General features: G+C 38.3%; 6 protein-coding genes, 2 long non-coding RNA genes, 2 other non-coding genes and 2 pseudogenes across 26 annotated transcripts; 6 read left to right on the forward strand and 6 right to left on the reverse strand.

Annotated features, from left to right (window-relative positions):
• Positions 1–381,052: 381,052 nt before the first annotated feature.
• Positions 381,053–394,287, reverse strand: LOC104007830 (uncharacterized). The gene is made up of 5 exons (XR_010148749.1): positions 393,336–394,287; positions 392,885–393,034; positions 390,556–390,678; positions 383,382–383,517; positions 381,053–381,481 (listed from the first exon to the last, which is right to left on the reverse strand). It is a non-coding gene; the product is annotated as an uncharacterized LOC104007830 (long non-coding RNA).
• A 32,844-nt stretch (positions 394,288–427,131) lies between these two features.
• Positions 427,132–444,682, reverse strand: LOC129135376 (ubiquitin-like). Its single transcript, XM_063787939.1, is given in 2 exon segments — positions 427,132–427,649; positions 444,614–444,682. A coding segment is annotated over 1 exon segment (384 nt). The 5' UTR covers positions 427,623–427,649; positions 444,614–444,682; the 3' UTR covers positions 427,132–427,238.
• Positions 429,706–436,878, forward strand: CDKN2B (cyclin dependent kinase inhibitor 2B). Its single transcript, XM_009456385.5, has 2 exons — positions 429,706–430,979; positions 433,529–436,878. The coding sequence occupies exons 1-2, from the start codon at positions 430,824–430,826 to the stop codon at positions 433,787–433,789; spliced, it is 417 nt and encodes a 138-aa protein (XP_009454660.2). The 5' UTR covers positions 429,706–430,823; the 3' UTR covers positions 433,790–436,878.
• Positions 444,683–445,320: 638 nt separating the features above from the next.
• Positions 445,321–471,992, forward strand: CDKN2A (cyclin dependent kinase inhibitor 2A). Of its 5 annotated transcripts, none has more exons than XR_008536979.1 (3): positions 445,321–445,636; positions 468,509–469,507; positions 469,951–470,158. XR_008536979.1 is itself a non-coding variant. In XM_054657805.2 (3 exons), exons 2-3 carry the CDS (start codon positions 468,512–468,514, stop codon positions 471,513–471,515), a joined length of 318 nt encoding a protein of 105 aa, XP_054513780.1. In that variant the 5' UTR covers positions 445,503–445,636; positions 468,509–468,511; the 3' UTR covers positions 471,516–471,751. The 5 variants fall into 5 exon arrangements, 3 of the variants coding, with proteins under 3 accessions (XP_054513780.1, NP_001139762.1, XP_054513779.1); XM_054657805.2 differs by lacking the exon at positions 469,951–470,158 and adding an exon at positions 471,502–471,751 and having other exon boundaries at positions 445,503–445,636; positions 468,509–468,815; NM_001146290.1 differs by lacking the exons at positions 445,321–445,636; positions 469,951–470,158 and adding exons at positions 464,695–465,056; positions 471,502–471,992 and having other exon boundaries at positions 468,509–468,815.
• Positions 471,993–499,341: 27,349 nt separating this feature from the next.
• MTAP (methylthioadenosine phosphorylase) lies at positions 499,342–854,524 on the reverse strand. Of its 11 annotated transcripts, none has more exons than XM_054657987.2 (10): positions 637,697–638,032; positions 625,133–625,219; positions 623,876–623,934; positions 622,445–622,612; positions 602,620–602,722; positions 585,795–586,034; positions 581,233–581,355; positions 509,347–509,455; positions 501,240–501,298; positions 499,342–499,485 (listed from the first exon to the last, which is right to left on the reverse strand). In XM_054657987.2, the coding sequence occupies exons 1-10, from the start codon at positions 637,778–637,780 to the stop codon at positions 499,426–499,428; spliced, it is 1,092 nt and encodes a 363-aa protein (XP_054513962.1). In that variant the 5' UTR covers positions 637,781–638,032; the 3' UTR covers positions 499,342–499,425. The 11 variants fall into 11 exon arrangements, 9 of the variants coding, with proteins under 9 accessions (XP_054513962.1, XP_054513959.1, XP_016816171.1 ...); XM_054657984.2 differs by lacking the exons at positions 499,342–499,485; positions 501,240–501,298; positions 637,697–638,032 and adding exons at positions 729,896–729,943; positions 843,415–843,476; positions 854,064–854,524 and having other exon boundaries at positions 502,848–509,455; XM_016960682.4 differs by lacking the exons at positions 499,342–499,485; positions 501,240–501,298 and having other exon boundaries at positions 502,848–509,455; positions 637,697–638,031.
• Positions 740,262–745,565, reverse strand: LOC129136089 (far upstream element-binding protein 2-like; annotated as a pseudogene).
• Positions 854,525–854,779: 255 nt separating the features above from the next.
• MIR31HG (MIR31 host gene) lies at positions 854,780–960,533 on the forward strand. The gene is given in 4 exon segments (NR_132736.1): positions 854,780–854,989; positions 937,536–937,659; positions 937,793–937,930; positions 958,851–960,533. It is a non-coding gene; the product is annotated as an MIR31 host gene (long non-coding RNA).
• On the forward strand, positions 890,199–890,274 carry LOC112204465 (small nucleolar RNA SNORD55/SNORD39). Its single transcript, XR_002938110.1, has one exon. It is a non-coding gene; the product is annotated as a small nucleolar RNA SNORD55/SNORD39 (small nucleolar RNA).
• Positions 902,402–902,472, forward strand: MIR31 (microRNA mir-31). Its single transcript, NR_032004.1, has one exon. It is a non-coding gene; the product is annotated as a microRNA mir-31 (primary transcript).
• On the forward strand, positions 927,943–959,055 carry IFNE (interferon epsilon). Of its 3 annotated transcripts, XM_054657982.2 has the most exons (4): positions 927,943–937,659; positions 937,793–937,930; positions 938,772–938,894; positions 958,851–959,055. In XM_054657982.2, exon 1 carries the CDS (start codon positions 933,117–933,119, stop codon positions 933,741–933,743), a length of 627 nt encoding a protein of 208 aa, XP_054513957.1. In that variant the 5' UTR covers positions 927,943–933,116; the 3' UTR covers positions 933,744–937,659; positions 937,793–937,930; positions 938,772–938,894; positions 958,851–959,055. The 3 variants fall into 3 exon arrangements, with proteins under 3 accessions (XP_054513957.1, XP_054513956.1, XP_054513958.1); XM_054657981.2 differs by lacking the exon at positions 958,851–959,055 and having other exon boundaries at positions 938,772–940,161; XM_054657983.2 differs by lacking the exons at positions 937,793–937,930; positions 958,851–959,055 and having other exon boundaries at positions 938,772–940,161.
• On the reverse strand, positions 958,727–959,311 carry LOC100615035 (interferon omega-1-like; annotated as a pseudogene).
• Positions 960,534–973,505: 12,972 nt separating the features above from the next.
• Positions 973,506–974,594, reverse strand: LOC742651 (interferon alpha-1/13). The gene has a single exon (XM_001152509.6). It carries the CDS (start codon positions 974,462–974,464, stop codon positions 973,745–973,747), a length of 720 nt encoding a protein of 239 aa, XP_001152509.2. The 5' UTR covers positions 974,465–974,594; the 3' UTR covers positions 973,506–973,744.
• Positions 974,595–988,092: the final 13,498 nt, after the last annotated feature.

Genomic DNA, 988,092 nt, shown 5'->3' on the forward strand with positions numbered 1-988,092 from the left:
GAGAACCACACATAAACATACAGCTCATTCCAGACAAAAGTGGAAAGACAACTTAGTGAAGAAAGGATAATTTTTTCCCAACAAATGTTGCTAGAACAATTGGATTTCTGTATGCAAAACAAACTAAATAAAAAAAACTTTGATCCATACTTCTCACCACATAAAAATTAGCTCAAAATGGTTTATAGACCTAAATATAAGTAATAAAACCATAAAACATAGAACACTTTTGTGACATTGGGTTATGCAAAGATTTCTTAGATACAACACCAAAAGTATGGTCCATACGTGTCCAGAATTGGTGGGTTCTTGGTCTCGCTGACTTCAAGAATGAAGTTGCGGACCCTCGTGGTGAGTGTTACAGTTCTTAAAGATGGTGTGTCCAGAGTTTATTCCTTCAGATGTTCAGATGTGTCCAGAGTTTCTTCCTTCTGGTGGGTTCATAGTCTCACTGACTTCAGGATTGAAGCTGCAGACCTTCACTGTGAGTGTTACAGCTCTTAAAGGTGGCGTGGACCCAAAGAGTGAGCAGCAGCAAGATTTATTGCAAAGAGTGAAAGAACAAAGCTTCCACAGCGTGGAAGGGGACCTGAATGGGTTGCCACTACTGGCTCGCATGGCCTGCTTTTATTCCCTTATCTGGCCCCACCCACATCCTACTGATTGGTCCATTTTACAGAGAGCTGATTCGTCCATTTTACAGAGAGCTGATAGATCCATTTTACAGAGAGCTGATTGGTCCGTTTTGACAGAGTGCTGATTGGTGCATTTACAATCCTTTAGTTAGACACAAAAGTTCTCCAAGTCCCTTACCCGATTAGCTAGACACAGAGTGCTGATTGGTGCATTTACAACCTTTAGCTAGACAGAAAAGTTCTCCAAATCCCCACCCGACCCAGAAGCCCAGCTGGCTTCACCTCTCAATGGCACTCGCCACGGGACTTTGTGGCACCTAGCCTGGACACTCCAGCACCCCAGAGGGAGCTCATCCCCCAATCAAGCCCAGCAGGTGCCAGTTGGCCATGCCAAGTGCAGGGCCTGCCCAGCCTGCACCCACCCAAAACCTGCGCTGGCCAGCGAGCACCACACACGCAGCCCCGGCTCCCGCTCGCACCTCTCCCTCCACACCTCCTCGTGAACAGAGGGAGCCAGCTCCAGCCTCGGCCAGCCCCAGAGAGGGGCTCCCACAGTGCAGCGCAGGCTGAAGGGCTCGTTGAGCATGGCCAGAGCAGACGCCAAGGCCAAGGAGGTGCTGAGAGCAAGTGAGGGCTGCTAGTACGTTGTCACCTCTCAATCCCCCCTGTAAATAGAACACCCCAACTGCTGTTGGGAATTTGGCCAATGACTGCTCTAGCTACTTCCTGCTGGATAGAGGCGATGAAGGGGCCCTGCAGTTGTAGTGTCCTCCAGAGGGGAACTCTTTAGGCCAGTGCAAGGACCAGTGGGTCGGTCCAGGGGTCCTTGATAGAAGTTGTTAGCTGAGCTCATTTGGGGTTCCATTTGTAAGACCATCTGTAGCTTGATGGCCTCGATTCTGGATGAAACAAATTTGACAAGAAGGTTAAAAATACAGGGTCCAAAGCTGAGCAACAGCAAGATGGCTGCCACAGGACCTAGAAAGGGGAGAAGCCATGTTGCCCAAATCCAGAGTTTGGTATAAGAGTTTGAAAGGCATTGACCAATTTGAGAAGCCTTTTCCTGTAGGAAACCTGATGGGTTAAGGATTTTTGATAGGAAGGCTACGGGTTGTCAGTGGCCTCAGTGCTTTTGGGCTATGCCCTTGTTTGCACTGACAACAAGGTGGTATTGGAGTGTTATAGGGTCATGGAGAAGACCTCTGATTATCAATTATAGGTTTTAAATTTACCCTGGCTTCTAAAGGAATAGGGTACACTGTTTTTTCTTTACTACTTCCATCTCTCTTTCTTTCTCTTCAACTTCTCCTTTGTCTCTCTCTTTCTCTCTTTCTGACTCCCTCTTTGTCTGTCTTTTACTCTTTCTCCTTTCTTTTTTTTGTCTCTGTCACTCTTTCCTTTCTGTCTCCTTCTCTTTGACTTTCTATCTCTTTCTCTTTCTCTCTCGCTTCCTCTCTCTCTGACTTTCTGTCTCTTTCTCTCTTTCCTTCTTTGACTTTGTCTCCTCTTTCTCTCTGCTGGTCTTTCTCTGCCTCTGCCAGCTGCTTATGCTGCTGTTCTCCCCTCTCCTTCCCCTTTTTGATGGCTTCGGTAGTGTAAGACTGCCACTTCTTTGGGTTTTTGCACTGCATGCAATAACTCCATGATTTCCTTGTGGCATTTAATGGGGATTCCCCCAGAGGTTAGGAACTCCCTTTCTTTCCATATTGCAGCATGGGCATGTAGGATTAGATAAGCATACTTGCTATCTGTATACACATTTATTCTTTTTACCTTTCCCAGTTCTAAGGCTCAGGTAAGTACCACTAGTTCTGCTAACTGGGCACTGGTCCCTCGGGGAAGAGGCTTACTTTCAAGTACGGTTACATCACTAACTATGGCATAACTGCCCTTTGTATCCCATTCTCCACAAATGAACTTCCATTGGTATATAGGTTAAGGTCAGGATTAGCTAAGGTGACTTCTAAGAGATCATCTCGGGTGGCATAAGTCTGGACTATAATTTGTTGTCAGTCATGCTTAATTGGTTCCCCATTCTCTGGGAGAAAAATGGCAGGGTTGAGGGCCACACACATACGTATTTGAAGCACCAGTCCCTCAAGGAGTAGCTCCTGGTATCTAAGTAGTCGGTTATCTGATAGCCATAAACTTCCTTTGGCACCTAATATGCCATTTACATCATGAGTAGTCCAGACAGTGAGATCCTTTCCTTGTATTATCTTGATAGCCTCTGACACTAAGACGGCCACCACCGCAACTACCCATAAACAGTGAGGCCAGCCTTTTGCTACTACATTAATTTCCTTACTTAGGTATGCTACTGGTTGTGGGGTTGTCCCATGAGTCTGAATAAGGACTCCAAGAGCTATCCCTGCTTTCTCTGTGACTTATAAAGAGAAGTTTTGTCCTGTGGGAAGGCTTAAATCTGGAGCTTGTACTAGGGCCTGCTTTAAGGTTTTGAAGGCTGTTTCTGCCTCTCATTCCCATTCTACTAGATGAGTATTTGCTCTCTGGGTCTCCTTGATTAGAGTATAGAGGGGCCTGGCTATCTTGCTGTATCTGGGGATCCATAGTCAGCAAAAGCCCATGATTCCAAGGAACTCCCGCAACTGTTTTAACGTCTTAGGGCAAGGATAAGCCAGTATGGGCTGTATTTGTTCCTTGCTAAGGGCACTGGTCCCTCTGGCTAAGATTAGGCCTAGATATTTGACCTTCTATAGGCAAAGCCGGGCCTTCCACCTAGACACTTTGTACTCTTGATTAGCTAGAAAGCTCAAGAGATTTAGTGTAGCCGGCTGGTACAAGGCTTCCAAACTGGTAGCCAAAAGTAAATCATCCACATACTGAAGGACCAGAGTGCCTGGACATGAGAAGTGGCCTAGATCTTGGGCCAGTGCCTGACCAAACAGGTGAGGGCTATCCCTAAATGCTTGGGGCAAGACCGTCCACATAAGTTGGGAGGTGTGGTCTGTGGGATCCTCAAAGGCAAAGAGAAACTGGGAGTCAGAGTGCAGGGGAATACAGAAGGAGGCATCCTTGAGGTCCAGAAGAGTGAACCATTCTGCTTCCTCTGGTAGTTGAGAGAGCAAGGTATAGGGGTTGGGTACAACTGGATATAGAGGAATTACTGCCTCATTGATGAGTCTAAGATCTTGCACTAGACTCCAATGACCATTCAGTTTTTGTACCTCTAGAATTGGGGTGTTGCAGGGACTGCTGCATTTCCTTACTAAGCCTTGAACTTTTAAATGTTTAACAATATCCTGTAATCCTTTATGAGCTTCAAGCCTTAAGAGATATTACCTTTGATAAGGAAAAGTAGTGGGGTCTTTTAGCCTGATTTGGACTGGGCAGGCATTTTTTGCCCTTCCAAATTGTCCTTCCAATGCCCAGACTTCAGGGTTGATTCCCTCTTCAAGTAGGGGACAAAAAATGGGTAACTTGTTCCCCATATTCATGTAGATAATAGCTCCAGCCTTGGCTAATACATCTCTCCCTAATAAGGGTGTGGGACTTTCAGGCATAACAAGAAAGGCACGTGAAAAGAGCAAAGTCTTGCAATTACGACTGAGGAGGTGGGAGAAATACCTGGTTACAGGCTGTCCCAGAATTCCTCGGATGGTAACAGACCTTGAGGACAGTCGTCCAGGACAGGAGATTAACACTGAGAAGGCCACACCAGTGTCCAGGAGGAAGTCAATTTCCTGGCCGTCAATGGTTAAACGTACCTGGGGCTCAGTGAGGGTGATGACATGACCTGGCACTTTCCCTGGGCACCCTCAATCCTGTTGTTGGATCATCTGGTTGGGGATTTCTGACCCAGAGAACCTTTGTCCTCTGGGGCAGTGCACCTTCCAGTGATTGCCTCAGCATAGTGGACATGAACGAGGGGGCAGCTTGTTTCTCATTGGACAATCTTTTTTAAAGTGTCCTTGTAAACCACACTGATAACAAGCCCTGCCGGGTGATGGGCCTGCTCCATTTTCTGTCCTCTCTGAACTACCAAGGTTTGTTTGTCTGAGGGCCATGAGTAAAGCTGCGGCCTTTCTCTGATCTTGCTTTTCCTTTTGGGCCTGTTCCTCTTCATCCGTATTATAGAACACCAAGGTTGCCAGGTTTAATAATGCCTCCAAATTTTGTTCAGGGCCCAGGGCTTGCTTTTGGAGCTTTCTCCTGATATCTGCAACTGATTGGGTAATAAACTTATCTTTTAGAATCAATTGACCCTCGAGTGATTCAGGTGACAGGGGAGTATATTCTCTTAAGGCCTCCCCATAGCCGCTCAAGGAAGGCAGAAGGATTTTCTTCCTTTCCCTGAGTTATGGTGGACATCATTGAATAATTCATGGACTTTTTCCTAATTCTCCTTAGTTCTTCTAGAACACAGGTCAACAGATGTTTATGACTCCAGTCCCCATGATCTGAGTCAAGGTCCCAGTGGGGATCCATACTGGGGACGGCTTGCTGACCAGTGGGGAATTTGTCCCTTTCTTCGGCTGTCATTCTATCATTTACTTGACTAAGATAACAGGTATCTCCAAACTCTCGGGCTGCAGCTAAAGCCGCATTCTTTTCATTAAAGGCCAGGATTTGATCTAACAGTAGTATGACATCTCTCCAAGTGAGGTCAAAGGTTTGCCCTAGACCCTGTAGGACATCTATGTACCTATCAGGATCATCTGAAAACTTCCCCAGGTCTGCCTTGATCTGCTTTAAATCTGAGAGGGAGAAGGGGACATGTATCCGGGTTGGGCCAAATTCCCCTCCCCCTACAACTTGAAGGGGACATAACCAATAGCCTGGGGGGTTTTGTGGTCCTTTGGAGATTTCTTTGCTTATTTCCTTCTGGGCAGGGGAGATTAGAGGAGGCTTAAGATTAATAGGAAGGGGACCTATAGGGAGGCTAGGATATGGGGGTAAGCTGAAATATCCTCCTGTGGGATGTAAATTGCAAGCTTTGCATAGTTGTGTATTCTCCTTCAATGAAAAGAAAGCTTGGACATAAGGTATTTCACTCCATTTGCCTTCCCTCTTACAGAAAAGGTCAAGCTGCAGGATAGTATTGTAATTTGTACTTCCCTCAGGTGGCCATTTTTCCCCATCAGAGACAGAATATTGGGGCCAGGCCATAGCGCATAAAAAATGAGCTGCCTCTTTTTGAGGGTTTATGGGTCAAATTGGTCCCAAAGGCTTAGGATGCATTTCAAGGGTGAGCCTGTTGATACCTGAGTGTTTCCCATCTGAAAGACAAAACCGTCCACGGTTTTGGTTTGTTTTTTTCTCCCTCTGCCCAAGAACCCGTAACAGTCCCTGGACCCTGCTGGTCGGAAGAGTCGCGTTCACTGACACAGCAGCAGAAACACTAGTTTTCCTCCCAGACCACAAGGAGGACAGAGGAAGGTCGGATTTAGTGGCCCTTACCGATGCATTCTCAGAAACCTGCACCCTTGCCTGTCCTCCTAGACCACAAAGAGGACCGAGAAAAATCAGATTTAGTGGCCCTTACCGACGCATTCTCGAAAACCTGTTAGAGTCCTAAGCATTCTCCTGTTAGTATTGGGACCTTACCCATGCCCTATAAACATGTTATGCCCCAAAAATGAAGTGGAGGGCCATACCCTGAGAGAGGGAAGGGATGTCCAGAGTTGGAAGAGTGATGCCTTTTGTCCTCACTTATATGAATAGAAAGGATACAATTTCTGAGGCTCCCCCTATCCTAGCTTCAGGAATAGTTTTGTTAGGCCTGCTAGTCTGAGGAGGGATCCTAAAATTCCAGATAGTCCCCCCTACAATGGGGCTTTGGGCAAAAGTTATGTCTTTCTGATTGGTGAGCCTGGGTGCCTAAAGAAGGTAACAGAGTCCTGAAGTTTATACTAGAAATCATTCTTATAGGAGAAACTAAAAAAGCACCAGAGACAGGAGTGGTTTTTAGAAGCAGGGCTAGCCTCAGAGAAGAGAGGCAAGAGGCTGGCATTAGGACCCAGGGGGCAAGGGCCAGGATAGATAGGATAGATGGGCAACTCTCACTTGGGCGACATGCCTTTGAGAGTTCTGCTCATGGCCACAGGGTCAACCAACTTGTTGTCGGGAGCCCGGAGCTGAATGGCTTTCCTCTCTGTCAACCCTCGGCTCAGCCCAGAAGTACAGGAAAAGTGGAAGCTGGTTCCAGGCAAACCAATACTCCCAACTCCGAAGACTTAGGGGTTGTTAGAGAACCCTTTCCCAGAAAGCCTCACACCCGTGTGTTTATTCCGGCAGCAGTGCTAGTTGCTTTTAACTGGCCAACAGGTGCCCGGTATTTAGCCCCCGAATTCTAAGGAAAAATAGGACAGAATAGCAAGCAAAAGGGATCTGATGGTACTCATCGCTTGGCAATAGGCGATGGTCTCACCGACAAGCAATAGGCGATAGTCTCACCACTTGGCGATAGGCAATAATCCTTTCGTGGTTGCCAAAATGTGTCCAGAATTGGTGGGTTCTTGGTGTCGCTGACTTCAAGAATGAAGCCACGGACCCTCGTGGTGACTCTTACAGTTCTTAAAGATGGTGTGTGCGGAGTTTGTTTCTTCAGAAGTTCAGATGTGTCTGGAGTTTCTTCCTTCTGGTGGGTTCGTGGTCTCACTGACTTCAGGAGTGAAGCCACAGACCTTTGCGGTAAGTGTTACAGCTCTTAGAGGCGGCACGTCCAGAGTTGTTCATTCTTCCTACTGCGTTCGAGGTCTCACTGGCTTCAGGAGTGAAGCTGCAGACCTTTGAGGTGAGTGTTACAGTTCATAAAGGTGGCATGTCCGGAATTGTTCCTTCCTCCCATCCAGTGTTGTTCATTCCTGCTGGTGTGTTCACAGTCTTGCTGGCTTCAGGAGTGAAGCTGCAGACCTTCACAGTGAGTGTTACAGTGCTTAAAGGCAGCAGGGACCCAAAGAGTGAGCAGCAGCAAGATTTATTGTGAAGAGCGAAAGAACAAAGCTTCCACAGTGTGGAAGGGGACCCAAGCAGGTTGCTGCTGCTGGCTCTGGTGGCCTGTTTTTATTCCCTTATCTGGCCTCACCCACATCCTGCTGATTGGTCCATTTTACAGAGAGCTGATTGGTCCATTTTACAGAGAGCTGATTGGTCTGTGCGTTTACAAACCTTTAGCTAGACACAGAGTGCTAACTGGTGCGTTTACAAACCTTTAGCTAGACACAGAGTGCTGATTGGTGTGTTTACAATCTTTTAGTTAGACACAAAAGTTCTCCAAATCCCCTACCCAATTAGCTAGACACAGAGTGCTGATTGGTGTGTTTACAAACTTTTAGCTAGACACAGAGTGCTGACTGGTGCATTTACAATCCTTTAGCTAGACAGAAAAGTTCTCCAAGTCCCCACCCAACCCAGAAGCCCAGCCAGCTTCACCTCTCAATGGCACTTGCAGCGGGACTTTGCAGCACCTAGCCGGGGCACTCCGGCAGCCCAGAGGGAGCTCATCCCCCAATCAAGCCCAGCAGGCACTGGCCGGCCACGCCAAGTGTGGGGCCACTGAGCCCGCACCCACCGGAATCCCGCGCACGCAGCCCCACCTCCCGCCCATGCCTCTCCCCCCACACCTCCCCGCGAATACAGGGAGCTGGCTTCGGCCTGGGCCAGCCCCAGAGAGGGGCCCCCACAGCGCAGCAGCAGGCTGAAGGGCTCCTTGAGCATGGCCAGAGCAGATGCCAAGGCCAAGGAGGCGCCGAGAGTGAATAAGGGCTGCTAGGACACTGTCACCTCTCACATAATTTTGGAGTATATAAAAGAACAACTAATAAATTGTGCTTCATCAAAATTAAATATTTTTCTTCTTCAAAAGACTCTGTTAAGATAATTAAAAGTCATGCCATAGACCGGAAGAAAATAGAGGAAACACATATATCTGATAAAGAACTTATATACAGAATATATAAAGAACATTCAAAACTTGATAGGAAAAGCAATCCTTTCAGTGGGCAAAATATTTGGATAAACATGTCATCAGGGAAGATATATGGATAGACAATAAGCACAAGAAAATATTCTACACACCATTAGTAATGAGGGAAATGCACATTAAACCAACCATGAAATACTACCATATACATATCACAATGACTACAATTAAAAAGATTGATCATACCAAGTATTGACAAGGACATGAAGCAGCTGGGACTTTTATACACTGCTGGTAGAAATGTAAAATAGTACAACCACCTTGAAAAATAGATTAACAGTTTCTTAAAAAGTTAAATATCATCTACCATACGATCCAACCATTACATTCCTAGTTATCTACCCAAAAGAAACAGTCAAATGTCCATACAAAGACATTGACATTTTAAAGTAGTTTTATTTGTACAGCTGCAAATTGGAAAACATCAATCATCAACACATGAATAGACTAACAAACTGTGATGTATCCATATTATAGAAAACCTTGAGAAGACGAACATGAACCTAGTCAGAAAGAAAGTATACCTGTGTTACATAATTGAGTGTGAAAAAACACAATATATCACAAGAAATTAGCCAAGAAGGCAAGTGACAGAAGATGAAAAGAAAAAAGATCATAGAATATCCTCAGCTAAACTATTGGTAAAAGAAAGGTAAAGCGTATATGCAGTTTTGGAGGGAATTTTGAATTCTATTTCTCTTTTCCTGGGATACTTTAATGCATTTGAGAATTATCATGGATGGGAGGCCACAGTCTGCTGGACGACAGGAATTTCAGCCCTTGGACTGTAGGTCATTAAATGGCTAGGCACCTCAGGTCTGAGCAGAAATTGGCCTCCTCTGGGATATTATTCTTTCCTGGAGTATTGTTGAGAAAAGCATGGACATGTTTGGTGATATATATATAACTGGCCAAGAAATGTCACTCGGAGAACTGATTCCTACCGGTACATATATCCCCCTGGGGATACCATGAGGCTGGGGAGAGATAATTCATTACACCAAAGCTACAACTAACCACAGTATTGTGGCTCTTAGGAAATAGACATCCTGAGAGGACATAATCTCTGATTCCTTGCTCTGGGATGGCTGGAAATCAGTTGGATGCTATAGACATTGTTCACCCACTTTCAGGGGGATAGAAATTGTGAAACAGAATAGAATGTGTTCTGTTTTGTTGCTTTACAAGCTCTTTCACACAAGTTGAAGATGCTTACTTGGAATCATAAATAACTAAGAAATACATAAGTGGAGATGTATCCTTTTTTATATGTTTTTTTCTAAATTCCTAGTACATAGTAAATGCTCAATATGTCTTTGAAAATAAAGAATGGATGTCACAGGACTTACATTTAAGTTGGCTGAATAGGCATTAACATCACATTGCTTTGCCTTTATGTTATAAAAACGGTTGAGAAGTAATTTTCAGCACACTAAAAACTAATCTTTTCCTGTTTTTCAACCTTGAGTTTTATATAAGTTGGAGTGTAATTTGTTTTTTAAGCATGGTTTATTGTTTATTTTACAACTTTCATTAATGTTAAATCAAAGTATTTTATGTTTTTCTTATAGGAAAAATCTTATAAAACTCCACAGTTCATGCCAATGAATGCATTTCAGTATTTTTCAAAATGTTTAGATAAAAACACATATAGTTGCTTATGAATATGATGGATTAATGTGTTAGTATATTTACTTCTACATTTTATCTTCATATAAAAAGTTATGATAATATTGTTTATATATAATACATTTAACTTAATTTTGTGACACAAAGATTTCTCATTTTAACAGATTTTGCAAATGTCAACTTTAATAGCTATGTAATTTTCCATTATTTCGTCATAGGACAATTACTTAATTCTTCTAGTTTTAAACATTCATAGTTTCATCTTCTCTCAGTTTTAAATAAGGAGATGAACATATAAGCATAAAGCACTTTCTGTATTTCACATTACCTCCTTAGAATAAATCGCTATACATACAAGTACTGAATTAAATGTTGTAAATATTTTTAAAACTTTTGATTATGTTCTTGGCTTTTTTTTTCTAACAAGGCTGTATGAATTTGAATTCTAATATACAGCTCATTTCATCATCATCCCACGTATTTTTTCTTTTTCTCTTAAGTGGCAGTGTTTTTTCTTAGTAGGAAACCAATTCTGCCGTCTAAAATAACAGCGATAACCCAAAATTCCATAAGGAAAATAATTCTGTAACACCTCAGTTCATAGAAAGACAATCACCATTTTGCAAATTTCTGGTTAAGTATGACTGGGGGGAATTGAAGCAAAGCATAGCAAAAGCTCCAATCATTGTAATGTACCCTGCCTGATCCTTCTTTGAGTAAATTACACAGACTATTGTGAATGTGATGATTTAAGCAGTTCTTTATAAAGGAGTGTTGCTGATTTAAAGACTATAACAAGAAACCTTGGTGCCATTGTGGTTAATTGTATATCTACATGTTCAAAAGCTATGCTCTTTATTTAGCTTCTTTGACCTAGTGGGGCTAACTCTACCATGTAAATAGGGCTCAGAACTTTGAAACTCTTGTTTTTTGTTTTTGTTTTTTTTTAACTCATAGGCTATTTAAAGTAAATCCATGCTTAGGGATTGAGATAATCATTGTGATTTGTCTTACACTGAGTAGAACCCACCTTCATAAATTAATGTATGTGAAACATTTCCTCATAATTCAGTCCTTAGACAGCAATACAGTTTCATTCAGAAAGTATGTGAAAGCTCTTTATGTTGCTATTAAAAGTTATAGCAGAATAAATAAGCACATATTAAATATTGAAGCATGTTAGTAAGAAATTTAATTAAACATTGCATCCTAGGTGAATTAGTTAAGAAAAAAACTATAGACAACCAAAAAACTTCTCTCATAAAATGTTACCATCCTAAAGAATCTTCTGAATATGACAGACATCTCTTTCTAATTATTATAGCTACTTTTTAAGAGCTGCTTATTATGTTTCATGCTCTGTGGTTAGGGCTTTAGATATATTATGTCATTTAATCTTCACAGTCACCTTATTGAAGCCAATTATATTATCCTAATTTTACAAATAAGAAAACAGATTTTCAGAGTACAAATCCCCAAGGTAGTCTAATATTAAAACTCTTACTAAACTTCTGATTCTCCCCAGAAATCAGGGCAACTACCTCTGTAATACAGACTCACAAAGAAATCTGTTAGGTAGAGTTCTTCATAGCAGAGTTATGCAGAAAAGGCACTTACTGGCTGACTCATTAGCAACCCAAAAATGCATCTATTCTTTCAGCTAACAACAGTCTCAATTTAAAAAGAATGTATGAAGTTTTAAAAAGGATTTAAAAACTTCAAAACTCCATACTTTACATGTCTCATCTTAGCAAACTTTAATGATGGCATTCTTATTCCATCTTTCTCTTTCTTTCCCACACACCCCTATAAATAGAAGTAAAACAGAAGTGAAACTTCTTGTTGATACTTTTACCACTGGAAATTTGAAACATGTTTTCCTTTTACTCTCCAGAGTAACCAAACTCAGGTTAGATACCTTTCACTCCCTTCAAAACCTGATATTGGATTCAATGGTTGTTTTTCCCTCTCAAGGTAATTGTGGTGAGACCCTCCCATTAGGCATTAGAAAAATACTTAAAGGCTTTCGTAAAATAAATAATTGCAAAAAAAAAGTTCATAAATGCCCATTTTGGAAACCAAATTGGTTAGCTTAAAGCAAAAGATATATTTTAATATGTTAGGTCCTACTATATTCCACTGACTGAACACAAACAAGCTATACAAATCAATTCCTTAAATATCTCCAATCCCTATTTCTTCGGAAGGAATTGCTATAGGAACTAAAAAGATAATTTTGCTCATTTTTGTTGTAAAATATGATGAAACTGACTTTCAAAGATATTATACATTTCTGTCATTTGTTTTTATCTTTTGCCCTGCCAGAGTCTGTCTTCTGGAGCTTTTCTTAGAAGTGTCCCAATTAAAAATCCATGTGAGTAAAAAATGGCTTTCATTCACAACAAGGATTCTAAATAAGAGGTAAATTTGGTAAACCAGTTCCTTCCTGGCTCCTTGCCATTCACATCTTTTGGTTTTGAAATTCATTTCTTTGTGAGCATAAGGTGGTTGTTATGAGGTGTTGTCAAGCCTCTGACAGGGTTATTGTGCATGGTAGAAGGTGGTAGTTTTTGATCAATGTCTTCAAAGTCAAAGCTTGGAAAATAATAGCTGCACATCAAAACCCAGTGCCATAATGCAGTTAACATTGGACTCTTTCAGGTGGCCCCAGGGAATGATTTAATTCTCATGTTGAGCTTTACCATAATTAGTCATTTATAATGGTGTAATAAGATTTATGTGAAGACATATAACTTGAATTCCATTATCAAATGAGGGTCAGAAAAAATATTACCAATAAATAAATAAATAAGCCTATTTGTTGATGTTTCTCTTCCTAATTTTTTTCTGAAACCCTAATTAACTGCATTTCTACTCTTTAAAAATCCTTTATTGGTTCAATATCTTTAAATTATAATTATGCCTAATTCCTTAGGCCATTCATGCAATTATTTCATGATACTCTAATAAATAAAATCACTGACCCAAACTTTCTTGTTGCACCTTTTTCTATATTGTTAGTACTTTTCCAAAAAGTCTTAAACATTTACAAATGCTTTAAAATTAGGTTGTCTTTTATGTTGTTTATTTAGCCTTTTCCTCTAGAACACAAGGTTATTGGCAATTTCTAAGAAGATAGAGCCATTTCATTCATATATTCATGCAAATAGCACAACTGGCATATATATCATATATATTAACATACCATATTTTATATATATATATATATAATTTCTTAAAGACACTATAAAATCACAGGAGAAAATTACACAATAAAACATTTAATAAATTCATACTTAAAAGTTAAATGTGCCATATGTTTCTCTAATACTCAGACACAATGGAGTGCATTAAGAAACTCATTAAGTCAATGAAAATGGCAGCTGAGCTCTATCGAGATATCTATTCACTTCACTTTTGAGATAGAAAAACAGAAAAATAGTGGACACATTCCATTTATTCTCAGGTTTGAACTAATCATGTTAGCAAAGGGTCAGTGCAATGCAAGATGAGAATGTATATTTCTTCTCAGCATCTACTTTGATAAACTTCACTTTAATAGTTTCTGTTTATTTTTTGCATCAAATGCAAATATTTCTATTTCCTCTAACATTTTAAGTTTTTCTCATAAAAAAATTAAAGCTTTGCGAAAGTACCTAACAGTCGAGTACAGCATGCAACAAATTTAACCTAACAAATCACTTGAGCAGTAAAGAAGATATTAATATGTTTGGTTTGATTTCATGGATTTCAGAGTAACAAGCATGCCATAATAATGTAAATCATCCTACTAGAGCTTTGTGTGATTTGGGGAAAGGCCTTGATTCTCAAGGCATTAGTTTACTCTTCTGTAAAATGTAATTTTAGATTTTTTTTAAATTTTAGTCACTTTAAGAATCTGATTAAAGCTATGAGAATCTGAACAAATGCAAATATGAACAAAATTTTACATAGTATTTCAAGCCCACATTGAGATTGAGAGCCATAAAGTATCGAGAGCCATAAAGTATAGGATTCCTGAAGTCTCTTCCTGGTTTAAATTTCCATAATTCTATCAATACAACACCTCCTAATTCATAAAGCACATATGCAAAACTGAAACCATGTCTCTAAAGGTTATTATAGATGGAATTCAACACAGCATCATAGAGGGTTAGAGTTCAAAGTACCCTTAGTATTGATTGGTTTTCTATGTTGATAGAGTACAATTAATAATATCTATATTTGCGTTTTAACAAAAAACAATGATCTGAAACAGAGTGAGAAAATAAGCCTGAAAAAACATAACACCTAGTATTTTGGTTCAGTAACAACAATTTGTAATCTTTAATTTACAGTCTTCTGATATATTCAAAATTCTCATTGAGTGGAGAAATATTTAACAACTAAAGGGACAAAACAAATAGATTTTCCCAGCTCGGTCATCACCACACTGCAAATGTTGAAATCCCCAGAGATCACTCAAGTTTTCATGCCTCAATAATGAATCCAAAAGCAAAAAAGCTTCAATTCTAAATGCAAAATTTACACTATAATCAATAATGTCTACAAGCATTTAAAATATACAATGATATCCTACAGTCTTTCAAATTCTAAACTTCTGAGGGGTTGATTCCCTCTTAATGTTTTCTATGGGTATCTCTGGAGTTTTAAGAAATCAGTTGAATGGTATGAACTTTTAGACATGAATTGCTTCCAGATTATTTGAGCTTGTATAGTTTTTTAAATATACACAATTTTGCTTACCTGAGGTCAGTTTCTGCCCTGCTCAAATACCTGCTCTCCTCTTTAACTACATGTAGTCTATCAGGTTTCACACACTGGCAGATGGAGAGATGTGTCTTTATGTCAATAGTTTCTGAGATTGTCAGGTTCTCAACAGTGCTATGGACATTTGAAATTTGATTTTAGGTTAAAAGTAAGAGAATGAGTTATGATGGAAAAAAACCAGGTATCCTCATTCTTTGCTATCTTCTTAGTTTCTGGTTGTTGACCAATTCCTTGTCATAGGCCACCAACATGCTCTTCTTGTACATTGCAGATTCCTCCTTCAACTCTGCTAATATGCCATTTCTTTTTACCTCTCTCCTTCACAGCCAAATCCCAGAAAATTTTCTGCATATTCTATCTCCACTTCTTCATCTCATATTAAATCAAATCACACATACATCAAACCTTTCTCTAATCCCACATTTACACTCATTTCATAAGGTCACCAATGATTCTCATGCTGCCAAGTCAAAAGACTCTTTTCAGTATTCACCTTGTACAACACACTTGAGCTCAGAGTACTTAGAATTCTCTTCTTTTGACTTGCATGATACCATAACTTCTTGTTGTTCTTCCCCTCCTACTTCTCTACTTCTCAATCTTATTCACTCACTCCTCCTCTTTTCCTTTTTCACTTATAAGCTTGTCATGGTTGATTTTTCTTGTTATGATTATTTAATGTCTACCTCCTCTCCTAAGAATAGGAAACTATTCTTATAAAACTAATGACTGTTTCTTTGGTATGTTGATCACCTAATTGATAATCAATAAGCACGTATCAGTGACATGAATTAGAAATGCATGGAAAAGATCAAGGTGTGACAGTTCTTACGGGCATCTGGAATCACTATAGGAAACTCTGACAAAATAACTCATTTCACTACAGAGTGCTTCAAGTGTATGACATAGAAAAAAGAGCCTTAGTTTATTAATTATAGAGATTGTTGAAATAAAAAGGAATTGCCAGATATATGAAAAATTTAATAACATAATGTTAATTAGTATGTAATAATTAATTATTTGGTTAGCAGTCTATCTGTGGTCAATTCAGGTTCTCTGGGAAGGAGACATTAAGATAGAATTAGAAGAGCAAGACATTATTCTTTGGAGGAACAGCTGTGAAGGATAAAGGAGAGTAGGAACAATAGTAGGTATTAGAGCCTCAGACCATAATGCATGTCGGAACACCAGCGAACAGAGAGGAGGAAGAAGGATTAGGTAGGAAGAACTTCAAGCTGTAGTGTACCTCTGAGAAAGTCTCAGTCAGGCCAGTAGGGATCCACATAGCAAAGGCTGTCTCTTAGAGGAATTCTGAGTCAGGCAGAAATGGCCTGAATCTAGGCAAGTTGAGAAGCCTGGGGAGAGTGTGAAGTCAGTGTGAATGCTGTGGTGCAGCCTTGCTTGCAGCAGATTACCTCTCAAAGGGAGAGCTGAGTGGTGCATTCGCATGGCTTCCACAGTCTGAAGATTTTTGTGAGTCACATGTAAATATGTGAAATGGGATAGCTTGTAACAATATTATATGGAGAAGAGACACATTCTTAGAATTGACTTCATAATTATAAGACAAAATAATTTATAATTTTTTTCAAAAATAGCAAATACATACAAAAGTTATAGTTAAATACTGCCATAACTTCTGAGTTCAGTTGAAGGTTTCTGGAGTATCAACGTGTTGAAAATTGGGCTAAGAACTGGGGCCATAGACAAAATCTCTGCCATGTTTGACTAGGTTTTTTTCTCAAAGAATTATTTTACTCTAGATTGAAATAGCAAGCAACCTATTCCATGAATTTGACAGTGAGTGTTTCCAGGCACTATTTTTTTGTAGTAAATATATTTTTTATTTTCTTTCTCAAACTACTGTTTTATTTTTTACATTGCTACCTAACTCTACATTCTGTTTACATCTTCTCTCTGCTAAAAGCAGAAAGCAAGATAGCTGAATTACTTTTTACATAAATTTCTCATGTGTTTGTTTAAGCCACAAATATTTATCAATGTCTACTATATGCCAAAAACCATACTAGATGTTACTTAGTAACATCATCTCATTCAATCCCCATACCATTCCAATGAAATTATCATGCCCACTCTTTTAAGGTGACAAAACAGGTGCAGAAAGTTGATGTATTTGTGCAGATTTGCCTCATGTCAAAGCTCATGTTCTTTCTACTGGACCTGCATACTTGTTTAAGGTTACTATGGAAGGAGGGCCACTTGAGTTGTTGTCCCATGTATCAGCAAATATAGTATCAAATATGCTAGAAAGGCACATTTCTTTCCAGTTCAGAGCCTATGAGAAATTCTAGAACTAGAAAGGTGTCACTACTTCAAGTATTTTGGCTTTCGGCCATTTGATTCCAAAATCAAAAGAATCTCACTTTAAAAAGTTTCCTGAACGAGGCTCATGAAAACTTCAACAAAGTGTGATGAAAGTGTTCTGATGGCAGAATTAAGATGCCTACCTGAATCTTTGGCTTTAGAACAATGAAATTTATCCTTATATAATTCTATAGGAAGTATATTAACATCAGATTAAAAGTAAGAGCAGTAGTCTCTTTCAACTATTACCACTTTGTAGATTTACTTAGAGTGGTTTCAAGTTAAACCCTAATTTTATACTCTATTAGTTACAAAATGACTTATATTTTGGTCTGGACAAGTTCAAATGAGATCTGGCTGCCCAAATCTCAACCCACATTTATATATATCTCTTATAATACAAAAATATCTATCAAAAATATTTCTACATCTATTAATATAATTTATATTATTTTAATTGAAAAGTGGTGTATGATTCCTGAAAACCTATCATCACATTTCTTGTCCACTTTGGCTACTAACCTCCTCAAAGTAAAATTACTTCAGTCTACAATACAATACCTAACAATACACAGAAGATTTATAAAACAGAGAAATACCAATTAGAAAACAAAAACCCAGTATTTTATCTTTTAATGATTAAATATAATAAATAGAAGCAGAGTAGCTACATAAATTGGGGGTCAATAAATGCAGAATAATGTTGATAATTGTCTCTCAAGGTGCTCTGGCCATTAATATAATTTTAGGGAAATAACTTTTACCACTTGTTTTAAAAAAAAAACCACTGTAATTCCTCACTCTAATAAACATAACAAAATGTAAAAAATTTGTAACAAAGAATCCTCTCTCCTTTTTTTTTTTTTTTTCAGTACACTTAAGATTCTCAGGATAATTTTTTTTCCTCTGGAATGTCAATGATAACTGTGACTATTTCAGCAAATGGAGAACAAAGAATACTCAGATGGGAAGCATGGTTAGTTATCAATTGGAAATGACATGAGTCAGAAAAACCAAGTTCAAACTCAACTGTCATCCATCAATAGCATAAACTTAGCAAGACTCTTAACTTCTCTCAATCTATTTCCTTCCCATGTAAAAATAGGGAGTGTACATGGGAATTAAATGACATAATACATACCAAAATACCTAGAGAAGTGCCTGACACATTTAGGCATTCAGAACATAGAGTTGGCTTAATTATATCAGCAGTGCTAGTTATTCTGTTTCTTCTGCAAAACTGTCAAAACACAGGGAATTCATTGCCGTATTTCTTAAGATGCTGTATTACTCCATCCTTGCACTGCTATAAAGAAATACCTGAGGCTGCGTAATTTATTTAAAAAAGAAGCTTAATTGGCTCATGATTCTGCAGGTTGTACAGGAAGCATGGTGCTGGCATCTGCTTCTGGTGAGGCCTTACGAAGCTTACAATTATGGTGGAAGAGAGCCAGCATGTCACATGGTGAGAGCAAGAACAGGGATGGGGGTGAGGAGAGTGCCACACACTTTTAAATACCCAAATTTTGCATGGACTCACTCACTATCATGGAGACGGCAATAAGCCATTCATGAAGGATATGCCGCCATGATCAAAACACCTCCCACCAGGCCCTACCTCTAACTCTGGGGATTATATTTCACCATGAAATTTGGAGGGGACAAATATCTAAACCATATCAGACGCTAAAAGTCTAATAAAACTAGAAATACCAGCATCAGAGAAAATCATTAAATGTGAATAAATAAATACTTTTAGAGATACCAGTTTCCACTCTGACCTGTAAAACTCTTGGAAGTCATAATTCCATTCTAATAAATAAAAAACTGAACAAACTGAAAAATCAGCACCTTCTTATATCCATTAGGGAAGTGAAATCACAGGGCACACTGCTGCCCCCAAAATTGAAGAAACAGGCAAGCAGACACTGAGAATCATATATATTGGAGAAGAAACCCAGAAGCAGAAACCTCTGTAGGAACCAGTACCAGTAGAGAAAAACCTAAATTCTAATTGATGAATTGCTGGAGGCTCAATGTGCACAAGTCTGAAAATTAAAAACTCTAAAAGGCAACCACATTTTTTGTGAGCTTCACCTCCAAGATCTCTACCAAGTTCTCACATGTAATGCTGGAGAAAAACCCTCTTTCACTTTTGGTGGGGGCAGGGAGAAATAACCATTTTGAAACATGACAAAGCATCCTGTTCTTATTAACAAAGCCTACTCTCAAGAGAAACTGCTTTACCAGAGCCTAATCTGCTGGAGTTTTATCAAAGCCTAACCAACATGGGGAAGAGAAACATGCAACTCCAGCTTCCTCTAGCCATCCTAGTCTACCTAAGGGAGAAGTAGAGAAAGGACTGAGAAGTACTGGTACAATTTCCAGCCCAGAGACATAGGCTCACCAAAAGTTGACCTAATTTTAAAAAAACAATGGGGCCGGGTACAGTGGCTCACGCCTGTAATCCCAGCACTTCGGGAGGCTGGGTCAGGTGAATCACTTGAGGTCAGACATTAGAGACCAGGCTGACCAACATGGTCAAACTCCATCTCTAATAAAAACATAAAATTAGCCAGGCATGGTGATGCATGCCTGTAATCCCAGCTACTTGGGAGGCTGAGGCAGGAGAATTCCTTGAACCCGAGAGGTGGAGGTTGAAATGAGCCGAGATCACGCCATTGCACTCCAGCCTGGGCAATGAGAGTGAAACTTCATCTCAAAACAAACAACAACAACAACAACAACAACAAAAATGGAACACTTTTTCTCCCCCCACTTATTACTATCACATTATGAAAGGTCTATATATCAAAGTTCCTCCTACCCAGTACGTCATGTCTGACTTGCATACAAGGCAAAAACACAGCTTGAAGAAACAGAGAAAACACAAGAACCAAATGGAGAAATGGCTGGAATGCTGGAATTATGAGATTGGAAATTTAAAACAACTCTGGTTAATATGCTAAGGGCTCTAATGAAGGAAATAGAAAATATGCAAGAATACAATGTAATGTAAGCAGAAAGATGAAAATTCTAAGAAAGAATAAAAAAGAAATGCTAGAGATTTAAAAAACTGTAACAGAAATGAAGAATGCCTTTGATGGACTCATTAGCAGACTGGACATGGCTAGAAAATAATCTCTGAGCTAAAGGATACATCAATAGAAACTTCCAAAACTAAAAAAGAGAAAAATGACAAAACAAAACACTACTAAGAAAAAACCAAAGGACAGGAAATCCAGAATATCCAAGAACTGTGAGACAAATATGAAGGGTGTAACATAAGAGGTAATGGCAATACCAGAAGGAAAAGACAAAAGGAAGAAAATAAATATTTGAAGAAATAATAACTCAGAATTTTTCCAAATTAATGTGAAACACCAAGCCACAGATCCAGGAAAGTCAAAGAACACCAAGCAGGATACATTCCCAACCCTCCTACAGTCCCCGCAATATCACCCATAACCACAAAAATACAAACCAGGAAAACTAAAGCAACATCAACAACAAAAGCTGCACCTAGGCATATCATTTTAAAACTTCAGAAAACTAAAGATAGGGAAAAATCTTAGAATAAGCCAAAGTGAAATAATATTATTTTTTACCTATTGAGGAACAAAGACAAAAATTACATTCCACTTCTCAGAAACCATGCAAGCAAAAAGAGAATATAATTAAATATTTAAAATGTTAAGAGAGAGAGAAAAAAGTCACCAACCTAGAATTCTATACCTTATTATATTAATCCTCAAAAACAATGGAGAAATAAAACTTAGATAAAAATTAAGACAATGTGTTGCCAGTAAACTTGACTTGAATGAAATGTTAAAGGAAGTTTTTCAGAGAGAAAGAGAATGATATACATCAGAAACTCATATCTACATTAAGAAAAGAAGAGTATTAAATAAGGAATAAGTGAAGAGAAAAGCTTTTTTTCCATTCTTATTTATTCTAATAGATACTAGTTTGTTCAAAGTAATAATAGCAGCCATGTATTTGATGGTTATGGCTCATGTATAAGTGAACTGAATAACAGCAATGATGCAAAGGGCAGGAAGTAGTTAGAAATATTTTGTTACAAGGTACTTGCACTACCAATGAAATAGTATAGTATTACTTGAAAAAGTACTTAGATGAGTTGTAATTGTATGTGCAAACTCTAAGAAGATCGCTAAAGTAAGCATAAAAAAGTAGCATTAAGATGCTAAGAAAGAAAAGAAAATGGAATTATATAAAATTTTCAAATAAACCACAAAAGGCAGAAAAAGATTGAAAGACTAAAATAGGATCCATGAACAAAGATAATGGATAGAAAACAGTAGTACATATCATAGATATTAATCTAATGATATCAATAATTACATAAATGTTAATGATTTAAATACACAATTAAAACAGAGATGGTCAGAGTGGATCAGAAAACAAGACTGATAAGTTGTCTACAAAAAAACCCACTTTAAATGTAAAGACACATATTGATTAAAAGTAAGAGGAAAGAAAAAGATCTACCATTATAACACTAATCAAAAAAAAGTAGAAGTACAATAATAACAATGTTCATGCTGAATGTTCCTCCAATACCAAGAAAATTGTTTTTAATACTTTAAAAGAATACTCAAACATCTACTTCCCACCTTCATGAAGTGACAGAAACTAGATTTACACTCCCTCCTGACACAATTTTAAAAGCAGACAAAAATATACTCAACAATAGTTTTTAAATGCCACACATTAAAAATAGTACACAGAAGGCAGTTTTTTTAATGAAGAAATTGAAAGTTCATAAAAGCTAAGGAAAAAATTGTGTGAAAAACAACATAGTTAACAATGTCAACATTCAAAGAAGTCAAGCAAATTTAAAAAAATGTGTTCATTGGTTTTATTTCTTTAAAAAGTGAGGTGCATTCTTGAAAAATCAGGAATGGTTTAGGCAAAACATCACAAAATACTTTTTGTTCATAGTTTTAGTCCTGACCATAAATGCTACCATATCATTAGATCGAATAAAAAGGAAGAAAAAAGTGCTGTAATCATTTGTTGGAATGATGTGAAAGCATCACATGAGATATGGATAGATTAGGTCCTCAGCAATATGGTAACATCACATAATTTTCAACATACCCAGTTTCCATCAAAAGCCCAGGAGCTATACAACTCCGATTCTGTGGTCACATCATTTCATACTACCATGTAAAAAAAAATTCTCATTTATGGACTATATTCCTGTGACTGGGAGAAACTATAAGCTCTTTCAAGGATCTCCTCTATTTCATTCTTCAATTATTTATGACATCGAACACAGGTTCTGATATAAGTATGTGCTCATTAAATGTGTGTTGAGTAATGAATGAATATATAAAAGAATAAATGAAGTAGATATTGATATTAAAATATTTATTAACATGTTCAACTATGCTTTATTGATTATAATCTGCAGATATATTATTTTCTTCATATTTAATAATACTTTAAGACGTTCTTCTGAATCAACAGTTTGGTTCCATAAAAAATACACTAGTATTTCATTAAAACTACACTAGGGGCTGGGCGTGATGGCCCATGCCTGTAATCCCAGCACTTTGGGAGGCTGAGGCAGGTGGATCGCCTGAGCCCAGGAGCGTGAGACCAGCCTGGCCAATATAGCAAAACCTTGTCTCTATAAAATATACAAAAATTAGCCTGGTGTGGTGGCGTGTACCTGTAGTCCCAGCTGCTTGGGAGGCTGAGGGAGGCCTGGGCTTTAAAAAATAATAATAATAATAATAATAATAATAACAATAATAATAATAAAAACCACTAGGGTTTGTTTATGAAAAATGTCCATTTTCCTTACACCAGTCACAAAAGATAAAAGTTTCTCCTTTTTTCTGTAATGGAACAATACAATACTTCATTATGTTTGTATTTCATTATGTATATGACTCTTATTTTGTGATACCAGTTGCTTCCACATACTTCAGAGTACATCTCCCAGGCAATATGAACAATTAGAATGACCTGACAAATTTATCGCAGCCTCCAGTACAATTGTTAAAATGTACTTTACAAAAATAATGTTAGTTTAGCTTAAAATTAATAATACCATACTGAAATTTAGGAAAGAAATCAAAAATAATAAATATAGTATCCACTGTGAGAGGTGAGAAAGCCTCTAAACATAGGTACAGAGTCGTGAATGACTTTTTGCTTTGAATATCTTATCTCTTGACAGTTTTATTACTTTTGCCGCTATCATGCAGCAGTAATACTTTATCCATTGACTAGTGTAATACTTAGTAATGGCATTATTGATATTAATCATCAATGTAACTACACCATGTCCCTTAGCTACTGATGTTATTTGAGGTTTTACACTCCCTTCTTTCTCAATATTATAATGAGACAACTGAGTTTCATTCCTGGCTCCATTATTTATGATGGAACTTCTGTCAAGTTGCCTAATCTATTCAGTTATCAACTTCCTCAACTTTAAAATAGGGAAAAAATGGTATTTTCTTCAGTATATATTTGTGAAGATTAAACAAGATAATTTAATATATATCTTCTATTACTTTCTCTTAAGGCTAAAAAAATGCAGATTTCTACACTTAGTGACTAAATTCTTAAAGAAATATTCTTTGCCAAAATCACAATGTAGGAATTAACTTTTTTGCTTGTTCAAGAGTAATAAACTGACATACAATTTGCCTTGCAGGAACTTTTGTAAGTCATCCTATATTTTATCAGCCCTCAAACTATTTTTTTGCCTAATGCAACAGATTTTTTTCATAAATTCCCCCAAAGTCTCCAGAGGCCTTTTCAACTGGCTAGCTTTTTATTCCATTTGTTTTTATATGACTTAGCTCCAATCAGTTTCTTCCAGTACCTGAAAACTGATAATTCAATGTTAAATTTTTTGAAATCAAAGAGGAGCCAAACAGTAAGAGATTCTGAAAAAAAAAGTGCTAGATGGAAACTATAGGGAATATTCCAACTTGATATTTTACAATTAGTTTACTGCTACTGATTTGCTGGTTATGGTGATTCAAAGAATAAAAGTAGATCCAATCGGAGGACAGCACCTGTCTACTAAACATCAGACATCCAAATCTTATTAAGGTCAGTCAGTTTTTATCTTACTGAATTCTATAACATAAAATGGTAGACATTTCAGGGGTCAGTGATGCTGTATAGCAGTCTCTTATCCCAAAGTCATAAGGTTTAGTACAATTCCCAGGATCCCAGGTATTCCTATTACATTTCCATGAAGCATTCTCCTTGGAGTCTCGTGCTCCTACACTAACCCCAAAATATGTTGTTAGTAATAATCCCAACTACCAAGAAGACACACCAGCAACACTAATGAATGCTATATTTCTTATGCATTTTATACACTTAATTTCTAGTTCTTACAACAAGGTATGTATTATTGTCACCATTTTACAGATGTGGAAATCAGACTTCAGAAATACTGAATTGTTTGCCCAGTACCAAACACCAAACACATAATTTCCACTGCAAAACAGCCAAACAAACAAACAAAAATAGCTTCTTAGAAAAATTCTTCTCTGGATATGGCCTACAAAAACTTACATAACCAGACCAAATGTGCTTAGTGCCCACCAAAGTAATGAATATAAGAGATAGTATAAAATGTGTTCTCTCTGTCTGCTTAACTAGCACTGGCCTAGTCTTTTTCTCTAGACATCTTTCAAAATCAGTAAGTTAACAGCTATTGTCTCAGACTGCAACAATGTCTCAGGCTGCCACATTGTTATTTTAAGTCTTAGCCTCTATTTCGGCACATCAATTGCTCATGCACTCATGTGTAACAGGACTCTTTACTTCCTCTCCCTCATCTGTTCTTCCTTCCCACTGCACCTCCACCCCTTCACTAAATGACAGACTGACAGACATGGCTAAGTGTATCTTGTTTAAACAACTTCTTTATTACTGATGAGTGACTGGCTTATGGGTAGGCAAGGTTTTTTTCTTATCTTTCACTCAGGAATTCAGATGGCCTGATTAGGAAGTTGAACTGTTTGGAGGATCCTGACAGATGCCTCTTACTTTCTCTTCAGACTACTGTGAATGCTTTAGGCATTTCACTCAGACCATTTTCAGTGGTGAAACAACTGTCTGTTTAGGTACCTGGCAGTGTCAAACATATATTTAACTGAGGAATCCCACTTACATACACAAGGATTAGTTTTCTCTTGGGAAATAATTGCATGAAGAACCATTTATTCTGTAAACGTTATAAGTGTGCTAAGGGTCACTTGCTGCAATTGTATAATGGTGTGACTGCCGAGAAGAATGCCTACTGAAAGAACAAAAATAAAACCCAGAGAAACCTAAAGACAGGCAAAAAGTAAGAAAGGAAGCTTATAATATTATTTTTAATAGGAAGTACAAGAAAGAGCATGAGTTTCATAAAATAACCCATCCGTCTTTTAAGATGTGTAACTGTTTTAAAGCACCTTTGTGAAAATGAAGAATATTTTGGGTTCAAATATCAGGAATAATAATTTTTGATTCAGCGATACAGATGAAAATAAATACAGAATTCAAAAAAATACAGATTATTACACTCTAAAAATATTTCAGGGAAGAAAAATACGACTCATTCTGACTTTACGTGCAAAGGTTACATTCTATAAAAATTAGTTATATCAGGGAGTTCTATAATACATTGTGAAAAAATTGAGGCTCAGGAGAAAGAAATCAGTTGTGGAAGGCACTAATAGAAAATTAGTACAGGAGGGAAACAAAAAGGGGAGTCAGCAGTGCTACTACAAATTACTTTAGAGGATGCCCTTTATCTCTTACCTCTTCCTCAGCTAACCACTCACTGGTCTCCCTTCTGCTGTATTAAGCTCTTGGGCTTCTATAGAGGCTGTTTTCTCCACCAGTGTCACTCTCCAGATCTTCCCTTATGTGTTTCCTTCATATTTAGTTGCTCCCTCACATTAAACTGTATCATTTAAGATGAAGCTTAAACAGCACCTCTTAGAAAGGGCTTCCCTATATATGCAATAGAAAGAGCTCTACAGTCAATCTCTATCACATGACCCTATTGTATTTTTATATTCTTGGGTTTTTAAATTTTTTAATGTTTCAGAAAACTTTTCCATTCACCATTATATTTTCAGCACTTAGCACAAAATAGATGTTCAATAAATGTTTGTTGAATGAATCAAATAAAAACAAAAGTAACAAGGAATCAAATAAAGGAAAAGTATTTATTTTAATAATTTTGGGACAATTATCCTCAAAACACAAGGCCCACCAAAAGAGCTAAATTTGGTGAATGCATCATCACTTCTTGAATTGAAGAGAATTAGGCTGTAGGGAAAGTATGAGCTAACATGCTTTTCCAGTTCCTGGAAGAGATTATGGAGAGCAGTGCTTTTCTAACACAGAGGGCCCAGATCTAGAGTACTTAGTATGTAGTTGGTTGAAGTAGAAGTGCCTACCTCATCTGGTGCAACTAGAGCTAATAAAGTCAGAGATAAGAAATAGAGTATCTACTCTATATTGTCTTTCAAAGAACTAACTCTGCCTAAAATACATTGCCCAAGAGATCTCAAATTCTCACCAATTTAACAAGAACAGTTACTCATATTTCTAATGAGTGAATAGATACTTCGAAAGATTTCATTCCAGTACTTCCACCTATGGGAATTAGATATAAATTACCTTCCCTCAGTGGAAATGTGAAGACAAGGAATAAGGTTATCTTCGATGGAATGCTGACACATGGAATATAGTCTGTAAGTTATTAATATTTTATTGAAAAATAGAAACAATATCTAGGAAAGTTAAGGAAGGGGATCAAAGATGGAATGGAAAAAATGTTTGTGGTCTCTGTTCTCTTATCCATAAGTACAAGAGAAAACAAAAGAATAGAGGCAAAACAAAATTTTGTCCCATATATGATCATAAACATATAGAAGACATCAAATTATCTCATTATTTCCTTTAAGAAATATTAATAACTGTGAGCTTCTTGAGGATATAGACCCAAGTCTTTTACTTTTTGAACCCTAGCCCTTTATTTGCTATCGTCTGGAACATCATAAGGGCTCAATAAGTAATTGTTGAATTGAAATTATTATATTTGAGACAGAGATGATGAAGACTTGCTTGAGACTTACCGGTTTCTTCAGAGAGCCAGAAAATATATCAGATGTATTCTGTACCACTTTGGGGGACATTTGCAAAGTGGAAAATTTAACATAGTATATAGAAACATTCTCTTAACAAATTCAGGCTAATCACAACACAATTGGTTGCTTATTTATTGCACTCTACAGATGTGTGGACTAGGAAATATGACTGGAATTGTATCTATCTACACCGGGGCAGAGCTAGCTCTCCTTACTCTAGATGCCTTGGAGAAAAAATATAATACATTTCTCTCTGAAGCCCAGGAAGTAAAAACCCTCAGATGTGGCAACTCCTTTCCTCCAGGACATGAGGCTTTTGGAGAAAGAACCAAGACACTGCTTGACATTCAGTACTTCTTCCGATTGGAATGGAGACTGTCTCCTGTGATTACCTTTGTGGTACCATCCCCCTGAACGGGGATTTTGGACATGAAATATACAAGGTGTGGCATTTTTTGTGCTTCTCAGTTTGGCGACTCCTTCAGCTGTTGGTCTTATGTTGGCAACTTCCCTCGCAAATCATATAAATCTGGTCACTACATGAGAGTACAACACCGTATGAGTCATGCAGTCCCCTGACTATGCATCAGAAAATTACTTGGGACATTGAAGTGAAAATTTATGATTATATTAGAACAAGTGAGAAGAAAAAGTGGTAGCACCTTCTTCTTTTTTTTTTTTTTTTTTTTTTTTTTTTGACTGAGTTTCGCTCTTGTTGCCCAGGCTGGAGTTCAATGGCACAATCTTGGCTCACTGCAACCTCTGCCTCCTGGGTTCAGGCGATTCTCCTGCCTCAGCCTCCCAAGTAGCTGGGATTACAGGCATATGCCATCACGCCCGGCTAATTTTGTAGTTTTAGTAGAGACAGGGTTTCTCCATTTTGGTCAGCCTGGTCTCGAACTCTCGACCACAGGTGATCTGCCTGCCTTGGCCTCCCGAAGTGCTGGGATTACAGGCGTGAGCCTCCGCGCCCAGCCAGCACCTTCTTGATATTTATTTTGTTTGTCAAACTTATTAAGGTATAAAAAAATACACCAACATGTCTGATAATTTTCTTCCCTGCATATAAGTGAGCTGTTAACTTCTCACAAATAAAGATAACGTAAAATGCACCCTTAATTAGAGTACAATTCAATACGTTTTGACAAATGTGTATAGTCGTGGAATCACCACCAGAATCCAAATATAAAACATTTTAGTCACCTTAAAAATTCTGTTGTGAAAAAATAAAATAAGATAAAATTCTGTTATGACCCTTTCCAGTCAACCCCCTACTCCCATCCCCAACTTCTACCAATAAATTATCTGGTTAAAGTCCCTGCAGGATAGGGACCTTTTTTTAGCATGTCTTCTAAATGGACATAGAATATGTAGCCTTTGTATCTGGTGTCTGTTTTATGTTTTGTTTTGTTTTGTTTTGTTTTTAATTTCAACTTTTATTTTAGATTCAGGGGCTGCACGTGCAGGTTTGTTACATGAGTATATTGCATGATGCCAAGGTTTGGGGTACAGATCCTGTCACCCAGGTAGTAAGCATAGCATCCAATAGGTAGTTTTTCTACCTACGCTCCCCTCCTTCCCTCTCCCATCTAATCAGCAGTGTCTATTGTTCCCATCTTTATATCCATATGTTCTGAATTTTTAGCTGCCACTTGTAAATGAGAACATGCAATATTTTGTGTTCTATTCCCGCATAAATTTGCTTAGGATTATGGCCTCCAGCTGCATCCATGTTACTGTAAAGGACATGATTTAGCTCTTTTTAATGGCTGCATAGTATTCTATGGTGTATATGTACCATATGTTCTTTATCCAGTCCACTATGGATGGGCACCTAGGTTGGTTCCATGTCTTTGCTATGCAGTGATGAATGTATAAGTGGGTTTGTCTTTTTGGTAGAATAATGTAGTTTCCCTTGGATACATACCAAGTAATAGGATTGCCAGGTCGAATGGTAGCTCTGATGCAAGTTCTTTGAGAAATGTTCAAATTGCTTTCCATAGTGGCTGAACTATTTATTTTCCCACCAATAGTGTATAAGTATTCCCTATTCTCTATAGCCTCACCAGCATCTGTTGTTTTTGATGTTTTAGTAGTAGCCATTCTGACTGGTGCGCGATGGTTTTTCATTGTGGTTTCAATTTGCACTTCTGTGATGATAAGTGATAATTAGTATTTTTTTGTATGTGTGTTAGCCACTTGTATGGCTTCTTTGGGGAAGTGTCCATTCATGTCCTTTGCCCATTTTTAATGGGATTTTTTTTTTTGCTGTTGATTTGTTTAAGTTATAGATGCTGGATATTAGACCTTTGTTAGATGCATCATTTACAAATATTTTCTTCTATTCTTTGGGTTATCTGTTTACTCTGTTGATAGTTTCTTTTGCTGTGCAGAATCTCTTTAGTTTAACCAGGTCCATTTGTCAATTCTTGTTTTGTTGCAATTGCTTTTGGAAACTTAGTCAAAAATTCTTTGCCAAGGTTATGTCAAGAAGGGTATTTCCTAGGTTTTCTCCTAGGATTTTAGTAATCTGAAGTCTTACATTTAAATCATATATATATATATCTCATATGTTATGAGAGATATGAGAGATACGAGATATATATCTCATATGATATAATCTGAAGTCTTACATTTAAATCATATATATATCTCATATCATATGAGATATATATCTCATATCATATGCAGTAATATGATCATATATATCATATGATATGTATATCATATGAGATATATATCATATATATCTCATATGATATATATCTCATATCATATGAGATATATATGTATATATATACACATATATGTGTGTGTGTGTGTATGTGTATATATATATATACATATATATATATGGTGAGAGACAGAGTCTCACTCTGTTGCCCAGGCTGAAGCGAGGTGGCACAATCAGCTCACAGCAGCCTTGAACTCCTGGGCTCAAGTGATCTTCCCCCAACAGCCTCCCGAGTAGCTGGGACAACAGGCACATTGCACCATGCCCAGCTAACTTTTTTTATATAGAGAGATGAGGTCTCCCTATATTGCTCAGGCTGGTATCAAACTCGTAAACTTGAGTGATTCTCCCACCTTAGCCTCCCAAAGTGCTGGGAGTACAGGCATGAGCCACCATGACTAGACACATTTAAATATTAAATCCATCTTGAGTTAATTTTTGGATATGGTGAAAGGTAAGGGTCCAGTTTCATTTTTCAGCATATGGCTACCCAATTATCCCTGTACCACTTATTGAATAGGGAGTGCTTTCCCCATTGCTTGTTTTTGTCATCTTTGTCAAAGATCAGATTATTATAGGTGTGTGGCTTTAATTCTGAGTTTTCTATGCTGTTCCATTGGCCTATGTGTCTGTTTTTGTACCAGAACCATGATGTTTTGGTTACTGTAGCCTTATGGTATTATCTGAAACTGGATAGTGTGATAACTTTGGCTTTTTTCTTTTTGCTTAGAATTGCTTTGGCTATTCCGGCCAGGCGCGGTGGCTCACGCCTGTAATCCCAGCACTTTGGGAGGCCGAGGGCAGATCACGAGGTCAGGAGATCAAGACCATCCTGGCTAACGTGGTGAAACCATGTCTCTACTAAAAATACAAAAAAATTAGCCGGGCGTGGTGGCGGAGCTTGCAGTGAGCCGAGATCGCACGACTGCACTCCAGCCTGGGCGACACAGTGAGACTCCGCCTCAAAAAAAAAAAAAAAAAATTGATTTGGCTATTCCACCTCTTGTTTGATTCCATATAAATTTTAGAATAGCTTTTTTCTAATTCTATGAAGAATGACATTGGTAGTTTGATAGGAATAGCACTGAATCTGTAAATTGCTTTGGGCAATGTGGCCATTTCAATCATATTGATTTTTCCAATCTATGAGCATGGAATGTTTTTCCATTTATTTGTGTCCTTTATGATTTCTTTCAACAGTGTTTTGTAGTTCTTCTTGCAGAGATCCTTCACCTTTTTGGTTAGTTGTATTAGAGGCATTTCATTTTCTTTGTGGGTATTGTAAATGAGATTGTGTTCTGGATTTGACTCTCAGCCTGAACTTTATTGGTGTATATTAATGCTACTGATATTGGTATATTGATTTTGTATCCTGAAACATTACTAAAGTTGATGATCAGTTCTAGGAGCCTTTTGTCAGTATTTAGGGTTTTCTAGGTATAAAATATACATATTGTCAGTGAAGAGAGACAGTTTGACTCATTGTTTTTTTATTTGGATGCCATTTCTTTATTTCTCTTGCCTGATTGATCTGGCTAGGACTTCCAATACTAAGTTGAATAGGAGTGGTGAAAGTGGGCATCCTTGTCTTCTTCTGATTCTCAAGGGGAATGATTCCAGCTTTTGCCCATGATGTTGGCTATGGATGTGTCATAGATGGCTCTTATTATTTTGAGGTATGTTCGTTTGATGCCTAGTTTGCTGAAGGTTTTTATCTTGAAAGGGTGCTAAATTTTATCAAAAGCTTTTTCTTTATCTATTGGGATGATTACATGGTTTTGCTATTAATTCTGTTTATGTGGTGAATCACATATATTGATTTGCTTATGTTGAACCAGCTTTGCATCCCAGGAATAAAGCCTACTTGATTTTGGTGAATTAACTTTTTGATGTGCTGCTGGATTCAGTTTGGTAGTGTTTTGTTGAGGATTTTTTAACCTATGTTTATCAGGGTTATTGGCCTAAAGTTTTCGTGTGTGTGTGTGTGTGTGTGTGTGTGTGTGTGTGTGTCTGACAGATTTTGGTGTCTGAGTGATACTGACTTCATAGAATGCGTGAAGCAGAAGACCCTCCTCCTTTTTTTCTTTTTGGAATAATTTCAGTAGGATTGGTACGGTTCTTCTCTGTATGTCTAGTAGAATTTGGCTGTGAAACAATATGTTCCAGAGCTTTCTATAGTTGGTATGCTTTTTGTTACTAATTCAATTTCAGAGCTCTATATTAACCTATTCAGGGTTTCAGTCTCTTCTTGATTCAATCTTCGGGGAGTGTGTGTTTCCAGGAATTTAATCACTTCCTCTAGATTTTCTAATTTGTGTGGATAGCATTGTTTATAGTACTCTCTGATGATCTTTTGTATTTCTGTGGGGTCATTTGTAATATTATCTTTGTCATTTCTGATTATACTTAGTTGGATCTTCTCTGTTTTTTTTCCTTGACAATATAGTTAGTGGTCTATCAATATTGTTTATTTTTTCAAACAACTAACTCTTGGTTTAATTGATCTTTTGTATGAATGTTTGCACTCAATTTTACTCAGTTTTTCTCTAATTTTAGTTATTTATTTTCCTCTGCTAGCTTTAGCGTTGGTTTGTTCTTTTTCTTCTACTTCTTGTAGGTGTAATATTAAGTTGCTAATTTGAGATGTTTCTAACTTCTTGATGAAGGTATTAGTGTGGTAAACTTTCCTCTTCACACTGCTTTAGTTGCATCCCAGATATTTTGGTAACTTGTATCTCTATATTCATTAATTTCAAAGATTTTTTAAAATTTCTGCCTCAATTTTGATGTTCACCAAGGAGTTATTCATGAGCAAGTTGTTTAATTTCCATATATTTGTGTAGTTTTGAGAGACCTTCTGATATTAATTTCTATTTTTATTGCACCATAGTCTGAGACAGTGCTTGATATGATTTCAATTTTTAAAAAATTTATTGAGACTTGCCTTATGACTGAGCATGTGGTCATATTACAATATGTTCCACATGCAGATGAGAAGAGTTTACATTCTATAGTTGTTGGGTGGAGTGTTCTGTGGATGTCTCTTAGGTCCAACTGGTCAAATATAGAGTTTAAAAGTTCAGAGTTTCTTCGTTTTCTGCTTCGATTATCTGTCTAACACTGTTAGAGGGGTGTTGAAGTCTCCCACTATTGCCATGTGGTTGTCTAAGTCCTTTCATAGGCCAAGAAGAACTTGTTTTATTGATCTAGGTGCTAAAATGATGGGTGTATATTTAGGATTGTTATGTCTTCTTGTGGGATTGTACCCTTTGTTATTATGTAATGCACTTCTTTGTCCTTAATTTGTATTGGTTTATAGTGTTTTATGTTTGTTTCTTTGTTTTTGTTTTGTTTTGTTTTTTTAGATGGAGTTTTGCTCTTGTCACCCAGGCTGGAGTGCAATGGTGCAATCTTGGCTCGCTGCAACCTCCGCCTCCCGGGTTCAAGTGATTCTCCTGCCTCAGCCTCCCCAGTAGCTGGGATTACAGGCACCCGCCACCATGCCCAGCTAATTTTTGTATTTTTAGTAGAGATGGGGTTTCACCATGTTGGCCAGCTGGTCTCAAACTCCTGACCTTAAGTGATCCACCCGCCTCGGCCTCCCAAACTGCTAGGATTACAGGCCTGAGCCACCATGCCCAGTCTGATTATAGTCTGTTTTATCAGATATAAGGGTAGCAAGACTTGGTCTTTTTTGTCTTCTGTTTGCATGGCATATCTTTCCCCATACCTTTACTTTGAGTCTGTAGGTGTTGTTACATGTGAAATGGCACTCCTGAAGACAGCACATGGTTGGGTCTTGTCTTTTTATCCTTGTTGCCACTCTGTATCTTTTAAATGGGGCATTTAGTCCATTTACATTCAAGGCTAGTACTCATATGTGAGACTTTAATTCTGTCTTCATGTTGCTAGTTGGTTGTTTTGTAGATTTGATTGTTTAGTTGCTTTATAGTGCCCATAGGCTATGTGCTTAAGTGTGTTTTTGTGGTAGCAGGTGTTGTTCTTTTGATTCCATGTTTATTGTTCCCTTAAAGACCTCTTATAAGACTGGTCTAGTTAAAATGAATCCCTCAGCATTTGCTTGTCTGAGGAGGATCTTATTTCTCCTTCACTTATGAAGCTTAGTTTGGCAGAATATGAAATTCTTCACTGGAATTTCTTTGCTTTAAGGATGCTGAAAATAGGTCCCCAGTGTCTTCCGGTTTATATGGTTTCTGCTGAGAGGTCTGCTGGTAGCCTAATGGGGTTCCCTCTGTACATGACTTCCCCCTGCTTTCTAGCTGCCTTTAAGATGCTTGCTTTTGTGTTGTCCTTGGTAAATCTGATGACCATATGCCTTGGGGATGATTGTCTTATATAGTACATAGTCAGGGTTCTCTGTATTTCTTGAATTTGCATGTCAAGTTCTCTAGTGATATTAGGGACATTTTCATGGACTATATCCTCAAATATATTTTCCAAATTGCTTATTCTCTCTTTCTCAAGAATGCCAAAGAATTGAAGACTTGGTCTCTTTACATAATCTCATATTTCCTGAGTTTTTGTTCATTTTTTTAAAATTATTTTTTCTTCATTTTTATCTAAGTTGATTCAAAGGACAGGTCTTCAAGCTCTGAGATTCTTTCCTCAGCTTGGTCTATTCTTCTGTCAATACTTCTGATTGAGTGTATTATGAAATTCTTGTAGTGAATTTTTCAGCTCTAGAAATTCAGTTTGGTTCTTTCTTAAAATAGCTATTTTGTCTTGGATTGTTTTAGTAGATTCCATGGATTGAATTTCAACTTTCTCCTAAATCTCAATGAGCTTCCTTGTCATTTAGATTCTGAATTCTATATGTCTCATTTCAGTCACCTCAGACTGGTTATATACCATTGCTTGGGAGGTAGTGGATTCATTTGGAGGTAAAAGGACACTGGCTTTTTAGCTCAATCAGATGAGATCGGCACATTTTAGGTGATATAGCCATAGACATGAAATTGCCAGAGTTCTTGCTGATTCTTTCACATCTGAATTATTGCCCTTGGTTTCACAAAGGAATATGTTATCAAAATATTTTTAGTGTTGTATTATAGTTTGGGCTGTGATCCAGTAGATGGTGCTTAACAGTAATGGGCAGTAAACAGGCTTTTAGCCACAGAGCTCCTCTATATTTCCTTGCATTTGCAGCCATGTTAATTGCTAGAGGGAGGCAAAGAGGTGACTCCTTCACCAGGTCCATTCCTGGGCCTCATGGAAGCCTTCTCTGATCACTGGCACTGACCTGCATTTCTTCTGTTAGGTGTTCCAGGCCATGGGGCTCCCTGGGCAGAGGTCAGTTCCAGGTCAATCCTGCAGAAGGAGGCACAACCTAGTCTTGCTCTAGCCCATGAACTTATGCATCTCAATCCCCTCAGTTTTCTGAGAGTGTAGACTCCCACTTGAGTGCTGGCCACAAATCTCAGCTTGGCACTCCCAAGCTGTGCACTGCAACCCTGAAGTGCTAGGATCAGCTTGTGACTTTGAACTCTGGACCCTTGGATTCGAGTTCTGGGTGCCCTAGGGAATCCAAAGTGTTCTCAGCCTGCTGGAAAAGTGAATGGGTGGAGCGAAGCAACCAGACCAGGTAGCAGAGGCTGTGCTGTGCACATATTCCTGCATGGCAGCCAGACAGGGGCCCTGGGAGGAGCTGGCAGGCAGGAGGGCCTGCTGAACAGATGTGCCCCAGTCCCACAGGGAAATGCCCCACTTTCTCCTTGCCTGTCAGTCAGCAGGGGCTAGAGCTTCTCGGAGGGAGATGGGGAGCTCTGAGGGATGAGCGCCTGTGGCCATGCTCACCAAAGCTGCACTGTGCACAAAGACCCGTGGGTTCCTCAACTGCTAAAGCTCCTCTCTGTCTACTCTCTAGGAAGAACCTCCTGTCAACTTAAATGTCCATGGGGGATATGGGACTCGCTGTAGCCTGGATCCCAGGGGTCCATGGCAAAGCTGGGGAGTCCCACAGTCCCTTAACTCACCCATTCCCAAGGAGCCATTTAGGGCAAGGATTTGGGCTTCAGCATTTGGGCACCCAACAAAGGGTCCTCTTCCCTCTTCAGCCTCAGTGCCTGCATCTCATCTTTATCCATTCTTAGCATTTTCTCTTTGAAGATCAGTCCAATATGTTGGTATACTTAAAACCTTGGTTTCTCTTGGTAGGGGCAGTGCTTTCTGGTTGTGTCTAGTCAGCCATCTTGTCCCCAGGGTCCTGTTTGGTTTCTATACCTAATAGAGTTCTTTTACAGTTCTCTCACATTACTGCTTATAAGAGTGGTTCATTCCTTTTTAATGCTGAGTAATATTCCATTACATTGATATTTTTGATTTGTCTTTTTGCTCATCAGATAATGGATATTTAGGTTATTTCTAATTTAGGGCTATAAAGAATAAAGCTTCTATAAATATTCTATACAGATCTTTGTGCAGACATCTGTTTTTATTTCTCTAGGGTAACAACTTAGGAGTGGATTTTTGCCTTATTGTGGTAAGCGAATGTTTACCCATCCTTTGAATCAACTTAGATAAAATATGAAGAAAAAAGAATTTTAAAAAATGAACAAAAATTCAGGAAATATGAGATTATGTAAAGAGACCAAATCTTCAATTCTTTGGCATTCTTGAGAAAGAAAGAGAGAATTAACAATTTGGAAAATACATTTAAAAGAAATTTTTGAACTGTTTAATAAAAGGCCTGAACCATTCAACATTTCTGCTAGCAATATATGAGAGTTGCATTTGCTTTGTGTCTTCACCAGCAACTGGTATTACAAGTCTTAAATTTTAGCTATCCTAACAGGTGTTTGGTGATATCTGATATGATTTTAATCTACATTTCTCTAATTTATAATGTTGAGCATCTTTTCATGTGCTTGTCATTTATATATCTTTGAGGAATTATCGTTAAATTTTTTGCCTATTCTTGAATGGATCATTCTATTGACTTGAAAGAGTCCTTTGTTCTAGACACAAGTCCTTATCAAATAAAAATTTTTCAAGGTTTCCTACCATTTCCTAACTTGGCTTTAAATGTTCTTAATAGTTTCTTTTGGAGAACAGAGGATTTTAATTTTAATGATGTTTAACATATCAATTTTCTATCGCTTTAGCTTTTTGTGACCCATCCATAAAATCTTTGCCTAATTCAGGCTCACAAAGATTTTTATCTTATGTTTTCTTCAAACTGTTCAGAATTTTAGCTTGTAAATTTAGATCCATGACCCATATCAAGTTGTTTTATTGTATGGTGCAAGGGAAAAGTCATTATTCCTCATATGGATGCCTGATTGTTCCTGCACTACATTTTTGGAAAATATAATCCTTTCCCCTTCAATTACCTTTGCTTCTTGCTGAAAGTCAATTGATGCTTGTGTATGATCTATTCATGAGCTATCTATTCCATTGATTTATACGTATATCTGTACACCATACCATACTTTATTGATTAGTGTAGCTTTATAGTAGATCTCAAAATCAAGTTGTGAGATTTTTCTAAATTCCATCTTCTTTTACAAAATTCTTTTGCTATTTAGATTGTTTTTCTTATACATTTTGGAATATGCTTGTGGATTTTTATGTATATTTGTAAAAGCCTGCTGAAATTTGATTGCATTTTTTAAATTGAATCCAAATATCAGTTCAGAAAGAATGAACATCTACCTTTAAAATTGTGGCTTTTAGAATTTGTAAGTCAGTCTAAATTATCTAATGTATATCTTAATTTTATAGTTTCCAGTATATGCATTTTGCATATACTTATATTTAGCCCTAAATAGTCAAAGCTTTCTAAAACTTTTTAAAATAATATTTTTAAATTTTTATTTGCATGTTTTCTTATCATTATATGAATTAAAATTGATTTTTTACATTGAATTTGTAGCATTCTACCTTGCATTATTTACTCAGTTGTAGTAATGTATTTGTAAACACTTTGCGACTTTCTATGTAGGAAATTATATCATCTTCAATAGTGATAATTTTATTTCTTACTTTTAAAATGTTTTTGCCTTTAATTTATTTATTTAGGCCTTATTACTTTACCTTGCTCTCCAATATTGAATGTAAGTGATGATAACAGACATCTTTGCCTTCTTCTCAATCTTATGGGGAAAAAATTCTCAATCATTGTCAAGTATAATGTTACTTACAGGTTTTTTGGAGGCACACTTCATTGAGTTCAGGAAGTTCCCATTGCTGAAGTTTTTTTTTTTTTAATAAATATACCTTGATTTTTGTAAAATGCTTTTCCTTAACTATGGGAAGATGACTATATGGTTCTTGTTTTCTAGTCTGTTGATAAGATGAATTATTAATTGATTTTAAAATGTTGAGCCAAACTTTAATTCCTATGGCAACACCCATTTGGCCATAACTTATTATTCATGAATTAATTTAATTTGATAATATTTTGTTAAGGATTATCATGACTATATTAATGAGAAATTTTTTGTAATATCTTTGGTTTGTTATGAGTTGGGAAGAGCTCTCTATTCTTCTATTTTATGGAAGAGTATACAAAGAATAGGTATTAGTATATCCTTAAGTCATGGAATTCAATAAGGAATCCGCAGAGGAATTGGATTTCATATATATAAGACTATATATATATATGAGACAGGTTCACATACATAAGACAGGTTATTTGTCTCTTCTTGAATGAGCTCTTATAGTCTGTATCATTCAAGGAATTTGTCCATTGTGTCTACATAGTGAATTTATGATCATTAAGTTGTTTATAACATTCCTTTATCATCTTTTCGTGTATGACAGATCTGTAATTATTTCCTCTTTTTCATTTCTGGTATTGGTAATTTCTCTCTTCTTCTTTGTTTTTTGGTTTGTTTGTTTGTTTTTTGTTTTTTGTTTTTTTTGACAGGGTCTTGCTCTGTTGCCCAGACTGGAGGGCAGTGGCAAGATCATGGCTCACTGCAGCCTGGAACTCCTGGGCTTAGGAGATCCACCTACCTCAGCCTCCCAAGTAACTAGGACTAGAAGTATGTGCCACCACACTGAGCTAGTTTTATTTTTTTAAATTTTTTGTAAAGATGGGGTCTCGTTATGTTGCCCAGGTGGTCTTGAACTCCTGGCCTTAAGCAATTATCCTGCCTCAGCCTCCCAAAGTGCTAGGATTACAAGCATGAGCTACTGTGCCTGGCTTCTATCTTGCTAGTTTTATCAACTTCCTATATTGAATGTATTCCATTTTTAAAGGTATGCCTCAAATACTAACCACATATCTATTTATGGAATTATTATAATCTGCTTATATTTTAGCTGGTTTATACAAATTTATCTTCTCCACTGGACTGTGAGTTTCCTGAGTGCCATGACAATGTTATTAGATAGTGCCTATTATATAGTTAACAATTCCTAGAGAACAACAGGATTCTATTTTGGATAGCTTATGTTCTTAAAATATCGTGTGGTTATTCCCCAAATGATATTTACAACCTTAGTATGTTATTTTAAATAAGAACATCCTTCCTCTTAAGAAACTTGGTTAATTGGCATCATCATTAACTGGCACAGTTAGTTTTCAAATGTTCCATCTTTAAATTTTGTTTTCCTTAAGGCTATTTTTATCAATATATTCAGCTTCATTTTTTGGTGGTGACCCTTGTTAGGTGTTGATATCTTAAGTCAGTTTATTACTCTGCAGGCATCTTAGTCTGTAGCCATAGAGAAACCATAGCCTATCCAGACATTATAAATGTGGCATCTATGTTCTATAACTTAATTTAGATAAAGTAGTCTAAGACATGTTATGATCTAGCTCCTGTGGATCCATAGAAGATACACAGGGCCATGCTTCCTTTCCTGCATAATAATAAAGTTTCTTTTCTCAGAACAGAGTCAGGTGGATTATTCGATGTGCTTGTTTGTTAATGTTTTTCTAGCAAGATCCTTGGAATCTATCCTAGAAAGTAAATTTCCACGTTTACAAATTGGAGATTCTTTTTCTTTCCACGGACTTTTGGGAGATTCCTGTGGTAATGTTTTCATGGTGTTTTAATCTTGGTCAGTCAGCACACTCCCATCATTGTACTGCAGACTCATGCAATGAGAATCTCTTTCTCTATATTACCTAGGTGCTACAGATATGGAGAGAAATTAGATATAACTCATGAATTATAAATTTCTAGGTTCTATCCCTGAGCACATCTGATTAGGTAGGTGTGAAGTGGGGGCTAAATATTTCTTCTCTGTTCTTTTTTTTCCTTAGTGAATCCAGATGATTCTAATGCAAGTTCCTGAAAAACATTTCTAGAAAAAAATATTCAGATTTATACTTAAGTAGAGAAATCCCTAGTTGTAAATTAATAGGTGTAATTGCATTTGATAAGTACCACAAAGAAGACAAATTATGCAATACAGTGGAGGCCCAAAATTCAGAACTGACATTGTCCTTGATTGGCATGGACAATGAGATCCAAAAAGCCTTCATTCAAAAGGCGACACCTAAAATAAGTCCTGGAAGATGAGTTTGACAACTGGAAAGGAAGAAGAGTAGGAGAGGAAGGGGCTTCCTCAGTGTCTGCAAAACTTGCCTGATAATTAGACTTATTTTTTTGTTCATGCAACTTTTCAGATTCTTCTCTGATTCTTACTAGAGGCCAGTTATGTTCAATATGCATCGCATGTGACTCTTATCATCAGAAATGTTTAGGAAAAATTTATATAGAGTAGAAAGAGAGCAAAGTAACTGAAACATAAAATAGTGTTGTATGATTATAAAACTGCAGATAGTTCAGTGGAGTGAGAACATAGGATTCATGGCAAGCTGTGGCTAGATAGCTTAGGCAGCAATGTGAAAGGTGTATGAAAAGGAGAAAAGGCTGAAGGCAAACAGAAAAAAACAATAATTCAGGCAGAGTAAAATGGGATGTATATTAGCTAAGATATCATTGAAGTAGCACAGTAGGGTAGGCAGAATAATTCCCCCACTACCAACATCACAACCAAAGATGTTCAGGTTCTAATCCCCAGAATCTGTGGATGTTACCTTACCTGCAAAAATTATAATTTTCGCAGGTGTGACTAAGGTTTAGGACCTTGGGATAGGGAAATCAATCAGATTATCTGTACTAATTACATGAGCCCTTAAAAATAAGTAGAGGAAGAAGGTAAAACAGTGGTTTCTGAGTTCTGCAATGTGAGAGGAATTCAGTCCACTATTGCTGGCTTTCAAAGTAGATGAAAAGAAAACATTGGACAAGGAATGTGGTAAAGAATCTGGGAAAAGTCCTCAGTCTACAGACAGCAAGAAAAAGGACCTCAGTTCTACAAGTACAAGGAATTGAGTTCTTCCAGCACAAATAAGCAAGGAGTCCTCTTCTAGGGACTACAAAAAGTAATACAGCTTTGCCAAGACCTTGATTTCAGGCCTGTGAGACCTGTGAGACTGTATTCTCACCTACAACAGTATAAGACAGTAAATTCGTGTTGTTTAAGCTGCTTAAATTTGTCGTAATTTACTATTGGAGAACTATAAAACTAATACACTCAATAGAGATATTAAGACTCCAACAGGTAATAGCATACTATATATGGGTTACAAATTCACAAAGTATTCCTTATAATTTTTAAATCCACAAATGGAGGACATTCCAAGGCCAAGATGAAGTAACAGAAACCAGATATAGTGCCACCTGAAACAATCAAAAAACCAAATGATCCCAGGCAGAGTGGCTCACACCTGTAATCCCAACACTTTAGGAGGCCGAGGCGAGTGAATCACTTGAGGTCAGGTGTTCGACGCCACCCTGGTGAGCACGGTGAAACTCTATCTCTACTAAAAATACAAAAATTTGCTAGGCATGGTGCAGGTGCCTGTAATCCCAGCTACTTGGAAGGCTGAGGCAGGAGAATCACTTGAACCTAGGAGGTGGAGGTTGCAGTGAGCCAAGATTGTGTCATTGCACTCCAGCCTGGGCAATGGAGTGAGACTCCCTCTCAAAAAATAAATAAATAAATAAATAAATTCAAAAAAATTTTAAATGACAGTTTTGCAGACATTGGACAGTAGGTAACAAAAGACAGTGATGACTGAAAGATGGAAAGGAAGACCTATGACTGCCCCAACATTCTCCTGTGGGAACTTCCAGGCCCTGGAGCAAGGATGGGAAATGCAGGCCAACAAGGAAGGAAAATGAAGGCCGACTCTTTGAGTTGAGAAAAAGCTGAGAATTGGGAAAGAATATCGTGACTAGAGTTCTCAGGGCTGAATGCCAGAGAGGAGAAAGAGGAACACAGAGAGAACCCCGGAGATGTACAAAGGGTCTCCCTCAGCTATTTAACAGAGTATTGATCAGTGCATGTGTGTGAGGAAACTGCACAAGAAATTGTATATTTACAACGCTTGGACTTATCTAATTCTGTAGGCTCATTTTATTTCTCCTAAAAATGTTATTACTAATAATGATTTATGGAACAAAGATATCATAAGAATGTGTCCCCTTGTTTAAGAGTTGCTATATATTTTCTTTCAGAAATAATCAATATACTTTCCAGACTCTATCCAATATACCTTCTAAAAATCTTTACAAATGTTTCTAAGTGGAGAGAAAATGTCCAGAGAAATGAGATACATGAACAAAGGCATTTTGGAAAAAGAGGCTTTTTCCATTATTTATTAAAGTACATATTGAACTGTTCTCAGCTCGCCCTAAAACTACTATCCCAAGAGACTTCTAAAGATTCCTTATCAGTAAAATGCCCTAAATACAATGACAAAGTTAGAATATCCTGGCCTTGAGTTCAAGTACCTGGTAATCCCAAAGGGTCCACTAAACTTGTCCCCAGAATGCCCCAGACAAGACTTCAGCAAAATTACATTCAGGAATAATTTCCTACCACACCAAAGAGTTATAGAGGAGATTGTAAATGATCTGGCCTTTGCTTTTGGCTTTCCCAAACCAGATCTGAATTCTGTGCTTTCATATAAAAGAAAAAAAAACCTTCAAAAGGGACTTTATATACATATAACTGTGACTGTTCTCTAGTGTTTTATTTTTGTTTATATTTATAGTAAAATATATCTCAAAATGTGGGTCTTTCTGGGAATCTTAATTTTATTAGCCCTTACTGGTTTATGAGAAAAATAAACACATAGATCCTAACACTCATATTTGCAGAGCAAAGCCATGGTAGCTTGCCTGAGATTTGATGAATACATACACTGTACCTCTTTGTTTCCGAAGAGCTGAGAGGTCTGAAAAGTCATTCAATCTTCTCAACAGCAAGACGGATTGGAAATCAGGAAAGCTCATCTCATCACAATTTTAGAGCCACTTAATTATTAGGATGGTCACATATATATATCCCTAGCAACTATGAATGCCGACCAAGTTCAGATTGTTTATTGATAACAAGAAGAACCCAGATAAGGCTTTAGGTGCAGAGGAAACAAAGCTGCCCTTCTGGGCATAATGGCCTGTGTGAGACTTTCCCACTGGTGACACCAAGCATTATCTTAAGAAGCACATTTTGTTTTCTCAAATAAATATAGATCTCTTTATGCAATCTTGCCTCTATTTTTTGTTCATTGCATAATACTGAGATGCCTTGGGTTTAAAATTTGATATAGCACTTATCGCATCTTAATTTTCAGTAAAAGGAAATGAGAAGAAGAAGGTCTTTATGTAAAATATTCCTGCTTATTTACCTTTTTAATGCCAGTACCATGTTTCAAAAGAGGTCTTATTAAAAGAATTATTTGTTTCTCAATCTCAGTTTGTTCTAATCCTTAAAAAAGCCCAACTATACTATATAATAGTATGTTTGTAACAAATAATAAAATAAAACAAAAATAAATTCAGTTCTTTTTGTGGATCATGTGGACTCAGTAGATTTGATGTTTGCATTCAATGTTATATTAATTCATTCGTGCATGCTTTCAACAAATGCATGCCTGAACTGTGTTGGGTGTTAAAGATAAAAACATTTCCAGCCTCAAGGACCTTGTAATTTAGGGAGAGACATAGGCAAGTAGAACAACAATTCCCAAAAATAAAATATAACATGATAATTTCTAAGACAAAAATATCATTGGGATTCTAACAGGACAGAAAAGGGTGGTTAATGAGCCCGGAAAATGTTAAAGAAGGCTTAGCACAAGGGTTAGCACTTGAGAAGGAGTTTTAAATTTGTAGTACTATCTGGAGTATAGCTCAGCTACTACAGCTCCCCTCGAGGTGTTTGCGATATGTGTGCAGTTTAGAGTTGTCACAATAATTGGGGAGAGTGTTACACGCATTTGAAGAACAAGGGCGAGGGATACAAGGTGTACTGCCATGAGAGGAAATTCTTCCATGATGAAGACGTGTCCTGTAATTCACATGGTTTTTTAATATCTGGAAATTCTTACAGATAAAAACTCAATGTATAATTATCTGACATTTAAATTCAACTGTTTTATTTATAAATATAAAATATGTTTTTCATAGCTTATTCACTAAATTTTCCAGAATTAAAACTACTGTGTAAATTGAGGGAAAAAAATTGCAAAAATTTTAGTGAACTTTTCCAAGAGTAGTCCATCAATTCAACAACAGTAGTCATGATATTAGTGAACCCAATATGATACGTTGTACCTGTCTGCATTTACAGCTGACCCATTCTAAATGAGTCCCTATGTATACATGTGTGAATCATTTCTTCAAAATGTGATATAAAAAGAACATTTTGACAATATTAAATTACCAATTGAAAATCCAAATTTATTAATAACAGATGGAAGTATTTGACTATTTTATTTCGTCTTCAAGTATACATCAGCCTAAACATTAATATATATATACCATGTTAAAATCCTTTTATTTCTCCTGTAAATTAATTAGTTTTACATTGGCTTTTATTTTATGAGTTATAATTACAAACAGTAAAATGCAAATTTTGAGTGCACATCTTGATGAACTTTGACACATATATACATCATACACGTAAAACTCCATCAAGATATGGAATATTTCTGTCATTCTACTCACCTCATGCCTCTTTATTGTCAATCCTCTCCCTTCTCCCCTCTTAAAGACAACCAGTGTTCTGATTTATAATCCCATCGATTGATTTTGCCTACTCTTAAATATCATACAAACGGAAACACAAAGAATGCACTCTTGTGTTTGAATTTACGTAACACAGTGTTTTTGGGATGTATCCATATTTTTTTGAGTGTCAGTAGTTTTCTCCTTTTTATTGCCAAACAGTAACCCATTGTACAACTTTTAAAGTTTTGTGTGTAGATAAATGACATTTTTGATATATTTTATTTCCAGATAGTAAAGAGAGTCTTAAATATTTGTTTTAAAGGGGTTGGGAGTATGGGGCCTGATACATTGGGAACTGCTGATACCATGGTTAATAGCACAGTTTTTAAAAGAATGGTCTGATATGGTTTGGCAGTGTCCCAATGAAATCTCATCTTGAATTGTAGCTCCCATAATTCCCATGTGTTGTGGGGGCAACCCAGTGGGAGATAATTGAATCATGGGGCCAGTTTCCTTCCTATTATTCTCATGGTAGTGAATAAATCTCATGAGATCTGATGGTTTTATAAGGGGTTTTCCCTTTCACTTGTCTCTCATTCCCTCTTGCCTGCCACCATGTAAGATGTGCCTTTCCCCTTCCACCATGATTGTAAAGCCTCCCCAGCCACGTAGAACTATGAGTCCATTAAACCTCTTTTTCTTTGTAATTTACTGAATCTTGGGTATGTCTTTATCAATAGCATGAAAACAGACTAATACATGGTCCAAGGTTAGAATGCGGTTCTCATTTTACTCGTTCTTTGACAGTGAGTCACCTAACCTCTGTAAGCTTTGTTTACTCATCCTGCAAACTAAGGGATCATAAGAATCCCTACCTCGTTAGGTTGACGCAAGGATTAAATTAAATAACTCAAGTAATGTATAAATGCCTGACATTAAATTCTTTGAGCATATTTTATGGTAGAAAATGCCTCATTAAGTATTTGGATGACTTTGTTGATCTGCCTCTCTCTGAGCATATTCATCTCCAATGAAATATGCTTACTGAGTAGATTCTACTGAAGTTGGCCACTAGTATGATTTGGCTTCTTTCCCAGCAGGAGATTTATCTCTATCATATGCTTACCTCCTACCAGTATCACTTTGTGACTGATGGTCAGATTGCATTTTTGAAAGAAGATGCCTCACCTCTTACAAGCTGAAATGGAGGGCAACATGCAGCTCAGAGAACAGAAGATAAGCCTAAGCTAGAAGTAACAAAGGGATCCCTGGCGCTCACAGGTGGCATAGCCTCAGCTCCCCAGTCATATGACCACATAGGGATTTTTAACTAAGGCCCAATTAGCCATAAAAAATTCATTTGCGGCCAGGCGCGGTGGCTCACGCCTGTAATCCCAGCACTTTGGGAGGCCGAGGCGGGCAGATCACGAGGTCAGAAGATTGAGACCATCCTGGCTAACACGGTGAAACCCCGTCTCTACTAAAAATACAAAAAATTAGCCGGTGCGTTGGCGGGCGCGTTGGCGGGCGCCTGTAGTCCCAGCTACCGGGAGGCTGAGGCAGGAGAATGGTGCGAACCTGGGAGGCGGAGCTTGCAGTGAGCCGAGATGGCGCCACTACACTCCAGCCTGGGTGACAGTGCGAGACTCCATCTCAAAAAAAAAAAAAAAAAATCATTTGCCTGGAGTGTGACCTCTGAAGAATATGTGTCCATCGGGGTCAAAGTTAGGACTCACTTTCTGATGCCAGAGTAGGAGCAAGAATAGTTTTGCGTCTTTTTAGATGAGTGGCTTTTGTATAAATATATGGATTCACAGAACATGTACAAGAAGGTTTGAAGCCACTTTCTATTAAGCAGAAACAAATAAAATTCCGGTGAAATTTTACTAAAAGGGAAATTTAAAGTTTAAAAAATATTTCAGAAAGATTACCATATAATCTTGTAGTGGAGAAGGGTCAGAGCTTTATCCCAAGAGCTTTGAGCTTCTGGAAATCTGGATTCTTTCTTATCAGGCCCAAGGCAGAATCAGAATTTCCACTGAGGTCCAAAAAGGTACCACTGGAGCAGCAGCACAAATACATGACCTATTGCTTCAGAACTTCCTAGAAAGAGACTGTCAGGCACCCTTTCCATACTGGGCCACCTAAATCTAGCTTGACTCTTCTGGGGAGTGTTATTAGGCAAGATCCAAGCAGCCAAATCACAGATGATAACCACTGTTTGAAAGTTGTGCTGACCACAGTGACCAGGGAGTTAGAGATTGAAACACCCGGGACAAAGTAAACCATTATCCCTTTAAAACATGCAGTTAATAGCTAATTGTCCACATAGAACATGTGCCTAAATTCATAGAAATGTGCATAAATTCAAGAACTATAGTATAGTATTGCAGAGTTTTACACCAAAGGTCTGAAAATGTCAACTGCTTTAGACCAATGATTGTCAAATTCCAGCACGCACTGGAATTACTTGGATGGCTTGTTAAAACGTGGGTTGTTGATCCCCACTCCCAGAGTTTATGATTATTTCTTGGATGAAATCTGAAAATGTGCATTTTTAACAACCCTTTAGGTAATGCTGATGGTGCTGGCTGGGAAACCACACTTTGAGAACCACTACTTAGGGAAGTATCTGTGGCCAAATAAAGAGTTATTACAATGTGACTTTTGCTTGGATGCTTCTAGGACCTGGAAGGAGGAAACTATCCTGCAGACTTCTTACAAGGGAAAGTGGGCTTTCGGACCATGTCTAAGCTCCAACCAGAAAGAAGACCTACTTACTCTATGCTCAAGTTCTCATGATACTAAACAACTTGCATCCTAACTTCATCTTGTCCAGGACTCCTCCTTTAACTAAGTGTCATAAGTCACCTCCAGAAAGTCACTACATTTTGTACCTATCTCTCTGCGCCAAGTTATCAACCCAGCTCTGGGTCTGAATAGCTTGGTTTTCAATATTCCCACCACTCCTGGGAACCTGTATTTAGGCCAAGGACAGTCAATCTAAAGAGAGCAGTTTTCCACAGATAAATCTTTGGCTAAATTAGCTAAAGACAGAAAATTAGAATAGTTCCAAGCATCAAATATTTATAGTAAATTAGAAATAGCAGTGCATATGCTCTGTGAAGACATATTTTTCTTGAATTAATCAATTTAGAAGATAGTGTAAGGTAGTTTTGTATTTCAAGATAATATAAAAGTATAGTCTTTTGTTCCACAAAATTTTCTTTTTTCTTTTCTTTTCTTTCTCTTTTTTTTTTTTTTTTTTTTTTTTTTTTTTTTTTTTTTTTGAGACAGTCTTGCTCTGTCGCCCAGGCTGGAGTACAGTGGTGCAATCTCCACTCACTGCAACCTCTGCCTCCCAGGTTCAAGCGATTCTCCTTCCTCAGCCTCCCAAGTAGCTGGGATTACAGGCTCCTGTCACCACACCTGGCTAATTTTTTTGTATTTTTAGTAGAGACGGGGTTTCACCATTTTGGCTGGGCTGGTCTCGAACTCTGGTCCTCAAGTGATCTGCCTGCCTTGGCCTTCCAAAATGCTGGGATTACAGGCATGAGCCAACTCGCCTGGCCAACTTTCCTATTTTGTATGAAAAATATACACCAAAACAGTGAGCCTGCTCAAGATAAACAGCGAGCCTGCTCAAGATAAACAGCATGCATTCATAATTTTTACTTTGAAAGGCACAAAATCAAATATGTTATATTATTATTTTTCTTTTTACACTAAGATTTTAGCATGTATAGCTGGACTTGCTTGAACAATTTGTACTATCAACTACACATGTGAGAATCTGCATTAAAGAACAAATTACATTGGCTTTGGGACAAATTGAAACAATCAGTAATTCTTAGAATGTGCACAGCCTTCTCCGCCCTTCTTATCTTGGAAGACACCAGTAATGTTTATCTTTCTTTTGTTATTACCTGGAACCTATGTTCTTCCTTTCAGAGTGGAAGCTACATTTGCCAAGATTAAAATTCACTTGCTCTTTAGGCCTTTTGTAATGTTAGCAAAAGTAATTTCCTGATTCCTAGCAAGAAGAGCCAACAAGTCCACTGAGGCAGATACATATGGGTTGAATTTCCTCTCAAAAATAAATATTGGTTTAAGCCTTAAATGAGAAAGGGCTCAGCCAAATGCATTACACTAGAGTTCTGTAATATGTGGTGAAACCACCCAACACTTCCCGGTTCTCCTTTCACACTCACAACTAACAAATCACTCTTGAACAAAGACAGATATATTTTATTCTTTCACAAAGAATCTGGAATATGTAACTGTTCTTTTAATGGAGAACAAACTCTTTTATGGCCAAAAGAAGCTACTGAGCACACAATAGACAGATTTAAACTTGAGTTATCTCACATGGGCAGGACAGGGTCAATCTGAGAAGAAGTTATTAATCTTGACATGAAAAAAAATAGTAAGTCCCTAGCCCTGTATCTCAAGGGACTATATAAGTTAATCTTTGAACAAACCCTAGAATGGATTTTTAAATAAGGAATGTTTTCATTTTAGGGGAAATACCATTCAGAAAACATAGAAAATTCCCTAAGCTGCTGTGGTTGCTTGCACTGCATTTTTTAGTGTTAGGTTCTTTAACAGTAAAATTTAGAAATTTCAAGTTGAAATTAAGTTTTCTGTTTCACTCCCAGCACACTGTCTTTCTCTGATGTTGTCCTACAGATGTTTAGGGAAAACGGTAAGGCCTGAAACAATAATTAATTAGGAAATTTTTTTGTCTTTTTGAAAAATTAATACTATCATTTCTATTGTTAAATTTTCTACTCTCAGTCCCAAACTACCAATTCATTCCCCCAGCACAGTTCACATAGAGACACAATACAAAAAACTTTTTGATCTTTCTCTCTCCATGCCTCAGCCAGTTTACCTTACTCTACTGAGGTGTAGAGCAAAGAATGCAAGATTCAGAACGGAGAAATGGGGAGGATCATATTCAGGTCCTGGCCCTGCTACTGACTAGCTAGGTGACCTGGCCCAAGCCACTGTGTTCGAAGGAACAAGTGACAATGATGTCTGCACACTAATCTTATGAATAGAAAATGCCATATATACATATTATTATTGCTACCAACTCTCTCCTTGAATAAGAGACTGTACTTCCAATGGGGGTCATGGCACAAAAACTGCATCTATGGCCTTTTGAGCTATGGTAAAGAAATAATCATCGAAAGTTACAAGTGGATTTTTTTTTACTGATGAGGAAAATGAGGCATGGAGATGTTAAATTACTTACCAAGGCCACCCAGCAAGAAGTAGAACCTTTATGTATACCCCTATACCCAGATACTCTATTGAATTCTCTCCCAGCTAACTCTGGTTTCATGGAAGAAAGATAAAAGGTAGAGGAGGAAGAAGTGCTTTTGAAGGATAAGGAAGAGGATAATGACAAAAAGTAATAGAGCATAACCAGCAACACAGCGCTATCAGTCCCACAGAGGCAGAAGAACACCAAGGCACCCATGGGTGAATGAAGAGAAAGGAGATTTGAGCTGGAATATGGTGAAGGCAAGAATAAATGATTACCTTTGGAATGCAAAGATAGGATAAAGAAGAGAAAATAAAATGTGGTATATGAGAGATAGATCTCATCTGCATCACAGAAATAACCATTAGCCATTGCTGAGTTTGCACAAGTATTAAAAAAGATTACACTGTGATAGAGGTGTCTAGAGAAAATCATCTTGGTACAGAGGAAGTACTTGAATCTATCCAATAATATCAAGACTAAGTCTGGTATATTTAATATATATATCACATATTCACCCTAGGAATTAATCAGTCAGGCAAAGTTGGTAACTCTTCTCTTGTACTAATAAGTCTACTAACCTTCTGAATCAGAAGATTTTGTTGCACAATTTCTGAGGATATAACTATCTCAAAGCAGACTTAGGTGAATAAGATATACCATAATTCTCAGTTGTATTATACACTTTTGAGACTTGACAAACCGTTATTTGTATACCTGCTTCATCACTTCCTTTGAAACCTTGAGCAACTTACGTAACCTCTCTGAGCCTCCATTTTCTCATCTTCAAGATGGGAATAATATTATGCCTTTGCAGAGTGTGTACAAATATAAACTCCGCCCAGCAGAGGGCTAGGTATGTAGCAAAAATGCCAGGTCCCCTTTCAAGCTAAAGAAAGAAATGGTCCCAGAGAGAGAAGAGATCTGAACTCATATTTTCGAGCTATGAAGTCAAAACCTTCCAAGCTTTGATTTAGTTTATTATAAGGGAATTAAGAACTGTGGCCATTTTAAAATATAATTTATCTAAATTGTAATGGGCACTGCATTAAGCACTTTTAATATATCTTTTCATCCTTACCACATACCTGTAAGGTTGATATTATTTCTATTTAAGACGAAGAAACCAAGGCTCAGAAGGGCTAAGCAATAGTAGGTTACCAGGGTTAAACTAGGGATTCTAACCCAGATCTGAACAAAGAAAGCTACTTCAGTATTTTCTTTTTACCTCATTTTTTAAGTCCAACTGGATATAATATCACATGAGTGGTACATAAAACTTTTGATAGAACAGGATGCTAAAGTTTTAATTATAATTTTATACGAACACTCTCACAGTTTTCATTCAAAAACTAGTTTCCCATCTTTTCTCTGAGTTTGAGCTGCTTACATCTGGCCTTGACAAGGGAAAGCCTGCAACTAAATCTCAGCTCCTTCTACTTTTCAGCTAGATTCCTCCTTGGATTGATGTGGGATCATTATGAGGCAATCAATGCCAAAGATTTTTGTCAATTTTCCAGAGCCTTGGCTTAAATAAACACTTAATGTAAACGAGGGGCACGGGTAGGGAGCACACTCACTCACACAGATGCACTGTTGCACAGACACACACCTCACAAAGACACACTTTGTCATGGTTCACTTGGAAAAATCCAAATGAAAAAGGAGGAGGTGGATGAATAATAAACCAAAGGAGAAAGGGGAACTAATTTAGAGATAATGAGTGCAAGACTGCCTCAATAAAGAACAACCGTGTGTCATTAGGTGGCAAGCTTAGCCTTTGGGCAAGATTACACTTCGAAGCCCTGCTCCAATTACCTGTTTTTAAGCATAAGTGAAGGGGAAATATAAAGGAGAGGGAAAAATACTTATTCTCCCTAAACTGTAGTAACATTCACAGAGAATTAACTATTGCTCTCACAAAGAGACTCTTTTTGCAATTCCAATTGTGGAAGGTAAGACTCAACCATGCCCCTATGAAACTGCATTCGGTCACCAAATTGAATCCCATTTTGAGCGGAGGAGCAGTGAAAGCCTTTCTCCATATTTGCATCTTGCCACAACATCTGGGAATCTCAGAAGCCTCTGAATAAAGCAGCAAGCCTCCATCTGAGGTGACCTGCTCGCAGCATGGGTCAGTTCATGAGAAAGAGCCTCTTTTGCCACCAGGCCTAATGACAGGGCAGGAAAGCCTGCTGATAAGAAAGCTGTGAGCCTCGGACAATGCACACAAAAGCCTGGTTAAGGAGCACTTCCAAAGTCATTCCTTCCTCACCCCACCAATGACCACTATGCATAAAGGTAGGCGTGGGGTAGAAGGATAAAGATGATCAAGGAAAAGAAACCATAATAAGAGGTTTATCTCTGAATGACTCAAACTTCCCCTTCCCAGATATCAACTCTATTACAACTGATTGCCTTATCTAATCCTAACCCAATTTGGGGGGTAATTGTTGGCTTGTACAAAGGTAAGCAGGTATTCTTTTCACAGTTGCTTGCTTTTCTCAAGTGTCCAGCTTCTTAAAATCCCCTTTAATAAGTATTATTCACATGTAAGTCAGCTTCTTTTTTTGATGGCATAACAACAGTGTTTTTTGTAATCTGGCCAAGTACAGCCTGTTTCAAAAAACATGTAGCTAACAGGTGTGTTCTCCCTGCCCACAGGTGAAATTGGCCGCTGATCCTCTGATTCCAAAATATGTGTAAGCATTGCCTCCAGGGAGGATTGGGACTCATTTTCTTTTCCTCACTCTGTTTCCCACAGGAAAAGCCAAGTTTGAGAAGGAGAATTTCTTAGATGTCCTGGACGTGCTCATCCTCACCCTCTCTAGAAGATTCAAGGTAGAATCATTTTAGAAAGATTTCATTGTGTGCATGTATTTGTCAGCCTAAGTAATCATAAAAAACATAAAAGAAATTTTAATTCAAGTTTCGAATTAGCAGCAGATTCTCCCAAGTTATATAAAAGGACATATAATTATTACTATAGTTACTACTTAGCTATGTAGTGATATGGTTAAAATATGGTTTAGCCTAGTGTTTCTCAAATAAAATATGGTTTAGCCTAGTGTTTCTCAAATTTGAGGATCTGTCAGAATTTTTTCCAGAGCTTGGTTAATAAAAAACAACAACAAAAAACACAGAGGTCCAGATTTTACCCTACTGGGCCTCTATTCTCTATTAACTCTCCAGGTGATTCTGACACACACCAAAGCTTGAGAATTTCTGGTTTAGATAATCTTGAGGAACACAGGCTGACTTCTACCCACATCTCCTAATGGCATGGCATCTTCTATGTCGTAGCTACATCTGTCTTCTTTAGAGCAGAACCTCCCACATGTCAAATTTGTCCTTTCTTAGTTCCATAACCCCAACAATCACTCTGAGAATGGGGAAAACAGGCCAAAGAAGGCCAAAATTTGCAACTATTGTTACGTGTTCCCAAACTTCTATCTCCAGTCCTAGTCACTCTTTCTGGCAATTAGGTTCCAGATATTCGATTTCACCTGGTTGTATGACAGACACTTGAAAAGCTTGTTAAAAACCAAGCTCTTCATCTCTCCCATCAAAAGCCTGCTCTTCCACCTCTAGTCCCTATTTTGGGATATAAAAGAAGAATGAATCATTATCCTTACATAATCTTTTAATCATAAAAATAGTCATGTAAGAACTCTAGCAAATCAATGTAAAACTCCAATATCCTACCAGATTGGAAAGAATTAATGTTTATAGCTAGGCAGACCCAGGTTATAATTTCAACTCACTTACTCATAAAATAAGAATATAGAAAAATTTATCAAAACTTTCTGAGCCTCCTTTTTTCTAAGCTCTAAAATGACGACAATCAAACCCATACCATTTAAGTAATTAAATGAGATTTCTATAAAGTACATAAATGGACATAGTTGACTCACAAACATTATATTTTTTCCCTAAACAGAAAACAAAATCAGAGGTTAAGAAAGTTCAGCTAATCACTAAATTCTTCCTAGACAGATAAAGTTATGACCAGAACATATAGGTAAAGGAAATAGAAAACCCCTATCTCCACAGCCTAGGAAAGAAGGGAAAATAATTTGTGGAGAATGTTTTATTACTGAAGAAAAGGGGTATTGCCTCTTTTCATTCAAGGCCACATCTAAAGAGAATATAAAAGAGACTGGAATCAGACTCCTTAACTAACAATTTTAGTGACAAATTAGCAATGTAAGCACTCCACTATGCACTAAACAGACTGACGCAAATGTGATATATAATGCCTTATTCGTCCTAAAATACAGCATTTTTTATTAGAAAACAAAAAGAACTAAAAAAATTGCTGGGTTATAATTATTAGTATTTTTTTACCCTAGATATATTATTCTGTACTACTATATTTAATCACTAATAATATTCCCATATAGTTGCTATAAATGTGCTGCTTATTTTTAAAATTTCAAATTGTTTGTTTTATTGCCAGCATCTGCCCTCCCAGACTATTAAAAAAACATTTAACTTAAATACTCTCAGTGGGAAAAAACTTCCCAGGAATATACAGTACTTCATTTTACAGCTCACAAAATTTACAAAGCAGGCCTGATAACAACTATGATAACCTCCCCTAAAACAAAGAAATTAGCACACAATGTTTTCAGTCTTCACCGTAGCAAAATAGTGGCTATGTGCCTGTAAGACAAACTGAGATGATTAACTGAATATGCATGGAGATTTAAACCATGTGCCATAAGACATGCATGAATCCAAAAATCCTTTGGTAAACATGAAGATCAAGTTGAATGCATTTTTTAAAGTGGGATCTATTCTCCCTGGAGTCTAAGTCACTCACTGGTAGTTGGTTGGGCGCTTAGGAAATCATATTCATGTCAAATATCTAAATATCAAAAGGTATTATTATGAATCAGGCTGATGGTCTATTCTAAGATGAAAGAAAAGAATCAAAACGGAAGTATTTTTCAAATATCAGCTATGTGCCATATTAACTTTTCTCTGTTTTCTTACCTCTATGGACTTATGCTGAATCATTACAGTCAAACATTATTTCCATTCAATTTGTCATTAAGGAAAACTGAAAGTAATTTACACTTAAACAAATAACCAAAATTTAAATTAATAGTACTTTATGATATTAAAAAGCATCCCAATTGCAAGACATTTTCACAGATATTGCCACATTTCTACTTCACTAAAGAAGGGGCCAAGGGTGCGAAGTATCCCTCAACAAGAGCAGAATTAAGTAGTAATAAGGAAATGGAATCAATATGCTGATCACTTTACAAGCATGGATTTTTATCTTACCAGCAACCTCGTAAGTAGTCATATCTATTTTATAGATGAGGAATACAGACTTAGAGCGACATAAGTGATTGATATTGTCAGGATGTAAATCTTCATTTGTCTTCAGATTTCTTCTCCTATGTCATGTTACTTTGCCTCTAAGCCATGTTCAAGCCAAAAGAGATAAAAACAAAGGAAAAAAAGAAAAAGAGAATCTTGCAAATACTTTAGACTTACCAGGTTAAACTCAAAAGATAACTCCTCTCAAAACTTCTCTGATTATCTCTCTTTACCTCTCTTAACCTGAGGATTGTATCTTACACACTTGCTACATGCTGCAGAGTCTAAGAAAACAAGGAGCACATTGTTCCTGCCCTCAGGAGTTTACAATCTAGGAAGGAGGAAAAAGACTACCATTGAATGGACTCTAATATTGAAGCATACATTTATTTATTTATTTATTTATTTATTTATTTATTTATTTATTTGAGACAGAGTCTCGCTCAGTTGCCCAGGCTGGAGTGCAGTGGCACGATCTCAGCTCACTGCAAGCTCCACCTCCTGGGTTCACGCCATTCTCCTGCCTCAGTGAAGCATACATTTAAATAAATGCTAAGTGAATTAAAATATTAAAGGCAAAACAAAATATAAACTAGAAAAAAAATAACCTTGAAAGGAGGATCTATTTTACAAGCAGAAAACAGTGAAGAACACATAGAGAAAAAAATGCAATAGATCTGTGACTTTCTTTTCATGTTATGGGTCATTCTTTACAAATTCCCTTTCCATAATCTGTGTCAAGTTTTCTATTGGGCTGTTCCTTTCTCTGCTGATTTGTAAGAGATTTTTATATTTTAACGACACTCTCACTTTGTATACCATTTACCTTGGAAATATTTTTTCCTAGATGGCTCTTTGCTTTTGAATTTTGATCACAGGTTTTGTGATTTTATTTTTAATATTTATGTTATGTTTAATCTTTTACATTATCCTTTATTCCTTTCCTTTATTATTTTCACTTAAACCTTTTTCATTTTAATATTACATAATTATTTCAGACATTTCTCAAGTATTTTTAAGAACTTTTTTACATTTAACATTTGAATTAATCTGAAAGTTATTTTGATATTTGTTGGAAGGTAAAAATTCAACTTAAATATTTTCCAGCATTGTATTCACAACTATTACATGAAATATAATTTATGTGTTGATTTGAATTGCCGTCAATACTTTATGTTCAATTCTTGTATATAGTAAAATTTCTTAGCCTTCTATTCTCTTCCACTCCAGCTCTTCGTTCTCCTCCTACTCTTCTCCTTCTTTCTTTACCTTCTTTTCCTGTCCTTTTTCTCCTTTCCTTCCTTATAGTTACCTCACACCATGGAAAGTTTGTGAGCTATAGAATAATACAATTAGTCCTGATCTCCAGAATTAAGACTTGTGCCGGTAACAGGAAAGAGAAAACTAACAACAGTCTGGTTGAGGGTAGCAGTGAAAGAGAAAGGAGAGGGACATAGGAGACACTGTGGAAAGAGAACCTGCCTGATGAAGCAATCATCTAATGGTAGGACACAGCCAGAATACCTCACAGACATAGAATACAGTTGTCAGCATGGGTGGTAGTATTCATACGAAATAGGGGATCCCAGAAGAAGAAGGTGAGTAGGAGGAAGACAGAGATGCTGAGATTTGGAAGGGACTGATAATTGGCCCCTCACCTTACAATCCTAAATGAATAAATCCTCACCTGTGCCTATGACTTTGAGAATGGTGCCATGTCAACAGATAAAGTAGCATTTAATATGGAAAAGAAAAGCTTGCTGTGCCTATGATTTAACTGAAAAATCCATTAAATTAGTAAGAAAATAAATATCCACACACTTTGGGAAAATCCCAGTGTCATTTTACTTACTAGACAACTTGGAAAAATATACAAAGAGACAATATGTGTATTATCAATAATGATATTACAGATTTTAGTTTAGTTTTTCCTTCTTTCTATGAAATACAAAATACTATGAAACAAACAAACAAAGCAGCATCCTGTTTTGAACACCACTGAGCTTTTGAAAACTAGTTGTTTCTCTTATTTAATGATATGCTATAGACTCTACAGGAATTATTTCTCTTGGGAGGTTGTTGAATCTGTTAAGATTATCAGGACGCTGTATAGAAAAGGAGCATCTAGAGCCCTTTTTAGTCTTCCAAACCATTCACTTCCATTGGCACTCTACTTCCCCGGTCTCTTACACATCACCAAATTCAATACTCTTCAACGAAGTCTCTCCTTCACTGAGCAGCTGCAAAGCAAAAGGAAGGATAAAGTGGGATCAGCAGACAACAGGGAGGGATAAAGGCTTGACTAACTAAGGCTTTGGGCTGGATGAAACTGTTATCTCTATTTGGTGAACCAGATGTTAACATTCCATGCTCATTTGGAGAGAGTTCTTTGACTGATCTGACAAAGGTTTTTGAGGAATGTAATTCATTAGTATGAAGACTTTGTCATGGTTCAGTACCTACAAAGCTCTCTTCATTGTGTAATCCTGACTGCACCTATGCAATAGTCCCTGATTTATTACAGTAAATTGTTTTGCCTCTAAAAGGGAATTCTTCATTTACACACAGGCTCATGGATGAAAGCAGAAGTTTGTTTTTTTTTTTTTTCCTTTCTTCATCTTCATTCTCTGGTATTGACAAATTTCTCTATTTTTGCATGGATTTCTTTCTCTTTTTAAAGTTTTTTTAACTTTTCTTTTAGTTTCAGGGGTACATGTGCAGGTTTATTTATTTTAGTTTCAGGGTTACATGTGCATGTTTATTATTATATTTTAGTTTCAGAAGTACATGTGCAGGGATTTAGGTAAACTGCATATCAGAGGGGTTTGGTATATAGATTATTTCATAACCCAGGTAATAACCATAATACCTGACAGATTTTTTTCCTGATTCTCACCCTCCTCTCACCCTCAACCCTCAAGTAGGCCCTGGTATCTGTTGTTTTCTTCTTTGTGTCCATACATTCTCATAGTTTAGCTTTCACTTATAAGTGAGAACGTATAGTATTTGGTTTTCTGTTTCTCAGTTTGTTTGCTTAGGATAATGTCCCCCAGCTGCAAAGGACATTATCTCATCTTTTTTATGGTTGCATAGTATTCTATGTTGTATAGATACCACATTTTCTTTATCCAGTCAACCACTGATAGGCATTTAGGATGATTCCATGTTTCTTTTCTTCTTCCTTCTGTACAATTTCTACAATTCTCATATATATATATATATGGAGAGACAGAGAGAATGAATGAGAATTGTAGAAATGAGAATATACATATGTGAGTATGTACATAAAAGTATGTATATATGGTTTTTGCTTGGTTTTCCTTTCCACTTACTACCTGATTCATCCTCCCACTTTCCCTGAAGCATTATGACAAACAAAAATATAACTTAACTATAGCCAGGCCTGGGCCCTGGTGCCAGTTTTGTCCCTAATTAACCATGTGACCTTGAGCCAGTGCTCTCATTATTAATTAAGGTGATGAGACTTTGCCCCTTTCATCTGTAGACCTCTATTATACTGTCAAAAAATATTTTAAAAATCAACAAATGTACTCAAATTTTTATCAATTTGATGTGAATCACGAAATGAGTGAGAGCTGCACCATTCAATATACTAATCACTAGCAATATATGGCTATTTAAATTTAAATAATTTAATGGTAGTTAAGGTAAGGTAAATAAAATGAAACAACTTTAAAAATCCAACTCCTCAGTTACACTAACCACATTTCAAATGCTCAACAGCTGTATTTGGCTACTGATTAACATCCTAGACAGCTCAGAATGTAAAAAATTTACTCCACCATAGAAAGTTCTAATGGGCAGAACTTAGTTAGAACAACCTTGTATATATAAACCACCATGCAAAATACAGACACAGAAATCACAATCCTTGCCTTCCAGAGCTTACAACTGTGATAATCAGACATATTTGCAGTATTAAACAAATATATTGTTCAAGACTGCATTAGAGAGGATGTCAAAATGTAGAGTATAACCTGCTTTCTTATCTGAGACCTCCTTTATCTTCAGTTCCCACATCTATAAAATGAGGAGACTATACTAAAAGACCTCTACATTTACTTCTGGTTTTAACTGATTAAGATTGTATAAGTGTCTGAATTTATAGGCTTACATGATTGCCTTTAGTTTAAGAAAATGGTAGAATTTAAACTGGATCTTGGACAATGTTTAAGGTTGGGATAAGTGGAGAAATGAGGACAGGGCATAAGTAGAGGATGGTGAATAAAAGACAGAGTGTACCAAAACAGGTTTAAGGTCACCCAAGAATGTCCCCTGATGATGAGGGTTTTAAGTAAGATGTAAATGATTGTCAGTCAGGAATGGAGCTTTCTCCTTAGGTTGGAAAGTTGACTACTAAAGTCTTCAACTCTAAGTATCTTCAATCATGAAAGCATGAATTGGTATATATGAATGCTGTTAGAGTTGAGGGCATATGAAAAAAAGAGGTGGCAGAAATTATTACTTAGGTTATGGTATCCAAATCAATACAAAGTGAGCTTGGATCTTTCACCCAATTAAGGGTGGGCAAGTGAGGAGGGGAGAACCATGGCAAAATACAATTGGAGCAATCTCAAGAACAAACAATGTAAGAAAATCATTAAAGTCTCTTTATCATGTTGAAGAATTTTATGAAGATAAGAATGCAACAATTTTGACTATCTGAAATTATTACAACTTCCCCAGATAAACCTAAACTTCATCTTAGACTAGATTGGCTCAGAATCTCCTGCAGCATAGCTCTGGTCTCAGGGCTGAAACCATGATCAAGTCATTCCAGAGAGCAAAATAGTGTACTTTCCCAAGGACAAAGAATGTGTTCCCTGCCTACTTAGAAGGATGTTCTTTCAACATGTCTACCTTCCTGGTGGGAACCAGTTTCAGAAGTCTGTAATCTCATCAAAGGAAGCCAAGTGGCAGAGACATTCTCCACAGGGGAAGCTAATCAGCAAGGCTTCCTTTCTTTCTTCCAGGCCCTTTTCATTTGTTTTCCTGGGGGCTAGCTTCCAACCTATTGAAATTTCCCTTGATCCCTCTCAACCTTCAATTAGATTTGAGGAAATGGCAGTTTCCCTTGGTTTCTTTCTTTTAAACTCATCCTTTTGAATCAAAGAGTTTAGCTAGGTCTTAGCACAATGCAACGTCAGTCTGACATTTGGCATTTTGCAGTCTTGGACATTGGTTTGAAACGGGTCTGGTTGCAGAGGCCTCCAAAATGGTTACCTTCATTAAGAAAATTTTCCTTCGGGTCCTGCAAAACAGTCTGGACACACGGTAATCTGATGCCCTCAGGATGTATCAAGAATCTTCAAGAGTGACAGCCACATAGAGTTGGTTATACCCCAGCTAAATGAGTCAAAGCTGAAACTCTCCATCTCATAAGGAAAGGGCACTGCGGCAAACCTCAGGAGTTTAAGCAAGTTTTTTAGCGAGGTAATTGAGTCTGTAAACTTTTAGTCCCAAATCCACAGGGAAGTTCTAACAATCCATTTTCTTATACTAAAGAATGTGGCAATCCTGACTTCTGTTTTCATTCTTTCTTTTTCTGAAACATGGCCTTGCTCTATCACCCAGGCTGGAGTGCAGTGGTGTGATCATGGCTCACTGCAGCCTTGACCTCCCAAGCTCATGTGATCCTCCTTCTTCAGCCTCCCAAGTAGCTGGGACCATAGGCACATGCCACCATGCCCAGCTAACTGTTTGTACTTTTTTCATAGAGAAGAACTTTCACCATTTTGCCCAGTTTGGTCTCAAACTCCTCATGTCAAGTGATTTGCCCAGCTCGGCCTACCAAAGCGCTGAGATTACAGGCGTGAGCCACCATGCTCAACCAGTCTTTTTTCTTTTCTTTCCTTACCTTCCCAACTGATCAGAGAGGCACAGAAATACTCCTCTCCAAAGAAAATGGGAGATCAATGGCTTCTCAACTAAACACAGATACATGCTTAGTAGGTGAGCCATAATTTCCCTACCCCTACCTTGACGATTACTAAGCTTTGGCTTCCATTTGCACACATGTTGGAGAACCAAGCTGGATGTCATTTTAGAAGCCATGAGACAGATTGCTAGGAGCTTAGTAAAGGAAAAGAGGAACTTCTGAGCTTGTCCTTTCGAATTTAAAGGCTCAGGTTTTAAAATATTACTTTGATAAACTGGTGCTGCACAATAGCCATTTTGATACTACTTTCAGGTCAACAATTGACCAAGTCATCGCTTTCTTTAGTCAGGGAGGAAGTGGTTGCACAGAATTATGGCAATGCACATTTTGTTCCTTGTTATAAATAAAACATGGAATTGTACTGTTTCTGACATGAATTATCCTGCTACCTGCTATAATGTCAGTTATATTACAATGCAGTTAGCCAAAACAGACCAGACATTGTGTGGCTTCAAAGATCTTATTTTGCTTTTCCAGCTCCTATTTAAGTAAGGCACTAGCTAAAACCTGAGAAGGAGAAGCACTTCTGAGTTGGTCTACAGAGACCGCCCACTTAATTATAATCTTTATAACCAGCACTGAGGGAATGTAACACTATCCCAGTCACACAATAAATGTTAGCAATAGCCAAATGATAAAGTTTCCTTTCCTTCTTCTTACAGTTTTCCCAATGCTAGAAAGGCATCCTGTTTTGTGTACATTTTTTAAACAATGTGTTTAAGACATTTAAATAGTCCTATTTACAAGCACCAGAAAACAGCTGTTCAGCTCGAAGTTATAGATCTTGGAGGGTGCCAGGGAAATAAACACTGAACCTCATAATGATTCTTATAAACAGTTGAATTTATCTCTTGGCAACTTTTCACAACACCTTTAGCAAACAGGGCACCCATGCGTGAAACAGAAATAATTAGGCACATGCCCCTAAGTGACAGGCTTTCGCATGCACAAGAAAGGCAGTCTTTTTATTCACCCACTCCCTGCTGTCCACCAACGCCTCCACCTTCAATGCCATTTGAGAAATCAATCATTATACAGGTTCAAACAAATCTCACTCCCTCCAGAAACTCTTTTTTGCACCTCAGGATAAAGTTTTTCTCCTGGCAAATTCTCTAAAGATTCACTCCAAATGCATGTGGGCTGTGTCAGCAAAAACACCACGTCATTCTCTTGTTTGTTCAAACAAAAGATGTGGTCTTCTAGGGTTCTTCTTCCTAGCACTGCATGGGAGTGGTCCATAATACCTTCTGAATTTAAAAATTTCTTGAGGCCCTGTACATGTCAGTAGATATTGTTTGTGGAGAATCAGTAGCTAGGCTGAAACTCTCAGCTCCAGATGGTGGCCTCACTTCCTAGACAACATCCAACTTCAAACTGGACAAGTAGTTCTCCAATCATTCTAATTTCTGGACTAATATAGAAGAGTTGACATAAAATTCATAGGACAGGAGTTCTCCCATTTAAGTGGAGCTTATTATACTGGAAGTATCAAATGACATCAAAATTCTAGACGAGTGCTACAGCAGGAAATATCAGGCTTTCCATCACCCAAATTAGTACTAATGTCAGTGAGTGATAATATAGGTAGGGGGCGTGTGGGGTAGCGCTCCAGCTGAACCATGCTCACTTTTTTAAGAAGAAGAGTCAGCTTTTAGGGGACTTAAGATTTTCCAAGAAAATTTGTGAATTATCTTGAATGTACATATACTACTCCAAACCCCTAGACCTAGTGTTAAACATTTTGTGAAGAGTGTTTTCTACCATTCCATTGGTATTTTAAGAGTCTCCCGTCTGGGCTAACATGGATGGCCCTAATATATGCAATGATGACCATCTTATTGATGAGATGGGCAATAGCAAGTATTTGGGCTTTCTGTCACAACATAGTTTGGGGAAATCTCTGAATCCCAGCCCGGATATCATTTAGCTAAAAATGAGTCTCTGTTGCTCATGCAAAATGCTTTGTCCTTTTCGTGTTTTCATCATGAACATACAAAGTGAGGTAAGTGATATTATCCAATTTTTCTGAAGAATGTGCTAAGACTTATAAAGGCTAAGTGATATATCTGAGGTTGCATAATTACTAAGTGTCACAGCTCAGTGTGTTCTTCCACTTTGGTACTGCTTCAGTAGCTCACACAGGCTTCAATATATTACACTTGAAGGTTCAGATTGCTCCTGGCACACGATAAGTACATAATGAATAACTAGCACATATTCTTTCACATGCACTTAACATTAATGTTTCTTATTCTTTCTCTGTTTACCTCCCTGCCTTGATGTTTTTTACATCCTTTAATTACATCAGCTTTTAGATGATAAATAAAACTATTCTATATAAAACTGTTAACCTTATTGTTAACAATAAAGCCGTGCTATTTGGCATTTATTAAAGCCCTAGTAGGTGTGTCATTCACTTGACATATATTATTTCTCTGCCTCATAACTACACTTATATATGTAAAAATGGGCTCAGAGAGCTGACTCAGCCACAATAAATGGTGAAATACGGACTCAGGTTCACCAGAGTGGCATTGCTTAAGGTGCTATATGTACTTACGTTTCAGAAGTTTATGTGGCTGTGCAAGTAATTCTGTTTTTTTAAACTATAGAATTAGAAAAGAAAGTGTTTCTGAGTAAGTAAAATTGTGAGTTTGTTTAGCAATGTTTATTTTAACATAGATGATTAGACAATCTAATAGAGATGTCTTGTAGGTCATTGAGAAGACGTCAAAGAGAGAGTGACAGGACGTCTTTGAGACCCATACTAACATGAAGTTGAAGCTTTAAGATGCTATTAATTTTTATTGAGCAACATTTATTGAAAATGAAGGCTGAAAATACAGAGTTGGGAACTATCCAAAGTTATGAAAATGTTGGAAAGGAAAACATTTCTTGAGTGCCAACAATCTACTACATATTAACCCTTTCTTTCCACACAAAACACGTGTAGGCTGATATAATTTTCCCATTTTACAGATTGGAGCAAAATTGAGACCATTATATGCACCTTAACATAATAATATAGGTTATTGTATAGGTTATTAAACAATAATATATAATATATGGCTGACTCCAAAACACAGTATCTTTCTCCTAAATCCCTTTATTCCAAAGGATGAAGGAAAGACAACAAAGGAGGCAGAAAAGAATGATGACAAATGTAAGAAAACACCCAAAATAATACAAGATCATGAAATTCAGGGATGAGATTCTGAGGGAGGAAATGATAACAGTGTTGAATGCTGCAGAGATGTTACAAAATTAAGATAATGAGCTAAAGCCACACTTTAGTAGTTTGATTTGTCTACAGTTGGAATACCTCCTCTGATTAATATATCACACAATAATACTAAGTTCCAGGGTTTTGTTTTTATTTATGGCAGTTAAACTTTGCTGAGTGCATCAGGCAGACTGTAATCCTCCTGAGGCTCACCATCAAGACCATGTTTGCTCTTGCTTAAAGGGTGAAGCAAGACATTTTGGATAGGTAAGCAGAAATCCATCACCAATTCTGGAAAATATATACAAATAGTACATCTTGCTAAATCTTTGTGTAGAAATGGCTAAAAATATAGTTTTAACTTAAACATGTAGACAAATTTAAAAAGCAACCTGTTGCATCCACCCTCTTAGGATATATGTCATTTAGAACACTCTTGGCTGCAACGAGAATATTCAAATTAAATTTGGCTTAATAACAGCATTTATCACCTCCCATAAGAAGAAGTCTAGATATGAGACAGTTACTGGGTTAGTTCAGTTGCTTGACAATGCAATCAAGGACACAAATATTTCTATTTTCCCAGTCTGCCGTCCTTGGTATGATGGCGGTCTCTCCCCTCAGGATGGCAAAATGGCTGTGGTAGTTCTAAGCAGACACAATCTCTTCTAGAAAAAATAAAACGAGAACTTACCTCTCATAAGGTTCTTTTCAGTAAAGATGTATGCTTTTTCCAGAAAGTTTTCAGTTAACATCCCTTCCAGTCTCCTAGACCATGTCATGTGGCCATACTCTAGCTCTATAACTCATCGACTATCAAACAGCAGTGATTCTGCCATCCCCACCCCCAGGAACACTTATCATGTCTGGAGATACTTTTTTCACAACTAAAGGAGTGCTACTGGCATGTAGGTGCATAGAGGCTAAGGATGCTGCTAAAACATACTAAAATGCACAGGGCAGCTCTCCACAACAAAGAATTATCTGGCCCAAAATGTCAACAGTTCTAACATGGAGAAATCTCATTTCCGGATATTAAAAAAAAGACTGAAATAAACAGAAGCCTTCATCTGGCATTTTGGAGGCAAGTTGTCAAAACAAGGAAGACCTTTTGGGAAGAACAGCTTTAGGGTAAGCAAGCAACACTGTCCACTACAGTATAACAAGAGCCTTCTCCAAGGAGTTAGAAGAGGAAATGGAAAGTGCCAAGCAAAGATAATTTGCATAGAAAGAACTAAAGTTTGGTGGGTTTGGTGGGATGGAAGATGACAAAGTAAGAGAGTGAAAGCAATAAAGAAATGGTCTTTAGGTTAAATATTGAGACTTACTGTGTTCTTCAGTCTAGTTCAACTCATACATTAAACTTGCCAACAAACAAGGCATATTCCCACTAATAAGTCTGTTATAAATTGAACTGTGTCCCCAACAAATTCATATGAAGTGCTAACCTCTGGTAGCTTAGAATGTAACTTTATTTGGAGGATAGCATTTTTACAGAGGTAATCAGGTTAAAGTATGATAATTAGACTGTGTTCCATATCCAATATGACTAGTGTTCTTATAAAAACAGAACATTTGGACACAGGGATATGCAAAATGGAAAACAACGTGAAGAGACACCCGGAGAAGACGGACATCTACAAGACAAAGAAATTGGTGTGGAACAGATCCTTCCCTTGAAGCCCTCAGAAAGAGCCAACCCTACCAACACTTTGATTTCAGATTTCTAGCCTGGAACTGTAAAGCAACAAATTTCTGTTAAGCCACTACTTTGTGGTTCTTTGTTACAACAGTCTTAGAAAATGAATACAGAATTGTAGAATAGAACAGCTTTTGACTTTGACAGCAAATCTCTTTTGTGGAATAGCTGAAGGAAACTGGTTTCTTTGGCACTAGACATGGATAAAGATGCTCAGCACACATATTAAGTGAAAAAAAGGAATGGCATTGGCTAAATTATCTGTGGCTATTGTTCTATGAAGACTCTAAGAAATAGTTTGAAATTACTGTCACTATTGAAATACTAATGCAATTGAGTGCAGTTTTATATTTTTTCCTGTAGTCAGGAGTTTACCAATTTGGTAAAAACAAAGTCTGAACACCCAGGTTTAATCCTGGCTCCACAAGTGAATTTGGGAATACTAGTTAACCTCTCTGAATTTCAATAATTCTTATATCATAGAATTAGTAGCTATGAAGTCCTTAGCCTAGTTCCTGGCACAGAATATATCTTTAAGGAGTAAGTGTAATTATCAGATTAAAAACCTACCACAGAGTATGGTAGTATGTGGTATAAACCTAACAAATGTAAATTTGGCCTACTTAATTTTATTTTTAAAATTAAAATTAATTGAGTACTTTTGCCAATGCTAACTGACTTATGTTAGCACTTTTACATGCCTACATAATTTCATGTAATTATCATAAACCTTTAGAAATGAATGCATGATTATTAGCTATATTATCTTCATTATACAAATGTAAAACATTGAGGCTTACGGTAAGGTAATTCAGCCGAGACAACTTAGCTAATAAGTAGAAGAATCAGGCCAGGAATCCAGATCTATTTGACCCCTTCACCCATGTTTTAAACCACAACTAGAATGGCCCTCTAGTTGTTTTCTTATCAAAGAAAGGGCGGAATGATTCCACAGCTATACTTGGACCTGTAACAAATGCAAATTATCAGGAACTGCGGTGTTTATCTGAGCACATGGGGTTTTAATGTTGGCTTGTCGAGCTGTATTTCTTACATGCTGAGATGTAACAAAGACGACCTGGTATTTAGACTTTGGGGAAAACTTACAATTAGATTTAGGAAAACATGAGAATTGTCTCCTGTGACATTTCCCAAACAACCAGGCTAGTAACTTGGTGGGTTGAGGAGGTGGGGGAGGAAAGCATTATGAGCTGAGCCAGAAAGGTCTCCTCCTTCCACCCCCTCACCCTCTGGTGCAAAAGCACAGCTGGTGCATCCGCCTGCCTTCCAGGCAATATGCTTTTTTCTGACCTCAGGCTTTGGTCCATATGGCATTGCCTCCCTGAGTAGAAAAGGAAAGCTGTTTTGTTTTATTGAAAATTAGGTTCATATATACAAAGTGTTGACAAAGGCATTACAGGAGTAAGAACCATTTGTTAACTTGTAACTTAGCAAGATACCCTAAGAGAAGGAAAGAGGGCTTCAAGGAGGCAGGAAAGCGCCTGCTTGCTGTTTGCTCAATACAAATCCCCAAAAATCCACTGCCTGAAACCAGACAAAAGACAAATTACATGGCTGTTGAGTTTATTTTTCCAGATGGCCAACCTGAAGCCATAGTTCACTGGCAAATTAAGTCTCCTACTACAGAGAAATCCAGCCCGATCATGTGTTTAATAAAAAGTGCAAAGTGTGCCTCTCAAATGAATAATTTAGAAATGTGGAATATGCCAAAGAGAGTGTAAAAAGGGGAGCCCTTGGCACATATTGGGTTTTATCTTTCATGTTTGGTCAGCTGGTAAGTAAACAAAGCTGTGAAAACAACATCCCAATTGTCCCAGGGACTCCTGCTTATATTGGTCTAATTCTTTAAAGACAGCTCTTGCCCTACGACCTCATGAAGATCAAGCTGTTTCTATTTCTGGATACCCAATGAGCTGATCTTTCTTAATATTTCCCTATGGCAAGGAAATATACATGGATATACGATATATAGGATAGATTATATATATATATATCCTATATATGATACATATTTATAAATATATATTATAAATATAAATACATATAATTATTACATATATATATATAATCTGTCATTCTTATGCCTTTGCATCCTCATAGCTTAGCCCCCACTTATGAGCGAGAACATACAATGTTTGGTTTTCCATTCATGAGTTACTTCACTTAGAATAATAGTCTTCAATTCCATCCAGGTTGTTGCGAATGCCATTATTTCATTCCATTTTATGGCTGAGTAGTGTTCCATGGTGTATATACATATGTATACACATATACATACACACATATATGTATACACATATACATACACACATATATGTATACACATATACATACACACATATATGTATACACATATACATACACACATATATGTATACACATATGTACACACATATATGTATACACATATGTACACACATATATGTATACACATATGTACACACATATATGTATACACATATGTACACACATATATGTATACACATATGTACACACATATATGTATACACATATGTACACACATATATGTATACACATATGTACACACATGTATACACATATGTACACACATATGTATACACATGTACACACACATATGTATACACACATGTACACACACATATGTATACACACATGTACACACACATATGTATACACACATGTACACACACATATGTATACACACATGTACACACACATATGTATACACACATGTACACACGTATGTATACACATGTACACACACATATGTATACACATGTGTATACACACATATGTATACACATATGTATACACACATATGTATACACATATATGTATACACACATGTATACACATATGTATACACATATATGTATACACATATATGTATACACATATGTATACACATATATGTATACACATATATGTATACACATATGTATACACATATATGTATACACGTATGTACACATATGTATACACATATATGTATACACGTATGTACACATATATGTATACACGTATGTACACATATATGTATACACGTATGTATACACATATATATACACCACATTTTCTTTATCCACTCATTGATTGATGGCCATTTGGGCTGGTTCTGTATTTTTGCAATTGCAAATTTTAATGCTATAAACATACATGTGCAAATATCTTTTTTGTATAATGACTTCTTTTCCTCTGGGTAGATACTCAGGAGTGAGATTGCTGAATTAAACGGTAGACCTACTTTTAGTTTTGTTTGTTTGTTTTTGAGATGGAGTCTCGCTCTGTTGCCTAGGCATGATCTCTGCTCACTGCAAACTCCACCTTCCCGGATTCAAGCCATTCTCCTGCCTCAGCCTCCCGATTAGCTGGGACTACAGGTACCTGCCACCATGCCTGGCTAATTTTTTGTATTTTTAGTAGAGACGGGATTTCACCTTGTTAGCCAGGATGGTCTCAATCTCCTGACCTCATGATCTGCCCACTTCGGCCTCCCAAAGTGCTGGGATTACAGGTGTGAGCCACCAAGCCCAGCCGACTTTTAGTTATTTAAGAAATCTCCACACTGTTTTCCATAGAGGTTATACCAGTTTACATTCCCACCAACAGTATAAAAGTGTTCCCTTTTCCCCATATCCATGACAAAATCTATTATTTTTTTATTATGGCTATTATTTCAGGAGTAAGGTGGTATCACATCATGATTTTGATTTGATAATTGGTGATGTTGAGCATTTTCCCACATGCTTGTCATTTGTATAACTTCTTTTGAGAACTGTCTATTCATGTTCTTAGCCCACTTTTTGATGGGATTGTTTGTTTTTTTCTTGCCGATTTGTTTGAGTTCTTTGTAGATTCTGGATATTAGTCCTTTGTCAGATGTATAGATTTTGAAGATTTTCTCCCACTCTGTGGGCTCTCAGTTAATGCTGCTGACTGTTTCTTTTGCTGTGCAGATGCTTTTAATTAACTCCCATCAATTTATCTTTGTTTTTGTTGCATTTGCTTTTGGGTTCTTGGTCATAAAGTCTTTGCCTAACCCAATGTCTAGAAAGGTTTTTCTGATGTTGTCTTCTAACATTTTTATGGTTTCAGGTTTTAGATTTAAGTCTTTGATCCATCTTGAGTTGATTTTTGTATAAGGTGAGAGATGGGGATCCAGTTTCATTCTTCTACATGTGGCTTGCAAATTATCCAGAACCATTTGTTGAATAGGGTGTCCTTTCCCTACTTTTTGTTTTTGTTTGCTTTGTTGAAGATCAGTTGAATGTAAGTATTTGGCTTTATTTCTGCATTCTTCATTCCACTTCATTGGTCTATGTGCCTATCTTTATACTAGCGTCACGTTGTTTTGGCTACTGTGGCGTTGTAGTATACTTTGAAGTTGGGTAATGTGATGTCTCCAGATTTCTTCTTTTTGCTTCATCTTGTCATGGCAGTGTGGGCCCTTTTTGGGTTCCATATGAATTCTAGGATACTTTTTTCTAGTTCTGTGAAGAATGATAATGGTATTTTGATGAGAATTGCATTGAATTTGTAGATTGCTTTTGGCAGTGTGGTCACTTTCACGATATTGATTCTACACATCCATCAGCATGGGATATGTTTCCATTTGTTTGTGTCATTTATGATTTTTTCAGCAGTGCTTTGTAGTTTTTCTTGTAGCGGTCTTTCACATCCTTGGTTAGGTATATTCCTACATTTTTTGTTTGTTTGTTTTGCAGTTATTGTGAAATGGGTTGAGTTCTTAATTTGATTCTCAGCTTGGTTACTGTTAGTGTATAGCATAGCTACTGATTTGTGTACATTAATTTTATATCTTGAAACTTTGCTGAATTCATTTACCAGTTCTAGGGCTTTTTGAATGCGTCTTTAGGGTTTTCTAGCTATACGATCATATCATTAGCAAACAGCGACAGTTTGACTTCCTCTTACCAATTTGGATGCCCTTTATGTCCTTCTCTTGTCTGAGTGCTCTGGCCAGGACTTCCAGTAATATATTGAATAGAAGTGGTGAAAGTGGGCACCCTTGTTTTGTTCCAGTTCTCCGGGGAATGCTTCCAACTTTTCCCCATTCAGTATAATGTTGGCTGTGGATTTGTCGTTGATGGCTTCTGTTACCTTAAGGTATTTCCCTTCTATGCTGATTTTGCTGAGGATTTTAATCATAAAGGAATGCAGGATTTTGTTAAATGCTTTTTCTGCATCTATTGAGATGATCATGTGATTTTTGTTTTTAATTCTTTTTATGTGGTGTATCACATGTGTTGACTTATGTATGTTAAACCATCCCTGTATCCCTAGAGTGAAACCCACTTGATCATGGTGGATTATCTTTTTGATATGCTGTTGGATTCAGTTCGCTAGTATTTTGTTGAGGATTTTTGCATCTATATTCATCAAGGATATTGGTCTGTAGTTTTCTCTTTTTGTTATGTCCCTCCTTGGTTTGGATATTAGGGTGATACTGGTTTCATAGAATGATTTAAGGAGGATTCCTTCTTTCTCTATCCTGCGGAATAGTGTCAACAAAATTGGTACCAACTCTTCTTTCAATGTCTAATAAAATTCAGCTATGAATCCGTCTGGTACAAGACTTTTTGTTGTTGTTGGCAGTTTTTAAACTACCATTTCAATCTTGCTGCTTGTTATTGGTCTGTTCAGAGATTCAATATCTTCCTGGTTTAATCTGGGAGAGTTGTATATTTCCAGGAATTTATCCATCTCCTCTAGCTTTTCTAGTTTATGTGTGTGAAGGTGTTCATAATAGCCTTGAATTATCTTTTGTATTTCTGTTGTATCAGTTGTAATATCTCCCGTTTTGTTTCCAGTTGAGTTTATTTGGATCTTCTCTCTTATTTTCTTGGTTAATCTCACTAATGGTCTCACAATTTTATTTATCTTTTCAAAGCACCAGCTTTTTTTTCTCATTTACCTTTTATTTTTTTTGTTTCAATTTCATTTAGTTGTACTCTGATCTTAATTATTTTTTTTCTTCTGCTGGGTTTGGGTTTGGATTGTTCTTGCTTCTCCAGTTCCATGAGGTGTGACTTTAGATTGTCTATTTGTGCTCTTTCAGACTTTTTGCTTCAGTTCCATGAGGTGTGACTTTAGATTGTCTATTTGTGCTCTTTCAGACATTAATGCTATGAACTTTCCTCTTAGCACCACTTTTGCTGTATTCCAGAGGCTTTGATAGGTTGTGTCACTATTATCATTCAGTTCAAATAATTTTTTTAAATTTCCATCTTGATTTCATTGTTGGCCCAATGATCATTCAGGAGCAGGTTATTTAATTTCCATGTACATTGTTTTGAGGACTTCTTTTGGAGTTGATTTGCAATTTTATTCCACTGTGGTCTGAGAGAGTACTTGATGCAATTTTGAATTTTTAAAATTTATTGGGACTTGTTTTGTGGCCTGTTATATGATCTGTCTTGGAGAATGTTCCATGTGCTGATGAATAGAATGTATATTCTGCAATTGTTGGGTAGAATGTTCTGTAAATATCTGATTAGTTCATTTGTTGTAGTGTATAGTTTAAGTCCATTGTTTGTTTGTTGACTTTCTGTCTTGATGATCTGTCTAGTGCTGCCGGTGGAGTATTAAAGTCCCCACTATTACTGTGTTGCCATCTATATCATTTCTCAGGTCTAGTAGTAACTGTTTTATAAATTTGGAAGCTCCAGTGTTGGGGACACATATATTTAGGATTGTGATATTTTCTTGTTGAACTAGTCCTTTTATCATTATAAAATGTCCCTCTTTTATCATTATAATCTCCCTCTTTTATCATTATAATGTACCTCTTTGTCTTTTTTAACTGCTGTTGCTTTAAAGTTTGTTTTGTCTAATAAGATTACTCTTGATCACTTTTGGTATCCATTTGCACAGAATTTCTTTTTCCACCCCTTTACCTTAACTTTGTATGGGTTCTTACGTGTTAGACAAGTCTCTTGAAGACAGCAGATACTTGGTTGGTGAATTCTTATCCATTCTGCCATTTTATATCTTTTAAATGTAGGATTTAGGCCGTTTACATTCAATATTAGTATTGAGATGTGAGGTGCTATTCTATTCATCATATTATTTGTTGCCTGAATGCCTTGTTTTGTTTTTTCATTGTGTTATTGTTATATAGGTCCTGTGAGATTTATGCTTTAAGGAGGTTCGATCTAGTTTGTTTCCAGGATTTGATTCAAGATTTAGAGCTCCTTTTAGCAGTTCTCGTAGTGCTGGCTTGGTGGTGGCAAATTCTGTCAGCATTTGTTTGTCTGGAAAAGACTGTATCTGTCCTTCATTTATGAAGTTTAGTTTTGCTGAATAGAAAATTCTTAGTTGATAATTGTTTTGTTTAAGGAGGCTAAAAACAGGACCCCAATCCCTTCTAGCTTGTCATGTTTCTGCTGAGAAATCTGCTGCTAATCTGATAGGTTTTCTTCTATAGGTTACCTGATGTTTTTGCCTCACAGCTCAGAAGATTCTTTCCTTTGTCTTGACTTTAGATAAACTGATGACAATGTGCCTAGGCAATGATCTTTTTGCAATGAATTTCCCAGGTGTTCTTTCAGCTACCTGTATTGGGATGTCTAGATCTCTAGCAAGGCCAGGGAAGTTTTCCTCAATTATTCCCTCAAACATATTTTCCAAATTTTTAGATGTCTCTTCTTCCTCTGGAAAACCAATCATTCTTAGGTTTGGACATTCAGCATAGTCCCAAACTTCTTGGAGGCTTTGTTCATTTTTTAAAAATCTTTATTGTTTGTCTTCGATGGATTTGATTAATTCAAAAGCCTTGTCTTTGAGCTCTGAAGTTCTTTCTTTTGCTTGTGCAATTCTGTTGCTTGTTCAACTCTTTTGCTGAGATGTTCCTGTGCAGTTTGCATTTCTCTAAGTGTGTCCTTGATTTCCAGAGGTTGTGACTGTTTTTTATTAATGCTATCAACTTAACTGAAAATTTTTCCTTTCATATCCTGTATCATGTTTTTGATTTGCTTAATTTGGGCTTCACCTTTCTCTGGTACTTTTTTAATTAGCTTAATAATCAACCTTTTGAATTCTTTTCCTGGCAATTCAGAGATTTCATCTTGGTTTGGATCCATTGCTGGTGAGCTGATGTGATCTTTTGGGGGTGTGAAGAAACCTTGTTTTGTCATATTACCAGAATTGTTTCCTGGTTCCTTCTCATTTGAGTAGACTATGTCAAAGGGAAGATCTGGGATTCCAGGGCTGCTGTTCAGATTATTTTGCCCCATGGGATGCTCCCTTGATGTGGTATTCTCCCTCTTCCCCTAGGAATGGGGCTTCCTGAGAGCCTAACTGCAGTGATTGTTTTTTCTCTTCTGGGTCTAGCCATCTAGTGGAATTACTGGGCTCCAGACTGGTACTGGGAAATGTCTGCAAAGAGTCCTCTGATGTGATCCATCTTCAGGTCTTTCAGCCTGAATACTAGCACCTATTCTGGTGAAGGTAGCAGGGTAGAAAAGTGGACTCTGTGAGGGTGTTTGGTTGTATTTTTGTTTAGTGCACTGGTTTTGTGTTGGTTTACCTCCAGCCAGGAGGTGGTGCTTTCAAGAGCGCATCAGCTGGGTGCAGTGGCTCACACCTGTAATCCCACCACTTTGGGAGGCCAAAGTGGGTGGATCACAAGGTCAGGAGATCGAGACCATCCTGGCTAACACGGTGAAACCCCATCTCTACTAAAAATACAAAAAAATTAGCCAGGTGTGGTGGTGGGCACTTGTAGTCCCAGCTACCCGGGAGGCTGAGGCAGGAGAATGGTGTGAACCTGGGAGGTGGAACTTGCAGTGAGCCGAGATCACACCATGCAGTGAGCCAAGATCGCACCACTGCACTCCAGCCTGGGTGAAAGCGAGACTCTGTTTCAAAAAAAAGAAAAAAAAAAAAGAATGCATTAGCTGTGGTCCTACAAGAATGATGCAAACTTGTCCTAGGGATGCCTGGTTAAGTATTCAGGTTTCTTAGGTGATGGGTAGGGTCATAGAGCTCCAGAGAGATTGTGACATTTGTTTTTGGCTACCAGGGTGGATAGAGAAAGACCACCAGGTGGGGGCAGGGATAGGCATGTCTGAGCTCAGACTCTCCTTGGGTGGGGCTTGCTGAGGTGGCTGTGGGGGATATGGGCATGGTTCCCAGGCCAATGGAGTTATGTTTCCAGGGGGATTATCACTGCCTTTGCTGAGTTATACAGATTCCCAGGGAACTGGTGGAAAGCCAGCAGTTACAGGCCTCACCCTGCTCCCACACAGCTGGCAGTCCTAAAGGCTTGTCTCATTCCCACTGTGATCCCCCAACAGCAGCAAGTCTATTTCCAGGCAGCTGGAGACCAGGGCTAAGAACTTTCCTCAGACCATGGGACCCCTGCTGAGAAAGCAAGCAGTCACCTTTTTTTGACAACTCAGGGAGCCTCAGAAGTGATCCAGTTCCTTCAAAGGGTCTGTGCATTCTTTTAGCTTTCCTGGTATGTTCTGGCAGTGGTTCTTGGAGCAAAAGTTCAGGATGTGAGTCCCCACATGCTGCTGTCTCTATCTGAGTGGGAGTGGCAAGTTAGCCCTGCCTCCTATCTACCATCTTAACCCTAAATAACTAAAATGTGTATATTCTAAGATTCATTGATTGCATGGAGACAGATAATGACAGAGTAAGCTATAAAAATAAAGAAAATAAAAATCCATCCTACTGTTCATCAAGTTTAGTTATGATAATCATTGATTCCATCAAAGCAATTTTCCAAAGCAGAATTATATTGGGCAGCAGAAAGTAGAAGGTGGAGGGAAAATGGTTCCTCAGAAATTAAGAGTCCAGTGTCTTTATGATAATAATATTGATAGTAATAGAGGCAGCTCTCATTTAATAAAATAAATGCTGATTGTGTGTCAGGGAGAAGGCTAAGGACTTAGCATATATTTGTGTCATTTAACTTCACTGCAACTCTATAATATTGTAATTTCCACTTCATAGATGAGGAAATAGGCCTAGAGGTTTGTTATTCTGCTAGTAATTGATGGTGGAATCAGGACTCAAAACCTGTCAGTCTTACTTCAGGGATCTCATGATTAACTCCTATGCTCTCATTTGTTTATTTATTTATGAAACAAGCATTTACTGAATTCCATGCATCATATAAATATTTGGGATTCAGAAAAAGACAATCTTCATTCAATGAACTCTCCATTTATTGGGGGATACATAAATGAAAAAAAAGTGTAACAAGGTGAGGTATGTGCTAGAAATAAGTTGTGGAAAGATGTCCAATGGCCCAAAATAAAGTGACTTATACTGACTCTCAGGAATGGGGAATGGAGAGAGCTCAAACGCAGGAAGTTAACGTCTAGAATACCTACCTTTTGGCTGCCCCAAACCTAAGAGAAATGTTCTAAATAGGATTTGTTCACTAAGAATGCTTAGTTGTGTTCTTGATTTTTCCTAAGATTCTGTTTTTAAATCCCATGAAATAGCCCTGTTTAAGATATGGTTAAAGTAGAAAAATGTATTCTATATTGAAAATTTTTCTTGTTTCTGTTCCGTGTCCACAACCCCTCTTGGCCTTATCAGCCTTCTTCCTCTACTTAATAATTCCTAATAGATACACTATCTTTCATTTAGTTCCCTTGAAGCCCAGTCTCCATCCTACTACCAAGATAAACTTTCTAATATGAAAACCTGATATCACATATCCCTGTTAAATATCCTTTATTGTTTCCTCTTATCCTTTTTTTGAGTGTGTAAATTACTTTTGTAACTTCAACTTCCTCCACACACCACCTTCATAACAACCACTTTATTCAGCGAGAATTTCTTTCAAGCATTTTATGCAGCCCTTCTCTAAATAATCACAGAAACCTTGTAATGTAGGAGATTTTATCCTTATTTATAAGCGAGGGAATAGAGGAGCTCAGCAATTGAGTGATTCACTCAAGTTCATGCCACAGACTTCAGGATGACAAGCAATACTGTCTTCACCAGTAAACAGGGTGCACTTTTAGGCAATGAACTGTCTTATTCATCTATTGACAATAATTAACAAAATGTCCGATAGTGAAAGAATCAATGAATGAATAAATGAGTATGTTTCCAGTTCTGCTGTATATAAAATTTGGATTTTTATTCCACATTCGTTGCATCTTATTCTCTGGTTGACTGCATTTCATAGACCTCTTCAAATCCCTATTACAAAAGAAATCCAGCCTTTGGTTTTATTGGTTCTTTCCTTTATTGGATTCCATGTGAAATCACCAATCCACCTAGACTCCTCTTCCTTGTAGGTAGAAAGCCTAAGTGTGCATGATCATGCAAGTTCTCTGTTATTCCCTGTTTGTAAAGGGTTGTCAAAATCTGTGAGACGTCAGTGTTTTGTGGATCAAAACTACCTCAATCCATATTACAGCTCTATCATTAAGTTATAAATGGCCAAACATGGAGAATTATTGTTGGGAAATATAGGACAAATGAGAAAAAACAGGTGTTGCCATTGCCCCATTGAGATGTAGTGTCCATCTTAATAGGAGTTTTGGAGAATAGATAGGTTAATACGTGTAGAACACTCAGAACAGTGACTGGCATAAAGGAAACATTCCAACTGTTTGCTGTCATGAATATAATCCCATCTTACCCTTATGTTCATGCTGCAGTAGGTGGTGTAGATGTTATTATTACCTTGATTTTACTAATAGTGGCATAAAGAAATTAAATTCCAAAGTTGCTTAATTCTAATAAGTAGAAAGCCATTTCCACAAGCTTTTGGACACATGACACACAGGAGTAAAGGGGGAACATGCAGCAATGAAGGAATTTCTCTCCTGTCGGTATGGTAAAGAAGCCCCAGATGGAAACACCCAGGTAGGGTCCTTAATAGGATTTTATATTAAGAGTTTTTCCAATTGCATTTCCACTCTGTTCATTGAGTACAGACCCTGAAGATGAAACGAATAAACCAGTTTTTTGAAAAAGTATGTTATTTCATAAATGGTTGCCCTTAAATCACAAAATAAATTATAAAGATGTAGACAGAGGCCACTATATATTGACCCCCACTTCACCTCCACTGACTAATTCTACTTACTAAGCACTTTATGCACATTGTCTTATTTCATCTTATTTTTCAGATGAAGAAACTGGGAGACTACAGCTCAGTATAAGTAGAAATAGTGAGAGGTGACCACGGGCTAGCAGCCCTAGCTCGCTCTCAGCACCTCCTCGGTCTTGTCGTCTGCTCTGGCCATGCTCGAGGAGCCCTTTAGCCCACCACTGCACTGTTGGAGCCCCTTTCTGGGCTAGCTGAGGCTGGAGCCGGCTCCCTCTGCTTGCGGGAAGGAGTGGAGGGAGAGGCACAGGCGGGAACCGGGGCTGCGCGCCACGTTTGCAGACCAGGGCAAGTTCCGGGTGGGCGTGGGCCTGGTGGGCCTCACACTCACAGCTGCTGGCCAGCGCCTTGGGCCCTGTGCAGTGAGGATCTTAGCACCCAGGCCAGCAGCTGCGGAGGGGGCGCTGGGTCCCCCAACACTGCCAGCCCACCCCCACCAGGCTTGAATTCTCGCCGGGCCTCAGCCGCCTCCCCGCAGGGCGGGGCTTGGGACTGCAGCCATGCCCCAGCCTCCCCCCTCCCCGGGTGGGCTCCCAAGCAGCCCAGGCAGCCCAAGACTCCCTGACAGCCACAGCCCCCTGCTCCACGGCGCCTAGTCCCATCAACCGCCCAAGGGCTGAGGAGTGCAGGCATGTGGCATGGGATTGGCGGGCAGCTCCCCGGCCCTGGCGTGGGATCCACTAGGCAAAGCTAGCTGGACTCCTGAGTGGGGTGGGGACTTGGAGAACTTTTATATCTAGCCATAGGATTGTGTATGCACCAATCAGCATTCTGTGTCTAGCTCGTGGTTCGTGGATGCACCAATCAGCACTCTGTATCTAGGCAATCTGGTGGGGACCTAGAGAACTTTTATGTCTAGCTAAATGCACCAATCAGCACTCTGTGTCTAGCTCAAGGTTTGTAAACGCACCAATCAGCACCCTGTGTCTAGCTCAAGGTTTGTAAATGCAACAATCAGTGCTCTGTGTCTGGCTAATCTAGTGGGGACTTGGAGAACTTTTGTGTCTAGCTAAAGGATTGTAAATGCACCAATCAGCACTCTGTGTCTAGCTCAGGGATTGTAAACGCACCAATCAGTTTTCTGTGTCTAGCTAATCTAGTGGGGACTTGGAGAACTTTTACCTTTTGCTAGAGGATTGTAAATACACCAATCAGCCCTCTGTGTCTAGCTCAGGGATTGTAAACGCACCAATCAGCACCCTGTCAAGATGGACCAATCAGCTCTCTGTAAAATGAGCCAATCAGCAGGATGTGGGTGGGGTCAGATAAGGGAATAAAAGCAGGCTGCCTGAGCCAGCAGCGGCAACCTGCTCAGGTACCCTTCCACACTGTGGAAGCTTTGTTCTCTTGCTCTTTGCAATAAATCTTGTTGCTGCTCACACTTTGGGTCTGCACTGCCTTTATGAGCTGTAACACCGTGAAGGTCTGCAGCTTCACTCCTGAGGCCAGCGAGACAACGAACCCACTGGGAGGAATGAGCGACTCCGGACGGGAGGAACAAACAACTCCAGACGTGCCGCTTTAAGAGCTGTAACACTCACCATGAAGGTCTGCAGCTTCACTCCTGAAGCCAGCGAGCCCAAGAACCCAACAGAAGGAAGAAACTCCAAACATGTCCGAATATCAGAAGGAACAAACTCCGGACACACCATCTTTAAGAACTGTAACACTCACTGCAAGGGTCCGCGGCTTCATTCTTGAAGTCAGTGAGACCAAGAACCCACCAATTTTGGACATAATAGGACTCAAACCCAGGGCTGTCCGACTTGCAAACCAGTGTCCTCAAATAGTTTTCTGTCATATATATGTAATCATAAAAACAGCTCAAACTTAATATTTTTAAATATTATCTTTATATTCTTTCTTGTAAGTTAAAGATTGTGACATGCTTCTTTTTGATAGTGGGCCACATGCCTTGTCCTGCTTTATCTCACTGGTAATACTCATACTACAATAGATTTTTCAGATGCCTAATATAAGGCTATCCGTTTATGCTAATTCCAAAACTAATAAGAATGTTTAAAGGAAATCAGAATGTCATTTGAAATAAAAAATATGATGCAATGTGATTTTGTCATTACACTATCAAAGACATTCCCTACATTGATGAGAGAAATTGTCTACTATAAACAGAATCACATATGAGGCCCAAATCCTGGAAGACCTAGATGCTTCTTTCATTCATTAATATATCTTGAAAATCAAACTTTTCAAGGAATATTGATGGATACGTAGGGCATTTCCTGATGTTTAAAGGACTTCCAGGAGCTACAGACATGCAAAAGCCTACTCACATTAGTTGTTTAAAAGTAATTCTTTAGAAATAAATGCTAATTTCCAGAGTTGTTTTGCACTCATAGATTATCCTTAGGAGATGAGGAAGGTAAAAGTCCTAACAAAGAACACATGAAGACCCTTTTGAACTAGTATGCAAAAATGCAATCTATGTCCAGAGAAATCACAGCGTAGTACTGTAAACCTTTATTATCAGACAATCATCATTTCAGAGTTGGAAGGGGCCTCTGAAGAGAAATTACAGAAACTCCATCCCTCTTCTCCTAACTACTCTATCCACCAACCACAAAACATGAATGCATGCTCTGTATAATATTCTTTGCATGAAGTTTGCCACTCTTTGTAGTCCCACTGTGGTAACTACCATTTGATATGTGAAGGCAATAGGTAGATAAGCAATGGTATTTCACCCTAAAACTTTTGAATGAGACATAGGAACTGCAATGTACCCTCAGAGATTCTATTAGCAGCAGTGCTCATACATTTAATAGACAAATACCTACAATCTATTCTGCGTCTTTTCTTTTATCTGTGTCTCTTTTCAATCCATCCTAACTCTATCTATTAGTAATAGTTCTCTTTTAACATGCCTCATCCAAAAAGGTTTTAATGACTATCCCAAACTATGTGACCTTTCTGAGTTTCTACAGTATTTAAAGGCCAACCTTCCATAACCTTTCGTATTGTTTGTTAGATTAAAAATTGTTTGTACTATGTTTAGTAGGATCTTATCTTTCTTCTTCTATTCTTTCTTTTAGCCCTCAGTACCTACCTTCATCTAGAGCAAAGAGAGAATCTTCAGAAAATGCTTAAAGTTGGAAATTGTGATTTTATGGGAAAAGACTCATTCAGTAAGCTCACCTAAAAACCTTTATAGTGCTCAAAATTCCCACAAATTAACTGTATCTTTGGCATGTCTCATTAAAACAATTCAAATGCAAACATCATGAAGAAAGAGAAAATATCATATTCTCAGTCATGAAGATCTCAATAGGAGTGCATTTGTAAAACTAACTAGTCACTGATCAACAAATCCCTGGGTAACTGAGACCCAGAACTAATAATTAAAATGGCTAAAAATTGCTGAAATGTATTAAGGACATGCCAGGCACAATTCTGGCTGCTTCATATGCATTGACTCATTTAATTTTTAATCACAATTGTATGATATTGGTTATGTAATCAAACATACTACAGATGAGTAAACTAAGGCACAAAAATGTTAAATAACTTAAACAGAGTTACACAGCTTGTAAAAAACTGGGGGCAGGATTTGATTGCAGTAAGTTGGATCCCCAAGCTTTTAACTACATTTCACTGCAATTAAGTTTGAGAGAAATAAGAGGAATCAAAGTCCTGGACTCGTGAGTTCTCCATTAAGAAAGAGAGGCTTGGGTAGCACCAAGGGTAGTTAGAAGACAGCATGAAACTGCTATGTGGATGACCAGGAGTGTAGCATCAGCTGCTTACTTTATAGTTTTTTTATTTTTATTTTATTTTTTGGATGGATTCTCGCTCTGTCACCCAGGCTGGAGGGCAATGGCATGATCTCGGCTCACTGTAACCTCTGCCTCCCAGGTTCTAGTGATTCTCCTGCCTCAGCCTCTGGAGCAGCTGGGATTATAGGTACCCACCACTGCGCCCAGCTAACTTTTGTATTTTTAGTAGAGGTGGAGTTTCACCATGTTGGTCAGGCTGGTCTCGAATTCCTGACCTCAGGTGATCCGCCCACCTCGGCCTCCCAAAGTGCTGGGATTAAGGTGTGTAATTTTATTTAGTGTAGAATGATTCTAGTTGCTTTTAATTTATCCGTCCATTCTACAAATGATTACTGAGCATTCAATATGTGCTAGGCTCTAAGCTAGGTAATGGAACATAAAAATAAATAAAACTCAGTTTCTTCTCTCAAGGAGCTCATTCTTATGATGTAGCAAATGCTAAAAAATAATACTAAATCTTATAGTATAGGTATATAATTTTAACCCATGAGACCAGTTGATTGCCTTTCTATCTGAGGGAATCAAGGAAGATAATTTATATGGAAGTTATATTTTGGAAGACTTTGAAGGATGAATCTGAATTCTCTGTGTAAAGGAGAGAAAAGTCAATCCAGAAAGAATAAAAGGCAAATCTAAGGCTCAAAGATAAGAAAGTATAAAATATGTTGAGAGAAATACAACAGAAGTGTAGGGTTTGTGGAGGGGGAAGGTGGTTCATGATCCTGGAAGGCAGCCTTGGTCCTGATGCAGGATCTTTGTGACTCATTAAGGAGTTTGTACCTGATTCTATACACAATGGGGAGACATCAAGATTTATAATTAAGGAAATAACTTCTGTATTTTTGGAAGGCTTATTCTAGGAGCAGTGTTCACTATAGGATTGAGATTACTAGAATGGAGACAGGAGGCTAGTTAAAAGGCCATTGCACTGAGATAAGACACTGAACTGAGTGTGAGTGGGAAGAGGAAAAATACATTTTGAATTAAAACTGGAAGAACTAGATGACAAACTAGGAATGGTGGCTTGAGAATGGGAAGTAGGCAACATAATTCTTAGATTTCTAGCATTTATGACCAAGTAAATGATAACAACATACACTGACATGTAAAATACACTTCAAGTAAGCTGAGGGGTATCAGTCATAATTACACCAAAATTGTTATGGTATCTTTTTATTTTATTTCAGATGTCAACTCAAGCTGTTATTTTCATCTTGATGAATATCTAACTGATTCTTATCATTTGGATTTGGAGTATTGGCCATAAACAGCATGTTGAATTATTTAACGACAAAACACATGTGACTACATCTGTTCCTTATGCAGTTTTCTAGGAACAGCAACACGCAGAGTAGAATCCAGCTTTATCATGAATGGACCATATCTAAAAGATGGGGCCAATTCTACTTTCCCAAGTATTTATTGCACACCTACTCCCTAAAAGAAACAACAGGTTTGAAACCTTACCCAACACTTCAGATCAACTTGCTATACAAACTTTCAGCTGTCTGCATGAAAAATTATCTTGGCAACTTTAGTCTAACATATATATTTTGATATTTAAAACAGCTCATTGGGATTTAAAAGCATATCCTAATGTTTTCAAGTATTTTGGATCATTTGTTTTGGTGGCTATATTAATATTCTATCCCCACTATTCCGTTTGTTTATTATTAAGATGTCAATTATCATCATCAGTTATAGACAAACTGAATATCACAATCACGTAGATAAAGCAAACTATTTTTGAGAATATCTATATGCTTATCTTCCAACACAACAGCTATAAAATTTGTGAGACTATTATCCTGTTAACCAATCATATTTAAAAGAGTTGTTCCTAATCAATGAAATTATTACCTACCTTCATAATACCTTCCATAAATCTCAAAAATACAGTCTCAAAAATAAAACCTACTAAGATTTTTCCCCAAAATTCAGAAACTTGACTTTTTGAGGCTCTTATTTATTACCAATATGTAATAATTGTACATATGACTTTGTCCAGCAAACATGATGAAATAAGCACACTGAAGAAGAACAAAAGGAAGAATGAAATAATCTTCATTGTGAACAATAAAAATCATTTTACAAAGCAAGCTTAAGCAAATGCTTAAGGATATTTTATCTTGTCTCTAAAAACATAACACTTTTAGAATTTCTTGTGGTTCATAATTGTCTTTTAACAGCAAACAAGACAAAACAAAAAACTAAACAAGACAGCTATAATCTATGCTTTGATTTGGAGGGAGATAGATAGAATAGGATAAATCATCTTTCACGCAGATATTTTACTGTGAAAGATAACATTTTGATGTATTTATTCAAATTGAATCTATTTTCTGAAAACAGCTTTATTATCACCTGGTGTTAGTATCTCACTATGCTTTTAATTACATATAACTGAGTAGTATTCACTATCATTTGCCAGCCAACAAACACAGGCACTATGTTTTTTGAAGAACAACACATGCTCTGCTAGTCTTTACACTGAATTGTTCACCTAATAGAAAATGAAAATACATACCTGTATCTTTTTGTGAGTTTCCTGTTGCTATTTCTGCTCTGAAGAAAGTGTCCTAAGTTAACCAATAAATTGGCAACCCCACTAGCTCAAAAATACTTCCCTGGGGAGAATTGTGTTAAATTAGCATTGCTGGTAAATGCTTTCAAGAAGACTATACAATTATGGCCAGATGAACACATTCCTCATACAATTTCAGGATTAATATTAGTCTCCTAACAACCTAGAAACCAAGATCATAATTACGGACTGCCATTTCCCCCCATTGTCCAGGTAACTGGCCCTCAGTATATGACCAATTTGAAACCTGGGAATCTTGAGAGAAAGCATCAGTCTGCTGTTGGAAAATTGAATTCAAGTGCAGCCCTGCTCCCTGAACACTCATATTCTTCCTTTCTTTTTGTGCTATTTGTTCGTCCCTATTGTGCAGAGCTATCGTTTGTGCACACATTCTGTGTTAGATTTTCTACCCGATTGAGCTTGAAAAACCAAAGCCTAAGTACTAAATGTTTCCCTAAGGCCTGAATGGACTTAAAAGGACATAGGTGCAAAAAGAAAAGAAAGGAAAATAGGGGGAGAAAACACGGCTTGTTAAGTTGTTGCAATAATCTCATGCTGAGAATAAAGACCTTCAGAGTTAAGAGAATGAAAAACACTCTTCTAAATAGATTGCTTGCTTTTGTTGCACAGGTGGCAAGGCCTGGAAATATAAGATACGGGAACAGCAGGGCAGCCTGCTAGCATTTCATTAAGCTTAGAGAATAGCAGAATTGTGGAGTGGTTTCTTCCCACTTTACAAGAGACACAGGCTTCCTGACAACTTGGACTTCAGAGGGCTGATTTGCTGGTAGAAAACCAGGAAATACTCTGGGGAAAGGGTATAACTTCTAACATTTTGCAGAGACTTACCCCTTTTCCCCTTTACTAAAACAAAGTCCTTTCACATGAAACATGAATTTGTGATCATCACTGTTTTGGACTTTCCATCATTAAGTAACTCTCATACCCTTAATATAAAGTCAGTGTCAAATAACATGACTTCAGAGAAAATGCTGTCTCTAAACATTGCCACTTAAAATTATATAAGGTTAATGTACCATGGCATTGGGCAATCCCATTGATTCAGGTACTAAATCACCCTACTCAATAAATGAACAATAAAACAAAACAAAAGAATGCTGAATATTGGTGACCGTGAAATTCAAATTAAAGCATACATGTTGGTTGGCTGCTTTCATCTGTCTCCAGTACAATGTAAAAAATAAAATTAGTTGGCCTCAACTCATAAGTTCTTTCCCTACCCAAATTTAAAGAGTTTAGGATCCTTAATCTCATGCTCCACTGATTTTAATTGGTGGTTATTTCCAATCAGATTGAGTATTTGCGTTTTGATGTTATTTTATTTTCGAAACAACCATTTTTAACTTTGGGAATTCAATCTGAATATGAAAATTCAACTGGGGAAAGAGCAGTAGCAATTAATATTTATTGAAGGCTTAACTAAGTTCCAAGCCCTTTGTGAAATTATTTTCAATGCTGCATTTTGTTTAATCCTCACAAGAAATGGCTTTCTTATTTTCTGTATTTCAGGAGGAGAACGTTAATGATGTGAAAGGTTGTCACTGGCCCAGTGTCACAATGTGTTTGGGACTTCACAATACAACTCTACCACTGTCCCCATGCTCACCCATAATGTTAACACTTCCCTCAAATTCAAAATGCTTATGACCTCTGCATATCAGAAAGTCACAAATACTTCTCTTTTAAAGTCACAAAGTGTCTACAAAGCAAAAGTTTTAGTACACAATGAAGGGAGGGGACAAAAGAGAGAAAATTAATTCATGTTTACTGAATATTACAATGTGCTAAATTCTGTGGCATGTGCTTTCTATTTGCTAACTTATTTCATCTTCACCATACAAAAGGGGTGTCATCTCTACAATGAAAACCGAACAAAACAAAAACCTAAGGCTTTAAAGTTGTGAGGTTAAGTAAACTGCATGAGTTCTCACATTTCATAGAGAACCAGAATGTGAAACCAGGTCTCTCTACTCCTGTCTTTTCCACTTACCAACCTCTTTTTCCAACTAAACTAATTCTATCTACACCATTTTGCTTCCTCCCCTCAGCTATCAGTCTTCTCCCTACAGCAGAATCACTTCACTGGCATGTTCAGCGAGATATTTGCAGTAATTCTTTGAACCAGAGAAATTCCTCACTCAGCTATTCATTCACCCAATCGTTCATTCAGGAGTATTTATCAAGGACTTACCATCTTCGAGGTACCAGATAATGAGATTCATCTATATTATCTTCTTAAGCTTCAGAAGGACGTTATTTTATTTATGTAAAACAGAGGCTTCGAAAACTGATTACCTGTCCTAAGGTCACATAAGTAGTACCAAGTCCCATCCACCATAATCCACTGCTTACGTTGAGAAAATGGCCAGAACAACACAAAAGAAATTATGTATTAAATACAGTGTCTCCATGTGGTAAGCTATTTCAGCATTATTTTATAGATAAGAAAGAAAAGCATGACTCAGAGAAAATAAACGTGTGTGTTTAAACAGATAGTTTAATGACCTTGTGGGAATGAGAACATTATTGTTCTTGAGTTTCTGGCTAGCAGTTAAATTCATGTTCTTCAATATTTACTGTCTTACATAGCTCTTTAGGCTGTCATAAAAATAATTCAAGGAAATGCAAAGGAACACATAAGAAATAATTTCAACTTATTCCAAAGAATGATTAAATATATGATTCAAGGTACAATGAAAGTTTAGGTGAAATAAAGCAGAGGATTGTGGCTTTACATAAGACATATTAGTGTAACCTTCTTGTCTATACTAATAGACAAGGTGAGAGGTCACTCTCTGTCAAAGAAATCTGATTCATCTCAAAATATCTGAAGCTGGCCCCACTTGAAGTTTCTATCTCCTACCCTATTTCTCATTTACCTAATCAAAATTAGTCATTAATCACTTAACAGGTGCAAATCACGAATAACCCTAAATATTTTCTTGCACTAAATGCCCCAAACAGATTATGGTGATAGTGGCCCAACTCTGTAAATACACTTTTAAAAACTTCTTGAACTGCACATTTACAATAAGTGAATTTTATGGTATATAAATTAAACTTTGATAAATGTTATCCCTTTGAATTAGGCATATAAGGATGGAAAACTTTAGAAAGACATTGTCACATAGTGAAAAGAACATAAGCTTTGGAATCAGACGTAGTTTACATCTTCTCTCAATTTGGTCATCTTGAAAAATTTAATTCACCTCAGAGTTTTATTTTTCTCATAGGTAAAATGAGAAAGACAACGTGTGCCATCACAGAATAATTATGAAGATAAAAAGAAGTAATACATTAATAAGTGCCCAGTAGAACATAAAACCTTAAAACTCAGCAAGTCCTTATTTTAAGAATTGATAATGGACCTTTTGGAATGGAACTATAAAGGGATAGAGACTTTAAAGTCTTCCATCCTCTTCACTACTCCAATGTTGGCTCAAGACAATACCAGCCTCAGCCTTCATAGTGGTGGTATTCCTCACCTCCTTTAACTATTCATGTCATCCAAGCCAGCAGTTCCATATATCTCCTTTTTCTCACCCTTTAATAAGTGCTCACAGCTGGGCGTGGTGGCTCACGCCTGTAATCCCAGCGCTTTGGGAGACTGAGGCAGGCAGATCACAAGGTCAGAAGTTAGAGACCAGCCTGGCCAACATAGTGAAACCCTGTCTCTACTACAAATACAAAAATTAGCTGGGTGTGGTGGTGGGTGCCTGTAATCCCAGCTACTTGGGAGGCTGAGGCAGAAGAATCGCTTGAACCCAGGAGGCAGAGGTTGCAGTGAGCCAAGATTGCGCCACTGCACTCCAGCCTGGGTGACAGCCTTGGGGACAGACCGAGACTCTGTCTCAAAAAAAAAAAATAAGTGTTCACAGCAATGTCCCTGGTGAGCCTTCTAGTTGTTGTCATACAACTTCCTAAAGTTGGGTCAGGGAAGTTAGTCTATGTCGCACCATCCTTTGACAATAGACCTGATGTCCAGACACTTCCAGTCATTCCCCATAGCAAGGCATAGATTCTGACTCGAATTCAAAGTGAGCTTTATACTTAGTAAGGATAACTCCCAGTGGTATAGGATTGAGAGATTCTCTTGAAAGTGGTTTACATGCAGATTTACTTGCCAGCTTACAGCTGATATTCTTATTTCTATGACTCTGCGGCTCACAGGGAACCAAATGGGAATCATCTCTCTGCATTCCACAAGAAATATGCAAAGAAAACACTAAAAGGAATTTTAAGATGCCTTCATTATTAATATTCAAAGTCAATATTTAAATTCCCAATAATGTATGCTCCAAGAATTATGGAACAGTTTAGACAAAGCTTTTAAATTAAGTAAGGATATTTTTTCTGAATTTTTGACTGAGAGCAATTTACTTACTTTGTTAGGTCTAAAGATGAGATGTGACTTCATAGCCAAATATCAGTGATTCTGATTGCTAAAAAATAAAGGAACTTTTTAAGGAAGATGGCTATTCTAAAAGGTTTAAACTGCACAGATCTTATTTGAAGAAACATCAGACTCTATTTCCTTTCTGAAAGCTATTGCAGCTTTAGAACAATACTAACTTTTTTAAAGTCCCTGCATTTTCAACCGTGGAATACCCCTTTTTGTAAAACTGCTGCATGTGTACAATGTTGGGAAAGCTAAGACAAGTTGTACGCCTACAAGTTGTATGCCTCATTTGTGCATGTTTCAATAAACATATGGATCATAAAAAGTAGTTTGGGAAACAATATATTGTTAGCCCAACCTTCTCTGTGACAAATATATGGCATTTGCTCATTGTCATTAGTGGGATCAATAAGGCAATGTTCCTACTTTGGACTATGCTTTCTCCATTTCTTTCAGTCTTGTTATCATTATGCTTAAATTTTTTTGTTCCCCAGGCTCTATCTCCAGTTTCTTCTCGTCTTAAAAAATAGTCTCTTTTGTTGATCTTGTTTATTCCTCTAGTTTTGACTACTACTTAGAATTTGATAACTACAAATTTAAGTGTTTCATACTTGAACTTTCTTTTGAATTTATTATTCATATAACCACTTGTTTATTAAAATTTGTAGCCTAATAATTCCATATGTATCTCAAATAAAGTGTGTCCTAAACCAAACCAATCATCTTTTTATTCTTTTCCCAATCATGATTTTCTTTCTGTGTTCCATACTTTTTCCCACTTTTTAAGCTGAAAACTTCAGGGCCACCTGGTTCTTTCTTATCTCTTAACTACACTTTCATTTGCACAACCAGGTCCTTCTAAATCTATATCTAAAATTTCACTGGAATCCATCTTTGTTTTCTATCCCCTTTCTCTTATTGCTGCCCAAGTTCATCATGTTTCTCGTAAACTGTTACAAGAACTCCTTCCCATTCATGCTATTTCCAATGCAACCTACCTCTAGTTGATCCTTCACATTGCTACTCTATTGATCTTTCTAAATACAGAAATAATCAGGTCAATTATCTGGAGGTAAAAAATTGCAAAACTCAGGATATGGTGTTAAAAGCTCTTCATAACTTGCCTAAATGTGCCCCTCCCAAAATCATCTCCACACATTCCGTATCATAACCTTTTGTGTTCCGCTGCTTGCCACAGCTGATGTCTCAATATTCTCTGACCAAATTGTGCATTTAGCGGGTAATGAATAACAGTATTTTCTCTGAATATGTGGTATATTAAGGAAGGCCACCAATATTCTGGGAGTCTTTTTCCCATTTTCTTAATTTTGGGCAAACACACAGAAATGATACTGTCTTTCTAAGTGCTAGCCTTAAGAGGCTCACAGCTTCTGCTTCCTGTCTCCTGGAATACATGGTCTTGAAACCCTCTGCCATGCTGTGAGAAAGCCCAGGTAGTTTCATAGAAAGGACCCCAGATGGCAGCCCTAGTTGATCTGCCAACCAACAACTGGCCAACAACTTACTAAGCCAGCCACTCCAGCTGAAGCCACACTGAGTAGAAACAAGCTGTGACTGTCAAGTCCTGCTCAAATTGAAGATTTATGAGCAAAATAAATAACTGTTGTGGTAAGATACTATGTTTTGGGGGGTTGATATTGCAGCAATAGATACCTGAAATAGCACTGAATGAATACTTTTCCATCTTTCCCTGCCTGATTAATTTTTTCTTGTTCTTAAAGATACAGTTCAAATGCCATCTTACTTCACAGTGCAAAGCCTTCCCCAATCTGTTGAGGCAAGGTTAATTACCCTATTTTGTGCTTCTCCACTACTTAGTACATTCCCCTCTACAGTGTTGAATGTCCACCCTCCAAAAAACGGTGTAAATTTATTTTTTCTTTTTCTTTCTTTTTTTCTTTTCTTTTTTTTTTTTTTTGAGATACAGTCACACTCTGGTGTCACCCAGGTTGGAGTGTGGTGCTGCTATCTCAGCTCGCTGCAACCTCGCCTCCTGGATTCAAGCAATTCTCGTGCCTCAACCTCTCAATCCTGAGTAGCTGGAATTACAGGCTTGTGCCACCATGCCCAGCTAACTTTTGTATTTTTAGTAGAGACGGGGATTTGCCATGCTGGCCAGGCTCGAACTTCTGACCTCATAAGATCTGCCTGCCTTGGCCTCCCAAAGTACCGGGATTACAGGCATGAACCACTGCACCCAGACTGTAAATTTCTTATGAGCAAGATTTGTATTTGTACGGTAATGATTGAAACAATTGAATTACTTGAACATTTAATGTGGTAAATCCTATACTGTGCTAACTTCTATTTTTAACTTTATTCTGCTATCCACAAACATTTATTGAGCTCTGTATACCAGGCAGTATATTATGTGATAAAAATGCAGCATGAATAAGGTATGGCCTCCTGACCTTAATAATCATGTCACCACATTATCCCAAATCACTTTTTCTGTGCTATATGGCACAGATTTCTGGGAAGTCAACCAAGCGCATGTCCAAGGGCTCAAGTACATTCAGAGATCTTACTGGGGAAAAATATTGTCCTTTCTATGGATCCTCATGAGTTCCAGGAAGAACAGATGGTGACTGTTCCAATGTCTTGGCAGAAAAACCCAAAAAACTCCACAAGAACTCTTCAAAGTTTCGCAAGAAAATTGAAAGTCAACTTTCTAAATGTGTACTAAAGTCTTCAGTCACCAACACATAATATTCAAGACCTAGGAACATGCCTCAAAAATAAGTCATTACTAGCCTGGGATACAAATTTTACCAAAAACTTGTTTTACATATTTGATATATAAGAAAAACAGTGCAATGAACATTGAAACTATTGTTTCCAACTCTCCATGCTCTAGGCTGAATGTGTGGTCCTCAAACTACTGTCTTAAATGTCCAAGGAATAACGTTCATAAATTCAGATTTAATGTAATCTCCCCAGGTTTATACAGAAAAAGAAAAATACTATTTGAATTAAGTTGCACTTTTATAAAATCATTATGCATTGTTTTATTTATATAGACTGTTAGCTTTCTGAGGATATGTACTTTGTCTTATTAGTCTATAAACCCCAATATCTAGCACAATGCCTAGCCATATACTGGATGCTCAATAAAATAAGAGAATTAATTAACTGACTTGAACTAGTAAATATATAAACAGCCATAACTTTACCTTCAGTACACTGTCAGTAAAGTGTCCCTGCTCAGAAAATTGTGTGTTTCCTCTTATTTGACAATGAGCAATACATATTCTAAGAGTTTTCCCTTTTTGTCTTAGCTGTCAGGAAACTCTGGGCTAAATTTTATGTTCCACCATAACTTTTGTGGAGATGTCAAATTTTGAGGAAATTACAGTGCATTCTTGTTCATTCAACTAAAAGATTATTAGCTTGATTCTCATTGCCAAATGTACTTCAATGCAGTAAAGCTGCATTTCACTTAAAATAATCCATACTTCTCAGTGACATTCCCCTTCTCTCCCTTTTCCATAAATTTAAGCCAGTGAGATTCTATCATATGTATATTCTAACTTAATCTGACTTTAGGAATAGAGTCCAGAACAAAACGAAGAACACAAAAAGCCAATGTGCTGAATATTTCTAGAAAGAAAGGAAAGTATTAATTCAAAATGAAAAAATTTCTTTTGAGGACCAGATGGACTACATGAAACAAAGTTTCACATCTGTGTAGCTTACCTGTGCTCCACATTTATAGGCACATGGGATGGGTTGTAACAGAGTGGGTTCCCTAATACAATTTAAAAACCTGACATCGGCAGTTTCTCCTACAGTACTAGCATGCTGGTTTTCAAGAAGAAAGAACTGTATCAACAGAATCAAGTAAGACCATGGTCTCCAAGAGGCAGACAGATGGTCCTCAAAACATTAGACTCACAAAAGCAGACGGCTCAAAACAATTCTGAAGTTACCAACTGAATATAATTCAGTACTTACGGTAGCTCACTAATAAAGAATGATAATCTCTTCTCCCTTATAAAAGGGATAAAACTGAGTTTGTTTGCACAGACTAGGGTTACAGAGAAGGCCTAAAGTATGGAGGGCTCATAAGCCTATTTGGTTACAGATATGATCTTTAACTTTCCCTAGATGAAAAAGCCAAAAATAAACATTTCATAACTTTTAATGTGTGGTTAGCAAATATAGTTGGCCCATGGTCATGTTCCCCGTAGCCCAGAATCCTGGACAGAGTCAGCTTAGCTGGATCACTGTGGCTGCTGGCTTAAAGACTTACCCTGTAGTTTCAAAAGAACAGGGTCTTTTTTATCCACTTAGCTCAGTTGCTATAAACACTTGCTGTATGTTAAATGACTTCTCAGGTCCATCCAATCTTATTTGCACATCATTAGTCTGTGAAGGATGAAATGAATGCCTTAGGATAGCTAAGTTTGCTAAATACTGAGACCTTTGTAAATGAAAAGCCATTCATATAAAATATTACATCAGGGTTGGCTAACATTCCTGTTTCATGAGTCACTGAGATCTCCAAGTCATCCTTGAAATTTCAGATTCACTGAAGACGCTTCCAGACACGTACAGCCCTTCATTTTTCTTTTTACTGTATTTATTTATGTTTTGATTTGGGTGCCAACTCTGCTAGGGGAGAATGTGCAATATTTAGCATCACAGCAAATGACCTTCATGAACATCAAAAAGGGAAAAGAAAAGCAGCAGTACAGATCAGAGGGGGAAAAAATGCTAGTCTAAAAGCCAAAAAAAATCCATCATAGATCTATGCTTTACCCTGACTTACCATGCTCTTATTCAAGGACCATCACTCAACTTCTCTATTTCTCATTGGTAATGGCCATATTAAAATGTGCTACAAGCCTTCACTTTTTATGTACATCCAAGTCTGAGTTTAAAAAAAACTGAAAAATTAAAATTATATGTAGTTGTAAAATTTTCATTTTGAAAAGCTCATGCAATAACTTGATTATGATTACAAACAGGACAGATGATCACTTTTTAAATTTTAATTAAAATAACCACCATTGCTTTAAAAGACGCTATATGATATTATCACATTGAGGTGACTGTTGTTTCATGGCCTTTATTGTGATGATGTGTTAATTGTTGTTCTGGGACCTACCTTCACTGAGATGTCATTGAGGTAAGGAATTGCAACTGCAGCAGCTACACAACAGAGAAGAAGCTCGATAGTACAAACACTGTCACTATTGTTTCTTGGGAATACCCTAATATCATTTTTCTCTTGAAGTTTTCCTGCTATTAGATTATAGCCAAGGGGTCAAACCAATCTGGAATACTTACATTCTGCCTGCAGTGTTTCTGGTAGTAGATTTTACCTGAGAAAAATCACATACTGCAGATGCTTTCAAAATATGATCTACTCTATACCAATAATACTCACCCCAATCCTTGGATTGGAATTTTTTTAAATGAGGTTGAGTTTTTGTTAAGATTGAGGGGAAAGCAGGTTATTTAATATTTACAGAGTGCATTTTATGCCTCAGTATATTTATGATAAGATACATGTTTGTCTCATTTAATTAAACTCCAAACAGCCTTGTTAAAAAGTATATCATCATCCTTGCTTTACAGCTACTGAACCTAACAGGGAGGGGTCTTACTAAATCTTTATTCTAGAAACTATTTTAAGTGACTTTCTGAAAATATTACCCACCATTCTATAGAAAATTACCAAAAAAATGGCAGAATTTTTTTAATTCAAGAAATTGTTGGGAAGCAAACAATTTCCTGAATGATAAAACATTGATGGAGTTATGTCTCAGAAAATCAAAAACATAAGAAAGCATAGCTCAAAATACACAGATGTGAAAATGAAAATCGTTGCAGACAGAGATAGAAATGGTTGAAAAACCTTCAAAGCCAGAGTCAGTAGATGCAGGACATCACATTTGCTCTGGGGAAAGCATCAGGTGAATCTTTGGAGAACTGCATAAGTCAGTGACATTTATACCCAGGTGAAAGCCAGGATTATGAGCACTGAGGCAAAAATAGTGAGAACATTGTTCCAGATAGCTGTGACTATAAGACGTCCCCATTCCTGGCAGATCACTAGTGGCAAAACCAGCAGCATGTTCTACACCTTCCCCATAAACTGGTAGCAACCTAAACAGAAATATCATCCATACACAGATGAACAGGGAATCTCAAGCATAATGATGATTGCACATCCAAGAGTCACTATGCTCAACATTGAAGAGACAAACATTCTCCATAAAATAATTATAAATTCAATATGATCCCAAACCAATTCACATTAGGATTTTTATGCAACTAGACAAGGTTATTTGGGAGGGACAATTGGGGTGACTAGCCATAACGGATATCAAAACATACCATAAAGGTATGAAAATGCAAACAATGTATTAGCACAGGAATACAGGAATAGATGAATAGATCCCTGGAACAAACTGAAGACTTGAAAACAAAAAAGGTAGGTGTGTGTGTATGTGTATGTGTGTGTGTGTGTGTGTGTGTGTGTAATACATGAAAAAATGGAAATTTAAATTAGCAGAGAAAGACTGGTTTAGTAAATAAGTCCAGTTCATCCCATACATTAATATTAGATTAGAACCCTACTGAAATACACAAAATAAATTACAGAATGATTGAATAACAAACTACAATTTTTTTTCATGGACTACTGACTTTTAATATTGAGGATTGGGAAAGGGTTTCCTAAGAAATATATACCAAACACAAATTAAAGAAAATAATTAACAGATTGACTACATAAAAATCTTAAAACTTCTTTTTGACAAAAGTTATTAATAACAATAATGATTATGATAAACAGTAATATGGAGAGATATTTGCAAAATCTTTAAGAGACAATGTAGTAATTATCACCGTATGTATATACTCCCTATGTTAAGAAAAACATAGTAAAAATTGATAAAAGATGCAAATAAATAATTTATAGAAAACTTTATAATAAATATATGAAATTACACTAAACCTTAATAGTAATCAGAGAAATTGAAACTAAAACAAAATTGCTATGTAGTTTTACTCAGCAGATTACATAAAAATTTAAATTTTGAAAATATTCATTTTAAGGAGAGTATGGAGAAACAGCCACTTTTTTTAAAATTTTATTTTATTATTATTATACTTTAAGTTCTAGGGTACATGTGCACAATGTGCAGGTTTGTTACATATGTATACATGTGCCATGTTGGTGTGCTGCACCCATTAACTCATCATTTAGCATTAGGTATCTCGCCTAATGCTATCTCTTCCCCCTCCCCCCACCCCACAGCAGTCCCCTTCCTGTGTCCATGTGTTCTCATTATTCAATTCCCACCTATGAGTGAGAACATGCAGCGTTTGGTTTTTTGTCCTTGCCATAGTTTGCTGAGAATGATGGTTTCCAGTTTCATCCATGTCCCTACAAAGGACATGAACTCATCCTTTTTTATGGCTGCATAGTATTCCATGGTGTATATGTGCCACATTTTCTTAATCCAGTCTATTGTTGTTGGACATTTGGGTGGGTTCCAAGTCTTTGCTATTGTGAATAGTGCCACAATAAACATATGTGTGCATGTGTCTTTATAGCAGCATGATTTATAATCCTTTGGGTATATACCCAGTAATGGGATGGCTGGGTCAAATGGTATTTCTAGTTCTAGATCCCTGAGGAATCGCCACACTGACTTCCACAATGGTTGAACTAGTTTACAGTCCCACCAACAGTGTAAAAGTGTTCCTATTTCTCCACATCCTCTCTAGCACCTGTTGTTTCCTGACTTTTTAATGATCGCCATTCTAACTGGTGTGAGATGGTATCTCATTGTGGTTTTGATTTGCATTTCTCTGATGGCCAGTGATGATCAGCATTTTTTCATGTGTTTTTTTGGTGAAACAGCCACTTTCATAACACACTGGTGTGAGTTTAAGGGCACACCATTTTCAGAGGGTACTTTTGTCAATATCTATCAAAATTTAACATCTTTGTAAACCACATGCATGAATGTGGTTTACATTCTCTTAAGAGTAAATAAATCAAATCAATCTATTTTGCTGTATACATTTATAACAGGTATTTCGATTATCTAATAATAGCTTCTTACACATCCTTTTATTAAGGTAACCAGTGGTGTTTGTAATGTTTCACAGAATGGATAGTATTTTAAATCCTTAGCAGACACTATAATTATTGGTCCTGATTTTAATTAATAATTTCTATTGATCAGAGAGTAGATAAATCACGGCATGACAGTTCTATGGAATAAAATGCACGTAGTATAATGATGTATATCTATATAGACTGACAAATACTAAAGAGTCATCAAGACAAACTAATAACCCATTTCATAATTTGTGTGGTAGTATCTCATTTATATTTTACTTTTCAAATGTATATGAGTGTGCATGTATATGTGAAAGAGAATGTCTGTAAATGCATAGGTAATGATGAATAAAAATACCTGTTTATACCATTTCAAGAAGAGTATTATAGATCACTTTGGACTAAATTTTTGATGGTAGAGAAATGGCTGGATTTGTGAGATAACTAGGAGGTTAAATCAACAGGACACAGTGAGGAGTTGAATATAGAGGTGAGGAAGTGGGCAATGTAAGACTGACCACTGGGTCTATAGGAGACAGAAGAAGTTGAATAGTGGTGACATCCACTGATATTGAAAGATGATAAAATCTTGGGGAGGGTTTATGATTTTTGTTGTGAACATGCTTATTTTCAGATGTCTGTGAGGTATCCATGAAGTGATGACAAGGAGGCTGATGAAGTTCAGGCCTGGAATTGAAAGGAAAAATCAGGCCTGGTGATCGATAAATACATATCACCTGCACAAAGATAACTGAAGATGTAAAGAAGGTCCCATAGGAAATGAGGAAAGAAGAGAACCTTGAGGTATGTCAACGTTAATGGACAGACAGAAGATGAACTTGAAAGGACGCAGAGAACAGGTGGCCAGATGATAGAAAAATCAGAAAGAACTTAATGGTATAGGATCCAAAAGAACAGAAAAGTTCAAGAAGAGACGGATCAAGGATTTTAATGTCTGCTGAGGACTTAATGCCTATTGTTTTGAACATTACAAACATCACTGGTTACCTTAGTGAAAGGATGTGTAGGAAGCTATTATTTGATAAGGAAATATCTCTTATAATGCATACAGCAAATTTTAAGTTATCATCTCTCTATGTGCAGTTACCAGCTAAGATACATAAGCTTTGTCTTATAGGCATCCAAAGGCCAAAAATAAGCCTTTGAATATTAGCTAATAAAAGTTCTCTGACTTTATAAGCTTCACCTAGCAAATAAAATTTATTTCTCCATTCCTCATAGAAATTTTCTTAAAAGAAATTGTAACATAGATAAAGCTTAGGTGATCAATGATTTTCTTTAAAACATAATACTTGCACTTCAACAGTAATTCAATTATGTAGAATCACTTTTCTTTTTTTGCTTTCAAAATTAAGAAAGCAAAATATTTAAATAAAAAATAAAACATTGGAAAAAACATTGGCCAAAAACTTAGCCATCTCTTTTTAAATTTTACCCCAGCTTTTCACTAGACCTTAAATCATTTTAGCACTTATTCCATGAATAGAAGTTCTCATTTAGCTTCAATAACTTGGATATTTGTGACCAAATGAATTTGAAGTATGAATAACAAAAATAATTGCTGTAAACCTTCCCTCTACTTTGGCCTGGAAAACCATCAAGCTCATACTTGGCAAGATTTTCTAACATAATCTAATACACAAACCAGCTAATGCACTTGGCATTCTTCTGTGGACCCAATTTATTCACTGGTGTCATAAAATAACATTCCAGATGGGGTAATCTTATGATTTTTCTTAAAAAATTAAAGATGGGGTAATCTCTTACTTTATTTTGTTGTAAATCTTCGGAACAAAAATAGTTGAAAATAAGTATTTGTATGATTTCAGTATCAGTACTCAATGTTACATAATACCTGGGAAATGAAACAAAAAAGGATATCATTCTTTTTTATTATAAAATCTCTTTAAGAAAGATTTTTCTTTCTTAGTTCTAATAGAATTCATAAAATCCTCTTTTGTATGTGTGTATTAGCTTTAAGGCCTTTCACCATGCTTATATAATGCCTAGAATTAGGAGACATCTGGGAACTTAGATAGAATTTGTCAAATTATTTCTCTCCTTGCATTTTGATTTTGAGCTCCTTCTTAAGGATAAAGTTGATTTCCACATTATTTACTGAGTACTGGTCTTTGGTGATGAATGGGCCAAAAGCAATATATGGGGACCAGAGTAAAGGTACAGGTTTGTGTGCAGAAGGCACAAGTGAGGAGATTTTGAATTTAAATTTAAGCTATTGATGAGGAGTTTGGAGTGAGGCTAACTGATCTCTGAGAAGATGTGAACAAACCTCACTGCATTTAGACTATATAATTAAGACTTATTGGTCTAAAGTTTTAATAGTTATTTTGCAAGAGCATATTTTAAATGTGACTTTTGTAATAGTCAAGTAATAATTTAGATTCCGAAATGCACATAATTGTTTTGCTTTGTAGATCTCTTAGATCCCTCTCCCTTACAAGACTCTGAGTTCCATGGGAATGGTGATAAGATTTTGGAATTTTCTGCATCCCCAGGGCCTAGTACAGTAACCGTTAGACAATGATTGTTCAACAAAAGCCTGGGTAAATATATTAATGTATTAATCAATCAATCAATTAGAAGTCAATTCAATATACCCCTTCCAAATTCTGAACAATTATTCTGCTTTATAAAAATTGGTAGATAAAACATATTTTAAGGGCTTACCATTTATTTAGTCAATGCTTAACTATATTTAAAAAATTTTTAAGTATATAAACAATGGAGTTCAAGACCAGCCTGGGCAACATAATGAGACCCCATTTCTACCAAAAAAAAATTTTTTAATTAGCCGGGTATGATGGTGAGTGTTTGTATTCTCAGCTACTCAGAAGGCTGAGGTAGGAAGATCTCTTGAACCCAGGAGTTTGAGGCTGCAGTGAGCTGTGATGGTGCCATCACCCCACTGCCCTCCAGCCTGGACAACAGAGAACCTGTATCTAAAAAAAATGGAGTGGGGGGTTGATAAATACTGATTTATATTTTCAATAAACTACAATCTAGTCAATGAAAAGATAAAGGATAGCACTATGAACAACAATAGCAGCAACAATAACAAAAACCTACCATGTGATAAGTAAAATTGTATAACAATTCAGAATAAGAAAGGCATGTGGCACAGCTGCTAGCTGAGCCCAGCGTAGACAGCCAGCTCACAGATGTGATAACTAAATAAATGTTCATGGTTATATGCCATTGAGATTTTATAGGTGTTTATTGTGCAGCAATGGTTTATTTAAGCACCTCCAACTTCCAATTTACCATGAAATTCTGCAGCTTATTTCCAAAGGTCCTTTACCATCCTAGTCTAAGTCATCTTCATCACTCACCTGAACAATTGCTACCACATTGCAGTTAGTCTCCCTATGTCCATTTTTCTCTCTCTGGTTCTTTGCCCACTGCACCCAGAGTGATCTTTTACAATGCTAATTGGAATATAATTCCATGTGCTTAAAATATTTTAACAGCTTCCCATTGAACTTAAGATAGAGTCTCACATTTTTACATGGTCTACAAGATCCTGTATAATATGTGTCCTGCCTATGGGTCCAGCCATGTCGCAGGTCTCTGTTTCTCACTGGACATTGTCTAGCCACCCTGGCTTTTTTTTTTTAAGAACACACAATGTGTCTTCCTTCTTCTGAACCTTTGCACAGATTACTCCTTAGTTTGCAATGCACTTCTCTAAAGCCCACTATTCTACCCTAATTAAATCCTACTTACCTTTCAAATTTTGCTAAAAGGTCATTTCAATGCCCTTTCTGTCTATACTCTATAAGAATGCTCCATCCTACAAAGTTCCATGGCATTTTATATTTTTCCTTATGTCACTTACCAAAATCAGTCATTATGTATTTATTAGTGCATTTACAGATTAATATCAGTGTTTTCCACCAAACTCGGATGGCAGGAATCATGTGTCTCTTGTCAATCACTATATGTCCAGTTTCTCTTTTATATTCTGGCCCATAATACATGCTCAATAAATATTAGTTTAATTAATTTTGAGATATAAGGGATGTGTCCAGGTTACCTTCTACACCACGAAGCACATCAAGACTATCTGAAATATTAAATAAAAATGTTGCCTCTATTCCTTGTTGCTTTGACATTAGAAGTTATCTTTATAAAAGAAGATGTATATTTATGTTCTTTTAGATTACTGTACAATTTTATGCCTTCTTTCTTTTCACAGTCCACAGGACAGTGTTAGATAAATAACCTCTTACTCGCCTGTAAGGAATCCAGATTCATAAAAATTTTAAGCTTTAACCCACAACAAATTTGGGAGAAGATAGATACATAAAGAAATAGGTAGCTAGCTAGATAGATAGGCAGTGTATTTAGTTAGATTGGCTTGCTCATACATTTGTGGACCCATTGGAAATCAGCTGATCAGAGTTGGGCATGCTTGGGGCAGCCACCAAGTTCACTGATAGCCTAGGCTCTGAGCTGATACACTGTTATGCCTTACTTTTTCTATTGGCCAAAGCAAGTCACATGGCCAAACCAAAACTCAAGGGCCAGAGAAATATGCCCTGCTTCTTTAATATGAGGAAACACAGTCAAATATAAGGAGCATGGGAAGGAAAAGGTTAAGGTTTAAGGCCAATATGCAATGTACCACAAGAGGCGAGGAAATAACAACATCAAGTACAAAATATACATACTACCAGTTAGACACAAAAGTAGTCTAGCTAAGATGTAGGGTTTTCACGGCACTTGTAAAGAATGTGTTCCCTATGTTATCTTATTTTACGTTGATCTGAAAAAATAATTACGACATTTTGTGTTGATTCTCTTTTTTGTTTTGCACTTAGGTATTATGAAATGTATGCTGAGCACTCTTATTCTAGTCTTCAACTTCAAATGGGATAACATTTTCATCTATTTAGCATAAATCATAGCACTAAAATCTACCCAAAATGTAAATGCTTCTCCATCTTATGTCACTTTATTTACCATAAAATACACATATAATAAAAGTTTGAATGTAAATATGATTCATCTTGTTTGGGAAAAAGAATTTTTCATTCCCATGATGATAAGACTCAATTTTCACTATGACTGGGGTCCATAAGATGGGAAAGGTTGAGAGCTTCTGAACTCAATGCCTCCACAAAGTCCTGTATAGCTATTTGGATTTCAATTTGTAATTCACAGTGATTCATATATTTTATAATTTCCACATCAATATCATGTTGGCCAACTATACTGTATCTGTAAGCCTGGGCTGTATAAAAATAGTCCTTCTTAACTATTTTCAGTCCCAATAATCATTTTTTAAATTTATTTATTCTGTTAGTGTCGCAAATTATTACATGCTCCAGAGAAAACAAGGAAATCTAAGCAATCTGCATTATATTACTTACAGTAGGAAACACCATATATTGAGCAACAAAAATTTAAAAATTGGACCCTATATGGTATATTTAAAAGACAAATCAATATAGGAGAAACTGAGTGAATCAAATCTTTAAAAGATTTAAGAATTGTAACCTGTGGGAGTGTCAATGAAAGTTCAGAGAAAAGTGAATGGCTATAATTAATACCTGTTAACTGCTTTTGGCCTTCAGGCTCACCCTGCCCAATGATGCATAATAATTAGAAAACATTTCATTACCAGCTGGCATCAAAGGATTAAATGTGTGTGAAAGAGCTTTGAAAACTATAAGTTATAAAACAGGACAGCTGTTATTTTCATTATTACTGTGAAATGATGCACCAAGTGGGCAGGCCATTTGAAACTTCACCAATAAATATTAGTGATCAGTAAACTTTCAATAATGTGCACACACCATAGCTAAGGGAATGTATAGGTTATCCTTCCCATTTATTATAAAAGCGCATGTCAAATTTGAGATTTGACTAAGAGTTTTCTAATTTTGTGAAAATAATGACACTAGTTTATTTTCAAATATAAATTTCTCACAAAATTAATATGAATAAAAGAATATACTTTCCTTATATTTTTACAGAGGAGAAAGGAATCTTCAAAACAATACCATATATCTATCATGTTTATGCCTACTTGCAGATTTAAAAACAAAGTGAAACAATTAATTATCAGAGAGGCTCAAATATTGCCTACTGTCATGTTACCAATAAATATTGGATGTGAGATTTCAACACAGATCCATCATATATTTTAGTCCCATTTAGATATGAGGCCTCTGACAGATGTAAAAGAGGTGTGAGGCTGTAAACTACTAAATCTTTACATCTCCAGCATTAATTCTTTAAAGAGTAGATCAATAACCATTAGGTTTGCAATCAATTGTTGCATTTACTTCTTGAGATGCTTTCCCATGTGACCTGATGACCACAGTACACCATTCTATACTCAGTAGTTAAACATAATCTGTTGACTTGCTTGTCCAAAGTGCTTATGACAGGCTTGTTCCATTCAATCATCCACCCACCCATCCATCCATTCATTCAAATGCCTTCCATGTGCCAAGTATATAAACAATGACTAAGCAATAGGATAATTATTTTAGTGAAGAATAGATCTACCTAGGAAAACATGAAAAGTCATTTATCTGAAAATCTGTGGATGCAAATTTTCAGGAGTGTTCCAGGCACATTTAAGGCAGAGATATAATAGAATGGTGGTTTGGGAGGAAACAGTTGGTGGTTCTTTATGGCTGGACAGTAAAGTACAAAGATTACAGCATATGAGAAACTGACAGACCAGATAGTCAGAGGCCAGTTAGCTGTTTATTCTACTCAAATGTAAAAAGTAAAGAGTAATTCGTCTATAGAAAATACTGGATACTTCTAGATAATATAATAATACACAAAGGCATCTTACTAGACCTCCCTACTGAAGCATGGGGGCCACAGAATAAAAAAATAAGCAATAATTTTTATCAGCTGTGAAAACAAGAGTTGTATCCATCTGTCTGAAATATAATGGTTTTCTGCCAGGCAAAATGTAGCCTGAATGAGACAGAATTCTATATAGAAATCAATAAGTAGAGGAAACTGTAACTGAAACCAGGACTGAGAGGGCTTAGAAAATGTCAGGCCAAGGCCAGTAGGGTGGAGCTTCCTTCAGGGTCAATGACCAGGAGAAGGCCAAAGGAGTGTTGGAATGGCAGCTATCTCCATTCATCAAGATAGACAAACAGCAGAAAAGGAAAATGGTATAAAAAAATCAAAGGAAATGCTTTTAATAAAATCAATGAACAGCAAGAAGCAGGAGGCTAATGCAAGAAAAGTTTCAATTCATGTTCTCAATAATCAAGAAAATATTGTACTTTCTGATATCAAAGTAGGCAGTCATGAAAATAGGTGAGATTAGCATGGAAGCTAAAAACTCAGTTGTTAAATTAATAAATACAATGGAAACAGTATATAACTACAACACATACGAGAACATAGATAATGCAATTAAATGTTACAAGACAAACTTCTGAAATTTTCTCAGAATTCAAAATTAATAGGTAAATAAACATGATGAAAGAAAAGAGATTTGGGTGACAACAATGTGTATGGATAGTAAGACAGCATGCTCAGTAGTTAAAAAATAAAACAATATTTACTGGAATAAAGTGAGACACGACTCTTCAGTTAAAAATGGTTTCCTAAGTACCAAGTACTAGTAAGAAGAATGTTGTATTTTTAATACAGAAATTATTCCTATTGATAGGTTATGATTTGGGAAGGAAGAAAAATAGATGCCACATGATATACTGAATTCTTTAAGATTTATTCATGCAGTAATCAGTAACATGGAAGCAAGTGTATATCAATTTTTAGGTATACAGTGAATGGGAACAATGTTTTAAATATTGTTTAAAAAGTATTGCATTTTAAAAGACTTACTGTAAGCTACTTTCTTCACAGAATTAGAAAACTCTGCTTTAAATTTCATATGGAACCAAAAAAGAGCCCACATAGCCAAGACAATCCTAACCAAAAAGAACAAAGCTGGAGTCATCACGCTACCTGACTTCAAACTATACTACAAGGCTACAGTAACCAAAACAGCATGGGACTGGTACCAAAAGAGATATAAAGACCAACAGAACAGAACAGAGGCCTCAGAAATAACACCACACATCTACAACCATCTGATCTTTGACAAACCTGACAAAAACAAGCAATGGGGAAAGGATTCCCTATTTAATAAATGGTGCTGGGAAAACTGCCTAGCCATATGCAGAAAACTGAAACTGGACCCCTTTCTTACACCTTATACAAAAATTAACTCAAGATGGATTAAAGACTTAAACATAAAACCTAAAACCATAAAAACCTTAGAAGAACACCTAGGCAATACCATTCAGGACATAGGCATGGGCAAAAACTTCATGTCTAAAACACCAAAAGCAATGGCAACAAAAGCCAAAATTGACAAATAATATCTAACTAAACTAAAGAGCTTCTGCCCAGCAAAATAAACTATCATCATCAGAGTGAACAGGCAACCTATAGAATAGGAGAATATTTTTGGAATCTATCCATCTGACAAAGGGCTAATATCCAGAATCTGCAAGGAACTTCAACAAATTTACAAGAAAAAAACCACCCCATCAAAAAGTGGGCAAAGGATATGAACAGACACTCCTCAAAAGACGACATTTATGCGGCCAACAGACATATGAAAAAATGCTCATTATCACTGATCATTAGAGAAATACAAGTCAAAACCACAATGAGATACCATCTCACCCCAGTTAGAATGATGATCATTAAAAAGTCAGGAAACAACAGATTCTGGAGAGGATGTGGAGAAATAGGAACACTTTTACACTGTTGGTGGGAGTGTAAATTAGTTCAGCCAATGTGGAAGATAGTGTGACAATTCCTCAAGGATCTAGAACCAGAAATACCTTTTGACCTAGCAATCCCATTACTGGGTATATACCCAAAGGATAATAAATCATTCTGCTATAAAGACACATGCACAGATATGTTTATTGCAGCACTGTTCACAATAGCAAAGACTTGGAACAACCCAAATGCCCATCAATGATATACTGGATAAAGAAAATGTGGCACATATACACCATGGAATACTATGCAGCCATAAAAAAGGATGAGCTCACTTCCTTTGCAGGGACATGGATGAAGCTGGTAACCATCATTCTCAGCAAAATAACACAGAAACACGAAACCAAACACCACATGTTCTCACTCATAAGTGGAAGTTGAACAATGAGAATACATAGACACAGGGAGGGGAACATCACACACCGGGTCCTGTTGGGGGCTAGGGGAGGGACAACATTAGGAGAAATACCTAATGTAGGTGATGGGTTGATGGATGCAGCAAACCACCATGGCACCTGTGTACCTATGTAACAAACCTGCACGTTCTGCCTATGTATCCCAGAAATTAAAGTACAATTAAAAAAAAAATCACTTTTAAAAAAGGCTTAAAATTGCAGCAAATAAATGAAAAAAATTACTTTAAAAAGATACAAAATCAATTGGTTTGGAATAAGACTGTTCTTCTATGGGATAAAATAACAGGAATCAATGATTTGTGTAGGAAATGGTTCTGAAACAAGAATTGTATGTCCAATCAATTTATCTCACATGTTCAAAAGTTGCTAAAACTTTTCTTAGACAAGCAAGAACTCAGAGAGTGTGACATCTATATGCTGTTGCTGAGAAATTTCTCAGACATAATCTAGCTAAGAGGTGAACCCAAATGAAGAATTCAACTATAAAGATTTCAGTATTAAAGAATTAATACTGATAAAATAATCAATACTCTTTGCAATTATAAATATGATAAATCTTGTGATTAAAATGTATTAATAAAGTTCTTAAACTTCAAAATAAATATCAGAATTATATCTAAACATGAATCACAAGAAATATTACTACTCTGGATCTAAATCCCAGATAACATAAAAAAATTGAGATAAGTCCATCAATGATAGACTGGATTAAGAAAATATGGCACATATACACCATGGAATACTATGCAGCCATAAAAAAGGATGAGTTCATGTCCTTTGCAGGGACATGGATGAAGCTGGAAACCATCATTCTGAGCAAGCTATCACAAGGACAGAAAACCAAACACCGCATGTTCTCACTCACAGGTGGGAATTGAACAATGAGAACACTTGGACACAGGTGGGGAACATCACACCCCAGGGCCTGTTGTGGGGTGAGGGGCAGGGGGAGGGATAGCATTAGGAGAAATACCTAATATAAATGACGAGTTAGTGGGTGCAGCACACCAACATGGCACATGTATACCTATGTAACAAACCTGCAAGTTGTGCACATGTACCCTAGAACTTAAAGTATAATAAAAAAAAGTTGAGATGGGAGAAAAGGAAGGAATAATTACACACCAAAGTTTCCATCATATTCAAGATAAATTATTGTCATGTTTTCATCATATTCAAGATAAATCATTGCCATCATATTCAAGATAAATCGTCATATTTTATTCTTTATATTTATAATTACAGAAATATATTCAATTATATTTTGTATTTCCCAAACTTTCTCACAACAAAATGCCCTGTTTATAACATTAGGAAAATAGAAAATATCTGCAAATGTAAATGAATTAAAGAAAAAATAAAAAATCAAATTATTACTCTTGTGTTTTTTACATCTGCATCATTTATCTAAGTGCCGAAAATCTACTGGAGCTTTTGTAAATCCTAAGATCTCCTTCCTTGCTTCCATATTGACAAACACTAAATGAATAAATCTTAAAGAATTTAGTATATCATGTGGCCTCTCTCTATTTTTCTTCTTTCCCAAATCATAACCTTTCCATAAGAATAATTTCTGTATTAAAAAACACAACATTCTGATTGCATTAAACAATGCTGGACTTGAAAGAATTACTTTGAAATTTTTGAAATTTTATCATGTATTCTTAAGGAAACAGTGCTTGATCTAAAAAGAATACTAAAAAGTAAATTATAGCATTCAAAGATTTATGAGAAGCTATAGAGCTTTAAGCAGGTAAAGCAATGAAACGAAAGAATGAGAAAGCATGATACAAGAGTATAGTTAATGTTTATCCATACTGCAATATACTGCTGTGCGGAATATACAGCTTGAGATCCTAGGTATCATTTTTGAAAACCGATTACAGTTACTTAGGAAATGACAATTCTTTCTCTGAGACTTAGAAATCATTTCCTACAGTAATGTTACTGCATGTCTTGTGGCATTGGGACATTAATGTGCTCTGTATCATAACTCTTACCATGCCTCTATTTTCATTTGTTCAGAATGCTAAATGCAATGCCATAACAAATCAGTTTTCTCTATTAATCATAGACTCAATGGTCTGTCTATAGCTCTTTCATAAAGAAAGAAACTGATGTTTTACAAATATAAGCCACAGTTCTGAGGCTTACTTTTTACCTGTGTAAAGTTAAGATGTTAAATTAAGTGACCTCTTTGAGTCTCTAAGTCTCTCTGAGCTCCAAATTCTGTAATTCTACCATCCGGTTGCCTCAGGCTTTAGAGTACAGTGAAGTACTTATCATGCAGACTAATTGAAAAGTATTTATGAATAGTAAAATAAAAGCACTTAAATATCTAGATTTTTTAATTAGTATAATCTTAACTAATACAGGCTTAACTTTTAAACAGCAATATGATTTCCCATTCTTCTTCTTTTCCTATTCCATAAAACAAAGCATATTTCAAGTTAAGTAAACACATAATCTTTTCAATAAACTTGTTTAAATTTGTAGCTTGGCAATTTGTCAAAATAGTGAATCTAAGGCATGAAGAAAGAACTCAAGTTTTCTGTAGAAACTATAGAAAAATAATTATAACTATAAATACTACATGTAATCTGCAGATAATACAGTTGATTAGATCAGTTATCATTGTAAAAAATGTGTCAAAACATGACAATCCATCAAATTAGATTGTGCTCTATCATACGTGATGTCAAACATGTTTCAAGTTTTTGAAGATCATTTACATAGTAATTTATCTAAACAACTACACCTAGAGATTCTATTACATTCATAACTCTGTACTGTGCTCAGTAAATGTAACGAATATTTTATTTAAAGTAACATGTCAAATGACATAAAAATTTGACTCTTTATACCCACCTCCACCACCTTACTGGCACCCACATTAACTCAGATCATCCAAGCACCATATGTTATAAAGCAAGTGTTAATGAGATGTCAAGTTATACAGTTGAGACTTGTTACTTTGATGATCCCATGTTAGGCTTTTAAAAATGAAGCTAATTAAGCAGACCCTGAGTGTGAATTTCACTAGTATAAGGGGGAAAATTTACATATTGAAACCAAGTTAGACTTTAATGTCCAGAGCTCTTGAAGGCTATAACCTAACTTGTGCAAATTTAAAATGCTTCACCAAGGATGAGTTAAAAAGCAAGAACAAGATTAGAAACCTCGCAGCTCAGGCTTCTTTGTGTCCCCAAAATGCATAGAATTTGCAACTGCAAGGAAATCATGGAACTTTGGAAGTTGGAATTATTTTATAGCATTCATCTGTAGAAATCTGGAAATAATAGAAATAGAAAAAACAAATTTCTTTCCTCCTGTTGGTCTAGGATTCATCACTGTGGCTTTTTCTCATGGTTTTGCCGAAGGATCAAAGTATTTTAAGGAGCAAGAGAAAAAGGAATGTGTCTTTCAAAGTTTACTAAGATTAACAATATTATAAATTAGTATTTGTATAACACTTTAAAGTTTACAAATTATTTTTTGAAGGCTAGACAATATTGAGGAGAAATGGTCAAAAACAAACACTCTGAGCTGAGAATGTTTAATGATTTTTCATAGGATTTTCCCCCCGATTAGAGAGAAATAAATTATCAGGTTGATTCCTGCACAAGTAAGTTATTGTGCTTGCTAAATAGAATAAAATATATAGACTTTCCAATAACTGCAGTGAGAAAGCCAATATTAAAAAAAAAATAAACTTAGGAGAAAGAATGTCACTTCGTGTTAAAAAAAAACATAGTGTTAGTAACTATACAGATTTTAATGAAAGAATCACACATCAAAAACAAATAACAAAGAGTTGAACTTCAAACAATAACTTAGGCACAGTCTAAGAATAATCTACAAGAATATTATAAAACAATTAAGCAATGAGTCATCAGACCTCATTGGAAAAAAAAATTTTTATTAGCACCCAGGGAAAAGATGAACCCACACCAAAACAGAAGCACGACCTTAGTCTCAATCACCAACTTTTCTCACCAACTTTTTCATTTTCTTTGTGAAAAAGAAAAACTAGAAAATACCAAAACTCTACTTCATAGGATAATGTATTTATGTATTGCCTAGCTGTGTCACAAATGTAGTTCCTGCTGTGCAGTTTGTCTTTCCTTAGTCTCAATAGACCCTTTTGTTGTCATGAGAGGGTTTTGACTGAAAGAACTCCTTCAATTACTTTTATAGATGGATGTGAACTGGGTAGGACCTTGGAGATTGTTAACAGTTAAGATTTGGTGTCCTTAGTGGATAAAGCATCTTAATCAAGTTTAATTCTTTCCAAATATTTTTAAATTATCACTAATATAATTACATTTTCTGTTCACAAAAGTCATGTGGAATAGGTTTGTCAGACATTAATTCTACTTTACAATAATGCTCTTAAGTGACTTATTCAAGCTCATTCAATTTGTTATAACTTATTCTATATTAAATACTATACACCTAGAACTAGTTTCAAATCTAGAACATTTTGCTTTAGTTTATACCACACTGAAGGACTAAAAATTGTTCAGGTGAAAGCAACTTAATAGCTTTCACTCTTTCATTTAATTTTAAATGTCACTGTTCTCAATACCAGGCCAAATTCTAGTAATTTTTTTTAATTCCAGTGCCTAAATCTTCTGAATTTCATTTCAGATCATATTTTGCATAAAATAATACAAACCCAAGAATAATCAATGTAATTTATATGTTCAAATGTCAGTATGCACCCCTGATTTTCCCAGTTGACTTATCAGAAAAAGGTTTAGGGAAATACCATTATGTACCCACCAAAATGCCTAAAATGTTATTAAACGTAATGGCCAAAACCACAATTACTTTTGCACCAACCTAATATTAACTGTAAAATTCAAGTGTTGATAAAAATATCGAGCATCTACACTGTTCCTAAGTCATTTTGGATAACTGGATAGCATTTGTTAAAGCTGAAAAAGCAATTTACTTCTTGCTGCATATGTAATAGAAACATACACAGGAGCACCAAGAGACATGTACAAGAAACTTCATAGTTCTGCTCATGATAGCCTCACACTAGAAGCAACCCAAATATTTAAGGGTGACTCACAAGCCAAATCCACCCACTGCTTATTTTGTAAATTTTCTTGACACAGTCACACCTCTTCACTTACACATTGTCTATGGTTGCTGTCGTTCTACAATGTTAAAGTCGAGTAATTGCAGGAAAACAAATGTCGTGTAATGCCTAAAATGCTTCCTATCTTGCTATTTACAGAAGAAGTCTGATAACCCCTGATATTAGCTTAAACATTTTTTGGCATAGTCATACAGTGAATACTATACAGCAGTGAAAACAAATGAACTACAACCACATGCAATAATATTGATAAATCTCACACAGATAACGTTGAGTGAAGACAGAAGATAGAAACAATACATACTGTATAATTCCATTTATGTAAATTTCAGAACATGGAAAAACTTATCTTTGGTGACATTGAATACCTCTGGGGAAAGAAAGGCAATAGTGATTGAAAGGGATGTGAAGGAATTTCTGGATGATGAAAATATTGTTAATTTAAGTGTTGTTAGAAACATTTTTAAATAATTCATTTAGATGTTCATTTATATTTTGTGTACTTTTTTCAATCTATATTATACTTTGCTATGAAAGCATAAAATTTTAAATACAAATTTTACACAAATGTAACCAAATGGAGAAAAATGTATCAGCCTTTTTTTGTAGGAGAAGTAATTGCTCGGCTACCTGGGGTAGGAAATGGGAATCAGCTCCCCACTTCCACAGGAATGTGGTAGGCAGAATAATGAAATCACTTCCCTAATGATGTTCACATCCTAAAACCTGGAACCTATAAATATGCTAGCTTACAGGGAAAAGGGGACTTTGCAGATATTATTAAGGATAAGGACCCAATGTAATCATGCAAACCTTTAAGTGAAGAACACTTCCCAGCTACAGTCAAAAACCCACAGGGGTGGCAAGGAAAGAAGTCAATCTACTGTTTCTGCCTTTGAAGGTGGAGGAAGGGGACCTTAAGTCAACAAATGGGAGTGGCCTCAAGAGGCTGGAAAAGGTAAGGAAACATCTTCTATTACAGCCTCGAGAAAGAAATTCAGCCCTACTGACATCGTAGTTTTATTTCAGGGAGAACCATGTTGGGATTATAACATGCAAAACTGTAAGATAATAAATGTATATAATTTAAACCATGAAGTTTGCAGTAAATTCTTAGAGGAATGATAGAAAATTAGGTCTTGAGGCTAATAGGGGTGGTAGGAGAAGGGTCTGAGGAGAACAGCAGTGCCATTATAGGTTTTTCATGAAAAAAGAGAACTAATCTTTCCAAGCAGCAGTTGCGGGGCTACTTCCACTGATTGAAAAGACTTGACAGGATTTAGAGGTTAAAAATCCCCAGCCTCATTGTGATCTGTATGAATGTCTCCAGCCTAATTTTCAGGATCTCATTTCTTCCCAATAAATGCCTTAACTTTTTTTATTATTATTATACTTTAAGTTTTAGGGTACATGTGCACAACGTGCAGGTTAGTTACATATGTATACATGTGCCATGTTGGTGTGCTGCACCCAGTAACTGGTCATTTAACATTAGATATATCTCCAAATGGTATCCTTCCCCCTTCCCCCCACCCCACAACAGACCCTGGTGTGTGATGTTCCCCTCCTTTGTCCATGTGTTCTCATTGTTCAATTCCCACCTATGAGTGAGAACGTGCGGTGTTTTGTTTTTTGTCCTTGCAATAGTTTGCTGAGAATGATGGATTATAAATCATGCTGCTATAAAGACACATGCACACGTATGTTCATTGCGGCACTATTCACAATAGCAAGGACTTGGAACCAACCCACATGTCCAACAATGATAGACTGGATTAAGAAAATATGGCACATATACACCATGGAATACTATGCAGCCATAAAAAATGATGAGTTCATGTCCTTTGTAGGGACATGGATGAAGCTGGAAATGCCTTAACTTTAATAGAAGACAACCTGAAAGGTTGAGAGTTCAACTGGTGTTGTAATACAGTTACTTGCAGAATGAGATTCTAGGTTTGGTTTTCAGAAATCTCAGCCCTGTAGCTTCAGAAGAGAAGAATTTCACTTAGGACAGATACAGAAGTTTTTATATCATTTATGTGGAACTTGAGCTAAAACTTTGAAGCCCTAATCTCATCCTTCTCTTTCCCCACTTTCTCTAGAGCAGTTAGAAGCAACCAGTTATCCCATCATACTTCTTAGTTCGGATAAAATCTTCTAAGGTAGCCAATACATGATCACCCAGAAACTCCCCTTCTCTAGGCACTTGATTTGGAGTATCAAATGGCAATATTTTGCATATGTCTTTTGCCACATTATGTCATAAACAGCAAATGCCCTCTATACCACTGAAAACAGTGTCATAAATACAAATCTAATTAGATTAGAGAACCAATTCCAAAAAATCAGGGGCAAATTCAGAAACCTCATCCTTAAGGTACTATCCTCTAGAATCACTTGTGGTACCAAAATTTATATCAGTAATTGTTCAGTGAGAAAAGCAGAACCAGTAGAAAATGTACATTAAGAGACTCATTACAAGAAACTGGATTACACATTGGTGAGGGATAATGAGGCAAGTCCAAAATCTATAGAGAAGGCCCATCAGGAAGGACATGCTGGAACTGACAGCCATGGGCTGAAGCTGCTGTCCAAAACTGAATTTCTTTTTCTTTTGGGGAAAACTTAGCTCTGGTTTTAAAGACTTTCAATGAATTGAATCAGGCCCATCTACATTATCTGGCATAATTCCCCTTAATTGAAGTCAATAGATAATGCACTTTATTCACATCTTCAAAATACCGTGACAGCAACATCTAGATGAGTGTTTGATTGAATTCACTATAGCTTAGCCAAGTTGACACATCAAAAAGGCCATCACAAGGCATATGCTCAAGTAATAGTAGCAGATTGCCAAACTGCCTTCTTGGGATAGAGCAACAAACTGTAAACCCTTTATATACTACTTCATTCTTGAGTGCTCCATTACAGTTCAGAGTCAGGGATAGATCTCTAGGTAGTAGAGGGTTGACTGAAAACCATCATGTTCACTCTTTCTTCTCTTCCTTTGTCCCTCAAATGGTCAGCCTTCCCGCAAATATATGTTGAAGAAATACTTTTAAAATATGGATTTGAAGGGACACCGAGTTACTAGACTTTCCAAAATGTACACATGTCTCAATCTGGCCATGATTCTAACTGACAGATGCTCCCTTAATTGGTCACACAGAAAGCAAAGCTACTTGTAAAACAACTGGCCAAAACTTAGGTAAATGATTTGTGTTAGTCATCTCAGATTGCCATAACAGAAAATCATAGACTAGGTTGATTTAAAAACAGGAATTAATTTTTACACACTTCTGGAGGCTGGAAGTTTCAGAACAAAACTGTCTGCAGTTTTGGTGTCTCCTGAGGTTCCCTTCTTAGTTTGTGGATGGCCACCTTATTTCTGCCTCCTCATATGGCCTTTTCTCTGTGTGTATGCACATCTGGTATCAATCTGTGTGTCTAAATTTCCTCTTATAAGAAAACCATCTGAATGCATTGGTTCACACTTGTAATCCCATCACTTTGGGAGGTGAAGGCAGGAAAATCACTTTAGCCCAGGATTTTGAGACTAGCCTGGGCAATATAGAGAGATCCCCATCTCTACAAAATATAAAAATAATTTGGCTGTGCATGGTGGCATGTGCTTGGGTCCCAGCTACTCAAGAGGCTGAGGCAGGAGAATCACTTGAGTCTGGAGGGTTGATGCTGCAGTGAGCTGTGGTCATGCCACCGCACTCCAGCCTGGACCCTTTTTAAAAACAAGAAGAAAAAGAAAGAAGAAAGAAGAAGAAGAAGCAGAAGCAGCAGAGCAGCAGCAGCAAGAAGCAGAAAAAAGAAAATCAGATTGAATTAGTGCCCACCCTCCTATCTGCCTCACCCCTTTAAAGCTAATATCTCCAAATACAATCATATTTTGAGGTACTGGGTATTAGGCCTTAAATATATATGAATTTTGGGGGTGGACACAGTTTAGCCTATAATCTGATTCTTAAATTTATGATTTATCATTCATAAATCAGCAGGTTAGGCATTTAGGGTGTTGATATATGTCCATCCACTTACTTGAAGGGAAAGAAAGTATTTACAATCTAGGGTAAAATGTGTAACATTCATGGTACCATTATAGTTCAAATAAAATTTAAGAACTAATTCCTAGAACTAGTTCATAAATATGAATTCTTTGAATCTAAATGGGAACTTCAAAACAAAATCCAAAACAGATTTCTTGTTTCGACTCAAAATTCTGAAATGTACCTCATTTACTCTTATCATTATGCAAAGCACACACTCATTACAAATTATGCATATACCGTTATTCAAGAAGAAAGCAATAAGACCACCCAGAAAGGATCAAAACCAAAAGCTCATTTTAATCATTCTTGGTCACATACCAGTACCACTGTTTATACTGATCAATAAATATGAGGATGCTGGGTAATACCTTCTGTATAAACAAAGTGAACTGTAAATAGTGTCAATGTGATCTGAGGCCTATTGTAAACAGATTATCATTCAGCAGTTAAATCCAGGATTTCTGTGATTCCTATTTTGTCTAACTTTTCTCTTTTAGTAAGAATTCACAATATATTTAGTGAGCACTCAAATGCATTGAAGTGAATTCAAATATTTATTGGAAATGTAAAAATTTTCCTTGTTCCATAATGTATTTAATACAGTGTTTATTTACTTGATGTAATTAAATATAAAATAAGTTAAAGCCCTCATTAAAACTCAGGTTGAAACTGAGCCACCCCTTCTTTGAGAAAAATCTCCTTCCTAAACCTTTGTGAATATATGTTAGGCTTAGAGGCAGCAATAGGCAAAGGCAGGGCATAGCCACAGAGGACAAGAGCTCAGATCACTTAGCAATAAGGGCTAACCTAATTCCATTGTTAGGCAATATCTGCAATTTATGAAATCTTTTCAAAAAGTCTGTGGGTGAATTCTAGCTCTTGTTTTATCCCATTTCTGAACCATGATAATAAATTATTTATGTTTACATTGAGTATACATTTCTTAAAAACCTGATCTTTTTCTAATATACTTCAGGGTGCTAGGAATGCAAAATCAAATATGGATCTTACTCCATAGATTTTACTGCCTACCAGGCAGGGTCCCAGCATTTTCACTTTTAACAATAAAAATTCTGCATCTTGGGAAGACCCTCTGCAGGAAAACCAAGATAATTGGTTATATTGCTAACAGGAAATACAGGATTTCAAAAAAATTATCCTTCAGATGCCAAGTGTTTATTATATTATGTGTTATTGAGTTATTTCAATGTCCATTATCCCACTGATACCTGTGGGATAAAGTGGCTTTTGGCACAGATGTAGTTTTGCTTGAATATGAGATGAACATCTTAAAGTCAATTAACAGGAGAGGAAAGTTGTATCATTTCAGTCAGAAATCAGAGACAGATCTTAGTAGGCATAGAAACAATTTGGTTTTTATTGGTTTCTTTGAACTCGTTCTGAAGGAAAGTAGCAGCAGGCCTTGTAAATGGAGTAAGGAGCACATGGAGGAGATCTAAAACTGAGTAGGAAGGTTTTCTCAGGGTAGATGCAAGCTGCAAGCTATCTTGTACATCATGTTATATGATGTAAAGACTGGTGCAGGCTCACTAAAATATAGCAGCCTTGTACTTGGTGCTATGGAAAGTCAGCGGTTCTGGCCCTTGCTTTTCTTATGTGACTTTTCTTAAGAAACTAAAAAATATATTTTAGAAAGCTAGGTACCTTCTCCTACTCCTAAAATATCACACAATACACAATTTTAAACCTTTTTTTATTATGTTCAGACAACCATGAAAGTAGAAAAGAACAGTAGCAAGAAACCTGATGCTAATGGTTCATTCATTACTTCTATTTATCAATGATTAACATTTTGCCATATTTGTTCAAGTATTCTAAAATAAATTAGAAACATCATGGCATTTTTCTTCCTAAATACTTCAGTATTCATCACTTAGTAGTTAAGGGCATTTTCCACCATATTCTAATACCTAATAGCACTGCCATAAAAATTAACAAGTGAAATTCTTAAATATCATCTAATATATATCTAATATAACTCCATATCAGATTTCCATAACTGCACTAAGAAGATTTTTTATAATTATTTTGTTTAACGCAGAAGTCAAATAATATCCATACACAGCATTTGGTAGAAAAGAAAATTTGCATATTATTTCAGGAAATTTTATTACTACATAAAGCTCACATATTGTCCTAATTTTAAGAACCTGCATACTAAATCAAGGGCCTGATGAGGTATTTAGCAATCTTGCTAAAAGGAAGAGACTCTTTCCTTCGAGGCCAGCAAAGTGGGATAACAGTAACAGTAAAATATTCCCAACTAAAGATTAATCTCTTATAATAGTCCATTTTCACATTGCTATGAAGGGTAATTTATAACGAAAAGAGGTTTAATTGCTCAAGTTCTGCAGGCTGTACAGAAAGCATGGCTGGGGAGGCCTCAGGAAACTTACAAACATGGCAGAAGGGGAAGTGGAAGCTGGCATGTCCTACATGGCTGGAGCAGGAAAAAGGGAAAAAGAGTGGGGAGGTGCTGCAAACGTTTAAAGAAGCAGCACTAGGGGGATGGTGCTAAAACAATAGAAACCTCCCCAGTGATCCAATCACTTCCTACCAAGACCCTCCTCCAACAATGGGAATTACAATTTGACATGAGATCTGGGTGGGGACACAGAGCCAAACAGTATCATTCTGCCCCTAGCTCCTCCCAAATCTCATGTTATTCTCACATTGCAAAATACAATCATTCCTTCTCAACAGTTCCCTGAGACTTAACTCATTCAGCATTAACTCAAAAGTTCAAGTCCAAAGTCTCATCTGAGGCAAGTCAGGTCCCTTCCACCAATGAGCCTGTAAAATCAAAACAAGTCAGTTACTTCCAAGATACAATGGGGTACAGGCATTGGGTAAATTCTCCCTTTCCAAAAGGGAGAAATCAGCCAAAACAAAGTGCTGCACGCCCCATGCAAGTCTGAAACCCAGAAGGGCAGTCATTAAATCTTAAGGCTCCAAAATAACCTTCTTTGAATCCATGTCTCACACTGAAGCCACACTGAAGCAAGGGGTGGACTCCCAAGACCTTGGGCAGCTCTGTGTCTGTGGCTCTGCAGGATACAGCCCCAATGGCTGCTTTCATGAGCTGGCATTGAGTGCCTGCAGCTTTTCCAGGTACACAGTGCAAGATGTCGGTAGACCTATCACTCTGGGTCTGAAAGACAGTAGCCCTCTTCTCACAGCTCCACTATGCAGTGCCCCAGTGGGGAATCTGTCTGGGGGCTCCAGTCCCACATTTTCTGTCTGCACTGCCCTAGTAGAAGTTCTCCATGAGGACTCTTCCCCTTCCGCAGACTTCTGCCTAGACATCCAGGCATTTGCATACATCATCTGAAATCTAGGCAGAGGCTCCCAAGCCTCAACTCTAATCCTGTGCACACCCACAGGTCCAACACCACATGGAAGCTGCCAAGGTTTGGGGCTTGAACCCTCTGAAGTCACAGCCCAAGATGTACCTTGGCCCCTTTAAGCCACAGCTGGAGCTGGAGCTGCTGTGATGCAGGGCACCATGTCCCAAGGCTTCACAGAGCAACAAGGCCCTGGGTCTGGCCCAAGAAACCATTTTTTCCTCCTAGGCCTCCAGGCCTGTGACAGGAGGGGCTGCTGTGAAGGTCTCTGAAATGCCTTGGAGGCATTTTCCCCATTGTCTTGGCTAGTAACATTCAGCTCCTCTTTACTTATGCAAATTTCTATAGCCAGCTTGAATTTCTTCACAGAAAATGGGTTTTTCTTTTCTACTACATGGTCAGGCTGCAAATTTTCCAAACTTTTATGCTTGGCTTCCTTTTTAAATATAAGCTCCAGTTTCAGATCATCTCTTTGTGCTTGCATTTGAGATTATGCTCTTAGAAGCAGACAGACCACATCTTGAATGCTTTGCTTATTATAAATTTCTTCTGCCAGATACTGTAAATCATTTCTCTCAAGTTCTAAGTTCACCAGATCCCTAGAGCAGGGGCACAATGCGGTCAGTCTCTTGGCTAAAGCATAGCAAGAGTGACCTTTACTCCAGTTCCTGGTAAGTTCCTCATCTCCATCTAAGACCTCAGCCCGGACTTCACTGTCCATATCACTATTGGCATTTTGGTTGAAACCATTCAACAAGTCTCTAGCAAGTTTCAAACTTTTCCTCACCTTCCTTTCTTCTTCTGAGCCCTCTAAAATGTTTCAACATCTGCCCTTTTACCGAGTTCTAAAGTGACTTTCACATTTTCAGGTATCTTTATAGCAATGGCCTGCCTCTCTAGTACCAATTTTCTGTATTAGCCAATTTTCAAGTTGTTATAAATAACTACCTGAGAGTGGGCAATTTATATTTAAAAAAGAGGTTTAATTGGCCCACAGTTCTGCAGGCTGTCCAGGAAGCATGGTTGGGGAGGCCTCAGGAAACTTACAGTTATGACAGAAGGTGAAGGGGAAGCCAGTATGTTCTACATTGCTGAAGAAGAAGGAAGGGAGAGGAGGTAGGTGCTACACACTTTTAAACAAGCAACATTAGGAGAATGGCGATAAAACAATAGAGAGTACCCCCATGATCTAATCACCTCCAACCAGTCTTCTCCTGCAACACTGAGAATTACAATTCAATGTGAGATTTGGGGAAGGTCAAGACTGGGGTATGATGGTCCAGCTGATCTTTCTACATGAAGTCTTTCCCTCTCACTATAACACTCAAGGACAAAGTTTTATTTTATTAAGGGAAGTGGGCATTGCCTTTCAAAAGGTATGTCACAGATAATCTAACCCAAGACAGAAAGTACCAGATAAAGTAAAATGAGAAGAATTTTGGGTAGTTAAGGCAATGGTGGCCATGTAAAAGCAATATTCTCCATTTCTTCCCAAATAGAATAAACAATACCATAAAGCTACAGAAAACATACTCCCTCAATACAATTAGAAGACAAGGAATATCAAATTTCAAATGACCTGTGAGTAGAAGAATAAATACCAAATGTCCTTTTTCCTCCTCTACTGTCTCAAAAACGTCCAATTAAAAATAAAATAAACCAACTTTCCTACAGTTAGAAGAGTGATATCTTGAAATAGAAATCTTGTAACCTACTCAAACTCTTAACTTTGTTATATAAATTTAGAAGCACACACAAAAAAGTCCTTATCTATAAAAATACTACAATAAGTAAAACAGAAAATGAGAATTAAACAAAGTTAGTTGATAAAAGTTTCTCCTCACTCTTTCCCCCAAAATGCTGAAGAAGAGATGTGTAATACAACACTTCAAACTGAATTAAATATATTCAAATAAGTATTGGGGGGTACGAGAGAACACTTTGAATCGGCAATTCAAAAACTAAGAGCAGAAATGGACAAAAAAGAGAAGATCATAAAATAAGAGTTTATTTTACTGAGAAAATCAATAAAAAGAAAAAAATTACATTAGAAAAATGTCTACATTATCCTGTGTCCAAAGAAGAACAGATTTGAATGAAAACATTATAAGGCAAATAGAAGAAAAGGAGAGAAAAGGCCAAGAGAATTTTTAAAAAAGTAAGCAAAAATTTCAAAGAGAAAACGAAAGACAGGCAAATAAGAAATAATATATACACAGTTGAAGTTTCTGATGCAGAAAAATAATGTAACAAAACTACTATTTTAAACTATAATGAAAGAAAATTTTCTAAGAATTAAAAATAAAATACCTGACTGACAAAACTATACACACAGTAAGCAGATCAGTAGTTGCTATGGTTTGGAAGTTGGAGGGATGAGCTGGTGGAGCTCAGACCATTTTCAGGGCAATGAAACTATTTTATGTGATACTGTAGTGGTGGTTACATTAGTCAAAACCCATAGATATACAAAACACAAAAAGTTAACTCTATTGTAAATTATGAACTTTAGTTAATATGTCATTATTGGTTATCAACTGTGACAAATGTATCACACTAAAACAATATATTAATAATAGAAAAAAAACTGTGAGAAGAGGGGAGAAGAGAAGAAGAGAAAATATATGGCAACTCTATACCCTTTTTACTCAATTCTTCCAGAAACCTAAAACTGTTCTTAAGAAGTTTATTAATATATATTTAAATATCAGATTCTATTTATTGCAAGGACTCACTGATGACAAGGGAATGCTGACATACAATGATAAATTCTAAGATATATTCTAGTAAGACTATAGATTTAAACATAAATAAAAAATCTTAGGGCCCCAATTTTAAAAGAATGATCAAATACTCACACAAGGGACCATGAATTAGACTGCCATCATATTTCCCAAAAGCAACATACAAAGCAAAGTAATAATAAAAAGGCATTTTTGACAAACTCAAGGTATAAAAGTATGAATAAAATATTTTATACCCTTCAAGTATCAAGCTATAGAAAACAGATTTTAAATTGCAAGAGTTTTAAAAATTCTGTACCCATAAGCCATTCTTTAGGAATCTACTGGAAGCTAAACCTCAATAACCAAAGGATGACTGACATACAAATTCAAGAGATATATATAAAGCAAAATAATGTTGGAAAGCTAAAAGATGGGCAATAATATAGCAAATAAATAAAAACAATAAGAAATCAGTGATAATAATACTGATAACAAAGTAGAAATTAAACCAAAAATAAAATCATTAAATGCAAAAAGTACTGTTAGCACTAAAAATCACAATTCAAAATATGGTGTAACAACACTGAATATCTATGCAAATATTGATGCAATGTCTACACAACATTACATAATATACCAATCTTTAAAGAGCAAAAAGTTACAAAGCATAAAGAAGATATAAATACAAACACATTAATAATAGGAAAATGTAATATGTCACACTCATTAACAAAGAGATCAAGGGGAAGGGTTGGATATGAATAATATAAACAATATAAAAATGAATACTTAAAAATTTTTATATGTTCATAAAAGAAAATGTACTGTTGTTTCAAGCACTTATGGAACATTTACAAAAGATTATACATTAAGTCACAAAGAAGATATTAGTAAGTTCTATAAAATAAAAATATTAACGTAAAATTCACAGATCCCCAAACAAACATATGATAAATTCTTTCAAAAAATAAGTGAAACCATCTTATCAGCCAGAAATTATTTTTATTTAAAAATCTTCCCTGAGCAAAGAGAATTATATACCAAAATAACATATTTTTTCCCAAAATATCATAGTTAAAACATTGGAAATGAGGATCTGTGAGACATTTAAAGCAATGATGAGAAGAAAATCTACAGCCTTTATTACTTTGACCAATAAAAATGAAAGATAAAAGTAAATCAGGTAAATTTGAAGCTCACAGAGGTAGAATAAAAACAAGAAAATAAACCAAATGAAGACATGAGATGAGATATATATAGATAAAATCAGAAATTAATAAGGCAGAGAATAGAAAATTGACTTCAAATAATCATTTTTAGAAAAAATGGGTGAACCAAAATAAAATGAGAAATCATAAATATTAAAATGAGAAATTATAACAAGAAACAATAATTTAAACATAATATTTTTATAAGAAGCCACTTTGTAACCTTGACATAATTAATTTGAATATATAAAGCAAAAAGATAAATTCTTGAAGAACTAGCATTTACTAAACTTGACCACATCAGAAAAAGAAGGCAAAACTTGGATATTTTCCCAGGAAGAAACAGTAAGTTTTCAAAGAACTACCTGACCATACAGTACCAAAAAAGATGACTCAAAAGTAAACTTCCACAAACTTTCAAAAATTAGATGGTCTCAATGCTACATAAATTGTTCCAGAACATTTAAATTACAGAAAATCAAGTAAAATATTGATAAAATACTATAAAAAACAAAATTGCAGATCGATATAATGTATGGATATTGATGTAAAATTCTAACTAAAATATTAGCAAACAAAATACAATATGACTTTAAGAAAGTAAAATTTAATCCAGAAATGCAAACTGACTCAATATTGAATATCATTAATAATGACAGACCATTAATATACTACAGTATCTTAAAGATCTAAGGGAGAATGTGATTTAATCTTCTGTAGAGATGCTTTAAAGCCTTTGACAAAATTCTACACCAGTGTCTGATAAAATATTCAACAAAATAACACTAAAAGTATGCTTTATTCACATGATAAAATACATCAAAAGCCAGCATCTTACTAAGACAAAACCCTAGAAGCATTTCCATTAACACAAAAAACAAGATAACGGTTGACCACTGTCTCCACTACTATGCAACATTGAAATGTATGTGTTAACCAAGGCAATTAAGCAAAAGAAGTCAATTAAAGGCATAAAAAATGGTAAAGACGAAGTAAAACTATCTCTGTTAGCAGAGGGTATGATTACAAAAGCCTTTAGAGAATCATTAACAATAGTAACTCAAACTATAAAAGAATTTGATAAACTAGCAGGCTTTAAAATTGTCATAAAGAAATCAACAGCAGCCAGGTCACAACAGCCAAGTGAAAATAGAATAAGAACCTCCAAAATTTATCTCCTCATAAAAACAAAATGTTGGACCAAAAAATGTCAAAATACACCTTTTCAGAACTCTGGGCATTAAAGTTTTGAGGCAATCTATGAAATATGTACTCAAGAAAAACAACTCACCGGTGACATCTGTGGTGTTTTAACTTAACCCAATCCTATCCCCTGCTCTTCAATTCCACAGTAGCATTGAAAAATTACAATCTGCATTTTTTGTACTTTAAAGATAGAACACAGCTGGACCTTTCAAAACCCCATTAACAGAGAACTTTTATTATTTGACCTATCTGGACCTGGTTTGGACTTCCCCCAGTACAAAAAGCTCTTTTTCCACAGATGAGAAGGTGTTCCTGAAAACAATTTCAGGCAAGTGATTAACTTTGCAGCTGTCTAAAGTAGTTGATAACAATTGAGAGAAATAATAGACTAACCAAAAAGCTTGAACAGGAAACGGCTGGGGATTAAAATCTCCATAGGGGTTTTGAAAGCTCTGACATGTCCCTGGCAATCTAGAAGTCCACATCCATGTCCAGAGCTGTGCACACTTTTGCATATGCTCAGTCAGGAAAGACATGCAGAGACTGCTCAAGACGCTGCATGCAAGCAGCAAATGTGGATTAAACAAGATACCAAGAGTTTCACTGAGTGTTAAATTCATGCCCTAAAGTGCACAGACAGCCACTTGGCAAAGACTGGGAGACTTGCTGGTTTCAGGAACTCAAAAAATTTTCTTTCCAATTACCAACTCACAACTAAGCTAACAAAGCAGAGACTTCAGGTTTACACATGACAAAGAACACAGACTTTATACAATCAATTTAGAAAAGTCACACACACACACAAGAACTACTGCTGAAATTGTCTTTGCAGAATTACGACAGTAAGGGAAACTTGACATACTTGATTCCATCTTGCTTCTGACTTCCAAGCTGTTCTTGGTCATTCCTGAGCGTAGACCAAGCTAACATGGGGAGGAATTTAGTTCATAGTTTTACCTTAAAGCAAAGATGATAACAGCCCTTCCCAAAACTAAACTGCCTTTGTAAAACTAACAAAAGCCTACAATGTTTGGATTATAACAGTGGCTTGAATTCTGATAAAATAGCTATAGTTTCTATAATGTCTTACTGCTCAGAGATCATGTGGCCAGTAAGCACAAGATTTGTGACTTTCTGAATTTCTCCTATAGATAGCATCACTATTGAAGAATCTAAGATTGGTTTTCTGACATATCTTTCAGAATGACCCCACCCAGACTCATGACTTATGACTCCACTGATCCTGTGGCTCCACCCAAAGGTGGAACCAGCACAGGAGGAACATTTTCAACACCCCTATAGTTTTACCCCGCAACCAATCAGCAGCAACCATTCTGTTTTCCACACCCCTATAATTTCATTCCTTAACCAATAAGCAGCACCCATTTCCTAGCTCCCTGTCCACCAAATTGTCCATAAAAACTTTAAGCTCCAATCCTTCAGGAAGACTAATTTGAGTCATAACTCCAATTCTCCCATATGGGCCCACAATATGTCAATTAAACTCTCTACTGCAATGCCATAGCCTCAGTGGACTGATTTTTGTATGTGCCGTGAGCAGGAAGAAACTGCTAGGCAATTACACTACAACAAACAATAACAAAAAAACCTTGGGAGAGGTGAAATCTGATTTTCAGAACTCTTACATTATATTATTTATAATATCAATTTTTCAACAAATTATGAGAAATGCAAAGAAATAAGAAACAACAGTCCATACTCAGGAAAATAGTTATTTGAAATTGTTCCTGAAACCCAGACATTGAATTTAGTCTAAGGGACATTTGGAATCTTTCAGGCTGAAATTAAAGGCCATTAGGCAGTAACTCAAATCCTCATGAAGAAATAGAGTCCCAGTAAAAGTAACAAGATGAGCATGGAAATTAAGAACGTAAAAACATTATAAATCCAATTAGACTTGATGTAAATCTACAGAGCACTCTGATACACCCTACAGATTAGGGTGGCTGTTGTGAGTGGTGAGAAGTGAGGTCTGAGAGACAGCAGGGCCCACATCCAGATGAGGTCTTATAGGCCAAGGTAAAGATTGGACTTTATTCTGAACAGAATGGAATGAAATTATGTAGGATCTTTCTGCCTATTGTATGTAAGTGCATCAGGACAGGGTATGTAGGGTGAGAGGGACACTGGAAGAAAAGATACCAACTGGTTGCAGAGGTCTGGATGAAAACTGATGGTGGCTTGGACCAAAGTTTTAGCAATAGAGATCAGAAGAAGTGGCAGGATTTGGGACATATTTTCGAGGTATAGCCAACAGGATTTGCTGAGAAATTAGACATAAATTATGTAGGAAGAAAAGAATCATAAATAACTCCTAGGATTTTGGCCTGAGCAATTGAATGGATGATGATTATGCCCCTGGTGGAGCTTGTGGGGGAACATATTTGCAGACAGATATATTGATAGTTCAGTTTTGATTACATGTGTTTGATATGGCACTTGAAGGTAAGTGTTTTGTAATTCGCTTACCTTATTAGTCATATATTATTTTGTCTCCTGATGAACAGGTTCCCTTGGCAAACCATTAACCAAACTAGTAATACCTATCAATAGTAAGCTAATACACAAAATAATGACTGTGCAGTAAGCTGAATCCTACATCAACAAAAGCCAGAAGTTCAAGTTGAAATATGAACCACATCCAATTGTCAGGAGGCCATGTTCAACAAATGCTGTTGAGGTGAATTATTGAATAATATTAAGAGAAAGATCTCATGAATTGCAAATAATCTGATCTTGCCCAAGTGGCTGAATAATTGCTCACACCCTCAATCATATGGAATATGGAATTTATTGCCAACTATGTTTGAAACATTCTTGAAGACAGATATCTATTGTTCCTGCAAAATTTTCCAGATAAAAATGAAATTGGTTCACATGGTTTCCTTTGAAGGTATTCCTTGACCCTTTCCCACTACACAAGTTGGGTGAAACGCCCTTTTCTTATATGATCCATAGCACTCTCACCATCACATTTAGTTCACTTACTGTTTACTGTCTGCTGTCCCACTAGATTGGAAATCAGTTGAGAGCAAGAGTTGTGCCTACTCTCTACCACACCCCAGGGCCATCCAAACAGCATCCAAGGAAGAGGATGTTGGCTCCCAGGTATTAAACATTTCTATCCCATGGGAAAAGCTATCCCTGCAGTAGAAAACAGTCTTTCAAATCACTTAGCTGGGGGGGAAAAGCAAAAACCCTTTTAGCTAACCAAATCAGCCCTTTTATTCTGATTGTATAGATATATAAAACAATTTGATTAAACATAACATACCTGGGAGGTTTTCCTATTATGAAACAATTCACTGGTCATATTGATTTCAAAATTCAAGGTATATTTCTCATTGTATTTAATTAATATATCGATTATTCCCTGAAAGATTAATTCATTTTGAAAGAGTTGACAAACCCAGGTTCTGATTTCACAGGCAATAGTGAATACTCCTTTGTGTAGACACTTTGGGAGGTAGCCAGTTGCCCTCTCCTGGTAACAAACTTGAACTCATTGCATTTCATTTAATTCAAACTTCAACCCTATGACTTGGCATTTTGTGGTTTGTTTCATTACTGATTTACTAATAGCAAAATATGTCCTTGTTAATGGTTGGTCAAAAACAACCATTATTTTCCTTTAATTATTTGTTTTTAAAAGATGTATTGCCTTAGTAATTTCAATATGAATTGAGCCAAAAATGTATACTTTGAAACGCATTTTCAATTTTATTATAAAATTTAATGAGAAAATTCTATTTTATATGATACCAACTCAATTTACAAAAAACTTTTCTGGAAAATAAGCATTCCATGAAATAATTAATACTTACAATACATTGACTGGATTTATAATTGTATCTACTTTTCAACTGTAATATAATATTTATAATAAAATACTAGTAGCCAAAGTTTGTCTCTTCTATTGACTATGTTGCTTTACATGCAGATGGGTTTGTTCTTTTTAGACATCTCCTTTTGGATCATGTTTGTAGACCTTAGAAGTATGCCACTTCATAAAATGAATAACATCAAAACTGAGGACCTCTCCCTCTGCCACTGTTTCATGCTGCATTCTACCCATCCCAATTCTCCACCATACACACGTTCAGTCAGACACACACACACAAACACACACACACAACTGGTTTCTTCATCTCTGACAGTCTACAAAATTACATCAGATAATAAGCATGTTGTTAAATGTGTAAGCATATACCTCTACTCTACTCTTGCTCTCTGGATGATTAACTGAATTCAACTGTGATCACAAATGCCTAAACTGTGATATTCCTAGCTATCTCACAAAGCAGCCTGGGCTAAGTGGAGCTGGATGACATTAGTGGATAATCATCTCTCAATGTTCTTTTCTAAGAAGAGAATATTTGGAATGGGTGTTAAGCCAGAAAGATTAATCTGGAAATGATTGCAGCAGTTACTTTTCCTTTAAGGGAGCTGGTTAAAAGGGATTCTAGCCAGAATTTTCTCAGACACTTTCAACCACACTAAAGGAGTTAACTTTGTATTCCCCAGTGATTTTTCTTGAAGGAGTTCGTTTCCCTTAATCCATTTTCTTCATCACACCTCACCTCCCAAACTACTGCCTGTTTTGAATAAGGTATTAAAAAGCTAACCAGTAGCGCCTAAGAAGTGCATGAGCTCCCTCTCGTGGGTCTTGGAAGTTACTTCTGAAACGTGAAGCTCCCACAACTGAAAGTCCAGGTGGAAGAATTTGTAATTTAGTCTTTGTCTCCAAGAGAAGGTGTGATGTCTTGGCCCATCTTCAATTCATATTTCAAGCTACTAACCAACTAACTAACCAACTAACAATTCATATTTCAAGCTATGCTTATTTTCACCAGCTACTTCTCTTGACTCTTCAAATTGATAGAAGCATTATTAGTATGAAAAATAAAAGTTGTATTGAAGATTTATTTATATAGCCTCAACATTAGTAATTCGGTTGCAACAATAAATGCCTGCCATTTGCTTTACTAAATTTACATTTTATAAAGTATATTTTGTGTAACACTATTTCATTTAAATTACACAATAACTCTGAAAATGTGGTATTATCATTGTCAGTTTCAGGTTTGGATTTAGCAGGAAACAAAAATAAACCTGCATCTTCTGGTACCAAATCCAAAATTCTTTCCATCCAATCCTTTCCCTTCCACATTCTCAGTCTTGCAATTCCTCCCCACAGGGTGAGATTCTTTCTCAAGTTTTAAAGTCTTGGATCACTGTCCTAATGTCTCATTTTTCAAAACTTTTATGCCAGATATAAGATAGTAAAACTTTTTTTAAAGCCTGGCTTAGAAGGCAGATGTTTCTAATTTTTAAAAGTAAAACAGTTAAAACTAGTATCCTTCTCTAAAGTGAAAATATTTTTAAACAACAATTTAAGATAGTTTTGGTAAGTATGGGACTATGTTTGGGAACGTGTTTGAAAACAGTCTCTCAAAAATTGGAGACTTAAGATTTTCACTCCTATACTCCTTTTCGTTTGATTATGCAGAAGCAACTACCAGATTTTCAGGAAATTAGGTTGAAATCTCATTTATGCAAACAAGGTCATTGACTGAGTCTTGATCAAATGATAAATGATACCCGTTACACACCAAGAAATGCACTGCAAGGCTTATTACAGGGAGCTAAGTGACATTTTACTTATCCCCTGACTCCCCCAGTCCAATTTATATATTCCTACAACCAGAAGCCATTATTGAGTCTGAAAATCAACTCTTTCAATTGCTGAATGTGTCCTTGCATAGGTTATTTGACCTCTCTGAGACTTTGTTTCCTTGTTTGTAAAATTAAGGTAAATGTAGGACTTACCTCATAGGGTTATAGTAAGGATTGAATGACCCAATGTATGGAAAGTACTTAACAGTATCCAGTACAAATTAAGAAATCTTTTTTTTTTTTTTTTTTTTTTTTTGAGATGGAGTCTCGCCTCTTGTTGCCCAGGCTGGAGTGCAGTGGTGCGATCTGGGCTCACTGCTACCTCTGTCTCCCGGGTTCAAGCAATTCTCCTGCCTCAGCCTCCTGAGTAGCTGAAATTACAGGCACCCGCCACCACACCTGGCTAATTTTTGTAGTTTTGGTAGAGACGGGTTTTCACCATGTTGGCCAGGCTGGTCTTGAACTACTGACCTCAAGTGATCCGCCTGCCTTGGCCTCCCAAAGTGCTGGGATTACAGGCATGAGCCACCGTGCCCGGCTTGTAATTCTTAATAGTAATATTAATGTTATTAATCCATGAATTCTACACATGACTCAGTTTTTGCTGCTTGTGTCTCAGTCCTGATACCCAAACATCTTACCTGATTTTTGACCTCTCTTGGTACATATCTATTTGTCCTGGTCTCCTATTATTTGTTCTTTCTTGGTTGCCTTTTGTCATACACTGTGGCACTTAATAGTGACTTATAGTGCCTCGCTGAGCTTCCCTGCCAAGCTGACTTCCATTGCCTTAGTCACTGGCCCTGCCACCTCCTCACTGGTACAGAAGAAACTCCTAATCCTGACTCTACATAATCAAACTTACATTGCTGCTTCAACCTTTTTGTCTTGTATGAAATCAAGACAAGGATATGGGTACCAACTCTTGAATTACATGTCTCTTTTGATAAACAACTTTTTCCCATACTTTTCTAATATTAGCCATCCAATTTAAAAGTCAGATTAACAGAAACCCAGCAAGACAATATGTCATTTAGTCATTCATTCACTCATTACTTATCTATTTAGACACACTGAAGACGAAAGAGCTTACTGCAACCAGAGTAAAGATTACTCCTCAACCCCAACTACTTTCTTCTTTCTTATCTCTACAACTATGACTCAAAAGAGCATAAACATGTACAGGAGTGACACATGTAGAGTATTAGAACACTCATGGGAATATTGAAAATCTCAAAAATATAAGAGAATGCCATGAACTTGCCTAATACAAAAGGAAAGATCAAACCCCAGGAAAAGGGGGGACATAAAGCAGGAACTTTAGAAGTACCAAAATAATAAGAGCTGAGATACAGGAAAATGGGTTTAGGTGGTATGAGAAACAAAGAAAAGGCATTTCTGCATAATATATAAACATTCATTTAGGGATCACACAGAGATTTTGGCAGTGAGGCCCCACACTCTTTGGTAGTGAATAGAAAGGAATTCACTAGATTAAAACAAACATTGATGACTTTTTCATGATATTCCCCATTCCATTCTGGTTTGAATTTATTCACCAGGAATATTGAATAAAGAGCTGCTTAGACATGATCTCAAAGACATGTGCACACCCACATTAATTGCAGCATTTCATACAGTAGCCAATCGATGCAACCCAATGTCCATCAACAAATAAATGGATAAAGAAAATGTGGTATATATATACAATGGAATATTATTGGCCTTAAAAAAGAAGGAAATCCTGTTACATACTACAACACTGGTGAACCTTGAGGACATTAGGCTAAATGAAATAGGCCAGTCATAGAAGACAAATACTGTATGATTCCATTTATATGAAGTATTTAAAGGAATCCAATTCATAGAAACAAAAAGTAGAATGGTAGTTTCCAGGAACTGGAGGGGAGGGGGAAATGGGGAGTTGTTCAATGGATACAGAGTTGCCGTTTTACAAGATAAAAAGTTCTGGAGATCTGTTGCAAAACAATGTGAAAATGCTTAACACCACTGAGCTGCACACTTAAAATGGTTAAGATGGTAAATTTTAGGTCATGTGTTTCTTACCAGCATTTTTTAGAAAATTGTTGATTAAACCTTTTTCAGCAGTGTGTGTGTGTGTGTGTGTGTGTGTGTGTGTGTACGTGCATGCATGTTTTCTTTTGGTTGAGATGAGTACATTGCAGTAAACAACCTCCACAACTACCCCCAGCAATAGTAGTCTATCACGACCCTTTAATGTGGATGATGCAGTGGCTAGGGAATCCACCCATGGAGACAACCCAGCGGGAAGAAATAAAGCACAATCTCCTCTTTCTCCCTCCATAGAGAAGAACGTATAGGTACAACTTACAGACCAAAGATAGCAAGCCTGCTGCTATGTTACAAGGATTCAAAGCAAATTCGATATAAGGTTGCATCTGTCATTCGCTGTTGATTTATAAGTGGTAAAGAGCATTCCTATCGTACTATATTAATCAGGTCAAAGCTCCATTTTTTTCAGTATGCCCAAAAAAGTCTTTAGCCACTCATCCTCCAAAGTCTCAGTGCCTCCTCCACACCCTGCCACACACATACATGCTATTCTAAAACATCTCAGGATTCTCTTAAATAAAACTCTATTTCACCATGGTGATTACACTTCTGATCATTTTATAACTTTTGGACATTTAATCCATATAATGGCTGTATTCATTTTTGTTGATGTTCTTGCTATTTTTTATAATGTCATATATGTACCTATTTATATTATGAGGCATATCCAACTTGGTCAAATTTTGTGTTTTTTTCTTTAGTAAAGACAGCAGGCATGAAGGTAACTCATTATCAATACATATCACAGGCTAAAATCTTTGAAAATGCAAAAGTTATTTTATAAATTTCTACTAGTTAAATTTTTCTGCCTTTCTAAAGCCTCAACTGTAGATGCTGGTATTTTCTGACTCTCTTTTGAGACAAAATTTCATTTTAGGATTAATCGCCTCATAGCAGACAGCAGCTTCATAAATTCTTACAGCCAAGTAGCAGGCACTCTGCTAAGCACTTTACAAACATTATCTTTTTCATTCCTCACAGTAAGCCTATGAGAAAGGTATTATCATTAACCCTAATTTATGAATAAGAAAATTGAGATTAGAGAGATTAAATAGATTACCCATGCTCTGGTTTCTCTTCAGATCATATGAATCCTCCACCTTTTACTAAATAGACTACCCAAAGTTACATAATAAGTAAAAGAGCAAAGATTGTAACTCATTCACCATAAACTTTCTGCTTAGTCCAAACTTTTGCAGAAAACTCGGGTTTAATTCATTATTCATTTCACCAAACAAGACTATAACTTTCTCAGTAGCTATCAAAATGTCTTGGTACATTCATCATTTGTTCAGTCATTGCCTTATTCATTCAATAAGCATTGTTCTAGGTACTAGGTACAGCTATGAACACACATCCTACTCTCATGGAACTCATGGTCTAGTCCATATTGAAGGGGCTCCAGTATCTGCACTAATAAGAAGAATTCTCATAGAGGGACAGCGCTCTTTGTCTTCCACGCTAGGATCAGAGAGCCAGTGCAAGACAGAAGGTTTTATGTTGTGTGGTGTAAGTAAAAAGCAATCACTCCTTGTGAAGAATAGTGTTTCCTCTTTTCCATTTGTATCAAAGTTTACAGACACAACTTACCTAAGTTACATGAATTTTCACAAATATGCCCTATGATATTGATTTAGTTGTGTATGAGGTGACTTTTTGAAAAGAAGCATATATTCCGACTCTTCACATATCTTCTTTAGCTGTTATTAAAATCTTAAAGATAAATATACTAGGAGTATAGTTGGTACTCTTTTCCCCTAAACTTCTTGCTTTTCACTTGCCCATTTACGAGTTCAAAGAAGTTCCTTATCCAACAAATGGGCTTTCACAAAACATGCAATGATAAGAGACAAAGCCAGTATCTTGACAAATGGAGATTCATTTTTCTCAGCACAACATATTAAAAAAAAAAAAAAGGGTTAGAGCCTCCAAGTGAAAAACCCTGAAGGGGAACAACTCATATGTTCACAAGTCTTAAAACTTCAGAATTGCTAAATCGTCAACTTTCATGTCCCATTAAATGTGCAGACTCAAAAATCCTGGATTTACTCTTGTTTTATTTAATAAGGGCTGATTAGCTTTGCAATTAAGCCATATAGTTCTTAGGCTTTGCTCTGAAAGAATACCCATCTACTTACTGCCACTTAAAAAGTCTTACTTTCTTTATAATAGCCTTTTTGGTTAGTTTCAATTGGGAAGAACAGACAATATCTCACAGCACCATTTAACACAAACTCAGTCTACAAGTACACTAAGGAACAAGCAATCGTCTCAGCTTGCAGTTAATGAATCAAAGTTTAAGACGACAAATTGGCTTGCTGAGGCAAAATAGTTAATTAACTTTTAGTCAGAAATATTCATCTTGCTTTCCTGGCATAAACAAGTCTCATAAACTCTGTTTACTTACTCAAGTGTTTTTCTCCTCTTCTACATCCCTAGGCATCATTCAGAGCTCTTAATATATCATGTCAGACTATCTTCATAATTTTCATCCAATTTTTTAAGTTTTCAGCCTCTAAGACAAAAAAAAATACATCCCCTCATTAATCTGGGTTCTGTAAACAGTGGAGTACACATTAAAACAAAAAAGAAAAGAAAACCTCCAACATTAAATTCTGTAGGCTCCATGACTTTGGAGGCTAATTGAATCAGACTTCGTGTTCCTTAAAGTAAACACATTAATTTCAGATGTTCAGTTAACTCGGTTTGTTTAGCCTGTCAGGTAAGACTGTAGACTAATGTAGCAGTGGCTAGCGTGTCCAATTAGCAAAGAGGTTTAATGGCAACTACTCCAGACCCTCTTGCCTCTGGTACTTTACAGATGTACCATTTCCTTAAAACAAAATTTTAAATATTAGCTAATAAGAGAACTATGTCAACAGCTTTGATGAATATATACCTGAACAGCGATTACATTATATACTCCTTAACCAATCTTCCAAACTGGCCTTTTGCTAATTTTTCCCCCAATTTTCATGTTTCTTCTGGAGAAACACTCATACTTTCACTGAAAACAACATCTATTTGTTATCCTCTGTCATTGCCTATGTTTTCTAAAGGAAGACTGTCTGCTACAGTGAATGCTTACATTTAACAGCTACTAACAACAAATGCTGCTTAAATTTTTTTCTTTGCTGTGTTGCCACAACGTTTACATTTTTTTCCTAGCTCTGTGCCAGTTTTCTTAAACCTCAAGTCAACATCATTTTATGAGATGGTTTTTCCAAAAGCAAATTATAGGTTCATAAATTAAGTAAGTGTGGGACCAGAAATGGTGCTTATTTTTGAAATGACTCATTTGTGTGTCTGTATGAAAAGTCAGGTAAATGCCTTCCTACATACATTTAGAGACAAACATAGTGTGCTAGAGAAAGCAACCCTCGACTAAAAAATAAATTATGCTCCCACAAAGTTTATTTGTATGTTGTCATATTTTCCCATAAGTTAAACATATTTTAGCTTACGTAAGTATTTAACTTATGGGAGTTAAACATACTTTCCCATAAAACCAATCCAAAATAAGGTTGATATTGTTTAAGTCAACAAACATTTATCTGACTCCTACAATGCACCAGGTGAAGTTCTAAGAGCCAGGAGTACTAAGATGAATAAGACAGGGTGCTGTCCTCAAGATTTACAAGGTAATAGGACAGAATTTATTTTTATGGGAAATGTATTCAAAGCTTTTCCTTAGGAGTCTAAGCATGTATTTTTTTCACTCTACTGATGGATACTCATATACCTCTAGCTACCACCTTCCTAACACCTAACACCTGGAGCAGACTCTCCAATGTGGAATGATAAGTGTATGAGTTATTAAGTGAAATAAAAAAGGTACTCACCCAAGGAAAGGACAAGGGGAGTATGAATGGATAGAAAGCCTTTCTGAAGAAGACGATAGATCAGTTGAATCATGAGGGAAGGGTGAAATTCATTACACCACTGAGTCTCAAAGAGTGTGAATTCAGACCATCAGCATCAACCTGACTTAAGAACTTGTTAGAAATCTAAACTAGGAGGTGGAACAAGATGGAAGAATAGAAAGCTACACCAATGGTTCCGCCAAACAAGGATATCGATTTAACTACTATTTACACAGAAAGAGCACCTTCATAAGGACCAAAAACCAGGTGAGTACTCACAGTACCTAATTTTAACTTCACATCTCAGAAAGAAACACTGAAGAGACAGAAAAAACAGTACTGAATTGTGGATGCCATCTGTCTCCCACCACAGACAGAAACAGCATGGTTCAGAGAGCATCTCTGGGCACTGGAAGAGGGAGAACTCAGAAATTGTGAGGCACTGAACTCAGTTCTCTCCTGTTACAACAGAAAGGAAAAGCAAATCAAACTTAGCAGATGCCCACACACAGATGGTGCCTTTAATCCATCCCTTGCCAGAGGGGAATTGCTAATCCCAGCAGCCCAAACTTGAGTGCCCACAAACCTCCCCACCAAGGGGCAAAAAGCCTTTTGTCTCTAAGTAAACTTAAAAGGCAGTCTAGGCCATAAGGACTGCAACTTCTAGGTGGATCCTAGGGCTGAACCAGGCCCAGAGACAATGAACTGAGGGGACATGTGACACACTGAGACACCAGCTGGGACAGCCAAGAGAGTTCTGGCATCACCCCTTCCCATTCCCAGACTGAACAGCCTATGGGTCCAAAAGAGACCCCTTTCTTCTGCTTGAGGAGAGGAGAGGAAACAAAGGGGAGAACTTTGTCTTCCATCTGGGATGCCAGCTCAGACACAGCAGGATAGGACACTGGTCAGAGTCATGGGGTCTCTGTTCCAGACCCAAGCTCTCAGACAACATTTCTACACACACCTTGGGCCAGGAGGGAACTGGCTGTCTTAAAGGAAATGACCCAGTTCTGGAAGTATTAATCACCTGCTAACTAAAGAGCCCTTGGGACCTGAATAACAAGCAGCAATACCCAGGTATGACATCGAAGGCCTTAGTGAGCTTCTGAGACTTACTGGTTTCAGATGAGACTCAGCACATTACCAGCTGTGGTGGCTAAAGGGAAAAATTCCTTTCCTTCTGCTTGAGAAAACCAGAGGGAAAAGTAAAGGGGACTCTGTCTTGCACCTTAGGTACTAACATGGCCACAAGGGAGGTAGAGCACCAAGTGGACTCTTAGGGTACCCAATTCCAGGACTTCATTCTTTGATGGTATTTGTGGACCTGCCCTGGGCCAGAGAAAAGCCACTGCCATGAAGGGTAAGTACTAGGCCAGACAGCTTTCACCACAAGCTGACTTAAGAGACCTTGGGCATTAAGGGAACACTGGTGGTAGTCTATCATTATCCCACATGGCCAGGGGTGTTGGTGGCTACGAGGTGAGGCCTTTCTGCCTTTGGAAAGGCAAGGGAAGAGTGGGAAGAACTGCGTCATAGTTTGAGTACCAACTCAGCTGCAATAAAAGGAATGCCAGGTAGACTTCTAAGCTTTATGACTCTAGTCCCTGACTCCCAGATGACACTGTAGTACCCACCCGGGGCCTGGGGGAACCTACTGACTTGTAAAGAAGGACACGGGCCTGGCTGGCTTAGCCACTGCCTGACTATAGAGCCCCGGGGCCTTGAGCGAACACAGGCAGTAGCCAGGGAGTGGTTACAGCAGGCCTTGGGCGAGACCCAGTACTGTGCTGGCTTCAGGTCTGACCCACTGCATTCATAATGGTGGTGGTTACAGGAGCACTTGTATCACTCCACCTCTGCTCCAGGTGTCTCAAAACAGAGAGAGAGTCTCAGTATGTTTAGGGGAAAGTAAGGGAAGAGAACAAGAATATCTGCCTGGTAATCCAGAGAATTCTCCTGGATGTTGTTCAAGACCATCAAGGTGATACCTCTGTGAGTCTGCAAGAACTACAGTGTTACTGGGCTTGAGGTGCCCCCTAAAGCATATACAGCCTTAGATCACAACACCCAAGTCCTTTCAAATATCTGGAAAGCCTTCCCAAGAAGGATGGCTACATATAAGCTCAGACAGTGAAGACTACAATAAGTACCTAACTTTTCAATGCCCAGACACCCAAGAACATCGACTAGCATCAACACCATCCAGCAAAACATGACCTCACCAAATGAACTAAATAAGGCACCAGAGATCAATCCTAGAGAAACAGAGATAAGTGACCTTTCAGAAGGAGAATTCAAAACAGCTGTATTGAGGAAACTCAAAGAAATTCAAGATAACACAGAGAAAAAAATCAGAATTCTATCAGATAAAGTTAACAAAGAGATTGAAATAATTAAAGGAATCATGAAGAAATTCTGGAGCTGAGAAATGCAGTTGGCACACTGAAGAATCCATCAGAGTCCTTTAATAGCAAAATGGATCAAGAAGAAGAAAGAATTAGTGAGCTTGAAGACAGACTATTTGTAAACACACAGTCAGAGGAGACAAAAGAAAAAGGAATAAAAAACAATGAAGCAAGTCTACAGGATCTAAAGAATAGCCTCAAAAGGGCAAATCTAAGAGTTATTGACCTTAAAGAGGAGGTAGAGAAAGGAATCAGAGTACAAAGTTTATTCGAAGGAATAAAAATATGGGACTTCCCAAATCTAGAGAAAGATATCCATATGGAAGTACAAGAAGGTCATAGAACTCCAAGCAGATTTAACCCAAAGAAGATGACCTCAGGGTATTTAATAATCAAAATCCCAAAAGTTAAGAACAAAGAAATGATCCTAAAAGCAGCAAGAGAAAAGAAACAAATAGCATAAAATAGAGCCCCAATGTATCTAGCAGCAGACTTTTCAGAGAAAATGTTACAGGGCAGGAGAGAGTGGCATGACATATTTAAAGTGCTGAAGGAAAAAAAAAAAAGCCTTTTAACCCTTTTAACCTAGAATCCAGTGAAAATACCTTTCAAACAGGAAGGAGAAATAAAGACTTTCCCAAACAAAAGTTAGGGGAATTCATCAATACCAGACCCATTCTACAAGAAATATTAAAGGCAATATTTAAATCGGAAAGAAAAGGACATTAATGAGGAATAAATTATTACCTGAAGGTACAAAACCCACTGGTAATAGTAAGTACACAGAAAGACACAGAATATTATTATTGTAACTGTGGTATGTAAACTGCTCTTATCCTAAGTAGAAAGACTAAACAATAAACCAATTAAAAAATAATAACTACAACTTTTCAAGACATAGTACAATAAGATTTAAATAGAAACAAGAAAAATTAAAAAGTGGAAGGATGAAATTAAGGTGTAGGGTATTATTAGTTTTCTTTTTGCTTGTTTGTTTATACAAATAGTAAGTTGTTAACAGTTTAAAATGAATTATAAGACAGTATTTGCAAACCTCGTAGTAACCTCAAACCAAAAAACAACAGAGACACACAAAAAAGCAATAAACTATATTGTATTTAAAGAGAAAATTACTTTCACTAAACGGAAGACAGGGAGGAAAGAAAAAAAGGAAGAGAAGACCACAAAATAACCAGAAAATGAGTAACAAAATGGCAAGAGTAAGTCTTACTTATCAATAATAACAATAAATTTAATGGACTGAACTGTCCAATAAAAAGACATAGACTGATGGAATGAATGAAAAAACGAGACCCATTGTTCTTTTGCCTACAAGTAACACACTTCACCTATAAAGGCACATATAAACTTAAAATAAAGAGATGGAAAAAGATAATCCATGCCAATGGAAACATAAAAAAGTGTAGGAATTGCTATACTCACATCACACAAAATTGATTTCAAGACAAAAACTGTAAGAAGAGGCTAAGAAGGTCACTATATAGTGATAAAGGGGTCAATTCAGCAAGAGAATGTAACAACTTTAAATATAAATGCACCCAATACTGGAACATTCAGTTATATAAACCCAATACTATTAGAGCTAATGAGAGAGATAGGCCTCAATACAATAATAGCTGGAGACATCAACATCTCATTTTCAACATTGGAGAGATCTTCCAGACAGAAAATCAACAAACATCATACTTAATCTGCACTGTAGACCAAATGAATCTAATAGATATTTACAGAACACTTCATCCAATAGCTGCAGAATACACATCTTTTTTTTTTTTTTTTTTTTTTTTTTTTGAGACTGAGTCTCACTCTGTCGCCCAGGCTGGAGTGCAGTGGCGCGATCTCGGCTCACTGCAAGCTCCGCCTCCCGGATTCACGCCATTCTCCTGCCTCCGCCTCCTGAGTAGCTGGGACTACAGGCGCCCACCACCACGTCCAGCTAATTTTTTGTATTTTTAGTGGAGTCGGGGTTTTGCCGTGTTAGCCAGTATGATCTCGATCTCCTGACTTTGTGATCTGCCCGCCTCGGCCTCCCAAAGTGCTGGGATTACAGGAGTGAGCCACCACGCCCAGCCATAATACACATCTTTTTCCTCAGCACATGGATCATTCTCAAGGACAGACCATATGTTAGGTAACAAAACAAGCCTTAAAACATTCAAAAAATTTAAAAAATATCAAGCATCTTCTCTGACCACAATGGAATAAAACTAGAAATTAATAACAAGAGGAATTTTGGAAACTATACAAATAGATGGAAATTAAACAATATGCTCCTGAACAACCAGTGGGTCAATAAAGAAATTAGGAAGGCAATTACAAAATTTATTGAAACAAATAATAATGGAAACACAACATATCAAAACCGATGGGATACAGCAAAAGTAATACCAAGAGGGAACTTTATAGCTATAAGTGCCTACATCAAGAAAAAGAGGAAAAACTTCAAATGATCTGACAACACATTGTAGAGAACTAGAAAAGCAAGAGCAAATAAATTTGAAATGAAGAAAACAATATGAAAGATCAATGAAATGAAACAAGTTGTTTTTTAAAAACTTAAGCAAAATTGACCAACCCTTAGCCAGACTAAGAAAAAAACAGAGAAGATTCAAATAAATAAAATCAGAGATGAAAAAGGAGACATTACAACTTACATTGCAGAAACTCAAAGGTTCATTAGTGGCTACTATGAACAAATACATGCCAATAAATTGGAAAATTTAGAAGAAATGGACAAATTCTTAGATGCAAACAACCTACCAAGACTGAACCAGGAAGAAATCCAAAATCTGAATAGACCAATAACAAGTAACAAGATTGAAGACATCAGGAAAAGTCTTCTAGTAAAGAAAATCCCAGGACCTGAAGGCTTCACTGCTGAATTCTAACAAACATTTAAAGATGATACCAATTCTACTTGAACGATTCTGAAAAATAGAGAAGGAAGGAGTACTTCCAAACTCAATCTACGAGGCCAGTATTACTCTGAAACCAAAACCAGACAAAGACACATTAAAAAAATACAGGCCAATGTTTCTAATGAATATTGATGCAAAAATTCTCAACAAAATCCTGGCAAACAAAATTTAACAATACATTACAAAGGTCATTTATTATGGCCAAGTGGGATTTATCCCTGGGATCCAAGGAAGGTTCAACAAATGCAAATCAATCAACATGATACATCACAGCAACAGAATGAAGAATATAATTATATGATCATTTCAATTGATAGATAACTAAAATTGATAAAATTCAACATTTCTTCATGATAAAAATCCTCAAAAAACTGGGGATAGAAGAAACATACCTCAACTTAATAAAAGCCATATATGACAGACCCACAGCTAGTATCACACTGAATGGGGAAAATATAAAAGCCTTTCCTCTAAAATCTGGAACACAACAAGGATGTCCACTTTTAATACTGTTATTCAACATAGCACTGGAAGTCCCAGCAAGAACAATCAGACAAGAGAAAGATATAAAGGGGATCCAAATTGGAAAGGAAAAAGTCAAATTATTCTTGTCGGCTGATATGATCTCATACTTGGAACAATCTAAAGACTCCACAAGAAAACTATTAGAACTGAGAAACAAATACAGTAAAGTTGCAGGGTATAAAATTAACACACAAAAATTAGTAGCATTTCTATATGTCAACAGTGAACAATCTGAAAAAAAGAATTAAAAAGTAATCCCATTTACAATAGCCACACATAAAATTAAATACCTAGTAATTAACTAAAGAAGTGAAAGATATATATAATAAAAACTACAAAACACTGATTAAACAAATTGAAGAGGACACCAAAAATGGAAAAATATTGCATGTTCATGGATTGGAAGAATCAATATTGTTAAAAATGTCCATACTACCCAAAGCAACATACAGATTCAATGCAATTCCTATCAAAATACCAGACATTCTTCATAGAAATAGAAAAAAAAATCCTAAAATTTATATGGAGCCACAAAAGACGCAGAATAGCCATGCTGTCATGAGCAAAAAGAACAAAACTGGAGGAATCACACTACCTAACTTCAAATCATACTACAGAAATATAGTAACTAAAACAGCATAGTACCAGCATAAAAACAGACATATATACCAACGGAGCAAAATAAAGAACCCAGAAATAAATTCACACACCTACAGTTAACTCATTTTCAAGAAAGGTGCCAATAACTTACACTGGAGAAAAGACAATCTCTTCAATATATGGTACTGGGAAACTGGATATCCATATGCAAAAGAATAAAACAAGGCCCCTGTCTTTTACCATATACAAAAATCAAATGAAAATGGATTAAAGACTTAAATCTAAGACATTAAACTATGAAAGTAATACAAGAAAACATTAAGGAAAATCTTCAGGACACTGGTCTGGGCAGATTTCTTCAGCAATACCACACATGCTCAAGCAACCAGAACACACATGGACAAATGGGATCACATCAAGTTAAAAAGCTTCTGCATAGCAAAGAATACAATCAAGAAAATGAAGAGACAACCCACAGAATGGGAAAAAAATATTTGCAAACTACCCCTCTGACAAGGGATTAATAACCAGAATATATAAAGATCTAAAACAGCTATATAGGAAAAAAATCTAAGAATCTGATTAAGGAACGAGCAAAGATTTGAACAGATATTTCTCAAAAGAAGACATACAAATGGCAATGAGATATATGAAAAAGTGCTAAATATCATTGATCATCAGAGAAATGCAAATCAAAACTACAATGAGATATCTCACCCCAGTTAAAATGGTTCATATCCAAAAGACAGGCAGTAACAAATGTTGGTGAGGATGTGGACAAAAGGAAACCCTTGTACACTGATGGTGGGAATGTAAATTAGTTCAACCATGCTGGGAAACTGTTTGGAAGTTGCCCCAAAAAACTAAAAACTGAGCTACCATATGATCCAGGAATCTCACTACTGGGTATACACCCAAAAGAAAGGAAATCATTATATCAAAGAGATATCTGCACTCCTATGTTTGTTGTGGCACTGTAAAAATAACTAAGATTTGGAAGCAACCTAAGAGTCCATCAACAGATGAATGCATAAAGCAAACGTGGTACATATGCACAATGGAGCCCTATTTAGCCACGAAAAAAGAATGAGATCCAGTCATCTGCAACAACATTGAAGGAACTGAAGATAATTATGTTAAGTAAAATAAGCCAAGCACAGAAAGACAAACATTGCATGTTCTCACTTATTGTGGGATCCAAAAATCAAAGCAATTGAACTCATGGACATAGAGCATAGAAGGATAGTTACTAGAGGCTGGAAAGGTAATGGGGATGGGGTAGGAGATGGAGATAGTTAATTGGTACAACAAAAGTGGAAATAATGAATAAGACAGCCTGTTTGATAACACAATAGGGTGGCTATAATCTATAATAACTTAATTGTATATTTTAAAATAACTTGGAGTATAATTGCATTGTTTGTAACTCAAAAAATAAATGCTTGAGGGGATGGATATCCCATTCTTCACTATGTGATTATTTCACATTATCAAAACATTTTATGTACCCCATAAATATACACACCTACAATGTACCTACAAACGTGTTTTAAAATAACGTTTAAGTATGAAAAAATTTGAGAAATAAAAATTACACCAAAAGAAAGAAAGAAGTATAAATTACTAGGCCCAGTCTAAGAGCTACTGAATCAGAAGCTCTGAGGGCAAGAGTAAGCAGTCTGAGTTTTAACGAACGCTCAAGGCAATTCTGATGCACACTAAAGTTTGAAAAGCACAGTATAGGTCAATTTTTAAGCAATAAAGCATGAGGAAGGGCTGAGGAATTTTCAGGGAGTGAATTCTGTAATTAAGCACTTAGGAAAGTTGTTAATAGATCTTCCAGTCGCTCTCAGTATTGGTTCTTAACAGTTCAGAGCTGCACTCTGCTCCTGAGACTCATTCTCAGCTCATGAGAGGTGGCTTATCTAGGAATGGCAGGGTATGCCCTTTTCAAAAATAATCCTCAACCAATGACTGAATGATATGGAGAAATAAAAGGCTAGTCCAATTACCTTAAGACAGAAAAACTTTGTGGTATTCTTCATGTTCCAGAGCTCCCCACAGGGTCAGTTGAACCCACATGTTTGCCTGATGTCTTTCTCTGTTCTATCCTGCTTCCCTCAATCCTTTCCAGGTTTCTCCTAAGAGCACTCCCTCAATAAATTACTGGCACAGGCTGTATTGAGGAAACCTCAACCAAAGACAGTGGTACATAGTAAGAGAATGCATGTGGAAATACAGGAGGCTTGCACTGATGAAGCAAAAAGTGTAAGTAAGGGAGTGGTGAGAGAGGAGGCTAGAAGGATGAGAGGAGCCAATCTATGAGGTACTTTGGGAAACAACACATAAAATTATCAAGATATACACACACATAGACACAGATTGAACTTCAATACATATAAAGTATTCACACAGGTGGGGAGAAGGGAAATTTCTCAGACTGCTATGTTGCATTGCCAGGAAAATATCTTTTCTATTTACAATAAACAATAATTTACATTCCATTTCTCACCATACACCAGAAATAAGGAGACTCCAAACCCAAGCCACAAGTCAGGGGCTATGTAATCATTTGCAAGGACAGATAGATATTCTTGGAGTTTTGGAAGGGAAAGCAAGACTGGCAAGGTGAAGAACTGGAATAACCCTCCAAGTGATGGAGAATTGTGAGGAAATAGACGCTGGAAAGAGGAGAAATCATAGAAGTCAAAGGCAGGAGATTCTGTAAGGGTCAACCATGGGCTTCCCTTCTTCCTTCTCTATCTTCATCCTCTTCTTTCTGTGGCTCTGGGGGCTCCTGCTAATGCAAATTACTAAGGCCATATTACGGCATTTGATGGTCAATACAATTTTTTTTCTAAGAGCTTCTGCTTTCCTTTCCACTTGTGATACTTAATTTTATCTCTCAATTTGAATGGGTTAAAGGGATGCCCAGACAACTGGTAAAACGTTATTTCCAGGTGTATTTCTAAAAGAGATTAGCATTTGAATCAATAGACTGAGTGAAGAAGGTCCTCTCTCCAACGTGGGTGAGCATTATCCAATCCACTGGGGATCCAGAGAGAACAAAAAGATGAAGGAACAGCAAATTTTTTTCTCCTTGAGTTGGGACATCTATCTTCTCCAGCTGTCTGATAAAGGAGTGCCTTGTTCTTGGAATTTTGGGCTCACACTGAATTACTCCACAGGCTTTCCTGGTTCTCCACCTTGCAGATGGCATATTAAAGGATTTCTCAGCCTTCATCATCATGTGGGCCAATTCCCATAATATACCTTCATATATATATATACACACACACATATATATATATAAATATGTATACATATATATATATATATATATATATATATACACACACATATATATATATCTGTTTCTCTGGATAACCCTGACTAACACACTGCTCCATTGATGGGTTATCCAGAGAAACAGATTGCTTTTCTCTGGATAAAAGCAATGATTGCTTCTAACCAGGATCTCTTTCCAGTTTGTCGGGATGCAGTATGGGAATCCAGTCAACCAAGCTTATCCCTTTCTCCTGATGCTCAAGTAAGCACATGTAACTTTGAAAATGTTTTGGATATTTTTTCCTGTTAGCACAATATAAAAATAGACCAGGGAAATGTACTCAATTTGAATGTGTCTCCACCACTAGCTCCAGCTAGTGTGGAGGGAAAGAGAGGGTCTCTTTCCCACTACGCTAGATCCTGAAAATATAAATGACTGAAGATTTTACAGCTGTCATGCTGCCACATATGGATAAGATGGGTTTCCAGAGACTATACGAGGATTCTGAGAATAATGGTAGAACTAAAAGTAAAACATTTCTTTATTTTAGAATTTAGCAGTGTCTGAAGCGAAGTCTACCCTGAATTTTTCAATGTGAAACACTAAATTAACATTTTTGCTTTAAACCACTTTGAAACAGTTTTTCTGTCACTTTCAACAGAGACATCTAACTGATATAAAATACCATATATTTTTCAGAAAGTAAATATTTATTAGAATCTCATCTTCTCTACGCTTTACTCTTTTGCTGAAGGACCTTTAAATATCTTTACCTACTTCCTTTTATTCATATACAGTATTGCCAAAAAATGTGTTCCAACAACTATTAGTTTGGGGTGTTGATCATACAAAATGTAAAAGATGAGAGGCTCTATGATCATATAAATGTGGAAGTTACTACTTCCACAAATTTAAACCAGTTTCTTTACTGCAGGAGTTCTCAGAGCCTTTAACTTGTGTTTTACAAGCTAAACCTCCAGGAAATAGTGATAGTATGCCTAACTGTCCCAATTTGTTTGGCTTTGAAAATCTTGTTTTTGTCGAGCAACTGTGGGACGATATTATATTAAGTACATTTCAGAAAACTGAGATTTAGTTGGAATTCTAGACGTTCACTATTTCAAATTGTTTAGGACGTAGGGGCCTTTTGACTCTACCACATGGGCCTTTCGGCCATTCCATCTAGTGAACTGCCGAAGAGCTCTATGGGAGACCAGGGTGAAGGAAAATGTTAAACATAGGAGAGGTACAAATAATTGTGCTTTCCCCTGTGCCAGCATGGAAAAAGGTTTCATCATTTTTGGACTTATTGTAGGTCTCCATTGTATCACGGTCATTTTTATTTTTATCACTGCATGTGGTGTCCATTTGTTAAATTTAAGGTAATATGTCTATGAGAACATCTGAAACACATTTATCAACTTAAAAAAAAATACTCAGAACATGAAAAGTACTATGCCAATTAATTATCTTGAATACATCAGAGCAGAACAGATTTTAGAAAGTCATTTGTAAGGTTTTGGCTGTATTTCCTGAAATGTTTTTGATGGGATTTTAATGTTTTAAATCTGACAGCTGCTCCCGAAAATGGAATACTGTTTGTCAGCAAGCTACAGTTAACTCATTTCGATAAATAGGTAATTTGTTCCCTTAGAAAACAGTTGAAAGCATTCACTGACATTTGAGTAGAAAGGAAACACAGGCAATCTGTGGTGGGGGGAAGATCAAATCTTGCACACCATCTCATCCCAAACTCTAGGAAGGTGAAAAAGATATTGGACACATAAGGGAAGATTGCTCTTGCGTCTCTAGTGAAAGGGATTAAATTGCAAGTAATTCTCTTTTACCACCTGAGATAGTAAAAATATGCTATAATATGGAAATCTGGTTCCTGTGTGCCATGATTTAAATGTTTTTGACTCCTTTAAAATTCAGGTTGAAACTTAATTTCCAATGCAACATTATTTAGAGGTGTGACCTTTAGGGGTGATTGAGTCATGAGGGCTATGCCCTCATGAATGAGATTAGGTACCCTTATAAAAGGGCTTGATGGAGGAAATTCACCCCTTTTTGCCCTTCCATCCCTTCTGCCATGTGATGATACAGTGCTCTCCCCCTCCAGAGGATGCAGCATCAAGGTGCCATCCTAGAAGCAGAGAGCAGCCCTCACCAGACATGATGCTGGTGGCTTGATCTTGGACGTCCCAGGCTCCAGAACTGGGAAAAAATAACTTTCTCTGCTTTATAAATTACCCAGTCTAAGGTATTTTGTCATACCTGCATAAATGGACTAAGACACTGTGTGTGACTTTTTGCATTTACTTTAAAGAGACATAATATTCAGAGCCTCTTTCTAGATCTCATGCCTTCATGCATTAAGAAACGTTCTTACTGTGGATGACATGAAATTCAGACATTTTCTTCCAAAGGCCTCTCAGTCAAGACAACTCCTCTTCTAACAATCCATTGATGCAGCTAGAAGTTTGCTGGGCCAAATTAAAGACTTATTTTTCTCAAGCCTTTGGTACTCCCAATTGTCTATCTACTCTCCATGTTAGCCATACAAACACACACCATCAATTTCTGGTCAGGAAAACAAAAACCATCATAACATTTCAAAAACAGAGGTTTTCATACAAGGAATTGGGTGCAAAGGGCATTGTACAACTGAAAGAACAAAAAAGGGAACACTGAGGTAGCCCATGGAGGAAGCTGCTGCCACTCTAAGGCTAGAAGAAAGGGAAGAAGTGGGGCTACAACAACTTAGGAGCTTGGACCGGGAGCCCCATGGAGTTGGTTTGCAGGCTTCTGAGGAGGCAGCACACCATTCCCTGCAGGTGATTCCTATGAGGGAATATGAAGACACTGGTTCTTAAAGTATTGGAAATCCTCAGATGTTGCAGCCAACAACTGCTGCTAGGGCTGACACTGTTTCTGGTCCCACAGTGTAGGAACAGGCAAAAAGATAAAGTGCCTCCTCCCCTGCACCCACTTTCCTGTCTCTCTACGGTACCCCCTATTGGCTGGTTCTACTAAAAAAACCACCTAGACAAAGGAGGCTAGAAAATACAGTTTGCGGGGCCCCGCAGCAGTATCAAACAATGGAGCATAAGAGAGTTGACTTGGAGCTAAAGAAATTATTAAATAACAAGTCCTACATCAAACTTTCTTTCTCCTTCGTAGCTAGTTTTACTCTCTTCCCTCCTGGTCCAAATCTAAACAAAAGGATAGAGGTAAAGGGCTTCCCTAAGTACCAAACATTTAAGTGAATCATCCTGGGTCACAGTGCCGCTGTCACAGTGATAACAAAATCCCCTAAGGAAAAAAGTGACTGACTTTGGGCAAGTTGCGTAAACTCACTGGGCATTAGTTTTTTCTTCTGGGATAAGTATAACTACCTTGGAAAGTAGAATCAAGTGCACAAATAAGTCATCTGAACATGGGGCTTAGCATAGTGCCAGAGCCATGATGGATGCACAGCAAACATTAGGTGACTTCCTTCTTTTCCTTCCCTATTCTGCATCTTTCCTTGTTGAATAAAAGGCTTTGTATATTGTTGCTGGAATTTCAGGCATCAGTAAACACCTATGAGATCACTGGCAGGGAAATGTTCCCTTTTAGCTAGAGAAGTTTTACTAGTCCAGCAGGCCAGACTCTTGTGAGTTCTAAAGAAGAGATACGCAAATTGCCTATAAGGATAAATCTATTGTAAGGATATATGGGAAACAGAAAAAGAGGACTTAGCAGAACAATTTCCTGCTCAGGAATATGTAGCAAATTTCATAAGACACTGGGAAATTCTACCTAACTTTACTAGGAACAAGAACCTGTGCATTCATGTTCTTTTCTTTGCTCACCTGGCATTTGTGTTTTCCAAAACTTGTGAATTTGAATGGGCCCTTTTGTCCAACTAAATATAAAGCATTGCTACTGAGCAGAGTTCACATAATCACTTCAAAGATTATTGGCCTCCCAAACCCAGCCTACCTGTGGTTGATTCCAACACATATACCTTCCCCTTCATAATCGCCATGCTACAGCTAACACAGCAAAATTTAGACTGGTCTGTGAAAGGCCATCTAATCCATTCACCAAAAAAAAAAAAAAAAAGTTATCTAAGCATCATCTCATAAACCAGGTCTCACTGGCTCTTTCCTTCTATCCTTGGACTTCCCAGGATTAGGTATCCTTCTAAAGAAAAATTTTCTACTACTCTTCCTTTATAATTATCATGTCCCAAAACCACTTTATCATTGAATGGGGCTTCATAAAACATTCTGAGCAGTGATATACCAAAAGAACACCAAGGTAAGTAAGATTTATAAAATGGAAGATACTTTGTCTTTCAGCCATGTCATCACATGGATCTCAGATGTGGAAAACAAAGAAGATGAGAAGGGACTAATGCTTCCATTTCTGAACTGAACAATTTAAATGAATGTGATATGACTTACGGAAATAGAGAAAATAGTGATAGAGTTCACTTGTGATGAATTAGTCGTTTAAAGTGGAATAAGGTGCTTGTGGAGTGTCCAAATACATGTTTAGGCATAGAAAGATGATAGCTTAAAATCGGAAAATAAATGAGTCTTTTTCGTTTTAATATAATAATTCCTAAACTTTTGTTGTCATAGATCACTTTGAGCATCTAATGATAGCTGTGGACAATTTCCTCTGGAAAAAGAAAAGAAAAGAAAGAAAAATGTACGAATGTATGTGTATCCAAAATTATGTATACACTTTTATGTGATTTCCACAACTCCCAGGTAAAATTTTGCCCCTCTCCACCTCCCCGGTCCATCTAGTGAAAAAACTTTAATAAAAAAGTCTGAGTGCTGAGTCTGTAAGGCATTAGGACTTAACACTTCTTCATCTTGTAGTTCACCTTCCTCAACCCAAACAAGCTAAAACTCTTTGTGTACCAAATAGCTTATTTCCTAGCAATATTTATGAGAGAAAACAAGAAACAAAGCAGGGCAATTCAATGATAAGAGTTTCTAACCATTGCCAGCAAGAGAAAGACCCAAGGTGCTCATTTTCTCAATTATTGCAATGCTCATTTTCTTGTTGGATGGGCAAAGGCTCCTAAGCAAACCTTGGGGGTAATTGTGTATATCCTGGCATCTACAGTGTGCCCCAAGCCTAGAGGCAGCAACTAGCAATTATATTCCACGGATTAATGTGCAATTGTCAATTTATAAGCTTGATGGTCCAAAGAGGCTCCCTGCTATGTGAGATAATGAATAGGAAATTGTCAGAATAATGAGCCAAGTCAGACCTCACAAGCCTACCTGTGAGTTGAGAGTAATGAAAGAAACACACACACACACACACACACACACACAAATGTCTGTCATTTAACAGAATTCGAGTTTGAAAGATGGAGTGTTGGAATGGAACAGCACAGTGAAAATATTCCTTGTTATTTTTGTTTCATTTCACTCACCGGCCACAGTGTTTGTAGTGGATATGAATACAGTGCTACTTCTCTCAGATCCCACGTCAGGATACCAAGACTTATTCCACCAGCTGCTGGAAGTAATGCTATCTCTGTGGTCAGCCCTATCAGAATTTGCCATCAGCTGGAGAAAGTTGCCTTGTCCATGGTCAGGCCACCTTCCCAGGGAGGGAAGGGAGCAGCCAATATTCGGTGACTAATCAATGACAGATTACAAAGACCTGAGGCCTCTCATCGTAACAGGACACAAACCGGAAGGGCCAACTCAGCCTCAGAGCCCCTCATGTTGTTGGCTAAAACTTTGGGTGACACTGTGTTGCCAACCAGCTTCTCCCTCTGCCCAGCCCTAGAAGACATCCTACTAAATCTCCTGTACTTTGCTTCCTATCTGAGTCTGTTTTCCAGAGAGTTCAACTTGCAAAAATGTCAAAGATTACTGCAAAGAAATGTTCTTGACACAAGAAATAGCCCATATAATTCAGTTTAACAAATATTTTTTGTTTGCCTACTCTGTGTAAGGCAAGTCTGAAACTACACTGAAGTAAGTTTTTTGTTGTTGTTGTTTGTTTGTTTTGTTTTCTTTCTAAGAATCTGTTTTGTTGTTTCTTCGATTGGTTGGCTGATTCTTCTGACTAAACACCTCCTTTTGGATTTTCTCTAAACTAAAAAAAAAAAAAAATTATAGGCTTTAAAAAAATTTCCCCAAAGGAAAAACTGTTAATGATAAAAGTCAATAGTATTTCTATGTTGCATTTGAACTGCATAATTATAAGTACAGTTTGGCTACAGGTTCTAAAAGATCAGAGGAAGGCATAAAAGGACATTACAGATTAATATAGTTTGGATATTATGCCCCCGCTTCCACATCTCATGTTGTATGGTAACCCCCAGTGCTGGAGGTGGGGCCGGGTGGAAGGCATTTGAATAATGGTGGCGAATCCTTCTTGGCTGGGTGCTGTCTTTGTGATACTGAGTTCTCACAAGGTCTGGTCATTTAACAGTGTGTAGCACCTCCCATCTCCACTTTCTCCCTCTCTTGCTCCTGCTTCTGCCATGTTATGTGCTCTGCTCCCCTTTTACCGTCCACCATAATTGGAAGACTCCTGAGACCTCCCCAGAACAGATGCTGCTATGCTTCCTGTACAGCCTGCAGAACCATGAGTCAATTAAAACCTCTTTTCTTATAAATTTCTCCATAGCCATATGAGAATGACCTAACGTAGAGGTCAACTTGGTTTGATGTAAATACCATTATAAGTTATCAATACAATAAAGACAACCATAATCTTCATTAACTATAAAGACAGAGAGTGGTGAAATGTATGAATTATATACAGTAAAGGATGGCTCACTTTTCAAGTGTTATATGGATATAGTTCCAAATGGTGAAGATGGACCCCACCTTAAGCAGACCTGATATCTGAAAACCCAGATTATTATGAAGGATAAATTAGAGACTTTTAAAAGAATTCGTTATGGGCTTTAAAAAAGTATTTTATTAAAAACATGTTCCAAATTTTAAAATATATTATATTCAGTTTTTTTCAGTGTATTGTTAAGATCTGTGTTTTAGTATTTGGTGCTTTATTTTTTTGTTTCTATCTTCTGGAAATATTATAATTTGTACCATGGTTTTCAGTTTTTTAAGCTATACTTAATATTCTCCTGCCACTTATCAGCAATGTGATCCTAGGTGGGTTATTTACCCACCGAAAGCCTCAATTTCCTCTTCTGTAAAAGGAAGTTGGGAATAGCTGAGAGCTGTCGAGAAGACTAATGAGAACTATGTGAGAAAATGGAGAAAATGCCTAACACAGTCCACAATGGTTATTATTTGTTGTCAGTAACGCAAAGGATTGACAAAATATCCCAAACAGAAATTTAAAAAGGGGTATGCCCAAATAATGGAATAAGTTAGAACACATTCAAATCCCTTAGAGTTTACATGGCTATATATATTTGAACAAAAAGAGAGGTTTTTTTAAATAAACCTTTTAACTCTATATTTACAAATAATGCTCTGATGCAGAACAACTCTTTATCCCTTCTTCAAAATAGCCTAAGAAAAAGAAAACTGTTTTTCAGGTTAAGAATATTTGCATGAGTCCCCTCTACCCAAATACATAATACTCCTTTTACATTTTGGTGCTGAATATAAAAAGGCTTTATGAAAAGAGGCAACAGTCTCACTAAATACCCAAGTATTTTGTACTATAAGGATCTAGCAAGCGCAATAGGCCTTAAATAATCTATCTAGAAGAAACTGTGCTGTGTTTAGTAAATAATTTTGACTACTGGGATCATTTGCTTTAAAGCTGAATTTGCTTAAAAGCTTCAGGCACAATTTTAGCAGTGTCCCAAAGCTCTGTAATTGGGCAATTAGTGCTTAATGATATAGAAGAAGGGTGTAGCACTATCCTACATAAAATTGAAAGGAAGGTGCTGGTTGAGCTGTTAAAACCATGGAAGCATGAATTTTCTGCTGTCAGCATTGCGGGGTGTGTGTGTGTGTGTGTGTGCGCGCGTGCGCGTGCATGTGTGTGTTTTAACATACAGCAATGAAAATATATTTCATCTAAAAGTAATCAGTCAGCATTTAGAAGCAAAGATGTAAAAAATGAGAAAAGAGAAACTTCAGTTTTCACATTCAATGAGAAATCGAGTTGAATGTGTAGCAGATTTAAGTGTTTGGTGAGCTTTCCTTCACTATTTCCTAATCGTGTTTTATGTGTGATATTAGAATTAAGTATGTTTTCGAGTTTTATAGTTTTAAAACTCTTCCAGTTTAGGACTTTTCTCCTTTATGAAGGTTAAGCGTTCTGTAAAGTTTTGAAACTTTAGGAAATTGTTTCTTTATTCAAACTCTACTTCCACAAGGCCTATGTTGTGACATTGTGAAATAATTCAATTAAACCAGCATTTCAGTGCCATGCTCTCTGCTAGGCACTAGGAACATAGAAATGACATCATGTGCAAAGTAGAGACATTCACTGTGGCATTCCTGGCAATGGGTTTTTATTATAACTATAACCCTTTATGCAACTAGTTTATGGAAAATTAGGTAATTCTTTTTCAAGGCTAATGTGAAATGACCTCTCATACATGAATTGTTCTGAAAAGTGACATCAAACAGAAGCACTAATTTATATGAACTTTATTTAAAAAAATAAAACAACTACTTTTCTCATGAGAGCAAACTGGTTCTCAGGCATAATTCAGACTAATCCTGGTTTAGAATCCATAGCAGAGATAGGTAGTAGGACTGAAATAAGGCCAGGAATAGACCTTTGGCAATATTAAATCATGATGATATATATTGTTGTTAAATAGTTGTATGCTTCAAGTAATTATTCAATTTACCTACATAAGTATAAAGGAATAAAATGGACTTCTAAAATACATTTGGAAACTTATGCATCACATAAAGATTGGGAGACCTGAGGTGGAATCTCAGCTCTGTCATTTATCAACAGTATGTTGCAATTCTTTTAGCCTCAGTTTCCTCACCTGTGAGTTTGGCATAGCAATGTTTGCCTTTTATTCAAACTGCAGGTCATTAATATGAAAACCTTTCATGAATTAAAACGTTATACAAATATGAGGAGGTAAACTGGCAGCCACTCTGGGTATTTCCTTTTAAGAACACATATATTTACTTTAAAATAGTTTTTAGACACAGAACTCATTTTAGAAATGTACTCACTCTCAATTCTGCTGAACCAACCTCAGGTGGTGCTATGTCTGATGAAAAACACAAATGTGTTAAATTGTAAAAATCAAATCAATAATTAAATGTCTGGATAATAAAAAAAAGTCTATTTTGAGGCAAAAAGTGGAAACTAAATTTCCAAATTAAGGGAAAAATTAAGGACATGTGATATGGTTAGCTTTGTGCCCTTACCCAAATATCAACTTGAGTGGTAATCCCCAGGTGTTGAGGGAGAGGCCTGGTAGGAGGTGACTGGATCATGGAGACAGTTTCCCCCATGCTTATTCGTGATAGTTAGGGAGTCCTCTCAAGATCTGATGGTTTTATAAATGACAGTTTTTCTTGGACTTTTCACGTGCTCTCTCTCGTGCCTGCTTCCCCTTCTGCCATGATTGTAAGTTTCCAGTGGGCTCCCCAGCCATGCAGATCTGTGAGTCAATTACACCTTTTTTCTTTATGAATTCCTCAGTCTTGGGTATTTCTTTATAACAGTGTGAAAACGAACTAATACAACATGCATTTAGAAACAGAAAATATATGTCAGAGACCAAACACAGTGCTTCCTTCCCTAACCCTTTCCACCTGTTGCTCTTCAGGTATAGGGTTAAGATGTTGATCATCCATCCTTCCAAGAGCTAGAAGGACTCTCTGGATAATGGTGATTTACATATATTCCATGGCCTTATGCTTCTTTTAAATTTTTTTAAAATTTTTAAAATTTTAAATTCAGGAGGGACATGTGCAGGTTTGTTACATGGGTAAATTGTGTAATGCTGAAGTTTGGGCTTTAATTGAACCTGTTACCCAAATGGTGAACATAATACTCAGTAGATAGTTTTTCAACACTTTCCCCACCCCACTTTCCCCTTCTGAAGTTCCTAGTGTCTACTGTTCCCATCTTTATGTCCATGTACCCAATGTTTAGTCCTACTTATAAGTGAGAACAAGTGATATTTGGTTTTCTGTCTCTGCATCAAATCACTTAGGATTATGGCCTCCAGCTGCATCCATGTTGCAGCAAAAGACATAATTTTGTTATTTTATGGCTATATCAATTCCATAGTGTCTATGTACCACATATTCTTTATCCAGTTCACTGTTGATGGGTACCTAGGTTGATTCCCTGCCTTTGCTACTGTGAAAGTGCTATAATAAAGATGAGAGAGCAAGTGTCTTTTGATACAATGATTTATTTTCCTTTGGGTATATACCCAGTAATGGGATTGCTGAGTCAAATGGTAGTTCTATTTTTAGTTCTTGAAGAAATCTCCAAACTGCTTTCCACAGTGGCTGAACTAATTTACATTCTCACCAAGAGTGTGCGTAAGCATTCTCATTTACTTGCAACCTTGCCAACATCTGTTATTTTTTTACTTTATTTAATAATAGCCATTATGATGCGTGTGAGGTGGTATCTCATTGTGGTTTTGATTTTCCATTTCTCTAATGATTAGTGACAATGAGCATTTTTTCATGTTTACTGGTAGCTTGTGTGTCTTTTGAGAAGCATTTGTTCATGTTCTTTGCCTACTTCTTAATGGGGCTGCTTGTTTTTTTCTTGTTGATTTTCTAAGTTCCTTATAGATTTTGGATAATAGTCCTTTGTCAGATGCACAGATTGCAGATATTTTCTCCAAATCTGTAGGTTGTCTGTTTACTCTGTGAATAGTTTCATTTTTTGTACAGAAGCTCATTAGTTTAATTAGGTTTTAATTGTCAATTTTTGTTTCTGTTGTGTTTGCTTTTGAGGACTTAGTCATAAATTCTTTGCCTAGGCTAATGCCCAGAAAAGTATTTCCTAGGTTTTCTTCTAGAATTTTTATAGTTTGAGGCCCTACTTTTAAATCTTTAATCCATCTTGAATTAGTTTTGTCTGTAGTGAGAGGTAGGGGTTGACCATGTTTCTTAAACATCATTCTAGTTCCAATGTCCAACTTCCTAGATAGTCTGATTTTATTTCATTAATTAGGTTTTTTCAAACAAATTTGTAATAAAAAGATTGTTTCCTTTTTCTGAGTGACTAGGCCAAGTAAGTACATATAAAGAGTGGATATATTCCAGTAGAAAAGCTAATGTATAGCTCATACCATCCCTTGAGATTCAGATCTCTTTCAAACAAAGGTGTAATACAGTTTTGTGTTAATGTCAAGGCTCAAGGTCAAGATTAAAAGTTGAATTGTCCTTCAAACGACTATCTCAGAGGATTCAATATCTCAACCAGCAGTTTATTATCTGAAATCTCTGGACTTCAGGGAAAATGATATGTCAAGAATGCCCCAAAATAGTGTGAAAAATATTGTAAATACGAGCATTTTTCTCAGAAGAGAATCCACTTCTGTCATCAGGCTCTCAAAATGCTCTAAGACACACACCAAAAAAAATGTAAGAATTATCGCCTTAGGCTAAATAAGAATGAGAATTTCAGACCTGTTAAAAATCTTGTAAAAATTGCGTTTTTAATATGCCTTTATCCTGTAAAGGACAAATTGGCAAACAATCAGCAAAGGCTGCTTTTCTCTTATGTATTTTTTTAACTTAGGCTTGGCTCTGCAATTTTGAGTGGTGATGAAAAATTATGCATTGAATTGAATCAGTGAGTAGCTCTTCAGCCACTCTGTACAATCCGGACTCTAACTCATGCCATTGCTCAATTGAGCTTTTATTTCTTGGCACAAAAATAAATGAGTGTGAAGGTTTTTTTCACCCTACATTTAAGATTAAAATGTTTTTAAAATGATTTCTCTGACTGATGCACACTGGCATTTTAATGAATTTTTTAAAACATAAGCTCCTGACTTCCTAGCAAAGAAAGCGTGACAGTATTGAAAGATTCGAATTAATAAAGCTGTCTTCATTGCTTCAGTTTAACCTTGTTAAAGCATTTGTGAATGAAAGTTAAAATAAAATTCTCTGGAACTGCTGCAAATGAAGTCATTTTGGATTAGGAAAAATATTTCTTTCCCTTTTGACAGCATTTCCTTCTTTGCTCACACATGAAGCTTCACAGAGCCTGAAAATTATCATTCTACCCCAAGCTTATGCATTTTAGAAAGTAAATATTTTCAAATTAAATATAAGGAAGAATAACTCTACAATGTAATATTTGTCTTCAAAATAACGACTGCTGTGGTGATGGCAACAATAACTAACATTGGTATAGGAATTTTCCAATGAAAAGATTTTTGATGACAAAAAGACCAAATCTTTATTTCTGCCTCCAATCTTCCTCCTGAATTTTTACACATAATGACAGCTATTGATTATACATTTTCACCCTGTGTGTTCCATAATCACCTCAACCTCAGTATGTACAAAGCCAAGCCAAGATATTTTTCTAATCAGGCTTTCTACTTTTCCCGCATTCCTAATTTTAGGAAGGGCACCATCTATCCAACCATTCGTACCAGTGGGAAAAGATCCTGGACTTCTCTTCTCCCTCACCTCCACATTTTATCAGTCATTCAGTCCTGTCAGTCATTCAGTCCTGTCAAGTCTGTCTTCTGAAACATATAACTTATCTTTCCCCTCTCCTAATATCTTTATCTATGGTGACATCTTCCTGACTGTTCTCCCTACCTCTTCTCTCATGAATGTCCAATCTATTTTTCACAATATTGACAAAGTGATTCTTCCAAAACATATGTTGTGATGACCAATGCTCCTATGTTTAAAATCCGTCAGTGGCTCCCATTAATTTTAGAACAAAATCTTAAGCCTATAAAATTATAAAAGACTCTTGCCTACCTTTTCAAATTCATCTCTCACTGTTCCTAAACACACCTTGCAAACTAAGTATACTTTATTTTCCTATTATATTATACTTGGTCTCACCTCTTTGTCTTTGTATATGGTGATTCCTCTGCCTAGAACATTCTTCTCCATATCCAACACTTTTCTAAAGTGATTTTCAGATAGGATTTGAGCTTCTTCCTCTCTATCTCTCAGAAGGAAAAGTCATGGCAGTAGTAATTGCTACTGATTAATACTAACAAAAATATTCATTGCTAATCTATGTTGATATTGGTTATAGATGAAGCCCCATGATAATTGTTTTATATGGATTAATTAATTTATTACCAACCTAACTTTGAGATAAGTAATATTTGTATCCTCATATTATAAACGTTGAATCTGTGGCTTAAAGTGATTAAGAAATTTATCAGAGTTCACCAAGCTTGGAAGCTGAGGAGAATGAGATTTGAATCCAGTTAGCAGATTCCAGAACTTCAGTTCTTAACCTCTTCACACAAAGCTTCATATAGTTATAGCAGTTGCCCCAGCCTCACCACTCACCACTCCTCAGATCTACCACACCACACACTCCAATTACATTAACCTTGTGATTCACTAAATGATATCTTTTAGGGTTCAGCAGCTTGCATATATAAGGTAGAATGCCCTTGTATTGCTTTTCTATATTTGTCTTATTTTTCAGGCAATCCCCTCCTAATTATTCGTGATCTAATTGGGAAGTGGGGTGGAAAGAACAGGTTACAAACTAACATCATCATTTTTCATGGTAAGGAATTTTAATAGACCGTATCTAATAAACGAAGAGACTGAAGATAAAATACAACAAAAACTAAAACTTACTAAATAACAAAAAAATGCTAAAAATAATAGAGAGAAAGCAAATGAAAAGACCTATTGGTGAAAAAATACACATGTATATAATAGCATATCATAATATAATGGAATCTAATTTAAACATATTGCTTATATCCATAAATGTAAACAGTTTAACATCATCTATTAAAAAAGAAAACTTTTTAAATTGTTAAATAAAGCAAAACCCAACTCTATGCTGCATGTGAGAGATAAATCTAAAACAAGATAATTCAGCAAGATTAAAAAATAAGGGAAGTTTGGTAAACATATACACATTCCAGGAAAATACAAATAAAAATCAGGTATTATCATCTTCATATCAGGTACAATTCAGGCCAAAAATCATTAAATGATGGTAACTTTCATACCAAAAGCTATAATTTACAATGACAACAAAACTTGTTAACATTTATAAAGCAAATGTAAAGTTAAAACTTTTATAAGGCAGAACTACAAGGGAGGCAAGAAGAAAACAGACAGAAACCACTAATAATGAAGGCTTTAACACACCTTCCTGTCCAAGACAAATGAAGAGAACAAAACAATAATGAGTATAAACAAAACCTAAAAACTTAATCAGCAAGATAATTCTACATGAATGGATATATGTTAAACTCTGAATTCCAGAAATAGACAACACACATTCTTTCTAAAAATTTACCATATATTAGATCTCAGAAAATCACTGAATTTCAAAAAGATAATTAATAGAAGTAGTAATCTTCGTCACAATACAACAAAGTTATAAATTAATGACAAAATCAAAAACCAAAACAGTCCCCTCTACCTAGAAACTAAAACCACCTCCTGTTAAGCTACTTAGGTGAAGGAAAAATACTATTGAAAATCACAAAATGGCCAGGGGCGGTGGCTCATGTTTGTTAATCCCACCACTTTTGGTGACTGAGGCAGGAGGATTGCCGAGGTGAGGAGTTTAAGAGCAGCCTGGGCAATGTGGCCAATTAAAAAATTATCTGGGCATGGTGGCTTATGCCTGCAGTCCTAGCTACTAGCAGGGTTAAGGTGGGAGGGTTCATTTAGCCTGGGAGGTCAGGACTACAAAGAGCTGTGGTCATGCCACTACATTTCAGCCTGGGTGGCAGAGCAAGGCTCTGTTTCAAAAAATAATAAATAAATAAATAACAAAACATAAAAAATAAGGACTACTGCCTATGTTCCCTCAAGACCCAGGGCTCTATGATCAGGCAATGGCAAAACCAGCCAGGCCTGTGTCCTTCCCTTCAGGGCAATGCAGTTCCCCAGGTCCCTGGGGGGTCCACAGTTACCGTCAGGAGTCAAGGACTATAGTCAAAAACCTTAGAAGTCTACCTGGTATTCTATTGTATTGCAGCTGACATGGCACTCAAACCACAAGATGCAGTCCTTCCTACTCTTCCCTCCCCTTTCCACAGGCAGAGGAGCCTCACTCTGTAGCTGCTGCCACCCTCGGTTATGAGGAATACTGCCAGATGACCACAGAGGTTCCTTTAAGGCCCAAGGCTCTCCTAAGTCAACTTGCGGTGGATGCTTCTTGGGCCTAAGACTCATTTTTCAGGGTAGTGGGCTCCCCTCTTGCCCAGGGCAGGTCCAGAAATGCCAACCAAGAGTCAAGTTCTGGAAATCAGTGACCCCAAAATCCCGCTTGGTGCTCTAACCTCTTGTGGTCGTGCTGGTACCAGAAGCCAGCAAGTCTCAGAGACTCACCCAAGGCCTTCAACATAGCACCTGGATATCATTGCTTGTTATTCAAGCTCGAGAGCTCTTCACTTAGCTGGTGATGATGCATGTCGCCAAGACTGGGTAATTTCCTTCAAGGCAGTAGGTTCCCTTCTGGCTCAGGATGTGTCTAGAAATGTTGTCAGGGAGCTGGGGTCTAGGATGGTGGACTCATGACTCTGACTGGTGCCCTATTCTGCTGTGGCTGAGCTGGTGTCCAAGTTGCAAGATAAAGTCCCCCCAACTCTTCCCTTTCCTCTCGTCAAGGACAAGGAAGGCATCTCTTATGGAACCACAAACTGTGCAGCCTGGGGTTAGGGGAACGGTGATGCCAGTACTCACTTGGCTGCCCAGCTGGTGTCTCAGTAGTTGTGTGCTCCCCCACACTCTACTGTCTCTGGGCCCAGTTTAGCACTAAGACTCTCCTAAGCATTACACTCTTCATGGCCTAGTCTGCTTTTCAAGTTTATTTAGAAACACAGAGCACTGTAGCCCTCAGTAGCCATGTTTGTGGGAACTCAAGTTCAGACCACTGGGACTGACGATTTCTCCTCTGGCTAGGGCTGGTTTAAATGTACCCTCCATGTGTGAGTGTCAGCTTAGTTTGGTCTGGTTTTCCTTTCTTCTCTAACAGAACAGCATTGAGTTTAATGCCTCATAATTGCCTCACAGTCTCCCTTCCCCAGTGCCCAGAGAGGCTCTCTGTGCTAAGCTGCTGCTGCAGGGGTGTGGGGGAGGGGTGGCACCAGTCATTCAGGACTGTTATTTTTTCTGTCTCTGCTTATTCTATCTTCTCTGTTTTTTTTTCTACTACTATCTCTTCAACGCTGCTTTCAGTGACATAAAATTAAAACTAGGTACTATGAGTGCTCATCTGATTTTTGGTTCTTATGAAGGTGTTTTTTCTGTGTAGCTAGTTGTTAAATTGGTTTCCTTGCGTGGAGTTTTCTTAATGGAGTTTTCTATTCTACCATCTTGCTCTGCCTCCCAGGCCCTCCCATATGCATTATATTATCTCTAGATTACTTATAATACCTAATCAATGTAAGTGCTATATACATTGTTGTTACATCATATTTATTATTTGTATTTTTCGATTTTATTTTTTAAATTTTTTTATAATTTCAAATTTTATTATACATTAAAAGGTACACATGTAGGTTTGTTACATGTGTAAATTGTGTGATGTGGAGGCTTGAGGGCCCAACCATCTGTCATCCAGGCAGTAAGTATCCTACCCACAGGTGGTTGTTCACACCATGCCCCCATCACTCCCTCCCTCATGTAGTGGTCCCTAGTGTCTTTTGTCCCATCTTTATGTTCATGTGTTTTCAGTCTTTAGCTCCCACTTATAAATGAGAATATGTAGTATTTGCTTTTCTATTCTTGTGTTAGCTCACTTAGGATAATGGCCTCGAGCTCCATCTGTGTTACTGCAAAGGACATGATTTTCTTCTTTTTTAAGGCTGCATAGTACTCCATCTTTTTTATGTTTTTTCCTGAATCTCTTTTCTCCACAGTTGGTTGAGTATGCACATATGGAAACTGCAGATACAGAGAGCTGACTATATAACCATTTTAATAGAAGTAAAGAAATTTGTGAAGAGTTTCCAAGGAGAAACCAAACCACCAGACTTAGATAGCTTTTTCTAGACAATTCTAAGAAGCTTCAAAATCAGATAGTCCTAATACTACTTAAATTTGTCTGTTGTATAGGCAAAGAGTAAAACATAATAAATCTTTATGAAGATAGTATAGATTAATATAAAAACCTTAAGAGCGATAATAAAAAGTCAAATAAAATCTCAGCAAACAGAATGTAATATACTATTAAAAATGCATTGTGGGGCTCATTTCTGAAAAGGCTCGTTATTAACAAATATAGCAATATAATTTATTGTATGAATAGAACCTAAGAAAGAAAAAGATTATCTTTGTGTCACAAACATTTTAATTTTACACTATTCATGATTCAAAATAAAATACTTAATACAATTTAAATTATTGTTTTTGTTTTTATATTCTCTCAACATCACACAATGAAGAGAAAGAGAGCAAGAGGAAGGCCTTGCTTTTCAGGTAAGATGACATTAAACATTTACGATAAATTATTTATAATTAAAAGTTAAATAGCCTTTGAATAGGCAAGTAGGTGAATGGAACATAATAGAAAAAATAAAAATAGATCCAAGTACATATAGAAATTTAATATGTAATAAAGGTGGCAAATAAAAATAGTGAGAAAAGTAAACTTTAAAAAATGATCTCCAGACAATTGCATAAAACTTCGTGGGAAAATCTAATCTAATCTATAATTTATACTAGGCACTGTATAAAATACAAATGGATTAGAGATTTAAATATTAAAAAATAAAACTTTATGAGTTCTGTGAGAAAATATAGGTTTCCTTTACAAACAAGGAAAGCTTTAAATCTAGAAGAAATAAAAGGGAAGACTAACACACTCAATAAAATATCATTTTAAAAACTTTAGTATGGTAAAATATAATATGAGCAAAGACTGAAAAAAATTATTAACTATGAAAAAATATTTGCAATCCCAGCACTTTGGGAGGCCGAGGCAGGTGTATCATGAGGTCAAGAGATCGAGACCATCCTGGCTAACACAGTGAAACACCATCTCTACTAAAAAAATACAAAAAATTAGCTGGGCATGGTGGCGCATGCCTGTGGTCCCAGCTACTTGGGAGGCTGAGGCAGAAGAATTGCTTAAATCCAGGAGGCGGAGGTTGCAGTGAGATCACACCACTGCACTCTAGCCTGGGTCATAGAGTGAGATTTCATCTCAAAAAAAAAGAAAAAAAAAAAAGAAAGAAAGAAAGAAAAAATATTTGCAACCTTTATTTCAAAAGGTTGTATTAGTCCATTCTCACAATGCTGTAAAGGACTACCTGAAACTGGGTAATTTATGAAGAAAAAATGTTAATTGACTTATGGTTCTGCAGGCTGTAAAGGAAGCACAGCTGAGGAGGCCTCAGGATACTTACAATCATGGCAGAAGGCAAACGAGAAACTAGCATGCACTACACTACATGGCTGGAGCAGGAGGAAGAAAGGGGGAAGTGCTACACACTTTCAAACAACCAGATCTCATAAGAACTCACTCACTATTATGAGAACAGCAAGGATGTAATCCACCCCCACGATCCAATTACCTCTCACTAGGTCCCTACCCCAACACTAGGGATTCAAATTCAACATGAGATTTGCACAGGGACACAGAGCCAAACCATATCAGGGGTAATATCCTTAATATATTAAAAATTTTGACAATCTTCAAAACAAAGAGAAACAAATCCTTTTCAGATTCAATATATTCATTGTGGTGGTAGTTAGATGATAATGCATGACCATACACATTTGTGAAAATTTATGAAAGTATACATCTATAAAGGATGAAGCTTACTGTAAATATATTATAACTCAATAAACTTATTTCAAAAAAGAGAAAATCTAACAGAAATATAGATACTATATATGAATAGACATTTGAAGATGAAGAAATACAAAAGCTGCAACATTTGAAAGACATTCAACTGCACTCATACGTGAAGTAAAACATCAAAACTATACTGTAATATAATTTTTAACTTATCAGATAGGCAAAATTCCAAATGTTTGTCAACATACTCTGTTAGCAAGACTGAGGGAAGACAGGTACTGTCATACACTGTTGGAGGAAATGCAACTGTTATGGCTCCTTTGAATAGAATTTAGTGATATTTAGTGGTATGGTCTGAAGACATACCACATACGAATGTGTCCTACAAGATTTTTATGTTGAAATACTAACTCCTCAGTTGATGGTATTCAGAGGTGGGGCCTTTGGGAGGTGATTAGGTCATGGGGATAGACCTCCTGAATGGGATTAATACCTTCATAGAAAGAGATGCCAGAGAGGTTACTTGCTCCTTCTACCATGTGAGGAGATGGAAGGAAGACACCATCTATCAACCAGGAAGCAGGCCCTCACCAGATACCAAATCTGGTGACACCTTGATCTTGGACTTCTCAGCCTTCAGAACTACAAAAAATAAATATCAGTTGTGTATAAGCTGCCCAGTCAACAGTATTTTGTTATAGCAGCCCAACTGAACTAAGATACCCAATGAAAGTAAATATGCATTTACCCTTTTGCACATCAACCTCACTTTTAGGAATCTGTCCTGAAAATACACTTGCAAAGCTATGTATGTTATTCTTTCTGACGTTTTTAAATAGCAAAGGATAAGAAATAAACCAAATGTTAAATAACTGGAGCATTCACATGATAGAAGACTATGCAGCTGTAAAATGTAAAAAGAGCAATGTACAGAACAATGTACATGACCTACCTTTTGTAAAGAAAGGAGAGGAATACAGATTACAGTTAGAGATAGATGATGATAGATGATAGATAGATAGATAGATAGATAGATAACAGATAGATATAGATATAATTGCTTCATTGTTTAAAAAAAAAACAAAGAAAATCCTGGAAGAATAAAGCAAAACAAATAGAAAGGATTAACTACTTTCTATCTATAGGAGAAAGGTAGAGGAAATTAGGATGAAGGTAAAAATTATCTGACATACTTTGTAATATACTTTTTGTGTTACACTCATGTAATTGTTTTTAATAATCAAGGAAACAAAAAGAAGTTAAAATCCCCCAAAAGTAAATAAAAATAATAAAACAAATAAATGTAACTATATGTTAAGATCATGGCATAAACACATAGAGAAAATAATTATTCCAGCTAACACCAGTATTTTCCCTATGCATTTTCAATGAGATATATTCTATGGACAAAAGAACAAGAAAAAAAACCTTTATTCAGCAGTCTTTTATTAATAAATTTTTTGTAAAATAATGAAAAATAATTTTGTAAAAGTTGTTAGAATCTAATGTAAATTATATTTAACTATAAAATCAAATATTTTAAGTAAAATCTCTTAAATTTGAATCAGAAAATATCACTGTAAAATAATGATTTTCCCTCTTTATGGAAACATTGTTTCCTTGCCCTATTCATTAAAAAATGCTAGAAGCAGTGGACAAATGGTATCAATACACAGTCCTATTTCTAAGATTATAATTTCTAAATAAGTTCTAATAAAGGGAATCTTCTTTCAAAACATCTGATTGTAAGCTTAGGAAAGAAATGTTCACAAGGAGCCTGAAATATCTCTAGGTGCCAGTAAGCAAAGATATTGTCTTAGTCTATTCAAGCTTCTATAACAAAATACCATAAACTGATGGATTATAAAACACAGAAAGGTATTTCTCACAGTTCTGGAGACTAGGGGGTCCCAGATTAAGGCATTGGCAGATTCGGTGCCTGCTGAAGTCTATCTTCCTGGTTTATAGACAATGTCAAGGCTCTGTCTCATCACATGATGGAAGAGGCAAGGGATCTCTCTGGGATCTCTTGACAAGCACACTATCCCAGTCATTTAGCTTCCACCCTCATGACCTAATTACCACTCAAAGACCTTACCTTCAAATATCATCACGCTGGGGATGAGGTTTCAATATATGAATTTTGGGGAACATAAAAATATAGTCTATTGCAGATACTATCAAAGTAAAACAAGATCATGCCAAAAGAACAGGAGAGTAATAGGGCCCTCACTGGCCAAATATGGGCCAATATTAACATCCAAAAATGATTTTAAAATGTTGATTATGTAAAAGACATGGTTTATAATAATATAAAGGAGAAGGAATAGAAAAGTACAAGGAGAAAAAGCAGGATTAGAATGTAGAGAGGAGAAAGAAGAGAAAGAAAGACAAGTAGGAATGGAGGAAAGTGAAGAAGGAAAAAGAAATAAAATTTATTGGACAAGATTTTAAGTTGTTAGGGTATAAACTTTTACTCAGATAAGTAGATAATTCCAGCATTTATCCTACCTTTTGGTGTAAAATGTATTATAAGATAAAATGTCACCAGTAGATGAGAGAAAACTTAAAATTCAATGCAGAAGAATTTCAGGTAATATATGCTGAAGAAATAATAGAATTAAGAAAATAATCAGTTTACAATCCTTAATGAAATAACTGATTCTGGCAATGGTCATTAATGAATCTTAACACCTTTAGGCATAAGGCTAGTAGGGAATCACACACTCCCGCCATCTTAATTTACTAATGTATTAAAAGTGAGACAACCAGCATTGTTTGATTCCTGGTGTGATGCAATGTGAGATACTCAGCACCAACTACAAAAAATTTTTGACCCTTCCCCCTAAAAAAACACTGAATCTAAAAAAGGCTTTATTCTAGCTTTCAGTCTATAGAAGCAGACTAATATAATAAATGATATTAAGAGAATTACTTATTTCACCAAATTTAGATCAGTGGTATCTTAGGTCGGATTCCCTCAAAATAAAACCTTGAGAAAAGGTTGATAGGTTATTCGTGGGATATCACTGGCAGAGAACTGAGGGAGCAACATAAGCATGGAAAAACAATGAAGCCACTAAAAGAGTATTATTGAGCATGTGTACTACTCCAAGTCACTTGGGTTAAGTCCCACTAAGGGACTCTGAAATACAGAGTAGAATATATCTCAGAGTTATCCCAAATGAAAATGAGAGATCTAGATTATTTACTCTTATCAGCCACTGGTTGAAGACTGTTGAGGATGGGTGAAGACAGAGGGAAGTGTTAACTAAGGCATGAATGTTGGCATGGCTGATGGTGAGGAAAGGCAAGGAAGCTCAAAGGCAAAGTGACAGTTGCGATTTTTTTGGAAGCCACTAAGTTATTATTCATGGGAACAGTGAATGCCACAGGAATATGATAGAACAAAATAGTATTTGCTACAGTGAAATAATCTATACAAAAACTGACATTTCAATCAAACTATGGGAAAAGGGAGTGAGATAAAGGCCCTATACCAGATTAAAGGAGACTTTTAACATACTTCAGTGAAATAACCAAATCAGCAACTGGCTTGATTGAATCCTGATTTAAATAAAACAAAATATAGGAAGACAATTTGGAGAATTTACATATGGAAACCCATACCCAGGAAGATTCTAAGGATTAAAAAATAACTTAATTGGACAAGCTTTATATCATTTTTAAACCCCAAATGTATTTTAACCTTCTAATATATTGTTATTTTCTAGTATTAAAATATACTTCAATATACCTACTAATCCAGATCTATCAGGTAGAACTTTTTGATTTATTGTGAATTGTTTTTCTCTCCTAACTAGAAAATAAGCTATACGGAAATAGATGTTATTGACATTTTTATTCACAGATGTATCCTAAGCACCAGAACAATGCCTAGCACATAGAAAGTACTCATTACATATGTATTGAAAGAATAAATGCATTTGGGGATTATAATATCATTCATAGCTATAGCAGCCAATATTTTGTTTAATGAAAATAAACTGGCACTGTTACAATGAAGTGACCCTTTACAATTTAGGTTTAATTGGAAAATCACTCTTCCTTCTAAAACCCAAAATAAAATATACAACTTTTCCACCATCATTGCATGATTTAAAAAATAATGCAGAACAAACCAAGAAAAAGACACCTAGAGAGTGGGGTCATAGCACCATAAGAATCGAGCAGGAGTCATTCTCCAGGAGGTTGCAGTTATGAGCAGATGTTTTGCAGGACATATTCAGAAAGTGTATGTCCAATTTTACAGTATAACAAAGACTCACTACTTAAACAGAATGTGGTGCTATGGCACAATTATCTGGAAAAAGTTAAGATTGATAATACAAGCAAGAACATTTTAGAATAAAATAACATGATAAAAGAGGAAGCTCTACAATAATGTTCCAGGAAAAGAACTAAGATTAATTGTTACTTTTATTTTGACTATATTTCCCATAGTATGATTGTACACCATGGTCAGGAGACACTTGGGCTTTATTATGAATTGATCTTCTGCAACAGTTAAAATAAAGTAAGCACATTTGTTGCAAATGACTAAATTTAGGACTAAGGTGTTTGTTTTAAAAAATAACTTAGGCATGCAGCCATCTTGAAGCAGGACCCACAGCTAGAGAGGGTCCAGTCTTGCAGCCAGTAGCCTCTGACTGCCTGTATACCTGAGTCCCTGCCATTATGGTACCTGCAGCACCAATAATCCAGCTATCTAGATCCTAGGCCTAAAGAGATGACCACATCACCTGAACCCAATGGGCATCCTATCCTTCAGAGAAACAGGCAGATCTGCATAGGAAACTGTACCATTGTCATTACAAATTCCCACAGCCTAGACCAGTGAGACAATCACAGTCATTGCAGATACAAATTATAGCTGAAGAATCTATAGAAAGTCCACACTACTGAGTCCACCCAGAACCAAAGCCAACACACCATTCTTACCCAAAATCGTCGGACACACCTACACAAAAAGTATTTTTCTATGAAAACGACTCCAAAAAATTAGATAAACTGACTGTTTGAGTAGATGTGCAAATATCAATGTAGAAAGACCAAAAAAACATTAAAAATCAAGAAAATGTGACAATCCCAAAAGAAGAAAGTAAGTCTTCACTAACAGAAAAGGCTATTTATGAAATGTCTGGAAAGGAGTTCAAAACAATGATGTTAAGAAAACTCAGTAAGATACAAGGGAATAAAGAAAAACAGTTCTATAAATTGGGAAAACAATTCATAATCTGAATGAGATTTCAACCAAGAAACAGATATCATAAAAAATAACCAAATAGAATTCTTGAAGCTAAAGAATTCAAGAACAAAATAAAAATACAATTTAACACTTCAACAGCAGACTAAACAGAAGAAAGAATTTCTGAACTTGAAGACAGTATTTTGAAATATCCTCTTCAGAGGGAAAAAAATAAGAAGAAGAAAGAATAAAGATTACAGGACTTATGGGACGTCAAATTATGTAGAAAACTGTTTGCATTATAGGTGTACAAGAGGAAGAAGAAATGGAAAAGACACATAAAACCTATGTAGCAAAATAATAGTTGAAAAATTACCAAGCCTTGGGAGAGAAATGGATATTCAGATCCAGGAAGTTCAAATATTCCCAATGAGACTCACCTCCCCGCAGAAAATCTCTCTGAAGCACATTGTAATCAAACTGTCAAAAGTCAAAGATAAAGAGACAAACTTTAAAGTTATAAGAGAATAATGTCATCACATAGGAATCATGATTAGACTGTCAGCATATTTCTCAGCAGAAACTTTATATGCCAGGAGAGAGTGGAATGATATATTCAAAGTGCTGTGAGAAAAAAAAAAATGGCAGCCAAGAATACTATATCCAGCAAAGCTCTCCTTCAGTAATGGAGAATTAAAGGCCTTCTCAGACAAGCAAAACTGAGGAAATTTGTCACTACTAGACTGGTCTTAAGAGAAATGCTTAAGAAAATGCTACAACTAGAAACAAAAAGCCATAATTACTATTATGAAAGTATACAGCTAACTATTGCAGGTAAATACATAATCATAATCAGAATATCCCAGTGCTAAAATCCTTTCAATCCTCTAGTATAAAAGTTTAAAATCAAAAAGGAAAAAAAAAGAACAACCCCAATTAGTGACTAAGCAACACACACAACATAAAGTAAATTAAGGCAACCCAAATCAGAAAGTAGAGGTAAGGGAGAAAAGTCCTGAGTATTTTTATGCAACCAAAGTTTATTATCAGCCTAAAATAATGTCTTAACAGCTACAAGATTTTTATATTAGCCACATAGTAACCATGAAGAAAGAAATTACAGCAGATACACAAATGAGGAACAGAGAGGAAACAAAGATTAGCACCACAGAAAACCACCAAACCTCAGAGTTAAACAAGAAAGGAAAAAAAGAGCAAATGATCTACAAAAGAGCACCCCAAAAAAACTAACAAAATGGTAGGAGTAAGTCATTACCTATCAATAAGAACCTTGAATATAAATGAACTAAATTTTCAATTAAAAGATATAGAATTGCTGAATGGATTAAAAAAATAAGACCCAACTCTATGTTGTCTACAAGAGACTCACCTCACCATTGAAGACAAACAGATTGAAAGTGAATGGACTGAAGAAGATATTTCATGAAAATGGAAATAAAAAATGAGGAGTAGCCATATTTATACTAGGTAAAACTTTAAGGCAAAAATTGTAAAAAAAAAAAAAAAAAAAGACAAGGTTATTATATAATTCAGTAAGATAAAATATCAGTTGCGAATATATATACACACCAAACATCAGGCATCCTAATATATGAAGAAAATATTAAATCTAAAGTGAGAGATAGACTGCAATATAATAATAGCAGAGGACTTCAACAGTTCGCTTTCCACTATGGAAGATAGTCTAGACAGAAAATCAACAAAGAAACATTGCACTTAACCCATACCATAGACCTAATTGACCTAACATACATTTACAGAACATTCCATGTAACAGCTGCAGGATACCCATTCTTCTTAAGTGCACATGAAATAGTCTCCAAGATATATCATATGTTAGACTAAAAAACAAATTTTAACAAATTTAAGAAGATATAGATCATATCAAGTATTTTTTTCAAACCATAATGGCATAAAACTAGAAACCAATAGCAAGAAATATTCACAATACTCAAAAGACAAAAAATAGAAATATCAAATAATCCAGAAATCCCACTACTGGATATATATCCAAAAAGAAGAAAATCGGTATGTTGAACAGATATCTGCATTCCCATGTTCATTACAGCACTATTCACAATGGCCAAGACACGGAATCAACTTAAGTGTGTATCAAAGGATGAATAAAGAAAATGTGGTATATATGTGAAATAGAACATTATTTATTCATAAATAGAATAAAATTCTTTCACTTTCAGCAACATGAATAAGTCTAGAGGACATTGCAAGTAAAATAAGCCAGGAAAAACAAGACAAATATTGTATGTTCTCACTAATATATTGGAGCTTAAAACGTTTATCTCATTAAGGCAGGTGGTAGAATGGTGACTGCAAGTCTGGGAAAGGTAGGAGGATGAAGGATAAACAGAGGTCAGTTAGGGGGTGCAAAAATACAAACAGATAAAAGAAATAAGTTCTAGTGTTCAATAGCAGAGTATGGTAACTGTAATAACAATAACATTGAATATTTCAAAATAGCATAAAAAAGATTTGGAAGACTTTAAACATAAATAAATAAATAAATATTTAAGGTGGTGGAAATCCCAATTACCCGGATTTAATCACTGCACATTGTATGCACATATCAAAATATCATACATCCCCATAAATCATTATTATACATCAATAAAATAAAAATTTTTGAAACCTTACAAAAGTTTTCATGGAAATTATACAACATAATTCTGAATGAACAGTACATCAATAAATAAATTTAAAATAAGTTTAAAAAAGTTTTTGAGACAAGGATGAAAAGACATTATGCCAAAACCTATGGGACATAACAAAAGCAATTTTAAAAGGGAAATTCATAGCAATATTGATGCAAAAAGAAGAAAGATTTCTAATAAACAACCTAACTTTGCAAATCAAGAAACTAAGAAGTCAAGCACAAATTAAATGCAAAATTGTTTGAAGAAAGAAAACAATACAGCACAAAAGGAAATACATAAAATAGGAACCAAAAAAGAAACTCAACAAAGAGTGGTCTTTTTGAAAAGATGAACACGATAGAACTTTAGATACAGTAACTTTAAATAAAAGGAAGAGAAGACCCAAATAAATAAAATCAGAGATGAAATAGAAAACATTAAAACCGGCATCACAGAAATACAAAGGATCATAGAAGACTAATATAAACTATATACCAATAAATTTGAAAGCATAGAAGAAATGGATAAATTCCTAGAGACACACAACCTATCAAAATTGAATTATTTAAAAAATTGAAAATCTGAACAAATGAGTATTATGTGAGGAAATTTAATCAATAACAAAAAGTCTTCCATCTCCCCTACAAAAAAAAAAAAAAATTAGGAATTGACAGCTTCACTGCTGAATTCTACCAAATGTTTAAAGAAGATCTAATACCAATTATTTCAATAATATTTCAGTAATAATCCAATAATTCTTCTCAAATTATTTCAGAAAAAAAATTGAAGAAGAAATACTTCCAAACTAATGTTACAAGGCAAGCAATATCCTGATTCCAAAAATAAATCAGAACACAACAACACAAGAAAAAGCTGCAGGCCAATATCCCTGACAAACAGATGCAAACATTCTCAACAATATACCAGCAAACTGAATTCAACCACTCATTAAAAAGATCATTTACCATGATCAAATGGAATTCATCTAGGAATGCAAAGATGGTTCAACATAAACACACAAAAAATGTGATACATCACATTAAAAAGAAGAAAGACAAAGACCATATGATCATTTCAATACATATATAAAAAGCATTTGACAAAATTTAACACTGCTTTATCATTTAAAAATTCTCAATAAGGTATAGAAGGTATTATCTCAATAAAGTAATGACTGTATATGACAAACCCGCAGATAATATCACACTGAATGGAAAAAGCTGAAGTTTTCTCTCTAAGATCATGAATAAGAAAATGATGCCCACTATTACCACTTCTATTCAGTATAGTAGAGGAAGTCCTCGCCAGAGCAATTAGACAAGGGGAGAAATAGAAGAAATCCTAATTGGAAAAAAAGGAAGTCAAATTGTTCCTGTTTGCAGATAGCATGATCTTATAGAGATAATACCCTAAAGATTTCAACAAATATCTATCAGAACTAATAAACAAAGTCAGTAAAGTTGCAGAATATTAAATCAACATAAAAATATCAGAATCATTTCTGTACACTAGTAGCAAACAATCTGAAAAAAAATCAAGAAAATAATTCCAATTTCAATAGGAAATCTATTTCTATTTGAAATAGATTTCAAAATAAATAAGTAAATAAGATACCTAGGAATAAACTCAAACAAGGAGGTGAAAGATCTTTACACTGCATACTATAAAATATTGATGAAAGAAATTGAAGACAGAGAAATGAAAAGATATCTTACATTCATGAATGGGAAGAATTAATATTCTTAGAATGACCATACTACCCAAAGCAATTTACAGATTTCATGGAATCCCTATTTGATTTGATATCAAAATATAAATGAAATTCTTCACAGAAATAGAAAAAAATCCTAAAATGACAACAACAACAACAACAAAAAAGCTGGTGACATCACATTACTATACTACAAAGGTATAATAATCCAAACAGCATAGTACCAACATAAAATTGGACACATGGACCATGGAACAAAAGAGAGACCAGAAATAAAAATCACATACCTACAGTGAAATTATTTTTTACAAAGATTCCAAGAACATATACTGAAGGAAATACAGTCTCTTCAATAAATGATTCAAAAATTGGATATCCACATTCATAGAATAAAACGAAACCTCTATTTCTGAACATATTTGAAAACTGACTTAAAGAGTTAAATGTAAAATCCCAAACTGACAATACTAAAAGAAATCATATCTTAAATGCCTTAAATGACAAGAAAGTGAGCAAAAGTTTTTTAAAATAATACTTCAAACATTCAAGAAAAATAAGCAAAAGTGAACAAGTAAGTTTATCAGGTCATTCTTGCACTGCTATAAAAAAAAACTTGAGACTAGGCAATTTATAAGAAAAGAGATACAATTGGCTCATGGTTCTGCAGGCAGTACAGGAAGCTTAATGCCATCTGCTTCTGGGGAGTCCTCAGGAAGCTTCCAATTATGATGAGAGGCATAGGTGAGCAGTCACATCACATGGCAATAACAGGAGTAAGAGTGAAAAAGAGTCATGGAAGGAGATGCCACACACTTTTTAATGACCAGATCTCATGAGAACTTACTATCACAAATAAAGCACCAAGCCATGAGGGATCTGTTCCCATGATCCAAACATCTCCCACCAGGCCCCACCTCCGGCACCGGGGATTACAATTTGACATGAGATTTGGGTGTGGACAAATATCCAAACTACATCATTCTGCCCCTGGCCCCTCCCAAATCTCATGACCTTCTTACATTGCAAAATACAATCATGCCTTTCCAACAGTCCCCAAAGTCTTCACTCACCCCTGCATTAACTTAAAAGTCCAAAGTTCAAAGTCTCATCTGAGTTAAGTCCCTTCCAGCTATAAGCCTGTGAAATAAAACAAGTTATTTACTTAAAATATACATTGGGAGTAGGCATTGAGTAAATATTCCCATTCCAAAAGGAAGAAATCAGCCAAAAGAAAGGGGCTACAGGCCCTATGAAATTTCAAAACTCAGCAGGGAAATTATTCATTCTTAAAGCTCCAAAATAATCTCATTTTGTTCAATGTCCCATATCCAGGGCATACTGATGCAAAGGGTGGGTTCCCAAGGATTTGGGCAGCTCCATTCCTGGGGCTTTTCAGGGTTCAGCCCCTAGGCCTGCTCCAGTGGGTTGAAGTTGAATGCTGGTTGCTTTTCCAGGTTGAGGGTGCAAGCCACCGGTGGATCTACCATTCTGGGGTCTGAAGGATAGTGGCTTTCTTCTCACAATTCCACTAGGCAGTGCCCCAGTGAGGACTCTGTATGTGAGCTCAAACCCAAAGTTTCCCTTGGCAATGCCTTAGTAGAGGTTCTCTGTGGGGGCTCCAATCTTGCAATAGCCTTCTGCCTGGTCACCCAGGCTTTTCCATACATCCTCTGAAATCTAGGCAGAGGCTCCCAAGCCTCAACTCTTGCACATTGTGCACTCACAGGCTTAACACCATGTGGAAGCTGCCAAGGCTTATAGCTTGCACCTTCTGGAACTGTGTCCAGAGCTGTACCTGGGCCCCTTTGAGATGAGGCTGGAGACTGAGTAGCTAAGATGTGGTGAGCTGTGTCTTGATGCTGTAAAGGGAAGCAGGGTCCTGAGCCAGGCGCATGAAGCCATTCTTCTCTTCTAGGCCTCTGGACCTGTGATGGGAGGGGCTGCTGCAAAGACCTCTAAAATATCTTCAAGGTCTTCTCCCACTGTCTTGGATATTAGCACTTGGCTCCCATTTAGTTGTGCAAATTCTCTAGCAAGAAATTGCTCCACAGCCTGCTTGAATTAAAAGCTTTTTCTTTCTCTGCCCCATGGACAGGCTGTAAATTTTCCAAATATTTTTGCTCTGCTTCTTTTTAAAATATAACTTCCAAATGTAAGTCATTCCTTTGCTCATGTGTCTGTGTACAGGCTGTTAGGAGCAGCCAGGACACATCATAAACAATTTGTTGCTTAGAAATTTCTTCTGCCACATACTCTGTCACTATGAAGTTCACACTTCCACAGATCCCTAGGGCATGAACAGAATGCAGCCAAACTATTTGCTAAAACATAACATGCATGACCTGAGCTTCAGTTCCCAATAAGTTCCTCATTTCCATCTGAGACCTCGGCAACCTGGAATTCACTGTTCATATCACTATCAGCATTTTGGTCATAACCATTTAACCAGTCTCTAAGAAGTTTTAAACGTTCCCTGACCTTTGTGTCTTCTTTTGAGCCCTCCAAACTCTTACAACTTCTGCCTGTTACCCAGTTCCAAACCTGCTTCCACATTTTCAAGCATCTTTGTAGTGATTCCCCACTGTTAGTACCAATTTTATGCTAGGCTATTCTTGCACTGCTACAAAAAGTACCTGAGACTGGGTAATTTATAAGAAAAGAGGTTTAATTGGCTCATGGTTCTCCAGGCTGTACAGTAAGCATAGCAACCTCTACTTCTCAGAGGCCTCAAGAAGCATCCAATTATGGTGGTAGACAAAGGGGCTCTGCTTGCTATGGCTGTTGGCAGGGGTGAGGGGATGTGCTTCATCCTATTGTAGCAGTGGCAAGGCAGGGTGCACAAACAGTCACATGCTGGCAGAGCAAGGAAAGCAAAAGTCACCCACGCAGACACGTGCCAGCAAAGTGATGTGGAGTTGCCATGGGCCCAGAAGAAGCTGCAGTGGGGTGAAGAAGTGTGTGGGCTGGTGCATAGCCATGGGGGACACCCTGCTGAAGTTCTTCACTGTTCAGGCACAGTCCATCAGTGCAGAAGCTATGATGCAGGCCCCCAGGGCTTCTGAGGCTGCCTTGAAGGCAAGCATGGTCAGACTTTGTTCCTAGGACAGGCCAGAAGACCAAGGGGTGCTCAGGTCAGACCAAGTTATCTGATGGGTCATACCACCCTGCAGAGTTCAGGACCAACAGTTCTCCTAGGGCTTAAGTCTCCTATGTGAGCAAGTTGAGCAGAGTAGGGTAGAAGTGGGAGTGATTTTTAATGGATACAGAGTTTCAGTTTTACAAGATGAGTTATCACATGGATGGTAGTAATTATTATACAACACTGTGGGTGTATTTAGTACCACTAAACTGTAGACTTAAAATGATTAAGATGGTAAATTTTATGCTATGTGTACTTTACTACAAAAAAAATTGGAAAAAAATTGTCTTCAAAATGTTGCATCCTTCTGCCTTAAAAGTATTCTGATGAGAATCTCCTGCCTGGCCATGAATACATAACAGTTGTCAGATGATCACTTTACCTATAGTTCACTAAAGGCCTAATTAATGTGAAAAATTGTATATCTAGCTTTATTCTTATCACACACACATTACTTTCAAACTTACATTATATCTTTAGGATATGTAGAATTTCTCTCAATTCTTTGAACATGACTTATTTCTTCTCATTCAGATCCCAGAGAGCAGAACACCAGCAAACGGCCTCTGTGGTGTTCAGTTGATAAAAGTGAGTTAAGCTCCAGCATGTGAGAGAGGAAGACAGCCTCCCTCTGGAACTCACCTTTCCACTGTGGATCTGAGCAACCCAGGCTGAGGGAAAGCACTTTGTGTCTCCCACACCCTGGAGCTAACTTGGGAAGAGGCTGAGAGGCTTAGAGATGCTGTAAAGAAAGATACCATGGAAACTTGCATACACTTTCAGTCCAGGGTCTCAGTCCAGACCCAGAAGTGAGAGCAGGATGCCATTTTTAATCTGAATGCGTACAAAGTCAGCCATTCTTTGTCGACATAGCAGTGTGGCTACACAGGCATTTTAGTCTCAGGCCAGGGATTGGAGCACCTGCTCTCAGTGTGGTAAGGGCCTCCACAGCCAGAACTCTGGAAAATGCCTCAGCAGTAAGGCAAAAATTGTGTTTTTCCCCTATCACAACCCTGGGGCAGGAGGAGAGCTGCTACAGCTGTAATTTCTCCTAAGTGGCAAGATTTGCTGCCAGGGCCAGCTTGACAACCTGGAACTGATTGATATGTGCCATTGCTGGATTCCCTACCCTGCTCTCCGGAGATTGTAGCTCATTGGGGGCCCTCTCTGTTCCACTCCTAGGCTGAAATCCAGGCATTTGGAGCATTCACTTCCCTGGACCAGCAGCTTGAGCTGCCCCACCCTTCCTGGAAATAGATCATGTTGCAGAGAGGCTCTGTCTTCTCCACACCCAAGCAGATATTTAAGAATTCAGAGCACCTGTTTGACTTGTTCAGCAGACTGACCCACCCTACCCTTCCTGGACATAGACTGCAATGAAGTGGAGGTTTCTCTTCTCCATGCCCAGGCAGGTATCTGTCTCCAGGCATTTAAAGCACTCATTTACTTGGTTCAGCAGCCTGAACTGCCTCACCCTTCCTGGACCTAGATCTTGGTACAGTAGGGCTTTCTCTGTGCCCCACCCTCACAGATCTCCAGGTGTTCAGAGCACCAACTCACCTGGATTAGCAGGCTAAGCTGTCCCACTTTTCCTGTGCAGATATCCTGGCACACCTCTCTACTACATGCTCAGGCAGATCTCTAGGCATTAGGAGCACCTGCACAAGCAGATATCCAGGCATTCAGGGCACCATTCATCTGGATCAGCAACCTGACCTGCCCCACCCTTCCTGTGCAGAGATCCTGGTACAGGGAGAATCTCTCTGCTTCATACCCAGGCAGAATGCCAGGCATTTGGAACAACCACTCATCTGGTTCAACAGCCTGAGCCACCCCACCCTCCTTGGACATAGATCATGGTGCAGCAAGTCCCTCTCTGCTTCAGGCCCAAACAGATCTCCAGAAATTCAAAGCACATGCATGCCTGGTTAATCAGTCTGTCACCCAACCCTCCTGTTTAGAGATCTTGGTTCAGGGGATCCTCTCTGCTCCATGCCTATACAGAGCTCCAGGCACTTAGAGTGCTTACCCTTCTGGATTAGAAGCTTAGGCCATCCTCCAATTTTGTGCAGAGAACCTGGAGCTGAAGCACTGTTCCAGCTCCATCCCTAGGCACACCTGTGAGTATTTGGTGGCTGCTCACAGGACTCTCCCTTGGTGCTGGTGCCTTCGCCTGCCATCAGGGGACCAATAGGTGGACCTGCCCAGTCATCCCCTGACCCTTTATGGTCTTTGCTGCTCTGGGGCTGGTCAGGGAGCTCAGACCACTGTACATGCCATGAATCAGCCTATTGTCTTAGGCAATAGGGAGTTTCTGCCAGTAAATAAGAATCAAGTATATACCCAGACACGTTGGCCACAGCCAGCTCTTACCTGTAAATGCCATCAATAGCTTGTAGGTTGAACTCCACAGCCCAATATAAAATCAGCCAAAGTAAATGAATAAGGCTATGAAAGCAAAGCCAGAAGACCCTATCCAACATTCTCTACAGTCACATCCCCCCAAAATGGAGGGAAAAGGGAAAAGGAAAGAATAAAAATTACAATAATATTAACATTATAGAGAAAGCAAGAAGAAGAAAAAACTCTACCCACACAAAAATATTACAAAAATTTAAAGAGCTAATGTCTCCATATGAGAAGGAACCAGCATAAGAATTCTGCCAGCATGAAAAATATGAAAGGAGTGACACCACAAAAAGACCACTTCAGCTCTCCAGCAATGGTCCCTAACCAAAATGGAAATTCAGAAATGACACATAAAGAATTCAAAGCATGGATTGCAAGGAAGGTTAATGAGATCCAAGACAAGGTTGAAAATCAACACAGAGAAATTTCTAAAGCAATCTAGAAAATGAAGGAAGAGATAAAGAAGTCAATTAGAGATTCTGGAATTGAAAAACTCACCTAAGAAACTTCAAAATACAACTGAAAGCGGTATCAACAGACTGTATCAAGCAGAAGAAAAAAAATTTAGAGCTTGAAGACTGTTTTTCTGAGCTGACACAGTGAGACAAGAATTAAAAAAAGAAGAATTTTTTAAAAATGAACAAAGTACTTGAGAAATATGTAATCATTCAAAGCAAACAAACATACAAATTATTTGGCATTCAATAATAGGAAATATATTTGAGGGAATAATTCAAGAAACTTTCTTAACCTTGCTAGACAGGTAAAAATCCAGATACAAGAAACTGATAGAACATCTGTAAGATACTATGCAAAATGAACATCACCAAGGCATACAGCCACCAGTCTGTCCAAGATCAACACTGAAGAAAAAATCTTAAAGGCAGCTAGAGAAAAAGGGAAGATCATGCACAAAGGGAACCCTGTTGGGCTAACAGCAGACTTCTCAGCAGAAACATTACAAGCCAGGAAACATTGGGGGCCTGTTTTCAGCATTCTTAAAGAAAAAATAATTCCAACTAAGAATTTCACATTCTGCCTAACTAAGCTTCGTAAGAGAAGGAGAAATAAGATATTTTCCAGACAAGCAAGGACTAAGGGAATTCATTAGCACTACACCAGCAATACAAGAGATTTTTAAGAGAAGTCTAAATATGGAAATGAAATAACAATATCTGCTACCACAAAAATACACATAAATACATAGTCTGCAAACCCTATAAAATGATCACACAATAAGTGACCCTATAAAGCAACCAGGTAACAACTTCATGATAAGATCAAAACCTCACATACCAATATTAACCTTGAATGTAAATGGCCTAAACACCTGACTTAAAAGACACAGAGTAGCAAGTTGAATTAAAAAAAATCCATTAATCTGCTGTATTCAAGAGACCCATCTCACACATAACACCCATACGCTCAAAGTAAACGGCTGGAGAAAGATTGGCTGCACAAATAGAAAACAAAAAATAGCAGAGGTTGCTATTCTTATAGTAAAAAACAGACTTTCAACCAACAACTGTAAAGAAGAACAAAGAAGGGCATTCCATAAAGATAAAAGGATTTAATTCAATGAGAACACATAACTATACTAAATATATAGGCATCCAATATTTGAGCATCCATATTTATAAACTTAATAGACATCTACAGTATACTACACCTATCAGCCCCAGAATATATTCATTAGCACACAGAATATACTCTAAGACTGACTACATGCTCTACCATAAGGCAAATCTCAATAAATTCAAAAAAATTAAAATTATACTATCAGACCACAGTGGAATGAAAATAGAAATTAATACTAGGATGTCTCAAAAACCACATAATTTCTTGGAAATTAAACAACTTGTTCCTGAATAACTTTTGGGTAGACAATGAAATCAAGAAAGAAATTTAAAAATTCTTTGTAATAGAGAAAAACAGAGACACAACATACAAAAATTTCTGGGATACAGCAAAAGCAGTGTTAAGAGGAAAGTTCATAACACTAAATGTCAACCTCAAGAAGTTAGAAAGATCACAAATTAATGATGTAACACTGCACCCAGAGTAACGAGGAAAACAAGAACAAACTAACCCCAAAGACAGCAGAAGAAAATAAACAACTAAAATCAGAGCTGAACTGAATAAAATAGAGACCCAAAAACTCCATATAAAAAAATCAATAAAACCAAAAGTTGATGATTTGACAGGATAAACAAGATTGATTGACAGCTAGCTAGATTAACAAAGAAAGACACTATTTAATTTTTTTTCTTAGGGATACACCAGGCAGAATGGAGCAACTGAGATATCCTGGCAAATTTGATGAGGTCCCCAAGGTCTCTGATTTGGAAAACCTCCTCTAGCAATTACCTGAGGCTTAACATCTGCTAATTCTGTGCTACTGTAAGATAGTTCTTAGTTTACTGGGTCTGAAAAGCAGGATTTTTTTTTTTAGCCTCTGGTATTTCTTAACAGTTGATGGCTGTGTTATGATTACCTGATGATGTAATTTTAACCAACTGTATGTCATCCCAGGGGTTTGTCTGTCTTAAAGAACATTCAAAGAAAAGGAATGGATAATCATATATAGGAGATCTTGTTAGCTGAGATTTAAGGGAGACTTAGAGAAAAGCTAACAGGAAAAGGATGTGCATTGTGGAGGAAGGGGTGGCAGCTGTAACAATACAAAAAACCATTATAAATAATAAAACTAGAAAAAAGATTTATGAAAACAGGTAAATGGCCATTTTAGCTAGTGGCCAAATCCTTGGGATTTGGAGCGACAAGGATAATTATGTGGATCTGCAAGCACTCTTAGTCAGAAACAGCAAAGGGTGTTTGTCTAACAGGCTGCAGGGGCAGAGAAGTGGTAGTGATAGCCACGGAAACACCATCACTGGGACAACTGGGTGCGACGAGGGGCAGCTGGATGGCCTGTGCACGCAGTGGAAGTGGGCAGGAATTTTAACATAACCGGTCACATCCATGGCTCTCTGCAGCTAGTTGTAAATTGAATTTTGTTTCTTTGGTATGTTTTTCACTGGGAAATTCAAAAAAAGATTAGCAAAGGAACTCACAGCACTGACATGTTTTGGATGCTATGTAAAATGGATAAAAGGGTCATCAAGATTCAGGCATTTAAACTAATTCACCTGCTTTACTCCTTGGGATCTTTTATTATTATTATACTTTAAGTTCTGGGGTACATGTGCAGAATGTGCAGTATTGTTACATAGGTATACACGTAGCAGAGTTTAGTTTTGGAACTAAAATATTTCTATATTCACAATGCTTTCCCTGTGTCTAATAGCCTTAAGAGGTAAGTTTTTTTCCAAACATTATTATTGTGGATGTTCAACAAGGCTAAATATGTTTTTTTAATCAGATTTTCTTTTAAAAAGTACAACATGAAGTCTATGGATTATCAGAGTACTTTTTAAAATTAAAGTTTTTCTTCTTTTTCTATATTTTAAGTATAAAAAAGCAAACGATTTTTAATTTGTGCCTTCAGCTACTCCTGATGCATTAATTTAAACTGTATTAAAAATCCATTTCTACTTTCCAGGTATTATAAATTGTCATGCTCCTAATAAATAATTTTATATCACAAAAAAAGAAAGAAGATACAAATAAGCATAATCAAAAATAACAAAAGTGATATTACTACCAATCTCACAGAAATACAAAAGATCCTCAGTGATTGATATGGCTTATATATCTGTCCCAGCACAAAACTCGTGTTGAATTATGATCTTCAAGTTTGAAGGTGGGCCTGGTGGGAGGTGATTTGATCATGGGGTCAAAGTTCTAATGAATACTTTGGTATCATTTCCTGGTGCTGTTCTCATGATAGTGAGTGAGTTATTGTAAGATCTGGTTATTTAAAAGTGTGTGGCACCTCCCCCATCTCTCTCTTTCTCCTGCTCCAGCCATTTGAAGTGCTGGCTCCCCCTTCACCTTCCACCATGAGTAAAGGTTTCCAGAGGTCTCCCCAGAAGCTGAGAAGATGCCAGCATCATGCTTCCTGTACAGCCTGAAGAACTATGAACCAATTAAACCTCTTTTCTTTATAAATTACCCACTTTCAGGCATTTATTTATAGCAAGGCAAGAATGGACTAATACAAAAAATTAGTACCAAGTAGTGGGGCATTGCCATAAAGATACCTGAAAATGTGGATGCACCTTTGGAATTGAGTAACTGGCAAAGGTTGGAAGACTGTGGAGGGCTCAGAAGAAGACAGGAAGATGAGAGAAAGTTTGAAACTTACTAGAGACTTATTAAATTGTTGTGACCAAAATGCTGATGGTGATATGGACAATGAAGTCCAGGCTGAGGATCTCTTAGAGGGAGATGAGGCACTTATTGGGAACTGGAGCAAAGGTCACTTCTGTTATGTAGTAGCAAAGAGATTGGCTGTATTGTGCCCCTGATCTAGGGATATGTGGAACTTTGACAGATGATGATTCATGGAATATGGCAGAATAAATTTCTAAGGAGAAAAGCTTTCAAAATGTGACCTGGCTGCTTCTAACAGCCTATGCTTATATGCATGAGTAAAGAAGTGTCATAAAACTGGAACTTATATTTAAAAGGGAAGCAGAGCATAAAATTTGGAAAATTTGTAGCCCAGCCATGTGATAGAGAAGAAGAGCCCATTTTCAGGGGAGGAATTCAAGCAGGCTGAAGAAAGTTGCATAAGTAAAAAGGAGCCAAGTACTAATAGTCAAGACAATGAAGAAAGGGCCCAGAAGGCATTTCAGAGACTTTAACAGTAGCCCCTCCTACTACAGTTGCAGAGGCCCCACAGGGAAAAATGGTTCTGTGGGCCAAGCCCAGAGCCATGCTGCCCTGCACAGCCTTCGGACACTGAGCCCTGCATCCCAGACACTTCAGCTCCAGCGATGGCTCAAAGGGGCCCATGTACAGCTAAGATCGCTGCTCCAGAGGGTACAAGACATAAGCCTTGGTGGTTTCCATGTGGTGTTAAACCTGCAGGTACACAGAATGCAAGAGTTGAGGCTTAGAAGCCACTGCCTAGATTTCAGAGGGTGTATGGAAAAGCCTGAAGTTCCAGACAGAAGCCTGCTGCAGGGTTGGATCCCTCATAGAGAGCCTCTACTGGGGCAATGAGGAGAAGAAATCTGTGTTGAAGCCCTCGGAGAATCTCCACTAGGGCACTGCCTAGTGGAGCTATGAGAAGACAGCCATTGTCCTCCAGATTTACAAATGGTAGATCCACTGGCAGCTTGTATCCCCAATCTGGAAGAGCCACAGGCACTCAACACCAGCCCATGAGAGCAGCTGTGAGGACTGAACCCTGCAAAGCCACAGGGATGGACCTGAGTAGGCTTTGAGAGCCTACCCCTTGCACCAATATGTCCTGGATGTGAGACATGGATTCAAAGGAGATTATTTTGAAGGTTTAAAATTTAATGAATGCCCTGCTGGGTTTTAGACTTGCTCGGTGCCTGGAGACCCTTTCTTTTGGCCAATTTCTCCCTTTTGGAACAGGATTATTTACCCAATGCATGTAGCCCCATTGTATCTTGGAGAAATTAACTTGTTCTTTGATTTTACAGTCTTATAGGTAGAAGGGACTTGCCTTGTCTCAGATTAGACTTGGAACTTTGGACTTTTGGGTTAATGCTGGAATGACTTAAGACTTTGGAGGACTGTTAGAAAGGCATGATTGTATTTTGCAATGTGAGAAGAACATTAGATTTGGGAGGTGCCAGGGGCAGAATGATACAGTTTGGATCTGTGTCCCCATTCAAATCTTATGTCGAATTATAATCCCCAGTGTTGGAGGTGGAGCCTGCTGGGAGGTGATTGGATCATGGGGGTGGAGTTCCCATGAAATATTAGCCCTATCTCCTGGTCCTGTTCTCATGAAAGTGATTGAGTGAGTTTACATGAGATCTGGTTATTTAAAACTTTGTGGCACCTTCCCCTCTTTCTCTTTCTCCTGCTCTGGCCATGTGAAGTGCTGGATCTCCGTGTGCCTTCCACTATGAGTAAAGGTTTCCTGAGGTTTCCCCAGAAACCAAGCAGATGCTAGCATCATGCTTCCTTTTCAGCCTGTGGAACCATGAGCCAATTAAACCTCCTTTTTTAAATAAATTACATAGTTTTAGGTATTTATAGCAATGTGAGAATGAACTAATACAGGGACTATGAGGATACATACTAGAAAATTTACAGGAAATGGATAAACTCCTGGAAACACAAAACCTTCCAAGATTTAATCAGGAAACAGTTGAAATACTGAATCGACTAATATCAAGTTTTGATATTGAATTAGTAATAAAACCTACCAATCACAGAAATCCCCAAAGCAGATGACTTTATAGCCAAATTCTACCAGATGTACAAAGAAAAGCTAGTACCAATTCTACTGGAACTATCCCAAAAAATTAAAGAGAAAGGACTTCTCCGTAAGTCATGCTATGAAACCAGTATCACTCTGATACCAAAACCTGGCAAGGACACAACTAAAAAAGAAAACTACAGGCCAATACCCCTGAGAAAAATAGACACAAGAATCCTCAACAAAATCATAGCAAACCAAATTCAACAATATATCAGAAAGTTAATCCACGATGATCAAGTAGGCTTCATTCCTAGAATGCAAAGTTGTTTCAACATGTGCAAATCAATAAATGAGATTCACCAAATTAACAGAAGTTAACATACACACACACAAAGATCATCTCAATGAACTTGGAAAAAGCTTACATAAAATTCAACATACATTCATTATAATAACTCTCAAGAAGTTAGGCACTGAAGGAACATACCTCAAAAATAACGAGAGCCATCTATGACAAACCAACAGCCAACATCATACTGAATGAGCAAAAGCTGGAAGCATCCTCCTTGAGAACTGGAACAAGACAAGAATGCCCAGTGTCACCATTCCTATTCAACATAGTACTGAAAATGCTAGCCAGTGCAATCATGCAAGAGAAATAAATAAAAGGCATTCAAATAGGAAAAGAAAAAAGTCAAACTATCTCTCTTTGTTGATGATGTGATTCTACTCTCAGAAAACCCTAATACTCTGCCAAAAGGCTGTTAAAACTGATAAGCAATTTTAAGGTTTCAGGAAACAAACTCAGTGTACAAAAATCAGTAGCATTCTATACACCAATAATCTTCAAGCTGAGAGCCAAATCAAGAATAAAATCCCATTTACAATAGTCAAAAAATGATAAAATACTTAGGAACACATCTAACTAAGGAGAGCCATAAAACACTGCTAAAAGAAATAATAGATGACACAAACAAATGGAAAAACATTTCATGCTCATGGATTGGAGGAACCAATATCATAAAAATGGTCATATTGCCCAAAGCAATCTACAAATTTAATGCTTTTCCTATTAAACTACCAACATCATTTTTTCACAGAATTGGGGGAAAAAATGCCAGAATTCATATGGAACCAAAAAAGAGCCTGAATAGTTAAAGCAATCCTAAGCAAAAAGAACAAAGCCAGAGGCATTACATTATCCAACTTAACTATACTATAGGGTTACAATAAACAAAGTAGCAAGGTACTAGTACAAAAACAGACATGTAGACCAATGGAACAGACAGAGAACCTAGAAATAAAGCCACATACCTACAACCATCTAATCGCTGACGAAGTTGACAGAAATAAGCAATACAGAAAATACTCTCTATTCAATAGATGGTGCTGAGATAGCTGGTGAGCCATGTGAAGAAGAATGAAACTGCATCCCTACCTTCTGCATATGCAAAAATTAACTCAAGATGGATTAAAGATTTAAATGTAAGATATCAAACTGTAATAATCCTAGAAGAAAACCTAGAAAACACCATTCTGGACATCTACTTTGGAAAGTAATTTATGACTAAATCCTCAAAAACAAATGCAAAAAAAATAGACAATTGGGACCTAATTAAATGAAAGATCTTCTGCACTGCAAAAGAAACTATCAACGGAGTAAGCAGACAACCTACAGAATGGTAGAAAATATTTGCTGTGCATCCAGAAAAAGGTCTGATAGCCACAATCTATAAAAAATCTAAGCAATTCAACAAGCAAAAAGCAAATAACTCCATTAAAAATGGGCAAAGCATATGAACAGACACTTCCCAAAAGAAGACATACAAGTGGCCAAACAAGCATGAAAAAGTGCTCCACATCAGTAATCATCAGAGAAATGAAAAATCAAAACCACAATGAGATACCATCGCACACCACTAAGAATGACTATTATTAGAAAGTCAGAAAACAACAGAGGCTGGAGAAAAGGGAATGCTTATACACTGTTGGTGGCAATATAAATTAGCTCAGCCACTATGGAAAACAGTTTGGAGATTTCTCAAAGAACTTAGAATTACCATTCAATCCAGCAATCCCATTGCTGGGTATATACTCAAAAGAAAACAAGTTATTTTGCCAAAAGACCTATGCACTTGCATGTTCATCACAGCACTATTCACAGTAAAAAAAAAAAAAAAAAAGACATGGAATCAACCTAGGTGTCCATCAATGGCAGATTGGATAAAGCAAATGTGGTACATATACATCATGGTATACTATGCAACCATAAAAAAAAATTAAATCATGTCCTTTGCAGCAACATGAATACAGCTGGGGCCATTATCCTAAGCAAATTAACACAGTAACAAAAACCCAAATACCACACATTCTCACTTATAAGTGGGAACTAAACATTGGGTACTCATAGACATAAAGATGGCAACAACAGACATTGGAGACTACTAGAGGGGGAACAGAGGGAGAGGGGTAAATATTGCTCAATATCTGGGTAATGGGATAATTTGTACCCCAAATGTCACACCACATACCCAGGTAACAAACCTGCACATGTAGCCCTTGAATCTAAAATAGAAGTTGAAAATAAGTAAGTAAATATGAAGAAATGAAGGCATTAAAAAGAAAAAAGACTTCAACCTTAATGTTATTTTTCTCCACAAAAATTCCATAATTCCCTATTTGGAGGTGGCTAACTCTGTCTACTCTCATCAATTCCTCTCTCACAGTACCCAGTATGCTCTTTGCGAGTCCCTCTATAACTCTGAGGTCTACAAGGAGAGGAGCCATATCTAACTTGTCCAATATCATTACTACAAAATTAGCCCAGTGCCTATAAAACAACATGCACTCAGTTAATATATATGAGATCAACAAATGGATAACTAATTGACTAATGTTAAGGATATAGATGGAAGGCAAAATAGAATTTTGATCAAATAACACAATATGACCTGGAAATTCTTGCCTTGGCAAAACGGAGCTCAAGTTTTATCTACTTCTTTAAAAATTTTACATTCTATTGATGAGGGCGTTGGGGAAAGGCTAATGCATGACATTCTCCGTCGCCACCTAGGCATAGCACCACAAGCATTAACCATAATAGCTGACATGATGAAAGGCTTTCCAATCAGTGCTCCAAGTGCACTGTGAGTGTTCACTTACCTGGTCCTCACAACAACCTCTTAACATAGATACTAATATGTCCATTTTACAGATGAGGAAAACGAGGCACAGATTGGTTAGTAAGCTTGCAAAAAGGCGCACAGCAGAAAGTCAGTATTTGAATTCAAGAGATCTTAGCTAGTAATAAGACCCATTTCAACTGATATAAAGAGAACAGTTTTAGCATCAGGGAAATGAGAAATATGGGGAAATTATATCATGGTTTTGGTCCAAAATTGTGCACCTTCCTCCATCATGTTTAGACTAAAAAACACATCTACCTGGTCCACTGTTAGTAAAGGACTATGGGCAGGAAAATCTCCTTCAAAATGGAAGAAACTCCAATTTCAAAGTACAATTTCCAACTATAATTTCACTTTTATTTACTACTAAGTAAAGAAAATCAAAGTTATTAAATTTTGAATGCTCTTTTTTTGTTCCAGAGGTAAAATATTGATGCTAGCTAATATAGTAATTTAATATAAATGACTGCCTTGAAAAAATTTTAAGAATAAGAGAAAATATGTATCAGATATTGCTCATGGATATCAAGCTCTGCACAATATTATAGAGAAAAGGTCATAAAAATTTGAGAATACAAGGTGAAAGTTAAAAAAGAATCATAACTGCAGGCCTTCTCATAGCCTTTACTATGCCATTCATTGTGAACCCCTATATATAATATGCAATGTTACCTAAGCTATTTAATCATAAAATAATTTCCTTAGGGAGTTTTTTTAGGATTTGCATGCTACTGAATTTATTGGGGGAATTACTGGTCTAGCAAATGATAATACTCTTATTTTAAAATACCTACAGTTTAGCCATTGGAAAATCATCATCTGGTTTTTACCAACTAAATATAGTACCATATGAAAATGGTACAGAACCATCTATTAATTGCTATGAACACTGATATTTGGAAAAGTTATTAAAACTGATTTATTCCAACATCCCACCCAGGGTGAAGGATAAAATGAAGATCAAGATTTAGTTTAACTTTCTCAGTTAAGATTTGGTTCAACTTAACTATTACATGGTACTAGAGTAAAATACCCCTCTGGAAAGAAATCAACACTACTTTACAGAAATAGAGCTACCTCACTAAGCTAATTATAAAGGGAAAAACCTAAGGTAACACTATAATAAAACATGAATTTCTATTATTGTTTTCCTTTAATTGAACTAAATACAATTAACAGTAACTCGGCATCCTGTAAGAAATTATGTCAGGAAATTAACAATGAACTTGAGCCTATGTAGAGGACACATTTCAGGTCTCCAGTAGTCTGTAATTAATGAACATCTAGTAATAGTCCATAATTAGCCAAAATCTATAGAATTCAAAAACACATGCTGGACAAAAGCATAGAGAACCAGTCAATGACACAGATCAGAATAATTCAGGGGCCAAAATTATGAAAAATTCAAATGAAAATGTGTCTTTCAAGTTGGTGCCTGTTCCTTCCATTTAATGGATGAAGAAAATGAGACCCAAAGAAGACAGGTGACCTACCAAGGTCATAAGGAAAGTCAAAAGCAGAGTCAAAACTATTATGGTTATGATTCTGCTTTTGACTTTCATGTGAACTTGGTAAGTGTAAAATTGGTTATGTTGAACCAATTGCAGTTGCTGATATTCACTGTTTTAATGTACAAAAATTATTTTTAAAAGAAAAAAAGAAAAAGGAAAGAGAAGAAAAAGAAAACTTCCTCACTGCTAGTCCAGGACCTTTTTTCACAGAATGCCAGATCTTCGGTGTCTGCAACCACACTGCACTTAAAAGAAAGGAGGGTGAGGGTGGGAGGGTGAAGAAAGATTTGGGGTTTTGAGTCTCAACTACCAAATAGAGATTTCACTTAAATATTTAAAATTGTTTCTAAGTATTGGGAAACTGAAAGAAATAAAGTATAAAACCTTTCCACTTCAAAAATAATAAGGTAACCAGTAGAGCAAATAATTCATTGGAGAATGAATGTAATTAAATGATTGATGCGAATAATGCACCAGTTTGCAATCTTTAAAAAAAAAAAAAAAAAAAACTTCAAATTATTTTGAGTACGATCAGAGGGTTGGTAACAGTAGTTCCTGCTTCTTTGGAGTTTCCCTGCAAGGCTTCTTGGCTCCACCTAGTGTCAAACAATCAAAAAACACACCATTAAATGGCAGAAATCAGCATAATTGTACTGCTGGTTTCTTCTTTTCCTTAGAAAAGCAAGCTACCACCTGTAGAATTATTAGCCTCTTCTGCCTAACTAGAAGCTGTGAACGCATTTAAATTTATTGCAAACTTCAAAGTTTATGGCAACCTTCTATAGTTGGACCTGTCTATACAATCGTATTCTGAAAAAATGAATTCAAAAATGAATAAATTGTATATTCAACCCAATATATAATTTTTTTATTTCATTCCATAGACCTTACTGAGCACCTCCTTTGTACCAGGCAATGTACAATGGACTAAGGACAGGAAATAAAACATAACATTATTGTGGAGAAGAGAAATAAGGAATCAAATAAAATGGAATATATTAGGTGCTTATTGACTGAAATGATTTTTAGTAATAATAGGTGTCCAAGTGAAGATTAAAGAGAAAAAGCATGGCTTGCAGAATAAACAATCTTGTGATAGCTTTTAAGCACAGAATGAGAGCCTTTGAAGAGCTGAATACGGCAGGGGGCGCTGAGAGATGGCAATAGTTCAGAGGTACGTTCTGAAGTCAGATGGGCCTAGTCCTGACTCTGCTATTTCACTTCTCTGTGATTTGGTTTTCACATTTGTTAAACTGGGATAATAATAGTATCTCTCACATTTGGTAGTTGTAAGGATAAACGAAATTAATACACAGAATGCACTTAGAACAGTGCCTGGCACATTGTGAGCTCAACATCACCGGTTGCATCTATTTTCGCTGGAGTTTAAATGCTGTGGACTGAAATAGGAGGCAGTCACCAAAGATGCATAAATTCTCAATTTGTGGACAAATGGGAACTGACACCCTTCTCTCTCCATATACATGTTCTATAGTGGAGCAAGCTCACTAATGCTTACAACCAGAAGTTTATTTACGGTGGGGAAGTCTAGAGAACCAGCTGCCTCAGAGGTAATCACTTTCATCTTTCAGCCCTAGTACGAGAAAAATATCTGCCAGAACTTCTCTGTATACCTTAAAGTGACCAAGGACTCAGTGGTTACTTGAGGCCAAGAGTCTCAGAGTGGAGAACTCTATGGTTCTCGCAGCCTCCTCTTTGCCAGGACAGAGGGCGATTGACAGGGCAGACACAGAAGTATGACAAAAGACCACAGTTCCAGAGGAATTATCTCTTGTATCTGCCAGAGTTTACTTTCTGATGTTTCTTGCATCTTCTGGTACAGTCTTGTATTCCTTCTACCAGGAAACAAAGAAAGAACCAAAAGAAGGGGAGAAAAAGAAGAGAAAAAGGAAGAAGAGAAAGAAGAGGAGGACAGAAGCTAATATATATTGAGTGCTTATGTCCTAAGCATTTTATATGTATCAATCTCCTTTAATTAACACAACAACCCTATGAGATAGGCCTATTATTATTTACATCTTACAAATGAGAAAACTGAAATTGAGGCCCAGGGAGATTAAACAACTTACCCAAAGTCACACAGCTGGTAAGTGCAGCAGTGTATTTCTAATACTTTTTAACTACTACACTTACTGTTTTTCATGAACCTTCCATCCTCAAAGGCCCTCAGAATGATGGACCACCCAGTCAGGCTTGCCTTCCTCATTATCCTTCCCATCCGCCACCCAGACCTCCAGCCTAAATAGCCGTTCTTTCAAACTGGCTAAATTCAGCTAGGTAATAAAAACGATACATGCACATGTATATATGTGTGTTTGTGTTTGAGCAAATTGGCATTAAAATAAAGAAGAGTTCTAATTCAGCCAAACCACACTCATATGTACATGCACGCACACACACACACACACACACATACACACACCCCTACCTTAACACCTAATTCTCCCAGAAATATTTGACTTTTAAAAAATTGTTAATTCGAATTATTCCTGTGTAAAATTTCTCAAAATTTCTCATAAAGTCTAACTTTCCCTTGAGAACACCTTACTTCATTTCTGCAGCCTTATCTTCACTACCCATAGACATCCATAATTGGTTTTTCTCTAAGGACTGAAGAAGGCAGACTAAAGTGAGAGTAAAGTCTCAGATTTTGAAAAAAATAGAATGGGTCAAAACCCAAGAGAATGATTATTTTTACACTAAGAATTTAGTGTTTGACCCTAAGAATCTCTGGATATTGCTTTTTTCAATAGACATGTATGTTTATATTGTAAGAGCATTTCAGATCCCACCAAAGGTGGGCTATAAAAATAACAAAGAAACATGGAAATAAATAATAAGGATTATGTGAAAACATAACAAGATTTACAAAAGTTATTATAATGTAATCAGCTCAAAATCTCCTTTTTGCAATATGTGAGGTTACTTTCTTACATCAACCAAACACACATCAAGATATCTTTGTTTTGTGGATACTACTACACACAATAGAAGAAATACTAGACAGGCAATGACTACAGGGGCTTTCAAAACTAGTTTCTCATTCTAAATCTAATTAGATTCATCTAGTGCACCACCTGCATTTTCTCATTTCTCATTTCTGTTGAGACAGCCCAAGTCACTATTTTGATTTAAAATTTACAAAAGGAACATTCTCTGAACATACCTGGCAAATGGGCTCACTGATACTTCTATACCTAGAGTTTCTTAAATAGAAATGCAACCTGCAGATGCCCACCAACTTGAGTTAGAGATGTATTTATAGTCCCATTATCTTAGAGACAAGAGGAGAGTGTAGGGGTTTTCCCTTAGAGTTACACAAAAGTTTTGAAAGCATGTACTATACAAGACATTATAGTAGACAATGAAATATAAGACTGAATAAAACATAATCTCTAAACTTAAGGACCTTCATGTCTACTTGAGGAAATAAAACATATTAATTTTATTAAACATGTATTGTGTTAAGGCAATGATACTGAGTGCTAATAAAATGTGGGCTACTTTCCCTTGAGAAGCATGGTCTGGTGGGGAGAAATAAATGGACAGTTTAGCATGGTAAGTGTTACAACAGAGTCATACATAGAGTAATATAAGTGTGCAATGAAGAAGAGGATGAGGAAGTGAGAGAGACTTAGGCAACTGGTGGGTTGCCTAAGCTAAACCTTAAAGGATAAGTGAGAATTAGAGGTTTGCAGAGTAAAGCAGTTAGGAATTAACTAGATTGTTTTTTTAATGGAGAAAGACAATCCAGAAAGCAGAAGAGGTCCAAAAATGGGAGCTGAATGACATAGCCAAATATCTGAAAGACAGGTTTTGATAAAGGCTACTAAAATGGTATTACAAAGAACTATAAGAGTTCAGAAATAAGAGAAATTACTTCTGACTGGAAGGATCTGGGAAAGGTTAACCAAACAATTCACTAGTTAAATTGAAAAGAATCAAGCTAAATGAACAGCAATTCCAATTTTGAAAAAGCAATATTAATCACATATAAAATACAAAACCAATTTTAAAACCATGCTATAATGATTATCAAATAGGTAGCCCTGGAAATTTCAATTACCTGGGAGTTTTACAATTGCCAAGACTTTGTGCCAGCCTAATACGGTAAAAGAAGGAGAAATTCAAATCCTCATGAAGCTTGATTAATACTCTGGTGCTTACGAATACCACATTTTAGCACTCCTTAATACCTTCCTTAATAGTTCACTAGTAGGTAAGGCTTAGTCACATGTCAAGAGAAAGGTCTATGGAACTGCACATTATTCACTGACAAGAATCTAGAGAACAGACTTCAACTTTTTAGTAGTTCTCAGCCCACAAACTGAGGGCTTGAAAAAATCTTTTCATTGTGCAAAGATATCTGTTGTGAGGGAATTTGTACCAATGGGATTTGAACTATTATAAGTTTGCACAAAAGATATGTTAAAAACCTACACTGAATTGCCTGTTTAAGAAGAAAAATAATTTTTTGAATGGAGAAAAATGAAGATTATTTTAAGAAATCTTTATTATAAATCAAGATTTGCTGAATTGAAACCGTCAGTAACCAAAAATAATCTGAGGCAAGGGGATTCCCCAGAGGGCTACTAAGCAAAACAAAAGTTTTGTCAAGGGAAATGTGGAGTATGTTAAAGTGTAGAAATGAGTCATAGGGCCATTGACTTTTATTAGAAGGGTTGAGTTTCAGCCATTTGATACTGAATGCCCTGCATGAACCAGGCACCTTGCTAGACATTGGAAATAAAGCAGATATATCCCTATTCTCATTGAGTATACATTTCTAGTGAGGACACAGACAATAAATGAACAAATAAAACCACAAACACATGTTTAGAAATTATAATAGGAAGGAGTATAAGGAGAGAGAATAAAGGAAGAGACCAAATTTAGATTAGGGTCAGAAATAATCTCTCTGATAAAGCAATATTTATGCTGATGCCAAAGGATGAATAGGAAGGAATTAGCCAGATGAAGAATAAAACATGGAGTCCAAAAAGAAGAAAACTTATGTCTAGTGTCAAAAGGTAGCAAAGAGCTCAGTGAGTTCAAAAAGAGTTTTTTAAATGAATGGGTAGGAATATAATGAGCAAGGCAACAGTGACCCAAGATAAATCTAAAGAAGTGAGTAGACTAGAGTGGCTCTTTGAGACTGAATTAAAATGTTTGAACTTTGTTACATGCAGTGAGGATCTTAGAAATCACCTTGTCTAAATTTACATTAAATGAAAAATATAGATATCAACAGCTCCCATGTCAACAAGCTGAACATGTCACTTCTTGAACGCATGATTATCAGGGAATTTACTGCTAAAATAGCCAGTTTTGATGCTGCTTATCATAACTATCAGAAACTCTGCCTAACAAGTTATTTTGTGTCATTTACCTTGATCTTATAGAACAGGTTTGTATGAAAGATCCAGGGCAAGTCAGTAGATCAGAATCACAAAGCTGTGAGATGTGGTTAGCTCCAAAGACTCAGATGAAGATGGATCAGAGTGGCATTTGCAGGGCTCTGGGTGAGGCAGTGAACACTTGCCCAGAAGACCACTACAGCAAGGACCATGTCGAAGGCATGGGGTGAAGTGAGGGGAGTAGACAAGGGGTTTTAAAAATTTTTTAGTGTCTTCCAGATACTAGACACTATGTGAGTTGTCTTCAGGTTTCATGTCATCATCACAACCACCTTATGAACTAAGTATAATCACCTTCATTTACAAATGGGGAAAGGAAAACTCAGATTATTAGGCCCTCGTCTCTGAGGACAGAACTGAAGTCTTTCACCACCAGGATTTGAAAAAGACCTGCCGTCTTTCCACCGATGAAGATGCTACCCAATAAAATTCAAGCCCAAACAGAATAAAGAGGTCAAAAATTCCCTTTCATGTAAACCTTTGTCTTATCTTAGTATGACCCTCAAAATATCCACCCAAAGCAGGCTATCAATATCTGTTAATTAGTTGATGAATTGACATGATTGTGGCCATTCTGTAGTCTTTAAAAGGAGATCTATTTGTGTCAATAAACAATGAGCTCATTAAAAACTACCCATAAAACAATTAGGCCAAGGGAATTTTGTCTGATAACAGTGAAAGTAGGAAGTGAGGATTTAGCTGCAGATTCTGGAATGAGCCTGTTTATCCTCCAGGACCACAGCAGTTTTGTCTTCAGGCTTAAGATAAATCACTGTAAGTGTGAAGGTGTTCAGAAAAATAGGCTCTGCCATTGCTACTATGTCCTGAAGTTTCTTCCAGTTTGCCTTTGAAGAACACAGCCACTAAACCACCGCTAGATGTCCTCAAAGTAAAAAAAAAAAAAAAAAAAAAAAAAAAAAAAAAAATTATGGCAGAAAAGTACTTCGGCACTTTTAGGAACTACATTGACTTATTTGTCTAGATTATTTGACTCCTGAGCTCTAAGTGAGATAGAGGGATTTGGTAGTTAAACACGAACATCCGACCTCTGTAAATGAAATAGAGTTCTGTAAAGGAAAGGGCATTTTAGTAACTTCTCATTTTCATTTTAATTAGGATTTGTATTACTCTCCTTCAGGAAAGCAGGCCAAAGAGACTGAAGGAGCAATGGAAACATTATCCTCACCAACACTGACCAGTCACCTGAAGAGCACTGTGAGTGAAGAACCCGTGGGGCCAGCTACTTAGCAATTTCAAATGCACAAAACCTGTGCTCTGGCCTATCTTTAACATCAAAACAGCTGAAAAAAAAATTGAATAGTTGGATTGCGATTTCCTGAAATAGAAGCTGCAATACCTTTGGTTTTTCAGTTATGATATTAGCTAGTGAAAAAGCACAACTTAGCAAAGTATGTTCCCCAGTTAGTCTTTTAAATAAACTCAGACTTCCGTAGTCCCCATTGGTCTCTACAGGCTCAGAGGCCCATTTCCTCCTCGCCCCTTACCTTCCTTTTAGTCTCTTTTTCTTTTCCAGTCCTTTTCCCATCTTTAGTTCTTCTGTCTCTCCTCTTCATTTTTTCCACTCTTTTAACAGTATCTTAGTTCACCATTTTTATACACAAAAAATCAACTTCCTGATAACGATTTTTAACATATTCAACTGAAATAATAAGCACTTGCCACGGTTTTCAAGAGTCAGGAAAAGGAAACAAAAAGAGGGGGGAAAAGAAGAATAAAGAAAGAAGAGGAATGAGAAAAAGAGAAAAAGATTAGAAAACAAGTTGTTCTATCTGTACTTGTTCGAAACTTGAGAAGAAAAATTAACTTACAGAGAGATGGGGGTTGCGGGGGTAAGAGCTGTAGAAAGCTGTTTTCCTTCATTTTCTCTGCCTCCTGGAGCACTGGCCTCCTATATCATGTGTTAGGAATTTCTAATCTTACCACAGCCAGATGACTCATGCCCACTGACTGAGTCTTTAGACTTCTACAAAACACCTGAAAAGATAAATTTTAATTGAGAAAACAATCTCTCACTCCAGGGTATGCTTTCAAGATAGGTAGGGGGATTTTCAGCATTTATTTCCATTTTGTTCACTGAAGACTCATAGGGCTTAATCTTAATTTCAGACATAGTTGTGTCTGACAGCCAGAGACTATTTTCAGATCAAGGGATAAACTGGCATGGACTAAGACTTGCTTCTGCCTAGGAATAAAGACTGAAATGAGTAAATGAGTCAAAGTTGTCCTGATTTGGGACCCAAAGCATGAGGTTAATGTGGGGGGATACCTTGTCTCCTTGCGGGAGCTAGCTCGTCAAACTACCCCTCCCCTCACTCACTTCACTAACTGATGTGGTTAACTATCACATCAAAGGGCAGCTATCACATTAAAGGGCAACTCCAGGTTGCCCTTTGGGGATGGGCTGTTTATCTCCCTCAAGACTAAAGTGACTTTCTAACCAAACTCTCTGAGTGCAAGTCACTAAAAAAAAAAGAAATGTGGGGTCCACAACATCTAATTCAAAGTGTGTTAACTAAACCCATAGTAATAATCATATACCAGCGTACCTCTTCTTTTTTGTGTAAAAAACAAATAGAGAAAAAGAATCAAGGAAGTATTTTCTGAATGTATACATGGAAGCCTGGACATAGAAGTAAACCATACATACAAACAAGTAACCACCTATCCAACTTTCCCTTCCAAGGTAAAAACTAACATTAAGGGAGCACTTAGAATATTACTGAACCTGTGCTAAGAGGATCTATAAGCATTAGTTCTAAAACTCTAAACAGCTGTAAAAGGTGTAGACAATTATTTATATCTACGATCAGAAAAACTAATGCTTAGAGAAGTTTGAACTTTCTTTGAAGTGAATAGCGATTTCTTCTGACATAACTTGAACGAGGCCCTGTGCATGCCTGAGAGCCTGAGAGACCTGGGAATTAGGAAAAAACTGAACTTGAACTTAAGATGGGAAATTAGGCCTTTTATTATTTCTTGGATCTTCAGAAACTGAAATTCCCAATATGTCTCAGTGTATAGAGAAAGGAAACACTCTGTGATCATCCCTGCTTTTGTCTCTTTCTTTCTTTTAGAAGATTATCCATATTCTGTTCCAGTAAACTCCATTTCCCATGGAATGAAGTCTTCCCAAAGCATCCATTAGCACAGAGCTAGTGGGCAGAGCTTCAAGGTTTGACAAAGAATGGTCAAGTCTGAAGTCTGAACTCCTTCTCTTCTGCAAGACTAACTTGCCACTGCTGGTGCCCCTTATTCTGCTGCCATAGAGACCAATTTTTAAGAGAGAAAGGCTGAAATGTTTAAGAGTAGAAAGGCTGAAACTTTTAAAAATTGGAGTGCTCTTGTATGAATGGAGGAGAGCAATGATGAAATGCCAATAGAATGAAGGAAAATTGATTCCCAGAGCTAACTCCCTTTCAAAAGTAGCTTGTCTGTAGCACTATATCCCATTGCTGAGATTGTCCCTGAGATTATTTATTTCAATGTTACTTAAAGTGTAGTCCAAGGACCTACCAATCACAAATTGTTAATTAGCAGTCAGCAATGAGATAAGAACAAAAATTGAGTGTGTGTAGAAACTTTGATATTGCCACATCATCCAAGCAAAAGATTTCATATGTTCAAAAATATCTGTGTGCCTGTATTAGAAAGTAAAACAATTAGGCCTTCATGACCAACAGTTTATAAAGCACTAGTTTACTACATTAGGGTCTTGATAGGTGTCTCCAGGTTTCCCTTATAAGTATTAAGAATTAGTCGACAAAATTCAAGTTTATTGTCTTCCTTCCCAAATAGAACCAGTCCCAATAGAACAAATAGTCCCAGGGTGGGACTTTGTTTTGTTCACTGTTCCATCTCCACTTCCTAGAATCATGCTTAATGCTTAAAGAGTATTTGTTGAATGACTGAAATATACTCATCCACCTTAGTGGGAAATGCCCAAGTGTTGTCAGAAGTTTCCCTGGACCACTTTGAAAACTCAGAGACTACAAGACTCCAGTGGTGGCCCATCCTCTGCCACGAGCCTGTGTACTTACCTTACTGCCATCTATAGCCTCCTTACCCAGCCCAGTCCTGCATCTCCCCAGGAGGACAGGCAGGAATTATCTCTATTTATTTTTCCAGATAAGCTTCAAAATAATTTGGGCACATCTCCTAAAAGAGGTCCATTGAGATTTTGATTGACATTACTTTAAATAAATATATCATCTTTCCTTTGAAAAGAAACATATCCTAATAACACAGAGTAATCTCAGTTGTGAGCATGATATGTCTGTATTTCTTGTGTTCATTTATTTATAACTCACAGTAAAATTTTATAGTTTTTCATATAGTTTCCATACATGTATTGTTAAGCTAATTTCTGGGCTGCTTTATTTTCACAGTTGCTATTGTGTTTGGGGATCTTTCCATGCCCTCTTCTTTTCTTTTTTTTTCAACTTTTATTTTATGTCCCAAGGTACACATGCAGGATGTGTAGGTTTGTTACACAGGAAAACATGTATCATCATGGTTTGCTGCACAGATCAACCCATGACCTAGGTATTAAGCCCAGCTTCCATTAGCTATCTTCTATCCCACCCTCCATCCTCCAAAAGACCCCAATGTGTGTTGTTCTCCCCTACGTGTCCATGTGTTCTCATCAATCAACTCCCAGTTATAAGTGAGAACATGCAGTGTTCGATTTTTGGTTCCTGTGTTAGTTTGCTGAGGATAACGGCTTCCAGTACCATCCATGTCCCTGCCAAGGACATGATCTCATTCCTTTTCATGGCTGCAGAGTATTCCATGGTATATATGTACCACATTTTATCAAGCCTATAATTGATGGGCATTTGGGTTGATTTCACATCTTTGCTATTGTGAATAGTGCTGCAATGAACATACTCTTGCATGTATCTTTATAATAGAATGATTTATATTCCTTTGGGTATCTACCCAGTAATGGGGATTGCTGAGTTTAACGGTATTCGGTCAATAGTCTATGTGTCTATTCCATTGGTCTATGTGTCAAATGATATTTGACCTAGCAATCCCATTACTGGGTATATACTGAAGGAATATACCTCTAGCTCTTCGAGGAATCACCACACTGTCTTCCACCGTGGTTGAACTAATTTATATTCCCACTGACAGTATAAAAGCATTTCTTTTTCTCCACAACCTCACCAGCATTTGTTGTTTCCTGACTTTTTAATAAGTGCCATTTTGACTGGCCTGAGATGGTAACTCACTGTGGTTTTGATTTGCATTTTTCTAGTGATCAGCGATGTTGAGCTTTTTTTCATATGTTTGTTGGCCACATGAATGTCTTCTTTTCAGAAGTGTCTGTTCATGTCCTCTGCCCACTTTTTAATGGGGTCATTTCTTTTTTTCCTTCTAAATTTGTTTAAGGTCCTTGTAGACTCTGGATATTAGACCTTTGTCAGATGGATATATTGCACATTTTTTCCCATTCTGTAGGTTGTCTGTTCACTCTGGTAATAGTTTATTTTGCTGTGCAGAGGCTCTTTAATTATATCCCATTTGTCAATTTTTGCTTTTGTTGCTATTGCTTTTGGCATTTTCATCATGAAATCTTTGCCCATTCCTGTGTCCTGAATGGTATTGCCTAGACTTTCTTCTAGGGTTTTTATAGTTTGGGGTTTTACATTTAAGTCTTTAATCCATCTTGACCATCTTGAGTTCATTGTTGTATAAGGTGTAAGTAAGGGGTCCAGTTTTAATTTTCTGCATATGGCTAGACAGTTATCACAGCACCATTTACTAAATAGGAAATCCTTTCCCCATTGCCTGTTTTTGTCAGCTTTGTCAAAGATCAGATGGCTGTAGGTGTGCAGTCTTATTTCTGAGGTCTATGTGCCTGTTTTTGTACCAGTACCATATCACCTTGGTTACTGTAGCTTTGTAGTATAGTTTGAAGTTGGGTAGCATGATGCACCAAGCTTTGTTCTTTTTGCTTAGAATTGGTGTGGATATGCAGGCTCTTTCTGGGTTCAATAAGAATTTTAAAATAGTTTCATCTAATTCTGTGAAGAATATCAATGTTAGTTTAATGGGAATAGCATTGAATCTGTAAATTACTTTGAGCAGTATGACTATTTTCATGACATTGATTCTCCCTATCCATGAGCATGGAATGTTTTTTCCATTTGTTGGTGTCCTCTCTGATTTCTTGGAGGGGTGGTTTGTAGTTCTTGAAGGGGTCCTTCATTTCCATTGTTAGCTCTATTCTCAGGTATTTTATTCTCTTTGTAGCAATTGTGAATGGTAGTTCATTCAAGATTGGGCTCTCTCCTTGTCTATTGTTAGTGTATAAGGAATGCTAGCAAATTTTGTACATTGATTTTTGTATTCTGAGACTGCTGAAGTTGCTTATCAGCTTATGAAGCTTTTGGGCTAAGACTATGGGGTTTTCTTGATATAGGATCATGTCATCTGCAAACAAAGATAATCTGACTTCCTTTCTTCCTATTTGAATACACTTTATTTCTTTCTCTTGCCTATTGCCTGGCCAAAACTTATCATATTATGTTGAATAGGAGTGGTGAGAGAGTGCATTCTTGTTTTGTGCCAGTTTTCAAGGAGAATGCTTCCAGTTTTTGCCAGTTCAGTATGATATTGGCTGTGGGTTTGTCATAGATGGCTCTTATCATTTTGAGGTATGTTTCTTCAATAGCTGGTTTATTGAGAGTTTTTAATATGAAATGGTGTTGAATTTTGTCAAACTTTTCTAAGTGTATTGAGATAATCATGTGGTTTTTGTCTTTCATTCTGCTTATGTGATAAATCACATTTATTGATTTGTGTATGTTTAACCAATCTTGCATTCCAGTGTTAAAGCCAACTTGATCCCCATAAAGTTAATTCCAGGGTTGAAGCCAACTTCATCCCCATAAAGTTTATTCCAGGGTTGAAGCCAAGTTTATCCCCATAAACTTTTTGATGTGCTGCTGTATTCAGTTGGTTGCCAGTATTTTCGTGAGGATTTTTGCACTAATGTTCATCAGGGATATTGGCCTGAAGTTTTCATTTTTTGCTGTATCTGTGCCAGGTTTTGGTATCAGGATAATGCTGGCCTCTAAAATGAGTTAGGGAGGAGTCCCTCCTTTTCAATTGTTTGGAATAGTTTCAGTAAAAATGATATGAGCTCTTCTTTTCACATGTGGTAAAATTCAACTTTGAATCCATCTGGTCCTGGGCTTTTTGGTGGTGGTGGTGGTGCTGGTGGTAGGCTATATATTTGAGAACTTGTTATTGGTCTAGTCAGGGATTCAATTTCTTCCTTGTTCAGTCTTGGAAGGTGTATGTGTCCAGGAATTTATCCATTTCTTCTAGATTTTCTAGTTTATGTGAATAGAGATGTTTAAAGTATTCTCTGATGGTTGGTTGTATTTCTGTGGTGTCAGTGGTAATATCCCCCTTATCATTTCTGATTGTGTTTATTTGAAACTTTTTTCTTCTTTATTAGTCTAGCTAGTGGTCTATCTATTTTATTACTTTTTTCACAAAACCACCTTCTGAATCCATTGATTTTTTGAAGGGTTTTTGTGTCTCTGTCTCCTTCAGTCCCACTATGATCTTCATTATTTCTTGTCTTCTGCTACCTTTGGCATTTGTTTGCTCTGGGTTCTCTAGTTCTTTTAGTTGTAATGATATGGTGTCAACTTGAGATCTTTCGAGCTTTGTGATGTGGGCATTTAGTGCTATAAATTTCGCTCTTACACACGTTAGCTGTGTCCCAGAGATTCTGGTATGTTGTGACTTTGTTCTCACTACTTTCAAAGAAACTCTTGATTTCTGGCTTAATTATTTACCCAAAAGTAATTCAAGAGCAGACGTTCAATTTCCATGAAATTGTATGGTTTTGACTGAATTTCTTAATCTTGAGTTCTTATTTGTTTGTGCTGTGGTCTGGGGGACCATTTGGTATGGTTTCAGTTCTTTTGCACTTGCTGAGGAGGCTTTTACTTCTGATTATGTGATCAATTTTAGAGTAAATAACATGTGGTAATGAGAAGAATGTATATTCTGTTGGTTTTGGGTGCAAAATTCTGTAGATATTTATCAGATCCATGTGATCCAGAGCTGAGTTTAAGTCCCGAATATCTTTGTTAATTTTCTGTCTCAATAATCTGTCTAATATTGTTAATGGGGTGTTAAAGTCTTCTACTATTATTGTGTGGGAGTCTAAGTCTCTTTGAGTGTCTCTATGAACTTGTTTTATGAATCTGGGTGCTCCTGTATTGTGTGTATATATCTTTAGAATAATTAGCTCTTCTTGTTGAATTGAACCCTTTACCATTATGTATATCCTTCTTTGTCTTTTTTCATCTTTGTTGGTTTAAAGTCTGTCTTCCCAGAAACTAGGATGGTGACCCCTGCTTTTTTCTAATTTCCATTTGCTTGGTAAATTTTCCTCCATCACTTTATTTTGAGTCTATGTGTGTCTTTGCACATGAGATGAGTCTCTTGAAGACAGCATAGTGAAGGGTCTTGACTCTTTATCCAGCTTGCCATTCTGTGTCCTTTAATTGGGGCATTTAGCCCATTTACATTTAAAGTTAATATTGTTATATGTGAATTTGATTCTCTTGTCATGATGCTTGCTGGTTATTTTGCAATCTTGTTTATGTGGTTGCTTCACAGTGTCACTGGTGTTTGTACTTCAGTGTGTTTTTGTAGTGGTTGGTAATGGTCTTTACTTTCCATATTTTGTGCTTCCTTCAGGAGCTCTTGCAAGGCAGGCCTGGTGGTGATGGATTCCCTAGGGATTTGCTTGTCTGAAAATAATCGTATTTCTCCTTTGCTCATCTGTTGGGAAAAAGCTGAGTGTTGGGGAAAAAAACTGAGGCAGGGTGGGCATGTCTGACATAATGTCCCCGGGAATGTGTCTAGACTTGCTGGCTCCTTGCTTCTAGCCCTCCGAGGCTCCTAGATTGATTGTATTCCCATTATCTCAAGTAGCAGAACATCTTCCTTATAAATGCTAAACCATCACAGCTGTAGATCATGTGCCTGCCCTTTTGACCCCCACATTCTCACCACTTGTTTCTTTGTTGGATTACCAATAAATAGCATGGGCTCCCAGAGCTCAGGGCCTTTGCAGCCTCCACAATCGCAATGGCCCCCTGGTCCCACTTTACTTCTCAAACTGTCTTTTTCTCAATCCTTTGACTCCACCGGACTTCGTCGCCCCCACAACCTGGTGTTGGGTCTGATCACCCCAACATTATCAAACTTAGTTTGGCCAGATATGAAATTCTGGGTTTGAAATTCTTTTCTTTAAAAATGTTGAATATCTTCTGGCTTGTAGGGTTTCCACTGAGAGGTCCGCTGTTTGTCTGAAGGCTCCTGTAGGGGGTGTCTGGAGACCCCTGTTGAGAGGTCTCACCCAGAGAGGAGAAATGGGATCAGTAACTCGCTTAAGAAAGCAGTCCATTTGCCCCTTGGCAGATCAAGTATGCTGCGCTGACCACCTGGCCTCTCCAGAGCCAGCAGCCTGGAAAAAATAAGTTGGCTGAACCACAGAGACAGCTGGCTGCCCCTCCCACCAGGGACTCCATCCCAGGGAGAAATCCGAGTTCAGTTCATATAACCCTGGCTGGAGTTGCTGAAATTTGGCAAGGAGGCCCTGCCCAGTGGGGAGGGATGGATGCAGGTCCCACTTAAAGAAGCAGACTGGGGCCATGCACGGTGGCTCACACCTGTAATGCCAGCACTTTGGGAGGCCAAGGTGAGCGGATCACAAGGTCAGGAGTTCAAGACCAGCCTGGCCAACATGGTGAAACCCTGTCTCTACTAAAAATACAAAAATTGGCCAGGTGTGGTGGCTCATGCCTGTAATCCCAGCACTTTCAGAGGCCAAGGCAGGCAGATCACCTGAGGTCAGGAGTTTGAGGCCAGCCTGGCCAATAAGGTGAAACCCCATCTCCACTAAAAATACAAAAATTAGCCAGGTGTGGTGGTGCACACCTGTAATCCCAGCTACTCAGGAGGCTGAGGCAGAAGAATCGCTTGAACCCAGGAGGCAGAGTTTGCAGTGAGCCAAGATTGTGCCACTGCACTCCAGCCTGGGTGATAGAGCCAGACTCCATCAAAAAAAAAAAAAAAAAAAAAACTAGCTGGGCATGGTGGCGGGCACCTTTAATCCCAGCTACTCCGGAGGTTGAGGCAGGAGACTCATTTTACCCCAAGAGGCTGAGGCTGCAGTGAGCCGAGTTCAGGCCATTAACTCCAGCCTGGGTGACCAGGCGAGACTCCATTCTCAAAAAAAAAAAAAAAAAAAAAAAAAAGCCGGGCGGCTGTTGCCTGTAATCCCAGCACTTTGGGAGGCAGAGGCTGGCAGATCATGAGGTCAAGAGATCGACACATCCTGGCTAACACGGTGAAACCTCGTCTCTACTAAAAAATACAAAAAAATTAGCCAGGCGAGGTGGCAGGCGCCTGTAACCCCAGCTACTTGGGAGGCTGAGGCGGCAGAATGATGTGAACCTGGGGGGCAGAGCTTGCAGTGAGCCGAGATTCTGCCACTGCAATGCAGCCTGGGCGACAACAACAACAACAACAACAAAAACACAGAAGAAGCAGACAAGTCATGTTCAGGAACAACAGCTGTGCTGCATTGTGGGCAATTTCTTCTGGTCCCAGTGCCAGCAGGCTAGAGCATCAGACTGGAACCACAGATATGGCGGCTGCCCCTCCCCCAAAAAACTCCGTGGTCTCAGGCCCTTTCCAGCCTACTGCTGCTGGCCAGCTGGAATTCCAAGCCAGTGCTTCTTAACTTGTGAGGTGACATGGGAATGGGGCCTGCAGAACAATGTCACTGGGCTCACTGGATTCAGCCCCCTTCCTAGGGGAATGCACAGGATTCTTGGCTGGAATTCCTAGGGCTAGAGTATGCAAAACCCCGAGTTTCCCTGCATGCCAAAGTGAGGGAGCAGCCACTCTGCTGAGACTCTGCACAACTCTTTGCTTCATACCCAAGGCTCTCATGTGAGAATCTGGATACCTCAGTTGAAGGTGCAGAATTTTCTTGCCATTTTGTGAGAGCCGCAGACCACAACTGCTTCTAATCGGCCATCTTGGTCCCTCCCCGCCTTTTTATCTTCTAATTGTTGGTATAGAAGAATGAAATCAATCTGCAAATGTTTATTTTTTTAGTCATTCAATTCAACTAATTCTAAGAATTTTTTATTTGAATAATTTGGGCATAATATCACATTATCAACAACTGAAATTGTATCTTCTGTTGTCATCCTCTAGGTGCCCCTCTTTCTGAGTTCTGTTTCTTATCGCGTTCAGCAGAGTGAATTCTTCTTTAAATATACTATTGTTAAGGAAGATAACTTAGGATGCAATAGACTATCTAAAGAACAAAATCATGAAAGTGCCACATCTCAATCTGGGATGCTGCCAATGCCATACTTAAAGTTCTCAATGCTTGTATCAGGGATGGACAAAAAGATAAACAATCATTGTCAACACTTTATGAGCCAAGAGAAACAAGAAAAAGCTGAAGTATAAATTTAAACAAAACGGAAGAAGAGAATTGATAAATAATAAAAATAAATTCGTCACCACAAATAATTTAAGAAGCGCTAGTTTACTTCCCAAGAGTCTTAATATCACTGGGTCTCCTTTATAAAGCCTAAGAATCATGAAGAAAAAGACACTTGTAAGGAGATATTTTCCATCCGCCAACAGAATACTTCCTGAAGTTCATGAACCCTATAGACCCTAAAATAAACTAACTGATATTAAATAATATTTATATTATAACCTAATATAATATATAAATATAAATAATATATAAATATAATATATAAATATAAATAATATTTAAATATAATATATAAATATAAATAATATTTACATTATAACCTAATATTAATATTATTTAATATTAGACCAACTGCAAGAACTGCCTTTCCTCTCTGGCCTGGGTGAAAAAGGGTTGACACAGTCTTCTTAGAGATACAGAGGCTGTGGAAACAATTCCACCTTCACATCTCTGCTACCAGTATGCACCTAACCCTGACTAGAGTGTGAGCAAATGTAATTTGTAACTTGTCTGTATTAAGCCTTTACTCAGTGAAGAATAATACTCCCTTAAGAATTTTGAAATTCTAAGCTTCCCGTCAAGAAGGTTGGGAGGTAGAGGGTTCATTTCTATGTCTGAAAAGTCCTGGAACTCTGAAGCCAATGTAATAAATTGAATGCCCTTCTAGGTTGATAACACCCCGGATCTTGTCAAAAAGAAACACAAATCCTTCTGGAACTTAGGGCATTCTTATCATCATCCATTTAGTAGTAAAACAAAATTATGATCAGCCAAATATGAGGAATTAGAATTTGTCAAAAATGAGAAAAGGATGTGAGAAAGTAAATAAACAGAATTTCAGTTATAAATAGATAATAATAAATACATAATCTAAATACCAGGTTATAATGAAACAAAGAAGAATTGGTAAACTATGAGCAAGATCTGAATAAATTATGCTTACTAATTCACAGACAGAAAAAGCATTGGGAATGATATGTTTAAAGACAAGGGGGATAGACTGAAAAAAGTCTAATAATTGTACAATTAGAGTTCCAAAAAGATAAAATAGAGAAAATGAGATTGTGTTAGTTATCTACTGCCATGTAACAAATTACCCCAAAATTTAGCTGCTTAAAACAACAAGCATAAGTTGTTTCTCATGGTTTCAGAGTGTGAAGAATCTAGAAGGAGCTTATCTGAGTAGTTTTAATGCAGGCTCTCACATGAGGTTGTCATGCTGTCAGCCAATGCTGCAGTTATCTAGAACTTGACCAGTTCAATTCACCAGGATCATATACAAATTTTAAATATGTATATACATATCAACATAGCCTCATAATATATACAGCAAAAAAAATTAACAAAGCTGCCAGGAAAAGATGATAAAATTCACCATCAATAAGCCGAATTTTAACATGCTTTCTACAAGATGAACAGATAAAACAAATCAAAATTATGATAGGAATAAAGAATATTTGAACAGCTTAATTAATAATTCATCTAATGGGCACAAATCAAACCCTACATTTCTAATGATAAGAGAATATACGTTCTTTTCCAGCATAAATGAAACCTTTATAAAAATTGGTCACACATCAGTCCATAAAAAAACTCTCAGTAAATTTCAGTAAGCATCATTCAGACCATGTTGTATGTCCTTAGTGCCATTATATTTGAAATCAGTAAAAATAATTATTACAAGAAAATAGATTTGGGGAAAATCATAAACCTACTTTGTTAAATAATTAAAGGATCAAATTAAAAGTCCTAATGAAAGTTAGAATATACCTAGGACTGGACTACAACACTTACAAGAGCAAGGGCCATGTCTATTTCTTTAATAAATATACACTCTAGCACTTAGCTGGGATTTCATGGATAGTTGCCGAGTAAATATATGAATGGATTTAAAACATTATTTAAAATATTTTATGTAAATTTTTAAACACCATAAAAAGTTGAAGTAACTATTTTTATGAATTATGTTTGTAATTAGAAAAAAGAAAAAGGGGGAGGAGCCAAGAAGGCCAAATAGGAACAGCTCTGGTCTACAGCTCTCAGCGTGAGTGACGCAGAAGACGGGTGATTTCTGCATTTCCAGGTGAGGTACCGGGTTCATCTCAGTGGGGAGTGCCAGACAGTAGGTGCAGGACAGTGGGTGCAGTGCACCGTGCATGAGCTGAAGCAGGGCCAGGCATCGCCTCACTCAGGAAGTACAAGAGGTCAAAGAATTCCCTTTCCTAGTCAAAGAAAGCGGTGACAGACAGCACCTGGAAAATCGGGTCACTCCCACCCTAATACTGCGCTTTTCCAACAGGCTTAAAAAACGGCACACCAGGAGATTATATCCCGCAACTGACTCAGAGGGTCCTATGCCCACGGAGTCTCACTCATTGCTAGCAAAGCAGTCAGGGATCAAACTGAAAGGCTGCAGCAAGGCTGGGGGAGGGGCGCCTGCCATTGCCAAGTTAGTTGTTTGATTAGGTAAAAAAAAGCGGCCAGGAAGCTTGAACTGGGTGGAGCCCACCACAGCTCAAGGAGGCCTGCTTGCCTCTGTAGGCTCCACCTCTGGGGGCAGGGCACACAGAAACAAAAAGACAGCAGTAACCCCTGCAGACTTAAATGTCCCTCTCTGACAGCTTTGAAGAGAGTAGTGGTTCTCCCAGCACGCAGCCTGAGATCTGAGAACAGGCAGACTGCCTCCTCAAGTGGGTTCCTGACCCCCGAGTAGCCTAACTGGGAGGCACCCCCCAGTAGGGGCAGACTGATACCTCACATGGCCAGGTACTCCTCTGAGACAAAACTTCCAGAGGAACGATCAGGCAGCAGCATCTGCAGTTCACCAATATCCGCTGTTCTGCAGCCGCCGCTGCTGATACCCAGGCAAACAGGGTCTGCAGTGCACCTCTAGCAAACTCCAATAGACCTGCAGCTGAGGGTCCTGTCTGTTAGAAGGAAAACTAACAAACAGAAAGGACATCCACACCAAAAACCCATCTGTACGTCACCATCATCAAAGACCAAAGGTAGATAAAACCACAAAGATGGGAAAAAACAGAGCAGAAAAACTGGAAACTCTAAAAATCAGAGCACCTCTCCTCCTCCAAAGGAATGCAGCTCCTCACCTGCAATGGAACAAAGCTGGACAGAGAATGACTTTGACAAGTTGAGATAAGAATGCTTCAGATTATCAAACTACTCCGAGCTACAGGAGGAAATTCGAACCAATGGCAAAGAAGTTAAAAGCTTTGAAAAAAAATTAGACGAATGGCTAACTAGAATAACCAATGCAGAGAAGTCCTTAAAGGACCCAATGCAGCTGAAAACCAAGACACAAGAGCTCCATGACAAATGCAGAAGCCTCAGTAGCCAATGCAATCAAATGGAAGAAAGGGTATCGGTGATGGAACACGAAATGAATGAAATGAAGCGAGAAGAGAAGTTTAGGGAAAAAAGAATTAAAAAGAAATGAACAAAGCCTCCAAGAAATATGGGACTATGTGAAAAGACCAAATCTACATCTGATTGGTGTACCTGAAAGTGACAGGGAGAATGGAACCAAGATGGAAAACACTCTGCAGGATATTATCCAGGAGAACTTCCCCAATCTAGCAAGGCAGGCCAACATTCAAATTCAGGAAATACAGAGAACGCCACGAAGATACTCCTCGAGAAGAGCAACTCCAAGACACATAATTATCAGATTCACCAAAGTAGAAATGAAGGAAAAAATGTGAAGCGCAGCCAGAGAAAAAGGTCGGGTTACCCACAAAGGGAAGCCCATCAGACTAACAGCTGATCTCTCAGCAGAAACGCTACGAGCCAGAAGAGAGTGGGGGCCAATATTCAACATTCTTAAAGGAAAGAATTGTCAACCTAGAATCTCATATCCAGCCAAACTGAGCTTCATAAGTGAAGGAGAAATAAAATCCTTTACAGACAAGCAAATGCTGAGAGATTTTGTCACCACCAGGACTGCCCTAAAAGAGCTCCTGAAGAAAGCACTAAACATGGAAAGGAACAACCACTACCAGCCACTGCAAAAACATGCCAAATTGTAAAGACCATCCAGGCTAGGAAGAAACTTCATCAACTAACGACCAAAATAACCAGCTAACATCATAATGACAGGATCAAATTCACACATAACAATATTAACTTTAAATGTAAATGGGCTAAATGCTCCAATTAAAAGATACAGACTGGCAAATTGGATAAACAGTCAAGACCCATCAGTGTGCTGTATTCAGGAAACCCATCTCACGTGCAGAGACACACATAGGGTCAAAATAAAGGGATGGAGGAAGATCTACCAAGAAAATGGAAAACAAAAAAAAGGCAGGGGTTGCAATCTTAGTCTCTCATAAAACAGACTTTAAACCAACAAAGATCCAAAGAGACAAAGAAGGCCATTACATAATGGTAAAGGGATCAATTCAACAAGAAGAGCTAACTAACCTAAATCTATATGCACCCAATACAGGAGCACCCAGATTCATAAAGCAAGTCCTTAGAGACCTACAAAGAGACTTAGACTCCCACACAATAATAATGGGAGACTTTAACACCCCACTGTCAACATTAGACAGATCAACGAGACAGAAAGTTAACAAGGATACCCAGGAATTGAACTCAGCTCTGCACCAAGTGGACCTAATAGACATATACAAAACTCTCCACCCCAAAGAAACAGAATATACACTCTTTTCAGCACCACACCACACCTATTCCAAAATTGACCACATAGTTGGAAGTAAAGCAATCCTAAGCAAATGTAAAAGAACAGAAATTACAACAAACTATCTCTCAGACCACAGTGCAATCAAACTAGAACTCAGGATTAAGAAACTCACTCAAAACCGCTCAACTACATGGAAACTGAACAACCTGCTCCTGAATGACTACTGGGTAAATAATGAAATGAAGGCAGAAATAAAGATGTTCTTTGAAACCAAAAAGAACAAAGACACAACATACCAGAATCTCTGGGACACATTCAAAGCAGTGTGTAGAGGGAAATTTATAGCACTAAATGCCCACAAGAGAAAGCAGCAAAGATCTAAAATTGACACCCTAACATCACAATTAAAAGAACTAGAGAAGCAAGAGCAAACAGATTCAAAAGCTAGCAGAAGGGAAGAAATAACTAAGATCAGAGCAGAACTGAAGGAAATAGAGACACAAAAAAACCCTTCAAAAAATCAATGAATCCAGGAGCTGGTTTTTTTAAAAGATCAGCAAAATTGATAGACCACTAGCAAGATTAATAAAGAAGAAAAGAGAGAAGAATCAAATAGACACAATAAAAAATTATAAAGGGGACATCACCACCGATCCCACAGAAATACAAACTACCGTCAGAGAATACTATAAACACCTCTATGCAAATAAACTAGAAAATCTAGAAGAAATGGATAAATTCCTCGACACATACATCCTCCCAAGACTAAACCAGGAAGAAGTTGAATCTCTGAATAGACCAATAACAGGCTCTGAAATTGAGGCAATAATCAGTAGATTACCAACCAAAAAAAGTCTGGGACCAGGTGCATTCACAGCCGAATTCTACCAGAGGTACAAAGAAGAGCTGGTACCATTCCTTCTGAAACTATTCCAATCAATAGAAAAAGAAGGAATCCTCCCTAACTCATTTTTATGAGGCCAGCATCATCCTCATACCAAAGCCTGGCAGAGACACAGCAAAAAAAGAGAATTTTAGACCAATACCCTGATGAACATCGATGCTAAAATCCTCAATAAAATACTGGCAAACCGAATCCAGCAGCACATCAAAAAGCTCATCCACCATGATCAGGTGGGCTTCATCCCTGGGATTCAAGGCTGGTTCAACATATGCAAATCAATAAATGTAAACCAACATATAAACAGAACCAACAACAAAAACCACATGATTATCTCAATAGATGCAGAAAAGTCCTTTGACAAAATTCAACAACCCTTCATGCTAAAAACTCTCAATAAATTAGGTATTGATGGGATGTATCTCAAAATAATAAGAGCTATCTATGACAAACCCACAGCCAATATCATACTGAATGGGCAAAAACTGGAAGCATTCCCTTTGAAAACTGGCACAAGACAGGGATGCCCTCTATCACCACTCCTATTCAACATAGTGTTGGAAGTTCTGGCCAGGGCAATCAGGCAGGAGAAGGAAATAAATGGTATTCAATTAGGAAAAGAGGAAGTCAAATTACCCCTCTTTGCAGATGACATGATTGTATATCTAGAAAACCCCATCATCTCAGCCCAAAATCTCCTCAAGCTGATAAGCAACTTCAGCAAAGTCTCAGGATACAAAATCAATGTACAAAAATCACAAGCATTCTTATTCACCAATAACAGACAAACAGAGAGCCAAATCATGAGTGAACTCCCATTCACAATTGCTTCAAAGAGAATCAAATACCTAGGAATCCAACTTACAAGGGATGTGAAGGGCCTCTACAAGGAGAACTACAAACCACTGCTCAATGAAATAAAAGAGGATACAAACAAATGGAAGAACATCCCATGCTCATGGGTAGGAAGAATCAATATCCTGAAAATGGCCATACTGCCAAAGGTAATTTACAGATTCAATGCCATCCCCATCAAGCTACCAATGACTTTCTTCACAGAATTGGGAAAAACTACTTTAAAGTTCATATGGAACCAAAAAAGAGCCTGCATCACCAAGTCAATCCTAAGCCAAAAGAACAAAGCTGGAGGCATCATGCTACCTGACTTCAAACTATACTACAAGGCTACAGTAACCAAAACAGCATGGTACTGGTACCAAAACAGAGATATAGACCAAGGGAACAGAACTGAGCCCTCAGAAATAATGCCACATATCTACAACTATCTGATCTTTGACAAACCTGACAAAAACAAGAAATGGGGAATGGATTCCCTATTTAATAAATGGTGCTGGGAAAACTGGCTAGCCATGTGTAAAAAGCTGAAACTGGATCCCTTCCTTACACCTTATATAAAAATTAATTCTAGATGGATTAAAGACTTAAATGTTAGACCTAAAACCATAAAAACCCTAGAAGAAAACCTAGGCAATACCATTCAGTACATAGGCATGGGCAAGGACTTCATGTCTAAAGCACCAAAAGCAATGGCAACAAAAGCCAAAATTGACAAATGGGATCTAATTAAACTAAGGAGCTTCTGCACAGCAAAAGAAACTGCCATCAGAGTGAACAAGCAACCTACAGAACGGGATAAAATTTTTGCAACCTACTCATCTGACAAAGGGCTAATATCCAGAATCTACAATGAACCCCAACAAATTTACGAGAAAAAACAAACAATCCCATCAAAAAGTGGGCGAAGGATATGAACAGACACTTCTCAAAAGAAGATATTTATGCAGCCAAAAAACACATGAAAAAATGCTCATCATCACTGGCCATCAGAGAAATGCAAATCAAAACCACAATGAGATACCATCTCACACCAGTTAGAATGGCGATCATTAAAAAGTCAGGAAACAACAGGTGCTGGAGAGGATGTGGAGAAATAGGAACACTTTTACACTGTTGGTGGGACTGTAAACTAGTTCAACCATTGTGGAATTCAGTGCGTTGATTGCTCAGGGATCTAGAACTAGAAATACCATTTGACCCAGCCATCCCATTACTGGGTATATACCCAAAGGATTATAAATCATGCTGCTATAAAGACACATGCACACGTATGATTATAGTGGCACTATTCACAATAGCAAAGACTTGGAACCAACCTAAATGTCCAACAACAATAGACTGGATTAAGAAAATGTGGCACATATACACCATGGAATACTATGCAGCCATAAAAAATGGTGAGTTCATGTCCTTTGTAGGGACATGGATGAAACTGGAAACCATCATTCTCAGCAAACTATCGCAAGGACAAAAAACCAAACACCGCATATACTCACGCATAGGTGGGAATTGAACAATGAGAACACATGGACACAGGAAGGGGAACATCACACACTGGGGACTGTTGTGGGGTGGGGGGAGGGGAGAGGGATAGCATTAGGAGAGATACCTAATGCTAAATGACGAGTAAATGGGTGCAGCACACCAACATGGCACATGTATACATATGTAACAAACCTGCACGTTGTGCACATGTACCCTAAAAGTTAAAGTATAATAATAATAAAATTTAAAAAAAAGAAAACAGAAAAAATATTAGTTATAAAATAAAAGTAGGAAGTAATCAGTTTTCACCAGCATAACCTACACACATATGAATGCTATTGTCCAGAAAATGAATCATATATCACAACAAGTTAAATGGCATGGAAATGTTATATTCCGTCAAATCTCCACGCCACTCCTAAAACAAATGGAGGCCAGACAGAATAACTGTCTTTCTCAGGATCTGATGACTATTTAATGCAAAGGACACATCTCTCGATTCCACTAATTTATCACTGTCTCATGTCTACATAATGTGTCTTCCAGACCTATAAGATTCCTGCTTTCACGCTTCGTGATCTCTCCCTGCACACACCTGGCAAGGGGGTGAGGAGTTCTGAAGAACTTGACATGAGAGTAATAATCACAGCCATTTACAGGAGTGGCTTGCTATGTGAGCCTAATTAAATTATAACAAAATCATGTATGCTACTAGGAAAATCTCAGCTGAAAACAAATATAAATTGTATTTATTCACAAAATGATATTACCCTGGTGTACTTATTCTTCATAATTTCTACCATTTTTATATGTTCCCAAGGAAACATTGGCATAAATATTTCTGAACTGCCTATGTGAGTGTTCCAAAGAGGAAATAGGATACCAGAGCTGGATAATAAGTATTTATTCTAATTGAGGATTATTAAAATCCTAGGCACTGGGTTTACTAGCATGTTTTTTCAAATTTCTTTCCATAGATTTGTTTTTTCACTGTGAGATGTGAAAAGACATCTTCCAAGCTCAGATCCAAAACTGTCTACCATGCTCTCCTGCCCAAGTGCTTCTGTGAACATGCTGTTGGAATTCAGAAAGACTGTTTATGAGTCCATTTTTTTTACTGAAAAGGAATTTTCTAAGAAGCAGTGGTGGGGGGTGCAGTCTTTTGCGATTCTCAGCTCTCAGCATGTTAGAAAAGTTCTTTGCGGATGAAATATAATAATGGATTTCTTAATTTAAACATCCTTGCATTTTTAAAATAAACCCTATTTGGTTATTATTTGATTAATACAGTGCTAAATTAAAACTGTAGAGCCTTGGGGGGAAAAGAAAAGCTCTTTCAGAATTGGAAAAGAGATTTCATTTTCAAATTTCCACATTATTTTAAAAATATATCCTTTTGTCATGAGTTCCTAAAGACTACATACATGCAAAGAATATACAAATTTTAGAACTTTGAGAGAATTTTTAGCTCGCACCAATTAACTACGTCTAAAAGGCCTCATCTTTGTTATTTTAAAAGCTAACATTTTCTCACTACAAACTGAAGAGAGGTAGCATTTGCTCTCAGAATTTACCTCATTATTCTAAGGCCCTAATTTCCCACAAATAAAACCTGTTTAATCCACTTTAGTTCAAATTTGGATACAGCACACTGAGAAAAAAGAACTAAATGATTATCTTCATAAAAGAATAAGCCTATATTATATAACTATTGTCACAAGATAGATCACAAAAAGTTATATTAAGATCTGATTTTACTACATATTAACTAAGTTTAGAGAAAAAAAACAATATGCTCCTGGGAGCCAGAGAAATTTTCCAGTCTTATGGATTAATCAACTTATTCATTCATTTATCCATTCTTTCATTCTTTTTATTTTATTTTTAATTTTTATGGGTACACAGTAGGTGTATATATTTATGGAACATGAGATGTTTTCATACAGGCATACAATGCATAATAATCACGTCATGGAAGATGGGGTATTCATCCCCTCAAGCATTTTTGCTTTGTGTTACAAAAAATTCAACTATGCTCGTTTAGTTATTTTTAAATGTAGCATTAAATTATTATTGACTAGAGTCACCCTGTTGCGCTATCAAATACTAGATCTTATTCATTTATTCTAACTATTTCTTGGTACCAGTTAACCACCCCTTCTCCCTCAACCCACCACTACCTTTCGCATCCTCTGGTAATGATCTGTCTACTCTCTTACTCTCTATCTCCATGGGTTCAATTGTTTTGATTTTTCGATCCCACAAGTAAGTGGAAACGTGATGTTTGTCTTTCTGTACCTGGCTTATTTCACTTAACATAATGACATCCAATTACATCCATGTGGTTGCAAATGACTGAATCTTGTTCTTTTTATGGCTGAATTTTATTTCATTGTGTATAAGTACCACATTTTCTTTACCATTCATCTGTTGAAAGACATGCAGTTTGCTTCCACATCATAGCTGTTGTAAACAGAGCTGCAACAGCTAATTTCCTTTCTTTGGGTTATATACCCAGCAGTGGGATGGCTGGCTCATATGGTAGCTCTATTTTTAGGTTTTTTGACAAACCTCCAAACTGTTCTCCGTAGTGCTTGTATTAATGTATTAATTTACATTACCACCAACACTGTACGAGGATTCTCTTTTGCTTGTGGCTGAGTTGACACTCGAACTACAAGACCCAGTCCTTCTCACTCTTCCCTCCCCTTTCCAAAGGCAGAGGAGCCTCACCCAGTGGATATCACTACCTCAGACCCTTGGGGACTGCTACTAGACTACCTCTGATGTTCCCTTAAGGCTTAAAGGCTCTTCAGTCAGCTTGTAGTGAATATTACCTGGCTAGGACTCACCCTTCAAGGGAGTGAGCTCCTCTCTGGCAATGGGAAGTACCAGAAATGTCATCCACAAGTCAAGTCCTGCAACTGGGGTCCCTAAGAGCCCACTTGGTACTCTATTCCATTGTGGCTGAGCTGATACTTAAAGTGAAAAGCAAAGTTTCCTTTACTTTTCTGTTCACTTTTCCCAAGCAGGAGTCTCACCCTAATCAGCTACAACAACTGGAAATGTGCCGAGTCTCTCCTAAGTCCAGCAAGTCTCAGCATCTCACCTAAGACCTTTGATGTAGTACCTGGATATCCCTGTTGGTTATTCACAGCTCAGGGTCCCTTCAGGCAGCAAGTGATGAATCCTTCCAGGACTGAGCCCTTCTCTTCAAGGCAATGAATTCCCTTCTTGCCTAGGGTGTGTCCAGAAATGTCCAGGAGCTAGGGCCTGAAATGAGGGTCTCACAACTCTGACTGGTGCTCTATCCTGCTGTGGCTGAGCTGGTATCCAAGATGCAAGACAAAGTCTTCCCCACTATTCCATCTCCTCTCCTCAAGCAGAAGCAAGGGGTCTCTTTTACAGCCAGGATTTTTGCAGCCTGGGCTTCGGGGATGAGTGAGGCCAGCACTCCCTTAGCTGCCCCAGCTGGTGTCGCAGTAGGTCGCATGCAACCACAGTCTACTGTCCTCTTGGTCCAATTCAGCCTATGACTCACCTTGGTGTTGCAGTCCTTGAGGCCTAAATTGCGTTTCAAATTTATCTGAAGCCCCAAAGCACTTTTGCCCACAGTGGTGAGGCTTGTAGGAACTCAAGTTCCAACCGCTGGGATCAGCAATTCCCCTCTGGCTCCGGCTGGTTTAAATGCTCTCTTTGCGGGAGGGTGCCAGCTGAGTTTGGTCCGGCTCTGCTTTCAGCTATAACAAGGTCAGCACTGAGTTCAATGCCTCACAGTTGCTGGCTCTCCCTCTCCCCAGGGTGCAGAAAAGCTCTCTGCACCACATTGCCACTGCCAAGGGATGGGGGAGGGATGGCATAGGCAATTCAAGTCTGTTTTTTCTACTTCTTCAGTGCCTCTTTCAGCGATATGAATTTAAAACCAGGTACTATGAGTGCTCACCTGATTTTTGGTTCTCATGAAAGTGTTTTGTTGTGTGTGGATATTTGTTAAATTGGTGTCCTTGCGGAGGTAGGTTGGGGGATGATCGGTGGGGCCTTCTATTTCTCCACCTTGCTCCAACCCCCTTTCATTCTTTTATTAAAAGTATTAAGTGCTCAGCAGGTAAGATGTAAGCATTAATCTAGGCACTATAGAAACAGTTATAAACAATATGAAGTACTTCCCACACTACTACCACTCCATCTCATGGAGTTTACGTTCTAATAAAGAAGAAAGATAAGTAGATAGACAAATTAATGTGTTAGTAGAGTTCGGTTTTATGAAGAAAATAACAGCACGGCTAGAAAGTGAGTGAGGTGATACTATAGAAAATGTGGCCAGCTGTGGTCTTTCTAAGAAGGCAAGATTTTAACAAAGACTTGGAAGACATAAAGGAATAAGCCACAAAATATCTCAGAGAAGGGTGTTCTGGCTACAAGGAGTGACAAATGCAAAGGTCCTGAAACAAGAACATGAAGGATGTGTTAGATTTTTTTAAAAGGACAATATTTTATGATTTGAGTAATATTTTACCTATAGAATCTTAAATTTTTAACACAGGATTGATGCACTACACACCAGAATATACTAACAGAGCACCTGCTCTGCCAATGCCAGGCTGATTGCTCTGGAGACACAGACTGTTTCAAAAAACTTAGTGAGTAGGCTCTGGAAATTGGAAGTGATCTTAGTATTTAAGTTCAGTCACTTAACTACAATCTCTGTAACTGGGGGAAATATGTTCTGTCTGCATCACGTAATCAAAGTTTAATTTTTTTAAGGAACAATAGGAATGTCACTTGCAAAACAGAAATGGAGGTTTATCTTTCAGAGACTAAAATATTTAAGTAGTCATAAATCAACTGCTTATTTCTCTACTTAATGATTTACTGCCTTATCAAAGGCATCTCCTTGTTAGCTTTTTATGAGGATTATCGTCTAAAGCCAGCTTCCAAAATTAGAGGCTAATAAATGATTAGTTACATGTCTAGATGTGCCACAGCTGATGTAGGAGTAATAAAAAATCCTCCCCCATTCCCCCATAATTCAGCGGGTGATTAGTCTGTGTCCACTGGCACAATCTTGTAAAGATCTGGAAATCATTCTGTTAATATGTTCAATACAGACAGCTTGGGGAAAAGCCTCTTCAAAGTGGCTTTTAAGAAATTTAGTAATCTAATTTGACTGTTAATACTAATCATATTTTGAAGTCTCAAACGTCTGCCTCCTTCTGTCATCTGTTTGTAGACAGACGCAGATATTGAGGTTTTGATATTTATTTATAATTTTGAAAATCATGGGTTTCTCTAGTGTGACGTTAGATTTCACCCATCTGGATTCAGATTCCACTAATTTTGGAAGTCCACATAATGCTGACAGTATCGTTAAAAAAAGTGATGTCTTTAAGGTAAATCTTTTTTTCTGGAAAATTTTTAAGTACTTTATTCAAAACTATTAGCAAGGGGTGGAGATATTTTATATTGCATTACAGAGCAAAAATGTTTATGTACCTCAGAAGTATCCTTTCCAGCCCACTTTAGACATGTTGGTATGTCCTGTGTTGGAAGACATTTAGAAAATAAGTAGGTTAGAGAGACAGACAGACAGACAGACAGAAACTGTTGAACACTCATAGCATGAATACTATAGATCACTAGGACCTCAGGCCTCTTTCTCAAGTTTGCAAGTCTAGAAATTTCATATGTTCAATTTTCTCAGGCTTGATCAGCTTCCTGGAACCTGACTCATTCCAACAATCTCACACAAGAATATTTACAGAAAGTTTACATTTGCAGCCACTTAAAAAATTCATTAGAAGAAATCTCTCAGGGCAAGATCTAAGGCCAATCACCTTCCTTCTCATGGGAGGAAATATTCAGTTGTAATGTTTAGTTGGTAGAGAGAGAATTCAAACCAGAGAAGTTGGTATTCTGTAGCAGATGTCACTATTGATATTAGAAAGAATGGAAAACAGAGCTGCTGCTAAAGTAAGCAAGCTGACAGCTGAGGCAGAAGTGTATCAACAGCAGTATGTTCACGGGATCACCACATTGACGATTCAGCCCAGTTATCTGGCAGTGCATAAACTCAATGCTGTTGGTACAATCACAGAAGATCAACCAGAGGTAGAATAATTATTGTTAATCTAATTCATATGGGTGTATATGCTGGTTAGTAGTGTTCTTCAAGAAATTTTTCTGGCTTTCCACTTTCCTGGTACATAGTAGGACTGCATTTCCCTACCTTGCTGATATTAGATGTGAACTCATTGCTTTTGCCAAAAAAAAAAAAAAGTGAATAGAAGTAAAATGTGTCACTTCCAGGCAGAAGCTCTAAGAGGCAGTGTGTTATTTGCTACATCTTTTGTTATGGTTATCATGGAAACACAGGTTGAGATGACTGTAATAAGCAAAGCCCTATGTCAGCCTTTGTTAGACATGTATGTGAGAAAGAAATAAGTGATTGTTGGATTAAGCCATTGAGATAGTGAGGTTTTTCCTACTGAAACACAATCCAGTCTATGCTTCCTGTTGTAGTATTCAACCCAATATTTAAAAGTATTTATTTTAAATTGAGGCACCACATTTTTGGAATCTAGATTCACTGACAAGCTAATTAATACATACTTGGAAGTTGACTTGATATTTATATATCTAGAAAAAAAGGGAATTAGACAATGTTATAAATGGAAAAGCATGATGAACTATTACTGCAATATAATAGAGCATTTTCTCTGGCGATTACATTAGACCTACTTGCCAAGCACCATAGCTCATTCACTGATTCATTTACTTCTTCATTCACTCCACAGATATTTATCAAATGCTGATTATATGACAAGACCTACACTGGATCCTTGGGATACAATCATAAGATAATTGTGACAGTCCCAATCCTTACAAAGGTACCATCTTAGTCTCTTTATTCCTATTTTTTAGATCCTGTGATGATTGCATACTTTCTGCCAATGCATATTCTTTTTCCATAACTGCTTAGATTACCACTTTTCTTAGTTTTGTTCTTGTTCTAAATATATGTTTTAGATCAATCCCTCTCAAATGATTAGGTTTTCCCCTAATTTATCACAGAATGACACTTTTGTAAAATACCAAAAACAATTACTAGAAAAATATATTGTGCAATTGGATATGAAAGCAATAAGCTATAAGCTATAAAAGCTATAAAAGTTTCTAAATGGTTACTCACGAGTTCTATATTTATTTTTTTCCAGACAGGCAAAAAGTTCATAGACCATCATTTGTCTATGGACCACACTTTGAACACAACTGCTCTGGACAAGCAGGTAGATCTTAAACAAACTATATTTTTTGTTTTCATTTATGAAACCATCTGCCTCTTAATCACTAAAATTGTGAATTTTTACACAGTGGATCATTTCTTCAGGGTGGTGTCCCATTGCCCATTCAGCTCACTACATGTATTATTTAGTTAATATTTTTAAATCAATTAATATTTCATATGAATACATTTTTAATATCTACTCCATATAAATGGAAACCAATTTCACTTGCCAGAAATAAAGCATAATAAAATGTAACTCTAAAAAGGAGTGTTATGAAGGGAGATGTTGCCTGCCCTGAGAAGAGCTAACATTTCACTAACACCACACTGAAACTTCCTGCTTGACATACTCAGAAAACTGAAAGGGAATTAAAAAGAGAGCATTTTCTCATTATGTGTTTTAATGCTATTTAATGCCTAATTCATGATCCACCTAACATCATTTCAAGGACCAAACAGTAGTCACTCTTTATTTTTTAAAAATAATTTAACTCTCCCATTTTGAAGATTAACTTGAAATTGTCCTCTACGAATATGTCTGTTGACAGTCACAAATCAGTCAGTCATATCATATGGATAACTGTAATTGAACAGGGGTGTTAAATACCACCATTTCTTTTCTTAAATCTCTGTCTTATGGACTACTGATGCTGTAGACCACAAACTTGCTTCAGTTTCTGAAAGCAGTATGTTCGCCAGATGTAAATGGTCTCTATGGAATTTTTTTTGAGCCCTAGTACAGCGTCTGGTATATACTAAATACCCAACAAACTTGTATTTCTTCCTCCTTCCAATAACAATCAGCTCCTTTTCCTGATGAGATAGGAAAATATGTATTAATTACTGGAATTCCCTCTTAGGCTCTCTTGTTGTTACAAAGAAAAAGACTGTCAATTTTCACCCACTTCTTTTTTTACCATTACAAATATTTAATCATAATCCACAATTACAGTATTAGTTATATTACCTAACAGGCCTCAAAAGGTTTGGCTTGGTCTTTGTGTTTTCATAAATGTCCACAACTCTATCCAGCTTAGAGCATTGATTTGACATTAGGGAGCAGACTCCAAGGACAGAAGAAGACTCGTTTAGCCAGTTGTTTATTCCCCATGAATTGCCTCAGCTAAACACCAGACCAGAGCTTCTGTGTGCACTAGGTCAAGCCATGAATATGCACAGGTCAAATAATTAAACTTGTATAATATTCCCAGAGATGTGAACATGAGAGGAATATTTATCACAATGGAAAGATCCTGCCGCAGATATTTCTTACCTAATGTTGAACTTTTATCAAAGAATTTTTTTTTCAACTAGCTGTTTAAAAAAAAAAAAAAAAGGCTAAACATACAGTGTCTCCTCTCCCCCTTCAGGATACAAACCACAGAATTCCGATGACTCACCCAAAAATAGCTTATGAATATGCCACAGGCGGAAGGGCATGCTGTTTAGTTCTTTAAAACTTCCTGCCAAACTGAAGAAACTGAACATACACAGATATTTGGGGACTAACTCTGAGGAATAATGAGAATTTAATCCCTTGTAGTCTTCAGGGTTAGCAACAGCTTGCCTGACATGTCCGGTTACATCCTGTTTGCTACACATGTGACTCCTCAAAAAAATAATAATATAATATTAATAGCACAATGTTTCATTGTTAAGATTGCTGTCACTGTGCTAATGGCTCCCCAATATTTGCAGCCATAAGTAGACTAAGTCACTTCTTGGATGAATTCTAAATGAAAGGTTTTATGAAACAAACATATTGCCATTATGACTCTAAAATAAAAAGCCAGGATTCAATGTATAGAATTTGAAGGCAGCATAAGCCCCTAAAAAGGAAAGACAGTAAAGCATAGTGATTGAAATCTTGGCGGTGATTCCCAGTTCTTACACCAATTATGTCACCTTTAGCAGTTACTTGAACTCTCTAAGTTCTAATTTTCCCATATGTAACATAAGGATGATAATAATTCTATCTATGTCTAGGGTTCTTGTGAGGATTAAATAAAGGCATGTATGCATACAAGGAATACTGCTCAGAAAATAAATTATCCCATGCATTCTCCTTCTCATAAATGAATCTGAAAACCAAAACCATTGGGTGACCTAAGAAAGATCACACACCTCATCAGTGCAGTTTCAAGACGGGTCAGTATAATGCTGTGGTTAAAAACATGGGCTCTGGAACAAGTCCATCCCGAGTTTAAATCTCAGTTTTTCTACTTGCTAGCTGTATAAACTTGGGCAAGTCACTTAACTTTTCTGTCTCTCAATTTTCTTATCTACAAAAGTCAAATAATAATAGTACTTCTCTCACCAGGTTATTATGACAACTTAAAAACGTAATACATGCAACTGCCACATAACAATCAAAAAAATACGATTACACTAACATTGGGAATATCTGGTTCTTCCAAAAGCAAAGGTTAATGTAAAATATATGTTAACAATGCCAGACTTTTTAAACTTTATCTATAAAAACAGCCCTCACTTAAAAATAAACAACTTAAAAATTGGATATAGTTTAATAGTGACCAGAATATTTGCAGATGTCTTCTCAGATGAAGGTACACGTCTTCAACCATGGCTATGTGTCGTATTTTTCTTTTCCTATGAGGGAAAGATAGAAGACAAGCCATTCAAAAACATTTCAAACAACAACCCCAACTGCTGAAAAGTCACTTTGCAGTTTGAAAAGAATACTAACATTCAGCTGCTCTTGACATTTACAAGCAAATGTAAAGCAATGGAAAGGGCACCACACTCCCCTTTCCAGTTCAGGTTCTGCCACTTGGCCAGTCATAATGAAATTACTTGACCTCTGAGTCACCATCTACAAAATAGGGCATTTAGCGATGTCTGCCTTATTACAGTTACTACACAGAACAAGTGTGTGCCATGTTTCATGAAATTTAAGATATTGTATTCATGTTGAAGACATAATATTATGCTACTTTAACTAATATATTCAAAACTATTCTGAAACAGTTAAAGGTCAGAAAACTACTTTTGTTCTTTGCTTATTACATATTCACAGGACATAGAGACTCTCATCTTAAGAAATAGTGAAGAAAAGAAACAGGAGAAAATCTTCAAATCCCAGAGGAAAAAAATTGTTTTAAACTTATCACCCTTGACAGGTGATAAAGAGGCATGCAAGACTACACTTTTTTTTTTTCTTTTTTTGAGATGGAGTCTCATTTTGTCACCCAGGCTGGAGTGCAGTGGCACAGTCTAGGCTCACTGCAAGCTCCGCCTCCCAGGTTCACACCATTCTCCTGCCTCAGCCTCCCGAGTAGCTGGGACTACAGGTGCCCACCACCATGCCCGGCTAATTTTTTGTATTTTTAGTAGAGACGGGGTTTCACCGTGTTAGCCAGGATGGTTTTGATCTCCTGACCTCGTGACCCACCCACCTTGGCCTACCAAAGTGCTGGGATTACAGGCGTGAGCCACCTCGCCGGCCAAGACTATACATTTTTATATCTCTTGACAAGAATTAACACAGAGTCCCTCACATAGTAAGTGCTTAAGGCATATTTGTTAAAGGAGTAGATGGGACATAAATAAAATTTTAGGAACCAATTTACAATGGACACCACTATAACCCTATTCCAACCCTATTAGGACCTAATTTGAAAGTCACAGATCTAGACCCAGCCATCGATGGCCTAATAGAATTATGTGGCTATAACTGCCAGTACCTCCAAAAAAAAGGTTAAAAAGTGGCATAGATAAAAAAGGTCTCTTCATCCCATGATTTTTCTTCCAGGAATAGACTAGACTTTGCCTTTGCATTGTCTGAAATCCTGCAAGTCAGTTGCAATCCCAAATTGTAACCAAATGGTCAACAAACCCTAGAAACCACATTTCCTACCCTCAATAGATAGGATTTCCAAAATGAAAGTGAAAGTATTCAATGGTCTTTGTACTTCATATGTAACATGAAGCACCAGAAGACACAAATGGGAATGTTTCGTGATGTGGGGGTTGGATGGGGGCTTGAATAGATCATGACCCCTCAGGACCCCTCCCACCTTCCAGGAGAGAACTTGCTGACCAGAACCCTGCTTGAAGACTTCAGGGAGCCCCACAATTCAGACTACTCCCTCCTAATCATATCACAACCAAAGATCATATGAAGACTATTCTTCAGAGTTTCATATATCTGCTGGCAGAGCACTTTGGGTGTGTCAGAACCTCACCAGACAGACACTGACTCATTATTGGATGAGAAGCAAAGTGATAATTAGGTTGGTCATATGTAACTTGCCATTGCCAGCCAAGTATTCAAAGCCCTTTCAGAAATTATTCATTAGCTTACTTCCTTGATACCCTGAAATATTCCTAAGACCACAGCCACCACAGACTCCTGCATCCTCTTACCACCATGAGTTTGCTTCTGTCTCCTCTGATGGCTCTCCTAGCATGTTACAGCGACTTCTGTACAAATCTAATGCAGAATCTTGGAGGCTCTTCTTAGTAGACTCTCAGTAAATATTTATTCAATGCAATTCAGTCACATTTAGAGATAGCAGATAGTAAAGATCACTAGATTTCCTAAGTGCATCTGTAAATCTGTTGCCTAGGTCAGAGTGATAGCAAGTTGTTTCCTTACAGAAAAAACAATGTTCTCAAAGGCACTGCACTGAGCCTCAACACTGATATTCTATTCACGCATTATAAAAATTTCAACATGTCTGTCACAGCAGCTTAAGGCCTCTAGGCAGAAAATTTGACTCAGTAAACAAAATTCTCACAAAGTAATAGAAGCTTCACAGACATCAAAGAAATAGTAAAACCTATCATTAAATACATACTGAACAAAAACAGCATGAAACTATTTCTTATTTATTGATGTATTCAAACAGCATGTCCTCCCATCTTCCGTGGCAGAGTCCATATCTTATGAGTTTGTGTATACCCTGTGTCTGCAAAGTGCTAAGAACAAAGATATTTTGGAACTTTTTGTTACAGAAATAAAGAATGAATGAATATACAATAAAGGAAATTTTAAAAGGAAAGGACAAAAAGACACAAACTCCGGGAAATTAATATTTATTTTATGAGCCTAAGCATTTTAGTATTATTTTTGTGTATATTAACATGTTAAATCTAAAAACAAACCCACGAAGCACAATAAATAACATCTAACCCTTGAACTCCAAAGAATTAATTGGGAAAAATATCACACACATTGTTAAAAGAAAAAAGTTCAAGATAAAAATACTGGATTTGTAGCGGGATCAAACAGCTAATTTAGTAAGAATGATATATTCAAGACTCCTACAATTTGAGAGGCAAGAGAGACCATGGTGAGCAAGAGTACAAATAAGTAAGTACATAAATTTTAAAAAGCAAATAAACAAGGGTAGGTGAGCATCAAAGAATTGTTGCTCCTTGAATACAGGAAATAGAAACAAGAGCATTTCAGGGACAAACTGGGAAAAGTGTTTGCTAGGTGCATGCATATTAAAGGACTTAATTAATACAAGTAATTATCAGGGGTGAGGAGGAGTTAGAACCATAGCTGTTCCTCTCTCTTCCTGGAGAAATCAATTACACCTTAATTGTAAACAATAAATCATCATATCTATTAGTAATTAATAGATACAAATCCAAGCTGGGAGGAAAAGGATGAAAAAAGAGAAAAATGTTGAGGAACAATGAACCTGGTAAGGCTATTTGTGAATAACTGGAGAAGGTAAGAGAAGGTAAAAGACCCCCTAAAGCTAGGATTTCCAAGAAGCCACACCTTCGAAGGAACATTGATATACTTTCCTGACTCCTCTCTGTGGAGCCATCCCTGCCCACACCAAAGGGAGCAGTTCTCCGGTGGATGCTCCCATGGCTGCATATATATCAGTCATAGCAAGTATTCTATACATTACTAATTTCTTTGCTGTCCCCTGTGAATTTTACCTCTTCCTCGCATAGCATTAGTTTATAGTAGGTACGTTACTTAACAGTTTTTGACTGGAAAAACATCAACTGATAATAGAGACATTGACTGACAGATTTCTCAAGGCAGTTTAGGTGGGATTAAGTTCAGCCACTGGGACATGCTTTTTAAAAAGCTCGAGACCTGCCTGTAAATGTGAGCCTATGCTACAATAGCCCAAACAAGGAAATTCAGTAAGAATAGTCTCCCAACCTGGACAAAGCTAAATACTTATCTATTCTCTGCACCTGTAACCGCTTGACTTATAAATAGTTTGCCCTTTTACTTTGCTTCACGGTCAGCTGCACAGGAGAAGAAATGCCTAGGATCACGTTGTTGTTGTGACTAATCTCTACAAAGAATAGTACAGAAGATGAAAGGGAGCCACCTCCGAAGCTCTCAAAACCAGGAGCGGGGAACCCATCAGACCAATGTGACAAGTTGAAATGCAGGAACTTCATGATGTGATTTGATTTGATTTAAAAACAAAACAAAACAACACTGAAAAGGATTTAGGCAATGTGGGACAGAGACACAGCAAGAAAGAAAAATAATTGACTGGTTCCTGAGTATTGTTTGTCCTTATAAGATAGCTCTTACAATGACATCTTAGTACATATAGATTTTTTTCTTAGACTAAGTTAAAAACACAATGATCTTCAAAAAAGAGATTCTTAATTAATCAACTCAAATGGCTTGTTAAGCAGCCTCAAAATTTATCGTTTTGAAGATTATGTGGTAGCGTAAAAATTCACTTATTTGTTGATCAAATGAATACTTACTGACCTTCTCTTGTGAGTCGGCTCTGCTCTAGATGCTGGTTGTATGTGAGAGGGCAAAATAGACAAAACTCTCTGCTAGAACAGACCTAACATTCTGGTATAATGTACATGGTATAACGCTGTGTTAAAGCCCAGAATGAAAACCAGGGGAGCAAAAGGCAAAGAACATGAGTTCTTCTGCCAGTGGCCTAGCAGACATTCTTTTAAATCCCACCGTTGCCACTGATTTGCTATATAATGTTGAGCAGTTTAGCTGCTCTTGCTGACTCTCTTTTCAACATTTATAGCTAAAGGGGACATGAGAGATACCTCACAGGATTATTGTAAAGATTAAACAAAATTAAACAAGATAGAATGTCAATCAGAACCAAATCTTACAAATGGTGTTCTAGCTATCCAAAGAATTCCTCCCAGTAGAGAATATAACCAAATTTTTAAAAAGCTGTATAAAGTAACTTTTTATGAACTAATGCAAGCCTGAGTAGGCAGGAAAGTTAGAGAAATTCTCAGAGGCCAAAAACAATGAAAAACAGACATGACTAGAGAGTTAAGCAAGTACTTGGGCCTGCATTTGCCTGGTGAGCATCTGCTGGACCCACTATGGGACCCAGGGAGTCAATAAGATGGGAAAAGACACCTAAATCTGGGATTTCTAAAAGGCCACACCTTCAAGGAGACATAAAGATACTTTCTTGATTCATCCTTAGATCTGGGTCAAAAAAAAGGAATCTATCCAGAAAATTACTAACTATAATCCTGCACTCACACACAGATTTAGGACCTTCTGGTCACAATACCTTTGTGGATCTTAAAAACAAAAATAAAGCTGAAATTTTGGTTTAAACAGTTCCTGGGTTGGTAGTGTCTCCAGGCACCTGAAAGAAGTAAACATAAATCCTTTCTAGAGAAAAATCACATAAAATCAGGCCTCAAAGAATTCCCACAGGTAAAGTGGGAATTACCTTATTACTTTTGACCATGCAAGGCACATGGTCAAATGTAATAAATTTATAAAATGTATAACACAAAATTAATAAAACATGCAATGAAATCAGTCACTATGGATAAAAGTCAGTAGAAATAATACATTTAAATAAATATTCAAATTAATAAATGTGATAAATATTTTTAACAAAATATATAGGTATAAAAGTATATGACAAGAAATTAGATATAAAAATTATCAGTTTAATAAAATTCCTAAAAATGAAATCATTGAAATTAGAAATCACTAAGGTGGTGGGCGACCAACACAGGAGGACATATTTATTTTTGTATACTTATATCTTTGTTTCATACTTATATATTAAGATACCATAAAATATAATAATTCCTTAGAGCAGAGTTTCCTAAATGGGGTCCATAATCCCTAGAAATCAGGGAATCTGAGAACTAGGAAAAATTTAAATATTGATTTTGACTAACTGGAAGCTATCATTTCATTTAATTATGAGCATTAAAAAAAACCATAGAAGTGATAACAATAACTTTGACTTTTTCACCAATGTAAATTTAAGATATTTTTATAGCATATAACTATTGTCACAAAATAATATTGTTTATATTCACCAGTATCATATTACTCATTATAATAGACCTAAAGTTATTTCCCTGTTATTTATTCTGTTAGAGTGTATATATTACCATATTACAATTTTTTAAAATTTTTTGGTAGCTATATTTCAATTTAATTGACTTCTTTAGTAATTTTGTGTATTTTGTTACATCCATTTACAAATCACTATTTGAAGGCATCCCTAGGCTTCATCTGACAGCCAAAAATAATACTACAGGACAAACTCAGGGATGAATACATATATCAAAACACTGCGCTGTTGCCCATAAGTAGATACAATTATTTGTTTATTTAAAAAAAAATTTTAACTCAGAAAAAATGTTATGACTATCTAAAAATTTAAATCAAATTTAATTTCCCTTTTATTTTTTAATTCTAAGAAAACCCTTAAATACAGCCCATTCAACAAATTTCACCAAGTATATTTTTCTCTTGGCCTTCAGGTTTTATTATAGATGTTTGTCACAAATTCAATAATGAAAGAGGAAAGGAGTAAACAGAGAAAGAAGAAGTGGGAAAGGTGTTTTGCAATTGATCACACTATAAGCTCTTACATCCTGTCTTACCAAAAAGAAAAATAATTACTTGAATGTGTCTACTTTCTTTCAGTTAATTCTAAATTACTCACCTAAGAATTTATACTGGCGGCAAGGCATATTCTCAGCCTAGTAAGGAAGTAAATTACTTATATTTACTACCTGATTTTAAAATATAACTTAATTTTCAGACATATCTACTCAAGAACTTGAGTTTGGGTATTCTAGGATTTGTTTAATAAGGCTCCTTCATTACATCTCATCCTAGATCTCTTTCCAAAATATAGAAGTGAAATTCAAATATGTTCCCTTCATGCTTATATTTTACTCACTTTAACTCCTTCTCTGGACCTTTTCTATGCCATTCTATTCCAGGCCTTGGATTTCTACGTGTTTGTGTCTTAGATCTGTTAAACTCAGCTGACCCACCACACCCAAGCAGAACTTCAAAAGAAGCTGTGAAAAGCGTGCTTGTTCTAGCTGGAAGATCATCCTGAGTCCCTCCCTGTTTATTCTTGAAATGTTTGGGCCTCCTTTCATCTCCAGTTCTCAGATTTGGGCACAATAACCCAGCTCTGATGTCTACATCTAACCCTGTGGATCCCAGGCTATCAATGAAATGTTTATTTCATGCGGATTCCGTGGCTCTGCTGACTCAGCTTATTTTGCAGTCTCTATTACCCTATGTGCGAAATCTCCCTGTCTATGACTAGCCTCGAAATCCCAATTTCCAGAGGACAAGGATCTGGACATCCACTGCCCCTCTTCTTGCAGCACAGCCAGCCCTGGAAGGACCCTCTAACTTTAGCTACACTTGAAACAGAAATTTTACATGACTCACCATATGATAGCACTGATGCTCTCCCATAATTCAAATTCAACCTTCATGTTTCACTTTCAAACCTGCTTCATCAAAGTGACATATTCAATAGAACAGAAGAGTGGCCTTTTCTGAGATTTTTATTAGGGGATAAGGATGTACAGTGAATTACACCTCACACCTCACACCTCAAAGAAAACTTCCAAAATATGTTTTTTACCTATCTTCTTTCCCCAGATTCCCACATCATACAACAGTAGCTTTATCTCTGTCTCTTTCTCTCTCTCTCTCTGTCTCTCTCTCTCTCTGAATCGCTAGCTTATTGTTGCTCTCTAAGTTCCATGAAGCTGTAAAAAAAAAAGAATAAGATACTTATGAACTAATGTGCAGCAATTTCCCAGACATATTGTTAAATGACCAAAAGCACAGTGCAGAAGAATACATATAGTATGCCACCTTTTGTGTAAAAAAGATTAGGAAGTAAGAAATCATGCATATCTTTACAAAAAGAAAGAGGAAAAGTGAAAACTATGAAGTTTTCAGGGGAAGCGTATGGAACATATATGCAAAGTGTGACACTTCCCTGAGAATTCCTGTTTTTACGGTTTGACATGAAGTTATCTTAATATTCTACATACTCAAAGAATAAACATAATTTGAAAAAGGATAAGAAAGGAAAGAAAATGAAAGCAAACACAAACATGAACCCAATGTTATTTCTAAAGAAAAATGTAGCATATTACAGGGATGGTGTGGCAATGAAAGGACAACCCTGAGTATCTTATGATCACAGTATTTGACCATAAACCCTTAGCTTTGGGCAAGTTACATGTGCAGGGTAGAGAACACCAGACAAATCCTGAAGGGTTTCAGAGGTATGGGCAAAGCAATTCTGAAATTATTTTAGATCTATTATAAGAGTAAACAAATTAGTAAATGTATCGAAGTTGTTGGGAGCTACTTTTCTTGCTGTGGAAAAGGGGGCTAATGAACATGAAACAGAGAAAGCAAGCACTTAGTGAGGCTGGATCAGAATCAGTGGTATCAGCATGGACTCAAGATTTCTAAATAGATATATATATACACACACACGTATACATTTATATGCATGTATATATGTGTACATGTATATGTATCTAATTTATGTGTATATAAAAATACATGTAGTAAGTATATATTTAGGTGTTTGTATGTCTATATACCTGTATATATTTCTTATCTCAGACCACAAAAAGACCTGGAGGCAGAAATACCACAGTAGCATTGAACACACTTGGTGCCCAGATTTTAGCCCCTAATTTCAGTCCCCACTAAAGAGAACAAGGGGTCTCGTTTTCTTGCTGCTGGTATTCACTCAACTGCTCAAACTAAAACTTTGTCATTCGTTTTTAAAAATTAATATTACTATTAATCTTTAAAGATTACTAAGTGTTCTCCAAATTATTTTGCATGGTATATAAGGACCCTCAAACTTTTAAACTTTTAAATCAAATTAAATTTCTAGAGTACTTTAGCAAACGACTTGCTAAAGTCTCTAAAGAGCCCTATTTTATAATTCAAACAGGAATAAGCTGTTAATTTGGGCTTATTGGGTTTTACAATACCAAAAATGTCAATATGCTTAGCGACAGACTACTCTATTATATCTATGTCATTGAAGAAACTCTTTAGGAAATGATTTTAACTTGCAAATCGAGTAGTCTTTATGAAAAAAATACATCTCTTTTGCTTCAGTTGGCTTTTTCTAGATGAGGTAGAAGTTATTGAGGAAGATCTCTAAGCTATAGGTTAATTCCAAGGTTTATCATTAATGCTTATGCTGACCTTTTTGAGAATAACTAAGTGAATTTTTTTAAAATCCGAGAAAGTTGACTATAAAAGGATTCCAGGTATAAACATTTTTCCATTCCAGGTGACCTCCTGTTTTTCATTCTATTTCATTTGATTTAACTTTTTGGCACAAAACTTACAGGTTCTTTGTCAACAATACTTAACAGACTCAGTAAATTAGTAGATTTTGAAGAGTGGTTTAATCATAAAGGAAAGAAAGTACATGGTCCTAACATCCTCTCTTGTAATGGGGTAGGATCATGGATTTCTTCTTGGGAATCAGGCAGGAGCACTGCAAACTCCCATGGACTAGCAAGTAACTCACCCTAAGGTCACTGAAGAAAGGAGTGGCCAAGGTCCAAGGGTGGGAAAAAAACCTTCTAATTAATTAAACTTACACTTGACCTAGTGTGACTAGCATTGGAGCATTACCTGCTTCAGCGATTTTACAAGGCTGTTGGGAAGATGGGGCTGTTTTGTTTTTTATTTTGTTTTGTTTGTTTACAACAGTGCCCCCCAAAGTGCCTCTTTATTCCTAAGGACTTTAATCACAATTTGAAAACCACTCATCTATTCAGCCTCTTGGTTTTATTTAATGGGAACTAAGAACCAGATACTGTGGACTTCCAGTATGAGACAAAGGTGTTATTTAAGCAAGTAATGAAACAAAAATACTTGTTGAATACTCTCTTTCAACACTTCAAAGAAGCCAGGAAGGGAGAAGAAAGAGTTTTGGAGGGGATTCACCACCACACCTCTCTGCTGAGTGGGTTGGGGCATTCAACACTGAAGCAGAGGCAAAGGAGCCCCGGGCAAGCCTGGCCATCCCCCTAGGCTCGATTTGCACCCATAGGAGACTTTAGCCATAGGGGAACTGTCAGTTCTGAATTCTGTAGGGTGGTCTTGTCCATCAGATGGGACCAGTACAACCTGAGCACCCCTTGGTCTGCTAGACTCTCCTGGGGCCACAGCCTGGCCACACATAGTTGCAGGGCAGCCTTTGGTGCCCTGAGGGCCCACACCATAGCTTTTGCAATGGTGGATCACGCCTGACAGATGGAGAGCTCCAGTGGGCAGTGCCTATGGACACACACCAGTCCACACATTCCCTTCCAATACTGCGGCTTCCTCTGGGCCCCTGGCAACTCCTCACATTGTTTTGCTGGCATGTGGCTGCACAGGGCAGGTTTTGCTTTTGTTGCCTCACCAGCATGCAGGAGTGCAGTCAGCCCCTCTGCCGCCTGCTGATTGCTATTGCAGATGGAGCATTGATGGGCACAGAGCAAACCAGCCCTCCCCCCTGCAAGCACCCTGCCTTACGCAAACACTATACAGAGAAAAGTGGATCCACCCCTGCCCTGAGGGACCACTCCTGCCTGTAGGGCACAAAGAAGGCACCCAGACCAGTGCCTGCCAACATCTTGCTCCCAAGCCAACACCACCTTGAGTGCGACTGCACAGTCACAGGCAACACACACCCCTCTAGCTGCATTGCCTCCACCACTGCGATGAATGCTCACAGGGAGGCAGGACCCCCAGCACCCACTAGCACTCTGCCACAGCTGCTGCTACCAATGCTGCTGATATGCAGACAAGAAGGATCCCACTGTCACTACACCACGAAACATTTTGGCTGACATCACCCATCAGAGTGCAGTAAACAGTGGTCCAGGAGCACCTCAGCACCCCCAGGATAGCAGATTCCTAATCTCAAGGAGACAGAGAACAAAGTGGGGCCCAATACAAGTCCTCCAAAGTTAGAGAACTCAGCCCAGGAGTTGAGAGCTGAGGACCGAATCTCTAAAATCTTCCAGAAATGAAGCCAGATAGCTGACTGCACCTTATACCACAATCAAATCCTCAAGGTCATTAAATAGGATAAAAGAAAAAACACTCATCCAAAGGTAAGCAACCTCAAAGATTGAAGGAAGATAAGCCCAGAAGATGAGAAACAATCAGTGCAAGAACCCTGATAACTCACAAAGCCAGAGTACCTTTTTACCTCCAAAAACACACATCACCTCTCCAGCAAGGTTCTGAACTGGCTGAGATGGCTGAAATGACAGAAATGTAACTCAGAATATGGATAGAAATGATTGAGCTATAGGAATAGGGTGAAATCCAATGCAAGGAAGCTAAAAAATCATAAACAATGCAGGAACTTACAGACAAAATAGTCAGTATAGAAAAGAACCTAACCAACCTGATAGAGCTAAAAAATACACTGCAAGAAATTTTACAATGCAATCACAAGTATTAGTAGCAGACTAGGCCAAGTGGAGGAAAGAATCTCAGAGCTTGAAGACTGTCTTTCTGAAATAAGACTGTAATAAAGAAATAGAGAAAAAAGAATAAAAAGAAATAAACAAAATCCCTGAGAGATGTGGGATTACATAAAGAAGAAATCTATGACTCCTGGGTGTCCCTAAAAGAGATGGGGAGAAGGGAACTATATAATCTATTCTCATGCTGCAAATAAAACATGTCTGAGACTGGGTACTTTATAAAGGGAAGAGGTTTAATGGACTCACAGTTCAGCATGACCGGGAGGATTCACAATCATGGTTGAAGGTACAGGAAAAGCAAAGGGAAGTCTTACATGGTGGCAGACAAGAGAATGTGTTCAGGGAAACTCTCCTTTATAAAATCATCAGATTTCATGAGACTTATTCACTATTGTGAGAACAGTATGGGGGAAACCACTCCCATGATTCAATTATCTCTACCAGGTCCCTCCCATGACACGTGGGGATTATTAAACTTCAAGGTGAGACTTGGGTGGGGAAACAGCCAAACCATATTATTCCACACCTAGCCCCTCCCAAATCTCATGTTCTCACATTTCAAAAACAATCATGCTTTCCCAACAGCTCCCTGAAATCTTAACTCATTTCAGCATTAACTCAAAAGTCCACAGTCCAAATTCTCATCTGACAAGGCAAGTTCTTTCCACCTATGATCCTGCAAAATCAAAAGCAAGTTAGTTACTTCCTAGATACAATGGGGATACAAGCATTGGGTAAATACACCCATTCCAAATGGGAGAAGTCAGCCAAAAGGAGGGGACTACAGGCTTCATGCAAGTCCAAAATCCAGCAGGGCAGCCAAATTTTAAAGTTCTGAAATGATCCCCTTTTACTCCACGTCTCATATCTAGGTCCTGCTGATGCAAGAGGTGAGCTCCCATGCCCTCTTGGGCAGTTCCACCCCTGTGGCTTTGCAGGGTACAGCCCACCTCTCAGCTGCTTTCACAGGCTGGCATTGAGTGTCTGTGGCTTTTCCAGGTACGTGGTGTAAGGTGTTGGTGGATCTACCGTTCTGGGGTCTGGAGGACGGTGGCCCTTTTCTCACAGCTCCACTAGGCAGTGTCCCAGTGGGGAATCTGTGTAGGGGTGCCAGCTCCACATTTCCCTTCCACACTGTCCTAGCAGAGGTTCTCCATGAGGGCCCAACCCCTGCAGCAAACTTCTGCCTGTTCATCCAGACGTTTCCATACTGCCTCTGGAACCTGTGTGTTCCAGGTCCATACATCCTCTGAAATCTATGTGGAGGTTCCCAAATCTCAGTTCTTGACTTCTGTGCACCCACAGCCCAATACCAAATGGAGGCCACCAAGGCTTGGGTCATGCACTCTTTCTGAATCAATGGCCTGAGTTCTAGCCATGGCTAGGGCACAGGGCACCAAGTCATGAGAATGCACAGTGTAGCAAGGTCCTGGGCCCAGCCCACAAGACCACTTTTTTCTCCTAGGCCTCCAGGCCTGTGATGGGAGGGGCTTCTGGAAGACCTCTGGCAGGCCCTAGAGACATTTTCCCTATTGTCTTGGTGATTAACATTTGGCTTCTCATTACTTATGCAAACTTCTGAAGCCAGCTTGAATTTATCCTCAGCAACTGGGTTTTTCTTTTCTATTGCATCATCAGGCTGTACATTTTCTGAATTTTCATGCTCTGCTTCCCTTTTAAACATGTTTCAGTTCTAAAGCATAAATTTGCAAATACATAAAACTGAATGCATTTAACAGCACCGAAGTCACCTCTTGAATGCTTTGCTGCTTAGAAAATTCTTCTACCAGATACCCTAAATCATTTCTCTCAAGTTCAAAGTTCCACAAATCTCTAAGGCAGGGGCAAAATGCCAGTCTCTTTGCTAAAACATAGCAAGAGTCACTTTTATTCCAGTTTCCAACAAGGTCTTCATCTCCATGTGAGACCACCTCAACCTGAACTTTATTGTCCACATATCAATGTCAGCATTTTGGTCAAAGCCATTCATCAAGTTTCTAGGAAGATCCAAACTTTCCCTTCAAACTTCTTCCTGTCCTCTTCTGAGCCCTCCAAACTGACCCAACCTCTGCCTGTTTCTCAGTTCCAAAGTCATTTCCACATTTTTGGGTATCTTTACAGCAGCACCCCACTCTACCAGTACCGATTTACTGTATTAGTCAGTTCTCATGCTGTATAAGACATACTTCAGACAGGGGAATTTATAGAGAAAAAGAGGTTAAATAGACTCACAGTTCCACATGGCTGGGGAGGCCTCACAGTCATGGCAGAAGGCAAAGGAGAAGCGAAAGCTTGTCTTAAATGGTGGCAGGCAACAGAGGATGTACAGGGGAACTCCCTTTTATAAAACCATCAGATCTTATGAGACTTATTTACTACCATGAGAACAATAGGAGGGAAACTACCCCCCTAATGCAATTTCCTCCACCTGGCCCCACCCTTGACACATGGGAATTATTACAATTCAAGGTGAGATTTGGGTGGGGACACAACCAAACTATATCAGGAACCAATCATGGAAAGAATATTTCAGGACATTATACATAATTTCTCCAACCTTGCTAGAGAGGCCAACATTCAAATTCAGGAAATGCAGAGAACCCCATTGACAAAGAGACATATACTCCCACACAATAATAGTAAGAGACTTTAACACTGTACTGACATTATTAGATAGATTATCCAGACAAAAAAATTAACAAAAATATTCAGGACATGAACTCAGCACTAGATCAAATAGACCTGATACACATCTGGAGTACTCTCCACCCAAAAACAATAGATTATAAGTTTTTCTTATTGTCACATGGCACAGACTCTAAAATCAATCACATAATTGCACATAAAACACTCCTGAGCAAATGCAAACTACTAAAATCTTTAAAAAGTCTCTCAGACCATAGCATAATCAAATTAAAAATCAAGACTAAGAAATTCACTCAAAACAATACAATTACATGGAAATTAAATAATATGCTCCTGAATGCCTGTTGGGTACATAATGAAATTAAGGCAGAAATGAAGAAGTTCTTTGTAAGTAATGAGAACAAAGATAAAACATACCAGAATAACTGGGACATAGCTAAGAGAGTGTAAGTGGGAAATTATAGCGCTACATCCCTACATCAAAAAAGTTAGAAAGACCTTAAGTTAACAACCTAATATCACAACTAAAAGAATCTCAAATCTAGCTGAAGATAAGAAAAAAAAAAACAAAATTAGGGATAAACTGAAGGAGACTGAGACAAGAAAAACTATTCAAAACATCAACAAATCTTTAAAAAATAATAATAAAATAGACCACTAGCTAGACTAATATGGAAGAAAAGAGAGAAGGTTCAAATAAACACAATCAGAAATAACAAGGGAGATATTACCATTGACCCCACAGAAATACAAATAATCATCAGAGAATATTATCAACATGTATATGCATGTAAACTAGAAAATCTAGAAGAAATGCATAAATATCTTGACATATACACCCTCCAAAGACTCAACCAAGGAGAAATTAAATTCCTGAACAGACAAATAATGATCTCTGAAATTCAGTAGTAATAAATAGCCTACCAACTAACAAAAGCTCGGGAAAAGCCAGATACACAGCTGAATTCTACCTGTTGTACAAAGAAGAGCTGGTACCATTCCTACTGAAACTATTCCAAAGAATTAATGAAGAAGGTCTCCTCCCTAACTCGTTCAATGAGGCCAGCATCTTCCTGATACCAAAATGTAGCAGAGACACAATGAAAAAAGAAAATGTCAAGCCAATGTCTATGATGACTATTGATGTGAAAATCCTCAGCAATATACTAGCAAACCTAATTCAGCAGCACATCAAAAAGCTTATCCGCTACAACCAAGTAGACTTTTTCTCTGGTGTGCAAGCTTCATTCAACATATGCAAATCAATAAATTTGTCTCATTACATAAACAGAACTAAAGACAAAAACCACATGATTCTCTCAATAGATGCAGAAAAGACTTTCAATAAAATTCAATACCTCTTCATGTTAAAACTCTCAATAAACTAGGTATTGAAGGAACATACCTCAAAATGATAAGAGCCATCTATGACAAACCATGACCAACATCACACTAAGTGGGCAAAAGCTGGAAGTATCCCTCATGAAAACCAGCTCAAGAAAAGGATGCCCTCTCTCACCACTTCTATTCAATATAGCATTGGAAGCCCTGGTCAGGGCAATCAGGGAAAGTAAAAAGATAAAGGCATTGAAATAGGAACAGAGGAATTCAAACTGTCCCTGTTTGCAGATAATATAATCCTATATCTAGAAAACCCCATAACCTCAATCCAAAAGCTCCTTAAGTTGATAAACTTCAACAAAGTCTCAGGATACAAAAATCAATTTGTCTTCTGAGATAGAAAAATGTTAGTAATGCAAAAATCACAAACATTCCTATACACCAACAACAGTCATGCTGAGGGCCAGATCAGGAACGCAATCTCATTCACAATTGCAACAACAAAAAATTAAATATCTAGGAATATAGCTAACCACAGAAGTGAATGATTTCTACAAGAAGTAAAAAACACTGCTCAAAGAAATCAAAGATGACACAAACAAATGGAAAAACATTCCTTGCTCGTGAATAGAACCAATATTGTGAAAATGGCCATACTGCCCAAAGCAATTTATAGATGCAATGCTATTACCATTAAAATGCTATTGACATTCTTCACAGAATTAGAAAAAAACTATTTTAAAACTCATATGGAACCAAAAAAGAGCCCAAATAGCTAAGGCAGTCCTAAGCAAAAAAAACAAAACTGGAGACATCATGCTACATGGCTTCAACTATGCTACAGGGCTACAGTAACCAAAACAGCAGCATGATACTGGTACTAGAACAGATGCATAGACCAAGGAACATAACAGAGAACCCAGAAATAAGACTGCAAGCCTACAACTATCTAATCTTCAATAAACCTAGCAAAAACAAGCAATTGGGAAAGGATTTCCTATTCAACAATGGTGCTGGGATAACTGGCTAGCCATATACAGAAAATTAAAACTAGACCCCTTCCTTATACCATACACAAAAATCAACTCAAGTTGGATTGCAGACTTAAAATGCAAAACCCAAAAATAATCAAAACCCTAGAATAAAACCTAGGCAATACCAAACAGGATATAGGAATGGGGAAAGATTTCATTCGAAGATGCTAAAAGCAATTGCAACAAAAGCAAAAGTTAACATATGGGATCTAATTAAGCTAAATAGTTTCTACACAAGGAAGAAACCATCAACAGAGTGAACAAACAACCTATAGAATGGGAGAATATTTTTGCAAACTACATACCTGAAAAAGGTCTAATATCCAGCATCTATAAGGAACTTAAACAAATTTACAAGAAAAAAATAACCTCATTAAAAAGTGGGCAAAGGACAAGAACAGACACTTCCCAAAAGACATACATGAGGCCAACAATCATAGGAAAAAAAACTCAACATCACTCATTATTAGAAAAATTCAAATAAAAATCACAATAAGATATCATCTCACACCAGTCAGAATGGCTATTAAAAAGTCAAAAAACAACAGACGCTGGTAAGGCTGCAGAGAAAAAGGACACTTATACAAAGTTGGTGGGAATGTAAATAGTTCAACCATTGAGGAAGACAATGTGGTGATTCCTCAAAGACCTGGAGGCTGAAATACCATTTGTCTCACCTATCCCATTACTAGGTATATACCCAAATGAATATAAACCATTCTATTATAAAGACACATGTATGCATATGTTCACTGCAGCACTATTCACAATAGAAAAGACAGGAATCAATCTAAATACCCATCAATGGTAGACTTGATAAAGAAAATATGACACAGATACACCATGAAATACTATGCAGCCATAAAAAGGAATGAGATCATGTCATTTCCAGGGACATGGATGGAGCTGGAGGTCATTATCCTTAGTGAACTAATACAGGAAAAGAAAACAAAATACCACATGTTCTCACTTATAAGTGGGAGCTGAATGATGAGAACACATGGACACATACAGGGAAACAACACCTACTGGGGCCTCTCAGAGGATGGAGATTGTGAGGAGGGAGAGGATTAGGAAAAATAATTACTGGGTATGGGGCTTAATACCTGGGTGATGAAATAATCTGTACAACAAACCCACATGGCACAAGTTTATTTATATAACAAACCTGCATTTATCTATATAATAACCTACCCCTGAACTTAAAAGAACAGTTAAATTAAAAATCAAAAAAAAAACTTTCCCAGGCATATCTATGACTCATTAATCATTCATGTCATACGAGAAGTTTTTATTGGCTGCCACATTCAAAATACTATAGGAGATACAAAAGAAGTCTACACAAGGCATCTTCAAACAATCTACTGAGGAAAGAGTATGTTTTTGTACTATCTTCATAACCCATTTATGTGCAAATCATTGCAGTGTTATATGCCAAAGTGAACATAAACGTTTATATGTAATAAAGTTGCTATTAAAAAATAGTAGGGAAAGAAAATATTATTCATTATACAACATGGAAATAAAATAACTGGAAAATGTTTTCAGTGCCTCCCCTCATACGATCTTTCCAGAAGGAATAAAAACTTAAGTACTTTTTTAATCATAAATCAACATGAAGCAAATTTAAGTATATGTTTATTGTCTTAAAATGAGAAGGACTTTCTTTTTTTTTTTTTTTTGAGATGGAGTTTCGCTCTGTCGTCCAGGCTGGAGTGCAGTGGCGCAATCTCGGCTCACTGCAAGCTCTGCCTCCTGGGTTCATGCCATTTTCCTGCCTCAGCCTCCCGAGTAGCTGGGACTACAGGCGCCCACCACCATGCCCAGCTAATTTTTTTTGTATTTGTCAGTAGAGACTGGGTTTCACCATGTTAGCCAGGATGGTTTTGATCTCCTGACCTCGTGATCCACCTGCCTCGGCCTCCCAAAGTGCTGGGATTACAGGTGTGAGCCACCGCACCCGGCCTAAATGAGAAGGACGTTCTAAGTATAATCTTTGAAAGTAATAATAATAAAAACCACTGTAAAAACTCTTCAGGAAAAAATAAAATTAAAAGAAAAGGCTGGAAAAATATTTAATGAGAGAAGATACAGTATTTGTATCTTTACTATAGACAAAGACTTTACAAATCCATAAAATGAGTCCTAAAATAGAAAGCTAGGCAAACATTATGAATAAATAGGCAAACAATTATGATTATAGATAGAAAATGTACTTTTTTTTTTTTTTGAGACAGAGTCGCGCTCTGTCACCCAGGCTAGAGCGCAGTGGTGCAATCTCGGCTCACTACAACCTCCACCTCCTGGGTTCAAGTGGTTCTCCTGTCTCAGCCTCCCAAGTAGCTGGGATTACAGGGGCATTCCATCATGCCTGGCTAATTTTTGTATTTTTAGTAGAGACAGGGTTTCATCATATCGGCCAGGCTGGTCTTGAATTCCTGACCTCAAGTGATCTGCACCCCTAGGCCTCCCAAAGTGCTGAGATTACAGATGCGAGCCACTGCACCTGGGCAAGATACAAACATTTTTAAAAGAATTTTTTTAAAAACATCAAAAAAGAATTAATTCTCACAAAAAAATAAAGAAAATAAAAACAGATGTAATATTTCATACAATAATTAATCAAAAAGTAACATGTTAATATTTTATACTCATGCAGTTGAATTAAAATGGGTAGTCATTTTCTGGAAAAGGAATTAGAAGACAATTTCTGGGGGATAATCAGGCTATAGATACTAAAAATCTTAAAAGTATGTATACTCTAATATAGTAATCCCATTTTAGATAGTTATGCTATTGAATAATCATAGATTAACACAAAGATATGTGAATACATTAATCGCTGTCACCAATGACTTGGAAAATGCATAAAATAAAATGTAAACTGAAATGAGTAGGTTACAAAGAAATCCTTTTTTGGAATATAAATCATTCTATTATAAAGATACATGCATGTGTATGTTCATTGCAGCACTATACACAATAGCAGAAACATGGAATCAAACAAAAAGCCCATCAATGATAGACTGGATAAAGAAAATGTGGTACGTATACACCATGGAATACTATGCAGCCATCAAAAGAAATGAGATCATGTCCTTTGCAGGAACATGGATGGAGCTGGGAGCCATTATACTCAGCATACTAACACAGGAACAAAAACCAAACACTGCATGTTCTCACTTATAAGTGGGAGTGAAACAATGTGAACACAAAAGCCCAGGGAGAGGAACAACACAACTGGGATTGGGGAGGTGGGCATAGGGAGGGAGGGCATCAGGAAAAATAGCTAATGTGTGCTGGGCTTTGAACTTAGATGATGGGTTGATATGTGCCGCAATTTTTTTTTATTTCAAATTTTTATTTTAAGTTCCAGGTTACATGGGCAGGATGTGCATGTTTGTTACATAGGTAAATGTGTCCTATTGTGGTTTGCTGCACAGATCATCCCAACATCCAGGTATTAAGCCCAGCATCCATTAGCTCTGCATCCTGATGCTCTCCCTCCACCCACCTCAGTGTGTGTTGTTCATCCCAATGTGTCTATGTGTTCTCATCATTCAGCTCCCATTTATAAGTGAGAACACGTGGCATTTGGTATTTCTGTTCCTGTGTTAGTTCTCTAAGGATAATGGCATCCAGCTCCATCCATGTCCCTAAAAATGACATGATCTCATTCCTTTTTATGGTGGCATAGTATTCCATGGTGTATATGTATATATGTACCACATTCTCTTTATTGAGTCTATCACAGATGGGCATTTAGATTGATTCCATGTCTTTGCTATTGTGAATAGAGCTGCAATGAACATATGTGTGCATGTATCTTTATAATAGAATGATTTATATTCCCTTGCATACATACTCAGTAATGGGATTGCTGGGTCAAACGGTATTTGGTATTTGTGCCTCTAGGTCTTTGAGGAATCGCCAGACTGTCTTCCACAATGGTTGAACTAATTTATACTCTCACCAACAGTGTAAAAGCATTTTTTTCTCCAGAATGTCACAAGCATCTTCTTGACTTTTTAATAATAGCCATTCTGACAGGTGTGAGATTGTATCTCATTGTGGTTTTGATTTGCATTTCTCTAATGATCAGTGATGTTGAGCTTTTTTCATATGTTTGTTGGCCACATGTGTGTCTTCTTTTGAAAAGTGTCCGTTCATGTCCTTTGCCCACTTTTTAATGGGGTTGTTTGTTTTTTCCTTGTAAATTTGTTTAAGTTCTTTATAGGTGCTGAATATTAAACTTTGTCAGTTTCATAGATTGCAAAAATGTCCTCCCATTCTGTAGGTTGTCTGTTTACTCAGTTGATAGTTTCTTTTGCTGTGCAGAAGCTTTTTAGTTTAATTAGATCTCATTTGTCAATTTTTGCTTTTGTTGCATTTGCTTTTGGCATCTTTGTCGTGAAATCTTTGCCCATTCCTACGTCCTGTTTGTTGTTGTCTACGTTTTCTTCTAGGGTTTTGATAGGTTTGGGTTTTACATTTGAGTATTCCATCCATCTTGAGTTGATTTTTGTTGATGGTGTAAGAAAGTATACCATCTGTATATGGCTAGCCAGTTATCCCAGCACCATTTATTGAACAGGAAATCTTGTCCCCATTGTTTGCTTTTGTCAGCTTTGTCAAAGATCAGATGGTTATAGGTGTACAGTCTTATTTCTGGGTTCTATTATGTTCCTTGGTCTATGTATCTGTTCTTGGAGCAGTACCATGCTGTTTTGGTTACTGTAGCCCTGTAATACAGTTTAAAATAAGGTAGTGTGATGACTCTAGCTTTATTTATTTATTTATTTATTTATTTATTTTTTGCTTAGGATTGCCTTGGCTATTCGGGCTCTTTTTTGGTTCCATATGAATTTGTTAAAGAGTTTTTTTCTAATTCTATGAAGAATGTCAGTGGCATTTTAATGGGAATAGCATTGAATCTATACATTGCTTTGGGCAGTATAGCCATGCTCACAATAGTGATTCTTCCTATCCACAAGCATGGAATGGTTTTTCATTTGTTTGCATCATCTCTGATTTCTTTGAGCAGTGGTTTGTAGTTTCCCTTGAAGAGGCCCTTCACTTCCCTTATTAGCTGTATTCCTAGGTATTTTACTCTTTTGTGGCAATTATAAATGGGAGTTCATTCACAATTTTGCTCTCAGCTTGACTGTTGTTTGTGTATAGGAATGCTAGCAATTTTTTCACATTGGTTTTGTATCCTGAGACTTTGCAGAAGTTGCTTATCAGCATAAGGAACTTTTTGGCTGAGACTATGGGGTTTTCCATATATAGAATCATGTCATCTGAAATCAGAGATAGTTTTACTTTCTCTCTTCCTATTTGAATACCTTTATTTATTTCTCTTGCATAATTGCCCTGGCCAGAACTTCTAATGCTGTGTTGAATAGGAGTGGTGAAAGAGGGCAACCTTGTCTTGTGCTAATTTTCAGGGTAATGCTTCCAGCTTTTGCTCATTCAGTATTGGCAAAATTGATATTGTCTGTGGGTTTTCCATATTTGGCTCCTAATATTTTGAGGTATGTTCCTTCAATACCTAGTTTATTGAGAGCTTTTAACAGGTAGGGATGTTGAATTTTATTGAAGCCCTTTGCTATATCTATTGAGATAACTATGTGGTTTTGTCTTTACTTCTGTTTATGTGATGAATCACATTTATTGATTTGTGTCTGTTGAACCAGGCTTGCATCCCAGGATGAAGCCAACTTGATTGTGATGGATAAGCTTTTTGATGCTCTGCTGGATTTGGTTTGCCAGTATTTTGTTGAGGATTTGTGTATCAAATTTTATCAAGGATATTGGCCTAAAGATTTTTTCTTGTTGTTATATCTGTGCCAGGTTTTGGTATCAGGATGATGCTGGCCTCATAGATTGAGTTAGGGAGGAGTCCCTCCTTTTCAATTTTCTAGAAATTTTCAGTAGAAATGGCACCAGGGCTTTTTTGTACCTCTTGTAGAATTCAGCTGTAAATCTGTCTGGTCCTGGGCTTTTTTTGGTTGGTAGACTATTTATTACTGCCTCAATTTCAGAACTCATTATTGGTCTTTCGGGGATTCAGTTGCTTCCTGATTCAGTCTTGGGAGGGTATACGTGTCCAGGAATTGATACATTTCTTCTAGATTTTCTAGTTTATGTTATTAGAGGTGTTTACAGTGTTCTTTGATGGTGCTTGTATTTTTGTGGTGTCAGTGGTGATATCTCCCTTATTGTTTCCAATTGTGTTTATTTGAATCTTCTCTCTTTTCTTATTAGTCTAGCTAGCAGTCTATTTTATTAATTTTGTCAAAACACTAGCTCCTCGATTTGCTGATTTTGTGAAGGGTTTTTCATGTCTCTACCTCCTTCAGTTTAGCTCTGATCATGGTTATTTATTGTCTTCTGCTAGCTTTTGGGTTTGTTTACTCTTGGTTCTCTAGTTATTTTAATTGTGATGTTAGGTTCGTAACTTGAGATCTTTCTAGCGTTTTGATGTGGGCATTTAGTGCTATATATTTCCCTCTTACATTGCCTTAGCTCTGTCCCAGAGATTCTGGTACATTGTATCTTTGTTCTCATTACTTTCAAATAACTTCTTGATTTCTGGCTTAATGTAATTATTTACCCAAAAGTAATTCAGGAGCAGGTTGTCCATGTAGTTGTTTGTTTTTGAGTAAATTTCTTAATCTTGAGTTCTAATTTGATTGTACTGTTGTCTGAAATATTGTTTGGTATGATTTCAGTTCTTTTGCACTTGCTAGGAGTGTTTTACTTCCAATTATGTGATCAGTTTTGCAGCAAATATCGTGTGGTATTGAGAAAAATGCATATTCTCTCATTTTTGGTTGAAGAATTCTGTTGGTATCTATAAGGTCCACTTGATCTTGAGCAGAGTTTAGGTCTAAAATAGCTTCATTAATTTTCTCTCATGATGATCTGTCTAATATTGTCAATGAGGTGTTAAAGTCTTCTATTATTACTGTGCAGGAGTCTATGTCTCTTTGAAGGTCTCTAAGAACTTGCTTTATGAATCTGGGAGCTCCTGTGTTGGCTGCACATATATTTAGAATAGTTAGATATTTTTGTTGAATTCTATCCTTTATCATTATGTAATGTCCTTCTTGGTGTTTTTTTTAAACTTTGTTTGTTTAAAATATGTTTTGTCAGAAACTAGGATTGCAACTCCTGCTTTTTTCTGTTTTCCATTTGCTTGGTAAATTTTCCTTCATTTCTTTATTTTTGAGCCTATGTTGCTAATTTACATTTAAAGTTAGTATTGTTATGTGTGGATTTGATCCTGTCATAATGATGACAGCTCCTTATTTTGCAGAGTTGTTTGTGTGGTTTTTTCATCGTGTCACTGGTTTGTGTATTTCAGTGTGTCTTTGTACTTGCTGGTAATGGTTTTTCCTTTCCATATTTAGTGCTTCCTTCAGGAACTCTTGTAAGGCAGGTCTGGTGGTAACTAATTCCCTCGGCATTTGCTTGTCCGAAAAGGATCTTATTTCTTTTTTGCTTATGAAGCTTAGTTTGGCCAGATATAAAATTCTGGGATGGAATTTCTTTTCTTTAAAAATGTTTAATATTGGCCCCCAAACTCTTCTGGTTTGTAGGATTTACACTGAGAGGTTCACTGTTAGTCTGATGGGCTTCTCTTTGTAAGTGACCTGGCCTTTCTCTCTTCTGGCCCTTAACAATTTTCTTTCGTTTCAACTTTGGAGAATCGGATGATTGTGTGTCTTGTGGATAATCTTCTCATAGAGTATCTTATTGGAATTCTCTGAATTTTCTGAATTTGAATGTTGGCCTGTCTTGCTAGGATGAGCAAGTTTTCCTGGATGATATCCTGAAGTATATTTTCCAAATTGGCTCCATTCTCCCTGTCTCTTTCAGGTACCCTGATGATTCGTAGATTTGGTCTCTTTACACAATCCCATATTTCTTGGGGGTTTTGTTTATTCCTTTTTATTATTTTTTCTCTCTTCTTGTCTGCCTGTCTTATTTTAAAAAGGTAGTCTTCAAATTCTGAGATTCTTGCCTCCACCTGGTCTATTCTGCTATTAATACTTGTGATTGCATTGTGGGGTTCTTGTAGTATGTTTTTCAGCTCTATTAGATCAATTATGTTCCTCTCCATACTGGTTACTTTTTTTTGTTACCTCTTGCATTGTTTTATTATGATTCTTAGTTTCTTTGCATTGAGTAACAACATACTCCTTTAGCTCAGTGAGGTCGCTTTTTATTCATATTCTGAAACCTACTTCTGTCATTCCAGCCATCTCGGCCTCAGCCCAGTCCTGAGCACTTGCTGGAGAGGTGTTACACTTATTTGAAGAAAAGGGGACACTCTGGCTTTTTGAGATTTTAGCATTTCTGTGCTCATTCTTTCTCATCTTTATGGGCTTATCTACCCTGAAGCTTTTAGATTGCTGACCTTTGGATGGGCTTTTTGTCGTTTGTTATTGTTGTTCTTGTTGGTGTTGGTGGTGGTGGTGGTAGTGGTGGAGGTGGAGGTGGTTTGTTTGTTTCTCTTTTGACAGTCTGGCCACTTTTCTATAGGGCTGCTGTAGTTTGCTTAGGGTCCACTCCTGACCCTAATTGCCTCAGCTTTTCCCATACCTGGAGGTATCACCAGTGAAGGCAGCAAAACAGCAAAGATGCCAACCTGCCCCTTCCTCTGAAAGTTCCATCCCAGGGGGTTACTGACATGTTGCCAGCCCAAACACACCTGTAGGAGGTGTCTGCTGTGACCCCAGTTGGGAGGTCTTACCCAGTCAGGAGGAACGAGATCAGGGATCTGCTTAAAGCAGCAGTCTGGCTGCTTTTTGATAGAGCAGCTGTGTGGTGTTAGGGATCCCTTCAGCCACCAGTTGGTTTGGGCTCACCAAGGCACACAGGCTGGACTGGCTGAAGCAGACAAACAACCAAGGTGGCGGCCTGCCCTGCCCCCCAAGCATTCCAACCCAAGGAGAAATTAAAACTCTGCAGGCTATACAACACGAGCAGGTGTGGCCAAAGGCTCTAAGAGGATCTTCCCCTGGAGGAAGAGTGAATCAGGGTCCCACTTAAGGACGCAGTCTGTCCTTGACAAAACAGTTGTTGTTCCCGGGAGCTGCCCCTGCCTCTGTTGGCTTGGACTCTCTGAAGCCTGCAGGCTGAGTTGTCCAAACAACCAAGGTGGCGGCCCTTTCCCCATGGAGAGGGCCATGGGCAGCACTCTGTCCCATTGAGAGATCAGAGCTCTGTCTGTAGAATATATGTGGCCAGGGGTAGCTGGAGGCCTCAGCTGGGAGGTCCCTCCCAGTGAGGAGGAATGTATCTGGGTCCCGCTTAAAATAGCAGTCTGGCCACATTCTGGCAAAGCAGCTATGCTATGCTGGGGGGACCCTTCCTCGTCTGAAAAGTTTGGACTCTCCGAAGCCTGCAGACCGGAATGGCTGAGTTAACCAAACAGCAGAGATAGTGGCCTGCCTCTCTTCCCAGGGGCTGCCTCTCATCTCAGGCAGGCCCTACCCTGCTGCTAGTGGCTGGCTGGAATTCCAAGCCAGTGGGTCTTATTTTGTGAGGTGCCATGGAAGTGGGGCCTGCACGCTGATGCTATTTGGCTCCCTGGGTTCAGCCCCCTTCCTAGGGTTATGTACAGACATCCTGCCTTGTCTGAGTTGCAGACACCTTTGCTGGGGATCCTGGGGCCGGAGTATGCAAAGCTCCTGGGTCTCTGTGCATGCCTGAGCAGCTGCTCTGCTGAGACTCCATACAGCTCTGTGTGTTGGAATCAAGGCCCTCGTGGCATGGGCTCAGGCGGGGATCTCCTGAACCACGAGTTGCAAAGATCCATGGGAGAAGCATGGTTACCTGGGATCACACATTCACTCACTGCTTCCCTTGGCTGGGAGTGGGAGTTCCCTTGGCTCCGTGTCACTCCTGGGTGGGCTGTCACCCTGCCCTGCTTTTTTCATGGGGTCGAGTTGTTTCTCTAGTCAGTCCCAATGCAAGTACTTGGATATTTCAGTTAAAGGTGGTATATTTTTTCACCCCTTTCATTCCTCTCTGTGAGTGCCATGGACCATAGCTGCTTCTAGGTCCGCCATCTTGGCCTCCTCGGAAATCCTAGTTTTATGCACATTACACACACTTGCATATATCATATGCATATATCCACAAAGAAGACTGTGGGAAATATCCCAGGATGTTGAGTGCTTACCATTGGGTGATGAAATTATGATTTATTTCCCAAGATTCTTAGATTTTTTTTTAGGAAATCAAAGTTTTACTAAAAACTAAAAAGCTAAAACTTTTAAATTGACTTTCTAAAGAATGTAATTTAAGACCAAAGATTTTTGCAGCTTAATACCAAGGACAATAATTATTTTTGCTACAATAATCACAAGCCTATCATTATCCTCATTATCATTTTCATCACATTACCATTAGTATAAATGTTTCTTCAAGTGTCTTTTATGATTTCCAATCTTCACATTGACTTTGCTTAATTCTAATAAATGGGATATATGGTTAAAAATATGTGAGACGATCCAGTAAATTTAAATATGGATTCAATATTACATTAGATTAAAATATTGTTAATTTTGTAAGTTATGGTGATAACAGTTCATACATAAAATATGTTCTTTCAGTTAGAAATGCACAGTGAAGTATTTATGGGTGAAATTATGCAGTGTTTAGAATCTGCCTAAATACTTCAAAAAAAAAGTGGGAAACTAAATGAAATAAGATTGTCAAAATGCTGATAATTCTTGCAGCTGATTGAGAATGTCCATGATAATTTAACATATTTTTCCTCTATAATATAACTATAAATTTAACTATAATCTATAAATCTAAATTTATAATTTTTCTCTATAACCTAATCTAAATGTACAGATTTTTTTCTGAAAAATGTAACATATTTTTGGTATATGTTAGATTTTCACAATAAAGTTTTTAAAATGTCAAAGGAATAATTTTAGTATTTACTAATAAATATATTTAATAAATACAAAAACATTGTTCTAAAGAATTCAGACAGAATTATATCTTCAAAGGGAGGAAAATTTTTCTCACTACTCATATTGTTAAACTGCAAAATATCACTGGCTTTTGAGTTATCTCCCTTCCTCTGGACCCCGCACACATTCTCTTCCTTTTTTATTAACATTAGATGTGACTACATGAATTCTAGAAATAGGTTAACAGCTGTGATTAAAATCAAGATTTTTAAAAATCTCAACAAATTTTAATGCTTTTTATCACATTTTAAAGGAAGCACTTTGTTCTTGTTAAACAAGTCAATGCATCCATCAGTGATAAATGGGAACAAAAAAATTTTTTTATTATACTTTAAGTTCTAGGGTACATGTGCACAACGTGCAGGTCTGTTACATATGTATACATATGCCATGTTGGTGTGCTGCACCCATTAACTCATCATTTACATTAGGTATATCTCCTAATGCTATCCCTCCCCCCTCAACCCACCCCACAACAGGCCCCGGAATGTGATGTTCCCCTTCCTGTGTCCAAGTGTTCTCACTGTTCAATTCCTACCTATGAGTGAGAACATGCGGTGTTTGGTTTTTTGTCCTTGCAATAGTTTGCTGAGAATGATGGTTTCCAGCTTCATTCATGGCCCTACAAAGGACATGAACTCATCCTTTTTTATGGCTGCATAGTATTCCATGGTGTACATGTGCCACATTTTCTTAATCCACTCTATCATTGATGGACATTTGGGTTGGTTCCAAGTCTTTGCTATTGTGAATAGTGCCGCAATAAACATAACGTGTGCATGTGTCTTTAAAGCAGCATGATTTATAATCCTTTGGGTATAGACCCATTAATGGGATGGCTGGGTCAAATGGTATTTCTAGTTCTAGATCTTTGAGGAATCGCCACACTGTCTTCCACAATGGTTGAACTAGTTTACAGTCCCACCAACAGTGTAAAAGTGTTCCTATTTCTCCACATCCTCTCCAGCACCTGTTGTTTCCTGCCTTTTTAATGATTGCCATTCTAACTGGTGTGAGATGGTATCTCATTGTGATTTTGATTTGCATTTCTCTGATGGCCAGTGATGATGAACATTTTTTCATGTGTCTGTTGGCTGCATAAATGTCTTCTTTTGAGAAGTGTCTGTTCATATCCTTCACCCACTTTTTGATGGGGTTGTTTGTTTTTATCTTGAAAATTTGTTTGAGTTCTTTGTAGATTCTGGATATTAGGCCATTGTCAGATGAGTAGATAGCAAAAATTTTCTCCCATTCCATAGATTGCCTGTTCACTCTGATAGTAGTTTCTTTTGCTATGCAGAAGCTCTTTAGTTTAATTAGATCCCATTTGTCAATTTTGGCTTTTGTTGCCGTCGCTTTTGGTGTTTTAGACATGGAATCCTTGCCCGTGCCTATGTCCTGAATGGTATTGCCTAGGTTTTCTTCCAGGGTTTTTATGGTTTTAGGTCTAACATTTAAGTCTTTAATCCATCTTTAATTAATTTTTGTAAAGGTGTAAGGAAGGGATCCATTTTCAGCTTTCTACATACGACTAGCCAGTTTTCCCAGCACCATTTATTAAATAGGGAATCCTTTCCCCATTTCTTGTTTTTGTCAGGTTTATCAAAGATCAGATGGGTGTAGATGTGTGATATTATTTCTGAGGGCTCTGCTCTGTTCCATTGGTCTATATGTCTGTTTTGGTACCAGTACCATGCTGTTTTGGTGACTGTAGCCTTGTAGCATACTTTGAAGTCAGGTAGCATGATGCCTCCAGCTTTGTTCTTTTGGCTTAGGATTGACATGGAGATGCAGGCTCTTTTTTGGTTCCATATGAACTTTAAAGTAGTTTTTTCCAAATCTGTGAGGAAAGTCATTGGTAGCTTGATGGGGATGGCATTGAATCTATAAATTACCTTGGGATGTATGGCGATTTTCATGATACTGATTCTTCCTATCCATGAGCATGGAGTGTTCTTCCATTTGTTTGTGTCCTCTTTTATTTCGTTGAGCAGTGGTTTGTAGTTCTCCTTGAAGAGGTCCTTCACATCCCTTATAAGTTGTATTCCTAGGTATTTTATTCTATTTGAAGCAATTGTGAATGGGATTTCTCTCATGATTTGGCTCTCTGTGTGACTGTTATTGGTGTATAAGAATGTTTGTGATTTTTGCACACTGATTTTGTGTCCTGAGACTTTGCTGAAGTTGCTTATCAGCTTAAGGAGGTTTGGGGCTGAGACGATGGGACTTTCCAGATATACAATCATGTCACCTGCAAACAGGGACAATTTGACTTCCTCTTTTCCTATTTGAATACCCTTTATTTCTTTCTCTTGCCTGATTGCCCTGTCCAGAACTTCCAACACTATGTTGAATAGGAGTGGTGAGAGAGGGCATTCCTGTCGTATGCCAGGTTTCAAAGGGAATGCTTCCAGTTTTTTCCCATTCAGTATGATATTGGCTGTGGGTTTGTCATAAATAGCTCTTATTATTTTGAGATACATCCCATCAATACCTAATTTATTGAGAGTTTTTAGCATAAAGGGCTACTGAATTTTGTCAAAGGCCTTTTCTACATCTCTTGAGATAATCATGTGGTTTTTGTCTTTGGTTCTGTTTATATGCCGGATTACATTTATCGATTTGCATATGTTGAATCAGCCTTGCATCCCATGGATGAAGCCCACTTGATTATGGTGGATGAGCTTTTTGATGTGCTGCTGGATTCGGTTTGCCAGTATTTTATTGAGGATTTTTGCATCAATGTTCATCAGGGATATTGGTGTAAAATTCTCTTTTTTTGTTGTGTCTCTGCCAGGCTTTGGTATCCGGATGATTCTGGCCTCATAAAATGAGTTAGGGAGGATTCCCTCTTTTTCTATTGATTGGAATAGTTTCAGAAGGAATGGTACCAGCTCTTCCTTGTATCTCTGGTAGAATTTGGCTGTGAATCCATCTGGTCCTGGACTTTTTTTGGTTGGTAAGCTATTAATTATTGCCTCAATTTCAGAGCCTGTTATTGGTCAATTCAGAAATTCAACTTCTTCCTGGTTTAGTCTTGGGAAGGGGTATGTGTCCAGGAATTTATCCATTTCTTCTAGATTTTCTAGTTTATTTGCACAGAGGTGTTTATAGTATTCTCTGATGGTAGTTTGTATTTCTGTGGGATCAGTGGTGATATCCCCTTTATCATTTTTTATTGAGTCTATTTGATTCTTCTCTCTTTTCTTCTTTATTAATCTTGCTAGCAGTCTATCAATTTTGTTGATCTTTTTAAAAAACCAGCTCCTGCATTCATTGATTTTTTTGAAGGGTTTTTTATGTCTCTATTTCCTTCAGTTCTGCTCTGATCTTAGTTATTTCTTGCCTTCTGCTAGCTTTTGAATGTGTTTGCTGTTGCTTCTCTAGTTCTTTTAATTGTGATGTTAGGGTGTCAATTTTAGATCTTTGCTGCTTTCTCTTGTGGGCATTTAGTGCTATAAATTTCCCTCTACACACTGCTTTGAATGTGTCCCAGAGATTCTTGTATGTTGTGTCTTTGTTCTCATTGGTTTCAAAGAACATCTTTATTTCTGCCTTCATTTCATTATGTACACAGTAGTCATTCAGGAGCAGGTTGTTCAGTTTCCATGTAGTTGAATTTCTTAATCCTGAGTTCTAGTTTGATTGCACTGTGGTCTGAGAGTTTATTATAATTTCTGTTCTTTTACATTTGCTTTACTTCCCAACTATGTGGTCAATTTTGGAATAAGTGTGATGTGGTGCTGAGAAGAATGTATATTCTGTTGAGTTAGAGTGGATAGTTCTGTAGATGTCTATTAGGTCTGCATGGTACAGAGCTGAGTTCAATTCCTGGGTATCTTGTTAACTTTCTGCCTCGTTGATCTAATATTTGACAATGGGGTGTTAAAGTCTCCCATTATTATTGTGTTGGAGTCTAAGTCTCTTTGTAGGTCTCTAAGGACTTGCTTTATGAATCTGGGTGCTCCTGTATTGGGTGCATATAGATTTAGGATAGTTAGCTCATCTTGTTGAATTGATCCCTTTACCATTATGTAATGGCCTTCTTTGTCTCTTTGGATCTTTGTTGGTTTAAAGTCTGTTCTAAGAGAGACTAAGATTGCAACCCCTGCCTTTTTTTGTTTTCCATTTGCTTGGTAGATCTTCCTCCATCCCTTTATTTTGAGCCTATGTGTGTCTCTGCATGTGTGATGTGTCTCCTGAATACAGCACACTGACTGGTCTTGACTCTATCGAATTTGCCAGTCTGTGTCTTTTAATTGGAGCATTTAGCCCATTTACATTTAAAGTTAATATTGTTATGTGTGAATTTGATCCTGTCATTATGATGTTAGCTGGTTATTTTGCTCATTAGTTGATGCAGTTCCTTCCTAGCATTGAAGGTCTTTACAATTTGGCATGTTTTTGCAGTGGCTGGTACCGGTTGTTCCTTTCCATGTTTAGTGCTTCCTTTAGGAGCTCTTGTAGGGCAGGTCTGGTGGTGACAAAATCTCTCAGCATTTGCTTGCCTGTAAAGGATTTTATTTCTCCTTCACTTACGAACCTTAGTTTGGCTGGATATGAAATTCTGGGTTGAAAATTGTTTTCTTTAAGAATGTTGAATATTGGCCCCCGCTCTCTTCTGGCTTGTAGAGTTTCTGCTGAGAGATGTGCTGTTAGTCTGATGGGCTTCACTTTGTGGGTAACCCAACCTTTCTCTCTGGCTGCCCTTAACATTTTTTCCTTCATTTCAACTTTGGTGAATCTGACAATTATGTGTCTTGGAGTTGCTCTTCTCAAGGAATATCTTTATGGCATTCTCTGTATTTCCTGAATTTGAATGTTGGCCTGCCTTGCTAGGTTGGGGAAGTTCTCCTGGATAATATCCTGCAGAGTGTTTTCCAACTTGGTTCTCTTCTCCCTGTCACTTTCAGGTACACCAATCAGATGTAGATTTGGTCTTTTCACATAGTGCCATATTTCTTGGAGGCTTTGTTCGTTTCTTTTTACTCTTTTTTCTCTAAACTTCTCTTCTCGCTTCATTTCATTCATTTGATCTTCAATCACTGATACCCTTTCTTCCAGTTGATTGAATCAGCTACTGAAGCTTGTGCATTCATCACATATTTCTCATGCCATGGTTTTCAGCTCCATCAGGTCCTCTAAGGACTTCTCTACACTGGTTATTCTAGTTAGTCATTCGTCTAATCTTTTTTCAAGATTTTTAGCTTCTTTGCAATGGGTTTGAACTTCCTCCTTTAGCTCGGAGAAGTTTGATTATCTGAAGCCTACTTCTCTCAACTTGTCAAAGTCATTCTCCATCCAGCTTTGTTCCATTGCTGGTGAGGAGCTGCGTTCCTTTGGAGGGGGAGAGGTGCTCTGATTTGGAGAATTTTCAGCTTTTCTGCTCTGTTTTTTCCCCATCTTTGTGGTTTTACCTACGTTTGGTCTTTGATGATGGTGACGTACAGATGGGGTTTTGGTGTGGATGTCCTTTCTGTTTGTTAGTTTTCCTTCTAACAGTCAGGACCCTCAGCTGCAGGTCTGTTGGAGTTTGCTGGAGGTCCACTCCAGACCCTGTTTGCCTAGGTATCAGCAGCGGAGGCTGCAGAACAGCGAATATTGCTGAACAGCAAATGTTGCTGCCTTGTCGTTCCTCCGGAAGTTCCATCTCAGAGGGGTACCTGGCCATGTGAGGTGTCAGTCTGCCCCTACTGGGGGGGTGCCTCCCAGTTAGGCTACTCGTGGTCAGGGACCCACATGAGGAGGCAGTCTGCCCATTCTCAGATCTCCAGCTGCATGCTGGGAGAACCACTACTCTCTTCAAAGCTGTCAGACAGGGACATTTAAGTCTGCAGAGGTTTCTGCTGCCTTTTGTTTGGCTATGCCCTGCCCCCAGAGGTGGACTCTACAGAGGCAGGCAGGCCTCCTTGAGCTGCGGTGGGCTTCACCCAGTTCAAGCTTCCTGGCTGCTTTATTTACCTACTCAAGCCTCAGCAATGCCGGGCGCCCCTCCCCTAGCCTCACTGCCACCTTGCAGTTCGATCTCAGACTGCTGTGCTAGCAATGAGTGAAACTCCATGGGCGTGGGACCCTCCAAGCTACACGCAGGATATAATCTCCTGGTGTGCCGTTTGCTAAGACCACTGGAAAAGCGCAGTATTAGGGTAGGAGTGACCCAATTTTCCAGGTGCCATCTGTCACAGCTTTGCTTGGCTAGGAAAGGGAATTCCCTGACCCCTTGTGCTTCCCTGGTGAGGCAATGCCTCACCCTGCTTCGGCTCACACTCGGTGCACTGCACCCACTGTCCTGCACCCACTGTTCAACAAGCCCCAGTGAGATGAACCCAATACCTCAGTTGTAAATGCAGAAATCAATTATTTGTATAACTTGTGTCAACATCAATCTACAAAAACTTGCCATCTAAAATACTGCTCCTACCATTGATATATCCTGTAACATGTTCCTCATCATAGTTGGGGACAGAGGTGGAGAAGACAATTATGATGGGATACGATGATACTTCTCTTGTTTAGTTTCACTTTTGGTCTCTTATTCTGCTATATATTTGAGTAGACAGTAGTACATAAATATCTTATTATAGAAGATGAAGCCTGTTGTTTATGAGAATTTCTCATGCCTTCCAAACTGATATGAGTCTTCTGCTTACATATAGCAAGACTTGCCTCAGGAATTAATGTTTCCTGCCTCAGAGCATTAAGCTGCTTGGTCTGCTTTAGCAGTGGACTTGCCATGCATGATCTGCACACATAAAGAGAGTTAGGCCATCAGGTGTGTGCTGTCACATCCTCATGTTCTTTACTCAGCTCTGAACTCTTAACTCTGACCCAGTCTCCAGTATCCTTGCCAGTATCACCACAAGTATTGTGTATAAGTTCTTTCCCTGATGTGTAAACCTTAAATTTACTCCAATAGACCATGATTTATCATGCTTTCAGTTATTCCTACTGCCTTTACCTTGGTTCCATTGAATTCCTCACATCTCTCCTTCCCCAGCCTTTCTAGCCTTCCTACTCTACCCCCTCCTCAGACTCCCCATTCACAAATAGATAGAGCTCCGCATTGGTATCTGATGCTACTAAAGCTGTAGTTCTTCTGCCTCATCCACCCACTCTAAACATGTGATTCTCACAACAATGTCCCTTTGACCAAAGTGTATAAAATACATGCCTACAAAACGTATTTTCTGCGGTGTTTTTACCATTACCTTGGCCAGAAGAAAAGGATGTGGGTTTCATTTACAGTTGTGAGGATAATGAACTACCTTTAGAATGTGGTGCATTTCAAAAGTATGACTTCCCTCTCAAACTATCAGTACAGGCATTACTTCCTGGCAGCAAGGAAAATGAGCGAAACTCACACCTGAAGCTAAAACCGAAAGCTTCATTTGAGTCAATAATAATCACATCTCACACCAGAAAAGTTTGCTAGATTTAAAAGAAACAAAACCTTTAAATTGAATTCTACTCCTCTTCCACACTTTGCATTTAAACATTGTAAAATGTAAAATATTTTCTTTTCAACTACTAACCTATCTCATGAAACCTTTTCTTGTGACTGTTAACTATTCAACAAAAAATTTCTAGGCATCAATTATGTTCAAAATGCTGGAAATATAACTGTCCTAATAATCATAGCTAGCAATTACTGAGCACTTACTCTGCACTAAGCACTATTATCACATATTATTTATTTATGCCTCACAACAACACTGTGAGGAAGAACTGCTATTATTTCCACTGCTATACTGAAAATTCCCTCTAAACTTATAGGACTATATATATACATACACACACACACACACATACACATATATATACACACACACACATAAATATACACACATATATATACCACACACATATATAAGAATGTCTGAATATATATAAATTCTAAAATATTATAAAAATTAGTTAAATTTTTTAAGCTGATAAATGACATGTGAAACACAATAAGCAAATATGTAATCCCAGGGGCAAATATGCAAAGAGGAATTTCCACTTACTAAGAGTTTGAATTTATGAATGGCCTTTGTCATTGACGTTCTACTACAGATGTTTTATTGTTTGTTAGCATTTTTCCCAGTAGTTGGGAAGGTATAGGGATAGAGGGAATGGGGAGACCATAATGGAATTTAATGTTTTTTGGCTGCTAGATGTTCTGGTGAAAATTTTGCTAAAGTATGCTATAACTAGAAATGACTAGTTCAATCAAGATTTTAAATTCACCGTAATTCAAAAGAATTCACCAGTCTTATAAATCAAATTTGGTAACATGTGAAGTAGAAAGCATCCACATTTTTGACCACCTACAAAGGTTAAGGGCTGTCTGTATATTTTCCAATTTAATCATCAACTATATGTCATAGGTATTCATACTCCCATTTTATGGACAATGAAACTAAGATTCACAGAGGTAAGGAAAGTGATGTTTTCAAAATAACAAAGTTGTGATGTCAGATGGCAGGGAATCCCCAAGAAAAGTCTGAGTTTTGAAGTCAGATAGATGTGTGTTCAAATTAAGCTTCTGACACATTCCTGGTAGATAAACTTGAACCATTTCCTTAACCTATCTGAACTACTGTTTCCTTAACTATAAAATTGAGATAATTATCCATAGATTTATTGTAATAGTTAAATGAGATAGAATATGTACAATTGACTCTCAAAAATAATCATTCTAATTCCCACCCAATAAGATTAATATAAGAGTAAATCCAAATCTGCCTCAATTGGGCTAAGAATCTTCCTCAAATGGCAATCGCTATACTCTAGAGGCAAAATGTAGACAATGGAAGAAAAATGAATGCAATTTTCATGAGGACAGGATGAAGGTATAGGCGGAAAAAGGAGAATTAGAGAGAGCTTTGCTATTGAATCTCCGATCATATCAGGGATCCTTTGTTTTAAAATAATGTAAACTAAAATTTTTAAGGAATTTATGGAAAGATATGGGATGAAGTAGCTTGTTCACAAAATCAAAGTAAACTTTAACAACTAGGTTTCATGCAGGACTAGGAAGTACCGGTTGTCAAGGCAGGTTGGATAATCTCTTTAGGATGTGACCATGGGAATTAAGCCTCCAACCACTCTCACTTCTTAAGTCACTGACTAAGACTCAAGTTGGTGGAAGAGATGTAGGTTAGCCTCTCTTGGGTCAAATATCTGTCCCTTGGTTAAAGGAATACAGTCAACCTTGAATGACAGCCTGGTATACTTCAAATGACAGATCATAATTGGAAAGGTATGATTCACAAAGGAAAATTGGGGTCCTGGTAGAGAAGATGCAAGGAACGCTGAGCAGGCAAAAATAATAGGGCCTATGACAAAGCATTTGTGGGTGGTGTGAGAAAAGCTAGAAGAGGAAGCATAATTCTGTGCAAAACCCTTTTATATCATTGTTTAAAATATATTACAAGTGTTCCTTTTCCTGGGTCCCCCATGAGATTGTAAACTCCTAGAGGGCAGAGGACTGCTTTAAATATTTCTTTTTTTATTATTTTTTATTTTTGAGATGAAGTCTCACTTTGTCGCCCAGGCTGGAGTGCAGTGGCGTGATCTCGGCTCCCTGCAACCTCTGCCTCCCGGGTTCAAACGGTTCTCCTGCTTCAGCATCCCGAGTGGCTGGGATTACAGGCATGTGCCACCACGCCCAGCTACTTTCTTATATTTTTAGTAGAGACAGGGTTTCACCATGTTGACCAGGCTGGTCTCTAATTCCTGACCTCAGTGATCCACCTGCCTCGGCCTCCCAAAGCGCTGGGATTACAGGCGTCAGCCACCGTGCCTGACCTAAATATTTCTACATCAGTGCCTGGCCTATGGGAGGCCCTCAGCAAATCTTAGACTCACAGAAACTTCCATTTCACTGCACAAGAGTGTCACAATGGAACCATTATTTAAGTTAGGTCCCATAAACAAAGAAAAAACATTCATTTACACAAATCCTGCATATGGATGAGTAATGTTCAAGATCAGATAATGAATAGAATTAGTTAGAAGTTCAGTTTTCAGTCTCAACAATTTGTAAGTAATATAGATGAGAGAGAAAAAAGATCTTAAACATCTAATAAACAATAGTAGCAACCTTTATTGTATACTTTGATACACACAAATAAATGCATTACTTGCTAGCTGATTTCAAAAGAAAGTTAAAATGTCATTTTTTTAATGACAGAAAGGATGATGCTACCTCTTCATATTCATCCATGACATAGCAATGACATAATTTACCCACCACTACATCTCAACTGCCTGTAAGTCTGAGTTGTTTTCTCACAGGAGCATTTGCACATATTCATTTACCCATAACCTCTTGCTACGTTCCCTTAGTGGCTAAGGATATATTTCAGAGGGGTAGAAACATAGGCTAAAACCTTGGAATGTAACCTAAAGCATAGGCCTTGAAACCAAATGGCTCATGTCAGACTCAAACTCATGTTTATTAGCACTGGACACTATCAATTGATAATATACCATTTGCTCTTGATGCTATTTATTTTATTGAAACTTGATCTGAATGAATTTGAGTCAGAGTTTAAATTAAAATTTATGGAAAATTATTAGAAATCGTTATGATTATTTTTGTTTGAAATAATGCATCACAAAGTGACCTTTAACTGTCTTATAATTAAATAATGAGCCAGCTGGGGCAACATAACAAGACCCCACCTCCAAACAAATTTTAAAATTTAGCTGGGCATGGTGGCAAACACTTGTAGTCCCAGCTACTTGGAAGGCTGAGGTGGGAGGATCGCTTGAGCCCAGGAGTTCAAGCCCAGCCTGGGCAACATAGTGAGACTCCACCTTTACAAAAAATAAAAAAAATAGCTGGATATGGTGGCACACAGCTGTAGTCCCAGCAACTCAGGAGGCTGAGGTGAGAGGATCATTTGAGCCAAGGAGTTGGAGGCTACAGTGAGCTATGATCATTTCACTATACTCCAGCCCGGACAATAGAACAAGATCTTGTCTCTTTAAAAGAAAAAAAAAAGTAATAAATAAGTAAATAAATACCATTTTTTTCTAAGAAACTAGTTTTTTTCTTGTCAATCTTAGGTGATATTTAATAAGCTTGGGGCTGTATATATATTAGGTTTCTCTGTTGTTTGGTATGTTTATCACCAACCATGGTATATTTATCACCATGACTCCACAATGTACAGGGAAAGACTTCTAAAACTAGAAAGTAAGAAGGAAACGCTCCCTTTTCTGTCCTCAAACAAAATTGTTAACGACCTTCCAAAATTCATTCCAATATTCTTTTTCATCTTCTTTAAACATGGTCACATGGGTTTTGTAAATATTGCCTTCTAAGAAGAAAAGATTGTTCACTAGCAATGAAGGCATTCATTTTTTAATTAGCAAATTAATAAAAACATCAATTAGTAAGTTTCTTTAATGTCAATAATGAAGTTAGGGGACATCAGCCCTTATCACTGACTTATCACACAATAAAAAGGTTGCATGATAATAGGACAAAAAGGGTTGTGTTCAAATAATCATGCTTATCACCTTAGACTTCCAAGGGGCTATAAAGTGCTCTAGCTATCTTATGCCTCCCCTTCCAAGTGTGAAGCTGATAAGAAGAGCGGTCCTCTCTCTTACTGATTGCAGGCCTAAAACAAAAACAGTCAATTGCCTTTCCTGGCTAACAAAGTCACCTCTAAACTGAGGGTGATATCATAAATTCTTTATTATCTGGACTGGTTAATTTTCTGTGTCAATTTGGCTAGTTGACGGTGCCAAGTGTTTTGTCAAACACCAGGCTAGATGTTGCTGTGATGCTATTTTTTAGATACAATTAACATTTAATTAGTAGACTTTGAGTAAAGCAGGTTGCCTTCCATAATGTGGGTGGGCCTCATCCAATCAGTGGGAGGCTGTAACAGCACAGACTGAGGTTTCCTGAACAGGGAGAAATTCACCTTAAGATTGCAACACAGAAACCCTGGCTGAGTCTCCAGCCTCTTGCCCTGTGGAATTCAGGCTCAATACTACAGTATCAACTGTTATCTGAATTTCCAGGCTTCGGTCACATGAGCCAATTCATGTATATTCACACACTATTTTAGGGTGTTTCCAAAGTTTTGGTGAATGAAAAACAAATGACTCTTTTTAAAATTTAAAATAGTTCAAGCAGATGATGTTTCCAATTTCACATTTTATACATCTATAAATAGCACCACATTTTTCTCTCACTTCCTCCTTTGAAATACACAAATGGCTTCCCAACCCTCCAAATCGCTACTGTGGCCTACTAGGCCCTGTGTGATCTGCCCCAGATAGAAAGTTCAACTAACAGTACCACTATCAACAGACATTTGCACAAATGACTTTCTCCTGCTGGGTATGAACAATCAGTAGAACAAACAGCACCTCAGTCTGTGCCCTTGTGAGCACAGAATTAAAACAGCTGGACATGCATGCTCTTAATCAATCGTTTCCATAGAGTAGAGTATCTGAATGGATTGTCCTTTTCCTAGATAGTTATTTCTATGCAGTCAACTGGGGCCTGTCCTCAGAATCAAATTACCTTGAATTCTGAGAACTTCTGGCTGCCTGATGAAAAGGCTTTATTTATCGGCATTCACTTTTCCAGACTCCATTTCTATAACTGGATCTGTTTCAACCACATGACATTATCATATGAGTGTTAAACTATGACTGTTCTGTTTTTCTAAGGCACACACCCTGATCACTTTGGGGGAACTTGAGAAACACCTTGGTGCCTATGACTAATTAGGATGGCCATGTTGGTCTCATCAGCAGCACATTTTGAAAATTTACTTTATGGTATCATTTTAATTTACTGCCCTAGAGGGTATATTATATCCACTTTTGATCTATTTATTTATTTCACTGTGAGCAGGAAATGTTTTCTGATACAGTCCCTATACTTGGAAAGTAATGCTTCCATTAGGACCTCATGCTCCTCATATACTAACTAAGCATTATTTTCCTTGAATCCATGTGGATTGTCCCTATCTCTGAGCCATCCAGCAGCCTCTCCTAAACTCATCTAATAATCCTTCTATTGTAAACACATTTGGAAGAGGTTAGGTCATCCCATTCCCACCCATTACCAGGAACAGTGCCATGTTTACCTTTTGAGCAATATACTAGTAAAATTTCACATGACAGAAGCAAAAATCTGTAGAAATTATCCAAAAAGAAAGATTAGTCAGAAAATAAATGTCTGGAAAGTTGCAACTGCACCTAAGTTATCAGGGAGACTGTAATACCACATTTCAGGACCTCAACTCACACATGCAGGCACCCACAGACACTTAGGCACACACATGACCACTACAACGACAACAAGAAAAGGGGACAAACTTCACATAATCCTAATCACTTAATAATGCAGGAGAAAACATTTATCTAATTTATCAAAATCTAAATTTGTGGCTATAAGAATTAAATACATCAACAGAAAGAAGAAGGTTTATATAGGACCCAGAAAAAGAGAAGTAAAAAACAAGAAGTGGTCAGAGTACATCTCCTACATCATCCAAGCAGGGGGTGCCTTGAACCTTGAGCTTGGAAATGTTTTTCCACTAGGCAGATAAAAAAGATAATAGTTTACACTCTTATAGTTCCTATTTTATGCCAGGAAAAAGTTTTAATACTATACATTCACTAACTCATTTAATATGCATAACAGTCTATAAGTAGGCACTATTAGTATCCCAATTTTCAGATTTAAAAGCTGAGTCACAAAGAGTTTACTTATATCACTTGCCCAAATCCAAGAGCAGAGCCGGATTTGAATCTAGGCAGTCTGATGCCAGAATTGGCTCTCTAACATTAGAATATAGTAAAACTGGAAAAGACTGCTTCCTTTTATTTTTGGGAAGAGAGAAGAGAAAACAAGCATTTTTTGCAAACTTTTTGATTGCTAAATATCGTGGCAGAAATTTTACATACATTGTGCTGGCAACAGCCCTATGAGTCGTATCATCTGATCCTTATTTTACACAGATAGAAACTAGGCCACTGGGATTTCCTGGAGGATCCAGTTACTTTCTTGGGGATCACTGGGAATTTATACAAGTAAAAACCAGTGTGTTTGTTCCCTTCATTCATCATAAAACTAAGCAACAAGCAAAGTTCCTTTCATTCATTGCATCAGCAACAAGCAAACTGGCCCTAGCAGGAAGACGGAATCTTGAGACTGTGGTTCATTTCTTCATCTGATATGGATCAATGGATCAGCTGATAAAATACACACACACACACACACACACACACACACACACACACACACACAAAGACACAAAGGTAATTCAGTTATCTGTTTTCTGAACTGGTCAAATTGAGATGAGTATGACTCAATAAGACCCTATTCTTATTATGTAAGTCAACAGAAAGGGTTCTGTTTAACTAAAAAGATGTCTCAGAATCTACAGAATCGAGCATGTTTTCAATCCATCCAGTTGCTCGGTTAGCACCATGAAGACTGGTTTAGATGTAGGAGATAATGTTCAAGGTTATAATAAAAATTAAAAACTAAGCGGGAGCAAAGATCAACACCCATGAATCTCTCCATGTATGATGATCCATCCAGAGACCTTTCTTTTAAACAAATTTACATTTTCTTTTAATGACAAAAATCATGTATTCTATAAAAGGTCCTATAGAAAACAAAGATTCAAGTTGGAAGACCCTAAAACTTACAAACCTATGATAATCATGTTAGTGTCTGAGGCTAAGACAGTATTCTACAATGCATATATTTTAGATAACATTTGAATCACACTATGTACATATTCTGGGGTTTTTTTACTTCCACTTTATCCTGAATATTTTTCTGTGTTATTAAATATTCTTTGAAACTTAAAGACTGCACAATATTTACAACATGGCTCTCCAGCATGGGCATACCACAATATATCTCCTATTTTTGGACATTTATGTTATTAACCAGTTTTCTCTATCATAAACCAACAAGATGGAGGTTGTAAGGTCACCAACTCATTATTCTGAAAATTGATTAATAGAGGGGAAAAACAAGTGTATACATGCTTTTTCAGCGTGAACTGTTTTAGGGTAAAAAAATTGTTGGAGAGAGAAAGATTTTCTTTACAGAAAATTACTATCTAATTAATGTGAAATAATCAACAGAGTTAGAAAAATACCATTTTATAAATCTTAATGAAATTATAGATCTAGGCAACAGTCACTAATGAATGTTATAACCATTAGGTAAAATTTCAGTGAGGACCTCAATAATGGAGGACTCACCAGAACCTACTAATAAATCTTAACATCACTAAAAGTGGAGTAACCAGAAGTTACATGCTTTCTGGTGTCGTACAACAGGAGTACAGAATCTCAGATATAAAGTATTCTTGCCAAAAAATAAAAATAAAAATGAGCCTGACTCTAATCAATCCTTCCACTTTAAATACTAGCTGATGGAAAATAAGAGTGATACAGGAGGAAAAAAACAAATGATACCATAAAGTAGCCATCAACTAGATCTAGAATGCGAGACATTCTACAGGACAAAATACTTAATTTATTTATCAAATAAGTAACAGGAGAAAGAGGGAAGGGGAAACTGTTATACATGTAAAGAAACTTAAGAGGCCATATGAATACCACATGCAATATGTAGACCTTGTTTGGATTCTAATGTGAACAAAACAGTTGTAAAAAAAGACATTCTTGAGACAATTGAGAAATTTGAGCCTAAACTTGTTCAATTCTCTTAAACTTAATAATAGCCTTTGGTTACTTTTTAAAGCTTTTATTATACAGAGAGCTTACAAATATAATAATAATAAGACTAGAAAAATATTAACAATTTTCAAAACTGGGTAGTGAGTACATAGAGATTTATTATAATACTCTTTCTACTTTTATGTTGATGGAAAATGTCAATAATAAAAAGCTTTTTTAAAATATCAAAATACAAATATATGTATATTATATATTTATATTTTGTTGTTTGTTTGAAATTTCAACTAAAATCATAGAGTATATTTAAGGAAGGAGCATTATAAGTCAAAGACATGAAGTTCTTTGAGGTTTTTATTTTTTTGTTTTGGGGTTTTGTGGTTTTTGGGGGTGGAATTTTTTTTTTTTTTTTTTTTTTTTTTGAGACAGATTCTCCCTCTTTTTTCCAGGCTGGAGTACAGCGGTGCCATCACAGCTCAGTGCAGCCTCGGCCTGCCACCAGGCTCAACAGATCCTCTGACCTCAGCCTTCCACGTAGTCTGGAGTACAGGCACATACCTCTACATCCAGCTAATTTTTGTATTTTTTGTAGAGACAGGGTTTCACTATGTTGCCCAGGCTGGTCTCAAACTCCTGGGCTCAAGCAATCCACCCACCTCTGCCTCCCAAAGTGCTGGAATTACAGTCATGAGCCACAGCTCCCGGCCTCTTTGAGGTTCTTAAAAACTATTTTAAAAATACATTCCAGAAAGTTTGCACAAAATTATAGTCCCACCAATATATATGTGTCCATTTCACTATACCATGACCAAAATTACATATATGTATCTTGAAACATCCATTCTATTTTTATAAAGTACAGCTTATTGTAATTAATGTTTTCTTTACAAAATGGGTTTAAATATTTTAATAAAAAGCCATTTGTATGTCTTCTGCATTAAATTGTCTGATTATATTTTTTACCCATGTTTTAATTGTAGTCTTGGTATTATATTTTTTTGTCTTTGATTTGTAAGGGCTTTTGATATTTTAAAAATAATCTTTTATCTGATGCCAAATAGTTTCCCATTTGTGCTTGATTTTTATTTTGTTTATTATAAATGTACAGAATTAAATGTTTTATGTGATCATATCTATAGATTTGTCTATAGGCAGAACTTCCCTTTGTTACATTTATGCTTAAAAAATCCTGCCATCTCCTGAGATGAGCTAAATATTTATGTTCTCATAGGATTTTTTTAATGACTCACTTTTTACTTTTACACTTTTTATCCGTCTGGAATTCATTTTGTTGTATGGCTTATGGTGTCAGTTGGGATCTTACTTTATTATTTTCTAAATAGTAAGCCAATCATTTTTTTCTTTTTCTTACTGATTTAAGATATCACCTGACCTAATAGATCTCTATATATATACTCTGGCATGTTTCTTACCTTCCTGATAACATGACTTCCTCTTACTGTTGAATGTTGTGCCTGTACCACATTACTATGATTTTGTAACTGGTGAATAGACTTGTTAAATGAACTGGGAAAAAATGAGAGATAAAAGGTAAAGGCAAGAGACTATTATTGCAAAGATAATAAATTCATTTCCATGAACATCATCTATATCACCCCATATTTTGTCAGCATCTATACAAAAGCTGTATGCTCTAGGAGAGAGAGGAGAGATTCTGGGGTAAGTGTACAAAGATTCAAAAGCTGGTTTTATTTCTTTACTGACTCTGTGTTCTTAGAAAAAGTACTTAACTTCTCTGATTCTGTCTTCTCCACCACAAAATGGAGATAATAATATCTATATCATGAGTTTCCTGTAAGGTACAAATGTAGGTGAGAGGTAGCTGAGGAATTCTTGTAAGGTATAAAGCAGTGTATTTTTAATTTTTAAAAAACTAATGTTGATAATGTCTGATAACTGTGGGAAAATTAAAAATAAATTCATATTCACTGGGAAAGTGCTGAAAATGTTTGCCATGTCTTTTTCAGTAATTTCCGGAGTAAAGATGCCAACTTTTAGAAAAAATGGGTATTATGTAACCTGTCAAATACACCAAAGAGGCTTAAGAAACACACGAAAGATCTTTTTAGCTTTTGAGCACTCTGCATTAAACGTTTTTGCAATTAACTTCAATTCTAGGTGATCAATTTGACTGAAGCAAGGAATAGAGTAAAACCTAACATTATTACTCTGTGCCTTTCATCAATGACCACCTCTGAGTCACTTGTATAATGAGGAATCGTAAGCAGAAGACATAAAAATCCTCACCATAGTCATAAACAAATAGGGCAAATATCATGCCTACAGTCATCCTTAAAAGCACATTCAACAAGTGAACTTTGCATAAACTCTCTTCTCTGTTAATTCCAACAAATCTGTAGATTGCTGACATATGGTATCTTAAGCTGTGATCTGTGCCTTTTAAAAAGTGGAAGGATCACACACTAGGGCTGCCAGGATTAATGAAATGGCTATGCTCTGGGGAAGCAGCCAAGCTTCCAGCAGTAATTTGAAGTGTTGCCCTCCCTCCTCCTGCTTTAACAATTTTGCAGCTACCTACAGCTGAGCATCCTGCTTTCATAATCATCAATCCTCATTTTTACCCATGCTGGCTTCTCTTCTTTCCTACCTGACCAGGCACTGACTCCTTGATGGTTTCCAAAATTTCTATGTCCTCACTTGGTGTGCTAGGCTTTATTCCTCTTGTCAGCAAGTCCCAGCATGTGAGTTGCTGGAAACAAACTTTCAATAAGTATTTTTGATGAGTGGTACTGAATTTCAAGAGCATAGCAAAAAAAAAAAGGGGGGGGGGAAGATATCAGTCTCAAAATGCAGTAATGCAGCCACAGCCCACAAATTATGTTACAGTTAAATTCTAACGAATCATGAATTCCCTGACTGCTCATATTTGCATTTTCCTCAGATCAGAAAGAAGTGGTTTAAGAAAAAAGAACAAGTGCTAAATAAAGAAAATACAAATAATGTCTGAACCTAACTTGGCTTTTTTTACTTTTTGTAAGAAAATCTCAGAGAAATGTATTCATCTTAAATTGAGAGGAATTAAGATGGGAATAGAATAAAAAGCATATTATTTTGGTGAAAACTATCATGGACAAAAACAATTCTTTATACATCTCATACTTAAATTTAATTTATCCAGTGTAGTGTATTCCCCGTTGATCTAACTAGATTCATACTTACACGCATGAGACGGAATTGAAGGTAAATGAAATACTGACATGTGCATCCTCCTTCTCTAAAACCACATTTGTTTATTATGTTATAAATATTCAGAAGTAAATGTTTTATGTAATCATATCTATAGATTTGCCTACAGACAAATCTTTCGTTACCTTTATGCTTAAAAAAAATATATCCTGTGCGTCCTCCTCTAAAACCACCGAGCACAAACCAGAACCCCAAATTAACTAGTCTAAATAAATAAATAAAGCCACACCCTTTTTTCTTATACTTAAGTCTCGAAACATGCTTCTTAATTATATTTTCTTCTAATTTCTCAAACTCCATTAAATATCTACCATGTGATAAGCATAGCTACACATTTGCCTATAATTTTTCTCATTTAAACCACGTAATAACTCATAATATTAACAAATATTATCATTTCAAATTTACCAGAGAACACAAGCTGAGAAAGGCCAAGCAGCTATAATGAGCAGAACTGAAATTTTGACTTAGGCCTTCTAATTCTAAGATTTTTCCATAGCTTTACCTTTTTCCTAAATTCCTTGCTAAGTTCAGTTAGTAACAATAAAAGACACAAGGAGAAAGTATCATTATAGAATATACTTTAAAATTTGAGACACTGTTTTCCATCATTTTAAATTGGATCATAGATTTTAAAATAGAAAGAAGACTCAAAACCCTACATTCTTACCACCATGTAAAAGCAGAGAAAACAGCAAAAGCCCAGCAAAGAGAAGAGCGTAGGCTCAGAAGATGAACGGACATTTCTGAGAACAAATTCTGTCTCTGCCTGCTTTTATGATCTGCACGTCTCTGGGTACCTCATTTCACTTCTCAGAACCTCAGTTTCCTCATCTATGAAATGGAAAAAATTTCTCCCGAAGAGTTTTCTCTCAAGTATTAAATAATAATTATAATTGCAATCAAATTGTTACTTACAATTGTAATACTTGTAAATAACAGTTTGCAATTGCAAAGATATTTAACCAACCTAGGTGCCCATCAACCAACTAGTGGATAAAGAAAATTTGATATATATACACACCAAGGAATACTACTCAGCCATAAAAAAAGAACAAAATAAAGTGTTTTGCAGCAACTTGGATGGAACCGGAGGCCATTATTCTAAGTGAAGTAACTCAGAAATGAAAAACCAAATACCGTGTGTTCTCACTTTTTTTTTTTCTTGAGATGGAGTCTCGCTCTGTTGCCCAGGCTGGAGTGCAGTGGTGGCATCTCGGCTCACTGCAAGCTCCGCCTCCTGGGTTCAGGCCATTCTCCTGCCTCAGCCTCCTGAGTAGCTGGGACTACAAGTGCCCGCCACCACGCCTGGCTAATTTTTTGTATTTTTAGTGGAGACGGGGTTTCACAGTGTTAGCCAGGATGGTCTCGATCCCCTGACCTCGTGATCTGTCCGCCTCGGCCTCCCAAAGTGAGGGATTACAGGCATGAGCCACCACGCCCGGCCATGTTCTCACTTATAAGCAGGAGCTAAGCTATGAGAATGTAAAGACATGCAGAGAGATATAACGGACTTTGGAGATTTGGCGGGTAGGGGAAGAGGTTGGTAGAGGAATGAGGGATAAAAGACTGCATATTGGGTACAGCGTACACTATAATCTCAGAATTTACCACTAAAGAATTTATCCATGTAACCAAAAACCACCAGTACCCCCAAAACTATTGAAATTTTTTTTTAAATAAGAAAAAATCAAATAGCATATACATTACCCTAGTACATGCCTAGAAAATCGTGGCTGATACGGTAAACTCTAAATTTTTCAGGAGCAAGTTAACTGATTTGCAAATTTAAGATGGGTTGAGTTAAAAACACATCTATACATCTAATATCACATTTTAGTATACATGTATATACACAAATAAATTAGGAAACTATGCAGTAAAAATCATAATAATTATTTCTTTATTAAGGATCAAATATGCAGTGTTTTTGTTTTGACATACAACTCCTCCCCAGTTGCAGCTTTATCTAGGCAGCCACCCCCTCAGCTCCTTCCCTTACTTCACTTCTCACCCTCTCCCATGCCATTATTCTCCCGGTCCTGGAGAAGACATGGTCTCTCTTCCCCCTTTCATAATAGCTGCTTCTTAACCTCCCTACTCATGTAGTTCATTGGGAGATGATTAGGGTCTAAGTCTTCTCCAAGACCCCCAACAGTAGCTAACTTGCCCCCAGATGATACTAAGCTACTCTGGTTATGTTTATGGGTTATTTGGGATTATTGGTGACCTTCCAACACTTTGCCCCCACTCCACCCGCAGCACACACACACCACACACCACCATTATCAACACTTAATTTATATTTGACTTTCTAGAATCAAATATATATCATTTAATTTATATTTGGCTCTCTACAATTTTTCTGCATTTCACATTCCAAGTGGCTCTTTAGCTTATATTTCATTGTCCTTAATGACAAGAAAGTAATTTCCTCTTGAAGATACAACCTATTTGATAGTTTGAAATGCTGAAAAAAAAATTCTCATACAAATCCAAACTCTCCTTTTGGATGATATTAATCTGAGTTTTATTTTTCTTCCCCTTGATCAAAAATTAAAAATAAAAATAAACACCTCCTCTAATTCCTTTTCCGTGAAATCAGCTCTTCAGATAAGAGCCTAAGAAAATCAGGTTGTACTTCAAAGACATTATACTAGGTCTCAAAAGATTACATATGGTATGATTCCATTTCTATGGCAGTCTCAAGAAGCAAAACTATAGGAACAGAAAATACATCAGTTGTAGCGAGGATTTGGTGGAATGGAAGGGAGGTGATATGTCTGAAGATAAAGAGGCAAAAAGAATTTTGGGGAGTGTGGAAATTTTTCTGTATCCTATTGTGTTGATGTTTTGGTGGTTACAATAAGCTTTGCATGTATTAAAACTCAGAACTGTAAACCAAAAAAGGCAAATACTACTATATATATAATTTAAATGTTTTAAAATTTGTATTTTGATCTCTTATTATATGCCAGATCCTTACATAATTTTTCATCTTAATCATCATAAGAACCCAGTGAAATAAGTAACAGTATTATCTCCATTTTTCAGATAAAGAAACTGAGACACAGGTTTACTAACTTGCCCAAGGTTACAAAGCTTAATGGAGGTGACCTTGGATTTTAATCCAAGCAGACTGACTCCAAAACGAAATATCCTTACCACTACCCTATGCTATCTCTGAAAAGAATGAAAAAGAACTTCATTTGCCCTCTATCAATGAAACTAAATGACTTATTTAAGGAGCAGAATACCAGATATAACTATATGGGCATAATTTAATGTGCAAATGGAGCAGAGCACATGCCACCAAGGCAAACACACACATATATCTAAGCCCACAAAATGTCTTAATTGCTGTTTTAATAACTAATTAAACTTTCCAATTTCCAATTGTCTTTGCAATAAAATATCTTCCTGTTTACATAATAAATGAATTTCAAAGTCAATTTCTAATTGCCTTTTTTTTTTTTTTTTTGAGACAGAGTCTCGCTCTGTTGCCCAGGCTGGAGTGCAGTGGCGCAGTCTCAGCTCACTGCAAGCTCCGCCTCCCTGTTCACGCCATTCTCCTGCCTCAGCCTCCCAAGTAGCTGGGACTACAGGCACCCACCACCATGCCCGGCTAATTTTTTGTATTTTTAGAAGAGACAGGGTTCCACCGTGTTAGCCAGGATGGTCTCAATCTCCTGACCTTGTGATCCACTGGTCTTGGCCTCCCGAAGTGCTGGGATTACAGGCATGAGCCACCACACCTGGCTGTCAATTTCTAATTTCTAAAGAAAATCTTTCTGCAACTACTCCTTAAGAAATCATTATTCCAATGCAAAGAAATTACAATATATCAATTGGAAGCTCAAATTACTTGTTTAAAAATTCAAAAAATTTAATTCCACTCCCCCTGCCTCTCTACTTCCCCAAAACTAAATTCTTCTGGATATTTTTTGGAACTAAAACCTTTTAGTAATGAGGCAAACGGATAAATACACCCACGTCTGGTGCCTTGTGGTCATTCTTACATATTCATCTAGGTCTTTCAGTGCCTGCAATCAATATACCCACAAACTCCATTCCAGGCACTTTACAAAAACAAAGCTGTCTTCTGCAAAAATGATACATGGTATACCTTATATTTTAGCAGCAACAGCAGCAGCAGCAGCTCAGGAGAGAAAACAGAGGGAAACAATTATTATGGTTTTTAAAACTAAGAGTTACAAAGAGTGACTATATTTAGTAAGCACTATTTTGAGATGATAAAGTCTACTTAGTTTTGGTGCAAAGAGTTGGTTGAAGGATATTTGCATTTGGATTTTAACACTCAACACTCAATCATGATTAATTTAATTACCTTAGTACTGTGTCCAAGATGGATTACACCCATAATTATGTATATATTCTTTTCCTCCAGGCAAGAATTATCTGGGGTCCGTGTGACATTTCTGCCTTGAATCTGCCTTTCCTGACACATTCAAGTGTTTGATGAAGCTATTCGCAGCCCACCATGAAGCTCTTCGCAGCCGCTATCATCAGCCTCCAAACACCTTTAGTCTGAACCCTAAGATTCAGAAATAGTTTTCTAATGAACTCTACTGTACTTTATGTAAATACAATTATATTTCATACAGTCATATCAAAAAAGGGAACCAAAGAGAGATATGTGGAAAGAACCTAGTTGATCTTTAGAGTCAAAGGACCCTATTCATCACTCATTTACCATCTGTGCAATGCAGAACATGTTTGAATTCTCCAGTCTTTCTTCTGAAAAAGTATTATACCTATATTTATCTTTTAAGGTTACTACTACAATCAAGTAAGATGTTGTTGGCCTAAAAAAGTTCTTGGTACAGACTGGGCAATATAAGAATCATAATTATATTTATAACCAGGAAAAGAATTTATAATTATAATCAAGAAAAGAAATCCTATAGATAGAAAAGCATTCATCTATAGCCATTTGCAACTTTATTTCACAATATTTCCTTGGGCAAATTTCTCTACACCCTGCCCCAATATCAGGTTTTATCTTGTTATAAACCCATAGGATTTTTAGTGTTTGTCATGAGTTACCAGCATGTCCCCCATGGAATACAATGATTTTGGTTTATCAAGTCAGGCTGGCTAGAGGAATATTTTAGAGAAGTAAATGACTTTGCAACCTGATGCAGCTAGCAGGGAGATTGCACAACCTTAATTCACAAGCACAAGCACACACACCCACACACCCAGGAAGCGTGGGGGTCTTGTGGAAGTCAGTAGCTTATCTATTATGTACACTCCGGAGCTGTAAACAAGACCATGTGAGGACTCAGCTAGAATGCTTCCTCTGAGTCAGTATTAAACAAACTTCCGAACTATTAGGGAAGGAAATAAAGCCACTGTACCCCCAAAGACACCCAGGACAGAGTGCCAGGGATTATGGGAGTTGTTTTTAATATTCTGCCAGAGACTGATGCAATGATTAAAGGAGGTTTTGTAATAAAAACAACATACTGCTTAACAATAAATAGCTAGCATAAATTAGAATGGGTTGTAATCTCATAAGGAGTGTCCTATCAGAAATTTACATGACAAATTATGTAAAACTAACAAAATGTTTTGAAAATCTTTAGTGCTGTACTTCATAAGAATGCTAGCACAACTTTTTGTTTGGTAACAATTACTTTAGTATCACAGTATCTATTTTGATTCAGGATAAATCACAGGCAAAAATCTCATCAATGGTAAAAATAATACAACACCAGGAAATCACAAATTCTCAAAAACAGTATAGTATGGTGCAGTGGAGAAGACCCTGGCTTTGAAATCAGAAGTGTTCAAACTACATTTTCTAGTTTTGTGATCTTGAGCAAATTGTATCTTAAGAAGATATCATTTTTTCATCTACAAGATAATGAATTCACAAGGTTCTTAATAAGATCATATTAGATATTAGATGAGTAAGCACTTTGACAAATATGTAGAGCTGTATGAATGTGAGATATAGTGACTCACTGCTTTAACCTGTAAAAGTCCTCAGGTCAACTCAAACAGAGAAAGAAATCAGGTTTAGAATGCTCTGGAATTGTTTTTCTTGAAGGCTAATGAGTTCTAAAGCTTGCCTCTCCTTTGGCCTGAAGTAAGTACATTTTTATTTTTAGGAAGGAAAAAAAAGATGGATATCACCTGTAACTGAAAATCTGCAGTTATAACTTAATCCTGAGAATGCAGATGCTCTTACTTACACATAGTCTTGTTTCTGAGTTTTAGAAGACTGAATACAGAAATCACCAATCATAAAAAGGAGGAAACAAAGCATTTTAATTTCTTTCAATGTCCACAAAGTAGAATGTTTCATTAAGTGTTGTCTGGGTGTTCAGACAGTAAAGGACATTACCATTTCCGGCAACCCAAAACTTGACCTCACATTTGGACTTCTGACGGTAAACTTCCTGAGAGGAAATTAAATACAGAGAACCTCTTCCAGTTTGGGATACCGGTTCTGCCAAAAACACCGTGAGAAACACTTACACTAAATTAACTTTTTGAAATTTACCCTTAAAATCCTAAAGCTAACAGAAAGGGCAGTGTATTTTTTTTTATTTAGAATAGGGAGTGAAATCAAAATCAAATATGTCCAATATATCCTTTTCTCCTTTTATTCCTCTAAAAATTTGTTCTACAGTAAGATAAAAGAGTTCTTCCTTGCTTTCCTATAATATCTTTACTTGAACTCTAATCTCTAGGCCTTAAAAATGAAAACATTCAATTGAAAGAAAAAAAGGAATTATAGCAGGCATAATTTACATATATGACATATATAAATCAAAATAAATATGACTTATTCACCCTACTTTTATTACTCAAGCTACCCAGGATCATTCAGGCTCTCTTTCTTATGTAAGGTGTGGTACACCTTCTCAGTTCAGTAGACACTTTGAGAGGTCAAATAGAGTCCATCCTTCAGGCAGATGAGACGCTGCCCTATTTTTAAAAGACTTCTAGAGAAGGAAATTCCACAAGCTTCCTCAGTTACACATTCCAGTATCTATGAACCTCACTGTCTGAAAATTTTTCCTTTTCTCTTATCTAAATCCCTCATACTGCAGCTTAAGCCTATTGCCTCCTGTCTGGTCCTTAATGGAGATCATCATCATCCTTCACAGATCAACCTCCTCACTCTAGGCTCCTTTCAGATTCTGCAAGCCTGGAACCACTTGATTTCTAACTCTCCTTATTCGCAACCCTTCAGTCATTATTGTTATTTGCCTATGATTTTCTTCCAAGTTGTTTTTCTCCAATCTTGTATTCATTTCAAATACCCTTTACAAATAATTCTTTAAAGAGCAAAGGAAATGAAAATTATCCAGTAATTTTACTACACTAAAACAGTCTTCTTTCAATTTTCTTTGTTCTTGCCCTGACTCTGTAGACAGACATTGTAACCATACTATGTCATTTTATTGAATTTATTCCAAGTTTTAAAATTGTGAAGTTTCCCAACCCAGGACACACTTAAAATGAGCTACTTTATCATTATAATTTTGACAACGCTGGTATAAGGTTTGTGATCAGAAGAATTTTCTCTATCATTCAATGTATTTAAATGATGACTAGCAAGTACTGTGCTGGGTTCTAAGAATTTAGAGTATTTAACAAATAGTTCTTGTCCACAATCAGGTCTTAACAAAACACTCAGCCAATTAATTCGAATTTTAAAACGATTCTGTATTGGTGATTTCAGCATGTACCTAAACTGTGCAACCTTAGATGGGGGGCTGAGAGAGCTGGATCTTGGGGAGAGCAGAGGCTGCAGAAGCCAGGAGTGAAGAGTCACCTGGCAGGTAATCGGAGGGGTAGAGGGTTGTGATAAATTACCACAGCATCCGCTATCTGCTGGGAGGCCAGAGCACCTAAGGACAGAATGCTCAGTGCAATCCACAGTTTAACTGGGCCTCTGTGGGAGGATGTTTTGTCAAAGTCTGGGCTCAGTGGCAGCTGCCTCCCAAATATTTTCTGAATTGTAGTAAGAGAGCTTTGTTACCAGAATGAAATGGCAAATTGGTACAACTGGAGAATAAGTTAATAGGGTAATGTGACTTTGAGGTAAATCTTGGGAATTTACTTAGTAATTGATGAAACCATCTAATATCATCAAGAGAGCAACAACATTAAAGTAAAAATTGGTTCCACTACCATAACGTCTTCAGATAAATCGCTCTTCAGTTCTCACCCTCAGTTTCTTCACCTATAAAAGCAGACATTTATGGTGTATCCTAGAACTCAGATTCCAGGAAATAGCAAATATTAAAAATGACACATGATCCTTTCAAAAACTGAACATATAATCCCTTCCTTAATGTTGGGATTTTCACTAATTCTTAGGCCTAAATTTTTTTTCCCAGAAATCTCTTTTACTTCTTTAGATATATAAAACACTGTTACTTTATATTCTCTCTGATAATTCCAGTATCTGGGTCTACAGAGTCAATCTGTTGCTTCTGCTGGATCTCACAGTGTATTGTTTCCTTGTGGTGTTTATGAATTTTTAAACCTGGAGATCTCATTTTCTTTTCTTTCTTTCTTTTTTTTTTTTTCTTTTTTTTTTTTGTAGAGATGGGGGTCTCTCACTGCGTTGCCCAGGCTGGTCTCGAACTCCTGGCCTCAAGTGCTGGGATTCCAGGCGTGAGCCACCACGCCTGGCCGAGATGTTCCTTTTCCTTGGAACTTGATCAACACAAAATCCTGAGGCCTGTTGTGGTCGTGTTCCTCTGGGGCAGATTCTCAACCGGGGACACTTCTGCTCCCAAGGACACATTTCGACGTCCTGAGACATTTCTGGGTGTCATAACAGTGTGCACGCGTGTCTATGTACCTGCACACGCTACTGGCACCTCGCGGATAGAGCCCAGGGACGCTGCTCACATCCTGCACGGAGACTGACCTGCCCAGCGTCCCTAGGGCGGGCTCCAGGAAGGGTCTGCATGTGCCTCTGCCAGCCACCTAGACCCTGCCAGCAGGGGCCACTTTAAATTCTCCCCTCGTGGTCTCCAGGGCCACACACTAGCCTGACTTCAAGCTGTAAACTTGGAGGACCTATTTTTTTTCACCTTGCACGGAACACCAAGGCTGAAAGGCAGTTTTTCTGGAGGTGCCAGCCTGTCTCACATTTCCGCTTCAGCTGCGGGGTCCAGCTCTATGTGGGCGGTCTCCTGATGAAGTCACCCCGGGACAGACACTGTTCTGTCTCCTGCTTCCAGTCCAGTAAAGATGCCAGGATCCCCCAGGGCATGGCAGGCACCCTCAAAGGCAGACGTGGGGAGGCCCTGGTGGGCAGACCCCAGCCTGCTGACGGGGGGCTTCTCCCCAGCTGCCACTGGCCCACCCACTGCGCTGCAGTCCACCTGGTGCTGGGGCTGTGGGGCACAGGCCCTCAGGACCTGCTCCCTTTCCTGCCCAGGAGGTCCAGGCCTGGCATCCTTATGTCCCCTGGAAAGCCCACTCCCTTCTTCAGGGTAGGAGGGCAGCTGCATGCTGGGCTGACTTGGGCCTGTCCTGGGACACGCCTGCAGGCCAGGTGCAGCAGGGGATGTGGCTCTGTGGGGTTGCTGTGGGCAGGTTAGCATGGAGCTGGGCTCTGGAAGGGAGTTGCCACACTGCCTGCCAGGACCCCTCCTCTGAGACAGGTGCCTTGTGGGACAGTGTACCAAAGTGCCCTGGACACGAGGGGGCCCTGCGCTCCACACACTCTGACCCCGCATCGGGGGCCCTGCGCGCCACACGCACTGACCCCGCATCGGGGGCCCTGTGTCCCACACACTCTGACCCCGCATCGGGGGCCCTGCGCCCCACCCCCACTGACCCCGCATCGGGGGCCCTGCACCCCCACACACTGACCCCGCATCGGGGGCCCTGTGTCCCACACACTCTGACCCCGCATCGGGGGCCCTGTGCCCCACACACTCTGACCCCGCATCGGGGGCCCTGCGCCCCACACGCACTGAACCCGCATCGGGGGCCCTGGGCTGCAGAACCCATCAATGATGTTGCCGTGCCCCTGGTTGTGGTGACACTGGGGCCCTCCAGGCTGCGCTGAGCAGGGTCCCCCCACCAGTGCGTACTCCAGCACCAGTGGGAGTGGGCCTGGGCAGGGGGTGAGGGAGTGACACCCAAGGGGACCTGTCCCAGCTTCCTCCTGTACCCTGGGGGTTCTCGTTTTCCTTGGCTAAGGGAAGTGGCCTCTCCCAGCTGAAACCTGGGGTCAGGCTGGGCATGAGAGGAAAGCGGGGTGAGTGGGACCCCAGACCTTGGGAATCCTGAGTGGGGTACAGGCTTTGCCTATGAAGTGCCTGGGAGCTGTCTGGGGGCCCTCCTGGGGAGCCAGGCTCACAGGTTGTTGTGTGGGACTCAATATGGGGCAGTGTCCTGTCTTAGGCCTAAATTTTAAAGAGATATAGATAGACTATGCTCTCAAGAAGTTTAGTTTTTAAAAATTGAATTTTGAGTTTAAAATACTGAGGGAGTGTATAGCTTAATAGATTCTGAATGAAGAGCAAAAGAGCCGATTAATTCATCCATTCATTCAACAAATATGTGTTGAACATCACCATATAACAGGTTCTGTGCTAAGTGCTGGTAATATTTTGAAGAATAAAATTCAAGGTCCCAGAAAGACAGATATGTCATACTTGAAACAAATCATTAAAGAGAATTTAATGAAGAGTCTGTTTTTAAAAGATGTGAACTGCGTTAAGGGAAACTGAAGCACCCTAAGGCTAGCAACAGTGAGGAGGACAGAAAGAGAAAACAAGGAGCCAAGTTGAATTACCGGAGATCATCAAGGAGAAGAAATAGTTATGGAACCCAAAAGCTGTAGAAGAGGACTGCCTGAAAGGAGCTATAACCCTCAGTAGAAACACACAGTAGCCTTCTTTCTTATCCTCTGGTCTTTACTTAACTGAACTCAACTGGAGGGCAGAGGCAGGGGACCCCAACTGATGCAGCTCCTAGAGGTCAACAAAATGAAGAATATACAGCCCATTCCTGCTTTTAAAAAAATGTATTGCTTTGTGACAGAAACATTAAACAACAAAGAAAGAAATATAATAAGATAATTTCAGATAATCATGAGGATCTGAGGAATTTAAAACAAGGTTGTGACTGAGGGGGTGAAGGTCCCTCTAAGGAGATGATATTTTTACTAAGAACTTAAAAGAAGGAGCCATCTATAAAGACAAGGAGGGCATTCGAGGAAGAAGATAGAGCAACTGTAAAGTAGTAGGCCTTTGGAGGGTTTTTTGCAGTGTTTGAGAATTGGGGGAAAGGTCGAATACTTTTGGCATATGTTAAGGCAGGGAAGAGTGTAATAAATGAGGTCAGAGTAGTAGGCAGTGCCCATACCTTGTAGGAGAGGAGACCTTATTGATCATTGCAAGGACTCTAAAGAAAGGGTTCCACTTTAGTGCAATGGGAAGCTATTGAATGATTAGATGCAGGAAATTAACGTCATTTTGTTTATATACCCTAAGACCTCTTAGGCTACTGTGGAATACTAAGGTTTAAAGGTACAAGAATGGAAGCAGGGAGACCAGTTACAAGAATATTTCAGAAGTCCAGAGAGAGTTGGTGGTCATTTGAGAAAAGGTGGTAACTTGAGAATCAAAAAGAAGATAATGTACTTTCACATTGTGTCTTAGTCCATTCAGGCAGCTATAACAAAGTACCATAGACTGGGTGGCTTATAAACAACAGAAATTTCTTTCTTTTTTTTTGAGACGGAGTCTCGCTCTGTCACCCAGGCTGGAGTGCACTGGTGAGATCTTGGCTCACTGCAAGCTCCACCTTTCAGGTTCACACCATTCTCCTGCCTCAGCCTCCCGAGTAGCTGGGACTACAGGCACCTGCCACCACGCCCAGCTAATTTTTTGTATTTTTAGTAGAGACAGGGTTTCACCATGTTAGCCAGGATGGTCTCAATCTCCTGACCTCGTGATTCGCCTACCTCGGCCTCCCAAGTGCTGGGAATACAGGCGTGAGCCACCACGCCCAGCCATCAACAACAGAAATTTATTTCTTACAGTTTTGGAGACTGGAAAGTCCAAGATCAGTGTACCAGCATGCTCAAGGTTTGATGAGGCCCTGCTTCCAGGCTCATAGTTGGCTGTCTTCTTGCTGTGTCCTCACATAGTAGAAGGGGCAAGGAAGCTTTGTGGGGTCTCTTTTATAAGGGCACTAATCTCTTATTGTCCTTATAAAACATAAGTAAAGCAATGAAATATAAACAGATAATTTAGTCAAAACTGAAACTGGAGAGAGAAGAATAGCTTTCGTGGAGGAGGTGACATTTTAGCTAGATCTTAGAGAATAGGCAGGATTTGGGCATTCAAATATAGGGGGGAAAATGTATTCTGGATGGAAAATGGTATGAGCAAAAGAACATGGTGAAACATAATATTTGAAGGCATGCTCAATATTTCAATATTTCAATGAAATAATATTTCTTTGTTATGGGAAACAATGAAAAAATAGAGTACATGCAGTTTAAGGAATATTTTCTATTTGATAAACAATAAAGAACCACTAAAATGTTTTAAAGAAATGCATGACAATGTCACAGCTACATAAGAGTGGAGTAGTCTTGTTCTAGAAATGACAAAATATCTTGTGTTAGACTAACACTCCTCATAGATAACAATTATAAACTCTGGACCAGTATTAAAAATAATTATTTAAGGTACAAAATAACAACCAACAGGGATTCAAAAAGAAGGTGATTCAACCTTTGAAAGAAGGTAACTGCACTGAGTGACATGTTTTAATGTAGATTTTCTCTGGAGGGCATCTTGCAGCCCAAGTGATGCAGGGTAGCTAAAATTCATAAAGAAAGTCATTGTCTTTCTGAGTTGTGGAGTCAGAGAGTGAGCTCAGGGATTCCAGGGTGACTGAATTTAAACAGAAAAATTGCTGAAAGGAGAGACTCACAGAGGAGGAAGCCACAAAATCTGTGTATCAACTCCCTTCAAATCCTTGACTAACTACTGAACTATGCGTGCATGGTAGAGACTCCAAAAAGCCCAGCAGATAGCAATAGTTAAAAGACTAGGCCGGGCGCCATGGCTCACGTCTGTAATCCCAGCAGTTTGGGAGGCTGAGATGGGCGGATCACCTAAGGTCAGGAGTTCGAGACCAGCCTGACCAACATGGAGAAACCACGTCTCTACTAAAAATACAAAATTAGCCAGGTGTGGTGGCGCCTGCCTGTAATCCCAACTACTCAGGAGGCTGAGGCAAGAGACTCTCTTGAACCCGGGAGGTGGAGGTCGCGGTGAGCCAAGATCACGCCATTGCACTCCAGCCTGGACAACAAGACAACAAGAGCGAAACTCCATCTCAAAAGAAAAGAAAAGAAAAGAAAAAAAGACTTGTAAACCGAGCAGAGATTTCACTGATGCCCTGCTGCTACAACAAAAATCAACATTCTTCAGAGAAAGGTAACAGACTGCAAAATCTCTACAAGTTATCTTTTTTTTTTTTTTTTTTGAGACAGTCTCGCTCTGTCACCCAGGCTGGAGTGTAGTGGCGCGATCTCGGCTCACTACAAGCTCCGCCTCCCAGGTTCACGCCATTCTCCTGCCTCAGCCTCCCAAGTAGCTGGGACTACAGGCGCCCGCCACCATGCCCGGCTAATTTTTTCTTTTTTTTGTATTTTTAGTAGAGACAGGGTTTCACAGTGATAGCCAGGATGATCTCAATCTCCTGACTTCGTGATCTGTCCGCCTCAGCCTCCCAAAGTGCTGGGATTACAGGCGTGAACCACCGCTCCCGGCCAACAAATTATCTTTAATGCTTTGTGTATAATTTAAAAATTATTAGAAACTGGAAGAAAAAGCATACTCAAGAGACAAAGTAGTCAAGAGAAACTGAACTCTGAAATACCCCAGATGTATAATTAGTAGAAAAGGACTTTAAAGCAGTTATTATAAATATGCTCAAAAATGTATAGAAATTATGGTCCTAATCAGTGAACGGATATGGGATAGCAGCAGAAAAATGGAAATTTTAGAACTACAGCATATAATATCTGAAGTGGAGAAATCCTGAATGAGCTTAACAATGAATTGGAGACTTCACGGGGGGAAAAGGAGGTGCAGAGTGCAGTGAATTTTAAGTTCAAGCTGCAAAAAGAAAAAACTATTGAAAGAAATTAATAAAGGCTTTGTGACAATGGAACAATATCAAGGAGTCTCCATGTATATCATTGAAGTCTTAGATGAAGAGAAGAAGAAAATATCTGAAGAAATAATGGTCTAAGGTTTAAAAATTTATTTAAAACATCAACCTACATATCCAAGAATTTCAGGGAAACTGAAGCAGGATAAACATAAAGAAAACGAAGTACATCACAATCAAACTGAAAAAACAAAGACAAGGGGAAACTCTTGAAAATAGCTGGAGGGAAAAGAACATATTATATACAAAGGAACACTGATACCAATAATGACTTCTCATCAGAAACAGTGGAGACAGAAGAAACTAGAATATATGTAAGTACTGAAGTAAATTAACAACAACAACAACAACAAAATACTGTCAACCATAAATCTATATCCAGTGAAAAGATCCTTTGAAAATAAAGGTAAAATAGACTTTATGGGATAAATGGAAACTGAGAGAATTTATAAGCAGAAAATCTGCAGTAAAAGAAGTTATTCAGGTGAAGAAAATGACATTAAATGGGAACTAAGAATTACAGGAAAGAATGAAGAGCAACGGAAATGGGAAATACATGAGTAAACAAAAAAACTACCTTTTTAAAGTTTTTTCTTCTCTTAACTTACTTAAAAGATAACTGAAAATTTAAACACTTCCAAGGATTACCAAACATGTGTGCAAAGTTTTAACATGGAGAATAGAAACCAAGCAGCAGACCTTAATAAGGGTATTTCTGTTGAAATTTCAGAACACAGGGGACTAAAGAAGACTCCACATGCTTCCAGAGAAGAAAAAAAATCACATACATTGTATACAGAATGATAACAAGAGTTGCATTAGGACTTTTTAATAGCAACACAGAAAATAAGACATTCCCTTCATGTATTTGAAAGAAATAGTTTCTAACCTATAAATCCATAATCATTCAATCAGTTCAAAGGAAATAAAATAGAGACTTCATTAGATGTTTGAGGCCTCAAAAAAGTTACCTCCCATGCATCCTTTCTAAGACTATTTAGGAGGTGCTCCAAGAAAGAAAACATTACAGGGATAAGAAATAGAAGTTTTGGCACAAGAGAATAATAGTAACAAGGCATCTCATGAGGACAGCTGTACACCAGATGTAGAGATTAAAACAAACTAGGGAGAAAAAAACTTCAAAACAACCAACTTTTAAACTATTTTCTGGGCTACTTAGTGGATCCTTTCAATCTGACAGCTTAAGTCCTTCTGGAAATTCTATTAAAGTATTTGTTGACAGTCCCACCCTTCTATTTCTCCATTTATTTTCTTGGCATATATCAGGGAAACAGCCAAAAGAAACAACACAAAATTGGGTAGAAAGTGGAGGACAGAGGCATACTGAATTTAAGGACTTTTGTTTTAGCAGGGAGCAGGAGTGAGAGACAGAAGAGTGAGAGAATGTGAAAAGGCATATATATAGATGCATTATTAATATCACCATTGTAGGCAACTTGTGCTCAGCCCTGCCTGGAATCTTCTAAGGAGTGTTTAGAATACCTTTTGGAATTATGTACTTAAGGTTTGACTATTTTTATCCATCAACTTGTATCCTCCATTAGTTAAGGTTTGCTTTGGGGATGTAAACCCCTGTTGGCTTCTCGACTGAGCATGCCTGCTTGAACAGAGGGCTTCCCAATGGCAATTGTGGCATTGGAAAAACCCAAGGGCAAAAGTGCAAAACATCCAGTGCTTGAGGAAAGATGTCAGCCTGACGTAAGCCAAACTACCCACTGCATCTACACTGTAATCAGAGATGAAGCCAAGAGGATATGAGTCAGAAAGCCAAAAACAACCCATACAGTCTATCCTTTGTACCACACAGATACACCTACGCCCTAGAATAAGTTCCAGCAACCTCTAAGTCTTCAAGGTGGTAGTTAGCCACAATCTCTACATGTGACTTAACACACAAATATTAATGGAATAAGTTACAGCCCTCACTGCTACAACTGCAGGTCCTGCAGTCATGTTTTATATGTATCATCTCCTTCCTCCACAATCCATATTAGATTTTCCTCACCCTCCATCAGCACTTCTACTTTTCTAGGTTTTTAGCCTAATGGGGTGACTCAGACCTTCAGCTCCAAACAATCTAAGCTCTTGATGACCTTGCTCTTGTCAGGCCATGGTTGCCGCAATTGCCATTCACCACTACATTATGAGCACATAAATGCCAGAAATTGCAAGTGCTTTAACTATCTGAGATGTCCAAAGCTTCAGTTTTCAACGTCTCCTCGTCCTAAATCACTCCTGGTGAGAGAGTCTAGTACTATATGTCATAGCTTAGGTTCTACTAGAAAGCAAAGCCCAGTCAATGAGATAATCCTATGGAGTACAAAAGGAGACCAAAGAGAGTAAGGGAAGGGGGGAAAGTCTATACCAAGGTGCATTTTTATTATATAGCTTTGGGACACTGGAACTCAACCCTGACATCTAGGGAGAATAAACATACAGAACGTACCTTAGAGCTGTTTGTTAGAAGAATAACTTGGGAAAGCATGTTTTCCTATGTTTCCATCCCTCATTGGTTGGACATTGCTCTCAAAATTTAAACTTCCTTGCATTTTGGAGCTCCATAGGTAAGCTTAACAAGTAAAACCCCATTCCCAGGTGTGGCACTGAAGAAGCCCAGTGGAAAAAAAGTAAAAAGTGCATGGTATTCACCTGAGATTATTCTGTTGTTGTAATATGAGTCAAATCCAGAATGCCCATTGCATCCAGGCTGGAATCAAGAGATGAAGCTGTGAAGATGTGGGTTAGCGTTTCAGAGGCTCTGATACAACCTTGTATGAACTTCTCAAGGAGTTTGGATTTAATTTGGTAAAACATTTAAAGACTGTAAATAGAGAAGTAACATAATTAGGTTTGTATTTTAGCAAGATTACACTTGAGACACTGGAGAAGATGAATTAAGGCAGAAAATGGGATAGTAAAGTACAGGAGACCAGTTTAGAGTTTTCACCTACAACTGATTGGCAGTGTCAGTGGAAACAAGGAAGGAATGAATTAATAAGCTATTTCAGACACCGAATCAACAAGAAAAAGTTGAGAAAAGCTTCACTTTGAAAATTGGCTCAAAGCTATCACTGTAACAAAGTATTAACAAAACTAGTCATTACCTATCAATTAGTAGGTGGTATAGAGTTTGTTGACTGAATCAATGTGGTTTCAAACTTAGGCGAATAGGTGGATCATAAGGCCGGTCACAGTAGATTCATTTAAAAAAAATAAATCAACTCATGTTAACTGTGGTTATGAACGAAAAACAATGGTAGAGGAGAAATTAATGTAATTTTTCATTTTCACTTTCTAAATTATTATTTTGTGGATTTTTATCTTTCAAAATGAGCTGTTAGTCAATATTAGGCTCTAAAGTCAGGGGAAAAAATAAAGACATAGGAAATTTAAAGATTAGAATTGCATACATGCATGCAAAAAGCAACCTTGTCTCTTATGCCCAGAAAAATGTGGTGTTCTTGCTTTTTAAAAGTATTTTTTAAATGACATACAATAAAATTTTAAAATACTGTATTAATAGAACCCTGCAGGAAAAAAATCAAATGCCACTGAAATACTGCAGGTACCAATGTCTATCACTTGATATGATGATGATTTAAGATGGAAACAAGTCTAATAAATCTTTTAATTTCAGCTTCTCAATTCTGAAAGAGCTCTGCAGTATCCTATGCATCTCTTTAACTATTATTTGAATACTTACCAAATGAATATGTATATACACCTTTATTCTCCTTCTTAGAATTCTTATTCTTCCAAGTGTCTAGCACCACTCTTTTCATTTCTTTTACTAAATAATATTCAATGAGCAACTACTATGTACCACTGTGCTACCATGTTAATACTATCATGAGTAACATAGGTGGAGGTAGTAGTTGCCCTTCTGATGATTAAGTTCTAGATTCGTGTTCTGGCTTCAGTAGTTTAATTAATAATATAACTTCAAGTAATTCACTTAATCCTTCTGAGCTCAAATTCCTCATTGTTAAAGGTAGGGAAGAGGAAGAATATTACATATACTACAGGATTGTGTTGAAGTAGATATTACTAATCCTTTGATGCATTCATTGATTAAATAAATACTTAATAAGTGGCTTCCATGTCTAATAGATGCCAGGCTCTATATGTGTTTTGTGAATCAAAAATAATATGCCAGTGCTGTGAGTTACTATTGTGTCTATGCAACAAACTAATTGAGATTTTTTGTTTGTTGATTTGTTTGTTTGAAATGCTTTTTCAGTCATTATATTCAGTAAATTCAAGTACCAAAAGGACATTTTCCAGTTCAACCACAGCGACAATTTTAATTGCTAAATTCAATAAATAATTTGCAAACCTGATAAAGAGGATAGCATCTTACTTCTAAGCAGTTAAAAAGGCACTCAGCCAAGAAAACCAGAAAGTAAACTGAGGTAAAAAGAAAAATAATGGGTAAAAAGGGAAGAAACTGCAGCAGGACATTTGGGAAGGTGGTTTGAAATGTACTTTCTCATGATTATGTGAGCTCAAACTCTTTTTCATTAGCTTTCTTAGTGTGAGGACTACCTGAAAATATGAGATACTTCACTGATAATCAACCTGTTTGTTGGCTGGAGTTCTGCAGAGCACTTTATCTGACTGACTTATCATTAGGTGTTTGAGAGATCACCTGTTTTTTGATATTTGCATTACCTGACTTTTGAAACCAAGTTCCACACATATCTTTATATTATAATATAGCATTTGTTCCCAAGTACAAGCAGTAGACATGGCAGAAAATTAATTGTACAGAGTTGAACTTATTTTACTGAGAACAGGTAAGGAGTGAATATAAAGGGAGAGAAATATTTTATTATAATGCCCACAACTTTTATCGAACCTTACTTCTTTACATATTTTGATGGGACTAATTCTACATAAGTGTTTTATGCCATTTGTTATCTACAATGCAATATCAGTTTTTCTGCCTGTTCAAGGCTTTATTTTAAATATATGCACATACATATATATTTTATGACCTCAAGGAATTTGAAAGCCTCTCACGTATACCACCTGTTTCCTTTATTACCACTTTAGTTTCAGGACTGACAACCAGGAACAATAAATAAATCTGGATTAAAATGCAGTGAAATAAGAGTTAAAAATCAGGAGAGGAACCTAAATAACTTTGGAAACAAGTGGAATCTCTAAGATTAAAAGTAAAAGGAACTCTACATAAGCATTGTACTCTAGTTAACAAAGTTATTTCTTGGTTAAAATAACTAGAGTACAAGTTAAAAATTCTGATATTCCAATACCTGTATACTGGAATTGACAGATGGCAGGAGCCAGGATTATCACTGTTGGGATGGGAGTGTACAGATAAACAAGGGGATAAGGCTAAAATGATACATGTGATACTGGATTAGAGTTGGAGACACCAGTATGAACACTCATGTTTAGCTCAAAATTGATACAGATGGCTATGTATAGAAATATATGTGTGTGCATATATATATTTTTTTTCTGTGTGTGTATACACAGCTTAGCATACACACACATAGCATAGTATGGTTCCTTGCTCTGTAAGCTGAGAGGGCCCAGAAGTAACTACATGCTTGTACCAATAAGCATAACCAGTGTCCAGATATTGGTTCCTAATAAAAGGAAACTGACTAAAGGAATCAGGGCACATTGTAGAAATGACTAATCCTAGGACTGGCACAGGAAATAAACAAGATGAGCCTGGAGGATCTTGTAGTGCCAGAAATGAAAAATGTGCTAATAAACACACACACACACACACACACACACACACACACAAATCCTACATGTCAAAGAAATACAGAAGTCAACTGAAAGAGCTCCCAGTGGCCAAATCTGGAACTATGTAAGCAACAAAATAATAAAAAAGTATTAGATTATAACCCAAAGTATAAAATTAATATCTACGAGCTCATACTAAATGACTGAATAAATAAATAAAAGGAGAAGTAGAAAAAATCTCCCATGCAGAAGAATCCCCAAAAGTTTATGCAACAACTTCACCCTCAAGATGGGGAAATAAAACTTCCTATTCCTAAAATGTGGACTGCTCACAGTGACCAATTCTAATAGAAAGGAGTTTTACAAAATGCCTAGTCAATACTCCTTAAAATTGTCAAGGTCATCAAAAACCAAAAAACTATGAGAAAATATAACAAGCCAAGAAAAACGTAAGGAGACATAACAACTAAATGAATGGTTGAATGGTGGTATCTAGGACAAGATACCAGAACAAAAAGTATATTAGGTAAAAACTTAAACAATTCTAATAAAATATGGACTTTAGGTAATGACAATGCATCAATCTTAGTTAATTGATTGTAACAAACATACAATACTAATGAAAGATACTAATGATAAAATGCTAATGAATGATGTTAATGACAGGGAAAAATCACTGTGGAGTTTATGAGAACCCTTTGTACTATCTTCTCAATTTTTCTGTAAGTCCAAAACTATTCTAAGAACAAAGTATGTTTTTAAAAATAGACACTCAAGAGGACTTTCATAAAATATTAATCCTTATAAATTTTTAAAAAATTAAAAATGATAAGATACTTCCTCAGCATGATATATTGGAGAAATTTCTAAACTTAGAAGTTTGGAAAGGAATCACAGAGGAAATTTTACACTGATTAAACAACTTTCAAGTTTCAAAAAAATCTCTCAAATTAAAGGATTAAAAAACTGAGAAAATATAGTCAAAGTAAAAACAATAAGAGTTGGTATTCTGCATCTATATAGAGCCCTTACAAATTTATTTTTTTAAAAAACCCTCTATTTAAAAAGGGGCAAACGTCATAAGAAGGCAGTTGAAGATACAGAAAATTAAAGAACTAAAAAAATGGAAAATCATTTTGTCTAACTGCTACTCAAAGAAATAAATATTAAAGCAAAAAAGAGATACACTAACATTCTATGTCTATTAAAATCCAAAACTGTATACATATAAAATTATACATATATATAGCTGGCTATTACATATATATGGTTATATATGTATAACCATATATATTTAACCATATATATTGTTATAGGAAATAAGACAGTTTCATCAGACAATGCTAGTTAAAGTATCAATGGCTGTATAAACTTTTGGTATATTTTTGTAAAATTCTATTGTGTTCATATGACTCTAATAATCTATCTCACAAACTGGAAAACTGTTTCTATAAAGGGCCAGAGAGCAAATATTTTAGGCTTTGTGAGTCACATAAGCTCTGTAGCCACCCTCAATTCTATTATGGTACAGAGACAGCAGTCATACACAATATGTAAATGAATGCATGTGGCTGTGTTCCACGTGTAGCAGTAGTCCAGATTTGGCCTATAAACCATAGTTTTCCAATCACTGAATAAGGAACAACAAGAGTGAAAGAAAATGAATGAAACAAGATTACATATACCATATGATCTCAACTACATAGAAAGTATTTGTAGAGAAAAATGCCAGCAGAAACAGCATTAAAATGTTGACCAGCTTTTCGTCTGGATAATAGAATAAAGACTTTTTCCCCATTATTCCGGCACTTGCAACTTTTTAATGTTTCAAAAATAAGAAAAAGAAGTCCTAAAGGTAGTTTCTTTGATTTGTTTTTATCAGCAAGCTGGAGATCCCCGGGCCAATTTAAGACTTGAAAGTATTCTTATATGTAATATTTATACACATTCAAGAAAATATCTAAGTTAATCCTCATCCAATTCTCTATAAAAATGGGCTCCTTTCAACATTCAAAAATTACATTTTAAATATTACTTTTTTTCGTCAATTCAGATTTTGAGTCTGTGTCTATTGTTAGTTATTAATGAGATGCTTTACTTCTTCCGGAGCTTCTGATACTTTCCAAAGATCCCCTAAAGCCACTGTATTGGAAAATGTTGCCTGCTTTTCTAAAGCTCTTTTTAATGACTCATATTCTTAATAACCTCTGTTTAAGTGACAAAAGAACCACTGTTGTTAGGAGTGGTGTACAGTGCATTACACAAGTTTACCCTGGCAAGCCACAGGGGCTAATCTGCAATCCTGTGTCAGCACTTTTCTGCCCCACCAGTATGGACACAGATGGGTGTGCAAACTGCTCGAGGCTTCTCACTGGGCCAATCAAAACATGGAAAACAAAGGTCTTTATCAGCTCAATGCTGACCACAGTTCCCTACTGGATTGCTAAAAAAAAAAAAAACAAAAAACATTGCATTTTTTCCCTTAGCTTTCCATACACAAAATACCTCTCACCTGAGAGAAATCAGATTTCATTCACAGCCTAGGACTTAAGTTTATTATTCCAGTGACAGTATATAATTGCTCCCTTTGGAAAAAGGGAAAATGAAGCCTTTTTCAGTCTTTCTTTAAGAACTTACAAAACAATCCAATAGCTTTCTGAATACACAGGATGCAAACCAAGGACAACTAGTTACCCTGGAGCTAAAGTACACTGTTGGCCTGACACTACATAAATAAAGGAATATGGAAAACGGAAACCATTATCTGAGACCACTGAGACCATTCCAGGGAGAGAAAGGTGTACTTCTTTTTCTTGAAGCATCTTCTCTGCTTTGCGGTCTCTCAGAGCTCTACCCCTGCCACCTTAAAGGTATTCATCTCCTTTCCTTCCCCTCATCCATTATTCTCTCTCAAAAGACATTTGTGCTATAGAGTTTGCCATTTTCTATAGTTTAGATTTATGAATTTGTATCTATTTCCCTCACTAGAAACATATTCTCCTTGGGGGCAGAGACCACAGTCTGTCTGTTTAATGATGTGCTGTTTTCTACAGTAAATATATGATTAAATACTTGTTGAATGTGCAGATGAATAACAGAATAATTTATTTAAAAGACACTGTATTGCTAATCAGATAACGTGTATTCTAGTTCTGCCTTTATTATCAACCATCTAGGTGTATTAGTGAGGTTTCAACTATGCTAATGCTGGGTAACCACCACCCCAAATCTTGGTAACTGACATCAGCAAGCATTCACTTCAGGTTTGCTGTGATCCTGCTATGCTTGTTGGCATTCAGCCTTCAAGTTGGGTTCAGGTTGGCTCCATCTGTCTCTTCATTCTGGGACCAACAGCTACTCAGGGAATGTTTTCATGGTGAATGTCAGAAGCACAAAGAAGAAAGCAGAAATATGTGAACTTCTTATAGCCTCAGTTTGGAACTGACACATTGTCACTTCCACCTGCATTCCACTGGCCTAAGCAAACCACACGGCCAAGCCCAACATCAGGAGGGCAAGGAAGTAAACTTCACCAACAGTGACAAACAATAATCGACCACATTAAACACGTAAAATTCATAAAGTTGCCATTTCTGGAATAAAGAATGACAATTCTAGTCCTGACTCTTAGGGATCTTTTGAAGGTCAAATTGTTCGATGTAAACACTATTATATTAAAATTCAGTTTAACCCAGAGTTAGATATTGCATAGGCACTAGATGATTAAAAATGACCAAGTCATTTTTTTCTTATAGAGAAAAAGTGACTACAATTAAAATACAATATGGTCATTCCTATAATATAATTTGTGTATAAAATATTGTGGGAATAGGTGATAGAGTTAAGTAAATCTGAGTGATAATGGGAAGGCTTTACTAACAAAGTGATGCCACTTTAAAAATAAATAAGAATTGGAGTGGGGCATGGTGGCATGTACCTGTAGTCCCAGCTACTCAGGAGGCTGAGACATGAGGATTGCTTGAGCCAAGGTGTTTGAGGCTGCAGTGAGCTATGATTGTGCCACTGCACTCTAGCCTGGACAACAAAAAGAGACCCTGTCTCTAAAAAAAAAATTAAAAATAAATAAATAAAAATTAAGGATGCGAACAGTGAAGTGAAAGAAAGTATGAAGAGAGGAGACTTTCTCTCTCTCAGTAATATTTTCTTTTTAGGGTGAAAAGGAGGGATTTGAAGCAAATATGGCAAAAAGTTGTAATCTGATGAATGTAGATTTTAGAAGAATACATGTCATATTATTTTCTGCGTTTGCTTGAAATATTTCATAATCAATCAAAAAAGTTATGGGGAAGGGGTGGGTGTGGGTGAAGATCAAAAAACTATCAGGTACTATGTTTAAAAACTTTTTTCTTATTTTAAAAGAGGTCCCTGGAGACAAAAAAAAAGAGGAGGCTATTCTGGGTTGAAAGAGTACAAGTGGTAGAAAAAGCATTTTGGTTTTCATCGATTGTAGTGTGTGAGACAAAACGGTGGAAAAGAATACGACAAGAGGAATGGGAAGGGGTAGTTTTCATTTTCTACGGCTGCCCTAATGAGTACCACACACTGGGTGGCTTTAAACAGAAATTTATTATATCACAGTTCTGGAGGCTAAAATTCTGAGGTCAAGGTGTGGCAGTGGTGGTTCCTTTGGAAGGCCCTAAGGAAGAATCTGTTCCATGCCATCTCCCAGCTTGTGATGACAGGCATCATGCCCTAGCATTTCCTAGATAATAGATACATCACTTCAATCTTTGTCTCCATCTTCACATAATATTCTCCTTCTGCAGCTCTGTATCTGTCTTTTTTCTTTTTGTTTTCTTTTTCTCTTTCTTTCTTTCTCCTTTCTTTCTTTTTTTGACAGGGTCTTGCTCTTTTGCCCAGGCTGGATTGCAGTGGTGACATCACTGGTCACTGCAACCTTGACCTGCTGGGCTTAGGCAATCCTCCCACCTCAGCCACCTCAGTAGCTGGGACTACAGGCATGCACCACAACACCTGGCTAGTTTTATTTTTTGTGAAGACGGGGTCTTGCTATGTTGCCCATGCTTGTCTCAAACTCCTAAGCTCAAGTGATCCTCCAACTTTAACCTCCCAAAGTGCTAGGGTTACAGGCATGAACCACTATGCCTAGCTTTTTTTTCTTTTTCTTTTCCTTTGAGACAAATTCTCACTCTGTCGTCCAGTCTGGAGTGCAGTAGCATGACCATGACTCACTGCAGCCATCTTTGCGTCTTTATACAGCCATCTTCCCACTGTGTTCAAATTTCCTCTTCTTGTAAAGACACCAGTCGTGTTAGATAAATGGCCCATGCTATTCCAGTATGACCTCATCTTCATTTAACTAATGTCATCTGCAATGACTCTGTTTCCAAATAAGACCACATTCTGAGCTACTGGGGATTAGGACTCAACTGATGTTTTGGTTTGGTGGGGGACATCATTCAATCCAAAGAGTGGTAAGGATATCATTACTATTGTTTGGCTATTAACAAATTTTCAAACTAAAAATTCAAAGGAAGAGCATAATATACTGTTAACCATTTGAAAGACCTCCTCAGGGCACCTGTAACTTAGCTCACTCTGTGGAAGAAAGGAAATCCTAAGAAGGATGATGCTTTATGTTTCTTCCATCTTGTCATTCATGTGCATCCCAGGTTCACTCACATTATGCTCTGTTTCAAACCAGCCCACCCTGGGTGACTCACTACCCTGCTTCACTGTCATTTGCCAACCAGTTTCTTCATCCAAAGGCAAAACTCTCTGGCTATTACCACCACTCTCTTGAACTGCAATGCTTTGCCCTGAAGCTACATTTTTTAACCCTGGACTCCCCAGAACTAATATCACCACCATGATCTAGCACTAATGGTCTGCCTCATGTTTCCATCTCTAAGAAGATTTCATTAGTAAACCCTTCACAATGCACGGAGTACTTAAGCAGAATTTTAAGTCCCTGTAATCTATTTTCCAGTTTACAGCTATAAAAACGCTGAATAATTTCATATCTGTTCTACAGAGTACTTGGTCCATCCCTTACTCTAGCTAAGTGGCTTTTCCCCTCCCACTGCTTGATCTGGCTCTTACCAATTTCTCTATGCCCCAAGTCACACCCTCTCTTTTCTGCTTGCTAGCATCTAAATCCACTTCCTTCCGAGCCTTGAACATACAAGGCCTTTCTCCCCTCCAAGCCTTTCCACTTGGCCTAGACTTTGGAGTGTCCTCCTTCCAGCTCCTCACGTATCTGCTCATTCTCAAACTTAATTCTCATTCTCAAACATCACTTCTTTGGATAGGCTTTCCCTGATCATTCTATCTAAAACACCCTCCCCTAGATTATCTGATTTATTGCCCTTTTTATTTCCTTCTAGTGCTATTTGTTCACTTCTTTATTTACTGGTCCATGATACATCTCCTTTATAAAAACAGATAATATGTCCATTGAGTTCACCAATAGTTCATGCTCCTAATACAGTGCCTGGCACATATAGGTGCCTAATAAATATGAATTGATGAAAAAATAAATCTGTGGGCTCAGGCCTTCTAAAAATTTTCACAAGTTTGGACTCAAAGCAGGAAATGTAGAAGTACTTGCCTTGGCCACCAGTTAGTGCTAGTGCCCTAGGAGATCCCTGGTTCTGTTACCCAGATTCTTGGCCTGGGTTAGACTTTGTTCTAAAGCCTCTTACCTTGGGCTCTTGAAACAGATCCAAAGTTCTGGTTTCCAAACTTTGCTTACAAGAAACATGGACCTAGAATATCAACTGGTCTCCTCCTTGGCTCTTCCTGAACTTGACCACTTGTATATTGAGTTTTATAATATCTGCTGCTCCTACTTAATTAACAACCACAGAATTAATCACAGACTTTCCAGAATCTTTGTTTGACTCAATTCCTGTCCTCCCTATCTCTTGTCTCTATCTTCTCACTCTAAATTTTCCTTCTGCTTCTACCCCTATCTTGGCATAACTGTAAGTATTAGGTTGGTGCACAAGTAATTGTGGCTTTTGCCATTGAAAGCACAATTACTTGTGCACCAACTTAATATAAAAGGGTGGTTAACATGTGTACATCTTTAAAAGCTAATCATTCCAATTCACAATAGACTCTTATTGGTGGTTTGTGGGAAACTCCAAGTATATCTGTCTCATTGAATACAATAAACCTCCATGTCAATGATTAAGATTTATGCATTTATCAACTTCAATACAGATAGGAGCTAAATCTACACTGTTTCAGCCATGGGTACTTTTGAACAATGTTCAACATACAATTGAGGCCATTTACGACACTGACAATGGGTATGCCTTAAAGACTCTCTTCTTGTTCACCTAGTTCTATCACTTTCCTTACATTCCAGTGTCCATAATGCATTTAAGAAAAGCTACTGTGGGTTGCCTGGATATTTTCCAAGCTCTGGATACCATGGTTAGTCACATGGAATGCGGAATGGGCTAGACATCTTGGAACTGCTCTTGTTAAATTAGTGTAAGAGACTGACCCAATTGCTTTAACAATCATTATTTATTTAACAAGTTCCTGTGAAGAAAGCTATGCAGTTGTCTTGTAAAGTAGCTTCTTAAAAGGTTTTTATTTTTGTCTGGATATGATAAAGATCATTACATGGTATGTCTAACTGATGACTTAGTGCTCTTCTAGTACATAGACACTTCTATGGGAAAAAGAACTAGACAATAAGTAGTAATGACTTAATACATGCTATGTTTCCAATTCAATTTGCTTTGATAATAATCAGATAATCCCCAGGAACACAAATATTTATCTACGGTGATTGGACAATCTGTTAAAATTGGCATTCTCAGTCCATCCAAACATTCATTTGTCCTTTATACGACCCACATATTGTCAAGAGGTTAAAAATGTTGAAAAATTCCTGTGGCGTCCTTAGTTTTTGTCCTATCTGGCAGAGAAACATCAGGATCCTTAATTTTCTTTTCAACATAGCATGCTATTTATTCACAAGCAATGCTTCTCTGTCTTAATCAACAAAATAGGAAACAGATTTTTAAATTCTAAAAGCATTATAAATTCATAACATTTTTCCTTTGAAGTAAAATGTTTTATATAATTTCAATGAAATATGAAAAGAATTCATATGATCAGAAGGCTTAACAATTAAAAATATAATAACTTGTCCTCTGTGGGAAAGACCAAGATTTTAAAGGTAAACAGGTATTATTAGAGAGTTTGGTAAAGTAATTTTAAAATATAGTAGTTTTTATATTCTAGAATATATTTCAAAATATGAATCAACCCTAAATATAATTATATATGACAGTTCCTATTTAGGCATTTTTTAAAGTATTACATTTTACCTTGGTCTCAAGTTTCCTGGTACCAAGGTAAAATATACTTTAAGAAAAGATAAGTTATCTATTCCAATAAAACCACAGTAGGCAAAGCCTTTATCAAATGTGTCAAGTACCTGTTAAATTTTAAATTATCATAGGACTAACTATAGAGGACACCTTCATACTTTCAAGTAGTATGCTGCTGCTCCTACTTAATTAACAACCATAAATAAAACCATAGTAGACAAAGCCTTTATCAAATGTGTCAAGCACATGTTAAATTTTAAATTATCATAGGACTAATTATAGAAAACAGCTTCATACTTTCAAGGTTAATATCTTTATATACACACCTAATGTGCTTTCCAACAAGACTTTAAAAATGCAGATTCACTATTAGTAATACATGACAATTAATATTAGTCACCAAAATCAAAAGCATAGGTGGGTTTCACTTCTTTCCATCAGTGTCAAGTCTTCAGAAAAAAAAGTGCAACATGAAGGAAATTTCTCAGATCATTATCATTGGAAAAGGAAGTTAGAACTCAGCTCTAATCCGGGAGATGGGAGCCCTTAAAACAGTGTATTGGATAGAATCTTATTAAATTGTATAATAAACATGTTGCTACTAAAGGGCAAAGCAACAGACCACCACTTCTCCTAAAGTGATTTGAAGCCTAAAGTGGATGTCTGAATTACCACCTTTATTTACCTAGTCCACTACCTTTATCTACCTAGTCCACCCTTCTTCTCTTCACACAATTTTCCATCTCCTTTGCCCCCCACAACCTGGTCTTGCCCAGTGAGCCCATCCTGATTAACCCAAACCAGCACTACAGCTTCACTCTCACACTGTTCCTCTACTCAAGGATATTTTGCCTTGGGTCTATGTTCAGCAGTTGTCTCTCTCTCTCTCTTTGCGTGTGTGTGAGTGTGTGTGTGTGGGTGGGTGGGTGTGTGTGTGTAAGTTCTGGAGTCATTCATGCTGTGCTCAAATCCAAGCTCTGCTTTTACTACCATGAAGCAGGTTAACTAACCTCATCAAGCCTCAATGCCCCCATCTGTAAAATGGGAATTATAACTGAATTTACCTAATAGGGATATTGTGAGGAGAAAATGAAGCAATGCAGGTAAAGCACTCAATACAGTGCTAGTAGATAGTGAACACACAATAAGTATCACTAATTATTATTTTTGTCTATATGTATTATTTCACCAACAGAGAGGCACTTCTGTTTAGTACAAAGGCAATATATTTTATATTATTTTTTATCATTCTGCAAGTATGATGACTGCACTGTTTGAACTAAAATCAGGACAAATGACCTGGCAAATCACAGGCATTTACATGGCAAAGAAACAGAAGCACTGAAATAAAAAACAGTGCCAGGTAATCAGGATGGGAAAATCACCGTGCTTTGCTTTTCTAATAGAGTGAGTTTTCAGATAACAGTATGCCAGAAACCTGGCATACAAGTTAAGGGGCAGGATTCTGAATTTATGGACAAGTTCAGACAAGTATTTTCTCTTCCTGTGTGGGATGCATGAATACAGGCACCTGTGCAGTATACTAGGTTAGTGCTCTTAAGGAAAACCTCATCTTTTTTTTTTTTTTGAGATGGAGCTTCACTCTTGTTGCCCAGGCTAGAATGCAGTGGCGCAATCTCAGTTCACTTCAACCTCCGGCTCCCAGATTCAAGCAATTCTCTTGCCTCAGCCTCCCGAGTAGCTGGATTTACAGGTGCCGCCACCACGCCCAACTAATTTTTGTAGAGATGGGGTTTCACCTTATGGGCCAAGCTGGTCTCAAACTCCTGACCTCAGGTGATCCACCCACCTTGGTTTCCCAAAGTGCTGGGATCATAGGCGTGAGCCACCGCACCCGGCTGGAAAACCTTATATTTACTTCCCAAAATTTGTTCTGAGAATATCAATAAAGTCAAAAACCTTCCCCATCCTGGGTAGGAGGAGCCAGAAGACAGATCAGGCGGGTAATAGACTTACTGTCATGGGAAAACTAAAGCTGGAGGTGAGCTGTTGACAGGGCAAGAACGCTTATTGACAAAGAAAATGGGCCGGAAAGGTTATGGTGTTCTAATGTCTTCATTAGACAGAACTGATGAGTGCTTTCAAGTCTGTTAACAGGATTATTTTGGAAAATTCCAGCTTAACTCTTAGAATTTCATCTGCTTAACTGCAACTTTGTCAATATTGTACATTTTTGTTTATATTAAGTAAGGACTAAAACCTTTTGAAACCCTGCCAATAAGTAATATGAAAGACAGAGAGGTGGCTGAAGGTTGGTAGAACAAGAAAACAGCTCCAACAGGATCTGTTCACGATAGAATGGCTCCTTTAAAGAGAATAGCCAGAATAGACACACCTCTAGACAAATGTAAGTACAATACATTCCAAAGTCAAATACAAATGCTTTTTATTATCTTACATCTTTTATAATCCATGCCCCTGTTCCAAAGAATTTATGTGGATAATTGAAAAATAACAAATTTCTTTCCTTGAACCTCTGTTTCTCACAGAGCTGTAATACCTAGGCCAGATGCTCCATGTGGCAAAGGACAACTGTGGCTCTCAGGTAATCCAGTGGTCTTATCCTTATGGTTATTCCCTTTTACTGCTCTTCCCTACATTGAATGGAACCAATACACATTCACTCATGGGAATAGAATGGCTCTCAATAGTTGTTTATTTTCATGCTCCTAATCTTCACAGTCTTCACACTCTTCCACTGACTTTGCTTTATTTCCAAGGTGAAATATTTATATACCTACTTTATCTTATTTTAATAACTGATTTATTGTTGTGTCTCATATTGTGTTTTTAAAAATGTCACTGCTGACAACCCTTTAGATTTTGTATTGGAAGAAAAAAACAACCATCTTATACTGATGTAGAACTACAGCCTAAAAGGTAAAAATCATGTGGCCCATTATGTACTCACCACCAAATACATACAAACTATACTTTATGTCAACATTAGACAGAACATAAAATCAGAAATTATTGAAGCCAGATTTAATTATTCAGTTGTTCATTATACTATTTTCTCTACTTAATGTATGCTTGAAATTTTCCATCATAAAAAATTAAGAAAAAAAAGTGCTCTGGCCGGGCGTGGTGGCTCACGCCTGTAATCCCAGCACTTCAGGAGGCCAAGGTGGGCGGATCACGAGGTCAGGAGTTCGAGACCAGCCTGACCAACATGGTGAAACCCCATCTCTACTAAAAATACAAAAATTAGCCGGCCATGGTGGCATGCACCTGTAATCCCAGAGGCTGAGGCAGGAGAATGGCTTGAACCTGGGAGGCGGAGGTTGCAGTGAGCCGAGATCATGCCATTGCACTCCAGCCTGGGTGATACAGCTAGACTCCATCTCAAAAATAAATAAATAAATAAATAAGTGCTCTAGGTGATATATTTTGATTTTAGATAACACCAGAGAGCATCTTAGGCATATTAGAGCTTCAGGGTTCCTCTCTTCAACCTTGGGAAGCTCATGGGAGGAAGAAGGTGTTTGTTTTTAGTATGAGTTACATCAGAGAGAAAGTGCCCAATTTTCTCATACGGGTGGTCCAGACATGAAATGCAATACATTCGATTTTTCTTTTATTTTCTCTCTCTCTCTTTTTTTTTTTTTTTTTTTTTTTTTGAGATGGGGTCTGTCTATCACCCAGGCTGGAGTGCAGTTGTGTGCTCATAACTCACTGCAGCCTTGAACTTCTGGGCTCAAGTGATCCTCTGGCCTCAACCTCCCAAGCAGCTGGGATTGCAGGTGCAAGCCACTATGCCTAGTACATTTATTTTTTAAACTAGATGGATGCAGGGTAATGAAAAGTATGGAGGCTTTGGTGTTGGACAGACTAAATTCAAATCCTGCTGTCTGCACCACTGGAGGTAAATTACTAATTCATCTATCTTTTTATCCATTGTAAAGTTAATATCAGCTTCACAAAGTTATTATAAGTAATGTGCATAATGATAAATCTTGAAACTAGTAGATGCTCAATTCATGCGGACTTCCTTCCTGTCACAGTTTTAGTTGCTAATCACATAACATTAAGAAACCCCAAAGACTTTCTAGATATAACTCTGGAAGCTTTTTTAGTTCCCCGCCAGTAACAGCTTGGCATATCTAAAGCTACTTTACATTATTAATAGGACTATTAATAGATAAGAAACATGTCTTTAGACAGATTAGCTACTAGATAGTACAGTATACTAGGAAAGACAATAAACTCTTTGTTATGAATGTGAATTCTCATCTCTACTCTCTCATTAAGAAACTGTTGCCTTGGCCGGGCGCGGTGGCTCACGCCTGTTATCCCAGCACTTTGGGAGGCCAAGGCGGGCGGATCACGAGGTCAGGAGATCCAGACCATCCTGGCTAACACGGTGAAACCTGTCTCTACTAAAAATACAAAAAATTAGCCAGGCGTAGTGGCGGGCGCCTGCAGTCCCAGCTACTCGGGAGGCTGAGGCAGGAGAATGGCTTAAACCCGGGAGGCGGAGCTTGCAGTGAGCCGAGATGGCGCCACTGCACTCCAGCCTGGGCGGCAGAGCCAGACTCCGTCTCAAAAAAAAAAAAAAAAAAGAAAAGAAAAAAGAAAAAGAAGAAGCTGTTGCCTTTAAAAGGGACATCTAATCATTTTATGTTTATGAAGAAGAAATCTTTCTGAAGTAATTTTAAATTCTTTACTTTCTAAAACATAGAGAATGATAAACATAGAGGTTGACTAAGATATATGAAAGTAACAATATGATATGTCACTATATCAAATGGAGACGGATCAGTTTGGTTTACGTCAGATATGAAAACTATCCTTATTAGATTTTGACAATATAAAATACTATACAAATAGAAGGTTTTGATTCTGAATCAAATGGCCTTAGCCAGAGCTCACTGAAAATAGTTGTGTTGTATGATTATTATTGTTTTTATTATGATGAAAGCAAGGATTGTGAATTTAATGCAACAAGTAGCTGCAAATTAATTGAAGCCCAGCATACAGTGTGTGATCTCAGGTGTGAGAGACACTAGACACGTGGCTGGCCCTGCCCTTAACCATAGCCTTTGCAAGTTATTTCACATTTCAGAACCCCAGTTGCCTCATCTATAAAATAAGACATCTCTATCTCTCAAACTTGTTTAAAAATTAAATGACAATATGCTGGTAAAATATTCCTGGCATTTAGTAAGTGCTTAAGAATCAATTTTCTGCATGAATTTCCACTTTTAGAATATCTTACCAGCTTTTTATGAATAATGCTGATTTTTCTTCAGTTAAAATTCAAATTTTTACTTTTCATGTTTATGAGTTACACATCATTGTCTGTGTATGTGTATGTGATCACACATTTATATTCAAAAAACAACAACAGCAGCAGTCAAATCTTAACAAAATAGCAAGAGGATGGTGTTGAATATGGCTAAATAGTCTGTATGGATGCAACATGAGACGCAGGAATAGCCTAAAAGGCTTCAAGGACTGTATAAGTCTTAGGAGGACACTGATTGTTGTTGTTTTTTTTCCATCAAAAGCCACAAATGTGGCTCTAAAGCATTTCCCATTACACCCTGAGTTACAAACAACTTGTGCAGGCACATTGGCTGAGGCAATTTGGAAATCACTCTTGAATAACAGAGGAATCACACCTCTGGAATATTTCTAGAGAATTCAAAGCTAAGAAGATAGATAGCCTGCACAATACATATACATACAGTTTAGAGTCTGCACTTGAGATGCTAGACTTTGAACAATTGCAGAAGGAGACAGAATTCTCTTTAAGTGGAAAATCAGCTTTAATTTAAGAAAGGGACCAATAAAACCTGGACAATGCAGGATGTGACCCAGTGCTCTGACACTGACACAGACAAACAGGTGACTCAACACCCGAATGATAGAAAGAAACAAAAACACAAAGTGAACAACCTAGATCGAGCACTTCCCCAGACCACATTTATCATAATACTAATGGGTTGGAGTAAAGTACAGGCTGCTGTTACTATCTAAAGCATCCTTTGGCTTTGTTACATGCAAATTACATGTGCAGCTACACATTTTTTTCATTGTTTATACTGAGTTTTTCTCAAAGATGACCTGCAGTTTTGTCTAACGTTATACCAAACAATATTTACAGAGAAACAACACCAATAACAGAAGATGCCAAGAGTAGGCCTTAATCCTATTTGAGACACCACCTCTTATGCATATACTCCAAGTATTGACTCTAGCTATTGCAATTTTCAGGACTCTCACTACGAGATGGAATTTAGAACACTTGTGGATGTTGACTTTCTTTATTTAGAGGCTCAATATAATTGGTGCTCCCAGAGCAGAAGAAATACATGGGCTTTATTTGTTTAGTAAGAAAAAAATTGTTACTGTCCCCATGCCAAATTGAAAGAACAAATTACCTGCCTTTATACTTTATCTGTCTCATAATTCTTCCTCAATGTTCAACCCCTTATTTTTCTTCTTCCCTTGTATTCTCACAGTTACTTTTCCCAAAAGTTATTCTTCTTTTCCTCACCTTATGTCAACAAGGAAATCATTTAACTGATGAGACTACTTGCCCAGTTTACATTTCTTTTCTAAAGACAGACTTTCCCCCACAATGAAATCCCTGCCAGGAAGACAACTCCACAACTACCACCACCACTCCATCACCCCCACCTTCTTATCCTTGGAGTGAGAAAACCCAGACATTTATCTGGAGTTAAAAGTGTCCTTGCCTGAGAAAGTATGAACCTCCGAGACAAGAGAGGAAATGCTGTAGACAATAGCAGAAGCTGCAAAATCCACAAATGCTAAACTTCACACCACACCCATTGGTGGAATCTGTTACCAGCAACACTCATTGCTGTAAGCACCATTATTTATTAGGGATAAAAAAGAAAAATTATCCGTTTTTAAAGTCAGTTCAGCTCCAATTATGATACATATGAAAGTAGAATATCTTTGCTTTTCTGAGCTAGAAACTAGACAGGGAAGCCCTTCGCTTTCTAAACTTTCTCTTCTCATGTACCCTGAGCACAATTTCTCTCCTGAAACCCCAAGATTAACTGGAGTAATTCCAGACCAAACTGTGAACTAATAACAGCAGGGAACACGATGATAAACAGAGGGAACACTGCTTGGAAATTTTATCAAAATTCTCTAATAATTATATCTGCAAATGAAATCTTAGTGTTTAGTCTTATAATTAGAAAAGGAAGCCTGACTAAACAACAGGAAGTGTTCAACATCTAACCTAGGTAAAATAATGAAAAGAATAAAGAAGAATAAGGAAAAAGAACAATGAAAGTACCAGGCATACTCCACATCCTCTGGAGATCCCTGCTTCCCTACTTGTCTCCCCATAAGTGAAGCTTATCTCCCCATTAGTGAAGTGAAGCTTATCTCCACATAAGCTTCTCTCCCCATGAGTGAAGCTGCTCTCTCAGGCTCTTCTTCCTCCTTTCCATGGCATCTCTCAAATCAGTCCAGTAACCATACATCTGCCTCTCTCCACCTCATGTCTAACGATGCCGTAGCCATATGGTCTGCCACTTTCCCAAACATAATTCACCACTGGAATATATAGGGCTCTGTGGTCACAGGCTCTGCAGCCTATGGGCCAAACTAATGTCCCTCCCTGTCACTTTGGAACCTGGTCCATTGCTTTATGCTTCTAGTTGTTTGGAAGACAAAGTCAAATCTCAACTTTACTCATTATTTGTAACATAACATTACTCAACTCTCTTGGCTTCAGTCTTCATCTATAAAATGGGCTAGACTGAGCCATCTTAGATAGTTTTCAGGTTTAGAAATACTTCATATACAACACCTAGAGCAAGGCTTAGAGCATATTAGGTACTTCATAAGGAGTTAGTAGCAACAGCAGTAGCAGTATAACAGCAACAGTAATAATGACAATACTAGTAAATTAGAAGTAAACAATCTCATGTTATGAAATAAGTACTAACTTCATTAATAAAAAGTTGATCATTTATTGCAAATATATAGATCCAATATAATGCATAGGTATCAGAGATGTTTTAATATTATATCTAGTCTGTACACACATCTCATAAGTTAGTATGATCAGCATTTTCCAGATGAGGGGAATGAGACATGGAAGGATTAAATAATTCTCACAGGGCTTACCAGTTGTAGCATCCTTACCCTTTTTATGCACCCAGTTGTCTGACCCTGGAACCCACACTCTTATTTCACCACTCTACTTTTCTTACATTGAGAAATTTGCATTCACTTCAATACTAGAGAAGTAGACAAAGGGCTTCTGCTACTGAAAGCCAACTCAATTCAGTCTGAGGTGAGTTCTACAATTAGAGTTTTCATGGTTCAACATCTCATCAATGAATCCACAATCTTTCCCTTCTAGTAATCACCCTCGTTAAGTCAAAGTTCGTATTTGGGACCCTCCTGTCTCCCTTCCTCACTCTCATCCCTGTCTTCCTTTTATCCTGCCCAGAGATCCTCAGTGGACACAGGTACAACACTGATTGCCCTCAAAGTTCCCCTCCAAAAACACAAAAATGCTCACCCAAACCATCCTTCTCTGTTAAACAATGACCATCTTTTCCTCGTTAAAGCTCTTGTAAGCTCACTATCATTCTAATTCACCAGCTGTGAGAAAGGGAAGCAATTTAATGAATAATCCATCCTCAAAAATTACTAAGAGGCAGTGCATCTAGGCATACTTACCTTGCTTTTAAAGAAAACATTTAGGCCGGGCACAGTGGCTCATGCCTGTAATACCAGCACTTTGGGAGGCGAAGGCAGGTGGATCACAAGGTCAGGAGTTTAAGACCAGCCTGGCCAAAATGGTGAAACACCATCTCTACCAAAACTACAAAAATTAGCTGGGCGTGGTGGCAGGTGCCTGCAATCCCAGCTACTTGGGAGGCTGAGGCAGGAGAATCGCTTGAACCTGGGTAGCAGAGGTTGCAGTGAGCCGAGATCACGCCACTGCACTCCAGCCTGGGCGACAGAGTGACACTACATCTAAAAAAAGAAAAGAAAAGAAAGAGAAAAAAGAAAACATTTAGCTCCAACTGGCTGCTAATTGGTCATATGTCAAACAACAAAAAAGTATCTTGTTTTGTTTTTAAGTAAAAGAGATCAAACAATGTAAAAGATTTGATGCATAATGTCATTCTTCTAGTCTTAATACTTCACCTACAAATAAGCTTATGACACCTCCCCACCTTCTGTTTTAATCACTGTTCTCGATACTCCTTAGAATTCACTCACTTCTCACGCCTGTAATCCCAGCACTTTGGGACGCCGAGGCGGGCTGATCACGAGGTCAGGAGATCCAGACCATCCTGGCTAACATGGTGAAACCCCGTCTCTACTAAAAATACAAAAAATTAGCCGGGCGCAGTGGCGGGCGCCTGTAGTCCCAGCTACTCGGGAGGCTGAGGCAGGAGAATGGCGTGAACTCGGGAGGCGGAGCTTGCAGTGAGCCGAGATAGCGCCACTGCAGTCGGCCTGGGCGAGCGAGACTCCGTCTCAAAAAGAAAAAAAAAAAACGAATTCACTTACTCCATCCCCATTCAAGTATACCCAAAGAGAAAAAGAAAAAGCTTAGTTCACCTCTTTCGAAAGATAAGCAAACTTTGCTCTCAACTAAACCTTGGCCAATGCATTTCCCCTTGTATATTTTAATCGTTTTTATTGTTTTTATTATTTTGAAAAGAATACATATACATGACAAAAAATAAACCTACAAAAGAATATATAATAAAAAATTATTTTCTCACCTATAATAGACCTCTCATTTTATTCTCCAGAGGAAACGACTATCACATTTTCTTATGTACCCTTTCACATATTCATCATGAATATGCACATAGATGTATGGTTGCCCTGGAAAAACAGAGGTTGGAACTTCAAGGGTTCACTTATAGGTGGCTTTTCTTCCGCCTTTGCCACCCTTGAGACAGTAAGACCAACCCCTCCTTTTCCAGTGTTAATCAACTGTTTATGTTGTTGATAAGGCTTCCAGTCAACAGTAGGCTATTAGTAAAGTTTTGGGGGAGTCAAAAGTTATATGCAATTCTTGACTGCGCAGGAAGCTGGTGCCCCTACCTGCTGCATTATTCAAGGATCAACTGTAAGTAGTTTTTTCTGAATTTTCTTTGGCTATAGTATGAAAGAGAACTATAAACAATTTTATATCTAGATTTTTCATTTAACAATATGTCTGGCAGATCTTGGAATATCTGCTTATATCAACTATTTTATTTTTTCAGTTGTTATATATTATTCTTTTTTTAGATATACTGTAATTTGTTGAACAATTTCCCTATTGATGAACATTTGGTTTGTTTTTAGTATTTTTATAGCACAATACCACAGTGAACATAATTGTGCATACATGTTTGTATATATTTGTGAACATAGCTGTAAAACAAAGGGCTCATAATTGCTGAATAAAACAGAAAGTGTGTTTTGATTTTTGACATTCTCAACTTATCTTCCAAAAAGTTTGTCCAATTTACATTTCCCTCACTACTGTATAAATGTGACTGCTTCTGCATACTTTCGTCAACACAGTATTTACCATATATCTTGCTTACCTCTGCGAGTGGCTGCTTTTGAACTGTTGATCATATGGTTAGTATGAGGAATGACAGTAGGGTAGTGACCATAAATTTGGAATGAAATGATAGCCTAAGAAGTGTCATACACAAGTTGGAATATGAAGCAGAGTTAGTTTATTTGTATTTTATAAATATTTCAATAATTCGACATTTAAACATCTCCTCAAAATAGCATGAAGGTCATTCTTTATTGGATATTACCAAGATTCCAAATATCTTTGCAGCTCTACTTCGGGTATGATCTTCAGAGTCAGCAGCCCATTCTTTTTTTACTTCTTCAGTAGTAACAGTGTCTTTTAATGATAGATTTGATTTTCCTGATAGCCAAAGGCATTTATAGCCAAGTCGTCTAACAAATAAAATTGGTTATCAAGCAAGATAAAATGGTTTTGGTTAAAAATGAGACGTATCTTAAAATGATGTGAGCATATGTGTGTGTGCACGCGTGTACATGCATACACGTACATGTGAGAGAGAAACATAGAGAGAGACTGAGAGAGAAACTAGGTCTGAATAATATTTTCCGTGAAGAGTTTAAATATGTTTTATGCTAGTGTGTGTGAAGAGTTTCCCAAGGTCACAGCCCTGAAGGACAATTCTCATTTGCATGTAGACATTGTGGTGTGTTTGCTTTAAAAGATTGATTGTTTTATAGCTATAACTCATAAAGCCTGTGGTCATAAAACACCTCACCCTATCTTGAAGGCAGGCCACACTTGTGTAAATAATGGTATCACATTCTAACTTAGCTGAGACCACTTCTGGCCCTGACATGGCTAGACTCCACTCTGTTCCCAAGTAGCCAGGACTACCTCTAGTTCCACATAATAAATATGAATGATAGCTCAACTAGAAAAACAAGAGAAAAGTTAGTTTTTTAAAAAATAGAGGTTAAGTGATGAGAAATTACTAAAAAAATTTAAAGACATAAATAAGCTTAATATTTGTTTGTTATAAAAGGCGTTACAATTAAAGAGAGAGAGAGAAGGAGAAACAACTCTGTCTTGATTCTGCATCGCTGCTTACCAGAATGACCACACCCTGACTTGTCCCACAGCCCTGTCTGGCCTCAGTTCAGTTCCAACTAACTTAACTGTCCTCTTTGTCACTTTCCAGTGACACTCCACAAATTGGCTGTTGTTAGTTTAGAAGCTTCTAATCTCTTGAAACTTTGTATTCTGTACCTACTACCTCTACATTTTGTCTACCCATCCCTTTCTTAATGCCCTTAAAATGTGGGATTGTGGTTTGCTGAAAAAAGACCAGACTTTACATCAAATAGAAATGGATTAAAATCTTGGCTTTTAGTTGTGACCTCAGAAAGTGTAATGAATCTTCCTAACCTTTTACAAATTAAAAAAATATATATTGCCGATTGTTCTAAATTGTTTGAGTAATATATGTTCATTAAAAAACTGAAAAAAGATTATACAAGGCAAATGTTCATCAGTTTGGTGTATTTGTCTATGCATATGATACCTGTATAAGTTTCACAAAATGAGAACTAATACAATATTTATTGCCTGCAATTTGCTTTGTTTTTATTTATATTTTCAGTAAATGGTTATTCAGCATCTGCTTACACATCTATCTATAGAGAACAAGAGCTACATAATTGCAAAAACAGTCCTTTCCCTTGTCATTGTTTACGCTCATTGTAGTTGATTTTAGAATGTCTTCTCCATTTGTTTTAAATCTTCCTCACTCTATTTGCATCCATTTGTCCTATTTCTGTCCCCTGGAACAACACAGATAAATCTAATCCCTTTACCACATAACAGCCTTTAAACATGAAAAGTAAGCCCTCACTTCTCTCTGACTGTCTTCTTCTTCAAGTTAAACAATGTCAGGGTTTTTTTAATCCATCTTCTCATTCATCATTACTTGTGGATCATTGGCCATTCTAATAGCAGCACCTGCCAGCTCTTTGGCCTCTCTTACCCCTTGAGACCTCCCTCAGTTCCATCCCTCACCTCTTTTGGTGCAAACTCATTTCTCCCCAACTTCTACTGAAGTTTTTATTCTGTTTTCATTTCTCTCCTCAGCTACACTAGCATTTCCTCTAAGACCTGAAACAAGACAAGGATGCCCACTCTTAACATTCTTATTCAACACAGTATTGGAAGTCCTAGCCCAAGCAACTAGGCAAGACAAAGAAATAAAGGACATCCAAATTGGAAAGGAGGAAGTCAAATTGTTCCTGTTTGCAGATGACATGATTTTATATACAGAAATATCTAATGACTCTACCAAAAAACTCAGAGCTAATAACAAATTCTGTAAAGTTGCAGAATACAATATCAATATACAAAAATCAGTAGTATTTCTATACATGAACAAAGAACTAGCTGAAAAAGCAATCAAGAAGGCAATCCCATTTACAATAGCTACGAAAACAATAAAATACCAAGGAATAAATGTAACCAAGGAGGTGAAAGACCTCTGCAACTAAAACTACAAAATACTGATGAAAGAAATGGAAAAGGACATAAACAAATGGAAAGATATCTGCTGCCCAAAGCAACCTATAGATTCAATGCAATCCCTATCAAAATACTAATGACGTTCTTCAAAGAAATAGAAAAAAAATTCTAAAATTTATATGGAACCACAAAAGACCCCAAACAGCCAAAGCAATCCTAAGCAAAAAGAACAAAGCTGGAGTTATCACACTACCAGACATCAAAGTATACTACAAAGCTATAGTAAACAAAATAGCATGGTACTGGTATAAAAACAGACACATAGATCAATAGAACAGAATAGAGAACTCAGAAATTAATCCACATATCTACAACCACCTGATTTTTAACAAAGATATCAAGAACACTCAGTGGGTAAAGGACAGTCTCCTCAATGAATGGTGCTGGGAAAACTGGATATCTATATGCAGAAGAATTAAACTAGATTCCCATTTCTCACCCTATATAAATATCATTGCAAAATGGATCAAAAACATAAATGTAAGACATGAAAAATAGAATTACTAGAAGAAAACATAGAAGAAATGCTTCAGGACCTCGGTCTGGGCAAAAATCTTCTGAATAATACCTTAAAAACATAGGCAACACAAACAAAATACACAAATGGGATTATATCAATCCAAAAAGCTTTTGTACAGCAAAGGAAGTAATCAACAGAGTGAATATACAAACTACAGAATGGAAGAAAATATTTGCAAACTACTCATCTGACAAGAGATTAATATCTAGAATATATAACGTACTCAAACATCTCAACAGTAAAAACAATCTAATTAAAGAGTAGGAAAATGATCTGAACAGACATTTCTCAAAAGAACACATACAAATGGCCAATAAATATATGAAAAAATGCTCAACATCCCTAATCATCAGGGAGATGTGAATTGAAGCCGCATTGAGGTATCATCTCACCCTAGTTAGGATGACTATTGTCAAAAAGACAAAAAAAAAATAACAAATGCTGGCAGGGATTTGGAGAAAAGGGAATTCTTATACACTGTTGGTGGGAACGTAAACTAGTACAACCACTATGGAGGACAGAATGGAGGTTCCTCAAAAAACTACGAATAGAACTATGGTATGATCGAGCAATCCCATTACTAGCAATTTATCCAAAGGAAAGAAAATCATTATATCAAAGAGACATCTACAGACCATGTTTATTGCAGTACTATTCACAATAGCCAAGTTATAGAATCAACCCAGGCATCCAAAAACAAAGGAATGGACAAAGAAAATATGGTATATATACACAATGAAATACTATTAAGCCATAAAAAGCAATAAAATCCTGGATGGATGCTCTTGGAGGACATTGTGTTAAGTGAAATAAGCCAGGAACAGAAATTTCCTACTAAACACCGCATGTTCTCCCTCATATACAGAAGCTGAAAAAGTTGATTTCATAGAAGTAAAAAGTAGAACAGAGGATACTAGAAGCTAAGAAAAGTAGGGGGAAGGGAGGGATAGGGAGAGAATTGTTAAAGGATACAAAATTATAGCTACATAGAAAGAATAAGTTCTGGTGTTCTATACCCACTATAGGATGACTGGGTATGCGAATTACCCTGATCTGATCACTATACATTATATATATCAAAGCACCACTATGTACCCTATGAATTTTGTACAGTTTTTTTTTTTTAGTTTTAAAAGAATAAAAATAACTTTGAGCAAAGCATCAGGATCCTTAAAAGAGGATATATCTTGTGTTTCTTTTTGAGCAACCTCTACCCATCTACCCATCACCCTTGCCATTATCAAGCTAATCTATCTCCAAGTTAGTTTGGTTGAGGTAAGTGGCTATTTCCTCTTTTTTTAAAACCAGTACATTTTATGTGCATTGTTTTGATCTTTAAAACATTAGTGATTATGTGTTATGAGGTGAAAAAGTATTATAACATGAAAAGAGCTGTTTTTATTGTCTGAGCCCAGTTTTATTTTGTAAATTTGTATGTATATAGCATAGTTGTTAAAATCATTACTCTAAGGTTAGACTGCTTAAGTTCACATCCCAGCCAATTACCAGCTGTACAACTTCTTTATGCTTCTGTCTCTTCATATGTAACATGGGGATAATAGCAACCACCTTATAAGGTTGTTATGAGGATTACATGAGTTACCAGTAACACATGTAAAATGCCTAGACAGCATCTGGCACTAGGTAAGCATTATGTGTTCGCTATGGTGATGATAATGATGATGATGATGGTGATGATGATGATGATGATGATAATGATGGATATAATGATGATGGAGATGATAATGATGACAACACAGGAAAATATACCAGAAAGACATATGCCAATATGTTATTACTGGATAATTTTTATTTTCTTCATTTTGTTTATTCACATGTTTACCTTTCTTGTGACTTTTTAATATTTTTGAAACAAGGTTTTTTTTAAAAAAAACCGTTAGTAGAGAGATATAGGTTCCAGTCCTGGTTCTGCCACAGTTTTGATCTATATACTTGGGCAAATCACTTTTCATCTTTCTGTATTTCAATTTCCTAACCTGTAAAAGGAGGAAAAAAAGGTAGAAGTGCTTACAATAGTGACAGTAATACCATATAATCCTGGAGCCCCTGACATTTTACAAAGCACTTACTTATGCAGTAGCTCACAAGGAAACACACATTAGTATCTCCCATGCTCTCAGCCTCATTTAAAAATTATTTAATCTGATTTGCAAAAACAGCTGACCAGTGTGCTGCAAAGCATAAATGTTGACTCTGGCCGTAGCCTCCATGTAGCAGAAAGCTGCAAAGGCCTCAATAGCTTATGCATCCCACAATGTTCAACTTGCTGTCTGTAAGATACTGGGAAAGAATAAAATGAAGGCAATCATATTTATGAAACATCTATAATATAGATCATTATAGTGTATACAATCGTTACAACTCATTGAATCTTCACAACAACCTAAGTGGAAGGTTTATTTCCCATATTTCAGACATAACTTTCTCATAAAGGTTTAATATCAGTGCCCAAGATCACACAGCTACTAACTTCAAACAAGGATTTATATGAAAGTCTAGCTGAACCCAAGCTCAAGTTCATGCTAAAGTTCTATGCCACCTCACTGAAATTTGACAGCCACTGGGTTTGGGATGTTGGTTATTGTTTTAACTTGACTGCTAAGCCTCAAGCCCACTGAAGAACTCTGCTAGATAAATGGTACCAAGAACCTAATGCAGTGAGGGAAAGTATTTTACTACAAACAACTAGCCTATAGATGGCGACAGCTTTCAACCCTTTTGGACCCAGACTGGCACTCATCATGAAAGCTTTAATCCAAAAATGTCACTGTATGTCAAATGCGCCCTGAAATAGCCAGACCTCCCAAGTCTATCAGGTAGTGACTGAGACAGCTATTGAGCAATGATAATTCTTCCACACCTACAGTACAATAGAGAACAAACACTTCTGAAGGATGGTCATTGTTCCATACAATAAATATTGGCAGTGAATAAGCTCATGACCCTTTTTTTCTTCCTTGTTCTTCCTCATTTCTCTTTCACCAACACACTTCTTTGCTCGCCTAACTTGATGAATTATAGCCCCGAGAGCACGTAAGAGTGAAGTCAGCATAATATACATTGCTAAAAAGTTCCGAATCAGTCAAATGGAACTTGACTGCCTCTTCAAAGGAAGTAGCATAAAAAGGAAAGAGCAATGAATTTACTGTGTTTGCCTAACTCCATTAAATTGGAATGCTTGGCCTTGAATAAGCAAAATCATAATTACATGTTAAGATATATCTGTGTTATCTTCATGTCATCTTAATGAATGCTTACTAGATGCCAGGCACAGTGTACTATATATTATTGCACTTGGGCCTCACAATAATCCTACAAGACAGGCACAGTTATTATACCCATATTGAATGAGGAAACTGAGGCACAAAATTCTACATAACTTTCCTAATGTCACAGAGCAAAAACAAATGAAAAATGATAGCATAGTGATTCATACTCCAGCAGCCTGACTCCAATGCCTACCTTTTCTTAAAGCAAGATCCCGATTGCCTAAGGACAATGGTCAGATAGGCAGGTATGCACCCCTAAATAAGAACTTTCTTCTTTAATCATTTTCATGATAACTCCCCATCCATTCAACAATCCTATATTCAGCAGTTCGTGTGATGAAAATGGACAAAAGGATTAGAGCATGCTACAAAGCAAAGGCCACTGTGAAATTCACATACATGTGAATTTCAGCAGCAGAGTCACTCACCTATTGGATCACAGACCATACTTGCACTGGAATTGCTCTGAGCTAACTTATGGTGAATCTACTTGAGGGATTAAGTTTTATTCTTCTTATTACTTGTACTCCAAGTCTGGACTGTGAGACACATAGCTGTTAAAAAAAGAAAGGTAAAGGGAAAACCATCAGCCTGTGGAACAGCTGTCACTGATTTGTTGCAGGGAAAAAAGTTCATAAACCTTTTAACTCCACAGAGGTTCTTCTCTCTCCATAGTTACCCTTCCCAAAGCCAAGGACTGAGAAGGAATGATGACAGGAAAACAGGTTCCTTGTTGTCTCGAGTGGCTTATTGACATCTTTGAGATTTTTCAGACTAAGTGACACCCATTTAGCTGGCTATGCCCTTCATAGCAATAATTTTCTTCAGGTACTTTCTCCCTGTTGAGAGGGAGTGGAGTGGGGTGGGGCAGGGAACATACCATAATATGAGTCTCTCTCTCTCTGTGTCTCTCTTTCTCTCTCTCTCTCCCCATTTTCACTTTCAGTACATGTTAGCATAAGAGTGAGCCTATTCGCACAGCTAATTGAAGGTGACTATGTGGTGCAACTAAAAGGCAATGTGGAGAGAATGGCTCATGACAAGGGAGCTAGCAGAGCCCCACCCTGGGCAACTCTCTCCTTTGTTAGAAACATCTGCCAAGATGGCATGTGATCATCTGAAGACAGCACAGTCCTAGGAGTCAGAAAGTCAGGATCCAAGTGCTACCCATCCTGCAGTTTTAGGCAAGTTCCTTTCCCTGCTGAGACTCCAATTGCCTCACTGTTACAGGACGTAAAATCTCATTAGATTGGCAGGAGGAACTAATGAAATCACACACAGGCAGATACATTCTGTAAACTCCAGAGGCCTGTGCCAAATGCTGGTTGTGAGTTTATTTTTCAAAGGTTTGAACTTGCCTCTCACTCTAACCGGGAGCTTGTCCTTGATCCTTGAACCTCTTCCCAGGCCTGGGAGAGGTAAAAACCTGATATTGCCTTGGGTGTGACCCCAGTCAGTCTTGCTAATAAACATTCCTTCCTGTTTCTCCACAGTGACAAAGGAGGAGGGCAGCAAGGTCCGAGGAGAGCGGCAGGGGCCACAGCAAGTGCGGACCTCAGCAGGGGATAGCAAGAGTTTGCTCAAGCTGAGTCAGCCCCCTGTTTTTTCCTATTTAAATGATTCACTTGCTAAGGCAAACCAGTCCGAGATGTATGAATCCTCCTCTCCTCTCCCATGAGCTTCCAAATGAGTTGCTGCTTTTTGTTTTTGTTTTTCCTATTTTCCTTCTCTTTCCTTGGAAACATGATTTCAGGGTTTTCAATTTCAGGTTAAGACTCCCCCCCCACCAACCCTTCATTTAAGTGCCCTGGGAGGAGGGGTTGTCATATCAAAGAAACACTATGCTGATATTCTTTACTTTGAATCTATTTAAATGGCCATGTTAAATAGTTGTTTATATTCCTTAAGCTTCCTTATTGATTTTGCACACAAGTAGGTTAAATTAAAAATAAACAAAATTTCATAGCATATAATAAACTGAGAAGTCTGAGCTCTTTAGAAATTAAGCTCTAAATATGTGAATTTTCTATATCTTAAATATAGTAAACACCCAAGACTTTTTCAAGTCTTTTGAATGGGAATTTCTTCTGCATGCATAAGATGCATAACATTTTTCTTCATAATAAAATAACAGCTTTTTGTTCATTATTAGAATTCATTCCCCTTACATTCTTTCAACACTCCCAGCTTCCATTTGATCTTCCTCCCATATTTATGTGAGGTCAAGTTTACTTGAGGCCTTTCTTCCATGTTCTGCTTAATCTTCATGTACATCTGTAGTCATAATATTCCTTTTAGCCAAGTTATTCAGGAAGAATGGTTTTACTATTTGGTTACATCTGGACAGTTATGACATTCCCCAGTTTAAAACTCCCCAGTAACATCTCACTGTCATTAGAATGTTAACCAAATGTCTTTCCATGACCTATAGGACCTTTTATGGCCTCAGCACTGCCTATTTCTCCAATCAGCCTCCCTTTCATCCCCTGTGGTCCCACATTGGCTTTGTCTCTGTCCCTCCAATGGGCCAAGTTGTCTCAAGTTCTCTGTATTTGCCATTGCTGCTTCCCTCATTTTCATCTCACTGTTTCCTTCTCCTCATTTAGGACTTGGGTCAAATGTCACCTCCTCAGAGAGGCTATCCCTGTCTTCCACATCAAGCCGGCTATATTTTCCTTCCTGCTCGATTTTCATCCCAGTAGTTATAGCACTATCTGAATACTTTTATTTGTTTTCTTATTTACTAGTTTGTATGTACATTCATACTCTGTCAGGTCTGTTGTGCATTGTGAGGGAAAGGCTTTATCTGTTAATTAATGTATCACAGTTTCCAGAACAGTTGTGGCACATAAGACCATTCAGTAAATACTAGTTGAAGAAATAAACCCTGGCTCATCTCCATACCTACTCAAACTTATATCCGTTTGATATACACCGTTTGAGTATATCAAACAGATATACATATCATGGGGAGTACAGACTACCTCGTGTCTCATCACACATTGCATAATCTAGTCCAAATTATCAATTATAAAAGTATCCTCAGATGTTTGTCAAAACCGTAAGAAGTTGATCATGTCCAATGTCATTTGATCCAATTTTGGAAAGAGATAAAGAAGCTAAGAGAATGTTGAGCACACACTCTAATTTATTGGGCAGCTCTTTTCATACTTTTTCAACAAGACATAACTAATAGCTGAAAATAGTAAATAATCATGCTTAGCCGAAGGGATCTGAACAGGAGTAAAAAGTGGTCCCAAGGGCTAAGTATCTTTGAGTTCTCATGATTCACTTATAAAATTCAGATGAATATGAATTTTTCATCCTAATTCATTACATATGTCAGTTTTATTTAATATAAAAGAAAATTTCCCCAAATTGTTACAGATAAAATATGTCCTCCAGCACAATATGCCCTGTTTACCCTAGAAAACCACCAATAATCCCCAAGTCCATGTGATCCAAGCTGATAATCATGTAGAAATGATTCTGGAAGAACCTTAATGGGAGCACAGGTCCCACCCACCCCTTGCTGCCCCATGTACTTGTTCCCATCTTCACCCAAGAGAGGAAACACTCTGGAACTAGGGCAGCATAAGTGAAGCAGAGTGAAAAGGAATGTGAAGTTTTGAGAAGAAAGAAAAGGCTAAAGTGTCTATCTTTCCACATTGCTTTTTTCAGGTTTCTCTTCGGAATCACCTCCCTGTTGTCTTTCCTTCCATGTACTTGGTGATGTAAAAGGTTTAAGTCTCCCTTGCTTCTGAGAGGGGAGACCCTGGAGTGATCACATATTGCAGTTTTCTCAGAACCATCCTAGTTTATGCATGCGTCCTGGCATAAGTGTTAGTACCCTGTTTTCATTTGTACAAAATATGCTCACTAAGGGACACCTTCCCCACTCTTCCCTCCTTGAAAGTATAAGTAGAACCAAACTAAAGAGGTCATGCACAACATAATGTAAATCTTCTTCAGCCTAACTTTAAGCCACCAAGGAAGAGTAGTCCTTGTGACTCAGACACAAAAGCATTTGGAGTCCAAACATTGGTACATACTAATGAAGTTTCCTTTGTCTGACATATCTCTACAGTTGGGAATCTATAATTACCATTTGGTGCTTATTGAAGATGGGGGGTTCAGGATTCAGGCCATCTTGCAAATATTACAATAACATTTCTAAAGAAAAGACAGAAGGGGCAACCAGGATAGTAAGGGAGAATTTGGTTAACTGAAAATCATCAGGCCATGAGTTAAAGTATTTTAAAATAAAATATGATAAATGAAAGTATTTAGTCAGTAATGCAGCATAAATTTGAATGATTAGCTCTTTCAATGACATGGCTCTTGAAAGCAGGAAAGAAAAAACCATTATCTCATGAATTCACACACAGAAAATTGTTTGCTCTGATAGTAATTATGACAGCTATTGCAAGGATAATGATAGACTGATGGTCTTAGCCGCTGCCTCTGAAATTCATCACCAAGTTTGTACTGAGTCCACGTTTTCTATGGCTGCTCCCAGCCAATTACTAAGCACAGCAGATGTACTAAAGCAAGTCCGTTCCTGAAAGATGCAGTACTCTTCTGGTGGGCAGCTTTGCCTTAAATACTCCCAATCAGCTTTGTCAAAACGTTCTTAGAATTGAAATCTTAAGGTTTTTCTTCTTTGCCTTCCTCTCCTTTCTCCTTCATGGGGATGAGTCTTACATAGTAGCCAGACAGTCTGCCCAGGCTCCTCTAGGTACCTCTCCATTTTCTCCCACAAGGTTTACCTCAGCGAATCTCTTGCACATCTAATTTCATCTTAACATCTTTCTCTCAGAGGACCTGAACTAACACAGTGATTCAAGTAGAGATATATTTAAGGGACAGGAAGAATCAGGACTTTTAATGTATTTAGGATGATTTGATCCAAGACCAAGAGGGAAAGTCACAGGTGACTGTAAGAGAAGTTTGACCAGGTATAAGAGGGAACTTTCTGAGAACAACTAGGTCATGACAGAAGTGGCTGTGACAGTGGGAGAGGAGGTTGGAGTAATCAAGGTCTGAAGTTGTTCATTTGCATACCTCATGCTACATAAGTTCCAAAGGCCAATTAGAGAATCTGAAAAGGTTCCATTGTTTTTGGTACAATGTATAGTTCAGTTGATATATGTGGTTGGATCCTTTTAAAAGGACTCGATGTATTTTCATTTGGACTCTATAGAGTCTTTTTAAGAGAATTTTATAAATTTTTATTTGGCCTTAGGGGCATGTGGCTTGCAATTTTTACATTTGTGATTACAAGGTCTTGCATAATTAGAAAAAGTAAAATAGAAAGTTGACTATTTGTATCAGATATTGAAATTTTCAGCCAATAGGAACACATTTATTATAAAAGCAATAACTTACATTTTTATATTCCTTCACCATCTTCAAGTGTGTAGAGCTTCGTATCCCCAATGAGATACAGTAATGTTTGTATAACTGGAGTTACACATTGTTTGACATGCTATTACATTTGATCTTACGTCTATGTTAAGATCCTGTGAGGCAAGCAGGGCAAAGAGCATTAAAACTCACTTTTGCAAATAGTGAGACTGAGGCTTGGGAGATTTAGCAAATATATACTAGAGTCCAAGCAAGAAACCAGGCTGCAGCAGGCAGAATTTCTAGGAACGACCCCGAAGATTTTATACCCTAGTCTCTGCAATGTGCGAAGGTGATTGGCTATGTTATATAGCACAGTTGACCTTTAAGTAAAAGATTATCTAGACGGATGTAATCTAATCCCATAAACTCTTAAAAGCCTCTTCTGCTGGTGGCAGAAGAGAAAAGAAGTTACAGAGCTGTGACAGAAAGGGAAGTCAGAGATTTTCAAAGAATGAGAAGGATTTGACAGGCCATTGCTGGCCTGAAGATGGAGGGGATCATATGGATGGCTTGATAAGGAAATAAATTATGCCAGCAGCCTGAGAGTTTAAAAGGGACACAGGCTCCAGCTTGGGAGAACTGCAGCTCCCATTGATATTTGATTTTGACCTGTGAGATTCTAAGCAGAGAACCCAGCAGAGCCACGCAGTGCCTGGAGGTCTGACACACAGGAACTGCGAGATAATACATGGGCGTTATTTCAAACCTCTAAGTTTGTGGTGACTTGTTATAATGCAATAGAAAACTAATACGTCAGTTTTCTCACTTCGTCACTATTTTTATCACATCACCCCTCCTCTTAACCAAACAGCAAGCCGTAAACTGAAGCACAGTACCAACCTTCTAGTTTTGCCGATGTGACTTTGTCTAGAATTTTAGCTTTCTTAGCACAATTTATTTTAGGCCTTACCTCATTTTCTTTTGTTCTGAACTTGTGGACTTTTATTCATTTTTTTAAGAAGACAGGGCTCTCATTTTCTCACATTGATTGCTTTTTGGAAAATATTTCAGGTAAATTATACATAGTTCAAGAAGAAATTATTATAAGATTAAATTTTGCTATAATAGTTTGGAAACACTTTAGAACTCTCTTTATAATATACCAAAAATGTCATGGGGATTATTTGAGCAATATAGTGAAAAATTATTGTTTTATCTGCCTATTCTACTACCTTCTATAAATTGCACTTCCTTTGTTTTGAGAATGGTCTTCTCCCAGTCAAACCAAGTGATTCCAAGAAAATATCCATGTTTTTATATAGTCAGCCACACATAATAGTATATTGGTCCAGAGATGGGCAACATCTCCAATCTGAGACAATCAGACTTTTCCCAGGTAATTTTTGACTTTTCAACAGAAAAACCGTAAGTTAATCTATCACCAGTGGTGGATGTTGTAGAACATAGAACTCGGGAAGTGCTAGCAGCAATGTTTCTTGCCATGTGAGAGAAGCCAATCTACAGTGAAAGAGAAGAAAGTCAAGCCAGGGAGAAAAGCCTGAGCAAAAGTTGGAGAGAGATCCCTCGCAGAGGTTGAACCCCTTGTTTTGGTTGTTCTACAGTCCAGCTCTATGCTGTCCTTCAAAATGGTTTGATTGTTCAGTCCTTTCTGGAATTCCATTAACCAGTATGTTTCTTCTCTTACCTTGGTAGTTCAAGATGAGTTTCAGCCACTTACAACCAACAGAGATATGACTCATACAAGAGAAAAATTTTACTTTGCTTTCCTTTGAAAATACTTACTGTGGTGGGAAAAACCTCTAGCCAAGAAACTCACCCAAGTTTCTCCAGGACACTTGTGATTTAGCTGGACTTCCATTTTTATTCCTTTCATGTCAAAATCAGAGCTTTAACACTAACTGCCATAGTTACTGGGTTGTTTTGCTCACTGCCACACCAAACTCTCCTTCCAAAATTGTTTGTTCATACAAACACTTTAAAATTTTTAATGCTATCTTGATTATAGCAGCCCATAATTTGTCAGTGTCACATCATAAACATTTACTGGGCGCTTGTCTCACTTATTATCTACTTTTGAATTTCTTTAATTGGCACTGAAATGAAATGCATTTATAAGTGTTAGGTATTGCGAAAGAGATTTGGTAGGCTAAAGAGAGAGAAAAAAAATCTATTTCACTGTAAAAACCTGTCTTTCTATTTCTACTCATATTCCTAAAGGAAAAATGTTACATCAAATATATATGGATAATATGAAATGTACAGTTTTCACATTTTGACATCTGATCACTTGTAAGAAAGAGATAGTAGTGCCAAGTAAGAACTCATTCTCTTGTAATTAGCTAATACTTCACAAATAGAATCATAATATGTGCTTTGGGTGATTTTTTAAAAATGGAAGGCATTAGTCAGACTGAGCTTTGTTGAATCCCTGCTCTTTAGGAAGTTATTTTAAATTCTCCAGACCTTCCTTTTTAAAATAAGGATTCATAGAGTATTGTGGTTAAGGATGAAAACTATGGTAACAGACTGCTGAATTCAGACTTTGGCCTCACCACCAACTCACTCTGACATTAAACAAGTTGCTTGGTGACTCTAGGCCTCAGTTTTCTAGTACATCTTAAGAAGAACAGACAGACAGATACATACATATACACGCCAGGTAGTATAAGAATGTTCAAAGCCACATTGTTCATAACAGCAAAAAAATAAAATAAATAAATAAAATGGGAACAACGCAAATATCCAACAATGGTAGAATAAATTGTAGCAAAGTCATCCAATAGAATATTTTTCAGCAACGGCAATGAATAAACTATAGCTACACACATCAATATTGATGAATCTCAAAATAAAATGTTCATAGATTAATCAAGTCTTAGAAAATTCATACTATAGGATTACATTTACATCAAATTTAAAAACAAGTGTAACTAAGCCACGTATTACCTAGGGATACATACACAGATGGCAAAGCTAAAGAAAACAAGTTAATGTTTGGCACAAAATTTGGATAGTGATCACTTTCAAGAGCAGGAGGCGGATGAGATTGGGGAGGAAATACAGGGCATCTAAAGACAGGTAAAATGGTATTTTTTAAAAATGAGAGATGAGTATAGAGTTTTTGAATTTTAATTATTCTATAAACTCTAGATACATGGTTTACGCACTTATACACAATGATTTCAAGACACAAAAAATAATCATAGTAACTACAACATTTTGAGAAAACTAAACAATATCCTACATGTTTAGTGACAGTGTCTAGCATATACTAAGCTCTCATTAAAAGATGGGATCCATAGTGATGATGTTATGACATGCAGATATTTGTACCACTTGCAAAAAGAAAATACCAAAAAGTACTGTATCTTCATCTGTGTACACTGTTGTATTCCAAGACTTCTGGGAATCTATGTTAAATCCACAGTCCTATTAGAAATGTCAACTTAATGGTTTTCAAACTTTACTCATCCAAGTGATAGTACCAGAAGAGATACCTAGATTTTCAATCACAGCTAAGAATTCTACCTGGTTAAATAACAGGCACCCAGTGGATGTTCATACTGACAAATATGAGATGTTTAGTTGCTGATATCAGAGAATTCAGTTCAGCCTTTAAGGAAAAGTATGATCAACTAGTTACTATATCTTAGAAGAGAGAATAATAGTGGATTAAGTATCTATTTCAAGCTATCCTAACTAGGGTCTATTCATAAAATAATAGAATTGTAAAATTAGTAAATCACCTTAACCATCACCTCATACAACTACTTATTTACAGCTAAAGAAGCTAACATTCAGGGAAGTCAATTGACTTCTAGGTAACAGTTGAGTTTGTTGCAGTGTTAAGGCTAGAATACAAGTTAGGATGGAAGCTGCAGAAAGGATCCTATTGTTGGTGTTTATCAGACCAAATAGAAGGAAAGATGGGAGGTCATTGGGAGAGCAAGGGAAAATGAGTGTGATTAGGCATGGAAAATCTTGCACCAGCTCCCTTCAAAGGGACCATAGCAGTTGCAATCCACTATAGGTTCCCCACAATAAAGCCTGATAAATCACTATTTGGGAAATACTTTTGAATGATCTCTTTTAAGGCCAAATTCCTGGAAAAAAGACACAGCTAATACTAAATGGCAGATGACATCTCATATGTAATTTCAGAGAACTCAGCCTCTATCACACTCTTACCTCCATCACCAGCATCAAATACATTTGATGGGCATGCAATAAAATACTTGCTCTTACTCATTCAGCTATTGAACCATGTTTCTCCCTAGCCAGTCACCAATCTAACGCAGAGTTTGTCATTATTCCTTCAATAAGTACACGCAGGAAACTTATTAGGGTTAAAAGCTCTGTACTAGGCACTAGGAATTTGATGAAAACTGTTTAAACAAACTCTATTTACTCTATCCAGTCAGGGGAGACAGCGATTTATTCCAAAGAAAAAATAGACCAACAAGAAGTAACTCTGTACAGACGAATCCCCTCAACCCTTATGTGGCAAGGACAATTAAACAAAAGCTCGTAAAGAAGCTTTGCTTGCTTCAGGACCTTATCAGCTTGAGCCAGCTGATAGGGAAAGTAGGTATTATGGCTGAACTCTTGAACCAGGAAAGGACCAGTCCAAAGTTTCTGTCAGGTGACATGACCTGCAAAACACTTTCATTCCTTGGCTTATCTTTATGACTGAAGAATGATCGCCTCTTATTTGCTGTAATGCTTAGAAAATGTTAAATTGCTGAAAGTGTCCCGAGAGAATTTTTCTTCTGGGGAAAAAAATAATCTCATAAATTCAAGGTTAAATAAAGGAAGAGCAGCTTAGATTATCAAACTATGTTTTCATCTTTCAGTTTTGGGGGTTTTTTTATTTTGTTTTGTTTTGTTTTTGGTTTGGTCTGATGTTCAAAGGTTTGGTAGCCTTTGTAACAAGCAAAACGGCTTTTGAACAAAAACTAAACCCTTGTTTAACCTTTATATTCTAATCTGTTGTTGCTCCGTGGTGTTTGTAGTAGTCCAAAACAAGAAAGTATGACCTCATCAGTAATTCACTCACTGCTATTTACCAATTTAGTGAGTTTCATTGGAAATGGACAATTAAATACAATCCATTTGGGAGACTTTTTAAATTGTGAAACTGCTCAAATTTGTTTCTTTGTAAATGAAAAGGATGAGTTGTACACCACGTATTTTTCTAAAGGAATAATTCAGTGTGCAAAGCCAAGTTTAAGCCTCCATGTTTGTTAAGGGGAGCTAGGTTTGAGATCCTCAAGTAGGACTGTGACCAAACTGTATGATTTTGCACTGGTGTAGCTTAACTACCTTATAACTTAAATACTGGTACAGCTGAAGGCAGAGTCGTAACCATTTATTGTCTATGGCCATACCACCCTGAACATGCCCGATCTCACCAGTAACTATTTATTGAATGACCAAGCAATGTGCATAGACAAGTGTTCAAACCGTTAGAGTAATACTCCCTTCTCGACTGATTTATTGTCAGAAATACTGAGTTAAACGGAGTACCCAGTCTACCTAAAACAATCAATACACAAAAGCTGTTCAGTCAAATGCCAATCTCCAGAGCCCATTCGGAGAAGAACTGACTTATTCAAAATGGAGCATCAGAATACAGTAAAGTTACTTTTCAGAGATTAATTCTATTATAAAGAAAACAAAGTAGGAGAGATAGAAGGCCCAAACAAATATATAACAAAAAATACATCTATCAGACAAAGTCACAGCAACTTCTTTTTAATCTCAGAAATTATTTCAGTTTAAGAAAACATAGTCAGAAAAACTAGGATTTGGGGTTGTATGTTGGGTTCTTCATTTTAGTTAACTTTCCCATTGACGGCTGGTTTGTTTCTTAGACCTTGACCCAACAATTCATTGAAGTTCTTTATCTGAGATGTAGAATGCCTTACCTAATACATTCCTTCTCTGTCCTTCTAAGCACATATTGTCCCTCCACAGGAAATTCACCTAAAACTAGGTGATACAGTCAACAAGTACCTCATATGGAGATTCCCCCTGGCTGCCTGAAGGCCACATCATGACACCAATCTCTTATCCTTTTGGAAGACTACAATGACCAGTCAGTCATTCTCTACAAGACCAGAAAATTGTATGTATGGTTGCAGTGCTGGGTGGAGAAAGTCAGGACAGGAGAAAGCAGCTTTAGGTCATCCGCTCCAAGGCCCCTGATGTGGAAGGAACAATCACCTAGTACATACAAATGATCATTGCAATCCCCAGTACAAGGACTCGGGGTGTGGGAAAGGAAGCTCAGCTTGGAATTTGAAAGCTAGAATTGCAAGGTAAGAGATCTGAGAGTTTCAAGTGGGGAGGGTTTCCAGCATTTCAGAGGAGGCTGCTTTGTTTGTTTTTAGTCTAGACTGAGAGTGCAAAGGCTTAGGAAATATGCTTTAGGTTTGAAGACACCCTGGGGTTGTTTTCTTTCTCCACTTAGAGCCCTGGGTAATAACGCACATGCCAGTGCCTGCACTCAGAGTTGACTAACGGCTACCAATGTTACCTCTCTTTCTCTCCACACCCAATCAGTAATGAAGGATGATTGCCACTAGTTTCTTAGAACCACTTTCACATCACCCACACTACTGATGTCTTCAATATTTCAGATGTCTCAGTATTTCTCAACTGAATTAGAGCAACCATCTTCTAACTGATCTCCCTGCTGCCAGCATCTGATCTGCACTCCATACTGCCTTCTAAAGAGCAAATTTGACCACAAGACTTCCCATTTTAAAAAGTTTTAGTGGCATCTGATAGTCTTTACCATGAAATGCAGACTATCCTAGTACAGTTTCTGATAAGACAATTACCTTGGTTCGAATCCTGTCTTTGCTACTTATCAACTTGGGAAAGTTTCTTAACCTGTTTGATCTTACATTTCCTCATTTATAAAACGAGATAACATTAGTCCTGCTTCATAGCTTTGTTGTTAAGATCCAATTAGATACTCCTTTTAAAGAGTTTAGCACTGTATTTAGTTTTCAGTAACTTTTGGTTATTATTACTATTATTATTTTACCACCTTACTATTAATAGCTAAAAAAGCTTTCCCACAAACTGGCCCCTTCTCCTTCCCCAGTTATGTACCTTACTACTGGTTCATCAATAATCACAGCTTTTATATATGAAGTGCCTACTTTGTGCCAGTCCCTTATGCCAAGGTATTTACATATATTATTTAATCTTTAACAACTCTCCAAATTAGTACTAGTACCTTCATTTTACAAATAAGAAAGCTGAGAATTAAGAGTCAAACAACTTGGGCTGGGCACGGTAGCGCATGCCTATAATCCGAGCACTTTGGGAAGCCAAGGTGGGCAGATCACCTGAGGTCAGGAGTTCCAGACCAGCCTGGTCAACATGGTGAAATCCCGTCTCTACTAAAAATACAAAAATTAGGCCGGGCACAGTGGCTCATGCCTGTAATCCCAGCACTTTGAGAGGCTGAGGCGGGCGGATCATGAGGTCAAGAGTTTGAGACCAACTTGGCCAACATGGTGAAACCCCATCTTTACTAAGAATACAAAAATTAGCCTGGCATGGTGGCGTGTGCCTGTACTCCCAGCTACTCGGGAGGCTGAGGCAGGAGAATGGCTTGAACCCAGGAGGTGGAAGTTGCAGTGAGCCGAGTTCATGCCACTGCACTCCAGCCTGGGTGACAGAGCGAGACACGGTCTCGAAAAAGAAAAAAAGTACAAAAATTATCCAGATGTGGTGGCAGGTGCCTGTAATCCCAGCTACTCGGGAGGCTAAGGCAAGAGAATCGCTTGTATCCGGGAGGCAGAGGTTGCAGTGAGCCAAGATCGTGCCATTGCACTCCAGCCTGGGCGACACAGCTGGAGTCGCCCAGGCTGACTCCATCTCAAAAAACAAGAGTCAAACAACTTAACCAAAGTAACCCAGTTAGTAAGTAATAAAGCCCATAGTTGAAATCAAAGCACATCATGCTCCTAATCTGTTTTTTATGACTACACTATGCTGTCTTTATCACACTTGATTTTCAAAAAATTGCCACAACAGTATTTCTGGGCCCACATGCTTTTTCAGGACATTGGCACTTCTCCATTCAGAGGTGAAATTTATGCTCCCTCCTGAACCTGGACAGGATCTTATAACCACCTCAACACAGGAGAGACTAGTGATTTCCAAGGCTTGGTCACAAAAGGCAATATAGCATCTGCCTGATTCTCTCTTTTCAGACATACACTTTCAAAGGACTAAGCTGCCCTGTCAGAAGTTCTGCTACCTGAAGCTCCCATGCTTGAGAGACCTTGTGAAAATATCATGCAAAAATAGAGATTCATGAAGAGCTCCAGCTGCCCAGCCCCCCTTCATGCAATCACGCAGTCCCAGCAGACACTGCATGGAAGAAAGGTGAGCTATCCCAGCCAAGTGCTGCACAACTTGCAAATTCATGAGCTAAATAAATGATCATGTTTATTTAAGTCACTAAATTTTAGGGTGATTTGTTATGCAGTAATAGAAAACCATAATATGCACTGAAACCTCCAACACTAATCACTTTCATTTCCGCTGATGATATACCCTCCATGGTCTTCATATGTGAAGCTGCCTCTGCCTACAAGTCATCATGAGCCCACAATATCCCAGCCAGTATACACATACCCTCATTTAATGAGTTACTTTGCTTTCAAGAGTCAGTGTAGCTGTTGCAGTTTCAATCATCTTTCTTCAAATTGGTGAGTAGGTGGTTAAGGACCCAAGCTTCTAGTCAGAATACCTAAGGCTGAGTATTTTTTTGTTCACTCCTTCCAGGCTGTGAGACTTAACCTCTATAGACCCCTATTTCCTCCTAAAGAGAGTAATTATAAAACTTCTATCTTAGATGTACTGTGGAGATTAATTTATAGCTCCTAGCAAAGTCCCTGGTATTTAATATTCAGTGGTATTCAATATATGTTGCTCTTATTAGAGCACTATTATATTGCATCACAAGTGTCTATTTATTCTTCCATTTTCTCCTCTAAACTGTCAGTCATTTGAGAACAATAACAGTGGTTCTTCAATGCCTGGCACCTAGGATATGCAAAACACAATTTTTATTAAATAAGTAAATGAACAAAAAACAAACAAATGGTAAATGGATGAATAAATGAATGAGTGAATTAATGAATGAAAGAGTAGGTAAATATAATCTGGCTTCCCTTTAACTTCTTATACCCAGCATGTAGGAGAGGTACGGTGGTAGAGATTTCCGGTCCTGTGGGAAGTAGTCTTAGTGGCTGGCTGCATGCTTTTCTTCATGTCAGGTCCAATTTTTCTCTTTTCCTAGTGGTCCTACAGTACCACAAACATTATTTCTGAGTCTCCCTCATCCCCAAAACCATGTAGAGAGCATCCTCACTTGGGCAAGTGAAATGTTTTGATCCTGACAATCCAAACCAGATGGCAGGATTGTAAGAAAAGTCACTTCCATAATCTCACATGGCCTCTAGCTACAGGTTTCCTTTCTGCTTCTAACCATTTTATAGCACGCCATCTAGGTGCCTGACCTTGCCAAGTAAAATCCAGTTAATCTTTACAATGTCATTCCTCTTTATGGCCTCCATGATATGGCAATGCCATATGGTGGCAATGCTATGGAAGGGACTCTGCTCTTACCTGATAAGCAAGTTTGCATTGCACTAAGCAAATAATTTGCCTTCTGCCTCATGTATATTTCCCTACTAATATCTGCTTAATGAAAAAATTGAGAGAAATTATTAAAGAGTAGCACAATATTGACTAATAAGAAAGATGAGAAGATTCTACATTTTATTTTTATTTCACAATAGAATTTATGTATATGTATATTTATAGATAAAATTCTGATAAGAAAAGCTCACAAGCTACAGATATGCTGGCTGAGTTGCAATAACCATCACTGGAACGCAGTGCTATTCCAGTACATCAGTGTTATGTCAGGACATTTTTATTTCAATAGCCAGAAAACCCCAATGTGCCTGTTAGTGTTTGGTATGTCCCCTTGCCTCAGCATTTAAAAAGCCTAAAATATTTTTTAAAGGAGTACAATACAGGGGGTTGGCTGTCTACTCACATAAATTGTTTTAAAAGCAAATGCGGAGTTTATCTTATTGCTGTTATTATTATAGGCTCTATGCTTTTTATAACTTTAATCTTATAAATTTAATTATTTCTACATTCTTTCTCAGGAGGAGTTGTTTGAAGTCTACAGAATGCTGAGGTTTAGAAAGATTTCTGAGGTGTGGCATCACATCTTCTGATTGGGCAGCATTCTCGAACGATGTGGGCCTTTGCTGCTGACTCACCAGAGGGCAGCAACTTCGAAGCTTGATGTCAGCATGCAGGAATGCCAGGCACTTCTCTCTGGCAACCCCCAGCTGTAGCCCAGAGTTAAGCAAAGCTTTTTGGGTTAGCCTCTGACCAACCTCCTGGCTGGACTTCTCAATGCCCTGGTAGCCAAGCTCCAGAAAAGAAAATCCAGATCTTAGCAGGGCAACACTAAACTCTTCCAGCTATATATCAGTGGTGATAATGACATAATTGCCCAGTCATAGTTGGGATATGTGGGAAAGTGGGTATGGTTTTCTGGGCACCCCTCCCCTCTCTTCACGCACCACACACACACACACACACACACACACACACACACACACACACACCTGTTATAGAATGAAAACCCCAGAATGCAGAAAGTAACCTGTGAATGGTCACTAGTAAGATTTCTAGTTTTCTGGATAGATTGTGTTTGTTTGTACTCCTGGTTATTTGACTTTCCTCAATTTTCCCACATTTCTGACTGGCCCAACTGAAGCCTCAGATGAGAGCAAGGACCATCTCTGAGGTCCATTCCACCTTAATAGTCTATAATCTCACGAATTTAGCTAACTGGGCACTTTCTGAGAGGACTGGCTTTCTAATGCTGATAAAGCAGGGCAGAGTTGCTGGCCACACCCTTGCTAGGCCCAGATCTATGAGCACCTATTTTTGTATGCTATCTAGTTTCACATCTCTCCTGCTCTCTGCACCATGCCCTCACTTAGCAGAAAAGAAAATTTTAACTCTAAGGTAATTAGAATGTTCATATTTGCAAAATCTTTTAGATTGTTTTTGGGTTTTAGGTGAGTGTCTTATAAGAAACAGCCTAAAGGAGAGACTAAGGGAGCAGAGTAGAAGGCCATACGAAAATAGAGGCAGAAATTGGAGTGATACAGCCACAAGCCACAAAACACCTGAAGCCACCAGAAGGTGGAAGAGGCAAGGAACAGATTCTCCCCAAGAGCCTCTGCTGAGAGCATGGCCCTACCAGCAGAGGCTCTTGGACAGACTAAAATCAGAAGTCTTGATTTTAGACTTTCTGCCTCCAAACTGTAAATACATTTCTGTTGTTATAAAGCCATCAAGTTTGTGATAGTTATGGCAACCATAGAAAACTTACACAATCCCTTACACAGAATCATGTAGGTAATGTAATGAGCAAGCCATCTAGCAGGGAAATTCTGGTTTTAGTATCCTAGATAATTTTTCAGTACTAAAACTGATCGTTTCACAGCCGGGGAAAAAAACAGAAAGTGAGAGTGGCCTATAGTAAAAACAAGAGCAAATGTGCAATTCAAAGGAATGCCTATCATTCAGATGCATCTCAGTTACCATGAGCCCAATATGGCCAAATCTTCCCATTTTTATCAAATTTTTATCTTAAATTCCCTGCATTTTAAGTGTTGGTTTAAAAACCAAACAGGCAAACAGCACTCTGTGGGCACAACAAAATGTGTCTGAGAGCTGAGTTATGACCATATGCAGTTGGTTGCAGTCTCTGGAGCTAACAGATCCTTCCAACAGTATTTAAGGTATGTGCCATAGACAGTTCATGACCGAACCAAGAACATGGCCATGTTGTCCTCCTTCAAAACCCAGTCTGCTAGCCCAAGCCACTTACATGCAAGCTCTCCCCATCCTTGGTATAGTCAGAGATAAATATTTTGTTGAAGCCTGAGATAGTGTATCAGCCTCTTGCTTCTAGGCCTCTCTTCTTAGTTTTTCTATGGTAGTTTGATTTGCACTCTTGTACATGTAGAATCTAGAAGCCGTGTGTGTGTGTGTGTGTGTGTGTGTGTGTATGTGTGTTGAAGAGGGTTAGGGTTGCAATGAAACGTATGATTATTTTAGAAGGAAAAATAAAAGAAAACAAATTATTCACCAGAGAAAGCTGAAAATCAAAAACCATTTTTCTGTTCTTATTTTGCCACAAAGCATTAATAGATATTTTACTAAAGGGAATGATATTTAGGTCAGGTAACAAGATATAAAACTGAGACATTACTTAAAATTGACATAACATCCATAATTTAATTTATTAAAAGTTGTTACTTCTGTGGCCATTAATCACATTTCTAGAGCTACCTATCTTTCAGTTTCAGACTGAGTATCTTATAAAAGCATTATAAAGTAAAACAATTCAACTAGATTGACTTTTTCAGTCTGCTTATGGTGGTTAAGAAGATTGTTATGAGCATTGAAAGTAATACACAGATTTATAACTCTTGGTTGAGTCTGCAGTGAGGAGGGAAAGTTGTAATTAATATTTATAATTGATACTTGTGTTATCATGGAAATACATACTCTGAAAGTAAGAAGCGCAGTCTGTTGAAGGGTGTCTCTGAAAGGTAGAGGAATTTTAAAGATTTTCATAAATACAGAAATAAATGCATCTCTTTACTGGTGGATCATTATCCTCAGTCAAATTAAAGTTAAAAATACAAAGAATCCTAACAAGTCAAGAATAGGAAGGTAAGCAACCCCGTTTTAAATCGGGCAAAATATCCAAATAGACATTTCATCACAGAAGACATGTGAATGGTTAATAAGCACTTGAAAGATGTCCGACATCATTGGTCATTAGGGGAATGGAAGTACTACTGAACTATCAGCAAGAACTACTGTACTACTGTACTACTTCACACCCACTAGGCTTAAGTCTGTCAAAAAGACAGGCAATAATAAGTGTAAGCAAAGATGTGGAGAAGTGGGAACCTCCATACATTGTTGGTAGAAGTGTAAACCGTTACAGCCACTTTGGAAAACAGTTTCTTAAAAAGTCAAACGTTAATTTTCCATACAACAACCTACTTCTAGGTGTCTACCCAAGGAAATGAAAAAATACTTCCACACAAAGACTTCAACATAAATGTTTATAACAGCATTATTCATAAGAGTCAAAAAGCAAAAACGGCTGCAATGTTCTTCAACTGATGAACAGAAAAACAAAAGGTGGTATATACATAAAATAGAGTATTTTGTAGACACAAATAAAAAGGAATGAAGTATCATACTGACATTTGCAACATTTATAAACCAGAAAACATTATCCTAAGGGAAAGAAGCTAGACACAGAACACCACCTTTTGTATGATTCCATTTGTATGAAACATCCAAAAATAGGCAAAGCTATTTAAAAAACATGGAAGATTATGGTTGCCTGGGGATGGAGATGGGAATGGAGATTAAATAAATGAGCATGAAGGATCTCATTAGGATGATAAAAATGTGCTATAACCATTGTAGGAATGGTTACACTACTCAATGACTCTACTAAACATCACTGAATTCATGCACTTAAAATGGGTGAAATTATAGCATGGAAGTTATACCTCAATAAAGTTGTTTTAAGAAATTAGAGGAATAATTAAAAGAATAAAATATAGTCAATAAAATACTATCGCCTTTATCCCATAACCAATCTGTCAACAAATGTGTCAATGGTCCTTTCTAAATATCTCTTACTTTTTATCTTTTTACATATTTCAAGTGCATAATACAACTAGTTCAAACTATTAAATGTGCAAAATAGAACACAATGAAAAATTTTCCTACCACTGTTCTCCTTCAGCCACCCAATGCCCCCCACTAAAAGCCACCGGTGTTATTAGTTTCTTGTGTATCATTCTAGAGACGCTTTATGCATCCACATTAACTTTATGAATACATACATGTGCATCTATACATGCACACCTTTTTTCCTCAACTTGTGGCATACTGAATATGTACTGCACATTCCTTTTTTTTTACTTAATAATTAATACCACATCAGGATCTAAATGTGGCTCAAATCTTTTCCCTCTTTACCACCCCACCACCTCGGTATTTCTTGCCTGGACTATTGTATTTCATCTAATTTGAGATGCTATCAGTTATATGACACACTATTATTTGGGGACCCTTAAGAGACAAAATAATGCTGCCAATTAAATTATAACATGCCATTGATTGTAAGATTCATTCCAATTTCAGAAAGAAATGACAAGTTAAAAAAGTACGTATATGTGCATCTAAAAACAAGAAAATATGTAATTAGAACAGTCTCCCAAACAGTTTCTTGCTATCAAACCCAGCTCCCCATCAATTCATTGTCTCTTATCCTGCCAAAGTAATTTTTATAAGTTTTAGATGGAATCTTTTTATTCCTCTACTTAAAATTTTGTAGGCTCCCATTGCTACAAGATGAAGTCCAAATAACTGAATGTGGCATTCAAGTCTCTTCCCATTTCCGGCCTCCTTTCTCTCTACTACCCTATGCTCTAGACATGCTCAGCTATTGGCTATTCCTCAAAAATGGAGTGTTCTTTCAAAACTGTGCTTTTGTACATGTTGTTCCCTCTCCCTGGAATACACTTGACCCCCTTTCCTCCTGGCTAAATACCATTTGTCCTTCAAGACTCATCTCTGGGAAAACTGCCATGAACTTTCCCAGTTCAATTAAATGTCCTTTCTGTACTAACACCCTCATTGTGCTTAATTCCATCAAAAGCACTTCTTGCCTAGTATTAGGCTTCTTTGTTTCCTTGACTGTCTTCACTACTCTTATTTTTCTTGCATTACAAAAGATTGCCACAGTGCCCTGAACACGGTAAGCATTCAGTAAGCATTTATTGGATGAATGTGTACTTTGGCCCCTAGATGTAATCAACACATCTGCAGTAATGGAGGTGTGGTCAGCACAGTGTAGGGGAAAGTACACGGGATCTGAAGTCAGAAGATGCCAGTTCTGGGCTCTGACATTTCTAACTCTCTGATCTTAGTTTGGCCAGTTAATGTTTCTAAGACTTGGTTTCCTCATCTAAGAACATAAACCTAAAAGGGCTTGCTGAAGGGACTCAATGAGAGAAAGTGTCTGAAGTAACTGATACAGAGTTGGTGTTTCAAACAGGACATCTTTTGTTAGAGTGACTGGAACATCCTGTGCTATAGAATGCATTTGATGTACCCTGAAAGCAAACATGCTACTGACATGTGGTTACAAGTGGACTTTGTTTTTCATTTTTTATTTTATTTTATTTTTATAAAGGTGATACATATCGTGTTGTTTCAGAAAGCATGGTGATAAGAAAAAAAAAAACAATTCTTGCCCATGGCATTTCCCATAACCCCTATAAGTAATAGTTTCTTTTAGATATTTCCTGTGTTTTCTTTTTAAAATAAATGCTAACATATAAAGATATATTATAGTCCCCTCTTTTTTACTATATATAAATACATGTGATATATTTACTATAAATATATATACACATATAAAGGTATACACACACATATATAAATACACACATATATAATATAAATACACACATATATAAATACACACACACACACACACACACACAGAGAGAGAGAGAGAAAGATATTCCATCTACATTATCAACATTCTGTTCTGAGTGCTGGTGTTTTTTCACTAAATATTTAAATGGACTTTATGAGCCTCTAAATTTGCCCAGAATGATTCTAATCAAGGAGACAAGTATGTGGAAGGAGGGATTTTATTTATTGCTTCACATCACAACTCTGAACTATCAGCAAGACGTAAAAGCTTTGACTCATAGCCTCAAGTCTTTCTAAAGGGAACCACAAAGAAACTGCATGACTACAACAGTGAAAAACTAAGTTTGCCTTTTATATCAGGCCAGGGTCAAAGAAATTGCAACAGGGCTGAAAGGGCTGTGAAGATGTTATCTCCTTATACTGCCTTGAGATTAGAGGAATGCAGCAGAAAGCACAAACATGCAGACTAGTAAGTCTTTAGCACTACCTGCTACCTGCTTTTTATCACATGAATGGCATGTTTTCCAGCGAGCCTTCACCTTTAAAGAACAATATTATTCTTAGAATTGTAAACAAGTTCCCTTTTAGGGTTGTGGCTCAGGTACAGAATAGGATTTGCACTTTTTAAAGCTATGTCTGTATGGAAAGCAAAAGCTAGTGGTATAAGGAGGTGATGTGGGCTTTGTAAGTAGTTATTATTCTTTCAACTTTGTTAATCACAGCAAATGATAAAGTTATAAGCACAAACGTTTGGCAAAATGTAGGCATTAGAATAACAGACCTTCATTTCATTGACAAGTTTAATTATGGCCCAAGTTGCTCTTATCCTCTTTCCCTTTTTCTGATATTTTTACTCACCTAAGTCACTGGTCTGAGTTCTTAAACTCTCATATGAATGGCCCCAGTTTAATCACTGTGCTCCTCATTCCCAAATTCCTGCCACTTCCTCAACTGAAGTTCTCCACCTGGGTAGGGAAACAGACTACTTAGGGGAAATCCAATGGGCTCATCAGCACAGGCAGCAAGTTCACCATCTCATGCTGTAAATTACCATCACCTTGACCCAATTTGTCACGCGCACACAGTGCAGAAAATTTATCAGAAAGATTAAGAATGGGCTGGTGAAGAGGACAAAAGAAACTCCCTGATGGCCTTTGGTATGAATGGAAGACAGGTCTGCATCTGACCACATAAGCCCAGAGAAGTGGGAGCCTGAGCTGGTTTTCTACACCATAGAGGACACAACACTGCAAATCCAGCAGGCAAAGAAAAATAAGGGCAGGGATCTCTGGGAACCAGCAAGCAAAGGCACAGAATCCAGCAAGGTGAGGCGGGTGGGGAGGGTTACGAAGGCAAGCAGATGATGCCTGAGTCTAATAGACTGAAGAGTGAGCTGGAGAAGGCCAGGTGGAGGAGGAGAGAGGGAACAAAACATGCTGAGGCACTAAATCTCTGAGTCTTGATATAACATAGGGCATTTTAATAACTCCACATAGTTCCGTGTGATTGGAGATGGAATGCCAGTGGGACAGGGCCAGGGTCATGGTGAAAAATTGGAGAGGTGGCCAGAGACAAATAACAAAGGACCTTGAGAGGTCATACTATATATCTTGTATTTTAACCAGAAGGCACTACTGGGAGCTACTGCAGGATTTTAAGCAGGGAATAACAAGATCAGATTTAAGTTGTAGAAAAGTCACTCTCATACCTATGTAGATCATGGATTTGAGCACTGTGTCCATAGCACCTTCCATACCATAGTGCGTTAGGCATCTGTGTGTCTCCACACTAAGCTGTAACCTCAATGAGGGGAGGGAGCATGTCTGTTTCTCATTATTATATCTCTGGTACCTAGAACAATGCCAAGTTCATAGTCAGGAATGAACGAATGGTGTCCAATCTCATTCATCTTTTTCTCTCTAATGCTCACACAGTACTTACTGCAATGTAGGTAATAGATAAAGGTCTGCTGAATAAATGAATAAATGCTAACTTCTGCCTCACTCTCCAGTTCCATCTCTCAACATTCCCCAACATTTGTCCTATAACAATAAAATTGTATAGCTTTCCCAGATGCACTGTATTGTTTGCCTTACATGTGCTATTCCCTCTGATTAGAATTCCCTACCCCTATCTCCTATCTATCTAGTGAATTTCAATTATGTCTCAACACTCAGCTTAGATTTGACCCAGAGGGGAGAAGCTTTTTGTAATACCAGTACCTCCCACCACCATGCTGACCCACAAAAGGCTCCTCTTCATCTACTTGCTGCTTGGTTCTGGCTGTGTACTTTATCATTTATATGGTTTTTATTGCATTCATCACTTTGCACTATAATTTATTTGTGTATAGCTCTAGATTTTGAGCTTCTAGAAGGCAAAGACTGTCCTATTTTGCTTCCTCAACACAGTTCCCAGCCTAAGCCTCAATCATAAAGAAGATTCAAATAATGTCTTTGTGGAATTTAATTGTCAATTTCTTGAAGTTAATTATATTCCATCACCTCTGAATTTGATTCATGGTTTAATCTTCAATATATAAATCAGTTTTTTCTTTTCATATTCTAAAGTCATCTCAGGCTACCATTAGCAAGAATGCTTGGAGTTGGAAAATATTTCTTTGGTTCACATAATCTATTGCCTTTCTGATTTCCTATCTGTCCTCTCAACTTTCGTGTCTGAGTCTCATAAAATAGCCCATTCATCTTTCGTTTTATTTGCCTTTCACAGTCCTTATCCAAACTATCTTGTAAGAAGCTTAAAGGGGTCACAACTGTACATAGCATTCTAGGGACAAACACAAGCTTCCTATCATTGTACAAATGAAGAGTAATGTGTTTTTGTCTCATTTTCAAAATTTTTCCAGTGACAATCATGATTTTGTTGGCTTTTGAATTAGAAACAATAGTTTGAATCAGAATCTTTGCAATAACTGGTCAGTCTCCTTTTCATAAACAAGAGCTCAATGTGCAGTGCAGAGGTCTCTTTTCCCTTAAGTATCTCTTTTCCTTAGTGTGATCATGGGCACTCTCCACTATTTGCAAGAGTTTCTTCCAACTCTGGTTACCAGGATCCGTCCTACATGACACAGTGTGCAACTCACTCCCTCCAACTAAAATATATGAAAAAAACTAGAAATTGATTCTCTTTCAGTTTTTTCTAAAATTAATCATTTTACATTTTGTATCTAATTTCCACCCTCAAGGTAAAATAATTATCATTAGCATGTGCAGAGTGCTAGATTTGTGAAACACTGTTTTAAGTCATTTATACTATGTAAATGACACAGTCATTTTAATCCTCACAAAATCTCTCTGATAGCCACAATATTTTATCCCTATTTTACAAATGAATAAACTGAGGCACAGAGCAATTGAGTAATTTGCCATAAGTCACAAAACTAGCATGTGGCAGAATGGAAATTTTAACCCATATAGCCTGACTCTGCATAAAGCTGGAGTTTGGTGGAGACAGAAGGAAAGAGAAAAGAGAGTTTTATCTGAGCCTTTCCAATATCAGTGTCACTTAGGGTGGGTATCTAAACTTGCTGAGCCTCAATGTTGACATCTGTAATGTAAAGATAGAAATAGACACCTCATGGTTTGTTGACTGTAGTAAATATAACCTCACATGTAAAGTATCTGGCTGACTAAAAGTGCATAACAAATGTTGCTTCTTACCCTATTTTTAGGTCATGACAACCACTTTAAAGTCACTATTGAAAACCATAAAGTTTCCCTTCCCAGCCCTATCCTGTACTAACTGCATGAACTGAAGCTCCTGTTTCCTTTCTTGTAATCTGGCAGTCATAAAACCCATTACGAGGATTAAATGAGATCATGTTTGAAAGGCAATTAGCACAGTGCCTGGCATATGGTAAATGCTCAATAAATGGCAGCAACTATAGCAGTAGTGATGATAAGGAAGAGGACAGGATTAGGAAGGATTATGTTGATAATGTCTTCAGCTTGATTCTCCCTTCTTACCTAAAAAAAACTACCATCTGTCCTCTAGAGCTATAAGAAATGCAAATGCTGTTCACAGTTAACTTCTTCAGGGAGGGAAATGACTTGAATCCTCAGAGACTAACTCTCTAGGACAACAGTTTTAACCTTCTAGCACATAAAATAATCTGTGGCATTTAATAAGATGTCAAATAGCAGGGAACCATTCAGAAATTCTGGCCAATAGAAAAGTTCTATGGCCTAGAAACCCAGACATTTAGAGTCTGAAACAGCTCTTGGCAATTTTGAGTTGGTAGCTCTGGGACCACACTAAAAACACTGCCCTAGGATTAAATCAGTGTATTTATTTCTTTAAACCAACATCATTTTTAAGAATCTAAATGGGATTTTCAGTAAGATTTAAGACTAACTTTTGTTTTAAGAGGGATTATTTATAAGGAAACATTTATCATCATTCACCAACTTAAAGTATTTGCAAATATAACACACTTTATTGACAATAAAATCAATAACAAAATAGACACTCCTTTGACAAATGCGTGTGTGTGTTCACATGACAGCCTTAAAAGAACTTTTAGTCTATTTTTATTATCCCATACAATCTAGTCTTAGATTTCAGTCCCTGCTAGAATATATATAGTCACATCAAATATATACCAATTGTTACATAAAGGATGATGGGTTGATGTTTTCTGTAAACCACAAAGGGCTAATCATGTTTCATTTAAACTACATTTCTCACACATTCATCAGAAATGTTTTAATGCACTTCAGAAAGTTCACCCAATGAACACCTCCAATATTAGTAAAAAAAAAATTAAAAATGTATGCATGGAGAGTATCACTTCATAGATTCAGAAGTTGAGGAAGGGAGAGTTTACATTTTCAGAGCCCACAAAGAAAGTAAGCATTATAATTTAATTGTCATCAAACTGATTCTGTGCTCAAATCCCTGGAACACGTTTGCCATCAACTAAATTTAGTCAATCTTTGTTTGCTTTGGAAAAATAAATTTTGAATAAACAGAATTTTCATATTTCATTTGTGGCTACTACTACAGTTTCATGATATTATTAAGAAATTAAATCTGAAGCTGGCGTGGTAGCTCACGCCTGTAATCCCCGCACTTTAGGAGGCCGAGGTGGATGGATCAACTGAGGTCAGGAGTTAGAGACCAGCCTGGACAACATGGCAAAACCAAAAAAAGAACACAAAACAAAACAAAAAATACCACAAAAATTAACCAGATGTGGTGGCCTGCACCCGTAGTCCCACCTACTTGGGAGGTGGAGGCTGCAGTGAGCTGAGATCATGCCACTGCACTCCAGCCTGGGCAACAGAATGAGACTCTGTCTCAAAAAAAAAAAAAAAAAAAAAAAAAGAAATTAAATCTGAAATCCTTCTAGAGACAAATTTAAGCTCACAAGCCACTGCGGCAGATAACTTCTTCTTTACTGACCTGAAATAAAGACATTTGATACTTGAGACACTTGATAACTTTTAGATGTCTCTAGCCAAGCCATGAGTAAACTAAAAACTAAAGGAAACTGGTGGGTGTTTTGTAATACAAAACAAGTAACTTCACTTGCAGATACCGAACATCTAAGCTTTTATGAAGTTTTTCTAACATTTCTCTAATATTTTTTATGTAAATAATTGTATCAGGTGAATATCACCAATTCAAGATTTTTTTCTCTTCAACATTACGTTGATCAAGTACTTTTAAGTCAAACATTCCTTTCAATGGTTGGAAGCAACATGTTAGAATTTAGTCATTTATAGGGGGGTGGAGCCAAGATGGCCGAATAGGAACAGCTCCAGTCTACAGCTCCCAGTGTGAGCGACACAGAAGATGGGTGATTTCTGCATTTCCAACTAAGGTACCAGGTTCATTTCACTTGGGAATGTTGGAAAGTGGGTGCAGGACAGAGGGTGCAGTGCACCGAGGGTGAGCCAAAGCAGGGCAAGGCATTGCCTCACCCGGGAAGCGCAAGGGATCAGGGAATTCCCTTTCCTAGTCAAAGAAAGGGGTGACAGACAGCACCTGGAAAATTGGGTCACTCCCACACTAATACTGTGCTTTTCCAGTGGTCTTAGCAAACAGCAAACCAGGAGATTATATCCCACACATAGCTTGGAGGGTCCCACGCCCATGGAGCCTAGCTTATTGCTAACACAGCAGTCTGAGATCGAACTGCAAGGCAGCAGCGAGGCTAGGGGAGGGGTGCCCGCCATTGCTGAGGCTTCAGTAGGTAAACAAAGCGGCCAGGAAGCTCGAACTGGGTGAAGCCCACTGCAGCTCAAGGAGGCCTGCCTGCCTCTGTAGACTCCACCTCTGGGGGCAGGGCATTGCCAAACAAAAGGCAGCAGAATCCTCTGCAGACTTAAATGTCCCTGTCTGACAGCTTTGAAGAGAGTAGTGGTTCTCCCAGCACGCAGTTGGAGATCTGAGAACAGACAGACTGCCTCCTCAAGTGGGTCGCTGACCCCCAAGTAGCCTAACTGGGAGGCACCCCCCAGTAGGGCAGACTGACACCTCACACAGCCAGGTACTCGTCTGAGACAAAACTTCCAGAGGAATGACCAGGCAGCAATATTTGCTGTTCAACAATATCCGCTGTTCTGCAGCCTCCGCTCCTGATACCCAGGCAAACAGCATCTGGAGTGGACCTCCAGCAAACTCCAACAGACCTGCAGCTGAGGGTCCTGACTGTTAGAAGGAAAACTAACAAGCAGAAAGGACTTCCACACCAAAACCCCATCTGTACGTCACCATCATCAAACACCAAAGGTAGATAAAACCACAAAGATGCGAAAAAACAGAGCAGAAAAACTGGAAACTCTAAAAATCAGAGTGCCTCTCCTCCTCCAAAGGAATGCAGCTCCTCACCAGCAGTGGAACAAAGCTGGATGGAGAATGACTTTGACGAGTTGAGAGAAGAAGGCTTCAGATGATCAAACTACTCCAAGCTAAAGGAGGAAGTTCGAACCCATGGCAAAGAAGTTAAAAACCTTGAAAAAAAATTAGACGAATGGCTAACTAGAATAACCAACGCAGAGAAGTCTTTAAAGGACCTGATGGAGCTGAAAACCAAGGCACGAGAACTACATGACGAATGCACAAGCCTCAGTAGCCGATTCGATCAACTGGAAGAAAGGGTATCAGTGATGGAAGATCAAATGAATGAAATGAAGCAAGAAGTTTAGAGGAAAAAGAATAAAAAGAAACAAACAAAGCCTCCAAGAAATATGGGACTATGTGAAAAGACCAAATCTACGTCTGATTGGAGTACCTGAAAGTGACGGGCAGAATGGAACCAAGTTGGAAAACACTCTGCAGGATATTATCCAGGAGAACTTCCCCAATCTAGCAAGGCAGGCCAACATTCAAATTCAGGAAATACAGAGAACGCCACAAAGATATTCCTCGAGAAGAGCAACTCCAAGACACATAATTGTCAGATTCACCAAAGTTGAAATGAAGGAAAAAATGTTAAGGGCAGCCAGAGAGAAAGGTCGGGTTACCCACAAAGGGAAGCCCATCAGACTAACAGCTGATCTCTTGGTAGAAACTCTACAAGCCAGAAGAGAGTGGGGGCCAATATTCAACATTCTTAAAGAAAAGAATTTTCAACCCAGAATTTCATATCCAGCCAAACTAAGCTTCATAAGTGAAGGAGAAATAAAATACTTCACAGAAAAGCAAATGCTGAGAGATTTTGTCACCACCAGGCCTGCCCTAAAAGAGCTCCTGAAGAAAGCACTGAACATGGAAAGCAACAACCACTACCAGCCACTGCAAAAACATGCCAAATTGTAAAGACCATCAAGGCTAGGAAGAAACTTCATCAACTAATGAGCAAAATAACCAGCTAACATCATAATGACAGGATCAAATTCACACATAACATATTAACCTTAAATGTAAATGGGCTAAATGCTCCACTTAAAAGACACAGACTGGCAAATTGGATAAAGAGTCAAGACCCATCAGTGTGCTGTATTCAGGAATCCCATCTCATGTGCAGAAACACACATAGGCTCAAAATAAAGGGATGGAGGAAGATCTACCAAGCAAATGGAAAACAAAAAAAGGCAGGGGTTGCAATCCTAGTCTCTGATAAAACAGACTTTAAACCAACAAAATCAAAAGAGACAAAGAAGGCCACTACATAATGGTAAGGGATCAATTCAACAAGAAGAGCTAACTATCCTAAATCTGTATGCACCCAATACAGGAGCACCCAGATTCATAAAGCAAGTCCTTAGAAACCTACAAGGAGACTTAGACTCCCACACAATAATAATGGGAGACTTTAACACCCCACTGTCAACATTAGACAGATCAACGAGACAGAAAGTTAACAAGGATATCCAGGAATTGAAGTCAGCTCTGCACCAAGCGGACCTAATAAACATCTACAGAACTCTCCACCCCAAAACAACAGAATATACATTCTTCTCAGAACCACACTGCACTTATTCCAAAATTGACCACATAGTTGGAAGTAAAGCACTCCTCAGCAAATGTAAAAGAACAGAAATTATAACAAACTGTCTCTCAGACCACAGTGCAATCAAACTAGAACTCAAGATTAAGAAACCCACTCAAAACCGCTCACCTACATGGAAACTGAACTACCTGCTCCTGAATGACTACCGGGTACATAACAAAATGAAGGCAGAAATAAAGATGTTCTTTGAAACCAAAGACAACAAAGACACAACATACCAGAATCTCTGGGACACATTCAAAGCACTGTGTAGAGGGAAATTTATAGCACTAAATGCCCACAAGAGAAACCAGCAAAAATCTAAAATTGACACCCTAACATCACAATTAAAAGAACTATAGAAGCAAGAGTAAACAGATTCAAAAGCTAGCAGAAGGCAAGAAACAACTAAGATCAGAGCAGAACTGAAGGAAATAGAGACACAAAAAACCCTCCAGAAAATCAATGAATCCAGGAGCTGGTTTTTTGAAAAGATCAACAAAATTGATAGACCACTAGCAAGATTAATAAAGAAGAAAAGAGAGAAGAATCAAATAGACACAATAAAAAATTAAAAGGGGATATCACCACCAATCCCACAGAAATACAAACTACCATCAGAGAATACTATAAACACCTCTACGCAAATAAACTAGAAAATCTAGAAGAAATGGATAAATTCCTCAACACATACATCCTCTCAAGACTAAACCATGAAGAAGTTGAATCTCTGAATAAACCAATAACAGGCTCTAAAATTGAGGCAATAATTAATAGCTTACCAACCAAAAAAAGTCCAGGACCAGATGGATTCACAGCCAAATTCTAACAGAGGTACAAAGAGGAGCTGGTACCATTCCTTCTGAAACTATTCCATTCAATAGAAACAGAGGGAATTCTCCCTAACTCATTTTATGAGGCCAGAATCATCCTGATACCAAAGCCTGGCAGAGACACACACACAAAAAAGAGAATTTTAGACCAATATCCCTGATGAACATCGATGCAAAAATCTTCAATAAAATACTGGCAAACTGAATCCAGTAGCACACCAAAAGGCTTATCCACCATGATCAAGTGGGCTTCATCCCTGGGATGCAAGGCTTGTTCAACATACGCAAATCAATAAACATAATCCAGCATATAAACAGAACCAACAACAAAAACCATATGATAATCTCAATGGATGCAGAAAAGGCCTTTGACAAAATTCAACAACCTTCATGCTAAAAACTCTCAATAAATTAGGTATTGATGGGATGTATCTCAAAATAATAAGAGCTATCTATAACAAAACCACAGCCAATATCATACTGAATGGGCAAAAACTGGAAGCATTCCCTTTGAAAACTGGCACAAGACAGGGATGCCCTCTCTCACCACTCCTATTCAACATAGTGTTGGAAGTTCTGGCCAGGGCAATCAGGCAGGAGAAGGAAATAAAGGGTACTCAATTAGGAAAAGAGGAAGTCAAATTGTCCCTGTTTGCAGATGACATGATTGTATATCTAGAAAACCCCATCATCTCAGCCAAAATCTCCTCAAGCTGATAAGCAACTTCAGCAAAGTCTCAGGATAAAAAATCAATGTGCGAAAATCACAAGCATTCTTATACACCAATAACAGACAGAGAGCCAAATCATGAGTGAACTCCCATTCACAATTCCTTCAAAGACAATAAAATACCTAGAAATCCAACTTGCAAGGGATGTGAAGGACCTCTTCAAGGAGAACTACAAACCACTGCTCAATGAAATAAAAGAGGATACAAACAAATGGAAGAACATTCCATGCTCATGGGTAGGAAGAATCAATAACATGAAAATGGCCATACTGCCCACAGTAATTTATAGATTCAATGCCATCCCCATCAAGCTACCAATGACTTTCTTCACAGAACTGGAAAAAACTACTTTAAAGTTCATATGGAACGAAAAAAGAGCCCGCATTGCCAAGTCAATCCTAAGCCAAAAGAACAAAGCTGGAGGCATCACGCTACCTGACTTCAAACTATACTACAAAACTACAGTAAACAAAACAGCATGGTACTGGTACCAAAACAGAGATATAGACCAATGGAACAGAACAAAGCCCTCAGAAATAATGCCACATATCTACAACAATCTAATCTTTGACAAACCTGATAAAAACAAGCAATGGGGAAAGGACTCCCTATTTAATAAATGGTGCTGGGAAAACTGGCTAGCCATATGTAGAAAGCTGAAACTGGTTCCTTTCCTTACACCTTATACAAAAATTAGTTCAAGATGGATTAAAGACTTAAATGTTAGACCTAAAACCATAAAAACCCTAGACAAAAACCTAGGCAATACCATTCAGGACATAGGCATGGGCAAGGACTTCATGTCTAAAACACCAAAAGCAATGGCAACAAAAGCCAAAATTGACAAATGGGATCTAATTAAACTAAAGAACTTCTGCACAGCAAAAGAAACTACCATCAGAGTGAACAGCCAACCTACAGAATGGGAGAAAATATTTGCAATCTACTCATCCAACAAAGGGCTAATATCCAGAATCTACAATGAATTCAAACAAATTTACAAGAAAAAAAAACAGCCCCATCAAAAGGTGGGCGAAGGATATGAACAGACAGTTCTCAAAAGAAGACATTTATGCAGCCAAAAGACACATGAAAAAATGGTCATCATCACTGGCCATCAGAGAAATGCAAATCAAAACCACAATGAGATACCATCTGACACCAGTTAGAATGGCAATCATTAAAAAGTCAAGAAACAACAGGTGCTGGAGAGGATGTGGAGAAATAGGAACACTTTTACACTGCTGGTGGGACTGTAAACTAGTTCAACCATTGTGGAAATCTGTGTGATGATTCCTCAGGGATCTAGAACTAGAAATACCATTTGACCCAGCCATCCCATTACTGGGTATATACCCAAAGGATTATAAATCATGCTGCTATAAATACACATGCACACGTATGTTTATTGTGGCACTATTGACCATAGCAAAGACTTGGAACCAAGCCAAATGTCCAACAATGATAGAGTGGATTAAGAAAATGTGGCACATACACACCATGGAGTACTATGCAGCCATAAAAAAGCATGAGTTCATGTCCTTTGTGGGGACATGGATGAAGCTGGAAATCATCATTCTCAGCAAACTATCACAAGGACAGAAAACCAAACACCGCATGTTCTCACTCATAGGTGGGAATTGAACAATGAGAACAAATGGACACAGGAAGGGGAACATCACACACCGGGGCCTGTTGTGGGGTGGGGGGAGGGGGGAGGGATAGCATTAGGAGAGATACCTAATATTAAATGACGAGTTACTGGGTGCAGCACACCAACATGGCACATGTATACATATGTAACAAAACTGCACGTTGTGCACACGTACCCTAAAACTTAAAGTATAATTAAAAAAAAGAATTTAGTAATTTATAAATGTTTGAAATTAATCATTGGCTCAATCTAATACCAAATTAAAAAGAAAAGTAAGACGTCTGCTGGGGGGCAAAGTAGCTCATGCCTATAACTCCAGCACTTTGGGAGGCTGAGGTAGGAGGATCACTGGAGCCCAGGAGTTCAAGACCAGCCTCAGCAACATGGAGAAAACTTGTCCCTACAAAATAAGGGGAAAAAAAGGAAAAGAAAGAAATTAGCCAGGCATGGTGGCATGTGCCTATAGTCCCAGTTACTTGGGAGGCAGAGGTGGGAAGATCACTTGAATCTGGGTAGATCAAGGCTGCAGTGAGCTGTGATTGAGCCACTCCGCTCCAGCCTGGGTGACAGAGTGAGACCCTTTAAAAAAAAAAAAGTTTAGTAAGTTTTTGTGGTTCTTAATATAAAGCAAGTAACTTCACTTGAAGATAATGAATATCTTACCTATGAAATTTTTCTAATTTTTTTAACATTTGTTATGTAAATAATTGTATCAGATAAATATCATCAATTCAAGATTTTGTCTTCAACATTACTTTGATCAAGTATCCACTGAAATTTGCTCCAAAGACTATTCTGGGTCTTATTACATAGTTAATGTGTTAGTCCTACAGTTGAATTTTTAACTATTATCTTTTGAAATTAGAGATTGAAGTGATCTACCTAATCTTGTTGCTCATCCTGTGCCTTTTAAAGGAAAAATTATTTGGCTAGAAAAATGTCAGGGGGTGTTTTTAAAACTCATGGACCCTCATAAATTAGAATCATGTGATATTTTTGCACAGTTGACAATGTGAAAAACAAATGCCAAGTCTTTGGGTTTCTCTTTGGCTGGACAAGCAGGTGTGTGGTATGCTGCTGATGCTGATCCATCCAGACACTCAAGTTCAGACAAAGGCAATCCAAAGTTCCCAGTCACTTCTGTTTATTTTAGCAAAGGGACTCATGTGAACTCCACCCAGGCCTGGGAGTCTGCTTACCCAGGAATAATTTTTACTAGGTACATACAGTGGTGTTTCAAAGTTCATAAGGTTGACTTTATAGGGTTGGGTGATTTTCTTTTATAGAGCCTGACCTCATTTCTTGAAGCCTCCTGGAAGGCAATATCACTGTAACTTATGTCTATTTAAAGTAGCTATTGAGAGGACAGTAATTCTCCACTTTGGTGTATTTAAATTAACATACCACTCTTACTAATTGATAGAAATATTCAAAACCATGTTTTGCACTTAACCGCAGTTGGGAGTGAAGTGAATCACACGGTAACTTGTAAGAGAACACATGTAAAATATACAGAATGCTGGTTCTTAGCCTAGGGCCTGTGAACCTACTGACCTTCTGTGGCAATTCTGTGTGTGTGTGTGTGTGTGTGTGCTTGCACATTTGTGTATGTGTGCAATTGTGCATTCTCCTGAGTAGAAGAACCATGGTTTTCCAGAAATTCTCAATGGGGCACATGATTCCAAAAAGGTAAATACCACTGACATGGAGAGAATAATAAATTATTACTTGTCCTTGCTTCAATATCAAGTATAATAAAACATTGCAACATTCGCTTCTTACGACCTTTCATAATCCCAGCAATCGAAGGCTGATTGCTCTTTAAGCCCTTCTCTTCTCCTCAGGGTTTCCTGGAGCTTCACTCCAGTATGTATTGTTTGGGATGCCAGGCCTAAGTCACCTCCAAGGGGAAACAGAGCACACCAGATGATTTTAGAAGTCACAGCATGACATTTAGATAAATTCATATATTAACAGATATCCTCCTTTCTTTTAGTTCTTCTGATTGTGGCAAGGAAATAGTCTCAGTCAGTGGAAGGATTATTTTACCACTTCTATAACACTCCCTAGTCTCTCCTTTCAACAGAGACAGCAAGCCACAAGCTCAGAGTCTTCATAGGAAACTATATCTGGCAAATATTTAATAACATTATTTCACTCATGGCATTTCTTTTTATGACAATCTTCTATTTAAGGCAAATGATATCGGTTTTCAATTTATAGTTAGTGAAAAAGTTTCTCTTCAAAATAAATGGATGTAATTTTTTAAAGGAGAGACAACTTAAGGAAAAATATTTCTATTAGTGCAGATGATACAAGGATATGACAAAATCAAAGAAGTGGTATGCAAATGACAGAAATTAGGTAAACATCAGACTAAACAATTGCTAATCAAGTCATGCTTTTATTTTCAAAAGATTGACAGTCTATTCAATTTATTTAGGACAAATATTATAATCAGCAATAGAAATTTCCACTAGGCATTTCTGAAAAATAAGCATAAACTGTGAGAGATGCATTTAGCATTGATTAGTTAGGATGTTTTCAGGTACTTGTAATAGAAAACACAACTAAAAGCATCTTTAAAAAACTAAGGATTATTTCCTGATGGTTCCAGGGTAGATTCAGTCAATGGTTCAATGTCATCAGGGATCCAGTTTCTTGCTATACTGTCCTCTGCCACCGGTAGCATGTAATTGTGTCCTCAGACTTGTCCCCTCATGGTCTGAAGATGGCTTCCATAGCACCAACTCTTCACCCAACAGTGACCAGAGTCAAGAAAGTATAAACCACAACTTTTTGGTCCCCTTCAAGGGGAAAGTTTACCCTTACCTCAAAGTTTCCCATATTTGCCCTCCCATTTCATAAGCAAAGTTGCACCTCTTCTCCATATCTAAATCAAACATTTCCAAGAAAAAGGGGAGTTACCACCATGGCCTTAGGCTACTCCTGATTCACTACAGGGGCTCAGGAGGGGCCAAAGATCATGTGACTAGTAACTGACCAATAATGGGGTTCTCTTGGCAAGGAAGTATGAAGAAAACTTCCCTGCGTAGGCAATTCACATGGCTTGCCATAGCGTGCATTAACATAGGTTGTAACAATTCTGGGGGGGCACAGAGAGGCTGATAATTAATGTTGGAAAAAATATTATTCAGAATCACAAATAAGTAATACAAATCTGGGCCATATTGATAAAATACACACAGTAGATAGAGTTTGGAAACTAATCATTTAAGGTTCCAGATAAAATATGATCTCAAAATAAATAAATGGATAGATAAATAAATAATCTCTGGGGTTCAAAAAATATTGATTGGCTGGTAATCATTCTCCCCTATCCCAGCTGCCTCAGACCCTATGAGCAGGAGAAAGATAAGATAGGGCAAACCAGGACAATAAAAATGTGGGTTACTGTTATTGTTTTTAAGAATTTCATATTTTCTAAAAGCTTCAGAGAAGTCATGGGAAAAAAAGAAGAATATTATTGAACTCTAGTAGACATTTTCACTTTTTAACTTTCAACTTACATGTGAGATAAGTGAGGGGCATCTTCATCTCAAGTGTGCTTGGGACTTGTAAATGTTTTAATCTGGCCCTGACGGGTAAATTTCTCTCCAAAAAAAACTGAGGTTAGATATAAACTTCCAACTCACCTTTCTCAAGTTACTTGTGTTTTAAATACTTTTAATTATTCTACTTTTTAAGCATAATTCTTGGCTTTATTCTCTACTCCAAAAGGAGCAGAATAAAATAAATGGCTGAGTAGGATCTGAACTGAGATATGAGAAGAGAGGAAGGGCCATTAAACAAACACTGATCAAGCTCCTTGGGGCTATCAAGTTCTTTGTATCTATTCTGATTTTCATCTCAGTAATAACTCTACCACATTGAGATTTTTATTCCAATTTTAAATATGTAGAATTAAGGGATAGAGTAGGAGAGTGATTTGATAAAGTTTATAAATCTAGCAATAGCAGAATGAAGATTTAAATTCTGGAAGTTTGAATCTTCTGACCCTCAAGGTTCATCTTCTTTCTATTGAACTATCCTGCCCCTCGAGGGTTTGTGTTGCCAAATACTTAAGGACAAAATCAAGAGATTGTGAAATTGAATCAAAGAAATGGGCTACGAGATGCAAAGAAATAGAAAAACAAGTCAAAACCTAATCCAGGCAACAAACAGACATTTGGCACAGGAGACCTGGACACTTGTCTAGACATGGTCAGAGAAAGGAGGGAGGTCAAGGATCAGTAGTGACTCCAAGATACCCTGAGATATAAAGAGAGGGACTTTTTTTTTTTTGAGACGGAGTCTCGCTCTGTCGCCCCGGCTGGAGTGCAGTGGCACGATCTCGGCTCACTGCAAGCTCCTCCTCCAGGATTCACGCCATTCTCCTGCCTCAGCTTCCCGAGTACCTGGGACTACAGGGGCCCGCCACCACACCTGGCTAATTTTTTGTATTTTTTAGTAGAGACGGGGTTTCACCGTGTTAGCCAGGGTGGTCTTGATCTCCTGACCTCGTGATCCGCCCGCCTCGGCCTCCCAAAGTGCTGGGAATTACAGGCGTGAGCCACCGCGCCCGGCCAGAGAGGGAACTTTTATATATTCCTTGGTGTGGGGCCAGAACAAGATGTAGGTGTGGCTAGGTCCTTGGGATAAACAGGCACACCTGAGGAATAAGGAATGCACTTGGCAGGGTGGGGTTGGGATAAGCATACCTTGAGGGTGAGCTTGCTTTTTCCCAGTTAGGTGAGATTTCCTTTACCTCATACAAATTAATCTGTGGGCAAACTAGCTACCTAACTCTTAATTAACTGATAAACTTTTTTCTCCTTGATCATAACCCAAGTATTGGAAATGTATAAAGAAGTTCTTTATAGATAGAAGTTCTTTTTGTCATGCATTTTAGTAACCACAGTTTATTGGGGATTATCAAAGCTATGAGAATGTTACCATATTTGAGTTCTCTGTGGAAAAATGTTCACTCTACTAACATTTCTCCTGTTCTCATACCAAAACACTGTGCTGGGGTTGCCTGAGTTGTCGTCTGGGTGTTCGTGTTATCTTAGATATCTGTCACTTATGGAGATTAAGTATCATATTACAGCTGCTGGCTCAGATGATTCCACAATTTCAGCTGTATGACTCAGCTTGTGGAAAAGAATGCAATTTCTTTAGTGTATCAGTTTTAACCAGCCAGTCTTCATAATGAATGCCCTGTGCATTTTTCACAGCCCTACTCATTCTTACAGTGCTACCAAGAAGACATGGCAAATGTCTGTATTTACCTAAACCTAAAGATAAACAATGTTACTGCTGAGACATATTTTCAATCTGGGATTACCAAGAACCCATTTTAGTTTCAACCCAAAGTTGGATATGCCCCACAAAACAATTTGGGAGGTCAAATCATGCAACAGAACTCCCAGAGACAAAAACCAATATCACACCCCTGCCCACCCCCTTTCTCTGAGAGTAAAAAAAATGTAGCCTACCCACATGCTGTTAGACAAAGGCTGAAAGGTTCTTTGATCAGGCCAATACTCTGCTCCCTGGGAAGTACACAAACTCTTCTATTAAATATAATTTACTACATGGCCAATTTCTCAAGAGAAATTCAACTGCGTTTTAAATAAAGTTTTCTGTATTTAAACATAATATAAAATTAACCTGCAAAATTTAATAGTGGTAGATTATATTGCTTCTTTTACAAAGGTAATATAGAAGTTGTCATGCCTGACCTAGGAACAGCCCTTTTGTGAAATAGCCCTAAAGCTCTAAGCCTACAGTCAGAAAGAGACTTGGGCTCAAATTCTGGCTCAATTATTTGACTATATTACCTTGGGTGTGTTACATAACCTGCCTAAATCTCTTCATCTAAAACACAGGAAAAATAAATTTTACTTTAACAATTGTTGGTGTGAATCCAATGAAATGGTGCAAGTAACTACTTACAACAATGCATGAATCTTAAGGAACTGTTAAGAAAGGTAATGTAAATTTTAAAAGCAAAAGTTTCAATCAATGGTCAGAAAGAGATTTAAGATCACAAAGATGTAAAGTGATTAATTATTGAGGGAAAACTGATGTTTTGAGTATTTTGAAAATTCCATGTAATATATAGCGCCATCACCACCCAAACACCAGTGTCCTCCATATCTAAATCTACAGCCTTGACCTCTGTTCTAAGCGTTAGACTCTAATATCCAACTAAATCCACAGGACCAGTCCATCTCAACACATCCAAAACTGAACTCAACATCTTACCTACCCTCCAAAAACTTCACTGAGTCACAAAATTCAGAAACCTGGATGCCACCCTAAAATCTTTTCTTTCTCTCATGCTCCACCCCAAACATCTAACTATAGGCTGATCGAGCTGTGGTTCTTGAACCTGGCAGAGCTTCAGCATCACCTAGGGTGCTTTATAAGAATACCAAGTTGTATTCCAGAGATTCTGATTCAGAATATTCAAGGTATGCCATGGGAATCTTCATTCAAAAATAAAAACAAAACCTCCATGAGAACTGGCTACTCACTGAGATTTGGGAGCCACTGTTGTAGTATACCTTCTTACCATATCTCATATCTGTACCTTCCTCTCTGTCCCAGCGGCAGCATTCTTACCTCTGACCCTCCTGTCTCTCTTGAATGAAATCATTCCATAAGTGGGCACTCTGCATCCCCTACACTCCATCCCATTAATTCATCCTTCCCAGTGCTTCCAGATCCATTTATCTAAACCCAGCCTTCAGAGAAAAATACATCTAAATTCAAATCCCTGCTTTGCTCATTACCAGGTCTATAGCCTTGAGCAAGTTAGTTCATCTCTGTATGATGCAATTTTCTCATGAGAAAAATGGGAATCTATTAAATGTGATTTAGATGGGATAACATATGTATAGTTCTTAGTACAGGGCATGGCATATAACAAGCTATTAGTGTTATTATCATTATTGTTTTTGTTATTATGACACAAATCTAATCATGTAATTCATGTTACATGTCCTCTTCCTGCTACCAGCCTTCTTTTCTGTGACAGAACCCCAGGATTAGGCCTTCTTGATTCCAATTGGCTTTCTCAAGCCTGAACCTCTAATGATCACTGTCATGAGCCATCTTCTAATATTGCACCTGTCTTTCCAGATTTCTTTCCATGGCTTACACCTGATTATATGGCTTAGTCAAATGGAAATAGTCTAATTTGGTTTATCCCCTGCCCATGTCTGACTTACCTAACTACCAGCAAGCTAGAGTCGGGTATCCTCACTCTACATGAAGTTGGTAAACACAATCCTCTACATGTTTTCTATAGTTCCCAATTTACTACAGGTATAAAATATACATAATTATATGCTCCTCCTTAAAAATAAAGTTCTGACTAATTCCTAGCCAGTACTTAAAGCTTAAGCTCCGATAGCAGTAAAGTACTGGCTACGAATTAGTCAGAACATCAAAATCATGATACTTTTATCTATTCCTTCATTCAACAAATTTTGGAGTGCAGTGGGATTAAGATATAATGGACTCAGTTCCAAGTCTGGCTCTGTAGCTTTCCACATGTGTGATCTTGGGCAAGTTACCTAATGTCACTGGGCCTCTATATCATGATCAATAAAAGGAGGAAATAACATTTTCTGATGAAATTGATGTGAATAGTGAGCCACTAGCACACTTCATGCCTTGTACAAGAAATCAAAACACAGTTATGCTGCTACTGTTATATAAAGAGCAATAATGAGGGTGATGACAATGTCATAACATATCACTGCTTTCAAGACCCGCTATAACTAGCAGACCAGCAGAAAGAGAAAAGTACAACCAGACCAACAGGTGCAAAATTATAAAAATCAACTCTGCAGTAAGACTGGCCTGTAAGGGAAGTGATTAATCTTGTGAATTAAAATGTTAGGGAAAACAAGTGAACTGGGGACCAGTTTAAAGAGATGTCATTTTCTTAAGTATAGGTAGGTCTGGAGGATGAGACCAACAAGAGGTCAATACCTTTATCAGGGAGTAAAACTTGGGTTTCAGAAAGGTGCATGGTGGTTGAAGCAAGACCCCAGCCACAGGCTGGGGGTATATGAAGGAAAGAGGAGACAGAGTAAAAAAAACTCCTGGGAAAATACATTTGTAGAACACAACAACCCCAAAAATGATGATGATAGCCAACTTTCACTGAGTGTCCATTATGGATTGGGTGCCATGTTCTTCCTTTCTACATTTTCCCTATTTTTCATAACACTGTAAAAGATTGGGTGCCAGATGGGGAAACTGAGTCAGAGGGAAAAGTGTCAGAGATTTTTTCAAGATTACACAACTCATAGACAAGCTTCCTAGGCAGGAGTCTAATCATGAAAGCACTTGAAGGGGGAGTTTCCGCTCACTGATCATGGGCCTGTCCCAGGGGCTGTGTTGAATTAATTTGCATGCTGTGCTCAGACCCACAACTTGTTCCCATTTCTGTAATCCCTAAAATCTCTTTTCCTGGGATCAGGCCAGGCAGGGCCAAGTCTCTGGAGTAGAGAAGAACTTAGGTGACTCAAGTGTCAACTTTGGGTTGGTAATACCTAGCCTAAACAACTCTATATTTCCAAATCAGACAAGAGTTCACTCATAAATCTACTACACTCTGTCCATCACTTCAAAGTAAATAACCTCCCCAAGAATCGATTCTAGAGAGTTAATTCAAAATACTCAAGACACATTGCCTCATTAGTTAGAATGTAAAAAAAAAAAAAAAAAAAAAAGCTAAAGAACAAAATATCTGATAACATGGGAATGAATAAGTAACTTGGGGCACAACCCCATAAAAACAGTCATTAAAAACTTGTATGACAAAATGTACATGACAACTTCAAAACAACATCAAATAGACTTATGATATAAGCTACAGTTTTAAAATGAGTCAAAATTATATTGCCATATGGACATAATTATATTTTTATTTAAAGCATAGAAAAGAACTAAAAGAAAAAAATGTACTGCAGTATGAACAAGGGTTGACTCTAGGTAGTCGGAGTGGAGATTAAACTCTTTATTTTTCTACTAGCTGACATTTTATGATATTTTTAAGAAGCATAGGCTAATTCTCATGCAAAAAAACACAAAATATTTCAAATAAAAAGAACTAGCTTCCTAAAAAGTCATAGTACTTTTGGAATAGTTTCTGAGTCTGGCTCAGCCCACCCTCCTATTTTCTTTGTCATGTAGCTATAATTCCATGACCCAGCAGTCTGGTGGCCTGTGGTCATCAGAACTATCAAGTAATTTCCCTTAAGTTTTAAAGGTTTTGCCATTTTCTCCACTACCTTACAAAAAGCCTTCAACAGGTTTTTGGCTCTGCAAACTGTCAGAAATACAGTCTTCCTTCCAACAGCCCATTTCCATAGAGTGATGTGGTAAAACACAGGACCACACAGGCAAAGCCTGGTTTTAATTGTTAAACATTTCCCATTGTGTTTGATTTTCTTCTCCCTGATGGGCTCCACTAGAACTCATCTGTAAAGCTCTCCTTAAAGACTCTCAACCCAAATAGGGCTGCCCCCGCTGCCCCTCCACAGTGTATTCTGAACAGAAGTAGCTAGGTCACAAGCTCACATCAGCCAATGATAGCTCAGAATCTTTAGCTCAGAAGGAAACGATGCCAGCTTGATCATAGTGAACACGGAAAATATCAAAGGACCCTTGTTACTCTCTTCTAGTGGTCGGTACATTTCTAAGTTTCTGTTCCAAAATACTTTGGCAGCCATTTTACTCCAGGGAGCCAGGGAGGGGAAAGTCTGTTCTTGCAACATTACCAAACAGCTTGGGGAAAACCCAATCCTTTCACACATAAACAGGGCTGGCTACATCTGACTGCACAGAGCCAGCCAAACTGGGATTCCTTAACAGCTCACGCCTTTGGTGATTATTCATTCAGTACCATCTGAGATTTAGTCAAGAGCACAAGACACCCCAAAAGGCTTCATTGAGACTGGTGTGGGACACACCTGGTTTTTCTCACCTCCTGTCTGGCCTCCTTTGATGAACAGGCAGATTCTGTAAAATTCGTTTTCATAAGGCATTGCTGCTCTGTATGACTCTACCGAAACCACACCAAAGGCATGGGGGAAGAGATATCTGGATTACTAGAAAGACACTTTGACAAACAGTAGGTTTTCAAAGAAGTGTGACAAATGCAATGTGAGGCTAGATGAACACAAGAAGATTAAGAAGAAAACAAGCTATGCCGGTGAAGAAGGGACATGTGCATCCGAGGTGAATGTCGATCAAGGATGGTGAAGGAATCAAGAGAAGAGTAAGAAAATCTGGAGTAAAGTCCTATTCTGAAAAAAAGGAAACGCTCGCTTTTTACCTCACTTTTGGTCTGTATCTCAGAGTGCAGACATTATTGAGGAGCCCCAAACATTCCGATAAGCCTCAATTCACTTTTCCACAAGTTGTTCCCTCACCCAGGACAGGACCCAGCACACCCTTCAGCTTTTCTTTTTTTTTTCTTTCCCTTTTTTTTTTAGATGGTGTTTTGCTCTGTCACACTCTGTCTTGCTCTGTCACCCAAGCTGGAGTACAGAGGCACAGTCTCGGCTTACTGTAACCTCCACTTCCTGCATTCAAGCAAGTCTCCTGCCTCAGCCTCCCAAGTAGCCGGAACTACAGGCAACTGCCACCACACCCAACTAATTTTTGTATTTATTTTTAGTAGAGATGGGTTTTCACCATGTTGGCCAGGCTGGTCTCGAACTCCTGACCTCAGGTGATCCACCCGCCTCGGCTTCCCAAAGTGCTGGGATTACAGGCGTGAGCCACTGCACCCGGCCACTTTTCAGCCTTTCTATCCTTTCCAGCCTCCAATGAAATCAAATGATCTCCAATATTCATGTTTTTCATTGGTTTCTTTTTAATTGTGATAAACTGAATTAGAACCGAGGAAAATAGAAATGAAATATAAGGCCAACTAGAAAAATATTTTCCAGATATTGACAACGGCTTTGGGGTGAGTTGTCCCCATCTCTCTGATAAGGCTTCCATAATGGTGACGTTTTTCAGTTCTCTGGGGGATCCAAACAAACTCAGGAAAAGTGAGCGCCGTTTAGTAATGCTCCTCATTTTACCAGACAATGGGGAAACCCAAAAGAAGATCATACATGGCTCCTCTCTTAAGCAAATAAGAGTTTCAAAACTCTGCATACCCAAACCTCAGCTAAGATTATAGAAGATCTCAGAGCTGATTTACAGAGTGAGAAGATGTATATTTTACTCCTAATGAAGAAGATGTTGAAGGGAAATCAGTTATTTTAAAAACCTTTCAGACACTCTAAGAATTTGTTGCTCAAAACATAATCCATAGAAACTTACTAGAAATGTAAAATCTTGGACCCTACTCCAGACCTGCTGAATCAGAATTTAGCATTTTAACAAGATCTCCTGCAGATCTGTTGTTTGTTTGCTAAAGCTTGAGACACACTTCCCTAAGATTTCTCAAGCCTTTTTATTCCTCTTGTTCAAATTGAATGCAACACTGCTTAAAATGTTGGAAGGAGTAAGTAAAGGCCTAACTGCCTCAAATAGTATAGACACAGAATCAATGGCATTTGTTATTTTTATTTTTTTGGTCAAAAACAAGTGAGAAACATTTCAGAAAGCGCAACAAAACTAGTCAAATAAGTACAGGAAGAGGGAAAATGGGGGTTTTAGCTACTGATAAGTTTGATACGAGTCAAGTAACAGTGGTTACCAAAATCTGAAAAAAAAAAATTGAAAGCAAGCAAATACAAAACTAGCAACTGCATTAATAGAAGGATAGCATCTAGTCTAGATCAAAAAAGATGACTGCCCTATTCTATCTTATGCTAGTCAAGTTATATCGTAAGTACAATCAGTTCAAGACATTATAAGAAATATAGACACAAACAAAACATATTCAATAGAAAGGGACCAGGATAGTAAAGTTGAAGTCATGTTTGAGGGAGAAAAAAAGTTTCAGGGCTTGGAGATGGTAAAACAAAATATTTGGTGAAAAAAAACTTAAAAATATGAAGCAGTGTCATGTGGGGAAAAATAACGGTCTATGGTAAGCATTTGAGAATCATTGGTCAAGATATCTGAGGACCATTCAAGCCACAGAGATCTATTGTTTATAGATTTTATTGAACTTTCAATACATCATCTGTAAAACCCAACAAGATAGAGAAGCAGGTATCATTCTCCTCAAATTACAGTAGAGACAAATATAATACAGCTAATCAGTGATGGATCCTGGTATAGAATGAAGCTATCTGTGTTTTTGTCCAATGTCCTTTTATCACCCAGCTTTGTAGGAAATTCCTAGCTCCGTAATCATCCTGGAAGAAAAGGAGCTAAACGTGACCAAGAAAAATTATTTTGATTTTTTTTCTTCTTTCCTGTGATCCAAAAGGGTTGTCACTAGCCTCAGGTGACTATTCTGCTCCTGAACCATGGCTAATGGAACCAAAGAACTGAAATTTTATTTTCATTTACCCTAATTGTTTATATTAAACTGATAAACTGATATTTAATTCAGTTATTGGAAAACTTTAAGTATGTTGAGAGCAACTTGGATACATGTATCTACTTTTTCAACTGCAAATGTTATAAAATCTGAATATTACTTCCATTGGCAATTTAATGTCCTAAATGGCATGTACTATAACATATACCCCAAATTTTCAATATTTACATGAAAAAAGTGCAAAACATTTCAATATTTTTACATTCATTGTATGTTAAAATACTTTAAATATATTGAGTTAAATGAAGTATATTATTTAAATTATATTAAGTAAAATATGCCAGATACAAAAAGAAAACTATTGCATTATTTTACATATATGTAGAATTTTTTTAAAAGTCAAATATACAGAAATAGAGAATAAAATAGTGATTACCAGAGGTAGGGTGGGTGGAGGAAATGGGGAGATGTACCTCAAAGGATACAAAGTAGCAAATATGTAAGATGAACAAGTCTGAAGATCTAATGCCCAACCTACCAACTATAGTTAATATTAGTGCATTGTAAGCCAGGCATGAGGGCTCATGCCTGTAATCCCAGCACTTTGGGAGGCTGAGGTGGGCAGATCACTTAAGCCCAAGGAGTTCGAGATCAGCCTGAGCAACATGGTGAAACCCTGTCTCTACAAAAATTAGCCAAATGTGGTGGCCCGTGCCTGTAGTCCCAGCTACTCCCAAGGCTCAGGTGAGAGGATCGCTTGAGCCTGGGAGGTGGAGGTTGCAGTGAGCCAAGATCGCGCCACTGCACTCCAGCCTGGGTGACAGAGTGAGACCTTGTCTCAAAAAAATAAATTTAAAAAATAATAAAAATGGTGTATTGTGTTCAGGATTTTTGCTAAATTAGTAAATTATAGCTGCTCTTGCAATGAGGGGTTTGGAGAGGGAAGGGAAGCAGGTAACTATGTGAGATGATGGAGATGTTAATTTGTTTCATTGTAATAACCATTTTACTCATAGCACCATGTTGTATACCTTAAAATATATTTTTAAAATTAAACTAAATTAATTTTACCTGTTTCTTTTTACTTTTGTAATGTGGCTATTAAAAATAAGTAGTTATATATTTTGATCAGACAACCCTGTTCTTTCCTATTTTGAGAGATTATATTATTTTTATTTCTTTGTTTATGTTAAACTCAGGCCAGGTGTGGTGGCTAACACCTGTAATCCCACACTTTGGGAGGCCCAGGCGGGTGGATCACCTGAGGTCAGGAGTTCAAGACCAGCCGGGCCAACATGGTGAAACCCTGTCTCTACTAAAAATACAAAAATTAAGATGGGCATGGTGGCAGGTGCCTGTAATCCAACTACTTGGGAGGTTGAGACAGGAGAATTGCTTGAACCCAAGAGGCAGAGGTTGGAGTGAGCTGAAATCGTGGCATTGCACTCCAGCCTGGATGACAAGAGCAAGACTCCATTAAAAACAATTAAAAAAAATAAAAAAAAAACCTCTCCAATCTGAGGATGCCAGTACTTGACTTTCCTATCAATCATACCTGACTTTAAAAGGACAGACATAAACTCTTCCAAAAAGAGCAAGATCACCACTGCTTCCTGCCCTCACCCTTCTTCGTACTGTAGTACAAAGATTTGAGCACAGCCCCCATTCTTAGAAATATATAGTTTCTCTGCTCTAACAGTCCCAGAAAATAAAGGGGTTCATTTCTGGGATGTATTAAATACAAACGGTCATTTCTTCTCATCCCTGCTTCATTTCACGTGAACGGCTGTCCCTTAGGTGTCCCACCTCCTTTGCTGTTGCACCCATAAATGCAACTGATCACAGAGGCACCATCACCCTGTTCCTTTCTTCTTTTGCAGAGGAAATCATAAATGTCAAGTTACATGCACTTGAAAGCCCGTGTCAGGAAAGAAGTCACAGATAGACTGGCGCTTCCCATCCCCACCAAATTAAGACCCAGAGCTCACAATTTGGGGGTTGTGGTTTTAAGAAACAAACTTGGCATATGTCATTCTTCTCCTCCTTTTCTCCACAGGATAATTCCTGTTCATCCTTTGAAGCCCAGTTAAGAATTTCTTTTTACAGGAAACCTTCCTACATCCCAATCGCTGAGTCTCAAAGTCCTCTCTGCTTTGGTCGTATACTATGACTCTTTCTTTCATATTCATCACCACTCTTTAAGTTAAAGGTCTCCTACAATCTCCTGAGGTATGATTCCTCATCATTGCCTGACTTTCTTAAGGTAAAGGCCAACAGGCAAAGACATCCTGACTCTTGAGAGAATTCAACTAGTTAATTGGCCTGGGGATAGGCAGGGAGCTAGCCTAGAGTCTATAACATTGCAGTGCTTTCTAAACCTCAACTACTCACATGTCGCCTTCACGTATTTTGTCATGCCTGAGTTTCCCCAGAAGTCTTATTAATATTTCTCTTTAAATCAACTCGCTTTTTTAAGTAAATGTATTTAAAAAAGAAACTGTATATTGCTACCATGAATGGAAAACATTTTTCTCATATGAATTAAAAATACATAACAATCACAATAAAAACATTTGTCTATGTACCACCTAAAATTCTCTCTTCCACCACCAATGGTATACTCATTCATTACTTGGAGAAACAATAGCCTAGAATGTCAGTAGCAGACCAGTTGGAAGTCTAAAGTGTGGACCAGAGCCTATGAAAGCCTTCATGACAAGCTGGTCTGTCTGGCTTAAGAGAAACCAGATAGAGCTTTCCAGGACAAAGGCTTTCACTTAACCATAGTCCACAGATATGCATCTCACTTGCCTGGAATCAGTGCCCAGGAGAGGTAGTGGGTGGGGAAGAACAGGAATCTAGTAAAGTGCAAGAAAAGCATAATAGTCCCAAGAAAGTCGCTCCCCAGCCCACTCTACTCTCAGCTTCCAGCTCTCAGCAGTGGAATCTACATGAGCAGTGTACTGTGATTGTCAGCTTGGATAAAGATTTTCAACAAGGAAACAAAAGGAAACAAATATGTGAAGTCTGAAGTTTACTTGGATATATACATTTATGTAAATGTGTTATGTATTCGAGAGTGACCAGATGCATCTCTGAAGTACTCCCTACATCCCCCTATGTCCTCTTCATCAAAGACTTTATGTGGTGATAGTTTTATAATCCCCCTAAAACCAAGTCCTGCAGATAAAATAAATTGGGCTTGACTTTTTCTTCTAGTCAAGGGACTAGACTACTAGGGACTAGTAGGACCTCTTTCTTATTTGGGACTACTAGTTTTACCAAAACAATATAGTTGCTCATTGTCCATGCATTTGAAAAGAAGCAAAACTCCTTCCTTTGGAAATGTGATCTTAAAATTATAGGACCTCAAATTTTATTGAAATCCTCTAGGTGCCAAGCACAGTGGTTCACACCTGTAATCCTTCTCATTTGGGAGGCCAAGGTGAGCAGATCACTTGAGCCTAGGAGTTCGAGACCAGCCTGGGCAACATGGCAAAACCCCATTTCTACAAAAATACAAAAATTAGCCAGGTGTGGTGGCACACACCTGTAGTCCCAACTATTAGGGAGGCTGAGGTGGGAGAATCACCTGAATCTGGGAGCCAGAGGTTGCAGTAAGCTGTGATCATAACACTGTTCTCCAGCCTGGGAGACAGAGCAAGATCCTGTCTCAAAAAAAAAAAAATTATCTAGGTATGCACAGTGACTTTAGATCTAGACTGCATTGTATTTTTATTTACATGATCTTATTTCAACCAACTCTCAAATAGAAATAGTAAGAACAGTCAAAGGAACACTGGTTTTAAAATAAATCTAAACTAAAATAAACAGATACTGCCTAATTTATCCATAGGGATTTAGGCAGTTAGGGTAGTAAATAGAGTTCCTAGTAGCTAAATGGGTCAAAACAGCGGCAGTTTCTTCATATCAAATAAAACTAAGGGTGCTGCAAAACAGGTTATTTTGGAGGGCAGATTTCCACGAACTGTCAATCACTCTCAGTTAACAGAAAACTACACCCATATATTCTTAGAAATTTCTCTGTCTCACCTCACTCATAGTGCTAGGGTGGTAATGTTTCTCTTTGAGGTGGTGTATATTAAATACACATGGCTTGGTGTGAAAATGCTAGGGGATTTTTGCTAATTTTGCATACTTCCCAGCCTAGATGCACACTGCTTTTAGAAATATTTTGCAGGGGTCAGTTATGGTTGGACACATGCTCAGATAATCTTTTTGAATTGTGAAAATATTGCTCTAAACAGTAACAGTTCTTTACAGAGAAGGAATTATTTTCTTGGTAGAAAAATATTGACAATAGCCATCTATTTTCAAGAGTATACCTATTCCTTTTTATTCTTTAGCCTGAAACATTAGACAAATATTGGTTTCCTAGGTCCCTTTATAAAAGTATGAAGGCAGTATTATTCTCATAGAAATTAATAAGAGAAAATAATATTTTAATATGTGACAGGGGCCAATATGGATATAAAACAATTTTCACTGTGCAAAAAAGGAATGGTCTGTAATATTAACTTTCAACATCAATTGTGCCATAATAGCATGAACTTTCACACTCATGATTTCTACTCTCATAAACGCTTTCATACTTATCTCCTTTCAATTTCTACGAAATGAGAAAGGAATATTATTCCTGATTTAACCATGAAGAAATAGAAGTCTGGAGAGCTTAAATATTTCCCCAAAGACACAAAGTTAAGACAGTAGTCAACCAGGGACAAATTCTACCACTTATTCTTCTAGTCAACTGAAATTCTAAATCTGTGCTGCATCTTCACACTGTACATCAACTCACAAGTTAGGCTGTCTTGTGCTCCTAGCATTTTGCTTCTTTGGAGTCTAATATGTCACTAAAACATGGTCCAAGGAAAACCTGACTGGGACTATATTATCTAATAACATTTATTCTGGCTGTGCTATAAATAACCACCAGGTTGTACAACCCTTGGAGGGAGATATCACTATTCCCCTTTGACTGATGACAAAACTAACTAAGGCTTAGAAAGCTTAAGCTACATGTGCAGGCGCACACAGGCAAAAATTATTAGAGATGAAATGGAACCTGGCTCTAGTAAACTGCATAACTAGTGTCTCTGTCTGTCCCCTGGACTCTTCAAATGAGATTGAAAAGCTCCAGGGTCATTTTCCAGCAATGGAACTACTCAAATGTAGACAAGCTAAGAAATAGGCCAGATCTGGTCTTTATATAAACTAGAAACTTACTTTGGTGAATCAAATTAATTGCTTCATTATAAAAAAATTATCTAAAAGAACCTATCAAGGAATTAAGTGCTTATGATAATGTCATTTAGAGAAAATTGCCAGCAAATTTTTATTTCCCTCAGAGGCAAGTACTCTAAATGGGCCCAAGTTACCCACAGTGATGGTACAGAACTTCTCAAGGCCTATGATCCAAATGCAATGACATTTAGGCATGAATGTGCTTTTGTAGGCATATTTAGTTCTTAATCCACCTGCACTGCTCAGGACTTTCCTCTGTCCCTTCTTCTGACTGCTGAACACTTATGGTATTGCCTCTCAGAATGATGCAAAGTGGCAGTCTAAAACTCTTTGTAATTCTGCTCTTATTTGAAGATTCCACATGTCCTAGATTAAAAGGCATTGTTTAATGCTTTGGAACTACAAACAATATCAAACTGCACTGTGGAATACAACAGTAAGTAAGTAATACTGACTAGAAGTAACTATTCACTTTTACATCACCTAGCTCATAGTTGGTGTTCAGTAAATATTTGTGAAGTTGAACTCATTAATATAAAAAATAATTCAAAAGGAAGATTTTCTCAGGATACATAGCAGTATATAAAATCCACAATGGATACTTGAAAATTGAATGTACTTCTATTTAGAATCATAGAAGTTGAAGAAGATTTAGAGATACTCATATCCAATGAAAACAGTCCCAGAAAGAAATACCCAGGGTCACAAAAATAATTAGTGGCAAAAGTGAACTATGAACACAGAATGCCAGATTCTTGATTCAATGCAATTCTCTTTTGACAGCACTACCACTTAGAAATGTCATCTTTAAACTAAACTCAATCACGCTATCAAATATATAGTTGCTGCAAAATAGATTTCTAGGTACTCGTATACTTAGGCCCTCACATGTAGATGCTTTAAAAATTTGCAGTGAGCCAAGATCGTGCCACTGCACTCCAGCCTGGTCAACAGAGCAAGACTCCATCTCTAAAAAAAAAAAAAAAAAAAAAAAAAAAAAAAAAAAAAAGCTAGATATTTCTAAGCCTGGCCTCTGAGTCATTAGATCTGGGTCCTAGTATCAGTTTTTAACCAGCCATTTGGTGGCAAGTCACTTTGTCATACTAGATATTAGTCTCCTAAGTTGTAAAATGAAGAGGCCAGATGTATCTCCTAAGTTGCAATTGAATTTTTTAAAAACTGACTTAAGCAAATAATTCAAACTAACATCTCTTGTAACTGAAGAGTACAGAAATAGACGTTTCAGATGTGGCTTAATCCAGTGGCTTGAATCACATCACCAGGACCTAATCTTCCCCCACTGGTCCACTGTGTCCCTGTACCTTGCTTCCAAGGCCCATGTATCACAAGATAACTGACAGCTACTCTAGGCTTACATCTTCCCAAATTCAAATCCTTTGGGTCAGGCAAAATCAATAACTATGCTGAACAAAATGCCTCTTAGGTCACTTACATTTGCATTAATTGATTCTATCAGCTTCTGTTAATGTCTATCTTAATTTATAAAATATATGAACTGTTTTGAGGAATCTTAATATCTTGCTGTGCACCAGAGGCAGGCATTTGTTACACTACTGTCATGGCTGGGACCGGTAACTAGCACTTCACCATGTGCCAACATTTCAGCTCTGCCTGATGGTAGTTTCCTTCATGTACAATGTTGTCATATGTCACTTGGCCTTTGTACACACTCCTTCTTCTGCCCAGGACGCCCTATCCTTCCTTGTCTCTTTGTAAAATGCTTACTTATTTGCCCAAGCATCACTTTCCCTGGGAAATCTTCCCTGATCATTGCCCTTCCCTGAGGTGAAATTGACCACTCAATTGTACTTAGACCTTCCTATCTTGACTGGACTATGTGTCACTTGATATTCATTGTTTACATGTCCTTTCCAAGGACTACTGACATTTGGAGGGAAAAAACCATTTTATTAATTTATAATAAAATTATATATTATTTATCTGTGTTTTCCCAGGACCAAATACAGTGTCTGAAACAGCAGTCATTCAATAAACTTGACTGAATCGAATCAATCAATTAACCAATTAACTCTAATTCCTCCAAACTGGAACATTACTGACTCCTGTTCTGTCATCTAAAACACAATTTAAAATAATGCATCTTTCTGTCAACTCCACTCCAACCACTTGGCAATAATAAATGGTTTTATAGTCATATTTTCATGAAGTTGAGCTGATCTTGCTTTCTAACCATTGTGAGGATAGTGTTCATTTGGTTTTCATAAAATGAGTGAGATTTACCACCATTAAATCTGAGGCACCTAAGTATTAGATAACGCACATTCCCAAAAAATAGAAAGAATCACTTGAACCTGGGAGGCGGAGGTAGCAGTGAGCCAAGACTGTGCACTGCACTCCAGTCTGGGCGGCAGAGCGAACTCCGCAAAAAGAAAACACAAAAAAAGGAATAGAACAGTGGTTACCAGAGACTGGGGAAGCAAGAAGGAAGGGGAAGAAGATGGGGAGAGGTTGGTCGACAGGTACAAAGTTACAATTCAATAGGAGGAATAAATTCTAGCATTCTATTGCACAGTAGAGTGACTATGATTAACAGTAAGGTCTTGATATTATAAAAGAGCTAGAAGAGAGGCTTTTGAATGTTCTCATCAAAAAGGAATAATAAATGCATGAAGTGATGAGTACACTAAATATACCTTAATTGGATTATTATACAACATAAAAATGTATCGAACCATCAAATTGTATCCCATAATTATGTATAACTATAATGTCTATTAAATAAACAAATAAAAAGCAAAAAAGAAAGACTGTTTCTCAATAATTATACAATCATATATCTCTCAGTGAATCATTTTCCTAGGAGTTTTTTCACAGGAATAATGAAATACTTTTAATAGAGTTTGTTGAGTGCACAATTTTGTCACTAATCTATATTCCTCAGCTATAGTGGTTAATTCGAGAAAAAAATTTCTATGTACTTTGTGAATTTGTTAGCTAATCATAATATTCCTGCTACTCCTCCATTACCCATGGGTTTTGCTACTCCTCTATTACCCAAGGGTTTGCCAGAGGTTACTATGCCAGAGGAGTGCCAGGTGCAAAACTTTACTTAGGGAGCTGCAAGACAGGGGCCCAGGAATGAAATTATCGCTCTGTATGACCTACCCATTTCCCACGCATTATTTTCACACAGGAAAAGTAATAATGTAAAAGAGGCATCTGAAAAAGCCTAGAAAAGGGAAAGAAAGCTAACATGCAATGACAGGGGACTAACCATTGCCCTTATCTTGGTTATAAGAGTGTGCAAATGAGTTTCTGATGGCATCTATAGCTGCCAGGAAGGACGAGTCCCCAAAGCATAGGTCCCTGGGGTAATTCCCATGATTCACTGTAGGCCAGGGGCCCTGATTGCCTGTACTGTTTGTTGACTTGGATGTGGCTACTACTTGTTAAAGCCCATTGAATAGGTTGACCATCAGTTTACTGTCAGTCTTATTTAAGACCAAGGAAATTAGTGGAAGATACTATCCAAGCTTGATTATGTTTCATTTGCTTGATTCAATGTTTATGACTTGGGAAAAACAAACAAACAAATAGATTCAGAAAGCACATATCCACGTTTACTAAAGGAGCTCGTTCAGTAATGCAATGCTGATCTTATTATCATTGAAAAGCCACTTAAAGACCACACACTACGTCACTGGAAAAGAGTTCAATAGAGGCCTCCTACGAGTAACACCCTTACACTTCTGCTACGGAAACTACACCTTTTAGATTCCTTCTGTAAACCACGCTCTCTGTCAAACTCGGGCTTGGTACATAGTGTCTCATCTGCCGGTACACTCTTCTCCGCCTGACTCCCTGATCCTTCAATTTCCCCTAATCAAATCTTATTTTTCTTTCAGTTCCAAATTCCCCAGTGATATTTCCCACGATCTCCTAGATTAGATTATATTCCCTTGCATTCTGAGTTCTCCTTCCCTAACACTTATCAGACTGGACATTATATGTTCAATGTTTGCCTTCTCAGATTGATTGTAAAGTCCTTGAGGTCCAGGACCTTTTCTGTCTTGTTCATAGTTGTGAACAAAGATGTATGTATGTGGAGTTGTCTGATTAAACTTGGAGAGAATGAAAAGAAAGCTTTCTTCATGCTTATACAAGTAGTGGAAAAGGGAGATCTCTGAGAAAGAGAAAAAAGTGAGGACAAAACTAACATTTAAGTGTAGAGTAAGCCCCTCTTATGTGTCAGATATTGAACTATGAAGCTTGGGGGCTACACAGACCAAAAAGTCATGGTTTTTGCTCAATAAACTATTGTTGTTATCTTGAGTCAGAAAACAAAAGATTGATGAAACAGGATATTTGCATTCCTGAAATAGGGAGAAGAGAATGAGAGAAAGACAATTTTAAGAGAAAAGGCAAATTTGGAAAGCTTTTACAATTTCATTGATTCCTTTGCCTTCCTCACCTGAACCCTAATGTACAGATTGCCTTCAAATTTGTGTTTTGCTGAATTGGAACATAAAGCTACCACTTAAGATTTATGAAAACACTTTAGGCTCTTTGCTTCTACGTTATCGTTTTCAAAAAAAAAAAGAGTTTAATCAACAAGCATTTATGAAACCCCTGCTATGTGGCCAGCTCTGTGCTAACCACTGTAGGCTGTATACTTTGAAAGAGATGTTTTATTTTGCCTTCATATTTCAACTCTCCACATCCTTCCTAGACATGTAGCTACACGTGTGTGTGTGTGCGCGCATGTGTGTGTGCACGTGTGTGTGTGTGTTCTTTTAATTTTTCTTTAAATCAGCACTCTGTAATGACAATAACACATTTTGGTGCTAAGTTAGGTGAGGAAGCTGAAACAGTTGCTTACATGACTCAACCCTGCTCTTGTTCTATGAAGCTTCATTTATTTGACATCCTATCCTCATTCTGAACACACAGCCTTGGCAGCACTAAGTACTAAAGATAACAGTGATTAAGTCCAGTCTTCTGAATAAAAGATACAACATTCTGATCTGCTCTTTTATAAGAAAAATCATGCTTAGTCTCCATCTGAATACTAGAGATTGTGCAGTGGTTTTTTTTGTTTATTATTATACTTTAAGTTCTAGGGTACATGTGCACAATGTGCAGGTTTATTACATATGTATACATGTGCCATGTTGGTGTGCTGCACCCATTAACTCGTCATTTACATTAGGTATTTTTCCTAATGCTATCCCTCCCTCCTCTCCCCACCCCACAACAGGCCCTGGTGTGTGATGTTCCCCACCCTGTGTCCAAGTGTTCTCATTGTTCAATTCCCACCTATGAGTGAGAACATCAGTGTTTGGTTTTCTGTCCTTGCGATAGTTTGCTCAGAATGATGGTTTCCAGCTTCATCCGTGTCCCTACAAAAGACAAGAACTCATCCTTTTTTATGGCTGCATAGTATTCCATGGTGTATATATGCCACATTTTCTTAATCCAGTCTATCACTGATGGACATTTGGGTTGGTTCCAAGTCTTTGCTATTGTGAATACATTTTCTGCCTTAGTAACGCTGCTTTCCCAGCTTCTGAGAATTTCTAAGACCCGATGGTAACTCTATGCTAAAATTAAAATACAAATGTTCTTTTTAAAACTGCACAATCTCTTTGCTATTGTATGTTTATTGAGGCACTATTGACAATAGCAAAGAGACTGTGCAGTTTTGAAAAGGACATTCGTATTTTAATTTTAGCATAGAGTTACCATCGGGTCTTAGAAATTCTCAGAAGCTAGGAAAGCAGCATTACTAAGGCAGAAAATGTAATGTGAACAAGAGTTTTTGGCTTAGTGCAGTGGCTCATGTCTGTAATCCCAGCACTTTGGAAGGCTGAGGCAGGTGGATCTCTGGAGGCCATGAATTTGAGATGAGCCTGGGCAACAGTGAGACCCTCTATCTACAAAAAAAAAATTAAAAAACTAACCATGCATGGTGGTGCACCTGTAGTCCCAGCTGCTCAGGTTTGAGCCTGGGAGTTCAAGGTCACAGTGAGCTGTAATCATGCCAATACACTCCAGCCTGGGTGACAGAGTGAGACTCTGTCTTAAAAATTAAAAAAAAATAGAATTTTTAAAAATCTAATGTTTACCTAGAAGATTTCAGCTCTTCATCACCCACATTGTCCTCACTCTAGACATGTAAAAGAAACTTGCAGGTGATTCAAATGGATATAATCAGACAGAGGGAGATAATTCAATATGAGCTATTACAGAAAGAAGGCACTAAGGTTAATCAGCCTTCCAGGGGAACATGAAGGCTTAAACAAAATCAATGCTATTTCAAAGAACTTCTGTGTCCAGGGAGTGCTCCTGAGGCAGAGTTTCTACCTGAAGCCAAAAGGTCACATTTATGCTCAGAACAAAGAGCTAAGGGTACAAAAAGATGCTGAATAGAAAAAGAATACATCACAGTATGTTGTAAATCAAGTGAGTAAAAAGAACATATAGCATAGATTTGTTTTCCCCAAGACTGACTCACATTTTCTAAAAATAATGTGTGCACCTCTTAATAGCTGACCTGGAGTGTTGTACTGCACTGAATAATTGAGGTAGGTGTAGCTCATTACTCCAAGGGATGTGGTTTCTGCAGAAAAGCAGTCTCCATGTCCCAGGCCTTGAAAGGAAAAAAATCACTGTCAGTAGAAAAGTGATAATAGAACAAAGCTACTGAACCTGCTTGGGAGCTACCTTAACAAAAAGTTCGTTCAATAGCAGAAGCTTCCTTTCCCCTTCCAAGAAATTGTAACGTCTCAAGTACAGTCTCAGTTACATTTCAAAGGAAGTAGGAGGTATTAATACATCTTGGTTAGAATCATATTTGCCTATCTTCATGAAAGTCTAGAAGACTCTAGACAATGTAAAACTGCAATTCTCAAAGTCTAGTGGTTACTTTATTGTCGAGTCAAGGGGGACCTGGAAAACTAGACCAGGCTGGCAATCTTTGCTTAGGGCATGTCAGTCCACTGCATCTCACAAATGAGCCAGGAGCTGAAGATGTCCTTAAGACTGGAAAGAGGAACCTGGTGGGTGGCCTAGATGGGTGTCTGGGCTTTGTAATAGAAAAACACAGAGATGGAACTTCTGGACGGGAGAAGCGCTGAGGGAGGTACTCAAACTCCAGGGAAGAATGCCAGTCCACATCAAAACTACATAATCACTAGAGAGAATCAGCCCAGGTGCCAGCTTACCACTATAAATAGAGTCTTGGCTTTGTTAAAGGGTAGCCCTAATTATCCTAGGGAATGTGTTACAGATACAGTGAAGAGTACAAAGAGAAATACATCAAAGGTGTGGGTAACAATAAAACCTAGCATATATATCGTAATTCAGAGTTGTTAAAGTGCTTTCCCACAAACAATTGCATTAAATCCTCACAACTCCAAAGATGGGAGAAATGCAGATGTTTTATTAACATTATTGTTATGCCCACCTTTTAGGTTTGTCGTTAGGCTAGAAATGAGATGTTAAATGAAAACCATTGTGTGTTTGGCCACTCAGCTCATCATGAGTCCACCCCAGGGAGAACAGGCCAGATGCCTCCACCGTGCACATAGGAGGCAGCCCATGTTCAGATCCTCAAGACCCCAGGCTCCACACAGTGAACCCACCCACACACGACTGGGACAAATCCTACTTCAGACCCTCAGACCCTCAGATATCTCTGTCTCTAACTGATTCACTCCATCTTTGGAATATTTGTGGTCAATTAATTCCAATTAAGGTTTCCATTCCTATAATCCTCATATGCTGAAAGAAAGTCAATTCGCCTCCCCTCATTCTTAACCCTTTATTGACCTTCCTCCCTTTGGCCTCTCCTCTTTTCACACCACTATGCCTTCTGAAATCTTCTTCCTTTATGTGAAAGACCCTATCCCCAATAAGCTCAACATTTTCTCTCCACAATATGCTGTGTATTTCATCTGACACAGAGCTAAGGTAGGAATGACAATTTATTGGCTCCTTAATGCCACTTTAGGACCACCACACTTCCACCTTGGTACTCATGCCATCTGACTATACCAGTGTGTATACTTCTATGTTTGTGTCATTAGAAATACCTCCTGATCACATTCTTCAAGACACAATAGAACTCTTCTCCCCCCAACTCCAATTTCTGTCATCATGCTAGAAAACCCAGTGTCTTAGTGGGCAATCCACCCAACACCCTCAATCTGTTCCTAGACCTTAAATACTCAATAACAAATCTCCTACTAAACTTATACCCCCTGCCACTTCCAGGGATACATCCTGTGTACCTCCAGTGTCTTCTCCAAGGTGGCCACAGGCAACGTCACCAGTGGTTTTGTGGCAAAATAAAAAGCCTCCATCACCTATGGGAATAATAAAAAAATACATCCTGAGCTTCGCTGCCACCAAAAATAGCTCCACACCAAATATCATAACTGCAAATAACACCCTCTCTGCCCCAGCTGCCTGTCCTCCAGTGCTCACAAAACCCTCACTTGCACACGTCTGCTCTCCAAACTCTTTGAGTCCTCCAGCTCTGGGGTCTTCGTTTCCTCACAGGCCACTAGCCTTTCCCAAAATGGACAGTTGAAGTTGAAGAAAGAGTTGAAGAAACAGTAGTTGTCATCTGAACTGGTCACTCATCAGCAACCTCAAATCCCTTCATGTCTTTCTCACTATTGCACACACCTGGCAAACTCCTAACACAGGATCAATGCAATCTTGGTACCTACAAGGCTAAATACTCCTAAACACATTATTACAATAATTTGGATTATTGTCACAACAAACATATGGTCTCTGATGTTAAGTCCTCAATTAATCTCTTCAATTTTTTTACTTGATCAATTCTATCTCCTACTCTTGTAGGTATTTTAAACCTCTATATTTCTATTAAGGAATCCCACCAACACCTGCTTTCCTTACTTTAAGCAGGCAACATAATTTTCTTCTTCATTAAAAAATTGGTGTCTCAAGAGGTAAGAGTAAAATCAGGGGAATGTGGTGTCACAAAACTGAACTTTTTGTGAAGAATCCTCCATCCCCTCTATGAGGACACTAAATAGCAAAGTTCTCAGAGCTACCCTAGGCTTTCTTCTTTTCTCATCTTTACAGGTGTGCCTCATCTGCTCCTATAGCTTCAGTTATCCTCTTGACGTAAAGGCCTTTGGAATCTCTATTATCGTTCACATCTCTCTCCTAAGCACCATTAAAACTTCAACTGAACATTTACACTTATGCATCCAGAAAAGTGCCTTGAAACCATATATCCAAAATTTATAAGTCTCTCTCTCTCTATATATATATATATATATGTGTGTGTGTGTGTGTGTGTGTGTCTGTCTTTCACACACACACACGTCACTTTTCTTATCTCCTCAAAGGCATCACCACCTACTTGTTTGAGACAGAAACAAAGGTAGTCAACCTTGCCCCCTCCCTCTGCTTCGCCCAATTCATCAACAATATCTACTAATATTATCTCTAATCCTTCTCTCAAGCCCAATTTTTAACCCTGTTCAAATAAGGAAACTAAAGCTGAGAAAGGTTTAAAAAAAAACTACACAATATTACCCAACTGGTAGGTGGTGGAGCCAACCCAGACACCCCTCAGCCTCCAAAACCCATGCATGAGATGACAGAATATCACCTCACTTAGGGGAAATTTTAGAGCCAACGATATCTCCAAGAAACACAGAGACTACCTCAGAACTCCAGAGAAAGACTCTTGGAATCATGTAAGGAAATGTCTTCCTCATGTAGCCCCATTAAGGGCTGCCAAGTCACAAGTGACACAGCCCACAGCCCTGGCTCTAAAAGAAAAGAGAATAATGTTTCCAGCAGAGCTAGCCCAAAACATAACACCAACCTAAATTTTCCTCAGATAAAACACAAACTATACCTCCATATCAAGCTGTGCCCAGAAATGAGGTATTAGTGCCAGGGACCTGTATGCTGTAAAGATTTCCTTTTCAAGAATGTAGTATCTTCAATTGTATACATAAAGACCCTTTTGAAAACTATTAACTTTCTGTAAGCTAAACAAAAATAAATTCATTCATCATGCTAACAATAGCATGGTGCATTTTTATTGTCCAGAGGTTATGGAGGCTTCACTTGAACTAGCTCTAGAACTGATAGGGAGCCAGCAGAGATATAGAAATATCATGGTCCTCTGCAAACACTGGCCCAGTTCCACCTGTATCTTCCCTTCACAGACCCATTTCACTCACAACGTCAGTAACAGATGTCTAGAGACTCTAAAAAATTGTTCCAAAATTTGTTACCTTGTGAAAAGATTATCTTCTTTCAATTTATGAGTTCTTTGTAGGCTTCTGTTTAAATTACGAATGTGTCATATCTGATAATATGAGGATAAAAATAATAGCTAGTATTTTTTAGTATTTAATGTCAGGCACAAGCCTAGATATTTTACATACATATATAAGTGTATATATAGATATATATATGTACAAATTTAATCTTCACAACAAAAGTAAAATCAGGTGCTATTATTCCCTCCCCCCTTTTATAAAGAAGAAAACTCAGGCATATAGAGGAGAAATACCTTAACCATTACCACACACCTTGTAAGGGCTGGGACAAATAAACACAAGTAATTTTCAAATATATTAATAATAATATTCTGAGTATTAATTCCTGTTTCCAAATAGATTACTCTTTTAAACACAGCACTACTACTTACCTAATGAAATTTAGTTGCTATTAATGGATGAATTTTGTATCTAACAGGCTTGATTTTGATTATGCATTTTAAATGTCAGTCAGACACATATTAATAATGATCCATGTTTGTAGCTAATAGGCCCAATATATACTTTTTAAAGATCTTTATATTTTTCTTCATGATGCTCAACCCTCACTTTCTTATAAACACACAATTCGTTCTCAAATTTAAAAGTATAAATGGGAGAAAATTGAATTTATTTGCTTATTGTTCTCCCTTTTGGCTAGTAAAGGAAAAAATGTCATCAGATTTTGGCTAGTAAAGGAAAAGATGTCATCAGATTCCTGGATTGTTGTTCTCAGAGTTCCAGAAATGGGAGGCCTGGGGAAGGAGTTCCAGACTGAGAACTTCCAGCTGTGATGGTCATGGTTGCTGTTTGCCAAATATTTCAGTTCTCCCCCAATGTTGGCTTGGTGGGGCCATCTAGCTGGTTCTGGCCAATCAGTTGCAAGAAAAAGAAATGTGCTTCACTTCCAGACCAGATATTAATTATCAGTACAAGATTCTCAAAAGTTTGTTTTTTTAAAAAAACTTGTGGTATAGTGATATGGTTTGCCTGTGTCCCTACCAAATCTCAACTTGAATTGTATCTCCCAGAATTCCCACGTTTTGTGGGAGGGACCCAGGGTGAGGTAACTGAATCCCGAGGGCTGATCTTTCTCGTGCTATTCTCCTGATAGTGAAATAAGTCTCACGAGATCTGATGGGTTTATCAGGGGTTTCCACTTTTGCTTCCTCCTCATTTTACTCTTGCCACTGCCACATGAGAAGTGCCTTTCACCTCCTCCCATGATTCTAAGGCCTCTCCAGCCATGTGGAACTCACTGTAAGTCCAATGAAACCTCTTTTTTTCCTAGTTTCAGGTATGTCTTTATCAGCAGCATGAAAACAGACTAATACAGTAAATTGGTACCAGTAGAGTGGGGCTTTGCTGAATAGATACCCAAAAATGTGGAAGTGACTTTGGAACTGGGTAACAGGCAGGGACTGGAACAGTTTGAAAGGCTCAGAAGAAGAAAGGAAAATGTGGGAATGCTTAGAATTTCCTAGAGATCTGTTTAATGGCTTTGTCCAAAATGCCAACTGCGATATGGACAATAAAATCCAGGCTGAGGTGGTCTCAGATGGAGATGAGGAATTTGTTGGGAACTGGAGCAAAGGTGACTCTTGTTAGGTTTTAGCAAAGAGACTGGTGGCATTTTGCCTCTGCCCTAGAGATTTGTGGAACTTTGAACTTGAGAGAGATGATTTAGGGTATTTGGCGGAAGAAATTTCTAAGCAGCAAAGCATTCAAGATGTGACTTGGGTACTGTTAAAGGCATTCAGTTTTAAAAGGGAAACAGAGTTCAGAAAATTTGCAGCCTGACTATGCAATAGAAAAGAAAAACCCATTTTCTGGGAAGAAATTCAAGCTAGCTGCAGAAATTTGCATAAGTAGCATGGGGCCTAATGTTAATCCCCGAGACCATGGGGAAAATGTCTCCAGGCCTTGTCAGAGACCTTCATGGCAGCCCCTCCCATCACAGGCCCAGAGGCCCAAGAGGAAAAAGTGGTTTCATGGACTGGACCCAGGGTCCCTGTGCCATGGGCAGCCTAGGGATTTAGTGCCCTGTGTCCCAGCTGCTCCAGCTGTGGCTGAAAGAGGCCAATGTATAGCTCAGGCTGTGGCTTCAGAGGGTGGAAGCCCCAAGCCTTGGCAGCTTCCACGTGGTGTTGACCCTGTGGGTGCCCAGAAGTCAAGAATTGAGGTTTGGAAACCTCCACTTAGATTTCAGAAGATGTATGGAAATGCCTGAATGCCCAGGCAAAAGTTTGCTGCTGGGGCGGGGCTCTCATGGAGAACCTCTGCTAGGGCAGTGCAGAAGAGAAATGTGGGGTTAGAGCCCCCACACACAGTCCCTAGGCACTGCCTAGTGGAGCTGTGAGAAGAGGGCCACCGTCCTTCAGACCTCAGAGTGGTAGATCCACCAATAGCTTACACTATTCATCTGGAAAAGCCACAGACACTCAACACCAGCTGGTGAAAACAGATTGGAGAGAGGCTGTACCCTGCAAAGCCACAGGGACGGAGCTGCCCAAGACCATGGCAACCCACCTCCTGCATCAGCATAACCTGGATATGAGACCTGGAGTCACATGAGATCATTTTGGAGCTTCAAAGTTTGACTGCCTCGCTGGATTTTGGACTTGCATGGGCCCTGTAACCCTTTTGCTTCGGCCAATTTCTCCCATGTGGAACAGCTGTATTTACCCAATACTGGTACCACCATTGTATCTAGGAAGTAACTAGCTTGCTTTGATTTTACAGGCTCATAGGCAGAAGGGACTAGCCTTGTCTCCGATGAGAATTTGGACTGTGGACTTTTGGATTAATGCTGAAATGAGTTAAGACTTTGGGTGACTATTGGGAAGGCATGGTTGGTTTTGAAATGTGAGGACATGAGATTTGGAGGGGCCAGGGGTGAAATAACGTGGTTTGGCTGCATCCCCACCAAATCTCAACTTGAATTATTTCTCCCAGAATTCCCACATGTTGAGGGAGGGACCCAGAGGGAGGTAAATTATGGGGGCCAGTCTTTCCCATGCTATTCTCTTGATAGTGGAATAAGTCTCATGAGATCTGATGGGTTTATCAGAGGTTTCCGCTTTTGCTTCTTCCTCATTTTTCTCTTGCTGCCACCATGTAAGAAGTGCCTTTCGCCTCCCACCATGATTCTGAGGCCTCCTCAGCCATGCGGAACTGTAAGTCTAGTTAAACTTCTTTTTGTTCCCAATTTTGGGTCTTTATCAGCAGGATTAAAACAGATTAATACATATAGTGACCAAAAAGTGGCCGTTCCATCAGTCCAAGTTCCTAAGTGACTTCAGTGAGCAGATCCCCTGCAGATGATAGATGGATATGTGCCATGAGTAAGAATAATTCTGTATATTTTAAGCCAATGAGATTTTGAGGTTGTTTGTTACCACAGCATAATTGGGCTTATCGTGACTGATTCAACCTCTTTCTGTTTACATTTGGGCTTATATGATAGGCTCATTGTCAAACGTAGAAAGAAGCAAAGATTCAAACGGCAACAGAATATTGTTCTTCTGCTAGAAAATGTTTCTAATAATTCCATTTGTCCTGTGTTAGGTCTATGTTTTTCCCTGGTGTGTCCTTCATGCTTTGGATATCAGTGAAGGCGTTCATTGGAGAGACTGAGAAGAAATGAATGTAAGGGAAAAAAGTAAATAAATGGAAATTTGTCAGTACCCGCCAAAATGAACTTATCTTGAAAATTACATAAGAATAGACCATGAAGCAAGGGAGAGGCAATCTATTTTCAGTACTGGTTTTCACTGGGTTTGTTTGTTTTGTTTCATTTTTGAGATGGAGTTTCGCTCTTGCTACCCAGGCTGAAGTGCAATGGCGCAATCTCGGCTCACTGTAGCCTCTGCCTCTCGGATTCAAGCAAATCTCCTGCCTCAGCCTCCCCAGTAGCTGGGATTACAGGTGCCCACCACCACACCTGGCTAATTTTTTATATTTTTAGTAGAGACAGGGTTTCACCATGTTGGCAAGGCTGGTTGCAAACTCCTGACCTCAGGTGATCCACCCGCCTTGGCCTCTCAAACTGCTAGAAATATAGGCATGAGCCACCTTGCCCAGCCTATCACTGGGTTGCTTTTTTTTTTTCTCAAGACAGGGTCTCACTCTATTGCCCAGGCTGGAGTGCAGTGGCACTATCTCAGCTCACTGCAACCTCCACCTCGCAGGCTCAAGCAATCCTCCACCTCTGCCTCCTGAGTAGCTGAGACTCCAGGTGCCCACCACCACACCTGGCTAATTTTTGTATTTTGTAGAGATGGGGTTTACACCATGTTGCCCAAGCTGGCCTTGAACTCCTGAGCTCAAGCAATCAGCCCACCTTGGCCTCCCAAAGTGCTGGGATTACAGGTGTGAGCCACCACACCTGGCCAATACTATATCACTTTCTACAACTATATCTTTATGTCTTCCTGAGTGTGGCCAGCAGAAATATCCTTTTGACTAGATGCTGCATCTACCTTTATTCTTTGGCTTAAAATATTTAATTAATTTTGATTAAAAATATGAGCTTTGGAAGATCACAATCATAATTGTTATGTTCACTATATAATAGATATACAGGAACATGTACTTGTGTATCTAATCCATAGCATCTGAGTCTGTAAGCCAAGAGAATGTGAAGGCCTTTTGGAAGATGGAACGAAATTATAACATACTGAAGAATACATAGCTCTGCTGAACAACTTATGAGTTAACTTTTGGAAAGAAATCAAGAGACAATCCCTGTAAAATTAATATTTTAAAAATAATATTTATTTTTATCAAAATAATTCACATACACTCAGAGGCAAATATTACTATCTTATAACAAAAACAGCAGTTACCTATTTGGGGTCGGGTAAAGGTAAACTCAGAATAATATGTTATTATATGGCAAGAGTAAGAAAAATGACTAAATCTAGATTAATCCCTAGTTTTGAGGACTAAGCTACTAGGTGAATGTCAGGTTCATTAATTAAGATGGGGAAGACTGGTAAGAGCAGGATTTCCAGGAGGGAGGGAAAGCAAAGAATCAAGAATTCTAAATTGGACATAGAGATTTAGACATCAAAAGTGAAGATGTTGAGTAGACAGTTTTATATACAATCCGGAGTTGAGGAGATGGGTCATGGGTAAAATTACTGGTTTAGAGGTCACTTGGATGTAGATGATATTTAAAGATATTTAAATGATAGCAACTTAAGAGAAGAGAGGTTAAGAAAACTGAAGCTGACATCACTTAACATGTAGCATTCAGGCCAAGGAAGAGAAGCCAGAAAAGAAGACTGAGAAACTGTGGCCAAGAAGATTGGCAGAAAGCCAGGAGAGGTGGTGACTCTGGAGTAAGCAGGGGTTCAAAAAGGAGAAAACAGTCACCTGTGTCCATGCGGCTCACTGTTCACTATATAAACTTAGCCGTCCTTTATTTTCCTGCCTCTAATCTATGTGGCAATTTTCACAGTTCCCCTCCAATTTCTCACCACTGTGCTTTTGCTCCTATTATTCTTCTGCATTGGAATACCTCCTCACCTGTCAAAATTCTCTCTATCCGCCGGGCATGGTGTCTCACACCTGTAATCCCAGCACTTTGGGAGGCCAAGGCGGGCGAATCACGAGGTCGGGAGTTCAAGACCAGTCTGGCCAACATGGTGAAACCCCGTCTCTACTGAAAAAAAAAAAAAAAAAAAAAAAAATATATATATATATATATATATATATACACACACACACACATATATAAATTAGCTGGATGTGGTGGCAGGAGCCTCTAATCCGAGCTACTCAGGAGGCTGAGGCAGGAGAGTCAATTGAACCCGGGAGGTGAGATTGCACCACTGCACTCCAGCCCGGATGACACTGCAAGACTCCATCTCAAAAAAAAAAAAGAAAAAAAAATCTATGTAACCTTCAAGACCCATCAAGAATGCTATCAACTTTGTAATGTATTTCCTAGCTCCACTAATAAAATACGCTTTCTTCCTCCATACTATCTGATAGCCCGTTGCATGCCAAATTTTATTCTGATTTGTACGATAATTGTTTGTATTCTTTATTCATCCTCCCTATATGCCAATATAGGCCCCCCAAACCTCTCATAATGTAGCTGAATGTCTGGTATGCAGTAGGTCCTCAATAAAAATTTTCACTAAATCAAATCCAAAAATATAAAACCCAAGCCAGGAAAAGTATCTTCAAAGGACAGCCTCTTTTGTCCCTTTAGATTTCTGTCTGCCAGCACGTGGATCATCTGCACCCAAGCCCAAGAATTATTTACTCATATTCCTGGCCCTCTATAAAAAATAGTGGAAAAGATCAATCACAGAAAACCAAGGTTTTTTTAAATTTATATTTTTTAAAAAGACTGTGGCAAAAAAACAAAAAACAACCAACCTACCTACAGAAGAATGCTGGCAAAACTACTTATCCTGCCTTGGCTGAGTATGTCCTGAGCTAATGGCTATTTTAAAAACCATTTAAACTAATTTTTCTCCCAGATCTTCATTAAAAAAATGGCAAGTTGCAAAAGCCCAAAGGATAAAACAACTTTTGTTATCCCTGAACCTAAAACTAAGCTACAAAGACTGTCCTAATCCAAGCCTTGGTTTAAAAGTCAAAAGCAGAATATTAAAAATTGCTAAGAGAGTAGATCATAAATGTTCTCACCACAAAAATATGGCATGCATATGAGATGACAGATATCTTAGTTTGATTTAACCATTTCACAATGTATACATATATCAAAACATTCCACAGTACACAATAAATATATAGAATTTTTACTTATTAACTATACCTTAATAAAAATAAATTTTTAAAAAATAAAGTGGCAGAGGCATCTGATAAATAACAAATATGAATTTAATAATTTTAAAAATCAGGCAGGCCGGGCGTGGTGGCTCATGCCTGTAAATCCCAGCACTTTGGGAGGCCAAGGCAGGCAGATCACTTGAGGTCAGGAGTTCGAGACCAGCCTGGCCAACATGGTGAAACCCCATCTCTACTAAAAATACAAAAGTGAGCCAGGCATGGTGGCAGGTGCCTGTAATCCCAGCTCCTTGGGAGGCAGAGGCAGGAGAATTGCTTGAACCCGGGAGGCAGAAGTTACAGTGAGCTGAGACAGAGTGAGACTCTGTCTCAAGAAAAAAACACCAGCAACAACAAATAAAGTAAAATAAATAAAAATAAAAAGGCATAGAAAATAAAAAAAATAAAATAAATAAAAATTTAAAAAATAAATAAATAATAAAAAAATAAAAATAAAAAAAGCTGAAAGAACACAGGTTTTCACATAGGAAGGATATGGATTTGATTTTCAGTCCTATCATTTGATATTTTTGTAATCCTAAACAAATTTGTCGGCATTTTTGAGCCTCAGTTTTCTCACTAGAAAAATAAAAATAAGAATAAATCTCTTAAATAATGACTGAAATACTATGAAAAGAAGTGCCTGACACAAGGTATGCTCATAATCAGTTATAATTATTAGTATTGTCACAAATCCTAAGAAATTGTTTGTGGCCTTTCAAGTATTGCCTGGTGATTATTTATAGTCTGATTTAATAATAGATACCACTAACTGAGCACCTCCTATGTGTCTTATGTGTTTTAGATTTGTAGACAAATGTAGTGACTAAGAGCATGCACTCTGGCGTCAAACTGCAGAGATTCACATTCCAGCTCCATCATATGGTAGCTGTGCGACCTTGAGAAAGTTACTTAACTTCACGTCTTATGTCTGGATTCTTCATCTGTAAAATAGAAATGATAATAGTACCTATCTCACAGGATTGTTGTGAGGATTAAATGAGATAGTGTGTATAAATTGTTTATCACCAGCTTATAGTATGTGCACAAGAAATGCTAGCTAAGGTTATTATTATAATTTCCGTTTTACAGATTAGGACCCTAAGCCCTAAAGAGGGTCAGTAACTTATCCCAGGTCACACAGTTAGTTATGAGTTAACTTTTTTTTTTTTAATTTAAGGCTGCCTTATTGCAAAGCCTGTGCTTCTTTGCTAAACCATCTCTTTTTCTGTTACGTATGTCCTAATCCTTATTTTTTCCTTCGATGGCTGTAACAATTAGCTAGTGACGGTCTACAAGACATCAAGGAGGACCTAAGGAATAAAATACAGCAATCAGGTCTAAAACAAATATATGTTGCTATTTCTTCTTTGTATGCACCATAGTAGCATACTGGATTTCCATTAGAAGTTAGGTTAATAAGAAAATTTTTGAATGTTCTTGCTCCAAACATCAGCATATACTTGCATTCTCTTACACTGGGAAGAAAGAAAGTGGTAGAAAGAAGTCATCTGGAAGGTAGCTCTGGCTACGAGTTGGAGGAAAAGGGAAGAGAGAGAAAAACAAGTTATCAGTGGTACACATAGTCAGGGCCAAAACTTTATAAACCAAACAGAATTTCCACAGACCTAATGATCACTGAGAATTATCTGCCAAGCTGCTAGGTGAAACATGCTGAAAAACAGCCTGGGCCTATGGCAAACATGTTCAGCTTTATGATTTTCTTCATCCCCTCTTCTGACTTGCACAATGTTGCCCCCAACTGTCTTCTAAAACTAATCACTCTTTCACGGTCAATGGAAACTTAGAAACCTAGATTCTCAAACTTTTGCTTAAAAAGCCCAGGTCTTTCTAGACATCTGTAGATAGACAAATGACCTAGTGATAAAGAATATACATTCTGTTCAGGTCCATACTCCAGCTCCGTCCCATATTAATTGTGTGATAATCCAAACTGGTTGTTTTGTGCTAAGATTCCTACTTCCTGCACTTTCAGATTCACATACTCAGAGCTAGAAAACTTTTGAGAGTACAAGGTGATAACTACTGCAAATTCACAGAAGATTACATAAGTATAAATAGTCAACCTAACCTCCCTCTTCCTCTAAGATTTTCTCACAAAACTAAAAAGTTTGGAAACTCCTTTTCTTAATGCTGGCGCCAGTTCAGCCACACTCTAGAAGGTATTGGTTTCATGAACTACAATGTGGAATCATCAAAATAAAGGGGCAGGATGAGAAAAAATGACAGCATGGGGCTTTGTGGTGTATAGATTTAGTTGCTCATACAAGAACCTGGGAGGGGGAACCCCCCAAAAGATTAGTCACTTCATTTTATGTTGCAGAACTCAATTCAGGTTAACAAAGTGTTGCCAACAAAGGAGATGAGAGAATGGCAGTATTCACTTGCTCTGGACTGAATAAACAAATGCGGGATTTGTGGGCTGACTAATGTCCTGGGATAAACCAGGCAGTCAGCCAAATTCTACGAGTTTTGATGAAAAGACAGCAAGCCCACACTTTTCTTCATGAAGAGTGCTCTGTGGGAGTATTGATGTCCACATGGGCAGCCTGGGTCTTCAACTTGCCTTAAAGATTCGCCCTTATCCAGCCACAGGAAATTCTCAATGCTTCTGTAATTGAAAACCTAGATCAAATGACAGAAGCTAAATTCCTTCTTCTTGAGAAGTGTTATCTGTCATGCATCTCTTTGTAGAAACGTGTTATCATTGTCCTTTTTTAAGCACTACATTACTCTGAAAATATACAGTTAGGTCACTAAAATGTGACTCCAGCTTTTCATTCATTCATTTCATTCACTGAATGCCTACTATGCTCCAGGGACCATGTAGGGCTTTGTATATAGAACACTTAATGAGTCAGACATTGAAGCCCCCCATCCAGCCTCGAAATTCCAAGGGCACTGAAAAAAGTAAAATAGTGCTTATAATTTCATTGGGGGAAACTATTAAAATTTGAAATATTTTGGTGAGAGAGGCAATAAGTTTTTCAATTAAGGTCTTAATACAAGGTTGTAGGGAAGTCAGAAATGAGAATGTGGAGTTTCCTTTAATCTGGCCACCAGGATCCCCCACCATGATGTGAGGACCACAGTCATGATTTAACCTCAGGCTAAACTGGATTTTATTACAAACTGTGCAGCTAGTGAAATGTCAAGGGTTGTTTCACAGGATCTTAACTAACACAAGAAAAACTTCCTAGCAGCAGCTGATGCAAACTCCTTTAAATGTATACGTCTAGTTTATCTATCCAGATAATAAATACACGTGGTATATGCAGGCTGAAAACAAAATCCCTGGAGTGTTTCGATGTGAGTATAATATACCTAGAAGCAAAAACTTCACTGATATAAAGGATGCATTTTATGAGTCTCCACAAAAATCTCCAACTTTTTATGAAATGTAAGGCCTTCTTAAGTAGTGTTTACTACATAGAGCTTTCATAGTTCCTATATGAATACCTACTCTCCATGATTTATCAGCCTTCTAGAGTCCCAGTAGGATGCTGCCAAATTGCAAATTTGGAGAATTAGTTTTAAGAAACATTGTATATAACTGCCTTTGGAAGAAAATTCAGGTAGATTAGCAAAGATTTTAAGCAAGTCCTTTCACAAAAACCTGCAGAATTTCAAGGAGTCTGGGGTTTATGAAATCATCAAATCAATACCAAGTTTAACACATTTATGTTATTCTTATAAGCATAACTCTTTGGGAATAAAGGTATTACAAAAACAAGATTTGGAAAAGGAGGCTAGCTCTTGTTTAATTACTGTGAAGAGCAGAGAATTGAAAGAAAAACTACACACTAGTTGGAAAAGTGCTACTCGGGTTTAAAAAATAGAAAAAGAAAATCTGAGATTGGGATTGGACGATAAGCAGGTAGCAGAAGCAACAAAATGTCTCTTTCATTTTCAGCTCAGGGGGCCCCTTAAAGGAGCAGGCTGAAATGTACAGCCCACAAACCAGAGGAAGGCCTGCACAGGAAGTAGAGTGGAAATTACAGTTGAATGGACTCTGAAACAGGATGAAGCCAGTCCATGTGAGGTTCATGAAAACCAAGTAGACAATATGAACATCCAAGTGTTTCCTTGTGTCATTAACTCAATATTACATTCTGATTTCAAACACCATGGAACCACAGTGAAAAAGCTGCAAAAACGGTAGCCGTTTTTTCAAAACTTCTTTCTGCTGTTTGCTTGTCAGAGCCGATCAGACTCTTCCTTGAGCACTTTGCAGGTCACACACTGGATCCCACTGAGGTGAACTATTTGAAGGGTGATATCAGATTTCCCAGCAAAATTAGATAAGCAGATTGACATGGCAAGAAGCATGAGTTAGCATAAGGAGCTTCCCTAGACAGTGCCAGCGAATTAGGTGCCAAAAGCCTGAGGTGGTTATTAGAAAATGATTACCACCTCCAATTGTCTTAGTACAGACTTTTCACCGCCAGAAAACTGCTACAGAAGAAGCTAGCCAAAGCAATCACTGCTCCCCTAGGAAGCATTCACTGGGAGCTCTTGCTAACATCCCCACTGTTTGAAAGTGGCTAGACAGGACAGTGACAGCAATTCCTGTTGTCAATTAACGAGAAATTGCCCAACGGGATTTTAACTGTTAACTGGATTTCAGCCATGCTGCTCCCAAATACTCCTTTCCTTTGGTTACCTTTCAGCTGGGACTTCCTTGGCAGCCAAAGAAGTATTTCACTTCCACAGTCATCACAGCAGTACAGAGGAAGAAAAACTGAAAAGGGGTCAGGACTCCCTGGCTCTATACGTAATCAATTGCAAGGCCTCTGGCCAAGCCAGGCTGCTTTTCTGTCTTCCCTTTTCCTTTAATCATAAAATAGGATAATATAAAACCTACTTCACAGGATTATAGAAAAGGTCATAGGAAAGAACAGATGAGCTAAGTGCTATAGAAGGTACATACACATTTATGTACTTAAGTCTATGTGTGTGCATGTATGTGTACAGTATATACATTCAACTTTTTAATGTTTCCCAATTGCATAAAAGAGAAATACAGACTTAGCAATCAACTGGTTAAGTGATATGGACAATCTGGATATTTTAGAATAAAAATTCACCCCTTGGTTTGAGGACAAAAAGGCAATGTCTAAATTGTTCAGACCATTTTTAATTCTGCAAGTCCTAGCCACGGAGTCTACACAAGACTAAATTTTATGATTGCTAGGAAGCCAGAAAAAAAATATTTTAAGGAAAAATAATAATAGCTACTAATTATTAAATGTTTACTATATGCTGGCCAATCTATGAAACGCTTTACAGATATTATTTTGCTTCCTCTTAGTTACAATCTTGTAAAGTATCTATTTAACAATACTATACATGATGCCTTAAGTGTATAAACAAATTTATTGTTGGAATTGAGATTCAGACTCAGGTCTGTCTTACTTCAGGGCCCTTGATCTTAATGTGAGTCATCCTAGCTCTCTGAAGAATGCCATTTTTCTCATCTGCCCTACTCTAGGATTTAGCATTTCCTTTTGCTGTTAAAAGTTGGCCCATGTGCCCTGGCTGGTGTGTGGGCCAGTCCCTGTGGGGCCCCTTGTGTAAGAGCAGAGGTACTGGAGGGTGACATAGAGGATGCAGTGTGCAGAAAGAGTCCTAAAAGCAGAGGACAAAAGAAGCTTCACAAGGAAAGCACCTTTGGGACTTATACCCAGATTTAAAGGGCTGCATTTCTTTGAAAAATGTCACAGAGGCTTGTGTTTAGACAGAGTAGGAAAGAACTCTTCCCATACTCTCCAGCCATTCCACTTAGACTAAAACTCTTCTTTAGATGTTTGGGAACAGCTGTTTGGCAACTTTTATTCAATTAGGGTTCATATCTAAAAGGTCGTTTCATATCCCCTACCTGTTACCTCTGATGGTTCCTTTGGAGTTAGATACATTCCAAATAGATCTCCCCGGTTTTCTTCTAGAAAGCAGTACTGACTCGGGAAAGGATTCCAGCACACCTAACAGTGATGCTTGAACCCTAGAAGAACCACATAGTGTATTAGCCTAGTCATTAGATATTATTTAGAAACACCACTGGAAAATATTTAAATAATAGAATTTTAGAATTAAGATTGATACTAATAGGTAAAAAGTGAATATTTGTTGAGCTCTTAAAGAATGGCAAGCATAGTACTATACCTCTTACATGGATTATTTCACTTGTCTCACACTATCCCTAAGAGGCAAGAACTGTTATGATTTCCATTTTCAAATCAGAAGACTAAGTTTGCCATTAAATATTTCTCATTGTCAAAACAGCCACCAACATGACAAGGAAGAGTAGACCTCAGGCAAGAGTAATGCAAAATTTTCACAGAGCCATCCCTCCTTAACCTCCCCACTTCTCCTGTGTTCTCCCAAATGTCTTATTCCATCATCCAAGGTGGTTACAAATTTCATTCATTTGTTGTACTTTTCCCCTGACATGGATTGGATTGGTGACTGGTTATCTCCCATGAAACTCGAAAAACAAGAAATTAAGACCTTAAAAGAAGAAATGAGAGATATTTAACTCTAAAAGACCTGAGAATGAACTATGACTCCAAGAAAAGTATGTACATATATGTATGAAACTGATTGCAAAATGAAAAAATCCAGTGGAGACCTCTTATCTGCCAGACTAACCCCATGAACAGCCTCTTCCATGCAATTCAATGGAAATTATTCCGCGGGAGTTATATGAAAGACAAGAATAAAAAGTTTTGTTGAGAAATGCAGGATTGGGAGAGTTAGGCCAGCATGATGAGGAGCTTTGTTTGGTATGAGCACTTTAACCAGATCTCTCCCTTTCAGAGCCTGCCCCAGCTGAGATATTTCATACCAGCATCCACCTTAGAGGCACACACTTCTGCTGAGTGCATGGGCAATGGGATTAGGACGGAAAGACATTTACAGGATGACAGTGTTGAAAAGTTGTTGAAATCCAGCTGTAAAATATGCCAATTATTTATGTCATATTTTGGGTTTCCAACTCAATATTTTCTCATCCAGGTCAGGCGCACTGACTCACGCCTGTAATCCCAGCACTTTGAGAGGCTGAGGCAGGTGGATACCTTGAGCCTAGGAGCTCGAGACCAGCCTAGGCAACATGTTGAAAACCCATCTCTACAAAAAAAAAAAAAAAAAAAATTAGCCACGCATGGGAGTGCACACCAAATAGTCCCAGCTACTCAGAAGACTGAGGCAGGAGGACAACTATAGCCCAAGAGGTTGACGCTGCAATGAACCATGATTGTGCCACTGCATTACAGCCTGGGCAACAGAATGATTCCCTGTCTAAAAAAAAAAAAGAAAGAAAAAAAAAGTTTTCTCATCAACAGTGTCTAACCACAGCAAAGCTGGATTGCAAAACCTCCTTAAAGGGAAAATATTTAGAAAAGAGTTATTTGGTTCTATATTCTTTGTATATAGTTAGCTAAGTTTTGTTATGTATATGTGTAACATCTTCATAAAATGACAGATGGAATTTTGTACAGTATAAATGAGCTATAAGAATCATAATAAACAATAACTAATATATTTCAGCATTTGTAATGTACTATAATGTTATAGATTACTCGCTTCATAATTTTTGCTTGACTAATCCATCACAAGTGCTAAGTTCTTCAGCTCATTAGTTCTTGGAAGCATGGAGTTACCACTAGTAGTGAAAGGGTGCCTCTTTAATGCTCAGGTTGAAATTAAATCACAGAAATAGTTGCTTCTTTCTCACCAAATCACCAGCATCTGGTCTTTCCCTCTGAAACTTGTGAGGATGAAATATTTATATCAGCATATAAATGGATGCAAATAATGAGTGTCTCCTTTATACATTTTGCTGCAACAATATACCCATACATAGTTTTAAGGCTTGGGAAAAGCTATTGGGTACAGACAAAATAAAGAGGAGAAAAGAAAAAGGAAGGGAAAGGAGGTGAGAAGAGCAGAGCAATGCTTGAGCAAAGGAGGGAGATGAAAGACTATTTGTTTCATGTCTATTATTGTCATGAGTTTACCTGTATCACATGGATTTAATCTTTATTACTATTCCAGACGTAATTTAGATCACCCTCATTTTCAGAAAAATAAACTAGGGCTCAAAGAAATGAAGTAGGCTACATTACTAAAAAGTGCTAATCACAGGATTTGATCCTAGGTCTCTGTGATTTAAAGAATCTCCATTCTCTTTCACTGTATCTCATTACCTCTCTTTCCAAGAGAATTCTCCTTTGATGTGTGTTTTTCAATTCTTTAAGCACAGATAACATATATCTGGTGGCCAGAAAACAGAAGTCTTTTCTTTGATCTCTGCTGTTGAATCACAATGAGGCTTATTCTTCTCATCAAAAGGGACACTGGATGTAGGAGAAAAAAGAGGCAAACGTTAATTAATCCTTTGGTTGGTCTATGACCTAAACACAGCAGATATTTCCTAATCCCTCTTCATAAACACTTTTATCATCTTGGATAGTGTATGAAGCAGAGAAATACATTGAATATGGTATACCTATACTCAATAAATAGAACACAATAATAGTTCCACCTTTCAATTCTAGTACAGATGCCAATGCCTGATTTAAACATATGCCCCAGATCCTCCTGCCTTTTTTCTCTCTTCAAACAACTATCTATACACAGTCAAGACTCTATGACAACCTTAGCAGTTCCTCGACAGGGCAGGCAGGTAGTCCAGTGGTTAAGTAAATGAGCTCAAATTCTGGCTTCATCATTGATGTGGTCTTTGACAGGAAAATTATTTAACTTCTCTCTTTCTGTGGTTTCTCAATATCTGAAATAGTCATTTATTATGATGATTTATTTCATGAAGTTGCTATTAAAATCAAACAAAATGATATGCATAAACTTCCTAGCATAGTGCCTAAGACATAATGGGAGTTGCTGCATTTTTCTTGAATTATTGCTAGATATAGCCCTCTACTTTGTGAAGTAGACAAATTACAGTACTTTGAGGTAGCTAGGGAATCATTTGGATGGCTTCCATTTGCTACAGAGAAATTTATTTGGAGGAAAAGAAGCTGAAGGGTTTCTCAAGAGACCTCAACTATTCAGGTTGTCCCAAATTTTCTTCTTATATTCTAAGTCCAGTGCAAACAAAATTTCTGCCTATTTAATGTTTAATATTTAATATAGCAAGTGAATTCATTTTAGGTCCAATCTGTGTAGTATAGTATTGTATTATTATAGGTACATATAAAATATTGTTTAATAAATACACCTTCTGATTTATGAGCATTTTGAAGAGCTTGGACCACAATCTTGAACAATTTACTTTATGATGGAATTTTATAGTGCTATATCTTCACTTTTATAGCATACTGCTAAGTCTATATGTATAAACATAGTTTTTGGTGAAGAATATGACCCCCAAGGTTAACTTTAGACTTTAAGTGATCTACTTTTTGACCTTCATTGTGGCAAAAAGCATGAGCAGCCTATGCATTCCACCACTTCCTCCATCAGCACCACAGCTGCCACCAGTACAACTACTGTTCTCCCAGCCTGTTTTGCTTCCTAAGCATTGATGTTTAGAAAAAAAAAATTGACTAGTTTAGTGAAGCTAAACTATTTGTACATTTGCTGAGATAATACTATGCATTTCCATTAATAATGAATACTTGTGCCAAAAGCAAACTATAAGGGTTATAGTGATGATGTGTTGGATGAGAAAACCAGAGGATTCAAATTCTACTTTCACCAGTAATTAGCAGTGTGGAGTTGAGTAAATAAACCTCCCTAAGTCTCAGTTTCTACATCTACTAAATCTAAACAAATTCAAAACAGTGATTATTTCATTAGATTAGATATTTTGATTAGTCTTAAATGTCTAATATATAATAAACACTCAACAGGTAGTAGCTATTCTATGTTAGAATACAAGCAATTCATTTTTACCTTATCATGATACTCATATTTCCCCTTCTCCTATTTTTCCTTTATCCTCTTAATCCTATTGCTTCTGTTTATAAAATCAAATCCTTTGCATAGGGAGACCACATATTAAAAGAAAATAAATACACACACACACACACACAAACACACACAAATAAATAATATTTTTCCAAAAGAAAAATACTTCTCCTCAAAGAAAAAAGTTACAAAATAAGTATTGATCATGTGAAATGTATACATGGTGGAAATAGATCATTTAGCACTTTATAACTTGAATATAGAGTAGTATTCTTACGAGAGAGTCAAAAAGGTTGTGTCAGCATCCTAGTGAAACATATTCAGGCACCTTTTGCCTTCAAACTTCTTTCCCAGCCAAGATGACAAATGTGGGTTAAACATTTCCTCTCTTACTGACTCATTTGGCAGAAAAAGAAGTCCAGATACCAAGAGGAATAGAAAAAAAAATGGTGGGGATACAGGCACAGGAAGGAGGGGGAGGGAGGAGAAGCAAGTCATACTTCATCAAGCTATGCAGAGGATTAAAAGAAGGATGCATTGACTTTCACAGGTAAAAACCAGGTTCTGGAAATATAACAATTTTTAATGTGAACTTCACACCAAAGAATATTAATAACTAAAGTGTTTTTTACAGAATCACTGTACTATAATTCAGTTATTTACAGGATAATAACAAAAATATATATGAACTTACGCAGGAAAGCCAAAGATCAAATCTCCAGAGCATTCACACTCATGTATACTAACAGACCCAAAGTTACACTTTGATTGAACTACTGTGAAAAATAATCAGAGTAATTGTTTGATAACTTAATTATAGGATATTCTAGGATATCCTACTAGGATATTCTACTCTGTTTCTAGGCATTTTACAATCTTTAACTAATTTGTCCCATAATAATTGCTAAAAGTAATTATGTTAATCTGCCACCATCACATCCAAATTTTCCTAAAATAGTCAGGTGTGAAATCTGAGCTGACTAAAAATAAAGTACAAATACTAAAACATCTTGTCGTGTTAGTTATAGCTGATCTAGGCAAAAAAAAGCTTGACTTCCACTGTTCCTTCTTTCCTGCCCTTTTGCCTAATATTTATCTGATATTCATGCCTAAAATTTGTTGTGAAGAAAAAATAAGATAAAATTAAATGACATACGTAAAGTCCTCAATAAATAATAGCTCTTATTACCATTGCTATGGTTACTATCATTATTTCTGTATTTTCTTTTGCCATTCCTCATGTTTGAATATGAATCTCATGGATAGAGTTTCCCAAAGCATGATATGTGTAGTACTACTAAAGGCAAGATTTTGGGTGCAGACAAAAAAATAATTTGGTGGTAACATATTTATATTAAAGTACATTTAAAAATTTTTAACTAGCACATCAACCTAGTGATGTAACAGCTACTGTTATTATTAAACAAATTTAATTAAGTTGAAAATCATAGTATATTTTCAGAAGCATAATAGTATAGGTGGTATGTGAATAGCATAATCATGAAGATGGTTCATAAATAACTAAAGTTTGGAAAACAATGAAATAAAGCGTAAACAACTGCTTTCACAACCTAAGGAGTGGGGAAGTAGAGTCACATTTTGAAAGAAGCAAATCTTTCACCTGCTAGATTATAAATTCCTGAGGATACATAGTCTTCATCTAGGCAAGTATATTAATATGTGCCCAAGAACTGAACACTGGATATATTTGAAGAAAATCAAAACAGCACATGTGTGTCTGGGTGTGTGTGAATAGATTTTGATGAAGAAAAAAAAAATCTTATAAAGGCAGCGAATGTGGAAAAGCCTTAATTTGTAATGCGTACCTTATTCAACATCATATGTTTCTTACTGTAGAAAAAAATCTATGAATATGAAACAGCCTTTACCAGTGACTAAAATCCATGGAGAAAAAAACTCTCAAATTACTAATAAAAGTGGAAAAGTTTTAGCCAATTATCCTTCACAACATTGGAAAAATCTAAGCACATAGTAGCACTCAATACATGTTTGCTAAATGAATAATTGATATGGCTATTATAACTACAAATAACCTAAAACTTCAAAACCAAATAAAATACAGACCTGATAGCTCCTTAAAATTTGGGGGATGGAGAGAAAAGACGCTAAAAATAAAAACAGATAGAATTACAATTCCTGCATAAACAGTGTTACAATGACAGCCTGTTAACAGGAATATCATAAAACTCTATTGTGAATAGATTTTCCAAACATGTATACATTTCATAGTCATGAAAACACATCACTCAGTCATACATATTAAGGATATAATCGATTAGAAGGGTTTAAGTATAGCCATTCTTGTGTGATTGTGTGACAAGAGTCAGAATTCAAGAAACTTTTGCAGGAACGCAAGGTTTTTTTTGAGAAGTAAACTCAGTGATATCTGTTTTGCTTTCTTTAACATAATAATGCCAAGGTTAATATTATGGACAATTTTTAAAATCTTACTGTTGGGTCTGAGTACTTGTGAAACAACATTCTGAAGACATCCAAAGACAGCATGAATGGAGACCCCCTGGACTGGTGCTTCCATTGGGCCACAGTGGTGGCCATGGGGCAAGGTAGAGTCTGAGTACTTCAGGGAGGGTGGGATTTATTCTTGACTCACAACCACACAGATGAACCAGTCTTCATGCATTCTTTATCTGTTGCAATGCATAAATACATTTCTATGCCATCCTCTTTTAAGAGCATTTTTCACTTTCTGCTTTTTAAAGACAGAAATAATAAGGATTCGGATTACTGAGCTGTGAATTGTAATATTTTTCAGAATATTATAATTGTTCATAGACCCTTGAAGGCAGAAAATGTCTAGTTCACTATTATATTTCTAGTGTCCAGTGCCTGAAACATGGTTGGTAAATATTTGTTGAATTAGTTAATAAACGTATGAACAAATGTTTTAGCCCCTAGACAGCTGGTAGAAGAAAGGGTTTAGGAAAGAAAATAGGAAAGAGAACTTCTGAAGCCCAAATTCACATTATTTATTTCTTGGCCTCTTGTGCCTACCAGGCCCAGCAGTGAATGAGCTAGCAGTGATCTCACCCGTAGAACCTGCTGGGCTAGTCCTTCAGCAAGTGAGGTGAGTCTGTCAACTCATGTAAAACATAGTAAACTTGGCTAACATATTCCCAGAACAGTGTGACTGCTCTCACCATCCAAATCTGCCCTGGTAAGCTAGATCTAATTATCCACCATGGAATTTGGCCAATTACACAGAGATTATGGTATGTTGAGAAATATGAACTTTAGCTACCCATAAATACAAGAACAGGAATCAAGGCCACTCCCTATTGCTTCTGGTGATTTCTGAAATTTTTTTCAAAACAGACAACAGTTGCTTTGGAGTCTGTGAGTTTCCTTCTCAAGTAGATGAAAACATAAGTCAAAATGCTTTAGATTTTTATGTAAAGTATCCTCAAATGTAAAGAAAATAGAGTCTGTAGTGTTTTTTCAGTAAGATTTCAACTGAAGTTCAAAGCCCTAAGAAAGTGTTTTCACCTTTCAGTAGTAGATTCAGAGAGCTTAACTCTTTCCATTTACAACAGAAGGTCACCATGCACATTATCACATGTTTTTGCAGTAGAACTAGACAAAGTTTAATGTTCCCTTTTATATGTTTTCCTGGTAAACAAAAATTGTCTCAGGGCTATTATGCATATGTGATATTGTCAAGAAACTTTCTGGGTACTGTGGGGCAAAGTCTTCTCCATAAATAAGCTAGGGTTGATTGGAGTTTTCACTTTGAAAAATATCGCACAGGAGGATCTCAACAGCTAGACAATTTCCACAGTACATTTGATTTTTGTTCATTGTTGTTATACACAACTCTTCAGGATCACACCTACTGAAGAGGTTCAGGTACATCTGTAGCATTTGCTCTTCTCACCACTTCAGATTGTCTATTTTTCTCTCTTTTCTTTTTCTCCCAATATACTTTTCTGTTGCATTAAAGGACACCACTTTCCAACACATTTTCTCTTTATCCCAGTTTTATCTCTTATACCATCAACATTTCTGGTACATTTGTTTTCTGTTTTCATGGAAATTTTTACTTTTGCAGGCAGTTATTTAGTGAGAGAGGGAGTGGTACAAAACCACAGAAGTGACTAAGAAAAGTCAGAGAAATCAAATCTGATTCTACACACAGTGAGCAATAGTATAATGAATGCTGGGTTGAGATGAGAAAGCCTAGAGACACATTCTGGCACCAAAGCTTACTGTGTGGCCTGGGAAGTCAGGGAACCTCTTGAGTATTTCAGTTTCCACATTCATATAATTAAGATGCTAACACTAACTGACAGAAATGTCAATAAGATGAAATCAGACTGCATGGGAGTTTTATGTTACATTAATTTGTAAATTGTATATCTCTGTATTCATGTGAGTGTGGCTATCATGATGTTAGACATCCAGCTACAAAGGAGGCATTCGTGCACACACACAGTCTCCAATCTTCTGTTTACTTTCTGTTTACTCTTGCCTAAAGTGGACTAACTCAGGAATATCAAGGAGTTCATTCCTCAGAAGATGGAATCCATATACATGAACAATCTGACCATCTCTACTGTACCTTGCACAGCTGCTTGGCTTCATAAAACTTCTCCCAGTCTGCTTCACTGACAGCCTGATGTTGGTTATGATCTCCTTCTCAACCCACCACCCACATCTCCACTACAGTCTGGTTGTTTGTGAACACCTGGATTGAACTAGAATTGAGTAGAGTAATGATGTTTTGGAGTCAAATTGATTTGTGTTCAAACACTGGCACTATAATGAAATAGACATGACACCTTGAACTTGTCATTTAATTTCCATGAGGCTCCATTTCCTAATTTGTATATAGATGGCACTAATATCTATACCATAGAATGCTGATAAGGAATAAGCAAGATAATACATGATCACAGGCTCTTGCCTTGATCAACAGTTAGAGTGGTGTGTTAGTCGGCTAGGACTGCTGTACAAAGTGCCACAAACTGAGTGGCCTAAAAAGAGAAATTGTCTCACAGCTCTGGAAGCTAGACGTCTGAGATTAGCAGTTGGCTGGGCCATCCTCTCCCTCAAGGCTACAGGGAAGAATTTATTCAAGGTCTCTTCCCTAGCTTCTGTTAATTTTGTGACTTTTAGCAGCATAATTCCAGTCTTCAGACAGCATTCTCCCAGTGCATGTCTCTATGGCCAAAATTCTCCTTTTTATAAGGACACCATGATTAGGAGCTTCTCCTATGTCAGTAAGATCGCATCTTAACTAATTATATTTGCAATGACCCTGTTTCCAAATAAGGTCACATTCTGAAGCACTAGGAGTTAGGACTTCAGCATAGTCATTTCAGGGGAACACAATTCAGCCCATAACAAATGGAATGAAAAAATTTTGAGGGCCTGAAGATTTGGCAAAGTTTATTTAGGAGCTGAGAGGTCAGAAAAACCGTGCAGTGTGCCATAGCTAATTGCTCAGCCACTTCTTACTATAATCTGTTTTTTTAAGAGACTATATAAATTATCCAAATACCTACTATAAGCTGCCATTCTACTTTGATTGTGGTAATCTGTATTTTCTCATTCCAAAAATGGAGAAAATAATGCTGGCCTCTACCTCCTAGAAGCTTACAGTCAAAATATTACAACAACAATGCTATCCACACAGATGTTAAAACACAGAGTAAACAGATGTTGCGCAATTAAGACACAGCTAAAACAGGGGCCGAGTATTTATATATGGAGAATTGACTCTTGTTGCCACAGGAAGGTGAAGGACAAGAGCGAAAAGAAAAATTATACCGGTTTCATAAAGACAGGACTATTGAGGGATTTGAGGTGGTCCTTGCAGGGACAGAACATGGGAAGCTCACAGGAAATTAAACCAGTAAGTTGACATGGCTTCCCATGACTGAGATATTAATGATTCTAGTTCCACCGAGCAACAAAGTCTAAAGATTTGGATCCCTTTTTAATGATTCTTGGCCTTAAAAAAATAGATGTCATTTTAAGTTTTTGTCATTTTGAATATTTTTAAGGTACTGTTCCCTAGAGTTATTTAGTAAAGAAATTTCTAAATCCCTAAACCCATTTTCTAAAATTCTAAACCCATTAAGAATAAATATTGACAAGGAAAAAATTTCCATGTCCTAATTGGAAATTTTCTCAGATAAATGAAAGTTAGGATCTCTTCCAGAGTAAGTTCCACTCCAACATAATCAAGTCAACAATGAAATTACTATTTCTAGAATACTTACTATGCATACACTATACCAGATATTGCTTGTAGTACAAAAGGAGATAAGTAATTGTTTTTTAACTTTAAAAATAATTGAAACAAAGGAATACATATGCATACTTTGTCTTTACCAAATAATGGATTTTTTTCTAGACATTATCTCCATCATTAAAAATGCATCAGCATTGTTGGTCTCTATCATTAACCTATTATCCTGTGGGTTCCTTGACAGAAGAAATTACATTTTGTCCATATCCAACTTGTTTCTTAAACATTAAAAAAGAAAAAGTAAAAGGACTGAATTAGTACAAAAGAATAAAGTTTTATTATAGTGCAAGAGCTCAAAGTAATATCCATCCCAAGTATGGATATTTAGAGTTGTTCAGATATTTGTGCTATACTCTCTTAAAAGTAAAAGATTTTTAAAAGAGGCAGCTGAGCAATTAAAGTAAGATGCACTTTGTGGTTTCTTTGAGCTCATAAATCTTGAACAGATTTATCAAATCCGCGCTGGCAAAATAGTTAAGCTTGGTAGATAATTATTTTTGAATAATTAAATGAGTAAATAATTAAATAAATTAATGAATTATACTAAAGAAATTGGAGAAAAGTTGAATTTCACCTCTCTCCTCTAGGTGGCAAACTCATACCTCCTACAGTGTTTCACATTTCCTGTCTCCTACAACTGACATATGAAAATTGCACTGAAAAAAAAATCCATAATTTTATGTCTGTTGTAGTGTAGAAGTAAGCAAATATAAAAGTATTTTCTCCCAAAAGTGCTTCCTTCAGTTTTGTATCTTTAAGCTTCTTGTCAAGAACATTGTTTATAGCAAGTCATTATGAAATATGATTGTGTAAGTACTATAAAGAAATAAAATTGTGCAAGAGGCTTTTCAAAGCACTTGTGCAAGACTGCTTTGAGTACCTTCAGATTTTCATTGCCTACTCTTAGGAAAACATTATTTTCCCTAACTTTTATTATTATTCTCTAGGATATTCATTTTCCCCTAAATATGAAAACTAAGCCCCAGATATATTTTTTTCCAGATTCACTGTGACCATAACAGATAAAATTGAATAAAAGCTTAATGTGTTATCCTCTAAATTGAATATAGAACCAAATGAGGTAAATTAATCCAAATACCTTGCTTTAATTTCCATTCACACCAAAATATGAGTTCCCTGAATGAATTAAATTATGCCCCCCAATCTCCACTTCCCTTTGTGGTGACATAGTCTGTATTTTCTTATACAGGAAATATGACTGGAAAATGTCTTGAAGTGTCATGAAAGCTGAAGAGGAAAGTTAAAATTAATCTAAGAGCACACCAAACAGGAACAGCAAGTATTGAAGATGCCTGCCCTGTTTCCAAAAGTAAGAGGAGATAAGTAAAAAGAACAATGACATGTTATAGCCCAAGAGCTAAAATTAAATGCATATAAACAATTCTTGTGGAAACTAGAAGCCGATGTAGATTACGCAAACCAGGTAGAGTCTTGCCAGAACATGCCAGGAGAGAGTCACCCAGCATTGAGACATGGCTAGAGATAGAAGTGAGGTTAACACTGGGAAACTACAGAGGATTCTGCACTTGGATGGCAGCTGTTAAATTCTACATTAATACTGAATAGTATGTACTTTAAACCCCATTTTTCTTCTTTATCCCACTGAAGAAGCTGAAAGTTAGTTGTTCAGATACAGGAATCCAAATGAGAATTGCTAGTTTATGTATGATTTCTCTAACACACATTTCTTGAACAACCACTTTAGGCCAGGCCCCATAATAGAACCCAGAGTAGAATCCTTGAATAACACAAATATGAATAAGGCATGCATGATCCTTGCCATCAGCGTAGTGATGAAACCAGACATGTACACAAACAATTATATGAGGGTGGTAAAGGGAGAAGGGGAGAAAGAATGCACAGAGCCAAACTGGTACATTGATGTCAGGGTGTGGAAGAGACACCTTTCAATCCCATTCTACATCTGGATTAATGGCAACTTGTTTGACCAGAATCTAACCACAGTATTAGTTTTGGTGGATTTTGAGTTACACCTACACAGCTGGGCCTCAAATGCAGCTAAGTAATGGAAAGAGGCACAAAGTAGATATGATCATCAATAATACCTCTCCAAAGGCATTTTAGCCTTGTTTCAAGAGATTGTTCTCAAAGGTTTGCATGAAGGCAGAGGAGTTACACAAGAAAACACCACCTGTTAAATGGACAGATGACTCCTAACTTTGACATTAGAAGGCAAACATAAATCTTTTTAAGTAAACTAATAAGCTAAAAATATATTAATAGGGGAATACAAATAAATTATAGAATATCTCACAATTTTAAAAGAATGAGGTAGCTCTAGCATGGAAGTATAAAAATATGCATACAAGTGAAAAAAGCAGGATGAAACAATTTAGGCTGTAGACTAACTTTGTTATTTGATGCAACTTACACATTGTTGTTATACCTCTAGAATTAAAATGACAATTTTTAAAATAATTTTGGGGGGCCTAGATTTGCTATTTAACCTATCAAAAAATTGTGTCTTACAGTATTATTCAAATGTAGTGTGTAAAGACTTATACTATTGGTCCTAAGCACTACTGGTTGTTTTAGGCTTTTTCTCTTTCTCTGTAGCTACTTTGCAAGCATTATCTTCATGTTTACAGCATTCAATCTAATTAGCCCATGCACAATATAATTTCAATTCAAAAGGAGAAAAGTGAATTTTGACCCACGTTTTATTATTAAATGGATTCCCTGCCCTGTATCAGCCTAAGGTAGATCTGTTATCATTTGTCTTTACTCTTCATGATAAGAAAGGAGAGAGAAAAAGAAAGGTGAAAAACGGGGCTCAAGAAAATAGAGGAGGGAAGGACTGATCATCCCTTCCAATAGTGGAAACTGAAAGTTGTCTGTTAACTGTAGCCCTTACATCTGTGGCTAAGCCAACACCTCAGGCCCTGCCCTGTGGCATCTCCTTCACTGTGATTGATGCAATTCTCCTTTAGTCAAAAAATTCTCTTTAATTCAGTACATGTCTACAATGATTCAGGATCCTCAGATGTCATCATGGCCTCTTCTCCTTCTAGAAAAATCTATAATGATAAAAAGCCACACAGTCTGACTTCTATCAGGCAAACTTATCTCTGGAAACACCACAGAAAGAAAGCCAGTGTGGCATGCACAGGATGTGGCATAAACAGCCCAATAGCTCAAACCAGCCAGTGACCTTTCACAAAGAAGACAAAGGCAAATACTCGGAGAAGCAGCCACTATATTGGTGCCAACATTCCACAAGTAGAACAGATGCATCCAACCCCTCCTGGAACCACAGACCAAGCTAGACACACCTAGACTTTCCCACTCACAGGGCCACCAGGGCTAGTCTGAATTCAAATCAATAGAAGCTTATTGCCATGGGGATAGGTGAGACCCATGTTTGACGCCAATCAACATATTCACGATTACCCAACAAGGAAAATAAACAAACACATGCACCCATATCTATGTAATTCTTTTCAAAAGAACTTGAAGTAGAGCAATAAGAACTGAGAGAGAATGGTATTAGTTCTATCTTAGTTCTTGTTGCTCTACTTCAAGTTCTTTTCAAAAGAATTAGTTTCATAATTATGAAATAAGCACCAACAAGAACTAGAATTTCAGTGATGAACCAGCAAAACAGTTCCAGCTGCCCTCAGCAGCACTTATTTTCTCTAAATACCTTAGTTAGACAACAACCTAAAAAAAATAAAATAAATGTTTAAAATAATACAGTAATGATAAGAATCATTATAGTCACCATTTATTAGGCATCTATTAGATGCCAGATATTTTGGTATATTTAGCTACATAGCTTACTCTTCATAGTAGTCTTGTGAAGCAGGTTTTATTATCCTCATTTTACATATGAGAAAACTACATCAAATCTAAATTAAATAACTTTCCTAAAACTACCCAACTAGAATGGCACAGCCATAATCAAACTCTAGTTGAACTCCTTTCACTATACCACAGGTTAGCAAATTATGACCCTTATGTCAAATCAGTCTTGCTGCCTAATTTTATTTTTAAAAGTCTTATTGGAACATAGATACTCCTTCATTCATGTATTGTCTATGGGTGAGTCTTTATTACAACAGCAGAGATGAGTAGTTGTGACAGAAACTGGATGGCCCTCAAAAGCGAAACAAGCTACTATCAGGACCTCTATAGAAAAAGTTTGCCAACCTCTACACTGTAGTATGCCTTAAGAATTTTTAGAAGATTGAGTATGATAAACACTTTCAAAGAATGATGAAATTCTGAGAAATGGGAGTTAATTGTCATCAATTTCTTTGTTAACAGCTACCCTAAGACATTCTGTCCAAAACCAAGTTGGAGAAAGGATAGTTGCGTTTCAGAATACAAGAATTTGAATTTTATTGACTACTTCATCTCTTCCCCAATCCTAACTCGGGCTTCTTTTCACCTCAGTTTCTCCCAGGATATCTCACCAAAGTAAACACCTAAGGCAGAAAGTCAGGGAGGAAAACAATGAAAAAGTAGTGCTATAGCTTCACAAAACTTTTAATTCCATTTTCATTTCCACCACCTATCATAGAGGCACCCCAAAAAAAGACATGCCAAATTTCAGGGTTTAATTAGTTTAGGCAAGCCTGGGTGGGTGAATTTATAGACCAGAATAATAGAATTTTAATATGGAAAGCACATAAATAATAACCAATTGAGAACCAGGTAACAACAAAGAAGAACTTTCTCTTATCTATCCCACCACATGTTCAACATGATCTGGCCTAAGGCCACATTGTATCTATTCACCATCTTTCATATATTCATTAACTTCATGTCTTTTATCGAAGTTACACCTTTGATTTTTTAAAAAGCATGGTTTGGGGAATCAAGCATACTTGGGTTCAAACCCCGCTGTAGCCACCTACTACTTGTATAATCTTAAGCAAGTCAGTAAACCACTTTAAGCCTCAGTGCAATATAAATGTAGTTGGTTTTTCATTGAGTATAAAGAAACTGGAATGAGATAGCACATTCAGTGCCAACAAAGCATCTGGCACATAGTAGGCACTCTGTCAGTAGATGGCAAACACCAGTGTTATTCTTACAAAACAGGTGAAACTGCATCACCGCAGTCTCTTCTTGGACCAACGTCAGCAGGTGTTGATTGTTGGAGCAAGTGGCATCTCACTACTCAAACTATGGATGATAATCTGCTGACTGCATACTGTATAGGAAAAGCATTTTTACCTGAGAAAGATAACTTTCAACTTTCTAATCTAGCCTTGTACCAGTTGCAAATAATTGTTATTATATGTTATGCTTTATAGACAGCCTTGTTTTTAATTATGAGGTTTTTATTGGAGTGGCAGGTTTCAGGGTAAGTCTGCCATCTGACTTGCCAGTACTTGTTAAAAGTTTTTATAGTGTGACTCATTTGCATATGCATGTGTATGTTTAGGTGCTATTATTAAATTTTGCTGGCATACAGTGAGGAAATTATGATTCAAATTCGTCCGTATGTACTCCTCCCCCATCATCTGCTCTGCCCCTCCATTTACCAGAAGGCTAGCTTTAGCTACTTGTGCATGTAAAACAGAAGCAAGCAACACTGTGAAAGTGAAAATCTTTTAGGTAGTGTAGTGCAGCAGTGGTCCCCAACCTTTTTGGCACCAGGGACTGGTTTCGTAAAAGTCAATTCTTCTGCAGGTGGGTGGGGGGTGCTCTGGGTTGAAACTGTTCCACGTCAGATCATCAGCCATTAGTTAGATTCTCATAAGGTGCGCACAACCTAGATCCCTTGCGTGTGCAGTTCACAATAGGGTTTGTGCTCCTATGAGAATCTAATGCCACTGCTGATCTGACAGGAGGTAGAACTCAAGCAGTAATGCTTGCTCACCTGCTGCCCACCTTCTGCTGTGCAGCCTGGTTTCTAACAAGCCACAGACCAGTACAAAATTAAAAACACTGGGCACGAGGAAATAATATTCATGCTTTAAATTGTCTTTTCTATTCACTACACTAGGGCCACAGTCTGTGGCATAGGGGCTGGGGACCCCTGGTGTAGTGAAGAGAAAAGACAATTTAAAGCATGAATATTATTTCCTCATGCCCAGTGTTTTTAATTTTGTAGAGGGAATCCCTGCAGGAAAAATCATCTTCACATCCAAGACAGCAAGTGGTATTGATGACAGATCAGTGCTATAAATTGCCTGTGGAGGAAAAGAGAGAGAGAGAGAAAATGAGTGTACAAACAAAGCTCTTTAAAAGAATAAAGACACTCCCATAAATAAAAAAATGAAAACTCAAAATGGCATGGACAACAATGAATAAACTCCACAGTGATTCAATAATACCAACAGCCAAGCCTTTGTTGAGCACCTTCTACAGATGCACCTCAGGCATGAAGCCCTAGGCAGTGCACTGTGGATACAAAGTATAAATAATGACATTTTGTAGATACAGACATTGCTTTTGTGTTTCCAACTGCTCTATTAATTAAAAGTACAGGAAAAAGTAGAAGGAATGAAGGGAAGGAAGGGAGGAAAAGGGGAAAGGAGAAAAATGGGAGAATAAGAGAGAAAGAAAAGGTGTCCAGTGTTAGAAGTCACAATTCTATCAGAACTCCAAGTGCCTGGGGCTCACAGCCACATGATTCTACCTCCACTGAATCACTTCTGGAATGACTTTTGTAGACTTATGTATAGCTGAATCACAAATGACCATTCTCCCCCGAAAAAAAACCTCATAGCTTAAAACACCTGTGAATTCTGAGAATAGCTCTGCTTCACAATCTCTCACAAGACTGCAATCAAGGTGTCTACCAAGGCTGGGGGCCTCATCTGAAATCTCCCTTAGGGAAAGATTTGCTTCCCAGCTAACACAACTGACTGTTGGTAAGATTCATTTCTTTGAGGGATATTGAACTGAGGGCATCTGTTTACTGCTTGCTGTTGGCCAGAGGCTGCCCTCAGGTCCCTGCCATGTGAGCCTCTCTTCTATGGCAGCCTGCTTCATCAAAACCAGCAAGAGAGGAAGTACTCTGGCAAGACGGAGGTCGCAATCTTCTGTAAACTTATCAGAGAGGTGACCTCTACTCTACTACCATATTCTATTGGTAGGAGCAAGTTACTCAAGTGGAGGGGATTACACAAAGCTGTGAATAGTAGAAGGCTGAGAAAACCAAAAGCTATCTTAGGCTAACCTACCGCAACTTGGTGATCTGCTCTCAGTTTCTTTGTTTCCTCTTTTATTTTTTTTTCATATTGACCTATATTCAAATTACCACAAAATAATCAGGTCTAAATACAAAAAATTTTACTTTTAGCTCTAAGTTTCCTTAAAGAATTTGGTATTAATTACAGTAAGAGCACTGGGTTGATCTAAAGAAAGCATGAGTATCAGGACCAATTCTAGCAATTTACTATGAGATTTTATCTATGAACCTGCTTTTCTCATCTTTAAAATGGGTATAGTTATGCCTTCTCTATTCACCTCATATAACTATTATAAAAACTAATGAGAATAATGTATGTTAATGTTTTCCAAAGTGCAGTAACAAGCACTGGAGGTACTTGAGATGATTATGGGTGGTATATGGACTGTAGGTGTAACTCTTTTAAGGTATTTGTTTTAGAGTGTATTAGAAAAACAAAACTTGCACAACAAACCCATGATTTTACAAATTATGTGCTTAAGTGAGACTTCAGTAAAGTTTTTAAAAAGGTGAGTGAATTTGAAGAAAAATGTTAAGAAAATAACATAATAGGTGGTCTGAGAATGTGGCATGCATTGTGAAGGTGATATATACAAATGATTGCATAAAAAATAAAATGCCCCACAAATACATTGAATTCTGTTTATTAATTAACGTTCCATGATGCTGGTTTAAGAAGCTAAACAAACATATTCATTGTTACCATAAGAGCAAACCTAACTACACCTGGTGAAAGAAATGACCCCTTGAAAATCCAATTCTAAATTTTTTTGTCCACAAGAATCCATCCCCTGTTATCAATAAGACAGTTATATCTTTTGTTCCCTGATGTGTTTTTCTTTTCCTAGCAATGTATTAATGATAAGTTCCATTTATTAGGGGATCACTGTATGCTAGAATGTACATATACTATTTCAATTAATACTTACCTCATAAGAAAAACAGTATTATTATATCCTGTAATGAGGAAACTAAATCTTAAAGAGGACTAAAGTCACTTACCTAGTAAGTTGCAGAGCTAGACCTGAATTTACATTCAGGTCTACTTAATTGAAGCCTGAGTAAAATCTACTCTGCCAGTAGTTTTAAAGGGCTGAACTTCCATTCACTATGTCCATACCTCATCTTTTTCCACCTCTTACAGTTTTACATTGTGTCACTGTAACATTTTTTCTCTGGCATATGGGAAAATTTTTCAACACCAGGGCAAACAAAGAGAATGAGTCATTTATTGCCAAATACCCAGATAGGAAGTACAAACTAAATAGAGTAAAAGAAGCAACCTCTTCCTTGCCCAAACTCTTACACTGACCCCCTAAGGGCAAAGGAACACAGAAAAGATGAAGTTCAGACACTTCCTAAGGTTCCTGGTATTGGCTACATTTTTCACTACTTCCCCTGTATAACCTCCACGGCAATGATAATTCTACAAGCAAAAAGCTGAAATCTACATTACAAAAGAGGAAGTGTATTGTCTATGTACTCTAAACATGTGGTGAGCTGTTTAACTGCAGAGAAGTCTCTCCTCAAGAAAAGACAACATCTCCCTTCTGTTTTTCAGTATGACATGTGAGTTTTGAGTAAAACCAGATATTTCAAGTTATAAACGTAACTGAAATGTGCTTCTCTTCAAGAAGAACTTTTGGCTTTATGTCTTTAGATCTAACAAAATAGACTTAAAATCGATTGTAAGAAAACTTATTAGTAAAGTTATAGCTCACTACAGTGGGAATTAGAATTCAGGAGATTACAGAGGGTGAAATAGTCCCATATAGAAAATATTACTTTCTATACTTAAATTATCCACTATCCATTTTGTAATAGAAAACACATTTTTCCTAATTTAAATCATGTAATATTAATATTACAATACTAACATCTTAGTGATTATAAATACAAGATAAAATAAACTGTCAGAATAAACACATGAAAATGGAAAGTTATAAGAAAATATTTGAAAACAGGTCATCAAAATATTTTCTAATAATGTAAAGATTAAATGTGGAAGAGAACATTTCCCCAAGGCTCTTCTTTTATCACACAGACCTGAAAGATGATGGTTTCCCAAACAGCACTTACAGCAATAGGTGTGGGCCTCAGTGGCACATACCACACCCTAACTACCACAAAGAAAATCATGGGGGCCAGGACGGAGATCAGATGAGAGGAGCTGAGGAATCATCATAGCATGGACACCAATATTCTCTCTTGGAATCCTTTGAAATGTCATGGCAAATAGTCCTGCAAAACATCCAAAAAATCTGGATTTGTCAGACAAGTCTCTATGTGATTAGATTCAGACTAAACATTCCATCAGGAATCCCATTAGATAAACTTCAGACCACACATGATCAGGCTCTCCTATTTGATAAAGATGGTAATAGCTTTCTCTCTCTCAAAGCACATTTTCTCTTTTTAATTAATGAATAAATCTACGGAGTGATATCCTGAGACTATTCTGTTTCTCAACCACTGTCTACCAATGGTTTTGTCACCCTTTGGGGAAGGGGATCAAAATATAGTGATTTTCTAATTCTAAGATTCGTTCTATGTATATTAGCTGCTATTCTTCTAGAAAGAAGACTTTCACTACCATCCCTTGGATTATTTTTTTTTAATTTTTGTATGGTTTAAATTGCATCATCATTCTTTTTGATGTCCAAATTTTCCCAAATTAAGCCAGGTAGAGAAACAAGTTCATTTTCAAAAATATGGAGATGCTAAATTGTATTATACCATAATCAATCTGTGTTTCATAGTAATATGGTGGTATTGTCACTTATATTTATCATTGTTACAATTATACTTTAGTAATTTATTTGTATCATGCCAAGGAAAGGAGTGGATATCCTTAATCAATTCAAATCTATAATGGCAGAGTTTTCTGAAGTGACACTGCATAAATGTTTCACAAACCATACATAAAGATCAGTCACATTGTTTTATAAATGAATCTGATACTTTGCTGTTAAGTTTCAGGTACTATTTTGAAACTACAGTGCCAAATTAAACACCTTAAAATTGCCTTCATATTTTTTTCTTAACTTTTGATTTTAATTTGTTTTGAAACTTTCACTTCAGCACTGCCTAGCTATATAACCACATTAAGTACAAATTTGAGACTAGGGTGTCAACATTAAAATCCTAAAACTGCCATCATGATGATACTGAAGTTTATGATTCTTTTTTTAAACTTTCATTTTAACTATGTCTTGTTTAAAACCCTAGCTAGTATTAGCTACTGAATTTTGAAAATTCATTTAACATGTGAATAGCAAAATTAGAAACCTAACACTGCCTTAATTTTGGTACTAAGTTCTGTATTTTGAAACTTGTATCTTAACTCTGCCAAGGTTTTTCTGAGATGAACAATCAGTTTGCAATCAGTTGATGATTATTGAGATAGTGGTTTTATTATTGATTCACTCATATAACAAAAAATATTTTAAATATTTTTATATGTTTTATATGTATAAGAAATCAATATTTTATCAGATGGGAGGAGCTGAGGAATCATTATAGCATGGACACCAATATTATTTCTTGGAATCCTGTGAAATATCCTGACAAATAGTCCTGCAGAACGTCCAAAAAATCTGGATTTGTCAGACAAGTCTCTATGTGATTAGATTCAGAGTAATCTAATCTAGATGAGTCTGAATGAAGATATTGATGAAGATATTGATTTCTTAAAAGCCAGATCTTGTATGTTTTATGATATAGTATAAAACATGGAGCATATTCAATAAAACATAGCCTCTTTTATTTTTATTCAATAAAATATAGCCTCTTTTAATTATTCCTTCACATTTCTTTTTTAATTTATTTCATTTATTTTTCCTTTCCTTACAGCATCAATATTATTTCACATTTCTGTTGTGTGATTAACTTTACAAAAGAAATTGCTATCCCTCCTGGAATGTAAGAGCCATGAACAGGAATCTTTTACTCTTTGTCTCGGATGTATTTTAAGGACCAAAAAGAGTGCCTGTGACATAACAGACACTCAATAAATATTTGCTGAATGGCTATTTGATAAATTGGATAAATCAACATAGAACTGTACCCCAAAAAGAGTAACCATGAAAAAAGCAGTCTTCATTCAGAAAGGTCATTATTTTTAGATGTTTTTTCTAATACTAATATTGTTTTGTTCACTTTCTATATTTGGTAAGAATGAATAGAGAAAAAAATTTTCGAGAGACTCTTATCAGCGATATTATGTGATAAACGCCTTCTCCTGGCATTTTTTCTGAGTGCTTTTATCCTGTCCTCTGAGTTTTTTCCAATAGATTCTTCTGCATTTGAATGTGAATTTTATTTATTTCATGAGATATGTTCCTTATATAAAAGCAATCCAGGAAGAGCTGGACCTAGAATTTTTAAAATAAAACAGCTTAACAATGTAAAGAAATGTAAAAAAAAATCATAATGATTAAATAAATTTAAAGAGGGAGAAGCGGTAGATCAACATGTTATTAATTTTTTTTTTTTTTTTTTTTTTTTTGCTAGAAAGGTTTAGGGCAGGAGTGGCCAAGATGGCCAACTAGAAGCAGTTAATGTGTGTGACTCTCACAGGGAGGAAAGAAAGGGGTGACTAAATATAGCACCTTCAAATGAAACATTAAGGTACTCTCATTGGAAGTAATCAAGGAAACAACTCGACCCACGGAGACCAGAGCAAATCAAGGCAGGAAGACAGCCCACTTGGGAAAGACGTGGAGTCAAGGGAAGCTCCCCTTCCCAGGGAAGTGGTAAGTGAATGCGCAACTCTGGGAACCCACACTGCTCTCACAGATCTTTGCAAACCTCAGATCAGGAGACCCCCTTGTGAACTCACTCCATTAGGGCCTTCACACACAGCCACGTGGAGTCTCAGCAGAGCAGCCACTCAGGCATGCATGGAGACCCAAGAGCTTTAGATACTCCAGCTTTCTGGGTGTCTGGGCAAAAGTAGCTGCGACTTTGGCAAAGCTGGAGGTTAGACCCCCAAACATACCCCAGGAGGTTAGACTCCCATACATACCCCAGAAAAGAGGCTGAATCCAGCGAGATCAGCAGAGAAGGTCTACAGGCCCCACTTCCACAGCACCTCACAGGATAAGACCCACTGGCTTGGAATTCCAGCTAGCCACCAGTAGCAACATTGTGCCTCCCTGGTACAAAGCTCCCAGGAGGAGGGGCAGGCCCCCATCTCTGCTGTTTGGGCAACTTAGCCATTATGGCCTTTGGGCTTTGGAGAGTCCAAACTAACCAGGGGCAAAAGAGATCCCCCAGCACAGCATAGTTGCTATATTAAAATGTGGCCAGACTGCTGCTTTAAGTGGGTCCCCGATCCCATTCATCCTTACAGGCGGGACCTCCCAACTGGGGCCTCCAGCCACACCTGCCAGTGTTCTCCAGCTGACAGAGATCTGAAAACTCCCCGGGACAGAGCTCCCAGAGGGAGGGGCAGGCTGCCATCTTTGCTGTTTGGGCAACTTACCCATTCCAGCCTTCAGGCTTTGGAGAGCTTAAGCAGGGGTGGAAGGGGAACCCCAGCACAGAACTGCTGCCCGACAAAAATGTGGCCACACTGCTTTTTTTTTTTTTTTAGCAGGTCCCCAATCCCGTTCCTCATCACTGGGTAGAGTCTCCCATCTGGGGTCTCCGGCTACCCCAACTGGTGTTCTCTGACTGACAGAGGTTTCAGACTTCCATGGGACCTTTGTCCCAGGGAGAGGAGCAGCCCACCATATTTGCTGTTAGAACAACTTAGCCATTCCAGCCTTTGGGCTTCAGAGTGTCTGAGGCGATCAGGGGCTAAAGCATACCCCCAGTATGGCACAACTCCTCTATGAAAATGGGGCAAGACTACTTTTGAAAGCAGGTCCCTGATCCTATTCCTCCTGGCTGGGTGAGGTCTCCCAATTAGCGTCATCAGCCATGTCCTACCAGTGTGTTCGGGCCAGCAACAGGCCTGTATTTCCCAGGGATGGAGCTCCCAGAGAGAAAGGAAGGCCACCATCTTTGCTGTTTCGCAGCTTTCACTGGTGACACCTCCAGGTACTGGAAAATCTAAAGTGATCAGGGACTGGAGCTGGCCCCCAGCATACTACAGCAGCCCTATGGAAAAGTGAACACACTGTTATGTGGGTGCCCATTCCCATATCTCTTCAACGAGCAGGTCCTCCAGGCCTGGACCTCTAGCCACACCCCCCCAGAGATATCAAGCCAATAGCAACTCAGCAACTCCCTGGACAGAGCCGCCACGGACAACTGAAAGCCTCTCTGCCACTACCTCTGCAATGGAACTGTCCTTGCTACCCTCTGACTAATAAAGGAGCAAAGACCCTAAGTGTCTCATCCACACCTCCAATAAGCAGCAGTTGACTCAAGGAGAGGAGGCCAGTCCATCTCCCACAGGTCCCACCCCACCCCCCAACTGCTCGTCACCAGACAGAGAGCCCCTGGCTTGGGCCCATAGCACAGACTCTCCATCCTGGGCTGATTGAACTGAATGATTGCTGACCCACATCTCTCTGGGGTGGAGCCCCCAAGAGACAAGCAAAGTGGTAGAGCAGCAAGCCAGCTGATGTGGAGCCCAGAGGGTTTAGTGCAGGAGTGTCTACAGCAGAGCATGGACAGGGATGGCGATCCCTCTAGGCTCAACTTGCTCCCATAATAGACTTTGGCCCTAGGGGAGTTTTCAGACCTGATCTCTGCAGAGTGGTCTTGTACATCAGTCAGGGCTGGTGCAACCTGAGCACTCCTTGGTCTGCTGGCCTCTTCTAGGGCCATCTTGGGTGCTGTGGTGGCCCACAGAATAGCTTCTGCACCAGTGGGCCATGCCTGACCAGTGGAGAACTCCAGCAAGACAGCCCTTACTGCCGCACACCAGCCCGGGTGTTCGCTACCCATACTGCAACTTCCCCTGAGCCCATGGCAACTCCCCACATCACTTTGCAGGCACATGTCTGCACAGGTGGAATTTGCTTTAGTTGCCCCACCAGCATACAGGAGGGAAGTATGCCCCTTGACCTCTGTCAACCAGCATTGCAGACAGAACCTTAGCGGCACACAGCCAGCAAGCCCTGCAGCTGCCAGTGCCTCACTCTTGTGGTAATGCTGCATGGAGAACAGAGGATCCTCCCACACCCTGAGCAATCCCTCCTGCTTGCAGGTGACCAAGAAGGCACTCAGATCTGCACTGGTCAGTGCCTCTCACCAAACCAACACCATCACCAGTGCAAAAGCACAGAGAGTCTATAGCAGGAGCCTCCTGTTCCCCACAAAAATGCCTTGCCTTCACTAGCATGGTGAATGCCTGCAGGGAGGCAGGCACCCCTGAATCCGCTAGCACTCAGCTGGAGCTGCCACACCTTGGTCCTCCAGCAAAGTAGAATCCAAACCTCGAGGAACCAGAGAACAAAGTTGGGGCCCAATACAAGTCATCCAGAGTTAGAACATGCAGTCCAGGAGTTGGGAGGTGAACGATGGCCCCCTAAAGTCTTCCAGATACAAAGCTAGTTGGTTGAATTGACCTTATAACACAATTGAACCCTCAAGGTCATCAAATAGGATAAAAGAAAAAATAATCCAAATGTCAGCAACCTCAAAGATTGAAGGTAGATAAGCCCACAAAGATAAGAAATAATCAGCACAAGAACACTGAAAACTCAAAAAGCAAGAGTACCTTCTTTCCTCCAAAGGACCACATCACCTCTCTGGCAAGGGTTCAGTACCAGGCTGAGGCTGAGATGGCTGAAATGATAGAAGCAGAATTCAGAATATGGATAGGAATGAAGTTCGCAGAGTTATAGGAGTATGTTGTAACGAAATGCAAAGGAACTAAAAATTCTAATAATGCATTGGAGGAGCTTACAGATAAAAAAGCTAGAATACAGAAGAATGTAACTGACTTGATAGAGCTAAAAACATGCCACAAAAATGTGTAGGTTTGCTTTTGATACGGACTCTCAACTCACCCAGGCTGGAGTGCAGTGGCACGATCTCAGCTCACCGCAACCTTCATCTCCCAGGTTCAAGCAATTCTTCTGCCTCAGTCTCCCCAGTAGCTGAGATTATAAGCATGTTCCCCCATGCCCAGCTATGATTTTTTTTTTTTGGTATTTTTAGTAGAGGTGGGGTTTCACCACATTATCCAGGCTGGTCTCAAACTCCTGACCTCAAATGATCCACCCGCCTCAGCCTCCCAAAGTGCTGGAATTACAGGTGTGAGCCACCACTCCCAACCCCCAAAATTTCATAATGCAATCACAAGTATTAATGACAGAATAGACTAAGTGAAGGAGAGAATTTCCAAGCTTGAAGACTACCTTTCCAAAATTAGACAAGCAGACAAGAATAGAGAAAAAAGAATAAAAATGAATAAACAAAACCTCCTAGAAATATAGGATTATATAGAGACCACATCTACAATTCATTAGTTTACCTGAAAAAAATGGAAGATAGTGGAACCAACTTGGAAAACATATTTTAAAATATCCATGAGAACTTCCCCATCCTAGCCAGAGAGGCCAACATTCAAGTTCAGGAAATGCAGAGAACCCCAGTAAGATACCCCATAATAAGTTCATCCCCAAGACACATAATCATCATATTCTCTAAGGTCAAAATGAAAGAACAAATGTTAAAGGCAGCCAGAGAGAAAGCCCAGGTTACAAAGGGAACCCCATCAGACTAACAACAGACCTCTCAGCTGAAACCCTACAAGCCAGAAGTGATTGGAGGCCAATATTCAACGTTTTTAAAGAAAAGAAACTCCAACCCACAATTTTATATCTGGTCAAACTAAGTTTCATAAGAGAAGGAAAAATAAGATCCTTTGCAGACAAGCAAATGCTGAAGGAATTAGTTACCACCAGACCTGCCTTACAAGAGCTCCTGAAGGAAGCACTGAATGTGGAAAGGAAAGACCATTACCAGTCACTATAAAAACACACTGAAGTACACAAATTTGTAACACTATAAAGCAACCACAAAAACAAGTCTGCAAAGCAACCAGCTAGCATTATGATGACAGGATCATAACCTTAAATGTAAATGGGCTAAATGCACCAATTAGAAGACAGAGCGGCAAGCCGAGTAAAGAGCCAAGACCCATCGGTATGCTGTCTTCAAGAGATCCATCTTACATGCAATGAGATAGGCTCAAAATAAAAGGATGGAGAAAAATACATCAAGCAAATGCAAATCAGAAAAAAGCAGGGTTCCAATCGTAGTTTCTGATAAAACAGACTTTAAACCAACAAGAACAAAAAAGACAAAGAAACGCATTACATAATGGTAAAGGGTTCAATTCAACGAGAAAATCTAACTATCCTAAATATATATGCACCCAACACAGGAACACCCAGATTCATAATCATGTTCTTACAGACCTTCAAAGAGACTGACTCCCACACAATAATAGTGGGAGACTTTAACACCCCAGTGACAATATTAGACAGATCACCGAGACAGAAAATTAACAAAGATATTCAGGACCTGAACTCAACACTGGATCAAATGAACCTGATAGATATATACAAAACTCTCCAGTGAAAAACAACAGAATCTACATTCTTCTCATTACCACATGGCACATACTCTAAAATTGATCACATAATTGGAAGTAAAACACTCCTCAGCAAATGCAAAAGAACTGAAATCATAACAAACTGTCTCCCAGACCACAGCACAATTAAATTAGAGATGAATACTAAGAAATTCACTCAAAACCATACAATTACACGGAAAGTGAAACGCCTGCTCCTGAATGACTTTTGGGTAAACAATCAAATTAAGGCAGAAATCAAGAAGTTCTTTGAAACTAATGCTTGCAGCATTAGTTTCTATTCAACACTTCTATTCAACATAGTATTGAATATTCTGGCAAGGGCAATCAGGGAAGAGAAAGAAATAAAGGCATCCAAATAAGAAGAGAGGAAGTCAAACTATCTTTGTTTGCAGGTGACATGATCTTATATCTAGAAGACCCCATTGTCTCAGCCCAAAAGCTTCTTAAGCTGATAAACAACTTCAGCAAAGTCTCAGGATACAAAAAAAAATCTCTACAAGGAGAACTATAAACTACTGCTCAAGGAAATCAGAGATAACATAAACAAATGGAAAAGCATTCTATGCTCATGTATAGGAAGAATCAGTATCATGAAAATGGCCATACTGGCCAAAGCAATTTATAGATTCAGTGCTATACCTATGAAACTACCATTGAATCTCTTCATAGAACTAGAAAAAACTATTTTAAAAGTCATATGGAACCAAAAAAGTGCCCTAATTTTCCAAACCAATCCTAAGCAGAAAGAACAAAGCTGGAGGCATCACATTACCTGACTTCAAACTATACTACAGGGCTACAGCAACCAAAACAACATGGCACTGGTAAAAATAAATGAATACATGAATAAATAAATAAATAAAAGTTAAGAAAATTTAAAAAAAGCAGACACAGACTAATGGAACAGAACAAAGAACCCAGAAATGAGACTACACACCTCCAACTATCTGATCTTCAACAAACCTGACAAAAACAAGCAATGGAGAACAGATTCCCTATTCAATAAATGGTGCTGGGATAACTGGCTAGCCATATGCAGAAGATTAAATCTGGACCCCTTCCTTACACCATATACAAAAATTAACTCAAGATAGAGTAAAGACTTAAATGTAAAACCCAAAACTATCAAAACCCTGGAAGACAGTCTAGGCAGTACCATTCAGAACGTAGGCACAGGCAAAGATTTCATGAGGAAGACACAGAGCAATTGCATCAAAAGAAAAAATTGACAAATGGAATCTAATTAAACTAAAAAGCTTCTGCACAGTAAAAGAAACTATCAACAGAGTAAACAGACAACCTACAGAATGGGAGAACATTTCTTTAAACTATGCATCTGACAAAGGTCTAATATCCAGCATCTATAAAGACCTTAAACAAATCTACAAGAATAAAACACCCCTATTAAAAAATGGGCAAAGGACATGAACAGACACTGTTCAAAAGAAGACATACATGTGGCTAACAATCATATGAAGACAAGCTCAACATCACTGATCATTAGAAAAATGCAAATCAAAACCACAATGAGATACTATCTCACACAAGTCAGAATGGCTATTATTAAAAAGTCAAAAAAAATAACAGATGCTGTTGAGGTAGTGGAGAAAAAGGAACACTTAGACTCTGTTGGTGGGAGTGTAAATTGGTTCAACCATTGTGGGGGACTGTGTGATGATTCCTCAAAGACCTAAAGACAGAAATACCATTCAACCCAGCAATCCTATTACTGGGTATATACCCAAAGGAATATAAATCATTCTATTATGAAGACACTTGCATGTGTATGTTTATTGCCATAGTATTCACAATAGCCAAAAAAAATTGAATCAACATAAATGCCCATCAGTGATAGACTGGATAAAGAAAATGTGGTACATATACACCATGGAGTACTATGCAGCCATTAAAAAAGAACAATAGCATGTCCTTTTGCAGGGACACGGATGGAGCTGGAAGCCATTATCCTTAGCAAACTAATGCAGGAACAGAAAACCAAATACCACATGTTCTCACTTATAAGTGGAAGATAAATGATGAGAACACATGAACACACAGAGGGGAACAACACACACCGGGGCCTACCAGAAGGTGGAAGATGGGTGGAGGGAGAAAATAAGGAAAAATAACTAACTAACGAGTACTAGACTTAATACCTGGGTGATGAAACAATCTGTACAACAAACCCTCATGACAGAAGTTTAACCTATGTAACAAACCTGCACATGTACCCCTGAACTTAAAAGTTTTTTTTAAAGGGTTTGGAATTAATTCCTAGGATTAAATATTATTCTTTATACTCTACTATTCTTTTTCTGAAGAAAAGTAAATCTTTCTTCTATATGCAAATGTCTGCTAATTTTCTATACTCAAATGTCTGCATTTCAGTATAGAGAAAATTGCATTACTACAGCTGTTAATGTAAATTAGTCTAAATTAGGGATACACACTCCTCCCTGAGCTCTAGACCCCTCTCTATAACTTTCATTGGATATCTCCACCTTGATAGTTCACCATGTCTCAAGTTCAGTTTTGCTGAACCTGAACTCATAATCTTCACCTTAAACTGCATCCTCATCCAGCATTCCCTACCTTGGTGACCATGATCACCAACCTCTCTCATTGTAAAAACCTGCCTAACACCTTCCCTTCCCTCATCTTCCATCTCCAGTTCATTGCTAAGTGCTGTTGTTATTATTTAAATATGTCTTAAAGCAGTCTACTTCTCTCCATCTTGGCTCAGGCACTTTAGTCCAAGCTAACATAACCTATCCTCTGAACTACTGGCCCACAGAATCCACTCTTGCCTCTCCCCTAAACCATTCTCCAAAATGCATTCCAAGTATTTTTTAAATTTAACTGAAAATCTGATCACATCATGTGTCTTTATAAACACATCAATGGCTTATTCTTAAGATAAAGACAAAAGTCCTAACATGGCCTACACAGCTCTACAACATTTTTCCATGCTTATTTCTCAGCTAGCTACAATGTCTTCCTCCATCCCTATGCTCCAGTCACAATTCCTTCAATGTGTCCTTGCTTTGTCCCACCTCAGAGCTTGCCACATGCAGTTTCTTCTGACTCACATCCCCTTCCTTGGAATGACTGCCTCTCTTTTGATTAGTTAATTTTCTATAATACTGCAGACCTCAACTCAAACATCTCTTGATTCCCTCAACCACCAGACCAGATCAGCTCTCTCACTATGCACTTACCATGTTTTGAAATTAATACTCTCTGAATTGTTTATCACCTGTACCTAGAATATAGTGTATGATATTTATTGGGGGGGCTCAATATTTTGAGTGGATGAGTAAATATATTACAGATAGCTAATTATTCAAGATTTCATGTTCACATTATTGCTAAAAATGTAGACGAAGTAAAAGTAGATTGAAATAGGAGGATATAAACATGTTGGCGCTCTTTACATCACATACATGGATTATGTTTTTCTTTGTTTGTTTTTAGATGAAGTCTTGCGCTGTCACCCAGGCTGGACTGCAGTGGCCTGAGTGCACAGGCAACCTCTGCCTCCCAGGTTCAAGCGATTCTCCTCCCTCAGCCTCCCGAGTAGCTGGGATTACAGGCGCCCACCACCAAGCCCAGCTAATTTTTGTATTTTTAGTAGAGACGGGGTTTCGCCATGTTGGCCATGCTGGTCTGAACTGCTGACCTCAGGTGATCCGCCCACCTCGGCCTCCCAAAGTGCTGGGATTACAGGCGTGAGCCACCACGCCCAGCCCATGGCATATGTTATCAGTAATATGTAAGTATGGCTTCAGTCAAGGCAAGGAAGTTGAAAGTAACAATTAAAAAAAAAAAAGTCATCAGGATCCAAAGCTGTGGAGAAAACTCAACCTCTGCCTCCTGGGTTCAAGCAATTCTCCTGCCTCAGCCTCCCCAGTAGCTGGGATTACAGGTGCCTGACACCACCCCCAACTAATTTTTGTATTTTTAGTAGAGACAGGGTTTCACCATGTTGGTCAGGCTGGTCTTGAACTCCTGACCTCAGGTGATCCACCCACCTCAGCCTCCCAAAGTGCTGGGATTACAGGCGTGAGCCACTTTTAGAAAATGTTTTCATCTATCTCAATACCTCACTACCCCTCCTGATATTCCATCTATAATAGCAACAGTTGTGAAATGCACTAGATTCTAACATTAACACTAGATCCATTAAAAACAGAGCAGAAGAGAGTCTGGATACACAAATTTCACAATTATTGGCTCCCATCAACATACCTAACTCAAGCATAAAGTTGTTTCAGCAGTAGCTTAAGTTTGGTTACTAATGCAACACCTCTTTGCATGCAATGGCCCATTAAACTATCTTCAACTTTAAAAGGTTCCTTTGTTTTTAAATGCTTATAATAAACAAATATATACCAATACCTTGGCAGAATTCGTTAACTTAATAACTTCAATACGTTGTTCATATAAAAATTTCTGGTAAATGAGAACTGTACATTACTGATGTGACAAGGTACACAAGCCAATGTTGACATAATGTTTTCAAAATGGGGTGTCTGCTGTAACTGAACTAAATATAATAACTTTATTCAAGAATGATTTTCAATGATAGGACAAAACTTGATAAAATGAATAAATAAACAATTATATGCCAGAGTTCAGTAAACCCTGTGTGTACACCTGAAAAAGCTCAAACTTGCCTAGCACATATAGAGTCCGAATTCAGTTGGGTTTGTGTGAAAGGGGTAGGTTGAGCCCTAAAAAAGAGGTAGATAACCCATATAGGCAGACTTCCTTATTTTATTTATTTTTTTCTGCTTCAGCCTCCCGAGTAGCTGGGACTACAGGTGTGTGCCACCACGTCCAGCTAATTTTGTTTGGTTTTAGTAGAGATGGGGTTTCACCATATTGGCCAGGCTGGTCTCGAACTCCTGACCTTGTGATCTGCCCGCCTCGCCCTCCCAAAGTGCTGGGATTACAGGCGTGAGCCACTGCACCTGGCCGACTTCCTTATTTTAAATGCCATTTCCCACTAAAAATAAAACCAGTAATCTTTGAAAAAAAGTTAATATTATGTATAGGACTGGAAGTATATAAGATAAAACTGGAATATATTGTCATACCAGAAATCAAAGATTTTGTCAAAGACTAATAGTTCCATGTCAAAAAGATTCAGTAATCAATTTGCAGAGGCTCCCACTGGCCAAAGATAGAGCTTGATCATCAACAGGAATAATAACTATAATGGGTTAAAACATAGCAATTATGTTTAAATCTATAGGTTTATAGTAATAATGTTACAATCATTAGTCACCTTTGAAAGATGCTACGACTCTTTAATCCATCTTGAATTAATTTTTGTATAAGGTGTAAGGAAGGGATCCAGTTTCAGCTTTCTACATATGGCTAGCCAGTTTTCCCAGCACCATTTATTAAATAGGGAATCCTTTCCCCATTGCTTGTTTTTCTCAGGTTTGTCAAAGATCAGATAGTTGTAGATATGCGGCGTTATTTCTGAGGGCTCTGTTCTGTTCCATTGATCTATATCTCTGTTTTGGTACCAGTAGCATGCTGTTTTGGTTACTGTAGCCTTGTAGTATAGTTTGAAGTCAGGTTGCATGATGCCTCCAGCTTTGCTCTTTTGGCTAAGGATTGACTTGGCGATGCGGGCTCCTTTTTGGTTCCATATGAACTTTAAAGTAGTTTTTTCCAATTCTGTGAAGGAAGTCATTGGTAGCTTGATGGGGATGGCATTGAATCTATAAATTACCTTGGGCAGTACGGCCATTTCCACGATATTGATTCTTCCTACCCATGAGCATGGAATGTTCTTCCATTTGTTTGTATCCTCTTTTATTTCATTGAGCAGTGGTTTGTAGTTCTCCTTGAAGAGGTCCTTCACGTCCCTTGTATTAGACCTAAAACCATAAAAACCCTAGAAGAAAACCTAGGCATTACCATTCAGGACATAGGCATGGGCAAGGACTTGATGTCTAAAACACCAAAAGCAATGGCAACAAAAGCCAAAATTGACAAATGGGATCTAATTAAACTAAAGAGCTTCTGCACAGCAAAAGAAACTATCATCAGAGTGAACAGGCAACCTACAAAATGGGAGAAAATTTTCGCAACCTACTCATCTGACAAAGGGCTGATATCCAGAATCTACAATGAACTCAAACAAATTTACAAGAAAAAAACAAACAACCCCATCAAAAAGTGGGCAAAGGATATGAACAGACACTTCTCAAAAGAAGACATTTATGCAGCCAAAAGACACATGAAAAAATGCTCATCATCACTGGCCATCAGAGAAATGCAAATCAAAACCACAATGAGATACCATCTCACACCAGTTAGAATGGCAATCATTAAACAGTCAGGAAACTAATGCTAGATGACGAGTTAGTGGGTGCAGCACACCAGCATGGCACATGTATACATATGTAACTAACCTGCACATTGTGCACATGTACCCCAAAACTTAAAGTATAATAATAATAAAAATGAATAAATAAATAAATAAACAAACATAAATGGGGGAATAAATTCATGTTAATGAATTGAAGATTCAATATTTTTAGATGACAGTCTTCCCCAAATTGATCTATAAATTCCACACAATCCCAATTAAAATTCAAAGAAGATTATTTGGCAAGATAATTTTTAAATTTATATTAAAAAGTAAAGGATTCAGAATGACCAAACAATTTCGAAAAGGGAGGATGAATTTGGAGGGGTTACATTACCTGATTTAAAAACTTCCTATAAAGCTACCTTAATCAAGACAGTGTAGAACTGACTAAAGAATGGACTTTTTCATAGGAAAATGAATCTTAATAAAGAGTCTAGAAATAGAAAAAAAAAGTCAGGAAACAACAGGTGCTGGAGAGGATGTGGAGAAATAGGAACACTTTTACACTGTTGGTGGGACTGTAAACTAGTTCAACCATTGTGGAAGTCAGTGTGGCGATTCCTCAGGGATCTAGAACTAGAAATACCATTTGACCCAGCAATCCCATTACTGGGTATATACCCAAAGGACTATAAGTCATGCTGCTATAAAGGCACATGCACACGTATGTTTATTGCAGCACTATTGACAATAGCAAAGACTTGGAACCAACCCAAATGTCCAACGATGATAGACTGGATTAAGAAAATGTGGCACATATACACCACGGAATACTATGCAGTCATAAAAATGATGAGTTCATGTCCTTTGTAGGGACATGGATGAAACTGGAAATCATTATTCTCAGTAAACTATCGCAAGGACAAAAAACCAAACACCGCCATGTTCTCACTCATAGATGGGAATTGAACAATGAGAACACATGGACACAGGAAGGGGAACATCACACTCTGGGGACTGTTGTGGGGTGGGGGGAGGGGGGAGGGATAGCATTAGGAGATATATCTAATGCTAAATGACGAGTTAATGGGTGCAGCACACCAGCATGGCACATGTATACATATGTAACTAACCTGCACATTGTGCACATGTACCCTAAAACTTAAAGTATAATAATAATAATAAAAAAAAAGAAAGATGCTAGGACTCAACTCATTCTTTTGAAAATTTATAAATACATTTCAAAATCTAGTGGTTTATCCTGTCTTTCTTACATATACCTGAAAGCAATGAAGTAGATAATGAAGAGAACTTTCTATATAGAAATATTCCAGGCCAGGCACAGTGGCTTATGTCTGTAATCCCAACACTTTGGGAGGCTGAAGCAGGAGGAGCTTAGGAGGCTGAGCCCAGGAGTTAGAGACCAGCCTGGGCAAAAAAGCAAGACCCTCATCTCTACAAAAAATTTAAAAATTAGCCAGGTGATGTGTGCCTGTAGTCCTAGCTATTGGGGAAGCTGAGGTGGGAGGATCACTTGAGCCTGGGAGTTGCAGGTTGCAGTGAGCTATGATCACACCACTGCACTCCAGCCTGGGTGACAGTGCAAGACTCTGTCTCAAATAATAAATAAATAAATAAATAAATAATTTAAAAAGACATTCCAGCTAGTAAATGAAGGAATAGTAAAATTAGAATATCACCATTTTGCCATCCCCAAGAAAATAATAATCTATGAAATAATTATCCATGGCTGCTAGAATCATAGAAAGAGACAACCATATTATGTGTCTCTTGGTGAAAGTACGTAATCCCACTTATTAAATACTTTTGCCCAAATATCAAACCTGAATCACATACAGACTCTAGGCCTAAATAATAAATTATGAGAAATACAAATGACAAAGAAAAATGTTGAGTGTCATTATAAAGAAGCATTCAGCAAAATCCAAGCTTTAGAAAACTACAGATAAAGCCAATTTCTGCAACAGATAAATTGAAAGAAAAAAAAAGGCAAAAGGGGGAAACTGTAGATAAGAGGAAACAAGAGGTCAGGTGCAGTGGTTCACTCTTGCAATCCAGCACTTTGGGAGGCCGAGGTGAAAGAATTGTGTGAGCCCAGGAGTTCGGGACCAGCCTGGGCCAGATGGCAAGACTTCATCTCTTCAAAAAAGCAAAAATATTAGCCAGTCATGGTGGCCAACACCTGTAGTCCCAGCTACTCTGGAGGATGAGGCAGCAGCATCCCTTAAGCCCAGGAATTCGAGGCAGCAGTGACCCTTGCTCACAGCATTGCACTCCAGCCTGGTCGACAAGGTGAATGAAACCTGTCCCTTATAAGAAAAAAAAGAGAGAGAGAGATACAAGAGACTGTAGCAATTTCAACCAATTTCAATATCCTAGCCTTATTTTAATCCTTATTCAAATGAATAAATTATTAATAACAGTTTAAAAAGAAATGAAAAGTAAAATGTGTAAAAATTAAGATGCTGTTGTTATGGGTTAAATTCTGTCACCTCTAAATTTTTATATTAAAGTCCTAAGCCCAATACCTCACAATTTGACCGTATTTGGAAATAGAGCCCTTAAAGAAGTGACTAAGTTAAAATAAGGCCATTGGGGTGGGCCCTAATCCAATCTGACTGGTGTCCTCAAAAGAGGAGGAAATTTGGACACACACAAGAGATCCAGGGGCACGTGTGCACAGAGGGATGACTATGTGAAGAGGCAGCAGTAGGATGGCCACGTGCAAGTCAAGAAGAGAGGCCTCAGGAGAAGTTAAAACTCTGAGAAAATAAATATTTGTTGTTTAAGCTACTCAGTCTGTGGTATTCTGTTATGGCAGCCCTAGCAAACTAATACGGATACTAAAATGATGAACAAGTCCACCATTTAATTAATCTTGAAAAACACATGGGAATATAGAAGTGGATATACTGTGGATCACGGAGCAATAAACCCAACTCATAAAATGGAGAAAATCAAACCTCCTGGTGGGAAGGTGTGTCATAAAAAATTTGAAAAAGCCCCAGAAGTGATTATGAATTTCCTTCTCTTCTCACTTATAAACACTATCTTAGTCCTAATCATATGCAAAAGTGTGCATAAATGAGGGCAAGGTTAGGTCGCTGTTTCTCTTGGCCAGTCAACCAGTTCTATTCATACTTTTTTTTTTTTCCAGTCAATGAAAGGGACACTTTATTGAGGCTCCAGGGCCACGGGGCCTGGGCAGGAGGCTGCCCTCCGAGGAAGGAAGAGCCTTATTTGACCTTCTTGGGGCGCAGGTTGTTGGTGTGGCCACAATTCTTCTTGCGGCAATTGACAGCATAGGGGTGCAGGAGAGCATAGCGCTTATGGCAGATCATCTTGTTTCAGTTGTATTTCTAGGCGAGCTGGAAGAGTGAAGGCTCAATAATGACACCTCGCAGGTGCAGCACCAGGTGCGGGGTGGGCTGTTTCTGGACGTTGTAGTCTGAGAGAGTGCGGCCATCCTCCAGCTGTTTGCTGGCAAATATCAGACGCTGCTTGTCAGGGGGGATACCCTCCTTGTCTTGAATTTTCGCACTGACATTCTCAATGGTGTCACTGGGCTCGACCTCAAGGGTGATGGTCTTGCCCGTGAGGGTCTTCACAAAGATCTGCATCTCTGTGTCTGCAGCTCGGCTGCCTCGCTGAAGAAAAAAAGGATGGCAGATCTATTCATACTTCTATATCAAGGTCATATACAGACAATTTCACCAACTAGAATATAAAAATATTATTACTAGTGATCTGAGTTATGTGCAACATTGGAATGGATACCACTCATTCCCTTCTACTGACCTCCAAAATTCTATGCCAATTTACCATTAACTTTCTCTTTCTTTCTTCTCAATTATAAATTCTCCACCTTATTAAAAGACATGGCTCTGACAATTCCAAGTTTCAGCTGCCCACTATGTTCCCATCCACTTCATCTTTTAAATGTGTTTAAAGCATTAACAACAGATTGTGTTTCACCCTAGAGACAGCTGGGTTTCAAGGAGAGGTAAAATGTTTCATAATCTCACTCTATTGTCCAAGACAAATGTGCTATTGTATTACATGTGAAATGTCATCTTTGAAGTCTGGTAAGGGTGTGCTGTGAGGTGAGCCATCTGGAAAACACAGTGTAGACTGAAAAATAATTATAAGCCAGTTTATTACTTTTTTCCAGTTAAGCCTACCATGACAGCTGCTAAAAAAAAACACTATGTAGTATAAAGGGTAAAAAGACTCTGAAGTCGCAAAAGTTATACCCACCTCCAACAATGATTAGCTAGTATACAAGTCACTCAAATTCTCTGATCCTTTTGGCTTGTCTGTAAAATTGAAATATGGACACATGCCACAGAGGAGTTTTATGAGTATTAAATGAAACAACAGCTGTAAAGCACTTGGTACAGAGTACACAATAAGTTTGATTTCTCTTCTCGTCTTCTAAATATAGACTATATAATATTCTTTATACAGAGAATATTAGATAAAATCCAATCATATTTGAAAACCAGGTTGAGCAGGTTGGTTTTTCAAAGAAATTCATTGAGCTTCCATAATGTCCTTTCTATTTGACGGGAGAAAAGGGGCTTTGGAAGATCAAGTGTGAAGCTTTAGAATTCTGTCTGGAGCTGGTTAGGACCACCCAGGCCTGAGTATAAGCAAAGCGCTGTCCGTGGTGCTAGTAAGCGCGAATGCCCCCGGCAACATTTTCCCTACCCAAAGTTGTTTTTCATTCAGTCAACTTGCTTCGCGAAGCTCACACATCTGCCTCGTGCAAGATTCTCAGTCATTCTACTTAGTCATTGGTTCTTTCCCTATCACCATTCTTTATGTCCCCCTCAGAGAAAAACATTATCTTCCATTTCCTTATCAACTCCAAACAGCTTTCATTTTTCTGACATATTTACTACCTCAGAAAATGGCTCAGGAATTGGGTCAGACTATCTTGTCCTAACTTTTCTGATAAGTTTCAGAGAAACTCAAAGGTCAAAGCAAGAGCATAAGAGTAAAAGGTAGAGAAATTAAGAAACTGAAGACTAGGAAATGGGGGTTGGATGGGAAAGAAAAAGAAATTGTTATTAATGCTACCCGGTTCCCTTCCCTGTCCAGGTGGATTTCAGCTCTGTTGAGGCTCTGTCAGTAGATTTTCAGCCCTAACCACCACTTCCATGGTGGTGGCACTTCCACTGCCTTTAAAAGAAAGAGCTTTTTTTAATTCTACAGGGATTTGGGGGATGAGGAGTCAGAGCTAAGGTATCCTAAAAAAAACATGTGAAGACTCTCATTTTGCAATACACAAGCAATTGCCCTCCTGTTAAGACTTTGTCTTCCTCAGCACTCCGAACCAAAATGATTCTGTAAACAAAAATTGTTCACTTTTAGGAGAGGTCCACTTATGCATTTCCTCACCAAAGTTTTTAGGCAACAAATCCATAACTTGCGGTTCTCTTCCTATCCAATGTAGCATCCGCTGAAATGTTTTAAATATTTTAAGTAATAAATGTTGATTCAAACTCACCTAGGAAGATTAGGAAGGGAAAAAAAAGCACTTGGCATTTAAATCTTCAGAACAGAATTTAATGACAGGTTCAGCCTGTTTAATGACAAGCCCAGCACCACACCCCTCTCTTATGATGTTTCATTATTACTGCATAAATTTCCTTTATTACTCATGATAAATAAAAATAAGATACCTGACAAAGTGGGTTTAAATAGGTAAGAGTGCAAACAAAGATTTACTGTACAAATATGATGAAACTGGGATCTCAGATTCTTAAAGTATAATTTTTTTTGTCTTATGTGTGCCAGGTTGCCACTCTCAATCTCGAACTAGTTTTTTTCTCTTTTAAGGGTTGTATCCATAATGCAAAAATGGAAAGAATTAAAAAGCACACGCAAAACATGATTCTCGGGATTTTTCTCTATTTTTATGGTTGACTAATTCAAACAGAAAGACACATCCAAGAGAAAATTGCTAAGTTTGATACAAGTTATGAAACTTGTGAAGCCCAAGTACTGCCTGGGGATGAATTTAACTTGTATGACAGGTGCAGAGCTGTCGCTTTCAGACATCTTAAGAAAGACGGAGTTATTTTGAATGCCTTTCTCTCGGTCACAAGGGAGCCACCAACGTCTCCACAGTGAAACCAACTGGCTGGCTGAAGGAACAGAAATCCTCTGCTCCGCCTACTGGGGATTAGGAGCTGAGGGCAGTGGTGAACATTCCCAAAATATTAGCCTTGGCTTTACTGGACATCCAGCGAGCAGTGCAGCCAGCATTCCTGGCGGCTCCCTGGCCCAGTCTCTGGCGCATGCGTCCTAGCATCTTTGGGCAGGCTTCCCCGCCCTCGTGACGCGTCGGCCCGGGCCTGGCCTCCCGGCGATCACAGCGGACAGGGGGCGGAGCCTAAGGGGGTGGGGAGACGCCGGCCCCTTGGCCCAGCTGAAAACGGAATTCTTTGCCGGCTGGCTCCCCACTCTGCCAGAGCGAGGCGGGGCAGTGAGGACTCCGCGACGCGTCCGCACCCTGCGGCCAGAGCGGCTTTGAGCTCGGCTGCGTCCGCGCTAGGCGCTTTTTCCCAGAAGCAATCCAGGCGCGCCCGCTGGTTCTTGAGCGCCAGGAAAAGCCCGGAGCTAACGACCGGCCGCTCGGCCACTGCACGGGGCCCCAAGCCGCAGAAGGACGACGGGAGGGTAATGAATCTGAGCCCAGCTCTCCTAGGAAGGAGAGAGTGCGCCGGAGCAGCGTGGGAAAGAAGGGAAGAGTGTCGTTAAGTTTACGGCCAACGGTGGATTATCCGGGCCGCTGCGCGTCTGGGGGCTGCGGAATGCGCGAGGAGAACAAGGGCATGCCCAGTGGGGGCGGCAGCGATGAGGGTCTGGCCAGCGCCGCGGCGCGGGGACTAGTGGAGAAGGTGCGACAGCTCCTGGAAGCCGGCGCGGATCCCAACGGAGTCAACCGCTTCGGGAGGCGCGCGATCCAGGTAGCTGGGGCCCCAGGGCCTCGCCGGCAGGGGGCGCGCGAACGCGGGGCGCGGCCTCGGCGGATCGGGGCTGGAACCTAGATCGCCGATGTAGATTTGTACAGGAGTCTCCGTTGGCCGGAGGTGTGCATTCCACGCGTAAAACAGGCTTTTACCCAGCAAAAATCCTAAAGAGAGACATTGAAAAACCCACTGTTTAAGCTTTTTTTAGTGGTTTTTGTTCTGCCATCTCATGATCAGAGATGCAAGGAATAGACTGAATTGGGGAGAAAAGGAGAAAAGGAAAGCTTTTTTAGGGAAGAAGATTATCTTGTCTGTCTGCTTTCAACGATAAAGATAAGTAAACTATAAGTTACACATTCTAGATTGGATTTAAGGAATTCTACAAAATCATAGTACATGGAAAAAATCAATGTAAACTTCTAAGCTACTATATGAAATCTGTTGTATTGTTTTCTCATAGAGGTTAATTGAGAATGAGACGGGATTCCTCAACCACAGTACTTAGTTCCTTTTATGTTAGCAGTGTCTTATGAGTGATGCATAAGAGAAAAAATATATAGTTCTATAGGTTTCTCATTCTTTAATTATCATACTCAGTGCCCAGATTACAAAAATATTCCTGCAGCAACTGTTAGGTCCTTTTTGAATGGCAAAGGATCTTCATAAATAATGCATCTTTATCTTCATTGTTAAAATACACTTATTCAATGTTTAAGTACGAATCCTGCTTTAATTAATACTGATATTTTTTATTTCTTTTACAATCTAGGACAACTCTTTTGTACTTTACCGTTGGCTAGTGGTCATATTCAGTACTCACCTCACTATCACCCTCTAAAACTAAGCTAATATTAAGGGATCTTGTTAATAGTATAGATTTTAAAGAAGTGTTCATTTCTTTTGAATTCTTAGAATAATGGTATAACAAATGAGGGATTTTTAAAGGAGCAAAAATATTGTAAAGTGCGTCTTAAAAACTTAAAATTTTATTAATAATTATAAAAACAAGTTATATATGTAATTCACCATTTTCTGAAATACTAACAGCAGCTATTTTCCCCTTTTTTTCTATGTAAAATATCCTTACATCACTAGTAGATATAACTTATCACGGTTTTTAAGAGATGAAATGAACATTTCTAATATTAATGAAACAAGCCAACAAACATGAGAAGTATACTGCCTTTCAGTTAAATGGTATATTTTAAAGTGCATAAACCCATAACAACTCGATTTGAGACATTTAGTTACCAAAAATTGTCTTATAATTGACTTTAAATATGACAGCAAATGTTTTCATAATGTTCATGTACACAAATGGCTGCTACAGGATTACTCCTGCAAAACATCATTTTTTCTAAGTTATGCATCATCCTGATTGACTGCTAACATCCAAGCTCTATTTATTTATTTATTTATTTAATTTTTTTGAGATGAGGCCTCACTCTGTCGGACAGGCTGGAGTGCAGTGGCACAATCTCAGCTCACTGCAACCTCTTCCAGGATGCAAGCGATTCTCCTGCCTCAGCCTCCTGAGTTGCTGGGACTACAGGCACGCCCCACCATGCCCAGCTAATTTTTTATTTTTTGTAGTAGAGACGGGATTTCACCATGTTGGCCAGGCTGGTCTCGAACTCCTGACCTCAGGTGATCTGCCTGCTATGGCCTCCCAAAGTGCTGGGATTACAGGCATAAGCCACTGGGCCTGGCCCAAGCTCTTTTTATATAGCAAAATATTTACTGTTTAACATTTTAAAATCTTAGCTATTATAAAATCCTGTAGTATACAAATATAGTTAGTTTTATGTTACATTAAAAATATTATAGTCTAAATTTAAAATGATGAACTGTTAAGGAAAAATCATTTATTATAATTTTATAAGATTTTGCATGATTTAATTTACTTTTCCCTTCTAATCTCCAACTTTGGCTCAAATTATCACACTACAAGCCAGTTATGAGCTCAGACACATGACAAACAAAAGCCTTCCGCACGGGATTTGCTATGAGAACTAAATAAATTAAAAAAAAAAAAAAGAAGAAAACTTAGTTGTTTATTTTCTCCCCTAAACCATTACTCCCAACTTCTAACAAACAGTAGTTGACTACCTAATAAATATTTGTAGACCTGGATTATGGAGGAGGGGTCAGCAAGGCAAATAATTTAAAACTTTAAAAGCCGAATAAATTTAACTCTGCCCATAAATCATTTAACAAAATAGATTCCCATGTTCCAATGGAAATCAAGATTTGTTTTTCCATAATGATGATCATCACTTTACCATCAACTTTCTTGTCTCTGCACGTTTAGAGAATAAAATGGCATTTAATTTGTACTGAGTAGAGTATAACCTGAAGGTGGGGTGGGAAAGCGGATTGCATCAGCAAATGAAGAAACACCAGACATCAGAGACCTGAACACCTCTGCACTGGGTGAAAACTTTACAATTAGGTGTTTCTTTAAATGGCTCCACCTGCCTTGCCCCGGCCGGCATCTCCCATACCTGCCCCCACCCTGGCTCTGACCACTCTGCTCTCTCTGGCAGGTCATGATGATGGGCAGCGCCCGCGTGGCGGAGCTGCTGCTGCTCCACGGCGCGGAGCCCAACTGCGCAGACCCCGCCACTCTCACCCGACCGGTGCATGATGCTGCCCGGGAGGGCTTCCTGGACACGCTGGTGGTGCTGCACCGGGCCGGGGCGCGGCTGGACGTGCGCGATGCCTGGGGTCGTCTGCCCGTTGACTTGGCCGAGGAGCGGGGCCACCGCGACGTTGCAGGGTACCTGCGCACAGCCACGGGGGACTGACGCCAGGTTCCCCAGCCGCCCACAACGACTTTATTTTCTTACCCAATTTCCCACCCCCACCCACCTAATTCGATGAAGGCTGCCAACGGGGAGCGGCGGAAAGCCTGTAAGCCTGCAAGCCTGTCTGAGACTCACAGGAAGGAGGAGCCGACCGGGAATAACCTTCCATACATTTTTTTCTTTGTCTTATCTGGCCCTCGACACTCACCATGAAGCGAAACACAGAGAAGCGGATTTCCAGGGATATTTAGGAGTGTGTGACATTCCAGGGGTCGTTTGCTTTTCAGGGTTTTCTGAGGGAAAGTGCATATGAAATACTTGACTGGACCTGGTGGCTACGAATATTCCGATGGATGAATCTCCCACTCCAGCGCTGAGTGGGAGAAGGCAGTGATTAGCACTTGGGTGACGGCAGTCGATGCGTTCACTCCAATGTCTGCTGAGGAGTTATGGTGAACCCACAACTTAGGCCCTAGCGGCAGAAAGGAAAACCTGAAGACTGAGGACAAAGTGGACGAGGGCCGAGGTGGGCTTCAGTAAGTCCCCGGCGGCGCTTTAGTTTGAGCGCATGGCAAGTCACATGCGGAAACGACACTCTCTGGAAGCCCTGGAGACCCTCGCCCAACTCCACCAGATAGCAGAGGGGTAAGAGAGGATGTGCAAGCGACGACAGATGCTAAAATCCCTGGATCACGACGCTGCAGAGCACCTTTGCACAGGGTGCTGGCCTTTGCTCTTACTACACTGAGGAGAGATTCCCGCGGGTTCCGCAGGCAGACTACACAGGATGAGGTGGTGGAGTGGAGAGAGAGCAATTGTAACGGTTAACTGTAACGTTTTCTTTCATTCATACACACACACACACATACATACACATGCTAGGATGCGGAAATCCCCTTATGACTTGCTACTTTTTGATTTTGTGATATTTTGTACTTTTTAGTTGTTCAGCAACTGTCTTATTTAATGGGGAGATTTTAAGTAACATAACTAGTGGCTCTCAGTTAAAATGTGAGGAAGAACTACAGCTCTTAAATGTAGCAATGGCACTGTTGCAAACTCAGTGCAAACGCCTAGATTGCTTTCTTCTTAACCTATTTATTTCTTTGTTAAATTTTTCTGATTGTTTCCTTTATAGAGTGTCTCAGGGTGCAGAGGTCAGACTAAGAAATATTCCAAATGTTTTTTAGAAGATAGATGCACTTATGCAGTAAATTATCTTGGGATAGTTCCCAAAAGATTGCTGAAAAAATAGATTGAGTATAAAAACTTGAAAATATATGATGGCTCGTGGGATGTCCTACTATCACTGAACAAACTAAAGGTGCACTGCTTTGGGATTTAATTTCCAGGATTGCTTGATCATTATATCATTGGAACAACTGATACTTCACTACTTTAATAAAGAATTAACAGAGATTGAACTCCAAGAGGTGGGTAATTTGGTTTAAAAATACATGTTCATGGATTTACCACTAACTCCTGAGAAATGTTAAAGGTTCACAGGGGTTCCCTTCTCTCAATGTTTGTAATAATTGCTCATAAGCAATACCAGCAATTCATAAAAACTGCTTACTTATGCCATAGAAAATTAAACACAAAATGTATACATGTATTATGCTTCTAAATGCTCATTCTACCAGATACACATTTAAAAGAGAAAAAAGGAACAGAAACAAGTAATTTGAGAGTGGAGACTTATAAGAAGGAGTACATTTGAGTTGAATACACAAATCTTTACTTCTCTACCAATTCCTATTCCCAAAATGAACATATTACTGGGGAAAGTTAGTTGAGAATCAGAGCATATGTTATTGGGGAAAGGATATGTTTATTGACACATAATCTGTACCAGGTATGCATTAAAATATATTTGTTAATTTAATATTTAAACCTGAGAGATAGGTATTGTTTCCCAGATGAGGACAATGAGGCAAAGAAATATCAAGTAACTTGCCAAAGGTTACAAGATATTCATTCCATGGATGCACAAAGAAGTGCATCTAGTTCCACAGCTGATTATGGTTGTCTTGCTTTTCTTCCCATTGCACCAGCTTGTCCTCCAAAATCATGAATGATACACATGAAGATAACTTTTTTAAAAAAAAAAAGCAGAAATACACAATGATCTCCCTTGTAAGCTCCTAAGGTGGCTTTTCTTTCTCTAACTTCTAGTAAATATAAACGGTTTGTTTGAAAACTATTTTAAAATGTCAACAATATGGAGAATAACCCCCCCCAACACACCTATAAAAACCCAAATTTCTGGAACAAAGATAATGGAACCTCCATTTTCAAACTGAAGCACAGGGACAGAAAATATATTTCTAGTTATCACTTAAGCACTCAATCATTAGAGGCTACAAGAATAATATTTTTAAAGTTACAGTATTTTACAATTATTAGAAAACATTCTATATAAAAGAAGTCAGTTGATACTTTAAAATCTCCTATTTGGTTTATAAAATCCCTTAATTTGACCTCTATATCTTAAATTCCAAGATGTTTAAATTTGCTAGTTGCATTATACTGGGTCATGAAAAATTATCCCTTGAAATAGATATGAAACATGTTACTTCATTTCTGGTTTAAATAACTTGTGGAATCTTTCCTAATGACAACTTGATATTAAGGGAAACTAAAGAAAATGTTATTGTGGATCCCACAGTACTATATTACACTGTTTTTTTTTGTTTGTTTTGTTAGTTTTTTTTATTTAAAGCAAACCTCAAACATTATTGGGTATCAATTACCACCTGGTTGTATTGAAATAGTAACTTATCAATGCCATGTAAAAATTAATTCCATTTTTGAAGCCACCTGGCAGACAGGTTTAGCTGTTTCATCAGCAGCCTAATATATACTGTAAAATTTGTTAAGGATTTCACTTTGAAGGATACATGCAAAACATATAGTTACTATTTTCATGAGTCCTGCTTCTGGCTCCACTATGGAATACAGAAAATTAAATATACCTGTTAAGTTCGTATCTAAACCTAAGACATTACCAAGGTTTGTGCAAATTCTACTACCTGACATTTATTCCAAGAAGATCTGGAAAGTTAAATAAATTTATAAATTTAATAACATTCATTTGGCTTCATTTTTATCTTTTATTTTTCACCTAAGTGGATGAATTTTTTAAAGGGTGTTTTGCTGTTAAAGCAAAATCTATGTAAAATTTCCTATGCCTTAAATGGTTAAAATTAGTAATTTCATAACTAAGGAATGAAACAGTTTCAAGAGGAGAGCTCGAGACTGATAAAACCCCAGACGCCTCTGGGAAAATGTATACTTAGGAATACTTTCATGATATTTTATTTCCCTAATATGGCAAGCACAATATTGTGACCAGCACCAAATAATTTATCATGTGAAGCTAGGTAACTGACCTTCAGCAAATATATACAAAAACTAATTTCATTTACACTTACACTGAGATTGCCCTCCCTTTTTTGAAAATATTAACACACTGTGTGCATTGATATGTAATAGTCAGTAGGGTTTTTTTTCTTTTTGCTGATTCTATAATTACCCCTCAATTATTTTAAACAGTAAAACATATACTCATTTTCTTTTTATGCTTTACCAGAGATGGATTTTTTAAATCATAGAGCATAATTTTTACAATGTTCAATACATTGCCACTCTATCAAAAGTGGAGCAAGTAGAACTAATGATATGCAAAACTTAGAGACATTATCTGAAGAAGCACTCATGTGAACTACCTACTGGGGCAAATGTGAAAGCCAGTATCTTCTAAAGTACAGTGAGGTCTGCCCTCATGTTTTATGTCAGCAACTAATCATAACCAAATTCTGACACGTTTACTAGATTTTCAGTATTAACAGAAACTGTCTAGTTATTTGATGAAAACTTGGAGAATAATGCTTAGGTTGGTGTAGTTCACAGTGTTCAATTGCTAAGCTACAAAGAGATACCTAGATGCACAATCACACATATATGAAAATAAGACAATTTTAATTTTAGAAATTACTTAAAGGGGCAACAACAGTTGAGCCTCAATACTTTCAATATCTTCCTATTCTACTTATAACGACAGGAAAGAAAGAGGGAATGAAGAAAAGTGAAACAAGGACTTGACTGGAAGATAGAAGACCTAGATTCCCACATTGGTTCCTTAACTAATTCAATATATGAGTGCTAACTCATGTAACATCTCTACTACTATCCTTCATACCTGAAAAGTTTCTATAAAACGTTTCTCAATTTCAGCTATCCAAATGAAATTACTCCTTTCTTGCCTCTTAAATTCCCTACTCAGAAGATTTTTATGTCATTCCTTGCATAAGGAAAAAGAATACTTCATTTTACAGAAACACAGTAACTTTCACATATAGGCCCTATTAATTACATAATAAAAGAAAATATGAACAAATACTAGTGCCACTAATAATATGTAATTGGCATGGATTGTACATTAAGCACAGTAATGAAAATTAATGTATGGGTCAAAAAGCACCAAGCCTGACTTACTAATTTGTGGTGTGAACTAAATGTAAAACAAAGAGTTTGCTGGAAAAAGAACTAAGAACAATGTATTAAGATGACACACTGACTACCTCACAGCTATTCACATTACACTAGAAGTTTACAAAGGACCCCAAACACCTATTAATCCACTTCACACTCAGAAGCCCCTGGCATTAGACTTCCAGTAGATATATGGAGTCAGCTCTGGCACAGAAAATATTTTACAACAGAGTTCCACTCAAAACTTTAAGACCAATTACAGTAAGTAAACCATGTCTTATTTCTCATATTTGGCCTCCTCCCCAAATGCATAATCTATCTATCCTCTCATTATCAATGTTCTCTATTATGATGTTGTTGGGGCTACTTCCTCTGAACCCTGTCTTATGTGACCTCTGGGTCTCCATTCCATTTTAAATGAATTCCCATCTGCCGTCTATCTATGCACAAATTCTTCCATCCCCTTGGCTAAAACCTTTTAGTCTTGGCTAAAAACTGGGTCTCCCTGATAATTCCATTCCACTTCTTTCTGCGCCAGATACTAGGTACTGAGCTATGGATAACAGAGTAGGAGTCAGGACCAAGAATGAGTGTCTGGTATTTAGGTAGCTCTCAATGTAATCCCAAACCAAATATGTAAGGATAATCCATTGCTCTTCGGGTTTCTCTCTTCTCTTAGTATAAATAAGATACTTGCATTTTTTCTTTAATTAAGCTGCAAGTACTGTTATTGTTTGTTATTATATATTTTAGAATATATTTATAAGCAATAATACACAAACATAAAAGAAGAAACAGTTTATTCTGTTCACAAACCCACAGACAAGTCAGCAGATTATTGTCAACACAGAGTTTTCTTCTAGAGGGTGACTGTTGGAAAGATGTATATGGCATGGCTCCTCATTCCATCTGAGTTCTGAGTTTCTAAGCTCTATCACCTTTCCTAGGGCACAGAGGTACCCTCTCACCATTCTCAGAATCTCCTGCCAAAGTGCCACCTATAATATTTTCTGAAAAACATTTTATCATCCTCTATTATTTGCTAATCTCTGGACTGCCTTTGATAGTTAGACTTATCACAGTAAGACTATTCCAAAATGAGTAGTTTTTAATATGTTTAAATACCACCATAAACAGAAAGATTTAAGGTCGTCCCCTTTCTAGGGAAGCATACCACTTTATTATACATTTGCTCCCAAGTATGTCTTATGTCTATAAGAATGGTGTTTGCCTCAGTAGTCATTTGAGGGCAACAAGTTTAAAACCCCTTCCATTTCAGAAAATTGTTTCTCAATCCTGGCTCCATGTCAGAATCACCCGTGAGGATGTTTTAACATTTAGACTTGTTGATCAGCTCCAGGTCTACAAAATTAGAATCTCTAGGTTTGAGCCCCAATATTCCTGTGGTTGTTATTTAATAATTCTTGCTCATGGTAAACTTTCAAACAGTCCAGAAAGCAAAAAGTAGTAAGCAAAAATCTGAAATTTTTCCCACCCTCATTCTTACTACCCAAAGGTAACCACTATTACAAATATTTAATTATCCTTCCAGAAATATAAGTACATATAATTGCAAACATCTCTCCCCCAGCATGCATATTTGGAAAACATGAATGGGATCATACTATTCTGTCACTTGCTTTCTTTAATTAGCAATAGATCTTTGACAACTTCCATTGTCAGTGCATATAGATGTACTTCATTATTGTTTATGGCTGCACAGTTTTATATTTTATGAATGAGCCCTAACAACAACAACAACAAAAAAACAGTCTCCTCACAAGCATGTCAATCGTTTTTCTCTTTCTTGCACTTTGTTTGCTAATACACACTGCTATAAAGAAACATTTCTGCATACTTATACAAGTTATCTGTAGCAATTTATATAGGAGTGAATTGCTTTAGCTGAAGTTACATATCTAAATGTGTCTGTGGGTGTAAAATCTATCCATATATACATATGTATCCATACATAAAATACATATATACATATGTATGTATATATATATGTGTACATGTGTGTACATCTTCCCATACTTACAGATATGTGTGTACATATGTGTATATAAAGATATGTATTATATATGTTCCATACATGAGTTATAGGAATAGAATTGCTGAGTCAAAGGGTGTATATAAGTATATAGATATATACACAAACATATAACATACATATGAACTATATATACTATATAGTATATATGTGTATATATATTTCCATACATTATTTGTGTGTGTCTTTACATACTTAAAATAGTGGAATAGCTGAGTCAAAGGGTACATATATTCTCATAAAGTTTTGACTAGATATTGTAATGCTGCCTTTCAAAACAATTACACCAAGTTGTAATAGTAAGAGTGATTGTTTCCTGACAACTTTGTCAAAGTAGTCTTTTTTCTTTTTGCCACACTTGTGGTTATATGACATTGTTTCTGTTTACATTTGTTTATTAATGAGTAAGATTATCTTTTTATTTTTTACTATTTGCACATATTCTACTATAAACTATTATATCCTTTGCCTTTTTTATTGGATTGTTGTTTTACTGGATTATGTATTTATTTATATAGTCTAGTAATTAATCTTTTGACATATATGATCAAATAATTGTTTTTTATTCTTGCTTATGTTATCTTTTTTCTTATGACTTTGGGGTTTTGAGTTTGAGCATGTGCAATGTTAGGAAAGTTTCTCATGAAATTTGGATAATCAAGAGTTACCTAAGGGATAAAGCTAGTGTCATAGGACATTAAGTTGGGGGAGGAGGAGAACAAGACAAGGGATATTCAGTAAGATTTTTCTCTCCTATCCCTGCCTATGGAATGAATTTGCTGATCTAAAACAGAAAATTATTCACCCCTATTTAAAAAAACTCAATTAACTCAGGTTTTTAGGCCAGTGGAAGAGAACCCCAAAAACTTCCAATATTCAGTGATTCTGTCTGCATAAGTGACCCACAGATAACTTACTCCCTATTGACCCTGGCCTTTGGGACAACAGAAAAGGCACAAGGCTTGTAACCCAAAGGCCTGCCTGATGATTCCAGCCCTGGCTCTTGCTGGCCATGAAGTGTTCAAGATTTGAGCCTTTCTAGGCCTCATTCTTTCCACCTGTAAAACAGGAGTAATAATCCCAATTTTGAAAGGCCACTGTGAGGATAAAATAAGTAATATAAGTGAAATTACATGCTCAGTTCTTCGTTATTAATTTTTTGGAGAGCACATAGCCAAAAGTCACTCCGCATTCCAAAAGTATTTGGAATACCACATACCCATTGTTATGCTAGAGAGAGTCATCTTCACCATTGTATTTTGCTGAGACTAATATTAAACTTAGAATTCCCCTGCATACTGCAACTGAAAGAGAACAGGTATTGGGCAGCGGCAGTGGGGGAAACCAAGATGGAATTTAGATGTTCAAATTTTAATATTTACATATTTTGAACAGAGAGCTTACTATATAATTATCCTTTTATTCAGATGGCATTCCTCTGAAATAAGCAATTACCCTTATCCCTAGGTCTAGTTCCTGTGGAGAGAAAATGATTATACTTTCAGCTATATGGTCCAATAAATAAAGATAGATCCCTCAATTTAAATTTGATCCTCAGAAAACTGAGGGTCAGAGAACCCCTCAGGCATGATGGGATAATGTGACGGTTAATTTGGTATGTCACCTTGGCTAGGCTGTGGTACCCAGTGTTTGAGTCAAACACTAGTCTAAATATTGCTGTGGAGGTATTTTTTAGATGTGATTAACATTTAAGTCAGTAGACTTGAAAAAGCAGATTATCCTCAATAATATGGGTGGTCCTCATCCAAGCAGTTGAAGAGCTTAAGAGAAATGACTGAGGTCCCTCAAGGAAGAAGAAATTCTGCTTCCAGATTGCCTTTGGATTCAAGTCTTGCAACAACTCTTCCCTGGGTCTCCAATTTGTCAACCCCCACCATTTTCTAAGACAATTCCTTCAAATAAGTATTTTCTCTCTCTTTCTCTTTCTCTCTCCCTCCCTCTCTTTCTCTCCCCCACATATGTGTGTGTAGACATATAATGTATGTATATATAAAATTGTATACACACACACAGTCATGTGCTGGATAACGATGCTTCAGTCAACCACAGTCACATATTGGTGGTGTCCCATAAGATTATAATGGATGTGAAAAATTCCTATCCCCTAGTGATGTCATAGCTATCCTAAAGTTGTAGCACAACATACTACCTTTTCTATGTTTAGATATGTTAAGATATAAAACTACATTTTGTTACAATTATCTACAGTATTCAGTATAGTAACATGTTGTAAAGGTTTGCAGCCTAGGAGCAATAGCCCATACCATACAGCCTAGATGTATAATAGACTATACCATCTAGATTTGTATATGATGTTTGCACAACAATGAAATCGCCTAAAGATACATGTCTGAGAATGTATCCCTGTTGTTAAGCAACCCCATGACGGTGTGTATATACATATACATATGTGTGGTACTGGCACGCACACACACACACACAATTGGTTCTGTTTCCCTGGAGAACTGACTGATATAGATAGCGACTTCAAAAGATGTTTAATAAGTGCCTTTTCTCCTTTCCCCACCAGGCTTTATTGCAACAACTAGTTACATTGTCTAGGCCCAAGAAACCCTCACCGCTCCCACTCCATTCCTCCAGTATCTTTAAATGACACTATGCTGGCATCCGACATCGTTTTTCTTCCAGGATGAACTAACCCTTTCTAAAGCGCCCTTCCTCTGTGGGACAGAAAACCTAATGCCCCCCTACAGAGGCGGAGGCCGGGTGAAGGTGGTGGTACGAGGGGAATGCTGGGGGCGTGGCATAGGTGCACAGGAAGACTCATAAAAGGATCTGGTTCCCATAGAGCTGACATTCTACACAACAAACAAGTAAACAAATACATAAATAAAATAATCTCTTCGTCCTAAGTGCTATAAAGAAAAAAATCACGGTGGTATCAGGGTGCCTGAAAAGGGAAGCATTTCTGAGGAAGGGCTACCTACTTCAGAAGAGACCTGAAGGAAAAAGAGCTAGATTTGCGAAGAGGGAGAAAGAGCAGCCATACTAGACAGACAGGTGGCATGTGGCCCCAGCACAAAGCACGCTGTTGGGTAAATTCTGAGTGAACTCTACCTACCGGGGAGGTGCATTTGTAAATATCTAGATAGATATTTAGAGTGGCTACGTAAGAGCGATCGCTAAATCTCACTTTTTCCAAAGGGCCCCGTTTTGTCTTGGGTTTGTACCGAGGTCCAGCAGCAACGTCAAGTGACGGGGCGGGGGATGGGGAAAGAGAAGTCGGCCGCTCCTCTAGGCTACCGCACCGCCTTAAGTGGGTGGCTCGGCCAGTGCAGGCCTCACTTTCCTCCCCTGTAAGGTCTGGGGGGCTTGACGTCTGATCTGTAAGGCCCTGTCGGCTCACGCTGTGGTTCCACTTCTTCAACTAGGCCACTAGGCCCAAGCGCATGAACAGGAAGCCACTGAGAAGCGGGCCACATTTCCAGGTTCCCGGAGCTGGGCCTAGTCCCGTATCCTCTGGCACACACCCAGCCACTCAGGCCGCGGGTCCAGCCCGCGAGGTTTAGGACAGATCCAGGCAGACCGCAGGCTCCGGGTCGGGGCACCGGGTCAGCGCGCCGGCCTGAAGGCGGCGTGCTGGGCTCGACTTCCCGCGCGCGGAGAGCCGGCGAGCCCGCGTCCGAGTTCCTGGACGAGAGCCGAGCCTCGCTTAGACCGCGCTCAGGACCCGGCTCCTCCGCATTCTCGGGCTGCCCCTGTGTCCTCGACTCACCCCTCCTTTCTGCCGCTCCTTCCTTTCCTTGCCCTGCTTTTACTGTTCCCAAACAGGACCGCTGTTCCTGTCTCCCAGCTGGAAAGGAGGAAGGGAGAGAGTCCAGAAAGGATCGGTGATGTGGAAGAAAAGGGGAGGAGGGGACATGGAGGGGGAGACCGGAGAGAGAACGTACGCCGAGGAGTCAGGCGGCGGGATCAAGGGGTGTCGGGGTGTCTGGGCGCGGGGCAGAGCGTGGAGGCGGCAGCGGCCAACGGTCGCCAAGACAACCATTCTACGCGAGGACGCGGCGACAGGAGGGGAGCGGCCCGCGGGGGAGGGGAGCGCGGGGGGAAGAGGAAAGAGGAAGAAGCGCTCAGATGCTCCGCGGCTGTCGTGAAGGTTAAAACCGAAAATAAAAATGGGCTAGACACAAAGGACTCGGTGCTTGTCCCAGCCAGGCGCCCTCGGCGACGCGGGCAGCTGGGAGGGGAATGGGCGCCCGGACCCAGCTGGGACCCCCGGGTGCGACTCCACCTACCTAGTCCGGCGCCAGGCCGGGCCGACAGCTCCGGCAGCGCCAGCGCCGCGCCGTGTCCAGATGTCGCGTCAGAGGCGTGCAGCGGTTTAGTTTAATTTCGCTTGTTTTCCAAATCTAGAAGAGGAGCGGAGCGGCTTTTAGTTCAAAACTGACATTCAGCCTCCTGATTGGCGGATAGAGCAATGAGATGACCTCGCTTTCCTTTCTTCCTTTTTCATTTTTAAATAATCTAGTTTGAAGAATGGAAGACTTTCGAAGAGGGGAGCCAGGAATAAAATAAGGGGAATAGGGGAGCGGGGACGCGAGCAGCACCAGAATCCGCGGGAGCGCGGCTGTTCCTGGTAGGGCCGTGTCAGGTGACGGATGTAGCTAGGGGGCGAGCTGCCTGGAGTTGCGTTCCAGGCGTCCGGCCCCTGGGCCGTCACCGCGGGGCGCCCGCGCTGAGGGTGGGAAGATGGTGGTGGGGGTGGGGGCGCACACAGGGCGGGAAAGTGGCGGTAGGCGGGAGGGAGAGGAACGCGGGCCCTGAGCCGCCCGCGCGCGCGCCTCCCTACGGGCGCCTCCGGCAGCCCTTCCCGCGTGCGCAGGGCTCAGAGCCGTTCCGAGATCTTGGAGGTCCGGGTGGGAGTGGGGGTGGGGTGGGGGTGGGGGTGAAGGTGGGGGGCGGGCGCGCTCAGGGAAGGCGGGTGCGCGCCTGCGGGGCGGAGATGGGCAGGGGGCGGTGCGTGGGTCCCAGTCTGCAGTTAAGGGGGCAGGAGTGGCGCTGCTCACCTCTGGTGCCAAAGGGCGGCGCAGCGGCTGCCGAGCTCGGCAGTGGAGGCGGCGAGAACATGGTGCGCAGGTTCTTGGTGACCCTCCGGATTCGGCGCGCGTGCGGCCCGCCGCGAGTGAGGGTTTTCGTGGTTCACATCCCGCGGCTCGCGGGGGAGTGGGCAGCGCCAGGGGCGCCCGCCGCTGTGGCCCTCGTGCTGATGCTACTGAGGAGCCAGCGTCTAGGGCAGCAGCCGCTTCCTAGAAGACCAGGTAGGAAAGGCCCTCGAAAAGTCCGGGGCGCATTCAGCACTTGTTTTGTTTGGTGTGATTTCGTAAACAGATAATTCGTCTCTAGCCCAGGCTAGGAGGAGGAGGAGATAACCGGCGGTGGAGGCTTCCCCATTCGGGTTACAACGACTTAGACATGTGGTTCTCGCAGTACCATTGAACCTGGACCTCCCTTCACACAACCCCTCAATCGTGGGAAACTGAGGCGAACAGAGCTTCTAAACCCACCTCAGAAGTCAGTGAGTCCCGAATATCCTGGGTGGGAATGACTAAGACACACACACACACACACACACACACACACACACAGTAGGAAAGGTGTATTTCAAGCACACTTTCTTTCTCCTTGGGGAGAATTATTGCTAACCATCTAAGTTTTCTGGAGGCGGCCTTTTTTCTCCCCAGCCTCCCGGCGGGGTCACCCTCTCCCACCTTCCAGGAGAGTGGAGGACCCGCGAGATACGGGGCACGCAGGCAGCGACTTCCTGAAATGCTAACAAGGATCGTAGGATCAGTTACTGCTGCGAGGAGCAAGCACTTGCTTCTTGGGGGAGTTTTGCAGCCAACAGGGAAATGGGCTTTCTTTGTGAGTTAGAGGTAGAGGTCCGGCGGCCTGAGTGATTGAAACTGCTCGGGACAATGCTCGTATGTTTAGCAAACGACAGAACTGTAGAACTGTTCCTGAGAAATCCCAACTGATAGTATTTTAGTCATCTCAGACGACAGTTAGCACAGTTTAAAAATGAGGCCTACTTCTTGAAAAACAGAATCCAAGGTAGTTTTGTCCTCACATTGACAAATGTTGACACAGCCAGTGTAATTTCCTATAACCAGGAAAACTGAAAGAATATATGTACAGTTAAAATATGTACAATGCTAATTAAAACTTGTATAATAAGTCTAAAAGTAATTTAATGAGGCTTCACTTTTATGACCGTCCTTGTGGTATGCTTCGCCAGGAATATATAGCTTCAAAAAGCAAAGGCTAGTGGAGGGGTACTTATTTTTTTACGGCAATGTTAATTGTCTCTTTGACATGGAAATATAAACCTGTTAAAACTATCAGTGTTTAATTTAGTGTCTCAATTTCTATTAGCAAAAATTTATAATCTATAGGATAAATGCACATTTTATTTTTTACTTTTCATATTATGCAAGTTAATTTTTTTAATTTAGTCAAAGGAGCTTATAAAGGATTTCAGGGCCTGTTGCCGGATTTGATTTTAATTCATTTTGAAACATTGACAAGACCCTGGTTGTTGTTTTTTTTTAACAGTGGTTTATCCGTATCAGCAAAAGTTTAGCCACTGTGATCCGTAACTGTATGAATATAGTTCTTAATATTATTGTCTATATAAAAAATATTTATTACTCTAGTTAATATTATTCTATATAAAATCATTTTGTTTAAATTATTAAGTTGCCTCTGAAAATCTATAGTAACAAAGTAGAACATGTCAATGTATATAAATGCCATAATTATGTATTTTTTAGTTTAGGCCTATAAAACATAACAATGTGGTGATTTTAAGTTAGAGAAAATATTTTATAGTATGTTAATATATATGCATGAAATGCAAAAATATTTAAATGATAGGTTCATTGAAATAGATCATTTTTTGTTATTTAGGTATAAATCAATTTTCAGGACGTATGTGAAAAGTGCAATCTTCAGGAAGTTTCTCAAGATAGAACGCAGCTTGGATAGAATGTCTTGAAATATATGCGATTTTCCAATTTCATATGTAAAATGATATACATAATATAAAATCTAGCGGTGTTAATTATAATGATATGTAATTATATATTTCACATTAATATATTTTATGCCCATGGCTATATTGATTTGGGAATATATATGGATACTAATTATGTTAGGATTCATACAATTCCTTGAGAGGCACAAGTGCTAAAAATTACTTGTATGAATTATTTAATATCATTGCAAATAAGATGTTATTTTAACTTTTTTTAAGTTTCTGCAAATATGTTTATTATGATTTTTTATTTTTATATGATTGGAAATACATATACTAAAATTCCACGTTACCAGTTTCTTAACCACAGAAACCTGATAAATTGCCATAGTTGATTTGTTACTTCTACCTTGGTGCATTTACAAAATAGTCATATTTTTATTATGAAGTTAAATATTCATTTGTTTATAGCTACTTCAGAAGGCTCAGATTATTTTTTTCTTTAATAGCACAGAGTCCTCTCAAGGTAAGCACTGTGCAGTTAGTATAAACCATTACTCCCCATGTGTACATGATTCACAGTTTGTATTGTGTTCCAAGTGAACCATAGCCCTTTCAGAAATCAAGACTTATATTCATTTTACTTCTTTGAGTACTCTTGAATTTTAGAAAGTCCATTATGATCCTAAGGTAGCAACAACATAGCCTATTACCGTCTATGATGGTTTACAGATCTATTATTCCATGTTAGTTCATCACTATCAACTACCGTGATAGAGTTAAGCTAAACCGTTTTCCCAACATATGAAAAACTCCTATTACTAAAGTGATACAAATGGTATCAAAAATACTTTTTTATAGCAAGGTTCAACAGTGGGCCCAGTGCTTTTACACTTTTTCAAAAGTCCTTGGAGAAACAGAGAAAATCTCACTTGCCTTCTGTACTAAAACATTCTAGGCCGAACTAAAACTGAAACTTCATAGTAGAACACTGTAGGCCAGGGGTGTTCAATCTTTTACCTTCCCTGGGCCACATAGGAAGAAGAAGAATTGTCTTGGGACACACATTAAATACACTAACACTAACAATAGATGATGAGCTTAAAAAAAAACAAAACTCATGATACTTTAAGAAAGTGTATGAATTTGTGTTGGGCAGCATTCAAAACCATCCTGGGCTGCATGTGACCCTCGGGCCCACAGGTTGGACAAGCTTGCCCTAGCTCCTCCATCTGCTGCAAAGCCCAGCCTGATACAAAAACCAACGTGATAAAAAGTTTTTGTGGTGCTTTATTTTGGCAGTTTAAGTTATATAAACAATGGGTACAGTTTCATTTTCTAAATATAAAATTATTACATTGAACATGAATTTTTAAGACAAATTATCTGAATTCTGATTCTCATATACCTAACTACTAATATCTTCTCTATTTGTTGCCCAATGAGATTAATCCACCTCTTAAACACTTCACCATCAAGAAAAACAATTTTGTATTTTAAAACGAACCCATCCACTTTCATTCAGCTATTTTATATTCAGGCATCATCCTAAGGAAAGAAAGGTTCTGACAAAGATTAATACAGATGGATAAGTAGTAGCAAGAAATCAAAAACTGCATAAAATTCTAGCAATAAAGTGTTAAATTATGGTACAGTTACATTCTGGATCATCAGGTATCTGAAGAATATTTCATAGACTGTTAAATGATTGCATTATAAAGTCAGGTTTTTTTAAAGCAAGATTCAAAACAGTAAACAGTTTCTCTCTCTCTCTCTCTCTCTCTCTCTCTCTCTCTCTCTCTCTCTCTCTCTTTCTCTCTCTTTACCAAATTAGTTATAATGGTTTCCGCAGGATGAGAGGGGTTGGGGAAAAGGTTGGTGATATTTATTTTCTTCGTTTCACTTTTGAGTTTTCCAAAGTGCTATGACCATCATCAGTAAAATATACATTTCTAAAGCCTTTGACACGGAAACAGTCCTACACAGTGGATGAACTAAGAGCTTCTCTAGCCTTAGGTGGGTAGGGAGGGAGGAAAGACAAGGAAACTGAGTTGTTTAAGTGTCATACACGAGAACGTGGCTTTAAGGTCTGGGAAAACCTGCGAGGGCTGTGACGTCAGACTGTGTAATGCTCGCTATGTCCATTCACCAAGACGTTCCATTTTAAAACTCATAAATCCGTAGCTATACCTGTTTCCAAGGTGCCTCGTGTTAGGCCTCTGGTCACAGCACTTGGCGCCCTTCTTGGGATCTCTTCTCTCCGCCCCCACTACCCCACCCCACAAGCACACTCTAGTCCCCTCCAATCAATTTCAGGCAGGTCTCGCCGCCTCCGGAGCCACGCTGGGGGTGCAAGGGCCCTGGACCCCAAAGAGCGCCCGACGACAAGAGATGAGATGCACGCTGCTCCTTCACTCCTCAGCCCCCACCATCCTCCTCCTGGATCCTAACTTCCCCACTCTCTCAATTCCTAGAGACGCTGCGGATCCCAGAGGCTTAACTGGCAGCTGGAACGAGGTCCTCCAACAAGAATTTAGACTCTTGGTCCAATTATCACTCCACCGCGCGCACTTTCCGCAGGAGCGATGTGATCCGTTATCATAACTGCGGACCTGGGGTTCCACGTGGAAGACGATTGGGATTTCACTGGCCGCGGTGGGGGTGGGAGCAGACAGAGTCTGAGTGGGGTTAGTGGACTCGAGACGAAAGGCAGGACATGACAGAAGGCAACTCTGGGTCACCTCTCCAGCTTGGAACTGGCTAGGCCTTGTTTTGGAGGGGATGGGTAGATGAGAAGTGAGTCAGGGTTACCCGGAGGAACCACGGGGAAAGTGCGCTTCTGAGACTCTTGACAGCCATTTCGTTCCCTTCCAAGCCACATGGAGACCTAAGAGTGTTGAAAGGCCACGACTTCCCTCAGTTTCTCCATCTGGGGGTGCAGGATGGTATAGAGAGTGGCCGGTAGTATTTTTCCAGTGACGATGTCTCTCCATTGTTTTCTTCTTATATTGCAGCTTTCCCCATGTTTGAAAATTTTCTTTTCAAATGAAATCATTGATTAGAATAAAAAAAAGTAAGTAGCTATTAAAACAAGATCAATTTCCATGACAGTAAGCCAACCGATGGAGAAAACCTTGGGAATTAATAAATGAAGGATTTGTTTGGTAGATGATAAAAGGTCCTTTTAAAGGGTCTGACTCTTCCTAGAAAAACCCACCAACTTGGGACCGCAACAGATTTACCATATCCTAATTCATGCTATTTTAATGTGTATTCAGCAAACCCACATGTGTTTACAATTGTCGAAGCTACCAAATGTCAACAGCGTTTTTTTTCTATTTGTTGAATGTGAATCTCATGTACGAAGCCATCTAAACAGAAGAAATTACAGGAATGATTTTAAATCACATACAAAACCAATAGTATTGCTAGAGGAGAATTAGTCAAGGACGGCATTATGAAGAAAGTGAGGGAGAATTTCCAAAGAGCAGAAAGATAGGGCTTGGTGGACCAAAGAACGTTTCCATCTAAAAGGAATAGCAAATACTTAGAGTCTCTGAACCCACTGAGTCTTGGACTATTTAACTAATATTTGTAGTTCCAGATATAGCACAGTGCCTTGTACATAGTTGTATTTTTAAAAATATAGTGCCTCGTAGATTTTTTTTCCACTTTTATTTAGGAGGAGAGGGCACATGTGCAGGTTAATTACAAAGGTATATTGCACCATGCTGAGGTTTCGAGTACGACTGAATCTGTCACTCAAGTAGTGAGCACAGTACCCACAGTAGGTAGTATTTCAGCCCTCGCTCATTCCCTTTCTCCTCCATCTAGTAGTCCCCAATGTCTATTGTTCTCATCTTTATGTCCAATTAGCATTTGTTTTTTAAAAAGGGTGGTTGAAGAAATTCTCAGTGCTTGTCAGTGTCTCTCAGTGCATTCATTTAATTCATGAGCCCTGGAATGATGGTTGCATTTGGGCAGAACTCTACAATCAAAAAGAAGTAATAAAAGGGAAAAAAAAGTGAAAGCCATCAACTACAGGATTGAAATTCCCAAAGCATCAGAGGTCCTTTCAAAAAATAGTATGTTGATTTTTAATTTTTATGACTTATTGGCTTTGTTCATGAAAATATAAACATGTTATCACAAAGGATTTTTTAATTCAACTATTTCTCAGTTTTCTCTTTCACCTTCAAAATAAAATATCATAAATTATTTAAATGGTTGTGAAGGCAGTAGGATTTTTTTAAGAGAGAAAGGTTTTATAAAGGTTCAGAATTACATGACAAAGACATGTAATCTCTTAAGCAAATTGAAACTAATAAAATCGTACAATCAAGGTAACGTAAATAAAAAAGCCTTTGCTTTCTTAATTGAATTATGTGAGTAACTAGAAATTTTAAAAGTATGGCAAAGGTTAACAACAGCATTATTACCTGGGCTGCCTTTAAAAATACATATTTCTGGGGTTCACGTTCAGAAAATTTGATTCAGATTTGCTGTGGGTCCCAGAAATCTGCATTTTAAATAAACACTTGAAGGAGATACTATTACAAGTGGCCCATTGGGACACAATTTGACAAATATGACCAATTTTACTTTTTAAACCTTATTTCTGCTTCTTTATCTTTGAATTGAGGTCCAGGATTTTAGGTAAGATTTTAATTTTAGAGTCAGTTTACTGGATCCCAGGGAGGAGAGTCTGAGTAATCAGTGGAGGAGTTATTTCACCAAATGAAGGAGACCCTTTATTATTATGTGACCCTTTGTCTGAATTGGAAAAGAATGTCTTGTAGATACCACATTTTTACAGTCAGAACATAGTTTGAGAGAAAAAAATATAACAAGATATATTTGTGTTTTAAAGCTTACAGAACCAGACAGAAAATTTCCACATAAGCTATATAAGATACGTTGTCTTTTTAAAACACTATATACACTTCTTTCTGTTCGTGCAGGATGAATGGATCTCTCTCTCTCTCTCTCTCTCTCTCTGTGTGTGTGTGTGTGTGTGTGTGTGTGTGTGTGTGTGTGTTGTAATAAGGGGTTTCTTTCATTTTATGATCCAGACCAGGCTCGTAATAAACATGACAACCTAAAATTATGTAAAAAAGAAAAATCAAAGCACAAGTGTTTCACAGGTTTAACTTATGCTTATCTAAGATCAGGGCAAGATTGCAGGAAAATGTAGCCATAACAGAATAAAGCATTTATGGACAAAATGATGGGTCTTTATGTCTCTGTAAAAGCACAGTGATGGGGGGGAAATATAGATGAAAAATGTAAGCTAAAAAGTAACAATTGTAAGAAAAACTAAAATATCATGCCTTTCAAATGATCATTTTTCTGCTTTTAAGCTAAAATTTGTCTAATATTACACCAGTGACTTTGCTGATGTATTAGGAAAAAGCTTGTTTTGCTTTCTTTTCTCGAGTGCCACCATTTTCTTGCTCTCATTCTCTTTCAGGCTGCCAGATCATCTGACTCAGCAATTGTATAACTCTCTCACCCAATTTAAAGAAACAGCAGCTATCTAGAGAACAATGACTCCCCCAGTTGAACATCTAATTGTTAAATGTCCAACATCGGACACTTTGAATTTTACTCCATGCAATTTACATGCTGAATAGTTGAAGTTGAATATATTATATTTAACATTTAATTTTTAAAAGAAGCTTATTCAAACTTTCTTCCTAAATCACATGGTAAAGTTATGGTTTTCTTCAAAAACAATTAGGAGGAGCTTAACAATAATAGGACACTTCAACTTCCATTATCTAATTTAATTATCACAATATCCTTATGTTTTCGATGTTTCATTTTTTCATTTTGTAGATCTGGAGACTGAGGCTCAGATAGGTTGCATGGCCTACCAAAAGTCATTGACTAGTAATTCATATATAGTTGAACTTGGTTGCCCATGGAGTGCTATAAATATGTATATGGTTTCAGTTCCATCTCTTTTAGTTAACTATTATTTTGAAAGTCGCTTAACCCCTTTGGGCCTCTACTATACTCAAGCATCAGCCATATAAGTCACAGTAAATATTTATTGGTTGAAAGGAGGTTAACATCTTTCAAAAATTTATTTTTTGACCAAAATAAAACCAATGAAAAATTCTCATATGACTGTACATATAAATTACTTATTCCTACCTTAATTTAAAAGCAATAAGTGGGATACCTATTCACCAGCACAGGAACCACTTGAAGCGTGCAGTTGAAAGATTACTTTCTTTAGCATTCACATGACCTGTGAGCAGATTCTATTTCTTTTGCTTATTAGCTGTCATGGTACCAGAATGAAGTATGAGAAACTCTCAGTGCTTTCATGTTCTCATCTGTAAACCTGAGACCCTATGGTAGTCCCGTAATAAGAGGTAGATAAAATAGTATGTATGAAGAGTCACTGTAAACTTTTACACAGCGTACGTTTGTCAGTTATTATAGTGCCTAATTAAACTATGCCCTTAAGAAAGCACATTAGTTTTTTACAGTAAATACCTACTTCATTATAATTTTTCAGTGTAGCTAGAAATTTCTAAACTCCACTTTAAAAATATACATATCATAATAAAAATATATTTATGTATTCAGACTCCTGGTATGTTCCAAGGTGTTAGGTAAAATCAGTGTAAATTTGCATACTTTTAAATTCCCATCTGTACAGAAGATCTATATGGTGGCCTTTAGGGTATGCCTCTAAGCTATTCTAGTATTCATAATCATTAAAGAGATATTAAGCAGTGTTTGTGGACCCCTGTTTTCTAAGACAGGAAATCAAGGTAACTTTAGAAAACTGGAAAAAAAGTTATTAGTCTATCTATCTAATAACCCAGAATAATAATTTCCAAAGGAATCACTGAAGATAACTGGATTTTTAATTCCTTCAGAATGGTTGTCACAGTCTCAATATCTGAATCAACAGTTTTGACCAAAACAATTTTCTAAAAATTCTTTAGTATAAAAAATTATGTGTGTGTGTGTCTGTGTGATGAAAGGAATGATAGGCAGAAACATTACTGTCATCCTTATGACATTCAAAATGCCTACCTTGGAGGGTGACCTTCAGTTATTTTTATGCAAATGTGAAGAAGTTATTTAGAAGTAGGATATCAAAGAGTAACACAAAATACACTAAATAGTATGCTTTCTTAAGGCTAAATTGACTTGGGGGTTTTAAATCAGTACAGAGTAAACATACAGTATATTCTGTTATCATTGCCTTTTTGAAAAATTAATTATGGAAGTTATCATCTTAACCATAACAACACAAAAGATAAAACTCTACCCTCAACCCAGAGACTCAAAGGAAAACATGAGTGGAAATGTTAAATCTGTATGTGAAAAGTGCTAAAACATGAATAGGAAGCAGTTACTTATTTAATCAAAGTTGATTATATTTCATCAAGAAGTTGATTCCCTTGAGTGGAGTTGAATCACATATCAGGTGAAGAATGTGATTTGGGGAAGAATGGTCTAACACAAGAAAATTTTCTTGCAATCTTTAATAATATCAGAGGGGAGATTGGCTTCAGAACTCTCCTAAGTTCAGGAAAGGACACAGAAAATTGAACATAACAGTAAGACTATAGAGTCCCAAGAAAGCAAGCTACTTTTAAAGGATAGTTTTTTAGAGGGGCAAAAGGGGGACAACCATTCTCCATTTGATGAGAAAAGCTTCCATGTAGATGGTCCCCCTGAAATTAGAGTATCCTAAACCAGTGTTAAACCTATCAGTGAAACATGAATATTAAACCTCCACTCCCAGGAGTGAAAACCGAATACATTATTATTTATCTGTGACTTTCAACATTATCTCAGAACTCTAACAGCACATACGTACATCAGCAGCATAAGCAGAAATGAGATATTATATATGCTTGTGTTAGCAATTAAAAAGGACAGCATATTTGAGAGGGGAAAATCTGTCCTATCAAGAATGAAAAAGAGGGAGGTTAGGAAAAGTAGTTTAGAGAAAGTAAATTTTGCAATTCCTCAGTTTTAACTGTAGTTTCTCCACTGTACCTTCCACTTGAAATGCACTCCAAGCAGTGGAGGTGGGTAGCAATGAATGCAGAGGAAACACTGAACACAGTGACACTCTCCAGTGTCACTTCTCATGATTTAATGAGGGTTTTTTTTTTGGAAATTCTTCTGTCATAACATGGGAAACTTTGTTACAAAGAAGGTGTTTTTTCAGAGGGTTAGAATTCAGAGGTAGCATCATACCTTTTAGAAGAGAATTTGCTTGTTGAAACCACAGATACCTGCTAGAATGTACAGGAATTAATGAAAAATTACTCAAAAGGACATTTATTTTGATGACCTAAATGAATAACTTCATAGTAAATGTCATATATATTCTCAAAAAATTAAAAAGCACCATTTATTGAGAGCCTACCGTGCACCCGGATTTTTATATATCTGACATTCTTTATTCCTCACAGTAACCTTATGGGGTAAATTTTATTTTCCCCACTTTGTGAGGTGAGGAAATAAAGGCTCAGAAAGTTTACATAACTTATTCAAGCCCACAGAGCTGGTAAATGAGAGGTCAGTTCTATCTGAGTTTAAAGACTAGGCTTGTCCCACTTGCATATGTGTCATTTCCAAAATTATGATTAAGGATATGGTTGGCATTTCCCGCCACCCACATTAAGTCCAATTAAGTAGCTGTGGCCATAGAAAGAATGGAGAATGGAGAGAGGAACTGACTTCAACAGCTACAGCAAACATTTATTAGCTGAGTAACCATAGCTACATAGTTCCTCAATATGTACCACTCCTCCATTTTGTTATCTATAAATCAAAATGGTGGCTTTTTAAAAAGCAGTTTTGCAATATATTCAAGAGCCTTCTACCCTTTGAAAAACTGCAATACTATTTTTAGTAGCAATTAGAAACACCTTAAATATCTGACAACAGGGACATCATTAAGTAAATTATAACTTTTTCCAGTGGGATGTGTTACAGCTGTTAAAAGTAGCATTTATGAAGTGTTTTTGGAGAAGTTTGGAAAATGCTGTAATAAGTTAGAAAAAGCTCATTTCAAAATTGCATAATATTCACAATGTAAAGATTAAGCAAAGAAAAAGGAAGAAGTATTTCAAAATGTTAATAATTATTGCTTTGTGTGGGGTAGTTTTTCATTTTCTATGTGCAGCTAATTCCTTAATTATTTTTAAATATGTGAGCTTTAATCAGGAAAGCAAATCATTCAAAAATGAGGGGACTGAATTAAGTGACTTTCAGGGGACTTTGCGTGTCTTTGAGTTCCAAATTTCTATCACTATGTATTACTACTGAAGAATAATCATAGAAGCACAGTAGTTTCTGAAAATGGAGAGTCAGTACTCTTGGCCCAGGTTTTGCAACTTGCTCTAAAGCAGAGTCCTCAAAGAAAAGGAAGCATTGATGAGTTGTCCACAATGTACTGGATAAATTATCATTAGGAAAACATATTGTAGTAGGGAGAGTGAGGACCTCTCAAACAGAACTGAGAACCTTAAGTTTGAACTTTTCTTTTCCTTATTACTTAAGCACTCTGAGCCTTTTTTTTGTCTGCATTATGAAGAAAGAATAATACTCTCTATCCCATGGGACAGCTGTGGAATTATAAATTACACATATAAAACTGCTTGATGCTTGTCACATAGCTGGGGGTTGAAAAAATGATAGCCATTATTTTCTTGGCAACTTTTAATGAATTTTTTATTATCTCTATTTCTTTCTGCCTATCTCCTCTAATTATGTTTATTACTTATTTTGTTCCTCAGGATGAGGTCAATTCTCAATATCTGTGCTGCACATAATATATATATATACCAAATATGTGCATATAGTATGTACATACATACATACTGTGCTAATCTTTTAGTGTTCTCAGCTGATCAAATAGCTACAAATAGATATAAGTAATTCGCCACAAGTAATTTATCAACATAAAAAAATTTACAAAAAAGTTAAGGAATAATTGTTTCCATGAGCTGCAAAGATCCCTCATTTCACAAGAGTACACCCTAGAGATATTTTAATAGTAAATTTCTCACATAGATTTAAAATCACATTTGTTTTGCACATAATTTAGAAAAGATACCTGCTATATAATAAGTAATATACTTTTAAGTTTCCTTCAAAATATTCTTGGGAAGATGATAATAGGTACTGCTAATTCTATACCCAGTTAACATTTTGGAAACTAAGGTTGAAAATTGTGACTTAACTATAATTATGCATTAAATCTACAACACATCAAAGAATTTTGCATTTTGTACTCCTTACTAAGATCCAGTTTGTGTAGGAAGATAAATTTTACAGTAATTCTGAATGAGGGAAGATGGCACAGAGTTTCTAAAAGAGTACCTTCCTTATAGCAAATACTAAATAATTGTGCTATATTGAATTTAATTAAATAGAGAATAGTAAAAGGGAGAAAGAAACATCCTCTGTTTTGAAACTTCTAGAGATCTACTCCCAGGGACACATTGTTTTTTCTTAGCAAATCTGTTTGGAGGTCTGCTCTACTTTCTCAGAAGTCTCCCTTTCATGCTGAAGCTATCTTTTTTCCTTGTGGAACATAAATAATTAAATACCTTGCAATTATTTACCTAAGAAAGTGTTTCTTTCCCGTTTAAAATGCTCTTACCACCCACATTGGACTTGATTATCAGAATTTTTATCCGGGGCAGCTTCAGGAGCACTTTGGCACTTCGGGGCTAAACCACAATCTGTTTTTACATGTTTGTGATTATACCCATTTTGTAGATCAAGACATTGAAGCTAGTAAAAAAAAAAAAGTCATTTTTTCAGGGTAACAAAGTAGGTGGTAGAGCTAGGACAGGGACTCTAATTTCCTTACATTATTGCTTTTCTAAATTAAAGGGATGCATGGAATTATTCCTCCATTGCCTTTGCCTTCAAATAATTATCTATTGCACCCAACATCCTATTCTAGAACTCATCTATGAAGGTTTAACACAGCTGTACCTGGGAGCTCCATTACAGGGCATATATCTCGCTCTCATAAGCTACTTCCTAAGGAATTCTCTTTAATTATGGGATCTTCTCCAGACTCTGAAATCTTTTTTTCCTGGTAACACAAGTGTGAGGTGTCATTTATCAGAATGCATCACCCCAGTCTTCCCTCCTCAAATGATTACTGTAGGCTCCACTCAAGAGCTCATCCCAGTTCAAGACCACCTTCCTCCTCCAGAGAAGCAAATATACATATATACATATATATATACGTATATATATATACATATATATACATATATATACATATATATACATATATATACACATATATATACATATATATACATATATACATATATATACACATATATACATATATACATATATATACATATATACACATATATATACATATATATATACATATATATATACATATATATATACACATTTTTTTTTTTTGAGACGGAGTCTCGCTCTGTTGCCCAGGCTGGAGTGCAGTGGCGCGATCTCGGCTCACTGCAAGCTCCGCCCCCCGGGTTCACGCCATTCTCCTTCCTCAGCCTCCGGAGTAGCTGGGACTACAGGTGCCAGCCACCATGCCTGGCTAATTTTTTGTATCTTTAGTAGAGATGGGGTTTCACCGTGTTACCTAGGATGGTCTAGATTTCCTGACCTCGTGATCTGCCCGCCTCGGCCTCCCAAAGTGCTGGGATTACAGGCGTGAGCCACCGCGCCTGGCAGAGAAGCAAATATATTGATGGTTGTTACCAATACATGCTCTTGACTAAGAAACCTTCTTTCTTAATTAATATTGACAACTTTAAGCCGAGTGCCTGACATATATTAGGTACTCAGTTACTCTTTTTCAAATAAAGTTATGAATGATGATTCTAATAAAAGTAACTTATTTGTCTACTAGTTTTATTATGTTTATTTAATTCATTAGAAAGGCCATGTACATAGTACAAAATTCAAACAATATAAATCATGGAATGTGAAAAGTAAGTCACATGCCCATCCCAGTTCTTCATTTCCTTACCTCACAGGTAACAGCTTTTCCTGTATCTCCCCAGAGATATTCTATGTATATTTTGTTTTTAACACCAAGCTATATTTAAAACAATTATCTTTAATAATAATGTTAATATTGAAACTGGTAAAGAAATATGTGTGTATTATCTCACCTCAAGCGTAAACAATAGAACAAGAGAGAGCCCATTTTGAAAATTATGGACAATGAATCTAGAAATAATCTCAAAAGATTTCGCAGTCAAAAAATAGTTCATTAGATACATGAGAACTGTCACTTGGTCTCAGTGTAGAGCTATTGCCTCAACTCCCTTTATTTTCCTAACAAAATCATCTTGCTTATCCCATGAAATATGTGCATATTGCCAATCCTACAATGCCGCATCAGAACCAGAACCCAACTCTGGAACACTACCTTCTCAAGTATCTTTCTGTCTCTTTCTGGTAATATGTTGAATTAATATTCACATCTATTATGACTAGTCTTTGATTTGTAGGGTTGCTGAAGTAGTAGCACCACTGCAGGGCTTTCTTTAGTTTAAAGAAAGTAATCAGGTGTCCCTACTGTGTCATGATCTCCACCCTCAGCTGGGTTCTCCAGTCTGGTTTTAAAGAACAAAACAAAAGGCTTCTCTGTCTGAGTCTTACTCAACCCATCCTCTCTACTCATAAGAGGTATTCCAAACCTTTACGATTCTCAAACTTCCTAACCCACCATCTTATTTTCACTCTGCAAACAAGCTAACCTCCTCATTCATAGAAAGAAGTGCCTCAACTTCCTCCCCGTTCTGACCTTTTCTCCCTCCCAAATCTATGTATCTCTTGTGACAAAATCTATAACCACCGCTGTTCTATTTCTTCATTACTTTTGAGGGACCTCAAGTCCTCAAAAATATCCTATCTTGCCTGTGTACTTAACTTTTCTTTTATTCTCTTCTAACTTTCCCTTCTCTTCACTTGGCACTTGCCCTTCCAGGTATATGTGTGCTCAGGTCTCTTCCACCTTCCATCTGCCTCACTTCATGGCATAGGGCCTTGAACTATCACAACCAACCTATGAAAGAGTAGTCAACGCAGTGTCCCCAGTTCCTTGCCATCCCATTATCCTAGTTTTTCTTTTGGCTCTCTGAGGAGTCCTTCACAGGCTGGTTTTCAGGAATAAGTCTAAATGAATTACTTTCAGTTTTCCTAAACTTCTATGCCTTTGCACATCCTCTTACCTCTGCCTAGAATATCTTTCTCCTTCTTTTCCATCTTCAAACTCTCACATCATTCTTCAAGACTGGGATCAGCTCTCAGCATCCGGAAGCCTTTGCCTACTAGAGAGAAATGAGAATGAGTTTGGTCCCCTTTTCATTTTCTTGTATCATTCTGTGCTTTATTTTGCTCTTCTAAGAGCATTACATGCTTCATTTAATCCCTAAACAACTGTTTGAGGCAAGTACAGTTATTATCCTAATCATGCAAATGAGAAAACAGAGGCCCAGGCATGTTGAGTAACTTTGATAAAAGTTAAAGAACCAATAAGTGGAACAGTTGAGGTTTGAACCCTGGCAGTCTGACTGTAGAGATACTATGTTTGACCTACTCCCCTCTGCCGCCACCCCATGTCTGCCCTTAGTTTCTGAGCTTGTTGAATGAATGAACAGGTGGTAGTCTTTTTTTGTTATAAGACTGATCAGAATTAAGACAGGTTTAAATTTCACGTGTAGAATTTTCAAAACTGCGAAGGCAGTGCAAATCTAAAAAAAGAATGGCATTCTCAGGAAAGAGGAAAAGTGTGAGAATAATAACAATAACCAACAAACTTTAGTAAATTCTAGTAAATGTAGTAAATTTTTACATTAAAAGCTTTTGGACATACATTATCATATTTTATGGCCACATGAAATATATTATAATCCCATTTTGCACATAGGAAATCTGAGACTGGCATAAGGAGCACAGAGATCCAGGACTTTATATTTTCATTCTTCTAGGATTTTGCACCTCAGGTCGATATGTATGAGTAAACTGGGAGTATAATGGGCTCTTTAACAGAAAAACTAGGAAAGTTTTCCCACTATTATTAATTATTTACATAATTTTTTAAATTTTATTATTATTTATACTTTAAGTTTTAGAGTACATGTGCACAATGTGCAGGTTTGTTACATATGTATACATGTGCCATGTTGGTGTGCTGCACCCATCAACTCATCATTTAGCATTAGGTATATCTCCTAATGCTATCCCTCTCCCCTTCCCCCTACATAAGATTTATAATGGATAATGGACTTCAATTTCTAGAGCAAAATGGCCCCACCCAAGGATGCCATAATCCTTCCAGAGCTCTACTGCAAGATATGAGATATACATATCTAAAACTTGTTCTTGGTATTTCCAAAGCAGTCAACTTTTACACCTGTTTATAATGCATCCAAATGTTGTTTTTATATGGTTGCATCTCCCGTCTTCTTCACCAATAGCTATATATATTTTTCACAAGAGCTGAAAGAGTTCTTGATGTAGGAATCCATGGTAGAGTTTCAGAGAAATCCCTGAATTCCCTGAAAGTTTTATCTAGAAATACATGTGCAAGTGAACACATCTTTTTTTAAAAAAAAATCATTACCTACTTTCTTTTTTGAGAAGAAGGTATTTCAACAGACTCTTGAAGGAGCCTACTCTTCCCACTCTCCCACCCCCATTAAGAACCACTGTAGGCCGGGCACGATGGCTCATGCCTGTAATCCCAGCACTTTGGGAGGCTAAGGTGGGTGGATCACCTGAGGTCAGGAGTTCGAGACCAGCCTAGCCAACATAGTGAAACCCCGTCTCTACTAATAATACAAAAATTAGCTGGGTGTGGCAGCATGTGCCTGTAATCCCAGCTACTCGGGAGGCTGAGGCAGGAGAATTGCTCGAACCCGGGAGGCGGAGGTTGCAGTGAACCGAGAGAGATCGTGCGGTGCCATTTCACTCCAGCCTGGGCAACAGAGCGAAACTCCATCTCAAAAAAACACACAAAACAAACAAACAAAAAGAAAGAACCATTGTATTAGTGATGGAAATGTGTTCCCTCCCTCCCATCCTGGCAACCACTCTTTCTTCCTCCTCCATCATAAAATATCTTAAACTAAACTAAAATAATTTTATTTATCGATAGTTTGAATTTTCCCTATCATTGCTACACAGCTAATTGAGAGGTACCCCGAGGAAAATATAAATGGTACAGTAATGCATTGTAGATTTTAATAACATACTTGACATCCCAAATTGTTTTCATTGGCTTCATTTTAAAAACTACATGTTTTAAAATCAAGCAGACACTAAAAGTACAAGATATACTGGGTCTACAAGGTTTAAGTCAACCAGGGATTGAAATATAACTTTTAAACAGAGCTGGATTATCCAGTAGGCAGATTAAGCATGTGCTTAAGGCATCAGCAAAGTCTGAGCAATCCATTTTTTAAAACGTAGTACATGTTTTTGATAAGCTTAAAAAGTAGTAGTCACAGGAAAAATTAGAACTTTTACCTCCTTGCGCTTGTTATACTCTTTAGTGCTGTTTAACTTTTCTTTGTAAGTGAGGGTGGTGGAGGGTGCCCATAATCTTTTCAGGGAGTAAGTTCTTCTTGGTCTTTCTTTCTTTCTTTCTTTTTTTCTTGAGACCGAGTTTCGCTCTTGTCTCCCAGGCTGGAGTGCAATGGCGCGATCTCGGCTCACTGCAACCTCCGCCTTCTCCTGGGTTCAAGCGATTCTCCTACATCAGCCTCCGAGTAGCTGGGATTACAGGCATGCGCTACCAAGCCCAGCTAATTTTGTATTTTTTAGTAGAGACAGGGTTTCGCCATGTTGGTCAGGCTTGTCTCGAACTCCTGGCCTCAGGTGATCCGCCTGTCTCGGCCTCCCAGAATGCTGGGATTATAGACGTGAGCCACCGCATCCGGACTTTCCTTTTATGTAATAGTGATAATTCTATCCAAAGCATTTTTTTTTTTTTTTTGAGTCGGAGTCTCATTCTGTCACCCAGGCTGGAGGATGGTGGCGCGATCTCGGCTTACTGCAACCTCTGCCTCCCGGGTTCAAGCGATTCTCCTGCCTCAGCCTCCTGAGTAGCTGGAATTACACACGTGCGCCACCATGGCCAGCTAATTTTTGTATTTTTAGTAGAGACGGGGTGTCACCATTTTGGCCAAGCTGGCCTCTGAACTCCTGACCTCAGGTGATCTGCCCGCCTCGGCTTCCCAAAGTGCTGGGATTACAGGTGTGAGCCACCGCGTCCTGCTCCAAAGCATTTTCTTTCTATGCCTCAAAACAAGATTGCAAGCCAGTCCTCAAAGCGGATAATTCAAGAGCTAACAGGTATTAGCTTAGGATGTGTGGCACTGTTCTTAAGGCTTATATGTATTAATACATCATTTAAACTCACAACAACCCCTATAAAGCAGGGGGCACTCATATTCCCTTCCCCCTTCATAATTACGAAAAATGCAAGGTATTTTCAGTAGGAAAGAGAAATGTGAGAAGTGTGAAGGAGACAGGACAGTAAGTGAAGCTGGTCTTTGGATCACTGTGCAACTCTGCTTCTAGAACACTGAGCACTTTTTCTGGTCTAGGAATTATGACTTTGAGAATGGAGTCCGTCCTTCCAATGACTCCCTCCCCATTTTCCTATCTGCCTACAGGCAGAATTCTCCCCCGTCCGTATTAAATAAACCTCATCTTTTCAGAGTCTGCTCTTATACCAGGCAATGTACACGTCTGAGAAACCTTTGCCCCAGACAGCCGTTTTACACGCAGGAGGGGAAGGGGAGGGGAAGGAGAGAGCAGTCCGACTCTCCAAAAGGAATCCTTTGAACTAGGGTTTCTGACTTAGTGAACCCCGCGCTCCCGAAAATCAAGGGTTGAGGGGGTAGGGGGACGCTTTCTAGTCGTACAGGTGATTTCGATTCTCGGTGGGGCTGTCACAACTAGGAAAGAATAGTTTTGCTTTTTCTTATGATTAAAAGAAGAAGCCATACTTTCCCTATGACACCAAACACCCCGATTCAATTTGGCAGTTAGGAAGGTTGTATCGCGGAGGAAGGAAACGGGGCGGGGGTGGATTTCTTTTTAACAGAGTGAACGCACTCAAACACGCCTTTGCTGGCAGGCGGGGGAGCGCGGCTGGGAGCAGGGAGGCCGGAGGGCGGTGTGGGGGGCAGGTGGGGAGGAGCCCAGTCCTCCTTCCTTGCCAACGCTGGCTCTGGCGAGGGCTGCTTCCGGCTGGTGCCCCCGGGGGAGACCCAACCTGGGGCGACTTCAGGGGTGCCACATTCGCTAAGTGCTCGGAGTTAATAGCACCTCCTCCGAGCACTCGCTCACGGCGTCCCCTTGCCTGGAAAGATACCGCGGTCCCTCCAGAGGATTTGAGGGACAGGGTCGGAGGGGGCTCTTCCGCCAGCACCGGAGGAAGAAAGAGGAGGGGCTGGCTGGTCACCAGAGGGTGGGGCGGACCGCGTGCGCTCGGCGGCTGCGGAGAGGGGGAGAGCAGGCAGCGGGCGGCGGGGAGCAGCATGGAGCCGGCGGCGGGGAGCAGTATGGAGCCTTCGGCTGACTGGCTGGCCACGGCCGCGGCCCGGGGTCGGGTAGAGGAGGTGCGGGCGCTGCTCGAGGCGGGGGCGCTGCCCAACGCACCGAATAGTTACGGTCGGAGGCCGATCCAGGTGGGTAGAGGGTCTGCAGCGGGAGCAGGGGATGGCGGGCGACTCTGGAGGACGAAGTTTGCAGGGGAATTGGAATCAGGTAGCGCTTCGATTCTCCGGAAAAAGGGGAGGCTTCCTGGGGAGTTTTCAGAAGGGGTTTGTAATCACAGACCTCCTCCTGGCGACGCCCTGGGGGCTTGGGAAGCCAAGGAAGAGGAATGAGGAGCCACGCGCGTGCAGATCTCTCGAATGCTGAGAAGATCTGAAGGGGGGAACATATTTGTATTAGATGGAAGTATGCTCTTTATCAGATACAAAATTTACGAACGTTTGGGATCAAAAGGGAGTCTTAAAGAAATGTAAGATGTGCTGGGACTACTTAGCCTCCAATTCACAGATACCTGGATGGAGCTTATCTTTCTTACTAGGAGGGATTATCAGTGGAAATCTGTGGTGTATGTTGGAATAAATATCGAATATAAATTTTGATCGAAATTATTCAGAAGCGGCCGGGCGCGGTGCCTCACGCCTTGTAATCCCTTCACTTTGGGAGATCAAGGCAGGGGGAATCACCTGAGGTCGGGAGTTCGAGACCAGCCTGGCCAACAGGTGAAACCTCGCCTCTACTAAAAATACAAAAAGTAGCCGGGGGTGGTGGCAGGCGCCTGTAATCCCAGCTACTCGGGAGGTTGAGGCAGGAGAATCGCTTGAACCCGGGAGGCTGAGGTTGTAGTGAACAGCGAGATGGAGCCACTTCACTCCAGCCTGGGTGACAGAGTGAGACTTTGTCGAAAGAAAGAAAGAGAGAAAGAGAGAGAGAAAAATTATTCAGAAGCAACTACATATTGTGTTTATTTTTAACTGAGTAGGGCAAATAAATATATGTTTGCTGTAGGAACTTAGGAAATAATGAGCCACATTCATGTGATCGTTCCAGAGGTAATATGTAGTTACCATTTTGGGAATATCTGCTAACATTTTTGCTCTTTTGCTATCTTTAGCTTACTTGATATAGTTTATTTGTGATAGAGTTTTCAATTCCTCATTTTTGAACAGTGGCGTTTCTCCTCTCCCTACTCCTGTTGTGTGAGGGAGTTAGGGGAGGATTTAAAAGTAATTAATACATGGGTAACTTAGCATCTCTAAAATTTTGCCAACAGCTTGAACCTGGGAGTTTGGCTTTGTAGTCCTACAATATCTTAGAAGAGACCTTATTTGTTTAAAAACAAAAAGGAAAAAGAAAAGTGGATAGTTTTGACAATTTTTAATGGAGAAGGGAGAAGAACATGTAGAAAAGGGGAAATGATGTTGGCTTAGAATCCTAACTACATTGGTGTTTAATATAGGAACATTTATTTATATAACATTTTAAAGTACTAAATTCATATTAATATATTATCAAATGGGTTTAAGCATCCTACACATTTTAATTCAATTGATTCATTTTCTTTTTGCTTTGGATTTCTATCATGATTTAAATATTTACATATGGGTTACTTTTTAGATTTTTCATACTATGAAATATAAGAAAAACCTTTAAGGCTAGTTTTATGACCAAGACGAAGGACTTCATTGAATACACAAAACAATAAATATACTGCAACATTTTGTCTTTCTTTTTGTAGCTGCAATTTGGTTTGCTTATACTTTCTCTTTGTCTCTTTGAAAACTGAGTCAGTTTCACTTTCTCAGGACAGGATTTAATAACCATAATATATTTTAGTATAATTCCTTGATTTAGGCAAATTATGCAATTTGTGTTTAGTATGAAATGTACCTAAAAATAAGTAACTCCTCTTTAACACCACCATCCTCAAACTAATATAACAAATAACAGTTATCCTAAAATAAATTGTCTACTTCCACCATGCAGCACTCAAATTTTAAGGTTGCTATGACTGCAGACAGTATTTTAAAATTCCTCTCTGGAAATGGCTTTGTTTCCAAGATGATTTAGGAACCAAAGAGGTGACCATCTCTTGTTTAATGAACTCTCAAATCATAAACCTGGGAAGTGTTTTAGTTTCCTACTGCTGCTGTTACAAATTATCACAAATGTGTTAGCTAAAACAAACACAAAATTATTTTACAGTTCTAGAGATCAGAAGTCAAAAATGGGTCCACAAGGTTTCATTCCTTTTGGAAACTCTAAGGGGCAATCTGTTTCCTTGTCTTTTCCAGCTTCTAGTGACCATCAAATTCCTTGGCTCATTGTCCCTGTATTTTCTCTGTGGCCTGTGCTTCCATTCTTGTATCTTCTCTCTGACTGTGACCCTCTAATAAAAACACTTGGGGTTATGTTGGGCCCACCCTGAAAATTCTGGATAATCTCCCTCAAGACCATTAATTAAATCACATCTGCAAAGCCTCTTTTGCCACATAAGTTAATATATTAACAGTTTTTGAGGATTAGGACATAGACATTGGGGGGGGGCATTATTCAGCCTACCACAGGAAGGAATTTTAGGGTTAATTAAACTAGCCTTCTTATTTTATACTTGAAGAAAATGAAGTTTTGGAATTGGAGAGCATTATGCTAAATGAAATAAGCCAAACACAGAAAGACAAATATCACATGTTCTCACTTATCTGTGAAATATAAAACAATTACATTCTTAGCAGTAAAGAGTAGAATGGTGGTTACTGGAGCTGGGGGGTGGGAGGAATGGGGAGATGGTAATCAAGATATAAAGCCTCAGTTAGGATGGGAGGAATAAGTTTGATTGTTTTTTTTGAGATGTGTTTCATAGCATGATGAATATAGCTAAATAGTAAATCCCAAATGCTCTCATTTGACAAAAATGTCAAATATTTGAGATGATGGATAGGTTACTTAGCTTGACTTAATAATTCCCCATTGTGTTCAAAGATCATAACTTCATATTGTACCACATAAATATATACAACTGTACTATCCCAATATATAATTTTAAAACTAATATAATGAAAAAGAAATTGAAGTTCAACATTCCCAGAAGCTAAGTGTAACTTAAAAGTTTTGTGAGAATTTGTTTTAACAAACAAACAAGTTTTCTCTTTTTAACAATTACCACATTCTCGCTTGGATATACAGCAGTGAACAAAAAAAAAAAAAAAAAAAAAAAATTCTCCAGGCCTAACATAATTTCAGGAAGAAATTTCAGTAGTTGTATCTCAGGGGAAATACAGGAAGTTAGCCTGGAGTAAAAGTCAGTCTGTCCCTGCCCCTTTGCTATTTTGCCCGTGCCTCACAGTGCTCTCTGCCTGTGACGACAGCTCCGCAGAAGTTCGGAGGATATAATGGAATTCATTGTGTACTGAAGAATGGATAGAGAACTCAAGAAGGAAATTGGAAACTGGAAGCAAATGTAGGGGTAATTAGACACCTGGGGCTTGTGTGGGGGTCTGCTTGGCGGTGAGGGGGCTCCACACAAGCTTCCTTTCCGTCATGCCGGCCCACACCCTGGCTCTGACCATTCTGTTCTCTCTGGCAGGTCATGATGATGGGCAGCGCCCGCGTGGCGGAGCTGCTGCTGCTCCACGGCGCGGAGCCCAACTGCGCCGACCCCGCCACTCTCACCCGACCCGTGCACGACGCTGCCCGGGAGGGCTTCCTGGACACGCTGGTGGTGCTGCACCGGGCCGGGGCGCGGCTGGACGTGCGCGATGCCTGGGGCCGTCTGCCCGTGGACCTGGCTGAGGAGCTGGGCCATCGCGATGTCGCACGGTACCTGCGCGCGGCTGCGGGGGGCACCAGAGGCAGTAACCATGCCCGCATAGATGCCGCGGAAGGTCCCTTAGGTGAGGACTGATGATCTGAGAATTTGTACCCTGAGAGCTTCCAAAGCTCAGAGCATTCAGTTTCCAGCACAGAAAGTTCAGCCCGGGAGACCAGTCTCCGGTCTTGCCTCAGCTCACGCGCCAATCGGTGGGACGGCCTGAGTCTCCCTATCGCTCTGCCCCGCCAGGGCGGCAAATGGGAAATAATCCCGAAATGGACTTGCGCACGTGAAAGCCCATTTTGTACATTATACTTCCCAAAGCATACCACCACCCAAACACCTACCCTTTGCTAGTTCAAGGCCTAGACTGCGGAGCAATGAAGACTCAAGAGGCTAGAGGTCTAGTGCCCCCTCTTCCTCCAAACTAGGGCCAGTTGCATCCACTTACCAGGTCTGTTTCCTCATTTGCATACCAAGCTGGCTGGACCAACCTCAGGATTTCCAAACCCAATTGTGCGTGGCATCATCTGGAGATCTCTCGATCTCGGCTCTTCTGCACAACTCAACTAATCTGACCCTCTTCAGCTAATCTGACCCTCCGCTTTATGCAGTAGAGTTTTCCAGAGCTGCCCCAGGGGGTTCTGGGGACATCAGGACCAAGACTTCGCTGACCCTGGCAGTCTGTGCACCGGAGTTGGCAGCACTCTATGGCAGACAGAGGCCCTCTCCTTTCCCTCTTAAACTTGTGCAAGAGATCGCTGAGCGATGAAGGTAGAATTATGGTCCTCCTTGCCCTTGCCTTTCCTTTTTGTGATCTCAAAGCATCCTCCCTCCGCCCCCATTCCATGGCCCCAGTTCCCTACTCCCACAGCTGTCTGCTGAAACTGCCAACATTACTCAATTGTTTCTGGGGGAGGAACTTTTTTTTTGAAACAAAATAGATATATGAAGCAGTACACGGGAATTAACACGAATATTTAAGGTAAAACATGACCTTGAAGATTATGAAATCCATCTTATTTTGGCCCAGAACGGGGGCATTGGGCTCCTTGGGCCATAGGGGAGCTGGGGAGGACAGGGTGGAGAGTTAGCTCTAAGCCCTCTGCTTGAAGATGCTGTAAATACAGAACGCAAAATCACCTTCGAAGTTAAAGACGCTAAGTTCTTCTTTACTCGGCCCCTCCTCCCCGCCCCCCCCCCCCCCTTCCCTCCAGTTACAGCTAGCATCCAGGTCCCGGGAGGTGAAGAAGGAGACTTCGGCTCCATTTACAGCTAGCATCCGGGTCCCGATTTAGAAGGAGCTGCCAATTACAGCGCGGTTCCAGGGCTGAGCAAAAAGCCTGAGGAGCCAAGTGGGAGAGGGAGTAAAACTACTGAATTGGGCCACAAGCAAATGAATAAACTGAACGACTCTTAACCAAACCTAATATATTTAATCCAAACACACAAGTCTTTCATTTCTTCCCTCCTGCCTTCCTTCTCTTACTCCCCAACACCCCCTCTTCAAGCACAATTAATTATATGGTTAGATTCTACTGCGTCATCAGCCCTGTTCTAGGTGGTGGGCACGCCAAGGTGAATGAGACCCAACAAGAGTCTTGCCCTCATGGGGTTTACATTTGGAGACAGAGTCGATCTGTTGCCCAACCTGGAGTGCAGTGGCGCGATCACAGCTCACTGCAGCCTCAAACTCCCTGGCTCAAGGGGTTCTCCCACCTGAGCCTCCCGACTAGCTGGGACCACAGGTGCACGCCACGACGCCTGGGTTTGTTTGTTTGTTTAATAGGGACGAAGGTCTCACCATGTTATCTGGGCTCAAGCGATCATCCCCCCTCCTCCTCCTAAAGTACTGGAATTACTGTCCCAAGCTATCTTGCCCGACCTGGGAAACAGACGTTAAGGAAGATAACAATCTATTTTCAGAGAGCGAGTTTATAAAACCAATGCAATGGGTAAATATGAAGTGTGAATAGGAGGAGAAGCTAAAGAGTGGTCGGAGAATCTAATGCAAGCTACGGGAGGAAGAAACTCAAGTGCAAATGCTGCCTCAGGAATAAACGTAAAAAGAGACTCTCAAGTGCAAATGCTGCCTCAGGAATAAAATAATCTTGAGCCTCTCAAGTGTAAATGCTGCCTCGGGAGAACCGAACGGCGAGCTGGAGCCCATACGCAACGAGATTAGAGAGGAAGGCAGAAGCCAGAGCACATGAATAAATGAGCATCCATTTTGTTTCAGAAATGATCGGAAACCATTTGTGGGTTTGTAGAAGCAGGCATGCGTAGGGAAGCTACGGGATTCCGCCGAGGAGCGCCAGAGCCTGAGGCGCCCTTTGGTTATCGCAAGCTGGCTGGCTCACTCCGCACCAGGTGCAAAAGATGCCTGGGGATGCGGGAAGGGAAAGGCCACATCTTCACGCCTTCGCGCCTGGCATTGTGAGCAACCACTGAGACTCATTATATAACACTCGTTTTCTTCTTGCAACCCTGCGGGCCGCGCGGTCGCGCTTTCTCCGCCCTCCGCCGGGTGGACCTGGAGCGCTTGAGCGGTCGGCGCGCCTGGAGCAGCCAGGCGGGCAGTGGACTCGCTGCTGGACCAGGGAGGTGTGGGAGAGCGGTGGCGGCGGGTACATGCACGTGAAGCCATTGCGAGAACTTTATCCATAAGTATTTCAATGCCGGTAGGGACGGCAAGAGAGGAGGGCGGGATGTGCCACACATCTTTGACCTCTGGTTTCTAACGCCTGTTTTCTTTCTGCCCTCTGCAGACATCCCCGATTGAAAGAACCAGAGAGGCTCTGAGAAACCTCCGGAAACTTAGATCATCAGTCACCGAAGGTCCTACAGGGCCCCAACTGCCCCCGCCACAACCCACCCCGCTTTCGTAGTTTTCATTTAGAAAATAGAGCTTTTAAAAATGCCCTGCCTTTTAACGTAGATATATGCCTTCCCCCACTACCGTAAATTTCCATTTATATCATTTTTTATATATTCTTATAAAAATGTAAAAAAGAAAAACACCGCTTCTGCCTTTTCACTGTGTTGGAGTTTTCTGGAGTGAGCACTCACGCCCTAAGCGCACATTTATGTGGGCACTTCTTGCGAGCCTCGCAGCCTCCGGAAGCTGTCGACTTCATGACAGGCATTTTGTGAACTAGGGAAGCTCAGGGGGGTTACTGGCTTCTCTTGAGTCACACTGCTAGCAAATGGCAGAACCAAAGCTCAGATGAAAATAAAATAATTTTCATTCATTCACTCATTTATTGTCAACATTTACTGAGCACCTATTACAACAATTTCATCGCATGGAAGACAGCATCGTTTCTGACACTGTTGTTTCATGTATCTCTTAGAAAAACGCTGCTATTAGACATCTAACACTATTTATCTTGAGGTGATAAAATATCAAAAGCCGTGTCTCAAGATCGATGAAATGCCGTTAAAATGATGAATAGAAACTCTAGGGGGACCTCATATCGATAGACTCGAGACTGGCCCATCTGGAGATCCGTATTTATCCGGCTTCCCCTTCCAGATCACGCGAGGTTTGGGATATTTTGCTCACCAGGCCTCAGCCAGGTAACTGAATCCAGCCAACCCTGGCCCATAGTCTCGGAATCCGACTCGGCTCCCAGTCCCCGACTCGGCGTTCTGAGACCCCCAGGCTGGGGTTCCAGAGGGCTGTGAGGTTGCGAATGACTGCTGCCAAACCGGAAGGAACTCTGCGGTTCTCTGCCACAGTGGGATTGTTGCAGGCACGCGGCTCAGACTTCACTGAGGTTGGGAGATGCTCCTGTCCACGCTGCCTCATGCCGTGCTGGTGCACTGCACCTCTATTTTTTTTTTGAGGGTACACGCCACATAACATAAAACTAAAAATTTTAAGAGTAGAATTCGTGGCATTTAGTACAATGTTATGCAACCATCACTCCTATCTAGCCCAAAACATTTTCGTCAACTGCATAGGAGGCCCCATTAAGCATACCTGTTAAACTCTTCTTGCCTCCAACTCCTGGCAACTACAAAACTCCTTTTGTCTCTATGGATTTACCTATTCTGAATATTTCTTATAAATGGGATCATACAATATGTGACCATCCGTGTCTGGCTTCTTTCACCAAGTGTAGTGTTTTGGGGGTTCATTCCTGCTGCAGCTTGTATCAGTACCTCATTTCATTTTATGGCAGAATCATATTCCATTGTATGAATATACTGGAAATTGCTCGTCTACTCATCCAGTGATGAACATCGAGTTGTTTTTTGGCTTAAAATTATTCATAGTGTTCTCATATAAATATAAATATGTAATTATTATTTTTATTCATATTTATTACATTATTTATATTTTTATATTTTTGTTGTATTATAATAATTTTATAATATTATACTATGATAATATAACAGACCGACTCCTATGGTCTGTCAGTGTGCTCTTCCACTGGCGTGCTCCCTTCCGCTGGGGTGCCCCGCTCCACGTCCAGTTCCTCCGATGAGTTCCTCTGGACATAGAGCCGCTTGTGTGTCTGCCTGCTAGGGTCTCAGGGTTTTCATAGGCAAAGGATGGGGGCGTGGCGGGACAGGGTGGTCTTGGGATATGCAACATTTGGGCGTGAAGGAAGGAGTGCCTGTCCTCACCTAGGTCCAGTGGGCACAGGCCCAGGGGAGGGCCCTTACCAGGGACCCGCCTTTGTCTACCCAACACTTCCCTGCCCCTCTTGTCTATCATTGCTTTTCAGTTACCTTTGCCTTGGTTCAGCACTCACTTGGTTGCTGTAAAACTTTCTTACTGTTTCCCAGAGTTCCCACGAAGTCAATTCTGGCAGCTTTTGCTTATTTTTCTGTGTTTCTATATAGGAATGGGCCCTACGAGCTCACTACTGTGCCACTTTTGCTATTATCTTTTGTTGTTGTTGTTCAATTTGTTTTGTTTTAGGGCAGGATGGTCAAATGCTTATGATGTGCCAATTTCCTGCCTCCATATATCTCCTGTGCCTGGTACGCAGTGCCCATGCCCGGCATCCTCACTTTCTGGGCATCTGTCTGTCAACATTTCTCTGAAGCTCGCTAGCTCTACCACTCAGCTGTCCCCCTGAAAATTTTCTCCACCTTCCCCCGCAGCTGTAGGAAGCTCACCTTCCTCCTTACCCTTCCTCAACCCCACTCCTGTTCTCTCCCTTTTTCCCCCTTCCACCCCCATTTCCCCGACTTCTGCTGGGGGTGGGAGGGATAACCGATTCACAGACATTCCCCTCCCCCTCGCCGCTTCTCGGGCGATTGCTGGTTCGCAGTCCTACGCTCCACTCGCCAGCAGGCTCCGCTGTGGTGTGAGCACCTCCGGGAGCGCAAAGGCGTCCGCTTTGAGGCACTGGGCCTCGGGCCAGGCAGAGGCTATCTCCGGGACCCTTTTATGTAGATCTGCTGTTAAAGCCCACGCGTGTTTCCCGAGCACACCGAGCACACGCATACTGGGCCTGACGACTCCAGGGAGGGACCTGCTCCGGAACCGCGGACTAGACCCGGGTCCCAGAACTACCCGTGGAGGAGGCCGCAGTAACCTCCGAAGCAGGCTGAGAGACTCGGGTGGGCTTTCTCCAGTGAAAAAAAAGAAGCCAGAGGGGAAGGGTAGATGGAGCAGGAAAGAAGGACGGATTCTAAGCATGGCTGTTCGAGGCCCTGAGGCTGCAGAATTGACTGCGGGACTGCGGTTTGGAGGCGGGGACTTTCCAAAACCACGGACGAAAGAAACCTCCCAACCAACCGATTGAGCACGGGGGCTGTGGAGCAGAAGGGCAATAAAAGGCCCTGCCCACCGAAACCTGTAAAAGTTTCCTTTGTAAGCACGCGTCACGAGCGCGGGTGACGAGGCCCAGGCGCGCCCGGGTGCGGCGACCTCGGAGCCCGCGGGACGGGAGAGCAGCCCTTCCTTTGGCCGGGCCTCCAGCACCAAAACTGGCTGGGATCCTTCCTGGGGCCCACGCCAGTGCCACACCCCAAGTACTCTGGATGCAGGCCAGGTGGGAGGGTCTTCAACTCCACCTCCTTCCAGATCTCACGTGTGTCATTTACGTAATAAAGTTCAGGAAATAGCAGAAAACAACTTTTTTTTTTTTTTTTTGAGACGGAGTCTTTCTCTGTCGCCCAGGCTGGAGTGCAGTGGTGCGATCTCGGCTCACTGCAACCTCCGCCTCCCGGGTTCAAGCGATTCTCCTGCCTCAGCCTCCTCAGTAGCTGAGATTACAGGCGCCCGCCACAACACCTTTTTAGTAGAGACGGATTTTCACCATTTTGGCCAGGCTGATCTCGAACTCCTGACCTCAAGTGGTCCGCCCTCCTCGACCTCCCAAAGTGTTGGGATTACAGGCCTTAGCCACCGTGCCGGTCCAGAAAAGCACATTTAAAAACTACAGATTGATATCCTTGTTGGGCATTGATGCTAAAATCCTTAACAAAATACTAGCTAACAGAATCCAACAACATATCAAAAAATAATCCACCATGACATGATCAAGTGGGTTTCATACCAGGAATGTAGGGATGATTTAACATATGTGATACACCACGAAAACAGAATTAAAAACAAAACATCACATGATCATCTCAATAGATGCAGAAAAAGCATTTGACAAAATTCAGCATCCTGTTATGATTAAAACTCTCAGCAAAATTGGCATACAAGGGACATACCTTAATGTAATAAAAGCCATCTATGAAAACCCACAGCCAACATAATACTGAATGGGAAAAGTTAAAAGCATTTCCTCTGAAAACTGGAACAAGGATGCCCACTCTCACGACTCCTCTTCAACATAGTACTGGAAGTTCTAGCCAGAGCAATCAGATGAGAGAGAACAATAAAAAGGGTATCCAAATCAGTAAAAAGGAAGTCAAACTGTCACTGTTTGCTGATGATATGATCATTTACCTTGAAAACCCTAAGGACTCCTCCAGAAAGCTACTAGAATTGATAAAAGAATTCAGCAAAGTTTCTGGATACAAGATTAGTGTATACAAATCAGTAGCTCTTCTATACACAAACAGCGACCAAGCAGAAAATCAAATCAAGAACTTAACCCCTTTTACAGTAGCGGCAAAAAAAAAAAAAAAAAAAAATCAAATCAAATCAAATACTTAGGAATATGCCTTACCAGGGAGTCAAAAGACCTCTACAAGAAAAACTACAAAACACTGCTGAAACAAATAATAGACAACATACAAATGGAAACATATCCCATGCTCATGGATGAGTAGAATCAATATTGTGAAAATGACCATACCGCCAAAAAAAATCTACAAATTCAATGCAATCCCCATCAAAATACCACCATGATTCTTCACAGAATTAGAAAAAACAATTCTAAAATTCATATGAAACCAAAAAAGAGCCTGCACAGCCAAAGTAAGACTAAGCAAAAAGAACAAATGTGGAGGCATCATGCTACCTGCTTTCAAACTATACTATAAAGGCACAGTCACCAAAACAGCATGTACTAGTATAAAAATAGGCACATAGACTGATGGAACAGAACAGAGAACTCAGAAATAAACCCAAATACTTACAGCCAACTGATCTTTGACACAGCGAACAAAAATATAAAATGGGGAAAGGACACCCTTTTAAACAAATGTTGCTGGGATAATTGGCTAGCCACATATAGGATAATGAAACTGGATCCTCATCTCTCACCTTACACAAAAATCAACTCAAGATGGATTAAGGACTTAAACCTAAGACCTGAAACTATAAAAATTTTAGACGATAACATTGGAAAAACCCTTCTAGACATTAACTAGGCAAGGATTTCATGACCAAGAACCAAAATGCAAATGCAATAAAATCAAAGGTACATAGCTGGGACCCAGTTAAACTAAAGAGTTTTTCCACAGCAAAAGGAACAGTCAGCAGAGTAAATAGACAACCCACAGAGTGGGAGAAAACCTTCACAATCTATGTATCTGACAAAGGACTGATATCCAGAATCTACAATGAACTCAAACAAATCTGTAAGAAAAAAAAACAAACAATTCCATCAAAAAGTGGGCTAAGGACATGAAAAGACAATTCTCAAAAGAAGATATGCAACTGACCAACAAACATGAAAAAATGCTCAACATCACTAATGATCAGAGAAATGCAAATCAAAACCACAATGCTATACACTCCTGCAAGAATGGCCATGATCAAAAAATCAAAAAACAGTAGATGTTGGCATGGGTGTGGTGAGCAGGGAACACCTTTACACCACTGGTGGGAATGTAAACAAGTACAGCTACTATGGAAAACAGTGTGGAGATTCCTTAAAGAACTAAAAGTAGAACTACCATTTGATCAGCAATCCCACTACTGGGTTTCTACCCAAAGGAAAAGGAATCATTATTTGGAAAAGATACTTGCATACGCATGTTTATAGCAGCACAATTCACAATAGCAAAATCGTGCAACTAACCCAAAAGCCCAACAATCAATGAGTGTATAAAGAAACTGTGGTGTATATATATATATATAATGGAATACTACACAGCCATGAAAAGGAATGAATTAACAGCATTTGCAGTGGCCTGGATGAGAATGGAGACTATTATCCTAAGTGAACTACCTCAGGAATGGAAAACCAAGCATTGTATGTTCTCACTGATACGTGGGAGCTAAGCTATGAGAATGCAAAGGCATAAGAATGATACAATGGACTTTGGAGACTTACGGGAAAGAGATGGAGGGGGCGAGGGATAAAAGACTACAAATATGGTTCAGTGTATCCTACTCAGGTGAAGGGTGAACCCATATCTCACAAGTCACCACTAAAGAACTTACTCATGTAACCAAACACCACCTGTACCCCAATAACTTATGAAAAATAAATAAATAAATAAATGGGCAGCATTTGCTATCCTTTGAAATTGGAAAAAATAGAACAAAATAAATGGATACATCATCATTTCCCTTTTCCACTATTTGAACTGTTCTTTGAGTGAGTTGTCTTACAACATTTCAGTAGTTGTTTCTGAATTCTCAACCATCTCTCAAATAGCTAACATCATAATTGACTGTTGCTACAATTCTATCTATAGACTGGTCTTAGAGAACTATTTCTCTAGGGAATAGAAGCCAAAGAACAGATCAGAGAACATTGCTGTTACATTTTCTGTCTATGGATTACTATTTGAGATTAAGTTGTTACCTCCATTAATATCTTTAAGGCATTTCTGAAGAAATTGAAAATAAGCATTGCCAAATCCCTGTCTTGATTCAGAAGGATAATGTAGCTGCCCCAGAGCCTGTTTGCATTCATTACTAAAAAAGATGTATGAAATCTGGAAGGAAGTAATGCGCAGAGCTCTAACTCTGTAAGTAATATTCTCATTCCTTACTTCATTCAAGAAATAATCAGTGGCCACCTACTGTGTGCCAGGTATTGTGCTAGGTAATAACAGGAAAGGACTAAACGTCTATCTCAAAGGGAAGATAAAACAAAAGTATGAAGTACTGGTGTTGTTCATAAACTTTACAATGTTCTGTTCTAGATGCTACCTTCTGAGAGAGTCTTCCCCATGGCATGGAGAAAAATTTATTAGCAGACTAAATCCCTTCTGTTCCCCTAACTAAGAAGAGCCTTCGTGATTTGGTAGAGTGCCAAAAAGATTTAAAAAACAAATTGGGCTGGATGCGGTGGTTCACGCCTGCAATCCCAGCACTTTGGAAGGCAGAAGCGGGTGGATCACATGAGGTTAGGAGTTCGAGATCAGCCTGACTAATATGGTGAAACCCCATCTCTACTAAAAATACAAAAATTAGCTGGGCGTGGTGGCACTTACCTGTAATCTCAGCTACCCCAGAAGCTGAGGCAGGAGACTCGCTTGAACCTGGGAGGTGGAGGTTGCAGTGAGCAGATTTTGCAGCATTGCACTCCAGCCTAGGTAACAAGAGTGAAACTCCATCTCAAAAAAAAAAAAAAAAAAAAAAAAAAAAAAAAAAATTGAATAGCTCTACCCAGAAAAAGCTGGGAATAAGTATCTTCTCATAATTGGAGGTGGGGAGAAAGAGAAATAGTACTCTCCCAATTATAAATCATTTAACAAAATAATTTTCGATGTTAATGACTTAAGTGAGAAAACTGTTGATACAGATGAGATTTGAAGTTAGCAGCCCAGGAATTAAATTTTAGGATCCTTCTACCTGTCAACCTCTACGTCATCAAGACTGATTAACTGCTATCTTCTTTTAAAGCTAACATTAAAGCTAATTTAACATGTGGAATGTTTTTATTAATTACCATACTTTCAAGCTTTAGATAGGAATAGTAAAGCAAAACAGATTTGACCTCTAAATCAAAGACTTTATGGATGGGGAACTGAAGAAATAAGTATTACAAAGCTGAATAATAATCAAAAAAAGTGTTTTCTAAGGACCATTGAAATGAGATTCATGAAAAGAGCAAGCAGAGAAATGGAATGTATTTCACGTTGTTAGGGAAAATACCTCAAGTAAGTAGTTTACAGGCAAGTGAGGTTGTCCACTGGGTACCACCACAGGACCAAAGATGAATACTTCAAGAAAGTGCAGTCAGAAAGTGACCCAGTGTGTCCGGAATTGGTGGGTTCTTGGTCTCACTGACTTCAAGAATGAAGCCGCGGACCCTCGCGGTGAGTGTTACAGCTCTTAAGGTGGTGCGTCTGGAGTCTGTCCCTTCTGATGTTCAGATGTGTTCGGAGTTTCTTCCTTCTGGTGGGTTCGTGGTCTCGTTGGCTCAGGAGTGAAGCTGCAGACCTTCGCGGTGAATGTTACAGCTCTTAACGCAGCGCGTCTGGAGTTGTTTGTTCCTCTCCATGGGCTCGTGGTCTCGCTGGGCTCAGGAGTGAAGCTACAGATCTTCGCGCTGAGTGTTACAGCTCATAAAAGCAGCTTGGACTCAAAGAGTGAGCAGTAGCAAGATTTATTGCAAAGAGCGAAAGAACAAAACTTCCACAGTGTGGAAGGGGACCCGAGTGGGTTGCCAATGCTGCCTCGGGCACCCTGCTTTTATTCTCTTATCTGGCCCCACCCACATCCTGCTGATTGGTAGAGCCCAGTGGCCTGTTTTGTCAGGGCGCTGATTGGTGCGTTTACAATCCCTGAGCTAGATACAAAGGTTCTCCACGTCCCCACCAGACTCAGGAGCCCAGCTGGCTTCACCTAGTGGATCCCGCACCAGGGCTGCAGGTGGAGTTGCCTGCCAGTCCTGCGCCGTGCGCTCGCTCGCATTCGTCAGCCCTTGGGTGGTCGTTGGGACTGGGCGCCGTGGAGCAGGGGGTGGTGCTCGTCGGGGAGGCTCGGGCAGCACAGGAGCCCATGGAGTGGGTGGGAGGCTCAGGCATGGCGGGCTGCAGGTCCCGAGCCCTGCCCCGCGGGAAGGCAGCTAAGGCCCGGCGAGAAATCGAGCACAGCGCCGGTGGGCCGGCACTGCTGGGGGATCCAGTACACTCTCCGCAGCCACTGGCCCGGGTGCTAAGTCCCTCATTCCTCGGGGCCAGCGGGGCTGGCTGGCTGCTCCAAGTGCGCTGCCGCCAAGCCCACGCCCACCCGGAACTCCAGCTGGCCCGCAAGCGCCGCACGCAGCCCCGGTTCCCGCTCGCGCCTCTCCCGCCACACCTCCCTGCAAGCTGAGGGAGTGGGCTCCAGCCTTGGCCAGCCCAGAAAGGGGCTCCCACAGTGCAGGTGGGGGCTGAAGGGCTCCTCAAATGCCGCCAAAGTGGGAGCCCAGGCAGGGGAGGTGCAAGCGAGGGCTCTGAGGACTGCCAGCATGCTGTCACCTCTCACCAGGGTTGCAAGAGGCCAATCTGCTTGGAGGCAAATTTGCATAATACACAGATGAGCAGAATGAACAACCTCCATCCCAGTCATATATAAAGTAGGCCAGTATTATATAAAATAGAAAAGAAAGAATGTGATCTCACAGTTTCAGTTGGAAAGTAGTATTAATATTATTCCAGGAAATGGGGATGGTGAGGGTAGGGTTCACTGAAATGCATAACTTCTGGGCAAGGCCAAAAAAAAAAAAATCTTTAGGTGCCTATAAGCAAATTAGATTGATTTTTCTTTCTTTCTTTTTCTCTTGTACAAGAAAGGGTTCCCTTAGTATTGGAAAGGGTATGGATAAACATTGCTGAGGGGAAGTATATTTGTATAACATCTATGGATAAAAATTAGCAATATCTATGAAAAGTTTAAAGACTCTTTGCCTTTAAATTTGACTCAGCAACTCTACCTCTAGAAATTTATTCTGCAGATACATTTCCACATGTGCAAAATGGCCCATTTATAGGAATGGTCACTGAAGCTTTGTAATAACAAAAGATATGAAACAACAATCATAAATGAGTAGGGATTTGAATAAATTTTGAGGCTTTCCTACAACAAATAACATATAGCTATTAAAAGAAATTCAGCAGATCTAGTAATATATAATGATTTTCAAGATATATTGTCAAGTGAAAAAAAAGATTTGGAGTATGTAAAATACTCCAAATTAAATTTTAGAAATATTCGTATATGTGTTGTATACACATAAAATATTTCTGTAAAGACACACAAGAAGTTGTTGACTGTTGCCTGAGGGTAGTGTGCGAAGGAAGATTTACTTTGTACTAAATACAATTTGCTACCAGTTTTTGATCCAAGAGTATGAATTATCTAATAAAAAATAAAATAATAAAATAAACACTGGTAGAATGAAGTTTCTCTAGAACTGGCTACATTCTATTTAGTAACAATTGTGTAACTGTCAAATTGCACTCACAGGAAAAGAAAAAAGAACACACCAGGATAAATGAGTTAGTCTTAGTTTCCTCATTTATAAAATGGGTACAAGGGTGACTACTTTGTAGTGTTGTTGTTTAGAGTAGACATAAAAAGTATAAACTACCATAGTGTCAGATACACAGTAGTTATTTATTACCTACCAGTACACACACACGCACGCACGCATGCACACATGCACACAGTCCTCTGGTTCAGTCTTCCAGTTTCCCCAAGCAATTCCCAGACCTAGCTGGGCTTGAAGCAGAAAGAATTAGGCATAACCAGAGCATCTTCTCATCATCACAGGATTTAGCATTAACTGTATGTCCATCTCTTAGACTTCCTAACATTACCTGTTAAGGTACTATACTGGGTGTTTGGATACAATGATGAGCAATACAAAACTCCAATACCTTAAAAAATATTATGCAGTTTGTACATGGATGTATTTACATTCAAACAATACAAAATAATGTTTCTCCTCACTACTAATCCTTTCCCTAGAGGTCACTGGTGATATCAGTCCCTAAGAAAAATGATAAAAAATTATAAATTCAAAACTAAATATAGGCCTTAAAAGGGAGCGATACAGCTGAGGTGTCCTAATGGTTAAATGGAAGTTTACCTTCAACTTCAAGGGAAGTTTACCTTGACTCTGGTAATCCTATAATCCAGTGCTGTCCAAAAGAACTATCTACAATGATGGAGGTGTGCTATATCTACAGTGTCCAACACAGTAGCCATATGTAGCTATTTAATATTTGAAATATCTTTAATGTGACTGAAGAAGTGAATTTTATTAAATTTAAAAAGCCGCATGTTCCTTGTGACTATCATATTGGACAGTATAGCTGTGGAATAAAGATGTGTGGAATAAAGATGTTCAGAATAAAATAGATAGGATATAGCAGAGAGGAGATACAGAAAAAGAGAACATCTTGGGCTTCCTATAGCACTGCAGTTTCCAGTTGTAACTTTTACCTGCATTTCTGTCCTCTTTCTGCTATAATCTACCTACAGTTGATTTCTATTACTTACAATCTAAGATTTTGTTTTAGTTTACTAGGGCTTCCCTACAAACACCATGGTACATGGTATACCACAGACAGGGCGGCTCAAACAATAGTTGTTTTTTCATAGTCTGGAGGCTGGAAGTACAAGATCAAGATGTTGATGTTGACAGATTTGGTTTCTCCTGAGGCCTCTCTCATTGGCTTGTAGATGGCCACTTCCCACTGTGTCCTTACATGGCCTTTTCTCTGTGCCCATGCACCTTTGGTGTGTCTTCCTCTTGTAAAGACTCCAGTTCTACTGGATTAGGGCTCCACCCTTACAACCTCTTGTAGCCTCAATTACCTCTTTAAAGGCCCGATCTGTAAATATTGTCACATTGGAGGTTACAGCTTCAACATGTAAATCTTGGGGGAACACAATTCAGTTCATAGCAGATTCCTAATTAATACATCTAATTGATTTCTGTTTTCTTTTTTTTAAGAGTTGGAGTCTCGCTCTGTCGCCCAGGCTGGAATGCAGTGGCACAATCTCAGCTCACTGCAACCTCTGCCTCCCAGCTCCAAGCGATTCTTCTGCCTCAGCCTCCCGAGTAGCTGGGATTACAGGCGCCTGCCACCACACCCAGCTAATTTTTGTATTTTTAGTAGAGATGGGGTTTCACCATATTGGCCAGGCTGCATCTAATTCATTTATCTGTATCTTATTCTTACCACAATTTAAAAACCTAATTAGATGAAGAAACTCTGGTAAAAATATGTATTTATAGGAGCCCATAGCTTGTGGAAAGGTCTAGTTTCAACAAAATTTTTGGTGATACTTATTTGGGAATATAATTCTCTTGACAAGATGTCTAGTGGAAGTATCAATCATACTTGTGGTTTGTCTCTTTAAGATTGTACCTACTACTTATAACCTCATATGTTCTCATTTATGTTGCAAATAATTCCCACATTTTTTATAAGGAATGTGTGTACATAGCAGTTTGCTAGTAACTGTTTAACAACAAACTGCAAAAAATAAATATGTACATGTTTATTATAAATTTTACTGACATAAAGGATATGTAATACAAAACTTACAAATAATAAAATATATAATATTCTCTATTCTGTATAATGAACTTATTCTCATAGAATGTTCTCACTGATTTAGCCAAACTCTTGTATCTTTAGTTAACCTATGGTTGCAATTAACAAATGAGAGTAACTCTCAAATGAATATCAATTGACATTTTCATTTATATTGACGAGTAAGATGAGAGTATAACAATAGAATGAAGTTGAATCTTGTTAACAATATCAGTTAACCTCTTTGCTGAGTTTAAAACTGTTTTCAAACACTTAAAGAATATTCCTCAATATTTTGTGCTATTCAAATGTAACAGCTACAAACATTTTAGAGTTTAACCTACAGTATTAACCGTGATAAAATTTTCCCCCATCTTTTTAAGGCTGGTTATTAAGCACATCCATCTTTTTAAAGTAGACAATCAACAAAACAATAACTCAAGCTCTGATTTAAGTTTTTTCAATATCCATGGTACAAATACTCCACCCATGGTCTATTTCATATCATATCAATGATATGATGTCATATCAGGGTGACATCACCAAATATGGAATCAAGAAGTAGCACACCAGTATGTAGTATTTCCATTATAGAAATACAGTAGACTTAACCTCAAAAAGTATAGATAATAGTAAAATAAATAGAAGTAATGATATTATTTATAACCTTTGTTTTTAATATGATTTACTTAATTGTAACTTTATCCTTTAATTTTTAATAATGGATGTGCTTAATAACTGGCTTGCCTCATTCTTGAATATTTAACAATTGGGTCTCACTAGCTGGTTTGAGACAGTTTCAGCACACCACTGTATATGTATGTGGATGTGTATGTGTGTGTGTTTGCCTGTGTGTGCACATCCCCAACTCAATACCATACTAGAGAGTTAGGATAGGGAATGGAAGAAGGTAGAATATAACAGAGGGCAAGCCAATAGTTGACATTAAGAAATTTTTAAATCTGAGCTGAATGATTAAAGCAAAGAAGTATCATTCAAACCTCCAGAGCTGAGCCAAGACACCCAAGCTAAGCTGCCACTAGATGTTTTTAAGAATTGGGCTCAATGGGAAAGAAAAGTAAATGGAAATGGCTGGACAATGTGGCTCATACCTGTAATCTCAGCACTTTGGGAGGCCAAGGTGGGCAGACTGCTTGAGCTCAGGAGTTTGAGACTAGCCTGGGCAACACGACAAAACCCCATCTCTACAAAAAATATAAAAATTTGTCGGGCAGATGCACATCCCCAACTCAATACCATACTAGAGAGTGACTATAGCGAATGGGAGAAGGTAGGATGTAGCAGAGGGCAAGGCAATAGTTGAAATTAAGAAATTAGGTGTTGTTTTTAATCTGAGCTGAATGATTAAAACAAAGAAGTATTATTCAAACCTCTGAGGCTGAGGTGGGAGAATTGCTTGAACCCGGGAGGCAGAGGTTGCAGTGAGCCAAGATCACCCCACTGCACTCCAGCCTGGGTGACAGAGGGAGACCCTGACTCAAGAAAAAGAAAAAAAAAAAGTAGTAAAACAGAACCAAGACAGTCAGTAATATTTTTAAAGTAAACTTGATTTTTACAATAGTTTTAGATTTACAGAACTATTAGAATATAGTCTAGCGAGTTCTCATTAACTCTGTACCCAGTTTCCCCTTTATGAATATATTACATTAGCAAGGTATATTTATTGCAATTAATGAACCAATATCAAGACATTACCATAACTGAAAGTCCATGTTTTAATCAAATTTCCTTAGTTTTTGCATAAATTCCCTTTTGCAAACCAAGAACCCATCCAGAATATCATATAACATTTCATCATCATGTCTTCTCAGGCCCCTCTTGGTTATGACAGCTTTTCGGTTGTTCCTTGCTTTGGTCATTTTGACAGTTTGAGAAGAATGGGTCAGGTATTTTTTAAATATCTATCTTTTGGGATTTGTTAGATGTCTTTGTCATTATTAGACAGGGATAATGGTTTTTTGGGGAAGAAGACCACAGAGGTTAAGGGCGATTTTCAGCCAAGCGCGGTGGCTTACGCCTGTAATCCCAGCACTTTGGGGGGATGAGGAGAGTGGACCACCCAAGGTCAGGAGTTCGACACCAGCCTGGTCAAAGTGGTGAAACCCTGTCTCTACTAAAAATACAAAAATTAGCTGGGCATGGTGGCGGGCGCCTGTAATCCCAGCTACTAGGGAGGCTGAGGCAGGGGAATCGCTTGAACCCAGGAGGTGGATGTTGCAGTGAGCCGAAATCACTCCATTGCACTCCAGCCTGGGTGACAAGAGCAAGACTCCATCTAAAAAAAAAAAAAAAGGATGACTAGATGATTTTCATCGTATCATATCAAGAGAACATACTGTTGATATGATTTATTACTGTTTATGTTGACCCTGATCACTCTGCTGAGGTAATTTGTGCTTGTCAGGCTTTTCCATCACAAGTTACTCTTTTATTTCCCTTTTTCATACTATACTCTTTGGAAGAAAGTCACTATGTGTGGCCTGAACTAAAACAGTGAGGAGTTATGCTTTATCTCCTTTAGGTTGGCATATCTACATAAATCATTTGGAATTTTTCTGCATGGAAGATTGTTTCTTTGCCCCCATTTATTTATTTATTCACTTATTTACTTGTATTAGTGTAGACTCATGGCTATTTATTTTATACTTTGTGTTACAATTCAATACTGCTTTATTTGTTTCCCCAAAGTGTTCCAGATTTGGCGTCAGGAGTTCTTGGTATTGGCTCTTTCAGTACATCTATTTGACACAGCCCCATCTTTGTGGGCTTGTTTTTGTTGTTAGCACTTCTTTACTTTCTGGCACTACAAAATGTTACAGGCTCAACTTGTATATTTCCTGCCCTAGTCCTAGAAACACCAATTTTTCTAAGAAGCCCTGTTTCCCTTTGTTGCAGAGTGCTATTACAAACCATGAACTGGATGCCAGATGTGCTTGTTACTACTGGGGTACTGTTGCTTCTAGGCCTTCTCATTTGTCAATGGAAGGGAACGTTTGTGTATACTAATCATGTATGTACACATATCTATATGTGTCTATATGTAGCCATGTGTACGTGTATGTAGCCGTGTGTATCTACATTAAGCCAAATATGATTTAATATTAATATATCCAACTGTAATCCATTACCACAGAGATTATTTTAGCTCCCTCCCTTTGATTAGGCATAAACTCTCACTCCAGCAGAGAGAAACCAGCCTCACTACCCACAATTTACCACAATTTACTTAACTGCTCAATTCCAATACACACGTATAGAAGTATTAGAATTGTTAACCCATATCCCTGTGAAAAACAAGAGTGTGGTGTTTATAAACAGTTTTTCATTTAGTATTACAGACTCCACTAATTTCCAAAAGTTACTTAGGTCTGCACTTCTTTTACCACCACCTGCAGTGAGGTTGTTTCACACATTTGTAATACAGTTAGATTATTTTGTCATATTCTACACTCTATCCTTGATATAGTTTGGATCTGTGTCCCTAAACAAATCTCATGTTCAATCATAATCCCCAATGTTGGAGGTGCATCCTTGTGGGTCTGGTGATTGGATCATGGGGGTGGTTTCTAATGGTTTAGCACCATCCCCCTAGTGCTATTCTTGTGATAGAGTTCACACGAGATCTGGTTGTGTAGGTGTGTAGCCCCTCTACCTTCTCTCTTCCTCCTGCTCTGGCCATGTAAGACATGCCTGCTTGCTCTTTGCCTTCCACCATGACTGAAAGTTTCCTGAGGCCTCCCCAGAAGCTGTCATGCTTTCTGTACTGCCAGTGGAACTGTGAGCCAATTAAACCTCTTTTCTTTATAAATTTATCCAGTCACAGGTGTTTATTTATAACAGTGCAAGAACAGACTAATACAATCCTGGAATTTTCTGACATTCTAAATGATTTTTAAAAATATTTATTTACTTATTGTAATAGTTATTTTAGGTTCAAGGGTACATGTGCAGATTTGTTATATAGATGAACTGTGTGTTAGAAGGGTTTGGTGTACAGAAAATTTCATCACTGGGCAATAAGCATAATACCCAACAGGTATTTTTTCTGATTCTCTCCCTCCTCCGACCCTCCACCCTCAAGTAGGCACCAGTGTCTGTTGTACCCCTCCTAGTATCCATGTGTTCTCATCATTTAGCTCCCAATTATAAGTAAGAACATGTGGTATTTTGGTTTTCCGTTCCTGTGTTAGTTTGCTTATCATAATGACCTCCAGCTCCATTTATGTTGCTGTAAAGGACATGATCTCATTCCTTTTTATGTCTGCATAGTATTATGTGGTGTATATGTATCACATTTTCTTTATCTAATCTACCTTTGATGGGCATTTAGGTTGATTCCCATCTTTGCTACTGTGAATAGTGCTGCAATGAACATTTGTGTGCATGTATCTTTCTGGTAGAATGATGTATATCCCTTTGGGTATATACCTGATAATGGGATTGCTGGGTTGAATGGTAATTTTGTTGTAAGTTATTTGAGGAATTGCCACACTACTTTCCACAATGGATGAACTAATTTACAGTTCCACCAGCAGTGTATAAGTGTTCCCTTTTCCTCACAACCTTAACAACATTTGTTATTTTTTTGCTTTCTATTAATAGCCATTCTGACTGGTTTACGATGGTGATATGGTTTGGCTCTGTGTCCCCACCAAAATCTTATGTCAAATTGTAATTTCCTCATGTCAGGGGAGGGACTTCATGGGAGGTGATTGGATCATGGACATGGATTTCCCCCATGCTGTTCTCATGATAGTGAGTGAGTTCTCACAAGATCTGACAGTTTAAAAGTGTGGCACTCCCCCTGCAACCCACTTCCTGCCACCTTATGAAGAAGGTGCTTGCTTCTCCTTCGCCTTCCCCCATGATCGTAAGTTTCCTGCGCCTCCTGAGCCATGTGGAACTGTGAGTCAATTAAACTTCTTTTCTTTGTAAATTTCCCAGTTCAGGTAGCTATTTATAGCAGTGTGAGAATGGGCTCCTATAGATGGTATTTCACTGTGGTTTTGATTTGCATTTCTCTAATAAATAGTGATGTTGAGCATTTTTTTCATATGCTTGTTGTATGTATGTATGTCTTCTTTTGAGAAGTGTCTGTTCATGTTCCTTGCCCACTTTTTAATGGGGTTATTTGGTATTTTTTTTGTAAATTTATTTAAGTTCCTTATAGGAACTTAAGGTGTGTGGTGTAAGATAGGAGTCCAGTTTCAGTCTTCTGCATATGGTTAGCCAGTTATCCCAGCACCATTTATTGCTTGTCTTTAGGGCTGCAATGAACATTTGTGTGCATATATCTTTATGGTAGAATGATGTCAGCTTTGTCAAATATCAAGTGGTTGTGGCCTTATTTCTGGGCTCTCTATTCTGTTCCATTGGTCCATGTGCCTGTTTTTGTGCCAGTACCATGCTGTTTTGGTTACTGTAGCCCTGTAGCATAGTTGGAAGTTGGGTAACGTGATGCCTCCAGCTTTGTTCTTTTTGCTTAAGATTGCCTTGGCTATAAGGGTCTTTTTTGGTTTCATATGGATTTTAAAACAGTTTTTTATTTTTTTAGGTTCTGTGACTAATGGCATTGGTAGTTTGTTGGGAATAACAATGCATCTGTAAATTGCTTTGGGCGCTATGGCCATATTAATGATATTGATTTTTCTTATCCATGAGAATGAAATGTTTTTCCATTTATTTGCATCACCTAATATTTCTTTGAGCAGTGTTATATAATTCCTGTTGTAGAGATCTTCCACATCCCTGGCTAGCTGTATTTCTAGGTATTTTGTTCTTTTTATAACAATTGTGGTGGGATAGTGTTCCTGATTTGGCTATCAGCTTGAAAGCTATCGGGGTATAGGAATGAAACTGACTTTTGTATGTTGACTTTGTATGCTGCAACTTTGCTGAAGATGTGAATCAGATTAATGAGCTTTGGGGCAGAGACTATGGGGTTTTCTAGGTATAGAATCATGTCATTTGAAATAGGGATAGTTTGACTCCCTCTCTTCCTATTTGGATGCCTTTTATTTCTTTCTCTTGCCTAATTGCTCCAGCCAGGACTTCCAATACTATGTCAAATAGGAGTGGTGAGAGAGAGCATTCTTGTTTGTGCCAGTTTTCTTTGTTTTCTTCTTTCTTTCTTTTTTTTTTTTTTTTTTTTTTTGCTCTTGTTGCCCAGGCTGTAGTGCAATGGCACAATCTCAGCGCACTGCAACCTCCGCCTCCTGGATTCAAGCGATTCTCCTGCCTCAGCCTCCCGAGCAGCTGGGATTACAGGCATGCACCATCATGCCCTCTAATTTTGTATTTTTAGTAGAGAGAGGGCTTCTCCATGTTGGTCAGGCTGGTCTCGAGCTCCCAATCTCAGGTGATCCGCCTGCCTCGGCCTCCCCAAGTGCTAGGATTACAGGCCTGAGCCACCACGCCTGGCCTCTTTCTTTTTTCTTTTCTTTTTTTTTTTTTTTGTCAGGGTTTCACTCTTACCCAGGCTTGAGTGCAGTAGTGTGATCATAGCTCACTGCAGCCTTGAGCTCCCAGGCTCAGGTGATCCTCCCATTTCAGCCTCCCGAGTAGCTGGGACCACAGGTGTGTTCCATCACGCCTGGCTAATTTTTCTTATTTTTTTGTAAAGACAGGGTTTCCCTGTGTTGACCAGGCTGGTCTCAAACTCCTGGGCTCAAGTGGTCTGCCTGCCTTTGCTTCCCAAAGTGCTGAGATTACAGGCATGAGCCATCGTGTCTGGCTTGTTCTAGTTTTCAAGGGAAATGCTTCTAACTTTTGCCCATTCAGTATGATGTTGTCTGTGGATTTGTCATACATGGCTCTAATTATTTTCAGGTATGTTTCTTCAATGCATAGTTTATCGAGAGTTTTTAACATGAAGGGATGCTGAATTTTATCAAAAGCCTTTTCTGCATGTATTGGAATTATCATGTGGTTTTCATTTTTAGTTCTGTTTGTGTAATGAATCACACAAACATATGTTTTGTATATGTTAAACCAATCTTGCATCCCAGGGATAAAGCCTGCTTGATAGTGGTGGATTAGCTTTACACTGTGCTGCTGGATTCAGTTGCTAGTATTTTGTTGAGGAGTTTTGCATCTATGTGCATCAAGGATAATGGCCTGAAGTTTTCTTTTTTTGTTTTGTCTCTGCCAGGTTTCGTTATCAGGATGATGCTGGCCTCACAGAAGGAGTTGGGGAGGAGTCCCTCTTCCTCAATTTTTTGGAATAGCTTCATTATTAATGGCACCAGCTATTTTGTCTACATCTGGTAGAATTTGGCTGTGAATCTGTGTAGTCCTGGGCTTTTTATGTTTAGTAGATGATATGGTTTATACCTGTGTCCCAACCCAAATCTCATGTTCAATTTTAATCCCCAATGTTGGAGGTGGGGACTTGTGGGAGGTGATTAGATCATGGGGGTGGTTTCTAATGGTTTAGCACCATCCCACTACTGCTGTTCTCATGATAGAATTCTCACAAATCTGGTTGTTTAAAAGTATGTAGCACCTCCCCTCTCTCTCTCTTCCCCCTGCTCTGGCCATGTAAGACATACATGCTTTCCCTTTGCCTTCTGCAATGATTAAAAGTTCCCTGAGGCCTTCCCAGAAGCTGTCATGCTTCCTGTACAGCTTGCAGAACTGTGAACCAATTAAACCTCTTTTCTTTATAGTTACCCAATCTCAGGTATTTCTTTATAGCAACATAAGAATGCATTAATACAGTTGGCTTTTTATTACTGATTTAACTTTGGAACTCATTGTTGTTTGTTTAGGGATTCAGTTTCTTCCTGGTTTATGTGTCTTGGAATTTATCCATTTCTTCTAAATTTTCTTTTCTTTTTTCTTTTTTTTTTTTTTTGAGATGGAGTCTCACTGTGTCACCAGGCTGGAGTGCAGTGGCTCAATCTCAGCTCACAGCAACCTCCGCCTCCTGGGTTCAAGTGATTCCTCTGCCTCAAGCCTCCCAAGTAGCTGGGACTACAGGCACATGCCACTGTGCCCAGCTAATTTTTTTTTTTTTTTTTGATATTTTAGTAGAGATGGGGTTTCACCATGTTGGCCAGGATGATCATGATCTACTGACCTCGTGATCCACCCTCCTTGGCCACCCAAAGTGCTGGGATTATAGGCATGATCGACCACACCCAGCCTTCTAAATTTTCTAGTTTGTGTGCTTAAAAGTGTTTATAGTAGTCTTCGATGTTTTTTTTTTATATCTGTGGGTTCAGTGGTAACGTCTCCTTTATCATTTCTAATTGTGTTTATTTGGAACTTCTGTCTTTTTTTCTTTATCAGTCTAGCCAGTAGTCTATCTATCTTATCAATATTTTCTAATAACCAACTTCTGGATTTGTTGATCTTTTGTATGGTTTTCAGTGTCTCAGTTTTCTTCAGTTCAGCTGTGATTTTGGTTATTTCTTGTCTTCTGGTGGCTTTGGGGTCTTGCTTTGCTTTTGCTTCTCTAGTTCTTCTGGTTGTGATGTTAGGTTGTTAATTTGAGATCTTTCTAAATTTTTGATGTGGGTATTTAGTGCTATAAACTTCCCTCTCTTAACATGGCCTTAGCTGTTTCCCAGAGATTTGGATATGTTATATCTTTTTCTCATTAATTTCAAAGAATTTCTTTATTTCTACCTTAATTTTGTTGTTTACCCAAAGGTTATTCCAGAGCAGATTGTTTAATTCCTATGTAATTTTATGGTTCTGAGTTATGTTCTTAGAACTTATTTCTATTTTTGTTGTGCTGCGGTCTAAGATTGTGGTTGGTATAATTTGGTTTTTTAAAATTTGCTGAGTATTGTTTTATGTCCAATTTTGTGTTTGATTTTGGAGTATGTGCCATGTGGCAATGAGAAGAATGTATTTTTTGTTGTTTTTGGATGGCAAGTTCTATAGGTATCTATTCGGTCCCTTTGGTCAAGTATTGCATTCAGGTCTTAAATATGTTTGTTAATTTTCTGCCTTGATGATCTGTCTAATTCTGTCAGTGGGATGTTGAAGGCTCCCACTATTATCGTGTGGGGGTTCTAAGTCCCTTTGTAGGTCTCTAAGAACTTGTTTTGTGAATCTGGGTGCTCTTGTGTTAGATGTCTATCATATTTAGGATAGTTTTACCTTCTTGTTGAATTGAACCATTGAATTGAAGGGTATTATATAATACCCTTCTTTATATTTTTTGATGTTTGTTTGTTTAAAGTCCATCTGGTCTGAAATTAAGATTGTAACCTCTGATTTCTTCTGTTTCATAGACTTTTCTCTGCCCCTTCATTTTGAGCCCATAGATGTCACTGCATGTGAGATGGTTCTCTTGAAGACAGCATACCATTGGGCCTTGCTTCTTTATTCAGCTTGCCACTCTGCGCCTTTTAATTGGATCATTTAGCCCATTAGGTTAGTACTAATATGTGTGGATTTGATTTTGTAATCATGCTTTTAGCTGATTATCATGCAGACTTTTTTTTCTGTGGGTGCTTTTCAGTGTCATTGGTCTGTGTACTTAAATGTGTTCCTGTAGTGGCTTGTAATGGTCTTTCCATATTTAGTGCTCCTCTCAGGACTTTTTATAAGGCAGGTGTGTTGGTAATGAATTCCCTAAGCATTTGCTTGTAAGAAAATGATCTTATTTCTTCTTTACTTGTGAAGTTTAGTTTGGCCAGATGTAAAATTCTTGATTGTAAATTTTTTCTTTAAGAATGCTGAATATATGGGGAGGCCGAGGCGGGTCAGGAGGACCTCCTCACGAGGTCAGGAGATCAAGACCATCCTGGCTAACATGGTGAAACCCCGTCTCTACTAAAAATACAAAAAAAAAAAAAAAATTAGCCCCGCATGGTGGTGGGCACCTGTAGTCCCAGCTACTCGGGAGGCTGAGGCAGGAGAATGGTGTGAACCCAGGAGGCAGAGCTTGCAGTGAGCCGAGATCGCACCACTGCACTCCAGCCTGGGTGAAACAGCGAGACTCGTCTCAAAAAAAAAGAATGCTGAATATAGGCTCCAAACCTCTTCTGGCTTGTAGAGTTTCTGCTGAAAGGTCTCCTGTAAGCCTGATGGGATTCCCTTTGCAAGCGACTTGCCCATTTTCTCTAGCTGCCTTTGTCTTTTTTTTTTTTTTTTTTTAAATTTCAACCTTGGAGAATCTGATGATTATGGGTCTTGGGGATGGTCTTTTTGTGTAATATCAGCAGGGGTTCTCTGCATTTCCTGGACTTGAATGTTAGCCTGTCTCATGAGGTTGAGGAAGTTTTATGTATGACATCCTAAAATATGTTTTCCAAGTTTCTTGCTTTCTCCCCATCTCTTTCATGGATGCCAGTGAGTCCTATAATTGGTCTCTTTACATAATCCTCTATTTCTTGTAGGCTTTGTTTATTCTTTTTAAATTTTTTATCTGAATGAGTTATTTCAGAGAGCCAGTCTTTGAGCTCTGAGGTTCTTTCCTCAGCTTGGTCTGTTCTGCTGTTAATATTTGTAATTACATTGTGCAATTCCTGTAGTGTGTTTTTAAGCTGTATCAGATCAGTTGGGTTCTTTTTTATGATGGCTATTCCATCGATCAATCTCTGTATCATTTTATTGTGATTCTTAGCTTACTTGGATTGGGTTTCAACATTGTCTGAATCTCAATGATCTTCATTCTTATCTGTATTCTGAGTTTTATTTCCATTATTTTAGCCATTTCAGCCTAGTTAAGGACCCTTGCTGGGAAACTAGTGCAGTTGCTTGGAGTAAAGAAGGCATTCTGGTTTTTTGAGTTGCCAGAGTTCTTGTGCTGGATCTTTCTCATTTGTATGGGCTGTTGTTCTTTCAGTCTTTAACATTGCTGTAATTTGAGTGGATTTTTTTTTGCTTTTTGCTTCTTTGATGCCCTTGGGGGTTTGATTATTGTATAAGGTGGCTTCGGTTGACTGGTTTCAATTCTAGTCCACTCCTGGGTCTTGGAGGAGCCCCCTCCAATTACTGTCTCTGTGCCTATGTTTCTTTTGTTGGGTTTTCGGGTCCACGGTGTTCCCTCAGGCAGGAGCTGCTGCTGGCAGACAAGCTGTATCCTTGCCAAGTCAGCACTAATATACTATCCATGTGCTTCTTGGAGAAACACGGGCTTGTGCCTGTTCACAGAGTGCAGGTAGAACAGAACTGCTGGGTTGGAAGCTCTATTGGGTGGGCCCTGTCTGGCTATGGGAGGCAGGTGTGAGTGGAGTTGCTCACCCTGCTCTCTGGGTGTTTCCAGGGCAGCAGGAGGTTGTGACCCTCAGCAAATTCTGGCAGAAGTAGGACCACTGAGCCAGAAGTTCTGACAGGCATGGCTCACCTGGCTTCCAGCAGCAGGGGTGTTTGGGGACACCCACCCTACCATCCAGATGCTTCCTGGGACAGCAGGAGGCTGTGCACACTGGCTGAGTTCACACAGATATAGGACCTCTGGGCCAGAAGGTCTAGGAGGCATTGCCCGCCTGGCTACCAGTGGCAGGGATGGTTGGGGCTACACACCCTGCTGTCTATGCGTTTCTTGGGACAATGGGAGGCTGAGCTCTCCAGCTGAGTCCCCATTGAAGTAGGAGCACTGGGCCACCTGGCTATCAGTGGTGAGGATGGGTACATTCTCCTGCCCTAATGTCTGAGTGCTTCCTGGGACAACAGGAGGCTGTGTCCATGGGCTAAGTTGACACAGAAGTGGGACTACTGGACTGGAAGCTCTATTGAGGGTTGCCCGCCAGGATACCAGTGGTGAGGGGTGACTGGAGTGGCCAGACAAGTTCAGGCTGAAGTGGGACTGCTGGGCCAGAAGCTGCCATCAAGCCCTGTCCAGCAAGAGGGGGCGGGGCAATCTTACTTCTCCCAGGCACTGCAACTGTGGCCTCTTTTGGGGCTGTGGCACCAGTGCTGGTCTGCTCAAGGGGCCAAGGCTTGTAGAGGTCCCCTTGGACTCAAGAGTTGCCCCTGCAAAACATCTAGTTGGCTCTCTGCCTCAGTCTAGGAGCATGGTGGTGGCAGGTGTCCAGGGGGTCCAGGGGGATTCTCCCATTCCAAGTCTTGTGCGGGTCCCTGTGCAGAGTGTGAATTCCTCTGGGGGCTCTCACTCACTCACCCTTTCCCATGTTGGAGAGGTTCTCTTGGCTTCACTCTGAGTCCTGAAAGGCTGGTGCCCAACTTTGCTCATCTCTGTACTCTGTGTTCACCCACTGCCTTGATGGATCCCAGCATGGTTTTTCAGATGATCAGCCTGGAGAGTCAATGTTCACTAGCCCTTTTGTTTCCTCTCTATGAGCGCAGCACACATGAGCTGCTTCTAATCTACCACCTTGGCCCTGCCCCCTCCTAAGTGATTTTTAAATTTTGCATACCTTAAGTTCATTCTTTGTATTGTAAAGTCCAATGGGTTATGGAAAAACATGTCATGCATACACAATTACAGTATACAGAATAACTTCACTGCTCTAAAAAATCCCCTGTCCTTCGCCTATTCAATATTTCTCTCCTTCTCTTGAACCTCTGGCAGCCACTAATCATTTTACTGTCACTATTCACAGGTACTGGGGGTTAGGTCTTGGAAATATCTTTGTGGGAGACGCTATTCATTGCTTTTTCTTCTAGAATCTAGAGGGGGAAAAGTGCACAGGACCAGAAGTAGATTTTCCAGAGACTAGCCCAAAAGATGAAGGCCCTGGCAAGATCAGTATAAAACATGCAGAATCTCTGGGGAATGAAACTAGAGCCCTAACTGAACAAGAATTTTTGAGTAAAGCCCAAAGAGGATAAGGATTTGACTTTTTTGGCCATTAGGAAAATCTGGACAAGATTTATCTCCCATAAACTGAAGTGGAGCAACTAACTGAAATGGCCCCTTGATAGGACCAGGTGGATTAAGGAAAATAAATCAGCACACAGGATGAACTCACACTAGGAAAGAGGAATGAGATAGAATGGAGTGGAGCTGCCTTCCCTGGGCGTCCTCTTATGGTGCATTTAGACACAGTCACAGAACACAATCCTGGCCCAAAATAACTAGGAAAAAAGTAACTAGGTGTTACTTTTCTATTTCTCAAATTACTTTTTATAAATAAGATCTCCATAAGTTGTTATTACAGTACTCTAAAGCATTACTATGACAGTTTTAAAATCAGAAAATAGAGGATCTGAGAGATCACACAGTTTATCGAGGGCATGAGAATCCTCCAGCCCTTCAATAGTGATACTGACACGTACTACACAAGCTTCCTCAACTAAGTGTTATTATTATACTCATTTTAAGAATGAGAAAGCTCGGTCTTAGAGAGGTACTATAACTGGCCCAAACGCACACATCTAGTGCATGATGGAGCCAGTAATTGATTCTAGTTCTGGCCAGGAGAACAGAGACTATACCTATTGGGACTGACATTGTTCTGGACTGGGCAGTCTAAATTCTTTGGCCTTTCTCAAGAAGGCATTTGAGACTAAAGCCATCACACTTCTCACTCCCCTTTTCATCAGGCAGAGATCTGAATAGAAGCAATTAATCCTGGCCAATTTATTTTACCTTCCCATCATCCCAATAATGCTCTCTATACTTCCTTATTTTTGACTCAAACTTCTCCACCTCCCAAACTTTGCACTGTGCTCCTTTGTACTTTTCTCAATAATCAATCTGTATAACCTTTATAGCCTGAACCTTCTCCTCAGATAGTTTCAGCCCCCTTCTTGGTATAAACACAATCCAACTCTCCTTTGAGAACACTGAATTTCTTGAAGTGTTTTCAAATGAAAGCTTTTTGTTCTCTCATGATTAACCTAGCTAAGTCAGCAGGTAAATTTCAAATCTTCTTTGCTCCCATTGTCTCTTTCTCAACTGGTAAGAGTTGTATTGTGTCTCCCCCAAAAATACATATGTTGAGGTCCTAACTGCAATACCTCAAAATGTGACTTAGTTTGGAAATAGAGTCATTGCAGGCATAATTCATTAAGATAAGCTTATACTGGATTAGGGTAGACTCCTAATCAAATATGAGTGGTGTCCTTATAAAAAGAAGAAATTTATTCACAAAGACACAGAGAAAAAATTACCACGTGGAGATGAAGGCTATCTCAGTCTGTTTGGACTAACAACAAAAATACCATAAGCTAGTGGCTTAAACAACAGAAATTTATTTATCATGGTTCTGGAGGCTGGGAAGTCCCAGATCAAGGCACTGGCAGAATTAGTGTCTGGTGAGGGCCTGCTTTCTGCTTTACAGATGGCCCCCTTGTCACTGTGTCCCCACATAGCAGAAGGGATGAGAGAGCTTTCTGGAGTCCTTTTTCTAAGGGTACTAATTCCATTGATGAGGGTTGCACACTCATTACCTAATTATTTCCCCAAAGAGCCACCTCCTAATCCCATCACACTGGGGGTTAGGATTTTAACACATAAATTTTAGGGGGAGACAGCATCAGTCTATAACAAAGGCAAAGGTGTACAAGTCAAGAAACACCAGATTTCCAGCAAATCACTAGAATCTAGGAGAGAGTCATGAAAAAGAATCTCCCTCATCAACCCAGAAGGAAACAGCCTTACCAGCACCTTGATCTCAGATATTTAGCCTCCAGAGCTTAGAGGCAATACATTTCTGTTATTTAAACTACCCAGTTTGTGACACTTTGTTATACACCCCTAGTAAACTAATATACTAACCCTCAGGTATAAACCCTGTCTCATTTTAGGATTTATGCCATTCAACCCAACTCTTCCTTCAGCTCTCAGTTTAATGATTATTTCCTCCAGAATACTTCTTTGATCAGGATCTTTTGATATAAACTTTTACAGAACCTTTTTTTCTTGAGCACTTATCTACCTCAGTTTACAATTACACAAGATTTAATGTTGCTAGATTAATATTGGCCTTACCTCTATATTCTAAACTCCATGATAGCAGCAAAAAATTTTTTACACACCATCATATCCCTAAAGTAGGTACTTGGCAAATATTTGTTGAATGAATTAAAGCATTCCTTTGTCTCAAAAGTTGATTCCTTTTTGAAATACAAATAACCTTTGTCAAATATAATCCACCAAGGCTTATCAGTTCTACAATATTTAATATGTACATGAATGTCAGCCCTAAGAGGGCACTGAGCTTTGTCATCAGATAATTGTTTCCTAAATGACAATTGGCTTCTTTCTGAATCCTAATTTTTTTTAATCTTGTCCACTTTGACCATTATTTTATTGACTTCCACAGGCCTTTGGTCTCCAGAATCATCTTTATGGTCTTTTAGCAGCAGTTGCCTCTGATACTTTTGTGGGTATTTTGGCAGCAATCGCCAGATTTTAATTTGTTCTAGGCATTACCTGACATGTTGGCCACATTCCTACCTTTGACAATGTTTGTCTTCTAGTAAGGTTTTAGAACATTCAGAAGCATATAGTCTGCCATAAATTTTAGTTTCAAGTAGAGAAAACTTTTTTTTAACTTCCACTACTATGTTGAATAGGAGTGGTGAGAGAGGACATGTAGAGAAAACTTTTCTAAATGGTATCTACGGACAGCTAGTGCTAATCTTGATATTAGCCAGGGATATACTATTACTCACCTTGCGGAAGATAATACCATGATGATGAGTGTGGATGCAAGGGAACCACAACCTATGAGATGCTTCTTAGATTTTTTCTTTAAATGTATTTTCCCAATTGGATCTCCAATGGCAGATATTGTACAGGGAAATGATGGTGGATTCAGATACCAGACAAAGCCAAGGGAAAAAGTACCAAAATTCAGCTGCATAACTGGTACATTTTAAAATTTAATTTAAATTTTAAGTAACTATTATACATGCAGAGTTTGAAAATCACATATTACTATAGGATGTCATGATTTCATACAAATATATATTTGGTCTTTGCTCCAACTCACTTTGAAAGTTGTCACCTGAAAGCAAATATAAGAGGGTTGTAACTTTTAGCACCCCTTTCCACTTCTGGGGGTTGGGGGAAGAAAGAGAGTAAAGATAATGTTCAAGCACCAATGGCTGGCAATTTAACTAATCATACCTATGTAATAAAACCTCCATACTAACCTCTAAACTTTGGGGTTCAGAGAGCTTCTGGGTTGGTGAACACAATGAGGTGCTAGGATGATGGTGCACCGGGAGAAGGCATGGAAGAAAGAGCCCCCATACCTTGCCCCATGAATCTCTTCCACTTGGCTATTACTAAGTTGTATTTTTCATTATAAACTGGCAATCATATGTGTTTTCCTGAGTTCCCGTTAATCGTCCTAGTAAATTATTGAACATGAGGAAGAGGTCAAGGGAACCCTCAAATTTGTAGTCAGCTCGGTAGAAGTCATAGCCAGATACAGGAGGAAATTAGAATTCAGGATCCAGTTCAGTTTACAAGTAGATAACAAAACCTCAAAGACAGTGAACTAGGCTAGAATCTAACAATGGGTGTGCTATAGTTTTCTACTAATATATAGTTTTTCTCTTTATAGTCATGCCCATTCCAAAAATAATCACAGTAAAACTGATTTGTTTACAAAATAGGCCTAGTCTCGTTACACTTGGCCTGATTACTTACATAAGTATAGTAAGAATAGTGATTCATTATATAAGCTTTTTCAAAGTATACTTTGCTGGGACTTTTAATAAGGAGTCTCAAATTAGAATTTAAAAAGTCTTTCCAAGCTAGGAAGCCAAGCCAAGGACTTGTCATCAGACTTCATCTGCAATGCCTATAATTTTGGGTGAATTCTCTTCTTCATTAGGTTCTTAAAATCTCCTTAAGGGTCCTTAAGGGTCCTGTTGGCCAGGCTTGGTTTCAAACTCCCGACCTCACGTGATCCACCTGCCTCGGCCTCCCAAAGTGCTGGGATTACAGGCGTGAGCCACCGCACCCGGCTGGTCATATAAAATTTTACACATATTTTTAAGTATGATATTCTATTTAAAACCTTGGTAATATAACCAGTGTTTCTAATTGTGTCCTGTTATAGGAAGAATATATTCTTTTTTTTTTTTTTTGAGACAGAGTCTCACTCTGTCACCCAGGCTAGAGTGCAGTGGCACAATCTCAGATCACTTCAGCCTCCACCTCCCAGGTTCAAGCAATTCTTGTGCCTCAGCCACCTGAGTAGCTGGGATTACAAGCATGCACCACCATACCTAGCTAATTTTTGTATTATTATTATTATTATTTTTTCATAGAGATGGGGTTTCACCATGTTGGTCATGCTGTTCTCAAACTCCTGGCCTCAAGTGATCAGCCCTCCTTGGCCTCCCAAAGTGCTGGGATTACAGGCATGAGATACTGCGCTCAGCCCAGAAGAACATATTCTTATTGCAGTTATGCATATAACTATATTGCCTTGGAAATAATAATACTTGCTAATAGTTTCTGAATTCTGGAGGGATCAGGTAAGAGAGAAAGTAAATGCTTCTTTTCTGTTGATAAAGGTATAATCTGCTAAATTTCTGTAAGCTATAGACAGCTTAAGGAAAAAAAGAAAAAGTTACATTAAATCTGAAAAATTAGACATTAAAGAAACAGCAATGTTTCAAACAAAAAGTCATAAAATTATCATTATTATCAATACATTTTATCCCATGTGCATTAGTCCGTTTTCACACTGCTGATAAAGACATACCAGAGACTGGGAAGAAAAAGAGGTTTAATTGGACTTACAGTTCCACGTGGCTGGGGAGGCCTCAGAATTATGGCGGGAGCTGAAAGGCACTTCTTACCTGATGGTGAAATGAGGAAGAAGCAAAAGCAGAAACCCCTGATTAACCCATCAGATCTCATGAGACCTATTCACTATCACGAGAATAGCATGGGAAAGACCAGACTCCATGATTCAATAACCTCTCCCTGGGTCCCTCCCACAACATGTGGGAATTCTGGGAGATACAATTCAAGTTGAGATTTCAGTAGGGACACAGCCAAACCATATCACCATGTCATTAATTTTTCTTCTACTTGATCTTGGGTTAGCAATTTTATAAATTTAGTTTTTCCAATAGAGTCCTGGAAATTCTTATGCAGTCCAATGTTATGATCTTAAAGTTACCAGAAACCCACACATTTCAATATTTTCCATAAATCTTCCTGAAAACAAAGCATTTGGAATAAATTTCAGTAAAGTATCAGAGTAAAACTACTGTTTGTGGATGACAACAGAATTAAAAATGGCCATGGTTAAAGATCTGATGAAAGTTCATTATAACGCAATTGACAATGTAATTTGTTATTTCTGAGAAATACAACATTTTAAGGTAACTAAAATTATGACTGATAACATATCAGGACATATCGGAGTTGTAGAACTTCACAGAACATCTGGAAAACTTACATGAATAATATTATAACATAAGAAGGTTAAACATCACCCTTATTTGACAACTTCCTATGCAATTCTCTTTTTTTCTTTCTTTCTTTTTCCGTTTCTTTCTTTCTTTTTTTTTTCCAGGGTCTCACTTTCTTGCCCAGGCTGGAATACACTAGCATAATCATGGCTCACTGCAGCCTGAACCTCCTTAGGTTCAGGTGATCCTCCCACCTCAGCCTCCCAAGTAGCTGGGACTACAGGCATGAGACACCATGTTATGCTAATTTTTTTTTTTTTTTTTGAGAAGGAGTCTCGCTCTGTTGCTGAGGCTGGAGTGCAGTGGTGTGATCTTGGCTCACTGCAACCTCTGCCTCCCGGATTCAAGCAATCCTCCTGCCTTAGCCTCCCAAGTAACTGGAACTACAGGCACACGCCACCATGCCCAGATAATTTTTTGTATTTTTAGTAGAGATGGGGTTTCACCTTGCTGCCCAGACTGGTCTCAAACTCCTGAGCTCAGGCAATCAGCCCGCCTTAGCCTCTCAAAGTGCTAGGATTACAGGCATGAGCCACCACGCTGGGCTGCCAGGCTAATTTTTGTAGAGAAGGGTCTCCCTATGTTGCTCACGCTGGTCTCAAACTCCCAGGCTCAAGTGATCTGCCTACCTTGGCCTCCCAAAGTGCTAGAATTACAGGCCTGAGCCACTGTGCCTGACCTCTCTTTCTATAAGGAAAGAAAACAAAGTCTTTTGAGATATTCCAGGAATCCATCTGGAAAATCCTACTTAGCTTGAGGTTAAAAAAAAGATTTAGTTTAGAATTTGGTTTTAGGAAGTCTGGCAAAAATATCAAATGTTTTAAACACTTGATTAAATATATCAAAAGTCACTGTGAAGACACAAAAAGTAACAACTAAGAGGTTTCAAAGGCAAATAGAGAAAGTTTAATAACTGTAAAAACAAAACAAACAAAACTAGCTCTTTCGTTGGGAAGATTCAATTTTCTTAAGTAATTAAAGACCAAAAAAAGGCAACACGAAGCACAAAGAATTATTTTGAGAAAACACAAAATCTTCATTTTGTAGGCCGATTAGTTACAAGGGAAAGGAAAATTTTTCACAATCACTTTTAAAAACTGGAGCAATACTCTTTAAAAAGAAAACTGTCATTTTCACAGAGAAGACCAAATTCTAGTTTTGCATCGGTTTACTTTTGATATTAAGACTCTTTTTTTTTTTAGATGGAGGCTCACTGTGTCGCCAGGCTGGAGTGCAGTGGTGTGATCTCAGTTCACTGCAACCTCTGCCTCCTGGGTTCATGCGATTCTCCTGCCTCAGCCTCCCTAGTAGCTGGGACTACAGGTGCGCACCACCACGCCCAGCTAATTTTTGTATTTTTAGTAGAGATGGAGTTTCACCATGGTCTTGATCTCTTGACCTCATGATCTGCCCGCCTTGGCCTCCCAAAGTGCTGGGATTACAGGCGTGAGCCACAGTGCTTGGTCAAGACTCATTTTTAAAACCTTATAATACATTCAGTTCTAGGCAACTTGTCCATACAAGAGTCATTCATTTTGTGTGTGTGTCATCTCTCTTCCTTTTTGTATCCATTTAGATTTTATCTTTCATTCATTCTGAAACAACCTTTAAATAACCTCCAAACTAGACAAAATTATTCTTCCTTTTCCTTAAAAAAAAGCACATCCTTATACCTTATGGCTTTCCTTACCAAAAACATGTCTTACTTTCTTTGCATATAGTTATCTCCCTTATTATTTTTAGTCTTTTTAACAACTCTATATTAGTTAAAATTGTTAACTCTTAGTAACTTCAATTTCTAGTGAAAACTAGGAAATAAGAAATTGTGAACGGTTATGGGGTATTCCATAAAATGGTAAATCTATAAATATACCATTTTATAATTTCTATAGAAGTATATTCTTTCTCATAGTACAATTTAAAGTGTTTTTTAACAGATGTAAATATATTTAGTTCCTTTGTAATAAAAACCAAAAGTAGATTAACTTATGTTAAGCAATTAATGTTTCAGCATTTTATGTTATTTGGAAATGATCTAAATATTTAATAAATGTCCATTATCTAATTTAATTTAGCAAAACTCTACAGGCATAAGTTAACAATGAGAAACTATTGAGAAAGAAAAGTAGCCCAGAGCAGTCTGAACTATGTGAGGTATGCAAAGTTTATCATCATCTGTCTGGATAGATATGTCCAAACAATACAGTGTGGTTCCAGGAGATGAAGACATCAAATAGCATGGCCTCCAATGTGGAATGCCATTAAATACAAAACTCCCTCCAAACACCTTGGAAGTGACCATATCTGTATTGTTAACCAATACTTGTGGAGTTAAATTCAAATACATTGACTTATGCATTCATAATTTTTATTTTAAAAAGGCAGCTCTGCCTGAGTGGACAAACTCATCACTGGAGATCTCCTGTACATTGATCTTTAGATCAGCACAAGAAGTAGAAAACATTTATTTGGTCGCCTTTGGAAATAAAAACATTTTTCAGATCTGGCTTTTGTTAGTAATTGTCTTTATTTGCATCATGTCTTTTATTCTCAAATTGATTATACTTTGCACTTCTAGATGTCTAAAATCAACAAAAAAACTAAAATAATGATAGCCAGATGCTTAGAAATGATCCAACATGCCATAGCTCCTTTGTAAGCAGATGACCTGAAATACCATTGCCCTGTCCCTTTGTGTTGCCAGTCAGCTTGGCCTTGAGACTTCACTGCATTCTTAAGCCATTTTATCTCTCCTCTCTTCCTCCAATGTGGGATGAGACTAACTAAAACTAAGTCTTCCAGTGACATGGGACAAACTTACATCTAAAATGTTGATCATCAATACTTTCAGAAGAAAAAAAAACTCAACCAAAAGGAAGAGAAAGAAACGTAGCTCAGAAGAGTCTGAACTATATAAAGTATGCAAAATTTATCAGGCCCAGAGAGACATGAGTATGAGATTTTTGTCACACCCTGCCCCAAATCCATGCCCAGGGGATGTGACCCTCACCCATTATGTTCATGCTCCTGGAATTTATGGTTAAAAAAAAATGTATAGCCAATCAATAGTTTGTATGCAACTAAAGAACTGCCCCTTCTTTAAAAAAAAAAAAAAAACGCTTGTAACTGCTGCTAATTGGAGTTTATATTCATAGCAACTTGAAGACGTGTCTCCCACATTGCAGTTCTCAAATTTGGCCCAAATAAACTGTTTATACTAATTTTGCCTCCATTTCTTTTGTTAAGAAGTTGACACAATTTTAAGTACCCGTATTAAAAAATAATTACTATTGAAAAGTTCATTTATAATTTCTATTCTATTTACATTTCAATTATTGTATTCAGCAAGTGTATTCAATAGAATTCAATTGAATTCTATTCTATAATTCAATTGTTCTTAATTGTAATTGACTTATTTATGAAATTTCATTAGACAGACAAAGCTAGTCAACATCTCATTATTAATATTTTCCTATTAACTATTTTTACAGCATATGTATGTTAGCCAAATATCACAAAAGCAAGAACCTAAAAAAAAGTTAAGGCCGGGCTTGGTGGCTCATGCCTGTAATCCCAGCACTTTGGGAGGCCGAGGCGAGCAGATGATGAGGTCAGGAGTTCGAGACCAGCCTGACCAACATGGTGAAACACCATCTCTACTAAAAATACAAAAATTAGCCGGGCATGGTGGTGCACGCCTGTAATCCCAGCTACTCAGGAGGCTGAGGCAGGAGAATCGCTTGAACACGGGAGGTGGAGGTTGCAGTGAGCTGAGATTGCGCCACTGCATTCCAGCCTGGGCAACAGAGAGAGACTCCGTCTCAAAAAAAAAAACCAAAAAAAAGTTAAATACTTGGTTTTTTTTGTTTTTTTTGCTTTACTGCTATACTTAATATATACTTGCTTTACCGCTGTACTTAATAAAATAGCTACCACATTTTCACTTTTGCTCTTAGATTAAACTGACAGTTTTATAATCTTAAACATCTAGTTACAATAACAAACTTATTTGCCTAGTAACCCCTGGTAGAAAAAAACTGTTATGTATGTATTATATTTAATGTTGACAACTCTGAAGACATGCCTGCTTTAGTTAATCCAACAAACTTAAAGAAATTTTTATTTACTGAAGATTATCCCGTATCATACTGTTAAAGAGAACTAAAGATAGCCTGAGAAGGACTCCGTACTTCTATATTTGAGTCCTTGTGGATGAACTGTAACCTAACTGAACAGGTAGACAAGATTGAAAACCTAACTTAGGAGTACGTTCCTGTAACAATAGCCGAGTCTTGGCCAATTCTAGTAGCCATACTTCAACCACTTAGACACTGCTGAGTGTTCAAACTGTGTTCAAATAAGGCAAACACCAACCTGTAACCAGTCCAGCTCTTTCTGTACTTCACTTCTAATTTCTGTATGTCACTTCCCTTTTTTTGTCTGTAAATTTGTTCTGACCATGAGGCATCCCTGGAGTCTCCATGAATCAGCTGTAACTCTGGAGGCTGCCTGATTTGTGAATCATTCATTGCTCAATTAAACTCCTTTAAGTTTAATTTGGCTGAAGTTTCTTCTTTTAACAATATCAACTTGAAGAACATTTGCGCTAGGTCTTATTTTTCTGAAAGTTTAAAAAATACGTAATTTGTATAAGTGCTTTTCTTTAAGGCAATTAAATACAGCTCTTTATAAGTTAATTTTAGGATAGTCTCTAGAGGTAGAAAAATATTACACATACATGCATACACAGACATACATAAAATACAGACAGAAGCAGATTTCACAGTTTTCATTTGAAAACTGTAGCCATGTGCCAGGTACAATAATACAAAAACAGTTCATAAAGAATTTCTGAATCCAAATTGTGTTTCTGGCAGATGGAACAAGTTAAGATTATCTACAGGATGGCTAAAGCTTTTCACTGTTTCTGGGAGAAAAAACAAGATTTTTTTATTTGCTCAATTTCCAATCAGCTCTATTTCTTCTTCTTCTTCTGGTGAGTAATCTCCCTGGCATTTGCATATCAAAGAGATAACCCTCAGGTCCTAGAGGAGACAGGGTGGAAAATATAGATCTTAACGGCAGAGAGCCAGAAAAAGCACCTTAAACAAAGGTAAGGTTTGTTACTTAAACTCCTTCTCCATTGGTTAAGAGTGTCTGGTGATTTAGTCCTTCTTTTCTTCCTGATGCAGAGAGACAAGCTTATAAATGGAGACTTCCTTTGTAGATATAAATTTCTCTTACAAAGAGTCTCAAAATAACTCTCTCAAAATAATCTTTATGCCAGATAGCATATTTTGGCAACTAATTCAGCTAGATCTGTGTCTTCCCAATCCACCTTTAAAAAAAAAAAAGCTAGATTACTGAGTTCAGGATGGTGCCCATGAATAAATAGGGCAAAGCATGTTCTATACCTAGACTCAGTGTGGATAGCTTCAGCAAATTTCTGAGAGTTTTCCTTTGGGATAAGAAAGCCTTTCACTATTGCCTCTGAGCTTAGATTTTGACTAAAGCATACAGGTGGCTAAAGAAAGCCCAGCTGGTTTATTCTGAGGGACTAATTTCATAAGGCATTTTTTTTTTCTAACTTTTTGTCTTCAAAGTGGAAAAATAACTGAGTGAAAAAGTTAGTAGATTCAGAGTAATTAGGCAGAGGAGGGTAGAAAGAAGGATATTGTAAGGACTCAACGGGTTCTTCTTGCCTGCTGCCCAGATAGAGCTGATTTATCATTTATCAAGGCAGGGGAATTGCAATAGAGAAAGAGTTTTATACATGTAGAGTTGGCTAAATGGGAGACGTGTTTTATTATTGCTCAAATCAGCTTCCCTGGAAATTTGAAAGCTAGGGTTTTTCATGGATGGTTTGGGGGATGAATGGGGCTGTTTAGGCAATAAGTGCTTGCTGCTAATTGGTTGGGGGTGCAATCATAGGGGTGTGGGAAATAGTCCTTATGCATGCTGAGTTGCTTCTGGATGGGGCCACAGGAGTGGTTGGTGGGTCCAGGTGGAGCCATCGGTAGTCAGACACACAAAAAACCTGAAAAGACATCTCAAAAGGCCAATCTTAGGTTCTAAAATACTGATGTTATCTGCAGGAGTAATTGAAGAAGTTGCATATTTTGTGACCTCCAGAATAATGGCTGGAAACTGTTTATATCTACACCTTAGCAGAATTCAGACTCCTCTATCCTCCTTGCCTGGTGGCCTCTCATCAGCTTTGCTGAGGTGGTTGAATTTTAAGGAAGGACTATTATCATTTAAACTATAGACCAAGTGTCTCCAAAAGTTAGCTTGGCCTAAGCCCAGGAATAATTATGGGCAGCTTGAAGGCTAAAGGCAAGATGGGGTTTGGCTTGATCAGATCACCCCTACTGCCATAGTTTTCTCACTGTTATAATTTTTGCAAAGGTGGATTCAATTGAGGGAAGAAGCAGTTGGAGTTAAGTCAGTCAACGTACATTTTTAGTTCCATTATCATTTTGCCTTTTGTAAAAAGTCTTTTTAAAAGAAAAAAAAAATAGAGTCTCATTCTGTTGCCAGGCTGGAGAGCAGTGGCATAATCAAGGCTCACCGCAGCCTTAACCTTCTGGGCTCAAGTTATCCTCCTGTTAGCAGCAGCAAATCTGTATGGGTCTGCAGCAGCTTGATTTTTGCCTTCTTGAAGGAAATAATTCTTCCAAGGGGCATAAGGCAGAGTGAAAGACTGAGGCAAGTTTTTGAGCAGGAGTGAAATTTAAAAAGTTTTAGAGCAGGAATGAAAGGAAATAAAGTACACTTAGAAGAGGGCCAAGTGGGCAACTTGAGAAATCCAAGTGCCCTGTTTGACCTTAGACTTGGGGTTTTATATATTGGCATGCTTCTGGGGTTTTGCATCTCTCCTCTTTTGATTTTTCCTTGGGGCAGGCTGTCCACATGTGCATGAGTCATGTGTTTCTAGAGGAAGTCCGTATACCAGTTAAACTCCACGATTTTGCCTCTTAGTGCCCATGTTTGAGCCTGCTTGCCCAAATCCTGAGATCTTACTAGGAAGCTGCTGATCACCAGCTTCAGGACTTTTCTATCTATTGGGAGATTGTCTTTCCCTGCTGCCAGTTGCAACCTATTATTATTTTAGAGAGAGAGTTTAACAACCACCTGATGATCATCTGATGCTCACCTGACATTCCTAGTTGGAGGGGGTCTCTCCTCCCTTACTCATGTCTGCCTAATTACCTACTCTAACATTTTACCCGGCAAGAATCCATGACCCAATTCTTTGGGAAACTGGATGAAGGTCAGTCTTCTGTAACTGCTTCCTGCTGACAGAGGTGTGATGGTGATTGTTCTGTGGGTCTTGGCCTCTTGCTAGCTGTCAGGGCAGGGTGGTTGCATGGGTTGTTGGAAGCAGTATCCAGCCAGGTCTAAGGGAGACAGGGGCAGGATTTCACCTCTGCCATGTCCCACTGATGGGAAGTCTAGGAGTCCTCTGTAGAAGGGTGACTCTTGAATATTGAAAGGATGGTATCCCTCACTGAGGATCATCTGGAACTTGATCATCTAAAGGTGAGAGAAAGGAGACAAATTGGGTTATTAGATTTTTGAAGACATGGACTGAAAGGAGCAAAAGTAGAGGCTAACATGTGGGCCTAAAAAGGGAAGAACCCAGGGAAGATCCCATTTCCAGTTTCCTTACCAATCTAACTAACCACGAGAGGCTTGTTCTTGTAAGCTGGAGGCTCGATTTAGGAGTTGTCTGATGTTGTTTTGTACTTTTACTGATTGATTTACCCAAAAGCAACATTTTTCATCTAAAGCTAAACAAATTCCTCCCTGTGCTGCCATTAACATATCTAGTCCTTGACAATTTTGGAGGACTACAACTGCTAAAGTGTTAATTTGCTCTGGCCATGGTTAAGGTTTTAGCCATGATATTAAACTTGCTGGCTATTTCCTTTCAGATTTGGCTATAGGTCAAGGAGGCTTTTGAGATTCCGGCAGTTTAGGTTCCCATACCAGCTATAATGCTGAGGCCCATAAGAAGGGGAATTAATTGGATAGCCCTTTTCACCCTGGGCAAGATAGAATTCCCATGGATTGGTGCTGGAAGAGAGAGATTGCCAGGGAGTATAAAGATGTCCAGGGGTACATAATCTATGGTACAAGTTCCAATCCTTTTAATGAGGAGGCATTGGTAAACTGATTGGCCACAAACACAGAAGGCTCCTTGGGTTTTAAGACAAGTAGAGATGTCAAAACAAGAGATGAGGACAGCCCCCAAAAATACCAAGGATGACAACACACCCAGGTAGCTGGTAGCTACATTCATGCCTGCTAACACTTGGGTACATGGGGTTTGGCTCTGATTAGCTCCCTTGGTGTCATTTTCCCAAAAAAAGAGAATTTTGAGTTTAGTCCATTAGAACCCATTCTGCTGTGGAGCTGAGGTTGGCAATTTGCAGACATTGGTTATAATCATCAGCCTGGAACTAGAAATTTCAAGTACTGCATGAGCTTGGGCATTGCTGGCAAAACTGAATGGACTTATTTAGCAAAGTTGCCTGAAGAAAGATAATATTTGAAGGTTTGGGGAATCTTGGTTGATGGTGGAATTGGTTTTGGGTGTATGTTCCATCAGTCTGTTGGTTAGAATCTACAGAGAGAGTAACATTACAAGCTATACTGGGAAAGAGCCTACATCCAATCCATCTTTTTCTTTTGGCCATAAGACAAATAGAGGTTATTCCCATTAAAGTGATATTAGAAAAGATTGATCCAAAAATGAGAGGTTCCTTGTGGATGTCAAGTAAATACTGCTTTGCTTTTGCAAAAAATGTTATTTGCAGACCCAAATAGCTCTTTCAGATTAGGGTCCTGTTGAGAGGAAATACGTAATTCTATGTCTATGCTTGTCCAATCTCTGATACAGGCTGGATAAGCTCTCCCTGGTGTTTTAGAGGAAGAGCTAGTACATAACCAGCATTTGGTGGAGTAAGGGGATCCTGTGTTTTGGAGCAATTGCTGAGCTTTTTCTAATAACAGGAAATCAGGATGGCAGTGTGCTGCCAGTAAAGCGTTGAGTATGAGAACCAACAGGAGCAGAGCCATGGTGACCTAAGGTGATTGTGAGAGAGAGAAACTGATCACAAAGCAAGCTGCCACTGGAACTCCTGGTGGTGTACAAGTTGGGATTAAAATAGTGATAATAATCAGAGCAATTGTTAGTAAAATTCCTAATACTAGGATCACCTTACTTTGAGGTGAAAGGATGTTGAGGGGGCATTACTTATGTTTTCACTAAAAGAGGAATTTCAGGTCTTCCAGCGCCTCACAAGTGTATTCTGGAGCTGAGGGTGTTGGTTCTGGCTCTGGTGTTTCATGGCCTTTCCATGACTTCACCCAGGCATGATGTATCCAGCTGGCTATCTCTGGTACTTTAATGGCTGTGGGAATAGATACTGGAGCAGTGAAGTGGCCCCCCCAGAATACAGTTAGTTAGGAATTTGGGGTTTCAACCTTCCAAGCTTTAATGAGAACTAGAGCCTGGAAGATACAGAGGCTGGGATTGTTTCCCCTTCCGACGTTGGGTTTGTTTTTAACCCATATTCCCAGAGAGTCTGTTGGAAGCCTGCTAAAGAAGAAACATACTGGGTGATTTTGGCAGTTTCTTCATCTAGTATCAGATAAGTCTGAATATAGAAATGGCCTACAATATAAGATCTCAAAGGGGCTTAATTGCTAGGGAGCCTTAGGGGCAATACAGATCTGAAGGAGGGTTAAAGGTAAGAGGTCCACCCATGACTGCTATTTCCTGACAGAGATTATTGAGGATGCATTTCAGGGTTTGGTAAATTCTTTCCACTTTTCCTGAAGATTGCAGTTCTCAGGCAAAGTGAGGGTACCACTTTATGCCTAGAGCATTACTAACCTGTTAAGTTACTTGGGGAAAAAAAGATGAATCATTGTCACTCCGCAATGACCTGGGGAGTTCAAAGCAGGGAATGAGTTCCTTTAGGAGCAAGTCAGCTATCTCCTGTGCCTTTTCAGTCCTTGTGGGGCAGGAGTCTTCCCGTTCTGTGAAGGTACCTACACAGACCAAGAGGTACTTACACCTGTGGCATGTGGGTAGCTGAGTGAAGTCCATCTACCAGTCCTCCCCAGGGTATGTACCTCTCCTTTGGATTTGACTTATTATGGAGGGGGCTTCCCCATCTAGGGATTATTTGTGGTTCACAAGGTGCAGGCTTGACAAACCTATTGAATAATTTTGTTTAGTCCCTTCCCACTGAACACCCATTTACAAATTTACCCTAGACTGTCCTTTTCAAGGTGGCATGAGTCATGTGAACACTTGATGACTTTCCACTGGGAGGCATTAGGTAGATGGAGAAGTTCTCCCAACATGTACCATCCATTGTTTTCTTCTTTATACCCATGCTGGATGGCCCAATCTATTTCTTCCTTAGTGTATTGGAGAAGGGCAGTTCACTGGGGAGAGAGGGGAGTAAAGTCCCCACAGAGGTGTCTTTTGAGATGGCTGCCTCTTTAGCTTTTTGGTCAGATAACATATTTCCCCATGCAGTTTCATCAGAAACCCTGTGGTATTCTTTACAGTGCACTGCTGCCACTTCCTGAGGCAAATGAACAGCCTCTAGTAGCTCTAAGATTGGAGGTCTCTATGAAACAGGAGTATTCCAAGCTGTTAGGTATCCCCCTTCCTTCTGGTTAGCCATGTGGGTGTGAAGCACCAGGAAGGCATATTTGGAATCTGTATATGTGGTTATTCTTTTTCTTTCCCCAAGTTTTAGGGCCCTGGTCAATGTGATGGGTCAGCTAGTTGCACTGAGGTCCCCAGGGACAGAGCTACCACCTCTGTAACTGGGTGAAGGGACATATAGCATACCCTGCATATCTATCTCCATTCTTGACAAAGCCAATCCTATCTGAAAACCATATTTCATCTAGATAACCTAGGGGCTGATATTGTAAGTCTTCCAGGCTGGCATAAATTTGGTTAAGTATCTCACAACATGAATGTGTTCAGTTATTCTCTTCTAGTAGTGGCAGTAAGGAGGCTGGGTTAAGAGTGGAACACCACTCAACTGTTACCTGTGGGTTTTCTGACAACAAGACTTGGTAGTTTAGCAGTCTGTTGTCAGTGATCCATTGCAGTCTTTTTATATCCAATAAGGGGCCTATTAGTTGGAATGTCAGGAGCCTGACTGACTGTCCCATTGTGATTTTGAGGGCCTCCTTGGGTAAAAGGGCTGCTGCAGCCACTACCTGTAGGCAGTGTGGCCACCCTTGCACTACTGGGTCTAGGTTCTTTAAAAAGTAACCTATAGGACATTTGATGGCCTGATGGTTTGAGTTAGAACTTCCAGGGCTACAGCTTACTTTCAGTGATGAAAAGCTGAAATGGTTTGGTTAGTATGGGTAGCCCAAGGGCTAGGGCTTGTGAGAAGGCAGTTTTTAGTTCTCTAAAGGCTTGCTTCTGATCTTTTTCCCAGAGAAGTGGGTCCTGATCAGTCCCTTCTTTTAGAACCTGATATAAGGACTTAATAATTCCACCATATGCCAGTATTGAAAGTCTGGAATATCTTGTGATCCCCAGAAAAGCCCAAAGTTGCTTTTGGGTGGTTGGGGTAGGTATTCTAAGGATGGCCTGTATCCATTCTGGAGAAAGCTTATGTTCTCTGTGGGATCAGGATTATCCCCAGGTATTAAACCTCTTTTCTTAATCGCTGTGCCTTGGCCTTGGACATCTTGTACCCTCTGTGAGAAAATCTAGTGTCTGGACTAGATGCAGGATTCATAACTCTCTTGTAGGGGAGCAGATTAACAGGTCATCTGTCATCTATGTACTGTAGGAGACACCCTCAACCCTCAAGAGTTAGGTCCTGCAAATCTCTAGCCAAGACTTGCCCAAACAAATTGGAACCATCTCTGGAACCTTGCGGAAGTACTATCCAGATTAGCTGTAGACTCCTTCCTTTTTCATTCCCCAATTCAAGTGCAAATACAAATTGGGAGGATGAGTCTAGGGAGACACAAAAGAAAGCATCTTTGAGCTCTAAGACTGAGAACAAATGAGCATCTGGAGGTACTTCTCCTAGAATAATCTATGGGTTGGGGACCATTGGGTGTATTGGGACTACTGCCTCATTTATGATTTGCAGGTCCTGGACTAGCCTATATTGTCCATTGCTCCATTGCTCTTTTTAACAGGTAAGACAGGGATGTTACATAGCGAGTTACAGGATATTAATAATCCATGTTTTAGACATTTTTCAATTAGGGGATGAAGTCCCTTTTGGCCAGAGGTCAAAGAGGAAGCTGCCTTCTACAAGGTTAGCTAGAAGGATCCATGAGCTGAGTTACTATAGGCATTACCATTATGACCTTTCCTGATATTCTTGAGCCCCAGACTTCTGGATTAATGGAAAAGTCTGGAAAGTTCATCCTTGTGTGTGACTTCCTTGAGGCATAAGATTGCATTTGGAAAAGGTTAACTAAGCCCCTAGTCTAAATAAAATATCTCTACCCAAAAGCAGTGTAGGACATTCTGCTATCATTAAAAATGAATGAGAAAAGACAGTCTCCCCTCACAGGCAGCAAAGATGAGGAGTGAACCTTTGGGTTATGGGCACCCAATTTACCCCCATCACCTTGGAGGATAATTGCCCATGAAGACATAAGCACCAAGCAGGCCATTTCCCAAAGAAAACTTATAGTCCTACCTGCCAAATCCAAAGCAGCCCTTAGCTCTGTCCCTTCAATAGTAATGTTTAGTCCAGGAGCTGGCTGGAGTGGCGGGCCTTTTCAGCTTAAGGCCATCAGGAATTGGGATTCTGTTCTAGGGGCCCTTCAACCCTCAGGGCAGTTCCATTTCCAGTGGTTGAATTTGTGACAGAAAGGGCAAGCCATGTAGGGATTTTTCCCATCTGTCCCACTGCGGCAGTTTGTCTTCCAGTGTCTTGGCTTCCCACACTGATGGCAGTTAACTGGGAGAGTATTCTGAGGGCAACTTGGAGAGGGCTGGTGGATTTTTAGGGCAGCCAATAGTTGGAGCTGCTGCTTTTCCTTTTACCTCTTCTTTCCCTGAGCCCTTTCCTCTTTCTCCGAGTCCTGGTTGTAAAAGACAGAGGAAGCTATTTTGAAGATGTCAGGCATAAGGGTTTTGGGGTCCAGTGTTAGTTTTTAGAGTTTCCTCCAAATATGTGGGGCTGCCTGAGTTAAAAAATGGTCCTTCAGGACCAGTTGCCCTTGTGATGTCTCTGGGTCTAGGTTAGTGTGTTTCACCAGGGCCTCTTGTAGCCTCTCTAGGAAAGTGGTGGGGTTTCCAAGAGGTCCTTGATCTATTAAGACCAATTTTATTATAGTTTACAGGCTTGGCTCTGCCAGCTTTCATTCCTTCTACGGGACATAAGAACATGCAATTCTTTGCCCATATGCCCCCATGGGTATTGTAATCCCAATTGGGGCTGACCCAATGAACTGTGGTGGCCCATACAGGGTAGCCACCAAGGTCAGTCATGTGCATGGCATTTGCAAATTGTTGGGGTGCCTCCATAATGGAGTCATGTTCTCCCTTAGACAGGGTTTGTCCTAGTATGACTGAGAGATCCCTCCAAGTGAGTTCAAATGTTAAGCCCAGTTTATGGAACCCTTTGATGCATTTGTCAGGATCCTCCATAAACTTCCCTAGTTCTGTTTTAATTTGACTCAGGTCTTGCATATTAAATGGAGTCTGAACTCTAGTACGTCAACTAACTTCTTGAAGGGAGCATAACTTAAGGGGGTGGTGTCCAGAGGATGGCCCTGGGTAGGGAAGGGAAGGCTCCAGGGCCAGGAGACTTGGATATAATGGGGCCAAAGGGTAGGGTTTGAGCTAAGCTCCACTCTTGGTTCCTCCAGGGCTTGAGCCCTGGGTAAACCCAATGAGGGGTCTCCCGAACCAACCAGATGGGGCAGCATGATTATGGCTGCTATCATCACTGGATCAATTTTACAAGCCCAACACAGGTCTGGGTTGTTTCTTAGGGCCTGTACATAGGGGATTTCGGTCTATTTTCCCTGCTAGTGGCAAAACAGATCTAGCTGATAGAGCATATTAAAAATTTAAAATTTATGCTTCCACTTTCTGGTCAAGATTCCTGCTCCTGGAGCTTGTATTAAAACCAGGCTGTGATACAGAAAAATATTAGCCTTTTCCTTTTCAGGGTTTTGGGGTCAAACTTTCAGTTCTTGAGGATGCATCCAAAGGGTTTGTACTGTAGTAGGGAGATGTGATTACCCATCTGTGAAGATACAACAAACGAGAAAAAAAGGAAAAAGAAGGTATCTCCTTTTATTTCCCTATTATCCTTTCCTGAACAGGGCATCCCCCATTCATCCTTAGGGTTCCAGAATGAACCTGTCTTACTGGGTACCCAAACCTGTGTCCCATCTCATCACAATTACCCACTTGAGAACAGAGGAAATACCCAAGTGAACAGGGATCCCCTATTTATCCTTGGAGTTTCAGAATAAACTGGTCTTACCAGGTACCCCTAAGCTTGCCTTCATCTCTGTTCTAATGGTAATCTGTTCTGTGCCTGTGGCCTGTGACCAGCCTTTATCTCTCTCTGTCCTATGGGTACTTTGTCTCTTGCACCTGCAACCTTGGGCTGGCCTATATCCTTATCTCCATGATCTTATAGTGACTCTTTCTCAGAGCATTCTGGCAACAAAATGATTACCTCTTTTTTTTTTATAATCCATTTCCCATGTTCTTTAAGTAGATGAGAAGCTTGTTTTTCAGCCAACTGCTGCAAGAGGCTGCACTTCCCTCCCTTTAAATATGACCTTGAGAGTCCTTAAGCACATTGAGGAGGGTATGGAAGTGATTAGAGGAATGGAGAAAATTTTGTATTTGAGGTTCCCTGTCCTCCTGGGGTAATATCCAGAAGAAATGCTTGAGTAGACAGGACAATCCCTCTGCTATAGGAGAAAGTGGGAGGAAGCATGAGGAATACTGACGGAAAACCTTCATATGCTCACATAAACAGCAGCTCTGGGATTCAAAACAGCAATGTTTATTTGCCCTCTTGACATAAAGAGGAATCTTTGGAGAACTTGGAGCTTGGGATAAGAGCCCACAAATGGCAAAGGAAGAATTTTCTCTCCTCCCAAAGGGGGTGCTAACTCAAAAAAAGCAAGTAGGTGAGATCCTTAAAGAACCACAGAGTGATGTCCTATGCAGCCATAAAAACTGCTTCAAAAGCCACCAAAAACTTGACCCTGGAGCATAACAGGGATGAAAAGTATATGGTAAGTCATAAGGAGCTGGCAGAACTGGGGTTCTAATTAGTGTCTATCCTGGCAATGAGCCAATGGACATCTGCAAGGGAGCCTGTTTCTCTGCTGCTGTACAAATGCAACAAGAGCCATGGGTGAACGAATAACAGGGAGTGTGTGTTTAACGTAGAGAAGGAAGTTGCATGGCATACAAAGTGAAAGAAGAGAGACAGACTTGCCCCTGAGGTAGACAGTGTGGTGGGCACACAAGGCCGTTTCAGAATACACACAGAGAAAACAGGAGAATAGGTGGTGTGGGTTTTGGGGAAAAAGACAATTGTATTGGAAAAAGCAGAGGAAATTGCAGACATTGCACAGTGTTAGGCTTTAGCCCTACCACTCTCGTGAGCCTCCTGTCTAGGAGGGCCATTAGTATTTCAGGTCTACATGGTGTGGACTCCAAGGTCCTTCCTACCCCTGTAAGCCACCGGTCAGGGTAAGCTGAGAGATCAGCCAGGGGGTGCAGAGCCACTGTGGCTGAGAGTAATAGTTCTGGCAATTGGTTGGAAGGCAGGAGAGTGAAAGGGGAGAAGAAAACTGTGTACAGATCTCCTTCTTCTCCAGCCAAAGAAGGAGAGGCATAGAGATTTCTTACCACTGGGGAACATATCCAAGCCATGTGGCATCAAAGTATGTTAGCAGCAGTGAATCTGTATGGGTCTGCAACAACTTGATTCTTGCCTCTTCAAAGGAAAGAATTTGTCTGAGGGGCATAAGCCAGAGTGAGAGACCAAGGCAAGTTTTTGAGCAGAAGTAAGAGTTTATTAAAAACTCTTAGAGCAGGAATGAAAGAAAGTAAAGTAACTTGGAAGAGGGCCAAGTTGGCAACCTGAGAAATCCAAGTGCCCTGTTTGACCTTTGACTTGGGGTTTTATATGTTGGCATGCTTCTGGAGTTTTGTGTCTCTCCACTCTTGATTTTTCCCTGGGGTGGGCCATCCACATGCACAGTGGCCTGCCAGCACTTGTGAGCGGCCACATGCACGGTGTATTTACTGAAGTTGTGTGCATGCTCACTTGAGGCGTTTTTCCCTTGCCAGTCAAGTGTTCCTAGAGGAAGGTCATACACCAGTTAAACTCTGCCATTTTGCCTCTTAGTGCATGCTTGAGACTGCTTGCTCAGCTCCTTATTGGGAAGCTGTTGGCCACTGGCTTCAAGTGTTTTCCATATATTGGGAGACTGCCTTTCTCTGGCACTGACTACAACCAATTATTATTTTAAAAAGACTGCTTAACAACTACCTGACCATCACCTAATGGTTGCCTGACATTACTGGTGGGGGATGGGCTTTTCTTCTGATGTTCATGTCTGCCAAACTACCTACTCCAACACTCCCACCTCAGCCTCCTGAGTAGTTGGGACTGCAGGCTTGTGCCACCATGCCTGGCTAATTGTTATTATTATGTTTATTTTTAATACAGATGAGGTTTCCCTATGTTGTCCAGGCTGGTCTCAAACTCCTGAGCTCAAGACATCTGCCCTCTTCAGCCTCACAAAGTGCTAGGATTACAGGTGTGAGCCACTGCTTCTGGCCAGAAGTCTTTAAGAGAGGCATATTTTGATTTATTGAGTCTCTTGGAAGGCTCTGCATGATAATCAAAATCTACATTCCATTGTTCTTGAGGAATTCAGAATTTCTTCTTTTCCAATCCACTTCATAAATGAACAGTTTTGTCTAGGTTAAAACTTTCTTACAATGACCACTGTATTTCTATATTATCTTTGAACTTCAAATTAATAACCTAATGATGCACCTCAAGGAGCTAGAAAAGAGAACAAAACAAAACCAAATTTAGTAGAAAGAAAGAAATAATAAAGATCAGAGCAGAAGTAAATGAAATTGAGAGTAAAAAATACAAAATATCAACAAAAAGGTTTTTTTGAAAAAATACATTAACAAACCTTTACCTAAACTAAGAACAAAAGAGAAAAGACCCATGTAAATAAAATCAGAAACAAAAAGGGAGAGTTAACAATTGAGACCACAGAAATACAAAGAATCATTAAAAACAATTATGGACAACTTTTTCCAAAAGAAACCACAAGTTTCTTTTGGAAAATCTAAAAGACATTGATAAATTACTGAACACATACAACTTACTAAGACTGAATCATAAAGAAAAAAATAACTTGAACAAACAAGTAATGAGATCAAAGCTGTAATAAAAAGTCTCCCATTAAAGAAAAGCCTAGGACCTGATTGCATCAATGCTTAATTCTGTCAAACTTTTAAAGAAAAAACTCAAACTCTTCCAAAAAAAATGGGAGAAGTGGTAATACTTCCAAACTCTTTCTACAAGGTCAGCATTACCTTGATACCAAAATTGGACAAAGACACAGAAAAAAAGAATGTTAGGCCAATATTTCTGGTGAACATAGTTGTAAAAATCCTCAACAAAATGCTAGCAAACCAAATTCAACAACACATTAAAAAGATCATTTAGCATGATCAAGTGGGACTTATCCAAGGGATAAATATTTCCAGATTAATACACAATTTCTGGCTTCCAAGGCATGTTTACCACTTAATAATTATTTAATCAAGTTTGACCATATTGTTTGCTCAGAAAGCCTGGATCATGCAGAAAGGTGAAAATATCCATAGAGAATTGTTTCCCAATAGCCCCTTTCGAGTGGGCTATTGGAAGGTAAGTGGATAATGGGTTTGCATAATTGTACTTTTTTGTTGGTAAAATCTGGGAAAATAAAAATTTTACATTCTTTCCTTAAAGAAAGTCCTCCAAACTAAGTAAGTTTCAGGTCACATAAAACCTGAATTTGCCCATGCTCACAACTGTGCCTGCAATTGTTTATTGTTGAGGGAAAAAAACATGTTAAAAAAGCGTCACGCAGTGGCCAAGGAAAATCTCTTTTCGTTGCTCTAATGGAATTACAGCTCTCCCTCCTGCTTATCTTACAGTCTTCTTAGGTGGGCACTGTTTATTTATACTCTCACAGCTCTCTCTGGTCATGGGCTAATTTTTTCTTGATCCTCATTGCTATGTTCAGAATATACTCCCTCCTTTCTAAAAGCCACCAGCCACTCCCATTCTGTAATTCAACTCATTTCTCTATGATTTTCGCTCTTGAGCTTAGTCTCCTTATCTATAAATCTCCTCTAGTCTAATTCCTTAACCCATTTCCTGTTTGCCCCAAGAATATTCTTGTTCTCTTGTCTCTAATCCTAATGTAATATCATATACATTTCTGTTACATTAGGATTAGAGACAAGTTCTGTTTAGAAATAACTCCATGAAGAATTTTTATATTTTATTTTCACATTGAAAAATCAGTCAGATTTGCTTCAACCTCAAAGAGTGTGTTTACGTAAAATTCAATGAGTGCTGGCAGCAAGCCACACTTTTTTTTTCTAAACAGGAAATGGGTTAATATACACGTTGATGAACATTCTCTGGCTTATTTCCTGTAAACCCGCTTCTCTGACTAACTTGTGCTCTTTGACCACCACCACTTTATTACTCCAGCTTGACCTCTAAGCTATGATTCTATCACCTTGTCAGTGTATTTCACCCACTTTATGTCATCACTCCACTCCTTACCCAGCTAAAATGCTTATGGTCACATAGTCAATTATCAAAGGATAGTAATCATTCCTTTGCATACACCCTTGAACCTCACAGTGTTTTATACATGGCAAAACCAAAACCCTGGTTAAATCCAACTCTCTTGCTAGTCCACATCTGAACCCAGGGATCCAAAAGTGGTTTACAAATATCTTCTCTTAACCTCACTTCCACCTGCAAATTACCATCTGTTTTTTTGCTCCTTTTATAGAAAAAGAAAAAATGTAAGAGCCTTAAAGCAGAAGTCTAAATTTTTATGAATGAAGTTAAATTATTTTTTCAGAGTATCTTCAAAATAATCTGGTAAGGTAGGGACAGAGGGAGTGGGGAAGTAGATGAACAACATTGGCTATCAGTTAAAAACAATTGAGTGTGGGTGATGGGTTTCATTTTTTGTTAATTCATATTTTTATATGCTTGAAATCTTCCCTGATAAAAATTTCAAGTGTCTATAATTGCTGTCTCCAATTTCCTCTCTTTCAGCTACAAACCCACTAACCAAGATTTTACTTTAAACACTCTGCTGAAACTATTGTTCATCCTAGTCACAATAATATTTATATTGCTAAATTGAATGATCAATTCTTAGTTCTCACTTTTTCCTATCAATAGTGTTTGATGGACCATCAAACTATGCTTTCCTATGTCACACCTTGGTGATCAATTTGTGCTTCCCTTTCTTCAAGTGGATTCTAGTACAGGTATCATTTTATTAGTCTGTTCTCACGCTGCTAATAAAGACACCCCCAAGACTGGGTAATTTATAAAGGGAAGAGGTTAATTGACTCACAGTTCACATGGTTGAAGAGGCCTCACAATCATGAAAGAAGGCAAAGAGGAGCAAAGACACATCTTACCTGGCAGCAGGCAAAGAGGGCATGTGCAGGGGAACTCCCCTTTATAAAACCATCAGATCTCGTGAGATTTATTCACTATCACGAGAACAGCATGAGAAAGACCCACCTCCATGATTCAATTACCTGCCACCAGGTCCCTTCCATGACATGTGGGGATTATTGGAGCTAAAATACAAATGAGATTTGGGCGAGGATGCAGCGAAACCACATCAATCACAATTTTTTTTAAAATTTCAATAGTTTTTGGGGATACAGATGGTTTTTGGTTAAATGGGTAAGTTCTTTAGTGCTAATTTCTGAAATTTTAGTGTGCCTGTCACCCAAGCAGTTTACACTGTACCCAATATTCTCTTATCCCTTAACCCCTCCAAACCTCCCCCATCGAGCCCCCAAAGTCCATTAATCACTCTTATGCCTTTGCATCCTTATAGCTAAGTTCCACTTGTAAGTGAAAACATACAATATTTGGTTTTCCATTCCTGAGTTACTTCACTGAGAATAATGACCTCCAGCTCTATCCAAGTTGCCACAAAAGACATTATTATTGTTCCTTTTTATAGCTCAGTAGTATTCCATGGCATATGGAATATATAATAAAATATATAATAAAATATATATATACCATATTTTTATTATCACCTCGGTCGATGGGCACTTAGGTTGGTTCCATATTCTTGCATTTGCTAATTGTGCTGCTATAAACATACATGTACATGTGTCTTTTTTATATGACTTCTTTTCCTTTGGGTAGATACTCAGTAGTGGGATTACTGGATTGAATGGTAGTTCTACTTTTAGTTCTTTAAGGAATCTGCATATTACTTTCTATAGTGGTGGTACTAATTTACATTCCCACTAGCAATGTAAAGATGTTCCCTTTGCACCACATCCATGCCAACATCTATTGTTTTTTGACTTTTTAATTATGGCCATTCCTGCAGGAGTAAGCTGGTAACTCTTTGTGGTTTAATTTGCATTTCCCTGATGATTAGTGACAAGTATCACAATTTCTTAGTCTTCCTTTTTCCTCACCAGTTGCTCCCTTCTAGTCTCGTTTGCTGATTTCTTCTGTTTTCCTTGACCTACTAACATTGCAGTAACCAGGGTAGGCCTTGCTTTCGTCTCTGCTCTGCATTCCTTAGTGATCTCTTTCAATCTTGTGCCATCTAATGGCTGAAAATGCCTCTGTTATGTGGACCACTCAGAAATGTATATCTTTAGCTGAGACCTCTCTCCAGAATTCAAGACTTTTATGTACAACTGCCTACCTGACATCTCCACTTGGGTATTAAATAGGCTTCTAAAAGTTAACAACTGGACTCTTTGTATTTCCCCTGAGTGCTGCTCCACCCAAAGCCTTCCTCATTCAGTTTATGGCAACATCTTTCCAATAGTTTAGATTAAAAGTCTTGGATTATTCTTGGTTCCTTTATTATTCCCTCAAAACCTACATTCAATCCTTTGGTAAATCTTATAGCTCTACTTTCAAAATAATTCTAGATTCTGACCTTTTTTCTTCACCTTGACTTCTATCACACTAGTCTGGGCCAACTCTATTTCTCACCTAAATAACAACAATATCCTCTGTATTCATTTCCTCGGGCTGCCGTAACAAAGTACTGCAAGTTGGGGGACTTTTAGCAACAGATTTTTTTTTCTTTCACAGTTCTGGAGGATAGAAGTCCAAAATAAAGGTGTTAGCAGTGCCTTGCTCTCTATGAAGGATCCAGGAGCGATGTAGGTTCTTCTTTTCTAGATCTGGTACATCTAGTGTCAGTGACATCAGGGATTTCTTGGCATGTAGATGCAACATTTCAATCTATGTGTCCACCTTCACATGGATTTTTTTTTTCCTGTGTCTGTGTCCAGATGTCTCATTCCTTTTTTTGAGATGGATTCTCACCGTCACCCAGGCTGGAGTGCAGTGGCATGATCTCGGCTCACTGCAACCTCCATCTCCTGGGTTCAAGTGATTCTCCTGACTCAGCCTCTGGAGTAGCTAGGATTACAAGTGCCTGCCACCATGCCCAGCTAATTTTTGTATTTCTAGTAGAGACAGGGTTTCACCATATTGGCCAGGCTGGTCTCGAACTCCTGACATCAAGTGATCCACCCGTCTCGGCCTCCTAAAGTGCTGGGATTTCAGACGTGAGCCACCATGCCCAGCTAAAATGTCTCATTTCTTATAAGTAAACCAATCATTACATTAGGGTCCACCTCAACCCGGTATGACCTCATCTTAACTGATTACATCTGCAAAGAACCTATTTCCAAATGAGGCCACATTCACAGTTTCCAGGTATACATGAATTTTGGAGGGAAGCTATTCAACCAAGTACAAACTTTTAACTAGGTTCTTTTCCTTCCTTCCTTCCTTCCTTCCTTCCTTCCTTCCTTCCTTCCTTCCTTCCTTCCTTCCTTCCTTCCCTTCCTCCCTCCCTCCCTCCCTCCCTCTCTCTCTTTCTCTCTGTCTTTCGAAACACAGTCTTGCCTTGTCACTGAGGCTGGAGTGCTGTGGTGTGATCACAGTTCAACCTCAACCTCCTGGACTCAAGTGATCCTTCCATCTCAGCCTCTCAAATAGCTGGGACTACAGGCACATATCATCATACTTGGCTAATTTTTGTATTTTTTTGTAGAGACATAGAGGGTTTGTCTATGTTGCCCAGGCTGGTCTCAAACTCCTGGGCTCAAGTGATCCTCCTGTGTCGGCCTCCCAAAGTGTTGGGATTACAGATGTGAGCTGCCATGCTGGGCTGCTCCGCTTTTTAAAAAATTGTTATCTTACAGTATATTCTCAACACCATAGTCTGAGTTATCCTTTAAAGTGCAAGTCAGATTATATCACTCCTCTTTATACTTATTGAAATAAGTATACTCAGAATAAAATTCTAAAACTTATGTGGAGTTACCATATAGCCCAGTAATTCCACTCCTAGGTTCTCACTCAAGAGAAATGAAAAATATACCTATGCCAAAACTTGTACAAGAAGGTTTATAACAGAATTATTTGTAACAGCCAAAAAGTGGAAACAATCCAAGTGACAAATGAATAAACAAAATGCGGTATAACCATAAAATGAAATATCATTCAGCCATGAAAAGGAACAAAGTGGCCAGGCACGGGTGGCTGACACCTGTAATCCCAGCACTTTGGGAGGCCGAGGTGGATGGGTCATGAGGTCAGGAGATTGAGACCATCCTGGCTAACATGGTGAAACCCCATCTCTACTAAAAATACAAAAAAAAAATAGCCGGGCGTGGTGGCGGGTGCCTGTAGTCCCAGCTACACAAGAGGCTGAGGCAGGAGAATGGCATGAACCCAGGAGGCAGAGGTGGAGCTTGCAGTGAGCCAAGATCCCACCACTGCACTCCAGGCTGGGTGAGAGGGCAAGACTCTGCAGAAAGAAAGAAAGAAAGAAAGAAAGAAAGAAAGAAAGAAAGAAAGAAAGAAAGAAAGAAAGAAAGAAAGAAAGAAAGAAGGAAGGAAGGAAGGAAGGAAGGAAGGAAGGAAGGAAGGAAGGAAGGAAGGAAGGAAGGAAAGGAAAGGAAGGGAAGGGAAGGGAAGGAAGAAAGGAAGGAAGGAAGGAAGGAAGGAAGGAAGGAAGGAAGGAAGGAAGGAAGAAGGAAAGAAGGAAAGAAGGAAAGAAGGAAAGAAGGAAAGAAGGAAAGAAGGAAAGAAAACAAAGTATTGATATGTGCTACACTATGGATGTAACTTGAGAACGTTATGTCAGACGGAAGAAGCCAGACACAGAAGGCCATATATTATATGACTCTTTTCATATAAAATGTCCAAAATAGGCAATTTCTTTTTTTTTCTATTTTTCCATTTTATTTATCATATTATCTATATGATTCCCAGGGATACCATTTGTTTATTTTTATTTTTTTATTATTATACTTTAAGTTCCAGGGTACATGTGCACAATGTGCAGGTTTGTTACATATGTGTACGTGTGCCATGTTGGTGTGTGCTGCACCCATTAACCCGTCATTTACATTAGGTATGTCTCCAAATGCTAACCCTCCCCCCACCCCCACCCCATGAGAGGCCCCGGTGTGTGATGTTCCCCTTCCTGTGGCCAAGAGTTGTCATTGCTCAATTTCCACCTATGAGTGAGAACATGCGGTGTTTGGCTTTCTGTCCTTGTGATAGTTTGCTGAGAATGATGGTTTCCAGCTTCATCCATGTCCCTACAAAGGACATGAAATCATCCTTTTTTATGGCTGCATAGTATTCCATGGTGTATATGTACAACATTTTCTTTATCAGGTCTATCATTGATGGACATTTGGGTCGGTTCCAAGTCTTTGCTATTGTGAATAGTGCCACAATAAACATATGTGTGCATGTGTCTGTATAACAGCATGATTTATAATCCTTTGGATATATACCCAGTAATTGGATGGCTGCATCAAATGATATTTCTAGTTCTAGATCCTTGAGGAATCACCACACTGTCTTCCACAATGGTTGAACTAGTTTACAGTCCCACCAACAGTGTAAAATTGTTCCTATTTCTCCACATCCTCTCCAGCACCTATTGTTTCCTGACTTTTTAATGATCGCCATTCTAACTGGTGTGAGATGGTATCTCATTGTGATTTTGATTTGCATTTCTCTGATGGCCAGTGATGATGAGCATTTTTTCATATGTCTGTTGGCTGCATAAATGTCTTCTTTTGAGAAGTGTCTGTTCATATCCTTTGCCCACTTTTTGATGGGGTTGTTTGTTTTTTTCTTGTAAATTTGTTTGAGTTCATTGTAGATTCTGGATATTAGCCCTTTGTCAGATGAGTAGGTTGCGAAAATTTTCTCCCATTTTGTAGGTTGCCTGTTCACTCTGATGGTAGTTTCTTTTGCTGTGCAGAAGCTCTTTAGTTTAATTAGATCCCATTTGTCAATTTTGTCTTTTGTTGCCATTGCTTTTGGTGTTTTAGACATGAAGTCCTTGCCCATGTCTATGTCCTGAATTGTATTGCCTAGGTTTTCATCTAGGGTTTCTATGGTTTTAGGTCTAACATTTAAATCTTTAATCCATCCTGAATTAATTTTTGTATAAGGTGTAAGGAAGGGGTCCAGTTTCAGCTTTCTGCATATGGCTAGCCAGTTTTCCCAGCACCATTTATTAAATAGGGAATCCTTTCCCCATTTCTTGTTTTTGTCAGGTTTGTCAAAGATCAGATGGTTGTAGATGTTTGTTATTATTTCCATGGGCTCTATTCTGTTCCATTGGTCTATATCTCTGTTTTGGTACCAGTACCATGCTGTTTTGGTTACTGTAGCCTTGTAATATAGTTTGAAGTCAGGTAGCGTGATGCCTCCAGCTTTGTTCTTTTGGCTTAGGATTGACTTGGCGGTGCAGGCCCTTTTTTGGTTCCATATGAACTTTAAAGTAATTTTTCCAATTCTGTGAAGAAAGTCATTGGTAGCTTGATGGGGATGGCACTGAATTTATAAATTACCTTGGGCAGTATGGCCATTTTCATGATATTGATTCTTCCGACCCATGAGCATGGAATGTTCTTCTATTTGTTTGTGTCCTCTTTTATTTCGTTGAGAAGTGGTTTGTAGTTCTCCTTGAAGAGGTCCTTCACAACCCTTGTAAGTTGGATTCCTAGGTATTTTATTCTCTTTGAAGCAATTGTGAATGGGAGTTCACTCATGATTTGGCTCTCTGTCTGTTATTGGTGTATAAGAATGCTTGTGATTTTTGTACATTGATTTTGTATCCTGAGACTTTGCTGAAGTTGCTTATGAGATTTTGGACTGAGACGATGGGGTTTTCTAGATATACAATCAGGTCATCTGCAAACAGGGACAATTTGACTTCCTCTTTTCCTAAGTGAATACCCTTTATATCTTTCTCCTGCCTGATTGCCCTGGCCACAACTTCCAACACTATTTTGAATAGGAGTGGTGAGAGAGGGCATCGCTGTCTTGTGCCAGTTTTCAAAGAGAATGCTTCCAGTTTTTGCCCATTCAGTATGATACTGGCTGTGGGTTTGTCATAAATAGCTCTTATTATTTTGAGATACATCCCAACAATACCTAGCTTATGGAGAGTTTTTAGCATGAAGGGCTGTTCAATTTTATCGAAGGTCTTTTCTGCATCTATTGAGATAATCATGTGGTTTTTGTCTTTGGTTATGTTTATATGGTGGATTACGTTTATCGATTTGTTTATGTTGAACCAGCCTTGCATCCCAGGGATGAAGCCCACTTGATCATGGTGATTAAGCTTTTGGATGTGCTGCTGGATTCGGTTTGCCAGTATTTTATTGAGGATTTTTGCATCGATGTTCATCAGGAATATTGGTCTAAAATTCTCTTTTTTTGTTGTGTCTCTGCCAGGCTTTGGTATCAGGATGATGCTGGCCTCATAAAATGAGTTAGGGAGGATTCCCTCTTTTTCTATTGATTGGAATAGTTTCAGAAGGAATGGTACCAGCTCCTCTTTGTACCTCTGGTAGAATTCGGCTGTGAATCTGTCTGGTCCTGGACTGTTTTTTGGTTGGTAAGCTATTAATTATTGCCTCAATTTCAGAGCCTGTTATTGGTCTATTCAGAGATTCAACTTCTTCCTGGTTTAGTCTTGGGAGGGTGTATGTGTCGAGGAATTTATCCATTTCTTCTAGATTTTCTAGTTTATTTGCGTAGAGGTGTTTATAGTATTCTCTGATGGTAGTTTGTATTTCTGTGGGATCGGTCGTGATACTCCCTTTATCAGTTTTTATTTCATCTATTTGATTCTTCTCTCTTTTCTTCCTTATTAGTCTTGCTAGTGGTCCATCAATTTTGTTGATCTTTTCAAAAAACCAGCTCCTGGATTCATTGATTTTTTGATGGGTTTTTTTGTGTCTCTATCTCCTTCAGTTCTGCTCCGATCTTGGTTATTTCTTGCCTTCTGCTAGCTTTTGAATGTGTTTGCTCTTGCTTCTCTAGTTCTTTTCATTGTGATGTTAGGGTGTCAATTTTAGATCTTTCCTGCTTTCTCTTGTGGGCATTCAGCGCTATAAATTTCCCTCTACACACTGTTTTAAATGTGTCACAGAGATTCTGGTATGTTGTGTCTTTGTTCTCGTTGGTTTCAAAGAACATTTTTATTTCTGCCTTCATTTCGTTATGTACCCAGTAGTCATTCAGGAGCAGGTTCTTCAGTTTACATGTAGTTGAGTGGTTCTGTGTGAGTTTCTTAATCCTGAGTTCTAGTTTGATTGCACTGTGGTCTGAGAGACAGTTTATTATAATTTCTGTTCTTTTACATTTGCTGAGGAGTGATTTACTTCCAACTATGTGGTCAATTTTGGAATAGGTGCAGTGTGGTTCTGAGAGGAATGTATATTCTGTTGATTCGGGGTGGAGAGTTCTGTAGATGTCTATTAGGTCTGCTTGGTGCAGAGCTGAATTCAATTCCTGGAGATCCTTGTTAACTTTCTGTCTCATTGATCTGTCTAATGTTGATAGTGGGGTGTTAAAGTCTCCCATTATTACTGTGTGGGAGTCTAAGTCTCTTTGTAGGTCTCTAAGGATTTGCTTTATGAATCTGAGTGCTCCTGTATTGGGTGCATATATATTTAAGATAGTTAGCTCTTCTTGTTGAATTGATCCCTTTACCATTATGTAATGGCCTTCTTTGTCTCTTTTGATCTTTGTTGGTTTAAAGTCTGTTTTATGAGAGACTAGGATTGCAACCCCTGCCTTTTTTTGTTTTCCATTTGGTTGGTAGATCTTCCTCCAACCCTTTATTTTGAGACTCAAAATAGGCAATTTCTTAGAGGCGGTGAGGAAATCTGTGGTTTCCAAAGGCTGGGGGATGCGGACTTGAAGAGTGGTTGCTAATAGATATGGTGATTTTGGAGAGCGATGGAAATACTCTAGTTGGACTGTGATAATGGTAGCACACCTGTGTGAATATATATAAACTACTGAATTGTATACTTTATAAACTTTATGATATGTGAATTATATCACTGCTATTAAAAAACCAACAAACAAGGACTCCCCCCATAATATCTCCAAGCCTTTCAGTGATTTTCATGATTATACATGTCTCTTTTACTTTATTTCCTACTACTCTTTCACGGGATCATTTACTTCCATACACTAGCCCTCTTGCCAGTCTTCAGGCATGCATGTGCTTTTCCAATTTAGGGATATAGAATTGTCTTCTCTAGCTGGAATCTTCTTCAAAGACAAATTCTCTCATCATCATATGTCATCTTCCAATAGTGACCACCCCATTTAATGTTGCTTGCTTCTCTGATGATCACACTTACCTACACTAGTTTTATTTTTTTCATCTTCACTTTCAAATATACTATATAATTTATTTCTTTTTTTTAGCTATTGTTTATTTTCTTCCTCCCTCATGCTAAGATACAAACTCTTTAATGGTGTGAATCTTTGTGTGTTTTGGTAATTTATGTATCTTATCTACTTAGAACAACGCCTGGCCCACTGTAAGTGTTTTATACATATTTTTAATAAATGATGGATTTCCTTTCAAATAATATCTTCTTATGGAGATATTACACAATGGTCTTTGCTACATAGCAAATGAATAAATGAAAGAAACAAATACCATTTTTGAATACTTACAAGTTGACATTTTGTCCCTTTTCTGACCCGGGCCAGATGGGTTAGAGTTCCCTGGTGCAATTTAATGCTGTAAAAGATATCTCTGTCATGTAAAAGTTAAACAGGATAGACAGCATGGAATCAAAGACAGACTGTATGGATTTAAATTCTGAATTCTGGTTATGCCACTGTTATTATGTGTGGCTTGGGCAAGTTACATAACATCCCGAGCTTTAGTTTTCTCATCCATAAAGTGGGGAAATTAGTATTATCTGCCTCAAACAATGTATTGTGAGAACAAAAATAGTTAACACCTGTTAAATGAATACCATACTATCTGGCACATGGAAAGTGTTAAATGAATGTTAGCTATTTTTATGCTTAGCACAGTTATTTTAATACTTACCATTAATCTTTCTCTCCCTTTTCAGGCCACATAGATTCTACACTGAATGGGCATCTACGCTTACTTATTAGCTTAGTATGCCTCTTACACAACAAATTCATAACACCACAAGGTAAATATATGCCTTAGAAATATAACTACATATCAAGCATGTTTGTAGTTGGTTTTGAATAGCTTAATGCATGAAGATTAAATTTGAGAATGCCCAAGCTCTATACTGAACAGCAAAACCATTATAGAGTACCCCACCATGACACAAATTTAATTCTATATGGACTATATACATTCTCTTGCACTATCTTTCAACATTGGATATTTCTCTTATTCCTTAACATCAGCAATATAAATGTCTTATTCACGGCAGGAAGGAAGTGGCACAATATTTTTTTTAAGTGCTAAAAGAAAAGAATTGTCAATCCAGAATCCTATACCCAGTAAAAATATACTTCAGAACTGAAGGGAAAATTAAGACATTCTCAGTTAAAGGGAAACTAAGATAATTTGTCACTAGCAGACCTACTCCTTTTAGGCTAAAGGAATTTTTCTAAACAGAAAAGGAATGATGAAAGAAGGAGCCTCAAAACAGCAAGAAGGAATAAAGATAGTATGCAAAAATATGCATAAATGTAATTAGTTTTCCTTTTCTTCTTAAATTTTGTTGTTATGTTTACCAGATTAAGCAAAAGTTACAACACTGATTGATGTGGTTCCAAATATATGGGCAGGAAATAGTTATAATAATTATACTATAAATGGGGAAGGGGAAGGGAATATAAAGAGATGAGACTTCCATATTTCATTCAAAATAATGACACAATAGACTGTGATAAGTTATGTATATATAATGTAATATCAAGTATAATTTAATATCACTAAAAAAAGCTATACAAAGACATATGCTCAAAAACACTGTACCTAAATTAAAATAAAGTTTTAAAATATTCAAGTAACCTGTAGGGAAGCAAGAAAAGGAAAACTAAAACAAAAACTAGAGAAAACAAATAGAGGAAAACAACAAAAAATGTCAGTGTTAAGTCATAACACTATTCTAACTACACAAATTAAAAGACAGAGATTGTCAGAGCAGATTTAAAAACATGACCTACTATATAAGAAACTTACTTCAAATGTAATGATATGAAGTTGGAGCTTGTTAAGAAACTAAACATGCAACTACCATATGACCCAGCAATTTCACTTCTGGGCATTTATCTCATAGAAATTAACACATTTAACACAAAAAACCTGTACATGAATATTTATAGCAACTTTACTTACCGTAATCAAAAACTGGAAACACACAAACGTCCTCCAACAAGTGAATGGTTACACATATCCATACCATACAACACTATTTAGCAATAGAACGGAATAAAAATATTGATACAGGCAACAATCTAGGTGAATCTCCATAGAGTTATGCTAAACAAAAAAGTCAATCCCAAAATGTTACATACTGTATGATTCCATTTTATATAACATTATTGAAATGATGAAAGTATAGAAATGGAGAAAGAATCAGTGGTTACCAGCATTAAGGAAGGAGTGAGGGAAGAAGGAAAGTGAGTGTGACTATCAAAGAACAACTTCAGGGATCCTTGTGGTGAATGAAATGTTCTGTATCTTGACTATATCAATGTTAATATCATGACTGTGATATTGTACTATAGCTTTTCTTTTCTTTTTTTTTCTGTGACAGCCTACCATTGAATGTACTATAGTTTTTCTATACTAAAGGTACTAAAGATGTTACCATTGGGAGAAACTGGGTAAAGGGTACCCAAGATCAGTCTATTATTTGAGACTTGCATGTTAGCAATTATCTTGAAATACAAAGTTGAATTAAAAAAATTAAAATCAACTTAAAATGTCCTAAAAGGCTGATCAACATTTTCTCTGGGTGGTAAGAGTAAAGGAAATTTAAAATTTTTTCTTGTGACTTATGTATGTCTTTCAGATTTTCTATGACCACCAGGAATTACTTTTGTAGTAAAAAAAAAAACACCCACACAGGTATTATTTATGAGAAAGGATATCCCTGAAATTTAAGGAAAGTATGTGAAACACATTGCTAGCTTTGGTTTATTACATACAAATAATTTTTTTTGTTGTTGTTTTTGAGACAGGCTCTGACTCTTTCACACAGGCTGCAGTGCAGTGGTGCTATCTTAGCTCACTGCAACCTCAGCCTCCCAGGCTCAAGCCATCCTCTCGCTTCAGCCTCCTGAGTAGCTGAGACTACAGCACCTGCCATCATGCCCAGCTAATTTTTGTATGTTTTTGTAGAGATGGGTTTTTGCCATGTTGGCCAGGCTGGTCTTGAACTCCTGAGCTCAAGCAATCTGCCCACCTCGGCCTGCCTTGGCCTCCCAAAGTACTGGGGTTATAGGCAAAAGCCATCGCGCCTAGCCTTATATACAAACTATTTAATCACTAAGAGCATTATGTCACAGCCTTTACAGGTTAGTGCATTTGAACCTAATATCAGTTAAACACTACTTACCACCACCGGGTTCACATTGTCTAAATATCCAAACTCTAGATGAAATGACTTCAACATCTGGGATTGTGCTTTGTCATCACATGCTATTTCTTCAATAAGCATACCCACTCACCTCCCTTAACTCAACCACATTCCTTCATACAATCATATACCCTTAGTTGGTGGAAAATAACTATGACATACAGTTTAAATTACTGGGTTCATCTTTCAGTTTCCAGGACATTCTGTTAATTTACTGAATTACTGCCAAGCATTCTTTGACAGGAGATGATTCCATCTTTTTTCTTGGCAAAAAGCGTTTATTTTTAAAATCAAAGGGCATGTTTTACTCTATATTCTGGTAATTGTTTCCATTAATTTATATCTGTATTACTGCTACTGACATAAATAATTGCTGTCATACCAATAAATGTTCTTTTATAGATAATCATTATCATTTTATCTTTAGTTGCTTTTAATTTAAGCTAAATTAATTTCATTCCTCCAGCTTGGAACTTACTTTCTTTTCTAAATCTAAGTATTTAAGTGTTTCTATAATTTGGCAAAGATTTTCATTCATTGAATTTCCTTCAAATATTGCCCACTAATCCTCCATTTTCTCTGTTCTTTCTGTCTGGCCCTCTTAGTAGATTTTATGTCAGCCCTTCAGTCCTCTTGCATCTTCTCTCTCCTCTCTGCTCTCCTCCTCTCTCCCCTCTCTGCTCTCCTCCTCTCTCCTCTTGTGCATTCTGGGTAACTTCTTCAAATCCATTATCCAGTTAACAAATTCTCTCTTCAGTTGTGTTCAGTCTGACGTTTAACCCTTTCAATGATTTTTATTTTTAATGTTTTTTTTCACGTCTTCAATTCTACTTTGTTTTCTAAAGTATATTTTAAAAACATATATACATATTTTCTTTTATCACGTTTTCATTTCCTGCTTTGACATCTTATCCTTATTTGGAAATTTGAGCTGATAATTCTATCTCTTCTTCTGCTAACATTTGTGCATGGAAGATTGTTCCTTCTTGAGTTTTGTATTTTGGAAGACAAGTTCATTTTAAGAAGTGTTTTACCTATAGAAATCTTGTGTAGTCTGGGTTTTAGGTGAATTCTTTAGAAATGTTTTGCTTCTGTTTGTTTCTTTCTGGCCTCACAAAAATACTGCCAATTTGTAACCAGTTATTCAGTTAATTTCTCAGCTTGAAGGTACTCATACCATGTAACTAAAATAAATACCAAACCCACTTGAAAGCTGCCTTTTACACAAAATATTTCTCCCCACCCAAAGCCACTATGGTAATATAAGTGTTGTCATCTCCCTTTGCAGTATTTTCTAGGATCTCCTTGCCATCATTGTATAGCTCTCCAAATGATCTGATTCTGTGTAGGGATTTCAATTCTGAGTCCTTATTTTCTTAGTCTCAGAAAGTCTTGTCTCCATCAGGGAGCAGCAGGTATAACCCAAATCGTGATTCCTAGTAACAGAAGCTCCTTCTTTCTCTCTTAGTGCTGTTTTTCAGTTCCCTCTTGTTTTGGGTCACTTGGGAATTATTTCACTTTACTGAACTCTCACCTATGCACTTAACACAATGTTTGCTACATTTTGTCCAGCATTTCTAACCTCCTGTAGTGAAAAAATTTTATATTTTCTAGTCTTCCATGTTCCTGGAAAAGACAGTGATTTTATGTGTGTGTGTTTTTTAAGTTTGCAGGGGAGAAACATAACTAATTTAAACTTTTTTTCAATTTATGTTGGTTTTAATTTATTGCCTTATGTTTAAACTGCAGTCTATTTGATACAGGGAGGGGGGCAGGGAAATGCCACGCCCCCCATCCTGTGCCTGTAAAAACCCCCGAAACCCTAGCGGGCACACACACAGGCAACTGGACGCTAAGACACTCCATTCCCCTTCTGGCTCACCACCCATCTGCTGAGAGCTACTTCCACGACTCAATAAAACCTTGCACTCATGCACTCATTCTCCAAGCCCACGTGTGATCTGATTTTTCCGATACACTAGGGAAGGAACCCAGGATACAGAAAACCCTCTGTCCTTGCAATAAGGTGGAGGGTCTAATTGAGCTGATTAACACAAGCTGCCTGCAGATGGCAAAACTGAAAGAGCACACTGTAACACACGCCCACTGGGGCTTTAGGAGCTGTAAACAACTCTAGACACTGCCATGGAGTCGGAGCCCCAAAAATGCTCCCCCTAGAGGTTTGAGCAGCGGGATACCAAAGAAGTGAGCCACACCCCGTCACATACCCTGTGAGAAGGATAAGAGAACACTTCTCCCATTTCATATTCACTAAGGAATAATGAGTAGGTAAAAACTTAATGATAATAGCTATAAGCAATTTTGGACATTTTCCACCAAAAAATTACAATCCCTGGACAAATTATGTTGACCTTAATGATGTTCTAAGTAGATCGAGACAATTATATGCTGAAAAATTTGGTGTTAAAAAACCTTACTAATCAGCAACAACAACTAAAACAATCTCATGAGTCAGATTAATCTCTTTTTGCCCTGTTTTCTCTGTTTCATACTGGCTGATATATTTTTCTTTTTAGTGAGTCATGATAATTTGTTCATGCTGTTCAACAATTACTGAGGCCTGTCTGGATTGGTGGTAGAAAGTGACTTATACAGTGTCTGTGTTCAACAGAGTACGACCAGCAGAGAAGTGGTTTTTGACGATACTATTGATATGGGAGTGCTGGGAAGGGAAGAGCATGGTCCCTTTAAATGATACGGAAGTGGGGAAGGGAAATGCTGGGTAGAGGAGGAGGTCGTGGTCCCTGGCTAGGGCTCCACCCCAATGACCTGGGCGAGGACAGGCATTTTTGTTTTCCTGCGCAAATGTTGCACTTCCCAAGACCACCCTGGCCTGCCATACCTCTAATCCTGTGCTTGACACCCTCGCAGGCAGACACACAGGCGGCTGAACGTGGAGAGGACCACATCAGCAGAGGAACACACAGGCAGCTGGATGTTGAGAGGAGCACGTCAGCAGGCACCAGCACACTGGCAGGCCACTGACCAGCAGAACGCCTTGGAGTTTGGCCGGGGCAGTCGGAGGACGGCCCAGGCCGCCCAGGCTGCCGAGTGGCCTGACCCAAGGGGAAAACCATCTCCTTTCTGGCTCCCCCATCTGCTGAGAGCTACTTCTACTTAATAAAACCTTGCACTAATTCTCCAAGCCCACGTGTGATTCTTCCAGTACATCAAGGCAAGAACCCGGGATACAGAAATCCTCTGTCCTTGTGATAAGAAAGGGGGTCTACTTGAGCTACCACAAGCCACCTACAGACAGCTAAACTAAAAGAGCACCCTGTAACTCATGCCCACTAGGGCTTCAGGAGCTGTAAATATTCACCCCTAGACACTGCCATGGGGTCGGAGCTCCGCAACCCGCCCATCTGTATGCTTCCCTAGAGGTTTGAGCAGCAGCGAGCCACTCCCTCATCGCATGCCCTTTGAGAGTGACAAGGGAACTTTTCGCATTTCATTATAAGGGTAGCTCAGAGTGTCTCTGGAACAGGAGCAGCAATGTGAGAAGCTGAAAAGGATTGTCTTCTCCCAATGAGTCTGTTCAATATTTTCAGGAAATGACTCATACAGTGCTTGGGTTCAACAGAGCAAGACCCCCAGAGAAGTGGCTTTAATGATGTTATGGGGGTAGCTCAGAGTGTCTCTAGGACAGATGGCAGCAATGTGAGAAGCTGAAAAGGACTTTCTTCTCCCAACAACTCTGTTCAATATTTTCCATCTCCTCTATCCAGAAGCATTTTCTTCTGGAAATTCTCCTTTGCATATTATCAGTAAAGGATGTTTCTGAGTTGAGCCTGAAGATTTTTTTAAAAAAATCTTTTGTCATATATTTCAGGATAACTTGTTCACGAAAGCCATGGATCGTCGTTTTGCAGCAAGCCTAAGTATGCCTCCCCCAGACTCACTGGCAGCTGGAGTCTAAATATAGTATAGTCCATGTATCCACCTTCTGAAATATCCTGCAATTGAAGTCATCTAACAAAGCAGGCCCCATTCAATGCTACAGAAAGCAGCCGGAAATCCTCCAATCCTCCTTCCTCATTTGTAATCACTATACTTAAGGAGAAGACAACACAGCCTCATTTTCAGATAGCTGCACATTTAGCTGAATTCATCTTTTCCACAATGCCTTTTTAGAATGTTTACAATTTACCTTTTAAATTCTTTACATTTTGGTGGGAATTTCAGTTTTTATTTATATAGAAGATAGTTTCATTTTAAAGTAAACAAGCATAATGTGTTGATATTTCTGTTCTTACCTTAATCATTTGCTTTTGTAACTGGTGAATTCAGTTTTGTTTAACAGCCCTTAAAGGTAATAAAAGAGATTTTCTATTCTATCCACACCTCCAGGCATTCTGGGTTCTGTTCTGGTAGATCCAAGAATAACCCAGACCAAGTTAAATTGATCCAAGAAAGTTACATATATGGATGTATTAAAAACCCTGATGAAAACAGTAAATAAATGCAGGATTATAACTACATTATTGGATTGAGAATACTTAGGTCAGAAAGTTCATAAGGGAACAAGTAACAATTTGTAATCTTAATTTAAGTCCCTCTAAGGATTGACTTCATTGGTTATGTAGAAAACTTGAAAGTGGATGGTGTATGGTTATTGTCACATTTGTCATGTTGTTTTGGTTGTGTACCAGTATAACTAGTTTTTATGTTTGGGGAATTCATAATATTACAGACATATGGTAAGTGTGGATGATCCATTATAGGAGCTAAAAATACCAGATGCTTACTTTTCCTTCCTCTTTTGCAGGTAGGGCATAGGCATGCAACTTAAGACTCTGAACTAAATGCTACCAGATGGGATCTGACTCACGAGCTACAGGAAACAAGGGTTTGAAGGGACACTAGCTTAGCAGGTGGAAATGGTAGTATCTGTGGAACTGGAGGAAGCTGTTTTATCCCCAGACCAATTCTAAAACATGCTTCAGTGTGTCTTTCCTAGTGGCTTAGCCTTGAGCCTCTACTTCAATTCTTCCTAGTAGATTTTGTGAGCTATTGCAATATCTGTTTAGTGAATTACTCTTTTGCTTAACTCAGCTGGAGATGGCACCTGTTCCTTGCCTGTAGGAACCCAGACTGAAAGCTATTTCTTATACATTCTACTTAGGGATTTCATGTGGACTTAACATGTTGCCTCATTTCTACTTTTGAACACTGTAACATTTGTCATATTTTCCTTTTTGTTATTTCTAGCAGCTAGAAAACTCAAATTTGGAACTTGATCATAGCACACAGAGTAATCTCTACAATCAGTAAAACTAGCTTACTTCTGTTTTTCTTCACTGTTTTAAATTTATTTGTATTGTGATGGCATTGGCTGTAAATAGCCTATGAGAAAATGTCTCAAGCTTCTCCAGGCCCATGTGGGTTCCTCATAACCTCATTTCTTCCTTGTGGCAAACCCCTGAGACTCAGTTGTTTTCCTTTGCCCTTATAGCTGCTACTAACCTTTTTAAAAAAACTCCATACACCTGGCAAAGGAGGTTGAGGTATCCTCCCTAGTCCTTTATTCCCTTTCTTTGATTCCTAATAAAAGCTCGTTTATAGGTTTTATAGTTAATAATCATATGAAAAACTAGCAAAATGCAAGTAGCCAAGAATCTAAAATGTGGCAATTTTCTGTGCCTGATGTCTGATTCTTTATGAGATAGTCAAAGTGTCATTAGGATTCTGTATCCCTTTTAATTTTCAAGCTTCATTAATTTTCCTCCAGTGCTATTAAACTTAAAATTGTTTTTGTTATGAATACTAAAAAAATTTAAAAGGCTCAACTCTTCAATTTTTTAAACTGGAATTGTATTGGATAGTTTATATTAAGGAGAACTAACATTTTTGTAACATTGAGCCTTTCCATCTATGAAGACCTCTGTTTATTTAGGTTGTCTTTAGTATCTTCTTTTTCTTTTGTCAATGTGTATTTTGGTATTTTCTTTACAAGTTTTGTTTTAGGGATGCATGTGCAGGTGTGTTACAATGGTAAACTGTATGTCATGGAGTTTGGTATACAGATTATTCCATCACCCAGGTAATAAGCATAGTACCTAAGAGGTAGTTTTTCAATCCTAACTCTCCTCTCACTCTGCATCCTTAGGTGGGCCTTGGCATCAGTTGTTCCCTTCTTTTTGTCCATGTGTACTCAGTGTTTAGCTTCTACTTATAAGTGAGAATATGAGGTATTTGGTTTTCTGTTCTTGCGTTAGTTTACTTAGGATAATCGTCTCCAGCTACATCCATGCTGCTGCAAAAGACATTATTTTGTTCTTTCTCATGGCTGCATAGTATTGCGTGATGTATATTTACCTCTTTTTCTTTACCCAGTCCACTGTTGATGGGCATCAAGGTTGATTCCATGTCTTTGCTATTGTGAATAGTGTTGTGATGAACATAAGCATGCATGAGTCTTTATGGTTGAACAGTTTATATTCGTTTGGGTATATACCCAGTAATGGGATTGCTGGGTTGAATGGTAGTTTTGTTTTTAAATCCTTTGAGAAATCTCCAAACTGCTTTCCACAGTGGCTGAACTAATTTACATTCCCACCAGCAGTGTATTAGTGTTCCATTTTCCCTGCAATCTCACCAGCTTCTGATATTTTTGGCTTTTTAATAGTAGCCATTCTGACTGGTGTGATATGGTATTTCATTGTGGCTTTGATTTGTATTTGTTTAATTATTAGTGATGTTGAGCATTTTTGTCGTATGCTTGTTGGCTGCATGTACATCTTCTTTGGAAAAGTGTCTGTTCATTTCGTTTGCCCATTTTAAAATTTTTTTTGTTGTTAATTTGTTTAAGTTCCTTATAGATTCTGGATATTAGAGTCAGTTGCATAGCTTACAAATATTTTCTCCCATTCTGTAGGTTGTCTGTTTAATCTGTTTATAGTTTCTTTTGCTGTGCAGAAGATCTTTAGTTTAATTAGGTCCCACTTGTCAATTTTTGTTCTTGTTGCAATTGCTTTTGGAGTCTTCCTGATGATATATTTGCCAAGGCCTATGTCTAGAATGGTATTTCCTAGGTTTTCTTCTAGGGTTTTTATAGTTCTAGGTTTTACATTTAAGTGTTTAATGCATCCTGAGTTGATTTTTGTATATGGTATAAGGAAGGGGTCCAGTTTCAGTCTTCTGTATATGGCTAGCCAGTTATCCCAGCACCATTTATTGAATAGGGAGTCCTTTCCCCATTGCTTGTTTTTGTCAACTTTGTCAAAGATCAGATGATTGTAGGTGTGCAGCTTTATTTCTGGGTTCTCTACTCTGTTCCATTGATTTGTGTTTCTGTTTTTGTACCAGTACTGATATGGTTTGGCTCTGTGTTCCCATCCAAATCTCACCTTGAATTGTAATCTGCATAATACCCACGTGTCAAGGGCAGGACCAGGTGGAGATAATTGGATGGGGGTGGTTTCCCCATGTTGTTCTCATGACAATGAGTGAGTCTCACAAGATCTGATGGTTTTATAAGCATCTGGCATGTACCCTGCTTGCACTCACTCTGTCCTGCCACCCTGTAAAGAAGGTGTCTTGCTTCCCGTTCACCTTCCACCATGATTGTAAGTTTCCTGAGGCCTCCCCAGCCATGCTGAACTGTGAGTCAACTGAACCTCTCTCCTTTATAAATTACCCAATCTTGGGCAGTTCTTTCTTTTCCTTCCTTCCTTTCCTTTCCTTCCTTTCCTTCCTTCCCTCCCCTCCTTCCCCTTCCCCTTCCCCTTCTCCTTCCTTCCTTCCTTCCATTATTGTACTTTAAGTTATGCGGTACATATGCACAACGTGCAGGTTTGTTACATATGTATACATGTGCCATGTTGGTGTGCTGCACCCGTTAACTTGTCATTTACATTAGGTATATCTTCTAATGCTATCCCTCCCCCCACCCCACCCCACAACAGGCCCCGGTGTGTGATGTTCCCCTTCCTATGTCCAAGTGTTCTCATTGTTCAATTCTCACCTATGAGTGAGAACATGCAGTGTTTGGTTTTCTGTCCTTGGGATAGTTTGCTGAGAATGATGGTTTCCAGCTTCATCCATGTCCCTACAAAGGACATGAACTCATCCTTTTTTATGGCTGCATAGTATTCCATGGTGTATATGTGCCACATTTTCTTTATCAGGTCTATCGTTGATGGACATTTAAGTTGGTTCCAAGTCTTTGCTATTGTGAATAGTGCCACAATAAATGTATGTGTGCATGTGTCTTTATAACAGCATGATTTATAATCCTTTGGGTATATACCCAGTAATGGGATGGCTGGGTCAGATGGTATTTCTAGTTCTAGATCCTTGAGGAATCGCCACATTGTCTTCCACAATGGTTGAACCAGTTTACAGTCCCACCAACAGTGTAAAAGTGTTCCTATTTCTCCACATCCTCTCCAGCACCTGTTGTTTCCTGACTTTTTAATGATCGCCATTCTAACTGGTGTGAGATGGTATCTCGTTGTAATTTTGATTTGCATTTCTCTGATGGCCAGTGATGATGAACATTTTTTCATGTGTCTGTTGGCTGCATAAATGTCTTCTTTTGAAAAGGGCCTGTTCATATCCTTTGCCCAATTTTTGATGGCATTGTTTGATTTTTTCTTGTAAATTTGTTTAAGTTCTTTGTAGATTCTGGATATTAGCCCTTTGTCAAATGGGTAGATTGTAAAAATTTTCTCCCATTCCATAGATTGCCTGTTCACTCTGATAGTAGTTTCTTTTGCTATGCAGAAGCTCTCTAGTTTAATTAGATCCTATTTGTCAATTTTGGCTTTTGTTGCCATTGTTTTTGGTGTTGTAGTCATGAAGTCCTTGCCCATGCCTGTGTCCTGAATGGTATTGCCTAGGTTTTCATCTAGGGTTTTTATGGTTTTAGGTCTAACATTTAAGTCTTTAATCCACCTTGAATTAATTTTTGTATAAGGTGTAAGGAAGGGATCCAGTTTCAGCTTTCTACATATGGCTAGCCAGTTTCCCCAGCATCATTTATTAAATAGGGAATCTTTTCCCCATTGCTTGTGTTTGTCAGGTTTGTCAAAGATCAGATGGTTGTAGATGTGTGGTATTATTTCCACGGGCTCTATTCTGTTCCATTGGTCTATATCTCTGTTTTGGTACCAGTACCATGCTGTTTTGGTTACTGTAGCCTTGTATTATAGTTTGAAGTCAGGTAGTGTGATGCCTCCAGCTTTGTTCTTTTGGCTTAGGATTGACTTGGCAATGCGGGCTCTTTTTTGGTTCCATATGACCTTTAAAGTAGTTTTTTCCAATTCTGTGAAGAAAGGCATTGGTAGTTTGATGGGGATGGCATTGAATCTATAAATTACTTTGGGCAGTATGGCCATTTTCATGATATTGATTCTTCCTATCCATGAGCATGAAATGTTCTTCTATTTGTTTGTGTCCTCTTTTATTTCATTGAGCAGTGGTTTCTAGTTCTTCTTGAAGAGGTCCTTCACATCCCTTGTAAGTTGGATTCCCAGGTATTTTATTCTCTTTGAAGCAATTGTGAATGGGAGTTCACTCATGATTTGGCTCTCTGTTTGTCTGTTATTGGTGTATAAGAATGCTTGTGATGTTTTCACATTGATTTTGTATCCTGAGACTTTGCTGAAGTTACTTATCAGCTTAAGGAGATTTTGGGCTGAGACAATGGGGTTTTCTAAATATACAATTATGTCAACAGCAAACAGGGACAATTTGACTTCCTCTTTTCCTCATTGGATACCCTTTATTTCTTTCTCTTGCCTGATTGCCCTGGCTAGAACTTCCAACACTATGTTGAATACGGGTGGTGGGAGAGGGCATCCCTGTCTTGTGCCAGTTTTCAAAGGGAATGCTTCCAGTTTTTGCCCATTCAGTATGATATTGGCTGTGGGTTTGTCATAAATAGCTCTTATCATTTTGAGATACATCCCATCAATACCTAGCTTATGGAGAGTTTTTAGCATGAAGGGCTGCTGAATTTTGTCAAAGGCCTTTTCTGCATCTATTGAGATAATCATGTAGTTTTTGTCTTTGGTTCTGTTTATATAATGGATTACGTTTATTGATTTGCATATGTTGAACCAGCCTTGCATCCCAGGGATGAAGCCCACATGATCATGGTGGATAAGCTTTTTGATGTGCTGCTGGATTCGGTTTGCCAGTATTTTATTGAGGATTTTGGCATCGATGTTCATCAGGGATATTGGTTTAAAATTCTTTTTTTGTTGTGTCTCTGCCAGGCTTTGGTATCAGGATGATGCTGGCCTCATAAAGTGAGTTAGGGAGGATTCCCTCTTTTTCTATTGATTGGAATAGTTTCAGAAGGAATGGTACCAGCTCCTCTTTGTACTTCTGGTAGAATTCGGCTGTGAATCCATCTGTTCCTGGAGTTTTTTGGTTGGTAGGGTATTAATTATTGCCTCAATTTCAGAACCTGTTATTGGTCTATTCAGGGATTCAACTTCTTCCTGGTTTAGTCTTGGGAGGGTGTATGTATCCAGGAATTTATCCATTTCTAGATTTTCTAGTTTATTTGCATAGAGGTGTTTATAGTATCTCTGATGGTAGTTTGTTTTTCTGTGGGATCGATGGTGATATCCCCTTTATCATTTTTTATTGCATCTAATTGAATCTTCTCTCTTTTCTTCTTTATTAGTCTTGCTAGTGGTCTATGAATTTTTTTGATCTTTTCAAAAAACCAGCTCCTGGATTCATTGATTTTTTGAAGGGTTTTTTGGTGTCTTTATCTCCTTTAGTTGCTCTGATCTTAGTTATTTCTTGCCTTCTGCTAGCTTTTGAATGTGTTTGCTCTTGCTTCTCTAGTTCTTTTAATTGTGATGTTAGGGTGTCAATTTTAGATCTTTCCTGCTTTCTCTTGTGGGCATTTATTGCTTTAAATGTGTACCAGAGATTCTGGTATGTTGTGTCTTTTTTCTCATTGGTTTCAAAGGACATCTTTATTTCTGCCTTCATTTCGTTATGGACCCAATAGTCATTCAGGAGCAGGTTGTTCAGTTTCCATGTAGTTGAGCAGTTTTGGGTGCGTTTCTTAATCCTGAGTTCTAGTTTGATTGCACTGTGGTCTGAGAGACAGTTTGTTATAATTTCTGTTCTTTTACATTTGCTGAGGAGTGATTTACTTCCAACTATGTGGTCAATTTTGGAATAGGTGCAGTGTGGTGCTGAGAAGAATGTATATTCTGTTGATTTGGGGTGGAGAGTTCTGTAGATGTCTATTAGGTCAGCTTGGTGCACAGCTGAGTTCAATTCCCAGGGGTGGAATCTACAGAGGCAGGCAAGCCTCCTTGAGCTGTGGTGGGCTCCACCCAGTTGGAGCTTCCTGGCCGCTTTGTTTACCTACTCAAGCCTCAGCAATGGCAGACACCCCTCCCCCAGCCTCGCTGCCGCCTTGCAGTTCGATCTCAGACTGCTGTGCTAGCAGTGAGCGAGGCTCTGTGGGTGTGGGACCCTCTGAGCTAGGCATGGGATATAACCTCCTAGTGTGCCGTTTGCCAAGGTCATTGGAAAAGCACAGTATTAGGGTGGGAGTGTCCCAGTTTTCCAGGTACCATCTGTCACAACTTCCCCTTGCTAGGAAAGGGAATTCCCGACCCCTGGCATTTCCCGGGTGAGGTGATGCCCCGCCCTGCTCTGTGGGCTGCACCCACTGTCTGACAACCCCAGTGAGATGAACCCGGTACCTCAGTTGGAAATGCAGAAATCACTGGTCTTCTGCATTGCTCATGCTGGAAGCTGCAGACTGGAGCTGTTCCTATTCAGCCATCTTGGAACCTTGGGGCAGTCCTTTATAGCAGTATGAAAATGGACTAATACAAGTACCATGCTATTTTGGTTACTGTTGCCTTGTAGTGTAGTTTGAAGTCAGGTAGTGTCTGATGCCTCTAGCTTTGTTCATTTTGCTTAGGCTTGCTTTGGTTATTCTGGCTTTTTCATGTTCTGTATGAATTTTAGAATGGTTTTTTCTAATTCTGTGAAAAACGTCATTGGCAGTTTGATAGGAATGGCATTTAATCTGTAAATTGCTTTGGACAGTATGGCTACTTTAATGGTGTTGATGCTTCCTATCTATGAGCATGGAATGTTTTTCCATTCGTTTGTATCATCTCTATTTCTTTGAGCAGTGTTTTGTAATTCTCCTTGTGGAGAACTTTCACCTCCTTGGTTAGCTGTATTACTAGGTATTTTATTCTTTTCGTGGCTATTGTGAATGGGACTGCATTCACGATTTGGCTCTCAGCTTGGATGTTATTGATGTATTGAAATGCTGAGTTTTATACATTGATTTTGTACCCTAAAATGTTGCTGAAGTTTTTTTTTTTTAATCAGATGCAGGAGGCTTTGGACAGACACTATGGAGTTTTCTTTTATATATATATATGTTTTTTTAATTATACTTTGAGTTCTAGGGTACATGTGCACAACGTGCAGCTTTGTTACATATGTATACATGTGCCATATTGGTGTGCTGCACCCATTAACTCGTCATTTACATTAGGTATAACTCCTAATGGTATCCCTTCCCCACCCCCCACCCCACAACAGGCCCCAGTGTGTGATGTTCCCCTTCCTGTGTCCAAGTGTTCTCATTGTTCAATTCCCACCTATGAGTGAGAACATGCAGTGTTCACTATGGAGTTTTCTAGGTACAAAATCATGTTTGTGAAGAGAGATAGTTGACTTATTCTTTTTCTATTTGGAAACCTTTATTTCTTTCACTTGCCTTATTGCTCTGGCTAGGACGTCCAGTACTATGTTGAATAGGAGTGGTGAGAGTGGGCATCTTGGTCTTGTTTCAGTTCTCACGGGGAATGCTTCCAGCTTTTGCCTGTTGAGTATGATGTTAGCTGTGGGCTTGTCAAAGATGGCTCTTATTATTTTGAAGTATGCTACTTCAATACCTAGTTTTTTTTTTTTTTAACATGAAAGGATGTTGAATTTTATCAAAAGTCTTTTCTGCATTTATTGAAATGATAATGTGGTATTTGTTTTTTGCTTTGCTTTTGTGACAAATCATATTTATTGATTTGTGTATATTGAACCAACCTTGCAGAACAAGAATAAAGGCTACTTGATCATGGTGGATTAGCTTTTTGATACAATGCTGGATTTCGTTTGCTAGCATTTTGTTGAGTATTTTTGTATACATGTTCCCCAGGAATGTTGGCCAGAATTTCTGTGTGTGTGTGTGTGTGTGTGTGTGTGTGTGTGTATCAGAATGATGCTAGCCTTATAGAATAAGTTAGAGAGGAGTCCCTCCTCCTTTGATTTTTTTTTTGAATAGTTTCAGTAGGATTGGTAATACCTTTTGTTTTTTACATATGGTAGAATTCAGCTGTGAATCCATCTAATCTAAGGCTTTTTCTGTTTGACAGGTTTTTGTTACTGATTCAATTTTGGAACTCATTAATGGTCGGTTCAGGGTTTCAATTTTTTTCAGGTTTATTCTTGAGAGGTTGTACGTTTCCCAGAATTTATCAATTCCTTCTAGGTTTTCTAGTTTATGTGCACAGAAGTGTTCATTTAGTCTTTGAGGGTTTTTTATATTTCTGTGGGGTTGATGGTAATGTCCCTTTGGTCATTTCCGATTGTGTTTATTTAGATCTTCTCTCTTTTTTTGTAAGTCTAGCAAGCACTCTTTCAATCTTATTTATTTTTTCAGAAAACCAACGTTTGGTTTCATTGATGTTTGAAAACAATTGTATGTATTTTGCACATTAACTTTGTTAAGTTCTGATTTTGGTTATTTCTTTTCTCCTTCTATCTTTTGGGTTGGTTTGCTCTTGTTTTTCTAGATCCTCTTGGTATAATGTTAGATTGTTTATTTGAGATTATTTGTGTTTTTGTTTTTGTACCAGTGCTGATATGGTTTGGATCTGTGTTCCCACCCAAACCTCACCTTGAATTGTAATCCCCATGATCCCCATGTGTCAAGGGCAGGACCAGGTGGAGGTAATTGGATTGGAAATTTTAATGTCAGCATTTAGCACTGTACATTTTCCTCTTAACACTGCTTTCACCATGTCCCAGAGATTCTGGTATGTTGTACTTTTGTTTTCATTATTTTCAAAGAATTTCTTGATTTCTGCCTTAATTTCATTGTTTAGCCAAAAGCCATTAAGGAGAAGGTTGTTTAATTTCCATGTAATTGTATAATTTTGAAATATCTTTTCACTATTGATTTCTATTTTCATTGCACTGTGGTCCGAGAGTGTAGGTTGGTATGATTTTATTTTTGAATTTGTTGAGAATTGCTTTATGGCCAAGATGTGGTTCATTTTAGACTGTATGCCATGTGCAGATGAGAAGAATGTATATTCTGTTGTTGTTGGGTGGAGAGTTCTGCAGATGTCTGTCAGGTCCATTTGTTCAAGTGTCAAGTTTAGGTCCTGAATATCTTTGTTAATTCTCTGCCTCAATGATCTGTCTAACACTGTCAGTGGGGTGTTTTAGTGTCCCACTATTATTTTGTGGGAATCTAAGTCTCTTTGTGGAATCAAGGTCTTTAAGAACTTGTCTTATAAATCTGAGTGCTTCAGTGTTGGCTGCATATATATTTAGGATAATTAAGTCTTCCTGTGGAATTAAACCCTTTATCACTATATAATGCCCTTCTTTGTCTTTTTTTTATCATTGTTGGTTTAAGGTCTGTTTTGTCTGAAATAAGAATAGCAACCCCTACTCTTCTCTCTGTTTTTCCTTTGCTTGGTAGATTTTTCTCCATCTCTTTATTTTGAGCCTATGGGTGTCATTGCATATGAGATGGGTATCTTGAAGATAGCATAGAGTTGAGTCTTGCTTCTTTATCCAAATTGCCACTGTGTGCCTTTTAAGTGGGGCATTTAACCCATTTATACTCAAGGTTAATATTACTATGTGCAGATTTGTTCCTGTCATTGTATTGTTAGCTGGTGGCTATGCAAACTTGATTGTGTAGTTGCTTTATAATGTAAACAGTCTATATACTTAAGTGTGTTTTTATGGTGGCTGGTAACAGTCTTTTGATTCTGCATTTAGCACTTCCTTTAGGACTTGTATGGTAGGTCTGATGGTAACAAATTCCCTTAGCATTTGCTTTTCTGAAAAAGATTTTATTTCTCGTTTTCTTATGAAGCTTAGTTTGGCTGGATAAAATTCTTGGTTAAAATTTCTTTTCTTTAAGAATGTTGAATATAGGCCACAATCTCTTCTGGCTTACAGTGTTTCTGCTGAAAGGTCCATTGTTAGCCTGATGGGGGTCCCTTTGTCAGTGACCTTCCTATTCTCTCTAGCTGCTTCTAGTATTTTTTTCTTTTGTGTTGACGTTGGAGAATCTGATAACTATGTGTCTTGGGGATGGTCATTTTGTATAGTATCTTACAGGGTTTCTCTAAATTTCCTGCATTTGAATATTCGCCTCTCTAGCAAGGCTGGGGAAACTTTTGTGCACAGTCTCATTAAATATATTTTACAAGTTCCTTGCTCTTGCTCCCTTTCTGCCAGGGATGTCAGTCATTCATAGGTTTGGTCCCTTTATATAACCCCACATTTCTTGGAGGTTTTGTTCATTCTTTTTTATTTTTGTCTGAGTTGATTTGAAGAACTGGTCTTCAAGCTCTGAGTTTATTTCCATAGCTTGGTTTATTCTGCTGTTAATCCTGATGGTATTATGGAATTTTTGTAGTGAGTTTTTCAGCTCTATCAGATAAGTCTGTTTCTTTCTTAAAATGGCTATTTTGATCTTTTAGCTCTTGTATCATTTTACTGTATTCCTTAGATTCCTTGGAGTGGGTATCACCTTTCTCCTGAATCTCAATGATATTCATTGCCACCCAGATTCTGAATTCAATGTTTGTCATTTCAGCCATTTCAGCCTGGTTAAGAAACATTGCAAGGGATCTAGTGTGGTCATTTTGAGGTAAGAAGACACTTTGGCTTTTTGAATTTCCATTGTTTTTCTTCTGGTTATTTTTCATCTGTGTGGCTTGATGTTTCTTGAATCTTCGAACTTACTGCCTTTTGGTTGGGAATTTTTGCTTTTATATTTGTTGGTTCCCTTGATGGTTTGACTATGGCCAGATAACCTTCTTTCAATTATGCTAGAACAGTTGTTCTCAAACTACGGTTCCTAGACCAGCAACATCAAAGTCTCACGGCAACTATCAGAAATGCAAAATATTCGGGAAAATCGTGGCTAGAAAGCAGGACTAACTTGCAGCTCCCACTTTGACGAACAGAACAGTATGTGGAGGCTTACATCATAAACTTTTGCTCCAAGAACGACCACAAGAATGTACCAGGAAAACTGAAATAATTCACAGACCTTTTGAAGGAAACAGCTTGCCACTGCAAGCTCTGTGAGACAGCCAAAAAACTGGGAGTGCCCAAAGTGTCAGGGGGAAGGTCCATCTCCAAACACACATCCTCACTGGGGAACCTGAAAATTCAGATCACAGAAGAAGGATTTAACCTTACCTAGAGTTGAAAAGAATTTAGAGAGCCCAGCAAAATGTAAAGGTAGAAGAAGCAGCAGTAAGAGCCCTGTGGACACTCCTGATCCCCAGGGAAGCCATTTCTGACTTTTTCTCACAAGGGTCCTTGGGGAGGGCTGCCAGTGGAATTCGGAAAGAACTACAGAGAGAAGAAAACGTCCAGTTGAACTTTGTAATAATTTTGACCAATCATGAACTTTCCTGGGCAGAATCCAGAACTGAGAGATCAATGAGAAGTGCAGATATGAGCACAGAAGCCATGGCAGGTGAGAAGGGACTGGGCCTGAAAGCCCTGCTTGAATTCTCAGCAAGGAGACATGTAGCCTGGGGCAAGATCTCAGCCGTGATTGCTGGTTGCCTGAATATAAACTTGGTGCTGGTGGTGGGAGTGAGACTGGCCTTGCTGGCTGCGTGGGAACTGGGTGAGGCTGGTCACTATCAGCTTTCCCCCACTTCCAGGTGACTTATATGATGCAGGAGAGGCAGCCATAATCCACCTGGGAACATAACTCCATTGGCTTAAAAACCATCCCCCATCCCCCACAGCAGCCACAGCAAGCCCCACCCAAGGACAGTCTGAGCTCAGACACACCTAATCCTGCCCCCACCTGATGGTCTTTCTCTACCTGCCCTGGTAGCTGAAGACAAAAGACATAATCTCTTGGGAGCTCTATGGTCTTTCCTATCACCTGAGAAACCTGAATAGTTACCTGGGCAATTTTAGGGCAAGCTTGTATCAGCTAATGCTCTCTTGAGAGAGCCACCTTCTGGCTAAAGGTCAACTAACCACTAGCACAACCACCATTAGAGAAAACCAGTGCACTAAACAAACATACAACCAAGGACCTTCACAGAGTCCACTTCACTCCCCTGCTACCTCCACTGAAGCAGGTGCTGGTATCCATGGCTGAGAAACCCAAAGACAGATCACATCACAGGACTCTTTGCAGACACTCCTCGGTACCAGCCTGGAGCCTGGTAGCTCTGCTGGGAGGCTAGACCCAGAAGAACAAAAACAATCACTGTAGTCTGGCTCTCAGGAAGCCCCATCCCTAGGGAAAGTGGGGGGATAGGACCATATCAAGGGACAACACCCCATGGGACAAGAGAATCTGAACAGCAGCCCTTTAGTCCCAGACCTTTCCTCGGACATAATCTACCCAAATGAGAAGAAAACAGAGAAACAATTCTAGTAATATGACAAAACAAGGTGCTATAACACCCCCAAAAGATCACACTAGATCACCAGCAATGGATCCAAACTAAGATGAAATCTCTGAGTTTCCAGAAAACAAATCAGAAGATTGATTATTAAGCTACTGAAGAAGGTAGCAGAGAAAAGTGAAAACTAACTTAAAGAAGTTAAAAGAATAAAACAGGATATGGATGAAACAATTCAACAATAGGCTCAAACAAGTAGAAGAAAGAACTGCAGAGCTTGAGGACAAGGCTTTTGAATTAACCCAATCTGACAAAGACAAAGAAAAAAAAATTTTTCTAAATGAACAAAATTCAAAAAGTTTGAGATTATGTTAAATGACCAAACCTAAGAATAACTGATATTCTTGAGAAGGAAGAGAAATCTAAGTTTGGAAAATTTATTTGAGGAAATAATCAAAGAAAATTTCCCTGGCTTTGCTAGAGATCTAGACATTCAAACAACTTATTTTGCTTAAGGAGGCTAAAGATAGGACCCCACTCTCTTCTAGCTTGTAGGGTTTCTGCTGAGAAATTTGCGTTAATCTGATAGGTTTTCCTTTATAGATTACATGATGCTTTTGCCTCACAGTTCTTAAAATTATTTCCTGATAACCTGATGACTATGTGTCTAGGTGATGATCTTTTTGCGACGAATTTCCTGGGTGTTCTTTGAACTTCTATTTGAATGTCTAGATCTCTAGCAAAGCCAGGGAAATAAGTCTTCAAGAGACTCACCTAACACACAGGGACTGACATAAACTTAAGGTAAAGTGGTGGAAAAAGATATTCCATGCAAATGGATGCCAAAAGCAAGCAGGAATAGCTATTTTTATATCAAACAAAACAGACTTTAAACCAACAACAGTTCAAAAAGACCAAGAGGGACATTATATAATGATAAAAGACTAGTCCAAGAGGAAAATATCATAATCCAAAATATATATATGCCTAACACTGGAGGTTCCAATTTTATAAAACAATTACTACTAGACCTAAGAAATGAGACAGACAACAACACAGTAACAGTGGGGCCTTCAATACTTCACTGACAGCACTAGACTGATTATGAAGACCAAAAGTCAACAAAGAAACAATAGACTTAAACTATACCCTAGAACAAATGGAATTAATATATTTACAGAGCATTCTACCCAATAACTGTAGAATACACATTCTATTCATCAGTACATGGAACATTCTCCAACATAGAGCATATGATACACCCCAAAACAAATCTCAACAAATTTAAGAAAATCAAAATTATATCAAGTACTCTTTCAGACCACAGTGGAATAAAAGTGGAAATCAACTCCAAAAGGAATCCTCAAAAGCATGAAAATACATGGAAATTAAATAACCTGCTCCTAAATGATTGTTGCTTTTCACTGATGATATGATGGTATACATAGAAAAGCCTAAAGACTGATCCAAAAAGCTCCTAGATCTGACAAATTAATCCAGTAAAGTTTCAGGATAGAATATCAAAGTACACAAATCAGTAGTACTGCTATATCCCAACAGTGACCAAACTGAGAATCAAATCAAGAACTGAAACCCTTTTACAATAGCTGCAACCCCCACACAAAACTTAGGATATATCTAACCAAGGACGTGAAAGCTCTCTACAAGGAAAACTACAAAACACTGCTGAAAGAAATCATAGATGACACACAGGAAACAACAGGTGCTGGAGAGGATGTGGAGAAATAGGAACACTTTTACACTGTTGGTGGGACAGTAAACTAGTTCAACCATTGCGGAAGTCAGTGTGGCGATTCTTCAGGGATCTAGAACTAGAAATACCATTTAACCCAGCCATCCCATTACTGGGTATATACCCAAAGGATTATAAATCATGCTGCTATAAAGACACATGCACATGTATGTTTACTGCGGCACTATTCACAATAGCAAAGACTTGGAACCAACCCAAATGTCCAACTATGATAGACTGGATTAAGAAAATGTGGCACATATACACCATGGAATACTATGCAGCCATAAAAAATGATGAGTTCATGTCCTTTGTAGGGACATGGATGAAGCTGGAAACCATCATTCTCAGCAAACTATTGGAAGGGCAGAAAACCAAACACCACATGTTCTCACTCACAGGTGGGAATTGAACAATGAGAACACATGGACACAGGAAGGGGAACATCACACATCGGGGCCTATTATGGGGTGGGGGGAGAGGGGAAGGATAGCATTAGGAGATATACCTAATGTTAAATGATGAGTTAATGGGTGCAGCACACCAACATGGCACATGCATACATATGTAACAAACGGGCACGTTGTGCACATGTACCCTAAAATTTAAAGTATAATAATAATAAAAAAGAAATCATAGATCACACAAACAAATGAAAACACATCCCATGTTCACGGATAGGGAAAACCAATATTGTGAAAATGACCATACTGCCAAAAGCAATGCACAAATTCATTGCAATTCCTATCAATATACCACCATCATTCTTCACAGAACTAGAAAAAACAATCCTAAAATTCAAATGGAACTATAAAATAGCCCACATAGCCAAAGCAAGACTAAGCGAAAAGAACAAATCTGAAGGTATCATATTATCCAACTTCAAACTATTCTATAAGGCTATGGTGACCAAAACAGCATGGTACTGGGGTATAAAAACAGGCACACATACGCCAACGGAACAGAATAGAGTACCCAGAAATAAAGTCCAATACTTATATCCAACTAATCTTTGACAAAGCAAACAGAAACATAAAGTGGGGAAAGGACACCCTATTCAACAAATGGTGCTGGATAATTAGCAAGCCACATAGAAGAATGAAACTGGATCCTCACCTCTCACTTTATGCAAAAGTCAACTCAAGATGGACCAAAGACCTGAAACCATAAAAATTCTGGAAGATAACCTCAGAAAAACCCTTCTAGACATTGGCTTAGGTAAAAAGTTCATGACGAAGAACCCAAAAGCAAATGCAACAAAAGCAAAGGTAAATAGATGGTACTTAATAAAATAAAAAAGGTTCCGCACAGCAAAAGAAATAATCAGCAGAGTAAACAGACAACCCACAGAGTGGAAGAAAATCTTCAAAAACTATGCATCTGACAAAAGACTAATATCCAGAATCCACAAGGAACTGAAACAAATCAGCAAGAATAAAACAATCCCATCAAAATGTGGGCTAAGGATATGAATAGACAATTCTGAAAACAAGATATACAAATGGCCAACAAACATGAAAAAATGCTCAATATTGTTAATTATCAGGGAAATGCAAGTCAAAACCACAACGTGATACGACCTTAATCCTGCAAGGATGGCCATAATTAAAAAAAAAAAAAGATGTTGGCCTTGATGTGGTGAAAGAGAACACTTTTACATTGCTGGTGGGCATGTAAACTAGTACAACCACTGTGGAAAACAGTGTGGAGATTCCTTAAAAAAACTAAAAGGACATCTACCATTTGATCCAGCAATCCCATGACTGGGATCTATGTCTACCCAGAGGAAAAGAAGTCATTATATGAAAAAGACACTTGCATAGGCATGTTTATAGCAGGACAATTCCCAACTGCAAAAATATGGAACCAGCTCAAATTCCCATCATTCAATGAGTGGATGAAGAAAATGTGATCTGTACACACACACACACATACACACACACACACACACACACACACACACACACCATGGAATACTACCCAGCTATAAAAAGGAATGAAATAATGGCATTTGCAGCAACCTGGATGGATTTGGGGACCGTTATTATAAGTGAACTAACTAAGGAACAGAAAACCAAACATCATATGCTCTCACTTAGAGCTAAGCCACGAGGATGCAAAGCCACAAGAATGATATAATGAATTTTGGGGACTCACTGGGGCAGGGTGGGAGGTGGGTGAGGGATAAAAGACTAGATATTGGGTACAGTGTACACTGCTTGGGTGATGGGTGTACCAAAATTTTGGAAATCAACACTAAAGACCATCCTCAGGTAACAACACCTGTTCCCCAAAAACTATTGAAATAAAAAAAAATGCAAATTATTGGGCCCCACCCCAGACCTACTGAATCAGAATCTTGGGGGATGGTGCCCAGAACCTTTAGGTTATACTAATCCTGCCCAACCTCTTAAGAACAAATATATTGGAGTATACATGATTCAAAGAAGAGCTTTCTCCAAAGTATTCTTTGGAAATAATTGCATAAAATTAGGATTATTCCTTCCATCAATGTATGATATACTTTGCCTATAAAATCTCTGGGTGGGCATGGCTGGATTTTGTTGTTTCCTGGCATAAACTGTTTTTCTTTTTAAAAGATGTAACACATATAGACAGAAAAGCACATAAAATTTATATATAAAGTATGAATCATAAATAAGCATGGATAAAGCAAACATCAGCTTAACTATCATCACATTGAGATAGTTCCGGTATCCTGAAAGCCCTTCCCACCATATATTCTTTCTCTATCATAACCCTTTCCCTCCCTTCTAAAGGTTAGTAAAATCCTGAATTTTATGGTAGTGGTTTCCTTACTTCTCTACAGTTTTACGAATTGTGTATGCAACCTTGAATAATATAGTTTAGTTTTGCGTAGTTGGGGACTTGATATAAAGGGAATCATGCAATTTTATAGACTATATGGTTTCTGTCTCCCCAAAGTTCATATGTTGAAACCCTAACCCTCAATGAGATGGTATTCAAAGGTGGGAACTTTGGGAGGTGACAAGGTTTAGATGAGGTCATGGAAGTGGAGCCCCCATGATGGGATTAGTGTCCTTATAAGAAGAGAAAGAAACTAGAGTTCACTAGCGGCCATGTGAGGCTACAGCAAGAAGTCTACAAGCCAAAAAGTGGGGCTCCACTACATACCACATCTGCCAATACTTTATCTTGCACTTCCCAGCCTTTAGAACTGTGAGAAATAAATGTTTGTTGTTTAAGGCATCCAGTCTATAGTATTTTTACAACAGCTTGAATTGACTAAGATATGTAATTTGTATTATACAGTGTCTTGCTTTTTTCCACTTAACATTATGTTTGAAAGGTTCAGCCATATTGTTGCACAAGCTCTACTTTGTTGATTTTAATTGATGTTATTATTCCATCATATAAGTATACCACAATCATTTATCCATTCTGAGCATTGTGTTGTGTCCATTTGGGGCAATTAAAACAAAACGTCTATGACCGTTTTTATGTATGTGTTGGTGTATCCAACACAAATTCATGCATTTCAAATTACAGGGTATTTCCATTAGCAATTGATCACTTTTCAGCTCTAAATGTACCCTGCAATATATGGTCTACAACTAATAATAGAATTCTCTCAAGTACTTCTCTTTTAAAGTGAGCATTATGTTAACTTTTTTTCAGTAAGGATGTTGAAGGGACATTGCAGGATAAAGAAGCTTCTTGCAATTTTTTCAGAGGTGTGGATGTGAGGACATCCACTAGAAACCACCAAGGCCTGAGATTACTCTGCAATATTGCAGCCTCACAGCCCTCTGGACATAAAAACCAAAGCTCCCACATGACCTTCACAACAGCCCCCTGTGGCACAGAGGCTCACAACACAGAGCTGCCACTTCCTGTGCGGGCTCCTGTGTATGGGTATGCTCTGGTCTTCTGCTTTCATCCCCAGCTTCCTATTGCAGGCCACACTAGGTATTGCTGATTGCCTGTTTCCCTACCTGTACACTAGAGGGTTCCCTATTGTTTGCTCGGAAACTCCAGACCACCTGTGGTCTGGCTACATCAGCAGATTTTTTTTTGCTATCTAGTGGCCAAACACACGTTCTCCAATGAGGTCTGAAACTCTTTCAAGTTTGTCTTTCCTTAGGTACTCTTTCCTCATATTTTATAGTTGCTATTTAATCATAGGTATTAAGTCTGATATTAAAGTTCCATGTTTAGCCTATTGTGGGGTTTATACTATCTCCTGATTGGATCCAGACTGCTACAGTAGGCTTATCTTCAATTTAGTTGGATAATGTCACATTATTTTCTCCATGTGGTTCTATCAATTTATGCTCTCACTAGCACTGTATGAGAATTCTTGATGCTCCACATCTTTGCCCAAACTTGGAGTTGTCATACTTAATTTTTTGTTCAAATGATGGGGTGTAGAGGTATCTCACTGTGGTGTTTTAAATTTTCATTTCTCTTATCACTAAGAAGGTTGAGCATTTATTCATATAGTGATTGACCATGCAGAGTTTCTCTTTTGTTGAACTGACTATTTAAATCTTTTACTCCCTTTTCTAATTGATTGTCTGCCTTTTTGTCAGTGATTTGTTAGGGTGTTTTTGGATATTCTGGACACCAGTTTTTGGTTTTTTTTTTCAGTTATAAGTATTGCATATATCTTCTCCTGTTCTGTAAGTTATTTTTAAATGTATCCTCCTTGTTTTCTACTTCATTAATTTAACTAAGTTCTGCTTTTCTTTTTTAATCACTTCTTGAGTTAGGGGCCTCACTTCTTAATTTTTTGTTTTTCTTTTTGAAAATAAGCATTAAAAACTATAAATTTCCCTCTGAACATATTTGGCTGCATCTCATGGTTTGACAGAAAACCAAAATTTCCAGTGACACTTTATTCTTTGATATATGAATTATTTAAAAGTGTACTTTATAACTTCCAAATAAAAATTTTTAAATTATTTTTTACTATTAAACATTAATTTTGTTGTGATTAGATAAAAACCCAGAGTTACTTTAACATTTATTGAGACAATTTGTTCTAAAACATCATCAGTTCTTGTAAATGTACCATGTGTTCTTGAAAGAAGGTATAGAGATATTTTATGATTATTGCATATAAAACGTTTACTTAATCAAGTTTGATAATTATGTTGTTCAAATTTTCCATATCAAAACTTAAGCTGTCTGACACATCAATTTGTAAGAGAGAAAAATAGAAATCTCATGCTGACTGTAGTTTTTGTAAATATCTCCATTTAATTCTGTGTTGAATACATAGATCAGTTACAAGAATATTGCCATCCTAACAATCTAATATTAACTCTTCTGATCAATAAACACAGGATGTTTTTCTATTTATTTATTCTTTATGTGAACAATGTTTTACAGTTTTGAGAATAAAACTTTTTAAAGGTTGTAGCAAAACTCACCTAATCCTAACAATTTTTAAGTACACAGTTTAGCAACAGGGGTAGCATGCAAACGTAGTATAAAATAAAATATTATCGAACCTTAAAAAGGTTTTCCTTCCTTTACAGTTGTTCGTCTTAAGTTTTCAATCCACTTTAATTTTTTTAATATGGTGATGAGTCCAACTTCATTCTTTTGCATTTGTATTTGCAGTAAAAAGGAAGGAAATCCTTTTTAAGGTTGAATATTTTATTTTGTACTACATTTGCATGCTATACCTGTTGCTAAATGAAGGAAATACTTCTTAAGGTTGAATAATATTTTGTTTTATACTACATTTGTATGTAAATTGCATTTTCTTTATCTGTCCATCTCTTGATGAACATCCATCTCTTGGCTCTTGTTAATGATGCTGCTATGAATATGGGTGTGCAAATTTCTTTGAGATCCTGCTTTCAATTCTTTTAGAAACATATGCAAAGATGTGATTGCTGAATCATATGGTATTTCTATTTTTAATTTTTGAGAAAACCCCATACTGTTTTCCATAGTGGCTGCATCATATTATATTCCCAATAAAAGTGTGGAAGGGTTCCAATTTTTCCACATCTATGGCAACATTTTCTATTTTTTTTTGATAGTAGCCATTGTAATGGGTGTGAAGTGATATCTCAATGTGGTTTTGATTTCTATTTCTCTAATAATTACTGATGTCAAGCAGCAATGCATGTTTATTGGTTATTTGCATATCATCATTGAAAAAATGTCTATTCAAGTCTTCTGCCCACTTTTTAATTGGATTATTTGTTGTGGCATTACAAGAGTTGTTTTCATATTCTGGATATTAACCCCTCATCAGATATATGGTTTGCAAGTGCTGCTCTTTTACAATGTTGATTGTGTCCTTTGATGCACAGAAGTTTTAAAGTTTGATCTAGTTCCATTTGTCTATTTTGGCTTTTGTTGCCTGTGCTTTTGATGTCATATCCACAAAAATAATGCTAAATTTAATGTCATAAATCTTTCCCCTGTATGTTTTCTTCCTTCTAGTGCTTTCATGGTTGTTGGTCTTGTGTTTAAGTTATTAATCCATTTTGAGTTAATTTTTTTATATGGTGGTAAGAGTCCAACTTCATTCTTTTGCATTTGCATATCCAGTTTTCACAATAGCATTTGTTAAAGAAACTGTCTTTTGCCTGTTGAGTGATTTTGGCACCCTTGTTGAAGATCATTTGACTATATATAAAAGGATTTATTTCAGGGCTCTCTATTCCTTTCCATTTGTCAATATGTCTGTCTTTATGCCAGTACCACACTGTTTTGATTACTATAGTTTTGTAATATATTTTGAAATCAGGCATTGTCAGACTTCCAATGTCTTTCTTTTTCAAGATTGTTTTGGCTACTGGGGGGTCCTTTGAGATTTCATGGAAATTTTAGAATGAATTTTTATGTTTCTGCAAAAAAATGCCATTGAGATTTTTATAGGGATTGTGTTGAGTCTGTTAGATCACTTTGGGTAGTACTGACATCTTAACAATATTAAGTCTTCCAGTGTATGAACATAAAATGTCTTTCCATTTATTTGTGTCTTATTTCTTTCAGCAATGTTTTGTAGTTTGCAGTGGACAAGCAGAGTATGTTTTGCAGTTATTTTGTTAAGTTTATTCCTAAGTATTGTATTCCTTTTTATAATATTTATAATAGGATTATATTTATAATTTGATTTTGGATTGTTCATTGGAAATGTATGAGAATACAGTTGAGTTTTGTATATAAATGTTGTATCTTACAACCTTGCTGAGCTTGTTTATTAGTTCTAGTTGTTGTTTAGTGGAATCTACAGGATTTTGTAAATACTGTATAAGATTATGTTGTCTGGGAATATAGAAATAGTTTTACTTCCTTTCCAATCTAGATGGCTTTTATTTCGTTTTCCTGCCTAATTGTTGTCTTAGCCCATTTTCTGTTGCTGTAACTAAATACCATAAACTGGATTATCTATAATGAATAGAGGTTTAGTTTATGGGTTTGGAGGCTGGGAAGTCCAAGAGCATGGCACTGGCATCTGGTGAGGGCCTTCTTGTAAAATGATATGGCAAAAGGCATCACATGGTGAGACAGAACAAGTGTGCTAACTTAGCTCTCTTCCTCTTCTTATGAAGTCACTTATTCCTTTACGGGGGATCCACCTTGATGACTTCATCTAATCCTAATTACTTTCTAAAAGCTCCACCTCCAAATGCCATCAATATATAAATTTAGAAATTAAGTTTCCAACAAATGGAATTTGTTGGAATACATAGAACTCTTGCAAGATTTTACACAAGATCATCGTGAAGACACATAATCCTTAGATTTTCCATGACTGAAATAAAAGAAAGAATGTTAAAGGAAGCCAGAGAGAAAGGGCAGGCCGCCTACAAAAGGAGCCCCATCAGGTTAACAGTGGACCTCTCAGATGAAATCCTACAAGCCAGAAGGGATTGGGGGCCTATATTCAACATTCATGAAGAAAAAAATCTTCCACTGAGAATTTCATATCCAGCCGAACTAAGCTTCCTAAGCAAAGGAGAAACAAGTTACTTTACAGATAAGCAAATGTTGAGGGAGTTTGTTACCAACAGATCTGCCTTATAAGAGATCTTGAAAGGAGCACTATATTTAGAAAAGAAAGACCATTACAAAAACACACTTAAGTACCAATGACACTATAAAGCAGTCACACAAGCCAGCATAGTAACCAGTTAACAACACAATGACAGGATCAAATCCACACATATTGATACTAACCTTGAATGTAAACCAGCTAAATGCCCCACTTAAAAGGCACAGAGTGGCAAGCTGGATTAAAAAAACAAGATTCAGTGGCATGCTGTCTTCAAGAGATCCATCTCACATGTAATGACACCCATAAGCTCAAAATAAAGGGATGGCGGAAAATATACCAAGGAAATGAAAATCAGAAAAAAGCAGGGGTTGCAATCCTAATTTCAGACAAAACAGACTTTAAACCAACAAAGACAGAAAAAGATAAAGAAGGGCATTATATAATGGTAAAGGGTTCAATTCAACAAGAAGCCTAAATATACTAAATATATATGCACCCAACACAGGAGCACCTAGATTCATAAAGCAAGTTCTTAGAGACCAACAGATAAACTTAGACTCCCACACAATACTAGCGAGAGACTTCAGCACTCCACTGACAGTATTAGAACACCAAGGAAGAAAATTAACAAACATATTCAGGACCTGAACTCAACATCGGACCAAATGGATCTAATAGACCTCTACAGAACTCTCCCCCTAACCCAAGAGAATATACATTCTTCTCACTGCCACATGGCAAATACTCTAAAATTGACCACATAATTGGACATAAAACAATCCTCAGCAAATGCAGAAGAACCAAAATAATATGAAACATACTCTAGGACTATAGCGCAATAAAAATATAAGTCAAGATTTTAAAAATTGCTCAAAACCATGCAATTACATAGAAATTAAACAACCTGCTCCTGAATGACTTTTGGGTAAATAATGAAATTAAGGCAGAAATCAAGAAGTTCCTTGAAACTAATGAGAACAGAGAAACAACTTGCTAAAATTTCTGGAACACACAAAACAGCGTTAACAGGACAGTTTATGGCACTAAACACCCACATTAAAAATTTAGCAAGATCTTGGCTGGGTGCAGTAGCTCATGCCTGTAATCCCAGCACTTTGGGAGGCCAAGGCAGGTGGATCACTTGAGCCCAGGAGTTGGAGATAAGCCTGGGAAACACGGTGAATCCCTGCCTCTACCCAAAATACAAAAATTAGCCAGTCTCATAACCTGGTCTCTAAATAAATAAATAGAATAAAAATTTTAAAAGTTAGAAAGATCTCAAATTAACCACCTAAAATTACAACTAGAAGAACCAGAAAAACAAAAGCAAACCAACCCCAAAGCTAACAGAAAACAAGAAATTACCCAAATCAGAGCTAAACTGAACAAAATTGAGACATGAAAGAACATACAAACCATCAACATACCCAGAAATTTGTTCTTTAAAAGAATAACTCAGATTGATAAACCACTAGCTAAACCAATAAAGAAAAACAGAGAATATCCAAATAAACACAATCAGAAATGACAAAGGAGACATTACCAATGACCCCACAGAAATATAAAAAGAAAACCTCAAAGATTCTATAAACACCCCTATGAACACAACTAGGAAACAGAAGAAATGGATAATTTCCTGGAAACATACACCTCCCAAGACTGAACCAGGAATAAATTAAATCCCTGAACAGAACAACAATGAGTTCTGAAATTGAAGCAGTATTAAAAGGCCTTCCAACCATAAAAAGCTCAGGTCTAGACAGATTCACAGCCAAATTATACCTGATGTGTAAGTAAAAGCTGGTACCAGTCCTACTAAAACTATTCCAAAAACTGAGGAGGAGGGACTCCTCCCCAACTCATTCTATGAGGCCAGTATCATCCTAATACCAAAGTCTGGCAGAGACACAACAAAATAAGAAAACTTCAGGCAAATATCTTTGATGAACATTGATACAAAAATCCTCAACAAAATACTAGCAAATCGAATCCAACAGCACTTCAAAAAGCTTATCCACCATAATCAAGTTGGTTTTATTGTTGGGATGCAAGGTTGGTTCAACATATGTAAATCAATAAATGTGATTCAGCACATTAACAGAAGTAAAGATAAAACCCACACTATTACTTCAATAGATGCAGAAAAAGCTTTTGATAAAATTGAACATCACTTCATGTTAAAAACTCTCAATCAACTAGGTATTGAAGGAACATACCTCAAAATAATAAGAGCCATCTATGACAAATCCACAGCCAATATCATACCGGACGGGGAATAGCTGGAAGCACTCCCCTTGAAAACCGGCACAAGACAAGAATGCCCTCTCTTACCACTCCTATTCAACATTGTATTGGATGTCCTGGCTGGAGCAATCAGGCAAGAGCAAGAAATAGAGAGCATCTAAATAGGAAGAGAGGAAGTCAAACTATCCCCGTTTGCACATGACATGATTATCTATATAGAAAACCCCAGTCTCAGCCCAAAATCTCCTTCACCACATAAACAACTTCAGCAAAATTTCAGGATACAAAATCAATGTACAAAAATTACTAGCATTCCTATACACCAATGACAGTCAAGCAGAGAGCCAAATCAGGAATGCAATCCCATTCACAACTGCCACAAGAAGAATAAAATACCTAGGAATACAGGTAATCAGGAAAGTGAAAGATTTCCACAAGGAGAATTACAAAACAATGCTCAAGGAAATCAGAGATGACAGAAACAAATGGAAAAGTATTCCATGCTCATGAACAGGAAGAATCAGTATCATTAAAATGACCACACTACCCAAAGCAATTTATAGGTCGAATGCTATTCCTATCAAACTACCAATGACAATTCTTCACAGAAATTTTTTTTTTTTTTTAAATTCACATGCAACCAAAAAAAGAGCCCAAATAGCCAAGGCAATCCTATGCAAAGAGGACAAAGCTGGAGGCATCACGTTACCCAACTTCAAACTATAATCCAAACTGCAGTAACCAAAACAGCATAGTACTGGTAGAAAAATGGATACATAGACCAATGGAACAGAATAGAGAGCCCAGAAATAAGGCTGCACATCTATAACTGATCTTTGACAAAGCTGACAAAAACAAGCAATGGGGAAAAGATTCCCTATTCAATAAATGGTGTTGGGATAACTGGTTAGTCATATGCATAGGATTGAAGCTGGACCCCTTTCTTATACCATATACAAAAATCAACTCAAGATGGATTAAAGACTTAAATGTATAACTCCAAACTATAAAATCCCTGGAAGACAACCTAGGCAATACCATCCTGGACATAGAAACGAGCAAATATTTCATGACAAAGATACCAAAAGCTATCACAACAAAAGCAAAAATTGACAAGGGTGATCTAATTAAACTTAAGAGCTTCTGCACAGCAAAAGAAACTATCAACAGAGTAAACAGACAACCTATAGAATGGGAGAAAATATTTGAAACTATGCATTTGACAAACATCTAATATACAGCATCTATAAGGAACTTAAACAAATTTACCAGAAAAAAAAAACCCCATTTAAAAGTGGGCAAAGGATATGAACAGGCACTTTTCTAAAGAAGACATACATGTGGCCAACAATCATACTTTAAAAAAGCGTGATATCACTGATCATTCGAGAAATGCAAATCAAAACCACAATGAGACACCATTTCACAGCAGTCAGAATGGCTATTATTAAAAAGTAAAAAAATAACAGATGCTGACAAGGTTGTAGAGAAAAGGAAACACTGATACTGGTGGGAGTGGAAATCAGTTTAACCATTGTGGGAAGTGGTGTGGGGATTCCTCAAAGAGCTAAAAATAGAACTACCATTTGACCCAGCAATCTCATTACTAGGTATATACCCAGAGGAACATACATCAATCTACCATAAAGACACATACAGCACTATTCACAACAGCAAAGACATGGAATCAACCTAAATGCCCACCAATGACAGACTGGACAAAGAAAATGTGGTACATATGTACCATGGAATACTATGCAGCCACTGAAAAGAAGGAGACCATATGTTTTGTTGGAACATAGATGGAGGTGGATGCCATTATCCTTAGTAAAGTAACACAGAAACAGAAAACCAAATACCACATGTTTTCACTTATAAGTGGGAGCCAGATGATAAGAACTCACAGACACAAAGAAGACATTGGGGCCTACTTGAGGGTTAAGGGTGGGAGGAGGGTGAGGAGCAGAGAAAATAACCAATTTTTGCAATCTATCCACCTGACAAAGGGCTAATATCCAGAATCTACAAGGAACTTAAACAAATTTAGAAGAAACAAACCACCCCATCAAAAAGTGGGCGAAGGATATGAACAGACACTTCTCAAAAGAAGACATTTATGCAGTCAAAAAACATGAAAAAAAGCTCAACATCACTGGTCATTAGAGAAAGGCTAATCAAAACCACAATGAGATACCATCTCACACCAGTTAGAATGGCGATCACTAAAAAGTCAAGAAACAATACAGTGTGGTGATTCCTCAAGGATCTAGAACTAGAAATACCATTTGACCCAGCAATCCCATTACTGGGCATATACCCAAAGGATTATAAATCATTCTACTATAAAGACACATGCACACTATGTTTATTGCGGCACTATTCACAATAGCAAAGACTTGGAACCAGCCCAAATGCCCATCAATGACAGACTGGATAAAGAAAATGTAGCACATATACACCATGGAATACCATGCAGCCATAAAAAAGGATGAGTTCATGTCCTTTGCAGGGACATGGTTGAAGCTGGAAACCATCATTCCAATAGAAAACCAAACACTGCATGTTCTCACTCATAAGTGGGAGTTGAACAATAAGAACACATGGACACAGGGAGGGGAACATCACATACTGGGGCCTGTCAGGGTGTGGGCTAGGGGAGGGATAGCATTAGGAAAAATACCTAATGTAGATGACGGGTTGATGGTTACAGCAAACTACCACGGCACATGTATACCTCCGTAACAAACCTGCATGTTCTGCACATGTATCCCAGCACTTAAAGTATAATTAAAAAAAAAAAAAAAGAAAAATGATTAAAAAAATAATTTTCACTAGTTTTTCTGGGAACTGAATCCAGAGTTCTTTTCTGCACAGCGGAAGAAACTACCATCAGCATTAACAGGCAACCTACAGAATGGGTGAAAATTATTTTAAAACAACCAAAGTCTCTGGAAATGGTCCATGAACATACAGCAACTTAAGAAACATTCAAGGACATTTACTAAAAGAGATGCCTAAAATAAAAGAAACACAAAATATGTATTAACCAATTGCAATGTATAGACTTTACTTGGATCCTGATTTAAATAAACAACATGTAAAACATGGCATTTATAACACATTTGAAATTTTGAATACTCACTAAATATTTTCTGACATTAAGAAATTTTTATTCTTATCATGGAAATATTCATAGATGAAATCATACATGAGAAATGCTTCAAAATAATGTCGGAGGTGAACAGTCAGTGGGATTATAGAATAAACAGATTGTCTATGAAGTAATTCTTGAAGCCGGGTGGCAGACAGGGGTTCATTATATTGATCTTTGTATTTCTGTATATATTTGACGTTGACTTTCCTATTACTTACTGCCTTAGCCTTGTAATCTTGATTCCTAAAGGGTGGGAATTTGTAAACTAAAGTGAGGTCAAACAGAGGAGCTAATGAACACATCATCACATTCCGATGTGTGGAGTTTTTAAGACTGAGTCATCTATAAAACTGAGGGCACAGTTTGATAACACTATTTCCTGTTAATCTTCCCTAAATGAAATAATCAAATGTTTTTTTTATTCCGAAAAAAGTGCTCTGCAACAAAATGATTATTAAACCAAGAACATGTCCTTTTTTCACTTATACGCTGAATTCTGAAACATTTTCATGTTGATATTTATACTTTTTCAAAAATAACTTCCTTAGGAACCATTTAGTATGACTGTTGTTCAACTTCTATAGCTGTTCCTTTTAAATTGCTGACTGAGGTAAAATGAAGACTTTTTAGTGGCTGCTGTCTTAGTCCTTTTGGGTGGCTATAACAAAGTATCTTAGACTGAGCAACTTAAAAACAATAGAAAGTTGTTTCTCACAGTTCTTGGGTGGGGGGTGGAAGTCCAAGATCAAGGCACCAACAGATTCAGTGTCTGATGAGGGCCCACTCTACTTCATAGATGCCACCTTCTAGACGTGTTCTCACATGGCAGAAGGGGCAAAAGAGCTCCCTCGGGCCTTATTTATAGAGAAACTAATCTCATTCATGAAGGAAACACTATCATGACCTAATCACCCCCAAAGGCTCTACCTCTTGATACTATTGCATTGGAGATTAGATTTCAATATATAGATTTTAGGAGGACACAGAAATTCAGACCAAAGCAGCTGTTCATTAAGTGCAAATCATGTGCCAGGCCCTCAGGAGTGGCATCTAAATTAGTTCACAATTTATAGACACCTACAGTCTCAAGAAGACAAACTATAAGATAAAAAACAAAGTAAATAACTGCCAAGACAATAGAATACATTTTATGTAACTTTTTTTTCCAACTTAAAACACAATATTCAGAATTCCAAATCCCTTCCATCCTAGGTACTTTTTCAATTTTATTACATCCTGATTAACTCCCACCTCTGTTAAGGTAATAAGGGGGCATGAATTAGGAAAAGAGGAGAGAATAGGAAGAGGGCTCTAGTAACATCAAGGAACCAATGTATTTGTAAACATTCATTCCCTTGGAAAATGTGGACTTTTGGTGTCTGTCATGCCAGGACACCATGATCCTTACCAGGCATGAACTGTTAGAGAGGGCCAGATACCAGACTCACATTCCCTCCTGAGGGAGTGCTCACATTGCCTCTGGGGTTCTTTATCATTAGGACTGCAGTCATAAAGCATGAAAAAGTTGAGAAGGTCTGATCTGTCTACAGTTAATTGTTTCTACTTCTCTCTTTTCTCCTCCAATCTGGCACAGAAAAAAAGGGTCATTAATGCTTGCTCTACACCTCACAGAAAAGATTGTGTAGTATAGCATTTTCATAATGCAGTTTGCTTTTTTCTTCTTTAGCTTGACTATTGGAAGATACTATGCAAAAGGGAAAAATAGGCTTTGATCTTATTTAGGATTGAGCCCATTAGTGATAATAAAATGAGTAAGGGCCGGGCGCGGTGGCTCACGCCTGTAATCCCAGCACTTTGGGAGGCCGAGGCGGGCGGATCACGAGGTCAGGAGATCGAGACCATCCTGGCTAATACGGTGAAACCCCGTCTCTACTAAAAATACAAAAAATTAGCCGGGCGTGGTAGCGGGCGCCTGTAGTCCCAGCTACTCGGGAGGCTGAGGCAGGAGAATGGCGTGAACCCGGGAGGCGGAGCTTGCAGTGAGCCGAGATCGCGCCACTGCACTCCAGCCTGGGCGACAGAGCGAGACTCTGTCTCAGAAAAAAAAAAAAAAAAAAAATGAGTAAGGTTTGTATGTAACACTGATGAGTGACAGTGTATATCTGTAGACAGATGGACATGAGTATCAACCGAATCAACAATGAATGAAAATGAAGTTTGGGATATAAATGACATTTGATTAATGGCCAACTACACAGACACATAGGTAGATAACGTCATTCAGGAAGTAGCCTTCCTTTAAAAAAAATATTGGTTTTACTATTCAATCAAAAGATTGAGAGCAGACAGTTTTTGGTGGTTGTTTTGAGATGGAGTTTTTCTCTATTGCCCAGGCTGGAGTGCAGTGGCGCAATCTTGGCTCACTGCAACCTCCCGCCTTCTGGGTTCAAGCTATTTTCCTGCTGAGCTCAGCCTCCTGAGTAGCTGGGATTACAGGTGCCTACCATCACGCCTGTTTAATTTTTGTATTTTTAGTAGAGATGAGGTTTTGCCATGTTGGCCAGGCTGGTGTTCAACTCCTGACCTCAAGTGATCTGGCCTCAGCCTCCCAAAGTGCTGGGATTACAGGTGTGAGCCACCACGCCCGGCAGAGAGCAGATACCTTTTAGCATAATGGTTAAAACACACAAAAAATTTTCACTGGTTTTACTGAATTACCTCAGGAAAAGTAATCACCAGACATAAGACTGAAATCAGACAATATATTTAATAAGTCATCAAGTTTTTATTGAACACCTAATATGTAAGTCATTTTCTTTTCCAGAATTCCTGCTCTTCCAGTTTTCACTATCTGGGGAGGTAGAATTTTACATAGTAAAATCATGTATTACAAATGGCCTATGAGTAATATGAGCTCCAGGTGGTTTGGGAGTACAAAACAGGAAATATTTGCTGTGGACTGCTCTGACAAGAATCCTGGGAAGAAGGGATTTGAGGTGGAAACAGAAGGATGGCTAAAACTTCTATAGGCATAAATTTCATAGATTTATAAATTTATTTAACAAATACATATAATATGTATATATAGACATACACAGTATCTCTTATATGAAAGGTAATGTCCGAAGAGTCTGGGGACACAGAAGTAAACAAGGTAGAAATAATTCCTGAACCATCAGACAATGAATCAGATAATTATAATACAGTGTGACTAGTAATGTAACAGAACAGGGTGTTTGCAAAGTGCAGAGAAAGGGCTAATTCAGACAGTGAGTCAGATAAAAAGAGATGATGGTGGAGCAAAGAAGAGTCTTCCAAGTGGAGGGACAACTTACAAAAGGCCAGAGACAAGGAGGAGCCTGGTCTGCTTGGAGTTGGAGTCAAAGAGTTGTGCTAATACATCACTAGCCAAGTGTCGCTGCTGAACACTTAAAATGTAGCTGGTGCAACTGAGCAAATGAAATTAATTTTATTTAGTTTTAATTAAGTTAAATTTAAAAGTTGATAGCCGCTTCAATATAACTGGAACAACTTAGGTATGTGAGTCTATTTTTTCAAAGCAAATTTTACAAAATTTAAACACAGATAGAACATTTCTTATAAAAATTTAGCCTCACAGCCAGGCATGGTGGCTGACGGCTGTGATCCTAGCACTTTGTAAGGCCGAGGCTGGTGGATCTCTTCAGGTCAGGAGTTTGAGACCAGCCTGGCCAACATGGTGAAACCCTGTCTCTACTGAAAATACAAAAATTAGCTGGGCATGGTGGCAGGCACCTGTAATCCCAGCTACTTGGGAGGCTGAGGCAGAATTGCTTGAACCCGGGAGGTGGAGGTTGCAGTGAGCCGAGATCATGCCACTGCACTCCAGCCTGGGAGACAGAGAATCCATCTCAAAAAAAAAAAAAAAAAAAAAAAAAAAATTTAACCACTGAATTGAGATGTACTGTTAGTATAAAATATCTGATCCCAAAGGTTTAGTATTTGAAGAATAAAAATTTCATATTTTTTAAATATTACATCTCCATAACATTTTGGATATATTATATTAAAATATAAATAATTTCAACTGTTTTTTACTTTGTAAATGTGGCTCCTAGAAAATTTAAAATTACATATTGGCTCACATATTTCTATCAGACAGCGCTGATTTAGAGTGCCATGAGGTGTGGGAGGTGAGAAAGAGGCTGGAGTAAGTCAGAACATGCACGGCTTTGCAAGCCATATGTATTGGGAAGCTGTACATTCAAGATAGTATTGGCTGGAAGCCTACTAAATCCCAAGCATTAGTCTGGTCATTTAGGATATCAGTAAATGACAAGTTTCCTGCTGTCACAGAGGTTCTACATTTTGGAGGAAGTGTGTGTGTCGGGAGTTACAAAACAATAAACAAATATATACAAATACTAGAGTATGTAGGGAGAAGTTAAGAGCTATGGGAAAAACAAAAAAGTTGTGCTTGTAAGAGTCCTTAGGAGTACTTTGGGCATGGAGTGAAGGGCATGATCATCTGTTAAAATACGATGTTTGGGGTTGACCCACTAAGGTGATTTTGGAGCAAAGATCTGAAGGAGCTGCTGTAGTGAGGCCAGGTGGTTATCTGCTGGGAGCGTGTTCCAGGTAGAAGGAACACAAACCAAATACTCTAATGTTAAAGGCAGGAGGGGGCCTGGTGTGTTCTTGGAAAAGGGCTGGAGCAGAGTGAGCGAGAGGACAGTAGTGAGAGGAAGTCAGAGAGATAGGAGGGCAAGTGCAAATCACATGGGGATTCATAGGCTATCATAAAGATGTGGGATTTTAATACAAGTGAAATAGCATTTTGTACAGATCATTCTGCCTTCCGGGGTGCTTGCTCTAGGGAACAAAAGTAGACACAGGACCTGTTAGGGGTTATTACAGTATCCAGGTGAGATCAGAGTGGCTCAGACTAGGTTGGAAGCAGTAGCTGTAATGAGGAATAGTCAGTATCTTGACATATTTGGATGGTAAATAAATTTTTCCTGGTTTTAATGTGGGTTTTGAAGAGAAGAGTCAAGGACTTCAAGTTTTTAGTCTGAGGAACTAGAAGGATGGAACTGCTAGACTGGGATGGGAAAGCAGATGTAGGGGAAGTTGAGGAGTGACCACCAAGGAACAAGTGAAGATGGGGAAGTCCAAGGATTGAGCCCTAGGGCAGGCAACATTAAAAGATCAGGGAGAAGGCAAAAAATCAGCAAAGGAGACTAAGAAGCAGCAACCATCAATGAAGGAAGAAAATCAAGAGTGTGGTGTCCTTGGAAGCCAAGTAAAGAAAACTTATCAAAGAGGAGGAAGGGGTCAAGTGTATCAAATGCGGCTGATAGGAAACTAAGGGTTAAGTGTGAAAATTGACATGCAGTAAATCGGTGACCTTGAGAATCTTGTTGGTGCTGAAGATGGTGCACTGGCAAAATCTGAAATGAAGAGGACTAAGCAAAGACTGGAGAAGAGGAATTGGAGGCAGGAGAAACAATAACTCGAGGGATTTTATGCCAATGAAAAGCTTAAAAATGAGACAGCACATAGAATTGGGGTCAAGAATTTTAATGGGAGAAATAAAGTATATGTGTGTGCTGAAAAAGTGATTCAATAATAAGGAGAAAAATGATTATGAAACGGGTAGTTACTAGACTGATGTCCTTACTAGGTGTGAGGTATGGGGTCTGGTGCATAAGAGAATGATCAGGGAGAAACATCTATGACAGTAGTTCTCAAAGTGGGACCAGCATCATCCGGGAACTTGTTGGAAATGCAAATTATCAGGCCATGCTCCAGATATACTGAATCAGAAACTCTGGGGTGGTGCCATGCAACCTGTTTTAATAAGCCCTCCAGGTGATGACGATGCATGCTCCCGTTTGAGAAGCACTATCACAGATGGTAACAGGAGGGAAAACAGTTTGGGAGAGAGCAACAGAGGGGGGTGTTGAAAGTGTTCTGCTGATGCTTCAGTTCTGTCTGTGAAGAGGGAACTAAAGTCACCTGCTGAAAGTGAACATGGGGAGGTGTTTGGGAGAGCTGATGAAGGGTTTTAAGTAGGAAAGAAACGTAATCAGATTTTTATTTACACAAATATTTGTTGAGTTTGTGCTAAATACAAGGAAAAGAGGCTCCTAAACTGATGAGTTATAAAAACAACTCCTGCCTTTACAAAAGCTTACAGAACAGTGAGGGAGGCACATGTCTGTAAGAGAATGACAGCCCCTAAACAAAGTTCTCATTGAAGGCTTTCTCCTAAGTAGTTAGATATACTTAACCCATTTAAGTATTACATATGTGGCATGGTTTTTTTCAGTCCCTTCACTCTTCTCTTGGTGCTTTTTAGATAGTCATCCTCCTGAAAGCATTGTGCCCAGAACTGGATATAGTGCCCCAAGCACAACTTATCAGAAGTTAATGCCAAGAATCATATATTTTATCTCATGTTACATAAACTGCTATGAAGCTAGGTCTCCTCTAGTATCCATTCCTTAAAATACATCAATTAAAGGAACAGTTGCCTGTGGTGAAAAATTCAACCACTATAGAAAGGTATGAAGTAGACAGTTTAAGTCTCTTGATTCATCCCTCAGAAGCTATCAATAAGTTTCTTTCCAGAATCTTTCTGGAAATATAAAGTATAAACATCCTATCTATACATCACCGCAAACTTATACTTATTTTACTCTATGTATTTTTGATTTCCCCTTTTGTCATGAACATTGTTCCATACTGGTGCATAAACAGATATCTATTCTTTTTGACAACTGCACATTACTTATTTGAATTGATGTACCTTAGTTTATTTAAAACATCCTATGACACTGAGAATTTTAGCCATTCCCAAGCTTTTGCCTATAACAGTTCCAAGATGCATTTATAGCTGCAAAATATTTTCAGGTATCAAATGTAACCTGCTGTTCCAGCCTTTTTCAATCTTTTTGGTTAACAAATTCTGTATATAAACAACTCAGGCTGTCGTCGTCTTTTTTTTTTTTTTGAAGTTTATTTTTATGTTAAAAATATATGTTTGTAAATGTGTCAAAATTAACCAAGCCCTGACACCTGACAAGACTTACAAGAAAGGAAAATCACAGACCAATCTGTCTCATGAGCATAGATGCAAAAATCAAACAAAATATTTGCAAACCGAATCCAGCATTATATAAAGGGGATAACATATCATGACTAAGTATGGTTTATATCAGGAATGCAAGATCAGTTTAACATTAAAGAATCTACATTAACAAAATAAAAGAGAAAAGTCAAGATTCTCTCAATAGATGCAGGAAAAAGTACTTGGTGAAATTCAACATGCATTCATGACACTCTTGGCAAAATAGGAATAAAAGGGATCTTCAATCTGATAAAAACATGAAACGGAAAAAACCTATAGCTAATATATTTTAATAGTGAAAAACTAGACGCTATCCTCTGCTGTTGAGAATAAGACAAGAATAACAACTCACACACCGCTTCTATTCAACATTAGGTTGAAGGTCCTAGCCATTACGACAAAGCAAGAAGAAACAAAAGGTAAACTGTTGTTATTCATATATGACATGATTGTGTACACAAGGTATCCCTAAGGCACTTGCAATAAAATAAAAATAAGAACTACTACTGAACTAAGTGAATTTAATAAGATTACAGAATATAAAGTCAATATACAAAAATAAAACATGTTTCTGTATACCAGCAATAAACTTAAAAATGAAATTAAAGTACTATTTACAATAACATTTCCACAAAATATTTAGGAATACATTTAACAAAAGATATACAAGACTTCTTCACTAAAACTACAAAATATTCCTGAGATAAATTTTAAAAGGCCCAAATAAATGCAGAAACATACCATGTCCATCGATTGAAAGGTTCAATATTGTCAATTCTTCCCAAATCGACCTAAAAATTCAGTGCCATTCCAGCAGATTTTTTCTTAAAGAAAAATGGACAAGCTTAATATAAACTTTATAAAGAAAGGACCTATAGCCAAAACAATCTTGGAAAAGATTGCAAAGCTTAACAATACTTAATTTCAAGACACCATAAAGCCACAATAATCAAGACAGTGGGGTACTGGCATAAGAAGAGACACATAGATAAATGACATAAATAGATCATCCAGATCCACAGATAAACAGTAAATTTTGACAAGGGCACACAGGTAATTAAATGAGTAGGCAAGGTAATTAAATGAGTAGTCAAAATTAAATGATTTTGACAAGGGCACACAGGTAATTAAATGAGTAGGCAAAGATTTCTTGGAACACAAAAAGCACCAACCATAAAAAAAATTGATAAACTAGGCTTCACCAAAACGAAAAACTTGTTCTTTGAAAGACATAATTAAGAAAATGAAAAGGCAAGCTAAAGACTAAGAATAATCACAACACACATATCTGAAAAAGAGTGTATCCAGAATATATAAACAATTCTTACTATTCAATAATAAAACAAAACAATCTAATTTTTTAATATACAAAAATATTTGTACAGATAGTTCACGAAATATGTGAATGGCCAATAAGCACATGAAAAGAAGTTCAACATCTTTAATCAGAAAAATGCAAATCAAAACCACAATGAGATATCAAAATATACCCAATAGAATGGCTAAAATTAAAAACGCTGACAATACCAAGCTTTGTCAAGAATTCTTACAAATTACTGGTGGGAGTATAGGCATTTGCACAAGTGAAAATATGTTCACAAAAAGACTTGTAATTTCATGCTTATAGCAGCTTTATTCATAAAATTCCTCAAATGGAAAAAATTCAAACATTCATCAACAGGTGAATAGATAATCAAATTGTAAGATAGGCATATGACGGAATACTACTAGGCAATAAAAAGGGCACAAGCTACAGATGCATGCAACATGAGTGAATCTTCAAAACAAAGAAACAATGCATGCCGAGATTGTCTTTCTGAAGAAATTCCCCTCATTCTTTGGGATCCCGAGGTTTTCAAAGGCATAGCTGGCAACAGGCCCTGAAACAGCTTCTTCTGGACTACCCTACTAGTCTTGGTAGATTTCCTCGATCTTTGGCATTCCTTCTTTTCTTCCATGGTCTTCATTTACTGCTGTCCTTCTTGCCTATCTTGAATTATTCTATACTATTATGAGGAGAACACAGGTTCTTCCATCCTGGAACTTCAGTACTTTGCCTTGCTGGGCCAATATATACATTGAGCCACATTGTGTGCACACTGGTAGTTCCAAGGTGCAACAATCTTCAAAACATTTGAGGAGTGTATTAGTCCGTTCTCATGCTGCTGTAAAGGATTGCCCATGACTGGGTAATTTATAAAGGAAAGAGGTTTAATTAACTCACAGTTCCACATAGCTGGGAAGGCCTCAGGAAACTTACAATCATGGCAGAAGGGGAAACAAACACGTCCTTCTTCACATGATGGCAGGAAGAAGTGTTGAGCAAAAGGGGGAAAAGCCCCTTATAAAACAAACAGGTCTTGTGAGAACTCATTATCATGAGAACAGCAGTGTGGGGGTAACCACCCCCATGATTCAATTACCTCCCACTGGGTCCCTCCCACAACATGTGGGGATTATGGGAACTACAATTCAAGATGAGATTTGGGTGGGGACACCACCAAACCTTATCAAGGAGGGACTCTGCAAATGTGGCAAGAACTCCTCATTTCGTGACTTCCTAACCCATCAGATACTCCTTGAAACCTTATCAAATTGTTTCACTGGATAAGTGCTGGCTAAATGCTTGTTGAGAAAATTAAAAACATGTTCAGGCCACTGTCACAAGAATGAATAATTATTTGGAAAATATGTGTTGGTGGGGCCACAACTATGCCCTGAGGTAGCAGCCAGAGAAGAGGTTCCAGGAGCATCCTGTGGATGCCAGAGCAGGCTCACGTGGCACCTGCAGGGCAGCTGGCTCAGGGCAGGTTGGAGGTCACCTTAGTCACTCCCTCTTCAGGGAAGTTCACTGTCCTCCACTCCTGAGGGTACCACCGTACCAGAGTTTCCTTCCTTGAAACAAGCCATGGTAGCTACCTCCAGCCCTGCACAGCAACTCGTGCTAGTGAAGGAGGCAGTGAACAGGGGCCAGGTCACAAGGACCATGACCCTCGGGGACCACAGGGCCAGGATGTCATTCTCAAAACCAGGAAAATCAATGCCAAACATAACAGCAGATTATAAGGCCAACAAAGACTTCTACGTACATGCAAATTTATTAATCACTAAGGGCTAAGTCACTAAACTACAGCTTTCCTATGATGCTCACCATCCATCCTTTGCGGAAACCAAAATGCTCACAACTGACCATGGTGTTCACTTAATATACTAGCTTAAATTAAAAAAAAAAAAAATTAGTACAGCATCACAAGTGAGAAGTGTTCCAGGAAGTGTTCTTCAACAATATCCTCAAGCATAAGGTATGAGGAAAATTATATTGGCTTTGCATAAGGAGTGAATGATTGAGAACAAAGAAAAGAGTATACTGCATTCATTTGGTTAGTCTGAAAATGATGTTGCTAGAGAAGGCTATTTAATCAAGAAAAGTACCTCTGCAAGTTGGAGAGAACTGTACTTTCTGAACATAGCAAGAAAAATGCCCATATTTTTGCCCTGACATTCTGAGACACCTATTAAGAATGAGGAAAAGTAAGGTACCATCTATGTATCATATTGTAGTGAAAACAATCACAGGTTACAGAGCTAGAGAAGCCTGGGTTCAGGTTCATTAAGTTCTCTACGGATTGCTAATGGATAACCAGAGTTGAAATTTAATACTACATCAGGAAGTCCAAGGGTCATAATCATACTTGACCCAAATGGCTCACACTAATGAGTCATATTAATACTGGAGGGTAACTGTTTTGTTTACAATTAGCAGCTTATTATCTTGAAGTCAATCTCAGAGACACAAACAAACACATTGACTTTACAAACTCTTTAAATAAAAGGTTCTGTATCTTGATCCTGAAGTATCCTGTAATAGCCTACAGTGAAAAGAAAACAATTCTGAGGAAAAAGATCTCCCCATGATAAAAAACTGAAGAAAACAAAAAGCATTTCACTCTTTTTTGTTTTTTGAGACTGAGTCTTACTCTGTTGCCCAGGCTGGAGTGCAGTGGCACAAGCTCGTCTCACTGCAAGCTCTGCTCACTGCAAGCTCCACCTCCCAGGTTCACACCATTCTCCTGCCTCAGCCTCCTGAGTAGCTGGGACTGCAGGTGCCCACCACCACGCCCGGCTAATTTTTTGTATTTTTAGTAGAGACGGAGTTTCAACGCATTAGCCAGGATGGTCTCGATCTCCTGACCTTGTGATCCACCCGTCTCGGCCTCCCACAGTGCTGGGATTACACGGGTGAGCAACTGTGCCCGGCCAACAAAAAGCATTTCTATAAAATAACAATAAAAAAAGAGTTAAAAAAGCAAGCTTCCACTTTATTAAAAAGCAAAAATTATCAACTCGTATAAAATAATTTAACTCATAAAAAGGAGAATCAAACATTACTTTTTAAAATATCAGATACCATAAAATGTGCATTTAGTCTTTTAAATAGTTAAACTTTCAGTTAAACTATTAAACACCTAGCTTTTCTCAGAAAGCTGTTGCAAACCCAAGTACTGTTCTGACTGTACAGAAATCAATGATCCTCTTCTTTAGCAGAATAAAGATGTAACTCCCTTAAATGACATTCACCTTAATATTACCAACTTAAATTTTGCTTCATTACCAGAAACAGTGTTTTCAAGAACTGGATCTTTCTAAATCCACTTTTATTTTTACAACAACTTTACTATTTGATTATATTCACTGTAGAAAAATGTGAAGACACAGAAAGATTCAAAGAAAATAAAAATTATCCCAGTATCCCTCCCCCAAATACAATAACAAGGTTATATATATTTCTTTCTAGTTTTTTTGTATATTTACATAGCATTTTAAAGCAAAACTAGTACTATAAAATGCTACCATATCCTTTTTTCACTTCATACATAGAGCAACCGTGTCTTTTTAGGACATTAAAATATGCAAAAAGGATTTTCAGTTGGCCAATTCACAATCTAATTATAACTAAGACATAATTTACCTCCAATTGCAGGGGATTCAGATTGTTTCAATTATTTATTATTATAACTATCATTATTAAACACCCTTCTTTATATATAATTCTTTGTATGCATCTCTGATATGGTTTTAAAGAGAAATTCCTAGATGTAGAGTTCCCAGCACAAAGTACGTCCGTATTTTTAAGTCTTTTGATGCATTTTACCAAATTGCCCTCCAGAAATACTGTACCAATTTACAGTCGCATCAATAAATAACCAAAGAGTCCCATTTCTTCCTCACATTCTTTGGCAGTATAGGAAAGTAGAGATTACCCTCCACCCTTTATTGTTGCAAATTTAATAGGGGGAGAAGAGAATGGTGGTTTTTTTTTCCCCTTAAAATGTAATATTTTTTCCCACATGTTTACTAGTCATTTGCTTTTCTTCTGTATTTTGAAGTTGTCTAAATCATTCAGGAGTCTCTAATACACACAATGTCTTGTCTTTCTTACAACATACTCTTTGATAGGCAAGGGCATGAAAGCTGCATGTCTTTCCCATATTTTTTTCAAGTTAAGCAGGAATTCCCAAAATGACTGGAATTAGAATGTCTTCTTTTCTCCTGGGCAGCCATGCTACTTTAATGTCTTGGTAATAAAACAGAAAACTGGGCCATATTCTGAAAGGAAGAAAGGAGGCAGTGATATTCACATGTTGGCGTAATTACTGAGATGTTTGTTAAAAAAAAAACAGATTTTGATTTTCTAGATCAAAGTGAGGACGCAGGAAACATACACTTTAAATAAATTCTACAGAAAATTTTCAAGTTCACTAACCAGATGTGGAACTTTGGGTACTCTAAACTCTTGGTTCCTCACCTCCCTTTCCTGTAAAGTGAGGTTAATAATGCTTATCTCAGAGCATTGTTCTGATAATCACTTATTGCCATACCAGCCCCCAGCCTGGATTATTGTTTATGCAACCTCTATCCCTTATCCTTACCCCACTGTAAGAAATCATTGAAATTTTTATGTGTCTATATTTCCAAACACCATAGGATCATCATCACAACTCTTTATCTTTGCAAACCAGACCTTGACATATAGCAGGTGCTAAGTGTTTCTGAAATGACTTAGTGAGCGAATGAATGATACACATTTCAGTGCTAACAATACTACCCCAGAAAAAGGGATTATTAGTATGGTGTTCCTTAATGCTGTAGCATGAAGACCAAGATTCTCAGTTTTGTCTAGAGCAGGAATTCCTCATTTTCTCTCTTTAGGTTTTATATGTGTGTGTGTGTATGTATGTATGTGTGTATATATATACACATATATATAAAATCCTCCTTTGAAAATCCGATGAAAGCTACGTAAACTAAGCCTCTTTAAAAATGCATACAAATAAAATCACACAATTTTACAATTTCAGAAGCTCCAGGAAAGGAGAAGACTGATTTCTACTCTTCAAGCATTTTTACTTAAAAATAAAGCTAAAACAGTAAATATATTATTTGAGAAATTAACTTCAAGCTTTTGAAAGACTATGGTCAAAGTGGGGTTAGTTGGGAGACTTAAAAAAAATAAACTTGGCTGGGCGCAGTGGCTCATGCCTGTAATCCCAGCACTTTGGGAGGCCAAAGCGGGTGGATCACGAGGTCAGGAGTTCAAGACCAGCCTGACCAACATGATGAAACCATGTTGGTCATCTACTAGGTTTAGTCTCTACTAAAAATATAAAAACTAGCTGGGCATGGTGGTCCATGCCTGTAATCCCAGCTACTCAGGAGACTGAGGCAGGAGAATCGCTTGAACCAGGGAGGCAGAGGTTGCAGTGAGCTGAGATCGTGCCACTGCACTCCAGCCTGGGTGACAGAATGAGACTCCGTCTCAAACAAACAAACAAATAAACAAACAAACTTCTATGACATTTTGCTAACAATAGTACAAGTAGGAGTCACATTTCTGGCAAACCAACATGCGTTTTTTTATGCAAGCTCCAGTTGTGCCATTTGACTGCACTCAAATGTATTTTTTCCCTTTTAATTCTAATAATAAGGGTTTCCTGCATCTCTATATATTATGATAAAACACTTCATGGGGGAAAGGAGTATCATTTATTCATTAAATAACATTTAGCTCCTAGGTATACAGTGTTGAAACCAATAGATTTGTTTCTTAGTAGGGAAGATAAGCTACAAATTCCAACATTCTTGACCGTCAGTCCTAACTGCTGAGAGACACCTTAGTTACAGTGGTGTGCTGGATCCTGTTCGTACCAGCTTGCAAGAGCTGACTGTGTGTATCACTTCTCAACTCATCAGTGGCTTCACATTAGTAGTGTGAAACTGGCCGTACTGGAGCACTTGTACCACGTAAATTAGCAAACATTACAAATCAAGGCTCTGCCATGCCCAGTGATTGGCAGTCACTTACCACCATACAATGTCCTCATTATACTAAAACTGTGGCTCTCTCATTACAGAGCTCCTAGGTGGTAATTCAGGTAAGGAGGGCTTAGATCAACCTTTCAAATCCTCTCTCCACCACCACCAGAAGACCCAAAAGTACAGGTGTATTCTAGGAGACTTCGGGGTATGGTCCTCTTTGGATAGTAGGAGAATGCAATATCTGATCAGTTTGAGGCAAGTCTTTCCCTATGTGGTTAAGAAGAGTCACAAAGTGGCCAAAGAAAAATCATGCAACTCCGAGTTTATCAGTTAGTTTAAATTATATTCTGAGAATACCAGAGTTGGTTTATCATTAATTACTGTTTAGTTTGATGCATGATTAACCTTAAGCAGATATTTTCTGGCACCATTTTGGTACTACTGTCAGAGTTTTGGCTTTAAAGGATTGCCACAAATTTGAATGGATCTGCCAAAGAGAAAATAGCTTTGTCAACAATGTAAGCGATATGCAGAGAAAGCACTATCAATCTTCTGAAGTAAGACTTAGGGATACTACAGAGCAGGGCAATGTGAAGAATCTGGTACACGAGATAATAAAACTCTCTCAACCCTAGCCTTCAATGGTCTTGCACTACCAGCCAGAAAATAAGACTACTCAGTTTCACAAGTGGTTGGTATGGTAGTAGTAGATGTCACAAAAACTTGTTGAAAACATCTAGGCTGGCATAAAATACATGAGGACCAAAGGTGAAATGCAAGTAAGAAAAGAAGACAATAGAGAGTCTACAGACATGCCTGATTGTCCATGGCTGACACTTACCTTCAGGTTATGGAGGGTTTCTGACCATTCTGTGGACCCTATCTGAGGTATGGTAGTGAGCAGTAAGCTTTTGGCTTTATTAGCATTTTCTTTCAGGGTCTTTAAGACCCGGTCCACCGAAACCTAGAGAAACAATAGCACTGGAGGTTACCAGAACTTAAAATTCCACTGCTTGTCATAAAACATTTTTCTGAGTTCCAGCCTTGCTACAGCCTAAATGTTTGTGTCCCCTCAAATTTATCTGCTGAAACCGAATCCTCAATGTAGGGTATTTGGAGGTTGGGCGTTTGGGAGGCAATTAGGTCATGAAGGCAGAGTCCTCATGGATAGGATTAGTGACCTTATAAAAGAGGCCCCAGTGCTATTCTTCGAGGGCCCCTTCCACCGTGTGAGGTTCCAGTGAGAAGATGGCTGTCTACCAGAAAGTGGGCTCGCACTAGACACCAAATGTGCCAGTCCCTTGATCTTGGACTTCTCAACTTACAGAAATGTGAAAAATAAACTTGTTATTCAGAAGCCACCCATGCTATGGTATTTTGTTAGAACAGTCCAGACAGACTAAGAAAAACCTGACTTGTGAAGTCTGTTTATTCTACGTTTAAACCCCTGAGTTCAAGCTCTGCATTTATCAAGATGGTCTTAGTCCTAGCAGGGAGGTCCTAGAGAAACTCAGTGACATCTCTGAAAAGCACTGATGAATTCTGGTACGGTTTGGATTTGTGTCCTCACCAAATCTCATGTCGAATTGTGGGAGGTGGGGCCTGGTGGGAGGCGGTTGGATCATGGGGTTGGATTTCTCACGAATGGTTTAGCAGCATCCTCAGGTGCTGTTTTACTGATAGTGAGTTCTTGTGAGATCTGATTGTTTAAAAGTGTACAGCACCTCTCCTCTCACTCTCTCTTGCTCCTGCTCCCACCATGTGAGATGCCTCGCTCCTTTTGCCTTCCAACATGATTGGAAGTTTCCTGAGGCCTCCCCAGAAGCTGAGCAGATGCCAGCATCACATGTCCCGTACAGCCTGTAGAACCATAAGCCAATTAAACCTCTTTTCTTTATAAATTACCCAGTTTTAGGTATTTCTCCATAGCAATGTGATAACAGACTAATACAGATTTCAATATGGTATCTGAGAAAATATCTCAGATGTATAATGGGTTAATATGGTCTAGAAAGATGTGGCTGTTCTCTTCATGTCCACAGCCGAAGGGATTACAATGTTAAAACTGTTGCTACACTGGAAAACCAAACAGGTACGTTTCTCCTTAGAAAATTATTCCAGCTAATAAAGAAAAATATTATGGAATTAAAATACCACCATTTTTATGGCTCCCAGTGAATTAATGGATTGGCTGCTAACATCACAAACCGAACCAAACAAAATCCCAAATAAACCACTCATTATGTGCTTCCTGATGAAAAAATAAAATGCTACCTTAAGACACCTGAATCTGATTAAATTTCTAAATCTAGCTACCAATTTATAGACAATACAGAGGACAGAGAAGCCTATTAAACTACTCCAAGGAGATGATTTCAGCAATTCAGACTGTGGGAAACTCAACAGGACAAATGATCTGGTTCCTTCATAAAAAGCTTGCAACCAAAAGAATAATTTAAGGCATTTAACCAGAAATTTAAATTCTGGCTGGGTATATTAAAGAATTATTATTGGAGAATGAAAATGATAATGTGCTCATGTTAGATACCTCCTGAAGTGTTTATGGATAAAATTATTGATGGGAGTAATAATCATATTGGTTGTAAGTTAATATAATGGTTGAAGCTAGATGCTGAATTCATGGAAGCTCGTGCTATTAGCTACTTCTGTATATGACTAAAATAGCTTCATAAGAAAAAGTTGAAGAAAGTGAACACAAAATTACCATCAGAGATAGAGTACTTGACATGCCTTCCTATGCTTCGAAGAAATCCAGCATTCAGGGGCACAAGGATTACACCTTTCTATTTCCTTAAGTATAGTCCAGATCCCACCCACAAACACCAAGATGTGTATAGGAAAAAATGATGAACACTGTAGCAGAGGGGAGTTTGCATTACTATGGGAACACAAAGCAGTGACAGGCTGGGTATCTGCCAGGCACATGTAAATGATATGTTTTAAGCTGAGTCTTTGAATGCAGAGACATGAAGCATCCAAGAAATTTGCCTTGTATTTACTCATTTCCTTATATAATTTTCCTGTGACTGGTTATTTCTGTATAGACACTGACCTCCCTTCTCTTTGTTCCAGCTGTTGGGCTTCACCCAAAATGTCCTTCCTACTGACCTTCCCACAATAAACCCTCTCTTCAAGGTGCAGTTTAAATGCTTTTCCCTGATACTACCCACCTCTCAGGCCCCCCACTCCATCAGAGCCACCATCTGATGACCACCCTCTTACAAGCCAGCATTATACTAGCTTTTTTACATATCTCATTTGGTTTAATTCTTCCAGTAATCTTTCAAGGTCTAACTGACTAAACAATGACTAAACAACCTCCACTCCTCACCCAGAGCCCTGGCTTCATTCTACAGAAGAGTAAACAAGTGAAATAACTCGCCCAATGTGACAAGCAAATGGAGCAACTCAAATCTGAAGATGGGTTTAGAGAACTCCAAATCCTTTTTGCCATGCCAGGCTGCAACACACGATTGGCTGAAATAATGCCATCTTTCTGTGGGCCTTCCTTGTAGCATTTAACACTGTCTTCAAGCCTTTCCACTTACAGAGCTTAATTTCTCTGCTTTTCAATAAAGTAGCTCCAGCTGACTATTTCCCCAACCTCATTTGGCTACTAAAGGAAATCATTGCTGGTTCTACAAAGGAGGAGACATATGTTATTAGACTGAGCAGAAAGCCACAGGCAGGAAGCAAACCGCTCTCAGGGTGTGGCAGGGGCTGGAATTTCCTATTAATTGGAAGCAGCTTCTTGACATTACGAGGCTGAGTTGTTCCTTAGGTTACCAAAGCTGCCAAATAAGATATTCTGTTGTGACTTAATGTAATAATTTGTGAATCTCTTACAAAAAAGGCATCCTAGTACTAAGCAGTTTATTACACTGAAGAGTCATCATAAGGAATTCATGAAAAACAAAGAAACTGTGTTCATCTATGACCCAAAACACTGTACACATTAGGTAGTAAAACAAACTCTCTAAAACGGTGGTACAATATTAGGCCTCTTTGGAGATGTCACTTACCCTAAATGTGCTCAGAAAGTCACCCCTAAATTTTTTCCTTACTTCAAAAGTGACTGCAGTTTTGTCGTCCCTTTATCTTAAAATGAGATAAATGACAGGACGAACGATCTAGTTTATTCAAGTAACACAAGGAATAAAAAGAGAAAGAGGTGAAAATTAGATTAAAAGAGACAAGAGGTAATCATTAAAATACAACATATGGATTGTAAGGGATTCTGATTTGATCAAATTGTTAAAAATTATGAGACTGAAGGAAAAAGGAATAGTCTGAATATTTGATTATATTAAGACATTAATATCATTATTTTTGTACAATGATGGCATGGTTATAACTTAATTTTAAAAAGACCTTCTAGGAAAATATTTACTTCACAGTGAGGGCAGGGGAGAGAGAAATAGGTAGGGACATACCTATCACACAAGATTGGCCATGGCTAATTGTGGAACCTAAGTGATGGGTACCTGGAATTCATTATATTCCACCCTGTACTTACACAGATGTTTAAAGTTTTGTTTTGTTTTGTTTTGGAAGCTGACCTCATTGTTCCAGTGTCCTCAAATTCCAGCTGGATCCTGCTGCCTTCCCTGCCTGAACCCCTCACTGTCCTTCCATCTGAAACCCTTACCATGGTCTGTATGGCCTGGCCCTGCTGTATTGCATCCCTCCTCTCTCTCCCTTCTCCCCAGTCTCCCTCCTTTCCACTCTACTCAATCATGCCCTTCTTGCCCATCACATTTAAAACAGGAAGGCTTCTCATACTTCAAATATTTGGTCTGGTCAACTCTATTCAGTTGACCTACTGTACCCTTGTACCTCACCATTCTATTTCTTTATAACCGTTAGCTTTCTTATATTGGTTTGCTTAACTTCTATCTCCATCTGACAGAATGTCGGCTCCTTAAGGACCTGTCTGTTTGTCGTCACATTTCTATGCTGAACAGAGTATCCAGCCACGGTAGCTTAAATAGCTGGATGTGAACATACAGCCCTCTCATGAGGAAAGGGTTAATAAATTTTTTTCCTTCTTGAAAACAAAAAACAGTAGCATAGCAGCAAAAATTGGCAATCAAAATACACCTTTATCCTGAAAATAAGGCCCAAGTCTTAGTATGATTCTCAACACATCTACATGCCTACAATGTACTATTTTCACTATTGATCCTTGGGTAAAAGTGTCTCTTTCTTTCCTTTGATCTTTGTTCTTACCTTCCAATGGAACTATAGAAAATATTGACAACTTCAAAACCTTGTAGAAAGGCACTTTCTGAAACTAACGTAATAGAAACAAACAGTTAAGACACCCTCTTATTGGCACCCAGAAACCCATGCTATATGTGCTTAGAAAAGAATTCCACCTACTGCTTCCTCGTGCTCCTTCCAGCAGTCATAATCTGTCGCCATGGCGATACTTGCGTAACAAATTCCAGCCTCCTTAGCAAGAACCACCTCTGGAACTGTGGTCATGTTGATAACATCCGCCCCCCAGGTGCGGAACATGAAGCTTTCTGCCCGGGAGCTAAAACGAGGTCCCTCGATTGTGACCATTGTCCCCTTTGAGTGGCACCGGAGTCCTAGCTTCTTAGCGGTCTCTATAAGAACCTAGAAAAGAAAAACCAGAAACTTCAAAACATACTAGCACATGCACAACTTAAGGCTGCACTTCCCCCCAATGTTTACCAAGTTGATTTCTTAAAGATGACTTGTCACTATAATAAATGCCTACTATCTGCCAGGCTCTCAGAAAAAACCTAGAGGACCACAGAAGGGTGTTTCCTGGACCCTTTCTCATTCACGTAATCCTGTTTCCCCAGCCCTTTGCATGTAGAAACTAATAGCTACACAAGCAAGCACTGAGCTCTTTCTACTCGCCAGGCATTTGTTTATATGCTTTAATCTCATTTGCTTCTTAACAACTTTAAGAGACTAAGCTGGTTTGAGAATACAGACTGGAGTCTTAACTTTTAACCTCGCAGGCTAAGCTAAGGTGCCTCTCGCTTATCTTCTCAAACAGGTGTGTTGAGTTCTATTTCCAGGCTTCTGAAAAGTTAATTCTCATTACTTTTAAAAATACAGAATCTGAAGACTTCTGTAAAAGCTTTTGCTGGTTAGAAAGTGATTTCTCTTTTGCCTATTGCCTTTCCACAGAGTTGTGCTGATTGTTTTTCTGTTCACAGGGATAAACATCTTGGAATTCCTTTAGTGGCAAGGCTAGGCATGGATTTTTAGAAACATCATTGAAAAGTTCGATCCTTTTCTCCAGTGTTTTATTTAATACTGCACATCTAATCTTCAAGTTATTAATTACCTTCATTTTTTCTTAGCTTATTCAATATTCCCTTTTAATTAAAAAAAGTCTTTTCAACTTAACTGTTAACTTACTGAAGCACTGTTGAAAAATCATCTCTGTATGCCTTAGTTTTCTCAAGTGTAAACTGAGAATAATGATATCGCATAACTCAAATGTATGAGGAAGATTAAATGAACTAAGGTATATACAAGCATAGAAGCATGCCAGGTGCGCTGTAAACACTGTATGCACTAAGCTGGTCTTCTAACAATCATTAATACTGGCAGCTTCTACACATATTTGGCTAACCTTCCTGGGATACTATATAAATAAAGTGGAGTGACTCAAAGTCAAAGTCTCCAATCTGGGCAAAGTCTCACCTGCACATGTGTTCATCACATAAACAAATTAACCTATTTCCTTAAAAAATAACTTACACTATGCCACTGCAATGGGAAACAGAATTTTCACAAGAGTCTTGGCAACTCAAAATTTAGCAAGCTATGGACAATGAACAGTTGATGCTACATCATGTTTATCTTATAAATGCTGAAAATAAAATTATGCTTAATTAACACTTTTCCCTAAAAAGTGTATGTTATAAATGCAAAGGCTAAATCTCTACCCCACCCCCTTTTCCCCCCCAAAGTTAAGACATAACAAGCCCACTCCCGCTGGTTCAATAATGTCTTTAAAGATCCTGAATAACTGAACTGAATGCTTGGCTAAAGTTCACAGTGCTTCTAGAGATGAATGGCTCTTGACAAGTCCTCACTGTCACTCTGGCACTTTGGGAGATAGGTACCATGCTTATGAGGAGGAGGAAGAAATGGAGGCTATGAATATATGTCAGCCACCTGAACCAGCATTTTGCATTCCTTCAAGAACAGCTAACACTATCTTAAGGTAGCAAAAAATATCAAATACAGGGTCAAGGTCCAGGTCTGAGTTTAAGATGATTTCATTTTCTTACCTCGTGTAATCACTGAACTACTAAACAGACGGATGTGGTAGTGAAAGTACCACAACCCTCACCAAGGAACTAGCAATATTAGATCACCAGCCTAAACAGATTTAATGTCAGGACTTTCATATTAACTCCTAAAATGAATAGAAGTAACACTGCTTTTGGAACACATATTTGTACATGGTACAAAACTTAAATAGTACAAGGAAAACCACTGTCCCTTCCCAAGGGAAACCATTATTACCAGGCTTTTTTTTTTTTTTTTCATTTCAATAGTTTTTGGGGAGCAAGTGGTTTATTGTGATGTATATAAGTTCTTTAGTGGTGATTTCTGGGATTCTGATGCACCTGTCACCCAAGAAATGTACACTATACCCAATGTGTAGTCTTTTATCCCTGATCCTCCTCTCCCACTTCCCCCGGAGGCCCCAAAGTCCATTATATCATTTTTTTTTTTTTTTGAGATGGAGTCTCACTCTGTCGCCCACGCTGGAATGCATTAGTGCGATCTTGGCTCACTGCAACCTCCGCCTCACGGGTTCAAGCAGTTCTCTGCCTCAGCCTCCTGATTAGCTGGGATTACAGGCACCCGCCACCACGGCCAGCTAATTCTTTTCTTTGTATTTTAGTAGAGACCCCTTTCACCATCTTGGCCAGGCTGGTCTTGAACTCCTGACCTCGTGATCCACCCACCTCGGCCTCCCAAAGTGCTGGGATTATAGGCATGAGCCACTGCGCCCGGCCCCATTATATCATTCTTATGCCTTTGCATCCCCATAGCTTAGCTCCCACTTACAAATGAGGACATAACAATATTTAGTTTTCCATTCCCGAGTTACTTCACTGAGAATAATGGTCTCCAACTCCATCCAGGTTGCTGCAAATGCCATCATTTTGTTCTTTTTTATGGCTAAGTAGTATTCCATTGTATTAGTCAGAGTTCTCTAGAGGGACATAACTAATAAAGAGGAGTTTATTAAGTATTAACTCACATGATCACAAGGTCCCACAATGGGCCATCTGCAGGCTGAGGAGCAAGGAGAGACAGTCCAAGTTCCAAAACTGAAGAACTTGGAGTTTGATGTTTGAGGGCAGGAAGCATCCAGCATGGGAGAAAGATGTAGACTGGGGGACTAGGCTGGTCTCTCTTTTAACAATTTCCTGCCTGCTTATATCCTAGCCACGCTGGCAGCTGATTAGATGGTGCCCACCCAGATTAAGGCTAGGTCAGCCTTTCCCAGCCCACTGACTCAAATGTCAATCTCCTTTGGCAACACCCTCACAGACACACCCAGGATCAATACTTTGTATCCTTCAATCCAATCAAGTTAACACTCAGTGTTAACCATCACAAGTCCACATGAATCCATACACATCTCCTGAGATCATACATAATCTTCAAATAAAGACAATAATAAGGTCATAATTACACGTAACATAATACAGCTATCCTTTGTGCAACTGGAAATGCACCAAACACCAACCCAAATACTACTACATAAAGTTAGCAATACTTAAATGTTGATGTGAAGTCAATAAATCTCATGTCATATGATAAAGGAGAAAGAAAATACAATGAAGATATTTTCTTAGTACAACTGTATATATGCACAAACATGTTTTTAACAAAAGAAGGAGGAAATACGACAATTACAGTCCTCATTTCTGTAGCTGGTCACATGGTTGTAGCTGGTATCGATGACTACCTTCTTCTACTATCCATTCTGTATTCCCTTTGCCTTTAGCAAGCACCTCAGTAGGTTGTGGTTTTTTTCCTTGCGGAGTGACTGAAATCTTCATTCCTGAAGAGTCTGGGTCATTTGTAGTCCTGCCTGGATTGGGCTGTTGTAGTTTCCCAACGACCTTAATTACACGGCATGGTAATACTAAGAGACACCCTAATGGATCTCCTGTATTCCATGTGTACTCTTCTTTACCTCCATTGTGGAGTAGTAGACTGATTTCATCTTGATAGTCTGGGTCAGTCACCCCAGCCAGCACTGTAACTCCCTTCTTAGCCTGTTGACTTAAAGGCAGGAGGAGCCCAAAGTGTCCAGGTGGCAAGGATGGAGGCCATGCAGGGGCATAGCAAAGTGCCTCCGGGACCTGCTTGAGCCCAGTCATATATATACCATTTCCATTTGATAACTGAATGCTGCTGTGCACAACCCATTTTATGGCTAGATAAGTCAGAAAGCCCCCAGTTCATGATAGGCAGTTCAGGTCGCATGGTGACTTGATGACCCATAGTCAAAAGTTCACTTTCCACCAAAGTCCAGTAACAGGCCAAGGACAGTCTCTCAAAAGGAGAGTAGTTATCTGCAGAAGATGGCAGGACCTTGCTCCAAAATCCTAGAGGGCTCCACTGTAATTCACCTATGGGGGCCTGCCAAAGGCTCCAAACAGCATCCTTATCTGCCACTGACACCTCAAGGACCATTGGATTTGCTGGGTCATATGGCCCAAATGGCACAGCAGTTTGCACAGCAGCCTGGAACTGTTGCAGAGCCTTCTCCTGTTCTGGACCCACTCAAAATTGGCACCCTTTTGGGTCACTCAATAGATGGGCCAGAGTAACACACTCAAATGAAGAATGTGTTGCCTCCAAAATCCAAATAGGCTCACTAGGCATTGTGCCTCTTTCTTGGTTGTAGGAGAGGACAAATGCAGCAACTTATCCTTCACCTTAGAAGGAGTATCTCCACAGGCCCCACACCACTGGACCCCCTAGAAATTTTACTGAGGTAGAAGGTCCCTGAATTTTAGTCGGATTTATTTCTCATCCTCTGGCATGCAAATGCCTCACCAATAAGTCTGGTGTGTTTGCCACTTCTTGCTCACTGGATCCAATCAGCGTACTGTCATCAATGTGATGGACCATTGTGATATCTTGTGGGAGCAAAAAGCGATCAAGGTCTCTCTGAATAAGATTATGACACAAAACTGGAGAGTTGATATACCCTTGAGGTAGGACAGTCAAGGTATACTGCTGGCCTTGCCAGCTGAAGACAAATTGCTTCTGGTGGTCCTTATGGACAGATATAGAGAAAAAGGCATTTTCCAAGTCAATGGCTGCATACCAGGTACCAGGAGATGTGTTAATTTGCTCAAGCAATGAAACCACATCTGGTACAACAGCTGCAATTGGAGTCACCACTTGGTTAAGCTTATTGTAATCCACTGTCATTCTCCCCAAGACCCGTCTGTCTTCTGTATGGGCCAAATGGGAGAGATAAATGAGGATGTGGTAGGAATCACCATCCCTGCGTCTTTCAAGTCTTTAATGGTGGTACTAATCTCTGCAATCCCTCCAGGGATGTGGTATTGTTTTTGCTTTACTATTTTTCTAGGTAGAGGCAGCTCGAATGGCTTCCATCTGGCCTTTCCCACTGTAATAGCCGTCACTTTACCAGTCAGGGAGCCAGTGTGGGGGTTCTGCCAGCTGCTAAGTATGTCTATGCCAGTTATGCATTCTGGCACTGGGGAAATGACCACAGGATGAGTCCAGGCACCCATAAGACCCACTGCACGTCAGACCTGAGCTAAAAATCCATTAATTACCTGACTTCCATAAGCCCCTACTTTAACTGGAGGACCACATGACATTTTGGGTTCCCTGGAATCAACATCAGCTCAGAGCCAGTGTCCAGTAGTCCCTGAAATGTCTGATTATTTCCCTTTCCCCAGTGCACAGTTACCCTGGTAAAAGGTTGGAGGTCTCCTTGGGGAAGGATGGGAGAAAGATTCACAGCATAAATTGTTGGTAATATAGTGGGGTCCTTCCTCAAGGGGACCTGGCCTCCCCTTCATTCAAGGGGTTCTGGGTCTGTAAACTAGCTCAAGTCTGGAAATTGGTTGAGGGGCTGTCTCTGTTTTTATAATTCAAATTAGTTTTTTGTCCATTTGACCTAGAAGTTTCTGCTTATATAAATTAAGTAGGAATGCAGTAGGCCTCCTATGAATTTTACTTCTAGGAATGCTGTGATTAATTAGCCAGTGCCAGAGCTTTACATGAGTCAGACTATTCTGATTGGCGCTTTGCCTCTGCTGCCCATTATGGTAGCTATGCCCACCTTGCCTTTGACAGTTGAGTGCCGCCATGGCCCCTGCTGCCTTGGAATCCAATTATTCCCACTGTATTTAAGTTTTGTAGTTGAGTGACTGCGGTTCCCACAGTTAGATCTGACATACAGAGAAGAGCAATTACAGGGCTCTTCAAAGATCCCACTGCTGCCCTCACAAATCTGTTTTGCAAGGCATTGGTCAAGGGCATATTTTCTGGACCAGCAGGGATAAATAGGTCTAAAGTGACTAATCCACTCCACCATCCGAATTTCCATAAGCCTTTGGATCCCCTCCTCTAAATTAAACCAAGGGAGATCAGGCATTTCCAGCTTGTTCACAGTGGGCCACCTTTTAATCCATATTTCAGCTAACCAAGTAAGTAAATAATTAGAACCTTTTTTAACTCCCAGAGCTGCAACATTAAATGCAGAATCCCTACTTAGTGGGCCCAAATCAATAAATTCAGCCTGATCCAACTCTATTTTCCTTCCACCATTATCCCACACCCTTAGTATCCATTCCCATGCCTGTTCTCCAGATTTCTGTTTATATAAATCAGAAAACTCAAGCGGTTCTTTTTGAGTGTAGCGCACCACCTCATGGGTCACAATCTCAACCTCACCTCTAGGGGCCTGCTGGAACTTCAGTCCAGTTATAGGTCCAGAAGCAAATGGGGGTCTTAGGGGTGGCTCCTGAGAAGAATCAACATTATCTTGCCTGGCAACTGCCTCAGGGGAGGCCATCACTGTTGCCTCAGGCCGCACAGGGTTTATCTCCTCAGACAAAGGTGAAAAGGCTGATGGCAGCATAGGTCAGGGAGGGGATGCTGCCACTTCTGGGGATGGGAAAGCTGTTTCTTCTGGTAAATAAGGTTCATCAGAGTTTTCAAACTCAGTGTCCCCAGCTTCATCAGGGTCCTCCCACACATCCCAGTTCCAAGTTGCAGGGTCCCATTCATTTTCAATCAATGCTCTCACTTTAACAGTAGACACCTGGCGAGGCTGTGCATGTACCTTTCATTGCAGGTCAGCCACTCACATGATAAGAGCTTGTGTCTGTTTTTCCACAATTTCAGCTCTTTCTCTACAGGAGATAAGACTCATTCAGAGCAATCTTAGCAGATCTGAGGCTCAGTATCTGCTGCTGAAGCTGGGAGATAGAATTCCTGAGTTCATTATTTTCTTTCATCACTTTGTCCACTGAACTTAGGAGCAACCAACCAGCTTCATTATGTTCCCTGGTTCTCCATATATGGTCAAAGGTGTTATGTACAGAGTCACTAAGGGTGATTCCACATATGGTCAAAGGTATTATGTAGAGTCCTTGCTTCTCACGAGTGATGAATCAGGAGTCTCAAATATATTTATTTTGCATAACTCTCTAAACAGTTCAAGCCAAGGACTATTGGTGTTCTCCATATTATTAGAAGTAGAGTCCTTAGCATCTTTGGGTCTAATCATATTAAGCAGTCAACTCCAGAAACCTCATACCAATAAAAGAACTCCATCCTTAATATTCTGTTCCTCTAGAACCACTCCTGGTACCAAAATCTGTATTAGTCAGGGTTCTCTAGAGGGACAGAACTAATGGGACAGATAGATAAATGGGAGTTTATTAAGTATTAACTCACATTATCACAAGGTCCCACAACAGGCCGTCTGCAGGCTGAGGAGCAAGGAGAGCCAGTCAGAGTTCCAAAAATGAAGAACTTGCAGTCTGATGTTTGAGGGCAGGAAGTATCCAGCATGGGAGAAAGATGTACGCTGGGAGGCTAGGCCAGTCTCTCTTTTCACATTTTTCTGCCTGCTTATATTCTAGCCATGCTGGCAGCTGATTAGACTGTGCCCACCCACATTAAGGGTGGGTCTGCCTTTCCCAGCCCACTGACTCAATGTTAATCTCCTTTGGCAACACCCTCACAGACACACCCAGGATCAATACTCTGTATCCTTCAATCCAATCAAGTTTACACTCAGTATTAACCATCACACCCATGCTGTATATATACCATATTTTCTTTATTCACTCATTGGTCAATGGGCATTTAGGTTGGTTCCATAGTTTTTACAATTGTAAGTTGTGCTGCTACAAACATGCATGTGCAAGTGTCTTTTTCATATAATGACTTATTTTCCTCTGGGTAGACGCACAGGAGTGGGATTGCTGGATCACATGGTAGTTCTACTTTTAGTTCTGTAAGGAATCTCTATATGGCTTTCCATTGTACTAGTTTACATTCACACCAGCAGTGTAAAAGTGTTCCCTTTACACCACATCGACACCAATATCTATTATTTTTTGATTTTTAAATTATGGCCATTCTTGCAGGAGTAAGGTGGTATCACATTGTGGTTTTAATTTGCATTTCCTGGATTAGTAATTTTGAGCATTTTTTCATGTGTGTTGGCCATGTGTTTTGAAAATTGTCTATTCATGTACTTAGCGACTTTTTTTTTTTTCTTGCTGATTTGTTTCAGTTCCCTGTAGATTCTGGATATTGGTCCTCTATTGAATGCATAGTTTGCGAATATTTTCTCCCTTTCTGCAGGTGGTCATTTATTCCACTGATTATTATTTTTTGTTGTTGTGCTGAAGCATTTTAGATGAATTAAGCTGCATCTATTTGTCTTAGTTTTTGTTGCATTTGCTTTTGGGTTGTTGATCATGAACTCTTTGCCTAAGCCAAGGCCTAGATAGGTTTTTCCGATGTTATTTTCCAGAATTTTTATGGTTTCAGGTCTTAGATTTAAGTCTTTGATGCATCTTGCATTGATTTTTATATGAGAGATGAAGATCCAGTTTCATTCTTCTACATCTGGCTTGCCAATTATCCTGCAACATTTGTTAAATAGGGTGTCCTTTCCCCAGTGTATGTTTTTGTTTTGCTTTTTCAAAGATCAGTTGGCTGTAAATACTTGGCTTTATTTCTGGATACTCTATTCTGTTCCACTGGTCTGCATGCCTACTTTTATACCAGTACCATGCTGTTTTGATAACTATAGCCTTGTAGTATAGTTTGATGTCAGGTAATGTGATACCTCCAGATTGTTCTTTTTGCTTAGTCTTGCTTTGGCTATATGGGCTCTTTTTTTGGTCTCATATAAATTTTAGGACTTTTTTTTTTTATATTTCTGTGAAGAATGATGGTGGTATTCTGAAGGAAACTGCATCAGATTTGTGGATTGCTTTTGGCAGAAATATAATACTTTTATATTTCTGTGAAGAATGATGGTGGTACTCTGAAGGAAACTGCATTGAATTTGTGGATTGCTTTTTGGCAGACTGGTTTTGTAAGAATTCTTACAATATTAATTCTGCCCATCCCTGAGCATGGTATGTTTCCATTTTTTTGTATTATCTATAATTTCTTTCAGCAGTGTTCTGTAGTTCTCCTTGTAGAGATCTTTCATGTCCTTGGTTAGGCATTTTACTTTTTTTTTCCTGCAACTGTTGTAAAGCAGGTTGAGTTCTTGATTTGATTCTCAGCTTGGTTGCTGTTGGTGTATAAAAGTGCTATTGATTTGAGTATATTGATTTTGCATCTCGAAACTTTGCTGAATTCATTTATCTAGGAGCTTTTTAGATGAGTCTTTAGGGTTTTCTAGGTATACGATCATATCATTGGTGAACAGCAACAGTTTGACTTCCTCTTTACTGATTTTTTACCCTTTATTTCTTTCTCTTGTCTGATTGCTCTGGCTAGGACTTCCTGTACTATGTTGAACAGAAGTGGTGAAAGTGGGAATCTTGTCTTGTTTCAGTTCTCAGAGGGAATGCTTTCAACTTTTCCCTGTTCAATGTAACACTGGCTGTGGGTTTGTCATAGATGGCTTTTTTTTTTTTTTGAGATGGAGTCTCGCTCTGTTGCCCAGGCTGGAGTGCAGTGGCGTGATCTCAGCTCACTGCAAGCTCCACCTCCTGGGTTCACGCCATTCACCTGTCTCGGCCTCCCAAGTAGCTGGTACTACAGGCGCCCGCTACCATGCCCAGCTAATTTTTTGTATTTTTAGTAGAGATGGGGTTTCACCGTGTTAGCCAGGATGGTCTCGATCTGACCTTGTGATCCGCCCGCCTTGGCCTCCCAAAGTGCTGGGATTACAGGTGTGAGCCACTGTGCCCAGCCCATAGATGGCTTTTATTACCTTGAGGTACGTCCCTTCTATGCCAATTTTGCTGAGGGTTTTAATTATAACTAGATGGAGGATTGTGTCAAATGCTTTTTCTGCATCTATTGAGATGACCATGTGATTTTTGTTTTAAATTATGTTTATGTGATGTATCACATTTATTGACTTGCCTATGTTAAACCATCCCTTCATCGCTGTATGAAACCCACTTGACCATGGTGTATTATCTTTTTCATATGCTGTTGGATTTGGTTAGCTAGTAATTTGTTGAGGATTTTTGCATCTACGTACATCAGGGATATTGGTCTGCAGTTGTCTTTTTTTATTATGTTCTTTTCCGATTTTGTAATTAGGGGGATACTGGCTTCACAGAATGACTTAGGAAGGATTCCTGCTTTCTCTGTCTTCTGGAATAGTTTCAGTAAGATTGGTACCAGTTCTTTGAATGTCTGATAGAATTCAGCTGTGAATCCCTCTGGTCTTGGATGTTTTCTTTGTTGGCAATTTTTTAAAATTACTGTTTCAATCTTCCTACTTCTTATTGGTCTGTTTAGGGTTTCCATTTCTTCCTGATTTAATTGGGGAAGGTGGTATATTTCCAAGAATTTACTCACCTCCTCTAGATTTTCTAGTTTGTGTGCATAAAGGTGTTCATAGTAGCCTTGAATAGTCTTTTGTATTCTGTGGTATTGGTTGTAATATCTCCTGTTTCATTTCTTATTGAGCTTATTTGGATCTTGTCTCTTCTTGGTTAATTTCACTAATGGTCTATTAATTTTAAATTTTCAAATATTTTTGTTTCATTTATCTTGTGTATTTTTTTGTTTCAATTTCATTTAGTTCTGCTCTGATCTCTGCTGTTTCTTTTCTTCTGCTAGGTTTGGGTTTGCTTTGTTCTTGTTTTACTAGTTCCTTGAAGTGTGACCTTAGATTGTTGATTTGTCCTCCTTCAGACTTTTTGATGTAGGAATTTAATGCTATGAACTTTCCCATTAGCACCACTTTTTCTGTATCCCAGAGGTTTTGATAAGTTGTGTCACTATAATCATTCAGCTCAAAGAATATTTTAATTTCCATCTTGACTTTACTGTTGACCTAAAGATCATTCAGGAGCAGATTATTTAATTTCCAAGTATTTGTATAGTTTTGAGGATTCTTCTTGGAGTTAATTTCCAATTTTATTCCACTTTGATCTGAGAGAGTACTTGATATAATTTTGATTTTCAAATTTGTTGAGACTTGTTTTGTGGCATATGTTCTATTTTGGAGAATGTTCCATGTGCTGATGAAAAGAATGTACATTCTGCAGTTGTTGGGTAGAATGTTCCATATATAATTGTTAAGTCCATTTGTTCTAGGTTATAGTTTAAGTCCATTGTTTCCTTGTTGACTTTCTGTCTTGATGACCTGTCTAGTGCCATCAGTGGAGTACTTAAGTGCCCCACTATTATTGTGTTACCATCTATGTCATTTCTTAGGCCTATTAGTAATTGTTTGATATATTTGGGAGCTCAAGTGTTAAGTGCATATATATTTAGAAATGTGATACTTTCCTGTTGGACTACTCCTTTTATCATTATCTAATGTCCCTCTTTGCTTTAACTGTTGTTTTAAAGTCTGTTCTTTTCTGATATAAAACTAGCTCCTCCTAATTGCTTTTGGTTTCCATTTGCATGGAATATCTTTTTCCACCCTTTTACCTTAAGTTTTTGTGAGTTCATGTGTGCTAGGTGATTCTCCTGAAGACTGCAGATACTTAGTTGGTAGATTTTTATCCATTCTGCCATTGCGTATCTTTTCTTAAGTGGGGCATTTAGGTCATTTACATTCGACATCAGTATTGGGATGTGAGGTACTGTTCTATTCATCATGCTAGCTTTTGCCTAAAGACGTTGTTCTTTCACCATTGTATTACTGTTTTATAGGTCTTGTGAGATTTACGCTTTAATGAGGTTCTATTTTGGTGTATTTTGAGGTTTTGTTTCAAGATTTAGAACTCCTTTAAGCATTTCTTGTAGTGCTGGCTCAATAGTGGCAAATTCTCTCAGCATTTGTTTGTCTGAAAAAGACTATCTCTCCTTCAATTATGAAGCTTAGTTTTACTGGATACAAAATTCTTGGCTGAGAATAATTTTGTTTCAAGAGGTTAAAAATGGGACTCCAATCCTTTCTGGCTTCTGGCTTGTAAGATTTCTGCTGAGAAGTCTGCTATTAATCTGATAGGTTTTCCTTTATAGGTTATCTGATGTTTTTGTCTCACAGCTCTTAAGATTCTTTCATCTTGACTTTAGATAGCCTGATAAATATGTGCCTAGCTGATCATCTTTTTGCAATAAATTTCCCAGGTGTTCTTTGAGCTTCTTGTATTTGGATGTCTAGATCTTTAGCAAGGCCAGCAAAGTTTTCCTCAAATAAGTTTTCCAAACTTTCAGATTTCTCTTCTTCTGCAGGAACACCAATTATTCTTAGGTTTGGCCATTTAACATAAACCCAAATTTCTTTTAAAATTTCATTTTAAAATTCTTTTTGTCTTGATTCAGTTAATTCAAGAGCCTTGTCTTCAAGCTCTGAAGTTCTTTCTTCTACTTGTTCTAGCCTATTGTTGAAGCTTTCCACTACATTTTGTATTTCTCTAAGTGTGTCATTCATTTCCTGAAGCTGGGATTTATTTTTTCTTTATGATATTTCTCTGGAGAAGTTTTCATCCATATCCTGTATTGTTTTTTAAAATTTCTTTATGCTGGTTTTTACCTTTCTCTGTTATTTCCTTGAGTAGCTTAATAACCAATCTTCTGAATTCCTTATCTGGCAATTCAGAGATTTCCTCTTGGTTTGGATCCATTGCTAGGGAGCTGGTGTGATCTTTTGGGGGTGTTACAGAACCCCATTTTGTCATATTACCAGAATTGCTTTTCTGGTACCTTGTCATTTTGGTAGACTATTTTAGTGGAGACGTTGAAACTCAAGGCCTGCTGTTCAGATTTTCTTGTCTCATGGGGTGATCCCTTGATGTGGTGCTCTCCCCTTTCCCCTAGGGATGGGGCTTCCTGAGAGCTGGACTGCAGTGACTGTTATTGCTCTTCTGGGTCTAGCCACCCATTGAGGCCACCAGGCTCTGGGCTGTTGCTGCGGGATGTCTGCAATGAGTACTGCGATGTGATCCATCTTCAGGTCTCCAAGCTGTGGCTACTAGCACCTGCTCTGGTAGATGTGGCAGGGAAGTGAAGTAAACTCTGCAAGAGTCATTGGTTGTAGATATGTTTAGTGTGCTGGCTCTCTTGAATGCTGCTTATGCTAGCAGTGAAGTTGTCATGTGGACATATTCAGGATCTCTGGTTAGCCAGGATGTTGCAGGCAGTGAAATTAGGTGTTGTCTTTTCCGTCCTGGGATCAGGGTTATTATTTTATGAGTTGCTGTAATGGCCTCAGTTGACTGGCCTCCAGCCAGGAGGTGGCACTTTCAAGAGAGCACCAGCTGCAGAAGGAGTAGGGGGCTCTAAGCTTGCCCTAAGATGCCCAAGGTAACTATTTTGGTTTCTCAGGCAATAGGCAGGGCAATAAATGTTTTGTGTTTGGCTACCAGGGTGGGTAGGGAAATACCATCAGGTGGGGGCAGGGTTAGGTGGTTCTGGGCTCGGACTCTTCTTGGGCAGGGCTTGCTGCAGCCACTGTGGGAAATTGGGGGATGGGGGTGGTTTGTCAGGCCACTGGGTTTATGTTCCAGAGGAGATCTTGACTGCCTCTGCTGTATCATAATCTTTACCGGGGTAGTGGGGGAGAGACAGCAGCAAGAGGCCTCATCCAGCTACTATGCAGTTGGTGAGGCTAGTCTCACTCCTGCAGTGCCCTGCTCAGACCTTGCCCCAGGCTGTGAGCTACCCCACTGGGAAAGCAAGCATGGCCTTTGGACCTCACTCCTTCCCACCTGCCCACTCCATCGGCAGCAGCTCCTGTACTCACTTGTATCTGCTGCGGCTCCCATTAGTCCCTTGGACTCTGCCTGAGAAAATTTGTGACCAGCTGAAACCACTACTGATTTCATTTGGGAGCTTCCTTCGCCCTGCCATCACTCTCCAATTCCACTGGCTGCCTTTCCTGAGGGCCACTGTGAGACATAGTCAGGGCTGGCTTCCCTGGACTCAAGCTGGAGACTGGGAGTACATCCAAAGCACTTCCTGTTGCTACTTCTACTTTCATATTTCACGTAACCCCATAAATCCGTTTCACCTCTAGGTAAGGTTAAATTCTTCCTCCATGATCTGGATTTTTAGATTTCCCCAGTGGGGATGTGTATTCAGAGGTAGGTTCTCCCCGACTCACACTTTGGGAACTCAGTTTTTTGCCTGTTTTGCAGAATTTGCAGTGGTGTGCCGCTTCTTTCAAAGGATCTTTGAATTCTTTTGGTTTTCCCGGTAAGTTCCTACAGTGGTTCTTGGAACAAAAGATCATAGTGTCTCCATATGCTATTCTGTCCGTCCTTGTGGAAGCTGCACGTTAGCCCTGTCTTTTCTTTACTTTTTTTTTTTTTTTGACATGGAGTCTCTGTCACCCAGGCTGGAGTGCAGTGGCACGATCTTGGCTCACTGCAACCTCTGCCTCCCAGGTTCGAGCGATTCTCCTACCTCAGCCTCCCAAGTAGCTGGGACTATAGATGCCTGCCACCATGCCTGGCTAACTTTTCATATTTTTAGTAGAGACAGGGTTTCACCATGTTAGCCAGAATGTTCTTGATCTCCTGACCTCATGATCCGCCTGCCTTGGCCTCCCAAAGTGCTGGGATTACAGGCGTGAGCCACCGTGGCGGCCAGCCCTGTCTCTTATCTGCCATCTTCCCTGTTTCCTGTTACCAGCTTTTTTTGTTAACTTTCCAAAAATATTTTATTTGCATATAAATATTTACATACTTACTTCTTTGTATATATACATACTTTAACATAAATGGTAGAATATGGTACAACACTGAGTATCTTGCTTGCCACTTGACAATTCATCATGACAGTCCTATTCCATCAGTACATGAAAGATGATGTGGATGTTAAAAGTGAAAATTACCAAGTGGCAGCACTATTTACTCTTCATGTTTTTGGACAATATTTAAAAATTTCTTTCTGAATGCTTATTTTGCCATTTTCTTAAATTGCCTTTCCCAGTATTCTGTCAGTCTTTATGAAGGGTCCTTTAGCTGAATTAATTTGGCTTCAAGGGAGGCTAACTTGGATTACTGGAGATTATCACCACAGACCCACATTTACATGTGCTCTATACAGCTCCGTTGTGCTTTCCCCATCTACCTCTACTCCTAGTTCCCCAAGTCACTGTATTTTGCCTAAGAACTGACCTCAGATTCATACGAGCATGCATATTCTCTCCTTAGACTATTTCTTCCCAAGCTGCCCCCATTTTGAAGTGGACAAGAATTTTATCCATACTTCATTTCCCCCAGGATAGCAAATCTATTATGTGGACAGATCTGTGCTTCAGAGGAAGACTAGCAGCATTCTGATACATTCTGTGGATAACTATCCAGAAACATGCTATACATACATATACAAACTTCGCCTGCCACTTTTTTTTAAAAAAAACAAGTAAAAAACGTACTTTCCTAGAAGTCAGAGAAAATCAATGCGCAGTGGTATCTCCGAAATGGCTTCCCTCAGTACTCGGTTTTAGATTCCAAATTCTTGTTTGAGACTAGAAATACTTCTCCCAACCCTGTGTCCTCAGTTTAGGTGCCCTTGCTGTTAACTATAAGGAAATGGGTTTTCTGTGATTATGTAGGATAAAACATAAATGCTAAAAGAAATCATCTACTCTCTATATGCAGGTGTTAACATTATCTGAATGACTAACGTGTTTAGGTATTTATATTCTCTAAGTTAACTCATAAGGGAGATTTTATGAAGCAGTTAATCTCTAACGATACTTCTGATCTTTTGAGTTGCACCTGACTTTCAGACCTGGGATTATAAGAGAAGTAGCACATGTGGACCAAGCCATAGGCTTCTTAGTCATGGTAGCCATTTTTGTTGCTTGGGAACTAAAACTGTGATTCCACCCCTTATACCACCACTGGCCCTTGTGGGGCTGTCCCCATAGTTCTGTGATTTGGCTGTAATGGTAGACAGAAGGCTGGGCAGTAATGGCCAAACTCAGGTCAAAGGCAACAGCTGCCAATCTGACCATTTTTAGAAGATCAATAATAGTAATTTAATTCATAAAAGCAGTTACCAGCCATTGGATGTTCCATAACTGACAGGCATGGTTCAGAGACTTCATTAAGTATTAACTCTCTCATCCCTCACACAGTCTTATAAGGTACATGCTATAATTATCTTCATTTTAGAAGTAAGATAACTGAAAACCCACAGATGTCAAATAATTTGTCCTCTTGGACACAGCTACTTTGTTGAAGAGCAGAGATTTGATCCTAAGTAATCTGGCTCCAGACTGCATACTCTTGAGTAATGTGATATTCTATGTTAAATCATTTTATCTAGATAGCAAAATCAAAACTTATTAAAAAGGTAGGTTGCAACTTTGAGTGGTTCGGCTTAAAATGACTGAGAGTAACAGAGGAACAGGAAATTATTAGCAACAGGAAATAACTCTTCATAAAACTTTGCATAATACAAAGCAAACTTGAGTGAGGGTATGGGGCCACTCGCTCTGCCAATTAACCAGATGCCACCCCAAGCCCACATGATTTATTCTGGTACACCTTCCAGAAAGACTACACACCTCTCTCGTTTTGGGGCAAAACGGCTCAGCCATTGGAATATGGCACACTCCTCTGGCACAAGAATGACTTCCATCATAGAAGGACTGAGGTCTCATAGTGGTCCTACAAAATAAAGCAAAAAAGGTTTTTGTTTGTTTTATTTTAAGGCCATCTTTCCATCCTCCGAGGGCTGGTGAGTCAACTTTATCTAGGTCAATATTTGGGTCTTTACTCCAGACTCAATTCCTCTGGATAAGCTAAAGACAATTGTTTACAAAAGCTTCAGGGTGGTATTCAGCTTTTTTGGCTCTGGGCTGGCAGCAACACACCGCACAACAAGAATTAAAGTGTCTGTGGTCTGGCAGCCATGACGGGGTAACCACTTTGGATTGCAGGTGCAACTCAACTGTGGGCTCAGAAAGGCCAGGTAAGACACTTAAGAAGTCAATACAAAAATGTTTCATCATCACAGATGTGGAAAATCATATACTTAACACCATATACACATCACCCAGATTCAACAATTTCTTAAATTTTGTCCAACTTGCTTCCTCTATTAGCTTTTTCACAGACACAAATCCCAGGCTTTGACTCAGAGCAGATGCAAATTTCCCCAATGTCTTAAAAAAATTTGTTTTTAAACAGTTGCTTTGTTAGTTTCAGGGTCCAAACAAGGTACTTACTTTGCATTTAATTCCCATGTCTCTAAGAGTAATTCCTGCCTGTAACCCCAACTATATTTTTTCATGCCACTGACCCACTGAAATAAAGAGCCACTTGTCTTGCTCCATATTTAGGAATCTTTGTTTGCTGCCTCATTTAGATTGTTCTTTTTCCCAGCCGTAATTAATTCTAAAGTGTCTTAGTTCAAGTCTTCTGACAAAACAGTTTTGGATCCATAAGAGAGGCTAAAATTAATCTAGTACCAAGTCACCTAAAAACTTCTTGTCAGAAGTTTTCAGAACAAGCCACTTTCTCTGTGCATTCAATTATTCTAAATTTGAACTGATGAGTAACACAGGGAGGAGGGGACAGCATGGGAGCGATGGGTCAAGGGAAGCCAACAGGGGCAGGTAGATAACATGATGTCCTCTTCCAGGGGTGGGAGGCAGCACTGAGAAATAGTTTCACTGGTTCCGTTTACACAGCTGGCAAGTCTACTGGCCAAAATTAACCTGTTACTTCTAGTTCATCACACACTAAACAGTGGCATTAGCTGGCACCAAGGCCACCTCACTCAGAAATAAGGCCTCAGCGCTCTGGAGGAATAAAAACCCCATCCGAGCTCCTCCCAACCCACTGTCATATGCGCTTTAGGGGAAATGCTAAGTTAACCCCAAAGCAATTCCAGATGGAGTTGAAGAACAGGTCAAATGACTGTTTCAGCCTGTATAAACAGAGGCTTTTCTCTTTTTGAAAGATTAACCAATAAAACGGTGACACGTACTCAACTTCAGCTCTGGCTTTGTTTCAGCCTTTGATGAGTCAAGCATTAGCAACATCCCACTTATAACTATGATATGAAAACAGGGCCACAAAAGCCTCCAGTGGCTATACTCCAACTGACTTCCACACCATAACACCCGCATTTCATCTACCTCTGCCCATCTCCTGTCTATCCCCACCCATTTGCCTTGGAACCCCCGCCTTTGTTTTGAACTTTTTAACCTTAAGAATAACATGTATTTATGTTAAGCTTCATGCAACGTTAATATGCACCTGATAATTATTAACTACAGTCTTAATTTCCTCTCATGCATTTTTCTTTCTCAACAAAGCTCCCTAACTACTAGCTATGTGGACTTAAACCAAATTGCCATATCTTTTTGATTCTTCATTTTCCAATCATAAAACATAGTATTCATCCACCTATTTACAAGGATGTTAGGAAGATTAAGTCAACCAAGATGCCCAGATAACTCATAGCAGCTCACAAGTGTGGGTCTGGGCTAGAGACAGAATTGGAGTCGGCACCAGATGGGGCCTCACAACACTCAACCTTGTAAGGTGCAAGCAAAGAGGGTAGCCCTGGGGGAGAAGCAAGGGCTTAAAACCATTTTTGGGCTATACTGTCAAGATACCAGAAGGGAAGGTGCAGACGAGAAACACCTCTTATAGTTTGCCCAGCTATTTGTAGTTTTCTGCGTCATCAACTTGTCAATACATTCAGTATTGAAACATTTAATGATCTAAACTTAAATTCCTATAAACAGCAACACACCTGCACAGCATAACAGGATGTGTCATTGTTAATGCTGAATGAAATTCTGACCAAGAGCAATGAGGTTTACAATCACAGCTGAGGGGAGTGGATGATGCCCTCAAAAGAAATTCTAGAATGAAATGTGTATAATTTTAATAGCACCAGTCCTCCTTCTGAATGTCTCTATCAGATAAATCAGAAGTTTTATAACTCAGCAAGAAGCCTGGAATAAGCCTGCCGATCACACCCCACAAAGTGGGGACTGTTGCCCAATTAAGCCTGCCTGTTCACTTCCAAGTTCTAGCCAAAACAGCTATATTGAAATCATATTTCAATATAGAAATATGATTCTATATTAAGAATCATATTTCTCCCTCATGCTGAATTTTCTGAGTGACATGGAGAAAACACAGGAAATATAGTTTTGTCCCTGGATTCGAATGAATTTTTGTGTGGTCTTGGGCAAATTACTCAGCTTCTTTAAGTTCTTTCTTCGTGAGGTATTAGCAACATCCCTACTGCTATGGTCTGAAGTTTTGTGTCCTCCCAAAATTCCTATGCTGAAATCCAAACTCACAAGATGTGATGGTATTAGGAGATGGAGCCTTTTGGAGGTGATTAGGCAGATCTCTCATGATTGGGATCAGACCCCTTATAAAAGAGATCCCAGAGAGCTAGGTCACCCTTCTACCACCATGTAAGGACACAATGAGAAGGTGCTATCTGTGAGAAAGTAGGTTCTCACCAGACACCAAATCTGCTGGCAACTTTTTTCGGACTTCCCAGCCTCCAGGACTGTGAGAAATTTCTGTTGCTTAGAAGCTACCCAGTCTATGGTATTCCGTTGTATCAACCCGAACAGACTAAGACACACATATACACCCTTGCTTAAATATAAAAACGAGGCTGCAAAAACCTCCAGTGGCTACCTCCCAATAGACTGCGATGCAATAACATCTCCATTTTAGATTTCAAATAATGGCCCCTCCGAAGATGTCCACATGCTAACCCTTAGAACCTATGAATATATTACTTTAGATGGCAAAGGGGAACTAAGAGAGCAAATGGAATTAAGGTTGCTAACAAGCTGACTTTAAAATAGAAAGGTTATTCTGGATTAACTAGGTGTGTGGCATGTCTTCACATGAGTCGTCACATGTGGAAGACGGAGGCAGAAGAGTCAATGTCAGCATGATGAGAGGTGAGGACTCCACTGCCATTGCTGGCTCTGAAGATGGATGAGGGCCATATGCCAAGGTGAGTGGCAAAGGCAGGGAAAGGGATTCTACCCTAAGCCTCCAGAAAAGAATGCAGCCGTGCTGACAGTTTTTCTAGTTTCAGTGAGACCCACGATACACTTCTAACTTACAGAACTAAAAGATAAGGTCTGCTTCTTCCTCTTGCTTTGACCTTTAAAGCCCTCTAGCTAGGCAAGGGGACTAATTTTTATCTCCCCATAGCTTGGGATCCTACTGGAAAACACGGATTTCAGGGACTGGCTTATCTACTGGCTTTACCACTCACTAGCTGTGTGCCTCTGGGAAAGTCACTCTCGTCTCTCTGCACCTCAGTTATATCAGTTTCCTTAAACAGGAGTAATCCCACTTACCTTATAAAGTCCCCGTGAAAACTGAATGAGACAACATGAAGCAAGTGCTTGGCACTTGTCACTATCATTTATGGAAAATATGCTTCTAAACATTTCTTCTGCCAATCCCAAAGTATGACATATTGATGGGCCTCAAATCAAGGGTATCCAACAAATTGCTTAAGGTTGTCAAGCAGGGATATGTGATAAGAAAAGCTAGTAGACAAATAAAAAAAAAAACAGCCTATGGAAAAGTAAAGGAGACAAAATGATGTGTGCTGGCAGGAAAAATGAGTTCAAGAGAGTGAAAGGAAGAACACTGGCACTTTCAAAGAGACGGAGAAAAGCCTAGAAATAGACTGACTGGTAGGTTGTTTCTTGAATCAAGACTCTTACATTGGCTTGAAGATAGCTGTTAGTTAATATGTTTCCTTTGAGGAAATGTGGTGTTGCAAACAAGCTGAGGGCAAACACCCATCCCCTGGCAGAAGCAAACACAATCATCGACCTCTGAGGACATTTCAGAATATGGTCTGTATCCACAACAAGCCCCAACATGCAGAATCGTGAGTCAATTAATTTACTGGCAGAGCAGAATAACGGCTGCTCATAAGGAGGACGGTTTAGGGGAAGTGAATCTACCCATCATTTAAAATATATCCCAAGAATCAAACAGCAGCGTGAATAGGCAGTCATGAGAAAAAATTCTGACAGAAACATCAGACTAAGAAGTGGAACAATTCTGTCTCAATAACCAGAAGGAAGTGAGGCTCACACATGTAATCCCAGCACTTTAGGAGGCCAAGGTGGGTGGAACCCTTGAGTTTAGATGTTCAAGATCAGCCCAGGCAACACAGTGAAACCCTGTCTCTACAAAAACATACAAAAAATTAGCTGGGTGTGGTGTCACACCCTTGTAGTCCCAGCTACTTGGGGGGCTGAGGTGGCAAGATCACCTGAGCCTGGGAGGTCAAGGCTGCAGTGAGCTGTGGCGCCACTGTACTCCAGCTTGGGCGAGCGTGAGATCTTGTCTCAAAAAAAAGAGAAGTGAAAACTTATGTATTTGGACCAATATCACTAAGATCCTCCCATTGTTCTGGTATCAAGAGTGCCCCTGAGTGCTTGTGGTGGCATGAAAAAGGAGGAAAACCAATGGATGTTTATATCCCAGTCAAGGAAGGCTGCTCAATAAACAGGTACCATAGTTTCCCCTTATTTTCTATTATATTCCATGAGATCACGCTAAACAATAGCACAAAAATAAAAATCCTCACTCTACATAGGTGGTGACAACAACCTCTTTGGGCCTCAGTTTTCTCACCTTTTGTAAAAGGGAAGGATAAGGTGGATAGAAGATGTCTTCTAGAGCTGTGATAATAAGCAGTGTCAGAAACACAGTAAGGGCCTAAGTTTCTTCAACTATAAACTGGAATAATGACTGCTGTATGCCATAAGTGGGATTAACTGATTGTGACACCTAATAGGAACTCAAAAATTGGTAGTGTAGGATTTTTAATAAAAGGATGTAGGATGGGAAGTTAATAACACAACTAGGTTATGGAACAGAACGTAAGAATGAACCTCATCCAGGGGAATAGTGGACACCACTTCAAGGACAGCTACAGACAAGAGGATGACAAAGAACAGGGACGCAAGTAACTGGGGAAAGGGAAGGTGAAGGAAGGTGAAGAGTTTATGCTTAAGTTTCTCTCTTCTCTATAAAGGTGGAGGTGACATTCTCAGCTAAAGAGTGAGGGAAATGAGTAAGAAGAAGTAAGAACAGTAAGGGTTAAAAATAGCTTACTATTTTTAGTAATGAGAGAAAGAGCTAAACAAAGGCTTCTTGCGTAACTCTTTACCATAAAACGCTTTCTAGTCATCAAGAGGCAGAAAGAGAATGATCAAATACTTGACATCAGAGCATACTCCCAACCTCAGGGCCCAGACACGGGCCTTTATGCTATGACATAAAGTTCTAGGGGAAGCCCAAGGCAGGGCTGGTCTCTGGGAGAAGGAAACAGACTGACATAACTGATCCCTCAGCACTGTGTTTATAGCGGGACTTTCCTGATGAGTAAGAATGCGTGACAAAAGCAAAGTCGAACCTCTCCCAGTTCTACCAAGAAAATAAGTTGAAGAAATAATCTGAAGAGGGGAGGATACCAGAACTTTTAGGAATCAATTCAACACCCTCATTTAGCAGATGAGGACACTAAGTGACAAAGGAATTTCACGGCACAGCCAGGAAAGAATTCTGGATGTCCTCACTTCTAAGCTGAGATTCTTCCACTGCATTCTTTGAGAAGGCATAACCCAAACACAGGCCTTAGGCACAACAGGCCAATATGTTATTAGCCACATTTTACAGAAACTGTTTAGCACCGGGAATCACACTCTGCTTCCTTTAATATTCAGTTTTTGGTCATATTTTTCTCATTGTAAAAAAAAAAAATCAATATCTGCAAAACATTCCTGATAAAGAAGACTATTAAAAAAGAAATCTCATCCTTCTCCTTACTGATATGTTTGCAAGTTTCACCTTGAGATATTTCTGACAGTGATAGCAGTTGAGCAAGTCCTACTCACCTGATCCTTTTCTAAAAAATATGTAGCTGGGTGCAGTGGCTCATGCCTATAATCCCAGCACTTTGGGGAGGCCAAAGCAGGAAGACTGCTTGAGGCCAGGAGTTTGAAACCAGCCTGGGCAACATAGTGAGACCCCATCTCCTTAAAAAAAAAAAAAATTACCAAGCACAGTGGCAGATTCCTGTAATCCTAGCTACTAGACGGGCTGAGGATTGCTTAAGCCCAGGAGGTAGAGGCTACAGTGAGCTGCGATCAGGCCACTGCACTCAACCCCGGGCAACAGAAAAACATCCCATCTAAAAAAACAACAAAAAAATACAATGTGGGCATCTTTTCAAATAGTTTATAGATCTAGTTGTTTTTCTTAGATTTGCATAATAAATATGGTGTACTGATTTCCTACAATCATCAGGATTAATGGTAAAGAGAAAGAAGAGCAACTGTAGAAATTGCTGGAATCCCCTGTCCATGTATCTTTAATGGCATGGACAGTTAGTAGTTGGGGGTGAAAGAAAGGCCATATCATCAGTTCTCCCATACATACAAATGAATATGCAAAGGTATCTAACAAGAACTGGGCTAGAAAATGGAGGGTCCGTGTACCACAAGTACAGGAGGAGACAACAAAATGCCTCATGACTTGAATAAAGCAGCTGGCAGGAAACAGTCTTGCTTTGCTCCAATGGCAAAAATCTTATTAAAAACCAATCCTGTGCACCACTTTATAATGCATCATCGAAGTCGAGCTTTACAAGTCCGGTGGGTGTGGGAGGCAGGAAAGAGTCATGCCTTTCTTCTCCATGGCTGATGAATAAAAACTAAGCAAAGGCCCAGTGATGCATAGTCATGCTTCTACATTTCTCTAAGTCTCATTTACTTTGACTCTTTTATGAGGTCTTTTTTCCCCTATTAACAGAACATCTTGCTTCAGTTTCCCATAAATGACTCAGTGAGAGCCAGGTGTGCATACATACAAGGGTGTGTACCATAGGAGAGAAGTTCCAAAATTATGAATCTGGGAGTACATATCTTATGGGAGCCTTTTAATGTATAAATAGCCTGATGACATTCTTTTAGGACAGACTAAAGGTCAAATACTTTCCCCAGTTCAAACTGACTGTTTAATCGCTGCAAAGAAGTGGAACAAATCCCACTCCTAACCATCTTTTACCCTCAGTGGCCAAATGACTTGTGGCTCTAACAATGGGGACCTTGTACAAGTTAAAAGAAACGGATTAATCAAACACAATCCAGCAGGAGGCATAGGCACTGAAGAAACCTACTGCAGACAAGCCTCCTAGACAAAGTTCTTGGTATAGATTCTGATTTTCCTATTTTTAATTTTTGTTGGGAAGAACACTACACACAGAGCCCAGGGCCTATGGCAAGGAAGCATCAGGAAACTTGTCCCTGTGCAACAAAAACGGGAAAATGAAAAATATAACACATTCTTTTGGAATTTAAGTTCTAGACCAAGATATATGTTGCTTTCTATGGATGCTCTACTCACAAATGAAAGATGATTATTTTCACTTTAATTGCTATGGAATTTACTTGAATGAGAAAGACACAAAGACTGACTGCACATACCCAAACATACTTGAACCCACTGCACTCTCTACCTCTTTTTCCAGGGCAGTCACACCCAGGGCTCCCCTTTTCTTATGCCCAGGCTTTTTAACTTCATCAGCTGTAATGTAGCATGAGAGAGAGAAGAAAAAAAAAGATTTTCAGAATAGAATGACATTTTTCTTAAAAGAGCTTCCAGCATTGTCAGAGTCCTTCAAAAGTATATTTCATTATTAGAGAAGAAATCTAATGTTTCTAAAAACAACCCTAAAAATCAGCCACATGTCTTTCTTAAATCTGAGGTTGGTCCCCCCGCCCTGCTCATGCTGGCACTGAAGGAAAAGAAAATGATGTGCTTTAGCTTGGCCATCTATAAAATAAGAATAGCCGTATTATTAAACAATCTCGCTAGCCTTTGAAGAACACTTTAGGATGAGGATTTTTTTTTTTTTTTTCTGAGACAACGTGCTGACAAACTTATGGCAATAGGCCAATGTGTGTGGTTCTAGGTAAGTCCCTGGAGAGAATACACGGGCAGTGTAGGGAAAAGGAGCCTGGCCAGGCACAGTGGCTCACACTTGCAGTGAGCCGAGATTGCATTACTGCAGTCTAGCCTGGGCAACAGAGTGGGACCATCTCAAACAAACAAACAAACAAACAAACAAACAAAAAAAAACCAAAAGAATGAGAGAGAGAGATGGTGCAATTCAGCCCTCCATTTGGAAGAAAGAACCAACGTGTAGTGGGTAAAGTGATTTGCACAGGGCCAAACAGAGTCAAGATGAAACCTCCTGATTCAATGCTCCTGCCCCAGCTGCCCTGGAATTCTATAATCCACGGGGTGGCTTTACAGGATGTTACAATTCTGTTAAACAAGTTGAGGCTGTGGGTATTACTCTGGGAAACCCCAGGCTAAAAATGGCACAGCCTATTTGTATCTGATGCTATCAGCAAGTGGAGGCAGGAGATGCCTGTCTCAATACACCAAGATTCACTTTACTAAGAAATGTGCTATCAGTAAAACACATAGAGGGCATTAACCACAAGGCATCTTCTGCTATGAGATGTTCAAACACATAATGAATGATATATATGCTCAAACCACAAGGCATCTTGTGCTATGAGATGTTCAAACACATAATGAATGATATACGTGCTCAAGCCTGGTTAACTGGAACCCACTCAGCTCAATCAAAGGCAGCAGCACTTAAAAGATGCATCCAACAGCAATATGATGTTAGCCACCTACGTAGTTTTAAAATTTCTAGTGGTCACTGAAAAAGTAAAAGAGAAACAGGTAAAATTAACTTTAAAATCTTGTCTAACCTAATATATTCAAAACATTATCACCGCAAATAACTAATCAATGTAAAAATTGAGATTTCATGCTAAATTATATTCTCTTAGGGATCCTTCTTTTTTTTTTTGAGATGGAGTTTCACTCTTGTTGCCTAGGCTGAGTGCAATGGAGCAATCTCGGCTCACTGTAACCTCTGCCTCCTGGGTTCAAGCAATTCTCCTGCCTCAGCCTTCCCAGTAGCTGGGATTACAGGTGCTCACCACACCTGGCTACTTTTTTTTTGTATTTTTAGTAAAGACGGGGTTTCACCATGTTGACCAGGCTGGTCTCGAACTCCTGACCTCAGGTGATCTGCCTGCCTCAGCCTCCCAAAATGTTGGGATTACAGGCGTGAGCCACTGCACCCTGCCAGGGATCCTTCTTTTAACAGATTCTTTCCTCCTGTTGTTGTAAAGTAGTGTCAACTAGTGGACCCTCCAGCCAGTATGCACACACTCTCAATAATGGTACTCAGTTACTGAGAAGGTTAACACATGCAAGATCCCACAAAAGGCACTTGTTAGAGACTTTGAACTTCCAAGGAAACATTAAGAGGGCAGGTTATCCATATGTCTCATAAACAGAAAAATAGTAGAAGATCTTAAGGTTACCTGGCTAAGATAGAATGAAACCAGATCTGATGGCAATACCTGTTCTCTTTCTAGTCTCCATCTTCTGACCCAACTGCTTTCTTGAAAGAGCCAGTATGTGAAACATCTACATTTAAGACATGTGAGTAAAAGATCTGGGAAATGCAACAGCGTATAGTTATACCGTTTAAGTAACAGATTAACCCAAGGCTCAGTGCCCAATTCAGACTTTACAGTATCATCTGTAATACTTTATACATCTGGATCATCCTGAATATGGAGTTTTGTATTCCACTCTATTTAGCAATCATATTATAATCATTTTCTTAAACTATTACCTCCAAACACATGGACGTTGACAGCCATTGAGATTTTCATCAAGATGTCTCCAAAACACAAACTCCAGCCTATCTCTCTATTCAAATGACTATGTTCAAGCCCTCAAAAAATACTGACAGAGCAAAGATGGGCCAGGAACTGTTGTGAGTGTTGGTGATATGGTGCAAACTGGGCAGAAAGTGACTTTGATCTCACATGGCTTATATTCTAGAGGGAAACAGGTCACAAATATATAATGTCAGGTATAAATACATTATAAGGACATAACTTGGGGTGAGAAATATGTAACCATTTTAGTCTAACCCCATTATTTATTAGGTTCAACCACATGAAACTGCTGATATTCAACCATTTCTGACCTACAGAATGGGCAATTTCAAAACAGTTTCATTCCATCAGGAAACAACCAAGAATGCTTCTGATGGACTGGAAATTATAATGAATCCCTGAAAGGCAGAAGCCACAGTGGCCTGGACTGGACAACCCTCTCTCCCATAGCAGAAGCTCTAGGAGCAGGCTGTGAGTACAGTAAGCTCAGAGATAACTGATGGGAGGAGCAGCATGGACTGAGGTGGTAGGCAGGGTGATTGGATGGGGGATTGTGGAAGGATCCCCAAATGATTTAACTCTGCGCTACTCTCCACTCTCCATCCAGCCCAGGAGGCTCCTGTCTTCACTCAGAGCATTCTGAGAGGCAATTATTTCTATCAGGAATAGGGGAGGGGGTGGCCCTAGTACAGCAGCCCCTAATCTTTTTGGCACCAGGGACTGATTTCATGGAAGATAATTTTTCCACAGAGAGGGTCAGAGGGGATGGTTTCAGGATGAAACTCTTCCACCTCAGATCATCAGGCATTAGTTAGATTTTCATAAGGAGTGCACAACACAGATCCCTTCCATGTGCAGTTCACAATTGGGTTCCTGCTCCTATGAGACTCTAATGCTGCTGCTGATCTGACAGGATGGGGAGCTCAGGTGGTAATGCTCGCTCTCGCCCCACGGCTCACCTTCTTCTGTGCAGCCCGGTTCCTAACAAGCCACAGGGGTGGGGGATCCCTGACCTAGAGACCACCACTTTCCCTTGTGATTTCAACTACCTCTAAATGCAGAAAAGGTCCAAAAATTTGGCAGTCTATTATTGTTGTTTTTTTGGGGGGCGTAAAGGAACAATATATATTACTTGTGCAGTTAGATAATAACAATAATAATAATAATAATAAACAAAACCCTAGCACCTCTGGCACCTGATCGATCGCATTATGAAGAGACAACTGGACATCACATGCCTTCTGACAGGATGCAGAAGGAAGGATTCTTGCCAAGAATTCAAACCTGGTTCTGATCAGGCCACCAGAACTAAATCCAGTTTATAGCAAACACAGGGGCCAGGAGAAGACACTAAATGACACTTGATACAATTAGTAACATCCAGAATGTGGATGGGCAGTAAAAGGAAAAGGAAAAAGGAAGGTGGAATCTTCCAGACTAGAAGGCTTATTAAGCTTATGTGTGTAATGAGTGGACCCTTATTTGAATAAACCAACTATTAAAAAAAAAGTTCATGAGACAATAGAGAGAACTTCCTAGATATCTAATACTAAGGAAATACTAATTTATACTCTTTTAAAAAAAAAAAAAGAAAGAAAATGTTCTCTTGAAGCTACGAATTAGGAACCTAAAGAGTCCCTGATTATTATTCTTTTGTGTATATGTTTAAAAATTCCCATAATATAAAGAGACAGCCTATAGATAGGAAAAAAAATGTTTACAAACCATACCTCCGATAAGGGGTTAATACCCAAAATATGTAAGGAAACTAAATGAAAGAAAGTTCCAAAAACACAACCTGATTAAAAAAATAGGCAAAGGACTTGAATAGACATTCCTCAAAAGATGACACATAAATGGACAACAGCTGTATGAAAAATGCTCAACATCACTAATCATCAAGAAAATGCAAATAAAAACCACAATAAGATATCACCTCACACCTGAATGGCTTTTTTGCTGTCACCCAGGCTGGAGTGCAGTGGTGCATTCATGAATCATTCTAGCCTTGACCTCCCAGGCTCAAGCGATTCTCCCACCACAGTCTCTTAAGTATCTGGGACAACGGCTGTATATCAACACACCTGGCTAATTTTTGTTTTATTTTTTATAGAGACAAGGTCCCACTATGTTGCCCAAGCTGGTCTGAAACTTCTGGGCTCAAGCAATCCTCTTGCTTCAATCTCTCAAAGTGCTAGGATTACAGGCGTGAACCACTGCGCCAGGCCACAATGGCCATTATCAAAATGACAAAACAAAGTAAGTGTTGATGAGGATGTGACAAAAACAGAACCCTTGTATACTGCTGGTAGGAATATAAATTAATACAGCCATTACTAAAATTCCCCAAAAAACTGAAAATATCAACTACCACATGATCCAAGAATCCCATCTCAGAGTGTATAAGGAAATGAAACTTTATGTCAAGAAAGACATCAGCACTTCCACGGTCCCTGCAGCATTATTCACAATAGCCAAGATATGGAAGCAACATAAACGTCCATCAACAGATGAACAGATAAAGAAAATGTGGGAGAGGCGGTTCCAAGATGGCCTAATAGGAACAGCTCCAGTCTACAGCTCCCAGCATGAGCAATGCACAAGACAGGTGACTTCTGCATTTCCAACTGAGGTACTGGGTTCATCTCACTGGGGCTTGTCGGACAGTGGATGCCGGACAGCGGGTGCAGCCCATCGAGTGTGAGCCGAAGCAGGGTGAGGCATCGCCTCACCTAGGAAGCGTAAGGGGTCAAGGAATTCCCTTTCCTAGCAAAGGGAAGGGGTGACAGACAGCACCTGGAAAATTGGGTCACCGCCACCCTAATACTGCGCTTTTCCAACTGTCTTAGCAAACGGCACACCAGGAGATTATATCCCGTGCATAGCTCGGAGGGTCCCATGCCCACAGAGCCTCGCTTATTGCTAGCACAGCAGCCTGAGATCAAACTTCAGGCGGCGGTAAGGCTGGGGGATGGGCGCCCGCCACTGCTGAGGCTTGAGTAGGTAAACAAAGTGGCTGGGAAGCTCGAACTGGGTGGAGCCCACCACAGCTCAAGGAGGCCTGCCTGCCTCTGTAGACTCCAAATCTGGGGGCAGGGCATAGCCAAACAAAAGGCAGCAGAAACCTCTGCAGATTTAAATGTCCCTGTCTGACAGCTTTGAAGAGAGTAGTGGTTCTCCCAGCACAGAGTTTGAGATCTGAGAATGGACAGACTGCCTCCTCAGGTGGGTCCCTGAACCCCGAGTAACCTAACTGTGAGGCACCCCCCAGTAGGGGCAGACTGACACCTCACACGGCTGGGCACCCCTCTGAGACGAAGCTTCCAGAGGAACAATCAGGCAGGAACATTTGCTGTTCAGCAACATTCGCCGTTCTGCAGCCTCGGCTGCTGATATCCAGGCAAACAGGGTCTGGAGTGGACCTCCAGCAAACTCCAACAGACCTGCAGCTGAGGGTCCTGACTGTTAGAAGGAAAACTAACAAACAGAAAGGACATCCACACCAAAACCCCATCTGTACGTCACCATCATCAAAGACCAAAGGTAGATAAAACCACAAAGATGGGGAAAAAATAGGGCAGAAAAGCTGAAAATTCTAAAAATCAGAGCACCTCTCGCCCTCCAAAGGAACACAGCTCCTCACCAGCAATGGAACAAAGCTGGATGGAGAATGACTTTGACGAGTTGAGAGAAGGCTTCAGACAATCAAACTTCTCTGAGCTAAAGGAGGAAATTCGAACCCAACGCAAAGAAGCTAAAAACCTTGAAAAAAGATTAGACGAATGGCTAACTAGAATAACCAGTGTAGAGACGTCCTTAAATGACCTGATGGAGCTGAAAACCATGGCATGAGAACTACGTGACGAATGCACAAGCCTCAGTAGCCAATTCCATCAACTGGAAGAAAGGGTATCAGTGACTGAAGATCAGATGAATGAAATGAAGCGAGAAGTTTAGAGAAAAAAGAGTAAAAAGAAATGAGCAAAGCCTCCAAGAAACATGGGACTAGGTGAAAAGACCAAATCTACATCTGACTGGTGTACTGGAAAGTGACGGAGAGAATGGAACCAAGTTGGAAAACACTCTACAGGATATTATCCAGGAGAACTTCCCCAACCTAGCAAGGCAGGCCAACATTCAAACTCAGGAAATACAGAGAACGCCACAAAGATACTTCTCGAGAAGAGCAACTCCAAGACACATAATTGTCAGATTCACCAAAGTTGAAATGAAGGAAAAAATGTTAAGAACAGCCAGAGAGAAAGGTCGGGTTACCCACAAAGGGAAGCCCTTCAGATTAAAAGCAGATCTCTCAGCAGAAACTCTACAAGCCAGAAGAGAGTGGGGGCCAATATTCAACATTCTTAAAGAAAAGAATTTTCAACCCAGAATTTCATATCCAGCCAAACTAAACTTCATAAGTGAAGGAGAAATAAAATCCTTTACAGACAAGCAAATGCTGAGGATTTTGTCACCACCATGCCTGCCCTAAAAGAGCTCCTGGAGGAAAGGAACAACTGGTACCAGCCACTGCAAAAACATGCCAAAATATACAGACCATCGATGCTAGGAAGAAACTGCATCAACTAACGACCAAAATAACCAGCTAACATCATAGTGACAGGATCAAATTCACACATAACAATATTAACCTTAAATGTAAATGGGCTAAATGCTCCAATTAAAAGACACAGACTGGCAAATTGGATAAACAGTCAAGACCCATCAGTGTGCTGTATTCAGGAGACCCAACTCACGTGCAGAGACACACATAGGCTCAAAATAAAGGGATGGAGGAAGATCTACCAAGCAAATGGAAAACAAAAAAAGGCAGGGGATGCAATCCTAGTCTCTGATAAAACAGACTTTAAACCAACAAAGATCAAAAGAGACAAAGAAGGCTATTACATAATGGTAAACGGATCAATTCAACAAGAAGAGCTAACCATCCTAAATCTATATGCACCCAATACAGGAGCCCAGATTCATAAAGCAAGTCCTTAGAGATCTACAAAGAGACTTACACTCCCACACAATAATAATGGGAGACTTTAACACCCCAGTGTCAACATTAGACAGATCAACGAGACAGAAAGTTAACAAGGATATCCAGGAATTGAACTCAGCTCTGCACCAAGCAGACCTAACAGACATCTACAGAACTCCCCACCCCAAATCAACAGAATATACATTCTTCTCGGCACCACATCACACTTATTCCAAAATTGACCACATAGTTGGAAGTAAAGCACTCCTCGGCAAATGTAAAAGAACAGAAATTATAACAAACTGTCTCTCAGACCACAGTGCAATCAAACTAGAACTCAGGATTAAGAAACTCACCCAAAACTGCTCAACTATATGGAAACTGAAGAACCTGCTCCTGAATGACTACTGGGTACATAACGAAATGAAGGCAGAAATAAAGATGTTCTTTGAAACCAATGAGAACAAAGACACAACATACCAGAATCTCTGGGACACATTTAAAGCAGTGTGTAGAGGGAAATTTATAGCACTAAATGCCCACAAGAGAAAGCAAGAGAGATCTAAAATTGACACCCTAACATCACAATGAAAAGAACTAGAGAAGCAAGAGCAAACACATTCAAAAGCTAGCAGAAGACAAGAAATAACTGAGATCAGAGAAGAACTGAAGGAGATAGAGACACAAAAAACCCATAAAAAAATCACTGAATCCAGGAGTTGGTTTTCTGAAAGGATCAACAAAATTGATAGACCACTAGCAAGACTAATAAAGAAGAAAAGAGAGAAGAATCAAATAGATGCAATAAAAAATGATAAAGGGGATATCACCACCGATCCCACAGAAATACAAACTACCATCAGAAAATACTATAAACACTTCTATGCAAATAAACTAGAAAATCTAGAAGAAATGGATAAATTCCTGGACACACACACCCTCCCAAGACTAAACCAGGAAGAAATTGAATCCCTGAATAGACCAATAACAAACAGGCTCCGAAGTTGAGGCAATAATTAATAGCCTACCAACCAAAAAAAGTCCAGGACCAGATGGATTCACAGCCGAATTCTACCAGAGGTACAAGGAGGAGCTGGTACCATTCCTTCTGAAACTATTCCAATCAATAAAAAAAGAGGGAATCCTCCCTAACTCATTTTATGAGGCCAGCATCATCCTGATACCAAAGCCTGGCAGAGACACAACCAAAAAAGACAATTTTAGACCAATATCCCTGATGAACATTGATGCAAAAATCCTCAATAAAATACTGGCAAACCAAATCCAGCAGCACATCAAAAAGCTTATCCACCATCATCAAGTGGGCTTCATCCCTGGGATGCAAGGCTGGTTCAACATACGCAAATCAATAAACATAATCCAGCATATAAACAGAACCAAAGACAAAAACCACATGATTATCTCAATAGATGCAGAATAGGCCTTTGACAAAATCCAACAGCCCTTCATGCTAAAAACTCTCAATAAGTTAGGTATTGATGGGACATATCTCAAAATAATAAGAGCTACTTATGACAACCCCACAGCCAATATCATACTGAATGGGCAAAAACTGGAAGCATTCCCTTTGAAAACTGGCACAAGACAGGGATGCCCTCTCTCACCACTCCTATTCAACACAGTGCTGGAAGTTCTGGCCAGGGCAATCAGGCAGGAGCAAGATGTAAAGGGTATTCAATTAGGAAAAGAGTAATCAAATTGTCCCTGTTTGCAGATGACATGATTGTATATTTAGAAAACCCCATCGTCTCAGCCCAAAATCTCCTTAAGATGAAAAGCAACTTCAGCAAAGTCTCAGGATACAAAATCAATGTGCAAAAATCACAAGCATTCTTATACACCAATAACAGACAAACAGAGAGCCAAATCTTGAGTGAACTCACATTCACAATTGCTTCAAAGAGAATAAAATACCTAGGAATCCAACTTACAAGGGATGTGAAGGACCTCTTCAAGGAGAACTACAAACCACTGCTCAATGAAATAAAAGAGGATACAAACAAATGGAAGAACATTCCATGCTCATGGATAGGTAGAATCAATATCATGAAAAGGCCATAGGTAATTTATAGATTCAGTGCCATCCCCATCAAGCTACCAATGGCTTTCTTCACAGAATTGGAAAAAACTACTTTAAAGTTCATATGGAACCAAAAAAGAGCCTGCATTGCCAAGACAATCCTAAGCCAAAAGAACAAAGCTGGAGGCATCACGCTACCTGACTTCAAACTATACTACAAGGCTACAGTCACCAAAACAGCGTGGTACTGGTACCAAAACAGATATAGACCAATGGAACAGAACAGAGCCCTCAGAAATAATACCACACATCTACAAGCATCTGATCTGTGACAAACCTGACAAAAACAAGAAATGGGGAAAGGATTCCCTATTTCATAAATGGTGCTGGGAAAACTGGCTAGCCATGTGTAGAAAGCTGAAACTGGATCCTTTCTTTACACCTTATACACAAATTAATTCAAGATGGATTAAAGACTTAAATGTTAGACCTAAAACCATAAAAACCCTAGAAGAAAACCTAGGCAATACCATTCAGGACATAGGCATGGGGAAGGACTTCATGACTAAAACACCAAAAGCAATGGCAAGAAAAGCCAAAATTGACAAATGGGATCTAATTAAACTAAAGAGCTTCTGCACAGCAAAAGAAACTACCATCAGAGTGAACAGGCAACCCACAGAATGGGAGAAAATTTTTGCAACCTACTCATCTGACAAAGGGCTAATATTCAGAATCTACAAAGAACTCAAACAAATTTACAAGAAAAAAATCAAACAACCCCATCAAAATGTGGGCAAAGGATATGAACAGACACTTCTCAAAAGAAGACATTTATGCAGCCAAAAGACACATGAAAAAATGCTCATCATCACTGGCCATCAGAGAAATGCAAATCAAAACCACAATGAGATACCATCTCACACCAGTTAGGATGGTGATCATTAAAATGTCAGGAAACAACAGGTGCTGGAGAGGATGTGGAAAAATAGGAACACTTTTACACTGTTGGTGGGATGGTGAACTAGTTCAACCATTGTGGCAGACAGTGTGGCGATTTCTCATGGATCTAGAACTAGAAATACCATTTGACCCAGCCATCCAATTACTGGGTATGTACCCAAAGGATTATAAATCATGCTGCTATAAAGGCACATGCACACGCATGTTTATTGCGGCACTATTCACAATAGCAAAGACTTGGAACCAACCCAAATGTCCATCAATGATAGACTGGATTAAGAAAATGTGGCACATATACACCATGGAATACTACACAGCCATAAAAAGGGATGAGTTCCTGTCCTTTGTAGGGACATGGATGAAGCTGGAAACCATCATTCTCAGCAAAGTATCCCAAGAACAAAAAACCAAACTCCGCATGTTCTGACTCATAGGTGGGAACTGAACAATGAGAACACTTGGACATAGGAAGGGGAACATCACACACCAGGGCCTCTTGTGGGGTTGGGGGAGTGGGGAGGGAAAGCATCAGGAGATATACCCAATGTAAATGACGAGTTAATGGGTGCAGCACACCAACATGGCACATGTACACATATGTAACAAACCTGCACGTTGTGCACATGTACCCTAGAACTTAAAAGTATAATTAAAAAAAAAAAAAAGAAAATGTGGTATATATACACAACAGAATACCATTTAGCCTTAAAAGAGAACGCAACTCTGTCAATTGCCACAACATGGGTGAACCTGGACATTATGTTAAGTGAAATAAACCAGCCATGGAAAGACAAATACTGCATGATCTCACCTATATGTGGAATCTAACTAAGTCAAACTCATAGAAGTAAAGAGTAGAAAGGTTACCAGGGGCTGGGGTTTGGGGAGACGTTGATCAAAGCACAAAATTTCAGTTAGACAGGAGGAATAAGTTTTTGAGATTACACTGCATGGTGATTATAGCTAATGACAACGTATTATGTATTTCAAAATTGTTAAAGTAAAAATCAAATGTTCTCACCACTAAAGATGATATGTGGGGTAATATGTTAATTAGCTTTGCTAATCATTGTACAATGCATACATATATCAAAATATAATGTTATACCTCATATATACATTTATCATTTGTCAATTAAAATTAAAAAACAAAAACTCACAATGAAAAGCTTAACACAGGCTGGGTGCAGTGGCTCACGACTGTAATCCCAGCACTTTGCACTTTGGGAGGCCGAGGCGGGTGATCTCCTGATTCAAGACCAGCCTGACCAATATGACGAAACTCCATCTCTACTAAAAATACAAAAATTAGCTGGGCATTGTGGCATGTGCCTGTAGTCCCAGCTACTCGGGAGGCTAAGACAGAAGAATTGCTTGAACCTGGGAGGCGGAGGTTTCAGTGAGCTGAGTTCATGCCACTGCACTCCAGCCTGGGAGACAGAGTGAGGCTCCGTCTCAAAAAAAAAAAAAAAAAAAAGCAAGCAAGTCTGTGGCACTGCCCTCCCAGTTTCCCTGCCGGTTCCCACGCGTTGTCCATTTGAGCTGAAAATGACCAGCTACAATAGCCTAAAGCATTTTGTATGACTGCTTACCTGTCAATGAACTGATCAATAATGACAATATCGCCAGGCTGAATCTCCTCCCTCAAGGAGCCACAAGCTGTGGTCACTATGACATGTGTACAGCCCTCTTCCTTCAAAGCCCAGATGTTCGCCTGGTAGTTGACCTTTGAAGGCATGATGGTGTGCTGCCTTCCATGCCTATGGAAGGAGAGAAGAAATTGTTAACCCGTGATGAGTACACCACCAACTGTTTTCTCCTAGAGCCTAGAAAAAACTAAGTGATTCTCTAGCAATGACCACAGACTAACACAGGGGGTCTCCTAGAACCCAGTCCAGTGAGCAACTAAAACTAAAATTTAGGTTCACTGGATTCTGAGAAGCCACTCCTGTTTCAAATATGTAGAGTGGCAGACAGACCCTAGTGAGGACCCCACTGTCATGCTCTGTATAAAGGGTCAGTGAACCTGGGACTTGCATCCAGCCAATAGAAAAATGGTAAACGTGCTATAAGTCACTCCCACGATTAGGCTCTACCTTGCAAGCATGCACAGGAGATTCTCCTGCCGGACTCCTGCATGCTTGCAAGGTACAGCTTAACCATGGAGGTGACTTCTAGCACCTTTGCCATATCCTAATAGCAAGAAGCAAGCTGCAGTCAAGTGAACAGCCTGTGGAGCAGGCCACACGGCAGGGAATGTGAACCACCTCTAGGAGCCAAAGGCCTCCGCCCTGTAACTTCTAGGGAGTGAATTCTCCTACAACTACACGAGCTTGAACAAGGACCTCAAGCTTCAGATGGGGACTCAGTCCTTGAATATGCCTTGTGGGGCCTTGTGCAACCCCAAGCAGAGGACTGGCTAAGCTGTGCCAGACTTCTGACCAACAGGAACTAGGAGATGATGTGTGCTATTTTAAGCTGCTAAATTTGTGGTAATTTGTTACACAACAGTAGAGAACTCATACATATATCTTGACTAACTTCTAACAGTGGGATAAAAATGACTTGGCCTCCTCTGTAATATGGAGCAGCACCAGCCTCCTTAAGGAAACAACAGCACAGACACAAGTAACCCACTTCAGAAGCCCTAAGCCTACTTCCCACAGACATATAACTACTACCAGCAAGAGGTCATTAATGATGCATTGTTTTTCTTTATCTTTATAAGAAGGGGGAAAAAAATGAACAAAACATTTCTTCTTGCAGTTAGAACTAAAACCAGAGCTTTGATTTTAGTCATCTGATCTACTTTACACAATGTAAGGGGCAAGAGCATGAGATCTTTGATCTCCTAAGTCAATATAACTTAACCAAAAATAAAACATTGTAAATAAAGGTTACTTAGATGTTCTGATTCTGCCAACATATAAAAGCTCAGACCTGTATCTTTACTCTTTCCAGAATTTAAGTTAAATTTAAATTATCCTTTAGTAGTAACATCCAAAAAGCTTAAAATACCATACCTTGCAAGGAGGACGCAATCAACATTTTTTATCTTCCCCAAAATTAAGGCATCAGATGGCTGCATGCAATGAAAAAATGACATTTAACTCAGTGATTTAAAAACAGGTATGTAAATTATAATTGTTCAACCACAACAGGACTCATGGAATCTGAAGAGTCTGAGGATACAACTTAGAGAAGAGGCAAGATCTGATTATCAATATAATCATTTAATCAATTACTTATTGATCCCTCTGCAGGCACAGATTCACAGGACTCAAGGTTACCATGGGCACCTGTGTAGGTACCATTTAGTCAGATCTATTTGTAACGAGTACCCCAGGGAACTCTGATGGTAGACTGGTCAAATTTAGATGTCTCAAGGTTATTGGGCAGGTTCGAGAACAGGTGTGAAGGTGAAAGGCAGAAAGGATAAGAAGCCACCATCATGACACTAAGAATTCAGCACTGGAAATGTCTGCTTGTGTTAACCAGGTCTAAGATGATCATGGAAATGACTTGAGGTAACAAAGGCTGGAAAGACCCTTAGAACTGAGGGGTTTAAGAAAATGAACCAGGATGACTGCAGGACTGGGAGCACACAAGGTCAACCTAAGAATTTAGCTGAAAAGGAGGGTTTGGTTGGGACAGCCAGATAGAGAGATCTTACAGATGGACCAGAGGACGTAGCAATATGGAATTAGGAGAATGCAGACACCCTCACCCCGGCCTAGGCTGAGTGACATGGGCTTGGAGAACAAGCAACCTCTCCTATAAAAGGAGGAGCATTTTATTTCTAGCTCAGTTACACATTCAACTAACATCAGGTATGTTCTAATTCCCCAAAACAATTCTTTCCACTCAAATGCCGCTTCGTAACAATAATTCATCCTATTAGTCATCAGCCTGTCCCCTAATTAGTGTGGTGTGACCTATTGGCCACAAATTAGAAGATTTGAATGTGGATTTGAAAAGTACAGTCTGAAATGAGTCTGTGGTCTGAAATGAGTATCTGATTTCCAGCAACAGAATGAGAAGTGATTTACATACTAAGTAGCCATTTTCTCAAAACATCAAAGTGTGAGGCGCCCATCAGACACCTTCTCAGCTGACGGAACCCAACAGCAGAACTTCTGGCCCTCTCTGCTGGGAGCAGACAGCCCTGGGCTGCCAAAACAAAAGCAATTCTTTTTTTTTTTTTTAATTCAAAAATCAAGCCAGCAAGGAGAAATGAAAAAACTAAAAAACTAACATGTCTCCACAAGTTGGATATTAACCTTGCCAAATGGAGTATCCACATATTTTTCAGTTCTTCCTTCTAAAATTTCTGGATCATCCAGGCCTGTTCCACCAATTATTCCAATCTAAGAGAGAAAAAGACAGAGAAGATTATTGTATTTGGTAATTTTTATTAGAAATAAGATTCTAAGCAAATTCATTTATTCATATGCTCTTCTCCATTCCTGCCAAGCCCTAGTTATTTTTTTGAAATCTGAAAATTACTGAACATCAACCAACAGATATTTCAAAGCCTTCCATAAAAATCAACAAACATTTGAAGGCCTTCTATATTCTATAAGTAACCAAAACGTAGGGCACCTTTTTGGACTACATCACATTTACTTCTGACTGTCTGAATTACAAGTCAGCATAGAGAGGTATTTTAACCAACTCAAGGTAGAAAATCAAACCTAAAAGTAGGCAAGTATGGTAGTGGAAAGTACCTTCTGATCAATTTTGTTTCTCTGTCAAATGGACTATAGAATAAACAATGTTCAGAAGACTGCTGGGATATAAAATATTAGGTATTCCATTTGGTATTGATTTCTCCTCACTGTTCTATTTGATAAAGAAATGAGAGATTATCTTTCCCACGCCATTAGAATCACAGAGCTAGGAGAGAATGCAGACAGAGGAGACTGAAATTGCATGAAAAGTTACCCACATATACATTTATGAAAACAATCATTCATATATGTATGCAAATTCATATTTACATGTTGTAAATATACATATAGCATACTCATGTATATTACTCAGTAAATACATTTATGCAAATATAAATAAGTAATTCAAAAGGTAGTTATAAGTTTTTTTTAAGTTCATGCATTGTATTGCATTTTTCAGAGATTATCTTGAAAGTCCTTGTCTGAGTTAAAGAAACCTAGCACTATCCTCTGAGAGTTGATCTAATTTGATGATTAAGAAAGACAAACAAGAACAATTACAAAAATAAATAAAAATCAACTAAACTGTTAAAACTAAAAATAAGTAACAAATCATTAGGGAAATTTCCTTGGGCTGGTACCTCCTAAAGGAGAGAGTAAACAGTGCCAGGCTAACTTTATTAGAAACCTAATTAATGCGAAGTGACCTGAGCATTGTTGTTTTTCAATGAAAAGCTTTAAATCTATTGTCACAAGGGTAACTAAATAAAATAAAGTAGGCCTCAAGAAAAAAATTCCAGGGTTAAGAATTCAGTGAACATCTGCATTAAATAATTTTCAGGTCAGGTTACACAAGTTGAGTCCTATCAACACGTAAAAAAATGGTTACCTTTCTGGCTCAGTTTCCTGAAAAAAACAAAACACACACACACAAAAAGCAACAACAACAAAAAACAAACAAGAAAATAGGGACAATTTAGTGAGGTTTTTACTGAAGAACTCTGCCTGTTTCCCATGACATGGTTACATAATTTGTGACTGTCCACCACAATTTCCTTAAGTGGCAAAGCCAGGCTTTGATGTTGGCGCCATCTTGTGGAGGTATATTATTAAAACCACAGGAGGTTAACACACTTTTATGTCAACGAACAAAGAGTAACCAGTATTATAGCTTTCAAATCAACAGAAGTGTTCACTTAAGTCAATACATTTAAATTACAGCACTTCAATAGAAAATAACAAAAATTCATACTGTTTTAGGAAATCCCAATCCTTCCTTAGCCTGGCTTCTCCATCTTATCCTTCATTCCGTGGACCTCTGAAGCACCACAGGTCATGAGGAGGCTAAGAAACCATCCAGCCCATGTCCTCACCTGGGACACAGATATGAACTGCTGACTCTGAAATTACTCTCAGCCAACTCCCTGGGGATTCAGCTACTAGCTTTTTAACTTATCACCACTTTGGCCTGGCTGTTTCTGGGTGTTCCCTGAGCCAGGGCATCTCAGATTCTGGATTCAACACTGGATGCTCGGGATCAAATACACAAATCGAGTTGGGCTTTGTTTGGAGCCACCCTCTGAGTTTAGGTGAACTTGCCCAGCATCGTAGCAGTTGTTGAGAAATGCTAACCAGGTGTCCCGCTGAAATTCAGAGCCCCTGAGCTCACTCTCAGCAACCCCAAGCTTCAGTCTGCACCATCTGGCTGCATAATGACTCTGCACCAGGTAGCTGGCAACTCAGCCCTCAGCAAGGAACATGTAGTAGCCCTGGACATGAAAGCAAGAGTGGCTACTGCTCTGGAATGATCTGCAGGCAAGCCCATCCAGTCACTTTACTAGGTCCAGTTGTTTACGGAAACCTACATTGTGCGAGGGATACAGGGACAAGTGTAGCAACTGAGTCCCGCCATCCCAGGAAACTGGACCTCTAAGATGGAGGCCAGCAGGGCCAAGATGTGGCCAATGTCGCCACCTGCTGGCTCCACAGCAAAGTACAACTGGGATGAAGTACCCAAGCACTGATGGCCCAATTCTATCCACATTCCTTTGAGTCTCTAAGTTTGTGTCAACTCAGTACTGCCTTAGTTATAAAGTAACTGTGTCTGTGGACTTACATGTTAAAGGCACTGTGCTAAGTGCTTCAGTGGCCTTACCTTATTTCATCATCAGGACCATAAGATGGCCCCTACAGAATGTTACCCGTTTTACAAACGAAGAAAGAGAAGCACAAAAATTAAAAACCTCGTCCAAGGGCCAATCATAAGGAGCAAAGCTGGGATACAAATCTAGGTCTTTCAGGCTTAACCACTATGATGTGCCCTCTCCGAATATCCCCTGGAGTCCTCCATAACATTACACCTTATTAGAAAAGTTATTTGTCTCCATGTTATGAGGTAACATGCTCAGAGAGGTCAAGTTCATGACGAAGGTCACAGAACAAGCACAGAAACAGTGACTCCAGGTATCTGAGTGAATCATCTCAGAGGGGAGGAAAACTCTTTCTTAATGACCTCATCCACCCTCAGGAAACAATGACAAGACCTTGCCAGGCCTCCTGGGCAGGAAGCGTCAGTCCTCAGACCAGTTAATTCTAGACTGTGTAGGAAATGTGTTCAAGACCTGAGATGGAATTTCTGCCCAGCCAGGACTTCTTTATTACACAAGATAGAGTTCTGAAATAGGGAGTCAATCAAGGTCCTTGACAGATTTTAAAAGCTAGTGGCTTATGCCACACTTTTCCACTGACTGACCATCAAACCAAACTTCTCAAAACTAGACCTTCTGCATTGATAATAAATAAAGCTCTCTATGACATCTGCTTCAGAACCCTAAAGCTGCCCACACCTACCTACAGTGACTTGAACCACCTGGTGTCTGCAACCATGAGTGGGGTCACCATCTGTCTGCATTTCCCTGGCCAACTCAATGCTGACTTGCAGAAGCTGGCCGCAAACATGGTCCTGTTCCCCCACCTGCACTTCATGTATGGCTTCCCCCTGCTGACCAGCCGGGACAACCAGCAGTACTGGGCCCTCATGGTGCGTGAGCCCACTTGGCAGTTCTTTGATGCCAAGAATATGATGGCTGCCTGCAACCTCTGCCATGGCTGCTACGTAATGGTAGCTGCCATGTTCAGGGGCCACATGTCCATGAAGGAGGTGGACATGCACATGCTTAATGCCCAAAACATGAACAGCAGCTACTTTGTTGGTTGGATCCCCCAAGATATAAAAACAGCTGTGTGTGACTTCCCACCCTGGGGGCTAAAGATGTCTGGCCACCTTCACTGGCAACCACACTGCTATCTAGGATCTGATCAAGGGCATCTCAGAGCAGTTCACAGGTATACTTCGGTGCAAAGCTTTCCTGTACTGGTACACGGGCGAGGGCATGGATGAGATGGAATTCACCGAGGCTGAAAGCAACATGAACGACCTGGTGTCTGAGTACCAGCAGTAGCAGGAGGCCACGGCTGAGGAGGAAGAGTTTAAGTGAGCCAAGGAGGAGGTAGGTGGCCTAGAGCCTTCTGTTACTGTGTAAAGGGTGGAAGTGGTGTGAACCCTTTATTCACGCACAATCTGTTCTATGACAGCCATGTCTTACTGTATGTGCGCTTGCTGTTGTGTCTTGACATCACATGTTCTAAAGACACCCCAAAGAAAGCATTTTCTTAGTGAAAAAAAAATTTTTTTTGTTCAAGAACAAATCAGTCCAAGGGTCTGACTTCTCTGAGACTGTGAAAGCATTTATCCAAATACCAGTTCACCTGGTCAGAACAGTTACTTCTAGCAATGTGGAAAGGGTGCATAGTAACCCCTACTCTGTCTATGTCTTCTAGTACCTGGCTACAAGAGATTTTACCAGCCCTTCTTTGTCCCAGAAACCATTCACCATCACTTTGAGGCCTGGGCGCACTGCCGTTAGGAACCCAGCACTCTATAATGGCATTTTCAAAATACCATCACCCCAAGCGGTTGAGACTAGCTCATGCCAGGGAGATGGGCTGCCTCTGAGTGCCTCACGCTCATGATAAGGTAAGCGAGCCAGAGCTGGAGCTGGCACAGCCCGATCTGAGCACTGCAGTCCTTTAGCTCTGGTTGCCATAACAATTTTGGCAAGCACAGCAGACGGAGGCCCTCATTATTAGGCTGACATGGCTTTGAGGCCTGTCAGGGCCTTGCAAAATCCTGGAAGCCTAGCTGTATGAGAGGGAGCAACCAACTGTCTCAGGCTGTGAGGACTGTTAAAAACCTGCAATAGGGTCCACAGGGATAGCTGGGGTCTCCATCTCTGACAAGACACCCCCTCTGTAGGCCACCCTTGTAGGTAATGGTTATGGATGGAATTGTATCTCCCCTAAGTTCATAGGTTGAAGTTCCAACTCTCAGTACCTCAGAATGTGACTATATTTGCCGTTTTTAAACAGGTAATTCAGATCAAATGAGGTCACTGGGATGGGCCCTAATGCAGTATACCTCATGTTATGGTTTGAATGTGGTCATCTTCAAAACTCATGTTGAGGCTTGGTCCCCAAATATAGTGATGCTGGGAGGTAGTACCTTTAAGAGGAGTTTGAGTCATGAGCCATGGTAATAATCCACCCCCATTAAGGGATTCATGCAGTCCCAGGGGAGGGTGTTCTTGCTCTCATTGGGTTGGATTAGTTCCAGTGAGAGTGGGTTGTTATGAAGCAAAGTTTGTCTCTCTCTTTTTTGTTTCCTTTTCCTATCTCCCTCGTCTCCCTTTCATTTCTTTTAAATAAACCTCTTCTCTTTATAAATTACCCTGTCTCAGGTATTCTGTTATAGCAACAGAAAACAGACTAAGAAAACTGTTGTCCTTACAAGAGATTGGGATATAACCACATACAGAGGGAAGACCCTGTGAAGACAAATGGAGAACATTGCCATGTACAAGCCAAGCAGACTGACCTTACAAGAAATCCACCTTGATCTCACCTTGATCTTGGACTTCTAACCTCCAGCGCTGTGAGGAGATAATGCTTCTGTTGCATAAGCTACCCATTCTGTAGTGCTTTGTTATAGCAGGCCTAGCGAACTAATACAGTGACTCTATATTTTAGTCAGAGAAGCTTGGATGATGCAAGCGCTCAAAACATCCATGGTTTTTATTTGAGCAAATGCCCCTTGAGAAGTACAGGTATCAGTCTAAAGGGCAGACACCCTCTTAAAGACACACTTCACCTGCTGAAATGGCCAGATATTTTTAGAGGAGGACTCTCCCTAATGCATACTTTGTTAGAGCTCTCCTATGCCTGTGGAGCAACGGTGGGAGCCACCCACCCTCCTGAACCAGCTGCTGGATACTAGGACATTCCCCTTCTCTAGCTTTCAATACCAAAGCCCAGGCCCCAGGGATTCTGATTAGTTGGGCAAGGCGTAGTTTGTTTTTAAAGCTCCGCAGGTGGTTCTAAAGTGCCCTCAGAACTAAGCAACCTGCTCTAGGGCCTAGACCATAAATTTCTTTCTTTCTTTTTTTTTTTTTTGAGATGGAGTCTCGCTCTGTCGCCCAGGCTGGAGTGCAGTGGTGCGATCTCGGCTCACTGCAAGCTCCGCCTCCCAGTTTCACACCATTCTCCTGCCTTAGTCTCCCAAGTAGCTGGGACTACAGGAGGCTGCCACCGTGCCCGGCTAATTTTTTGTATTTTTAGTAGAGACGGGGTTTCACCGTGTTAGCCAGGATGGTCTCGATCTTCTGATCTTGTGATCCGCCCGCCTCGGCCTCCCAAAGTGCTGGGATTACAGGCATGAGCCACCGCGCCCAGCCCCTAGACCATAAATTTTTAAAACGTGGGCTGAGTGTGGCAAGCTGAACAATGCCCCTGTCCCAAGAGATCCTAGCTACATCCTAATTCCCAGAACCTGGGAATGTTACCTCAAATATGATTAAATCCAGGATCTTGAGATGGGGAGATTATCCTAGATTATCTGGGTGGGACCTAAATGAAATCACAAGGAGGCAAGAAGGTCAAATGAGGAAGAAAGTGATATAATGATAGAAGCAGAGGGAGAGAAAAAGGGACATGATGTGGGGCCATGGGCCAAGAAGTGCTGGTGCCTCCAGAAGCTAAAAAAGGCAAGGAAATAGGTTTTCCCCATAAGCAAGAGAAACTTATCTCCTCACAGTTCTGGAGGCTAGAAGTCCAACATTAAGGTGAGATTGGGATTGATTTCTTCTAAGGTCAGTCTCCTTGGCTTGTAGATGGCAGCGTTCTCCATGTGTCTTCACATGGTCTTCCCTCTGTATGTGTCCGTGTCCCAATCTCTTACAAGCCCAACAGTTTTCTTAGTCTGTTTTCTGCTGCTATAACAGAATACCTGAGATTGGGTAATTTATAAAGAAAAGAGGCTTATTTAGCTCATGGTTCTACAGGTTCAGAAGACTGAAAAAGGCAAGGAAATGGTTTTTCTAAGAGGAACCAGCCCGATACACATGTTAATTTTAGCCCTGTAAGACTCATTTTGGATTTGTGGACTCCAGAACTGTAAGAGAATATGTGTGTGTGTGTGTGTGTGTGTGTGTGTGTGTGTGTTTGGAAACAGAGTCTCACTTTGTCACCCAGGCTGCTGGAGTGCAGTGGTGAAATCTCAGCTCACTGCAGCCTCAACCTCCTGGGTTCAAGAGACCCTACTGCCTCAGCCCCCAAGGAGCTGAACTACAAGCGTGCACCGCCATGCCTGGCTAATTTTTTTGTATTTTTTGCAGAGATGGGGTTTCACCATGCTGCCCAGGCTGGTCTTGAACGCCTGAGCTCAAGCAGTCTATCCACCTCAGCCTCCCAAAGTGCTATGATTACAGGCATGAGCCACCATGCCCGGCCTCATGTGTGTTGTCTTTAGCCACTCCATTTGTGAAAACTGTTATAGCAGCAACAGGAAACTATTACACTAAGGGAAGAACTTGTTAAAAATGTAGATGGCCACCCTTTCCAAAGCTCTCTAGGTCAGTGGCTGTCAAACTTCAGTGGACATCTGAATATTCTAAGGCTTGTCAAAACCTAGATTGCTGGGCCCCAGCCCCAGAGTTTCTGATTCACTGGGACTGGGGTGGGGCCTATGAACTTGCATTTCTAGCAAATGACCAGGTGATATGAATGCATGACACGCTTTGAGAACCACTGCTTTAGATGCTTTTGAGGCACAGGCTGGAATGCCATGACTACAACCACAGGTGAGGATCCAGAATCCACTGCATACAAACATTTTCCTTAACTGCTTCCTCAGCTGTACCTATAGGGTAAGATTTTTACTAATCCATACAATTATCAAGAGAATAAAGTGAAATAATGTATTACCATCAGTCACTGTTTCTGTATACCCTACCACTCCTGGCAAAAATAAAAAATCAAAATAAACTTCCTCAAAGCAACAAAAAAAGCCCTTATTTCCTCCTTTTACTCTGCTGAGCAGTACAAAACCTGGCTGCTCCTACCTCTCTTCAGCAGGTAGTCTTTTTTGGGATTTAGCCTTGGGGTCCTCAACTCAATGTCAAACAGCTCTCCTGGGGGTATCTGGAAACAGGGCTATTTCTGGCTGTCATGACTAGGGGGAGTGCTACTGGCATTTCTGCGGAGGGGGTTAAGGGTTGTACTCCATGTCCTGCAATGCTTGGGACAGTCCTACAAAAGAAATACTTGTCCTGCCCAAAATGCCCTTGTGTCCCTAGGCAAAAAAAATGAAGGCTTGTTGGTCATTTGATTTTCAACTGGGGCCTGCAGGTTGTCCTCAGTTTCAGATAGCCACACAAGGACTCTCAGGCTGAAGGCCCTTGCAGGCCACACTCGAGACAGCAAAGCAGGGAGTGTAAAGGCCCATATTCCACAGTCTACAAACCATGACTTGTCCATCTCCCTTAACATCATTATGTTGATAGCTCACTACCAACCTACAATGGGACCATATCCCCTCCTTGTCACAGCAACCATGATTAACAAGTTGTTGTTATTATTATTATTGAGACAGGATCTTACTCTGTCACCCAGGCTGGAGTGCAATGGCGCAGTCTCTGCTCACTGCAACCTCTGCCTCCTGGGCTCAAGAGATTCGCCCACCTTGGCCTCCTGAGTAGCTGGGATTACATGCGTGCAGCACCGTGCCTGGCTAATTTTTGTATTTTTTGTAGAAATGGGGTTTCACCATGTTGCCCAGGCTGGTCTTGAACTTCTGAGCTCAGGTAATCTGCCCAGCTGGGCCTCCCAAAGTGTTGGGATTACAGGCATGAGCCACCACACCTGGCCAAGTCTTATTTTTAATCTCCCAGAATGAAAGCTGGGAGGCTGCCCAGGGGAGCCATGGTACACTGCAGGAGCCCTCCAGAATGCCCTGTATCTGGGTGCCAAAGACTGGTTTGGCCCTCTGTCAGGAATACCACCTGCCCTTGGCTGATGCTGGAGGACAATGTCTCCCTGAGGTCCTCTCAGACAATGGCAGTGTTAATCCCATAGCCTCTGGCTCCTGCTGCCTCTCTCCATGGCTAACCCCCAGGTAATATCCTCACTCCCTGCCTGGACCATCTCTCACTGCAGTGAACCACAAAAAAGATTGCTTGAATTACTCTCACTCCAGGTGGCTTCCTCCCTCCCTCAAGCTGCCACCCACTCTGCTCCTACAGCAAAGAGGCCCCTCAGCATCCCAGCCTCTGGCCCCCTAACCAGCAGTATCTGGGAGGAAGGAATCCTACACTCACCCTCCTTGGCTCCAAGGAGTCACTCGTGGCCCCTTATCACCCACTTTGAAATGATCCACCAGTATCATCATCTTTTTGGTTTTCCAGGTCAAAAGCAGAAATCATCCTGTTCTTCTTCCTGCACTCCCCACATCTTACCCATCTCTGTGTTCTACCTGCAAATTCTATCCCCAATCTGATTATTCCTCACCACCTCCATGGCTCCCACCCTAGACTTCAGCCCCAGCACCAAGACTTCTGGCCTGATCTCTTAGCTCTTCCCCTGCCCACAGGCTATTCTGTATACAACAGCCAGGGTAATCATTTTAAAATGTAAATCAAATGCTACCTCCCACTCTTAACCCTTCAACAGTTTCCAAAACATTTAAAATCAAAATTCTTGATCGCGGTCTACAAGGATGGCCTTATGAGCTGCATCCACCCAATTCTCACTGTGCATCCGTGATTTCCATTCCTACTACACTGAGCTCACTTCTGCAACATCTTGGTTTTCGCTCTCCTACCCCCATCTCTCTCCTCAGGTCTTCACTTGGATCTTTACCCTTTATCCTTATTTTCACTATCAGCTTAAGTCCATTCAGGCTGCTATAACAAAATATCTTAGGACTGGGTGGCTTATAAACAGCAGAAATTTCTCATAGTCTGGAGGCTTAGCAAGTTCAAGGTCACAGCAAATTCAGTGTCTGAGGAAGGCCCACGTTTTGGCTCATAGATGGTGTCCTCTCAGTAGAGGGAATAAGGCAGCTCTCTGGGGCCTCTTTTGTTAGGGCACTGCTTCCATTCATGAGGGCTCCACCTTTATGACACCAATCACGCCCAAAGGCCCCATCTTCTAATACCATCACATTGGCGATTAGGTTTCAACATACAGATTTTGGAGGCAGACTACTGCACAGCTTAAAATCCACCTCCCTAGGAGTCTTTTCTGACACCCCTCACCCAATGGAATCTTATTGCTGTTTCACTTTCATGTCAGTTGGTTTCCCACCCTGACTAGAATATAAACTTGAAGAAAATAAATAAAGGCCTCGCTTACTCAAAGCTGCATCCCCAGTGTCTAGCAGGTATTCAATAAATATTTTTGAATAGGATTCCACCAGTAGATGGCTAGATTTGAAAGATATGCCAAATATTATACTGCCAATCCAAAACTCAGTGGAATCTTTCACTTGCATGAGTTAACTGCACCTCTAAAATTGAGAATGAGTTTAAGATCCACCCCCTGTTCATATCTCTATTTTAAGAAGAGAGGTACTTGGGCTGACATTAAAGGAGTACCTGGAACTGGGCTGAGTGTGTTACATGTTACTGTATTTAAATCCAGCAGCCTCTCAAAGGACCTGCCAGTGACACCAACGGGCTTCAGACACACATGTGCCTCCTATACCTATACCTGGGTGGTGTCCAGCGGGCACTGGAGGCAGCCTGCTTTCTGCATACCCTCTGCCTCCCTCTTCAAGATGGACATTCTATCAAGTGCTCATTTTAATTGTGCATTAAGTCACAAGAAAACAGGGCAGAGACCACACTTCAGATTTCAGAAATGCCTCACATCTAGTTGGTGGAATGCCAGGCTCTAGGCCCAATTCTGTCATTATCTAGGTCCAGCTGTGTAATTCTGGATACTTAGCTGACCTTTCTGGGCCTCAACTTTACACCCGCAAAACGGGTTTGTGTGGCTATACGGATGGTCTTGAAGGAATACTCCAGCCCCATCATTCTATAATTTGGGAATAGGACGTGGTTTTTATTAACCTATTTTGCTCTGGACACTGGCACCTCACATCTTCTATACAGAATGTTGCCTTAGAAGTCCGGGGAATACGCTGCTGGCATCATGGAATCTCTATGGCAAAGCTGTCATCTGTTCTAAATTAAAAGAGAAATCAGCAGGCAGTCCTAGCACCATATGTACCTCTTAATTTTATATCCAGAAGCTTGCCAAGACCAAAAATACACACTATTCAATATTTACATCAGGTCTCTGAGAATCCCATTGCCCATTCTGCACTTAAATGCACTGCATTAATTTGAAGGGAAACCCTGTGGCAGGGAGAATGCTAACCAGATTAAAGTAAGACTGTTTTAAACACCATTTCTCCATTTTTAATGGCGCTTGAAGTGTATTCCTGCAAGGATAAGGTGAAAAGTTGTGGCCTAATGATACCTAACACAATAACTTAATAATTCTTGGGGAAAAGATCATTCAAAATTAATCTCAGTTCCCCCACTTATAAGCACTACCACTTAATAAGCTTCTACCATGTGCAACATAGACAATATAATTCTAGCCCTCCTAGCAAATTCTGCAGTAAAATTCTCAGTTTATAGATGAGCACCTAAGAGAAGTCACATACTTCACACGAGTTTCATGAAAACCATTTCTGCCTTGTTTCCGCCAAACAATGAAGGCAGGGGAGAGGCCTTCTATAAATATTTGCTGGATGCAAGATTCTTTTCAAAACGACAAAATAAGTTTCCTATGTAAGTCTGGATGCAACACCCTTCACCATTCCTCTCATTCTAAGTGGCTCATTTAAACCTGCAAGGGCTTAATAAACTAATCTGGCTGATTACACACTGACCGCAGAAATTCGCCTTCTCCCGGGAAAACAGCAGTCGAGTGTAGGGAATCGAGATGCTTTGGAGAAGATCGCAGACCTTCCTATCCCATAGGCCAAAAATTTCTAAAAATCAAACAAGTTAACTGCGTTCTTAGCCAGTAATAAACTGCCTAGAAGACGTCTTAAGTTTTATCATCAATTTTTCTTTATGTGCTGTAATTCTCTCTCGGAATACTAACCAGGAGAGAAGGGTTTAAAACCCCAGGGAAGCCAGCTGCTACTCTCGGAACTCGTGCCCTCCTCAGCACAAAGCTTCCCACTGCACAATGACCCCTTGTATCAAGGCCTCTCAGGGCCTAGGGCACAAGGAAATTGAACTCTAACTTGCAAGGCTGCAAAACAAAGCAGTTTCAAGCCAGAGGCCTCCAAACAGTGCAGCCCTAAAAACGGACGCCTGTACTCCTTTTCGAAGAAAGTCTCAGAATCCTTACAGTATTACGCTGCTGGGGAAAACTTCAGCACGGAGAAGGCCTACGTTTGGAGGAAAAAGAAGCCGGAAGCATACAAAAGAGCAAGTAAGCAGTTCTCCCACGTGGGCCGCAGGCAGCAAGCAGTCAGAGAGCGGAAGCTGGAGTCCCGCAAGGCACCAGGAGACGGTCACAGAAGCTGCAGGCGCCCGGACACCTGCTGACTCCAGCCGGGTGTCTTTCTTGGGAGAAGAGTGGTTCTCAGGAATGGTGGTGGCATGGGCGCAGCCTCTCCCATCCACGACCCCTCTCTCTAAAGGGGTGCCTACGCCCTACGGGGTGCGGGTGCAGATAAGCCAAAAGCTGGTGTGTGTTTATGTGTGTGTGTGTGTGTGTGTGTTGGCGGTGCGGCAGGGGGATCATTTGCAAGCGTACCCTCTCCTCGCGCGGCAAGTGAGTCCCGAGTGCCGCGCCCCAGTCCCTCCCCGCGGCGGCAAGGGGCGCACGGGCCGGGCGCATGGCCCCCGGAGGCGCGGTCCCCCGGGGCGGGGGCGAGAAGGCATCCGGCAGGGCGAACCGCTGCGGCTGGGAGGGCTCATCTCACCTTCACGGCGGTGGTGGTGGTGCCAGAGGCCATGTCTGCACGGGAAAGGAATCTGCAGTGGGCGAGCGCTCGGGACTAAGGGAACCAAGCGAGCCACAGAGCAGCGGCTGTGCCAACCTCACTGCGCGGGAGTGAGCAGTGCGGAGACCAGGGGCGGGCCTTGACTCCTCCTCTTCCTCCCCGGGACAGCTGGATTGGCTGCTTGTGTGGGATCTCCCCCGCCACCCCTTCCCCAAATCGAAGTTCCCGCGTTCCGCCCCTTTTGCAGACCTTTCCGGTTCTCCAGGTTTTTGTCGTTTTTTTTTCATCCCCAGTTATAACTAACGGATAATGATAATAATGGAGACCATTTTTAGAGCGCTGTATTGTTCCAGACTGTGTGTTTTGCACTTTAATTGGCTTACTTAACTTTCGCTAAAACCCTATAAGGAAGAGCAGCACTCCCTGCTTGGCCCAATATTAGTGGCGTCGGAGGCCTCAGCTGCAAAATCTGGCCCGGCGGCATTCCAGAAGTTCTCGCGGGAGGGAGAATCCTCACCAAGGCGGGTACTGGCCGGCCGCTGAGATTCTCTTAGGCAGCTAACGCGGGGCGGCCGCCGCGGCGGGGGCATGATTTGTCCTTCCTGCGGCTGCGAACCCACCTCGGGTTTGCGTATTTCCCTTGATTCCTGGAGGACAGAAGTGGGATGGACTTGACCCAAGACTTAGGGATGACGAAAGGGAAATAAACAGAGTAACGTACTACTGGATAATCTTTCTGATTTACGAACTATGATTTACTCATCTTCAATTTGAGGCGCCGCTTTTAGGGGGTTGAGACCTTGCGCAACTCCCAGTCTGGCTCTACCTGGCTGGAGGCATCTTTAACCCATTCTACGCTGGAGCGGCATCGAATACACCTGGATTCAGAATACAAACTCAGGTCTCCATCATTCAACACTAGCAGGACGCACACACACACACCACTAGCCCTTTACAGGGATAATCCCTCATGCTCAAAGCCCCCATCCCTTCCCTACTGGGATAATCCAATTTAACCTTCCTTGATGGATTAAGCGTTCTGAAACAAAATAATGGGTGGCAAGGATCTTAAGGGTGGACTCTGAGATGTAGAAATGCTGCAAATTAGCCTGGACGTGGGAGGAGGGCCGAGAAAGAGGATGCTTTCCTCTTTCCTTACAGCAGCAAAACACGGAAACAAAACACAAGTACACTTTAATTCAAAATACCACTGTGTGATGTTAGCCTGGATGCTGCTCATAGAACCTATTTACTTAAACAGTATAGACCTTCGTCCTCTCATTACTCTATGCTTTAGGTCTAAATTTTCTCACAATGTGAAGTTTTTTTTCTTCTGTTACAATCATCTATTTCTTTTAAGTTATAAAATGCAATGGCAAAAGAGGAATGAAAGTAGAATCCAGGTACTCCTTTGAGGAATAGGAGACAGGGAGTCCTTCGTGGATGAAGACAGTGTAGCTTTCTAGGGGCCTTTCTGCCGATTGCTCTATTGAGGAGCAGGAAGCCCACCACTCAGAAGTGAACCATTGAGGGCACAGGGATGCCCTAGGCTTTATGGCCGCTACCTAAGTAGGGGATCCTAGCCAACTTAAGTGACTTGATATGATTAACAAGTCCAGTTTCTACTCAGCACTGCCTCTCTGCTAAAAGTTAGACGCTGTAACCAAGTTAGATCCTGTACGCATAAAATACCCCTAGGCATAGGAGTTGGAAACTTGGCGAGGACCAGGCTGGACTTCTGGACTTTTCTACTATAACTTGCAGGTTAGGGCTCAAGCATTTGCTCTTGAAGATGTGATGTCTGTGAAGAGGAAATTCTTCTAAAGTTTGAATTTCATATAAACTTACATGTGACAAAATATTATTCTACTTTTGATATTTTCTCAACCACTTAAGATTGTAAAAAAGCATTCTCAGTTCAAAGCTGTACAAAAACAGGTGGAGAGCTGGGTTTGGTCTAGGTCTTGGGCCATTGTTTTCCGCTCAGGGTAGTGCCTGAATCAAATGACCCCTTGCTACCCAGACTTGGATAACCCTTGGGCAGGCTTGTGGGACAGTGCTTTCTTTAGCACAGTATCTTTGAAAAGGTAGGCAGTAATATTTTTGCCTTATTTCCAAGTTTTGGGTCATGTTTTTTCTTAACAAGCCCTAAAATAAAAGGAAGACAAAATTTTCAATAATTTTCAATACGCAAAATTTTCAGTGGTCTCCCTTTTTGATTACTATGTAAACAAGACAAGGAGAGTCGGTCTATTTATGAACATAGATTTTGCCCTGCCCTTCTGTTCTTATCCTATAAATCCCCCTCTGTTAACCTGTACCCTTGCTTTTCTAAAGATAATTATCAAGAACTAGGTCACCTTACAACAATTCTGATTATGAAACAGTATAAAAATTTCAACAGCTTCTCCCTTTTTGATAATCTCTCATAAATGTCTTCCCAACTTCTAGGTCCTAGCCAACAAAGTACTGAAATGGTTATCACCAGTAGCTGACTATGTTGGGTCTTGAGCAGTGGTTCTTCAGTGTCCTACAGTTCCCTTTTACTAAACATGTTATTTTTGAAGTCGTCTCCAAACCATTCCAGAATCATCAAATATTCAGGAGGAAGTATTCACACAAATGCATGAAATGTATCACCTCAGCCAACCATATCAGCTTTCCCACTGAATTGTTATATTTCTGCCCCTGACCAGTATGTCTGTCCTGGATGGGTACTACAAAATGGGCCCAAGCTGGCTGGTAACCCATCCTCATCTGAAGGTATTAAAGCTGGCAAGTTGTCATGGCCTAAGAAACTCACATAACTCCCCACTACCTTGTAGATATTTGGGCCAAAATAAAAATTCTAAATAACATGGAGGTGTGCTTAGAGATCCCCAATGGTGTGTGAATCAGATCTTTTTACAATACACCTGTATCACAGCCACAATGAGTAGGGACATTTTGGCCACTACTTTTGACAATGGATTAGAGTCCCACATTGGAAGCTTTGTGAAAAAGCTTAAGTTCTATTAGCAAGCAGCCACTCTAGATTTAGCAGAACATTGTTGAAAAAATATCTGGGGGAACAATAAGTAAACTAATAGTAATAATGACAGTAATACATTTTAAAAATTATTGCATCTTCAGATTCTCAGCCGGGCAAGCCTATGCCAGCATGAAGAAGCCAAAGATGTCTGAACTGGTATAAATTCAGGTTCAAAATCCACAACATCATCGTTGTGCACAGTGTGGTCATTGGGAAGAAAAAAGTTAAACTCAGAGACTCAATGCCCTTAATAAAATTGTATCCAAAGAAACTTCTCCACAGGCAATTATCAGAATAATCAACTTCTCTTTATCCTGCCCAAGAAGGAAAAAAAATGTACTGAAAAGAAAATAGTGGCTAGTGTTTATTAAGAAGCAAAAGATATGCAAGTATGTACCAGGCCAGTCCTAAGGTACCCTTCTGAAAAAACATTGAATATAATTGGATAAATGTATAAGAGATTTGTCTGCAATCCAAGTTCTCTTAACACTCTTGATTGTAAATAACTGAACAAATTATTGATCTAAAAAATACAGCTATGTGTCTTTACCCTGACTCTGCAGTATAGACCATGATACAACATAAACATTAACATTTTAGTAACTAGAGACTTAGATATTTTTGTCATAGAAAGCCTAATTGAACCTTTCTAAATTTCTTATAGGTTAGTATGTGACTATTACTCTAAAACTTTAAGGAAATAAGAACAAAAAACAAAGAGAAGTGTTCCATTCTCCCATTATCATAGTGATAAAACAAAATAAGTAGTATGTCACAAGTGAAGAAAATATTACTGAAATCTAATATTAAAAATGCATTTATTGCAGGTACTTTATAGAGGGAATTGCAAGTGATATACTAGGTTTCTCAAAAAATATTTACATCACATTTTAGGTGGCAATTCCTTATAATGACCTTTAATGAAAGTGGAGAGTCCAGTTATAAAGTGTAACCTGGCATCTGTGTTTTTGGTTGAGGGAAGAACCCCATGCTTTAAAATGAGTTAAGTAGGGTCAGTTTTGACAGTCTGCTTTAAAGTTGGTATGCTCCAGATAGTTGGAATTAGCCATATGTTTCTTGTTGCAATAGAATCAAGTTCTCCTTCAGTTTTCTTTATTCGTTCCTTCTATTCAAAGTCCCTTTTATCCTAGAAATATCCTTCATTGCAAATCACCTTGTCTTGTCTTCAAAGTTCACTTCAAGTTGTATCTCCCCTATCATTTCTGAAACTCTACTGAAGATGACTTAAGTTGCATATAATTTGGATTTTTTGAAGTAAAATCTCACCATTTTTTCACTTTTCTTAGATTAATGCTGCACATTAAAAGCATATTCAGGTTAACAGAATGGCCATCTACCCTGGACTCCCAGGATCTTCACATACCTATTATAAATAATAATAGGTATTATTATTTCTGTTATAGGATAAGCAAAGTGTAAGATTAAGCCCTGAACCCTATACCTCCCTCAGTGAAAGAGAGAGTATGTTCAGTCTTGATCTGAAGAGACATGATTCTCAGCTTCTGTGCTTTGTATAGAAAAGGGCCAAAAAGTAATAGATACCCAGATGTATTTTAATATCACAGATGCAACATAATCTCTCCTTAGCGTGTCAGGATCTAAAGCTATGATGAAAGACCCATATAATGAGCTCTTATGTGACCCACTGCTCTTTATTCCACTTTAAAAACTTAAGGCGGGAAATAAGTCTAAAAGCATTGCTTTTCTTCTCTGGCAAATCCATATGTTGTCTGTACATACAATCCTAAAAACAAGTTGGGAACAAAGTCATATTTGTCTTCTGAGCATCTTCAAGAGCAACAACAAAACAGCTAATATTTATTAAGAGCCACATATTCTTCATTTAATCCTCACAGATATTAATGTCATTGCTATTATAATTTCCATTTTACAGAGGAGGAGAGAGAGAGAAGTTGAATTGCTGTAACTCCATCTTTTCTGCTTATTTGCCTCTCCCCAAAGCTTCCTTGTCCGTTTGGAATCTTCAGGACTTCCCTCTCTCTAGCCCATCAAAATGTCAATCAAACCTATCAAACCTGTTAAGTTGCCAAAATCACCTTAAAATGTTACCTCACCCAGGGGTTTATGAATTTTACAGATATTAAGCCTTGAATTGAGATAATTAAATTCTAGGTAGGATGTGATGTTTGAGAAAGGACAAGTGTTGGTGTTATTATCACTATCATTGCATGAGGAACATGAGGCTCAGAGCATTTAAGAAGTCTTCTCAAATTTATATAACTAAAGTAATTGAGATTCAGTCCTGAATCTGTCCTAATTGCAAAGTCTAAACTCTTGATTAATTATTTTTTCCACTGTTGAGATTCAGATAACAACACCCCAAAAAGGAAGTCCTCAGAAGCAGCCTCAAAAGCGAAAGTTTTTCTCTGACCTTCTCCTGCCTGTCTTTCACGCCCATTATCCCCCTGATGCTACCATAGAAACTAGAATCCTTCTTCCCCAAGGTGGATAATAGAAACCAGAAGATCTTTTCCCTAAAGCCAGCCGTAAAACCTAAACATATTTCTCTAACCTTCCCTCTGCCTTTCTGTGTAAAAGGTAAGAACCAAAAGATATGCAAATATGGCCATGAAGAAATTGTCTGACCTATCTTGTTTGACTGTGGGTTATAATACCCCCATTCCAGAGAGAGACCTGACTCATACCCATAAGGAAGGAATCCTACACAGAGAGGCCAAGAAGAATCTAGACAGACAGCTTTGCTGGGTTTCCCCACTCAGTCTGTTAGCAGTATGTCATGCCCTTTTTGTCCAATCATATTTCTACATGGCTGTCCATACTTTGTTGAACCTGTGGAATATAAATCATTAAGCCAAGGGAAAAAACGACTAAGCCAAGGGAAAAGTCAAGCCGGGAACTATGTTAGACAAACCTGCTTCCCGTTTTATTCCTGGAAGAGATAGCTACAAATATAAGAAGCTACATACCTCCCTCACAATTTGCCCAAGGAAATTCCTTGTGGACGAAAGACAGATAGAACTCAAAGTAATCCCTCTGAGGCTCACCTGAGACAAATGCATATCTGATTGCTTTCTCTGCCCTATTGTTTATGTAAAAATGTGGATTCACTGAACCAGACTAAATTGTGTATGCAGTGGAAGGCCGATCATGGACCTGAGGCTGTGTCACCGATGCATCCTTAACATTGGGCAAAATTATCTTTCGAAAGTGACTGAGACCTGTCTCAGATATTTTGGGTTAACAAAGCTAATCATAAAAATGGAAAATTTTCCCTGGATCTTTGGGTCTTCATTCTGAAGGCTCCCATGTGTTCACATGAAATAAATTTGTATGCCTTGTCTCCAACGGGAAAGTTTCTCTACACCATCATGTTCTGGTCCTTAAACTTAGTGCTAAGAGGGAAAGATGTATGATCTATATAGTCTCTGAGCCCTTAAGAAACTCCTGATCTGGTGAGAAGAGTCAGAAAGAGAAGTCAAATATTATAAAACAATGTGATAAGGGTAAATTTAGATACTGTGAAAACACAGAGCTGGGCATCTTTTAGAGTTTTCCTGGAGAAAGTGAGTCTTAAGGGATGAGCTAAGAAATTAGAGAGGTGAGGGGTATGTGTTTGTTGTTAGCGGGGAAGAAGGAAATTGAAGTGCAGGAGACAGTCATTTAGATAATGAATCATGTGGTCCTTTAATACTAAGAAAAAATAAATTCGATTAGATTTGATTAAGAAGTTGTTAATGACCTTTATCCTGAGCAAAAACAAAAATTTGTTTCAGAGCCAGAAAAATAGTATGAAGGAAATGCCAAAGACAATGAGATGCCATTAAAATGACTTTGCTATTAGAAGGTGATCTCTTCCATCTGGCTCCACCATCCTCTGATCATCCCTGTGACTTTAGAGTTGTGACCTCTTGGAAACATTAAAAGCAACCCATGATGATGGTGGTGGTAACTTCTATCTACCCAAATCAGGCAATAAAGAAAGTGAGAAAGAATTAATCACAAAATCACTTTGATGGTGTAAACTTGAAGTCCCTGGTTGATGCAACAGTTATAAAAAACCTCAGAGGTCCCCCTGCAACACAGATGGAATCACTGAGGAAGCAGATCGCTCTCAGGACCTATGTCTGGTCTCACTCACATCTCTGACCTATATAGCCATATTGTGAGCATAAACACTTAACCCACAAAGCTCTGCTCGTCCAAATTGTAAGTGATTCCCTACACTTGGATCAGGAAGGAGTGACCATCAGCCTGGTTTGGCTGGGATGGTCCTGGTTTATACCTACTGTAGATCAATTAACAAGTTTTAATTATTTTTAGTGTTCCCCTTTTCCCTCTCAAATGTGTCCCAGTTTAGAAGATATATTTTATGGTCACTCTAGATAAGTGCCTTTCCACCATGGGATGGTTTTGAATTAAATATAGAAATGTCAAAATAAAGCAAACATAGCATTTGTGCTAAATTTAAAGAAAAACTCTGTTTCTTATTTAAAACTTTATACAGTATATAAAATACATAGAATTTCAGAGGTTATCCTCATAATTCCAATTGAATATGCAATTGATTTTAAGTTTGATTTTAAGCTAAAAGGCAAAAATAATTTGACTAAGTTTCTGTATATTATCAGATTATATAAGGTACTTTGATTTGTTATATTTCCTGAGTATAAATAATTTTATTTCAAGCATTATCTGAGTTCTTGGAAACATTTTGTTTATAGGTATTGTAAATTTGTCCTGTCAGATATTTGAAATGCTTAAAAATTAAAGTCAAATTTTTGAAAAACTGTTTAAAATATTTAATCGAATATAATTAAAGTATCGAGGAAAATTATTCTGTTCAATTTAGAAATGTTAATCCAAAAATAGCTAATACAGTAATCAATAAAAAAGTAAAGGTGATATTTCTCATTATACTCAACTTGTAAACAGTATAAAAAGATTTGTAAGTTGAACAGAAATGCTTAAGGAAGACTTGTTTTTAAATTTTCTGACTTTTAATACAATTTAAAACCCAAATAGCTTTTAAATACTTCTTCACACACAGAGCTCTCACCCTTATTTTACCCTGGATTTTTTTTTTTTCAAATACCCAATACAAAATTCACATGGACTATTGCCTCAAGAACGAAACTCTGGCAAATTGGAGAGAGTGTGAACAGCCTGTGGGTGAGGAAAAGAAACAACAAACCTGTACTTCATAAAGTCTGGATGAAAAGGGAGGAGATACTGGGAGATGAACAGCAGAGGATAGGTAGTCAATGGGGTATTTTTTTTTTCTTTTACTAATGAGAGAGTTTTGAGCGTGTTTGTATGCAGGTGAAAAGAAGTTCACAAAGAAGAAAAAATGGAAGACACTAAGAGAGGTATGGCTAATGGCCCAAGATCCCAGAGGAATGGGATCAGAAGCTCTGACAGAAATCATAGTCCTCTATTAGAATGGAGACATGGGGCTGGAAGAAAGGAGGTAAGAATGGGGCCTCTAGATAGTTTAAGAGTAGGTGCTGTGAACCTAAGAAAGACGACTCTTGATGGTATAATTTTCTTAACAAAGTAAGAGATAAGGGTTGCATAATGAGTCTGAGAAAAGATGACAAAGATTTGACCATGTCAGATTAGGGACCATGAATTAGAAATGGTACCAATCTGCAAGGGCGTGTAATTTTTTCTGACAGCCCTTCACCCTTGTCTGATCAGACAGGACCTCAAGGAATTGAGGATGTTGGGGAGGTATAAGTTTATCTTGTCAATCAAAGAAATCCAGCCCTGTGGGGAACAATGAAGCCATGAAGGACCTGGATGATGGGGGAAGGTGGAGGATCAAGCGGGTGGAGGATCAAGGGACTGGAGGACTTAAAGGAGTCTAAGAGCCATGAGGGTAGGGTGAGGGAATGTGAAAGAGGGAAGGAGAGGAGGTCCTGGAGGGAGATATCGGAGCTCAAGGTTTTAGAAGAGTAATAAGTTCTAAAGGTTATGGCAAGATCCAAGAAGTGAGCAAGTGAATTAGTCAGATGGGGGAAAGGGGGAAGGTGGTTTGTTTTTTTTTAAATCTCCGTGTGTGTATTGTCTACATTCATATTACATCTCCTAGAACTGTGGCAGATAGGACTTGGGGTAAGACGAAGACCATGATACAAGGTCCAGCTGTTGGAGGGGCTGGTAAATCAAAGCCACAGGGATGATCAGAGGATGGTAGAGCCAGATGGAAGAGACTACCTTCTAATAGCATTAGTTTTTCTAGAGGCCATGGAAGCAAACCAACATGGAGTTGGCAATGAGAAACCAGGAGATTGCTACCCTTCATCACAGTCCCCTAGTATGTAGGGAATGGAAAAATAACAACCTCCTTAAGAGAAAGCTGTAGAGTAAAAGGATAGGCAGATTTCAGTAAAGGAAAATAGATGGAAACGGTGACTTAAAATGAGGGTGAAGTGTAAAGAGGCTTACTAATGACTAAACTAGCACTTCATAAGAATGCAGTGGGAAATGTATTTGTAAAGTGGAAAGTGGAAGAGGGAAAGTGGAAGAGGAGTCTTTTTTGCTTGCTATATCTTTCTTAATTTTATTGTTAATTGACAATAATTGTATATATTCAGGAGATATATGTATATATATATATATCCTGAATTGTATATATTCAGGAGATGTTATATATGAACATATATGCACATTATAGAATAATTAAATCAAACTGACATATTTTCTACCTCAGCTACTTAGCATTTCTTTATGTAAGAACGTTTAAAATATACTCTTTTAGCAATTTTGAAATATATAAAACATTATTCTTAATTATAGTCACCATGCTGTGCAATAGATCACAGACTTATTCCTTCTGTCTAACTGAAACTTTGTGCACTTTGATCAACATCTTCCCTTTCCCCATTCAGATAATCACTACCTCCAAATCTCCAGCCTCTGGTAGGCACCATTCTACTCTCTACATCTATGAGTTTGACTTTTTTAGATTCCATATATAAGTAAGATCATGCAGTACAGTATTTGTGTTTCTCTGCCTGGCCTATTCTACTTAGCATAATTTTCTCCCGGTTCATCCTCATTGTCACAAAGGGCAGAATTTCCTTCTTTTTCTAAAGGTTGAATAATATTCAATTGTGTATCATCTTTATCCATTCATTCATAATGGACACTTAGGTTGATTTCACATCTTCGCTATTGTGAACAATGCTTCAATAAACATGAAAGTGCACATATCTCCTTGACATACTCATTTCATTTTCTTTGGATATATGTCCAGAAGTGGAATTGCTGGATCATATGGTAATTGTATTTTTATTTGTTTAAGGAAACTTTGTACTGTTTTCTGAAGTGATTGTAATAATTTACCTTCCTACCACTGTGCACAAGGGTTCCCTTTTCTCCGCATCCCCCTCCAACAATTGTTCTCTTTCATCTTTTTGATAATAGCCATTCTAATAGAAATGACTTGATATCTCATTGTGATTTCAATTTGCATTTCCCTGATGATTGATGATGTTGAATAGTTTTTCATGTATCTGTTGGCCATTTATCTTCTTTTGAGAAATGTCTACTTTGGTCCTTTGCCCATTTTTTTAATCAGGTTGTTTTCTTGCTACTGAATTGTTTTAGTTCCTTATATATTTTGGATATTAGGCCCTTATCAGAAGACAGATTTGCAAATATTTTATCCGAATTCATGGGTTGTTTCTTTACTCTATTATTTCCTTTGCTGTCCAGAAGATTTTTCTGTTTGATACAGTCCCATTGTCTATTTTTTCTTTTATTTCCTATGCTTTTTATGTTGTATCTAAGAAACCACTGTCCAGATCGGTGTCACAGGGCATTTCCTCTATGTTTTCTTTTAGAAATTTTACAGTTTTGGGCTTTACATTTAAATCCGAAATCTATTTTGAGTTGATTTTTGTATATGGAGTGAGATGAGGGTCTAATTTCATTCTTCTGTGGGTGGATATCCAGTTTTTCCAACACTGCTAATTGAAGAGACTGTCATTATACCCACTGTGTGTTCTTGACATCTTTGTCAAAACTACATTGACCACAAATAGGAGTTTATTTCTGAAATTTCTGTTGGGTTCCACTGTTCTATATGTCTGCTTTTACGCCAGTACCATGCTAGGATTTTTAAATTCTTGTTTTTCCTTTTATTTTTAGTTGGCACAAAATAATTGTGTGTATTGTGGGATACAGTGATATTTTGGTACATGTATATCATGTTGTTTGGGAAAAACTCTCAAACCATTTTTCCTGTGCTCTCACACCATAACAATCAACACAGGAGACTTCTGTGATCCAAAAATATGTGTTTATTTTCCCCCTCCATCAAGCAAGCAGTCAATTCTGCAGGAAGACCCAGCTGGGTGTCCTCTAATTTAATTCCAACTATCTACCCAGATATAGCATCAGATCCCACAGGTTAGGAGCTTACTCCCACAAGACCATCCCCTCCTTCCCCCCAGTTGCAAGTCCAGGCTTCTGGAACTTCGGACTGACTGGCTTCAAATTGGGGTTCCCGTGAACCTCCTCCCCCCACCTTTGGGTTCGATTAATTTGCTGGAGTGGCTCACAGAACTCAGGGAAACACGTTTACTGATTTATTATGAAGGGTATTTGAAAGGATATGAATAAATATCCAGATAAAAAGATACATAAAGTGAAGTCTAGAAGGGTCCTGAGCACAGGAACTTCTGTTCCCATGCAGCTGGGGTGCACCACCTTCCTGGCACGTGGATGAGCTCTTCATTTCATATCATGGAGATATGGCGGTCCTGTTGTACTGGTGATTGTTTCAAGTGGCTGGACTGATGAGTAGGCATGGAGTATTGGTGATCATCTAAGAAGCTTCTTATCCAACAGTGAAAATATCTCTGGAGCAGAGGTGTGCAAAGGGAAATATGATGTTGCTGAGGGCTTCCTAGAGCTCCCCAAAAGTCAGGTACCAGATAGACAATTTTATCCTAGACCATCTGACAATAATTGCCACAATTAAGTTAAAGCATTAGACACAAATGCTCGTAAAGTAATATATTCCCATCAACCTCATTTATCTCTTTATTTAAAAGTGTTGGCCAGGCACGGTGGCTTCCGCCTGTAATCCCAGCACTTTGGGAGGCCGAGGCAGGTGGATCACCTGAGGTTGGGAGTTCGAGACCAGCCTGACCAAGATGGAGAAACCCTGTCTCTACTAAAAAATACAAAAATTAGCTGGGCATGGTGGCGGATGCCCGTAATCGCAGCTACTTGGGAGGCTGAGGCAGGAGAATCGCTTGAACACGGGAGGCGGAGGTTGCAGTGAGCCGAAATTGGGCCATTGCATTCCAGCCTGGGCAACAAGAGCGAAACTCCATCTCAAAAAAAAAAAAAAAAAGTGTTAGTTTATAATGCACTTAAAGAGGAAGCAACAAGTTGTCTGTTCTGTGTGTCATGAGTGGATTATATCATGTTCACTGATCCAGCCCATCCTCTCCTTCCTCCCCTCTCTTCCCTTCACCTTCTACCCTCTTTTCCTCTCTTCCTCAGGTTACTTATAAGGCCAGCCATCACAGATTTGCTACAACTGAACTGAGAAACTCAAAGGACACTTCAAAACAGATTTCAATTGAATTTTGTCTTGAGATTCTTCATTTTTCTTTCCTTGTCACGTTGGTCACAATCTGGTATCCAGTTATCTCAAATAGAGCGTAATTCATAGGTTCATGATATAGTTATGTTCATTAGATGAATGAATAAGTGAATGACTAAATGAATGAATGAATGAAGAACACATTATTATGGTTTTAGTTTTAGCAAAAGAGGAAGTTCAGAAATGCTAAGGAACCTGAACACCAGGGGGCATCAAAAGTTTGCTTTCTTTTTTTTTTCTCAAACCTGCCTTTTAAAATAGTCTAAAACTTGAGTCGTGTTGGCTTCATAAGAGAAAGTGCGAGAGAGAAAGGGGGAAGGGAAAGAGAGAAGTTATAACTTAAAGGTTAATTCTAAAGTGGTAAGTGTACTCTACTGCAGTTTACTTAAGTTGCTTCTACAACAGTGCGCGTGGTTTTTCTCATAGTTATATACCAACGACCAGCAGGTGACACCGCTTCTTATGACCAGCAGATGGCACCACTTGACCTCATGGGTCAAGGAGTACAGTTGTGGGACCAGATTTTGGAGGATAAAGAAACATATATAGGGGATGAAATCTTTCACAAACTTTCTGTAGAAAAGCTACTAAAGTAAAGTAAATATTAAGTAGAGGATTAAGCCCTGTAGGTCTCAAATATCTTAATTTTTAAAAGGTAGAATTTTAACCAGAGGTATATTGTTCATTTTGAAAGAGATAACTAAAATGTTTTTAAATGTCAAGTTTAAGCCTCAGAAAAGGTGAGCTGTAATTGATAGAAATAATTTGGATTTCACTGTGTACTTTTAGAATATTCCTTTATCAGATTTTTCAATGACAAATTAATTCACAGATATTAGCCAAAAGAAAGACAGTTGCACACAGACACAGTACTGTTAGATTACTGATTAATAGCACTAAATGATTTCCTCCATTGTCCTTGGCTATATACTTTAAGTGTCAACAGAGTACTTCAGGTTCTCTTATGCACTATCAGTTATTTACCTTTTCTAAACATTTAACTACTTTAGTTGGATACTTATAATCAGATAAAAACCGGAACAATGTCTGTAGTTAGAGTACTTGTAGTGCAAAGGAAAATGCAGACCCACTGGTTTTTGAGAGTGACAGCACTTGACCCGAAGCTTTAAACATGCTTGTGAAACTTCCCTCTGGGTGAAGGAGCAGAGGCCAGACTAGCACTTAGTTTCTTTTTAGATCTTCCATGCCTTAGTCATGCAGATAAGTAGTAACTGCTTGAATGGGAATAAAAAGCATTCCGTCGGATTTCTGTGTATAATGAAAAGTCCCCGTCTTTGGCTCTTTGATTTCCCACATGAAGCTCAGCTTGGATATTACTACGATAAGAAAGAGCTCTAGAGAAAACAAAAGGGCATATTTGCTTAAATTGCTGTTTGCATCAAAAGAAACTGCCTAATGGGGTTATCGGTAGGTCAGACTGCACCCTGTTTTCACCAAGGCTGAATCAAGACCAGATGAATTCAGGAGGACTGGGTGGGATTAGAGTCCTTAAGCAGCAGTATTTTAATAAAATTCTTCTTGGCAAAACTATCTCTCTGAGCCTTCTGTTTTATTAGCAACTGAAAGATACATAAGAAAGAGATTGGAAATACTGAAGTGATCAACTACTAGGAAATGACCCTTAGGTTTAATTTTATTTCCACACAAACAAAACAAAACAAAACCACTGTGCCATATGGGAGAAAACATGATAGAGAAGCAAGGTGTAGACCCATACTCTCTGACTCTACACTATTTGGTGTTGAAGCTTATGACACTCGGCTTCAGTTTCTTCATCTGTAAAATTAGGGTGATTATCCAGGGTTTGTGTGAGAGTTCAAGTTAATACTTGTAAAGCACTTGGAACATGGTAAGTACTGAATGTGTTAATTATGATGATGATGATGATGGTATACTAGCTACTGCATGAGGTGCTGAGAATAGAGATTGAAAAGATACTGTCTCTGCCTTTGGAGAACTTAGAGTCTTTTAGGAGAAGTCAAGAAAATAAGAGCAAAATGTTATAGATATAATAAGGAGGTTATATACAGTTTTGGGATAGGGGGTGACAAGGTAGGGTATGGTGAGTTTGGCCTGGGTAGGGGTGAGGGATGCCTTGAAGAAAGGCCCTTGAGCTGAACTGTGCAATATGTATTTGCAGGCAAGAAAAGGGAACAAGGAAGGGCTTTTGGACATGTAGTGAAGGCAGGGCTGGGCAACATGTGTTGAAGGGCACCAAAGTAGGAACCAATGTGGTACATTCAAAGAGCTGCCATTCTTGGAATGTGGTTAGAGCACAGGGTGTGAGTATAAGGGGGCAGAGTGAGAGATGAAGCCTTTCGGGCGGACATAGGTCAGAGTCCAGCATTGGAAACAGGAATCCAAGGGTTAATTTGGAAATTAGATGAGGTTTGTTTCGCTCATTCATTATTTATTTATTTATTTATTAGAGACAAGGTCTCACTGTATTACCCAGGGGGGCCTCAAACTCCTGGGGTCTGGGAACCTTCCTACGTCAACCTCCCAGCTAGCTGGAATTACAGACATGTGCCACCGTGCATGGCTAGTATTTTTAAAAAATAAGCTGTCAACATTTACAACTTAGAAACCTCTACATGAAAAAATAGGGGTTTCCAAGCTTTCTAGAAAATTTGGAGTGTCTTGCAATATCATTCTCTAATTCCAACACAGTATCAGTGGATGACATGCGCACTGCCCAGTTTGTCCCTGGCCTCTTCCTCTCACATTCAGTCCCAGCCTTGCCTCTAGTCCCATGAGCACTGGTGTTTCTGACCTTTACATAGCACCCTAAAGACTTCTGATATTATTCTACAGGACATGCAGAGCATTAAAATGTTTTAAGCAGGAGGTTCTACTGGAGGAGGGATTGAAGGACAAGACGGTAAATTGTTTTCATCTTTTAACAAAAGTTCTATCATGAGCAATGACTGGACACATATGAGGGCAATTGAGTATCATTGGATTTTACTATTAAATTTCATTAGAAAATATAATCTATTCTTTGAAAATTGGAATATTTAATCTTATTATGGAAGAGTGACCAATCTTCTAGTCAATCCTGTATTATTCTTATTTTTAAGAGTAAGCAAAAGGTCTAAAATTTTAAGAGGAAAGCCCATCCTTCTTTGGCAGCTCCTTTAAGGATCAACAGATAGTCCTCTTGGAACTGACAATGAAATATAATCCAATCTTAACATACCTGGAAAAGGGCTAAAGGGAATGCATACCTACATTTCAATAGGGGAGGAACTGGTACAAAACAACAGTTACTAAGAGGCAACAAAGAATTTCTGGCAGAGTGGGTTTTGCTATCTAAAACCTGCTTTTTCTAATAGAGGCAACCTCTCACATGCAGATACTCCGTGACTTTCAGGAAGAAAGACATATAACTTAAATTGAAGTGATAGATAATATAAGCCCATGGCCTTTTTGGCTTTTGGGTCAGGCCCCTGTGAAGTTAGCAAAGGCAGCAGAAGCAGCTATGCTTGCATCAGAATGCAGAATGATGCCCATCCTCAGGAAGCATTTCACACCCACTTCCTTTCCATCCGTGGAGTAAAGGGACATGGAAGTTAATTATGAGAAGGGGGATAAACGAATCCTATACTCATTCTCTGGCCTTCTGTAAAAACACTGGTTGGTTTTTAGCTGGAAAGTTATGCCAGTTATATTAGGATTCTCCAAAAAAACAGAACCAGTAGGATGTGTGTGTGTGCATGTGTCAAGTGTATGTCACATATACACACATGTGTATGTGTGTAAGTGTATGTCACACACATGTACTTATATACATATGCATGTATATATCTATATCTATATAGTAGTAGGGGCTAAGTGTGAACTTTGTGGGGCAGGTTGACAGTCTGGAGATTCCGGGAAGAGTTGATGCTGCAGTCTTGAGTCTGAAGACAGTCTGGTGGCAGAATTCCTGCTTTCTTAGGAGATCTCAGTCTTTTTTCTTAAGCCTTCATTTGATTGGATGAGGCCCACTTATGTAACAGATGGTAATCTGCTTTATTCAATCTACTGATGTAAATGTTAATCACGTCTAAAAAGAACCTTTGCAACAACATCTAGACTGGTGTTTGACCAGAGTACTGGGTGCCATAGCCTAGCCAAGATGACACATAAAATTAATGACCACGTTGGGGCCCAGACTACTCTGCATGATATAGGCTGGAGAGGAGAGGAAGACCCTGCTACTGAGCTATGCTCATCTCTGAGAAAACAAATTTTATCTTGCAAGTTATATCTGATATTCATTGAACAAACGTGGAACACCTGCTATGTGCAAAGTTCTTTGCCAATTATTCTCTGCTTTTAGTGGGTCTTTTGCTGTTGTAAATTGAAGGAAGAGTACAGATGCAGACAGACACCCTGGGAAGCAACTTAGTATGGTGGAAAGGCACTGAGTTGTAGAGACAAGAGTACCGGTTTTGGCTGTGTGACTTTGTGCAAGTTTTCACCCTTCAAAACTCATGGTGATTCCACTTTATGAAGATTTGCAAACTGTCTAAGCCTTATATTTATCTATAAAACCATCATCATCATCATCGTCAGCAGCAGCAGCATCATTGCCCCAGGATTTAACGGAATAAAACATGTAACAATTTCTGATATATTACAAGTCACCAACAATTGTTCTTTGTCTTCCTTCTCTATCACATTGCTAAGTAAAAAAGGGTGTGAGAAACTATGATATGAGAGGCAGAGTGAGGGAAATGGCACCAGGCATGATGTTGATGTCTTAAGTCTGAAGGTAGACTGGAGGCAGAAAATTGGAACCTTTAATCAGGTGTACCCCATAGTCAACTGGCCAGCTGACTATACAGGGCAGGTCTGTGGTGCAGGTGAGGCTTCATATTTATCTATTATTTGGTAAAAATGAGGTGCTGTTCCTGAAATCTAGAATCATGATGGTATGACTATAAACATTTCAGAATGATTCTCACCCTTTTCAATCCCTTATGTCACAATCTCCATTTATAGTTTTGAGTTTTGAATTTTAAGCCATGTTCTAAAAATTCCGAAGTTCAACTCTTAGAAAATCCCAAGTAGTCTAAGAGTGTTTTACACCAAAATAGTCACAAGATTATGTTAGACAAGTTAAAATACATGCATTTTAGTATATACTTTGCACAACCTCTCTGAAATGTCTTGTTCAGAAACAGAAAACTCAAAGCTGCTCAGATGTTTGTTATGGTCTCTTAGTTCGATAACTGAAAGTGACAGGCTATACTTTTTCCAAAGGCTCCCACACCAATTTGTGGGTTGGGCTAACATCACATTGCTTTGCTCTCACTGCATTCTCTGGCATGTGTGTGTTCTACAGAATACCTATATTAGGTCCACAGATGTCCAGTGAAAAGAAAAAGAAAAGTTTATGGTTTTTGATGCCTTATTAAAAACATGCACAACAGGTTTTCTAGCCTGTATAAGATGGGAAAAGGGATGGTAAGGGGAATCACACACATTATCTTAGTCCTTCAAAGGTGAATTCATTGCTTCACCCAGTGATTTGATTGAAGTGGACATTATTATTTTAACTTGAACATCAGTTGCTAGTTAATAGTACCTGCACATACTATCACTAGTGGTAGATAACAATGGGAAAGCTGATACTGGTATCTCTGTAACTTTGTTAGAGTTTTGGGCAAGTGAGCCAAACCAAGTTCTACCCCCAAGTAGGTCTTCACTTATCCTCAGAGACACCAAGGTGATAAGACTGGAGAGGAGCAGGTCATGATTAGAGAATAATTATGAAGGGATGACATTAAATACATTTGGTTGGCTCAGCTGTTCATAACTGTGGGTGCAGATCACACAGATAAATACATAGCTGATTAAGCTACATCCCACTCTTACTGGTGCTGTGCCAATCTGGGGGCCATTTCCAAACAAGAACATAAGAATTCAACTCAAGGGAGTCAGAGTTGTATATATTCCAGACTATCATACATGGAAAATACAGACTTCAAAACAAGATACTTAGAGAAGGAATTGGAAAAATTAGAGATTGATAAAGATGGAGGTACAGTAAGAAATAAAGTGAAAAAAAAAAAGGCTTTTTGGCACATTTCCATTACCACCTTGAGCATACAAGAAGTCCTCTGCATATGCTCATTGAATGAGTGAATTGAAAGATGTCCCTCTCCTCCTGCCAAAAAAAAAGAAAAGAAAAGAAAACAGAAGGACAAAACTCACAAGGCCCTAAGAGCAATTCCAGAGAAAAACAGAAAGAAAACGAAGTTATCTGAAGCTCAGATAAGAGGGGAAATAAGAGTTGAAAGAAAAGCTTAGAAATTGGAAGAAAAGCAAGAGGTTTGATTCAATTGAAGGATTCAACAAGCTTTTCCTCCCCAAATTCTTGCTACATATGATGGCATGATACAGAGCTAAGTATATTTTATGAATTATTTTATTTATTTCTCAAAGTAATATAAGATGTCAACTCATATTATGCACATTGTGCAGATGAGATCACAATCAAGTCTGGACCAAGTCTGTGTGAGACCAGAGGTACACTTGTAGGTGTTGTCCAAGATTGGACAGTAAATTATATGACACCTTAGCTGTAGGGTCCACTTGAATGAATAAGACACAGATTTTGGCCTCTAAGGAGCTTATACTCTACTGGAGGAAGTCTACCTGAAAACAAATAATTTTAATTCAAAGCAGAGTGACATGAGAGTGTACTTAAGGAGCAAAGTGGGAGGTTTGTGGCCCAGAGAAGAAGCACTTAATTCTGATTTGTGGGTGGGTTTAAACAACCAGTGTTAGGGAAGAAATAAATGAGAATGTAGTTTTCCCCACCATTTTTTTGTGTGTGTGTCCTAGAAACAATTCCTGAAAAGGGATCTTATAGCCGGACAGACCGATTAGAGGTGAATATATTCTAACCTCTGCCTTACATAGAAATTAAATCCTAGCAAACCCTCTATAGGTTTAAGGAAGTAAATTTCTATTCCCACGCAAGGCAGAAGATACTTCCTAGTCATTTCAAATCATGATCACTTTAAGGAAAACCAAAAACGCTGACTGGAAATTAAAAAAAAGAACTTTCAGCTGGAGGCCTGTGAAATCTTTCCTAAATTTTTGTTTAAATTGTTATAAATTTGATGCAGAATCATACTTTATTTACAAAAACATCCTGTGTCCCAATGAAATCTTTCTTTATGCCATTTCCAGGTAGACCCACTTTCTTAAAAATAAATTTGTAACACTGTTTTTTTAAAAGAGAAATCTCAACTAGCAGATGTATATTATATATATAATCAAATAAAATATAATGTCATGTATAAAATACATAAATTTTCTCCTTCAACATAGAAATGCCTCTTAATATATTAAAATTATTCCTTTATAAATTATATCTATATAATTTGTCTCAGCGTAGCATTAAAGATGGTTAATGTAATCTAGTGTTTTGCACTTTGTAGAAAAAAAAATCCCATTAGGAGAAATTCAAAATGTTTTACAAATATGCCACGGAGTAGGTTTTAATCATTGCCCTTCTCTTCACCTGGACAGTAAGTGAAAACAAGGCTGTTGGTTGGAATGACTTATGCAAAGGTGAGAAGCACTAACAAAGTTAGCCCTGACTCTGCTAACGCCGTCATTCTGTCCCAGAAGCCATGTCATCTAACTGCTGGTCAGTCATGAAGAAAGCATTTCTGGAGCCTCACCCCTAAGTGAATTTGCTTGGCAATAGGTAGAGGGAATAAATTAGTGACTTCCTTTTACCTACTGAACAACTTGCTGAATATCTTGTACTTAACCCAGGTCACTGAGATACAATCTAAGAAAAAAAAACCCAGCACATTCCAAAGAGAATGAAAGCAGTTTCTATTCCAAAGATAAATCAATGGAGTTGTCATAGGTGGAAATTAGTTTCTGTGTATTTGTTGTTTTCTTCTTCTGTCTCAGGTCTCTTTGATTATCGCTGAAGACTTATAGGAAAAGCCCCTAAAATATTTAAATGTTTATATATTTGAAAATTTTTTTAAAGAATATTGATTCTTAGGAATGAGCTAGATAAGAGGACTAGTTTGGAGAGATTAATCAGTATTTGGGCTTTACTGAAAATGTCACCACAATCCAGCGGCCCCAAGCTATGCAAGACAAACCAGTATATTATTTCTCTAAAAGGAATCTAAACTGAGTGTATACACACGATGACACTCAGATTTACCTTTGTTCTTGAGTGAAAGCAAAAGAGATTGGTATGTCATCTGTTAACAATGTTCAAGTTAGAGAATTCCCTGCAGGATTTTATTTATGAAAAGGTAAAAAAAGGTTGTTACACATTTTTTTCTAACCTATGCCTCTGCAATCAAGGAAAGTATGATTTTCTATAATTTGATTGTAGTTGTTTCTTTAGTGTAGGAGTGTTCACCTACAGTAGAGTGCAGTGTGTTCACCAGGTAAATGAGAACATATGATAATAATCTTTGTCCCAACAGGCACGGTAGAGCTGATAGTTCCTGGAAGCTGGTGGCATTAACTCTCTTTAATCAAGGTATAGCTGAAACTGGTTTATTGGGAATGATACTAGGATGTGGAGTGCTGATCCTTGTTTTCCCAGGTGCTTTTTAAACTAAGTAATCCTCAAAGAGTTAGAGAAATCACTACAGAATTTGGTAAAGCACTACAGAGATATGTTTTCTATACATTTAGCTTTTTTGGAGTGGAAAAGATTACAGAAAATTCCTTCTTTTAAAAATAATTTGAGCAAAATTTCAATCATAATATAGGACAGCATGAAAAAGAAAAATAATCTATAGTTCTATTTTCATGAGGTCACATTGCACAGGTTTGAATTCCACCTATTCCCTTCTGTAGCTGAGTGAACTTGAAAAAACTTATTAAGCTTCTTTGCACTTCAGTTTCCTCACCTGTAACATAGAGATATTAATAGTAGCTAACGAATGAGGTTGTTTCAGGATTATATTAGATTAAATATACAAAGTACTTAGAACAGTGCTTGACACATGGTAAGTGCTTAGCAAATATTAGCTACTACTATTATCAATTTTGAAATGAATATATTAAGAATGTAGCTCCTTTTTAAATTATACTTTAAGTTCTAGGATACATGTGCACAATGTGCAGGTTTGTTACATATGTATACATGTGCCATGTTGGTGTGTTGCACCCATTAACCCATCATTTACATTAGGTATATCTCCTAATGCTATCCCTCCCCTCTCCCCCCACCCCATGACAGGCCCCGGTGTGTCATGTTCCCCTTCCTGTGTCCAAGTGTTCTCATTGTTCAATTCCCACCTATGAGTGAGAACATGCGGTGTTTGGTTTTTTGTTCTTGCGATAGTTTGCTGAGAATGATGGTTTCCAGCTTCATCCGTGTCCCTACAAAGGACATGAACTCATCAATTTTTATGGCAGCATAGTATTCCATCGTGTATATGTGCCATATTTTCTTAATCCAGTCTATCATTGATGGACATTTCGGTTGGTTCCAAGTCTTTGCTATTGTGAATAGTGCTGCAGTAAACGTATGTGTGCATGTGTCTTTATAGCAGCATGATTTATAATCTTTGGGTATATACCCAGTAATGGGATTGCTGGGTCAAATGGTATTTCTAGTTCTAGATCCTTGAGGAATCACCACACTGTCTTCAACAATGGTTGAACTAGTTTACAGTCCCACCAACAGTGTAAAAGTGTTCCTATTTCTCCACATCCTCTCCGGCACCTGTTGTTTCCTGACTTTTTGATGATCACCAAGGAATGTAGCTCCTTTTAATCCTAATCCAAATTCTGTATGTGTTTATGGGGTGTAATCTCTGTACGCATACAATTTTAAACTTATTTTTTCTTTTTTCTGCATAAATATCTTTTTGACTTGGCTATATAGGCTTCATGTGTTACTTTTAATAGCTCCATGAAGTTGTTGCATCGTTTCCTGCAATAGTGCAAGAATGCCACATACCTTTTATAGTATTATAACGATACTTTTGTTGTAATATGTACAGGTTGTTTCTATTATTATTTTATTATATATGCAAGATAGCACTCAGATTTACCCTTGTTTTTGAGTGAGGCAAAATATAATTATATTTCATAACTGTAAAGTAATATCACAAGGAACATGTTGGAAAATTTATATTAATTCTATTGTTTTTTGCTTAAGGAACATAATTGCTAAAGATAAAATGTGAACTTTTAGAAGAATGACATTTCAATAAAACTTTCTAAAATGGTTGCCCTAAGTTACAATATCATAAGTATTATGTGAATATTTTACAGCATGTCATCACTAGAATTTGTATTATTATTTGATAGATAAAAACAAATGTTTATATCTCTTCTTGTGTGAAGTCTTGTTCATATCATTTGACCACTGAACTCTTGAAATTCTTTTCTTTTCTTTTTTATTGAGACAGAGTCTCACTCTGTCATCCAAGCTGAAATGCAGTGGTGCAACCATGAATCACTGCAGCCTTGATCTCCTGGGTTCAGGCAATCCACCCACCTCAGCCTCCAAGTAGCTGAGATTGCAGGCATATGCACCCACACCTAGCTAATTTTTTAATTTTCTGTAGAGATGGGGTCTCCCTACATCGCCAAGGCTGGTCTTGAACTCCTGGGACCAAGCAATCCTCTCAGGTTGGCTTCCCAAAGTGTGGAGATTAAGGTGTGAGCCACCTTGCTTGGGCAGAATTATTTTCTTATACACTTAAATTTAGATATGAACCCCCTTTTTTTTTACATCTGATGAAAATGATTTTCCCTTCCATTGTAGTTTTTTGATTTACATAATTGTGATTTTTCAAATTTTTACATATTTGAAAATTTTTCTTTGAGTCTTTTTTATTATATCTGGTTTCATCCAGATAAAATTATCTTGTTCTTCTATTTTTTCTTATAAAGGAATTCTTAACTTTGCGGTTTATTGTGATATGCCATATAAGAATGATTGAAAAAAAAACATTGTTGCAAACCATCACATTGAACATCTGGTATTTGGTTTTATGACATAATAATTATAAGATATACAATAGGATTCTACTCACTATAGAAGCTGAGAGCAGAAGGCAGATTTTTTGAAGGGAGGGTCTCTTTACTTTCCATATTGCATTAGATCTCCCTGATCCAAACAACAAGCTCTGAGAAAGGGAAAAAAATCTATGCCCCAAATAGAGCAGAGTTTAGAACTAAAGACAATGCTGGCATCTCATTGTCTCCTTAGGTTAGCTGATCTAATTTATCTTTTCGTTTCATGAAATTAATCTCAAGCAAACACACTGTTCACACTTTTAAGTTAAGGGATGCTTAATGTGCTTAGCGCAAGCTAGAAATATTGATTTCTTAATGTGACACTTAAACACATATATTATTGCATCAATTCCTGGCAGAAACTATTTTAATTCTTTGAACTAGTAAAAAAGGAAAGTCCTGTTTGTGGTTAAAAATATGAGTGCATTTAGTAACACTTCCGGCCTGGTAAAATTACAATCCAGAAATGCTAACAAAAAATGTTGCCTTATTTGGTTACTTCACTTTAGCACAACAAAACCTTGTCTTTGGTTCTTTAAGCAGTTAACTTCAGTACCTCAAATGTTTCTTAATCTAGGTGCTGAAAATGAAAAGATAAATAAGAAAAGATTTCTGCTGGGGCAATTTAAAGCTTAGTGCAGACAGATGCAGAAAATTGATTGCAACATAATTTGGTAAATCTTAAGAACCAGACCATTTAACTGCTTGTGTCAAAGATTTTAAAGGAGACTCACAGTTTACAGTTAACAGTAGAGGGGCTATTATCCTATCTCCCTTTTGACACTGCCCCCAGCTCAACTTAAAAGGGCTTCAGAACCTCCCAGGCTCCTTTCACACCACCTCAAGCACCTAGCTCCTCAACCTGCTTCATCATCACATACCACCCAAGTATCCTATCCCAAGAAGGAAGATATACTTAGAATTAATTTTCCACCTTTCCTTTAGAGGCGATGGAACTAATCATCATGTTTCATACTCCTTTTGGCCTCAGTCACCATAGAAGTCCAAGCATTCCAGGTCATCACAGGAACTCTCCTCCATATGTTTCTGTAAATCCCTCGATCTGACTCAATCTCCCATTCCTTCCAAAACTGCAATCCCTTCCAATGCAGCTGCTAGAATTCAGGGCTTGGGAAGCACAGTCTCTTTTATTTTCCAACTCTTCTTTGAACAACACCTTCACCTTCTTGCTCTAAGCCCTGGCTCACCACCCAACCCAACCCATATCCTGTTTACCTTCAGCCTTTGCAGGGGGTGGTGGTTTTTGCTCCCACACCCTATGCTTCCAGGTCCTGGAGGTGGGGATAGGAATGTTCCTTATTTCTCATTGTTTTTCTTCTTTCAAAAACCCTTCATCTCCTATCTTCCAAGCCATTCCACTTCATGATGGAAGATTTTAGCAGCTGGCTCATTGCATTTCCTTCTACCATGACTCGTGTCATCATATTTAATGACTTCAAAATTTATGTATGTCATTATTTTTCAAATTTGGCTGCACATTTTTATTACCTCATGATGTTTTAAAAATCCTACCTGTGTTCAGTTCATCCCCCAAGCCGAACAGGTACTGATTTAATTTAGTCAAGGTAGGATTTAGCCACTAGATTTTGTTTTGCTTAAAAAAAAAAAAAAAAAAAAACCCACAACACCTATGATCTCAATATGCAGCAGGGTTCAGCACTACTTACTTAGATCAGTTTCTCAGTAAGCCTTTTCAATTATTTGACCTTCTGACTCCAACATCTCTTTCTTTCCCCAACCCCATCATGTTCACCCTAGTCATACCCTAGAGTTTGTCATTATAAGTAGCCTCCAATATCTAGTTTTTCATCATTCCACTTTCTGATATTCACAGCATCTCTTTCTGACTCCTCACTTAAGTACAACATCATTCAAGTAATCCATGGACCCACTCCCAGTCTTTGTCCTAATCATCTCCCTCGCTTTTCTTTACCTTTTTCCCTACTCGTCTTAGATTCCATGGTTTGTCACTATAACTCTTCTCTATGTACCCTCAACTCTTTTGTCTTTTTCTCTCTCCATTATATTTGCCTAGCAAAACCCAAACCCTGGTTATATTTAACTCTGCTTAATCTATATCTGCATTCAGGCAGCTAAATGGGATGAGAGAACAACACACACATTTACTTTACATTTTGGCCACAAATCTCTGGTGGGTCCTCAGCACTTCAATAAATTTTTTATAGTAGAATTCTCTGGTCAGTTCTTTGTCCAGACAACTGTTTGATATCTTCCCCCCTTTTTAAACCTCCAACATTCCCTCCTTGTCTTCACTCTCAGCTGATAACCTAGATTTTTATTTCATAAGAAAATAGAAGTAGGCAGAAGAGAACTACTTCCTTTTCCCTTTACCAAATCTAACAACCTCCTTGCTCCACACCCAAGTGCTCCATCTTCTCTTTGGTCACAGACGATAAACAGCTCCTGCAGCCTGGCTCCTCACCCCCTTCCACCTGTGCCAGGGCTTTACTCCTCTAATCATCTTTTTTCTCCTGAACATGACTCTCCCTTCTTACTGTAGATCATTCCCATCAGCTTACAAATAGACCCCCATCTCAGCAAAACAAACCCAATCCTTTCCTAGACTTCTGGTTGCACTCTAGCTCCAGTTGCATTCCTCAACTCTTCTTCATAGCAAGTTTCTTGAGACTTTTCTGTACTCGCTCTCACTTTCTCACTTCTCATCTCTTTAGCCCACTCAAGTTGGGATTTAGTCCTCATCACTCTCCTGAAATTGCTCTGTCAAAATCACCAGCAATCTCCCTGTTGCTAAGAGCAGCAGCTAATTTTCAACCTTCATTTTATGCAGCCTCACAGCAGATTTGGCACAATCATCATCCGCCCTGAAGCATTTTCTTCTCGAGGCCTTCTGGATACCACTATCTCCTAGTTGTTGTTCCATCACACAGCTGTTGCATCCTGGTTTTCTCTGCACACTCTACCTTTCTCAATATTAGAGCACTCCAGCTTGATGTTCTTGCTTGGTCCTGCCTTCTTCACTGCCTATACTCACTCCCTAGACCATTTCATCCAGGCACATGGCCTCACATAGCATCTTTATGCTGATGATAATCCCCCTCCGTCCTTTCTCCTAAGCTCTAGGTTTAAATATCCAATTGCCTAGTAGGTACATTCATTTGTGTATCTAAGAAGCATAACATGTTAAAACCAAAATTTTTTTTTCTTCTCACATCTGCTCTTTATATGGATTCCCCTTGGCATATCCATCCCCTAAATTGCACAATCAAATGTCTAGGCACTATCCTTTTTCTTTATTTTCTCAAATTTGACTTTTTTCCTTCTCTTTTCCTTCCTTCCTTCCTTCTTTCCTTCCTTCCTTCCTTCCTTCCTTCCTTCCTTCCTTCCTTCCTTCCTCTCTCTCTCTCTTTCTTTCTTTCCTTCTTCTTTCCTTGTTTTTTTTCTTAAAGCTCTTACTGTATCACCCAATCTGGAGTGCAGTGGCATGGTAACGGCCCACCACAGCTCTTCCCGGGCTCAAGCAATCCTCCCACCTCAGACTCCCGAGTAGTTGAGACTACAGGTATGCACCAGCACACGTGGTTATTTTTTTCTATTTTTTGTAGAGATGGGGTGTCTTGCTATGTTGCCTGGACTGATCTTGAACTCCTGGGCTCAAGCGATCTTCCTGCCTCAGCCTTCGTAAGTGCTGGGATCATAGGCAAGAGCCATGGTGCCTGGCTCACATTTGGCATATCTATCATCAACAAGTCTTGTCACCTCTACTTCAAAAAGTGCCTTGAATTTGAGAATTCTCACTGTCTCCACCTCTATCATTTTGGTCCACACTATTATTATATCTGAGTGTTGTATTAATCTCCTAACATGTCTTCCTATTTCTGTTGTTGCATGCTTTCAATCAGTTCTTCACACAGCAGCAGATTGTTTTCAAAATATAAATTTGGTCAATTAACCTGGCTTAAACCGTCCCATAGTTTGCTGTTACACTGAGAACATGGTAAGTCCTTACTAATGCTCACAAGGCTGTTTCTGATCTGGCCCCTGACCCACCTTTCTGATGTCATCTTTACCAGCCCTCCCTTACTCCAAGCTGGCTGAATTTGCTTCCTGCAGTGCACCAAGCTTGCTCTATCTTTTAGGTCTTTGTACTTGATCCTTATACAGCTTATTCCCTTATTTCATAGAAGAGATACCTTCCAATTCCGAGATCTCCCTTATCTAAAGTGAGGCCAAGGCTGCACATTTTATATTCTCTTACTTTCTGATATTTCCTCCATATTACTCATTTATCTTGCTAGAATGTAAGCCTCCTGAGGTTAGAAATTTTATGTCTTGCTTATAGTAGCATCCCCAATGCTTACCTGAGAGATCCTCAGTACGTATTTGTTCGATGAATTAATAAAATGTTATCACTAAAACTGATGTTAATATTCATGAAAAGAGATTACCTTACTGATGTTACCTCATTATTCATTGAAAACAAACATGAAACTATTCATGTGTTCATGTGCCACCTAAAACCATCTTGCCTAATTTTGAATGCCACTCCAGGTACAACACTTTGATTAGCACTATTTTCTATCCTCTGAACATTTCTACCCAGGGTTTTTTGGCCCTGATTGGTTCAATCAGGCATGGGTACCTGGCCAAAGAACAACCAATTTATTATGGTTTGATTATCAACCGGATTTGAAACTGGCCAAAACATGCATTATTACCTAGATAGGCTGAAGCTTGCTTTTGGGTAAGATGGAATACCTAGCAAATGACTATCATTACTGTCTTATTTATAATATTAGAAAACTTAAATTATCTTGAATTTCCAATATAAGAGGACTGGGTAAATACATAGAATGAGATGCTATATGGCCAGTAAAATGATTCGATTAAAGACTTTTGAAAGATATGCGTACTATATACTGTGTACTTTGAGTGAAAAAAATCAGAGAGCACAATTATTTATGCAGTATGACTTTAGTTTTATTAGTTTTTTCTTTTTGTATATATAGTTTCACAAAGAAAAAAAAACGTAAAATTTAAAAGGGCTTCTTTTTTCCTGGGTGCTACCAATGAGGATTGTAGGAACATCCCATTGTAGGTGGTTTTATTTCTTCCATATAGTTTTATAAATAATTTCAAATTAATTTAATTAGAATAAAAATTATGTTATTTAGAAACTTTCCATAAAAAGAGCATACTAAAATTTTATGCATTGTTTAAAACTAATTTATATTCTTGCATTATATGTGCATTGTATATAAAACTATATATAAAGTATTATATTATTATATATGGTTATGCATTATATATTTATATCAAGTAACAGGTTAGAATGGATTGTATATATTATTTCTACACACACACATGATTTCATAGTTTAGTGAATTATTTGGCAACACTTGAGCTACTACTTCAGTTCAAATTCTGAAGAGTGTTTTATGATGATTGCTTTAAATAATTGCCAAACATTTGCTTTTGTTCTAAAGAAACTACAATAAAGATAAATAAGTCTAAGTGCAATTATATCAATTTATGAGAATTAAAAAGTTAAAGTCCTATTTTTTAACAGTCAAACTGTGGAGTGATGAGAGCTTCATGGTAACATTATCATTCATTTTATAAATTCAAACATATTCTGGTTAGATTATAATGACCTCCTCTTTAACCTCTAAATACTGCATGCATATAAAGTAGAAAACTCAGCTGTTACACAGTAAGCCTCTAAGAGCAGTTTATTAGAATTCAAATATTAAGGCTGAGGACTGACAATTATGTGGAAGAACAGCCTAAAGATGATGTGTAAGAGCATAATAAACATAAATTTTGAGTTAAGAAGTGAAAGTAATGGGCTCAGTTTGTATTTAATTAGGAAGGCTTTCAGTTTCTCTAAAATCGAGGCTCAGCCATAATTCTTTTGTTCATTTATTTGACAGATATTTATAGAGCATCTGCTGTGCCAACTGCTAAGATTCCAGTGGTGAAACAGAGAAATAACTCCTACCTTTTTGAAATAGACTGTATGCTAGTCAATAATTACACAATTTATCAGAAAATTATAATTAAAATCCATATGAAGACACTGAAGTGGGGTAACATCCAGTCTGAGGTGAGATGTAGTGTCTCAAGGGATCTTTCCTTAGAGAGGAATATTTAAAGCTTCTCAACCCTATTGACCTAAAGCACTCTGGCAGGGGGTGAAATCTCTTTCTTTATAGCCTAGTTGGAAACTGATTGTACAATTAGACACTGACATGCTCAAAATTTCTTACTTCAATTTCCTTTATGCTATAGCACAGAATACTGAGTTGAAGAAGAGGAATGAGGACAAAGTCAGGGAGTTGCCAACCAATGAGAAAGTCCCCAATGTCATGGCCCCAAAATGCCATTGATACCTACTGACTGTTCTAAATAAACAAACAGAAACATTTCTAGGGTGAGATGCTGGGTGAAAAGACAGGGAGAAGGGGAAAGACTAAGGGTTTAGAAGAAAATCAGTTTCCATTGTTTTCAGACCCCTATTACGTGCCAGCAGTATTGCATGTATAATATCTAATATTTGCAAGAATTCTGAAGCACAGATATTGTCGCAATTTAAAGATGAGGAAACAGGCCAAGAAACCTTGAAGGACTTGCTCAGGGTTACTTAGCAAGTACATTATAGATCTGTGATTAAAATTTAGGCCTTTCAAACTCTATACCTAGCATAATTTATATATTCTTCAGCACTAGTAGCAGAATATATACAAAGGTGGGAAATGAGGAGAATAACTACTGAAGGCGGTGCAGATGTATTATAATTATGCTAAAAATGCAAGAATTGAAAGTGCTAGCAAATAAAACCATCTAATGCGATCTAAATTTGGAACTGCCTAATTTGCTTTATTCCTGGGAACTCATAGCTCTTCCAACTGCAGTTTTTTTCTTCACTCCCCTTTACCTCAGTCCTTCCAGGAATTGGTTCACCAAGAAGCTTAATCTATTCTGTGATATGGGCCACTGTAGATTGACTTTTTGGTCTCAATTCTTCATTGTCCCATGACAGGTTTATCTTATTCCCTCTCTCGCCTTGCTCTCATGTGAGTGAAGTGTATTTTTCCTACTCTTTGACTTTGGGCTTAAACATATAACTTGCTTTGACTATTGGATGTTAGTGAAACAGAGACTAGAAATGTGCCTGAATGGTTCTGCTTGGCCTCCTGGGCTGAAGCATTCCACCATCAGAAGCACTTGCCCTGGATAGCAGGTTCCCCATCAGTCTAGCCCCAGAACAAAAAACTTGGAACAGACTTGAAGTGAACCTGCAGTCAAGAGCCACGTTCAGCCAACCCACAGCTTGAAAGAGAGCCTCAATTAGCCAAAACATATCAGTAACAGATCCACAAGTGTAAGAATAAATGTTGTTGTAAGATGCTGAGTTTGGGGGATCATTTGTTATGCAGCAATATTGTGGCTCTAGGCAACTTATATAGCCATGATGTCCACATAAAATTACTGGAGACATACAAGAAGAAAAATACTTTATTATTTCTGAGTCATCCAAGACAGGAAAGCAATGAAGGGCTGTGACTAAGAGATTTGAATAGATGGCCTGAGCACATATGAAAGGACTGTTTCTGAATGCTTATTTGCTGGACTGGGGGAGCTTCAGAGTAAGGGGTGGAGGGGAGCCCTGCCAGTGTGAGAGCTCTTTCCCAGCCAGACTCTTAAGCTTAGCCCTAGGAGACAACCAGAAGCTGCCTGTCAGTAGAAATAAGTTAAGGAAGAAAGGATTAAGACAATGGTTGTCTTGGCTCTCTGCTCTGCTGCCTTACAAATAAGATTAGTAAATTGCTAAACATAGTTTTTGTGTAACTAGTTGACTTCATTTCATTTCCCTATAGCATAGTGTATTCAGCCAAATAGGGCTTAGGCTTCATTGGATTTATCAGTATATACTTTGCTTATGAAGTAAGCTAGAGATTAAAGTCACTGGAACAAAGCACTAAAAATGAAAGTGCTTGAGGCAATTTTAGTCTCAGTCTAGATCATTGCCTGGTGAAGGATTTATCACAGAAATAACTTATTTAAAAATATGCAGGTGAGGTTTTACTGTAATATTTAATAAAAACACACATGGGGCTTATCATGAAGTATGCTAGTGTGATGTGTCTGTCACCCCTAAGGAATCTGGCATCAACATTAAAGCTCTGTTATATGATGCCAAAGACACTAATATGAAGTAGTTTACTTGAAGAGATATAACTACCTAATTTATAGAGTACACATCAGAAAACAGCACTTTAGCTCAAAAACATCCACATTTTATTTCCGGTTTTAAGTTATTTTCTGATAGACTTAAACCATTTTCTGATGGACTTCGTCACTTGGGTAACTCTCTTTTGTTGACTTCATTAGTTTTTGTACTTCTTACATGGAAAATTGTACTAGAATTGTGAGGTTTTTTTTTTTTTTTTGGCCACTTGAGCTACATGGTATTAATCCATTCTTGCACTGCTATAAAGAAATACCTGAGTCTGGGCAACTTATAAAGAAAAGCGGTTTAATTAGCTCATGGTTCTGCAGGTTGCACAGGAAACACAGTGGCTTCTGCTTGGCTTCTGGGGAGGTCTCTGGAAACAATCATGATGGAAGGTGAAGGGGAAGCAGGCACGTCTTACATGGCTGGAGCAGGAGGAAGAGAGAGAGGGAGTAAGTACTACACACTTTTTTGGGGGTGGGAAGATGGAATCTCACTCAGTTGCCCAGGCTGGAATGCAGTGGCACAATCTCCACTAACTGTGGAGGCTGTGAGCCTGGCTCACTGCAGCCTCCACCTCCTGGGTTCAAGCGATTCTCCTGTCTCAGCTTCCTGAGTAGCTGGAATTACAGGTGAGCACCACCATGCCCGGCTAATTTTTGTATTTTTAGTAGAGATGGGGTTTCACAATGTTGGCCGGGCTAGTCTCGAACTCCTACCCTCGAGTGATCCCCAACCATGGCCTCCCAAAGTTCTGGGATTTCAGGCATGAGCCACCTTGCCCAGCCAACACACTTTTATCTTTTTTTAATTTTTTTAATTTTTCTTTTTTGAGATGGATTCTTGCTCTGTTGCCTAGGCTGGAGTGCAGTGGCACAATCTCGGCACACGGCAACCTCTGCCTCCTGGGTTCAAGCGTGTGCCACTGTGCCTGGCTAATTTTTGTGTTTGTAGTAGAGATGGGGTTTCAACATTCTTGAACTCCTGACCTCGAGTGACCCACCTGCCTCGGCCTCCCAAAGTGCTGGGATTACAGGCGTGAGCCACCACGCTTGGCCTGCCAACACACTTTTAAACAACCAGATCTCACAAGTACTCACTCACAAGAACAGCACCCAAGGTGCTAAACTATTCATGAAGGATCAACCCCATGATCAAATCACCTCTCACCAGGCCCCTCCTCCAACATTGGGGATTACAATTCGACATGAGATATGGGTAAGGACAAAGATCCAAACCACATCATATGTGATATTTATCCCATGGTTGTGAAATAAGGGATATTTTGCAGAAAAATTCCTTTATTATGAGCAGGTCAAGTTTTTAGATTTTAAGTTCGTAGGCTGTATGACAATATATGCAGTCAACCAGTGCTATACATCCATTTGGAAAGATGAGGGTAGAAGAAATAATAATTTCATCTTAAAAAGAAAAACAGGAACTTTGTCAGATTGCCTTCTTCCTAGTCCAAACTATGAGACTGCCTTAAAACAAAGTATTTGTTTATTGAGGTAATTAACTCCATCTAAGGCTCAAAATTTTACATCTAATATTCAGGACTATCATAGTACTTGCTTGTATTAGTTACCTACTACTGCTGTAACAGATGATCATAAACTTAGTGGCTTGAAACAACACACATTTATCTTTCAGTTTTGCATGTCAGAAACCTGATGTGGGTCTAAGTGGACTAAAATCAAGGTGTTGGCTGGACTGTCTTCCTTCTGGAGGGTCCAGAGGAAAATCTGCTTCCTTGCCTTTTCCAGCTTCTGGAGGCTGCCTAATTCTTCAGCTTGTGGCTTCCTTCTATCTTCAAAGTTAGCAATAGCCAGCCGAGTCCTTCTCACATTGTGTTACTGTGACACTGACTATTCTGCCTCTCTCTTCCACATTTAAGAACCCTTCTGATTATATTGGGTCCATCCACATAATCCAGGATAATCTCGCCATTTTAAGACCAACTGATTAGCAATCTTACCTCCATCTGTTACCCTGTTACTCTGATCCCTAATTCCCCTTTGCTATATAACGTAACATATTCACAGGTTTGGGGTTTAGAATTTGGACATCTTTTGGAGGCCATTATTCTGACTACCACACTCCCCTTGTATGGTTGTTATAAAAATTAAAAATGAGATAATGCATATATAAAACTGGCTACAGCAAGTATTCAGTAAGTGTTAGTTAATATTATTGTTGCTTTGTAAAGCCAGAGTTTCAGGTGTGTTACAGCAGATTGAATGCTCACCAATCACAAATACTACAACCCTTCACACTTAGATAAATATTCAAGGAGACTGGATTTTGAAAACTCCAAAATCTTACTAAGACTCTGCTGATAGGCATTTGGAAATCTCAATATATGCCTAGTGCATAAAGGATGGGATCAGGTAATTGGGAAATGCTATGATTTGCAAAACATGGCCTTCATTGATAGGACAGTCATCTAGAAACAAATAGTTGTACATTTTTCAGTGCCCAAAAGGATCAAGAAATAAAATGGTACTCAATCTAAGTTGGTGTTTGATAGCCACAGGAGACAGAGAAATTTCCCAAGTGATTAATGTACTTCCAAGTGGCCTGCTTGCTTTACATCAGGGCCTCTCCCAGTAGATAAAGAAGGTAGACTCCACTCACAGTAAAACATATCTTGATGGCTGGGATCCAGCCAAAGGCAACCCCAGACCCAACTGGGTAAACCGAATACACAATAGGAAACTAAAGTACAGGTTCAATACTGAACCATAGAGCAAATAAGCCAGATTCTGGGCTAAGAAAGCATCCTGGTGGGTTCGTTCTGTATCTTGACCAAGGCTTCCAGAGAGAGTTGCCTGCAGGACCTCAGCATCTGCTGCCCTGTGCCACTTCAAATTTCTGCTCTCCCCATTCTAGTGCAGCATTCCTTGACCACCCCAGCTATAATTCAAGCCAGCCTCAATCCAGCTTGTGTCACTACTCTGGAAGGGGTAAGTCAAACTTTGACAGCATCTACATGGGGCTAATTCTGAAGACTCATGAAATACAAGAGCTGCGGAGTCATGGCTTCTTTCACCTAGATTTTAAAAGATTTCTCAGACAGCCTTGGTGCTCAGACAGAGACTTGTCATGAGGCAGAGCCACTACAGAAAGTTCCACTAGGGCAATACCTCCTGGAGTCACGGAGGTCAGGTTGCTGTTGAGGCTCCACAACTGTAGAGCCACCATCATGGAACACCAGCCTGGGAGGGCTGCAGACAGGAGAATCCAACATGCAAAAGCTGCTGTGTGGGCTGTCCCCAGCATAGTCATAGGGGTGGGACTGCCCAAGGCCTTGGAAGCCCAATTCCTACCCGAGTGTGCACAAAGGACATTGAGTCAAAAAAGATGATTCTACTGCTTTAAGATTTAACATTGCTTACCCTGTTGGGTTTTTTACTTACCTGGGATCAATTTCTCATTTCTTCTTGCCTACTTCTTCCTTTTGTAATGAAATGGCTATCCTATGCCTATCTCACCATTATGTTTTGCAATTATATAGCTTATTTTTATTTCACAGGCTCACAGCAGTAGAGGAATTTGCCTCAGGATGAATTGTGCCTTGAGTCTCACATATACCTGATTTAGACTCTGGACTTTTTCTGAGTTGATGCTGGAGCGCATTAAGACTTTGAGGTTATTGGGATGGAATAAACATATTTTGCATGTGAGAAGAACATGAATTTTAAGAGCCAGGGGCTAAATGCTGTGGTTTGAATGTATCCCCCAAAAAGCATGTGCTGGAAAGTTAATTTCCAATGCAACAGTGCTGGGAAGTGCGTCCTAATGACAGGTGATTAGGCCATGAGGGTTCTGCCCTCATGAACAGATTTATGCTGTTATTGTGGGAGTGGGTTCATTATAAAAGGGTGAGTTTAGTCCCCTTCCTTGCTCTGTCTCTCACCCTCTCTTGTCCTCTCACCTTCTGCCATGGGGTAACACGGCAAGAAGGCCCTTTCAAGATGCCAACCCCTTGCCATTGGAATTCCCAGCCTTCAGAACTGTGAGAAATGTTTCTTTTTATTTAATATATTACCCAGTCTCTGGTCTGCTGTTATGGTAGCACAAAACAAAGACGGTTATTAGTTTAGCAAATAGTTATAACCATTGTGCGTATGTTTGTATACGTTGTGGGGTCTAAGGGAAAAGTGGTGGAAAGAGTACAGGTTTCATTTATAGATCAATTGTATTTAAATTTCTTCTAAAAATTATGACTTGTGACCTGGCACAAGTTGCATACCTCTGTGAGCCTTAGGTTCTTTATCTATAAAATTATACACAAGATTGTAAGGATTAAATGACATAACATGCTAAAGCACCCAGAATGGCATAGCACATAGTGGAAACTCAATAAATGATAAATGCATACCAATTTAGCATCTGAGGGTAAAGTTTCCTTTTTACTTTCCAACTACTTAACCAAGAATGAAGACCTTTGTCCTCGTGGAGAAGAAAGCACTCTTTGTAGAGCTATAGCAAGCTCTGTGAAGTGAGCCTCCAACTCCAAAGTTTCCCTGAATCTCCCTAAACCCAACTCACAATATCACATTAGTATTCATCCTGTTTGAAATTCACTGAGCTTCCTGAGCCTTTGGATCAAATTAAAAAATTTGATCCACAGTTTTTAGTCAAATTTGAACATTCTTCAGCTAATATGTGTGTACAGATATAGATATACACATATTGAAATGCATTGTCTTTCTTCTTTGCTGAAACACTAATTATACACATTAGACTTGTACTGTCCCACAGATCCTTGAAGTTTTGTTAGATTTTTTCAAACTTTTTTCTCTCTCTTTAAGTTTGGATGTTTTTATTAAGTAGTCTTCACACTCATTAATCCATTATTTCTATTGTATCTAATCCATTGATAATCTTATTAAATGATTTTTAAATTTCAGATGTTAAATTGTTTTAGTTCTAGAATTTTCATTTGTGTTCGTTGTTCTTTTCAGTTTACAAATCTCTCCCAGAATTTCTCCCCTTTTCATCAACTGAAACCATATTTGAAATAATTGTCATGATTATTTTAAGGTTCTTTTATGGACCAGCATTGTAGACCTATTTCTGTTAACCAACTTTATCGTTTTATGGACACATTTACTTGTTTCTTTACATTACCAATAGTTTTTAATGGCATTTGGGATATCACAGATAATACATTGTAGAGATTCTGGATTACACTGTATTTCTTTAAAGGGTGTATTGGAAAACTTTTTCTATAAAGGGATATATGGTAAATATTTTAGGCCTTGTAGACAACCTTTGGTTATTGGTATTTCTTCCCTTTCCCTTCCTCTTCCTTTTCTTCTTCCCCAACCCTTCCTCTTTCTTTTCTTCTTCCTCTTCTCTTTCCTCCTCTCCTTCCTTCCTCCTCCTTCTCCACCTTTTAAGAATGTAAAAGTCTTCCTTATCTTGAGGGTCATACAAAAATAGGCCATAGGTTTTAGTTTGCTAACTCTCACACTAAGTAGAGGTAGTTTTATTCTAGCAGATAGCTAAATTATAGGCAGATGATTTTGAACTTGTGGGGTTTGGTTTCACAATTTGCTAAGTTAAAGCCTGTTTTAGTTTTGTCTCAAGTTGAAGAGCCAATGATCCCTTAGTCCTGGAATGTGGTCTTTACTTCATATGTGTAACCTTTCTGGAATTTCAATGGAAAACTCACAGTGTTTTCTAAGCCCCTCTAATTTGGTTGAACTTGAACTCTAAACTGTTTCTCTGCAGTAGGTAGCAGCTGAAATATATGATCAGTTTTTCATCCTTTCAATGTTTTTTCTGTGGTTTTCCTCCCGGCTTCCCTGGAGTTGCCCCCATGCACAAGCAGTCAGCCAAGGATTTTAGGGGATATTATTATGCAACTTTTGAGGCTTCCCCTTCTGTGACTCCTCCATCTTCCCCTTCTGTGATTCCATTTCCTGAAAAGGAAATTCCTAATTTGACTTCAATAAGAAGGCAAGTTTCATTTTGTTTTAGTTCTATATTCTAAATATTGCGGGGACCAGAGAGGGCCTCTGGGGAAAAACTATACAACCCATGTGACTCTCTAATTTCAAGGATTAATTCACCACTAGTTTCTGTCTGCTTTTGATCACTCTTTAGTGCCTTTAAATTTTTGTTTTTAAAATACTTTGTACACAATTTATAATTGTTTTCTGAGGATGGGTTCATCTGATACAAGATATTCTGTTATTGTCATACTGGAAGTCACTGCAATCATAACATTTGAAATTCCATTATAATTTTACAAAGAAAGAATAAAAACTATATACTGAAAGAAGCAGGAATGATGATCAAGGGGTTTAGACAGAGTGTGACCTGGTCTGAACTGTGTTTTAGATTCATCTGTCTGGTGGAAGGATGAATGATAATTTAAAAGAAAAGTGAGAATTCTATGCAAAGAGTCCAGTTAGGGGAATATTGCAATAATTCAGCTGAGTGATATCAAGGGCTAGGAGGTAGATCTATATGACAAGATTTGGACTTCAGCAATATTTAGGAATTACAATTGACTGAATCCAGAGATTGACTAGATAACAGGGGTGAGGTCTAGCATGCTTCCCAGATTTTGTTTTGGTGCCTAGTAGCTAGGGCGAACCATCAAGGACACAGGGAACAGGAGGGTAAACAAGTTTAGGGGCAGAAAAGGTGAGAAATTTGTATTGTGTCACACATACACATCCAGGATAGATCTATCAATAAGACAGATGCCAAACTCTTTACTCAGCATAGATTTGCTTTGAATATTTTTAGAAAAAATGAAACAAAACTGTACATAGTATTTCATAATAATATATTGATTACCAGGGCTTCACATTCATTATCATTTCCCCTAGTACTGTTGGGTTTCTAAAATATATTCCTGGCATATTAATACTGATCAGGACAGAATTCAAACATTCATTTTTAATATTTTTGTTTCCTTCCATCCCCTGTAACATTCATTATATGATGAAGTAAGATTGGTCTGATAGGAATTGTTGGTATGGGACCATTTTTCAGTATCTTTCTCTTAGCAATAATTTATATAGATGCAGAACATATATTACATATTTTTTAAAGCACCACATAATAAACATTGACAACTCTCCTATGCCATGAATAGATTAATATTCTATGTTCTTTTGGTAATTCTTAAGATAGAATCTAGCTATGTAAATCCATTACGTTTTTTGTTTGTTTCAGTTATTATTACATAAAATACATAAATTGTGCATACCTCTTAGAAAATATATGTAGCATAGAGTATATTCTTTTTGCTGTATAATTCAAACTACTTTGCACTCAAATTTTCTCAATCTGAACTTTTTCAAATTATGCTAAGGAATTTAATATTTATACACAGATCTTTTATAGAATGTTAAATGTATAAACCTTGGATTTCTTCCTACTTGTGGGGGTGGCTAACTAAACTCTGAATGAAGGTGGTTATTTCACAAAAAATACTGTGAATTGAGCTTACAGCTAGAGGTGACTTAAAAAATTAAATGGCTTCTCAGCACTGAAAGACTAGTTAATACTTATAAAATCATTGAACAAGAAAGACTCTGAATCATTTATTTTTTAGTCTTTGATAAAAACAAAGCTCTATGCTTAAATTCCTGGAATCATATTTGTTTTGTTTTGTTTTGAGACAGCATCTTGCTCTGTTGCCCAGGCTGGAGTGCAGTTGCACCATCATGGTTCACTGCAGTCTCAATCTCCCTGGCTTAAGTGATCCTCCCACCTCAGCTTCCCAAGTAGCTGGGACTACAGGTGCATGCCACTATGCCTGGCTAGCTTTATATTTTTTTGTAGAGACACGGTTGCACCATGTTGCCCAGGCTGGTCTCAAACTGGGCTCAAGTGATCTACCGACTTCGGCCTCCCAAGGTGCTGGGATTACAGGTGTGAGCCACCAGGCCCAGCCTGGATTATATTTTTGGTTTTCAGTAAATACCCTTACTTTCAGGCTATCATCTTAATTCCTCTGTATCCATTGTCCAGTTTCCTTTTTTCTCCTTCCCCTTTGCATTCAATCAATCTATGGTAATTGACCCTTTAGCAATGTCCTGACTCCCTCCAGTCCTCCCTGTGTCCTCAGCTACTATCCTAGTCCAAATTGCAACTACTTTTCATAGCCTCTTACCTGGTCTCCTTACATCCTAACTCGCCCCTAATTCATTGGTCACATTGTTGCCAGTGGTGTCCTTTCCAAACTTAAAGTGTAATAATTATAAAATAAAAAAAGAAGACCTTCAATGGCTATTTTCCCTAGGAAAAAAAATTACAAATTCCTTAATATGGCTTGCAATTTTCACCCCAATATGACCTTGTGTTTCATACTCATCTCATATCCCCTTCACCCTCTCCATTTGAATTCCAACCATTCTTAGTTTCTGTCAGTTCCATGTTGTTCCAACATGCTCTCATTTGCACTAGTAAATGAATGCTTTCGTGAGTGCTTCAAACCTCCTTCTACCTCTATTCCTTCTTTTCATGACTAATTCTAACTCACTCACCCTTCGGGCACTTTTGAGGTAGCACTTCTTCCAGAAGTCCTTTTCTTTACTTTTTCTTGATACTAGAATATCCTGAATTTCCTCTGTCATAATATACCCCAAACTTTGTCATAACTTCTTCTCTAATTAGCTGACTGATTCCATACTGCAAGCTCCATAGGAGCAGAAACAGCGTCTTACCGTCTCTGGTTATCTAGCATTTAGTAGATTCTCAATAAATATTGTATGCAAATTGTCCCCTCTTTTTTAAAATCTCTTGAAGACAAACCTTTTACTATTCTACCAGATTTAAAGACTTAGATTCAGAAATTAGATTCTTAGACTTAACTTGAATCCCATTTGTACTGATTTGAGCCTCATCTGAATCCCCCTGGTTTCAGTGGGAAAAGGAGAGCCTCCTGACATCCCACCATCATTATCTCTTTTAATTATACCTAAAGAGGCTGAAAAATTTGGGGAATGTTTGCCAAGTGAGAGTATGTAGACTATTTTTCCTCATTGGACAATTAATCAGCATCTTTCAAAAATGTCCACTGAGAATTACGACTTGGTTAAAATGCCAAGTCATGGTCGACTAGGCTGAGATCCATACATACCAACTTGTGTCTGTAGTGAAAAATCAGAAAGAATCCCACTTAAAATTCAACACTTAAAGCAACTTTGAAAACAGCAGCTGAATGAGAGCAGGGTTTATTCATTCTGAAAGCCACAGTGGTATCCCAACACTTTCACTCATGGTGATTCAGGCAAGAAGCCTAGTGGATTTGACATTAGCCACATGAAAGTGTCATCACAGCTCTGCTTCTTGTGGTAGGGGCTAAAAAAGAGCAATTCAAAACAGAAATAGAAATAACAAGAGCAATAGAAATATAGTTGATGAAGCCTGCGTGGCTGAGATGGAAAACTTGCATTTGCAGCTACAAATTTAGAACGGTTGCAAAGTGCACAAAACTCTTCACTCTTAGATTATCCTGTTACCAGGAATTGACTACACAGGTATAGAGCAGTGTGGGGTATAGAAAAAATAAACAACAAGGGTTAGAAATATAAAAATTCAGGACACAAGTGAAGGGCAAATCCAGACTAGTACTGACACAGATCCCTACTGTGGCCACAGCTGCTTAAGAACATCACCTACACATTTGAAAAAGAATTGATTGTTAATATCGGAGCACATAACAGTTATATTTTATAACTTCTTTTTAATTTGTTATATATTTGTATGCTTGAGAGACTCTTAAAACAACTCAAAGACTCTTACGAAAAGATTTCCAATGGTCTTGAAGAAAATTGGAAACTCCAGTCGGTCATCAATTTATTATGTTCATTACATTTAGATATTCCTGAAACTTCCTGAGATTGATGAACTGTTTCAATTTTCTTTCAGATTTTGTGTTTAAATTTATCGTCTTTCAAGTATTTCACATAGATGGGTATGTTTAGCCTCTGTACTCCAAACCAGTTGCCAATAAAACATAAAACAAGAACAGATTTGAAAACTGGATGTGGAAATAAAACTCTAAAAGTGATAGTCCCGGTTCCCATATTCCATCCCCACCCCAACCGCTGCCACAATCTAATTCCCGCACCATCTTTCTGATAGGTAGTGGTAAATGGAATCCAAGTTAAAAATTTAGGAAAATTTAAGCATGTTTTTGTTTTATTCATAGCCCTCCCACTACTCAAGAAAAGTGAAACCTCTAAATAATTAAGACAACGTGCTGCATTTTTTCCTGCTGATGGACAACATTAATTCCTTATGAAAGAATAAAAAGTCTGAAGTATTTTAGGGGAAATTCTCCATAAGCTTTTTAAATAAAGTGTTTGTCAGTGAAACCTTACCTCTAAAAGTTTGTTTCCTCTAATACACGGGCATAATACTGCTCTGTACAAGAAAACGCTAGCATATATATACATATATATACACATACATACACATACACAATACATATACATATACATATGCATATACATATGTAGTAGCTTGTTGAATGAACATCCTTTAAGGCAGTGAAAAAGATGGCTATCTGCTTGGGAAAATAGAGCATTTAGGATGCATGATATATAGATATAGATATTGTGTAATATATTATATATTATATATGTCATATAATATAAATAATATATATTATATAAAATACATTATGTATAATTATATATCTATATATGTATTTACATTGACATATCTATATATCTATGTATACTACATCAATATAAACATATTGATATACATAAATATGTTGATATATATAAATATATTGATATATATAAATATGTTGATACAAATACACATACATGTATATATATATTTAAACAGATTCTCAGGGTCCTAGTAATGGTGATGGCTGACAGACATCTTGAATAGACACAATCATCCCTCTGAACCTATCTAGTGGTGACATCCAGCCTTACCTCCCTGAAGTACAAACAAGTGCCTTTCAGGGTTAGAGACTAGTGCAGAAGGGAGTCCTGTGGCTAGAAATGAATATGCTCTGTCAGCTTTTTACAGGTAAGGAATGCTTGGTCCTTGTTTTCAGCAGATTTCCCTCCACCGTGGTGACTGTCTGGATAGAGAATAGCTGAAAGCATGAGAATTAACCAAAGAGCAACTGCTAACCTTGATGTTCAAGTAAGCTTTTCTAAGATACGCTTCCTATCACTCAGTACTAACCCAGTCAAAGTGGATTCAAAATATTTTCTCCACAATTGGTTGTTCTAGAGCTTTATTTTAGCTATCATATTTTATATAGCTTTCATGTCTGATTTTAGTAGTTCTCTTGAAGAAAGGTATACAATTTAGAGATCACATTAAAGGAAATACTTTTACCTGGGTATTGGAAGGGGAAATGTATCCAAAGAAACAAGAAGGGGATAAATATTTATGCTTCATTTACTGATGTCTAATCATGTGTCTGTGGAGCAGAAACCTGAGATTCCTGATATTTGGCTTCTGAGCTTTGAGTTCCCCAGTGGAAATCTCATACAGCAAATTTTTAAAAAAGGTTTGGATCAGAGATCCCTTATGAAAAGTTGATAAGTATAATAAACCCTCTCCCCAGAAAAAAAGGGGATCCCTTAAAATTCACTGGTGGGCCCTAATTTAGAAATCTATTCTATCAAGTATAAAGGAAATAAAATGATATAGTTAAATCTTGGTAGCATAGTTATTCTTTCTTGTCCAAGCACTATAATCTAGGTTGAGCTTCTGCAAATATGAACTTCTATAATAATCGATCTGGCCTACTATAACAAAATACCCTATACCAGGTGGCTTAAATAACAGAAATGTATTTTCTCACAGTTCTGGAGGGTGGTAGTTCAAGATCAGGGTGCCAGTACATCTTGTTTCCTCCTGGCTTGTGGAAGGTGCCTTCTTGCTATGTCCTCACAGTGGGGAAGATCAGAGAACTGCAGCATCACAGTAAAGGCAAGTAAGGGCAAGCAGCCATTTGTAAAACTTGTTGATGTGATTTTTTTTTGCCTCTTGTAGAAATACATTGAGAAAACCTGCTTCTTTAAATCCAGACTTTGACAAAGTTTATAAACAAAAGCCAAGAACTATCTGTGATTAGTAATAAGGTCCCTGAATTAAAGGATGACCTAGCACAGATTAGACTGTGTAGACAGGAAAACACTAGGTTATGCAAGAGAGGGAACAGATGAGTCTAGAACTATTTTCTTGGCCTCAGTGGTCAAGATTTATCAGCTCTTTCTTAGGGAGGCATGAGTAGACATATCTTTTAGAGTTAACTGAGTACAAGAATAAATGATAAACCATTTTTGGATTTTATTTTATTTTTCATTTTTTATTTTTGAGATGGAGTCTCTCTGTCACCCAGGCTGGAGTGCAGTGGCGCAATGTTGGCTCACTGCAACCTCCGCTTTCCAGGTTCAAGCGATTCTCCTGCCTCAGCCTCCCAAATAGCTGGGATTACAGATGTGTACCACCATGCCTGGCTAATTTTTGTGTTTTTAGTAGAGACAGGGTTTCACCATACTGGCCAGCTGGTCTCAAACTCCTGACCTCAAGTGATCTGCCTGCCTTGGCCTCCCAAAGCGCTGGGATTACAGGCATGAGCCACTGCACCTGGCCTTGGATTTTATTTATAATGTAAATGTTTTCTCATTTTTTTTTACTGCTCTTTTTTTGTTGCCATCAAAAAGTTTTTAAGTTAATAAACAATTTTAGTAGTCACATAAGTGTGCTGAGCTTAGGTAGACCAGAATGGAATATGAGAATTATGACTCAGGTTTCTTGAGTAGGTAAAAATTTGTTAGGAGTACCTCCAATAAATATCTGTCTTTAAAAGTCTAATTTATTTCCGAGCTATGGGTTGCATTTAGAAGACTGGGACTCCAATTCTGGGCTCTCTCTCTCCCTCTCTTAACTTCCCAGTGCCTAATTCTCCACAGCACAGGAACACTTATATATTTCTGGGACAAAGGCAAATATATGCAGGCTCCTCAGGTTAACACTGGAATGAGCTCTCATGACAGGAAAAAGGAAGCCAACATGTTTTAGCAATCGCTTTTCCATAATAAACTGTAACGCTTTTGCAGAAGGTGGGTCCTGACATAAGGCTTTTTGAGGATTAAGTAGATTTTAGTCATCAAGCTTGATTCCAGCTAGGGCTTTGATATGTTTTCTTTATGTCAGATAATGTATTTTTTTTTAAAGAAGTATGATTTCTCTAGGGCAGATGTTTGATGGAAATTTATGGGCAAATTAGATCATCACTGAACTGATTTATTCTCTTTGAGTGTAACATTTACATATTCATTGTGAGAGTCTCTGCCTTCAAAGAACTTATAGGCTGGTTATTGAGACACACAGCAAATTACAATATAATGTTGAAAATGCTATCAGTGCAATGGGAATCCATAGCAAGGGGTGCCTCAGTAAGATACTTGGGGGTAGGGGATAGGAAGACTGCAGCTTGGGCAGCATCTGTGTTGTCCTGGTAAAGGGAAAGTTATTAGTAGGTGAAGGACCTTAAGAGTGAAGCTAACACAGCCTTGGTGCTGAGGTGAAGGGTGCACACAACTAATACCTAATGATATGTGATAAGAAGCACAGTGAGAAGTGTGGATCAGATTAGATACCTGGAAAATAGTGGAGAACCAGAAATTATTGAAAGATTACTGTTGATCCCAGCGCTCTTCAGTATAGCTTCAATGCACTTTCAAGGAGATAAGTGTGCACATCAACTTCCTTCCTTTGCCTGCACAGAGACTTTCATCTGAGAGGGCCAAAGTTAGACTCAACCATTCAGGGCCTGAGATTCATTTCTTAAGACCAGTGCTGTTCAAGAGAAATATAATATAATGCATGCCATGTGAGCTACATATGCAATTTTTTTTTACCAGTCACATTAGAAAAATAAAAAGAAACAGGTGAAATTAATTTTACTAATATACTTCAACTCAACAGATCAAAATATCTCAACAAGTAATCAACATAAAAATTGAGATGTTTTGCTTTTTGATACTGATATATTTTTTATATATGTAGATATATATATATATAGGTATTTATACTGTCTCCTAAATCCAGTGTGAAGTTTTACACTCACAGCACATCCCAATTCAGATTATTCACACTTCAGATACACAATAGCAACATGTGGCTGGGGGTTACTGACAAATTAAAGCTACCCAGACCACTCCCTGCACAAGAGTATAACTGTGTTTTGGTTCATCTCTTCACCAATTAAGGATGCCGAATCCTATGATGTCCTAGAAATCATTCTGTTACTCAGGCATTTACTCATTCATTCATGCCCTTGTTCTTTGAACAAACACTTATAGAGCACCTCCTATATGTGAAATACTTCACTGTGAGAAGGGGAACACTGACCATAAAAATGAATAATACCATCTAGTATCAGAAAGAGAGGCAGAAACTAACATTCACAAGATGTTATGACAACAGTAATAAGTGAAGCAGTGATTGTCCATGGAATAGGAAGTGGATATGCCAGAGTTTATGCTGGGGTGGGGGTGGGGAAGGGGAGTTGTGGGTGTTTCAAATTAAACTCATACCCTGGAAATTTCAACCTCACAAGAGAGAACCATTGTTGCCTCACCCATAGAAAGCCCCTTCTCATATAAAACCCCACTGAGACAGCATTACTGATAGGATCATGCCAAATCCCAGGGGTGCTAATGTGCAAAGAAGGTTGCAGGACATTGAATTAAGAGGATATACAAATTTCTGTGGGACACTGGGGGGATCCTGAAGGACTTCATTGAAAAGGTAGTATTCTTGTTGCATTTTGAAGGATAAGTTTATCAATTTAAAGAAGAGCATTCTAGGAAAAGGATACAAAGAATACAATGTGCAGAGGCATGGAAGTGGGAAAGGAGGAAATGTATTATGTTTAGTAAACAATAAAGATTCATATAACTGCATCGTAGGGTGGTGTGTGTGTGTGTGTGTGTGTGTGTATGTATGTAAAGTGGGTTAGACATGTTAGATAATATAGTTTGGGACTATATTTTGATGATTAATGTGTACTCCATTAAAAAGTTCTCACCCTGTGTTTTAGGGAATTAACATTATTTCTCCCCACAATCAATACTTTCTTCATAGTCAAATTCAAATTTCAGGAAAATCCTTGATTAGAATTACATCTCTCCAGCTTCTCTTCTACCCCTATCTCTTTTTTTCTAGACAACTGAATTTGCAGACATTAATATGAACAAGTGACTGAAAAACATTTCCTCTGTCAACTAATTTATCTTCTTACTGAATGAATAATCAAATTCAATTGGATTAAACAAGCTGTAATACCACTGTCAAAAGCCATTAGCAATATAAGAGCTTCAAGCCATAAAGAACTATTTTTGTATATCTTAGTTTTCTTCATGAAAGGAAAAACTCAAACTAAAGGAAATAATGTGTTTCATTACAAGCTCTGAGTCCTTTAGGGTCTTCTCATCAGCTCTGTGGTTTATTTTTTTTTCTTTTCTTTTTCTCAAGATTAAGAGTAGCGCTGTCTACTTGATTATCTCAAAAGTACAATGTTTTCTTGGCAGGATTAAAAACCTGGGTGTATCAAAGCTTGCACGTTATTCAAATTTTGAAATAAAAAAACAATGAGGGGACATAATGAAAACCAAGGAGGAGGGGTGGGGAACTTGATACCCCCTTCTTCCTTATGAGAGATCATTTTATCCACTTCCTGGAGCTATTGTACCTTCCCTGAAAGAATGACACCTTACATTTCCTAAATTTGTATCTCGGCCAATTTCCTGCAGATATACAGGTAGAGAGGTTGGCTACTGTAATTGACAAGATGTCAGTGACTCATGGGACTGTCAGGAATACAAAACATTGGCAAAGCTACGTAAAAACTGTAAATGAGCCATAAATGGACCTACACTTAAACAATCCTAGTGCCACTTTCAACTGATCATTTTTCTTTAAAAAATACTATTGCAGACTAAAGCGATGCATGATGTGTTCTATTTAATAACTTTCCTAAAATCCCGAGAAAACAGAGGCTACTTACGCCTGCCTGGTGCATTTTCCAATATGCATACCATCACTGCTACAATGGTCAATCAAGCCAGATAGACAAAATGAAATATAAACCCTGGTATGGCTTGGCTCTATATCCCCACCCAGATCTCATGTCGAATTGTAATTCCCAGTGTTTGGGGAGGGACCTGGTGGGAGGTGACTGGATCATGGGGATGGATTTCCTCCTTGCTGTTATCATGATAGCGAGTGAGTTCTCATAAGACCTGTTTGTTTAAAACTGTGTAGCACTTCCCCTTTCCTGCTCTCTCTCCTACTCCTCCATGTAGCACATACTTGCTTCCCCTTCACCCTTCCGCCATGATTGTAGGTTTCTTGAGGCCTCCCAGCCATGCTGCCTGTACCACCTGCAGAACTGTGAGTCAATTAAACCTGTTTTCTTCATAAATTACCAAGTATCATGTAGTTCTTTATAGCAGTGTGAGAATGGACTAATACAAACCCATACCACATTTTCCCTTCTCTTTTGAACCTGATCATCTCAGTCACATGATGATCCTGGGTTGAAGTAAATGAAAGTAGAAAAAAATGCATAAGAGAGTTTTACTGCCTCGTAAGACTTCATTTCAAAAAGTGCTAGAGGGCAATATTAAAAATAACAAGGGTGTATCAATCAGGCACTCTTGCTCTCCAGTGCCTCTGAAAGATTTTCTCTCTTGTGAAGTTTAGGCATAAGGATGTGAACTCTAGCCTTAACTGAATCCTCTTGTATTAGAGATTTGGCTAAATCCCTCAAGTTTAATCTTGACCTTTGTTTAGAAAATAAATGGTGGGTCTCAAATGACAACTTCTGAGAGCTCAGTTTACAAGGAGCTCTGTGAAGGATCCTTAAACACTACACATGTATTTCTTGTGAGAAAATGCTTTAACTCATTGAAGCACAGGGGAAATAAGTTGCTGATAGGCCTTCTCCTTCCAAACTGTGTCATGGCAACAACCCTGGACGGGAATCTTGCTTAAACAGCTCTGTTTATCTTCCCTTCTCTGCTCAGCACTGGAATATTGAGCATAATGGTCAGTTAGAATTTTTCTGACTTGGCTTCTCATCTTTGATGCCTAAAGGGACCTCCTATACTCTAGACTTTATGAACAATACAAGAGTTTTAGTTGAAATAATTGAAACTGGACATTGGGATGGAAACTGTATAGAAGTTATAGTACCTTAAGCATAATTATTTATAAACTCTAAATAAAATAATTGTAGGTTTCTGTCAAAATTTCTAACCCTTCCTTTCCAACAGTTAGCCAAGTGTGTGTCCAGTTTGGTTTCATTTGGGTTTCTTTTCCTTTGTTATCTATAGCCCATTTATCTCTATAATTCTTGCTGTCCCCAACTGACCTTCATTAAAATGGTCATTTCTTTTTATACCTGTTTGTTAGCAACAGCAAAAAAAAAATCTTGGTTATTGAATTATTTTACTTAGATCTTGAAGTGTATTGAAGGAAGGTGGTGGTCCCTCACACTGTTGGCCTGAAGAACCCTCCAGAATGATTTGCCTTTCTGTTTCTCTGGATCTACTGTTTTTTGCCACTGTTGGGCATCATCTGACTGCTATCTTTCATTCAGTCTGTTCTGTCTGCAATCTCCATAATAGTAGAACTAGGCGGAATTGTTAATTCTGTTCCCTTTGGAAGGAAGAAAAACTTCCAGACTGAGTTTGAATTGAAAAGTGGATCTTGTACTTGGTAGAGAAATGGATGCCAAGATGGCTTCTATGTAAATACTATCAAATTTCTTCCTGCCCTGCTGGGGATATTCAGGGCTATTATTTTTTTAAAAATCATATGTGACATCTGCAGTGTCACAAAGCATTTTAAAGAACATCCAGACATACTCCCCAGAAGCTCTTAAAATGTATAAAAGAATTTAATAGACATATTCTGATACTTTAAGAAGAAATGCATGGAGCATGAAATCCAGCAAACTTCAATAATTAATCAACACAAATACATTTATTGAACACCTGTATCATACTTCCATTGACTTGCCTATATCCTATTAGCAATGATGGATTATGTACAAAGAATTATTTTTGCTGTTTGTTATATCATCATTTGTCATATAAGGTGATTTTCATGCAGTTCATGCACACTTTAAAAATGCTTACTGTTCAGGTTCTGTCAGATAAATATGGCACAATAAAGAAAACATTTAGAACACTGATAGCATAGCATATATTTTTAAGATAAATTAAAAGCAAGTGTGTGTGAGTGTACACCTTTTAATCAAGAAGGCCTTGATGTTTCCCTCAGCTTGACTAAACTTGACAGGCTTCTCTCAGACTCTGAGCCCCTGACTTCCTTTTTTCCTAGAGCATTTACAAAAGAAAAAATTGTAATTGTAAATCCTTTCTCTGCCCCTTTGAGATGTAAATATTTTTAAAAGCCTCTTGCCTGTTGTACTACTCAGGGAAGTCTTTCTCAAGTTGCTGGGAGCCAACCCTTTGAAATGTAATCATCATGAAAGATAGCACCCCTGTCTACCAGTCTCTAAGGGAGAGTAGGAGCCTAACTTCGATGGGTGCCAATTAGCCAGCAGAGATGACCTAATCACAGAGAAAAGTATTTTGCAAACTCAGTGTGCTTCACACACCCCAGTGATCAACCTGCCCCCATCCTCCAGTGTTCTCTAGTTCCCTTCACTAGCTCATTCCAGTCCCTAAAGTTCCTCCCACCCCTTGTTATAGTGGAGTTGAACAGGCTGATTTCTGGCCTCTCTCTCCTACTGTAATTGCCTTGAATAAAATTTGTCCTTGCTGCTTAACTTTGTCGGATGCAATTTTTGCTTTCAAAATATGTATGTATACTCACCTTCATATAGCTAACATACAGCTGCTGATTGAAAGCCACTCGGAAAAAAACAAAAAAAATTAATGCCTCATAATATTATAGTCTTTAAAGTGTTCAGGTTTATGTATGCATTCTGGGGTACATATTGTATGAGAACATATACCACTATTTTGTTTTTAATTCTTGTGTTGCCTTTCTATCTCACTTGTCTATTTTCCCACAGCACTTATCATTACCAACATACTATGTATTTAACTTATTTATTTGTTATTTTCTATCTTCTCTGCCTAGAATGAAGCTCCAGGGGAGCAGGGATTTTTATGTGTTTTGTCCACTGCTGTATCTTCAGTGCCTAGCTCATGGAGTTGCTCAATAACTACCAGTTGAATAAATGAATGAATTAGCTATTAGTATTTTTGTTATTGTTAGTATTAGCTTCTGTTTTGTCTAGGAATTCTAAAAGCTAACCCAAGATTGAGCCAGAAGGCTGCAGACTGCTTCAGAGTGGGCTCTTTTCAGGGTTATTTTATACAGTCATACTCTGGCATGTTGTCATCAGCCTATACTGAGGGAAAAATGCATGTATTGCTAGAATATTATTGAGGACATTATTCATTATTTTTGTGATGTCCTCTCTGTGCAGACCAATAGTGAAATTTCTCTCTGCTGTCAGTTTCAGAATTTTTCAGGCCATTGGTTCATTTTCAATTTGTGGATACTAGAACTCCAGTAGCTGATGGTGTTTTCTTCCTTGTGTCAGCTGCCAGAAAGCATAGAACAAAATGTGTGTTCTATTGCTAGCAAGGATGGCATTTATGCTATGCACTGATCTTGTCCTTACCTGTTTGCTTTGCAACTTTTCTTTTCCCTTTGCCTTACTTTAGTTAATTATCTTAAATTCATGTTATATTCCTCTTGTGTCTTCAAAAGTCCTTTTTTTGAGATGTAAAAGTTGATCTAAATTTTAGTAACATTAAAGTTAGTAAGCTTTTTATTAACAAAATTACTCTTATGGTGATAATAACAATTTAGTATTTAGAAATGCTTTCCTAGATATAATGTATTCAGTTCTTACACAAGTAATGAGAGACAGGCAGCTTAGGAATTGTATTTTCATATAGTAGCTGGGGAAACTGAGGCATAGAATGATCATGTGATTTATCCAAATTTAAATGGTTAGTTAAACTGAGGAAGCCAGAGAGAATCCAGACCTTTGAATTGTTCCTCCAAAGATCTCACCTCTGGTTGATATTCCTTCACTTGGTTCAACTCTTTTGGTTACATAAACATTTTTCACATTATGTCTGGCTTAGCAGTACTTCCGTTGGATGACATGTAACTTCCATTTTTGCCATGGAATTGCATCATTTATGAGTATTTAACTTAGAGACAGACTTGAGAATCAAATTCAACTGCAGAAACAGAATAGGGCCTGGGCTCTGTAGTCAAGACTGTCTGCGTTCAAATCCTAGATCTGCTAATTACTAGCTGTAGAAGCCTATGAAAGATGCTCAACATTTCTGTGCCCTAGTTTCTCATATCATCTATAAAACGGAAATGAAGATACTAAGAATACCTATGTCATTGGATTGTTTGGAGAAGACAATGAAAGGATACATTTAAAGCTCCTAGAACAGTACTGGGAACATAGTAGGCACTGAATAATTGTTAACTGTTTTCTTAGGCTAGGTCCCAGGGAAATGAGCCAAACCTCAGCTTGTGTGCTAAAATATAAGACAGTTATTTGCAACTGTGATTCCAGGGAAGCAAGAGAGAAGAATAAAAGAGAAATGAGGTTGGGATAAAAGTAAAGAAAATGCAAAGGTAGTATGTTTTTAAGCTGGCCATAATGTCATAAGAAAACAAAGATGAATGCTTAATCTTGTGGTACTTCATCCATGTAGGCTATACTGAACCACTGCATTCAGGGACAGTCCATTGAGGACAAAGGAGTAGAAGATATATATTTTTTCTGCTTAATCCTTCTTATCTTCTGTTTCTCATTGATCAAAGTTCAGTCCATGGAACATTAACTCTCCTCTACTTCTAGCAGGTTGTGATACCTGGCCAGATCTCACGTCCTCAGATGTAGCATAGCCTCATCAGAGCTCAGAAGTATGAAGAACCAAAGACTTTGTAAGTTTGGCTGCCTGGGATGAGCATCAGAGCTGCTGCAATTTCTGCCATGGGGAGTGCAGTAAAGGCTGAATATGAACCTATATCTCATCCCAGGGGAGCTGAAGCAGTTGCTAGTGTTAGGAGGTACAGGGGTGTTGAAGGTGGCTGGGACTCTTCTTTGAGAAAGTGGCTAAAGTCCAGGGACTGGCGAGGCTAAGAAAATGTAGGTAAGTACTAAATTAGGTCCATTACTACCATTACCTCCTGAAATCTTCCGTAGCAGACACAGACACGCACTGTTCAGATGTCCCTTCAAGAAGGGACTTGCTGCTATGATGAACTCCATTAGCTGAAGGCCATCAGCTATGATCACCTTCACAGTCCATCTTAGTTCTCAAGTAAAAAGAAAACCCATCTGGGGGAACTCTGGAATAAGCAAGGTGTCGGTGGCCAAGGTTTTATACTTCTCAGGATAGCTCTGGCCAAAAATTGAGCAAGGCAGGGGTAGCAAGGACTTAGCCTTTTCCACCAAGCTCTTGATAACATTACCAAGCAAATCTTGCTCTGCAGCCCCGCTTTGGCCTAGACCTTGTCAGCCTGCAACAGGTTTGATGGCTATCTCTGCCCAATCCTGCCTTCTTTTCTTTCATTTTACTTCCCAGTAAATAAACCTTTCACATTTCTCGATACATCACAGGGTCTGCTTTCCAGGGAAGCCAATCCCAACACTTCCCTAAAGCAAACACATATATTAATAGATATTAATTATATGAAGGCTAAATCCTAAAATAGAAAGGAGGAAATATTTTAGTCAAGCAGAAGCTACTCGGGAAAATTTTAATACAAATGAATAGTCATCAGTGTATATTTACTATACAAAAGGGCCAACCATAGGTTCTTATTAGATACCAAGAATGTATTCAAAATTACCCCAAAATTAATTTTAAAAAGCTTAGAAAATATGACTATGAGAAAACAAAATTTTTCTTATTGTAAATTATATAATATTAACAAGAACTGCCATTTTGAAGACCTATGTGCTAGGTATTGTGGTAATCATATTATATATACTTTCTTGCTAATCTTTGCAGTAACTGTGCTATTTTCTCTTAGTTTAGACAATAAAATCAAGGCATAGAAACTAAGAAAATTTTCAAAGATCTGACAGAGGCAGGATTTAGATCTAGGTAAGATCTAGGAAGCTCAGATTCTTCACCATTACTTTATAATAACAGCTTGCAAATGCCAATGTTGTACATGCACCAGGCTGAACACTACATGTACTATTTAATCCTCACAATAGCCCCTTAGAGCAAGGGCCGTTGTTATCCACAACTGAGGTCAAGTGACTTTGTATGACTCAGGAAGTTTAAGCCTAACAGGTAAAAGAGTTGGGGTTTAAAACCGAGACAATTTTATTTAGGAACTTATCACTATTCTATGCCACCTCCATCAGATGTAAATAGTTTGCTCTTGTCCTGCAGTAATCCATCTTACACAAATCCATGGTAAGAGCATTATTGGTTATACTCAAGTTAAAGTCATCCGCAGTAAAACTGAGAACTGCCTGTCAATTATGCTAAAGGACATACTGTACTTCCTTAACTTGATTCTCAACTTAGTGTTGACATGGGGGATCCTATAAGTCAAGATTATTTGCCTATTAAACCTGTCATCTGCTTTTATAGAAATTCAAGTTTAATATGTGGTAAGCCCCAGAAAGCCATGCATGCTTTTATATGCTTAGAGATTTTCCAGGTGTTCAAATGATAGTTAAGACCGATAGACCAGTCTTAACTTTTCACTGAAACATTTAACCAGAATGGTCTCTGCGTCTGAGTCTTTCCTCTTTGGGATGTAACAGGGAAACGAGTAGACAGAATGTCTGTCTAACTGCCATTTCTCCAAAGACCACTGTCATGTCACTGGGCCATTCCTCAAGCTGTTCCCTTTTACTAGAATTCCCTTCGCTCCTTTTACTATCAGACTTAAATCCTTTTAAGTCTTGAAGATCTGGCTCAACCCTTACTTTTTCCTGTGAAAACTTCCCAAACCTTTTCCTCTGGACTACAACTAACCATACTCTTTGCAAGAATGAGTAACTTCCATGCTCTCACTTTTTTATACCTCTATTCCAGAATCTCTCATTATGTATATGGTATATGTACATCCTTCATTGTTGGTTCTTTGAAGGCAAGAGCCACATATTTTAATGATTCTTGAACTTGCTGTGCCTAGTGTAATAACTTGTACATATGGGTGCTCAGATTGTTCCATTACTATTTAAGAGTCAGAATATTCAAAGGCATAAGAGAAACACTACTTATCTAACCAAATTCTATAGGACTGGAATTTCCAATAGGCATGTCAGGAACAATTCACTAACCACAAGTCAGGAAATAATTTTTTCTGGGACAATGTGAGGGCAGGGACCATGTCTATCTTATTTCACAACAGCATCTCCAGCTTCTAGTGTCATATCTGGCACATAGTAAGTTGCTGATCCAACACTATGAAACTATTGTTTTCACAATGCTGCCATAGACACACTATGTACACTTCCACAAATATATTATTACTATGAGAATGCTCTTATTTTAAAAATTACATTCCCATGCCAAACTAATTGGGAGAAACTCTTAGTTTAGACATTGACTTGGCAACCTACTATATCAATGTACACACAAACTTCTTTTTTCAGGCTCTCCATGATGTAATTTTGTAACAATCAAGATTTCCATGACTTTTCCACTCTCCCATTCTTTATTGGCTCATATTACAACTAATTGTAAAATAGAGTTCCTGTAAATCACACCTTTATGTGAGCACTGAAGAACAGCCTAATGAACTAGTGGGCTAGGTTTACTTACCTCACTTAAATATCTCTCTTTGTCTGGCAGCTCTTCCACCACTACATTCAAATCGAGCATAATTTGGCCAGCCCTCCACAGCTGGGGAGTCTTTTTATGCTTCTGAACACAAATTCAACCCTTTACACCCACACCCACCCACTCATTTGCCCATGTCTTTTCCCAGCCTAAACTTCATAATGGATCTGATGCCACATCTACAATGACCCTTTCCTTCTCCCCTGAGGGTCCTCATATATCCTTCAGTAAACTCAGTGCCACGTAATTGTTGAACAAATAGGTAATGAATCAGCCTGCAAGTGTGGATGGTGATAGCTTGTTTAAAGTGAGAATGAGGGAAGGGCCCCAGAGAAAATAAGAAAGGTAGAAATTTGCCAGAAGTCAACTTAAAAAAATAGTGAGGAATTTTCATCACTATGTTCTTTTAGTACAAGTTTTATCTTCTCCTCAAAACATACAGCTTTTCTCTTTATAAAGTAATTTTCTACATGAATATTTATAGCAACGTTGTTCATTATAGCCAAGAGGTGGAGATAACCCAAATATCCATTAACTGATTAATGGATAAACAAAATGTGGGATATTCATACAATGGAGTTGTAATTGGGCCTGAAAAGGAATGCATTACTTCTTGAACAATACATATGACAACAATGAGGAATCTTAAAATCACGCTAATGAAGAAAGCCAAGAATACACCACATGTTATATGATTCCATTTATATGAAACATCCAGAATAGGCAAATCTAGAAAGAAAATAAACTAGATTAGTGCTGGGGAGGATGGGGTGATAGGATGTTGATAGCTAAAGGCACAGAGTTTTCTCTTGAGTGATGAAAATGTTCTAAAATTGACTAATGGTGATGGTTGCACCTATTTGTGAATATCCTAAAACTACTGAATTAGACACTTTAAACGGATGACTTGTATGGCATATTCATTTGCAAGGGCTGCCATAACAAAGTGTACCATAGACTGTGGGTGGATTAAAAAACTGAAATGTATTCTCTCACAGAATGGGAGGCTAGAACTTTGAGATCAAGGTTTTGGCAGGGTTGGTTCCTTCTGAGGGTTATGAGGGAAGGACCAGTTCTAGGCCTTTCTTTTTGACTTGTCATTGGCTGTCTTCTTCCTGCCTTCACATCGTCTTCCCTCTATACATGTTTGTATTCAAATTTCCTTTTTTTATAAGGACAGTAGTCATATTGGATTAGAACACCATAATAACCTCATTCTATCTTAATTACCTCTGTAAAGACCATATCTCCAAATACGGTTACATTCTGAGTTACTGGGGCTTAGGACTTCAGCATATAAATTTGACGGAGTGAGGAGGGGAGGGACACAATTCAGCTTATAACATAGGGTATGTGAATTATATCTCAATCAGACTGCCACAAAAAGAAGAAAATTTCCCCTAAACTTTGAGCCTGCTTCTTAGATAGGACTGACCTGGGTAAGAAGTAGTGAAGTAAAGAACACACTTGTTTTCCATAGAGCAGTCCTTTGTGGCTTCTGTGATTGGTCTGGGATCAGTTTACTTCTAAGTCCAAAGGTGCACAACTACAAGAATGCAGTAGGAATAAACCAAAGTTCATATAATACAGCCTATAACTTGAATCCAATAACTGACATTTCACTAGGCCTATACCATGTTTTCACAATTTTTGAACAGAATCTCTGGATTAAATGCATGCAGGCATATTCCAGCTTGCCATAGTCCCCACCATTGCCTACTGTCTCATACTTAGCTTGCTTCACTCATTTGGTAACTGTCTGAAAATTTGAGCTTGAGGCCTCAGGAACAAACACATTGACACATTACAACATCTCTTGGCACATCTAACACATAGCATTATTATTAAAAATGGCTGTTTCATAACTTCCTGATTAAAAGTCACAGTGCAGAGGGACACTTGCACAAGAGTTCAGATTCAAACTTATTGTGTGGAGTATGTTTGTTGGACTGTATGCAGCAGTTATAAATATAGGCAAGATCTAAATCTGTAAAAAGTTCAGTTATGAAGGGAGAATTGGGTAGTTGGAGGTTTCAGACATAAGAAAATGATTATCCTTTAATCTGTAACTCTAAATGTCTTTAAAATGAGAAACTAGCATACATTCAAGACATTTTCCTTCTGTAGTTTAATAAATCATATGTATGAGCAAGTACTAGAGGACTTTGTTGTGGTAGAGCTACAAATATTTGGATATACCATGGGTTCCATTATTTTTCTTCAATAGAGAAATTTCATATGATAAAAGAGTTATGTATCTGGGTTAGTTTGCACTGGTGGTTTACAAAGTTAAGTGCACCAGCATCACCTGAAAGGTTTTTAAAAATAGATTCCTGGACTCTGTCCCCAGAATTTCCCACACAGTTCGGTTTAGGGTGATGCCCCCAAATTTGCATTTTTAGTAAGTTTCCAGATGATGCTGATGCTGCTGGCTTGGGACCATGCTTTGAGTGTCATTGATCTACACAATGAATGTGAGCTCTGTCCCTCAAATTCAGCTCAAATATACCGTCAAACTAATTTTTAAAACTTTTGAAAAATTCTGGGGAAGGAGTGTGACCAGTTTGTCAGTGCCCAACCCTTTGATCAGTGAGGCAGGTGAGTCTGTCTGGGGAAACACACAAGGCAGGCACGCTTAGCAGGCTAGGACAATGTCCACCACATTCTTTTTTTCATTAGGGGAGAATAGAGTTTTTAAAGAAACTCTTTTTTCTTTAGTGTTATGGAATCTTCTGCTTATTTTCTGTGTGATAACATAGTTTGAGATTGTCAAACTCAAGGGCTTGATCAAATGACTAGTGATGACTAGACTTTTGTGTTTGGTATTGTGATCTAGGAAATAAAGCACGGACAGATTACATTTGTGAAATATGTGATGCCCTGTGTGAGTCTTAAAAATGAGGGGGAAAAACCCAGGAGAAAAGGAATAATGCTACTCATTTGTTCTTAAAAGCTAGGCCTTATTTTATGATAGAGTAAAATTTTTTTTATAAATTTGGACTAATCTCAAAATTGTATTTCTTTAAAAATTTAGCAATGTCCACTGAAGTTTTGTTTCTATAGCTACTGAAAATGCTGAAAGTAATAATTATTCATATAAATTCCACATTTTTACATAGGTGCTTTGTACATGTTAACTAATTTGAGCCTTACAACAACGCAACCAGGTATCATTGTCCATAATTATCCAATAATATTATCTATTACTATCTTTTATGTAAATTGAGGCTTAAAGTGTTCTAGTCACTTCCCCATGGTTACACTTCCAAATCTGACTTCCTTCATTCTGGGGTTTTTTCTACTTTTCCATACCTCTTTCACATGATATAAAAAATGTTGTACCAGATAGTTACAACAAGGAACTGACTAAGGACATGAGAACAGTAAAGCAAAATAGCGATCCTTGAAATTCTCAGAGATTTGTATTTCCTTGGAAATAGAGATAAACGTTGGGATTGTTTTAGGAAAGCATAAGGCTAATTGTTGGGGAAAAAAGAATAACATAATTTATATACTTTGTTAACTTTTGCCCACATTTTTAAGCCAAATTTTTGTTACCTTGCCCACATTTTAAGAGCAAAAAACTGCCAAGAACTGTGGGGAAGAAAAAAAAAACACACTGAAAAAAAGATATTTATGACTAAAATTTTACAACAGGATAAACTTATTTTTGCACTAAACCCTTAACTTCAAAGTAATTTGCTATATTATTTCATTTCTGCTCATGCATCCAAGTTTGCATTTCTTCTTTTATAGTTCCTGACTTTAGGTCAGATGAAAGCATACATTATTTTTTTAAGGCTGAGAAAACTCAGTGGCATTTTCCCTGCAAGACTCAACCACAGGCTGACTGAGGGTGATGTCAACTCCCAATTAACCATACAGGAATAATGTTTACTGTTGTTAAACTTCAATGTGTGCAGACCATATCCTGTCCTTTAAATGACACACTCCAGTAGTTAATTCGTGCTGATGTATGAAAGACGTAAGAAAATAGCCACATGTCACCTTCTGTTTGCATGTGAGCATAAACATATAAATCCATCTTGTATCTGCCTTGGTTTCTTTGCTAGGTGGTTCTACTTACAGTCTACAATTTCTCGGTCCAAAAGCATCAGGATCCAGCTTGACTCCTCTTATTCTCCTCCATGCTATGTCCTATCTATCAGCGTATCCTGTCAGCTTTAGCTGAAAAACATATTTGAAATTTGACCATTTCTCGTCCCTTCGCTGCTTCTCTTCTGGCCCAAGCCACCATCATCTCTCATTTTGGGTCACTGCGATGACTCCTGACTGAATTCTCTGCCTCTGCCTTTGCCTCCTTGCAGTCAATTTCAACAAAGCAGTGGCTCCTCTTTCCCTCTTTGAGCTCCTCTCTATGCTCCAGCTACACTGGCCTCCCTGATCTCCATGCAACCCTTTCCCTCACCTTCTTCAGGTTGTTGCTCAAATGTTGACTTCTTTTCTATAAAGTTTTCCTTCACCACCTTATTTAAAACTGACCACTACCTATCTCCCTGACACTCCTTTTTCTACTTTATTTTCATTACTCTGGTGATCATTTTATATACTTGACCTATTCTAAGTATTTTTTAAAACATCTTTCTTCTTCCTCTGGAATGTAGGCTTCATGAGGGCAGGGATTTTTTGTTTGTTTATGTTAATTGTTGTATCCAAAGTGCCTAGAATTGTGCTGGACTTATAGTAGGCTCTCAACAAATGCCTGCTAAATTGAATACCTTTCAGACAAGAGTTACTTCCCACTGCAATTAAGACACCTCAAGTGAATATTTATTTTGAAACAAAGCCAGAGATTAAAAGAAACTTCCTGCCATCTCCCCTGGACTAGCAAGCAAATTGACTGAATATGATATGATGTGGTATGGGAAGGTGCAGTGTGGGGTTCCAGAGCAGGACAACAAACACTCAGGAACACTTTTGAGAGAAATTATACTAGTCCATCTGCACCCTGGTGTCCCATCTCTGCAATGCATTTATGAGTTGGATGGTTAGGTTAATGGCTTTAATCAGATCATGAAAGATAATGAGTTTAAAATTTAAATGGATTTAGCCATATCTCTGTCTTTGGAGAAATATTTTTGTACTAAGCAATCAACTGGTCACTGATACCATTGATTTAAAGGTGGTATTAAACACTGGGCATCTGATTTAGATCTAGAGGAACCGAGAAGAAACCATCCCTGACAATGCAATAGCATGTGAGTAAGATGTAGGTAAAACTGATTTCCCTAAGCAGAAGTCTGTATGTTAGTTTCATGGGTACATCTGTGCTATGCATTCTACCCACCACAAGGTCCTGAGCTGCCAGTTATGTCCCACGACTGCTAAGTGCCAGCCTTCTTGATCCTGTTGTAAATTGTCACAATCACTGAATAGGACCTTTTCTCTTTTAAAAGAGGCATGAGTTTTTGTGCTTCATAACTCCTAACAGACATGCCAAAAACTTAATAAATTATGCTGAATCAGAAGCAACATGGACTGCCAATTCACACATGTCAAAGGTTTCTTAGCACTACTTAAAGTTTGCTTTGACTACCCAAGCCTATGATGGTGTGAGTTTCCAGCATGTCTGGAATGAAAGATCTGGCAGAAAGTTATTTGTTTTCTTTTTCTTAACAAATATCCCCCCTACATTTTCCTGACCCTCCTGACACTCATTATGCCATGCCTCATCATGTTTAGGCCAAGCAACATCCCACATGCCGAAAAAAAAATCCAACAATTTTAAGAAAAATAGAGGATTAGGTATCTGTGTAGAGGCTGTCCTGAAACTCAAATAAATAGCTGGTAGGCACACAGTTTGCTATGGTCATGGGTGCTAACACTGAAGTCTTCTGCAGTGCACACTCTACTGGGCTGTTAATCTAGTAGTGGAGCCAGGTATTAAATCAAATTGGTGTGATATGGATGGAAAGCCAAGAGCTAGAACTGTGGAATAAGAGAAGAAAAGGTTAGGAAGAGTCATGCATATATACCCAAGGAAGAATGACAAAACCAATAGGAATTCTTTCATAGAAATATTAATATAAATGAGTTTTTGATTACTTGCCCTTGTTAAGCATCCTGTATATTGGCCCGCCTGTCCTCTGGCTCCATTATCCACCTTTTCTGCCCTGCTGTGTGCCCATGTTCTCTTGTTAAGACCCTGCCTGATACAGTAGTTGGTACCAAGAGTAGCCTCAAGAAACAGACATTCTGGAGAAGATTCTGAAACTAGAGTGGCTCATATGTTTTATGGACACATGAATAAACTCCTTGCTAGACCGAAATCGCACCCTGTTAATGGGTGACAGGTAGCAGTGCCACGATTTCTAAAATTATCATTGGTGATGGTGTTAGGTGATGGAGAGCAAGGTTTTGAGTGATCACATAAAGGTGGCATCTGATTGCTATGCAACAATGGTGGTTACAAAGGTTATAGACACAGTGTGTCAACTGTGTCTGACTGTGTTAGAGAGCTTATTAAAAGAAAACAATAAGTTTAGGGCCTTGAACTGAAAACTTACATCAGGAATCAAGAAAAGACTTTTATAACGTCACAAATAAGGGTATGTACGAGCTCAGCCACAGCACATCAACAACGCTGATCTGGCTATGACCATTGCTGTAGCACAGAGGCCAGCGATGAGCCCCTGATAGAATATGATTCCTGGGAAAAATAGCTGGCCACCTGGAGAAGGCAAAGATGTGTCCACGTGGAACAGAGATGTATTCCAAATTCAAATTTGCTTTCCACGCTTGCAGTGCCTTTGCCCAGACCACTATTCCTGGATGACAGTGTGCCTTATTCACTGCCATCATATCCTTCTTCATAGGGCTTTTATCCAAGGAACTTATTTTACAGCAAAAGGAGTGGCAATGTGATAATACTCATGGAACTCACTGGTCTTAGGACAAACTACATCACCCAAAATCTAACCGAAGTGGAGAGGAATGGTAGCAGTAGAAGTGATCTGCCTGGGGTGCAAGGAATAAGGGGATGAATTGCCTGTTGAGAATTAGAACCCACTAAAAGCCAGTTGCTTTTCATAAACACTAGGTACTTGCAATCCTAAACAACATCAGTGAAAAGAGTCTCTCCTCAAAGTTTACTCCTTCCTCTTTCCCTTCTTGGTTCTCCATTAAACACTAATTAAGATACCTTTTATATTTTCAGATAATTCTTCACCAAAAGTAACGTGCTACTGTCTGGGCTATGGGGTTTCAAAAAAAGGTTTTTCTGTAGAGTCTTCTTCCTGTCATGAGATAGTCTCTTACATTCTTTTACATTATGAAGTAGAAAACTTTACATCTGTACCTGAGGATTGCACTGTGAAAGGAATCAATTGGAGGTGCAAGTGTATTATAAATAGGGTGGCAGCATTATTCTTGGAATTGGATTCAAATCATTTAGTAAGAGAGTGAGAACAACTCCAGGTTAAAATGTTGGAAGCTATTATTGAGTAAGAACAAATCCAAGAATGAGAGAGGTAAATATGAAATTATAACATTAAAAATAGAGAATCATTTCTAAATTTGTGTCCTTCATTTTATCAGATAGGATGTGAAAACATTTATCTCTTCTGTTTAATACTGAGGACCTAACAGATTCTTTAGGTGTACCAGATATTACAAACAATTTTCAGAAAGTCTTTGGCAAAGGATGAAAAGGGGGAGTAAAAGATAGCATTAGGTTAGAGGAGAGAAAAGAAAAGTCTAGCAGACCTGTGATATGCCAGAAACCATCTGGATTTCAAGGCTTATTTCATCTTTTCGGTGCTCCAGGTATGGTGCTTATGATCTTTTCAATGACTGCTGTAGTGAACACTCTGTCCTGCCCAGGTGCTTCCCTCTCCAATTCCTTTCCCCAGCACTATGCCCTGTCCCCTCAGTGTCTGTATTCTCTTTTGCTAAAGACTCCCTTGCCTCTGCAGAGGACTGTCTTTGGATATATAAACTGTCTCATCACTGAGGGAAGTGCCTGAGAATATTCCTATCCACTGGCTGACAGCTGGTGATTGACTGATGGAAGGGTACAAAAGCCTGACTTATTTGCCTCAACAAGTGGGACAAAGCTTGCCATATGATTTATACTCTAGACCTCCCCATAGGATTAGGCTGAGATTGGAACTTTATCTGCAATTACAGCCTTGCTTGGGTTCTTCCCCTTCCCAGTCTTGCCCTGACTTCCCCACTACTTCTTTCAAATCCTTATCATTTTCTCCTAGGAATCCTTCTGTAATAAACCACTTATTCATGAATCTTCATGTCAGGTTTTGCTTCTAGGAAACCTGACCCAAGACAACTAATAAAAATATTAGACAGCTAAAAACGAATTGGCATCAAAATAAGAAAACTACCACACTGAAATGAGTAAATACATTAAAATAAGTAAAATAAATAAAGCTACCAAATGAAACAAATGTCTACAAAATTTGACAATATATCAAAGCATCAGATGTAGCAGAATTTAGTCAATATAATTACATATACTATATTTAATCTATGTGAATATATTTTAATATATTAACTGTGATTGGGAATGTCATCTTCAAAGGCAAGAAGGCCACAGCCCTACCTAATTTTAGGAGCTGGTGGAGAAGGGCAATACCCTCTTACTGACATTATTAATAGAAGCTAGGCATGGTGGCTCACATCTGTAATCCCAGCTCTTTGGGAAGCCAAGGCAGGAGGATCACTTGAGCTCAGGAGTTAGAGATCAGCTTGGGCCACATGGGGAGACCCTGTCTCTAATAAAAATAAAAACATTTTCCAAGTGTGATGGTACATGCCTGTGGTCCCCCCTACTCAGGAGGCTGAGGTGGGATCATTGCTTAAGCCATGATCGCACCACTGCACTCTAGCCTCGTCAACAGAGAGAGACCCTGTCTCAAAACAACAACAAACAAAATAGATCTGCTCAGGAAGCAGGGACCATCTGGGTTGGGGAGACCAGATATTGTCCTTGAAGAAAAGATTCTCTCTTTTCAAATGAGAGAGACTGCCTATGGCTTGCAGTTATCTGAAGTCAACTGAATAGGAAAAAAAGACCTTTCAATCTACAATTATAGATCAAAGGCAAACAATAGATCTACAAATACTTCTTGAGAAGTATATAGAGTGTGTATAGAAGCATATGCAGTCACACTAAAGTCTAACTGGTTATCCATCAACTTGGGTAGATAAACCAAGTCATATCCTTGCCATTTTAAGTTGAGTTGAGACAAAGGCTGGCAGGCAGACTTAAGGGAATTGAATCCTTGAAAAAGAGGTGGTTGTAAGGAACATAGCAAAATGGCACTTGCAGGGAGGTTGTGGGGCATAAGAAAATCTCAAAACAATTATTCTTGAGCATGGTCTAGCTTTTCTTCAACTGAGTAATAGTATTTTGGAAACTATCTCTAAGGAGAGTCAACATTACCTCTAAGATAGGTCAGTACAATGATAAAACTGTAGCCTTCTTCTGTTTCCTAATTTGGCCCTTATTTTGTTAGATTAATGATGTTAGACTAGTTTTTAGAGAGTCTTTCTGCAGGGTGCTCAGGTAGAAACTTAATTAAATATTATTAATAATAATATTCACCCACTTAATGCCAGAACTGCTTCAGGCATCCCAGCTGCGAAAGCTTCCTTTAGGAACAGCACTCAATTTGTGGTTGTTCAAGTGTGGTCTACAAATTATTTTCATTGGTCTTCGAACTGGAAAAGACTGAGGCCTAAACATTTGTTTCAGGCATTGTAAAGCTTATATGAATGCAAATGGTTTTCTAGAGATTTTCTTCTTCTTTTGCAAAAAAATAGGGTCACTTGGAATGTACTGTATTGATTACCGATACAGGCTTTTTTAAGATTATGAAAAACATCATATTCAGATGTTCTTGAAATAGAGCTGTTCTCCAAACATCCTTCTTACATCAGCAACTTCAGGATATTTTTTTGGGTGTGTCTTCTTATCCTGTAGATCACATTGCTTTAGGGCTTCCCACTCATTGAAACAATGGGTTTCCGTGCTTCAGGGAAAAGGTGTCAGAACATAGTCCCCACCAGAACACAGGGGAGTCCTTGTCCAGCTTTGACTGTCAAATTAGATTTTAGCTTGCATCTACAACTTGAAAATAAGTTCAAAATCCAGGCTTTGTCAGGAAAAGAAGTCACATTTTTGTAGCATACCCAGACTCAAGTCTGGTGAACTCCTTATGTTTCTTCTGTAGTGCCGAGAGCAGGACAGAGAGGATGTCCCTCCCATCAATGATCCTCTTCCTTAGGCTTGCTGAATAGAGAGCAGACGCAATGAGGAGCAGTGCCTCTCAAACTATCTGTGGGAGAAACCACTTTTAAAAAGTTTCTAACACATCTTGTTCTATTGAAAGAAGTAAAAATATTTCACTCCCATAGACAATTCTTTCACATATTTTGAGACGGCTGTTCAGAGGGCCTGCAAACGGAAGTAGCCTTGCAAAGCTCTTTTGTGGAGATTTGCATCTAAAGAGAAAATTTACATTGATGCATCCAGGCTTTCTCTGAAACCTTCCCTTGACTGGATCTAGGAAAGATTAATGAGAGCCTGACGCCTTTAAAGGTCTGAAAGAAATATTTACCATTTATTCTCTTGGAGGGATATTACCTGTGAGGTTTCACCTAGGTAACATGACCATCTTTGCCAGCCAAGTCTCTCCTCTCCCTCTTACCTGTCTTGCCAGTAAATCCTGATTTACCTCCATAACCTTTTTGGCCATGCTCTGAGCCTTCATTCTTTCTATAACCTCAAGATGGTAAATAAACTTTTGCATCCCATTGAGGGGTTGTAGGAGTCACTCTGTGGTTCTCTCCATGTATATGTTAATAAATTTGTATGCCTTTTCTCCAATTAATCTGCCTTTTGTCAGTTGATTTTTTTAAGCAAAACTTTACAGCAGGGGCCCCAACCCCTGGGCCACAGACGGGTACTACTTCATGGCCTGTTAGGAACCAGGCTGCACAGCAGGAGGTGAGCAGCGGGCTAGCGAGCATTAACGCCTGAGCTCTGCCTCCTGTCAGATCAGTGATGACATCAGATTCTCATAGGAGCACGAACCCTATTGTGAACTGCACATGTGAGGAATCTAGGTTACATTCCTTACGAGAATCTAATGCCTGATGATCTGAGCTGGAACAGTTTCATCCTGAAACCAACCCCCAGCCCCCATTTGTGGAAACATTGGCTTTCATGAAACTGGTCCCTGGTGCCAGAAAAGTTGGGGACTGCTTTTTTAGAGGTTGAAGAGGAAGTTTTCCCTGGGCTCCCACACTATCATTTAAAAAATACAATAAAAATGAGTTATGAGAAAAATGAAATAGAAAAACAAAGACACATAAAATAAAAGCCTAACATTTTAAATTACATTTGGTAGATATGAAATTACCCTGTTAAATTGTATCTAGAAATTTACTCTTGATTTTTGTGTGTATCTTATTGTGGGCCAGTGACAGTCCATGGCCTGGCACTAGTCTGGGTAGCACTGGTGTAGGGAAATTGAAAAGCCAGAAATCTGCACCCTCTATTTCCAGAGATGTTGGAGGAGAAGAGAGAAAAAGAGCAAGAAGACAGAATACAAGGCTCTTGCAGTCTTTCTACTCCACCATCCTCCAAACTGGCTTTGTAGAATTCTACCTTGGTGGCACCTACTTCCTTCAAGGCCAAGGAAAATGCCACACTTCATTGGCTGAAGGTAGCAAGGAAGGCAGATGAAGAAGTCAGGGATGACTGCATGTTCCTTGCAGATGCTGAAGGAATCTGATTTGTGGGCAGTGAGTTACCACTGAGCTTTGAGGCAAGGCATCAAGTGACTGGGTTGGGTAGCCTAGGCCAAGATAGAAATGAAGAACATGCCACAGTCTTAGAGGGGTCTGCAGTATCAGTGTGATCCATGGTGAAGCTAAATCACTCAGTCATAGTTAGATGTGACTGAGAGAGGGACTATTTGGAAAGGGAGAGCAGTCCAGAACAGCCATGCCTCAGCAGAGAAAAGAGAGGACAACACAAAGTGTGACTTCAAGAGCACTGCTCACCTAGGGTAACATGAGGTCATGTAAAACCCATAGCTTTCCTATTCATCCAAAGGTCTTCTTGGGGAGGAGCTGGGCAGGGGTAGATGGAATCTGAAGGACTGAGCCTTTTACCTAAAAAAGATTAAACAATTACCAAATAGACTATTTATTGAATCAGACTATATTTATGAAGTTGGACTAAAGTATAGTGTCCCCATCCCTGGTCGTAAGGAAAATATGATAGGTTACAGAGAAAATAAAGAAGTTGTATCTTGTCTGCACATCTGGGATGTAGTGTTTAAAACTGCAACCACTACTTCCAAAGAATATACACATGTGTGAACTGGAGAAGCAAGCCCTTGGTAAATTAACCATCCTGTTCCTACCCTGACATGTTTCTTTGAAGGAATGTAGAGACAATAACTTTACTCACAGTTGTATCATTCCTGGGATAGGCCTTGTCAGCAAAGAGAATTCCAATATCCTAACTTATGTATAATTAATTTTCCTTAAGAATGTCTGAAAATGATGGTAAACTCAAGGAAAATAAATCATCTGCCTTCTAGTCAAGTCATCTGCTCTTCCTCATGCCATTCATTTAGAGCTTGCCTACAAGTGAAAGTACACTGGTAAAAGGGAGAGAAGACTAAATTTCCAAGGACTTCGTAGGCCCTTAAATGACACAGTCAAAACCTCACCCTTAAACAGAAAACGAAAGAAAGTATATCACATTGCCAAAGGATCCAGTTTCTAGATTTAGTAAATGTAATTTTTAGTGGATGGCACATGTCTTCCCAATCTCCAGGGAAAAATGGGGGCTAACCTTTTTTTCATTATCAATTTCTTTCAAGAGTATATTTTTAAAATATTCATTTTATGAAATTGTGTGGAAAAGTTGTGAGAGACATTCTAAAAAATTATTTGACATCTGGAACTTAGAGAAGTATAGTCAAATAACTACTCAGATATCAAAGAGACAATATTTAATAAGGTTTTCTAGTACAGTACATCTCAAAATTCAATATACAAAAGAATAATTTGATTCAATAGTCTGGGATGGGACCCAAGACTCTGTACTTCACGTTTCCAGTTGATGCTAACGCTGCTCGTCCAGGAACTGCTCTTCAAGTAGCAGAGTGGAGAGCAGTCTAATTTCTCCATAATGCAGAGCTACTTTTCAAAAGTTTAGACTTCTATGAAATCTAAAATTGACCAATGCAGTCAGGGGTCCTTGACACAAGTTCTTGAACAGACAAGGAGATACACTTCATTTCCTTATCTGTCAATCTTTGTATATTGTTTGGAGACCTTCTTGAGGAAGGAAGGGCTGAACTTTAATTCCCTCACTGTATTTCCTCTGCCTCTACATTCTCCATTATCCTAAGATTGATTCTGCTGATTTTCTCCATGGTCATGTTAACTTCCTTTCCATTTCTGGCCTAGGTGATTACAGAAAAGCAGTTAATTATAACAGATCTGATTTCAATACTTTAATGCCTCTTCTTCATGAAGGAGGCTGTCTATCATAGAGGTCTATATCTCACTGACAGATCTTAGAATAGTGACCACTTTTAAAATATCTTAATATGTATTTTGTGACTCACAATGTTCAGTAGTTTATTTTGAATTCAAGTAGTTTTACCTGACATAGCGTTTAACTTTGCTTTTTTTCTAGAAATTTCAAATAGATATTGCTATAAATAGTGGAATGATTGCTTAATTCATTCAATCACTTATTAATTCATTCCTATTTTGTTGAGAAAACAGTGTATGTTAGGAAGTTGGGAGAAGAAAAAGATAAGAAATGGTTAGGTTTATGTTCTTGAGGAATTATTTATTCTGAGATTAAATTTCAGCTAAATATAACTAAAATCTTTAAAGTTTTGGTTTGAAAAACACATTTGTTTTCCTCACATAGTAAGTCCAGTCGTGTGCTATATTAGCATTTGCTTTATACCTTGGGAGATCAGAACAGAGATTTCTGCAATGTTCTTGGTACTTTCCTTATAGTTAGCTGATGGCTGTTGAAACTCCAGCTTTAGTAATTGTGTCTATATTTTTCAGACGGGGGAAAGAAGAAGACAGTAGTGTTTATTCCAAGAAAAAAAATGACAGAAGTGTGCACTTGATTTCTGCTTACATTCATTGGCCAGACCTGTGTCACATGACCTATCCTTAGCTGAAAGAAAGATTATGAAACGCATGTGTTTTCTTTTTGTTTTGTTCTGTTTTAAGCTGAGCACATTGAGATCTCCAAGAAAATCATTAACTTAAGAAATGGAGAATAGATACTAGGTAGGCGTGTAGTTGCGTCTACCCAAGAAACTTAATGGGATATGTTATTAATCCTGTTTAACTTTTCTTCTAAGGAGTACAGAAAATTTACTCAGTGCACATATGCCAAAACACATCTTTCTAAATTCCCTCAATTAGAAAATCAAGACTCACTTCTGAGAATTTTGATCTGCTTAGATCAGCTGCTTGAATATTTACCAGAAAAACACTGAAAATCTTACATGCGTTCCATTAAGGAGGTTTGTTTCACTGTGCACGTGCAAGTTCAGGCAGTGTTTCTCTTTTAAATTGCTGGTGTTCAAAATGAGATACCATCTCACACCAGTTAGAATGGCAATCATTAAAAAGTCAGGGAACAACGGGTGCTGGAGAGGATGTGGAGAAATAGGAACACTTTTACACTGTTGGTGGGACTGTAAACTAGTTCAACCATTGTGGAAGACAGTGTGGCAATTCCTCAGGGATCTAGAACTAGAAGCACTATTTTATCCAGCCATCCCATTACTGGGTATATACCCAAAGGATTATAAATCATGCTGCTATAAAGACACATGCACACGTATGTTTATTGTGGCACTATTCACAATAGCAAAGACTTGGAACCAACCCAAATGTCCAACAACGATAGACTGGATTAAGAAAATGTGGCACATATACACCATGGAATACTATGCAGCCATAAAAAAGGATGAGTTCATGTCCTTCGTAGGGACATGGATGAAGCTGGAAACCATCATTCTCAGCAAACTGTCGCAAGGACAAAAAACCAAACACCACATGTTCTCACTCATAGGTGGGAATTAAACATTGAGAACCCTTGGACACAGGAAGGGGAACATCACACACAGGGGCCTATTGTGGGGTGAGGGGAGGGGGGAGGGATAGCATTAGGAGATATACCTAATGTAAATGATGAGTTAATGGGTGCAGCACACCAACATGGCACATGTATACATACGTAACAAACCTGCACGTTGTGCACATGTACCCTAGAACTTAAAGTATAATAAAAATATATATGTATATATATGTAAAAAATAAGTTGCTGGTGTTGGTGGCAGTTTTTATCTGTCCATGACTGAACATAGATTAGTTTTATAAAATTCATCTATCTTCATGCAGGCCTGTGCATTCCACAAAGAAAAACTTGATATTTTGTTTTCATTTTACTATGGATATTGTTTATTCTCTATGTACTGATTCAGACATAAAACAATACAGAGAGATTAATGGATTTCAAGGGCATGCACTTGTTGAAGTTTTACTCTGCAAATTATAAACCAGTTAAATATATTAGAAAACTCTGTTCTATATTTCCCCTTCATCAAACCATAATATTAACAAGTTATCACTTTTCCCTTAATAGTATGTTTCTAACTGGCTTCAAGATCAAAAATAGTTACTGAGAATTTTACCAGTTTGGATATGTTTCTGCTGTAGCATTTGATGATTCAGCAACTGTGTGATTAAAACCAGAAAAAAGCAGGAATGGAGAGAAAATGGCATGTTGAGCCTTGATTTATAGTTAAGCAAGTGCCAAGTCAGAGCAAAATTTATACTTACCTGGAGGATTGTCCTAACGGCCTCCCCATCTATCTGGCCATCTATCCATCCATCCATTGATTCATTATTCAACAGATGTTTATTGGAGGATAAACAATGATGAATAAGACAAAATGTTCCTGAAGAACCTAAATCCTAATAGGAATGATAACATAAACATACATTCTTTATAAAAAAGAAAGAGATTCTTGAATTTTGGGTTGGGGTGTCAGGGATGGTGGTGGAATATGGCCAGAGAAGGCTTAAAATGATGGCAGCACAGAGCTTTAAACCTGAAAGATTTGAATCTATGGACAATGGGAGGTGAGATGGAGAGGATGTTTGCATTTTAGAGAAAACAGAATACGCAAACATCATGAGTAAAGAAATGGCAGAATATGTGTAAGAAACTGTGGACTATTCAATTTGCCAGGAGCAAATAACTTACAAAGGGGAGTAACCAGAGATCATAGATATATATCTGTTACTTTCTCAGGAAGATCTTTCCTGTGTCTCCAAGGTATCCAGGTGCCGTTGTTGTCCTCACATAGTATCCCGTGCTTATCTCCATCATAGCCCGACAACTAAACTATGGCATAAAAGTCTGCATGGGCAGTGTGTTTCAATCTGCAAGTTGTAGTTTGAAATCATTTTATCTATTTTTTACAGTTAATATTCATTTCGGTTTACCTACCTATTTATTTTTTCTTGTGCTCTTCGTATCTTCTTGTATGATTAACCTTCCAGCTGGAGTAATTTTCCTTCTGCTTAAAGAACTCCATTAAAGATAATATTTCAGTAGTGGCAACAAAATTCCTTTTTTATTTCTCCAGACATTTTTATTTTGTCCTCAGTTGTCCTAGATGAAAAATTATAAGCTGGCAATTATTTTCTTTTAGCATTTTAAGAATGTCATTTTATTTTCTTCTGGTGTTCGACATTTCTGTTGAAAGATTTGAAGAGTCAGCTGTTGGTCTTTTGTTATTCCTCTGAAGGTAATAGTATTTTCCTCTGAGTGGTCTTAAGGTTTCTCTTTGTTTTTAGCTTTCAGTGGTTTGTATCATAATGATGTCTGTAAGCATGGTTTTCATTGTAGTTATCCTGCTTGGGGTACAAAGAATTACTTGCATTTCTGGTGTCTTTCATCAGTTTTGCAAAATTTTTGCCCAGCATTCCTTTTCTTCTCCTTTAGGAACTTCGATTACACATATGTTGATCTTTTCTCTCAGTATCAGATATCCTTTATGCTCCTTTTTGTTCCTCCTTTTGTCTTGCTGTACATGAATTTTGATACTTTATATTGAACTCTGTTTCAGGCAATTGCTTCTGCATTCTGCTGTCTATGGCATTAAACCTGTTTCTTGAATTGAATTTTAACTATGGTTATTGTATTTTTAAAGTCCATAATTTAAATTGCCTTTTATTATAGATTCTAGTTATCTAGTAAAATTTTATATACTTTTAAATCTGTTTTCTTGAAAATGTTAATCATAGCTGTTTTAAAGTCTGTGTTTGATAACTTCAGTATCTGTATTATTTGTTGATCTATTTCCATTGTTTATTTTTGCTTTTTGGCTTCAGTAATGTGATTCTTTGTATAGACATACCTGTCAACTTGGATTGAATGTTGAACATCGTCTATGAAAAATTGTTGGAGATGTTAATTTTCTCCAAAGAGAATTTAATTTTCTTTTAGTAGGACAATATAGTACTAGCTGGATACCTTGGTTCAGTTAGGGAACTAATTGATTTGAAACTAGATTTCACAATTTGTGAAAACTGATACGTTTATAATTTGTCTTTATTCCTATGGACTAAGACTTTAAGGCTTTTAGGTGAAATCCTGGAGTATCTATCAAGTGGTATTTCCTTGACATGGTAAGAACTTCATTTCTTTTGTCTCCTATCACCAACGCATAGCTTAGGGATTAACGAATGCTTTAGAAATAAAATTTGTGCCAAATGTTGGGCTCACTTTTCTTAGTTCCTTCAGTAATGACTAATCTCTGTAGTCATGAAGTCTAAGTTTTGATGTCCCCCACGGTGAGACTGCCACAGAGTTTAAAACATGACTTTCCCTGGCTTTGGTGCACTGAGCTGTGAATCAACAAATGCCCAAGAGGAAAAAGTAGCAGCAAACGTAGACTTACCACAATGAATTTTTAGTCCCTCTGCATCCTCTAGTCTTGGCTGCTTTGAATGCTCTTCCATGTCTTCAAACTCATAGTTAAGTATTAACTGCCAACTCATTGTAAATGTGAGTGGACAAGCTATGCATACTCCATAGTGCGAGAGGAACAAGAAATTTCCTATGGCTGCTGATATAAAGCCTCATGGCATTTGGCATTTTGTGCTTGTACACTTCACTTCTCAAATGTTCTGATCAGGAAAATACTTTCTTCACCATTTAATGACATTTTAAATACATATGGAGGTAGTTCCCATAAAACCGGGAGGAAGTGAATGAGAATTCCTTTCTTTAATTTTTTTCCCACCACTTTCATTTAAAGAAAGTAACAAATATTGTAAGATGCTACTTAAGACAAAATGGGGATAGATAAGTAAAACACAAAAAGCAGTTCTTCAAACTTGGATATGCATTTTCTTTTTTAAAATAGATTTCTATTGTTTTTTGGTATCCTTCCTTCAATACGGAGGGTAAAAGTTCTCATTGATTTTTCAACGCTAGGAATTTATCAGAGTTCTTATGTGAAAATTCGTGATAGTTTTGCCAGGTCAAATTTATTTTCAGAATATGCGTTGCTATGAGCTGTTTTAATTTTTTTTTTTTTTTTTGAGACAGAGTCTCGCTCTGTTGCCCAGGCTGGAGTGCGCTGGCATGATTTCAGCTCACTGCAACTCCACCTCCCAGATTGACGCCATTGTCCTGCCTCAGCCTCCTGGTAGCCTCCCGGCTAATTTTTTGTGTTTTCAGTAGAGACGGGGTTTCACCGTGTTAGCCAGGATGGTCTCGAACTCCTGACCTTGTGATCCGCCCACCTTGGCCTCCCAAAGTGCTGGGATTACAGGTGTAAGCCACCGTGCCTAGCCAATTTTTTGTATTTTTTAGTAGAGACAGGGTTTTGCCGTCTTAGCCAGGATTGTCTCGACCTCCTGACCTCGTGATCTACCCACCTCGGCCTCCCAAAGTGTGTTTTAATTTTTAAGTCACTTTTAGGGGTCACTTTTTCATGTTGCTAGTTTCGATTCCCAAAATAGCCAGGCACGGTGGCTCATGCCTATAATCCCAGCACTTTGGGAGGCCGAGGCAAGCGGATCACTTGAGGTCAGGAGTTCAAGACCAGCCTGGCCAACATGGTGAAACTGTTACGGGGAGTGGTGTGTGGCAGTCCTTGCTCCCAGAGCTCCCAAGATGGTGGACAGCCACTTCCAAAATGGCTGTGGGCCACTTCCAAGATGGTGGCAAGCCTCATGTTCTCTGACCTGGGGTTCTTGGCCTCACGGATTTCAAGGGATGGAATCTTGGGTCATGAGGTGAGTGTCATAGCTCTATTAGAAGCTGTGGGTCACGGAAGAGAACCATGGAACCCAGTGACTAGTGTTCAGCTCTATTAGGACGAACCTGGGCACTTAGCCTTGCAGGAACAATGGCAAGCCTTTAGACCTATCGTGAGCGGCAATGGGCGCCTGGCTGGGTCAGGAGCACAGAGGACACCCTGCCGGATCTGAAGGGATGGAAGTCAGCGGTGGTCTGCGGAGGCGGCAAACAGCAGTGGTGGACAGTGAGCCAAAGCTCAGCTGGAGTAACAAACATGGACCAGAAGAGAGTGCTGTTGCAAGATCTAATAGAGTGAAAACATAGCTCCCATAAAAAGGGAGGGGACCCAAAGAAGGTAGCTGTTGCCGGCTCAAATGCCTGGGTTTATATCCTAATCATTGTCCCTCCTGCTGTGCTCTCAGTCAATAGACGATTGGCTATTTTTTTTACCTCCTGTTTTTGCCTAATTAGCATTTTAGTGAGATCTCTTTCCTACCTGATTGGTCAGGTGTGAGCTAAGTTGCAAGCCCCGTGTTTACAGGTGGATGCAGTCACCTTCCCAGCCAGGCTTAGGGATTCTTAGTCCGCCTAGGAAATCCACCTAGTCCTTTCTCTCAAAACCCCATCTCTACTAAAAATACAAATAATTAGCCTGGCATGGTGGCACGTCTGTAACCCCAGCTACTTGGGAAGCTGAAGCAGGAGAATTGCTTCAACCCTGGAGGCCGAGGTTGCAGTGAGCGGAGATAGCCACTGCACTCCAGCCTGGGCCACAGAGCGAGACTCCATCTCGAAAGAAAAAACGAAAACAAAAACAAAATTAGTACTACTTGGGCATCATTTAAGATGCAGTACTTTCTGGAGTTTGTTTGTTTGTTTGAGACAGGGTCTCACTCCGTTGCCCAGACTGGAGTGCAGTGGTGGGATCTCAGCTCATGGCAACCTCCACCTCCCAGGCTCAAGCAATTCTCCTGCCTCAGCCTCCTGAGTAGCTGGGATTACAGGCACATGTCACTACCACCCGGCTAATTTTTGGATTTTTAGTAGAGACAGAGTTCCACCATGTTGGCCAGGCTGGTCTCGAACTCCTGACCTCAAGTGATCGGCCCTCCTCAAGCCTCCCAAAGTGCTGGGATTGCAGGCGTAAGCCACCGCACCTGGCCAACATGTAGTACTTTCTTGAAAGGATTTCATTGTTTTAATAAACCATTCCAAAATGGAGATAATAGTTGTTTAATTCAGCCTTGTTACTTGCTATAAACACCAGCTGCTATAATTGTAGGTCTTCCCACATGGAGGGTTTATACCAACTGTAAGAAAAAGATCTAAAGAGGTGCATAAGGCAATCTGGAAGTATAAAACAACACACAACGCCTTTAAAAAGTCAGAAAATTTAGTCCCTCTATAGCTCACAATTTATATTTGTTTCTGCCTGATAACTCTAGATTTAGTTTTTCTTTTATTTAATCAAAATATATATTTAAAACCAAGAAAGCCAGGATAATGCCCATTAGTTGAGGATTAGAAATAATCTAAAAATTTCCGAGAGGAGCAAATATTGTTTTCAAATTTTACTAACTTATATCAAAGGAAGTATCTACCATTATGTTTATGTGTAACAGTAGTATGACAATATGACACATTTTGCATATACATTTTGCATTTGGTTTATATGGAATGCTAACTTAAGAAATATGATCATAAAAGTCTCCTCTTAACCTATCTGTTAATATATTGTTATTTCTCCTTCTTCAAATGTTTTCTTCCCACTGGCGTACTTACTCTATGAGTGGTCTGTCATCTCTAGTTTATCCTTTACTTGCTTCGTTTCACCTCTCTCAACGTGTCAACCACCAAGTTCTGCTAGTTCACCTCACACTCTTCTCACTTCTCCCTATCCACACTACTACTTCCTTAGCATAGGACATCATTATGTCTTCCTAAGATAACTACAATAGCCTTCCACCCGTTTTTTTCTGTTCTTATCGGTTCTCCACTCAGCACCCCAGTAGACCTTTCAACGCAGAACTCCTCTCCTTAAAACAGGCCAGTGGTTCCCCATCCCATCAATTCAGCACCCCAAATCTCTACCAGCAGCATTATCACTCCAGCCTCACCTCCCACCCTTTCTACCTCAGACACTCTCCGTTCCTCAAGCATATCAATGTTCTCTCTCTCTCTCTCATCTTTTTTTTTTCTTCTTGAGACAGAGTCTTGCTGTCACTCAGAATGGAGTGCAGTGGTGTGATCTCACTGCAACCTCTGTCTCCCGGGTTCAAGCGATTCTCCTGCCTCAGGCTCCTGAGTAGCTGAGATTATAGGCAGCCCCCCATCTCCACATCTGGTGAGTTTTTGTATTTTTAGTAGAGCCGGGGTTTCACCATGTTGGTCAGGCTGTTCTGGAACTCCTGACCTCAAATAATCCTCCCGCCTCAGCCTTCCAAAGTGTTGGGATTACAGACTCCCCACCCGACCTTCTCTTTAATCTTAGGGCCTTTGAAGATGTTCTTTTAGTTTAGAGCCCTTTTTGTTGAGCCCCTTTCGCCTTCACCTAAGTCCTTCTCACCTTTTAGGAGTCATCTTGAACATCATTGTGAAGTACTATTCAACCTTCTCCCTTTCAAGTCTGGGTTAGTTGTCCCTCATTTGTGCTTTCACTTCAACCTATACCTATATTGCATTGTTGCATATTCACTAGTGGGTATCTGTCATTAGACAGTAAATTCCATGATGCCAGGAACTGTGTTTAATTTGTTCACGGTTTTAAACTTAGGGCCTAACACAGTGCCTGGCATATGATAAATGCTCAACAAAATTTGTTGAATGATGTGTTATTGCTATTTGTTGTATCTTTTGCCTGGGACATATTAGAGCCCTCCTTTTATCTTCTATTTTAACAAAATTAGAGGTCCCTTGTACTGAGCCCCATTTACAAAGTTCCACATTATAGTAACATTTACTCTTACTGGTCACTAGGTCTACATGGTCCATTGATTATTATAAGAACCAAGAAAAGGGTGTGACTGGACCCACATAAAAGTACTAAAAACCTGGGTGTGCAAAAGATTACTCAAGGGTTCTAGTCTACCAAATAGACCCTGTATACCTATGTTCTACCATGTATATCTGAGGAATTCTGGACAAGTAACTACTACTCTCTAGATCTTATTTGAGGATGTTATTAGTTACCAAAACATATTTCATAAAATACTGATCCCAAAGGGTGTTCCAGGGAAAAAGTTCCCATGAGCACATACATTTGGAAAATGCTGTGTTCTTTAACCCTCTAGGAAATCACAATTTTGTTAGCACATTAAGGTTTTCAGAATTCTTGCAGTAAAGCAGTCCTTTTTCTATCAAAATGCCTAATAATAGCCTGTATAAAATGCTTTCGAAAGCACCAGACCTAATCGCTAACATTAACTGTAATTTCCTGTAGAACTAAAAGTCTGGGTTCAGGGCTATGAAACATGTTGAGAGAATACAAACATTTTGCCTTATATTAATATAAAAATGAAAGCTGGGGGATTTATTAGGAGAGGCATTGCTGCACATTTCCTAGAAATATTATCAGTTCTGGAAATGTATGAGAGACCATTAAAATGGGAGAACGTTGCTAGTGTTGGCTGTAGATGGATGACAAGATTAAAGAAGATGAGTGACAAATTTTTCCAGAGTTAACCGAGCCATCAATAGAGCTGTGAGTTAGAATAGTTACGGGTTCAAACTTTGAGAGGTTTGCTCTGCTCTTTCTGAAATTTGAGCATTAAAGTAACAGGATGAGATATCTGGGTGAGAAAGAAGTGAACAAAGTTTGATCAGATGAGATGGTAAGAGATGGAGACAATGTTGTAAATCCTTCCAACTTGTGCTAAAATGGTTTGAAGCTATGTAAACACAGACTTTTCCACAATATTAATAATCAATACATTTCAACTTCAAATCAGGCTGATAGTTATCTGTCCAAAGACTCGTTAGTGTAGATGGTGCTAAGAACAATTTAATATACTCTCTCTATATAAATAATATTTTGTTAGCTTTCTTTTAATATCTTTTATAAAGGAAAATTTTAAGCACAACTAAGAGAAAAGAGTGTTATAAACACCTGATGTCCATTAATCTTCCTGACAATAAAAGCACATTATGAAAGTACAATGTGAATCTGGTCAATACTGCAATGGATCAGACAATCTCTCAGGTCCCCTCCAGACTGAATATTCTAAGTTATATTTTTAAGTTTATTTTTAAATCCATATTCTCTCCCTTGTGGGTATATATTATTGAATCCAAAGTATAATTTCCTCAAATGGAAAAAAGTATTACAGAAAAGTTGACCTAGCCTTATAAACTCAGGATAATAAAGGAAATTTAACTCGACCTGGAAAGGGGTTATGGAGAGGGAGAAACAGAATGTCTTATGAGCCCCCAGTACAAACTCCTTAAGAACAGTGCCCCCTCTTTCCAGATTATTGTTGTTTCTGGACTGTCAAAGAGTGACAAAGCAAAATTATTGAATGGTTTCTGGATAAAATACTTTTGGGGGATGATGACACTGCTGCTCCACCTAATGAGTACTGGTGACATTGCCATCTTCCCACAAAAATGTTTCTGTCCTTCACCTAAGTAGCTCTCTCTAAACCATCAGTCCTATAACAAATTCCAACATGAATGTTGGTTAATATTTTCATTTACATTAGTTAGCAAGATGAAACTGAAGTAATGAAGATGTAAGTCAGAGCCTCCTCACCTTATTGGTTAATAAATTATGTCAGCGACTTCTTTGCTGAATCTAATTCTTGAATATCGAAAGAATATTTTCAAATTATGTTTTTAACAATGTAACCATTACAGGCATGACATACTTTTTAAAGTTAAATTCTCATTATTAATGTTTTCTTTATCTCTAACATTAATATTATACATTGTATAATATATAATATATAATGTATATACACATTTTATATATAAAGTGTATATATACATATATTATATATTATATACATTTACATTAAGTATATATTATATATGCATTATATATGATGTATATTACACATGTATATATGTATAATTATACATTTATATGTTATACAATTATATGTACAACTATACATTTAATTAACACTTATAATACATATAATTAGCGTCATACACGTAATAATGTTAACTATGTGTAGGCATTCTTTTTTTTTATACTTTAAGTTCTAGGGTACATGTGCACAACGTGCAGGTTTGTTACATATGTATACATGTGCCATGTTGGTGTGCTGCACCCAGTAACTCGTCATTTACATTAGGCATATCTCCTAATGCTATCCCTTCCCCTCCTCCCATCCCACAACAGGCCCCAGTGTGTGATGTTCCCCTTCCTGTGTCCAAGTGTTCTCATTGTTCATTTCCCACCTGTGAGTGAGAACATGTGGTGTTTGGTTTTTTGTCCTTGCGATAGTTTGCTGAGAATGATGGTTTCCAGCTTCATTCATGTCCCTACAAAGGACATGAATCATCCTTTTTTATGGCTGCATAGTATTCCATGGTATATATGTAACATTAATGTGTAGGCATTCTTAAGTCTACGCAACCTATAAAACAGTAAGTCAGGAATAATGATAGTTCTTACCTCAAAGAGTTGTTGTAAATATTAAATGAGTTAATTCATGTAATTTAATATTTACAACAACTCTTTGGGGTAGGAACTATCAATATTCCTGTATTACATATGAGAAAATTGAGGTGGAAATAGATTAAGTAACTTACTCAAAGTCGTTAAGCTAGCAAGTATCAGAGTTTGAATTCAAACCTAATCAAATGGCAACGGAGTTCATGTTCTTAAGCATCATCCTATACTGCTGTTTTAGGCAATTTCAACACAACTCGAATCTTAAAGCTCATTTTAAATTATTCCTTTTGATGGAATCTCCGTCCTGCTTGTCTAACTCAGGGTTAGTTCCTTCGCATAAGAGCTGAGTTCAGAAGAGCTGCACGTGGACATGGGAGATGTCAACATGGGCAAGGTACTTATTTATTGTTGTGCCTTTAAAATATTTAATAGTATTTTTAACGTTTAATTTTGGATTAAAGTAATATACATTTAGGAATAAAACAACAATTACAGTAACAGTAGTGATTACTATGCAACAGGCAGATGTGTCAGTCTACCAGAATGTCATCTCAATGAAGGTAGGGGCTGCTCTAGCTGATGCCCTGCTAAATATTGAGCACTCACATAATGCCTGGCATATAGATGGCAGAGTAAACATTTGTTGAACAAAAGAATGGACAAATGCATGTCTTATATACATTATTTTCTTTAATCCTCAATATTCTCCTAAGGAAGGTGTTATTAGTGTCATTGCAGATGACAAAACTTATATTTGCCCCATGTTACGTAGCTGGTAAGCCAGGATTCATACAGAGGTCTGTCTGATTCCAGTGCTTCCGCTCTTAATAAGTATATCATGCAGTCATGATACATAGCAAGAAACAAGTATAACAAAGTCTTTTATAAGCATAGTACCGTAGCAGCTGCTTAAGTGCAGCGTTCAGGGAATGTTTAACAAGAATTCTTCAAAGTACAAGTGGTCACTTAGACAAGTCTTACTGTAGTTTAACAAGCCCTTTTTCCTTCTTTTACTCTACTTTGGGAAATGTAAGAGGCTATGAAAACAGAGTTCAGAGGGTTTTTTTTTCGTTCTAATTAGCTCAGCAAATGTATATGAGATCAGATCATTTTTCATATACAGATATTTAAAGGAACTATCTGTTCAGCTTGCATGTTCCAGTAGCTCATTGAATTTTACCGATTTCTTATTCACTAGTGATATTTGCTGAATTGTTCTCACTGCAAGTGAAACCTGTGAGGCTCTACTTTACCATTTTATTGTCATGCATTGTAGATGAGCTCAGTGGGTAGTTAAATTAAGTGGCTACTATTAAATATCTCAAGTATGGGTCTTTATCCACACCCATTTATTTCATCTGCATCCACTTAATGAGATAATTAATAGACACATGGGGTTTTAATTGTGGCAGGCTAATTATCGTAAATATAAGTTTATTTTACACTTATGGTGAAAGTAAATTTCTCCAATAAAATGTTCTAAATTCATTTTCACTAGAAATAGTTATAAGGGAGGAGTTTGCATGTGTGATTATAGAAATAGTTATAAGAGAGAAGTGTGCATGTGTGATTGCAAGGAGATGACAAATTGGAGAGGAAAAGAAAGAAGCCAGGCGTATGGAAACACAAATATATGTTGACTTGACAGAATAATGGAATCATGGATGTCAGAGCTGCAAGGGTTACCAAGGGACAATCTGGAGCAATGCCTAACCTTCTGGCAGGTATCATTATCCTCATTTCACAAATGAGGCAAGGAGACACAGACAGGTTACAAAATCTGCCCAAGGCCAATAGCTAATGGTAGAGAAGGCACTGGAAGTAATTATTGTAGTTTTTCTTGCATTGCCCTTTTTCCTAAACTAGGCTGAAAGTCTTTAGCATTCTGTTATGAATTTAAAGTATATTTTGGAAGTAAATTTAAGAAGCATTTTCTGTAAAAGACCTCCAAGGAAACAGCTAGAGAGAGGTTTCCTGGTGGCTCTTTGGGAAGGACTTTTACATTCAAGATATAAAAAGCCCTGGGAACATAGTTTTCATCCACTTTCAACCTTCTCTAATCATTGAATAGAAATATAGGAAGACAGGAAAAGCCTGTAAGGATAGCCCAAAAAGGTTTTCCAAGTGTAATGAGCCCATCTATGCATTGAATAGCCTAAGAAGTCATGATGAGGTAATAACAGAAACGAAGGAAATGCAACAAACACAATTAAGTACAGCAAACTCAATAACCATGTGATTATGGGCTTAGAGCTAAATATAAATAAAGCAGCAGACAGGTAAAAATATTGAAACACAAAAGTGCACAGAACCTTGTTCATCATGCTTTAGTATGCATCACAATCACATAGAATATTATTTTAAAAACTTGGATTCAAAGGACCTGTTAGATCTCAGGTGGGATCTAGGAAATGCATATTTGGCAAACATTCTAGATGATTCTATTACAGATAGTCACTGGTTCACTTGAAGAAATTCTGTGAATTAGAATAGTGCTTCAAAAGCTATAATGTTATACAAATCACATCGCATGATGTTAAATGCAGATTCTGATTCAGTAGAGCTGGGCAAAATCTGAGATTCTGCATTTCTAGCAAGCTCCCAGGTGACATCTGTACCGCTGGTCCATGAAACACATTTTGAAGACTAAGGAATGAGAATTCTGGTGTTTAATCAAATAATGTAGTTATTAATTGATATAGAAAATACTGATGGCAGTTTAACTGGTTGATAAAAAATTTGTCTACCATGGAAATTATTTTCCTATAACATATCTGAGTATCTGGTCAAAAGATAATGAAGGAAATGTTAACGGTATTAAGTTTTTGTTGATTTTTTATATTAGTGATAGTATAGTCATTATAATACTTTTTTTAATAAAAAATTCTGAGTTCTACCCCAACTCTAATACAAGCTGTGTTAAAATTCCGTCAATAAGATAGAAAACAATATGAAGGTAACATTTTTTATTTTATTTCAAAATTTCAATAGATTTAGGGGTACGAGTGGTTTTTGGTTACATGGATGAATTGTACAGTGGTGAATTCTGGGCTTTTAGTGTGCCCATCACCTGAATAGTGTACATTGCAACCAATAGGTAATTTTCCATCCCTCTCCCCCATCACACTCTCTCCACTTCTGATTCTCCAGTGTCCATTATACTACTGTGTATGCCCCTGCATACCCATAGCTTAGCTCCCACTTATAAATGAGAACATACGATATTTGGTTTTCCGTTCCTGAGTTACTTCATTTAGGATAATGGCCTCCAGTTTCATCCCAGTTGTTGCAAAAGACATTATTTCATTCTTTTTATGGCTGAGTAGTAGTCCTTGGTGTGTGTATGTAATATTTTCTGTATCCACTAATTGGCTGTTGGGCACTTAGGTAGATTTTATATCTTTGCAACTGTGAATTGTACAGGTGTCTTTGATATAATGACTTTTTTCCTTTGGGTAGATACCCAGAAGTAGGATTGCTGGATCAAATGGCAGATCTACTTTTAGTTATTTGACAAATCTCCATACTGTTTTCCATAGAGGTTCTGACAATTTACATTCCCACCAATGGTGTATAAGTTCTCTTTTCACTGAATCTGTGCCAACATCTGTTGTTTTTTTGACTTTTTAATAATGGCCATTCCGACAGGAGTAATGTGGTATCTAACTGTGTTTGTAATTTGCATTTCTCTGATGATTAGTGATGTTGAGCATTTTTTCATATGTTTTTTGGCCATTTGTATGTCTTGTTTTGAAAAATACCTGTTCGCGTCATTTGCCTGCTTTGTAACGAGAATATTTCTTTATTCTTGCTCATTTGAGTTCCTTGTACATTCTGAATAATAGTCCTTTGTTGGATGTATAGTTGACGAATATTTTCTCCCTTTCTGTAGGTTGTCTATTTACTCCGCTAATTATTTCTTTTCTGTGTGGAAGCTTTTTAGTTTAAGTCTCATTTGTTTATTTTTGGTTTTGTTGCCTTTGCTATTGGGGTCTTCGTCATAAATTCTTTGCCTAGGCCAATGCCCAGAAGAGTTTTTCCTAGGTTTTCTTCTAGAATTTTTCATGATTTCAGGTCTTACATTTAGGTCTTTAATCCATCTTGAGTTAATTTTTGTATATGGTGATTGATAGAGATCCAGTTTCATTTTTCTGCATGTGGCTATTCAATTATTGCAGCACCATTGATTGAATAGGTGTCCTTTCCCTGATGCGTGTTTTTGTCTGCTTTGCTGACGATCAGCTGATTGTAAATATTTGGCTTTATTTCTGGGTTCTTTATTCTGTTCCATTGGTCTATGTGTCTACTTTTACACCAGTACTATGCTGTTTTGGTTATTATGGCTTTGTAGTATCATTTGAAGTCAGGTAATGTGATGCCCCCAGATTTGTTCTTTTTGCTTAGGATTGTTTTGGCTATTAGGGCTCTTTCACGGTTCCATATGAATTTTAGAATTTGTTTTTCTAATTCTGTGAAAAATTACAATGGTATTTGGATAGGAATTGCATTGAATCTATAGATTGCTTTGAGCAGTATAGTTATTTTCACAATACTGATTCTTCCAATCCATGAGCATGGGATGTTTTTCCATTTGTTTGTGTCATCTACAATTTCTTTCATCTTGTGGCAATCATTCATCTCCTTGGTTAAATATATTCCTAGGCATTTTGCAACATCCTTGAATTCCTAGAATGAAACCCACTTAATCATGATGAGTTATTTTATTGATGTGCTGTTAGATTTGGTTTGATGGCATTTTGTTGAGGATTTTTGCATCTATGTTCATCAGAGATATTGGTCTGTAGCTTTCTTTCTTTATTGTGTCATTTCCTGGCATTGGTATCCAGGTGATTCTGGCTTTTAGAATGAGTTAGGGAGGATGCCCTCCTTCTAAACCTTTTGGAATAGTTTCAGTAGGACTGGTGTCAGTTCTTTCTTGAAAGTCTGGTAGAAATTGGCTGTGAATCCATCTGGTCCATGGCTTTTTTGTTTGTTGTTGGAATATTTTTTATTACTGATTCAATGTCACCACCCATTATTGGTCTGTTCAGGATTTCTATTTCTTCCTGATTCAAACTTGGTGGGGTGTACTGGGCCATTCTTGCATTGGTGTAAAGAAATACCTAAGACTGGGTAATTTATATGAAAAGAGGTTAATTGGCTTATGGTTCTGTAGGCTGTACAGGAGGCATTGACTGCATCTGCTTCTGGGGAGGCCCCAGGGAACTTTTACCCATGGCAGAAGACAAAGAGGGAACAGGCACTTCACAGGGCCAAAGCAGAAGCAAGAGAGCAAGGGGGGCAGTGCCTTACACTTTTAAATGAACAGATCTTGTGAGAACTCACTAACTATTGTGAGGGCAGTACTCTCTCCTTGCTCTCTTGCTCCTGCTTTTGCCATGTGACGTGCTTGCTCCCACTTTGCTTTCTGCCATGAGTAAAAGCTTCCTGTGGCCTCCCAAGAAGCATATGCTACCATGCTTCCTGTATAGCCTGCAGAACCATAAACCGATTAAACCTCTTTTCTTATAAATTACTAATCTCAGATATTTCTTTATAGCAAGAAAAAAATGGCCTAATACAGAAAATTGGTACTAAGGAGTAGAACATTGCTATAAAGATACCAGAAAGTGTGGAAGTGACTTTGGAACTGGGTAATGGGTAGAGGCTGGAATAGTTTGGAGGGCTCAGAAGAAGACAGGAAGATGAGAGAAAGTTTGCAACTTCTTAGAGACTGGTTAAATGGTTGTGATCAAAATGCTGATAATGATATGGACAGTGAAGGCCAGGCTGACCAGGTCTCAGATGGAAATGAGAAACTTACTGGGAACTGGTGCAAAGGTCATGCATGTTATGCCTTAGGAAAGAGCTTGTCTGGCTTGTGTCCATGCCCTAGGGATACGTGGAAGTTTTAATTTGAGAATGATGACCTAGGGTATCTGGCAGGAGAAATTTCTAAGCGATAAAGTGTTCAAGAAGTGACACGGCTGTTTCTAACAATCTATTCCTATGTGCAGGATAAAAGAAATGACCTCAAGTTGAAACTTACATTTTAAAGGGAAACAGCATAAAAGTTTGAAAAATTTTCAGCCTAACCATGTTACAGAGAAAAAAACATTTTCTTTTGGGAGAGGAATTCAAGAAGGCTGTGGAGGAACCTCTTGCTAGAGAGATTTGCATAACTGAAAATAAGGCAAGTGCTGATAGATAAGATAATGAGAAAAATATCTCAAAGGCATTTCAGAGATCTAAGAAACAGCTCATCGCATCACAGGCCCAGAGGCTTAACAGGGAAGAATGGCTTCATGGGCCAATCCCAGGGCCCCACTGCCCTGCACAGTGTTGGGACACTGCTCCCTGCATTTCTGCTGTTCCTGTTCCAGTCATGGTTCAAAGGGGCTCAGATACAGCTCAAGCTGCTGTTTCAGAAAGTGCAAGCTATAATTCTTGGCAGCTTCCACGTGGTGTTAAGCCTACAACTGTGCAGAATGCAAGAGTTGAGGCTTGGGAGCCTCCACCTAGATTTCAGAAAATGTATGGAAAAGCCACAGTGTCTAGGCAGAAGCCTGCTGCAGGGATGGAACCCGTATGGAGAAACTCTGTTAAGGCAGTGCAGTGGGGAAAGGTGAGGTTAGAGCCCCTTCCCAGAGTCCGCACTGGGGCACAGCCTAGCAGAGCCGTGAGAAGAGGGCCACCGTCCTCCAAATCCCAGAATAGTAGATCCACCAACAGCTTGCACTCTGTGCCTGGAAAAGTTCCAGGCACTTAACACCAGCCCATGAGAGCAGCTGTGGGGGCTGAATCATGTAATGCTACAGAGGCAGAGCTGCCCAATGCTTTGGGAGCCCACCCCTTGCAGAAGAAGTGTGCCCTGGATGTGGAACATGAAGTAAAAGGAGATTATTTTGGAGTTTAAGATTTAATGACTTCCCTTCTGGGTTTCAGACTTGCTAGGGCCTATAGCCCCTTTCTTTTGGCCAATGTCTTCCTTTTGGAATTGGAGTGTTTACCCAATGCTTGTACCCCCACTGTATCTTGGAAGTAATTAAATTGTTTTATATTTTACAGGCTCACAGGTGGAAAGGAATTGCCTTGTCTCAGATCAGACTTCAGACTTTTGAGTAAATGCTGGAATGAGTTAAGACTTTGGGGGATTATTGGGGAGGCATGATTGTATTTTGAAATGTGAGAAGGACATGAGATTTGGGAGGTGTCAAGGGCAGAATGATATAGTTTGGATGCATGTCCCCACCAAAATCTCTATTGAAATATAATCCCCAATGTTGGAGATGAAGCCTGGTAGGAGATGATTGAATCAAGGGGGTGGAGTTCTGGTGAATGGTTTAGCACCATCCCTTTGATACTGTCCTCACATTAAAACAACCAGGTCTCACATGAGTGAATTTTCATGAGACCAGATTGTTTAAAAATATGTGGTACTTCCCCCTCACTTGCTTGCTCATGTTTTGGCCATGTGAAGTGCCTACTCCACCTTTGCCTTTCTTCATGATTGTAGGTTTCCTGAGGCCTCCCCAGAAGCAAGCAGATGCCATCATGCTTCCTGTGGAACCTGCAGAACTGTGAACCAATTAAACTGCCTTTCTTTATAAATTATCCAGTCTCAAGGTTTTTAGTTAGTTTTTTGGAGATGGAGTCTCATTCTGTTACCCAGGCTGGAGTAAAATGGCCTGATCTTGGCTCACTGCAACCTCTACTTCCTGGGTTCAAGCGATTCTCATGCCTCAGCTTCCCTAGTAGCTGGGATTACAGGCATGCACCACCACACCCGGCTAATTTTTGTATTTTTAGCAGAGACAGGGTTTTGCCATGTTGCCCAGGCTAGGCTTGAACTCCTGGCCTCAAACGATCCACCCACTTTGGCCTCCCAAAGTGCTGGGATTATAGGCATGAGCCACTGTGTGTGGCTCAAGTATTTCTATATATCAATGATAGAACAGACTAACAAAGCAGATTACATTTTTTTTTATTATTATAATTTAAGTTTTAGGGTACATGTGCACAATGTGCAGGTTAGTTACATATGTATACATGTGCCATGCTGGTGCGCTGCACCCACTAACTCATCATCTAGCATTAGGTATATCTCCCAATGCTATCCCTCCCCCCTCCCCCCTTTGCTTCTCTTACTTCTAATAGTTTGTTTTGTAACCAATAGATTGAAACTGCCACAATTAATAACAATACATGAATACCAGCTGCCATTATGGGCTGTGTCATTTCTGGCAAGAGAGCTTTAATTTTACCTTTTTCTTCCTACTTATGGAAACATAGCAGAGTGCAACCGAATAAAAGTAAGGTTACTCCGATTTATTAAAAATATGTAAATTTTTATTGTTAGTGATCTAACCTAAATAAAGCTTAGCCTCTCAGTGGTTCTTTCTCTGCAAAGAATCACATTCAGAGAAACATCAGTCTGGGATTCAAAATGATTGGGAAGCAATTTATTCTTTAGTTCATTTATCTTGAAATGCTAAAAAGACCCTGCATTCATAATGCACAGGAAATATCATTAAAATAAATCCTTGTTCCTCATCTCTATTTTAGTTTTTCCAAAATATCCCCAGATGCCTCCAACTATCTCTCTTTTCATATTTCCCTCAACAACTCTCACAAGCCCACTCTAATTAAATTTTTATCCCTCTCCCTTCTGCTTTCTGGCTCAGCTCTTTAAACTGTACATCAATTTTGCTTGTCTTCCTTCTATTAATTTTTAAGTCTCCTCTTTACCTACATTCTGTAAAACAAACGGGCAGGGATTCAAAGTACTGATTCAGAAAGCAAGAAGCCTTTCTCTTTAGAAGTAGGGGCAGAGGGGGAGAGAGGAAACAGTTTTACAAATCTTATAGCTTAATATTTTTCATTCTTGTCATATTAACGATTTGTCATGTACCTTGCAAGTGATCTTGACACCTTGCTTGAGAACTTATGCTATACTCCTCCACCATGTAAATCTTCTACAACTCTAAGGCAGTATGAGAAAACCTGATGTGAGTAGCTTTATATTTCCAGCCAGGTAGTTTCCAGTACTCTTAAGGGGAGTCAGTAGTTTCCTAATCTACCAACTTGCTCCCCACCCTAAAAAATCTGATGACAGTTTTGAAATTGTGCCTAATTTTAGTTTACTTTGAGCTAAAGATATGCCCTACAAACGTTTTATTTTGTTAAAAAGGGTTATGACTCAATTTTTAAAGTAAATTTTTAGTCAGTCAGCAGAAAGTGTGATCCTTTTAGTTTAGAGGAGGCATTCTATGCCACTGTAACATTAGCAGCAGTTGGTCCCTAGATTGGGATAGTAGTATTAATTTTGAAGCTAGCAATTATCCTTTTAATAAGTGGGATTATTAGTCATATGTTACTTGTAATTTAGCTCAATTATAAAAATTATGCATGGTTTAACATATGAATACATAAGCCAGAAGTTATTATTCAAAGATGTCAAAATTTCATAGAATTAGTCAATCTATATAGCATTCAGTTTAATCAGAGATAAAGTCCCTCAATTTGAAAATTATAAAGATTATCTAACAGATTCAAGAGAGATTAACCAAAAATTTTGACTATTTTAAAACCTCAATTCAGTCTAAACACTATTCTAGTTTGAGCTTTTGTTATGAAAGTATGTTGGCCACGAAATTTGTTTTACAGACTTTTTATACAAAGCCTATTTTTAAATGCTTGGGGCCAAGTGAATTGAGCACATTTCCAATAATTCTGGGGCTACAGATCCTCTGACATTCTGACTGCTCAATCTAGATTAAAAACTATTGCTTAACAATTATACTTTTCCAAAATAATTTCAATTTTGGAATCATAGGTAAGGTTTGTACAAGTATTTGGATTCTAAAATAGATTTTCATTCATTCAAGCAAGGAAAACACCATGTAAACTTTTTATATGGAACTCTGATTAGATTCAAATTTTGGAATCATCATTTTTGAAAAGTACAATTGTGTGTTGACAGTTATTGTGTCTACATTCAGAGGAGAATCTCTTGGTTACATTGGCAGTTTTGATCTGGTTTTAATCAAGATTTCCTGGATGTAATTCCCATAAGAACAGATGAATGTGTACATTCGACAGAGTAGCCGAGTCTTCTAAGAGACATTCACAGGGAGATGAGTGTGAAACAAGAGCACTCTTGCAGACAAAGGCAGCCATGCAGAACCTTCCCCAGGCTATTGTGACAGTGCGCTTTTGAGTCAGGCTTTTAACCCTCCCACTTCAGGTTTGCCTCTCCTGCTTCTGTTAGGAGAGCAGTCATAATCCCCACCACAGGAAGGAGATTATCATAAAGCAAACCCTGTTGAAGCATACATGGAGCTACTGGAAAACATTTTTAAGCAGAGGAAATGGCAAAAATTGAGGTCCCAAGTGCTTGTGATGTGTGTGTATGTGTCAAGTTGGCTAGGTCACACAGCACCCAGGTATTTTATCAAACATTATTCTAGATTTTTCTGTAATGGTTTTTTAGATGATATTTATATTTAAATTAGTAGAATTTGAGTAAAGCAAATTACCGTTCATTATGTGGGTGAAACTCATTCAATCAGGTTAGGGCCTCAGTAGAAAAAGACTGAACTCCTCAGAATAAAAGGGAACTCTGCCAGCAGCCTGCCTTTGCACTCAAACTGCAACTCTTCCCTGGATCTCCAGCCTGTTGGTCTACCCTTGCAGATTTTGGATTTACCAAGCCTCCACAACTGTGTGAGCCAATTCCTTAAAGTAAGTCTTTCTTCTTATATAAATTAAGATATGTGTACTAACAGGATGTGGTACAGATCCTGTTGGTTCAGACACACACATGCATACACACTCACGAACACACACACATAGATATCCCCCCCCCACACACATGCAAGCACACATATCCTGTTGGTTCTGCTTCTCTGGAGAACTCTGAGTAATACAATGCCTAATGGGCTGTGATGAGCAAGTGAAAGGGTAAAAAAATCTAAGTTACAATAATGAAAGAAACATACACTTAATATATCACAGCAAAATAAACAGATAAGCCAGAATAGAGGTTCTCAAGCCTGACTGCTGCCCAGGGGAGCATTAAAAATATCCTGAGGCATAGGCCCTACCCCCACCACTAAGATTCTAACTTATTAGATCTGGGTGGGACCCAGGCATCAGAATATTTAAAGAGCTCCCCAGCTCCCCAAGTAATGCTAATCTGTAGCCTCATGCTATCAATCTTGCAGTAGAAGAATGGCCATACCTTAAGGCTGTTCATAAAGGAATGCTCCTCCGGCCTACGAAGAAATATCTGTAAAAAAAAGTAACTAATTGAAGGAACTTAAAATGAGAAAAATACAGATTATTTTGTATTTTTGTAAGGCAAACTCAATGCTCCATGAGAATACCATTAATTTATTCATTTACTCATTGAAAATTATTTATTAAGTAGATATGTGCTTAAACTCTAGGCTAGAGTCTGAATGACAAGAAATTCAGTAAAACTGGGTATCTGGCTTTTAGGGGCTCAAAGTTTATTGGTGTAGACAGATACTTAAACAACTACAATAGAAGAAATGAAATTCTTCTTTTAAGCAAACATTTATTGAACACTTAGGTGCTAGAGCCATATATGTATAATTTAAAAAAATCCCCACAATAACTCTCTAAAGTAAATATTATCCCACAGTTAGTAAAAGGTAGACTTAAGATCTACCCAGGCAATCCAGCTCTGGAATCTGTGCTCTTAATCAATGCATAGTATATAATTATGTATAGTATAATCTAGGATTATATAATCCCAGAAATTATGAAATTCTTAAGAAAGTTCAGCAGAAGAAGCCATTAGTGTACTTCACAAAGAACATACGATTAACTTTTAGAATGGTAACCTTATTCATTCCTATGATCTTAGGACACTAAGCAAGTTATTTGGGAAATCACAAAAAGTGCTGTGATACTTTGAGCATTGCTGTGCTAAACTGCAAAAAAAATTCTGGGAAACTCTGATTTTGTTGTGTAAGGGTCGTTTTCTGAGCATAGTATGAAATCTTATGGATTATATAATAGTAAAGTAGGAAAACATTTTGGAAAGGACTTCATCTAAATTTCTCATTTTGATATGAGGAGACTGATGCCTAAAGTGGTTAAGTGCAATCATTAAGACTACTCAACAAGTTAGCCGCAGAGCCAAAACAAGAACTCAAGGCTCAGTCTTGGTTTTAAAACTCATGTTCACATAGTGTACCCTCTAGTGGCCACTTTGTGCATGACGACTTAACCTCCCTTATCAAAGTTGAGTGTATCAAGGGTAGGAGTTGACCCATTGGTTCAATCCGACTCTGATTTTTGAAAATTTGGAATTGAGACCAATTGAGAGAAGGCTTTTTTTTTTCTTGTTGGTAGAAGGCTGTATTTGTAAAGCATAAGCTCTGAAGCCACAGGCTCGGTATTTTCCACACAAGGAAAGAAGATTTAGAGTGATACTAACTGCAATAGAAGATAAATCTTCAAATCTTAATAGCTTAACGGAATAGGTAGAACTTAACAGATAGCACTTTACTTCTCAGTAACATCAAGTCCATGGTGGAGGAGGGAGGTGTTGATGATAGGGCAGGGGGCATGCAGTTATTCAGGGACCAAGCTCCTTTTATCCTGTGGCTCCTAACCTCCTCCAAGGCTTTAGTTTTCATCGTTCTGCCGGTAGATTAGGAGAGATAGAAAGTACAGAATTTCATGGGAGCTTATAGGTCAGAATTTGAAGTGGAAGCCAGAACTGAGCTACGTGGTTACATGTAATGGCCCATGTGGTCTAGGTACATCCCCAGAAGAAAAAAAAAGAATTTGCTGAACAACCAGCCAATGCCTGCCACGTGGAAGAAACCAGTCGATAGACAGCAAGAGGAATGAACAGATGGACTGAGAGGAAGAGAGGTAAAATGGTGAGAAAATCTCGATGGCTTTCTAGGCTCTGGTGTCAGCCCCTTCCTGAGGCCCCACTGCATCCCTGCAGCTGGATTCTGTAAGACATTTAGGACATTCTGTATCCTTCTAATTCCCCTATTCTGCTTAAACTAGCTGATGGTGGTTTCTGTAGTTTACAACGAAGACAGTCCTAAGAAATATTCACATTCAGGAAGATTGTAACAGCTTGGAAGATACATATGTCTTCAAAATCACCCACAGTGTCTATAGAAATGTACTGTGAGTTTCATTTACTTGTATCTATTTCCGTAATGACATTGGCAGCCTGGAGATTAGTATTTACAATGTGCTAAACCCCTTCATACAGATGCTGCAGCTGAAGTCAGCATAAAAAAAAGCAAACCAAGACAGTATGAGCAAGCTGTGCCAGAAAGAGTTGGTTATTAAATCACACACATTGATTTATAGCTTCAGTTTGCCTTTACCTAAATGTCTAGTTATTTAACAGCTGTTATGAATCAGCCAGATAGAGGATTAAGAAGGACTGGGGGTTAGGGGAGAAGTCGATGAAAAAATGCTTTAATCTTGTGCTACAATAGAGGAACAAGTTGAGTCAGGTATCATGCAGTAATTTGGGTTCTCTGATGCTTCTTAAAGGGGAGTATTGTTCAGCTGGAACGTGAAACAGTGTAACATAGACCAGTAGGTTGTGTACATGTTAACCACATCTGTGAATGAGGTAAGTAATACTGGGTCCCAGGTAGAAAGCAATGTATCAATAAATATTGGAAGCAGCTGGCTCTATCAAAATGTTCCCACTCTCATTGGCTGTAAATAGATAATTGGCTTCAGAAGTTCGTTTGGGAACATTAAAATTTAACAAGAAGTAATTTAAGTTAAGATATAGGTGACCAAATAGAAATCAAGGCATAATTTGGTTAGGGTGGTTCCTTAGCTGATTATGTTTAATCTCCACACCAAAGTCTTGGATAAGAATCAGGAAGGATTTACCAAGTGGAAGTATCTCTTTGTAAAAATTTCTTTTACATGAGAATTCATAAAGGCAAAAAAGGACTTGCTGAGAATATCTGAACCTCTATCTATTCTCAGATGAGGTCAGGGTAATGTTTACTCTTTGTATGCGTTCTGCACACTAAGAAGAGCATAAGCTGGGTACTGAGGTGACACTCCACTCCTCGCCTCTAAAGATGATGCTAGGGCCAGATGCGGTGGCTCACATCTGTAATCTCAGCACTTTGGGATGCCAAGGTGGGTAGATCAGCTGAGGTCAGGAGTTCGAGACTAGCCTGGCCAACGTGGTGAAACCCCATCTCTATGAAAAATACAAAAATTAATTGGGTGTGGTGGTGTGCCCCCAAATCCCAGCTACTTGGGGGGCTGAGGCAGGACAATCACTTGAACCCAGGAGGCAGAGGTTGCAGTGAGCAGAGATCGTGCCACTGCACTCCAGCCTGGGCAACAGAGTGAGACTGTCTCAAAAAAAAAAAAAAAAGAAGAAGAAAAAAAAAAAGAAGCTAGGATGATGCCACTCCTTGCCTCTGGGGAAAAGATGCTATGCTGGTCCAGCAAGGATCCTCTTTGTGTCCTGACTTGCTTTCTCCTTACTTTATTTGGTCCGTGCTCAGACATTTTTCTTGCTGAAATCTTGGCTAAAATATGAAACTTGCACAAAGTATAACATCTTCATTGTTCCTTACTTGACACCTCCAAAAATTTTGCTTCCTTTTGAAATGTTTTGCAAATTCCTACCTAGCTCTCTTACCTGAACTTTCTGTGCTGTAAACTATGTTGTCTTTGGAGGCCGCCTTTTCTCTGTAGACCAGTACCCTCCTGTGCATACTGTGAAGGAGGAGACTTTTAAAGATGACTCCTCTCCTTCAACACACACACTGGCTTTGTGTTGTATTTGAAAGCCAACACATGGCTGCTCTCTTGTACAGACTCATATACCTTGCCTTAAAGTTAAAAACCTCCTCTCCATGTCTAGCCCCTCTCAACAACAGAAGCCTGTGGTTGCCATTTAATTATTTTATGCCAAACATTGAGCAGGACTCAGTTTTAGAAAAGCTGATTTAAAAGAGAAATACCACCTCCACCACAGACATTATCACCACCACCTATATCCACTATACTTTGTAAGTCTCTTTACAACTACCTCAAAAAGGTATTTGCTAAAATGTTCCTGTATGGATTCTCCCAATGAAAACAAGACCTGAGAAGTTAATGATTGTGTGATTTGTCCAGAAGCACACAGCTTCTGGTAGGCAGCTCTTTTCATGCTGAGATCCACTGCTCCTCCTTCCAGCTAAACATATTCCTCCACATGTAGACACAGAAGGAGAGGAGCAATTCCAGTCTAAGGGGCACCTTGAGGTCCTAAGTCTGTGATTAAAAAAGTACATAGTAGCAAAAATTATATGAACTACAGCTGTACCCGTAATTAGTTCGCTCTCTAGGCACAGGGCCTTTGTACAGGCTATTCTAGCAAGACGCAAATATCTGAGCACAGAGTAAGGCAAAAGCTAGTCAGGACACAGAAGAGGACACAGGCTTTTGTATAGGAATGCTTTTCTACTCCTGTCCATTCCACCTGGTTAACTCTTCAAATTTCAGCATATTCAATTCCTTTTTTGACCTCCTGACTTGTCCGACAGGGCAATTATATCCTTTCATAGCTCCATGTACCTCTCCTCTGTAGCACTATGATTCTTGTAATTATTTGTGATATTCTTTTTGATTACTGTGTATCTCTCTCAATAGACTGTCTGCCCCATGAGGGTAGGGACTCTGATTTTACTCACTGGAACCCCCCATTATAGACCTGTGCTAGGGATAAAGTAGGAGCTCAGTAAGTATTTGTTAAATAAATGCGTAAATAATGCTTTTGACATGTAACACAAGGCTATCACTAAGTTACAGATTCAGAAAGCAAAAATATCATAGAGAGAAGCATTCATCAAATCATACCTGCTAAAGATTTTCGCAGTGTGAATAAAAAGGAAAAGAGTGCAAACAAAAGATATTTCTCACTTGGTTGTTATTTAGGCGAAATGTTATCCCAGGTAAAGGAAGGGCAGAAGTTGGGGTGAGCTGAGGATGACTTTCCAAGGCAAGCCCCAGCAGCAGGCAGTCCTGCTGAAGCCAACCGGATACACAGGCTTCACTGAGTCTCCAGCATCTACGAAGCCTATTATAAAGCTTGTGTTAGGCACCAAGAGGTCTCTTAACTTCCAAAAGAATCTGTATTTTTATTAGAGATAGCCGGCCATTTTATTTTATTTTATTTTTTTACATTTTATTTTTTCTCTTTTTTTTTTATTTAATGAATTCTTTTTTTTATTATTATACTTTAAGTTTTAGGGTACATGTGCACAATGTACAGGTTTGTTACATATGTATACATGTGCCATGCTGGTGCGCTGCACCCACTAGCTCGTCATCTAGCATTAGGTATATCTCCCAATGCTATCCTTCCCCCCTCCCCCCACCCCACAACAGTCCCCAGAGTGTGATGTTCCCCTTCCTGTGTCCATGTGTTCTCATTGTTCAATTCCCACCTATGAGTGAGAACATGCGGTGTTTGGTTTTTTGTTCTTGCGATAGTTTACTGAGAATGATGATTTCCAATTTCATCCAAGTCCCTACAAAGGACACGAATTCATCATTTTTTATGGCTGCATAGTATTCCATGGTGTATATGTGCCACATTTTCTTAATCCAGTCTATCATTGTTGGACATTTGGGTTGGTTCCAAGTCTTTGCTATTGTGAATAATGCCTCAATAAACATACGTGTGCATGTGTCTTTACAGCAGCATGATTTATAGTCCTTTGGGTATATACCCAGTAATGGGATGGCTGGGTCAAATGGTATTTCTAGTTCTAGATCCCTGAGGAATCGCCACACTGACTTCCACAATGGTTGAACTAGTTTACAGTCCCACCAACAGTGTAAAAGTGTTCCTATTTCTCCACATCCTCTCCAGCACCTGTTGTTTCCTGACATTTTTTAATGATTGCCATTCTACCTGGTGTGAGATGGTATCTCATTGTGGTTTTGATTTGCATTTCTCTGATGGAGCTGGCCATTTTATACTGTTTGTGCCCCTAAAAAGTGATTTGGAAATTGGATTTCAAAGACAGTTAAACTAAATTCTAAATACACTAGGGAAGTGCTTCTTGACTTGGGATTCATGGAGCAAACTTCATACTCCAGGAGTTCATAAGACTATACTCAAAATGTGGTTTATGTGCAAATATAAGTGTTATTTTCTGGAAAGAAAATTCCAGAGCTTTTAATTAGATCACAAAGGGATTTATAATTTCAAAAAGGTTAAGAATCATTAGTAGGAGAACATATTGGAAATGCTATAGCAGATTCCTCTGTAAAGCAAAGACTAATTTATCTATATTACATATAATTGTTTATTGTTAGTCTATTGTTTTAGACAAAGCCATTAGACTCATTTCTATCTAGAGTAATATAGGCATATTCATGGCTCCGTGGAACTTGCATATGCAGGGAAATGAAATTAATCAAGTATTATTCACAGGAAATTTTTAAAAATTACATTTATGCTTATAAGGAAATATTCATTATTGTTATTACTATTATTTCTTAGACCAAAACTGATTCAAAATTGAAAACTATAAGCTAACCACTAAGTTATGTTTTATATTGAATATTTTTATATCTAACACATGAAAGCAATTTTGACTGATTAAAAAAATCAAGTTGAACAGTTATCTTGTGTGATGACCTTATAATATTTTTATGAGTATGAACTTAAGATCATTGAAAGAAGTGGGCAATTTTAATAAACTTTTTTATCATTGTTTTTATCTGGAGCTAAAAATGTTGATTTATCCCAAATCAAAGATTTTTAACAGCGTTCCCGGGATAAGTGAGGAACATAGCCCATCTTCCTAGATTAGCAATGTTTATTACACGTTAAATAAAAATATTTCTATATTCAAACACATACCAATGTATTGATGAAAAAAAATTGCATTATTTTTTAATACAAGCCACAAGACCAAGCAATTTAAAAATTGCAGTGGGTAATTTCTGTTTTATCCTCTTCACCCCAGAACACTGAAGACTCTTTGGATACAACATTGGTTGTTAGTAGCACTCTAAACATAATATTTTTTAAAAAGGTAAATCATTTGTCTCATGACCTAGAATGAAACTAGTACCATAATTACAAATAATTTTGTTTGTCTACATACAGAATTTTAGATTGGTGCTGTTTTATGAACAATACTGCACTTTTATGGTTATTTTGTGCAATTTTATAGTAATAGATATTTCTAGGTTCTCTGGTTTTCTTATACATGTTGATTTCTTGTTCTACAAACTACGTATTTGCAAAAATGCGGTAGAGATTTCAATTTGTAATCCACATTCTCATGAATTAATACCTATCCCCTTCTATTTTTCCCAAAGCTAATCAGAAAAGTTATTTTCTCTCTCTACAATACCTAACCTTTAGATACTTTTCTTTCATTCCACATGCAACCATTTAATCCATCAATAGCAATAAGAATGACAATGGCTATTGTTTGTGGAATATTTATTATATTCTAGGTACTGTGCTAAACTCTTCTGTATACGTGATTTTAAAAAATCCTCACACGTATCTTTTCTGGTGGAAATAATTTTACTTCACAAATGAGGAAACTGAGGCAATAAACATGAGTGACTTTCCTGAAATAACACAGCTATGTGTAAGAAATTGGATCTAAAACTCAGCTATGATTCCAAACTCTTAACTATTACCTTGTAATCCTATCAATTTTTTAAATCTTTAATGTCTCACTTCTTTTTGTAGAAATCAGTCTGCATTGTGCTTTTACACATAATCTTCTTGTTATGACACCTGAGGAGCAAGAAGTGGAGAATTCTTAAGCAAGGAGGTGGTCTTTGTTCTGCATTTGGAAGGAGCTAAGCTTACTGCAGGTGTAATGAAGGCAAGTGGATGTCGGAAAGCGGTACAAACTTGTGTAAAAGTAAGGAAGGAAAAGTGAGAGCTTGGTGTGCCTGGAGTGAAAGGTATGTGGTATGATATGCAGGAGATGAATGTGGTGCCAAGAAATTTAGAGGGCTAATCTATAACAGGGCTTGGTTGCCATGCTGAGGAATTTTGGAGTCTTAGTGATATGAGGGAGCCTTTGGAACCTACTAAGGGGGCAACTTGAGCAGGGTTTTTTTTTTTGGTTTGGTTTTTTTTTTTTTTTTTTAGGAAGATCATTCTGGCAGTGTTTCAGACAGTAAAGGGGACTGCCTGGTGGGTGGATGACAAGTTAGATGGTTTTTGCAAGAGCCACGGTGAGAAATGATCGGGAGCAATGAAATAAATGGCAGAGGGAATAGGACACTGGGGACAAAATTAGAGGGAAATCCTGAAGGGATCATTGGCATAACTTGGTAGCTAGTAGCCTCAGGAGTTTGAAGGAGAAGGAAGAATGAGGATGTCCTGAATATTTGAATGAAATTAATAACGTTTCCACAATCATTCTGTCATAAGTATGGACACAACTGTTGGCTTCCATTAAATTTAATGTGATTTCATTATTTGAAACCGATGGCCTCATTTAATTTAACATGCTATCATGCTAACATGTAAAAAAATTATGTATTCTGCAATTTTCAGTTATCATAAAGTCAGAAAAAAATTTCTGATGAAATTTTTCTGTCAAAAATAGCCAAATGTAGTATTTTAAAACAAATTTATTTGTTATAAAGTATAATAATATACCTAGAAGACATTATGATTGTGTAATAATATACCTAGAAGACAATTTACAGTAGAATCCAAATGGTGTTTATTGTGTGATCCACTGCGTAGTTGTTAAATGTGAGATCAATTGAGGGAAAAGATTGACTCTAGATTTTGGGGAATTTTTTATTGAAAGCATTTTATTAAAATAAGAAGTGATAACATTTGGATTCATTTAACATCCAACTGGACTGTAATCTAGTATACCATCCAGAATATGCCATGCTTTACTCAAGTTTAAGCTCTAGCTTGTACCAAAATTGAGGCAAAAGGGTCAAATAGAAAGTGACCCAAATTCAACACAATTGTCAACTTATTAAATGAGTGAGCATGTATGAAACAAATTTGTCAAACAATGTTAATTCTTATCTAGAAGGACTGGAGAAAAGAAGAGAAATATGGGCCTGAAATGTGGCAGAAAGTAATAGTTCTCTGACTGCATCTGGCAAGTTTTTCTAAAAGCTGATACGTTAAGAAAATGAAAAGTAAAGGCCAGACTGGGGAAAAATGTTTGAAATGCAAAGGATTTTTATCCAGAGCATATAAAACTGTTTTGAATGAATAATAAAAAGATAAAAACCCTAATTTTAAAAGAATAGGCAAAAGACTTGAATATTATAAAATAGAGGATGCATGCATGACCAATAAGCACATGAAAAGATAAATCCAAATGAAAGCCACAGTGATACCATTTCATACCAGCTAAGATGGTGAAAATTAAAGAGCCACCATGACAGTGAACAAAACAACGTGGAGCAACTGCATCTTTCATACATTACTGCTGAAAGTGTAAAATGACACAAATGTTTTGGAAAAGTATTTGGCAGTTTCTTTTAAACCTTCATCTGCCCTATAGTCTAGCAGTTCCACTCCATGGTATTTACCCAAGAAAAACAAGTAAGTGTGCCCATAAAACAACATGCGCAAAAAAGTTTATACTAACTTATTCATAATGGCTGCAAACTGGAAACAATGCAGATAATGGATATACAAATAATGATATATTCATACAATAAAGTACTAGATAGCAATTAAAGAGAACAAATAAGAATGCAACAATATAGATGAATCTAAATTATCAAAATGAAACTAGACACAAAAGAGTACATACTGCCTGGTGCCACTTATATGATTTCAAGAATAGGTAAAAATTAATTTATGGTGAGAAAAATCAGAACTATGATTGCTCAGAAGGAAGGGGGTTTCTTGGAGGAGGAAATTATAGAGATTTCTGTGGTGATAGAAATATTCTGTATCTTGTTTGGATAATATTCATATGGGTCTATATATTTATCAAAATTCATTTAATTATATTAATCTTTAGATTTCATTGTGTATAAATTTTACCTCAATTAAAATATATGCATTGGGTAACTCAGATACATTTTGGATATAGATGACTGAATAAAGTACATAAAGTCACTTTTTTTTCCAAATGAGCAGCTCATCAATAACAAAGACAACAGCAGCAAGAACAAAAATGCTAATTTCCAGGCTTGATCTCAAATCAGTCAAATCGAAATTTCTCAAAGTGGGCCCTAGGCATTGGTATGTTCTTAAAAGTTATATAATCTATTTGAGAACAACTTAAACAGGCCAATAGCTAGGCAAATTAGTAGAAGAGATACCTAATTTAATAAATTAAAATAATTGTTGTTATGGACTAAATGTTTGTATCCTCCCTAAATTTATATGTTGAAGCCCAACTCCCAGTGTGATAGTATAGTATTTGGAGCTAGGGCCTATAAGGTAGTGATAAAAGTTAAATGAGGCCGCAAGCATGGGGCCATAATTCAGTAGAACTGGCGCCCTTGCAAGAAAAGGAAGAGACACCAGAGCTCTCTCTTTCTACCATGTGGGGATACAGTGAGAAGGCAGCCTCAGCAAGCCAGGAAGACAGCCCTTACCAGAAACTGAATCGGCCAGCACCATGATTTTGAACTTCTCGGTCTTCAGAACTGTGAGAATATAAATTGCTGTTTAAGCCATCCAGTCTGTGGTATTTTCTTACGGCAACCTCAGCACAATAACATGATTGCCATGCTTGGAAATGAAAACTTGAGTTGTCAAAGTAGAAAATAAAATCAATGTTAACTGTGTTTGATTTTTTTTTTTTTTTTTTTTTTTTTTTTTTGCTTTTTAGAAGTTTATTTTAAAAGCAAGAAGAGGGCTGAGGGTGGGAGAAAATGAATTGCTTTATCCTCAGAGAGGCAGGTTCAGGAATGCCGAGGGTTGGAGAATAGAGACTTTTATAAATACATACAAATTAAAATCTCTACCCCATTTTTACAAATACGTAGTTTGTAGAACAAGAAATCAACACGTACAAGAACACCAGAGAACCTGGAAATATTTATTACTATAAAATTGCACAAAATAACTATAAAAGTGCAGTATTGTTCATAAAATGGCACCAATCTAAAATTTTGTATATAGACAAACAAAATTATTTGTAATTATTGTGCTAGTTTCATTCTAAGTCATGAGACAAATGATTTACTTTTTAAAAATATTTTTTATATATAGATATATAACTTAATAACTTCTGCTTTGCTATTTGTTTTTTTTTTTTTTTTTTTTTTTGTAAGGTTTCTTTTTTGGAGAGATTTTCACCTCGCTATCTTCTCTGGCTGGCTCAACCTGAAGGATCCCAATTTTGAAAGAAAAAGCATGTGATCAGCATGGGAGTTTCGACCTGATCTGTTTCCGACCTGGGCCAGTTCACCCCTCCTTAGGCAACCTGGTGGTCCCCGCTCCCAGGAGGTCACCATATTGATGCCAAACTCAGTGCGGACACCCGATCCGCATAGCACACTACAGCCCAGAACTCCTGGACTCAAGCGATCCTCCAGCCTCAGCCTCCCGAGTAGCTAGGACTACAGGCACAAAGACCTATTTATGACAAACCCACAGCCAATATCACACTGAATGGGCAAAAACTGGAAGCATTCCCTTTGAAAACTGGCACAAGACAGGGATGCCCTCTCTCACCACTCCTATTCAACATGGTGTTGGATGTTCTGGTCAGGGCAATCAGGCAGGAGAAAGAAATAAAGGGTATTCAATTAGGAAAAGAGGAAGTCAAATTGTCCCTGTTTGCAGATGACATGATTGTATATTTAGAAAACCCCATCGTCTCAGCCCAAAATCTCCTTAAGCTGATAAGCAACTTCAGCAAAGTCTCAGGATACAAAATCAATGTGCAAAAAATCACAAGCATTCTTATACACCAATAACAGACAAACAGAGAGCCAAATCATGAGTGAACTCCCATTCACAATTGCTTCAAAGAGAATAAAATACCTAGGAATCTGACTTACAAAGGATGTGAAGGACCTCTTCAAGGAGAACTACAAACCACTGCTCAATGAAATAAAAGAGGATACAAACAAATGGAAGAACATTCCATGCTCATGGATAGGAAGAATCAATATTGTGAAAATGGCCTTACTGCCCAAGGTAATTTATAGATTCAATGCCATCTCCATCAAGCTACCAATGACTTTCTTCACAGAATTGGAAAAAACTACTTTAAAGTTCATATGGAACCAAAAAAGAGCCCGCATCGCCAAGTCAACCCTAAGCCAAAAGAACAAAGCTGGAGGCATCACGCTACCTGACTTCAAACTGTACTACAAGGCTACAGTCACCAAAACAGCATGGTACTGGTACCAAAACAGAGATATAGACCAATGGAACAGAACAGAGCCCTCAGAAGTAATACCACACATCTACAACCATCTGATCTTTGACAAACCTGACAAAAACAAGAAATAGGGAAAGGATTCCCTATTTAACAAATGGTGCTGGGAAAACTGGCTAGCCATATGTAGAAAGCTGAAACTGGATGCCTTCCTTACACCTTATACAAAAATTAATTCAAGATGGATTAAAGACTTAAATTTTAGACCTAAAACCATAAAAATCCTAGAAGAAAACCTAGGCAATACCATTCAGGACATAGGCATGGGCAAGGACTTCATGTCTAAAACACCAAAAGCAATGGCAACAAAAGCCAAAAGTGACAAATGGGATCTAATTAAACCAAAGAGCTTCTGCACAGCAAAAGAAACTACCATCAGAGTGAACAGGCAACCTACAGAATGGGAGAAAATTTTTGCAATCTACTCATCTGGCAAAGGGCTAATATCCAGAATCCACAAAGAACTCAAACAAATTTACAAGAAAAAAACAACCCCATCAACAAGTGGGCAAAGGATATGAACAGACACTTCTCAAAAGAAGACATTTATGCAGCCAACAGACACATGAAAAAATGGTCACCATCAATGGCCATCAGAGAAATGCAAATCAAAACCACAATGAGATATCATCTCACACCAGTTGGAATGGCAATCATTAAAAAGTCAGGAAACAACAGGTGCTGGAGAGGATGTGGAGAAATAAGAACACTTTTACACTGTTGGTGGGACTGTAAACTAGTTCAACCATTGTGGAAGACAGTGTGGCGATTCCTCAGGGATCTAGAACTAGAAATAGCGTTTGACCCAGCCATCCCATTACTTGCTATATATCCACAGGAATATAAATCATGCTGCTGTAAAGACACATGCACAGGTATGTTTATTATGGCACTACTCACAATAGCAAAGACTTGGAACCAACCCAAATGTCCAACAACGATAGACTGGATTAAGAAAATGTGGCACTTATACACCATGGAATATTATGCAGCCATAAAAAATTATGAGTTCATGTCCTTTGTAGGGACATGGATGAAGCTGGAAACCATCATTCTCGGCAAACTATCGCAAGAGCAAAAAAGCAAAAACCGCATGTTCTCACTCATAGGTGGGAAATGAACAATGAGAACACTTGGACACAGGAAAGGGAACATCACACACCGGGGCCTGTTGTGGGGTGGGGGGAGGGAGGAGGGATAGCATTAGGAGATATACCTAATGTAAATGACGAGTTAATGGGTGCAGCACACCAACATGGCACATGTATACATACGTAACAAGCCTGCACGTTGTGCAGGTGTACCCTAGAACTTAAAGTATAATTAAAAAAAAAATATATATATATATATATAAGAAAAAGCATGTGAGACTCAGAACGGGCGAGAGAGTGAGGGCCCGGCACGCTCCCAAGTCCCTGAGCCCCCATGCTTGCCGCAAGGGCTCCCCTATACTCCTCACGGCAGCCATCGCTCTCTCGCCAAACAAAACCGAAGCCCCCAAACAGAAAAAAAATGAAAAAAAAAAAGATTTTTCACAGATGAAGAAGTTCACATTCATTCGATTCATTGAGCCTGCTGCTGTCCCTGATGCATGGCTGCCGGGACCTGGGATCTGTCCGTAGTAAGCGGCTTGCTGTCTGTAATATTCTCCCCAGACTGCATTGTAGTCTGGCTGGCAGCCTGGGGGAGTTCCTGGACTCCCTCCGGTGGCCACTTGGCGCCTGCTTCTTGAAGTGCTCTTCCCAGGCCTTCGTGTAGTCCTGCTGCCGGGCGCTTCCGGCTGCTGGGGCTGCTGGGCCGATCTTTTTGTAATACTCTTCCCAGGCCTTAGTGTCGTCCGACTGGCCGGTGGGCGGGGACTGAGAGGGCTCACCTTGAGCGGGTGGAGCCCCGGGGACCTGCGCGGGGCCGACGACGGGGCGGGGACTGCTGGTAGTAACGTGAGTAGTAGGCGGCCCATGTGGCGTTGGCGCCCGCGGTAGCCGCAGCTGCTTTGCTTGGATCGTGAGTAGCAGGCGGTTGCCACTGTGGGTAGGTATTGCCCCAGCCCTGGTAAGGAGGGAGCCCCCCGGCACGCGGGGGAGCCCAGGTGGCCCCTGGTTGAAGGGCCCCCTCGATAAGCTGCTCGGCGTGTTGGATCTGCTGGGGCGAACCCTGGATGATGAACGACTTGAAGTTGGGATCCCCACTGGATGGTAGCTGCCGGGAGATCTCTAGGAAGGCTCCAGTCTGCTGGTTTATGACTTTCACGTTCTGGCCACCTCGGCCGATGACCAGCCGGCGCTTGTGAGTGGGGATGGAGAAGGTCATCTCCCCGCCAGGGGGCCCCCAGTTGCCTTGGCCTCTTCCTCGGCCTCCCCGGGGGCATGCCTGGACCCCTTGGAGGGCCTGGGGGACCACTCCTGAGGCTCTGGAGGAGGTCGTTGATGATCCGGGCTGCGTGCTCGCACCTGTCTGGGGACCCCATTATATGAGCAATCTTCTCGGGCCCTGTCCCATCATCTTGCTTGAACTGTATCGGCACCCCAGCGTCATTCTGGATCTTCTTGATCATCTCTCCTCTCCGGCCAATGACCACGGCGACAGAATGCCTGGGCACCGGCACATCGATGCCCCCGCCAGTCCGAGATCCGTAATCATTCCAGTCCCCAAAGCCGCCTTGGTCACGTTCCCGGAGGATGTCCATCACCATCTGGCAGGCTTGCTGCACTTTGTAAGGATCCCCAGGGATCCGGAGAGGGTTGTCCACCTTCGTGTTCTGAGAACCATCTTGAATTAAGATCATCTTCACTCCAGCGTATTCCTGCAGCTGTTTCATGGTCTCCCCGCCCTTGGCGATGACCAGGCCGGCCTTGCCCGCAGGGATCATGTCCTGTACAGTGCCATTCTGGCCCCCGTTGGCGGTGTCGTGGAACTGTCCTGGGGGCCCCCCATGACCCCGAGACACAATGTCATCCAGCATCATCTTCGCTTTCTGGAGAGATTCTGGGGCTCTTGTCAAGGACACACTGTGCTTGGGTAGGCCACTGCTGCCTGGAGTAATCTGTACTTTGCAGGCTGAATCCTGTTAGATTTTGTCAATTTGTTCGCCCCCTCTGCCAAAGATCAGGCCCACCACACCGTCTGGGACCCTGTACTCTTCTGTCATTGAAGTCCTGGGGGATGATGGATGGGTCCAAGTTGAGAACTGATTGAGTCTCCCTGGGAAGCCAGCTTCTTGCTCTCCGGTTGATCTCCATCTTCCAACTGTCTCTTATGGCCCCCTAGACCAAAATCAGGAGTGCTGTTATTCACTGTCGTTGCAGCATCACCTACAATTTTGGCTGCGATCTTGGGAGGAGCCAGTCTACAGCCCCAGAGGCATTGAGACAGCCCAGGAGCCGGTCTGTTTCCTGAAAGGAGGCAAAGTCCTCCCATTCTACAGACCTCCACCCCTCCAGGCCATGGGGAGGCTGTAAATGCAGCTGAAGAGGTCAGTCCTAGCAGCACGTGACACCTTGTCATCATGCCTCAATATACGGTGGTGGGAGACCCTCTCCTCTTTTCCTCAAAGAGACAGACCACCTTTCAAGCCACCGAAGCTTCCAAAAACCAGTTCCTATACTCATTTTCCCCATTTCGCCCAAGTGCTCAGCCCTAGATAGTTCCCCTATACACTTTCCTGACTCAAGAGGAAGGACTGTCCGTCCCATCCCCACAATGCCCCTTCCTCCAAGGGAGGGAACGGAAATGGGATTGGGTTGGGGGCAAACACTGCCCTTTGCCCTGATATGGAGAGGAGAGTAAAGACCCTCGGCCCGGGAAGGTGGACCCTGCCTCCAGGCATGGCCTAAGGCCGGGTGAGGAGTGGGGGGCTGTCCCAAAAGTGTGACCTGGAGCTCCTGGGCACCTGAACACCCATGGGCTGCTCCTGGTGACCCCCTGTGTGCCCCTACCCCCTGCAGAGGGTCACCTCCAGGAGCCCACTTGAGGCACTGAAGGAGGGTCAGGCACCTGCCTACGGCCCCAACTATATTTGATTTTTATACCATGTTGGAAAGTTCACATTTCTACTCACTAAATTCAGCAGTTTGATTTTGCATCATAACCTAGGCTTTATTTTATAAGTTCTAATTTATAAGTAGCATATTACTTGGGATTTTAATTGAGTAATAAACACATTATTTTAAATGTGCTCAGATGCAGCCAGCATTTCACACTCATCTGAGTTTGCAGGTGTTTTACTAAACTCAAATGGCCTTTCTTAAATTCAGTAGAAACATGCTCAGAATTATAATACAACAATAATTTAATAGTTAAATATAAATTCATCAGTAACAGCACAAATAAATAGGTTTCCTCCTTAGAAGAAAATTAATTTTTATGAAAGTCGGAAGCTTGGTTTTACTTTTCTTTTTAATGTGGAATAAACTGAAATGTGTCAAAATCTCACCTTCATTTTTTTCTCAATAAATTAAACACCAATCAAAATCAGAGTTTACAGCATATTTGTTTACATTGCTTTAATAATTTTTAAATGCCAGTACTATCTTCCAATGTTTAGGCCAGTCAGTCAATATGAAGTAATCATATAGCTGTGATTACTGGTAGGTACATTCCAACAGAAAAAAAAACCTATGTTTTTGTTTTATAGGTTTATATGAAAGAAATATTTGCAATGCTGTCACCTTGCAGTTAGGAAATCTCTCTAATATATAATTAGTTTAAAATTCACTTGAGAAATGCAATAGTATTATTTAAAAATCAATATAACTTTATATTCTGTTCAAAAGGGTCTCAAATATTCAAGGAACATAAAAACACTAAAAATACTTTTAGTATTTTTAAATACTAATAAAAACTAATAAAAACACTAAAAATATTTTGGCAGAAGAGAAGCATCAAACCCAATTCCCATCTGAATGTTAAAAAATGTTTGAAGTTTTATTTTGTTAGTCTTTTCAACATCTTTTAAACTGATCATCTTACACATGCAAGAAACTATCTTAGAGGCTTTAGAAAATTTATGGATGAAACAGACTCATGGGTATGTGGCTCAGGGGAAATAAGATATATATACAAATAAACAAAATACTATTGTATGATCCAGGCAAAGATGGAATTATGTGAGTTCAAAGGAAGAATAAATTCTTTCCAGAAAAGAGAATCAGGGAAGATATCTTTGTGGAAAAGGGAGAATTTGAGTGTAGCATTGTGACTTGGATATAATTTAGACATGTTATTTTATTGAAAATGATTGGATGTTCCTCAATATCCATGCCTGGAGGCAGGGTCCACCTTCCCCAGGGGGAACAGCATCTTTCCCTACAAGTCCCTTCAAGCACCAACTCTTCTGTGTCTTTTCATCTTCTGGATGGACTACTTACCTCTGAAATATCTTAAAATCTAATATTCAGTCCACTCAACATAATCTCCAATTCATCTAGGGAGCTTCTGCTTTCATCTTCATCTTTGCTTTGCTGTCATTAGTATTTATAGTCTTTAATGGAACAACTTTGGAGCTGAAAGACCTGAAGTCAAGTCCAAGCTCTACTACCTAGTAGCTAAAAAAGCTGCTAAGTTGCTTATTCATCCTAACTCTCAGCGTTCTCATTTTCAAAGTGGTATATATTACCGATAGTTCCCATCTCACAGGATGGTTGAAAGTATTCAATTAGGTAACGTACAAAAAGATTGTAGCACTCTGCCTGGCTTAAATAAAAGCACAATAAATATTAACTTCTGTGTTGTATATCTCGTTATTACTATTTACAAGTCCATTCTTGTCGTATTTTCTTTCTTACTCACACTGAACTATATGATTGATCATTTTCAAGTCTCTTTTATTAGAACTATCAAATCTCATCCTCTTGTCCTTCTGACACACACCGTGTAAACATCCAGACTTGGATCAATCAAATGGCTCATTCTTTTCTGTTCCTACTCACAGCCTGCTGAGTGCTGCTGGATGAAATCACCCAATAGTGGGTTTATTGTGTTTACAATGTTATAGCCTTCCACTATCCTGTGGCACTTAATGCCGCAGGTCAATTCTGTGACATATCTCTGGCCAATTCTTCTCCTACTTAACTACTAAAAGCCTTTCCTATTCCTTTCAAGAATGACTGAACTTGTGAGACCCTCAGTCTCATCAGGGTACCTTGGCTATGAATTTGAAGAACCTTTTAGCAACCTCCTGCTTTCCTTCCACAGCAAGCTGTTCTATGAACACCCCATCCTTCCTGCCTCTCTTTCATAACTTATTGCTTACTTTAAAGGTGACACATTTGTTGAACTTCAGTCTACTTAGATCCAGTTATCACTTCTTAATTACTCTTGCTACTTGTAGACTGTTCTTTCAATTGCCCTCAAGTTTGAACATTTCTAAGGACCTCTTCTTTTCCACTTTTCTTTGCTTTTTGCAATTTCTCCCATTGAAGTCACAAGAATAGTTAAGATTCTATACAAGTTCTGTTATCAAGGACCCTAAATATTTCTGTCTTCATGTAAATGGTGCAATGAACCTAATTTGACATCCTCCTGAAATCATATTCACTCTTTAATCAACTTCATTTTGAACACTGAAATTACTTTTATTATATCTATAACGTCTTTTAATCACCAAAATCAATGAGTTCATCTAATTTCTCAGATATCACACCTTCTTCTGATCCTTCATCTACCTCCCTGTGGGCACTGATTTAGTCTTCTTCCCAGGTCCTTCTGCCTATGTCTCTCCTGATATGCACATGTTGCTTAGGCTCCATCCCAGGTTTCTTCCTCCTTATACATACCCTCCCTGGAAAGTCTCCTCTATTTCCATGACTTCTGTAGCCTATATGCTAAGACATTTATTTCTTATCCAAATTTATTTCTTCAGTTCATTCCTCTCTCCTCATCCAGGTCATCCTTTCAACTGCTGATCAACCTCTTTACCTTGCATTCCAATAACGGCTGGTATTCATTCAGCCAATAAAAAAAATTTAGTGAGTATCTACTATATACCAGGCACAGTGTATGTACTACAGCTATGATGGAGATCAAGGAGACAGTATAGATGGGATGCAGACCTACAAACAGGCAATATAACATAGTGTGATACATGCTATGACAGAGGTAAGTTCAAAGGAGAGGGGAAATTTACCAGTCTTGAGAATGGTTGCTAACTTTAACCCCATTCCGCCCCCTAGCATACCACATGGCACATATTAGGTGCTTAATACACATTTGTTAAATTAAGTGACATCAAAGGTAGAATTTGACAATGAGTTAGTAATACCAGGTGAAGGGGCTCAGAGAGGCTGAAATTATTTCCTAAGACTAAGAAATCTACAAAGGCTCAAGGGATAAAGTGTGTCTGGGGTGATCTTGAGGCAAGTATTTTGGAATAGCCGAAGTGGGACTCAGAAGCTCAGTATACATTAGTTTTCTTCTCCCCTTGTATAACTATTTTACATATATTGTCTCTTTAGGTTCTCAGGTAATTGTTTAAATTTGCATGCTAAGTATAATTATCCCAATTTTACAGATTAGGAAACTGAGGCTCAGAGGGATTGGATGATTTACAAAGTCCCCTAGCTAGAGTCAACTTCATAGTCAGTGTCAGTGATGTCACCTGCGCAGCTGCATAGAAGTTGTTTTTTGTAAGTGAAGTTAGATGGGACAAGGGAACATATGCATAAGCAGATGGGCTACACATAGTGTGTGCTCTTTCCCATCCCATGAGCACAGAATTCTGTTGTGGAATGTGTGAGGTCAGTAAAACTAAAAATCAGTACAAAGTAAGTGTGTCATATCTATGACTGAGCAAGCTTACTATTCAAACCAGAATTTGCTTTAAATGCAAAAACAGGGCAATGGTGTGCTAAGTAACACAAACGACAAAGAAATCTTTTATACTCATGTTACTTCCCTGTACGAGCCAATCCTTTATGCTGAAAATTATAACACAGAAGGAAAAGGAAAGATAGGGCAATGCACACTTTTTAAAAAGTCTTTCCTTATTTATTCATAAGTTGAAAGGAGAGAGTGTTGGCAGAATGTGAGTGTTCTATATCAAGAAATGAAATAAAACAGTTGAAGTAGTGCAGTGTTTTCACTGTTCTGGTAAGAATAAAATACATGGGTGTATTCAAACTAAATGCTCTTATATTTGCATTTTAAACTGGTATTTCTCAATATAAAGATATATGATGAAATGATAAAATTCATGCCAATAATTTAAATTAAAATCTTCTTTATTTAGAACATTGAATAACAAACAAAAACACCATAAGAAGCTGAAGATGGTCTGTCAAAGGAAGAAAAAAGCTTTCATTTTAGTACTTTTAATGGCACCCTTTTTCTACCTTTTTAATAAGGGACTCCACATTTTCATTTTGTAATAGGCCCTAAAAATTATGTAGCTTGTCTTGTCTGCAGCTAATAAATGATCAAGCTGAAATTTGATCTCAGGTTTTCAGCATCCAAATTACACAACATACCCTATTTCCTGTGATACTATGTGGTATTAATCCAGTGAGGTCTATGCATCATTCACCATTTTGACTGCCATAGCTTCTCTTGTCTTTGAAGGATGAAACTATATTAACTGTAGTGGATGCTGAATGCCCTCCCCAAATTTCCTATTCATGACTGAGACATTTATTGCTCCAGCTGCCACATTAGCTGTTGAAGGTTTACAAATGTGTCCCTGCCTCAGAAATGCCTTTGGCCAAAGAGAGCTCCTTGCCTCAATTTAGGACAATTCTGAAAGGCCATCCCAGGTCCAGAGCTCCCCAAAGGACTGACTGTGGCCTTCATTGCTACTGAATTGCAGATCAGCTTCTTTCTCTGCCAGTTCTTCCTTCACTCTCTCCTGGGTCTTACTCCCAAAAGTCCCACAATAAACTTCCAGTACACAAATCTCTGGCTCTGGGTCTCTCTCCCATGAAATCCAACCTAGGAAGTCAACAGTGGACACTGAATTGTAACAAATATGTCTTGCATTTTTCAAATGGACAATTTATAGTGTGTTCATTTGCTAAACGTTCAGTTTTCTGCTTACTTTTACTGTAGCCATAGCTGCAATTACCTTTACTTTTACTCATACCCAGTGAGATCCTGTTATTTTAGTGTTTTACACTGTGGAGTCTCTTTCTGTAAGTTTGGTGGCTCAGCTCTTGCTGAGCTGGAGAAACCGTAATTCCTAAACAAACCAGGAACCCCTTTTACAACCAGTTTAAAATGCAGTTCCTGCTCTTTTAAGCATTTTTCTCACTCAAGGGGAGAAGTATCAAAGCCAGTCATTTGAGAGTGAATCCGTTATCCACCTGAATCATTTTAAAGAAATTATTAAATATCCATGTCTCTTTGTCACCTTAAATGCTTTTGAGTTAAATTTACTCTGAAGTTTTCAACTTGAATTTTCTAAACTATGATCTAAATATTATTCTTTAAAGCAGACTTATTATGGGTCAGGTTAGCTATAAAAGTAATTCTTACTCATGTTCATTTAATTAAAAACATCTCGAAATACATAAATGTCCCAGGCACAAGTTGGTACTGCCCCAGAACAAGTCTGCTGTATACAATGACATTTATTATGATTAAGTGTACATTCTGTAACTCATTTTGGAAACATTTGACTGACTCAACCCTAACTGTTGGCTACCAGAATCAGGAAGATGAAAATATAATAGCTTCTGAGTCATGAGGTGTGGATAAATACGTTTTGTAATATATTTAAGAAAAGAAAATCATCCATAGAGAGGACATTTGATCATTTTTAGAGCTTGTGGATTTTCCAACCAGTCCAGATCAAATCCTGGATATTGGTAGTTAGCAGAGGATCAAATGTGCCACGAATGTGAAAGAGTCAGTATATTTTATTTTGATTGGATCATGGACTACACACCCTTTCTTTTACTCTCTCTCCTTGTTCATGTCAACCACACACATATACGTGGATACACAACTAAACTCTATTCCCCAATGTTATCTGTTAAATAAAACTGAACTCTGAATACAAAAACAAACTGTTTTAAAAACCTCACCTCATATCAAAAGGCAGCTCTGAATGTCCAAAGTGAAACTAAAACAACTGAGTCGATGATGTCCGGGCCCAGAGCCACATGTATTCCTGAGTGCGCAGATGGCAGACACTTGGATATGTAGTGCTGTGATGAGACAGCAAATTTTGTCATGTATTAATACATGTGGCTTGTGGTCATTCAGAGAACAATGTGGACTCCAAAGGGAGCCAAAAGGAGCCGCTTGCCAGGACTGTATCTCCCAAGGCCTAGAGTCATTCCATCAATGCTTTGGCTGTGAAGCGACTAAGGCAGCTGCCAATTGACCCCTCATTTATAAAGACACAAAACAAAAATCAATTTAGGTCCTAATAAAGCAGGCCAAGTGTGAGAATATCGGAAATAGGAAGCACTGGAGGCCGGGCACGGTGGCTCATGCGTGTAATCCCAGCACTTTGAGAGGCTGAGGCAGGCAAATCGCTTGAGCCCGGCAAATCGCTTGAGCCCAGGAGTTCAAAACCAGCCTGGGCAACATGGTGAAACCCTATCTCTATGAAAAATACGAAAATTAGCCAGGTGTAGTGACATGCACCTGTAGTCCCAGGTACTCAGGAGGCTGAGAAGGGAGGATGGCTTGAGCCTGAGAGGCGGAGGTTGTAGTGAGCTGAGATTGTGCCATTGCACTCCAGTCTGAGTGACAGAGTGTGATCTTGTCTTAAAAAAAAAAAAAAAAAAGAAGTACTGGAAAGCCCTGAAACCATATCAAGGGGCAACTACTGCTCAGCTTTGTTGTCATAATGTGGTAATGTACAATGTAGTAATGCCAAATCTTAGGGGTATCAGAAATCAGATGTTATAAAATACATTACTTTTAAACTGTGTTTGGATTAGCAGAACACATTTCCCAAGTCTTCATAATGGCTACAAACAGGTGTTTGCTACTTCTCTAACCTCCTTCCTACAAGCCTCCTACCAATCTCTCACTCCCTCTGTCACCACCACATTGACCCAGCTGTTCCTGAGCTGTGCAGTGCACTCTCCTGTCTCAAGGCCACTGCACCAGCACTTTCCTCATCAGGAGCACCCTTTCCCTACATAGCCACATAGCTCATTCCTTCATCTCCTTCATGTCTTTTATTAAATGTCTTCACCTCAGTGAGACCTTCCTTGACCACCCTATTTGAAATCATATCCTCTCCCCACACTTCCTCCCTGCTTGATTTTGTTCAAAAACACTTTTCTTCTAATATTATGAATTTTATTTATTGGATTTGTTTTCTATCTCTTCCAACAATAGAATGTAAACTACTCGAAGACAGAGATTTTAGTTTATTTTGCTCATGGCTATGTCCCCAGTGCCTAGAACAGAGGCTGGCATATAGTAGAAACTTCATTAATGATTTTTTAAATGAAGGACTGAATACATAGATGAATCTGCAAGCCATCTTTGTTCTGTGGTTTGGGCTTCCAATTTTTGACATCTTATTTACACTGAAAATCTTATAGCACACCCTGAAGGAAAGAGAGATGATATAGTTTGGGCAGTGAACATCTAAATTATTCCTTTCTAGGAAAGTCAAATAATCAAATGACATCATCCACAAAATTGCAGGGCATTTCTTTCAGTTATAATGTCCTACAGAAGCAAACTAAAGCATATACAACCATGTCAAACTTATTAATCTCATGATATTTTAGTCGCTCTATTTTCATTCAGTGTTTATTCAATAATCATGAGGCCTTAGAATTTAAACTGCTCAGAACAAGTCCCCTTACCCACAATGTTGAGCTTCAGGTTAAGTCTAAAATTAAGCATATTTCCTTTGCTGATTGGGAAATGAAAATAAATATGAGAGGGGCAAGAGGGAGCAAAGATTAAGCCTGATCTTTGTGAAGGAAAAAAGTTAATTCACGAAGATTATGTTTTCTCTGAAAGACTCACCTTTCCCCTTTACTCTGGCCTATATGAGTCAAAATTTTGGATGCTATTTTTAAGAATTCAGGTCATTTCTCTCTCTCCTTCTACTCTTTGCTCAGAAAAGCTTCAGACAAAGCCACTAAATTTACAAAGTAAAATTCAGGTTGTGGGTGTGTGTATGTTTGTGTTCTCTGACATAAGAACAGACCAAACATATAGCACTCTTCAAGGACATAGGATAGATGAACATATGTTAATATACAACAGATGTCATGAGAAGCATGAAATACATTTCATGACTCCATAGTAAATTTTGTAAGTCATTGCCACAAGAATTGGTACATAATGAAAATATAAACGTTTGAAACAGATGAATTCTTACATAAAAATAGATCCTTAGTAATTTATGAAAGGTGAATTATTTGGATATATTCTTTGCCCCTTCGAAGTATGTGACAAGTAGGGTTTAGTCTAAAACAGAAACCTCTTTAGCTATTCAATCAGGAAATTTAATTTAGGGTTTACAAAACATTGTAAGACAAGAAAATCAGGGAAACTGCCACAAGTATTCAGGAAATCAGGTAAGGCAGGAGTTGCAGGGGACCTTCATCACCTGTCTCAGTTGTCTGAAGCACCTAAGTAGGTGATTTTCAGGCAGACCCCCAAAAGTCACTGGCCAAACCTCAGATCTGCTATCTGCCAGTGACCCTGTACCTGCTCACTAACTCCAGAGCAATAACAGTGCCTTCTCTTCCACCTTCTCGTGCAAGTGTCTCTCGTTAGAAGACCCTAAATCAGAGCACTACTTACAAGGAGTCTAGAAAACATAGCCTTTATGTTTCTGGGCCTTGCTTCCAGGGAGAGTAAAGAAGGCCCCATGCTGAGACACCAACAGACAATCCTGCTCCAAGTTGAAACCAGTGGAAACAGCGTGTTTTCCTCTGTTTTCTGCAAATGGACTCAATCCATTTAGGCTGAGGCAGGCGAATTCTAGCATGACCCAGTATACCAAACTGTTCTTATGAAAGAACCAGCCACTGCCAGAACCACCAGTGGGTTTAACAACCTTTTTTTTTTTTACGGCGTTTTCATTGTCTTAGTAAGACAATCCCAGTCTTCTTTTCACTCACATTCACTGATTCCTTTAAAGAGTTAATTCTGCTGAAATGTCTTGCTCTATGTGTACATTTCTTAATTGGCATCCCTACTAAGAATAGGGAGCAATGAGGAAAGGTTGTGGAAACAAGGGAAAATTAGTTTATGCAAATAAGGCAGAATGATATTTTACCAGGCTGACACTAAATTTATCTTAGTAAGATTGGTATTACAGTATAGTCTAGCAATTTTCCTCCTGCATCTATGAAACCTTCCTAGCCTGTGACTCAGTTTCCTACATTAAGGGGCTGTTGCCACTGCAGTTAGGGTAGTCAGAGGAAGGAAATGCTTGCTCACCTTTGCTGTGTTTGGAATAACCACTCCACATCAAAGAGGTGACTCATTCTGTTCACTTGCCAGCTCTGAGCTTGCTTTCTACCTCCCACTACCCTTTCCTGGCTGTGCTGTTCTTGGCTGGAGAGACTTTTCACCAGCAAGTCCAGGTTTGTGGAGCCTGGCACGCTTACCTCCCTGAATGATGAGGCTTTCCAAGGTGGGTTGCTCTACAGGTTGGGACCTGAAGGTGACCACCAGTTTGCCCAACCTACCATTCAAGGTGTATGACTCAAAGTCAAGAAGCTGGGCTTTACTGCTCCTCAAACAGCGAAAGGGAAATGAAATCATTTTATTTCCCCCTTCGTGTTAACAGTAAATATGTAAGCTGAAGATGTTATAAGTTCCTATTTTCATTGGATTTAGAGAAACATGTTGCTGCCTGGAATTACAGAAGCCATCAGGTTCATTTCAGTGAACTCGACAGTGTTACTGTAGTGTGGGGCAGATGGTAAATGCTCAGAAAATATTTATTCGTGTTAGATATACCTCTGTCTGGATGAAAACCATCTTGTGGTAAATAACTTCACTGTAGACATTCTTAGAGAGGGAAAATCCACGCTTCCTTTAATAAAATCCACTACAAGATTCAATATAGAGGAGAATGTGGGCATGGAAAAATAAAGGACTTTGGAATTAATAGAGATAGGTTTGAGATTAGATGCTCTGGGCAACTCCCTTACGTTCTTATCAAATAATGCAGTGTGTGATAAAGGAGTCTGGAGTCAGATTGATCTGTTCTAGAATCTCAGAGGCCCACTTAACAGCTACATGGCTATTGACGGTTGACTTCCTTAATCTTCAGCTTCCTCATGTAATACATAGAGTAATAATGAAATTTTCCTCATAAGCTTGTTGTAAGGATTAAATAAGACAGTGCAAATAAATGTTCTAAACAGAGACCCTAGGACACAATTAGTATCCAATAAATTTTAGATATATTCTAAACTTGTTACCTAACTTGGAAAAAGAAAAAAATAAAACATGCCATACTCTGCTGCAAAGGGATTTTACAGATTCTGTGAACATGAAGAAAATGCCTCCCGAGCGTGATTTGTAAGCATTATCTAACTTCCTCATTGTCATGAGCCCATTCCTTTTCTCCAGCATTTGAATGTGGGCTTGCTGCTATTATCTTTTGGCGTAGTCCTTGAAAATTTGCACATCGGTTTAACAGACCAGCATTTAGAATGTATGCACATGCAACCTGGAACTTATGGAAAAGAAAAAGAATGCTTAGAGCTCTTGATTACTTCCATTAATGATGAGTTTGACAACCTGCATGTGCAAAATCCTCAGATACTTTGCCATTGAACGTTCACATTGCCAGCATTCCCTCATGCTTGGATATTTAGGGGAACTGAAATCGACTCCTGGTGGTAGATTGGTGGTCTTCCTTTGACAGACCCTCTTCAGCTTCTTATGGTGTTTTATTTGCTATTTAATGTTCTAAATAAAGAAGATTTTAATTTAAATTATTGGCATGAATTTTATCATTTCATCATATATCTTTATGTTGAGCAATACCAATTTGAAATGCATATATAAGAGCATTTAGTTTGAATATACCCATGTATTTCATTCTTACCAGAACAGTGAAAACACTCTACTCATTCAACTGTTGTATTTCATATCTTAATATACTACACTCACATTCTGCCATCACTCTCTCCTTTCAACTTACGAATAAATAAGGAAAGACTTTTTAAAAAGTGTGTGTTGCCCTATTTTTCCCTTTCCTTCTTTGTGATAGTCCCTGGACTGACACCTGTTGAAACCAGACCCTTCCAGGATGGTACTGGCAGTAGAATGACCTGACCATGTTAGAGCAAAGCTCCTCTTTCCCCACCTTTCCTTTAAAGCAGCCGGTTAACCTTCTTTGGCCTGCTCTGCTAAGTAATAATGCTTCTGGGGCATTTGGAGAAGAATTGGTGTGAATGGGTTTATATATTACCCAGATGGCCTCACTATTACTCATAGTCAATTGGGAAATTTCCAACCATTTCTACTTCTAATTACCTAAGGGATTTGAACAGATATCTGCTATTGAGCTCATTTGAAAAGAGCATGTCTGAGTATTAGGTTTCACTCAGCAAACATTAAGTGAGAACCATTAGTAAGGGAGTGGGGTGAAATAGAAGAAAGTCCTTCTGGTTTCAGGAAAATATCAATTTAGGTTCAGTCCCCAATTCTGCCACTACTGTGTGTATAACCCTGAGAATGTCAACCTCAGAGCATCTTACTGATCTATAAAATAAAGTAATATCTCTTTTCAATGTTGTGAGGAATAAGAAATATTTTTGTGCTTAAAAACTCCTCAGTAGTAATAAGTGTTTAATAAATGGCAGCTGTTATTAGTGTTGCTTTCTTATTATTCTAAACTTTTCTAGCAAAAGGAAATGCTCAGAGAAACTGTCCGGTTCTTCTTTAGGTGTTCCTATCCCATAAGGCTGTTATATTTAATACAGAAAACGGGTGGAAAAATGCTTAGTAAAACAACAAATATAGAGTTACTATGGTTATTTGGAGAAAAGGCACTTAGAGCCTGAGAAACACTGTAGACTAGGCCAAATAGAGTGACTTTCCTTTGTTAGAATATAAGACAAGAGGACAAAAAAGGAATTAGCTTAGGGCATAGCTGAGATAATGTTTCTCATATGCTTCTTGGATTGATTCATTCTTTAATTGAAGCAATTCTAACATAAATTTTGTTTGGTGGTGTTTATGTGTACCTGTGTTCATTTGTGTGTGTATGTATGTGTGTGTGTGCCTCTGTGCATGTACACACTAAATATTTTTATTTGACTGAACAACTTTCGTTTTATTGATCTTAAGGATTAGGACACAAGAAGGAAGAAGAAGGAAAGTTGGAGTTTGCTCTTAATATATTACTAAAAAAATGAAGCTAAAAATATCCTAATATTGCTAGCTGGATGCATTTACACATATTCTAAATCTATAAGGCTTAGGAAATTGCTTATATGAATACTCATTAATTCAGCCTATTCTTTGTCTCTGAGTAGTGGATAACCTTTTTGAAAAGTTGAATTTCTTTACTAACCTGGAAAAACCTACACTATTTGCAGAGCATTTATTCTCTGTAAGCTATCCTGACTAAAAGTCTGGCATTAGAAATTGGCTGTGGCAACATAGGCCATGTGATAAGGGGGTTATTAGATTACCTGAATAATTCTATCAGTAAAGACAGCCTATGTAGGCATGTAACTCAGTCCTCTGAGCCTTGTGGTTAAGTTTTATTTGCTTGCCTTTCCTGGGTAATTACTCAGATTTCCTCATCACTTGGCTATATAGACATCGTGAAGATTTTTAGCTCAAGCTCAGAGAGTTAAGAAAGGCTGATTCGCATAATTGGTATTCTGCCTTTGAAACATCTATTCATTAATGCTTAAATGAATAATTTGCCTGAACTTGCCTTTTGAACTTTCTTGCGTGGGATGCTATTTGCCATCCATGACTATGAGGTTTTACAAGTCTACCTAGAAATACATAGCCTTCTTAAAGTCCTTTCTCCCTTCCTCTCCCTCTTCCTTCCTTGTTTTCTCCCTTTCTTTTTTTTCCTTCCAAATGTTTTTTATAGAATTATATAATGCTAGATCTTGACGGAACCATGGAAATTGTAAGTCTTCTAGTTTTTCACAAACTTCATTAATTCCTACACATGAATTTTAACATATCTAGTTATTTAATATTTTTTCTAAATAGATTATTTTAAAAAAAAAACTAAAATATCCTTTAGATACCTTCCAAAAAACTATATTCAAGGATCATGGACTTAGTAGATTGACTATTTTTTCCTGATAAATAATAAAAGAAATGTGTATCAAGTCAAGTTTAGACATACACCACTTAAAATCATCTCAGTTAGCTTTCAGAAACACTGCCCCAGGCTTCAAATGAGAAAACTGAGGCCCAGAGAAATGTAGTGAAGTTTTCCAGAGGCCAATTAGGAATATAGCTAATAGTTGAAACCATGCTTTCGGATTCTTAAATCCAGGCCTTTCTTGGTGTAGCACACTGACTTGTGTTTCTTATCTATTTGTCAGGTTTTAAGAAATAATCACAAACTAAAATGTTACAGAAAAACCATCAGTAGGCATGCAATGAAAACAGCCCATCTTCCTATTTATTTTTTCTTTAATACTTCTTAGGTCACCAAGGTGCCACAGATGCAAGACAGTGGTCCTCAACAAAAGTACTTATATGGAGGTTCACAAAGACTTTCTAAGGGCATGGATAATGTTAAGGATGTTTTCAGAGCCACACGTATCCTGTGAATTCTTTCCTAAAAAACGGTCTGTAGTTACAAAGAAGCCATGCTTTTCCTCCACCTGGAATCTTAATATGAAGCATTGTCTTGGAGGGAAAAACACTTCAGCTGGTGTAGGCGTGGAAGAGGGAGAGTTTCATGTCTGGGTAACAAATCATAGGGGGGCTCTAATTCTTTGCCTCCTGCTAAAATGAAGAAGGGCTATACAAATTTTTCGCTGATAGATCTTTAAAAATACTTTTGCATTGACAGTAATTTTTGGCACAAAAGTTGTATAAAGGTCCAAGAATTAAATGTCATAACTGTAATTAAAAAGTGTTTTCATTCTCATTCATAAATAATGGTTTTGTTTGTTTGTTTTAGCGTTTACCTCAATTAAAATGACAAGAATAGAAGTAATATCAAACTCTAACTTATTCTAGCAATAAGTAACATTCAGATACAGATCTATGAGGGAAAAACCAAAACCCGTTAAGAGATAATTTTATTCTTTTAGATTTAATGTATACTTATCAATATTTTAATATTTTAATTAGTTATATTAAACGATTCAATAATAGAATGTATTTTGATACATTATTAATACATGCTTACTACTAATAATTGTAATATTACAGAAGAAATATTTTTTAACATTTACAACCTGTTAGGAAATTAAAAAATTATATTTCTTTTATATTTTTGCTGCAAAGAAGTATAACAGGGTCATTAGTAGAAGATTTAAGAATAAAATAAAATTATATTTTGTGAATTAAATTATATGAAATTTGGATAAAACTTGATGCGAAAGGGAACTTTTAAAATAGGCTTAAAACATAGAGAGAAGATGTAAAATTTCCAGATGTTAATGAAGAGTTCATTTATGGATTGCTATTTTCTTAGATTTCTGATGACAGGAAATTAAATCACTTTCTTATCTAAATTTCATAAGATGCATTTTAAAATTATATAACAATTTTAAAACAATATAAAAAGATCAATATTTAAGAAAAGTTGGAAGTTACACAATTTGTAATATTTACATTTTGGACAAATTTTAGATATCACTTTAAATTTTTGCAAGAGGTTATAGAGATTTTCATGTTCTTTTAAGGGGTAAATGAAGTTTGGAGAACATTGCTTTCAGGGCTGGAATCAGTTTCCTGGTTGCCAAATGCTCCTTAGGGAATTCTCAGCCTGATACTGGTTTCCAAGGAATGAATACAGTAACTGTCGAAAGGAGCACACTATCATCTGGGTGCTGCCAGGATTCTTGGGACAGTCTTTCAAATGTTCAGGACCCAGCTGAGCCTGGCTGCTCTGTGGTTTTTCTACCTGTCAGACTCATATCTGCAGAAAGTTCAAATTCTGTTAGGAACAACTGCTCTAGTTATAAACAAATCTTCTTCAGCTCCCCATACCACTGTAGAATGTAATGTCTATTTACCAGGTAAAATAAAATGGTTCTTTTCCACATTCTTATAAAAGTTAGAAAAATCCAAGGCAGATAAGAAAAACAGCAGCATGTATTTAAAATAGTTGCATATACAAATGTGTACTTTTAAAAATATGTGTAACCGTGACATTGTTGTTATTCAACTTTTGAAGTGTAATTTGGTATTAAAGTTCATGCTAAAGTTGTCTTTAAAATTCAGAACATAATACTTCACTCTAGTAAATTACTTATCTAATTCTGCTATCCCAGGGAAATACAAATTATTTATGACCTATTTCAGTAACATTATGTTTTGTATCACCAAAAGTTTATAATAGAAGATATACATGAAGTTTCCTTTAACTCTCTTTTCTAATTTTTGAATTTTTTTTGCAAAAAATAAAAAAGAAGGAAAGCAAATTTTCCCATACATTTAAAATAACTGGACTTTTAAATAATTACAAAAGTATAAAAATTGCAAAAAAGGATCTTGCTGAAATTAATAGTCTCAGTCAAGACTTAATAACACATTTCAACCTGATTCTAGGTTAGAAGCAGTTTTTGGCTTCAACTTCAGAGCATTATAAAATATAAATTATAATCTATTCTATTAAATCTTGATTATATTCAAAAGCGTTGACCTCTCTTTCCCAATAGCATTTATGCTCATTTTGGGAGAAATAAAACAAAAAATAACAAATTTAACACTGCATGTGGACAAATTTAACACTACATTGAATTCTTCTACAGAGCTGAGAATCTGGAAATAAACACATTTCTTTGTAATATCATATCATCCTCAACAATTATAATTTTGCCTTATGTCACTCATATTTTACTTCCAGAATGTTTCAAAGAAGCCATGGAAACTATTATCTTTAGAGGAAAAGTAATAGAGAAACACATTTTCATTTAAAAAATTTGTTTCTGTTCTAGACTGGTAAGAGATTTATGATAAATACCATATTGCCTGGAAAGTCAGAAACTTGAGAAATTATTTGGAGCAATTAGGAAAAGCAATTATATGTAAGTATAGATTGCTTTGGCACACTGAAACAGGTCTTCAAATACAGTAAATTAAAAAAAAAAAAATTCCCAAAGTCCCCAGTTGTTTTACTTATATTACCTCTTAGATGAATTAATAATTAAAAAAAAAACTGAATCCAACATTTTTACTGGTGTCACAGAGATGAAATAACCCATGATTAGCTCTGACCCATTGAAAAAAAATCACAGGACTCATCCAAAGAATAGAATAGGATGACTTGATAGAAAAGATGGACAAGTGGGAGGACGTATTTGGATTTAATCTTAGTGTGGGTGCAGCATGGTGTTTAGGTCATTTACTTAAGAGAAAGGAAGTGATGAGTCATACCTTGCCTTTTTGATAAAAATCACGCAGCAATTCATGCTTTATTCAGTGTTTAAATTAGTATATCTATTTATGATATTTACAATAACCATGTTCCAAGCTGATTAAGCTTTAATCACACCTGACTAAGCAAGTAGGCATGAAAGACAGAGAATAAGTCATAATTATTACTTGCTTACACATATCCTTATAAGATTCAGGGATTTGGAGTCACTTTCAGTCTCTGTGGCTAATTTTACCCTACCTTCTCTACAGAAGATAAATTAACTTGTGGCATAATAAAGAAATCGAAAGTGCAGAAAATATTTATTTGATAGCCTCTCAGGTGTTACTCAGTAATCTGCTGTTTTCACACAGGTTAAGAAAGCTATATTTCCCCAAAATGTCAGGGAAAATTGAAAGTCAAAAAAGCTGTGCATTTAACTATCCCTTTCTCTACACATTCAACCAGAACAGAAGCACTTAGCTCCCATACACAGCCGTATGAAATCTTCTCACTTTCTATGGGTTTGGGCAAGTCTGGTCTTCAACCTTTGGCTTGGCAGGCTGTGGGATAGGAGAATTTAACAGATTAAGCTCTTATACTTTGCTCTGGAATACTTTCTTTAAATATGAATAAGAATTAGCTGAATCATTTGGATTTTTGAAATTTTTATTTAGTTTTCAATTTTTATTTTTTAAGAAGGAGTCTGCTGTGTCACCCAGGCTGGAGTGTAGTGGTGCAATCTTGGCTCACTGCAACTTCCGCCTCCTGGGTTCAAGCAATTCTCCTGCCTCAGCCTCCAGAGTAGGTGAGATTACAGGCACACCCCACCATGCCTGGCTAATTTTTGTGTTTTTAGTAGAGTTGGGGTTTCACCGTTTTGGCCAGGCTGGTCTTGAACTCCTGGCCTCAAGTGATCTGCCCACCACGGCCTCCCAAAGTGCTGGGTTTACAGGGGTGAGCCGCCGCACCTTGCCCATTTGGATGTTTTCAAGGTGTAAACAAAATATCTGCTGAAATATCTTTTTAAATATCATTAATGACAACTTATAATCTTTAGCTTACTTATAGCAAGGAAAATAAAAAAACAATATATCCTCTTTACATGTTTTATGTTTGATGTTAGATTTCAAACATTTTTAAAGTAAAATACCAAAATGTGTGGTGGTATTTTGTTTTGTTCTGTTTCAAATATAATAAAAATAATGCTCGTAAATGTCACTTAGCTCCAAAATATCGTAATTGAAGAGTAACCCTGCAGATATACTCTAGGAACATTACAAATGTATAAGAACACTTATATAAAGTTCATATAAAGTTGAGAGCATAGTGCTACGGAAGTTTTCTGTGAGTTCTCTTGATGGGTCTAAACTGCTAATAAATATGGATTCAAAATAATGGAAAAAAGGGAAAAGAAAAATGCCCCCTTTTGCAAAACAACAATAACAGCAACAACTTATTATAAGACCTTTATTGGTTTAAGCACATGCAATTTAACTTTTACAAAGCAAAGGTTCAACTAGGAATAAAGGAGAAGACCCCAAATCTTTGAAAAGTGAACTCAGAAGTTGGCAAAAAATTTCATTTTTTTCATTTCCTCCTTCTCTCCCTCCCTCTTTCTTTCCTTCTTTTTTCCTTCCTTTCAGTATAAAGCCTGTATTCTCCTTTCCTTTTATCACACTTGTGGAGAGTATTATAATTGTCATATTAGTTTCTCATATATTACAAATGTAAATGAAAATAAGTATCATTATGATATTTAGTAAATGTCTACACAGGGATTTTCCAAAATGATGGTTGCTGCCATGTCCATTTATGTTTAACATTCTGCTTAGAAACACTTTTCAGTGTAGAAATTTTCCTGGAATGTTTTTGCTCATGGTTCCCCCTCATTGGAGGGTTCTACCTGGTTCATTCTCTCTGTCTTTCATTCCACCTCCTACCCAGTGATCGTGTGGGAAATATTTTGACAAGTCTAATGCTTTCCATCAAAGTACAAAGCACTTAACTAACAGCAGCACACTAAGAGAATAAAATCACTTCTAAAGGCTTCACTATTTGTCAGTTAAAAAAGTGTCAGATCAAAAACCTGATTAGTAAGTTTTTTACCTAATAATTTCAATAACTGACATGCTTGTTGGTGGCACATTGTATAATTTTTGTTTTATTTTTAAAAATTTTTGGCAAAGTTTGAAAAGAATGAATACCCAGCGCTCATATTGCCTATTTGGATAATTCATACACTTTTTGATTTTAAACCTGAAGTAGTATCATCCTGTAACTTTGAATTTAGACATGCATTCATCTCATAATTTCAGATGATGGCATTAAATTGGAAGGAAAATTATGTCACAAGGTGAGGCACATTATGTATTTCCATTTCTCCTGCTCCTTATGGCCATGATGCCTCTATGAAACTAAACTTACAGAGTGCTGGAGACCAAAGAGACATGATAAATCATTTAATGGCATTTCTTCTCTTTACAGATGTGCAAACTGAAGTTCAAGGAGCCAGTATGGTTTTGTACAAGGGCTTGAGTTTTGGAGTCAAACAGAACCAGGCTTGAATTCTGTCTTAGTAACTATATAAACTTAGACAGGTTACTTGAGTTTGCTGATTCTTGGAATTTTCTTTCATGGAATGGAGATAATAATAATTACTTGCTAGGAATGCCATGGAGGTTTTAATTAAAATTGTATATTTTAATGCCTGGTAAGCAGTAGACAGTTGGTGCTTCTTAGTTCTCTTGACTTCTCAAGGTAACAAAGTAAATTAGTGACAAAAACTTGCTTTACAAGATTTGAGCAAAACAGACTTCTATTTTATGCTACTTCTATCATAATTTGCTGTGGAGTCCCTAAGGAAGCCTCTGCTTCTGGAATCGAAATCCCTCACCCTGCCTAATTCACCACTTTTGTCAACAAATGAGGCATCTTTATCCAAGTCTGGAGCCTCTATGGTTTGTCCAAGTGGAGATGGGAGATGCAGAAATCACTTCCTAATTATGGAAGACCAGTGACTCAAGCTGAGGTAATAGTCCTAAAATGAGGGTGTGCCTGTTTGGATTATCAATGACAGTTTATTACTCACTAAGTAATATATTATGGAATTAATATCCAAACCTTTATCATAGACCTTATTATGCCAGAAGTTATTTACTCATAGACCCTTAATGGCATAGTTGCAGAAGATTCCCAAAACCCCACTTTTCTAATTCCAGTAAATTTCCATTCCCTTTTTCCACCAAGTAATCTGAAAGCTACACTTTCTTTTTTTCCCCATCATAATTCATTAATATCCACTGTTCTAACTGTTCTTTTTGTAGGCTTTTTAGAACTTAGTTTTCTTAAAAGAAATATCTCTCAATCCTTGAACGTTTTCTTGGTTCCCTTCCAGTGTTTCGGTATGTAGCAACAACTTCTAGTTTGTTGCCCTAGCTGAGAGGTTGAAAAGCTACAGCCCTATAGGCCAAATCCAACCCTCTGCCTGATTGTATATGACTAGTAAGCTAAGAATGGTTTTAATATTCTTAAATGGTTAAAAAAACTTTAAAAGAAAAATATTTCATGGCATAAAAATTATGTGAAATTCAAATTCCAATGTCTACAAGTAAAGAGCAATTGTAACATAGTTGTACATATTACATATTGGCTATGGCTGCTTTGCACTACAATAGCAGAGTTGAACAGCTGTAACAGAGACGATAGAGCCTGAAACACTTAAAATCTTTATTATCTGACCCTTCATATAAATTTGCTGACCTCTGCCAGACTCTCAGAAGTCAGCTCTCCCCCTGACCTTTAAAACCAATTTTGTCAATTGTACTTGGATATATTTCTCTAATCTGCCTGTCTCCATCCTAGACAAGCTGCCATCACAGTTCACATACACTACTATAATTGTCTCCTAAATCGGCTCCTAACATATATTTTCACCCCTCCAATCTATTTACCATGCATAAAGAAAATTGTAAAATTTGATCATACCAGTTAATCATACTGCTTAATATCATTCAATTCCTTCCCATTGCTCTTAGAATAAAAACCAAATTCTTTTTTTTTTTTTTTTTGAGACAGAGTCTCATTCTGTTGTCCAGGCTGGAGTGCAGTGGCACAATCTCGGCTCAGTGCAACCTCCACCTCCCGAGTTCACGCCATTCTCCTGCCTCAGCCTCCCAAGTAGCTGGGACTACAGGTGCTCGCCACCACGCCTGGCTAATTTTTTGTATTTTTTAGTAGAGATGGAGTTTCACCATGTTAACTAGGATGGTCTCGATCTCCTGATCTCATGATCCACCCGCCTTGGCCCCCCAAAGTGCTGAGATTACAGGTGTGAGCCACTGTGCCCGGCCAAAATCCCAAATTCTTAATATGGTTTTGATGGCAAACTTTAATGGCAAAAACTGCAATTACTTTTGCACCATCCAACCTAGTACTTAGCTCAACCCTCTCATATCAAGAACAATGTGACTTTGATGCCATTGCTTATGCTATTTTCTACCTATTCTTATCAGCCATCTTTTTGTCCCTATGTTCTCCCACTTTTCTCATTTATAGTGCACATGTTCAGGAGTAGACTGTTGAGTTACCTATATTCCTCTGTTTGGGGCAACTTTCCATTATTTTTCCATGCCAAGTGTCTCCCTTTTTTCTTTTCTATTTTACCTTCAATTATTTTAGTACATGGCTCACAGTCCTTTTCTTCTTTACATATCATCATCAGTGTCAATGATTTGATCATCCATGGTGCTGACTGCTGTGATTGGTCTCACTGTACTTTATCCTTCCCAATAGAAGTGACACTGCTCCACCTCAAAGTTCTTGGGCTCCTAAATTCATTCCCCTATGTTGGGCTTTTTCATTCCTTCACTCCAGTCAACTCTCTATCCTCATTATAATTTTTCTCTTGAATGCTTCAAAGGTCTCTTAACACTTTGAGTCTCATGGTGCCTTTATTGATATCCTAAATGACTTTTCATGAGTGGGTCACAGTGTAGCCATGAACACAGCAGCAGCCACCAGCCAGGGGAAGCTCATGTTGCCTTCCACTTCTGTACTTAATCTCAGGAATCCAAGCCTTGGTTTATTACAAGCTTATGCTCACTGACTTCAGCTGGACCCTCATTACTGCATAGCAAGGGTATGGTGAATCACTCATCATTTTTCTAGAACTGAATACCTCTCTCTAACTTTCTCCATGAGAACTGATAGACTTAATAGAGTCTTCGGCTTCAACTATGCTCAGAAACCTCAGGCCTTTTTTGTTCCTTTAGCATCCCTTGCTTCCACCTCAAATCTCTTTGGCTCTATGTTTTCCTTTAGTCTCTACCTGCCTCCTAACCCCCCTCCAAATTTCTGACAAAGAAGAGACTTCCTTTCCTCTATATTTCTCCTATGTTCAACTTCTAGGACTTGTTTTTATTTTTAAAATTTTCATCCTCAAATTCTACTTCTCCTGGCGCTTTTTCCTTGCCTACAAACATTTTTAGTCCTCACCTAGTCTATAATCTCTTCCCTCAAATCCATTATATTCAAAACTGTCATTTTTTCTTTTTCTTTCTAACGTTTTAAAAGACTTGCCTCCATGTCTCACTACTAGCTTACTCTCAATTACTATCAATGAGCTTCAGTCCCAACTGATTGCTGAAAATGCTGTATTTAAGGAGAGTAGTGACCTGTGATCTCAAATTACAGAGAACTATTCTGTGTTTTTATCCCTTTCAGCCAATCTGCAGTATTGATCACCACCCTTTGACACCAGTCAAAAGGATAGGAGAAGAATCCATTATGTAACTCATGCTAATGCTAAGATACAGAATCAATCAAAGTGTCCATCAACAGATAAATAGATAAAGGAAATGTGCTGTATATACACAATGGAATACTGTTCCACCATAAAAAAAGAAGAAAATCTTGTCATTTGTGACAACATGGATGAACCTGGAGGACATTATGGTAAGTGAAATAAGCCTGGCGCAGAAAGACAAATACCGCATGATTTCCCTTATATGTGGAATCTAAAGAAATGACTTATTAGAAGAGGAGGGTGGAATTGTGTTTACCGGGGGCTGGCAGGGTGGGTTGAGGAGATGCTTGTCAAAGGGTACAAAATTTCAGTTATATTGGAGAAATAAGTTCAAGAGATCTATGATACAACATGGTCACTATAGTTGATAAAAATGTGTTGTATTCTTGAAAATTGCCAGGAGAGTAGATATTAAGTGTTCTCATACCACAAAAAATAAGTATATAAGGTAATATATATGTTAATTAGCTTGGTTTAGCTGCATATATTTTACATATAATATATTAACATATAATACTATAATACCTATATAATATAAAAATATAAAAGTATATATTAACATATAATACATATATTAATTAGCTTGATTTAGCCACATATATTTGAAATACATGTTTATAATATTTCAAAACTTCATGTTGTACATGATAAATATATACAATTTATATTTGTCAATTAAGAAAAATAAATGAATAAATCAGAATAAAAAGAAATGCAAAATTTCAGGCATAACTCTAGACCCACTAAATCAAAGTCTTGGGAATAAACTCCAGGAATCTTTATTTAACAAGCTTTCTGAGCGATTCTGATACCTTTTAAAGTATGACAAGCTCTGCTGTTTCATAATCAGAGGTGGTAAATTAGGGAAAATTCTTTTGGGGCAGCAATAGACCACCAGCAATGTGCTTCAGCTTCAAGTGCTGAGTGAGCAAGCAAGACCTTGATTGGAAAGAAGCTTTTTGGAGCCAGCTGGCAGACCCGAAACAATTCTGGGCACGAATATTCTGGGCACAGGGACTCCACTGTGTGGCTGCCAGAGCCTACCTCTCAGAGAAGCACTGGGGCCAGCCAAGAAACAAATGCCATTTCTTTCACTTCCTTTTACTTCACTTTCCTGACCCAGTGGCACTGGTGACCTGTCCGCCAGATTTAATTACAGGCTGGGAGAGAAGGTCTAGTGTTTAGATTTGGTTCCCTAAGGAAATAATGACTGATTTCAGCTGGTGAGATTTGTGCTTTCAAAAGGATAGAAGGACTGCATGAGCTCAGAAGCCTGAAAGATTAGCATCCTCTGTGAAAGCGTCCAGCCAACCTCAAGGATGAGCTGAAAACAGGATGAACAGTGGCCAAGAAATGTAGTTCACCTTGCTGGGATTTATGGCGCAGCCAGGAATATTTGTAGGAAGCACAGAAACCTGTCCAGGTTCAGCACTAGCCCACACACATTCCTGGAGACTTGTTTCTTCTTTATCATATAGTGGTTAGCAACATATAACATATATATTGGGTTCACAGGTCTAGGCTCATATTTCCCAAAAATAAGCCTAGTGCATCCTCTTTATTCTTCTCACACTTTCATTCTCTTTCTGGTACTTAAGGCAGATGTCAGAGTAAATGTTTGTCTCCCCAAAGCATCATAAATACACATAGAAAGATTTAAAATGAGAAATACCATCTCCCTCATAGGATTAATAACATAAATATTATCCATTTTTCACTTGCATGGAAACTTATAGACCTCTTTTTTGTTGTTGTTAAATTGTGTCACAGTTTTGCCTAGAGGCTGAAATGCAGTGTCCATAAGAAACTTCATTTTCCTCTTCAATTTAAAGAAGGTTTCAATCCAAAGATAATTATAATGGAACGTGAAAAGCTAGTATTAATTCTTCCTCATATTTTAACATGTCCTTATTCATGTTTAAAATGAAATATATATATCAAGTTGATCTTTATATAAAATATTGACTAGAACCCAGAGATACAAATAGTAAGAACTATTTGGTGTTCAGTTTGCTCTTTGCAATGAAAGAAAATGCTCATTTCCCACAACCCTGTCCAAATTAAAAACCTATTTGAACGAGTGACCTATTATGATAAGGAGACATCTCTGGTTACAACTCTTACAAAACTTCAACTTTTTTTCAACACAACAAGCATCACTTTTGACAGTTCTGCTCCACAGAAGACAGAAGCCCTTACAAATTTGCTGTCTCTCAATCAGTCCCATTCTTTGCGTTAGAGTTCAGAGGCTTGAGGTAATAAAGTTGGTGTGAACTTTTTGATGATATCCAGAGGGAGAACCCAGCTTTACATGCAGAGAAATGCTAAGAGAGAAATTATTTCTTTTAAATATTTTGGAAAAATTGTCATTTTTCCCTATACAAATACAATAGGACAACCAGTAGAGTGGAAGATATCTTGGATTTGACACTAAAAGTCACTGGTTCATGTTCTAGATCTCCTCACTAAGTTTTTGAGACTGAATGAAGCACTTGAAGTGTCTGAGTTTCTATTTTCTCATTCTATAAAGTAGGTCATAGCAAGATCCAGTACCACCTTTAGACCCTGAATTTTGAAGGGCTCTGATCTAGTTTTCCTATGGTGTCCCTTCACAAAGGGTTAAAGGTCAAAGGGACCAAGGGAAGCCTGGCTCACCCAGACCTTTTCTAGACTATGATCTGAGACACAGCTTTCTAGAGTTCTATGTCCAAAGCGGACCCAAGTTCTATTCTAGGAATAAGCATGTTCCCTGGCCCATCCTCCTGAGGGCATAGCATAGGCCAAAGAAGTGGCCAAGGGAATTCTATTTGCATAGTGTGGACAGACCTTGGACATAACAGGCTAGAGTATCCACATACAAGTTTCAAGGTCCCTTATGATCTAGGAATGAGTGAGGAATGAGAAAAGCAAGTTGGGAGGCCATGGACTGAAGGTTTCCATTTGTATTTTTGCTGGGACTTCACAGATGTCATGGGGAGGTCCACTGTATCTGCCTATCTTATTGCATCATTCATTCCAAACCAGATACTGAATGGCTGTTCTTGTCTGACATAATGTAGTCTCTGTTAACAGAAAGACAAGGAAGCTCATACTTTAGAAATCGTCAGTCTAATGGGAAGGCTTCTAATTATAAAGACATATTTTCTTTTTTTTTTTTTTTTTTTGAGGTGGAGTCTCACTCTGTCGCCTAGGCTGGAGTGCACTGGCACAATCTCGGCTCACTGCAAGCTCAGCCTCCCAAGTAGCTGGGACTACTGGCACCCGCCACCACGCCCGGCTAATTTTTTGTATTTTTAGTGGAGACGGGGTTTCATCGTGTCAGCCAGGATGGTCTCGATCTCCTGATATTGTGATCCACCCGCCTCAGCCTCCCAAAGTGCTGGGATTACAGGCGTGAGCCACCGCACCAGGCCTGTAAATATATATTTTCAACAGAATATGTAAAGGGCTATAAAATGCCACCTTCTTCTTCCCCCTGCATCAGCTCAAATGACAGCAGACTCCTGAGTCAGCCTTATCCAGTCATTGGAACCAATGTCAATCAAGATCACACTGCATGGCAAGAAAGCGCCATGAGGAGAAGATTCTACATACAAGTTAATCTCACTTTGTGTATATGACACAGGACACGTTTGTTGTCCCCACATTTGTTGTAGGGATGTGATAGCAGAGAAGTCAAGAGCCACCAACTCTGGAGCCATAGAGACTGGGAGCTGAACCTCTTTTTGCCATACACTATTTATATTTCTTATGACTAATAACTTTTCTAAGCTCAGTTTCTTAATTTGTAAAATGGAGATAAAGCTCTTTTCCTCCTATGCAAAATGGAACTACTGTAAATATTATAGAAAATAAAAATTTTAAAGTACCTAGTATAGGATCTGGTGTATAGTGAGCACTAAATAAATGAAAGCTATTATTAAAAAGCTGAGGAAGTCAATTGGATTTATGTATCATTTCTTTATATGCACAGCATATATATTTTCTATAACTCTATATTGCATTTTCCAAGAGTCATTGCAAAATAAAATTTTATATAATCTAAAGAAGCAGCATCCAGCTTTTAATGTTTCTTCTTGATTCAACTTCTTTGTGGGTAGAGATTGTCTTATCTATGTTTTTCTTTCTTTATACCTAGGATGGTCCCTGGCATGATATGTTTTGGCTGGCTGAATAAATACATGAATTTAAGAGAGAGGGAGAAAACATTTTCAGTCATGTTCAATGTCTATGATCACTTACCTTAAACTGAAAACAAGACAGTTATTGGAATTTCTCTAAAGGCAGATGCAGTAGGAGCTTTGCCCTCCTCCTCTCAACCAGAACAAACTGAATTTTATGGAAGAAAATTCTTAGCTGACTCTTTAAGACTGTAAAAGGACATTGGAAATAGAATCATTTGTGTATAGTGATTGGCTTTACATATTCAGCTTTCATGGAGTTAAGGAGACTGTTCTAAGAAATAAAATTTAACTGTGTTATCAGTTGAATATTTATCCAAAAGATGACTAGATGACATACTCAATCCTTTTATGACCTATACATCTGGGAAATAAAAGATACCAAGACCAAGAAAAACAGAAACATCTTTTCAAGTGATTGTGGTCCCTCCCTCCCAACTCCTATGAGAACATACGTCTGAAAACATTAGAAATCAATGGGAAAAGATAATTAAATATTCGAAGTTTCTCTTTATCATAACTTTTTTGTTGTTGTTTTTGAGATGGAGTCTGCCCGGGCTGGAGTGCAGTGGCGTGATCTTGGCTCACTGCAACCTTCACCTCCAGAGTTCACGTGATTCTCCTGCCTCAGCCTCCTGAGTAGCTGTGATTACAGGCAACCGCCATCATGCCTAGCTAATTTTCATATTTTTAGTAGAGACAGGGTTTCACTGTATTGGCCAGACTGGTCTCGAACTCCCGACCTCGTGATCCGCCCACCTCGGCCTCCCAAAGTGCTGGGATTACAGGCGTGAGCCACTGCGCCCAGCCTATGCATAACTTTTTAATAGAAAAGACACAAGTGGTATATTTCAAGGATGTTAGGAATCAGATAATTTCCTGTTTAATTTTTTTTTTTTTTTCCAAACAGAATCTCACTCTGTCACCCAGGCTGAAGTTCAATGGTGTGATTCTAGCTCACTGCAGCCTTTAACTCTTGGATTCAAACAATCCTCCCACCTCAGCCTCTTGAGTAGCTGGGAGTACAGTTGTGTGCCACTATGCCAGGCTAATTTTTTAAGTTTTGTAGAGACAAGGCCTACCATATGTTGCCTAGGCTGGTCTTGAACTCCTGGACTCAAGCAATCCTCTGGCCTTGCCCTTCCAAAGTGCTAGGGTTACAGGCACGAGCCACCACACCCACCTATTTTCTTTATATGTAGCTTGGTTTAATACAAAATTCCTAGGTCTCACTTTTATTCTTGAAAGAGATGTTGTTGTCAGTCTGTGATCTTTCAGAAAGGATGTTTACACATATACAAATTTTAAAAATAAGCTAATTTCTGCTCTTTTGACAGTAAGTTGTAATAGATGTTTTTTTCCTTGCTTAGATGCTTGTAGATTTTATACAATTTAACACTTTGTCACTTTCTGTGATACTATTGGTTTTTTTGGTGTAAATTTTTATTTGACTAGTCTGTGCCATAAATGATTATGTAGGGAACTTGAATCAAAACTTCAGGCAAGATAGTGTATACATAGAAGAGCAATCTTGGAGAGCGGCTGAAGACGAGGGAAGGGTTTTTACTCACTGCATACAATTTGAATGGAGACTTATAGAAAGTGGTATAAGTTTCAAGCTATGATACATTCTGGAATGAGAGGGAGAGTATCTGTGGCTAGCAGGAAAGTGGGAACTAAGGAACCTCCAGGAGACTCCTTCTAAGAGTCAGCAGAATGGAGCCATGATGGAACAGTGAATATAAGTCTTAGGCTAGTGGACATTGACATATAAAGGATAAGAAGATAGCAGAGGGGACTTTCAGATCTCACTAGAAGTTGGTGTCTGAAAATTACCTAAATCATAGTTCCTGCAAAGCCTGGGTGGACATAAGTAATAGGTAGGAGGCAGGGCAAAATTGTATAAACCCTGGGAATTAGGAAAAAAGTATAGGTTCAGTGAAACTGATGCCCTAACAATTTGGGGTTCAAGGCTCTAGAATAATATCAAACCCATTGACTGGTAAGGAAAGGGTCTCAGACTTCTGTGGTGCACAGTTTTCAAATAACTGGCTTGCATACCCAGCCTGGAGTGATCAGAGGCTAAGGAAAATCTTAGTGGGAAGAGTGAAGTGTGGACAACTTTTAAATGCTACTTATATATTGGTGTTGCACTAGCTTGTTTGATTAATGCCTTTCTCTTTAATTGTCACAACCCTTTATGAGGTAGAGATTATAATGCATTTTAGAGATCAAAAACAGGTCTTTAAAAATGGTAAGCACTTGTGAAAATGTCACAGAGCCTAGCAGTGCTTACTTCATGTTATTTATTGTGCTTTCTGGGGATTTAAAAAAATAGTTTCATAAATATTTTAGCAGAATTTCTCTAGAAGGTATTCTGGTGTCACCTCATTTTACCATCTTCATATAAGTCTCCCATATACTTTTGTTTTCTTTTTACAGTGTGTACAAAGAAGTCCGTCTAGCCATCTAGAACAGTGGTTTTTGAAGTTCAGTATGTATAAGAAACACCTGGGACCTTGTTACAATTGCAGACTCCAGAGAGTTTCCCTGGGCTTCAGTAGGGCTGGAGCAGGATATAGGTGTTTGCATTTTAAACAAGCATCAGAAGTGAGTTCAGATGCCACTCATCTAAAGACCATGAACTCAAACAAATTTACAAGAAAAAAACAAACAACCCCATCAAAAAGTGGGCGAAGGATATGAACAGACACTTCTCAAAAGAAGACATTTATGCAGCCAAAAACACGTGAAAAAATGCTCATCATCACTGGCCATCAGAGAAATGCAAATCAAAACTACAATGAGATACCATCTCACACCGGTTAGAATGGCGATCATTAAAAAGTCAGGAAACAACAGGTGCTGGAGAGGATGTGGAGAAACAGGAACACTGTTACACGGTTGGCGGGACTGTAAACTAGTTCAACCATTGTGGAAGTCAGTGTGGCGATTCCTCAGGGATCTAGTACTAGAAATACCATTTGACCCAGCCATCCCATTACTGGGCATATACCCAAAGGATTACAAATCATGCTGCTATAAAGACACATGCACATGTATGTTTATAGCGGCACTATTCACAATAGCAAAGACTTGGAACCAACCCAAATGTCCAACAACGACTGTATTAAGAAAATGTGGCACATATACACCATGGAATACTATGCAGCCATAAAAAAGGATGAGTTCATGTCCTTTGTAGGGACATGGATGAAACTGGAAACCATCATTCTCAGCAAACTATCGCAAGGACAAAAAACCAAACACCGCATGCTCTCGGTCATAGGTGGGAATTGAACAATGAGAACACATGGACACAGGAAGGGGAACATCACACACCGGGGCCTGTTGTGGGGTGGGGGGAGGGGGGAGGGATAGCATTAGGAGATATACCTAATGCTAAATGACGAGTTAATGGGTGCAGCACACCAACATGGCACATGTATACATATGTAACAAACCTGCACATTGTGCACATGTACTGTAAAACTTAAAGTATAATAATAATAAAATAAAATAAAATAATAAAAAAATAAAGACCAAGTGTGGAAATAGTGGATAACAAAGCAGTTTACAAAGTAGCATTCATCTCCACACTTAGCCCATGACCTCTTTTCCTCTAGCAACATTTTATTACAGAATTAAAGTGGTAGTCATGGAACTACCCTTATGCCCTTCAGGTGCTGCAGGTAGGGGAGGAAGAAAGGGGAGAGTATGAAAGCTGGTGAGATGTAGGTCAAGGAAGAGCCATGGGATGCTCTTACACAATGCTGCTTTGACTGGCAAGTACTGGATTACATGGTCCAAGCCAGAGTGGTATGGAACCTCTCCAAAGCAGAACAGATAAAGGTAGAGGCCAACTTAAACAGGAAATACCTATTAGCAATTTAATATTTTGTATTCTTTAAAAAAATTCTGGGGTAAAGGCTGATCATTTGTTAATTTAAGTAAAAACCTAGTGGTTTATTAGGGATTTCCCAACAAATGTTAAAATATTGAGTACTATTGGGTTCATGCCAGAAGGAAATATATATATTTCTTATGTATAAAGTATATATTTATATCATATATATAAACTATTAGATATTTATTTACTGCAAAAGTATTTTAATTGATAACATAAGTGTATGGCACAAATTAATAGCTTTTTTAGTTTCCAGATACAAACCCAAACTTTTAAAAGTAGGATTTTTTTTACTTACATGCATACATAGGGTAACTCACTTAATGTAAGAGATTAATTTCTGAAAATTTGCTAGAATATGGAGTTCTAGAAAACTGATTATGTTGAAAACTTGTCATTTACTGGAATTTTGCAATCAACCCTTCTGTGGAGAAGAAAAAAGTAACCACCCACAAATTTATCCATCTTGGAAAATCTGGACTTAATTTTGTCTCCATGCACTTATGCAAATTTTGGCAGCATTTGAAATACTACAAAATAAATGAGGCCAAATTAAAAGTACCTTTGGAATGAAGAATTTTATAGCAAGGGAAAAGATGATATGGAAAATTTTCTTAAACTAGGCAACCCTAAATATAAACAGTCTTCACTGTGCAATGAATCAATATTTACAGTAAGAGGACAGCTAATGTAAGTTATAACAGCAGAGTATAAAAATCGCTACAATAGCGAATTTCATAACTCATTTATCATGACAGAGAATATGCTCTTATCTGTAGACCAGAACGATTCTACCAAAAATGAATAAGATCATAGCTGCGAGTGCCAGGTGTCAAATTAATGAAGGACTTTAACTATCAAAGGAGGTTGCTTCAGTGCAACTGGCTTCTTTCATGGAAACTGGCAAAACATCACTAGTCCTAATCCTACAAATGTAGATGTTTAAAACAGGTTGAGGCAGCCACATTTTATAGGCCAGCATGAAAAGGAAAACAATCACAGGAAAGATATAATTACAGGGTAATAAAAACATAAACACCATTAAATGCATTAATTTTATATTTGAGGTTTTTCTCCGTGGTTGACTTACCAACTTATGAGTGCGAGATTTTGAAAAAATTATAAAAGTTTTTTATGTATTAATTCTAATACACACATATTGGATTTGATCATTTTTATAGGAGATTGGTATAATTGGCTATTGAATAGAATAGAGAATTTGGAAGGATTTTTATCAAGTCCAGAGACAGAAGGAGAGAGAGAGAAAAATCGTTGCCACCTTGAACTTCTTAGATACCTACAAATTAATACATTATCAGGAGTAACTGTTCCTTTTTATTGTCCTCTTGAAGCTATCGATACTTTCCTTCTTCAACTTCTATTAAAGTACAGGCATATTAGAAGACAACTGTGTAATCTTGGCAAGCTGTTTAAACTTCCCAATTCAGTTTCCTCGATTGTAAGATGCAGAGAATAATCACTACTTCACAGGGTCGTTTTAAGGGGAAGAGACAATGCAGAAATGCTTTATACAGTGTACGTTTCAATAAATGATGGTTATGATTTTAGTGCCTGAAGAAAAGCCAGTCAAAAAGATGTGCCTCATGTTGATCCTCCTATGCAGCCCCTGGTGAATATAGCTGAAAGCCAGCACCTCACAGGAATGTTGGCTCGCAAATCCATGAGATCAGCAACAGAAACAAAACGAGCTCCTTTGTGGATACCACCCGAAAGTATGACTCCTTTTCGGGAGGTGAAAGTAGTGTGCATGTTCGTGTGTGTTTGTGTGTGTGTGTGTGTACGATGTGCCCATATTGTGTGTTTAAATAGAAGTAGGCATTTTAATAAGAATTAAACCACATGAGATATGCAAGTTTTAAAGAGATTTTGTAGATAACTTTTTCTGAAACTGACGGGCACCAGTAAATCTTAAGAAACTTCAGAGAAGCAGCTCCATGCTTCTGGTGTACATGTTTGCCGAGGCTGTGGGATGGGCCATTCTAACGCTCCCCTTCTTCAAGGACAGTTGCACTGGGCAGTTCCAGCCTTCAGCTTCTGGCTCTGCTCTCTCACCTTAAGAAATCCATTCCACCTCACCTTAGATAGTTGAGCTGCTTCATCCTTACTGTGGTTACCGAGATACCTCTAATAAATAGAGATCAACTTTACTCCTGTAAAATGCTTCATTGAAAAATAATCATGTGATAAGATATGTTTGGAAACGGTTGCATATTAGAGCCTCATTTATGGATATTCACATTCTAAGGTAGAGTATTAAAGGCTTCAAGAGGTCTTATTTAACCCAATTTCCTGAATATTATTTGATCACTTAAATTTTTTCATGTAATTTTATTTGATATCCTCAATTTTATTTGATATCTTCCTATCCTTGAGCACGGAATGTTTTCCCATTTGTTTGTGTTATCTCTGATTTCTTTGAGTGGTGTTTTGTAATTTTTGTTGCAGAGAACTTTCATCTTCCTAGTTAGCTGTATTCCTAGGTATTTAATTCTTTTTCTGGCTATTGTGAATGAGATCAGATTCTTGATTTGGCTCCCAACTTGGATGTTGGTGTATAGAAATGCTACTGATGTTTGAACATTGATTTTGTATCTTGAAACTTCGATGAAATTTTCTATTAGATCTAGGAGCTTTTGGGCAGAGACTATGGGGTTTTCTAGGTATATAATCATATTGTGTGCAAACAAAGATAATTTGACTTCCTCTCTTCTTATTTGGATGCCTTTTATTGCTTTCTCTTGCCTGATTGCTCTGTCTAAGACTTCCAGTATTATGTTGAATAGGAGTGATGAGTGTGGGTATCCTGACCTTGTTCCAATTATCAAGGGGAATGCTTCCAGCTTTTGCCCATTCAGAATGATATTGGCTGTGGGTCTGCCATATATGGCTCTCATTATTCTGAGGTGTGTTCCTTCAATACCTAGTTTGTTGAGGGTTTTTAACATGAAGCAATGTTCAATTGTATTGAAAGCCTTTTCTGCATCTATTGTGATGATCATGTGGTTTTTGTTTTTAGTTCTGTTTATGTGGTGAATCATTTATTGATTTGCATATGTTGAACCAACCTTGCATCCCAGGATTAAAGCCTACTTGATTGTGGTGGATTAGCTTTTTGATTTGCTGCTGGATTCAGTTTCCTAGTATTTTGTTGACAATTTTTGCTTCTGTGTTCATCAAGGATATTGGCGTGAAGTTTTCTTTTTTTATTGCTTCTCTGCCAGGTTTTGGTATCAGGATGATGCTGGCCTCATAGAACGAGTTAGGGAGGAGTTCCTCCTCCTTAGTTTTTTGAAACAGTTTCAGTAGAAATGGTACCACCTCTTCTTTGTACATTTGGTAGTATTTGGCTGTGAATTCATCTGGTCCTGGGCCTTTTCCGTTTGGTGTGTTTTTTATTACTGATTCAATTTCAGAACTCATGATTGGTCTGTTCAGGGATTCAGTTTCTTCCTGGTTTAATCTTAGGAGGTTGTATGTTTCCAGGAATGTATCTGTTTATTCTAGGTTTTCTAGTTTGTGTGCATAGAGGTGGTTATAGTAGCCTCTGAAGAATTGTTTGTATTTCTGTGAGGCCAGTGTTAATGTCCCCTTTGTCATTTCTGTTTGCATTTATTAGGATCTTCTCTCTTTTTTTATTAGTCTAGCTAGTGGTTGTCAATCTTATTTATTCTTTCAAATAACCATCTTCTGCATTTGCTGGTTTTTTGTATGGGTTTTTGAGTCTCATTTTCCTTCAGTTCAGCTATTATTTTTGTTATTTCTCATCTTCTATTAGCTTTGTGGTTGGTTTGCTCCTATTTCTCTAGTTCCTCTACGTATGATGTTAGGTTGCTAATTTGAGATCTTTCCAACTTTTTCATGTGGGCATTTACTGCTATAAACTCTCTTAACACTGCTTTAACGGTGTCTCAGATATTCTGGTATGTTGAATCTTTGTTCTCATTAGTTTCAAAGAATTTCTTGATTTCTGCCTTAATTTCATTGTTCATCCAGAAGTAATTCAGGAGCAGGTTAATTTCAATGTAATCATATGGTTTTGAGTAATTTTTCTTAGTATTGATTTCTATGTTTATTACACTGTGGTCCAAAAGTGTATTTGGTATGATTTTGTTTTAGTTTGCTGAGGACTGTTTTATGGCTAACTGTGTGGTCAGTTTTAGAGTATGTGCCATGTGCAGATGAGGAGAATGTATATTCTGTGTTTTGGGGTGAAGAGTACTGTAAAGATCTATCAGATCTATTTGTTCCAATGTTGTGTTTAGGTCCTGAGTATCTTTGTTAATTTCCTGAATCTATGATCTGTCTAATACTGTCAGTGGAGTGTTGAAGTCTCCCACTATTATTGTTGGGAGCCTATGTCTCTTTGTAGGTCTCTAAGAACTTGCTTTATTAATCTGGGTACTCCTGTGTTGGGTGTATGTGTATTTAGGATAGTCAGGTCTTCTTGTTGAATTTAACCTTTTACCATTATTTAATGCCCTTCTTTGTCTTTTTGATTGTTGTTAGTTTAAAGTTTCTTCTGTATGAAATTAGAATAGCAACCCCTGCTCTTTTCTGTTTTTATTTGCTTAGTAGATTTTTCTCCATTCTTTGGATCCAGCTTATGGTGTCTGTATTAGTCAGGGTTCTCCAGAGGAACAGAACTAATAGGGTATATGTATATATGAAAGGGAGTTTATTAGGGAGAATTGGCTCACACAATCACAAGGCAAAGTCCCATAATAGGCCATTTGCAAGCTAGAGAAGAAAGAAGCCAGTAGTGGCTCAGTCCGAGTCCAAAAGCCTCAAAAGCAGGGAAGCTGACAGTACAGCCTTCAGTCTGTGGCTGAAGGCCTGACAGTCTCTGGCAAATCACTGGCATAAGTCCAAGAATCCAAAGGTCAAAGAACCTCGAGTCTGATGTCCAAAGGCAGGAGGATCAGAAGGAAGCATCCAGAATAGGAGACAGATGAAAATCAGAAGACTCAGCAAGTCAGCTTATCCCACCTTCTTTTGCCTGCCTTGTTCTAGCCATGTTGGCAGTTGATTGGATGGTGCCCAGTCACATTGAGGGTGGGTCTTCCTTTCCCAGCCCATTGACTCAAATGTCAGTCTCCTCTGGCAACACCCTCACAGACACACTCAGAAACAATACTTTACCAGCTATTTAGGCATCCATCAATCCAACCAAACTGACACCTAAGATTAACGATCACAGTGCCATTGAATTTGAGATGGGTCCCTTGTAGACAGCATGCAGTTGGGCCTTGCTTCTTTATCCAACTGTGCCTTTTAATTGGGACATTTAGCCCATTTACATTCAAGGTTAATGTTGATATATGTGAGTTTGAACCTGTCAATGGGTTGTTAGCTACTTATTCTGCAGACTTGATATGTGGTTGTTTTATAGTGTCAATGTCTATGTATTTAAGTGTGTTTTTGTGGTGGCCAGTAATGGTCTTTCCATTCCATATTTAGTACTCCCTTAAGGACTTCTTATAAGGCAGGTCTCTTGTTAATGAATTTCCTCAGCATTTGCTTTGTGAAAAGGATCTTATTTCTCCTTCACTTATAAAGCTGAGTATGGCTGGATATAAAATTCTTGGTTGGAATTTCTATTCTTCAACATTGCTGAATATAGGACTCAAATCTCTTCTGGCTTGTAATGTTTCTGCTGAAAGGTCCACTGTTAGCCTAATGGGGTTCCCTTTGTAGGTGACCTGCCTCTTCTCTTTAGCTGCCTTTAACATTTTTATTTCATTTCATTCTTGGAGAATCTGATGAGTATGTGTATTGGGGATGATGATCTTGTATAGTATCGTGCATGAGTTCTCTGCATTTCCTGGATTTGAATGTTATCCTGTCTAGTGAGGTTGGGGAAATGGCATCCTCAGATGTGTTTTCCAAGTTTCTCGCTTTCTCTCCCTGTCTTTCAGGGATGCCAGTGAGTCATAGATTTGGTCTTTTTACATAATACCATATTTCTCTGAAGTTTTCTTTAGGCTTCTTTATTTTTCTCTGACTGAAGTTATTTTGCAGAGACAGTCTTTGAGTGCTGAGATTTTGTCCTCAGCTTGGTCACTTTTGTTGTGAATGTTTGTGATTGCATTATGAAGTTCTTGAAGTGAGTTTTTTCAGTTCTAACAATTCAGTTCAGTTCTTTCATAAAATAGCTATTTCATCTTTTAGCTCTGTGCCCATGTTTCTTTTTGTTGTTGTTGTTCTTTTTTTGGGGGGTAGGGGGTGTTCTGATTTATAGATTCTCTCTGGCAGGGATCATAGATGACATACAGGTCATATCCTTGCTGGGTCAGCCTGAATCTGCTGTCTGAGTGTTTCCTGGGGGAAAATGGGGTTGCACCTGCCCACAGAGTTAAGGCAGAAGTGGGACCACTGAGCTGGAAGCTATAGCAGCTGTGGCCCGTCTGGCTACCAGAGGTGGCAGTGGATGAGTTGCCTGCCCTGCTGTCTGGCTGTTTCCGGGACATACCCCTCAGCAAATTCAGGCAGAATTAGGACTGCTGGGTTGGAAGCTCTAGCAGGCATGGCTTGTTTGGCTATGAGAGGCAGGAATGGGTAGAATTACCCATTCTGCCATCTGAGTGTTTCCCAGCACAGTGGAAAGCTGTGCCTGACAACAACCAATATTCTGACTCTAAGGGAGTTCTGGAGGTTGGGAAGCCCAAAACCAAGATGCTGGCAGATTTGATGTCTTGTGAGGGCCTGCTTCCAGGTTCATAGATGGTGCATGCTCACTGTATCCTCACCTGGTGGAAGGGGTCCCAGCTCTAGATTCTAACTTAAAATTTAACTTTAAATTTTAACTTAAAAATTTTTGCCTTAGAGAGTTTTTTACCCATGCAAATTCTGTGTTTTCAGGAGTAAATATTTTGAGAGCCAAAGGTAGCTTTGAAATCTCAGAGGAAGGTTTTTGGTTTTCTTTCCTTTTTTTCACCTCTACCCAGAACTTAGAACATGACAGACATTTTTTTTTTCTGTTTGCTTCTCTGTGGGATTTTCATTTCATTTAAACTATGCTTTCTCTTATTAAAGTAGCCAGTGATGTACAGGTAAATATTTAGCAAATTACTGTCTGACAAGAAAAGGGTGCCCTACTTTATCGCCTATGTGGATTTCTGTGGAGTAAATACTCTCACTATGGCTTATTTAAAGCCACTAGTATGAAGCCATTCAGCTGGCAAAATTCCTGAAAATGTTACAATTGATTTTTACAAATAAGTACACTCCCTCAGCTTGGCGTTATGTGGGTTAGACCCTAAGGCCCTCTAGTCTGTACAATCCCACGACTTAGAACACAGCCCCCTCCTTCCTGTGAACTTCTATGTGTGAAACCTCTTGGTCACAGAGTTCTATACATGTACTCAAGGGATGTGGAAGTTTCAATAATCATTTTCCTTCATAGACTGGTTTGTTTTGCTTTGTTCTTAGCCTCAGATGATTCTTACCTCTTCTGTTATCTTTCATTGATTTAAAAGTATGTGTGTATATGTCTGTATGTGTGTGTTCTTGTACCCCACATCCCCATATGTTTTATATCTGGAGGATTCCAGGATTCATGTCTGTCATATTGCTAGAAGTGGATGCCTATAAATAACTTTCTCATGAGATACTAATCCACCAAAATCTTAATTAGTTGTCATAGGCAATAATTTTAAAAGATTTTATTTACAAACTAAACACATGACAGTATCTATTAAAAATGCTTTCTTCCCCATACATTGCTAATAGATTATGTAAAGAATGCCAAACTTATGCATTTAGCACCATTCTCATAATAAACACTTCAAAATGTCAAGCATCATTTTCCATGAATGAGTTTATGATGCATTCTATACATTGCCTGAAGGAGTGGTTTTCAAACAGCTTTCAGACTTTCTCTATGAAAGTCTTATAGTCCCATGAATTTGTTTCAGGACACTGGAATGGACAAAGAGAATTGGTAAGGGGCCTATTCCAGCTTTAAATTTGTATTGGACATCAGTATAAGATTTTGTTTGAAGACCAGTTTCATAGCTATTAAAAATTTGCAACTCCCTTTTTTTTATTTTGACTTCCATCTCTAGAGGCTCGGAGATGTAACCTCTAATAGAATTTAGGCCGTATTATAAATAACCTGTGTTTCTTAACTGGGTCTGTATTTATTCAGGCTGCATGTTCTAATTTCCACTAATTCCATCCTACCAGACAGTATTGACACAGGAAGAGCTGGTGAATATTGTGTAGCTCCTGTCATGAAAATGTTTCCGGGTCCTTAGAATGCTTGTAAGTTGTGTATGGTTGCCATGGACAATTTGCTGCCTTAAAAATCTTTTTTAAGTCAGCTGAGAACCATTTTTAGTATCTCATTTTCCTTGTTACCTTCTTTGGAGTCTCTATCAAACAGATAAATCATCAAAGGGAAGATAACATTAAAGGAAACCTTTAGCAGAAGAAAAATGGAAAAAAGAAAACCATAAATGTCCTCCTTGAAAGTCAAGAGCTCACCAAGATCCTTTCAGCAGCATAAGTAGCCACTTCTTTCTTAATTACCTATAATGTGTATGTATGTGTGTTTTTGTGAGTGTGTATGTGTGTGTTTCAAGACTTTAGTATTTGATCTTTTAAATGAAGTAAAGTGCACAATTTGAAAATGGGACTTGGAGGTAGTGAGTTAAAGAAAACCTTGGTTATCTTGTTCCCCACAGTACATCTGGAAGCCCATTGTTTTCTCAGCATAATTGGGAATGGAAGGGATAAAATCTTGTAATGCTTGCTTTTTACCCAGCCTCTCCACACTCTTACTCTTGCTGATATGAACCCATCCAGGATTTTACAGTGTTTTTCTCTCTCAAATGTTGAGTACAGCTAACATGCAACTTATACCAAAACTTAACTCCTTCAGTTATTCAGTCTCATCAACTCAACATAGGGAGGAAAATTATACATCAAGGGCCAAACCCACTCAGAGAAAAAGAACTAAATATACATGTATTTGAGTTTGAAAAAAAAATTATAGCTTTGATGAATTTGTGCTTGCTAAAAAGTTGGGGGGTGGAATGGAAAACTGTCATCATCTGAAAGGTGGAAAGTTATTTTTTTTTACATTTTCAGTACAGATATTGTTCAATGACTAACACTTGGCAACACCTCTAGGTGCCAGACTTGGGCGTCATCATTGCCTTCTCCTTCTCCCTTTCCTCCAGCATTATATTAGTGAGGAGTCTGCTGAGAAATGGTAACAGTAGACATATGATTAAATATATTAATAAGAAAGTGGTCTATATAAAAATACATATGTAAATATATATATAAATTATATATCTTATTGGTACATCTGAAAGTCCACTGTATTCTTAGCATAATTGGGAAGGGATAAAACCTTGTAATGTTGGCTCTTTACCAAAGCTCTCTTGCTGATATCAACCCATCCAGGGTTTTATACTTTTTTTTCTCCAGTGGGCTTCCATATTTCTCTTTCTACATCTATCTATCTATCTATCATCTATCTATCTATCTATCCAGGGTTACAGTGAAAATTAAATGAGATCAGGTGTGTGCCATAGCTATAGAAAGATAGATAATTGCTGATAATTTATTGATTATTATAAGGAATTTGTTCACATGATTATGGAGGCTGATATGGTTTGGCTCTGTGTCTCCACCCAAATCTCATCTCAAATTATACTCCCATAATTCCAATGTGTTGTGGAGGGACCTGGTGGGAGATAATTTGAATCATGGCGGAGGTTTCCCCCATATTGTTCTCATAGTAGTGATTAAGTCTCATGAGATCTGATGGTTTTATCAGGGGTTTCCGCTTTTGTATCTTTCTCATTTTCTCCTGCCACCACTATGTAAGAAGTGCCTTTTGCCTTACGTCATGATTCTGAGGCCTCCCAGCCATGTGGAACTGGAAGTCCAATTAAGCCTCTTTTTCTTCCCAGTGTTGGGTATGTCTTTATCAGCAGTGTGAAAATGGACTAATACAGTAAATTGGTACCAGGAGAGTGGAGTGTTGCTGAAAAGATACTCGAAAATGTGGAAGCGACTTTGGAACTGGGTAACAGGCAGAGGTTGGAACAGTTTGGAGGGCTCAACAGACAGGAAAATGTGAGAGAGTTTGGAACTTCCTAGATACTTGTTGAATGGCTTTGATGAAAAGCCTGGTAATGATATGGACAATAAGGTCCAGGCTGAGGTGGTCTTAGATGGAGATGAGGAACTTGTTGGGAACTGGGGCAAAGGTGACTCTTGTTATATTTTAGCAAAGAGACTGGTGGCATTTTGCCCCTGCCCTAGAGATTTGTGGAACTTTAAACTTGAGAGAGATGATTTAGAGTATCTGACGGAAGAAATTTCTAAGCAGCAAAGCATTCAAGATATGACTTGGGTGCTGTTAAAGAAGGGGAATATCACACTCTGGGGACTGTGGTGGGGAGGGGGGAGGGGGGAGGGATAGCATTGGGAGATATACCTAATGCTAGATGACGAGTTAGTGGGTGCAGCGCACCAGCATGGCACATGTATACATATGTAACTAACCTGCACAATGTGCACATGTACCCTAAAACTTAAAGTATAATAAAAAAAAAAAGGCATGCAGTTTTATAAGGGAAGCAGAGTAGCCTGACAATGCAATAGAAAAGAAAAACTCATTTTCTGAGGAGAAATTCAAGCTTACTGCAGAAATTTGCATAAGTAATGAGGAGCCGAATGTTAATCCCCAAGATAATGGGGAAAATGTCTTCAGGGCATGTGAGAGGACTTCACAGCAGCCCCTCCAATCACAGGCCCAGAGGCCTAGGAGAAAATGATTTCATGGGCCAGGCCCAGGGTCCCCTTGCTGTGTGCTGTGTGCAACCTAGGAACTTGGTACCCTGTGTCACAGCCACTCCAGCTGTTGGCTGAAAGGGGCCAATGTACAGCTGGGGCCATGACTTCAGAGGGTGCAAGCCTCAAGTGTTGGCAGCTTCCATGTGGTGTTGAGCCTGTCAGTGCACAGAAGTCAAGAACTGAGGCTTGGGAACCTCCGTCTAGATTTCAGAGGATGTATGGAAATGCATGGATACCCAGAGAGAAGCTTGCTGCAGGGGCAGGGTGCTCATGGTAAGCCTCTGCTAGGGCAGTGTGGAAGGGAAGTGTGGGGTCAGAGCCCTCACACGGAGTCCCTCCTGGGGCACTGACTAGTGGGGCTGTGAGAAGAGCGCCACGGTCCTCCAGATGCCAGAATGGTAGATCCATCGACAACTTGCACCATTCGCCTGGAAAAGCCACAGACACTCAACACCAGCCTGTGAAAGCAGCTTGGAGGGAGGCTGTATCCTGCAAAGCCACAGGGGTGGAGCTGCCCAAGACCATGAGAACCCACCTCTTACATCAGCATGACCTGGATGTGAGACCCGGAGTCAAAGGGATCATTTTGGAGCTTTAAAATTTGACCGCCCTGCTGGATTTCGGACTTGCATGGGCCCTATAACCCCTTTGTTTTGGTCAATTTCTTCCATTTGGAACAGGCTGTACTTACCCAATACCTGTACCCCCATTGTATCTAGGAAATAACTAGCTTGCCTTTGATTTTACCAGCTCATTGGCTGAAGGGAGTCGCCTTGTCTCAGATGAGCCTTTGGACTGTGAACTTTTGGGTTAATGCTGAAATGAGTTAAGGCTTTGGGGGACTTTTGGGAAGGCATGATTGGTTTCAAAATGTGAGGACATGAGATTTGGAGGGGACAGGGGCAGAATGATATGGTTTGGCTCTGTGTCCCCAGCCAAATCTCATTTGAGTGGTACTCCCATAATTCCTACGTGTTGTGGGAGGGACCTGGTGGGAGATAATTTCAATCATGGAGGCAGTTTCCCCCATGCTGTTCTCATGGTAGTGATTAATTCTCACAAGATCTGATGGTTTTATCAAGGGTTTCTGCTTTTGCATCTTCTTTGTTTTCTCTTGCCACAACCATGTAAGAAGTGCCTTTTGCTTCTTACCATGATTCTGAGGCCTTCTCAGTCATGTGGAACTGTAAGTCCAATTAAACCTCTTTTTCTTCCTAGTCTTGGGTGTGTCTTTATCAGCAGCATGAAAATGGATGGATACAGAGGCTGAGAAGTCCTACAATCAGCCACCAACAGGCTAGAGACCAGGAGAGCCAGTGGTGTAGTTCCAGTCCTCGTCCAAAGGCCTGAAAACCAGGAGAGCTGATGGTATAAGTTCAGGTCTGAATTTAGGAGAAAACCAATGTCTCAGCTTGAAGACAGGCAGGGATAGAGAATTCTCCCTTTCTCCACAGTTTTGCTCTATTTAATCCCTCATTGGATTGGATGATGCCCACCCATACTGGGTTGGGCAAATTGCTTTGCTCAATCTGTGGACTCAAATGCTAATTTATCTAGAACGCTTTCACAAACACACTCAGAAATAATGTTTAACCAAGTATCTGAGCATCCTATGTCCCAGCCAAGTTGACAAACAAAATCACCCATCACAAAAATTATAAGGCACTAAATCATGTGCACTCTGCTTTCTACAATCTGTCAAATCTATCTGTTCTCCTCTTCCATGGTGCCTCTTCTCTTAATTCAGTTCCCCAAATCCTCTCTCTCTCTCTCTTTCTCTCTCTCTCTTTCACTCTCCAGCTTCCTAAATTATATCCACGCCCTCATTTTGCTAATTTTCTACAGGTGCAATGTGGTGCAATGGCAAGAGAGCTAGTCTGAGACTCGTAGGCCTGGTGAGTTGTTAGACCCCGTGCAAGTCATTCAGCTTTTCCCAGTTCCCAAGTTTCATTAAAGAAATAATTTATACGAAAGTTTTGTCACATAAATGACATAAATATATCTAAAAGTTTTGCAAACTGTGGGGAACTATACAAACATAACATAAGAATGATATATTATTGTGTATAGGTTATTTTCTGTGTTCTAAGAATGGAACCTGAAAGCATCTAGGCACCTCTTTGGATGCAGAATTTGAATCTTCTCATTCTGTCTTTCAGAGTTAGGGACATGCATTGAGTTAGAGAAGTTAAATTTTATTTGTTCTTTGAAGAAGAAAGAGTATATCATATATGCTCAATGTACCAATTTTTATAAACATTTTATACAGGCATTATATTCTAGAGTCACAGTAGTGCATGGTGCTTAAAACTATGGACTTAGAGGCAGACTTCCTGGCTTCGATCTAGTACCTGGCTGTGTGATTTCGGTTTAGTGCACTAACTAAACCAAGTTTTGGTTTCTTCAACTTCAAAATAGAGATAATATTTTCTTAGCGTTATGGTAAAAATTAAATAAGATCAGCTGTGTGCAACAGTTATAAATATCAGCCCCAAAACTGAGGCAGGTCAGAGGTAGATATTTATTTTAATAACTCAATTTAATTTGTTTTTAGACTTCCCACTCCACCTGGCTGTTTTGTAAATTAACCTCAGCCCTTTGTAGATTGTCTCTCTACTCTCAGGGTTGTTCCAAGTTCTAGACCACTGTTCTTAATAGATATATAAGGTGAGTTGTATATGTAACTTTAAATTTTCTAGAAGACACATTTCAAAAACTTAGAAGAAACACATGAATTTAATTTTGATGATATATTTTATTTAACTCAATATATTTAAATATGATCAATTAAGCATATAATCAATATCAAAAATTAATGAAGTGTTTTACACTAATTGTTTTGTATGAAGTCATTGAAGGCTGGTATGTATTTTAAATTCTTAGCACATTGCAATTCAGACTAGTCACATTTCTTGTGGTCAATAGCACATGTGGCTCATGGCTAACGTACTGGATAGCACAGTTCCAGACTCTCAGACAATAGCCAGTTGTTTGGGAAGGAGGGAGGGGATGTGGGATCACACTGGTTATTGCTGAGACCCTTCACTCCCCTGACCCACGTTTCTCCTTCTGCTTTGACTTTCTAATTAAATCAGGTGAAAGAAAAGAGGAAAACAAAAATTACTATCTCAAAACATCGTCTCATCACATGTACTTACTTCAGTGCTTAGTGTTACTGTACAAACATGAGCAACTAATCAGTGTTAACAATCATTATTATAACTAAAATCTTTTTCATATTATCATAGCTCTCATTTGAGGTTCACTTCCTCATTAATATATTCCTCCGGACTTACAACATATAGTTTTCCAGAAAAAGGTAAAGAAGCTCTTAATCTAGCATAATTCTGCTTTATAACATAAGCCTTCTTTGTTCAGAGGAAACAGCTAGAGAAAGAGACAATTTTATTTATGAAATGAGTCATTGTTCATTAAAAATAAAGACATTAAAAATAGCATTCCTCACAAGTATTCCTTTAAATACCTTTTAGAACTCACTTTTAGGGGTTATTCTGTGCTATTTTTAAATGCACAGAAGAATTAGAATAAAATGTATTGCATCTTAGAAATCCAGACGTCATGTTGTACTGGTCTTTCATATATTTGCATTTCCAACATTTCCTTTGTGGATCTCTCAGTTAAGGGAGAATTAAATGAAATAATTACACATAAGCCTGTTAGAAGTCTTTAGAGACAGGCCTATCACATGGTGAGTACCCAATATTAATCAAGTGCCGCTCAGACACTATCTTTTTTTAATTACTGCAACAATCCTATGAAGTAACTATTATTAAAATCCCTCCTTTATACACAAGAAAACCAAGATTCCAGAAGAGTAAGTAAGTAGCCCAGGGGCACACAGACGGTAATGAAAGAGACAGTGATCCAGCCCAGATAGCCTGACTCTAAAGCCCACACTCTTCATTAGGCTCTACACTCTCCCTGGGCTCTGTGACCCGAAGTGTAAGAGGCAGAGAGCCTTTATCAACTCAATTCACTTGGAGGCTCTGAGTAGCGGGTTTATATACTTCGATTAACACAAACTGATGAAATTGTTACTTGATATATGCAACTTCTTTACCGGGTATGCTCTCTTAAAGTACAGATGTATATATACCATGCTTGTATGGTATCTATATATCTAAATCACCTCTATTTATATTTATATTCTCCCTTGCTGATGAAAAGGTAAGGAAACTCAATCTGACTTCCCCTTGTAGTAATGATGATAAGGTCATTTGGATTAACTCTTTTGTACACTGGAACTACAAAAAGCAAAAAATTAATAAACACAGACATTCACAGCAACGTAGATGAATTGCTCTTACGTACATTGAGTAAAAAAAGTCAGACACAAAAAATATAAACTGTATGATTCCACTTACATATAAACAAAACTAAACTATTGTACTTAGGGATGTATGTTTAGATGAGAAAAGAGTAAAGAAAAGCAAGAATTCGAGTATCAGCAAAGTCATGGTTGTGATTCTCTTAAGAGAAAAAGAGGATATTATGAAGGGAGGGGTCACAAGGTGGGGATTCTAGAAAGTGGCAACTTTCTATTTCTTGACCTGGATAATGGTTACACAGCTTTTTGCTTTATAATAGTTTTCTAAGCTGACATTTAAGTTATCTCTATATTATATCTAGCAATAAAAATGTTTGGAATGAAAAGTCAAGAAAGTAGTACAACTATTAAGCAGTGAAGAATCCCACTATAGTGATGACATCTGTACAGTGATGAATAATTAGAAAATATAAATTAAAGTTTCTCAGTTGTGATTGGATCAGGAGGACCCCCTACAACAGAAGCACTAAAGGGAATTTTAAAGGTGCAAGTTCCCATGATGTCTTCATACTAGATTTTCATTCATTTATTCACTATTATTTATTGAGTACCTGTTATGTTCCAGGTACTGTAGGTGCTGAGGATACTGCAGTGAACAAAACGACAAATCCTTACTCTTGCGGAGCTTATAGTCTAATATGGCTTCAGAAGGAATCTCCATTTTTACAGGATTCCTGTGTGATTCTTAAAATGAGAACAACTGGCCTATGCACTAAGCTTTTCTTCAATCATTCCCAGTCTGCACTTGAAAGACTCATGTGAATAAAGTTAGAATTTAAAGAAAACTAGTCTCGATCTCCTGATCTCGTGATCCGCCCGCCTCGGCCTCCCAAAGGGCTAGGATTACAGGAGTGAGCCACCTGTAATCCTAAAGCACTTTTGTATAAGTTTTAAAAAATTTGTTACAGCAATTTAATAATTTAAATAGAACCACCTTCAGGAACATAGATACACAAACAAAAACTCAAGCAATTTAATTGAATGGTATATTTAAATGCACCAAATTCTTTAAAATCCTCCAGAATTGACTCAAGTTCATGGATATGAAAAGGTAATTTTGAAGTACTACAGACAAGCGTAAAATAGACAAAGTCATTACTTTGCCTTGACCAATAAGACGACAGCCTGTGGATACATTAGACATTTACAAGAGCACTTCTAAGAAATATTAGAGTGAAAAGTCATTAAAAAGGAACATAAATTATTTCATAAGGATATTTTTATAGCTAACAATTTATTTGGTTCTCCAAGGCTTACTTATTTTTATTTTATAATACCAAACACAAGTTGAGTGTTCAGAACAAGAAATTAGTTAATGGGTACAATGTATGTTATTCAGGTGCCGAATACCCTAAAAAGCCTGGCTTGACCAATATGCAATCTATGCATGTAACAAAATTGCAAAAAAAAAAAAAGAACAAAAGTAAATGAATAAAATTCTTTAGCTAATACAGTCAAAAGAAGAAAGACCTGTGTAGAAAATAATTCTTTTTTTAATCATCCTTCGAAACTTCAGGTCCCACTTCCCTGTCATTAATCTTTTGAGATTTAAAATTATTCCACCCCCATCGTTCTCATCCTGTGTGTATGTGTGTGTACCTGTGTGTGTTTTCTTGGCATAAATGGAATTTTGTAAGCAAGTGGTTCTTTAAAGATGTAATAAAGAAACTTCTCTGGTTCTGTTTTAATTCCTTCTCCATGACTTAGCTTCGACAGATAAAATTTTATTCAGGGGCTACAAGAGCTTCTTGAATTCCAAGTAGTACTCCTAATCTCTAACAAACGAATCTAAGTGTCATTAAAAAGATAAATAAAACAGGCCGGGCGTGGTGGCTCACTCCTGTAATCCTAGCACTTTGGGAGGCCGAGGCGGGCGGATCACAAGGTCAGGAGATCGAGATCATCCTGGCTAACACAGTGAAACTCCGTCTCTACTGAAAATACAAAAAAATTAGCCGGGCGTGGTGGCAGGCGCCTGTAGTCCCAGCTACTCGGGAGGCTGAAGCAGGAGAATGGCGTGAACCTGGGAGGCGGAGCTTGCTTGCAGTGAGCCAAGATCGCGCCACTGCACTCCAGCCTGGGTGACAAAGCGAGACTCTGTCTCAAAAAAAATAAAAATAAAAATAAAATAAATAAAACAATCATATCAACAAAACCCAACAAAGATATGAGATCACTTTATTTAAAAATCTCTTATTTACTGTAGAGAACCCTCTTGATATAAAATGATAGAACTGAATATAACATAGAGCCCAGGTCTCGACGCCCATTCATTCACTCATGCATGCATGTATTCATTCATTCAATGTGCCAGGCACTCTTCTAAGTCCTGGGGATTCATCTGTAAACAAAACAGGAAAAAATTCCTGGCCTGATGATGGTTACATTCTGACTCTGTGTATGTAAAGGGGAAGTGGGAAGGCAGATCGTAAACAAAATTTAAAAGTAGGCTATTAGGAAATCAGAGTATAATAATTGCTATAGACAAAAATAAAGCAGGCTTTGAAAGAGGGAGTTGTGGGTAAGAATAAGATTTGAAATTTTATATAGACTGGTTAGAGAAGCCCTCAAGGAGAAAGTGACATTTCTGTAAAAACTTGTAAGAGGTGAGAGAGTGAACTGCTATGACGTCTGGGAGCAGAGCATTCCAGACGTGGGTATTCAGATTTGCAAGAGCCAGGGCCTGGGGTGGAAGCTTGTACTTGGTCACTTCTCAGAACCTGAGTTGTAAAATGAGCATATTAATTCACCCCACTACCTCCAACCCCGAGTGATTCCAAAGGTTATATGAGGTAATGCAGTTAGTCATGGATATGAAATCTGACACATAGAATTTCCAATTTTAAATTTACCAGTCATTTAACATCTAATATATACTAAATACTGAGTATATAACTATAAACAAGAACTGCTTTATGATATGAAGGAAATTATAATCTTATTTTACAGACACTGGCGAGGGGATAATTTTAATATGTGGTATTTTCTATAATAAATTTAGGGTATTATGGGAAGTATGTAGAGTAGAAAATATAATCCACATTTTTTGGATGAGAAAACTGAAATATAGAGATACTAACTGATGCAGCAAAAGATGGTGTGTGTGTTTTGAACCCTGTTTTTCTGACCTATGCTTCCATCAAATCCCTCTAGTATAATCATCTCCTAGGCTAGCAGGTGCGAACAAGTGACGCCTAGGATGAAACTCATTATTCCTCATTGCTCCTGCTACCATTTTACCCATTGCAGCATCACTCTGAGGCTAATCAAGAAAGAAACAGCCAACTACCTGGCACATGGGCCTTTAGTCTGGGAACTTAAGATAAGCTTTCCTTCCCAGAGCCTGCAGAGCCAAGGAGTGTAACTAAAAGTTGTCACTGGGGTTTGAGTGGGAGGGGGATTGATAGAGCAATCAGGATGTGGGAAATGAAAATAATCACAGCTTTCACTTGTTTTTTCACATCTGTTTTCTCTTTTGATCCTTGCAACAGTCTCACTAATTAAGCAGGAGTTGTTAGTTCTATAAAAAGCAAAACAAAACAAAACAAAAACCTGTTTAAAGACTATAAGCACTTTGCTCAAGGTCTTACGGTTAGGAAGTGGGAGAAACAGAACTGAAACCCAGATTTCCATCTCCCAACTCCATTGTTCTTTCACTGATTCCATTTGCATTGGAATAGGGGGAGCTAAGGAATAGAATATTGAGGACTCTGGGTCTAGATTCCTTCAAAGGTAAAATGGAAGGGGAGGAGCCATGGGCTAGATGATATCGTGGATGCCTTTGCATAGGCTGTAACTTCTGTTAGAATGCCCTCCCCCTCCTCTTCCTCTATACAGGGATGCTAATATGCTTCTTATAGAAAATAAACTGTACATTTTGGAGCAGTTTCAGATTAACAGAATTATTGAAAGATAGCTCAGAGAGTTCCCATATACTCACATCCAATTTCCCCTATTGTTAAGATCTTACATTAGTATGGTAATGTGAGATAATTTGTCACAATTCATGAACCAATGTTGATAATTTTTATTAACTAAAGTCCATATTTTATCAAGTTGTTCTCATTTTTTTCCTGGTATTCTTGTTCTGTTCCAGATTCCCATCCAGGATACCACATTACATTTAATAGTCATCTTTCCATAGGCTCCTGTTTCCCTGACTTTCTTAATTTTCGATGACCTTGGCAGTTTTGAGGATTATGGTCAGGCATTTTGTAGAACTTCTTTCACTGAGATTTGGCTGATAGTTTTCTTGTGATTAGGTGGGGATTATGTGCTTTTGGAAAAAAGACCACAGAGGTAGAGCACTATTCTAGTCACATATAGGGTATATGCTGTCGATATGGCTTATCAATTTTGATGTTAACACTGATGACAAACCAACAAACCAACAAAAACAATAACCTATACGTATATTCCCAAGTCTGTCTGTCTGTTTCACTTCCTGTTTTTCCTCTCTCTTCTCTGATGTCATTGGAAAAATTAAGCCAGGTGTGGTGGCCAGCACCTGTAGTTACATATATTCTAGAGGCTGAGATGGGAGGATCACTTGAGCCCAGGAGTTCGAGGCTGCAGTGAGCTATAATTGTGCAACTACACTCCAAGATGACACTTTGTCCAGGATGACAAAGCAAAACCCTGTGTCTACAAAGAAAAAAATGTATATGAAAGAATCCTATCATAGGAAAAATTAGAAAAAATGAAAATTGGATAAGAAACAATCAGAAAAAGAAGTATCTCAAAAGAAGGTTGTTTTTTAAATTGCATCAGAAAATTTCAGAAAGGTGTGTAATTTATGCAGATCTATGAACACAAATTCACGGAATTATGATGCGGAAAATAATTTATATTTTTTATCCCTGAGTATACTTTACGTGTTTACTTCAAATATACTGTGTCAAATAACTAAAGGCAGATTTAAGAACTAAAGAAGAAAAGAAATTTTCAGTTGAAATCTAAGGAAAAGGATAATTACACATCATTCACTAAAATCAGAATGGAATTGATCCTCTCCTGAAAATTAGCCACGGGCTTTTCCACCTATCTCCTTTTTCCATTACAAATCTACTTGTATGGAAAATTCAACTTAATATTGACTTTTCTATTTGTAATGAAATTTGTGTGAGTTCTTAAATAAGAAAAAAAGGTGAAATTAAGCTTCCCTTACACTGTTCATGTGTCATTCATAATGAATTTGGGAATCAGAGTGCTCTCCACATATTTTAAATGTCTATTTACATTGCATTGAAACTTTCTTAAATTGCTATAACTATAAAATAATTATTTTGGCAGGAGACAAATATATGGACATTAATATCAAAGCATAACTATACCTGATTGAACTTAAGTTCTCAATGAACTTTATGCCATCTACACTAGTCTTTACAATGTTAAAAACTCAAGAATGTTTTATTTCTTTCAACACTTATGGTCCTGATAGAGTTTGCTCAGGATCGTGACATCCTAGATTGAAAAGGAGCCCTAAAAGACAGTGTGGGGCTGGGAGCAGTGGTTCACACCTGAAATCCCAGCACTTTGGGAAGCCGAGGGGGCAAATCACTTGAAGTCAGGAGTTTGAGACAGGCCTGGCAGCATGACGAAACCACCTCTCTACTAAAAACACAAAAATTAGCCAAGCGTGGTGGTGGGCGCCTGTAATCCCAGCTACTCTGGAGGCTGAGGCAGGAGAATCACTTGAACTCCTGAGGCGGAGGTTGCAGTAAGCTGAGGTTGCGCCATTGCACTCCAGCCTGGGTGACAGAGCCAGACTCTGTCTCAAAAAAAAAAAAAAAGAAAGAAAGAAAAGAAAAGTCAGTTTGGCTTAATGGAAGGTGCAGAATGATGGATCCTGCTTCCCTGCCTCTACTTCTAATGAGGGGAATGACCTGGAGTTACTCAATTAGGAGCTACCCATTTTCTTTCTGTAAAGTGACAGATAGTACCAGGTGGTCTCTAAGGCTTCATTCTGCTTCAACATTTTTTGACTACAGAGCATCATTTCTTTTTTTTTTTTTTTTTTCCTGAGACAGTGTCTCGCTCTGTTACCCAGGTTGGAGTGCAGTGGCATGATCTCGGCTCACTGCAAGCTCCGCCTCCCGGGTTCACGCCATTCTCCTGCCTCAGCCTCCTGAGTAGCTGGGACTACAGGCGCCCGCCACAACGCCCGGCTAATGTTTTGTATTTTTAGTAGAGATGAGGTTTCACCGTGTTAGCCAGGATGGTCTCGAACTCCTGACCTCAGGTGATCCACCCGCCTCGGCCTCCCAAAGTGCTGGGATTACAGGCGTGAGCCACTGTGCCTGGCTACAGAGCATCATTTCTAAACACTTAACACCAAAGCCATAAACTGTTCACAAAACATCTTTCTATAAAGATTTCTGGGCATATGTTCTCAGAAACTCCATGTATATAACTAAATTATTGCCTTTTGTTAATAAATTAATAGTTTATTATGTTGATGTTGCCATAACAATGCTGAATTAAATTTGGCTTGTGCCTATGAAGGTATTTATCCATTCAGAGTGATGATTTTCAAACAAATGCCTTACTGAGAATATGATTATTCCCACTCAAAAATGAAATAAAAAAAATCAATCTCCCTAATTTCTTTTTGTGAAATAATTTTGGTTGTTTGCATTATTTGGAAAGTTGAGCACCATGTGAAATTGCCTCTGACTGCACAGTTTCCTCTGTAGGTAATATAAATTCATAGGCTATTCCAAGATTGACATACTCATGGTTACTCATTTGAGGGAATAGAGTTGTGCATACCTGCACATCATAGAAAAACACCCACACATACAAAGACTGCATTTTACCAAGACCTGAAATGCGAAAATAAAAGAGCTAGAATGCCTTCTTACCACCTCCACCCTAACCACACCTTCCTGCCCTAAGCCTATTGCCCAAACCTGGCTATGGCCCAACCACTGCCTCTTTGAAATTTGAAAAGATGTGGAGAGGAAAAGGTGAGTGAAAGAATAAGTTTAGAAAGAGAAACTTGTGAAAAATAGATGAAGAGCAGGAAATTCAATTGGGTGGGGCTTTCTAGGGTGAATTGTCATTTGGAAATGTAAGAATGCAATTAAGCCTGTAAAAATAACTAGGATTTTGCTCATTCTCATATTTCCTTTGCTAGGCTGAAACACTAAGTGAAGGTTGAACAATTCAGTTGAATTAGACAAATAAGAGTTGTTTTAATGACATTGAATACATTTTTGCAACAACCTGTGGTAGTTCAAGAAACTCAATGAAATGCTTTGGTTTGATCATTTGGTTTGGACCACTTAAAATAGATGACTGTCAATTTAATTTTCTTCTCCTTATACCTCCCAGATTGTTCTTCATCTCTACAGAAAGATCAATAGTTCACTTCCATAGTGGCCTCTCTTGGAATTATCTTAATTCTTCCTTTTTTTCCCCTCTGACTCTTTGGACTTTGCTCTTAGAGTATAATTTGCTGAGTCTTTTTAGCCCTTGCACCTGCTTTGCAGCCATGCAGCCTGCTGAGTCCTTTGAAAGAACAGGTAAGTTCAAAGACAGAACCCAAGAAAAACCAATAACAAGGAAGGGAAGGTGTTATCTAAAGAAAGCACTTATGTCAGAATGTAGCCAATCAGGAGCTCAATAATCCGACAAACTTGTGTAGACAGGGCAGATGGAGATGCTAATTTGGCAGCTGAGAGTTGGGGAAATGTGCTGATGTGCACATTGATCTCCTGAGGAGATCAAGCAAAATGAGAATTATACAGGTCTAGAGCAAAGCCAATTGCTGCTCCAGTGTTAAGGCCAAAATGTATTGGTCTGGAGGGTCAATGTATTTTGCATCTATAAAGAATCTATGAAGCAAAAATTTGAGCCACTTATTTGGTTTTAGTCACTTTTAAGCAGATTAGCAATAGTAATTAAATTCTCAAAACCATAGCTTGGTTTGTAACTGTGTACTTCCCTTGATACAAATATGGCTCATTTCTTCATTTTTCATTCTGAAAAGTAAAGAAAAACTTAGACAAGGAAGAATTTGTAGCTTGCCAAAAGCACATAGTCCTAGGGCATTTATAATTAATAATCAAGCTGCAATTTCTGTAAGAGCAAAGAGGGCCATCTATTGCATTAGCATGTACAAACAATTTGGTTTTATTCATCTGAGCTGAGCCAAGATGTTTGTCATACATCAGCAGCCTTGTCAGCATTGCAGAAGTATAAAAGTGAAAAATTTACCAGCATCAGCATTGATTCACTCACCCCTCATGTGGTGACTAAATTAATGAGTATCCCTATCTCTACCAAAAGAATCAGAGTTAGCCGGGCGTGGTGGCTCACGCCTGTAATCCCAGCACTTTGGGAGGCCGAGGTGGGCGGATCACCAGAGGTCGGGAGTTCGAGACTAGCCTGACCAAAACGGAGAAACCCCGTCTCTACTAAAACTACAAAAAAATCAGCTGGGTGTGGTGGTGCATGCCTGTAATCACAGCTACTCGGGAGGCTGAGGCAGGAGAATCGCTTGAACTCAGGAGGCGGAGGTTGTGGTGAGCCGAGATCATGCCATTGCACTCCAGCCTGGGCAACAAGAGTGAAACTCCATCTCAAAAAAAAAAAAAAAAAAAAAAAAAGAATCAGAGTTAGAGGTTACAACAGCTGAAAAATATCTCAGTTGAAAGTGGCAGAAAAGGAATTTGATTTAATTTTATTACAACGAACATTAAAATTTGCATATGTAATGCATTGTAGTGGCAACAGGCATCTAGAGTAAATAATACCTTCCTTTAAGCAATTTATGGAAGAAACAGTCACATACATGACTATAATGTGAGATATTGAAATAAGGGTTAGATGGAGGCACATCATAGTAAGTCAGGAGAGAATCAGTTCCTGAGTCACAAATAGGTGTGAGTTATAATCATGTCACCACTATTTATTATCAGTTTGAATTTGGGTAAGTTACTTAAACTCTTGAACCCTCATCTTCCTTATCTGTAAAATGGAGCTTATGAGAATTGCTTTATATGGTTGTTATAAAGATTAAATTGAATAGCATACTTACAGTGTTAAGTTAGGATTCTTCCCAGAGCTAGTGTTAAAGAAAGAGGTCTGGATCCAGACCCCAAGAGAGGGTTCTTGGACCTCACACAAGAATTTAGGGTGAGTCTGCAGGGTAAAGAGAAAGTAAGTTTATTAAGAAAGTAAAGGAATAAAAGAATGGCTACTTCATAGACAGAGCAGCGCCAAGGGATGCTGGTTGCCCATTTTTTGGTTATTTCTTGATTACATGCCAAACAAGGAGTGGATTATTCATGCCTTCCCTTTTTAGACCATATAGCATAACTTCCTGACATTGCCATGGCATTGGTAAACTGCCATGGTGCTGGTGGGAGTGCAGCAGTGAGGACAACCAGAGGTCACTCTCATTGCCATCTTGTTTTTGGTGGGTTTTGGCCGGCTTTTTTACTGCAACCTGTTTTATCAGCAAAGTCTTTATAACCTGTATCTTGTGCCAACCTCCTGTCTCATCCTGTGACTTAGAATGCCTTAACTGTCTGGGAATACAGCCCAGTAGGTATCAGCCGCATTTTACCCAGCCCCTATTGAAGATGGACTTGCTCTGGTTCACACACCTCTGACACTAAAAACAATTAATTCTGATGAAAAAATCAGAGAAGTTATCACAGTGGAAGCTATAAAACTTTAATTTACAGAAAAAAATTAGTAGACGCACAAAGTTATTGAAGAATGTGGATGTTTGAGCAGTGTGGAATAGTCTAATGAGATTGAACTACAGAACATAGGAAGAAGGTTTGAAACCCCAGAGCTTGCTCTTTTAGGTTTTTTGAACCAGCCTGTCTTAGCTTTTCAGGTGATAATATCTCCCAGATTTACAAACATGAAAGGGAAGGAATTCTAAATATTACATTGCAAGAGCAGGCCATTAAATATATATCTGAGTCATCTTGACATCCCCATGTGCTTAGAGACATCAATATCAGTGTCAATTTCATCAAAACTAGGACCACCTCACAGCCTGAATCCACTGTCTCAGTGCTATTATTACCAGTTGTACCATCTTAAATCCTGTGCAGTTGGCTGCTGGCAAGTGCTCCATCAAGCTTGCTTTGCCCTGGACCTGTTTTGGTCCTCCTGAAAACTACACACAGGTTCTTGGAGCCTTAAGTTTCAAGGGGGTCTCCATAAATGAGTCATTCTCTACTGGTGAGTGCAGTATTTTAAGTTTCAACAGGGAGGCAAAAGAAAACCCACTCAGGGCTGCAGGCACACGCTCAGTCAACTTCTCACTCCATATGCATGTGAAAACTCATATGTCAGTGCTGGCCCTAGGATTTTGTGCAGACATACCCTTTGAACCCTGTACTAAAGGCAGGAGGAAGCAGCTTCTTCTCTTTTGTCCTCCCTGTCTCCGCTCCTCACTACATTTGGTCTTACAGCCAGAGTCAAATCATCTAAGTTAATGACAAGAGTTAATGCTCTATATAAAACAATTTTTCCTGTGACTCATTTGTTTTTGATGACGTCCTATGCATACTAAGTGTAACGTTAGTACAAGTCCCAAATTAGTGCAAGTCAGCTAATTGTCCTAGAATGTGAAAGGCAAACACCTGTGGGACTTTAAATAATGGAATAACTTCTGCTCTTGATAAATCATCTCTGCTTTAAATACAATTAAATACATGCAAATATATCTATTTGCATTGCAAATAGAACTAGTTAATTAAAACTTTTAAAATGATGTATACCAATTTCCAGATTAAACCAGGTGTGTGAATTCAACTGTAAAGCAATGTAAAGTGTGTTTTTAGATGGAATAGACTCACTATAAGCCATCTATGTGGTTTATGTGCTTTTTAATTTATTTCAGCTTCACTGCACTTGTTTCTTGTTATTTTTCTTTTAATCTGTCATGAACTAGAAAAATAGTTTAGTTTTTTAAAATTTATAGTTTATCTTCTATGACTTCTCATCTTATGCTTTTGTAATTTTGCATTTGCGAAGCACTTTAGTTAACAAAATAATTTTAACCATGCACCTCCCTTCATTTTTGATACAACAGACCTCCTCATTACCCGTTTGAGGAAACTAGAGGTTCAAGAACTCCAGTGATTTGTCATAAGTCACATTGCCAGCAAATGACAGAACGGTGACTGGAACATTGGATTTCTAAAGCCGAGTTCCCTTTTAACCACAACTGCACACTGTTACCCATCCATACCACATGCTTTTCTGTCTCTAAGCCTTTACATACACAAATATTGCCCTTGCTTACTTACCTTCTACCTCCTACCCAGTTTACAGATTCTCTGAGGTTCTGCACTGTGTTGGAGGGGACTGTGCTGTGTCCAGGCTAGTTGGTCTGCTCTGATTCTCCATATGTTAAGGCTGAGCCTAAATGTGTCCGATGGGCAAGGTAGAGGTTATATGACTTGCAGGAGAGATATGAAGGTACAACTAGAATAGGTTTACTCCAGCAAATGTAAAATGTCCCCTCACAGTACAATTTGAGCTAAAAGCATACTCCAAATCATCTCTTTTACAACGTAGTCATGTTACCTAAAATATCCAGCAGTATAGACTCCCTTAATGCATGACTTCTGTGAACATTTTCTTTCCCTCCCTTCCTTCCCTTCCTCTTTCCTTCCTTCCTTCCTCCCTCCCTCCCTCCCTCCCTCACTTCCTCCCTTCCTTCTTTCCTTCCTTCCTTCTCCTTTTTCTTTCTTTTCCCAATATGAAGATGCTTAGGTGGTAGTTACTCTTTAAAATTGGCCTCAAACAATTCTTTCTTTCCATGTGCACACATGTTATCCCATCCACCAAGAGACAGCGCTTATGTCCTTGTCTCTTGAATTCAGGCTGGGCCTACAAAGAAACTAATGTGCTGAGACTTCTAAGTCCAGGCATTAAGAAGGCCTGGAATCTTTTACTTCCTTCCTGTTGGAGCTATGAGCCACCATGTATGAAGTCTAGGCCCATCTGATGGAGAGAGAGGTCCTGGAAGATGAGAAGCCAGGAAGAGAGAGCCGTGGAGGAGCGCCAAGGTATCAACCACCAAGTCCCATCTGCAGCCCAAATACCATCTGACTATAACCTCATAAGAAACCCCACGTGAGGCCATTAGAGGAATCATGCAGGTTCTAGCCAAACCAGAAAATCATAAAATACTTTTTTAAATGGTTGTTTCTTTAAGCCACTAATTTTTCAAATGATTCGTTATGTAGCATAATTGGTCATTTACACTTTAGTCTGAATGTTCAGGAACCCTCAACCAGTCCTTGAAAAATATGGGCCCGCAAATAGGCCAATTTTGAACAGATTTGAGTGATCTAAAACAGCATGGTGGTAAAAAGTATATGGTGGTCTGTGAGTAGGGGAAAGAGAATTGCTGCCAAAGATAGAATAGGAACCCAGAAAAGGGAAAAACAGGAAGAAAAAGCAATGCTTGTTAGGATTTTAGATTCAGTTCTATGTAACTCTGAATCTTTTTCTTGAGTTCCAAGTTTTGTTTAAAATAGAGACAAATGTCACCCATAGTACAAGTTTAACACTTCAAGGAGTGCATCTATTTCCATTTTTTGTGATCATTTCTGGGTTCAAAAATTAAAAAGGAAACTCAAAGATGAAAACTCACCAAGTTATTCTTTTTAAGGGTTGGATCTTAGCATTACGGAAAACAGCACGTTGTTTGGCACATGGTAGCCATTTTGGACTTCCTTCCCCCAATTTAGCTAATATGAGGCTCTGCCAGACCCTCAGTAGTTAGGGTACAGGGAAAGAGACTCTCATAGATATCCATGGGTTGGTTCTGGGCCCTGTGTTCCATCCAAAGGAGAAAACCTGGATCACCACTTGTCCATTTATTATTTAGCCTTGTAGTGTCTGTCTAGCTAATGCCCACAAAATCTTGGATAAAGCTAAGAAATTTAGAAGAAACATGTAAGTTAAAACGAGCTCAAAGTCACTTGCTTCTTCTATTTATTTATTTGGTCTGAGATGATTCCCACATTCACTTACCATATGGCATTAAATCATTCTGGTCCTTGAGTTATTATTACATGATTCAAAGAGTATAATTTACAGAATTGCCAGCCCAGGCTGCACTCTGTTCCACACCAAAAAAGGACCACAAGGAGGGGAGAAGAAAAATGACTGTTTCCTGGTAGCCCATATTTACGCAATTTTCTCCCACCACAGATTGTTTTGGCAGTCTAGACAGAGTCTTGTAAAATCCTTTTCTGATGTCATCCACATCCTTCCTTGATAAGTTCAAAATGAATCCGGAGCAAGCATGGCTCCTCTAGCCATGTCGTACAAATAATTAGTGCAGTGCCACCCGGAGAGGGTTTTGCACTCCAGTGATTTCCACATGAGAGGAATGGACTGATGAGCTGGCCACCAGATCATGTAAATATGTGGCAGAAAATTCAGCTGCTGAAGGGAAAGAAGAAACACACATGTGGGCATTTCATGTTTTAAAAGAACTTTGTGGAAAATGGAACAGATCAGAGAGAAAAGTAGTCGAGATTCAGGGAAAGAAAGATTAAGGAAGTTATTTTCTTATTGAAGCCAGGAACATAGCATAGAATTAATGATTCCTTAAAAGGCAATTTAAAATTCTATTTCTAAGGGAAGACATTAGATCATATTTATATCATAATTTGTAAAGTGGGAAAATGCTTCCAGGTTATGACTTGAAATTCAGGTTATAAGAGCTGGAATTTATTATTTCATCATTTTACTTATTTATCCATCAGTAGATGAATAAATTAACATACCAACATATGTCTTCTCTAGTAGAACATAAAATATACAAGAAACATTCAAACAGTTATCAGGCTTATAGCCTTATTAAAAATCAATGCCAATTTGTTAGAAAATAATTTATTGATCAGCAAACAATGACAGATACGTCCTCTCTGGTAAAGGCTTGAAATATTCCTTTGCCCTAAGTTTTTATTTTCATGTGATTATACCCTTCTTGCTTTCAGCTGCAACTGAAAGAAAAATGCTTCTCCTATTGCACTTTTAAAATTCTCTAGTTACATTCTCCAAAAATAATGAAATTTTATAAAAGTGAGTAAGAAATATTCAATTCCATTCTTCTTGCATTTTCTCTGCAGTTGGTTATTTCAGAAAAAAAAGAATAGGAAATAGTTGACATGTGTTTTTTTTTTTTTTTTTTCCTGCATCCTGACATATTTCTCAACTCCTCACCCTCTCCTCTCTCTATCCTGCCTTGTTTCTGGCCATCTTCTCTTCTTGTTTGGCTGTTTTATTATCTTCCTCAGTGTTCTCCTGTACAATTTTCACACATAACTCAAATCATGTTCTCTCCTCACTTAAAGCCATGTGGTAGCCTCTAAACCCCTCACCATGCCCTGCCATCAGCCTCAGATTACATGCGTTCCTACCTACCCTTTGCTGGAGCCTTATCTTTCACCATTGCTTGAACCTCCAGGTTCTCTGAAGCATCCAATGCATTGGCCAATTCTGCCCCTCCTTCACTTTGACTGCCTGGCAGATTACTACTCATTCTTTATGAAACAAACCTCATGTGCTCTTGACATCAATCTGTGTGGTCCTACTGGGCTTCTTTAATTGACCAGTCCCGGTTCCACATTCCACAGTTGACACCACATAAAAACAGAACTTGGTCACTCTTATACTGGCCACAACTTCTGGCTGAACTCACTACTGTTATGTATCTCAAGCTTATCTCTCCCAGCTCTGTGCCTTCCCAGTCTCTGACCTCTACTACATCCCTCAGAGAGATTTGATCTCTGGCTCTGACCTTTGACTTTATTTTTGACTACCACCTGTGTCATCTTCCTTGATAATCCCACTCTCAGTTGTGTAAACATTTCACTAGGTTGGCTCTTTGGCCTAAATTACCTCAGCCTTACCCAGCAAAGAATCCCCCAATTTCCCTAGAATCCTTAGAGAGACCATGTGTTCTATTCTTTCCAGTAGAGATCATGTTGTATGGTCTTTATGTTTTCACCAGGCAGCAAATTCCTGAAAAGCAGGCATGATATCTTACTCTTTTTGGTATCCTCGGGGCATAATTTAGTGCCTGATGTATAGCAGTGTTTGTTGAATGAATGAATGTGATTTTTCTATTTCCTACCTATCCACTTCGTTATATCCACCTGTTTATCAGATTGTTTGGAATACAGTGGGACTTCAACAAATATATTTGGATTAAATTAATAAAGTTGTTAATATCCTCCTATAGCACTTGACTTGTTACAGTGAGCATAAATAGTTTTGTAATTTTTAAATTGAAAAGGAGACCAATAAAACATTTTGGAAAACAAAAATAGGTGGTTATGTCTTTCTAAGTTAAGCACTGTGAACTCAATTTAGAGACTAAATTAGGAATATTTCCTTAATTAATAATTTGCAACTATATGGAAAAAGGTGCTGAAGTACTGTTCCTGGGTAAAAAAGGGGCTTTCTAAATAGGTGCACAAGAGAAATAATATTAAATGTTGATTATTGTCAAACTCTAGAAAAATCGACTTGCCTACAAAGGAAAGTATTCAAAAAGTGTTTAATAATAGTTTGAAGAAATGTAACAATGACATATTTTTCAAAGATGTGTATCCCCAGTAATATTAGTTATGGATATATTATAATAAATCTGTATGATAAATAATAAATGTAAAAATGTAAAAGTCATTAATGTAACTTGTTAACTGTTCCTTGCCCTATTTATATATCACATTTTCATTATTAATTCACTCAGCTAAGATGAATCAATGCATTCTCTGTGCCAAAGACTGGGCAAGTGCAAAGTATATCATATCCTGGAAGAAAGAAGCCTATTCAAGGCACAATTCCAGGAATAGTTCGGCTATCCAACTTAGCCTTCTCCAGGAGCTAAAATCTTAAAATAGATAGGGTCTGTATATAATTCAATTTCACACATAACTAGGGAAATAGAAATTAAAACCACAATGAGATACCATTTTCACCTATTAGTTGGAATAAAGAATATGAGATAGCAGATGCTGGTACAGATATTGGGCAAATGCTACTCTCACACATTGCTGGCACAGATTTAAATTGCTAAAGCCACACTGAAAAGCAATTTAATAAATATACAGTAAAATTAAAAATGTGTCCATGCTATGACCCAGCAGTTCCACTTGGGTACATGTCTTAAAAACAAAAATGAAAATATTCTTGATCTATAGGCTATACAGAGATATGTTCATTACAACATATTTTTTATTAGCAAAAAACTTGATGACTGACTTAATGTCCATTTGTAGATAAGAAATAGATAAACAAATCATAGCATACTTCTATGGCTGTCTATACCAGTTAAAATCATTCATAAATGTATCTAAAAATAATGTTGACTAAAAAATTATATATTTATTTATGTAAATTTAAAAGCACAAAAGTTTGACAGTAATGGATACTACTACATGTATATAAAAGTATAAAAACATATTTGGAAGTGCACACTCAAAACTAACTTTGGTAGTAATTTCTGGGAAGTGGGGAGAGGAATGAGCCTCAGGGGTTGTAATTAAGAGATATTTATATTTATCTGCAACTTTTAATTTCTTATATAACACTGGCAGCAAGCAACTATGACAAAATGTTAACAATTGTTAATTCTGGATAGTGGAAATATGGGTGTTTATTATATTATCCTTATAACTTTTCTACATTTCTTTCATTTCTCCAAAAATATACACAAATAAGGGAGAGATTTCTGTCCTCCAATAAGCTTGCTAAACCCAGTTTATCAAGTTTTTTAAACAAAGTTTAAAACTTTTTTAGCTGCAGAATGTTTCAGCGCCTTAAATATTACATATTATGAATTTTCACGAAGTAATTATAGTGTATTAAAGAAAAGGAGTTATAACTCCAGATTTCAACACATTCTACGAAGGAGCAAAGAGGCACAGTGAAGACTGAAGGCATGGAGTGAGCAAGGGAACCTACACAGAGGACAATCATGATCAGGAATGGCCTCCCTTCATGGGTGATATTTACTTTAGGATGAAGAAAAAGAAGGAGTCTCCCTTTCAGAGTTAGGTGGAGGAAGGAGAGGAAGAAACAGCATGTGGGCAGGTTCCAAGACGGGCAAGAGCTTGGGGCAGTTGTGAAGTGAAACGAGTTGGTGGGACCAAAGAGGAGCCCTGTTGAGGTTCTATCCGAAATATGACAGGATGCCAAGGAGAGTTTACCCCAGATACCGTGGGTCACACTGCTGTCTTCTCTTCATGGCTGTGCTCCACGAACCTCACTGCGGCCTGAGGAAGTGGCATTATCCTTGGCCTCAAAAAGCCAGTGTTCATAGTGGCAGATAAACATGTAAAGGAACAATTCAGGGTGCTAAGAGCATTGTAGAGGTTAAAAACAAATGACATGGGAGCACAAGTTAGGGACACAAACCCTGCGGGTGAGAGGCTCCTTCCAGAAGCACAGGTCTAGCTGTCCACAGCACATTAAATGGTTTACAACCCAGCTGCCCTCTGCCACCTGGTGCATTTCTGGTATCACATTGCAAAGGGATAATGCATATCCAGTGCCAATAAAAGTGTATCATAAAGGAAAAGTTAACTTTCTTCCTGTCATCCCTTCAGACTCAACCTGTCTCCTGCTGCCACTGCCACTGTGATCTTTCTACAACACATGGCTGAGCATACCACTCCTGAGGAGGTCCTTTGTCTACAGGATTATATCCAGGTTCCTTACAATGGCAAATCAAGTCCTTCTCAGTCTGGTTCCTCATATGTGTTGAGCCTCCACTTCCTCCACTCTCCCATGTACACCGTTCACTGTGTCCACATGAACGCCTGTCTGTTCCCCAAACATATCATGCTCTTTCCAGCCTTCTTGTCCTTCCTTTGCATGCTGTTTCCCTGCCTGGGATGTTCCTTCCCCTCTTGCTCACTGAGGGTAATGTGTACCTTATCCGTAAAACCTTACATGACTCCATAACATGATGGCTCCACCCACTTTATATAAGCCCATTGTAAAGGATTGTTTGCACATTTGTTTTCACGGTAAACTGATTTCCTCAGGGTCGGGGATTCCATATTATTAATTTCTGTACCCCTGGTGTAACACAGTGACCAATCCACAATGGGCATTCAATATGCATTTGGTGAATTGAAGTGGAGATTAATCTGCAAGGGAAAAAAAATCTCAGAAAGCATTTTTTAAAAGCCATTAAGAATAATCTTCATCATTATCTGCTGTTTTGGAGTATCTATGTCTTTGCTGCCCTCCATTAATGTAACTCACGAAGAATTGTCATTAACTATAAGACTATTAGATAAAAAAAATACAGGCTTTTCCAAGAGGAAATATTAAGAATGTAAATATTACAGTAGTGGAAAGCTCTTGCTGGTTGAAAACTTGGGTTATCTCTCTCAGTACTCACTACAAGCATGTGAGGTAAGTATTATTATGGCACGCATTTTAGAGATGAGAAAACTGTAGCACAGAGGCCAATTTGTCAATGTCACATAACAAGGAAGCTATGATTTGAACCAGTCAGCTTGCTTCCAGAGACTAAGCTCCTAGTCTTCATGTTATACTACTTCTCAGTTTCTTCCTGCAATTAGTTTATGTTGCCAAGATTCATTCTTTCTTAGCTTCCTTCCTTCCTCCCTTCCCTTCCTCCCTCCCTCCCTTCCTTCCTTCCTTCCTTCTTTCTTTCCTTCCTTTCTTTGTTTTGAAGTTATTATTGGATACTCATTTTTTTTTCTTTTTTGAGACAGAGGCTTGCTTCGTTGCCTAGGCTGCAGTGCCATGGTGCAATCTTGGCTCACTGCAACCTCTGCCTCCCAGGTTCAAGCCATTCTAATGCCTCAGCCTCCTGAGTAGCTGGGATTACAGGTGGCTGCCACCACACCTGTCTAATTTTTAAATTTTTAGTAGAGATGGGGTCTCCCTATGTTGCCCAGGCTGGTCTCAAACTCCTGGGCTCAAGTGATCTGCCCACCTCGGCCTCCCAAACTGCTGGGATTACAGGCATGAGCCACGGTGCCTGGCTGGATACTCATTTCTTAATACAAGTATCACTACTTAAAATATTTCCATGGTGGTTGACAGGCAGGCACCTCTCTGAGACTCATGAGTAGCATCCTATTATTCTGGTCCTCCTGGTCCCACCACATGCCAAACTAAGGTCCAGTAACATAGAAATAAAGCTGGAGTTGCACTGACCACTGGAGTGGCACGGATGAGTTGGTATCCATGCAGTTCTTAAATATTTTTAATATCCTCTCTAAACTTAACAAAATCAACTTATGAACCTTAGGCTAAAGATAGCAGTAAAGTAGGCAGGGAGAGGTTCTGTGAGTTTTTTAACAGGAGTTGGAAAGAAATTACAAATTTCTTCCCATCTTCAGAGGGGTTGCTGCCTGTGGACAGAGCATGGGCTTTGAATTAGATAGAAATGGGTTTGCCTCTTACCTCCACCATTTACTAACTATGGCTTTATGGCAATGAATTAACCTTGCAGAACTTCAGTTTGTTCACTTAAGGATGGTGCTAATCTTTCATGGACACTATGAGGATTAAGTAATAGAAAGTACATGAAGTGCTTAATTTAGTATTTTGTATAACACAAAGCCGTTGCTCAGAAGATGTGAGATGTGCTAGGTACTATTATTATTATATAAAGTAGGCACAGTAGTAGCGTCTACTTCATAAGGTGGTTATAAACATTAAATGAGTTAAAAGCAAAGCTATGATTTTGAACCATGCTTGAATAATAAACCTTCAATATAGATAGATACTGGTTATTATAATTTTGTCATAACTTAATTCTATTTAAAGTTTGTAATTTATGTGCTACTTTTTAAGAACAGATCTTCTACTTTTAAAAGAATTCTTTCTAAGCTGAAGCTCTGTGGAAAACAATACTTGGAAATAGAAACACTTTTTTCACCTTTGTATAAGAATTCAAATCCTAATATAGCTGATACAGCAGTTTTAAATGATGTTTATGACTTTACTTTGTAAAATTGATAAAAACCATCTTCGGCTTAGGAAAAGCCAAACAAATATCTCATTTGTAAGCTCTATCACAAAGATGTTTTAATATTTTGTTTGAATACTTTGAGGCAGTGGTCGGTGTACTCTAATTTTGAGAGACAATTATCCAAAAAGGAGAGGATACAATGACATTAGTTTACATTTTATTTTCAATTGGTTTTGACAAAAAGAAAACGAATGTTGGAAGATCCTTTGGAAGAAGTTTTTGGAACATCTAATGGGGATTTTTTTTTTTTTTTTTTTTTTTTAAGATGGAGTCTCTCTCCGTCGCCCAGGCTGGAGTGCAATGGTGCGGTCTCGGCTTACTGCAACCTCCGCCTCCCGGGTTCAAGTGATTCTCCTGCCTCAGCCTCCTGAGTAGCTGGGACTACAGGCAGGCACCACCACATCGGGCTAATTTTTGTATTTTTAGTAGAGATGGGGTTTCACTATGTTGGCCAGGCTGGTCTTGAACTCCTGACCTCGTGATATGCCTGCCTCAGCCTCCCAAAGTGCTGGAGATTAGGGTGCTGGTCTCATGAATTCCCAAAATGAGATGAAATCCCACTGAAACTTTAGTTGCCACAGGCAACCAACAGAAACACTAACAGAGAGAGGGTTTCCTAGTTTTAAAGTAATTTACTACATAATTTCTGAAATTACTGAATGAAGAGTGAGAGAATTAGTTCCAGTTCTGCCTTGGCCATTGGTCACATCTATGAACTTAGGTAATTTGTTTAACCTCTCTGCCTCTCAGGACAATCATGTATAATGTTTCTTGGTCAGACGTGGTGTTTTTATTCTGCATTTCAAGTTCCTCTAAATTTAAGATTCCAGTAAGCAAATCCAGGGGAAAACAAATGACTAAAACATTTCTAACACTGCATGAGCTGGGCTTCACAATGAGCAGGCTGCTTAATTCAATTAACTCACATTTATTAAACATTTATTATGTGCTTCGCACTACAGATATAAAATTGTATTCTCCAGGAGCTCCTATTCAGGTAGAAGAGATAGTAGAATAATTTATAAAACTGCAAAAGATGTTGCTCGGTGGGTGTAGTCAGAGTCAGAAGATTCTGGGTAGCTTCCTGAGTGAAATTTGAAGGATGAATGTTGAGCATTTAGGCCATTCTACAATTAATAAAATTAATAAGTAAATGAACTTGCTGTCACTCTAAGTTGATGGTCTCATATGTATCTGTATGAAGTGGCCCCTTTGATGGAAAGGCAACCCTTTGGATGGCTACTGGACACTTTAAGTACTGTTGCTACTCAGCAAATAGTTTAGAGTTCTCTGCAGGCAATTCTTGCAGGGCCATATTTCTAATGTTTTGTGAACAGCAGGACAAATCTCCCACTGTCACTACCGCCTTCCCTGCTCAGGACTCACTTCCTGTCCACTCCCATTAGGCAGGAATAGGGCAGACTCAATGCTATTTTCAGCCAATAGCACCTCTCAAATGAGTTACCAAGCAAGGCAGAGCATAAATTTAAAAAAGATAGAGTCGGTACAGCAAACGATGCTTATGTGGTGTTCTGTAAAGAGCCAAAATTGCTCCAAGAACTAAAGGAATGGCATTTAAAATCTACGGAGATATTGTCTCTAGCACCCCCAGAAAGCTAAATTCCCTCTTATAACAGCCAGTCTCTTCAAACTAAACTTCCAACCCTTTTTTTTTCTTGCCATTGGCTTTGCTCTACTTGCTTGTAAGATGATTTTTCTTTTCAAAAAGTTGTTTCCTCTACTCTGGGCAGAAAATTAGAACCCAGGAGAAATGCAAATCAAACCACGATGAGATACCATCTCACACCAGGTAGAATGGCAATCATTAAAAAGTCAGGAAACAACAGGTGCTGGAGAGAATGTGGAGAAATAGGAACACTTTTACACTGTTGGTGGGACTGTAAACTAGTTCAACCATTGTGGAAGTCAGTGTGGCGATTCCTCAGTGATCTAGAACTAGAAATACCATTTGACCCAGCCATCCCATTACTGGCTATATACCCAAAGGCTATAAAGACACATGCACACGTATGTTTATTGCAGCACTATTCACAATAGCAAAGACTTGGAACCAATCCAAATGTCCAACAACGATAGACTGGATTAAGAAAATGTGGCACATATACACCATGGAATACTATGCAGCCATAAAAAATGATGAGTTCATGTCCTTTGTAGGGACATGGATGAAATTGGAAATCATCATTCTCAGCAAACTATCGCAAGGACAAAAAACCAAACACCGCATGTTCTCACTCATAGTTGGGAATTGAACAAGGAGAACACATGGACACAGGAAGGGGAACATCACACTCCAGGGACTGTTGTGGGGTGGGGGGAGGGGGGAGGGATAGCATTAGGAGATATACCTAATGCTAAATGACGAGTTAATGGGTGCAGTGCACCAGCATGGCACATGTAAACATATGTAACTAACATGCACATTGTGCACATGTACCCTAAAACTTATAGTATAATAATAATAAAATTAAATTAAAAAAAAAGGTTACTTTCATTGGGGCAAAGTGCTATTATTCATTAGCGAAGTCTCCAGTGGGAGAGGCAGACATGAGCCATGTAGCTGCTAGCCATCTCCAAGGCATGTCAGTGGATTTTGCACAGTGGGGTCTCTTTCGTTTACTATGAGTTGTCACAAGAGAACTCTGCTTAAGTAAAGATTTTATTCATTCATCTAATAAAGAAACACATTTAGAAAGTATGTTCCAGTTATTTATTGCTACATAACAAATCACCTCAAATTTAATAGCATAAAACAACATCCATTTTATTATGCTCATGTTTATGCAGGTCAAATATTCAGGCAAGGCACACAGAAAACAGCTCCTCTTTGGTCCATGAAGTCTGGGGCTTCAGCTGGAGATTCTGGAATGGCTCAACTGAGGCTTCATGGCCAGAGCCTTGGTTTGTGCTATCGACTGCTTCCTTAGTTCTTCTCCACATGGTGTCTGCAGGGGATGAATGTATAAGATGCCTTCTTTACTCACATGTCTGGCTCCTGAACTTGGTTAGTGGGAACAATCGGGAATTGGCTAGATATGTTTCCATCTTTCTGTGCAGCCTCTTCATGTGGTTGGCTTGGGCTTTCTTACAGCATGGCAGTCCCAGAGTCGTCAGATTTCTTCGTAATGGCTGGCTTCCCCTAAGTAAGCATTCCAGGAGTTCACAGTAGAAGTTTCAAGGCTTCTCATTATCTAGCCTCAAAATTCACACAGCATAAATTCACACATCATATTTTACCAGTTGCGCAAGGCCAGTCCATATTCTTTATGGGGGACACTATACTTGGAGTTAAAGTTCTTAGGGGACCCATTGTTGGACAGTAGTTACTACACAATATTTTGAAGATCAGTCAGCTCTTTCACTTAAATTAACTTGCCTGCCACTTACTATGCCTGTGAGGTGGAAGCGTAAGGATGTTCACAATTGGAAGTAGAACATGAAAAAGAGGATCCTCTGATTTTGCAAGCCTAAAGGTTATTTACTACTGGTAACTCCATGTTTGGGGGTATTTTTCTCAGAGAATATATATCATACTTGGAAGTTCAAGTCATAGGATAAGAAGCAGAACCAAACATGCGGGTATTGAAGATGGAAAATATTGGAGAAGAAAACAGGAGTGAGAGAGTGCACTTAGTTACTAAATATTTAAAAAACAGTGTCTGTTGTGAGAAGAAGAAGTAGGGAAGTGTGGAGCTGAATCTGTGAATACTGTTGATAAGCAGGGTCTATTTTCATAGAATTCTTACACAAATCAAAAAGAATGAGCTTTAACAAAAACCAACAGGACCAGACATTTAGGAAAGGCTTTATTATCTCCATTTTACATGGAGACACATAAAGATTAAATGACATGCCCCAAAATACATAGCAAGTTCAGTGGCAGAGCCAGGATGCATGCTCAGATTATGTAACGAGAAGTCAGTGAAATTCTTGGCTGCATCATGAGATCTCCTAAATCTGACACCATACATTGTACCAGTTAGAATTCTTGGTTGTAAATGCTAAAATTTTCTTGGCTAGTGTAGACAGAAGAGAAATTTATTGGAAAATATCAAGTAGTTTATTGAATGAACAGGAAAGTTGGAGAGCTAGTTTCAGAAAATATTAACTGAGAAAGTCATGGTCAAGCCAAAGGAAGAGGCTAGTTAGGGCATGGGCACTGGCACTTACAGACTGGAATCTTGTAGCCAGAAGCAGCTATTGCCACTACTGTTCCGTTAACTTTACTGATCAAAACTGATTAGTATATCTTGCAGTCTTTGAGATCCTTCAAAATCTAAAGTCCCAGGCAGATGCACATGATGAATCAGGCCTCAGTCTCTTACCCAAGTTGCCAGGTGGTTGTTCAGAGAAGAAACCTCTAAGCCTGTGTTTTCACCTCTCACTAAGACACATACATAGGGAAAGGGAGTCAAAATGAAATGGGAGTTTGATTGCAGGTTAGCCAGAAATAACAGCACATGTCTGCCATACACATTTATACCTGCAGTGACCTCACTTCCCACTCATTCTATTTGAAACATGTAACGGTTTGAGGCAAGGATGCTAAGAGAAGTAAGTGAAGAGTACCTGGCAAAGCCTAGGATACTGGTCAGTGCAGTCCCCTTTCTGAGGCACAATCTCTGTCCACTGCAGCTGGTGAATGAAAGAAAGAAAAAGAGGAGTGCAGAATGGAAAAGCTGGCCAAAGTCTGGGACTTGTTTCATGTTCATGACAGCAATGCTGGCATTTACCTGCATTGTTAAGCAATCAGAAAAGATAATGGTGTAAAAGTCAATATTACATCAGTCCACTTTGAGGCCAAGATTACAGTATCATGGTCTGAGTAAGAATTGTATTTTCCAGACAGACATGCAAGAAGAGTTTTCAATGAATTACTCACATTATATCCTAAGCAGAGTAAGAGTTTGATGTGTACAGTCTAGCAAGTGATTATTTGCAGACTATAGGAGAAGCCTAGGAATAGGATAGGATGGAGAGTGGAACAATTGTTTAAGGGGCTGTTGGACTTAATCAGAGGAAGAGAATAGGTATCTATTGATTTGCTTTATGAAACCAACAGGGAAATTCAAGAAGGGTGTCCATAAGAAAGGGAATTCTAGGGTCCAGGTTAAGTTGAAAGGAGAATTACTCAGAAAACATCATGAGTGAATTTGGCTTTAATGGAGATAAAAGCAAACTCAGATAATAAGCCAAAGCTCTGAAAGAAGAGCAAGATAGACTTGGCATTAAACTAAAGGGATTTAATGAAATGAACAGAATGAACTACTAGATTCATTATCAGGTAAGAGGAAATAATAGAACAAGGAGCCAGTTATAGAATGAATATGGTAGAGTGAAATAGGAAAATAAATTCTTCAACATTGTGTAAGATCACCTAGCACATCCGGTCAGGGTGGAATCAAGTCCTTTTTAATAAGGCAAAACAAGCTGAAACCAAGCATTTTAGATTTGTTGTCTCATGCCAGCCAAATGCCCATTTCTACTTTACAGATGAGCAAATTGAGGCTGAGAGTCATTAAATCATTTGCACCAAAAACACATATTTAGCAGTGGGTTAGCTGGAGCTTAAGCCTAAGTCTGTGTGGTTCAAAAGCTCAGACACTTCATTTTACAGGGATGACCCTCAAATTTAAGAATTTTAGGTTCTTAAGTAATCTGTGATTTTATTTTTAACCTAAACATTAAATAGAAGACAGAGGCTATTCTTGAGAATCTTAGAATCTCTTTAGGCTACGTGGCAAGGGACTACATGTTTCAGCCTCCCTTTTATCTAAATAGACCCATGTAACTACTCACTTCTATTAGTAGACCAAGGTCACTAAGAATCAGGTGTGCTTTCTTTACTGGTCCTCTTTCTTTTTCTTCGAACTAGATATTTGCATCCAGGATAACCCTGGAAGACACTTGTTGAAAACAACACAGCCTCTGACAGCTTATAGCCATCTACTACCAACTGCACCCTCTTGCTCTCCCCAAACAAGAAGACCAGCATTAAACTATTGCACGAGTAAGAAATAAAGTTTTGTTATGTGTTACACAAATAACATTGGGTTTTCATTGTTGTTATAGCAGCTGGGATTACCTGAACCAACACAATTAAATTTAATGATGCAGCCTTTTTAATGCCTTGTTTCTCTTTCCTCCTGAATTATTTTTGATGTCTTCAGGATTCATCGTATCAGGGATGATACAAGAGTATGAAGGAGAGTCATACCTCAAGTCTGACAATTGTTACCTTTTGAGTAGACTAAAAAGAAAAGGGAGATGAAAAACAATTCTAAAATGCAGAATATTATTCTGTAAGGACATTAATCATTTTTTTCTTTTTATAAATCCTAGTAGCATGTAAAATTAAAAATTGGATGCCTGAAACCCTTGGGAAACAACTGCTAGATCTAGCTTAATTTGTTACTTCATTTGATACTGACCAAATATTTTAAAAATACGTACCTTAAGCACTATGTGGAATTGTGAGTAAAATTTTTTAAATGTCCTCTAGAAGTGACTAACACTATGGTAGTAGCTAAAAAGATATTAAGGCAACATTGCCCATAATAGCAAAAGAAACAATATCAACATTCAATAATGGAACAGTATTGTATCTGTTCTCCCCTTCTTTTATTAGCAAGAGAACGCTGGAGTATGAGCTGATCAAACAGCAGCCCAGCTAAAGTCAATACTCTCAGCCTCACTTGAGATGGCGTGACCATACAGCTAACTTCTGGCCAGGGGTTGTTTTAACAAAAGATTTGAATAGTGTCACACTTCCTCAAGCCCTCCCATAAAGATATCTTGGCTAGATGGTGGAGCCAACTCACTGGCAAAAACCAGGTCTTCATATCCTAGCCCATTGTTTCAATGATCATAACATATTAAGTTGAGAAAAAGAGGGAGAATAAGAGAGGCCAGTGATTGCCAGAAATTTTGAAGCATAAAATTTGTGCTTTAGCTGCAACTAGGCCATATGCTCTTGACACAGCAGTGCCTCTTTTTTGTCTGTATGCTCTTGATCTCCCCTCAACACAGTGCTCTGCAGACTTCTCTCATGAATGAGATCACCCTTTAAATAAACACATAGCCAGGTTCCACTGAGGCTTCCTTCCCCAGGCTTAGTGTTACAAATTAATATCTCCAATGTTGAAAGATTGGAGTTCCCACTCCCCCCAAAATCCTCTCATAAATAATCTCTTGTTCTCTATTCTATAGCCTTTTCCGCTCTTTTATAGCCTCATGTGAGTAACGGAGTTTAAAAGCTGTGTCAATCGTTTACAGGCATAACAGGTCTATCTCTTAACTGCTAAAAACGAAATATAGCATCTATTATCTTGCTTTAACTGAAAGGGAACCAGGACAGATTCCATTTTAATACATGTGCCCACAAATAACAGAAAGCCACAAGCTAGGGAAATCAAACAAAGAAATAGGGAGTATTTCTTAAAAGGATATATGAATAAAAAGGAAGTGTCCTACTCCATATTGCAAAAATGATTTTGAAAAAGAACAAAGCTGGTGAACTCACATTTCCTAATTTTGAAACTTACTACAAAGCTATAGTAATCAAAACAATGTGATACTGGTGTAAAGACGGACACACACACCAATGAAATAGAACAGAGAACCCAGAAATAAACACTTGTGTATATGGCCAAATGATTTTTGACGAAGATGTCACAAGCCATTCAATAGGAAAGGTGAGTCCTTTCAACAAATAGTACTGTGCAAACAGGATGTCCACATAAAACAGACGAAGTTAGAAACTTAACAAACAGCATATGCAAAAATTAACTCAAAATGAACCAAAGACTTAAAACTATAAAACTCTTAAAAGAAAAAACATAAGGCAAAATCTTTGCAACACTGGATTTGGCAATGCTTGTTTGGGTAAGACACCAAAGGTACAGGCAACAAAATAAAGAAAAGAAATTGTACTGCGTAAAAATTAAAAGTTTTGACCATCAAAAGACAATGCCAACAGGATAAAAAAGCAACCTATGAAATGAGAGAAAATGTTTGCAAATCATATATCTGATAAGGGATAAGGGACTAATATCCATAATATTTAAAGAACTCCTAAAACTCAACAACTAAAAACAAAGAATGCAATTCAAAAACGGGCAAAGGACTTATATAGACATTTCTTCAAAGAAGATATAAAATGGCCAATAAGTACATGAAAAGATGCTCAATATCACTGATCGTTAGGAAATGTAAATTAAAACTACAATGAGATACTTCACAATCATTAGGATGGCTATTATTTTTTAGAAAGAGAGAGAAAATAACCAGTGTTGGTGAGATGTGAAGAAATTAGAACCCTTGCACACTTCTTATGGGAATGTGCAATGGTCCAGCCACTGTGGAAAACAGTATGGTGGTTCCTCACAAAATTAAAAATATTAGCAATTCCACTTCTGGGTCAACCTAAAAGAATTGAAAACAAGGTCTCAAAAAGATATTTGCACGTTTATGTTAATAATAGCATTATTCACAAAAGGTAAAATGTGGAAGCAATTCAAGTGATGAACAGATAAACAAAGTGTGATGTATGTATGTATGTATGCAACAATAGAATATTATTCAGCTTTAAAAAGGAAGGAAATTCTAATAAATAAACTGGAGCATATTATGCTAAGTGAAATAAGCCAATCACAAAAAGACAAATACTCTATGATTCCACCTATATGAAGTACTTAGCGTAGTCAAATTTATAGAGACAGAAAGTAGAATTGTGGTTGCTGGGGGCTGGGGGTAGGGAAAATGGGGAGCTATTGCTTAATGGGTATAGAGTTTCAGTTTTATAAGACGACAACAATATAAAAATGGTGGTGATGGATACACCACATTATGAATGTATTTTAATCCACTGAACTATGTACTTAAAAATGGGTAAGATGGTAAATTTTATGTGTATTTTACCACATACAAAACAAAATGGGGAGAAAAAGGGGCATCCTATAGCTTCCAAGGGCAGGAATACAGCCAGACTTTAGGAATAGAAAGGAACCTGGTGCTGAGAAGTCAGGAACCTGAATACTTCTCTGGATTCTCAGTTGCTGGCTCCTGCTTTTCTCTGAATAACTGTTTTATTCTTTTCTATCGGCATATTTGCTTTTTCTATTATTCATTCCACATGGTTACAGGTGGATGTCTCAGGGCTCTACAGTTTTTTTATGTTCCATATTAAAGGAATTATCTAGAGTAAATTAGAATTTTTAATCTCAATATCAAATTTCTAACCAATAGAATGTGATTGGCTTAGCTTAGATCAGGTGTCCAGTGAACTATAGATATGGGGCGAGGGATAAGACCTGACTCCCTGAAAACTATCCTGTGAGTGAAGGCTTGAAGGTAATGTGCCATTTTTAGCTGGCTAGACACCTCAAAGTACCACGTTCATATATGGCAACAGACTGTGAAAAATTGAGAGAGATAATCAGCATGCCTTGAAAGCCAATAGAATTTAAAGGACTTAGAGAAGAGCAGGAGGCAAAAATGCTGACGGTAAAGTCAGAATAACTTAACTCTGAGGAAAGCAAAGGCCACTGATGGAAAAGGGAACAAAAAGATAATACTTTTAGTGTGGATGTATTGAGTTTAAGATTCTGATGTCACATCTGAATAGCAGTTGGTAAAATGGGCTAGAATTCAGGACAGTATGAGAGTTGGAGATATTAATTGTTTTATTTATTTAAATAAATAATTAATTCTGAATACCTGCTTTTTGGCCGATGCCCTTTTAGGCTCTGGGAAAATAGCAATGAACAATATGGACAGGTGGTCTTCACCCAGGTAGTTATGTCCCCCTTGGTTTTATTAATAGGCTTAAGAAACTCCATGAACCGCTTCGAATAATGAAAACTATATGTATATGCTTAAGTGTCTTTTTGAAGGAAGAAAGTCCCTGGATTTCCACAGAATCTCAAAAGGGTACATGACCTCAAAAAAGTGAAGAATTACATATATAAAACTATATTTAGACACTAAAAATAAAATAGGAAGAACAGAAGCTGTTCATCGACAATGTCTTGATTAACACCAACATTGACAGTGTGGGAAAATGAAAAGAAATTAGAAAAAAAGAGTCCACAACCAATGTAGAAAAATAATATTTTGAAACATTATCCAATGTGTTGTATTTCTCCTTCTTGCCAATTCCTTTTATATGTAGTTAACTGTAAACCCTGACGTGAAGACTTAATGTGTTCAGGAAACAAAGAATAAAAGGGAAGAAATCCAGCATGAAAAGAGTCAGATTATTCTGTTCAAGTTTCAAAGGAAGCTCTCAAAAGCTAGTGATAGAGAGAACTTTGAATGAGAAAGTTTTTTTCTTTTTCTTTCTTTTTTTTTTTTTTTTTAAGGCCTCCTTCCACCTCCTACCAAGGCTAAGGGTCTGGTAAACTCAGCATTTTCTTCTTTAAACTATAGAATTTGTGACGATTCATGATCGTTCAAGAGAAGATTTGCACCATAGATAGAAGAATTTTTGGGGGGGCTGAGGGAGAAACCTGGAGAGGAATAGAGAATAGCAATATGATTAGATGCTGATGTGAGTGCTGATCTCAAAGTAAAAACCTGGTTGGGAGATGGAGATAGCCAGATGGGTTTGGAGACTGAAAACCAAGGAGATGTATGTTCTTTTTTCAAACTATGGAAAGAGATAGCATTCCCAAGGGTCTCCTGCCAACATGGAGTAGCCAGAGGAAAGAAGACATATTTTGCGGGCAGATATAGGCGGAGAGTGGGTTGAGATAGCCTCTTCACACTTTCTCCACCTACCTCCCAGCCCTCTTGAATTTTTTCCTTGAGATGTATGAGATCCAAAAATGTTTTGTGTGTCTAATAAAACATTAGAAATAGCTGAGAGTTGAGAGGTAGTCTTCCTGCAAGGGGTTATCACAAAAGATGATTGGTCAAAATGACCATTTACTGAAGAATAAAATGAGGCCAGGAGAGCCTTTTGCAGAAACTACAGGGTGGCCAGCAAAAGCCGTGAATGCAAGGAGGATGTGACTAAGCCTGAAAGGATCACAGTGCCAGCCACCCTGAGGTAGGAGTGAGTCAGCAGAAGCAGGCCGCTGAGTTTCCAACAGCAATCATCTTGCACTTGCACAAGAGGGAAACAGGAGCGTCATCAAAAGTAAATTCCAGCCGAGACATTCTCTCCCATATGAGAAGCAAAGGTAAGTCCCTCTGAGCTTTTGATCAGTCTGGGGAGAAGGAAATAAGAATGCATAAGGCAAAAATCAGAGAAATGTGTTTTAATCTAGAATAGCCTCGGTGATCCTGATTTGATAAATTTAAGTATTTTACCATTAGTGAGCATGGGAGTCACTAGGTTCATTTGGAATGAAATAATATTTCATCTTCGTTTAAGCTACATGGTGTGTAAAGATTACAGCTGCTACAATGGAAGTTAAATCAGGAAAGTTAGGTGTCAGAAACAGAAGAGGGGGTTTCAAGAAAGAGCACAGGTTAAACTCTAAAAAATCCTGAAAAGGTTAAACAAGAAGTTTTGCATCTTGGTGAGCATTGAAGCCAGACTGCAAGTAAGAACTAAGTGAGTAGTGAACAGAGAAAGTGAATGTAGACTACTCTTTCAAAAAAGATTAACCATGCAAGAAAGGTGAACAATAGCAAAATTTCCTTAGTCTTAGTTTTCTTATCCATGAAGTAAAGGAAAATAATAATTATTAATGTAAAGTTGATATTAGAACTAATGTATACAGCGGGCATAGCAGAGTGTCTTACACATATCAGATGTCTTATAAATATTTGGTTCCGCCCTTTATTTCATCCTCTTTTCTTTTTCTTCTTCTGGGAATGGAACAAGTCAGCAACCTTCTTACAATACTTTCTCATGTGTTTGAGCATTGTTATTGTAAGCTCTCAGCCTTATTTATTTGAATAAATAACATGTACTCAGAGAGACATGATATGATAGGGCTAATAGGAGTCTCAGGTCATATCATTATAACTTAAGAAAGTAGGGATTCAGGTGAGTGAAGTAAGGTCTCCACAATGACATGAATAGGTAGGAGAGCCAGAACTAGAGCAAAGATTATTGTTTTCAACTATACTGTTCTTCCATTTAGAGTTTGATCATTTTCTGAGTAGTCGTACTTACTTTATTAGTCCAATCTTTAATTTGTTCTCACACTAGCATGATCTAGATCCCATGTATCTTATGCACAATTTAAAGTATTAGATTTAATCAGAACTCAAGAGATACCAAACTACATCTCTGTCTTAAGTCATCCTTATATGCATGATATAGCAGTCTGTGACTTGGCATGATTAGATCTTAATTAAACATTGGTAACTACCTTACAAATCAGTTCAATCTGGCATCAGTAAATTCCCTCAGGTGTGAAAGAAGAAATATCAAAGACGATTTTTAGTGCACACAGGGTATTTGGCACTACTAAAAATTAAGGCAAACTGGGAAATTTGAAAAATATGTCTTTGCCATATAGCTGCCCTGTGGGACTCCCCTACTTTTTTCAAAATAAGATATTTGTAAATAGAGCAACTGGTGGAGCTAGAAATGATCAGCCTCCAGCTTCCAGTGAGATGTCAAATAACCTACTTTAGTCTATGCTTCAAGCTAAATACCACTCATCATTATCTCTAGGCACTGGGCCATTGAAGAGACCAATGCCTCATCTCTTATGAAAGAGGAAAATAGAGAGATTAGGCATGAGCATATCTAAAAATAAAGATAGGAGAAACCATGAAAGATCACACTCTACTTTTTTCATTCTAACAAATATTCATAATTTTTATGACTTAAGATTGCTCTGTCTTCTTAGAACTTTGGAATTTCCCCTCCATTAACTATGGTCACCTCCTATATTGACCTGTAGCTAGTAGCAATAAATATTTGTAGGAAGCATGAGTTTTCTGTTTTCTATTCTGCTGGTTATTCTCTTTCAGCTTTTTCTCCTGTCTGTTTGCTACCTGTCTCTGCTCTACTCTTTGTCTCTGAAAATTGATTCTTGGAAGCTGCACCCCACAGGCTCCCTTCTAGGCTGTTTCATAGTTGGAATTAGGCTGGTTTATAGTTGGCTTTAGCCAGTGGGAGGTACCGGCAATATATTGGAGGGAAAGGAGAGAGATAAGGGTATTTCTTCCCTACTGGCTGTCTGCTTTGGTGCCGTGATGTCGGTGCTCCTGCCACAGGAGTGCTGTGATGGACATTCGTCACTTAACTCTCTTCCCTTAGAACTATTTTCCACTTTTCTTGGCCTTGCGTGGGGCCCAGAAGCCTGACCTCTGTGGATTGTATCACTCTCATGCCCTTTGGCTTCCACTCGGGTTCAGCCAATGGGAGATACCAGGAGGAGACCAAGGAGAGGGTGTTTTCTGTTGTCTCACCTTGACGCTGTGATTCCAGCTCCTTTCCTCCGTTGATTACAGATCCAGTCAAACAGCCCCTCCTCCATGGCTTCCGTTCTCATTAAGTTCCAGTGTTACCATAGGCCTAGTGATGGAATGGTTTCCCAGTGTTGCTTGTTGGATTCCTTAACTATGTCTATTTCTCTATAAACGATCCTTTCTTTAAAATCACTTCGCTTAAAACATCTGAGAGGAATTCTATTTTCTCCTGGGATCCTGATTGACACATCTGAAAATGGAAAGCATGACCAAAGTCCAAATTCTATACGCCGTTTCCCAAAATATTTGAGAGAAGAGACCCTCAAATGGAAGAATGAAGGGCAGCATCTGGAAAAATTGGGATGGTAATTCCTGGAACAGGGAGATGAGCTTGAAATAAGAATGGGATGAGCTTGAGCCAATAAACTGACTAGGACCAACAATTGTCTCTCAGGATATTACACTGCAGTTCTGGCCATATTTGTCAGCTTCTTTTGATTCCTGGAATCCAAAGACTTATTGGGTTCTTGGAACATGTCATTTCTGCATCCTGTAACAAAACTCACTCTCTTCCATCCTCCCTGTGGCTATCTCATTCTCAACCTCAGGCCTGGGCTTTGATATTACCATCTCAGTGAGGATTTTCTGACCATGCTCTCTCAGGTTAATATCCTTTCATTATCCTATATATCACTTCACTGTTTGAGTCCTTTATAAGATTTTTAATAGTGTTTAATTATTTTATGCATTTTTCTTTTCTGTCAATTGTCCCCACTAGACAATTGTATGTATGTCCCCACTAGAATGTATGTTTCATGAGGATAGGGACTATGACTTGTTCAACATTATATCCCCAGAGCCTAAAATAGAGCCTGGAACATGAAAAATAATATTTGTTGATTAAGTGAAATAATGAAAGAATTGGAGAGAAAGAGGTGGCATGCATACTATATTTTTCCCTTTACCCCAACTAATTGCAGGCTTCTTAGGCCACTACAAATATCACTATGCCCCCCTAAAAACTCATTCTGTAAATACAGAAAATAATAGGTGGAAATACTTGAGCTAAGGACCTGACTAGAAGAATGTTTTGGGTGTAGTGAGAAAAATATAGGCTTTGGAACTAATAGCCACATATTAAATCCTGAATCCCTTAGTCAGTAGCTCTTTAGCCTTGGCCAAGTCATTTATTAATTCTGAGCCTCACTTTCTTCATCCATAAATGGAGATAATAATTTTTACTTATGCAATTGATGGGCAAGTACTTGGCAACAATGTGCACTCTGTAGGTGCTACTGCAATGGCAATACAATTACTCTTAAATAAAATTTTTGTTGTCAACATTTTCATTGATCAACGATCTTGTTTATCTCATCCATTGTTGTATTTATGGTGTCTATAATATTGCCTGACACTTTCAGACGCTCAATAGGTATTTGTTGAATGAATATCTGTGCTTTAAGGTAATAAATTAATGACATGTATTCAGACATCCATGTATTCTGACATTTTGGTAAGCACTTTATATGCATCACATCATTTTACATCTGCATGAAGTAGATACTATTCTTTTTTTCCATTTTACAACTAAAAGAGCCAAATGTTAGAAAAAGGAATTACTAAGTAAATAATCTAAATGCCTTCTCCTGCCATCCCATCAACTCCAACGCCTTATGAGGAAGACAGGTATTAGCAGCTTGGCACACTCTTTCCAGAAAGTTTCCAAACCATAACTTTAGTGTTTTTAGGTAGGATGATAACTTACTTCAAGGATTTTCCCAGGTTCTAAATCTAATCTCTCATATTACAGTTCCAAGGCCATTCAGTGCATTTGTGCACTTTCATTCCAAACCTGCACGTTATAATACATAAAAACTTTGAACAATAATGTAGCCACTAAAAGACTACCTCTACAGGGTAAATAAGTTATTATTTTTACTTAGAATACATTAAAAATATATTAAAGTAAGATATCTATGATTCGGAAATTTGGTGGCTCAGCTAAATCTCTGATGTACAACTAGTGTAATTAAAAAGGATGGGACTTAGAGTTAGATAGAACTGGATTTGTAGTCTGGCTTTACCACACACTAAACAAGTAATCTTGTCCAAGTTAGTTAGACTCTCTGAGCCCCAGTTTCTGATCTGTAAAATAGAGTTAATAATGCCAATGTCACTCAGTGTCTATAGGTATTAAATGGATAATCCACACAAAAGCAATTTGCAAAGTCAAGCACATGGTCAAGCAAATGGTGAAGTGTTCTACATAAATGCTCAATTTTCTTCCCTTTCATTATTTTATAATTGTCTTACCAATCAAGTAAATATTGTATATTCAACATTTTTAATCCATTTTTTCACTTGGTCTTCAAGGTCAAGGTAAAACACTTTAATTTAACAGTTTTGGAAACAGTTCTACTGCTACTATTGTTACTGTGTATTTTTCTCAATAAACTACAAAACTTAGGCTTCAGAATTTCACACCATGTTTTTTTAAACAGGGAATTTACTAAAATATAAACATGGAATAATTAGAATATGTGATTTTTGTCTTTTGGCATATTATGTGTGGATAAAACTCCTTGGATCTGCTAAAATCATCCCAGAATTTTGGAGTTTTTTGTTTTTGTTTTTGTTTTTGTTTTTTCCTAAGGTCAGAGATAGAAGATTGCATTTTCTAAAACCAACACATAATGCTTCAGATCAGGGCAAACTCTGATACTTTATGTTCAGGATCTTCTGCCAGAAGGTGTTTCCTTTGTTGATTCATCAATTATGCACAGTGCTCTGTGTAAGGCACTGTGTAGAGCCCAGACCATGCCCTCTGGAACCAGACCGTCCCCTGGACGGGAGAGAAAGCATGTATTTTACTAGCCACGATACAAGGTAAACTTTGGTAAGTACCACAGGGATGATGAGGTAAAGTATTAGGGAATTTCAAAGGAAGGAGAAATGTCTCCCACTGATGGAAGACTTTGAAGGGCTTTTTAAGTTTAGTAAATGGTAAAGGAAGAACTTAAAAGATACTGCCATTAGATCAGGCACTGAGAATGCATTGGTGATCCAGATCCTGAATCATGAGAAAAGAGAATTTGGGTGACAGCAGTACTTCCATCTTGGGAGCCCCAGGAGCTCCAAGGACGCTGTTAATTATAGGCCAGTAGAGGAGAGCACTTCTGTTCACTTGATCCATCCTCAGTTATGGTGAATCAGATTGCATTGTAGCCATTTATTTTTCTGGCTTCATGAGGAGCTGATGAACTCCTGGAGTGCAGAGACCTTGTCTTTCCTTTTCTAGCATGCAGCCAGGCTCCAGCAAATTACAGACACTCAACATGTGACTGTGTTGTGAAATGCAAGACCTATCAAAACAGAGAAACCAGGCAGGAAGAATGGGTTTCAGTGATGCCAGTATAGTTTAAATCCCTCACAGACAGAAGTTTTGGTGTCTGTCGAGGACAGTGCATTCAGGTCATGCAGGCATGAGGCTGGGTCTGAGCTGCTTCCAGAATAGGCCAGGGTTGGCTGGGCTACAGTGGCACACTGAGCCCAGGGAAGGTAGACTTATGCATTACTCAGCCTTGCTCAGTCAATAAGGCTGGGTTTTTCTTTATTAGCCTCTGGCTTGAAGTTGGTGGTGGTGACATGAGACTTGAACACAGACATGTAGATGTAAGGATGCTTAAATAAGAAAAAACAACAACAACAACAACAAAAACCCAACAATGTTGGAGTAAAAACTTGACTCAAAAGTCAAAGCTTAGAGAATACTTTCATTTTACTCTTAAATGTTTTTGGATGCATAGTCTTCTAAAGGGGTAAGTTACAGATAAATCTGGAAAAAATAATGTAGAAGAGTAATTTTCAGAAAGTCTTGGCTCCTCTCTGTCTCCTCAAAGGCAAGACATGGACAAATGAAACCACTAGCCACCTGACTGGTTGCTGTAAGGATCCAGAGTCATGAAAAATTTCTGATGTTGGGGAAAATGCCATCTTCACACAGTTCCTCCTTTTGACTCTAAATTAATTTTTAGGCACTATTAGTTGGCCTGATGCACAATGTTTTCCAAAGTACAAGAAGAGAGTTCATAGAAGAGACTAATATAGACAATCGTATATTCAAGGGCACTTAACTTCAATTGGTCGAGTTAAGTGTCTCTCGAATTATGGTTCTTGGACTGCCCATGTCAGAATCATCCAGCAAGTGGGTTAAAATGCAGATTTATCAGCTCCATTTAAGACTTAATCATCAGAATCTCTGAGAAAAGAGTTCCAGAAATCCGCATCTTAAAACACACTTGTCACCCATTCAAGTGATTCTGTTGTATACTAAAATGTATGAATCACTGCTACATTCTGCAGCCTTTATGAACTAAAGAGTTCCTCTCATTGTGTTTGAAGATTAAGTTACTAAGCCTATGTGTTCTAAGGTCTCTTTTCCCTATCAGCCCAGAGCATGGAGCTGGAGGAAGTGGAAGCAAGGCTGAAGTAGACAAAGTAGCTATGGAAGGTCCTTGCATAAAGAGCGGCTGGAGTTCTAAATACAAGGAAGCCGAATACAAGGGTTGGAACAAACTGGAAATCATTATGTTGGCAGACAGACAAGGCAGACAAAAAGTGGAGGATTCAAAAAAAGCAGACAAAAAGCGGAGGATTGCCAAATAGCTAATCAGTGTATGTGGTTAAAACTTCATGTTAAAAACTGGAACATTGGGCATGGTGGCATGCATCTGTAGTTCCTGCTACTCTGGAGGTTGAGGCAGGGGGATCTGTGGAGCCAAGAGTTGGAGACAGCCTTGGCAACATAGCAAGACCCTGTCTAAAAAAAAAAATTAAATAAGGAACAAAGTCCACACCAGGCAGATCAGGAAAATGGAAGACCAGATCTGGGATGGCTACAACATAGAGAATCCAACTATATAAAGCTAAGTTTGTCCTCAGCCAACAGTCTTTAATTTTTTTTTTTCTAAATAACAGGAGCCATGGACCTAAATTGGGCTAGACTGAGACTTGAAGACAATTAGGAGAGGAGTGAAGTAGAAAATTAAAATACATAGTACTACCCAGCCATTATTTCCTTCCTAAGAAACAGCATACACTTTAAGTTCCTCAGCACTGTAGTAATTGTTTAAATAAAAACAACAGTTAATATTCATTGAATCCCTCTATGTACTAGGTACAGTTTTAAGCATCTTGCATGTATTCACTCATTTAATCCTCACAACAATCCTATGAAATAGGTACTATTGATATTGCTGTCCTTCAGATGAGAAAACAAGTAAAGAGAGGTTAAGCAACTTGCTCAAGGCCAGGTGGCCCCAAGTGCAGAGTAAGGATTTGAACTCAGGCAGTCTAAATTCAGGGTCTGAATTCTTAACCACTATTTTATACTGTCTGCTGCAGTATAAGTATGTCTATGGATTTTATACAGAAATCAACTCTCAGTTGTTGGATTTTATACAGAAATCAACTCTCACTTGCAATGAACTATTAAGGCTCAATCATTGTTGATGCTGTTATTTAATACAATTAGGAAGGCAATTTAGATGTTCTCTGTACAGCATTGCCTACTGTTTATGTTTAAAATGTACTCAATCCAATGTCTTATGTATAAATGCTAACATCTGAAATCACAAATATCTGATCTGTGATGTGATGTGGTTTCAAAGAAAACAATGCCAACGTAATTTTCATGGTAGGACGGCAACCAAAGAAACTCCAGGAATCCGAGTGTGTCTGTGTGTGTGTGTGTGTAATTGCTTATTTTGTTCTGCATGCATTCTTTTTTTCTTTATTCAGTGTTGGCTCAGATTTTGTGGACTTGTTCAAACATTTATTTTGAAATGTACTAGTGCACGTACACAGAAGAAGCTATACCTTTTTATCTTACATCTCTAGAGTTTGTCTTCTTGCTTGAGGCTCCATGGCACACCATAGCTTAAGGGAAGGGAGAAACTTAAAGAAAGAAAACCCAGGTTGAATAAGAAAGCCGTATGATTATAAAACAAAGTGGAGTTATTTTCAAAGTGAATAAGAAATAAATGAAACAGAATAACATTTCCTAATGGTTTTGTCATGTTTTTATGACACTCACAGTTTTATTTACATTTGTAGATTGCTTTCTCTTTTTAAAATCCAGAATCAAGGATGTCTCTGGTAAGGACTAACCTTTCAAACTGCACTGACAATTGTTGGTGACTGCTTTATAGTTACCCCTAATTAAACACTGTTATCTCTCTCCATCATGCACATTTGAAATCCTTTTTAAGACAGCAGCAACTGAAAACACACACAACACACACACACCACCCCACATCAGAAGTGTGAACAACAGAAACAGAAACATAGACATGGTTGCAGAGAGCAAATGTGAACTTTCCCTTCAGAATCTAGAGAATAAAGGCCAAGCCAGAAGGTTTTTAAGTTTATATGAACACATTTGATTTTACACTCTCATCTGAGAAACTTTAGATGACTGGTTTGGGAGATGTCACTATGTGTCCGGTTGGAAATGTAGTCCAATGCATGGCGAATATAAATTAATGTATGTGAAAATATAAACTAGTGACAGCAAAAAGATGTACAAAACACATGTGTTCTAGTATAATTCTATCACAGGGAGATTCTGCTTTTGTTTCATTTTCTGTTTTTATGCTTTCTAATAAGTCATTAAAATTTTCAAATAAAGTAATAAAATGCATTCCTGGCTTATTTGGTGAACTATAGGAAGTATAATAACATGATAAGAAAGAACTAAAATTTAATTCATTAGCTCAAAGTTATTCTTAGATACCTCTTATAACCCTCCAGTAAGCAAAACAAAACAAAACAAAACAAAAATACAAAAAGCAATCCTCTGAACATTATGAAAATTTTCCCTGGGCCAGGTGCAGTGGCTCATGCCTGAATGGAAACACTTTGTCAGGGGGTGAGAGGGGAGGATAACTTGAGGCCAGGAGTTCAAGACCATCCTGGGCAACATAGGGACACCTTGTCTCTACAAAAAATTAGCCACGCACAGAGGTGTGCACCTATGGTCCCAGCTACTTGGGAGGCTGAGGTGGGAGGATTGCTTGAGCCTGGGAGGTCAAGGCTACATTGAGCCTTGATGGCACCACTGCGTTCCAGTCTGGGTGACAGAGCGAGATGCTGTTTTAAAAAAAATCCCCATAGTGATATCAGGTAAATAAAGTGAATGCTTTCAGTTTTTAAAATTTAGTTTCTCCAACATTTTTTGACTTTTCTATTTGTCACTTTATTTTTACTCTTTTTTCTTAAAAATACCTGCCATGCAGGGTGAAACCCCGTCTCTACTAAAAATACAAAAAATTAACCTGGCATGGTGGCGGGCGCCTGTAGTCCCAGCTACTCGGGAGGCTGAGGCAGGAGAATGGCGTGAACTGGGGAGGCGGAGCTTGCAGTGAGCCAAGATCGCGCCACTGCATTCCAGCCTGGGCGACAGAGCGAGACTCCCTCTCAAAAACAAACAAACAAACAAACAAACAACAACAAAAAAACCTGCCATGGTCATAAATTCTAAATCATCAGGGAGAGAAGATGTGAATTAAAGGGAGTAATAGTTGGTAATATTCTTCCTACTTTTCAGAATAAGCTGAAAACTGAGGGAACAAAAGGAGAAAGGTAAAAAATAAAAGGTATTTAATAAACTGTAACAAGCAAGATATTTACGTCAATCAAATTACAGCTACACTTTAGAACAGTTTCAAATTTCATAACACTCCTCTAGATCATTTCCAGTGGCTTTTTCCCCCCAGACCAGGTAACTGAGCAGAATTCTGATTGTACCAAGCACTTCCATGCACACATTATAAGGTTGAAACAAGGGTATGATCCGCCAGATACGTGTGCATGTTGGGAGGCACGTGAGTGATTGGAAAGGGTGGGAGCAGAAAATTATGATTCCTGTCCCAATGCACAATCTCAGAAGTGGTTATTGCCTTAAAGACTTAATCAGTATCGTTCATGATATCCTTTTTTTTTTTTTTTTTTTTGAGACGATGTCTCGCTTTTGTCCCCCAGGCTGGAGTGCAAATAGCGCGATCTCGGCTTACTGCAACCTCCGCATCCCGGGTTCAAGTGATTCTCCTGCCTCAGCCTCCCGGGTAGCTGGGATTACAGGCGCCTGCTACCATGCCCGGCTAATTTTTGTATTTTTAGTAGAGACGGGGTGTCACCAGGTTGGCCAGGCTGGTCTCGAACTCCTGATCTCAGATGATCCACCCGCCTTGGCCTCCCAAAGTGCTGGGATTACAGGCATGAGCCACCGCACCCAGCCCGTTCATGAGATTTTTTGTGCAAGTGTTTACTTTGGCTTTTACTTGTAAAACAACAATGATCCAGCAATAAAATACCTTACGTTGCCTATGCTCAGAAGAAGCCAGGACAAGATTTCTGTCACTCTCTAGGTTTCATTTTTAAACTTCCTACAACCCTGCCTTGAGAGAAAATTAATTTACTAGGGCAGTGATAGGGGACATTCCAAAAGATTCAGAAAATATACAAATATACACATTGATTAAAAGACATCTATATTACCCTAAGATTTCTTTTTGCTTTTCTTCATTTTTGTTTCAATTTTGTCTCTTCTTTTCTTTCTTCTCTTCCTTTATTTTCTTTTCTGTACTTTTCTTTTTCTCTCTTTTTAATTTTTCTATTCTATTTGATCTTCTAGATATGAAAGACTTGCAAACTGGAAAGGTGACTTTTACCAATGATTGTCCACCCATTCAGACATGCCAAATAGCTTGCAGAAAGTTATGTACACAACCAGGTTAGAAAAGAGGGGAACCTGAGAAGGTAAACCATGCTGGTAAGAAAAGTGAACTGGTATTCCATAGTTCACTTAAGATGTAGTTTTTAATTGAATAGTGGTACCATAATTTGGAAACTCCAAACACTCACCCGATGTTTAAGTGGTTGGTTTCTTTAGGAATAAAGAGCCTCCAATGGAAATAATTTAATGTGCCTGAGTCAGGTCGGCTTTTGGAAATAATTAACAAAAACAATCTAAAATCTGACCTGGAGGGTCCCGAAGAAAGATTAGTCATGCACAAATTGAGATAAGTAAGAACTACCTCTCTGTTTCTCTTGCAAGGACTCTTCAAATTGGGATTTTTGTCTAGTTTATGAAAATAATTACCTTTTTAAAAAAGACTCAGCTCCATTTTTGGCAACTGACATTGTGTAGATCACAAAATATAAATTCATGTTCTACCAAGTAAAACAAATCAAGTAAGTGAGAGATAATTTTCTCTTTTGCCACTTTTCTCCAAAATCAAATTTCTCAGTTCTGCAAAGCTTTAAAATTACACATTTTAAAAATAAAATACAACTGTACAAGAAAAAATGTGAATTATAAGAGCACTAAAGCAAATTTATAAAGGTTCATTTTACTTAGTATTAGAGGCAGTTTTGCTTCAAGAAACTGGGATATTTTGCAGAGTTAAGTGGTCAGTAATCTGCCTAGTTTGAGAAAGCTGAATTAGCAATTCCTTCAGGAACAAATGGCTTACTCTTGTTATTTGAATGTTCTTTTTTGAAATATTTCATCAGCATCATACATACACCGTTTCTTCATCATTTAATGATACCATGGTGTATTTTAAGAACCCTTGTATCTATACTTTGTTGGCTCAGTAAATACGTTATTTTCTCTGAATCTACTGGATCATTACATAGCACATTTGTAGACTTTATTTCACCCATACCTCAGTGCTAAATGTGATTATTCCTTGTTTCCAGGGAAATTTAGTATTGGAGAAGCACAGCAGGCGAAGCTAAACCTAGTGGTAAAATTAGATGGACACATAATTCTGAGTGTTTACTCAAAGGGTTCCAGTACTGCTTTATCAATGCAGGAAGAAAGATTTAATCTTCTCTGTATGATCAGCGTCTTTCACAATACCAGCCATACGTTTGATTCTTGAGAATGTTTGTTGGATAAATGAATAATATAAAAATTCAGTCATTATATGTTTTTTTCCATTCAGATATCAGTCTGGCATGCTACTGAGGTTAACACCAGTGTAGGGTGCTTGCATTCTGGTGAACACATGTTATTTCTCAGGAACCACAGAGTCTTTCGTGGCCTGACACAGGAGGTTGAGGTGGAGTAGAGTCTGGCATTACGTGTCTTCTGTGTGCCAGTACCAGCTCAGTACTTTACCTTTGCTTTGTGATTAGCTGGACAAAAGCACTTCAAGGAGAGCATGATTATTCCCACTTTACAGATGGTTCAGGACTGTCTGGTCCCAAAGTCCTTGCTAAGGAGAATTTGTTTAAGAATAGAATTTAAACAAACGTTATAACAAGTTAACATTATTTGGCAGTGGCTGAGAAGTTATCAAGCACCAGAGAAGAAAGAATTATGTGAATCTTATTAATTTCCTCTCCAGACTCCATTTAACAAAATGCACACACACACACACACACACACATACACACATGCACAATATTAAAACAAGTCTTGGAATTCAGCCTTTGCAGGCCCCAACTCATACCTCCAATTACATTTATAAGCCCTTTTTATTACAGAAAATGCGTTTAAGAGGAATTATGTAAGATTTACTGAAGGCGAAACCCATGAAAACTTTTTTTCTTTTCTACTTTTGTTTTCAAGCTCAGGTCAAACTGAAAGAGAAAGTAAATCAGGCAAAGAAACCTCTTTATTTTTCATTACAGTAGCACTCAAATGGTATATGTACAATAAGCTAAATTTTTAAGGCTTCTTTGTAATTTTTAAAAATCACAAACAATATTAAAATTCCAAGTAGATTGGGATGCATACTCACTTATAAGAGTTATGACAAAATGAGGATTAAAATATTTATATACAAAAGGATTACACAAATTTAGAAGAAAATCAGTAAGACCATCATGCATAAGAAAGATGAGAACTGACAGTTAACAAAAAAGAAAGATAAATGGCTTAATAAACATTGTAAAATCTTTAACATCACTAACAATTAAAAACAAAAGTGAAGACAATAATGCAGTTATATTTTCTCCAATTAAGCAGCAAGGTTAATTTTTTATTTTTATTTTTTTAATGCACAATACGGGTAGAAGTGTAAATTAGCCAACAAGTTTTGTAAAGCAGTGTATAAATATGTATCAAAGAAGCTTTAAATATGTTTCTAGAGTGCTAATCTAAGGAAATACTCTGAAATGCAGGTAAATATTTAAATATAAAGGTATTCTTTGAAAATATTCTTTTATAAAGTAAAAAACCAGGAAATTCAATGTCCTCAAATAAGAAGCACATATGAAAACCACTTAATATGCTGGAAAATAAATTCTTGTGACCTAATAATAATAGTTATAAAACAGGCTATAAAAAACTACACGACAGTATGATTTCAACCATGGAAAATGATACTTAGTGAAAGATGTCAATAGCAGTGATAACAACGGTTATCTATGCTTATTTCAATTATTTTTACTTGTTTCACTTTGTTTTTCTGTATTTTCCAAGTTTGCTGTCATCATTAGAAAAAAATTATAGAAGAAAAGAGAAAAACCAGAACACAAGCAAAACTCTCATCATATAGGCTCAATTAGATGCAGAAAGAGAAGAGGAACTTAATCCTGGGCATCTCAAGTTGACATGAGTTTCCTTTGTGGTCCAGCTTCTGTATAGCATATCTAGCGTCAAAAATCCAACCCAAACCAGGTATTGATTTTAGTCGACCACCAGATCTATCTGATACAACACAGAATGACAAAGTGACCATCCAAGTAAATACATCATTAGGATGCATCAATCTAATGTCCAGAACAAAGGAGGTGATGGCTCAGCCTACTCTGGACTCACCAGCCCCTGTCTGGATGGTATGGTTAGCGCTGTGCACCTGAAACAGAATGGTGAATAACTACAGTCTGTCCAGAAGGGGGTAGCCATAATGGCAAAATGTCTTGAAAGCCTATGATGTTGCTGCTTAAAACTCCTCCCTGTTTTTTTATTATTTTTGGAAAAATGTCCGTAAGTCTACAAAACCCAGCTTCATCTGGGAAGACCCTCCCTGACTCAAAAGTCTATTCACGCAGTTTTTGTTTCAATTCCTTTTATAGATCAAGTTACTCCTCACTTCAAAACTTAGAATCCCCTGGCTCGTACTTTGAATTATTTTTTGAATGAAGGAACGAATTCTGTAAAGCCTGTCTGTATATTTTTATGATCACCCTCCCCTTCTACATCTTAATTTCTACATAATGTTTAGAAAATGAGATTCTAAATCTGAAAAAGAGAAAACAGGTGGGAGAGGAGGGGATATGATTCCTTTTGTTTAACTCCATTAACTAGAATTAAGATTAATTACAGTTCTAAAACCATAAGGAAGAACGTTCTAAAAACTACATTTAAAAACTAGTATTGGTGCAAGGAACTCCCCTGTATGAAGTGTGTGCAAGTCATATTTGAGCATAAGCATGGGTTGGAGTTATCATAAAGGGGATTTTTCTGTCAGGTAGCTGAGTTTCATTACTCTCAAAAAATTACTTCAAAGTACGTGATTCTGTGACTTAGCAATCTCTTTGGCTATAGAGGCACTACATAAGGAAGAGAAGATTTAAGACAACAGGAGGCATAGAGCTAAACAAAGAAAAGCTTAGGGAAAAAAAGGAAATGTAACACTGTCTCAGAACATTTGATCTCATCATTTCGAGCCTTCTCTCAGGCTAGGGTTGGCAGGCCTCCCAGAGAAACCAAAACAAAGCAACCTAACAGGGCACCACAAAACAAAAGGGGACCTAAGCTGGGCAATGAGAAGATGAAAGCCCTGTGTCCAGATTCACTGAAGAGAGAGAGGAGATATGAAAGGCAGCCTTTCTCTTTAGGGTCCTTTTCAATTCACTTAAAGGCACACCTTTGAAATGAACGTCCTCAGCAGAGAGAGGGCAGTTCCCTGAATCCAGAAGTTGAGGCGTTAATCAACATGGCTAAAGGAATGTGTTGAAATGTCAGTGCAACTGCTTTCTCTATCTTCACTGTCCTTAACCAAAAGTTGTGTCATCAGTCTGGAATGAGCAATGCCTGCTCAACAAACCCAGCTTTTTTCCTTCTCTTTGTATTTGCTTATTCACAGTTCAGAAATTGTCCAATGACCTTCTTACTGTCTAACCAAGGGAATTCATATTATTGTGGAAAGAAAAACAACTTCCATTTGGTTTGAGTGAAAGATCCACATGATGTTTCTGTTTGAGACGTGAAAGATGAAAACTGAGCTATACTGTATAGCTTAACCTTATTAAGGGGTGATTTGTTTCCCAGCTACAGTGTGGAAACTCCTTGTGAGGTAGAACACAAATGTTTTATTTTTGACTGCTGCTAAAAGGTATTTATGTTTTTTGGGTGCTATGATGTTTATTGGGTTCTCACTATGTTTCAGGCAATGAGCCGAGTGATTTGTATGCATTATGTCCTAAATCCTAACAATAGCCTGGAAGTAGATCCAATTATAGCCCTTTTCACAGAAAAAGCCTAGAGCGGGTAGGTTGCTTACTTCAAGTCTACAAGCTTCTAAGAAGCAGAGCCAGTTATATATTTGAGAGTTTCATATATTTGCACATCACCTGTCCACTGTAGTTCAGCATAAAACATTGTCATCTGCTGCTATGGACAGATAAATACCCTTCACACTTCTTGTTCATTATGACAGAAGCAGGTACAGTAAAAACAAATGATGTTCAGAGAATGGTTCATATCAACTGTATACTCTTTTTTGCTGTAAGAATTGGGAAAGGCCAAGGTGGGCGGATCGCTTGGGCCCAGGAGTGTGGGACCAGCCTAGGCAACATAGGGAGACCACAAATCTACAAAAAATTACAAAAATTAGCCTGATATTGTGGCATGTGCCTGTAGTCCCAGCTACTTGGAAGGCTGAAGTAGGAGGACTGCTGGAGCCTGGGAGGTCAAGGCTTCAGTGAGCAGTAATCATACCACTGTACTCCAGCCTGGGCAACAAAGCAAGACCCTGTCTTACTTACACACACACACACACACACACACACACACACACACACAAATTGGGCAAGTATGATAGTATCAGAATTAGGAAACACATAATATTACATTTATTTTAACGTTGTTATTAAAAATTTCAAGTACATTTCAAAGTAGAGAGAATATTATAATAAAGCCCCACATATTGATCACCTAGCCTTAATAATGATAATTTTACCGTATTTCCTTCGGCTACTATCTCTTTGCTCAGTTGTTTTAAAGTAAGGTCCAGATACCATTACCTCAGCCTTTAAATTCTTTAGTATGGATCTCTAAAATTTGACGACATTTTCTTACATACGATTCACTTCTAAGAAAATTAACAAGTTCCTTATCATGTCATACCCAGCTGGTATTTAGATTTCCCATATGTCCCCAATTTTCCATCAGTTTTTTTTTTTTTTTACAATTGTTGAAATAAGTTATTCATGATAGTGATGAAAGGGATTTCAGAAAACTTACTTCTACAGACAAAGCAAATGTGGGATGGATTTGGAAGCAGAGAAAAATGGGATGGGTACCTGTCCAGGACTTACCACATGCAGTCTGGGAACTCAACTTAAGTCACCAACACTACTCTTAAACCCCACCTGGGTCTGAGCTTAAATGAAAAATCATAGCATGAGGATTAAAATCATAGGCTCTTTAATCAGAATGCCCAAAATTCTCCACTTACTAGCTGTGCAACCCTGGGCAAGTTAATCTCTTTGTGCCATAGTGTTCTTCTATGTAAAATAGAAATATTAGTATTTATCTCACAGAGTTTTTGAAAAAATTAAATGAAATAATATGAAAATTAAATGACATTGAGCAGTGTCCGGCATACTATATGTGCTCAATAAGTGTTAGCTGTTGTCAGCATTATCATTGTCATCATCATTGTCATCAACATCACCATGATAGTTATCATGATGGGGACTGGCTCCAGGCTAAAGACTGATCCTGCAGCTGATCAGTATACAGGAGTAATGAGAATGGAGAATGGGATCAGTGACTTCATACATTCTTTTTCCAAATTCTTTTTTATGTTGTCATATGATCCTTTTCATGAAGTTATTTTAAATCCACCTACCTAGGGCTGGTGAAAACAAACATCCAAACAAACAACTTACTGTCTTAAGCTAGTGTCCAGCCCCTTTGCGTGGGTCTTCTCCAACCCAGCAGCCACTATCCAGGCTCTGCAGAGGAGGAATCTTTTTGTCCCATCTAAGCAAAGGTTTTCATGCACTCCATAAATGCCACCTTGGCTTACTTAGCTCTCCTAACCTCTTTAGCCTATGAACCTCAAGTATCATTTTCTACCACTTTCTAGCCTTGCCTTTTCACCCATTCATCAACTCAGTTTCTTTGAACTTGGACCATCCTCCTCTTACTCTCTTATTTCCTTACTGTATCTCAGCAGAAGCAAGTAATTCAACAAGCTGTATTGAACAATCTACTATGTGATAGGCACTATGATCATCATTGAGAATACAAAAATGGATAACACAACATTTGTACCCCTAAGGAACTCAGAGCCTGTATGCTATCATGTGGATAGCCACTTGCCTGGTCTGTTTTTGCTTCACGGGTGTGTCACAGACAACAAGATGTGAGAGTCTATATTACTGATCATCATTAGAAGAGTTAGAGTGTATTGAATTACATATTTGGTCATCAATTTAAAAAATTTTCCATTTATTGCATTCATATTTATGACTGCCATAAAATAATTTTGACAGTTTATTTTATGAGGAAAACCAAACTCAGTGTTATAGACTATTAGATTTACTGGAAGAGTAATGAAGAATTCTAAATTTGAACTGTCTAGCCATCACAAAGTAAAGGGGAGCTTTCCAATTATACATATGGCCACCAATTCTGCAGAATTCCTATAAAAATCAATTATTTCTCTTTCTTCCCAGCACTCATTTCTGAGCCTTTGTTGGTCATGCTGTTGCACAATTACTTCACCAAAGTGTACTACTGTCCACATTTTCAGCAAATGAAAAATTAAAGGCAATTTAAGATGAAATGACATCAAGAGGGAAGCAGAAAGACTAAAATTGTGCAAGCCTCAAATATTTTCTGGAAATAAATGACCCAACTCTGGATTTAGCTGGTCCCTTCCATCCCCAGATGCCTTCATTAGAGGTTTAGGACTGTCACATGCCATCTTCCTTTCCTTCCATCTTAGGAAATTGGTTCCTTTTACCTACATTATTCACTTCTTTTATACATATTGACTGATAGTACATAAGAAGCTTCATCCAATTCCTGATTTAAGCACTAACTTCAAGAGTAGAAAAAATGATTTCAGTACTAGCCTCACAGGTAGAAAGGATGATTCATTCATTAAGCAGGGGTCCAGCAGAGGTACCAAAAAATGAAGACAGAAAGCAAATGCAGAGATTGAAGGGTTCTAGAGTGGGCAAGATAGGATGTGCAGAGAACAGGAGACAGGTCAAGTAGAACCCACAGGGTGTCAACCAAAGGTTTTAGTTCCCAAGAATGGTCTGGCTGGAGCTGGTGGTATAAATTCTGTCTCTAGAACATCCAAACTGTGTTTTTGGCCCTTAATTTAATTTAGTTCATTTAATTTTAAAACTCAGACCAAGCAGAATATGTTGACTTAAGGGTACTATCCCTGGAACAGACTGCCTACATTTGTGACCCTTTCTAGTTGGTGGCTTTAGATAAACTATTTACATGTCTGTGCCTCAATTTCCTCATCTGAAAATGGACATGACAGATGTACCAACTGCATGGAGTTGTTGTGAGCATTACTTTTGAGAATGAGTACAGGTACTCAGGGTAAAGCTCTTAACTACAGTGAGGGCTCGTTAATTAGCTGTTAAAATCTGAAAGAATATAAACCTGCAGTCTGCAACCATACTTTCCATCACAAGGAGAAAGTCATTCTGTAGTAGGAAAGAATAAAGTCAACACACAGAGATGAAGAGAGAGAGAGGAAGTCTACATTTGAGGAGTCCTTGGCCTTAGTTATTTCCGATGTTCACTCTACTCCTGCCTATGCAATTTGCCTACATGAAACAATACATTTTTTAAAATTTTTATTAAGATATCTTCAGTTGGGTTTCTGTAAATTGCAGCCAAAGAATTCTGACTTATAAAACCTAGTTTGTGACAGATGCAGAGCTATGTTTTAAATGCATATTTCATCTTACAATTCTCAAATGAGCCTGTTATGGGCAGGGAAACTGCAACTCAGAGAACCCTCTGCTCCACTGCTACCCATTTTAAGTAGAAAAGCAGCATCAAATAGTGCTTAGAGGACACTCTGGAGCCAGACCTACTGGCTCTATTGCTTACTAGCTGGATAATCTTGGGTAAGTTACTTAACCCCTGAGGGCATTCATTTTCTCATCTGTTAAAGGGGAGATATTAATAGGACCTACTTCATAGCATAATGTGAGGATTTAAAGGCAATTATATGTAAAGCACTTAGGATATACTGAGAACTCTAAAAATATTAGCTATTATTATCATGGAGACTTTTCATAATACCTTTTATAAAACTTTGTCATTCTCTGACCGCTCATCCAGCTTTTTCTTCCTAGATGTATTACACTTAACACAGTAAATATTTATGTACATGTATGTCATTGTCCCTTTACAAAAATGTAAGTTTTTGTTCGCTACTTTCCTAGCACTTAAAAAAGTAGCTGAGATATAGTAAGTGCTATCATAAGTACAAGTTGAGAATGAATAATCAACTTGTCAAAATTCTATAGCTAATTAGTAGCTGAGCTGAACAGGATTCCAGTTCAGGGCTGATTAGCTCCAACTTAAGCACTTTCTACTATAACATAATCTGAAATTTCCAAGTTTGTAGGTTATTAATATGTAAAGTGTCATTTTAAGTAGGAAAATACTGCAAGGAGAAACAGTATGGTGTAAAGGTAAGAACATGGAGTCTGTAGACATGGGGTTTTATCAGAAATGAGTTATGTGACTATAAGTTGTTATATCTCATTAGACTTTATTTCCTCATCTGTAAAATGAGAAGGTTAGATAAAATCATTTCTATGATTTCTCTCAGTTCAATTTTCCTGACTTGATTCCACAGTTAAGTAAACCAAATTTGTTAGCAAATAGTTTTTTACCATGGTATATTTTTATATTCAAAGCATCTTTCTCTGTATTTTCTCCTGCTACAGTGAATAAAGAGAAAAGCTACAAAATAAATTACAAAGAGAATTTGGTAACAGCTAGCAATCTAATTGTGCTGTAAGCTACATTGATTTTTGTCCTTGAAATCATCCTCTAAAATCAGAGTTATTCCAGAGAAATCACTTTCTGCTATGACACGGGCCCAAATGCTAAGGGAGTATTATCACCAGTGACAGAGAGAGGTGTCCGGGGGCAAAGCCGAGTAGGAACCTTACCTTCTAGCAAAGGTTGCCAGTCTTCTTAGGTCACTCCACTCAACTCCTCTTATTCTTCAGATCTTTAACACAAAAGAGAATACGATAAACCATTGTTTACCTAGTTAAGTGTGTTCCCCACCTAGAAGCAAAGTTATTGTGAGGTCCTAGCTTGCATTTTTGTATTCTTAGCCAGTGTTTAGTAGAAGGCAGGATACATATTAGATACCTAGTGAGTAATGAATTACTAATGAATTGTTTTCATCTCTGGAGTTCTATATGATCTGCCAATTGAACACCACTCTCCTAGTCTCCTCCATTCCACTTTCAATGATGTTTCTTTTTATTATCATCTCCTTTGCCTTTTACTTTATGTATGGCTCTAAACGAAGTTCATTCCTCTGGTCCTGACCACCTCTCATGTTCCTACAGAATAATCTCACCCCTTGTTACTGGCAGTATTGTGCTTGTTTCTATCTTTTAAATTCTGATTTTCTAAAGGTAAATATTGTACATTCCAGATATTTTTTGGTGGAGGTGGGAGGGTGGCTTGAGTGTTAGCAGTGGTAAAGAGATAAACACTGAACAACATAAGGTGAAACGCAATACTATTTAAACAGATTTGCCTTTCTATTTCTCAGTCCACTGCTTGGATTTTCTTCCATTCTCTTACTTTGTCATTGAAAAGCTAAGCAATCCTCTTATTTGCTCATTTCGTATCATATCAGTAAAAGGTTTATTTCTCCAAAAACACAGGAAGAATGTATGCATAAAGAATAAACGTGAAGTAATATTTTGATTATACTTACTAAAAGTAATCTGAAAAGCAGACAAGAAAATGAAAAAGACATCCCAGTTGTGAGCTCTATTAGAATTCACGATAATTTTTTAAAAAATTAAATATACAAAGAAACAGAGGAAAATGACATTGTTCTCTACAGAGGTAACTTATTTTGGCAAGAGTTTGGCCTTTAGATAGCCTGCTTGGGCCCATTCCATCTCCAGTTTTCTGCAATTCCCCCTTAAAGTTCTTTAATGTTGAACTTGTATTATAAATGTATCTTAAAAGATTTTGTTTAAAATAATCTAACAAACCAAAGTATGAAAAGAACGCATTTCTGAGAAGGCACTTAGAAAACCAGAATTTGTACACCAGTGGAGAAAAAGAATGATGTCATATTAATTTAGCAAGCTACGGTTCTCTTAAATGCCAGAAAGAGCAATATCTTAACAAGTGAAGAATGTGTTAAGAGTTGGTGGACTAATATCAAATCCAGTGATTTAATCTAGTTTGAGCAAAGCTTTAATATATTAATTCCAAGATATTTTTTAAAAATAAAAAACACTTGATGATTCAATAATTGCTTTCATATTTTTATTGCTTAGATGCATTTAAAATGAGAAAACTAAAACTAAAACTAATTTGGTTAGAAGATATATTTCATTCCAAAAACTCTCATCGTTTTTCTTCACAAATGTTAATATGGACTAAGACAGAAAAATTATTCCTCTAGAAATGCATATAACTTAATGAATGTATATCCAGTTTTCTCCTAAAATATTTTGGAAGTATGATGGGTATTTACACATAATCACATTAGTATACATAAATCTTGAGAGCTTAATTACAGGAAAATAAGAAATGTTAGAAACTAGTGGATACTATCAGCCTTGTGCTTTGCTGCTCTTAGTGTTTCCTCTGTTGTTATTCTTAAAGCTAGAAATCTCCCCCAAATATCTCTAGGTTCCATCATAGCTCATTTTATGAATTAAACTAAATTACTTTTCAATTTATCTCATTTTCCAGGCTGCACTTACTGCAGTGTTTAAGCCTTCAAGAGTTTACAACCTTATGTGCAAAGAAAAACATCTTCCCATCTATCTTAAAAACCACAATAAATGCTGGTTTGCATAGTGTTCAGTAAAAGCGCATTTATTCAGTATTCTGTTAACTGGAACTCATTAATAAGCACTTATGTCCATGTAGGGTACCAAAATATTCAATTGTCAAAATGACACCTCTATGGTACTTGGCATTTTAGAAGAGTTAGATTATACTTAACATAAATTATTCTTTAAAAACTGGTAAATTTTACATATTATAATTATTATCACACTTGTATATTCATTTCTGATTTTACCCACAAATAGCTTTTTCTGTTGTTCTTTATAATTTCATGGATTCTAGGATTCAGAGAACAAATCTCTACCCTTTGTTATTTTATACATTTCAATCGTCTTGCTGTTCCTACTATTTGCTCCCATTATCTTCTTAGATCTATCTTTTTATGCCAGAGTGCACACTTTATGACTGCTATACAAACTGTGTATTAACACATTTATATATGCACACACTTTTTTATCTTTGTTCGTTCTCATAAAAGTTTTCATTTTCTGTTTTTATATCCTGCTTTTATTTCCGCATGTCAAGCTCTCATCATATTTAAGGATATTGTCCAAAGTGATCTGCAGGGAAGAGGAAAAAGCTGAAGATACAATGTCGGGGAGGAAAGAGAATAAGCCTGCTTGGCAAAGAGTCCACTTTTTAACCTATGAGTCTATACATATATCTATAAATTTAGTACTGATTCTTAAGAGAAACTTGAGCAAGCAAAGAAAGTAGTCTTGTGTTAAGTTTGCATATTGTATTGTTTTGGACGAAAAAGACTCGATTGCTTTGAATTCACATTAGGCAATAAAAGTTTATTTTGATATTAGAAATACAATATATAATGGATTACACTAGCCTTTTAAAGAAGCTTTGACATTTGTTTTCTGTACATTAGGTTCTGTTTCAACTTTAAAACATACTCAGGTGAATGACGGCTTGTAACCTAATAGTTACATAGAAAACTGGTTATTTTGTGTATCGAATCTGAATTTTCTTCTTCTCCTGAGTTTTTCAATGAGCAGTTAGGTGAGATGGTACTTTACATGGTGATGTAAGAGACTTTAAGGAAATGCAATTAATTTGTTGGGAAAGATCGACTTAGTAGTTCCTTGACTTAGAGCCTTATGAGCTGGAGTCAAGTGCTGATTTTGCCATGTGCCATGTGTCATCTTTGTCAGCTACCTAATTTAGCTGAACCTCAATTTCCTCATTAAAATGGAGATTATGATTCCAACTTAAAGCATTTTTGCGAGGTTTACATGTGAATGGAGCTTGAACCCTGCCTGGAAGAAGAAACTCAGTGATGAGCTTTTCCTTTTGAAATCTTCCAGAGTGATGTGGGTTGAGTTTCAAAGTATATTTCAAATGATGAAAATAAATTTTGAAATAACCAAGTTTTATATAAGCAATAACTGTTTTCATTACTTCAAAGCAAATAGGATACAAATTCATTATTTTTTAATACCCTGAATAGGAAAGAAAGACACTTTCCTGTATTATTATTCTATCTTTTAAATTGAAGATGAGTTCAAGAAACAATTTCCCCATGATTTCCATGGTTATGTTAATTAAACATTCAATAAAAACATGCTAACAGAGGGTTTAGCAAAGATGGTTCTGAAAGTGAGAAAATGCCTTCCAAAGACAAAGAGGAGTCAAAACATTCTAATGATGTCACAGCACTCCTCCTTGTCCTCAGCAACGTTTTCTTTTGCTTCCATTCCCAAGTTTAACCTCTCTTTCCCTTACTTTTCCTTTTTACCCACTGCCTAAAACCCAATTACAGACTAGGGTTGATGTTTAAGTTAGATAAACAGAAAAAAGTCACAACTGCATCTTGATTTACCTCTTGATCACCTAATGTTCAATAATGTAGAGAATTTATTTGATACTAGGATAAAAATCTTGCTCTTCGACCTGTCTTCAGGGCCTAGTATAATGCCAGGCACATGGGAGGGATTCAACAAAAAGTTATTGAATCTAAGGGTGACATACATCTGGCATGCACTGATATGACTAGGTTTGTAAAATATTGGTACTGTTCTGTATATATTGTTATATATCTTTATTGATATAGTTCTGTATAAACAGCTACAGCCCCACGGACCCTCCAGTGCCCCTCTTGCTTTCCTGGCCCCTTACCTGGGACACTCCTGTTCCTTGAGTCAGTAGCTTCTGACAGATCAGGGGTTTCTAGACCTCACTCAAGAGTTCTGGCTGCCTTTAGCTCTAGGTGACCAGCATCTGTACCATTCTAGCTGTGATGTATTTTTAATACCATCTTTACTATAATGAGTGTTAGTTTAGCATTATCCACTAGCCCTGATGTAACAAAATGGGGGAAAAGTAGTGGTCTGAAGAGTATAAAAGGAGGAGAAGTGAAAACAGGGAAGGTAGGAGAGGTAGGGAAGGTAGAAAAGAAGCAGGAGGAAAACCTGGTATAAAAGATCACCACCTGCAGGAATTTGATTCATACAATCACTTTTCTCATTTGCTATCCATTGTCCAAACCATCTTCCCAGAATGCTACAGAAAGCTTTTTGAAAAGTATAGGGTACCTGTCTAGAACCAGAGTTGTAATTACTGAGTTTACTATGCTGATACCACTGCCTGGAAAAATATTATGCCAAATATTTCCCTTCTTTTGCCCTTTGTGTTGGCTTACTTTGGGTAAAATAACATTAGTCAGATTCTTATCCAACCCAGGTGAAATCCTCGTACAATATACTACCAAGGAGTGTCTAAATTATTTCATCGTACTGGGATTCCGTTGAATTAAATGTTGTTAAAAATCTAGTATTGTGAATCTTTTGGTTACACGGAGATTTCTGTTTTGTCAAAATGCTATTACACTCTGTAATTTAGAAAGCATTAAAGAACCATTGCTGAATGTTTGGACTGCTTTTGTTTGTACTAGGGCTGTGTTTTGCAAACTGTGCCCTGCTACACTCTAAAAAATGTGGGAGTGGGTTTTGATGGTCAAAAATGTTTGAGAAATACAATGCATGTTAGCCTACTAATGGGTCTGAGGTTTAAGCCCAAGATTTCTTGAACATCTCTCTGTCTCTCTTTTTTTTTTTTTTCATGGAACACTTCATATGGGATACCAAGTCTGATAAATGCAAATGTTGGATCAGAGTATTCATTTCTGCATTTATCGAGGACCTGCCATGTGTTTGGAAATGGGTCAGGCTGACAAAACAAAGAAAAATAAAGCATAGTACTTGCCGCTGAAAGGCTAGCAGAGGAGATGCAACGCAAAGGATATTACAGAGTTGTCTTATTTTGTTTTTTTAATATGGGAAAACAGCAGACAAAGCAACTGAGCATGGGAGGATGGGGGTGAGGGCTATGTCTAGGAAAACTTCCCCAGGGAGAAAGTCTCACCGTAAGAATATATCTGTGCAAGTATCAGGCACAAGAGATTTACAAAAAACAAACAAAAAACCAAGCAGGGAGAAAAGGACGCTCTCACATATCCTAGCCACACAAATGCCTTCTACCTCAGTATATTGGATATATCAACATGTCTCCCTTATGACTGCCAGTTCTCATTTCAGATAGTTTCATGGAAGGTGAGTCGTGGCCATAAAGATAATCTGCATTTTTTTCTTTAAAACACACACATGCACACGTTCATAATTTGGGTCTCAATTGGACATCTGCTTAGATTTTAGCTCTCTTTCCATAGCTGGACAGGGATTTAAGAAGTATGTCAGGTTCCCTTGGCTGTAAACTTGTTTTTTCTTGTATTCAACATGCACAGGGGCATGACTTTTTAACTAGTCATTCATCAGATGGGGAGTGGGAATGGATTGGAATCCTTGATGTGGTTCCAAATATTGCTAGCTTTTTCAGCCTTAAAACCAACAGCCCAGAGACATTTGACGGTCTTTGATGTGTTCTATACTGAACACACTAGGTGTGCAGCAACACCATTACAAAGGAAGGGAAATGGAACTGGTGTTTCTCTCAAGTCTCTCTCGCTCTCTCTCTCTCTCTCTCTCTCTCCTTTTAAACATAAATGGTGTGCCCTGCACTCTAACGAATTTATAAATATTATTTTGTTTAATTTTTACAGTACCATATGAGGTATACATTACAATATTTTTACTATTTTTACTGGTATGCAAATGGAGGGACAAAGATTTTGGAAATTTAATGAAGGTAAGTGTCAGAGAGAGTAAAAATGAGATGCACTTCATTCCAAAGCCTGAATACATTTTCCACTGCACTCACTAAAATGCCAGAAAAAGGATTACTGACACATGTCTTGTACCACTCTAAAATAACACTATTGCATTCTAATTTAGTGTGCTAGCTTAATGACAAGAGTCCTTTACTTTAAGCAGGATGCCCTAGCACTTTCTTTTCCTGATGGAAGTACCTGGCCATTGTTCAAAATGTGTCAAAACAGAGTCCATCATTTATTTACTTTTCTCCTTTTATCTAATAAATGCATTCCTTGAAGGAATAAGTCCAATTTCGAGTAAAGAATGGATGGCTGGGATTTAGGGTGCTATTCAGAACTCTTCAGCAGCTGACCTGCTATCTTTGAGACAGACAAATCTTTTCTTTACCTTTGTTTTCTCTAAGTCCTTTCTCTCTCTCTCTTCTTAAAATGCAGATTCTGATTTAGTAGGTCTGGGGTATCATCTAGGGTTTTGCATTTTAAATGGTCTTGCTGATGCTGATTCTCTATGGAGTCTTACTGAGCAGTAAGACCCTAGTAGTAGTTCCAATTCTATATCTCTACCACAAAGCACTTTAGAGCAGCCCCTCCCAGATTCCTGTCAGATAGATCCTTTCCATACTCCATCTCACCACTCAGCTAAAGCCTAAACCCACACAATGAGGAAGCCATCACCAGGTTGACAGATAAGAGGGAGTAAACTGACTTTTTTCCTTAGAAAAAACTATTAGTGATGGGGGGTTGGTATTAAATAGTTCTCTATCTACTTAACATGTTGTGCGTCTCTATAAATTGTAAGGTGGTTACAAGTAATGAGTATGAATAATTTATCTCTTTACATTAGAGCAAACTTAAAGTTGTTAAAAAACATTGCTTTCACTTTCTTTCAAGAGAGGAGAAAGAGATAAAATCAGAGTTAGCAAGAACTAAGCATTGTACTATAACAATCTAATAATTGTTTGGAAACCCGTGTAGATATATCCATATCATCCTAGTGTGTTGGAGTTGAGAACCACCACTCTTCCTCATAGAGACCTCTGAAATCCTTTGATTCTTCAAAATATGGATGATTCAAAGATGAACAAGGCCATTGATAAGAAAGACTTATTTCTGAGCCAGAGATTAACTTTCTGTATGTTAACAGCTCATGAGGGATTTTTTTTTTTTTTTAAGCAGCTAGTGTTGTTGCCTGTATTTTCAATTAAGACAAGCTTCATGACGGTTCCTAAAATGAGGGCTGAATGGGCAAGGTTGAAAAATTCTGGAAACCGATTTAGCATTCAATAAATTTATGCATACCTAAAGACAACTGTACAATCCAATACTATGTCATTTCATTTTTAAGAGAAAACTATGGCTTTCTCTAAATGTTCTTATAAAAAATCATACCAGGAATAAAACAGAATATGGCTCATATTTTCATATTCAGTTTTTTCAATAATTTAAATATTTCTTTTCCTATTTCTACTTTACGGAAGTTAGGTGAAATAAAATGTGTGTTTGACTAAACGTTTAAAGAAAATAATACTACCAGGCAAAATAACATTCTAAACTTAGCATGGAATAAAGATACAATGACGTAACATTTTCAGCTTGTTCCTGTTTTACCTACAATATTTATTTTGAAAAGCATGACACTGTCTCTTTTAGAAAAATTAATTTTCACCTTTCTACATGTACCAAAAATGCTTCCTTCTCACCTCGCTCTTCACAGTGAGAACTGTATTATTCAAAAGTAGCAGGCATGAGATTGCAGCTACAAAAAAAAAAAAAGGCTACAAATGGAAGATAATCCATTTAAATGCTTTAACGTGCTAAAGGTTGTATAAGGATAAATGGGGAATCACAAGTATTTTTAAAATAATTTCATTATTTCATTTACCGTTGTTATATATATTCTCACTTCAACTTTTATTCTTAATTATGAAATATTTCAAAATGATGCCAGATATTCATACACCCACCATCTAGTTTGAACAGATAATAACATTTGCATAGATATTTATAGTGTTGTCTTTTTAGCAAGTTTTTCTACGTAAAGAACTATAAAATACTTTTTAGCAAGTTTTCTGTATATAAACTTTTTATATATAAAGTTTTTCTATAACATGTCTACTATAAAGACATTAAAATATTTGTCGATGTCATCAGTCAAATCACTTAAACTGAAATTATCTGCTAACTTCCACATAAAAGCTTATTAGAACTTCAAAAAATGCCAGAGAGACCGCTAAGAAATTCTTTCCCATGCTTCTTGCACCACCTCATTGTTCAAAAATAATACTAATAATAATCACCAGAATTTGGGTTTGCTTACATGCAAAAACATTTCTAAATAAGTAAACTAAAAATGAAATGGAAAGCACACTTTGTATACTTTCTGTTAATAATTTATTTTATAATTACTATAAATATTTACTTTGGAAAAACATTGTTTTGGCATTTCTGTTCCCATTTGTCCTGTACTTCATGTGTGTGGGTGCATTTTATATATATATATATATATATATATGTATATACACACACACACACACATATATACATATACACACACATAAACATATGTATCTTAAATACATATATTTAAACTTTAAATAAAATAAAGATTGTATTCTACTCTCTTCTGAAAGTCCTTGATTACCAGTGGATGTATAAAGATGTGATAACTAATACAGAACAAGTTTTATGGTACAGAAATTATTAATCACTAAAATAATACATTAAGCTTTGTAAGTAATATATTTAGAAATAATTTAAATGGCAGTAGAAACTTTGACTTATTTATTCATTTTAGGGTACAACTAGAAAATGAGTAGTGGTTCATCTTTTACTTGCAGGTAAAGGTTGAGGAGGAAATTCTCACATTCAAGACGATGCTGTCATTATAATGAAGTAAGATGGAACAAAAAGTTGTATGTGAAGTACCCTGGGCAAGCCCCTTTGATAGTTTTAGCTACAGATGACTGTGTGTTTGCAATGTGGGCCTTTTATGGCTGTATTCTATTAGCTCTGGGTTTACTGTGATATTATGTATATTTGTCTTGGGCCAAACAGCTTGCTTGCCTCAGTTGAAGTCTAAAAGATATTATGGGCTTAAGACACTTTTTGTTTATTTGCTATTTGAGGTGAATTATTCCTTCTTTGCTATTCATAATATTATGATATATAATTTTGGCTATGCAATTGTGTAATCTTTTCTATAATATTATTTTGGGCTTCTGTATAAAAGCTTAAAAATATGTTCCACAAATGAGACGCTTATGCTTGTTTATTCAATATTTTTTTCTGTTGGACTTTGGACAAAGTCTTGCCTAGTGGGATTCACATATAAGGAAAGCTTTTTTTTCTTGTTACTCACAAAATTACGATGTTTAAAATAGCTATTTGAGTTCAATGATACTATACTTTCCATAATAAATTTAGAGTACTTTTTTTCACTTCAAAGAATGCTTTTGAGTTTTCTATGAATAGGTTTCACTAACTACATTTTTAAAAAGCCCTTAGCTCTGAGGTTTATCCTCTTTTACATCTTAAGGTACATTTTTCATGATTTCTAAAATATTTGCTTTTTAAAAATACTAGGACTGTTAATTTTAAAAATTCATTTTTCAAAATTTTCAGAAATTTTAATAGTAAGAATCTGTTTAATTTTTTTTTATTTCTTGGTCAAGGCAGTCATATGGTTTGAGATTTCTCAGTTCTTTAAAATGGGAGTTCATAAATTCAACCTGTTCTAAGCTAACTGTAGTGATTCCTAGCTGTCGTTTACTTAACACTATTAACCATTAAACACTACTGACATCTCAACCCAAAACATACACTTAGGTATAGGAAATAGTACACAAACATTTTATTTAACCATATCGTATGCAGAAAATTTAAAATTTGAATCTTTCTTATAGTCCTTGGACTCAAATCTTCATGCAAATACAATTTATATAATCAATTATATTTGACTTGTGTTTTTTAAAGTGGCTAAGGAAATGAGTACCAACTTATTAGGGAATATTTGATGAATATTTTTCGTTTTGGTTGAACAAATGACTACGTAGAGTTATATTTACTTCATAATCAATAAAATACCACTATTAACCTTGCTCTGACGCTCCCACCCCCACCCTCCAACTCGTAGAATATTTTTTGGTGGTAACTAGACTGACCTTTGCCAAAATGTAATTACATTCACAGAGAGAAATACAATTTTCCCCTTCAAATCCAGGTGAAAGGCTACCATGCTGGGCTTGCGGAGGGCATAGTTGAGTAGGCCAGCCAGAACTTCTGGCTAGGTCATCGGGTCGGATTACCCTGCCATGTACCCCTCAGTATTTACTTCCAGAGATGGGCAACTTACTATAGTCTTCATGTTTAAGGAATTCAAACCCAAATGAAAAGTGTCGTGAAAGCATAAATATCTCTGCTTGTATACTACAGTACTGAATACGAAACCACATATTGCAATAAAAATAACTAACGATGGCCCATGCATTTCACAAGGCGCTCTCATACACGGGAAGGGGCAGTGGAAAGGTTCAGAGCACCCAGGCTGTCCCAAAGAGGGCGGAATCAAATCTGGGCGCAGGTGGGTACCTGGAAAAATTTCTTGGTGGAGATGGCATCTGAGAGAGGCGTCGAAGCACACGGAGGGTTGAGGATAGGAGACAGGCCACTCCAGATGGAAAAACACCCTCGTTTTCCAAATGCCAGTTATACCACGGGGCCTGTGATAGCCGCCACGTTTCTAGAAGACCCCTAGAAGAGCAGGGGTCCGACCAAGGAAGTACTTCCGCTGTTCAATTTGCTAAGTTTGCATTCGGAGAGTACAAGGGCGAGCTCTGGCTCTTGCCGGTGGACTCCCTCTCCCTTAGCTCTGACTGCGAGAAGCTCCCACCCGCAAAGGGCTACTGTGCCAAAAGCGAGCGTAGTGGCCGCCGCTTCCCCCACAAAATTCCGTCACTCGGGAGCTGCGTTGCAGTGAAGAAACCTGGGTCCCGTCCGGGCCCAAGGGAGGAGGCTCAGCACGGCCGCTCCCGCAGCCCCGTCCAGGCGCCTCTTCCCTCCCCCTCCTTTCCGCGGCGGTCGCGGCGGCGGCGGCGGCGGCTGGAGCGGGAGCCGGGGGCGGCGGGGGGCGGAGCCGGGGCGGAGCCACGGCGCTGGCGGCCCCGGCGGCGGCAGGTGTGGATGGGGCGAAGGTGCGAGAACGTCCACTCCCGCGCGCCCCTCTCGGGGACCAGGGCGGCCTCCCAGGAGGAGCTTGGTGAGCAGCTGCGACCTGCGCATAACTTGGGGCGCCGCCAGGGGCTCGCAGGTTCCACGTCCGGCGCCTGGAGAAAGAAGACGCGCGTCCCCGGCCGCGGCGCCGGAGCCGGCTGGGGGACCGCCTGGTCCCGGGCCAGAGCTGGGAGGCGGTGTTCCGTGAGCCGCCTGGTCTGGGGTGCGGGGGGCGGGAAGCGGCCCCTTCGTGTGCGCTTGGGCGAGGCCGGGCGGCGCTTCTATCCTCCTACTCGGACCCTCAGGTAAGCTGGGAGAGCCTTGGTCCCGCTGCGCGCTGAGCTGGCTAGGGAGGCGCCCCTCACGGAGTTGAGGAGGCTTCGGGGCCTGGGTACACGGCAGTGGGCACACGGCAGTGGGCACACGGCAGTCGACACCCGGGTCCGAGGACCGCCGGCGCCCGTGGCGCCCAAACGAGGATGCGCCGCGGGGTCCGGCGCATCCCGGAGCGCCGGCCGCCCTTGGCTCTTCGCGGAACCACAGCCTCCTCTTGTCCAAATCTCAGGTCGTCATCCTGGCCCGAAGTCACAGGTTCGCTCTCTGTCCCTAAACCTCGAGGAAGGAGTTGTGTGTGTCCATGAGCGTGTTGGCGGAGAGCGCTTTCATACAGCGATGTTTGAGTTGAGCTCATTTTACCACCTAAAATTACTGTCTCTTTAAAACTTAACTAAGCTTTCCCTTCTTAGAAGAGAAATTAGGCTTGTGGTTTAGACCCATGGCTAGTAGGATTAAAGTTTGTTTTTGCACTGTACAGCTGAGAAAATGTTTTGTAAAATCCTGAATTTTCCAACAGTACTTCTAAAAGAGCCTCCGATTCTCCAGCGAGACAATGGCAGTCATTAAAAAAAACACAGCGGAAATGTTCACTTAGAGCGGCTTCACTAGGAGAGAAGTTAAGGAAACCTTAGGCAAAAGTGACCCCTTAATTGACACCTTACAGGACCGTTTTTTTGACCTTGTATTAGTGGTAATAGGACTAAGAATGACAGCTCAAGAACTATACCTGGTTTGGAACTGAGGCTGTGGCCAGACGCCCCTCACTTTCCGGGGACCTCTAGTTTCTGGAATCGGGCCTTTGAACTTCCTTATTGAAATCCTGGCAGCTTTGAAGTGAAATTAGGAAAATGATCCTATTTATTCGCTGGAGTTTATTACGTCTGCATTAAAGTGTTTATCTCCTGGGCCAAAATTGAAACAATATTGTATTTTGCATTTTGTTTTAAATAAATTTTTACCAATTCAGGTAAAAATTGGATTTGAAAATGACAGTTAAGTCTAGGTTTATTTGTTGTCGAGTTTTGTATGAGGGGGCTGACTTTTAAGTTGTTTTTTAAAGTCCAATCCTGGTTATTTTTCATTGTCTTCAGAGGTTAATCTTTAGGTGAGAACTTTATCTTGATTTTAAGGCAAAAAAAAGTAAAAAAGGCAGTGATTTAAGTCACCCAAAGAACTATAGTTCCTCCTTTCTCTTTTTTTCCTTAACTTGAGACAGAGCTTCCTGAAAATTGGGCAGCTGCTTTAATCTTATCATATAAAAAATGTTTCAAGTTGAATTTGGGGCCCTAAAATGGAAAATTTTGATTTGTGTTTGTTTTAATAGAATCATTAGACCTTATGGAATTATCAGCTTGGAGTGTTTATTTTCTATTTATACCATATTACTACTTTGTTGTACATGTTAATATTGCTTAGATGATAGGTAAATGTTTAGAGAAATCAGACTCTTTAATAAAGTACAGAATTATTCATTGGATGAAATTTTATAATTTTTCAGTCTTATAAATTCTGAAAAGTGTATAACAGAGACAAAGTGTTTAACCTATAATGTGGATTGTTGGCCCTTTTTAGAATTTTAAACGAGAAGGGAGGTATGAAATGCTTTATTCTATATTTCAGCATCTTTTTAGAAGTGGAAATAAATTGGAGGATCACTTTTATGTACAGTGTAATAGCTAGATAGCTATTCTAGAAACTACAAATGCTTGAGGAAGTAAAATTAGAAGGTAGTATAAAATTGTGTATTATATTTTTACAATTTCAAGGAGATTGCATACTTACAAATTTCATATCCTCAAGTGAAGAGTGTTGAACTGAATAAAATAGAATTTTTCTACATATCATGTTTTTCTCAGATTAAAAAAAATAGTCATCTTGGTTTGCCTAAAAAACTAAGCTGTAGTTAAATTTGGTTGGTACGTATTTGGGATAATTAAAAATACTTTAATTCATGTACTTTAACAGTACTTTTCTTCAGTAACAGGTTTTTATAAGAAATGTTTTACTTGAAACATTGACATTTAATGACAGATGTCATTATATTTTTCATATAATTGCCACAGTTTTTCTTCATTGTGTGTATCTAGGTAGCTTTGGCATATAAACATCGGGGGGGGGGGCTCTAAACAAATTTTAACTGTAAAAAAGCAAGAGATGCAATCCCAGATTAATAACATTTGAGGAATGAAATCCAGCTTTAAGATAAAATGGCTTTTTGAAGACACTTTAAAATATATATAATGATAGGATTCTTAGAGAGTAATGTTTTTGGTAGTTCTTTTAATCATAAAATGAATTAACAAAAGAATTGATGCTTAAGTTTGAACAGCTTCTTGGTTTCACAACTATTTCCTTAGAAATAATCTGCCAAGTGATTCAGAAATTTTTATGGAAGTGAGGAAAAAAAACAACAACTTTTGTTGGATCTAGGGTAGGTCAGTCTTAACTAAGAAACAGCGAAATTTGATCTTTGTGTTATAAACTGTAGTTTCACTGAGGACTTCTTAACTATGTCATCTTTTTAAATACAATTAAGTGTTTAGAAAGTAAGTCAGTTATTTTATTTGTACAATATAAGTGCTTGCTGTATTTGTGGATATTGAGGCTTTTTTATCCACATCTTATGTGAGAAGGCAGTCCAGGAAATTATTAAAATAATTTTGGTAAGAGTCTAGATGAAGGGGAAAAATCGATTGTATATATGTGTGCTGGTTTGCAGTACGGAGGGGAGTAAAAAGAGTCTGAGAACAAAACTTACTTTCGGACTTCCTAGAAGTTTCTGCTTTATTATGTAATTGAATTTTTTTGTCAGGATGTAGGTATTGGTTGTACTAAAATACAGCAGACAACAGAAAAAATAAATCTCATTTGAAAATCCTTAATCATGGCTTTATCGAATACACAGCTTACTCTATTTTGTCTAAATACCAGCTTCCACGCTGTCAGCATTAATTTAGAAGCCAATTTCTAAATTAAATGTGTTATTAAATTGATTAAGTAATTTCCATTTAAGAGCAATGTCCAAATAGCACTGATTCTTTAAGTAAAATAATAATTATATTAATAAAAATTATACTTTTGGGCAAATGGCAGGGGAAAAATGCCATTTTTATTGGCCTTGGAAACATTTATGCTAAGCAGTTTGTGGCCCAGTTTCCATTTCTGTGATTGTGCTGCCTCTGACAAAGGATCGACTACTGAGCGGTGAAAGATTGTATAGGGAAAATTAATAAAACCTGCTACGTGGGTTGATCATAGTTCTGCCTGATAAGCCTGAGTCCATATGAATCTGAGCCAGTAAAGAAGTTCTGAGTCTTAATTCCCCACAGCTCTTTTACATTGATTCCTGTGAGTTAGCAGTAGTGAAGGAGTCCCCTTCTCTGCCATTTGCAAAGCCAACTTCATGATCCGCAGCAAATCAAACCCACGAAATGTTTTGGTCTTGTCCAATTCAGCTTTACTTCCTTGCCAGGGGCATAACAGTTGAAGTTAAAAGACTTAGACCCAAATGGGAAAATTAGTGCCATTTGTGTATAGGCAGTAGCCTTGTTCATACTACTTTCAACCTAATTAGAAAGAAATAAAGTACGATTTGATTGTAAGTCCTCCAGGGTAGGTAGCATATAGGGGAGTGTGGCTCAAGAATCTAAGTTTTTCACTTATTTTGAATTATGAAGAGTTTGCGTTATAGTTCTCTTTTTTGTTTTACTTCTATAGAGTGCTTCTACAATTTGGAAGAGGGGAAAAGTACAATAAAATGGCAAATATTAAAGTGACCAAGAAAGCATAGCATTGGTTACAAAAAAGTTCTTTCACTTCTCCTTAGGTAATTCTGTGTTGGATTTTCTTCTTTGTATTTTAAATCTAGGTTCTTTGCTTAGAGGTAATTTTGATTCTGAGGAGGGTAGCAGGAAAAGAAAATGAACTGCATCTCAAAACCGTGTAGTCTGACAACTGACGTCTTATTTCTGCCAAATTTCAGGTGGACTTGGGCCACGTTAGTAAATTGGATATGTATAAAATAAGATAAAGAAATCATCTCAGAAAGTCCTGCTCTAGAAGCTTCTAGTATGTGAGGTGAGACTATTTTAGAGTCCAAGGTTTGAATACAAGCAAAGGATTGATTTCCCCAAAAGTCAAACTGGTACGATCTTACTATCTAAAATAACTTGAGATTTTTGAGTTATAGCACATGTTGGAGTAGAAATTCCAGTCATAAATTCATTATTGAATGATTATCCTGGGGAGTTTTGCCTCACTGATCAAACCTTTTACTGATTATCTCAACTTCATTTAAAAAATTTCATATAAAAGAAGCAGTGGACTAAAGCACTAAAAGTGTGAGTTCTCTGAAGTAAAATCCACATAAAGTAAATGAAGCCTTAAAAATTAGGATTTAAGTAGCTTTTAACTAGAGTGGTTTTTCAAGTAAAAACTGGTAATATTGTCACTTGACATTTTCTTTTCATATTCTGTGCCATGACTCAAAACTCATTTCCTTTTTATAGGTGAGAATGGAAGTAGATAAAATTTGAAAACAAACACACAAACCCCAGCTTTTTTGCAGCTGGACTTTAATAATTTTATAACATGGCTGCATGTTTCCTAGCACGTTAACAGTGATAAAATTTTACATTGCTTTTTATGCTTTTGGAATTGGGATTAGGATGATATAACAGAATGAAAACTGCAACATTAATTCACTTTCAAATGAATATGTTTATGCAAATTAAATTGAGGTCTTGGAAAACAGTAGTTTGAATTGTAATTCAAAGTAAAAATTACAGGTTAATACCTGGACTGATATGTGTTAAGTAGCTTTCTAATTGCTTCTAATAATCGAATAATTAGAATTTTATCATAACTTTTTAATCTCTGGAAATAAATTTCTAGTTTTTATATGAGGAAAAATTTAATGACATATTAATGTTAATAAGTATTAAATAATATAAGCTAAAAGATATTTTCTTTCAATACCCAGAAATGACTGAAAATATTTTTGTAGACAGAAGAAGACTATATGGAAAGGTAACGGAAAGAGATATAAAAGACTACCCAACTAGATGGTTTTTTGAATAATAAATCTTTAATATAAATTTTATTTTTGCTGCTAAGAGGTTTTCAAATTCTGGAGAAATAGCCATAAATCTTATGAACTGACAAAGATGATCAAAACATTTTAAAGATTCAGCTTCCTTTTAAAATAAATGTATTTATCCATTGGTCAAAGCTAATGTTCTGTATTTCCTTTTGTAAATTAACACACTGTCAAAAGGAAATATAAAAATGGAGAGCTGATTATAGCCCAGTTAAGAATAATTTAAAAAACAGATTTATTTGAAAAGTAAATTTTCCTTTTGAAGATGTTCGTTATGCTAATCCTAAGTGTTGGTGGCCTTTTTGTTTTGCAAAATTTATTGAAGTAGAAATGATAAGACCACATATTTCAGAATAATGGGCAAGTTACTATGTGTTACATAGTTCTATTAGCTAAGCTATAAACATAAATTTTACTGGAAATATTAAAATATAAATGGAAATAAATTATTAAAATATAAACAGAGCCACATAATTGACTGTTGTCTACTTTTATTTCAGAACACATCTAAAATACTAACTAGAACTAACACAAAACTGTTTTCTAAAACTGCCAGGGTGTCAGCTTCATCCAAATATTTTGTTCAGAAGTAAATATTAAAATAAAATGCATCCAACTCTTCTGATTGTCAAAGCAGTGATAACAATTATAGCGCTTTCTGTTGATCATTTCCTGGGTTCCATGCTTTACTTATATTACCGCAGATAAGCTTCAAATAACCCTCCCATCTAAGCGCCATGATTGTTCCTATTTTACAGAGAAGAAAACTGGCCTAGTGAGATTAAAGGGATCAGACAGCTAATAAATGGTGTAGTACTGGGACTCCAATCCAAGTTTTTCCTATTTCTTTGTCTCTGCTCTTAATTACTTTGTTATGTATCACATTAATTAAGCAGAATATCTGTGGAACTCTTCTTGAAACCTGTTTGGGAGTCATTTGTACAGCATTTTGGATGTCCTCAGCTATAGCACATATTTTAATTTTAATTTTTAGAACTAATTCAAAGTCCTTCATGTCCAAGTCTGGCAAAAGACACAGATGGTATAGGTAGTAATTGATGTTTATGACCAAAAGAGGCAGATAGTGTCTTTAAAGTACTAAATCTGATATTTAAATTTTCTCTGAAGACCATACTAAAGGAACCATATAGATCATTGTTTTTAGAGCCATGGCACTGGAATTGGAATATAAGTATAGTCTTCGAGGCACCTAACCCAAAATTGGTGTTCATTGAACATTTCTTAAAACAATGAATGAGACAATGAATAAAAGGATAATATGTCTTTGCCTATGAAAATTATAATATGTGCTTGCGAAGTATAGTAACAAGTGTGGGTAGCTTATCATTAAAAATGATAATTCCCTCTTCATTATTATCACACCTGACCTTTGGCGTGGATATATAGATCTTGTGTGTGGGTATAAAGTCTGTTGAAGTTGTGGACTTGAGACAGAACTGTCAGAGCCAGCCATAATTAAGATGTGTGCTGAAACAAGATTTCATAGAACTAAATTCACAAGAGAGAAAGTAAAAGCCAAAGAATAAGGTGGAAATGTTGCTTTGCTAGTATTAGCAAATAGTATTCACAAATAGTATTAGCAAATAGTATTTGCAAATAGTATTTACAAATAGTATTAGCAAATAGTATTTGCAAATTGTATTAGCAAATAGTATTTGCTAGTATCCTACTATTAGAGGAAGGGATCTGGGTCGCCATGCTGAATCTCTAGTGTTTACTCCCATGTGGCTTTGGGTGAGTTGCCTGGGCTATCAGTGTGTAAACTGAGGACCCACTTCAGGGCTGCCTAAGAGTTTTTAAAATCTTCAAGGTCTCCTTGCTAAGTTTCACGTGACTGCTGTTACTGTAACTCTTCTAGGGAACTTATGGGAACTCCACATGCGAGGACACTACCATTCCATACACACACACACATCCATATCCAGGCGAAGCACTACCGGGACCTATGCGTTCCCTTTGGCTCTAGTCTACCTTCCCTCTCAGGGCTTCCCCACTGCTTTCTATCCCTGATGGCAGAGGAAGTTGGAACTAGTTTTTATTTTGTGGTGGTTAATGATCCTGCACTCCTGAATAGGGTAAATGCAAAGGCCCTTTTCAGGGCTCACATTTTGCAGTGTCTGAAATTCAGCATGGGGACACAATAAAAGAACCAAAACAGAGGACTGAACAGTGAACGGAGTCAGTTTGCAAATGAAACAAAACAGTGATTAAAATGCAAAGAAACAAAAGCAGCTTTAATAGCAAAAACATTGATAACAGGGTATGTTCAAAGGTCAAAGCAAAAAGGTTAAAGACAAAACTAGACAAATTTATATGATAAATTTTATAATGGAAAATGGCTTTTAAATAGTAAAAGTAATTAAAGCTTTAGATTTTTAAAATCAGAATTTTTCTTTTGAGGCTCACCAGAGCAGAGTGGTTATATTCTAGGAAAGCAAAGCTTGTGCATGGGGGGAGAGGTTGAGAGCGGGATGATGTAAACCATCATTCTGGGACACCACCAAAGACAACCAAACCTCAACATTTTGAAAGAGATTCTGAACAAAAGAATATTCTAAAGCAGTTTGAAAAGAGGAAGCCATTGTCTCTTTTTGTGTCTGGAAATGAAAAACAGGGACTACATTTAAATTCATCTGAAACATAAGGTTTCGAAAGAAAAAAAGACAAACAAGTTTGTCATCAGAAATAGAGTTAGTGGAACCTATGGAATTCTAGAAAATGACACTAGTTTATGCATAGTCATGTATGAGAGTGAACAATGAGGAAATGAGCAGATGTTGCTTATCAGTTACCACGGCCTGTTCAATCTAAGCAGTACCTGGGTTAAGAGGGTTGCTGAGGATAGAAGAGTCTTAGCATACACCTTGGTTTCTCCCTCCCTGACCCCAAGATTACAGATGCCATGCAGAGTCATGAAATGGGTATGGACTTTAATGGATTAAAAGAAAGGATAACCTATATGTACACTGGCTATTCTTCCAGAGTAAAAGATTCCAGTTATACCATTTAAAATATCTTAAGGTTGTAATATGAAGAAATCGTGCCCTGGACAATATGAGGCATAGTCATTTCACTTTGTATCCCAGAAAAGTACATCTCTGTCATGCATAGAGGATTCAGGCCAAACTTTTACCAGTGCACTCAGGGAGGAAGAGTAAGTGAATGACAAATAGTACACATACCCTGCAGTTTAAATACCTTCCTGGCCCTGTCAATGATGGCTGAACAATAAGGTGGTATAAAACACTTACTTGGAAACCCAAACGAAAAGATAAATGTTTATATTTCATTTTTAAATTTTATTTTGTATTTTGCTGTTGTGCATTTGACTTATCAAAAATGGCAATAACTGAGATGACTCTGCTCCCATTGGTCTTTGTTTAAACTGTCAGCACTCACTGGATGTCTGATATATGTGCATTTTTCTCCCCAAATAGAGTTTTAGTTCCTTGAGGTAGCAATCCTTTCTTGCCGTATTCTGTGCTGATTTTATTTAGCACCTAAAAGATAATTGAGGAGATAATACTGGTCTACACTTTAAGTAGTTGAGATTTTTAAAAAATTGCACCATATTGTTCTTTGCTAGCTTTGCTTTCTGTTTAAAAAGTTAGACTGCATTTGCAAAAACACAACAGATAAGGCTAGTTTTTATATCATGTTCCTCTTGATTTCCCACATTGGATATTTGAGCTTCCTTAGTAACAGGAATTTGGGGAGCATAATTATCCTGGGAATTGTCATAGCTCTTCATTTTGCTTGACCCTGGTGTCCTTGACATCTGACAGTGCATGTCTTTGAGGTCTGCAGTGATATGCTACAACCAGGAGCATCAGAGAAGCTGAGACTTTCTGATCTGGAAGGGCTTTTTTTTTTTTTTTTTTTTTTTTTTTTTGCGTTGGTGATCACTGAGGCCAAGGAAAGTCAAGGGCCTTACCCAGCTTCATGGCAGATAAGTGATAGACTCAAGAGCTGAATCCTGTTTATAGAGTCTCAGTATATGCCCTTTCACCACACCGGCCTTTCCCTAAAAGTGTTCAGTCCTGCAAGATTCTGCATAGGATTCTTTGGTCAGATCAAAGTGAAATTCTCCATGTCCTATATTTTTTGCTTATTAGAGATTCCAAGCATTTACACAACAAAGAAACTTGTCTGATTTTAACCTACCATTTTCCAACTTTATTTTAACACAGAATCCTCTTTCACCCCAAGAATTCACCTAATAAAGGGTCATGCTGCATGGTGGTAAGCTTTGATGATGATGATGCTGGTGGTGATGAGTGACATTTATTTAGCACCTACTTATGTCATAGGCATGGTTTTAAATGCTTTACATAAATCAGACTCAATCCTCACAACAACACAATGAAGAGGCACTATAATCGTCTTTATTTTACAGATGAGGAGACAGGATCAGAGAGGCAGCTGGAGTATAGTAGTTGTGTTGTCCACGAAATATTATTGCACTGAAAACCAGGGTTTCTCAACCTTGGTACTATTGACATTTTGCCCATATAATGTCTTGTTATGGGGGGCTGTCCTGTGCATTGTAGGATGTTTAGCAGCATCCCTGTCTTTTACCCAGTAGTGTCAGCCAAAAATGTCTCCAGACATTGCCAAATGTTCCCTAAATTGTTCCTGGTTGAGAACTAAAGTTATAACAAAAATATGCTTTTTTTGAACAACCTTCTTAGTAACTTTTACAGTGACTCATGGTCATGATTGGGCAAATTACACATTGCAGGTTTTGTGACTACGTCAAGCAGCGTACACTTGTGTGGGGGTGCATGTGAGTTAAACCTGACCCGTACTGTTCTTTTCCGCTCCATTTCCTTACACTACTTCTGCTGAGAGCCAAAAGGCCAAAATTGTTGATTCTGCCTTCAAAGTCTTTTAACTGCCCGATGCACACACCCCCAATTTATATTGTTTCCATTTTTTATTTCCTCTTGGACATGACCAATATAAACACACACGCACACACACACACACGCATACACACGAGAGAGAGTCTTGTTTTTTCTCTGTGTAATAGAGGACTTAACGTATCTGAATTACTCTACAGTAAGAACTTATGTCGGAGCCAAGATTAACAGCTGCCAAGAAAAACATACCCAGCAGTGAATAACTCACAAAGATTTGGCAAAGAAAAAGTAAAGTTATGTGATGAAGTATATTACTAAGTTATAGGGTTTTATTTTTCCAGCACGATAATTTGTTAACAATTCACACACTTCAAATGGGTTTGAGGCTTCTGGTCATTGTTTCTTTGTAATTTAATATGCCATTTTTAAGAGCAGCTGAGGTATAATAAAGAGCAATGAAATACCTAGTTTAAAATCCTGGCTCTGCAAGCATTTACTAATTGTGTGACCTCACTTCTTTTTTCCAAGTGTTTGGTTTCCCACCAGTAAAATGGGTTGATGATATGAAACTAAATAGATTGTTGAAGGGTTGAAATAAGAAAATACATGCACTAATATCCAGTCCATGTTTTGGCAGGTCCTTCTTTCCAGTTATCAAGGGACTCTATCATGATTTGTAATCTTTTTTGGTAATTCCTTAAGTGTAAACTAATTGTTTTTGAAAATAACAGAGATACCATCAAGTAGCCTAGTACAGGTAACTCTTATTAAAAGGTGGAGTTTGGAGAGCAGGGACGGTACATACAGTACTCAAAGTGATTGAATTTTGAAAGCTTTATATTTAAAGATAGCAAAGTAGCCAAAAGATGGAGTGCAAGAAGCTATAGAGGGCCTTCAGAAACCGAAGCTTACCCTCTGATCTTCTTAGTGGCCGTTTACTGATTCACCTCTTAGTGGTTATTTGAGTGCTCGCTCTGTTCTGGATGCTCTGCAAGCACTGGGGGTACAAACAGTGCAAAATAATAAAAATAGCTACTCTGTCCCTGCACTTTGTCCTCTTAAAACTTAGGTGGTGACTGTGTCCCAACTATAGTTGATACTCGCTGCTTGGAATGCTTGTTTGAAATGGGTTCTGAAGCTTAGCTGAACTTGCTGGGAAGAATGCTGGGATTTATGAATAATATGCCATGGGCAAGAAGATTTGATAGTCTTCTGGTATAATGTTTTTCAAAATGTGGATCTGATTCATTAGTGTATCATGAAATCAGTTTTGTGGGTCACCATGAGCATTACTTACGAAGTTAAATAGAAATAGAGAAATATCATAGTGCATTGCACATAGCGATAAGTCTTGCTTTGTAAAAGTTTTGTTTTAGTTATGTATGTATTGTGTACCAGGTCATGATGTAAAATTGCATATCCTACAATGGTTCATGTAAAAAATGTGAGTCTAGTGGCTATATGAACTCCTACTCCTTTCTCTCTACATTCAAACTTTTTTGCTTTTTCTGAAATGACATGACACATTTCATAGTTTGAGCCCTATTAATCCAAACTATAGGATGACATATTCATTCTAGTAGCATTCTTCAATATGCGATATGTTTATCCTTTGAGTCTACTTTTATCTGAGTCTTTATAGTTTGTCTGGGATGGTTAATAATTATATTTATAGTCAGTTCTGGTGGGAGGCAAAAATATTCAAGTATTTAGAAACTTAGGTGCTGGAGTAACACTTGCTTTCCAATATAGACCATACCACTTTAGAGTGATGCTTTTTTACTGCATGGCCAGATGATCATATACACGTGGCAGAATTTGTAGAAACAGCATTAAACACAGAAAGTAAAAATGTATGTATATTGCAGGTATTGGGAGCATGTCCACTGTGAATGGTTAGGAACTGCAAGCCCTATTTTATTACTTGATCTTTATTATAGATTTTGTATTTCTTGTAGGGTAAGAGGTCTCACTGAAGACTTGTTTTTATACTTTTCTGAATCGGTTAAATGAAGCTATTAGACTATCCCGTCTAGTTTAATAAAGGTTCCATCCAGATTTTCATATCCTATGACTCAATGGTTCTTTCTTCAATTGGATTATGATCTTCAGTGTCCCTCTTAATTTTTCTTCTAATACATTATCTTGAAGGCTTTTCTGCTTCCAGTTGGCTTGAGTGGTAACTATACTTCCAATTAAAACATGAGCAAAAATAGATGCTCTGTTCCTGACACTTTTAATCCCTACCTCCTAAAATCAGTGGCTGTAGGGAGATCCCTTGTCTGTTTCCTCAAGAATTGCTGAAAGTAGGACTTCTTTTTGAGAAGTAATTCACAAAGTGCCAAGTGACAAGCCATACTTGCATGTGAACACAAAGCGATGTTTATCTTTGTCCAAACAAGTACCTGTTATGGCATGCACTTTATAAAAACAGCCAGAAAAATGCACCTCAGTTAATGGGCACTTTAAAAGAGCATTCATTCATTTGGGTTACTGAGAAGGACCAACTCAGAAATGACCCTGCTTGCCTAAGAGAAATATGCCACACCATGATTTCTCTAACCATTTCAAGAGTTTGCTGCCCTTGATCCCTGAATGATTTTGATGTGTATTTTCTGTTCCATTCCTCTGTAGGTTGGCGTTAACCTGTCTAACCACTCATAGCTCTGCTGGACTTTTTATATGAGAGTTTTCTGCTTGGTTAGTTATGAGTTTAAAAGACTTGAGAATACTGGTTTTAGGGGAAGGTTTTGAAATTGCCACCTTGCATATTGTAGAACACTTTATCACCACAGTTAAAATTGTAGGGGTTACTAATTGAGGAATAATACAAATTATATTTCAGTAACACAGAAGATAGCAATTTATTATCTTCCTGGACTTGGGGATACTTTTATCAGTTAATTTCAAACTGCGGTGTTTCAAATTATTGAAATTTATGAATATTTAATTTTACCTTTTAAGAGTTACTAATTCAGAAGCGTGATCTTTTAATACATATGATATGAAATGTTTACAGATTTACTGGCAAAATACTGTAATTATGAGTCCCAATGGAGTAAATGCTTTTAAAAATTGTATTCACTTAAATTAGCCAGCTGTGTTCTGCCTTTATACTGTTAATATTATTTTTCTCAGATTGTTATAAGCAATGAGCTTTCATTAAATCTTTGGACACTAGATTATAAATTTAGGAATACCCTGCAAGATACAGAAAAGACTAAATAAATAATAGTATGCAAAAATCAAAATTATTATTTAAATAGACCTACTAAAAATTAATGGTGTTTTAATTTATTTTAAAGTTGTTGGCTCATCCTTTAAAATGTTTTAAAAAAATGTTTGACATTCATTATCAGAACGAGGGAAAATTTAAACAATTCCGTTTCTTCTTTTGCTAGTAGGCATATTATGCTAATAAAATTACTAAATTAAAAGTGTGTCAAGGATTTGACAAACTGCCATTTTTCTCCAGAAGTCAAGCCCCTAAGTGATTGTCTAGAGGCAAGAATTTTCTGATATGTTGTCTCAACAATGCTTCTCACTTCGTCTTCAGGTGCCCCAACCCGCAAGTACACATACTATGTACTCACTTGAAAATGTAAAAAAAAAAAAAAAAAAGTGCTTTAAGGAAAGGCCACACAGTACAAAGGCTTATTAGTAGGCAGAAATAATGGGGGTGCGGGGTGGGTGGGCATCCAACCTCAGGCTTAACCGTGGGTTACAATTTCCAGCAAGGAAATCACTAGGTTCTTCTAAATTCTTAGAATTAAGTTCTCACTACTAGATGCACCAAGGATTTTGTCTTTTGAGAGATCTACTATTTAAAGTTTTTAAAATTGTTAATAATTATATAATTAATCAAATTTCCATTGTCAATCTGAATCATGCTTTTTGATGATAGAATAAAAGAGCTGATTTCCAACACTTGGTTATTTTAGGTAGCACAGATAGTGTTGAAGCTCAGTAGAGTCTGCTTAGAGGATGTAGTCCACCTCTCCTCTCCTTTATAGTTATTGGAATTGTGGTCACTATCACACCAAGCCTATCTGGTCCATTTCTGTCTCACTGCTTTTAAATGCAGTGCCTCTTTGATGCATTTAAAACATGCATGATGTACTTAGGGCCTAAAAGTTGTGAAGAGCAAAATGTGGTGTGAAAATAAGTGCATTTGTTTTTTCATACATGCTTGTATGTACTTAGGGCCTAAAAGTTGTGGAGAGCAAAACGTGGTGTGAAAAGTGCATTTGTATTTTGTTTGCTTGTTTGTTTGGCTTTGCATTTACTTGAAAGAAAATACAGACAATATTCGTACATCTACACTGCCTCCTGACTTTGGGGGATATTAGATTTAAAAAAATCACACAAAAAATTATAGAATGGCAACTTCTTGTGATTTTATTTTTATTTTAAGAATAATTATTACTCTTGACATTTTATTTTATCCTCAAAGTGCTTGGTCAATGTTAATTTACTTTTTAAGACTTTAAAGGAACTCAACTCAGCTTCCTTTTTCATAATGGCCCATTGAAGTCAAGTGGTATAAGATTGAGCTATAGTAGAATTAACAAAATATTCTTTTAGGATGCCTGGGATTCAAAAAACAGAGATCTAACTGGAGGAAAGTAATGTGCATCTAAGAAAGTAATTTGGTTCATGCTGAAGAAAAACTGAATTTATTGTCTTGGCCAAATAAATTCATGGCCAAATAAAATATCTTGATGGTGAAAAAATTGCACTGGGTATAAATTTGATTTCTGTACTATTCAGGAGACTGTAGAGTGACACTTGACCTAATATCTGCATTAACCATTTGTAGATTTTGGCTCACATAGACATATTAAAGAATTACATTTTTCAGTGTAATATATATACACCATGGAATACTACTCAGCCATAAAAAAGAATGAAATAATGTCTTTTGCAGCAATGTGGATGGATTTTCAGGCCGTTATTCTAAGTGAAATAACTCAGAAATGGAAAACCAAATATTGTATATTCTCACTTATAAGGGAGAACTAAGCTATGTGTACACAGTGGCATACAAAGTGGTATAATGGACTTTGGAGGCTCAAGAGGGAGTGGGAGGCAGTGGGGGGTGAGAGATTTAAAAAATACGTATCGGGTGCAGTGTATACTGCTCTGATGACAGTCCACTAAAATCTCATAGTTCACCACTATACAGTTCATCCATGTACCAAAAACCACTTGTACCTTAAAAGCTATTGAAATAAAAAAAAAAAAGAAAAGAGAAAAAGGAAACTAGGTGAGTTCATCTGAAGTGGTAAATTCTTTATAATTGAAACATGAATAACCTTACCAAGTTAATGATACTTAACTTCCCAGTTATGCCTTCACTGATTGTATAAGTCTGTTTTCATGCCGCTGATAAAGACATACCTGAGACTGGACAATTTACAAAAGAAAGAGGTTTAATGCACTTACAGTTCCACATGGCTAGGGAAGCCTCACAATCATGGCAGAAGGTGAAAGGCAAGTCTGACGTGGCAGCAGACGAGAAGAGAGCTTGTTCAGGGAAACTCCCCTTCTTAAAACCGTGAGATCTCGTGAGACCTATTCACAAGCACAGGAATAGCATGGGAAAGACCTGCCCCCATGATTCAATTACCTCCCACCAAGTTCTTCCCGTAACATGTGGAAATTCAAGATGAGATTTGGGTGGGGACACAACTAAACCATATTACTGACATTGTCATAATTAAACCCAACCAAAAGATAAAAAAAGAATTATGGTTTTCATAGTTAACTTGAGAAGTAGCAAAAAATAATCCCAGAATTAACCCCTTGTAATAAAATAAATGATTGAAAATGCCTACCATTGAAAAATATTTTCAAAACAATAAATGCAAAAGTTTAGAACATTCTACAATTTTAAAGTAATTTAATTCCCATATTGAACTTCTGAAAGATTTGCTTTCATTGAAGGTTTTACTTTTAAGGTGATTATTCCAGTATAGCACTCATTATTTCCTGATTAATTGCTCACCAAACTGCTGATATTTTTGCAGTACTTCATTTCCACCTGCGCCTAAACCCACCCACCCACACATGTACATACATGTTGGACAGGTATCAGCATGAGTTAATATTTAACTCCTGCGGCAATGAGGAAGTGCGCTAGTAGGTAAATCCAAAACCTTGAACACCACCAATTTATCTTAATCCTTTCTATGTAATGAGAACAACTGATAGAATACGATAATAGCATATATACATGAGAATACTATGTAGATAAAGTAACTAACCACCCATCAGGGTGTAAATTCCAGGAATATCTAAGAGGGTTCTTACTTACCGGAGCCTCAGTTTTCTCATTTCCTCCATTAAAGACAAAACAAAACACTAGCTCAATTTTTGTCACTTAGAATGGTTTCATAAATGCTTATTCCTTCCAGTCAAAGTCAAGATCCTTGCAAGTTTCTATTTTAGGAGAAAGAAAGCAGAGCTAATTCTGTTTAGTTCCTGGCTGTTTCATGCTCGAGAACATTTGCATGGGGGTGTTTCTTTCCTAGAAAAGCTTCATCCTGCCATATCTGGTTTTTGAACTCCTGTTTAGCCTTCAGAATCCTGCTCAGTCATCACTTCCTCTGTGAAGCTTTCCATGACCTCCTTCCAGAAAAAAAATTTATGTCTTTTCCCTGTATTTTTGTATCTTTAGATATTTCTGGTTTTGCTTGTATCATAGTGATTCATTATTTTTTTATCTGACAACCATCTCCACTTGGTTGTCAGGTCAGTGATGCCGAACTGCATCAAGTTCATCTCTGTTCTCTATTCCCTGATATATCAAGGTAAAGTAGTAAATCTTTGTTCTGATGAAGGGAAAATGCTTTACCACAGTAACTAAAAGATTTTTAAGATTCAGTTTAAAATGTAGCAGCTTTTTTTTTACTGTGCTCCATTTTAAAAAAGTAATGTTATCTTTGCTATAAAATACATCAGTTTAATGGCAGAAATTTTGGAAAACATACATTTGTAAAGAAGAAAATTAAATTATTATTCCACTACTCATAAACATTAGTATTAGCATTTTGAGATAGTTCCTCAGTCTATTTACTTAAAGATGTAAATATATGTATACATACATATTTAAATAAAATTGAGATTGTACAGCCTATATTTTGTAACTGCTCTGCTTTTTGCTAAGTAGTTTGTATCTTCACAAATCAGTAAATACTTGTCCAAGACATTTTTTTATGCTTCATTGCATTCTATGATATGAACCTTTATGGTTTATGATAAATAATAATTTATTATTGAAAATATATTTTTTCCAGTTTTGTTTGCTGTTATGTCATTCTGCATAAGGATTATTATTTGTAGGATTGACTATCGGCCAGTTTAGCCACACTGGTTGTTAAAATACTGAAATATTTCCATATTGATGAGAAAACAGTCATATCCTGTGTTTCCCTGCCTCCCTCTCCTGGACTGCTGATGATCCAGTAAGCTAAGGGCACATAGCAGGTGGTATAGGTAGCATCCTTTCCTATTAGTCCTGATTGTGATATATCTGTCCAAAGTTGTTAATAACACCCCTGAAATTTTGGGTGCATCTCGTTATTTCTTTAAATACCTAGAAGTAGAAATCCTTTTTTTTTTTTTTTTTTATTTAAGTTTTAGGGTACATGTACACATTGTGCAGGTTAGTTACATATGTATACATGTGCCATGCTGGTGCGCTGCACCCACTAACTTGTCATCTAGCATTAGGTATATCTCCCAATGCTATCCCTCCCCCCTCCCCCCACCCCACCACAGTCCCCAGAGTGTGATATTCCCCCTCCTGTGTCCATGTGATCTCTTTGTTCAATTCCCACCTATGAGTGAGAATATGCGGTGTTTGGTTTTTTGTTCTTGCGATAGTTTACTGAGAATGATGATTTCCAACTTCATCCATGTCCCTACAAAGGACATGAACTCATCATTTTTTATGGCTGCATAGTATTCCATGGTGTATATGTGCCACATTTTCTTAATCCAGTCTATCATTGTTGGACATTTGGGTTGGTTCCAAGTCTTTGCTATCGTGAATAATGCCGCAATAAACATATGTGTGCATGTGTCTTTATAGCAGCATGATTTATAGTCCTTTGGGTATATACCCAGTAATGGGATGGCTGGGTCAAATGGTATTTCTAGTTCTAGATCCCTGAGGAATCGCCACACTGACTTCCACAATGGTTGAACTAGTTTACAGTCCCACCAACAGTGTAAAAGTGTTCCTGTTTCTCCACATCCTCTCCAGCACCTGTTGTTTCCTGACTTTTGAATGATTGCCATTCTAACTGGTGTGAGATGGTATCTCATTGTGGTTTTGATTTGCATTTCTCTGATGGCCAGTGATGATGAGCATTTTTTCATGTGTTTTTTGGCTACATAAATGTCTTCTTTTGAGAAGTGTCTGTTCATGTCCTTCGCCCACTTTTTGATGGGGTTGTTTGTTTTTTTCTTGTAAATTTGTTTGAGTTCATTATAGATTCTGGATATTAGCCCTTTGTCAGATGAGTAGGTTGTGAAAATTTTCTCCCATTTTGTAGGTTGCCTGTTCACTCTGATGGTAGTTTCTTTTGCTGTGCAGAAGCTCTTTAGTTTAATTAGATCCCATTTGTCACTTTTGGCTTTTGTTGCCATTGCTTTTGGTGTTTTGGACATGAAGTCCTCACCCATGCCTGTGTCCTGAATGGTAATGCCTAGGTTTTCTTCTAGGGTTTTTATGGTTTTAGGTCTAACGTTTAAATCTTTAATCCATCTTGAATTGATTTTTGTATAAGGTGTAAGGAAGGGATCCAGTTTCAGCTTTCTACATATGGCTAGCCAGTTTTCCCAGCACCATTTATGAAATAGGGAATCCTTTCCCCATTGCTTGTTTTTCTCAGGTTTGTCAAAGATCAGATAGTTGTAGATATGCGGCGTTATTTCTGAGGGCTCTGATCTGTTCCATTGATCTATATCTCTGTTTTGGTACCAGTACCATGCTGTTTTGGTGACTGTAGCCTTGTAGTATAGTTTGAAGTCAGGTAGTGTGATGCCTCCAGCTTTGTTCTTTTGGCTTAGGATTGACTTGGCAATGCGGGCTCTTTTTTGGTTCCATATGAACTTTAAAGTAGTTTTTTCCAATTCTGTGAAGAAAGTCATTGGTAGCTTGATGGGGATGGCATTGAATCTGTAAATTACCTTGGGCAGTATGGCCATTTTCACGATATTGATTCTTCCTACCCATGAGTATGGAATGTTCTTCCATTTGTTTGTATCCTCTTTTATTTCCTTGAGCAGTGGTTTGTAGTTCTCCTTGAAGAGGTCCTTCACATCCCTTGTAAGTTGGATTCCTAGGTATTTTATTCTCTTTGAAGCAATTGTGAATGGGAGTTCACTCATGATTTGGCTCTGTTTGTCTGTTGTTGATGTATAAGAATGCTTGTGATTTTTGTACATTGATTTTGTATCCTCAGACTTTGCTGAAGTTGCTTATCAGCTTAAGGAGATTTTGGGCTGAGACAATGGGGTTTTCTAGGTATACAATCATGTCATCTGCAAACAGGGACAATTTGACTTCCTCTTTTCCTAATTGAATACCCTTTATTTCCTTCTCCTGCCTAATTTCCCTGGCCAGAACTTCCAACACTATGTTGAATAGGAGTGGTGAGAGAGGGCATCCCTGTCTTGTGCCAGTTTTCAAAGGGAATGCTTCCAGTTTTTGCCCATTCAGTATGATATTGGCTGTGAGTTTGTCATAGATAGCTCTTATTATTTTGAAATACGTCCCATCAATACCTAATTTATTGAGAGTTTTTAGCATGAAGGGTTGTTGAACTTTGTCAAAGGCTTTTTCTGCATCTGTTGAGATAATCATGTGGTTTTTGTCTTTGGCTCTGTTTATATGCTGGATTACATTTATTGATTTGCGTATATTGAACCAGCCTTGCATCCCAGGGATGAAGCCCTCTTGATCATGGTGGATAAGCTTTTTGATGTGCTGCTGGATTCGTTTTGCTAGTATTTTATTGAGGATTTTTGCATCAATGTTCATCAAGGATATTGGTCTAAAATTCTCTTTTTTGGTTGTGTCTCTGCCCAGCTTTGGTATCAGAATGATGCTGGCCTCATAAAATGAGTTAGGGAGGATTCCCTCTTTTTCTATTGATTGGAATAGTTTCAGAAGGAATGGTACCAGTTCCTCCTTGTACATCTGGTAGAATTCGGCTGTGAATCCATCTGGTCCTGGACTCTTTTTGGTTGGTAAACTATTGATTATTGCCACAATTTCAGCTCCTGTTATTGGTCTATTCAGAGATTCAACTTCTTCCTGGTTTAGTCTTGGGAGGGTGTATGTGTCGATGAATTTATCCATTTCTTCTAGATTTTCTAGTTTATTTGCATAGAGGTGTTTGTAGTATTCTCTGATGGTAGTTTGTATTTCTGTGGGATCGGTGATGATATCCCCTTTATCATTTTTTATTGTGTCTATTTGATTCTTCTCTCTTTTTTTATTATTCTTGCTAGCGGTCTATCAATTTTGTTGATCCTTTCAAAAAACCAGCTCCTGGATTCATTGATTTTTTGAAGGGTTTTTTGTGTCTCTATTTCCTTCAGTTCTGCTCTGATTTTAGTTATTTCTTCTGCTAGCTTTTGAATGTGTTTGCTCTCGCTTTTCTAGTTCTTTTAATTGTGATGTTAGGGTGTCAATTTTGGATCTTTCCTGCTTTCTCTTGTGGGCATTTAGTGCTATAAATTGCCCCCTACACACTGCTTTGAATGCGTCCCAGAGATTCTGGTATGTTGTGTCTTTGTTCTCGTTGGTTTCAAAGAACATCTTTATTTCTGCCTTCATTTCGTTATGTACCCAGTAGTCATTCAGGAGCAGGTTGTTCAGTTTCCATGTAGTTGAGCGGCTTTGAGTGAGATTCTTAATCCTGAGTTCTAGTTTGATTGCACTGTGGTCTGAGAGATAGTTTGTTATAATTTCTGTTCTTTTACATTTGCTGAGGAGAGCTTTACTTCCAAGTATGTGGTCAATTTTGGAATAGGTGTGGTGTGGTGCTGAAAAAAGTGTATATTCTGTTGATTTGGGGTGGAGAGTTCTGTAGATGTCTATTAGGTCCACTTGGTGCAGAGCTGAGTTCAATTCCTGGGTATCCTTGTTGACTTACTGTCTCGTTGATCTGTCTAATGTTGACAGTGGGGTGTTAAAGTCTCCCATTATTAATGTGTGGGAGTCTAAGTCTCTTTGTAGGTCACTCAGGACTTGCTTTATGAATCTGGGTGCTCCTGTATTGGGTGCATATATATTTAGGATAATTAACTCTTCTTGTTGAATTGATCCCTTTACCATTATGTAATGGACTTCTTTGTCTCTTTTGATCTTTGTTGGTTTAAAGTCTGTTTTATCAGAGACTAGCATTGCAACCCCTGCCTTTTTTTGTTTTCCATTTGCTTGGTAGATCTTCCTCCATCCTTTTATTTTGAGCCTATGTGTGTCTCTGCCCATGAGATGGGTTTCCTAAATACAGCACACTGATGGGTCTTGACTCTTTATCCAATTTGCCAGTCTGTGTCTTTTAATTGGAGCATTTAGTCCATTTACATTTAAAGTTAATATTGTTAATGTGTGAATTTGATCCTGTCATTATGATGTTAGCTGGTGATTTTGCTCGTTAGTTGATGCAGTTTCTTCCTAGTCTCGATAGTCTTTACATTTTGGCATGATTTTGCAGCGGCTGGTACCGGTTGTTCCTTTCCATGTTTAGCGCTTCCTTCAGGAGCTCTTTTAGGGCAGGCCTGGTGGTGACAAAATCTCTCAGCATTTGCTTGTCTGTAAAGTATTTTATTTCTCCTTCACTTATGAAGCTTAGTTTGGCTGGATATGAAATTCTGGGTTGAAAATTCTTGTCTTTAAGAATGTTGAATATTGGCCCCCACTCTCTTTTGGCTTGTAGGGTTTCTGCCGAGAGATCCGCTGTTAGTCTGATGGGCTTCCCTTTGAGGGTAACCCGAACTTTCTCTCTGGCTGCCCTTAACATTTTTTCCTTCATTTCAACCTTGGTGAATCTGACAATTATGTGTCTTGGAGTTGCTCTTCTCGAGGAATATCTTTGTGGCGTTCTCTGTATTTCCTGAATCTGAACATTGGCCTGCCTTGCTAGATTGGGGAAGTTCTCCTGGATAATATCCTGCAGAGTGTTTTCCAACTTGGTTCCATTCTCCCCATCACTTTCAGGTACACCAATCAGACGTAGATTTGGTCTTTTCACATAGTCCCATATTTCTTGGAGGCTTTGCTCATTTCTTTTTATTCTTTTTTCTCTAAACTTCCCTTCTCGCTTCATTTCATTCATTTCATCTTCCATTCCTGATACCCTTTCTTCCAGTTGATGGCATCGGCTGCTGAGGCTTCTGCATTCTTCACGTAGTTCTCGAGCCTTGGTTTTCAGCTCCATCAGCTCCTTTAAGCACTTCTCTGTATTGGTTATTCTAGTTATACATTCTTCTAAATTTTTTTCAAAGTTTTCAACTTCTTTGCCTTTGGTTTGAATGTCCTCCCGTAGCTCAGAGTAATTTGATCATCTGAAGCCTTCTTCTCTCAGCTCGTCAAAGTCATTCTCCATCCAGCTTTGTTCCGTTGCTGGTGAGGAACTGTGTTCCTTTGGAGGAGGAGAGGCGCTCTGCGTTTTAGAGTTTCCAGTTTTTCTGTTCTGTTTTTTCCCCATCTTTGTGGTTTTATCTACTTTTGGTCTTTGATGATGGTGATGTACAGATGGGTTTTTGGTGTGGATGTCCTTTCTGTTTGTTAGTTTTCCTTCTAACAGACAGGACCCTCAGCTGTAGGTCTCAGATGGAAATGCAGAAATCACCCATCTTCTGTGTCGCTCACGCTGGGAGCTGTAGACCGGAGCTGTTCCTATTTGGCCATCTTGGCTCCTCCGTAGAAATCCTTGATTAACAAATATGTGTCAGGTGTCAGGAGTCTATCAGAAAATGGCTCATTAAAATTAGGATAATTCATGGAAGGTTCAATAAAGGAACTATTTAAAAGCAAAGAGTAGAGTGTGAGCAACCCTGATAAAAGCCAAGATGGTTTTCACCAGTTGGCATAAATGTGATGGGGGGAGTAGTTACTGCAACCTGCAAGGAGACAGCCACTTTGAGAAGAATGGAGAATTCCAGTGAATGTCACAGTCAATCTGTGGCAGCCCCACCAGGAGTAAGCCCAGAAAATGGGTATACCAGCTTCCCTCCTTTCCTATCCTCTGGTTTCCTGTCAGGGCTCCTCCTTGGTGGCCCTGACGGGAAGTCAGGACTGGGGAATCTGCTTCTGTCATCCCCTGCAAGTCAGCCTCCTATGGTGGAAGGTTCATTTGGATGAGTAAACTCAACAGAGAGCTGGCACACATTTATCCTCTTTATTCCATAGTGAAAATTTGTCTCCAGAAAAATGTTTAAGAGCCTCAAATGTACTCTGTAATCTCAATGTGAGTTGACATTTACTTTACAGGTAATCAGAATTGACCTGTAAGGGGGTGTAGTCAGGTGCAGTGTTAAGAGGGAAAAATCACAGCAGTTATTGAGTACCTGACAGATAAATGGAGAGGGAAGAGCCACTGTGTTTGTAGGTGGACCTTGGATAAAAGCCTTCTGCCCACAGAATAAACCAGTGGGAAGAGTAACTGTGGAGAGCAAGCATCATTGTGATTATCTTAAGTTTTTTTCTATGTAGGCCTGGTGGGCCAGTTCCTGATATTTGTGGGATGTTGCAAAATTATCTCAGAAGAGACCTTAAAGAACATCTAGATCGGCTGTATTCAAACTGGTTTTGGCCACAGAACTCTTTCATGAAGTGAAGTTTCACACAGAAGCCTAACATATGAAACAAATACAGGTATGGCTGCCTTGGTTGGGGGTGGTGGGCCCTCCACCCTTCTTTCTCCCTCAGTTCTGTACCCCGGGGACTTAGATGATTTGCCTGAACTCATACAGCTTGCTGGTGATGAAGTCATCCCCAGGACTTACAGTCTCCTGACTATTGACTCCATCTTCTTATATCTATAGATAGAGCCTTCTCCAGTAGTTATCAATTCATCACGGAAACTTCCCCTCATTTTTCTTCCACTCAACCCTGTTGGTTCACCACCTTGTTAACAATAATAAGCTGACTATATGTAACATCCATCCATCTCAAAGCCTTATATATGTGTGGTCTCTTCCCCAGCAGCACATTAGAATTCTGTGGGAAGCTTTTATAAACATAACAGTGCTCAGGCCCTATTTCTAGAGATTCTGATTTTTTAAGCTGTGGTGTCAGGGTCCAAGCATCAGTAGGTTTTAAAAGCCGAAAGGGTTCTAGGAAGCAGCAAGGGCTGAGAGCCCCTGTTTTGGCGGAGTTCTAGCAAGCATTAGTATTCCCAGAAAGAAGAAAAGATTGCTTACTTCCAACCCCAGGCAGCAGCTTATACTCTCAGCAATTCCATCTCAACCCTGTGGTCACTGATCATGAATTTAGAGGTAAATGAAAAGTAAGCTTCTTGTATTGAAGAAGGATTGGAGTCTGATTTTATGACCTGGAAATTGGGACTAAATTGATCCCAATTATGTTGTTTTTAAGACATTTTATTTATCGGAAATAATCTGAGTAATAAAACTCTAGTGAGAGGCCAATATCCATGCTTACAATGTGTGACTGGAGATAAAGAGTCCTATTTCTCCAGATTCATCCATTGATATCCCGTCATACACTTTAAGTGATTACTGTGTGTGTGTGTGTGTGTGTGTGTGTGTGTGTGTGTGTATTGCTTGTACAAAAATAAATGTAGTTCTTAAAGTTGAAGTTTTTTTGGGGGAAAGTATACATTTTAACTAGGGGTGGTCATATTTTTAATATTTCTAAAATGGCTCAGTAGAATTAAGTTACAGAGTAAATTTTTAGTAGGATTTCTGGGCATCATTTAAAGAGAGTAGTATTTCTAAAAATATAAATTTTCCCCTTATAAATAAATATTGTGAAGGTTTAAATATGAAACTATTACACGAAGACATTTCTATAATTTGTTACTTAATGTTTTAAATAAATGAGCAGTAAGTTCTATTTTTTTGTTTACATTTTCTTTTTACCAGCAATAGTTATGAAATCTATGCATTCTTAATTTTATGTTAACCATCCCATTGTGTTTCAAAAGTGCCTTACTACCTATTAGCTTCTTCAAGTGTGGTCCACTCTTGATTCTTTATTTCAGGTGTTTAAACAGCCATTGTCCTTAGAGTAGTAGATGTTTTGCAGTGTAATCAATGGAAGTTTGCATTTTCTTCTGGATATCAAACCTGATAGAACCAAAGTTGAACTTTTCTTTTACTTTTTAAGGATTTTTTTTTCTTACTCAAAGTCCAATACAAGTTAGAGCTCCAGAAGAGAAAACTAATTATAAATTAATTAGGAAAGGATTTTTTCTGTATTTCTGTTGTAAAAGTGTAACATGTTTATTTGTCTTAGAATGCCATGTGTTAATGTCTGTCATGAGGAAATGAAATAGTTTTTCTTTTGGGCTTCTTGGTAAAAGATAATTCCTCTCAATACAGGCAGAAACAAACTAATTAAGAATATATAAATGGCTCTTCACTGTAAGAAAAACAGATTTGTGATAATATGTTCAGTTCTATGGCAGACAAAATTCCAAAGGGCAGGGACTTCCTCACCATATGGGGGAATAAGCACTTTTTCCTTGAGATTATATCAGATTACCAAATGCTGGTAGAAAGATTAACATAAAAGGCTAGTGATGACAATTTGAGTATGAGATTGCTACTGTGGCCCAGAGGGCAGCCCCGTCAACACCCTGCCAATTCACATTGTTGTTTGGACTTTACTTCTCTTCGCTGAAGTTGGACTTGGGGCTTTTAGGTTTTCAAGTCTTCTTTCAGTCTTCTTGTTTCCTCTCTCCTGTTTCTTGAGTTATTTGAGCTGCTCATGGGTGTTTTTAGGGAAATGATTTATAAACTTTAAGAGGTATTTCCAGAGCAGCTTAGCTGTTGAGAGGAAATATCTAAAAATGCACACTTTTACTTTAATTCTTGTTTAACATGTATTGATATTTTATCTCTAGGTGGGACTTTGGAGATACATTTACTGAAAGGGGAGCACAACTGGAGCAGGTACAAATGAAAAAACTTGGTATTATTTTGTTTTTGAACAACAGAGAATTCCCTTTCATGAATCAGATTTGGGTTATGAATCAAAATCTGTATCAGATTTGGGTTATGAATCAAAATCTGTATCAGATTTGGGTTACGAAGTATCATTTCTGTACATTCTATATAAAGAGAATAAAATGAGAATGAAGATGCTTACCTTGCAGTGCTTCAGGGAGGATTGGAAATAATTCAGTAATGCCTGCATAGAGCAGAAACACTGACAGCTGTCACTGTTGTTGTTGTTGTTACAACTTTTGTTTTCTCCTCCAGACTGTCCATCCCTCCACTACCAACCCTAGATTACTTGTAACCTGTGCACTCTGACTTTGACTCGGCTCCTTAATGTAGTCAGACCATATTTCTTCCTGAAACTTCCTCTAATATCTAGCTCTTCTTGGAGCCTTAGTGGTCTTGGATCTGAAAACTGTCCTGTCATCATTAGTGGCTCAGGGCATTAGATTTTAATTAGAACAATAGCCTCTGCAAAAATATACAGTGATTGGGCCCAGTTTGCTAATGTGCCTTCATCAGCAACACCAAAATGACCTGCAAGGGAAAGTTGAGGAACAAACAAACAAAAAACAAACATCTAGTAAATATAATTTATCATTCCTTATCTAGTCTATTCCTTTGTTGGAATAAGGTGTTTGTCATCATCATCATTATATTTGTATGTTTGGAATGCTGTCACAAAATAGTATAAACTGGGTGGCTTAAGCAACATTAATTTATTTCCTCATGGCACCTAAAGCAAGGTGCCAGCTGATTTGGTTTCTCCTGTCCTGGCTTGCAGATGACCACTTTCTTACTATGTCCTCACGTTGCCTATCCTCAGTGTGTGCATGTGGAAGGAGAGAGAGCAGAAGCTCTCTGGTGTCTCTTCTTATAAGGCCACCAATCTTATTAGAGCCAGGGTCCCACCCTTATGAGCTTATTTAACCCTAATCACTTCTTTAGAGGCCCCATCTGTAAATACAGTTATACTTGGGGTTAGGGCTTCAAAATGTTGATTTTGGGGAGACATACACATCCAGTCCAAAATGATCATATTTATCATCATTGTCATTTATTTGATGACTTTTATCATTCAGAAGAATGGAAAAGGATAAAATAGATTGCATTTTAGGTTGTATTGAAGATCTGCTAGATGCTAACTGCTGTGGCAAACTCGTACGTACATTATTTTGTTTAATTCTTACATCATTTTATTCTCACAACCCTATGAAGTAGGTATTATTTTCCCGATTTGGTAGATAGAAAAGCAAGACTCAGGTAAATTAAGTAATTTGGTTATTATACATTGTGCAAGTATGTATAAGGGCTGAGATGAGAATATATCTTCTGTCATTCAGCCTGTACTCTAAACTACCACATCACAGAATTATTATGAAGACACTTAAGAGGGGTGGGATGACTTTGATTCATCTGGGGTGGAGACCTTATATATTTATAGCTGTTTGACTTTATTCTCCAATGTAAGGTTCGTAATTGACTCCCAGTTGGCTTAAATCACCTCTCCAGTCCAGCCTCTGAGGGGAATTACCTGTATAGCATTTTACCAAGACTCCCAAGGTAGGGAAAACTTCCAGGATAGCTGGGAATCTCTGCCAAGATATTAATTGAACCTCTCCAAGGCAGCCACAAAACCACCTCCACTTTTTTCTTCCTCTCAGTTTTATATCATACTCAAAATCTCAGCGGTAGATTTTATTGGATGTAGAAACTGACTTTTTGATTCCCTCTACCAAAACAAATTGAGAAACTCAGATGTAGGTCACACACTAAAAAAATACTAGGGAAAGCTCTGATGGCTATGAAGAGAGAAATAAGGGAAGGAGGAGGAGACTCAGTTGGCACAAGGTTAATGTAATTACATTGATAATGGTCAACTTCATGTTCCTGAATTGTCAAATAGCTTGTTTATTAGATTTAAAAAACAACATATTTTTAACTTTATTCTTTGCTTAATAATTTGATATACTATTTCTGAGTAGATGAAAAGGAGAAAGGAATGAGAACACAAAGTATTGCTATTAGAAATAATCCTAGCCAGAAATCCACAAAGGTTTAGACACAGAAGAATTTGTCATCATAATGTTATTTCCACAGGGCCCCTAGTCTCCACTTGGTTTCTCATTTTTGATTTGTGCTACCTTAATTTTTTTTGTGGATTCACCACTTGAGATTTTTTGCTTTCTATTCTGTTTCACATCCTCCCATAGTTTCTACAGAAGGTTCTGCTGCCTGTGTAGAATTTAGCATACCCTGCCACAATGGTTTGCATAGCAAGAGAGCTATATTAGCACAGCCTTTCTAGTGAGTGCTGACCATCATCTTCCTTGAAAATAGGCTTAGCTGTGAATAAACATAACAGGCACACTTTGTTTTATTGTGCTTCACTTTATTGCACTTCACAGATATTGTGCTTTTTACAAATTGCAAGTTTGTGGCAACCTTGCATCCAGTAAATTTATCAGAACCATTTTCCCAACAGCATGTGCTCACTGGGTATCTCTATCGCATTTTGTTAATTCTCACAGTATTTCATACTTTATTTTTATTATTATTATATCTGCTATGGTGATCTGTAATCTTTGATGTTACTATTGCAGTTGTTTTGGGTGCCATGAACCATACCCATGTAAGACAGGGGACTTAATTGACAAATGTGTGTGTGCTCACTACGCCACTGACTACCTGTTGCCCTGTCTTCTTCCTCTCCTTGGGCCTCCCTATTCTTTGACACACAAGGATATTGAAATTGGGCCAGTTACTAACCCAACAGTGGCCTCTTAAGTGTTCAAGTAGAAGAAAAAGTCACACATCTGTCACTTTAACTCAAAAGGTAGAAATGATTAAGCTTAGTGAGGAAGGCATCTCTAACACTAAGATGGGCTGAAAGCTGGGCCTCTTGTACCAAATAATCAAGCTTTTAGTATAAAGAAAAAGTTCTTGAAGTAAATTAAAATTGCTACTCCAGTGAACACACAAATGATAAGAAAGCAAAACAGCTTTATTGTGATATGTAGAAAGTTTTAGGGGTTAAACTGTTCTTGTAAAATTTCATTTAATAAAGGATTATATTTATTTGACAAAAAAAACAAAGTTTTAGGGGTCTGGATGGAAGATCAGACCAACCAGCCATAACTTTCCCTTACGCCAAAGCCTAATCCAGAACAAGGCCCTAACTCTCTTCAATTCTATCAAGTCTTAGAGGTAAGGAAGCTGCAGGAGAAAAGTTTGAAGCTAGCAGAGGTTGCTTCATGAGAAGGAGCCTAATGTAAATGTGCATGGTGAAGCAGCAGGTGCTTGTGTAGAAGCTGCAGTAAGTTATCTAGAAGATATAGCTAAGATAATTTATGAAGGTGGCTGCACTAAACAGCAGATTTTCAGTGTAGACAAAACAGCCTTCTATTGGAAGAGGATGCCATCTAGGAATTAATTTCATAGCTAGAGAGGAGAAGTCAATACGTGGTTTCAAAGTCTCAAAGGACAAGGTGATTCTTTTGTTAGGGGCTAATACAGCCAGTAACTTTAAGTTGAAGCCAGTGCTCATTTACCATTCTAGAAATCCTAGGGCCCTTAAATATTATGCTAAGTTGACTCTGCCTGTGCTCTATCAATGGAACAACAATGTGTCTGGATGACAGCACATCTGTTTACAGCATCATTTACTGAGTATTTTAAGCCCACTGTTGAGAGCTGCTCAGAAAAAAAGATTTCTTTTAAAATACTACTGCTCATTGATAATGTACCTGATCACCCAAGAGCTCCGATGGAGATGTACTAGGAGATGAATGTTGTTTTCCTGGCTGCCAACACAACACCCTTGCTGTAGCCCATGGATCAATGTTTAATTTTGACTTTCAAGTGTTGCTATTTAAGAACTACATTTTATAAGGCTATAGATGCCATAGATAGTGACTTCTCTGGTGGATCTGGGTTGCATAAATAGAAAGTCGTCTGGAAATGACTTATCATTCTAGATGTCATTAAGAACATTTATGATTCATGGGGGAGGGTCAAAATATCAACATTAACAGGAGTTTGTAAAAAGTTTATTCCAGCCCTTATGGATGACTTTGAGTCGTTCAAGACTTCAGTGGAAGAAGTAACTGCAGATGTGGTGTGAACAGCAAAATTTGAATTAGAAGTGGAGCCTGAAGATGTGACTGAATTGCTGCAGTCATATAATAAAACTTTAATAGATAAGGAGTTGATTCTTACAGGTGACCAAGAAAGTGGTTTCTTGAGGTGGAACAACTCCTTGTGAAGATGCCGTGAATATTGTTGGAATGACAATAAAGGATTTAGAATATTCCATAAACTTAGTTGATAAAGCAGTTGCAGTGTTTGAGAAGATTGACTCCAGTTTTGAAGGAAATCTTACTATGGGCAAAATGCTAAATGGCATCCCATGCTATTTCTTTAAAGGAGAGTTGATTAATGCTGTTTTAGTTAAGAAATTGCAGGGAGAGAGCAAGATGGCCAACCAGATGGACCCAGGAAGAACAGCTACCACTGATGGACCAAGACACTGGCGCACACTCCTAACAGATATTCAGAGGGAAGGCACCGAGAGTAGATGGAAGGAAGACACAGAAGCTGGGCTGAAGTGGGAGGAAGCTTGGAATTCTGCACAGGATTACCATGCACCGGGACTCATTCCTGGCCCTTAAAGACTCCAGGGGAACTGGTGAGTTGAACTGGCAAGGAGCAAGCCACTTTCACCACGGGCCTCTGGCTGCTTAGAGAAGTGGTAGGAGCCTCATGCCAGCTGAAGTGGAGCCCAGAGCTCTTGGTGTGGGAGTGTCTGTAGCAGAGCACTGCCAGGGAAGCCCATCTCCCTAGGCTCGACTTGCTCCCATAGGAGACCTTAGCCCTAGGGGAACTGTTGGATCTGAACTCTGCAGGGTGGTCTTACCCACCATATGGCGCCAGTCTGATCTGAGCACCACTTGGTGTGCTGGCCTCTCCTAGGTCCCAGCCTGGCCACACCTACTTGCAGGGCAGCCTCGGGTACCCTGGGGGCCCACAGCATAGCTTCTGCACTGGTGGACCCTGCCTGACTAGTGGAGAGCTCCAGCAGAGCAACCCTCACAGCCACACACCAGCCCACCCACACCCTCCCTGCACAGCCACTTCCCCAGGGCCCAAAGCAACCTCCCACATTGCTTTGCCAGCACGTGTGTATGGGAGCAGGTTTTGCCACCTTTGTTCTGTCAGTGTGCCTGTGTGCGTGCACCCTCCTCTGCCACTGCTGCAGTGGGGTTGCACTCTGCTCTTTCTTCCCCTGCCAGACCACCATTGCAGTCAGAGTGTTGGTGGACCCATGGAAAATCAGCCCCACTCCCACTAGCACCACACCCTTGCACCAACACTGCCACAGAAGTGAAACTAGGCACAGAGAACAGCAGACCCTCCCCTACCCTGAGAAACCACCCCTTCATGCAGTTCACAGAGAATGCATGCAGACCTGTACCCACCAGCACCCTGCCCCTATGCATCCCCAAGGCAGCACAATCATGTGTAATAATCACCAGCAGGGGTCCCCAACCTCTGGAACCCTGCTGTCTCCACCACTGTGGTGAACACGTGCACGGAGGCAGGCACCCAGTAACCCACTGGTACCCTGTCACAGCTGATGAGCATGTACCCTGCTGCGCTGTCACTGCTGCTGGCATATGCAAATGAGGAAGAATGCTGCTGCCACTGCACTATGAGCACACAGTCCTGAGGTTGGGAGCTGAGTGTTGGCCCCCTAAAACCTTCCAGAAACAAACCAGTAGACTAAATCCACCTTATACCACAAACTCTCAAGGTCATCAAGTAAGATAAAAGGAAAATAAAAACATCCAACAGTCAGCAACTTCAAAGATTGAAGAAACACCAGCTCATAAAAATGAGAAAGAACCAGCACAAGAGCACTGACAACTCAAAAGCCAGAGTACCTTCTTTCCTATAAACAACTGCAAGTGTTCTGAACTGGGCTGAGATAGCTGAAATGACAGAAATAAAATTCAAAATATGGATAGGAACAAAGATCACTGGGCTTCAGGGCACATTGAAACCCAATCCAAGGAAGCTAAGAATCACAATAAAACAGTGCAGGAGCTGACAGACACAATGGCCAGTGTAGAAAAGAACATAACCACCCTAATAGAGCTGAAAAACACACTACAAGAATTTCATGGTGCAGTCACAATTATTAATAGCAGAGCAGAACAAGAGGAAAGAATCAGAGCTTGAAGACTGGCTTTCTGAAATAAGACAGTCAGACAAGAATAGAGAATAAAGAATGGAAATGAATGAACAAAACCTCTGAAAAATATGGAGTTCTGTAAAGAGACCAAATCTGTGACCCATTGATGTCCCTGATTGGAAAGAGATGAGGAGAGTATGAGCAACTTGTAAAATGTATTTCAGGATATCATCCATGGAAACACTTCCAACCTAGGTAGGGAAGCTAACATTCAAATTCAGGAAGTGCAGAGAACCCTAGTAAGGTACTTCACAAGAAGATCATCCCCAAGACACATAATTATCAGATTCTCCAAGGTCAAAATGAAAGAGCAAATGTTAAAGGCAGCTAGAAAGAAAGGTCAGGTCACCTACATAGGGAAGCCTATCAGACTAAGAGCAGATCTCTCAGCAGAAACCCTACAAACCAAAAGAGATTGGGGACCAATATTCAACATTCCTAAAAAAATTCTAACCCAGAATTTCATATTTTGTCAAATTAGTCTTCATAAGCAAAGGAGAAATAAGATCCTTTCCAATCAAGCAAATGCTGATGGAATTCATTACCTCCCGACCTGCCTTACAAGAGCTTCTCAAGGAAGCTCTAAATATGGAAAAATTGTTATCAGCCACTAAAAAACACACGGAAGTACACAGACCAGTGACGCTATAAAGCAACCACACAAACAAGTCTGCATGATAACCAGCTAACATCATAATGACAGGATCAAACCCACACATATAAATACTAACCTTGAATGTAAATGGGCTAAATGCATTTGCAGAAGGTTAAAACTGGACCCCCCTCCTTATACCATATAGAAAAGTTAAGATGGATTAAATGTAAAATCAAAAACTGTAAAAACCCCAGAAGACAACCTAGGCAGTACCATTCAGGACATAGGCATGGGCAAAGATTTCATGCCAAAAGCAGTTGCAACAAAATAAAAAATTCACAGATGGGATCTAATAAAATGAAAGAGCTTCTGCACAGCGCAAGAAACTATCAACAGAGTAAACAGACAACCTACAGAATGGGAGAAAATTTCTGTAAACTATGCATTTGACAACGGTCTAATATCCAGCATCTATAAGGAACTTAAACAAATTTGCAAGAAAAAACCCCATTAAAAAGTGGGCAAAGGACATGAACAAACACTTTTCAAAACGAGACATACATACAGCCCGCAATCATGAAAAATGCTGAACATCACTGATCATTAGAAAAATGCAAATCAAAACCACAGTGAGATATAATTCTCAATCAGAATGACTTATTAAAATGTCAAAAAAATAACAGATGCTGGCAAGGTTGTGGAGACAAAGGGATGCATATACACTGTTGATGGGTGTATAAATTAGTTCAACCATTGTGGAAGAGAGTGTGGTGATTCCTCAAAGACCTAAAACCAAATACCATTTGACCCAGCAATCCCATTACCAGGTATATACTGGAAGGAAGATAAATAATTCTGTCATAAAGACACAGGCATATGTATGCTCATTGCAGCACTATTTGCAATACCAAAGACATGGAATCAACCTAAATGTCCATCAATAATAGACTCGATAGAGAAAATGTACATATACACCATGGAATACTGTGCAGCCATAAAAAAGAATGAAATCATGTCCTTTGCAAAAATGTGGATGGAGCTGAGACCATTATTTTTAGCAAACTAACACAAGAACAGAAAACCAAATACTGCATATTCTCACTTATAAATTGGAGCTGAATGGTGAGAACACATGGACACATAGAGGGGAACAAGTCACACTTGGACCTATTGGAGGATGGAGGGTATGCGAAAATAGAGGATCAGGAAAAATAACTAATGAATACTAGCTTAATACCGGTGTGATGAAATAATCTGTACAACAAACCCCCGTGATACAAGTTTACCTATGTAACAAACCTACCCGTGTACTTCTGAAGTTAAAAGTAAAAAATAAAAGGAATTATAAGAAATATTTAACACAAAAAAGATTTTTAAAAATGGGTGAAATGCCCCAATTAAGAGGCACATAGTGGCAAGCTGGATTAGGAACCAAGACTCATTGGTACGTTGTCTTCAAGAGACCCATCTCACATGCAGTGAGACCCATAGGCCCAAAATAAAGGGCCAGAGAAAAATCTACCAAGCAAACAGAAAACAGAAAAATCCTAATTTCAGACAAAAGAGACTTTAAACCAGCAAAGATTACAAAAAGGATATCACATAATGGTAAAGGCTTCAATTCAAAAGAAGACGTAACTAATCTAAATATATATGCACCCAACAGAGGGGCATCCAGATTCATAAAGCAAGTTCTTAGAGACCTGTGAAGAGACTTAGATAACCACAAAATAATAGTGAGAGACTTCAACACCACACTGACAATATTAGACAGATCATCAAGGCAGAAAATTAACAAGGATATTCAGGACCTGAACTCAGCACTGGACCAGATGTACCTGATAGACATCTGCAGACATCTTCATCCAAAAGCAACAGAGTATACATTATTCTCACTGCCACATGGTACATACTCTAAAATCAATGACATAATCGGACACAAAACATTCCTCACCAAATGCTGTATAATGAGTACTAGGCTCATTATAATAACCACCCTCTCAGACCACACCACAATCAAATTAGAAAACCAGACTAAGAAATCCACTTAAAACCATATATTTAAATGGAAATAGAATAACCTACTCCTGAATGACTTTTGGGTAAATAGTAAAATTAAGGCAGAAATCAAGTTCTTTGAAACTATTGAGAACAAAGATGCAACGTACCACTCGAGTGTGCAGTGGGGAAGCCAACCTTGGACAGCTGAGCATGTGAGAAAAAAAAAAAAGATGCAACATACCAGAATCTGTGGGACACAGCTAAGGCAGTGTTAAGCAGGAAATTTATAGCACTAAATGCTCACATCAAAAGTTAGAAATACCTCAGTTTAACAACCTGACATCACAACCAAAAGGACTAGAGAACCAATAGCAAACAAACCTCAAAGTTAGCAGAAGACAAGAAATACCCAAAATCAGAGCTGAACTGAGATTGAGACATGAAAAAAAACATTCAAAAGATCAATGAATTCGGGAGTGGGTTTTTGAAAAAATTACTAAAATAGGTAGACTGCTAGCTAGACTAATAAGAAAAACTAGAAGATCCAAATAAACACAATTAGAAATGTCAAAGAGGATATTACTGCTGACCCTACAGAAATAGAGGTAACCATCAGAGAACATTATGCACATAAACTAGAAAATCTCAAAGAAATGGATAAATTCCTGGAGACATACATCCTCCCAAGACTGAGCCAAGAAGAAATTGAATCCCCGAACAGACCAATAATGAGCTCCAAAATTGAATTAGTAATAAATAGCCTACCAACCAAACAGAACTAGAGCCAAATTCTACCATATGTACAAAGAAGAGCTAATACCATTCCTACTGAAACTATTCCAAAAATTGAGGAGGGACTCCTCCCTAACTCATCCTATGAGGCCAACATCATTCTGATAACAAAACCTGGCAGAGACACAACAACAACAAAAAAACTTGAGGCCAGTATCCTTGATGAATATCAGTGCAAAAATCCTCAACAAAATACTGGTAAACCAAATCCAGCAGCACATCAAAAAGCTTATCCACCACAATCAAGTAGGCTTTATCCCTGGTATACAAGTTGGTTCAACATACACAAATCAATAAATGTGATTCATCACATAAATGGAGCTAAAGACAAAAACCATATGATTATCTCAGTAGATACAGAAAAGGCTTTTGATAAAATTCAACACCCCTGCATGTTAAAATCTTTCAATAAACTAGGTATTGAAGGAACACACCTCAAAATAATGAGAGCCATCTATAGCAAACCCACAGCCAACATCATACTGAGTGGGCAAAAGCTGGAACCATCTCTCTTGAAAACGGACACAAGACAAGGATGCTGTCTCTCACACCTCCTATTCAACATAGTATTGGATGTCCTGTCCAGAGCAATAGGCAAGAGAAATAAAGGGCATCCAAATAGGAAGAGAGGAAGTCAAACTATTTCTGTTTGCAGACAACATGATCCTAAATCTAGAAAACCTCATATTCTTGGTTCAAAAGCTCCTTCAGCTGATAAACAACTTCAGAGTCCGAGGATACAAAATCAGGGTACAAAAATCACTAGCATTACTTTAGACCAACAACAGTAACTAAACTAGAAATGCTTTATACCAATTTGGCCAAGAGCCAAATCAAGAGCACAATCCCGTTCACAATTGCTACAAAAGAATAAAGTACCTAGGAATACAGCTAACCAGGGTGGTGAAAGCTCTCTTCAAGGAGGACTACAAAACACTTTTCAAAGAAATCAGAGGTAACACAAACAAATGGAAAAATATTCCATGCTAACGGATAGGAAGAATCAATATTGTCAAAATGGCCATACTGCTCAAAGCAATTTATAGATTCAGTGTTATTCCTATCAAATGACCAATGACATTCTTCACAGAACTAGAAAAAAAACTATTTAAAAATTCATATGGAACCAAAAAAGAGCCCAAAATGCAAGAAGATCCTAAGCGAAAAGAACAAAGCTCAGGGCATCATGCTACCTGACTTCAGACCATACTCTAGGGCTATAATAACCAAAACAGCATGGTGCTGGTACAAAAACAGACACATAAACCATTGGAACAGAATAGAGAGCCCAGAAATAAGGCCTTGCACCTACAACTATCTGACCTTTGATGAAATTGACAAGAATAAGCAATGGGGAAAGGACTCCATATTCAATAAATGGTGCTGGGATAACTGGCTAGCCATATGCAGAAGACTGAAACTGGACCCCTTCCTTATACCATATACAGAAATCACCTAAAGATGGATTAAAGACTAAATGTAAAACCCAAACCTATAAAAACCCTGTAAGACAACCTAAGCAATTCCATTCTGGACATAGGCAAAGATTTTATGATGAAGACACCAAAAGCAATTTCAACAAAAGCAAAAATTGGCAAATGGGATCTAATTAAAGAGTTTCTGTGCAGCAAAAGAAACTATCAACAGAGTAAACAGACAACCTACAGAAAGGGAGAAAAATTTTGCAAACTATGCTTCTGAGAAAGGTGTAATATCCAGCATCTATGAGAAACTTAAACCAATTTACAAGAAAAAAAAAAAACCCCATTAAAAAGTGGGCACAGGATAAAAAGGAATGAGTTCCTGTCCTTTGCAGGGACATGGATGGAGCTGGAAGCCATTATCCTCAGCAAACTAATGCAGGAACAGAAAACCAAACACCACATGATCTTATCATAAATGGGAGCTGAACAAGGAGAACGCATGGAAATGGAGGGGAACAACACACACTGGGGGCTGTCAAGGTGAGGTCAGGAGAAGGGAGCCATCAGGAAAAATAGCTAATGCATGCTAAGCTTAATACTTAGAAGATAGGTTGATAGGTGCAGCAAACCACCACGACACACATTTACGTAACAAACCTGTGCATCCTTCACATGTGCCCTGTAACAAAAAAAAAAAAAGTGGGTGAATGATGTGAACAGACACTTTTCAAAAGGAGACATACACACAGCCAACAGGCATATGAAAAAAAGCTGAACATCACTGATCATTAGAGAAATGCAAATCAAAACAGTGAGATACTGTCTCACACCAGTCAGAATGGCTTTTATTAAAAATTCAAGAAATAGCAGATGCTGGCAAGGTTGTGGAGAAAAAGGAATGCTTATTCACTGTTGGTAGGAATGTAAATTTGTTCAACCATTGTGGAAGACAGATACCTCAAAAACCTAAAAACAGAAATACCATTCAACCCAGCAATCCCATTACTAGGATATAAATCATTCTGTCATAAAGGAATATAAACCATGCTGTTATAAAGGAATATAAGTCATTCTGTCATAAAGACACATGCACGTGTATGTTCATTGTGGCACTATTCACAATAACAAAGACATGGAATTAACCAAAATGTACATCACTGATAGACTGGATAAAGAAAAAGTGATACAGCTAAATCCTGGAATACTATGTAGCCATAAAAAAGAACACATAGGAACATGGATGGAGCTGGAGGCCATTTATCCTTAGCAAACTGACACATGAACAGAAAACCAAATACCAGGTATTTTCACTTATAAGTGGGAGCTAAATGATGAGAACACATGGACACATAGAAGGGAACAACAGACACTGGGGCTTACAAGAGGGTGAAGGTTGGGAGGAGGGAGAAGATCAGGAAACATAACTAATGAGTACTAGGCTTAATACTTTGGTGACTAAATAATATGTACAACAAACCCCCATGACACAAGTTTACCAATATAACAAAGCTGCACATATACTCCTGAGCTTAAAATAAATGTTAAAAAAAACAGTGAGAAAAAAAAAATTGCCAGAGTCACCCCAGCCTTCAGCTGACACCACTGTATGATCAGCCAGTAGCCATCAAGATCAAGATAAGACCTTCCACCAGTAAAAAGGTTACAACTTGCTGGAGGCTCAGCTGATCATTAGCGTTTTTTAGCAATATTTTAAAAATAAGATATGTACTTTTATTTAGACATAATGCTAGTGCACAGTTTATAGACTACAGTGTAATATAACTTCTATATGCACTGGAAAGCAAATTTGTGTCACTTGCTGTATTGTGATATTCACTTTATTGTGGTGGTCTGGAACAGACCCACAATAACTCCAAGATATGCCTGTAGGAGCTTCTCTAGACCTTTGATATTTGGCTGGATATTATAAAAATAAACACACCCCATTCCTGAATCCAGAAGTTTTTCAATCACAGTGTCAATATCTGTAGGTCATGAGCGTGCCCATTCAGCATTTATTGGGCTTAATGTATGTGCAGGTTCTTTGGTGGGCCTTGGGATAAAAAGTGTAAGAAGACATGGTCCATGCCCACAAAGAGCTCAAAAGCTAGTGGGAGAGGTATGTGTACAGTGAGAATAGGGACTACATCAAGGTGTGTGGTGGAAGTGGAGAGACACAAGCAAAGAAGGGGGCACTACCTAACCATTGTCTTAAAGGATTAATTCTGGTTTGCCAGGTAGACCAAGCGGCATGTTCAGGGAGTGTTACAGAGTTAGGGAACAACACTTGGAAAGGGCTCAAGACTTAGCATTCTAAGGGAATGCCACTTGTGGGTGATGGAAATATCTGGAAGCCCTTGACTTTTGGATTAGTTGGGAAATTCCTCTGAAATGTGTGCATTATGTCTGACTTTGGTCTTAGTTGGGTCACAGGCAACCATTAGCCTGATAATATAATTGTTTTGTATTTTATGTGTTTCGACAGTATTCTGAAGCTTACTGACAAACCAGAAAACGGAGTCATTTATAGTTTTGTTGTGAATCAACATGGTGAATCATTGTTTTGTTTTGTTTTGTTTTGAGCTCAGAATGCTTCCTTTTGGAATGATGAAGCAGAATGACCATTTGAGGAATATTTCAGGGGCAGAAGAAATGGCAGGAACAAAGTGGGAATAGTATGCCAGGGGGTAGTGAGGAGATGATTCCAGCCCCAAAGAAAAGCCCCATTGGTCCGTAGAAAATAAGGGTGGTAATATTGGAAGTTAGTGTGGGGGCACAGATAGAATGCAGACTCTGAGGGAAGACATGCTGAATTCAGATTCTAACATTAACTAGCACTGTGATTGTGAACTAATGACTTAACCTTTCTGAGGTTTAGTTTTCTCAGCTATATAGTATAAAATGGAAAAAAATTCTTCAACAGCTTTTCAGTTTGGAGTTAGGATTTCATAAAAGAATAGATGTACAGCTCTTGACAATATATTCTAAATACATCTTACCTTTGGTTCAGACTTTGGAGGATATAGAATATGAATTTAATGTGTAAATCAACCATTACAAATATTTTATTTTTTAAAGATATGCACATGTCATAGTCCATTTGTGCTGCTATAACAAAATACAACAGGCTAGGTAATTTATAAATAAGAGAAATTTATTTTTCACAGTACTGGAGGCAGGGAGATCAAGGCACTGGCAGGTTTTGTGTTTGCTGAGAGCCAGGTCTTCACTTCAAAGATGGTGCCTTTTTGCTGCCTCTCTCTGAGAGGATGGACACTGTGTAGTCACATGGCCAGAAGGTGGAAGGGCAAGAGAGTGCTCCCTTCAACCTCCAGCCCTTTTATAAGGATTCAAATCTCATCCACGAGGGTGGAATCCTCATGACCTAATCACCTTTCAGAGGCCACGCCTCTTAATCCTGTTGCGTTGGGGATTGTCTTAACATAAATTTTGGAGGGGCACCATTTTTCAAACTAAAGCAGCACTGTACTAAATCTTTATGGGTGGTGGCTATACAGTAATGAAAAAGTCCTTTTGAAATGTCTTTTTTTGATGAAAAAGTGCTCGCCTGGGCCTTAGGAAGCACCATATAAATACTGGTAAGTCACTGAGCTCCTCATGTCACTCATAATGGTCCCAAATTCTCTACATTTCCACACATGAAAACGTTGTTCACCCACTTTCAGAATGCTTTGGTTTCTTTCCAGAAGTGTTGATGGGTTTGCATGGATCTCTCCCTACTTTCACCACCCTCGTTCCTTTAATGTCAATAGCACACATTTTTTAGGTGACTGACTAGGATTTGGGTGGCAGTCCATGGCCATGAAATCCAGAGAAAGTAGAATGGCTCATATGTAAAGACAGAAATGGCTCTAGTAGAGAATAAACATTTGAATTAACTAATGTGATAAGGTACATGTTCTAAAGTCTAGTTCAATTTTTAGATTCATGGAAAATTCGTGAAGCAGGAAAGAACTCATCCTCAGTCTCTAAAGCTGATTTTAAATTAGGCATGTATACTCTTTCCTTCTTAAGCTTAGTTTCCTTAGAAGGTTCAATATAGTTCAAGAAGTTTCCACAGTGGGGCTGTATTTTGCCATCTAGCAAAGGTTCAGCACAGCCTTCCTTCAGGTCACTTCAGCTACATAAGGCAAATGAAGTTTTCTAGTGCAACAGGGAATGATTTAGTGTTCAAGGAATATCATTCTTCACATAAATGGATGTCACAGATTCTTTGAATAGATGTTCCCAGTGGTGGCTTTAGACTAGGATTAACTCAGAGTCTCTCTGAGTCTGCATTTTTAAAGTATCTGTTGTGTTTTTGAGCTCCCTATCAGTGAAAGTCACCACTGCTCATGTAGGAGCATAGAGCAGAAAACTTTTTTTTTTCTTGGTTCTTCCATTTTCTTAGGCCCTCAAGCCTCAAGCAAATTTTTCTCTTCTGCTTTCCAAATATATCTTGAATCTATGTGCTTTTTTTTTGTTTCTAATCCAAGGTTACACCATCTCTGCACAGACAGCCTTGGTGGCTCCTAGATGGTTTCTGTGCATCCATTCTGGCCCCTCCTGTCCGTTTACCCCTATAGAGCAGCCAAAGTAATCTTGTCAAACACAAATCTTGTTGTTTGGCTTCCTTACAGCCCTTTAGTGGTTTCCCATCCATCTTAATAAGGTAATCCAAATTCGTAGTACTTTCTCATGTAACCAGTACTGACTGATCTCTCTATAAGTCTCTTTCATCACAGTGTATGCTGGGTGCACAGAGATAAGTAAGGCTTTCCTCCTACTCTTAAGGAACCTAGAGTCTAGCAAAACAGTTAATCAATGTTTACTCATTTATCTATAAATGTTCATTGAAATCCTATCATTTACCAGCACAGTGCAGAATAAGGAGTTGGTGACTTTGTTGTTGTGCATGTGATGAAATGGGTGACTTGAATTCACATGGCCTATTTGCTGTTCTAATGACAATTTTGACCTGGTTAGCCTAAATCCAAAGCATGTGGTTTTAATCATTATACTTATATCAGTTATTTTCTACAATAATACTGCATAGCAAACAACTAAAAATCCTCAAATAAGTTCAGCAGTGTTTACTGCTTACACATCTGGGGTGGGTCACCTAAGCAGCTCTATTAATTTTGGTTGGCTTTGCTCACATGTTGGGGTTGGCTTGCTTTTGGCTGATCTAGATGGGCCTTGGCTGGGGGGATAACTAGGGAGACTTGGCCATGTTCTTTGCACCTTATTCTTTAGTAGAGTAGTCTGGGTATGCGCTCATGATGACAAAGGATCAAGAGAGCAGGCAGGCCTAGTCTCACCAGTGCTTTTTAAGCTCTGTTTGCATCATGTCTTGCTCACATCACAAGCTGACCAAGACAAATTATACAGCTAACTCCAGAGTCAGAATATGTACTGCAAAGTCACATGGCCACGATTTGGATTCAGGGAGAATTCAGCCATCATTGTAATCCATCATGATGCTGTATTTGTTCTTATTATAGCTTGTGTATAATTTGATCACAGGATTTACCAAATTATGTGGAAATATATACTGTCACCTCTCACTTGGAAACCCATTATAGGTAAAGGCCCTGTCTTCAGCACGATGCCTGGCATATAATAGAAGACCAACAAATGTTAAATTAATGGAATTATTAGTAGGTTGATGACTTTGAGATGTTTACTCTAGATAAACTTTTTCAGCCTCAGCTTAGTCAATTATAAATAGGCGATAATAATATCTACCACTGCCAGTTTTCTGAGGATTAAGTATGGGAAAAATGTAAAAGTATATACTGCTTACTCAAAAAAGATAGTTACTTCTCCCCTCGTCCCCCACCTTCCCTTTTCAGTGGGTTTTTATGAATTTTGGAAAATTTTGGCCCATTTTAAGCAAGGGGTTATAGAATAGAGAGCTCTGAATTCAAAATATCTCCCATATTTTCTACTAATTACTAGTTTAGTATAATACTTGTCTCCTAAAAATTGGGATCCCTTTGGATGCTTAAGCTTATTAACAATTTGCAGTTTGTCTTGAATCCTTATAATGTAGGGGTAGATTTCCTCTTTCTCATTCCTATAGACAACATATGTGAAGAGGAAATGGGAATTTAGAAGGGTAGTGGAGTGGAATTTTGGGAAATAGGGCATTTTGTGGGAGGACAAGCCTGGTGTAGGTACTGTGGTGTGTCTGTATATTGGGGGGTGTGGGAAGTTGGATAGGCAGAGGGAAGAGAGTGTGAGGTCTTCCAGCAGGCAAGACAGGGCTGGTGGGGCAGAGAATAAAAGCCTAACTCCTTTTTGTCAGTTTTTCTATACTTTGTAGTTGCCCTGGGGATCGTTTCTGATACCTGATAGAGATATTCAGTTGTATTTTATTAGTATTCCTAAATTTAAAAGAGTTATATTCTGTCTTTGGTGGTGTTCTTCCATAAAAAATATTATATAAAAATTAAAATTACGTATGCTATATATGTGTATACACACACATGTATACATATACAGGCTTGCTAATGTAAAGACACTTCAAAAATCTTTGATTTTATAAATTCTTTTCTCAGCCATTCCTATAAGCTGCCTTTTTTTACTCTAAAAGTATCTGTAATTATTTCAGTATTTCTCCTCAATAATACTATAGATGACTGTTTAAGCACAAATAAATAAAATATCTTTCTATTGTAATTGTTTTTTCCCTCATTGGTACTTTTTTGTGCGATATGGATAGTGATCAAGTGTACAATGAATGGCATTAATACATGGAACCCTCCATAGGTTTTGAGTCCTTCCAGGGGCCATAATGTTGTCTTTGCCAATTTATAAGAGATTGTATTTATTCATTCATTTGAATATATATATATATTTATTTTGAATATATGTATATATAATTGTACTCCTTTCTTCCTGCAAACCACTCCCCACAGATGTAGGGCAGAGACACATATGGCTTCTATCAATTTAGGGAGTAGCTTTGAGCACATCCTATTAAATTGTCTATTCCCAAAGGCAATACCAACACATTCAGTGAATGTTATTTTTTCCTACAGTTATATTCTTGATTGGACCACAAAGTTTTTCATAATACTGTACATGAAAAATAGGACATTCTAACTTTTTATACATAATCAACCCCTACCCCAACCCCTTTTTAGAAAACACTTTTTTAAAAATGAGGCGTTAAGTAGATTGTATTTCAGCTCTGAAAAGCCACAGTGAGTGTTAGTTACTCCATTTTTTTCAGTTACTGTGATTGAGTTCTTATTCTTTATGTCTGTGTATTAATTGGGGGTCTGTGTATTAATTGGGGTTGGTATAGCTAATTCCCCCTTGCCCTTCATATGTGTGGAACATGCTAGATTTGCTGCCAGAATACTTTTATATCAGTTATTTAGAAGTAAAGTCACCTTATTAATTTTAAATGAATTTAAAGTTAGAATAATTTGAAGAATCCTAGACTTTGAACTTTATTTTGTTAGTTACAATACTAAAAGTTTGAAATGTAAAAGAAAATTTCTTCTTTTAGGAAAAAAAATTATAAATGGGCCCTGCATTCTCTCCAGGGCATTTTTTTGTCAGCATTTTTCAAGGTTTAACCTTAACTGCTAAGGGCTATAATCAGGTATATATATATACCTGATTTGTTTTCCCATTGTAACAATTCCTGGTTAGGTTAGATTTTTGCAAGAAATTTGTTTAAGGTATATGTGGTGAGGGTGTGGGTTTTACCAGTAACCTGGTGAAAGCCATGATTCTCAGGATATATTAGAGAAATTAAAGAAAGCACCTCAGTTTCAACAGCAACAGCTTCTTCAAAAGAGTACGGTTTTTTTCTAGACTTTTCAATTACACATTGAGAAATTATTTGATAACCTAAAAAGTAAGTTTTCTTCCTCCTTTTAAATATTCAGGTATCTGCTACATCTGACTGGTAAATCAGATAGTTGCTGTTATTCAATTTTCTTTGCAAAATGAATCTGAATTTTTTTTGAGAAAAACCTCGCTCTGTCATCCATGCTGGAGTACAGTACTACAGCCTCAAACTCCTGTGCTCAAGCAATCCTCATGTCTCATTCTCCCAAGTAGCTAGGACTACAGGTGCATGCCACCACAGCTGGCTAATTTATTTTTATTTTTAGTAGAGATGGAATCTTGCTATATTTCTCTGGCTGATCTTGATCTCCTGGCTTCAAGTGATCCTTCCACCTTGGCCTTCAAAAGTTCTGAGATGTATTCAAGACCATGCCTGGCCTTGAATCTGAAATTTTTATGTGCAAAATGGAACTGAAAAAAGTCACAAGAAATTATTGTTTTCAGATATGTACCATATACCTTCTAAAATGATGCAGCTTGTACCTGCCTCTTAATTATGAATATCAGATATTAGTAATATTTTTTAAAATAATGAGTTTATCGGAGAAGCTTTATTCAGTTAAATCTTAATTCAGAATTTTGTTACCTAACCTGTTTTGCATTTGCCATTAATTTTGAGTCAATGCTCTGTACTTAATGATCCCCAAATTCCTCAATACCCTTACATTAATAGATCATGCAATTAAGTTGAATTGTATCCTAGGAAGTCAATTAGTACCTCTTCCACAAGTCACCTAGCCTCAGGACAAGATGTTACAGGCTCTTGTGCAATAGAACACTCATAAGTTCCTACCCTCACAAGAACAGACACCACATACTGTATATGCGTGAGTGACTGCATATGTGTATACCTAGTACCAGGCTTAGGTAATGCTGGACTTTTGTTTCTGGCAAAGGCAACTGATACTAGAATCATATTTAAAAGAGTATGCTTCTTCCTTATCTATACCTTGGTAGCACTATAAAACAAAATGTTTTACCTTTATAGGTTACCTTACACTCTATTTTGGGTAAATAATATGTATTACTTACTAGTTTTTTAATAGAGACATATAAAGAGGAAAGCAAACATAATTTATAATCCTATCCAATTTTTTTATTTAAAATAATAAATTACTCATTTATCCTTTAATAAAAAACATATATGTATGCCCTCCAGGTATGTGTCTGTGTATACATTTTCACTTGCACAAAAGTTATACATAATGTCATTATTCTTATGCCTTACTGTTTTGTAAGGACCACCAAATATTCTGTTGTATAACTATATTATTTATTTAGCCTGTATCAATCATACTGATGAGTGTTCAAGTTGTCTCCAATCTTTTACTATTAAAAACAGTGTTGCAGTGAACATCCTTGGACCTAGAACTTAGTGGTACTTTTGCAAATGTACTTGTGAAATAAGTTTCTAGCTGGGAATTTTTGGCTCAAAAGAGCATTATTTTTGGCAGGGCATGGTGGCTCATGCCTGTAATCCAAACACTTTGGGAAGTGGAGGCAGGAGTATGGCTTGAGTTTAAGGGTTTGAGACCAGCCTGGGCAACATAGCGAGACCTTGTCTCTACTAAAAATACAAAAAAAAAAAAAAAAGAGTGATGGCACACACCTGTAGTCCCAGTTGCTTGAGAGGCTAGGGTGGGAGGATTCACCTGAGCCTGGGAGATTGAGGCTGCAGTGAGCTATGGTCGCACCACTGCCCTGTATCCTGGATGACAGAGCAAGAATGTCTTTAAAAAAATCCAAAAATAACATTATTTTTAAGAGCACATAAAGCAGTGAACTAACTACACACTGCTGAGCCACAGTTTGTTATTGTTTAAATACATCTGAGTGGCAGAAATTGACCAAGTAAAGTTATTAGAGTAAAAATAAAATTGTACTGAGAGTCACTGGGATATTTTGTGGACTATAAATATGGTGGTAATAGCCTATAATTAACTGTCATCAACTTTAGACATTATTGATTTAATAAAATTTTTGTCACAAGTTCATCCCTGTGGTTTCACAAGTAGTCCATAAACATTCTCGAGGTTCATTTTAGATCAAAGACCATTAAAAAAATGGAACTACCCACAAACCTCCTGTGCCTAACTACATCTTCGAAAGTGGACACTCTAAGGAAGACTATGTTGTTATGATCAGAAATAAGTGCGCTTTCAATTAATGAGTGTGTTTTCCCTCCCTCAGGTGAAAGGAAAAATTTTGGAAAAGTAAAACACTGAAGAGTCATAGTATTCTCCTGTAACTTGGAACTGGAGAGGAGGCAAGATGCTGGCATAGCTGTTGAACTGGGAACCTGCTATGCCAACATATTGCCATCTTTCCTGTCTGACAGCAGCCATGGCCACCTGCATGCCAGTCCTTCGTGTATTGCTGTGTATGTGCGCCCTTCCTTGGATGTGGATTTCCATGACATGGACTTTCTCACCTTCCTTACTTCCTGTCCTGCTATGTATTGTGTCCTACCATGAATTCACTCCATGCTAGCCACATTGGCATGTATGGCTATTCCTTGGACACACCTAGGATGTTCTTGCCTCTTAGCTTGCCTACCTTTCTGTCATCATTTGGGCTTCAGCGAGGATATCATCTCCTCAGAGAAGCCTTCTGTGACCATGCTATCTAAAATACTCCAGCACTTCAGTCACCCTTTATCCCATTACTCTGCTTTTTCAGAAACATTGGTGCTCCCTGAAACATATTTGTTTACTTGCTTAGTGTCTTTTCTCCCGCACTACCATGTAAGCTTCTTGAGGGTTAGGGAACTTGTTAGGGATAACCACTGTATCCTTAGAGTGTGACACATAGTAGGTTCTCAATACATATTTTTGAAACTCTACCCTGATGCAAAAGAGATATCAAATAATTGTAGTTTTTGCATTATAAATGTCTTTGGTGAAATCCCTGGCACAAAACTAATAATAAAGAAATAAACAGATAATGTTGAGTTCTGGGCCTGCAAACCTAACTCTTTAAAGCAGTCACAGTAAATGTGTCATTGGATCCATAGACTTGTGGAAGTCAGCATATTTTATTGGGAAAAGCATGAGCTTCAAAGTAAAACTTATGGTCAAATCTCATTACTGGTGCGTTCTTAAGTCATTTAACCTCTGAGCCACAGTTTACACAAATGTAAAATGAGAATAATAGTGACTCCATAGGACCCTCAAGATAAGGAAATAAGGTATTTTAGATGATTCTTATCACATGTCTAAAAATTTAGTGTCTCTAAAATTCTTGATATATGCATACCAGTAGACACTCAACACATTTATTTCACTACTAAGAAAAAAGTTTTCTTTAGTTAGAGACAAGGGATTTTATGTGAAATGTGTGGAAATTCTATGCCAGAACGATAGTACATGTAGAATTCTTTGTAAAGATAGAAATCTTGAGAGACCAAGGAGTTAATTGTCAAGGATCTCAAGTTCTTCTCCTGGTTAGTTCACATTCCTCGTCTTCCTTTGTTTCTGGAGTTACTCATTATCTGTAGATCTCTTTTAAAAGTGGTTTTTACACATTCACTTTAAAGAGTAAGAATGTTCAGTAAATACAATTGTATTTTAATGTTTAATAAATACTAATGTTTAATAAATACTGTTTGATGTTTCATGTTTTTAAGCATTGAAGTTTTAATAAAAAGCTTTGCTTTTAATAAATAAAATTTCATGTTAATTTTAATGCTTTTCCAAGAAATAAAGTAGCAATCACTATTCTCGATTGTCATTATTCAGTATTACTCAGGGTATTAAAACATACAGAAAGATCACATTATACCTTCATTTCATGCCTCTTGGAGTATATTAAACTAAGCTGCTAATTTAACAAAAATGTGTAGCACAAAAGTGAGGTAGTTTTAGTCTACAACTTTTATAAGCATCTATTTATATAAGGATAATTTGTTTAAAGACATCATTGTACAAGCTGATCTTGCCTATGAAGGCTTTTAAGAACTCACAAAACAGCTCTAGCTGAAAATTAGATTCACAGTGCCTTATCCATTCTTTATATTAATAGTAATTTGTTGCAGGGTCAATTGGCCAGGACATACAGTTTATTACAAGAACTGGTTTACTTATTTTACCTATAACTTAGTTTTAAAAACTTGTTTCATCAGTTTATTTGGGCTTCTTTTGCCTTTTGCAGAGTTCCAGGTACCCTCATCTACGTCAGTTACAGACATATCCAGTGCCCCCTTGACCTCAGTGTAGTTGATGAGCTGGGTTCCATGTGTGGAAATGAACATTGCTTGCCAAGCGCCATCCTCCACATCTGAAATGTGTTTTACTCTAATTACTAAACACCTGAAGCTTCTTTTTTGATTCGAAGTGAACAATGTTTGTGGGGAGAAACCCAAACCCCTAAAACTTCAGACTTAGGAACATCAGTGTAAGAGACTAAAATAATTAATATTCTAAAGTGTCCAATAACTTCTTGAAGTCAGTGGTTTTTAAACTTCATTGTTGTATTATCACCTAGAGAGCTTGTTTAAAAATGCAGATTCCCAAACCATTCCCTAGACATTCTATTTAATGCATCTTGACTGAGACTTCAAATCTTCATTTTTTAATAAGCATCCTCCTATTGATTCTGATCCAGCTTGACAACTGTGCTTTGAGGCCGGGTGTGGTGGCTCACGCCTGTAATCCCAGCACTTTGGGAGGCCGAGGCAGGTGGATCACCTGAGGTCAGGAGTTCGAGACCAGCCAGGCCAACACGGTGAAACCCCGTCTCTACTAAAAATAGAAAAATTAGCCAGGTGCAATGGCACTCGCCTGTAATCCCAGCTACTTGGGAGGCTGAGGCAGGAGAATTGCTTGAGCCAGGGAGGTGGAGGTTGCGGTGAGCTGAGATCACGCCACTGTACTCTAGCGTGGGTGACAGAGCGAGACTCCATCTCAAGAATATGTATATATATAGTATACATATTCTCGAGAATATATATATACATATGTGTATGTATATATATACATATGTGTGTGTGTATATATATACACGTGTGTGTGTGTGTGTGTGTGTATATATATATACTGTCCTAAGTCTTATACAATTCCCAGTATAGAACTTGGTCGTGGTCTTAAATGCAGCCTGCTTTCCCACTGTATCTGTGCTTATGAAAAACTGGAAAAAGGCTTTGTAATTGTCCTTCTTACTCTGAGGTTTCTTACATAAACAGCCTTATAACTATTCACAGGAGCACTCACTGCACCATGTATGGGGTGATGGTGATACGCTTCCACAGAGTTTTTAACTTCAATGCTTTTTTTCTCCATTGGCTCATATTATAATTTTCAAGATGTTTTCTTTTCTTTTCTGATTGCCTTGATACTGACCCAAATCCTTTACCTCTAAATATTCTTTCTCTAGGATTTTTGTCAAATTGTAAATGATATATGAGCTCTTTTCGGCTACAGACTGGGTCTAATTATGCAGAAGGAATTTTCAAGATTTTTAGGACTCTTACTGTGATAAGTCTTTCTGTAAACTAAAGGATCATATCTTGAGCTATTTCTTATTTTTGCAGATTTTAAAAAATTTGAGATGTCTTTTCCTTTATGAGGTAGTGTAGTGTAGTAGAAGGAGTGTCAGAATGAAATGCACAAAGATCTGGGTCCTAGTCCCAGTTCTGCCATTTTGTAACCATGTACATGAGTTGGGGCAGATCGTTTAATCTGTTTTCTTATTTGTAAATTGGGGGTAATAGTAGAAGAGATTATATGGTGTATTAGAAAGAAAAGAGGGAAAAGCAAAATACAGCTGTGAAAACTATGTAAGCAAATTGGAAGACAATTTATAAAAAAAGTTGGTTTTTTTTAGTAATTGTATTTAAATTTATTTCAGTGTTTTATTGTTTTATGTTGTTTTTGTCTAACTTAAATGTGAGAAAAAAAGCAGAGTTCTGGATAGAAGGCAGATAACCTTTGTTCTCATCCAACCTGAAGCACTTATTTGCTAAATAATTCCAGTCAAAAACAGAAGAAATGTGGTATTTTAGTTTTATCTTGAGGAAAGGTCCTGCTTCTCTTACTCTATCTAAAAGCCTAGAAATAAAATGATAATTATTCTATGACTCATATACTTGCTTTTTATGTCAATGGCTTATTATGAGATTCAAATCAGGTAAGGTATATAAAACTGCTTTGAGAATGGTAAGAAGCTGTACAAATAAAAGTTCTAAGATATGGCTTATAAATTCTTTTCAACCCTCCGTTTTTCCTTTCACTCCTACAAAAGTTTGCTTTTGAAATGATTAAAATTTTTAAAAAATTAAAATATTTTATTCTAAGCCTGGCTATACTGTTTTAATTTGTAGGATTTTAATCGTTTACCATTGTATTTGTAGCAGCTAGACTGATAGGAGATTTGTGTTGTTGAGTCCATCCCCTTTCAGCTATCTCATCTAGGAATGCAGAAGCAGAAAGGTAGGGCAGGCTGGTTGGATCCACTAGAATGGATTTCCTACTGAATCAATACTTGTCTCAAAACCATATTAAAGCGAGGAACAGTGGCATGCACCTATAATCCCAGCTACTCGGGAGGCTGAGGTGGGAGGATGGCTGCATCCCAGGAATTAAGGCCAGCCTGAGTAACATAGCAAGACCCTGTCTTGTAAAACAAACAAAACCAAAGCATTAAAACCAAAGTACTTTTAGTTTTCACTGAAACCTAGATGATGTTCTTATTTCTATATAATGTTTTGTATATTAATATACATTAGAAAAATACACAGCATCTCCTTTTAAAAGTAAATTTGTTTTAATATTTTTAAAATTAATTTAAATAAAATGTTAAGGCATTTATAGTCAAGGAATATGACAAAAATTGTGAAAGTGCTGCTCAAGTAGCCAAACTTTGGGAAATCTAATTGGAATGTGGGTAAGCAAGATCCTCCTGTCGCATAGCTGGGGAAGACTTTATAGATAACATGTTAGATGTTACCTAAGGTTTCTTGAATGCATGGTTCAGTTTAAGAAGTATGTTTAGTTATTACTCTTGGATGAAGAAAATATTAGTTTTAAGTGAGTGTTAATGGACTTTGCCCATGAACTGCATACATGGTCATATATTTTTACTGTTAAGAATTACTGATATGTCCCAGATGTAAAGATCATAGTTTTTATGTCCTTGAGAGCAAAGCCCAGTTGGTAAATGATAAGAAAGTTCATTATAAGTTCATTAATCAATCTGAGTAAGTATTTGAGTAAGTATCAGGGCAGGTGTGTGTCCTTTTTTGAAGATAAGATTACCAAAGAGTGGCAGTTTACACTGTCTGAGCAGGTATATAATCTACATGTATCCAACAAAAGCAGAAACCCTTTCTGTCAATAAAGTTAATTTGATAAGTTTAGGAGTCAAAATCTGGAAGTCCAAAAAGATGCATAGTGAGGAGAATCATCAAGCATGCATGAGGAAACAAACTGGGATGGCATTACAGGAAAATGATGTAGTTACTTGGAAGCAAGCCACCTTCGTGGTTTGCATTCTTTGGAAATATGTTCTATCTAATTGGTTAACTTTGCAAAAAAATGAGTGATTTGACTTGCTGATTCCAAGTTAATTACTTGACCATTGAAAGTTTTTATAGAAGAGCATTCATGGAATTTGTGTGACCTAGAATGATCCCTGTGTTTTCTCACCTGCCTTTCTTCTTGCAAACCTTTCCTGATTTGTAAAACGTGTATAAAAAACTCAAATATTGGACTTTGGAGACTTGTCATAAAAAATTGTGTTGAGCTATTGCAGGATCTTGGAGAGACAGAGGTTATCTTGGGAAGGAGATCCAGGTCTAGTGTACTTGAAAAAACAATCGGTACTTAAGAATGAAAAAGAGGTTAAAAAAAACAAAGGAAGCAAATATAATTGGCGGTAAGGTCACAAATCCAATAATAAGAGAAAGCCCATATATTAAAATTGAAATATTAGAGTCTATAGATGAATATTTCCCTAAATGTAACACATTCAAAGTTATTACATGGTGCTTATAATTATTTTGAATTAGATAACTCTTCTTTGCATCATTACCTGAATTGAATATAAAAGTTCTAGCAGTTTTATTAGAAGCACAGAAAGCCTTTTCCTGACTTCCTGTGCCATGACCTAGATTTTTTCAGTTATTTATTCATCATTCAGTATTTATTAAGCACCTCCCATGTACCATACATAGTCCGTACCTTTCCATGACTTGCAGTCTAAGAAAAAAGATAACCATTGCAAGTTTGATTATTATGGCGAAGGACTTTCTTGTTTGTGTATGGAAACATAACAAAGACACCTAATTTAGACAGGAAGTGGTAAAGGAAAACCACTTTAAGGAAGAAATATTATTTAAGTTCAGGCAAAAAAAAAAAGAGGTCGCGGGGCAGGGAAAGAGTATCCCAGACAGCATATGTGAGAGCTGTGAAGCTAGAAATTTTGGCACATCAACAACTGACATGTCTGGAGTGTTGAGAATAGCGGTGAAAAGAGGAAATGGGGTGTGCAATACACGGACGGGGCCCAACACAGGTCTCCTAAGCCTTATGAAAAGTACAAGTAATATCATAAGTTAGATGAGGGGCCATTGAAGGATTTAATGTCACTGTTTCATGAAACAAAACTTTTTTCTTGGCTATTCACATTCTCTCCACAGGTTTATTCACTTCTGCCCTCTCGTGTATCTAAAAATTAAACTTCCCTGGATGCTGTCACTCCTCTTTGTTACTGGCCCATCCATCATATTCTCTTTGTGCCCTAACTTCTAGCAAAAAGAGCTAATATTTATTGCATCTGTTTCTTCATGACCCGTTACAATCTATCCTCTGTTCTCATAATTAGATTGGAACTGCTGCTTCCAAAGGTGAGGTGTTCGTGACTGAATCATCAGCGAACCCAGTAGTCACTCGCATTGTTGACCATTAGTTCCCTCAAGGCTCCCTTTTTGATGTTCATGACACTACTCTTATTCATCACATTTCTAACAACTGTCTCTCAGTCTTCTCTCTGACTAGTCACTGAATTCACCCTTCCTCTTAAAGCAGATTTTCAATAGTTTTCCAATCTTTTAAATCTTGATTTCTCATTCTTCCTAGGGCATCTGTATCTACCATTTGGTTTTCAGCTCTTACAAACACTGAAGATGTGCTACCTAACATTTTTAGTCCAGACTTCTCTACTTTACTGCAGTTTTGCATTTTCTAGCTGCTTTTTAAATCCCCCCAAATGGCTGTGCCATTTGTACCACAAACTCAATCCTTAGAAAACCAGAATCCTACTGCAATCTAAATGGCTTCTTGTCTTATCTTGGTTAAAAGCTTTGCCAAGCATTCACATTGGGAACCTGAATGTTACCTTTCATTTTTTTTCTCACCTACTCTCACACCTCCTCCCCCCATCTAATCATGTGTCAAATCCTGTTGAGTACATCTCTGCAGTGTCTCTCAGGTAGTCACTGCTTCCCATTACTGCTGCCATTGCCTTTGTTCATACCCAGCTCACAAGCAGCCAGCTTAAAATCTTCTAATTCATCTCCCAGCCTCTATTTCCTGCCTTTCTCCCAATCTGAACCTGTTTTCCATGTCTGCTAGAGTTATCCTCCTAAAACATACATTTGATGATCTTAGTGTCTTGCTGTTTTACTTAATAAAGTCATAACTCCTTAGCCTTATAATTAATGTGCTCCACAAATTTGCACCAAACCATTTTTCCTCTTGCATCTCCCAGGTACCTGTGCCCTAACCAAAGCAGACTGTTCTGAAAATCTAACACACATTTACATCGTCATGCCATTTTGTGTATTTTTCCATGTTTCTCTTTTTACTGAAGAACTGCCCATCCCATAATGCCCAGTGAAGATTACATTTCTTTGATGAAATCTTCCCTGATCCTCTTAAATAAAATTGCTTGTTTCCTATGTGTCCCAAAAGCATTGTATGTGATTCAATCATGTAAAGCATTTGTTTCTGTAAAACATCATTGTGCACCTGCCGTGTTTAAAGGGCAGAATTTATTCTTCAGCTTATTCGTGGTTGTGAGGGAGAAAAAAGAGATCCTCCTCTAAGTATTGTTTGAAGATAGAGTGCATGTCTTCTCTGTATATTTTTATCTTCACAGTTTCTAGTACAAAACCTTGCACATATAACACATTTGTTGAATATATGTCATAGCAATTATCATTTGTTCTGTTTCATATACAAAGTACTTCCAAGGAGTCAGCTTTTAAGGTGTAAACACACACACACACAGACACACACACAGACACACACACAGTGCTGCAGTTGCTTTCAATAAATGAGGACACATTTCTCTGCTCAGGCTTTCCAGCAGTGCTTTATTATATAAGCTATTCTGGTTAGCTCTATTTTATGGATCAGTTGCTTGCCCTGGCTACCTTGAGGAGAAGGGGTCCAGTGTAAGAATTCGTAAGGCCTGGGACCAGATGATGTCAGGAACCAAAGCAGCTTTAAGGGTATGCTCTTTTCCTCACCTGTCATTTTCTTTATGACTATGCTCAATGCTTCCCTGCTCCCCTCTGAGAGTCTTTTTCACTTTATCTTTTTTTTACTCGTTTTTCTCTTACCATAGACTTGTCTTAGAGAGAATTGTATGGGTACCATCATCTGTCTCTACTTCATGACCTTTCAGCTTCACCTCCCACCGTTAATTGTAGCAGAGTCTTTACCTATCCCAGTTCCAGTTCCCAAGAGAGAAACTGATGGGCCCAGTTCTCCTTTTGGACCAGTCCTCATTATAGGTTTCTCGCATAGGCAGCCCTTTGGTCATATATACCACCTCTGATCCAACCACCTCCAGCCTGCTACACAACGTGGCTGGCTCAGTAATAGGAATTATGAATGGGGTAGTTCCTCTTCATAAGGGATGTGAGCCTTTTCTGCCTACACTCACCAAATGCCATCACTGGATAGAAGTATTTATATATCTAAGTACACTTAAAAATTTTGAATTATTTTCCTACTCTCATATCTTAACAGAACTTCCACAAACACTAAACTAGTTGTATTGATTTAAAAAATTATGACCCCAATTATTGATTCTCTCTTTTTCATAATGTGCCTTGTCCTTCAAGCCACACACTTACAACATTTAGGATTGCTGACATTCGAAAAATTCTTAAATTTTAAAGATTCTTTTTCTTTATTCTTCCTCACCTTTTCTAAATAGAGCCCATATAAATTCCCAACATTTCGTGTTTGCCCTCTCTTTTACTATCTCTTATTTTATTGCTTCCAATAATTTTAGATGAACTCTGGAGAAGATGTGAGGCCGAGTCTCTTCACTTTGTGCTCAACTTTAGGTCAAGTTCTTTTGACACACCACAAATGGATTTTATGTTCAGTGATTTGCTGAGTGAAGAAGTTAGAGAAGCCATGAAAATAAAAAGGACTTTTCTAGATTAAAGTCATCCAGTCTAATAGTCTGTGAAATTTCCAAGATTTTTCAACTTTGATTTCATTCCTAAGTTATGTAATACCAAATATCTCAGTAAATCATTTTATACCTATAGCATGAATATCCCATTTCTAATTTAATCTCATCTTTTGCTTGTCTTCATGTGCTCCTGAAAACAGCCTTTTATGGCTGTACCCAGAATCAGTTTAGCATTCCTTTATCCTAGTCTTCTTTAATTTTTTAAACATTAATGGACTGTTTTTAAAAGTAGTAATCAAGCAGCATGCTGATAATGCAAAGTCTTCCATGGCATTTCTCTTGCCTTTAGCTAATATTTGTAATTCTTTGTTAATATGTTTTGGTATGTGTGTTTTTTTCTGCAGCTGTTAGGACATGGCAAAATTACAATTGAATCTGAAAACTAGCAACTTCTTGTTCTTCTCAGGAAAGCCAAGAAAAACGATATAATGAAACATTAAAACCAACCTCTAAGGAATCAAATGTGGAATATCTAGGTTTCAGTGCTATCATTGGTAGGCACTCAGTAAATATTTGTTAAAATGACTGACAATTTTTATTAAGTGAATAGAATTTATTATCATTTCAAACCCTTACAATCTAGGTTTCAAAGGCAAAGCAAGTAGGTAAAAATCAAGTTTCTTTTTGGAGACACATAAGGCACAACTAATGACAGCACTGACTTCCCGAAAAGTCTCGAAGTTAATTGTGTATCACTCACTAGAACGTCATCCTTTGAAAAGACAGCCAACGACATCCACATTGCCTTGCATGCAATGCCCTACATTTCCACGGACCACATCCAGTGTCCTCATTTCTGTTTGAGGCCCAGGGGAAGCATGCCTGGTCTTTCTCTTTATTTCACAGCTTGAAATTACCCATCTGCCAATAGATCAATAGTATTAGTCTATTGTCTTGTAACTTCTTTAAGGGAAAGAACATCTAGAAGTCATGGTTCTTTTAACAGAACACGATGAAGTATTGCTATGACAACCTTAATTGTATATTATAGGCAAATCAGATACCACCTTGAGAAGACAAGATAAACAATTGCCTGCACTAATGGCTTAAGACAAATTTATGAGAAAAAATGCTTATAATTTAGAAAGCTGTATCCATTAACTTGTGTATGAATTGGAAAATGCCTGCTTTTATTTAATTTTAGCAGTAAAGCACCTAGCTTCAACTTGCAAAATATTTGTTCCATTAAATCTGAGAACCAATGATCTTAGTGATTTACCTCCTGATAATTAAACAAAATGACAAATTAATCTATTGTAAAGTCTAATGTAAAATTTTTTAGACTTTCAGAAAATGTATCACTGCTTTTTTATTTTAAGAAAGTGCTTGTGTCTGTATTTATATCTCAACAAATTATAAAATGCTCTGTACCTATTGCCTCTCTTTTAATGCCCTTGGCTTCCTACCACACTTATCCTGTACTATGCACATATGTACATTTTCCTTTCACATCAGTATGTAATTTTCTAGTTATAACCAGATATGTTAATGAGAAAGACATTAATTAGAAGTGGAAAAGTTCAATTTTACTAATCTAAACTTAAACACTATAGTGTTCAGTCTTATATTTAAGAAAATAATCACTGTTTTTTTACTGTCTGGGATGGTGATGTGAAAGCCAAAATAATGCTGAGTTATGATTCAAAATTACACCCTTTTAAAAGTCCATGTGATGCAACCTCAAAGTCTTGAAGTACCACAATACTTGGTATCTAGGCACTCAATCCTAAATAATAGCTGTCTGGCAACTATTTCATAGTGTCTGTTTTCTGCCTTCCATAATAGAATTTTTTTTTTTTAATGCTTTTTTCTGTTTGGTACATAAATATGTATGTTGATGGTTCAGAAAGAAAAAAACAACTCTGAGGGCCTCAGAAACTGAAGTAATTAAACCATTTTGAAAATTATCGGTGCACCTCTAGCCAGGAGTTGATTCATTTCAGGAAGATCTTAATCTTGTCCTGACCTTCAGAATGGATGAGATGAGTAGGAAGAAGCTCAGTTCATATTCCCAAGGCAAATGAATAGTTTCATTATATGACCTGACTGTATCTACAGCACAGACTCAGTGACAAAGAGGACATTTGTTTCTGTGTGTTAAGATGTTTTTAAGAACCTTTATTCCTGCCCCAAACAGGAGAACTGTTGAACTGTCACGACACAGGATGCTTATCAAAGACACTGACATCTTTCCAGCCTTCTTCACCTGTGCCCCAATTGCTACCTGTTGTTGGGTGTGTGTTACCACTTCCAAGCCATCTTCTCTTGAATTTCAAGAGAAGCCACTCTGAGCAGCAGTCTCTCAGTTTCACGACTTTAGAATGACCTCTTTCATTTTGCATTTATACGTGACCAAAGGTGGCTCAGATTGGGTTTCCCAGCTTCCTAGGTTAGTCAAAGTGAAGTTTGACACCGAGAGATGGGGTCAAGCTAGGGTGCCCTCAGGAAGTTAATCAGGAAGATTAATTGGCCCAATATTTAAGTGTAATTAAGCCCAGAAAAATTGAAATTGTATCTAAGTACATCTGTCTAACACTCTTCCCTCTTTGTACCCCAGGCACACCAGTTTTAGTCTTTATAATGAGCTTTACAGATCTAATATTACACTTTTAATTAAGATTTTTTTAAGCAGCAATATCTTGTCTTAGTTTTAGCTGATTTATTTAGAAAGTACCTTGTTTGAGATGGCAATTCTTATGTTAGCCCACAAGCGTATTTTTACCTGGCATTCAGATGAACTTGGGTTTCTGGCATAGGATTCTATAGGTCATTTGGATAGCCTCCCATCTGGTCTTTTGATACCACTTGCACCAATCTCAGTATTTCCTGTAACCATTTTAGACCATAGCCTTCACACATCCTTTTGGTCCTGGCTGTTGACTGTGCCAAGAAAAATGTGTAACCAGGTAGTTAGACTTCGTTGCTCAGCAAACTCATTAATCTCTGGACCAGGTCAGGCACCAGTCTTCATATCTGATTTTTGGTAGTTACACAAAGTAAGCAGTATTGATTTTAGACAACTCCGTCATTTGGTAATTGCTTAGAGCCTTGAGAAATGTAGGCCAGATTAAGAAGGCAAAGGGCAAAGGTTCCAGTTCTTTAATATTATATCGTCTTCTCGTTTATTTTTCTCTTTGCTCTACCAAGGAGTGAAGTCAACTGAGTTCTTCTCAAAACTCAGATTAATGAATTCCAAATGTGACAAAAACCCTGTGAGGTTACAATGACTTCTCTGGTGTTTGTCTCTTTTAATCTCTCAAATATTTCTTCAGGAAAGGAAGAAGTGACAAGTCTAAACTGAAGAAGTTGACATCAGAGGGCCAGTGGAATGGAATCTTAGTTCAGTTCCCACAAAAGGAGGATTTCTTGGTACCAAGAGATAAAATAAATATGAATTGGGGGGCTGGGGCAGGACTTCAAAGGGGCAGAGAATAAATAAATATTAAATTACTAATGTCTTTACTAGGCAATTTATACATGTTATCTTCTTTAGTCCTTATAATTACTCTGCAAGTTAATCATCAGCATTCCTCTTTTACAGAAATGGAGCCTTACTAAAAAGTTAACTCTCTTCCCAAGCACTGTACATTTAGTAGGCTAGATTTCAGAGCCAGTATTATCTTAGTGTAAAACACTGACACATCCAGTATGTTGTTTCTTCCAAGAGAAAAACAGAGCATTAATTCCAAGGTAAAGTTGACTTGCTATATTTCCTAAATTATATTGGTAGATCCTTTTCTGTGATGATTTCCACCTAGAATGCCTGTTACCTTTTTTAGGTCAGAAGAGCAGTATTCATTAAGACTTTGCATGCTATTCAGAGAAAAATATGTTCATTGATATCATCTGACCCACCCAGGACCAACCCCCTACACATACACACACACGCACACACACACACACTCAGACACACACACACCACATCACACCACACCATAACTTTTCCTGAGCCTGGGTCAGGCCTTCTAATCAGCAATATTTCTTTAGTTTCTTGAATATACATGAGAATTTTAGGGTTTTTCTCTATCAGCTATGGAAAAAGATTTATGTGCCTACGTGTCAAGCAACATGGTAATACTTTCTTACCTGTAGTATCAATTATTGCTTTATATGAAGTAGGCCTTTCTATGTTGATTTAACAGATGAAGGAATAAACTCAGTTTCCGAAGATTCATGTAGGTTTACCTAGTTGATAAGTTACAGAGCTAGAATTTGAGCCTCTGTCTATTTTGATTCTAAAACTGTTCTTTTCCTTGTGTCATGGCCATTTGTCCCTCTACTCATGGTCCCTCTGTTTGGGGTGACATGCATGCTTTTGTTGTTAGCTGTGGCTTTTTACAGAGCACCATACAATGGAATGCACCATGGAAAACGATAATACCTTACAGTCACATGGAGCTGACTTTTAATTTTATTTACTATCGATTATCTTTGTTTGTTGTATTTGGCTATCTAATGACCTTTACAGATATTGTATTTTATATCTTGAACATTTGTTTCAAGATTTATTTTTATACTTAATTTCTTGTATATCTTTGAATACATGGAGCCTATTTATGATAGCAGTTTAATATTTTTGCTAATTCTATCATCTCATTTATTTTCTATTAATTTTTCTCCTGATTATAGTTTATATATTCTTATTTCCTATGTCTGGTAGTTTTTTTTAATTGAATGCCAGTTATTGTGATTGTATGTTTTTGTGTGACGGATTTTGTTGTATTCCTTTAAACAGGCTGGATTTTGTTTTAGTAGGCAGCTATGGTAATTGTGGATTAGTTTGATTAAAGTCTTGTTTTTATGTTCTTTTAAGACAGATCTGGAGTAGTCTTTACTTTCGGGCTAATTTAGCCCCACATTTAAGTTTTAGCCCTTTTAGGGTCTTTTGCCCTGTGGCTGGTGGGAACTTGAACAATTTTCAGTCTTGAATGTGCGCTTAAGTTGTTTGGCTTAAAGCTCCCCAGCAATTATTCTTTCTTTGGAGGTTGTACTTGCTGGGCCTCATGGGGCTTTACCCAGTGCATGTACACATTAGCATTTACCAAAGACTCAAGGGGACCCTTATAAAAAAAATTCTAGAACTCTTTCTCTGGGTAGCTCACTTCTTTTGGGTACTCTGTCTTGCAAAATTTCATATGCTTTGGCTTCCTCAGACTTTTATCTCTGTCTCCTGAACTGAGAGAGATTGCTCAGAAAGGGTCCTCCTCCCTGCAACAGTCTAAAAATTGCCCCCAGGCAAAAAGCCTCATTTGTTTCCCATCTCTCAGGGATCACAGTCCTGGATTGGCTATTCTTCAATGACTGAAAATAGTTGTTTCCTATATTTTGTTTAGTTTTTAAATTGTTTGTAGAGGGAGGGTAATTCTTGACCCTGTCAGTCCCTCATGACCAGAAGTAGAAATCCCAGCTGACCATGTTTGGAAATGTTAACTTTTCTAAATCATAGGTTTCTTTTATTTTCATTTTTAAAATGATCTTATTATCATAAGACCTGCCTCTCAAGAATATTATAAAGATTAGAAATAACATTATATTTATTCTCTCAATAATGCACACAACATTTGGATTTAATATGTCAGTAGCTCAGTTTCCTTATTTGTGCAATGGGGATAATAATAGTACTTCATAAGGTAGTTTTGTGGATTAAATAAATTATTAATAATATTTGTGATTCCTTTAGACAAATGCCTAGCACATAGTAAGAGTATTAAGTGTCAATAAAATAATTTTGGACAGCCAAGGGTGTGTTGTCTACTCCCAGAAATAAAACAATCTCATGGTTAATCAACAGTGAACACACCTAGAGTTAGAGAACATTCAAACTATCTCTTAACTTCTTTTAATGAGATGTTTTTCAGTCCACAGAGATCCATCTCAGATGGTTGTCCAGGGTTTCATATCTCTCATCTCTCCCGCTCCATTTTCCCTCTGTCTTAACCTCTCCTCCCTTTTCTGCTTATGTTTTTGGTTCACTCTTGGACACATGATGAAACATTCTCAGAATCATGATGGTCATACTTGCCTACATCTTTTTAAGAGTGTTCATGTACCTTTTAACATTTACCTTTAAAAAGCTTAGGTTTTTAAATTTTGTCACAATGGAGCATCTGTAGGATAAATTTTTCTCTTGATAACTAGGCCACTTCTTGTAACTTTGACGTGTTGTTATGCTAAGAGTCTCTGTTTCTTTACTATATTTTACCGGAGAATCCTGCTGAGGATTAAGAGGGAAAGAAAAGAATTAGATGATGAGGACCAAATGCATAAAGCTCTTCAAGAAGTGTCTTATACATAATATATACTCAGTAAGTAATGGCTGTTATTTCGATATCACCATTTGAGTGGACACACAAGTGACACTGTACATCTAACAGTGTGACTTGTGTATTAAATATTACATTGTGCGTAAAGTGTTAAGACTAAAGACTAATATTAAGACTTAAACATGAGCAGAGGGTTTGGGGAGGACTACGTTGCCCCTGAATTTGATAATCTATGTACAATTCACACTTATGTGTTGTAGATCATGGGGTCTAATACTTCTACAGCTCTCTTACCAATATCCTAGAATCCCTTGTTTCATTGTCATTCAGTTGACTCTCACCTGCCAAAGTCCCAACCTTGGATGGACTGTGAACCTTCTCTGCTTATTTAAATCAAGACAAATTGGTGCCTCTATTAATTTAGTTCACCAATCTATGTAAGCAGATACTCAATATTGCTCTCCTGTCTTTGTCAACTCTCCCTCACATTCTTTCTATCACAACCCTAAAATTTGCCCGCTCCCTTCAAGTTTAGAACACCTCTTTCTCCTCTATTGAATAAGTTCATTTATTCATTCAATATTTATGGGATATTTATTGGGTGTCTACTGTATTTTGGGCTGGAATGTAGTGTGCTACACTGTGTGGCTGCACTGTAAGCAAAATACAGAAACGGATAGGACCCTCTGAAGGGAGAGAGAGAAATTAGTCAAATGGTCACAAATCTTATAGACTATAATGATAGCTATGAATGGAGCTATAAGCCCATGTGTAAGAGCATGTCAGCTGGGTGAAGAGGAGTTGAATTGGGAGACAAGACAGGTTTCAAAGCAAAGAAAATAGAATGTGCCAGGGCACATGTTAATCTCATAGATGGTCCATCATGTGTTCTAGTCTTCCACTTCACCAAGAAAACAAATAGAAACCACCAGAATGAAACACTGAGCTTCCTCTTCTAAACCTGCACTCAAACCTGTGTTGATCCTATTCTTTTCTCCTTCATGTTACAGACCAAGCCCAACATGAGGCTCTGGTTCCATTTCTTCCCTACTCTACTGGTTTCTTCTAATCAACAGAGAGTATTTCTCACTTTAAAAAACAAAACAAGATAAAAAACAAAACTTTCCAAGACTGAACCTCTCACTCCTATTTTCAGTTAATTTTTCTCTTCGATGTAGTGATCAAATTTTTGTGGGCATATCCTATATCATTTTGTTGTTTATTTCCATTTCCTCTTATAAGAATTGAAATCTGGCTTCCACCCTAATACTCCATTGAAAATTCCGTTTGCCAAAGTCACTGATAATGTCCATGTAATTAACTTCAACATATGTTTTCAAGTACTTACTTTTCTTGCCCACTTAGTGGTGTGTGACACTGTTAGACAATCCTTTGTTCTTGAAAACTGGTTTTCCTTCTGATCTAGACACTCTTTTTTTTTGAGACGAAGTCTTGCTCTTGTCCCCCAGGCTGCAGTGCAATAGCGCAATCTCGGCTCACTGCAACCTTTGCCTCCTGAGTTCATGCGATTCTCTTGCCTCAGCCTCCTGAGTAGCTGGGATTACAGGCACCCACCACCATGCCTGGCTAATTTTTGTATTTTCAGTAGAGACAGGGTTTCACCATGTTGGCCAGGCTGGTCTCGAACTCCTGACCTCAGGTGATCCACCCGCCTCAGCCTCCTAAAGTGCTGGGATTACAGGTGTGAGCCACTGCACCTGGCCTAGACATTGTTTATTTCACTTTTTGGTCTCCTCTTCTACTCATTCCTTAAATATTGGTGTTTCTTGGGGATTGATCTTGAGCAATTTGTTTGTGTCATTCTGTATACAGAAGGTCAATAACTTTAGAAAAAAAGAGATGCTCGTAATTGATTTTACTCTGGTATACATCTGCATTATAGAATGCTATAACAGGGGTCACCAATCCCCAGGCCACAGTCCGGTACTGCTCCATTGCCTGTTAGGAACCAGGGCCACACAGCAGGAGGTGAGCAGCGGGTGAGTGCGCAAAGCTTCATCTGTATTTATAGCAACTCCCCACTGCTCACATTACCTCTTGAGCTCTGCCTCCTGTCAGATCAGTGGCAGCACTAGATTCTCTCATAGGAGTGTGAACCCTGTTGTGAACTAGGCATAGGAGGGATCTAGGTTGTGTGCTCCCTGTGAGAATCTAGTGCCTGATGATCTGTCACTGTCTCCCATCACCTCCAGATGGGAAATATAGTTTCCCTCCAAATGAGAAAGATAGTTGCAGGAAAGCAAGCTCAGCGCTCCCACTGGTTCTACATTATGGTGAGTTGTATAATTATTTTTAGTATACATTACAATATAATAGTAATAGAAATAAAGTGCACAATAAATGTGATGTGCTTGAATCATCCCGAAACCATTCCCCCACCCTGGTCCATGGAAAAAATTATCTTCCACAAAACAGGTTCCTGGTGCCAAAAAGGTTGGGGACTGCTGTGCTATATCATTTGCTTATACTCTACTATTTCTCCCCTTTTACCCTACCTAATCCAATCAAACTCCATTCCAGGGATCTTTATCTCTGTTTAACTGAACAGGGCCTGGAGCAATGCTAGGACCATAATAAGCAATCAATAAACATTTCTTGAATAAATTAATAACATGAGGACCAATACATGTCATCTAAGTGCTTCTAGAGTATGCACACACTTGGTTCTTCTTTCTTTGAATTAATTGACATTTGTTGAAAAAGCAGTTAATAGAAAATGGGCTTCATCTTATTTCCAGCTGTGACTGATTAATAGGGGCTACCCTCAGAGCATTTTGAAAGTACTTACCTAGAGCTTGATGGAACAGACTGCCGTTATCTATTAATAATATCATTTTAGCATAAATGATATTTTAATAATAACATAAATAATAACATTTATTAAGCATGGATCACATGCCATGCACTATACTAAACATATTAGGTGGATTATCTCAATTAGATTTCACAACAACTCCAAGAGACACCATTATTATACTTGTCTTAACATTGATGAAACTGAGACACAGAGAAGTTAATAGCTTGCTAAAAACCACACAGCAAGCAAGTAGTAGAGTTGGGGTTTAAACCTATTCTGTTGCACATTAAAGCCCATGTGCTGAGTATCATGTTATACAATTTTCATGAGAAGTGGTGGTCTTTTCCTTTCTACTGTGCTTTTGCCATTCTTGGCCTAAATTAGGAAGAGGGAAAGGGAGAACAGTATAGTTGATGATAGTGTACAAAAAGAAGGCTATTCTGCTCTGTTAGACCTCTGTCATCATGTCTCAAATGTGGATTATTTAGTTAAAAAATACAAACACACTTTTTATCCTTTGAAATAATCATGAAAGTTGAAAATACAGGAGAGAGAATCTTATTTTTGAAATAATTTAAGTTGCCAAGCTGATGCACCAATACTGTCAAATACTTTAATGTGTGTTTCCTACCAACAGAGATATTTTCCCTGCATAACCACAACAAAATTCAGAAATTAACATTGTTACGTTAGCACCATATGATATTCAGTGTTTGTATTTAGATTTGTAGTCCAGTTGTCCCAATAATCCAATAATATTTTTTTTTTTTTTTTTTTTTGAAATGGAGTCTTGTTCTGTCACCCAGGCTGGAGTGCAGTGGCATAATCTCAGTTTACGGCACTCTCCACCTCCCAGGTTCAAGCTATTCTCCTGCCTCAGCCTCCCAAGTAGCTGGGATTACAGGCACCCGCCACCATGCCTGGCTAATTTTTGTATTTTTGGTAGAGATGGGGTTACACCATGTTGGCCAGGCTGGTCTCAAGCTCCTGACCTCAGGTGATACACCCACCTCCGCCTCCCAAAGTGCCGGTATTACAGGCACCCGTCACCACACCCAGCTAATTTTTGTATTTTTGGTAGAGATGGGGTTACACCATGTTGGCCAGGCTGGTTTCAAACTCCTGACCTCAGGTGATACACCCGCCTCAGCCTCCAAAAGTGCTGGGATTACAGGTGTGAGCCACTGTGCTTGGACCCTATAATATTCCTAGTAGCAAATGGATCCCGTTCAGAATCATGCTATGCATTCAGTTGCTATATTCTTTAGTCTCTTATAGTCTGGAGCAGTTGCTGGGTCTTTGTTGATTTTCATGACCTTGAACGATTACAGGGCAATTGTTTTACAGAATCTTTCTCCTCACTCCACTCAAGTTATGACTCCCCACAGCAGCCCCGCTCCACGGATGCTCTAATCACTCTTAGGCTGTGACACCCATGCCAGGTTCTCTCTCCGCATAAACAGTCACCTTTGCCTGTCTGAGCTCCAGCAGTGTGGCTTCCTGTCCTTTCCAGCAAAATGCTTACATTGTTTTGTCCATCTATTGTCTTTAGGACTGAATTTTTCAAAAAGGGAAAGGGAAGCAGAGATTAGATATCAATTTAAGATCAATTCCAGCTCCAGAATTCTATGATAGATAAATTAATATGGTCAAATATTTGAAAGTTTATGCTCAGAAAATGGAGTAGAGCTGTGTCGATACCATTGGGAAAAATAACCATATCTGAAATAATAACTGAGGCCAGAGCAAAGGGAGGCGCTGAGTAGCTTGGGATAGGGCTAGATGTGGCACCCTGTGTGTGGCACGCTGGAGAGTCTGGCCAGAGCACAAGATCCCAGAGTGGTCAGAGAAGTTAGAATGTGTTTACAGACGCCCCCACCCCCCGACCCCCAGAAAGGGAGAGGAGGTAGTAGATGGCCAGAAAGCAAGGCATGTCCATTAGAGTGGTCAAGGCAAAAAAGGAAAATATAACAATACTAACCAGCAAGTATCTTAATATGGATTAGACAGACTAGTGAGCTAATGTGTTATGGGAACAATACACCTGGTCTGAGTAATGTATTGCTGATCATACATTATCAGACCACTAGATACCATTAATTTGTGATATCTTACCAACAGCGAAGTTTATCCCAGGCTCTAAGTAATTGATATTATGCTGCCATCCTTTGGTTGAATTTAAAATGCCTCGTTTACTAACTGGAACTGTTTTTGTGTGTTTTAAACAGAGGGTATCACAATTTTAATTACATTTTTTAGATTGACAGTAATGATAAATAATTTATGGAGACAAGTGAATAAATAAAACTTGATACTTACGTAATAAATTTAAAAGTCATTGAAAAGCCCATTCTAGCTAAAGATGAACTACCAGTCATTTGTTTAATTTATTTTAGAGACTTCATCATACTGACTGATACTTAAGATTTAGCCCTTTTTTCATCATCATGACACTTTCCATTGTTTTTCTCTAAGCAATGTAAGCATGCAGTGAATTTCCTTAATACCATCCTTAGATTCAGACAAGAGTGACCTATGCTCTACTCTATGTCTTGCCCTTTTGAGAAACCTGAATATCAGACATGATTCAATTTATACAACACATGTGTATGCACACACGGAAGTGCACATACACACACATGCATAGACACACACAACATTTTAAAAAAGCATCTAGTACCCACATCACTTAGGATCTGGTACTCAGTGCTCACATATGGCCCAATAACTCTAAATATACATTCTCATTAGTAATTCCATTTGGTACCCAGGGAGATATTTCTCCACATCTCTTGCTTTCAGTCCCCTACAAAAAAGTGACTGTACCTGATGCCATGAAGGAGACGTTGCCTTGGAATGTAGGGGATTTGAGCTGCAGAGGAAAGAGAAGACACATTAATTGCCTAGTAAACCCTTCCTCAAGGACAGCAGGAATGCAATAGATTCTTACAAAATGAAATACCATGTCTCAATAGTCCCCAGTGTCCATTCTCTTGCTTGTCTTTACGTAACAATTAGTGATTCAGCTGTTTGGTGGTCTCTTCACACGGACGCGCATGAAATTTGGTGCCATGACTCGGAACAGGGGACCTCCCTTGGGAGATCAATCCCCCATCCTTCTGCTCTTTGCTCTGTGAGAAAGATCCACCTACGACCTCAGGTCCTCAGACCGACCAGCCCAAGGAACATCTCACCAATTTCAAATCCGGTAAGCGGCCTCATCTTACTCTCTTCTCCAACCTCTCTCACTGTCCCTCAACCACTTTCTCCTTTCCACTCTTCAATCTCTCCCTTCTCTTAATTTCAATTCCTTTCATTTTCTGGGAGAGACAAAGGAGACACGTTTTATTCGTAGACCCAAAACTCCGGCGCCGGTCACGGATTGGGAAGGCAGCCTTCCCTTGGTGTTTAATCATTGCAGGGACGCCTCTCTGATCATTCAGCCATGTTTCAAGGGTGTCAGACCACGCAGGGACGCCTGCCTTGGTCCTTCACCCTTAGCGGCAAGTCCCGCTTTTCTGGGGAAGGGGCAAGTACCTCAACCCCTTCTCTCCTTGTCTCTACCCCTTCTCTGCTTTTCTGGGAGAGGGGCAAATACCCCTCAACCTCTTCTCTCCTTGTCTCTACCCCTTCTCTGCTTTCCTGGGGCAGGGGCAAGTACCCCTCAACCCCTTCTCCTTCACCCTTAGCGGCAAGTCCCGCTTTCCTGGGGCAGGGGCAAGTACCCCTCAACCCCTTCTCCTTCACCCTTAGCGGCGAGTCCCGCTTTCCTAGGGGGCAAGAACCCCCAACCGCTTATTTCCATGCCCCAACCTCTTTGTGCCCCAACCTCTTATCTCTGCACCCCAATCGCTTATTTCCATGCCCCAACCTCTTATCTCTGCACCCCAATCCCTTATTTCCGTGCCCCAACCCTTTCTCTGCTTTTCTGGAGGGCAAGAAACCCCCACCCCTTCTCCGTGTCTCTACTCTTTTCTCTGGGCTTGCCTCCTTCACTATGGGCAAGCTTCCACCTTCCATTCCTCCTTCTTCTCCCTTAGCCTGTATTCTTAAGAACTTAAAACCTCTTCAATTCTCACCTGACCTAAAACCTAAATGCCTTATTTTCTTCTGCAATGCCGCTTGACCCCAATACAAACTCGACAGTAGTTCCAAATAGCCAGAAAATGGCACTTTGAATTTTTCCATCCTGCAATATCTAAATAATTCTTGTTGTAAAATAGGCAAACGGTCTGAGGTGCCTGACGTCCAGGCATTCTCTTACACATCAGTCCCTTCCTAGTCTCTGTGCCCAGTGCAACTCGTCCCAAATCTTCCTTCTTTCTCTCCCGCCTGTCCCCTCAGTCCCAACCCCAAGCGTCGCTGAGTCTTTCTAATCTTCCTTTTCTACAGACCCATCTGACCTCTCCCTTCCTCCCCAGGCTGCTCCTCGCCAGGCCGAGCTAGATCCCAATTCTTCCTCAGCCTCCGCTCCTCCACCCTATAATCTTTTTATCGCCTCCCCTCCTCACACCTGGTCGGGCTTACAGTTTCATTCCGTGACTAGCCCTCCCCCACCTGCCCAGCAATTTACTCTTAAAAAGGTGGCTGGAGCCAAAGGCATAATCAAGGTTAATGCTCCCTTTTCTTTATCCCAAATCAGATAGCGTTTAGGCTCTTTTTCATCAAATATAAAAACCCAGCCCAGTTCATGGCTCGTTCAGCAGCAACCCTGAGATACTTTACAGCCCTAGACCCTAAAAGGTCAAAAGGCCATCTTATTCTCAATATACATTGTATTACCCAATCTGCTCCCAACATTAAATAAAACTCCAAAAATTAAATTCCGGCCGTCAAACCCCACAACAGGATTTAATTAACCTTGCCTTCAAGGTGTACAATAATAGAAAAAAGTTGCAATTCCTTGCCTCCACTGTGAGACAAACCCCAGCCACATCTCCAGCACACAAGAACTTCCAAACGCCTGAACCGCAGCGGCCAGGCATTCCTCCAGAACCTCCTCCCCCAGGAGTTTGCTGCAAGTGCCAGAAATGTGGCCACCAGGCCAAGGAATGCCCGCAGCCCAGGATTCCTCCTAAGCCGTGTCCCATCTGTGCGGGACCCCACTGGAAATCGGACTGTCCAACTCACCTGGCAGCCACTCCCAGAGTCCCTGGAACTCTGGCCCAAGGCTCTCTGACTGCTTCCCAGATCTTCTCGGCTTAGCGGCTGAAGACTGACGCTGCCTGATCGCCTCGGAAGCCCCCTAGACCATCACGGACGCCAAGCTTCGGGTAACTCTCACAGTGGAAGGTAAGTCTGTCCCCTTCTTAATCAATACGGAGGCTACCCACTCCACATTACCTTCTTTTCAAGGGCCTGTTTTCCTTGCCTCCATAACTGTTGTGGGTATTGACGGCCAGGCTTCTAAACCTCTTAAAACTCCCCAACTCTGGTGCCAACTTAGACAATACTCTTTTAAGCACTCCTTTTTATTTATCCCCACCTGCCCAGTTCCCTTATTAGGCTGAGACATTTTAACCAAATTATCTGCTTCCCTGACTATTCCTGGACCATAGCCGCATCTCATTGATGCCCTTCTTCCCAGTCCAAAGCCTCCTTTGCATCCTCCTCTTGTATTCCCCCATCTTAACCCACAAGTAAAAGATACCTCTACTCCCTCTTTGGCGACCGATCATGCACCCCTTACCATCTCATTAAAACCTAATCACCTTTACCTGGCTCAATGCCAATATCCCATCCCACAGCATGCTTTGAAAGGATTAAAGCCTGTTAACACTTGCCTTCACTTAGACTGACCCTGACACCCATTAGGCTCAGCAAATTACCTGGGCTGTACTGCTGCAAGGCTTCACAGACAGCCCCCATTACTTCAGTCAAGCCCAAATTACATCCTCATCTGTTAGTCATACTCCTATTCACCGTTCTCAACTACTCATACATGCCCTGCTCTTGTTTACACTGCTGGTTTACACTGTTTCTCCAAGCCATCACAGCTGATATCTCCTGGTGCTATCCCCAAACTGCCACTCTAAACTCTTGAAGTAAATAAATAATCTTTGCTGGCAGGACTATGCTGAATCTCCTTAGGCACTCTCTAATTAGATGTCCTAGGTCCTCCCAATTCTTAGTCCTTTTATACCTGTTTTTCTCCTTCTCTTATTCCATTTAGTTTCTCACTTCATCCAAAACCGTATCCAGGCCAACCAATCATTCTATATGACAGATGTTTCTTCTAACATCCCCACAATATCACCCCTTACCACAAGACCTCCCTTCAGCTTAATCTCTCCCACTCTAGGTTCCCACGCCGCCCCAATCCCGCTTGAAGCAGCCCTGAGAAACATCGCCCATTCTCTGTCCATATCACCCCCCAGAAATTTTTGCCACCCCAACACTTCACTATTTTGTTTTATTTTTCTTATTAATATAAGAAGGCAGGAATGTCAGGCCTCTGAGCCCAAGCCAAGCCATTGCATCCCCTGTGACTTGCACGTATACGCCCAGATGGCCTGAAGTAACTGAAGAATCACAAAAGAAGTGAATATGCCCTGCCCCACCTTAACTGATGACATTCCACCACAAAAGAAGTGTAAATGGCCGGTCCTTGCCTTAAGTGATGACATTACCTTGTGAAAGTCCTTTTCCTGGCTCATCCTGGCTCAAAAAGCACCCCCACTGAGCACCTTGCGACCCCCCACTCCTGTCCACCAGAGAACAAACCCCCTTCGAGTGTAATTTTCCTTTACCTACCCAAATCCTATAAAACGGCCCCACCCTTATCTCCCTTCCCTGACTCTTTTCGGACTCAGCCCGCCTGCACCCAGGTGAAATAAAGAGCCATGTTGCTCAAAAAAAAAAAAAAAAAAACAATTAGTGATTCAGGAGGGACTCATAAATTATGATGGGCATTGGCAATAGTTGTACATGGAGGCTGGAAAATATTTCTCAATATTAATCAATTTATTTTACTCTTAAATCTTAATTTATGTTGGTCTAGACATATGCTGGAAGTGTGATACATTTTTTTTTACATTGTTATCCATATGAACCTTGTAAGATAGAATTGCATGTAATTTTACTTTTATAAACATTTTTAATGTTTAATATGTTTTTAATTAAAAGGTTAAGTATATGCTTTATTTAAATACTGTCAGTTTAAATTTGATATTAATTATACCACACATGTTGTCTTTTAATTTTGATAGATAACATTGTATAAAATATTTCATGTTTTTTGAAAATATAAAATATGTAATATTTTTAACATTTACTTTAGATTACATTTTTTGTGAAAATATTTTCAAAATTTCTAGACTTTGAATACAATTATATTTTGTTTTTAATCTTTTAGATCAGGGTTCAGCAAACCTTTCTGTAAAAGACCAGAGAGTAAATATTTCAGGTTTTGTAGACCATATAGTTCCTATCACAACTATTCAGCCTTGCTATTGTAGCATGAAAGTGCCATAACAAATGAGCATCATTGTGTTCTAATAAAACTTTATTTACAAAAGTAGGTGGTAGGCCGGATGCAGTGGCTCACGCCTGTAATTCCAGCACTTTGGGAGGCCAAGGCGGGCAGATCACGAGGTCAGGAGATCGAGACCATCCTGGCTAAAACAGTGAAACCCCATCTCTACTAAAAATATAAAAAAATTAGCTGGGTGTGGTGGTGGGCGCCTGTAGTCCCAGCTACTTGGGAGGCTGAGGCAGGAGAATGGCGTGAACCTGGGAGGCGGAGCTTGCGGTTAGCCGAGATCAAGCCACTGCACTCCAGCCTGGGCGACAAAGCAAAACTCCATCTCAAAAAAAAAAAAAAAAAAAAAAAGAAGAAGCAGGTGGTAGGACACATTTGGTCCATAGGCTATAGTTTGCCAACTCCCACTTTAGATTATTTATAATGAGAGAACCTCCACTTCTAGTCATGAGGGACAACTAGATTTATCATCTCACTTTGAACAACTAGAATACTGAGTAAAATATATGAAAAATGGTTTTTAGACATTGGATAACACACAGCATAAGATAATGATCCTTGAGAGAAAGGAAAGAAATACAGTAAGCCCTACAATTGCTCCAGCTTAATGCTGGATAGAAAATTGGCAGGCTGCAGCACAAAGAGGAGGAAACTCCAACAGACCAGTGTTCTCAATGAGTTGATATGTCATAGTTTGGAGTTCAGGGAGGCAGCAAAATATTGGAGAAGATATTGCTGCACAGAGGGAAATTGGGGAAGAATGAATGAGAGCTACGAAGATCTGTAAAAATGTCTTCAGGAGTCTTTAGCTAATGTGTGGTTTGTGTATGTATGTAAAAGAGTTACCCGATTAGGAAAAGAACACCCAGAAAGGAGCAGGCAGTACAGGCTGTCCCCAGTGCTAACACAGGGCTGGGGATATTTCATGTTTCCAGCAGCCAGAGGGCAAAAATCTCCAAATTCAGAGAGCATTAAGTAGAGTCCTCAAAAGACTATATTCTTGGTTGCAAAGGCATTGCCCTAAATTATAAAGTCTGCTTCACTCATGCTAACAAAGCCAATGTCAGAGGAATCCAATTCCAAGTAACTCAACTATACCCTAAAACAAAGTTCAACTGTACGTAAAGGACTTAACAAATCCAACTCCCATTAAAGTAAAATTTACAATGCTCAGAATCCACTCAAAAGTTACCAAACATGCAAAAGACATAGGAAAATAGGACCCATAAAGAGTAGAAATATAATTGACAAGACCAGACTCAGAAATGACACAAATGATAGAATTATCAGAAAAGGAGATAAAACACCTACTATAAATGTACTCCATATGCTCAAGAATGTAGAGGAAAAGATGAATGTGATGAGGAAAGAAATGTAGATATGAAAAAGAAACAAATTCAACTTCTATAAATGAAAGTATAATATCTGAAGTGATAAATATACTGGATGGGATTAACTGTAGATAAGATACTACCAAAGGAAATACCAATAAGCTTGAAGGCAGACTTAGAAACTGTTAGAAATAAGACAGAGGAAAAGACTAAAAAGTAAATGAGCAAAGCTTCAGGGAACTGTGTGATAATATTAAACAGTCAAACACATCTAGAGATGTAGTCCCAGAAGAGATTAGGAAGGAGGGAATGGTAATAGAAAAATGTTAAAAGAAATAAAGTCTGAAACTTTTTCAAATTTGATGAAAATGATAAAATCATGGATTCACAAAGCTCAAAAAAAACCTTGTAAAAAAGACAAGAAGAAAATCACACCAAAGCACATTATTATCAAATTTCTAGAAAATAGTGATAGTAAATCTTAAAAGCTGCCAGAGAAAAAGAAGAAACATTATGCACAGAGGAATAAAATTAAGAATGACCACAGTCTTCTCTTCAGAAATTATGCAAGCCAGAATAGAGTAGAGCAACATCTTTACAATTCTTAAAGAAAAACTATATCAACTTAGAATTCTATACCCAGCAAAAATATATTTCAAAAAGAAGACACAATACTTTTTCAGACAGACAAAAGCCAAGAGAGTTTATTTCCAGGGGACGTGTAATATAAGAAATATTAGTGAAAGTAGTGTAAAGAATGAGAGAGAGGAAATATAAGGATACTGTTATAATATCCCTACACTGTACTTTAAGTGGATTGTAATATTATTTGAAGGTAAACTGTAATATGTTAAATAAAGATGTATATTTTTAATCCTAGAGAAACTGCTATGAAAACAAAAAGTAAAACAAAGTGGTATTACTAACAAGCCAATAATGGAGATAAAATGGGCAATAGAAAACAACAACAAAAATTCAATCCAAAAGAAGGAAGGAAAAGCTTAAAAGTGAGAAAAAGAACATATGGGCAGTTAGAAAACAAATAATAAAGTGGTAGATATAAACTGAGCCATACTGAAAATTACGTTAAATTTAATGACCTAAACACTCTAATAAAGCAAAGATTGTCAGACAGAATAAAATACAAGGTCCAACTATACGCTCTGTACAAGAAACTCACTTTAATATAATAACATGAATAAGTTAAATTAAAAGATGCAATAAAAGACATATTATGCTAACACTAATTAAAAAAACAGAAATGATTATCAGAGAAAGTTGATTTAGGAGTAAGGAATAATGCAAAGGATACAGGGGAACATTTTAAAATAAAGGGGTCAATTCATCAAGACGACATAATAATCCTAAATATGATGCACCTAATACTAAAGTTCTAAAATATATAAGGCAAAAACTGATAGAACTGAAATGGGAGATAGGCAAATCTAAAATTATACTAGGGATTTCAGCTCTTCTGTCTTGATAGTTGATAGAACAAATAGACCATCAGAAAGGATACAGAAAATTTCAAACACTTTCAATCAGCTTAACCTATTTGACATTTATAAAACAGTCCAACCAACAAAAGTAGAACATTATTATTTCAAGTTCACAAGGAACTGCCACCAAGATAAACCATATTCTAAGCCATAAAATAAGTCTCAATAAATTTAAAATACATTCTTTAACCACAACAGATTCAAATATGAAATCAGTAACAGAAAGGCATCTGGAAAATCCCTGATCATTTGGAAATTAAACAACATTTAGATCATTTTTGTCAATTGAATGAAAATGATGAGAAAGCCTTATAGATCAGAGCTCGTTGTTATTAGACGGAGTCACTTCTGATATTCTTAATTTATTTTTATATTGTTTTCCCGAAGCTCAGCATTAAATATTTAAAGATTTTTTGAGACTAGTCAAAATTCTACTTTCCAGATAGATTGAGCATAATGTTATGAAACAAGTGTTATTCCTTTCGTATATTATATATTATCATATGTCTTTTCTCTCTCTTTCTCTTTCTCTCTCTCTCTCTCTCTCTCTCAGATAGGGAGGGAAAAGACCCTCTGTGGAGCATGCTGACTGAGTTTATTTCAACTTATTAATACTAGACTAAGTGACCAAACATACAGCTGAGCTGGTATATAATGAGACCATACATGTTTACAGAGTGCCTGTTTTTGACATTTAGGGATTCACCCAGCTGCCTGCAGAGAAATGATTAAAGATAAGACTCAACATCTTGTATTACTTTGTGTAGAACATATTAATTTATTCCAAGTCAACACATATTTATTAAGCAACTACTATAGTTGTTTAGACAGCAAAGAAATCAGTAATCAGTGTTTATTTCACACTCTGAAGAGACTTTTAATCATGTAAGTACATAGTCAAGTATAAGACAGAACAAGAAAGGTGTCTTAAATAAGGTAGGTACAAAGTGTTGTGGGGATCCAGAAGATTATGGCTCCTTGGGGGAGATCTGGGCCTTAAAGGACAAGTAGTCTTTAGTCCTTGCACAGAAAGGTTCTTGAGGTAAAGGAGGCAACAGTTGATGTTTCAGAGAAAGCATCATCAATAAACACACACACACACAAGTGCCAGCTGTATTAAGGGAATACTAAATCACTTACTTTATCTGGAGTTCAGATTCCTTCACACTATATTTAGAGCAACAGTGGGATAAGATTGGAAAGGTATACTGGGGGCTTATTCAAGAGGAACTTAGAATATGGAACTGGGTATTTGTAATTCAAAGGACATTATTAATGTAGAGATGTTCACATTAGTTTACCAGAGCTATCACTATTCTAGGGAATATACGCTAACCAAATGCCCCCAATCTCTCTTCACATATAATTTTGTCATCTACAATGGATATATATCATTTAATTATATGGCTGTACCAACATATATGTAATCATTCACCTGTCGTTGAACCTATAGGTTGTTTCTAATATTCTGCTTTGCAATAATATTATAACACTCTCCTTTTGCTAATTTTTTTTGCATTGCTTCTATAGGCTAGAATCTTAGATATTAAACTGATAGGATAAGATATAAAATAATTTAAGATTGCTGATATATGTTTTAAAATTAATTTGCTCAAGCATTTGTGACAATTTACAGTTCTAATTGAGGTTTTAAATTTAGTATTTTGTAGGTATTTTAAGTTTTGCCCCTGAATTCTTTATAGGTGCTGATAAGCCTTTGTTAAGTTTTACTCCATGAAAGACTATTACTGAAAAAAACTTAATCTCAATAAAAGAACTTTAATAAGCTTGACTAAATATTTAGAAAGCACATTGTGTTCAGTGAAACTTTGTATATAATGAATAGAATAATAAAAGATTATATTGGATGACTAGTCTGTAATTGCCTCAAGGAAAGCATACAATGAATAAGTTATTTTGGTACTTCCTCAAAATAGCCAACACAATAGGGAAATGGAGAAAATGTACTCTGAACACCATGAAAAGGGAACCTGAAAATCTGATGTGTAAACTTGGAGAAATGACATTAGAAAACGAAAGCAACAAAAGAGAACACTCTCCAAAATAATCTGAGATGCATGAAAGGCAAACATTCGCTAGAGCTGGAATTTCCCTAAGTCTATGCAGGGATAAGTAGCATATTTGACCTTCACCATGATTATCAAGCACTTCTTTGGAATTGTGTTGGTGCTGCTGGCCTCTACCACTATCTTCTCTCTAGATTTGAAACTGATTATCTTCCAGCAAAGACAAGTGAATCAAGAAAGTTTAAAACTCTTGAATAAGTTGCAAACCTTGTCAATTCAGCAGTGTCTACCACACAGGAAAAACTTTCTGCTTCCTCAGAAGTCTTTGAGTCCTCAGCAGTACCAAAAAGGACACACTCTGGCCATTCTCCATGAGATGCTTCAGCAGATCTTCAGCCTCTTCAGGGCAAATATTTCTCTGGATGGTTGGGAGGAAAACCACATGGAGAAATTCCTCATTCAACTTCATCAACAGCTAGAATACCTAGAAGCACTCATGGGACTGGAAGCAGAGAAGCTAAGTGGTACTTTGGGTAGTGATAACCTTAGATTACAAGTTAAAATGTACTTCCGAAGGATCCATGATTACCTGGAAAACCAGGACGACAGCACCTGTGCCTGGGCCATTGTCCAAGTAGAAATCAGCCGATGTCTGTTCTTTGTGTTCAGTCTCACAGAAAAACTGAGCAAACAAGGAAGACCCTTGAACGACATGAAGCAAGAGCTTACTACAGAGTTTAGAAGCCCAAGGTAGGTGGAGGGACTAGAGGACTTCTCCAGACATGATTATTTCTGTTCTTCATAGAGTGGAATTTATAGTACAATCACATTGTTTTGATTTTGTGTATATATATATTTATCTGTGTTTTAAGATTGTGCATATTGACCACAATTGTTTTTATTTTGTAATGTGGCTTTATGTAGTCTATCCATTTTAAATTGTTTGTATGTCAAAATAAATTCATTAATATGGTTGATTCTTCAAATGGGTGTATTTTCATACAGGCTGGCTGGGTAGATACAATAAAATATGCCACTAATGTAAAAATACTTTCCTTAACATAGAACTCCATTGCAATGATTTGCTTATTTGCCAGAAATTGCTAGAGACAATGAGAAGTACTGGGAATAATTTGCATTTTAAGATTTGAAAATATTATTACACAGTGAATATTTACATTACAGGAGACACAATAGAAATATGGTGAAAGGACATGAACAGTTTGCAGAGAAAAAAAACTACATTAAAAGAGGTTCAGTCTCACTCATGATAATAGAAATACAAATTAAATAGCATGCATGCCATTTATAGTACAACCACTATGGAGGCAATTAGGTGATATCTATGAAAATTACAGATGCATGTAGCCTTTCATCTATAAATTCTAGGCCTGGAAATGTGTCCTATAAAAATACTTGCCCACAGCTGGGCGTGGTGGCTCAGGCCTGTAATCCTAGCACTTTGGGAGGCTGAGGAGGGTGGATCACAAGGTCAGGAGTTCGAGACCAGCCTGGCCAATATGGTGAAACCCTGTCTCTACTAAAAATACAAAAATTAGCCGGGCATGGTGGCGGGCACCTGTAGTCCCAGCTACTTGGAAGGCTGAGGCAAGAGAATCACCTGAACCTGGGAGGTGGAGGTTGCAGTGAGCCGAGATCATGCCACTGCACTCCAGCCTGGGCAACAGAGTGAGACTCTATCTCAAAACAAAACAAAACAAAACAACAACAACAACAACAAAAACTTGCCCACGTGTGAAATAACTTACAAACAATATTATTCTCTGCAGCACTATTAGTAATACCAAAAGACAAGAAACCATCTCGATTTTCCTAATTAGAGACAGTTGAGGCATATTCATATAAAGGAACACTATTCAGCTGGAGAAACAAATGAGACGGTATTTCTTTTTAAAAAGTTGAAAATAGGCAAGATACAGAGCAGTGTACATAAAATGCTACATTTGGGGTGAAAATGTTAAATAAAACTTATGTTTGTCCTTACTGTGTATAAATAAAGAATAAGAAATAAATTACAATGATTACCTGTATTTAGGAGAAGAAGGAAGAGTGAAGAAGGAGATTAGGGTGGGAGAGATTTTATAGCTCCTTTAAAAATTTTTATATTAAATTGTGTGAATATTACAAATTAAGATAATAATTTAAAATGTATCTAACGAGTCACAGTTATCAGAAATATGCATGAGGGAGTCTGGCTGGTGAAGGTCAAAAGGAACAGGAGACTGAGTTAGCCTGCCCCTGGTTGGGATGTCTGCTTGGAGGAGGGCTGGAGAGAAGCACACCCGTGCCAAGGGAGAGCGTTCCTGCTCCTGGGAGATGCCAGTGATGGAGGGATTCCAGCTCTTCTAGCCAGGAACTCCCAGAAGTCACCACGGAACAATGTGGGGGCAGAGAAACTAAAGTTGAGGCTTGGTGGCTATCCCACTTTCGTCCACTGTAAGCAGCAGAGCCACAGCCCAAAACTCTGATGCTAGTTCTACTACCATGTGTCATGTTCTACGTCAGATGCATTGCGTAATTGGAGGTAAAAGTCAGTAGTAAATGTAAAAACTTAGGAACGAAGCATACTCCAGTTCAGTTTAATTAATGCAAATGAGTAATGGCTGCTACTTTAGACTTGGTTTAAAAGGGAAGAGTAGGAACCGAATAGGATCCTGAAAGTGAGACAGTCACCTGCAATAGTGAAGAAGGGTAAGGAAGCAGAGGCTGTCAATCAGAAGCAAGTCTTTGCTGACTTCACATTGCAGCCAGGGGTTGATCTGTTTACCTTCAAATTCACACAAAGGTAGTGAAGTGGAGGAAGGAGAAATACCACAAGGAACTGCAAATATAAGTTACTTTTCTTCTCATGGTCTAGAAAATTTTTTGTTGTTCTTTAAACCAGGAAGTTTTTAGAACCAAATCCTTCATTTAACACATTATCCAATTTTCAAATTGACCTTACAAAGTGCCTTCTGTAATTATTTTTTTCTCAAGTGAGAACAAGACTGTAAAGGTGAAATAACATGCTCAAAGTAATGTAGCAAGCCACAGAGCTTGCAGATACCAGAGCAAAGATCTTATCCCAAGTCAGCCTGACTCAAAAGTCTGCACTGTGTTGTTGACAACTCAAACCTGAATAGCATTGTGAAATATCACTGCAAAATAATAATAATAATAATAATTTTCTCCTAGCTTTCTTTATTCAAGTTTACAATGGTCTCTGAAGTCTTGAATTAAAGAAAAGATATTTTCCTTTCTCTTGACATTGCTTCCTTAAGAACTGAGAACAGAATGGAGGAACTGTCAAATGGAAACGTTTAGAAAATAATGCTCATATTTAGAAGTTTAAACTAATACTTTATATACTAATGTTTTCCCAAACATTTAGGTTTATTAAGTTGATATCCTGTTGTATAACCACCTCAATGCCTAGCACAAAATAAAAAATTGTTACTTTTAAATATGTGTGCCCTTTTAAAACTCCAAAACCAGAGTTCTAAACTTGGGAATATTGGGAAGGAGAGACGTATTAAAAGATTGGACTCCTGGCTTAGTAGCACATGGAAAGGCTTGGAGTATGGGTAGGTTCATTTGTATTTGCAGGCTGAGTTATATTTTTGTTACATCTATATGTATTGAGCTAAACAAATCATTAAATCCAAAAGCAGGTTACAAAATAATAATAATAACAGCATCATCATATTTTCTACAAATAAAACATTCATGAAAAGTATATGAAAAGAAATGCATGAAAATGTTCATAGTACTACTGTCTTTGGGATAGAATTTACATGTACTTAAACTTTTTGGATTAAATATTTCTCCCATGAATAAGGATTCCTTTTAGAACCAGGAAAAAAAATAAAATTATTATATTTTTGAAATTAAAAAAAAGAACAGGCTGGGTGCAGTAGCCCATGCCTGTAATCCCAGCACTTCGGGAGGCCAAGGCAGGCAGATTGCTTGAGCCCAGGAGTGTGAGGTCAGCCTAAGCAACATGGTGAGATCCCATCTCTACTTTAAAAATTAAAAACAACTCTTGTAAAGGGCACCTGCTGTAAGTTAAGTCCCACCTCTAACATGAATCAGAATCACCTGGAGGATTTGTTAAAACCCTGATTGCATGGTCCCATCCCACTGTTTCTGATTCAATAGGTCTGTGGTATGGCCTGAGTAATTCCATTTCTAACAGTTCTCACATGATGCTGTTGCTGCTGGTCTTGTGACTACACGTAGTAAGCCATACCCCTACTTCTTGATAGCCTTGGTAAGTTTTTAAGAGATGAAGGCATAGTTTTTTTAAGGCTACTGATCTCATATTTCTTATGACATCTGGAGAAAAGTGAGCACCCTAGATAGGAGTTAGTTGATGAAGATATATTTTTTTTCTATCACTGCCTTTTCACAGCAGCAAATCAGGCATTTTCCTTATTAAAGAAGCTGTATGTAGCAACTGTCATATCCTAGGTGCACCCCATGACAATATCTGCCTTTTAAGGAAAATGGACTAAAGCAAGTTTTGTTTTGTTTTGTTTTCTCTAAGGTTTCTGGTCCTCATACCGTGTGGTTGAGTGAAATCAAAACTTCCACGATAGCAATGCTGATTGGACAAAGAATGTGTTGTGGACACAAAACCAAACTCTGGAGGACAGAGGATTCATTCCAAGGTGAAAAATGGCAAACTTATCCAGTGATCTCCTCTATAGCGAAGTATAAATGTTTGGTAAATAGAGTTGGGGGCCATTTGTGGAATTGCCTTTGGCTAAAGTCATTTAGCCCAAGTTTTCTACTCCTCCCTAGGGTCTGCTTGTATTCAATGACTGGTCTACGTGGGGGTGTGAAGTCCCCTTACTCCACCTGTGAAGAGTCATCCCAGTTTCAGACCCCCCTCCCCAGCCTCCTGTTATTGGCTAAGGCCATTTTGTGACTACACTGCAGGTTAGCTTTCCCCTTTGCCTAATCGTCCTGCCTTTTCTTCTCACAAATGTGATTCCATAGCTCTCTCCAATAAACTTGCATGAGAATCCTCATCTCAGAATTTGTTGTCTGAGCTTCAATTTAGGGCCACAGAAAACCTAAGCTCATAAGCTGTTTCTTTTGCTAGCTACATATTCTTTCCCTTATATGTGTTAATAACATTTCTGTTATTCATGATTCACTTAAAATTTTTCCCTTCACGGAGAGCCTTTATAGTCTGATTTGTCTGAACCTATTTGCTCCTTGCCCATAGCACAAATCTTACCATGTCACTGACCTCATTGTACTGTAATGGGTTACTTCTCTTTCTTCCAACTAGAGTATTACCTACTTTGTAGTAAGGACATGGCTTCTTAACTCTTTAGCACATTATTCAACATTTAACAAGGACACTCTAAATATTGAATGAATGCAGACTTTTTAACATATAGCATTAAAGGAAAGAAGGGAGATACCAGTACCATATTGTCATGGCCAATTAAGACATATGAGGAGACTGTCTAGAAATGAAGCCTTTCTTGTTTGTGTGGTATGCTAAGAAGTTAAGTTCTGATGTTTGTTTTTGAGACTCTCCATTATTCCTGGATGGACCATTTAGATATGCTACTTCTTAGAGTGAAAAATGAAGTATTTATCTTTTTCCAATGAAATGGTGGGTTTTACACTTATATAGCAAGGGCACAATAAAATAAGAACATAATGTGTAGGGCAGAAGTCCAGATGGGAGCCTCTCTTCTAACTAATGGTTCTGATCATCTTAGACAATGCTTTCCTGAACTTTTTTTTTTTTTTTTTTTTTCAGACGGAGTTTCACTCTTGTTGCCCAGGCTGGAGTGCAATGGCATGATCATGGCTTACTGCAACCTCCGCCTCCTGGGTTCAAGCGAATTTCCTGCGTCAGCCTGTGGTGTAGCTGGGATTACAGGTGCCTGTCACCACTCCCAGCTAATTTTTGTATTTTTAGTAGAGACAGGGTTTCACCATGTTAGCCAGGATGGTCCTGAACTCCTGACCTCAGGTGATCCACACACCTCAGCCTCCCAAAGTGCTGAGATTACAGGTGTGAGCCACCGTGCCGGGCCAACCCCACTCTTATGATGTATCTTTCCTCCCAGTCAGCCAGGGTTGATGGTTGGTTATATCTTCAACTGCCAGGTAATACAGAAACCATTAGCACCATCTTGAGCAGTTCTAAAAGGATCTGTTTTTTGCTCAGCTTATTAAAAAAACTTAATATTATGAAAATATTAGAACAGTACATGCCAATGGCACAAATGGCTCAATTTTACAATTTTATAAAATATAACACTCTTCCCATTATTCTAGTCAAAAGGCCACTCATTTTTTGTCCAAAATAGGTGGCCACTAGCTATTAATAAAGATTTGGTGGCAATTTTCTTCATTTCTTTGGATTTTATACATGAAGCATTATGAGTAGGCAGAAGATAGCCAGCATGTAGTAAGTGTTTAGAGGTAAGTAGCTAGGGTTACGTAGTAAGTATGCAGGAAGGGACCATAACACAATAACCGTCCTATGAATTTTGCCTTCAATGCAAAAAGAATCCAGTTTCTTAGAGGTGTGAAAAGCTGTTCAGTCAATTTAGGTAGAGATGTTTATCTCTTGGAAAGGATGAAGTGAGGTTTAAATAGAACAAAGGACAGGATTCCGTTGACTAATAAATCATGTAACTTTAGTCTACATAAGAGAGGTAAGCATACATTGTTTTAGTGAAATTTATTCCAAGTTATGTTTCAATATAAGCCTTACACAAAATAAAATATAGATCCTTGGAGAAAATTTAATTACTCTAAGTAATTAACTCTAAGATGAACAATGCAGTTACCAATCTGTATGAAAACATTTGGGATCAAAGTGAATTTATTTTGAAAGCACTGAGAAATGAATTCTTAGCTGGTGTATTATTCAGTGTATCAGATCTTTTTAAAAAAGTAATAGTTCCTAATCCACTCTCATTACTTTAGACGGAGGAATGAGTATCCGAGAAAGAGGCTAGATGAAATTGGAAAGAAATAAGCATATTTCCGGACTCAATGGTGGGATTTGAGGAGACATACTTTGAAGGACCCATTTGTGCCTAGTAGAGGGGGAAAAGAAAGATAATACAGTCTGTGGATGGGATAGAGATCAGGAGCAGAAATAACTAAAATAATAAAAATGTACCTGAAATGCCTCTGGCTAAGTGGGTTCTTATTATGGGTTCAAATTAGAGAGGCAAAGAGAGGATTCTGTACATTTCAGCATTTATGTTGCAGCACTCTGCAGGAATTGTAATTGAAGACACAAGATTAAGGGTCTCATCAAGAAGGGATTTTAGAGACTTCACTAGTAGGTTCATGCTGTAATTTCTAGCACAAAGTTTCCTTGGAGCACTTGGGACTGTCTGAGGGGTTGAACATAAACAAAATAAAACAAAACCAAACAAACAAAAAACACGTACGGTGTGGTGGGGAGGGAGGGAAGGTGGGTTACTGGGCAGTGGGAGCCATAGGGCTTAGGGTTTCAGGGCATGTATGTTGGGGAGGGTGGGAGAAGGTGGCTGAAAAAACAAAACACAACATGTGATGTTGAACACACACACACACACACACACACACACACACACACTAGAGTGCAAAGTTTGAGATAAAAGATTTTTTTTCCCTAAATCATCTCTTTTAGATTGCCATGTACTGTCTTCTGCTACTAATAATGCCTGACATATTAAAAATCAAACAAAAAAAATAAAAAACACTAAATGACCTTCTTGTGCTCAACACTCAGGTAAATAGCTATGAAGGTTGAGCCAAGGGGTAACCTTAGTGTTACACCCATGGCTTTGTCAAAGTTGGCCTTCTACTGCTAAGCAGAGTTATTGTGACTGGACCAGGTGTGGATATAACTCTTTTCTTCCTTAGAATAGGTTCCTTTTTAGGATAAACAACAAACCCACTCTAAGATCATGATGCAAGTCCAGACAGGTCTAAGTCCAAGGACAGCACAGTTTAGGCTCAAGCTAAGGATGTTCAGTACATGGGGAAAAATGTAAAATATAATCCATTATATAAATATGTCTAGACAATTCATATGATGTCATCAGATCCTGGATATACAGCCAATGAGCTGTGAAACCTATATCCAATAAAATCATGTTTTTGAAGAAATAGATATACCCCTACTGGAGTATTAAAACTGCTCCAGTCCCACTTGCTCCGTTGACTGGGCTCAAGGTTACAATCTGGACAAGAATGAGATCTTCAAGTGCCTGTATGAGAATCTTGCCTCTGTCATGACTAGAAGACAGGAGAGAATCCAGATTTCCTTAGGGGCTGATGGAAGATAGCTACCTGCCGACAAAAGATCATGCTACTGTGTCCCCTGCGAATAGCACCAGCAGATATTCAAGCCTTTTGTGACACAGAGATCTCATGCTAGTTGAGATGAAACCTGGATGGAGAAATTTCTTACTGGGCCTCACCAGTAGGTGGACACCTAGAGGAATTAGAGATAGGAAACAAAAAGAAGCCTCCCTCCTGAGAAGTGAGCATGTTATTCTGCTTCTCTATGCCTCAGGTCATTCAGCTTTTGAGTATAATAAAAACAGCCCAAATCATTGGATGGTTACGAGGATGAATTGAATTATAAACACTTCAGAACAATGCCTGGCATGCTCAATAAGTAGAAAACATTATACCTAGTATACCAAAATGTAGGAAACAAATGCAAATCTATTAAATACTAGAAATATGTGTATGTAAAACATTTTTAAATCTTCAGACAGGAAAGCTCTTTCTGAGTAATACGAAAACTATGGCCACAATGGAAAAAAGAAATACATTTTAACACATTAAATGGAAAAAATAATCTATCCAGCAAAGGGCCATAAAGAAAATTCAAATCACATGGAAAAAAATCCCTTAAAATATGTGAGTATTAATATTTTAAATAAAAAGTTCAAATATTTTAAGAACCTGATAGAGATATGAGTAAGAAATATAGAGGCAGTTTACAAGAAGCCTAAATAGCTATGAGTGGATAATATGCCAAATAATATGCCTCTCATTTCAAATAAATGAAAGATCTGATGAACAACAAAAAGATTACTTGGTGATGGTTGGGGTAAGAGTAGATACAGTAGAAGTATAAAATTTAAAAACACTTATAGTTAATTTAGTAAAATCTACCAGATCCAGAAAATGCAGCCCTAGGTATTTATATTACAAAAACACTGTCCATATGCCAGCTCAAACATATATACAAATTTATTTATTGAAGCCTTATTTATACAAAAGACAGTTGTAGTGAAATTAATATGCTATTATAGAGGATTGGTTAAGTCAGCAATGGTCCCTTTGTATTACAGGATACCATACAGTCAATCAGTCTAATTAGGTAAAGAATATTCATTTACATCCAAACTTGTTCATAGTATGTTGAATGGTGTTGAGTGAAAACGCAAGTTAAGGAATAAGAGTGATTACATTGATGAGGAAACAGAGGGTAGAAATGAGATTTTAAAATTCTCTTTTAATTTCTGGAAACTAAATATCTTGTTTTCTCTTTTTAAAATTCTTAACTATCCATTTAAGTTGACTCGGATTGTATCCAGCATTTCTATTTTCATGAAGCAAGGGAGATTTATCATAGCTTAGTTTCTACTGTGGTTGGTACTGGAAGACAACACCTGCCTTTGGTATCACCAGGGGACGACGTGGAGGGACCACTTCACTGGCCACTATTAAAAAGTGAAGGTGAAACAGATAGAATATTGGATAAAAATCATATTTTCTAATAAGTAAATATAAGAATTTTAATATGTTTCTCATTTAAAGAATAAACACAGTGATAGAGCTTTAGAAATAATTAAAATTCCAATTCCTGGAAATTGATGTCCTCTTTACTATATGGTTTTTTCATAGTCGTTTATGGATGAGTAAAGCACATTCTTATTTTTTTCTCTGGCACCATTCCAGATCTTGGAGCTATGTTTTTGCACCTCGTGATATTGACTTATTTTCTCTTTAAAGCAAAAGTTTGCACTAAGAAAGCCTCCTTTAACCCAACAGCTTGCTCTAAACTTATCTTTAGCTGATCCAGCAATCGCTGAATAAGTTACAACAGCAAGCTCTCCACGAATCTCTATTCAGTAGGAAGTCACACTCTTGGATTAAATTAAAATGAAGGAAAAAACTGCTTGAATGTACCTTATAGAAGAAAGATATTGAGAAAAGGTCCTTTGGTACAGAGTCAGAAAAGATTTCCTACTTGTAGGGATTATGAACCCAAAACAGACCTCTAAGAAGGAGGCATTTTGGATGAATAAGAATGGTCCCATGACAATAATCTCAAAGCCCATTGTGATGTTCTTAGACTAACGAGGTCAGGAAGCTCAGAAGGTAAGGAACTTATTTATGTCTGTAGCTTATTTGCATGTTACTTGAAGTATTTGCTTGTTTTGTGTCATTTTTAAGAGTAGACACAACTTATTAGCATTTGGTAAAGTCATTTTATTTCACTTATGATCTGAAGAAAACCCATAGTTTTGGCTTAAAGGCATAAATTCTACCAATGGATTTATGCTTTAACTGGAAGTAATATATTTGAAATATATCTTGACATATTTTCTATTCTTTGAAATCTGATTTTTCCTTGGTAGCTCTTCACTCCCTTTCCCAACCCACTCTCCCTCCTCTCCCTAGGGAAGGAGAAGTTAAATGTACATAGGAAAGGGGAAGAAGAGGAATAGCCACAATTCCTATCACATAGGAATGTGAGATAAAGGCCTTTCTGGTGCTGGGTAGCATTCATTAGCAGAGAAAGAGAGGAGGGAAGATATAGAATAGTATGGAATAGGAGTGTCCTCAATAACCTCTTCCCCTGGTGACACCTTGGCAGGGGCAATGGATATCCAGATTAATCCAAGGGTGGGGTATTGTTCCTGGGTTTTCAGGGTATTGACTACCATATCTCTAGGAGACAAAGCATGTTATTCCAGTCTCCAAATGTAATTCCTATGTCAGATTTATGTGGGCCAATGGTGAGATGAATGGGCTCTATCAAGTACATTCAAATGCTAGGCCCTTTCCATTTTCTTCAATATGTGGTGTCCAAGGTTGCCATAGAATGGAAAGTGAGAAAAGAGAATCACCCATGAGAAATTTACATGAGCCAAGCCATCAGAGGGCCATGACATCTGTCCATATTGTATAGGTAAAAACTTAGTCATATGTCCTTGGCTAACTATAAGGAAAGCAGGGTGTAGCCCTGTGTCCAAAATGAAAATAAACTGGATTTGGTGCTCACCAGCAGTGACTTTGCTACATATCGACCTTCAGGTCACCAAATACTAATGTTTCTCTTTGCCCCCCAAGTACGGCACGCTCATTCTAACTTGAAGAGACCAATCCAAAGTATTTTCTAGTAATTCCATCCAGCTCAAAGCTCAGAGTCTTTGGGTCATATGGAGTCCTCTTCATAATAGCTGGATATGACTCTGTGTAGTCTGAATGTAGAATGATCACAACAAAGACATGCATTCAGAATTGCCATGAATGGGAAACACAGCAGTTTTTATATCCTACTCGTAGGATTCTGAATTCCCTTGATTCTCTTTTAGCTCTCTGCTTGCATACTGAAAAATACTTTCTTGAACTCATATCTTTCTAAAGTTACTTGCCAAATGCAGTCAACAATTTTTCACACCTACTACTAATATCGTTTTTCAACCTCTACCCTTAGAGGTACAAGCTCAGTAGGCATATAATCTGCTTTCTAAATTAACGCAAGTTACAATTTTGTAAAAGTTCATCGTTGCCTAACATAAATAATTTGTATAAATGAAATTATTTATTATAATGAAATTATTGACTAAAACAATATAATACACATAATTGAATAAAACATGACTGAATCGTAACTTTTGAAAAATTTTTATTCATTCCTTTCATTTATTAACTTATACGCAAGTATTGTACGAATATATGTACAATGAAAAGACAAAAGGGACAAAATTTATTAATGAGCAATAGGAACAGAAATGATCAATAAAGTTGTATTCACAGGCTTTCTGATTACAGGAGCTTTCTCTAAGGAATATAGTGAGCTTTCCTGATTGATTCTTGGCCATGATGATGTATGGCATTGAAAAGAAAATAACTGGAAAGAATTTAAAGTCAATAGAGTTTTTCACAATGAAAAGGAGGCAGGAAGAATGGGTCCAGGAAAGGACATAGGGGGAGGAAGAATGAGTCCAGGAAAGCAGAGGCATCATCTTGTGCTGATCTATGCCCTAGGTGGAGCAAAAGGTACAGCCCATCTCCTAGCATAGGTCTCTTTCCTAAACTTTCCCCCATGCTGATTTTATCCAAATGCATATGTTTAGCCTGGAAGTCATTCCCATGTTAAAAAATTATATATCCAAGTGCTCTCCATTTGAAACCTTCATTTTAGACCTAAACTCAAAGTAAGGTTATTCAAAACCAATCTCCTGGGGGAAAAATGATTTCTGTTATTCTTTTCCAGTTCTGTTAGTTGCAGTTCACATTTATAGGTTCTCACATAGTGATTCTTGACTCCTCATTTTCTCTCACATCACATCTCCAGTCTGAGTGCAATTAATGTTTTTGCACCATTAAGAGTTTCCAGGTAGGAACTTCATATAGCTCTTTATTTTGAGCATGTGTCTTAATCCACTGAGTTATAGTAACAGATTTTTTTAGAATTCTTGAATTTCTAGAAAAACAATACTCAATTAAGATTTAATATTAACCTGTCTCTGGATTATTTTTCTGATATTTTACTTGTAGCTATACGTAGATAATTTTCTATCTGTAGTAACTTTTTTTTTTGTTTTGTTCTAATTCAACCCTCTTCTATAATCAGTTTTATACTAGTCTCAAAAATAATTTTGGTGATTTTCTAATTTTTCATTTCCCTTGTCAAAAATTGTTTTTAATTGTTAAGAATTCCTTTTAATTCTAAAATAAGCAGGCACTTCAGCATCAGTGTTTTTAAAACTTTTCAGATAATTCCAAAGTGAAGCCAAAGTGGAAACCACTGCTCTAGGAGATCGTATAAAGGAATTGTGAAACAAGTTATTCCTGTTATAATTAGAAAACTTCTCTCAGGGATCTGCTCCATATGGAGGTGTTTTGTGGTCACCTAGGAGAGATTATCAACCCTTGACCAATGATTGGATGTTTAGACCAATGGTGCCATTTGCCTACCAATGAAGTTTGAAATTTTACTACTCACATGCACTGGAACAATGTTTTTTAAAAAAATTTTAATATATTTTCTTTAGATCTGAATCTGGATTTTGCCAGAGACTGGGTTTTGTTGTTGCTGCTATTGCTTTTTTTTTTTTTTTTTTTTTTTTCACAGGGATTAAAGGGAAAGAGTCAGGTAGTATGCATAGCTTGAAACTTCATGCTGTTAGGAGGTGGGACTGTGATCGGGTTACCCCAAGTAGACCAGGGTCTGCGGGGTTTGGAATTCTCACAAGTATGAGGGGACAGAAGTTGGGTGTAGCCCAGCTCTCTTGTTGGTCTCACAGATGGTAGGGTAGGGGAATAGGTGGGATGGGACCAGAGAGCCTGTCAGAAGTAAAAATCAAATATGAGATCTTTCTCCTTATTACAAAAAGACTCTCCTGAGGATTCCACCTGTTTGCTTCTGGCTTTGTTCTTCACTTGTGGACAGAATGTTGTCTATAGAGATGAGGCTATAGAAAAACAAGGATAGGCATCAGCCCGCTTCTTTATGTCCTGGCCAATGACCACTATATGACCAACATTCAAAGGGCAAAGAATAAGCTTCTCACAGATTGAAGAAGACAGGATATACAATGTTAATGGATCGGAGGTTTCAATATTGTTAAGATGTTGATTTCTCAAAAAATCTCAATAAAATTGTAACAGATTTTTCTATGGAAATTAACAAGAAAATTCTGAAATTTACACTGGAGTACAAAAGACCTAGGCTAGACAATTTTTAAAGAAAAGAACAAATCCAGAAGAGTAATACTAAGCTAGTCTCTGTGGGACAAAGATAAAAAATAAGTGGATCAGTAGAAGAGCATAGAGCCAAAATACAGGCCATATTTATGGTCACATGATTTGTAACTAATATGTCACTGCAATTCAATAAGCCTAGAAGGTTTTTCTTAAATGTTGTATGTCAACTGAATATCCATGTTACTCCCACCTCACTATGTACAATAAAGATGCATCATAGACCTAAATGCAAAAGCTAAACATATAAAAATACTAGAAGAAAACATAAGAGCATATCTGTATGACATGATATTTATATACTTGGTTACTGTAAGCAGTGTTTCGTTAAATAGGACAAAAGTGAAGTAACCATCAAATAAAATTTGATAACTTAGTCTTCATTAAGATTAATAACTTTAAGTGAATAAAAAGATCAGCTTCAATCTGAAAGATGTTATTTACAATACATTTACCCAACAAAGTAGTTGTATCTAGGATATATATAAAAATAACTAAAATAAAAAGAGAAATCAATATCAATAAGAAAAGGAGAAAGTGCTTACCAAAAACAAAGATTGAAACAGGAATTTCACAAAAGAGACTATCCAAATGGCTCATAAAACTTGAAAAAACAACACGCTCAACATACATGAACAGTATGGATGATTTCACAGACATAACATTGAGTGAAAAAGCTAAATATAAAGAAAAACTAAAATGTGTTTTCATTTATAGAAGGTTCAGAAACTTCAAAAACCAATTTATGGTAATAGGAGGATACAAGAGTGGTTAGATTTATGATGTGATGTTCATTAAGAGGGAACAAAAGGAGCCTTATTTTTACCCTACATGACCAAATTGTCTTCGTGTTATAACTTTAATTCCTCTTGCTTGTTTCATAATGTTTTACATTGTTATTATTTCACCACAATATTAAATATTTCAGGGGAAAGTAGACATTGCTGCCTTTTACCTAATTTTTTAGAAGAATATTTTTGTTTATAATTTCACTTGTTTAAAAAGAAACATCCCTGATCTCATTTGCACATATCTGTTTCTCATTAATTTGAAGCCTTAGAAATTATGACTGAATATAATTTCTTTGCAAATATCTCATCAAAATATTTGAGATGATAGTTTATTTTTCTTATTCAATATTGATGAATAGATTGTTTTAAATTGTTCCCAGTAGTTGGATCAAAAATCTATGTTACTGATCACCTTATCAATTGGAAAAACTAGTGTGGAAATAATTTTTAAAAATGTCTTCTATGGGTCTTTCAATTTAAGTGGTAAATATATTTATGGGAATCTAGAATAAATAAATAACACAGAATAAAGTTTTAAAAGGTAAGCATAAAATCAGTGATATTAGCCTAATACTAGTTCTAGATTGTTATTTATTATCTAATCTGACCCCATTAGACCTTCCAATATAATTGTTTTTTAAGGGATATTTGGAAGCTTTTCCATCCTTATTTTTTATAACTTAGCTTTGTTCTTTGGTGTCTCTTTGATGAGCAAGGCATTTAAGCAGTTGAGTGTTGGTTAAAAAAAAAGTCTTGGCTGGGTTCATTAATGATGAACATAACATGGCCTTATGTTAATTAACCAAATGTACTTACTAAGACACATGAATATCTAGAGTTATTTTGTTTCCGTACTGTTGATACACCTCATGTGCAAACACATTCCAGTGATGAATGCTAAATGTTATTCTGCCCTCTACTGGTTCAAATTGGACTCTCCCATTTAGATGCATTCCAGGAAAACAGCTTCAAGGTAGAATCTTTTTTTTTCTTTTTCTTTTTTTTTAAGACAGGATCTTGCTGTGTTGCCCAGGCTGGAGTGGAGTGGCACAATCACAGCTCACTGCAGCCTCAGCCTCCCCAGGCTCAGATGATCTTCCCATCTTAGCTTCTCAAGTAGCTGGGACTACAGGTGTACACCATGCCTTTTCTATTTTTTGTAGAAAAGGAATTTGGCCATGTTGCCCAAGCTTATCTCAAACTCCTAGGCTCGAGGGATCCTCCTGCCTTGGCCTCCCAAAGTACTGGGATTACAGGCATGAGCCACCACACCCAGCTAAAGGTAGAATCTTAATGAACATTTCCCTTTATAAGCAAAACAAGTAAAACACCAGGAGAACAGAGCATGTGACCCCACCCACCCTGGCCACTGGCACTCAGGCTGTCAACAGCTGCCAGAGCTTCTGACCCAGTGTTCCTAATTCTGTGGGAACTTAAACAGTGGGTGCAGCCTCCTGTTTTCCCAGGAAGCATCTAGACAGCAGGGCGGGCATTCCCATCCACCCTTGCCACTGGTAGCCCAGATAAGCCATGTCCACTAGAACTTCTAGATTGGTGGTCCTATTTCTGCCTGAATTTGCAAAGTGGCACAGGTTCCTGTTGCCCCGGAAACACCTGCATGACAGGGAGGGTAGCCCCACCAACCCCCACCTCTCATAGCCAGATGGCCCACACCTGCTAGAGCTTCCAACCCAGTGGCCCCACTTCCACCTGAACTCTGTGGACAGGTGTAACCCTGTGTTTCCCCAGAAAGCACACAGACAGCAGATTAGGGCTGACCTGGCATGGATACAGCATGTCTGCCAATGGTGGCCCTGCCTAAGGGAGTCCTGCGGATCAAAACACCCAAAAAAAGAAGCACAGGCATGTAGGCAGTAATCAGGGGGGGCTCCTCCAAGACCCAGGAGCAGACTAAAATTGAAGCCTGTCAACTAAACCCAACTTATACCATAATCAAACCCCCAAGGGCATCAAAGAAAAAAAGAAAATATCCATCAAAAGGACAGAAACTTCAAAGATTGAAGGAACATCAGCCCACACAAATGAGAAAGAACCAGCACAAGAAAGAAACAGCAAAAATGCCAGAGTTCCTTTTTTTCTTTCAAACAACTGCACTAGTTCCAAGCTGAGGAAAGAATCTCAGAGCTCAAAGACTGCCTCTCCTAAATAACTCAGTCAGACAAAGATAAAGAAAAATGAATAAAAAAGAACAAACAAAACCTCCAAGAAATATGGGATTATGGCAAGAGATGAAATCTATAACTCGTTGGCATCCCTGAAAGAAACAGGGAAAAAGCAATCAACTTGGAAAACATGTTTCAGAATATCATCCATGAAAACTTCCTCGACCTCACTTAGAGAGGCCAACATTCAAATTCATGAATTACAGAGAACCCCCACGAGATATTACACACCATCCTCAAGATATATAATCATCAGATTCTCCAAGGTCAAAATAAAAGAAAAATGTGAAAGGCAGCTAGAGAGAAGGGGCAGGTCATCTACAAAGGGAACCACATAAGGCTAACAGTGGACCTTTCCACAGAAATTCTGCAAATGAGAAGAGATGAGGGACCTTTAGGTAGCATTTCTAAAGAAAAAAAAATTCCAACCAAGAATTTCATATCCAGCCAAACTAGGCTTCATAAGTGAAAGAGAAATAAAATTCTTTTCAGACAAGCAAATGCCAAGGGAATTTGTTACTACCAGACCTGCCTTACAAGAGGTCCTGAAAAGAATGCCAAATATGGAAAGGAAAAAAACATCGCCAGCCACTACAAAAGCACACTTAAGCACACAGACCAGTGACACTATAAAGCAATGCACAAACAAGCCTGCTTTCTAATCAATTAATAGCATGATGACAGGGTGAAATCCACATATATTAATATGAACCTTGAAAGCAAATGGGCTAAATGCCCCACTTAAAAGGCAGATTATGGCAAGTCGGATAAAGAAGCAAGACCCAATGGTAGGGTCTCTTCAAGAGACCCATCTCGAATGCCATCTGTATGCTCAAAATAAGGGCTGAAGAAAAATCTACCAAGCAAACAGAAAACAGAAAAAAGCAGGGGTTGCTATTTTAATTTCAGACAAAATGGACTTTAAGCCAACAAAGATCAAAAAAGATAAATAAGGTGAAATGGTTTGGCTGTGTCTCCATCCAAATCTCATCTTGAATTGTAGCTCCCACAATTCCCATGTGTTTTGAGAGAGAACTGGTGGAAGGTAATTGAATCATGGGGGGCGGGTCTTTCCTGTGCTGTTCTCTTGATAGTGAATAAGTCTCATAGTTTTATAAGGGGGGTTTATAGATTCTGATATAGTTTGGCTGTGTCCCCACTCAAATCTCATCCAGAATTCCCACATGTTGTGAGAGGGACCCAGTAGGAGGTAACTGAATCATGGGGGCAGGTCTTTCCCATGCTGTTCTCATGATAGTGGATAAGTCTCATGAGATCTGATGGCTTTATAAGGTGGAGTTTCCCTGCACAAGCTCTCTCTCTCTCTGCCTGCTGCCATCCATGTAAGATGTGACTTGCTCCTCCTTGTCTTCTGCCAGGATCATGAGGCCTCCCCAGCCACTTGGAAGTGTAAGTCCATTAAACCTCTTTCTTTTGTAAATTACCCAGTCTCGGGTATCTTTATCAGCAGTGTAAAAATACACTAATACAGATTCCAGACCAAGTTGACTCTATTAAACAAAAACAAAAACACATATTTGTCCTAAACTTATAACTGGATAAATACTGAATATTATCATGTAGTATGAGGACGTTTTCACACTACTATGAAGAAATACCCACAACTGGATAATTTATAAAGAAATAAGATTTAATTGGCTCATGATTCTGCAGGCTGTACAGGAAGCATGATGGCATCTGCTCAGCTTCTGGGGAGGCCTCAGGAAACTTACGATTATGGCCAAAAGGGAAGCGGGAGCAGGCACATCACATGGCCAGAGCAGGAGAGTGAGTGAGTGGGGAGGTGCTGCACACTTTTAAATGACTAAATCTCGTGAGAAGTCACTCATTATTGTGAGGACAGCACTGAGAGGATGGTGCTAAACTATTAATATGAAATCAGCCCCAATAATCCAATCACCTCCCACTAGGTCCCACATCCAACACTGGGGATTACAATTCAACATGGGATTTGGATGGGAACACATCCAAACTGTATCATGTGTGAAGTATTAATTTATAGCTCCAATCCTGAGCCTTGGTTTTACTTTTTTATTTTTGCATAGGAAGTTAAGCTGCCTCAGTCCTCTAGATTCTTTCTCTTTGTATGGTATTTATGGGACCACCTTTGGCAAATCAGCTCTTTAGTAACTGGACTCTGTCTTATTGACAGCATTATCCTCAGCACCAAGTCTAATGTACTCAATAAATAATTTTTACTAAAGCAATTTCTCAGATTTCCTCCTCATACTAAAAGGTGTTCATGAGTGACCACATTATTTTCCTTCATTAAGGCCATATTTGCTAGGATTATAATAGACAATGGCTAATATTTCCACTCTTCTCTTACTGAGTGTCGATAATCCTTATAGAGTTAATTGCCAAATGTGCTAGATATCTAGTTCCTTTAAGAAATATATGGCTGGGAATTCAAATGCAAGTGCAACATAATTTTCAGCTTTTGCATAGTACTACGTTAAACTATATTATGACTTCATCTCTAGTTTGCCCTCTACTTTTTTATAATAGAAATTAACCAGCCTGCTGTCATGTATAGAGCCACATGTCTAAACTAACTATCCCTGATTCACACAGCTCACAGTAATTAGACACACTACTTTTTGAAGGTAGTAGTTCTGTGTCTCAAAATCATCATTTTCCCACCTTTCTTGCCTTTGTCAACTGAGGCCGACTTCCCAGAGTGTGTGTGTGAGCTGTAAATTCATTTTCCATCACTCAGAAACCTAGGTTTCATGTCATTTGATGACATTTAGATGATACCATGATAAAATCAACATGTCTATATGAGGGTAGAGACCAGAAGGGAGCCGTTTTTTAAATAAACCAAGTAAATTTTAGTATTCATTAGTTTTAATGATTTAACTCTTTATATTGTTAAACAATTAAAATGCTCAAAGTTTTGAAATTGAGACCAGAGTTTCCATAGTAAATGAGCTTTCTTTCTAAAAATATATTTTGCAAAATTAAGAACTTTTATTAGTTAATACAGTCAACACATTTTTATTGGATTTTAGAGTTCAACCTAATCATCATATCTTTTGAATGCAGGATAATTCTGCCAAAGCTATTTTTCTTAGTCTGTCAAACACTGGGAATGAAATGTTTTTCCCTTGTTCACTCAGATTGTTGGACCAAGTGAACTAGGAAACAAGTTGGGGTCATATGTATATTCCCTTTTCATGTGATATTGTACTGTGCAAATTTGTTTTGCCATTCCTGGACTTTTTTCATTTTCATTTTCAGCTTATGTCAATAAAGGAATGTAAATATGATGAAAACAAATGAAATGTACATTGTTTCTAGATAGTGTTGGGCAACACCCGGTGTCTTTCTTTCTCATTTCATTTTCCCAGAAAATAAAAGTGGTCTGATTTCATATCCCAATGCATGAAAACAAAAAGAAAACAATGTGTGTCTAAATGAGACTAGAATTTAAGAAGGAACACAATAGAAATTAGAAAATCTTTAATAAATGAAAATTAAAAGAAAATATACCAAAACCCATGCAATACAGTGAAAACAGTGCTAAGTGGGAAATTTACAGCTGTAAAAGCTGACACTAAAAAAAGAAGAAAGAGTTCAAGTCAACAATAGAACTTTGCACCTTAAGTAACTAAAGAAAAGTACAAACAAAACCCAAATCTAGCAGAAGAAAGGAAATAATAAAACTGGAGCAAAGATAAATAAAATAGAGAATAGAAGAGCAATTTTTAAAAATCACTGAAACTAAGAGTCGGTTTTTTTAAAAAAAGTTCAACAAATTGACAGACCCTTACTAGGATTATTTTAAAAAGAGAGAGAGAAGACTCATAAAACAAAAATAAGAAATACAAGAGGACACACTACAACTGATGCCACAGAAATAAAAAAGGATCATAAGAGACAACTATGAACACATATACTCCAACAAATTTTATAACCTAGAAAAAATGGACGAATTCCTAGAAACACCACTTACCAAGACTGAATCACAAAGAAATAAAAAATCACAATAGAACTATAAGGAGATTGAATCAATAATTAAAGCCTCTGAAAAAAGAAAAGCCCAGGACCAAATGGCTTCACTGGAGAATTTTACCAAACATCCAAAAAAGAATTAGCATGATCCTTCTCAAATTCTTCCATAAGATTATAGAGGAGAGAACACTTCCAAACTAATTTTATGAGTCTATATGGAGGCAAAAACCCTCAGCAAAATACTTGCAAACAAAATTCAACAGCATATTAAAAGGATTATACACCATGGCTACATGGTTCAACATATAGAAATCAATGTAAGAAACTAAATAAACAGAATGAAGGGGGGAAAACCATGATCACCTCAATTGATGGTGAAAAACCATTTGACAAAATTCAGTGTCCTTTCATGATTTAAAAAAAGGATCAATAAACTAGGAATAGAAGGAAATTACCTCAACATGATAAGGGCTATTATATGAAAATCCTTCCATTAACATCATACACAATAGTAAAAACCTAAAAGATTTTCCTCTAAGCTCAGGAAAAAGGCAAGGATGCCATTCTCATCACTTCTACTTATCGATAGTATTTGAAGTCCTAGCCAGAGTCATTAGGCAACAAAAACAAATAATAAGCATCCAAATTATAAAGGAGGAAATAAAATGATTTCTGTTGGCAGACGACATAGTCTTATATGTAAAAAATTCTAAAGGTCACACACACACACACACACAGTGATAACTTATAAATGAATAGAGCAAAGTTTCAGGATACAAAATCAACAAACAAAAATCAGTCGTATTTCTATATACTAACAATGAATAATCCTAATAGGAAATTAAGAAAATACTCTCATTTACAATGGCATCAAAAAGCATAAAATATTCAGGAATAAAATTAACCGAGGAGGTGAAAGACATATCCACTGGAAACTATCAAATACTGCTGAAAAAATTAAAGATGACAAAAATAAATGGTAAGACATTTATTTATATCCATCATGTATTGGAAGACTTAACATTGTTAAGATCTTCATGTTCTCCAAAGTGATCTACAGATCTAAGGCAATCCCTATCAAAATCACAGAGGCATTTTAAAAATTTATTTATTTTATTATAATTTAAGTTCTAGGGTACATGTGCACAACGTGCAGGTTTGTTACATATGTATACATGTGCCATGTTGGTTTGCTGCACCCATTAACTCGTCATTTACATTAGGTATTTCTCCTAATGCCATCCCTCCCCCATTCCCCCACACCACAACAGGCCCTGGTGTGTAATGTACCCCACCCTGTGTCCAAGTGTTCTCACTGGTCAATTTCCACCTATGAGTGAGAACATGCGGTGTTTGGTTTTCTGTCCTTGTGACAGTTTGCTTAGAGTGATGATTTCCAGCTTCATCCATGTCGCTACAAAGGACATGAACTCGTTGTTTTTTATGGCTGCATAGTATTCCATGGTATATATGTGCCACATTTTCTTAATGCAGTCTATCATTGATGGACATTTGGGTTGATTCCAAGTCTTTGCTATTGTGAATAGTGCCGCAATAAACATACATGTGCATGTGTCTTTATAGGAGCATGATTTATAATCCTTTGGGTATATACCCAGTAATGGGATCACTGGGTCAAATGGTATTTCTAGTTCTAGATTCTTGAGGAATTGCCACACTGTCTTCCACAATGGTTGAACTAGTTTAAATTCCCACCAACAGTGTAAAAGCATTCCTATTTCTCCACATCCTCTCCAGCACCTGTTGTTTCCTGACTTTTTAATGATCGCCATTCTAACTGGTGTGAGATGGTATCTCATTGTGGTTTTGATTTGCATTTCTCTCATGACCAGTGATGATGAGCATTTTTTCATGTGTCTGTTGGCTGCATAAATGCCTTCTTTTGAAAAGTGTCTGTTCATATCCTTTGCCCACTTTTTGATGGGTTTGTTTGATTTTTTCTTGCAAATTTGTTTAAGTTCTTCATAGATTCTGGATATTAGCCCTTTGTCAGATGGGTATATTGCAAAAATTTTCTCCCACTCTGTAGGTTGCCTGTTCACTCTGATGGTAGTTTCTTTTGCTGTGCAGAAGCTCTTTAGTTTAATTAGATCCCACTTGTCTATTTTGGCTTTTGTTGCCATTGCTTTTGGTGTTTTAGTCATGAAGTTTTTGCCCATGCCTATGTCCTGAATGGTATTGCCTAGGTTTTCTTCTAGGGTTTTTATGGTTTTAGGTCTAACATTTAAGTCTTTAATCCATCTTGAATTAATTTTTGTATAAGGTGTAAGGAAGGGATCCAGTTTCAGCTTTCTACATAGGGCTAGCCAGTTTTCCCAGAACCATTTATTAAATAAGGAATCCTTTCCCCATTTCTTGCTTTTGTCAGGTTTGTCAAAGATCAGATGGTTGTAGATGTGTGGTGTTATTTCTGAGGCCTCTGTTCTGTTCCATTGGTCTATATCTGTGTTTTGGTACCAGTACCGTGTTGTTTTGGTTACTGTATCTTTGTAGTATAGTTTGAAGTCAGGTAGCGTGATGACTCCAGCTTTGTTCTTTTGGCTTAGGATTGTCTTGGCAATGCAGGCTCTTTTTTGGTTCCATATGAACTTTAAAGTAGTTTTTTCCAATTCTGTGAAGAAAGTCATCGGTAGCTTGATGGGGATGGCATTGAATCTATAAATTACCTTGGGCAGTATGGCCATTTTCACGATATTGATTCTTCCTACCCACAAGCATGGAATGTTCTTCTATTTGTTTGTGTCCTCTTTTATTTCACTGAGCAGTGGTTTGTAGTTCTCCTTGAAGAGGTCCTTCACATCCCTTGTAAGTTGGATTCCTATGTATTTTACTCTCTTTGTAGCAACTGTGAATGGGAGTTCACTCATGATTTGGCTCTCTGTTTGTCTGTTATCGGTGTATAAGAATGCTTGTGATTTTTGCACATTGATTTTGTATCCTGAGACTTTGCTGAAGTTGCTTATCAGCTTAAGGAGATTTTGGGCTGAGACAATAGGGTTTTCTAAATATACAGTCATGTCATCTGCAAACAGGGACAATTCGACTTCCTCTTTTCCTTATTGAATACCCTTTATTTCTTTCTTTTGCCTGATTTCCCTGGCCAGAACTTCCAATACTGTGTTGATAGGAGTGGTGAGAGAGGGCATCCCTGTCTTGTGCCAATTTTCACAGGGAATGCTTCCAGTTTTTGCCCATTCAGTAAGATATTGGCTGTGGGTTTGTCATAAATAGCTCTTATTATTTTGAGATACGTTCCATCAATAGCTAGTTTATTGAGAGTTTTTCGCATGAAAGCCTGTTGAATTTTGTCGAAGGCCTTTTCTGCATTTATTGAGATAATCATGTGGTTTTGTCTTTGGTTCTGTTTATGTGATGGATTACATTTATTGATTTGCATATGTTGAACCAGCCTTGCATCCCAGGGGTGAAGCCAACTTGATCTTGGTGGATAAGCTTTTTGATGTGCTGCTGGATTCAGTTTGCCAGTATTTTATTGAGGATTTTTGCATCGATGTTCATCAGGGATATTGGTCTAAAATTCTCTTCTTGTTGTGTCTCTGCCAGGCTTTAGTATCAGGATGATGCTGGCCTCATAAAATGAGTTAGGGGGGATTCCCTCTTTTTCTATTGATTGGAATAGTTTCAGAAGGAATGTTCCATTAATTCTGTTCCATTAATTCTACTAAACCATATATTCCATCATTGGTCAAGGTCACCAGTGACTTCTGTTTTCAGATTCACTAGGATAGTTTGGTCTTCCTTCCCTGAAAGTACCACCATCCTTTCCTGATTAGTCTTTCCCTGATTCTTCCCTATTTCGTCTTCTAACTGCACTGGCTATCAGCCTCAGGGCGTTTTGCAGACTCTACTCTTCAGCCCTTCCTTTAACTGCTGAGGGTCTGCAGGATAAAGTTTATGTCCTCATCACATTGTCCCCTCTATTTATGTGACTACATCCATTCCCGTACCCCGATAATCAGACATAAAATAAAGAACCCCAAATTAACACCTTCCCCCATGGCATTCTAGACACATAATTCCCACCTGCCAATAAGACGTGTACTTACATATCTCCCATGCACCTTAGGAAGGATATCTAATATTTTTCCCGTCCAAGCACCATTTATACCTAAAGCTTCTGATGTGAGAACATCACTTTTCTTTACTTCTCTTTGTAGCATTTAACATAATTGAAATAATATAAATATTTGTCCTGTTTTTACGTCTCTTTCCCTCTTAGACTGAGAGAAACTGTGTTTGCTTTATTCACCTGTATTTCTTTAAGAAAACCCCACAGTTTGCCATTTACTCAATTTATACATATAATAGGAATGAAATGAATGAGTTAATACATTTTACCATATTTTCAATTTGGTTTACAAAAAGAGAAAGTAGACATTGTTTTTAGAATAGAAACATTTACAGAGTTTTCTTTGATATGAATTTAATAAAACAAAATGCAAACTTAATATGAAAAAGTGAATGTTTTATAAATTTTAATACGATGTGAAGATGAAAATATAAAATATATAAATATCATAAATACAAGGCATGAAAAAAAAGAAGGAGGATAAATAAACAGCATCAGGGCAGTTATCTCTGAGTTACGGATGCCCCAGGAGCTGAATGTTTTTGACATACACTTGCTTTATGATATTAATAAAGTATTTGCTAAAACTAATTCAATAATTTCTGATGAAACAGAAATGAGCTTTTTGAATATCCAAAGTCACATGTACAAGTGTGATATGGCAGATTAGTCAATGAGAATCATTTCATGATGAGCCCAGGTCTTCATCCTTACTTCTCAATCTTTCTTGCAAACTTGTGGATGAAAAGGATCTCATGATTTCCACTCTGACAACTTCCCAGGCACAATCTTTATTTCTTCTCTTTCAGGTAGAGATGGATTCCCGGAAATACCTCCTCAAGGCCAGTGTAGAGCCCTCAATCACCCACTGCCCCCAGCTTCTCCTTCTCCCATCTCCTGCACCAAGCAGGTCTCCAGGTGTTCCAGCTGCTGATGACGTAAAGTGTGGAGTTGGTCCAGGAAGGTCATGTTCCATGCAGCAGAGGAGCGCTTTGTGTGAGAAGTTGAAGACCTGCTGTAACACATCATAGAGGAAAGACATAGCCTGGGCCTTCTGCAACTGGCTGACTTCCACCTTCTCCTGGGGGAATCTGAAGTCACTTCTGTCCTTTAGACACAAGAAGCGAGAGATTCTCCTCATTTGGCCCAGAAGCACCAAGGTGTTCCTGCCTAGCAGGCCATGGTTCTGAGGCAGGTTATATCCTAGAGATCCAGAAGAGCCACAGCTGCACACCTCTAGGGCTGCCAGTAGAGGGAAGAGGAGGGCCATTGAGAAATCAGGATGCTTTTGGCCTGGTTGAGCTGAGGTCTTCATAGAACCTTGGATCCTAGGTTCTATGAAGACATTCTATCTATGCATGGCTTTAATGGAGCACAAATAGTTTTCATTTTTCTGAGCATTTCTCTAAATTTGTAATTCCATTTATTGTTTTCATTTACATGTCTTCTATATCAGCATCCACAACCTTTTGGCCACCAGTTTGGTGGAAGATAATTTTTCCACGAAAAATGGGTTCAGGGAGGGAATGTTTTCAGAGGCATTAGATTCTCATTAGGAGACCACAACCTAGATCCTTCGCATCTGCACTTCACAATAGGGTTCCTGCTCTTTTGAGAATCCAGTGCCACTGCTGATCTGACAGGAGGCAGAGCTCAGGCGTTAATGCTTGTTGGTTGGCCTGCTTGCCTCCTGCTGTGCGGCCCTGTTCCTACCAGGCCAGGACCGGTACCCCGGTCCATGGATGGGGGTTGAAAAACCTTGTTCTACATGACCTAAAAGGAGGTCATCACTCTACACTCTTGATTTTTGCAATGGATGTTCAATATTCCCAGTAAACTTAAGATATATCAATCCAAATGAATATTGATCGATCAGATTTCAGAAACATCTTTGTGCTACTGTTAGAAGTATATACTTTTAGCCCAGATCCTAGCCTCCAGTTTTACCCTCCATTTTGCATAGGAAATCAGGATCCCTGGGCCCTATGGGTTTCTGTATTCAGTTAGGAAATTACCTATCTCTGGAAATTAAACTTTTTAGGACTATCTTTGTTTGAAATTTGATTCACAGAAGACGTTGATGGTTATTAGTGAAAGAACTTCTCTGGTGCTTCCCTCCTTCTAGAATATATTCATTCAGGTTCATGTGGTTATGCTTCCCTGAGGGCTCAAGCTTAGATCAATGAACATTGCCTTTTTTGCATTATTTTCTTACTGGAGAAATATAGCACTCCTCAGGCTGTGCCAATACCCCTAAAAGAAATTCTGTTGGTTTGTTTTTTTTTTTTCCTTTTTTAAGGTGCATATGGGTGTGGAAATTTTAATCTTAAAATAATGTTTTTTCCTCAGCACTGATGACTCACAAGGTATTTATCACATCAAGTCACTCCCTAAATGCAGGCTCACCACATCCTGATGACTTTAGAACTCCTTTTCCAAGGAGGTTCTTGCTTCTTTGTTGCCAAAACAATAAATCCTTTGTGACCTTTGTCCTTGCTCCTAGAATATTTGGGTGAAGGAGTATATGCTGTCAGTGGTGACCTCCTCTTCTTCTGACCCGTGCCCTAGGTATCAAAGTCTCAACAGCCCTAGAACGCTGATAACAAAGGTTTGTTTTGTCTAAGTAGGTAAAGGAATTATCCAATTGTAATCATTTTATCTTCAGTAGTTAAATAATTTTTATTTCACCAAGTACAGCTTTTATTCTTTCTTTAACTCTTTTGTTATCTTTAATTCTTTTAAACTATTAACAGTTTTTATGCTTAAAATTTATGAGCTATGCACAGGAGAGTCAAAGATGCTGCTGCCTCTCTTTAGAGGCTCATATTACAGAAACTGGTGACCCTCAGTTGTTCACTAGTTCAGTGTGATCTGTTGAAGTTTCTTACATCTCTGTCTACATGAAACTTTGACGGTGCAGGGCAGTGAGCCCCATGCTATCACATTAAATACTCATAGCCATCTTTCCTTTACTGATTTGTGATTCTTCATTTTAAATTTAAAGCTCAACAACAAATGAATTTTTAGAACATCTTTTTAACATAGTGGTTTACTGGGCAGTTTGTCTTGCTGCTACCACATTATATTCTAATTCATGATGAAGTAACACAAACAAAGGAAAGTAAAAGAAAGGCAAGAGAGCTACACTGCTTTTCTCTATAATTTCCAAAATTCGTGTTTTTCTTGTTTCTCATTTAAACTTTTGTAGAAAGTACTACTTGACAGTTGTTTGTAGGGAGAAAGAAAACAGAAGCAATTCTGATTGTCATGAAATTGAAATAAGGGGAGTGACTTTCCCCTTACTAACTGCAAAGTGTAAGTTAGCAAACTTCAATGCAGCAAAAATTGGGGACTAGAGAGTTTTCGAAGATCAGCTACTTGACTTTCTTTCACTTAATCCACATGTGATCAGCTCTGGAGAGAAGGCAGAAGTCACACCAACCAACTCCCAAAAGATTGACAACCAGGCTGCAGTTGCTAGAACACCAACAATGCTCTCTGGCAGAGTGTTAGACATTAAGCTTGTCTGAAGACTCTACCTAGTTAATAAATCCACCCAGGCAACGATAAGATAGGCTTGAGGAACCTGGAATTAATAGAAATAGAATTGGATGATCCCAAAAGTTTCTATTTTAATCTGGATGATGATATTAATAATAATACTAATATTAAAAATAACACCAAAATTTATTGCATGCCTAATAGGAACCATCCACTGTTTTAAGATTTTCTTTTTTGAGACAGGGTCTTACTGTGTCACCTAGGCTGCAGTACAGTGGTGCGATCACGGTTCACTGCAACCTGACCTTCTGGGCTCAAGCAGTCCTTTTACCTCAGTCTCTTGAGTAACTGGGACCACAAGCGTGCACGACCATGCTTGGCTAATTTTTCAAATTTTTTGTAGAGACAGGGTTTCAACATGTGCCCAGGCTGGTCTGGTGCTCCTGGGCTCAAGCGATCATCCTGCCTCAGTGTTCCAAAGTGCTGGGATTACAGGCATCAGCCACCATGCCAGGCTGTTTTAAGATATTTTAAAAATACTAACTCTGTCTTCTCAATAACACTATTTGGATTACACCCTTTTATACAACTGTTTGGAGAGAAATATAAATCTGGAGGGATGAACTATTCTGACCACACCAATTGTGCAAGGTGAAAACTTTAGGGAGAATCAATATAATGGCTTTTCTGGAAGGGTCCTTTAAAGGAAGTGGGGGATAGATATGAACATAGAAAGTAAAGAAGAGGACATCAAATCAATGGAGCAGGGAGAGTGAGATGACTAGGATTCCGAGATGCATTTTGAATGCCAAATGGTTGCTGTCTATTGCTTTACAGAGCAACAGGGGGTGTAGTGTAAATGAATTGAACTGACTGCCTTAAGTTCAGTGGAAAAGTAGATGAAATACATTCCTTTTTTTTTTTTTTTTTTTTTGAGACAGAGTCTTGCTTTGTCACCCAGACTGGAGTGCAGTGGCGCAATTTCAGCTAACTGCAACCTCCACCTCCTGGGTTCAGGTGATTCTCGTGCCTTAGCCTCTGGAGTAGCTGGGACTATCAGTGCACACCACTATGCCCGGCTAACTTTTGTATTTCTAGTAAAGACAGGGTTTCACCATGTTGGCCAGGCTGGTCTTGAACCCCTGGCCCTAAATGATCCGCCTGCCTCAGCCTCCCAAAGTGCCAGGATTACAGGTGTGAGCCTCTGCACCCAGCCAACGAAATATCTTTTAAGTAGTAAAATGAAGTAGATTTGTCTGCCAATTAAAAAAAAAATCATAACATTTAATTAGTGATTTCTTCAAAAATATACTAAAACAACTCTATTAACCTATCAACTGCAAACTCCTAGAAGCCAATTTATTTTTTACTCTTGAGTTTTCTTGTGTATTTAAGAATAAAGAGAAAACAACTAATAATTTCTGGGACAGCCCAGCCATATGGACTCTGACTTTCTCCTCCTTCAGCACTCACAGGTCAGCCTGCTGCTCTTATTGCCAAGGAGAAGGATATTTCTATCCCCAGCCCATTCAGGACTTAATCTTGTGTACTGATTGTGTCCAGTGAAGAATCTCTTCCCCTCTTTCTCTTTCGGTCCATTGGTTGAGTTGTGAGTGCTGAAAAGATCATTCATATGACCAAGATTGTGATGCTTAGATGTTTATCCCCAGCAAACATGTAAAGTATAGAAATCTCAGTTGTCTCCACCAAACATCTAAACTGTATAGCATCTAAGCAGCCTGAGGCTTTCACCAGATGCCCAGTCTTCCAGCCAGCAGCATTGTGAGCCAAATAAACATTTTTTTCTTTATAAATTACTCAGCCTCAGGTATTCCTTGTTAGTGAAAATGAACCCAGGTTCAGCTGCTCATCTCTCGAAAACCAAACTCAAGAGAAGAGAGATGTTGAGGGGGAAAGCAGATTCATTAGGAAAGCCTGCAAACTGAGAAGACAGTAGACTAGTATCTTCAAATACCATCTTAAGACGGTACAAATTTCAGGCTCTTTTTATGTTAAGGGCAGGCAGAAGAGGAAGGGGGTCAGGATAAATAGGTGACGATCAATAGCAGACAACTGGGCACCAGCACAGCTCCAAGGAATTTGAAAAATTCTTTGTTCTTTGTCAGGTCACAATGCTCCTATGAATCTTTAAGGTAACATAGTTAGTTTACATTCTTCTCCTTTAATCCCAGAGTTAGTTTTAAAAATTACATGATTGCTGTTTTTGCACGTTATCTCTGCTCTAAAATCATCCCAACCTACGTGCAAGAATGGGTGTACGCCCCGTAAACAAAATGGAGTTAGTTATGTTAGGTATTTTGCTGTCTCACGGCTACAATTGCAACACAAAATGAATGCTTTTAAAGGGCTGCTTGCCAAGGAAGATCTGGCTTTAACTACAGACTCAGCCACATTGCTTAGTATGGTTGTCTTTGGCTGTCTATGGTTGGCATTACAATAGATGATATTTTCCAGTCTATATTACTATAGAAGGTTTTATCAAAAAATAAATGTTTACAAAGTGAAAATTGTAAGGAACACCTCTTAGAACCAAGCAGTTCCAAAACAAACAGAAACAAATATGGTGGGCGCACTGAGCACTTTCATGCATTGTTGTGCATCTATATAAGTGTCATATGCTTTATGAATTTTTGTTTTGCAATCATTTGTACTCCTTCATTCATTTATTCATTTTCCAATCCACTTATTCCGTTTCAGGGTCAAGGGTGGCAGGAACCTATCCTCACAGATCAGGGTGTAAGGTGGAAAACCCCACTGGACAGGAAGCTATTTAATCACAGGGCACATTCAAACACACACACACACTCACTCACTGAGACTGGAGAAATTTAGACAAACCAATTAACTTAACATGCACATATTTGGGATGCAGGAGGAAACTGAAGTACCTGGAGAAAACTCATGCAGGCATGGGGAGAACTCCACACAGACAAGGCCCTGGTGGGCAGTCAGTTTCTTCTCTCATCAGTGTTACAAGGAAATGACATAGAATGAAATGTCATTACTGGGGGGTCTTCCTGTGACCCTTCTGTTCAAGAATTGTCTTCGTATTGTTGGTCTTTAAAGAAGGCTGCATTGTGAGCAGAATTTAAGAGATCCCTTGGACTGCACTGTCCCCATGAATAATTTTCCCTGCACTGTGATGACTTGCTGGGTTCTAGGGAGAAATCAAAAGTTTGCATCTGGGAACGGACTAACCCCCATCCTTCCCAATATTCTGCAGGCTGCTGTGGTGTCAGTGTTACCGATGCCATGGACACTGATGTTGGCCACAGCTCAACAGAACTCTGTGTTCTCAGAATCCACTTCATCTTCTCTCCTTCTGATAAGAATGATCTGAACAGTTGACTTAATGCTGCTCTTTGGTATTATTCCATCTCCTGAGTACCTGACACTGATGTCTATGCTTTAAACATCTCTGTCTTCCTTCCACGTTCTCAGGCTGCTGCTGGCTTTTCCAGCTTATTCCAGTGCATGATGTGCGCTTTCATTGTTTGAACAAATGAGAGTCCTGTGTCTGGTGCAGTCTCTTCCTGAAGGAGTCAGAACATGGAAGCTTCTAAACAGAGTCACAGATGAGCTCCTGCATTCTTTATCAGCTCAATGGACATAGAGGTATAGGCAGGACTCCCTTCATTTACTGCATTTTGATGCCAGACTGGACATCAGTGGGTCTACACCCCTACAGCTCATGACTCACCTGGCAGGAAGGGTGGAAGTAAGGCCACATGCACACTCCTGCTTCTGAGTCTTGAAAAACAGGACTATCTCCAGAGGGTGCTGCATGGTGATACCTCGCCATGTCTCTCTGGGCACCGGGCACTGATCCCTGCCTCCCCACACCTTTTCTCAGGTGGACTAGATGTTCCTGGGTGGAGGTGGGCCTGGGAGCAGTAAAACCTGTCTCCTCAGTGGGACGAGGGCAGGGCCAGCGGCCCAGCACTCAGTGCCCCCACCACTCCCCCTGCCTAGGTGCCTCCAAACCTGCTACTGGGTTCCCCAATACTGTAGATTATATATAACAAGTTGAAAACTGTGAGATATGAAATGAGATATGGCTATAGAGATTTTTCAGGGGAGGGTGACAATATGAAGCCAAATCAGAACTTTTACATATAATATAAATATGGTAAAATTATAATATAAATATAAGGGAAAAATTACATTAAAATGTAAGCAGTTACCCAAGAATGGAAGGGGTTCTAATATTTGAAAGGCTAATTAGGCAATCACAAAGGACAGAACCAAGTGAATTAAAAAATGTTGATGTTGTCCTGACGCTAAACTGGTTCCCTACAATTGGTGGAGGAGGAAAGGAAAAATGGTTTAACATGTAAATTAGGGCCCTCTAACCCACGAATAGAAGAGAAACAATCTAATGGTTGGGTTTCTAACCTGAGTCAGAGTTGAGAGATCCCTGCTAAATTGAACGCCTGCCCGGCTGCCTGAGCAACTGACCATGATTACTTCTTTAATTGCAATATTGCCAAGATGCCTCTCAATTCTACCCTGTTGACACCTGTGGCAGTCACTATATTCTCTGAAGTTACTTCATGTTAGTGCTCTCTCTAACTATTGAATCAAGATGGAACTGATGCAAGCTCATTCCTTATTCAAAGGGAAAGTAAGAATTTTCTCAATTATAAAGTCGAGGGGCATGATCTGATAGGAGGAGTAAATTAGTAAAACTGACAACTTACGCTAAAGAGTTAATGTACCTTCAATCAGGACAGTTTTCCTGATTTCCCTTGAAGTGCCACAGTCAGATGGGGTGGCTCTCACTTCCATGTGACCTGCAGTAAGTAGAGTGAGGGACGAGTCAGGAGGTCCTGGGAGGCTGCATAGGCTGGAGGCAAGGGACACCTCCTGCCCCTTTCTCTCCCCGGAGCTGCCCATTGTCCAAAGAGGACATGTCCTGCCTGAAGCTGGGAGTATCTCCCCTCTCTAGGACATGAAATTTAAAGAAATGGGCTCATTCCAGTGTTTGGGTCAGTTCTTTCCAGGAAATTTCCTCCTTTTAGCTCTGAAGAAAAAGCTGGTGGAAGGCGACAGACTTATACAGAGAACAGACCTGCCCACTGTCTCTGGTCTTGGCAGGTAGGTGGCTCTCTCACAGTGTGAAGTTACCCTTGATACCCCAAAAGCCAAAGAGATCAGGGAACTCAAGGCAAGGGAGAGCAGAGCTCCAGATGCAAGAAGGACCCACCCATGACTCTTGGGGTTCCTGAGGAAGACAGAGGACTCCATGTAGTCGGGGGGTCTGTGGCACCTTTTTTTTTTTTCAGTCTTCAAGGAATCCCAGGCTTTCTAGAAGTCTTCTCTACCTCCCTTTATGTGGTAGCCAGAACTCTGACATTTCTGCTTAGTAATTTTCCAACCACTGACCACTAAATGCAGAGGCAGGGGCTTGTCGATGATAAGAGAGACCTAGATGGAAGATTGAAGGTGGCAGAAGGAAGGAGGGGCAGAAGTAAATGGAAGAACAAGTCTTAGAGGAGCCAGACTGGGGAGGTCTTAAGCTTCCCAAAAAGGCCAATGAAGTTTTACTTTTTTTTTTTTTTTTTACCGGTAAAAATCCTGCCTACAAGAAAGGAAGCAAACAGAGGAATCAAGTTTATAATAAAAAAAGTTTAAGTTTACTGAAAAAAATTCCCATAGGATAAACAAGAGCCTAAGGAGAAAATCAGAAAGACTCTTAAAAAAATGGTAGCCTGGATATCAGCTTTAAATTAAGCTATTATTTGACCACAGAGCTCTTTTAAAAAAATACTTTTAAATCCCTTATCAGATTTCAGCAAGAAAAAACAACCAATATTTCTAATGTTTGAAACTTTCTTTTTTTTTCTCTTCTTTTAAAACAACGATACCTACCAAGCGACTCAGAACCGAAACCAAGTCTTTTGTGACTTAACCAAGGATACATGAGACATCATCAAAGAAATGCAAAGATGCAGCCCTCTCAAAATTCAGAGCTACCCCCACAAATAGCCAAAAGAAAGAAAGATTTAGATGCCTTGAGAGCTTGCAATAGGCAATATGTAAGCTTTTAATGGGAGCCTCCAACATTTGTTTAGCCCCCTTCACACACCAAAGTGTGTCCTGACAGGCAGCAAGCCAAGCTGGGTTCTCAGGACACAAAACAGGAAAATGACAGCTGTTCGTTGAAGGGAAAGGATCAATAACAAATGGGTCCCTGAAATCCAAATTTACATAAGAGAACAGTTCAAACAAATGATCTCCTGCTGACCTGCATTTGGAAAGTAAGATATAAAGATAAATTTTTACCTTTAGTTCTTGACCAGAAACTACAGGCTGAGATTCAGAACTCACCTTGGTAAAAATTCTTACCTTTATTTGCCAGCTCTTTATCAGTTGTCCCAGGACCTCATCAATAGGTGAGTCAGGTGCTTCAGACATCCCATCTTCATCATCAGAACTATAAGGGCAGAAATAGTGTGATCTCTTTCCTTCCTATCAAAAGGGTCACAGCTGACATGCCTATAACAAGGCAGGTTAACAAGCAAGAAGCATAACACGTTTATTTAATCATCGTTTTATATAACTATGGAAGCCTTCAAAATGAAGACCCAAAGTACAGGAAAAAACTATCCATTTTTATGCTTACATTCCATGAGGAATGGGCAGCTGTGCAGAAATGTGATTAGACAAAAAGGGCATCATCTAATGCTAATATTCTGAGTAGGGGAAACCCAGCAAGGCCTTTCTGGTCAGATACTTCTTGGCCTCTCCATGCACCATTCCTTCCTCTTGGGTATGTGGCAGAGCCCTTTTTGGAATGGGGGTCTTAGTATCTACAATCAAACAAGGCAGGTCAGAGAATTTCTTTATGGCCAGTTCAGTTCTTACACACAAAGGTGAGGGAAAGTTCAAGTAATGTTTATAGGTTTTTATGGCTGGCTTTGGAGGGAAAGGGCTCTGGTTTCTATTACCAGCCTCGGGAAAGAGAGTTTCTACTTTTTATGGCTAGCCTCGGGAGATGAGGGGTGACAAACAGGAGGGCAGGAGAAGGCCAGAGAGAAACTTTGCTTCTGAGGCTGCTTCTTAGATCTTCACTTTGGCGTATTATTTTCCGAGCTTCAATAGGAGTGAAGAATGAGATCCAGAAAAGCTGGGGAAGAAGGAGAGAACTGTGCTGGGTATTGGAATCAGCAAATGAATGGTATGTCTATTTCACTTAGGTTTAAGAAAATAAACTCTTCCAGATTTTTCTGTAAGATACTGTTTCCTGACTGAATATACAAATGAGACTTATCTTCAGTATGAAGGGTGACTTATTTTTCAGTTTTCTCCAGAATACTCCAAGAATTCTGCTTTTTAGATTATATGTGTTACGGAGATTTAGGAGAGTATTCCCTTTTCTGCTCTTTCTTTCTTTCTTTCTTTTTTTTTTTTTTTTTTTGATGGAGTCTCGCTCTGTCACCCAGGCTGGAGTGCAGTGGCGCCATCTCAGTTCACTGCAACCTCTGGCTCCAGGGTTCAAGAGATTCTCCTGTGTCAGCCTCCCAAATAGCTGGGATTACAGGCACCCATCACCACGCCTGGCTAATTTTTGTATTTTTAGTAGGGATGGGGTTTACAATGTTGGCCAGGCTGGTGTTGAGTTCCTGAACTCAAGTGATTCACCCACCTCGGCTTCCAAAGTGCTGGGATTACAGGCGTGAGCCACGGCACCCAGTCCCTTTTTTAGTGTGTATATATAAATTAAGGAAATAATAACCATATATTTATAAAACAAGAAAATAACTGTAAATATACATATGTGTGTATATGTACATATATATATATCATAATGTGTGATATACATATGTGTGTATATATGTACATATATATATCATAATGTGTGATATACATATGTGTGTATATATGTACATATATATATATCACAATGTGTGGCCTGAGGGATACATGAAGAGACTCCTCTGCAATTTCAGGCTCTTCCTTGCTGCTAACTCAAGAATTCGCACAGACATCCTGTTGGAACATCTCAATGAAAATATATTGCTGATTACAAAAATACACCTCAAATCATACCAGAATTGATACACTTTGAATGAATAAACCTCACTAGCTCTCTGGTAACAATACTATTCTTTCACATTCGTTAGCTCTTGTGAGACTTCTCTCTTTTGATACCAAGGCAGAGTTTTTACTATTAAGTGGAAGAACTGTCAAGATCATAATTCAAAGTGACAATGAGAATATTATTTTATTTGTTAATGTTTGAAGTCTAATAATAGGAATGATCTGTGAAACTAAAATTGTACTATTAATAGTTGTTTAATGCACTATTAAACACGAACTTGTTCTGGATACTATTAAGTTCCAGTCAAGATTGGTCGGTCTGCCTGTCCCCTGGAGTCCCATACGTTGTATGTGGAGAGGGTGATCCTAGAGGCTGGTATGCACAGTGGTCTATAGGCAAGGAATACATCTCTCTCTATATCCCTATAACTGTCGGTTCCAAAAAATGCATGCCCTGATGGTAGCCAGAAACTGATTCTCTTTGTATTAGACCAAGGGTAAGGAACAGGCTTATGACAGCATTAGCATCGTTTCTTGCCAAGAAGCATAATTTTTGCAGCATAAAGAGAAATGCCCAGAAGTGATGGGTTTCTGCATAGATCAGAAATCAGCCCTCCAGTCTTGGTGGCTGCCCTTGTCACCTTTGGCTACCAGGGGCTGTGATCCCCTGAGAGGTTTTCAGGAGACTGCACATAAATTACATTCTGCTTTCTCTTTCCTTTTCATTAAGTTACTATTACATCATACTCAGCGGAAATTCAGGAAATCCTCTCTTGCAGGTGGTTCTGCAAAACCTAGAAATTTTATTTCACTTCTGCTTAGCACTTGTGGCACTCTGATCTTTAGGGAAACCATCAAGCTGAAACCACAACAGAACAGAAAACAGCTCTGTGTTTCTGTTCTGTTGGTGAAGGTGAAGGGAGTAAAGCCAGAGAGAGAATGTGCCAGGTGCCATAATCAGTCAAGAAACATCACATGTCTTCTGCGCATCAATCTGCATGATTATTCTCTTGTCTCAGGTATTTATACAAGCCACCATTTCCTGACTGAATATAAATAGGACACTTTGAAGTGAGGAATGACAATTTTTCAGCCTCTCTACAGTTCATGACAGAATCTGTGGGTTTTTTTTTTTAGGCTGCTTCCTTTGAAGGTCAATTCCTGAAAGGTATGACACCACAGATCCTAAAAATCTTACAGAAAGACAAATACTATTCCTATCTACAGCTGTATGAAGAAAAGGAGGAAAATACTTATCATCGTTTAACTCCTTGAGTGAGGTGTGATCTCAGCTTACTGCAATCTCCACCTCCTGGGTACAAGCAATTTTCCAGCCTAAGCCTCCTGAGTAGCTGGGATTACAGACGCCCACCACCATGCCCAGCTAATTTTTGTATTTTTAGTAGAGACAGGGTTTCACCATGTTGACCAGGCAACAAGGTGGAAGATACTGTGGTAGGTGCTTTAAACTGCATGTGTTCCTTTATGATCACAACTATATAAATTTTCTGAATCCATTTTATTTATGAGAAAACTCAGGCTCAAAGAGATTGAGTTTCTTAACACCACACATACATGTAAGCAGAATGAAATTTCAGTGTCAAATTCTTTGTAATATAGTGTAAATTATGGGTGATTTTGTCAGTTTTGTATTCTGAGTTTCAGTTATAATTGTTTTTTTTTTTTTTTTTTGAGACGGCATTCTTGCTCTGTCACCCAGGCTGGAGTGCAGTAGCATGATCTTGGCTCACTGCAAGCTCCGCCTCCTGGATTCATGCCATTCTCTTGTCTCAGCCTCCCCAGTAGCTGGGACTACAGGTGCCTGCCACCACGCCCAGCTAATTTTTTGTATTTTTTAGTAGAGATGGGGTTTCACTGTGTTAGCCAGGATGGTCTCGATCTCCTGACCTCGTGATCCTCCTGCCTCGGACTCCCAAAGTTCTGGGATTACAGGCATGAGCCACAGCACCCGGCCCAGTTATAATTGTTAAATCTTTTTTTTTCTTGTGAATTCTACACAATTCTTTCTTGTTCTCTGAATTTCCATGGTTCATACTGCATTTTCAGTTGGTTATGACCAATTTTTTCTTTATCTTAAGTATTGAGACAGAGATTCGTTGATTCCCTTTTCATTATTAATTTGTGAAGGAAGTTTTCAGTCTTTATGTTGATGGTAATTTAGTTATTTTTGGATTGGCATAAGATTGTAATATTCATAACATCAGGAAAAGTTGCCAAGAAGTAATATATGAGCTCTACCAGAAAATAAAATGTGTTAAAAGCTGAAGTAAAATTATAGTAAACCAGTGTTACAATTACGCAAGTTAAGTAACTTAATTAATAAAGCCAGTAGGTCCAGGAATCATTATATTATCAGTATTAATTAAATATTGTGATGATGGATTGAATTAGTTTTCTATTCCCACCTACAGAATTAAGGCAGCTTACTGATATTCAAAGTAGTATTTATTTAAAAAATGAAAAATTATTATTGTAATTAAACATTTTAATTTAACATAAATATACTAAACATATCAATATGGTTGCCAGTACATCAGTTACACGAAATCTATCCAGAAAAAATATACTGCAAAAAAGAAAAAAAACTGTGTACAAAAACAATAATCCACATTCTTTTCAAATTCCATTCTATTTCCATCTTCACGTCAGAGTCACTAACTTCTCTTACTTGGATCCTACTCCAGTATGACTTCTACTTATTAATTCCACCAAACCAGCTCTCTCACTAAGATTGCCAATGCCATCTATTTCCCAATTACTGGGCAGTTTTAATCCCTATCTTGGGAAAATCTACTGATTCATCTTCCCAGCACACTTATCTTCTTAAATACACTTTTATCACAGTATCAGTCCATTGTTGCAGTGCTACAAAGAAATAGCTGAGACTGGGTAAATTATAAGAAAAGAGGTTTAATTGCCTCACAATTCTGCAGGCTATACAGGAAGCATGGCAGCATCTGCTTCTGGGGAGGCTTCAGGGAGGAAGGTAAAGCGAGAGCAAGAGGAAGGGTAGGGGTAGGTGCCACACACTTTTAAACAACTAGATCTCAGGAGAGCTCACTATCACCATGACAGCACCAAAGGGGATGGTGTTAAACCATGAGAAATAGCCATGACCCAGTCACCCCGCACCAGGCCCTACCTCCAACACTGGGGATTGCAATTCCACATGAGATTTGGGCAGGGACACAGATCCAAACCATATTAATCACCAATCTCTCTTGTTGTTAGTCTAATATAAGGGACACCACCTCTGGTTCCTCTGCGTCTCTTCTCTTCCCTCACTTTAAAGGTGGAAGGTCCTCAAAATCCTGCTTAAGTCCTTTTCTCTGTCTACACTCTCTCCACGCATGAGCACTTCCATTTCTGGGATTTTGCTTGCCATGTATGAACCCCCAGCAACTGCATTCCTTGTAAGTTGCAAACTCATATATCCAACTGGCAATAGACATTTTCTACTAGATGTTTACCAGTCAACTTATTGAGGATATCTGTTTGTTTTTATTTCCTCACGTGTCTCAGTTTACCCGCTGCTGAGAGAAATCATTAGTTGCTCCTTCTTCTTATAGTATTTAGGATAACTGATATTAAGTATGATTACCATTTTTAGTTTTATTCCATACAAAAACCAAATATGCAAGGGAGTAGGAAGTAGATTTATTGTATTCAGCTTTATATCTTGAGTACAACATACAACCTGGTTTAGAGAAAGGTCATTTTTACTTACATCTTACATATAATAATGATAAGCAAATAAAATATACCCTTTATTCTCTAATCAGGTTGCACAGTCAGGCTAGGAATTTCATATTAAAGAATGAACACATACAGGAAGTTCCTATAGTAAAAGTTTAATGAACAACACAAAATAATGGATTGAGTAAATATAAGGAACATGTTTTATTACACTAACCACAGTGTAAAGGTGCACATGATATTATATGAACAAAAATAATTTAAATCTTATGAATAGTTAAATAAATATTTAAATAGATAAATCAGTTTATCAGCATGGTCATAGTTATAGCAGGGGTGAGAGTCTCTGAAGTGACAGAATTCATGAAAGCGTGACCTGGTGTACTAGTCAATAAGAATTGTTTTCATGTTGGACCAGATGTTATTCCTTCCTCCTTAATCTTTCTTGCAAGTTTGTTGATAAAGAGAGGGATCTCATGATTTCTGCTCTGACAACCTCCCAGGCACAAGGGCTGTATTTCTTCTCTGTCAGATAGAGAGTGATTCTTCGGAAGTATTTCTTCACAGCCAAGATGGAGTCCGCATTCATCAGGGGAGTTTCTCCCACCCTCTCCTCCTGCATCACACAGGCTTCCAAGTCATTCAGCTGCTGGTAGAGTTCAGTGCAGAATTTGTCTAGGAGTTCCTCATCCCAAGCAGCAGATGAATCTTTTGTGGTAAAGAGGTTGAAGATCTGCTGGATCAGCTCATGGAGGACAGAGATGGCTGGAGCCTTCTGGAACTGGTTGCCATCAAACTCCTCCTGGGGAAATCCAAAGTCATGTCTGTCCATCAGACAGGAGGAAGGAGAGATTCTGCTCATTTTTGCCAGGAGCATCAAGGTCCTCCTGTTATCCAGGCTGTGGGTCTCAGGGAGATCACAGCCCAGAGAGCAGCTTGACTTGCAGCTGAGCACCACCAGGGCCATCAGTAAAGCAAAGGGTGAGGCCATCGTAGATACTGCAGATGCTTCTGGGCTTGCTGAGATGGGTGACTCTGAACCTTGGGCTCTAGGTTCTCTGAAGGCCTTGCTTCCTGCAAATGCCTTAAATAGGGAACATACTGATTTCCACTTTCTTAATGCTTCTGGGCCACTTTCCATTTCTGTTTTTGCTTTCCTTCATGCACTCTTTACATGAGTTTAGAGCTGTGTTTCTCAAATGTTTCGTTTTTCATTATTGTCTTCCCCATCTTGTTCCCAGAGACTTTTTAGATATCTTTTTCCTAATTGAACCCACCGTGAAAATTTAATAACACAGATAGAATATGTATCTATTTATATACTATATGTATATCTCTATAATCAAAAAGTACAAAGTTTAATCTTTGTATTCAATGCAGGTTTAAAAATAACCAAATGAAAAATTTATGCTAAAAGTTAAATTTAAAATCTATTCAAACTTTTCTTAACTTTATAACTAAATTTGCTTATGGACTTCAATGTAATTTATTTACTGATATAAATTGTACTGTAGGCCTGGCGAGGTGGCTCACGCCTGTAATCCCAGCACTTTGGGAGTCCGAGGCGGGTGGATCACGAGGTCAGGAGTTCAAGACCAGCCTGGCCAAGACGGTGAAACCCCATCTCAACGAAAAAAACAAAAACAAACAAAAAAAAAATTAGCTAGGCATGGTTGTGTGCACCTGTGATCCCAGCTACTCGGGAGGCCGAGGCAGGGAATTCCTTGAACTCATGAGGTGGAGGTTGCAGTGAGCCGAGTTGTGCCACTGCACTCCAGGCTGGGTGTCAGAGTGAGACTCTGTTTCAAAAAACAAACAAACAAATAAATTGTAGTGTATTAAATTACATAAGCAAATTAACAAATTATAAACATTTTCTAATGTTTATAGATAAACTTTTATAAGTAATGAATACTTAAAAATTATTTGAAAGTGATAAACACTTAAAACTTTAAAATATTTTTATCATTTATTTTTAGTGTCCTTACTTTTATTTAGATCTGATTACTCCTGAATTTCACCAAACATTTAAACAGAACCAAATCTTTGAAAAAATTAAGGAGGAATACTTCCAAACTCATTTTATGAAGCCAGCATTACCTTGATACCTAAGCCAGAGATGGACATTACAAGAAAAAAAAAATTACAGCCAATATTCCTGATGAACACAGATGCAAAATCATCCACAAAGTAGTTGCAAATGAAATTCAAAAGCACTATAAAAGGATCATTTATTATGATCAAGCTTGATTTATTCCTGGGATGCAAGAATATTTTAATATGTTGGAATCAATAAATGCCATACTCCTTATTTACACAATAAAAGATTAAAAATCATAACTATTTTTATGCATGCCTAAAATTATTTTGACAAAATTTAAAATCCATTTCTAATACAATTTATAACAAATTAGGTATAGAAAGAATACACCTCAAAATAAAGAGATACATTCCTTATTAGCTATAAGATAAGCCATTAGCTAACACTATAGTCAGTGGTGAAATGTTGGAATCTTTTTTCTGACATTTATTATAAGATAAGGATGCCCACTCTCACTACTTCTTTCAACACAGTACTGGAAATCCTACTCAGAATATTAGACAAGAAAAAAAGGGGCATTTAAATGAGAAAGAACAAGGTCTTATTTTCATGGAGATTAATGCTCAGATTTTTACAGATTAGATTTAACATCATGAAAGCTGGAACAATCCAGGAATCAGAGGAACTGTCCCTGAGGACACAGGACTTCAGGGACATCAATTATTAAGAGGCTACATGAAAGCAGAAATGCTCCTGGATGTTTCCATTGTCTACACATAAAGTTTCAACAGATTAGCCCCAGCAAGTATAGGCACATTCCTGACTACTGTGGGTGATGAGCTTTTCACTCAAAGTAGAGATGTGAAACCTGACAGGTTTCAAAGACCACCTAAGTGCTCCATACCTTGACAGTCACTCCCACAAAGCTGAAACACCATCTGTTCCTGAGGGATCAGCTCATCATCTGTGACTTTGAGACACTGGCCAGTCAGGCTTCAGTTGACATGAGGCCAGTGATTTTAAGTGTAAAATGCCCAAACCATCATACTCATTAGGTAGATATTTGGAGGTCTGTGCACTTAAATGGGTTAGTGAAATGTCACACCAGACATATGACTGGGAATAGGGGTTTTCTCCTTTGCTCTTAGCAGCACCTTGGTAATCCAATAATTACCCTCCCTCATGCCTCCACATCCACATCTGCGAAAAAGGCACTGGTGAGTAGGACATTTTCATGAAGTCATAACCCATGGTTACTCCCTGCAAAGCTCTGAACTTGTGCATCCCCAGGCCAGGGGGTGGGTGTCTTTCAAAAGTGGCTAAACTTGCACTCTGCTTGGAGAGAGTGGAAGGCAGCAGCACAGTGGCAGCATCTGGACCTCAGGCCATTTCCCACAGCCAATTAGGAAAGCAGGTGGCTCCAGGGGCTGGAGGAGGTATGATGCTCTTGAAAGACCCCAGGTGCTTGTATTTGTGACACGCTGACTCCCTTAACCGCAGGCTTCCTGCTTGTCATGTTGGAAGTTTGATTTCTCACAGACCAACAAAGGGCCAGTCGCCTCTCCCAGCCTCTATGGCAGGGTTGTACTTAACTTTTAATTTTGTTGCATGTGAGAAATTTTTTAACTTCACTAGCTGCTAGTCACCTAAATATTGTCAAGACTTTTTTCTTCGATGCTTGACCTAATTATTGATGTGCTGAACAATTTTTGTAGAATTAATAAAATATAAATTATTCTCAAAGCCCACAACACAGTTAGAAATGCTAAGGATCAAAAATAAGCAACAACTATAAGATGGCCAGTGACAAACCATATGTATGCAGAGGACACATCTCTTGATATGACTTTGAGATCTAGTAAGCCTTGGAAAGTACTGCAATCACAGCCACTCATTTTCCATAGGTTTGTAACACTGAACTTATATACATTTTGTGTATCTTCCATGAACTTAATGTCAATGCTTCTCATGTGAAACACAAGAAAACCCAATGGGGAGAAAACAAAAAAACTAAGGAATAAGACTTTGTTAGATAGGGTTGAACTTTGAAGGGACACAAATCATTTAAATCTGTAAGATTTGTTCCCACTCTCAAGAACTACACTTTTACACCCTTGGGAGTAGCATCATACTCAATGAGAATACACAATTGAAAAAATATCCTCAATTTGATTAAAAACATTTTTTTGCATGAAAATTCAAATTTCCAAAGAAACTTCAGAGGTTCTTTGTTGATTCTGATCCAACTAAAGGAAACCATCTTTGTCCTAAATGTTCATAATGAGATGTAAATATTATAACATAAATGACTTGTACAGTTGTTTTCCATAGCATGCCAGACATGATATCTTTCTTTCTCTTTTCATAAAAAGCAAAAATTGTCACTTTTTGCACCCTAATGAATGGGGACAAAAAGAAAACAAAAGTATATCTAAATGTGATTAAAATGTAAATGGAAGTAATATCCCACTAAGAAAAAACAATGACAAAATGTACCTTAGCTGCATTCAGCCCAGCCATGATGGAGGTTAAGGGGTGGGAAAGAACAGAAGCAAAATGGTAGAAGGGATATAGGTCAAAGGTAGCAAATAAGTATGGGCTGGAAGAAAAGTAATTACTCCTGGTCCACAGGGTGTTTTCAGATTTACTGAAGCCCATCTTGCAAACACACCAACTGCAAGCATTTATATGCAAGAAAGGCAAACTTTAGAGAGTGCAATATTCTCTCTGGAAAATAGTTAAGTGTTCATTGCACCAAGCTCTCCACTAGTGGATAAGTACACTCCAAAGATCAATTTTTTTCTTGTTATATTTCTAATAAGAAACAAGAGACTTGATAATTTCAAAGAACACTTCCCCAACTTAATAGAGTTATATAATAAAGATAATGTTAATAAGAGGAATGAGATATCTAAACTCTAGACAGTCTTTATTTTCAGTCAGACACTGTTTTTAGCACTTGCATAATCGATGCTCACTTAGCCAATAAAGAATACTTTTGTTTTTCGTATTTACTGAACATCTACCATGTCCCTAACCCCATTTATTCACTGGAGATATCACTGACCAATGCACACAGTGATAGATTTTATTACTGTCCCCATTTACAAAAGAAACAATGAAAGCACAGGAAGCTATTAAGTTTTGGAGCTACAGTTTGGATGCAGAAAATTCAACTCTGAAGTCTTAGCTCTTACATGCTCTCTGGGAATATTTCGGGCCATAAGAACCAGAGCTGATTTATAGACCAGTCAATCCTTTCCTAGTAGAGTCCTGCCTATGTAATGACAGAGTCTTTCTCTTCAGTTTCCATTTGTCTCCTTCACTGTAATGCCCCATTTGCTCATGGCAACATTACAATGAAATTGGGCCCCGCTTTACTTATGCTCCTTGTAAAGGAGTATATACGTTATATTCTAGTTTTGTCTTCTTGAGGATACACTATCATAAACATGAGTGTATTTGTAAAACATGTTGTTCGCCCCAGTAAATGTATTCATAAACCCTATATATTTCTATCCATTTAAAATTCTACATAGTACTATTCTTTTAATCAAATATGCACCATACTTTAGATTTCCACCTGTGTAGCACAAATTTAAGAAAGAACAAGTCATTGTCAGGCTACAGACATGAACTAAATCAGAGCTAAACCAAAAGGCTCAGAGCTCAGGGAGAGCACACCTGGAAAGGTTAACTAAAGTAAAGGAATTATTAAAGGTGTGGAAATGGAAACACTTCTGGAGAAATGAGGAGAGTCCATGGCATTAGAGGATGAGGACTGAGATGACAAAAGACCCTGAGTCACCTGACTTGCCAGCTGGTTGATGCCTTTTATGTTGTAGGTCACCAGAGTATGCTGCAGTGTTGATTGTACTGCCTTAATTTAAGGATCTGGTAAAGAAAAATTTATTCTGACACTTGGTATAACAGTAAGGAAGGCTTTATTTAAAAGTATTGCAACAGGTGTCAAAACTATCATGATAGGTGCATTAGTTCTTGCATTACTATACAGAAAAACCTGAGGCTGGGTAATTTAGAAAGAAAAGAGGTTTAATTGGCTCACGATTCTGCAGACTCTACAGGAAGCATGGCTGGGGAGGCCTCAGGACACTTACAATCATGACAGAAGGCTAAGGGGAAGCAGGCATGTCCTTCATGACTGGAGCAGGAGGAGAGAAACAGGGGAGGTGCTGCACAATTTTAAACAACCAGATCTTGGAATAACTCACTCTTACCATGACACCACCAGGGGGATGGTGTTAAACCGTGAGAAACTACCCTATGATCCAATCACCTCCCACCAGGCCCCGCCTCCAACACTGGAGATTACAATTCCATGTGAGATTTTGGTGGGGATGCTGACCCAAACCATATCAATACGGGAGAGAGACCCATTGGTGCTCAGCTCATAAATCAGCAAAGACAGCCTGGGGTTTATACCCAACAAGCAGAATGAGGGGGTCAGTGGATAGAAAATCACTAAAAGGAGACATCAAAGGTAGGGGCATCCTTACTAAACTGAACATAATTCTTTCTAAAGGCAAGCCAGGGTAATTATATATTGAGTGCGTGGGATGAGGATTTGATCAGATATCAGATTTTCATTAATTAAATTAGAAATATCTTTTTTCCTAAAAAACTGAAGTGTATGTAGAAATGTGAATACTCATACACAAAAATGCCCACATACATTTTTTTCATATATAAATATTATTCTCTTCTATGTCAGGAGCAAAATTTTTGCCCTGATCCTAAGCTACATTTTACTCTCCATGCTTTACACAGGAAATCAGGCGCCCTCTACCGGATAGGTTTCTGTATTTGGTTGGCAATTTACCAGACCATCTGCGACAATAAGCTCTTTAGAACAAATAATTGGGTTTTGTTAACTCTTTTATTCACAGTAGAAGCTGTGATCATGTTTCTCTTTCTTCTAAAATACATTCATGCGGGTCCATATGATTACGCCTCACTGGGGCCACCAGGTCAGGATTACTATAGACATAGCCCTTTCTTCCCATAATGTTCTTACTGGGGGTCTACAGTGCTCCTCAGTCTGTGATAATACCCTGCCAAGACCAGCCCGGTCAGGGCGACCCTAACCCAGGGGCGCTAGAGGAATTAAAGACACACACACAGAAATACAGAGGTGTGAAGTGGGAAATCAGGGGTCTCACAGCCTTCAGAGCTGAGAGCCTGGAACAGAGATTTACCCATGTATTTTTACAGCAAGCCAGTCATTAGCACTGTTTCTATAGATATTAAATTAACTAAAAGTATCCCTTATGGGAAATGAAGGGATAGGCCGAATTAAAGGAAAAGGTTGGGCTAGTTAACTGCAGCAGGAGCATGTCCTTAAGGCACAGATCACTCATGTTATTGTTTGTGGCTTAAGAATCCCTTTAAGCAGTTTTCTGCCCTGGGTGGGCCAGGTGTTCCTTGCCCTCATTCTGGTAAACCCACAACCTTCCAGCATGGGCGTTATGGCCATCATGAACATGTCACAGTGCTGCAGAGATTTTGTTTATGGCCAGTTTTGGGGCCAGTTTATGGCCAGATTTTGGGGGGCTTGTTCCCAACAATATCCCTAGCAAGAATCCTGGTCTTTTCCAGGTGCATGGGGATACGGCGATTCAAATTCTAAGATAATTGTATTTTCCCACCATCACTTCACTCACAAAGTTTTTACCACATCCAGTAACACCCTTTCCTCTAGAGTGACAATGTCCTCAACTCAAGCTCTCCCCAACTCATTCCCTGAGGCAGGCTGACAACTTTTGAACTCTTTCACTAAGGAGGGGACTATTTCCTTGAGCCAAAATAATTAGTCCTCTAAGACCCTCGCCCTTTCCCCTAGAGTGTTTGTGTGAAGGACTCTGCTTCTCAGTGGTTACCTCCTCCTGTCCTGACCCCATATCCCCAGGTATCAAATGTGTCCACAGTGCTCAGATACTGATAGCAAAATTTGTTTTGTCTAAGTGGGTGGAAGAATTATTCAATTGCAATAATTTTTACTCAAGTAAGCAAACAATTTGTATTTTGCCAAGTATAGCTTTTATTGCTCCAGTCTTATTTTTATTATCCAATACTTAAAACTATTGAATACTTGTTATATTTGACCTTTCAGAGCTAGGCACAGGGGATTCAATGATGATTTTGTCTCTCATAGAAACTAATATGACAGAAACTAGTGACTTTCAGTTGTTCATCCACTCAGCATGATTCTCTTAGGGTTCTTTGTTACTCTGTCTCACCCTGGTAATGCAAGGCAGTTAGGCCCAGGCTATTATGTCAGGGAGAAATAGCCTTCTTTCCTTTACTCATTTGTGGTTTTCCATTTTAAATTTTTGTATAATTTCTGTTCACATGATTTACTTACTGGGCAAAGTTTGTCTTACTCTTTCTGTATTACATTCTAATTCAAGATGAAGTAACACAAATAAAAAGAAGTAAAAGGCAAATAAGCCACATAGTTTTCCTCTGTACTTTTCAAGATTTTAGATTTTTAGTTTCTCATTTGAACTTGCCTAAAAAGCAAAACATGACATTATTTGTGAGCAAAAAGAAAACAAACGTAAGTACAAATGTCATGAAAGTGAAAGAGGGAAGTGACTTTCTAGTGACAAAATTGCAAAGTGTAAGCTAGCAAAATTCAATGCAACAAAATTGAGGAGTAGGTGCTCTGGCAAAGAAGAAGAATGAAGGCCAATGTTGAGGTATACAAAGGCAGGGAAATGGCAGCTTCTGCTAGAGGCTCCAAGAAGAGCAACTCCTGGGTCAATGAACTGCCCTCAGTTTTGCAAAACCAGCTACACGACGTTTCTTTCATTGAGTCCACATTACTTATTCCCTTGCATTTTATTATAATATGTATTTTTTATTTTTCTAATACATAATATTTGTACATATTTATGGGGTATATGTGCTATTTTAATACATGCATAGGATATGTAATGATCAAGCCAGAGTATTTAGGATACCTATCACTTTTAGTATTTATATTCTTTCTTCATGTTGGGAACATTTCAACTCCTCTCTTCTAGCTATTTTTTAAATATATGATACATTGTTTTTAACTATAGTCACCCTACCATGGTATCTAACATTAAAACTTATTTTTTCTATCTAACTGTATGCATACATGTCATCAGCTCTGAGGAGAAAAGGGAGGAGTCACACCAACTACCTCCCAAGAGACAGGCAATCAGACCCCAGTTGTTATAACACCAATCCTCTCTGGCAAGGTAATGGATATTAGCCTTGCCCGAACACTCTACCAAGTTAATAAATCTACTCAGGCAAGGAAAGGCAATAAACAAATTTCTTCCATAAACCTACAGTTAAAAGAGAGGGAATTAGATTATCCCAGAAGATTCTGCTCTTAACCTGGCTAGTAGTAATTGTGATATTTTTTTTAAAAAGTAGATTAAAAAAATTTTAAAAAAAACAAGATTGCATGCTTGCAATGAATGATACACTATTCTAAGATCTTTACAAACATTAATTCAGGCCTGGGATATGGTCACACAGCTGCTCAGCCATCCTGGGGATATGTCTGCCAGGGGTGGCCCATGGGGTTGTTTCTCAGGCCAGGGACTCAAGCACAGGGCATCCAAACTGGAAAGGAGGAAGTCAAATTGTCTCTGTCTGCAGACAATATGTTCTTATATGTAGAAAAACCTACCAAAGAGAGGCTCTTTGGAGAGGCTCTACCAAAAAACTCTTAGAACTGATAAACTAATGCAGAAAAATTGCAAGATACAAAATTAATATACAAAATCCATCACATTTCTATATACAAGCAATGAACTAGCTAAAAAAGAAATCCAGAAGGCAATCCCATTGACAACAGCTGCAAATACAATAAAATACCTAGGAGTACATTTAACCAACAAGATTAAAGAGCTCTACAAGGAAAACTATAAAACACTAATGAAAGAAATTGAGAAAAATACAAACAAATGGAAAGATATCCCATGCTCATGGATTGAAAGAATTAGTATCATTAAATGTCTATATTACCCAAAGCAATCTACAGATTCAATGCAATCCCTATGAAAGTACCAATGATTCTTCATAGAAATTGTAAACAATATACTAAAATTTGTATGGAACCACAAAAGACTTCGAATAGAAAAAATGATCCTGAGCAAAAAGAACAGCTGGAGGCAACATGCCACCAGATGTTTTGTATGACCAAGATGGAAAAATGTTTTCCATTTCCTGCACTGAGGCAGTGAATGCTTTTAAAGGACAGCTTACCAATGAGTTTGGCGTTAATGCCAAACTCAGCCCACCTACCTAATATGGTGGTTTTTATTTAATTTATAAACTCATCTTATTAAAAATCATAAAATAAAATTGTAGTATTGAAATAAACATATCATTAAAATCAGCACTAATTGATAAAATGATAAAAGCATTATTATTTTACCAAACATGTTCTTTGGAACCTAATCCTCAGGAAGTGGAAAGTAGACACTTTAAATGTGCCAACCAAGTGTAGAAGGCACCCACTGGGAAAAAAAAAAGAATTGAGCCACCAATGATCTATTTTCAATTGAGTTAAATAAATTTTAATAAAGGTCTTTGCTGCTATTAGCAGTTGTGATCACCAAATACCCACATTACTAGTATCTGTCTTGATGGGAAAGCTCTGCTCCAATTGTTGCTAAATGTATTCAAATACCTACCTGTATCTCTTCTGCTCAAATATTATTTCATTTGTTTTGTTTTCAAGGGAAGCTGTATCAAGACCTAAATTTAACAGTTTCCTTTGATTGCATTGGCCCCATGAAAAATTTTCCCTGCAGTGGAATGACTTGTTGGCTCCAAGGAAGAAACCACAAGAGGCAGCAGGTAGTCAAATACCTCATCCTTTCCAGTAAACTACAGGCTCCTGTGGCATCAGTGTCATCCACCCTGGGACGCTGATGTTGGCCACATCTCCATAGGAGAACTCTGCTCTCAGCATCCACTTCAATCTTCTTTTCCTCTAATTAGAATAATCTGAACAGTTGACTTTGTGCCCTCATTGGAAGTGTTCCATCTCCTGAGGACCTGTTGCTGTTCCGGTCTCTGTTCTCCTTCCATGTTCTCAAGCTGTGGCTGGTTCTTTCAACTTCTTCATATTACATGTGGGCTCTGCTTTTTTGAACAAATGAGAGTCCTGAGCCTTGTGCAGTCTTCTCCTAGGAGAATTAAAACATGAGAGTGCCTAAACAGGGACAGATTTGCTCCTGGATTCTTTACCAGCTCATTGGGTATAGTCTGTGGGCAGGACCCCCTCTATTCAGTGTTTCTGTGCCCAGTGGGACATCCTTGACGTCTGCAGTCCTGAGCTTGGCAGGCAGGGAGAGTTCAGGCATGGCCACATTCACACTCTCACTCCCTGACCTGACGAAGCCTCAGTGTCTCCAGTGCTGCACCACGATATTTGTTACTCCTCCAGGGATCCAGGGAAAGAATCAAGGCTCCATGTGTCCCTCTTGAGGGGTGCTTCCCAGGCATCTGTGCAGGGCAGCCTGTGATAGAGCCCTCACTGCCAACTCTGCCACCGCCTCGCTTCAGTTCTCCATTACTTTAGGATTCACAAAAAATTAACTCTGGATACGATCAGGATATGATTACAGAGACTTTTCAGGGTAAGATAAAAATGCAGAGCCATATAATATAATTTCTGCTGACTGAACATAACATTAGAAACAATAAAAAGTAAAACCACACTAAAGAAATCCGCAGCATAAAAATCAATAAAAGAATAGAAGAGATAGTAATATCTGAAAAGTGTAAAGCAATCACTAAGACAGGGAGAGAGAGAGAGGACCAGGTAAATTCAAAATTTTTTATGTTTTTCTATGCTCTTAAACTGGGGAGAAAAAAAGACAGGAAAGTGAAAAATATGTGGCTAAATATAACTGAGTTCTCCAATCCCTCTCCTCTCCCACTTACAAAGAGCAATCTAAAGGTTGAGTGTATAACTGAGCAAAGATTTGTGAAATTCCTTCTAAATTGAGGCCCTTTCCTACTACTTCAGCAATTCACACACACAGACACATACACACACACACACACTTCCTGATTAACTTCTCGAATTACATTATTTTGCAGATTGCATTAAACTTCCCAATTTCTACCCAAATAGATACCTCTGCTGGCTGACATTTGCAAGAATTGTATCCTCTGATCCCTTTGCAAATGTCTCTGCTCTCTCTTACTACTAAAAGTAGAAAGAATGCAAGTTGAGTCGTTATTCAAAATAACAGAGAATATTCTCCTAATTATAAAGTTAAGTGACATGATCTAAGGAATAAATTTGTAAAATTAGCGACTCACTATTAAGAAAGAACTAATGTACCTTCAAACAGGAGATTTTTTCTTCATTTCCCTTGCAATTCTACACCCAGATTGGCAGGCTCTGCTGATTCCTACTTTAGGACAATACAGAGAGGGAGGGATGTTTCAGGAGGTCCAGGGAGGCTTTACAGGATGGAGGCAAGGGACATATTCTTACCCTTTCCCCACATAGCTATTCTTTGCCCAAAAGACATGTCCTGCCTGAAGCTGGAAGTGTTTTCCCCTTCTACAATACAAAAGCCATGGAAACAGTCTTTTTCCAACAATAGAGTCAGTTCTTTCTGAGAAAGAGCCCCTTTTACCTCTGGAGAAAAATCACCTGCAAGGAGACAGCATACTGCATAGAACAGAAAAGCTTGCTCTCCATAGACTTGGAGTATGTCTTTGTCATCTCGGCCAGTAGGTATCTCTCATCCTCTGTAAATATTTTAACAGCCTCCAGAGTAAAATGGATCTTGCATTCTTTGTCCTTTCTGCTACAGCTAAGGTTACATTGTAATGGGGGCATTCTCTTATTTCCAAAAAATATTCACCAGGAGAAGAAAAAGAAAGGCCTCTCGTATGGAAGTTTCTGCAAAACCAAAAACTTTCACTCAACGTTTGCTTTCAGTTGAGAATGAACAGCCAGGAACCACAATGGAACAGGAAGCAGCTATACTGATGCAAATACAAGTATCAATAGCCAAATTCAAGAAGTGGAAGAAGTAATATTAGAGCTTGAAGCCTGTCTTGCTGAAATAAGGCAGACAGATAAGATTAGGGAAAAAAGAATGAAAAGAAATGGACAAAATCTCTAAGAACAATGGGACCATGTAAAAAGTCCAAACCTACAACCGATTGGAGTACCTGAAAGAGATGAGGAGAATAAAACCAAGTTGGAAAACGCACTTTAGGATATCATCCAGAAGAACTTCGCCAACCTAGCAAGACAGGGAAACATTCAAATTCAGGAAATCCAGAGAACCCCAATAAAATACTCCACAAGAAAAACAACTCCAAGAAACATAATTATCAATTTATCAAGGTCAAAATGACAGAAAAATTGTTAAGGGCAGACAGAGAAAAAGGCCAGGTCATCTACAAAGGGAAGCCCATCAGACTAACAGCAGACTTCTCAGTGGAAACCCTACAAGCCAGAAGAGATTAGGGGGCAATATTCCACATTCTTAAAGAAAACAATTTTCAACCCAGGATTTCAAATCAAGCAAAACAAGCTTCATAAGCAAAGGATAAATAAATTCCGTTTAGACATGCATATGCTGAGGAATTTCATCACCACCAGGCCTGACTTGCACTGACTTCCTGAAGGAAGCTCTAAACATGGAAAGGAAAAATCAGCCACTACAAAAACACATTGAAGTACACAGACCAATGACACTATGAAGCAACTACATTAACAAGTCTGCAAAATTAACCAGCGAGTATTATGATGACAGGATCAAATTCAGATATAACAATATTAACCCTAAATGTAAATGGGATAAATACCCCAATTAAAAGACACAGAATGGCAAGCTGGATAAAAAGACAAGACCTATCAGTGTGCTGTATTCAAAAGACACATCTCACATGCAAAGACACGAATAGCTCAAAATAAAGGCATGGAGGAAAATTTACCAAGCAAATGGAGAGCAGAAAAAAGCAGGGGTTGCAATCCTAGTTTCTAACAAAATAGACCTTAAACCAACAAAGGTCAAAAAAGACAAAGAAGGGTATTATATAATTGTAAAAGGTACAATTCAACTTGAAGAGCTAACTATCCTAAAAATATATGCACCCAATACAGAAGCACCCAGATTCATAAAACAAGTTCTTGAAGACCTACAAAGAGACTTAGATTCCCATACAATGATAGTGGGAGACTTTAATACCTCACTGTCTGTATTAGACAGATCGTTGAGACAGAAAATGAACCAAGATATTCAGGACTTGAACTCAGCTTTGGATCAAGTGGACCTGATAGGTATCTACAGAACTCTCCACCCAACAACAACAGAATATACGTTTTTATTGACACCACATTGTACTTACTCTAAATTTGATCACATAATTGGAAGTAAAACACTCCTCAGAAAATGCAAAAGAACAGAAATCATAACAGAGACTATCTCAGACCACAGCACAATCAAATTAGAACTCAAGATTGAGAAACCCACTCAAAACAACACAACTACATGGAAATTAAACAACCTGCTTCTGAATGACTTCTGGGTAAATAATGAAATTTAGGCAGAAATCAAGAAGTTCTTTGAAACCAATGAGAACAAAGAGAAAATGTACCAGAATATCTGGGACACAGCTAAAGCAGTGTTAAGAGAGAAATTTATAGCACTAAGTGCCTACATCAGAAAACTAGAAATATCTCAAAT

This window comes from Pan troglodytes, chromosome 11 (assembly GCF_028858775.2).
Source record: "Pan troglodytes isolate AG18354 chromosome 11, NHGRI_mPanTro3-v2.0_pri, whole genome shotgun sequence".
Classification (NCBI taxonomy): domain Eukaryota; kingdom Metazoa; phylum Chordata; class Mammalia; order Primates; family Hominidae; genus Pan; species Pan troglodytes.

Coding starts and splice junctions, on each gene's coding strand:
- IFNE (XM_054657982.2), top strand. CDS start 933,117: ATGATTATCAAGCACTTCTTTGGAATTGTGTTGGTGCTGCTGGCCTCT.
- CDKN2B (XM_009456385.5), top strand. CDS start 430,824: ATGCGCGAGGAGAACAAGGGCATGCCCAGTGGGGGCGGCAGCGATGAG. Junction 430,980..433,528: donor TCGGGAGGCGCGCGATCCAG/GTAGCTGGGGCC, acceptor TCTCTCTGGCAG/GTCATGATGATGGGCAGCGC.
- CDKN2A (NM_001146290.1), top strand. CDS start 464,907: ATGGAGCCGGCGGCGGGGAGCAGTATGGAGCCTTCGGCTGACTGGCTG. Junction 465,057..468,508: donor ACGGTCGGAGGCCGATCCAG/GTGGGTAGAGGG, acceptor TCTCTCTGGCAG/GTCATGATGATGGGCAGCGC.
- MTAP (XM_054657987.2), bottom strand. CDS start 637,780: ATGCGCCCGGCCCGTGCGCCCCTTGCCGCCGCGGGGAGGGACTGGGGC. Junction 602,723..622,444: donor ATTGATCAGTTCATTGACAG/GTAAGCAGTCAT, acceptor TTTATTTTGTAG/GACCACTATGAGACCTCAGT. Junction 586,035..602,619: donor TTTGCCCCAAAACGAGAGAG/GTGTGTAGTCTT, acceptor TTTCTTTTCTAG/GTTCTTATAGAGACCGCTAA.
- LOC742651 (XM_001152509.6), bottom strand. CDS start 974,464: ATGGAAAGTGGCCCAGAAGCATTAAGAAAGTGGAAATCAGTATGTTCC.